Source organism: Heterocephalus glaber, unplaced genomic scaffold (assembly GCF_053883595.1).
Source record: "Heterocephalus glaber isolate CG9 unplaced genomic scaffold, H.glaber_assembly_v1.0 deba00000331, whole genome shotgun sequence".
In the NCBI taxonomy this organism is placed as follows: Eukaryota; Metazoa; Chordata; class Mammalia; order Rodentia; family Bathyergidae; genus Heterocephalus; species Heterocephalus glaber.
This window is the reverse complement of record NW_028258142.1, coordinates 59,635,174-60,677,341: the sequence shown is the minus strand read 5'-3', so window position 1 is coordinate 60,677,341 and position 1,042,168 is coordinate 59,635,174. Positions and strand designations below refer to the sequence as shown.

Here is a 1,042,168-nt window from a genome sequence, read left to right as displayed (position 1 = left end):
GCAAACACATTCCTAAGGCAGTGAGGACATCTTTCATTCTTTTTCTTTTTTGTTTTTTGAGACAGGGTCTCCCTGTGCAGCCCAGGCTGGTCTCGAACTCCACGCGATCCTCCTGCCTCAGCCTCCGGAGTGCTGGGGTTGTGTCACCACGCCCGGCCTCAGTCTATTCCGGAAGTCGGTTCAGCAGCCGAGGCTTTTAGTTGATGGAGCTGTGTTTCTCTTTCCCCAGCGGCAGGGTCTGAGCCCGGGGCTCTGCCACTGAGCTGCACACACCCCTTTTTATCATCCAGTTCTGACACAGTCTCACTAACTTGTCCAGACTGGCCTCAAATTTGTGATCCTCCTGCCTCAGCCTCCTGAGTAGCTAGGACCACAGGCATGTACCACAGTAGCTGGCTCAAGCTGCATATCGGAATGGGCTTTCCTGGGCTCTGGACTCTTGGATTGAAGCACTTAAACACTAAGAATCAGAGGCATTTCCTAGGCCACTGAGACGCTCATCCCAGAGATGAATGAACGCAGCAGTGGGGCGCTCTGCTCTCCTTCATGCTCCGGGCTGGCTGGCACATTTATGCAGTGCGCAGCCCTGAGAGTTGGCCATGAGTGGCCCGAAATCTAAGTCCCACTGGCATCTCAGAACATTTTTTTTAAATAAAAAAACTTGGGCCGGAGATTTAGCTCAGTGGTTTGCCACCTGCCTCACAAGCACAAGGTCCCGAGTTCGATCGCCGGTAGGTACCTAGATAGATAGATAGATAAATAAATAATAAAAAATTAAAACCCTAAAACCTTGCAGATAAGACCTTCCAGGCAGGTAGGAGTCCTCGGAGCCTCTGGTCAGTGGAAAATACGAAGCAAGTCTGTCGCGGGCCAGAAGGAAAGTGGTCTTCGGTTTCACTCTCACAAGTTTGTTCCCAACTTTTAAAAATATCAAAGCAGAGTATTTTGCTTCCTGCCTGGCCCAGGCTGTGATCTCCAAAGGGCTGAGGCTGAGGTGGTGTGGGATCCCAGAGAAACGAGGGCCCAGGAGGGCCCGGGGCTCAGCTTCCGTCTCCTCCCTTCCCTCGGGACCTGGGCCCGCACCGCTGGAGGAAATGAGGAGGCGGCACTCCGTGCGCTCATCTACATTGTTTTGTACTAAAATGGCTTCATTGCAGGCTTTTGTTTGGTTTGGTTTCTTGGGACAAGGCCTCACTGTGGAACTCAGGGCGATCCTCCTGCCTCAGCCTCCTGAGATCTGGGATCATAGGCCGCACCCCACAGCCTCCTGGGGGCAGCGCTGACCAGAGCCCCGGGGGGAGGGGCTCACAGGACGGAGGCTCCGTGGCTGCAGCCAGGGGCACTCGAGAGGGGACTGCAAATTCCGGGCCTCTGCTTCCGGCTCCTCACCCCTCCTGCATCGCTCGTTCCCTTCCTATTACAGGAAGGCCTCTCTCCCTGCTTCCTGTGAGCTCTTTTATTTTGCTCTTTAATTATAATTCGAGTTTCTTTATAAGAGAAAGCACGTGACATTGAAGCTGGTGTCTGACTGATCTCACTGTCGCGGTACATCCATTGTCCCACACGACTCGAGCTCATCCTTCTTCGTGGCAGAGTAGTGCTCCACTGTCTGTGACTACCACCCTGTCTTCATCCTTTCACCCGGCATTCCGAAGCTATGCTGCTGTAAACATGGCTTTTGGGATTATATTTAGTTTTGAGACAGGGTCTGGCCAAGTTACTAAGCTGCCCAAGCTGAGCTCGAATCTGAGATCCTCCTGCCTCAGCTTCCAAGTGCTGGGACTGTAGGCATGCGCCCCTGCACCCGGCTTGGCTCGGTTTCTCCTGAAACGCAGTTCCCCTGGGAGGGCCCGGGGGATTCTGACTCCTCTCTGGTTCCTCCAGGATTCCAGGGTAGGACGGCAGGAGGCGCCCAGGGACTTGGCATGGTCAGGCCCCAGATCCTCATACTGCAGGCAGGCCAGGACCAGGACCTGGCTGGGGGCCTCTGCTCCGTCCTCAGCACTGCAGGGAAAAAGACAACAGAGCAGAGCCGGGGTCCGGAACTGGAGAAACCGGCAGATTCGCTTGGCCTGTGGGGAAAGCCCGCTTCAGAAGCAAGCCCTGAAGTCAGGCACATGGCCTACTCAGGAAGCTGAGGCAGGAGGGCTGCAGCCTGGCAGTTCAAGGTCTGCCTGGCCAACACAGGGAGACCCTGCCTTGGAGGAAAGGAGAAAAAGGCTGTTAGATCCGGAAACACATGAGCAAGGAAAGCCACTCTCAGGCCCTGCACCCTCAGCCACACAGGGATGGCAGGGGCCCCTCTGCCCGAAGCCCCAGCGAGGCCCACAGGCCACTCTCGGACCCCACCCAGCCCTCAGAGGTGGCTGCACAGAGCTGCTCGGGAATTTGTAGCAGGAGAGCTGGGTATGGTGGCACCAAAGGGAGGCTGAGGCAGGAAGATCACTGCACATCCACACCCAGCCTGGACTGCACCCAGGTATCCGTCGTTGAAGGAGCTACTCTTTTATCAGCTGCCAGGACTTCCGACACAGGGGCCAGGCAGAGCGGCTTCTGGCGGCTTCTGCAGCACAGCGCGGCGGTTTTGCTACAGATTCCTCATTCACTAGCCACCTAGTCACAGGCACCGAGCTCCGTTGTTAAATGAGGGACGGCTGCAGTGAGTTCGAGGCTGGCCTGGACTACACAGCGAGACCCCAGGCTCAAATAAAAGAAATCAAAGCAGAAAGAGCCAGGCCGCCTCTGCCTCCCCACAAGTCAGGGTCTTGCTGTTCCCCCCAGGCCGGCCTTGGACTTGGAGTCGGAGAGAGCCTCTTGTCTCAGCCTCCTGAGCAGCTAGGGATGCAGCCAGGAGCTCGGCCTTTTCTTTTCAAAGGACTGCTCGGCTGTCAGTGGCAGAAAACCAGACCAACAGGGAGGACAAGCCCGAGCTCCGTTGTTCCCCTTATCAAGGGGTCCGGCCCGGGCGTCAGGGCTGGTGCCCCTTTTATTTTTCCTCTAACCGTCTCATGTTCGTTTGTCTGTCTGTTTTGTTTGTGTACTAGGGACTGAAATCCCCAGCCCTTTAAAATTTTTATAAACTTTGAGACAGGGTCTCACTATGTCACTAAATTGCCCAGGCCTGGCTCTAACTTGTGATCCTCCTGCCTCAGCCTCCCAGAGTGCTGGGATTAGGGCGTCAGGGGACCGAAGTCCTCTCCTGTTGACAGCGCGGCTCTGGTCGCCTGGAGCCCAGGCACACGGGTGTGTGTGTGTGTCGCATACACTCAGGCCTTCGTCAAAGAGCAAAGTACCCAGCACGTGTACGTGCGCACGCACACACGCACGTACGCACGCACGTCGTTTGCACAGTATACTCGGTGAACTCCTACCTGCCCTTGATCGCCCAGAGCCAAGCTGCGGGCACCCGGTGAGTCCGCATCTACAGCCGGCCGCGCGGACGCCAGGAGAAAGAACGGGTCAGAGCTGAGCCGCCTCGGACTCCCGCGGCTGCGCAGAGCTCCCGGCCCTACTGGGCATGCTCAGGCAGACAGTCTCACTGTCAGATTATCCAGGAGGAGCAGAGGTTTTGAAGATTGCAGTAACAAGCTGGGTGGGAGCTGCACGCTTGTAGTCCCAGCACTCTGAGCGGCTGAGGCAGGAGGATCACAGGTTTGAGCTCAGCCTGGGCAACTTGTGAGGGCAACCCTGTCTCAAAATAAAAAATAAAAAGGGCTGGGGATGCAGCTCAGAGAGAAGACTGCCGGGCGTGGTGGGGGGCGCTGGTGCCCCGCAGTGAGACAGCCACGGTCTCTGGTCCCTGAGCCGCACCCTCCTGGATACCCAAAGCTACAGGTGCTCCCCCGAAGGGCCCCAGCCCGTTTCCAAGGCTGCTTGCATCGTCGTTTGTAATCCAAATTAGCCTTGGGTAAATGTAATTTTTTCTTTTCTTTTTGGTACCAGGGATCGAACTCCGGATGTTGTGCTTGCGAGGCAGACACCGGAACCACTGAGCTAAGTCCCCGACCCCATGCAATTTTTTCTTTTGTGGCTGGGTCTTACCAAGCTTGCTAGCCTGCCTCAGCCTCCAGATAGCTGGAATTACAGTGGCGCCACCATGCCCACCTGGTAATTTTCTTTGCTCTTGATTAGTTTGACTTTTTCTTTTTTCTTGAGACAGGATCTCACTATGTAGTCCAGGCTGGCCTTGAACTCACAGCAGTCCTCCTACCTCAGCCTCTCGAGTGCTGGGATTAGCGGTGGGCGCCTGTGTGTTGGTCTCTGAAGGGTTGGCGCCGCTGCACGGGGTCAGCAACTGAAACTGCCCGGGTTGGGAGGTGCCCTTGGTGAAGCCAGGGGCCCGCAGCGCCCCTCTGCCCTCGCCAGGAGCCGCAGGACTCGTGCCGCGCACGGGCTGCCGCCGCCTTCCCCACCGGGGCCCCCTGGCCACGTGGGCTGACCCTGATCACCTCTGCCAGCGCCGTTTCCAGAGGACCTCGGACCTCGAGGTTCTGGTCGGAGTCGCGGCACAGGGTGGTTCGGGGAAGACGGGACTCCACCCGCAGCGCCGCACGCAGCCGGCATCCTCAAGCCCTCTTCGCCCTTCGTTCAGAAGCAAGCACGAGCCTTTCTTCTCGTCTTGCAGAAAGGCTTTTGCACTGAGCTACACCCCTAGCACTTTCACTTGTGAAAAAGTCTCCAAAGCCACTACGTTGCCCAGGCTGGGCTCGAGCTTTTACAATCCTCCTGCCTTGGCCTCCCGGCGTTGGGATTATAGGCACGTCCCTCCATGCACGGCTCTGGTCTCTGACACATTCCCATTTGAAATTTTCAAGAGTGGATCATGGAGTCTGTTCCTGGCTTCGAGTTAGTCTGGCTTTGTGCAAGGTTCATCCGTGTTTATAACAGGTATCAGAATTCCATTCTTTCTTATGGCTGAATAATATTCTATTTATCTGCACACTGATGGACACTTGGGTTGTTTCCACTCTTGGACTGTTATGAATAATGTATCTATAAACATGCATGCCCATGTTCCTGTGAGGACAGATGTTTTCATCTCTCTCAGGTATATAACCAGGAACTGAACTGCTGGGTCATGTGTTTCATTATTTTAGAAATTGCCAGATTATTTTCCAAAATGGCCAAACCGCTTTACATTCCCACCAGCAACATGTGGGGGCTCCAATTACTACACGTTCTCGCCAACATGTCTATCACTTGACCCTTGTGGGTACAGCCGTCCAGTGGATAGGAAGTAGCATCTCACTGCCACTTTCATTGCCTTTTTCCTGGTGACCAACGATGCCCCACATCGTTTCCTGTGCAATTGGACATTTATGTGACTTCTTTGGAGAAATGTCTCTTAATGTCCTTTGACCGTTATTAAATTTTTGAGCGGTAAAGGTCCTTTATATATTCTAGATACAAGTCTTTGCTGAGATATTTGACTTGGAAATATTTTATCCCATATAGTGGTTACCTTTTTCCTTTCTTTGAAGCCGGAAAGGTAAACATTTTGGTGGAAGTGCGGCTTGTCCATTCTCTCATTGTTCTTGCTTTTCCTGCCGTGTCGGAGTCCTGTGTCAAACCCAAAGCCATGGAGATTGAGTCTGTCCTGTGTTTTCTTCCAAGAGTTTAGTTTGGGTTGTTTTTTGGCACCAGGGATTGAATTTGGGACCTTGAGCTTGCGAGGCAGGTGCCAGAACCACTGAGCTAAATCCCTGGCCCTAGTTTGTGTTATGTTTAGGTCTTTGATCTACTTTGGTTAGTTTTTGTTCATGGTGTAAGGATCCAACTTAATTCTGCATGTGGCTAATTTGATGTTTCAGCACCATTTGTCAAAAAGCCTGCTCCTTCGCCAGACCTGGGGATATCCGATCCCTGTTTATACCCCAGCTCTGTTCTCTTCCAGTTTATGTGCTTTGTCTTGGTCCCAGTATCACTGTCTTGATCACGCTGCCTTCTCGCATGTTCTGAAACTGGGAGGTGCGAGCTCTCCTAGGCTGCACCTTGGAACTCTTCTGGCCCCTCTCACCATAGTCCCCCAGGACAGGCAGAGCCAGCTGCCTGGAACATGCAGGAGTCAGGACTCTGCCTACAGCTGTGTTCGGTCTGGAGGGAAGTCGGGAGCGCTGCTGTTGGAGCAACTGCTTGTTCATTTATTTAGAACTGTAATTTCCATCAAAAGTGTTAAGCAGTTTTCAGAGTGTAAGTTTATGTGCTCCTTTTGCTAAACTTCTTCCTAGGTATTTTATTCCTTTTGATGCTATTAATTCCACTTTTGATTTTCATTGGAATCATAGAGAAATGTAACTGATTTTTATATATTTATCTTGTATCCTGAAACCTCGCTGAGCCCATTGGCTAATACTGAGTTTTAGTGGTGGGCAGCTTAGGGTTTTCTATGTGTAAGATCAGGTCTTATGAAAGCAGAAATAGCTCCACTCCTTCCTATCCGGGATGCCTTTCTTTTTGCCTGGTTGCCCTGCCTGGAACTTGTGTACGATGCTGAACAGAATGGTGGCAGCGGCTGACTCACCTCTGACTGCAGGGGAAAGGCGCCCGGGGCCTCAACAGTGAGCCGGTGCCAGCCATGTGTGGGGTTTTCACAGCTGCCCTCATTGGGCTGAAGAAGTACCATTCAGGGGCTGAGGATTTAGCCCAGTGGTGTTGTCGCCTGCTGCGCAAGCTCAAGGACCTGAGTTCAATCCCCGATACCAAAAAAAGAAAAGAAAAAAGAAAAAAACGAAATGCCATTCTACCACTAGCTGGTGTAAGGAAAGGGAATGCATTTGCCAAATGCCTTTTCTGCATCTATGCAGATTCTCACATAAGTTTCTTACTTTATTGATATGACATACTTCTATTATATTTTTCACCAGTAGAAAAATGGGCCACTCAACTTTTTTACTAACAAGTATCATTTGACAACTCTACTAAAAAATGAATAGAATTAATCCCATCTATATAAGTAACTAAATCATAGAGTTAAAAGAATAAAAACAATTCAGAACATACCCAGGTGGTGGTGCATACCTGCAATCCTAGGACTCTGGAAGGCTGAGGCAGGAGGATTGGAAGTTTGAGCCCAGCAACTTGTTGAGATGCTGTCTCAAAAACAAAAAACAAAACCCCAAAATGCTGTATTTTAATGTGAAAGCCCTGGGCTAAACCCCCAGTACCACCAAACAGCAAATCAAACTTTTATCTTTCTTGGTATTCCTATTTAACAATTATTAAGAACCAATTTGTTTAAAATAATCTGCAATGCTGTATAGGCCACAAATATTAGTATCTAGAATTTTAAAATTCCTATCTAAAAGCTTAAACTTTGAGGAGATTTAGACTATTTTTACCTCAGATCCTGACAAATACGTCAAAAGTGGTGAATACAGGGGCCGGGGATTTAGCTCAGTGGTTCCGGCGCAAGGTCCTGAGTTCGATCCCCGGTACCAAAAAAAGTTAATAGTTAAAAAAAAAAAAAGGTAGGTGTGGCAGCACGCCTACAATCACAGCACTCGGGAGGCTGAGGCACTGTGGTCCAAGGCGCCCCCAATGTGGGCAAATGTGGACATCGGTATTTGGTTAAATGTACAAAAGGATAACACTTTTAATACGTGGAGAAAAACCTTTAGACAAATCTGAGAACCATCAAGGTGATTTTTTTTTTGGTGCCACTGGGAATTGAATCCAGGGCCTTTGCACTGAGCTACATCCCTAGCCTTACTTTAGTCTCAGGCAGTATCTCACTAAATCAGTAAGTTGTCCTGACTGGGCTGGAACTTGGGACCTTTCCACCTCAGCCCCCCAGAAGCACAGGATTACATTTATTTGTATTTGAAGTGCTGGAGATTAAACCTAGGGCCTTGCACATACTAGGCAAGTGATCTACCATTAAGCTACCCGCCCAGCCCACCATGTTTTTTAATTAAAAATATTTTTGAAAACAAGGCGTTGATAATTTGTCTAGGTTGGTTTTGAACTTTTCTTTTTTCAATACTGGGAATCCAACTCGGCCTCACGCTTGCCAGCCATGTGCTGTCCCGCTGAGCTTCCTGCCAGGCTGGTCTTGAACTCTTGGATTCAAATGATCTCCCATCTCGGCCTCCTGAATGCCGGGACGACAGATCCAGGTCACTGCACCTGGCAAGCTAATTTTCAAAGGGTGGAGGAAAAAGTCCAGAAAAATGGGCATAAATACTAAAACCGTATTTTGTTGACAGAATTCTTTCTTTCCATTATTATGCAAATGAAAAACGTACAGTCCTAGGCTCAATGGTAGATTTTAATCAATCCTTTCAAATAAAAACTGACATTTGTTAAAAACATGTTCCTAACAAAAATTTAAAAATTATAAAACAGCTTGTTTTTAGATAGTCTTGATGTCTTGGATCTGAGGCATGATTCCTTCCTGTTACATGGATCATAAAATCAGTCTACTTCCCTATGTTCTTTTTTCCTGTATATTATTAAATATGCTTTCAAGCGTAGTCCCTACACAGTGATTTCCCCAACCTTTCTTACCTATCATTTTTACCTCATCTACTATTCCAGGCCTCCAATGCTGTCAGGACTATGCGGGCCAACTTCCCTGTAGCTCATTCTTCTACTGCCATTTTGTTTAACAACACGGTTAAATAGGTTCTAGCTCTAAAGACAGCTTTCTGTCATAACAGTTATTACCAAGATTGCTTTTATGGAGCTGTAAATTAAAAAAGAAAAACACTTATCTGTCCACAATAGGGAAGAAACAATCCTGTTTATTAACCTAACTGTATTTTCAGAAAGGATTAAAAAGCACAAATTTCCCAGGACACAAAGCTGTACCAAAAGTATTATTTACAAAACGACTGACAGTGTTGACCGTACACAAGGACACACGCACTGACATACATGAACCTTAATGAATACATAACTCAGTGTTTTTGCAACAACTTTCTACCAAATTGTTCTTGCATTAATGTGAGTTTTCTTTACTCCTTTAAAAATAGTAATAAAAAATTACAAAATAATGTAAATGTAGAATTAAGCCTGATACTATATAATCTAGTATTAATAAAGTCAGACAGTACTTATAAAAGTTGGTGCGGCTGTATGCTTTATTCATACTCGGGATAACTCTCTGGAATCTGAACTGCGGCCTGTCCCAAGCTCTCTCATCAATGCAATGTCCATGTATCTTACCATCTGGAGTCCCAGACCTGTGCTTTCCCCATTTTTTATCTGGAATTCTTTACTGAATTTCTTCAACTATTTACATTAAATATCTAGTCTCTAGAATCTTCCTCACACAGAAGAACAAACATCTCTGTTAAATAAATTCACACAAAAGTAATAAAAAGGTTTTAAGAAATGTTTCTAACATACAATATACTGAAAAATAGTACATATGCTTTCCCTCGGGCCTGGGGAACGCTGTGTGGTGGTTTCAGAGGCAGGGCCACAGCGCTTCCCAAGGACAACTCTGCAGACACATGAGCCCAGTCAGTCCACACTGCCTGGCGAGCCCGAGCCTGAGCCCGAGCGCGAGCCCGAGTGCTTGGGAGCTGCTTCCAGGCCTGCCTGCCCGTCCGGGGCCTCCGTCCGTCTGCACACTCAGTTGGCCAAGTCACCTTTCGGTCTTCTGAAAGAGATGCAGAGGCAGCCATTGTTAGTGCTGGGCGATTCCCTCATGAGTCTGGCTTAGTTACAGCCCTGGGCAAGGGGAGAAAGGAACACAGTAAGTTTATGAACCATAGCGCTCGCTCCCCAAATCTCTTCACATACCTGGATGCTTACATAGCCAACGGAGCCACGTCCTTCCGACCCTGACTCTGACTTGCAGTGTAAATGATTTAACTAAGGCCTCATTTAGAGTCATTTCCTTCCGAGGCACACAAGTGAGAGCTGCGGTACTGTGTGTGGATGCGCACACGTTTGTGATGTAGGGAATGAGTGATGGCCTCACCTCAGACCCAGTCTACAGATTTTTACTTACTTCCCTCCTTCCTCTGAATGAAGTTAGGAAGAATCAAGAGAAATTATGCTTTTTATAAAAGTCACAAAATAAAGACAAGCAAGGAAAAACATATAAAAAATACTGGGGCGGGGGATTTAGCTCAGTGGTTTCACCGCTTGCTGCTCAAGTCCAAGAATCCGAGTTTGATCCCCGGAACCAAAAACAAACAAAAAATACCCACAATCCCACTGGTGTAGAAAGAAGGACACAGCACACAGCTGGGCGGCGTCTGGGACAGGGTCTTGCTGCAGCCTGGGTGGCCTCTGAAGCGCGGCCTGGAGGGCTGGAATTACAGGTGCACCACTGCACACGCCTAACTAAGGACAGGCCCCTAAACTGCAGCCTTCTCCAGGGAGGGAGTCCGGATGCACTTCCTGATGCTGAGTTAGCCTGTGCACCTTTTCTTCAACGTTTCATCAAGTAATGGCTTTCTTTATAATGACGTCTTAGAGCCGACAAAATATGGTATGTGAGCTCTACTAAGAATAAGTATGGGGTTGGGCCGGGGATTTAGCTCAGTGGTTCCACCGCCTGCTCTGCAAGCACAGGGTCCCAAGTTCAATCCCCAGTACCGAAGGAAAAAAAAAAAGAATATGTATTTGACCTTTGTTCTTCATTTTAAAGATTAAATATACTAGTATTTTTTAAAAGTAGTATTTCAATACTGTTAAAATACGTTAATTTCATTCCCTACAGTGAGCTGGGTGTGGTGGAACACGCCTGTAATCCCAGCAATCGGGGGCGGGTTGGGGGCTGAGGCAGGAGGGTCGAGGGTCCTGGAAAGTTTGAGGCCAGCCTGGGCCACACAGTGAGACCCTGTCTCCAAAAAAACCCCACCAAAAAATCCATATAATCCATATGTACTCCAAACATGTACTAATAAAAGTAAGATTCAAGCGCTGACACTGAGCGAGTTCGGGGTTGATGGAGAACAGGCTGAGGCTGCGGTGAGAAGCAGGTATCTGCCCAGGGATGAGCGGATGCGAGGGCCAGAGGCCATTAGGCTAAAACACACCGCCCTGTGAGCCCACAGCTCAGCAGTGAACGCTGCGTCCTCCTGGGCTCCGAGCTGTGCTGGGGACCCGGCCCTCTCTCCTGCGGTCTTGGAGCGTCTCCTCCCATCCTCCTCGAGCTCGGCCACTTCTCACCTCGGCCGCTGGCTCACTCGCTCGGCGCCCGCCTGTCAGTCACCGTCAGTCACCCTGGCCTCTCCCAAGGTTGGATCTTCTTCCAGAGCTCCTGAGAAGCCCGAGGCGTTCTCCTTTCTTCTCTTACTTACAGAAGCTTTCTGCTATTTGGGCGGCTCCCTGACTTTAGTCCTTGTCCTCCAGGCGAAGGCTGTGGCTGCCCCTCTCCCGACCATGCTGAGGCTCTCTGGCCAACCACGTCCAGGCTGGCTTGGCGGTGTGCTCTCACTTGCTGCCTCCCCGCCTGTGGGAGGCGGCCCCTGGCTGTAACTACAGTGAGGAGAGAGACTTCTTCGCCTGCTGCTAGGAGACCAGGCTGTTTTCCCCACGGCCTCCGAGATCGAGATCGCAGCTGCGTGGAGCCACGGAGCCTCGGGCCGCAGATGCGTCCCTTTCACTGGCACCACCCAGCCCTTCCGAGCCTGGCGGGGCGGGGCCAGACAGACCGGAGCAAAGCACGGCCCAGGGTACTTTCCTCTGTCTCCTGCCGTCCCCACCCTTCTGGGTCCGTGCCAACAGGGACGCTCTGCATGCAAAGTGGCTCTGGGCTCCCAGTCTCTGCAGCCCAGCCCGCCGCCTCCGCGCACCCCAGCCTGGCTCCCAGGCTCCAGAGGCTCTGGCTGAACTCAGGGCAGGTGAGGGCTGCTGCAGACGCATGGGCTCTGCGCTCGGGACCCCAGTGAACTGCGCACTCCAGGGGCGGCCTGCACGGTCCGCAGCCACCTCGCGAGCACAGGAAGAGATCTGACAAGGTGCACGGGACAGAGAAGGAAAGGCAATTTGAAGCTCCAGAAAAATAGGGCTAAATAACGGCTAGAATAAAATGTAGCACACCTGAGGAGGCGGGGAAGACTGGAGGCCGGCGTCCCACACACTGACCAGAGCCCCGACACGGAAGCGCTCGCACCCAGTGCCGCTGCGGCCGCACTGAAACATGGGCCAGGTGAGCTACCTGACGCTGACAACAGGAGTCAGGTCCTGACACGGAGGTGTGGCGGAAGGCGACGGGGCAAGGCCTGCGGCCCAGTTTCTGTCTGTCCCTGTCCGTCCCGCGATTCCTCACACTCTGTAAGGCGGAAGGATGCCACGCTACTACGCTGCCGACATGCTGAAACGGCACTCGGGATACCGGGCCGCACTCAGGATACTGGGCCGAGGCTGAACTCACTCTTTACTTTGCCCCAGGCCTCCGTCCTGCAGAGAACGTGAGCCCCGCTCAAGCGAGCGCCGCCCCCACGCGGCTCCCTGCAGATGGCGTGCGTGAAGACGACACAGCTGTAAGCAGCGGCGACAAACCAAAGACACTGCCAGGAAGCCTTACTGAACTCCATCCTAGTCAGTGACTGGGCTGAGGGTGCCACTCAGGCAGAGCACTCGCCTAGCACGCGTGAGGTCCTGGGCACACGCACGCACACAGGCACGACGAGGACACCAAAGCCCGCGCCTGCGCGGAGCCCCTGAGCAGCCTGCTGGGGCGCAGGTGCGGCTCAGAACCGGCCCCGCCCAGCACGCAGGACGCTGGGGCGACAGGAGCAGAGGGGCGCCCGCTGCAGTGGGCCGGCTGTCTCCTGAGCTGCGCTAATTACGCTTTGCCGAATCCTGTTTTAATATCCTCTGCTCTTCCCCACAGTATTTCAGGGTATATCCCACATACCATCTAACCAGGAAATACCCTAGAGCATGCATTTCTAGTTATACATTTATTTCTTTTTAAAAATTATATATTTAATGTAAATATTGTTACTATGCATAAAATCAATATGAGGATCCCAAGTTCAAGCTCAGCTCGGCCACTTTAGCATCCTAGGCTACCTCAAAACAAAAAATAGAAAAAGAGGGCCAAGGATGTGCCTGGCAAGCAAAAGGTCCTGAGTTCAATTCTCAGTACCAAAAAAAGAAAAAAACAAAAACAGAAACAGAAGAAAGGCTTAGAGCCAGGCATGGTGACGCACACGTGTAATCCCAGCACTCCAGAGGCTGAGGCAGGAAGACTGCCTCAAGTTTGAGCCCAGCCTGGGCTACATAGTGAGTTCAAGGCCAGCCTGAACTACATAGTGAGACCTTGTCTCAAAAAAAAAAAGAAAGAAAAAAGGCTGGACATGTAGCTCAGTGCTAAGGTCCTGCATTCAATGCTCAATACCAAACAAAAATATATTAAATACTTATATTAATATGTAAATATTTAGATTTCTCCAATTTTCAACTTTTTATTTTTTGGTGATATTACTGAAGATTAAACCCAGGACTATAAATACTGGCCAAGTGCTCTACCACTGAACTATACCTCCATCCTTTTATTTATTTTCTTCCCAGTACCAGGGATCGAACTCAGGACCCTGGACTTGCGAGGCAGGCGTGGTGCTACTGAGCTACATCCCCCGGCCCTTTTCATTTTTTTACTCTGAGGCAGGTCTTTTTGGCCTTGAACTCACTATGTAGCCCAGGCTGGTCTTAAACTCAGTGATCTTCCAGCCTCAGCCACCCAAGTACAGGGATGTCAGGCCTACGCTACCACACCCAGGTTTGAAGTAGGGTCTTGCTAAATTTGTCATGCTTGCCTTGAATTTGAGATCCTACTGCCTCAGCCTCTTGAACAGCTAGGATTACCAGAAGCATGCACTGTCATTTTAAAGTTGCCTTGTTCAAATCCAAATCCAAGCAAGGTCCACACATTGCACGTGGCTACCTATGATAATTTACCCTTCTCCTGTTCTCACTGATTTATGAGGAAAACTAACCAGTCCTGTGCCTCAGGGATCGCCCTGCCCCGGATCTGGATCTGGATCTGGCTGACTGCACCCTGCTGCGGCTGAGCAGCCCACGTGCCTGTGTGCAGGAGCTGGGCCGAGCCTGTGTGCCCACCGTGGACGGACCACGCGCCCCAAGGCCCAAGGTCCCTTCGGTCAGCTCCCGCGCGTGCTCCGGAGCAGAGCCACCTCTCGTCAACACGAGAAAACCCAGCCACCAGAACGGAAGGGCGTGCGCACCGCTGTTCTTCCGCAGACAGACCCGGGCACAGCACAGCCAGGGCGCTTCGCGAGGCTCACACGGCCCAGGCGCCCTGGCCAGTGCCAGTCCGAGTGGCATCATCACGGTCCCCACCGAGGACCCCGGACATCACCGCCCAGACCCCACTGCTCGAGGGCCGGCCGCTCACTTTTCTTCCTCGCTCTGGGGCCTGGGCCCTGAACCTCGGCCCGCACACCGAGCCGCACCTGCACCCCCGCCTCTTGTTCCTTACTTTGAGATAGGGCCTCGCTAAGTTGCTTGGACTTGTGATGCCCCTGCCTCAGCCTCCCAGAGTTCAGGGATTTTCTATAAAAACCTTTTGAACTGGTAACCTGAAAGACAGCCATTCGCCAAAGTCAGCACACGGATTCTGTGAATGGAACCTCAGCTGTCGCTGCACCAAGCTGGTCCCCCAGCAACTGCCAGGGAGGGCCGTGGGTTTGTATGGGAACCTCCTGCAATGTGATGGGGACGCTGCCTCAAGCCCGGCCTGTGTCCAGCCCCTCTCGGCCTCCGCCCTCCCCCGGCTCAGCAGCAGGGTCGGTCACTGGCATCTTTTCAGTCCCCCACACCTGCGCCTGCCGTCTCCTCAGCGCCTCCACGTGGCTGCTCCTTCCCACCCTTCAGTTCTTGGCCCCAGCACTGCTTCCCGACTACTGCTGCTGCTTCTCCACCCTTGACTGTCGCTTGCTTTTTCTTTATACACAGAAAAAGTTTACTGTCAGAGCCCCTCTTCTGCACAGGACCACAGAACACAGCAGGGGCAAGGACCGTGTCACTCGTTCGCCCGGCAGCGCCCAGCGCAGAGTGCGCACTCACTCGAGTACTGGACAAAGGTAGACTACGTAGCTGGGGAGCACAGGACACCAGTTCCAGTCCTAGGGAATCTCCTCCTGACGCGAGAGCTCTCAGCGGTGTCTGTCCACTACCTTTAGAAGGAACGGGCCTCCACCTCAGCACCTTCTGCGGGACGCCTCGCTCATTTCCAATCCACTAGGGCCACTTCCCACCACTGAGTTGGACTGCAGAATTGTTCTCTTTTGTTTTGGTTTTTGACACAGGGGTCTCACTATGTAATCCAGGCTGGTCTTGAACTTGCAACCCTCCTGCCTCAGCCTCTGGAGTGCTGGGATTACAGGTGTGCACCATACCTGGCTTCTGATACTGTTGGTGAGCTATCCAAATGGTAACTGATTCTCCAAATTCAGGTATCATAAGCAAATTTTAAATAATATGCAAGTGACTTTGCATTTCCTATGTCTATCAAGCAGAGTGCCATGTATTTAAACAACATAAAAGCAAAAGTCACTATTAGGGAGTAAAATTAGTGTTTACTATTTTTTATTTTTAAGATCTGGGAGTAGGGAAGGATCTAAAATTCTTTTCATTAGTATATGTCCGCAATACGTTGTGAATATATCCACCGTATGGGGAACTGGTACGCATACATACTGAATTGTTTTTTTTTTTGGTACCGGGGATTGAACTCGGGTCCTTGCGCTTGCAAGGCAGGCGACAGAACCACTGAGCTAAATCCCCAGCCCCATACTGCATTTTTTTTTTAAGCAAAGTTTTATTAAAGGCAGGGAAAGAAACAGGCTCTAGAGAGCAAGTGTGGGCCAAGTAAAAATAGGAAAAGAAGTGCAGCCTACAGCGTGAGGGAGCACAGTGGTCTCATCCCGATCCTTTTTATTCCATATGACACAAGTCACTGAGAAAACTGGATACCCAGGCGAATGCCATGCCTATGGCTTATCATTGCTTAGGGTCTCTAAGACCCTGATTATAGCTCAGAGGGAAATCAGTGTTTCGGTGTGTTTATGGTACAGAACCCGACTCACGAACATTCCAAGGTGCAAACAAATGGCCACAGCCACGTGCGGGTGCTCACTGTGCAGGCGACAGCACTCAGCAGGGCGGGCTCAGTCAGAGCCGGCCTGGAAGCAGGAGGAGAAGCAGTGGTGCCAGGGAAGGGACTGCTAGGAAGCACAAGCGATAACCACGGAAACGAAAGTGAAAACCCTGTGTAAGACTCACTTTTTGAGACCAGAAACAAATCCAACTTTCAGTCCTTTTAGTTTTGGGTCTTGCTAAGTTGTCTGGACTGTTCCAAACTTGGGATGCCCCTACCTCAGCCCCCTGAACCATGGGTATTACAGGTTACACAGTTTTCAGTCCAATGGCCCAGGAGCTTTGAGAAACTAACCAGTAAGAGTTCTCAGTTCAGGACAGGCTCACCTGTTTTGTCTGGTGGCTTCTCTTCTCATTCTTTTAGGAGGAACTGGACACTCTGTCATCTCAACCTTCGCCGAATGATGCAACGAGTCATTACATTTTCGTGTGGGAGTCATACCTACATGGAGAGAAAATGCAAGCTGGACGATTACATACAAGAAAAGCAAGTGGAAATGTATCTCAGTTTATAAAGAGGAGTTCAGGAACAGTTCTCAGAGTGCTTGTCACTACTCCTGCTAAGAGAACGGCTCACTATCAATCATCAGACGACTAGGGCTAGGCAAGAGTTTTGTGTCCATTTTAAGTCCCAGATCATTTATGTATTAATTTTTGGTACCAGGGATGGAACTCAGGACCTTGTGCTTGTGAGGCAGGTGGCAGAACCACTGAGCTACGTCCCTGGCCCAAAATACATGCATACATATATGGTAGTGGTCTGTCTTACTTTCCTCATCACTATTGTTTTTTTGTTTTGGGTTGGTACCGGGGATTGAACTCGGGACCTTGCGCTTGCAGGGCAGGCGGTAGAACGACTGAGCTAAATCCCCAGCTGGTTTGGTTTTTTGACAGAGGGTCTTGCTATGTGGCTCAGTGCTTTGAAAACACTCTAGCCCAGGCTGGGCTCCAACTCATGGCAATCTTCCTGCCTCAGCCTGCTGGTGCTGGGACTACAGGGTGTGCCAGTACACCTTGCTTCTTTCCTTTTTACAGCTGGTCTCTTTACTCGTAAATATTTCATCTCTGCACAGAGGAAAGAAGCTAACCCGAAGCGCATACGCACCAAGTCTCTGCTCTATGAGCTTCAGGCTCTTCTCCTGCTCATCCAGCTCCTGCTTCTTCTTCTTCATGTCCGGAGTGTGCAGGTACTGCAGCTGGCCGCTGAGGTCCTTGCTCACGCTGCCCAGCTTGCTCACGGCAGCACGGTACTGCTGCAGAAGATCTGCAAAGGAGTCCGGCACTGGCTTACCTTCCTAACATGACAGCTTCTCGTGCTTCATGAGAAAGAACTAACAACACCGAATGGGCTGGTAACACATGGCAACTACTTTCCCTCTCCTTTCCAGTGCTGGGGGATCACACCAGTGCTAGGTAGGCACTCTACCACTAAGCCGCATGCTCAGCCTGGGAACTCTTTTTTTTTTGCGGGGGGGGGGGCGGGCAGGTTCTCACTGTGTTGTTCAGGGTGGTCTTAAACTCAGGGCAGCTCAGGCTGGCCTCAAACTTGCAGTGAGCCTCCTGCCTCAGCCTCCCAAGTGCTGGGATTACAGGTGTGCACCATCGCGCCCAGCCTGGGAACTACTTTTAAAGCCATAAAATATTCAATGTAAAAAAATGAAATAAATAAGAATAGTTGAGATCACAACAGAAGACTGTTGCATTTCAATCTTTTGGATTGTTTGACTTAGTTTACTTTTGTGTCATGACAGAGTTTTCTACATAAAAGTGCCTGGTAATATCACTCTCTTAATGTTTATATCCTGTCCCATAAAAAGTATTCGTGTAATTCCACACAGGTAAGAGAGAAGAGGGGGACAGTGGAAAAGGCATTCAAATATTGTACTATTAGAAAATCGCTGCTTCCCACATGCAAACTGGTGAGTGGTGGGAAGCAAGAGTGAGGGAGGAAAAAGCATGGAAGAAGGAAATCCCTGCTTCCAACACATATGACTATTACCTTTAACACACAGCTCTTCCAAAACACACTTGGTAAAATATTTAACTTTCAAAACATTTAACTTCCCTTTAGTTTACATAAAACTGGAAGAAACTATCTGTTAAGAGAACAGAGCACACCAAATAGAGCGAGCTAGTTTACACTGCAAGGTCAAGGACATTCTGCACACACGCACTCCAGGGGAACAAGTACCCACACACCTGTGCATCATCACCTCTGTGCACCTGTGACCACCAGCTGCACACCCCTACCTGAAATTGTGGGCCCAGATGTGTTCCAGATTTGGGAACATCTGCATAGACTTTATAGGGAACCCAAACTGTGCAATCATATACTTATTAAACACACATCCTCTAAGTGACACTCGGTCCTGACAAAGCAGCCCTGGCTTTTTTTTTTCTTTGAATGGCTTATGGGAAACCCTAAGGGAAAAAGTCTGGACCAGAAGGCTGGTTTCCTGCTCTGGCGGGGCTTCTAATCTCACATTAAATCAATGTGCTAAGTGCACACGATAATACAGAGCTTACATGTGAATGCGTCGCAAAATCACGTCCATACTAGAATGTCAAAGCTAGGTTGCCCTTACAGCAAAGAAAGTGCACAAAACTTCAGGCACGTGAGCGGTGAAACCCTATTTCTTTTCTTTTTTTTTTTTAGTACCGGGGATCAAACTTGGATCCTTCCGCTTGCAAGGCAGGCGGCGGAACCATTGAGCTAAATCCCCGGCCCCGTAACCCCATTTCTTAATGCAGTAAGTCAGTCCTTGTTCTTCTGTGTTCTAGGATGACTTCTCACTACGTCGCCCAGGATGGCCCTGATCGCCTACGCTCAAATGACTGTGCTGCTTCAGACGCCTATGTGGCTGGGACGACAGGCACAGGACGCACCACTGTGCTTGGCTGTTTTACTTCAAATGCCAGAGATGTTCCTATATTCAAATATTTTAATAGAACCTCGGTTTTGTTATTTATAAATAGAAATGTGGAACATTAAATATTTCCCATAAAATGTATAGTAGCAGCTGCACATCAAACCCTGTTTTGTGTATGAAATATAATTGCATGGTGCCTACGATCCTTCCTAATTCATTTAATAGAATTTCGTCTGAGAATAATTTTTAAAAATCACTTAACTGTTTACAGGTGAGTTTAGAGCTTTCGGATTACACCTTTTCTGAAAATTTCGATTATCTGAAGGAAAAAACCCTGAAGCTTAACAGTTACGAAATAGCAATAGTTTTTCTAAAAGATACGTTATTTCAGTGTGTCCAGGAAAATGACCATGCTAAGAAAAGTACTAAAAATAATTAGGAAAGAGTTTAGAGTTAAAAGGGTAACCGAAGGGCTGCTGCTGGTGGGTATTTAGGGCCCAGACGTCTGCACCGGGCTGCTGTCAGAGGCAGGAGCAACTCTGTCACCACTGAAGGCTGAAGCAGGAGGAGCGGTACGCGACGCAGATGTGCCCCAAAACATTTAGTTCACATTGCACCTCACACTCCATGGGATTTTAGGAACTTGACTGGCAAAAAACTCATAAGCACTACTGACCATGAAAAATTATGAGCAAAAAACCAAATATACCAACCTCTGCTTTGTGTTACTTCAAAATAAATCTATCCCAGAGGAAGGGGAATGAAGCTGGGAGGGGTGGATATAAAGGAAACCAGAGTTTGTTTTGATGAATCAGAGCCAGGTGACAGGTCCGGTGGGATCCTCAGAACAACAACAAAGTACTTTCCTCAAAGCCCTAGCCTTCAACAGGCCTGGGTGTCACTTACACTGAGAATGAGCGCAGTAGGCGTGACTGACGCCTGTCCCGTTGGCCCAGCGACTCGGAGACTCAGGGGAGGTCATTTGAGCCCAGGAGTTTCACAACAGCCCGGGCAACATGAAAGAAGGTAAATAGTAAAATGAAAAACTGCTTCAGCCAGGCAAGGTGGTGCATGCCAGGACTCCCAGGTACTCGGGAGGCTGAGTGAGGAGTGAGGGTCACAAGTTCAAGGACACGCTGGGCAGTTCAGGAAGATGTGGCCTCAGAATAAGGAAGGGCTGGGGATGCAGCCGGCTGGCCGAGCATCACCTAGCAGGCCCGCAGCCCGAGAGCCAGGCCACAACAGCACAAAAGGAGAACAGTCTCATTACAAAACAGTAAATGGACATCACGCTGGGAGCCTATCTGAGCTGCTACATTAAGACGATATATCAGGTTTAAACTGCCTAACCCGGGCAGCCCAAACACTCACATAATGAACACAGCACAAATGTCGGTGCTGAAGCTGCGTTGTGAGGCCCTCATTTGCTACTTTCTTTCTGTACAGATGCCTTTCCTTCCCTTCTCTTTATTGTCCACATCCCAGCCGCCTCAGCGTCCTCACTTATTTTCTTTGCATTTTAAACTATTCCTACTGAAAAGAGCTCTACAGAAATACAGGGTGATAAAGGAAAGAAGAAAGTGTCCCACCCCAGCTTTTCCTCTGATAGGTTTGGAGGTTCAATCTTCAACAAATGTGATATTGATATTTTCTATGTGCTTTCCACTGCACTGTGTCATAGCCATTCTCTAGATTATAAATCCAATTAAAATATTCAACATTTCTATTGTTTTACTTGCAGAACAAGACTGCATCCATTGGAGTAATGCCTTCTCTGCACTTAACTATTTAGGCATGATTTCTAGAGTCAGTTTTCATTCAAAGAACGTGAATACTGGAAACAATTCGTAACTGGACACAGTGGCATGTGCCTGAAATCCAGCACTGTGGGAGGCTGAGGTAGAAGGATCACAAGTTCAAGCCCAGCCTGGAGATGTTAGTGACTGAGCAAGACCCTGTCTCAAAAAATAAAAAGGCTGGGGATGCAGCTCAGTGCCAAGGCCCTGGGTTCAATTCCCAGAATGCAAAAAAAAAGCAACCCATACAAATAGCTGTGGCAAAACCTTTCAAAATATAGGGACATTAAAAACTGTTCCCTTCATAATTGAGGCTCTTATTTCCTTCTAAGTATGCTAACAACTTAGTGAGGAGTGGTAATATATTAATTTCTCTTTCCATGCAATTTTTGGAAACAGATTTGTTACTAGTTTCATAAGATGAGTGAGTAGCAGTCTCCATGTTCGCCTGTATTATCGTATAAAAACCTCATGTCTAAAAATTCTATAGGTTAGAGTTAACTTTTTGAACACTGTCCTGAGTAATATTCTATATAAATGTTCTACCTTATTTAAATTGACTTTGTTCAATTACTATTTGGTACAATTCAGACCATTTTATTTGGAGATTCTACCTATATATGTATGATACATTAAATCTGTATTGGGTTTTTTTTTTTTTTTTGAGACAGGGTCTTGCTATGTAGCACAGGCTAGCCTCCAACTCACAGCGATCCTCCTGGCTCAGCCTCCCAAGTGCTGGGATTACAGGTGTGTGTCACCACACTCGTCAGCTTACAAGGTGCAAAGTATGTAAATACTTAGCACAGTGATGGCGAACCTTTGAGGGCCCAAACTGCAACCCAAACTCACTTATTTATCACAAAGAGCCAACACTGCAATTAAACCTAAATACTGAGGTTTTAGTATAAAAAAACAACTCACACATGAACATCTTTTGTCTTAAAAGGAAAAGAACAACACATGCCACAGGTTCGCCACAGGTTCACCACCGCTTCTCTAGCAAGTTTGTCAGGCCACGCTGCCATGCAGGTTCCCAAGACAAACCCTCCCTGAAGTCTCACTGGGTCAGTCGGCTCCCCAGGTCAGCGTCCCAGGACCCGTCACTTCCTGAGGACACCTCTCACACAGGGGCCTGTGGGACCGTTGAGAACCAAACTGTGCTCTTCCCTTTCTGGGTGTCTTCTCAGGAGAGTTGAAGCCATCCCAGTACAGTGGTGCACACACACCCAGGTGTGCAGCAGCCAACATGTCCATCACCAGAGGAACAGATAAAGGAAATGTGGTATGTACACACAATGGAGTACTACTCTGCCACAGAGAAAGAAAAATTTGAAAGCGAGGCATGGTGAGCATGCCTGTGATCCCAGCACTTGGGAGGCTGAGGCAGGAGGACTGCCTTGGAATACACAGTGAGTCACTGTCTCGAAACAAAACAAAACAAACAACAACAATAACAGCAAAAGACAAACTCGAATCATTTGTAGGAAAATGGATGTACCTTGAGACTGTACTGTTCAATGAAATAAACCAGACATACGAGCTTAAATGTCACATTCTCTCATACGCGAAACCTGAAGTATAAATAAAGAGTGAAGCAGGAGATAACAGGAAGTAGGGAGATAGGTCTTTTGCAGAAGGCAAGGGGACTGAGAGATGGAGGGACAGCGAGGAGAGGGAGTGGGGGAGAACGGATGGCAGCGTGTACGTGGGCCACCGGCTCCCCGAGAGAAATGCACTCATCAGCACTGCAACAGGGGCCACCACGCCTAAAAGACCAGCTGTAATCCCAGTCACTTTTCCTTCTGTCTTCTCCTGACTTGCTCCTAAACCAGTGTGAAGAACACAAGATCTAGAGGAGATGCCCCTAACTGGGCTAGCAGGAGACTAATCCGTTCCGCTCTCCCAGGGGCCTGGGCCACGATGCAACCTGGGGAAAGTGTGGCTGTCCGGAGTCGGCCTTGCTTTTGTTGGGTCGTTTCCAGTTCCCTTTGCGTCTGTGACCTCCTCCAGGTTCCTTAGCGCATTCCCGTTCAGCTTACCCGTCAGAGATGACGGCTAATGCTTATAATAACCGAAAGCACACTTCACACATCAGTAACTAAGGAGTCTCACTGGCTTGAGTTCTTGTTGCTGAATCATCAACCAGCACGTGACAGTCTATCTCTGAAGACAGGAGTACTTATCAGGATGAATAAGCAAGCAACAGCTTTTAAATTCTCGCATTATCTCTTAGCCTGACACATAAGTCCTATCAGTAGGGCACAAAAATCTTTAATAATTGCAGCCTTTTCTTCTCAAAGAACTACAGCTCTGTCTTCTATTATACTGCTGTGCAGATGGCCGAGTAAACTTCTAGAAATTCTGTGAGGACATCTATGTAGTTTAAAAGTTCCACAGGGAGACCACTGCTGTAAAATGCAGTGCTACGCTGATTAGAAAGCTAAGGCCTTAGATGCTGATTCTCCTTCTTCAGTGAACAGCTTTCTCTACTTTCTTATAGCTTCTTCTTTTTTTTTTTTGGTACCGGGGATCGAACTCAGGTCCTTCGTTTGAGAGGCAGGCGGTGGAACCACTGAGCTACATCCTCGGCCCTCTTATAGCTTCTTATGACGCTCACCCACTCTTTACAGAGATTTTGTACACACTGCCATCAAAAACAAAGTAAAAACTGTCTTCCTAATTTTTTTTTTTTTTTTTTGCGGTACCGGGGATTGAACTCAGGACCTTGGGCTTTCGAGGCAGGCAGCAGAACCACTAGAGCTAAATCCCTGGTCCCAACTTAAAACATTTTTTAACTACAAGCTTTAAAAACTTTGGAGGTAGGGCCAGGGATTTAGCTCAGTGGTTCCACCGCCTGGCACGCAAGCACAAGATCCCAAGTACGATCCCCAGTACCAAAAGAAAAGCAAGCTTAAAAAAAAGTACTGGAAAAAAAATATCTCATATTTGATAGGGGATAATTTTTCACATTAATCTCAATGCATAAGCCCCAAATGGAAGGTCAGGTCAAAGCGGAACCTGTTATTTAGGTACTTATTCAACTCACCTATCTGTTCCCCCAAGACCAAGCACTGCTTTGGAACTGGGGCTCCAAACACCATCCCCCGGAGCTTGTCCATCGGGGGAGCTTTATTCTGCAGGCCGCCGAACTTCCCGTTACTCCGGATGCGGTCTCCATCTCGGGTCAGCAGCGTGGGGCAGTGAGTAATCTTAACCACCTAACGTGAGAAGGAGGTGGTAATGAGCAAGCAGCTTATTTAACCGCTCTACGAAAGTGAAAATCATTTAAGGCTTCCAAGATTGCTGGCTCTCAGCTGTCTGGATGGCTGGGCTGGCAGGCATGCGTCACCCCAAGGTTTTTTATGATCGATTCCTCATATTCTAGCGACTACTTTTTGCTGTGGGGTAGGAAGTACTAGGGACTGAACCCAGGGCCTCATGCTTGCTTGTGACTCTACCATTGAGCTATATCCCCACCTCTTTTTGTTTTGAGTCAGGATCTCAATAAATTCTCCAGGCTGGCCTCGAACTCGTGATTTTCCCTCCCAAACAGCTGGGATTACAGGTATGCACTACCATACTCAGCTCTAGCGATACTCTGTACAATGCTTGGGACATCTGTCAGAACATGTGTGTAAGATTATTTGAAACCTTGTGACAGTTTAAAGACAGCTGAGTTCTTTGCTGCGGCTCCATGCCCACCTCTCTGCCATGTCCTCCCCCTCCTTGGGTGTGGACTTTGGAAATGCCAGACCTGGCCTAACTGAATGGGCTATATACTTTCTTGGGCTGTGACTCAGGAGACACGCATGCTGCTCTTGCCCTCAGTGCTTGGAACACCCGCTCGGGGAGCTCAGCTAACCACGAGGTGAATGTGCATGTGGAGCGCAAGAGCGCCGCCTACAGTCCTAGGCCTGTGCCCAGCTGGTCACCACAAATCCTCGGCCAGTAGGGTGGTGGTGAAGTACGAAATGATCTGTTTTGAAGAATGATTTCAGAACGTGAAGAGTATTTCTAACCTGAAACTTGCTGGGTTAGAAAATAAAACTATTTTCATCTTCTACCTGTGCAGTCAACAAAATGTTCCTGAATACAAAATGGTTACCTTGGAGCTAAGATAAAACCCAGGGTGTCCAGCCAATAAAATGTGGCGTTGGGGTCAAAAGCAAGTCAAGCATAGCACTTGATCTAAAGCAGTGGTGGTGAACCTGTGGCACCCAGAGCCCTCTCTGTTGGCGCTTAAGGCAAGTGGCCTAGCAGTGCCCCAGCATCTGAGCATCGGGTAACAGCACAACGCTGGCACTCTGCGATAAGTAAGTGGCTCTTGGGCTGCTTTTTGGGCACTTGGTCTCTAAAACGTTCGCTGTCACTGATCTGCAGTAGTGCTGTGTTACTCAATCTTTCCATCACTGATATAAAATACCTGACACCCACAGCTTCAAGGAGGAGAAGTGTGCCTCCTGGTTTCAGGGGGTTCAGTCCAGAATGGGCTAAATAAAACTGCTTAGTTCCTGATGCAGGAGCGATCCCCCAGGGACCTCCTCAGAGTACAGGCAGGCTGAACCCGATGAACACAGTGCCTTCTGAGTCCCTCAATCTGTGCAGCTAGCAAATAAGATTCACCAACACAACTTCTAAATCTGTTTCTTTCAAACAGGATCTTGCTACATTGCTGAGGCTGGTCTATTCTTCTGCTTCAGTCTCCTGCTGATACAGGTGTACGCCACTCGCCTGCTGGAACTTCTGAAACTCTGATGGTACTATCCTCGCTCACCCTGGTGGGTGAGGAGAAAACCCCAGCACACAACCTCACTGAGCCCCGGACAGCACTGGCTGACAGCCAGGCAACAACCAGCACCAGTTGCCAGCTCTGTGCGTGTATCCCTTTCCTCAGTATGACTAGCCAGCACCCCCTGGAGAAAGCAACCAAGCTGAGGACTCAAAGGCTGTCCCTGTATCTTCTGAAGAGTTTGTTAGTAACCACAACACTTACATTACCAAATTCTCCTCCAAAGGTGCTATGAGCTGAACTATGTCCCCTCAAAATCTCTACGTGATGTTCTAACTCCCAGTACCTCAGCAAGTGACCTTACTTAGTGCTAGCTTTCTCACGGAAGTAACCAAGTGACTGCAATTCCATCACAAGGGAGAAACTGAGGACAGTCATACACGCATGTGAAGACCCACAGGGAGGACAGCCATCCATGAGGCAGGGAGAGGCTTGGGGCAGATCCTTCACTCAGAGCTCTGAGAAGAAACCGACCTTGCTGATGCCCTACATTTAGACTTCCAGCCTAGACCTGTGAGACAATCAACTTTCATTATTTAAGCCACCCAGCACGTGGCATTTTGTTCTGGCAGGTTGAGCGAACTAATGCAAATGGGCTATACCAATTATACTTCCACCAACACTATCTGACAGTAGCCCTTTTCCAACACTGTCACTGTTAAGACTCTGTCTGCTGGGTGTGCTGGTGCTGGGCCTATAATCCCAGCACTTGGGAAGGCTGAAGCAGGAGGAGGGCAGCTCCAAGCCCAGCTTGAGCAATTTATTTATTACCTCAGCTAATTCATTCATATATTTTTACTTGTGTTAAGATGCTTATCTATTTACAGTATTTAAAGGCTTCTTAGTCATCTGCACAGGTATCATCAAACAATGATTTCTATATCTGGCTCTATATTAAAATGTAAACACAATTAGAAATGGAGCTAGAGATTTACAAAAAAATTAAATACATACCTCTTTTCTGTAATGATTGGCTGCATCGAGATTATCCAAAATAATGGTGTCTCCTAACAGCATGCCAAATACTGAAAGTTAGAAAAAGTTATGGAATTAAATATTGATAAAACTAACACTTTCATAACCAGTAATCTGCACATCTGTATCAAAATGTAACATCTGTACAAAGCAAGCCACCACAATATCCTTTACCTGTTTCACAATGTTCTATATTATCCGTAAACGTCAGCAAATCTCGGGCAAAGACTGGATTTCCAAAGGGTTTGAAATACAATTTTCCATTTCGGAAATGAGGTAAAGGTCTAAGGGGAAAAAAAAAGAAAAAAGAAAAAGAAAAATTTAAGGTATTAAACAGAGTACATAACATTTTCAAAAAACATGAAGAACCCATGACGTCCTAGCTGCCATTCTGACCACATAACCACCTCCCATGTGCCCCCGTGACAGTCCGAAGTGCACAGTTAAGACGCAGCGCTGACCGCAACTGCCACAGGAGAGGGCCCACAGAAAGGGCCAGGGAGGAGCGAAGCCCAAGGCTGAGAGAAGGCGAGGGAGGGAGTCAGCACCAGGCCCTGTCCCGCCCCTGGCGCCGCGGGGACAGCACATCTCAGAGATGGCACTGACTCCTCTCCACGTGTGAGGAGGAGCAGACGGCGGAGCTCTGGCAGGCAGGTACTCCCAGTGCACGGCAGAATCCCCTCCACAAAGAGAGGAAAGAAAGGCGGGAGGGAGAGATGCACGGATGGAGGGAGGGAGGGAGGGAGGGAGGTAGGAGAACAGAAAATAAAATGAAAAAAGGGATGCGGGGCACAGTGCTATACCAGAAACGGGACAAGAGTTTTTAGTTTCCAGAGCAAACTTCAGCCGTGAATACTAATACTTCAGCAGAGTGTGATTTGGGAATCGAAAGATCTGAGTCCAAATTTCGACTATTTTTAAAATCTATTTTTAGATGACAAAACAAAATAACCTGAGTTTACTAACACAGCAGACTTGTATCAAAGTTCTGGTTCTTCAAGTCCTTCCTCAGACTCAATTACAGGTCTTATAAAATTTTATTTAGAATTCTGAAAAGATTCAACATTATTATATAATATGTTTAAGATTTTAAAAATCTTGTTATAATTTCCTTCTAGTCTTTTATGGTACATTTAAAACAGTGAAAATAAGAGTATTCATAAAACATATATATAAAAAGATTTAGATTGGGGCTGGGGATTTAGCTCAGCGGTTTCGCCGCCTGCTGCACAAGCGCAAGGACCCAAGTTTGATCCCTGGTACCAAAAAAAAGATTTAGATTAAAAATGCCTAATTATTTTCCCTAAAAATGTATTGTGAAAAATAAATGCTACATCACATTAAGAAACAAGATTTACATTATCTTTATATTAAAATAAGAATGCAAGGCCAGGGATTTAGCTCAGTGGTTCTGGCGCAAAGGACCCGACTTCAATCCACGGCACCAAAAAAAAAAAAAAAAAAGAATGCAAGGCCAGCCTGGGGTACATGGTGACTTTAAGGCTAGCCTGCACTACAAAGCAAGACCTTGTCTCAAGCAAAAACAAGACTAAGAATGCAATAGCTGGGAAAGTGGGAGGGGAAGGGGAAAGGAAAGAAGGGAATGGAATTAATATGAAAAAATGGAAAAATGGAAACAAAGTCTTTGTAAATAGGGAGGGATGGAGGGGTTGAAGGGAGGGCAGGGGAAGTGGGAAAAAATAAGAACCAAGAGAGATTATGTAAAGGTGCAAATTTCCAATGATGAATGTCATTATATTGTATACCCAAAATGTACCAATAAAATAAAATTTTTTAAAAAAAGCATTCAATAGCTAACTAGGTGCTCTTCTACATTTAAACCCTGTGATTGGCAGTTTTAATTTTTGTGAATGACTCTGCCGATAAGACTCTATCTACTTAAATGCTGGCTTATTTTCACAGGACATAAATAGGACAAAATATACATCATCTCTAGCCTTACTCCAAATAAAGGGTTTCTGTATTCTATTAACAATAAAATATCCTTTCAACTCTCTTGTTGCAAAGACCAAAGATTTGCTTTGGATTTATGTGTGCATTTTTACAAATGTACTATAAATAACATTTACTTGGCAATAAAGCATGTAAGTAACATTTACCTGGCGATAAAACATAGCATATATTGTCAAATACATGTCAATACTTATATTAATGAGCATGCCTGTGATAAAGATAAAAATGTAGATAATTTGAGTTACTTTTCAGTTTGTTGTAGATATTTTTCATAGGAACTATTTATTTGGGGTTGGACATTTGGGAATTGAGCCCAGGGCTTTGCACATGCTAGCCAAGTGATCTGCTGCTAAGCTACATTTTTCAGTCCTTTAAAAAAAATTTTTATTTTGAGACAAAGTATGAATAAATTGTGCACACTGGCCTTGAAGTTACGATCTTTCTGCCTCAGCCTCTGCAAGAGCGGGGACTACATGCATATTCTACTACTACCCCTGGCTCTGAGAGATCTTTTTTTTTGGTACTGGGGATTGAACTGGGGACCTTGTGCTTGTGAGGCAGGCAGCGGACCACTGAGCTAAATCCCCGGCCCTGAGAGATCATTTTTAAATTAAGGGTTTTGATAAAAAAACAGGTGGAATGGGGATGCAGCTCAGCAGTAGAGCTCATGTCTAACAATAACAACAAACTAGACAATGTATGTTGGGAGCCATTCTAGGTAATTTTGGAGAAAAAATCATTGCACAATTAAATTATGATTAGGGCTGTCTGAGGCCTCAATAGTCCTGCGATACTGTGATGCTCAAGAGGAAGATTTTATCAGCTGAAGACGTCCTGGGTCTTTGAGAACCAAATAGAAAGGCTTCACCTTGGGAGGGAAACTCTGTATCAGCTTAACTCATCCCACCTACTGTTGTAAGAAGGTTTTGCTCATCTCACCATCCTAATCAATTTACAATCCTCATCAGCATAAGATTCTCATGTCATAGGATTACCACCACCCTGAGTCATCTGTTACTCCCTATGAACCCAATAAATAGTGGCCAGCTTGGGTGACTTTGTCTTTGCTGCCCAGAGCAGCCCGGGTTAGGCCCCAAACCCAGCTTCTTAAGTCTCGTTTACTGTCTTTAATCTTATCAGCTTTGTGTTGTAGTGGCTCACAGGAGACCAGGACCCACTGCAGGGGTTCTGGTAAGGTTCTCTTTCCCGTTTCCTAGAAATGTATTTTAGAAAAAAAAAAAAAAATTTTACTTTTTTCTAACCTTTTCCAGTCTGGAAGAGTCTTCTTATAGATAGAATCGAGAGGCAGCACTTGCTGCCGGCCCTGGGTCTCGTCGTAGATGCGGCGCGCAGCATCAGTGGTCATGGTGACTACACAGTCCATGTCGCTGGCCAGGTGCCAGGAGATGACCATGGCGGCTCTGTCATCTTCAATCTGCGCCAGGTGTGCAATCTGGGAACCCAGTCCGGAGCAAAAATATAAATAAAGCAGAAAATTTAAAGATCAGAAAATTTAATATGAAATATTTTAAAGCCCAAATCTATAAAGCAAAAGTATCTTCCTGTGATACAAGAATAAAAAAGTTTTTTTTTTGGTACCAGGGATCGAACTCGGGTCCTTACGCTTGCGAGGCAGGCGGCGGAAACACTGAGCTAAATCCCTGGCCCTAAAAGTATTTTTAAATTGTAAAAACTTACAGTAGTGACTTGACTATATTAAACTCTCTATTCTACTGTTAAATCTTGGAAAAAATTTTTCATAGATTAAACTCCAGTAAATTTGCAAGTGGGAAAATAAAAATATTACAAAATTTGCCAGCTAATTTAGATATACTTCATATTTTAACCTATCTGAAATTGAGACGTCATACAGATAATCACAAAACTATGTTTAAATAATATACATATAATAAAATAATCAATGTGATTTTCCTTTTTTTTTTTTTTGGTGGCAGTGGGGATTGAGCCCAGGTCCTCATGCATGCTAGGCAAGTACTCTGCTATTCTACTACTAGGCTACATCTCCAGCCCTTCTACTTTACTCTGAGGCATGGTTTCACCAAGTTGCCTGGACTGGCCTTGAACTGGTAATTCTTATCTCAGCTTCTCAAGTACCTAGGATTACAGGCATGTGCCAATACACCCAGCTTTAATGCAGTTTTAAAATTCAATTAAATATAATATGGTCATAGTTAATACACCTTCCTGAGATATTTTACTCTACTATTATCCTATTTCCTTCAGAAAAAAAATCTAAACATCATAAAAGAATCATTTCTTTTAGCTTTTGAATTCCTTGGAGTTTAGGATAATCATTTTCCTATTTACAAATACTTAAGCCACAAGCTTTCCTGTCGAATATTTACCCAACTAACATCAAAACCTCACTCATGTTCTGATTCAGTCCTATCTAACCTTTCTTTTGTAACCTGATCTTGTACCACAAATCTGTCTAGGAGTAAGTCTGTTTTGAGTCACTGTAAGACACATTAATTAATGTCTGTCCTTGTCTGTCCTTGTTTTCCAATTCACTAGAAATCAGTGGAAGAAGAGGAAACAGACTTGTAAAAAACTAGTGCATGTAAATGACAATGAATAAAATGTTCTGGCCAACATAAGAAGGGTCAATGGAGGCAAATCAAATATAAACAGAAGGAATCATTTTTTATTTGTGACAGAATTTCTGAAATACTGTAACAATGGAATAAAATTGATATAGGAGGGAATATTATCTCTATTTAAGTGAATCAAAAAACTCTTAAAACTGATGCTAATTTTTCCCCATTCAGGGATATTTGAAATTGAGGTGGAAAAGACTATAAAATGTCCCCAGGAATGGAGATATTAATAATGTTAAAAGTCAAAATGTTGTAAAGTTGAGAGGTAAATCTCTCATTGTTTCCCACTACATTTCTTTACTATTTGTCATAAATTTTGGCTAAGTGCCAGGAAGAATTTTTTAAAGAAGCCAGAGAAGATTAAGGATGATTAGGAAGGATTAGAAATTTTTCTCTTAATGATTAGAGCAGGACTTGTACTTCTGAGGGAACACAGAAGAAATTATATAAAATGAAATTTCAAATATTTCCTTGATTTTTTTTTTTTTGGCACTCGGGATCAAACTCGGGTCCTTGCGCTTGCGCAGCAGGCAGCGAAACCGAGCTACATCCCCGGCCCATTTCCTTGATTTTTAAGATATACAAGAACTACTTAAGTAGGAGAATTTAAAGTATATTTCTCCTGATATTTATTGTAGACATTGGCAGAAATCTTATATACTGAAGAAGTTTTGCACCGAGTAAACCATCAAAATGTAGAAACTAGATATTCTACAGTTACCCTTATAGCTATCAATGGTGGTGAACCTAGAGCATGAGTTTTATTGTGTTTCTCTTGTAAGACAAAAGACATTAATGTATGAGTTGTTTTTTCTAACCTAAAACCTCAGTATTCAGGATTAACTGAAGTGTTGGCACTCTGATAAATCAGAGGGTTCGGGTTGCTGTTTGGGCACTCTGCTCTAAAGGTTCGCCCTCGCCAGTCTACATGCTTAGAATCACCGGTTGCTTCTGACTAAGTTGGTCCTGAAGAGTAACTTTTTGTGGTTTTTTTTTTTTGGTACTGGGGATTGAACTCAGGACCTTGCGCTTGCGAGGCAGGCGGCAGAACCACTGTGCTAAATCCCCAGCCCTGAAGAGTAACATTTTAATGATTACAATTTCGACTACACTCACCTTCCATTTGCATAAGTGGGGTCGTGGTCACTTCCCACTATCAATCTGCATTTCACCTCTGGAGAGACCTTGGTTCACAGCCAAGCCCTGCCTTTAACTGTACAGTATGTAGTAAGGTATTTAAGTTCCCTGAACCTCAGTCTCCTCACATATAAACCGAAAACACTACAAACAGTCCCTAACAACTGCTATGAAGGAAGACTCCTCTACATAAGCAAGAAGCAGCCGCTGCACTCAGCCTGCCTCCTGCAGCCCTGGTTCTGCCACTTGCCCGCTGATCGAACTCCAAGTTATTTAATCTCCTAATATCTCAGTTTCAGTTTCCTTTATTGCAAAATGGGGTATAAAAACAACGAGGTAACTATTAAATGGAAAAATTTACAAGTAAAATACATGTAATATATACCCCAAATCTAAACAGCACTGAAAACAGGAGAAATGGAAATAAAAATGATATAAGGAGACGAAGTGACACCTAGAGGCCAGAAGCTCCAAACAGAAATTCAACTTGAAAAAATCAAAGTCAGTGTGTGTGACTGAGTAACATAGGCCAAAGACGAAAGTACCTCATCCCGAGAGAGGAAGACAGCGGAAGAGAAAGAATGGCACTTGCTCCCTTGGCAGGAAACACATAGGAAAGTTCATGTCTGTTGTTTGTTTTCTTTAAATCTGGGAAATTGCTTTCTAATAACATTAGACGTGGAGCTCAGAAGGTATCTGCTCTTTCTTTCTCTTCTGTTGTCTGCCTTAAATTTCAGTTTCCTGTAGAAGTATTGAGTCCTCATAAAGCCCTATGACAAGAGTATCTCTAATGGACAAGTATTGAATGAAGGCATTAACAGCTTCTGCTCTCATTAGTAATAATCATCATGGATTTCAGGTTTTTTTCCCCGTTTTTTTTGAGACAAGGTCTTGCTATGTAATCCAGGCTAGCCTTGAACTCATGGTGATCCTCCTGTCTCAGCCCCTCAAGGGCTGGGATCACAGGCCAACTCATCGGGGAAATACCAGTTTTAACTCTGACAAATCCCTATGATAGTACTGAGTAGGTAACCTATTGGAACAAATTTAAAATTAAAAAGAAACTGACACTTTACCACTTTTAAATAAACTATTTTACACAAGATAGTAGGATGCACTGCTTCTTGGCAGACTTACCTTTCCCAAAACATCCCCACCGCCTTTGGTGTAGTTTGGAAGAGTACATGATCTTCTGGGTTTTTTCCTTAGTTCTTCCTGTTCTGTTATCTTTCTTTTCAAAAGTGCTTCGATGTGTTCCACCTGTAATTTATAAAGACAAATGAGCTACAAGGCCAACTGCTCCTGTAACAGGCAGCCAGTAGGGGTAGCAGAGAAAACCCACCAATTTGGAAAGCATGAGAACATGAAGTTAACTAACAGGGATTACTTAAAAAACGACCACCCAATCCTGGTGTTATCAGTGATATAAAACTCCCACTTCATGCTGGGTGAGGTAGCACATGTCTGTAATCTCAGCTCCTGGAGAGGCTGAGGCAAGATGATCCAAAGAGGAAGGCCAACCTGGGCAATTTAGCAAAACCCAGTCTCAAAATTAAAAACAATTTTTTCCCACAATCCTGATGTTCTCTTTATTAGGTGTTACCATTAAACATCAAAGTAAACACAATGTGGCTGGCCTGCCAAATAAAAACATTTTTAAAAGGGCCGGGGATGTAACTCAACGGTAGAATGCCTGCCTAACTATGCACGAGGCCCTGGAATCAATTCCCAGTACTGCAAACAAGCAAACACCCTAAAACCAAACAAATCATATTAAATAGATGTGTGTGTGTATACTGTTTTTTCTTATTCTCTTTTTTCCTGTGGGGCTAGGGATGAACCTAGGGTCTTGTGCATGCGAAGCAAGTACTCTGTCACTGAGCTATCCCCACAGCTTGAGGGTACAATGCTTTTTTTGGTAATGCTTGGGATCAAACCCAAGGGCTCGCACATTTTAAACAGAAGTCCTACCATTCAGTTACACACTGAATTTTATCTTAGGAAACAGACTACCTGTACTACTTCTCTTTAGAACTGAATTATACATATAAAGAACCTACGTTTTTAAAACTCTACACTGCTTTCTGTTACTTTCTTTACTATCATGCACAATGGTTTCTCCTCATGCAACCTTTTTTAAAAATTTATTTATTTATTTATTTTTTGGTACCGGGGATCAAACTTGGGTCCTTGCACTTGCGCAGCAGGCGACGAAGCCACTGAGCCAAATCCCTGGCTCCTAATGCAACCTTTTAATGTAGTACTTGGTGTATTATTAACTATTTATTAGTGTCACTACATTAAAAATACACACTCCAATTTCCTGGAAAAGAGTTCTGTACCATTTCATTAGCTCCTCTGAACGCCTAGTGTGTGACTAGATTATAGTGTACAGATATATGTCTTTGTACCCTAAAACAGCAGTATGACCATAGCATTCCTAATAAAACATGTATGGCTAAATCTAATACAAAGATCTTTTAGAAACCATACCTGCTGTGTTGTAGGAATGTCAATGTTATGTATTTTGAGTTCATTTCGCAACTGAGCCTCTTTTAACTTTGCTTCTTCAACCTGGCCTAAAATTAAAAACCAAACAACAAAACAACTGCATCAAATTCTGGTAGTCCTAAAAACATTTTTTGAGAAGTATTTACTTTTCAATTCCTTTTATCCTTTAAATGCTTGATGAAAACTGACCAGTGATTATTACAGAAATTCAAAATTAAATTATATACCTATTTTTTTTTTCTGGTACTGGGGATCAAACTCAGGACATTATTAAACTATACATCTTAAGGTTCAACTCTAACACACAAATGAAAAAACTAATGCAGGCAAGGGAGACGTATGATACACTGCAAACTCCTGGTGATTTCAGCTAAATTATGTAATCTTAATCCGCATGGTTATACACAATTTGTTCATAATCACATGAGGTTTTTCTCAGAGCCAGGTAAGACTTTATATAAGTAGTGATATAAAGATGTCACTTGATTTAGCTCTAATATATCTATCTTCAATTTTACTGACAAAAGTGTGTACTTTAGGGCAGGTAATAAATATTTGTTGGTTAACTGATCAAAACTTGAACTATTCCAGCATTTGGGAGGTTGAGGCAGGAGGATCGCTATAAGTTCAGAGGCCAACCTACACTACAAAGCAAGACCCTGTCTCAAAAACAAAACAAAACAACAAAACCATAAAACACAAAGTCAAAGACATTTGACAACTGAAAGGGAAAATAGGGCAAAACTCAGCAAATGCCTTATTTTAACTACACGCAAAAATCATTAGAAATTGCAGCCAACATTCCACAGGCTGAGGTATCGCCATGCGTGGCCTCTACATCAGCATGGTACAGGAAGACACGCAGCGTATAACCCAAGCTAAGAACTGCTCATCACACTCTCAGGGACAGTGTCAGCCAGCATCTTTAGGAGCTAGACACAAACCTGGAGCTAGACACAAACACTGCTAGGATGTCCAAGTCTTACATCTTCCACTGTCCCAAATTTCTAACAAAAGTATGAAATATTTGCAGGACACAAACTTATTTAAAATGAGGAATACTTCATTTTTAAAAACTGCTAAATGATGAATAACATAAACCATCATTATTACCTTTCTGTAGGTTTCTGGATTTCACTTAACAGGCCTTGAAAACAGGCAGGTTTGTATCTCGCAGTTTCCCCCATTCCCTAAAATACAACGTTTTATTACCTCTGAACACAAGATGACTTACATTTCATTTCATCAAGAAGCTGTTTGCTGGCTTCAAATAAACTTCTGTACATAATAATAGACTTAGATAACTCATCCTTTTCTTTTGTAAGTGCTGCCATTTGTTGCTGCTTCTTAACATCTATGATAAAAAAATTCAGACAATTTAAACAATTTAGAAATTGTGATTTTTCCAAAATACGTCATGACATGATGTTAATGCGAGGCAGGGTAAAGTCATCTACAGTAACACTGACAATAGAGTTTAATAATTTATATCCCTAGAAACTCACCATTGTAAAACATGAATGGTAGGATATACGGTTCTAACGTTTCTGACAAACGTGGTAACCGGGGCTCAAAAATAATAAGATATTCAGTACTATCCTTTCCAGGACTATTTTCTGCCAGCACTAGACTCTGTACAAATACAAAAGCAGGAGGGGAAAGAAAAAAACAGATTTAAAAAGAAAGCTCTCAGGGTTATATTTCTCATCATTCTGCTTTCAAACAAGTGGTAAAATTTCAAAGAAAAGGGTACTGACTGATGCTTTAAGATATTAAATCATGGGCCGGGAATTTAGCTCAGTGGTTTCGCCGCCTGCTGTGCAAGCGCGAGGACCCGAGTTTGATCCCTGGTACCAAAAAAAAAGATATTAAATCATCCTCACTACCACAAGACATGAAAACATTTTACCTTTTGATACTGATCTGAAAGCTAAATGACTTTATCAATACAACTTATGCAAAAACAGATATAATAGGAAATTATAAGAAGTATATTTTCTTTCATACCAGATATATCAATGTCCATTTAGATCTTGTGCTGCAAAATCTTGATTTTAACCTTTAAGTTGAAGCAGTGTGAAATAACTACTGGTGTGAAAGTTATAAAAACAATCACAAAGAAATGCCCAAAGCCCAACGGTGAGTTTAAATTACAGTGGTTACCATGGAAACAGACCCACCAGTCCCAGGTGAATGGAAAGAGGTCCTCAAAAGCTCTGAAGATTTGTCCTTTAAAATTTAATTTTTGCCAGGGATTTAGCTCAGTGGTTTCGCCGCCTGCTATGAAAGCGCGAGGACCCGAGTTCGATCCCCGGTACCAAAAAAAAAGTTTAATTTTTATTAACATACAAAACTTTTTAAATGTACTTTAGCTTAAGGCCACAGTGTACAACTTTGGTAAATGCTGAAATACAAATGTCTTATTCCCAATGTTTTTCACTGTTCTACAGAAAACAAGAAATATTAACTACTTTGGTATGTAGACACTAATATACAGGTAGAAAAGTAAAATTTAAAACATATCTCAATAGAACAGTGTAGATGCATCTATGACACAGAGAATATAAGTCCACTAATAAGCAATTTCCAGTCCAATTCAGCTTTTGGAAGGTGTGTTTAAAAGGTATTAAACACAAATGTAAACACGTATTTCCCAGTAACCCCCAAAGAAGTTTCTATTAAAAACAACACACACTTCACAGCTTATTTTCAATACCAAATTGGATTTGTTATCAATTCATAAAATGTACAGTTAGCAATTTAATCTGTAACACAGCAAACAGCAGATTACTGAGTGATTCTTTGTAAATATATTTTCTAGGATGACAATGAGAAACATAATGACTAGTTATAATAGTTTATCAAGTATCAAATTTCCCTTTATTAGAGAATCAGGTAATGAATCTCTAGGTACCCATCACCCAATGTCAAAAATAACCACCACTTTTAATTGTTTTAGATGTTTACGATGCATAGTTTAACTTTAAATGTAGTTAAACATAATCTTTTTCTCTCTTATTTACAGTTGCTCTCATATTTTAAAACTTTTACAGTGTTAGCAATCCTTGATGGACAACCATTTACAAAAAAGATATATAGTATAACAGAAACAAAGAAAAATGAAAAGTCCAAAACTGGATCCAAGTATAACAGGAATTTGGCATACATGAAATGGACAAATGCCCATCAGAATGAAGCTGAGACACTTGTCAGAAATTTCTAGTAGGCAAATAATAGAGAATTTGAATAACACAATGAACAAACTTGAACAACTTCAAAGTTACATTATAATTGGAAACAAAACAATACATATTCTTTTTAGGCAAATGTGGTACACTTACAAATACTAATTGTGTTCTGTGCCAGTGTTTCCTAAACTTCCCTAAAAAGATCAATGACCTGCTGGACTGGGTTTACAGATAATGGAGGCCCTGGGTTCAATCCCCAAGAACAAAACAAAAACACTGATTTGTTAAAAACCAGATTCCAGAACCCGGTTCCACACATGCCAAATCAATACATGACCACAACACAAAAATAAAATAAAAACACACAACACACACCCCACATCCACGCTCACTACACAGGAGCCAAGTAGGACTTGAGAATTTTGTTTGCTTAGTGAGCTATCAAGGACTTCTAGAGATAAAAGGAAATTCATGCAGATGACACGAAGCACAGATTTTTTATGGAGGTGCTGGGAAGGAGCTACATCACTATGCATTAAGCTCAGAAGTATACACAATCAGGGCGAAGACTAAGGCATAAGAATATTAGTAGTAGCATTGTGAATATAATTTGCTTTCTCCTTAACATAAATAAAGATAAAAGCCTAAACATCTAAACATCAAATTCAAGAAAAAGTACTTGTATACAAAAAAGATTCTGTCTCCAACCAACTCTGTTTCCAGCAATTTCTTAAGGAAATAATATACTTTAAAAAAAAAAGAAAAAAGATGATGGAAACACTGTTGATTAAAAACAAACTCTAGAAACTAAATTTTTAATTTTAAAAAAAATTTTTTGAGACATGGTCTCACTATGTAGCCCAGGCTGACCTCAAATTCACTGTGATCCTTCTGTCTCAGCCTCCTGAGTGCTAGGATTACAGGCGTGCACCATCACACCTGGCTTAAGAAACTAAATTTTTACCGAAGATTGATAAAAATAAACTGGTCATTGCATTAATGATGTAGGTGTATATGCACTGATGAAGAAATACATCAGGGATAGATTAAATAAAAGATTTTTACAAGAGCATATCCCTATTATTAAATGAAATTTAATTTTATATCTCCCCCAATATTATGTATTGCTTATCACTGTTATCTCTGAAGGATGAATATATTATGATTATCATTATCATCTTTTGGTACCGGGGATTGAACGCAGGACCTTGTGCTTGCAAGGCAGGTGTCGGAACCACTGAGCTAAATCCCTGGCCCTATCATGACATTGTGTATACAAATAAAATTTTTAATTTTAGAAAAAAATAAGAAAAGCTGTTTAAGTTTCACTTGGCCTATGTTTAATTCTGTCTATTCAAAGGCAGCTTTACAACACTACAGGAAGGGCTGAGGATACAGCTCAGAGGCAGAGTGCCTGCCTAGCATGCACAACTCCCTAAGTTCAACCCTGTCACAAAAATCCAAACCGAACCAAACCAAACCAAAAATCACACACACACCCCAATAAAACATGAAAAAAAATCACTAGAAACAGAGAAAGTTATTTGTTATCCGTAATAATAGTTCTGGGTTCAATCTGTAATAGCTTAGAACAAAATCAGAACAGGTATCTCAATATGATGGTTCACAATATTAAGTACAGAAATCTTAACTAAAAAAAATTTTAAAAATTTACCGTGATTTCAGCTGAACCATTTACGAAGGGAAATTCAAGCGTTCTAACTTTCCCAATAAAGAGTGGCGAGTCAGTATCTTCCTCCTTAAAATCTTTAATAGTAGCTACCACGATGCCAACCAGATCTATTCCTGTATGATTGCCATATGCGTCCTTAAAGTGAATAGAAAATAACTCATTAGAAGAGCCAGTTAGAAGACTGGACACAGAGAAGGACATGCACAATCAGGAATAAGATACACACACAGAAGCCCAGGGTTAGATTACCTTGGTCCTTCTTACCCTAAGCATAGAATCCAGCTCTAAGTGTTAGTATTTCAGGCAGAAAATAGTCCAACAAATCATAAAACAATCAGAGATCTGTGTGTGATATAATGGTTCCTAACTTTCTAAATTACAATGACTTCCATTTTAAAATATCACTTAAAGCAATCCTGTGAAATACTGTATACTCTTCTGACAGTGTGTGGTGTGTGTGAGAATTGAAGACCCTGACAGCACATCTGTGGCACTGTTTACCCTTAGATGTTTGGGAGAAGAGAAGTTAAGAACCACTCCCTTGTTGAGAACTGGAAAATAAAATGAGTTCAGTATTCCACTAGGCCACTTTCTGTAAAGTCTCTCAGTACTGGGGGCCTGCCCAGGTGCTGCCAGGCAAGCACTTTGTCCTGAGCTCTACTCCGGCCCTCACTACTGTGTTTTGCAGGCTTTTGTTAATGTTCTTGCTATAACCCTCCAGATAATTAGCAGCCTGGAGGAGCTCTGGTTTTCTTCCTTCCTTAACTATTATCAGTCATCAGAGCAGATCTCTAACATTTAACTGTCTCTGTTTATCCCTTCTGTAAACTGAACACTGATAAGTCCATAATGCCCACACACAGTGATAATACATATGTGAAAGAGGACAGTAAAGGTGTATGTTAGGAAAGGTAGGCAGATTTCCACATTTGGAATCAGTTCTTGGTATATCTGGATTTACTTAATGTATAGTTTCATGCATTCTCTATATCCAAACACAAAGGTTTTTACAAATATTTAACTCATCTGGACATTTGCCCTGTAAGCTTAAACTGAATGATCATTCTGGCTCTACAATAACCATTTTGCACCTAAACATCAAGGACAATTTTTCTTGTCCCTCTTTGCAGTTTCGGACAATGATGAACATTACCGTGATATTGAGCCGTAAATCTTTGACCAAGGTCCTACTGGCAATTGAGCGAACATTAGAAACAGCTGGGGTAGCGGGCTGAATTTCAGGAACTAACTTCACAGGTCGATTAGGCAGAACATCAACTATAACCTTACAAAACAAAGCAGCAGCTGGTTAACAACTTATTATGTTAATATTAATACTTGACTATTAGTATCTAAGAAATGTCAGCATGTACTAAAGTTAAATGTTACCTTCTAAAATTTATTTCCATTCATTTCCTGTCACTTTTCTTTACTTGTTTTTACTGACTCCGGTCATCACACTGTGTTCCAGTGTTAATGCCTTTATTTCTCCCTTTTGTTTAACCCAGCTCCCAGTCTTGGGGACCCTCCCCTTTGGGCTCTTCGGTGGTGCCTCAACGGTGGCCCCTGTCTCTGCCTAGGGTCCTGGGAGCACTATCTGCAATGCTGATTTAGAGTGCTTGCACTTCTCAGAGACTTCTTTGTCATGGAAAGTCTACTTCTGGGTCAATTCAGAGGGATCAGTTTGAAGAATACAGAAGGCTGGGCTGACAACTGTTTTTTTTCAGGACTTAAAAACTTTGCTCCAAACTTTCCAGGTCTGTAGAGTTTCTGCTGAGAAATGCTGTTATATAGGCCTGCCACTGCAGGCTGTTTTTCTGTAACAGCTTTTAGCATTCTCTTAGTTGAAGTTCTGGAGTTGATGTGTTCTGGAGAGGGTTTTTTCTGGCTGCGGGTATTTAGGGTTCTATATGCCTCTTGTGTTTGAATATTGAATTCTTTCCCTTGATTTGAAAAATGTTCTGCTATGATTTCAGTGAATAAACTTATACCTTTTGAGTCATCTTCTAATTTTTCCTTTATTCTTGTAATTCTGAGGTTGGTTTTTTGAGCTATCTGACAGCCTCTAGATACAGCTGCAGCAGGCCTTGTTGGTTTTAGGGTACCGCCGACTTTATGATCTATCCACACTGCCTTCAATTTCTGACACTCTCCTCACACTGGTGAGATCTGCTATCCATGCTTTCTATTGAGTTTTTTGTATCTTGTATTTCTGCTTTTTTTTTTTCATAATTCCTAATTCTTTACCAAAATAGTCATTTATGACTTGCATTTTCTTGTTTAGTTCAGTTAGTCTGTTCCTTCCTTAAGCTACTTGAACATTTTAGTAAAATCCTTTATCTGCTTAAGCAGTCTTCAAGCTCAAAGCAGCTTATGAATTTATGTGTTTCTTCTTTGATCTCTTCAAACCTACTGCCCACTTGGTTTTTGAGTTCTCTGCCTGTAACTTCCTCTCTGTCAGTGTCTCAGACCAGCTTTTGGGGAGTTAGGGGTTTCATCTTATTGCTTTGCTTTCTCATATTTGTTTGTGTTGCTTTTGTGCTACAAGTTGAAGACGGGTTAGGGTAGGAAACTCTTTGGACATCTCTTCAGTCGGTCAGATTCTGTCTCCCTGGGTTGGGTTACGCCCCTCTCTGATCTATTCAGGACAGTATTTGTGTTCAACCTTCTTCTGGGAGCTGAATCCCAACCACCACCAAGAGAGGAGAAAACGAACCACAGTAATGTTGATGACACAGAGACAAACCAGATACTGGCATACAGTAAAACCAGTTGAAAGCAACAACAATGCCACAGTTAACTATAGAAATCAGCAATAATAAAGAGTCAAGAATGAAATGATATTGATATACTATCAGAACCAATTAAAGTTAACACTATACTACCCTTAGCAATAGAAGAGATCTGTAATAATAATACAGACATTAAGTACAAACCAAATGTTGATATATAGTATCTATAAAAAGTCACAGCTTGGGCCGGGGATTTAGCTCAGTGGTTCCACCACCTGCCTCGCAAGTGCAAGGTCCCGAGTTAGATCGCTGGTAACAAAAAAAACCCACAACAAACGTCACAGCTATACCACCATTAACAATAGAAAAAAAAGGACGGGGATTTAGCTCAGTGGTTCCACCGCCTGCCCTTCAAATGCAAGGACCTGAGTTTGATACCCCGCTACCAAAAAAGAAAACAAACAAACAAAAAACTTAAAAAGAAAAACCCAATAGAAAAAAAAAACAACAAAAAACCCAATAGAAAATAATTCAGCAATAATGGCATAGTCAACTAAATAGCTAAAAAATGAAGCTTAATAGTATCAATAATAAAAATGAAGCAGGTGGGAAAAGGGAAAAAATGAAAGTAAAATTTGAAAATGAAGGAAAAGGAAGATGAGGAGAGAAAATTAGTAAATCAACAGAACTAGATAAAAGGAACAGAAAAAACAAACAAGAAGAATAAGGAAAAGGAATAAAACAAAGCAAAATAAAGGCAAAGAAAGGACACTGTGCACCAAACAGAAAGAGAAATGAGTCCAGAAACTGAGTCCTTCCATGCGTGTGTCTGGGTGAGTGGCCTGTGGTGCTGGGACCCAGCAGGTACGGAGAAGGCACAGTGTCATGGTTTCCACCTGGGTGCCCATGAAAGCCTCAGAAAGCCTCACCATGGAAGGCGGCCAGAGGGCATGCAGGGCCAGCACAGCTGACTTGCTGCTAGCAGGTGGGCTCTAACGGAAGAAGTGGATCGCCCGGACATGGTCTGGAAGGGTCTATCTCCCTCCCCCCTCCTCCCTCAACTCTGCTTTCCCACTGCTGTGCCCTCCCTAGTGCCCCTCTGCCATGTGCCACCCTGCACTGAAACCGCTACAAACTGTGAGCCAAAAGAAATCTCTCTTTCTGAAGTTATGGGTGTCAGGAATTGTGTCACAGCAACGAGGGGAGAAACTGAAGACAGGGCGAGCCACAAAGAGGACCTAGTTTGTTCCCTGCCCACTCTGCTGTGTGGATGCGGAGTCCTGGCCGCCAGTCAGCGGCTTGGTGTTGGCCTTAGGGGTGTCTCACTCCAGCGCCTCTCGCGTCTGTGCCCTTCTGTGCACCCCAGTCACTGCTCTCTGACCAGCTTTACGACCCGGGGCTTTTGGGGTGCCCCGCCTTGTCCCTGAGATATGGCGACTGCTCGCAATGAGGTGTATTCTGGGTCAGTGGAGACAGATTCCCCTCCTGGGGGCTGAGTTAGTGTTCCACATGGCTCCACTCAAGATGGAAAAGTGACTTCTGCATCCAGACTAATTACTGAACACAAATATACTCTATCGAATTTTCCTGAAAAATCACATGGTAGAAGTCTCTACAATTTTGCTTTCAGTGATTTCAGTTACCTGCAATCAATCAGGGACTGAAAATATTAAATGGAAAGTTCCAGAAGTAAACAATTTCTAAGTTTTAAAAAACTTATAATAGTATTCTATTATATTACTGTTAATCTAGTATAGCTAGCCTATAAATTAAACTTTATCATAGGAATATACACATAGGAAAAACGTAGTACAGATGATATTTAGTGTTATTTCTGGCTTCAAGCATCCACTGGGGGGCTTGGTATGTGTCCCCCATGAATAACAGGAGACTATGGTATTTATACTTAATTAATTAATTCACTTTTAAACAAATACTTCATTCATAAACTAAGCGAGAAAATGTAAAGCTAATCATTTCATATAATAAAAGCAAGCAAACCTGTTCACTGTTGAGAATATTTGCTTTATCCATCATAAAACCAAACTGGATACAATATGTCCCCACTTTGTTAGGAATTATTTTATCCCTAAATGAAAAAGAGGTGAGATTACTGACAATTTTTAAGTAAAAGGGAAATTGAAAGCATCAACATTTCATTTCACAACCAATAAATGAATAAAGACTTACTAATACTATATATATTCACCTTCATTCATTCAACAAACATTTCTTATATGCTGGGCTTAATTCCAGTCTCCCTTACCTGTATATTCTTTTATAAAACATTTGGATACAATAAAAATGGAAATAGCAATATAAAGTTGAGAAAACAGTAAACACACACAAAATGAATTATGTCAAATGAATTTTGCTTCATTATAATCTTATTTTTGTTTTTTTGAGAAAGAATCTTGCTCTGTAATTGAGGCTGGCCTTGAACTCACTACATAGTCCAGGCTGGCCTCGAACTCGTGGAGATCCTCCTGCCTCAGCCTTCTGAGTGTTGGGATTACAGGTGTGCACCACCACGCCTAGCTCCTACATTATAAAATTTCAAACTGATGGCTTCATATTTCAAAGGGACCTTTTGTACTGGGGATTGGACTTGGGACCTTGCACTTGTGAGGTGGTGGCACCACTGGGCTAAATCCCCGGACCTAGGCCTTTTAAAAAAAATTACAGCCCTCTTTGTTGATTTTGTTGTATTATATTATTATCTATTCACGCATTCATTATTCTAAATTATCAAGTTATTTATTGATTTAATAATCAGTAAGAAACTAATACCTAATAAGAGGTACACTTTCTAACCTGGTTTGGTTATACTTTACTACAATGAAAATATGAATAATATTACAGTAAAAATTAAGACTTCTGCTTCAAGCGGCAGACCAACTCCTCCCGATGAAAATAGCCATGGAAAAAATTTTTGCTTAAAGATGTTCAATATCTGAGTAAAGTAAGTAACTCAATCCGCTATAATAGGCTGGGACGGGGGCTGGGAAATGAGTTTCACATTTAAGGCTGCCTGCCTGCAGTTCTAGGCAACCGGCGTGTGGGCAGGCCTATGGCAGACAGGCTCCCAAGGGAAATGCAACGCAGCTTTAAATCATCACCAGCAACTGACAAAGGCAAATGATACTCTCTCTGGGGAAAAGTTATTATTGCACCTTAGACGCGCAATTATTTCTACAGATACTAAGAAATAAAATGCCTGGGACAACAACAACATAACCAAGTACACAAAGAGGCAAGGGAAAGAGACTGAAAAGCAACAGAAACAAGATGATCAAAGCAGAGAGACCCAAGGGACCCTAAACAGGCTTTTACTACCTTAACGTTGGTAAGAAAGAGACAAGGCTGAAAATTTCAACAGAGAAGTGGGCTTTCAAAATAGCTCAGCAGCACCGCACCCGCCTCACAAGTGCAAGGTCTGAGTTCGATCCCCAGTACCGGGGAAACAACAGTGAAAGGAAGCCAAGGTGCCAGCATGAACCCCGTTCCAGAGCCTCAGGAGCCGAGCTGGGAGGACTGCTTCGCTCGACTCCCTGGGCAACACAGCAAGACCGGCCCTCAAAACCCAGAACCCAAATGCAAGTGCACAGCTAACACTGCCAGGGAAGAGGCCAACTCAAAGATGGATTTCTCAGCACATTAAAGCCCACTTCATACTGAGCTAGTTTCCTGGTTCTAGTTCAAGCAAGTATCTAAAGAGAAACGACAGCTAAAAAGAGCGGGAGAGACAGCACAGACCATGGAAAGGACTAACACACTTGCAATTCTGCGGCAGGAGAAGAGGGAAGGCTGTGACAGAGCAGGGGCCAATGAAATCATGGCTGGCCACTGCTCAGAAATGGAGAAAATATAATCAAAGTCTGTGGAGAGCAGGCAGGTGTGTCCCGCTGGCAACAGAACCCCACATAACAAAATACATAGGGAGGGAAAATGGCTTCAAGAAGACAACAGGCCTGACAGCTACCTTCTCAGGCAAATGATGAGATCAGTGAAGGCTGGCTTCAGAGTACTGCAAGAAAATGCCAGCCAAAAATACTAGAGTCAGTCAGGTGTGATGCTGCACAGCTGTCAACCCAGCACCCTGGGAGGCTGAAGTAGGAAGATTGCAAGTTCAAGCCAAGCCCGGGCAACTTAGTGAGATACTATCTCAAAATAAAAAATAAAAAGGGCTGGGAAAGTAGCTCAGTGCAAAGGCTCTGGGTCCAATACCCAGTACGTAAAACAGAACAATAACAAAGTCAGTGAAAATATCTTTACGTATAAAAGTAAAGATATTTTCAGGCAAAAACAACAATGATGCAATTTATCACCAGTACAAAGAAACTTCTTTAGATAAAAAGTTATCCCAAATGAAAATGCTGAATTTAACGGGAAAGATAAAATGACCAAATCTAAATGAACACCATGTACAATAATAATAGTAACTAATACCTCCGTAGATTTAACATGCTTAACAAACAAGGAATGCAAATTGGGAGAGGAAAATTGGAATTAGGTGTTCTGAGATCCATGCACTGCTCAAGAAGATAAAATACACAAATTATTACTAGACATAAATATGTAAAATGTGTATACTGTAATCTAAGGAAATCATTCAGAACAAAGTGAAAAACTGTAATTAGCAATTTCCTAAGGAGCCGAAAATGACAATCAGAAACCCTAAATCAAAAAGGAGGAAAGCAGGAAGAGAGAAAAGTTCAAACAGATTAAAAAAACAAATTAAAAGAGATTAAAACAGATCAAAAAACCCCAGCAAGATAGTAATCCTGAAAACAACGTTTGGTAATATAAGTAAGATTTACACTTTTCAATCCAAAGATAAAAGACTGGGCTGGACGTGGTGCACAACTTGATCCCAGCTCTTAAAAAGGCTGAGACAGGACAATCACAAATTCTGGGCCAGCCTGGGCAACCTAGTGAGATCCTGTCTCAAAATAAAATAAAAAAAAAAAGGCTGGGCTTGGTAGGAGACACCTGTAATCCCAGGGCTGTGAGAGGCTGAGGCGGGGGTGGAGGGGTGGGTGGCACGGACACAAGTTTAAATCCAGTCTGGGCAACTTAAGAGACTTAATGAGATGCTGTGTTAAAACAACTTAACAGGGCTGGGGATGGAGCTCAGTCCCCAGCCCTCGGTTCGATCCTCAGTATGGGAAGATAAACTGTGTGGAGCGAGGAAGAGGGGTTGAAGCTCACGGCTCCAAGGCTTCAGTTCCCAGTACCTCCCCAAGAAACGAGAGGAATTACTACAGGAAAATTTCTATCATGCCACTTACAAAACACATACTTACAAGAATGGAAAAAAAGGATTTATTACATGAATGCTAATCCCCAAGATCTCTAGGTTGGTTTGTGCATATTTCATATGGTCAGCTGCTATATGGTTATCAAAGCAGAGGATACGGCTAACAAAAAAGAATTACTAGAGAGAAAGAGGAGTACTCCCTCCTGATGAAAGATTTGATTTGGTAGGAAAATACAGTAATACTTAGTTTGTTATGTACCCAATAACAAAGCCTCAAAATATTTAAAACAAATATTGTAGAACAAGGAGGAAAAACAGACAAATATACATTCATACCGAATGATTCTCCATGCTACTAGATGAAGCAGATAAAAATCAATAGATTTAGAAAAACTAAACATAAGTGATTAGAAAATGTGTCCTGATGCACACACAGAACACTATACCTCAAATACAGAACATACAATATTTCCAGGTATGCATGGAACGTATACAAAAGCTGACCATATCATCCATACAGAGACAGAAACTGACTAATTTTAAAGGATTCACAATCATACCCATCTATGCTTAGCGGACTAAGCATCTGGCCCAGCAGTTTCGTGCCTATTTGTGCATCTATGTCAGAGCAGTGATGGCGGGCAAGCCTTTCAGAGCTTCCAGTGATAACAGCCAGCTGTGGCACGCTCAACACCACTCCACCACTGCCTGGGGCAACAACATAGTAACAGATTGACTGACTGACTTCCCCTCTCTCCGTCTCTTTAGACAGGGCCTCATCGTGTAGTGCAGCCCAGGCTGGCCTTGAATTTGAAGTGATCCTCCTGCCTCAGCCTCCTGAGTGCTGGGATTACAGGTGTGCACCACCACACCTGGCCACAAGAGACCTTATTTATAACAATCTCAAATTCAAAACACTATAAATGGTCATTAACAGAATGCGTAACTGCAATGTGTTTACACAATGGACTGCTATCCAGCAATAAAAATGACAGATGAGAGAACTTACGAATTAATGTGTGATGAATTACTCTCACCAGGCTGAGTTTAAAAATTCCTATACAGAAGAACATATACATACACACACACACACACACACACACACACACACACACACACACATAAGGATGGGCACGACTAGACACCTTAGGGGACATATGCTTGGCGACAGAACTCTATGAGAAAACCACGCCAGGAGTGGCTGGCTGTGTGTCCAGGTGGGCTGAGGGGCAGCAGGATTCCTGGGAGCAGGCTTTACTCCCGGACCTCAGAGGCGGGCATACCCATGTGCAGTTCGGGCAAAATCACAGTGCTGTGTACCTGGGGTTTTTTTTGCACTTCTTGGGTTTTGTATTTTATTTTTTAAAGTTAAAAAATTGAATGAGATTATGTTAAACCCCAAATATAGTGACTAATACATTAGCAATCAAGATTTTCATTCAAACATATTCCAAATGTTAGTATATTTTATTACAAGACATGTTTAATTATGTATATATGTAATTTCTTTTTTGCTTTTTTTAACTGAGTGAAAGTCACATAACATAAAATTGACTATTTTTTTTTTTGGTACCAGGGATCGAACTTGGGTCCTCGTGCTTGCGCAGCAGGCGGCGAAACCACTGAGCTAAATCCCCAGCCCCAAAGTTGACTATTTTAACGTGTAGAATTTACTGGCACTTAGTTACATTCACATTCTTATAGAACCACCACTTCTGTTTAGTTCTAAAACATGTACAATTATTTTTAAAAGCTTTATTATAAGTTTCCTTCAAGCTGATCTCTGGAATGTTAAAGTAAAATTTAACTGAAATATAAATATTTTGGAATATAATGAAACAGCCCAATTCTCACACAGGTCAGTAGACTTCATACACTGAAAGATAACTAACAGACGGAAAAGATGGCAGTCTGCCCTCTTTAAAAAGTCTAAATCAGCCCCTTATAATTATTTGAACATTCTTAAAAGACTGAAAGCAATATTGGCTGAAAAACAAGGTCTGAACATTTGGTCTGCAATGTTTTGTTACTGGTCTATCACAGAAAACAACAAAAATCAAAAGTGTTCCAAAACTTTCATAGCCTTCTGCCATTCAGTGTTTTTTTGTTGTCATTGTTTTGTGTTGGGTTTTTTGCTTTTCGTTGTGGTACTTGGGATTTAACCCAGGACCTCATGCATGTTAAGCACACACTCTATCTCTGAGCTACATCTCTAGCCCTAATTTAAAGAATTTTAAAGGAACTCTTAGGGAGAGAAATAAAAAAGGAACCTTACAGATAACCCTCTCAAAGCTTTTTTTCAGATTTGAAAATGAAAGTCTAGAATGAGGAAGCAACAGCATGAACTGTAAAACCTAGTCCAGTTTTCTTCCTATACTTCAGAAGATCTTAGAATTATAGTAGTCTCTCCATAATAAAAAATATAAAGTACTCTGACAACATAAGGGATTTCTATTTGATCATAAATTACTTTTCCTTAGGTAGGGAGGCAAATACTTCTAAAGTTTAGATAAATTGTAACAAAATATGCATGAACACATGAAATGACTTGAGAAATACCTGAAATAGAAGCAGCCTTCTTCCTTGTCATTATCTTTTATTTTATTACAACTAAATGTTTCTGCCTAGAAAGGGGAGAGAAGGAGAAAAGGGGGAAATAACACACTTTAACCAAGTATATTCAGGATGAAAACTTACTGTATACTTCAGTGTGAATCCAGACTGCCTGTGCATTTATAAATACACACGACCCCACGTACAGTACGTTTTTTTTTTTTTTTGGTACCGGGGCTCGAACTCAGGTCCTTGCGCTTGCAAGGTAGGCAGGGGCACCACTGAGCTAAATCCCCGGCCCCTACAGTACGCTTCTCTGTCATACACAGAGACACATGAGAGAAGTCGCAATGGCAGACGCCCGACATTCAGGGTACACAGCAGAGCTACATGGCAGTGACACCTCCTCAGGTGACCAAGCTTTTAGCTTTGGTCTAACCCGTGCAAGTGAAGATATGAGTTGTTTAGCTGGTTAACCTTCAGACTCTTAAATTACACAAGTTAATTTCCAAAAGAGACGATTTAAATGAACCATAAATGCTGAAGCAGGTTATTAAACCGAATGCTCTGACAAATTTTTGGTTTTCAATTTGAGATTTGTCACAAATGTGCACTGTCTGATATGGAAGCTAATAGCTACATGTGGCTATTAAGCACCTGAAATATAGTTGCTCTGATTTGAGATCTGCTATAAAACACAGGCTAAATTTTGAAGAGATGGGAAAAGAATGTAAAATATCATTAATATTTTAAAAATACTGAGTACGTGTTGAAATGGTAGCTTTTGATAGATTAAAAATATTAAAACTAATTTTACTTATTTCTTTTTATGTTTTTTAATGTGGCTATTAGAAAGTTTACACATCAGGTGTGATGTTTCCTTTGGACAGCTGTGGTTCTAGGCCTGCAAACTGTGCTCTGCATCCCATTTCTACCCTGCAATTTATCAACATTTCTTTACTCTGTTTCTACATTGCTCACTGGTGATATTTAATGGTTTTTGCTTTGTGTCACTATCTTTAGATGAAAATCAAACAAAACTAAACAAAAAAAAAATTTCACAGTGTAGGCTACTCTTTTTGCAATGCCATCAAAAAGCTGGGCATGCAGGAAGAGTAGTATTACAAGTTCCAGGCCAACCCTGGGTAACACAGTGAGACCCCATCTCAACAAAGCAAGACAAGATAAGACAGAATCGAATAAAGCCAAACGAACAGTACTGACACCTAACTTAGATACGTATGCTGATGCTTTTTTTTTTAAATCCCAAGGAATGGTGCAGACTAAGCTCCAGTTTGCAAATATATACATACTGTACTTTTACACCGAATCAGATTTAATTTTAAGTTAGTAAATATAGTAAGCTATTTTTGACTTCTAAAAATGCCTCCATTACTCACATTTGCTGGTGGTCGGTTCACGTTGTTGGACAGCTTCCACATTTTCATGGAAATACGAGCTGGATTAATATTTTTAATGATGCTGTCATCTTCAGAAATAACACTAACCATGAAATCTGTCACAGAAAACATACAACATGTATCTCAAACTTACTATCATGACGGACAATTCTCTGGAGCTACGTCTAGACAGCAAGTTCTCCTTGTCTTATATTCACAGTCTGCCATGCTGCAGATTCTAGCATGAAAGACCAAAACAGCCAAACTGTGTCTGCTCAGCAACTCATACCTAAGTCAGTTGGCCACATCATATGCTGTACATTTTCCTAGAACAGAACGTTTTCTTTGTTTCATAGTTTTCAATACCATACAGGGGGTAAAGTATTATCATATACAGTATTCCATTATAATTACCTGAACATTTGGTACTGTTTTTTTAAAAAGCAAAATATGTGTCTTATTTATCCCAAACAGATTTAAAACAGAACTCATAAAGTATAAAAGGCTATGTATATATGTAATTTAATTGTTAAAAATTACTGTTAAAAATTTATATCTAAATTTTTTGATGTTTCTTTCACTACTTTATAACACACACAGGGATTCGTCCCTTCAATGAAACAGAAGTGTTCCATAAAATCACCTGTGTAAAGCAAATACTCATTTCCCATTGACTCAGCAACAGTAAAACTATATTAAATCACTTGCTTACCCAACGGTCTCCTACATGGTATTATATTCACTGAAAACTGTACTATTTATGACTAACTAAAAGCTCAACACTGTATATAGTTAAGTATACATAGTTGCTGTTCTGATCTTTAATCATAAATCCTGACATGATGTATTCCCATCTAAATTAGAAAAATAGTTCCGGTTCTGATGGGCTTAAGGTAATATCACAACATATTTAACTCCACAATTCTCACCATCTAGTTTATATTTCTTTTACAGAATTTCACAATCCAGTGGATGCACAAACATTGACTGAACTCATTTAATGACTTCAGGCTACCAGCTTATATACGAACTTTTAGTTCATTCTTAACATTAAAAGACTGTAGGACAAAGGGATGAAAGTAGACACTGCTAAATCATATGCATTTTCTCTGCCATCTAAAAGGCACCATGCCTACTTTTTAAAAATTGTGTTGAACATCAAACATAAGTATTTTATCCCACTGTTTTTACAAGGCATATTGTTAAAGATTTATTTAAATACGTCCAATACTCACCAGTGAAAATACCTCCTGCTAAAAAGGACGCATCTTTGTCATATTTAACATTGAGGCGAATCGGTTTTTCGGGATCCGGAAGAATCATTAACTTGATAACAGGCCCTTCTACGGTACTCTTGTTATAGACAGCTTTAACTTGCATAGTATGCTCTCCCCTAAACAGAGCAAAACAAGGGTGGGGTTCCAGTCACACTAGCTTCTAATCCAAAAATCTAGACACAATTTACACAAGTTTCATCCTTCGGGGAAGCTTTTTACTTCCTGCTCTGTTCTCACTTCTGCTTAAGTCTGCAGAGAAAAGTAGGTAGTACTCATAACTTCAGCACGTAGCAAGAAAAATCAGTCTCTATAACAGCAAGATCTATTATACTTTCCATTCTTACCTAGGGGCAGAAACAACGAACACTCCCAAATTAGCCTGGCCCTTCTCATCTGTTTTATGCTGTTGGTTTGAAGGCGTGAGCTAAAAACAAAATAAAACAAATTGGTTAATTAGAAAATAGGTCAACTGTCTATTCCTATCTTAAAAATTGTATTTGCACATACTTCCAAAAAATCTAGAGCCTGCAAATGTGAAACTACTGGAAATAATGCCATATGTAATCACACACTCCAAAAGACAGTAACCACTCATTTTCGTCAACTGAACCAGAATTCCCTGTTAAAAGCGATGAAGCTGCAAGACTGCAGTCGCACAGTGTGAGGAGCACTACTGTAGCAGACGGACGGTGTGTGGGGACGCAGACACTGAAGCCGCGGCTGCGGGCGGTGAAGCGCTGGAGAAAGCCACTCAAGCCCAAGCCCCATAGTGCTGTCTCTGTTCTTTACCCTCCCTTTTCAGTGCTCACTTAGCTGTGCTGCTTAAACTTCTGCTGCATACGACCTTCACATCCACAACCCAGCTTCCACTTTCAAGCGATTAACAATTAGTGGCCACATTTCCTAACATCTTTAGAAGAGTTTCAGCCTCCTGTGGATGCTTCTTTGGAAACTAAAGTCATACTTCTGGAAGCAAACATTTAGAAAAGTGAATTGTAGCCTGTGGTATAAAAAGTCATCCTCTCCCCTAAACTTTCTCATCACTGCTTAAAAGAACATAAAGGTGCAGCGAACAGTGGCACATACTGAGAGAAAAAGCAATGGCTGGAGAGGGAAAACGAGAGGAAGCAACTGGAATGACAGGCTGAGGTCCCTGCTCACACTCTGCTCACTGCCCACTAGATTAAAGACAGGTACCTGTGTACCTCTTTTTTGCTTAGCCTCTGCACATGTTTCCTCCGAAATGCCTATTCCTTAACACACAATGCAAGTAACTGTGGTATTTGCCTTCATTTACTTTTTTTAAAAAAAGAATTAATTATCCACCTAACCTGAAATGTAAGTATTACTAGTTCTGTATAATAAACAGTCAAGGGGCCGGGGATTTAGCTCAGTGGTTCCGGCGCCTGCCTTGCAAGTGCAAAGTCCCGAGTTCGATCGCTGGTACCAAAAAAAAAAAAAAAAGTCAAACTGCCACAGCTGTAAAATGTTGGCCTAATATATAAGCTTTTCTTCCTCAAAACAAAACAAAGCCAAACCCCAAAGATCTCTAGTTTGATTTACACTAAACAGTAGTAAAGGTTATCTAAGACTACATTTTAAAAAGAATTAAAATGTGCCACATAAAGGCATTTTCATGGGAACGAAGTACACATTTTTGTCTCTTGTGCTGGGATTAACTCAGGACCTTCACACTGAGTGACATCCCTAGTGATTTTTTCTATTCTGAGGCAGGGTCTTCTAAAGTCACTAAATTCCCCAGGAAGCATTCTCCTGCCTCTGCTCCCAGAGTGCTAGGATTTTAGGTGTGTGCCTTCAAGTCTGGCTGAAGTGCTGAATTTTCTTTTTTCTTTTTTTTTTGCAGTGCTGGGCACTGAACACAGGGCTTTGCATGTGCTAGGCAAATGATCTACCACTGAGCCCCAGCCCCAGCCCCAGCCCCAGCCCCGAAATACCAAATTTTAGGGTGGAAATATTTCGGGAAGTTCACAACTTACCTTTAAATTGCTAGCTTTTATGAGGCTTATTTTAACATGAGGTACTGCTGCTGGATTATCCCACTGATCACAGAGTTGAACAGTGAGAGGGCTCTGTAATTCTCTTCCATTAATCACTGGAATGGCCTGAAAAGGATATAAATATATATATATATTTTTTGGTACTGGGGATTGAACTTGGGTCCTTGCTCTTGCGGGGCAGGCAGCAGCACCACTGAGGTAAATCCCCGGCCTGGATATAAATATTTTAAGAAGCAATAAAACATATATGCAAAACCATATAATCACCTGTAAAACAAATTACTTAATTTATCTCTAATCTATTCACAAACCACTTCTTTCATCAATGAAAATAAACTTGAAAGCCATTACACAAGCACAGATAACTCTTACAGAAAGGATGAGTAACTGGACAAAAGGAAAAACAGCATTTGACATTACTGACTTTTAACCAGGTCCTTAAAAATTGCACACTGGATTGACTGCAGTGGAAACAGCTTTTCTTTGGTCCTCGCAGTGGAAACAGCTTTTCTTTGGTCCTCACGTATAGCTTCGGCAAACCACAGGTTAGTTCCTGTCAATTTTCAGTTCTCCATCATAGTAGACAAAGCACTGATACAGCTTTCTGCCCCTCACTACTGCGCTACACTGCCCTGCTGGCTTTCCCCCTTGTAAACATGAAAGTCCTGTCTAATTCCCAGAATCCACCTGCTGACCTATTAACAGGTACCGCATCTTTTCAAAGGACACATAAGCAAGCAAGATGCCTCGTAAAGGCCTAATCCTCTGTGTCAGACTATAAAAGCTAACTAAAGATAGAAGAGAGCTATGGAGCTGAAAAGAAAAGCTAATATCTCACTTATCTTCTACTTAAAATGTTCCTTTTGGTCCCCTAGCCCTACTCTTACCTGAGTTGGTTATCAAATTATGTTGGGTGGTTGCTGGAAAGGGGAAAGAATTTAAAGCTAAGCTATGGGTAGGATATCAAAGCAAGAATCCCAAGTCTAATTTAGGAATAATGCTCGTCTACCATGAAGTTCACAAGGATACCACGACTAGCTTTCATTTGCCAAAGACTGGAAAAAGGTTGAATTGCACAATGAGCTGACAGTTTGCAAATGTAAGCACACAGTACTTTAATCTCTATCACATCACAATCTACCCTGACTGTCAAACAATATCCTAACTCTTTAAAAGGATTCCTAACTTCTTTTTTTTTTTGGTACCGGGGATCGAACTCAGGACCTTGCACTTGCGAGGCAGGCGGTGATCCTAACTATTTTTAAAGGATGTCTTTCAGTAAATGACTTTAGCCTAAGGTGGTGGTAATAAACTGTTCTGGGAAATAGTAGTAAACACCAATTTCCAAAGTCTAATGTCTGTGAACACAAATCTGTTCCTGGTCACTTTTACATTTTGGCATGTTATTTAACATTACATGTTTTTAGTTTCTTCATCTATAAAATAACAATACACACATATTTATATTCTTGTATGTCTTTTTCTAATTATCATGCTATGTTACCAATTTCCCTTTATTACAAAGACCCCGTGCAGAGAAGGTAGGTCAAGAATCAAGTTAGGAAATTCTGGAAAAACCAGGTAGGAATGATTACTTTCTTAGCACTATCTACATCTAAACATACAGCTAACAAATGGATAAATTAATTTTAGGGTTTTTTTTGTACAAGGACTTGAGCTTGCCAGGCAGACACTGCACTGCTGAGCTACATCCCTGGCCCAATTTCAGGTATTTTTGTTTGTTTTTATAGTCCCACGTATTGTACCCAGGATCTTGCACATACCAGGCAAATTATTCTAGCACTGAGTTACATCCTCAGCCCTTTTAATTTTATTCTGAAAAGGTATCTCATTAAATTGTCCAGGCTGGCCTCAGACTTTTTCATGTTCCTGCTTCAGTCTCCCAAGTAGCCAGGATTACAGGCATGTGCCACTGTGCCCAGTTTTAGGTTTTATTTTAAAATTTCTAGACTATTATGTATTCTGTAAATAAATTTTACAATACTTTTTTTTTTGGTACCGGGGATCAAACTCCGGTCCTTGTGCTTGCGTAGCAGGCGATGAAACCCCTGAGCTAAATCCCCAGCCCAAATTTTACAATACTTTTTTACTTAATAAATTATCTTTTATATTCCCAACAAAATCAAATATATAAACATACTAAAGATTTCTTGGGCTGGGGATTTAGTTCAGTGGTTCCGGCGCCTGCTTCACAAGCATAAGGTCCCGAGTTTGATCCCTGATACCAAAAAAAAAAAAAGATTTCTTCTACCTCAAAAGTATACAGTTATTTCAGACTACAGTCAACCAAGAAATTATCAAATTATCGGTATCAACAGGCAAAACAATTTTTCAATTTATGTAGTGCAAATGCTCCCAGATAAAAATAACATATTGGCTTTTCAGTGAAACCTCAATAGTGTCATGGGAAAAAATTTTTACAGCACAGTTAAACTAGTTTATCTGTTTTTTAAGTTCACAAATCAAAAAGGGCAACATCAACCTAGGACACAGGAACATAAACCTTTCTCAGACAACCTGCTCCTTTACTAGGATATGTTCATTTACTAGTGTAGTGTGAAGCCATTCTTCTTTATAAAAAGTTATACCGATAGCTAAAGCTCTGATATGCTTCAATTAAACCCTAGAATCTGAACATTTCAAATTAACTGCTACCCAAGGACACAAATTTAAGATAGGAGGACTAAGTGCAATAGATGGGACTACAGCTAATAATGTACTATATTCTTTTTTTTTTTTTGGTACCAGGAATCGAACTTGGGTCTTTGTGCTTGTGAGGCAGGCAGCGGAACCACTGAGCTAAATCCCCGGCCCAATGTACTATATTCTTAAAAACTGCTAGGACAGTAGATTTTTAAGTCATCTCATCACAAAAAGACATGAGATAATACATGTTGTAATTCATTTGATCTAGCCACTCCACGATGTATATGTATTTCAAAACAACATGCTGTACAAGACATATGACTTTTTTTTTTTTTTTAAGTGGGACAAATACCTTTTTTTTTGTTGTTGTTGTTAAATTCTTTTATTGGTACATTTTAGGTATACAACACAATTGCATTTCTCATTGGGAACTGTACCTTTACATAATGCATCTTGGTTCTTATTTTTAAGACATACGACTTTTTATTTCTCAATTAAAAAATGTTACTTAGCATTCTGAAAGATTTAGTGAAAAGTTCAACAAATGTAAGGTCTGGCAGATATTTGCAAAATTAGTATTAAAAGATTGCAGTACTTTCACAGAAAGGCATACTAAGCATGTATGGTTGTAATGATTTGGAGTCTGGGATATGCTTTACAAACTCCAATAAAATTCGGGCATAATGGTGCACATTTGCAGTCTCAGCACTCTGGGAAGCTGAGGCAGGAGGATCACAAGTTTGAGCCCAGACCGGGCAACTTAGTGATTTAGTAAGATCCCGTCAAAAAAAAAAAAAATCAGTAACTGATGAAACAAAGTTACCGGGAAATTGGGGTTCATTATATTATCCTTTTACTTTTGTAAATGTTTGAAAATTTCTCTAATATAGTTTTAAAGTTTTGAACTACTACATTCATTATTTATGAAGTTGTTTTGTTTTTTGCGGTACTGGGGATTGAACTCAGGACCTTGTGCTTGCCAAGCAGGCGCAGTGCCACTGAGCTACATCCCTGGCCCTACTTATGAAGTATTTATAATAAAGTATCAATTAAACAATGAGGTACTAAGATGGACATTACCTTGCTCCAGCAAATGCCAACAGCTCAATTTAACTCGCTGACAGTCTGAAAGCATTACCCGATGTGATGCTACAGCTCTTTCATTCTGAGACATGAAGTACTCACCTCCTTTAATTCCGGCCAGTCTATAAGGAGAAGTTTTGCAGGAGGTCCAGAAATTAGCTGCACTCGAATAAAGTCAGAAAATTCATGCCAAGAGAAACAAAGGTCCTTGTTTCCAGGAGGACCCGGAATAAATCTGATGCCTCTTACACTTACACTTTGTGAGTTTTCCTAGTGAGGAAAAGTACATCAAGAAAAGACAGGTGGTGTTACTTAGTGTTTTAAAAAATAAAATGTTTTGTCATTAACCACTGGCCGTCCAGATAAATAGATTGAACCCCACCAGTGACATATCAAAAAGTTTATTTTCACAAGAGGAGAAACAATTTTCCTTTTTCCGTTTTTTTTTCTTTTTTTTTTTTGGTTTTTGCGGGGGAAAATCTAAAAGGTTCTGGCTACCATCATCGCCTACCCCCTTCTTTAGATAGGCTGAGTATATCCCTTGCCTGAACTGCTTGAGACCTCAAGCATTTCAGATTTTGGAATATTTGCACAGACTTTACTGGTTAAGTATTCCTAATCAAAATCTGAAATTTTCTGAGTATCATATCTGTGCTCACAAAGTTTGGTGTATTCTCCTTTACTGTTACTTAAACAGCCAAGCACGTGCATGCCTGAGAACTGCTGCACTTCATTCTTTCCTGCTGTCTGCAACTTTCTTCTTGGTTAATTGCACATGACACCTTAATAACAAGGGTCTTCCCAGTCACCCTAAGGAACACACCATTATTTTACCTACTTTAATTCTTCTTATCACTTATCTATTGCATGCCCTCTCCTTGACAAGGTTTTCTCTACAAGGGTACGGACTTGGTCACTGCTCAACACATTACTTGGGATAATGCCTACAACATCATATTAATGGAAATCAATGAAGCTGGCCACTAATCTTTGCTACATGACTGACCTTGAGTGCTTCCATACTGGTACAAGCCCTGTGGTATTTACAATTTAATAGTGACCTCTAGTGATTAATCATCTTAAATTTCCACTAACTACAAATCTACTTCATCACAATTTAAAAATCAGAAATAAAACTTCATTTCTTATGCTCTCAAAGAACTGTTTGTAGAGGATTTTGTGTTAAAAAAAAAAACAGACATTAAAAATAACCAAAATTAATCTGCCCTGAAAGTCCAACAAGCATTGGGGAGTTTTTGCTTGGAAAACAAATCAAATAGATGGGCATCAGTAAAACATATTAAAGTTGAAAATATGTATAAAGAAAATGACCCGAGCCGATTCCTTTCTATAGTTATACTGGAGGTTGTTTTGCTTTTATTTTAAATCTTAAAAATGAAAAATGAAAAGTGCATTTTAAAACTGTAGATCATCACGAACAGAATTAAATGTGAGATTCTGAAAATGTGCCAAGACTGTGGCTCGGAGTTGTAAAAAGTCTGCAAGGGTGAAAGAAGTGTACTTTGCTGGAGGGCAGCAAGCTGCGGGGCGGGAAGTCGTGAGGCTGTACTGGGATGAAATACTACTACAGGGCACAGCAGGCCACACACCAAAGTGGACTTTAAATGTACCACTGCGTACAACACCGACAGGAGTCCTGACTGAGGGCGTGTGATGGGGACCCAGCTGAGAGCTGAAAGAGCACTGGATTTGGTCAGGTGGAACTGAACATAAAAAACTGCCCAGAGTGGACTGCTAGGGAATGCTGGAAAGGCATGTGAAGACAGTCCATACAAGACTTCCAAGAATTTTCACTACACAAAGGAGAGATTTTTACCGTAAAAAAAGTGGAGGGCAGATGGACAGGATTACAGTACAGAACCTAAGTTTTGGTGACTTTCTGTGAGGAGGGGAAGGGTATATTCTTAAAGATGAAAGATACTGTAGTATCTTTATATGCTGATGAGAATACTCTAATAGACAGGAAACACTAAAGATGCAGAAAGCCAGATAAGGTAGGCACAATTAGGTGACAGAGGATGGGTCTAAGCGCACAGAGCAATAGGAAGCAGAAACTATTCATGTGTAACAACTGGAGCACGTTTATCTTCTCAATCTACACACAGGGTTGAAGCTAGACACTGGGAAAACCTGAGAGTCGAAGAGCAGTCTTCATCACTGTATGGACAAAACATCACTAAAAGTTCATCGGTGAAAATCAGAAAACAACAGCATAAACGATTAGTGGAGACAGAATCTCTACTTAGGAAGGACAAGGAGGCTATTCTTTTGGTTATCTCATCAACTAAAAAGGTCACGGAGTCTCAAGAAGATGAGTCTGGAGAAAGCTAAATGTTCTACAGGAACCCAACTTCCCTTAACCTTCGGGACTTCCTCTCCTCTCTCGGCTACACTGGTCTGGCAGGTTTTCTGAAACCCCCCAAGCAGGGCCATTTCCTTTAACCTAGCTCTGACTTCTCCAAGCAGAGCACACCATGCTTGCTTGTCAAACTGTTAAGAATTCCACCTGATTCTACTTTTCAAGCTAACCCGAGTTGACGGAACAGCTGCAACTCTGACAATTAGTTTTCTCCTTAGTATTCTGTTTAATGCAAGGTGTGAGCACCACGAGGTGTGATTTAAATAGCTACCTGAAAAGTTACCCGTCTGTATATATACATTCATGTGTACACGCATCCCAAAATACTCATGGGGAAATGATAGAATAGCTGTGATGTGCTGCAAAGTGAGATGGCAAGGGAAGAAGTGGCGACTGTCACCACTGGACGAACAGAACGATTCCTTAAGTTAGTCTATGCTCAAATTTTTTCATTATGAAAGTTTTAATGTCTTTTATGCCTTCTTAGTTTAAAACAGTAAAAATCAAACTCCTTTTAGTTACTTCTGTTTTCCCCAAACATTTTTACAAACCAAAGCATGAGCCAAATGTTACAGAAAGTAGCCATACCTGCAAAGCAGTCTTCACACTTGAGTTATCGAGTCCAGCTCCAGCAATTGACAAAGCAGATAAAGTACTCGGTGAAAATGCTGGAACCTGATTTCCATACTGATCTGTAATAATTATAACTTCAAAAAAAAAAAAAAACACCAAAAAACAAGTTTTATCTTACAGTGTGTCCTTTTTAATAAAAGATATAAATATGTATAACACTTAAAATATACTTGGAAACATTAATTTTGTTCTTTTAAGAATTTTGGTGGGCATAAAAATAGTGTCTCTCATAAGCCTTAAAAATAAACCAGGAATCTACATAAGTATACTTAAATATTTAACATGATGCTAATGTTAATCAGATTTTTAAAATGTTTTATTTTTGTGATGCTGTAGATCAAACTCAGGGCCTCATGCATGCTCAGCAAAAAATTTCTCACAAAAATTTAAAGGAAAGATTTTAACATGCAATTTTCAAGATATAAGAAAAAAGCTGGGCATGGTGGTATGTGCCTATATTCCCAGCTACCAGAAGGCTGAGACAGGAGGATTGTAAATTGAAGACCAGCCTAGGCAACTTAGTGAGGTTCTGCTTCAAAATAAAGAGGGCTGGCAATGCAGATTAGTGGCAGAGTGCCTGTGTTCCATGCCAGAGGCCATGGAGTCAATCCCCAGTGCTGTCTGGGCAAACAAAACAAAACAAAACAAGCAAAGCATAAAAAAAATAGACTACACAGGAATACATATATTTACTTTACACTTATATCTCACCATTTTGCCAAACTGTGTATGAAAACATGAACATAAAGGAACTGCATAGAAGGAGGAACTCAGACTATACTGACCTATTTCTCCTTGAAGCTCTTGGCCCATCTGCACTATTTTTCCTCCTTTTAGGTCACATTTTAAATGTTTGGGTTCATCAGGAAGTGGTCTGAAATTAGTTAACAAGTTAAAAGGCTTTAGTAACACCACTAATTGCACACACAAAAAATTTAGTTTCCAGTACACTAAAGAGCAGTAAATATAGAATGTTTAAAAACACAATGGCAACCCCCCCCACCAAAAAAAAAACCACAATGGCATCCTTTGAAACACCTCTTTAATTAATTTTTTTGGTACTGGGGATCGAACTTGGGTCCTTGTGCTTGTGCAGCAGGCGGCGAAACCACTGAGCCAAATCCCCAGCCACACCTCTTTAATTTATAGAATACAGCTATTAACCCAAAAGACACGTCAAGTCAAAGTATGTCTATGCTGGGTTAAAAGAAAATTCTGACTGGAGAGCATCAAGAATGACAGATGGGAAACAGTAGCTCATCAAGAGAGCTGTGGTGCGCTCTAGGAGTGGTGCAGGACGAGGAGGCAGGATAACTGCAAGTCTGAGGCCAGCCCAGGCTACAGTGTGAGTTCTCGGCTAGGCTGGAGCACACAACCATCTCGACTTCCCCACACACTCAAAAAAGAACACTGGTTATGGTCAGAGAGATACTTCTGAATTATTTTATCTCAAATGCAGAGCTGTTCTAAGTATTGGGAATAGTATGGGAAAGAGTAGAGGAATTCTGCTGCAAGAAGTTTCTGGAAGAGGTGGTCACCTGGGTGCAGCAGCACAAGGCTGTCATCCCAGCTCCCCCGGAGGCTGAGGTGGGAGCATCAGACAGCCTGAGGCCAGCCCGGGCAACTTAGCAAGAACATGCCTCAAAATAAAAGACTTACAAATGTTGGGGACATAGCTCAGAGCTACAGATCACCAGGTTTAGTCCCCAGGATGGGTGGGTGGGGGATAAAAAAATTTGTAAGGAATAAGATAGGTTTTTTACATATTTATATAATTGGGAACAGTTATAATCAAGATAAGAATCAGTAACTAGAGTAAAACTTCATTCCAAAGACAATCTATTTTCACAGAAGCTGCAATATTTTCTATCTTAGAAGTAATTTTCACATGTGTTCAGTAGAGAAAAATTTTTGGTGCCATATGAATTTTAGAGTATCTCAAAAAAGGCCAGGGAGGCCGAGGATTTAGCTCAGTGGTTTCGCTGCCTGCTGCACAAGCACAAGGACCCGAGTTTGATCCCCAGTGCCAAAAAAAAAAAAGGCCGGGGATGTAGTGCAGTGGTGTCTTGCCTGCCTGGCAAGCATGAAGTCCTGAGTTCGATCCCCGATATGCACACCCCCCCCCAACCAACAAAAAAACAATATCTCAAAATATACCAAATCCACAAACCTTACTGTAAATGCACTTTCCAAAGACACGTGATCATCTTGGAATGAAACTTGACAATAGCGCATATCTTTTACAGATGTTGGTACTTGTACATCAGGAAGCAGACCCTGTAGCAAGTGTTCTTTGTTAACCTCAGGAGTCCAGTTTACCTAGGAGAAAATGACATATTTAAGAATAATATAAAGCTTAGCCTGTCTAATGCCCTCCTAGTACATGTCCTACTGAAAAATCTTTTTTTTTTGAGACAGGGTCTCCCTTTGCAGTTCAGGCTGGCTCTGAACTAACTCACTATGTAGCCCAGGTTGGCCTTGAACTGGAGGCAATCCTCCTGCCTCAGCCTCACCTTACAGGCATGAGCCACCACACCTGGCTAACTCAATCCATCTTCTTCATCTCCAAGGAAAAAATCAGTCTCTTTATGGCCAGAAATGATAGTGGTTCATATATTATGATTAAAAAGTACCTTTTTGGTCTTTGCTGTTCACATTGCTGTATTTTTGAGTGGAATAAAATAGAAGTTTTAAACTCATTTCCTTTGAACTCTAGTATAAGATTACCATGTTTCGTTGCCGTTTAAAATACAGGACCATCGCTTCTCAGCCTTTTGGCTAAGATCAAGTGTAAAATACAGGACCAAGTGTGGCAGTGCCACCTGAAACCCCAGTTCCCTGGGAGGCTGTGGCAGGAGACTGAAAGTCCAAGAGAGCCTGCCTGCCCTACCCTCCAACCCCAAAGCAGAAGCTGGGGCTGCAGTTCAGTGTGAAGGCCTGGGCTCAATCCTGAGCACTGAAAAAGCAATGGATAAAAATTTAAAGCTCCAAATAGATCAGATTATGTGATCAATGCTGAGTGGCAGGGACAGAGGCTTTGAATGAGATCTAGGTGGGTCTTTATTTGGCAAGATTTAAAAAAAAAAAGTTACATCTACTGATGCAATTACCTTTCTAGTCCCCTTTTGGTATAAATCCTTTCTTGGATATTTTCAGCTCTAAATTTTACGTCTTTTAAATCCTGTACTTGTAGGGCCAGGGATTTAGCTCAGTGGTTTCGCCACCTGCTGCACAAGCACAAGGACCCGAGTTCGATCCCTGGTACCAAAAAAAAAAAAAATTCTGCACTTGTTACTTAACCCATACTTTTTTCAAGTTGATTACCCTTCAGGGTTCTATTTTCAAGCTTTCAATCCTTTCTATTTAAGAACTTTTAGCTCTACTCTCCCTTTGCTTTTAGACTTCTATAGTTTGATTAAAAAAAAAAATCGCAGATGACTCATGTTGTCTTCTGGTTTACACTGCTCTACGACAGAAGACAGGCAGCAAGCAGGAGTTACATAAGCCACTGTGAAGACTGTACTCTCGTCTCAGTATCTTTTAGTACTGATGAGGAAGTGCATAATTAAAAATCTTTGGTACTCATGAAACACATGACTACTACTGTTATAATCTGAGGTAAAATGTTTCAAACGCAGGCCACAAGCTTAGAGAGTGGCAAGGAAAAGGTTATGCATAGGGAAAGTCCTCAACGCTCTTTCTTAACCTTGATACAAAAATTCCTCAGTGAGTAGAGGCATTATTGTGCAAAGGGAGGCAGTTCAGAAGCCAGGTCTCTGGCACCACTTTTTTAAGCCACTTACCTTTCAATTCACTAGAGATAAAAATGGCTTGCCTCCCTTCCAAGCAAGATCAGGACTATTTCTCTCTTTTTTTTTTTGATACCAAGGATTGAACTTGGGTCCTTACGCTTGCTCAAAACCACCGAGCTAAATCCCTGGCCCACGACTACTTCTCTTTAAAGCCTCCATTTCCTTGATATCAAAAGGGAAAATTTCGCCACCTGCCTTGCAAGCGCAAGGTCCCGAGTTTGATCCCCAGTACCAAAAAAAAAGGGGGAAAAATAAACTGCCTAGAGTAAGGGTTATTTCAAACGAGACTTCTGAAAATAAGGCCAGTTAAACTGCTAATAAATAACCTTAAATCACTAGATCCTGTTTTTGGAACTCAGGATGGGTACAAGGTACAGCAGTGGGAAAGGCTAATTCTTACACCATGTCACACAAGGCAATGCTCCAAGAAGTTAGTTAATTGGGCCCCTTCCTTGAGGTCACACAGAAGTTTGCTCTCTAGCATGGTTCTCTCTAATCATCTCAAAGACACTGGATTTTTAGAAAATTATTTCCCCCCATCAAGATTTGAGTTTTATGTCTACTGACATCAAAGGGAAAAGTACAGACATCCACTGATGCAACTGCCTTTCAGTCAGTGCTGCTACAATTCTAGATCTGAAAGTACAAATCTGTCCCAGTACAATTAATGTGTTAAGGAACAAAGGAAGCATAAAACAAATTTTACTTTTGCTTAAGTACAATTTCACTCATGAAAAATTTGACTCCTCACACTGTACTCAGCCAAACCAAATCGTGTGAGAATACACGAAATGATGTACTGCAAACAGCTACGTGCCCTCTGGTGGCTGTGTTGTAAGCTACACTTGTCCACACAACATTACAACTTTCCATGCAGTTTCAGACACCCTCCTTTCCCCACTTAACAGTAGCTCACAAGCAGCAACCTTTTCTGCCACTACCACAAGCAAGGTAAGCCGTCAGTTCCAGTGTGCACGCTTCTGAACCATTAGCACGTGCACATTACTGTTCCTGTTTATGCCACTGTTTTACTAGGTTCCTGTCTCTTTTTAAATGGTTACTGGTGAAGTCTGTGTGTTGTGTCTTGAACTCCATCTTCCCCATGAGCCCTGTGTTTTTACTGCATGGTTTCATGCAGCGTAGGCATGCGAGGTCTCGTTAGAGCACGACTGACTGCACTTGAAAGCTACACACACTATTCTTTTCATTAACCAGAAGGCAGATGCTACAGTTCTGTCTGCTTTCATGCTGTGAATCTTAATGATTTGACTCTGTCCCTGCTTGGTGAGATGTTAGGGTTCATCATGCAGATTCAAACCTATCAAAGTGTAAATGCTCCATTTAGATCACAGCTGGCACTGATGAGGACCCACAAAACTTTTCTGAGGGACACTGTACTGTTAGAGAGTGGTATACCAATCTCAAATGGCCAGATTAGGGCTCTGTACTTAACAACTCTGTATCATTTGCTTTCAGCACCTCATTTGCTTAGTGACTTCAGAACAGCCAGAAGTGAGTTGGCTGGTAAAGTGGCAATCGTGATTGTGACTGCAGAAATATATTAGTCAGGAGGTGTACAAATAAAAGTCTAAAACCTCAAAATTTTAACAGATCGAAATCATTTTTTAAAAAAATCATTTCTCTAAGTATAAGTTTGTCATGTGAACACACATCTCAATCTAGTAGACAGAAAGTTTTTCTTAGCTCAGAATTTTTTTTTGGTACCGGGAATCGAACTCGGGACCTTGTGCTTGTGAGGCAGGCGGTGGAACCACTGAGCTAAATCCCAGGCCCCTTAGCTCAGAATTTTAAATAATACTATTTTTCCTTGGCAAGATTCTTCTTAGAGCCTACTTATAATACTTGTTGGTCACAGTCCTATAAAACAAAAAACTTATTACCATTAACCAATTTGTTAGATACTTACTTTAATTTTTTCTGCTAAAGTTGATGTTATATTGATTTCTCTTTCTCCTTCATCATACATTTGAAAAATAAGATTATGCATAACATCGCCTGCTATCCAGTTAACCTCATCTTGATGTTTAATCTGGATTGCCTTTTGTCCCTCTACACTAAATATCTGCAGTCGTGCAACATGGCTACTGGGAAGCAACTTGATAGTCTTTTCCACAGGCGACACATCTTTACAGCTCTAAGAAGAGAGGAAAACAAATGCACACTGAGTAATGTATGTCCTAAAAAACCTTAGAAACAATTTAATGATGGATCCATTCCACTGCTGAAGAATTTCAGGTTCAGTATTATGGAAGATCACTGTATATACTGTTATACTTTAGTTCTTATCACTAACAGGGCACTCTACTGTTGATGACTGTATTTTGTATCATCAGATTATAAACGGCATTGGCTACATTCTTAAAACTAATAACAAGTATATCTGGACTAAAAGGAATCCTTTCCCTTTATGATTTAATTTATAAGTACTACAAACAGGAAATTTTAATGCCACAGATTTGTGACCATTTATTAATGAGAAAAGCATGTAAGAAATCAGTAACTTTCCATAAAATTGGAGACAAACACTTGCCAAACAATGTACTACTTAATGACAATAGGTTAACATTGAAGCTTTCCATGTCTTTCACACTGGTAACATACTGAGGTAAATGAACAAAGTTGCTTAGAGCCAGAAAAGGGTTCTAAATGCCCCAAAGGCTGAGCTGAACTGCTTGGAAACTTAAGATTGTGACTGGCACACCAGCATTCCCCAGAACAGTGAGGAAGAGCTGGATTATACTACAGAATTTGATTTGGGGCCTTGTGAAGTGGTTCACGCTTATAACCCCAGCTATCTGAAAAGCTGAGGTAGGAGAGGAGACCTCCTCCTTCAAGGGGAGACCCTGTCTCAATGTAAAAAATAAGAAGGGCTGAGGATGTAGCTCAGTTCAAGATCCTGGGTTCAATCCCTAGTACTGAAAATTAAACAAAATTTAGGAAGATAAAATTGAAATATTACATTATTTCATCACCTAGCAATATATAGTGCATTCTACAGCATATACTTAATTTAAAATAAGCTTAACCTTATACTTTATAATCTTACTTTATCTCCTTCCTCATGTAGTTGTAGCCATTCGTATGGAAACCTATTCATGTTACTGGTGATAACACTGAAATTCCTGCACGACAGAATTAGAAGCATCTTTTTTGTTTGACTCCTTAAACGCAGTTATTATTTTGGGGTAAGATTTCATTACTGTATGGTAAAGCTACACTGTGGTGTTGGTTTTAGCTGCCCTGCGTCCTGGAGTCTCCTGCCTACTGATGCTCTGTGGTATTTATGTCAGGCCTGCTTGTTACCCTTGCCTCTAAATCCAGATTCCTCCCTAATTTCAACTTCCGTGCCTCCTGACCTTTTGCAAGACAGTGATGCTCAAAAATATTGCCAATATTCTTGCAAAAAGGAAGTACATTAGAACTATTTTGTCAAATACAAGGAGCTTGAAAGGTTTGAATAAAGCCAAGTCATCACATCTTTAAGAAGTAAAAGCCATATTTAGCCCTTGTGAGGCTCAAGATAGACTGATAATTGGTGTGTAATTAACAGACAAGTATGAATTAATCAGTTGATTAGCATACCTACCACATATCACATTTAAGTGTTTTACATATTTGTTAACCCTTCCAGCAATCTTATGAGACTGACTGCATACACTGCCCATGTTGGCCTCACCATCAACCATGATGCAGTTCCAACAAAATATACAGAAATCTCTTTATGTACAAATACTAATAAAAACTAAAAATATACAGGTAAATTAAAGGTTTCTGTATCTTTCAGTGGTAGTTTAAGTGGGAATATTTACCAAGCTTTGTAAAAAACCAACAGGAAAAATGAAAACCAAGAGAACAACATAGTGCATTTTAGTATTAGGAAAAAATTTTCATAGGATCATTAATAGCTGTAGATGCTATAAAAGGCCTGATCAAGAAAGTTACTAATATTTGACCCAAAATGTTAAACTAGTCACTATGCCCCTTTGTGTTGCTTTTTCTCCCTTTTGGCTAAAGGAATCACAAATATCTCATTTTAAAAAACTCAACTTTGGATACAATATTATAATGCCGTTAAAAACTATATTAAAGATGATAGTATCAATGAGTAACACAATATCAACTTACAGGTATTTCAATTCTTGCTTTAAGTGTCTGGTCTTTTTTAATATTCTGGACTTGAATTGCAGATCCTGTTAAAATACTGGTTCCAGAACTGCTACAGTCTACAACATATACTGGAAGATTGGGCACACCTAGAAACTACAGGAAAGATACAAAATAACTGAATACTGAGTCAAATGTAACTGATTACTCAATTAATTGTTCACATTTTCAAAGACTTCACCACAGCTAATATTTCTGGCTATAAACTGGAAAATTCTAACTAGAACCGAATTCCAGAGAATTTCTGAAGAAAAATTTTCTACGAAGCTGAATGAAATTTGTTTAGAAGGAAAATCAACTCCCCTGACCACTATTCTTTTTTAAAAAACTTTATGAAGTTCCTTTTCCTTTTCATGATCTTTATACTCACTTTCATTTATCCACCCATTGCCAAGGCTGAAAAGTATTTTTTTTTTTTTTTTGGTACCGGCGGCGATAGAACTCAGGACCTTGCGCTTTTGAGGCAGGCGGTGGCGCCACTGAGCTAAATCCCCGGCCCTTATGTTTAATTTTTAACCCCCCCAAATCCCCGGCCCTAAAAGGTATTTCTTTTTTTTTTTTTTTTTTTAAAGGTATTTCTTAACATTCTATTTATAAGTAAAATATTTCATTTAAAATGAGGGAGAGGGCCGTGGATTTAGCTCAGTGGCGCCGCCGCCTGTCTCGCGAAAGCACAAGGTCCTGACTTCAATCGCCGTTACCAAAAAAACCCCAAAAACACAAGATGAAACAACAACATAAAATGTGGGGGAAGACAAGGCAGGAAACCTTCATCCATAAATCTCTCTACGAAACTGTACAAAGCTGACATATTGACTGGCTGAGAGATACTGAAAAACTACTGGCAATGAGAGACCCCGTAAACTTTTCCATGGAACAATCATTAAAGACTTAGTATGTAGGCTTACTATAAAGTAACTAAAAGATACAGTCAACGCATTTACTACCATGGGTCTCAAAGTCTAAGTGCTCACATCACTAAGCTTACCTTGCAGTGAACAATCAATTTTGGCTGTGCTGTTATGTTATCTGATTCATCTAGAACCTCCACCTGAAATGGGAAAGCTGTTCCATTTTCTATCACTAAAATTTCAGAATCAGGTTTCACTTTCAATCGACGAGGGGGACCTATCAGGAAATTACATAATAAAATACATATTTAAGTTTCAGAGACTGATATATTGAAATGCCAAAAAAGAAAAATTATTTTGTGAAAAATGCCAAGAAAAAAACTAAGCAATGTCTATGTTTAATATTTTTTTTCTGGTAGTAGGGGTTGAACTCGGGGCCTTGCGCTTGTGAGGCAGGTGGCAGAACCACTGAGCTAAATCCCCGGCCCTTATGTTTAATTTTTAACCCCCCAAATGCACAGATTGTATGATGCTGGAAGCTATCTCAAATGTATAGTAAAACATTGATGGTCCAGGCTCAGTTTTATGCTCCAAGCTAAGACATTAGTATTTGTAGTGACAACTCATGGTTGAAACCAGTTCAACACTTGAAATTTTAAAAAAGATCCTGGGGAAAGCCAGGCATGGTTGTGCACACCTATATGTAATCCCAGCACTCAGGAGGCTGAGGCAGAAAGATAGCTACAAGTTCAAGGCCAGCCTGGGCTCTATGGAGAGTTCAAGACCAGCCTGGATAACTTAGCAAGACCCTGTCTCAACTCTGCCCCACCTCTGCCAAAAAAAAAAAAAAAAAAAAAAAGAAAAAAAATCCTGGGGGAAAATGTATTTAATAAGAAAAACATATTAAAGTCTTTATTTACCAGTTTTAACTAGCAATGACTAATTTCTTTAGTGTAAGTAGCAACATGGCTGATACACTCCTCCAAGTGATCAGCTCATTTTATTAGGCCCTGCCTCTGATACCACAAGACAAGTTATATGGATTTACTGTGAGATGAATCAAAAGGGCTTATGCTTCTGCGGTAAGCTGATTTTAATGGCTTCACAATCACTAATATTTTATAATTCAATTTATGGTAAATATTGGTAACCTAAGTTTACAAACACACTTCTTTTACTTTGTAATAATAGTCAATATTTAATATTTACTGTATGGCACACACTGTTCAGTTTGAATTAGACACATTCTCACTGTAAACCTCACAATAATCTTGATGAAGTACTATATTATTATCTCCACTTTATACATGAAAAACCTTTGCATAATTAATCTAGAAATTAAAGTCTGCAGTTAAGTAAGTATTTTGTCTAGGACACACATGCCAGATGCAGGCTTAAATCTTGGTTTGTAATCTGAAAGTCCTCGACTTTTAACACTGTGACATGCTATTCCCTACTTCATTATTTTTGCCCTAAAATGAAAAAGGGGAGGGGGAAGTGTTTAGTTAACTATGAATTTTACTACCTAACCTCTAGAATGAAACCATTTTTTTCTTATACCTCTGCCAAGGTGCAAATCTTTACTTGTCAATGCATGCCTAAGGGAAGCCACCTACAGGCTGAATTGGTGAAAACAGGCCAGGTCTCCCTGCGGAGATGACCAAAGTCTGGAGTCCGAGCGGACTTCCTGTCTGGCGGCGGCGGCAGCGGCGCCCGCGCTGCACCGAACCGCACTGCGCCAGTGCAGGCCCATGAGCGGCGGCGAAGCACGAGGAGCGCCTGTAGACCCAGCCCTCAGAGCCTGGCCACCGCAGATGTTCCTCCCCTGCACACACGAAGAAACTGAGGCACAGGCTGCCTAGGTGGAGCCCAGAAGGGCCAATCCCAGAACGAACTCTGAATCTCTACCACAGACTGCGTCTCAAATTAGCCAGCACTTCCCACCCCATGTAACTTTAATGCAATTTCATTTTCTCAAGTTATCAAATTAGTATAAATGAAATCAGAAACGTTTCTTCTTTAAAATATGAAACAGCTGTATCAACAAAAAGCAAATGAAGGACCCCGTTCTAATATAAACCTAGTAAGTACACCCCTAGGAAAACAGCTCCCCAATACATTGTCAATATTCACATTTTTCTCCTACAATTTTTACAACTTCACTAATATATTCCTAAATCTTTTCCATTTAAAAAACTGGCCAATTCTATTCATGCTATGTTTGAAACTATAAATGTATTTTCAAGACTTATACCATTTATCACCTCCAACCCTCAAACTGTTATCATTACAGACATAATTTATTATAAAAATATTGTTTACAAGTTAAGTATTTGGAATATTTCTTGAAATAACATTACCCGGTAGTAATCTAATTTTGAGAATTTGCGAGTCTTCTTTTAAACCTGGCAGAATCACCTTCAGGTTAAAATTCTGTTGAAAAAAATAGTAAAAATTAAAACCAGGTTCAAAATACATACCTACGTAGTTTAGCAACTAAATTGCATTCTATTTTTTTGCTTTTTCATTTTCACATTATATAAATCTCACCAATTTTATACTTGATAAAATTATCATTTATGTATGATACTCTGGAAAAAAACTGATGTGTACTGCTCCCTTATAGACAACAGTCTTTTCAAATTTAGATGTATACCTCTGAATAACTGTCAGAATCGAGATGGGTATTTAAAAAATGTGAAATAACATAATAGAAAAAAGTTAGGGCCGGGGATTTAGCTCAATAGCACCCCATCTGCCTCGCAAGTGCATGGTCCTGAGCTTGATCCCCGGCACCAAAATATAAATAAATAAATAAATAGTCTACAGATTTCCAGATCTGGACTGGATTCTGAACAGAAAAATAACAGTAACTGGAAACATCTTAAGACAGGTACTGAGTAACAGTAATGGAAGCACCCACACTGTATCATGTTAAGTTCTTCGTTTGACAAATATATGAGGTTCTGTAACATGTTAATAGAGAAAATTTCTGTATAATTATATTTCTGAGCCTGCCGTAAATCTAGTTATTTCAAAATAAAAATTCTTAAAAAGCTAGAAATTTTAGTAAATTTATCCTACTGAAGTCAGCTTTGCCAAGAATTTCAGTTATTTCCCCAGAAAACTCAATTCAGAAAGATATACAAAACTTGTACTTCAACTTAATTATACACAGCAGTATATAAAAATTAAGTATTCCTTATGTGAAATGCTTGGGACTAGAAATATTTTGGATTTCAGAATATTTGCATATATAATGAAATGTCTTGGGGATGGGACAGATGAGACCCAAGTACAAATAGAAAACTCATTTATGTTTAAGATACACCTTGTATGTACAGCCTGAAGAGTAATTTTATACAGTATTTTTGGTATTTAAACAGCAACTTATCACATGAGATCAGATGTGGAATTTAATACTTGTGATACCATGTCAGTGCTCAAAAATTTTCAAATTTTGGAGCATTTCAGATTAGGGATGCTCCACTTGTAGTACATGAAAAGAAATTCTCATGTGCAAGTGCGCTCCCCCCCCCACCCCCCGTAGGACTGAGTATCTAACCCAGGGCCTTTAGACGGTCCCACATTCCCTCTCCCTTTTTGAGACAGAGTCTCAATGAATTGCCCAATCTCGGTCGCAAACTTGCAAACCTGGCTCAGCCTCCCAGAGTGCTGGGATTACAGGTGTGCACCACCACGTCCAGCTTCCAACATGCTCTATTTCAAACATCGTATTAGTAGGGAAAAATTTTAAACATACATTGAAGGAAATGATGTAGTAGAAAAGTAATTGATTACTTCACGTATTAGCCATTGGGTTCCCTTCTATTACCTCACTTATAGACCTAACTGAAAAATTACTTATTGGAGTTTCTATCTTTACCTTCTTTAACCATATCCCCAGCAAAGACTCCCCTTTATCTAAATCGAGGGTGTCCAAACTTTAGGCTGCACTGAATGAAAAGGAACTGTCTTGCGCTGCATACATAAAATATATAATACAGCTGTTAAAAATTTCCTTTTTAGGGCTGGGGATTTAGTTCAGTGGTTCTGCTGCCTGCCTCAAAAGCGGAAGGTCCTGAGCTCAATCCCCGGCACACCCCCCCTCAAAAAATTTCCTTTTTACTATTTTACTTTAAATTACTTTATAAAATAAAACATCAAGCTAGTTTAATAAATGAGAAAACTCGTCCACCTGTTTAACAACACTAACCGCTCGTCGTTGTCTACATGGGCACACACGACGCCTTGCCATCACCACGCCCGCTGCTGCACACATCTGGTCTCACGGGTGGCCCGTGGGTTTAGGGGCAGCCAAGTGTTCGGGACACAGGAGGCAGGGTCAGCTGCCTGCACCCTCCCGACACAGATTTCCTCTACAGCCAATGCATCTGTGCTCAAGAACCACTCAATCAAGTCATTAAAAAACCTGAAAACCCCACAACGTGCTAAACGTTTACAATCCCATGGGGCCACATTACCAGCTCCCCAGGGCCACATGTAGCCCCTTGGGCCTCAGGTTGGACACACCTGATCTAAGCATCAAACCAGTATGTTTAAAGGTGTGAGCTAAAGTTTCTCAGGTTTCTGTCTTTTTTGTTTAAGAAACATTAACAGTGGACTGTTATCCAGCATATTACTAGGTAATTGTTGAGAAAATGGCTTTGAGGGCTGGGGGTGTAGCTCAGCAGCACTGCACCTGCCTGGCAAGCACAAAGTCCTGAGTTCAATCCCCAGTACGGCAAAAAACAAAACAAACCCAGGAGACAAAATGGCTTTGAATAAAGGAAAAGGCAGCTGAAAAACATTTAATTCATAAATGTTTAAGCAACTATAGGAGTTATGTGTGGTAGCACACGCCTGCAATCTCAGTGCTTTGGAGGTTGAGGCAGAAGGATCACAAGTTCAAGACCAGGCTTAGTGAGACCCTGTTTCAAAAGGGGATGGAGGTGGAGAGTTCAAGCAAAATGAAAACCAAACCAAAAGCAACAACAAATACAGTAATGAATGTGCCAATTTTTCTTACCAATGTAGCAAATGACATGATGTTGATTAATTCCTACAGCTCAGTATTGTCATCTTGTTACAAAAATAGGTCATTCGTTTTAAATTTCCAATTTCCCTTTTACCATGTAAGAAACAAGTAACAGGACTTACTAATAAATATGTTCAGTGCTTACCTTGCCTTGGCAAGAGTTCACAGGGCCGTTAGCTGTAACACCTCGAATTACACAATTTGGTCCTTTGGTTATTTCTTCATAATGTAAAGATAAACCACTGGAAAAATAAATTATTTCTTAACTTTCCCTCCATACCTAAAAAATAAGCTGCAAAGGTTCCATGGGCATATTTAATTCAGTTTTCTAATAAAATAATTTTTTCTAAATAGGAAAAAATAAACAGAAGCAAATTCCCACAAATTTCTTTTAAGGAAAATTCATTCAATAGGTATTGATAAGTGATACCAAAGGATAACACTGAAAATGATACAATATATTACTGCAAAATTAAAAACTGCACAAATTGAATTAGTAAAAGTATAAGGTAAGAAATAATCCAAATGGTAGACCATGTATACAGGTCCAAGAAAAGGAAATACTCAAACAGGCCAAGTTTGAAGATGTACTCAGGCTTTGCTATAGATTCTTTCTAATCTTTCGCCCAGTGGGATTTTAGAGACATTTTGGTACCAATTGAACTGAATGGCAATTTTAGAAAAAGTCCAAATAATCAAAGACATTGTGGTGGTGGTATAAACTGGACAGAATATATACTAAGATCCCCTAATCTACTCTATGGGTAAACTGATTCCTAAATCAAATTCAACACATGTAGAGATCTTTTTTTTTTGGTACCAGGTATCGAACTCGGGTCTTGGTGCTTGTGCAGCAGGCAGCGAAACCACTGAGCTAAATCCCTGGCCCCAACGTGTAGAGATCTTTACTAGGAACATTTTACTAAGGTAAGGAAAGCGAAAAAAGTAAAAAATACACCATGATGAAGGAAAAAGCCTAATTTTTCAGAAGAATAGAAGTCAAGTGTTGGACCAGGAATGTAGCTCAGTGGTTCTGCCACCTGCCTTGCTAGTGCAAGGTCCCGAGTTCGATCCCCGGTACCAAAAAAGAAAAAAGGAAGAGGTCAAGTGTTAACAAGTATTTTCTGAATAAATCATAAGATTTACTTAAAATTACAATTTAAAGATTCAATTGGCTTTACTTTTGATTCAAGAATTTGGTAATACTTCATTATATACTTCATTTCCACTTCATTCCAATAGTGTCCAATGACCAGAACACAGCAGGAGGCTGGTTTTATATAAAGAAAAGGGCTGATAGGTGGAGAAACAAAAAAAAGAAAAACAAATTTCTAATTTGAAAGTTACTTTCTTATAAGGTAAGGAGGAGATGGAAAATAACTGATCAGCTAATATCAGTTTATTTCATGTTATTTCTTTTATGTAAAGACTAAGACAGAGTGAACCTCACGGTCATGCCAATTGAAACTGGCCTCAGAAGTTCACATAAACAGCTAAGTTTCATCCTAGGGACTGGAATTTTAGCTGGGTCTGTTGGGACCTACTGCAGAAGCATAGTCCAAAACAATGATTTCCTGTAATTTTTGTTTAACAAACTTAATATTCCTTGTTTGAAAAAAATGTAGAAGTGCCGGGGATTTAGTTCAGTGGTTCCAGCGCCTGCCTTGCAAGCACAAGGTCCCGAGTTCGATCCCCGTAACAACAACAACAACAACAACAAAAAAGTAGAAGTGGCACACAAGATAAAAAGTCTCTGGGAAAGAAGGCATATTAAACACAGCTGACTTCCACTGTCTCTTAAAACCCCACTAACAGTGTAGGTAGGTAGACACGGGCCTGAGGGAGACATCTGTGAGCATCTGTCAGGCCTCAGACGCCAGTGACCACAGTGCATGACAACACTTCACCGTTACATGCTGCGCACACTCCTTCCAATACTACTTGCTGCCTGCTATTTCCAGAGCAAGACATGCAGCACACCTGGGAGCCATGGCCAATGATTTCGCCCAATGATATTGGAAAAGGGAATACTTATTTTTTAAAAGTCCTTTTATTATTATTATTATTATTATTTTTTTTTTTTTGCAGTTACTGGGGAGCGAACTCAGGACCTTGTACTGCCAGGCAGGTGCTGAAAATTTTTTATTAGTACACGTTTGCAATATATAATGTTTGCATTCCCTGTATGGCATTGGTACATGCTCATAACACATCTTAATTTCTTTCTTCATCCCCTTTCCCTCTCCTCCCATGATTAAGGCCCTGAGGGCACACTGACCACCTGAAAAGAACAAGACATTTCTGAGATATCCATTCCAAAGTAACCCCTAAGAAAAATGTCAATAAGCAGATCCATTGGGTAAATAAAACAAGATAATCATCATAGTTCCTTGAACCCCAGGAATGATTCTCCTGTTCATAAAAAGATAACCAAACCTCCATTCGGGGCAGATGTCTTTGGGATACTGCCCGGCTTCTTGCTTGAAGTTACACCTTCTCTCTATATCTCTTTATATCTGCTGTACAATAAACTCTAAACTTCTGCACCTCATTCAAATGTGAAATCTTTCATCAAAGGCACAAATGCCCAAGGACTAAGGAGTAAGGGGCTGGCTCCTTGGAGTTAGGATCCAGCTCCCTACACTTTATCTTAGCCAAAAGGTGGAGAAGCAATTGAGACCCAGCTTCCTGATAACAACATGAAAGTGTAAGATTTCTTTACTTTTGAAAGCAAAGATAAGGAAGAGATGAAAAGGAAGCAGAGACAGGGACAACAAAACATCTGAAAGAAAACAGGATAGACAAGCAAGAGATTAGCCATTCCAATAAAGCTGGAGACCAAAAATACCACTAGAAAAAGCTGGGAAACAATCTGTACCATGGGATTCCAGGAACCAGTAAGGAATGGGTGCTGGAAGACCAGGGGCCCTAGAAGTAGGAGCAAAAGAGAAAGGTTAAAGAGAGTGAAGAGTTTAGATCTCAGATCCCTCTCTCTACCTCTGGCAGATAACTGAATGCGTATTCTCTGAAAAGGTTGAAACAGAAGACCTGCAGCAGATATGCTGAAGGAGAGGGTAAAAGACTAAATCGAACAGAAGGGGTAATCATCAATGAATGCATACGGATACTGAGAACTCCTAATTCCTCCCCTATTCCCACTCCAGCCCTGTGTCCTGACTGGCTAGGGCCAAATGTTGCCCCTCTAGAAAAATGAGTCTCAAGATTTTTCTTTGAGGAAACCACCCTGGCCAAGAAAAGACCTAAAGATACTGACAAGATTCTGGCCCCCTACCTGCAACAGACTGCTCCAGTCAAGTTATGGTAACGGTGCAGACCTGTAATCCCAGCACTGTGGGAGGCCAGAGGAAGGAGGATCACAAGTTCAAGCCCAGCCTGGGTAACTTAGCAATTTAGCAAGACATTGTCTCAAATGAAAAATAAGAAAAGAATTGTGGATGTAGTTCAATGCAAAGGCCCTGGTTTCAAATCCCCCCAAAAGACATGTTTGCAATTTCAAGGAATTTAAAACTATAAAAAATTAATTTTGAATGTTTGTTACAACTATATATTACTTTTTGGAATTTCTTTTTTTGTACCAGGGATCAAACTTGGTATCTTGCGCTTGCGAGGCAGGTGGCGCCACCACTGAGCTAAATCCCTGGCCCTGCATTTAGGAATTTAACCACAGTATGTTCTCAACACAGCACAATCTATCTCACTTGTCCGAAAGCTGTGAGAAGGCAAATATCCTTATTTACATCTGTTATCTCCAATTCCCAGGTGCCAAGAATATATATTCCAATGACTGAAAGACTAATTCCTCCACAAGGTAGAACAATTCATAGACACAATAAAAGGTATACATAAAAAGTGGGCCCAGGGCCGGGGATTTAGCTCAGTGGTTTCAGCGCCTGCTGTGCAAGCACAAGGACCCAAGTTTGATCCCCATACCAAAAAAAAAGAAAAGTGGGTCCAGGCTGGGATGAGCTCAGTGAGCTCTTGTCTAGCACACTCAAGGGCCCTGGATTCAGGCCTAGCACCATAAGCGGGGTGAGGGTGAGGGGTGGGAGGTTGTGTGTGCAAATAAAGACAAATTTGGCAACTGGTGCAAAAAGGAATAATATTTAGGAATAACTGAAGCCAACAATAATTTCTTCCTAAGCACATCAAAAGAGAGGCAATGGTAAGTAATAAACATCCTTAACATCAGTGGACATGTACTATGTTTCTCAAAAACTATTTCTTAATATAGACAATCATATGGGGATACTAATCAAAAGCAAATTTTAAGAAAGGACTCAAATTGCTATGGAAAATGCAAACTTCATTGCTTATGGTTCTTTTTCCTTTTTTTTACTTTATGAAAAAATAAAACAAAATTTCCTAACAAAATAATTAGAATAACAATAGTTAATACACTATGTATCATTATCCTCAAAGTAGTTACTCAGAATATAAGACATAGACTAAAAAGTTCTTACAAAGAAGAAACAGATAATAATACAAAAATTTCTTTTCAATGAACCAAGACAGATTAGTATAAATGAAACAAGTTAGCACATACAATGAAATACTTTTGAAACAAAAATATGGAATGCTTCACTAATCTACATGTCATGTTTTTGGTTTTTAAAATGCCAAAATATATTACAACACTATTAAGTTTAAATGGCCATAGCTTCTAAGTAAACAACAACTAACAGAACTGCCTGGAAACAACATCTCATAGTTGCAAAAGGAAGAGTAGTAAAACCTAAACACGGGCCGGGGATTTAGCTCAGTGCTTTCGCTGCCTGCTGCGCAAGCTCAAGGATCTGAGTTCGATCCCCGGTACCAAAAAAGCAAAAAACCTAAATACCCAAATGACCTCAACAGTTGATTTAGTCAAATGACTAACTTCAGGGAAACAACTGATACAAGACATCGTAGTCACAGAAGATAGTTTGCATCAAATGAATATCCAGATTATCATAAAATTCACTGGGCACTTTAAATGACAAAACTGAAGTCAATCTCACATAAATAATTCGAACAAAAGAAGGAATGCTTGGCAAATATGAAGAGACAAATACACATGGATATTTACCTTGTTTCAAGAACTGGCTGAATGTCCGTTGCTAGTTGGCTAGTGTGACCAAATTCATCCTGAAACTCCAAAGGGATATTGAATGGGACACCAACACGAAAAGGAGGATCCAGGAGTCCAAAGGAAAATTTCTCTGGCTTGCCCTCTTTAACAAAAACAAAAATTCAAATAAAAAGCAAATTCATTGGTCATAAAATTCACTGAAGGTTAGAAACAGACTCATTCATATATGGGAAATTACAGACTATGGATAAAGATGGCATTTTAAATCTGTGCAAAAATTTAACCATTACCAGTAATTCACAGGGGATAATAATTAGAACTTTTTCTCTTGTGGTACTTGGGATTGAACTAAGGGCCTTTACCCTATGCTACATCTCTAGCCCTCTGTCATTTTTATTTTGAGATAGGGTCTCATTCACTAAGTCACTAAGCTGCCCTGCCTGGGGTGGAACTTGTAAGGCTCCTCAGTGTAGGCCACTATACTCAGCAAGGTATATCAGAACTTCATCTCATACCATATGTAATAGTAAGATTCTAGAAGTAGAAATGGATATTCTGAATTGTGAAACTATTGGAATATAATAATGTTTATAATCTTATGAGAAAGACTTTCTAAGATAAAACAGAACAGCTATAAAAAGATTTGATGAGTTTAGAAGAGAAGTTACATATGAGAAATTATTTGCAACCTATGCAACAAAGAATTAAAATTCAGAATACATTTAAAAGCAATAGGGCGCTGGGGATTTAGCTCAGTGGTTTCGCCGCCTGCTGCGCAAGCGCAAGGAACCGAGTTCGATCCCCGGTACCCCCCCCAAAAAATAAATAAATAAATAAAAAATAAATAAAAGCAATAGGGCTGGGGATGTAGCTCAGTGGTTCCGCCACCTGCCTTGCAAGCGCAAGGTCCTGATTTCGCCCCCGGTACCAAAAATAAATAAATGAATGAATGAATGAATGAATGAAATAAACTAGCATTCTTACCCCCGCCCCCCAGCCTCACACATGCTAAGCCCACACTGAGCTAGCTCTTCTCAGAATGTGGTCTCCAACATAGTAGTTTGGAACTCATTAGAAACACACATTGTAGGGCCTACCCTCAAACACGCTCAATCTGAAACTCTGGAGCTAAGGCCCAGCAGGCTGTTTTAATAAGCTTTCCAGGTGGCTGAGATACAAACTTAAATTTGAAAACGAAAGCCTTAGTCTGAAGTATTAAAATGGGCACTGTAAATGAACAAGCTCTCAGATGACATACAACTTCCAATAAATGCTTAGAGGAGGTATACCACATAAAAATTATCATCTAACTACCACTTTGGATAAAAAACCATATTATTTGGTCAATATGAAACAAAGTTTCATTGCTTGTTGATGGGAGTACCACTGAAATAGCCTTTTGAGGATTCTTGGTATTCACCCCAGAGAAATTATGCCACAAGTAGCATAATTTTTATAGCATAAATTTTATAGCCAAAAACCTGAAAATCTAAATGGTTCATCAACAGGAAACTCTTGAAACTATAGCAAATCCATAATATGAAATATGTTGCATAGAGTTAAAAGAAAATGATTGATTTCTATGTACAAAGTAAATGATATTTAAAAAAAGTATCTTCCCCTCACAAGTGCACGGTCCTGAGTTCTATCCCTGGTACCGCAAAATAAAATAAAATAAAATAAAATAAAATAAAATAAAATAAATATCTTCTAGTGGTCCTTTTAACTAAAGAAAGCAAGGTGATTACAGACAGATCAGTTCTCTCCAAAGCCCCACTGTAATGACACCATAGATTTTTTAATTAGGAGCCCTAAGCCTACAAAATCAACAAACAAGAAAAGAGATAAGAGTAATAGAATCTGAAAGCTGAAGAACATGGAAAGTGTAGTGGGCTTGGCAGAAAAACCTACGTATATCAAACCCTCAAACAACAAAAAAGTTGACTCAATCTGGATCACACCCCAGGGTCCTCCAAAGTCTCAGGAGCAGCTGCATCAGCTGTAGGAAAACCAGTAACGCTGAGAGATCTGTGGGGAGTCTGTTAAAGAAACAGTTCTCCAAATCCCCACCCCTCAAGGTGTAGGCTAAGGCAAATGTCTTCTTCATCCCCAGCAAAAGACAGGTTTATTCTGAAGAAAGAAAAGGGTCGGCCGAGGGAATAAGGAAAACACCACCACTGAACCCATCATAGTCTGCTGAAAATAAGAAAATGAATGGAAAGACTGTCTATTAAAGGTGAAACCTCCTTGTGGCCCAACAGCCCACCCAACTTCACATGCAGAGCAGACAGTCAGGTCGCTCGCTGCCCCAGCAAGGCACCCACCGGAAGGCTCCATCCTCAGAATCAGCATAGCCAGACGGGAGCCCTCGCAACACAACATCCCACAATGAAATACTATTTTCACATGTCCTAGTGTTAAAAATGAGCAAACGGCTAGACATGCAAGAGATCATCTAACACGAAACACTTAGAGCAAACAGAAAAAAGTAACGTGAAGAAAACAAAAAGAAAAAAGATCAAGAAAAACTATACTATTACTACTATCCTCAAAAGATACTGAATCCACGAAGAAGGAAGAGAGTGTTCTGAAAAAGGAATAACCAGATAGTGAAAAAGGAAATGTTAGAAACTAAAAAATAATGGCAGAAAGAAAAAGCCAGTAAGTATTGAGTATTGAGGGAATCTCAAATTAGAAAACTAAAACCAAGAGACAGAAAAAGAAAATTAGTATATGAGATCAAACATTGTAGTATATTTTAGGAAAGAGAGTGGGATATGGGATAGAAAATCAAGTAATTCAACAAAAAAATCCTAGAAAATAACAGGATCTTCCATACTGAAAAGGTGATGAGGTACACAGCACCTGAATGGTAACAGACTCACACCAAGCCATGCAACTAAAAATTGCAGAAAATGGAAAAGAAGATTCCTCAAATACCTGAGATTGTGCAAAAGGTCAAGAATCAGAACAACTTTAGACTTCATCATCAAAAATACAAAGTACAAAAAAAATGGTATTTTCAAAATTAGGAAAGAACATGACTATCAATTAGATTTATAAAGCCATTTAAAAATCAAGTTGGTTCACTGCCCAAATAGCCTTTATTAAATTACCTATCATTCCTGTCTTGATTTAAACTGTCACCTTTCACTGGGGATTTAGCTCAGTGGTTCCACTGCCTGCCTCGCAAGCACAAGGTCCCGAGTTCAATCCCCGGTACCAAAAAACAAAAAACAAATAAAATGTCACCTTGAGTACACATAGTTACATATTCGTGCTTTGCTTACCTTTAACAGAAAATTTAATTGCTTTAGATGGTAATGGTCTTCCCGCATAGGTGTCTGCATTACTTTCATTCAATACCACTTGCAATTTCAATGTGTAATTCCCCAATTTTTGAATATTTTCTGGATAAATTAAGAAGAAAGTAAAAATCAAGCCAACCTAACACTGGCTGAAACTATCTGTGTGCATCTTTGAGCGTGGGCCGCCTTCGTGAGCTGGGTTACAGGTTCACAGCGCTACACCCAGCACCTGGGGGTGGGGGAGGCAGTGCTGGGGCTCAAAGTCTTCACCACATGCACACAAGGTATGTACTCCCCCACTGGCCTACATCTCTAGCCCAGATATAGGTTTTAACATTCAGAATAATGACTTACCCATTTTTTTAAACCAATAAGGCCATTTTCCTCCATGTTGACTGATATGTGAAATGATTTCTTTATTTCCACTTGAGGCTTAAAAGAAAAAAAAAACAATATTGCCTTAAGAAAATGAGCATCAAATATGAATATAAGAAATCACTGTGGCATTAAATGCAGTTATCTTTATTTGCTATAAATTTTTAAAAATTGTTGTGAAGCTTCAAAAATCTAACAATATTCTATTCTGCATTTTTTTTTTTGGTACTGGGGATCGAACTTGGGTCCCTGCACTTGCGCAGCAGGTGGCGAAACCACTGAGCTAAATCCCCGGCCCTCTAACAATATTCTAAGCAAGTGAACAATAATAAAAGTTTACTCCAGCTCATTAAAATCACCGTAGTTCTAATCTTTATTTGTAAAGCATTTTACATTATTTGTAAATAAGTTTAGTTGGCACACAGATATAGACAGAATTTTCCTTGATATTAAAAACCACTTTCCTTAAAAGTTTTCTTTAAAGTTAAAATAGCACATTTTACTAGAAAGCAATCTCTAAGACCTACTGTTAGAAGAGCAAGACTTATGTATTGCTTAGAACTTAAAAAAAAAAAAAAGTAAGATAAGCCAAACACTAATAAAGGGAAGAAGAGGCAGAAAGAAAACAGAGTAGAGGGATGACATGACTTCTCTGAAACATTCCTTAATGTTTATTGTCCACTTTGGAATTATGCATTGAAATATTTTAAAAAACAGAATTAAAATAAGGCAATTCATAAATAAAACCAAACTGTTTATCAACCAGGTGAGATGACATAAAAAAAAAGAGGCGGGTACAGTAGTGTCTGCCTATAATCCAAGCTACTTTGGAAGCTGAGGCAGGAGGAGCCCAAGTTCGAGAAGATCCTAACCAACTTAGCGGACCCTGTCTCAAAATAAAAATTTTTAAAAGGAGGTTAGATACAGTTCAGTAGCAGAACATGGAGGCCACCCTGCATCCAATCCCTAATACTAAGTGGAGAAAAGAAAAAAGGTAATTATTTAAATTTAGACTTTTTACTATTTACATAGCGAAAAATATTTTAAGGACAAAGAAATCAAATTCAATTAAATCTTATTAGAAATACCATCAGTATTATTCTGAAATTATTTAAATATAGTATGGAATAAAGCAAATAGGGAATTATTAATATTATGAATCAAGATGTTGGGGCTATAGGTATAGTACAGGGAAATACAAGTAAAAAACCCCAAGTGTTAAGTTAAAAAACCCAAAGCACCAGCATCCAGCATGAGTAGTTTTTCTGCTTTGTAGAAGTGGTCATTCCTAGCTGTCAACTGAAAGAGCCAAGAAGCAATTTCAACAAGCAATCCTAACACTTAGACTGGATCCTTTTAAGACCATTCCCCATTGACAAGAAATAGTTACAGCAGCTGGATCTGGATCTAGGGTTAAATATACATTAGGGGAATTAATTCTAGGATATTTTAAGCAAGAAAGCTGACATCAAAGACTGAAAGGGTTATAGCAAGGACATAGGATCCATCATGAAGGCATATCTGAAAAAATGAAGCATGTCAAATATGTAATTCCTGTAAGTATACAAAAACAAAAATAATCCTCACTAGGGATTACTGTGCAGCACCAATGCCTGACTCTGATAACTTGCAATGAAAGAAAAAGGAATTAAGCCTTGATACTGCTTTTTCCATAAAAGCTGTTTTTCAGAGTAACCAAAATGGTCTGGTTGATAAAGAAAAGAAAAAATTCATCCTTTTGCACACCCAATAGAATAACTGAAGAGCACTACATTACTGGATGAAACTGTTATATGATAGGTGCAGGGGAACTTCACCATTATGTTAGTCAAGTCAATTCAATGATCTATCCTAGCAGTACTAATACAAGGACAATTAGAATGTGCTTCTTGATGTGATACTGTAAGACTGGCTAGGAAGATGAGTCTCGCTTTAGCAGGCAAAGTGGGGAATCGCAATCTAATCAAGGTTTTAGGCTAACTTCCATTTTTCAGGAAACAGAACATGTACTACTGTACTATGTACTATTTAAAACTAAATAGAACATATACTATGTACTATTTAGGCAGTAAAAGGAAAACAAAGTCTATAGGTTTAGTGCAGGCACAATTTCTTCTCAAATACTTTCACCCTCAGCTGGTTGGAGGTGCTGAGGTAGAGCATGCAGGTAGAGCCTGCGAAGCTGCTGTGCCTCTTCTTTTTGTTTTTTGGTACTGGGATTAGAACTCGGGACCTTCTGCTTGCAAGGCAGGCAGTGGCACAGTGAGCTAAATCCCTGGTCTGTGCCTTCATTCTTGGCAGAGTCCCTGCAGCCCGTCTTGACTGTGAGTGATACGTGTGAGCTGTTTATTTTGTCATTCAACCACTGTGAATTTACATTAATGAGATGACTTCCGGGAAGTATCTAAGAATGGAGGGCTGTGTGATTGGAGGGTAGCAATCTCACACGCACTCTCCCTGCTCTGTGCAGGAGAGGAAGAGCTGGGTTTTGAGTTCAGTCCTCAATGGCCAATGAACTCATCTCTCATGCCTCCATGAAAACCCAAAAGGAAGGGTGCCAGAGAACCTGTGGCAGGAAGTCCACCATGGTACTAGGGGCTGGCGTGGTGTCCACCCTTCATAGACCGCCCTATGCATCTCTTTGGCTGATCCTAGTTATACTCTTTATGATAAACTAGAAAACATAAGTAACATTCATTTCCGGAGTTCTGTGAGCCGTTCTAGGAGATGATCAAATCCAAGCGGGGGCCTGGAGTCGACTGGTCACCTGAGCTGGGCAGTGCTCTCCAGCGAGGTCTGTGCCCAGTCTGGGCAGGCAGCGCCAGAAGCTGGGAACTGGGAACTGGAAACTAGGTGACGTAGAAGTGTGCCACCCGAGCGGAAGCAAAGTGAGTCTGTCTTCTCTTTAACATTTCAAGGAAATGAACAGAAATATATGAAACTACAAAACAAGCGATTAGGTTTTCTTAGACCATTAGTGGCATGCTAAAAAGGAAGGGGTTCTCCTACGAGAACACAAAGACTTAAGATAATGCATAATTGAACATAATACATGTACCTGGTACCTGATGCCTCCAAAACAAACTTGAAAGTATCAATTTAGCAAATCAGGGAAATGTAAGCTGGACTGGTTATGAGATGGTACCAAAAAGTTACTGCGATAACGGAATTATAATTCATAAGAGAGAAATTCACGCACTTGCAATTCAATAGCCACATACACACCCAAAACACCGAGATAAAGCAAGTGAAGCAAACACTCGGTAACTGTCAACTAGGTTAATCAATATACCAGGCCTCATCACATAATGCTACATTTCTGTTTCATTTAAAGTAAAGTTTAAATAATGGTGCAATATCAATCTGTCATGGAAATTGGTAAATCAGCAGCAGAAGTCATCTGAAGAGAATAAACAACTTTGATTCTTTACGTATTTTTTCAACAAATATGTACTAAATCCTATATGCAAGAAAAACGTGAAGATGCTTGCTCCCATGGAGTTTTTATCTTTGTGTATTCTGATGACCGCCCCCCCCATACACACAGGGTCTTGGTATTTTCTCCAGGTTGAGCTTGAACTTCTGGACTCAAGTGATCCTTCTGCCAGTCTCCAAGTGCAGGACCACAAAGGCAGTGTGGAACCACACCCAACTCGAAGATTTTATCATTTAGAGCAAGGAGATAAACTTTCATTCTACAACGATAGACTGAAGTGGTTAAAACAAAGGTCTTAGGTTTCTTAGAGCCTAAAATACAAACACAGTGGTGCTTCAGTTCACGACCCTAATTCTTTTCATGATTCTGGTCACAAACCGAACTGGACAAGAACCGAATCAAATTCAATGGTTGGGTTCAATGTTGACCTTCTGGGGCTATTTGATTCAGCTCTTGTCCAATTTGGTTTGAGACCAGAATCATGGAAAGAATTAAGTTTGTGAACGGAGGTACCACTGAACTGTACGATTCCACTTATATGAGAAACACAGAATTGTCAGTTTCACAGAAGCAGAAAATAGAATAGTGGCTGCCAGGGGCTGGGGGAGAGTAGTGGGAAGTTACTGTTACAGGGTTTAGTTTAGAATGTGAGAAAGTTCTAGAGATGGACAGTAGGAACGGCTGGGCAATAATCTGAACTCACTCACTACCACTGAACACACTTAAATGGTAACTTTTGTTATATATATTTTGCCATTTTTCATTTTATATAAACAGTATACATGTTTTTAAAGGAATAGGTAGGAAGGACAGCTATAGCGAGGTTTGAAGATGCTACATCATGCTGGCTTTGAAGATGAAGAAAGGCCCACAAGCCAAGGAATGAGCAGATTCTAGAAGGCAGGAAATACAGGGCTCCCTAGAACTCCAGAAGGAATGCAGTCCTATCAACACCGAGAAACCTGTGCCGGACAACTTCCAGCTACAACTGTAAGATAGACTGACTGTGTACTGCTTTTAAGACAAAGCAAGTCAGGTAAATACAGCACAGAGTGTCCACAGAAACAAAAAAAAGAGAAAATCTTGCAGTAAAATTAAATTGTTAAATGCTGCTGAAAGGCCTCATAAGATGTCTGTAAAATGCAAGTACATACTATCATTGACGAGTTTTTAAATGCTGGAAATAAACACATATTAAATAAAATACCAAATCTTGAAAATTTCATGGCCCAGTCACACAAATGTATGTGACAGAACAGATTAGTCAAAGCATAAAGTGAAAATATTTTAGGTGGTTAAGACAAATATAACAGATCCCAAGTTAACAAAGAAGGTGATTCGGTTAGGGAGAAGATGAGCACTAGAAGCAGCTCTTTTCCTTGGCGCCAGAGAGCCCCAGGCTTATTACTGGAACCAAGTACTTCCAGCCCCCAGGTTCAGAGCCACAGTATTTTTGATCTGGAAAGGACCTTAAGGATTATCTAAATTTTTCAACATATCTACACCACATTTTTACTTTAGCCCACAGTTAGTTCCCCGAGAAAATTCAGGATAAAGTATTTTGAAAACAAAACACTTAGGAAAAAAACACTTAAGAAAACTATCAACAAAAAAGTTATTTGTATCACACCTGAAATTCCTTCCTTTAATCAGATTCACTGTGTCCATCAATAATTACATGAAAATACTCAGATTGCTATTATATTTTAACAAAATATTAAAGATCTGAGTTAGTCTGCATACTTACAGTGTAGTATAACTTTAAGCTCAACCAGGAGTTTTTTTGACCCTCCATGACTTGTTCCTGGAAGCTTTTGCATTGCTTCCCCTTTTTTGTTCAGTATTTCTATTCTTAATGCACCTATGAGTTGAAAATTAAAGTCTTAATTACACCTAAAGAATCTGCTACATCATCAAACACTGCATTTTAACTTTTCATGGCGTTTTATATATTAGAAATACAAGGCAAAACAGAAGCATGTTTTGGTAGTAGAGAAAACAACAACATACCAATGGGAGTTCCAGCAGGCCTAATCTCATTAGGCAATAATTCATCTCCTTCAGGCCAAGTTACTGACAATCTGTCAGGGAGCCTATTATGAAACCAGCATATTAGTGTTTCACGAACTTTGCTAATGATGATCTTACTTATAAATACACAAGTTACTAGCATCTTATTTATTGTTCATGAACTTTAAAGGTTAAATCTGGAATTCTAAATGTATTAGTCAACTAAAAATTTTTCTTCTTTATTCTTATTGTGGCTACTCAAGAAGCAAGACATTTCAATGAAACTTGTTTTTTCCTTCTTCCCATTTTGGCTACTGCAGTGCTTTACATCACTCTTGATTTGAGAAAATTTTATATATATATATTTTACTTTTTTTGTTTTTTGGTACTGGGGATTGAACTCTGGTCTTTGCACTTACGAGGCAGGCGTTGGAACCACTGAGCTAAATCCCTGGCCTGATGTGCCATTTTCTTACTGCTAAGTGAAGTATATTCTCTTTTCCACTTTAATTCTTTCTCAGATTACAATGTCAGCAGTTACCGCCACTCGTCAGCTTAAATGCAAATGTTATCACCTACCTTTTCTTAAAAAAACAAAAATGTAGATATCTTGAAGTACTGGACTTAAACTTCATTGGGACAGATGTGTACAGCAATAAGCAGGTTTTCAATTCCAGTACTTAGTTCATGTACAAATATAATTATGTTCATTGTGTATATACTATACAATGAGCACATGTAATGTATTAAAGGCTACTATCATTTAAATGAAAATGTTCATATCTCATTTCTTTTTTATCATGTTAAATAAATGTTGACGTTCCTTAAAAAAAAGCAAGACAAAATCTCTTGGGATTAAGATCCAGAAGCTGTCAAATTCTTTTGTGGTTTTTCTATTTGTTTATAATACATGTTACCTTTGGGAGACAGGATAAACTCTAAGGATAAAAAAGCCCAGTAAGACACAAAATGATTGTATCTTTAGCTATAAAAGCAGACGATCCAACTACAGTTTTGCTTTTCTACTTTTTTTTTTTTAATTACCTTCATCTCTTAGAAGGTTCTAAAGTTTTCATCTAGTTGTCAATCAAACCAAGTTTTTTTTAATGCCTTAATCACAGTAACTACAAACATGACACTTTAGGTACATACATGCTTTCTTTCTTTCTCTACACATCTGGAATGCTGATTTTATAATCATGCCTCTCGATATTTAATGTCGAGCCAAGTGTGATGATATGTGCCTATAATCTCAGCACTCGGGAGGCTGAGGCAGTAGCATTGCCATGAGTTTGAGGCCAGCCTGGGCTGAGTGCAAGGCCAGCCTGAACTACAGAGTGAGATCCTGTCTCAAAATTAAAAGAAGAAACAAAACCCTGCAAAAGTAAAAAAATTCATCCATGTGTAACATCTTTAAACTACAAATGCCCTTTAGAACTGTAAATGACATACTCAATTCTTTTTTTTTTTTTTGGTACCGGGGATTGAACTTGGGACCTTACACTTGCGCAGCAGGCGGTGAAACCACTGAGCTAAACCCCCGGCCCCTTGTCATGCTTCTTGAAATGTAACTTACCTTGCCATTTCATCTTCTACATATTTTTTAACAGTTTTCTCAGCAACTGTCCTATCCAGCTTTGCAATTGGCACAGTTTTTATTTCATCATATAGTGCCTGAGGTTCCTGAATAAAGTGAATTTATAACATTTCAAAGAAAACTGTTTAAATTTAGCTGCCAAAACATCACCCATTTGTCTTTCAAAGGGATATTTTATCTGAATTAAGCATGCTATATAAATACAAGTAGCCATTCTTATATACCAGAATATTTAATGGGATACATTATAAATCAGAGTATTTTCATTTTTATGCAACTTCCATTAATTTTAATGATACACCATTCAAATAAATAACAAGAGGTCGAAAAGGAAAAAAACTTCACTGTGGTCTTGCAGCTACTTACCTTTGAGACAGTACCCACACTTACTAGTTTGTAGGCCCTGGAGGAAATGTGTACTTTATAAAGTTACTGTGGTAACTAGCAATAATATATGTTTGTAAAACATTGGAGCTACAGATGGTAGGTTCTATAGATTCTCCAGTACTGCCAAAAAAAATAAGTATTTTTATTACTTGCTGTCTTACCATTGCAATTTGAACTTCTCCTCCTGTAGCATATACTTCTCCATCATGATCACCATACAGGAAAAATCTTACTATACTTCCATAGAAGAGGGGAAGTGTTTTGATTGTCTTGACCTAATATTTAGATTTTTTAATAAAAGAGGTCAGTAGCAATATTTACTAATAAGAAACAGACTTAATAGAACTTTTATAGAAGGCAAAAACCCTTGGTATCTATCATGAGAAAAACTCATGAAGCATTCTACTATTCTAATAAAATTGTATTTGTGAAGTTCTCTACTTACTCTTAAATCTCTGCAAAGATAAAGCAGATTCTTTACACAAATTTGTCACAGCAAAGCACGTGCTTATAAACTCGACAAGTTAACTTGTTTCTCAAATAAACTAGCTTAAAACTTGCGTAAGATATTTTTCTTACCTTAAAAAAAAAATCTAAGGGTAATATTTCCATTAATCCAATTCTGAAATCCCCTAGACTGCAAGAGTTTATTATCCACTCTACCTTTTCAGCCTCTGTCTAAACTCTCCCTACGCACACACTAGGCTGCAAGACAGCCCAAGTCTTAACTGCCTGCTATTTCCCTGGACTTACCTGTGTGTCTGCCCTCAGGGGGCTTCCTCAGTTACCACAGAGCATTTCACAGATGTGACTGCTCCCTCCTCCTTGCAAATCTCCCCTCAGCTTCAGGGTCACCATGCCTCCTGGTTTGCTTCCATCTCCCTAGCTATCCTCTCAGTCTCCCCTGCTAGGCCCTTTCATCCTAAACCAACATGTCAGGAAAGCCCGAGGCTCAGCCCCTGGCCTCTGTAGCTATATTCATGACTTCTAAGTGACCTCATCCAATTTCTGGTGTTAAATATAGGATGGATGTCCTTTATCTTGTGATTGTCTGTGCTGACCCAAGACCACTTCTTTCAAGGTTGACACAAATGCCATTCCTTGTCCATAATTTACTCTCCTCTTCCAACACCACCTGAAGAAAGAAAATGCACTCCTCTCCCAAGGCACCCAAGTCACCTATATCCTCCTTATGTCTCGTTATTCATGTTTACATTATGTCGACCCTAGGCTAAAACTTCCTAAGAACAAAGCACATTTCCTTGGTTTCAGCATTCTCCACAATACAGGAAAAAGGAACAGTATGCTAGATCTCAACGATAAAGGCTAAGAAATCATTCTCACAACACATTAAAAGGGAAAACACTGGAAATCTCCATGTGCCTTTGGCAATAAACAAGTTTTTAAAAAATGCTATAATAAATGATGTAACTAAAGCAATCGTGCTTTTCATTCTTTACTGCTCCTTAGGAGCTAACGCATGCATGATATATTGTTATTAAATTCTAATACACCTAACTTAGTTTCAAATTTTACCAGACACCAAATCTGAAAACAAATTAAACCTACCAACTGTCCTGCTTTGTATATTTTTCCATCCCATTCTATTGCTGAGTATGTTGCCCAGGGGCCTTGCTTTTTAGACGGGAGATCAGGACGTGTAATTATTCCTTTAAAAAGCGTAAATTTTATTTGTTTGTCATACTTTTCATGACAGTCCTTCAGCCATAAAGCAAATTCTCTGTCAATTTTCATTCGTATTTCCTGTAAAAATTTTAAATGTTCTATGAAATACAGCTACATGTAAACAACAAATTAGCCACAGACATCTGCTACTCATTTCATTTTCCTTCCATATACTGTATCTCAGAAAACCTAGCAAAAAAATCTTCTTCTGTATTTGCACCCATACATATTTAGATTTCAAATGAAAGCATTAGTAAGAAATCTTTGCTATCCCTGGGTGTGCTAGTATGCACCTGTAAGCCCAACACTGGGGGGCCGAGGCAGGAGAGTCACAAGCTGAAGCTCAGCCTCCGCGACTGAACAACTTAACAAGACCCTGTCTCAAAATCAAAAGGTTTTAAAAGGGCTAGACATGTAGCTCAGAGCTAATGCCCTGGTTTCACTCCCTAGTGCTGAAAAAAATACAAAACTAAACAAAAATAACAACTTGGTTATCATCCTTGGAACCAAGGTCTCAATGGTTAATGCCAGTAACAAAACATTCTTCCTACTTTAAATCCTAGGCTGCCCTGAAAAAGCGAGGAATACTGGTTGCCCCGCAGGAGAGCTAGCTGGCTCAGGAGTGAGCAAGCGGAGTCTTCTCAGCGTAAATGACAGGGGCAGAGGGCTTGCCTAGCACAGTCCAAGTCCAGGCTCCACCCCCGGCACTGAAAAACAAATCCCTGTTATGGAGCACAGATAAATACTTCTACCACAGACAGAGGGGAACTCTGGTGTTTAGTTTCATTGGGAGCAGCAATTAAAAAAAGTACGTCTGGGCCGGGGATTTAGCTCAGTGCTTTTGCCGCCTGCTGCACAAGCAAAAGGACCCAAGTTCAATCCCTGGTACCAAAAAAAAAAAAAAAAAAAGGAAAGAAAAGAAAAATACGTTTACAAAGGCCCCCTAAGAAAGTGGTAATAAAAACCAGGTTGGACAGTACTATTCTGCAAATCTTTCCCCCAGTACTGAGTGCCCGACCCAGAGCTTCGTGCTTACTAGGCAAGTGCTACACCACTGAGCTATAGCCCCACATTTTTCTCTATTCAAAAATTAAATTATTTTCTAGTAATAAAGAAAGATGATCTATTTATGCCAATCATTCTTCATCCTGATGGAAGAGAAGGTGGATATTCATATGCAAGCTTAGGCAGCTACACTGTTTGATACCTATCTCTAGAACCAAGCAGGAAGACAATCTCCCCATCACACGCTTGCAGAGGACAAGCCATAGTTTCTGAAGCTTCTTCCTTTCCTCCCACATATTTGATGCCATATTAAACCATTTCCAATGGAAAATGAGACAAAACTCAAAATGATTTCACCTAAGTATTTTACAGCTTGCAGTTGGAGGGGTTATCAGTTACTAATAAACAACCTTTGACTTTAAAGTTACCTGAATATGATATGCACGTACACGGTAAAAACTCAGAGGCTGAAGATGGAACATACTTTCAAGGAAATCTGTCCCCCATCTACTTCCTCAGGTACTAACTCTTTCCCAAATCAGCAAATCATTGTTGTCTGTCTCTGAGGCAGACACGGATACTAAAATCCTTAACTAGAAATGGGGAAGTCTGCCTATCAAATTCTTAACCCGTGTTTCAAGACTCCCAGGATTCACTGTCAACCAAATGAACTAACAGATACATTAATTAAAAGTCAATGCAGAGTGGCAGTGAAGTAGGAGATTACTATGTGGCTACTCATTACATAAGTCTTTACTTTTCTAAACATCTTACAAGTTTTGTGCTGCTCATCTTTAAACCAAGGGCCTCATACACGTTGGGCAAGCACTGTAGCTGAGTAATACCCTCAACCCCACTAGATAATTCTTTAAACTATCTTAATATTCTATAATTTGAATCTTTATAATAGTAATTTCAAAATATTAAGAATTACTGTGTGCTACATGTTATACTTATTGCTTAGTAATCTTAAGTTAATGATAAAAATCACCTATCTCTTGGCAACTAAACATCACGCAGATGAAAGATTAACATCATGTAAAAGTATCTGAAGTATGTGGGAAGAAAAGCACACTAGTCTTGCTCAACTTTTTACAAATTTTCTTTACAATGGATCATCTTTGTATTTTAATACTGAATGTGTCTTTTAATACTGGTTTTAATAATCTCAATCTTTTAGACCAAAATATTTCAATAATCTATCCCATTTTTACCACAAGGCTAATTATGTCATTATTATGCAGAGCTCATGAAATACACACAATTATCCATATATACTCTCATTAAGTAAAGATGTTTCTGAGATGTCAAAACCTTGATATAAAGATCTAATATAGGGCCGGGGATTTAGCTCAGTGGTTCTGCTACCTGCCCCGCAAGCCCAAGGACCCAAGTTCGATCCCCAGTACCAAAAAAAAAAAAAAAATCTAATACAAAGGGTTGGGGATGTAGCTAAGCGGCACCATGCCTGCCTGGCAAGTGCAAAGTCCTGAGTTTGATCCCCAGTACCAGGGAGAAAATAAAAATCTAATACAGGTAAATTTTAGCCTGTCTAATCAGCTTGAAGTTTTTTGAGTACTATAAATAGTTGAAAGCTCATTAAAAAACATTTAAACATTTTTAAATTTTTATATTTTTGATTTTTTATTTTTGGTACCGGAGATTGAACTCGGGTCCTTGCGCTTGCATAGCAGGCGGCCAAACCACTGAGCTAAATGCCCGGCCCATATTTTTTATTTATTTTTTTGGTACCGGGGATTGAACTCAGGTCCTTGCACTTTACTTTTGATTTTTTGAGATAGGGTCTATGTGTTCAGGTTGGCCTCAAACTCACAGTGATCCTCCTGTCTTTAACTTTTAATTTTTTGGGTTTTTTGGAAATAGAATCTCACTATGTAGCTCAGGCTGCCCTTGAACTCATTATGTAGTCCAGGCTGGCCTCAAACATGTGGAGATCCTCCTGCCTCAGCCTCCCAAGTGCTGGACCTATAGGCATGTAGCACCACATCCAGCAAATTTTTAATTCATACACAAAGACATAAAAGTTGCACATATTAGTGGGGTACCATGTAACATCCGATAACTTCATAATGTTTAAAGAAGGTTAAACACATTTACCTCCTTAAACATTTCTTAAACAATTCTTTAAACAATTCTTTGTCATAATCTCTTGATTAAATAATTCAGAGTATACAAAATACCAGTAAAAATCTACACTTGTAGTGTCTTTGGTTTTACTTAAAACATCTGCAAATATTTAAAACGCGACACTAAAAGTCATACCTGTCCATTTAAAATCCTTGTAAAAAGGGTGTTCTTGTCTTTCAGTTTTAGCTCAAGATCCATAAAGGTCAGTTTATTTGTGCTGACTTGAAATTTGTCATTAGTGAACAAAGCACCAGATATTCTATTGTAGCATTCAATTGGTGCAAGGCCTCTCTTCTTAGGAGGAGTACACCAGTCAAAGCTTGAATAGAATGAAACGCCAGTTAGTGAAAAGATCAGGTTATAAAACAATGTTATTTTTAGCAAAAATCAAAACTTACTCTTCAACTGATGTATACGGTATCAATCGTCCATTCCAAAAACATTCAAAAATAGGTCTTTTCCCTCTTGCTGCTTTCTCAAGTATGAAACAATCATCATCATCATCATCATCTTTTAATCCTACATCAAAAGGGTAAGTTGAACAAAATGTTTATTTTTATAAGGTAGGAGCAATTCTTTTTTTGGGGGGGGCGGGTACCAGGGATCGAACTCAGGACCTTGAGCTTCCAAGGCTGGCATGGTGCTACTGAGCTAAATCCCCGGCCCAGGAGCAATTCTTATTACTGAGAAGTCAATGTTCAAAACAGCAGTGATATATTAAAATCGCTTCATTGAAATGGTAACACAAAAACACATATGATCCTTTAACACTTTAAAACCGAGTTAGTTTCACTGTGCCCTCAGAATGGCAGATTTCTGAAGTGGTTTCACATCCTCACAGTGTTTAAAGTTAGTACCTAATTGTATATTGATCAACCTGTGCTGAGAGTGCCAGGCTGGCTGATAAGCTGAAATCTTTCAAGCTACTGACAGAGTTAGAGTCATATATCTGAAAAAGATTATGTCTGAGAGCAAAATCCCTCTCTCTACAAATGCAAGGGCTGAATCCTGGATATAAAACACAGTTTAGAAACTCTGTAGGACAAGTACACATGAAAAATCATCTGAGAAATTGAAAGTATTTAGCAGCAGCAAGTCTGCCTAGTTTGGACAAATTAGTCAATGATGCTGAATTTAATTTTACATAAACAATTACATCATCAAAGATTAGATACAGGTAGGTATGAAATTTGTGTACAAAAATGTTACCATACATCAAAACCATAATTAACAGAATTATCTGTAATATTACTGTTTCTTAGCAATATGTTCATTTATACCCAGATTAATTTAAGATCAAACATGATTCTAATATATTAGCTCCTTAGCTGTCCTGGGATGAAGCCATCCCTTAGAATTCTAAGCCGTCTCCTTAGAATTAATTAAAGCCCTCATTACAAGTCCCTACCTGTAAGTTCCTTTCAATCAAACCACGTCACTTGGTTCTTGGAGACCCCTCTGACCATCATTCAATTCATGGGCTCTTATTTTTAAGATATTACTTGAAGACTAGTATCTTTTTATGTAAAAGCACAGGGAAATCAGAAACAGCAAATTAAGTCAGGCCAGCAACCCCACAGGAGGCACAGGTACCGAGTCATGTGTGCTGAGCTGTACCCTACAGCCTTGCCTCAGTTTCTTAGATAACCTCACAGCCCCTCTGTGGGGATAAACTATTACCCTCTTGCACACATGAGGAGATTAAGGCAAAGAGGAGTTCATCCAAAAGTATACAATAGAAAGTGGCCAAAATGGTATTCACATCAGGAAATCTGGTTGCAGGACCCAGAAAACTAAGGCTATACTAAAGAACTGGAGATGAGAAAGTTTAGCACTGCTAATTTATAAATTCAGTGCAATACTAATAATCCCACAAGCTTTTTTCTTTTAAGTGAATAACCACTGCATGGAAAATATTACATTAAATCCCTACCTTACTCTATATACAAAAAAGGAAAATGGTGATGCAGTACACATAAAATGACAAAAATTTTAAAAGATCAAAAAACCCACAGGATCTTTAAAAAATTTTAAGGCCTAAAAAGTCATTCTACACCAAGACGAAATCAAAATGTAAAGAAAAATGGACAGATAAGACTGTATATAGTGTAAAACATTTAATGAGAACTTTTTAATGGGAACAGAATCTGAGGAAATATATAAAGGATTAACATGCATAGATACCAAAAGTTTAGATCAGTAACAAAAACAAATAGTTTCTTATAGGCAGTGTTCCTTAAAAATACGGAAGACAAAAATCACAAATACCTAACAAGACTTGCATAAGAAAAGGAAGTTTCATATTTAATTATCTAACTTTTTAAGAGTCCAACTGGAAATCACTGCTTTGAACACAATCAGTATTCTAACCACAACATCACATATGTAGCTAAGAGAACAAATTAACATACTTGATGGAAAGCACGGATCATCAGGGTAAGTTTCTCTATCATATAAGAAAGGATGGTATCGGATAATCCCTTCTACTACACCATCTCCTTCAACATGAGCCTTGAACTCAAAGCTATCAGATGCTGTGTTGATATACAATGTCTGCATGTCATCTTGTATTTCCCTTAAGTTGACATTCTTAGGTGCCTTCCCTTTTTCAAACATGGAAATCTAAAATAAAAATAAAACAAAAATAATAATAAAATTCGGCAGTGACTTTACTTTTCTCAGCCATGGTCCAACAGTAGAAGAGGTGAAAACTACATTTATTAATAATTACCTAGCTTAATGAAATATATACATTTGTATATGGGTTGAACAGCTGTATGTAGCATCTCTGTAAGGAATATAATACTCAAAAAGTAAGCAAAGAAATAACAAATCAGCTGGGCGTGGTGGCGCATGCCTGTAATCCCAGCATTTGGGAGACTGAGGCAGGAGGATTCCCTTGAGTTCGAGGCCAGCCTGAGCTACATACAGAGTTCAAGGCCCGCATGGACTACATAGCAAGACCCTGTCTCAAAACAACAACAAAAAAAGCAAATCAGAAGCAAAAGAATTTAATTCAAGGTTTCAACATACTAAGTGAAATTCTAATGTGCAGACAAGAATATTGAGACCCCTACATTCCAATGTTCTGTGCTTCAAAATCTCACAAAACTTAAAGGAAAACTGTGATTGACTGACACGCATACATACATATATACATATATATATATAGTCTCCCTTTTTCAAGACATGATGATCAATATCAATCTGTATCTTACAGGACAGGAACAAGAAAAACCAAGTACTATGGCAAAGGTTAAAAAAACCAACCATCTAGGAATGATTTCTTTATTTGGATACCAAATAGCTGAAATACTTTGGTTACACACAAGGAGAGAGAAGTTATCTAATTTTTGTCTGATTTTTGTTATACAGTCATTTGGGACTGGTACAGTTATCTCATCATTTATATTTGTCATATTTTAAATTGAGTTTTTATCTTACTTCGATATCAATGTTGTTGAAAGGTTCAACTTCTTTCGATGTATGTATTTCATTTCCTTTTGGTCCGTGAATATAGTAATGATAAATATGCCTAGGAAAAGAAGAATAACTTTATACTTTCAATTCACATAGAATTATAGTTTGTATAATCTTCTACCAAACAAATTTTTACAGCTCTATTTAATAGCACTTACTAGGTGCCAAGCACTTCATCAGACTTGTTTTACGGTTGGGGCCATATATGCTAAGTAGGTCCTCTACTGTTGACCTTCATTCTGAGCCAACCCTACCCACTGGATTTTTAAATACAATAACCCAATGTTTAAAACAATCTGAAATGCGGGCATTATTACACCTCACTTTGTAGATACAGAAACCGGGGGGCAAGAAGTGCATGTTAAATTACAAGGTCACAGAACTAGTTAGGAGGAGGGCTTCCATCCAAGCCTTTCCAATTTCAAAACCCACATACTTTGTACTGCCATGAAGTACAGTTTGTCAAATAAATACAAACCAGAAGGGAAGATCCTGTAACTCTACTTGTCAAGGATGTTCTAGAAAGTAGTCAAATGGGAATAGACCAAATTGTGTATCTTTAAATAATCTCAGTGGGAGAATATTCTAGAACTGTCATGTTTTCTCTTCTATGGCACCGAAACAATCTTATCTCAACATTCCAAAAGACAACACTACTATATTCAACAACATCCCACTGAAAACCATTTCAGAAATCATTGCTACCATATATATATATTTTGTACTGGGGATCGAACTAAGGACCTCGTGCTTGCAAGGCAAGCAGCAGCACCACTGAGGTAGATCCCTGGCCTGTTACCTTATTTTTTAAGTATAAGTTAGTTGTATTTTGGTGGATTATTTAGGATTAATTAAAATATATCTTTAACTATTCTTCTAACACATTTGTAAAATTTCATATATTTTAATTAAAGAATAATTAAATTTATTATACTAGCAACTCTAAAATATACCACTGATGCCAGGTATGCGGGCACAAAGCACTCTGGGAGGCTGAGGCAGGAGGATGGCAAGCTTTGAGCCCAGCCTGGGGACTCTAGTAACTTAGTGAGACCCTGGGTCAAAATAAAAAAGGCTGGAGATGTAGTCCAGTGAAGGCACTGAGTTGAATCTCTAGTACCAAAAAAAGGGGATTTTAAAAAAAGAAATATGAATATTACACAGATGTACCAATTTCACAAAACTTAGTAATTCAGACGATGCATATTATGGAAACAATCCAGTAAATGATACATATCCTACAGACACAGAGAAAAAACTTATAGCCATTACATAAATATTCTTCTGATTTGGTCTAGTGGGATATATATACAGATAACCCAGTTTATTGGAATAAACAGACAATGATTTATGTATTACTAATGTGATATATTATTTTAATGGGCTTGATGCATTCATATGATAAACATCTGGTCAGCATTTACTATGCAGCAGCTATTCTTCCAGAAAATGAAGATACAGTAATGGGGAAGGCTGGGGATTTAGTTCAGTGGTTCCATTGCCTGCCTTGCAAGTGCAAGGACCCGAGTTCAATCCCTGGTACAAAAAAAAAAAACTCAATGGGGAAGGCAGACAAAAAAAATATGGTATGGAAGATAACAGATTCTACAGAAAAGCAGCATAAAACAGGGCCATGGGAGTAACATGGCTAAATTTGATAAATTCTGAAGTTCATTTTTCATTTCATAACAGGTGTCAAATATCTAGTGCCTCAACGCTGAGGTGATCTATAATATTTACAGAATAAATGAATAGAGAATGCTTTTAACTCCAATATCAGAACAGTGGACACTGTACTAAAGGGAAGAAAATCAGATAAAAATGAAACCTAAGAGGCTTTAGTGTTACCTGTAGTATTTTCTGTCTTTAAAAAGATAAGTAGTTCGGTGCCCGGTACCAAAAAAAATAAATAAATAAAAAATAAAAAGATAAGTAGCAACATGTCATGAACCAAATATAATTACTTACGCTAACTGTCGAGTCCAAAGATGGAAGTAATTTTTCAGGTACTGTATATGTTCTGGTTGCACCCCTGTAATAACCACAGCAGTAAAGCTATCTTTTTCCTTCTCCTCTAAGATAAGATTATGTAGAAATCTTTCATCATCATTTGTAATATGAACAGAATCACACGGCTACAAGAGTGAATATAAATACAACAGATTATATCATCTAAATTATAATTATAAAAGTAATTATTATTTAAATTTTAATATGATTCATTTGGTTAGGTTGCAGAAACAATCTTCAGAATAATGTAGAGGAAACTGTCCCAGTAAAACAGTACTGTAAGACTGACAAGACTGTGAGGCTGGGAAACTTTTCACATAGACAACTAAATTGGCACACATAAAAACAACTATCTTACAATGCTAAGCCAATTTTAGGCTCATAAAGAAAAAGGTAAAGACAAATTCTGAGTTTCAAAATGCCTTAACAAAACGGAAGGCACTAACCCAAGGGTGAAATTTTTTCCTTGGGAAACCTACGGCTTAACTGTCAGGACCAGTGACCCAGCCTCCACAATCAAGACAACTAGGGGCAGCTGGGTCCATGGGTTTGGCCCAAATACGCTGTGTTTAAGAGGGGCCAGAACATTGTGGACACTGGGCCACTTCGGGAAACACCAAGAGCTGGTGCAAGGGAAGGGAGAAGGTCTGAGGGTTAGATGTTACACGGATCCCAGTGTGTATGGCCACATATACCGCACATGTTTCTACATACGTAAAAAATATAACGATAATCATTAAACTATTATCTCAAGGAAATCGGTTGCTTTTTAAAATAAGAGCAATAGAGTTGAGGAAAGTCAACGAATAAAAGTTGGAAAGAACTGTTCTGGAAAAGAAAAGGACCAAGTATTTACTGGTATCTATGAAATGCCTACCAGAATGAATTTAGCACAAAACACAGAAAAATCTGCAGAGAAAACGGGGCCCAGACCCCCAGGTCCAGCCAAGCTCCGTAGAGTGCACACTTCTGAAAGTCAAATGCCCAACCCTACTTGTCATCTGTCTGAATAGCGTAGGTGGGGTATCGACCAACATTTTTATAGGGCTTTGTGATGGCTCAAGGGGATGAAAAAGATGGAATAATTACATAAATGTTTTAGAATATATAATTTGTTAAACAAATGAAACGGAGGAAAGTGGGATAAGCAAAACAGAAAATTTCTTGGACAGAGAGAATATAAGTTTAGAGAAAATAAAAGTGGGTAATAAACATGGGAAAGAAGTTCAGCTGACAAGCAATGAAAGGGAAGGTATTTTTTTGCCTGTTAAATTGCCAACATTTTGCTGCCTTTTCGCCTTCTCATTTTTTCTAAAAATAGAGCAATGATCAGATAGGCACTTCTATACACAACTGTTGGAAATCTATGTGATTTTTTTTTTTTTTTAGTTTAACCTTTCAGGCAAGCAATTTTTAATACACACTATGTTTAAAAAGTTCAAATTCACTGTCACAGCTATTAAAATTCTAACAATCTATTTTTAAAAAATCTGTAATTCTTTTTTTCTTTCTTTTTTTTTTTTTTGGTACCGGGGATCAGACTCGGGTCCTTGGGCTTGCACAGTAGGCAGCGAAACCACTGAGCTAAATCTCCGGCCCCAAAAATCTGTCATTCTGCTGGGCATGGTAGCACAAGCCTGTAATGCCAGCACCTGGGAGGCTAAGCAAGGAGGATCTTGAGTTCAAGGTCAGACAAGACTAAATAGCATATTTGAAATAAGACTCAGCCTCAAAACAAAAAAAACCAAAAAAATTCATTTATATGTTTTAAAATGTGCAAGTTAGGAAAAATATTATACAAAGATATTCATGGTGTTATCTTTATACATAATATTTTAACTATGCTAAATGCTCATAAATTAACATTAGTCTTTCAAAGGAATACTCTAAAGCAAGTAAGAATGCACTGCATACTAAAGTATTCCATAAAATTAGAAAATACTCCAAATGTTAATTTAAGAAAAGTGGGATCATTTGAAAGATGCAAATGAAAACAACACTGAGATTCCACCTCACCCCAGCTACCACGAAAAAGAAAAGTGGGATCAAAAATGAAAAAAAAAAAAAGATCAGAAGAAAATCCACCAAAATGCTATCAGTACTTTTCTCTGGCACCTAGGAGTATTTTCTTTATACTTTCCTATAAAAATTTTCCATGATTTCTTTAAAATCAGCTATTTTTTAAATGTTCAAAATTAAAAATTTTTCTGGGTGCAGTGGTGCACAGCTGTAATCCCAGCACTTGGATCACAAGTTTGAAGTCAGATGAGGCCACATATAAGTTCAAGACCAACAAATAATGGGACCCAGTCTCAAAAAAACCCCATAAAAAATGTTTCAGAAAGTTGAAGGAACATACAACAAATACCATGTATTCACTTTTAAGATTCAAATTTGTTTACAATCTATCATATTAAAAATGACAATTTAAAAACAAACTAGCATCAGAAATCTCATGTCTCATTTATGTGTCTGGAGCTCAGCTTTCCTGAAAGTACACTGCCTGGCCATTCTCCTTGTACTCTACCTTCCAGGACTATTTTATGACGAAGATTTTAAAACCCAGAATCAATTCAGCTGGGAACTGAGCCCAGGGCCTTTGCACTGAGCTACATTCCCAACCCTTCTTTTATTTTTGAGGTAAGTCTCACTCAGTCACTAAGTTGCCCAGGCTGGGACTGAACTTCTGACCCTTCTGCCTGAGCCCCTCTAAATGCTGGGAAGAAATTTACAACTTGATAAGCAACTGACAGAAAGTTTATTAAGATTTTTGATACAATTTATTATACAAAAACTTTTAGTCTAAAGAAGCCCACAAATGAACATTTTTGCTACTCACACGACTAAAGGAAAAAGAAGTTAAGTGACCCATTTGGAAAATTTTATATCACTAATTTTTAAAAACAGCAATACTGGTGTCTTAGTAACAAATCTGGGAAAAAAGTTCCAACCTGTCATCTCTCTAAATAAATTTAATTTCAAATCAAAATGTATTGTACCTTTCTGTTTCTAATGTATCCACTATATATCGCCTCCTTATTTTTTTCTTTCTTCTCAAAATCTTCTTTGGAAAGCACAAGCTCATGAACATCCTGGGAATCTGCAGGTTTACTTATCATCTGTCACACATTAAAAAGAGTACTTTAAAAACTCTTCACAGTTAAACTACTCAACATAAAAATATTCTGATCAACTTTGACTTGTAAGGAATCTTTTTACTAGGCAGGGGATTTAGCTCAGTGGTACTGGCATCTGCCTCACAAGTGCAAGGTCCCGGAGTTTGATCCCCAGTACCCCCCAAAAAAGAAAAAAAAGAAATCTTTTTACTTACCCTGGCTGATTGTCCAACAAAGAAAACAGCTTGCTTGCCCCCCACACCAAAATAGGAAATATCACTATTTAAACTGCGTGGAACTGGTACTGGACGAACATAACCTGAATGATCACTAAAAGAAAACAGAACATTAATGCAGTGATTTTAAACAATCTGCTTAACCCAAGAGAAAGTTTTATACTACATTTATCAAATCTTAACAGAACGATCCCCAAGTCAGCTAAGATCCCTCACTTGAGGGTGAAAGCAGAGCTGTAAGTTGGCATCACCTAGACTAGTGGTTTTCTGAGTACAGTCACCCGGGAACTTTAAGAAATGAAAATGAGGTCTAAATTCTTGGATCCCTAAATCTCTCAGCAAAGAGGACTAATAAGTACCCTTATCTTTATGTATTCTTATGCCTCTAGAACCTTCCCCTCAAAATTGTTTGCTATCTCACAACTTATTAAAATCTTTCCTAAAGAATAATGGGGATCAGAGCAAAAGAGTTTCACATCTCCATGCATTATGACAAATAAAGAGCCACGGGAACCTTCCACTGTACTGTAACTATGGTCTTTCAAACTTAGGGAAGGTCACCAGGAATAGTATTTCCCAATATGAGAAATCAACAGAACTGGGGTGAGGCTGAACCATTATTACGATTGTTGCTGCTTGCTGTTGTTAGATTTGGCAGTTCTGAGGATTGAACTCAGGGCCTTCTTGTGCATGCTACATAAGTGCTCTACCAGTGAATTATAATCCCCAGCCGTTTTATAAATTTTGAGACAAGGTCTCACCAAGTTGCCCAAACCGGCTTCAATTTGTGATTTTCTTGACTCAGCCTCCCAAGCAGCTGGGATTACAGGCATGTACCACTTTGACCAGCTTTAAAAGGGCAGGGGGCTACAGCTGTGTCATAAGAGTCCTGTAGTATAGGCAATGCCTGGGTTCACTCTCCAGTACCACAGGAAGCAACGACAATAACACTCAAGAGGGTGAGGCAAGAACATCACAAGTTCAGGCCCAGGGAGGCCAATTTAGCAAGATTCTGTCTCAAACAAAACAAAACATAACAAGAAAACCAGATATGACATCATAGATCAGAAAATAAGATAAAGTCAAATAACTTACCAATAAGAAACAAAGAAAGAAAATATCAAAATGAAGTTAAAAGATATGAATGACCAAAGGTGAACATCTCATTCAAGTTTTTTTTTTGGTACTGGGAATCGAACTCCGGACCTTGCACTTGCGCGGCAGGCACCAGAACCACTGAGCTATATCCCTGGCCCTCAAGTTTTAATGTAGTTCCAGGAAGAGGAGATAATAGATAATACCTGCAAATATTCCCAAACCAACAGATATGGCTCCAAAGATCCAGGAAGACCAATAGAGTCCAAAAAGGAAAGAATAAAGCAATCTACATCACTGTAAACATCCAAGCAAAAGTGATACAGAAGAATGAAAAAGTAGGCTGTGAGATTAAAAAAACTGTAACTGGCTAGCAAGGTTTGACATCAACGGTAAAAAACAGATGGGCAGGGTAGTACATGTAATCCCAGCACCTTAGGAAGCTGAAATGGGAGGATCACAAGTTTGAGCTCAGCCTGGGCAATTTATCGGGACCCTGACTCAAAATTATTAAAATGAAAAGGAGTGGAGATGTAGCCCAGTGGTAGAGCACACCTGGGTTCGGTCACCAGTGTTGGGGGGGGAGGGGGGACGACACTGCTACCTCCAACAGAAAAGCATAGCCCTAACCTACAAAACACACACACGCTACTTACCAGTGGTTAAAAAAGAAAAACAGACAATACACACTGAGATGCAAAGACAATGACAACAGAACTGCCATCATAAAGAAGGTAAGCCAGCAGAAAACTGAGTGATGCTTTTTCTATATTTAGTCAAATTTCTTAAAAAGTCAACTTAAATTAGTAACAGTATCTTTTAAGGTGGTGGGGAGTAAGAGATTTTGACTTTATTAAACATAAAAAAAAAAAATCAAGGGCCGGGGATTTAGCTCAGTGGTTCCACCGCCTGCCTTGAAAGCACAAGGTCTCGAGTTTGATCCCCGGTACCAAAAAAAAAAAAAAAAATCAAGAGCAGACCCCAGTTATAGAAAATGTTAAAGGAAAATTTTCAGGAAAGAAAATGACAGTAGACAAAATGACACAGAGGCATGGACACGGGCCCCAGGAGGGTAAACGTAAATGCAGGGACTCAAATACTTGCACATCAAATGTTCACAGCAGCACTACTGTAACAGACAAAAGGCAGAAACGACCCAAGTCCATTAGCCTACAAGGAGACTTCTTTAAACGCAGCACAGCAGTACAGGGACGACGGTTCCCCTGGAGAGGGAGTGGCGTGGCGAATGCTGCAGACGGCCACAGCGGTGGGCCTTACAGAGATTACGTGAGCTAAGTCAGGCACCGAAGGACAGACACTGCACAACTGCACAAATAGGGTGCCCAGAAAAGGCAAAACCATTGAGACAAAAACCGAAATTGTGGTTCCCAGGAGCTAGAAGTAGGGAAAATGAGGAGTTACCATTTAGTGAGTGCAGACTTTTAATTTGTGGGTGGAGAGGGAAACATTTTTGTTTTTAACAAATAATTTTTAATAAATAATGGTTGGAGAACACTACAAATGTAATTAATGCCACTGCACTGTACATTTTTAAATGGTTAAAAGTGCGAATTTTATTCTACAATTTTAAAAAAGATTGCTTTAAAAAGGGACAGGACAGTATGTTATTGGAACATAAAGCAGATGTGTCTAGCCTATCAAGAAAAGTCAGGAAATTGAGAAACTTCTCACATTAAACTTAACAGAGAGGCAATTGTCTGAAGCAAAATAACAAAGATACATTTTGCTATTTATATGTCGAAGTAAAATGTATAAAAACAAAAGCAGAAACCGAGAGTAAATGGAAGCATGCTGTTTTAATGTACTTATATGTAAAGTGGTATAATATTCCTTGATACACTATTAAAGAATCCTAAAGTTACCAATAAAACAGTTGTACATATGACAAAAAGAGAGATAAAACGGAATCAGATACATACAAGATACTTGATATGAAATGAAATAGGAAAAAAACCAAATAGCCTGGGGCCAGGGATTTAGCTCAGTGGCACTGCACCTGCCTCAAAAGTACAAGGTCCTGAGTTTGATCCCCAGTACTGAAAATAAATAAATAAATAAAACAAAAAAAGTGATAAAAAAAAAAGCCCAGAAAAAAAACTAAAAAGATTAAGATTAAATCCAAACATACCAATAACAACATTAAACACAATTAGCTTAAATGTCCCAATTAAGGCAGAAATTGTCAAATATTAAAATACTAGTACCTACTGCCTAAATCAATGAGACAACAGATTAGGTTGGAGAAAGATTTATCAATTTAACACCAAAGAAATGAAAGCTGGGCTTGGTAGCTCATGCCTGTAATTCTAGCACTGTGGATGGCTGAAGCAGGAGGATCTCATGTTTAGGCCCAACCTAACCTGGGGAACTTCACAGGACCCTGCCTTAAAAAAAAAAATTTGCTTTTCTTTCCCATTAAGTTTATTGGTAATTTTAGGTATACCGTACAGTCACATTCATCATTGGGATCTTCTACCCTTACATGACGTATCTTGGTTCCTATTTTTTTCCCCATTCCTCTGTCCTCCCTTCATTCCCTCCACCCTTCCCTATTTACAAAGACTTTGTTTCCATTTTTTTTTCCCTTTTCTTGTATCTTTTCTTTTTCCTTCTATGGCTCAGTGTGAAGGCCCTGGGTTCAACCCAAGTACCAGAAAAAACAGAAACAAACAAAAAATAAAAACAAAAAAAGAAAGGAAAAAAAAGAAAAGAAAAAGTTGGCGAGAATACAGTATTAGTATCCAAGCAGAACATCACAGCTGGGTGTGGCGGTGCACTTGTGCGCTGGGCAGCACTCTGGGCAGCAAGACAGGAGGACTTCGAGGGCAACCTGGCAGTGTTAGTGAGACCCTGTCTTGATAAATAAACTACAGCTGAGCAGACCAAGGTGGCACGTACCTGTGTGTAATTCTAGCACTTGGGAGGGGAAGGTAGGAGGTGCAGTAGACTAGCCTGGGCTACACTGCAAGTTCAAGGCTACCCTGTACCTAGAGTGTGAGACCCTGCCTCAAAAAAGGGGTCCTCAATAAGATTAACAGCTGATTTCTCACCAAAAACCATGGAACCAAAAGGCAGTGGCCAAACATATTCAAAGTGTCCAATTAAAAAGACTGTCAACCAGCACAAGCAGCCCACAAAAATAATGGAGAGAGTGAGATATTCCTAGACAGACAAAACTGAAGGAATTCTTTGCTACCAAATCTGCCCTTCAGCAGCTACTGAAGACAATTCTTCAGACTCAAATGAAAAGGGTACTACAGTAACTCAAATGTCTGAGAAGACAAAAAGAATAGTGAGGTGAGGGGACAGGGATTTAGCTCAGTGGTTCCGGTGCCTGCCTCGCAAGTGCAAGGACCCGAGTTCGATCCCCGGTACCAAAAAAAAAGAGAATAAAGTGAGGTGGAATTAACTCTACAGATAAATAGAAAAGGTTGGATTAATGTACTTTTTGTTTGTAACTATTCTATCTTATTTAAAAGATAACTGCATAAAACAGTAAGTATAGAACCATCATTTGGGTTACAATGTGTAAGTATGTCGTTTATATGAAAATAACAGCACCTAATAGTGGGAGGGGAATGAGACCATATACACAGAAGCAACATTTTGGTACACTACAGACATTAAATTGGCATTAATCCAAACTGCACTGCTGAGGGTTAAGTGCTTATTCTAATCCCTAGAAAAACAGCTTAAAAATGGATAAACAACTATTAAAAGTATACAATTACTGCTCAGTGTAGTGATCCACGCCTGTAATCTCAACTACCAGGAGGCTGATGCAGAAGAATCACAAGTCCAAGGCAATTTAATGAAACCTTATTTCAAAATAAAAAGGGCAGGAGAAGTGGATGAACACTAGAGCACTTGCCTAGCATGCCTGAGGACCTGGGTTCAATCCCAGTACTGCAAAAATAAACAAAAGCACATAGTGATTAGCAGGAGTAAGGGGGAAAAGGTAGTGATTACCACTGGGTACAGGATATGAAGTAGTGAGAATGTTCCGGAATTGATGATGATGGCTGCACAACTTCGTAACAAACTCAAAGCGACTGAATGCTATACTGTATGTAATACAGTGAGTACTGTGCCCTGTGAACTATCTGTAAAAATTTAAATCAATGAAGACTCAATTAAAATAGGTATGAACATGTCACTGTATATAAATTTTACCTCAAAGAATATAAAATTAATTATTAAAGTCCAAGGAATGATATAAATGGTTTAAGTATTAGGAGAATATAGATCCAGATTATCTGTAATTAATTTTGAACTACATCAAAAAAGATATCCTGGTGGTGGTGGGATAGATATGTATGTGGTAAAGCACTATCAATGACAAAACTTAGGTTTTTGCCTAATTTACCATGTGTTCTTCTTTCCCTTCTACCTAATACTTTGATCACATGCCAAATAGTATCTTCATATAAAAAAAACCAATGATCTTTGCTCTCTCTCTGGCTACTTATAAATCCTGGGTCATGGATTCATGAAAATGGTGACAGAAACTGGTTGTAGAGAAGTCTGAGGTCAGGAGTGAAGAAACAACTACGATGATAGCTTGCCCTACCTGTTTAGGGTATGATGGACTCTGTTCGAAGGTTTTATATACCCTAACTCTGTCTTTACAAAACCTCTGGGGTATTTTCTCCATTTCACAAGTTGGTAAATTGAAGCACAGAGACTTGACCAGTGTCACACAACTGGCAGGTGCAAGGCTGGAATTCAAACCAGGCCAAATGCCACCAGGGCCCTCGTGCTTCCCTGTATGCCACCCAGGAAGGCACTGGCAGGGCTGGGGCTGAGATCGGGATAGAGTGCTTGCCTAGCAGCACAAGACCCTGGATTTGACTGTCCGCAACCCAGCTGTCCCCAACAAGATGCACTGGAAGTCAAATGTGATGCAAATTCTAAGGCTGCTGAAATTTCAGAAGATGAGAAAGTATATGTGCTAATAATACATTAATATAGTTGTATTACTTTAACATGTCACTGAGATTGAACTTTAAATGTGTAACTTCTTGATAGAGAAAGGAGCTAAACAGGTCTTCCTACGAACACTGCCTGAAGTACTCAACACAGCTTAAAATACAAAGACTTGTAGGTCAAAGCTTTTCTTGCTACAGTCCTAATACCACACAAATCTAAACCTTTATATCTATCCCTGATAGCTTTTAGTATATTTTGTTTTCCCTATGACACCTCAGGATATTTTATATAAGCATACTCTGATAGAAAACTCATGACTAAATTCTATTCCCTAATAACTGATATTTTGAAAACAGCCCTCAAAATACAAAAATAGCAAGTGCACAGAACCACATTTTATATGTGACACAAAATGATCTAAGCCCACATTAAAACCATTCTACTGCTCCAGAGACTACAGTTTTCATCACACGGTAGAACACAAAGGAAGAAAGTGCTAAAGTTCTCAACATCTCAACGGAAGTAGATACTACTGGAAATGCAAAAAGAACCCTTCAATGAAAAGGCACAATATGATGTTCTATTTCTGAGTACTGATCATAAAAATGCTGTAATAGAACAACCCAACTAAACATGCTGTTAACAGCAAAATCTCCAATCCATCTCATATCTAAAGACACACTAGAATTTTTATTTTTTTACTTTTTTGGTACCGGGGATCGAACTCAGGTCCTTGAGCTTGCAGGGCAGGGGGCAGAACTACTGAGCTAAATCTCCAGCTCTAGAATTTTTATTCTTATTAAAATACACAGCTATTCGTAAAAAAGTAAGATCCTCTAACCTTTCAAAGTCACCTTGCCTTGTAAATTTTGACAACCTATACACGGCCCAGTTGTTAAGCTGTTTCGAGGTCATTCCTCTTCCATTATCCATCACTGCAACCGCAGGTTTTCCTTGTGTTTCATCAAAAAGCTATGGAACGAAGTAAGTTCAAAAGACAGGAAAAAATCAGTATTTCAAATGTGAAAACTAAAATACGAAAAAAGCGATTCAATAGGCTCACTCATCCACTGCTGGTGCTAGTATAACGTAATACAACTTTCTGAAAAACACTTCATGATCTATGTACTAAAAGCCTTCGCATGCTTCATTACTTAAATCAGAAACTCCATTTCTCAGAATTTAAGAAAATAATCAGACTGTGGTGTGAGAAACTGAATGTGGAAATAAGGACTGAGATGTACAATGGATGCTGGGAAATGGGAAGAAAGTGTTCAAATGGGAAGCGCAAGAAGGGAGGAAGGAGGGAGAAAGGAAGGAAGGGATAAGAAAAAGTGAAACTAGAAGGAAAAAATGGAAACAGCTTTTCTACATAGGGAGGGGAGGGGGCTTGAAGGGGGATGGGATAAAAAAATTTATTTAAAAAAATTTTTAAAAATTAAATAATGGGAGATGTGTATAGAGTCATACAAACAATATTCATCATTTCAGCACTGCTTCTAGTGGCAAAAATATAGGAAAAATCTATGTCAACAACACAAGACTGATTATGTAACTTGTATCTGATGAACCACTCTGCAGAAATGGAGTATTATGTTGCAAAATGTTTGTATGTCAAATGTGTACAATGTACAGTTAAATAGATCACAAAAAGCAAAATGTACACATACATGTATACACATACGTACAGAAAAAAGGACCTGTGAAGCCAGGTGCGGTGGTGTGCACCTGTAATCCCAGAACTCTAGGTGGCTGAGGCAGGAGGATAACAAGTTCAAGCCTTGCCTGGGCAACTTAGCAGAATCCTGTCTCAAAGTAAAAATAAAACAGGACTCGGGACATAGTGCAGTGCAAAGGCCCTGGTTTCAATCCCCATTGGGATGGGTGAGGCAGGGAACAGGGGGCAGGGGACGGGAGAAGAGGATCAGTGAGAAAATGTAACAACAGATGAAGAGACATCAGACAATTATTTTTACTTTTCATTTATTTCCTAATTTTTCTCTAATCAATTTATAATATTTTTAGAAAAATTACATTTCCTTATGTATTATTTTCTTACCAATTTGATCTGTATTCTTCTAATACCAACATTACGAGAAGTTGCAGACAATGAATTGTCAATTAATTCCGCAAGAGCAAATGCTGGAAGAGATTGAGAAAACATTACTGCTTAAACTTTTCCCTCCCAAATACTTCATATAGAAGTTCAAAGTAGAAGAAACTCTGAAGTACCTTAAAGCCACCACTCTCAATTTCCAAAGAACCAGAATTGAAGTATTAACCTAATCCTAATGATACAATACACGATACAGGCTTCATCACCAACCACAACCAGTATAAAAAAGCAGTCATCAATTAGGAGTTGTACGGAGCTAGACGGCATGAGTCAGCCAGCCAGGATTCCTCGTTCAAGGAGTTTAACAACAGACTTAAAGATATGAGGCAAACAGCAGAGTATAACCAGAGTCAAACAGTAGTCTGGGGTATGTAATTACTTCATGCACAAATCAAACGTGAGTACACTTAAGAGACACACAGGCAAACAGATAATCGTGAAAGTGTGTCTTTTTTTTTTTTGAAGTTTTAGGGTGAGTATATTAAGTTCAATGGTGAAAGTTATCAGAAGAATATTCTCCTGAGAGCTATTTTTTCTTAGAAAAAAAAGAAAGGAAAATTAAAAGCCTCTCAGCACAGCCACAGATGCCGTGGCTGTGGAGCTCTCCGGAGATGGTGCATCAGTCCTCTGAGTCACTCCCTGGGCCAGCAGGGCTGTAGTCTGGGTCGTCCTCAACATCCTCCAGCTCCAAGTCATCCAGTTCCTGGAACAAAGACTCATCTACTTCCACATTATTTCCAGCATCCTCCAAGAACTGGATATCAGATGTGTCAGGATTATGATTGGTTTCAAACAGCTGTTTGTCACTTAATTTATTTTTTCCTGCTTGCTCTTCTTCCGTTATCCGTTTCTTTTTAACTTCCAAGAGTTCTGCATCAAACTTGGCTTTCCAACACAAGAAATTCTCGATTGTAACAGGGGTGCCGGGGAATAGTTGCTTCTCTGCTTCTTCTGCTTCTTTTTCTTTTAGTTTCTTTTCTTCCTCTCTTCTCGTTTTTATCTGATCTACTATTTCATTTAATTTTTCTTGCACTGCTGTCACTAGAGTAAAGATCACGATCACACCAAGATTTTCCTCAGCCTGTAATGCTAATAATTTTAAAATGTCTATGACATCATTATCTTCTAGGTTTTCCTGGGAAAATATTTCATAAAGAGGAGCTTCATCTGGGTGTTTTTCACTGTATGTAAACTTGAGGGTAGCTGGACAGTTTCATCATTTTCTGCAGCCTCCGATGTCACAGTGACAGTGAAGCTGGGTGGATTTTCTGATAATACTGTGAAGGAGTCGGGGTAGATGGACTCCAGCGCCTCTAGCTCGTCTCGCTGTTCCTCGCTGTAGTCTGTCATCGCGGCCCTGGCTGCTGCCCATGGAGCATGCCGATGCTCAGGCAGCACGCCACAGCCAAGTCCCTGTGAAAGTGTGTCTTAAGTGCTCAGTCAAGGTAAAGAATTTTAAAGACCAAGAGAAACTTGTCAAATGGCAGAACATGTCTTCACAGCTGACACAAGTACTACTGATTCCCTACCACACTGTGAATTTAATATTCATCCCTGGCTCAGTACTAACTTATATTCTCCTTTCTTCAAGACCACTACTTAAACATTTCTCATTTTTAGTCCCTTATGTTAAAAAGAAAACGTATCAAATTTATGTCTTAATTCTATAGACCTGTAACCCAACTGAAGTTATGATTAATCCACATAGTAGCACTCTGGCAAGCTATGTTTACAATCTAATCACAATAAAGTCACCACAAATCAAATACATATTCTGCTTAAAGGCAGTAACTCCAGAAAATGAAAAAGAGATACGTAGGACATGGGAAGAAGAGAGACTTAGTTAAGAGAAGGAAAAAATACGAACACAGTATCTAATTTTTTAGAACAAAAAGCCAAGACTTTGAACTTTTGCCTCTAGAAGGCTGAATAAACGATCATATTTCCCATAAAGGGAAAATATGAAAGAGAAGAAAAATTCAATTTTAGATTTAATGCTGTAACACCAAATCAAGTTCAGTGAATTAGGGCTTTTACACAAGGAGCTGGAGCAGATACTGTCCTTCATTAAGAGACTACAGACAGCCAAGCATAAGGCTTCATGCTTCACTGAGGGAGACGTAGTAATTAAGGCTAGGGTCTGTTCGCTAAGAGGGAAGTGCAAGAAAAAGATCACTGAGACTTAAAGAAACAGCCACCACTCAGTCAGGACCAAGGAGCTCAGAAACGGAAGGAGGAAAAGACCAACGGATGTACTTTCTATAAAGTCACAGAAATCAAAGTGAGAGCTTAAAAACTGAGATTCTCGGGCCGGGGATTTAGCTCAGTGGTTCTGGCGCCTGCCTCGCAAGCTCAAGGTCCCAAGTTCGATCCCCGGTTCCAAAAGAAAAGAAATTGAGATTCTCTGCTTCCTCACATGATGGCAGGAACAAAAACTGATACAACAAAATCTGGAAGGTAAACTCCACTGTAAGTCTTTAATGAAGTACCTTCAGCATGATGACACAACCTGACTACTGAGACCAGTTAAGAGGTCACTGTGTAATCCAGGCGCTACCCTGCTGCTGCCTCAGACCAGGTGGGAGCAATAAAAGCGGTGAACATTGGTTTCTGGCCTAAGCAACAGGAAGGCATATATATGCAAGACAGATTAACAATCAATTCAGATGGGAAAACTATGTGTAGTACAGGGCTCAGGGTTCCCATATCAGAAGTCCTATCTTAGATGCCACATGGGCATATGGTGCAAAGTGCTTGCCTAGCACTCGCAAAGCCCTGGGTTCAATCTCCAGCACCACAAATAATTTTTATAAAAACAGAATTCAGGAGAAAAATCTGGCAGTATTTTCAATATTCCACTGAAAATGACCACTTGAGAATCATATGTATAAAGATGGTATTTAGAGCCATAAGACTGGATCACCAAATCTAACTGGACTGGACGTAAGAGAGAAGATAGGAAGCCAGGAACAGTAAGTCAGGAGACAAAAATGTACATGAGATGGGAACACAGTAGGTACAGATCCTTCGTGTGTTCAAAAGGAATGAGTTCTACTAGTTAAGTTAGCTTTATTTTGAGATGGGGTGTAAATTTTTTTGGTACCGGGGATCGAACTCGGGACCTTGTGCTTGCGAGGCAGAAGTGGAACCACTGAGCTAAATCCTCAGCCCTAGTGGGTTAGCTTTAAACAAGAGTATTTTTGTTCTGAAGATGACTTCAGTTGAAAAAAGGAGTAAACTATAGTCAAGTAGAGAAAAGAAGCTCTAAATGAGTGGTCATGGTCTTCTCCCAATAGCTGCTAATGCAGCTCAGGGACACAGCACTTGCATAGCCTGGGTGCAATCCCCACTACTGCAAAACAACAGTCTTTAATAAAATAGAGAGGATTTTTAAAATGTGAAGCAATGGGACGTGTGAATGGGGACAAAGGAGAATAAGTCTGTCAAGCGGGATGACTGGAATACTTACGCAAAGGATTCTGCCCTTCACTTGCATAATACTCATACATGCCACTCTTAACCAGTGTGTCATAGTGAGGTAGGAAGTCAATTCGTTCTTTCGTAGCTGAGAGCAGTAATTGATTGACGGACTGTAGCAGGTACAGAGTCACTCCATCTTTAACAGTTTCATCTGAAATCATAGAATTTCAAATGCTAGATTAGTATCAGAAATGCAATGAACTTGTAATTTTGAATATGCAAATCTTACCCATGGAATATCTTTAACAATGGTACAGGTAAATTCTCAAACAATGGACCTATAAACTCAGTTGCATTTTGTTACATCAAATGGAACAGGGATGAACACTTCTACCTATCTGAACCACTCATTTTGTTATGATAATCTTTTTTTTTGTAGTAGTAGGGGATTAAACCCAGGGTCTTGTTTGTGCCCATCAAGAGCTCTACCCCTGAGCTTATATCCAACCCTTCAAAATTTTATTTTGAGAGAGGGTCTTACTCTATTACTTTTAGATACTCATCTGTGTAATAAGTTTTTGATTTATAATTACATATTAAATATAAAATCACTAGCTTAATAGCACTATTTACTTACCAAAATTATCACAAGTAATTTCTTTCCTGTTCGTTGTTGTAATAACAAATTTTTCTTCAGGTGAAATGCCAAGTGTCTGTCCAAAGTAAGAGAAATAAAATCAATTATGAAACAAAGGAAATAAATGTATCATTCAAATTTCCAAGAATGTGAAAATACTGATAGTATATTATCATCTTGCAGCAATTACTACACTTATTTGTCAAGGAAATATATAACTCAGTATTTTAAAATTCTGCTGACCTAGCATAAGCCATATAAACCATTTAACAAGGTTTTTCTACTATTTGTCACCTAGGAACACTAGTTATTTGGACCTTTTGAACAGTTTTTAACATTAGCAGGGCTCATCCAGATAAAGACATGCTATTTCATGCTATTATGAAGCACAATAACATTCATTTCAAATAGATATTTAAATATGTAAAAACAAAACAGAAAAAAGATTATTTTATAACACCAATAGCCATGATATGTAGAACATCTGTATTAAAGAATCTACAATACTCCCTTTCAAAAGAATAACTTTTAGCAGCCCCTTCCTGGAGTCATGATGGGCAGCAAGATGGCGTCTGCTACCAGGGTCGTCCAGGTAGTCAAGCCACATACACCATTAATAAGGTTCCCTGATAGAAGAGACAATCCTAAACCCAGTGCATTCTAAGGGAAGTAAATCACCGGAGTTGCTGATGCATCTGGGTCCACCAGACACTGCAGAAATACTAAAAACGCTACCTCAGAAGTACAGAAGGAAACTTATATCTCAAGAGGAAATGGAGTTTATCCAACGTGGAGGTCCAGAATAATGATTGTGGCTGCTGTTTGTCATCAGACAAAAGAAATTTTTTTTTGTATTAAATTCTTTTATTGGTACATTGTAGGTATACAACACAATTATATTTCTCACTGGGAATTGTACCTTTATATAATGCATCTTGGTTCTTATTTTTTCCCCATTCCTAGCCCTCCCTTCATGCCCTCCACCCTTCCCTATTTACAAAGACTTTATTTCCATTTTTTCCATTTCTCATCATTTTTTCCTTTCGCTTCTTTCCTTTCCCCTGTGCCTCCCACTACCCCTACCCCTTTGGACCTTTTATTCCTATTTTACATTATCGATTATTCATTCTAATAATTGGTACATTTTGGGTATACAATATAATGACATTCATCATTGGAAATTTGCACCTTTACATAGTCTCTCTTGGTTCTTGTTTTTCACCCTTGCCCAGCCCTCCCTTCAACCCCTCCAGCCCTATTTACAAAAATTTTGTTCCTATTTTTCTATTTTCTCATATTAATCCCATTCCCTTCTATCCTTTCCCTTAGCCCTCCCACTTCCTTCCCCTTTGCCCCTTTTCTTCCTATTTCACATTACCTATTATACATTTAGTCCTTATTTACACTTTCAGTTTCTCACACCAGAGAAACTATTCGGTATTTATACATGTGTGTCCTATTTATTTCACTTAAGAGTATTGCCTCAATGTGCATCCACTTAGCTATAAATGTCTCTAATTTCTCATTTTTTATGGCTGAGTAGTACTCCATTTTATAAAAAAACCACATTTTCTTTATCCAGTCTCCAGTTGATGGGCATTTGGGCTGTTTCCAAGTTTTAGCTATCACAAACTGTGCTGCTATGAACATGGGTGCACATATATCACTGTGGTATGATTCTTTTAATTCTTTGGGGAAGATCCCCAGCAGTGGAATAGCGGGGTCAAATGGGATTTCCAGTTCTAGTTCTTTGAGGTATCTCCATACTGATTTCCACAGTGCTTGCACCAGTCTACACTCCCACCAGCAGTGGAGCAGGGCTCCTCTTTCCCCACAGCCCCGCCAGCATTTGTTATTGGTTGATTTCATGATAGCAGCCATTCTTTCTGGAGTGAAGTGGAATCTCAGCGTTGTTTTCATTTGCATCTCTCGAATGACCAGTGATGTTGAACATTTTTTCATATATTTATTTGCTATTTCTACTTCTTTGTCTGAGAAATGTCTGTTCATTTCAGATGCTCATTTTTGGACTGGGTCTTTAAATTTGGGAGATCTGATCTTTTTAAGTTCTTTATAGATTCGAGATAGTAGACCTTTGTCTGAGGAAGAGCAGGTGAAGATTTTTTCCCACATTGTGGATTGTCTCTTCACACTGCTGGTGGTTTCTCTTGCTGTGCAGAAGCTTTTTAATAAGAAGAGATCCCATTTGTTGATTGTTTGTGCTAGTTCACGGGCAACTGAGGTTTTGTTCATAAAATCTTTTCCTACACCGATGCATCAGACAAAAGAATTATCTTTACAATAAAGGACTTCCAAAATGACATATGAAAAGTTGTATATTAAACAACCTTAATAAACCTTCTGCAAAAAGAAAAAAGAAACATAGAAAATTTAGATGGATACTTGTATCTTCTAATTTATGTATCTTGGTCAGCTTCTCCACAAGCTTACCTAATTGTTTATATACTTTATACTTATTAAAGTATACATTTGAAAATGTTAGCCTACTAATTTACTCTTGACAAACTAGGAAAAGCATACCATCTATAGTAGACTATAGATTTCCTATGATCTCACTTTTCTTTCTGATTCTGTTTAGAAATAGAAAAAACTTACTAGATAGAATTACTGCACTAGGGAAGTAGTTTTCCTGAAATTAGATGAGAATCAGTAAAATAACTACATTATCCTTACTTCTGTAATATTTTTTTCATTCACAAGGTTACTGGAGTAAACTGACTTAATAAATAAATCCTATTGTAAATGACTGATAAGTATATAACCAATGACTGGGATTAAGACATGAAAGACAATTCAAAAAGATGTATTTGTAACCTTTATTCAGGAAAAAAAGTCAGTATAAAATGGAAAATAAAGAGATTAAAATGAATATAGATAGGAAAAAAAAGAATAACTTGAAAACATTAAAACAAATTATGAATTATAATGAATGTAATCCTGTACTACAAACATGTACTGATTAAAATACATATTAAATATTTTCTTTCAAAAATTATGAATTAAAGAGAAAAATGATAAGAAACAAAAATCAAGAAGCTCAATCCACCGAGTGTGATGGTGCATGCCATTAACCCCAGACTTGGGAGGCTGAGGCAGAGGGTTCACCTGGAGTCCAGGCCAGCCTGGGCTACATATTGAGTTCAAGGCCAGACTGAACTACATAGAGAGACCTTGTCTCAAAAATGAATAATGACGCTGCCTGCCTTGCAAGCGCAAGGTCTTGAGTTCAATTCCCGGTACCAAAACAAAAAAACAAAAAACCCCACAAATAAATAATGAAAGAAAGAAAAAAAGCAGCAGCGGCAGTCAATGTATAGAGAATGAAGAGGAAGTCTTAAAAAACAAAGAAATGGGAGCAAGAAAAGTGAGCTAACATTCTCATTTAAATTAAAAGGACACATGCTTTTCCTACAGTGAAATACAACAACACTGTACAGTCAGGAGAGGTACAAACTAGCTAATCTAGACCAAACTTCCCACTTGAGAAGGTAGCTTTAAAAACAACCAACCAACCAACCAACCAAACAACTAGATCAATGATATTCAAATCTTCAATACTGGGCTGGGGATTTAGCTCAGTGGTTTTGCCACCTGCTGTGCAAGTGCAAGGACCTGAGTTTGATCCCCGGTACCAAAAAAAAAAAAAAAAACCTTCAATACTGACACTCTTGGTCATTCCTGGAATTAACTAGGGTACTGAATTCTGAAAAATTAAAGAGAAAAATCACTTAGCTTGTCCTTCCTGTCCTAACTGTATTTCAGGATAACCACATAACCAGAGTTGATGAGTCAGTTATTTAAAGAATTCTAGCTAATAAATATATGGAAAATGTCAATCAGAATTATCACCATCAGCAGATGAATTTTAGATCAAAATTTTATTATGAAACAACCCAAATGAATTCCACAAATTCAATGTTACTACTGCTAAGAGTGGGTGAAACATCCACAAATTATATACTTCCTGGAGTGATTTCATATGAAGAACCAGCACTACCATTCTTTGTCTCTGGACCCCAAAGAAATAGAACCTAAATCTAACCAACCCTTTAAAGTTAACTTCCGGTTTCCCAAGAATATATGGAAACAAAACAAGTTAAATGACACCATAAAGGAGCACAGGATGAGCCAGGTGTGGAGGTGCACACCTGTACTCCCACTACCCAAAAGACTGAGGCAGGAGGATCTCAAATTGGAGGTCAGCCTAGGGAAAGGACTGAGACTTTTGCAAAACTAAAAAGGACCAAGGCTGCAGCTCAGGAGCAGAGTGTCTGCTTAGTATAAAGGCGTGTGGAGGGGAAGAAACAGGAGGAGACAGACTATAGGGAAATGATTTTGAAAAGACAAATCTTGAAAGCTGTAAAGGAAAAGACTAGAAACATGAAAAGTTCCACTACCTCACTAGTTTTCAGGGACATTAAAATAACTTGGTATCATTCCATCAGGTAGATGAAATTTTAAGTTCTGATCCCTTTAAGGGTATACGTCCATAAAAGGAATCAGAAACCTATAAATTGCTGATAGAACTGAAAATGAGTACTATACAACCATATTAGAAAACAATCTGGCATACTTCAGTAAACTTAAGTGTACTCATATCTAGAGAAATGAAGTCCTGGACACAAACTAAATGGGAATAAGATTCTATTTGTTTAGCAGAGACAGAAATTGATCTTAACCGATTTGGGGGTGGCGGTGGAGTGGGGACAGGGTCTCCCTATGTTGCCCAGGCTGGCCTCAATCTTTTGATTCTCCTGCCTCAGCTCCTCAAATAGCTTGGATTACAGGCATGCATCACTGCCACGGTTGATCTTACAGATACTTACTAGGTTTCCAAACAATGGAGAAGTTAGTTTTTTTGGTTATTAATTTTTTTTAGTGGTACTAGGCATTGAACCTAGGGCTTTCACACTGAGCCACACCCCCACCCCATTTTATTTTTTACAGACAAAGTCTTGCTAAATTGCCCAGGCTGGGCTCAGACTTTTGATCAGCCTCCCAGTGTTGTGATCAAAAGTACACACCACCACAAGTGGGTATTTATTTGTTTTTAAGCTAATTACTGCCTTTTAATAAATTCTACAATGTTCCAGTTGTTAGATCAGGTGCTTATGCATCCTGTAAGACAAAATATTCTTTTACTCTTATTGGAAAACCACCTGCAAATGATTTAAAATCACTGTGCAACTGAAAAGTATATCTAATTATCCCATGCAATCTCCCCATCAATCTATTATTTTTAAGTTTTCCTGAAGACTGTCCTAGGAAAACTGCTAGGATATTTCATCTAGCTTGTCACCCACTACAAAGATGCCTTCTATCCATATATCTTTATCTTTTGTTTGTTTTCTGAGACAGGGTCTTGCTATGTAGCCTAGGCTGGCTTTGCCTCAGCCTCCCAAAGTGTTTGCGTACACGTATGTGCCACCACACCAGCTTTCCATATATCTTTTAGAGTAGGGATACCATCTATTCCTTCTTCAAACATTCACAACTGTGTCATTATCCTGATCTGATTTTACCAGCAAAAGCTGTACAGATGTTCCTCTATAATACAATTACTTCCAATAAACCCATAAATTAAAAATATTCATTCAAAAACACATTTCACAGACCTAACCCACCAAACATAGGTTAGGCCTACCTACTTTAATCCTTTTATGCCTTCTGGAACACCCATAACCCAAAAATGTAAGAAAAGTTTCTCTCTTTAAATTCTTGTTCCATGAGTTTTTCTTGGTAACACACACAAATTTCACACAAAAATTAAAAAAATTGTAATCTCCTGCATAAATGGGTTAAATGTGCTCAGAAGATTTGCATTAGCCTATAGTTGAGCAAAATCATCTTTTTTTTTTTTTGGAGACAGGGTCTCACTTCATAGTTCAGGTTTTCCCTGAACTCACTTTGTAGCCCAGGCTGGCCTCAAACTCACGGTGATCCTCCTGCCTCTGCCTGAGTGCTGGGATTACAAGTGTGCCCCCATGGCCAGCAAAATCATCTTAACATTAAGGCACAGTTTAAAACAAAGTGTTCAGACATACCCAGTGACATGTCTGTAATTCCAATAGTCTGGCAGGCTGAGACAGGAGAATTACAAGCTCGAGGTCAGCCTGGGCAAGCCAGGGAAACCGTGGCTCAAAACAAAAAATTCAATGGTTGGAGATGTAGCTCAGAGATACAGCACTTACCTGGTGTGTATAAGGCCCGGGATTCAATTCCCAATACCTCAAAAAATAAAAGTATTTAATAGCTCACATGAAAACTGGGCTAAAAGTGAAAAATGGTATTGTATGGCTTATCCTGCTGGCCTAGGAAAAGATCAAAATTCAAAGTATGGTTTCTGCTGAAACTTTTATATTGAAAAACCCCAAATCAGACAAGCCTAAATAGGACGGTTGGAGCTTTCTGCACTGGAGCAGAGCTATATTTAAAAGCCACAGATTCTACCTAATAAATACTGCATACTATTACTCAATTAAAACATATAGGCTCTTCTGTTCCCCTTGCTTCATCTATAACTGTAAAAATTACTTCTTTTTTTTTTTTTGGTACCGGAGATCAAACTCAGGTCCTTGCGCTTGCAAGGCAGGGGGTGGAACCATTGAGCTAAATCCCCAGCCCAAAATTACTTAATTCATCATTTTTCTAAGTATATGTAGCTCTGATATTTGAGAAATGTAAATTACATATTTTTATACTAATTATTAGGGTTCTGTTCAAGACACTATATCCTCTCCCCATGTTTCTGGTCTAAAATCTATCTTAAATACAAACTTTTCCAGGTATTTGTACTACCTTGGCCTAGGACACAGATATTCTTTTCTGTTGTTCTGTTTATGAAAGCAGGATGACATTCTACCTGGGGAAGCTTTCTGATTAGGCTTTTTACTTGATAAGAACAAGCCTTCCTTCTTCTGGATTTATTTTTATTTTTAGGTACTGGGGATCGAACTCACGACCTTGCACTTTTGAGGCAGGTGGTAGAACCCCTGAGTTAAATACCCTGCCATTTTGGATTTGTTTTTATAATGTATTTTTTTTTGGTACCAGGGATCGAACTCAGGACCCTGCTCTTGCAAGGCAGGCGGCGGAACCACTGAGCCAAACCTCCGGCCCTATTGGATTCGTTTTTAAAGCACATGAATTTGTCTTTAAAGGGCCGTAGGAAACACCTGCCCTGACTGCCCTTAGGTTAGCTTCAAACTACCTGTGACATAATTTCTCTCAAAAGCCAAATCTAAGGGCCGGGTATTTAGCTCAATTTAGCTCAGTGGTGCCACTGCCTGCCCTCCCCCCTGCAAGCACAAGGTCCTGGATACCAAAACAAACAAACAGAAAGAACTGAACCAAAACAAACAGAAAGAATTGAACATTTAAAAGCCAAATCTAGGAAATATTCACGAAAGGCTAACTTGTAGTCCATAAAATGTAAACACATTATACTCATCAGGGATGAGGGAGCAGCTCAGTGGTAGTCTGCACACTTCCCATGCAGGAGGCCGAGTTCCATCCCCAGCACCAGAGCAATCATCTACAGATGACTGGAGCCAACTCCAATCCTGCTGCGCTGCTCTGGAACACTACAAACAGCCTTAGGGACCTGGGCTCCCACTTCAACCACAGACCAGGAACACCGATCCTGAACCTGAGTAAGAAACTGCTAAAAACCTTGGCTGGTCAGTGGTTAAAACAGCCTGTACTGCTCTCCCTTCTTTTTGTTTGTTTGTTGAGACGGGTCTTTCTATGAAGTTCAGGTTGGCTCCAAACTTGCTATATAGCCCAGGCTGGCCCTGAACTCATGGCAATCCTCTTGCTTCAGCCTCCTGAAAGTGCTGGAATTACAGGCATGTGCCACCATGCCCAGTTCCCTTGTTTTGAAGGACATTATATATCAGGCATTAATTATATTCCCTCCTTTGCTTTGATCACTAGGAACTCAAAGCTGACTTTATGACTTAATATTAATAATATGAAGTAATTTCTAATACGCTCCAATTTATTAATTTTTTCAGGTATCTTCTTACTATTCTATATCTGTTTTCCTTCTCAACCTTTGACATTTTTAACATATTGTACAGTTACAAGCTACCACAAGTACTTTTCTGAACAGAGATTAATTCATGTAACAGTTATAAGCCAACTAGTTAAAGCTCCTGCCCTAAAGAACATTAAAAAATACAACTGGTAAGAAAACAGTCCAATTAAAGAATGGGGAAAGGACCTGAGAGACATTTCTCAAAAACCATACAAATGGGCTGGGGATTTAGCTCAGTGGTTTCGCCACCTGCTGCGCAAAGCACAAGGACCCGAGTTCGATCCCCGGTACAAAAAAAAAAAACAACAAACCATACAAATGACTTTACCTGAAATGCTTGGGACAGAAAGTGATTTGCATTTTGGGCTTGCTTCAGATGCTGTAATATCTGCATGTACTGTACATACTGCGTAGCCCAGGGATGAGCTTCAAATCCAAACACAAAGTCCTTTATGTTTCATAACATACATACAGTCTGCAGATATTTTTAATAATTATGTGCATGAGAAAGTTTCATGGTATGGAATTTCCATTTGTGGTATCATGTCAGCTTTAAAAAGTTTCAGAGGCTGGAGGATTCCAGACTTCAGCTTTTCATATTATGAATGCTCAATCTGTATTATGAAAAAAACCCTCAACATCACTAATTATCAGAGAAATGCCAAATTAAAACAATAAAATATTACCTCACAACAGTCAAAATGTTTACTACAAAAAAGACAAAAAAATAAAGTGTGTGAGAATGTGGAGAAAAGAGAATCCTTGTAAACAGTATTGCTGGTGGCTATAAATTACCATAGCTATTATAGAAAACAGTATGAGAGCTGGGGATTTAGCTCAGTAGTGCCCATGCCTTGCAAGCACAAGGTCCTGAGTTTGATCCCCAGTGAGGAGAGGAAGAGAGAGGGAGAGGGGGAGAAGGAGAGGGGGAGGAGGGGGGAGGAGGAGAGGGGGAGGGGGGAGGGAGAGAGAGAGAGCAGTATGAAAGTTCCTAAAAAAGCAAATCTAGCAACCATACTGTGTATATATCCAAAGGAAACGAAATCCGATACCGGCAATACCTGCACTTCTACATTCACTATTCACGACGGAGAAGATGTGGAATCAACCTAAGTGTCCATCAACAGAGCAATAGATAAGGAAAATGTGCCAACTACACACAACAGAGGACCATCAGCCTCAAAAAAGAAGGAACTCCTGTCACTTGGGACAACACAGATGAACCTGGAGGACCTTGGGCTCAGTGAAATAAGGCAGGCACAGAAACACAACTGCACCATCTCGCCTGCGTGTGGGGTGGGGAAGAGGTGGAACTCACAGAAACAAGGAGTAAAGGGAGGGAAGCAGAGACAGACAGGTGAAGTGGGGAAGGAGGTGGCAGGACAGATGCTGGTGAAAGGACTCGAAATTTCAGTTAGGATGAAAAGTCCAAGAGAACTACCGCGCATCATGGCAGCTGTAGTTAACAATGTAGTACATTTGAAAATCGTTAAGAGTAGATTTTAAGTCTTCTCAACACAAAAAAATAAGTATGTGAAATATGTATGTTAGACTCAGCTATTCCTCTATTTATACTTACATCAACACACGATGTGACCACAAATATACAGTTTTTAAACAAATATATATACCATTTTTGCTTTTCAATTTCAATTAGCGGTTAGAGATGCAGCTCAGTGGTAAAGCACCTGCTTAGTATGTGTGAGGGGTTGGGCTCAATACCCAGCAACACCAAATATAAATAAAGAAAAATAAAATCTTAAATTAAAACCAATTGGCCATATGTCCACATACACTTCTGTTTCTTTTCTTGTATATTTCCATCAATACTTACTGTACTGTCGTATTTACTGCAGCACAGTAAGTCTTGAAATCAGATAGTTTTAGTCTCTGACTTGTTCTTTTTCACCTGTCCCCTACAGCAAAGAACTTCATTTGAGGCAGAGCAGTGTAACATAAACAACATGGGTTTTGGGTTTGAACAATAATTTGACTTTTACTATAAGACTTAGGTGCCACTGCCATCTCCAAGAGTGACTTTTCAATTCTGTAAAAAATAGCCAATAGTACTTCCCCTATCTATCTAACTCAGACATCTCAGTGGGGAAAAGGGAGAGGGAAGCACTTTATTTCTAGAGGGAGGGTAAATTTGCACAACTTCTTTGAAAGCAATTGAAAAATGTCATCAATCACTTCTCGGCCTTTTTGGCTAAGATCAGTTGTAAAAGCTATTTATCAAGAGCTTTAAAAATGTCCCTGACTTACATGTCCCTTTACTTATATTCTTAAAGAAACAATAAGCTGTGTATAGTGGCACATGCCTTTAACTCCAATACTCTGGGGAGGCTGAGGCAGGAGGATGGTAAATTCGAGCCCAGCCTGGGCAATTTAAGACTCAATGTACTGAAACACTCTACATAAAATATAATTATAATAATAATAATCAGGCCTGGGTATGTAACTCAGTGTGAAGGCACTGGATTCAATCCCCTGTATTGCAAATAATAATAACAACAATAATAAAGACAAAAGACTGTATTAAAAATGTTTACCATATCATCATTGAAAGTAATATCATATCTTATATTTACTTCTAATTTTTATTATGAAGATCTGCATTAAAATAGACACTTTTGGCAACATTAAATGAAAAAAGATGTAGTGATAAAAAGGTGAGTGTGAGGATTGCAAAGACATATCAAGTGCTGTGTTATAGTTAACTTTCACCGTGGGCAAAAGATTAATTTTTCTTGCTTCCACATTCTTTTTTTTTTTTTTTGGTACCGGGGATCGAACTCCGGTTCTTGAGCGTGCGCATGCTTCCACATTCTTAATGCGCGGTATTTTTTACAATAAACATAAAGATTCTCCCTTCAGTTACGGTTCTGAAAACATTCAACCAAAATGATGACCACTCATTTTTCAATACGCATTGGAACCACATTCAAGGAACAGAAACACCTCAGTTTAAGTAGGATTTTGTCTTCCTTCATGAGCGATTCCAATGCTGGCATTGACGACGTGTCAGGTACAGCTCTAGACACTGCCAATGCAACTGTGAAATCGGTCCTTGCTCTCAAATCGTTTTTATTCTGCGGATCTTCACTTCAATTATGTCAGCAACTGTGGAGAGCTAGGTCCCCAGGATGGCTGTAAAACCATCAGTGCACTCAGGGCCAAACACTGCTTCAAAGTTCGCTTTCTTTGGAAGCTAAGTGCTGTTTACAGCTTTAAAAAGTGCAGTATGTGATTCATTCAGGGCATGACCACGTTCTTTAAAAAGCTCAGGCAACAATACCGACCTGCTGGCTATAAAGCACTACTTTACAGTTGAAAGCAGGTTTTCCTACACAGTCATGCGCTTTACAGCAGACTAACGCGATGAGTATGCCCGGTCTCCGCTGCTGGAGGGCTACACCTGTCGAGTTGGTTCAGGAACTCCCGGGGCAGCTCCACCTGCGAGGCCAGGTCGGACCAGTGTCTGCAGCCTGAGCACCCCGCCAGGGCGCGCGCCTCGCGAGCGATCAGCAAAGCATGAACTCGGGGTGAGTCCTGACCAGGAACCTCGCAACTGCGCGCATCGCGACCCCGCAACACAGCCGGCGGGTACAGCCCTAGCTACTTTTTCTTTCCTTCTTTTAAAGTTTACGAACCGAGGACGCACACAGAGCATCCCCTACGCGGATCACCTGCCGGGCCGCGATCCGCCCCAGCGCGACCCGCGCCCATGGCCTCCGGGATCTCGAACCCGGGCCGAGCCCGCCGCGCGCCCCACACAGGCCGGCGGGGCCCGGGCCGGTGACAGCTTTATGGCCCCGCGCGCGCCCGGGGTCCCCGCCGCCCCCGCCCCCCCCCCGGCCGCCCGGTCCTACCTGACACACAGAGGCGCGGAAGCCCGCGAGGCCCGCGCGCTCGGCGACCTGCAGGGCCCGGTCCCCAAGCTCCGACTCCTTCCCGCGCCGGTCGTACAGGTACACGGTCCGGGGGCCGTCGCCTGCAGTCCCCGCCGAGGCCTCGCCGGGCTCGCCGCCGCCGGCCGCTGCCATATTGGGGAGAAGGAGAAAAGACAGCGGCGCCGGTGCCCGCGCCCGCCGCTGCGGCCCGGGGTGCGGCCTGCGCGCGGCGCCCTCCGCGCAGAGCCCGGGCGGCTGGAGGCCTCGGCCCGGCGCGCCGCGGCTCCTCCTCAGCCGCGGCCGAGCAGCCGCGGACACACGATCACCCGGGAACCGATTCAAACGAGCTTCGGCCCGGGCACACGTCACTTCCGCGAGGAGGAGACGCGCGGCGCGCAACTCCTGGGCCCGCGCCCGCCACCCACGCGCAGGGCCGCCGCAGCCTTCAAGCGGGTGGCGTAGGAAGAGGAGCGCGCGCGCCAGAGGCGGGGCGGGGCCAACGGGCTGCGCGGGCGGGGCCTTGCCGTCCGCGGGGGCGGGGCCTTGCTGTCCGAGGCTCCGCCCCTCGGCGTCCCGGATTTGGTGGGAATCCTGGACCCCGGCGGGCGCCTGCGCACTAGAGGGCGTGCACCGAGACCCAGGCAGGGATCGCATGGCGGTTCCGTCTCTCGGGGGTGCGCTTTCTCTCTCTGCAGAGGGCCCTGGTGTCTTCACGTCTCGTCAGGAGCCCTCGAGTCGAGCTGGGCTGGGACGCCCCGGGACCGCGTGGGGAAGCCTCGGACTGCGGGCCTCGCGGGTGCAACGGCCCGCAGCGAGCATGTGGCCCCGCCTCGCACCCCGCCTGCTCTGAGGTTCTCGCATGGGGGGCCGGGGACAAAGCGGGGCCGGAGTCGAGGCCGAGTGACGGCCCAGAGTCCCCACCGTCCCTTCCTCATGGCCCCCTGTCCCTGCCGCCAGGTCGCTGTGAACCAGGAAGGAGAGCAACGCCTACCCCGGTCCCTGGGGTTCAATTAGGTGCTCGCAAAGTGCTTAATAGATGGGTCACTTTCAGTAAAAACCTCTGTTGTCATCGCCAGGGAACATTGCATTATCCTGACAGCCAGCAACAAGTAAAATGGCTTTCTTGGGAGACTAGATTTGCTCCCCAGTTCTTAAAAATATTTAGTACATGACAGTGATATATATGAGGTGTGATAAAATACAGGACTGTTTGACACTTGGCTATTACTCCTCTCAAAATCCTCCCCCTCATTTCCAACACACTTGTCCCTTTGTTCCTGCCACCTTCTGAAGCAGCCCTGGAAGTCCTCTCTCTTGAATGTCTTCATGGCTGTCTCAATGTTCTGAATCCATTTCAGAAGTTCACTTTTCACGGTCATTTTGACTTTGGGGAAGAGCCGGAAGGAAGTCCCATGATACCACATCCGGTGGATAAAATGGATGAGGACACACGGATGTTTTTATCAGCTTGCCTTTCCATTCAATGGGGCTTGGCAGCAGCATTCACTGTATTTTTGATGGGGCCTTGTAAAGATGCTCAGGAAGGAAGACTTCCAGAAAGTGCTCCAGACGGGCAAGAACGATGGGGTATGTGTTGCAAGTGAGGGCTGTATTTTGAGGGGAATTAATCCACTTTGTTTTTAATTAGAATTAAAAAAATTAAACACACTTGTTTGATCAGCCTCGGTAAATTCATGAAGACCAAGTTAGCAAATTGAGAGAGTATTCAAATTTCCAAAAGTTTGGGTTCAAGGTTCCAGAAGTGTGTTTTCTGTTTTATTACGACTGCCCAAAACCTTCATGGTTGTTTATCATAGGAGAGCCTGATAACGTTCGTGTGTGTTGTAAACAGATTCGGCTGTTGATAGCAACGTGTTCCGTTCCCGGATGGGGGTGGACGGTTATTGGCCCGACATGCATTAGGGGAAGAGCAGCCATTAGAAGCAAAGTGTGAAGGTGTGCCTTGGGAAATATAAACACCGTCAGGTGGGAGAATGGAGCAATAGTTGGCAAAAGGAGGAGGAGAGTTCAGTTGTGTCCAAATGCCATTCATGTTCCTGGGGAGGGGGACACCCTGGGGACAAAAGGAACCCCAAACTCCCATGGCATTTGCGTGTGTGTGTGTGTGTGGTGCTGGGGATCCAATTCGGAACCTTGTGCTTGCGAGGCAGGTGGTGGCACCACTGAGCTAAATCCCTGGCCCTCCCATGGCATTTTTATGAAGCCTCATTTTCTTTCAATTCATGTGAACATTTCCTTGGTTTTTTTTTTTTTTTTGGTACCGGAGATTGAACTTCGGTCCTTGCACTCCTTGGTTCTTTGTATACTGGTGTTTGATATGGACGCAAGGAAAAAATACAACTTGTCGACTTACTAAAGCATTGCTTTTCTGTTTCTGCAAATTGGGACCACAGCTAGAGGTTTATCATCAGGACAAGAATTTCTCATCTCTGTTATGCCAAATTATACGATCACCTGGGTACAAACAGAAACACCTTTCCTGTCCTCAGGAGGGACTTCAGGATAATCTCTAGAAGAGATCCACAATGCTGCAGGACATATGTACTTGAGTATTACAATTCTTGGTTGTTTTTGTGGTATTGGGATTGAACCTAGAGCCTTCACACTGAGGTACTTCTCCAGGCCTTCTTTCATTTTTTATTTCACGAAATCACTAAATTGCCCAGGCTGTGCTGGAACTTTCCATCCTCCTGCCCCACCCTCCCAGAGCGCTGGGATTACAGGTGTGCACCACTGCACCTGGCTGTCATCAGAATCTTTTTTAATTGACTGTTGTCACTACTGATGTTGCAAACACTCAGTTGTGGTTAGAAAGCTGCTGTTTGCTTCCACATCAAGCTCATTATCAGATCCCTCAACCCTTGTAATTTCGTAGTGCTGTAATGACCACATGCCTTCTGTTTCAATTACAGTACTAATAGGCAGCTCTTTGGCAACACAGAAGGAACAAGTTTTGTTCCGTCTTTTAGGGGTTTTTTTTGTTGTTTTATTTTGGGTTTTTTTGGTACCGGGGATTGAACTAAGGACCTTGTGCTTGTGAGGCAGGTGTGGTGCAGCTAAGCTAAATCCCCAGCCCTAGAAGGAACAAGTTTTTAAGTCACTCATTGCTTTGTAAAGTTTTCTCCTTTTTTGGTGTGTACGGTTCTTCACCCATCTGAACAAAGCAGGAGGACGTGATGCTGTGAATCCTGCTTGCATACATACATCCACAGTAAAACTTTTGAAGAAACATAAAGTTGGAAACTTCTCTCTTATCCCAAATCCTAAAAGTCACCACATTGCCTCTCTGGGGTAGAATGATGTATTTTTTATCCTCTGACTTTTTCACACAGCTCCCCCCCGCCCCCCATACCTCAAATTGAGGATTGTGACTGTTGGCAGTCAGAAGCAATAGGAAAATTATAGATGTGGATACAATAATACCTCACTTCACAAACGCTTCTGTCCATGAACAATTTGGTTCACAAAGAAGATTCGTTCAGCAAAATTTTGCTTCCATTCTCAAACTCTGCTTCAGGTGATGCACACGAACATGGCCATCTTCCCCAGAATCACAGAACAAGTTGAGTTCATGAACCGAGGTACCACAGTATGGCATAATAAGAAGGGTCCTAATAATAAGACACTGACAACAGAGTAAAGGAGGTACTTTGTGTTCTGCGCTCTTTATACCCTATTTAAATGATAAAGTGGCAATTATTTAAAGTGTCTTCCTTCAGCAAATAGGTGGAAATTAAGGATGGATCGAAATCCCTATCTTCATGGGGGCTCACGTTCTGTAGGGAGCGACAGAAACAATTTTTAAAATGTGCAGAATTCATATGGTGATCAATGTATTGTAGACAGCAGGGGTGTGGTGGTGTAAATTTGTAATCCCAGCTACTCATGAGGTTGAAGCAGGAGAATTTCTAATTGGAGGCTAGCCTGGACCATCTCAAAATAGAAAATAAAAAGGGCTGGGGATGGAGCTCAGTGGTAGAGTGTCCTTGTGTTTTGAGAGAGTTAGGGACCCACCACAATGTGGTTAGGGTTAGACTGACACAACACGCCCCCAGACACGGTAAACTATTAGGCTTTGTACCATGAGATGTTTCAGGGGGCTCACAGTGAGACCCTGCTAAAACCACAAGAGCAGAGTGCACATAAAATGAGAAACTCTTACCAAGAGAAAAACGAAGCCTCTAACTTGACTTGCTCTTAGTCCAATTCAAATCACTAACTTCGGAGATCACAGAACTGGGCACTACCTTATCAGCTTCCGTGAGTGTCACTGTAGACAACACCTCTGACTTGTAGGTTACTGGAGCAGTTGCTGGGGTGCTTTCTAGGGAACTGAAAATTCACGCCTCCCACCCAGGTGCTGGGAACTCAGCCCAAGGCCTTCACGCTGTGCTACATCCCTAGCCCTTATTTGTTTATTTTTTTAGTTTTGAGAGAGGATCTTGCTAAGTCATGAAGTTGCCCAGGCTGGCCTTGAACTTGAGATCCTCCTGCCTCATCATCCCAGAGTGCTGCGATTATAGGCACGTATCACCATAACTGGCTTAGGTCACATTTGCGGAGAACACTGGCCCCTCACTTGGGCCTATGGATATCTGATGTGTGACAGAAATGGGCTAAAAAGCTTGCATCTATGTCTTCAGACTGTGTCTGTCCCCTTTGCCCTGTTAGTCTTTAAGTCAGATTCTACTCAGCTCTGCGCAAAGACGTTGTGGTTAATTGATTAATTGATGATTAAAGAGCTGTTTGTCCATGACTATGGGAATGCTCATAGTTAATCTGGCCTCTTGTCTGCTGGAGCGGGCTATGTTGTTTCTACCCCACCACTGTGCTTTTGCAGCAGCTCAGCACTGGAAATCCCCCAGCCTCATCACATGACTAGGACATGGATGCAACAGCCAGAGCTGGGAGAGAAACTCGGCCGGCCCTGAGCACCGCTGCCTGCTGGGGCCCCAGTGCAAAGCCAGGAAGTTTTGCACAGGGTGACGACTCCAGATGCACGAACTCAACAGCCTCTAGGGTAGTTTGACCATGATCACTTGCTGGGCCAGGTCTGTCACGGAGAGAAAGAAACATCCTTTGGCCAAAGGGAATGAGTGGACTTTTCGCCCCCCTGGCAAATGAGTGCAAATCTGCTGCTCTCTTTGTTGTGGAAGCAGCAGCGTGATCCCCCTTTCTCTCAACCAAGTGCTGGCTCCACTGGGGCCAAAGCCCTGCAGCAGCTGAAGGTCCCCCCGAGCTTTGCCTGAGTAGCTCTGTGTGCCTGCGTATTTGGCCCAGTCTCGTTCCCGCTGCCTCTGGGTCAAAAGATCTCATCGTCTGCTACTGGTGATGCCGATGCTGTGGGGTACAGGCTGGGTAGTACTGGCATCTGAAGGGTCACTGTCTTATATAGGGTTGGAGAAAATCTCTCTGGTAAGGTGACATTTGACCAGAAGGAAGTGAAGGGCTGGTTGCATATTGATCCAGGAAACAAGTGTTTCTGCAACAGGAAAAACGACTACAAAATCCCTGAGTTTTGAGCATGGTTGGTGTCAGTTACAGAGAGTAATGGGGTGGGGATCAGAGAAATCGATGGAAAAGGAGATCACACAGGACCTTGCGGGTCACTGTGTTAACTTCGGCAGTAACCCTCAATAAAACGGGAAGGACTGGAAGGACTGGAGCAGAAGTGTGATGTTATTTTTTCCCCCTTTCTTTTTGAGACTGGGTTTTGTTGAATTGCCCCTGGTGGCCTTGAATTGCTATCCTCCTGCCTCAGCCTCCCACATTGCTGGGATTACAGGCATCCACTGCCACACCTGGCCTCGGACATTTTTAAAAGACAAATACACAGATCGCTGTGTTGAAGATAGGGGCCAAATTCAGAGGCCAGCAGAGTACTCAGGAACCTGCTTCGATAACTCAGGGAAGAGACAGTGAGTACTGATCTAGGCTGGTAATCCATGGATGTATTTTTCAGGTGATGCTTAAAAATGGCAGATGTGTTAATGGAACAAAAGCATAGAGTATACAAAAAGAAAGTAATTAAGCCAATCTTTATAGCCCATGGCTCTTGAGGAAGTGTTGTGCACACTTGCGTGTTTTTACCCACCCTGCGTCTCACTTGCTGCCTAGATTTGGGGGATTCCCCATCCAATACAGCACATGGTGGGCAGAAGATCACCTTCCCCTGAATTTGTGGCTGAAAAGGCCACACATTCTCCAGTCCCCTTGCAGCTGAGACGCATGCAGGTGGCCACGCTCGGCGACCAGAGAGTAACAGGACAGCAGAGGCCGCCTCCAGTTCATGTACCTGAGCCTGGGTAGGAAGGCAGTAGGCCCTCAGGGAACAGTTCACGGTTTTAGCTATGCTGCTGGCTCGGTGCCCCCACCCCACGCATGCCACTAGTGGGCACTGAACCCAGGGCCTTTGTGCCAAGCTGCATCCCCAGACCATTTTTATTTTTTATTTTGAGCCAGGGTCTCACTAAATCACTAAGTCTCCTAGGCTGGGCTTGAATTTGCCATCTGCTATCTTTCTGCCTTAGCCTCCCAGACTGCTGGGATTAGAGGCTAGGTAGTTTTGAAGTTGGACTGACCAACCTCCTAGCAAATCCATAACTACCCAATTATCTAGCCAAAAATACTGTTTCTGAGGTTTTGTTTTGTTGAGGTTTTTTGTTTTTTTGTGTTCCTAGTACTGGGGGCAAACTTAAAGACACTCTACCACTGAGCTATACTCCAGCCCTTTTTATTTTGAATTTCAAGGCAAGGTCTCACTAAGTTGCCCAGGGTTTCACTAACTTGGGACCCTCCTGCCGCAGCCTCTCAAGTGACAAGGGTTATAGGCATGTGCCACTGAATGCAGCCTGTTTCTGCTTTAAAGGAACCAGAGGCAGTTTCTTCTCCTTGCCACTAAAAAGCCTGATTGATCCACTAAGGGCTAATATTCCTCCTTTGAAACTGCCATTCATTTCATAAGTGAGGCACTTAGTTCAACAAGTTCTGCTAGATAGAAATTCCTACACGAGAACAGAAGGCAGGATATGTTAGGAAAAAAGGAGGAAAAATAAACAGGATAGGTGTATTTCAGAACAAACCTAAGAGAAACTGCCCTTGCATTTAGACCAGACTGGTAATGCATACAGGTTATAAGGTCTTTTATAGGGTCATGAGCATAAAGGAGGTGTCTTAGCTACTTTTCTTGTTGCTGAGACAAAATACCTGACACCCACAAGTTAAAGGAGGAAAGGTTTATTTCATCTCATAGTTTTAGAGGTTTCAGCCCACAGTCGCTGGCTCCAAGGCAGAGTGGCATGGCAGAGGGGGAACAGTCCATGGCAGGGCAGCAAGCAGCAAGCCTGCCTTCCCTCTGTTCCTTTATACTCCATCCAGGCTCTAAGCCTATGATCGGTGCCACCCACACCCAGGGTGGGGCTTCCATTATCCATGCCCAGAACTATGCTAAACCAATCAGTGGACTAATTTAGTACCACATGTCCATAATCCCAGTATCACATGCTCCAGATCCAGCCAGCTCCAAAAAGCCCTACCTATGAGCGCATGAGGCTTTGGGGACATCTAGACACAGCTGTGACGGGGGCTGTGAAAGGAGAAGGCCAAAGTGGGACTTGGGAGGTGGAGAGTGCAGTGGAAAGGAGTAGTGCTGCCTGCCATGGACAGGGCTTGAGAAGGCCCAGGAGTGGTGTCTGCCTGTCAGCAGCGGGGCTAGGAATGATGGGAGTGGGGTGTGGCCATGGTCACTGGGCCTTTTTAACCCAGATTATATAACTTTAGCGGGCTAAAAGCATAGCGGTGGGAGCAGAGGCTTGACATGGTCTCTGGTCAGCCTAGGATGGTGAGGGCAGTGGCCAGACTGCCTCATCCCAAACTCTAGGATCAGATAAGGAAAATGGGCAGCTCATCTCCTCCTTAACTGCTTCCTGCTGATTAGGGGCAGTGGTTGGGATTTTGTGCAGACTAAAGAAGGAGGAGGGCCATCTTGACGTGGTCTTTAGCAGCTGCCTGTCACATGGCCATAATCCTGTTGGTGAGACATCTTTGAAACAGACTGATTAGGCATGGCAGTATAAACACATGAGCGAAAAGAGAACAGGTACTACAAAGGGAGGAATCCAAGATAGGATAGTGGACTTGCACGAATCCCACGAGCTCTGTAGGGGGTCCCGAGACATTTGTCGTACTGCCAGGACCTCCATGTCCATCTGGGATAAAAGTACAGCATGTTGTATGAAGCATGGCTCATGTGCTCCCTTGGGCAGCTGTAAGGAGATCTACAGCCATATGATTTTGCAAAACTACTTTTCTCTTTTGGGATGTTTCATCCACTAACAATGTCCCAGCATAGTGAGTGGCATTTGATGCATGCTCTGGGTGTTGGGTTAAGTCCTCTACATCAAGTCTGTGTTAACAGCAGTGACCCCTGAAAGGGTCACAGCTAGGGGGTAAAACCAACAGGGTGTGTGTTTTATGCGACATCATTAGTGGTAGACTGCTTCTCAGACTGGGAGTCATTCTGGGAGAGAAGGGAGAATATATCCAGGAATGTAAGGACACCCCAATGTGCACCGTCCTTTCCAATGAGCAGGTTGGTAATGGCCAGCCGTACCGGCCGCAGACCCATACATGTCCTGATGGACCCACATCTGAGAGAACTATTCCATGATATTAGTAGCATATGTGATATTGAGACACAGGTGTTCAGGTATCCATCCTACTGTGCATCTAGGATCGAATATTGTTCAACACACTGCAATTGGGCCCTTGATGGTAACATGTTCAGCTACTACCTATCCCCAGTCATTGAGGACAGCACATCCTGAATGATTGCCCCGTTTCACTGCGCCGGAGCAGGCTTTCTATGGCCTGGCAGTGTCCCTCCCATTCAGGTCCTTGCGTGTTTCACAGAGGCAAAGTTATTCAGCTGTCACTGGAGTGAGACACCAGGGGAGACCTCCCTCTGCACACCCAGCAGTGGGAGACCCTGTGGACCTGTGCATAATTGGGGGCCAAGAGACCACATGATTTGCCATAATTACCCCAATCAGACTACTCCCAAGAAGTAGTCAGATCCTTGTTACTTGTTGGAATTGACTGTTCACCCTCACTGTTAGTTCAGTGGCAGTGACCTTTACATCTGAAAGAAATCTGAGTTACTGAGCCGAAGAAAAGAAGGTGAGGGTACAAAAGGAAAAAAACCTCTATTTGGGTGAGGGAAAAGGCACAAAGAATCTCTAGAAGGTCGCTCTGGGAGGAGTAAAGGGGTCGTGCTTGTGCCAGAATAGTGAGAAATGTTTTGAAAGAAGTTAGAGAGAAAGGTGTCTCAGTCGCTCAGTTTTTGCAGGTAACCATGAGATCTTGATTGAAGTGGATCCTGTCCGGGAGTAGTGAGGGGAAGTTTAGCCAGTTGGACAACAGAGAAGTGAGCCCTGGGAGGAAAGCCTGTAAGCTTAGCTGTTACTGGGGTTATGAAGATTATTTGATGGGCTCCATCCCATTTAGGGTGCACAGGGTCTGGTGACGCCCTCATGTGGATCCCGGCAGGCAGCGGGCTAGCTGGGGCAGGTGAGACAGCGTGTGAGCACAAGGCATGGGGTGTATCTAACAGGGGTGACTGTGGAGGACTTAGAGGTGAGGATTCTGGTCCCCTGGGAAGCTGGAATCTGACTGTCTGGTGGTGAGGGCCTTCTGTACATCAATTCAAAGAGGCTTATCGTGGTGGCTGTTTTGGTTACTTTTCTCTTGTTGCTGAGACAAAACACCTGACACCCCAAGTTAAAGGAGAAAAGGTTTATTTAGCTCACCGTCTGTAGAGGTTTCGATCCGCAGCTGTCTGGCTCCAAGGTGGGATGGCACACAGCAGAGGGGCGTCTCAGAGGAGAAACAATTCATTGCATGCAAAAGACAGTGAACAAAACAAGGGCCTTTGACAGTGTCTTTCTGCCCCTTTATTTTATCCAGGCTACTTAGGATGGGTAGTACTCTTGATCCAGCCACCTCTGAAAAAACCCCACCTATGACTGCATGAAGCTTTGGGGGACATCTAGACACAGTCACAACAGTGAGTTTATGGGGGAGAGCTTGCAGCTTGAGGAGTGCCAGTGTTGTTGTGTTTGGATTGTGAGTTTTGTAAGTGTGTTTTTTAAGATCCCATTTGCCCTTTTCACTCTTCCCAATGACTGGGGGTGACGAGGTATATGAAAATGCCAGTTTATATTAAGTGATTTTGCCGGGTGTTAAGAAATCTGCGAGGTAAATTCTGGTTCATAGTGTGACTGCAGGAAGGCTGGGAGTCCGCAGTTAGCCACGGTGGAAGCCCTTTTATTGGTGGTGGGAAGGCTTCCATCCATCCTGTAAATGCATCCACTAGAACTAGTAAGTAACCAATCCTTTTCATGGCGGGGGGGCATAGGAGTAAAATCTATTTGCCCATCTTCTTTGGGCTCTAGCCTGGGGTGTAGGAAAAGGAGCAGGATGGATGTTCATCTGGGGGGAATGTTCGCTGACAGATGGAGCAGTCTTTTGAGAGTTGATGTAGGGTTTCTGTCATCTGTAGGGTTAAGTGTATGTGCGTGTGTAGAAAACAGGTAAGGGAAAGAGGTCCAGCGTGAAGATGGGAGTGTAATTCAGTAAGGACAGGGATGTGAGGGCCTCAGGGAGGACTGCCTGTCTGTGTGAAAACCACCTCGGTTTGTGGGAGGTAGACTCTTGTTCCTGCAGCCTCTGCTCCTCCTTCTCTGTGTAGCCTGGGGAAACTGATAAAGGGATATTTAGGAGGGGAGAGCCTAAAGCCACTTCTCCAGGCAGGTGACCTGCTGTGTTGTTTCCTGTGGTGGTGGCATATTTTTTATCCCTCTGCTAATGGCCTCTGCAATGTATGATTGCTACTTTGAATGGGAGAAGGCTGCCTGCATTAGGGCATGGATCGGCTTTGCATTTATAACGGGTGTTCCTTTGGCTGACAGAAATCTTCTTTCTTGCCAGATTAGTGCATTAGAATGTATCGTATTGTAGGCATATTTGGAATCAGGATGTATGTTAATAGCACCATTCTTTGCTAAGGTTTGCGACCTGGCCAGCGTAATAAGCTGGGTCTATTGTGGTGCCATTTGGAAGTGGGGTGGCTTCAATTACTTCTCTGGAGGAGAGACACATTCATTGTCATGATCGCCCTCCACTGTAGCATAGGCGGCCTGATAAGGGGATGTCTTAGAGGCACTGCCATCAACAAACCAGTCAGGAACATCTGGGATGTGAGTAGAGGTCAGATGGTGAAAACTGTTAAGGAGAAATCTGCTAATTCAGGACAGGAGTGGTCCTCTGAAGTCCCCTTGGGGTCAGGCTCTGGCATAAGTGAAGCAGGGTTTAGGGGGACTGTGATGGACGGAGACCAGAGGTTGTATTAAGGTAGAGTGTAGGATCTGAGTTCTAGTGGGAGAAGTGGAACAAAGAGCTCTGTGGCTTAGCAGATCCTGTAACCCACAGGAGGACCAGATCTGGAAGGGCTGATGGACATTTATTATTTGCACCTTAGGAATAAGGAGAGCAGCAGTGGCCCTCACCTTGAGGCAAAGTGGTCAGCTCTGATAGATGGGTCAGGCTGTTCAGAGAAACAGGCTACCAGGAGCAGGCAGTCTCCTCAGGTGTGTCAAGTCCCAGTGCCTAAGACTTTGTTCACAAATGTAAAGATGGAAGGGTTTATTAGGGTTGGGAAGGTGTAAAACAGGGGCCTTGGTTAGGACCTTTCTCAGTACCTGGAATGCATGAGTTAGAGAACATTGACTTCACCCTCAGAGGCATCAGAAAGTGGCCCGGCTATGACAGCAAAGTGGTGGCCCCAGAGCCTAAAATAGCCCGCCAGTCCCAGGAAAGAGAGAAGTTCCCATTTAGCCTGGGGAAGGGGGAGAGGAAATTGTGTTTTTCTGTCTTCCGCAAAGTCTTGGGCAGTGGGAATGATACAGAGTCCAAAGCAGAATCCCAGTGGTACTTGTGTACCACTGGGAACACAAGTGGGGCCTTATGTTTAAGATCCTATAACCTCTGTCTGCCAGAAAGTTAAGGAGAGCAGTTTGAGTGCTGCATATGTCCTTTGTGGGGCTACAGAGGAGAAGGGCATCAAAGCACTGCAGGAGGCTGTCAGAGAGGTCTCTTTGGAGTGGCTCACCAAAGAGGTGGGGGCTGTCATGGAACCCCTGCTGCAGAACCGTCCAAGTCAGTTGCTGTTTGAAGTTAGAATCAAGATCAGGCCAGGTGACTGCAAAGAAATTTTGAGCAGAGGGGTCCGAGGGGCTTTTGAAGAAGGTATCTTTAAGGTCAAGGACCAAGAAGTGCATTGTGTCTGGGGTATTTGAGACAGGAGAGTACAAGGGTCAGGGAGCACAGGATGGATAGGAATCATGGTGGCACGGATATGGCGGAGGTTTGTACTGAGTGAAGGAACCATCAGTCTTTTTGATGGGAAGAACAGGGGTATTGCGAGAAGAGTCGGTGGGAATCAATATTCCCACCCTGAGAACGTGATCACTAGTGGGTGTGAGTCCCTTCAGTCCTTCTGGGACAAGGGGTACTGGGAAACTGAAATAAAATGAGTAGGACCCTTCAGTGAAATATTTACAGGGGTGTGGTGGGCGACTACTTCGGGCGTACTCATGTTCCAGACCTGGGGGTTTCGAAGAGGCCATTTTATGGAGCTGGAGTGGGCAACAGACAGGCTAACTTTTTTAGATTCGTCCCTCTGGCAGAGAAGCAAGAACCTCGAAGGCCCAGAGAAAGTGGGCACGTATAGCACGGCTCCCAGTTTATGCATAAGGTCCTTGCCTGGAATGGGGGCGGGGCAGTGAGCAGAGTCAGGAGTGAGTGGAGCAGGGTCATCCCCCTATTGTACAGTTCACAGGAGGAGTCTGCGGGCGATGCTCCCGGAGGTGCTTTGTGCCAGCCACAGGACCAGCAGAGTGGGCAAGTGGCCCCTGAATTCAGAAAGCACAGAAAAGCTTGCCCCAGCATCGGTAGGAAAGGAATTGGCCTTATGGGATGCTGTCCCAAGCACCCTGGCTTCCACACACTCACCTTTCATGGGGCAGTGGGTCCCAGGCATCTTCAGTCCTCTGTCCTTAAAGCCAGTAGCAGAGACAGGTCATCATAAGGCAGCTGGGGCTTCCTGTACGAGGCCAAACCCAAGCCGGAGAGACATTCCTTCTGGGGCAACCCATCTTCCAGGGTCCCCACTGGCCACAGAAGGGGCATGGCTTAGTTGGGGAGCAAAGACTGGGGCAGGCTTCTGCCCAGTGCCCATCACTGCCACGTCTGTAAGAGGTGCCAGGAGGGGTACAGGGCCCTCCGAGAATAGCAGATATAATCTAGTTTGTCTTGCTTTGGGGGCCTTTTCCCCATCCTCTCAGGTGGTATAAATGTAGAATGGCCATTTATGAGCTCATTTCTGGGAGCCTGGGGTCCCTCTTATAATTTTGAAGCTTTTTTTCTAGTATTGGGAGTGGACTGGGAAACGAACTCGAGATGGACAAGTCCTGTCCTTCCCCAGAGTCAGGGTCCATTTTAGTTTATTTTAGCGTGGTCTCCACTAGATGGGACATAAACAGGGCTGGATTTTCATCAGGTCCGTGAGTAGTTGCTCTTAACTTACAGTTTATTGCTTTGCATGTACTCTTCTCCACACGAGCTAGGAGCTAATTATGAGATCAGGCCTCTCAAGACTCCGATCCCCGTCCTGGGAAACCCAGGCAGGTTTGGCGGGGGCTGTTTTGGTGACTGCCTGAGCAGCCATCGCCTGCCTGTATTGGGTTGTTTGGGTTTTGCTGGAATTTATCTGCCTAAGTTTCAGCTGCCTGCCAAATGCATTCTCTCTCACTGGGCATGAGAGTTGAGGAAATGATTAAATATCTGTCTTGCCAAGTGGCAGCCTTTCTATGTTTACCAGGGTTTTCAGAGAGAGATCCCAGTCACTGTCATTCATGGAAAAGGGAACACAGACATTAACTGTTCCTTTGACTCCCCGCCATGTGTTGGAGTAGCAGGCAGAGAGGGTGAGGAGCAAGGGTGGAAGGTTAAGCTATTTCTGCAGCTCCCTGGGCTGTACCTGCAGTGGGAGGTGAACCTGGCTCAGGAGGGGAAGGAGGAGGAAGCTGGTATGGCTGGGCTCATCTACCAGGTCAGAGTAAGGAGTTAAGTGTGAGTTTTTCTCCAGTAGGAGAATCTGGTGGACAGAGCAAGCTTGGCAAAGAGAGGGATGCAAGTGGGGAGTGAAGAAAACTTGGGCATAAGGGACCTCCTGCTACTCGCCACTTCTCTGCAGGCAGTTACCAAGATCATGAAGAATTTGGAAGTCAAACAAGCCAGAGTCAGGCTTATTGTCTGCCATTGTCTAGCTTGTACCTAGGCCAAGCCACGCGAGAATAAAATATGAGATGTTTAGGCTGAATATTCCCTTTTAAATTGAGGGGAGAAAGATTTTTTTTAGGAGGCAATCCAAAGGGGTGTCTGCTGGAATATGAGAAATGTGGGAGCCCATCGTCGCTGGTGAGAGAGCAGCCGGGGTCCGTAGCCTGTGTTGGGCTGTCGTCCCCCACACAGGGACCGGACTGATCCCTACTGGACCTGGCCTGGCCATGTCAGAGGGGCTTTTGCCGAGCCTGGGCTGGTGTCCTTGCTCCAGTTGCTCTGGAAGTCCATCACAGAGCCCAACTGTGGGACCCCTGGGGGTCTAGGACGGCAGACCTCCATCCCCTGGATGCCTAGGAAAGGCAGGGCCAATCTTACCAGTCCTGTGCTGGATCCTGAGGAATTTGGTGCTGAGTGGAGGATTAGCAGGAAATGGCAAAGACCTCCTGGAGCTTGTGAGGAAGAGGGGGAAAGTGGAGGGGAAGTGGGAATGGGTCCCCCACTGGAAAGCATCTCTGGGCTCCTCCTGGCAGGTCAGCATAAGCCCCCGGCTAGGCCTGACTAGGGATGGGAGTCCCTGCAGGACTGCCTTGTGCGTCATGAGATCGTCTCGGTGGCAGGACCACAAAGGAAGAGGTGGGCGATACTGGAGTAGTCCCCTCAACCTGTTCTCTGCAGGCCACCAAAATATCAGGGAAAAGGAGGGAAAACAAAGGTACAAGCTCAACAGGACAGGCTTATTTCAGAACAAACCTGAGAGGGACCACACTGGCACTGAGACCAGGCGGGGTACCCTCCCACAGGCTGTCGGTCTTTTGCAGGGTCCTGAGCAGAAAGGGGGCTGTGAAAGGAAGGGGTCAAAGTGGGCTCGCACTCACACGAGGAGAGAAGAAATGGACCGCCTAGAGCCAGAGCAAAGTGGTGCTTAACAGTGTAGTGTAGTCTTCAATTTTTCTTTTGATCCCAGCAGCAGAAAGGTGACGAATGCAATGTTTAAACTGGATTTTAATTTTTCTTAATTTCTTTTTTAGTAGTCTAGAATTCAGAATTATTTAAGAAATTAATTAGAGGAAATTTACAGTCTGAAACAGTTCTATCTGAAAATTTTTCATTTATTTAATTTTGGCCCTTGAAATCCTATATATCCTTGTATAAATGAGAAAAAGGTTTTTAAATTAAAAAGAAAGAGAAAAATAGAAAAGAGTATATATATGTTTTTTTAAATTTTCCTTTGGTTGTTTGAGACTGGTCACCATGTAGCTCAGGCTGGTCTAGAACTTGAGATCCTACTGCCTCAGCCTCCAGACAGCTGGGATTATAGGTCTATAACACCATGTAGGCTAAAAATAGAAAAAATTTTAAACATACAAATGTTAATAACTCAATTTAGCCATTCCAGGAGGTATACATATTTTAAAATATATTGTACAGCATACATATTTACAATTTTTTCAATTACAAAATAAATAATTTTAATAAAATGAAATTAATCCCACTCTCAAAAAAAGAAGAAATTGTAGTTGTCATCAGAGTAAGTGTGTCAGACTATTTTCTGAAGAAACCAGCCCACCGAATTCAAAACACAAATATTTAAAGGACAAGAAAGGCAAAATTTCTGAGGGGATCAATTTCATATCTGGTTCACAATGTTAGAGGGGGAAAAGCAACTTTGTGGCATGGCCGTTATATGGCTCATGTCTATATGTCCTCTATGCCTCAGGTGATCATAGGTGGGAATTTTTCAGAGGTGGTTGGATCTAGAGTGTGTGATGCTGGGATTGATTCATGGCACAATGCTAGGCTCCAGGGCGCTAGGATTAAGGGGGTGTGTGCTACCCACCCTAAGTAGCCTGGATAAGATATAAGGGACAGAAAGAGTGGTGTCCTCTCTTGCTTGCTTTGCTGCCTTCTGCCCACCATGAACTGTTTCTCCTCTGCCATGCTACCCTGCCTTGGAATCTGCTGCTTATGAACTGAAACCTCTACAAACTGTGAGCTAAGTAAACCTTTCCTCCTTTAATTTTGGGTGTCGAGTATTTTGTCTCAGCAACAAGAAAAGTAACTAAGACAGCTGTCATATTTACAAAGATCATTCACTATTCAGACATCAGGATATCAAAAATCAGGAATCAGGGTAGCAGTTTAGAACTGTAGCAGTTTGGAACTGAATGGGCCGGGGATTTAGCTCAGTGGTGCTGCTGCCTGCCTCGAAAGCACAAGGTCCAAAGTTCCATCCCCCATACAAAAAAAAAAAGAACTGCAATCCCAGCTATCAGGAAGCTCAGGCAGGAGGGTGGAAAGTTCAAGGCCAGCCTGGGCAACTTAGCAAGACCCTGTCTCAAAGAGAAGAAAAACACCAACCTAAAATCAAAAGACAGGGAAGACATTGTTTGGTGTCCAGGTTCACTGGGAATTTCTAGGATTTATGCTTTTGGAGACAGACTCAGTCAGGATGGCCCTATTATTTTTGAGTTCTTCTAAGAAAGCTTTATTTTATTGCTTGATTCTGTTGCTTCCTGTAGCATGTGATATGCTTAATCATACTGGGAGCAGAACAAAGTTTCAGTTTTGCTTTCTGGGAGATTAATACTGAAACAAGCATTGGAGGGAGGGAAAGGATGGGATTGACCACACAGAGCCCTGGGGTGGGGTGGGGATGGGGTCATGGACTGTTCCGTTCCGCAGCTGCAGACCTCAGGAGGTTAGTCGTTTCCACCTTTGATTCTGCTCCAGTGAAACGCTTAGCAGTGCAACTGCTCCCGCTTGTAGGATAGGTTCTTTTGCAACAAACCTTCATACAATAAAAATGTAAGAATGCACATGATTCAGGTAAACATCACAGCTCAGCACAGAGCAGTCACTGCTGGTTCCTCCTGCAGCTCATGCCCAGCATCTAGAAAGGGGATCCAGGGCCGGGGATTTAGCTCAGTGGTTTCGTCGCCTGCCTAGCAAGCTCAAGGACCTGAGTTTGATCCCCAGTACCAAAAAATAAATAAATAAATAGAAAGGGGATCCAGCACCAGCTGGCATCTGTAGTCCCAGCTCATTGGGGAGTGGAGGCATGAGGACTGAGAGGTCAAGGCCAGCCTGGGTAACTTAGCAAAGCCTGCCTCAAAATTTTAAAAAAGGGGCAAACTTCAAAGCAGGTTTTCTCCTGGATGTGTGTTGCTCTTGCATTGCTGTAAAATTGAAGTGGAATCGTCCTAAATCAGGGGTCACCTGTACTCAGAGAAGGTGGAACTGAAGTATCGGGGGAAAGGACACCTAGGCCTTATCTAGCTCAATGATCACCTTCTTAAATTTAGCAGCAGATCAGCGAGGAGTCTTGGGCTTCGTCATGTGGCAAATAGCAGACAAGGCATCTCTGGGCCTCTCCGGAAAGAGTCGAAGTCCACAGGAAAGCCCAGATCCTACAGTGTCAGACTAAGGGCACCAGTGGTCAGGGAGGCTCTGCGGAATAGCAGAACCTACCGGGTCTCCCCTAAGGGATCTGTCACTGCTGGCTCCTGGTCTGGGTGATCTCTGTGAGGAACACTGGTCCCTCTTCATTCCCGAAGCACAGCTGGGACTCTGTTGTGGTGTTAAGACGACAGCAGAAGTAAGAATAACCTGTAATGTGTGTTTATAGATCCTAGGTTCCAGCCCAGAAACTTTGAACTGTTCAAGTATGAGACAGCATTCATGTGATTCTATTGGATACAGTCCAAACATCCTATGTTTAAATTCCCAGGCCTTTTATTTTTCTTTATTTTCAGACAGCGTCTTGATAAGTCATCCAGGCTGGGCTGGAACTTGCAGTCCTCCAGTCTCAGCCTCCCAGTGTGTTAATGGGGAAGACTGGATAAATGCAGGCCCGAGAGATTCATGGGAAATCTCTGTGCCTTTCTTTTAATTTTGCTGTGAGATGACAACGGCTCTCAAAAAATCCTTTTTCAAAAAAAGAATACATGAGCAACCTGATTTACAAAATCCATCTGACTGTTTGCAGCTTGTAGTCCTTCCCTCCCAATGGACAGAGACAATCTTCCCCTAACAGTCCGTAGAATCCACACACAGGGGTCTGCGGGTCTGCGTTGTGTCACACAGGGTGCCTAGAGGAAGCCCAGTAGGAAATGGACGCATTAAGTTTCTATTTCTCATCTAGGTTTCACTTTCCTAAAAGAGAATTAATCTCTTCCCTGGAAACTGGTCACTAATCACCCTCCCTTACAGGAAGTTGGCCTGATACAGAAGGAGAACACAGCATTTGAAGGAGATGCGTTAGCTGGGTGTGGTGGCACAGGCCCATCATCCGTGGCTGGTGTGGGAAGATCAGGAATTTGAGACCAGCCTGGGCTATGCTGTTTTAAAAAGAAGGAAGAGGAGGAGAAAGAGGAGGAGATGAACAGATAGTACAGCATGTAGGTCATTTAATTGGACATAACCATAGGAATTATGAAAAATAAAGATAGTGGTTATTTTTCATATTCCTTGAAGAATATTCTTTTAGTTTAGCTTAGTTTAGTTTAGTTTGCATGTTTGGGGCATTACGGACTGAAGTCAAGGCCTTCATGCTAAGCTATATTCCTCAGTCTTTTCTTTCTTCTTCTTTTTTTTAAATGGTACTGGGGTTTGAACTCAGGACCTCGTACTTGCCAGGCAGACGCTGTGCCACTGAGCTACATCCCCAGCCTTTTTTTTCAAAAGACAGGGTCTCACTAAGTCACTAACTTGCCCAGGGTGGTCTTGAACTTGTGATCTTTCTGCCTCCAGAGTGGTGGGATTACAGGCACATGCTACTGTGCCTGGCTTGGATTTTTTTCAGTCTTAAACAACCCCATCAATAGCTGCCTCCAGCCAACCTTTGCTGAGCCCGCTCCAGTCCCTCTCTGCCGCCCTCCTCCAGTTTGCAGTGACCCTGACGCCTGTAACAGGCCCTCTGCTGTCCCATGGGACTCAGCTACTGCTGTATCTCAAAGCCCATCTAGAAAAGAAATGCTTCTCTGAAGGAAACAGCCTGCAGAGATAAAAGTACCCCAACCTTGGTGGGCAAGGAGATCCAAGCATCCCCACCCACCATCTGATGTGTGTGAAACAGACTTCTGCATGACGGTTAGTTGGAACGTTGTGCACACACACTTGGTTTTCATGTTTTTGTGCTTCAGTCTTGTGGATGCTTCCTGCCTTTATAGCTGTTGGGTGTGGCCCTCCTGTTCCTGGATCTAGACAGAAAGAAAGGCTTTACAAAAAATAAATACAGATGTTAAAGCAGAGTCAGAAGCACACACAATGCACGTGCACACACACACGCACACTTACAGGGTCCCATTGAACATTTTAGATTCCTAGACCCATGGGATCTCAGCTCTTTCCATTTTAGAGAATGTTTTTGCCTTCTATGTACAAAACTAAATCTGTCCGGCCCTTTGGCTTTTTCAGAACAAAGGGAAGTTTATACTAAATAGTGTATTGTTTCCAATGTTGGATGCTGAAGAGAAAGACTGCCCCAGTGCAGACCTAAAGTCCTCATGGTGTTCTAGCTCACGGCCAACCATAACAGGAAGGGGAAGCACACGTTTCTAGTACCGGTGAGACTGTGTTCTTCTCTCCCTGCATCTTCTCCCAGGAGAGAGCTCCCATGGACGTGCAGAAAATAATGAATGAGTCATCAAGGGAAAGTTCACCTCAGATATTTCACCAGCTGCCGAGGGCCTCCAGTGCCACCAAGTTACTGTTCGAATTTTTCTCCGCCTTAGTGGAATTCGTCATGGGCTGCTCCTCAGAGCTACCCCTCCTGAGGCTAGGCTATGGCCAACCAGCAGCTCTACTTACCTGGGGGTTGAGAGTCTGCTAACGGTGAGACACGTAAGTGATGTCACAGGACACAGAGAAGGCAGCAGAACAGTGCCTCCAGCCAATCATAATACAGCCTGCCGCACAGCTGCAAAAGATGCCAAGCAATCCCTTTTTACTTATTTTATTTTATTTTAATTTTTATCTTTTGGTACTGGGGATTGAACTCAGGGCCTCGCGCTTGCGCGGCAGGCGCTGGAACCACTGAGCTAAATCCCCGGCCTCCATCCCTTTTTAGAGTCAGCCGCACCTCAGCTCACCCCCTGTCATAACCTCTCCCCACTCCTCTTCTGAGACGACCCGGTTGGCCTCCTCAGTACAGCACAGCAAGCTCCCAGAGCCAGCGCCTGCAGGAGGGGCCTGTGTTCTGGCTTCTGTTAGCTCTGGGTGGCTTCTTAGACTCTCACAGTGACCGAGCCTTAGTTCTTTGCTCAGAACAGAAGTTCCCCTCAGGAAAGACCAGAGGACAGGCTGTTCTCAGTTCTCCTTTTCTGGGTCACTCGCCTCTTCACCCACAGGCTGAGAGAATTTGGATTTGCTGCTCCAACTGGAATCAGTGGATTAGTCAGTAGATTATAGCTGAATGGGACAAGGGAGGTGGGCCCCCCGGGGGTGTGTGTGTGTGGCCTGGAAAGGTCTGCCTCCTTTCTTCTCTCTCTGCTTCCTGCCTGCCATGCCACGAGCAATTCTCTGCCATGGCATCCTGCCTCAGAGCCACTGGACCATGGGCTGAAACCTCTCCAGGTGTGAGGCAGATTAAACCTCTCCTCCTTCAGGTGTGGGTGTTGGGTATTGTGTCTCAGTGCCGAGGAACGTGACTTGGGCATACATCTTTCCCTCCTCTCCTGCAAATGGACCATTTCAGGTAACCAGCTGAGCCCTTCCATCTCCCTTCCAGGATGGGAGGCCTGAGGGAGCAGGGGCGAGAGCACATCTGGAATTCCTTTCTAGGCAAAAGGACTTGGAACAGGACCCTCTAGATGCCCGGGAAACCAGCTGTCGGCCTGCCCTCATCTCTGCTCCGAGGCTGGCAGATGCCCAGGGGATCCATTTTACAGCCACTCTGTTTTTCTCCCAGTGCTGGAGTTCTGCGTGCTTCATCTTGAGCAAAGTACTTCTCACGGGCCTTGGCAAATAACTGACTGTAATTCATGAGGCTGGGAGGTAATGCGGGAGTAGTTTCCCCCCTCCTCTACCCCTCTGCTAGGACCCTGCTGTGGGTCATGTGCTCCTTTAGACACAGCATCTGAAGCTTGTCAAGGGCAACTCATTTCTGCTGGGGAGCAGACCGGCTTCTTCAGCGCCAGGGTCTCCTCCTGTCTCAGGAGTTCACAGAGCTGTGGGTGGACATCTCCACCACCAAGGAGCAGGTCACCTCTCCCTCATGGGCAAACAGTCGTGTTTGTGTGTGGGGTTCCCCATTTGTCTCTGGTGGGTGGAGCCTTCTGCTTCAGACTGATCTCTCTCCCCAGTTAGAAGTGAGAAGCTCTGAAGAAGACAAACTATCCCCCAACCCGACCTTCGTACACAATGTTGGTGCCACTTGGCCCCCATTCAGTTGCTTGGTGTGAGCCATTTTACCACCTCGCTTTGAACCACACTGTCCTGCCCCACCACACCCAGCCCTTGCTTAGCACACCAACCCTGGTCAAAGCTTCACGTCCTTCACAGATCCTCTTGCTCCACCCCTGTCGCCATTTTGTACAGTTCCCCAGCTCCTGCCTGAGTGACTTCCTGGAGACCTGGCCGGTTGCTTCGAAATCTCTTGTTCTCACAATGCTTTTGATTGATTTCAGGTTGCTGTCCCCGGAGCTCTATTTCTCCGACTGAATAGCTCACCCCCGAGTGAGATCACGGAAGGAACAATCTAATGCGTACCCATAGAAGCCAGCATGGTGGAACAGTTAGGAACTGAGGTTCTGGAGTCAGATTGCTGTACTCAGGTTCTGCTGTTTGCTAAAGAACTTTGCTGTTCATTATGAGAACTTGAACTTCTCTGTTTCTCTACTTACCTACTTCTAGAGAGTGTGATGCCAAAATTGATTGGTGGTATAATGTTAGGCCTAAGGGTATAGGATTAAGGGTGTGAGCGCTATCTGTTTTAAATAGTCTAGCTAAGACAAACGGGGCAGAAAGATACTGTTTTTGGTTTTTTTTGTTGCTTTTGCTACCTTGCAGGCACCATGATCTGTACTCTGCCACGCCCCTCTGCCAAGCCACCTTGCCCTGGAGCCAGCCAATTATGGACAGAAATCTCTACCAACTGTGCCCTAAATAAACCTTTGCTCCTTTAATTTTTGGGTGTCAGGTATTTTGTCTCAGCAAACGAGAAAATAACTAAGACACTCTAACTCAAAAAATGAGGGGAAAAATCATGACAAAATAAATTCAAGCAAAGCAGGAGTTAATTAGTAAGGAAAAAAGCAAAATTTTTAATTATTTAGAAAATAAAAGGAAGTATTAAGTTAAAAATGAATTTAATAGGGAAACACTGGCTATTTGATTCTAGGAAATGAAGATAGTTCAAACATGCAAAAATTTTAAAATTGTAATGATTTATATAAATTTTAGTAATTTATATGAATTATTCTGTTTTATAAATGGATAAATAAAACAATTACAAAATCTTCAATTCTGTGCAAATTGATTTGAAAAACTGGACTAAGTAGAAAAATGGCTAAGATAATATAATTTACCAAATTTACAGAAGAGATTAGAAACAAAAGCATAAGCAGGATTCTATAGAAGAATGAGGTGAAATTGGCAAAGAGCTACACCCATAAAAAGCAGCCCACTCAGATGGGGAATCTTACCAAATGTGAAAAGCTAATACCTTCATATCATCCCAGAGACACTGTAGAAAGGAAAATGTCTAACTTCTTTATTTGAAGTGATACGAAAACCTGACAGAAATTAAAACTATGGAACTACTACTACCAACCTCATTTACAACTATCAATGCAAAAAAATAAAATATCAAAAATTTGCAGAATCCTACAGCACATTTAAAAAAAAAAGAAAAGAAAAAATACATCCATTAGCAGTGTTGTGAACTTCTAGTCCAGCTACTCAGGAGACAGAGGCAGGAGGATCTCCCGGCCAAGGAGTTGGGGCTGTGTTCATGAGGTGTCTGCCTAGGTATCAGTGTGGACGCAAACCTGGAATAGCCCCTGTGGTCCAGCATGGGCAAGAATGGGGCTACCTCATCCCAGAAGAAAGAAATAACTCCCAAGGCCAAGTGTGATGTTTTCTACCAATCAATGCAAGACTATGTCTATGTTAGGGAAATAATCATATCAAAATATTAGGAGAAAAATTATATATCAATGTCATGGATACTTAAAAGTCATTTGATAAAATCCAGCAACCATAATAAAATGAGAAAAAAGTACTTCCATAACATATGACCCATAACTCAGTACAAAAGGTGGCATCATGATGAACGGCAAAACGCTTACAGCATCTCTACTAAAATTAGGCAAAGATCCATGATGGCCACTCTCACAATGCTTACACATTATATTTGATTTACTGGCAACACAGACAAAGAAAGGCAATTAGAAGTATAAGTAAAGGCATAAATGAAATGATTACTATTTGCAGGAATTATGATCATAACTAAAAAACCAAGAAACTCACCAACCACAAAACTACTAAATAAGATTCACTAAGTTTGTGACAAATCAGATAAATATGCAGAAATCATTATCTTTGATATATACAAATCACAACCAGATAGAAAATACAACGGAAGCAAAGACCCATTTACAATAGCAACAGAAAGATTCCTAGAAAGAAACCTAAAATATGCAAGACTTTCATGAAGAAATGTTTACAAACCCAACAAAAGCTTTCAACCAATAGGAAAATATGCCATGCTTTTTTTTTTTTTGGTACGGGCATTGAACTTGGGTCCTTGTGCCTGCGGGGCAGGTGGTGGAACCACTGAGCTGAGTCCGGCCTCGTGCTTTTTTTTTTTTTTTGGTTAGGAAGACTCCGCATCATAAAGGATCCCCAATTTAGTTTATAAATGGTGAGTGCCGGTCCTCCCAAAGTGGGGTCAAATGTGCAAGGATTGTATGAAGGGAAAAGGCTGTGGGAAAGGAAATAGGGAGGCAGCCGAGGAAGGCTGAGAGGCCAGACCATATGGCAGTGAGGGGAAGGAAAGGCTGGCTGGAAGCTTCCAAGATGGCTGGGGTCTGAGGAATGTGTGGGATGCCTGGTGGGGGGTTCCTGTGCCTAAGCCATTCCCCTCCCTGTGGCAGGAGGTCTGTGGAACATCCTCATAGTCGCCACAGTTCACAGCACGTATCCATCTCTTCACATGGGCTCAGGGCACAACTCTTCACGGTTCTCATGGCTTTGTCTTCCTAAGGGAACAAACACGAGGCTGTTGAAAACAAAGACCCTCTTATGTGCTTCCTGTAGGTCTTGGGTGCCAGAGCTGCCATTCATCCTTTCTCTCCTCCACTTGCCGTTCTAAATTCACCTCACTCTCAGCTTCCACTTGGGCTTATCTGGTGCTGGGGCCCAAAACATCTTGGGGTCGTTCCTGATAACAGTGAGTGTTGAGGAACTATGGGGAGCAAAGGGGGTCTCTATTAGTTCTTAAACTTGTTTTCTTACTGATAAAATTTTGCTTTTTTCATTCATTAACTTCTTCTTTGTTTCAGTTTGTTATTTCCTCCCTTAATTTTTTTAGATTCTTAGTTCCTTGTTTAAAATGTATTTAAAGCTATGAATTTTCCTCTGGCTTCTATATCCCATATTTTTGGTGTTTTCTTTTCCCAGAATAGGGATCTAGCTTCATGAGGATGAAGTGCTGGCCCTATTAGGACCGAAGAGGTGTCATGTAGCCAACCTGCCACCAAGTGGCCAGTTGTTCTCAAGGGATGGCTCTATGTCAGAGGCTGTGTTGGTCTCTGTTGCTGACAGGATGAACATTCATGAGAGTTGCGGTAACTGGTCAATCTTGGTGAGTGGGAGTCCCCATGATTGGAGCTATACACGACTTCTATTTCCCACAGCGTGGCCATTCAGGTGCCCCTCACACCAGTTCCGCTGCTTCAGTTGGCTGAGTGATTTTGTGTCTCTTCCCTTGTAGATATTTTCAGCAGGTGTTTAACATATGACCTATTGTTCAGCCACTTGGCTCTACCACAGGTAACTTTGTTTCCTTTCAGAACCCACTGTGTCCAGGGCCCTGGCCTGAGGGCCAAGCCATTGGCCACTGCTTGGGAATCCCAATGTCTTCTCATCTCAGACCACTTCTACAAGTGGATGACTAGGTGCTCCGTGCACAGTTCTGCCCATTCGGAAGATCTTCCCTGGATCAGGCTTATGGGGCCATCTCTGAATCTGGCTCTATGTCCCTGCCGAACCCCACATAGGAGCTGACTCACCTGTAAACCAAGGTTGGGCTATTTCTCCTCCTTCAGCTAATTGTGTGGGATGCTCTGTTTCCATAGTTGAAAACGGGAAACAGCTTGATGTATCTGGGGCCTGAACTGCCTGCAGGGTAGCTTGTCTGCCCACTTTGGTCTGCTCAGGTTGATCCCAGGGGTACTGTGTCTGTTCTTGGGCTCATTGAATGACTTGAGGGTCACAGCAGGGAGTACAGTCACTGTCTGTTCCTGGCTTCTACCAAGGCTCTGTAACATGCCAGGAGCTGCTTCTTAAAGGGCTCTGGGGTTGAATTCAGGACTGTGCATCAGTTCCTAGCTCCAGGGTTGCTTCTACCAGATGTGATCAGAGGTGAACTGGAACTTCTCTAGGAACGAATTCTCATTTCTGAAATGTGGGGTTTGAGCTCGATGATTTTATCATTTCCTCTGATTCTCACATTCTGTATTCTTCTGCTTCAGAGTAAAGATGGCATGAAGCTAGAACCTAGGCTCCTTAGAGAGCCTTGGAGGACGCGTGCTCAGTCAAGATGGTACCGTCTGTTGTATTGACACGAGGGCCAGCGATCTTCTTTGAGCAAGCATTCGAGAGTAACCCTTTTGCCTTTGCAGGCCATATGGTCGCTGCTGCAGGCACTCAGCTCTGTCAGTGCGAAGGCAGTCACAGACAACCACGGACGAGTACACGCGGCCCGCTGACTGGGCTCACGTGGCAGCTTGCTACCTTCTGGCTTGGATCATATGCCCTATCTTCTCACCACCTGAAGTCCGGCAAAGAGAGGTGAGGGAGAAACCACACTTCACTCATGTAATTTTATTAACTACAGGTACACATATAACTGCTCTTTCATATCTAAAAATAATCCAACAAGTTATAATTTCAGGCTATACATATTTTCATTTAAAGAACTAGATTTATAAAATATACATTATAATCAACATTTTATCTTCATTCATCAGAAGCCTTAAGGAGAGTAGCATTCTTCTTATATTTTTCTGCCATCTCTCTAATGTTTTCCAAAAGATCTTCAGACACACATTCTTCGTATTCTCTATCAACTTTAGTAATCTGCTCCTCAAGATGTTTCTAGTGAAAATAAGCAATAATTAATGTAAGAACATAAATTTTGTGAAAAGTGTGAAATTTACAAACAAGAGTGAAATGTTTGTAAGTGAAGAACAGAAATAAAAAGAATATTCTTTTTTGGGGGGGCAGTACTGGGAACTGAACCTAGGGCCTTTGCAGAACTATATCCCCACCCCTTTTCTTATTTTTCATTTTGGGACAAGGTCTTGCTAAGCTGCTGAACTGCTCAAGTTGGCCTTGAACTTGCAGTCCTTCCGCCTCACCTCCCAGAGTACTGGGATTATAGTCATGTGCCACCATGCTCAGCTGGTTTTTAGGGTTCTGCACAACAAGGTGGAGGAATACTTTTATTGCTGATCTTTTTAGCTATGTGAAAAGTGAGGATAAAGTTAAACAAACTTCATGTTTCAGGAATACTTTGTTCTATGTTTAAGTGAAATTATAGAAAGAAAAACAACTGATGCTCTTTCATCTTAATCTTAATGAAACCCTACATGTACTAATATACTTTCAGTGCAAAGAACATCATTATTCACTGCTGATGTAAAAAATTATCGTATGTTTTTGGTACTGGGGATTGAACTCAGGACTTCGAAAGGCAGGGGTGGTGCTGCTGAGCTAAATCCCCGACCCTCACTGTATGTTGTTTATGTGAGCAACACTGATTATTTTATAAAATGAATGTGTTCTACCCCTTACCACAGTACTAGACAGGATTCTTCTGATAAATTTTTACTAGATGTTTTCAGTAGAAATAAAATTTATCATTTAATTTCTATAGAAACAAGCGGAAATACATCAAAGATTTAAAAACCTTTCTTAGAATATAGGAAAGACTTTCACAGTTACCTCCATGGACCCTACGTGCATGGCAACCATCTCTAGAAGACGCTGCAAGTTATTTCCCACTTTCCTTCTTTCTTCAGTTGTGGTCTGCACCACTAGTTGGTACCTGTGGGATAAACACTCTTTTTAAGTTGCCTAGAAAATAAATTAATATATCATATTCATATATGACTCAGGTGCTATTTCCATATTCAATAAAACCAAGCTGTGACTGGTCTGTGTACTACTTAGTATATATGGAATTCATAGAGGGCCAGATTTCAATCACTGACATAGAAATAACATTTTCAAAGATGCTTGGCAAGCAATAAAACCAAACAGCACCAGAACCTCATGCTTTAACATAGAATGTTACACTCTTTTTAATTTTTTTGCGGTGCTGGGGATTGAGCCAGGGTCTCCAGCATTCTAGGCAAGAGCCCTCTATCTGGGTTACATCCCCAGACCCTAGTGGCCTTACCTCAGTTTCCAAGGGGTCACAAAAAAAATTTTGAGTATGGTGAATACATATCTTACCTTTATTCAAATCCAAAACAAACTGGAGATCAAATAAACCGTCACTGAGTTTTTTAACCCTACACTACAAACAAGGAAATGAAAAGGTGTGACTTTCTGAAGCTTGGATTTGTAACTTCAATGTAAAATATTTTCAGTTTAGGGGCTTGTAAGACTTTTTTTTTTTTTTGGTACCGGGAGTTGAACTCAGGACCTTGCACCTGCCAGGCAGGTGGCCGAACCACTGAGCTAAATCCCTGGCCCCCTTGTAAGACTTTTAAAAAGTGTATATATTTATATACATATACATAGAACACTATGAATTATTCAGAATGTTGACTTTATATAAGTCTCACAAGAGATTTGCACAAAGGCAGAGTACTTTTTAAAGAAAGGATGTCATCAGGTATAGTTACTAGAGTATGGCTAAAATTTTTTCTATGTAAATTTAAAAAATCATGTAGTGACATGAGCACAGTGTAGTAATCTAAGCATAATGCAAATTTCATGATGCCAATTTCTTCCCCGGTGAATGCAGGAAACAGCACCTCGCTAAATCCAGACATAAAGGAGTGTGAGCCCACACTTCGCGGGTCCATACAGTGCCTCAGGTCTTGGCACCTGTGATCAGCCACTACTTGTGCCCACATCCGGACTGAGAAGGTTCCACCCCATCCCACATAAACCTCCCTCCGGCTCTGCACGGAAGCTCACAGGTGCGGCTCTCGGATGCCCACTTCCCGGAGCAGACTGCGGGTCTTTTTAAGGTGAAAGGTGCCGTATTTACTATAGCATTTATGTTTTTCTTAACTATTTGATGTGTGCATGGCTGAGCTAACATTTTATTAGGTTCTCACCATTTGTTCATGTATGTCTTTGATGGAGCTTTTGAGTATTAGGCCCCAATACCAGCTTTCCCATGAATCCTGTGATTTTTACTGCATTATTCTGCATCGTGTGGTGATTATTAGTAAGGCAAATGTGATGTTACAGTAGGCTATGATTTACAGTATAATCACATTTTGATAGAGAATAATCCTAACTTCTAGGAAATATAATTAAAATAGATGAGAAGCTTAGTGGGGTTTATTAAAATTTACTACCACGTGGCCAGTTATTTAAGTTGATTTAAAATTATATGCTATTTTAGGGATTAAAAGCCATTTATGAATTCCATGTAAGATGAATGATTTCTCGGTGGGCGAACTGTGGTAGGGTGCACTTCGGGTTTTAAACTGTTCTATTGAAGTTGTGGTCACTACTCTTCAGTCCAGACAGCTTTATAATTCAAACTAAAGGGAAAAATTAGACCTGGTTTATCAGAAACGTAACGCCATCAATCCAAAAGTGAAGCCGTGACTTGTGGCCAGGGAACTTACTCCCGCTGCACGGCGTCCAGCTCATTCATGGCCTCACTGAGGCCCTCGTTAACGGCGCTCTCCAGCAGGTGCTTATGCTTCTCCAAGGACTCAAGCTCGCTGGCACATTTCTCATCCTCTTCCTCCGCTTCCTAGAAGGGGAAAGGGGAAAGTCACGGTTATGTGTTTGCCATGTTCATATTTTACATGCTCAAGGTGAAGTTAAGAAAATTTAGGGGAAGCCTTAAAAAAAAAATCAGGTTGCATCATTTGTATTCTCAGGCGTAGTGCTTTACATGTGGGAGACTTTAAATGCTCCTTTGGGAATTCTATGCCACAAACACATGTGATGTGGCCCTATCAAGATGCCTGGGTGGCACTGTATGTAGCAATATTTTCAAGTCTGACTTGCAGGAAATTTTGATACTATTTTTCATGAGCATAAATCAATCTAAGTCATTATTTCACACTGACTATGCACAGGCAAAGCAGCCCTAATTCATCAATTTCTAGGTTTGTAAGATGAAATATGTGTGAGAATCATAAACTCGTTTAATTGCTTCAGAAAATACACTCAAGCCTTCTCACGAGGATATCTGATGAACTGAAAATGATGGCTAAATGTCTCAAGCTTCACGTGTAGATCATGTTTTGTGGTGTTTTCTCCAGGTTTCACACTGCTAACAAAATGTGTAAGATAACAGGGGTCAAGAAAAAAGTTTGCAATTCCTGATACTTTGTTGGCATAACTGAGTAAAAAATAATGATGCAGTTAAAATTTTCACTTAAATTGTGGACGCAGTAAAGAATTGAGTGATCTGAATACTTTTCTAAGTACAATGTCAGACAGACAGTGGAGTGAGTAGTGGAGAATCAATCTCACTATATTCCCCGCCTGCTAGAGTTCATAGGAGTGGTCTTTGGAACTTGGCCAGGCTGGTCTGTTCGCAGTGACCCCAGATCAGCAATTACACACACAAAAGACCCTGCTGGGGCTCAAGCTTTGGGAGTGTGCAACACCAAATCTCTACAGAAAGGTAGAAAAGGTGTTTGAAATACGGTCTTCCCAGGATACTGAGTCCCGTACCGGTACCAAGCACAAAATATCAGTTAACAGAACCGAAAATGTGTTCTATGGTGAAACAGCCCTAATCCAGGAAAAAGTCCTTTAAAAGACAAAATAAAGCACAGTAATTCCTTACAATGAACCTCGGAATAGAGGACTAAAGTAAAAGACTAAAACACGAGGTATAGGGTATTGCTGAAAGGTCCAGTTTCGATGTCAGGCGCCTGTGTACCCATCCAGTCCACCACGGGAAGGCCCTGCTGACCCGAACTGCCAGCAGCGCTCTCACCTTGACCTTCTGTTGGTATAGGTCATCCAGCTTCTGAACTTCCTCCTTCAGAGTCCTCACGCTTCTCCTGCTTTCTGTTATCATTGTATTCAACTGGGGGGAAAAAACTCTGGGTGAGAAATCATAACTACACATGGCAGAAATTTTAATAAGTTACTGAACTTTTATTTTTCCCATCAACTAATTGAACCATGTTATTTCTTCTGGTCCTTTTAGGGTCTCTGTCTAACCTATCATTTGTCTCAAAATTTTATTATTCCTTAAAGAGGGATTAATTTCAAAGAAACTTTAAAGATACACTGGCATCTGTGGTAGTGCTTTATAAGCTCATATTTTATAAGGATGTTATTAATAGTCATTACCAATTTATTCATAAGTATGCAATGTTTTTCTTTTCTAGCTTCATTAGACTTTCTGTTTATTAGCTTTATCTTCATTAGGCTTTAACTATCTAGGTTTCCATTTGCATATTAAAGAAAAGTATTTATATTAATTTTATTGGGTAATTCTGCTATTTGGCTATAGTCATGCATTCTTCCAAAGAGGAATAAAGTAACCACAGTTAATTGTGTTACAATTTGGGCTCTGAGGTCAGTTGAAATCAAAACTGAAAGTTTTTTTTAAAAAGTGGGGATAAATATAGCCAAGGGGCACTGTACTCCTGACCTATGCCCTCAGCCCTTTTTATTTTCTGAGAGAGGGTCTTACTCAGTTGCCTGGGCTGGCCTGGAATTGTGGTCCTTGTGTCTCAAGCCTCCCAGAGCACTAGGATTACGGGTGTGAGCCATCAAGCCAGGCTTCTTATGGCCAGTCTAAACCGCTTTTCCCAGCCTGAAATCCTGGCAGCACCGAAGTCTAATGCAGAGCAGTCTATTGATACACTGTGCACTACCACGCCCTGTTCATCTGGACCTTCTTGATTTCTTTTTTTAGTTTGGTACCGGGGATTGAATTTGGGACCTTGCGCTTACGAGGCAGGCAGTGGAAGCACTGAGCTAAATCCCCAGCCCCAATTTCTCTTTCTTAAGCTTCACAAATGGACTGCTGAGCTCTGTCTCTGTCTTCTGATCTCTTTTCTCCATTTTCACTGCAAAATCTTGGTTTGGTTCCTGACCACTTACTGCCCAGCTATCATTTGGTCTCTTAATTGAATGTTTCTAGTGTCACATGCCTCTAACCTATTCTCGGAAATGCCATGACTGTCAGCTTGCTGTCATACATAGGTGACTAGTATTCTTTTTTTTTTTTTCATTTTATTGGTACATTTTAGGTATGCTGATGTTCATTATTGGGAATTTGTACTTTTACATAATATAACTTGGTTCTTCTTTCTTCCCCATTCTCCTGCTTACTATTCTTTCTTAATAATCTTCAGCGGCCCCTACTGCCTACAGGATAAATTCCCCCAGTCAGTAAGGAACAGATAAGCTCTTCTCGGTCAGCTTTTTGTTTCTCCAGGCTCTTCCCATATCCCGCTTCTCACGGGACTCCAAGACCACCCTGTGCTCCTTGGTTCCTGGATTCCTTGGTTCCTACTTGTTAGTCACAACTTAGGGCGGCTCCCCCTTCCTCCACAGAGGGCCCGGTGCAGACATTAGGGGTGATCTGAGAATCCACAGCTGCTCTCTTTACACTACAAAATGTTATGATGGGAGAGTTGTTTGTCATGCCCATTGTCCCAACTGACTGAGGGAGTTCACAGGGCGTGCACTGTGCATATCAGGATTATCAAGGTCAATTATAGTACTAGGAACACAGGCACTCAAAACTATATTTGCTGAGTCAACTTCAGTGACAAATATTTAACTTTAACCTTTATGTCTATATTCATAAGTACGATTGGTTTAATTTTCTTTCTTTTTTTTATTTGGAGTCTTGCTTTGTAGTCCAGGCTGGCTTCAAACTTGCAGTCCTCTTGCCTTAGCCTCCTGAGTCCTGGGATTACAGGTGTGTGCCACCACGCCTGGCTAATTTTCTTCTTTTGTGATGTTTCTGTCAGCTTGTGCTATGAAAGCTATCCTGGCCTTATGAATGGTATGGGTCTCTATGCTCTATGATGATTCATGTAACATGAAAATTATTTAACCTTTTATATTTGAAAACTATAAAAAAATCACGTTATTGTATCTTTTTTGGAAAGCCAACTGTATTTTTATTTACTTATGTATGTTGACTTTTTGAATCAACTTTAGCATTTGCGTTGTTATAATCCATTGCATCAAATTTATTTAAACAGATTTTTGCTACACTGTCTTATTTCATAATTCAAACAGATCCCCACCTTCTCTATAGACTGTCCCCCTTACTTTATATCTTCCTGCTTTTACTTGAATACTTTTGGCAATTATTCTTAAATACTTTTCAACTGATTAGTTTCATTATTCCAATTTATTAGTATCTGTATAACCTTGATTATTTCCAATTGCTTTTTTTTTTTGTGTGGTAGTAGGGATCAAATCCATGGGCTCTCTGGCACTAAGTTACGTCCCCAGCCCCTTTTATTTACTAAATTTTAGGGTTTGAGACAGGTCTCACTAAACTGCTCAGGCAGAACTTGAATTGGAACTCCTCTTGCCTCAGCCTCCAAAGCTGCTGGGATTATAGGTATGCTCCACCCACCTAGCTTCCAATTGCTATTTTGTCCTATACCTAACTGATAAACTAACTGTCAAGCAGAAAAGTTTTAGTTAGTGTCTTAAGTGTATGGGGTTACTGATTACTCCTGCCCCAAAAACTCTTCCCTACTTTGGCTTCTATAGCATATTCTCTTCTGACTGACTTCCAACTATTTTGTTCACTTTCACGTATTTTTCCAGAGTCTCCTTTCTTGCCAATCCCTTACATGCTACTCCCCTCAGGATTGCATCCTTAGCCACTTTCCTCTGCACATTCTAGGAAATACCATCCACATCCATGGATTCAGTTATCGTGTGCCCAAGGACCCTCAAGTCTGTATTTCCAGCCCAGGGTGGTGAGTCTGTCACTTCAGCCTCCACCTGGATGTCCCACAAATGGCAAAGTTCCACATCAGCACTGTCCTAGTCACCCTCCACTCTCATTTTTCCTCTTCCAGGTAAGAGCACTGTAGTTCATTTAGTTGCCTACACCAGAAACCTGGAACTTCTTCCCTGCAAGCTTGCACATTTAGACAGGAAGTCCTTGGGCTTCACCTTTTTAGTATTCCCTAAACCCATTCCCCTTCCTCTATTTCTACACAAATACTTGGCTTAGACTCTTGACATTTTCAGGGACATCTCTTCTAAGACACATTTTCTTACAGCTCAAAAGGTTTTCCAAACATGCAAATCGGATTAGCATAACTGCACTCCCGCCTTCCCCAAAGGGAAGTCCCTGAAGGCTGCATTTATTTATCTTCAGAACATCAGTATGAGGCCCAGACTATAGTAGTCATTTTATCACTTCTTTCCCCAACTTTCCTGCTGTACCCTTTAAAAGTTTTAAGTCAATTGGAAAGATATGGCTTGTGTCTAGATGTCCCCAAAGCCTCACAGGCTCATAGGTCGGGCTTTTTGGAGGTGGTTGGACCTAGAGTGTGTGATTCTGGGATTAAAGGTGTGTGATCACTATTTAGGGTTTAGCATAGTTCTGGGTGTGGACAATGGAAGCCCCACCCTGGGTGTGGCAGCACCAGTCAATAGGCTTAGAGCTTGGATGGACTAATACAGGGAGAGAGGGAAGGCGGGCCTGCTGCTTGCTCTCTTCTGCCTGCCATGAACTGTTTCTCCTCTGTCATGCCACCCTGCCTTGGAACCAGGCGACTATAGATTGAAACTTCTATAAACTGTGACCCAAAATAAACCTTTCATTCTTTAACTTGTGGGAGTCAGGTATTTTGCCTCAGCAATGAGAAAAAGTAACTAAGATAGTGTTCAGTGATGAGGTCCCTACTGTTTGGAATTCATACCTTTTTGGGAATCTCCAGGTTTAGTGCCAATTTCAGCAAAAAAGGAAAATTAAACTGAAGCAGGTAAAAGAAAGACTTCACCTCAAATAGTTATCATACCCAAGGAGCACTTGTGAAGGCAGTCCTAATTCCCCACCTTCTTTCCACGGTCTGACATTCCAGAAACCCCAAGTCACAGTAACAGTAGTATGATAAAATCCACTCTCCCTCTCTTTCTTTTGAGACAGTCTCAAAACTACTTTTAAAATGGAATTCTATAGGCACTGAGTTCTCTTGAAACTCTGAGGTCCAGAATGAAAACTTGGTAAAAACAAACTTCTTAATCTACCAGAGCCTCCAACTGCTAATGACATATACCTACTTTCAAGGTAGCCACCTCAGATCTAATATAAAAAAATATTAAATTATTTTATGTTAGGAAATTTTCTCTAATAAACGCACAGAGACAGACAGACATACACACACACACACACACACATAGACAGAAATTTTGTTTCAGACCCCTTCATCATACTGATAAGTAAAGCATAGGATGTTTAAATTACTTACGAAGTTATTCTAAATATTTCTCTCAAGGTTATACCCACTTTGTTCTTTTGCATAATTTTAATAAAAACTTAATTCCTTTGGAGTCAAAGAACAAGTTATTTTTAATTTTATGGCTAAGAAATCTTTAAGAGTCTCTTTCATTACTTACTTGCTCTAAAGTATCCTCCAAACCCATTTTCTTATTCTGCGCTTTATTAATTTTTTCTTCATTTTCATTTAGGAGTTCCTTGAGAGGTACCTATAAAATACAGAAGAATGTGGGTGACATAAGATGTGTAATTACAAAATTTCTTATGCAGCATCTGTACAGCTGTGATGAGTCATTTTTGGAGGAAAAAAGCCATGACATTTAAAATCTTGAGATATGCACAAGACAAAACCAATTTTTAATGTAACTTCTATAACTGAGGAAGATCAACTACTTTTTGTTTTGAATCCTTGCAAAGTTCAAGATCTCCTCATCTATTCTGGAAATTCACTGATATTATGCAAACTTTCTGCAAGTATGCTAAGTTTAAAGTGGTATTTTCTGGAAAACAATTTACACGTATAAGTTGTATTTTTTTTGTATATCCTTCTATTGGTACATTTTAGGTGTACAGTATAATGACATTCATCACTGGGAATATGCACCTTTACCTACTCTCTTGGTTCTTACTCTTAAAAGCTGTATTGTTGTTACAGTCTCCAGATGCATAACTTCTCTTAATCCTTTTCAACTGTTTCGTCTCATAATTCTCTGCTCGTTTTTTCTTTTGTTTTTCAAACTGTATCTAGCTTTGTTAAGATACTTTTCGTAAACAATCATGGCATTTCAGGAAGGACGTGAGCACACAGCTGTTACCAGTACACAATAACTTTCCAACTCCCTTCTTGCATGCACTACCAAAGTCTACTGAAGCCTTCATTTGCTGCTCTGAATGGGCGAAGTTGAGAGTGAGGGCTGACTTTTCACATTCCGCATGTTAACCATTTTTCACAAGCCAGCCCCAACTTTCAGGAAATGAAATGAAAATGGGAGAATCATCAATCTGAAGATCCGCTGTCTAGAGAAGGGCCCACTGCGCTTTGCTGGACACCATCTCAGTGTCACCGGCAAGGCCAGCTTTCCTGACACACCGGTAACGCCACTCTTGGGGTCAGGTCCCAGTAGGTCTCTGGGCTTCAGGCAGTCAGGTCTACGCTGATGGGAGGGGAGGAGGACCCAAAATGAAGTGGGTTTTCCCACTCTGCCAGGCATTGTGCCAAGGTGGCTGTGTGCATCAATGCCTGGGAATCCTTCTTCCTGGGAGCCACGAGGAGGTCTCTCAGCACCAGCAGGGAGAGGTGATTCCCGCCACGGGTCCAGCTTCAGAGGCACTGTACTGGTGACATGCGCCTTCCCCAAAAAGCAGCAATGAAGCGTTCTGTGTGCTGACAACCTAGCTTAAAAAAAAGTAAAACAAAATTCTGCATTTTAATAGATTGGTAAAGAATAGTATTTAAAACTGTACAGTTACCAAAAGCGCACTCTTCACTTGGCATCTCCAGCCCCTCCAGTTTTCTGTGCCTGCTGTTTGATTTTCCATTTTTGGCAGGGCTGTTCTCGTCCTAGCTAGCATCACCTTTTCCCTCTGGGCACCTTCTCTGCCAGGGCCTTTGTAGTCTTGGGCTCTGGCTCCGGAGGAGCAGGTTTAGCAGATGGCCTTGCAGATCCCGGAGGCTGGCCCGCCACCTGGGCTTTATCTCCCTCAGTATCCCCCTCCACTTTTCTCTTGGGCGTGGCAGCTGCGGTGCCTGATGCAGGGATGAAGTGACGCTCAGCTTTGGTGGGTCTGGGGGGGGTTTTGCCTCTTCTTCACACTGCTCTTGCTTTTATTATGTTGACCTTCTGTTCTACTGATTCCTCTTTCTTTTTTTGTGGTGCTAGGAACTGAACTCAGGCCTTGTGCAGGTGAGACAAGTGCTTTACTATTGAGCTCCATCCATAACCCTTTTTTATTTGGGACAGGACTTGGTAAGTTGTCCAGGCTGGCCTCAAACTTGTGATCCTCCTGCCTCCACTTCCCGAGTAGCTGGGATTCCAGGTATGTGCCACCACATCTGGCTATTGACTTTATTTCAACACTAAACTTTGTTGCTTCTCATTTTCTTTTATTGTGTTGAAATCCACATTTAAAAATGATTAGAAGAAATGGGTTAGAAGAAATTTCGCTTAATATTAAATCTTTTAAAGTGTGCAATTTAGTGGCATTTAGTACATTCAATATTTTATAAATAAAACCTCTAATTCCACAAGTTCTATTACTTCAAAAGAAAGCCACATATCTCATTATGTTTTACATCTTTGGAACCTGAGCTTTAACTTTGAACTTTTTTTCTTTTCTTTTTTGGTGCTGAGGATAGAACTTGGGCCTTGCTCATGTTGCTCTCAGCTGCAGCCCTGGCCCCCACCTGCTCCTCTCTGAAAGATACAATGACTCCTTACATCTTCTTTAAGAACTTCTCCTCAAATATATAACTCTTGGAGTTGTACTTTATTGATTCTTTCTCTACCATTTCCAGAGACCAAAGAAAAATTTCCTTTCTGAACATATGCATTCTTTTTGCACTGGGTGATCATTTCTATGTGATTTGACCCAGGTAATTACTTTCTTGCATCAGCTATGCTGAGCTGTTCAAAGTAGTGGTGAGAAAACCACCTGCCTGTCTACCTGTCCACTGATAGAAATGTATGTATCTACCTAGCTACCCAGAAGGAGCTGCTGTGAGAAGCAATTCAGTAAGCAACCGAATGCTTACTGCACACATTTTTTCCCCTATTGAAAGAGTTTTAAGGCTGGGGTGTGGCTCAGTGGTAGAGCACTTGCCTACCATGTGCGAGGCCCGGGTTCCATCCCCAGCACTGCCCCATGTCCAGCAAAACAGGCAAATAAGTCTAGCTTGATTTAACCACTGTATAGCAGTTTTCCCTGGGTATTTATCTCCAGCACATGACATGCACTTAATAAATATTTGTTGAATCAATAAGGGAATTTCTTCCAAGGGAAGAAATATATAGCTTTTGGCTTTCATCGACATTCTTCTATTAACAGAAAATGAGTATTTGGAAAATTGTCATGGGGGGGGTGTGCCACAAACATAATGAAACCTGTTAATAACTGAGAAGCCGTGATAGAACATTCACAAAATTTCTTCCCCAAATTGCCTTCTCAGCCATATTTCGACCTTTGGCACAGCTTTCCCAATGCTGGGGCTGGTGTTCCTTAATGGTCCGCTGTCTTTTATGCCTTCTTGTGTGTCCTCGTGCCTGGCCTCTTTCCACAAACCCCACAAACATTTCACCTTCAAGAGTTCATCTCAGGTCCCCACCTCTGTGGAGCTTTTTCTGCCACCTGGGAAGGGCTGGTCTGGTTGCTATACCTTGTAAAGATTTCTAATGATGCACATATTTGGTATTTATTACTTACGCATGCTTTTCTCCCATGATGGACTAGAAGCATCTTGAGAGAAAACGTTAGTAATATTTGTATAGTCTTGGTATATTTTATAAATAATCAAGTTTCTCGCTGGATATTTGGAGAGAGAAAGTTGGCAGAAGTGAGGAAAGGATTCATAACTTGAAGAGTTAGGTATATGAAACACAAGGCTTCTACTAGCAAGAAAGAAGATGGAAAGGTTCAGTGTTTTATTTTATTTCCTTGTGCAGTAGTCCTGGGTTACGGACATACTACAGTTTAAACTTTTTCAGGTATCAATCAGATAATTTACTTACATAAACTTGTGCCCTGTATTTGACAAGGCAGTTGGCACCAGCTTCAGGATTAAACTTAATTTCAAAGTCATAACCTTTGGAATTCTCAGCACCTTTTGGGATAAGTTTCAATTTTCTAGCCAATTTGTGATATTCTGCTAATTGTGTTTCAATCTGTAAAGAGAGAATACAAAAAGAAATGTTAAAAATAAAGCAGCCCTATTCCATATGGCTTTCAACTGGCACTTCTGTGATTTTATACAAAATGTTACGCTAATTTTTAGTAATTTTGTAGTTTGTAAAAGGGTGGCAGTTTAGAAATATACAAAGAATGAAAAGTTTTATTCACACCGAGTTTATACTTTAAAGGCTATAATTGGTTGGTAAACAATATATGACTGTTCTTCTATTTATCTGATAATTGGTTTAGAATAAGAGTCCATATTTAGGTATTAATATTAACTAAAATTTACTTTCTCAAATGCCAGACAGAAGTTTTATGACACAAAACCAAATTTTTGTTTTATCAAATTAAAATCTATTATATATCTAAAATAAATATAATCATAGATTAAAATTTTTAATTTATATTAAGTAAATGAAATATAATCATGTGCGTTTCAAAATGTTATCTTAATTATACTGAAAAGAATGTTTTAGTAACATATTTTACACTTCCTTTTCTTCCTGCCCTCATGACTCTTTCCTTCCATGTGGCCCCAATTTTTCTAAACCCTCACTGTACTTCATTTCTCGTCATAGCCTCCATTACCACCTGACGTAGTGTATTACTCACTCACCTCCCTATGTGAATGTAAGTGCCATGCAAACATTGTTACACCTTGAGTAGTGGTTGGCATGGAGTGGATGCTTAACGTCAGAATCAATACACTGCAGATTGTAGGCATCTTTACATTGCTTCCTTCATTAAATATTTAATTTCTCATTGCTATTATTCATTTGTAAAAATGAGTAACTTGGGTGGAGTGTAATGGCAAGAGTATACATCGAAACTTAATTTCAAATACATCAGATCACTCAAGCAATGCTCTATACACTGAATGAAAGAGTTTTCTGTCGGTAAGTCAGGAAATCATTCACACTGCTGTACCGAAAGACAGCATTTCTCTAGGGACCACTGAGGTTTGCAGGACTGTTCCGCCTCACACTGAGCGGCCCGGGAGTAGCTGCTTCTGTCCTTCACTCCCCCTAGCCTGCCCAGCTCGTGAAGACGACCCCGAAAGCTCACGCGCCTCCCTCACCGGGCCAAGTGCAGGGAGGGCAATCACGTGGTGCACATGTGTGTGTCTCTAGTTTCTCCTTTCCACATCCCGTTCTCACCCGGAAACTTGTCACATGGTCTCCTGACAAAGACAAGTCTCATTTCCCCAAACATCCTTGTCCTGATACAAGGGCCCCAAGCAACGGATGCCCTCAGGGTTAGCGTCCCATCTTAAAGGGAACTACCTGTGTCTGTGGTCTGTCAAGGTATGTGTGTAGCAGTCACTTTTATTAAGAGCCTGTACTGAAATCTTTACCCATTTGACCCAGGGATTTATCTCTGTACATTTTCTGTTAATCTCTAACATCTGTCTCAAGTCCTTTATTTTTACCTTTTAGGATCACTGTTTTGGGAGCTGGGGAGTTAGTTGGGTACCCTTAGGTTGAGACAAGTTAGATTCAACCAGAAGGACGGGCCTGCTTAGAGGGTCTGATCCTGTGGCATTGGTCCTAAGTCACATACTCGAGGTGCCGTTTTATCTGGTCCTTGGTCTAGAATGGCGGGGTTACTGATGGTTATGAGTAGAAGATGTGGTCAGTGGGAGGGGAGCCCGTGGACACACAGAGTCTACCTGTTGGGGTTATCATAATTAGAGGCCTCCGGCTGTCTGTGTCCACCCCTGGTACCGGGTGGCCCACCAGACGTCACTCCAGCTGGCACAAGGAGGGGTACGGTAACCCAAATGGGGTTCTGGGCAAAGAAAGGTACTTTTCCACCTGTGAGAGCTGTCCCTGTAACTTTTTAAATGTCTACAAGATAGTACTTGGCAGGGATCAAACCTCCAAGTTAGAGAGGCTGTGGTTTTAGCCACATTAATGATCAGCCTAACAGGGTAGTCTGGAGTCTTTTTGTGTTTTTTTTTTTTTTTTTTTGGTACCGGGGATCGAACTCCGGACCTTGCGCTTGTGAGGCAGGCGCCGGAACCACTGAGCTAAATCCCCAGCCCCTGGAGTCCTTTTGTAATCTGCCCATCCTCACCCCAACCTCTGGTTTTTGATATCCCAGCCAAATCAGCTTCCAGAGAGGGGATCAGCTTTAATGGTTTCTCAGGTGAGCCTGGTACCTCCCAGTGTTTTTCTGTGGGTCTCTTGACCCAAGTATAGCGGTCGGGTACTCATGACCTCAGGGCCATCTCTGTGGTCAGGGGCACTTGACAAGTGACTTCCAGGTCAGCTGCAAGAGTATGGATTAAAGCCTCTCTTTCACTGCCTCTGGAGTCCAGTTATTTTTTGGGGGGTCTGAACAAGTAAACTCACAGTTCAAGAACTATCTTCCCAGTTCTCAAGCATTTTCCCCAGTGGACATTAGGGAGAATGTCCCGGGTTCCCTTCCCTGATTTCCTAGGCTTAGTTTCCCATTCTCAAGAGGCCCATGTGTCTGAGTGTTGTTGTCCCCTCAGCCCGCTAATGGAGGTTTCTCTGCACACCCTCCCCTGAGAGTTGTGCTCAACCCCACCCTTAATGGACGTTTCTTGTGCACTCCCAAGAACCACTCCTGTGGGACCCATGCTCTCGACCTCTTCCAGAGAAGGTCACTCAACCGCCAAGGCAGGACCTTAGCCTCCTTGTTCCTATCTTGTCCCGTATATATCCGCTTGCTTGATTGCCGTGGTTTGTCCCTTTTACTGCCCCGAGTCAGTTTTGCTATCTTTAGAATAAGTCTTGGGTGTTCTATGGCTTCCGCAAGGAGACGGAAGATCCAGGCAGATCGGGCCACCCCAAAATGGGATGGGATGCATCTCCCTCTCCACCAGGGCCCTTTGGTGTAGGCACAGAGTATCCCAGGCGCGCCCCCAATTGTGAGAAATGAATTTACTGGTGCAGACCCCTCTCGCCCACTGGGACTCCAGAGGCACCGGAAGTGAGGCTTTAATCCCTACTCTTGTAAGCCCGGCACCGTACACACAGATGGGCACACCCATGTTGAGAAGCTGTACTTTATCCTAACTCACAGGCGTCCCGGCCCCCTCTGAGGCGCTGGGGTTATGGGTTTGTACCACGATGCCTGTCTTCACTGTTTCTATGCCCAGCATGGTAGGTGGCACATAGTGTTACAGAGATGTTTGAGAAAGGACAGGTAAGTGTGGGGGATTCATTTCCTCTTCTACAGAGTAAACAGGGTGGATTTATGGAAATCATTTTCACGGCTTAGAGACTATCTTGCTTATTTCTTGGTTCACTGTTACAAGAGTCTAGATTTGACTGTGAGAAATTGGGGTGTTACTGAATGACCATGAGGGAGGAGTGTGTTTTAGTCATGGTCCATGTCAGTGCTGGAAAATGTCGCCTCTTTAGCCAGTGTAATCTCTCCGCTGCGTTCTTGACTGGGACAGATGTTTGGCAGGTCAGAGCTGCCAGGGCGCCACTCCAGAGACGGCGTGACTTACCGCTTCTTTGGCTCTGGCATACTTGAGCTCCTCATTCCACAACTGCTGCTGTTCAGCCTCTAGGTCCTTGGTTAATTTATTGATGGTTTGTTGCAAATTGTTTTTTTCATGATTTATTCTCTCAATGTCGGCGACTGAGTACTTCTGGTTATCAACAACATTCTGTAGCCGAGCATTCTCCTGTTTTATTGTTTCACATTCCAGTTCTGCGTTGGAGAAATCCAAAATTAAAGTTTCTTCAACTTCTCCAAAGAAACGGATGCTATTATTCAATAGCACTGATCTAAATATAGCAGTTATACATATATTCATACTTTCTCTTTTTCTGGGTAATTCTGATTCATCCCATTTTGCTAATAACATTCTTGAAGATAATATAATTAAAGTTTTATGTCAGCACCTCATTTCCCTACTGGCTTACTATGCTTTTTAGGAAGTTCTATATGAAAAAAACTATGGTTACACTTAAGAATCCTTACACTTACAAGAGGTAGTCTGTCTCTGTTAATGTTCATTAAATGTTTTTAGTACTTCTTCCCACACAATTCTCTGCATAATTCACAAACACCAAACCATTTCTATTAAAATAAACCTGTCTTTGGCTTTTGTTTTATGGACAATGGTTAGGTTCTTGCTTTGTCTATTTATCAAGAATGTTTTCCAACCTTCTGTGACTCATGGCTTCCAGAGAATATGAAAATATATTTTGTGGTGGACTGGGATAAGTACATGGGGATGGCCAAAGGGGCCAAGAACCCCCCCAAGTGCTGTGAGGACCAGTATCTTGGCTTTGTTATAATAATCGCTCCATAGCTGAGCTTGAAATAAATTAATGTTTGGTTTAAGTAAAAATTTATGCATCTTGCATATATGTATTTTTTTTCTTAAAATTTTAAGTAAAATTTAAGTATCTGAAGAAAAAAATCCAAAACATATATCTATGGAGTTTAATTATGTCTTATTCACTCTTGGCCACAAATGGCTTCAAACAATGAAGAAAGTTGAAATAGTCATAGAATTAAAACATCTTAAATTAACTATGATAAAATTAATTCTCCCAAACTAAGTCACTCTAGAATGACAAATGATAGCTGAAATGTTACTTTCTCTACTCGGTTTGCAACTACTGCTGGAAAAAAAATTCTCACAAGAATAAGTAGAAAGTATGACAGTTTTCTTGGTTATACGCTGACAAAGAAGACAAAGTATTAATAGTAGAAAGCACTGATTTAATTATATTACAAACATTATTAGAATAAAAAATTCTTCCATGGTTCCTTGTCATAATGACCAACATAGGACACTAACCAGGAGGCAAGTGTAAAATATTTAAAGATTTTGTTTTGTAATTATTTGTCATCTGGAAAAAATAAACTGATTTAGCAAATACTGTACTGTGGAAAATTATGAGCCTTGATTTGACAGATGATCAACATGCTCCAGGCTAAGAGTTAAATCAAATAGTCTAAAGAGAATGTATACAACTCCTATATGGGATAGATAGGGCTAAAATCCTAATAGAATAAAATACAAGGAGCAAAGTCCTGGGACAATAGTATAGTTGTCTGTTCCTTTTTTGTTACAAGGGATCGAATGCAGGGCCTTCCAAACACTAGGGAAGCATTCTGCTCGTGGGCTATATCCCCAACCCTTCTGAATGTTCTGAGAAAGGGTCTTGCCCAGGTGCTTAGGCTGGCCTCGACCTTGTGAGCCTTTTGGCTCAGCCTGCTGAGTAGCTGGGATTACAAGTGTGCACCATCGTGTTTATTTTCACACTGCAGCCCCTTGGTTCTGTGACTTGTAAATACCCTTTTCTGCTCTACTTCCGGCACCATAGATTGTCAAGCAATCCCGGGCCATGGATTTTCCCGGAGTTTTACGATTAAGAGTGATGTCTGTTGATGAAAGTGAGGCAAGGAAGCTATAGGATATAAACAAGCTCTCTTTAGTCGTGCTTTTGCTTCCTAGAACTGTAGTACTGGCAGGCAGCTTTCATCTTATTTTCAACCAGTTTCAGCTGCTTAGAAGGTAGTGATGCAGGATGAGATAGTTAAAGTAAACTGACTCAGGCAGACATCAAGAATCTGCTTTATTAATTACAAAGCAGAGAATACAGAATACATAATTATTGGTTTGACTACATTAATTAATTAACTAATTTCTTTACGGTGCTAGGGATCAAATCCGGGGCCTCATGCATGCTAGGCAAGCACTCTACCACTGACCTACATCCCCAGCCCTACAACGTATCATTTATATTTATATTCATATCGGGGCCACACAGGTTCTTAGGGTAAGTCCCTGTTGTTTCCAAAAACCCATGCACTTGAAAACATGTTAGAAGGCAGAGTAGGGTGACTAATGGCCACCCAGATATTTGAAGTCCGGATCTCTAGAACTTGTAGCCATTACTGTATTTGGGAAAAGAGTCTTGGAAGATGTGACTAAGAATGCTGATGAGAAGTGAACCCTGGGGTTATCCAGGTGGGCCCTAAATGTTATCATGAGAGTCCCTGTAAGACACAGACAGGGAGATTTCTCATGGATAGAAAGAAGAGGACAGGCCCATGCACGACAAAGTAAAGATGGAGGTCCAGCCTCCACCCGGACGCAAGCCTCAGATGCTGGCGGCCACCAGAGGCTGGAAGCAGGGGAGGAGGCCGGTTGGATCTTGGACTTACAGCGTCTACAGCTGCGAGACAATAAAATCCTCTTGTTTAAGCCACCAAGTTTGTAATAATTTGTTATACCAGCCTCTGACACAGAAGGGTCTGAAAACTTGGTGGCCTGCTATAAAAATGTATCATAGGTGGAAGAAAGACACGGATAGCACTGCTATCTTCACACGAGACAAACCCACAGAGGTCCACGCGCCCATCATGAGCGGTTCTTACCTACTCTAGAAATTTCTTCATCGAGGCCACTCAATTTCTGGTCAAGAATGGCTGAATGGGACTCTAAATTGCTCATGTATGATTGATATTTTTGAACATCTGCTTGTAGGGAAGTTTTCAGTTTCCTCAAAGACTCTAGACGATTCTTTAAGAGACAAGAATATTAAATTAATTCCATATTCTTTATTTTAAAGGAAAGCAATATCATTTAAATTTATCTTAGAGAATGGCAAATTAGCATTTTCCTTTCATTTTTAGGCATCAAAAGAACTAAAAAGGGAGTATGTTATTATTACATACTTGAGATGGACTTTTCAAGAAGTCAGTTTTACATATAAAAAAATCAGACATAAAAAGTCAGAGGGAAAAAACTAAACATTTGGAATTTGATTTTTACTAAACAGTCTGGGTGCTTAGCTAAAAACATGGAAAATAAAATTGAGACACTGGTATTAGATTTGAGAGACTACTTAGGTTTCAGTATATAATACAAGCCCATTTATTGCTATTGCCTTTTCACTAACAAAGCTCAGGGCCTCTTGCGACTCACACTCCCGGGAAGTGCATGCCTCGGGGACCTTGCTGAAACGATACTCGTGGTCTCCTGTAAGTAGGTAGGAATCTTTCATCATGTTCCGAAAACCATGAGAGCAAGACGAATGGACACAAGGGAAAACAAAGCTCCACAGATACAAAACATGTTTTCGTTGGGAGTTCTACCCCATGCAAAAATCCAACTTTTAAGAAACTTAATTTGTTCACCCATTTTTTTTTTGGTACCAGGGACAGAACTCAGGACCTTGCAATTGCGAGGCAGGTGCGGTGTCACTGAGCTAAATCCCTGGCCTGTTAACCCATTTTAAAAAATTGTGATACAGCTACTATTCCCTAAGAAGACCTGAGTCTAAGAGCTGTTAAGCAAGAACACAAACATACTACTAACCGGTTCCTTTTCTCTTTCCCGCTCCAGTCTTGTAATCTGTTCATTCAACGCTTTGTTTTTTGCGGCTAATGATTCCAGCTTGGAAGCATCGACATTGTATAAATCCTCTGGAGATAAAAACCCCAAAACTTCCTGAGAATCGGCAGCCAAGCTCATCCCCAGGTTTCCACCACTGCTCATTCCCTCCCTGCTTCCGGCCCCTGCTCAAAACTCCACCACTGAAGGAAATGCCATTCTTTGTGAAATTGCAAACCCTTTCCTTTACCCCAGGGCGACTGCTATTCCCCACCCCTGCTTAGCTTTTCTCCATAGCACTTTTCACCATGTGACTTAGAGTTGCTCATTTCACTATTGTCCCTGTCTGGGTATTAGAATGCGAGCTCATATGGTGACTATTTTCACTCTTATTTATTATTGTATCCTCAGTGCTATGTGGTTACTAGCACGCAGTAGGTGTGCAATAAAAATTTATGTGAATGAATACATGCATTTATATGTTTACTTACATACAGAAATACCAAGTAACTCACTAGAGTTGTTCTGTATTAGTGTACTAGGAGTTTTCTTCTCTGAAAACAAAGCATTATTTATCTTTTTTTTTTGGTATGGGGATCGAACTCAGGACCTTGAGCTTGCGCAGCAGGTGCTGGAACCACTGAGCTCAACCCCCGGCCCTAGCATCATTTATCTTGCTCTTTCCCATGTGGACCGACTGAGATTGTCCAGGTCGCTCTTCAGGAAGGCACATGCTCAGGGGAACACAGGGACCACCTCATTGCTCTCTGTGCCTCAAGTGATAAAGGCAAGTCTCCTGTTTTGGTCAACTCTACTGTCTTTAGAGGGACAGCTCTGGACATCTTCATCCATCGTATCTACCTCTCTGACCTTTTATGTACAAGGCAATTTCAATACAAGGAACAATGTAAATGAATGCCCTGGATTGCTGAAGTGTTTGTCAGTTAACTGTGAATGTCACTAGAGTGAAAAAGTGATTTGTTTATTTGGAAATACAATGGCCTGGTAAATGTCTGACAGGTTTTAAGAGACTTAGGCCTTTTGGCTAACTGGTGCTTTAATTTCTCAAATAGTACAGCAAAGGCGTAATGGGAATATTGTCCCCCAAGAGAAGTAACATTCGCTAATGATCTGTACTCCTAGAAGTGTGTTTGGTATTTCATTACCCTGTCATCTACTCCGGCAAAGCTTTGTCAGAGAGGTCAAGTATTTTGTTAAGCTCACACAGCCTGGTGGGTTCTGTCTCAGGTCTGACCCCACCACTGGTGTTCTTTCTGCTTAGCTATCACTTCTCTCCACCAGAGAAACCAAGGGAAAAAGTCTGTGAGCATCACATGCATTTAAAGTGAGTAGCTCACATAAACATTAGCTCCGGTGAAATAGGCTGCTAGCCCAGGTGTGGATTTAAAGAACTGAGCGCACACACACGGGGAGGAGGACACTCACTCAGCTTGGACTGCAGCTCTGCATTCATCTCTTCAAAGGTGTCAGCGCCAGTCATGAAGCTCTCGTAGCATCTAATGGTGTAGTCCAGAAACAACTGACGGGGTGAGCAGATGTTTCAGACAAAGCCATGACTTTTCAGGGTGGAAATTACATTTGAATAAAAAAGAAGCCAGGAACGCTAAGTAGTTACATGAATTCCCATGAATAAGGACAAAAACCTGTACCATTAATTATGCTGCACAGACTTGGTCTACTTCTAAATATGAATAAAGATGAAAAAAACACTTCAATTTGGTTAAAGTGGTATTTAAAAATGGTGAACTATATCTTTGGCATTTTCAGATCAACTGAACAAGAAATGTAAGTGCAATCCAAGATAAAATGCACAACTTAATCATCTTTAGGAATGAGGCACCTTATGAAGAACTGAATGGAATTACTGATCCTCTAAGTTCAGTTGAACTGATAGAGTTTAATTGCGAAAACCAGAATATAATTAATAGAGCCTAATAATCACATTGTAACTTCAGGCTAAGAATGGCACAGTAAGTAGAGATCTCAACCGTAGAATATTAGTGTCCCCCTCCCTCCCCTTTTGAGACAGGATCTTGCTACGTTGCTTACGCTGGCTTCAAACTTTCCTGCCTCGGCCTCCTGAGTAGGTAGGATTACTGGTGTGTGCTATCATCCACGGCCTTAGAGTTCTTAATATTCGCTCAGACAAAGTAACACTACATTTTGTAGTCATAGGTATTCTGGTCACTGGGAATGCGTATTTCATTAGGAGGTGAGGTTGTCTGACCAGAATTTTCCGTGCCCTAGATGAAGTAAGTAAGTAACTCCCAAGACAAACCAATTCCCTTTGTGCTTGTTCTCTGCTTATTAGGCAACCTTCTCATCACTTGGTTGATATGGAAGAAGTACCCTAAATAAGCAGTGCGAATGTTCCTGGAACCAGAAAGGTATCACTGATGGTTAATGAATACATTTTCATTCTACTTCAGGTCAGTCTCTTGTGAATTTGGGAAGAGGGAATCAGTTTACTTAAGCTTGGTCAGTTTTTATTTTTATAGATTTAAACAAAATTGAGTTTGTAGACTCACAAAACTGAGGATCAGAATCTGGTGGAAAAATAAAAAAGAATCAGGTGAAGTTAGATAATCTAAGTCTTTACAATTAAAAACAGGACTTTGGTTTTCAAAGTGCTTCTCTATAAACTGTCATTTGAAATAATAGCTCATAGGGCAAGAACTTTTACTGGTTTTATCTTTAGATGAATATCAAGAAATTTAATAGTTACTAAGTGGTTTGTGATTGTATTTGGGTGCAAACTGAGGTAAAACTAAATGTTTTTCATATATACTGCAATGGGGGAGAATTTTTTTGAAGGTAGAAGGTAGAGAAACAAAGGCTTTCCAGACGCCCCGCCAGCTGGGATCTCCGCTGAAACAGTAAAGGGGGACATTTATTCTTGTAAATAAAAGAGAAGGGCAACGATACCATGCCAGTAAGCCGAGATATCGTTGAACTATTTCTCAAACAGCAGTGACAGAGAGGACTAGGATTACTTCCACTTTCCTTTTGTGGTAAAGGCTCCCAAGAGTGATGGTTAAAATCAGAACACAGAACAGTTCCTTTCTGAGCGGTCTGCGTGGTAATGGGTTGTTCGTGTATGCAACATTTAAAATGCATTCTCAGAGCGGGTGTTTATTCCATTTGGATACACAGATTTGCATATTTAGAGAAGGGGTTTGGGCTAGTCACATGGTTTAGGTTACGTATAAAGTATCTGTTGTGTTCCAGAAAAACGTATGGAGAAGTAATTTGAGTGACCTGTTTGTTGCTTTTGTCTCAGTCACTTCGTAAAGAGGTATCCCTGAGCTGGGCAATGATGCGCCTAACTGGAAAAGTCCCAAATAAAATGAATAAACAAGGAATCTACAAGCAAAATTTTAAGACTCAATCTATCATGCTTTGCACTGACAGAATTACATGGGAATAACTCTACTGAGATCTTTGTTCTGTAAGACAGAGGAAAAGAAACACTACATAATATATACCATATAATGATTTAATTCCAATGTCCTTGCCTAATTTTTTTCTTTTTTTTGGTCAAGAGGAAATGAACTCAAGGAGCACAGAGTTACATCCTCATCCTTTAAGTTGCCCAGGCAGGCTTTGAACTTGTGATCCTCTTGCCTTAGCCTCCTGAGTAGCTAGGATTACAGGCGAGTACTACAATACCTGGCCTCTTGCATTTTTTACCTACTTAACATTTTCAAGTTTCTTTGCCTACTTTATTTTAGAAAATTATAATGTAACTGTAACAATAGACACATTGAATAATTTTTATTTTTTAGTACTGGGGATCGAACTCAGGACCTTGCACTTGCGAGGCAGGTGGCAGAACCACTGAGCTAAATCCCCGGTCCTGAATAATATTTTTTAAAAACTTGATTTTAGAAGTTTTTTTTAGGAAGCAAAAGATAAATTCTACAAAATAATTTCAATAGTGACAAATTTGGTTAATAATATAAAACAACTCACTATAGTTTATGGTTACATATGGTACCTTATTATGCATAATTCCATCTTCAGTTTCTTCTCCCCATGGCTGCCCATCATCAAATAAAGGTGAGCTCTCCTTCATGGCATTATGTATCTGTTACACGGACATATCACGTAGATTGAGTACTGCATGAAAAACATCGCTCTCATGTTTTGTCAAATTCATTTTTCAGTGCCATTTTTAGAAGCATTTAATTGCATGACTAAAACTTTTTATTTTAAGAGATTATATTGAGCCTTAAAATATGATTCTTGATATTTAGTAACTTAACCCCTTAATATTTAGAAAGCGTGGGTTCCATATTCAGTTCTGCTCCATACACAAAAATATGCTGGTCTTTATGTTATTAACCCAGTGAGGGCATACAAATTTTAATGCAACTCTAAGACTCCAAAAGAATTGCCAGGTTAAAGGTGAACCAATAATAATTATTATTTTTCTTATATGAACTCAATTTTGGTGCTCAAATGTTATCAGTGGTCTCCTTCAGTACACATAAATAGGAACTTTAGACTGAATCTTACAAAATTTCAGAAATACTACGGTTGTTTAAATTTTAAAGTGATAAAAGAAGTGGTTGTTGTGAAAAATAATGACATTTTCTTATCCTGTGGTCCTTCTAGGATTTTAGCCTGGACTCACTGCCTTCCCCACCATTTCCTATTCCAAAGGCACCCTAGGTCTTTCTGTAGACCCAGGATGGGTGGAGGGGAGCTGTCAGCTCATCTTTGCCTGTCCTCTTCAACAGGGCCTCCGGTGACACCAGATATAAGTAAGCCTGGACGTTAGGACAGAGCAAGATGAAGGGCAGAGTCTCTAGCTTGTCATCAGGGTAAAGACAGTTTCTGCTGCTGCTCAAGGGTCCTCGTGAAAACTGTTGCTACTCTTCAAGTTTCAGGAGGTCTCACCCAGGGACAAAGAGATCTCCAGGGGCCACCGAAAGCCTCTCCTGCAAGGACTGAAAAGGTCGGAGCTGAGATTTGGCTGAAACAGTTTCAACTTGAAATCGACAAAGGGAAAAGGACATAGAGTCGGTTTTCAGGTGAAGGTGGCATTTCCCATCACAATACCGCTTCTCCACACTGGGGAACTCCAGAGAAGGAAAGGGACTCAGTTCTGAGCACCGTGGTCACCAACCGGAGGGCACCAGGGACCCCCGGAAGCACATGTAGCTCGCCTAGTCAGGATCCTCAGGGGTGGGGCCCACGGCATGCTGGCTAAACCACTACCACTCAGACTGTTTCGGGCCAAGCTCTGGGTGAGGGGGCACAGTGAACATGAGAGAAGAGTCAAGCTTTACTTATAAAATATCAACAATTCAGTAGTACAGCAAAACAATAATCCACAGTGAGCAAACAGCGGATGAGGAAAATAATGCATCCTGTAAAAGCATACGACAGCCTTCAACAACTATTCTTGATAAAAGTAGGTAAACTTCAACACAAAAAACATTGCCCTCTACCTGAATACATCATCATAATAAAACATTTTATTCGGACAATGGTCACAATAAAAATCAACCGCTAACAGTAGTAATAAGGCAATACTAAGTAGTAAATATAAAAAAGTCTCCACAATAGTACCTTTAGAAATACAACTGAAAAATGAAGAAAGTCTGCCCATCTCAGTAACAAAACACTGGAACAGGGTTCATAAAAAGAAATGTCACTTGATATGAAGAAAGCTACATCTTACTGAAGAAAGTAAAAAGATATGAATAAATCTGATTTAATACTTTCCCAAATGACAAAACTAATTGTCAAGATGGGAATTTCCCAGTATATCTATGAATTCAATGTGATACTAATGAAAAAAAAAATCCCAAGATATTTTTGGGAATTTAAAAAATAATTCAAAGAGTGAGGAGGCTATGAGAATAGTTGGGAAATTGTAAAAAGCTGTAAGAATTTTCCTCTAACACAAACTATATTAGAAAATGACAGGAATTGGAATGGTGGATACAGGGGCATGAGAAAGAGCAGAGAAGTGCATCTAAGCATGGAAGGGGAACAGCTCAAAATGGCGGAAATGCTGGCTTAGTCAATGTGGTACTGCGATATATGTGTGAACATTTAAGAAAATAATGCTTCTTCTCTCTTAAGCTAAAGTAAGTTGTAGATAGATTAAGGTTTAAAACAACACAAAGCCGATGGTGGTGTGTACTTGGCCCCACTTACTCTGAGGCTAGGGTAGGAGGACCACTGGAGCCCAAGAGTCCAAGACCAGCCTGTGCAACACAGTGAGTCTCCCTGATTCAGGGGACAAACAAAATAACATGGGGAAAAGAAATAAAGGCTTAAAAAAACCCCAGGAAGTAAAGGAGGTCTTTCTAAGTGTGGCTGAGATTTCTAAGAGTACGTGGGAAACATAATTGGAACAAGAAACCTGTAGTCTCTCACGGACTCTTATACCACACCGTGACATCGAGCAAAGCCAGGGAGGAGGGGATCTCAGCCTGAGCAACGGCTTGGAGGCATTTCAAGAGGTCCCTCTTGGCTGACTAAAGCCACGGCAGCTACTGTGAAGCTCGTGAAGGATCGTGGAGAGCCTGCCTCACACCCACCAAGCTGATCAGGTAGACACGGGTGAGGTGTGCTGCTGGGGGACCCAGCACAGGGGCACTCAAAGGTGAGGGCACACGGTGGTCATCTTGTCTCTGAGCCTCGAGGGGCAAGGCAAGTTGAATGCACCGGGGTTTTCGCAAAGTCCAGTAGAGTTCACATCTCACTAATAGGCCACGGTGCTGGATTTCTGCTCCTATCTTGACAACTGCTAGTGCTAAAAGGACCAGCATGGTTTCTAGGTCAAAATCCATCCATCCACTGCCTGCTTACGTTTAGTTGAAGGTTTTTATTTTATGGCCAAGAGAATGTCAGAAGGACTGTGCTGGCTTTTAAGGATTCTAGAGCAAAGCAGGACAGGAAACTCAGAAGATAAAAAAGGAAAGGATTACATTAGAATGGGTAAAAGTACATAATTTGGAATGGCCAAAATACAGCACACAAAATCAAAAGGATAAAGAGGGGAATACTTTGCCTGACAGACTGGGGCTAACTTCTCTACTTAACCACTTTTGGCCCACAAAGTGGCACTTTTGGGCTGGGGCTGAGCAATACAGAACTTGCCCAGCAAGCGCAGGGCCCTGGGCTTTATCACCAACACTGCAAACGAAACCAAACCCCAGAAAACAGCCCGGCATCTTAAAAAATCAATTAAAAAAAGGTTGATGTGAAGAAGCAGTTATTGTAACATGAGAAATGTTCAACTTTAAAAACAAAAAATGCAAATATGAGGAAACTCAGCTATCTTCCTTTTGTCTGTCAGGGTGTCAACTATTAAAAATACCAAGCTTGGGGCCCCAGGTTCAATGCCCAGCCCAGAGGTGGTGGACTGGGGGGAATTCCTGGAAGATGAACTCAAAGGAAAAGCGGGGTGTAGTGGCCAGCGCTGTAGTTGTGGCTGCTTCTGAGAAGCAGAAGGATTTGAGATGAGGCCCAGGGATTTGAGATGAGCCTGGGCAAAAGAAACAACAAAACACCCCAAATGGAGCTGAACAGAACCACTGATAAACGTGGTATATAGACGTTCATTATAAAAAACATGAACGGGTAAGTTAAAAGAGATACAAATAAAGCATACAAAAGTATAGCCTGTTTCAATAATTTGTATATTAAAACAAGCTATTTTTCACCCCCAAATTGGTAACTGTGAAGCGATATTGCCTGTCGGGTAGGAAAATGGGTGTGCTCACACATTCCTGAGGAACTTTCAGGGTTTTTTTTTTTTTGGTGCCGGGGATTGAACTCGGGACCTTGTGCTTGTGAGGCAGGCAGCAGAACCACTGAGCTAAATCCCCAGCCCTCTGAGGAACTTTTAATTGCTTCCTCAGTTCCTGGAGGGAGATGATCAGTACATATCAAAAGCTGAAAAAGCCGTACGGTCACGCCTCGCTTTGTGACGGGATGTTCTGAGAAGCGCCTCAGGTGACTTGGGCTCCGTGTGACCATCACAAGGCGCCTGGACCCGGATGGCCCCGGATGGCACACAGCAGTTGCTTCACGTGGCCTCGGGCTCCAGACCAGAGAGGCAGTACCCACAGCTGCGTGAGGCTGCCGGGCCCTAACACTGTTCTACACCTAGCATTTTTTAAAAACACGTAGGAGCACACTCTAAAGTAACAGGAGTGTCCTATGGTGAACACACAAGCCCACCACACAGCTGTGTCTTGTGGGTTGGGAGTGTCGGATATGTACACAACCATGCCCACCATACTGACGTTCACCTGAGGGGCAGTGCGGGAGGTGTACCTGCACCTGCCTCACTGGACACACGAAGAGTGAAGCTCAGCGATGGCCGCGGGTGCTAGGGCTGAGGTGTGTGTCGGCCCCATGCTGGTTTCCTGCGACCACTGCCCCACATGCTGCCCATCACTGAGGGATGCCATGTGCGGCCCAGGACCGCACATCCTCGCCGACTAACAGAGCACTTGTGCTGGCGGGGAGCTCGGCGGCGGCGGAGTCTGCCTAGTTTGCACGGAGCCCGGGCTTTCCATCCCCAGCGCTGTAAAAACAACACAGCGGCCTCATCCAAAGAGATGCTTTAAGTTGTTGTCTCGGTCAGCACAGAATGGCTGCCTCCTTGTGTGTTTTCCACAACTTTTTGTAATCAATATACATTTTCATGTAAAAAGAGGGGAAATGAAAAGCAACATGCTGTTGATTTTTAGTTAAGCTTTAAAGCCTTTTGAAATTAATCTCTGATAAGTGGAATTTCCTTCCCCTCCTCTCTTCTCGGGTCACGTGTCAACAGTTTCAAGAACTTACAATCAAAAGTGCTTTGAAAAATGAAACCCGAAAACCGAAGCAGACTTTGAGATAAATGGCAAAAGAAGGACTGGGAGAGAAACAGGAATGTCTTTTTGAAAACGCAAACGAACAGACTTTTCCTGTGTGTACTTTCTTTGGTTGATGCTTTGGCTCTTTTGAGACAGGGCCTTGCTATGTGGGTTAGGCTGCCCTCGTGGCACTCCTCCTGCCTCAGCCTCCCAAGTGTTCCATGTGTACATTTAAAATGTCAAAGCAAATACCTTGATGCAGTCTATGAGCCAAATCAAGGCCGCCACGATGTGTGGCCAGGTGTGAGGGGCTCCCACGGTGTACATGGAGCTTTTGGACAGAGCAAAAGGATACCTGTGAAAAACAAGAAAAAAAATAAGTTAGCTTCTGTTGATACAGTAAAACTCATGCCTAAATTAAGCAAGAAGTTAAAAAACTGCACATAGGGCTGGGGATTTAGCTCAGTGGTTTCACCGCCTGCTGCGCAACCACAAGGACCCGAGTTCGATCCCCGGTACCAAAAAATACAAAACAAAAAAAAAAAACCAAAAACTGCACATATGCCCCATAGTCTTGACTTGTTTACAAGATATCTGCTGGGATTATGTCTTAGTCTTCTTACTCTCCAGTAATTTTCATCTACTTCTGTGTTTATTCTCTGTGATTATGTTGCACCTGTAATCCTGAATGACGCAGACTTTAATTTACAATCAGTATGCAAACTTCTCCCAAAAGACCTTTCGTTCCTCTAAGTTCAGTGTCCCCTCAAAATTCGATGTGCATGAACTGCGCATGCCCAAGTGCTCCAAGTCCTCCCAAGTCCATTCTGTCATTCCCCTGTGGTCTTTTCAACGTCATCTCACTCCATTCTCACCAGGCTGACTCTGTTGTTTGCTTCAGCGAAAGCACCTGTACTTCCTCTTTCCCGTCCTCCCTGCAGGGCAGGCCGATGCTCTGTCACCTACGGTTCCACAACAGCCCAGCTGCTGTGGTTTGAATGCCATCCCGGTCCCTCAGAATTCACGTGTTGGCAATGTGAATTTCCAACTGGGCCTGATGATGAGGCCCAGTCCATTCCTGGGTTCTTGAGGAAGAGGCCTTGTGACAAGAGCGTGCTCCTGCCCACACACGTGCTCCGTCTGGTCACAGCCCAGCGAGAAGGCCCTCGCCAGATGCTAGGTAGAGGTCAGTGTCCTGATTTTGGGCTACCCAGACTCACGGAGCCACGAGCTAAATCACTCCCTATTCTTTATAAGTTACTTAGTTTCAGGTATTTTGCAATGGCAACAAAAAACCAGACAAATACAGCTACTGCCATTTTTTTCCTTCTTCAATTTATCCTACACATATTGCTCACAGTGTTCATCTTAAAACATGCTATTTCTCTAACTCAAATTCTTTACAAATTTAAGTTTGGTTCTTCTCTGGATTCCAGTAATCTCTCCACAGTAACGGGAAATATAACATACATACCCAAGGTCTTTAAAAATTCTTGGAACCTCTTCTTCAAATTTTGTGTCAGGGAGCTCATAGGAAGGGCACAGGAAGCCATAGAGAAAAGTGAAGATCTTTAGGAAGTCTTTAACAGATGGAGCTTGGAGAGATTTCATGGATACACTGTATGCGTAACCATTTTCTGTAAGAAACTACAATAATTTTCATGAACTGTCAAACATATTATAATAGAAAAATCACGGAAAATACCCAGAAGAACATTCACAACTTAGACTATCTGAACTGTAAGTTACCTCACAGAGTTGTCGAATACACTGCTGAATGAACGCTTTGTCATTAAGGGGTCTTGGGTCCTTGATTTTTTCAGAACTGGAAAATATACCAAGTTGACTATTCCGGGATCCGTGTCCGCTTGTTCTGGAAGCATATTTTGAAAAACATTCGTCAAAACCGTTTATGTCTGTGGTCAAGTCTAAATTATTGCAAGGCCATTTTTAATTGTAACATGAGTACCAAATATTAAGATTTAATTTTTAAATTCTTCTCTAACTAAACAGAATTCTGTTATTCAAGCACAGAAAGAGTAAAGTACAAGGTCATAGCAGTCAGTGGATAATTTAGCTAAATGAGGCGGGAATAAGAATGAACCTCCTGCACTTTGGTGACCCGCGCACTCGACTCCCACCCCCGAAGGATGCGCACAGCCTGCTGTTCAGCACCAACCCCTCGTCAAGCTCCCTGCACTCCTGACACCCTTCACGGCCCTGACTCCCTCCTGACTGCTCTCTTCCTCCCAACTCCTTCACGGCCACTACTGCCTCTGAGAACCACAGGCAAAATGCTTAAAACAATGTCTGGCCAATGTCTGGGCTTGACAGATGTTTGATTTGGTAAATGTCAGTTTCACCTCCTTTAAGCAGTCCTCAGAACAGTCCCATACAGAGACACTGTCACTGGCTCCATTGTTAGATAGAAGGAAGTGGAAGCGTGGAGAGGTGGAGTAATTTAACCAAGGTCCTCCCACAAGCAACAGATTTTCTCCTGTTAACCCGTCTTATGTCAAATTTAATTTGAAGCCCAGTCATAGAGGCAGGGAGGGGAGAGATGAGACATTTTTCAGCCTGCTGCAGTAAACCCTTCCCGGCCTCCAGCCCAGATCACTGGCAGCCACTTCAGCTGGTGGTTCTCAAAGTGTTATCTAGGGATCACTGAAAAGTCGAATCTGTCTGCATAATAAAACTAGATGTTATTTGCTCACTTCATTCTCATCTTTTCGTGAGTGTACAGGGCAGTTTTCAAGGCTCGTTACATGACCTATGGCACTGTAAAGACTGAATGCAGAAGTAGACATGACAATATACGGGTCTTCTATTAAGGCAGATATTAACAAGATTTGCAAAACTGTAAAACAATGTCACTCTTTTCACTGAAATGGTTTTGCTTATAAATTCTTTTAAAAAAATTAAAAACATACAGCCAGACATAGTGGCACTCTTCTGTAATCTTAGCACTTGGAGGCTGAGGCAGGAGGATCTCAAGTTTGAGGCCTGCCTGAGCTACACAGTGAGTTCAAGGATAGGCTGGACTAGAGTGAGACTCTGTTTCCAAAAAATAAAAAAAAATATAGGGCTGGGGATTTAGCTCAGTGGTACCACACCTGTCTCGCAAGTACAAGGTCCTGAGTTCAATCCCTGCTACCAAAAGAAAAATACACGAACAAAGCCAAACTCCCCCCAAAGCATGTTAATTATGGTTACCATGTAATAGGCTTATTGTTCTGTTAAACTGAATTAATATACATTTTAAAATTCTTTCAGTTTACTCTCTAATATGGTTAATATTATAGCCCACAAAACAAAAGTTCTTTGGAGTCCTCATTAATCATTAAGAGTGTAAGACTCAAATTCTGAACTAGAAGATAATTCCACCTTATTTTACAATTTATGACTTCATAGTGACTGCAGACTTGATTTTCAATTAAGTATTCACTTATAACAAATAGTGGTCTGAATGTGTTAATGTATTTATTAGTACCAGTCACAGCAGGTATAACTTAACATTTTAATCATTTCAAACAGGAAAACTAGATAAGAATTTTTCTCTCCAGAGACCACATCATCTAATTTTGGTTTTCTTAGTGTATCAATGCAAGGCTATAAGAATTCCTTTAATAGAATGAATAAAAAGTATCTTTACCTTTTACCAAATACAGAGACTTTTCTTTCAGATGTAGGTTTGTTTACACTTAGCTTGCTGAACGTTGGTTTCTCTTTGCTTTAAAGAAAGTAGAAAAATAACTCTTTAAAATAAACATAAAAATTTCAGTTCAGAAAACTTCTGGAAATATGTTGGAACCAATACTTCCTCCCTGATACCTGTAAACATTATTCAAAATCATGAACATTCTTAGCAGCAATCTTAGCTGTTATGAGTGGGATGGGCTAAGACACAGTATGTTATAATGTTAAAATGTTAAGAAGCAGAGCAAAATCTGTTCTACACCATGATTTCATCTTCAAACTTGTACATTTATAGATAGCAACCTTAAGAATCAAGTAAAAATAAATATATGTTCAATCATAGAATACTAGCAACATTTGAAGTTTTTTCTTTTAAACTATCAGAATGTACCTGTACTTAACACACACACACACACACACACACACACACACACATATATATATAGATAGATAGATAGATAGATAGATATTTTTTTTTTTTTTGGTACCGGGGATTGAACTCAGTTCCGTCCGCTTGCAAGGCAGGCGGCCGAACCACTGAGCTACCCGGCCCCTTAACATATATTATTTAAATTATGGACAATAAACATTGACAGTGGCAACCTTTTCCTAGTACAATTCAAGACCTAAAATGTTTTGGCATAAGTCATGTACAAAAAGAATCTGTTTAAAGTATTCAGAAGGAAAAAGATAAGTAGTCCAAATTTCTAAAAGTAGCAGAAGCTTGTACTCTATAAATCAAAGTAATTTAAGAACAGCTAGCAAGTGACAGGTACCTGGGTAACAGGGAAGGATCACTGTGGCTTGAAATAGCCCTCTCTTAGCTGAAGAACACCACTCATAGGAAAATCTCTAGTTTCCACTAGCACTCATTTCTGGCAAATCTTGAGGAAAAAGTTTGGAGAAGTGGTGCTGTCCTAATTACTTTTCCCATTGCTGAGACGAAATACCTGACACCCACAGTTAAAGGGGGAAAGGTTTATTTAGCTCACAGTCTGTAGAGGTTTCAGTCCACAGTCGGCTGCCTCCAAGGTGGGGTGGCACGGCACAGGCATCACAGAGGAGAAACTGATAATGGAGGGCAGAAGGTAGCAAAGCAAGCAAGGGAGAAGACAAGAAGCCTCTTTCTGTCCCCTAGGCCACTAGAATTAGGGTGGTGCCAAACCAATAATGGACTGATTCAGTAATCACCCACCCTTAATCCTAGCATTGTATCATGAATCAGTCACATACTCTAGATTCAGCCACCTCTGAAAAAGCCCTACCTGTGACTGCATGAGGCTTTAGCGGACATCTAGACACAGCTGTAGCGGGTGTTCGGTAGGCTGCAACCATATTACAGCTTATTGGAGCAAATATTGCTCTGATTTGATTAAGAACTTTGGCAGTGGGAAACATCTCAGTACTGTAACTCAGTACTGAATTACAGCAGAGTCGGCTTAAACAAGTAGTTCTGTAATAAAGGAGGAAAACAAGAAGGAAAGAGTTCTGAAGGGGAAAGAGTTGTCCTTTTAGGAGGTGACAGGTAAAGCACTTGGCACTGGGAGTTTAAGAAACAAAGGAGATGACACACAGCACCTTGTATCATGCCCGTTTTTAAGGCTTCATTGATTTTAAATTAGGTACCATTAGGAACAGACAGGATCCACCAGGACATCACTCATACCACATCTATTTACCATTTTTACAACTTCTTTGCCCAAGACTATGAGGCAGGCAGGAGAGAACCACAGGTCCAGGCACTTACGTTTGAGGAGTATAAAGGCCTGGCTTATTCATGTCCAAGGATCTTAACTCCTGCATAGAGAGGCGGCCAGCACCACCAGTGGAAACTGAACTGCGCTTCATGCTTATGACCTGCATTGATAAATTCAGTGTTAGAAGAACATTCTAGATGTAGATGATACATTAGGCAACAGCTATTATCGTTATTCTCAAATAGAATGGCAGAAAAATTGTACTGTTTCTTCATAATAATCTTTCTCCTGGGCTTCTGTGAGACAGGTTTTTGCTATGTAGTCCAGGCTGGCTTTGAACTTACTATGTATCCTGGGGTGGGCTGGAACTCTCCTGCCTTAGTCTCCCAAGTGCTGGGATTGCAGGCATGCACTACCTTCCCCTGAGTTATTATTTGTTCATGTATCCTGAAGTCCTCATTTGCAAAGAATACTTATTTAACTTCATTTTAAAGTATTCAACATACAGAAACAGTTATTAACTGCTCACTGTATACAAGGCAGTGTATCAGGCAATGCAGGAGATATAAAGATGAATAAGGTGATGCTTGCCTTCACAAGAGTATCCATGGTAGCAAAATCCCTGAATATGAACCTTGACCACGTTACTGCTGTTGGCTGTGTCCATTTCAATGAGAAGTCAGAGGCTGCCTGACAAGAACTACCTCAGCCTCCCTTATTCCCCTTAACATGGCTCCTTTTCTTTCGCTACAAAGAATGGAGCTATTCTGTTTTCCTATTGCCAGTCTCTCCTGCTTTATGGTCATCTCACTGTTTCTCAGTTTACATCAATTATTGATCTGTCTCCAATGTTCTCTTCAATAAAGGTAGATCTTCTACTCTACAAAATGGGCTATAAGTTGCCTCCTTTTCAAAACAAATTAACATCTCATTCCTTTCACATCTACTTAAAAGTTTGTCCCATAATATATTTAGGATTGACACATCTTTCGATCTTGTAACCAAGAGGTTGAGATCGATTTTTAAGCTTCTCCAACTTCCTCCCCTCAGCCCCGACAACGTGGTGAATTCAAGCCTTCCAGCCCTCTGCCCCAAAGCTTGGCTAAATCTTCGTACAGTTATTTCCAGACTCTTGTTCTATCTCTTCTATAAATTCGGGGGCTTCTATGTATCCCGAAATAGCTGCCGTCCCAATTTGGTCAAGCTGTAAACAAACTCATTTGTCCATTTTAGGGGATTCTTAGTTGCAGGTGGGCTAAAGAACCCAGAAACCCAGACAGCTGGGCGGGATTCAGACCCGAAGGAGCCCTGGCCGGGAGCTCTCTCATCTCGGCGGCATTAGACACTATCCAAGCAGCTTTCTCAGCTCTGGCCCTGGCTTCCAGGAGAGAGGACATTTACATTTATCCTCTCTTCTCTGGGCACTCCTTAGTCTTTTACGCTTTCTTGGTTTTGGTCTTGTTTCTTCTCCTTTAATGTACACTTGTTCACCTATTCGACTTCTCCACCCTCCCGTGTCCACTCCGATCTCCACTTACACGCACTCTCAGGATTTAAGATGACTTCAGATACTCCGGACACGGCCACTGCGATGCCACACTAGTACACGAGCAAAAATGCCTCATTCAGGTCCTCTCTCGGTCTCCCTCCTCACCCCTTTCCCTGGTTCCCCGCTCCGGCCTCTATTCTCCCATCAGTGCCCCTGGCCCTGCCCCTCTACCTTGAGAAATCATTGGACTCTGAATCCAGCGCCTCGCAGATTCGGCGCCAGGCCTCTGACGACAGCAAACACTAACACGCTGCCCCTCACCATTACTTTCTCCCTCTGGGATAGTTTTGGACGAACAAAGTTAACCCAGCGTCACTACTTACCTTCCTTCCAGTTTCCTGACGAGACCCAGAGGCCGAATTTCTATGAGGTGGACAACTGATGGCCAGAGAGGATAGCAGCCGCCCAGACAAGAGTTATTGTCTCCGCCCGCCAAGGCGGTTTGAATTTTTAAAAATCTCCGCCGGCGCTTACGTCATCACGCAGCGCATCACACGCAATTCTCAAGCGCCGCTCCCAGTCGCCAGAAGTCTGCGTGCGGGCTGCTCCCCGTAGCCCAGCGGGCACACTGCCGACTCTTGGACTGTGTGCGCCCTGACCCTTAAAGTTGGCTCTGAAGACCACCGGGCTCTACGTCGCCGAGGAATGGCCTGAGCGCTCCAAATCTCTCTGGAAACGGTTTCCGTACAGCAACATGGCGGCGCCCACTTACGTTTAGGACAAGAGAAATGGCCTTTGCCGGGAAAGGGATGTCCTTCACGACCCTGTTTAAATGGGGGCTGTTTTCATGGTGAGAATCTGGGAAGGCTGTGTGCGCTTTCTGGGAGGTAGAGGCTGCCGAGTGTGGGTACATTCAGCTACGAGGATCTCGCCCGTGTGGCCCCGCAGGGCTTCGGCCTGGAGATTCGCGGGCTCTCCGTGGTCTCACGGTTGCCTGAGGAAAGTAAGGAAGGATCATCTGAGAGGTTGGACGTGGCCAGGGGGTGGATGTGGGAGAAGTGGGAGAAGGGTGCATTAAGTACAGTAGCTTACTCTGCTAAAATAAGGACCTCTCTGCTTCCCTGAGTTTGACCCCAGTGACAGGCATTGCTCAACACCTGGAGCGTGCAGAGAGCTCTCTACAGCTTGGGTACTTAGGTCTGGCAGAAATTAAACAGAACTGTAACTTTTGGGCAAACCGCCCGTATTATCTGAGTTTCAGTATTTCTAAATGCCTAGATTTCACTTCCCATTACAGATATTCCTCGTTTAACGACCTGTCCGTTTAAGGACTGCTTGGATTTATGACTGAGGCGAGGCTGTTCGGACTTACACCTTCGTCCTTTTATTTTTTGTGCAGTTCTGTACATCTTGTTGATACAGCCTCAGTGTCTTTTTTTGTACACTACCTTGTTTATACAGTACTGTAATTTTTGGTGATTGTACTGTCCAGTACTGTAGTTTCATGTTCTGTTATACATTATAGTACTCCATGTAAGAGTGATGCAAATAAAGCAAAGTCATCAAGTTGGAGTTTCCTTTGACCATTTCTTTGTTCTGAATATTGGTTTGTTTTTTTTTTTTGTACCGGGGATCAAACTCAGGTCCTTGTGCTTGCGCAGCAGGCGGCGAAATTTTTTTTTTTTTTTTGGTGCTGGGGATCGAACTTGGGTCCTTGTGCTTGCGCAGCAAGCGGCGAAACCGCTGAGCTAAATCCCCAGCCTGTTCTGGATATTGTAATGTACGTACTATGTACAATTCCTTATTTAGTGACCAGTTCATTTAACGACCTAGTGCAGGAGTGGAACTCAGTCGTTAAAGAATGCCAGCAGCCTATTGTACTTTAGGCACAGTCATTAAGCTTGTTGTGCAAATGAACGCAGCATTCATGAAAGGGCAAATGTCTTCTAAAATACGTATTATTTCTGTGGTGTCTGATACTGGGGAAAATAAGCTACTCGATAATTTTTGGATATGAGGTTGCTTTTTTTTTTGCCTCAGTATCCAAAAAACATGTGGTTTGCCTGTTTCGAAGCAGAAGCGAGTGATCTGGAGCACGGTCTTTTGAGACCTGCTGATCACCTACGGCACAGGCAGAACAGCTGTGCCAAAGGGCCAGCAAGGTTCACCAGTGCGATCTTCTTACTGGCTCACTTCTGAGGACTGTTTGCTTCCAGCAGTTCCTCCGGTGATGATAAAACTACTTCGTATGGAGTTAAATAAATTCTCAGATATTAACAAACTCTTTCAAAGTGATGCTACCTTTGAATTTTTTTTTTTTTTTTTTTGATACCAGGGATCGAACTTGGGACCTTGAGCTTGCGAGGCAGGCGGTGGAACCACTGAGCTAAATCCCTGGCCCACCTTTGAAACTTTTCGATTTGTGGAAATGTCTCATATGGGTGCACATGTTTTCTCAAGGGTGGTACATACACTTTGGAAACACAGGAACAACTGAACAATTGTCACTGTTACTCTTGGCCCTGTGGCTGTTTTACGGGTTTAATTTTTGTCTCACACTCCTGGCTAGCCAGCTCCTTCACTACATGCTTTATATGTCTTTCTGTCCTCCAAGGTATTTACTATGGAGGGGGACAGAGCGCTGGCTCCATTGATGCCAGTTTCGCTGTCAAGGATATTTGGCATTTCCCATGATTTTCACAGAGTCCGGCAGGTTCATGGCTCTGTGATACCGTATTAGAAATATTTTAGTTTCACTGGGCCCTCACAGTGACCTGCAGAAGCTCCTTCATTAAAGAGCCAAAATGGCACATTCAAAACACAGCTCCCAGCAATATCAGCTGTGTGGTCAGTGTAACCTTGGAGAGTTCATGGAAGCTGCTCAGATACCTGGAAAAGGGCATGTGAGGAATACAGGAAAAGATGCTTTATTGATCTACTAAGGATCGTATCTGGATTGCATCTGTTGATTACTGATGAGCACTTTGCATGTCATTGCTGTCTCATAAGATATCCTGGATTTTCTGAGTAATTTTCATCCCTGCCTTTTCTGACATGTGAGGGATCAATATTGCCTGAACCCAGCTGATGTGATGATTTGTTGGTGGCTGCTGTAAGTTATTTTGGAGAGCATGTGTTCTGAAGAAAAACCATTTTCATTGAAGTATTTTGATAATATGATGTCTAATGCAGACATTCCTTGTTTAACGACCTGCCCGTTTAACGACTGACTGGACTTGTGAAAGAGGTGTGCTGTTCGGACTTCCAACCCACTGAGCAGATTTTTTTTGTACAGTTCCGTATATCTTGTTTATAGCGCCTCAGTGTCTTTTTTTGGTACAGTTTACATTTGTTTTGAAGTACTGGTAATTTTTGCTGATTGTACTGTACAGTACAGTACTGTAGCTTCATGTTCTCTTATACATTACAGTCATGCATATAAGAGTTATGCAAATAAAAGCCATCAAGTTGGAGTGTCCTTTGACCAGTTCTATGTTCTGAATATGGAAATGTACATATTCTATGCAAATTCCTCATTTAGTGACTCATTCAATTAATGAGCTGCTTGCAGGAATGGAGCTCAGTCATTAAAGGAGGGTCTGTACAGGGTTTTCTTACCTCATGTGGTGACCATGAAGGGGACAAAGGATGCCCAGGGTCACCGTCGCCCTTAGCAGTAATCAGTTACATGACAGTTGCTGTATGTCAGGTATTGTGCGCAGCATTTCGTGTGGATTATCTCTTTCCATTCTGTAAAAGGAGATGTCACAAAAATGATGACTTCGAGGCTCAGAGATCAAGCAGCTTTTCCATGGTCAGACTGCTAATACTTGGACTTAGAAATTTGAATCTAAATGCTATTATTACTAACTCTGACACTAACGGCTTATTTTTTTTTCTCCCCCATCCCTCCCCTTGCTTAAATTCTCCATTATATTACATTTAGAAAGCTGTATTCAGAACCGTAAACCATCTTTTGAGAAAAAGATAAAGGAGCTTGAAACTAGTTACTTGAGGTAGATCTAAGCCTTAACTTTGCAGTTTTGCTAGGACTTAGTGCTTGTGTGTGGCATTAAAATTGCACTAGCTCTGACCAGTCCAGTCTTTTAACCCTGTTTCTCCACTGATAGAAGTGGTTAGGGAGGCCAGTGATTTTGGAGAAGGGGCTTCATTTACTATAGCATGTGTAGTTTGGAAAAACAAGCACTGATCTGCTAACAACTCCTTTTAGAATCTGTGACTCTTTAAGTTCATTGAAAAGGATGAATTCACATAGGTAATGCATGATTATTTGATTTGATGGATACTTTTTACCTTTTAGGACTCAATGACTTCCTTTCGTGGAGGATACGGACCTAGTGGCTAGACGCAAGGACCACAGCAGTGAAGTTATGGAGGGCCCACGAAGACAGCAGGAGGATCACACTGGGGTTCCAGCTTGAAATACAGGGGATTTACGAACTTGATCTTCAAAGTTGAGCAGTACTTCAGATTCCTAATTCCCAGACTTTGTCCTAAGGCTAAGAATGTCTGTGGTACAGCAGCTGTCACCTGGGTGGTTACTGGATCACCTTTCTTTCATTAACAAGATAAACTATCTAGTTCATCAGCCTCATGAGCCTTGCTGCAGGAAAAATGAGTCCACTTCTGTCTGCTTTGATTCTCTGCAGACAGATTCTATGTCTTCTTTTGGATCCTCTGCTACCTTGATTGCTTCTGACTCTACCACTAAGCCAGAGAATAAGGATGGAGGAAATTGTAGAATGTTCACTCAGAAATATGCTTTTCGATCTGAACTGTTTGATGTCACCAAACCGTATATAACTGCAGCTGTTCATGAAGAATGCCAACAAAGTAATGAAAAAGAAGATGCAATGAATAGTGTTAAAAAAGAAATCTCCACTTCTATTATTGGGAAGGTAGAATGCTTTAAAAATTTTTTATTTTCTTCTACAGAGTGTAAAATTTTCATTCCAGCATTTCAAATATCTTGTGATTTGTTAAGTATAAAGAAGAATCCATAAGCTTAAGAAGACTTTACTATATCCAGTGTGATTTTTAACTCTTCTAACATTCTGCCATCCTTAGGAGACCAAATTGCATATTTCAAGCGTAAGCAAAGTTGGCTTGAAAGTGAATATTCTATAAATGAAACAAAACCAAACAACAACAAAACCTTTTTTGTTTAGCTATTCATATGGTGTATTTTTACTAAAAAACATTTCTTTTTGTACAAAATTCCAAAGCTGTAAATGGCTTTTGAGAGATTTTTAGGGACCTGTCCCTGGGAGATCAGCCCATATAATAAGAGTTTGAAAGAAGTTTGATATTTTTGAAACATTTCTAGTGATGAAAGAGAAAGGTACTATGGAAAATGTATGTGTTTATAAAAAATATATATATATATATATATATATATATATATATATATATATATATATATTTTCATAGACATGCCCTGGTGGTACAGTCCTTTTGTAAAGTTTGAGAATGTCATACATGATCAGTTATTTCTGCTTTCATCCTTTTTGTATATTTTAGGAGCTCAGAGGTGATTATACAAACCCATTTTAGATAAATTATCAGTATTCTTTTGTTAGTGATGTGAATAGTGTTTATTATCACCAAGAAATGTTTGAGCTCTTTCTGTGTGCTTTTGTATATAGAGTGATGAAACCAGATAAACACAAACCCTGCCCTCATGTGTCTTATAACTGAGTAGAAAAGAAAGAAAATAGAACTAGGAAAGGAAAGTAATAGAGATACCTTGGTATAGGTATGGGAAGTAGAACTTTTAATATCCTTGTGATTATTTTTTGCTGTATATTTTTTCCTTTGAGTAGATATTTATTGATCATCTATGTGCCAGACACAGAAAAGAAAATATACACAGTTGTTTGATATTTCAGGAAATAGTATGTAGGTAATGTTGCTACTGTTGCTAATTCAGATAAATAATCATTTATAAAGGCCTTTATAAATACAGAGTAATATACATTAAATAACAAATGTCATCTTGACAAAGCCTACCTTTATTTCTTATATGTTAAAGCAAATTATATATTTAGTGTGGTCTTTAAGTTTATTTATTTATTCAGCCAACAGACTTGTATTTTAGCTGGCTATGAGTTTGGTAACATGTTAATATTGATTTGTAATTAATCCTCAGGTCAATCATAAAGAGCTATTGAAAGTACGGTGGAATTTCCTTGATAGCCTATGGATAGTTCTGCTTTTCAAAAATAAAGAAAGTTGAGAATAATTATGTCATATATATATCAACTGACAGGTGATACTGTACAGGTTAATGTTCATGCAGAATTGTAGTTCCTTTCTTTATTGTGGCTGTTGGTGCTACATTTTATCATGTGAACCAGTTCCTATTAACTGCACAGGGTGAGGTGACCTTTCACCCCCACCCCCTTTAACCTTGGGAATGCTACCTCCTGAGTGTATACATTTGTACTGATTTTGCCCTCAGTGGAAATTATTACTTCATAAAGACTGAGATACACCATATAGAAAATGTGAAAAATAAAAAAGAACTATTGGTATATTTAAAAATGTCACTATTGTGATAGATGACAATATAACTTCTCCCTTGTAATTTATCTATTCTTTAGAAGCGCAAGAAATGTGTTGTTTTCAATCAAGGTGAATTGGATGCTATGGAATACCATACAAAGGTAGGTGTAAAGTGTTCGTTGACCATATCGGAAGATCTGTGTGATTTACTGTGAAATGAATGGACCACATAAATGAGGATTTTTGTAAAAATTAAGCAATTATTTTGATCAGAGTTGGAACTTCAGAGTGACTTATTGTTATTTCTATAATGGATACTACACATACTTATGTTTAAATGGGTAACATGAGGAAACCTGTGCAATATTAGCTTAAGCTTTTATTTTATTTATTTATTTATTTGGAACTGGGAATCGAACTCAGGACCTTGCGCTTCCGAGGCAGGTGGCGGAACCACTGAGCTATATCCCTGGCCCTAGCTTAAGATTTTAGAAGTTACAGAAGCTGGGCTGAGGATGTGGCTCACTGGTAGAGTGCTTGGCTAGCATGTGTGAGGCCCAGGGTCCCATCCCGAGCACTGCAGAGAGAAGTTATTAAAGCCTATTGTCATACGTGATCTCACCTATCTCCTAGGTGAGATAATGTACTAAAATAACGGTGGAAGAAAGCCTGAATAATGTGAAGAATATATTTCTAGAACTCAGAAATAAAAGGTCTAGGGGTTAAAGAAATGAGAGGAAACAGACAGTGTACAAATATTTTATTTTTATTTTTATTTTTTATTTTTTTGGTACTGGGGATCGAACTCAGGACCTTGCGCTTGTGTGGCAGGCGCTGGAACCACTGAGCTAAATCCCTGGCCCAGTATACAAATATTTTAAACCTTACTCTGTATGATATTCCTTTGATTGAAATGGGGAAATTGGGGTTGGAATTTGACTTAGGAGGAATGATGATTTCAGTTTTAGACATGTTAAGTTAATATGATGGTAGGACGCTGGATGTCTCTCTCTCTTACTTTTTTAAAAATTATTTTTGTAAGAGAGAGTTTCTCTCTTTTCTCTGTGTTGCCCAGGCTGACAACCTTGAGCCTCAAACTGGTGTGTTCAGGCAGTCCTCCTGCCTCAGCCTCCTGAGTAGCTGGGACTGCATGCACATACCACAATGCTGGCACTTTTCTCTTTTTAAAATAATGTGATAGGGTATATATAACAAAAACTTACCATTTCAACGTTTTACCATTTTAAATTTTAGGTGATAATTCTGTGGCATTGCCAGTGTCCATCTCTGGAGGTTTTTCATTATCCCAAAATAAAACTGTGCCCATAAAGTAGTGACTCTGTCACCCCTTCTGCCAGCCCCTGGCACCCCTCATTCCACCTCTCTCTGTGACTTCACTGTCTTAGGGACAGCATCTCCTGGAAGTGGGGTCACAGCATCCCTGATGGCTTATTCCACTTAGCGTAATGTCTTCAGGCCTCACTCATGTTGTAGCATGTATCAGAATTTTTCCTTTTTAAGGCTGAATGATATTTTATTTTACATAAATATCACACTTTGCTTATCCAGCTATTTTTCATTATCACTATGGCTTGTTTCCGCCTTTCCGTTGTTGTGGACAATGCAGTATCTGCACAGGTGTAAAGGACTTACTTGTTTGTGTCTTTGTCGATCTGGGGCTGAAACCAGGGCCTTGTGCATGCTAGGTAAGCGCTCTTTCACTGAGCTACACTCCCAGCCCTCTGAGACTGTTTTTAGCAAAAGACAAAAGATTTATATCATCTGAAGAGAAACCAGGTTATGAGATTCTGTTATTAATTCCTGTGGGTTTATACTCAGAAGTGGAATTACTGTATTGTGTATACCTGTAATGTAGTTTTAGGAATTAACTATTAAAAGAGTTGGTATAAAGACTTTTTCTTAGTACATGTTAATTACACAGAATAATGGGTTTATTATGGCACTTTTATACTTGTATATAATAAACTTTGAGTCTATTCATCCATTACCCTTCCTTATTCTCCTGTCTTCCTTCTCCCAACCTCCTTTTGAGATGAGGACTATTAATAACGAAGATGGACAGGTGGTGTTAAGAAACATTAAGAAACAGCCTGGAGTAGAACTTGCCTTTTCACTGAATCTGCCTGAATCTGTTCCTTCCTATTTGTTTATTCATTTATAGCTTTATCCATTTACTTTTGTTTTGGTACGGGGGATCGAACTTGGGACCTTGCGCTTGTGAGGCAGGCGGCAGCACCACTGAGCTTAAATCCCCGGCCCTCCATTTCCTTCTTAATGAGATCAGTTCACTTTACTTACAAGTATTCATTGAAGGCCACCTGTACGTCAGGCCTGGTTTAAACCCTAGTATCTCATTGGAGGCTGAGATACATACAGTCTTGAAGGTTTTCTGGAGTGAAAAGCGCTATCTGTGGAGGACTCTAGGGTACCGAGGTGCACGCAGCCTGAGTCCCACCCAGACATGAGGACGGCAGTGGACGAAGGGGGCTCATGGAGTTGCTCATTCTCTTCAAGCCGGTCAGGCATTGAATTGTCAAGAGGATGATGAAGAGAACAAAGCGTTTGCTGACGCTCAGAAGCAAAGTGGAACAAGGCTGTGGAAGGAACCAGAGAAAGAAAGTTCAGGATGGCTGGACTGTGGAATACGAAGGAGAGCGTGGCTAAGGTGAAAGCGGGAGGCGGGAAGCGGCGGATCACGTGAGGGCCAGTGAGCTCCTCTGAAGACGTGTAGGCCGTGAGGTGCTGCGGGAAGCAGTATGGTTAGATTTGCTTCTTATTCAATTTACTTCATATTAACTTTCTTTTGGGGAGAGGATAAAGATCAAAATTTACACAAAATACAGTGAAAAAGTATTCGAGTGAAAGGGGAAATCTGACCTTTGCCACTCTTTGTCAAGAAGTAGAACTCAGCTTCTATTTTTGTAATTATTGTAGTTGTTTCTGCAAAACTGTGTGTATGTTCACTTATAAAGAGTTTCTCTTTTGAATAATTCAAGCTGTATTATGCAAAATCAAAATTATGTTTGTTTAAAAATTAGATCAAGTGCAAGGACCCAAGTTCGATCCCTGGTACCAAAAAAAAAAAAAAAAATTAGATCACTAGGAAAACCTTAAGATTAAACTTATGGCTTAAACTTCTCTTCATAGATTAGAAATTCCATTTTCTTCTAGAAACATCCAGATTATCAAATTCATCTTGTATCATTTCTGCTTATTACTTACCGACTTATGTTTTGGTGTTTTTGAGGCAGGCTCTCACTTTGCGGCCCAGGCAGGCCTCAGACTCATGGTCCTCCCATCCCACCCTCCCAAATGCCGCCATGCTTGGCTGTCCTGCACATTAGAGCACAGACGTGTGTATTTTGAGGTTGTTGTGAAGTTTGTTACATTCTGCAATTAGGAAACAGCGGTTCCAAGAGACACTTGAACGTTCTATTCATTGTAGTGTAAAATTATTTTTCTGTAAACACTAAGAATGTTGGTTTTAATGCATAAATCCAGATATTCAAAGCACAGTAGGAACTTTCTTCTTTAGAAAATCATTGTAATGTCAGTGTCTGTTTAATGTTCTTTAAATTCTTTTACAGATCAGAGAGCTGATTTTGGATGGATCCTTAAAATTAATCCAAGAAGGCCTCAAAAGTGGTTTTCTTTATCAATTTTTTGAAAAGCAGGACAAATGTAGTGAACCCAACGCCATACCACATGATGCCTGCAGCCTGTCAGGCTTATGTGAAATGGCGAAGCATCTGCCTGCTCTGAGTGAAAAGGAACTTCAGACGTTGCAGCTGATAGAAGAGGATTTGTCTGTGACAGAGCAGGATTTATTTTCACGAGTTGTTGAAAACAACTCTAGCTTTTCAAAAATGATTACTTTAATGGGACAGAAATACTTGCTACCACCAAACTGCAGTTTTCTTTTGTCTGATATTTCTTGTATGCAACCACTTCTGAACTGTAAGTAATTATGTTTATTATTATAAAAAAATATATTTTGTGTGTGTGTTGTGATCTCAGAAGTTAATCTGAATTTTAAATGGGAGCTACCATTTAGGATGATAGGATAAATGATTTTCCCAGTGTAATTTTTTAAAAAATTCAATTTTAAAGGGCTAAGTTTGCTTTTTAAAATATTAAAAATTTTTTTTATCAATAAAGGGCCACGCTAGTCCCCAAGAGAGCAAATAAAGTTAGTTCTTTGTACTTGGGAATTCACAGTACAGTGGAGCAATTGTCTTTAGCCAAATGACTTTTCTTCAGATCAAAGTAGAAAATTTTAGTTATTAAAATCCTCAAATCCTTCCTAGCCATTTAGGTTACAATTTTTTTTTTTTTGATACCGGGGATCAAACTCAGGATCTTGCGCTTGCCAGGCAGGCACTGTGCCACTGAGCTACATCCTTGGCCCTAGGATACAATTTAAGGTAATGTTCAAGCTTATTCTCTAAAATTCCTTGAAACATTTTCCTGTACAAAGTTAAACTATTTAAATATCGAAGCCCACGCTGACACAGACTTGTATTTGAGTTTAGGTTCTGAAGCTTAACTGAGTTCCATCCTATTTGCTTCACAAAACTGATCTTCAGTCCCCACTCTATAAAATGTGCACGGTCATTCCTGCATCAGGGTCATTTTGAGGATTAAGTGAGATAATTTGTATTAGGTTCTTAGCTCGGTGATTTATGTTTTTAATAAATTATAATATTCTAAGGAATGTGATAGGTAAGAGGTGTGTTGGTGAAGTTGAATTTAATCTGCTATTATTGTTTGAACATTTTATAGCAAAATGTCAAGTATCAAGCAACTACAAGATAGTTTACTAATGAAAAGTTTCTTTTAATTGCTATCAAGCCATCTTACACATGGCTGGTTATCCAGGCAGCAATGTCACAAATTCTTCAGTTGTAAATGACAAAGTGACAAATGAATGGGAAAAATTGTGCTATGTCTGAGGAAATTTTCCATTCTTTGATCTTTGTTACTTTAATACTTTAAAAGGGGTCACCTTATTTTAATTTGTGCTCTTTTGATTATGTGTACGATTGTGCATGTACAAAAGTATATCTTTAAAAGAAAAAAGACACGTGGATGATTTCTTCGGCAGTCAGATCTGACGAGGGCAGCAGAAGTAGCGCAGGGGCCGCCTGGAGCCCAGGGGTGGGCGATGGGTTTGCTTGTGCTGGGTGCTGGGTGCTGGCTGCGAAGCCCCTTTGCACCTGCTGGCCTGGACCTCAGCCTCTATCTTCAGGGGAACGGCCTGCCTCCCCAAACTTTCCATCTTCCCCGCGTCCTTCCGCCAGCTGGACAGAACCTGCACTGAACTAAAAACTAGGAGGAAAAAATAAATAAAAAGGAAAAAGAAAAGTTTGAGAAGGGACAGGTCCTCATTACAGCAAAATGCTAATTAGTTGAAGCAGATAGCGGTGGAACTAGAGAATTTCCACTTGACAAACACCACAGTAATAACTGGCTGTCAAAATAGTGGGTGTGCAGACGAGACTCAGGATGCTTCCATTGTCCTCAGGGATCTCCCCATAAGAGATTTGTTAATTAGGGGGGAAAGTGGAGAAGCCTGGCAGACAGCACTTTGAGAGCTCTCCAGTGGTGAGGCGTTGGGAATCCTGAACCACCTCCTTGGCAGAGAGAGTGCACCAGATGCTACTTTGCTGGTATTCTTGACAAAAACAAACAAACACAAACAAAATGTATCTCTCTCTGTCTTCTGTCTGTCTGTCTGTCTGTCTGTTGCTCTCTCTCTCTCTCTCTCTCTCTCTATATATATATATTTGTGATACTGGGATTGAACCCAGGGCCTTTGCCCTGGGGTACATCTCAGCCCTCTTTCATTTTGAGACAGCATCTTACTAAGTTGCCTGGGATGGGCTCAAATGTGTGATCTTCCTGCCTTAGCTTCCCAGAGTGCTGGATTACACGTGTGCCCCCACATGTGTCTAAGACAGCCTAAATTTAATTATGAGGAAACACCACAACCAAATTAAGGGGCGTTCTGTAAAATAACAAACTGAGAGCCTTTTAAAATGTCGAGGCTATGAAGGACAAAGAGACTGAGAATTCAGCTAGCTGGAGGGGACTTAGGAGCTGTGGGAACTTAATGCGGTATGCGATCCTAGTTTTGGATCCTAGACCAGAGAAAAGGAACATGAATAGATAATTGGAGAAATTGTATTATGATTAATGTATCAGTTATTTAGAAGACTAAAAGTATTTGAAAATAAAAAATAAAAATGTTTCAAAAATCATCTGCGGGGCCGGGGATTTACCTCAGTCGTTCTGCTGCCTGCCCTGCAAGTGCAAGGACCTGAGTTCGATCCCTGGTACCAAAAAAACAAAAAACAAAAAACAAAAATCACCCATGTTTCTGCCTCACAAGGGCAAGGTCCTGAGTTCGATCCCTGGTACCAAAAAAACAAAAAACAAAAAACAAAAAACAAAAATCACCCATGTTTCTGCCTCACAAGGGCAAGGTCCTGAGTTCGATCCCTGGTACCAAAAAAAAAATCACCTACGTTTGAAAAGACCATATTAGATTTATAGGGAATCTACAGATTATTAGTGTCCAGCTCAGTGAATTGCAATCACCTGCAAGTAGTCTCTGTAAAAATAGCAATAGGTGAAATTAAATGAAAATGTCAGTCACTAACTTGCAAGAGAAATGTCAACTTTTAGAGAAATTGTTATTATATTTGAGTAACTACTGTAGGTTCTTTTGATGGATGCCAGTATATTTGTACCTGTAGTGAAAGTATCTCAGTTTTGGAGAACACGTTTATGTTTCTTTTCCTTTTTTTTTTGGTACCGGGGATCGAACTCAGGACCTTGCACTTGCGAGGCAGGCAGTGGCGCCACTGAGGTAAATCCCTGGCCCTCTTTTCCTATTTTTGTGTGCTAGGGATTGAGCCCAGGGCCCTCCTGCTCGGCATACATTCATCACCCCAGTCTTCTGTGATTCATCTGATTCATATTGGGGGCCTTTTCTGAAATTGTATGTTTGATTTCAGGCAGGAAAACATTTGATGTAATTGTGATAGATCCACCATGGCAGAACAAATCAGTTAAAAGAAGTAACAGGTAAGTGGAAAGGAATTGTCTATTAGATGTGCTTTCTAGAAACTATAGTCTCGTGTACATTCTGGCGAATATACTATCAACATAATAATCTAGGTTTCTGTAATGCTTTCAATAGTTTTAAAAATTCTGATTTCCTTGATAATTCTCTTATATGAATATCAACAGTAATGTATTTGTTAATAGCCAAAGCCTCTGGCTGGAGCAGGTCAGGGTTGTTTCTGTAACACCAAAGGGCAACATTTTTGCCTTATTTGATATTAAATTGTAAAATTTAGAAATATGTGCCCAAATATTTCTGGTTTTCCTTAATAACCTGTTATGGGTGAATTTATCTAATTCATTGTCACATTTGTTTATATTTTTAATTTATGCGATGTATGTCACCTCTTAGGGTGATAAGTTCATTTACCAAGATGATGTTTCCTTTTAATAGGGTTTCTATTTTTGTTTTAAAAATTAATTAATAATTAATTAATTCAGTGCCAGGAATAGAACTCAGGACCTTGCACTTGGCAGGAAGGTATGGCACCACTGAGCTACATCTTCAGCCCCTTAATAGGGTTTTAAATTTTAAAACAAAGTTTTCCACTTTAGTTCTAATAAATGTCTTCAGTTATATTTTCCACTCTTCAATTTTCTAGAAAATAACAATTCCTATTTTGACTTAAACTTTATCTGAATGAATTCAGCTTCCTTATTCTGTATGTTTGTGAGCTGTGGCAATAGGGGGATATTTTTCTTTTAAAGTTGTAGGAATCAGAATTCATGTATCTGTTCTCTGTCTCTCTGTGTGTGTAAATATCTATATGAATAAAATATTTTAATCACTTGAGAATAAACTGTGAAAGGGACACTTAAATATTTCAGTGTACAGTTCCTAAAAGCAGAAATGTTATCCTACGTAATCCAAATACAAATGTCAAAATATGTAATAAACATTGAATATATAGATATATATATATATATATATATATATATATATATTCCCTCCCACCAGTAGTATCAAACCTAGGGCTTCATGTATGCTAGGCAAGCTCTCTACCACTGAGCTACATGCCCTGCCTGACACAATGTCTTACTGATGCATTATTGTTACCTATAGACCCTTTCACCAGTTGTCCTAGAAATATTCATTGTAACAAAATAAAATAGGTCATACATTACATTTAGTTGTAATATCTCTTTTAGCATCCTTGAATTCTCTTCCTTTGACCAATTTTAATCTGTATCCTTTTTCCTGGTAAACCATAATTGAGTAATAACTTCTGCTAAGTTCTGTGAGTCTTCCTCGTAGAACTCAGGTTATTGGTCTGAAGGTCGTTTTGGAAACCACCTGAATTTATAGTTGGTTTTAGAAGTGAGGTCAGTCTTGAGGACCATTGTTTTAAACTTGGAGTTTGGTTAACGTTGGGCAGTACACTTCAGTTCTGTGCAGTACACACCACGAGTAGAATTGCTGTACCTTGTGGTAATTCCACTTTACATTTTTGAGGAACTACCAAGCTGGTTTACCTAGTGGTAAACTAGCACCATTTTACATTTCCAGCAGCAGTGAGAGTTTTAATTTTTCTTTGTCAACACTTGTTATTTTCTATTAAAAAAATTACATCATCCTACTAAGTATGAAGTGGTACCTGGTAGTTTTGGTTTGCATTTCTCTAATAACTAATGATGTTGAACATCTTCCCATGTCCTTGTTGGTTATTTGTTTATCTTGTATGAATATTGAAAGTGGTTTGCTTAAGTCCTTAGTGCTTTTCTTTTTGGTAGTACTAGGAATTGAACCTAGAGTCACTCTACTTCTAAGCTACATCATTGCCTTTTTAATTTTTTTTTTTTTGACTCATACTTTCCAGGCTGGCCTTGAATTTGCAATCCTGCCTTTGCACACTTTAAAATTTAGGGTTTTAAAATTGTTGATTTGTAAGAGTTCTTTATATATTTTGGATCAGATATGTGATTTACAAATATTTTCTCCTATTCTTTCAATTTTGTGTTTCACTTTTCTTAATAGTGTTCTTTGAAGTGCAAAGTTTTAAATTTTGGTGTAATCTAGTTTTTCTGTTTTTTCTTTTATGGCTTATGCTTTTAGTGTTGTATGTAAGAAATCATTGCCTAAGCCAAACTCACACAGATACATGTTTCTTCTGAAGAATAGGTGATACTGCATATTTTCCATTGCATATTTTCAACATATAAAGATGCATATATTGGAGTTTGCCCAGTGATTTCCATGAGATTAGAGCTAGAAGAGGGAATATAAATACCCCCCATCAACCCAATTAAACAAAATTAGAGCAATCAAGAAATCTGCAATTATTGGAACCATGCCACTTCAAATTTTTGAGCTCACATCCTTCATACTGTGACAAAGTTAGTCTTTTAAACCATCATTTAGATTATGGGAAATGCTAATCTGCTGGAAGGGCCCTGGTCTAGATGGCAGGGGACTTGGGTACTTGAGCTCTGAATTCTTTCACTAGTTTGTTCATTTCAGAAATGTTTGCCAGTCATTCCTGACATCTTAGAGCCGCCTTGCATTCCAGCGGATTCCAGTGTTGGAGGCATTTCGTTTGGCCCTTGGGAGGCCACTTACTTTTCTCAGAGCAGGTGTGGTGTAGATGGCTCCCTGTTGACTGAGGGGGAGAAGTGGAAAGACTTATCCTCAGCGTAAGTGTAGACAGAAGGAGCCCGAAATGAGGGGGTTTTCTTTTCTCTGTTCTTCCCGCCTCTCTTGTCCCTTTCTCCCTCCCCTTCTCTCTTCTTTCTTTTTTCATATGGCATAATATGAATATATTATAGGTTGATGGTAAAGAACTACTAGAGACATTGCAAATACAGAAGGAGGGGAATAGTTGACCAGACTAAAGTATAGAAATAAGAAAGCAGGTGGAAGGGTAAGCTTTAATAGGTAAAGTCATGTCAATTCCTTTAAGAGGAAACGGATGAAAATAGAGAAATTAAGGAGTAGAAAGGAGGGAGGAGATGTTTGGGTAGTTGAAGGAACTTGGTGACCTGTAGTTTCACTGATGTATGAGTTACCTTCATCTACCTAGGGTGAGCCTGGGCACAGGACTTGGAAAGTGGAGGATTTTCTAGGGCTTGGCCAAGGATAAGTGAGTTGCTGAATAGTTTTGAGGGCCTGAACATGGATTTAATAAATATTTAGTGATCCGATTCATCTGCTCTGCATTTTCTTCGCCCGATTTTCCCGATATGAAGAAGGTGAATGAAGTGGTTTTGCCTGGGGTGCAGCTCAGTGGTACAGCCAGTGCTTTGCACGTGCAAGGCCCTGGTTCTGTAACACACACACACACACACACACACGCACACAGTTGTGGTACTGACTCAGGACTGGGGGTTTGCAGGAACCCAGAGGCTGAGGGTAAAGGTGGGGTCGGGGTCGAGGGCGCTGGTGAGCAGGGACGCGGTTGTTGGTGGGCTGTGAGGCGAGGAGCGACTTGGTCAGGAAGAACCGAATGGATCATAAGGTGGCGGGGGCGCAGGGCGTGATCAGGTCAAAGAGCAGGTGAGACCGGCGGCTCCGCCTCCGCGGAGACTGAGGTTTCTCATTCAGAGGTGGAGCGAGGGGGAGTGAGCGCAGGCAGACCTGCAGGGTGGAGGCAGCCGTGTGTGCGGGAGGGCAGTGGTTGAAGTCTGCGCCCCATGGGGAGCGTGCTTTGCAGTTGCCCGGGATGATTGCAGGGTTCGCGCTGTCCAGGCAGCGGGATGTGAGGTTAAGCACTGAACGTGGAGAGCGGGCACCAGACGTGGAGGTTTGGTCAGGAGCAGTCCAGGCTGGCGTAACTGGGTCATTCCTCTCAGAGCCGAGGGGACTTCACTCCCAGGTGGACGAGGGATGGTAGGAGCGGCAGCGGCAGCGGGGGAACTCGGAATACCGACCTCTTGCCTCCCTGTGTGAGTCGTGTTGGACAGAGGCCGGGTGCTGTCGAGCAAGGGGTGTTCTTCAGACACAGCGACCTCCATAGTATGAATAGTGGAAAGAGAGCCCTGTGGAATTGACTATAAGGAAGGAAGAAACAGGGTGATAAACGGGTCGGAGCTGCAGTGGGGAGGAGCCGAGGGGACGGGAGTGGGGGCTGGCAGCCTCTTGGGCGGAATCTGGGGGCGGAAGAGTACGCGACGCTTTCCTGACCCTGCTCTCACCTGCCGGGTGCCAGGGCTCTGGGCTTCGGCGTGGTTACCGGGACACTGATGTCACACTCAGTGGGATGCGGCTCCTGTGGGACACAGGTGAAGCTGAATGAATGTAACCCCAGCAGCGAGGGAGGCAGAGGCAGGAGGGTCACAGTTTGAGTCCTGCTGGGCAGCTTAGTAAGACCCTCTCTCAAAATAAAATAAAATAAATAAAACGGTCTGGGTTGCAGCTCTGTGGTAGAGTACCCTTGGCCTCCATCCCTAGTACTGTAGTAGGGGAAGATGAGAGGACCCAAATGATATTTGCTTAATTTTGAATGGAAAAGAAATCTAAATAGGACAATTTCCAAAATGTGTTTAGAAGCGATTAAAAACAAACACAGCCTGACAGTTCTATACTAGTGAACGAGAAAAACGAAGTTACGGTATGTTTGACTGTTGTCCACCAGGTGGCACTGTGGCTCCACAGTTGGCCGCACACATAATTAGCTGCCGGAGCTCTGCGTTTCTGGGGTCAGTGTTATGCAGGTCTTCACCCTGCTTTCTTTTCTTTTCTTTTTTTTTTTTTTACAACACATTTTGCTCCCGTTTCTTCCTGTTCATTTTTAGGTACAGTTATTTATCACCTCTGCAAATACAGCAGATCCCCATCCATCAACTGGCCGCTCCCAACTGCCTTGTTGTTACGTGGGTGACCAACAGACAGAAGCACCTGCGCTTCGTAAAGGAAGAGCTTTTCCCGTCTTGGTCTGTGGAGACGCTGGCCGAATGGCACTGGGTGAAAGTGAGTTCCGAGGTCAGGCCATATGTCAGTGTGGCGTGACACACACGGTGTCTGCTTTGCAGTGTTTAACACGTCAGCGGTCCTTTCCACAGCAGGGCCTAACTAAACCTTTGGCTTTGCTGCTCATCACATTCATCCTCTTAGTCTCCGGCTGTTGCCTTGCTCTCTGCTTATTTTGGTAGTGGAGTCCCGCAGTGCTGGTCAGGGAGGTACCGGAATGAGATTTAAGAAAGCTCCAATCTCTAGCGATCGAGCATAAAATAGGACAAACAAAAACTTGGGGGAATCCATCCATGATCAGGCATAAAAGTAAACTGTCTTTCCATCTGTCTTCTTCCCCTTAACCTCCCCACAGTTTCAGTCCCCCTTTGTGGCCTCTGTATCTCACAGTGCTGGGGAGGAAGGCAGAGCACTGCAAAGTAAGCCACTGGGGAGGGAGTTGGAAGATGCTAGACGCAAGAACCTTTTATCCTTTTAACTCTTAACTTTATACTTTTTTTTTTTTTTGGTACTGGGGATCGAACTTGGGACCTTGTGCTTGCGAGGCAGACGGTGGAACCACTGAGCTAAATCCCTGGCCCTTCACTTTTTATACTTTTAACTCTTAACTTCAGTCCTCAGTGCTTTATGTGCCGCCAAACCCGTTTTAAAAATGAATGATTTTAACCCTAGAGTTGGTTGATGATCTTTAGTATCTCTACATGTTGTAAGAATAAAATATAAATGCAAAAGACTAAAGTCTCAGTTCAGAGTTCATTGGATATTCTTTGAAAGATACTGACTAGTCAGATGGATGTCATAAAAGCCCTCCTAAATTTTGAAAATATAAGCTAAGTTATAATTAATCCAGTTTTTTTTGGGGGGAGGTACTGGGGATTGAACTCATGACCTTGCGCTTGTGAGGCAGGTGCAGTGCCACTGGGCTAAATCCCCAGCCCTTCAGTTGAGTGTTTAATAACTGGTATATTTATTTTAGATACACCAGAGTTGTATTTCTATGTGCTTTTATATACTTTGTAGTCTACCAGATTATCTTCTAAAAGCAATGTGCATTGTTTGTTTATACCTATTTTATAGGACTTAGCAAGCAAATATTTACAGTTGTGCCTTTGCTTTCCTGACATCCTCTGGTCTTGATTTTGGTTGCTTCGATATAGGATCATGACAAGAATGTAATACCCTGTTCCACCCTGCCCACTGTTGGGGCCAAATCAGGAAGAGGCCACCTTCTTAAGTCACACGCAGTAAAATGTTAATATTTGCAAACCTAGACTATTCATCTGTAGTAGCAATCAGTTTCAAGAGAGGGTGTAGTAAGACTAGAATATAAAAAATATACTGTATTATCTGAAACATTTATACTTACACATATTATAACAAAGGGAATAATCTGCATTGAATATAAAGGCCCCCCAAAGAATAAGAATGTGCTAGTATTTATACAGTACTGTGTGTAAATGGTGCTACCTGATTGGCCTTAGAGGAGATAGAAGGACTTTCTATTACTGACCTGGTTGTTTAGTTACCTCAAAATAGGGTAAAGACTTAATATAAAAAAGAATGTAACATATCTCAGCAACTTCTTGGAATTGATTACACATTCAAGTAATATTTTGGATTTGTTAAAGTTCAGTATTTACAGTTAATTTCATTGTATTCTTTCCACTTTTTATTTGTTTTACATTTATTTGTTTATGAAACAGGATCTGGCTATAGTCCAGGCTGGCCTTGGACTAGCCAAGCAGCCCCGTTTGGCCTTGAACTTGCGGCCCTCTTGCCTCCTGCATGCTGGGGTTACAGTTAGGCGCTACCACAGCTGGTATTTTTAGTTTTCTAAAAAAATGTTAATACTAGAAAATTTAAAAATAGACCTATAGCTCACATTTGTGGCTTATATTATGTTTTTATTGGACAACACTGGCCTGGAGGTTTAATAATTTCTCTTTTCGGGGAGGGAATGGAACGTACAGTGTGATTGTCAACTTCTTTCTTTCAGATCACCAAGACGGGAGAGTTTGTGTTCCCTTTAGATTCTCCACACAAAAAGCCATATGAAGGTCTTATACTGGGAAGAGTTCAAGGAAAAACCACTCTACCATTAAGGTAAGAAGGATGATTTTCCAAAATTATATAAATGTATTTAATTTTAGGTTTTAAAAATTATTAACATAACGATCATTGATTTTTCTTAATTTTCACATTTTTGAAAATCTAAAAGTAGAAAAGTATGAATTGCATGACCCATGCAACTTTATCTTTTGTTTTGTCTAGTATGTAATTGTCATTACCGTGAAAAGTAAAATCCTAAGGCAGTGGTGGCGAACCTACAGCACAGGTGCCACAGTAGGCCGTTTGTATCATTGAAAGCTCTAAAAGGTTCGCCATCACTGACACAGGAGGTGTCTCAATTATTAAATTACCGATTTCCTTCATTGAGTCAATCTTTACATTTGTTTTAAAAAATTAGGCACTATTTGAAAGAGAAAAATATCATTGTGGCTTATAATTCAAAATCATTCTTTCAAATATAATTTACTATCTTGTTCTGTTTTACTTAGGAGCACAGATGTAAAAGTGCCGCCGATTCCAGACCATAAACTAATTGTCAGCGTGCCTTGTGTTCTTCACTCACACAAGCCGCCTCTGGCTGGTACGTACTTCTAAAATTCAGTTGTCATGACTTCTGCAAACCTTGAAAAAGGATTGATTTTAGTATTTGAATGGTCAGTAAATTGGGAAATTAAGTTAGATATGTGTTTTAATATTCTAAAATCTGATAGCAGAATGGATGCATAGAGCGTAGGTCAGCTTCTAATTCCCTCAGCTTTGCCCTACACTGCTTCCCGGGTCCTCTCTTCACTGGCTCTTACCATCGCCACCTGCACTGAGTGGAGACTGCTGGGACCCCGCAGAGGAGGCTCAGCTCGCTTGACTCGCTAGGAGGTGTGGTACAGGCTGCGGCTTTCACAGGGAGCAAATCCCTTGCTTGTTCGAAGACCAGAACTTGCGATAGTACTAAGAGTGATGGGTAGAATCCCCTGGATATTTGGTAGAAACCCTCAGGTTTGTATTTTTTATGAGGAAATGCTGCTTTTGTGAAACTCTGGCACAGTGCTCAGTTGTCCCAGGGCTTCAGTGTCATGGTCATCTTGAGGGAAACTAAGCAAGGACAGGCGGGAAGTGTGGCTCTGGAGTATGGCTGTCATGAGTGTGAATTCTGGCTCTGCTCCCTGGGCAAGTGGCACCAATATTTCCCTACCTCATGGTCGTCATTTAGAGAGTGATGATACTTAGTATCTTGGAGTTTTAATAATTTAAAATTCAGTGGCACATATTAGAAATTCAGTAAATGCCAACTTTGCCAAGTGACTATTTTTATTTTTTTTGTTTTAAATTAATTTTATTGGTATATTTTATGTGTATATATATATATATATATATATATATAGAGAGAGAGAGAGAGAGAGAGAGAGAGAGAGAGAGATCCCGTCCATCACAGGGAATTTGTACCTGTATGTGATCCATCTTGATTCTTCTTTCCCCCCCGACCCTTTCCCCTCCTTCAACCTCTCTTCCCTTTCTCATTTACAAAAGCTTTGTTTCCATTTTTTCCTTTCTATTCTCCCCTCCTCCCCTAGTTCCCCTTCCCATTTGAACCTTTTCTTCCCATTTTCCAATATCCATTATACATTTTGGTCCTTACTTACCCATTTGGTTTCTCATACCAGAGAAACAGTGCAATATTTAAACTTGTGTGTCTAATTTATTTCACGTAACAGTGTGGTCTCGAGGTGCATCCATTTACCTAGAAATGTCTTAAGATTATCCTTCTTTGTGGCAGAGTAGTACTCCATTGTTGAAAAATCTTCTTCATCCATCCATCCATTGATGAGCATTTGGGCTCTTTCCCAGATTTAGCTATTAAAAATTGTACCTCTGTAACCATGGGTGTGCATATATTGCAATGGTATGGTGCTTTTAATTGTTTTGGAAAGATACCAAGAAGGGGAATAGCTGGGTCAAATGGAACCTCTAGTTTTAGTTTTTTGAGGAATCTCCACACTGATTTTCCCAATGATTGTACCAGTCTACACTCCCGCCAACAGTAGAGAAAGGTTCCTTTTCCCCACAGCCCCACCAGCATTTGTTGCTGGTTGATTTTTTGATAACAGCCATTCTTTCTGGAGTGAGATGGAATCTCAGTGTTTTAATTTGCATCTCTTGAATGACCAGTGCTTTGAACATTTTTTCATATATTTGAAATATTTCATATATGTATTTCTTCATCTGAGAAGTGTTTGTTCATTTCAGATTCCCAGTTTTGGATTGGGTCTTTAAATTTTGAGGGGTCTGAATTTTTTTGAGTTCTTTATATATTCTAGATATCAATCCTTTGTCTGAGGAACAGCTAGCAAAAAATTTTCCCACTCTTTGGGTTTTCTCTTCACTCTGTTGGTGGTTTCTTTTGCTGTGCAAAAGCTTTTTCTGAGTTGTTGATTCTTTGTAATATTTCCTGTGTGATTGGGGTTTTTGTTCATAAAGTCTTTGCCTGCACCAACGTCTTTGAGAGTTCTAGCTATGCTATCTTCCAGCAGATTTAGTGTTTCTGTTTTAATATTTAGATCTTTGATCCATTTCAATTTTAGTTTAGTGCATGATGAGCGATATGAGTCTAGGCTTAATCTTTGGCATGTGGAAAGCCAGTTTTTCCAGCACCATTTACTAAAGAGGTTATATTTCTTCCTGTGAAAGTGTTTGGCTCCTTTCTCAAAGATGAGGTAGCTGAATGTGTTTGGAGTTGTCTCTACATCTTTTTTGTTTGTTTTGTTTTGTTTTGTTTGCGGTACTGGGGATTGAACTCAGGACCTTGTGCTTTTGAGGCAGGCGGCGACAACACTGAGCTAAATCTCTGGCCCATTTCTACATCTTCTAATCTGTTCCATTGATCCTCAGTCTGTTTTTTTGCCAGTACCATGTTGTTTTTAATCACAGTAGCTTTGTAGTATAATTTCAAGTTGCAGATTGTGGTGATTCCTGCCTTGCTTTTTTTTGCCCAGAATTGCTTTTGCTATTCTAGGTCTCTTGTGGTTCTAAATGAATTTTAGGATTGTGTTCTCTAAGTCTGTGAGGTATGCGATTGGTATTTTTATCAGGATTGCATTAAATCTGTATAACAATTTTGGAAGTATGGCCATTTTTACTATATTGGTTCTTCCTACCCAAGAACAAGGGGTATCTCTATTTTCTGGTATCCTCTTCAATCTCCTTTTTCAGAGTACTATAGTTTTCAATGTAAAGTTCTTTTACTTCCTTTGTTTCATTCCTAAGTATTTCACTTTTTTGGATGCTATTGTGAAATATTCCCTAATTTCTCTGTCAGTGATTTTGTAATTTTTGTACAAGAATGCTATTGATCTTTGAGTGTTGACCTTGTACCCAGCTATGCTACTGAATTTGGTTATTAAATCTAGAAGTCTTTTGGTAGAGATTTTGGGGTCTTCTCTGTAGAGTATTATGTCATCTGCAAAAATGATAATTTAACTTCTTCTTCCTATCCTTATTGCTTTTATTTCTTTCTCTTGTGTAATTGCTGTGGCTAATGTTTCCAGAGCTATATGGAATAGGAGTGGTGGTAATGGACATCCTTGTCTTATTCCTGATTTTAGAATGAAAGCCTTCAGTTATTGTCTATTTAGTATGATGTTGGCTGTTGGTTTGTCATGGATGGTTTTTATTAGATTGAGATAAAGACCATCTATTCCAATTTTCCCTCGGGTTTTTAAAATCAAGAATGGGTATTGGACTTTGTCACACACTTTTTCTCCATCTATTGAGATGATCATGTGATTTTTTTTTTTTTTTGGTACTGGGGATTGAACTTGGGTCCTTGAGCTTGCGCAGCAGGTGGTGAAACCACTGAGCTAAATCCCTGGCCCGATCATGTAATTTTTGTCCTTGACTCTGTTAATATGATGTTTATTGATTTGCATATGTTGAACCATCCCTGGATCCTTGGGATGAATCCTACTTGGTCATGTGTATAATCTTCTTTTTTTTTTTTGGTACCAGGGATCGAACTTGGGTCCTTGCGCTTGTGCAGCAGGTGGCGAAACTACTGAGTTAAATCCCTGGCCCCTAAAAACTTTTTGAGTTTTTTTTGTTTTGTTTTGTTTTGGGTACCAGGGATCGAACTCTGGTCCTTGAACTTGCAAGGCAGGTGGCAGAACCACTGAGCTAAATCCCCAGCCCAATCTTCTTGATGATTTTATTGTTTGGCAGGGTTTTTCAGGATTTTTGCATCTATATTCATTAGGGAGATTGGGCTGCCGTTCTCTTTTTTAGTTGGATCCTTCTGTGGTTTTGATATCAGGTTAATGCCTGTTTCCAGGAATGACTTTGGGAGTATTGCTTCTATTTTATTAAAGAGTTTGAGGAGCTGGGGATTTAGCTTAGTGGTTTGGCTGCCTGCTGTGCAAGCGCAAGGACCCGAGTTCGATCCCTGGTACCAAAAAAAAAAAAGAAGATTATACACATGACCAAGTAGGATTCATCCCAAGGATCCAGGGATGGTTCAACATATGCAAATCAATAAACATCATATTAACAGAGTCAAGGACAAAAATTATGTGATCGGGCCAGGGATTTAGCTCAGTGGTTCTGTTGCCTGCCTCGCAAGTACAAGGACCCGAGTTTGATCCCTGATATCAAAAAAAAAGAGTTTGAGGATTAGTGGCATTAGATCTTCTCTAAATTTCTTTTAGAATTCAGCAGTGAATCCATCAAGACCTGAGACTTTCTTTGTTGGTAGGTTTTTAATTACATCTTCAGTTTCATTGACTGATATTGAGTTATTTAGAATTTTTTATCTTCTTTTTTTTTGGTACTGGGGATGGAACTCGGGACCTTGTGCTTGTGAGGCAGGCGGAACCACTGAGCTAAATCCCTGGCTTAGAATTTGTATATCTTCTGGATTCAGCTTTGGAAATACATGTGTATCTAGGAATATGTCCATTTCTTCTATGTTTTCCATTTTCTTAGAGTACAAGTTCTTGAATTAGGTATTGATGATCTGGATTTCTTCAGGATCTGTTGTAATTTCAACCTTTTCATTCGTAATTGCATGGATTTGAGTCTTTACTTTGTTTGATAAGGTTGGCTAAGGGTTTGTCTATTTTATTTAATCTTTCAAAGAACCAATTATTCGATTTATTGATTCTTTGTATTATTTTCTTAGTCTCAACTGCATTAATTTCTGCTCTGATCTTTATAATTTCCTTCCTTATATGAGCTTTGGGTTTAACTTGCTCTTTTTCTAGTAGTTTGAGGCTCAATATTAGGTTATTTGTGCTCATTTTGTTTTTCTCATATGGCAATTCACTATTATTTCCCTCATAGGACTGCTTTTGTTGTTGTATCCTATAAGTTCTGGTATGTTGTATTGGCATTATTGTTTGATTGTAAAAACTACCTAATTTCTTCTTTAATTTTACTTGTGACCAATTGGTTGTTCAGGAGGGTATTATTTAATTTCCATGTGTTAATGCAGTTTTTGTGGTTTCTTTTGCCATTGACTTCCAATTTCAATGCACTATGGTCTGATAATATGCCTGGGATAATTTAAATTCCCTTGCACTTACTTAAGCACGTTCTATGAGTACATGGTCTATTTTGGAGAAACTCCCATGTACAGCTGAGAAGAATGTGTATTCTGATGTTGTGGGGTAGAACACTGTAGATATCTACTAAGTCCATTTGTTCAAAGGTTTGGTTCAATTCTGATTTTTCTTTGTTGATTTTTTGTATAGTTAATCTATTTGAGACAATGTGATACTGAGGTTCCTCTATTACAGTAGTATTGACGCTTATCTGATTTTTCATGTCTGTTAATATTTGTTTTATATAGTTGGGTATGCTGGTATTTGGTGCATATATGTTTAAGACTTGTTATCTCCTGCTCTTGGATTGTTACCTTAACAACTATGTAGTGACCTTCTTTGTATCTGTTGATCAGTTTTGGCTTGAAATTCACTTTGTCCTCCAATAGAATAGCTACCCTTGCTTTTTTCTAGGTTCCTGTCCCATGGAGTATTATTTTCCATCCTTTGACTTTCAGTCTATGAATTTCCTTTTGAGTTATATATGTTTCTTATATACAGCATACTGTTGGATCTTGTTTTTTGATCCATTCTGCAGTCTGTTTCTTTTGATTGGTGAATTGAGACCATTTGATGATTATAACTGATATGTATTGACTTTTTCATATTATTTTCCTGTTGTTGGTTCCCTTTCTATTTTTTTAAAATTGCTTGCCTTGTCTTATAGATTCATTCTATTGGGGTTCATGGAGTTAGAGTCTTTGTTATTATCTCTTTCTAAAATATCCTACAGAACATTTTGGAGTGCCGGTTTGGTGGTCATGAATTCCTTCAGATATTCTTCATCATGAAAAATGTTATTTCTCCATCGATTTTAAAGATAGTTTTGCAGGGTACACGAGTCTGGGTTGGAGGTTGTTTTCTTTTAGGGCTTGAAATACTTCACTCCAAGCTCTCCTTGACTTAAGGGTTTGTGTCGCGAAGTCTGCTGTGACCCTGATGGGCTTTCCTTATAAAGGAAATGATTTGTTTCTTTTCTCTAACAGCTTTTAATATTCTGTTTTTGTGTTGAATTTCTGGAATCTTGACTATTATATGCCTTGGTGTAGATTATTTTTGACCATGGCTAATTGGAATTCTGTGTGCCTCATTTATCTGTATGTCAAATTCATTTTCTACGCTTGGGAAGTTTTCTGCCATTACTTCTGTGAACAGGTTTTTTAATGTCCTTTGTGGTAGCTCCTGATTTTTCATTGATTCTAATCAATGTTATTCTTCTTTCATCATCTAGCAGCTGTTGGATTGATTTTTCGTAGTCCCTTACTGTTTTTAAGAAGTCTTTCTTTTCATTATCACTAACTGCAAACATGTCTTCTTTATCTGATATTTTGCCCTCACATTGGTTGATTCTGCTGCATATACTTTCAATGGAATTTTTAATCTCCTGGATATTTCTTTGAATCTGTTTCATGGATTCTATTTCTTTCCTGTGTTAGGCATTCATGGTTTTTGTCATTTTCCTAAGCTCCTCTATTTTTTTTTTTAATCTGTATCTACCCTAGATTCGCTAACCATGTACTTCATCATGGGTATCATCTTTTTAGTTATCTGAGAAATTATTTGATTTGTTTTTTTGTAGAGTGTTATGGCTGTGTCTTGATGTCCCCCCAAATCCTCATGCAGTCATAGGTGGGGCTTTTCTGGAATTGGTTCATGGTGCAATTGTAGGCTCAAGGCCCTAGGATTGAGGATGTGAGTGCTACCCACCCTAAGTAATCTGCATAAGATAAAAGGGGCAGAGAGATGCTGTTGAGGGCCCTTCCCCTTTCCCTTGTTGCTTTTTCTGTCTCACGCTGGCATGAACTGTTGCCCCTCTGCCACCCTGCCTTGGAGCCAGCTGATTATGGACAGAAACCTCTATGAACTATGAGCTAAATAAACCCTTTCTCCTTTAATTTTGGGTGTCGGGTATTTTTGTCTCAGCAACAAGAAAAGTATAGGAAAGTATATTTTTCAGAAGAAATATTTTGGTAGCATTCAGGATTTTTGTTATCTTAAATTATTTATACAAAGACATCTTTTTTAGAATTCCTTGAATTGAGAAATCTTCAGATGTCTATGTGATTGTACTTTCTTTGACTTAAAGTGTTTCTCAGTGAATAATCACCTTCAGATTTTCACTGCATGAACTCTTTAACGCGTTCAGTTTGTGACTGTGAAGAGCGAGACTGTACTGTTCTTTGGGGAAAAAAGAATTGAATGTGACATCAGTTATACTCAATAGGGAAATCTAATCTGTTGTTTGAATTTTCTTTCTCATTTGGTGAGTTCCAAAGCTTAAGTTAGTGATTGTTTTAGGGTTTACATTTTACTTAAAAAGAATCCAAAAACAGCTGGGTATTGTGCCACACGTCTGTAATCCCAGCATGTCGGAGCCTGAGGCAGAAGGATTGTTTTGTGTTCAAGGCCAGCCTGAACTACCTAGCAACACTCTGTCTCACAAACAAGAGAAAACAAAAAACCCAAGAACCCAAATCTTTTATTATTAAATGATAGTTAAGCTGTTTACCAGTTTCTTTAAAATAGAATGAAATTGTATTTAAAGTTAATTCTTAAGGCAAAAGATTTAAAAATAGTGAGTAAAAATTTGTCTTCCTCTGAGGTAGTATAGCCTAAATATGAAACACAGTTCTTCCATCCTCCCAGAAGAGAGCAGCACAAACACATCTTTAGAGTTAGGCACATTTAAAAACAAACGTTGCATTTTAGCGGAAAAAAATCTGAATAACTCACTATATATGTTGGTTAAGAAATGATAGACAAATATTTGTAATGCTTTTTTTGAGGTTATATTCTTGTGGGTATTTTAGGTATACATACAAGTTAGAGCCATCAGACAGCTTTCAGATTTCTGTGATATATTTTATCCTGATATTATAATTAGGGATTTGCATAATATATTCTAGATATAGTGCTTAGAACTTTTACCTGTAAATGTTCTTCAACTGTTTATGTAATATTCATAAAATGAAATGTTCTTTGGCTTGTTTGAAACACCAAATTTTTAAAAAGTTTAATTTGTTATTTCTGTTGCAAAATGTAAGAAAAAAATAGCACAATATAACATACTGGCAGCATATTCCATTTCAAAGTGATATGTTTATGAGGTTTTCTTCTATAGAATGAAAGACAAATCATCAATAGCCATGGCTTACAGTCTAACATTAAAAATACATATTCTTAAGTTTAAGGATTTATTAAATACATATTCTTAAGTTTAAGGATTTAAGGTAGAAAATTATGAAATAAGAGTATTTAAGTAAAAAAATTTGATTTCCTTATTTTACATTAGAGGATTTTCCACTCCTTTTTCTATTTTACTAACAGTTTCTATCTGAGGAGTGAAATGTAGCTGATGAGATTTTGAGCACTGATGTTTGGGCCATTTCTCCCCTTTCTTAACCCATGCTTCCAGAGTAGAAGGAATGCTTGGCTCTGCGCTGAATGCTTCCTTTCCATAGTTAGATATTTTACTAATGCCAGGTGTTATGCAATTGTCTAGGTATATATGTATCTTATTTGTGATTAAATATAGTCATTTGTATTTATTTTTAGGTTACTTTATTTACTTTTTTATTTTTTAGGTTATTTTAAATTGTTAAGAATAATGTTTTTATTAGTTCTTTTATTTTCTTTTTCTTTCTTTTCTTCTACCCAAGGCCTTTGGACTAAGCTACATCCTCAGGCCTTTTTTATTTTAAGACAGAGTCTCACTAAGTTGGCTAGGCTGGGCTTTATCTTGTGATCTCCTGCCTCAGCCTTCCAGAGTGCTAGTTTCACAGATGGGCACCACCATGCCTAGCTTAATTAGCCTTTATTGCTTTCACCTTGATCTGACATAAAACAATTGTAGTTAATGTTATAAAAATAGTATTTGATTTTTTTCAGTTAGAAATAAAAAAATGTAAAAGTATATTACATTGAGAAAGGATGGTAATAAATGGGTTTAGGTTGTCTGTATTTTTCCACTTGAAGTATCTGACTATCTTTATTAGATTGTAAACTCTTATAAAACATAATTCTGTTTTCTTTGTTAAGTCCGTTAGGACTGATTGTAATGGGTGCACAGAATAGTAAACATTTTTGGCTGGCTGACTCCCATGTAAAATTCCTCTCACAAATTTGTACCAAAATCTGAACAACATAAAAAGAAAATCTTGTTTCTATACCTTAGACCACACTAAAAGTAAATGGAGGCTGGTAAGGCTTTAAATTTATGGGAAGAAAATGGAAAAGTGATTTGGAATTATTCTTAAGACTTGGGAAATCTTTCTCTTTCAAATGTAGTAGCATTTAATTATATGCTTATGAAAGGACTAGAGTTCCTTCATGCCACGGTCTTCTAGAACCTATCAAAGCCCAAATTTGAATTTTAGTTGAATTACAGTTGAATTATAACAATACAGACTTTTAACTCCTCTTTGAATTTTGATAAATAAAACCATTACTTTTGGATAAATTAGCAAGTATTTTTCTGTGAGTGCAATTGAAGAACATTATGAAACCTAAAATATGGGATATATGGACTTTCAAACCTTACCTGAACCAATAATTCCCAAGGAAGCCTTATCATTCCTAGAGGGAATTTGATAGGTTTCTGCTAAACTCAACCTTATGTAGTAATTATGGACTATTTTTGTTTGTTCTAATGTTTTACTTTTCTGAATTATTATTTTTATACTCAATTCCTGATATGTGGTTAAAATAGCTGACCAGAGAGACGATCAAAGTTAAGCTGTTTTAATATTTGTCATCCATCTCAGCTATGTTTTTATTTTTATTTTTTTTTTTGGTACTGGGGATCGAACTCAGGACCTTGTGCTTTCGAGGCAGGCGGCAGAACCACTGAGCTAAGTCCCCGGCCCCTCAGCTATGTTTTTTTTTTTTTGGTACCGGGGATTGAACTTGGGTCCTTGCACTTGCACAGCAGGCAGCGAAACCACTGAGCTAAATCCCCGGACCCTCAGCTATGTTTTTAAAAAACCCTTCTATGTTATTCTTTCATTTAGTGTAGGTAACAGCTGTTTAGCCAACATATATGTGAGGTACCTTTCCCTAACAAAATATACTTTCCATATAGTAGTTGTTAATATGTAAAAAAGACTACTTAATTGTGGAAGTATGGTAAAATTTTAGGTAAAGAAAGATCTAGAAATTGAACATGAGGGAATGTTTTTAGTAGTACCAAGTTAAAGCTGACGAGGTTGTAGTTATTTGTTAATTATTTTTCTGCATATTTCTATATTTTTCTTTCACCAAAGTATATGTTTCAAAGAAACGTACATTTTACCTCTATTTTAAAAGTGGATTATCTTTGTATTGTTTCTATAGAGTTCTTTTTTGTGCACAGATTACATTTATTAAGTTAAGTTCCCAGGAGATATGTCGGTAGTATTGGAAAATTGGAGAATCACCTGTGTGGGTATTAAAAACTTCACTTCTCGTTTATAAATGAAAGCCAATAAATCAGGACTGCTGAAAGTTCTGAAGGTATCATTCCTAATCTCAAGGATGCTTATACTTTCTGCCTATAAATAGTAAAGCCTGTGATAAAATCCTTGACATTAATTTGCTTTTTAAAAGTAAAATATTCTTCTACTCTTACATGCTAAACAGAAATGGATTTCTTTCTGGTTAATATTTTTCTCTCTGTTTTCAACAGAGGTTCTAAAAGACTACATCAAGCCAGATGGGGAATGTTTGGAATTGTTTGCTCGAAATTTACAGCCAGGTTGGACCAGTTGGGGCAATGAAGTTCTCAAATTTCAGCACATGGATTATTTCATTGCTCTGGAGTCTGGATGCTGACTGTGACCGGAAAGTCAGCCTTTCTGCAGTGTTTCCTGAGCCCTTCTTCTCTCTTCACCCTTACCCATCTTTCCTTTTCTTACCAGCAGGATCTGGGTTCCCATTAGTGATCACAGTGTAATCACAATTAGTGATATTTATGTAATTTTGAGACAGACTTTACTTCTGTGGCACTAATACCCTGGGTTACTCCAGATCACAGTTAAAGAGGTAAGCAGTTGGAGTGAAGATTATGCTGTTGATAAGTTCCTAAATCATAGATTATGGACCACTGGTCGTAATCCTGCCCATGCCCATTCTTTGTTGAGTCCAAACAAACAAAAAATTGGAAAATTTCATGTCAGAGGCCAGATTTGTGCTTCTCTTTGGACATCAGAAGCTGTCGGTGTACCAAGGCTGGCTCTTTCCTGCCATCAGGCACCTGTGGAGCCAGGTGGCAGTGGCTGACTCCTGCCAGTCTGGTTGCCACAGGCCATTTCCTCCATGCTGTTATTTAACGGCCCCCGAATGACCTGAACATGGACCCTGTGAGGTTCTGGAGACGGTGTCTGTTGGCTCCAGGTACAGTCTCCCTGTGGGGAGGTTGTGCAACTGCTTTGGAGAATTTTAAATTCCACTCAAGATTACTTTTCAAGTACTTCTTGGTTTTGCTGGTTTTTCTAGAAGAAAATTAAGATATTTCTTAGAAACACTGCTTTAAAAAAGTATTTATATATTATTTATAGATTTTTCTACAAATAAATATTTTCCTACTGAGTTAAAATTTTTTTTTTCTTTTGTGATGCTGGGGATGGAACCCAGAGCTTTGCTCATGCCAGACAAGCAGTCTACCACTGAGCTATAACCCCTGGCCCTACTGAGTAAAATATTTTGACTGAAATGATATTTGGAACAGCATGCTGATTTATTATGTATAATCCTTTTTAAATGTTGAGGTAGAGTTTTTATGTAATGCAATTCTCTAATTTGCAGTGTAGAGTTTAGAAGTTTTGCAAACATGGTCAGTTATCTGCCTACCACCAAAATCATGATAGAAAACATCCCCGTCTCCTCCTAAACCTCTCATGTGATCGTGTGTAGTCACCCTCTTCCCTCATCTGGGCCCTGACAGATGGGGATTTACTTTCTATCATGAGTTTTGCTTTTTTAGAATTTTATATAAATTGAATCACTCTGTTTTGTCTGTCTTTTTTTACTTAGTAACTTTAGAAAAGTATATTGTTGAAAATTCCCCACCTAATTTATATGCTAAATAAAATGTTAGATTGAAATGATTCTTTGACAAGCTTGCTGGTTTATTTACTGATTTCATGAAAGAAAAGTAGGGTTTTTTTTTTTTTTTTGGTACTGGGGATCGAACTCAGGACCTTGTACCTGTGAGGCAGGCAGCAGAACCACTGAGCTAAATCCCCAGCAGTAGGTTATTTTTTTTTTTTCCCATTGAGTTCATTGGTACATTTTAGGTATACAATACAGTTACATTCATCATTGGGATCTTGTACCATTACATGAGTATCTTGGGTCTTATTTTTTCCCCTTCCCTTGCCCTCCCTTCATCCCCCCACCCTTCCCTATTTGCAAAGACTTTGTTTCTATCTTTTGCCTTTTCTCATATTTTTTCTTTTCCCTTTTTTCCTTTCCCCTACCCCTCCCACTTCCCCTGTTCCTTTAGACCTTTCTTCCTATTACACAATATCAATTATACATTTTTTAAATTATAATATCAATATCTAGGAAACATTACCACAGATTTTACAGAATTTAAAAGGATATAGAAAGCATATTACAAAAATCTTTTTTGAAATAAATTTGAAAACTTCTAAGAAGTGCCTTGGAAGACAAATTAATGAAACTAACTCTGGAGGAAATATAAAATTTGAATAGCACCTATTAAAGAAAGTATATTCCTAGCTTGAAAACCCACCTATATGACAATAGCAGGCTCATATACATTTTAACTGATAAATTATATCAAACAATTAAAGCAGAAAAAAGAAGGAACAATTCTCCCCTCATTTTAGGAACTCAACATTGTGCTAATCCTAAAACTGGATAAAGATAATAGAAGAAAAAAGTATGAACATAGGTAGAAATTTGTTTAACAAAACAAACTATTAGAAGTCAGATCTGGCAGTATGTAGAAAGTGGTTTTGTTATAGGGATGGCAGTGTTGGTTCAGCATTGGAAGATCCACCTCCAAAAGTCATCATTTTAACAGAGGAAAGGAAAAAGCCATATGATCCTGTCACTAGTTGGAGAAAGAGTATTGGACTAAATTCTACAGCTGTTCATGGTAAAAGGTATCAGGAGACTAGAAGTAGAACAGAACCTTCTCAACAGATTAAAGACATGTACTCCATACTTCCAGCAAAAACGCCTTACATGAATGAAGAAGATACAATGGTTTCTCCCTAAGGTGGGGAACAAGGGAAGATATGCTTACTCTTTATCTGTCCATTAAACTTTGAAACCTAGGCCCCACCAAAATAGTCTGGCAATAAAATGACACACTTAGGATAGGATTGGCAAGGTAGAAGCAAAATCTTTATATGTAGATGAAATGATCATTTACAGAGAAAATACTAAGAAATCTCTAGGAGCCCCTAGAACTTACATTTGAATTTAGCAGGATTAGAAAACACAAGGTATATATAAAAATTCAGGTCTGTGTATATTTGCTATAAATGAAGATTTGGATATTAAAATTTTATAAGTTATGTAGGAGTACAAAGGACCTAGAAAAATTACAAAAAAGGACAAAAAAACAGCAAAAAAGACAAAAAACAGTGTTGGAAGATGTTTAGTACCTAATTTTAAGACTTCTAAAGCTACAGTAATCAAGGCAGTGTTGGTGTAAGGAAAGACATATAGATCATTTGAATAAAACAGAGAATCTAGAAATAGAACCACACATATATGGTCCATTGAGTTTTGAAAGATTATTTAACATTAGCATTTTATAGAATATAAACTCAATTCAAGAGCCAAGGAAGAGATTAGTGTTTTCAGCAAATGGCACTGGAACACCTGGTATCCATACATAAAAAATTAACCTCAACCCTTTATTTCCATACATGAAAATAACTTGAAGGGATCTATGAACCTAAATATGAAAGCCTAAAAGTATAAAACTTTAAGAAGAAATTATAAGGGAAAATGTTTATGAATTTAGGGTAGGCAAGAACTACCTAGGATACAAAAACCATGATGTATAAAAGAAGAAAATTGATAAATGAGATTCCATCAAAATTTAGAACTTTAAATGACATCATTAAAATGAAAAGTAATCCTTAAACAGACCATATTTACAATGCATATAACCTATGACCAGAATATATAAAGAATTCTTAGAGCTCATTAATAGACAACCCAATTAAAAAGTAGACATAAGAAGATGATAAATAGCCAGTATAGCACAAGGAATGGTGTGCAACTCTAGAATCAGAAAAATATTAATCAGTACAATAACAAGATTGAATTATACATTCATAGGGAGATGAAGTTAAAAGTTTTAAAAGCCTTGTCATGACTTTTTCTTTTTGTTGGATTCTTCCCCTTCGTGTTTAATTTGTCACACCCAATAGATTCATTCTGCTGGGTTTCTTGGGGTTGTGATCCTCATTGTCTTTTCCTAGGGTATTGTCTAAAATTTTTTAGAGTGCCGCTTTGGTATTCATGAAGTTCCTGAGGTGCTCTTTGTCATGAAAGTATCTTATTTCTCCATCAATTTTGAAAGATAGTTTTGCAGGGTACATCAATCTGGGTTGGAGGCTGTTTTCCTTTAGGGCTTGAAATACATCACTCCCAGCTCTTCTTGCCTTGAGGGTTTGCATTGAGAAGTCTGCTGTGATTCTGATGGGCTTTCCTTTGTATGTGATTTGTTTCTTTTCTTTCACTGCTTGTAGAATTTTGTTCTTCTGTTGGATTTCTGGAATCCTAACTATTATATGCCTATGTGTAGATATTTTTGATCAAGGCTATTTGGAGTCCTATGTGCCTCACTTATCTGTATGTCAAGTTCTTTTCCCTTCCTTGGGAAGTTTTCTGCCATCACTTCTGTGAACAGTTTTTTTTATGTCATCTGCACTCTCTCCTGTTTTCTTCATTGACTCCAATCAGTCTTTTTTTTTGGTACCAGGGATTGAACTCAGGTCCTTGCGCTTGCAAAGCAGGAGGCAGAACCACTGAGCTAAATCCCCGGCCCCTCCAATCAGTCTTATGTTATTCTTCTTTGCATCGTCTAGCAGCTGCTGGATTGATTTCTCGTGTTCCCTTACAATTTTAAAGAAATTTTTCTTTTCCTGGTCACTAATTGCAATCTTATCTTCTATATCTGAAATTCTATCCTCACATTGGTTCACTCTGCTGCGAAGACTTTTGATGGAGTTTTTAATCTCTTGGAAATCTGTTTGCATCTGTTTTATGGATTCCATTTGTTTCCTATGTTGGGATTCCATCATGTTCCTCAGATCCTCTATTTTTTTAATCTGTGTCTTCTCTAGATTTATTAATCATGTCTTGCACCATGAGTACAATCTTTGCTGTTATCTGAGTAATTATTTCTGATTTCATTTTTCCCAGATCCACTTTTGTTGTCAGTTCAGAGAGTCCAGGTGGTTGAGTATCAGATTGTTCCATCTCATTTCCCTTTGTGGTTGCTGTAGGTGATCTGGAAGTCTGTTTTTGAGGCTTTTTTACGTGTCTTCTCTTTCCATGGGGTTGGGGGTTGCTTTTGGTGCCCGCTCGGCTCACCTTCTCTGACCTAGGAGTGTGGGATGGCGGCAGGGGAGCTTCCTTCCTGGTGCTGGGACCAGCTCACCTTCACAGTAGGTTATTTTTGATGTTTGTTCTTTCTGTTAGTATGAGAATAGTATTAGGCCTACTTTTATGTGTATAAAGTATATTAAGTTGTTAATGAATGCAAATTAAAACAACGCTGAGTTTTAATCTTACACCAGAAAGAATAGCTATTGTTAAGAAATCAAACAATAACAAATGCTGATGTGGCTGTGGGAAAAAAGGAACCGTTCTGTATTGTTGGTGGGAATGTAAACTACTACCACTACTGTGGAAATCAGTATGGAGATTCCTCAAAAAACCAAAAATTCCATTTGACCCAGCTATTCTCCTTCCAGGTGTCTTCCCAGAAGAGTTAAGAGCATCATATCACAGTGGTCCATGCATACTCGTGTTTATAGCAGCACAATTCATAACAGCTAAGTCTTGGAAGCAGCCTAGCTGTTCATTAACAGATAAATGGATAAAGAAAACTTGGTATTTATACACCACAGAGTACATTTTCCCTGTATTTACTGGCATTTGTGCTTCTTCTGAGAAGTGTCTGTTCATTTCAATGGCCCATATTGTGATTGCATCTTTTATTTGGGGGTTCTAAGTTTTTTGAGTTCTTTATGTATTCTGCATGTTAGTCCTCTGAGGAACAGGTGGCAAACATTTTTCCCCCATTCTGTGGGTTGTGTCTTCACTCTGTTGGTGGTTTCCTTTTGTGTGCAGAAGCGTTTTAATTTGATATGATACCATTTGTTGATTCTTGGTACTATTTGTTGTGCATCGGGGATTCTATTCAGGAAGTCCTTGCCTTCACCTATGTCGTCAAGAGTTTTACCTATTCTGTCTTCCAGCAGATTAAGGGTTTGTGGTTTACCATTTAGTTCTTTGACTCACTTTGATTTGAGTTCAGTGCACGGTGAGAGATATGGGTCTAGACTCAGTCTCCTGCACATGGTCGGCCAGTTTCCCCAGCACTATCTGCTAAAGAGTCCATCTCTCCTCCTGTGTGTTTCTGGGTCTTTTTTTATCTGTAAGTGCATAGTTAAGTAATGAAACTGGGATTTTCATGCACAGTTCCCAGACTGCAAGGCCATGCTGTATTCTGTATAGGAGCCTGGGCAGCAGAACAGGTGACTAAGTGATAACGTCTGATGTGAAATCGCTGCACTCTAGTTTGTCCACTCTGCCTCTAGAGTTTGGCCATGGAATCACATTTGGCATCCTGGGCAACCGACCTTAAAAAAATCCTCACAGCTATTTTGCTACCACACAGTCAGGTGCTAAGGTCATTCAGGAGATTTTGGGGGAAATCCTGCCTACTAACGTCATTTCCTTGGAATTCCTGGCCCTTGTTTTGACTCTTTTTCACCTTCCCACAGAGAGTCTCTTAGGGTAGAAGCACAGAATAGTTCATCACTCTGTGGGAAGCAGATACTCTAGTCTAAGTTTGACGTCGGTTCTTTTAGTTTTCTTGGTACACAGTCTTTTTGTGTACAAGGCAGTTACTTCATTGTAGCCTCTGTGGTCTGAAGCCAACTTGACTAGGTTTGAAAAGCTGGCTTCTGACCTTGGGCAAGTTAGTTGAGACTCTAGGCCTTAATCTTTCCATCCATATAGATGCCAGCAATAATACTACCCATTCCAGTTGTTAGGAAGATGAAATGAGTTATACATGTAAGGCACATAGAACAGTACTTGGAGTGTTTTAAACAATAAGTGTGAGGATTCCTTGCATATTTAAAAATTTCAGGTCAAGAAGTTTCTCTATTATGCTCTAGACTCTTAATTCAGGGAACTCAATAAAAGTTAAATGTTGGCTCCATCCCTTTCTTGTGGTTTTCTATTTTTTTCTTAATTTATTTCGTAGGCTCAGATTTCCTAACCTGCACCTGTTTTCATACATGAAGAGTCTATACAATCTCCTTTTGTTCCCATGGTGGTCCTACTTAAAAACTGAAAACAAAACAGAGGCTGTATGTGGCTTTGGGACTGGCTTAGCTGCTGCCTGGCTATAGGCTTTGTATACTTTGTCCTGTTTAGTTATCAAGTGTGTTGACTCGAACTTATTCTTACAGAAAATTCCCAGGCTCCCAAATCTTACTTTTTTCAGGCATACTACCCTAGAGACACACATTTAAGATAATTTTTTATGTATTCAGTTTTATGAAGATGTTGGTTTTCTTTTTAAAATTTACTTATAATTTTAATTTAATTAAATGATAGTTTTTTTGTGGTACTGGGGATCCAACCCAGGGTCTCAGGTGTGTTAGACAAGTCCCCGATCACTTATCATCCCCAGCCCTTATTTACTTATTTATCAATTTTGAGATGGAGTCTTCCTAAGCTGCCCAGGCTGGAACCTGTTTTATTATGTGACAATGAACAGGGTATACTATCTGTTCAACTTTTTCACTGCTCGTGTATTTGATCACAACTCTTACTGTTTCTTTTTGTGTTTTAAAGTTGGTCTTTGAGAAACACCAATGAGGAGTGGGGCTAATCCATGATTTACACCTTGGGTCTGGTCCTGACAGCCAGCTGTGATGTTTGGCATTGCCCATGTAGCTTCCTTGTGGACATTAGTTTTGCAGTAATTAGCGAGCTGGGAGGACAGCAAGTGCTCCTGTATCTCTCACAACCTCTATGTCCATCTGTTCCCTATGGCTCAGTAGTCTCTTTGGTTCTTTGTACAGGAATAATAAATTCAGAAGCTTCTAGAAGCTTCACAAATTGCAGCAAACTCCTGTTTTCGCAGTTATTTCAGTGTATTCATTTGGACAACCATAAGGTAAGAAATAGCCCAGCAGGTTTTTACTAATCCTTCTGGATCACTTTGATGCTGTAAGTGAACTAAAGCAGGACAAATTTAATCAACAGCATCTAACAGAGATGCAAGGTTCTTGTGACAAAGGTTTGAAAGTGTCCACATAAGATTATCTAAACACACACTAAAGATGACATCTCAGGAACTGCAAGAGGCCCAACAGTGGGTCAACTGCACCATACTTGCTCACTTGTAGGACCTTGGGCTGATGCCGACAGAGAAATGCATGCTGGGAAGACACCTCCACCCACCACAGCCTTGGTGTGTGCTGATATCCCAGAAGCTGATTACTGTGTGCCCAGAGGATTCACGCTGGGTGGGTCTATAGTCAGTTCTGCCCAAGAAGCACACAAAGTTTGGAATCAAACTAGCCTGGACTATGTTGTCTGTGGGGAACTAGTTTTTCCCAAAAAGTAGTTTTCTAGCAGCTTGGGTAGCTTGGAGCTGACTTTCCAAATTGTTGCTGTTTATGCTTTCGACAGTGTCATCTACAGAGCCCCTCACAATGCCCTGATTGTTGTGGTTTTCTTGCAGTGGAGAAGTAGCATCATCAAGAAAGAGGCTAATATTGTTCCAGTTTAGCATCTGGTCATCCTTAGCTTTCCTCGGCTCCTCATTGACTTCCATTTGGTGCGTGTCATTTCTAGACCGTCTTTAGTGAATCTGTTAGGATGGGCAGCTGTGAAGTAGCCTTCTCCTAGCTGGAAATGGTAAGGGGACAGAGTGGCTGAGGCTCCCCCTGGTGGTGCAGTGCAGGGCCCCTTGGGCGGCAGATGGGCTGCCCTCGAAATGTCCACCGAGGCTCACGCCAAAGCCGACATCTCTTTCTTTAAACATCCGCTCCTTCAGTAGGTTATAGGAGGTCAGACCTACTTCTGTGTTTCTTCTACCTGGGAAAGGAAGCAGAATGCGCCACTCCAACATATGCCTTGGCATGAACATTATTTTGAGCTGAAGCAATTGAGAAGCAGAAACAAGAAAAGCTCCCCGCCTTTCCCCTGGTTGTCTAAAATCAGGACATAAATTCACAAAAATGTCCCTTCTTCTCTACAAGGGAGGACAGAAGTTGGTCACTAAACTAAGACCATAGGTCTTTATCTGCCTTGGATTGCACCAGAGAAATTTGCATAATGAACTTTACTCACTAACCTTTTTCTACCATTTTTTTCTACCATTCGTTTCCCATGTGTTTGCCTGATCACAACTATACTACTGTGTGAGACTTAAGGTCCTTTTATTTTGTCTTATCACCTCTCTACAATTTTTTAGTATTGGTTGTTGAAGATGCCATTTAAGCCTGAGTTCAAAGCCACCTCTTTGGGCGATCAGTTATTCCCTGTGGATCTCCCATGTACATATGCGGTATACATGTTAACAAACTTTGGTTTGTTTTTCTCTTGTTAGTGTCTTTGTTTTTTGTTGTTGTTTTGTTTTTAGGAGCCCTAGTGAAGAGCTTGGAAAGATAGATGAAAAATAGTTCTTTCTCCTCTCATACCCACATACTTCAAACTGCCAATATTTAATAAATGAATGAACTGACTCTTGGCCTTCGAGGATCTTTGGGCTGAATTGACTAGACATGCCTCTTGCAAGAGATTAGTAGAGCATAGCAAACCACAGTGTAGAGTCAAACATGAAGAGCTGTGGAACAGATGGGAGCAAGGCAGACCTTTAGGGAAGCAGGTCTTTTAGAGATCACTAAACAGTACGAAAAATGGAGAGCAGAAACCATCCTGATTAAAATTTTTGTTTCTTTCCTGATTCTAGGTGGTAGTGGCCATAATGTAGTTACCAGAAATAAGCAACTAAAATGTGCTGGTTAATAATTTTGTTCTCTGGATTATAAACTTTTAAATATTATTTTCCTAGAAATTTAGAAGATATTAATGCACACAATTTATTTTGTCAGTTTAACAGAACTAGAAGTTAATTAAGAGGATTTGAGAAAGTTTATTTCTCTGCATTCTCCACTTTTTAAATAAATGACACATATTTCCAGTGTATAGTTTAATGAGTTTTATGTGACCAGCCATGAAACCAGCACCACAGAAAAGATAAACAATTATCACCACCCCCAAATTTTTCATAGCTCGATATAATTCATCTCTTCCTAACTTCTTCCCTATTCCACCCCTTCCCCGGGAAATCTCACCAATCTGTTTTCTGTACTGTAGAATTGTGTGCATTTTCTAGAATTTTACCTAGATGAACACATACTCTTTTATTTCATAATTTGAGATTCTTCCATCTTGTGTTATCAATAATTTGTTCCTTCTTGTTGCTGAGTAGTATTCAATTGTATGGTTTTCCATTGTCTATACAACAAATTAAATTACCACAATTTTAATGGCCTCAGAGTGCCATTGTTTGTTCTGTTGCTTAGGTCAGACATTTCAGGCTGTGTAAGGAGCTTGACCGCTTAGGGTCTCTCAAAGCCAGAGCAGGGTGTTGGCTGGCTGAGCTCTTCTCTGGAGGCTTTCATGAGAATCTTTTTCAGGCTCACTTGGGCTGCTAGGGGCTTCGGTCCTCTGTGGCCGGAGGACCTGAGGACCAGTTTCCTGGGTCTGGAGGAGGAGTCCGGGCTCCTGCGGGCTCCCGTCCTTGCGTGTGGCCCCCATCTTCAGACTCGATAGCACAGCAGGTCCTCATCCTTTGACCTCAATGGCCCTTTATTACCTTTTTTTGGAGAAAATTCTCTGCTTTTAAAGAGTTTTGAGATTAGATTGAATCCGCCCACATCATCTCCCTTTTTAAATACATTCTTTGATTTGCTAATATTTTGTTGAACATTTTTATGTCTAAGTTCATGAAATCTATTAGCTTCTAGTTTCCTTTTTATTTATTTATTTATTTACTTTTGGTACAGTCTGCCTTGTTTTGGTATCAGGGTAATGCTGGCCTTATGTTATGAGCTGGGAAATGTTCCCTCTTCAGCTTTCTTGAAGAGATATGCAAAATTGGTATTAATTCTTTCAAAGTGTGGTGGGAATTGCCAGTGGAATCTTTTGGGCCTGGAGATTTTAGCGCACTCTTAAATGAAAAATTCAATTTAATGATTATGGAATTATTTAAAGTTTCCATTTCACCTTGGTAGGTTTTGGTAACTATTTTTTGAGAAATTGGTCTGTTTCCTTTAGTTTGTGCAATAGTGTCTTGAAGAGAAAAAATTGAGATCGAAATACAACTGATGAAATCTAATTTGCTTTTTTCTTTTATAGTTGATAATTTTTCTATCCTATTTTAAGAAATCTTTTTTTTGTTTGTTTGGTTTTTTTTTTGGTACTGGGGATCAAACTCGGGACCTTGTGTTTGCAAGGCAGGCGGCAGAACCACTGAGCTAAATCCCCAGCCCCTATTTTAAGAAATCTTTACTGAACCCAAGTTCATTATGATTTTCTCTTGTTCTAAAAACTTTATAGTTTAGTTCTGAAGTATGCTTTATTATCCATATTTAAGTATTTTTGTGTATGGTGTGAGGTAAAGGTCAATGTTCATTTTTTCCCAAGTGTTAACCAGTTGGTAGCAACACTAATGTTTGATAACTCTTTCCCAATACTGAGTTGCCATGGTTAAAAAGAATGGAAGAAATAACATTTCTATTTGTGGACTCAGTTTTGTTTCACTGAACTGTGTGTCTTTATTTATGCCAGTTCTGCAGCCGTGATTGCTGTAGCTTTATAGGTTCTGAAATCGGATTGCATCAGTCCACTAACTTTGTTTTTTTCTAAGTTGTTTTGACAATTCTGGGCAGTTTGAACTTCACATAAATTTTAGAATCATGTTGTCACTTTCTACGAAAAAGCCTACTGGGAAATAAATTGAATCTATAGACCAGTGTGGATACAGCTGTCAGTGCACCATGGTGCCCCCTCCCCAGCACTCTCCCTTCTGGGGCACTGTTAGGGTTGCTGAAATCCTGCCTAATCGTAGCTCCTGTCACTCCCTGAGGCCCCCCACAGCCCGGGACACTGAAATGCTTCTCAGTCCCCTCCACACCCCGACACCGCTGCCTTTTTCATTCTTCTAACCAGGAAAGGAAGGTAAGGTGGAAAGAGAAGATCGAAGAGGAAGTGAATGAGATAGCAATTTCTGAAGCTAAGTAAAGAAAAAGTCTTCGCTGGGCGTGGTGGCGCGCATCTGTAATCTCAGCTACTTGTGAAGCCGAGGCAGAATTGCCAGTTCAAGGCCAGCCTGGGCAGCTGAGAGAGACCCTGTCTCAAAATTTAAAAAAGGGATGGGAATGAGGATGTAGCTCAGTGATAAAGCACTTGCCTAGCATGCATGAGGCTCTGGGTTCAATCCTCAGTACTGGAAAAAAAAAAGAAATAAAAGAAAAAGCTTAAAAGGAAGGGCTCAACTCAGCCAGCGCTGCGTGTACTTGGAATAAGATGAATGCCCATCAGATCTGGCAGGGGAAAGGCTACTGCTTACTTTGACAAAAGCGATTTGAGTGGAGTAGTGAGAGAAGAGCCCAACTGGAGTGAATTAAAGCGATAATGGAGAGAATGGGTGTGGAAAGAGTGGATATAGATCTCTCTTTTAAGGAGGTTTATTAAAAAGAAAAATGGGCCCAGAGCCAGAGAGCTAAAGCTGAATAAAAGAGAATTTGGGTAAAAATACCAGATCATAAAGGGCTTCATAGGGAGTTAAAAGGAGACAGAAAAGGGCCGGGATTTAGCTCTGGTTCCACCACCTGCCTCGGAAGCGCAAGGTCCTGAGTTCGACCCCTGGTACCAAAAAACAAAAAAAAGAGATGGAAAGTTATGGGAGGGTACCAATCAATCGCTGACCCCAGTGTGTTGGCTGATAATTAAAGGGGCAGGCACAATTTTAGCATGCCTTATTTTATGAGCTATATTAGGTAGTGTGCTGGGTTATTCAGTGTAATGAGAAACCACTTCACTTTCTCAGTAGTGTACATTAACCAGATTTATTTCTTACTCACTTTACCTGTTTGAGGCTGCAGGTTGGTTGCCACGGTTTAGATTGTAGGTCAGATTCGTACATTAAATGTGTCTTCTCATTGTGAGTCTTGGGCCAGAGAAACAACTGCTCACAGGACATAGCCTTCCATGGCAGACGGCACAGGGGAAAGACACCTGGCTCACAGCTGGACTCAGCGTTTCCACTTGGATATGGCTTATACACATTTGTGTGTGTACTGTTGGCTAAAGAAGACACGTGGCCAAGCCTGAAGTCAGTGGGATGGGAAGAATTCTTCTGCTGCATGGCAAGGCCAGTCACGTGATCCTCTTATGCAAAAGGAACAAGTTATGGTGAATGACAGTAACACAGCCCACATGATCTCTACAAGGACCATCACATTCCTTATCTCTCTCCACTTGTCACTGATTCCACCGAGAGGCCCACTGCTGGCTCCCAGAGCACATGATAAAACAAGAACGACTCTGTGTGATTCATTTCTATGTTTTTGTAATTTAAGAATTTATAATGTCCCTGAAATGTGAACTTTCTTAATTTTATATCTCTCACTGTATTTGTATTATTTTAGAACTGAGAAGAACATGGAGATAATGTTGTCCAACTGCCCTTTATTTGGTAGATGAAGAATCTTGAGGTCAAAAGAGGTGGCATAACTTGTTCTGGTCCCTTGCTTAGGAAATGTTAGAGCCATTTCCTATTTCGCTGGTTTGAGTGCAGTGGAGGCAATAGTCTTTATTTACCTTATAATTTAATTTGATTATGTTTTAAATTAGGATAGACAGGTCACAATTGCTCTTATCCTTGAAGAAATATGTATTTCTAGAGCCCCTGCAGCTGAAATTTGACCTAAAGATAGTCAGGTTTATGAGATACATGGATAGGCTTAGGAAAGATGGAGTGTCTTGTACCTATAGATTCCAGGAACAAATGTGGGATGCCAGGGAGGTGGCAGTCAAGGGGAGATGGAGATGGTCATTGCTAGGCAATGTGCAGAAAGTAAAGGGCTGTGGCAGGTCCTAAGTGGCAAGCTCAGTAGGAGAAAGAGAGGAGAGAATTGTCAGTCATCCCTTTTTATTACTGAATTTATGATTAGGGCATTATGGCAATGACTTTGGTGTTGTTTAGGGCAACTTTGGTTTCATGCCTGACTCTAATTTCATTCTGTGTCTGCTTTCTCCCTATGGTATTGGTTCACAATGTGCCTGTGCCCGAGAGGACGTTTGTATCAGATCAGCCACACAGCCTTGAGCTCGTTGGAAACATAGTCATGACCTGAAAATGAAACAGATATGTTTCTGGGTAACAAATAGCAGCAAGTCAGTTCGTAATTCTTCAGAGACTAGGCACTCATGGAAGATAGGTAACAAAAGGACTGGGGTTTTGGAGATAGAAGGCTGACCTACAAATCTCATTTCTACCTGTAAGAATATCTCAGTTGAAGACAAGACCAACTCTCTAGTGTTGGTGGAAGGTTTGAAGGACAAAGATAGGGAAATACTTAATAGCCTCTGTAGCTACTAGTTGTATTTCTCACTTTTAATTATTGTGATTTTTCAGTAGAATTTCAAATGGCATTTTCTTTTTTTTTTTTTGGTACTGGGGGTCGAACTCGGGTCCTTGCGCTTGGGCAGCAGGCGGTGAAACCACTGAGCTAAATCCCCGGCCCTAAATGACATTTTCTTCATCTCTGCTCCCTTCCCTCTCTTCCTTCCCTTCCTTCTTGTGTCAGGATCAAACCCAGGACCTTGCACGAGAAAGCAGAAGGCTCTACCACTGAGCTGCACCGCAGCCCTGTGCAGGTTTTCTGTTAGTATTGTATTGATAACTATTCTCCAAAGGTCAATTTAAAAAACCTAATTCAGCTCATTAAAATTAGATTTGAGGGACACTCAGGGCATTCAATAGGGAGAAGTCTATTCTCTTAGCTTGCCAAAAGCGAATCTAAAACATCTTCAGGGACATGGCAAATATGAGGAAGTCCAAGTAATTTTTGTGTGCGAACTTTAATAACATCATCATTTTAACTTCCTAAGTGGTTTTTTTTTATTTTGACAAGTTCAAGAGTGAGTTTCATGAAAGAAAACATGATACAGGTGGTCAGATGGGCACTGTAGTGACGTTCCCTAGATTTTTCAGGGCTCAAGGAACGATGCTAAATCCTCCCTCCCTTCTGGAGAAAAGGAACACAGTCTGCAGATACAGTGAGACTGTAGCAGGGAACTTGGCATAAGGGGGGAAACGTTCGCAAAGGAAGCCCAGAGAAGTTAAAAGTGCTTTTTACAACACGATGTTTTGAGGGATGCTCATCTATTTTAGATCTCCCTCTCTCCTACCTTTCCCTTCCCTTTCTTCCCATCGCTCTCTCTCCTATTCTCTCCGATATGACTGGTAAGAAAAGCTCAGCGTTACCTCCTGTTTCCCTTAGGGTGATCCCCAGGCAGGCGAGAAGGTGGGTCCAGAGGATGCATGGAGAGTTTAGCTGTAGCCTAGGCATGGTGGTCTTTGCATTTCCACACACTCTGTCCAGTTTCATCATAATGGGGAGGTATCTGGGGCATAAGAGTGGAAACATGCTCTTATAAATTCATGATGGGGTTCCGCATGAAGTGGAGGAACCAGTGCCTTGAGTTTTTGTCACCTTTCCCACTTAAGACTAAGAAATATAATACATTGTTATACCACAGTGTAACTTTAAATTACTGATAGGAAAGATGGTTTATTGTCTCTGAGGATGCAATGTTTTGTACCAAGTTCAGTACTCTGGAAACCTTTTAATTAAAGAAAATATATATTTGCAATCTTGGATTCTTGAAATTTATTAAGTAGAAAGACATAAAGAAAAAATGAGGGGAAAAATCTTAGGTGAAATGAATGTCAAGCATTCTGATTCTGCTTATATACAACATCTCAAGGTTGTTCTGCTTTGTTATATACAGGAAGACAGCTGAGCTCATGCAATTTTCAGCTTTCTCTCTGACTTTTCTCTTTTGCATCTTTAGCTCCTAGTAGAGTGCATCAACATAATAGAAGCTCAGTAAATACATGCTAATGCTGGATTGGGGAAGTCTGCATTGAAGTTGAAGGTTAATGGATGGAAGAGAGTTCTTGATGGAGTGAGTGGAACTTTTAGTTTTAAAATATATTTTACCATGTATGTAAAACTTTGCAGTTGACAAAGGACTACTACCGACTGTGTCTCATTTTACCCTCCAACTCTATGGGGCTGACACTATTATTCTTCTTTTCCCAATGAGGCTCAGGAGGGTAAGTGACTTTGTCTATTTTCTTACCTACGATTGCAGTCAAGACTCAAACCCCATTCTCCTCTCTCCCCAAATGGAGGAAAGAGTTTTCCAGAAGAAGGAGATTCACAGAGGATTCAGAGCTGCTGAAGTAGGAAGATAGAAGATGGCAATCATACTCACAGCTTTCCTGAGAAAGCTGTAACAGTGGCATAGAAAGGTCTGGAAGGGTCTTAAAGATGGCAGGTTCCCGAGGGTGGGCATCATACTTTACTTAGGGGGAAAAATATCCTTTTTTAAGTACAGTGATTTTCTTCCATATTTATTAACTGGTGAAAGTTAATGACATAAGCCACTCTATAATAGCTCAGTTATAAATGTGTAGTTTCCAGGTAAAGCGATGGAATTTATAATACTAAGAGAGCACTTAGTTAATTCTTTTCTACATAGAAATAATTATTTTCAAGCTGGCCTATTATTTTCAAGCCCAGCCTGTAATTCTAGCTACTCGGGAGGCTGAGGTGGGAGGGTCACTTGAGCTCAGGAGCTAAGACCAGCCTGGGCACCACTGTGAGATCTGGACAGAAAAACAAAACAGAAAGAAATAATTATTTTCTAAAATATTTAGGGGCTATAAATCTGTGCCTTTTCATTTAAGGTATTCCCAAGCATTTGTTAAATGGTGAAAATTGCCATTATACAAAATGTATTTTAGATTTTCCTGAATAGCTTACTTCCTATTCAAGTTTTTTGTTTTTTTGTTTTTTTTTGGTACCAGGGATTGAACTTGGGATCTTGCACTTTCGAGGCAGGTGGCTGCACCACTGAGCTAAATCCCTGACCCACTATTCAAGTTTTTATGTCATGTTTTTCCAGTGTTCCACAGTTTAATGCTAGAATATCTGTGGGAGTCAACATGTTACAAAACTTTCTTCTATAAATGTCAAGACATTTCTTTTTAAAGTCACACAACTGCTATTGTTCATATATATATATATATATACACAACCCGCCCGCCTGAATATAGCAGAGGCCACTTACCTGGCAGGGATGTCTGCCTCAGGGGTGAAACGGACATCCGGGCTTTTACGGCCTCACTGAGACCTATGGGGGCTTTATTTTTATAATATCCCTGATAGTTTATTTTACTTTATTTTTATAATATCCCTGGTATTACATTTGTAATTGCAACTGTGTGATTTTGCTTTAGGTCTCGAATCTATGACACAATTGTTTTGCATATTATCGAAGAAAAAAGGACTAAAAAATGACCTGAGACTATTTTATAAGTCTTTTCATTTCTATGCATTTTGATAAAATGGTAGTTGTGATGATAAAGCGCTTGGCACTTGAGAACCTGGCTCAGAACACGTGGAGGAGGTGAGAGAGGCTGCCGGGCGCAGCCGGAGTTCCAGGCCACACCCAGCACACTGTCCTTTAGCTCGGGCCCTGCCACTGGGTCAGGACTTCTGTCACTGCCACCATTGGGCTCTAACCCGTCTGTATTCTCTAATAAGAAAAAAAAAAGATACGAAAATTGATAGAGTTAAAAAGTGCCAGGACATTGCATTGCTTTAAATTATACCAACTCCCATTTTCTAATTCTCATCACTCCCGCCGTGCCCTGCCGAATAGGTGGACAGAAGGCTGCGTCCCCCTGACAGGAGATGGTGCCTTAAGCGTGTGGTGAGTCCTGGGCAGCCTCCCACTCTACCAAGCCTTAGAGGATACCGGATGTGGAATACTCAGTGTTACAGTGCCCCTCTCGTCCTGCTTATTTAAACACTGCTTGCACCATGAGGAATTCTCAGGTTCGCTGTACCCTTCCGTGACTGTCTCGAGGACCAGAGAAAAAGCTGAAGTTGGCCAAGCCGGGGCATATCTACTCCGGGAGGAGGGCGAGTCTGCTCCTTCTTGGGCTCCGTGACCTCCCGAGCCTGAGACCTGCTGCTCCCTGAACCCTAGGCTGGGATTCCTCTAGCATGGAAAGGAGGTCTGAATGCTGCAAAGTCCACATGGAAGAAAACTTCAGGAAAGCACCCGCTTGTCCTAGCTGACACCTGAGTTGTTTTCCAGAGTTAACACTTGATTTGTGTCTTTGCCAAGTTTTAAAAATAGAAACCAGGTAGGAGATTGCAATTATCCCTCGGAAAGGAAATCTAAACTTACCAAGGCAGTGGTAAGGCAGAGAGAGGAATTCGACTGAAGAGAATTTAGGAGACTGGATCAGGCATGGGCCGATCTGGGCAGGGACAAGGTCATCGTTCTGACCTCAACACCACTTTGAAACTTCTGCCCCTTCTCCTGTTAGACCTCTTTGGGGATTCGTGGCATCTGGATTGACCGCACTGTTCTATGTGGGGTTGATTACTAACTTGTCTTTCCTCCACATTTATTTGAAATCTCATTTAGCTCCGCATCCCGGTTCTCCTTTTGTTCTGAGAAGTAACTTTTATTTGTGCACCGATCATCTACCACTGCGACTGCACAATTAAGTTGGTCTTACAGTTGACTCTATGGCATGAGTTGGCTACCATTTTCATTTTCTCCATTAACCCTAATTTAAAATGCTTAACTGAACTGAAAATCTGTCTCTTCCAAGCCTGCTTCTCTGAGTTAACAGAGAAGCCCTGTCCTCCAAGATTCCCAAGGCAGAAACCAATGAATCACCAGGCATTGTCTCCCCTTTTGAGCACCCTATGCCCAATCCAGTTACTGTAGATAACACTTTCTAAGTCCCTTGAATCCACTTCCTGTCTCTGTCTTACCACTGCCTTGATAAGTTTAGATTTCTTTTCCTGGGGGTAACTGCAGTCCCCCGGCAGTATTCTATTTGTAAAACTCATCCTCTGAGTCTATCTCCATGTGTCAAAGTAATCTTCCTAAAAACAAATCTGATTATCTCATTCCTTTGCTCAAATTCTTTTGTGTACCTTTTAGCTCTCAGAACACAAATCAAATGCATCTCTTTAAAAGTCTTGATAGGAGCTTTAGCTATCTCTCTAATTCAACCACTGTGCGTCATGTTAGATAATTTTTTTCTCCAAACATAGAGGTCTTCATACTGGTCTTCTACTCTTCCTACTTTTTCCCCATTAATGTTTTAAAACTCAGTTTGATTGTCACGTCTGTATTTATAGATAGGTAATATTTTGAGATTTTGCTTTGTAAGACCAGGCTGTGATCCAATTCAGGGCAGCAAGAATCCCTGTCTGGGAACTTTATCTTCAAAGAGTGGGAAGACTGTCTGTGGCCCCTCAGGCCAGAATGTTTCAAAGACGCGAACCTGGGGTTCCCACCACCCACAGATACGTTCAGACAGGATAACATCAACAGAGGGAAGCAAGGGAGCACGAGAGACAGTGGGGACCAAGTGTTGGTGACTTTGGAGCATGGTGGATGCGGGATCTATTCTGGTCCTTTCCAGTTATCAGCTGTTTAAATCCACACCCACCTTCTTTTGTGGTACTGGAGATTAAAGCCAGGCCATTGAGCCAGTTAAGCAAGTGCTCTACCAGCGAGCTACATCCCCAGCCCTTCTACTTTTGTTCCCATTTAAATTAGATTAATGTATCTTTTGTCATTTAAGATCAAGTGTCCATGGACTTGCAAGACAATTAAAGATTTAACATTATAAACTTGGTCTTTACAATTTTGGCCCTAGCTACCCATAATATACATTGGATGTGGCTTTCTTGGGAAAGCTACAGGCAGGCTGGTGTCATGTCTGTGTTAACACACGTGTAAGTCTACATAGAGAGGGCCTTACTCAAGGGCAGTTCCAACTATAGAATTCGTACTGGATGTGTAAGCATTGTTTTTAGAAAGCTAATTTGTAATCAACTGGTTCTCAATCAGCCTGTACAGTGCAACCATCTGAGGAGCATGTGACACTACCGATGTCCCGGACCTTCCCGGACAAAGACAGCAGAACCTCTAGAGGTGGCAGAGAAGCACTGGTATTGTTCAAAGCTTCCCAGGTTTCTACTTTCAGCCAGGATTGAGGAGCACCGATCTAACCTGGTGTTTCGCTCTGTTCCTTGAGAAATTCAGGTTGCCACCAGGTGGCTTTCTGTTGACCTCTTTTCCTCAGGGTAATTTTCCCCGTAGTGGGGACAACATGAGAGATCAAGTTACTGGACTGTGTGCTGCTCTGTAGGTTGGGATTTCTGCAAATCTGGCAAGGGACGTATGACTGGGCACTGCCTACCTTTAATTCTTACAGTAATAATGTGGGTTAATTCAATCTCCGAATTAGGTTATTCTCAATTATCTTGCCTAGACTATTATTTTCTCAGATGTATCTTGATATGAGCTTCTTGAAGGAAGTGACCCCAGAAGATAACTTTCAATAGCAAAAGATGCAAAAGAAAACCACTCGAATGATGCATTAAAGTAAATGCAGTTTATATTGTAAGCAGTTTAATCTGCGAAAGAAGATTTCTTAGATGTAGATATGCATTTCAGTGTTTTCCCCAAGAACTCACCAGTATTGCTATACTAAAAGGAATTTCTCAGATTAAAAGTGTATTTAGTGTTTGATGTAATATTAAAAAGCAGATATATTTCAGGCATTTTTCTTAACTCTCAATTTATAACATGTCAGTTGCCTTTAGGTATTTTATACACATGTGTATTTGTTTTTCTTTAATTGTAATAACATTTAAATAAATCCACAGAGAATAATAGCTGGAAAGAAAGAATGACTTAAAGCAGTGTAGAAATTAATTAGATTTGCTTAATCATTTAATCATACAAGCACTTAACAGAATATCTTGTTTGTGCCTGGCATTGCCGGAAGGCTGAGAGGGGTACAATCTTGATTATTTGCAATTTATAATCTAATTGGAGAAATAAGACATAGGAAAATTAAACTTACAAGGTATATGTGACTAAATGCCAGTCTGAATGGTAGTGACAATAAGTACCACAGCTCAGATAAGAGAGAGTTATAAAATAAACTTCTTAAAAGACATGAAATGAGAAAGACATTTTGGTCTTCCTCTGTAGGCTTCAATACCCTGTGGTGAGATTTTAGTTTCATGTTTGTGAAAAAAACTGAAATCCGAAGCAATTTCCCCGGGTGGTCAACTTCTTGTTTTACAATCTACCTTTTATAGAATATTTTTTTTAAATCGTCCACAATCATTATATATGATTTATTTATATTTAAAATATATATCTAAGTTTTTACTAGGTTCCTTATTGTGAATGTCAAGTCCAATCGAACTTTATGCAGTTATTACAGTTCAACTCCATGTAGCATTAACTTCTCTTCTCTTTTGATTCTTCTGTTAATTCCACCTTCTTTCTTAACGTCTTTTGATCTTTGGAATATTGTTCAAATATTGGTTGATAAATATATATTCTTCCAGCAATTCCCACGATGTCAGCGAAAAGCAGCTGCGGAAGACTCAGTCTCCCAAACATCGTCCCAACAAACACAGCACAACACCAAGGTGGTTTGGGAAAGTTATTTTTCACATCCAGCAAATCTCTTCAGATGTTGCACACGCGGGAGCTGCGCTGTCCTCCTGCCCGCAGCCGAGGAGCGCCGCTTGGCCCGGACCGCGAGAGATGCCGCCGCTCCGCGGGGGGCTTATAGAATATTGTTTAGAAAAGTATTACTTTAAATAAAAGATAGATGAAAGGAAGCAAGGAGATAGACCCTTTGCCAGTAGGGAGGAGACCGAGGGACGGAGGCTGGGGGAGTGAAGAGAACGAAGATGCGTCACGTCCGTGTACCGACTCCCCACCGTGACTGTAATCAGGATGATCGCAAACGTGTACTAATAAAAAGTATTTCTCTAGAACTGAGCTAGTACTCTTTCAGAATATTTCCAGAATTTGAAATGTGTTCGTTGTATTTTTTCAAATTAGGGTTGAATTCTACGCGTCTTAATTTCCTACCTCAGAATACAGGAGAGTGCGAGAGCAGAAGTGAAATCTCCGCCCCTGTGTGCACGGGGCTCAGATGGGGTCTTCGGGGAACATCTCATTTATTATGGCTGTGTCCACATGTTCCCCAAGGCTTCATGCAGTCATAGCTGGGGCTTCTCCAGAGGTGGAGAGGCTGGATCTAGAGTGTGTGATGCTAGGATTGAGGCTGTGCGACTACTAAATCAGTCCACGAATTGGTTTGGCACTGCCCTAATCCAGTAGCCTGGATAGAGCATAAAAGGGGCAGAAAAATGCTGCTAAGGTTGCTTGCTTGTTTTGCTACCTTCCGCCTAGCATTAACTGTTTCTCCTCCTGATGCCCCTCTGTTGTGCCACCCGCCTTGGAGCCAGTGGATTAGGGACTGAAACCTCTACAAACTGTGAGCTAAGTAAACCTTCCCCCCTTGAATTTTGGATGTCGGGTATTTTGTCTCTGCAACAAGAGAAAAGTAACTAAGACATAAACCTTTTAACCTGTGACTCTCATGAGCTCATTGACAAGTATCCGGACACTTTGCCCTCTTTAGGCTTTTCCAGTTGCCCTTTCTCATCTGCTCATCTCTGCCAGGGTGAGCAGACACCCTGCACTGTCTCAATCACTTGTGAGGCCTATTCCAATTCACGAATGACTGACTTTTCCAATGAAGATGGTACTGTTGACAGTACAGTTTTAGAGCAGATGAGAAAGGCATGGAATGGTGATAAATTGCACATATCTAACATTGTTGGTTTGCGTGTGCTCATGGAGGATGTGAGGAGGCATCTTAAATGGAAACATCATTTATCAGAGAAGTCTCTGTAGGAAATAAAGAGGTACAAAACATTTTCTCTAGTATAAGGGCAGAACTATTTCTCACTGGTCTCATTTTTCCTGATTGGGACAGAAAACTATTTTTTTTTTTTTGGTGTGGATCTCAAATTCATTCTTTGGTGGCTACTCAAATTAGCTTCCCTTTCACCCAGGCCCTTGAATTCCAATTGCATTAGACCTCTTCTAAGGGCACCTACTCTTAGAATAATAAAAAAAACAAACCCATTTCCCTGGATGTTTAACCCACCATCCAATTTTAATAACTTCTTACTGTTTTTAAGAAATCTTTAGAAGGGCTTCAGCTTTCTTTAAGGTTTATCTCTTTATTTTCACTGTCTCTGGCATTTTATTTGGCACTTCCTGTGAGAATCAGCTCCTAGTCCACCGTGTCCAATAAATATTAGAGTATCTACCAACTAATTACCCTTCCATCCCTCCAGCCTCAGGGATCCTGGGATTTCTCAAATTGCTTTTTTTTTTTTTTTTTTGTACCTGAGATCGAACTCGGGTCCTTGCGCTTGTACAGCAGGCAGTGAAACCACTGAGCTAAATCCCCGGCCCTCAAATTGCTTTTGATTTGGAGAAAGGCCCTTTTTTCTTTTAATGTTTCCCCTGCAATTATTTCATGATTCAACATTCATAGAAACTTAAATGTCAGAGGAGCAAGTAGCCTCACCCTAAATCTAATTAAGCTTCATATTTCCCTGGCAAAGTTGGGAGGTTAAGTATGCAGGGAGGCCACAGTACTTTCCTCCAAATCCAGATTAGAAACAAAATTTCAAAATGTGAGATCAGTGCTAATCTCCTTGACTGCTTCAGGTTTCATTTGGGAAAGAATTTGATCACTATAATATGTGAATCGATTTCCATAATCAGAGTGTGGGATGGAGAAGCATAGATTTAATGTAGCCGTGTGCTCATGTGTTTTCCAGTACATAGATGAATACCGTTCTCTCAAGTGGAACCCAACCAGGGCCGACTGCCAGAGGACTATTTTCTCTAAATTTCAGCTGGATAAATATCTGTGGATATCTTAAGACCGGAGGAGAGGAGACATGATGGATACGCTACAATTAAACTTGTGAACTGAAGAAGGAAGCAAAGGATAATGAACTCATCGAAATGATTCCACATGTATTATGCATGACACATTTGTAATTAAAACAGATCCTGAAGGTAAGTTTGTGTATACTAATAAAATGATTGCATAAAGAGCAGAGTGTGTTATTAAATATCTACAGGGCAAATTTTCCAAGTGATGAATGTGAAAATTTGGCTTCTTTCATGTCAACAGTTGCTTATTGGAAACTAGAGATTGGGTTCCTCACAAGCAAACCGCACTTGTGAGGAAATTCATGTACATTCGTCAAATATACACAGACCCATAGATTGGTACATTTGCAGTATGTTCATTTCTTTTTATTTTTTATTATTTATTTATTTATTTTTGGTACCGAGGATCGAACTTGGGTCCTTGTGCTTTCGAGGCAGGCGGTGGAACCACTGAGCTAAATCCCTGGCCCTGTTCATTTCTTTTTAAAAATTATTTCTTGATTTTTATTGGTATATGTTTGTAAAACACAATAACTTGTTTGGGGGGAACTGGTATCTAATACATTAATTTCTAAACAATGTTTTATAAATAACTGTAATTTCAATTGCTCAACTAAATATTAACATTTGTTAAAATTCCTCATCTTTCAAGGATCCTTTGAGATCTCTTACAAAATTCAAGTTATTGCTCATAGCAGCTAAAGATTGCCCAGCTCTTTTAGCCAGGCCACCTCAGGATTTCGTGATAATAATTTATATTTGCAAAATATATAAACTATTGTAGTTCATAAAATATTTTTATAACCTGTTTTATCATTTGATCCTTAAGACAATCCTGTGAGGTAGGAATGAATATTATCTTACAGATGAGGAAAATGGAGGCGAAGAATACATTTCATAGACTTTTACTTCTAGATCAGTAAGGACTAGCTACCAATCATTGTTTAAATGGTTGTGAAAGTAGACTAAAATTTAGTTTTCATAAGTAAAAATTAGCAGGCAACTAGAGGAATCCAGTTCGGTATATTTGTGGTTAAATCTCTGGTGTCTGGGTGGTTCTGGACAGATTTTCAAAGCTCTTGTCCTATTTGTTCACCTGTGGATAGTTCTAGTTCCCACCAGATCAAGGGAGGCACAGTTATCCCTACATTGCCCTGCTTTACTGTGTATGGTGTTTTTTTTCATTTGCTGCTCTTTCGCTTTGTAATTATACATTACTGTTGAAGTGTTGGGAGTTGTTTGGTTACGTTTACAGTACAGAGCTCTGCATATCTGTAACAACTATACTGTCAGTCTCTTTTGTCTCAAGTTCTGTGTGTGGCCTCTGAACTGTGTATGCGCAGATACAAACCAGCTACTTCCGCACTGAAGGAAGCAGACGCCCCGGTGAGAGTGGGTGGGGTGAGGAGACCCCCAGGGTCTTCACCATTCCCTAAGTGACCTGTGTTAGGAAGAGAGACATCAGCACTGTGGCAGCACCCTTAAGTGACCTCTGGAAAATACTGCATTTCATAGGCGCTTCACAAAAGCAGTGAAATGATGACTTTTTGTGTGACAGGGGCGTTTGGATGTTCATCATGTGACTTTAGTCGGTGCCATTTTTCTGATACACTGTGTGATAAATTCTTCTATAGATCCTAATAGTCATGACAAACTCTTGGTTTTCAGATGTGCTTGATGTGGTCTTATTAAATGCAGCAATAAAGATAAACTCAAATGATTAAAATGCCCACACGGGGTAAGACCTGTGGGTTAAGTCAGCTCACCAGGGATGGAGAATTAACACTTGACTAGTAACCTAGTTGTCTATTTCTTTTTCTTTTTTTGTTTTTTGGCATTGGGAATTGAACTTGGGACCTTGCGCTTGCCAGGCAGGTGGTCGAACCTCTGAGCTAAATCCCTGGCCGCCAGTTGTCTATTTCTGAGTTATAAAAAAAATACTCATATGTGACAGTCCCATCACTCGAATTTTTCACACCCATGTACATTCAGAAGTTGTTACTAAGTGTATTATTACTGAGTATTAAGTAGCAATCTGCTGACTGTTAAACTTTGTAAAATCTATTTATGAAAGGTTACTAAACCATACCATGTTAATTTGTTTTTGTAATCAAGGTGATTAAGGAAATAGTTCTAGTTCTGTAAATAAAATTATGCATGATAAGAAAAAAAAGAGTGAGAACTCCCAGTCTTCGGGGGTCCTGAGCTGGGGAATCCTGGCATCTGTTCGCTCAGGGTGTGGTTTTGCGGGCTCTGCCTGCTTGCCCCAGTTCTCCTGAAGACCTTGCGGATGCCAGGTGTTGGTAAGAAGAGGGAGAGAGTTTTGCTTCCAATTCGGGCTTTAGCTATGTGACTGTGAGGAAATGGAACAGCACATTTCTGGGCCAGCGCCACAATGGAAATGCATAAAAGTAAAACCATAAAGCTCTAAAATTAGAGAAAACCTTAGAGATTTGATAGTCTAGCTTCCTTACTTGGAAGGGAAAAATGAGGCCCAGAGAACTGCTGTGATGAAGACCACAGAGACTGGGAAGAGTTGGATCCGTGATCAGAGCTCTTCATACCAAGCCAATGTGCTTTAAAAAAAATTATTTATTTATTTATTTGGTACCGGGGATCGAACTTGGGTCCTTGCACTTGTGCAGCAGGCGGCGAAACCACTGAGCTAAATCCCTGGCCCTGAAGGTTTTTTTTTGGTACCGGGAATCGAATTTTTTTTTTTTTAAGTATGTTTTACTTACTTTTTGAATAGGGAAAATCTTCACATGGTTCAAAAACTGCAGAAGAGCGTAATATAAAATTTTTTCCATTCTGTTCCTCAACCATCTAGTCCTCCTTGCCAGGGAATAGTGTTATCAGTTTTAAAAATATATTTTCGGAAGTATTTTATGCAGATGGTAACAAATATGTATGTAGATATTCTCCTTTCTTTTCATACAAGAGAGCATACTCTTCACACGGTTTTGCATGGCATGCATGCATGCATGTGTGTGTGTTTAAGCTTAACATTTACAGTCATTCCACAGAGATACAAAAATAGCATCCTCTAATCTCAGCACCGAGAGAAGCTGAGGCAGGAGGCTCACAAGTTTTAAGTCCCACCTGGGCAACTTCGCAAGACCCTGTTTCAAAATAAAATATAAAAAGGACTGGGGACATAGTCCAGTGGGAGATCACCCTGGTTTCTGTATCCAGTACTGCACACACACACACACATACACACACACACACACACACACACAAGCATCCTCATTCATTTTTTTTTTTTGGTACTGGGGATCAAACTCGGGTCCTTGTGCTTGCAGGGAAGGTGGCGGAACCACTGAGCTAAATCCCGGGTCCTTCCTCGTTCATTTTTATGACTACAGGCTACTTCATTGAATGGATATACAGTAACAATGTATTTAAACAGTCACCTATTGATAGGCATATATACATTGTTATTACTCTTTTGCTATATCAAACCATGCTGCAGTGAATATCTCATAATAATGTCATTTTGTACTTGTTTAAATATATCTATAGGATAAATTCCTAGAAATGTTCTGTTTTATTACCATCAACAGAAATAAAGAAGTACTGAAACATTTTATAGCTGTGTAGAAAAATAAACTCCTTTCTCCTTAGGAAACAGCTAATTTCTTAAAGACAGGGATTTAGCTGTAAACTCAGAATGAGAACAAGAAGATGATTTTCTGGTGAAAACCCAGAAACTAAAAATAATAAAAGCATACACAAGGAAAACATTAAATTTGGCACTACAGTATTACCTGCAATATACAATATTGAGATACAAGATCAATTATCATCACTGCCCAAGAAGTATAGATTTAAAAAAATTATTCAAACTATCATGTACCAATGCTGCATGATATGAATGATGAAGAGAGGAAAAAAACCCCAGAAGTAAATAAATTTGGAATTAAATAAATGACTCTAGAGGTTGATGAATTATGTCACTGAAGTAATATATCTGCCTATACTTAATAAAGAATATTAACTGTAGTTAACATTTTGCATAAGAAACTATATGGATTCTCTAATAACAATCAGTTGGATTTACTTTTACAATAAAATATCAAAATATAGTATTTCAGGTTTGATGATTAAAGTGAGCTCTACTTTGGTAGCTGTGGTATTAAGAGTACAGTACCCGACATACAGAAAAATCCAATAATTTTGTGGAGTATCAGATGGGACTTTGTTGGATTATTGGACATTTAATGAAATTTGCCTAAGGATGAGTGTCTAGCAGCTGGCAGAACCCATATTGGCAAATATGTTTGATACAGTTTTCCTGTTCTAATATTGCTTCTTAGAGTGCTTATTGAATAACTGTGCTGAGGAATAAAAGACACAAGAGGAAGGATACTATTTTGATAGAGAAAAGAATAATACTGTAACATATGACATAAAGCAAGTAAGATACATAAACTTTTTATACTTATCAGAATGTGATTCTTAGCTAGCCAAGAATCCAGTTGTCCTTTATTCTTTTTAAAGTGATGTCTTATGAGAACTTTACTTCCTTTAAATTAGTTTGTTGCATTATTGATGAAATCATGAATTTTGTTTTCCTGCTCATTCAGAGAGCCAGAGTCATGATCATGTTTTCTCTTCCAGTAAGATGATTATAAGATCAAGGCCACATGAATATGAGAGAAAAACAAGACTTCAATAAATGGAAATTTTAGGATCCTGTATCAAGGAGTAGCCAGATAGATTTCAAAGAAAATATAAGTGCATGCTGTTGAGACAAAGAGCAGCAGCTGGGCAGAGAAGGGTGAACTGAGAAGACAGAGGATAAGTGTATATTTCTCTTTGTTTTCTTCTTCTGGACTATGATTAGAATTGGATCCTCTCTTCCCTTTTGTGTTCACTTTTGTGATTTAAAAGGAGAGAGGGCAAACTTCACGGAGACAGGTCTATACCGGGGGCTTTGCTGTAAGTTTGCCTCTGTCTACACCTGTTTCGGCATCTGACACTGGAAATGTGTACCAGTAAGAGAAAGAGGGAAAGCGGATCCACGGGGCCATCATCAGAATAATGGTTCGCCTCCGTGGACAGCAGAGGGGAGGGGCTGCCTGCAGCCTTGCAACCTGTGGAACCCCACAAGGGCCCATGTCTTGAAATTTCTAATCGTTTTATAACAAGGGACTTTGCATTTCCTTTTTGCAGTGTGTCCTCCCGATTGTAGGGCTCCCTGGGTGTCAGGTTATATCACATGGAGTTAGTTATTACACTGGCTGGGGCACAAATGTTCCAAGAGAATGTGACATAAGGCACCGTAGGTGTCTGACCTACTTGTTTAATGACTACAGTATCTGTTGAGTTAGGTGCTGTTACCCTTATTTTAAAGAAGAAACATATTTAGGTGAGGTAATTAATGTGATGATCAAAGCGGGGTGAATGATGAAGCTAGAATTCAAACCCATATCTGAATTAAAAGTCCTAATTCTTTCTGCCACATCTATATCTTCATGCTTGAGAATATGAGAGCAGGGATTATGATAATCAGTGATGTGTTTTGCTTTGTTTCTGCCTTGAGCCTCTGGACAGACTAAATCTCAGAGACGTGTGCACTGTCGGCCACTAGGTTCGTCCTTACCACAGTCCAGCGCATGGGAAACTGCACAGACACCTGGGGAATCAGTCTGGCAACTTCTAGAAATCTTGTTCTTCCTTTTTAGATGGGGTGAAAGAAGCCATGGCGGTTATACAGAAATGCTGTAGGGAAGAGGGCACTTGGTACCTATTTTAAAACTAAAAACTTTAGTTTTCCAGTATGAACGCATTTATGTCCTTCCTAAGGAATGGGCGGGAAGTGTAGCAAAGAGGGAACAGTATAACCAGCTTGATGGCTGCGGCTCACGTGGTTGGTTGATCCTGAACCCAGTGCCGTGGGAATGGGAGCTGCCTCTCTCCAGCCAGTCTCTCCTGGTCACCCGGACCAGCGCCTGGTCCCCTCCCTGCTGAGGTGGTGCCATGGATGGAGAAGTCTTGGGATCTCTCCAGGTTCTTTTTCTTTTTCTTTTTTTTCCTCTGAAAATCAAGTCGTGTGTGTGTGGCCAGCTTTACTGAATATGCTGATGATGACAAGAGGGTAAGGCAGGAGGGGACCCTGGGCCTCGTTTTTCCCAGGCTATCCCTGATTTGTATGTAGTGGTTTTATTAACAGCATCCCCTTCTTACTCAAAGAGTACAGGCTTGGGTCAAAATTATATGGTTGCCCCAGTTATAGTTCATCTTCAGGCAGGAGACAACGTGTCAAACTGAGTGTTTGATGCCTCTGGTCTCAGAAAGCCTTATAGGATGATGTGGCTCAGTTTCCTAGGATGCACATGGAATTCTCTCTGTGTCTCTGCCAGTCTTTTCCTTCATTTGCTTACTTCTTTGTCTCCAGTTCCTGCTTTCTCCGGCCCTACATTTAAACGAAGTCCTTGCACGTCCTCATTGTATCTGGTGCCCTTCACGGGGATATGCTACACGATGGCCCGTCAGCTTCGGGGACCCCTCTCCCCATCTGGTCCTTCAGGGGGATCAGAGAAAAATGGAACTTTGTTCCTTTCCCTCATCCCCCATTCCTAACACAGAAATATAGCATTTTGGTTTTTAGAAATCATTTTTCTCTCGCTTACAGTAATGAGTTATGATACGATATTCATTATGAGGATGAGATAGGGAAAGACTAACACCATCAACTACATATGATAAAAATAAGTACCGAGCCGGGGATTTAGCTGAGTGGTTTCGCTGCCTGCTGTGCAAGTACAAGGACCAGAGTTCGATGCCCGGTACCAAAAAAAAAGTACCCAGATACTCATTTCAAATGGAAAATCCAATAAATCAACATTAAATTAGCCCACAGTTTTATACACAAACCTTGCTTAAGGTTGTGGTTGTGCCTCTGCATGAAAAGTGGCAAACAGCAGCCTGGTCTCCTTTGTTCTAAGTCTCAGAAAGCGAACTTGCATAAACTGTAACAAAAGTACAGAGTTAACTGGTTCATCTAACCAACTGTGCAGTGGGTCAGGAAGTCTTATCTCAAAGATGACTAGACCAAGATGATCAAGTTTACAAAGCCTTTCCCCAACTTTCTGTTTTTATTTCCTCTATCTGTTTGCTCCATTTTCTCCTGGTTTTCATGAGCTTTTGGGACCTGTCAGGGCGTATAGCACCCTCTGCTCTCCAAGCCCTGAGCTTGCATCCCTAACCTCACAAATCAAGAGGAAAGAGAATCCTCTGTCCTGGATTGGGTCAGAAAGTTGAAGCCTGCTTCTTACTCCTTAGAGCGCCCACTGGGCCACCAGTGTGGTTGGCCCAGCCAGGGACTGGTGAGGCCTGGGCGTGTGTGAAGCATAAATCTGATGGACAGAGCTGAGGGTCTCTCAGCCCACATTTCTGACAGGGGTCCTTGGTTTCATCTGAAGCCCCTGAACAACATATTTTTTTAAATGCTGGGTGCTGGGGATCCAACCCAGGGCCTCCTACGTGCTAAGCAAGCATGTAGCAAGCTTGTAAACAAGTGCTCTTCCATTAGTCTATACCCCAGCCCCATGGAAAGACTTTTACAGGAGGACCTTCAGCTTCATTTTCTTCTGTGACTGGGGAGAATATCTGTTAGCCTTCTTAATGTCTTCAGCTTTTTCTGCTTCTAAGGGTCATGGTTTGGGCCCTATTACTTTTACTATTTAAAAAAATTCTTATACATTCCAGTTTACTTTTTAAAAATGCCGTTTCCCCTTTTAAGTTGAGTAGTAGGAAGCAGTAGTATGAGAAGAGGAACTGGTAGAATGTAATTACTTTTTTCTTGTTTGCACCCACAAAATACTGTGCCTAGTTCAGCAGTCCTAGAGCTGCAAACCGGCTTTGCAGCCCCTTTGAGGGGACTGCCCTCAAAATGACCAAACACTGTCCATTGTGTTCTTTGGAGGGGAGCTTCTGACAGGAGGGGCATCCGAGATTTCTGTCCATTTGTGAGCTTTGGGCTTTTCCTTGGCGTTTCTCACAGAGATCCAATCCTGGTGTAGAAGGGAGGGGAATTTCATCAAATAATGGATTCAGATTTCCCATTAGAAAGTTATCCTTAAAGACAGCACAGAAGAGCCAGAAGTAGAGCTGTGTCTAGAACCACTCAGGCTGCTGCTGAACATTCACAAATAAAAATCCACGTTCTTCGTTCTCCACTGTCAATGGGAGTGTAGACTGGAGCAACTGCTGTGGAAATCAGTGTGGAGATTCCTCAAAGAACTAGGACTAGAGGTCCCATTTGACCCAGCTATTCCCCTGCTGGGTATCTTCCCCAAAGAATTAAAAGAATCATACCACAGTGATATATGTGCGCCCATGTTCATAGCAGAGCAGCTTGTAATAGCTAAAGCTTGGAAAGAGCTCAAGCGCCCATCAACTGGAGACTGGATAAAGAAGATGTGTTTTTAAAAAAATATAATGGAGTACTACTCTGCTATAAAGAAGGATGAGCTTCAGACATTTATAGCTAAATGGATGGACATTGAGACTATACTCTTAAATGAAATAAATCAGACACACATGGTTAAATACCATATTGTTTCTCTGGTGTGAGAAACTGAAAGTGAAAATGAGCACTAAAATGTGTAACAGATACTGGGGAATGGAAAGAAAATGTTCAAATGGGAAGGGGAACAACAGGAGGGAGAAAGGAAGGAAAGGACAAGAAAAAAAAGTGAAAATAGAAGGAAAAATGGAAACAAAAGTTTTATACACAGGGAGGGGAGGGGGCTTGAGGGGAGGAGAAAGAGGAAAAAGGAGGCAGGAGGTATCACGTACAGGTGCAAATTCCCTACGATGAGTGTTATTATTAACATGCCTAAAATGTACCAATAAATGTTTTGCTATAAAAAAATCCATGTTCTTCAATTGTAAATACTTTTTTGGACTACAAGGTTGTTCTAATGAGGAGGAAGGTAGGAGATTGCATGCAATGGGAGCTATCTACAGCTGCACCTTCCACAAATCTCAGAAAAAGAATTAAGTGGAAATGAAAAGTGACATTTGCCTATGTTCTTATTCTAAACAAATGTGAACTAAATTTTGACTTCTGGAGTTTTTGTGGTACACAGTTACACTGTATCTGTTCTAGTGGTTTCTTAGAGACAAGTTGTATAGATGAGAAAAAGAAAGACTCAAAGGTAAGAGGTGGTAACCAAATCTTTTAATGTACAAAGCTAGAAACAAAAATGATGCCTCTCATGTACACAGAGTGGAACATATTTCTTTTAGAAGAGGAGAGTATCTAAACCTTTGAAAATGTGATTTTTATTTAGAGAAAGAAATCAAAAGTTTCTATAGAAGGGATTTACCGTCAAAGCCTTCCTTGCCAAAGTGTTTTCTTTTCAAGATTTTGTTTTGTTTTGTTTTAAATCTAGGTCCTTAAACCTTTTCTGGCTTAACTGTTCTTAGGAACATTGGGTGTAAGGAGCTGTGTGTAGCCCACTAGGAGAATCGCTATGAGAGATGGTGCCTGGGAAGAGAGAGGCCTCCGTTTCCCTCCCCACGGGTGGTTGATGAGTGAATATGCTGCTGAACCGCTATGCTAACTTTGCAGATTTGTCTAATTGGATCTTTAAAGGTGCTCTTACATGAACGCCCCCCCCAGGGGGGGAATGAACATGACAGATTATAATTGTTTATCCTAATCACCCAACATTTTCATTATTCAAACACTAAGGAATTAGATAACTAATTTTCCTGAGTTGTTGTAGCAGAGCCCTCGGATCTCGGGAGATGAACAGAGCAACATGTCTCTCAGGGACAGCCCGCCAATCCATTCACACCTGCCTCGGTCGCTAGGCATCTTCCTGAAAAATCGCCTCTAAGTCAAATCACATAAAACGTGTTAAATTTAATCTCTTATAGGTGTCAGCTCTCAGTCCTTGTCTGTAGTTTTAAAAATTTCAAACTATAAGGGAAAATGCCCCCAAGGGAATTCATCGTCTAATAGAATTATTTTCTTAGGCAGATAATTACTCCTTCATTTAAAATTTTTAGTCCAGGCCCTCCAAGAGGCAGACGCCATGATGAGATAGAGTAGTTGTGCAGGGGTTTTGTTGGAAAACCCCTATGATTTCTCAATAACTTTTTTTTTTTTGGTTCCAGGGATCAAACTCGGGTCCTTGTGCTTCCAGGGTAGGCAGCAGAACCACTGAGCTAAATCTCCAGCCCTGTGATTTCATGGGAAAGAGAGAGATGGGGTACAGGGAGGCGGGAAGGGCTGTCAGGCCACCATGCAAGTCAGTCTGAGCCACTTTGTTGTAAGAAAACCTGGTGTGACCTTGGGGTGGAAGTCAGAGGAAGAGGTTAGGGGCCAGTCATGACCGGTCCAGACCTGCGGGTGAGGTTGTCTCAGCTCTTCGATTGTGGTTGCTGCCTTCTGCCTGCAATAGCAAGAGCTACCCAAGTTAGACTGCAGGAGTCCACCCAGTCAATCAGTGAGAAACTCTGAGAAGTGATGAATCTTTGCTGCCTTCAGCCACAAGTTGTTGTTGGTTATGCAGCCTGAGCTGATGGATGTCCAGAATCAGGGTGAGCTAGAATCAGGTGCTTTCTTTGTTGGGAGATGACATTTTCCTAGTGTGCCTTTCTCTCAGCAAGACTGTGGTCCTTTTGTGATTTCTGGCTTGTCCTGGAGGCCTCAGCTTCAGCATCTTGTCTTGAGTCCAAGGCCTTATATTTTTGCCTCCACATGGTCATGAGTCATGGCCTTAATTTATTGAAACAGATTCTTACGTTCCCACTCCACATTAGCTAAAGCTCAGTATCCTTGAGTTGCTTCTCTTTATTATTTTGGCCCTGGGAAATTATTTCCCTTGCCTTCTTGCTGTCTCAGGAATACATCTAAGTGGATATGATTATTTTGATGCCAACATGTGTCTGAGTTTTTCAGGTTGCCACATTTTTGGGGTAAGCAGTCCCCATCCACTACTTTTGGGTCTTGCCTATAGTTTTGTTTTGTTTTTTTGTACCAGGACTCGAACTCAGGACCTTGTGGTTGCTAGGCAGGCGGCTGAACTACTGAGCTAAATCCCTGGCCTGGGTCTTGCCTATAGTTAATGCTTTAATTTTTTTCATAAGTCACTTACTGGACCTGTCTGGGGTTTGGATGAGGAAATTTTAACCTTGTCAAGGAGGAGGTACACTGTAGTGGTGGGAGGGAGGAGATCACCGTGGTGGACACCATTGCTTTGCTCTAGCTTTTAATCACTAAATGAGGCAGGCAAGGCTTATGTGCAGACGATTCTGTGTAGTGAAGCTTGCATTAGACGAGTTTTAGAAGAGTACAGAGTGTTTTAGAAGAGTACAGACCAATTTTATTTAATAAGCATGATCCTAAAATGTAGTATGCAAATTAAATAATTTCGCAGTCCACTAGAATTTAAGAGTGTTCTTTTAGGGAGTCTCACAGTGAACATTTTTGTAGAATAAATAAGATTTTCCTAATTTGTATATTTTGGAATATATATTTACATACATTATGTATTTATATAAATGATATGTATTAGATATAAATTCTATATAATTTCTTAATGCTAACGTTCATGGGTTTGAAATTGTGCAGCAACAATATGAAGGGGGCGGAGAGTTGACAGAGGAAGAAATCCCAGAGTTTTATTTTATTTTATTTATTTATTTATAAAATTTAATTTAATTTTTTTTGGGTACTGGGGATCGAACTCAGGACGTTGTGCTTGCGAGGCAGGCGCTGGAACCACTGAGCTAAATCCCAACCCTATTTTTGTTTTGTTTTGTTTTGTTTTGTGTTTTGTTTTTGATACTGGGGATTGAACTCATGACCTTGTGCTTTCGAGGCAGACACAGTGCCACTGAGCTAAATCCCTGGCCCCCCAGAGTTTTATTTTGAATAATAAGAGTCCTTGAGACACCACTTAGCCCAGAGACTGTTTCTTCCTTCTGAGGTGGAACAAGGCAGGGTCCTTAGAATCGCTGCAGTGGTGGGCAGAGAGGGAAAGCTGTGTTGTTACAGACAGTTGAAATCAGGTTGTAATAAGCTGGGCACGGTGGTACTCGCTTGTAATCCCAGCACCCTGGGAGGCTGAGGCAGGAGGAATGTCAATTTGAGTCCAGCCTGGGCAACTTAGTGACTTAGAAAGACTGTGTCAAAAAAAGAAAAAGACAACAACAACAACAAACAACAACAAAGGCAAATATCTGTCTGGACCCAGATCGGGCATGCTGCCCTCCACTGCTGTGGCTGAGGTATTTTGTCATGTGCACCTTGGGCAATGCTGGTGATCAACACTGCGACGGCTGCATTGCTGCATTTTTGCCACAGGGTCTGTGCACGCTGTGTGTATGTTTCTCTATCTTCCTGTGTTCTTTGTGATACATCCCAGTACATGTGTTCAGTCACTGTCGACACTGATTTTTAGCTGTGTTTTTAAAGGTAGTGAACTAATGAACAACTTAATATCCCTAAGTGCTCTGATATTATTTAAGAGCCACGCCTGAGTGAGCTTGACCTACACAACTGCTGTTTGGGTTCTCGAGGTGGACAGAACAGGCGCACAACTCTGTCTTGCAGGGGACCGCAATATTCACTCTGCCCAAAGCAGGCTGTGAGCGGTGCAGCTGTGATGAGCTAACCCACAACTGGCTTGTTCTGAGAAGCGAGTCTGGCCGAAGCCTGGGTGCTGAGGTCAGAGTAACTCGCACCCCAATTCCGTTCCCACAACTAAAACCTTTTTTTTTTTAAACCAATAGTTATTTCATGTTATTTTTAAAATTTTATTGTATTGGTACATTTTGGTTATACAATATAATGACCTTCATCATTGGGAATTTGCACCTTTACATAATCTCTCTTGGTTCTTATTTTGCCCCCTTCCCCTGCCCTCCCTTCAACCCCTCCATTCCTCCCTATTTGCAAAGACTTTGTTTCCATTTTTCCATTTTCTCATATTAATTCCATTCCCGTCTTTCCTATCCCCACCCCTCCCACTTCCCCTTTCCCTTTGCCCCTTTTCTTCCTATTTCACATTATCTATTATACCTTTTAGTCCTTATTTACACTTTCAGTTTCTCACACCAGAGAAACTATTCGTTATTTTCACATGTGTGTCCTATTTATTTCACTTAAGAGTATCACCTCAATGTGCATTCACTTAGCTATAAATGTCTCTAATTTCTCATTTTTTGATGGCTGAGTAGTACTCCATTTTATAAAAAAAACACATTTTCTTTATCCAGTCTCCAGTTGATGGGCATTTGGGCTGTTTCCAAGTTTTAGCTATTACAAACTGCACTGCTATGAACATGGGTGCACATATATCACTGTGGTATGATTCTTTTAATTCTTTGGGGAAGATATCCAGCAGTGGAATAGCAGGGTCAAATGGGACTTCCAGTCCTAGTTCTTTGAGGTATCTCCATACTGATTTCCACAGTGGTTGCACCAGTCTACACTCCCACCAGCAGTGGAGCAGGGTTCCTCTTTCCCCACAGCCCCGGCAGCATTTGTTATTGGTTGATTTCATGATAGCAGCCATTCTTTCTGGAGTGAGGTGGAATCTCAGCGTTGTTTTCATTTGCATCTCTCGAATGACCAGTGATGTTGAGCATTTTTTCATGTGTTTATTTGCTATTTCTACTTCTTTGTCTGAGAAATGTCTGTTCATTTCAGATGCCCATTTTTGGATTGGGTCTTTAAATTTGGGAGGTCTGGTTTTTTTTTTTAGTTCTTTATAGATTCGAGATAGTAGACCTTTGTCTGAGGAATTGCAGGTGAAGATTTTTTTCCCACGTTGTGGGTTGTCTCTTCACACTGCTGGTTAAGACCTTCTTAACTAGAAGGGCAAGGTTTTAACTACAACTCTATATTTTGTCTATTCTGTTCCTAATTCGAGAATGATTTGTCTTGTCCTTTACAAGCCTTGCTTGCATTAGTATCCATAGTAACTGAACAACTGCATGTCCTCACATGTGGTTCCCCTTTAGCACGCAGTTCACCTTTACCCCAGTTGATTACCAATAAAAATCAGTGTCTTGTACTGGCCAGGGCCTTTGCTGGATGAGCAGCATTGGTCATCCTGGTTCCCCAGTTTCTCTGTCTCTTAGTTCTTAGTTCTTAGCCTTGCACCCTAGCACTGAACAGGAGATCAGAACCTACTGCAGAGGCCTCTGATGCGTCCAGGGCAGAGTCTGCATTTGCCTTCCTTCTCTCCAGATGTGCTGTGGTGACCTTACGTGGACCAGCAGTATGAGTTCAAGTGTCACCTCAGGGCCTGGCACACAAAGCTGCTCTGCTGATGGACAGCACGCGTTCTGTTTAAGGCACGGCCACCTGAACACGGGGTGGAAGGAGAGGCAGGCTTATCTGAGATGCCCACTGACTTGAAAGGAGCAAAACATAAGCCTGGTTCTGATTCCCAGAGCTTGAAATATGTCTAAATAGTTTTTCTTCTTTTTCTTCCTCTGCTGTAAGTCCTTATTTTCTCTTTGCTATCCTTGTGGACAGACATTGAGCAAGGTATGGAAAAGCGGACCTTTTTTCACCAGAAGGGCAGAAGAGAAGGTGGCTTCTCAGTCTCTGTCCTGGAGATTTACCAGCAATGAAAACCCGGAAGTGGCCATGGCGCTTCCTATCCAAGCAGCAAGATCTTCCCAGCCAGAGGCGCAGCTGACTCTTCCCTTCCCAGACAGAGGAGCCAGTGCCCTCAGACAGGGACTGTACAGAGCCAGAAGCTGGTTGACTTTATGAAATGACAGTCGTTACAGTAATTCTCATCATTTAAAGAAGGATATTTTTGCTTCTTTTAAATATTTATCTGCCTTAAACATCTACTGGTTTCTCTTTTCTTTACTTCTCCTCCTCCTTTTTTTTGGAGATAGGGTCTTGCTACGTAGTCCAGGTTGAATTTGAACTTGTCATCCTCCTGCCTCAGCCTCTTGAGCAGTGTGATTATAGGTGTGTGCCACTACACCCAACTACTGTTTTTTATTTTGAGATCAATGTTAGCTAGAAAGACGTGGGGTCAGTGGATAAATTTAGATAAATCCTAAAAGATTTTATTTTATACCATATAGGAGAGAAGTGTACTAATAGGCCAAATAGACATATTTCAGTCCTCATTGCTTCAGTTGCCTAAGATACAAGGTTCTTGTCCTTTAGGGTTTGATGTAGCTGGGATTAAAAATTTCCTTAATGTTTCCATTGAGCACTTGTATTACTATTACAAAATATGTTGTCTACGGCCATACCACCCTGAACGTGCCTGATCTCGTCTGTATTAATATTACAAAATATGTGTATGCATCCATATAGTTGAGGCCCGATGGGACTGAAAGTATAAAAGTTAAATTTTTTTTTTTAGCTTACCAAGTTAATATCTGCTCATACGGAACCCCAGTCTGTTGCTACCTGCTAAGGAACTCTTCTAGAAAAAACTAGAAAGTGGTAATATTCTACTTGATGACCAAAGAGAAAATCATTATTAATTGGTTTAAGATGTACGAGGGGTGTAGTTCAGTGGTGGGGTGTGTGCTTAGCATGTGGGAGGCCTGAGTTCAGCCTCCCCACTAAAACCAACCAAAGCAACAAGTGACCGACTCTCTGGCTTCCTGACGCTGGCAGCTGATTGATTCTCTTCCTCTTGCACTAGCTGACTTGCAGGTCTTCTCTGTCAGTATTTTCCACACAGAGTCCGGAGTGCACATGCTCTGGTCCATTCTTGCTGCTATAACAAAACACCTTTCTTGAAGTCATTTACAGATGACAGAATTTATTGCCCAACTTTGTTTTTTTTTGAATCACGGAAGGTAGAGGTGCTGATATTCAGCATTGGCCTTAAGAAATCTTCCTCTCCTTTCTGCTCGCTGCTTCTGCCTGCCATGCCCTGGGCTGTTTCTTTTCTGCCAGGTTGCCCTGCCTTGAGCCAACATTAAATATATACATTATTTATATACCATAAAGATAAGCAATAACATTTCTATAAAAAACAAAACAAAATGAAGCAGTAACGTAGATTCTTAGCAGCCTCTCTCAGAAAGGGGGAGTTTCTCTTCTCCTTTAATCTGAATTGGCTTTGTGTCTTGCTGTGACCCAGAGAAGGCAGTGGAACTCATGTATGACTTCTCAGCAGTGTCTAATCTCAAGAGATTTGTGGTTCCTGCCCCTTCCCACTTGGATGTTCTTCACCAAGCTTAGACTTTGGAGCCATCCTGCTGACAGGCTGTGTGGAAGAGCTGAGACACTTCAGCCAACAACTCTGGCTGCCCACAAGGCACATGAGTGAGTTCAGTTGAACTCTGAGCTGACTGTAGCCACACGAGTGACCTCATGACAGAAAGTCAGAGCAACTATCCTCTAAATCGCAGAACCACAGCAAAATTTTCCTTTTAATTATATCCACTGAGGAAAAAAAAGAAAAAGAAAGGAAAAATGGATTTCACAGGGCAGAGATGGAAGAGTGTAGGAACAATGTTCTAGAGAAGCAAAGAGGTATGGGGGCATCTGGTCAAGAGAGGAAGGTGCTGGGAGCATGGGAATTCTTCCTCTACAACAGAAGAGACAGGGACACAATGGTTTCTCGAAGAGGGAAGGACAGATCTTTTGGGGAGGAATTGGAGATTCTCTTCTGCTTGCTTCACTTGGTGTGGCTCGGGGAGGGTAGAGTCAGAGGCTGAAGGAGAAGGCCATTTGGAGAATGGGCAAGCGGTTCCGCAGCGTTACAGGAGCGCTTCAGAGGTCCTGCAGGCTAGTGTTGTTACACCTAACTGAGACCTGTCAACTGTGTGCTTTTCTCCAGCCTCATACAGATGTTCGGGCACAGATTTGGTGAAGATCGAAAGCTGGGTTTAATCATGGTCAGAACTTTAGTGTGTGACAGAGTTAGGGAGGGTCAAGGTCACTGAACATAGACGTCCAAGGGAGCGGGCAGAGTGACAGTGCCTGGAGTGAACACAGCCCCAAAGTGAGGGTGTGACCACACAGGACCGCGAGGGTTTGGAAGTGGGTATGATAGGTGGATGGAATGGAACCTTGCAGGAAAGGTGCCGGTGGTGTTCCTGTTTTGCATCTAATACCAATCAACATTGTGGTCTTGGGGAAATCGCTGAAATTTATTGTCAGGCTAAAATAAACTCTCAGATTCTAAAATTCTGTTGTTCTATAATTCTATAGTTTATTGTTCTATGATTGTGCATAAAAGTAGCACATAACAGATACTAATGAGGAGCAGATTCAGTTTGTAAAAAAGATGCTGATAAACCTCTGCTAAGGTTTCTCATCACATATAAAGGTTAATTAGCCACTAATTGTTTCCTTCACCTGTTTTTTGCATTATTTTTGGATGACTGCCGTACACATTAGTGCTTCTAGAGAAAGTGTTGGGAGGTAGAATGGATGAGACTGCATATCGGAGGGAGGGATGCTTTTTTCCGCCCTGGCTCTAACTCTGTTCTGTTTTATATACATCATATTTACTGTGTTTATTGGGATTTATAAAGGTTCAGAGTGACTTTGTAAGTTGTGCTTCTCCTAAATATTTGACTAAACCAAAGCTGGAGACAAAAATCCTAGAAGGACAATACTAGTCAAAGGCTTCTCATTTTAACTGTTGCTATTTTTTCAAGCTCGTCTCCTCTTCTACAGTTTACTCACCGTATAGCAGCCAGGAGTGGTTTTCTAAAACGAAAATCAGATCATTTTAGTCCTTGGTTTGAAATCCTCCATTGACTTTTCTTTAGATTGAGAATAAAATCCAGACTCCTTATAGTTACCTTCAAAATCTTACCAGAACTGGCCCATACTTCTCTCTCAGACCTGTCCTGGACCAGTTTCTACTTCATCCGCTTCATCCATCCATCCCGTGTGTGTGGTTCACACACACTGGCTTTCTTCCATTCCAAGAACACATGGAGTTTTTCACTCTCGCTGGACTTGGTGCCAGTGTGCCCCCTGACTTGGAAAACTCTTTCACCACAGGGCTGATCGATCACGATGGGAACTTGTTTTTATTGTTTACCTTTTAGTTTTCTGTCTCCCCCTGACGGAGTTATGTGATATGTACTTGTCTAACTGGTTGGTTGGTGTGGCCTTTGTGGCTAGTAGTGCTGAGGAGTGTGGAATGGAGAGCAAAGTAGATAGAGGCCAGGCATGGTGGCACGTGCCTGGGACCTCGGGTGCTCAGGAGGCTGAGGCAGTAGGATCACAAATTTGAGGCTGATCTGGACAATTTAGACCCAGTCTGAAAATAAAATTAAAAAGTGCTAGGGATGTAATTCAGTGATAGAGTGCTTGCCTATCATGCCCAGGACCCTTACTATAAGGGAAGGAAGGAAGGAAGAAAGGAAAAAAAAAAAGAAAGGAAAAAAAAGGAAGGAAGTTGGACATGAAATAGAAGATAGCTTATCTAGAATCAGTTGAGGAGGCTTGGGGCTGGGTGACTCTTTTAAAATACTTTTCTGTCCCATGACTACGAAAGCTTTAACGTCTTCAAATCTTGGAAAATGTGTAGCTTTCAAGATTCCTTGCTTAAGTTGGAAATGACCCTGTGTGTTTACTTCTAAAGTACATACCAACTAAAGTTTTGGTTCTTAGTGACCACCAAGGAAGAAATAAGATACAGGACATGTAAGCAGCACAGTGTCATGAGTGCGAGAGTGAAAATAGAATCAAAGGACAAAGGGTCACCAGGGAGGGGAAATGCCAGAGAAGGAACATTCTTGTGAGAAGAGAAGGATATGAGTTTTATCTAGCATGGGAACATTTTTGTTTCCCAGTCTGTGAGATAGAGGCACTATGGACAACTGATCATGTATATTTCCAAGTGGTAGAAAGTTCTTGATTTTTAAAAGCAGATTTATTTAGCACTGTTGGGATGGAATCCAGGCCCTTGCACATGGGATGCAAATGCTCTGCCACCCAGCAACATTCCCAGCCTTTAAAGCAGACTCTTGACATTTTCTTTTGGTTACAAATAAATTGGGGGGAAAAGGAGAGCTATGTGTCTGGTAAGGAAAAACAAAAAAGCAGCCATTATATAAGACAGTGTGAGCTACTCAGCATGGGCATCTCAGGGAAAGATTTGGTGTCTTATACCATTGCTGTTACTATGGTGACAATGCATTTTTAATGACTCCATTAAATGGTATGTAACTACTTGTAACTAAGGAGTGCTGAATAGTCACATAGTGTTGTTTGCCGGTTGCATGGCTTTTGTCCAGGATGGTTTTTAAATGGCTTCAAAATAAAGGTGTTATAAAACAGAACATCACTGATGTACGTAGCATGTACACATTTAGAGATGGGAAGTACCTTAGACAATGTTAGTTCTCCTCATTTCATCACACACAGGCATGGAGAAAAGCATATTCACGTGCATACTTCACAGATGAAGTTCTAGACACCAAGGCCAAGTGGATTTTTTGGTACCGGGGATCGAACTCAGTTCCTTGCACTTGCGAGGCAGGCGGTGGAACCACTGAGCTATATCCCCGGCTCTAACCCATGGCTTTTGTTTAGTTTTTGGTTATTTCAGGGTAAAGATAAAACACAAAAGAAGATCAGTAAAACACATTTTGCTGCAAATCTGTATTATACACAATTACTTTTGTGTGTGTTTGTGTGGTACTGGGGATCGAACTCAGGACCTTGAGCTTTCAAGGCAGGCGGTGGAACCACTGAGCTACATCCCTGGCCGAGGCCAAGTAGTTTTGCCACCTCACTTAGCTAATGACAGAATTAGGATGAGCTCTCGGGTTTCCTGACCCCTAAGTGGTTTCTTTCTACCAATGCATCCTGACTTCCCTCAATGCAACATGACACAGAATCCAGTTTACATTCTTTGCATGCATCAGTATTGGTAAGGAGTTGCAATGAATTTATAATCATTGAGGCTGTGAAGTGGCTAGGACCCAGAGCAATAGTAATAAATGAGTAAATTATTTGATAGGAGTCCATAGACAGAATTTAAAATTGATTGCAATGTGTGTGTGAGAGTGTCATGTATTTTTCTAATGAGAGATTTCATCATGTCCTCAATGAATTAATGACTTTCCCTCAAATAAGTGATGAATTATGGCTCTTTCACCATTGGTGATGTCAAAGTATCATAAACAAAATGGAAAGGTAAATGGTGTATTGAGGAAAAAATTTGTTACTATACGATAAAGATTAAACTCTTTAATTTACAAAGAGCACATACACATTAAAAAAAGATATCAGGACCCAGTTGAAATGAGAAGAAAGGAAATGGGTGAAAAACATACAGAATAGAAAGTACAAGTGGTTAATAGAATAAAAATTATTCATCCTTCTCATCATCAATGAAATTTAAAAAATTCAAATTTACAATTTTTATATAACAAATGAGCATAGATTAAAAACAACCATGACAGGGCCGGGATTTAGCTCAATGGGACTGTGCCTGCCTGGCAAGCTCAAGATCCTTAAGTTTGATCCCCAGTACCAAAAAAAAAAAAACCAAACCCCCAAAACAAACAAAAAAACCAAGCACTACAGTACTCTGTGTAGTGAAGTGGTGGTAAGATAAGTAGATTCCTATACTGTTGCTAGAAAGGTAATTTAAGTCAAAGATTTGGGAAATCAAATTAATAATTTGAATTAAGAGGCTTAAAAATGTTCATATCCAGTAATGAAAATTCTAAGGAAAGGGCACATTGTGAGGTGACAATCAAGCATGTGCTAAGTTTTGTGTGTAAAAGCAGTGTTATTTAAAATAGTAAAACGTATGATAGAGTGCAAACACAGGGAAAAGGTTAAATTAAATACTGTATTTCTATGAATCCAATGAATTATCTTGAAATTTTTGTTAATGATATGGAAGCCTCTTGTGATATGATACTATATTTTAAAATGTTCGGACTTCCTAAAATATATGTAGATTATAATTCTATCATTTAACTGAATTTTAAAAAATCCTAGAAGGAAATATAGTAAAATATTAATAATGATGATCACCTCCTGAGTTATGGGATTAATTATCATATATATATTTGCACTTCTGCATATTTTCTCAGATTCTATAGTAAATTTTTATATTATCAGACTCATAATAAAAGTTATATAAGTTCTGCCAACTAATTTCTGATGTCACTAATCTCAGTTCTGATTTGCCAAAAATCTGTTGTCTCAAAGAATGTTAGAAATTAGAAGGAAATCTTTTTGGAAAAATTCTTACTAGAATGCAGTAAAATTTTAACTTGTCTTTTTCATTTGAAAATATCTATGTCGTGTCCTGCCTGGGCCAGATGCTGAGGAAACACATCAGAACAAGACATTGTTCCTGTGATCACAGTTTATAGTCTGCTAGGAAAGCTAAGCATGTGATAATCATAATAAAACAACCACCTGTGACTTGTAATTTAACAACATGAAGGAAGGAGAGACAAGGTCTTCGTTAGCAAGCAGAGGGAGGAGGTGATGTTTGATTCAAGACTTGAGTGATGGGTAGGAGATCATAAATTGGGTAAAGAGAGAGGATCTTTTATGGCCAGGCCAAGGGAAGGAAGACAGGGCAGGTGTGGGGCATGAAAGGGCAGTACTACGTTGGTAACAGCTCCCTATGATTTGGCTAGGAAGTTAGAGAGAGGCTGGCTTTTGGAAAACCTCTGTGAGATGCTGGGACCATACTTTGTAGGCAAAAAGCAGTCATGAGAGAGGCATACAAATAGATCACATTTGATTAGATCATAAATATGGAAAGGAATAATCTCTGCCTGCAGCAATAAAAATAATGATTCAGTAATCACAGACTCAGTGATGATTTGGATATTCTTATTGGAACAGTACTCAATATGGTAGAATTTAAAAGAATTTAGTTTCATACAAAATGCGCCTTTGTTCTACATCAGCCTATGGAGGATATTTGATACTGGGAATACCATGATTGTACATAGGATGGGGTTAATGAGTTCAGCACCATAGTCTCCTTATAAATCTAGTTGACAGAGAAAAGATCTTGTTTTGTGGCTTCCCACTGCATCTGGTATTTACAGAAGGCATTCACGTGTCGGAAGACTGGGGAGACATCTATAGCGAATCTTAACTTCTGGATGGTAGTGCTGGTTCTCCACATGTGTTTTACCTCATTGCCCTTGTACAGCCCTGTTGTGGTCCTTACAGTAAGGTTATCAGATGGTCTTGCAGCCATCTGGCCATCTTTGCTTGGCCCAGGTATTATTCCTGAACTTTCCATATCTTTGAGTGATAAATATCAGTGTACTTGTCCTTTATATTTCTCAAGTGCCAGGGTTTTCCCTTATTATGGACTTATTCTTGAATTGTGGTGCTCTCTTGCTTTCTAGCTGTAATAGTAGATAAACAATAGCAGAGAGATAGATGACCTCCAAATTAATTTACCCCTACACCCATATTCTTCGTTATCTCTTAAAACCATCTATCTATTTAATTTATATTTAGTATATGTAGCTCCAGGCAAGAAGATTTAGCTTGGTTCCTAAACACAGTACTACTGATGATTACATGAAAATATTGTTTGTTTCTTGAGATTGATCTTTTTCCTCTCTGCTGAGCTGTGGGAGGGGAATCGTGCTTATTCTCCCCTCATTGACGATGATGATGTTGTCCAGTGGAAGAGGATTAGACTGGGAGGCAAAAGACAGTCTAACTCCAACTGCGTAGTTTCCTCACTATATAATCTGTGATGCTTGATTTTATATGTTGACTGGACTGGGTTAGGAGGTGCCCACATAGCTGGTGAAACATTTCTGGGTGTCTGCGAGGTGGTATCCAGAAGAGATTAACATTTGAATCAGGAGACTGGGTAAAGTGGGTTGGCATTATCCAATCTCTTTAGGGGTCAAATGGAATAAAAAGATGAAGAAGGGCAAATTCACTCTCTTCTGGAGCTTAGATACACCATCTTCTGCTCTTGGAAAGTGGAGCTTTTAGCTCTTAGACACTGGGACTTAACACCAATTCTTCCCTTTCCCCATTGGTCCCCAGATCGGCTGGCTCTCCATCCTGTAGATGGCACATTGTGGGACTTCCCTGATGACAGGAGCCAATTCTCATTACAAATCTTCTCATCTCTCTCTTTCTATATCCTATTGACTCTGCTTCTCAGGAGAGCTCTGACTAATGCATGTATGTCTTAAACTAAGAATCTCAATCTCACTGTACTTCATTTTCCCTATATTGTTTATTTCTTAGTCATATATTATCCCAAGTTGAATATCTGAAACTTGTTTAATAAACTGACTTTTTCAAGAGAACCTGAGATAGCGGAAGAATTAAGGAGAAGATTTGAAGAATAGGAGTAATTTCTGGAAGATCGGATCACAAGATAGCAGGAAGATAATGAGTTCAGAGATACCATGAGAGTCAGGGCCTGTGGAAGAGAAACAAGGGATGACCTAATGTAATAAAGATCATCATGAGGTAAATCTCAGATAGAAAAAAGATTTAAAATATCTAATGTAGAAGGCTCTGGGGAGTGAGGAGACATAAAGAAGTAATGCAGTGAAGGAATTGACAGGAGATTTTTCTCCTTTGTAGAAAATAGACCAGGATGAATCACAAGCTGTAGCCTAAACTCAGCTTATCTACTTGGAGTCTGAAAAAACAGCTCAGGGCTATTTGGAGAAAAGCACTCTTGGAAAATTGCATGTAGATACCATTTTGTTTGATAAACTACACTTTGCTTTTGCTCTGAGACTTTCAATGTTAGAAAACTGTCTTTGTACAAAGATTTAAAAAATTTGACTATTCTTTTTAGAGTAGTTTCATGTTTATAGGAAAATTTCACAGAAACTTTAGAGAGTTTGTGTAGTTTCTCTTGCACATCTTTCCCTCAGTTTCTAACATCTTGCATTAGTGTAGTGCATTTGTTACAATTAATAAACAAATTTGAGGGTTTATCATTAACTACAGTCCATAGGATACACTTTTTGTGTTGTGTAGTTCAGTGAATTATATGGTAGTAATAGAATACTTTCACTATTCTAAAAGTCTCCTGTGTTCCACCTTATTTTTTCCTTCTCCTAAACCTCTGGCAACCACGGATGTTTTGCTTTCACTCCAGTTTTGTCTTTCCAGAATGCCATGTAATTTAATCATATCATATGTAGCTTTCTTGAATTGGCTCATTTCACTTAGTAATGTGCATTTAGGGTCCTTCCATGATGTTACACACTCCCTCCACGGAAGGACATCTCTGTTGCTTCTAAGTTTTAGCAGTTATAAACAATACTGTTATAAATATCTATGTTTAGGTTTTTGTGTGGATGTACATTTTAAATTGTTTGGATAAAAATTAAGGAGTATGGCTTCTTAATCATAAGTAACATATATTTGGTTTTGTAAAAAGATGCCAAACTGTCTTCCAAATTGGTTGTACTACTTTGCATTCCCAGCAGCAGTAAATGAGTGTTTATGTTGTTCCAATCAATGGAACAACAATTCCAATCAATTCCATTGATTTCACTGATTGATATTGGAATATCAATTCCAATCAATTGATATATTCAAATCAATACTTTGACAGTGTTGATTCGGTGGCGTCAGTGTTTGGATTTTAGTCATTCAGGAGATGTATAGTGGCATCTTAGTGTTGTTTTAATTTGAATTTCCCTAAGGACATAGGCTGTGGAGAATCTTTTCATTTTTTTTTTTAACTTTCCATATGTAAATCCCCAGTGTGGCATCTGCTCAGAGCTATGGCCTATTTGGAGGATGAGCAAAGTTATCTGTTTTTTTTTATTGTTGTTTCAAGTGTTCTTTGTATATTTTGTATACAAGACCTTTTTCATCAGTTATTTATTTTGCAGATTTTTCTCTCAATGAGCGGGTTGTTTTCTCACCTTATTATGGCTTGGGTCTTAAATGTCTGCCATGGTCATGTGCCAACCCGGGGTCCTGTGAGAGGCAGTGGAATCTTTGTGACATGAGGCCTAATGGAAGGACACCCAGAGGTGAGTGTCTCTGTTCCACCATGTGCTGCCTGCCATGATGCTCTGCCTGGCCATAGACCAAAAACAACCGTGCCAACTTACTATGCAGTGAAATGCCAGAATCCATGAGCTAAAAGAAACCTTTCCTCCTTCTAAGCCTATTTTCTCAGGTATTTTGTTACAGTAACAGAAAGCTGATTAACACAATTCTCTTAACAGTGGGTCTGCAGAACAGAAGCTTTTAATTTAAATGAAGCCCAATTTATCATTTTTTCTTTCATTGATTTTAATCAATGAAATATTTGTTGCTTTTAAGTCATTGCCAAGCTTGACATCATTTTGTTTTTATCTTTTATACTCTAGAATTTATAAAGTTTTGAGTTTACATTTAAGCTTGTGATCCATTTAAGCTGTTTCCATTTAAGCTTGAGTTAATTTATGTGAAATGCATAATGTTTTTGTCTAGATATTTTTTGCCTATGAATGTCCAGTTGTTCTAGTGCTGTCTGTTGAAAAGCAATCCTTTCTTGATTGAATTACCTTCATTTCTTTGTCGAAAGTCAGTCGACTATATTGCCTGGGTCTAGTTTTGGTCCCTGTATGTGATTCCATTTATCTTTTAATCAGTAATTTCCCAATATCATTAGTATATTGATTACTAACATTATAGTATATCTTATGTAATGTCAGATTATATTGGTCCTCCCACATTTTCTCTTCAGCTTTGCATTGACTATTCTGGGGGTTTTTGGTCTTTTTTTATATAAATTGTAGAATCTTTTTAATAGCCAATTTGTTTAAAGAGAAAAAGCAAGCATCAGAAGTAGGTTCAGATATGGTGGATATTTTGGAATTTTCAGACTAGAAATTTGAAATAATCATGATTAGTGAGCTAAGAGTGCCAATGGAAAAAGTGGATAATACACAAGAACAGGTGCACCATGTAAGCAGAGAGATGGAAACTCTACAAAGGAATCAAATACTGTAACAAAAGTGAAGCATACACTTCCTCAGCTCAAGGGTAGATTGGGGATGGCCAAGGAAGGACTCAGCAAGCTTGAATATGTGTCAATAGGAATTTCTCAAGTTAAAAAGCTAAGGGAAAAGGGAAAACCCCCCAGAATATCAGCCAACTATGGGATGCTTGCAAAATGTGTGATGTGTATGTAATGGGACTATTAAGAGAAAAAATGGAGAAAGGAACAGAAAAAAATTTTGAAGTAATAATGACAGAATTTCCCAAAATTAATGACAGATTAACTGCAGATTCAGGAAGGTGAAAGAATACCAAGTAGGATAAACAGCTGTATTTATCCTCAGGCATATCACATTCAAACTGCAGGAAATATAAAACAAAGAGAAAATCTTGAAAGAAGCCAGAGGGGAAAATCTATCCTTAGAGAAGCAAAGATAAGAATTACATCAGTGTTTCCTTTACAAATAACGTGAACAAGAAAATGGAATGAAATGTTTAAAATGTTGAAAAAAAAACTCCCAGCAACTTAGAATTCTATATTTGGCAAAATTTGTTGCCAGTAGACCTGTCATGCAAGAACTGTTAAGAGAAATTCTTCTTAATTGATATAGAGGAAATTGCTTTCTTCAAAATAATAATAGGTACAATACATTGGATGGATATAACTTATGATTAAGTGGAAAGAATAAAAATATTATCAGGGGCAGATGAGGAAGTGAGAATATTGTTTTATAAGGTATCTATACCATCTGTAAAGTGGTTTAGTGTTATTGACATAGATTACTTGTAAATGTCTCTTGCAACATTTAGGGCAATGGCTCAAAAATTTTAGAAAGAAATGTTATTGATTTGCTAAGAGACAAAAGAAATTGAACCATATAAAATGTTCATTTGAAACTAGAGAAAGCAGGAAAAGAGTGAAAGAAAAAAGAAATAAAGGGGCTGGGGATTTAGCTCAGTGGTTCTGCCACCTGCTATGCAAGCGGAAGGTCCTGAGTTCGATCACCGGTACCAAGAAAAAAAAGAAAAAAGAAATAAGAATAAGGACAATGAGTAGAAAACAGCTGCAAGTATAGTGGATATCACACCAACTATAACTATGGTATCACTTGAAGGTTAGGGTGTATTTATTTAACCACACCTTAAGTGTAAGTGGTGTAAATACAATAAAGAGGCTTTTGTGTTAGTTACTTTTCTCTTGTTGCTGAGACAAAATACTTGGCACCAAAAGCTAAAGGGGTAGAGGTTTCAGCCCATAATTGGCTGGCTCGGCAGGGATGGCAAACAGGCATTGCAGAGGAGGAACAACGTGGCACACACAAGATAGCAAAGGCAACAGGAGACATTAACAGCGTGTCTCCCTGGCCCTTTTATCTTACTCTGACCACTTAGGGTGGGTAGCACTCACATCCTTAATCCTAGTGCCCTGGAACCTAGCATTGCATCACGAATCAATTCCCGCTTCACACCCTCTAGATCCAGCCTATGGCCACGTGAGGCTTTGGGGGGACATCTAGCTCCAAACCGTAACAACTGTCAAAGTGGATCAAAAATAAGACCCAGTTATATGTGGTCTACAAGAAACTTATTTTAAATATGAAGACCCAGATAGATTAAAATGGATTAATAGATGAAAGGATGGAGAAAGATTCACTATGCTAACAGTATTCAGTAGGAAGCTGGGATAGCTATATTAACTTTAGGCAAGGCCAACCTCTAGACAAAGAAAATGATCAGGCAGAGAGACATGACATAATGATAAAAGACTCAGCTCGTCATGAAGAAATGACAACCCTTAAATGTACATTTTGAGATTCTTACATATACTTGATATTTTGTTAAAAGCTGATTGGAGTTACCTTGGCATGGGGAGACAGAAAATGGGTTTTTCTCTGGGCTGTGTCACAAAGTGTTAAATGGCCTTATGAGGAAGCACCTCATTTTAATTTTCTCATAAATAAAATGCTTGATTTATAAAATCCCTTCTGGTGCTAACATTTCTTTGATTTTAATGTTAAGATTTTATGGAGAATATATATATATATATATATATATATAAATATATATATATATATATATATTTTGGTACCGGGGATCAAACTCAGGACCTTGTGCTTGTGAGGCAGGTGGCAGAACCACTAAGCTAAATTCCCGGCCCCAAGAATATTTGACTGAAATAAACTGAAGTGAATATATTACATTGGATGTCATTTAGCAGGGATCTTTAAAGATAAATTTAGATTAGATTATTTAGCTTACATTTAATATTTGGAAAATGTTAAACTCCATCCTATGAATATTACTTTTTCTGTATACAGTATTTCCCCCCCATAAGTACATTTCTAGATGTGTCTGCATCGTCAATAGGTGTGACAAGTAATTTAAATTAGTGTGGGGTCTGCCCATTATTATGTGTAGTATATCTTCCACACCATGCATAATAGCACTATGAAAGAAATGTCTACTTCATTATTATGGAGGGCCTGCCTTGCTATGTGTATTTCCAGTTTTCCAAGTTGGGGTCTAAGAATTTAAAATCCTTTTTTTAGAGGAAGAAATATTTGAGATAAATCTGAGTGTTCCCCTGTCCAGATATTTACCTCATTTTGCTAAGTTTCTTCTGGCAAAGAGAGAAAATAATAGTAGGTAACACTTCACATAGCGCTTAGCTGCGTGCCAGGCACTGTTCTCACAGCCTTGATTCGTAAGCTGATTCAGTCCTGCAGTAGGCTGTAGGGTAGCAACTACTCCCCTCTCTGTTTTTGCAGACAGGGAACCTGAGTTAAATAACTTGCTCAGAGTCACACAATTAAAAAGGAGGAGCTGGGGTGAGAACCGAGGCATTCTGGTTGCAGAATATCTGCAGTGTGGTTACATACATTTTTATTTTTAGTGTTTAGGCTTGAAATGGAGCGGACAGGAAGGGAACTTGTGTAGGCAGGGTTCTGAGATGCTTCCAGAGTTCTGTCCCAGCTGGGATCCTCCTGCTCAGCATAATCCTCTTCTCTTTAGCACAGGCAGGACCTGTGGATAAGATAGGCTACCACTTTCTTGAGGATGTTACCTCATATTGGAAAATAAATCTCAGATGCAATTAAGTCTCTAACCAGTTGACTGTGGATTAATCAAAAGGCAGATTCTGCCACTGTTGGCCTAATTAGGCAAGAATTGAGAAGAGATGTAAATAGTCGTGGATTCTTCTGATAGCCTCGAGGAAGGAAGCTGGGAAGAATTTTAGAGCTGCAAGGAGGTGGATTGTGTTGCGTGAGCAGGAAAGAGGACCTTGAGCTTCAGAAAGAATGGAAGCTCCAGCCGGCACCTTCACTGGAGCCTGGTGACTGAGCTGAGGACCCAGGTAAGCTGTGGTGGCCTCCTGACTCATGCAAGCTGTGATAATAAATGTGTGTTGTTTTAATCTGTTGACTTTGTACCAATTTGTCAGACGCTGATAGTAAAGTAATGCAGGGATATACTGTAAGTGGGTTTTAAAAGCTCTGGGAGGTATCCATGTATTTTTGCAGAGTGTATGTGACCCACATACAGCTTGGCTTTCCACACTCTCTTTTAAACTTAGTAAGAGTGGTTTATGTTTGTTATTTCCAAATTACTATAACCATGGGAGGAACAGATCCCATTCATAGCTCAACCCACTGCATGCCTACTGGACTTTGTCCCTTAAGATGAATTATTTGTCCAACTGTTAAATTCAATGAGAATTTTTCTGCCTTTTTCCCCCAGCTGCATTTGACACAATTATCTCTTAGATGCTTATAACTCCCAGATTACATCTAGCATTGATTTTTTTTCCCCGAGTTTTGGATTCATATTCCATTATCTGTTGGACATCACTTGGAAGTCTGATAAGTCTTTTTTTTTTTTTTTTGCACCGGGGATCGAACTCAGGTCCTTGCGCTGTGAGGCAGGAGCCGGAACCACTGAGCTAAATCCCTGGCCCCTGATAGGTCTTTTAAACTCAATAGTTATATTAATTCTCTAGGGCTACTGGAACAGTGACATGAACTAAGTGGCCTACTATGAGAGACTTTGTGGGTGTACGTAGGGGATGGGTGCTGGCATTGGATTGAAGGCCTTATTCATGCCGGGCCAGTGCTCTCCCACTAAGCTACACCCTCAGCACCAGACAGAAGAAAGTATGATGCCAGTACTGGAGGCTAGAAGTTCGAGCGCAAGGTGCTGTCGAGGTCATGCTTCTTTGAAGACTGCAGGGCCTTCCTTGCATCTTCTCTCAGTCTTGCTTGCCTCTTCCTAACTGCTGGGGTCCCTTGGTTGCAGCCACTCCACTCCAGACTCGGCGTTTGATGTCACATGCTCTTCTTCCTGTGTGTCTTCATGTCATGACCCTACTGTGTGTGTCTCTTCACATTTCTACTTTTTGTGAGGACACAGAGATATTGGGTTGGCACCTGCTTTCATGAACTGGTTTTAACTTGATTAAATCTACAAAAACCCTACATCCAAATAAGGCCACATTTTGGAGTACTGTGGGTTAGTATTTCAGCATACCTTCTGGGGGACACAGTTCAACTCATAACTGTGTCCCCAGTGGAACGAATTCTCCCTCCGCGTGCCTCTCCTTGCATGTGCTTTTAGACTCATCTTTTGAGGAGGGTTGTGTTGCCGTGAACAGATCAAGAACTTTGACCTTAGCCGTGAATGATGTGACATTAGTTCATGTAAGCTGGGATAAGAGAGATTCTTGTGAAAATTAAATGAGAAATCAGTGCTTTGAATACTATACACTTAGCATTCAATCAATATTAGCTATTCCTAGGGTTGCTGTTCTAATTTTAACTTTTCAGTTAGTGGCACCATGAACTAGGAGTTTGCTTATTAAGAGAAAATATCCTGATTGCATTTTGATCCTGAACAATAGTCTGAAAAGAAGGTAGGGTAGGTGCCAATTTCTACCCCATCAGATGGGAAGAGTTGGTCCTACTAATTATGGTGTTTTTTCTGTTCACATGGATGGTTAGCTGTGAAACCAGGATATAAAGTAGCCTCTGTTTGAACTCTTAATCCCATTTTTCTTTATACCATGTAATCCTGCTAGGACAATTCTTATAAGAAAACTGCCAAGCCATCTGAACACTGTACTTTGTATATCTTCCTTATAGTGTTTGATAGGATTTTTCCTGTAGAATGTCTGTTTAGAGCATAGGCAATATACTTTCCTCCTGTATGTAGCTGATCATAGACTTAAAGTTAGATCCCAAATCACTGATGTTGCCTTTCATACGCTGACCTACTCCTATTTCTCCTCTTTCTTCTCCCTGTCTTTCCAAGACCAAAGACATTGACAGGTAGGAGTGTCGATGCATGTAGGTGGAGAGGGAACTTGCAAAGTTAAATTAATCTTTTCCATAAACATATGTATGTCTTTGAAGGAAATTTTGTGACTAAAGAAATACATGAGATGAATTCTGGTACAGATTTGTTGCTTTTCTAGGTAATAATAATAATAAATGTAGCAAATGACAATAATAACACAGCTCATGTTTGTTGAGTGCATAGTGATGTACCATGTGAAGAACATATTTCAAAGGTCTTGTCCTTATTTTGATAGTTTGTATTTTGGTGGAAACCCTTTATTTCAGTTCAGAGGGACTCATAGCCAGGCCTGGTTGAGATGGCCATTGGGAGCATGACGTGGAAGGGTTTATCTTCCTCTTTGGCTCATCCTTTCTCTCTGCTTTCTGGCTGCCCCGATGTGAGCAGCTTTCTGCGCTATGCCCTTCTGCCGTCCTGGGCCTGCCTTGGAGCCGGCCTACCATGGATTGTAACTGTAAGCCAAAAAGGAACCTGTCCTCCTCCAGGTTGTGGCTGCTGGGCATTGTGCCTTGGGGATGAGGAAGGTGGCTAGGACACCCTCATTTCCAATCAACACTGAGTGACTAAGAGATTTGAGCAGAAAAATGATTCAGTGGCTCAGAATCATCAGGAGGACTGGAGAAGCTGCCTTGGATTCTGTGCCACAGAACTGGTTCAGCCAAGATGTCTCTGCCTACACGCCATGCTCTTGTACTTCTGTTGATGATCCAGGACATCCCTGCCTCTGCAGCTCCAGGAGGCTGGGCTTGCTGCAAGCTCCTTCTGTCACCAGAGAGAATTCCTCCTGATCGCTAGGCCTTTGCATCCCTAGTGCCCTGTTCATCAGATTGGTAGAGGCTGGCAGTGGACTCAGGTAAGTGTAGTCCAAATTGTAGCAACATTAGCATCAGAGAAAAACTTAGAGTTGAAAATTGTGCAATGAGTTCTATTCTATCCTACTTAGACAGTATCTTAGTTAATTTTCTCATTGGTGAGACAAAATACCTGACACCCAAAGTTAAAGGAGGAAAGGCTTATTTGGCTTGGTTTGTAGAGGTTTCAGCTCATACTGGGCTGGCTCCAAGGCAGGGTGGCATGGCAGAGGGGCAACATAGAGGACAAACAGTTCATGGCAGGTAGAAGGCAGCAAAGCAGTGAAGTAGCAAGCAACAAGCAATAAGCAACAAGCAGTGACCCTCTTTCTGTCCCTTATATCTTATCCAGGCTGCACCCAGGGTGGGGCAGCTTTAATCCTAACTCCATACCATGAGTCAATCCTAGCATCGTATCGTAACCTTGATCCCAGCAGCACATACCCTAGATTCAGCCACCTCTATAAAAGCCCCACCTATGACCACATGGGGCTTTTTGAAGCATTTTTTATGGCTCATGTCATGAGTGCTTTCTTGCAGGAAAAGCTGGGTTCCTATCAAAGAGGGCCTGGGCTTTGAGTAATCTTTGTGGTGACTATTGGGAGTGGAAAGGGATATCATGGGGAAATATTTGCATATGTTCAGTGGGTGATGATAAACCTTACGGACTCACTCCTCTAGCTAGTCTCTATTTTTGATGATCTCTCTAAACTTGTTTATTTTTTAAAAATACTTTATTTTTTCTAGCTTTACTTGGGTCTGATTGACAGATAAAGATTGTATATAGTATTTAAGGTGTATGAGGGATGTTTTGATACACAGTGTGATGTAATGGCCACACCCAAGCTTATTAGCTTATTAATGTGTTTATCACATAGTTCAGGTAATAAAAAGCTAAGTCATGTAGTCATCTGTGTGTGTGTGTGCGCACGCACGTGTGTTGTAAGAACACTGAAGATCTATATTCTCAGTAAATTTCAAGTATTAACTCCAGTGTTTATAACCATAGCCACTGTTCTGTACATTTGGTCTTCAGAATTGATTTTTTTGTTGTTGTTGTTGGTTTTTTGAGACAGGGTCTTGCTATCTAGCCCAGGCTGGCCTTGAACTCGCTATGTAGTCCACATCAGCCTTCAATTTGTTGCCATCCCCCTGTCTCAATCTCTGGGGTACTAGGATTACAGGTGTTCCTCACTATACTTCACTTTAAAGCTGATTTGTTTTATAAATGAAAGTTTGTACCATTTGACAAACATCTCCCCATTTTTTTCCACCTTCCAACCCCTGATAACCACCATCATATTCTCTGCTTTTCTGAGCTAGACTGTTTTTAGAGTCCACACATAAGTGAGATTTTGAAGTATTTGCCTTTCTGTTCACTTAGTACAATGTTCTTCAGGGTTATCCTTGTTGTTGCCAATGACAAGATTTCCTTATTTTTTTAAGGCCAAATAATAGTCACATTTAAGCTGTGATCAAAACACGTGGGGGCCAGGGATTTAGCTCAGTGGTTTCAGCACCTGCTGCGCAAGCGCAGGGACACGAGTTCGATCCCCGGTACCAAACAAACAAACAAACGAAACAAAAACACATGGCAAATGTTATTTAAAAAACTTATGACAGTAAAAGACACATTGCCACAATCCCCCTCAAAATCCTCCCCTTTCTTCAAACACACTTGTCCCATCGTTATTCCTGAGGCAGTTCTGGACATGCTCCTTTGTGAGGGTCTTCAGTTGTGCTGTCCTGGCTGCTTTGATGTCCTGAGTCCATTCAAAACGTTTCCGTCTCATGGCCATGACTTTGGGGGAAGGCCAGGTGGATGAGGACACACCATCATATTTATATTTGACAGAAATTGCTGTAAACATTTTGAACCCATTCAGGACATTGAGGCAGCCATGACAGTGCAACTAGACTCTAAAGAGGATTTTGGGAACTGTGTTAGAAAGTGGCAAGAATGTTGGCATAACTGTGTTCAAAGTGAGGGGGCAGATTGTGAAGGCGCTAAATGATTATGTGGCTTTTACTGTAATAAGTTTTAAAAATTTAAACACATGCTGTATTTTTTGATCAGCCCGTGTACATATGTCACATTTTCTTTATCCATGTATCCATCAGTGGCCACTTTGTCCTAGTTTGGCTATATAGTGTGAATAATACCGTAGTGACTGTATCTCTTCAAAGCAGTGGTTTTATTTCCCACATAGATGTAGAGGTGGGATTGCTGGGTTATACGGCAGTTCTGTCTTTGCTTTTCTGAGAAATCTCCACATTATTTTCCTTAAAAGCGGTACCAATTTACAGTCCTCCCACAGTGTTTAAGAGCTCTCTTTGCTCCACATCATTGCCAATGCTTGCTGCCTCTTGTTTTCTTCATGGCCATTCTACCAGGTGGGAGGTGGCATTTCATTGTGATTTTAATTTACATTTCCCAATTGATTAGCGATATTGAGGACCTTCCCAGATATTCATTGGTTGCTTGTATGTCTTCTGTGGAAAAATGCGAGTTTAGGTCCTTGTGCTCATTTCAAAATCAGGTTATTTTTGTTACAGAATTGTATGAGTCCCTTATTTATCCCTTATTGGATTTATAGTTTACAAATATTTTCTTTGTAAGTTGCCTTTTCATTTTACTGATTGTTTCCTTTGGTGTGCAGAAACTTTTAAACTGGAGGGGATCATACAAGCTTTCTTTTCTTTTTCTTTTTCTTTTCTGGTACTGGGGATCGAACTCAGGTTCTTGCGCTTGCACTGAACCACTGAGCTGAATCCCCGGCCCTGCAAGCTTTATTTGTTGTCTGTGCTTTTGGTGCTATACCCTAAAAAATCATTACCAATATCAATGTCGAGGAACTTTCCCTTTACATTTTCTTCTAGGAGTTTCATGGTTTCAGGTCTCGTGCTTAAGTCTTTAATCCACTTTTGAATTGAGTTTTGTGTATGGGGTGAAGATAAGGGTCCAGTTTCGTTCTTTTGCATGTGAAGATCTAGTTTACCTTTGAAGTAAGGGATTTATCGTGTTAACTGTTTTTCTGTCCTGTAAGAGCCATCCCATTGTCTTCATTTCATGGTGTTTTGTCAGATCCGAGAGTGTGAATGAGTATTTTGGGTGTCTTCTTACCCAACAGGCAAGGCCTTCCAGGTGGCCTGTGGTGGATGTTAAGTCAGTCCCTGATCCTCTGTCTGGGTCAGCGAGCCTGGTACTCACCTACAAGGCGACAAGGATGGAGTGTGTGTGTGTGTATGTGTGTGTGCGTCCTCTTACTCCTGGAGCGCGGTGAGGACCCACTGATTTTCAGTGATGACTGTGTGTCAGGCACTATGCTATGTGTTTTGTATACATGAGCTCACTTTTTCTTTCTTTGAGACAGGGTCTCACTATGTAGTTCAAGCTGGCCTTGAACTCACTGTGTAGCCCAAGCTGGCCTCAAACTCTCAGTGATCCTTCTGCCTCAGCCTCCTGAGTGCTGGGATTATAGGGATGCACCACCTGTGGCATGAGCTCACTTTTTATCTTCCAGTGAGGATAGAATGTTCTCAATGGCCTTGAGGGAGGCACACCCAGTTCTGAACCCTCACTTTTAATGTCTCCTCTGGATGTGATTTTAGATGTCTCTATATTAGTTTTCTAGGCTGCAGTAAGAAAGCACCACAAGCTGGGTGGCTTATGCAGTAGAAACATCTCGTCTCACAGTTCCGGAGCCTGGAATCCCAACTGTGGATGGTGGCAGGGTTGGTTGCCTCTGAGAACTGTGAAGGGCAGTGTGCATCACCCCTCTCCTTGGCTGGTAGAAGACTGTCTTCCCCTGCCTCTGCACATGCTTAAGATTCAAGCTACTACTCTGATAACTCATGAAGAATTTGAGCTGCAGAGTAGCTTTTCATTGACTTTATCTATTGCTCTGATTTTCAGTAACAGACCAAAAAGGAAAGAAAAAGAGTTGAAGGAGGCAGACTGTTGAAGTCAGAGCTCTGCGGCTTGCAGAAGGCGGGGGGAGTGGTGAATAGAAAGGAGGCAAAACTCTACTGATGCTTAAACCCATCCTTCTCCACTCCTGCTGCATGGAACAAAGGGGAATAATTTCTTTAACAATAAATAGGACAGAAAATTTAATAAATAGAAGAATAAGCACAATAAGAAGGAGATAGTAGAGAGAGCATAGGTAGAGATACTGCTGTTTGCACATCCCAGTGAAGTCTTGTGAACATCATGGACAGTCCAGGTGGGGAAGCAGGTCTTGCATTGCTCTGGGCAGGAGCGGTTAGAGGAGCGCTGTTGTAAGTGGGTGCCCTGTGGGGTAAGCCAGGGCCAGAAGCTTGCTGGGATCCTGTCCCCACTTCCGCAGGGCGTGCTCAGGGTGACCGCCGGAGCTCTTGGGCCCGTGGCTCCTGATGTGGGTCCTCCCGTGGGATCGTGCATGTGACCACCTTCTGGCCTTCACTCCTGTGACTGTTCGTGTGTTTCCTCTGTGTGCTCTCTTGCTTTCAAGGATCCTTTGGTCAGGGGAGATCCCTCCAGGTAGGGAAAGAGGGACACCTTGTAAATTCATATTCTGCTTTTCAGCTATCCACAGGGGGAGGGCAGGGAACTTCTGTATTAGTTTCTCAATCATCTTCAGGCTGGAAGATTCCTGTGCCAAAATGTCACATTTGGGTGTGGCATATTCTACTGCTCTTCACAAACAAGAGGTCCAGGAAAGGCCTAAAAATTGTCAGGTGGTAAAAAAAAAAGTTTCTCAAAGATAAAAAAATGTTACGAGTGTGTGATTTTTTTTCTTAAATTATAAAAGTAAAAAAAATCTTATAACAAAGACTCAGAATATTTAAAAAATTTTAAAATGTTTTGTTTGAACAAAAAATTAAGTTGATTAAAGAAGGAAAGACACATAATAACTCTATATTGTACTCATTGAATAATAGTATCACACAGAGAAGAGTGAATGACAATTTAATAGTTAATCTGGGAGTGGAAGAAACTATGAGAAAGATTTAGAGACAAATCTCTGCAGGTAATACTTAAAAAAGTAATGGATGACTGGGAGTTAACTATTGCTTAACTTAAATTTGGGATTTATCTCTGTATCTTAATTTCTTATATCCATTCTTCAGGTATCATTGGGAATTTGGTGCATTGCAGGATAGAATATCATGACTGTTTTAGCCTGAGGCAAATTATCAAGTCCATCCCCAGGCCACACACTTAGCCACTGTCATTCCAGTGCATTGTGGTGCTTTTGCTCCTGGTTCGTGATTGCGCTGATCTTACGCTATAGTTGTGTTTAGTGGTAAATTGTTTTCCCAGAAATAAATATTGTGAAGAAAGAGATCCGTTGATTTAAGAATCTGATGCTGACTTTTAGCCTCCCTTACTTACAGGAAGCCTTGGTAGTATTTGCTCATTCCCTGTAGAATTCCATAATGACTAAGTGTCGTGCAAGAGTGTTTTGCCATTTATCATTGTAACGTAATAGAGCAGTACCTTATGGGCATGAGACTAGAAAAGGCTTTTATGTGGTTACATCATACGGTGATAGATGTTAACAATTTATGCTTATTATGAGGACGGTTTTCTGAAGAGAATTCTTGATAAATTTTTGCAATTGCTCTTCTCTAGATGTACATAAATATAGCTAATATTATATCATAAACGTAAATAACAAAGTTAGAAATAGGCAAGAGGGATTTGAAATTTGTCTATATGGAACAAACTGGAATTTGTGCATATCTGCTCAGGTCTCATTTGGATTAAAGGATGACGGGGAGAATGAACAGAGAACTGTCCTAGGAAAATATTTACTTGATTGTAATCTTTGCCTTTGTGACCCCTGGACTAAATTATTCAAGGGCACACAAGCCGAAATTAGAAAGACTTTTCCTTAGATATTTGAGGTGGGATAATATGTAAATAACCTGAGCCAGACTGAGAATTATTAGGGATCTAGAGCTCACCATATCTGTATTCGTAAAGCTCAGGGTGAGTAGCACACAAGATAAGAAACACACAAGGTAACACACAAGGTAAGTAACAGATCTGCTCCTGCCCCCAGGACTTGGTTTTGAGAGCTGCCGAGTTAATTGTATGTGTACTTCAGACAGAAAAGTATTCACGTCTAGCTCTTTCTGATACCAGTAATTTTGGGGGCTAATCTTCCCTAGGAAGCTCTCAAAGCCTCTGTAGGAAACTGCTTCTTACTCCTCGGCTGGAGGGAAGCAGATCAAGTGTGTGTGTGTGTGCACGCGCGCGTGCACACTGGTGTGTACCTGTGCGCATGTGGATATGTGTGTTTTACTTGCCTGGCTAAGTCAACATTAGTCAATAGAAATCTAATGCATAATTACCCTATTACTTAACATTATGAATGATGCCACAGGAAATTAATAAGGTAGGAAGCCGGGCTCACTGAATGCTATAATCAAGACTTCTAACCAGGGTTCTCTGACTCCGTATCCTACACAACACAATCATGGGGTAGGGATTTTTCTTACATTATTTAATATTTATAATAAGTGGGCAAAGAAGTTTTATTTATAATTTGCCCAGAAACACCACCCGTTTAAGCATAAGGAGCCACATTAGCAGTATAAGAAATAGAAAAGCATTTTAAAAAAATCAAAGAACAAAGCCAATTACACTCTGTATGCAGGCTATGGCACATATAGTTATCAAAGTATCATAGTTCGCATTTTATGTGTGAGGAAGTAGAAGTCCAGAGGAGGTCAATAACCTTCCTAAGTTTGTCCCTCTGCAGCAGTCTGTGAAGATCTCACGCAAGGCTGTTGAGTTTGCTTTTAAATATCTCATGTTACCTTCTTCTGCATTGAAGATTTAAATCTGGCCTTGGCAGACAGGAATTTTATGGGAAGGAAGAGGGAGCGCTTGTAAATACAACAACCTCCCAGCTTTTGAGTTATGATTGGAGATATGTCTTTCCTACCTCTGCATAGGGCTGATCCTCCACAGAGGACTTTGCTCATTTTAGGCACTTTATAGGTGGTATGATCCCCGAATATGGTGAATTAAAAAACTTTATTATAGCAAAAGACACGTTGTCACTAAACTCCCTCAATATACTCCCCCTTTCTTTGAACATGCTTATCCCATTGTTTCTTGCCACTTTCTGAAGCAGTTCTGGAGTCCTCTTTTGTGTCTTTAATTTCAGTGTCCTGTCTGCCCCAACTTCCTAATCAACTCAAGATGTTTACCCACCATGGTCATTTTGATTTTGGGGGAGAGCTAGAAGTCACACAGTTCCAGATCCAGTGAATAGGTGGATGATGACTCACAGTCATGTTTTTATTTGACAAAAATTGCCATAAACATTTGGCTCAATTAAGGGCATCAAGACAGCTATGAAAAGACACAGAAGAGGACTCCAGAACTGCTCAGAAAGTGGCAAGAAAAATGGCAGAAGTGTGTTGGAAGTGAGGGGGAGGATTTTGAGAGGGATTAATGACAATGTGTCTGTTTCTGCAATAAGTTTTTAAAATTTAAACACACATTGTATTTTTTGACCAGACTTTGTACTTCAGGGGAATGAATGAATAATAATCCGAATGATATCATAATCCACATCCTTATATGAACTGGTAAGAGACTTTTGCATGAACCCAAAACATTTGTCTTCAAAGTGAATATACTGTATTACCTCGGTGTTCTTTTGATGAATGCTTGGTGGTCACTATTTTATTTTATTTTAATTTAATGTTTTTTTGGTACTGGGATCGAACTTGGGACCTTGACCTTGTGAGGCAAGCAGCTGGTGATCACTATTTTAAAACTGTTAGAGGTAAAGAAGAAAAATCTTGATTTGTCCTCACATTAGAGCATCCAGTACAAGTGGGGATTGGTGTCCTTGTGCCACCCGCCTCCAGAGGCTACAGAGGCCCGTGGCTCTGCACCATCATTCTTGCAGGGTTCACTGGTGCTCACCAGGTGGGCTTTTATGAGCCAGACTTACTCTTTTCAGAGAGCTTGCTTCCGTCCTTTTTCATTGTAATTCAGCTCTGGAAGCACGAGGAAAATGAATTGCTTGCTGTAATCATTAGTTTGAAAAGTTTAAATATCACCCATTGTGTGCATGTTGTATTTCAAAATGAAGAAAAAAAAAAAAGTTCATCCGAGAGGTGAAAAGAAGTAGTGACAGCAGTCTTTTCCAAGAAACATCAGGTTTCCCGTTGTTAATTAGTTAATACAGTACTTGGAACGCACTTAGAAAATGAAAAGCACCATGTAATTAAGTGTCACCTCACTGATCAGCACCAATAGACTAATCATGATATAAGGTCACAGACAGTCTATTTTGCTGCACTGGAGAAAGATTTTTTCCCTTTATCTTGTAGGTATTTCTTTAGAAGAAAAAAAACAAAAATAATTTTTCTTGGGTTTCATTCAGTGTTTCCTGCTGGTAAACCAAATGAGACTTTTTGTAATTTTGGGGGGATTTGTAATCGATAGTCCTGGGTTCACAATGGGCCAGGGGGTACCCTGAGGTCCAGCATTACAATGAGATGTAAATAAACTCCCCAATCCTGCCCTCAGCCACTTCCGGGCACTGTGTTCCTCCTGTCCATGTAGGACCGCTGTCCTCAGCTGTCTACTGAGCCCCTAAGGAACAAACCCATTTTGAATGGAGGAGCTTTCCACCCAGACTCTTGCTTTGAATTTTACCCTGAACGTAAGCGCTGCCACCCTTTCACCTGTGAATTGTAAATTTTCAGTTATCATCTCATTCCTTCTCCTCTCAGTGGTCTCGCCAGGTACTGAATCTTTCTTTTAAAAATTCTTTTATTGGTACATTTAGGTATACAATACATTTACATTTATCATTGGGTGCTTGAATCTGTACATGATGGGTCTTGGTTCTTATTTTTTCCCCATTCCCTGTGTACCCTTCACCCCCTCCACCCTTCCCTATTTCCATAGATTCTGTTTCCATTTTTTTTCTTTTCTCATAATTTTTCCTTTCCCTTCTTCCCTTTCCCCTTCCCCTCCTGCCACCCCTACACCTTTGGACCTTCTCCTATTTCAAATTATCAATTATTCATTTTAATCATTTTAATCCTTATTTACACTTTCAGTTTCTCACACCAGACAAACTATTCAGTATTTACACATGTGTGTCCTATTTATTTCACTTAGGAGTATGGCCTCGATATGCATCCATTTAGCTATAAATGACTCTAGTTTCTCATTCTTTATGGCTGAGTAGTACTCCATTTTATAAAAAAACCACATCTTCTTTATCCAGTTTCCAGTTGATGGGCACTTGGGCTGTTTCCAAGCTTTAGCTATTACAAACTGTGCTGCTATGAACATGGGTGCACATATATCACTGTGGTATGATTCTTTTAATTCTTTGGGGAAGATACTCAGTAGGGGAGTAGCTGGGTCAAATGGGACCTCTATTCCTAGTTCTTTGTAGTATCTCCATACTGATTTCCACAGTGGTTGCACCAGTCTGCACTCCTACCAACAGGGGAAAAGTGTTCCTTTCTCTGCACAACCACGCCAGCATTTGTTATTGGTTGATTTCTTGATAGCTGCTATTCTTTCTTGGGTGAGGTGGAATCTCAGTGTTGTTTTCATCTGCATCTCTCGAACGAACAGTGATGTTGAACATTTTTTCATGTATTTATTTGCTGCCTTTACCTCTTTGCCTGAGAAATGTCTGTTCATTTCAGATGCCCATTTTTGAATTGGGTCTTTGAATTTAGGGGGTCTGATTTTTTTCAACTCTTTATGTATTCTTGATAGTAGATCTTTGTCTGAGGTACAGGTGCTAAAAATTTCTTCCCATATTGTAGGTTGTCTCTTAGCTCTGTTGGTGGTTTCTCTTGGAGTGCAGAAGCTTTTTAATAAGATGAGATCCCAGTTGTTGATTCTTTGTGCTAGTTCCCGTGCCACTGAGGATTTGTTCATGAAGTCTTTTCCTATGCCAATGTCTTCAAGAGTTCTACCTAACTTATCTTCCAGCAAGTTTAGTGTTTCTGTCTTAATATTTAGATCTTTAACAGTTACTGAATCTTAAACTCACTTGATTTGTCTCTTTTGCAGGACCCCACCAGAGCTTTGGTCTTTAGGTCCTCTGGCCACTTGTCATTTTTCTGCTCCTATTTTTTTTTTATAGGCACATTCTTACATTTGAAAGGGTCCTTGAGCAACCCTATGAGAGATTTTTTTCTTGAACAAGGAAGTATATTTAAGCTGTGAAATACTGCTGTGTATACTGTGAACAGCGTTGGTTATCATCATCTTTTGATTTTTAATACAGTAAGATTCTTCCAGAAGTGGAAGCCCTTCCTAAGACATCTGTGAAGGTTTATGGGGGAGAAAAGTGTGCAGATTCTTTTTATTAATGAATTAGTTATTTTGTAATCAATCAAGGTGGGAATACGCTATAAAATTTTGTCTTAACGATTCATAATTTAAAATATTTAAAAATTATGAAGGTATTCACTTATAATATCAAAACCCAACAATCCAGAGGGGAAGATTAATGAATTTATCATATAGAGTCACAACTCCAGGGTTTCTGCCTGTTACCTTTAGGATATGGTGATGTTTCTACTTGCACTCTTTTTATTCTTAAAAGTTGTGACTTTTGTGAGATTTTTAGCCATGGAATTTAAGCAGCTAGACTTTAGCCATAGCACATCCAGTTACTCAGACATTAGCTTATTTTTTTGCTCCAGTATTTTTTAAAAAGACAAAACCAGAAATACAGCTGCTTAAATAAAATATCAATAGATGGCACATTAAAGAACATTAATATGTATCCTAGCAAGACTTAAAGAAACAGATACTGAGGCATATTTCGGTATTTGGTGCTTTACTATTTTCTTTTTGGTTTATACTTTTAAAAGAAAAAGAAAGTTATTTTCTCTCATGGGATTAATTCTGTATCAAAATGAACTTATTTGAAATATTTTTGTGGTTCCATTTTTATTGTGATAAAGCACACAGCACACAATCTGCTATTTTAACCGGGCTGAGTTCTGTGGCGTCTAGGTGGATTCACATAGCATGTATGTCACCCTCATCCTCCATTTCCAGAACTTTTTCATCTTCCTCAGCTGAAACTTTGTACCCATTAAACATGAGCTCTCCTCTTCCCAGAGCTCCTGACCACCACATTCTACTTTCTGTGTCTATGAATTTGACTAATCTAGGAAGCTCACACATGTGGACATATGTAATTTGTCATTTTGTGTCTGGTTTATTCCACTTAGCATGTCTTCAAGGTCCGTTCATAGCAGAGCATGTCAAAAATTTCCTCTTTTGAAAGACCGAGTGCCATTTCATGGTGTGTATATGATTATACACACTAAACTGTGTAGCTAGTTGGGTTGTTTCCATGACTTTTGTGGTATGGCTGCCATTGTGTACTTTGCTGCTATGAACGTGGGTGTACAAAGATTTCTTTGAGACCCTGATTTCAATTCTTTTGCTAATATACCCAGAAGTGGAATTGCTAGGTCCTGTAGTACTTGTGTGACTTAGTTTTTGATGAACTGCCACAGCAGGTATATCATTTGACCTTCCCACTAGCAATGCACGAGGATTTCATTCTTATCTGACAACGCTTCTTTCTTTCTATTCCCATCTTATCCTCTCTTCCTCCACGCATCAGTCATCTTAATGGGTGTGACGTTGTATTTCATTATGCTTTTGGTTTGCACTTCCTAAAGTCTAGTGAAACTGAGCATCTTTGTTTGACATTTAATGGTTTTAATAGGACTTAATGTTTTCTCTTTTCCTCCTTTCCTTCTCTCTTCCTTCCCCACCACAATAATATTAATAATACACATGTATTGAATGCCACCTTGTATTAAGTCTTGGAAATACAAGGAACTGAGAATATATCAAAAGACAAATTATGAAAGAAACTGTATATAGTACATATACAGTACATATATAGTATATAGTACATAATTGCTAGAGTCAGCATACTTCTTAAAAAAATGCTCAATTTTAGGTACTTTGTATTGACTTCCTACTTCCTATTGACTTCCTTTTTCTCCCTCCGTTCTTTCTCATCACCTTTCAAGCTTGTTAGTCACATTATTTTTAAGTTGTCAGTGTTTGCAACAGGTGCGTTCTGTTCTGTAGCCATAATCCCATAGTTATTTTAATCTGTATTTTTTTTTTGTACTGGGCACAGAACTCAGGATCTTGTTCTTGCAAGGCAGGCATGGTGCTGCTGAGCTAAGTTCGCCACAGGTCTGGATTCACTTAACTAATTTCAAAGCTCCCCACTAATTGTCATTTTATCAAAGCTTCTCTATTTTGCAGTTCTTAATTCAGATCCACTTGGTCTTTGTTGGAATTATCATGCAGCACTTTTCCTAAGAAGCATTGTATTCATGTCCTTTCACTTAGGTTTTATTTGCTCTTCTACTTTTTTTTGAGCTTCTTATATGTACTTGTGGTCCTGTTATCCCTCTGTTTATCTATCTTTTGAAAACCTAGTGTGTTCCATAAATTTGCACCCTTCTTCAAGTTCCAAACTGGTATAACCTATAGAATGTGTGCTGTGGCCCGTTGACTATGTGATATTACAATTACAATGCTGTACAATATTATTTAACTCATCAGCAGTAATTGTGTCTTGGATAAAGCCGTGGTCAGACTAAGCAGCAAAATCTTGCAATTTTCCCTTTAATAATGTCCACATTTTCAAAGTGTTTATTGTGCTTTATAAAAAACACAGACGCAGGCCCTTAAATGTTGGGAGTTTCTTCAGATCCTGGAGTCATTCTTGAATCCTATGAGTTTTATCTTGTTTTATAATACCATGAATACATTGCCCAACTCTCCCTTGAACTTTTCTACAGCCGAGGAGCTTGATATTGTGGCTGAAGTTCTTTTCTTTGTGGAAAATTCTTCTTTCATTAAGCAGAAAGCTCTGCCATTGTCCTTCTTGCTCATTAGTTGATACAACGAAAGGATCCCATTTCCTCGTTCTTTAGAGTCTTTCAACAATTTTAAGAGTTATGCCTACTCTTATTCTTCTCCATTCACATTTCCTCTTTTGTAGCCTGTATTTTGAAGGAAGGTTTTGAGGGATATCCTTAACTTGTAATCGCCCCTTCTTTTTTAATAAGCCAGTATCTTTTATAATTAATTCTGCTCTGAAAATGTATGGAAATATAGTTTATAAGTATGGATTGGTGTATGAGTAAAATTATAGTGCAAAACGTGATTGGTACTAATAGTATATGTGGTATCAATATCTTAAAATTCAAATTTAATAAGAAGATGGACATCACTAGTGGTTAATTAAAAACGTTAACGATTGACTTGTGTGCTACAGAAAGGGAAATTCTCCTGTCCTCCTTTATGTTCTTCAGCTGAGATTGTGAAATAGCCTGACAGCAGAAAGATTAACAGGAGAAAAAGCTACAAGTGTATTTGGTGTTAAAAATGTTTCATGGCACAAGGAGCAGGGCACACTGCCTAGAAAGAAGAAAAAGTATCCAAAGAAGTGGCTAAGCTTGAAAGCTTTTATAGCATCTAGACAAAAATGGATAAATTTAAAGAGAAGTGGCAGATAAAGGAAAGGAGCTTTGAGCTTCTAGGGGAGTCAGATCAGAGGGAGGCCATGTGTGGGAAACATGGTAGGTAAGAAAAGTTATAAAGCTGATCGGTGTGGACTCTTTCTCAAGCCGTCTCAATTCTGATGATGAAGTTGTTATTCCATTCATCATGAGGGAAGTTGGGATTTCGGAGACACCTTCACAAGTGAATTTATGATCTGTCTTCAGGAAGATATGAGGGGACAGCAGAGTTTACCCTGAGCCTACTTTCTTTCAATTGCTGTCAGCTGAAAATAATCCTTATGTCAAGATGGCACTATTTTGAGGATGGCAGATTAGGATATACAGTGCCCAAAAGCAAAACAAAAAGAACCTATGAACCATATTAAAACCATCCATTTGGGCTGGAGGCCCCGAATGCCAGGCCAAATGCGGGATGGGCTGCCTCCACACCCCCACAGAGAGTGAGGGTAGGCAGCACAGGCTGCTCTTTCTGCCACCCACTGTAGGAGCTGAAGTTCTCTGAAAAGCTCTTCCAACTCCCTTGTACCCTCTCTCTTTTTTCAGTATGGGGGATTGAACCCAGGGCCTCAAGCATGCTGGCCAAATCGTCTGCACTAGGCAACATCCCCAGCCCTGAAAAACTTTCGGAATGGAGCCCCTTCAAAGATGGTTTTCATCTCCAGTTTCTGTGGACATCTCTGACCTAACCATTAATATTGCTGAGCATGTGAATAAGAAAAAGAAAAGTCAGCCCTCTTCATCCTCTCTCTCCATTCCCTGCCTCCACCCAGACTAAATAGAGATGGGAGATAAATAAACTGATCTGTTGATGATTTCTAATTAGTACTGGGGAAAACCTCTGCAGCAAAATGAATATGAGCAATCTTTGTCTTGCTTTCAAAGTGAAAATCAAATGTTCTTAGTGGTCAGTATTCTTTTTAGTTATCCAAAGCCGACCCAAACTACATTATGAACACATGATATTCTCAATTTTTTAATCCAGACCATTTCTTTGATGAATGAAGCTCAACTTTTCTTTTTGTATTAAATTCTTTTATTGGTACATTGTAGGTATACAACACAATTACATTTCTCATTGGGAATTGTACCTTTATATAATGAATCTTGGTTCTTATTTTTTCCCCATTCCTAGCCCTCCCTTCACACCCTCCACCCTTCCCTATTTACAAAGACTTTATTTCCATTTTTTCCATTTCTCATCATTTTTTCCTTTCCCTTCTTTCCTTTCCCCTGCGTCTCGCACTACCCCTACCCCTTTGGACCTTTTCTTCCTATTTTACATTATCGATTATTAATTTTATTTATGTATGATTAGTGGTTTTGTCACTTCATTCCACTCACAACTCTTCTTTATCCATTCTTATTACTCTGATCCATCGTCACTTTTTTTTTTTTGGTACTGGGGATCGAACTCAGGACTTTGCACTTGCGAGGCAGGCGCCAGACCACTGAGCTAAATCGCTGGCCCTCCATTGTCACTTTGAGATTCAAAAGGAACACACAATTGCGGATGTGCTGAGATATAGCTACACTCGAAAAGGAAATGATTCCTTACCGATTATTTGGTTTTGAATTAAGCACCATGACTTTAGCATTAAGACTTCATGGTTCTTAACAATTGAACATTTGCTTTCTGGAGAAACTAAAACCAAGCATTAATTTTACCTTCAAAATAGTGATGTGCAGAAATGGAGAAATTGTTCAATTTAATTTCCTCCTTCCAGGGTGTAGCACACGGGATTTTAGTCTATGGGTGAAATAATGTGAAATGATCAGAGGCAAAGAGATGGTAAGATGATAGAAATTCTTAATGTTTTAATAAAATCTTACGTTCTGTCACATTAAGTGCTGAGAACCAGTTGCAGATGGGGGAAAGAAGACTGGTGAGAAACAGATACAAAGGAGTATTTTTAATAACGAAGGCTGCTTAGCAAATGGCAGATTCTACTCTGCACTCCCAAGCAGGGAGGACAGAGTGGACCTCTCTTGGTTGAGAAGAGGAAGAGGCTTTTATTCACCTTGATGTAAGCCTGCAGATCTTAGGACGCCTTCGACCTTTACCCGATGTATATCTCAGCTCTGTGGTCCCCACGTGGAGCCTGTCCTAGATGCAGCCACAGGGCTCCCTTCTTCATACTTTGAAGAATAATCCTGCTAACCATATTTGACTCCCTGCAGTAGAATCCCTATATGATTGCTCGTGGAGAATTATAGGTATCAGAGAAATTAAGGGCCATACAGAGAGGTCATGCCAGTTAGGCTACGGAGTTGGAATTCTTTTAGATGACAGCAGGCCAGTTATAGAATGGTGACTTTTCTGACCTGGAAGCAACTTTAATATTATTTAGTCTAACTTCTTTAATTTGGGAGTGAGCTGATACATCGTCTTGAGATTGGGTTTTCAAAGACAATTTGGATAATGTTAAAGCTGTATATACCAGGGCAAAAGATCTAATAAATAATATTCACAAATTACATTAAGATAACAACAATAAAATCAGTGAGTAACAAACAACATTCAGACAACTTTACTTTTATTAGCTCATTTCATCCTCCCCATCACCCTAGAACAGAGGCCTAATTTTCATTCATTTTACAGGTAGAGAAACAGAGGCACGGGCAGATCAAGTAATTTGCTTAAGAGCTAAGACATAGCAGAGGCCTGGAACAGAGCCCATGAAATATAACCCTAGAGTGTAGAGCACTAAACCATAGTGCTGTCCAGTCTCTCATGACTGTAGAGAGATAAAGCACCGACAAATCTAGAGTATGAACTGTTTGCTGGCAATCACTGAATGCCTGGAATCGGTAGGTAACTGAGGATGCTATGTTGGTGGCAGTTCTATACTACAGTATAAAAATGCAGGCGTTGTCACATTTAGGTACTGTCTCCAATTGGTTTGGAGTTCTGTTTAAACATGTGTCTAGTTTTTATCTTAGGCCCTTGGCATTGACCCCTTAAAACACTCGGAACTTCTCAAGTGATAAAAATATTTTTGCTATTTCTCAGTCCCTTCTGAGGAGTGGAGGGAGCTAGAGCTTGAGTTCAGTCATTGGCCAATCAATCAGTCAATTATCTTTGAGTATGAAACTCCAGGACTCACTCTGAACTCTGAGGCTTTGGAGCTGATGACTGCACTGATGGGATGGGAGGCAGTAGGCCATGATTCCACGAAGCCAGGGTGAGATGCTCTGTGCTCAAAATTCTCCCAGGCCTCATGGTGTCTTTTCTTTGGTTCTTCCTGAGCTGTATTCTTTGTTTTAAAAGTAACTGTAATTGTAAATATAACCCCATCCTGGGTTTTGTGAATTATTCCAGTGAATCATGACATACCAATGGGACTGTGGGACCCTCTCAGGCTTGTGGCCAGTTCGCATGAGCTGAGGGCAGTCTGCTGCAGACTGCGTCCTTTAATTTGTGGGGTTTGCACCACTGCTGGGTGGTTGGTGCCAGAACTGAACTTCGGTATACTAGTTTGGGTTGGAACAGAGTAAGGGTGAATAAGGGAAGTGTTAATCACAACTTCCTCACATTTGGTAACAAAACTAACTTTAGTCATTAAAACACTTCAATGACATTTTAGACATTATTGTTAACATACTTGCTATTGTTGAACTAAGGGAGGCAAGGATGTGGAAGGCTGGAGAAGACCTTGGTCTTGATTTCCTGTGAAAAGATGGATGTGTAGGTGTAAATACATGTTACGAGTGTGTACATGAAGTTGGAACATTTTGAACTATGTTAGTGATTATCAGCTTGACTAGACAGAAAAAAAATCCAAGAAAACTGAAACTTGGGGGATTTTATTTATTTAGTATCTTTCTTTCCATGGTAAATTTCTAAGAAGTGAAGAAGTATCTGGTAATGCTGCCAATCTGAATTCAATGTCCTTATTTTACTGTGGAGGACACTGACATCTGTAACTGAGACTGATAACTCAGAAGGTCATGTGATTAGTTAGAGAGGGCGGGATGAGACTCCAGACAGCATAGAGCTGACCTCACTTGGCCTCCCAGTGATTTACACAAGAAGAGGTTGTGTGTGTGCATTCCACATTTATATATTTCTGCTTCTTACATAAATTGACAAGTAGTATATAAGTATAGTATATAAAAATGTCAAACCACACAGAAGTACCTAGAATAAATATAAAAATCCACACTAATTCTAATTCTTCAAGGAGGCCATTTTAAAAGTTGAGTGTATCGGGCTGGGGATTTAGCTCAGTGGTTTTGCCGCCTGCTGCGCAAGCACAAGGACCCGAGTTTGATCCCTGGTACCAAAAAAAAAAAAAAAAAAAAAAAAGTTGAGTGTGTCTTCTTCCAAACATTTCCCCATGCACGTATGCACATATTGAAATATTAGTTTGGTTAAAAGTGTTTTTCTACAAATAAACATATTGGTCTCCTAGCTTTCTTTTCAGTCTTAATGACAGATATTGGACATATTTCTATTTCAGCATTATAGTGTAAATCTATCCTTTTACTTTAATTTACATAAAAAGAACAGTATTGAGCGCAGACTGGTGCAACCACTGTGGAAATCAGTAGGGAGATATCTCAAAAAAACTAGGATTAGGGGTCCCATTTGACCCAGCTATTCCTCTGCTCGGAATCTTCCCCCCAAAATCAAAAGACTCATACCACAGCAATATATACACACCGATGTTTATAGTTGCACAGTTTATATTAGCTAAAACTCGAAAACAGCCCAATTGCCCATCAACTGGAGATTGGATAAAGAAGGTGTGTGTTATTTTTTTATATATATAAAATGGAGTACTACTCAGCCATAAAGAATAAGAAACTATTGACATTTATAGCTAAATGGATGCACATTGAGGCCATACTCTTAAGTGAAATAAATAGGACACCTGTGTAAATACTGAATAGTTCCTCTGATGTGAGAAACTAAAAGTGTAAATAAAAATCAAAATGTATAATTGATAATGTGAAATAGGAAGAAAAGGTCTAAAGGGGTAGGGGAATTGGGAGGGGTAGGGGAAAGGAAAGAAGGGAAAAGAAAAAATATGAGAAAAGGAAAAAATGGAAGCAAAGTCTATGTAAATAGGGAGGGGTAGAAGGATTGAAGGGAGGGCAGGGGAATGGGAAAAATTAAGAACCAAGATACATCATGTAAAGGTACAAGATCCCAATGATGAATGTAACTGTATTGTATACCTAAAATGTACCAATAAACCTGAAAAAAAAGAACAGTATTTACATCATCTGACTGAGAGAAAACTAAGAGTTTCATTTTTACTTTGTATATTTCCAGGGTTTTTTCCTTTTGCTATTTTTTCCCTCTTTTTATTCCACTAGTTCTTTGAAATTAAAGTTTGGTTTTGTCTTTCATCTCTTTCTCTTTCCTAAAAGAAATGTACTCATAACAGTTGCCTTTATAGCATTTTTCAACTTCAGATTACTTAAATACTTCCATGTGATTAACTGTAAATCTAAGTTTCCCTCTGTAGCTACTCTGATGAGAAGGGGATTTATAATCATTAGAGTGAGAAATTATTCATGAGTTGCAAATAGAAGAAACAGAAGTAAATGGCTATTGTCTCATTTACGGGCATTCACTGAAGATGTTTTTCTTTGTCCTTAGGTGACATACAAAGTCACTCCTTCAATGTAATTTTTTTTTTTTGGTACCAGGGATCGAACTCGGAACCTTGCACTTGCGAGGCAGGTGGCGGCACCACTGAGCTAAATCTCCAGCCCCAATGTAGTGTTTATTCAATGTCCTTAGTGCAAATTTAAAATATTAAGTGTTGTTCTGCCTAAAAAGATGGGAAATTAAGGACTGGTGGAGCAACAAACATATTTATGCAGTTTTCTCTTGCATTAATCCTACTTAATTTTTTTTGACTGAACAAATCTTTTAATTCTCATTCCCATGCTGTTCATTTCTGATGAACAACTACCTAGAGGCCAATGAGGTTAAAAACAGAAGTTTGTTTTTTATTGATTGTGATCATGAACTTATCGCATAAATGATCTCAAAGGCTCATAAAATTGCATTAGTTTTTTTGTTTAAAGACAAGCAAGTTTCAGATGGTCTTCAAATAGATCTAATCTAGAAGCATAAACTTGATATGAAATATAAATAATTAGAACATAATAGCAAACATATGTATACCCAGCTGCCTCCAATTAGAATTTTATTGTAATGTTTCTGTTATGTAGATCCTTGTTATTAGTTTACCAGGGACTATGCAAAAGAGATTTGTGTTGCTGAAGAAAAGTTTTGATGTATATAAATCTTCACTGTATTTCATCCATTCTTCATCCTACTCTGTTTGAATATTTTAACATAATGTTAAATCCACCATTGCTCAAGTGTGGAATGGTGTGTCCTGCCTAGCAAGACCATTATACAAAGGATAAACACAAAATTAATCAAATTAACTAATAAGGAAATACAAATGTCTCCTAGTTTCTGCGATCAATAGTTTATGGCAGCAAATATTGAAAAAGGATGTAGTTCATCTGGGGTATTAGTAGATCGGGGACACAGATGGGAAATAATAACAACAGAAAGGAGAGGAATGCTAGTATTGAAAATTCTGACAGTTTTTTAATTCATTGATCAGTTTACATAATATTAGTTTGTTTTTTTCCTGACCCAGTGTGATATATTTAGTCCAGTTATATTCAAATTCTTTTTTTTCCATTTAGTTTATTGGTACATTTTAGGTATACAATACAGTTACATTCATCATTGGGATCTTGTACCTTTACATGATGTATCTTGGTTCTTATTTTTTCCCCATTCCCCTGCCCTCCTTTCACCTCCTTATATTCAAATTCTTGATTTTAATGGAGTACAATATATTAAGTAAAGACTCCTCTAAGCAACTTTTAAAAAAGAAAGCTGCTATGGTGGCTAAGACCAAGGACTTAGTACTCATATATATAGTTTTGAGTTGGAAATCCATATCTCTTCATACTATGTCTACAACTTTCTGCTGTTTAGAAAAACTTTGTTAAGTGTTGGTTTTCTCACTTACACTGTTGAATAATGACAACCATTTATAGGACTGTTTTGGAGATTTAAGTGGAATATTACACAGGTAATTTCAATGCTCTGCACAAGTATAGAGTTTATCTTCAGATCTGATTTGAAGTAGAAAACAAAATCTTGTACGTGTGCATTTTACAATTATTGAGTATGTACCGAACCAGTCACTATTCCAACTAGGATAATGAAGAAAGGATTCAAAATAGTGCTGGGGATTGGCTCAATGGTAGAGCACATGACTAGCATGCACAAGGCCACATGTTTTACTCCCAGCACTGAAGAAAAGATTCTTTCATGAGCTTGTGTACATAAACAACAAGCAAACACAGACATGAGATACACGAGTAACATTTAAATCAGGTTAGATGCTGATGAATGCTAAAGAGGAAATAAGAGAAGGGGATAGACAAAGGTGGGAAGATTGAAGCTTTAGATAGCACTCCAACATGCATTTATGATAAAAACCCTACAAAAAATTGGAATAGATGGTCTCTACCTCAAACTGATAAAAGCCATCTATGAAAAACCAACAGCCAATGTCATACTAAATGGTCAAAACCTGAAATCCTTCACACTAAAATCAGGAACAAGACAAGGATGTCCACTATCACCACTCTTGTTCAATATCGTTCTGGAAACATTAGCCACGGCAATTAGAGAAGAGAAAGAAAGAAAAGGAATAAAGATAGGAAATGAAGAAGTCAAATTGTCATTCTTTGCAGATGACAGGATACTCTATATAGAAGACCCCAAGAACTCCACCAAAAGTCTTCTACACTTAATAACCAAATTCAGTCAAGGAGCTGGATACAAGCTCAACACACAAAAATCAATAGCTTTCCTCTACACGAATGACAGACTCACTGAGAGAGAAATAGGGCAAATAATTCTTTTCACAGTAGCATCTAAAAAACTGAAATACCTAGGAATCAACCTAATGAAAGAAATCAAAGACCTCTTCTCTGAAAACTATGGCACTCTGAAAAGAGAGATTGAAGATGATATCAGAAAATGGACAGACATCCCCCACTCCTGGGTAGGATGGATTAATATAGTGAAAATGGCCATACTTCCAAAACTGCTATATAGATTTAATGCAATTCCAATTGAGATCCCAGCAACATACTTCATGGACCTTGAGAAAACAATCCACAAATTCATTTGGAACAAGAAGAGACCCAGAATAGCAAAAGCAATTCTAGGTAACAGAGACATGGCAGGGGGTATCACAATCCCCAACCTGCAACTCTACTGCAAAGCTACTGTGATAAAAACAGCATGGTACTGGCAAAGAAACAGACCTGAGGACCAGTGGAACAGATTAGAAGATGCAGAAACAATGCCAGACACACTCAGCCATCTCATCTTCGATAAAGGAGCCAAACACCCTCACTGGAGGAAAGATAGCCTCTTTAATAAATGGTGCTGGAAAAATTGGGCTTCAACTTGCCAAAGATTAAAACTAGACCTATATCTCTCGCCATGCACTAAACTAAAATCAAAATGGATTAAAGATCTAAATATTAAAATAGAAACTCTGAATCAGTTGGAACAGAGGTTAGGTAGAACCCTTGAAGACATCGGTGTAGGAAAAGATTTTATGAACAAAACCTCAGTTGCCCGTGAACTAGCACAAACAATGAACAAGTGGGATCTCTTATTAAATGGCTTCTGCACAGCAAGAGAAACCACCAGCAGTGTGAAGAGACAATCCACAATGTGGGAAAAAATCTTCACCTGCTCTTCCTCAGACAAAGGTCTACTATCTCGAATTTATCTCGAATCTATAAAGAACTTAAAAAAGATCAGACCTCCCAAATTTATAGACCCATTCTGAAATTGGGCATCTGAAATGAACAGACATTTCTCAGCAAAGAATTAGAAATAGCAAATAAATACATGAAAAAATGTTCAACATCACTGGTCATTCAAGAGATGCAAATGAAAACAATGCTGAGATTCCACTTCACTCCAGAAAGAATGGCTGCTATCATGAAATCCACCAATAACAAATGCTGGCTGGGCTGTGGGGAAAGAGGAACCCTGCTCCACTGCTGGTGGGAGTGTAGACTGATACAACCACTGTGGAAATCAGCATGGAGATACCTCAAAGAACTAGGACTGGAAGTCCCATTTGACCTCACTATTCCACTGCTGGGGATCTTCCCCAAAGAATTAAAAGAATCATACCACAGTGATATATGTGTGCCTATGTTCATAGCAGCACAGTTTGTGATAGCTAAAACTTGGAAACAGCCCAAATGCCCATCAACTGGAGACTGGACAAAGAAAATGTGGTTTTTAAAAATAAAATGTAGTACTACTCAGCCATAAAAAATGAGAAATTAGAGACATTTATAGCTAAGTGGATGTACACTGAGGCAATACTCTTAAGTGAAATAAATAGGACACACATGTATAAATACCAAATAGTTTCTCTGGTGTGAGAAACTGAAAGTGTAAATAAGGACTAAAATGTATAATAGGTAATGTAAAATAGGAAGAAAAGGGGCAAAGGGGAAGGAACTGGGAGGGCTAGAGGAAAGGATAGAAGGGAATGGGATTAATATGAGAAAATGGAAAAATAGGAACAAAATCTTTGTAAATAGGGAGGAGTGGAGGGGTTGAAGGGAGGGCTGGGCAAGGGTGAAAAATAAGAACCAAGAGAGATTATGTAAAGGTGCAAATTTCCAATGATGAATGTCATTATATTGTATACCTAAAATGTACCAATGATTAGAATGAATAATCGATAAGGCAAAGTAGGAAGAAAAGGTCCAAAGGGGTAGGAGTAGTGGGAGGGGCAGGGGAAAAGGAAAGAAGGGAAAGGAAAAATGCTGAGAAATGGAAAAAATGGAAATAAAGTCTTTGTAAATAGGGAAGGGTGGAGGGCATGAAGGGAGGGCTAGGAATGGGGAAAAAATAAGAATCAAGATGCATTATATAAAGGTACAATTCCCAATGAGAAATGTAATTGTGTTGTATACCTACAATGTACCAATAAAATTAGTTTCCTTGCATTTCCAATAAAAAAAAAGAAAGAAACTTTCGATAGCATGGCCAGGGAAATCTTCACTAAGTAGATAATATTTGAGCAAAGATCAAAGAGATAATCAAGAGAGCCATAATGGTATTTGTGTTTGAGGGAACAATTCCTGCGAGATTCTAGGTGACAATAAGGCCGGTGTGTTTAGGGAACAATGGGAGGACAGTGACTGGAATAAGGCAGGGTGGATATGGTAGACAGGCTTGGATTGTGTAGACCCTTGGGATCACTGGGAGGACCTTGGCTTTTCTTTGGAATGGGATGGGAAGCTATAGAAGGATTTTGAGCAGAAGGCCATGATTAGAGTTAAATTGCAAAGGGATCACTCAAGGATATGGTGCAGCATACAGCACGGAGGGGGAAGGTGAGGGGGTGGAGACTGGTCAGGAAGCTGTGTGATAAGCTGATACAGAGAGGACGGTGGCTCAAACCCAAGGGACAGTAGCTGAGAAGAGAAGTTGCTGGATTCCGGGTACCATAGTTTGAAGGCTGGAGTTGCTCATGGAGCAGATGTAGGGTGTGAGACCGAGGGAAGAATCAAGGACGATGCTGGAATTTGATTTGAGCAACTGTAAGGAGAGAATTACAATTTGTTGTGGTGTGGAAACCTTGGGGAGAACAAGCGTGGAGGCCAAATCAAGAGCTCATTCCTGGGCATGCTGACTTGAAGATGTCTTTTGGGACTGGGTGAGATTTCTGTGACAGTCGGTGCTGGTAGGACAGACTACCACAGCTGGGGCCATTTATAATCAACATGTTTATTGGCGGCTGGAAAGTCCAAGACTGAGAGGGCTGCCATATTGCAAGGGCCTCCTCCTCCTCCTCCTCCTCCTCCTCCCCGTTTTTCTTTTTTCTTTCCTTTTTCCTGGTTCTAAAAAATTAATCAAGTATTTGAAATTTTACTTGATCTATTGCCTTCTTATATCGACTTCAGTGTTTTTTCTTGGTGGTTACTCTAAGAATTGCAAAATGCATCTTTAACTTGTCACCATATACTTTGGATTAATATTAAACCATTTAAGAAACAATGTAAGAAACAAAGTTATACTGCATTGAGATTACTCCCATTTTTTTGTGCTATGATTATCAGACATTTTTATTCTATGGAGTCATAAATTATACAATACATTGTTGATATTTTGCCTTAATCGATTTTCTGTGAAGATGTTAAATGTAGTCTTTTATGATTATTCACACAACAGCCACTTATGCACATCCGGTCTCTATCTAGGATCATTTTTTGATTTTGATTTTTCAGTTGAAGAACTCCTATTAGTGATTTTTGGGTTGAAGGTCTATTGGTGATCAGTTTTTTAAGTTTTGGTTTGTCTGAACATATCCTTCTTCTTTATTTTTGTAGAGTACAGGATTCTAGATCAACCTTTTTTGGCACTTTGAAAATGTCAGTCTGGCTTCCATTGTTTCTGATGAGACGTTTCTCTAACTTTCATATTGCCGTTAATTCTCCCAATGTTTGTCTTTCTTCCTCTGACTGCTTTTAAATTTTTTAACTTATATTTCACTTTCAGTAGCTTAATTACAATGTCTGTGGTGTGGTGTTTTTTCAATATTCATTCCTATTAATGTTGGCTAAGTATTATGAATCTTTGGGTTGATGATTATCACAAATCAAAAAAATTATCCACATGGAATTTAGCTCAGTGGTGCTGTGCCTGCCTCGCAAGCACAAGGTCCTGAGTGTTTATATTTCTTCCCTCACATTCTGTCTTCTTTCCATTCCACATATTTAGTTCTGTCATAAACTCTCTGGTGTCTTCATACTATATTTTTCTAGTTATTTAATATTTCCACTCATCATATTTGGCAATTCTCTTGATTTGTCTACAAGTTCACTGATCTTTTATTCTGCTATGTCCAGTCTACTTTAAGCCTGTCCAATGAAGTTTTTATTTCAATTTTTATCTTCTAGTATTTTCAGACTTTTTCCACACTTTCCTTACATTTTAAGAGTAACTTTAATCTCCAAATCACATAGCCATACACCTGTTTCTTTTTAGTGGAGTCTCCACTAAACTTAAATGTATGGTTTATTTAACAAAGATGTAAACAAATATTTACCATCGCTATTACATGTAACACACAGGAACAGCTTTTAGTAGAAATTCACTGATGCCTCCCAAACCTTTTTAAAAAAATAAATATAGTCATCAAAACAATCCTGAAGATATTTTTTGATACTATTACTAGCCAACACCCACAATACTTCAGACGTTAATAGAATTTATGGCAATATGCATTGTGCCTGCTACTATTTCAGCAGCAGGTTTTGTTAAGCATGATGGCGAAAGCCTGCCATTTCTGCCTTTCTTTCTGGAGATTTTACTTTGCAGAAACACACACACTTCCAATACCACGGGACACTTTCTGCCTTGCTTTCATCTTGTAAACCTGAATTTTATTTCTAGTACTCCAGGTTCTTGTCTGAATGATATGCCTTAACAGGCAAAAGAAAAATTGTGCTGCATTTTCCCTCCCATTACCTTAAAACATAATGGGTGTCCATATGTTAAATATATTCTTACAAGTGTCAGGTCATGTTTATCAGCTGGAATTCTTTTACTTAATGTGTCAGTATGTTGCATCATGACATTTAATCAAGACATTAATATGAGTAGAAGGTTACTGATTTAAGACAAGTTTGAGATTCACTAAAATTAATTGCATGTTTGTCCTTTTGGTGTCTGTGGAAACTATATTTTCTTTGAACATCGTAAGATGTTGTAGAGCTCTTGAAGTACAACTTTTCTTTTTTTTTTTTTTTGGTACCGGCGATTGAACTTGGGTCCTTGTGCTTGCGCAGCAGGCGGCGAAACCACTGAGCTAAATCCCTGGCCCTTGAAGTACAACTTTGGTGCTACATGAAGTGTATGCTGTGCCCCCACCATTCCACTGGAATTATTTATTCCATTCATATTAATTTTTGTTCCACATCTAACTGATGGAGGAACTTCTGAGGGTTTAAATCTATGTTCTACTTTCAGGCTACACAAGTGGTACATGGGTTCAGGAACTTGATTCTTCCTGTGATTCTGGTCGCAAACTGAGTTTGATGAGAACCGAATCAAATTTAGTGGTTAGGTTCAATGTTGAATTTATGGGGAAATTTTATTTGGTTCTCGTTCACTTTGGTTTGCAACCAGAATTGTGGAGAGAATTGAGTTTGTGAACTGAGGTACATATATATTCTGTTTTCATAATTTGTGCTCAGCAGCCCAATAATCACGTTGTCCACCTTTTAAGTGTCATATCTTCATCATCTAAGGTCCCTAGCTAGCCCTATTATCACCTATTTCTTTGTGTCCTTCCAGTTCTTACAACGAAAGCAAACTTGAGGAACCTTAATTCCCATGGAGACCAGCATGTCCTCCTGTAGCCTGAAGTGTCTGTTTTCATCAGAGCTTCCATTTCTTCACAGTAGTCCCAATCTGGTTGCTCAGTTTGTCCATATTTTTCTCTATTCTTTAAAATGCCTATGATAGTTATTTAAAGTCCAAGACTGCTGATTCCAACATCTTAACCAACTGTGGATTTGCACCTAATGCATCTCTTTCTCCCCTGTGTTTTCGAGTTGGCCCAAGTCTCATAAGTTTTTGATTGCATGCTGGATATTGTATGTAAAAAAAGAATAAACTTGAACTAGATGTTTTTTGTCCATAGAGGAGATATCTTTTTCCTTTGTCAGGAAGCTAAGATGAAGAGTTGGTACCTTTGATTTTACTAGAGTGGAGTTGGGTTGGTGTGATTTGAAGCTTTAATTAATTCCAGATCATCTCTGCTTTAAAGATCTCACGGGTGAGTTCAACTGCCCCTTGAGCAGGAATTTTTAGCTTAAGATCCAGAAATCTCTGATCTCTCCCTCTCTCTGTTTTTGAGTCTCAACCTTTGCTCAGACTACTCATTCAGAAAGAACGTGGAAGAATTGTTGGATCAGGAAGATTGGTATTCCATTTGGGCCCCTTCTAGATTTTATGTTACTTTTCAAGTCCATACAATCATACAGTTTTGTTTGTTTTGTCTTCTTGTCCCAGTAAAGAGCTGCTTATGACAGATCAGCTCCTCTACCTGTTTACATCCCCAGATAAAACCCTTAGTTTTCCACTAGGCATGGTGGCACACCTGTAATCCCAGCACTCTGGGAGTCTGAAGCAGGAGGATAGCAAATTCAAGCCCTGCCTGGGAAATTTAGTAACTTAGACCCTGTTTCAAAAAACCTAAAAATAAACAAACAAAAACAAACCAAAAAACTCCAAGGTATGAAAGCAGCCATCTGTCTTTACTCACCTGGAAAAGGCTCACTCCACTCCCTTCTAGCATTGAGAGGACTTTGTGTTCATGGTGCTTTGATGGGCCTGAAAAGAAGAATCCTTTTTAGTTTATCTTTATATTTTCTTCTTAAGGCAAGAGCAAAGTTCTTTCAAATATTTCTCCACTCTAAGTAGAAGGGGAATTGTAGAATTTGATTTGATACATTTGATAATAAAGGAGGTTGATAAAAATCCTTCATTAAAGATAGCTTGACAATACTTATGCCCAGGAATATATTAAAAATATTTCATGATCAGTGTAATAGAGGACCCATAATGACAGATATGAAGCAGCATAGCTGCTAGGTAGAGGACCGGCATACTCAGAAATAGCACTGTCCATGACAAAGAGGTTGATTATGAGTCTCAGGAACCAGCGGATGATGTGAGTGTTAGGAGTTATGCAGTGGAACTTGCATTCTGAATGGCATTAACAATATCAGGCTCAAAGTAATGGTTTTTTATTCTTTACCTATAATTTGTTTTACCATGACCATGTATTTCCTACATTTCTCATTTTCCACTAGTTATACTCTAAGCCAGCTTGAGGGACCTTGCTGTTCAACCTGCTGCTCTTGATGTCCCGTGAAGTGAGTGCTGGTGGGAGCCAGGGGCTCAGCAGTCCCCATGGAGCTTGCTCCCAGCGGGAGACAGGGCTGGGAGCTCCATCCTGCAGGCTCCTTTGATCCACTCAGCCTCACTTATGGTGAATGAACCCTGTCTTTCAGTAACTCAGGTCCGGGCTGTGGTTTCATTGTTTTGACAGAATGCGATCTAAGCCATTGGTTTGTAATGGGAAGAAGATAGGATGTAAAGGCCCAGTAAATAAATGAATAAACAAAGCTATATTTGGGGGTTGATTTTGTAGTCCTTTCTGGCTGTACCTAGAATCTTTGCATGCCATTGGATCTGAATGCCTTTACCCTAAGTTTCCTCAGGAGACTATAAGCCCTTTTAAAAGTATTTTACATTTATGACTATATATATTGTACGATACCACTTTGATTCTGCGTTCTGAATTCATGCTTTGAAAAAATATACTATATCTTCAAAAGAAGAACAACAATCAGAAGAAAAAAAAAACAAGTAGCAACTGCCTCCTACCACTATTACCAACATTAATCATGCAAGTCCAAAGTGCTACATTCTGTACAAAATATATTAAGTGGTTCTGGAAAATGCAAGATGGACATATAAGCCCTTTGGACATATTGTGATAAAGGGACATACAAGACAAGAAAAAAACTGTGCTGTTGGCAAGTGGTTGAAATTAATAGCAACAAATGACACTTTTCAGATAGAAACAGTACCCTGAATAGATATGTATAAATACTTAGACAAGAGCATCTACTAAGGGCTGGGGATTTAGCTCAGTGGTTCTACTGCCTGCCTTTCAAGTGCAAGGTCCTGAGTTTGATCCCTGGTACCAAAAAAAAAAAAAAAAAAAGACAGAGGCTACTGAAGCCCCATGCCACAGTTAGATAGATTTTAAATTTCCAAAAGGAGATAAAAGAAAAAATAGTTTTAAACCCAAAGGTCCTGATGTGTGCGTGTGTGTGTGTATATGAAACAAACTATGAAACCGTCTGGGTTACAGTGGACCTTGACTTACAAACTCAATTCCTTTGCAAGGTCTGGTTGTAACTCAGTTTTGTCAGTGAAGGGTCAGGATCTTCTACACAGTCTTCAAACTCTCTCTCCTGTGTACAGGCAGATCTCAGTGTCCTTAGAGACATTGGCCCAGATTTCTCAATTAACCCCACACAGGAAAGGATGTTGTAATGTTCCTTCCAGAACTCTTTAAGGGTTAAATCTGTATCTGAGACTATCTGGAAGTACAAGCATCCTGCATTAAGGCCATAATTCAACACTTCGGTTGTAAGTTAAAACTAAAATTCTGGTTATAACTCAAGTTGTTCATTTATCAGGCCAGTTGTAACTTGAGGGTCCACTGTAGTTACATTTTCATTGCTGGGTCAAAATACCTGACATCCACGAGTTAAAGGAGGAAAGGTTTATTTTATCTTACAGTTTATAGAGGTCTCAGTCCCATAGTCAGCTGGCTCCAAGGCAGGGTGGAATGGCAGCGGGGCCTCATCGAGGAGAAACAGTCCATGGCAAGGCAGGCAGGAAGCAGCAAGACTTCCTATTCTTTCCCTTTTTATTCCATCCAGGCTACAAGCCTATTGGTTGGTGCCACCCACTCTCAGGATGGGGGTTCCCTCTTCAGTTAGTTCATCATCCACACCAAGAACTATGTTAGGCCAATCAATGGACCAATCCAGTATCACACACCCATGATCGATTCACTCCTCAAAACTTCACCTATGAATGTAAAAGGCTTTGGGGCAACATCTAGATATAAGCCATAACATCATCCCTAAATTCTAAATAATTTTAAAGAATTTTCTGGCACAATTCTCAAGCTATTCCTTTACTATTTCACTGAGTGTTTCACCTCCTACCTTCCCTGGAGTTGATTCTCTGATATTCTTTCAAATTATCTCCTGATATGTTAGAGGTTGTTGATAGCTGCAACAATGTGAGGTTGTGATAGCTGCATACTTGGACATTTAGATGTAGACCTAGGGAAAGTTTCACCTCTGCAAAAAGGAGGTGATGAAAACCACTTCAGACAGTGCCAAAGAGACCAAGGTACATTTCCTGGCCAGAAAATTCCAATGAGCCACTGAGGTGATGCCTGCTATTTTCCCTCCAGACTGGCCGTCTAATGTTTTCCACTCTGCTGTCTGTCTGGGTCTGACCTATAATAGCACATCTGTGAGCTTCAGTCCCTTTGTCCTACACAGGTTTGGGCAATGGGGAACCCTGGTAAAAGCCTCGAGGGAGGTAGTTGATTGCTGAGTTCTTCCCCAGTGGCACTGACTCAGTACTCTTAGTAGAAATCTCTGGTCCTCTCGAGGAATCTTCCTCTCCTTGACTCTCTCTCTCCAGATTCCGGTACACCTCCCCCCCATTATGGCTTCACCTCACACAAAAAGGAAAGCCTATTTCCTTTTAGTCAAAATATTAGAACAAGTCTATTAGCATTTCAAAGACCATGTGACCATCATGCTTTTATGAACTTGTTTTGAAGGAAAATAAGACTTGTGTTTGCAGACAAGAGCTTGTGCTTGGATAGCGGCTTTCACTTTCACATCTTCCTTAATTCCTATGAAGAGACAGCTCAGGACAAAAAAATAATATTTAGTTCATGGAATATGATTTTGATTTAAATGGCTTTCGACTGTATTTTAGGAAGGCATTTTGACAGTGAGGTAACCACGGGCAAGTTAGAGAAACTGAAATTTTACTCCTGAAGATGACAGTGAAAACAGTGCTTTGTTCTCCTCCTGAAAGTGGGCTGGGCAGGCTCAGAGCTAGAAAAGAATGCCCCATCCCAGCCTTCTTCACACACACAGAGTCAGTTCGGATCAGCAAGCTGGTCCACTACAGAGCATTTCAGCATCTAGTCTGTGCCAGAGCCTGGGCCAGGTGAAGGGTACAGGGGTGAACACCAGTGTGGTGCAGGGCCTCCTGCAGATTATTTGTGAGTAGAAAGGACAGATATGGTTTGAGGGGATGGAAATGGTAGCCTGATTTGATCCTAATGCATTATATAAATGTGTTGAATTATAATCCTGGATCTCCAAAGTACAAATATTATGTATCAGTTAAAAAGAACACACAAAATTGAAACATGGTCCTCCCAGTGTGATGACCCAGTTACCCCAGTCTTTTGAGCTCTGCAACCTTTTTCCCACCTTCTCCCTAAGTTGTCCCTGTTTTGTATCTTTTTCATCTGTTCCCATTTCTACATCCTAAGGTCTATTGAGCCACGTGAAGTCTGCATCTCTCTCTCCTGGTGTCCTGCACGTGTCCCTACTTCCAGGAGAGAGTCTCAAATCCATCTTTGTCACTGTCATCCGACAGTTTTAGCCACCAAAGAAAACTGACCATTTTATACCTGGCAAAAATTACTCAATGACTTTCCAACCTGCAAGCGGTAAACCCCGTCCCTTAGCATGGTGTACGAGGCTCTTGGGGACAACTGGACTCCGCTGCACTTTCAGGTGTGTTCCTCTTCTGGAAGGGCAGGCCCTAAAACAGAATGGATCAGTGTAAACCATTCAACATGGTTTCATCTACTGAAGATGACCATAGAAAATATCTTATACATAGACAGAGAGAGAGAGAGAGAGAGAGGGAGAGAAGGAGAGAGAACAATTCTTTGCTATTTAAGCTTAAACATTATTTTCTTTTCCCAATAAGTAACTTCATTCACTCTGTATTGATTCAATAATGCACATGTTGGGTCCAAAAGAATATAGAAAGTCATCCCTTGATATGAAAATTTATAATTTCTCTGAGAAGATGTCATCTCATTAGGCATAAACGCAAGGCATGTTTAGCTAAGGACCGACATTAACCATTTGAAGGCTGTTGAAGGCTGTGGACATTCACAGGAGGAGAGCGTTGCTTGTGGGCCAGAGGGGAGAGCTGAACAGGACGCTCCAGTGAGATCTGCCCATGCAGGAACTTTTCACACACAGCTTTTCCAGCCTGACTCTAGAGCACAGACCTCGTGGGCAGCGTCTTACCTCGCCTGGGGCTCTTCACGTTGGAGCTCTCTCTGAGAAGCCCCAGGCAGGCCTGGGGAGGCACCCAGGAGACCAGGGAGGCATTACCATGGGCGATTGAAGACCTGGGGATGGAGCTAAGTCTGCATTGCATCTGGCACTTCAAAATGTTGCAAATTCAAATCTTCCTCCTCTCTGAGTCTGGAATTATACGAGACATGCCTCTCGTGACAAAAGGCTGCAGATGGCTTTTCATTGCCTCCCACTTCGGCCAAAGTGATCTGCGACATCTCAGTTAATGTCTCTACTTCTTGTTTCTTCGAAGTGATCATGATGTGCTCTTCAAGAGGGGAGGAAAGCATTAAGCCACACAGTTCTGTGCTGCTCTGTATAAATCCAAATGTGAATGTGTGTATTTGTATAAAAAGCCTATCTCAGGAATCCTCTATGTAATTAACACTGGAGTTTGACTAAAACATTCTTTTTTATAATTGCATTTTTTATTGCTACCCATTTACCAAAATATGCTTTTGACAACAAGATATAAAAAGGTATGTTGCTTCTGGAGAGAGTAACCTAATTAGAAAATACTAAAACTTGTTTTCTCTTAATCTTAGTTTCTGATCTGAAGGGAAAGTTACCTTATTACAAGTTTCGGTAATTGTAATAAAAATTAAAATTCCTCTCTTTGTCCAAAGATTGCCATCAAAAGAGAAAATTAAGATTTCTTAAGCAACACACTAATGAATACTTGATTTTTCTAAACCGTCTCCTTAGGTCTATTTCATGAGCCAATTAAAAGCGTCACAAATCTTTGCTGAGCGACTGCTTTTGCACCTCTCCTTCTTTCTATACCCTGTGATTTATTGCTAATAAATTTTTTTCAATGGTATTATAAGTGCTCCAAGTATCTGATTAGCTTCCTATCTTTATTAAAGAAGGCTGTGTATTTAACAATATTACACACACACAATGCTTAAATTTCTAAATGTCTTAAAGTAAACTTTGCTTCAACAGTAACAGCTTATATTTGCTATGTGCCTACTTTTGGCCAAGTACTACGGTAAGCTTTCTCTGGGCAAACACTCATTCTCTCCTCAGAATAGTGCTATGAAGTATAGAATTACTACCCATTTTACAGTTCCGGGAATGAAGGCACAGAGTGTTTAGTTAGTTTGCCTAAATTCTTATGACAGTGAATACTGTTCCTGAGTTTGAACCCTCATAATCTGACTTTAGAATGAATGCTTCAAAGTCACACTCTACTCCTCTTCCATAGAAAATTTAAAATGCTGGGCCATAGTAAAATAAGCAGATAATTTGGAAGGTCATGGATGGTCTTAAACCCACAGAAAATGCTTGAATTCCATTATGATGGCATTTTGGAGCTTTCTTTTACCATTTGAAATGAAATTATCCAACACTGAGAACCTACTATATGTGTGTGTATGTGTGTGTGTGTGTGTGTGTGTGTATGTGTGTATGCAGGCATGTACGTGCATGTGTGGGTATAATTTAAGAGAAATTTAAGGTGAGAATAAAGTTTTTTTGGTGCTGGTTCCATGGTGGGCGGTTAGAGCTCAGCAACATGCTGTAAAAAGTTGCAAAAGATGGAGAAGATATCACACTGTGTGGATAACTCTCAGGTAGGGTGATTTCCCAGTGAGTTCAGCCCACCGTGTGTCACATGGCCACATCATGCTGTGCAAAGGTTCCAAAGTAAGGCAGTGTTTCTAAGAAGTGAATGATCTGTAGATGTTGGCTGTGAGAGAGATTGTTCCAGAAGCGGCTTACAGAGTGGACTGCAGCTGGAGCCATGGGGCAATGGTCCAGCTGAGAGCCAGTCAGTGTGTCTTGATGGAAGGTCAAGGCTGGGCCTGGGGAGAAGACAGAGCAAAAGTCCAAGAGGTGCACAGAGATGTGTAAGACTGGCACAGTGGTAGCACTAGAGATGCTAGTTTGTAGTGGAAACATGAGGGGAATACAAAATTTAATTCAAGGACTGAAATACTTCACATACGGCCACCGTTCTCAAATACGGACACCCGGCAGACACAGGCTCCAGGAGAAGGTGGCTGGGGATTTACTTGACTAGAGGTGGTACCCACGAAGGGCGCTTTGCTGGGATCACTGCCTGGCCTCCTTCCTGGCGTCTCAGGTCCTCTTCTGTTCATTTCCATACAGCAGTCAGGGCTATCTGTTGAGGAACAATCAGAAAATATTGTTTCGTACTTAAAATTCATTGATACATTGATTTTAAATAGGAGAGAAATGCATACTTCGAAGGCATTTTTGAAGTGAAAAGATGTGTTTTGAGTCATCACAATGAAGTCTGTAGAGGGCTTGAGTCAGGATTTCCCTGCAACCTGAAATTCCATCACGCTTGAGCCCTTACATGTTGTGAAATTCATCTCACCTCATTACAAATCATGATTTCTCCTTTATTAGGCTATTATGTGAAAGATTACCTCTCCATAGGTAAGTTTGATATTATCTATGGATTTCATTTCAGGATGAGAAAGGGGTTTTACAAAATATTTCTTATAAAATTTTACTTTCTAATTCTATTTGTCGCTGAAGGAAATAGGGAAGAAACAGTAAGTATTAGTTCAAAAGAATATAAAGAGATTGGAGACACATTCTAAATGTAGGTTAAATTTAATTTAAATGTAGATTTAAACTTAGACACAATTATCTTTAAGCCTTGTGTTCATGCTATCACCACTAACAAGAATGGAGACAGTGCCAGGTGCTACCCTGAATTGAATTTGAGCTGAGAACCCATGAGCTGTCATCCTGGCCTGTGAAACATGGACCACTATCTCAGAGAGGGGCAGAGTAGAAAAGGCGGAGTGACAACACTCACATCTGCCTTGGACATCAGGGTTGTAATCTACGATGAGTACGTCATCTGTTTGTGCATCCTGAGGTGTCTATTAATCTACATTTCTGTTCTATACCAGGTTTTAGTGAATTTGAGTGAATTCTATGTCTACCACCAACTGTCTCAAATGGTGTTCTCAAGCTAGGACACATGCTCCCTAGGGTACTTTCTGTAATTTGGTGAGTGGAGCCTCCGTGGTACACGAATCTATTCAGGTGCTCTATCAAATATGTTCTGAGGTAAAGCCCACCTGGAACACACTTAAGATTATCCCCCTGGAGGAAAATTGGGGTGCACATTGGCACATTAAGGATGTGTTAGGAAATGTGCTCACAAAAAACTCTGTGTAAAACCACACAACAGTGGTGTTCTGAGGGTAAAGCTGTTCTAGTGATTTAGGAACAAGCGGTTGAAGCTGTTTGCACCCCCACACTGCTTGCTACAGTGTGCGTCTGGCTGTTTTAAAGGCTTAGAGGTGGTGGAAACTTTAGGAAGTGGGCGAGGAGGAAGTGAGGTCATCAGGGGGCGTGGCCCTAAAGCGGGCCACGCCCCTTCCCCACCTCCCATCGCTTCCTTTTTTTCTCTTTGACTTCTTGGCCGTGAGGTGAAGAGGTGGTCCTGTCGCATTCTTCCGTCACGATGTGCTAACCCCAACCCGACCCAGAGGCCTAACAGAAACAAGTGCCCCTGATTCTGGACAGGACCCTCCAAGCCTGTGAGCCAACAGGAAACTTCTTTTTTATAAAGTAGTTAGTTACCTTAGGTGTAGCACTTGTCATAGCAATGGGAAGCTGAGTAACTCACTGATTAAGGACAGTTGTCGGTTTATGACAAAGATTTCCACTCTCCTAACCCATTCATCTTTTTTAAGATGTACAATTTAATATTAATTGTAATAATTGTACTTACTTATTTATGGGGTACAATGTGATGTTTTATGTGCAGACATTGCATAATGATCTAATCCAGCATAGCTGTGACATTTTATCATTACTTTGTGGTAAGAGCATTAAAACCTCTCACTATTATGAAATGTGTCATACATTATTAAGCATAGTTACCCTGCAGTGCAGCAGAATACCAGAAGTTATTCCTCTAATCTGCCTGTAACTTTGTTCCTGGTGACTAACTTCTCTCCATCTTCCTCTCTGGTCTCTGGTAACCACTGTTCTACTCCAAACAGGGAAGTCTTTCTCCTTTTCTCTCTCTCCTTTTCTCCCTCTCTCTCTCTTTCTCTCTCTCCCTCTCTCTCTCACTTTCACACTGCTAGGAGTTGAACCCATGGCATTGCACACACTAAGCAAGCGCTCTACCACTGAGCTCCAGCCCTCCTAACCTACTTCTAATTCAGCTGGGTGACTGTGAGAGGTGGAACTGTGGACTCTAAATCTCCAGATTCTGTCACCCGTACCAGGGAGGCCAATAAACAAGGGAGGCAGCTTGCTGACAGAACATGGGGATTAGCTTTTGCCATGTGTGCAGGAGTCTGTGTTCTGTGAGCCCGTGTGACTGAGACGAAGGAGTGCTGCTTGGTTCTCTCGCCTTCCTGGCCTACAAAACGGGATGCCATGGTCACTACTTACTAGCGGGATTATCTTGTGAATTACATTTGCTGGTGACCACGGAAACTTGGCAAAATGTATTGGAGTTTTTCAAATGTGTTTAAAGGATTTAGCAAACTCTAAATGAGAATGAGCCCTGGTTTTCTAATTAGTGAACAGAATGATTGCACATGAAGTCAGTGACTCTACTGCTCTAAGGCTAAAATCATCATCTTTGTGTATATGTGTATAAGGAGAAGAGAAATCAAAACCTTCCCCTGTGAAGAGTAGGAAGAACCCTCCTGAGGTTAATAACAGTGCCCTTTCACCGCCCTGGGTCCCAGCCTCTTCCTGTAGGTCCGGCACGCAAGTGGCCCAAGTTTGCGCTCAGCACCGTTTGCATCTCGGCTCCGCTGGAGCTCCCAGCAAGGAGAACAGCTTCTGGAAAACTGATTTTAACACCTTGCTAAGACAATATTCCCAAGAGCTGCGGTCCTCAGATAAACTCTCCATTTCCAGCATTTCTTTTACAGCAAACAGGATTTCCACTGGGCTCTTGTTAAAGCGTCTTTTAAAAAAATGGCTACAAGCAGAACTCAAAATGTTCTCCCCAAATCCAAAGAGGAGACAGAACCTCAGTGCCCTTTCTATTACTTAAGAGGCAGAGTGAGTTGAAGACATATGCCAGCCCCCTGATACAGATGATTTAAGAAAATATCTGTAGGTGCTGAATGTATAATGAGTGGCAGTCCAGGATGAGTTCATACAGCAGCGCTTCTCGCAGCTTTGCCACTTCAAGACAAAAGTGACTGAATTCACGTTCACGTGGGTCACACATAGTGCTCAGTGATGAGGATATTGTGCCAGGTGGGTGGTCTCTGAGGGCCCAGGGATCCTCCATGACCCTCTGGCTTCGCTCGGGTCTCTGGGTTCCTCAGCTCCACTCCAGCAAAGAATGGAAAAGTGGGGACGCTGGCTCAGAGCCCAAGGACCCAGAGGAGAATGAGGAACTTACAAATGAAGGTAATGCCAAACCAAGGTTCATTTATAAGGTCCTGAATGCGGGGGAGAGCTGCCAGGCAGCAGGATGTGCTACACGGCAGGCAGGGGAAGTTCAACTCTGTTTCCCAAGGTAAGACCTGGAATTTGCTCGCACTTATAGGGGTAAACTGGCTTCTAAAAATAAGTGTTCACTGATTGGTGTAATCTAGACCAACCAAGGTCTTAGCCTTTGTTTCTGGGTTGAGGAAAAGATCAGGGGGACTAGGAGGGTACAGCAAGTGCCTGTTACAGTTTCATAAAAGTGACTTCTTCATTAGCAGTGCACAAGCAGCATGTGGTAGTTTTATAATCCTCATCCACCGAGGGTGTGCCCCATCCCTGCCTCTGCCCCTCTTACTGTCCGAGGAGGATCCAGCTCCCAAGGGCAAGCCCTCCTGTTACAGAACATAATCAGGGCAGAGCTCTGTGCTCTTAGGCCCAAACCACGTTTTCCTCTAAGCAATCGAAATTGGATTCGCATTAGATTTGGAGAGGTAAATTGGGGAGAAGACCCATGAATGAGCATGAATGACCCTTACAGGAAAAGTATCCACGATGGAGAGAAAAAAACCACCCAATTTTCCATTATTTTCTTGATGGCGGTGTAGGCAGTGTTTGTATTGGTGGTGCGTGTGGTATGTGGTGGTGTGTATGAATGTGCAAGATATAGGAGGTAAGTGTGCCAGACGTTAATGTTGCCCTGGACTTGTTGAGGATAGAAAGTAGGAGAGCAAATGTCAAGAGCTCAAAAGCACTTGGAGCAGTGGAGGATTAAATGATGCAAATTGCCACCACTGCTGTGCGCTGTGATGTGCTGAACACGCACACCACCTAGAGGTGTCCGAAGTTCATATTTGGGGAAAGCACCAGGTTAATCAAACACAAGAGCTGAGTTAACTCAAGCCATCTTCTAGACTGTTTGTGACTTCTGGGCAAGAGCTTAAGGAGTTAGGAGTCTGGAGTCAAATCGCCTTGACTCAGTGTCTTTTAAACGTGATAAACTTAGTAAGTTACTTAACACAAGTGGTTTCATTTTCCTCCTCTCTGAAATGTAGATGATGACAGTACTTTCCCCCTGGGATTATTGCAAGGACATGGAGATAATGTACACACACAACATGTTGAACAGAATGACTGTTGCCTAGTTAGCATTTAATAAACATTAGCTCTATGTATGTACATCCACATAAACACACACACACACATACACACACACAAATGACCATTTAATACCCACCTGCAGAAAACTGTACTCTTCTATACCAATGTCTTGGGCCATATATGATTTACAAATGTTCCTTTCTGTGTCTCCACATTTTGAAGTGCCTTGGAGCCTGTGGCAATATTCTCTCGAATGTAATTGATGACAGAAAATCTTTTCTTTCAGTGAGTGGGAGTGGATTTGGGGTTTGGAAAGCATCGCAAGTCCTTTGAAACAGAGATTGACAAATAAGATAAATAATCAAACTGGGTAATACAGTTTTGAGCAAAAATAAGTGAATAGAAGGGAGCAGGACTTTAGGCATTGGAGGATGTGCAGGATACAGATAGGGAATCACTCAGAGACCATGGATCGTATCCTTTTTTTGAGTTTCTGACTTCCTGGTGTTCTTTTCTGGTACATCTTCTTGTTTACATGTTGGGGACCCCTGGGGCTCAGTAACAGAGCCTCTTCTCCCTAGATGATCTCATAGCTTCCAACTCCTTCAGTTGTTGCAGACCCAGGTTCCATAGCTCCCGCTGGCATCTGTGTTTTGGATTCTAAACACAGTGCATGTGACCACTCAGCGGACAGCTGCATCCAGATGTCTAGCGAGTTCCTTATCCGTAGTTCCCAAATGGGGCTGCTAATCTTCACTGCTCCTTTCCCCAACCAGCTCCTGCCTCATTCTTCCTCCTCTTAGCTAATGAAACTCTGCTTCCAGATGTCTACAATAAAAACGTTGGTGTCACGGTTCAGGACTCTCGTTTAGCACCTTGTTCACTAACAAATTCTGTGCGCACTACCACTTATTCCCCAGTTCTACCACCCTGGCCCAAACCACTGTCATCTCTCCCCTGCCTCATGATAACAACCCTCCTCACCCTGTTGCCGTCTTCCTCAGCACTTTGCCATGGTGGCCCTGGTAACATGAGAATGCAGGACCTAGTTGCAGTCCTTACCACGACCTACAAACTGTCAGTAAGCGCGTCTCCTGTCGAACCTCCCTGACTTCAGCGGCTCACTCATTCACTCATACCTTCTGCCCTGGCTTCTTTGCTGTTCCTCGAAGACACCAGGAGGTGCTACTTCAGGACCTTTGCACATGCCTTTCCCTCTGCATGGAATGCTCATTTCCAGGATGTGCATGGCCAACTCCCTCACTGCCTTCAGCTCTTTGCTTAAAGGTCATGTTCTATGGCTACCATATTTACACATTTTATTTCCTTTCCCCATACTTTCTTCCTTGCTTGATTTAGTTTTCCTTAGCAATTGCTCATTTTTCTCTCTTTTTAGAAAGTATGCTTCTTGAAGGTAGGACGTTTGGATGTTTTATTTACTGTCGGCTCCCTGGTGCCTTGAAAATGTCTGGCCCATGATAAACAATAAATATTTGTTGGGTTGCTTTTTCAAAATGATGCAGGAACTAGGAAAGACACACTGAGGATAGTGGAGAAAGCTGTGGACCGGTAATCCTGGCACTTGGACTCACTTCTAGATGTACCACCAAGAGTTGCTTGGTTCTGGGCTTAAATCCCTGATCCTCAATTTCCCCTTCTGCAAAACCAGGCAATTAGATGAGATGTAGAAATGGTTGCTAGAATCTCTTCCTTCCCTGTGGTTATGTGACTCCAGCAAGAAAGATGCTCATAACAGCAAAGATGTATTTATTTACTATTTCAAGCCAATTAGAACTTTCTCTGACAGCCAGAAAGGGTGCATCTGTGTGTCTGTTTTATTGAAGGTTAGCTCTAATAGTCTCTGAGGAAGCTCCAAAGCCAGATAGCGGATAGAACTGTTAATCCCCCACATTCCTGGGTCACTGCTTATTCATTGCCTGGGCTGAATGGGCGCCCTCACCAGCCTGGCAGCTTGTTTGGTAATATGCAGTGAAGTTGGCACTGTCACACTGTGTTGTAAGTTTTCTGAAGCATTTCTGCCTGTACTGATTGGCGTCACAAATCACCATGCAGAAGATGACTCAGATTTGATAAACATCTCCATGTATAGCTGATGGGAGCAGAAGGCCAGAGCGTGATGCTGGCAAAGTCACAGGGAGAGTGTGTAGCCAGCTGATCAAGCCTGGATCTCAGAGTGTTCTTTTGCAGTAATCTGACTCCACCACGGAGGCACTAAAGTCAGAACTGCTAGCATTTTTGCCAAAATCTCCGTTGGAGTGGTAGGCTGTTTAGAAACATGCACATAAACATTTCTGCAGCTCATGGAACATCACAATGTTTTGTTGGAGTTTGAAAGTTTGCAATGGCACACCAACTAAGGAACAGAGCATCTTGACCGTGGGCTTTGTGGGATAAGTACCCTCTTCTCTGAGCTCAGACTGTGTGAAGATAATGGTCTAGCTAGGCATTTCGCCAGAGCAGTAACAGAATTCTGTCCTCACAAGTGCTGGTCACAAAAGGTGAATATGTGGAGCAAGTTGTGCTTGGTTGTTAAGTAACCAAGTCTGTTCCTCAGCTGAGAGCAGAAGTGAGCAATGACAGAACTTTATAGGTAATTATTAGCCAATGCAGGATTTTAAAGGCAAGAATCCCAAATCAAACTTTGGGTAACCAGGAAAGTTTTGGTAGCATAGAAAGCATAAAAAACAGAAAGATACATATGTGCAAGCTTGGGATTCAGAATGTGGTTGAGTTCATGGTTTGTTGTCTTCCTGGGATCAATGTTTTTCAAGCCCATCCTTGGTAGATTTGCCTCTGGTGAGCTGGAATTAGAGACTGAAGCATATCACACAGGGTTCCAAAAGCAGGTGTGAAGAAACTACAGGGTTGAACCATGTATTTTTTTCTTGAAACAAAACAAAACTGTGTAGTGGTGTCAAAAGCTGTATTCCTTCAATTTCCTTAAAATATCATAGTTTTTGGAATAAGATCAAAGACATCATGTTACTAGATAATTGAGAGAACTGAGTGTAGTAGAGTATAATGTGTACAGTATCATCTTTGGGTTTTCAGCCCTGCAGATGGGGTGCTTAAGGTCGTAGATCTCAGGGGCTTATGCCTTGTGGTCTGTTTAGAGCTGGGCCCCAAACACCACATGGCTCTTCCCAGTGAAAGAACCGAATAAACCTTCCTGCTGGCCCCATCACCCCAGAGAGAATGGAGCTGCAGAGCAGACTACAGCCACCTGGGTAAGCAGGAGATACAAGGTTCTAAGACTTAAGGAGTAAAGCAGGCTGCACACATTTTTCAAAGCATGTGAGAATGAAAAAAATTTCAGGATAAGTCAACAGGTAAAGAAGACCTTTGCATAGTGCCGAACACCATGAGGATCAGACTGAAAGGGAGCAGCAGCATTTGTAAAACAGCATAGTGCAGAGCAACTGGGCATATTTGGGGCCACCCAGAAAGATGGTGCTGGATGAACCCCAACTGTGACTGTGACTGTGCTGTTAGTCACATCGGACACCTGAGTGTGCCAATGTATTCAGAGGACTTGAACGTCAATTTCAGAAACCCATCGCTTATTATCTATTTATGCATGTATTTTTTTTGGCCTATGAGTACAGGTTGAGTCATTCCCAGTGAGCACTTTCAGGCTACTCATGACCTTGGCTAAAGGAACCCCTTTAGGGATTCTTAGATGCCTGGACTAGGTGGAGCTTGAATGTTATTGACATTTATGAAGAGTTTTGACCCTTAATGAATGTATTAGCAGGGCCAACTTCTGTTTCAGTAGAAATTTATTGGTTGCCATCCTCTGAGAGATACTGGTTAGAGTCTTCTCTATATACTGCTTTCGGGATTATATACTCTCAGAATTATAATAGAGCTGTAGATTTTATTATAATCTTTGCTGCACAACCCACAAAATTGTATATGAACATTCTTATAAGTTTTAAAGATGCCTCTACAGAAGCTATAAAATGCAGTGGTACCTTGGTTTATGAGTGAACTTAGTTTGTTTCACAATTTTGGGGAAGATTGCTGTGTTTGTATTTGTGTGGGGAAGATGGCTGTGGTCTTGTTTTTCATCCAATGCAAAGTTTAGAAGCAAAGCTTTGCCAAACGCTTTTTGATATTACTGTACAGACTAATACACACATACACCCCCCCCCACACACACAAAGGGAAATTAACTTTTGGAAAGGACACAATGGCTTCACTCCATCTCATGTGTCAGACTTTATCTGCACATCTCCTTCCTTCTTGATCAAGACCTAACTAAAATGATCACTTAGTTCTTTTATCCAAGTAGCTCACTGTCTAGTGTGTAAGACAAACTAGTTCTGTTACTCATCTGCACAAATCTTCAGTGACTCCTCATCACCTATGGGATAAAACTCAACGTCCATCCTAGACCATACAAGACTTCATCTGCTGTCTTCCTTGCACCCCCTCTTATGCATTAATGATAGCACATGGCTTCTGTTTCTTAACACATACAAACACACATGCACTGGTTATGGCCTCTGTTATGGCTTATGTCTAGATGTCCCCCCAAAGCCTCATGCGGTCATAGCTGGGGTTTTTCAAGGTGGCTGGATCTAGGATGTGTGACTGATTCATAGAGCAGTGCTAGGATCAAGGGTGCTGGGATCAAGGGTGGGTGGTCACTAAATCAGCCTGCTGATTGGTTCGGCACCACCCTACTCCTGGAAGCCTGGATACAATGTAAAGGACAGACAGGAGCTTGTCTGGTCCCTTGTTGCTTTCCTGCCTTCTGCCCACCATGAACTGTTTTCCTCTGCCATGCCACCCCACCTTGAATCCAGCTGATTATGAACTGTGTACTTAACAAGCTGTGTACTAAATAAATGTTTCCTCCCTTAACTTGTGATTGTTGGGTGTTTGGTCTGAGAAAAGTAACTAAAACAGCCTCCTTTACTTGGTGTATGCTCTTCCCTCTGGAATATCTGTGGTCCTCATTTCCTTCCAATGATTCAGGCTTAGATCGAATGTCACACTTCTTTCCACCTCTCTTAGACTTTCTCCCCTCACTGGCTGGGTGAGGTTTCCCTCTGAGTTCTCACCAAACCCAATACAAATCACTGCAGATCACATTTTATTTATTTCTTTCCTCTGGAGACTCCAAATTTCTTGAAGGCAGAGGCTGTATTTTTTTTTTTTAATTAATCTTTGGGTTTCCTACTGTCTAACTCAGTGCTTGGTATATAGTAGCTGAAATAATTAACATTTATTTAATTGAAAAGATATTATCTTTCAAAAATAGCAGACAATCTTAAGAAGCCCAATAGAACTTTTTATGAAAGAACATACATTCAAATCCAATTTTAAAGTCTAGTGAGAATAGCTCAGATCCGGCTTGATTTCCATTCATATGAGTTTACTACCAAGTTGGCAAACAGCCTTTTCACAGAAAACAAGGAGTAAAGAGTTAGGTGGCTCAAGTCTTAGAGGAACTGTGCTCAGGGCTCAGTGGTTGTGCTGAAGAGCAGAGCGCTGATGGCTTCCGCCTAGGACAGCAGGATGCCAGGCGAGAGGCCACATGGGGGTCCATCCACAGCAATGGCAGTTCTGGCTCTGCTGTGGACTCACACCTTGGACTTCTGTAGTCAGTGGCTCATCAGGTCAATAGCCATCCTGGCCAAAGCCCAGCCATCAACATCTATTTTCAAGTTCCAGCAAAAGGTTGCTTCAGTGTGGTGCCCAGTGTCAGGACAAATAATGTCCGAAAAACAGTAATTATGCCCAAAGCTTTTTGTGGCTATGGGTTTGACACAAATCACACAGATATTTTACTAAAGATTTTCCAGAACTTTATCCATGAGATTTACCACCTGTGTATCACTGGCCAGGATCATATTCTCATCACAAGAATCTAGAATTAAAATCACCCCATGGATTCTAGCAACCGAGAGAACATCTTAAAAGAAAAAGAAAATAATCCCAAGAAAATAAGAAAAGTTCAGGTTGAGGTTGCAGAGACTTTGTTTGGATGTTTTGTTAATAAAAGGCATAGAAATATGACAAAGAGTTGGCAGAAAGAATTTTCTACATGACATAAGGGAGGGAACATTTTGCATCTTAGTAAATGTTTTCCCCACAAAAGGCACGTGTGTGTGTGTGTGTGTGTGTGTGTGTGTGTCTGGGTGCAAAGTAGAGGTTGCTGGCTCAAATTAATGCTTTTAAATGTCCCTAATGCCTTGGACTGCTTACCCTGTCTTGTGATTCCCACTGTCTCATTGGAATTATACAAACTTTTACCACTCTCAGGCCCTTAGTTTGGGTCCAGCCACTTGCTCTATTGATAGTACGTAACTGTACCTGAACTTTGGACTTCCAGAGGTTAGCCCCATTGAACAAAGTTCCCTGGAGAATCAGATGATAGGATTTACTGTAAATCTGCCATAGTGGGGTGGATTTTCAACCCCCCCCTTCCTATTTGTTTTATTTCCTGTGTTTCCCCCACCCCTGCTCTAGTACTCTCTGCTTAGCTGGGCTGCTGCTTATTTTTATTCCCATTGTCCTTAGAACCTGCCGCATTCATTCCTACCTGGTCTCTCTGCTCATGTTTCTTGCCCAGAACTGAGCTGTTCTTCCCCTTTCTGCTTTGTATGTCTACAGTTCTTCAGGTTGTAGCTCACTGATGACCTCCTCTATGAATCTCCTCTGATGTCTCTCTTCTTGAACTGTTAGAAGAATGGCCTGTTTTGCTTGTTTTTCCTAGTGTGATTATGTCATCAATGCTGCAGCGGTACGTACTGGCTTCGATGACTTTCTGCAGTAACTTTCTTTCTTGACATTCTGACTCTAGGTTGTCTTCTTAACCAACCAGTGTCTGGGAAACCATTTGTGACGTCTAGAACAGTGCAAAGCACATCGGTGCTGAATAAGGATAGTATGAGTAGTCAGGAAGAATTAAAATCAAGACTTAAATCTGATCTCCTTTTCCATGGAGAAGAGAGATAGGTGTCCAGAATGAAACCACTTGTACTAAATTAATAAAATTGGCATTGCTACTTAAACTTTTGCTAATATACCTAAACTTTAATGCACATAGTATGAGAAAGTGACTTTCTTAATGGACTCAGGAATAGAATTCTCATAAGCAGCCAAATAGGGCCCCTGAATTTTAAAAGCTGCTATTTAAATAAAATAGAACCATAAAGCCAAAAAGCCTATCGCTCTGTATTTGACTTTCCCATCTCCTCTGTCAAGGGATTTTATCCAGTGGAGAATAAAGAGGTCACGGAGCAAGACAGAGTAAAGAGAGAGGACTACTCGCCTTTGAAATGAAACAGGTCAGCTATTATTTTTGCCTTCGGATACTGACTCTGCCATTTCTGACAGGTTGTCAGTCTTTGTGAAGCCCAGGACCCCTGGGTGAGCTGAGGTATTTTGTTAGGGAAATAGACCCACCTAATTTGTTTAGGCCTATGGCTTAGGCTGAACAATGTGTAGTTCCAAGAACTACCAGGCCCCAGTGTGCCTTTTGTTATGCATATCATGTGCATCTCCTCTTTCCAGGAAAAGAATACTTTCATCACTTTGCTTTTTCAGCCCCAAGACCATTTCTGCAGAAGATCTGGTCTGGGTGGTCCTGATACTGTACCCTGGACTTACCAATGCGCCTGCTCAGAGGCCGGGCTGGGACTGCTACAGCTCCTGCCTGGTGGGCAGCTCTGCATGGGACCTGTGTGAGCCCGCACCTGCAGGAGCTTGATGTTGCAAGTCCACAGGCAGGGAACTGATTCCCTGTGGGGTCAGTGTAACCAAGGGCAAGGAAACTGGGAACAGGAGGAAACTAGGTGGAAAAACGTCCTCTCCTTCCTCTCTGTGGAGACTGCAGCAGCTGAGCGAATGTCCAGCCTGGCGTGGGTTGTATGTCTTCAGGTCCCTTGGGAAGCAGGTGCCAACCTTGGAAAGCATCTCCTTGTATTGCCTTCTGTACCTCCAGCTTCGTTCACACTTTTCCCTTCTCTTGCTGTCTTGGAACTGGATGCTTCAAATAAATCTTTTTTTTTTTTCCCCATTAAGTTTATTGGTACATTTTAGGTGTACAATACAATTACAGTCATCATTGGGATCTTGTACCTTTACATGAGTATCTTTGTTCTTATTTTTTGCCCTTCTCCTGCCCTCCCTTCACCTCCTCCACCCTTCCCTATTTGCAAAGACTTTGTTTCCATTTTTTTCCTTTTCTCATATTTTTTCTTTTCCCTTCTTTCCTTTCCCCTACCCCTCCCACTTCCCCTGCTCCTTTAGACCTTTTCCTATTACACAATATTAATTATATATTTTTAAAATTACAATATCAAGATCTAGAAGACATTACCACAGATTTTACAGAATTTAAAACTATATAGAAAGAATATTACAAAAATCTGTTTCGAAATAATTTTGACAACTTCTAAGAAGTACCTTGGAAGATAAATTAATGAAACTAACTCTGGAGGAAATATAAAATTTGAAAAATACCTATGAAAGAAAGTATATTCCTAGCTTGAAAACCTACCTATATGACAACAACAGGCTCATATACATTTTAACTGATAAATTATATCAAACATTTAAAGCAGAAAAAAAAAGAACACTTCTCCCTTCATTTTAGGAACTCAACATTGTGCTAATCCTAAAGCTGGATAAAGATAATAGAAGAAAAAAGTATGAACATAGATAGAAATTTGTTTAACAAAACAAACTCTTAGAAGTCAGATCTGGCAGTATGTAGAAAGTGGTTTTGTTATAGGGATGGCAGTGTTGGTTCAGCATTGGAAGATGCACCCCCAAAAGTCATCATTTTAACAGAGGAAAGGAAAAAGCCGTATGATCCTGTCACTAGTTGGAGAAAGAGTATTGGACTAAATTCTACAGCTGTTCATGGTAAAAGGTATCAGGAGACTAGAAGTAGAACAGAACCTTCTCAACAGATCAAAGACATGTACTCCATACTTTCAGCAAAAACACCTTATATGAATGGAGAAGATACAATGCTTTCTCCTTAAGGTGGGGAACAAGGGCAGATATGCCTACTCTTCAACTGTCTATTAGACTTTGAAACATAGGCCTAAACCAAAATAGTCTGGCAATAAAATGACACACTTAGGATAGGATTGGCAAGGTAGAAGCAAAATCTTTATATGTAGATGAAATGATCATCTACAGAGAAAATACTAAGAAATCTCTAGGAATCCCTAGAACTTGTATTTGAATTTAGCAGGATTAGAAAACACAAGGTATATATAAAAATTCAGGTGTATGTATACTTGCTATAAATGAAGAATTGGATATTGAAATTTAAAAGTTATGTAGGAGTATAAAGGAACTAGAAAAGTAAAAAGAAAAAGAAAGAAAATAAACAGCGTTGGAAGACGTTTAGTACCTAATTTTAAGACTTCCTCTAAAGCTACTGTAATCAAGGCAGTGTTGGTGTAAGGAAAGACATATAGCTCACTGGAATAAAACAGAGAATGTCAAAATAAAACCACACATATATAGTCCACTGAGTTTTGAAAGATTATTTAACATTAGCATTTTGTAGAATATAAACTCAATTCAAGAGCTGAGGAAAAGAGTGTTTTCAGCCAATGGCACTAAAACACCTGGTATCCATATATAAAAAATTAACCTCAACCCTTTATTTCCATACATAAAAATAACTTGAAAGGATCTATGAACCTAAATATGAAAGACTAAAATTATACAACTTCAAGAAGAAATTATAAGGGAAAATGTTGATGAATTTAGGGTAGGCAAGAACTTCCTAGGATACAAAAAGCATGATGTATAAAAGAAAAAAATTGATAAATGAGATTCCATCAAAATTTAGAACTTTAAACTACATCGTTAAAATGAAAAGTAGTCCTTAAACAGATCATATTTATATATACAATGCATATAATCTATGACCAGAATATATAAAGAACTCTTACAGCTCATAAATAGACAACCCAATTAAAAAGTAGACACAAGAAGATGATAAATAGCCAGTACAGCACAAGGAAAGGTGTGCAACACTAGAATCAGAAAAATGCTAATCAGTACAATAACAAGATTGAATTATACACTCATTAGGGAGATGAAGTTAAAAGTTTTAAAAGCCTTGTCATGACTTTTTCTTTTTGTTGGAATCTCCCCCTTTGCATTTAATTTGTCATGCCTCATGAAGTCATTCTTCTGGGTTTCCTGGGGATGTGATCCTCATTGTCTTTTCCTAGGATATTGTCTAAAATTTTTTGGAGTGTTGGTTTTGTATTCATGACGTTCCTGAGGTTCTCTTTATCATGAAAGTATCTTATTTCTCCATCAATTTTGAAAGATAGTTTTGCGGGGTACATCAGTCTGGGTTGGAGGCTATTTTCCTTTAGGGCCTGAAATATGTCACTCCAAGCTCTTCTTGCCTTGAGGGTTTGCATTGAGAAGTCTGCTGTGATTCTGATGGGCTTTCCTTTGTATGTGATTTGTTTCTTTTCTCTCACTCCTTGTAAAATTTTGTTCTTCTGTTGGGTTTCTGGAATGCCAACTATTATATGCTTATGTGTAGATTTTTTTTGATCATGGCTAGCTGGAGTCCTATATGCCTCACTTATCTGTATGTCAAGTTCTTTTCCCTGTTTGGGAAGTTTTCTGCCATCACTTCTGCGAACAGTTTTTTTATGTCATCTGTATGCTCTCCTGTTTCTTCATTGACTCCAATGAGTCTTATGTTATTCTTCTTTGCATCGTCTAGCAGCTGCTGGATTGTTTTCTCATGTTCCTTTGCAATTTTAAAGCAATTTTTCATTTCCTGGTCACTAATTGCAATTTTATCTTCTATATTTGAAATTCTGTCCTCATATTGGTTCATTCTGCTGTGTAGACTTTCAGCAGAGTTTTTAATCTCCTGGAAATCTGTTTGCATCTGTTTTATGGATTCCATTTGTTTCCTGTGTTGGGATTCCATCATGTTCCTCAGATCCTCTATTTTTTTAATCTGTGTCCTCTCTAGATTTATTAATCACGTCTTGCACTGTGGGCACAATGTTTGCTGTTATCTGAGAAATTATTTCTGATTTCATTTTTTCCAGATCCTCTTTTGTTGCCAGTTCAGGGAGTCCAGGTGGTTGAGTATCAGATTGTTCCATCTCGTTTCCTTTAGGGGTTGCTGTAGGTGATCTGGAAGTCTGTTTTTGAGGCTTGTTTATGTGTCTTCTCATTTTCACGGGGTGGGGGGAGGGGGGTACTGCTGGCACCTGTGCGGCTCACCACTTCTGCCCTAGGAGCGGTGGAATGGTGGTGGGGAGCCTCCTCCTGGGTGCTGGGATTGGCTCACCTCCTCTGCCCTGGGAGTGGTGGAATGGCAGTGGGGGAGTCTCCTCCTGGGTGCTGGGATTGGCTTACCTCCTCTGCTGTAGGAGTGGTGGAATGGTGGTGGAGAGCCTCCTCCTGGGTGCTCGCTTCAAATAAATCTTGAGGGTCTCATCCTGTCTCAGGCTGTTTTTTTCCTGGGGAAACTTGACCTCAGTGACATAATAATGACTTGTTTCTATGTTTGTCCCTTGTGGGAGACTGTAAACCCCTTGGAAACAAGAACTATGTCATATCTTTTGTTTTACCTTTCCTAGGACCTGACTTAACATAGTCCAAAGGGTCCAAGTCCCTGTAACAGACTTCTACATGAAAATAGGGGGAATTGTAGAATAGAAATGTTCTTCAAAGTGTTCTTCAAGTATGGTTATTTCAGTTTTTATCCTTATTGGTTAATCTTTAAAATAATCTCTTGTATGTTAAATATAATGCACTATTTGAATCATGGAAAAAATAAGAAAAAGAAAGTTTTAACTAATCAGGTAGTTAAAAATCCCAGGGGTATTTCTGTCATTTTGTTATCCTTACTGGCATGATAATTTTATTAAAAATAAACCTGGACAATCTGTACAGTATATTTAAATGTCTTAGGATTTGGCTGTCTCTGAAAGGTAATGGATAACTAAATATCAAATAATAAGTGTCTAAGCATTTTTAATGGGAAATAAAGGCAAGAAGTCCATTCCTCCCATAAAAGGAAGCCAAATAAAGCCAGTTTGGGAATAAAGCCAATCTCAGAACCTTCTGTTGAATGTTATAAACCACGAGTGCTCAACATTCATCTCATTTACCTCTTAGTCCTGTACTTAGCTCAAATAGAGTACTTCTAAGTATTTCCCAAATTGGTTTAATGGTGGTAACGGAAATCCTATTTTACAGGTAAGAGGATGGTGGGAAGATTGTAAAATCAGGGTAATTGTGACTGAGAATCTATCTCAATCCTGAATGCTCGATGTTCAAGGCTATAAAATTTAGCATGAGTCTCATGGGCTCCATTCAAGTTTGGGCCTGAATTAAACAATGTGCTTGTCTTAGGAATTGATACCTTAAACAAATATTAAGCCTGACCCATTGCCTTTCATTTCTACCTTTATTTCTAAGGATTGCTTATGTGTATGGAAGGAGGGTTCCAGAGTAACAGCTAGTAACAATATTGTGTGTCAAGAAAAAAATTGCACTTAGAGCTGTGTATAGAAACTATGCTAAATTTTAGGAGTCCTAAGATTAAGCATTTCAGGAACTCTAACCTCAAGGAAAATTGAGATCAGAGTGGTACAGATGGGAACTAGGAGGAAAGAAAGATCAATTTTCATTAAACCAGAGACTTTGCATGTGTTAGCCTCTCCCCCTCCCCTCCCCCTCCCCTCCCCCTCCTCCCTTCCCCCTCCTCCCCCTCCTCCCCCTTCTCCTCCTTCTCCTCCTCCTTCACAGTGCTGGGGATTGAACCCAGAGTCTTGTCCATGCTTGCACTCTACTACTGAGCTCCCCCCAACCCTCACTCACCGATTTTGATGACAATCTTTCTTTTGGAGTATGAAGATTCCCATGCACAGTTTCAGGAAACTGAGGCTCCCATAGTTTTAATGGAATTAAAGCCTGAGGCCTGTTCCTGCGTCATGTGCTGTTGGAAGAGCTGGAGGATCTTTTGTCTCTTGTTAGATGCCCTGTTGTATCCCATGAGGCACTGGTGACTTTCCCCACCTTTTACTTTTTACCATTTAGTGTAAACCTGAATGGCTTGGCCTTTGGTAGGAAAGGCAGGGGTTGGAGACAGTGGACTGGGATACTTTGTTAGTCGGGGTCTCCAGAGGTGCAGAAAGAAAATGAAGCATCCTAGACCCAGAAGTCTCCACCATCCCTGGATGTTGGGTAGGGGACCATCAATGTCTTCAGGGTGATCTCGAGTTTAGTAATAAAGCCCACTCTAGCCAGAGATGAAGATGATGCTTGAAATCATTCCTTCCAGTTCTGCCTCTTGTTTTTGCCTTTGGTTCTAGGTTTGGCACCAATATTCATGTGATTTTTATTTTTGATACATTATACTATAGTTAAAGAGTCACAGAGATACTTTGCCTGGAAAGTCTATCCAGTTATTTTGCTTCTGAATGTGTGTGTTTCAGGTGTACTGCTGTTGACACGTCCACTTTCCACTGACGAGTGGGGCACTTTGTTTTCTAGGATGGGCGATGACTTATATTGGAAATGGTCTGTCTTGTAATATTTCACAAGCAAATAAACACTGATGTGCTATTATTAAAAAATGTGGCAATGTCTGACATTGAGTCAAAAATCAAGATAATCTTTTTTTTCTCTTTTATTTTAACTTACATTTTTACTCTTTTCATTTCTTTCTGTAGTAACTCAAATATCATACAGCAATTTCCCTTCTTCAGTTTCCTGAGCTCGCAGGTCATGTTGCTTTTTCACTGGAATCTCTACCTGGCTCAGTAACCAAGGCAACAAATCCCCAGTTAATGACTCACTAGAAATTCACTGTGGAGGTGGCTTATTAATTTGTTTTCCTCCCCGAGAGCTGGGATAAAAAGTGTGCTCACGATTTTCTTCTTCACCTATTTCTCCTTTCTCTCCTACTTGCAATCCAGACAACTTAAAGTAAACTTAATTAAAATCGATAGATGAAAATATCAAGCACGTTTAAAATACTATTTGGAGACGCACAGTATACGCATATGTAAATATTAGGGAGTTCAAAAGATTATTTTATTTTATGACTATGTATTTCAGTTTCCATGTGGATGAAAAACAACCATAAGTTTAGAATGATAGGTTTAGGTTTAAGCATTATTCTTATCTTTTGAAGAAAGTTTGGAGAAGGCATCTTACAGAAGGTACTAGGCATGCCTAAAGAGAAAAGAGAAAGAACAAATAAAATCTAATGGAAGTTTGAGGGGAAAAAAAAGTCATTTTTGTGAACAGGAGTAAATGTGGAGAGAAATTGACAAGAGGCAAAACAAAAATCCTTAGCATTATTCAAAAATATCCCACAGGATGCAAAGACACAGTTGTAAGAGGAGATACATCCACATAGATTTCTGGGAAAAAATTTTTTCTATCAAAACATTTAAAGGGAAGGAAAGGAAATGATGGAATGGAATTTGACACATTTCTCCAGTGTTTCCAACAGAGGAAAAGGCAGCAACATGGGCGAAAATGGCCACTGGGCTTGAAAGTGCTAAAAGGAATGGATCCTCCTAAGAAAGGTGTCTGGGCACCCAGGAGACACAGCAGTAGATTTCTTTTGCCTCTTCCTTGCCACAGGGGCTTTTAATGCCAAGTTGAAAAGAAAAACTGTAACCGAAATCGTGAGTTAAGCATTGTTAACTCAGAAAGTATTTTTGAACACCTGTTAGAATTGGAGACAGTTCATGAAAAAATAGTCTTTATAAATTAAGAGAAAGTATTTATCTATGGCATTACAGTTGTCATAATGTCAAAAAATAATGAAAAATTGCATGATTTTGTTATATCAAGTGGGAGAGGAGCAGGTTAATGGGCAGGGGAAGTCTAGATGTATAGTTAGCATGTCTGTGATTTTTATGTTACACGAACTTGGAAATTATTTCTGGACAAATGAGGATTTTGCTTGGTAGCCCTGTGGGATGTGTTTGTCATTGGGGTACATCATGGCAGCATCATATAGAAAGCGCAAAGGACTACTGTTCTTTTGATCAAGTGACTGCTAGGAGAAGCAATAACAAATCACCTGAAGATCAAAAGTGGATGCATGCTGGTAATCCCAACACCCTGGAAGGCTGAGGCAGGAGGACTGCAAGTTTGAGCCCAGCCCGGGCAACTTAGTGAGACCCTGTCACAAAAGTAATTTTAAAAAAGGCTAATGATGTAGCTCAGTGTAAAGGCTCTGGGTTCAATCCCCAGTATAAAAAATAAAGTAAAATAAAATAGAGATTGTAATTCTGCAAGTGGGCTGGCTTTTCCCTCCTTCCCACGTTCCCCTCACCACGATTTTACCCTTTTCCTCTCTCTTCTACCAATAAGCTTTGCGTTGGAGCTTTCTCTACCTCTAAGCTCCAGAGCTGAGCCTTCGCTCTGCAGACTAAGCCATTAGCCCTGCCAACTTGGCCAATTTCACCCAGGATGACTCTGCCAAAGACTTTGGCTCAAGCTGGTGTTGGATTCTCCTTCTGACACCGGACTCTGTGTGGTGAGAATCAGAAGTGGTAGGAAATCCTGCCTGGAGCCTGAGAGTGGAGTGAAGTCCAGGGCAAAGCAAAGAGGTAATAGCATCTCTACACTGAATACAACTGTGCTCAAAGTCACCCCTGAGCTTGGACTTTCATCTAAATGAGCATCACGTGTTTTTTGCTTCAGGCAGTTTAAGATTTTTTCCCCCCACTTGGAACTAAAAGACTTCACAGCTAACAGAGTCAGAGCTCTTTAATCTATCCACAGAGGGCAGAGTTTCCAGGGTAGAGTCAGTAAGGCTTGAGTCACAGGAAATGAAGACAAGTGTAGCTTCGGTGCTGTATCTTTTTTCTGGTTAGTTATGGGAATATCAGAAAACAATGGAAAGGCATGTACCATGCCTTCAAGACATCTGTATCTTAGTTAAGGAAAAGAAGTAATGGAAATGAAACCGAAGAACAATTAGTCACCATGCTCTTCTGGTATGATTTAGTAAATGCAGAAAAAAAAAATACATCATAGTGAATAGCTACAAGAAGGCTTTGAGAAGAAGGTGGGTAACATGGTAAATACACAGAATTACTGGATGAAATGTCTACCCTATCCATGGGGCAAAATTCAAGGGCTTTTTAAGGCAGGGCATTTGAAGTTTTAAAATCCCTTATGCTTTATTCCACTGAGATTCTCTATGTTGGTTAACATTTTAGTAGAGGATCAGTTAGGTCATTTGAGGGCATGTAGACAGATAACAAAAAGAATTCTTTCAGTTTTTAGAACATCATTTGGGAGCTAGGGTACCAAACAAAATATTCTAAATGTCTGTGGGAGATGCAAACAATGTTTTCCATTAATACCATGGTTCTCTTTAGAAGAATAAATGCTAGTTTTTTTTCACATGCAAGTTATTCTGTAATTTATAGACATTTTTCCCCATATGAGACTATATTGCAGACCTACTGCTAGTTAAAAGAAATATTTATTTCCCAACTACTTTGTTCCTATTGCTGCAAGGTAACATTGAAATAAAGTTTAAAGTCAGTCAGAAATGATAAATTCTGATATTTTCAGCACGAGTTGAGGTCAAATGCTTCTTTCTTTTAAATTGAACAGGTGAGATGTGGGAAACCTGGTAGATGACAGAGGCAGCCAGAAAGTTAATTGGGAATTGAGTCTCTTTATTGAGATATTGAAAGTATAAAGAATCTTAGCATTGTCAATGATCTCCAGGGAAAAGTGAATGAATGTAATTTTTTCGGGATGATAAAAATGTAAGTGAAACCTGCACCGAGGGGATGTTGGAGACTTAGCAGACGTGAGATACAGAGTATAAGTGAAATCTGAAAGTGAAATAAATCTGGTGTAGAAAGGAGGCGATGGCTTTGTAAATTAAAAAAATTAAAAAGAGATGATGGAAAAAATACAGTGAGCAGAAGAACAACTTTGTCAGAAATGTTAATTCATTGTGTGTCCATTTTATTCATTCCTCTTGTAAAGAAGAACTCAAAAGGTCTTGGATATTTTGAGTTCTTTAGAATAGAGCAGATAACTCTGTTGAACTTGCACTTAAGTTAAATGGAAATATGATGAGAAGGAAGGCTCAGAGGGCAGGAGGCTGTAGTCTGTTTCTCACAGCTGTCCAAAAAAGTGCCCAAATGGGGAAATATCTCTTTTCCTCCTAAATAACTGGTTCTCAGAAAATAAATGGAAAAGGAATTGATATCCTCCTGCTGGTTTGTGTTATAGAGCACAAAGCAGTAGTTCCTAGAGATAAGCTATGCCACAGATAAAGCACAGAATTAATAGGCTGCCGAATTAGCCCAGTGGCAGGGCTATTTAGGTCTCTATGAACTTTACTGGAAACTTCATTCCTAGGCCAGGAGCTGGGAACACTTAGGCCTCGGAAGGCACAACAGCGACTCCCAGTCTAGGAAAACAGAAGGCTGGAGCAGAGAGGCTAGCCTGGCTCTTCTGATCCTTAATGTTCTGGCTAAACATGCACTAGTTGATAAGTATTGTTACAAAAATAACAAGAGCAACCCCTCAAGGGTGTAGGAGTTAAATGCCGTTTGAAGACAGCATGTGTTAGGGTAATCAGGGCTAAAAAAAATAAAATGGAGTATATTATTACTTATTTAAAGTGATCATTTCTTTGCATATAAACCCTCTGGTGGTGAGTTTTTTTTGGACTGACTGCCTACCAGGCCTCCTTCCATTGACTCTTGTCGTCTTGCAGTTCATTTTCCAAGTTGCCTCCTGGGTGATCTTTACACATGCAGATCGGCTGTGTCCCCTCCTCCCTCCCCGAGGTCCCCTCCAAGATGGCCATGCCCATGTGCCTTACAAACCTTAGGGTCCCAGCTGCTGTGCTCTGAATGCCATTACTGCTTTGTCCTCAAGGCTGAGCTTCTCACAAGCTGCTCCCTGCCGATGCCTGAGTGTGGTGATTGATACTGAGGCAGGCCCTTCCTGTGGGGTCACTAACTCCTTTCCTGGGCCATTGGCTTGAGGGTTCTCGGATGGCCTTGCCACGCAAGCTCCTTAGCCTACGCAGCAGTCTGGCATGCTTCTACCCATGTGCTGGGTATCCCAGGAAACGCCTCCCCTCTAGGCAAATCCCACTTCTGGCCAGCCTTCCTTCCCTCTCTCCTTCACTGTGGTCAGACTCAATAGTGGTCTGACTGCTCTTCACGCTCCCTCCTGCCTCATTTCCTCTCCTGGGAGTTTCCTCTAAGAAAGTCCTGCCATATTGAATCCCAGTGCTGTGTCTGTGCTCAGGGCACCTGGCCTACCACAGTCTTCCTGTGACTTCTCAGAGGAAAAACCAAAACCAAAACAAGCCAGAAACCTGGGTCCCTTTAAGACTCCCCAGCGCCCTGATCAGAATTTCACCTGGCAGCTCACCCACTGACCTCTTTCGGTTCTCTTTCAATATCCGCTCCTTTCTCATGGTTTGGAGATATGGCGACCTAGGAAGGTTCACAGCAGAGTGCTGGCTGTGGTTTGGATGTGTTCCATCCTCTAGAAGATTGAGTGTTGACAACTTGGTCCCCTGTGTGGCAGTATAAGAGGTGGTAGAAGCTTTAGAGGTGGGGTCCAGCGCAGGAATTGCCCTCAGAAGGAATGAAGTAGTTCTCATGGGATCCCTGTTGGTTTCCAGGGGAGAAGGTTGCTATAAAACAATAAGGCTGGCCTCCTCATCTGTCTTCCTGCCTTGCCATGTGATCCTTCCCTCACACACTCCAGCGATGCCTTTAGGTAGGACCACAGAAACTTGGACTTTCAGCCTCCATAACTGTACGCTGAATAAACCTCTTTTCTTTACAATATACCCAGCCCACGTATTTTGTTGTAGCAATGGAAAAGGACTAAGACAGTGCTGGATGGCAGTTTGACAAGGAGATGCAAGGCCAAAAACAAACCAGAGCAAAAGCAACCCAGGTGCTCTTGGGGATGCTCTTTTCTTCTCTCAGAACCATCTTCCCTTCCTTTCTGTCAGTTCCTCACGGGTCGTCTACTTAAGGCCAGTGCATGAGATCTTTCCTGAACCCTAGTTGAGTAAATCCCATTTCTGGAGAAGTTGTGCTCACTCTTTACTGAGTCAGGTGTATTGTTCCTATCCACTCTGAGTACCAAGAACTGTGCCGTATAGCCTGCTATACATGAATATTGATTTCATGATTTTACTTGAACTGGACATTGAATTCTAGAAGAGCCAAAGCACATCTTTTGCAATTTGTTATTGCCTCTGTATTCCTTGCTTTAAGCATGTTCACCTATAAATAAATGAACTCTTATTCAGTAAATGTTGAATAAATTAAACATATAGTGCCCCTGAACACTTGTTCATTGAAACATTTTCCTATCATTAGTTAGGATTAGTGAAAAGTCTGCTCATGTGTTCAATAGTAATATTGTCCTTTAAACCTCTGCCTCTTACATTTTTTTCTTGTTTCAAAAGACCAGGTTAATGAAATGCTCCCAAAACTCACATCAAGACGTAATTTGCTCAATGCATTTGAAAAAAATATTCTTTGTATTATGTATTTTTTAAATATTTTAGTATCAAGGTTACTGTGCACACAGTTGTCGAATATTACACAATTAATATAATGAAACATAACTTCCCCCTAAATTTGCTGGCTTGTTCTGATTTTTCTTTCTTTCTTTTTTTTTTTTTTTGGTACCGGGGATCAAACTTGGGACCTTGTGCTTGCGAGGCAGGCGGTGAAACCACTGAGCTAAATCCCCGGCCCTTTGTTCTGATTTTTGTAATTTGAGTTTTCTCTTCATTTTTCTTAGTAATCTAAGTAAAGGTTTGTTAATTTTGTTGTTCTTTTCAAGGAATTATCTTTTGGTTTCACTTTTTCTCTATTTTTATTCTATACTTCACTTATCTCTGACCCAATATTTATTATTTCCTTCATTCTTGTTCTATTTGGTTTAGGTTGCTCTTCTTTTTCTAGTTCCTTAAGTTATAAGTAGGTTGTTGATTTAAGATCTTTCTTATTTTTCAATGCAAACATTTATAACTATAAATTTCCTCCTTAATACTGCTTTTACTGTACCCCATAAGTTCTGGTATGTTGTGTTTTCATTTTTATTCACTTCTGTTTTTTTTTTTTTGCTTAAATTCTTTTATTGGTACATTTTAGGTATACAATGCATTTACATTTATCATTGGGTGCTTGTACCTGTACATGATGTATCTAATATGTTCTTATTTTTTCCCCATTCCCTGTCCTCCCTTCACCCCCTCCACCCTTCCCTATTTACAAAGGCTTTCCATTTTTTCCTTTTCTCATGATTTGTCCTTTCCCTTCGTTCTTCCCCTCCCACTTCCCCTACCCCTTTGGACCTTTTCTTCCTATTTCATATTATCAATTATTCATTTTAATCCTTATTTACACTTTCAGTTTCTCACACCAGAGAAACTATTCAGTATTTACACGTGTGTGTGCTATTTATTGTGATTTCTTCTCTGTTCAATTGGTTGTTCAAGAATAAGTTAATTTCCACAAATATTTGAATCATCCAGTTTTCTTTCTGTTATCGCTTTCTAATTCCAAGCCATTGGGATCAGAGAAGATACTTTGTATAATATCTATCTTTTAAAATTTATTAAGACTTCATTGGTGGGGTATCTGGAAAATGTCCCATAAGCACGTGAGAAGGATGTTTCTTCCGTTGTTGGGTGTAATGTTCTGTATATATCTAGAAGATCTGGTTGCTTTATTATGTCATTCAATTCCTTTATCTTTTTCTTAATTTCTGTTTGGTTGTTCTGTCATTACTGAGAGTGAAATCAATGTTTTCAACTATTATTCTAGAACTATTTATCCTTTTAATGATGTTAATTTTTGCTTCACATATTTTGATAACATTAAGTGTATAAATGTTTATAATTGTTGTATCTTCTTGCTGCACTGAAGCTTTCTTGATGTATAATGTCGCTCTTTTATTTTTTTATAACCTCTTGAATTTAAAGCTTGCTTCCCCCTGATATTAGTGTAGCCACTCTTATTCTCTTTTGGTTATAGTTTACACAGAAATCTTTTTCCATGTCTACCTTTCATTCTATTTGTGTGTTTGGAGTTAAGGTGAGTTTTATAGACAGCATATAGTTGGATCATTTAAAATAATCTATTCTGCCAATCTCTTTCTTTTGTTTGGAGAGTTTAATTCATTTATTTTAAAGTAATTGCTGATAAGGAGGGACTGACTTCTGTTATTTTACTATTTGTGTATATGTCTTATAGTCTTTTGTCCCTAATTTCCTACATTACTGTCTTCTTTTGTTTTTAATTATTTTTTGTAGTAAAATACTTTAATTCATGTTTCCTTTCCTTTTTGGTATGTTCAGTAGCTATTTTCTTTGTGGTTGGCATAGCAATGACAGTTAACATCCTAAGATTATAACTCCTGTAGCTTGATTTCATTCAAATACTGTTCCTTTATTGTTTTGACTCAGCCCTCTTGCTATCATAAAATTACATCTCTATACATTGTGTGTCCAAAATCATAAACCTATGTAATTTTTTAGTACATCAATCTTACATTATTTAGAAAAGAAAATGTGGAGTTACAAGCCTAAGTTCCAATAATACTAGCTTTTATACTTGTCCATGTATTTACCTTTACTGCACTCTTTATTCTTCCAGGAGCTTGGAGTTACTGTTTGTGTCTATGCATTTCAACCTGCAGATCTAGCTGTGATAACCTTCTTCAAGTTCTATCTTTTTGGAATATCATAATTTTCCTTTCACTTTTGTAGAGTAATTTTGCTGGATATAGGATTCTTGATGGACAGTTTGTCTTTCAGAACTTTAAATAAATGTATCAGCCCACTGCTGTCTGGCCTCCAATATTTCTTGTGAAAAATCTGCATATAATCTCAGGGAGAATCCCTTGTTTACAACAAGTCATTTCTCTCTCACTGCCTTTGAGAGTCTCTCATTGTCTCTGTCTTTCAACAGTTTTATGTATAGCAGTGTGGTCTGTTTGAATTTATGCACTTGAAAATTCGTTGAGCTTCTTGGATGATAATATGCACATCTTTTACCAAATTTGGGAGAATTTCAGTTATTATGTCTTCAAATATCCTCTCTACCCCGTCTCTGTCTTCTCTTTCTGGAGCTCATACAGAGCATGTTAGTCCAAGGATGGTGGTCCCTGAGTTCCTTTTTTTTTTTTTGTATTAAATTCTTTTATTGGTACATTGTAGGTATACAACACAATTACATTTCTCACTGGGAATTGTACCTTTATATAATGCATCTTGGTTCTTATTTTTTCCCCGTTCCTAGCCCTCCCTTCACGCCCTCCACCCTTCCCTATTTACAAAGACTTTATTTCCATTTTTTCCATTTCTCATCATTTTTTTCCTTTCCCTTCTTTCCTTTCTCCTGTGCCTCCCATTACCCCTACCCCTTTGGACCTTTTATTCCTATTTTACATTATCGATTATTCATTCTAATAATTGTTACATTTTGGGTATACAATATAATGACATTCATCATTGGAAATTTGCACCTTTACGTAGTCTCTCTTGGTTCTTGTTTTTCACCCTTGCCCAGCCCTCCCTTCAACCCCTCCAGCCCTCCCTATTTATAAAAATTTTGTTCCTATTTTTCCATTTTCTCATATTAATCCCATTCCCTTCTATCCTTTCCCTTAGCCCTCCCACTTTCTTCCCCTTTGCCCCTTTTCTTCCTATTTCACATGACCTATTATACATTTAGTCCTTATTTACACTTTCAGTTTCTCACACCAGAGAAAGTATTCGGTATTTACATATGAGGACCAGTGGAACAGATTAGAAGATGCAGAAACAACGCCAGACACACTCAGCCATCTCATCTTCGACAAAGGAGCCAAACACCCTCACTGGAGGAAAGATAGCCTCTTTAATAAATGGTGCTGGAAAAATTGGGCTTCAACTTGCCAAAAATTAAAACTAGACCTGTGTCTCTCACCATGCACTAAACTAAAATCAAAATGGATTAAAGATCTAAATATTAAAATAGAAACTCTGAACCAGTTGGAACAGAGGTTAGGTAGAACCCTTGAAGACATCGGTGTAGGAAAAGATTTTATGAACAAAACCTCAGTTGCCCGTGAACTAGCACAAACAATCAACAAATGGGATCTCTTCTTATTAAAAAGCTTCTGCACAGCAAGAGAAACCACCAGCAGTGTGAAGAGACAATCCACAATGTGGGAAAAAAATCTTCACCTGCTCTTCCTCAGACAAAGGTCTACTATATCGAATCTATAAAGAACTTAAAAAGATCAAACCTCCCAAATTTAAAGACCCAATCCAAAAATGGGCATCTGAAATGAACAGACATTTCTCAGACAAAGAAGTAGAAATAGCAAATAAATATATGAAAAAATGTTCAACATCACTGGTCATTCGAGAGATGCAAATGAAAACAACGCTGAGATTCCACTTCACTCCAGAAAGAATGGCTGCTATCATGAAATTAACCAATAACAAATGCTGGCTGGGCTGTGGGGAAAGAGGAACCCTGCTCCACTGCTGGTGGGAGTGTAGACTGGTGCAACCACTGTGGAAATCAGTATGGAGATACGTCAAAGAACTAGGACTGCAAGTCCCATTTGACCCTGCTATTCCACTGCTGGGGATCTTCCCCAAAGAATTCAAAGACTCATACCACAGTGATTTATGTGCACCCATGTTCATACCAGCACAGTTTGTGATAGCTAAAACTTGGAAACAGCCCAAATGCCCATCAACTGGAGACTGGATAAAGAAAATGTGGGTTTTTTTTATAAAATGGAGTACTACTCAGCCATAAAAAATGAGAAATTAGAGACATTTATAGCTCAGTGGATGCACATTGAGGCAATACTCTTCAGTTCCTTAGACTCTGTTCTTGTGCCTTCACATTTCTTTTCCTTTCTGTTCTTCAGACTTGATTATTTCAATTGTCTTTCTCAAAGTTTGATGATTCTTTCTTCTATCTGCTCAAATCTGTCTTTGAATCTTTGACGTAAATTTCTCATTTTAGTTATTTGTACTTTTGAGAGCCAGAATTTCTTCTTGTTTTCTTTTTTAGGTGTTTTAGTTTTGCTTACATATTATTTTCTTGACTTCTTGAACATCTTTATTTAGTTCTTTGAGGATCTTCAACTCTTTGCCTAGTTGATCCGCCAGCAGGTCTTTCTCCGGAGAAGTCTGTTGGTATATATTTTTTTCTTTGAATGAGACATACTTTCCTGTTTCTTTATCTGAACCACCACATGCAACTTGTAGTTTTTACTTAGGTGAAGAGATAGCATCCTAATGTTTCCTACTTCTCCATTTTCCAAGAATCCATCCTTTCTAGAGATTTCCCCTCATTTTTATCTAGACTGATTGCTCTCTATGTCTCTACTAAGTGGATACCCTGGGTCTCTCCTCTATGTTTTTATTAGATTTCTTTCCAAGCCTTCTTTCATTAGATCACCTTCTCCAAGTTCCCAGGTCTTCATCTTCCTTGGTTTATTCCTCTTGTAGCTTCAGGAGGAAAAGTACTTGAGAGACACAGTTTTTTTTTTTTTTTTTTGGTACCAGGGATCGAACTCAGGACCTTGAGCTTGTGAGGCAGGCACTGGAACCACTGAGCTAAATCCCCGGCTTTTGTTTAGTTTTATTTTTTGGTACCGAGGATCGAACTCGAGACCTTGCGCTTGCGAGGCAGGTGGCGTCACCACTGAGCTAAATCTCAGGCCCGAGACAAAATTTTGAGATGGGTTTAAAGTGTCTTTTCCCTCAACCCATCCTTAATTGGTATTTTGATTGGACATAGAATTCGAGATTGTAAATAATTTCATCTTATAACTTTGAAGGCATTGTCTTTCAGTTTCCATGCTTCCTATTTCAAAGGGTGATCCACATTGATTGTTCATCTTTTGTGTTTGCAATGTTTGGATTTTTTTCCTCTTCGGAATTTTTAAGAATAATCTCTTTCCCTTGTAACTCTGATAATTCTTGATGATATAACTTAGTGTCAGTCTATTTTTATCTACCATCTTGTATTCTTATGGACTATTGCAATATGAAAACCTATATTCCTTAGTTTTAGGAAATTTTGTTTTCTCTGTTCCCAGTTTCTTCTTTTACTATGATGTTGGCCTTCCTGGATTTAGCTTCTTATTTTCTTATCTTTTCTTGATTATCAGATGGACTATTGCAGTGTTCCAGTGGTTGTGTTCAAGTAACTCTTATTTTATTTAGTAATGGCTTCGAGGTGCTTCAGTAATGGTGACAATTGAGATATGACAAGGAGAAAACATAAAGAGCTTCCTTTAAGTGCCATCCTAGGTCAGCACAAGAGGGAGAAGGGTGAGTCCAATACCATAAGATATTTTGTGAGATACCACATTTATATAGCTTTTGCTAGAGCATATTGTTATAATTATTTTTTATATTATTAATTATTGTTATGATTTAGATATAAAATGTCCCCTCAAAGACGCTTGTGCTGAATTTGGGTTTTCAGAAGGTGATTAGATTAGCAGGACTCTAACTTCATAAGTGGATTAATCCATTGCTGAGATCATGATTTGATGGCATTATTGGAAGGAATAGAAGCAGAAGGTGTGGCCTGGTTGGAGGGTAGACCAAAGAGGCATGTCCTTGGGTACTATATCTGGTCCCCCGGCTTTTGTTCTGGTATTTTCCATCTCTCTTGTTTTCTGGATGTCATGAGATGAACAGTTTTCCTCTACTAGGCCCTTTTGCCATGATGCTTCCACCTTGCCACTGGACTAAAAACAGTGGACTCAACTGACCATGGACTGAAACATCAGAAACCATGAGCCCAAATAAACTCTCCCTCCCCTAAGTTCACTCTTTCAAGTATTTGGACATGTTAATGAAAAATCTAACACCACTATCATTGTTGGTCTTTTTCTGTGACTGATTTTTTAAGTTAGCCTTTATCATAGGTATTTTTATATAGAAAAAACAGTGCATATAGGGTTTGATATTATCCATGGTTTCAGGCATTCATGGTGGTCTTGGAGTGTATTCCTCACAGATAAGGGGGATTACTGTACAGACTTGAAGCTTTTTTCCTTAGAGGGATATCTAGGTTACAAAAAAAAAAGCAGAATTAAATTTATTTTGCTCCACGTTTGCCAGTTTTTAGCCACTGCTGTGAGAGAAGGCTGTGACAGACAATAGCAAGGGATATTCCTGTACCTTCCAGCTGAACTTCCAGCTGATCTGTTAGAGGAGAGCTGTTGGTAAGTCCTTAGACAGGGGTGGAGAGCAGAGAATATGTCCCTGTCACATAAAATATTAATTTAAAAGTTGATCAAGGCAGGCAGTTCAGTCGCACACCTGCTTCTCATCTCCTGAAATGTATGCCTTGGCTGCTGCTTTTTTTTTTTTTTCAGCCACAGAGAACTATTGATGGGTACTGACAGAAATCCTTTTTGTTTATACTCAGCAGAGTTTCAGGCTTTTGAGGTTTCAGCCCTTTTATCATTTATTTTCCCTAATAAACACATCACCACAGAATCAAATTAAAAATGAAGCAGACACCTGAAAATAACCTGTGATCATACAGCCCTTGTGGGGACAGAAAACTTGTCCTGGAATGAGGATTCCTGCAGTTGTGGAGCTTGCTTTGTTACTGGAACTTCCGAGGGTGACACAGGCTGGGGGTGCAATGTCCCCAAACCTTCCAGCCTCAAAAGCTCCCTGGTGCCATGGGACGATCGTCTCTGAAAGAAGGCAGTGGTGACTGGATTTCTGTCATCCTCTTTTTTTCCCTTCTTTGTCACTTGTTTCTTTGTCTGCTTGCATGTCTCTGTTCTACACAGATATACACACAAACACACACTCACAAACACACCAATAAACCTTGGGCTTCAGTTTTTGCCATTAGGTTTTTGCTAAGATGTGGTATGTGTGCGGTAGCATTACTTGACATTTGGTATCATCTGAAAACCCCTAAAACAGGATTATACAGTTGTCCCCTGGACGTCTCTGGTTCTGTAGGACCTGAGAAGGGATAGATATGTGAAAATATGGGATGATTAACTAGGAAGGCCTGAATACATAGAAATTCCCTATTTTATAATGGCTAATATCCAATAATCAGGGTTCTAATTAATAGCCTTGGTAATCACTCCACTTAAAACCTTATAGTGATGGGGCCGGGGATTTAGCTCAGTGGTTCTGGTGCCTGCCTCGCAAATACAAGGTCCCAAGTTCAATCCCCAGTACCAAAAAACAAAAAACAAAAACAAAAACTAAAACCTTATAGTGGTCCTGGTCAAGGAAGGCTAAAAAGGAACTCTGAGAAATGACTGTGTTGATTGAAGTCTACATTAAATGATTGGAAAAGAAAATTCTTTGAATCGTAATAATTATAGATTCCTAAACTACAGGAAAAGTGTATAATGTAACATAAATATAAGATAGTTATAAATATAATCAGAGGACAAAAACAACATGTGAAATTCAATATGAACTTTAGAAGAGCAAGAACTTACTCAGCATAATTTTCAGTTATATAAATAAAAACAAATACAATATTTATGCCATCCTTTCTTTTTAATTGAATGGTAGTGGAATGAAGAATAATTTCTAACTGAAATTAGGAAAATTTGCCTAGAATTTATTTAAAAATGGGAAGGAATACTTTAAAATCCTCAAAGAAATATAATGACTTTTCCTTAAGAAAAAATTTGGGTATTTCAAATTTACTGAGATTTTACAGATTATAAATGTGAAGTTTTTTCCCTAAACTTTAGGACATATTGCAGAAAATTTTTTTATATTTTCTTTTTGTTGGAGGTACTATCATGTTGGGGTTAATTTATGCAAAAGAACTGCTGACCCTGGTTGCCATTCTACTGATATTTATGTAATTTGCCAGGAAGAATAGTGATTGTTATTCAAAGGGCAGTGTTGAGATTCTTCTCTCTGATGGCAGTATTTTCAAGGAGAAAGAAGCACTCAACAATTGGAGGTTAAGCGTTCTAAATGTGGCCTTCAATGAGATGCGTTTCATTCAGCTTCAGTGCAATCTTTCATTTGCTAGGTTTAGGTAGATTTGAAAAAAAAAAGTTAAAAAAGAGTTTGAATTATAGAGTAATTGAAAGCAGTATTTTCAATCATTAATATACCAAGCTCTTAAAAACAGATGCTGCAAAAATCATGAAGAAATGCCCGCCCTATACCGAACAGATTCAGGTAAATGAACACAACTGAAGAAATAATTCATTGTTGCCTTCTATTTAACTATGAACCCCTCAGACTATGTGTAGAGCTTTGGATTTCTACTGATTCTATGCAAAATTGCATGAAGCATATCTAAGAATGGGGAATAATTTCTGTCACACGACATCCAAGTCAGCACTCATGAAACACGGGCAATATGCTCCCATTTTGCTTGGAGTTGTCTTTCAAATCAAACTGAAGGAAATAAAATCTAACTTTCTGAAAAGGTTCTGTTTGACTGAGAAGGTGTTCGAGGAATGAGGAGGAGGGTAGTTGGGGGCTGTGAGTTACGTTTTGAATGAACCACTATTACAAAGGGGCACAAAGCAACCGGCGCATATGTGGATGCTCGTTGAGGAGTTAGGAGACCACATCATAAAGCCCCTCATCGGGCTGTGGGGGATATTTCAGAAGTAGTCTGACTTTCACCGTCTGAGCTTAGGACGGTGATACTGATGTTGGAATGAGGGTGCTGTAGTGCTGACATTTACTGCTCTATTGATCAGAGGGTTTCTTTGGAAGACGCGACAGACTTGGCAGTTGTTCATGCTGTATTTACTACGTGCAGATCTCTCAAGTTTACTAGCAAAAGAATATCCAGTCTCTTTATGGAGACAGTGTATCAGTTGGAGACGGCCAGGTTATGCTCTGATAGCAAACACCCCAAACCTCAGCATCTTCGGTGGCTCTGACACCGCGGCCAGGTTGAGACTGAGACCTGTGAGGCTCAGACAGACGGAACCATACAATCAGGGGCAGCAGAACTCCTCGGGGCAGCTGGTAATGGGTGCACCTTCCTCCTGGTGCCACGAGAATGACATGTTGCTTCACTCGGTACTCCTCAGAGGGGTGAAAGGAATAATCCCCAATTCTATTGTCGTTTACCTAAAATGTTGCAGGAAAGGCACTGGAAATAAAATGGTAATGACTAAGAAACTTGTTTATGATCACCTCCCATATGTGTTTTAGAGTTGGTTTTAACCCAAGATGCATTATATTATCTGTCCTTTGGCAGTTTGGGTTTTCTCTACCATGAAGAGAAAGAGCATTTTTAATAAATTTGAGGTTCTAAGAACTGATAAATGATTTCACCTAAAGGATCAAGGGAAAGCAGATTTTAGTTCTAGCTCTTTCCCTCCTTTATAGTAACTCCTTTTGCGGTCAGTATGAGCTAAGCACAACCTGCAGAGATCTCAGACTGTCAAGGAGGAGTAACTCAGGTCTTTGTCAGACCATGCTGTGTCGATAGCCCCAAGTTAGTTTATTACACACACATAGTGAAAGTGCAGTGATATCTGAATTTTCTTGCATTGTTTAAAGACACTATGCCTATGCCCTTATCATCAGATGGTATTCATTTGGATGTAAGGTTTAAATAGAGAATTTGAACATACTCGAAGCATTTGCATTCCAGGTTTTCTTCTTAAGTGACCTCTCTGTGCATCTGAACTGCACCAGTTTCCCTGTCTTTGCATTTTGGAGAAGTAAATTTGAATAATAAACCATCAGTTCTCAGATGATCTAGTACATACCAGACAATTTCATCAGTCAAGAATTTGCATTATGCAGTTGCTAGGCAATGATGTGTTTATACTTTCGTCAATTAGGATCAGGAGTTACTGTCTGATATGGGGATATATATGAGTTTAATAAATTTGATTCTGACTATCTTTAAATATAAGATTAAATATTTTCCATACAGAGACAGCTATACATATATAATTTCCATTGCTATTCCTTATATTTTCTATTGTTTCCAAACATCTATTAAATTCAATAACTTGTGTTTTACTACAATTTATTTTATTGTATATAAAAATTTAGAAAGTAAGCAATCTTATTTTAGTAAAACAAAGTGATATATATATATATATATAAATAACTGAATATAGAATTAACAAGTTGAACTCTTACAAAATAGGAAAATAAGCAAAACTATATAAACACCAACATTCTGCTAAAATGTAAGGTACATATATGATTCATAGTGATCCTCAATAAATATTGAATGTTATTTTGTTACAATATTAAACAAATTTATAGAAGCAATATTTCTCATTTCTTATGGTATATATGTCCAGCTCACAAATAATTTCTTAAATATCTCTATTGATATAGTGATTGAACAATAACATTCAATCTCTTTAAACATACAGTTCAAGTTCAAATTCAGTTTAGGACACCACTGTTATCTCCAAAATTTCCCTTGTTTCCATTGGCAATCAATGACTGCTCACACCCTCAACTCTCAGCAGCCACTGATGTGCTTTTTGTCTTTGAGGGCTTTTTCCCCCCATTGAGATTATTGGTATATTTTAGGTATACAATACCGTTACATTGATCATGGGAGCTTGTACCTTTAGATGATGTATCTTGGTTCTTATTTTTTCCCCATTTCCCTGCCCTCCCTTCAAACCCTCCACCTCTCTGTTTACATAGACTTTCTTTCCATTTTTTCCTTTTCTCATATCTTTCTTTTCCCTTCTTTTCTTTCCCCTATCCCTCTCATTTTCCCTACCCCTTTTCTTCCAATTTCACTTTATCAGTTATACATTTTGATTCTTATTTACACTTGCAGTTTCTCACACCAGGGAAACGATTTGGTATTTACACATGTGTGTCCCATTTATTTCACTTAAGAGTATGGCCTCAATGTGTATCCATTTAGCTATAAATGTTTCTAGTTTCTTGTTCTTTATGGCTAAGTAGTACTCCATTTTATAAAAAAATCTCATCTTCTTTATCCAGTTTCCAGTTGATGGGAAATTGGGCTGTTTCCAAGTTTTAGCTATTACAAACTGTGCTGCTATGAACATGGGTGCACATACATCGCTGTGAATATGACTCTTTTAATTCTTTTGAGAAGTTACCCAGCAGGGGAATAGCTGGGTCAAATGGGACCTCTAGTCCTAGTTCTTTGAGGTATCTCCATATTGATTTCCACAGTGCTTGTACCAGTCTGCACTCCCACTAACAGTGGAGAAGGGTTCCTTTCTCCCCACAACCACGCCAGCATTTGTTATTGGTTGATTTCTTGATAGCAGCCATTTTTCCTGGGGTGAGGTGGAATTTCAGTGTTGTTTTAATCTGCATCTCTCAAACGATCAGTGATGTTGAACATTTTTTCATATGTTTATTTTCTGCTTCTACTTCTTTGTCTGAGAAATGTCTGTTCATTTCAGATGCCCATTTTTGAATTGGGTCTTTGAATTTGAGGGGTCTGATTTTTTCAGCTCTTTATATATTCTAGATAGTAGTCCTTTGTCTGAGGTACAGCTGATAAAAATTTCTTCCCAGATTGTAGGTTGTCTCTTAGCTCTGTTAGTGGTTTCTCTTGCAATGCAGAAGCTTTTTAATAAGATGAGATCCCAGTTGTTGATTCTTTGTTCTAGTTCCCATGCTACTGAGGTTTTGTTCATAAAGTCTTTTCCTATGCCAATGTCTTCAAGAGTTCTACCTAACTTATCATCTAGCAAGTTTAGTGTTTCTGTTTTAATATTTAGATCTTTAATCCACTTCAATTTTAGTTTAGTGCAAGGTGAAAGATATGGGTCTGGTTTCAATCTTTGGCAAGTTGAAATCCAGTTTTTCCAACACCATTTACTAAATAGGCTATCTTTCCTCTAGTGAGGGTGGTTGGCTCCTTTGCCAAAGATGAGGTGGCTGAGTATGTCTGGAGTTGTTTCTGGATCTTTTAATCTATTCCACTGATCCTCAGATCTGTTTCTTTGCCAATATTATGCTGTTTTTATCACAGTGACTTTGTAGTATAGTTTCAAGTTGGGGATTGTGATACCTCCTGTCATGTCTCTGTTGCCTAGGATTGCTTTTGCTATTCTAGGTCTCTTCTGGTTCCAAATGAATTTTTGGATTGTTTTCTCTAGTTCTGTGAAATATAGTGTTGGGATTTCAATTGGGATTGCACTGAATCTGGATAGCAGTTTTGGAAGTATGGCCATTTTCACTATATTGGTTCTGCCTACCCAGGAGAAAGGGATGTCTTTCTACTTTCTTATATCCTCTTCGATCTCTTTTTTTAGAGTGCTGTAGTTTTCAATGTAGAAGTCTTTTGGTTCCTTCATTAGATTGATTCCTAGATATTTCATTTTTTTGGGATGGTATTGTGAAAGGAATTGTTTCCCTAATTTCTCTCTCAGTGAATCTGTTATTTGTGTATAAGAAAGATATTGATTTTTGAGTGTTGACCTTGTATCCAGCTACTCTATTGAATCTGTCAATTAAGTTTAGAAGCCTTTTGGAGGAGTTTTTTGGGTGTTTTATGTGGAGTATCATATTGTCACAAATAATGACAGTTTAACTTCTTCTTTTCCTATCTTTATTCCTTTTATTTCGTTCTCTTGTCTAATTGCTGTGGCTAATGTTTCCAGAACTATATTGAACAGGAGTGGTGGTAGTGGGCATCCTTGTCTTGTTCCTGATTTTAGTGTGAAAGTTTTCAGTTTTGACCATTTAGTATGATGTTGGCTGTTGGTTTTTCATAGATAGCCTTTATCAGGTTGAGATACAGACCATTGATTTCAATTTCCTGCAGGGTTTATATCATGAATGGGTGTTGGATTTTGTCAAATGCTTTTTCTGCATCTATTATGGTTTTTGTCCTTGGCTCTGTTAATATAGTGTATTACATTTATTGATTTATGGATGTTGAACCATCCTTGCATCCCTGGAATAAATCTGACTTGGTCAGGGGTGTATGATCTTCTTGATGACACTCTGTATTCTGTTTGCCAGTATCTTGTTGAGAATTTTTGCATCTATTTTCATTAGGGAGATTGGCCTGTAGTTCTCTTTTGGGGTTGGGTCTTTCCCTGGTTTTTGAATCAAAGTAACACTTACTTCTAGGAATGAATTTGGAAGTATTGCTTCACTTTCGATTTTCTTGATGAGTTTAAAGAGTAAATGGTGATAGTTCTTCTCTAAATGTCTTGTAGAATTCAGCAGTGAAGCCATCAGGACCTGGGCTTTGGTAAATTTTTTATTAATTTTCAATTTCACTCATTATAATTGGGGTGTTTAGAATTTCTATATCTTCTTCATTCAGTTTTGGTAATTCATATGTGTCTAGGAATCTGTTCATTTCTTCTGTGTTTTCCATTTTATTAGAATACAGAGTCTCAAAGTAGGTATTGATTATCCTCTGGATTTCTCCAGGATCTGTTGTGACTTCTCCTTTTTCATTCCTAACTGCATGGATTTGAGCCTTTTCTTTTCTTTTTTTGATAAGGTTGGCTAAGGATTTATCAATTTTATTTATTCTTTATTTTTTTTATTCCATACTGGGGATCGAACTCAGGACCTTGAGCTTGCAAGGCAGGTGCCAGCACCACTGAGCTAAATCCCTAGCCCATAAATTTTATTTATTCTTTTGAAAAACCAATTCTTTGATTTGTTAATTTTTTGGTATTGTTCTCTTAGTTTTCATTGCATTGATTTTTGCTCTGATCTTTATAATTTCCTCCCTTGTATGAGTTTGGGTTTGTCTTGCTCTTCTTTTTCTAGGAGCTTGAGGTTCAGCATTAGATTGTTTATTTGAACTCATTGTTTTCCTAGTGTGGGCATTCACTGCTATGAATTTCCCTCATAGAGCTGCTTTCATTGTGTCCCATAGATTCCTGTATGTTGTACTGGTATTATCATTTAATTGTAGAAACTGTCTAATTTCTTCTTTAATTTCCTCTGTGACCCATTGATTGTTCAGGACAGTGTTATTCAATTTCCTTGTGTTTGTGGAGTTCTTGTGGTTTCTTATGCTATTGATCTCCAATTTAATTGCACTATGGTCTGATAATATACAGGAGATAACTTCAATTCCTTTGCATTTACTTAAACATGTCCCATGAGTTAGCATGTGGTCTATTTTGGGAATTACCTGTGTGCAGCTGAAAAGAATGTATATTCTGATTTTGTGGGGTGGAACACTCTGTAGACATCTATTAAATCCATTTGTTTAAAAGCTTGGTTCTGTTCTAGTATTTTGTTGTTGACTTTTGGTCTAGATGATCTGTCCATTTGTGATAGTGGGGTATTGAGGTCCCCCACTACAATTGAATTAGTGCTTATTTGGTTTTTCATGTCCATTAATATTTGTTTTGTATATTTGGGGGCATTAGTATTTGGTGCATATATATTTATGATTGTCATCTCTTTCTCTTGGATTGTTCCCTTTACCAGGATGTAGTGACCTTTTTTGTCTCTCTTTATTAGTTTTGGTTTGAAATCTATTTTGTCTGCAAATAAGATTGCTACCCCTGCTTTTTTCTGGGTTGCTGTCAAATGGAGAACTGTTTTCCATCCTTTTATTTTCAGTCTATGAATTTCTTTTTGAATTAGATGTGTTTCTTGTATATAGCATATTGTTTGATTTTGTTTCTTAATCTATTCTGCCAGTCTATTTCTTTTAATTGGTGAATTGAGGCCATTAACATTGATGGCTATAATTGACATGTATTGACTCATCCTTTTCATGATATTTTACTGATGTTGGCCCTTTTACTTTTTATTTTTCCCCCTTTCCCTCTAATTTCTTGCTTTGCCTGATGGCTTCACTCTATTAGGCCTCACAGAGTTGTGACCTTCATTGTCTTTTTCTAGGATATTGTTTAGAATTGTTTGGAGTACTGGTTTGCTATTTATGAAGTTTCTCAGATGTTCTTTTTCATGGAAGAATCTAATTTCTCCATCTATTTTGAAAGATAATTTTGCAGGATACAACAGTCTAGGTTGGAGGTTATTTTTTTTTAGGGTTGGAAATACTTCACTGAGGCTCTCCTTGACTTGAGGGTTCATGTTTAAAAGTCTGCTGTGATTCTGATGGGCTTTCCTTTGAAGGTGATTTGTTTCTTTTCTCTAACTGATGGTCCGATTTTGTTCTTCTCTTGGATTTCTAGGATCTTGACTATGATGTATCTGGGTGTAGTTTTTTTTTGATCATGGCTAGTTGGAGTCCCATATGCCTCATTTATCTGCATGTCTAATTATTTTCCTCTGTTTGGGAAATTTTCTGCTATTACTTCTGTACTTTCTCCTGGTTTTTCATGGACTCCTATTAGTCTTATGTTATTCTTCTTTATTTCATCTAGCAGCTGCTGGATCAATTTCTCATGGTCCCTTACTATTTTTAAGAAATCTTTCTTTTTATGGTCACTAATTGCAATCCTACCTTCTATATCTGATATTCTGTCTTCATATTGGCTCAATCTGCTGTGTGTACTTTCAATCAAGTTTTTAATATCCTGGATATCTGTTTGAATCTGTTTCATGGCTTCCATTTCTTTCCTATGCTAGGCATTAATGCCTTCCATCATGGCCCTGAGCTCATCTATTTTTTTAAATCTGTTTCTGTTCTGGAGTCTCTAATCATGTCTTTCATTTTGCTCACCATCTTTGTAGTTATCTGGGAAATTATTTATGTTTTGAATTTTTCTAGAGTCTTGTCCATCTGTTTAGTTACTTCCTGTGCTATCAGTTCAGGGTGTCTAGGTGGTGCTTGATTATCAGGTCTTTCCATTTCACTTCCCTCAGATTTTGCCTGTGGTGAGCTGGGATTCTGGGTTTGTGCCTTGCTTAGGTGTCTTCTCATTTCTTCTTTTGTTATTGGTGCTGTTTTTGGTTTAATTCCTGGGCTGATACTTCAATATTGCTTATTGTGAGTATCTTTATTCATTGTATTTAGAACCCTTATGGATGATTGCTTCTCAGAGATGTCTTCCAGGTATAGCTGGTCTTTAGGCTTTGAGTCTCTAATGACTCTTAGGCAATGTAGTTTTCAGTATACCAGGGAGGACAACTAATTAGATCAATCACAACACCTTAGCCCAATTGACACAATCAGCATCAACAATAGCATCAAACATAGCTTAGAAAATGACAATTTGTGGTAGCAGTTAATCTGTCACCTTTAACCACATGAGCTAGATCAAAATCAAGGGCCAGCCCAAAATATGTTTGTAGTAAATAAACCCTTCAATATAGCAAATTTACCCTTTGGAACAAGGATTTAGAAGGAGTTGGGGAGGGAGGGATAAATAGAAGAAGAGGAAAAGGTTAGAAGTGAGGCTAGAGAACACAGGAAAAGCATACAGATTTTGGGAAACTGTTGAAGACAAGAGGGACAGACAGAGGAAAGGAATAAAGACAAGAACAGAACAAACTAACAGCAATAGGGAAGCTAGAAACTGTATTCATCTTCCTATAAGAATAATGAGAGTCGAGAGGAGGAAAGAGAGAGAAAAACAATCTGAAATAGGACAGGAACAGGAACAAAGAGGGACAGAAATGCAGAACAAAAAGAGAAAGAAAAAAAGAAAAAAGATACACACACACACATATATACACACACACACACATACACACAAAAACAAAAACAAGAAAGGGCCTCCCTCAGGGTGTGTCTCTGTTGTCCTGGTAGACAACGTGAGCAGCAGTGTGCAGATCTAAGGTGATTGGTCTTAGCAAGCCAGCTGTGTTTCACTGAGATTCAGGCTGATTTCTGGCTGCAAGGCCCAAGTTGAGGTCCCTGCCCTCCTGCAGGATTGAACTCTGCAAGGTTCTATTGCAGGTTCCAGCTGTCCTTTCCAAGAAGTGAGTCCAGGTTTCTATGGGAGGTGCTGATCCCACCTAGTTACCAACCACTATGGTCCTGTGTGTCTTTATTGCAGAGATTCTCTTCACCTTTCCAGTGGGCTTCAATTTTCATTGAGGAGCCTCAGAGAGGCCCTTTCTCTGTTGTGCTCTATCTTCTGGAGCTCATAAGCATGGTCTTTATGTGCCCCCTTCCCGTGTCTCTGCAGTGCAGATTCAGATACTGTAAGGCCCATGCAGCAGCGGCGGTGGCGGTGGCGGCAGCGGCGGCGGCAGCGGCAGTGGCTGCGGCGTGCTGGTTCTGGCAGTTGGTGCTTTTATTCTTAAAATTAAGAATGACACAGGGTCATGTTAAGTGGCATACCTCCTGCCTCAGCCTTCCAGAGTGCTGGAATTACAGGTATGTTTCCAGCTTTTGGGGTCCTGTAGATTTTTCCCAAGAATTTTTCCCAGGTTCTTGATGTCCTGAACAAAAAATTGGACAAGACATGCAAAAAAGGGTAATGAAGATTTACATTTGTTAAAGGTAGGGGAAAGAAGTACACTCTGCAGAGTGAGGGCTCTGGCCATTGAGAGAATTTCCAACGGCCATGAGCTAAATGGTGTAGGTCTTTTGTATCTCTCATTCCTCAGCTGAACATCAGATCTAGGCTGTCCTGTCCAAAGCTCACTTGGTTTTGTGGCAGATGTAAATGAAGGATTGAACATAGCATTTTCTGATTGGTCCCAGGTGGAAAGTTTGGGAATTGTGTTCTGTGTCTCTGTGATTGACAGATCATGCTCATTTGTCCAGCCAACTGGCCACATCCTAATCTCCTGCCTCACTATTGCTTCTAGTTAGATTCTCAATAAAGATAAAATATCAATATTAAAGACCATCCCACAGTATCCTGAAGTTCCACGTATTGTCTTTATGCACACTTGATGTTCCACAATTTTAGAATCTAAAATCAGCCAACAAGAGGAAAATTTAAAGAAGCAAGTGCTCATTTAGCTTTTATACAAACTTCTGTTCTTCAAAAATAAAACTAATTTATTAAAAGAATAAAAAAATTATATGCATAAACATTAAATTTAAGCCTAGTTATAAATAGGTCAAAATATGAATCTTTTCATAGGTCAGTTTTAAGACGGTAAAACATTTTTGAAAATGAACCATACAATAAAAGAAAAGATTTGGTCTTTAGAAACAGATAAATAAATATGTGTCTTATTGATTAGCTATAGAAACATGGTTAAATGAACATAATTACTAATAGGATTGAAATTGTCCTAAACTGTCTTTAAAGAAGTGTGTATAGGATTAAATAAGATAGCTAGCTAATGATGCAGTCATACATTCATGCGCGCGCGCGCGCACACACACACACACACACACACACAGACAAGCCCACACATATACCTCTTAAAGTATGATGATTTTTTTAGAACGCTAATTTTATCCCTCATTTTCAGTATATTAACAAAAAAGTAACATTTAAAGTGAGTCCTAGTGAATTTAATTGAGAACTTGATGGTACCGTGTAACTTAGAATAGCCTAAAATTGCTATTTTTTTTCTGAATCTAAACATTGATTACTAACTAGCTCATAGCATGTCTAAATTTTTTTTTTTTTTTTGGTACTGGGGATCGAACTTGTAACCTTGCGCCTGTAAGGCAGATGCCATAACCACTGAGCTAAATCCCTGGCCTGAGCATGTCTAATTTTTAAGTAAGAAACTTAGTGTCAGCTCTCATAATCTTGGCAGTGAATTTTTTCTTTTAAACATTAATTTTCAAATGGTCTGATGGGAGAAATCTTGATGTTATTTTCCAATATTTCTTTTAGAAATACTCTCTTCACAAGAACTTATTGATCAACTTGCTTTATATTTGTAATAACCTTTTCATATGATCTTATCAGTTCAAATGTTGAATCCATCTGTCAATATTCTCTGCTCATTGGAAGGTGTTTATACTTGCTGAATAATTTATGTATGTATGATTTCATTTGGAGAAGCTATATGAAGTTGCTCATATTTGGCCATTTCTGATCTACAAAAATTGCAATTTTATTCAATCCATAAACACATTAATGATGAGCAAGTTCAATTTTGTTTAGGTCTCTAAGGTTTTCCCTTGGCCTCATTCAAAGGCTGCAATGTTTTTCATTATCCCCGCTTACTTTTTGTCTTCTCTTTCTTCCAAAGTCCTCTCTAACATGCAGTTTGTCTCAGAGATAGCTTTTGCTTCCTAAGGAGTACATAGCTATAAATGAAATAATTCATTTATAATCTCACAATACAGAAAACAAAATAAACATAACATAATAATGTTAATAATAATGTAAGTTCATAATACTGTACATGAATGCTCATATCCCGTGTGCATTTTAAAATCATCTTCTTTATTGAAGTTCTCTTATTTGTATATTTAAAACAGTATTAGGGCTGGGGATTTAGCTCAGTGGTTTTGCCGCCTGCTGCGCAAGTGCAAGGACCTGAGTTCGATCCCCGGTACCAAAAAAAAAAAAAAAGAAAATATAAAACAGTACTTTCTCTTGCAGGTTGTATGTTCCTTAATGGGAGGTGTTTTATTAGCTCTATCTGCACAGTAACTACCATAGCAGGGATTAGCCAAAGATCTTTAAGTGCCCTAAAGGAACATACCAGGAGTATGTGACAGAGTCGACAGAGGTGGCTTAGTGGAAGCAGAGAAAGAGGCATGTACCATTCCAGGTCCCTAAAATTTAAAATCTATAAATGAAATGAGATGACAATGTACACCCATAAAAAGTCTTTTTGGATGAAAATGTTTTTGAAAATATCTTAAGGCTCAATGAATTAGGAAGACTGAGTTTATAGGAAGGCACAACAAAGAGGAGATGGTGTTTCTTTTATGAAAAACTCAGTCAGAATGCATGGAAAAAGAAGCTCTTGTTGTGTGGTAAACTCCCTGGCCACCATCTGGCTCTGTTCATTAAAGCAGTAATCCAAGCAGGAGCACCTGCTGGGTACAGCAAAGGTTGGAACCCAGTGGGTTTCTGGGGCTTGGCAGGAGGTAAGCAGTCACAATTCATGTTCCCAGATACCGGAGGTCAGAGAGGGATGGGTTTGTCAATTTGCTCAGGAAGATATCCCCAGCCATGGAGTCAGAATAATGCCCTTGGAAGTTTGTGGTTTTCTTGTAAGAATCAAAATTTAAAAGAAGTCTGTGAAGGCACAGCCTTGACTGCGAGAGGTGGAAGATCAATATGAAGCTTGATCTGATTTGAGGACTGTATGGTATTCTCATTTTTGCTATATTTGAATTTGTACCAAGGAAACTTTGTTGGGTTTCTTACTAGGAGAAATGATATATAAAATGATAGATATAAATGTGTGCAGAGTGTACTGGAAATGAAATTTTGGGTTGAATTCTAGTTTCCTTTCTTAGTAACTCTGCATTTTAGATGTTAATCAATGTCTCTGAACTTTCATTTTCACTTATCTGTGAAAAATCTCACTTCATGGAGTTGATGGAGATCAAATGAGATATTTATGTAAACACATTGTGTAAACAATGAGTGATACAATTATGTCACCCTTAATATAATCTAGAAAATTTTAGTAGGCATTTGTAGAAAGTAGAATCATTTATCTGTGCTCAAAAGTAGATGGCAATATTTTTCAGGTTTGCTACTATACATCTTGATGGTATAAGAAACAAAGTTTAGTTATGGTAGTTCTGTTTAATTAGTTTGTACTTTGATATTCCCTATTTTCCCCAATAATACCCACTGGAAAATTATAGTGATAGGCAAGGACATTTCCTTAGTGATAATAGGAATGACACAATATTAATTTAGTTTGAATCAAATCAACATTTTTTGTTTCCAATATAATATCACAAATTAGTACTTTGAATTGAGATACTGTCTTTTGTCTTTTGTATTTTGTATTATCCCTTGTTAAAATCCAACAATGCTACTTTAAAAGGAATAATAGAATAAGCTGTGATCCATTGATAATGAACACTTTATGGAAAAGAAATAAGATTCAGGATGATGTCATCCATATAATTTTGAGGGATGTTTACCATCCCATCTAATATTTATTAATCAAAATACTATTATTTAGTTTTTGACTTATGAAAATAGACTGCTAATTTGATATTACTCTAATACAGTCACTTTGCTTACCAAAGAATAATACATAATCTCTCACTATAGTTTTATCTTAGGAGGTATCAGAGAAAAGCGGATCAATAGCAGCAACATCTAGGAGAGATATCACTAATTATAAGAAAAGACAGTTTAATTAAAGTCTCTTCGATCCAAAAGTCTAATTCGTAAACATTTTGGTGTATTTTTTCATATATTCTTTTTAAAGCAAGTAATAAAATTTTATAAGATCAGTAAGCCTCAGAGCAATAATAATTAAGAATCTGAGGGTGTTAGGAAAACAACCTAAATTAAATTTAGTGTGATATTGACTGAACATGAGAAGCCAAATTTTTTTCCCAACAAACTCAATGGAATATCACAGGAAGAGAACTTCTGCTTAAAACTTATGTTTGCAAATTTCCTCCCAATAGCCCTAGTTCTTTTCTCTATCTCTCTCTGTGGCAAAAACACTTGAAGAATCGCCTGCTCTCATTTCTATCCTCTTCTTCCTTTTCCTCTTCAATCCAACACAATCTGGTTACTGCTTCCACTATATGTACACGTATTGCATGGTTAATATTTGCAGGGCACTAGGCTGAGCAAGTTATGTATATTATCATTAATTTCTTATAGTGGTCTATGGATCGATATGAGGAATTTCATTTTCCTTATACTGTAGTTGTTTCAGATAAAAGTTACTGTTTTAGTCTGGACTACTTGGCACAAATGAGGGAAAGAAACAACCTGTCTTAAAGTGAAGAGAATGTCCTCGGTAACGCATCTGAAAAATGCAGGATTTATGTTGGTTTTAGGCAGATGAGGCCCTTCCTGCTGTCTGTCTCTTACCTGTTCTTTGTGCATCTCCATTCTCAAGAGGGAACTAATTTTCTATGGAAGAGCAGAGACAGTATTAGACGTAAACCTGCATTCTACCAATTTGCCACTTTTCAGGGAGAAAAGAGTACCTCAGTCCTAGACAAGGGTCCAGATCTTACCTTTTTTGGTCAGGCTTGGATCATGTGTTTATCTATGGGACAACACAGGAGAAAATCTTTGTGACATTGATTTAACCCAGTGAAATAAACCAAGAAACATGATCCAGAAGAAAAAAGTTGACAAATTGGAAAATTTGCTTTTTATTCTATCTTACAATCATGGAGCATTGGAGTCTGATGACGGTTCCTAGTTTGTTGCGACTTTCTCCTTTTACCTTGCCATTTCAGTGAAGGACAGTTTCTGATGTGGGGGTGGGAGGTGGGTGCCAGACACTGGCAGATTCCAGGTAGACTCTAATAGAACAGAGTTGTGCCTCATTCTCACCGACACTTGGAATAGTCAGGTTTTTATATTTCAGCCATTCTGATAGGTGTGTAGTAATTTCCCATTATGGTCTTAATTTACCTTTGCCTAATGACCAGTGCTGGTGAGCATATTTCCATGTGCTTGTTTGACATCCATTTGTCTTCACTGGGGAATAGTCTATTCAATTTTTTTTGCTGTTTAAAAAATGTGGTTGTTTTCTTATTGGGTTTTGGGAGTTCTTTATATATTTCAACTGTAACTCTTATCAGATATATAGTTTGTAGATATATTATTCCAGTCTGTTTTTTCATTTTGTTAAGTCTCCTTGACAGTTCTACACTTTTAGATCTTACATTTAGGCCTATAATTTATTAGGCATTAATTTTTGTATGTGGTACAATATATGGATTGAAGTTCTTTGTTTCTGCTCTGTGACCACGGCTACCCAATTGTTCTAGCACCGTTTGTTGAAAAGATTGTCCTTTCTCCACTTCCTTTACAACTTTGGAAAAAACTGAATTTATCTTGGAGATGGACTCAATTCTGTCCCACTAAAATTCATATGGACCATTTTTAGAGAAAGGGCCTTTAAGGAGGTAATTAAGGTTAAATGAGATCATAGGGATGGGGCTCTGTTATGACGGGGCAGTTTCCAGATAAGAAGAGGAAGAGACATCAGAGAGCCTGTGCACAGAAGAAAACTCTGTGAAGACCCAGCACGAAGGTGACCATCTGCAATCCAGGAAGAGAGGCCTCAACAGACACCAAGGCAGCTGGCATCTTGGTCCTGGACTTGTAGCTTGCAGAACTGTGAGAAATTAAACGTGTGTTGTTTGGGTCACCCAGTCTGTTACCTCGATGGGCAGCCTGAGCTACATTTCTGTGTGTCTATTTCTACATAGGCTTTTCAGTTCCATTGGTCTAGTTGTCTGTTTTGACACAAATTCCACTGTCCTAATTACCATAGGTTTGTAGCAGGTCCTTCACAGAGGAAGGGGAAGTCCTCCATTTTGTTATTCTTTTTAAAAGTTAGTTCACTATTCTAGTTTCTTTGCATTTCTATATATGTTTGATAATATATGCCTATTTAAAAAAATATTTCAATGAAAAAATTGTTAGGGTAGTGCTCGCTTTGGCAGCACGTATACTAAAAAATTGTTAGGGGGAATGAATAGTGGGAAACAAAATCAGTATTTTAAGGTATTATTGAAAAATGCAATTTTGATACTATTTTTGTGCTCTTTAAGATATTTCCCAGATTAGTCTATCAAATGAATCAATTCCTTAAAATTAAAGAAAACTTTTAAGAAAAACATTAAGGAAAACTATTTTAGACCTCTGAAATTTTAGCAGCAAAATTTCAATATGGGAATTTCTTTTATTCCCGAGATGACCCTTTCTGCCTTTGGTTTTACATGTAGTGTTTAGATTACAAAGTACATTGCTTTGTTAACAGTTTGTGTATTTCACTGCAAGTATGTTCGTTTGGTAAACTGATCTATTTAAAAACTTCACAAATTTTTGCTAGTAATTTCTATATCATCTGTTTTTCAACATTATATTTCAGTGTATACATTCTAATTTATATTTCTAACTGAAACAGGCACCAAAGCTCTTGTATTTCCCAAAAGTATCTAGATAAAAAGTGCAAAATCCAGCTTTTCTTCCTTTAGCAGTCAGTTTGTTTTTTCAGTTTATCAAAAACATTAACAAAAACAGAAAAAATAAGAAATAATTTCCTGTCTCCGTACCTCCTTTGCTTAACAAGTTTCCAAAAACGACACGATAATTCTGGAATTTAGTGTTTCTTTTGGTGTTAAGGCTTGAATTTCTCATAAAATGTTATAATACTGCTGGAAAATATTATAATACTGCTGCTACATTTTTTTGTAAAATTCAAATACGTATTGGTTCTCTGCATTTCTGAGAGGGAATGACCGTGGTGATCCACGAGTCACATCTGAAGGTGTCCTTTTGATCGTAAGCATAGAATTTGACACTAATTAATGTAGCAAAAAGGAAGAATTTGGTAGAAGGCTATTGGCCATATCATGAAAGTAAGAAAGAATCGAAGGACTGAGGAAAAGAAGGGCTTAGCTCCACCGATTCCCAGGCCTACATCTCTGGGTCCCTAAATTTAAATTCTTAGGAGACTGAATAAAATTGGTGGTTTTGGTCAGTTCTGTACTCCCGGAACAATTACCTGTGGCTCAGGAAACAGAGTCACCTGGAAGAAGTCTGCATGTGGGTGACCTGTTTCTCTGCACGCACCGGGCTCTGGGACTGTCACCGTGTGGAAAAGACCTGAGCCATCTGCTTAAATCCCTCAGAGGGTTACATCGTAGCTTTGGAGTATGCTATTACATGTATTAATTTATGTTGACAAAGTTGCCTTTCACTGGCTTTATTATTCAATACTCATAAAAATTACATACGGTACATATTTTGTTCATTTGTTCATGTTTAAACCTGGGGAATTGAAGACTCTGGGAAGTCAACAGAGCATGTGAACAGCAGTCTGATGTCAACCCAAGGCCTAATTTGAAGCTTGCACGTGGAAAGTCAAGCTTGGTAAAAAAAGAAAGATCCAGTGATGGGTTTTAAAGTAAACTTCCGTAAATATTTTGTTAGGAAGTAGATATGTAATGATAAAGAGATAAGTGCTCTCCCTTCTCTTCCTACTGCTAAATGCCATCTGTTTTTGTCCTTTAATCTCTTTCAGATGTGCATATTGAACTGATTGTTTTTGATAATGAATAGTTGCTTTACTGGAGGCAAAAACACAGACCCACAAAATATTTTGTATTATCCAAGGTTCAGTCCAAGGTTCCTGCCTGCCTATTTTATTTCCGTAGAATGGAGAAGAAAGGTAATAATGATGACAAGTGAGTGAGGTCCAACAAAAGAGGCGATGACATTTGACTAAGCAGTGAATGACACAGAAACAAGGGAAAATATTCTCCAAAGGTGAAGTGCCTTTGTGTTGTTGCATTCCACATACTCAGAGTTCAGAATAGGAGAGATGGTCTGTGAGCCTGAAGAATTAATTTTTCTTCTTTGTCCAGGGGAGACCTTGGAAGGTAATGTCAGGCAATAGCTTCGGTTACAATATCAAATCTTCCAGTTATAGTATCTCCCACACTAAGGCTATTATTCTCTTTTATCCTGTTGTAGTATTTTCAAGTTTCCTTTCTCATTAATGAGTAGATATTTGGAATCTCTCCCTAATTTATAATAATGACAAGTTAATTTAGAATTCCCATTGAATGTGTATTGGTTAAAATAAAAATCTCAAGATACCTTTGTGATTCACCATTTTTAATGAAAAAAGAAAGCTGGCCTCATCCTAAAATTCAAGGGAATCTTTGAAAATGTGTTACTGTGGAAAGATGAGTGGAGAGAGCGATGACATTTCTCTGACTACCACCCACAAAGATCTCCTAGAATTTCCCCGGCCTCCCTGACCATGAGGATGCTTTCTAGGAGGGTAGCAGTGCCTGCTTCAGGCTCCTCCTCCTTCTCCAGCTTGACAGTGACAAGGGAGACAACGTTGCTTTAGATTCGCCCAGCATTACCTGTACCCTTTCACCATTTATTTTAACATTCCTTTTGGTATGTGAGTTTATATCCTACTCTTTTTAATGTTTCTTAAAGGAGGCCAGAGTTTAGGTCCATATATTTCACAATTGTACTTTTTATTCTACATTCAATTTTTTGACTTCTGTATGTGATTTAAATTGGTCACTTCAGTTGTTACCATTCATGTTAACTTCATTGTTTTTCTTTCAAATACTTGTAGCATGTTGACATTATATAGCTTATAATTTGGGATAGATATTTTATCTCTTTTAAACGATGATCTATCTTTCAGTTATACAGAAGGCAGTATCTGGAATACCATTTTTTGGACATGTACTATACATAGGAAGAAGCAGACGGTAATCCCCAGGTAGAGAACTAGAAGGCTGGGTGACAGGAGCATCTTCGTGCGGTCACTGTGTTTAGGTTTCCACAACTGAGCTAGCGCCTCTGGTGCTCACAGTTTTGTACTACTGGTCAGAGATATTTGTGTCAAATGTCAACTAGAACTACTCTGTGCACTCTTTGTTACAGAAATAAAGAATAAGCATTTAGAAAATGTTGTAGCAATTTGACCTCGACAATGCATCCATGCTTGGGATCAAAGGCCTACCCACTGACCAGGTAGAGAACTTTTTGTGTGTCAAACTTGTGTGTGTGAATTGTACACCAGATGTGCAGTGAAACCACATTTGAGCCTGTGATTGATTTGAAATAATAATAATAATAATAATAATAATAATAATACTGTCTTTCCTCACTAAGAGGTGGAGAGCAGTGATGTAGATGATGCTGAATAAATAAGACTTACTGACATCCAGCAGCCGTATATGAAGTAAGTGGTTTGCACTGCACCTCGAAAACAACACCTCCACAAGTCTAGTTGCTAAAACTATGCAAATAGAACACTTATGTGCTCATGAAAGCTCCAGAGAAGAGGAAATGAGGAAGTTTGATTTTTTTTATTGATATATGTTTGCAATACAAAATACTTCATTCATCTTGGGGAATTGGTAAATATATGAAATCTGATTGTTTGCTAAAAAGAAAATGACAATAATTTGGGAGAGAAGAATCATGAAATTTTCACCTCAAGTATGATATTGTATCAATAGTATTTTATTTTATTTTATTTATTTTTTTGGTACCGGGGATCGAACTTGGGTCCTTAGCTTGTGAGGCAGGCGGTGGAACCACTGAGCTAAATCCCCGGCTGAAGATAGTATTTTCTTACTATTTTTTTTATAGAATCCTTTGAAATTAACACAGAGAATGCCGGGTCTTGTACGTGAGGGCATTGGCTGGCCTTCTCCCCAGCACTGGCCAGTAGAAGACACCATCTAGGGGAAGGGGTTGGTGCCAACTCTTGTGGTGGAGGAAATGTTTTTTTCTTGTTTTCCACACTCTTCGGCATTTCCTAGCTAGCAAAAACATACACTGTGGAGATCACGTGAATTGACTACAGAAGTTATTTATAGCGGCCACTTTCTTTGGTGAAGAATTAAGTTACTTGACATTAAATGGTTTTAAGATTGTACAATATTACAAATATTAAGGAATAAGGAAGCTTTTTAATAATTTTACAAAACCCCACCTGAAACAATTGAAACCGTCCCATTTTAAATAAACTAAAGCTAAAATTGGAGTGTAACTGATAAAGGCAAACATAAACTGAAACGACAATGATTTGCATAACTTTTGCTAAACTTCTTTATTTCGGGACTAACTTATTTCAGGAAGTTTTAAAAATAGAATTAGAGATTGACAGCAGAATGCTCAGTGCTCTAGCTTGTCAAGGTGTGTGCTGAAGTCCTTTCAGCATGAAGGGCATGAGAACCGCTTCACTTAGGGTCATGTTGGGATTGAGCACAGTGAGCCCTCTTCATAGGGAAACACTAAAATAGAAAGGAAAAGTACATATTTTGGGGCAGATTCTAATAAAATTCTTTCTGGTGTAAATACAGCCTCTTATTTCAAAAGGGAGTTGGGAGATTAAAAGATAAACCTTAACATTTACGAACTAGTCTGAGTCCCTCTGGGAAGCGGGGTTTATTTGGCAAGTCAGCAGTGATGATATCTTAACGTTTTATAGAGTAGTTTTGGCTAACATATTCAAACTTTGGTAAACCTTATATAAGATACTAGAAGAAATCATCAAAGTGACACTTATCAAATGCGTATTCCTGTTTTTAATCTTGTAAAACTCTAGCACTTTGAGGTAAGAGAGATATTTACATCTACTGAAGATAAGTTTGATACTATTAACCAAATAAAAAAGCAGAAGTTTACGTGTCATTAAGGAAAAACGTCCAGAAATACTGCTTTCCAAATGTAACTTTGTATTTCTGTCTAAACACAAGGAAATGTGCCTTTTGTGGGAATAAGTTGAATTATACTGAGCGAGAGAGAGAGAGAGAGAGAAAGAGAGAGAGATCCCACACACGACAATGTAATCAAAATTGCATGGCAGACAATAAGATTATTATAGGAAGTGTGAATTATTTTTCGTTCCTATCACTTTCTGCAACAGCAAAATAAGCTCATTTTGAGAATGTTTTTAATTTAGTATCTGCAATAATGGAAAATGATAGTCTTTCTTACAACAAAACCTTGAGTTATTAAAAAACTTACATAACTTCCTACTTCAAGTGTTGAACACAGGAACTACATTATATCCCTAGGATTTGGGAATGAGGTGTTCTTATGAGTAGGTGTTTTGATTCACTAAATTTGAAGTTTGCAGGGAGGAAGATTGCGCCTGTATTTTTGAGAGAAGAAAACAAAGGGAGAGCAAGGAAACAGAGAATGTGAAAGACCTAACGCTGAGGATGACATTAAACTTCCAGGGGATTTTGTTTGATATTCTGAATCTCCTCCAGCAGACCGAGGTTCCTCGTGATGGTGCAGAAACATTGATTTTAGCTTCATCTTTATCTTGTTGCTTCAGAAGGCTTGCTTCCCCTTTATTCAATTATTGGTTTTTAAAATATAAAGTTCTGTACTGTATGTGGAAAATTGTGGATCAGGTGAGAAATGTGGAATAGAGGGCCCTGAACAAAATCTCGGGGCCATAGAGAACATAAAGGAATATTTCTTAATGACTTCACTTGTATATGTCACTGGGGTGGGATGTAGCTCAGTGGTAGAGTGCTTGCCTAGAATGTGTGAAACTCTGGGTCCAGTCTCCAGCAACACACACACACACACACACACACACACACATGCACACACAGTCATCCAGTTGAAATTTTCGCATCTATGTTTAGGTGTAGTAGGACCCAATCACTAAATAAATAGCACTTAACACACACTAAATTCCTAGTAAGTGTGGGAGTCACTAAATAGTTGAACTTGAAGGAGATATAGTAGCTATTAGCTCATAAAAACTCAGAACACCTCAAAGTTTAAAATGAACCCTTAAAACAAACCATGAAAACAAAATGAAACTGTTTTATCTTCCCCCACAATGCTCTTGGAATCTATGGACAATGAAAATAATTACTAGGTAAACTTTGAAGCCAAAGATGTTAAAGCAACTGTGAATAAACAAGTGAAGACTTAGTAGGAGAGCATTAAAGGTATTTAGAATAATCTCTAGAGGTCTCATTAGTGGTTAAAGAGGCGGAAAGTCTTGGTCTACAGAAATATGTAATGGAGTTTGAAACAGTGTAGCCGTGTCTAAAATACCTTTACAGAAAGGTATTAAAATGTTATCTGTACTTCCTTGGATCCAGAGGAGCCCTTGCTACCCTGTTGGCCTTATCTGTTAAAAGAATGATCCCCAAAAGAGTTCTGTGTTTCACAATTTCAAAATAATTTCATGTGTCACCAGTTCCTCCTGCCTGGTACATATTGCCACTTACATCACTGGAAGGGATCAGCATGGCACATCCCAATGTGCTGAGGAACACGGGTAATAATTCATCTGTGGATTGGAGGTGAGAGCTAGTCCTAGGGTTAATTCTCAGGCTGTCAAGAAAAAGGCTGTTTCCTACAGGATCCATCAGCCATTCTTCTTGACCTGGGAGAGGTGATATTTTGAAATCTGACAGGTGCCTGTCTGTAAATAGCACACTTCTTTTTTTGGCTACTGTTTTCCTGGTATTTCTCCTTCTTAAATTGTGTTGGACCATGGAATGTTTGCCGAGAGATAATTCTCTTCCAAAATATATGATTTCTGGTGCAAGCCAAGAATATTCCCAGATCTTCTGGCAGTCAGTATGCAAAGATGAGAACGAGACTCTTCTGACAATTCTAGAGATGTGGGGCAAGCTATTAAATAGCAGCTCTGGGTCCTTGAAAACAATTTCTGTCTAAAGAGTTGTATAATAGAAATGCATATCCTTAGTCCTTAGTGTTTCTATGTCATCTGAGATTTTAATTTATGATGTAATATTAAAAGAGCATAGTGCCTTTGTAAAAAAATTCCTTGTTTTAACTTTAAAATCATATGGTAGAAGAAACAAAAGTGATGTCATACTTTTAAAAGCATGACTACTTTATTTTTAGGTGTTATTATAGTACATACTCTTAAATGTTACAATTTATATTAGTCCCCGCTTCAGGCTCCTGTTTTATTTATTTTATCTTGGCTGAGATCCAGAAAACAGAAATGCTACTGCTTTTTTTTTTCCTTTTTGGAGGTGGAAACATTCAATATACCATGTCAGTACTATAAAAGATGAAAATAAGTTGACACATTTGTTCAATGTGGTCACAAATCTGCTATGAAATGTTTGATGATTTAAATGTCTTCATATTCCATATAGCCAAGAGAAAAGTCATAAAAGTGCTACCTGGTGTTATCTTCCCTCTCTTGCTTTCTTTGATTTTACTTTTCAATTTGATGTTGATCTTCTTTGACTTCTGATTTAATTTCCTTTAGGGCTTTGTAGGGTTTTGTAGGGAATTGCTTTATGTGTTTCTGTATGGGAATAAAATACCTCTAAAATAACATTTTCCAACTTAAAAGTCATACATGACTATAACTTTGGAAATCAGAAAACTTGAAAGAAGTACAGTGGACCCTTGAATTACAACTGCTCTGACATATGAACAACTTCGGTTACAACTGGAATTTTAGTTTTAACTTACGAACAAAGTCTCAAGTTACGATCTGGATGCTGGATCCTTGTGCTTCCAGATGGTCTCAGATACAGATTTAACCCTTAAAGAACTCTGGAAAGAATACAACAGCATCCTTTCCTGTGTGGGGTTAATTGAGAAATCCCGGGCTGGTGTCTCTCTACAGACACTGAGATCTGCCTGTGTGCAGGTGAGAGACTTTGAAGGCTTTGAGGAGGAGCCTGAGCCTCTAATTGACCAACCTGAGTTACAGCCAACCCTTGGGAATGAATTGAGTTCATAAGTCAAGTCCACTGTGAATCATAATCATGCTTCTTGTACTACCTAGAGGTAATCCTTGTCAGGGTTTGGCCTCTAGTCTTCTTTATTCATACATAAGGTATAAATCTAGGTATAATCCAGTTGGCCTTCCAGGTATCTGTGGATTCAACCAATTGAGGATTAAAAATATTTGACACTCATTGAACGCGGCAGCAGCTTTGGCAGCTTTTGTGTGATTTCCCCGCCAGTAGAACTGGGCCTACACTCAAGCAGCCATGTTGAAGTCCCTGCAGTTGGCATTGATCTGGCACCACCTACTGCTGTGTGGGTGTCTTCCAGCACGGGAAGGTGGAGACAATGGCCAATGATCAGGGAAACTGAACCACCCCAAGTTATGTCGCTTTCACTGACACTGAATGACTGATCAGAGATATTGGAAAAAAACCAAGTTGCAATGAACCCCACCAACACAGTTTTTGATGTCAAGCATCTGACTGGAGGAAGATTTGATGATGTTGTAGTCCAGTCTGATATGAAGCACTGGCCTTTCATGGTGGTGAATGATGCAGGCAGACCCAAAGTTCAGGTTGAATACAAAGGAGAGACAAAGAGCTTCTATCCAGAGGAAGTATCTTCTATGGTGCTGAAAAAGGTGAAGGAAATTGCCGAAGCTTATCTTGGGAAGACTGTTACCAACGCTGTGGTCACTGTGCCAGCTTACTGTGATGACTCTCAGCATCAAGCAACCAAAGATGCTGGAACTATTGCTGGTCTTAATGTACTTAGAATTATCAATGAGCCAACAGCTGCTGCTATTGCTTACGGCTTAGACAGAAAGGTTGGAGCTGAAAGAAATGTGCTGATTTTTTATTTAGGAGGTGGCACTTTTGATGTGTCAATCCTCACTACTGAAGATAGAATCTTCAAGGTGAAATCTACAGCTGGAGACACCCACTTAGGTGGAGAAGACTTTGACAACCGAATGGTCAACTATTTTATTGCTGAGTTCAAGCACAAGCATAAGAAAGACATCAGTGAGAACAGGAGAGCTGTCCGCCGTCTCCGTACTGCCTGTGAATGAGCTAAGAGATCCTGTCTGCCAGCACCCAAGCCAGTATTGAGATTGATTCCCTCTATGAAGGAATCGACTTCTATACCTCCATTACTCATGCTCGATTTGAATGCTGACCTGTTCCGTGGCACTCTGGATCCTGTTGAGAAGGCTCTTCGAGATGCCAAACTGGACAAGTCACAAATCCACGACAGTGTCCTGGTGGGTGGTTCTACCCATATTTCTAAGATCCGGAAGCTTCTGTAAGATTTCTTCAATGGAAAAGAATTGAATATGAGCATCAACCCTGATGAGGCTGGTGCTTATGGTGCAGCTGTTCAGGCAGCCATTCTGTCTGGAGACAAGTCTGAAAATGTTCAAGATTTGCTGCTCTTGGATGTCACTCCTCTTTCCCTTGGTATTGAAACTGCCAGTGGAGTCATGACAGTCCTCATCAAATGCAGTACTACCATTCCTACCAAGCAGATGCAGACCTTCACAGCCTACTCTGACAACCAGCCCGGTGTGCTTATTCAGGTATATGAAGGTGAGTGTGTCATGACTAAGGATAACAACCTGTTTGGTGAGTTTGAACTCATAGGCATACCTCCTGCACCCAATGGTATTCCTCAGATTGAGGTCACCTTAGATATTGATGCCAGTGGCACCCTCAATGTCTCTGCTGTTGACAAGAGTACAGGGAAAGAGAACAAGATTACCATCACTAATGACCAGGGCCGTTTGAGCAAGGAGGACATAGAGTGTATGGTCCAGGAAGCAGAGAAGTACAAAGGTGAAGATGAGAAGCAGAGGGATAAGGTGTCCTCCAAGAATTCACTGGAGTCATAGGTTTTCAATATGAAAGCAGCTGTTGAAGATGAGAAACTTCAGGGCAAGATCAATGATGAAGATAAACAGAAGATTCTTGATAAGTGTAATGAAACCATCAACTGGCTAGATAAGAATCAGACTGCAGAGAAGGAAGAATTTGAACATCAGCAGAAGGAGCTGGAGAAAGTCTGCAATCCCATCATTACCAAGCTGTACCGGAGTGCAGGTGGCTCAGCTGGAGGAATGCCAGGGGCTTCCCTGGTGGGGGTGCAGCGCCTTCTGGTGGTGCTTCCTCAGGGCCTACTACTGAAGAGATTGATTAAGCCAACCCCAAGTATAGATTTAGCATTGTTCCACACAGTAAAACATTGAAGGACCTAAATTTGTAGCAAATTCTGTGGCAGTTGTTAAAGTTTAACTGCTACAGTAAAATACTGGGCATTCTCAACACTTGACCATGGAACATGTGCACAGGTAAAAGATAACATTGCACTTTATAAGGACTGTATTATAAGTGGAAATGCAATGTCTTCAATAAAGTATTTAAAATTGGCACCATAAAAAATATTCGACGAACAATTTTGTCCATACTGAATACATAGACTTTTTTCTTGTCTTTACTCCCTGAACAGTAGAGTATTGCAACTATTTACATAGCATTTACATTATGTCAGGCATTGTAAGTAATGTAAAGATGACTTCAGTGTATGGGAGAATGTGCACAGGTGATGTACAAATACTGCACCCTTGTATATAATGGACTTGAGCACTTGCAGATGTTGGTATCTGTGAGATCTCTGGAACCAATGGCCCATTGATACTGGGGGATGACTGTGTGCTTTTTCATTCATAGAAAATATAAAATACATATGATATGTAAATAGTCAGTTTGTGTTCATTTAATGTTCTGTTACTATGATGCACTGTAGTAGCCACAGATTCTCCACCAGTCCTACCGAGGCACACAGTCTGCTGTCCTTTTTCTTGAGATGGGACTGGCCCAAGTGCTAATGGGACTGTGCTAATGAAACACAGCAGCAGGAGTGTGCTGCATGACTTCTAAGGGCAGGTCTCGAAAGATCTGCAGCTTCACTTTGATACTTTTTGGATTTTCTGTCTCATTCTCTGGAGAAGCCTAAGGAGCCATGCATGGAGGTTCATGTGGAGGAGAACCCAGGCACATGAACAGGGCCATTTTGGACCTTTCAGTCCTTCCAGAATCCTTGGCAAGAAATTGCAAAGCAGAACTGCAAAGTCCACCCACAGAACTGTGGGACATAACCTGTGATTGCTTAAAGAAATGGAGTTTTGAGGTAGTTTGTTGTACAAGGGGTAATCTAAAAATACGGTGAGTGTGTCAGTAAAAAATTGTTACAGTAAAAGACACATTGCCACTAATCTCCCTTTGCTTCGAACACACTTACCCCATCATTCTTGCCACTTTCTGAAGCAGCTCGTGATAAAAAGTTTGGTGACTGCTGCTGAGTGCATCCAATAAAAGGCAGGCTTGTAAAAACATGACGGGGTCCTCATCCACCTTACCCACTGGATCTGGCAGCGTGAGACTGCTGATGCTTGTCCAAAGTCAAAATGACCATGATGTGTAAATGTTTTGGATTGATTCAGGACACAGAGGCATCCAGGTCAGTGCAACTAAAGACACTCGTGAAGGAAGACTTTCAGAGCGGCTGCAGAAGGAGGCAAGTACGTGTATTCTTGGTATATGTGCGTTCAAAGCAAGGGGAGCATCTTGAGGAGAATTAACCACAATGTGTCTTTTACTGGAATAATTTCAAAAAATTTAAACCTACATTGTATTTTTGATTATACCTCATAGAGCAACCTGACTGATACAATAATATTCTCATGTTATTATAAGCATAATTTCAGTGGCTTCATAGTACTGTATCTCAGAGGGTATGCATGTGACAGTTCACCATTTCTCTATTGTTAGACACTGAAGAAATTCTCTTTTCTGTGATGAATAATGCTATGAAATATTTTAATGCAAAAATCTGAAGATGAAATTAGGACTATTTCCTTTAGTTGGCTCCCTGGAAAGAGAAATAATGTCAGGCTCTATGAGACCATTGGCGAAGATTTCTAAATTGCATTCCATAGGGCTGGACCAATTCATGGCATCTCTTCACCATTATCAGATTAGCACTGAAAACAAGCACTGAAGAAACCAGATAGTGGGCCTAAAGTCATCACAAAACCAAAGCATTTTACTAATTTAATAGGTAAAAATGATATTTTATTTTAAGTTGCAGTCTCTCCTTAGTGAGCTTAAGCTACTCAGATATTTAATAATTGCTTTCTATTTTATCATCATTGAATTGTATATTACTACTATTTGCCATTAAAATTGCAGAATTACTATTTTTCTTACAGATTTGTGAGAGCTCTTTGTTTTTAAACATGTTAATTTTTATGGCTCTGGAAAATATTATTGTTTACATATTAATTTTTGTCTGTTGTAGTTTTGATTTATGTAAGTTTAAAAAATCTTATTTACTTGTTCTTACTGACTTGTTTTTATGGTGATTTTTCTTGCCTTAAATTTAAATGTTCCTTTTGCCACAGCATTTTAAATCATTTAGGAAAATGTAATTTACATTCCAAGTGTAAATCAAGTGTTTTAAAACTTCTGCTATTTTCCTCTTTTTTGGTTTTTATATTTCCTTCCAAAACTTATTCTATATAATTTGTGCTTTGGGCAGAAAGTTTTTCAGGCTAGTCATGATCCATTTTTGTAAGTGTTTGATTTATGAAGGGTTTTCTATTTCTGGGGTTACAAAGTTCAGTATATATTAATGTAACTTGATTATGTAATTCAATTCTTCCGTGCCTTTATTTATTTTTTATTGAATTGATTTGTCATAGATTGATAGTGGTGTGTTGAAATATCTTATGATTGCATAACTGTCATTTCTATTTTCATTTATAATGGTTTTTACTTTATATGATCTGATGTCATACTGTTTAATGCAAAAGATTCATACCTCTGTCTCATTCATTCATCCATTTAACATTTATTGAGTGCTAGAGATACAAAAACATGGTCATTCCTCTCAAGGAGCTCACAGAGCTGTAGGCAAACCTACCACAAGAGCAGATAATCCGATTAGCATGGGGGAGGGATGGGAGGAGACCGGATGAGAGAGCCACCAGTTGTCAACCTGTGCAGACACTGCCTCATTCAGTCAGAGTGATCTCTGACTTGTTTAATAATTTCATCTGGAATTTTACTTCATTTAGTAATTTTGCCACTACTAAATTCCCATTCTTTTATAAGCTCCTTATAATTGCATTTTCTTTTTAAGTTCAATCTAAAAGTCTGACTTTCATTCAAGTCAGTACTGGGTTAATTTAACAAACCCTTACTGAGCTCCTACTACCTGTCAGGCACTGGGCTAAGCCTGGGGAATGGCAAAGACAATCCTCAAGGTGCTCTCACTGCAGGAGGGGAATATAGATGGACAACGCACGCTCGGACCCTGTAAGAGGAGTCCTTAGTGCAGTAGTCTTGGGCCCCAGAAGTTAAGCAGGAGCCATAGATTAGAAGAAGGAGGTTGGGATGGGTGTTTCAGAAAGAACATAGCAAGCCCAGGTGCCATGAGCGGAGAGACAGCCCGGTCCACTCTAGGAACAAAGTGTGGTTCAGCATGGTGGAGCCCTGGGAGTGCAGGATAATGGGTAGTGGAGGTAGAGAGGTGGGGTGGATCGTGTAGCATCCCACAGGGAGGCTCAATTTCAGGCAAAAAGGGAGCGTCACCTTCATCATCTTACATAGGTGAGCGATGGGGCTGGATTTGCTCTGGAGAGATTCCTGTGGGGACGGCATCGTCTCTCCTACCTACAGCTCTGATTACTGTTACTAGTGCTGATGACTGCTGCTAGATACCGGGTGCTGCTACCATGCTAGTCGCAGTTTCTTGTACTATGCAACTTGCCTTTAAATTTTGACTTTACTTCAATGCAGCTTCTCACTTTTAGTGTCTGCTTTTAACTTGCTGAATATTTCTGTAATTTCAAGTTGCAGTTCTAGAGATTAAAAAACCAGATCAATTCAGATTGCCTTCACTAGAACAGAATGAAGTTTTTTCAACACTAGAATTCTCAGAGGGTGCTAGACATTCTCATGTGTTCATGGCCTATTATGTCCTGACTCCTCAGTTTCTGATCCCTTGTAAAATCTGCTACTGATGAGCACCTCTGTATTTGTAACATCTTAGGAAGCATAAAGGAAAGAATATTAGGCTAGGAGATTTTACTGCAAAATTGTTGAAGATTTGTGATAATATACAAATAGGCTGTACTCAAACTAAAGGCTTACTAAGGAAACTGATTTTTTTTTAATCTTACCTTATTTCTGTCTGTAATATTTTAATTGTCACTTCTGCCATCTCCATGGCAACTCACATTCCATAAGGAAATGCTGTAGTCACTGACAACAGAGAAAGCTGAGGACTCTTATGTTTGCTTTTTCAGAAGTAATATTCTTCCATTATTATATAAGTTCTGTTTCACTAATGTGGGCTGTTAGATTCGTGATGTCACTACCGACTATTCTAGACTACCCAGGGCCAATCATAACATATTATTCCTGACAATGTGCATTAAGAACTCCAAATGCTTAGATTTTATGTATCAAACAAGGTCAAACTAAGTAATAGTTGAAAAAGCCTCAATACACTACAGAAGAAAGATGCAACATCTAGTAAAAGACAATAGGAGCTAGAAAAATAAAAGAAAGTCATCGGAGAAATTAGATTCTGATAAGTGGAATGACATTCTATCTTGGATTGCAGATTAAGATGTAAATACTGATCAATGCCATCTATAGTAAAATCTTCCTCAAAATCCCATTGACATTTTTATGTTTGCAGAAATAGAAAAATCTACCCTAAAAGGATCTTGGATAGCAAATTTAAAAAATCTTGAAAAGAAGAACAGATTCTCATACTTCAAAATTTACTACAAAGCTATAATAAATCAGGGTGGTACAGGCAAAAAGACATATAAACCTATGGGACAAAACAGAATACCCAGAAATAAACCTTGACTTATGTGGTAAACAACTTTCAACAAGAATGTCAAAATACAGGCTGGGGATTTAGCTCAGTGGTTCTGCCACCTGTCTCATAAGCGCAGGGTCCTGAGTTCAATCCCTGGTACCAAAAAAAAAAAAAAAAAGAATGTCAAAATAATTTAATGAGGAGAAAAGATAATCTTTTCATTAAATGGTGTATAATCCAGCAATTCCACTTCAGTTATGTACTCAAAAGAACTGAAAGCAGAAACTTGAAGAGGTATTTGTATATCCATGTTGATAGCACCATTATGTGGAACAATCAATGGACAAAAGCCATCCAAGTGACTGCCGGTGAATTAATGGATAAACAAAATATGCAATGAAAATATGCAGTGAAATATTCAGGCTTAGAAAGAAAATTCTGACATTCTGCAATATGGATGAACCTGAAGATACTGTACGAAGGGGAATAAGCCAGCCACGAGGAGACAAATACTGTATGATCCCACTTACAAGAGTATCTAGAAATAGGAAGTAGAATGGTGGTCACCAGGGGATGGGAAGAGGGTGAAATCTGGATACCATAATGGGTACAGAGTCTTAGACTGGCAAGTTGAAGAGTTGTTCAGTGGTGATTCTTGCACAGCAAAGTGAGTGTACTTAATGCCCCTGGACTCTGCACGCGTGCATGGTTACCATGGTCAAGTTTATGTTTTGTATGTTTTACCACAATGAAAATAGAGTTATTAGCTCAATATCAAGTTCTTTCAGGCACAAGGAAGAACATTAGATATATGGTTATGTCATAGAGAACCAGGGAGAGTAGGAAATTCAATTTTCTACCATTCTACATAGTTCACTCCCCAAATCCATGGAATGTTAAACTTTGCTCTGACTAAAATTAGCTCTTTGGAACAAATCACAGATAGTAACTTGATCAGCTAAGTCACGTGTCCTGCTACGGACAAATCCTCACAGCCCTGGGCTGCTTGGCTGTGTGAGGCTCCCGGGCAGGCAGGCTATGCAAAGCAAGGTTTCATTCTTGGAGGGAAGGAGTGGGAATTGATAATATATATTTTGATGCAAAACACATTCAATATAAATATGTTGAAAGCACAGAGAAGTAAGCATAGCGATAAGAAAAACTCCCACAGTCTCATAGAGCAGGGAGAGTCTGGGTGTATGCATCTTTTAAGGGTTTATTTCTCTGTGTTCATCGTTCTTAAATGGATCTAGTGTACACTTCTCATGTTTTAAAAATGTAATAATAGATATTGATTATCTTTCCATGTTGGGAAAAATAATTCTTTTATATCACTAGAACTGGTTTGTGGAATACTTCATGAAAGGGGTGAACCGAAGTTATTTGATTACTTTTCCATTTTCAGAACTCTAACTGACCTAATCTCTCACTAGGAGCATGTTCTGCTTTATGTTGTAGAAAGATTATGCTGTGACTTGCAGTCAGATTTAACTCTGTCACTTCCCAGCTTAGCTACATTGGGCAGATCACTTAATTGTTCTCAGTCTCATTTTCTTTATTATAAAATAATCGTAATGATAACTATAAAGCTAATATGTATTGAAAGCTTACCATGCAGTAGGTATGGACCCAAGCACTTTTACATGCATGATGTCATTTAAAGTTTAAACACACAAAGTAGGTAGGTATTGCTATTCCTACCATGTCTCAGGTGTACCTTGTGACTGTACTTTCAAGTGAAATAAATCGGACACACATGTTTAAATACCGCATTGTTTCTCTGGTGTGAGAAACTGAAAGTGGGAAGAAAGACCAAAATGTATACTAGATCCTGGGAAATGGGAAGGAAATGTTTAAATGAGAAGGGGAAGAAGGGAGGCCAGAGCGGGAAAGGAAAGAAGGGACAAGAAAGAAAAAAGAGAGAGAATAGGAGGAACAAATGGAAATAAAGCTTTCCTAAATAAGGAGGGGAAGAGGGTTCGGGGCAGGGTGCCTGACTGAGGCAGTGAGCCACGAGGCAGGGGATGGCCAGATAGGACTTGGAAGTGCAGCAGCAGGGAGCCCGCGGGGAAAGGGGACCCAGTGCTTTGCTGTGGGAGACTCAGGGACTGAGAGCGGTGAGCACAGGGCCTCCACTCGGCATCAGAGCACTTCTCTGGGGTGAATGCATGCACAGGGAAAAGGAGGCTGTCTGTAGTTTGGATTTGGGATTTGCTTCAAGGACCCATGTGTTAAAGGCTTGGTCCCTGGGGGAACTATTAGGAGGCCACGGATCTTTGGGGAGGTGAGGGCCCTAGAGGGAGATCATCAGGCGACGCAGGGCGTGCCTCCTGCTTTCCCTTTTGCTTTCTGGCCAGGATGTGAGAAGTTACGTTCTGGGATGTGCTCCCAGCATTGCCATCTGGCAGCCCCACCAGAGACCTACGAACAATGAGTCCTCCTGACTATGGTCTGGAACCTCTAAAACTATGAGCCAGAATAAACTTTCTCTATGTTAATGATTTTGAGTATTTTGTTCCAGTGACAGAAAGCTGCCTGCCATTGCTAACTTGGATTATAGAAGCCAAAGCTGTTGGTGTGCATCTTCTACCATTGTAAGGAGGAAACATATATGTAGTTGAAAGAAAAGGTAGCAAGAAAAACAAGGTGTTAAGGCAGAAAAACGAAAAAACCAAACAAGATCTTGGCCAGTGTTATTGACTCCCTGGATCTAACTGTCCCTAGGCTTTGGAGTTATATGTGCTGATAAAGCCCCCGTTGGCCAAAAAGAGTTTGAGTATGTTTGTGTCAAGGAAGCTGACAAGTATAGATATGATCCCTGCTCAGTGAATGTATGAATCAGTGAATGTATGCAACAACAGACAAATAACTGTGTTTTGACAAGGTCTCTACAGTAAGCACCATAAGAAATATATAAACAATGTACTATAGCAATGCAAAATATGGTGAGACCTATGTAAACCAAGGGAGAAATGTGATTGAAGCAAATCCCAGAGAAGAAATAGAAAAGCCAAAAAGACATGAAAATTGTTTTTCTGGATATTCTTCGTCACTTCCAAAAAGTATTGTACCCTAAAAACCCATAATTAATGATCAATTAAAAGAGAGGAAAGCAAAGACTCAAAATTTTACCACTGATAATATATTAAGTTAGAATATAGAACATGATGAATCAAAGCCTTTTTTATAAAAAAAACTAAGCAATCTTTCCATCCAAACAGGGCAGAGATAGAAAAGAGTTAACATGCTCTTTTCAAAACTTCCCCCCCTTAGGATTGCGGCCTTCGTAACACATTGATCGTGGACCCCTTCTCGCTGGACCTGTGCTCCACCTCATCTTTCTCCCGGAATGCAAGGCATCTTTGCCAATCAGCTGTATTTGGCCCTTGAGATTAAACGTCACCAGCATCCCCGAGGTAGGCAATCCTCTTTCAGAAAAGGGCTTGAAATACAGATTATGTGACTGGGCTCAAAGAGCACCACAAGTCTGTAACTATATCCCAGATCAGAATCGGTCCATCTCTCGAGTGCTTTATTCCACAATTTATATTCTTTTACTATATTTGATTAGGGGGGGTTAGTGTGAATTTCTCCATATAGTTTTCATTTGACAAATATTTGGAGCGACAGGATCAATACTAAGCACAAAGCGATTTTTACTAGAAACTAATGGAGGCATAATAACTATTGTAGAAATCTCTAGATGATGTTTCTCATGAATTCATATACGCTTTTGGCTGAATGCAGATTCTGAGGTGCTGCAGCTTAAGGAAACAAGGTGCACTTTAATGATGGAGAGAGTGCTTACCTTTTCCTTTCAGAGTGGGTGAAGCAGTGCAAATCTAAGAAGGTTTTCTGTGAATATGGTGAAAGCAAGAAAACAACTAGGGAAAAAAGCCAAGTTAAGGGTAGATCAATGTTGGTTTCAGGGACAAAGTATTGATGAAGGACTGCAAAGTAGGTCAGTGAACAAGATGGAGCGGGGTTACGTATGGAAATGTGTGCTTTGGAGTAGAATTCTGGCTCTAAGATGACTGTCTTCTTTGGGAGCCAAGGACTTGAGTTGGACGTCCGCTGCGGTCTTTCTATAAGCGGGTCTTTCTCCTAACTGCCTTGACTAGACCCTTCATATAATGTTAAATAGGAGCCATGAGACTGGATGTCCTTGTCTTGTTCCTGAAATTAGGGGAACATATCTAGTCCTTTTCTATTTAGTTTAAATTAGCCATTTAGAGATCCTTTATAGGGTGAGGAAATTCTCATCTATTCCTAGTTTATTGAAAAAATTTAAGTCATGAAATGTTGGATTTTATCAAATACTTATTCAGTACAAAATGATCATGACATTTTGGTTTTTATTCAATTGATATGATGTATTAGTCTTCAGATAGTTAAACCAGCCTCATATCTTTTGCGTGACTCCCACTTGGTCATGGTAAATAATTCTTTTTATCTGTTGCTAAATTTTGTGGGCCAGCATTTTGTTGAGGGTTTTTGTATCCATATTGCTAGTTTTATTTTTATATGATGTTTGTCTGGCTTTGGCGTCAAGGAAATACTTGCTTTATAACATAAGTTGAGAATTGTTTTCTTCTCCTTTTTGGGGGGGAAAAGTTTATGAAGAATTGGTATTAATTATTCTTTAAATATTTAATAGAATACAGCAATGAAGCTATCTGGGCCTAGGCTTTTCTTTCTTTTCTTTTCTTTTCTTTTTTTTCAACAGCACTGTGCAGTTTTATTAACCATTCGAGTACAGTAGCATCTGGTAAAATTGGGACAGAATTGGGATTGAAAAATGAACAGATATTCAGGATCTAACAATTTAAAAGAAGCCACTACATACTCTTTGCGCAAACATGTTTTTTCACAGAGCCGACACAGTACTAGCCATTAACCCAGTATACCAAGTATACTGAAGTAGAAAAGATGCAACAAGAAAAATTGCTACATTAGAAAGACCAACACTTTAGAAAAAGAGTAAAACACTTTTAGTTTCTCCCCTTTAACCCCTAAAACAACATCTTACAGTTTGGATCTACCTATACAGTCCTACCATCAGCTTCTAGAATATTTGTCAGGAGGGAGAAAATAAAATGACACTGGCCAGTGCAGTCTTCGGATATTTAGGAAGGGGAGGGGGAGAAAGTCAGTTCTCAGAACGAATTAGTCAGCTTCAGTTTCATCAGCAGAATCTTTGGATTCTTTGTTCTTCCGTACTTCTTCAATGTGTTTATCCTTCTCTCGCAAACGCTCCAGTTTGGCAGCCATTTGTGCCTCTCGGTTTTCTTCGTTAGCTTCCATTTTGTGGGTCAGTTTCTGTTCCGCCATTTTACTGAAGTCATTGTTCTCTTCTCTTGCTTTTTGAAGCCCTTCTTTCTCATGTTCTCGTTTCTCAGCAAGCTGCTTCAAGACTTCAGCTTCATGGGACTTGCGTCTTTCTTCTGCAGCTTCTAATGTCTTCTGCATTTCCTCCAGGGAAAGATCCTTCTTCTTTGGAGGAGAAAGGGGGAAATCTGGGACGGATTCTTTTCAGCAAGGGCTGAGAATCAGCTCAAAAGCCTGGCCTGAAGCACGTTTCTCCAGTTCTTTCACCTGAGTATCAGAAACAGCCATGGTGAATAAAGACCAGAGGCTGGCGCTGTGTTCTACACAGTCCACTGGCGAGGAGAGCCCTGCTCGGTCCGAGCCGCCTGGCCACGCTCAGCACGGACAGACCAGGCCGCGCACCCCTAGGCTTTTCTTTATGGTACCGTTCTTTTATTTTTTACTAATTCAATGCAGTCACTCAGGTCTGTTCGGATTGTTTATTTCTTCTGGGGTCCATTCTAATTAGTTTGTGTCCACATAATTTGAATGATTTAATTTATGGACATGCACTTGTTTGTAGAATTCCTTCATTAAAAAAATTCTGTAAAGCTTTTCCCCTTTCATTTACAGTTCCATTCGTTTTCTTTTATATCTTTGTGAATCAAGCTAATGACTCGTCAGTGATGTTGATCTTTTCAAAGAGGCGGGTTTGGTTTCATTACTTTTTCTATTTCATTATTTTAACTCTAATCAATATTATTTACGTTTTTGCTTTTTAAATTTAGTATGCTATTATTTTCTAGTGTCTTAGAAAAAGATTATGTGACTTGAGAACTTTTTTTTTTAACTGTATATCCTATTAGTGGTACATTTTAGGTATACAGTATAATGACATTCCTCATTGGAAATTTGCACCTTTACATAGTCTCTCTTGGTTCTTATTTTTCCCCATTCCCCTGCCCTCCCTTCAACCCCTCCATCCCTCCCTATTTACAAAGACTTTGTTTCCATTTTTTCATTTTCTCATATTAATTCCATTCCCTTCTTTCCTTTCCCCTACCCCTCCCACTTCCCCTTCCCCTTTGCACCTTTTCTTCCTATTTCACATTATCTATTATACCTTTTAGTCCTTATTTACACATTCAGTTTCTCACACCAGAGAAACTATTCGTTATTTACACGTGTGTGTCCTATATATTTCACTTAAGAGTATCACCTCAATGTTCATTCACTTAGCTATAAATGTCTCTAATTTCTCATTTTTTTATGGCTGAGTAGTACTCTATCTTACAAAAAACCCCCACATTTTCTTGATCCAGTCTCCAGTTGATGGAGAATTGGGCTGCTTCCAAGTTTTAGCTATCACAAATTATGCTGCTATAAACATGAATGCACATATTTCACTGTGGTGTGATTCTTTTAATTCTTTGGGGAAGATATCCAGCAGGGGAATAGCTAGGTCAAATGGGACTTCCAGTCCTAGTTCTTTGAGGTATCTCCACACTGATTTCCACAGTGGTTGCCCCAGTCTACACTCCCACCAGCAGTGGAGCAGGGTTCCTCTTTCCCCACAGCCATGGCAGCATTTGTTATTGGCTGATTTCATGAGAACAGCCATTCTTTCTGGGGTGAGGTGGAATCTCAACGTTGTTTTCATTTGCATGTCTCGAATGACCAGTGATGTTGAACATTTTTCATATGCTTATTTGCTATTTCTACTTCTTTTTCTGAGAAATGTCTGTTCATTTCATTTCAGATGTTGATTTTCGGATTGGGTCTTTAAATTTGGGAGGTCTGATTTTTTTAAGTTCTTTATAGATTCTAGATAGTAGACCTTTGTCTGAGGGACTGATGGTGAAGATTTTTTCCCACATTGTGGGTTGTCTCTTCACACTGCTGGTGGTTTCTCTTGCTGTGCAGAAGCTTTTAAGTAAGAAGAGATCCCACTTGTTGATTGTGCTAGTTCACGGGCAACTGAGGTTTTGTTCATAAAGTCTTTTCCTACACCAATATCTTCAAGAGTTCTACCTAACCTCGGTTCCAGCCAGGTCAGAGTTTCTGTTTTAATATTTAGATCTTTAATCCATTTTGATTTTAGTTTAGTGCATGGTGAGAGATATAGTTCTAGTTTTAGTCTTTGGCAAGTTGAAATCCAGTTTCTCCAGCACCATTTATTAAAGAGGCTATCTTTCCTCCAGTGAGGGTATTTGGCTCCTTTGTCAAAGATGAGGTGGCTGAGTGTGTCTGGAGTTGTTTCTGCATCTTCTAATCTATTCCACTGATCCTCAGGTTTTTTTTTTTTTTTTTTTTTTGCCAGTACCATGCTGTTTTTAATCACAGTAGCTTTGTAGTATACTTTCAAGTTGGGGGTTGTAATACCCCCTGCCATGTCTCTGTTACCTAGAATTGCTTTTGCTCTTCTGGGTCTCTTCTTGTTCCAAATGAATTTTTGGATTGTTTTCTCAAGGTCCATGAAGTATGCTGCTGGGATTTCAATTGGGATTGCATTGAATCTATATAGCAATTTTGGAAGTATGGCCATTTTCACTATGTTGATCCTTCCTACCCAGGAGCAAGGGATGTCTTTCCATTTTCTGATATTGTCTTTAATCTCTTTTTTCAGAGTGCTATAGTTTTCAGAGAATAGGTCTTTGATTTCTTTTGTTAGGCTGATTCCTAGGTATTTCAGTTTTTTGGATGCTATTGTGAAAGGAATTGTTTGCCCTATTTCTCTCTCAGCGAGTCTGTCATTTGTGTAGAGGAAAGCTACAGATTTTAGAGGAAAGCTACTGTGTTGACCTTGTATCCAGCTACTTGACTGAATTTGGTTATCAAGTCTAGAAGACTTTTGGTGGAGTTCTTGGGGTCTTCTATATAGAGTATCATGTCATCTGCAAATAATGACTATTTGACTTCTTCATTTCCTATTTTTATTCCTTTTATTTCTTTCTCTTGTCTAATTGCTGTGACTAATGTTTCCAAAACTATATTGAACAAGAGTGGTGATAGTGGACATCCTTGTCTTGTTCCTGACTTTAGTGTGAAGGATTTCAGTTTTTGACCATTTAGTATGATATTGGCTGTTGGTTTTTCATAGATGGCTTTTATCAGTTTGAGGTAGAGACCATCTATTCCAATTTTTTGTAGGGTTTTTATCATAAATGCATGTTGGATTTTGTCAAATGCTTTTTCTGCATCCATTGAAATGATCATATGGTTTTTGTCCTTGGCTCTTATTTTTTAATGTTTAAAATTTTTTTTTAGTTCTTTTATTGGTACATTTTAGATATACAATTCATTTACATTTATCATTGGGTCTTTGTACCTGTACATGATATATCTTGGTTCTTATTTTTTTTCCCCATTACCTGTGCACCCTTTACCCCCTTTGCCCTTCCCTATTTACATAGATTTCATTTCCATTTTTTTTTTCCTTTTCTCATAGTTTTTCCTTTCCCTCTTTTTCTTTCCCCTTCCCCTCCTTTCACTCCTTCGTCTTTGGACCTTTTTTCCTAGTTCAAATTATCAGTTATTCATTTTAATCATTTTAACCCTTGTTTACACTATGAGTATCTCATACTAGTGAAACTATTTCGTATTTACACATGTGTGTCCTATTTATTTCACTTAAGAGTATGGCCTCGATATGCATCCATTTCGCTATAAATGACTCTAGTTTTTCATTCTTTATGGCTGAGTAGTACTCCATTTTATAAAAAACCCACATTTTCTTTATCCAGTTTCCAGTTGATGGGCACTTGGGCTGCTTCCAAGCTTTAGCTGTTACAAACTGTGCTGCTATGAACATGGGTGCACATATATCACTGTGGTATGATTCTTTCAATTCTTTTGGGAAGATATCCAGCAGGGGAATAGCTGGGTCAAATGGGACCTCTAGTCCTAGTTCTTTGAGGTATCTCCATACTGACTTCCTCAGTGGTTTCACCAGTCTGCACTCCCACCAGCAATGGAGAAGGGTTCCTTTCTCCCCACAACCCCACCAGCATTTGTTATTGGTTGATTTCTTGATAGCAGCCATTCTTTCTGGGGTGAGGTGGAATCTCAATGTTGTTTTCATCTGCATCTCTCGAATGACCAGTGATGTTGAACATTTTTTCATATATTTATTTGCTGCCTTTACCTCTTTGCCTGAGAAATGTCTGTTCATTTCAGATGCCCATTTTTGAATTGGGTCTTTGAATTTGGGGGGTCTGATTTTTTTCAATTCTTTGTATATTCTTGATAGTAGTCCTTTGTCTGAGGTACAGCTGCTAAAAATTTTCCCATATTGTAGGTTTTCTCTTAGCTCTTTTGGTGGTTTCTTTTGCAGTGGAGAAGCTTTTTAATAAGATGATATCCCAGTTGTTGATTCTTTCTGCTAGTTCCCATGCTGTTGAGGTTTTGTTCATGAAGTCTTTTCCTATGCCAATGTCTTCAAGAGTTCTACCTAACTTATCTTCCAGCAACTTTAGTCTTTCTGTCTTAATATTTATATCTTTAATCCACTTCGATCTTAGTTTAGTGCATGGTGATAGATATGGGTCTAGTTTTAATGTTTGGCAGGTTGAAATCCAGTTTTTCCAACACCATTTACTAAATAGGCTATCTTTCCTCTAGTGAGGGTGGTTGGCTCCTTTGCCAAAGATGAGGTGGCTGAGTATGTCTGGAGTTGTTTCTGGATCTTTTAATCTATTCCACTGATCCTCAGGTCTGTTCCTTTGCCAGTACCATGCTGATTTTATCACAGTAGCTTTGTAGTATAGTTTCAAGTTGGGGATTGTGATACCCCCAGCCATGTCTCTGTTGCTTAGAATTGCTTTAGCTATTTTAGGTCTCTTATGGTTCCAAATGAATTTTTGGATTGTTTTCTCTAGTTCCATGAAGTATATTGTTGGAATTTCAGTTGTCATTGCATTGAATCTATATAGTAGTTTTGGAACTATGGCCATTTTCACTAGATTGGTTCTTCCTACCCAGGAGCAAGGGATGTCTTTCCATTTTCTTGTATCCTCTTCGATCTCTTTTTTCAGAGTGGTGTAGTTTTCAGTGTAGAGGTCTTTTGCTTCCTTTGTTAGATTGATTCCTAGATATTTCATGTTTTTGGATGCTATTGTGAAAGGAATTGTTTCCCTAATTTCTCTCTCAGTGAGTCTGTTATTTGTGTACAAGAAGGCTATTGTTTTTTGAGTGTTGACCTTGTATCTGGCTACTCTACTTAATTTGTCAATTAAGTCTAGAAGTCTTTTGGCGGAGTTTTTTGGGTCTTCTAGGTAAAGTATCATATCGTCAGCAAATAATGACAGTTTAACTTCTTCTTTTCCTATCTTTATTCCTTTTATTTCTTTCTCTTTTCTAATTGGTGTGGCTAATTTTTCCAGAACTATATTGAAAAGGAATGGTGATAGTGGGCATCCTTGGCTTGTTCCTGATTTTAGCATGAAAGTTTTCAGTTTTTGACCATTTAGTATGATGTTGGCTATTGGTTTTTCATAGCTAGCCTTAATCAGGTTAAGATAAAGACCTTCTATTCCAATTTTCTGTAGGGTTTTATCATGAATGGGTGCTGGATTTTGTCGAATTCTTTTTCTGCATCTATTGAGATGATCATATGGATTTTGTCCTTGACTCTGTTAATATGGTGTATTACATTTATTGATTTATGGATGTTGAACCATCCTTGCATCCCTGGGATAAATCCAACTTGGAGAGGGTGTATGATCTTCTTGATGACCCTCTGTTCTCTTGATGACCCTTTAGTTCTCTTTTTGGGTTGGGTCTTTCCCTGGTTTTGGAATCAATGTAACACTTGCTTCCAGGAGTGAATTTGGAAGTATTGCTTCCCTTTCAATTTCCTTGATGAGTTTAAAGAGTAATGGCATTAGTTCTTCTTTAAATGTCTTGTAAAATTCAGCAGTGAAGCCATCTGGACCTGGGCTTTTCTTTGTTGGTAAATATTTTATTACATTTTCAATTTCACTCATTGTAATTGGGGTGTTTAGAATTTCTATGTCTTCTTCATTTGACTTTGGCACTTCATATGTATCTAGGAATCTGCCTATTTCTTCTGTGTTTTCCATTTTATTGGAGTAGAGGTTTTTGAAGTAGGTATTGATGATCCTCTGGATCTCTGTTGGATCTGTTGTGACTTCACCTTTTTCATTCGTTTTTTTTTCCCCCATTAACTTTATTGGTACATTTTAGGTATAAAATACAGTTACATTCATCATTGGGATCTTGTACCTTTACATGAGTATCTTGGTTCTTATTTTTTTTCCCCTTCCCTTGCCCTCCCTTCACCCCCTCCACCCTTTCCCATTTGCAAAGACCTTGTTTCCATTTTTTTCCTCTTCTTATATTTTTTCATTTCCCTTTTTTCCCTTCCCCTACCCCTCCCAATTCCCCTGCTCTTTAAGACCTTTTCTTCCTGTTACACAATATCAGTTATACATTTTTAAAATTACAATATTAAGATCTAGGAGACATTACCATGGATTTACAGAATTTAAAAGGATATAGAAAGCATATTACAGAAATCTTTTTTGAAATAAATTTGACAACTTCTAAGAAGTACCTTGGAAGACAAATTAATGAAACTAACTCTGGAGGAAATATAAAATTTGAAAAGCACCTATTAAAGAAAGTATATTCCTAGCTTGAAAACCTACCTATATGACAACAGTAGGCTCATAAACATTTTAACTGATAAATTATATCAAACAATTAAAGCAGAAAAAAGAAGGAACACTTCTCCCCTCATTTTAGGAACTCAACATTGTGCTAATCCTAAAACTTGGATAAAGATAATAGAAGAAAAAAGTGTGACCATAGATAGAAATTTGTTTAACAAAACAAACTCTTGGAAGTCAGATGTGGCAGTATGTAGAAAGTGGTTTTGTTAGAGGGATGGCAGTGTTGGTTCAGCATTGGAAGATCCAGCCCCAAAAGTCATCATTAAAACAGAGGAAAGGAAAAAGCCATAAGATCCTGTCACTAGTTGGAGAAAAAGTATTGGACTAAATTCTACAGCTGTTCATGGTAAAAGCTATCAGGAGTCTAGAAGTAGAGCAGAACCTTCTCAACAGATCAAAGACATGTACTCCATACTTCCAGTGAGAATGCCTTATATGAATGGAGAAGATACAATGGTTTCTCCCTAAGGTGGGGAACAAGGGCAGATATGCTTACTCTTTATCTGTCCATTAAACTTTGAAACCTAGGCCCCACCAAAATAGTCTGGCAATAAAATGACACAATTAGGATAGGATTGGCACAGCAGAAGCAAAATCTTTATATGTAGATGAAATGATCATCTACAGAGAAAATTCTGAGAAATCTCTAGGAGCTCCTAGAACTTGTACTTGAATTTAGCAGGATTAGAAAACACAAGGTATATATAAAAATTCAGGTCTGTGTATACTTGCTATAAATGAAGAATTGGATATTGAAATTTAAAAGTTATGTAGGAGTACAAAGGACCTAGAAAAGTTAAAAACAAAAATAAAAACAGTGTTGGAAGATGTTTAGTACCTAATTTTAAGACTTCTAAAGCTACAGTAATCAAGGCAGTGTTGGTGTAAGGAAAGACATATAGATCATTGGAATAAAACAGAGAATCTAGAAATAGAACCACACATATATGGTCCACTGAGTTTTGAAAGATTATTTAACATTAGCATTTTATAGAATATAAACTCAATTCAAGAGCTGAGGAAGAGATAGTGTTTTCAGCAGACGGCACTAGAACACCTAGTATCTGTATATAAAAAATTAACCTCAACTCTTTATTTCCATGCATGAAAATAACTTGAAAGGATCTATGAACCTAAATAAGAAAGCCTAAAAGTATAAAACTTTGAGAAGAAATTATAAGGGAAAATATTTATGAATTCAGGGTAGGCAAGAACTACCTAGGATACAAAAAACATGATGTATAAAAGAAAAAAATTGATAAATGAGATTCCATCAAAATTTAGAACTTTAAATGACATCATTAAAATGAAAAGTAGTCCTTAAACAGACCATATTTACAATGCATATAATCTATGAGCAGAATATATAAAGAATTCTTAGAGCTCATTAATAGACAACCCAATTAAAATGTAGACATAAGAAGATGATAAATAGCCAGTATAGCACAAGGAACGGTGTGCAACTCTAGAATCAGAAAAATACTAATAAGTACAATAATAAGATTGAATTATACACTCATTAGGGAGATGAAGTTAAAAGTTTTAAAAGCCTTGTCATGACTTTTTCTTTTTGTTGGATTCTCCCCCTTTGAGTTTAATTTGTCACTCCCAATGGATTCATTTTACTGGGTTTTCTGGGGTTGTGATCCTCATTGTCTTTTCCTAGGGTATTGTATAAAATTTTTTGGAGTGCTGGTTTGGTATTCATGAAGTTCCTGAGGTGCTCTTTATCATGAAAGTATCTTATTTCTCCATCAATTTTGAAAGATAGTTTTGCAAGGTACATCAATCTGGGTTGGAGGCTGTTTTCCTTTAGGGCTTGAAATACATCACTCCAAGCTCTTCTTGCCTTGAGGGTTTGCATTGAGAAGTCTGCTGTGATTCTGATGGGCTTTCCTTTGTATGTGATTTGTTTCTTTTCTTTCACTGCTTGTAGAATTTTGTTCTTCTGTTGGATTTCTGGAATCCTAACTATTATATGCCTATGTGTAGATTTTTTTTGATCAAGGCTAGCTGGAGTCCTATATGCCTCACTTATCTGTACATCAAGTTCTTTTCCCCTGTTTGGGAAGTTTTCTGCCATCACTTCTGTGAACAGTTTTTTTTATGTCCTCTGCACTCTCTCCTCTTTCTTCATTGACTCCAATGAGTCTTATGTTATTCTTCTTTGCATCGTCTAGCAGCTGCTGGATTGATTTCTCGTGTTCCCTTACAATTTTAAAGCAATTTTTCTTTTCCTCCTCACTAATTGCAGTCTTATCTTCTATATGTGAAATTCTATCCTCACATTGGTTCATTCTGCTTAGCAGACTTTTGATGGAGTTTTTAATCTCTTGGTAATCTGTTTGTATCTGTTTTATGGATTCCATTTGCCTCCTATGTTGGGATTCCATCATGTTCCTCAGATCCTCTATTTTTTATCTGTGTTCTCTCTAGATTTATTAATCATGTCTTGCACAATGAGCCAAATCTTTACTGTTATCTGAGTAATTATTTCTGATTTCATTTTTCCCAGATCCTCTTTTGTTGTCAGTTCAGAGAGTCCAGGTGGTTGAGTATCAGATTGTTCCATCTTGTTTCCCTTTGGGGTTGCTGTAGGTGATCTGGAAGTCTGTTTTTGAGGCTTGCTTATGTATGTTCTCATTTCCATGGGGGTGGGGTGCTTCTGGTGCCCATGCAGCTCACCTTCTCTGCCCTAGGAGCTTGGGATGGCAGCAGGGGTGCTTCCTTCCGGGTTCTGGGACCAGCTCAGCTTCTCTGCCCTAGGAGCTTGGGATGGCAGTGTGGGAGCTTCCTTCTGGGTGCTGGGACCTGCTGAGCTTCTCTGCTCTAGGAGCCTTGGATGGAGGTGGGAGCTTCCTTCCAGGTGCTGGGACCAGCTGAGCTTCCCTGCCCTAGGAACCTGGGATGGCAGCGGGGGAGCTTCCTTCCGGGTGCTCACCTTTTTCATTCTTAATTGCATGTATTTGTGCCTTTTCTTTCCTTTTTTTGATAAGGTTGGCTAAAGGTTTATCGATTTTATTTATTCTTTCAAAAAACCAGCTCTTTGTTTCACTGATTTTTTTGTATTGTTCTCTTAGTCTCCATTGCATTGATTTCTGCCCTGATCTTTATAATTTCCTCTCTTGTATGAGCTTTGGATTTGTTATGCTCTTCTTTTTCTAGGAGCTTGAGGTTCTGCATTAGGTTATTTATGTGAGTTTTCTCTGTTTTCCTAATATGGGCATTCACTGCATGAATTTCCTGTGTAGAACTGCTTTCATTGTGTCCCATAGATTCCTGTATGTTGTACTGGCATTTTAATTTACTTGTAGAAACTGTTTAATTTCTTCTTTAATTACTTCTGTGACCCATTGGTTGTTCAAGAGGGTGTTATTCAGTTTCCATGTGTTTGTTGGGGTTTTGTGGTTTCTTACGTTATTGATCTCCAATTTTATTGCACTATGGTCTGATAATATACAGGGGGTAACTTCAGTTCTTTTACATTTACTTAGATATATCCTATGAGCTAGCATGTGGTCTATTCTGTAGAATGACCTGTGTACAGCCAAAAAGAATGTGTATTCCGATTTTGTGGGGTGGAACACTCCGTAAACATCTATTAAGTCCATTTGATCAATAGCTTGGTTCAGTTCTAGAATTTCCTTGTTAACTTTTTGTCTAGATGATCTGTCTATTTGTGATAGTGGGGTATTGAGGTCCCCCACTACAATTGTGTTAGTGTTTATTTGGTTTTTCATTTCTATTAACATTTGTTTTGTATAGTTGGGGGCATTTGTATTTGGTGCATATATATTTAGGATTGTCATCTCTTCCTCTTGGATTGTTCCCTTCACAAGGATGTAGTGACCATCTTTGTCTTTCTTAATTAGTTTCGGTTTGAAATCTACTTTGTCTGCAAATAAGATTGCTAGCCCTGCTTTCTTCTAGGTTCCTGTGGCATGGGAAACTTTTTTCCATCCTTTTACTTTCAGTCTATGAGTTTCTTTTTGAGTTAGGTGTGTTTCTTGTATACAGCATATTGTTGCATTTTCCTTTTTAATCCATTCTCCCAGTCTATTTCTTTTGATTGGTGAATTGAGGCCATTAACTTTGATGGTTATAATTGATAGATACTGATTTATGCTTGTCATGATGTTTTACTTTTGTTGGCTCTTTTATTTCTTATTTTTTCCCCCTTTCCCTTTAGTGTCTTACCTTGCCTGGTGGCTTTCCTCTGTTGGGCCTCATGGAGTTGTGACCTTCATTGTCTTTTTCTAGGATATTGTTTAGAATTGCTTGGAATGCTGGTTTGGTGTTCATGAAGTGTCTCAGATGTTCTCTCTCATGGAAGAATCTAATTTCCTCATCTATTTTGAAAGATAATTTTGCAGGATACAACAGTCTAGGTTGGAGGTTATTTTTTTTTAGGGTTGGAAATACTTCACTGAGGCTCTCCTTGACTTGAGGGTTCATGTTTAAAAGTCTGCTGTGATTCTGATGGGCTTTCCTTTGTAGCTGATTTGTTTCTTTTCTGTAACTGCTTGTAGGATTTTGTTTTTCTGTTGGGTTTCTGGGATCTTGACTATTATATGTCTAGATGTAGATTTTTTTTGATCATGGCTAGTTGGAGTTCTATATGCCTCACTTATCTGTATGTCCATTTCTCTACCCCTGTCTGGGAAGTTTTCCACTATTACTTCTGTGAACAGTTTTTTTATGTCAATTGTGCTTTCTCCTGTTTTTTCATGGAATCCTATCAGTCTTATGTTATTCTTCTTTGCATTGTGTAGCACTTGTTGGATTGATTTCTTGTGGTCCCTTACTATTTTTAAGAAATCTCTATTTTCATGGTCTCTAACCATGATCCTGTCTTCTATATCTGATATTCAATCTTCAGATTCCCTGAATCTGCTGTGGATACTTTCAGTGGAGTTTTTGATCTCTTGAATATCTGTTTGAATCTGTTTCATGGATTCCATTTCTTTCTTGTGTTGGGCGATCATGGTCTCCATTTCTTTCTTGTGCTGGGTATTCATGGCTTCCAGCATGTTTCTGAGCTCATCTATTTTTTTATCTGTTTCTGTTCTAGATCCTCTAATCATGTCTTTCATTCTGCTCACCATCTCTGTGGATATCTGGGAGATTATTTCTGCTTTGAATTTTTCTAAGGCCTCATTCATCTGTTTTGTTACTTCCTGTGCTGTCAGTTCAGGGTGTCCAGGTGGTTGATTATCAGACTTTTGCACCTCATTTCCCCCAGAAATTGCCTTTTGTGGGGTGGAAGTCTGGGTTTGTGACTTGCTTAAATACCTTCTCATTTTTGTTTTTTGTACTGTCCCTGGTTTAGTTCCTGGGTTGATATTATGAAGTTGTTTATTGTAAGTATCTTTGTTGATCTATTTAAAACCGTTATGGAATGATTGCTTCTCAGAGGTGTCTACCAGATATAGCTGGTTTTTAGGTTTTGAGTCTATAATGACTCTAAGGCTATCTCATTTTCATTATACCAGGAAGGAAAACTGTTTAGATCAATCATGGCACCTTAGCCCAAGTCATACAATCAGCAACACCATAGCATCAAATACCTCTTAAAGAATGACAATTTGTGGTAGTTATTAATCTATCACCTTTAGCTGTGTGACTTAAATCAAGATCGAGGACCAACCCAACATATACTGAATAAACTCTCCAATATAACAAGTTTACCCTTTGGGATGGGGAGTTAGAAGGGGTTAGGAGGGAGGGATAGATGGGAAGAAGGATAGGGGAAGGTTAGCAGTGTGGCCAGAGGACACAGGTGAGAAGGAAAAAGAGAATAATAGGAAAATAAAGAAGGACTCTGACTGAGGACCAGAACAGGGACAAAAAGGGAAGATGAACAATGTGGGAGAGCAAGAGAGTGAGTGTAAAAGAGAGAGAAAGGAAAGAGAAAAGAAAGAAGAAAAGAAAAGAAAAAAAGGAGAGAAAAACAAATACTGGCAAAGAGTAGGGGAAAAAAATTAAAGATAAGAGGAGCAAAAGAAAAGGGAAAAAAACCAAAATAATAAAACTAATTTTGGGATTAAAAAATAACCATGAAGATGAAGGGCCTCTTTCAGGGTATGTCTCTGCTGTCACAATAGACAACATGGGTTGCAGTGTGCAGATATAAGTCAATGAGTCTCAGCAAGCTAGTTGCAGACCTGTGAGATTCAGGCAGATTTCTGGCTGCAAGACCCAAGTTGAGCTCCCTGTCCTCCCATAGGGTTGAACTTTGCAGAGTTGTATTGCAGGTTCCAGCTGCCCTTCCCCTGAAGATAGTCCCGGTCCTGATGGGAGGTGAAGGTGACTCCAACTTGCCCAGTACAGTGGTCTGGTGGTCCAGTGTCCTCTGTGTCTTTGTAGTGTCGAACCAGGTGGCTGTACAGAGGAGCGTGTGTGTGTGTGTGTGTGTCCAGTGGATTGCTGCCAGGGCGTGGGCTGATTTGGTGCGTTCCGCTCAACTGGCTATGTTGCTGCGACGTTGCTATGGCGTCCGCAGACCTGCCTGTCTGCAGGGGGCTGATTTGGCACGTTCCGCGTGACTCTGGCTCTATTGATATAGTGTATTACATTGATTGATTTGCATATGTTGAACCATCCCTGCATCCCTGGGATGAATCCCACTTGTTCAGAGTGTATGGTCCTCTTGATGATGTTCTGCATTCTATTTGCAAGTATCTTATTAAGGATTTTTGCATCTATGTTCATTAGTGAGATTGGCCTATAGTTCTCTTTTTCAGTAGGGTCCTTCTCTGCTTTGGAAATCAAGGTGATGCTTGCTTCTAGGAATGAATTTGAGAGTATTCCTTCCCTTTCAATTTCATTGAAGAGTTTAAACAGTAGTGGCAGGAGTTCCTCTCTAAATGTCTTGTAGGATTCAGCGGTGAAGCCATCAGGACCTGGGCTTTTCTTAGTTGGTACGTTTTTAATTATGTTTTCAATTTCATTGATTGATATTGGGTTGCTTAGAATTTTTAGGTTATCTTCGTTCCACTTTGGTAATTCATACATATCTAGAAATCTGTCCATTTCTTCTGTGTTGTCCATCTTATTGGCGTATAGGTTCTAGAAGTAGGTATTGATGATCCTCTGGATTTTTGCTGGGTCTGTTGTCATTTCACCCTTTTCATTCCTAATTGCATGGATTTGGGCCTTTCCTTTCCTTTTTCTGACAAGGTTGGCTAAAGGTTTGTCAATTTTGTTTATTCTTTCGAAGAACCAACTCTTGGCTTCATTGATTTTTTGTATCGTTCTCTTAGTCTCCATTGCATTGATTTCTGCCCGGATTTTTATAATTTCTTCCTTTCTAAGGGGTTGGGTTTGACCTGCTCTTTTTCTTCTAGAAGCTTGAGGTTCAGGATCAGGTTGGTTAGTTGGACTTGCTCTGTTTTCCCAATATGAGTATACACTGCTATGAATTTCCCTCATAAGACTGCTTTAATTGTGTTCCATAGATTCTGATATGTTGTATTGTCATTGTCATTCAATTGAAGGAACTGTCTGATTTCTTCTTTAATTTCCTCTGTGACCCATTGGTTATTCAGAAGTGTGTTATTCAATTTCCATGTGTTTATGAAATTTTTACAGTTTCTTTTGCTATTTATCTCCCATTTCATCGCACTATGATCTGATAATATACAGGGGATAACTTCTATTCCTTTGCACTTACCTAAATATGTTCTATGTGTGAATATGTGGTCTAGTTTGGAGAATGACCTGTGTGCAGCTGAGAAGAACGTGTATTCTGATTTTGTGGGGTGAAACACTCTGTAAACATCTGTTAAGTTCATTTGAGAACTTATTTTTTAATACTGATGTTTCTAGGTATGTATTTCCTCAAAGATTATTTAGCTACATCCCAGGAATCTTTCTATGTTGTGTCTTCATTTTCATTCATCTTAAAGTAAATTTGATTTTCCATTTTATTTCTTTTTTGATCAGTAGTTATTAGTATGTGTTGTACAATTTTTAGATATTTGTGGGTTTTGTAAAATTTTTTGTTATTAATTTCTAATTTCATTTCGCTGTGGTCAGAGAAGATATTTTGTATTTTTTATATCTTGTAAAATTTATTTCGGTTTGTTGTACAAGTGGGATCTCTTTTTACTAAAAAGCTTCTGCACAGCAAGAGAAACCACCAGCAGTGTGAAGAGACAACCCACAATGTGGGAAAAAATTGTCACCAGCAGTCCTTCAGACAAAGGTCTACTATCTAGAATCTATAAAGAACTTAAAAAAATCAGACCTCTCAAATTTAAAGACCCAGTCCAAAAATGGGCATCTGAAATGAACAGACATTTTTCACACAAAGAAGTAGATGTGGCAAATAAACATATGAAAAATGTTCAACATCACTGGTGATTCAAGAGATGCAAATGAAAACAACACTGAGATTCCACCTCACCCCAGAAAGAATGGCTGTTCTCATGGAATCAACCAACAACAAATGCTAGCGGGGCTGTGGGGAAAGAGGAACCCTGCTCCACTGCTGGTGGGAGTGTAGACTGGTGCAAGCACTGTGGAAATCATTATGGAGATACCTCAAAGAACTAGGACTGAAAGTCCCATTTGACCCAGCTATTCCCCTGCTGGGTATCGTCCCCAAAGGATTAAAAGAATCATACCACAGTGATATATGTGTTCCCATGTTCATAGCAGCATAATTTGTAATAGCTAAAACTTGGAAGCAGCCCAAATGCCCATCAACTGGAGACTGGATCAAGAAAATGTGGTTCTTTTATAAAATAGAGTACTACTCAGCCATCAAAAATGAGAAATTAGAGATATTTATTGCTAAATGGGTGCACATTGAGGCGATACTCTTAAGTGAAATAAATAGGAGACACATGTGTAAATACCAAATAGTTTCTCTGGTGTGAGAAACTGAAAGTGTAAATAAGGACTAAAAGGTATAATAGGTAATGTGAAATAGGAAGAAAAGGGGCAAAGGGGAGGGGGAAGTGGGAGGGGTAGGGGAAAGGAAAGAAGGGAATGGAATCAATATGAGAAAATGAAAAAATGGAAACAAAGCCTTTGTAAATAGGGAGGGATGGAGGGATTGAGCAGAGGGCAGGGGAATGGGGAAAAATAAGAACCAAGAGAGATTATGTAAAGGTGCAAATTTCCAATGATGAATGTCATTATATTGTACACCTAAAATGTACCAATAAAAAGCTATAAAAATGGTTTTACTAAATGGTTTATATATAAAACAATAAAAGAAGAAACAAACTCAGTGAAAGGTTTATATAACTTAACAGATAGTGGTCTTAATAAGCAAATGGTCAGTGAGCTTGAAAAAGACACAAATGAAAACTAGTAGAGCTAACTAAAATGATTCAAAATATGGAGGACCAACTTAGCAAAGAATTATAGTCCATGAAAAGGAACCAAACAGTAATCCAGAAGATGAAACGCTCTATTGGAAGTATGCGGAGTAGCCATGACCGATGTGAGGAGACAGTCAGATCTAAAAGGTAGGGCTCATGCAGGTGACCATGTACTCAGAGATACCTTGGAAACAACAAGGCAGCACAAAAAATGGACTCAGAAGCTGCTAGATGACACCAGTGGTCACACTGTTGATTCGCAATTTCAATTTGTTCTTTCCTTATGTTTTCCATCTTTATTAATATTCTGTTTAATACAATATTGTCATCCTCTTTAATCTTGGTTTCCTATGAATCTGTTTCTAATGGTTACTTTGGTTTCATTGTCTAATCAACCTACCATCTGGTTCTCTTATAGAAAAATTCTTTTGTCTGTTTTTGTCTGGTGTATGGATAATATTTTCATATTTCTTTGCACATCTTATATTTTTGTTAGAAATTTTAGATAATATACTGCTGCCACTTGGTACTGGTTCTGTCTGGGTCCAGAGCTTGTTTTTTAAATTCACTTATATTTTTGTATAACGACTGGTTAGATTATTTTAGTGATGTCTGTGTTCCCTCCTCCAAAGTTTTTGATGCTGTTCCTCAGGTAGGAAAAGCCATGGGTACACTCATAGTCACCATGGTATGACAGTGTTACTTCCTGTTTTTTTCCCCTCATGACATTCAAGTGTTAAATGCCATTAATTATAAACATGTCACTCTTTTGTTTTCAACACTGTCCTGGAATATAAGGTGCTCTGAAAGTAATCAAATCAAATTCTAGCTCCTTTGAAAGAATAATTTCAAGAGGAATAGTTGGTGCTTGATATTCATTCTGATTCATTACTGCAGGAGAAGGTTATTTTTGCTTGGAGTTGTATAGTTCAGTCCATGTGGGCTGGTTCTAAGGTGGAAATGTCATGGTGGAAGGGCCTGGTGGAGGAAAACTGCCCACCACATGGCAGCCAGGAAACAGAGAGAAGGGAGGAGCCAGGGACAAGAATAGACCCTTCCCACTCACAACCCCCAGTGAGCCCCTCTTCTGACCTGGCCTTACCACCCAGCAGCACCTTCAGCTATTGAACTCATCAATGATGACTCCACTGTGAGCGTAACATCTCCACGATCCAATCACCTTCCAATGCAGGAGACCTTGGGGGGACATTTAAGTCTACACCATAACACCAGATGACATATAATGTTGAGCATTTTTTAATATACTTTTTTGCCACCTGTACATATTCCTCAGTAAGGCATCTTTTCAGATTATTTGCCTGTTTTTAAATTGGATATTCTTTTTGTTACTGTTGAGTTTTAAGAGTTTTTAATTTTTGTAGACTTTGGCCAAATCTTTTATCAGATATGCCTTGTTCAAATATTTTCTCCTGGTCTATGGCTTCTCTCCTGATTCTCCTGACAGTGTCTTTCCAAGAGCATGAGGAACCTGTGTTTTAGTAATGGAGATCTGCTTTAAGGCAGCCACAGAACAGAGTCCGTTTTCTGCACATTTAACCTCTCAGAGATCAGTGTTAATGTGAAACAATAAGAAGAGCCCAGACATCTCCTGTGAGGAAAAGCTAAGGAAAGAGAAAAGTAATGTTCTCACGCACGTGACTTACTATCTAGCAGATGGGGAACCCTCTCCCTCAGGCATGTGGTGTTGAGAACAGAGAGGGGAAAGGGAAAGAGAATAAAGGATCTGTTCTTTCTGCCTGTGTGGTTGGTCCGAGCTCTGCACTCACTATCTGAGCTTGGCGAGTGGTCATTCCTTTTGGACCCACAGCTTCCGTAACTCCAACACATCTGCACCGTTGCCTGCTTCAGAGGTCGCTTCAGGGTTACATGACACGGTGTAGGCAAGGCTTGATGTGCACCTTACATTTGTCATCACTCACTTTTCCTTCCTCTCTTAGGTCTCTCCTTTGTGGGAAGATTCAGGACTAAGAAGGAAATTAGCATTTAAAAATTTTTTATGAGTGATCCAATAACAATTTTAGCCATACATAGGGACTCTCAGTGACCATGTGTATTACACACCTGTGTGTCTTTATTGAAGAAAAATTCCACCATATGTCACTTCTCTTAAACAGTGTGTAGGCCAGAAGGCCCATCTGAAAAGAACCAATGAGGATGCGGAACTTAGTTTTAATAAAACAAGATTCTGGATGACTAGAAGGCAAAACCCAAAATAATAGTTCCAAAGGTCATGATAAATGAATTAGGAAAGCAATCAAAATGGCTTAGCAATGCCACGCTGTCATTCTTCATCTTAATGAATCTCTTAAAGAGTAAATAAAAGGAGAAAGATGAAAGTAATTATTGCCTGTGTACCTAGTTATTGGAGCTGCTTCTCTCGCTGAGGAATAGAGTTCATAAAGCTGGGGCTGGAGGTGAATATACTTATATACCACAGAGCTGCCTGAGAGCTGGGACATAGTAGATCATGTTTACACAGGGGTGTGTAAATACTTAGTTTAATGAACATGTTATGTAGAACTCTAGCCCCTCTCTTGTACTTGCTGGATTTATAGTGCGTTTCTTGGATACTAGAAGGGCTAGCAAGAACAGGGCAATAAAGTCAGAGGCTCGAGCGGGCTCCCATGATGGAGAGGATATTGCAGTTCCTTGCCATTGAAAAGGAGAGGGAGAAGACGATTAAAAAAAAAAGCATTTGCAAACTAGGAAGAGGCTTGAGGCCTGCTACTGTTACTTCTGTGAGAAATGTGGTCAGTGCTCTTTCCGGACGACTGTATTAGAGGGTGGGTTTGCTGGTGCAGATTTTACTGAAGTCAACCCAACAGAACACTGTCAGAGTGTGGGACCCCTGTCCATTGCAGTGATGAACAAAGAACACCACCCTGGCCTTGGCATTTGGACTGACGCAGCAGTGAAGCCATCTTCTTCAGGAAGGTGTGACTCTGATCACACGGTGATCACTTTATTCAGGCGGTAGGTGGGGGTCATGGTGGGGCAGGCTGGAGTCCTGTGCTCAGGATGAGGTGAGACACTGTGCAGCAGCTGCAGACTCCAGAACAGGGAGATGGACAGAGTGGACGGACCCAGGGATGCTGAGGATATCGAGAGGCTGACACTGTAGCTTCTCTGGAAGTGCAAACTGCAAACACGTGACTCATTTCTCGTGAAAGGCGAGGGCTAAATATCCTTGCAGATTTAGTTGGCATTGATAAAAAACTGACTGTAGCTTCCTTTTTGCAGCTGAAGTTCTTCAGGGCTTGATGTCAAGCAGGGCCGAGGGAGGCTGAGATGGGCATGCTGGAAGTGACAGATGTGTCGTGCAAAGCTGCCTTTGGGTTTGCAGGTACATCTGATCTTTACAGAACCTCTGGTCATTTGCCATTTAGGTTATGTCTAGACAGAAAAATATGCCCGAAGAGCAGTCAACTCCAAATTTAAGACATTTCAATTGCAGAATTGAATCAGCTGCAACCAAATGGGAATATTATGTCTAAATCAATCCCCGATGACCCTGCCCTAAAAAAAAATTCTGAAAAAGGTCAGTTCTATTGTATTATGTGGTCAAGATCAAAAATATTTGCCTTTTTCAGTCTGCTCCGAAAGGATGGCTTTACAGGAACAGTCACTAGAAAAGCCTCCTTCTTTCTGTTGCTACCACAGGAATCAACCATTTCACCCAGCACAACAAAACATTGCCCCAAGATTCCTGGGAAACATTCTAAATCCTGTTCTCTTTAGCTCTCAAGGCTGTGGTGAAAACTACATCTAATTTATCAATCACTGGGAAATCCCTGTCCTTTGTTTAGATTCCCTGAAAGTATGGCAAGGGAAAAAGTGAAAACTCTGTTTAACCCAGCGGATATTTAGTGGAAGGGTTAATTAGTATTTGTAACCTCTTAGTAGCTTCTGTCAAGTGTTTAGAAATTTAAACAATAACCATTGTTTTACTGTGGAAGACATATGAAAAATTTTGATTTCTTTGCCCAGAATGATAGTTATGGAAGCATATTAATGGGAAGTATGTTACAGTTCGGTGGTGGCTGGCTTTAGGAACTATGATGGGCCAAGATTTCTGGATTTATACATCTATATATGTCCCTACTGTGTTCTATTTGAGTGGTAAAATCTTTAAGATGAGGAACAAAAAGAAAAAAAAGAGCATGATTATAGTCCATATTCTGTAACAATACATTTATTAAGTAAATTAAACCAGATATTTAAAGTAATTGGGTGACATAAAACCTTTAGAACTATGGTTTTACATTTTTATGTATCAAATTAAAACCAAATTCATATTTTGCAATTTGAAATTATTTAAATTTAACATAAACATAATGAAATTCTGACTATTTCAGTGAATCCCATAAATTTTCATGTGCCTTGATTGCACATTGCACTCTGTGGTAAGAGCAAAGTTTGATTTAGTGGAAAAAGTGGTGGTCTTGAAGTTTGAGTATCTAGGTTTGACTCCAGGTGGCTCTCTGAACTGTTTGAACTTACCTGGGTCTTTGGAGGTCTCCCCATGTTTAGAATGGGAACCCTAATAGTTAGCTCGCCATGTCATGGGATGGAATTTGAAAGCAGCTAGACTTCATGCACATTTCTCTATTCATTTTCTGGAGATGTTTAAACATAGTGGGCCGAGCACAGGCTGGAGCACAGTGGATGGGTGACCGTAACAGGTGGCCTGCAAAGTTGTATCAGCCTCGCCTCTCTGCCAAGGAGTCACATGTGGGCCTCTGTCACACGTGTGTCTTCATTCGACTTCTACTTTAGTGGGCATTTGCTTCCTATGTGTTGGGGGCTCTGCTGTCTTTGGTGGGTACATAGAGGGGATGTAAGCAGGTGAATGGTGTAAAGGGATTCACTTCTTTTCTGCTTGCTTCTTGCCCCTCGATACACTGTCACTTCTGTCCCCTCCTGAGCTTGTCCCTTGTCCACTCATAGTCTGCACTAATTGTGTCCCCCAGTAACCTATGCGTCCTTCTCTTCAGGGTGTACTTCCTGTCCCCTGGAGTAATGCCCAGCTCCTGTGTCTATGGCGAAGGCAAATGAACCAGTTCATAAGTGACTGAGAACAATTTCCTGGCATTAAGCACTTGATAAATTTTAGTTATTTTTATCTGCTCATTCTTCCTGGGCTGGGGTTTATTCTACCCCATTAGTCACCTTCTGTTCAAGTTCTTTTATGTCTGTGAGGATACAAGAAAGATCAGGGCCAGGATTTAGGTTCAAGGATAAGAGTCTTGGTATCTAGGGAACAACATTAGAAATGACCTTTGCTTGGTAGGAAACCACTAGGTTATAGACATGAAAAGAATTAAGATGAGTTACGTACATGTACCAACTCCCCATGATGAATGTAATCGCTATGTACTGCAAAAATGGACTAATAAAAATAAAAAATTAAAAAAGAAACTACAAAGTTAACCACAGGATAAGTATATTGTATATAATAAAATATTGATTAATAAAATATTATTTGTAGTTTATCACAAGTTTTATTTATTTTGTCATACTTTTACACTTAAAAAAATTTCTAGTCAACTCGTATGCATATACACAAGATATCAAAACTTGAAGAAAAACTACAGAGGAAAAGCATTCATGCACAATCACATTCTCTCTTATTCTCCAAACAACTCAGCTTACTTCTAACAAGAGCATCAGGAAATTTTTTACAAAGAAGCGTGACCTTTAAAAGGAAAGACCTGACAACCAGATAAACTACACACCATTTACAGAGGGATTTGGTGGAATTTACTCCATCTATTTCACTGGCCCCTAGAGGAAATCATTCATTCGAGAAGGCTATAGCTGATTGAGGAGGAAGATACATGGATTAGAAGAGACAAAGCTTTGAACTGTGTTTATGGGGTAAAGTCTAGACCTCTGGATTCTCATCCCTGAAGGGAGCCGCCTGGATGGGATTTCTTTAAAGGGGCTTTCAGGCTGAACAGAGTGAGTTCCACTGTGCTAGGCCACCATTTGGTGCTGGTAAGGTAGGGATCACAAGCTCACTCCACCTGCTCGATGAGTGCAGGCGTTCAGCTCACCCGTTCTTGGATCCCCCCTGGGCAGTCCAGTACCTGGCCGGCGCCAGTCCTCTGCTCGGTGCCAGTCCTCTGCTCGGTGCCAGTCCTTTGCTTAGCCTCTTGTACCTGCACCAAGATTGTTCATATGTTTTACTTTGCAGGAGTGTGGTTTACTTTCCAGGTGTGGTGGGTCCCATGGAAGACAATGGATTTGGAAGCAACTAGAGATCCACAAAGGCTCTTTTTGTTTGTCTATTTGTTTGTTTTTAAATGTAAAGTTGTAAAATGAAGGTACTAAGAGTAAACCGAAGATATTTCTTTGATTTTTGAGAATTTTAGAACCGAAGGAAAATGTAATGTGTGTCCAGGGCAAGCTACTCATTCACAGAGGAGGGGGAGGTGGCAGCACTAAATTGACTACTCAGGGAGGCAGCTGGTGGTGGACAGGTATTAGAAGGCAGAAGGTCAGGATTCTGAATTCATGAACCTGCAGGCTATGATTGGAATTTAAAATTTATAAGAGAGGCTAGATAAGGTAACATAAAGGAAAAGAGGTTAGTACCAACATAACACTCTATAAGAGACCACTGTGCTATTTGCCCTTGAAGGTACCTGCTAAATAATAGTCATTTTATACCAGGAAACAACACTTCAAACCAGCATGTCTTCATAAAACAATGGAAATATGAGTCTAACTGTGGAATAGTTCTACTCTTTTACATGGTGCCTTGTGGTTTGTCATGGGAAGCTTGGGAAGGAAATTGTTTTTATTTGGCCCCATTGAGTTAGGTTGCAATTTTGCAGAATATGACTTGGTAGTAACCAGGTCTTGATTTGGCTGTAATAAAACAGGTCCCCAATTTGCCTCAGTATTAGTGACTGTATCTAGCTACTCATATGCCAAGGTAACGATATACGTGGTACGGATATACATTTTTCAGCCCAGTCACTAAGAAGTCTAAACATACTTCTTCTAGAGGCAATTTTAAGTGAAATGCTTGAGAGTGTTTCAGTTTATAGGGCCTAAGAAATACTCTGTAAGCTCAGGAAGACACAAAAGAGCTGCTTCTGTTGATGCAGATATGTCTTTAGGATGGTCTGAATGTGCAGAATTTCGACAGAGTAATTAGCACTGGTGTTCATTATACCCAAGAGCCCTAGCCATGGGAGTGGTGTGAGAGGGAGCCAACATTCAGCAGTTAGCAGCTGAGTGTTCAGGGAGATCAGACAGCAGAGGAAACTGTGAAGGGTTGAGCACACTCGTCACATGTGTCTTCTATCATTTTTACACACGATCAGTTTAGAACTTCAGAGGATACCAATAAGCACAAAGGAAAAAAGGGGAAAGAATTCCTCAATCCCGTTCCTCAGAGAAAGAATTACCAATTTAGTGTGTAGCGCCTCTAGATCGTGATTTTGTTCTTAGAGTCTTCCTCCAGATCACTGACAACCATGTGAGCCGCCTGTGTTTACAAACTCACAGTCACATTCAAGGCCATTCATGGTGCCACTCCCTCTAGCCTGTCTGGATTGCGTGTCAGGTGTTTGCCCATTCTCTGGTCACGCATGTATCCAGTTCTGTATTACTCTTAGAGGCGCTGACTACAAGCTCATTTCCATCTAACTGTGTGCGTGTTTTACTAGTTTACTACAACCTAATTTCTGTCATTTTTAAGTTCTTGAAGCATACGTCTCATTATTGCCTTCATGTATCATCAGCAATTAATTGAAATATATTAATAGAAAATAGTCTTGAATGAATTATAAAATGACTTAACTTTTGAAAAGGATCACATCCTTAAGAATTTCAAATTACCAGCTGAATCTCAAGCTTTTGCCATTGTCTGTCTTAATTCATTGGTGATTTTTAAGAGCTGGAACTGGAAAAGAGTCTGTAATCTGCACTTAGAGATTATGTAAGGGTATCATGGAAAGGGATTTTCTATTTATAGTTTCTGGTGTGATCATTTTCCATCGTTAATAAAGTGAATCATGACTTTGAAGTGAGTGTACAATTTCCAGTGGTGTATTTTACGTCCTCCTGCAAGCAAAGAGGTAACATTTGACTTGAATACCAATGTTAGGAAATATTTCAGATCCACTGAACAGTTCCTTGAGATCTTTGGTAGAAAACGGCTTTATGTAGCACCCGCAAAGTATTGGGACAGTCACCTACGAATTGCTATGTGCTGACAACTTCACCTGACTGTACCGAGATGTGTGGTGGATCTTGAATCAGTGTGTGGGGACAGCTCAATTTTATGCACTGTCAGTCACTTCCAAGACAAGTGAGGTCATGTACCAGATACCCTTGCTCTCCCAGAATCCTAGTGGATGTTCAGACCTTCCGAAAGCTTTGACAGGATTTTCCTGCCTTGGCAGGAAACTGTCAAATGATGAGCAGAGTCCGTGTCTCTCGGCGGTGTGGCGGGCGGCCGCTGCACTCGTGCCAGCCAAGGAACAGACGGGAATGCGGTTTCCAACCCTCGGCACAGATGTGAAAGCTGGATTATGCTCCGTGTTCCATTCAGTGTTTGGAGAGGTTTCGATTCATAAATTATAAATGTTGTGTATCACCGTGCAGGCCATCAGAGAACAGCAGCTGATCATTTCAAGATTGTTGTGAGAGGAAGGCAGTCCTTCGGGAGAACGTGAGGTGGGATGAGGGACAAAGAGAGGGAATTAGACGTGCGCTTAGTGCAGAGGAGCTGGGGTGATACTGGGGAGGCAGTTAGGGTGTGGGAATGTCAGCGGCAGATGGAATCTGCCATCGCTCGCCAATGGTAGAGTGCTTTGGGTCCCCATAAAGAACGCAGGGCTCCCTCGAAGCAGAGGGTGATTTCTTGAAACAACAGCATAAACGGCCTAGGAGTCTGAAACTGCGGAAGAGCTGCTTAGCCATCACCGTCCCCTGCTGGAGGAGACGTTCCAGGGGCCAAGCGGTAAAAGAAGAAGACACGGGGGAGCCACATGAAGCTGAAGGATTGCATAGGTTTTGTTTAAAACTTCATTGAACTATGATCATAAAAACGTTTTCTTTTAATACTTTCTGAGTTGCCCATTTTTGAATGAAATTCTCTGCCTCTTGTATTTGGAAAAATCTGTTTTAAGTAAGAGTCCATACATTGATTTCAAAATAAAACATTAGAAAAGAAAACCATAATAAGATAATGTTTTTCTAAGTTCAAAATCTTTATTTTCCATATCACATGATGTATACCTCACTTCAGGATAACTTAATGCAAACACAGCCACTCTCTGCTTAATACTCTCATTTTACCTAACAAGCAAACTAGGTGGGAAGCATGTAAACAAATTGTAGGAAGGCAATAAAAGAGAAGGCCTTAGAGCGAAAGCATTCCAAGTACAGCTGTCACCCCTTATCCATGGTTTGGCTTTCTCTGGTTTCAGTTACTGTGGTCAACTGTGGTCTGCAAATATGGAATGGAAGATTCCTGCCCTGCTCCACGGGGACCTGAATCAACCCTTTGTCCAGCGTATCTACATTGTGTATGGCACCTGGCCCTTGGTCACTTACCAGCCTTCTGAGCTGAGTTGACAATGCCATTGTGCCTATAGCCCTTATTTTATTGATAAGGACCCTAACCTGTGAAGTAGTGAGGCTGTCAATATTATTACATTATATTGTTATTTATTATTCATTGTGACTAGTTATTGATGTTCATCTCTTACCATACGTACTTTTTGCTTTAAACTTTATCACCGGTATGTATGCATGGGTAAAAACATGGTATATATAAAGTTCATCATACCCATGGTTTCAGGCATCCATTGTAAGCTTTGGAACAAATCCTCTAAGGATCACAGGGCACTACTGTAAGTGTGTTCTATCTTTGATCCTCTAGAAAATTTCTTGAAGTATATTCTCTATTACTAAATAAGTTGATAAAGAAAACCTAGAGCTCTACTTATTGTTTTGCTTCTCCTTATTTGTATTTCTTTTCATGCTGGATGTAAGTGGTGTAGTATACATTTAATGTTAAAATTAATTAATGGTACTAGAGATTGAACCCAGGGCCTTCACACTGAGCTACACCCCTAGCTCTTTTTATTTCTTATTTTGAGATGGAGTCTCACTCCTTTCCTAAGTTGCCCAGGTGGTGCCTTAAACTTGTGATCCTCCTGCCTCTGCATCCTAGAGGGCTGAGATTATAGGCTGTGGCATCATACCTGGCAAACCTTTTCATTATTGATAAAAAAAATTTGTGCATAGGAAAATGGCTACGAATTACTAGTTGACTATTCGTATATTCTAACTACTTGTTAAGTGGGATGATAATCTAGGTCATATTAAACAATGCAGCCAAATTTCATAATTTTATTAGCTTCCAAGAGTGTACATTTTCTCTTAAGTTTACTTGTAGAACTTTACATATTACTAGAGCATAAAATCCCATGCTTCCATGTTGGGAAAAATGTCCTTAAGGTCACAAATTTTTATTTTTGGCCAAGATTTAGTGTTTCTTTTAAAAGGTAGAACTCCCAAAGCTCAGTTTCAAGAAGTTGAAATCCATAAACATATTTTTAATGATTGCTTTTAATATTAGGGAATGATAAATGGTTCACCTCACTTTCGCATTACTGGGATCCAGAGACACGCCTAGAGCTGACTTTGCTAAGTACGTGGTAGACGCTGGGATGGGCACCAGGGCACGCTCATATTCTGGTCCGTGGTAAGGCAGCCTTGTTCACCCGGGTTGGTCATGACCCTCCAGGACTGATCACTGGATTCAGCTGGATTCCAGTTGAGGATAGTACTGAACCCTGGTAAACTGTTTCCCCCCCCTGCACATACATACATAAATTTAATGCCTTCTCTATCTCAACTGAGCATGAACCCATCGTACATTGTGTTCGTGTGTGTGAATTTTTTGCAGCTGGAAAGCGCAATAGCAAAACTATCATGAATTTTTCCTTCACAATTATATGGATAGAAGATACGCCTTAGAATATATATTTTGTTCTCTTTTTTGATACCAGGGATTGAACTTGGGAACTTGCACTTGTGAGGCAGGCGGTGGAGCCACTGAGCTAAATCCCCAGCCCTGGATTTTGTTCTTTGCTTATCAAACTCAAGATCTTTCACTTTTTCACTTAAAGGAAGCCCTTTGAGCTTCTCTTTGTTATAGATGAATTGCCAAAATCATAACTCTTGCACTTTGGGATCATTGTTAGGTAAAATAAGGGTCTTGTTGGACACCAGCACGGTGATAATGTGACAGCCCAGCTGATAATCGAGATGGCTGCTGAGCAGCTAACAGGTGGGTGGTGTACCGGGTGTAGGCATGCTGAAGAACGTAATTGAGTTGTAGTTTTGATTTACATTTCCCTAATGACTAAACATTAAAACTCAAATTTTTCATATATTTATGGGATATTTGTATGTCTCTTTAGTAGTGTCTATTCAATTTATTTGTCCATTTAGTGATTGGGTGGTTTGGTTTTATGGGTGTTAAGTTTTTTGAGCTCTTTATATGTCCCAATTATTATCCTTTATCCGAAGGTAGCTAACAAAGATTTTCTCCCATTCTACAGTCTGTCTTTTCACTATGTTGGTTGTTTCCATTGCTATATAGAAACTTTTAAATTTGGTGGAGTCCCATTTGTTGTTCTTGCTACTATTTCCTGTGCTATTGGAGTCCTATTCAGGAGGTCTTTACTTATGCCTATGACCTCAGTGTTTTCCTTATGTTTTCTTCTAGTAGTTTCAAAGTTTCAGACCTTATACCTAAGTTTTTGATGCATTTTGAATGGATTTTTGTACAGGGAGAGAGATAGGGATCTTATTCCATCTTCTACATGTAGATATTTAGTTTTCCCAGCACTGCTTGTTAAAGAGGCTGCTTTTTCTCCAGTGCATATTTTTGGCTCCTTTGTCCAGAATCAAATGGGTGTAATGGTGTAGGTTTGTTTCTGTACCCTCTCTTCTGTTCTATTGGTCCACATGTCTGCTTTTTTCTGTTACTATGGCCTCATAGTATAATTTGAATTCAGGTATTTTGATGCCTCCAACCTTTCTCTGTTTTTGCTCAGGATTGTTTTGGCTAGTCTGGATCTTTTGTGTTTCTGCATGAATTTTAGGATTGTTTTTTCTAATACTGTTAAAAATATTATTGGAATTTTGATGGCATTGCATTGATCACTTTCAGTAATGTGGTTATTTTTACAATATTAATTTTGCCAGTGAACATGAGAGGGTTTCCCATCTTCTGGTGTCTTCTTTACTTTCTTTCTTCAGTGTTCTGTAGTTTTCACCATAGAGGTCTTTCACCTTGTCAGTTAGCTTGATCCCTGGGTATTTGGTTGTTTTTTGAAGCTATCATGAATTGAATTATTTTCCTGGATTCTTTCTCAAGTAGTTCATTTTTGGTGTTTAGAAAAGCTATTGATTTTTAAGTTTTGATTTTATATCCTGCGAATTAGCTGAATTTGCTTATTAGCTCGAAAAGGCTTTCGGAGAAGTGTTTAGGTCTTCTAAGTATAGGATCAGGTCATCTGCAAATATGGAGAATTTGACTTCTTACTTTCCTATTGGTATCCCTTTTATTTCTGTCTCTTGTATATTTGGTCTGGCTAAATTTTCAAGTACTAAAAGTTGAATAGGAGTGGTTGAGTGGATATCCTTGGCTCATTCCCGATTTTGGAGGAAATATTTTCAGTCCCCTCTCATTGACAGTGACAGTGGCTGGCCCCCTTATTCTGTGTCATTTTTCTTTATAGTTGCATCCCCACCTTTTCTCCTTCATGGATTGTGTGTTTGTCGTTCTTTCTTACGTAGAATGTAGATCCCATGGGTGTACTAGTGTATCTTTATTTCTGTAACAAAATAATGGATGCAAGCTCCTTTAGAAAGAAAAGAGGTCCATTTTGGCTTACCGTTCTGGGGGTGCAAGGTTGAGGGGTGCTGTCTAATGATGGCCTTCTTGTTACAGAGTCCTGAGGTGAGATGCAGAGTGTGCAGGTGTGTATCTCTCACCTTGCCTGTGACCTCGCCCCCCTTCCAAGGCCATCTTACCCATAGGTGCCATGTTTCCGTGATGCACATAAAGGATGCTGACACAGGCCATTCACATACTTCCATTCCACACATGTGGCCAGGAGCTCCCACAGTGAGAGACAGAGGGCATTGTGTTCCTGTCACGCATGCCTCTCTCTTTTTTATAGAGACACCAGTATGTAATCTTAATCGCTTCTCAGAAGCACACCTCTGCACGCCATAGTTGGATTAAGTTTCTGCTCTTCCACCTCCTCCCAATGGTGACTAAATTCCAACACATGACATCTTGGTGGATGCATTCATACCAAGTTCAAATCATAGCAGTGAGCTTGGGGCTTTGTTTTGTTTTCACAGTATTTGCCCAGCACATAGAACAGTGATAGGAGGCCTATAAATACTGGTCGAGTGAATTTCACTGAGAGAGTATAATTTATTGGAGAATTAAGGAGTATAAATTCTGTTTAAAATAAAGATAAACTTATTTTCAATTATGTGATTCAACTCTAGGTCCTATAGGAGTAGTGGGAAAACCTGTGTGAGTTTGAGTCATTAACAAACATCTCCTGGAGGCGATAGGGCTAGAATGATGAGTTATATGTGGATAAAAGGAAATGAAGGAAAAAAGAGGACATTTAAACTGCTGAAAATAAAGACAGATGCATCTCTGTGGGCTGTGAATGGGCATGGTTGTAAGTATCAGCATAGAATTAGAGAAGGGCTCAGACCCCAGAAGACTAGCTTATTTCCTTTAAATATTCTAGTGTGAGCTGGTACAGACCTCAGTAAACATATAAACAGTTATGGCTCTGAAAAGAAAGCACCTGGCTTCTCTTATTTTTAAAGGCTCACTGTGGTATACATAGGTCATGTACCATTGTCTTTAGCTTCAGAAGCCGCCATGTTAATCTATAATTAGGCCGTCATTGAAAAGAAAGGACGCGATTGAAGTGTGGAATAGGCACATTCGAAGGGCGGCCGTGTCAGCAGGCTCTGGGCACGTGGTGACACCCGAGGGTGGGGTGGGCTTGGAAGGTGATAGGCGCACGGACGGTGACTTCATAGGCCCTTCTGGCAAGGGTAGGCCACGTGGTCCCCGTCCACACGACTTCACCCTGCCCTTGTCGCAGTAAATCAGCCATAGACAATGCATCCAGTGAATGCGACTTAGGGTAAAACATTCAGGTACAAAAGCAGGTGGTGGCTGAACTTTCCCATGGCAATGCTTGCCGTACCCCACTGCAGGCCAAGCTCTAAATTGTACCAGGCTGGTCTTCGGTGTCTCCTCTCATCTTCTTAGTGGCCTCCTAGCCTTTTCCTGGGGTTCTCACTCCCCAACCCTACTCCAGGATCTGCTTCCTCAGGAGGATGCTCCCAGGAGCTGACCTGGTTGGAAAATCGTTGGACAAATTGTTCTGTACCTTCCAGGAGGTTTATCCTACTAAGGCAATGGTTGCCCTTAAGGGGGAATTCTGAAATAAAAATAATAGCTGGTCTGTGAAAAATAGAGCTAGTTAAAAAAAATCTAGGCATAAAAATAATGCATAATAATTATAGACAATTTGTAAAAGAAAGAAGAAGGGAATCACAACTTCTGTTACATTCAGCATTTTGGAGTTAGGAAGGAGTTAATCTCCTGCTGGTGTATTTCAGGCCGTCAAAGATGCAGTCGTCATCAATGCTATATACAGTAGGTCCTTTTAAGCCTGTCAGAAAGGAGGCTGCTGCTCATTTTTCTAACTTGTATCAGTTTCATTCCATATCCTCTTTCATTTTATCTCGTCCTTACCTCCATAGCTCTCCAGCAAGGCAAATTCTTTGACAGAAGTGCTGAATTACAATATCAACTCAAGAAAGTGGGACTGAGGAAAAATAACGCATGTCCCGAGAGGAGCTGCTTGTTCTCTGTGGGTCTCTGTCTCCTCTCCTCCAATAAAGGGGCCGACAGACCTGTAGAACGACTGAGGTCCATCCAGCCCTCATGGTCTAGGATACTGTGAAAACAATTTTGATCTGATTCCAAATTCAAAGCCACCTCAATAAAAGTGAGCAAAATGAGAGACGAGATAAAACTAGTATGGGATTACAAGTAGAAATGAAAGCAGGTTCCGGGGCTCAAGAATATTATGGAATACACTTACCAGGGGAGGCATTGTGGGAAAAATGTGAAACCAAGTGATAAATGATTAGCAGGGAGTCAGATATTGCCATAGATGAATAGAGGAGGGATAATCATTCATTCATTTGTTCCAACAGACATGCGTTGGCAATCTTCTGTGCTAGACAGGGAGACATTCAGGATGCAAAGGTGTAAAAGATATTATCCTTTTCTTTGAGGTGCAAATAGTCCAATTGCAGATTACATATTAACAAATAATTATTGTCTACAAGTGCTTCAGTGGAAGAGTATGCTGGGTCATTACTTAGTCAAATAGTCTTATAAAGCAGAAGTTTTGTGGAGGTGTTTATATTGGATGGAACATTCTATTCTAACTTTATAACCTTAAACTTAGTCCCTAATTTCTCTGAGAAACCCTGAATCTACAAAACATGCTGAAATAGAATTTCAGGGGGATAAATTTATTTGCTAATTTAATAAAACATGCCCTATCAAATTTACACTTTAGGACTAAGCCTTCCTTTATTTTTTTCAGAGAGAGACAGGAGGATGAAGATTAAAGCCCTGTAAAATTAAATCTAGTAATTGCTGGAACTGTTTTCAGCAGGCCCAGCAGTGGCTTGTTAAACTCTAAATATAACTTGTCATCTTGTGACAAAATCCAATTTTGAGAATAAGTGAAAACTTATTTCAATTTTCAATTGTTTATGTATTTGAAAACAAAAAATTATGGTAGGAGTTTTTCATATTTATCTTGTGTCAGGTAACAGGGAATTATATTCTCCCTGTCTCTAGAAAATGGTAAGATTGATGAGTTGTTTCAGATGGGCAATGAGAATTCGGTTCAAACACTGAAGAAATGCACTGCCTTTCTTTCTTCACTTTGGCTTGACATGGTGTCACAGCGGTTGGACATTTCTGAACAACACTCACGAAGAAATTTAACTAACTGATGGTGTGCCCCTAGCAGAAATTCTAGGTGGTCGGTTAATATAGTTTATGAATGGAAATTATTCTTAGTGACTTTTGAATTCTCAAAAATAATTTATGATTTAAAGGTTAAGATACAATAATTAATTTTCAATGGAAGGGATGAGCTGTATTTAAAGCCTGAGATAGAGAACAAAAGCATGAGGAGAAAAATTAAAAGAACGTAAAGAGACAGTAACAATAAGATAACTTTGTTCTCAAAACAGTTTTTTATTAACCAGGCTTAGCTACAGACAGCCAGACAAAGGAGAACCACCTTATTGTAGTTAAGTTGACACAATCACATTTTCAGTTACAAAAATGTTGAATTTAATTTGTCCTCGCTTGTTGCTGATTTTTAGTAGTTATGTTTTTTTAGATCAAAGAGAAGAATATTTTGAGAAATTTGTCTTTGATATTAAATAAAATAATTCTGTTTCTTACCAAGGAAAATCAATAGGGTTAGATTGTGAGAGGCAGGGATATCTGCTTTTGTAGAAGAAAAAAAAATTTGTACAAATCCTTATCAATTTTGCATGGCTAAGAATGATCACTGAAGAAGCAAGAGCAAATGAAACCAGTCAGTTCCCAAAGTTTTGTGTATCCTTTTTGATTTTTGCATTTTGGGATATGTACAGAGCAATGCTCATATTGTAAGTGTAATCACCAACCAGCCCAAGAGGAAATATAGAGCATTTTCATTCCCCCTAAATCCCCCTTTTTGCCCTTTCTAATCAAGACTTCTGCCAAGAGGTAACTAATTTTTTGACATGTATTGTGATTAATTGACTTTGTTCTTGAACTTTATATGAGTGGATAGTTTAATTCTGTGATTATTACTTTTTAAATTATGCCTGTATTATCAATACAAATTTGCTTAGGTGTCGCTGTGTACCAGGCTTAATGCTTCCAATTTATTATGTTCTCTGTCTGGTATTAGATTCCCTGTCCAAAGTGTAATTAAAAGTGGATCACTTTTGCTTTAGTTAAATGATTCTGAGTAAACTTGAATGGATAGCAAACCATTATTTTTGGTAGAGTAGAACACCCTGGAAGATGTTGGGGTGCAGAACTAAGCCAGCAGGTGGGCAGGGGGCTTGCTGCCCCTTGAGGGAGTGGGATCATGGGCATGCGGCTGAGTCTGCGTCACTGAAGACAGAAATCTCAGGAGTCTGTTTCCAGCGATGGGTACATGGTGAGGACTGCACTGTGGGAGCAGGGTAAGGGCCTGGATTGGGGTCAGATCTACAGCAGGATTGTGGTGTATGCCTTAGAATCGGGGCTCTAGACCTGCCTGTGTCCATTCCTTCTACCAAACACCGAGATCTGTCCTTGTGCTTGTGACAGTGCAGGGTACTGGCCTACAGCTGGCAGTCCGGTGGCTGCAGTTCTGGGAGGAGACCCACAGAGAGTGAGGCCTGCTGCCCCACAGAACCTGCGGCTCCAGGCTTCCCAGACAGGATGGTCTGCCCCTCATCACCAGGCCAAAGTCTTAACTGGCTTCAGCTTCATCCCTTAACCAGGTAGGCCCTAAGTGTGAGGTGATCAGAACTCTGCAGTTGGCTTCCTCTGCCTGTGTTGTCCCCTTCCCTTCCTGCCCTGAGTAAATGGGCTTCCTGGAGACGAACAGGAAGCAGGCTCAGAAGGTTGCCGATCTGGGTCCATTCTTTTACTGGCTTTGGGATTCTGGGCATCTTGCTCCTCTGCATGTCAATTTCTCAGTGTGTCAAAGGCAGATGTAATAGTATTTGCCTCATGGGGCGAAATGCAGTCCCTATGTCACTGGCCTGTAGCCCTGTTAGCCACCTTTTCCAGTGGAGAGAAAAAAACCCCCTATTTAAACTGTTGGCTTTCAACATTCAGCTAAAACCCTATTCAGAAACCTGCTGTGACCATACCAGTCTCTCATGGGCTATCCCCTTCTTTGTGTTTTTAATAATTGACCTTTTCCTTTCGAACCACTCTGGACACAAGACTGCTTGGGGTGGCGATGGTGTCTTCTGATTTCCAGTCCCATTTCTGTCAGGATGTCTAGCGTGTCACGGGCACTCAGGAAACAGTTGGCACATGCATGGGTAAAGTCTGTTACTTGGCAATTATGTGTTACACACCATTTGTTTCTGTACAGCATTCACGTTCCAGTTTATTTTGTAGGGAAGGTATGAGCTTCAGCAAATTCTTCAAATTTACCTGTTGGGCCCCTCTAGCTCTCTTAAATGGGCTTGACAATCAACACAAACACAAGATTACTATTTATGAAATGATTCCCCGTGGGAAGGCTCCACAGTGACACTGTGAAAATAGCCATAATTTAGCACTCGAGGAGCATGTGCCTCAGAGAAGTTATTTGGCTTGATAGCCTACAGCTCCCACCCACACGGTGGAAAACTGCACCTGATCACCGGGCTGAAACCTGAAACATTCATTTGACATCAGCCTTTGGCCATTTTCATAACATTTAAGAGCTAAGATTCTGACTCTAAGCCCCAACACTTGACAAATGAGTCTCACAAGACAGGGAACACTCCCACCTATCAGAATGTAACTGCACAATTTTGTTAATATTATTCAGTTATTAATATCATGGCCAAAGTAGCCTCTGTGCTGGCTCCCTCAGGCGAGGATGTCAGGCTGCACCCTGCAGGCAGCTTCTGTAATGTTACAGTAGCCTCCTCTGTCCCAAGTAAGATGCACATAAATGTCTTTTAGGGACATCAGTAGGCGTGTAGGCAAGGAACACTATGCATTTGCTCACAATTCCCATAGGTTCCTGGTTGGAACAGACCCCTCTAGGTTGACTACAGAAAAACAAGCAGAGGTTTATTAACAGGTGTTTCGTATTTACATGAGACACTGGGGAATTGGCCGTTCCCAAAGAAGGGACCTTGAACTGCAGCTTGTTTGGTGTCTTCCACAGAGGACCGTGAACATTTGGAGAGGTGACAAGACAGACGGAAGGACTTGGAGTCTGGGGGGTGGCACCCAGTGACAGGGCAAACACTCCGCGCATGAGGGTCATCAGTAAATTTTCACGTGAGCTCCTCTGGTGCCCTCTCTGGGCTCCCGAGGGGTGGAAGCTGTCTTAGCCTCTGCTCTTCCAGGTAGAGAGGGAGGAAAGGTAACTTTTGTCTTCGTAAATTTATTTCCTGCTTTTGGGGAGAGGAAGGGAAGAGAGCTTTGCTCCACCTGCTGCTTCTCAATTGCCCTCGGCTCTTCTCAAAAGGTATATTTTGGGGTGGCAGACTGTGGCCTCCCATAAAACAAGGCCATGGCTCCCTAAGCCTGAAAGACTTCAGGCAGTATTGATCCAGCAGTCTGGCTCCTGAGCCCCACTAAGACCAGCACATCATCCAGTTGACACCCTAACCACCTTTGTCCCGAAGCTGAGCTTCCTATGCTGCTTCATTAGGGATAAAAATGCACTTCAGAACACATGCAGTCATCCATGTGGCGGGAAATTTCATCACCATTTAAACAATTAACATGTTTTTCTTTTTGGGGGAGAAGAAGAGCACTGAGGGATTGAACTGTGGGCCCTTCTACCACGTACTTCCCTATCTTCTTAATTTTTTAAACATTTGAAACAGGATCTTGCAGAGTTTAGGGTCTCACTAAGTTCCTAATCTGGTTTGAACTTGGACCCTCTTGCCTCAGTCTCCCCAGTATCGGGGATCCCCAGGATGCTCCCCTAGGCCTGGCTTCACACCCTTTTGCTGTAACAGTCACCCAGCCCACCATTCGGGGACACAGATTGGATGGGACTAGACAGTGGAGCCTATGTAAAATATTCACAGTTCCCTAGAGACCTTTTTAAAACTTTGAACTTGGTACCACAATAATAGCTTTGCTAGAAGAAGCTGGAAAGTGAAAAGAGCTTGTAGAGGAAAGCAGACTCCCCTTTCTGCTATGCTGTGATAAACCACTAAGACAAGTCCTTTGTAACTGTAGTTGATTAGAATCCCTGGTTGTCACCAGTTTCTTTGTTCAAGAATCTCTTAGCCTATCTACTGATAACCTGGTTTTTTTTTTTTTTTTGGTACTGAGGATCGAACTCGGGACCTTGCACTTGTGGGGCAGGCGCCAGAAGCACTGAGCTAAATCCCGACCCCTGATAACCTGTTTTTGAGATAACTGGGGACTTGATTATTAAAGTTTGCCACAGATACATTTTATTTTATTTTATTTTTTTGCTTAAATTCTTTTATTGGTACATTTTAGGTATACAATACGTTTACATTTATCATTGGGTATTTGTACCTAGACATGATGAATCTTGGTTCTTATTTTTTCCCCATTACCTATGGGCCCTTCACCCCCTCCACCCTTTCCTATTTACAAAGACTTTGTTTCCATTTTTTCCTTTTCTCATAATTTTTCCTTTCCCTTTCTTTTCCCCTTCCCCTCCCACTTCCCCTACCCTTTTGGACCTTTTCTTCCTATTTCAAATTATCAGTTATTCATTTTAATCATTTTAGTCCTTGTTTACACTTTCAGTTTCTCGCACCAGAGAAACTATTCGGTATTTACACATGTGTGTCCTATTTATTTCACTTAAGAGTATGGCCTCAATATGCATCCATTTAGCTACAAATGTCTCTAGTTTCTCATTCTTTATGGCTGAGTAGTATTCCATTTTATAAAAAAACCCACATCTTCTTTATCCAGTTTCCAATGGATGGGCACTTGGGCTGTTTCCAAGCTTTAGCTCTTACAAACTGTGCTGCTATGAACATGGGTGAACATATATCACTGTGGTATGATTCTTTTAATTCTTTTGGGAAGATACCCAGCAGGGGAATATCTGGGTCAAATGGGACTTCCAGTCCTAGTTCTTTGAGGTATCTCCATACTGATTTCCACAGTGGTTGCACCAGTCTGCACTCCCACCAGCAATGGAGAAGGGTTCCTTTCTCCCCACACCCCCACCAGCATTTGTTATTGGTTGATTTCTTGACAGCATCCATTCTTTCTAGGGTGAGGGGGAATCTCAGTGTTGTTTTCATCTGCATCTCTCAAATGACCACTGATGTTGAACATTTTTTCATGTGTTTATTAGCTGTTTTTACTTCTTTGTCTGAGAAATGTCTGTTTATTTCAGATGCCCATTTTTGAATTGGGTCTTTAAATTTGGGGTCTGATTTTTTAAAGTTCTTTATATATTCTAGATAGTAGTCCTTTGTCTGAGGTACAGCTGCTAAAATTTTTTTCCCCACATTATAGGTTGTCTCTTAGCTCTGTTAGTGGTTTCTCTTGCATTGCAGAAGCTTTTTAATAAGATGATATCCCAGTTGTTGATTCTTTTTGCTAGTTCCCATGCCACTGAGGTTTTTTTCATAAAGTCTTTTCCTATTCCAATGTCTTCAAGAGTTCTACCTAACTTATCTTCCAGCAAGTTTAGTGTTTTGGTTTTGATATTTAGATCTTTAATCCACTTCAATCTTACTTTAGTGCATGGTGATAGGTATGGGTCTAGTTTTAATCTTTGGCAGGTTGAAATCCAGTTTTTCCAACACCATTTATTAAACAGGCTCTTTCCTCCAATGAGGGTGGTTGGCTCTTTGTCAAAGATGAGGTGGCTGAGTATGTCTGGAGTTGATTCTGCATCTTGCAATCTATTCTACTGATCCTTGGGTCTGTTCCTTTGCCACTACCATGCTGATTTTATCACAGTAGCTTTGTAGTATAGTATCAAGTTGGGGATTGTGATAGCCCCAGCCATGTCTCTGTTGTGTAGAATTGGTTTTGCTATTCTAGGTCTCTTCTGGTTCCAAATGAATTTTTGGATTGTTTTTTCTGGTTTTGGGGAATGTATCGTTGGAATTTCAATTGGGATTGCATTGAATCTGGATAGCAGTTTTGGAAGTATGGCCATTTTCACTATATTGGTTCTTCCTACCCAGGAGCAAGGGATGTTTTTCCATTTTCTTATATCCTCTTCGATCTTCTTTTTCAGAGTGCTATAGTTTTCAGTGTAGAGGTTTTTTGCTTCCTTTGTTAGACTGATTTCTAGATATTTCATTTTTTTGGATGCTATCGTGAATGGAATTGTTTCCCTAATTTCTCTCTCAGTGAGTCTGTTATTTGTGTACAAGAAGGCTATTTTTTTTAAAGTGTTGACCTTGTATCCAGCTCCACTACTGAATCTATCAATTCAGTCTAGAAGTCTTTTGGGAGAGTTTTTTGGGTCTTCTATGTTAAGTATCATATCCTCAGCAAGTAATGACAGTTTAACTTCTTCCTTTTATCATGAATGTAGGGTGTTGAATTTTGTTGAATGCTTTTTCTGCATCTATTGAGATGATCATATGGTTTTTGTCCTTGGCTCTGTTAATATAGTGTATTACATTTATTGATTTATGAATGTTGAACCATCCTTACATCCCTGGGATAAATCCAACTTGGTCAAGGTGTATGATCTTCTTGATGATCCTCTGTATTCTGTTTGCCAGTATCTTGTTGAGGATTTTTCATAATGTTCATTAGAGAGATTGGTCTGTAGTTCTCTTTTTGGGTTGAGTCTTTTCCTGGTTTTTGAATCAAAGTAACACTTGCTTCCAGGAATGAATTTCGAAGCCTTGCTTCCCTTTCAATGTCCTTGATGAGTTTAAAGAGTAATGGCGATAGTTCTTCTTTAAATGTCTTGTAGAATTCAGCAGTGAAGCCATCAGGACCTGGGCTTTTCTTTGTTGATAAATTTTTTATTACATTTTCAATTTCACTCATTGTAATTGGGGTGTTTAGAATTTCTATATCTTCTTCATTTAACTTTGGCAATTCGTATGTATCTAGGAATTTATCCATTTCTTCTATGTTTTCCATTTTATTAGAGTACAGGTTTGTGAAATAGGTATTGATGATCCTCTGGATTTCTGCTGGATCTGTTGTGACTTCACCTTTTTCATTCTTAATTTCATCGATTTGAGCCTTTTCTTTCCTTTTTTTGATAAGGTTGGCTAAAGGTTTATTGATTTTATTTATTGTTTTGAAAAACCAACTCTTTGATTCATTAACTTTTTGTATCTTTCTTTTAGCCTCCATTGCATTGATTTCTGCTCAGATCTTTATAATTTCTTTTCTTGTATGACCTTTGGGTTTGTTATGCTCTTCTTTTTCTAGGAGCTTGAGGTTCTGCATTAGGTTATTTAACTGAGTTCTCTCTGTTTTCCCAATATGGGCATTCACTGCTATGAATTTCCCATGTAGAACTGCTTTCATTGTGTCCCATAGATTCCTGTATATTGTACTGGCATTATCATTTACTTGTACAAGCTGTCTAATTTCTTCTTTAATTTCCCCTTTGACCCATTGAATGTTCAGGAGGGTGTTATTCTATTTTCATGTGTTTGTGGGAGTTTTGTGGTTTCTTATGTTATTGACCTCCAATTTTATTGCACTATGGTCTGATAATATACAGGGGATAACTTCAATTCTTTTACATTTACTTAGACATGTCCTATGAGCTAGCATGTGGTCTATTTTGGAGAATTACCCATGTGCAGCCGAAAAGAATGTGTTCTCTGATTTTGTGGGGTGGAACATTCTGTAAACATCTATTAAGTCCATTTGTTCAATAGCTTGGTTCAGTTCTAGAATTTCGTTTTTATTTTTTTGTCTAGATGATCTGTCTATTTGTGATAGTGGGGTATTGAGGTCCCCCACTACAGTTGTATTAGTGCTTATTTAGTTTTTCATGTCCATTAATATTTGTTTTGTATAGTTGGGGGCATTCATATTTGGTGCATATATATTTAGGATGGTCATCTCGTCCTCTTGAATTGTTCCCTTCCCAAGGATGTAGTGACCATCTTTGTCTTTCTTAATTAGTTTTGATTTGAAATCTACTTTGTCTGCAAATAAGATTGCTACCCCTGCTTTTTTCTGGGTTCCTGTTGTGTGGAGAACTGTTTTCCATCCTTTTACTTTCAGTCTATGAATTTCCTTTTGAGTTAGGTGTGTTTCTTGTATACAGTATATTGTTGCATTTTCCTTTTTAATCTATTCTGTCAGTCTTTTTCTTTTGATTGGTGAATTGAGGCCTTTAATATTGATAGTTATAATTGATAGATATTGACTCATCCTTGTCATGATGTTTTACTGTTGTTGGGTCTTTTATTTCTTATTTCTTCACCTTTTCCCTTTAGTTTCTTACCTTACCTGGTGGCTTCCCTCTGTTGGGTCTCATGGAGTTGTGACCTTCATTGTCTTTTTCTAGGATATTGCTTAGAATTGTTTGGGGTGCTGGTTTGGTGTTCATGAAATTTCTCAGGTGTTCTTTGGCGTGGAAGTATCTAATTTCCCCATTGATTTTGAAAGATAATTTTGCAGGATACAACAGTCTAGGTTGGAAGTTATTTTCTTTCAGGGCTTAAAATACTTCACTCCAGGCTTTCCTTGATTTGAGGGTTTGTGTTGAGAAGTCTCCTCTGATTCTGGTGTGCTTTCCTTTGTAGGTGATTTGTTTCTTTTCTCTAACTGCCTGTAGGATTTTGTTCTTCTATTGGGTTTCTGGGATCTTGACTATTATATGTCTAGGTGTAGATTTTTTTGATCATGGCTAGTTGGAGTTCTATATGCCTCACTTATCTGTATGTCCAATTCTCCACCTCTGGGAAGTTTTTTATTATTACTTCTGTGAATAGCTTTTTATGTCAGTTGTACTTTCTCCTGTTTTTGCATGGATTCCTATCAGTCTTATGTTGTTCTTCTTTGTATCATCTAGCAGCTGCTGGATTGATTTCTTGTGTATTTTTAAGAAATCTCTCTTTTCATGGTCCTTCACTGCAATCCTGTCTTCTGTATCTGATATTGTATCTTCAGATTCCCTTAATCTGTTCTGTATGCTTTCAATGGAGTTTTTAATTTCCTGAATATCTTTTTGAATCTGTTTCATGGATTCCATTTCTTTCTTATGTTGGGTGATCATGGTTTCCATTTCTTTCTTATGCTGGGCATTCATGACTTCCAGCATATTTCTGAGCTCGTCTATTTTTTTAACTGTTTCTGTTCTAGAGCCTCTAATCATGTCTTTCACTCTGCTCACCATCTCTGTAGTTATCTGGGAGATTATTTCTGTTTTGAATTTTTCTAAGGCCTCATTCATCTGTTTTGTTACTTCCTGTGCTATCAGTTCAGGGTGTCCAGGTGGTTGATTATCAGACTTTTCCACCTTGTTTCCCCTAGAATTTGCCTTTTGTGGGGTGGAAATTTGCCTTACTTAAATGTCTTCTCATTTTTGTTTTTGTTACTGTCCTTGGTTTAGTTTCTGGGTTGATACTTTGAAATTGTTTATTGCAAGTATCTTTGTTGCTTGTATTTAGAACCCTTATGGAATGATTGCTTTTCAGAGGTGTCTTCCAGATATAGCTGGTCTTTAGGTTTTGAGTCTGTAATGACTCTGAGGCTATATTTTCATTATACCAGGAAAGACAACTGATTAGATCAATCATAACACCTTAGCCTAAGTGATACAATCAGCAATACCATAGCATCAAGTACATCTTAAAAAATGACAATTTGTTGTAGTTATTAATCTATCACCTTTGACTGTGTGAATTAAATCTAAATTGCAGGCCCACCAAACATATGTTTATAGTGAATAAACTCTTCAATATAGTAAATTTACCCTTTGGGATGGGGAGTTAGAAGGAGTTGGGGAGGGATGGAGTAATAGGTAGAAGGATAGGGGAAGGTTAACAGTGAGGTCAGAGGACACAGGTGAGAGAAGGAAAGAGAAGAAAAGAAGAATAAAGAAGAAATCTGAATTAGGGCCAGAACAGGAACAAAAAGGGAGATGAGGAACAATGTGGGCCTGCAAGACAGCGAGTGTGAGAGAGAGAGAGAAAGAAAAGAGAAAAGAAAGAAAAGAAGAAGAGAAAAATAAAAATTTGAATAAAGTAGGAAAAATAATTAAAAATAAGAACAAAAAATAGTGGTAATTTTGAAAATAACAACAAAAAAAGATAAAAATGAAGAGCCTCCTTCAGGATATATCTCTGCTGTCACAATAGTCAATGTGGGCAGCAGGGTGCAGATAGAAGTCAATGATTCTCAGCAAGCCAGTCACAGACCCATGAGATTCAGGCAGATTTCTGGCTGCATATCCCAAGTTGAGCTCCCTGTCCTCCTGCAGGGTTGAACTCTGCCAGGTTCTACTGCAGCTTCCAGCTGCCCTTCCCCTGAAGATAGTCCAGGTTCCGATGGGAGGTGATGATCCCTCCAACTTACCAAGCATGGTGGTCCGGTGTGTCTTTATTGCAGAGATTCTCTTCACTTTTCCAGTGGGCTTCAGTTTTCATCAGGGAGCCTGAGAGAGGCCCTCTTTCTGTTGTTCACTTCTGCTCTATCTTCTGGAGCTCAGGATAATGGCCTTTATGCCCCCCTCTGCGCCTTTGTAAGCATGGAACCAGGCAGCGTCACAGCCAGGAGTTCAGAGGCATGGGGGTGGGGGTGGGGGTGGGGCAGATGGGCTGCAGGTGCCTGCAGGTCTAAACTGGTCCCCCTGGGTGTGGCATTCAGCTGGAATCTGGCCTCAGGATTGCCTGGCTCCACCCTTGGTGTCCTTGCCCTTCTGTTGGCTGTGAGGTTTAGGAAAGAACAAATGTTATTGCAATACACTGGTTATGAGTAGGCTTGTTTTATATATTCCATCTGAAATCCTGTTGAGGGAAGTTACCAGCTTAGTTGCTGCTTTAGTAATGCTGTAAGTATCAAGATGTTGTTCAAGTTCTCTATCTTTTCACTTTTTTTTCTGCCAACTTTAATTTTGTTGTTCTTGGGTTCTCAAGACTTGGGTTCCTTTAGATTTCCTAGCGATCACAACATTGCTATATGGTATTAACTTCAGTGGGCACATCACTGGTATTGGCTTTTCAGAAAAATATATATATACTGTATATAGAAAATCAGTTATCCGAAGGTAACAGGTCTGACACGCATCCAAATAAGAACAGGTGGTGAAGATTGCAAATAAATGACTAGTATTTAACTGTAGTTATTCTGGAAAGGCAATGGGAGTATTAGTATAAATTCACATGCATATGTAAGTAATGAGGGGTAAGAATGATATAGAATGATTCCAAATAGAGTCTTTTTCATATCTATTTAATTTCTTCCTCAAGGAATCAAATGTCTTACAGCATTCTAATTAATCTTCACATCTCTTGACTTTTGCCTGTTACTTTGATTAATTGGAATTAGTGGTGCATGTTAATTATGCAGGCAAATTAAGTAAACTGTATAGCTGATGGTTAAAAATCATCATGAGTTTCCAGCTTGGCTCTGTTGCTTATTTCTGTGTGACCTTAGGTGGCATTGTTAACCTATCTGTGCCTCCATTTTCTCCATCTGCAAATGGTGGCTGGAAAACAACAGCACATTTTCAAATCTAAGTAGCAAAGTTTACACACAGTTTAGTCAAAAAGTGGATCATATCGTAGAGTGAAATCAGTGAGTATTAGCTATTGTATCTTAAGAGACTCTGCTGCAAGTAAGAATGTTTCCCTTTATTTAGGGAAACAAATATATAGTTGAATTCTTTGGAGGCACAGAATATGTTTTTAAAAGGCAGTGAGATATGGTTGATAGAAAATAAAATCGAGTATTTCTAAAAGGTGTAAACACTTTAATGAATTTCAGCTCAGAAAGTACTGAACCAATATATTTGATCCGTGAACACGTCTTACCAACCCAGGTGCAGGAGGGAAAGCAAATCAAGCCTGTGTCCAGGCAATTAGGGTCTAGCTGGGGAGGCTGACAGCTCCGAGACAGGAGGCCTGCAGCAGGCCTGGGAGGGAAGGAGAGGCAGGTGAGCGGGAGGTGGCGGTGCAGCTGGAGGTTGGGGAGAGGAGAAAACCCCAGCGAGCATGTCTGAGGCTCACAGGCCTCCTTGCGCCTCCTGGCGGGTGGCCTGGCCAGCTCCTTGCAGGGCTGATCCCGAGGCCCCCTGACCAGCTGTCAGGTGACTTCCAGGACCCTGTCACCAGCTTTCCGATGGTGTTGAGCTGTTGTGGAAAAGCTAGCAGAGGACCAGTGGGGAGGGTGACAGGCAGCTGTTTCGAGGTCTCTCCACAGAGGGCCAGGGTGGCAGTAGAAATGGCCACAGTGGCACAGGGCCTGCTCAAAAGGGGAGGGAAATGGCCAGCAACGCAGGATGAGGGGAGAGGTGACATGGTCACCACTGAGGGGGAGAAGGGAGCACTAGGCTGTGAGGAGAGGGGAGGGATCGGGAGGGATTGGCTGGGTTCTGAGGTCCTGAACTTGGGGTCACCCTGGGGCATTCAAGGGCGGCTTCCATAGGCCAGGGTGGGATGCGCGTTTAGGGCCCATCTGTCCTGAGGCAGCAGCTAAAGTGGGCAGCAAGCGTTTTAGTTTCTGCAGACCAGCAAAGAGGGGCAGAACCGGTACTGAGCACAGTACTGATGTGCGTAGCTGAGGAGTTCACTCTGGGGGACAGCGACAGGGCAGGGAGCACAGAAGGCAGGACTGGGATTGCAGAGTCCCCAGAACCACAGGGCAGTGTGCTCAGGAAACCAGCTGGTGCACAGAAGTTCATGCAGTAAATCCCCCAATAACGCTCATTAAAGTATAAAAAATGTCCACAAAAAGTAAATAAAAACCACATAATGTCATTACACAGAGAAACTGTCTTTTTGCCATTGTGAATCTGGACACTCTTGCCTTTCCCTTTGCAAACATACATATGTTTTCACAAATCGGAATCATGCAGCCTTTCTGATTTTGAATTTGCCTTTAAAATACATTTTGGGTGCTGCACAGTCACGCAGGTCCTGAGAAGCTGGACCCATGTGGAAGCTGCTACCTGTTGCGGGCCCGGGTCAAGACCCTTTCCCCATGATAGCAGTAGAACAGGAAAAGTTGATTTCCCCCCTCCTTGGAACTTCCAGAGGTAGGAAATGTTTATCACATGTTCAATCGGTTGCCTCTTGTATGGTCATTATGGGTCTATAGAAGGTTAAACTGGTACCTATGACTGGGTCATGTCCCCCGGAAGTTTACATTATGATTGGAAAAAAAAGACCAGTGAAAAAGGGAAAATGCAAGAAGTAAGGCATCCCTGTGGCTTGTAGCACTGCAGAGGAGAACCATACAGACTTTTGACTGGTGTTGAATATGTGGTTGGAAGGAAAAACTGTGCCATTTTAACTGACAATGATCAGTCCATCAGTCGAAATCATGCTGTGTTAACTGCTAACTTTTCTGTAACTAACTTGCAGCACACAGTTGAAGTTCCTACTTTAGCAATAAAAGATAATTCTAAGTATGGTACCCTTGTTAATGAGGAAAAAACGCAGAATGGCCTTTCTCGAACTTTGAAGACGGGATAGAGTTACCTTTGAAGTGTTTGAAAGTAAATTCAGAATAGAATATGAGCCTTTGGTTGCGTAGTCCTCTTGTTTAGATGTCTCTGGGAAAACTGCTTTAAATTAAGCTACATTACAACTTGGAGGACTTACAGTAAACAACTGGACAGAAGAATGTACTAACTTTGGTATGGTATCAGTTAAAGTTACCATTAAAACTATGTGCACTCATTTGTGAACATCCGATTGTAAAGCCAGAATATTTTACTGAATTTGTTAAAGCAGTTTGGTCCAAGAAACAGCCTCCACAAATTGAAAGTTTTTACCCACCTGTTGATGAACCAGCCATTGGAAGTAAAAATATTGATCTGTCAGATAACAGGATAAAAAACAAATCTTCAAAGAGAGAACATTTGTATTTTTAAATGCCAAACAGGATAAGAAATTAAGTTCAGCAGTTGTTTTTGGAGGTGGAGAAGCTAGGTTGATGACCAAAGAAAATGAAGAAGAAGATAGTTTTTTTTTCAGGTCCTGGAACTAGTGTTGTTGACATAGGAATAACAAATACACAGATCTTAATTCCCTACTCCCAGAAAAAATGGATTCACTCAATTACGGATATACTCCAGAGACAGGGTCTTAGACCTATTCCTGAAGCAGAAATTGGATTGGCAGTTATTTTCATGACTACGGAGAATTATTGTGCTCCTCAGGGCCAGCCCAGCACAGGATTAAAGACAAAGACTCCAGGGCTAAGCCTTTCACAAGACTGGTCAGTCGGTGAAAAACTCATGTCGAGTGCTCCTGAGAACACTGCAACATACGTAGCTGACACAGAATCGGACCAGGCACATAATGTATGTACTCGAGTGAAAAGCCAAAAGCAATAAAAATCTCCAAAATGGAACAAAAATGTGGATCATCTTCACAAGAAATACCCATTATAAAAGAAGTCCCCTAAACAAGCTCCAGTAATAACATAGCATCAAATACTCTGGTTAGGGCAAATATGCAAAACTATCAGCTTTTACCAACTAAATTCCCAAGTATAAATAAAAATAGAGATCACGCTTCTCAGCAGCAACAGACAAATACCATTAGAAACTACTTTTAGCCATCTCCCCCAAAAAGGGAAAGGGATGAAAACCAAGAAATGTCTTCATCAAAATCAGCAAGAATAGAAATGTCTTGTTCTCTTTTAGAACAAACACAACCTGCTATAACCTCACTATGGAAAAACAAAGAGCAAAATCTATCTCAGAATGAACCTATGGACACAAAATCAGAAAACTTATTTACAGATGATGAAGATTTAAAATCCAGTGTGAAAAACTCTGACAGTAAATCTGTTTCTCTAGAAAGTCTAAGATCATCGCTTCTTGGCCTTTTGGCTAAGATTAAGTGTAGAAAGTCTAAGATCAAAAAAAAGAAAAGAAAGAAAAGAAAAGAAATTGATTTGGCCATGGAAGATGAACTATTGGAGCAGTTATTCAAGAACACAAAACCCGAGTTAGAAATTGAAGTGAAAGTTGAAAAACAAGAAGAAGATGTCAACATTAGAAAAAAGCCAAGATTGGATATAGAAACAAATAACAACTTTGATGATAAAATAATACCAGAAAGTGACAAAATATCTCAAGAAAGTGAAGTTGGGAAGAAATGTGAGCTCAAGAACGAATCACTGTGGTCAACTAAAGAAATATCTAATAATGATGAACTTTAGGACAGCAGTGAGATGCTTCCAAAAAAGTAGTTAATGACTGAATTTAGATCACTGGTGGTTAATAACTCCACTTAGAGAAATCTGTGTGGGATAAATAATGATCATGGTCATCAACTAAAGAATTTCAAGATATTCAAAAAGGTCACATTTCCTGGAGCAGGTAAACTTCCGCACATCGTTGGAGGATCAGATCTAACAGCTCATCATGCTCGAAAGAATGCAGAATTCAAAGACTGGTTGAGACAGGAAATGGAGGTACAAAAGCAACATGCAAGAGTCTCTTGCTGATGATCTCTTTAGGTATAATCGTAATGTTAAAAGGAGAAGATAATTGAGAACTTTAATAAGAAATTATGAGGCTGGGGATTTAGCTCAGAGGTTCCATCACCTGCCTCACAAGTGCAAGGACCCGAGTTCAATCCCCAGTACCAAAAAAAAAAAGAAAAAAAAAAGAAAGGGAAATTATGAAAACAAGCTTCCCAGCAAGCATTTACTTCAGGCCGAGATACATGAATACAGTGTATGGAAGAGATTTAAGTTTTTGTGGCCCAAATTTGTTAAATAAAATGCACAAAACTCTAAAAAAATTATATATATATAATATATTAAATATATATATTTTGAACATTTCCACCTGGAGATTAAGCAATCCATTATAATATACTTTTGCATGGATAGATTGTCTGGAAAAGACATTCGGGTCAAGCAAAGGTTTTCCATTTAGGAGTGACTGGGCAGAAGGGAAAGGGAAAGGGAAAGAACTCTTGGTAGACTGAACGCAGATGTTTGCTGAATGAATGACCTGAGGGTGGAGACAGGAGAAGGCGGAGCAGCAAGGAGGGCACCAGGACTGCGGAGGACAGCCCCGGAGGCACAAGTGGATTTTCAAGTGAAAAAACATGTATTTGGGGCTGAATGATTGAGCAGAAGAAGAAAAGAATGCTGGGTGGCTTTGATATTTGCAATAAACAACTGGGTAAAGCCATGTTTTCAGAGCTGAGAGAATAGGAAGTTCATTGAAAAAGGGAATCATGCTTTGGTCTTGTTTCTGAGAGCCTAAGCCTCGAGAATGAAAAAGAATGAGGCATGGTAAAAGAGTCCACACTGCCTATGTCTCACAGTCCCACAGCCCCGAGCAACTGGAGATGTGCACAGTCCCACAGGTACCGCTGAGAATTAGTGAGTGAACAGACACTGTTCAAACAAATTATTCAAATTTACTTGGTCCTCTTGTTTTTATTCTGTGTGTTCTTAAAACACTCAAAAGTCTACCTCAAGGAGAAAGTCATTGTCTGATACGGTTATTAGGAGAAAGAAATTAATGTTTTACTTTGTCTATGGATATTTCACTCTGACCTCTTCTCTAGGTGGGGCAACAGGGCTTAAGACTCTTCAGAAATATTCTTTTATGTTATTCAGATTTAAAATCCTCATTTCTTATTCAGAGACACATAGCCTCAGACTTAAATATTGGCTATTTGGTCTTTTTTCCTGGTTTGGTTGGTATACAGGAATTATTAATGAACATTTATGTACTTGTGTAATAGAAATAGAGGGTGACAAGAAATAAGTGTTGAATGCTTTCTATTCTTGTTTCTTTGTGCTTTAAAAATTCATGGTTGTTTTCACTATGTATCCTGGCTGGTGCTCTAGTCACAGTAGCAGAATGTTTCTGGAACAATCTATTCTATTAGTGTCAGTCAAAACCATCTACTGTGTACCTGACCTTGGATGTAAGAGACTCCAGTTCTATTCTAAGTATGGAACCAAAGAACCCTGTGGTTTTGTAACAGTTATTTTTGCTTGCTGCATTGCTAAATGAAATGGCTTGATGTAATTGCTTTTAGGGTCACTGAACAGTTTGAGTGTTATTTGTCCCTGATAAAACTCATATTGAAATTCACTTCCCAGTGTAATACTATTGAGATATAGTGGTACATGGAAGAGGTGCTTGGGTCACAGGGGTTCCACCTTTATGAAGGAATTAATGTAGTTCCTGTGAGAGTGTTGTGTTAGTTACTTTTCTCATTGCTGAGAAAAAATACCCAACACTCAAAGTTAAAGGGGCAAAGGTTATTTAGCTCACAGTTTGTAGAGGTTTCAGTTCATAAACAGCTGGCTCCAAGGCATGTGTCACATGGCAGAGGAGCAATAATTCATGGCTGCAGAAGACAGCAAAAGCAAGCAAGCAAGGGAATTTAACAGCGTCTTTCTGCCCTTTTTATCTTACTCTGACTACTTAGGGCGGGTAGCATTCACACCCTTAATCCTAGTGCCCTTGAGCCTAGCATGGCACCATGAATCAATTCCAACATCACACACTCTAGATTCAGCCACCTCTGAAAAAGCCCCACTTATGATTGCATGAGGCTTTGAGGGGACATCTAGACACAAGTCATAGCAGTCTCATCACCAGAGGAATGTTAAAAAGAACCCATCCCATTTTGTAACGCCCATCTTCTATTGGGGTCTGCTTGCCCTTAGCTTTCCACCATGAATCAAAGCAGCACAAGGCCATTGACAGAAGCAGACCCAAAGCCCATGGCCAGTCTTGGGCTTCTCAACTTCCTGAACCCACGTAAGCCTCTTTATAAATGATCAGGCCTCAGGTATTCTTTTATAGCAACAGAAAACATAGTAAGCTAGTCCCATTCAAAGCACTAAATAAACTCTCTATCTGTATTTAAATTTGCATAGCTGAACATCAGAATGACTAATGACTGTGGTTGCAGGCTGCTCACCATGACAAAGCTGTGCAGATCAGACCAATGGGTGCAATGGAAAATGACCACTGGAAAGGATCTTGAAGTGGCTGCAAGAATAACACTGCCACCAACATTGTGTTGGTGTCTTAGAAGGCCAACCAATGGCTTGAAAGGTCACCTATGTGAAGTTATTCATGCGTAGGTCTCTTTCCCTCATAAGATGCTACTGAATATAACCGAAAAAGATCACATAGTACCCAATAATCCTAGGAAATGGTCACACTGTACTAAAGGAAATTAGGGCAACAAGAGCAGTTGTTGGAGACGCAGCAGTAAGGTGGAAGAGAAGGTTGAAATGACATTTCCAATTTAGAAGTTCTATTTATAGTCACTGGAACTTTCCAAGATTGTTCATCTCTGGAATAACATGTTTGGACGGTTTCTCAGCTTTGGAGTAAGTTTATCTGAAGAACCATAGGTAACTGTGTTCTTTCATTTGTGCTTATGCAGTGTATCAAGGAAAACAGAATGCTATTTTTAAAGACCGTCTCCACATATGAAAGAATAGTGATGTACAACTTGTGTATAATAAATTACTGACAGCACAAATAATTTCAAAGATCTTAATGGATCAACTTTAATTAGAAAATTCTAGCAAGGAACACATGCTAGTTCAGGTGTTCATATGAAAACAAACATCCCTTTTATTCCAGAAAGATAGTTTTTCAGAGAAAAGATATCAAATGATTAGAGCCCTGTTTTCTAATATACCACTGTAACAAGGGAATTCATGTAATCAATCAGCAAAATATACTGGCAACTCTAACATTTATCAAGGAGCTGGGGACCAGCTGCACATTCTCTCAGATTACTTCATAAATACTTAATCACATATTCTATCATCTGGCTTTTGGGTTTACAACTGGTGGATCTGAATCTGATTTGCAATTTTTGTGCCAGGATATTTAAATCACTTTTGTGAGAACAAAGTGCCATTGTCTTGTAAAAAAAGAAAAGAAAGCAAGGAGTCCCCAGCAATGGATATTTTATAACTTTAGAAGTAGGATGGCAGGGAATGCTCTTCTGGGGGAACTTTTTTGAGAAGAAATTGAAGTAAGATACGGAAAATAATTTGCATACTAAGTTGTTATTGTATACATTTGCTGGAAATTCCCATGGCAAAATGAGTAAATAAATAAAAGCAACTAATTTTATTCATTTTGTCAGTATAGCTGCTCTTGAGGCATTGCTTTTCAACTCGTCAGCACATCACAGAACAGAAATGGAGCGGATAGATACAGGTATAGACATTTTGTTCATTTCTACCTCAGGAATGTGGGGTTTTGTTATGTCACTGTTTGATATCTGCAAACTGAAGAAATGCTGGCCACTTAATCCTTGCCAAAGCACCAGAAAAACTAAGTCAATATTATTTGTTTTAATGAATTATCATTTGATTCTCTAGGTTAAAAAAGTCACATGGAAACAAAAGTTTCAGGACCTTCTACATTCCCTATGATTTAATCATGTAGCAAACTACAAACTAAATCATTAAACACTAATATGGGCAGGGTTCCCAGAGCAAATGATGTATCTTTTTCACTCATTTAGTTTATCCAAAACAGTTAAATAGAACCAATCAGAAGACCCAGACTAAAACAGAAAGAAACTATCACAAGATAACCAGCTGGATTTGAGAAGTACATTGTAAAGTCATGTCTCTTACATACTTTCCTTTGTAGTCTAAAGTACTTTTCTAACTGTTTGGTGGGAACTTTCCAACTTCAGAAGGAACAAGAATTAGATTCTCTGTCCATATTCCTTATAAGTTAGTTGGAGATTTGTTTGCTGAAGTACCTGGAGGGATATTTTGTGGGAGCAAAAATGTTTTGCTGTTGAAGGGACAAGCTTGAGGACTAGGTAGGCAGGTGGCTGCCAAATGGAATGAAGATATCCATGTTCTCCTGAAATAGTCACGGGCTGGGGGTAAAATATGCGAGAATATTTGCTACACACGTAGAGGAAACCCAGTAAAACAGGACTATCTAGGGTTTACTCAAGAGTTTGCACCTACTGTACAAAGCATACCATGGTGGGTACAAGGTAGCTAGAGCTCACACTCTATATTCAAGGAGAAGGCACTTGGAGAGGGGGCATGTGCTTCTTTAAGCAAATAAAAAGGACAGTGGGGACTACTTACTGACCTACAGGACACAGTTAAAATTTCTTGCAACATTTCCCTCAACTATCTGTACCTCTCCTTTCACAGTCCTTGTCACACTTTGCCTCTTCCATAGTACTTACCACACACAGAAATTAAGTTCCACACTCAAAACCTGTCTTCTAGGGAGAGGCTGAGTCTGCATTGCTCCCCATTGTATCTCTAGTACTTGGCATAGCCTGACAGAGGGACACTCGATCAACAGTGCATAATGGAATGGAGTCCTATACAAGCCCCGCTGATTTGATCTTTCAATAACTGTAATTTTATTTGTTCCCAAGAAGAAAATTCAGTAGCTAAGGAGGAAGTTTGATTGTCTCCATGTGGGCCCTGCGGGGTAGGTTGGGGGCTGCACTGGGGATGATGGAATGGAGCCTACCGTGGGAACATGGTGCTTTGCCTGTACAGCACCCGTTCTCCCTTCAGTCACATACTCCAAGTTTTAATTTTGATATGAGTCGTCATCTTTACATTGCACAGCTGGATTCTGTATCTGCAGAGTCCACTTCTGCATATTCAACTGACCACATTACAAATATTTGCAAAAAACCCTGCATCTGTGCTGAGCATGTACATTCTTTGTCATTATTCCCAAAGTAATACAGTGTCATAACTTTTTACATAGCATTTACATTGTATTAGGAATTATAGATCATTTAGAGATGACTTAAAATATACAGGAGGATATGTGCAGGTTATATGTAAATCCTACACAATTTTATGTAAAGAATTTGAGCATCAGTGGATTTTGATATCTGAGGACTTTGGGAACCAATTCTCCGTGGATGCTGGGGAATGACTATGTAATTTTCGTGGCCCTGTTAATTGTGATAACCTACCCTCTCGGGCCAATAAATGGTCATGTTACCCAATGTCGAACAGTCACTCTCCCTGAAGCGTAGATTTCATACTGAGCAACCCAAACAATTGATAGGGTTCATCTTAATAGTATCAGCTTTAGTTTTCCACAGTAGCAATTTACCACAAACTTAGTGGCTTAAAACAACACAGATATATTGCTTTATAGTTCTGCCTGTCAAGACTTTCACACAAGTTCTACTGGGCTAAAATTCAGGTGTTGGCAAGACCATATTCTTTTCTGGAGACTCTAAAAGAGAATTGTTTGTCTCCCTGTTTCCCGTACTTCCTGGCTCTTGGTCCTTTCCTCCATCTTGAAATGTAGATCATAGTTTCATTGTGGAACATGTTTTTATTGCTTATTTGCCATTTGCATATCTTCTCTGATGAGTTGCCTATTAAGAGCTTTGGTTCATTTAAAAATGTTTTTAGTTGTTTGTTTTCTTATTGTCTTAAGAATTCTTTGTATATTTTAGACAACGGTTCTTTATCAGATATGTGAGTGTTAATTGTGTTGTTATCTTCATTGGTCTAAGAAATGCCCAGCAGATTAGTAAAGGACACATTTTGGTGTGGGGTGGTTATGGAGATGTGACCTTGGGGTTTATAGCTGGTCCCTCACCCTTCCTTCTCTGCTTCCCTGCTGACATGAACTTAGCAGCTTTGTTATGCCATAGCCCTCTGCCATGATGTTCCTGACTTGCTGTCTGCCAACCATGGACTGAATGCTCTGCAACGGAGTCAAATAAACCTCCCCATTGTTTTGTGTTTCAGTTAATTTGTCCTGCCAACAGGAGTGCTAATATATTTCCTTTGCAAATATTTTATCCTAGTCTGACTCGTCCCCTCATTATTTGACAGTCTCTTATTAGAGTCAAGCCTTTTTCGTTTTAAGATGTCAGTTTTCTTTCATTATTTATTTTTCTGCTGTCTAAAAAGTCATCACCAAGCTCAAAGTCATCTAAACTTTCTCCAAACTTATCTTTTAGGAATTTTAGTTTTTCATCTTACATTTTAGGTGCCTGTTCCATTTTGAGCTAATTTTGGTAAAAAGTGTAAGGTCTATGTCTAATTTTTTTCATGTGGGTGTTTAGTTGTTCCAGCACCATTTGGTGAAATGATTATCTTTTCTTTATTGTACTGACTGCTTTTTTTGTCAAAGATTACTTGAGTATATTTCTGTATGTCTATTTCTTGATTCTATAGTCCATTTGCCTATTTTTGCCACTGCTTCAGTGTCATGATTATTGTAGATTTATAGAAAGTTTTGAAGTCATGTAGTGTCAGTCCTCCAATTTTCTCTCTTTCAATATTTAGGCTTTTATGAGTCTTTTGCCTCTCCATGTACACTTCAGAATCAGTTTGTTGATATTTGCAGAATAACTTGCCAGGGTTTTGCATTGAATCTATTGGTCAAATAGGGAAGACTTTTTTTTTTTAAGACTGTTTTTTTAAACAATGCCTAACCTTCCAATCCAGAAACATGGAGTAGTGTCTAGTTGTTTAATTTGTTTCCAATAAAATTTTGTGGCTTTCCTCTTGTAGATATTGCACATATTTTGATTTATAGTTCTTTATATACTTTGGATTTACAAATAGTTTATTTTATTAATATACAGCATACTAACAGAATTTTATCTTTTCATATTAATCAAGGTTAAAAATAAACTGTCATTATCCAATGAACAATTTCACTTGACTTCTCTCTTGGTTTACTGATGATCTAGTAGGTAGTACAATTATTTTTTCCCACTTATTCTTAAATTGCCTTATGATTTCAATGAAAGTTTTAAACTTTTACTTACTAATTTCAATTGGGAAACTGTTCATGTCAAAATACTTCCCACCAATTAATGCATTTTCCCAAGTCTTCTATTTAACCTAGTTGCTTTAAAATGCATTAAGATTTTTTTGAAACTTGCGTGTGACATCAGTTTTCAAATGTAAGCATGAAGTCCATAAGAAAGGATTGTCCCCACCCTGTGCTTCACAGCAACCATATGAATATTCCATTTTAGAGTTCAAAAGGCAGGTGACAGGGATGACCTCAGGCTATCAGTGCCCTGTAAAATGGATAAAACTCCAATTATATTTTAAGAGTCTGTCTTCTCCAGAGCTATAAATGTGTTGGAAGAATGCTTCAACTTTTCTTCAGTGGCATCCTTGGTCTCCCAGTTAGAAAAAGAGAGGTAGGAGAGCAGAGCTCCTTAAACAACATAGATTCAATCTGGAAAGAATGGAGAAACCACCCTCTCCCATGACGTATACCAGAAAATAAACTGCCATGTTCAAGGACAGTTTTCAGAACAAACAGCATTTTGATAGGCTAAGAATATTTTTATATAACTCTATAGTCAGTAACTCATGCAAGTAATATTTTTGAGTTAAATGTCACTATGAATTATATTTTCTTTTAACTAAATTTCATGTTATACAAAACAGTAAGCATGGCACATATTTATTATTAACCATTATATTATGTTTTTGGTTTTTGAAGCATATATTAATAAAAATTGATACATTACCCAGAACTTCTGATTTCAAATATAACTGAAGAAAATCATTATAAATGGAATAAAGACATCTTCTACATAAGCATGAATTAGTTTAGTAAAAAAAATACAATTTTAGTGCAATTAAGTCCCCTCTGAGTAATATATACATTTTCATGTATGTGGAAAATAAGTTTACATTCAAGAATATGTTCATAGAAAACAAATATAGCATTTATTCAATAAGAAATAGCAAAGCAATTCCAGTGAGTGGAAAATAATAGAACTTCAACCATATATAATTTATCATGTAGATATTCCAAGATCCCCAGAATTTAAATAGAAAATTTGTAGAACGTCTTACTAAAGTATGTCTTAGAAAAACCAACCAAAAAAATTGGCATACTAACTAAAGAGAATTTGTATGCACATCCATGTTTGACCTGTATGGAAAAACTGAGACAGAGGAAATTAAAGTTTCAAAAATTTCTGGAATATATATTAGTACTTAAATCAAAACAACTGCCAAATATAAAGAGCCTGAGATATTTCTGATACTGCAGTAAGTTTCTGAATGTCAAATACCACAAGAATGTAAATAGTCTCCTTTGAGCATTTATGTTTAGCATTTAGTTTAGAGTTGAGGCAGAGGATGGTCTGCCAAGGAGTCTTCCCATCTCACTTATAGTTTCTCTTCCTTTATGAAGTCTAATCTTCAAGGGAAATGATCACATGTAAAAACATTTCAAGTGAGCTGGCGTGCCTGAGTGCAATTTTAGCCAAATGAAAGGAGGAATTCTAAATTCTCCTGTCCAGAACATACTTAACCTCTTTGGACATAAATGTTATTTTCTGTGCCAGACAAGAGAAGCATGACCTTTGAAATCAAGGCTAAGCTGACAAAGAACTCTAGCAGGTAAACTGAGTATATGAGCTCCCTCGGCAAAGATGGTACTTTAACCCTTTAAACATGACACGTGAAAATGATGAAGTGTTTTATTTAAATTTGGTCTTTCTCCATCTTTTCTGAGTCCTGAAAAGTTAGCAAGTCATTTCTCGTACATCTTGAAATCCCTTTCTTCACACAATAAGCACACATAGACAGCATCATATTTCAATGTAATATTATTAACACAGCATAAACATTCAAGAAGTAGACACACTTCACACGAAAGTGGCTGCATGCATTGTCTGTCCCAATGAAAAGCAAACATTAAAGTACCAGTTAAGCAGTTATAGTGCTGTTATGAATCCATATAGCTAATTTTTATTTTTATTTTATTTTTTAAAAAATTCTTTTATTGGTAATAACACATTTTTTTGGTACCGGGGATTAAACTTGGGTCCTTGAGCTTTCGAGGCAGGCAGCAGAACCACTGAGCTCAATCCCTGGCCCCATATAGCTAATTTTTATATTCCTATTATTAGTATAAGTTATCCATAAGGAAAAAGCAAAGGACAAAGTTTTTTTTTAAAAAAAGCACTAACTTCAAAATGACATACTAACCAGACATCAGCATTTGAAAGCTAGGTTGAATAGGGCTGCCCTTGATACATATACAATAGATTTGTTTTCAGAATATAAAATAAATAGTAATGTCAGTATTACTATTGTTTTTATATTTATGATTAATCACTAACATTATAATTCCCAGAAGGAAAGAGATGGATCCAACGGTGATGTAAGCAATCCCCCAAAATGGGTTTTTTCCTCCCATCCATGAAATAGTGCTCAAGATTATCCGTTTTCGTCCATCAAAAGAATGCACAGGGTAATTGTATGTGATATTCAAATAGTATCGTCCAGCTGGTAACGTTGAATGTAAATCGTTTTTCTGTTCTGTAAGACGGTATAACTTACAAAAAAGTAGGCAATGCTGCAATACGCATCCAAACAATAAAATCCTCATTGATGAATCCATTATTATCATCTTCAGAATCCAGCATGTACACTGGTTTACGCCAGTTTAGTGGCTTTGTTGTGCCTTTAAATCGTTTTTCCAGGCTTCCTCCTCCAGGAGGATTTCTAAATTTCACATTTTTATCTGTCCACCAGGCAATACCCTTCTTTTTCAAAGGAATAGATATAGGCATAGGGTCAGATTCACTGGTGACCAGAAACAACTCTAATGTATCATTACACATGCTGTTGGCAATAGCTCCACGAGGAGCAATTGATTTGTCTTCATTTCTTCGATAAGGCTCATATTCCCTACTGGGATTAAGCAAAGCACTAAAATCCCCACTTAGTTGATTATCATCTCGAGATTTCACACAACGACGATGATTTTGATAGAAATTAGACAGTCCATAATACATATACACATTGCCCTTGGACGCCTCTTCCAGGGTGAAGCTAATGGTACAAATGCAAGGGGTCACAACTGTTGACAAACACTTGTTGCAGGGACTGGAAGGCTCTGTTCCGGTGTAATCAATATGGACCTCTCGGATGCTGTTGGAGGTGACTAAGATGCCGATGCCAGTGGGGATGAAGGTGAAGCCAATGATGAAAGGTGGGCATCACAGTGCTCGCAGTAAGGATGGGCTGCCAGGTGGGCAGCCGTTGCTGTTTGAAGGCCATGTTGTCTGGCCTCTGCGTTTTGGGGGCCTGCCTGGGAGCACACGGGGGCCTGCTGTCCACTTCAGCATTCATATTATAGCTTGGAGCCATCAAACCCCGGGGTACAGACACATGACACCAGGTGACTCAACTGCAGACCTGGACAGGAGAGGCCCGCCCGCCACAGGCGGTGCCAAGGGAGAGGCCACTTCTGGAGAGGAACACCAACAGACCTGAATCGCAAGTCGGCTGGATACATGGAGGGAGAAGAGCGGAAGGAGGAATCAGGGAGGAGGAAGGGGAGAAGGCTGGGAGGCTGATGAGCTTCTGTGTAGTGATCACTCAGTGAGGGTCTCAGCCTCCAGGCACTTTGATGGATTTGCTTTGTCAGTGTTTTGTTGAGAATGTTTGCATCTGGGTGCTAAATATTCTTTGGTTTTGACAGAAGCGTGTTATTGGTCTCCTAGAAGGAGTTAGAAAGTATGCTCTATCTGCATAGATCTTCTGGAAGAAACTGCGGAAAACTGGTATAATTCTTTTTCAGATGTTGAGAGAATTCACCAGTGAAGCCATTTGGGCCTGGTGTTTTATAATCCCTGGCCTGGCCTGAAAGTTATTAATTATTGATGCAGTTTCCTTAGTAGATTTAGGCCAATTCAGATTGTCTACATCTACTTATGAGAATTTTGACAGTTGTATCTCTTAAGAATCTTAATCATTTCTTCAAGTTATCAAAACATGGGCATGCAGAGTTTTTCATGTGAGTTGTTCCTTTATTATCTTTTCAATGTTCATGGGACCTGTAGTGATGTCCTTTTTTTCATTTTTCACATTCCTATTTGTGTCTTTTCTCTTTTTATCTTAGCTTGGCTAGAGGCTTATAGATTTCATGGGTCTTTTCAAAGAACCAGCATTTGGTTTAATTGATTTTATGTATTCATTTATTGTTTTAAATTTCATTGAGTTCTGTTGTTTTTAAAAATTATTTTTTCTTCTGAGTTTATTTTCAATTGGCCTATTTTTTTTGAGTTTCCAAGGCAAAAACTTCAATTATTGATTTTAAATCTTTTCTTTCCTTTTTTTGCGGTACCAGGGTTTGAACTCAGGACCTTGCAGTTGCCAGGCAGGTGTGGTGCCACTAAGGTACATCCCTGGCTTCCTTTTCTTCTTTTCTAATACATGCATTCACTGCCATAAATTGTCCCATAAGCACTGGTTTTGCACATACCAGAAATTTTGAAGTTGTTTTCATTTTCATTTAGCTCAAAATAATTTAAATTTCTTTTGAGACTTCCTCTTTGACTCATTTAGGGTGTTTTATTTAATCTCCATGTAATTAGAGACTGCAGTTATCTGTTATTTATTTCTAGTTTAATTCTGTTGTGGTCAAGAGCAGAATAGAAATTGTATGAAGAATATGACTTTTGCTGCTGTTGGATGGAGTAGTCTTATAGATGCCAATTATTTCCAGTTGATTGATGGTGTTATTGAATTGAACTCTATCATTACTGATTTTCTGCCTGGCAGATCTGTCATTTCTGATTGTGAGTAGTTGAAATCTTCAGTTATAATGAGGGATTCATCTGTTTGTTCTTACAGTTCTATCAGTTTTTACCTCCCATATTTTGATGCTCAGTTTTTAGGTACACACACATTAAGGGTTGTCATGTCTTTCTGGGTAATTGATCTTTTTATTATTATATAATACCCCTTTTTGTCTATGATAACTTTGTTTTTGTATAGCTACTTCTAGTTTCTTTTTATTAGTGATAATTTGGCATATTTGTACCTGTCTCCGTCTGTTTACCTTTAATATGAATGTATCTGTATTTAAAGTGAATTTCTTATAAATCACATATAGTTGAGGCTTTAAAAGATTAGGTAGGGTAATCTCTGTCTTTTAATTGGTGTATATGGGACATTGCTCTTCAATGTGATTGTAGTATAATTCGATTATGATTTACCATGTTAGCTACAATTTTCTATTTGTTACCCTTGTTTTATGCCTACTTTTTCCTTCTACCATTTTCTGCCTTGTGGTTTTAGTTGAGCATTTATGTGATTTAATGTTCCTCCCTTTCTTAGCATATCTGTTAATATCAGTTATACTTTAAAAAAACTTTTTAATTTACCTAAAGTTTGTAATATACATTTACAACCAAGCCCACTTTCAAATAACACTAGACTATGGCTATACCACCCTGAATGTGCCTGATCTCATCAAATAAATCTGTACTGCTTCGTGTGTAAAGCAAGAACTATATTAAAAAAAAATACTGATTCTTCTCTACTATCCTTTTTATCATTTATATCATTAATTTTACTTGTATATAAGCATCCATAAGCATATAGAGATATATAACAAGCATACATAATTGTACATAATTGGGTATATTGTTGGCATTATCTTGAATTATCTTTTCTGTTAAGTAATTTTGACAATATGAAAAATAAGTTATTTTACCTCCAATTATTTCACCATTAATATTTTTTATGTGCAGATATGAATTTCTGACCTGTATTATTTTTCTATTCTTTAATGAATTTCTTATAGTATATTTTTTAAGACAGTTATATTGACAATAATTTCTTTCAATGTTTGTCTGAGGAGGTCTCTATTTCTAATTTAGCAGTATGTAGAATTCTAGGTTGGTGTTTTTTTCTTTCAACATTTTAAATATTTCACTCCACTTGTTCTTGCTTGCATGATTTCTGAGAAGTTGGATGTAATTGTTATTTTCATCTCTACTGGTAAAATGACCACCCCTTGGGCCAGTTTCAACATTTTAAAAAATCTTTAATTTTCTGTAGTTTGAAAATGATAGTCTAGGTGCATGACTTTATATACATTTGTATTCATCTATCCTGGTTGGTGTTCTCTGACCTCTCTGGATGTGTAATTTACTGTCTGACAGTAAGTTTGGGGAAATTCTCTGTCTTTACTGGTTCAAATATTTACCCTCTCTTTTTCTTCTCACGATAGTCCTATTAGGAATATATTACATATTTTGAAGTTATTTCATAGTTCTTGGATGTTCTGCTTTTTGAAGTCTTTGTTCTCTCTGAGTTTTCAGTTTTTGAAGTTTCTTTAATATGTCTATGGCTTCAAGCTCAGATTCTTCCCTCAGCTGTGCCCAGGCTTATTAATTAAGCTTATCAAAGGCTTTCTTCATTTCCGTTACAATGCTTTTGATCTCTAGCACTTCTTTGTGGTTTTCTCTTAAGGTTTCATCCCTCTGCTTACATTACCTAGCTGTGTTTGTATGCTGTCTACTTTATACATTAGAGTTCTTAGTAGTATTAATTATAGTAGTTTAAAATTCTCTGTATGACAATTATGATCTTGCAGTGTCAGATTCTGGTGCTTACTGTGTCTTTTCAAAGTGAGTTTTTTTTTTTTTGTCTGTTAGTATGCCTTATAGTTTTTTCTCTCATAGCTGGACATGATATATTGTGTACAAAGAACTGTGGCCAACAAGCCTTCAGTAATGTGTTAAGTTATGAGGGAAGGGGAAGTGTTCTACAGTCCTACAATGAGGTCTCAGTCTTTTAGAAAGCTTCTACCTTTGAGAACTTCACAAGCGTTTCTCAGCCACCCTCCCCCCCACTTATTTGGGACAAGAAGGTTGGAGGGGGCTGGAGGTGGGTACTTTCCTTTCCCTATGTCAGTTAGGCTCTGCTAAACCCCAAAAGGTTAGGCTTTGTTTAACTGGTTTCTCATGAGGGTAGGCCTTATTGGGAAGCATTGAGTGCTTTGGCCAATTTCACAATGGTTATTTCCTTTGCTCCCTGTTCCAAGCATGAACATCTTTCTCTGCTCTTCAAGAATCTGGTCAAGCTCCTGAAGCTAACACCTAACAAATTTTACTAATAAATTTTTAACTATTAAACTTATTTGCACCAAACCACCAGCAGTTTGTCATTCACATTTCATCACTGTTTGAAAAAAGAGAAAAAATAAAGAAGAAAAAGAAAAACAAGAAAAGAAAATCATAGCACTGATTGTTGCAGTCTTCTGGTAAGGTGTCCTCCATATTGGCCTGTCTGTCTCCTAATTTGGAGGCAGTGATGTTCCGTGAACCTCAGATCTGATGGATTCGAGTAGAGTTGTCCATTTTTAAGTTTGTTCAGGTTTTACTTGTTAGCACAGAGTGGTGACTTCCATTTGTTTGATACACACGCAACTATGAACTCGTTGTCTTTGTACTTTAGTGGTTGTTTCTCATTTTTTTCCTGTTCTCCTCTTCTTGTACTTTAGAATTCCAATTACATGTACAACAGGCTGTTGGAAGTTATAGCATAGCTTGTGATGTTCCTTTCATTTTTTGTCTATTTTGTATAGTTTCAAGTTTTGTATCTTCAAGCTCCATAGCTTAAAAAATTTTCTATCAGCTTTATTGAAGTATATTTGACAAATAAGACCTGTATATATTTGAAGTATACAATATAATGTTTTAATACACATATTGTTGTGAAAGGCTTTAGTATATTGGCCCCCACATGTTTGCTATTTCTATTCTAACTTATTGCTTCCCTATTAGAAGTTTCCCTAAGTAAGAAACTCTAGAAGAAAAATACTGGATGGTATAGCTTCTAGAATGGTGCCTACACTATCCCAGAAAACTTATGAGGAAGAGCTTATTGACTTAGTGCTCAGAAATCAGGTCAGCATTATTTTCTCTTTAAACATGTAATCAACATGTTCTTTATTGGGCTTTTTGATTTAATCTGTTATTCAGGCAGTTTCAGAATGTGCTTAATTCATGTCTTAGTGAACAATGGCACATAAGATTGATATTTGGAAACATTCACTATTGCGTTTGTCTAATATTCTCTTTCTAGGGTTTCTCTGCCTAGCCAAATTTTTCTTGTTTTTGCTTAGCATGTAGCAAGCTTTTTGAGGGCAAGACTGTTTTGGAGGTGATCTTGAATAGCAATTGTTCAGCAGGTTTTGGGTTTAATATTATTTAAGCTCAAATCCAGACTCTAATGCTTGCTAACTTTGTAAGATTGGACAGCTCTTTAAGTCTTATATATTAAATAAATATAAAGATACTACTTCTTAGGGTTGTTAGAAGAATTAAACAATACAGTGCACAATAAGTTTCTCCTTCAGGATATAGTGTACAGTAAGTACTTTAATCAACTACTATATGTTTTAAAGTGCATGTGATAATTATAGGCTATTATTTAAAAAACACAATCATTTTCAAGTTTTGTACTTCTAGTACCAAAGTACAGGACTTCACATATACTAGATGTCTAAAGTGATGTGTAAGGGAACCCAGGGGCCATTCTGTCCTCTAGCTCTTTGGCAGATCTTTTTTTAGAGCTCAAAAAAAATTTTTATTGAAGCAGCAGCAAGTATTTTAAGTATTTAAAAAAGATAGATGAACAGACAAGAAAACATATAGAACGTTTAAAATAATTACATTATATCAAAGTGTGCTCTTAGATGCGTTGGCCATGCTGAATTATAATGATCATTTTCTTGGTTTTAGACTTATAGCTATAAATAGACAAGTCAGTCAGAATTTTTCCTATAGATGATCAGGTAACACTCATTTTTTTTCGTATATAAATCATAGCAGTATTTCCTTTAATACGTTAACCTATTCTGAGTACCTTTTTTTCCCATTAGTTAACACTATAGACTTATGAACAGTAACAGTCAGAAGGGGGAAAGAGAGAAGGGCTGTAGATTACTAGATGGAATCTTTGTTTATTTTCCCTCTTTATTATAAAACCAATCTGGAGGTCTTGTCTCTTTCCTCTTTAACTTACATTTAGAGAAATGTAGAGACAAATCAACTTTTTCTAATGTTCCATCTTAAATTGGCTTTAAGTTCACAAAGTATAAACTAAAGGTGACGTTTTTTGAGAGTAGACATTGAGCTACCCATAATCATTTAAGATGTGTGACATACTTTTACAATCTCCCTTGTATACTTCTGAAAAGAGATAAAGAGAGGAAACAAAAAGGGGAGGGGGGGAGAGAAAAGACAGAATCTCATGGTCATATTTCCCAAATGGAGGCCCACCTTGTTCCTCAATGTCAGAGCTGCCTGTATATAGAAATATATATAATAAATTTATAAATGTATAATATAAATGTATAAATGTATACATTTATACATATTATAGATAACACAGTATATAATATATAAATATATAATTTAAATATACAAATATATATTTTATACATTTATATATTATAAATATATATATAATTTATTTTCCAGTCTAATAGCTTTTCAGCATTCCCTTTTGAGATTCATGGGAAATGGAATTCAGTGTCAAGATGTGATTGGATGAGTGAACAGTGTTAGCATTACCTGTACTCAACAGAAGACAGAGGGGCTAGAGTTACTCTAAGAAAGCAACAGGGAAAAATAAGGCACACAGACCCACAATAGTATCAACATGCATTATTAGGCCAAGGTCAAAGTTAATGCAACGCATGCAGATTCCTCCTAAGCTGAGGGCACACACAGAAAGGGATGTTTTTATCGAGACCCATAGCTATAGCAATGAGATTCATCAGGGCACAATCCATAAACTGGCAGGGTGTCTGAGAATACCAACTGGCTGTCCAAAGCCATGCATTCCAAGGTTGCCAGGAAATGAATGCTGTCCAACGACATCTCAGTTCTGAAGGTGATAGTCATTGAAGAAATCTGGATATCTGGCTCCTTCAGTAGCAGTTAATCCATCTGAGCTATAGAAAAAGTCAGGTCCAGGGAGAATATCTCCTTCACGGATATATAGCACAATTCCATCATCACCATACAAGTACCACTCATTCTCATCCTTCTCATGACTGTCTACCATCTCTAGCTACTGAGAGTTATGCTAGCAAAACTTTTCCCTCTGAATTTTCTTATCCTATTCTTATATTCCACTGTACTATATAGTGTATTACCCTGGGCCTTTTAGATTTCATTATATTTATAATGCATCAGATCTATGATATGCCAGCGCCTGTATTTCCTTGATTATGGCATCTCTTGTGGCTTGGTGAAAAACCATCCGGTAGAAGACATAAACTATCTGACACACAAATTCATTACTTCTTGTTGAGAAATTCAATAAGGGTAGGGGTTATTCCAGATTTAGATAGCAATGAAGCACCAGAGTCATCCATAATACAGTTCTAATCATTATAATCACTTCTAAAACAAGGTCGCCTTCTGCAGCACCTGGTTTCAGTTTATCCTTGATGTATGGAAGCAACTTGTACCCCTTAAGAACCAGTTCCTAGACCAAGGCCGGAATGGTCAGTTTTCCCAGAGTTCCCAAATATCCCATCACAAACTCCTTCTCTTCGTCATCAGAGATCCTGGCTGGAAGATGCCCAACATAATCAATAAACACATTTTTAGTTGGTTCACCATGCTGGAAAATGTTTCTAATTATTTTCATCGTCTTTGGATCCCTGAAGTTCAGGTGCCTTTTCATGGCATGGTTTCTGGCTTTGCACGACTCCTGGACACTGCTCCTCCCATTACCTTTGGTTTGTCTCTTTAGCCTTGGTAGTTTCTGTACATGCATGCACTGTGCAGTACTTAGCAGAACACTTGAGAGGAACCTTCTTGGGATCTCTAGAATTCTTCATTTATGCTCCCCAGTACTCTGTCCTACACACTCCGGAAGCCTAGATCTTCCTGTAATATAAGCTTTCCCACCTCAATTTAAGGAGCCGGTTGAGTTCCTCTTGGGCCCTGGAAAATATCTCAAGATAGCAGGAGATGTTATAAAGCTCACTTCATTGCTTTCTCATCTTTCAGGAATCACTCTCCTTTGCTTTCTGATGTTATAGTTGTTGTTGTTGTTATTGTCTGTTGCAGTTGACTGAGTAAATCTAGTCCTTGCTACCTTATTTTGCTTGGAGACAGAAGTGTTACTTGCTTATTTCTAAAGGAAAGTTTATTTAATGTGATTTTGCTAATTTATGAGTTGCAGATTGTTGTTAACTTATATTGATGTGAATATTGCTGCTTCTTAGTGTAAGATTAAATCCCACATATTTTACCAAATAATCCCTCAGCGTTGCTTTAAAAGACAACAATAAAAGCATATGTGAAGTAAAACAATAATTCATGCCTCTTATTCTTTTTTTCTACGCTACTGTTAAAAAGTATAGTAAAAGAATGTTTAGAAGGACAAGTATTGATATTGAAATTTGGGATATCTGTATATGAGCCATTGCTTTTAAAAGAGGAAAACATTATTTATTTTTACTTTTCTTTTTTTTTGCTGTGCTGGAGATAGAATGCATGGCCTTATGCATGCCAGTCAAGCATTCCACCATTGAACTACATCTCTAGTCAGTCTGTGTTCTCTTTTTGGTCACATTTCACATCAAGGGGGAATGATCTATGGGTGCAGGTAGACTGCACCCCACCCCAGACTATGTCCTCGGTACCCAAGATCTTGGGATCTCCTGCCCACATGGCCCTAAGATTGATTCTAGGGCCTCCATGGGCCTCCTTCCTCCACTGACCTCCTAGTGTTAAACACAGCTGTGATGTACACATAATATTCCGGGGAGGTCTGATGTCCACATCCTAGGCCTGTGGACAGAGCTCGAACTTGAGGCCTAAAGTGATTGTATGCATTCTAGAGCAAGACCTCTAAGGCTGGGCATAATTTTAAGTGGGAGCAGTAGGGGAGTAGGAGAGGGTTTGCTCTTTCCATATCACCAAGTCCTATCATGGCAATCTGAGAATTCTTAATTCAAACCCAGCCTGCTGTAAATTGAAATCCTCTGAAGAAGTTGCAACTATATTAAAGATCCTGCAGACTATGTGACTGGCTGACTGGAACACTGTGATTGTGGAGAGGTGGAATATTGAAGGTAGAGAGCCAAAATGCCCTGGGGCTATTGTTAGTTCTTTTAATATCCATTTACTTGTGATGTCTGTACCTGACCTAACATTCTGGTGACTACTAGGTAAAACTCTTGGAATGTTATTTCTAAGCTCAGTTTCCACTAACTTCTAGTTTCCACTAACCCTGAAACTGAAAAATGCTAAAGTATCTGACACCCGTAGAAGAGATCTTCGCTTTGCCGTGCCCCCTTGTGCGATGTTTCTACCAGTGTGCTTGGGAAAGGCACTCATGATGAATTTCTTTTGTCCTATGATTATAAACATTCATATTAATGCACAACAACTAAGCTTTCAGACCCCAGACTCCCTATTTTTCCCTGCATTTGCCCTGAGACACAAAGCCCCCTCGGGCCCTCCCAATAAGTAATGGTTTGTACTTGCCTTGTAACCACAATGTATGAATGTTCTTGTTAACTTCTGCCTTGCACCCCAAAACTCCTCAACCTCAGAACATAACAACACCATCTAAACTCTTGCTTCTGTAAAATTTCACTCAGCTTGCACCCTGGCCCATCTCAATTTAACCAAAAATAGAAAACCTTGCTTCATATGAGATTTGGGGCTCAGAATTCGGAATGTCCAGCTCCTCTGAGCCAGCCAGCTTAAAAAAAGGCTTGGTTTTCTCCACCTCTTCGAGTGGCTTTCAGTTTCTCGAGACTCTTGATTTTAAACTTGCCACAACAATATAACATCTTCCCTTGCAAAGCTGACTGGAATCTATGTTCCTAAGCTCAGTTCTCAATGTGGTTCAGAATAAACTTTTATTTTCTTTGAAGCAACTGCTGTTTAGCGTTGATACTGTTATGTTGTCATGTTTCAAAAGGCAGGATGATGGAAGCTGTTTTGTTAAAAGTTTTGATAGCTATTAAATATAACTTCAAGGCATTTAGATGCATGCGAATTGGCCTCTTTGTATCCCTACTTGGCCTCCACAAACCCTTCCAGTGTGGTGCTGCTTTGAATAACAAGCACTTTTTGAGAGCTCTCTGTCAATAAAGAATTACAGAAAGGGAGACAGAAGACAGATGGACCATTCAGTGTCCCTCTCCTAGCCAGTAAAAGATGGATGTAAATGGCTGGATCTCTATCCTTCGAGCCTAATCAGTAGTGTTTAGTGATTGGGTAGCCTTTCCATAATAACAGAGCTTTTCTCAGAGAAGATTGAACAAAACAAGATATTAATGTGCTTTGAAAACTGGTATAATCAATAGGTGTCTGCTGTATTTTCACTGGAAATGTGCAGGGAAAAAGGGGCCTAAAATAAGGCTGTTGGTCACTTGAGGAGAGTCACTTGAAGTGACTTTAATGTGTTTTGGCCATTTTGCAAAAGATGTCTCTTTTGTTTTAGCAACATGATTATGCTAGATTTTAGACTTCTGCATTAAACTAGCTTAAAAATTCAGAGCACTTAATAGTCCGGTGTGTGAAACCATCTGTTAATAATTACATAAATGCGTATGTATTCTTTTTTCCCCATTTCAAAGGCTCATTGCTTATAATTCTTAGCAATATATACCTCTTTACCAAACAATAAAACCTCACTAAATTTTACCCACAATCAAAAAGTTCAGGCATCTCACTAATTTTTAAACAAGTATTATTAATATACAGGACTCAAAGCTGATAGTGTAAAATATAATTCACTTCTGAGATTTTTGCCTCTAGTTAGCTTGATGCTTTGTTGTCGTTTGAAAGCAAAACATGATTAATAGTAAAGTTTTTGATGACATTTAAGTAATATGTGAAAGCAATATGAGGAAAATTTTAGTGTAAAAGTATCAGTGCCTTTCAAGTTGAGAGAATGAGTTTAAAATGACAGCGTGGACTTTACATCAGAGCACCCTGACCAGAGTCCAGCTTTGCCACTTCGTGCCCTTCTGGCCCCCAGTTTCTTTCTGAGGATAAGAAATGCAACCTGTTTTGTAGGACTCACTGGAAGATGAAATAAAACAATTGTAAAATGTACTTGTAAATTCTAAAATTTGCATTATATTATACAAGTGTTAACCCTTAATAATGCTGCTCCTTTGGGTAAGGAGAAAAGAAGGAAAAAGTTTATCATAAGCACCATCTGTGTAACTGCATTACGCTTGGCCCAGGTCACACCAATCCCAAGAGATGAAGATTGTTTTCCATATTTTATAGTCGGAGAGATTGAGAGGCATAGCAATCTGCTCAGGATCGCGGATTCGGCAAATCTGTCTGATTGACTCTGAAGCCTGTATGTTCTTGCTCCACACCACTTGGTGATTTAGTCTCAGGGAATGAATACATTCAAAAATCTCTCCCTTCCCGAGTATCTTCTTTCTAATGCGTGGAGTTGCAAAATCCCTCCCAGAGTAGACTGAATCTTGAAGGATGAATATATTACCAAGCAAACAATGAGAGAGGATTTCAAGGAGAAGGAAAATTATTCACAAATTCAGAGACTCAGGAGAGGGCATTGTACTCAGGGATTGGCAGCAATGTAGTATGAGTAGTGCTTACATTCTGTGTGTGTTTGGAGAAGGAGCTGGGAGGAGAAGAGAGTTATAGGATGTGAAGCTTGAGATTGAGATGTAGTTAGGGGCTAGGCTAGAAGGTGCACTAAAGATTTGGGAATGAATACTGTGGGAGACGGAGAGCTGTCACTGAGTCTCCCATTATTAGGGAAAATTACTAGCACAATCGTACACTTAAAAAGTACAATTGGGGAGGTGTTAATTAAATTTCTGCTATCAATTCAAACAAAATAAACTTACTTATTTGACCTAGAAGAAGAAAATGCAATTTAAAGATCATCATGGTAATGCCCAATTGTCTTTTATGTTTTCCAACATAGTTCCCACTTTGTAGAATGAACCTCGTGTTCATTATCTGATGCTATAGTTCTCTTTTGCAGTCAATTCATTTATCTCAGCATTTATTCATTTTGACCATTTCATTTGAATTCACACAAGCAAAGATGGATTATTTTGGTATCCAAAAAAGCAAGAAGACATTATTGTCTCAGTGGAAATGTACTGTGTATTGGAAGTAAATGTGGTCAGCTGATGGGCCCAGTTGAGCAGAGGATCTGGATCATACCCAAAGGCTTTAGAGACTAAATATACAAACAATTCCAAGATCTATATTCCAAGCTCCTTGATGGGTACCTGAAACTACAGATTCTATTCACCCCTCTGTGTATGAAACACTGTAACACTGCAGAAGTTGGTCTGATAGCCAAGGTGGTTGCTCAGTGAGTAGTAGGCAGGTAGAGCATGTAGCATGCAGACACTGGGAAAAAATGAATCATGTCCTAGGTGGGGCAGAGTGGACAAAATATGATGGCATGTGATTTCATCACATTACAAAGAATGGTGTGCAATTTAAAACTTAGGAATTGTTTATTTCTGGAATTTTCTAGTTAATATTTTTGAACCTCAGTTGATTGTGGATAACAGGAACTGTACAAAGTCAACAGCAGGCAAGTGTTTCAGGACAGCTACTGTCTTAAAATAGAACTCTGACCTAAAACTTGCAGCAAGCACAACATATAGCAGCCAGTCCTGGAAGCCAAATCACAACCTCTGTAGCAGTGGTTCCCAAATGGTGAGGACTTAGTCATAACCAATGGCTTCTGTAATTTTTCTCCATGCTTCCTTGTGAGATTTTTTCACAGGCCTTTTAAATGTCTACTTTGTATTTATTATAATGTGCATTTCTCCAAATTCTAAAGGATTCATATCATACTTGTACTATTTTGCCTTTTCTTCCTCTCCTTTTTTCTGATTCCTTTGGTCTCTCTTTCCATAAGTCTTTTCCTTTTGTCTCCCTTAATTGCATCATAAGCAGACTACAAGGTGAGAAATCTGTGTTCTCACATACAATAAAAAAGGGGTAGTCTGTGCAACAAGCTATTCTACTTGACTTAAGGCTGACAATTCTGGAATAGTTTGAAATTGCAGAAGACATTGCCAGATGTTTAAAATGCTTTATTATCCTGTGTATTTGATCATGAAAAATGTGATTGGCACTTTTGGTTATTGTAGGTATTGATTTTTGATAAATTTTTTTTAAATGGTAGGTTTGTCTCCTCTAACAGATGTTCCCTGAAAGCAAGGACTGTATCCTGTAGAATTACATGTACAGCATCGCTAAGAACAATGTGGACATATACTCTGTCTTCTCAGTATACTTTGCTAGAAAGTTTCAGTTTAGAGACAAATATATTTCTTAGGAAAAGATCTACTTTTGCAATCTAATTTCCCTGTTGTTGACTGACTGACAGGGCCACCACTGCTAGACTTGGAGCTTTGCCGGCCCACCTGGGCCTCCAGGGTTGGCCAGGGGATGGAGTGTGCGCAGTGCCTGCTCTTTCCTATCTGGCAAGAGGCTCTTCCCCTTCCCAATTCCCCTATCCAGTTCTAAGTACCAGCCCCAATCATGCAAGCTACAGGTTTATCATGTCCATCTATTGCTTCTTACATTGCCAATCACACTGAAGATAAAATCCATCTATGACTACCTTAACTCTCATCCCAGATAAAGTCACTTTGAATATTTAAGAAAAGAACAATTGAAGCAAGAATATTCTTTCAACATATAAATGTACTTTTAATCATTTCTTGTTAAGTTCCTACTGAGACTAATCTAAAAATGTTCTGCTTGAATTTTATCCTTTCTCTCAGACATTCTGATAGGGATTACAAGATAGAGCAATGGTCTAGTGAGTCAGGGTGGGGAGAAGGGTGTGTGTGTGTGTGTGTGTGTGTGTGTGTGTGTGTGTGTTTGCATGTGCATGCTATTGGAGAAAAGAATTCCTATTTGAGATCTAGGGCTGCTGTAATTTGTCATCTTCATGCTGATTCTTGGTGCCTTCTATGGTGTACACCTAGCATAGAGTTGATGCTCCACAATAAGGCTGAATAAATGAATAAGTTTAGTATCGATAGGTTCTCTTTCAGGAACTTTTAAAAAATAATTGAGGTATAAAAATACTTGCATATATTTAATGTATACAATTTGATGAGTTTGAATATATGCATGCACCTTTGATACTATCACCACAATCAAGGTAAAAAGTACTTCCACTTCCAAAAGTTTCCTTGTGGTCTTTAGCCTGTGTGTATGAAGAATATTTAACATAAGGTCTACCTTCCTAACAAACTTTTAAGTGTACAATACTGTATTATTAACTACAGGTGCTATGTTGTACAATGGATCTCAGTAGTCTTCATTTTGTATAATTGTAACTTTATACCTATTGAAAATGTATAGATGGTCTTCAACCTATAAGAGAGTTTATCCCAATAAACCTATTCTAAGTTGAAAATATCACATCGAAATGCATTTGATACACTAAATGTACTGGACACCCTAGTGTAGCAGCACAACATATTGTAGAGCATCCATTGTGTGCTGTCTTGGTTGTGTAGCTGACTGAAAGCTGTGATCTTCTCCCACTGTCCAGCAACATGACACATGATTGTACTACAAGCCTGAGGAATCTATCAAAATTCACAGTATGGTTTCTACTGAATGCATAGCACTGTTGCATCATCATAAAGTCAAAAAATTATTCAGTTGATACTGGAGACCCCTGCAGTGAGTTCCGATCTCCTGCTCAGTGCTGTGATGCAAGGCAAGAAGAAAAATATAGAGACAGAGTTACAGACAGATTTAGAGACAGAGATACAGGGATCAGGATGACCAGTGGTCGAGCAAGCAAGGCTGAACAAGCAAAGGCCCTGAACACCCAGAGCTGTTGATATTTATTGGTGACATCATAGTTAGATTGAGGTAAAGGGGCTGTATGGAGTTGCTAGGCATACATTGCTGACGCAGGCAAGGCTTGTAAAGGAAGAGACAAAGCATTCTTGAATAAGGAACAGAACAGACAAAACACAGGTTGTGGTTAATAATTAACCTTATCTTATTAGTAAAGAAGGTTTTAACTCTGGGAATGGAATCTGGGAAGCAAGTCACTCTGACCTCAGCAGATAGGTTTTGGCTAGAATGATTCACTTCTCAAAACAAGCCATTTGTGGGGTTAACTCTTTACAGCCTGCACTGCTCACAGCCTGCTTTGGGCATGATCAATAGGGTGGTCCCCTACAAACTGAACCATTATAAGTTGGGGATTATCTACATGAGGAAATATTAAGCAGCTTTAACAAGAAGAGAGTTCCCTCATTTGGGACAACAAAGATGGAGCTAAAAGTGAAATGCTGGTCACAGTATGACAAATACTGCATAATTGCATTGATATGAGATAGTAAAAGTCATCAAATTATAGAAGCAAAAAATAGGATGAGAGTTGACAGAGGATGAAGGATGGAAGAAGTGGGAGTTGTTCAGGGGGTATAAAGTTACAGTTATACAAGACAGAGAAGTCATAGAGATCTTCCAGGTGCTTTACTTCTGGCATTTCTTCCAATCCTCACAGCATTACTTCAAAATCTTTATCATTATCTGCATTTTACAGCTAAAGACAACAGAGCTTCGAGAGACTGAGAGAGGTGGGAGGGCTTGTGTTAGTATCTCAGTTCTATCCTATTCTATAGCTGTGACCTCAAGCAAGTCACTTAACCATTCTGTTGCTGTCCTTCTATTTGTAAATGGGGAAAACTAATAGGGACTCTGGAGAGTTCTTGGGAGAATTCGAATAACAAATGTGAAAGCCCACCATATACTTGATAATTGAGACTTTTAAGGCTCAATTATTTTTGGGCCCAAGCATGAAGTAAATGGTTTACCAGGTTTACCCAGCTCTAAAGCTGATAGAAAGACAGGGGCTTCAGGGGTGTCGCAGTCTGATGGGTGGAGCACCTGTGTTTATCTTAGGGGGTTCTATTGGTTGCAGATTTTTTGTGTGACAGTTGTAGTCTTGTGCTGTTTATATTAGAGAAGGCTCGAGATAGAAGTGACTCCATGTTGTGTGCTGTTTTATAAGTCTAGTTTTAAAATCATCCTTTAAAATACTTGTGCATTTTCTGTACATAGTGATTGATTATTTTTAAAAAATTGTTTTCTGGTTATAAACCTTAAAGAAGTGACCCTCTTGTGCCTGTGTCCTGTGCCTGAGGTCACAGCTTTCTTGGTCTTTCCAAGAGAAGCTAGAGTCATTTGGCCAGAAACCAGCTGACTATCATAATTCCAGACAGGATGCTAATTTTTTTCATAGTTTACACATGTGTAGTTGGAAGGGAATAATGACTGTTTCCTTATTAAATTAGAACCAATACTCATTGAGATACAAAAAAAAAATTTCCTGGTTGTGCCAGCTACTAATGGAATTGTTTTTCAAAGCAAATTTAATAAACACCTAAAATGGAACTCTTGCTGACTCTGAAAATCTTACCTGGTGACTTGTAAGGCAGGTCTTTAAAATTGCATGAAACAATAAAGGCTTTGGTGTTCAGACACGAAGCTTGTCAGATAACTGCACCATCATAAAAAGCCATCGTTGTATAAAAACAAACACAAAAGAATTCTTCACTATACAATTCAGAAATCAGGGGATGGGTCCCATGTGTATAAACCAGAGACTCACTTTACACAAAATGCAATCCTCTATAAATTCCTTTGTTCTGAAAAATATATTTACCCTTTTAAATTTTTTCTGACTTGGGTTCCAGGAAATGAGCTTACCTACTGTGTGATATGACTATCACAGTTTGAACTGTGATACTGTTACCTCTTTATTTCATATCCTGTAACCCACAAAAAATACCCTTGTGGCTAGAGAAATATCAAGTGAAATAGGAAAGATTGCCTAAGTGGATAAAAGCAATTACATATGTTGGAACATACCTCTAGCTTGATGTAAAGTGATGAAAATTTTAAGTAAAAATCAGATTACAAGTACAAATTTAGGGCCTACTACATGCCTTCCATTATGATGTGTGGTTTCTCAATAAGAAATAAAACATTTACCCACCTTGTGGACGTTTTAGTGTTTTTCTTTCTCCAGCATTTGGTTTTATTAGTTTTATATTTTAATAACTATTAATTATGCAAATTATGGGGTACAGTGTGTTAATTCAGTGCAGGCATACAGTGTGGTGACAAAATTGAGTTGCCTAACATTTTCATCATCTTAAACACTTAATTTTTTAAATTAACAGATAATAACTGCAAATATTTATGAGTTATAGTGTGATATTTCAATATATACATATCTATGTAAAATGTATAATGATCAAATCAGCTGTTACATCCATCACCTCAAACACTTACTATTTTTTTGTGTTGGGAGCACTTAACATTCTTTCTACTTTTGAAATTACAATTAACTGCTGTGGCCATAGTTACCTTACTGTGCTACAGAACATTAGAGTACGTCTAGTTTCCGGTCCAGCTGGAGGCTGTTATACACTGTGCTGATTTTCAGGAGGGCTCACGTAGGGTTAGACGTTTCCACAGGATGTAGTCTGAACATTATGAGATGGGCATTGGAAATGGAGGAGGCATTTCTCAAACCCTGTGCCCTGGGAGATGGCCCAGCAGGGGCACTCTGACAAGGAGGAATGGTAGGAGGATGCAAATCCTGAAGTTTGAAACCTGGGACTGAGTCCTGCACTGCCAAGCACCCGCAGTGTGAGCTGGACATTAACTACCCTGAGACTCAGTTTTCCAGCTTACGAAACTTGAATAGTTACATACCATATGTAATGATATTTTTAAAGATAATACAGACTGAAGTATTTTACACTAATGTGGAAACAGTAGCTTACAATGCCCAAATTCTGGATTTTAGTGAACAAAGGCTTAATTTACTTGATATAATTTTTAATTCAAGCTACATCTAACTTAATCAGGTTAAATGAAGAAAAATATACAGTTAGGGGAAGATGCCAAGTTTGAGGACGATGTCCAAAAGGCTTGGGGTCAAAAATAGTCTTCAAGTTCTGCCTCTCACTTATTAGAGTAAGTGAAGAACCTTAAATGAGTTACTAGCCTCTGAGACACACCTTTCTTCATCCGAAGGTAAGGGTAATTATACATACTTTGTATTCTTTGAAGAATTATCAATGGGCTTTTGCAAGGATGCATTGCCAAGGGGTTATTATGATGGCTGCTGCTGGCATCCCAGTGGAATGATGTTCTAGTTGAATTCCCATACATATGTGGGTGTTAAATTACCAGGGTGGATTAAGTAATGAGAAAGTTCATAGGGCACCAGAGGCCCCAAATGTAACAATTACATATTTAGATACCATTAGCAGGTGGTTAACTTAACTCGTGTGTCTGAAAGAATGCACCATTCTGCTCTGTGGTCTGGGACATAGATCTGGTGCAGGAAAAACTGTAAGTCCTAAACTAAAAGGTATTTTTGGATAAATTCTTTATTTGGTCTTTATTAAAAATCTCAGCCCTATATACAGAGACATGTTTTTTATATTCTCCTAGAGTAGAATTTCTGAAGTTTATACATTTTCTAGGGTCAGCCCAGGGTATGTGCTGCCCTTAATTTAGAGAAATGGGAAGTTGAGCTAAGCCGGAAGAGAGAGGAAGAGGATTTTGCTTCTTCTGTGGGGTTAGAGTATCCAATCCTCATCTATTTGCTCATTCATTATTAACTTGTTGCACTTATCATTTGGTCTCCTGGTGAGATTCATAGGGCTGTCCCAGATCATTCCTGAAAGGTTTATATTCTCTCTTTTGGTTGAGTGCATTTTCTTCCTTTAGTAGCATCTCTTTTGTTTTATATAACCTCAAATGGTATTTCCAACTCTCTTCCGATCTGTTGCATTTTTAAAGGAAAGAAATATTGTACTAAAACTAAAGAGACTTTGAAGCAGCAGAGCATTTATAATTTATGCCGAGGAGGGGTTGTGGAGACCTTCTCTGGGATCAATAGATTTCACTGTGTTTGAAAAGCTCTGATTTTCAGAACAAAGCTCTCATAAATGTTCTTTCAGATTTATAAGCCTAATGGATTTGTTTATATGTTTTTAGATTGGAGAATTTAATAAGTATCTTTCATTTCAAAAACATCCAGACAAAATTGAAAGTGGGAGTATGTCACTTTGACTGTTCTGTGAGTGGAAGCAGAGGGAGCTGCAGTGTAGACAACAGGAGTTGCACCTTCTGTGGGACCTGGGCCAAACCTCATGTCTGCACCTCCAGTCCAGGCATTCTCAGCAGGGAAAAGTTGTGTAGAAATAGCTCAGGTTTGCTTCCCTTTCCTGGACATGTGGCCTTGGTAGAAATGGCTGAGAGCCACAATGGGGAGGATTGTTCAGGATCTCTGCTTGGACAGAAATTGAGCTGTGCATAGATGTGTGTGTGAGTGTGTGAATAGATGGGAACTAAGCATTTGCTCTCAGAGCAAATTGCACTGAAAACGGAAAAGGTGAGATACGGGAGGAACAAACAACTAGTGAGGATCTACCAAGAGGAGGGCACTGTGCTTTGGGTAAACAATTTAATCTTCAATACAGTAGTCCTCCCATCCATGGGGACTATGTTCCAAGAGCCTGAAGCCATGGAGAGTCCTGAACTATACGTACACTTAAAAAAATTTACTTATTTACCTAAGGTAAAGTTTAATTTATAAACTAGGCACAGTAAGAGATAACAATACTAATTGACTGATGGAAATTTAATTGACTGATGGAAAAATGGTGGCAGCTTCTCCAGGATTTCAGACTTACTGAGAGAGAAATGGGGCAATCAATTCCTTTCACAATAGCATCCAAAAAATTGAAATACCTAGGAATCAACCTAAAAAAAGAAATCAAAGACCTCTACCCTGAAAACTATAAAAAGCCCCCCAAAACCTATAGCACTCTGAAAAAGGTTTAAAGAGGGTATCAGAAAATGGAAAGACATCCCTTGCTCCTGGGTAGGAAGAATCAACATAGTGAAAATGGCCATACTTCCAAAATTGCTATATAAATTCAATGCAATCCTAAATGAAATCTCAGCAGCATACTTCACAGCCCTGGAGAAAACAATCCAAAAATTCATTTGGAGCCAGAAGAGACCTAGAATAGCAAAAGCAATTCTAGGCAACAGAGACATGGCAGGGGGTATCACAATCCCCAACTGGAAACTATACTACAAAGGTACTGTGATAAAAACAGCATGGTACTGGCAAAAAACAGACCTGAAGATGAGTGGACCAGATTAGAAGGTGCAGAAACAACTCCAGACAGACTCAGCCACCTCATCTTTGTTAAAGGAGCCAGACACCCTCACTGGAGGAAAGATAGCCTCTTTAATAAATGGTGCTGGAAAAATTGGGTTTCAACTTGCCAAAGATTAAAACTAGATCTATATCTCTCACCATGCCCTAAACTAAAATCGAAATGGATTAAAGATCTAAGTATTAAAATAGAAACACTAAACTGATTGGAAGAGAGGTTAGGTAGAACTCTTGAAGATATTGGTGTAGAAAAAGATTTTATGAACAAAGCCTCAGTTGCCCATGAACTAGCACAAACAATCAACAAATGGGATCTCTTCTTACTAAAAAGCTTCTGCACAGCAAGAGGTGTCAACAACAGTGTGAAGAGACAAGCCACATTGTGGGAAAAAATTTTTATCAGCTGTTCCACAGACAAAGGTCTACTATCTAGAATCTATAAAGAACTTAATAAAATCAGACCTCCCAAATTTAAAGACCCAATACCAAAATGAACATCTGAAATGAGCAAATATTTTTCACACAAAGAAGTAGAAATAGCAAATAAACACATGAAAAAATGTTCAACATCACTGGTCATTCGAGAGATGCAAATGAAAACAACACTGAGATTCCACCTCACCCCAGAAAGAATGGCTGCTATCATAAAATCAACCAATAACAAATGCTGGTGGGGCTGTGGGGAAAGAGGAACCCTGCTCCACTGCTGGTGGGAGTGCAGACTCGTGTAACCACTGTGGAAATCAGTATGGAGACACCTCAAAGAACTAGGACTGGAAGTCCCATTTGACTCCACTATTCCACTGCTGAGGATCTTCCCCAAAGAATTAAAAGAATCATACCACAGTGATATATGTGCACCCATGTTCATAGCAGTACAATTCATGATAGCTAAAACTTAGAAAGGGGTTGTTTCTAAGTGATCCCAAGATACTGGCAAACAATGCAGCGAATCATCAAAAAGACCAGACATCATGACCAAGTAGCATTCATTCCAGGGATGCAAGGATGGTTCAACATATGCAAATCAATAAATGTAATTCATCACATAAATAGAAGAAAGGACAAAATTACATAATCAGCTCAATAGACACAGAAAAAGCCTTTGACAAAGTCCATAATCCATTTATGATTGACAACCTGAGAAAAGTAGATGTACAAGGACCTTATCTCAATCTGATAAAAGCCACTTATGACAAACCAACAGCCAATATCCTATCCAATGAGTAAAAGCTGAAAGCTTTTCCTCTAAAATCAGGAACAAGACAAGGATGTCCACTATCATCACTCCTGTTCAATATATTTCTTGAAACAGCCAGAACGATCAGGCAAGAGAAAGAAATAAAAGGGATATGAATAAGAAAGGAATTAACCAAATTATCATTATTTGCAGATGACATGATACTCTACATAGAACATCCAAAAAATTTCACCAAAAGTTTTCCAGAATTAATAACCAAACTGAGCAGCATAGCAGAATACAAAGTCAACACACAAAAATCAATAGCGTTCTGCACACCAATAATAAAGTCACTAAGTAAGAAATTAGAGAAGCAATACCTTTCACAATAGCATTAGGAAAAATGAAATACTCAGGGATTTACCTAACCAAGGAGGTGAAAGGACTCTACAATGAAAACTACAGTGCTCTGGAAAAGGAGCTCAAAGATGTCCCCTGTTCATGGATAGATAGAATTAATATAGTCAAAAAGGCCGTACTTTAAAAACTGATATACATATTAAATGCAATCACCATCAAAATACCAATAGCATTCCTCACAGAACTAGAAAATACAATGCTAAAATTCATAAGGAACCAGAAGAGACCTGGAGTAGCAAAAGCAATCCTGGGCAGCAAGAGCAAGGCAGGAGACCCATGATACTAGATTTCAAGCTATCCTGTGAAGCTACAGTGATCAAATAGAAAGATATTGGTAAAAAACAAAAACAAAACAAAACAAAAGAAAAAAACAAGACCTCAGACGTGGATTAACGAAACAGAACAGAGGCCGCAGAAACAACTGCAGGCACATTCAGCTCTCTGATTTTTGAGAAGGGGGTCCCAAAACTTTCACTGGAAGAAAGACAGCCTCTTTAACAGATGGTGCTGGGAAAACTGGCTATCCACTTGCAAAAGGTTGAACCTAGACCCATATGTCTCACCATGTACTAGACTAAAACCAAAATGGGTCAAAGATCTAAATATTTAAACAGAAACAATCTTCTGGAAGACGAAATAGGTAAAACTCTTGTAGACATAGGTGTAGGGACAGACTTCCTGAACAGAACCCGAATTGCACAAGAAATAATACCAAAAATGAACCAATGGGATCATATAATAAAAAACCTTCTGGACAACAAAGGAAATAATTAACAGATTGAAGAGACAACCTTCAGAATGGGAAGAAATTTCTGCCAGATATTCCTTGAACAGAGGGCTAATTTCTAGAATATATAAAGAACTAAAAATATTAGACTCCCCCAAATAAGAGATCCAATAAAAATGGCCAACTGAAATGGATGGATACTTCTCAAGAGAAGAAACATAAATGGCTAATAAATACATAAAAAAATGTTCAGCATTGGTGGCCATTCAAGTAATGCAAATTAAAGGAACACTGAAATTCCATCTCGCTCCAGAAAAATGGCCAACATGAAGAAATCCAATAAATGCCAGTGAGGCTACAGTGCAAAAGGAACCCTGCTTCATTGCAGATGAGAGTGTAAACTAGTGCAACCACTATGGAAATCAGTGTGGAGATTCCCAAAAAACTAAAAATAGAAATTCCATCTCACTCAGCTATTCCCCTTTTAGGTGTCTTTCCAAAAGAAACAAAGTCATCATATTACAGTGATCCATGAATATCAATGTGTATAGCAGCACAATTCACAAGAGCTAAATCTTGGAAGTAGCCTATATGCCCATCAACAGATGAATAGATAAAATATATCAATACACCGTGGAGTACTACTGTGCTATAAAGAAGGATAAACTTGATTCATTTGTAGAAAAGTGGATGTACCTTGAGACCATAATGTTCAGTGAAATAAATTAGACACACAAGCTTAAATATTGCATGGTTTCTTTTATATGAGAAACCCAAAATATGAGTAAAGAGTAAAATAAAGGATAGATAATAGGAAATAGTATAATAGATCTTCAGTACATGGGAAGGTAACATGGAGGGAGGGGAGGGAAATGGGAACCCAAAAATAATATTTACCTTTATTTACCTTTCATGGTCATTTTGAACTTGAGGAAGAGCCAGAAGTTGTATAGCGCCAGATCTGGTGAATAAGGTGGATGAGGACACATCATCGTGTTTTATCAGCCTAAATTTCCACTGGATGGCTTTAGGAGGTGTGCTGCCAGTGCCATTCAGTGTCATTTTGGTTTCAGATATATAGAGAAGTTTATAGACTTTCTAAGTGAAAATGCTGTATTTCTCCCCTCACATCTCTTTTCTTCTTTTACTCTTTCCTTTTAAATAGAACTCTCCAAAAGGAAAAATTATTGCCCCAGGCTTGTAACTTACAAATTCTGATTTAGAGATTATTTTTTAAAGACTTGAAGATAATGCTAAAATTCAGTATTAATTCTAATATCCCAAATTAGATAAAATACATTTTTATTTAATGCAAATGACTTCACTTGGACAGATTAATTATTATCAACAATTGCCCCTTCCCAGTGTGGGCATGGAACACCACTCATGCTAACAAAATGCTAATTCTTAGCACTTTAGTTCTTTGTATATTAGAGCAAATAGAGTCTGGACCCCTCTTCTAAGATTCCAGAGAGGTGATTTGAGATTCTGGGCACAGAAAGGACTCTAGGTCTTATTGGAGATAATAGACTTGTCTTCCATAAACAAACACTGGTTTACACAGAAACATTTCTGCAGTGAAGAATGGAAGGAAACTCCTCTCCCACGAAGTCCCACTCATTCCTTGGATTGTTGGTTTTCCCTGCACTATGATGTTATTTTTCTGTCTTCAACTTTAAACCTTTGTGGAGATCCTTGCTATTTCCTGGCTCTGAGAAATTTAGTTTAGCTTCTGACAGTAACAAAAATATAGGAATTACTGCAATGAAGGAATAAAGCGAGTAGGAAGACCGAGACACATGATCTTTAGGTACTAGGGTACTATCTATTGTCTTTGAGTAATAGTTGGGGTCTGGTGAGGGCCCCTTTTTGGTCACAGACTTCTGCTTTCTTGTTGTATTCTCACTTGGTGGAAAGCAGAGGGAGGAAGCAAACTGTTACGCATTTTCTTCTAAGGCAGTAATCCCATCCATGTGACCTCTACTTTCAGGACATAATCACCTCCCAAAGGCTCTACTTGCTAATTCGATTATGTTAGGGTTAGGATTTCAACATATGAAATTTGTTCAGATGAATGATGTTCATGTGAACATTCTGGACATGTGAAAAAAGCATCCAGTCTAGGGCAGTCGGTATTGAAATCTCACAGATTCTCTCCCAACACTGCTGGATTAAGGATTGGGGAACATCGTGGCTCTTCTGATGCCTCTCTGACAGGGAGGGGAATAAATAGGCAAAATGAATTTGACCACTGATCCTTCATTCAGGAGCAAGAGCAGCATCAAGGAGAAGCTACTGTCTGGGAAACCAGGGAGAGGACTTTGTGAACCCTAAAATCATGAATCAGATTTGGAATAGAAAAATGACCGTGTCAGTTGTTAAGAAAGAAACTAGCAACAACCACATTTCTGGAGACATGGAGACATGACCTGAAACCTTGTATGTCATTTGGAAATTCCAGATGTGGGCATCCCAAGACATTGCCTGGGTGCACCAGCCTTCTTTCAGAGCACAGCGTCCCTCATTGATTTGGTCTGGCTATGGCTTGTATTTTTGCCTAGCAAACGCTTTGCAGCTGCAGAACAGGGCCCCTTTTTCCTTCTAGAATGCCTGTCATTTTTTCCCCCAAGTTCCTTAGGGTTTATGGTATTTATTATTATTTTTTGCTTAATTTCTTTTATTGGTACATTTTAGGTATGCAATACATTTACATTTATCATTGGGTGCTTGTACCTGTACAGGATGTATCTTGGTTCTTATTTTTTCCCCATTCCCTGTGCTCCCTTCACCCCCTAGAAGGCCTGTCATTTTTGATTGTAACACTATCTCTCAATAGTGTGCTCAAAATTCATTCAGAACCCCACAGCTGACGTCTGGCGGTCTCCCTCCCAGCCTGCCTTGGTGAGACACAGCAGGGCACCATATGCAAACATAGGAGGCAGTGCTTCCCCACTCCTCTGCTCAGAATGGGCCATCCAGCTGTGGGTAAGGGCTGGGAACTGGTGCTCAGGGATGGTGTGCATGCCTGGGTACAGCACCGCTGTGCTACTTGCCAGGGTGGGCTGGAGGCCAGTCAGCTTAGGACACATTTCCCCGTGGCGATCAATTTTAGTGCACAGAACAGCCTCAGTTTATCTCTGGCTCTCCTCTCATGTCCATGGAAGTTGGCTGTGGCTTTGCCCACAAGCCCCCATCCCAGGACTCTCACTGACAGAGAGCCCCTGATTGGGCCGTGCTGGGTTTGTGGCCGAGGGAAAGGGGCTGAGGTAACTCCATGATGGCTTTTAAAGCATCTGCTGGGAAGTAGCTCGTGTTCTATCCCTTCACATTTCATAGCCTCAGACGGACCCAAGGTAGAGAGAATTCGACTTCACCCAGATAGAAGAGCTGATGGGGCAGCAAATGCTTTCACAAAGAAAGAAACCAGTGCAGGCTTTCTCTAGCCTTATGCCCTCCTCAGTCTCTGCTGGGACTCTAATGCAAGGCCACGTGCACTTACCAGTGGGCTGTGTTCTCACAGTTTCCATTTGCCTGCCCTGCCGAGAATGTCCTTTTTCTCTTACTTGCCTGGTGACATTCTTCTCCTTCAAGTGTCACCTCTCTCAGGTCTCTTCCACTCCTCCAAGGGAGTATGTGATCCTCTTTTTCCTTTCTACTATGGCTTCTGATACCCAATTCTATCCTACTGTGTTATAACCACACCAGATCTGCTTCCCTCAAGAGACAGTGACGTTCTCAAGGACAAGGTGGATATGTTGTTCACTCCATTCCTTATGCCAGGGTTTGCCATGCATTAGGCACTCCACATTTTATTCAATACTAAATAAATACAATGATGCAGAAACAGACAGAGAAAGCTAATCTTTTCTCCTCGTTTAGATTAGTGCTTCTCAAACTGATGCAGAACTCAAACCATGTTAAAAATTTCTAATTTGATGGAAGCCAACATTATACAAATAAAGTACTGGAGACCTGATCAAACAACCACATAGAAAATTGTTATTGGAGTTTCTAAATGTTTATTCTTACTTTCTACATTTATCTCATGGAAGATCAGTAGTAAAAATGTGACTTGCAGATCATGCATTGCACACTGCTAGGTTGGGCTCTTTTATGCATTGAAAGATATTTACTGGGCTCCCTTGAGTGCCAGGCAATGTTTGAGGTGCAGGGTGTTCAGCAATGAACAAGAAAGATGAATTTCCTGCTCTCAAAGGGGCTGCTTGGTAACAGGACAAGTGAACAATAAGCAAACACCCAATTCAATGAACAGTGTGACTTTGGATAATGAGGGAAGTAGAGGAGGTGATGGGACAGAGCAATGGTCAGTGAAGCTGTGTTAAAAGGGTGACATTGTAGTGGAAACCTGAGCAGATGAGGCAGAGAGAGAGAGAGAGAGAGAGAGAGAGAGAGAGAGAGAGAGAGAGAGAGAGAGAGGAGGAAATGCTAAGTCTCAAAAGAAGAACAAGCATGGAGCAGTCAAATAGCTGAGAGAGGACACATTTGATTGGTGCATAATAAACACAGGCAGCCGTGTCAGAGGGAGCCTGCCCATTGGATCCAGGGCAGATCATGAAGGCTTTGCAGGCAATGGTCAGAGGTTTGGGGTTTATTAAAAATGTACGACATCTACGGAGGGATTCTGAGTGGTAGTGCCGATGCTTTACATCTAGAGCAAACTGGCCAGCACCCATGTGGCGAGTGGGCTGCACAGGAAGAACAGAGCAGCCAGGTTATGTTAATGCGAGAGGTGGTGGAGACTTAACTCAGTGACAGTCATGGATGGATAAGAGCCCACAGATTCGGGTGTCCTCGAGAAGGACAGCTGAGGAGACCCACTTGTGGACTGAATGTCAGATGTGGGGGAAAAGAGCCGTCAAGCGTGACCACCAGAGTCTTAGCTCGAGTGTCAGGGTGAGCATGGCTATTCCTGAGGTGGGGCTATGGGAAAGGTGCTTGTCTGGGACAGCAGGGACTCTGCCTGAAAATGAAAGGAATTCCTAGGACCTTTCTTCATTAAACATGTTTGCTGCAGATTCGTGTAATATGACCTTGATAAACTTATACAAATTCCTTTCATTTTACTTTTCTTTTGAGTGATAGTTCAAACCTCAAAAATAGATGCTAAAGTTTATGGAATGTTTCTTGTGAACTCCCTGAGCAATTGACTTTATTTCTTTACTTTAGTTCAAAAAAAATTGGTAATACCTTGGCCAATTCCCTAATGTTGAACCAAAATGGCATCCCATGGCAAGCCACACTAGTTACCATATGTAATAGCTGCGCAAATGATTGCAGAATATGCATTTATGTAAACACATGCATAACTCATTTATGAAAACTGACCTTGCTTTCGGAGATAATTTTAAAGAGTTGCTGCTACACATTTTATGACAATAGTACAATTAAATTTGAAATAAATAGAAAATGACAAAAAAACTGTGACAAAATTTAAAATTACAAATAATTTAAACAGAAATTAGATACTACTTAGAACATGGCAGAAATGGAAGTAGTACATGTCAACATTTGTATGAGGTGGCTAAGGGGACAATCTGAGAAGGATTTATAGCCTGAAATACTTTCATTACAATTATTAGCCTATGGATTTAGGGTTATTGAAGATTCAGGCTTAAAGCTCATGGAGGGTCTGTCATGTGCCATGGTTTTTGAGGGAAGTTTTTATGTGTTTGTTTCTTTAACACTCCATGGAGCGTTATAACTGCACAGAAAATTTTCCTTACCATCTTCCTTTGGACTTTCATTTTATTATTTTTCTGTCTCATGTTTTCTTTCAGAGAGTGGTCCACCCACATCCCAGTGTTCTCTGGTCCATTGCTAGCCGGGCTTTGGACTCGCTAGAGACGGGTCTGTTAGACAGCACAGCACATAAAGCTGGCTCAGCTGGGTGCCTCCCTTTGCACACTGAGACTCTATTCCTGAGGTAGCTGATGGCTGCAGTGTCCATTTATTTCCCTGGACTGATATTCTGGCTTTATATCTTAACTTCTATTTTTCCCCTTCCTTCCTTTCTTAATCTTATTTTTTTTTCTTTTTGGTACCGGGGATCAAACTTCGGACCTTCTGCTTGCGAGGCAGGTGTGGTACCACTGAGCTAAATCCCCAGCCTGCCCCTTCCTTTCTTGCAAGCACATCCATTTATTTTACAAGCTAATTTATTTTCAGTATCTCCTTCCAAACATTTAAAAGTGATACATAGCATGAGGTTTCAATATTTCTCTTCTCTACTACACGAGACTTCAATCTGTCCCATTGTCTCTGATTGACACTGTCTTTCAGTATAAATATTTTATTGTTTCCAATACGATCCCTTTATATTTCACAAGTGGCTACATTTTTCAGCATGTGGATATTTCTTCCTTCTTTTCAGGGCATTCCATTCTTAATGAATTGTGGCAATGTAATTTGATTTGTATCAAATAGTCTCTTTTGTATTCATGGAAAGGTGGCTTAAGGCAAGTGTGTTGTCAACTTGTATAAACATTTAATTATTCCCTTAAAATATGTATTCTCTAAATGCTAGTTGGGTTGTATATATGGAAAGCTTGTTAATAATGTTCCAATTTTTATATCTGCACAGTTTTTCTGTTTGACCCATTGGCTGCATAGCGAGGTGTTTCAGTATTTCCTTCCATATTTTTGCAAGATGTCCGTTTCTTTTCCTTCTGCCATATTTTTTCATTTGTATACTTGATGCTCTCTCTTCAGCTCTTCTACCAGAGATGTTTTATAATTTGACCCTGAAGCAGCTGCATCACTGACTCACTTGCTCATTTCCAACCTCCCATCTCTTCTTCATGTTTGGCATCTTTCTCTCTTCAAATCTCAGTTTAGACGCTTAAGATGATTTGTGCAAATTCTGCCCAGTATTTCTAGAAGTTTGAAATGGAAGGCTTTTTAGATTCCATATTGCCAGTGCCTGACTTGCTAGATTTTATTTAACCTACAGAATCCCATGAGATCACTGAGCAGCCACTGAGAGCTCCAGTATTTAGTGGATGAATGAAAATGAGATCTACCTGAGTATGGTCTGCCTCTAACCTACAATCCTGGAGATGCTCTCTCCCTCCCAGAGGGCTCATAAATTCTCATGGATGTCAGAAAAAAAACATATGTAATAAAACAGAGGTCAGCCTTCCACAAACACTCAGTATACCTTAACCAAATATCAAACATGATAATAAGAATATTGGAAAACATTCTGTCTTTGGTGTGTGAAGGAAGTTTGTTTCTTCTTGTATATTGAGATGTGTCAAAATCATTCTTCCTCTTATTGCGTGTTAAGTATAAGGAAAAGTTCTATTGCTGTCATTTGATAAAAGTAATGTGATGGAGGAGTCTACTTTTATTTGTTTTATATTGAGCCCTCTGGCAAAAGACAGCATCATTGTTGTTTCTTGTTGATCTTCGGGGGGGGGGGGAAGCAGAAGGATTTGGAACTTGCATTATCTGAAAGAAAAAGAAACGAAGAAAGTGGCAAAGACAGATAAAAGATGAGCAGGTTTACAATCTCACCTATATTTTTAGGGATGAGAAAACATAAAAAGATCCACGGAACTGTGCAATTAGGGTAAAATCTGAAAGTTTTGATTTTAGAGATCTACTAAATTTTCTGGGAAAAAAGAAGAAAAAACTCAGCCAGAAATACTATGAAATGTTTTCCTCTATGGCATTCTGAATGTTTTTTGCAGTTCTCAAGATTCATAATCACATTGAACAGAGGCAGGATTGAAAAGAAAGAATTACTTAAGAACACAGAGTCAGTGAACCATTAAAAAGTGTTTGAATTTTGGAAAGGGGTAACAAGGCTATGCTGCTGTGATGGTAGGTTTTCTAATGGGAAACTACTTTCAAGCTGATTCAACAAGTGAAGAGAATTTCTTTGGAATGGCTGACTTTGTAGAGGGATAAATCAGTTCTCCAGAATTCTTGAATATATGAAATTCAGTTTGCACATGGCTGCATTCAAATTACCAAATAATACTTAAAATATTTAATTTGGAATTTATATAAACAGCAATTAAGGCTAGAAATCCAATAAAATATGTATAATTCTACTAGAGCATTATAATCTATTACTGACAGTCTGTTAAAGAAAAATAGTTTCTGAGCTTTCTTTCTTTTTTTTTTGACTCAACATCTGAGCCGACAGCGTGTTACTATTAGAAATTTTGCAGAAAATGTGTAGGATTCTTCATTTGGAATTGTCACCTGGTTAGGATAGTGATGATTTTCCTGACTCTGATTTTTCTGTAACTCTTCAGTAGCTTAGTGAACTTCAGTGAGATGATTCCACCATCAGTGATGCATGGGCAAGGTTCTGGGTTCCATCTCCACTAACAAAACAGAGGTAGAACTGGCAGTAAGAGATGGGTTCAAATAATGGCAGGTTGGATGTAAAGGTTGTACACTTAAAGTCATGTGCCATTATTTAACTTCTGACTTTTGCATTGCTCTTGTGGCTCCTTTTCTTATGAAGTGCTCTCCCCCTGGATAGTTCAATCTATTTCTGTATCTTTAATTATCATCCATATACAATTAAGTTGTATCTCTACTCTAGACTTGTTTGGTTAGTTCCAGAGTTACATATCAAGCTATTTTTCCATTTACTTTCCAATATACTTTTCCATTTTCCTACTTTGTCTAAACCTGAACACATAATGCATCTTCCCCAAATCACTCCTTAGCCTATATTCTCCCAATAAATTATGCCTCTTTTTTTTGCCTAAATAAGAGAAACTGGATGTCTTTTCCATCCTTACCCTTTCTGTTCAATCAATTGCCAAGTACAAATGAATTTAATTGCCATCAGCTCTGCCATGGATCTCTCTCCATTCTTGCTGTTCCAGTGGAGTGGGCGACATTACACTTCGTGCCCGCATCACCACCACCCTCCCCATTAATTTCGCTCAGCCCTGCCTTGCCTCACTCTAATCTTCTCTGCCCAGTGATGCTGTGCTCCCCATACCTGAGCATGTCCCTAACCAAGCTCAAACTCTACACTCTGTTCAAGATTGGAACGTAAACAAGGGACCTATTCAAGTATTAACATACCACTGAAGTATTTTTAAAAAATATTTAAAGCCTCTTACCTTGGGAGAGGCTGTTAAAGCAGCCAGAAGCCGTAAAGGAAAAGTGGACTGGTTTGTTGTGCTCTAGTAGCTCCTGGTTCATCTTTTGCCATTGTCTGTTAACAACACTGCAGGGCTTCAGCTCACGTCACTTGCTGAGTGAGGGTCACTGGGAAAGCACACAGTGGAACTCCAGATACCTACACTTTGCTGAGTATAGTGTTGGTATAACAAACGAGGTAGACGGATTAGGAAGCCTACCTGGTGACACCTTGGTCTTAGACGTCCAGTCCTTGGAACTGAGGAAATGATTTCTGTTGTCACAGCCCCCAGTCCATGGTATTTTGTTGTGAGGGGTCCCGTAAATTAACCTAGGGATACTCTGATGTTGATTGTAAGACAGTAGTCATCATGCTTCCTTTCCCAAGGAGAACATGCCATTGTTGTCTGGACTACTGTGGTGCAGATGTTCCTGCCCGCTGTGCCCTCACATGGCTATGATCACTGCCACCTGCACTCTCAGCCTTCTTTCTGTCTCCAGGGTTAATCTGACCTTGGGCGGACTGAGGTCTTACAGTTCCACCACCTCATAGGGGAACCAAGTCCTTTGTGCTTGCAGTCTGGGAGTGGTGCTTCTGTGCACAACTGATGTTTTTCTCCCCGAGACTCCCAACTCACCTCTTTTTCATTTTTGGGAATTGGTTCTTCACTGCTCGCCGCTGGATATCTTCCCGAGTCCCCTCCTGCTCTACACCCTGGCCTGATGAACTATTTCAAAAGTTAGCACTCAAAAGATGGCCTGTTGGGCCAGGGACTTAGCTCAGTGGTTCAGGCGCCTGCCTTGAAAGTGCAAGGTCCTGAGTTTGATCCCTGGTACCAAAAAAAAAATTTTAAAAGAAAAAAAAAGGGCTGTAATTTCCTCCTGCTGCCACCTACTTAGGCTGTTGTGTTCACATACTCTCTTCAGACGCTGGAGAACTTTTTCCCTGTAGAGTGGATTCATGAAGCAATTTTATTAGACTTGATTTTACAAGGGAAAACTGTTCTGTTTGGTTTGCGAGGAAGCCAGTAGACTCAGGCTGATTAAAAACGTCTTTTACAAAATGCAGTTGCGAGAAAAGAAAATGTAAGAACGCTGAAATCAGAGATATAAATTTCTCCTTATTTTTTGGTATTTCTCTCATTTCCCTCTTAGAGGCTGCTTCATTGAAGTACAGTTTAATCTACTTTGTATATGGACAGATTCAAGCCAAGATGGCTGACACAGTGTCACAATGACTCAACAAACCGGAAGCAAATCACTGCAGGAAGTAGCCCTGGCTGGCATGGTCACCAGCAGAGCTGAGTGCCATATTGACACCGAGGGGTAGGCACTGCTGAGGCATTAGCTTCTTGGCTGAGGCAAGAAGATTCTGAGGCATTTAGCTTCTAATCCTCCAATAAAGCTTTGACCCCCCCCCCCATCTGTGTGTGGAAGAACACCTTCATTATGTAAGCATCCCTGGGGCTGGGAGGAATGCCCGTGCTAGCAGAATAACAGTCCCTCAAGGGTGCCTGCATGCTAATCTGTGCAACCTGTGCATGCTGCCTTCTATGGCAAAGGACATTTGCAGGTATGGTTGAGTTAAAGTTCTTGTGATAGGGAAATTAGCCTAGATTAGCAAAGCACGCTTGATGTGATCCCAGAGATCCTTAAATACAGAGCAAGGAGAACAGAGAGGCAGAAAGATCAGTGTTATCCTGAAGTGATCCAGATAGACTGTCTTTGAAGAAGGAGGAAAGAGCCATGAGCCAAGGGGTTCTAGCAGCCTCTAGAAGCTGCAAAGGTCAAGAGAACACATTTTAACTGAGAGCTTCCAGAAAGGACCACAGTCTTGCCAACACCTAGATTTTAGCCCAGCGAGACCCATGTTGGACTCTCTTTTAGAGCTGTAACACATTGTACTTGTGTGGTGGTAGGGACCTAAGTCTGCGGTGGTTTATAACAGCAGCAATGGAAAACCAATATAGTTCCAACTCTCATAATTAAAGACAGTTTTCCGTAAGATCTTTTTGATTATCCAGCATTAAAAAAAGAGGCTGCCTGTCCCTGTCCCTGTCCCTCAATGCCCTACTTGAAATTTCTATTCAAGACTTCATGGTGGCTCAACCTTCCTAAAATCTGAAGCTATAAATACACTCATGAGACGCACTGAAGCACAAGGTAACTAAAATCCTTTGAGCTCTTTAAGGTCATGTGTTCTATGGCTTATTGTGCTAGTCAAGGTTGCTGATTAAGGTTTGTTGGAACTGCTGAGAGTCAGTCTAGAGCTCTGACAACATTGTATTATGTTGAGGATGAAATAAATGCTTATGATTCTTCCCTCATGGGGTTGTCATGGGGTGAAACTCACTATTGTAACATTTAAAATTTATTTTTATCATGTATTTTTATTAAGATACAGGAGTTCACAAAAAATATGATTCTTATAAAAACATTTCAACTCAAGATATTTATTCATGCCTTTCTGCTTTATAGGAAGAGAGAAGGTAATAATTTCTAGACTCACACCTATGACATATACATACTGGCAACTTGGAAATAGGACCCAGTGGCCTGAAGCATTATATCATTGTTCAAAGCGTAGTGATTTATTAAATGGTAACATTAATTGAGTGGCAATGGCCTGAGAATGTTAGTACACATTCACATGTGCTTGGACAGCAGCCTCTCAGGTCATCTGAATTCAGCACTGAACAAAATTTCTTCAAACTAATATAGAATCCTTCAAAAATATGAATGAGTTCTCGCTTTAGTTCCAACTATAGGGTGTAAATCCTTTGCATTTATATAAAGACATTTATGTCTCACCAAAATTCCTGAGGTTGTTCTACCAAAGCCAGTCTTGGAAGCAAGGTGATTTTTTTTTGGTAATGGGGATCGAACTTGGATCCTTGCACTTGTGCAGCAGGTGCGAAACCACTGAGCTAAATCCCCAGCTGAGGAGGCAAGGTAATTTTAATTGTCTCTCATGTCTGTTGGTAGTCCTGCCTGACACTTACGCCAATTTGGGAGGTCATTCTGGTTGTTCTTAGTCACTTGGTTTTAGTTGCTGCAAGGTGAGAAAGATTTATTTTTCCTCGATCAACTTTGGCCAGATTCTCTTCCATTGACTCAGCGTCCCCCATCCTTTTTCCAGACTGGAGGAGTGGACTCCAGACATCATTTTTGAGGTGTTGGTTTCTGTGATGGTTGATTGATTTCATAGACTGGAGTAAGAGAAGCTCAACTAAATTGGCTGAGCAATTCCACACCCTAGGGTGTGACGGCCCACCCTAGGGGGCTTGTCACCTAGATGGTAGAAAGGGAAAGGCAGGATGGATTCGCTTCTGTTTCCTCAGAGGAGCCCTTCACCTTGGACATCATCTCCTGGCTTCCAACATAGACTCTTCAGCCTCCATCGCAGACCCCTAGGCCTCCTGATACAGACTCGCAGGGGACACTGCAGTGAGCTCCAGACCTTCAACTGAATCCTTCGGTCTCCAGTGTGCAGACAGACCCTCTGCACTCTTCCTCATCCCACTCTGTGGGTGGCCACAGTAAGCCAGTCTTGTAAATTTTCATATATTTGCATATCCTGTATTAGATCTGTTTCTCTAATCAACACTGACTGATACAGTTTCTCTCACAGGCCACTGGCATGGTAGGAATTCTGCTACTTTTTCTCCTGACTGACAGTTCAGAGTCGCAGCCCAGAAGGTTTGGTGGTCTCATGGCATTCCGTGCCAGGCAGCTAGCTGTTCTCTAGTTCCCTGTGCCTGTTCTTTTCGGGACTCCTCGGGTAGTGAGAGGCGAGCAGCGAATCAGAGAGAGGCACACAGGGAGACTTGATGTGGAGTGGTGGAGGCATGCTGAGTGCACTGGCTGGAAAGCTAGGCTCAGGATGTCCATCTTCCCTTGAGCATGGGTATGTGTGTGTGCTAGACCTTGGCTTCACCCCTTGGCAGGACTGCTGGTTGCCAAGGGTGGATCGAACACCTTCTTCTGTGTATTCTGTGCAGCCTCAACTGGGAGCCTGCATTTCTCAGGTCCGTAGCATCTCTGGACTCAGAGCTCCTTGAGGGTACAGGCTGTGTTCTTGTCATCCCTAAGGACTGGCACCTGGCTTTCCTGCATGTCAGCTGACCCGAGCTGTGTGAGTGGCTCCAGGGTAGCAGGAACAGCACTGGTAACACTGGTAATGGAAGCTACATGACCGACAAAGTAGAAAAATGTGAGGAGAAATTGGCTTAGCAATTTTCTCATTTGTACTCAGTTTTTATCTAGCAATCTAGAATAGTGAAATAGTACAACTAAACTAAATGTTAAATATGCAGTCTTGCATCTGCTCAGTGGAATTTGATGCAGCAATTTTACTGTATCTGTCATGCTTAGAACATGAAGGTAGCAAAAGAGAAAAATATCATAAAACCAATTTGTCTCAATGTTATGACTACATAAAGGCACAATAATGTTGACACCTTGAGATATCTTAAAACTATTTTTCTAAATATTCTAAATGCCTATTATTTTATAAATAAGAAAAGACAGGTTCTGAAAATCACATTTTGTGCAATACACCTATGTTTATTGATTTTAAATGTTAATATTATTGTGAGTTTCATTTCATTATGACACTGTTTTTATTCTCAGGCTTTGCTATTTTACACGTACCACGGTTATCTGCTCCTAATTAAAAAGTGGTGGTTAATATAATAGATTAATGTTTATGTACTTTGGATATACTGTAGGGGATTGGCTACTGGGATCCATCTCAATTGACTCTGGAAGTGTCACTGTGACTTGTGTAGCATCACTGTGCCATGTGTAGAGTCTGTATGACATCGTCATGTAGCCTATGAAGGGCTCAGGCTCTGAAGTCACATAGACTTCGGCTTATACTTCCTGTAATGTCACTTATGAGCATATGGCCTTGGGAAACTTACTTCACTTCTCTACACTTATTTTTTTATTTGTAAGATGTGATTAGTAACAGTATCAGTATCAGTATTTGCTGTTATTAGGAGGGTTAAATGGATCTACAAATTTAAAGGACTTAGCCCAGAGAGAAAAGTGCATGTCATCTTTGGTGAGGGATGGAGATGGTTGCATAGGTAACAGTCAATTATCCAAACTAATTTGAGAAGCGTGCAGCAAGAAGTGCTGCATAACTTGTAATATCCACAGCCTTTTAGGCAAATGACCTCTGAATTTTAGCTGGCACATTGCTGTCGAACATGTCCTAATCTCCTTTGCACATAAGATAATACAGTTTGCTTAAATGAAATGAGGTAGAAGAGTGCTCTTTTTCCTGGAGCTTATCTGAAACATGTATGTGATGGCTGGAACTCCACCCTCCATTTTGGGCCATTAAGGCAAGGGCTACATTTGGCAAGTGGCATGAGGATGTAGATACAACATAGATATTTGACCGCCTCTGTGAGCTGCTACTCCAACCCAGGATCACTTGTTCCATTTTAGAAAATGAAGTAAACATCTAGATTCTATAAGCCACTGTTAGTTTGGGCTTTTGTTTTTCTTTAGGGAGATCAACTGAATCATAGAACCTTATTACTCCCTAAATGAGATGGCAGATTTTGCTTCTCCAGAAACACCTTTATTTTAGAGACAAAAATCAACTACAGGGGAAAGTCTATGATCAGGATGTAGATGATATTGAACCTGCTGGCAACAGTGTGTTTTCCAGGAAGGTAGATTCAGTTTTAAGCATGTGTTGGTGGGGTCCCTCAGTAAGTAACGCTGGGGTCAGAGTGGGTGGGAAAAGGAAGCTGGGAGAGTGAGCGGCCACCATCTAGGAGTCAGAGGAGCTTGGGGAGGAACACTGGAGAGCACAGGGCCAGTTAGCGGTGAAAGTGTGGCAGCACGAATCACTTTCTTTCTATCAGCGTGTTTGCCTTTATTTCTGGGGCTTAAGAAAAGGCCTGGTTTGAATGATTAGGCTCTAATAAAATGGAATGGCTCCTACTTTTCCTGCTATTTACAGACTTGTTGCAGCAGCAGCTTAGGCTGTTAACAAAGGGCATGTTTGTGTTTTTTCAAGTATCCTTAAAGGATCAGAGGGGATGAGCAGTCAGCACAATGCAGTCAAAGACATGAAGCATGAACTAGCTGCCAACCACAGTCTGGTTATTATGGAAATCAATTCCATTGAAAGATCAGAGAAGCTTTAAAATGGAGAGAAAACTGGAGGATTACTGTTGTAAAATACCAGGTTTTACTTGGTTGGAAATAGTGTATAAGTTCGGAAGGATGCAGAAAGTAGAACACCTTTCTTGTTTATATTCTTTTTGTGTGGCTGGTTTTTTTTTCCTGAAAAATAATTAGGCCCAGAATTTAAACAAACCAAGAGGGAAAGCTAGCTGTAATGCTGGGTTTCTCTATCCTTTGTTCACATGGGCAATCAGCCAACCCAAAGGCCAGGGCTGAGTCATGGTGTAAGCTTCCTTTGTAGTCTCTTTGTGGATGAGTCATCAGTAAAGTCCAGCTTCCAGGAAGTGATGTAGATGGCAAAAGCAGGCCATGTGCTTTTCCCCTTCGGTAACTTCCCTGCCTCTGCCTGTGCCCTGCCACTTCCCCCACGAGAATCCCACACAAGTCAAAATGATGCCTCCTCCGGTGATAAGCATCATAAACACTAGATCACTCAGTCTGTGCTTTCTTTCATAACTGGCTGGCTCTTCAGGGGTGCTAAAATCCACATATAGATGTGCGTCAGTTTACAATGGGATTATGACCTGATAAACCTATCGTAAATTGAATATGTGAAGTAGAAAGCACATCGAATTCACCCAGCCCTACTGAACGTCCTAGCTCAGCAACACAGCGCACTGCAGAGCGGCAGTTGTCTCCTCTGTAATCACAGGGCTGACTTGGCTGGGGCTCCCCCTGGGTGATAGCACCAGAGACATCAGGCCGCCTATTGCTAGTCTGGGAAAAGCAAAATTCAAAAGTCAAAGTCTGCTTTCTACCAAATGCACATTGCTTTTATACCAGAATCAAGTAGCAAAAGAATGAGTGAAATCCTAAGTTGAGAGCCCTCTGCCTTTGCACACACACTCAAACAATACCACTGGAGAAATTTAAGGAGGGATACAAGGCTGTGTGGTTTTACAAGTTGTCAGTGGCTATATATCTCATTCAAATTTGTTTTGAAACCAAGAGCTCTTTGTCTTTTAAATGTTCACATGGTTCACATTTACACAAGATAATACTTTTTGTGATCCCAAGTTTCTCATTTTCCATTCACTTCACTAAGTTTCGTTATGGATACTCAAGTTCCTTTATGTCAGTATGAACATGTCTTAAAACCTCAGATTTCTTTGGGGAGAACATTTATTTAGGGGTTATAATTTTTATTTTCATGCAGCTGTTGCACATCTGCTTCTTTGGTGTGGTGAAGAGCCATTCCTCAGAAAGTAGGCTCATGATGCACCTTTCTTTGCAGGTTTTCCATTTTGAACCAAGAGGTAGAAAAAACCCCAACAAATTTGAGGGAAGTTGCTTCAGTTGTTATTTTGTATGAAAATTATTATAGTGCTTTTATCATCTGTGCCTTTCAAGGCTTAGAATAATCAATATTATGAAGCATCTTTACAGAAAATGAAACCATCAAACTCATACTGCTTCTGAGAGCTGATACGGCATTTTATAAATAGGTATATAAATCTAAATCACTTGTAATATAAACTGAAAGCATACTCAGCTTTTATGATAGGTATATATGATCCAGAATTATAATTCTGCATAATGCATAAGGTGTTGCTGTCCTTTATGATTCCTTACTTTTTAATGTAGGGAGGGACTTCCACTATGGTGTCTCAGATTTGAATTACAGAGTTTCTTTTCATAGCAGCTGCTCCAAATTATGTAAGATCATTGGAAATAATCATAGAAAATAGAAATCCTGTCTCCCTATGCTCTGTAGATATTATCTCAGAACTTTCTCCAAGGGTTGGCTTATCAAATATAATAACATGGACTGCTCCTGGCCCAGAGGAAGGGGCTTCTGAGCCACTGTCCCACTGCTCCCGGCCCAGAGGAAGAGGCTTCTGGGCCACTTTCCATCCCGCTGCTCCTGGCCCCTGTCTCACCTCTCCCAGCTCAGAGGAGGTAATCTGTGCAGGCGCCAACAACACCGCCCTCCCCACCCCTCAGTTGAAATGAGAAGACACGTAAATAAGTCTCAAAACCAGACTTCCAGATCACCTACAGCAACCCCAAAGGGAAATGAGATGGAACACTCTGATACTCAACCACCTGGACCCACTGAACTGGCAACAAAAGGGGATCTGGAAAAAATGAAATCAGAAATAATTTCTCAGATAACAGGAGAGATTGTGCTCCTAGTGCAAGACATGATTAATAAATCTAGAGAAGAGCTGAGGAACATGATGGAATCCCAACATAAGAAACAAATGGAATCCATAAAACAGATGCACATAGATTTCCAGGACATGAAAAACTCCATTGAAAGTCTGCACAGCAGAATGAGCCAATGTGAGGACAGAATTTCAGATATAGAAGATAAGATTGCAATTAATGATCAGGAAAAGAAAAATTGCTTCAAAATTATAAGGGAACATGAGAAATCAATCCTCCAGCTGCTGGATGAAGTAAAGTAGAATAACATAAGACTGATTGGAGTCAATGAAGAAACAGGAGAGAGTGCAGATGACATAAAAAAAAACTCTTCACAGAAGTAATGGCAGAAAACTTCCCAAGCAGGGGGAAAGAACTTGACATACAGGTAAGTGAGGCATATAGGACTCCAAATAGCTTTGATCAAAAAAAATCTACACATAGGCATATAATTGTTAAGATTCCAGAAACTCAACAGAAGAACAAAGTTCTCTAAGCAGTTAGAGAAAAGAAACAAATCATATACAAAAGAAAGCCCATCAGAATCTCAGCAGACTTCTCAATGCAAACCCTCAAGGCAAGAAGAGCTTGGAGTGACATACTCCAAGCCCTAAAAAAAAACAGCCTCCGACCCAGATTGATGTACCCTGCAAAACTATCTTTCAAAATTGATGGAGAAATAAGATACTTTCATGACAAAGAGCACCTTAGGAACTTGGTGAATACCAAACCAGAACTCCAAAGAATTTTACACAATATCCTAGGAACAGACATTGAGGATCACAACCCCAGGAAGTAAAGCAGAATGAACCCATCTGGCATGACAAGAAATTAAATGTAAAGGGGGAGAACCCAACAAAAAGAAAAAGTCATGGCAATGACAAGTCAATACATTTCAGTTATAACCATCAATGTTAATGGTCTCAATTCACCAATCAAAAGAAACAGAGTGGCAGAATGGGTCAAGAAGCAAAATCCAACAATATGCTGCATACAAGAAGCACACTTAATTCAAAATGAAACTCATAGACTGAAAGTTAAAGGGTGGAAAACAATACTCCATGCGATGAGAACCCCAAAAAAAGCAGAAATAACTATCCTCTTTGAAGATCAAGTAGATTTCAAACCAACACTGATTAAGAGAAACAAAGAAGGACACTACATCCTTGTAAAGGGAACAATCCAACAGGAAGAGATGACAATCATAACTAGCTATGCACCAAACACTAGTGTGCCCAACTATATAAAACAAATACTAATGGACATGAAAAGTCATATATGCACTAATACAATTGTAGTGGGGGACCTCAATACCCCCCTGTCCCAAATAGATAGATCAACTAGACAAAAAATAAGTAATGAAATACTAGAACTCAATCGAACTATTGAACAAATGAACTTAACAGATGTTTACAGAGTGTTTCACCCCACAAAACTAGAATACACATTCTTCTCAGATGCACATGGGTCATTCTCCAAAATAGACCACATACTCACTCATAGAACATGTTTAAGTAAGTGCAAAGGAATTGAAGTTATCCCCTGTATAGTATCAGACCATAGTGCGATGAAATTAGAGATCCATAGCAAAAGAAACTCAAAAAATTTCATAAACACATGGAAATAACACACTTCTGAATAACCAATGGGTCATAGAGGAAATTAAAGAAGAAATCAGACAGTTCTTTCAAATAAATGACAATGACAATACAACATATCAGAATCTATGGGACTCAATGAAAGCAGTCTTATGAGGGAAATTCATAGCAGTGAATATGCATATTAGGAAAACAGAATGAGCCCAATTAAACAACCTGATGCTGAACCTCAAGCTTCTAGAAGAGGAAGAGAAGGACAACCCCAGAGCTCATACAAGGGAGGAAATTATAAAGATCAGAGGAGAAATCAATGCAATGGAGACTAAGACAATGATACAAAAAAATCAATGAAGCCAAGAGTTGGCTCCTCACAAGAATAAACAAAACTGTCAAACACTTGGCCAACCTTATCAAGAAAAGGCCCAAATCCAGGCAATTAGAAATGAAAAGGATGAAATTACAATGGACCCAACAGAAATCCAGAGGATCATCAAAACCTACTTCAAGAATCTATATGCCAATAAGACAGAAAACACAGAAGGAATGGACAGATTCCTAGATACGTATGAATTACAAAAGCTGAAGGAAGAAGACCTAAAAATTTGAAACAACCCATTATCAATCAATGAAATTGAAACTTTAATTAAAATCTTACCATCAAAGAAAGCCTTGGTCCTGATGGCTACTCTGCTGAATTCTACAAGACATTTAGAGAGGAACTACTGCCACTACTGTTTAAACTCTTCAATGAAATTGAAAGGGAAGCCATACTCCCAAATTCATTCCTGGAAGCAAGCATCACCTTGATCCCCAAAGCAGAGAAAGACCCAACCTAAAGAGAGAACTATAGGCCAATCTCACTAATGAACATAGATGCAAAAATCCTTAATAAGATACTTGCAAATAGAATGCAGAACATCATCAAGAAGATCATACACCCTGACCAAGTGGGATTCATCCCAGGGATGCAGGGATGGTTCAACATATGCAAATCAATCAATGTAATACACTATATCAATAGAGCCAAGGACAAAAACCATATGATTATCTCCATAGATGCAGAAAAAGCATTTGACAAAATCCAACATGCATTTATGATAAAAATGCTACAAAAAATTGGAATAGATGGTCTCTACCTCAAACTGATAGAAGCCATCTATGAAAAACCAACAGCCAGTATCATACTAAATGGTCACAAACTGAAATCCTTCACACTAAAATCAGGAACAAGACAAGGATGTCCACTATCACCACTCTTGTTCAATATAGTTCTGGAAACATTAGCCACGGCAATTAGAGAAGAGAAAGAAAGAAAAGGAATAAAGATAGGAAATGAAGAAGTCAAATTGTCATTCTTTGCAGATGACATGATACTCTATATAGAAGACCCCAAGAACTCCACCGAAAGTCTTCTAGACTTAATAACCAAATTCAGTCAAGTAGCTGGTTACAAGGTCAACACACAAAAATCAATAGCTTTCCTCTACACCAATGACAGACTCACTGAGAGAGAAATTGGGCAAATAATTCCTTTCACAATAGCATCCAAAAAACTGAAATACCTAAGAATCAACCTAACAAAAGAAATCAAAGACCTCTTCTCTGAAAACTATAGCATTCTAAAAGAGAGACTGAAGATGATATCAGAAAATGGACAGACATCCCCTGGTCTTGGGTAGGAAGGATTAATATAGTGAAAATGGCCATACTTCCAAAACTGCTATATAGATTTAATGCAATTCCAATTGAGATCCCAGCAGCATACTTCACGGACCTTGAGAGAACAATCCAAAAATTCATTTGGAACAAGAAGAGACCCAGAATAGCAAAAGCAATTCTAGGTAACAGAGACATGGCAGGGGGTATCACAATCCCCAACTTGCAACTATACTACAAAGCTACTGTGATTAAAAACAGCATGGTACTGGCAAAGAAACAGACCTGAGGACCAGTGGAACAGATTAGAAGATGCAGAAACAATGCCAGACACACTCAGCCATCTCATCTTCAATAAAGGAGCCAAACACCCTCACTGGAGGAAAGATAGCCTCTTTAATAAACAGTGCTGGAAAAATTGGGTTTCAACTTGCCAAAGATTAAAACTAGACCTATATCTCTCACCATGCACTAAACTAAAATCAAAATGGATTAAAGATCTAAATATTAAAATAGAAACACTGAACTGGTTGGAACAGAGGTTAGGTAGAACTCTTGAAGACATTAGTGTAGGAAAAGATTTTATGAACAAAACCTCAGTTGCCCGTGAACTAGCACAAACAATCAACAAGTGGGATCTCTTATTAAAAGGCTTCTGCACAGCAAGAGAAACCACCAGCAGTGTGAAGAGACAACCCACAATGTGGGAAAAAATCTTCACCTGCTCTTTCTCAGACAAAGATCTACTATCTCGAATCTATGAAGTACTTAAAAAGATCAGACCTCCCAAATTTAAAGACTCAGTCCAAAAATGGGCATCTGAAATGAACAGACATTTCTCAAAGAAGTAGAAACAGCAAATAAATACATGAAAAAATGTTCAACATCACTGGTCATTCGAGAGATGCAAATGAAAACAATGCTGAGATTCCACCTCACCCCAGAAAGAATGGCTGCTATCATGAAATCAACCAATAACAAATGCTGGCTGGGCTGTGGGGAAAGAGGAACCCTGCTCCACTGCTGGTGGGAGTGTAGACTGGTGCAAGCACTGTGGAAATCAGTATGGAGATACTTCAAAGAACTAGGACTGGAAGTCCCATTTGACCCCACTATTCCACTGCTGGGGATCTTCCCCAAAGAATTAAATGAATCATACCACCATGATATATGTGTACCCATGTTCATAGCAGCACAGTTTGTGATAGCTAAAACTTGGAAACAGCCCAAATGCCCATCAACTGGAGACTGGATAAAGAAAATGTGGTTTTTCAAATAAAATGTAGTACTACTCAGCCATAAAAAATGAGAAATTAGAGACATTTATAGCTAAATGGATGCACATTGAGGTGATACTCTTAAGTGAAATAAATAGGACACACATGTATAAATACCAAATAGTTTCTCTGGTGTGAGAAACTGAAAGTGTAAATAAGGACTAAAACGTATAATAGGTACTGTGAAATAGGAAGAAAAGGGGCAAAGGGGAAGGAAGTGGGAGGGCTAGGGGAAAGGAAAGAAGGGAGTGGGATTAATATGAGAAAATGGAAAAATAGGAACAAAACCTTTGTAAATAGGGTGGGATTGGGAGGGGCCGAAGGGAGGGCTGGGCAAGGGTGAAAAATAAGAACCAAGAAAGACTATGTAAAGGTGCAAATTTCCAATGATGAATGTCATTATATTGTATACCTAAAATGTACCAATGATTAGAATGAATAATCGATAATGCAAAATAGGAAGAAAAGGTCCAAAGGGGTAGGGGTAGTGGGAGGGGCAGGGGAAAGGAAAAATGTGGAGAAATGCAAAAAATGGAAACAGTCTTTGTAAATAGGGAAGGGTGGAGGGGATGAAGGGAGGGCTAGGAATGGGAAAAAAATAAGAACCAAGATGCATCATGTAAAAGTACAATTCCCAATGAGAAATGTAAATGTGGTGTATACCTACAATGTACCAATAAAAGAATTTAAGAAAAAACAAAATAAAACAAAACAAAAACACGTATTATGATCCGGATCTTCTGGTTTAGACAAATAGACCTTGTTAAGCTACAGATCCTTGCATTCTTAATACATTTCAACAAGGAAAAAATATTTAACTTCTCATCTGAAAATGAACATGAAATTTCATGAAAATAAGATAGTTTCCAAAGGCTCGGAGGTACTACATGTGTCACCCAAACATGAGGAATGTAATGATGCTTTCAGCTTTCCACGCCCACAACAAAGCTTGTCTCTCTCCATCTCAGTTAGGTTCAGGGTAAGGCTCTTTTCTGAGCATCATGTAAGAGCCTGGACTTGGAACCCACAGAGCAGTTGGGTGACCGATGCTGGGTAAGAAGGGCTGTGGCACGGCGTGTTATATCCCCCTTGCTGTGGCTAAATGGGCTCAGAATTCTGGTCCAGAGATGGTCTGCATGTGGAAGTGGTAGCTCTGTCATCAAAGCTGAAGAAACACCAGGCCAGAAAACAGGTTGGTGATGATACTTGTTGAGATTTTGAACTATGGTTGTGGTAAATAAATGATTTTCTTCACATCCCAAGCCCAAGTTTGGACTAATTGGGTGAAAGACATAGGAACCATGTAAAGATAGACTAAAACATCAGCTTTATTAAAAAAAAATCTGGATTGGAGAAAGTGCTTATATTTGCAGATAATTGAAATTGTTAATGCTCTTCTGCATTAAACCTGAGATGATTGAATGTAGAAAGGGAAAGGAATAGAAGAAGCAAGGATAATTCCTGAGTTTTTAACTTTTAATTGTGAGGTGCTCCTAAGAAATCTTGTGAGGGGGAAGGGGAAACAGAAAGTAAGGTTTATCTGGCTACTTGTGTAAATTCCTTATGATTTAGGGACCTCACAGGATTGAGAATAACTGGATTTTAGGACTTGAAAAAATGTTAGAAACCATAGAGTTCATTTCCTCAGATTCAGATGGGTGCAGGCCTCACTGAACACAACCCACACTCAAAATCACAGGCTGGGTTGTCTGACACTAGATCTTGGTCTAGGACTTGATATTATTTTCAGTTATAAGATTTTTGTTTAAATTCTTTAATTGGTACATTTTAGGTATACAATACGTTTACATTTATCATTGGGTGCTTGTACCTGTACGTGATGTACCTTGGTTATTTTTTCCCCATTACTTGTGCACCCTTCACCCCCTCCACCCTTCCCTATTTACATAGACTTCGTTTCCATTTTTTCCTTTTGTCATAATTTTTCCTTTCTCTTCTTTCCTTTCCCCTTTCCCTCCCACTTTCCCTACCCTTTTGGATCTTTTCTTCCTATTTCAAATTATCAATTATTCATTTTAATCATTTTAATCCTTATTTACACTTTCAGTTCCTCACAGTAGAGAAACTATTTGGTATTTACACATTTTTGTTATACCAGGAAGGCAATCACAACACTGTAGCCCAAATGATACAATCAGCAACACCATAGCATCAAGCACAGTTTAGAAAAAGACAATTTGTGGTAGTTATTAATCTATCACCTTTAACTGTGTGAGTTAAATTAAAATCAAGGACCAGCTGAACATATGTTTATAGTGAATAGCCTCTTCAATATAGTGACTTTACCCTTCAGGATAGGGAGTTAGAAGCAGTTGGGGATAGAGGGATAAATAGGGAAAGGTTAGCAGTGAGGCCAGAGGACACAGGAAGATCATGCAAACTCTAAGAAACTGTTGAAGACAAGGGGAAAAGGCAGAATGAAAGAACAAAGATGAGAACAGAACAACCTAACAGTAATAGGGAGGCTAGAAACTATATTTACTTTCCCTTAAAACTAATGATAATTGAGAGAAGGAAAAAGAGAACAAAAGAAAAATAAAGAAGAAATCTGAATTAGGTACAAAACAGGAACAAAAAGGGAGATGAAGAGCAATGTGGGACAGCAAGAGAATGAGAGAGAGAGAAAGAGAGAGAGAGAGAGAGAGGAGAAAAAGAAAAAAGAAGAGAAAAATAAAAATTTGAAAAGAGTAGAAAAAAAATTAAAAAAAAGAAAAATTTTTTTTGCAAATAACAGAAGATAAAAATGAAGGGCCTCCTTCAGGGTGTGTCTCTGCTGTCACAATAGATAGCGTGGGCAGCAGTGTGAATATACAAGTCAGTGAGTCTCAGCAAGCCAGTAGCAGACCCATGAGATTCAGGCAGATTTCTGGCTGCAAGTCCCAAGTTGAGCTCCCTGTCCTCCTGCAGGGTTGGACTCTGCCAGGTTCTACTGCAGCTTCCAGCTGCCCTTCCCCTGAAGATAGTCCAGGTTCCGATGGGAGGTGATGATCCCTCCAACTTACCAAGTATGGTGGTCCGGTGTGCCTTTATTGCAGAGATTCTCTTCACTTTTCCAGTGGGCTTCAGTTTTCATCAGGGAGCCTGAGAGAGGCCCTCTTTCTGTTGTTCACTTCTGCTCTATCTTCTGGAGCTCAGGACAATGGCCTTTATGCCCCCCTCTGCGCCTCTGTAGTGTGGAACCAGGCAGCGGCACAGGCAGGAGGCCAGAGGCTGGGGAGCTAAGCTGGTCTCGGCGGGCGGAGCACGGGGACGGAGCAGGACCTCCACCCCGCCCCGGTCCTCACCTTGGGCTGGCTGGTTGCGGTGGATGGGTATAAATTTTAATAGACACATTTTCTCCTCATCTGTCAAATTATATCCTAGCTGTCTATTCCAGTCACTAGAGAAAGCACAGCAAGCAAGCTGTGCTTGCTATCTGTCTTACTCTATCTGGTAGAGATGCAAGGACATGGTCTAAAAAAGCAGCCAAAGGAGTATTCATTTTTATTCTTATTTTTAATTTAGGTCTTTCCATCATCAAGGAACCATTCTTGGAATTAGAAATAAAGGAAAACAAAAGGAGGCTATACAACATTTTTCTTTTTCTTTTATTTTTTATTTTTATTTTAACTACTTTTCCATAGGCACCATGTATTGCATCTGCCTCATGAAGGCTTTGTATTTGACTTATTCCTTTCCATACAATTAATTAGGCACATGTTTTCTTGAGACTTGCTATTTTTATGATCCTGGACTAAATGCACTCTTAAGAGTGTTCAAAGTTTAGTCAGTTGACTCAGTAAAACTGGAGGCCTAAGAAGAGGAAGATTATGAATTAGCTATAAGTGAAGTGTTCGTGATGTACCCAACTTTGGCTGGGAAGATATTTGCACCATGTTGACATAGGTGCTCCCCTAGCCCTGTCCCCACTTTCTGTTGCCTGTTTTGTATACAAAAGTCTGGACAGAGAAAAGGAGAGAGGTTTTTTTTTTTCAGTAAAAGGGAAAATTCTAAGGTACTGGAATGTCAGAATGATGACTGAATTAGAGAAAGATGAGCAATTCAAATGCTCTCCCTCATAAATTTCACTCAGAAGGGAAAAACAAGACAGATAGTTTCACTTAGAGACAAGACTACACCAATCCTCAGAGACAGGACACGTTGATACCAAAGTGACAAATGCAATTATAGCTACAAGAATGCTCTGTCACTGCCAACGGAGCCAATGACTTGACTAAAATGTGAGAAAGAGTAAAGAAATGAAAGCTCTACTAGAAAAAGGGTTTGTAGAACAAAATCTGAAGTCAGCTCAAGCAATAAAGTCTTAAACTAGTGGTTTTTCCCTCAGTTGCTTCCAAGTCTAGGAGAACATTGTGCATTTTATACTGACTTGTTGTCACTTAGCTATTTTCAGGGTAGAATAAGAAATTTTTAAAAAGCATGGAAATACAGAAATGCATTGTGAAATTATGTTGCTTGATTTGGCATAGAATTAACAAATGCCATTCTCTAAATTAGTTCTATGGCACTGCAGGTCATTTGTATCTGTCTTTATCAATAACGCCTGTGTTAGGTTGAAAAATACATGTCAAAGCTTTGCCTATTGGCAAATTGTGAAGTAGACACAGTTTGCTTCTCCTCATTTCTTTTCACCCTCTTTTGGGTGCCAGGTGCCTCATTCATTCACTTATCCATTTATTCATTCACTCACAAAAGCTTTATGGATTGTGTGTTCTGTGCAAGGCTTGGTACTGATGGCCGAGGAGATGCAAATTGAATGAGGTAAATTGTACGAGAGACACACACAGGAAGTGCAGAGAAGCAGGAAGGCGGCAAAGCTCTCTTGCCTACAATGCTCACAAAATTGGTTTTCATGTGCACTTTGCTGTAATTTCATTCCCTTCCTCCAACCACTGACAGAAGAGCAGTCCCCAAAATGAGACCAAATCACATTGTTGGAGATGCTGCTGATTGCCTTTCTCATGGTACTTTTTTGAGGTGAGAATCCCTAAAAGATATTCCCAACTACTCTTAATCCCCAGAAGAACTGTACTTCTGAATAGTTGGCAAAATTTTATCTTAGGAATAATGAAATGCTGTAACTGACAGTGCCTTCCTTTCTATTCAGCAAAAGCCGAGCATAACATGCAAGTAATTTCTTCTATCCTCCTGTCTACTTATTAGCTATTGACAGTCTTATCCATCTGTCTCTATTTCAGTCTTGGCTTGCACAATCCCTTCACATTCACTTCAAGAATAACATGTGTAGAAGACTGCACAGATGTTAAGAATAAAATGTGATGGATTTTCAGAGTGACTTTCATACCTGTATAAATGCTTCCAGATCAGAAGCAAAACATTACTGCATAGCAGTCTCCCTTGTTCTACTGCACAGTCATTATCCAGCCCTTCCTCAAGTCAACCACTACCTTGACTGGCATTTTCTTTTTCATGTTAGTTATTTTGATTGGTAGAGATTGGTATCTAATTGTGATTTGCACAGGCAGATTAGTCATAGAATATCCTTTTTTTTCTCCCTGTAAGGCTTCAGTTCATAGTCTTTCTCCACATGTAAAGTTGAATATTCAGTCGTTTCTTATCAATTTGTCGGAGTTGGTATATACCATGTGGTGTGAATAAAAGCTTTGTCCAATCTACGAATTGAAAACAGCTTCTCTTACTCTGTGGCTTGCCTTTTACTATTTATTTATTTAGAGTAGGAAAATTTGGGGGGAATAGGGATAGCTCCTGAGAGACAGGAGGCTTCCCGAGTGGGTTGCCATTGAGCCCACTTCTCTGAGAAAGTTTTATAAAGTCACAAGGGGGTACAATGTGGGTCAAATTATAATCAATCAATAAGATTTACAAGTCTAGCCACTTAGTTAATATTGATCCAACAGTAAGTAGCAAGAGCATAGGGATGGCATCGTTAACCTGATTGATAATTTATAGTCTTAGTCTTGATTTTGGTCTTGGTCTTAGTAGGTGGTCTTAGTAGGTGGTCTTAGTGGGTGGGAGAGGATGGCCCACCCTTAATGAGATAATGGTTTGTTTATATGGGAAATCTCAAAAGGCTGATACCAATGATCTCAAGCTTCCATTTATCCCTAAGGGAAGTGTGTAAATCTGGCCATTATGACTTCAATCTTCTTCAGATGCACTGCTCACTGCAGTTCCAATGTGTCTCCATCCTCTGTACTGACTCCCTTGAGGGCCTACTCCTGCCTGACTGCCAATATTTCTACCTAACTTAGCTGTGCATAATATTCCCCCTCTGAAGACGTATCCCTAACTGATTAGGGGAGAAGGGGTGTAGTTTCCATCTAGCTGCTTTGAGGTGAGGACTGGTGTAGGGAGACTGCCGTTAAGGGCCTTCTCCAGAGAGCTAATTTAATGGACCTTGGCTAGAAGCCATGTTGCAGTTTAGCAGTTATAAACTCCCTTTATAAGGTTGATCTGGTGGATCCTGGTGAAAGGAGTCTGGCACATTTGTCATTGGTTCCATCTGGATGATCACTTGAAGTTTGGCAGCCTCTAGGTAAGAATAAAGCAATTTTCCAAGAAATTAAAGCATGTATAATGAAAGCATGAGTACTAGAATGGAAAGGCAGGTTGGGAAAACAGCTATGTCCAGACACCGCTCTTAAGGGACTTGTGTAGTGATTGTAACCAGCTGACTCTTAGACCCCTTTACTGATGGTTATCCATAAGTCTGATATTTCTTGTCAAAAGTCCCTCTAGTTTTAGCTGTAAGAAGACAGAGTTTGGTGGTTTTGAAGGACAATTTTAGCTAAGGAATTTAAAGACTCTTGCTTAGCCTTTACAGCTTACACCATAGTTTTTTAGCCTCACTGAACCATAACAGTGGTCAGCTACAGGTGCAGCTGGAAACTTCCAGAATAGGTCAGCAACTGGAGCCTCTCTTTATATCTAGCTTTTTATTAGTATGGTATTGTTTTCATACATCTTTTGGTTATAATTTTCTGCTTGGTGTTTAAGACCAAGTGAGACCTGTGTTAAAATTAACTTCTTATTGTCTATCAAGGTCAGTTAAGTCCTCTGAGGCATTACTTTGGAATCATGAGCAGAACCTCTCAGCTCCTCTGACACTGTCAACTGCCAGGATGGGTCATGGTTTTGCCTGGCCATTTAGCTTTCTGTGAAAGTATGGGGGGTGTTTCTCTCTTTGGTGTCCCTCTTTTTCCCACACTGTACATTTGTTGATTCCTGTCCTCTGGGGTCCAACAATCTCCCTGCTCATGAGGTCGAGTGACTCACCAAAGCTGTAGGATCCTGTAGAAAATATTCCCTCATGTCCTTGGTCTTCACTGACCTTGAAGAGCCAGGGCCAAAATACTGGCTGTCCTCTTGAGATAGGACATTAGGGCATGGTAAAAGCTGGCCGAGGTAGTGGGAGTGACTTCTTAATTACAAGATCCTGGACACATGCACAGAACAGTTCCAAAAGCCCTACATGTGGAGTTCTTGTGAGAACTAGAGCAGGATTTCAATAGGATATCCTATACCTGACATCAGTCTGAGGTGCGGGATACATGCACTACCTCTCAGAACCTGTATGTAGAAATTCTCTCAGGTTTCCTCCACATTTAGACAGCATAAAAGGACACATCAATGCCATGAAGTCTTGGCTATCATAACTTTCCATGATCGCCCACGTTGTGTTTCCTAGATGAAGCATGTACTTTTATCTTTGCTCTTTCCCCCTTTTCCTATTTACTTGGCCCAACCTCACTCTGCAGATCCAGTTTCTCTCCCATTCTTCATTTTTGCTTTCTTGAATAAACCTTGCAATTGCCTTTTGCTCATTTCATTGAATTCTTTGCTTAAGGTGAAAATAATCTGAAATGCAACTACAGAAGGAGAGGAGAGCTGCCCAGAACCCAGTAACATTTAGTTGGTGTCTTAGTTACTTTTCCCATTGCTGAGACAAAATACCTGACACTCAAAGTTAAGGCAAGAAAGGTTTATGTGGCCTACAGTTGGTAGAGGTTTCAGTCCATAGTTGGCTGGCTCAAAGGCATAGTGGTATGGCAGACAAGCATTGCAAAGGAAAAACAGTTCATGGTGGGCAGAAGGTAGCAAAGCAAACAAGGGACCTTAGCAGCTTCTTTCTGTCCATTTTATACTCTATCCAAATGATATAGGGAAAATATAAATCCTAAACTGCTAGATGTCACATATGCTGAGTTCATGTCCCCTGAAATCCAAGAATGAATTCTAAGGAACATTGGAGTTTAAATTTATTGGGGAATAGGAATGGGAAATAGAAATAACTCCTGAGAGATGGAAATGGGTTGCCTGCCATTTTAGTTTTTAAAAGAGAATTTTGATGATCAGGAACTTACACATTTTATTCATTCATTTAAATAAAATCAAATTTTTACCTTGTTATTAGTCTCTGCTTTGTGCTTCCCATTTCATTGATTTTTGCTTTTATTTTGTTTATTTCCTTCCTATTTTCTTTGGGTGTAATTTTCTTGTTATTTTTGTATTCTCTTAAGATGGATATTAGTTTTTCAGTTTTTTCCTTTATATATTTATTTAAGTACAACTTTACTTCCCAATAAGCTTTAGCAGAATTTCTTAAATTCTGATAAAATATTTCCAATGTCATTGATTTAAAAATATTTTTCTAATTTGTATTGCAGTTTGTTCTTTGACATATGGGTTTTCAGAAATAATTTCCAAATACTTAGAAAATTTCTGGTTAATTTTAGTTGTCTATTTTTAATTTAAATTATTGCAGGGACTATTTTAAATTTCTAAAATTTGTTGAGTTTACTTTAAGAATGGTATGCAGACAGAGAAAAAACAAACTCTGTTTCTACTATTATCTGCTCATGACGCAGAGATCACTTCTGTGGTTTGAAATATGTGGGAATTTCTCCCTACCAGCACATAAGCAGTCAGTTTTGCAGCAGGCATCACTTGGATGCCCTCTAATTTAATTCAGGCCTCACACTATCTATCTGTAGAGACTATCAGATCCCACAGACTGAAGGAATTTATGACCAACTGGATACAAATTGGGGTTCCCAAGACCCTTTCTTTAAGCTTGGTTATTTTGCTAAGATGGCTCATAGACTCAGAGAAACCTTTACTTACATTTGCCAGTGTATTTTAAAGGATAAAATAAACATCTTTTATTTGATGTTGAGGCTGGTCTGTTTAGGGCAATGTCGTGAAGTATCCTGAGTGCAGAAGCTTCTGTCCCCATAGTGTTCTGGATGCACCATGTTCCAGGCATGTGGATGAGGTTTTTCCTCCCCTTCCCATAAGCCTCCACACGTCCAGCTGCTCAGAAGCTCCTTGGGCCCTGTCCTTGGGTGTTTTATGGAGACTTCATTGCATAAGTAAGATTGAAGGAGGGGCAGCTGTGTAGAACTGTACAGAAGAGTCTGGTTGGATGCTCATAGTCTGTGTGGGGAAATCTTCAGGACTCTTCCTGGCCTCTCTTTGTGGTGCTCCTTTCTCCTAAGTGTGGGACAGGACCTCTTCTGAAATGGAGGGTCTTAACATCTCCAAGACAAGGCAGGACAGAGAATTTCTTTATGGTTAGCTCCAGGACAGAGTGGTGAGGGAAATTTAGAGTATATCTTCATTTTTCTATGACTTCTTAGGGAGGATAAATAATATTTTTATGACCTACCTTGGAGAAAAATTATGAGCTGGTAAAAAGGAGTTCAGAATGTCAGAGTGGGAGGGTGGGAGGGAGAGAGAGAGAGAGAGAGGAAGATTATTATTTTCTGAAGCCTGCATCTTGGGTATAACTCACCTCACATTGTCAGCTTCGTGATTCCAAAGCTGTCCTGAAGTTGTTGTAGGAACCAAAGACAGGAAATAAAATACTTTAACAAAAGCTATGCTTATTGTTCTTTCAGGAAATAATAAGGACATGGGTATTTTGAGCCAGGACCTGTGGACAAATATCTCATAATATTGAAAACAGTTTGTAGTTAATTTGAGTAAATAATCTTTATGCACTCAAAAAGACTATGTTCTGCATTTGTTGAAAACAGTACTCTAAATATGTCAGTTAAGTTAACTTTTAAGTCCTACTATTAAATCCTCTATGTCCTTACTAGGTCTCAGTCTACTTTTGTATTGGGTACTGATGATGGTGTGTTAAAATGTTCTCAATGATTGTGAATTTTACCGTTTGCCCTTTTAATTCTATCAGTTTTGCTTCACTAATGTTGAAAATACACACGGTGTACACGACTGACAATTTTCCTAATGGATTGCAACTTTGGTCTTTAAGAACCAATAGTCTTCAAAGAATTTCTGTATAAGAAACCACAAGTACTTTGGTTAGGTTCTTGCTCAGAGCTCACAGGGATGGAATGCAGAAGGAAGATTTGCAAGGAAAAATGCTATTGAAATTTTGGGTGAGAGGAGTGACAAGCAGAGGTGAGTTCTAAGAGTTGAAATGTGGCTGATTACATTGTGTGGAGTGGATTTCACAGAAGAGAAACAGAAGCAGGGCAGGTGTACTGACCTGCTGTAGTAGTGCAGGGCAGTGTTCTGATCACTACAGTGCTCACCTAAAGGGCTTCTTGTAGAGTACTTATATACATTAATAACCTAACTATTTGGAGCTATTCCTTTCCTGTGGTTCAGTTTGGAAGCCTCCTGGTTTCTTTCTATTGAAAGTGCGATGAATTAGTGGTGATGAGATGAGCATACTAATGATTCAGCTTTATTCTTAATCATAGGTTGCTTAATTCATACTTATACTCATAACTGACCATTGGGAAAAGTCAGGAAACTTAAGGAATGTTGACATTGAAATGTGACAGCTTAATGAAAGGTATATAGTCATGATATGCAAATTTACTGCACAATAATTTTTCATAAGTCTGTAATTTGGCAGGCATCTGATCAAAGTTTTTAGATAGAATATAGAGTCTTACCAACAGTTCAATAAGCAATGTTAAAAGAGAAAAGGTACTGATGAATTTGTCTTGTCATTGATTGAGAATAAGGATATTTCACTGACCTAATGTCTTATTTGGAGAAAAATCCTTACAAATTGGATATTGAAACTTTGTCTTCATCTTCCTACATAGAAACAAAATACATAAATTATAAAAATGATCCAGTTCATTATTTTAAACACAAAATTTACAATGTGATATCAGGAAGTGCTTAAAAACCTATTATTGATACTATACCTTGTGGAAAATTTCAATACACATTTTCTATATAATTCATTCCCAAGTAAGATATAATACATGTAAGATTGACCCTGAATCAAAGGCCCTTTTGGCAATTATATTTCTGAATTCAGTTCAGTGGAACAATGAACAAAGGTCTGGCCTAAGATTTATTGGCCTGGGAAGAACTGTATTTGGGTTGGAGTAAGTGTACTTATTGGATTAAGTATATTCTCTAGGGCTTGGAAATTATGTGTAATATTTTGATAGTTGCATATAATTATCGTATAATCAGGGGCTGACGAGATGTCCATGATGTCTATTCAGTTAGCCTATGGGCGTAATTATTCTTTTAAAAGCCTCATTTCTCCCAAATAGGTTAGTTAGCCTTTCAAAAAGTCTACTGTGACCTTTGTTCATTTAAATGTTATCTTCTATAACCCTGGCTCTGTGGAGAAAGTTCCATTATAGGCTATAGTGCTGGTCTCTTTGCTGCATTTGGAAACATCTTCATTGTGCCTTTATTTTTCAGAATATGTAATTATATGTTGACAGTTACATTCTTTCAGTATTTTAAAGATACTCTATCAGGTTTTCACTTCTGTCATTTCTCTTCAGTATCAGATATTAGCCCTTTTTTTGCTTCTTTGAAGGTGATGTGCATTTATTTTTCTGACTCCTAATACATTGTTTTGTCTTTCAGTTTTATCCATTTTAGTCTAATGTGACTAGCAGTGCTCTTATTATTTATCTGGATCATGGGTTATCATACTTGTTGAATATTTGCTTGAAGTATTTCTTAATTTTAGGAAATACTGAGCCCATATTTCTTCACATATTGTCTCAGTCACATTATTTATTACAAATAGTTCCCCCTCGGGAACTCTTTTACATGTATGGTAGAGTTTCAATATCCTTTATATCTATTATTTTCTCTTCTATATTTATATCATTTTTTCTGTGCCCCACGGAGAATATTTTCTTCTGACCTATCTCCCAGATTATTAGTTTTGTATTAGTCCACTGGGTCCAATCTGCTGTACAATCTCCTAGTTAGTCTAAGATTTATGTTTTTCATTTCTAAAATTTCAACTTGATATTTTCAAATGTTTTTAGCATTCATTTTTTTCTGAAAAATACATTATTTATTTATTTTTATTTCTTCAAGGTATGCTGTACATGTGAAAATATACACAAATCTCAAATATATTACTTGATGAATGTGAAAAATTTTACTTCCCTCTCCCCCAACTTCATGTTTTTAGAAGCAGAATGCACTTTTTATATTGTGTACCCATAAAAATATTTTATGGTTATAGTTATTCTTTTTTCCCCTTAAATACTTTTATTGGTACAATTTAGGTATATAATACATTTTCATTTATCATTGGAAACTTGTACCTTTACATGATGTATCTTGGTTTTTACTTTTTCCCCATTCTCCTGCCCTCCCTTCATCCCCTCCACCCTTCCATATTTACAAAGACTTTGTTTCTATTTTTTCCTTTTCTCATATTTTTTCCTTTCCCTTCTTCCCTTTCCCCTACCCCTCCCACTTCCCCTACCCCTTTGGACATTTTCTTCCTATTTCACATTATCAATTATTCATTTTAATCCTTATTTACACTTTCAGTTTCTCAAACCAGAGAAACTATTCAGTATTTACATGTGTGTCCTATTTATTTCACTTAAGAGTACAGCCTCAATGTGCATCCATTTAACTATAAATGTCTGTAGTTTGTCATTCTTCATGGCTAAGCAGTACTGCATTTCATAAAAAAAACCACATCTTCTTTATCCAGTCTCCAGTTGATGGGCACTTGGGCTGTTTCCAAGCTTTAGCTATTACAAACTGTGCCACTATAAATATGGGTGCACATGTATCACTGTGGTATGATTCTTTTAATGCTTTTGGGAAGATACCCAGCAGTTTATAGTTATTCTTAATAATACATTTGTCTTTTAACTTTAATACTAGGGTTAAAAGTGATTTATATAGTACATTAGAGTATTATATTATTCTTTATTTTTTTATAAATTTACCTTTACCAGTGAGATATACTTTTATATATTTTTCTGTTTCTGTCAAGCACCTTTTCATTTCAATTTGAATAACTCTCTTTAGCACTTCTTGTGATGCTGATCTATTGGGATGGACCTCTTCATTTTTGTTTTCATGAGAAAAACTATCTCTGCTTTATTTTTGAAGGACAGGTTTCCTAGGTATTCTTCTTGATTGACATTTTTTATTATTTAAGTACTTTGAATATATCATTCCACTCTCTCCTGATCTATAAGACTTCTTCTGGGAATCCACTAATAGAATTATGGAAGCGCTTTTGTGTATAAGTTACGGTTCTCTTGTTCCTTTCAGATTTTTCTTTGTCTTTGACTTCTGATGATTTAATTGTAATGTAGACCTCTTTAGGTTTAACCTGTTTGGGATCTTTGAGCTTCACAAATCTGGAAGTCCACTTCCCTAGATTTCACATTATTTGTTTTAATAGTTTCTACTCTTTTCTCTCTCTTTCTCCACCCTCCTCCTCCTTCTTCTCTCCTCCAACTTTTCTCCCCTCCTTTATTCCTCCTCCTCCTCCTCCTCCTCCTCCTCTTCTTTCCTATACTATCACCTTGCTTCCTTCTCACTATAATGCATAGATTGGCTCATTTGATGACATTCCATAGGCTTTCTTCTTTCTTTATTTCATTCCTTTTTCTTTTTTGCCTCTCTGACTGGGTAATTTCAAATGACCTGCTTTTGAGTTTACCAATTCATTTTTCCACTTGATCAAGTCTGCTCTTAAAATGATTTCATTTTTCAGTCTGTTCACTGTATTATTCAGATCAAGGGTTTTGTTGGATCTTTCTTATGGGGTCTATCTCTTCTTTTTGTTCACATCTCATTTGCTCCATCTCATTTTGTTCACATATTATTTTCCACATCTTATTTGGTTGTCTCTGTTCTCTTGTAGTTGACCGAGCTTCTTTAAGATGGCCATTTTGAATTCTTAGGTAGCTTCAGATCTCCATTTTCTTTAGGTTCCATTATTAGAGCTTCATTTTATATGTTCAGGGATGCCATATTTTCTTTATTCTTCATATTCTTTGGATCTTTGCATTGATATGTGCTCATTTTAAGAAGTAGTCACCTCTCCAAGCTGTTCCAGAGTGGCTTTGACAGGGAAGGATCTTCACAAATCAGCTTGGCCAGGGATACTGGATGGTCTGCATGTTGACTAGCCAATAGAGTCTGTAGGCAGGTGGGCCCAGTGTCAGGGATTGTGGGTAGATGAACATGTCTTGTGCCAGGGACTGTGGAGTGCCTGGCTTTTGAGAGACGTCTGATGCTAGTTTTATGTATTAGTATATTTTGTACTGCTGAACTAAATACTTAAACCAGGGTACTTTGTAAAGAAATGAGGTTTATTTGGCTCGTGGTTTTGGAGGCTGAAAGTCCAAGATCAGGTGGCTCCATCTATTCAGCCTCTGATGTTGGCCCCATTGGCTTTGTCAACATGGGAGATGGAATCATGGTAGAAGCATGAGATCATCAGGGAGAGAGAGCTGAGATGGGAACCAGAAAGATTCATGCATCAGCCTTGCTCTTTGTGCTAACTTGAGAACTAACTCACTCCACCTGACTAGCCTTAATCCTTCTGAGAGCAGTGTCCCCATGACCTACCTACTACCTTCTGCTTGGCCCCCACTCTTGTTATTCTGGCAACCATCTTACAACACATGAGGCCGTGGGGCACAGACCACATCTAAAGAATAGTACTTTATGCTGTATTTTCTCTCAGTAGAACTTGCAGGCTTTGAGTATCTCTTGTGATGCTGTGTTATGTCACCTTAGGGGGAGGGGTGACACAGATGCCTTATTGATTATGCCCAAAGCAGGCTGTAAGCAGTGCGGGCTGTAAACAGTTAACCCTGCCATTGGCTCATTTTAAGAAGTGAGTCTGACTGAAGCTACGTGACTCATAGAAGCACCTCATAAGCATGTCGGTAGGGCACAGGTTACCATGACCTCCCCACTAACAACCACAGCAGAGACCAGAGAAATGGCTGTGAAGCTGTGAGGCTCAATATAAGATAACATAGTAGCTGAGGTCAGAGTAACTTGCACCCAAATTCCATTCCCACATCTAAAACCTTCTTAACTGGAAGGACAAGGTTGTAATTGAAAATCTATATTTTGTCTATTCTGTTCCTAATTCAACAATGCTTTGTCTTTTCCTTTACAAGCCTTGCTTGCATTAGTATCCATAGCAACTGCATGACTGCACATCCTCACGTGTAGTTCCCCTTTACCCCAATTTGATTACCAATAAAAATTAATGGCTTGGACTGACCAGGGCCTTTGCTGGTTGAGCAGCACTGGCCATCCTGGCTCCTCACTTTTTAAAAAATTCTGTCTTTGAGTCTTTCTTCAGCCCTGTGTTGTACACTGGGCAGGAGACTGGAACCTACTACAGAGGTCTCCTATACACAGAAAAAGTAAAATTGGTCTTCTTACCCTTTTCCATGTGTCTTTTCTCATTTCCATGATCCACCAGGGTGCTATAACCTCTCATTTGGATCATAGAGGTCTCACAAAGGTATTTTCATCCTTGGATGATTCTTAATTTGATGTTTTTGTAGGGAGATGCAGGCTGGAGTCTCCTATTCTGTGATCTAGTTGATGTCTCAATCATGGTTCTTTTAAAGTCTATTTCTAGTAACTTCAGTACCTTCATTACCTATCTCTATGTCCCAAATATATGTTTTTCTCTTAGTCTTGGTTTTCTAAATAGGCTTATTCATTTTATAAATTGTGTTTAAAAATCATGAAATATAGGAAATGTTATCTTCTAGAAAGAAGTTTTTAAAAAAGTGCAGCAGCAAAGAGTTGATTGAGACTATGTTTTAGTCTTTTAAGGCCCAATCTTCTCTAATATGCCCTTTGTGGTGTGGTCTTTTGGGGATGAAAGCCTGGGTTGATACCCAGAGCCCAGCCACTTTGTTGGGACTTGAATTCCAGCTTTTACGTATCTTTTTCTATAAGACTGCCAAGCTTAGTTAACTTCTTAGCTTGGTTGTTTTAGAAGGGAAACTCAAGCTCATAGCCGGTATAACTTATAATAAATAAATAAATACTTTAAGAAGAAAAGCAGCAGTAAAATGCCAGACGTTCATTTCAATATTTTTCTTTATTTCTGGAATCTTGTCCCTTGGATGTTTTGGTAACTTTCTGAGGCCTTTAGGGCATGTGTGTTTGGGGTGTGTGTGTGTGTGTGTGTGTGTGTGTGTGGTTATTCACAAAGGCTTGGATGCTAAAGGAACTTTCACTATCGTTATTTATGTATTCATTTGGTTATATGTGGTTTACATGTCCTTATAAGTTACTCCAAATGTTTTCTACAACAAAACTGGATTATAGAAATGCAAAGGACCAGGAATAGCTAAAGAGTCCCGAAGAAGAACAAAGACAGAGAACTCAAAGATATCAAAGTGATATGTGAAGCTGTTGTAAGTAGGAGAGGATATTGACAGAAGGATAGGCAAGTAGCACAATGGAATAGAATGAGGTACAGAAACAGAACAATTCATAATCACTTGATTTATAACAAATGTGTCATGGAAGGCATTTGAGGAAGGGATGATCTCCAGAAAAGTTGTGGTGTTAATTGGATGAAATGAAAGAAAAAGGTGAGTCATACTGCACCATAAACAAACTTGGTATCAGAAAGAATGTTATTTACAGGTATAACTATAAAGTTCCTTGAATAGATTGTGTAAAAATTTCTTTATGATCTTGGGATAGGCAAAGATTTTTTCATCAGGGTACCAAAACCATTAACAATAAAGGAAAAACATGATAAAACAAGTCTACTAAAAATAAGGTACCTATTTTATATACAAACGACACTAAATCAGGGGATATTTCAACTGATACAGGCAGATGTTTGCAATGACTAGGCTTGTATCTTGACTATAAAGAAATTTTACAGATAAACCTTTCATGTTGAAGAAATTTAAGAATAAATGGACTTTACTAGGCACATCACAAAAAAGGCTGTTCAAACTGCCAATAAACATATGAAAAGTGCTCTACCTCATTAATAATCTTCAAAATCCAAACTAAATCATGACAGCATGTCTCTATGAACCCAGGAGGAGCAACAAAAAGAGAAGGTGGAAAATATCAAGTGATGACAAAGCTATGAAGTGACTGGAACCCTCGAGCTCTGCTGGTTGAAATACAAATTGTCATAACCATTTTGAACAACTGGCCATATCTGTTAATGATGGATTTTCAGCAATTTTACTCTTAAATTCATGATCAACAGAAATCTGTTCAAATGAACTGTATTGGACCATTTATATCAGCAGTATTTCTAGTCACCTCTAAATGGGAACCATCCAGACGTCCATCAGCATTACAATGGATCAGTGAAGGGTGGTGTATTCATTAAACCGTACACCCTACAGCAAGGAGAGGTCAGGACCGCCTGCTATATACAATAATATAGATATTTCTTCAAGAATAGTGTTGACTGAAAACTAGCCATATAAACACAATCTGCCATATGATTCCATTTAAATAAAACTCAAGGACAGGGAGAACTAACCTCTCATGTTTGATACTGGAGCAGTTCCCTTTGGGATGGTGGTGATTTTGAGGGGGCATGAGGATACCTCAGTGGGTGATATTATTCTATGTCTTGATTTGAATGCTGGCTACACAAGTATCTTTGCGACAGTTCACCAGGTAATTGACTTTAAAGTTATGTACTTATACACGTTACATTCAAGAAACTTCTCTCTACAAGTAGATAGATAAGTCCCATTTCAATGGAAAGAAATATTATAAATAAGATTTGATAATTGAATTATAATTTTTAAAATAACTGAGTTCTCTAGGCAGATCATTCCAGGCAAGAGGAAATATCATTGCGGTGCTGTCAAACTACATTTTCCCTTTCTGCATTTCTCTCTCTCATTAGAACTTGTTTTGTATCGTTTCCTTCAGAGAAGACCTCCTCTGGATAGATTAGGAAGTTTAGTATGTTACCATGCCAGTCAGATTTGGTTATAGACTTAATATCTTATACTGGCTAATGATTGATGTGGAAAGTTTTGACCTCTAAGCAGGCAGGCAGGATATTTATTTTATGAGAATCTCTTGAACAGCCCAATGTTCAGGATATGGGCAATTGGCTCACATCAAGGATGAGTTCCTGCAGCGATTGACACATTGCTGTATATAGATGGCCACTTCCATTTCCAATACTAGCATAGAACTTTCAGCCATGAGCTTCCTCTCTCTCTCTCAAAGACAACATATTCCCAATGAGTACATTTATATCATCAACATTATCATAGTTTTTTCTTCACTTTCAGCGACTCATTCATAAAATCCAGATTTTCCAAAGGCAGCTTAAGGAAGTGAAATTGTAAAGGATGTAGCTCTTGTTTAAAAGTGTGGACCAACGTTGATGTTGTAAAATGGGTTGGATTCTGTTTGGAACCTGTCAGCGGCTCCAAGTTATTCTGATTGCATTAAGAATTAAGGAATGAAATGTGGAGAGAACAGAAAGGGGAGTTTTTCTCTCAAGCTACTTTGGTAAGTTGGAAATGAGGATATGAGACAGTCAGGCTTGTGCTATGGGAATTACAGTCAATGCTGAGAATTACTTACTTAAGTAAGGACCTAAAGAATGATTCATTTAAAATAAGCTCCTTGAGGGCTAAGTTTTCAAACTGTCTGCTTACTTCGACCTGATGGGGGCAGTGTGTGCCTGGCAGTCCGTGGCGCAGTCTAAATCCTCGCGATGGAGAGAAGAGAAAAGCGCCCTGCTGAGCTCCAAGAGGGCTGTGATGGGCTGCCCAGGTCTTCACTGGTTCTGAAACGGCAGCTTGAGTACAAACAAAACCAAAAAGGGATCCCAGTGGACAATCAAAGTTTTGTCAGGTTTTCCACAGTCCAGTAGAAGAGCAGCTTATCAAATATTACTCTGAAAGCTCCCGAGTAGGCTTTCCAAAGCCTCTTTTTTAATGTAGTCAAAACAGATGAGGAAATCTCCCCCAGGCCCGCCTCGGAGCAGCTACTGGATGGTAGGCATTCCCCACAGTCGGGCTTCCCGGGTCTGGATCACAGCCCTGTGCGGTTGTGGTCATCTTCACCTTGCTTCTTTGACTGGAAGGTGAACAAAAACTCTACCTTCCACGAACTCGGAAAGTTTTGCTTTTCGGAGGAATATCACTGTCCAGTCAGGTTTATTCTGAGTGTGTGGGAAGCTCTAATGATGAGTCTAGAAAGCTTGTTTTTCGACTATGTCTGAAGACAAATCTATTTTCTTCTTCAGCCTCTGAGGCATGAGGCAGAAAGAAAAATAGGACTCATCTCAGCAGCACCTCAGATCGCTCTGGCGTCCTCACACGCCCTTCTGCACCGCGCTGGGTAGAGTTGGCTCCGGGGGGCCAGAACCGCCCATTCGGAGCTCACGAACTTCATTCCCCGAAGCAGACAGGAGAAGGTAATGGCAGGAATGCAAGGCCGCCCCCTGCTCTAATGTCTGTGCACTTCCTAAAATGTTTCTGACTTCGGAAGCTTAACAATACCAAGACTCATTTCCCTATATTTAAGAGTATTTTTAAAGCCTTTTTGGGTGTAGAATATAACAGATGTACTGGTAAATACACAATGAGAAAATGTACAGTGTAAGGGATTAATGGTTAATCACAAAGCAAACCAGGCCAGAAACATTGAACACGATCCCTCAAGTTTTTTCCGAGTCACTAAACTGTTTTCCTTCCCTGATTATAATCAACACCCTGATTATCTCAGTAGACAATTCCTCACTCTTCTATCATCACCTCTTGGGTTTGTTAGGGTTCTCCTGGCGTGTGTGAGTGTGTGTGTGTGATACATCTCAGGAGATTTATTATGGGAATTGGCCCATGCAATGATGGCAGCAGAAAAGTCCCATAATCTCCAGGTGGAAGCGGGAGACCTTGGAAGTCTGGGGCGTGATTCAGTCTGAGTCCAAAGGCCAGAGAATCAGGGAAGCTGATAGTGTCAGGCCTGGTCTGAGTCTGAGGACCCGAACAGGGGTGTGGGGTGCTGGTGTTAGGCTGGAGAGAGTCCGAAAACTCAAGAACCGGAAACAGCAAGACCCAAGGCAGGAGCAGAAGCCTGCCTCAGCTCCAGGGAGACAGAGTTTGCACTTCCTCTGAGTTTGTGCTCTCATTTGTCTTCCACAGGGGGTGATTCCTGCCGTATTGGCAAGGGCGAGCTTAGTTACCCAGTCTACTGATTCAGATGCTAATGTTCTCTGGACATGTCCAGAAATGATGTCACACCATCTACCTGGGCTTCCCTCAGCCTAGGGAAGTGGACAGAATATCCAGCGTTACACTTGCTAAGCTGCCTTCCCAGGGATCTCCAGCCTGGATGTCTTCACAGTCCTCTTGCTGCCTAATGCCTCCAAACAAACGTTTTTTTAAAATAAAAAGTGTCCTAATTTTCCAGTTGTCCTTAACAGAAGGGCTAGTTTATATTAACTAACCATTCCTAGAATGGTAACCTATTTTTTTTTAATTCAGCAAATATTTATTGCGTGCCCACCAGTCAGGTACTATGGGATTTATAAAACTTGGGATTTAAAGGTGAATGAGGTAAGAGAAGGATTGCTCTAGGGAAGGCCTGGAGTCCAAATGAGGGATTCACACAGGTAAACACTCCTGTGCTTGTCTTTAAAACTCCTGAGTAGCTGCAAACCAACATTAAGTATCCTATCATGAAAATAAGCATTAGATAATACATTAAAATAGGTAGTAAACATTGATTTTATAAAAATGCTTCTTTGTAAGATTAAAAATAGAATTTTTTATAAGCAAAGTGTTTCAGAATTTAATTCACACAGACACACAGACACACACACAGAGACACACACACACACACACACCAGAACTATTCAGAAATGTCATTTGTAGTGATTCTGGTTTTGTAACCAAGATGTGCTTGAGCTGAGAGCTTCCAAATGCGATGCCTGAGGGAGAAACAGGATCGGCTGCCTGGAATTCCGCTCTCTTAGCCTTGGACTTCATATCTTTCCTTTTCCTTTTGAATTTTAATCTCTTCAGACTTTCGTGTTCTGTATCCTTCCAACCCTTTGCAAATGTGGAAGTTAAACCTGCACAGGTCACAGGATAAATATACTTGACATTCTTCTGCTTTTTTGGCGGGAGGTACCTGGGTCCTGCTTTCAGAGATTTCAAAGAGCTGAATCTTGTCTCATCTCCATGGTGATTTCTTCTTTCCTTACTAACAGTGTTCTCCCCTGAGATTATACTCAGCTGTTTCCTGTCTCTCACTATGTCAATATTTCTTAACCTGGAAAGGGTTTAGCATTCTGTGAACTCCCTGGAATTGTAAGTAAAATATGACTTCTTTTTAAATGTATTAGTTTTCTGCAAAGAATGCATATTTTTAACTGATATATATTAATTTATTTGAACATATTGAGGAATTTGACCTAGTCAAAGAGATCAAGGAATTTTCCCTAAAGAAGATATTTATTGCCTGATTCTGAAAGGATGAGATGAAATTCAGTGAGTGAATAGATGCAGAAAAGATCATTCTTAGAAAAAGAATAGCATGAACAAAGTCCCATGGAATCAAGTGAAAGAGTTATTAATTTGTATGTATGATAATTGACTTTATAAGGACTTACAAGATAAGCTGATCTGATGCTGTCAAGAAAAGGGGTGGAAGGAAGAATTGAGATGTGTTATGTACATGTACCGATTCCCTCACAATGAATGTAGTAATTATTATATACTGCAAACATGTACAAATAAATTTTTTTAATTTAAAAAGAGAGGAAGGTGAATGAATTCTCAAAACAGCCAAATAATAGGTAGGAAACAGACATCCAGAGATTAAAATGCTAGGTTTCAACTTGCCAAAGATTAAAACTAGACCTATATATCTCACCATGCACTAAACTAAAATCGAAATGGATTAAAGATCTAAATATTAAAACAGAAACACTAAACCAGCTGGAAGAGAGGTTAGGTAGAACTCTTGAAGACCCTGGTGTAGGAAAAGACTTCATGAACAAAACTTCAGTTGCACTGAACTCGCACAAAGAATCAACACCTGCGATCTCATCTTGTTAAAAGGCTTCTGCACAGGAAGAGAAACCACCAGCAGTGTGAAGAGACAACCCACAATGTGGGAAAAAATTTTTACCAGCTGTTCCTCGGACAAAGGTCTACTATCTAGAATCTATAAAGAACTTAATAAAATCAGACCTCCCAAATTTAAAGACCCAGTCCAAAAATGAACATCTGGACTGAACTGACATTTCTCAGACAAAGAAGTAGAAACAGCAAATAAACATATGAAAAAATGTTCAATATCACTGGTCATTCGAGAGATGCAAATGAAATCAATGCTGAGATTCCACCTCACCCCAGAAAGAATGGCTGCTATGAAGAAATCAACCAATAACAAATGCTGGCAGGGATGTGGGGAGAAAGGAACCCTTCTCCATGGTTGGTGGGAGTGCAGACTGGTGCAACCACTGTGGAAATCAGTGTGGAGATTCCTCAAAAAAAGAGGATTAGGGGTCTCATTTGACCCAGCTACTCCCCTGCTGGGTATCTTCTCCAAAGATTTAAAAGAATCATACCACAGTGACATATGCGCACCCATGTTTATAGCGGCACAGTTTGTAATAGCTAAAGCTTGGACACAGCCCAATTACCCATCAACTGGAGACTGGATAAAGAATGCATATTTCAAAGAACATTTTTTAATGAGATTTTTCAAACACACTCCAAAGTTGAGCCAATATAACAAATTCCCACAGGGTTATTATAAACATTTTATAGCTCTTATTTCACCATCCCTTCACTATTAGATTTTGGGGACTTTTTAGAGAGTATTTTAAAGCAAATCCCTAATAACATGTCATTTCTTTTGTAAAATCTTTAGTATGCACCACCAATTGCTAATTTTTTTCCTTAAATGATCATTATACCTTACTATAGCTAGAAAAATATACAGTGATTCCATAACCTTATGTAATTTTCAGCCCACAAATCAAATCTCCCCAATTATTTTATGTCTGTCATTTTAAAATTGGACTATTAGAGTTTATCATTCAATTATTCTAATTAGGACTTAAAGTTTATTCTCTGTTTGGGAAATATCTAAAATCTTTTTTATTGTAATGATCACCTATCATCTTTCTCATGCTATTAAATTGTTGGAGAAACAAGATTATTTGTTCTACAGAATATAGCATTAGCTGGATTTAGATGGGTTCTATCTGGCATGGGAATTTAATTTCTAATTCTTCTGTCCCTATATTTCCTTTAAACTCTTTGTAACTGGTAGATGTTTTCTGTGCTTGATGATAGTCATGTTTTCCATAGTTGTTACTTTTCTAAATCAAATTTTCAAATTAAAAACATCAAGTGGAAGGCTCAAAATCTTTATCCCTAGAAGTTTAAAAAACTGTTAAAGATTAAACTACTCAAGGGCAAGTGCATTTGAGAGTCATTATAATACTCCTTCTATTGCATGCAGTGTTAAACACATGGTCATTCTGGGTGAATAAATGAATGGCTGAATGAGAGTTTTTGAGCAAGCTAATGAAAGAATAATTGAATTTACAATTCTTTCCCTTGTCATGCTGAATTTATCAATAAATGTTCTTAGAGTCTAACCAGATTTTTAAATGACAATATAAGGATAAGCACAGTAAATAAGTGCTTGGCCAATTGACCAAATTGAGTACTAATTCATTCCTGTGTATTTTTAAAGTAGTACATTTTATTTTATTCATTTTTTTTTGTGTTTTTTTTTTTGGTACTGGGGATCGAACTTGGGTCCTTCCGCTTGCGCAGCAGGCGGTGAAACCACTGAGCTAAATCCCCGGCCCTATTTTATTCATTTTTTATGGTGCTAGGAACAGCAAGAGATTGTTTACTTATTCAGAGAAATGTAAAAGTCACAGAAAAGTAAGGAGACTATGGCTGAAAACTCTGTAAAACGTTTGGTCTAGCTTTTCACCAAATGTACAGATCTTCTCTACATTATCATTGGTCTATGATTATTAAACTTCTAATCAAACACATAAGTGATAGGAAACTCATTAGATTGTAATACAGCCCATTGTATCTCGAGGTGGGATTAATTGAGTTACTAATTTGGATTTTACTTTCTGGAGAAATGACACACTCATGTACTGAGTTTCCGTTATTGGATAGGCACCCATTATAACTGGAAGGATTTTTAAAATTACTAATTACTCATTTGAAGTCTGCCTCTGCTACGTGACTGTAATCTCCAGGAGGGCAGATAGCATCTACATCCACCCCTGGTGCTCACCTCATGTGTTTATTGAATGGAGAGTCAAGCACAGAAAGGCACTAATTTGCTTTATGATCCCTCTGCAAAGCTGTGAACTTTGGTTTCCAACTCCAGATCTTTCCAGAGCTAGAAATACACCTATATCTAGACTTAGTCCAATTTCATTTTTATGTAGAAGCTTTTCTTTATGCGGTATGATACCATGAATCCTGAGCCTTCTCTCTAGTTTTCTCACCTGTTTCTCATATGACATCATGATTGAAAATAGTTTAATAACTGAGATTCTTATTACTTCCTTTTAAGATTTTTTGTTGTCAGAAATGAACTCATGGGTGCTTCTGCAACATGACTATTGCTCTCATTTTGATATTAGGGTGGATTAATGCATTGTCTAAGATTACATTTTTAAATTTCCTTGCCATATCTCATTATTGACTCATAATTTACTGGACATCAACCCAAATCTTCAATTCACCCCATAGGTACGCTGACCTTTGCTGCACACCCTTCTCTCCTTCATTATGCTAGTAGATTATTTTTTAAATCTAATTATGGACATCATTGGGCCAAATCATGGGTTTACATCTTTATCTATTAAATGACATCTTAACTGAATATGGTTGAACATAAGTGTAAGCATCTGATGCTGGAAACAAAATCGAAACCTAAATCAGTAAGTGCACAATAGAAGATGGAGGTAATTTTGTTTCTTACCAGCCGTGCATGGGGTAATGACTTAAGGACTTTAATGGGCTCCCTAAAAGCCAATATATCAAATGATTGCCAAAAGACTATGTCTTCTTAGGATATATGAATATCAACTTCAGGGATGGCAATTTCATTTTCATATGAGTGCCAACTGTTCTCAGATGCTGCTGGTGGCCCAGAAGTTGTGTTGAAATGATTTCAAGGTGCCTCCCAACTCAACACTGGCAGTGATCAGCAGCACTTATTGTGGGGGTGAGAGTATCTGGATACGTTGTAATTTTAGATAAATGCTGTAGAGAAAATTAAACAGCATGGATGTTAATATAATGCTGAAGGCAGGGAGAGAACACTTTGGATGGTCCATTAAAATGCTTATGAGGAAGTAGCATTCAAATTGAGAATTAAATGGTTCTAAATAGCATGTATGCAGAATTCAGAGAAGAAACTTTACAGTATTTGCACAAACCAATGAAATTACTTTACTGTTATTGAGTAAATTTTTGCTGGTTCCTTTTGGCTACAACTTTCATTTTAAACTTTACATATGTCTCTGACTTAATAAATAATTAAGATTTTCTTTGGAAAACTAATCACTATCTCTTCATTGTATCCACAATTTATTTTTTCCTCTCATTCTGACAATGGCAACAATCTTTGCAGTCTTTTTTCACTTCTCAGTCTTTTCATGATGTGAAGTCAAATCTGCTTTTTTAAAATATATTAGAATATATTTCATTTGAGCTCAAGCAGAAGATCCTTTAAACCAGATAGATTCCCTTTTACCTAATTCCTTCCCTATCTTGGTTTCCATCCTTTCAGATTTTTCCTCCACTTTTCAGTTTAATTGAAAGAAACAGAATTTAAGAATTTTTGAAAAAATATGGAGCGTTTTGCCTTCTTTTTGCATCTGTTAACATTTTACCATCTGCACCAAGTGCTGATTCAATTCCCACCTCGTTTTTTATTTTTTCACCTTTTGAAAATGCATTTTTACCCCTATTGTTTGTACCAGCTTTTACAAGTCTCTGCTGGGTGTGGATTTTTTTCCCCTTTTGACTATTTTTAAAGATTTTTACTCTCCTGTGGTATTTTCCTTGGCTATATGGGCCTCTTTCTATCATTTAATTAGAGACTTTCCTTACAGACAAATTGATTTCATTAGTTGCATTTGCCCTTTTCTTCCATTTGCCCTTTTCGAGTTTTAGTTATGGAACATCTCAATCTATTTGTATCTTCTTCCCTTTTTGTCGTGTATACCGATGGGTCCTTTTTAATCTTTAGTTGCTTTTATTGTTGTTGATATTTGCACCGGTAATTCATAGAGAGTACAGTTGTTCATTATAACCTCTTGATTTGGTGAACTTGAAGAGAAACGCTCACTTTCTTTAAAGGTTCCTGTTGCTTGTAGGGTTAGGGTTAGCAGAATTGTTCTTTCTTGCTGGTCAAAATTTAAAACTAATCACCTTCATAATTATATCTTACATTTGTTCTAGTTTTGTGATCATTTTCTTCCTTATCAGATGAGATCAAGAGGTATCTCACAGGTAATTTTCTGAGGATATATCAGAACATTAGATACAAATGTCAGGTCGTAACATATTTGCATTTTAATTGGACTATTATGCATAAAATGTTTCAAAACAAATCATTCCAGTGCTAGAAATTTAGCAAATTAATGGAGTAAGTCAATAGGATGAGAAGAATTTTAGAGAGAAAAAAATTGTATAATACATAAAATCATACCACAACTTTCTCTATGTCTTTGTGAAGGTCTGAAATAGCCAAAGAGTTGTTCCAGCTGAAGAAGTGAACTTTGGCTAATGAATAGTTTGACCGAAAATTCCCAAGTCCTGGGAAAACTTTCTGACTTGAGGAATATGGACAAGTAAATTCCAATTGCATCTGTCATCATACATCCAGGAAATCATCACTGCTAACACTGTGTCCCTCTCCTTACCCTAGAAGATGGAACATAGGTCCATGCGAAGACTGAGAATTAGCCTCATGTTCATTCCACAGTGGACAAGGAAATTATATTTGTGTGTACAGTGTTCATATTCTTTTTATTTTAATTGCTTTTTACATATATTTTATTTGAAGCCAACATGTGTTTATGTGGTAGTGCATGGTATTTCAGTACATGGGATATGCAATGGTCAGATCAAAGTAACTGGTATATCTGTCATTTCAGACATTCATCATTTCTTTATGTTGGGAATATTCAAATTCCCCTGTACTGCCTATTTTGAATATTTAACTAATTGGCTCCTGAGAGGTGGTTGGATTATGCATACAACATACTCCTCAGTGGATCAAGAACATGCTGTCAGGAAGTGGGGTCCAGTTGGACTGAGTCACTGGGGACACCCCTTTGGAGAGTATGTTTCTTCCTCTGCTCTGTGCCCCACACTCACTCTGCTTCCCTTTCCACCATGATGTTCTGCCTTGAAGCCAACTGACCATGGACTGAAACACCGGAAACAGTGAGCCAAATTAAACCTCTCCTCCTCTAAGTTGCAGGTGGTGGGTATTTTACCCTAGCAAAGGAAGCTGACCAATACACATAGTTATCCTACTAGGCTAGAGAATACTAGAAGCTATTCCTCCTATGGCACTAACTGTACCCCTGCCTGTTAACCCTCCTGTGTTCTCCCTGCTCACCTTTTCAGGCCCTGATTATCACTATTCCAGTCTCTATTTCTTTAAGCTTAGAGGAGAGCATGTAGTTTTGGGTTTTTTTTTTTTTGGTACCTGGGATCGAACTCGAATCCTTGGACTTGTGGAGCAGGTAGCAGAACCACTGAGCTAAATCCCTGGCCTGAGAACACGTAGTTTTTATTTTTCTGTGTCTGACTCATTGCACTTAACATAGGGTCTCAAAGAACCCAAAGTTCTGTTCATTTTTCTGCAAATAATAAAAGTTCATTATTTTTGTGGCTGAAGAATGTTCTATTGTATACATATGCCATTTTTTTATTCATTAATTCATGGATGAACACAGTTTGATTTCGTATCTTGGCTACTATGACTAGTTCTGCAATAAAAGTGAAAGTTCAGATGTTTCTTCAACATACTGATTTCAATTTTTTTTTGATATATACCAAACAGTGGGATTGCTGGATCATATGTCAGTTGTCTTCCTAGTTTTTAAAGGAGTCATCATGCTATTTGCCATAATGGCAGCCACCAACAGCGTGTGAATGTACCATTTGCTCAGCATCATCACCAGGATTTAATTTATTTATTTTTTTGATAATAGCCATTTAAAGTGGAGTGAGGTGATATTCATTGTGGTTTTGATTTGTATTTCCCTGAAGATTCACGATGTGGAGCATTGTTTCATTTACTTGTTGGTCATTTGCATATCTTCTTTTGAGAAATGTCTGTTTAGGTCAGTAGCCCAACTTAAAATCAGAGCACTTGGTTTGTTTTCTTTTTTCTTTTTTTGATTTTTTGTGTTTTCTTGCTGATTATTTGCTTTTTGCTTGAGTTACTTGTGTATTCTAGAAATTAATTCCCCATCAGATGAATAGTTTCTAAATATTTTCCCATTCTAAAGGTCATCTCTTTGTTGATACTTTTGCTGTGGAGAAGGGTTTTTTTTGTTGTTGTTTAATAATCCCATTTATCAATTTTTGGTTTTGTTTCCTATGCTTTTTGAGTCATATTAAAAAAATTTGTTTAGACCAATATCCTGCAGCATTTTGCCTGTGTTTTCATATAATGGCTCCTTGGATTTCATGCTTCTTGTGTCCCTATGCTGGTATTTGTGACTCTCGTGGACCTGCTGGATAACATTTTTACAGGGTGGTTTTTGTAATAAAAACCTTCTTCCAGAGCTGTGTCTGAACATATCAGTTGGGTAGCTGGATTGGCTTTGGTTTCAGGTGAAGTGCTCAGCTATTCTTGTCCTCTAGGCTCAGCTCCTCCAGCGTTTGGTACTCCTTCGCCTCTTCTCCAGGGTCAGCTTCATGTTATTTATGAGATTTGTACTTTGTATTATCTATTTTTATCACTTGCTTTCTTGCAACAGGTTCATCAGTTTTTTGGTGAGCTTTTAAAAGAACATGCGTTTGGTTTAATCGATTTTCTCTATTACTTTTCTGTTTTCAATTTCATTGATTTATGCTATCTCTAAATTTTCTTTCATTTAATTTGGCTTTATATTTCACTTTGTGAATATTTCACTTGTAATTTCTTAAGATAGACATTTAGGTTATTGGTTTGAGACATCTTTTCTTTTATAAACATGTAATGCTATAAATTTCCCCCTAAAGGATAGTTTATGTATCCTACTAGTTTTATTATGCTATTTCTTTCCCCATTGGCATTCAGTGTAATATAAATTATATTATCCTTTGACCATTGACCATTTAGAAATGCTTCTTACCTACCAAGTGTCTGTAGCCTTTTCCTGTAATCTTTCTGTTATTGATTCACAGATTAATTTTTTATCTGAGATTATACTATTGTTTCAATTGCTAAAATATTCTCAGATTTGTTTTATCATCCAAGACATAGTCTACATTAGTGAAAGTTTTATGTATTTTTGAAAACAATGTTAATATTGGTTGAAAATTTTATTAATGTGTATTGTACCCATCTGGTTGATGGTGTTATCCAACTCTTCTATATCTTTGCTGAGTTTCTGTTTACTAGTTCTAGTCTTACTGAGAGAAAAGAGTCAAATTCTTTAATTATAATTGTAGATTTGTGTGTGTCTCCTTTTAGTTCTGTCATTTTTTCCTTCGTGTATTTTGAAACTCTGATGTTAAATGGATATAAACTTAAGATCACTATACTTTCTTGTGAATTGGTCATTTTATCAATAGGCAATGTAATTTTTTTCCCTGATAATTTTCTTTTTCTTTAAGTCTACTTTATTTGATGTTAATACAGACACTCTCTCTTTCTGTTGGTTAGTGTTAGCAACATACCTATGAAATTATATTTGAAGTGAATTTATTGTAGAGAGTTTAGATTGAGTTATTTAAAAAATTATTCAGATAACCAATATCTTTTAACAATTATGGTTAGACCACTTACATTTATTGCATTTATTATTATATTTGGTGTAAAATGACTATTCTGTTGTTTGGTTTCTGCTTGTTCCTTTGGGGTTTTTTTGTTCTCCCTTTTCCTCTTTCTAGAATACTTTGGGTTTTTTTTGAAAATTGTTCAATATTTTATTTTAATTTACCTATTATGATTTTTTATTATATGATTTTATGTAATTTTAAAGTGTTAGCTTTAGGGATTACAGAGTACCTAAATAACTTTTTACACTATAATTAAATCAATATTTCACTACTTCCATTGGAATGTAAAAATCTTACCATCTTTCAGGTTCTTTTGACCCATCACTTTATACTATTGGTGTCTTACGTATAATACAGATACATTAAACCCCTTCAGTTGAGATTGCCATTTTGTTTTCCATAGTCAAGCAGGTTTTAAAGAATTTAAGAGGACAATGGTTATTTTCATCGAGATGTATACCATTTTTTTCTTATTGTTCCAAGTTTCCTTCTAGTATTATTTCCCTTCAGTCTGGATAGGCTGCTTTAGCAATTCTTTTAGAGGAGACCCGATGGCTAAGAATTTCTTAGTATTCCTTCTTCTGAGAATGTTTTAATTTCAACTTCATTTCTAAAGAATATTATTGTCATTAGGGAAATGCAATAAACACTACATTGAGATTCTGTCTCACCCAGTCAGAATGGCTATTCATCAAGAATATAAAAAACAATAAATGCTGACAAGAGTGTGTGTGTGGGGGAAAGAACCTTTCTACAGTGTTAGTGGCAATGTAAATTAGTATAATCACTATGGAAATCAGTATAGAGTTCCTCAAAAAACTAAAATAAAGCTACCATTTGATCCAGCTGTACCACTGGTACATTTGGTATATTTAGTATACTTATAGGGACACCTGAATACCCATATTTATTGTGGCACAATCCACAATAGCCAAGATATGGAAGCAACCTAGAAGCCCATCAACAGATGAACAAATAAAGAAAATGTGCTATATAAACACAATGGAGTATTATTCAGCCAGGAGGAAGAATGAAATTTTGTTATTTGTAGGAAAATGGATGGATCTGGAGACTATCATTATGAACAAAATAAGGCAGACTCTGAATGAAAAATAACACATGTTCTCCCTAATATGTGGAATCTAAAAAGATGACATGGAAGTGGGAGACTATTATTAGACAGGAGCAAAGGAATAAGGGCAACGTGAAGTGGTGTAAAGGGAAAGCAAATTGGGGAATGGATATGATCAAAATGTGTTGTATGCATTGAAACCCAATATTTTCTAAAATTATTAAGTGCTTATAACAAAAGGAAATGGAAATCAGATGCAGAATTCTATATTTACAGTCATTTGCTACTGTAAAAACATGATGCCACTTCCCTCTGCCCTCCATGATTTATGATGAGAAATTGTGAGGGTTAATCTTGTCACCTTGATTGCATTAAGAGATGCCCAGAGAGGAGATTAGATTGTGACTTCATAGCTTGATGGGCTAGCGGAAGGGGGCCCAACTCAGTGAGGTGGCTCATGGGTGCCAGGCTTTTGAAGGTATGTTTGTCCCCAGCCTCTTCCTCTCTGGCTCTTTCCCTCTCACTCTGTTTCCTGGCTGCCATAAGGTGAGCAGCTTTCCTCTAGTAGATACTTCCACTTTGATGTTTCTGCTTTGGAGCCAGCCAGCGATGGACTGAAATCTCTAAAACCATGAGCCAGCATAAAATTTTCCTCCTCTAAGTTGTATATGTCATGTTTTTTGTCTCAGCCACAGAAAAGTGATTAACAAAGAAATATAGAGAGATTCAGATCATTATTCCTGTGTAGTTAATGTTATTTTTCCCTGGCTGTCTTCAAGAAGTGTTTTTCTTGTCAGTTATCTGATTATGGTGTATAGGCATCAATTCTTTGGATTTATCTTGCTCGTGACTTGATCTTTTATCTGTAAGTTTCTGTCTCCAGACAAATTTAGGAAAATTTCAACCATATTTTCTCAAACTTATTTTCATTCCACACTCTCTTCTTTTTCTGACACAGCATTTTGCGATTATCTTACTGACGCCTGAAGCTGTACAGATTTTTTTCTTTTATGCTATGCTCTGTTATTCAGTAAAATTCTATTGTTTCATTTTCAGCTTCTTATCTGCATTCTGCCTCACTACAAGCACATGCCTGAGACAGCTAATTAAATGGCAAAGGTTTATTTAGCTCATAGTTTTGGAGACTCAAAGTCAAAGATCATGCGGCCCCTTTGGTTTGGCCTCTGGTGAGGGCAGGAGATGATCACATGTCATGGTAGAGTTCATGCATGAGCAAATTGTTGCAGCTTGAACAAAGGCAGAGAGGAAATGGATGGGTGGGGCCAGGCTTGCTCCTTTTGTGACAGTTGTCTCGTAAGAACTCGTGTCACATGAGATGAAAAGTGTGAGATGGCAATGGAAGTCCAGGGATGTGAGTGGTGAAAGAATTTACCAACAATCAAGGAATGCAGGGAAGAGGAGAGTTTATTCAGATCCGAGTACAGTCGGGAGGGACAGTGGGCAAATTTCCAAGAGAGGAAGGGTGTATCCTGGGGGAGCCAGAGAGCTAATGGCTTTTAGAGCCCAAGTATGGCTAAGGCATGAAGACACGTAAAGAGAACAGTGGCAGGTGTGCTCTCATCTCCTCTGGGCCAGAGAGGGCCGGTGATGAGTGTTACCCTTGCTGCAGGGCACGGGCCAAGGCTCCGGGTAATGTAAAAGTCACACTCTCACAGAAAGGAATGTTAATGTCTGTTCTGCTGGGCAATTTTGGAACAGTCCACTTTTGAAGCAGAGTATATAACTCTCAGTGAACTAGCCAAACAGAGGCCAAATGGCCCCTTCCTGGTTGTTTAACGTGAAATATTTGATATTTTGAATGACATTAAGTGCTACAGAGAGAAACGAAGATCCATTGGCATGGGGTAGGAAGGTGTAAATATAACCAGTGAGGCAAAGGAAGTCCTTGCCAAAGAGGCCCTGACTAAGGACTTCTGAGAACTATTGGCCTTCAGGTAGATTGTGCTGAGCTTCTTTTGGGTTTTTAAAATACCTGTCTAAGCCAAGTGTGGTGGCACACCCCTGTAATCCCAGCTCTCTGGAAGCTGAGGCAGGAAGATTGCCATGAGTTTGAGGCCAGCCTGGGCTACAAAGTGAGTTCAAAGCCAGTCTGAACTACATAGTGAGACCCTGTCTCTCTTTCTCACACACAAAGACACACACACACACAAATCTAACTATTGATAGATGGGGTCAATCTCAGTAAGACTGCTGAGATTTGGAGGTTGGGGGTTAAAAACAATGACCTGATTATAGATGGGATAAATATCAGGGTACAGAGCAGTGATAAATCTTGGGATTCTTAAGTTCGAACATTGATGATTGAGGATTCTGGTCCATGGAGTTGGAAAGTCCTGTTTACTTCTAGGTAAGAACCATGAAGAGATAAAATGACTCCGGGACATTTGAGCCTCAGCACCTGGTCCGGACCGGAGCTGACGAACCTGGAAAAATGCAACACTAGGCTGGTACTCAGGGTTTAGGGCAGTGACTGGGAAGATGCGATGCCAAGTCATGTAGGCTAGAACCAAGATAGAGACCAGGGCATCTTCAGGGATAGCGCCTATGTGGGCTTCTGAAGCATCATCCAGGCTGAGGAGCCGGCCCTGTTCCTTACACAGAACTTGCTGGGTTGCAAAAGTACTCATGGATTTAAGATGAATGTGGGCGCTTGGGATGGTGTAGTCATCACCCAGGGCAGGAGTACGCTGGAGTCTGACTTGAGCGAGGTTGCCAGACTAAGGTGAAGCAGGCCTGGTGGGATTTGGATTTCAGCAGAAGTATGTCCTCGGCATCACATGGGATATACTTACAGTAAAATTTTACTTGTTATTTTTCTGAAATTCCAATTTCGCTGAGTGTTCCATATTTTTATTCAATTAATAGAGTGACCACGGATTTGCAGTTCAGCTGAAGGTCTGCCTCCTGGGTGGACCAGTCTTTCCATGTGTGGTAGAGAACCACTTCCTCCCTGGGAAGCAGCATCTTGCTTCTTAGGGACCCTAGCATTCTGTATATCAGGGATCCTAGAATGGATCCTCATGAGCTGTTTAGAAAGCTCTAGTTTTCATAGCAGTGGGGTAAGCAACTGCCTAGAAAGGAATATTGTTTCCCCAGAGCAGTGTTAAACTTTTAACACCATAGAACTGATGCAGAAAGCATGAAATCAGAGTGGTGCTAGGAGTTTGGGCTACACTGAATGGATCTGCTCCTTCTTTTCTTTCTTTTTTTTTTTTGGTATCGGGGATCGAACTCATGACCTTGCGCATGTGAGGCAGGCTCCGGAACCACTGAACTACATCCTGGCCCTGCTCCTTATTTTCTGTGATGCTTCCTCAAACATGTCTGTGGAAACTGGGAGAGTCCTTCATACCCACTTGGAAAATCAAACTGCATTTGACACCGAATTAGCTGAGAAGATCACATGTGATTCAAAAAATCCCTCCCCGCAGTGTTTGGGACCAAGCATTCTAGGCACTGGGAATGGGATAAAGGAGGATTTTATGCAGTGCTGCAGTCTGAATGTATGCCCTAGAATTCATGGGTTGGAAACTTAATTCCTAACAGAGGCAGAGCCTAAGGGGAGTGCTTAGATCCCAAGCACTATGTCACACCCCTTTGCCTCTTGGAAGGCGAGGATGAAATAAAAAGACTGACCAGGTGTTGGCCTCTTGGCCGCGGACTCAACAACCTCCAGAACTGTGAGCCGGTGATTTCTGTTCATTATAAATGTTCCTTATAAACTACCCTGTTGCTGTATTCTGTCACACAGCACAAAATGGACTAAGACATGCAGATAATGTTTTCTAAAGAAAGAAACTTAAATAGGATGCATTTCTAATGGTGAAAGTATTATTTCTGTGAAAAGTGTGTTTGCTTGTACTTGGCAGGAGGGTGTTCCACCTCCCCTACCCCCAGCCCATACACCCCTCTGTTGCCATAATCATCACTATAGTACCCAAGTCAAGAAAGTACAGGAAAGACTCCATTTTATTCCTACCACAAAAGATGTAGCATATCTTTTTCTTCATCTTTGATTAAATTCTCACTGCTTTTAAAGATTGGAAGATAATTACTCAGAGTCATGGGTCAGTGAAGGATAGAGAAGCAGAATATGCAGACAATACATATGGCATTTCAATTAATTTTCCAATAAATTTCTATCAGTTCTTTTCTTTTTCTGCTGTTGTGACTTTTGGCCAATTTAACAGCTCGATGAACATATCTAATTAGAGGTGGCTTTGGAGTGGGCCAGGCCACATGGGAAATGCCAGATTTATCCTGGGATTCTTAGGATTCACTTCAAGACTCCTCAGTTAAAACCAAGTATATGCTCCATTGAAGGGCATCATTTTTATTTCTGACTGATTTTCAAGTTTAAATGTTATGTAGACTTGGGATTGAGTGTATTTTCATAGAATAGGTCTTAATAATTTTTATTCAGGCAAACTCATGCTGGAGTGTCCCAAGGCTTGGGCCTAGGCCTCCCCCTACCGGCCCCCTAATCCCTAAGACTTCTGCCATCTTCCCATTTTGTCCCATCCCTTCTCACTTGCTCCCTAGATGAGCTTCCTGTTCCTGTAGGCCCCTTTCCTCTACTCAGGGTCCATATTCCTGATACTTGACTCCCTTTTCTCTCTTGGGATTAGAATACAGGCTTAACAAACAAGGTCCTGGTGCCAGGGTTTGAATCGTAGGTTAACAGATCAAAGAAGCAGGGGTCATAGAGGACTCATTAGGGTGTGAAGAAGCAGCATCCAAATCCCTCTTCTAGGGGCACCCAGGCCTGTGATAACAGTGGCCATGCTGTCCACCTCTCTCACTGCTGCCGCTGCTTTCCTACTGTGGACTGCTGCTTTCACAGGCAGCCTTCATTTTCCAGTTCATATTTTACCACAAGAAATGCATGTCCTGATGTGGATGTTTCCAAAGATGGTAAAGACCCTGCTTATTTATTAGAAGGGAAAAATGCCCATCTAGCTACACATACATGCATCCTTTCTCAGCTCCAGTATGAACTTAGAAGACAAACTACCCGTGTCATGATCTATCTCCTATCTCTCACTAGGCGTTTTTACCTTTACTTATTTTCTCCACAGGAAAAAGCTAAGAAGGGCCACCTCTGTATATAAACAAGTACAGAATATGTTATACCCTTAATTTCTCAGCTCCCAAGAATTTTCTAGAAGGAAAGATACAAATCCAAAATGTTTCTGAGCAGCTGCTGTTCAGAAGGCCACAGTGCCCCCCAACCTGACCATTCAGAAAAAGGAAAACCATTGTTTTTCATCTGTTTAGCTTTGAGGGTGCTCTCAGGCTCCCAGGTAAATAAACAGGATACCTGAGGCCATTTGTAGCAGCTTCTTTGGTCTCTGAACAGGTTTGGAACAATGAGTTGCAGGTATGACAGAGCATTTAATGCATCACTTTCTCGGACATATCAGACCACTGATACCATAGCCCAGTAACACTTTTACCCTTTTAATAGGACCAAATGAGCATTCTTGCTGAGAAAGAACTTGTTAAGATTTATCTGAAACCATCGGAAAGGGTTAGGCTGAAGAGACAATCTCTTCCAACTTAGTAAGTCTGCAAACTGTGGGGGCAGAATTTTCCCAGATGATGGCACACGCTTTGGCATCTGAATCATCTCTCTTAGAAATCATATTGGTAACCCTTTTCATACCGAGAATGGTGATGGAAATGATTGTCTTAATCACAGACCACGTCTGAGGCATGATTCATCATGAGTTCTAAGTACTGAAGGTCTAGAACTCAAAATGCAATCCCAACACATTTTATTCTAAGTACTCTAGTCAGTATTTTATGGATTGTATTATTTTTCATTTATTTGATACGTTGGTGAAGTCTATAATACCAGCACTGGTGGAGATGGATCCTAACATTGGCAACCTAAAATAAGGAATCTATGAGTTGCTTTCTACGTTCTGATATAGCAGGTCCTACCTATCTGTGTTTTGCTTAGGCTGATATTAAAGTTAATTCACAACCCTTGAATGTGTACTAAAAGTGCTCAGGTAAATGGCGTGCAGGTGTTTTGTGCCCCTCCTGACTCAGGAGTGTTCCCCACGCTCCCGCACATCCCATCCCCCATCTGCCCACCCTTCACATAAGACCCTGAACCACCAGCCATGGTCTTGTTGCTCTTGCATCTTCAGAGTTCTACTTTCCATTGGCTCTTTCTGCTAAGTCTATGAATCAGATATCCTCCAGTCTAACACACACACACACACACACACACACACACACACATTTCTTTTCAAGCTGTTGTAACTCATTTACTTTACTGCCAATCCTCTGGAGATCATGGTCTATATAACCTACCCTCACTTCTTCATGTTTTGCTCACTTTCCAAGCATTTACACATTGCTGTCACCTTCCCTAATGAACTAGCTTCCAAAGGCCACTGTAACAAATCAGCATAGTTTTAAGATCTTAAAACATGTTCTCTTACATGCTTAAGGCTGGAATTTCAGAATATGTTCACTGAGCGGAAACCAAGGTGTCAGGAAGACCATGTACCTTCAGAAGACTCTAAGGCAAGATCTATTTCCTTGCCTTCTCTGGCCCCTCCAACGGTATTCCTTGCTTTCTTCCCAGCCCCTAGTGGCCAAGTGCCTTCCTTGACTCACGGCCCCTTCCTCTGTCTTCCACTCTGCTGAGGTCAGCCCACCTCCTCCTCTGTTCTGCGCCAACTTCCCCTCTGCCTCCCTTCTACCGAGACACCCGTGACCGTCATTAGGACACCTCCAATTATGCAAGGTAATCCAGGGACCGCAGAGCCCCAACGCAGTCTCATCTGAATCTTTGGGAGCCTTGTTCAGCCCACAACATCTTCCAAGAAACCAGCGCCCCGGGTTTCTAAGTACACCTTAACGCTGTTCCTCCGCAGTTCTGCCCAGCCTTTGTGTAGCCCCTAACCCTAACCTTGCCTCCTTGCGCTCCCTGTGTGTCTGGCTTCTATGGCATTGCACCTATCTTTCTCATGGCCATTCCATACCCTTCTTTTCTTCTTCCTTTTCCTAAATGTAGCCTCTCTTCAGTGTTCTCTCCCTAATCTAATTTTCCTTGCTTTCTGCACTCCCTTGCTTGATGGTCTCATCCAGATCCATGATGTTTCAATCTTTGTCCCCTGGTTAGATCCTCCTTAGGGCTCCAGTTCACTTTTCTAGCACTTGCTGCCTGAAAGTTCAGGCGGATGGCCTTGGGGGCAGCAGGGAGACTGAGTGCATCTCGAAGCCCCGCTAACCTCTTCTGCTTCCTTAATCAGAAGTGCAGTCAATAGCTGCAGCTTTCTGGAGAGTAATGAAACATCCTTCTCTATCTTTGCCTTGGCCACTGTCTTACGCCAGGCCCTAATTGCCTTGAGTCTGAGCAATCCCAGCAACCTGACAGATTTCCTCCCTGTGATTCTTAGCTATTCTTTGTTTCCAAGATCAGCTTTGTAAAGCTAGCTGTAATTTGCATAAATTTTGCACTAAAAATCCTCAGCACCCTTCTGCTTCTTCCTGCCAGCCTGTTGTCATTAATGCTCAGTCTCATGGCCTTCACGGTTCCTCCAACTTGATTTCAAGTGCAGCTTACAATTTATCCCCCACCTCTCTCCTAACCTTAGGCTCCCAACGCCATCTGCACAAATAGGAGAAGTTCGTGCTCTCTGGTGCTGCTTATTCTGTTATATTGGGTTCCTCCTGCGTCTGTATGGAAATCCCACAAAGCAGACCTCCAAGCAGGATAGAGTGTGCAAAGCCATGACAGTTAAATGTATTTTAAATTTAAATAATTCTTTAATTTTCCCCTTGCTTTGCTATTGGAAGAACTAGTTCTCTCCGATTGACCTCAGGAAGCAACGCTCCCTCAGGATTGGAAGTTCTCACTGATTTCCCGGTTAGTGAGAGGAAGCTGCTATGCAGCTGAAGGCTTAGTTTAAGTGGTTGATTTCTCTCATTCATTCCTTGTTTATTTTAAGTATTCATTCCACAGCTCTTTGCAGAATACCTACCATATGTTGGACACTGTTCGAGGTATGGCAGGGAAGAGTAATAGGCTAAACCATAATTTTGTGCTCTTCTGGAGCTTATACGTATTAGTCACATGTAGTGTGGTAAAAGCAGGTGGGTCTGCGTCAGATGCTAAGAAAAGAAGTGTTCAGCTTCACCAGAGTGTTTCAGTGGGTGCGGAACCAGTCTATGGGCTCTAAAATGTCTTCTCGGAGGAGATAATGAATGGCGAAGGCCAACCGGGCATTCTCAAAAGACTTTATCTGTGTACCACACAGATTAATTTGAGGGGAAAATCCCATTTCCAGTATATATATGTTTAGTTACTGATTGGAAATGTGCAAATTGTTACATCTAGAAATTATGTTCCCTAAATGCCGTGTATCTCGGAAGATATAAAAGTATGTTAGGGCCAGAAGTATCACTAAGAGGCATCATAGAAATTTTAATGGATGTGCTGGGGTGTAAATATATCTGTCATGATAATTGGAATCCCAAAAATAGCTTGGTTGGAAAGGTGGATATGTTTTGCTCTTCTAAAGCATTTCTAAAGTGTTCCATAGGGACAAGTTTTACTTCCTCAGGAGCTCCTGGCTTGCTCAGTGTTTACTCAGCAGCTTCAAAGCAGCTTGTTATCTTAATTTAGTTCATCTTTTCCTTTTAGTCTTAGCATTCAGAAACCTAAGTGTTACTAATGCTGCCCATTTGTCATCATCGTCATGTCACCAGTCTGCACACAGTGTCTCTCTTTTTTTCTTTTTTCTTTTCCTCTGTCTTCTTTCTTTCCTCCAGTCCCACAAATCTCCTTGTATAGATATATGAGCATTTTGCTCAGTTCCTCCAAAGGTGACTCCTCCTCAACCTGCTCTTCTTCCTTTTTTCTAGCTGTGCTACTGACAAGAAGAATCCTAGAGGACATGATGTTAAGAGAAATAAGCCAGGCATAAAAAGACAAGGAGTGGATGCTCTCATATCTGGAAGCTAAAATGGCCATCTCAGAAGTAGAGAGTAAAATTGTGTTTATCAGAGACTGGGAAAGTTGGGGAGGGAGGAGGAATAAAGGGGGATTGTCCCGGCCCGCGGGTAAGTCAACGGAGACCCTAGAGGGGGGGTGAGAATGAGAAAGGACAGGGGACACGAGAGATGGAGACAAGACAGGTTTCTGATCAAGTCTTGTTTATTGCGGAAGCTGCTACAACATATATACCGTAGGGCTAGAGGGAGGGAGCAAGGGGAGGGTACTGGGGTTACTTCCTTGTTGCCGGGTAGACTTGCAGCAGGCTTAGACATGTCCGTAAAAGGCACTCAAGAGTACTAGCGGGGGGGGGGGGGGACAAGGCCCCCCACAGGGGATGATTAGCCGGTACAGATGGAAAGTAGGAATGGCTTCTCGTGTTCTAAAGCACAGTAGGATGACTGTGGTTGAGCAATAATTCATTGAATATTCCAAACGAGCTAGCAGAGAGGATTTTAAAGCTTCCCATTGTAGAGACTGGACCAGTGTTGGAGGTGATGGATCTGCCGATTTTCCTGTTCTGATCATTACACACTATATATGTGGATTAAAATATCACACTGTGCCCCAGAAATATGTGTAATTATTATGTCTCAATTAACAAAAAGCTTCAAACACTTTCTGCAGAATCTAGAATAGAAGGTAAAACAAATAAAAGAGATGATATGAAAGTAGAGGGAGTCTATTAGAGAAGAGGAAGCGGGTGGAAAACAGGAGAGAAAAGGAATGTCTGGTGGGGAGAAAACCAAGATATGTTACCTGCATGTAAAACTGTGCAAAAAGAAAATGGTATTCTGTATAACAAATGTGTACTAAAAACCCCAAACCAAACCAAACCAGACCAGACCAAACCAAACCAAACTAAAACAAAATCATCTGTCTCAGCGCTTCCACCTCCCAGACAGCTCCAGACTCCACATTTCTCTCCGTTCGTGCTGCTGTTTCTAGGTCCAGACATTTACTACCATTTCCTGGTCTATGGTAACTGATCTGCCTCAGTGTAGTCTTGTTTGCCAAATGAGGCCAAAATGACTTTTCTAAATCCACATTGTATCACACCTCTGTTTAGAAACCTTCAACGTTTCTAAACAAACCTTCAGCTTTCAGAGGAAAGCCCTTCCCACTGTGTCGAGGTTCTTGCCAATCTGCAGTTCCGGCCTCACAGTTTCTTTTACAAGCACCCACCTGGGCTGTTTTCTGAGCTGCCCGCTGTCCTCAGGTGTGTCTCTTGTTTCTTGCCTTCATGCCGTAGCACATGGTGTTCACAAGACAAAGATGATCAGCAAAAGATATTCCAAAAAGAGAATCTAGCCAGAGCATAGGTACAGAAGAGTCAGGTGATCAAGACCAGTTAGAGACCGAGGGAGGACGAGAGGAGGGGAGAGATTGGAGGACAAAGGGGACTGTCACAGGTTCCCAGAGGGGGTGACATAGATGGAGCCATTGCTGAGTGTGCCGTGGGATACTCAGGGCTGTGTGCATCCTCTGCTGAGAGCAGCCAGGAGCTCATCCAAAGGTGGGAACGTCTACATGTCCCAGTGAATAAAAAATTACTTGAACTTTCCTTTTTGAAATGCATCAGTTTCAGAGCCTCCTAGTGTGTATCCTGTATGTGTGTATAACAATTATAGGCAGGATGGGCATTTATCACTTAGATTTAAATTGATTTATATCCACCCATCCATTGTTTAATTCACATCTATAGTGGACCCATTAGGTGGAGTCATGGAACATTAAGAAAGTTTATGCTGATATTTAAGAATAGAATAAAGAGCCTAAGATTCTAATAAAACTGTAAATTTAATTCAGAATAATTTGTGACAAATCTATAATTTGGCAGGTATCTAACAATGATTTTTATATAATATAGCCAGATTTTACCAACATTCAAAAATTAATGATAAGAACAAGCAAGTACAATAACGATCCTATTTCTTTTATGATTTCATTAACTGAGCCCATTTCTAGTGTATGTGTTGCTTGCCCACTGTATCCTGTGTCACCTTATTATTTATAACCAATACTCAAAATTTAAAAAATAATCCAGTTTAGTTTTATGAAGGCAACCATTTCACATGATGGAAGTATTTTAATATCCATTTTTAATATTGAAACACATGATTATATTTCAAGTACACGTTAACATATGCATGCAACATAAATAGTAGCAGTACTCTTGGAGATGAATGAGAAACTCACTCTTGATTAATTTCCTATGAACTAAGCTTAGAAATGTGTTGGCCCAGGGCACAGTAGACTAGGTTAATCCCAGGTGTACTTCGCGTCCTGGTGTCTGTGGTCAGATGTATGTCTGAGAGAGATAAGGCCTGGGAATTTCTGCTTAGGGAACTTGCCTCAGGGCTCCAGCTCCAGCCTTCTTCATGGGGTGAGCATGGTCACTGGAAGGTGTGATACGACTCTCAGTCAAATGTTACTAGCAATGGGCTCTTAGATGGGACCCTTAGTCTACATACTTGGTGGCACCGTGGCTTGCCTGGCTCTCGTGTGTTTCTATAGAAACCCTGTTTGACTTATCCTCGTAGTACCAGGGGAGTCTAATCTTCCTGTCAGTCTTAGGCTGCTATTGAGATGGCCAATGCAGTGGTTGGGCATTATACTATTATTTAGAAACAACTGGGTTCAATCACACTTTCTCTCCAATAATTAAATTAAGACAGTTTAGCACTGTGTGGTCATTTGTTAAATGGTAAGCGGTCAAGATGTGTCTTCATGTTTCAAATTACTAAATTCACTAAAATTAGTCATGTTTATTTAAAATAAATTGTACCATTTTTACTTATAATCACAAATGTGTCAAGCAAAAATGATTATTTATGGTTCCTGTGGTGGTGGACAAAAATTACTTAGGAATATAGATGTGTTTATAATTCAGAAAGTTGGAACATGCTGGCGAAGGGGCGGGTAGTGCTGTCCCGGGAAATGGAAGGAGAACTTGGAGCAGGGAGACCTTCTGTTTTGGAAAGATCTGCTGGGATGTCCAGGGGAAGATGCCGCAGAGCTAATATTACGGTGAGACCTGGCTTCCAAACTCATCTGTAAAATCGTCCTTTTATCCTTGGGGGCTTCAAGACTTCCAGGGAATGCCTGAAACCATGCATGGTAGCAAATTCTGTGTATACTTTTACATATGTGTGTGTGAGAGAAAGTTAAATTTATAAATTAGGCACAATAAAAAATAAGCAGCAGTAGCTAATTATTAATAGGACAATTATAACAATTAGTTATCGGAATGTGCTGGCTCTCCCTGTCTCCAACTGTCTTACTGTCCTCTGTTCCACCCTTTTCCCAATAATGATGCAAGATGGCAAGCAGAGGAGAGGTGACTGATGTTTGCATTGTGACATAGGGCTAGGCCACTGCATATGGGCCGGTTGGACCCAAGTCCTATAGTACCAGAGCAGCCAAAGTAGCTACTCTAAGATAGTGATAAGGGAGACAAAGGGATGATTCACATCCTGGGTAGGATAGAACAAGAGAGCATGAGATTTTATCACAGTATTCAGAACAGCCCACAATTTGAAATTTCTTTTTTTCTAGAGTTTTCCACTTAGTCATTTCAGGCTATCATTGATCTCAGGTAACCGGAACCTCAGAAAACAAAACCATGGGTAGGGAGGGGCCATTGTCTACATTTTCTGATGTAGCAGTACTGATTACAGAATTGTAAGTGGCCTGTAGAGCAGACAGATCAGAGAGCCCCACCTCTGTAAGGATTTGATGAGAATTTAATAAAGAACGTTGACATGCTTGCACCTTTGCTTCACCTGAAACTAGACACTGAATTTAAAATGCTTTTAGGAAAATCCTACACTTCTGAGAATACATCCTGGGCTGTAGGAATCACTGCAGCTCCTGTTCAGTTCCCGAGAGGAAACACTTTCCACTAAGGACAGTGACATATCATGGCTCTTGATGAACAAAGTGCAGATTTTCAAATTTAAGGTGGGGGAATGGGCAATAGGTCCTGGCAATTAGTGGAAAGATGACAGAGGGTAAATCACAAAATGTACCCGTTAGAGCTGGCCTGAGAAGTGACAAGCCTGATAAAATCTTTTAGCAACTCCAGTTCAACAACCCTTCTAATCTGCAAAAGGGAACAAAAGAAGAAAAACAAGGCCAATTTCATTGTTCTAAATAAAATATCATCCCCATCAGGGGATTGCAAAGTCCAGAACCAACCTGGGAACAAAACATGGCTTGTCGTTTTGGAGAGAAGAGAGGAAAAAAAGAAAGAATGGATGTCTGCAGTCCTCTTGAAGTTTGAATGATATTGATCTTGGCTGGAGAAATCATGCATTACCTCAGTCATTCTTTCTGTTGGTGCGTCGCTTTCTTCCCCTCAAAAAAGAATGCCCGGCTCATTGGTCATGTTCCTGTCTAGTTTCACAGTCTGTTACCACTTTAGAGACATTTAGAACGTTTTGTAGATCAGATCGCTAAAGCACTAATTGGATGATGCCCATGCTTTTGCCAAAGAGCATTACTACTACAAAGGAGACACTTTAATCTGATTTGCCTGATCCTTCATGTACTATCAGTTGGTTCGAAACTTGGACGAGGGGAGAATGAAATGTTACTTATTCTACCTAACTGTAAAATCTCAAATTTTGAAGTCCCAGCTAGTACCCTTGAGAAATAGCTGAGGGCTGAGAGTCTTTTGGGTGGTCCCGGACAGTGGCCTTAGGAGGAGAAGGCACATAGGAGCTCAGTGTTGGCAGGTGCTCGATGCATGCAGACGCTTTGTGGAACGGGCTGGAGTTCAAACTGCATGGCAGACTCACGTTACAGCCCCCTCCCCTCCCCATCCATGGAAAATGCTGGCCACTGGACATTCTAGTAAGCAAAGTTGCAGCAAAATTTCAACTGAAGAGCCACATAGTCTTTCTGAAAACTGGCCTTTTGAGTATCAGGATGCAGAACAAACTTTTCTCAGTTTCTCAGCTAGTCCAAGGACCATGACATTAAAAAGCATAACCTACAGGCTATGATGCATCAGTTCTTCACTTGCAGCTGTGACTTTCCTCAGGGGACTGTCCTGGGGCTCCCTGGGCCACCTTACATGGGCGAAGACTGGCAGAGCTGGGAGTTACAGCTGCCCCACCACCCTGCACTTTTCCCGAGAGACCAGACAAGCACCAAGATGTAATTCTTATTGCCGAAGTCCCTGAGGATTCAGGAGGAGGCTAGATCTTTATCTGAAATCCTACCCTTTCCTGGCTTTCCTCTTATCCTGCTCTTTCTACCCCTTCTCTCCTGGAGAAGCACTTGATTCATAAACCACTGGTATTTAAATCCTGTAGGATTCTTTTCTGGAATTGCCCAAGACAATATACTGACAAGAACAAATTAAAAGAAGTAAGAGAAATTAGGCTCTTGAATCAGCCAATTGCAGTATCCCATACAGTAGAGATGGAGAGGGATTGTCTAAGTGCTCTAGAAGGTGAAACTAAATCTACCTAAGAAATCTGGGAAAAAAAGAAGAAAATAAAATACTGGTGATAAACCCCATTACTGCAGAAAAACAGATGGTAAAGAAGGAATGTTAGTAATAGCTTAGAATAACCAAACCAGAGAGATAGGATCACATGTAGAGTTGTGGATTCTCCCTAGGTTCCTTGAAGTGCTCAATTTAGTAACATCAATAGAAGATGCAGTTTGGGATTCTTCTGATTGTGATTTTCTAGTTGAAGTAATTGGGAAAATGGGAGAAACTTCCCTGAAAAGGCACGTTTTAAGGTCCTAACTATTGTTTTCATAGGAAGAAGACATGGAATCAGCCTGATGGGGAAGGCCATGTCACTCAGTAGAGCCTACCCTCAGTACAGTCCTCAGGTGCTGGAGACACCAGCAGCAAGGGGGAGCTGCGTAGAAGAGGCATTGAAGTAGCTGATGGAAAGGTAACATGATAACGTCGCAGCATGCCCTGATGCGTGTTGGCCGACTATTACTGCAGATTTGCACAGTTTGCCAAAGGGCAGTGATGTCTCAGCACAGTGGCCTGGCAGGAGGTGACCTGCATTAAGTGTGTGTTCCTAAGGACAGTGCAGCACCTTCGTCTCCTGGTGGCACTTCCTCTTTAGTGAGCTTGTTCCCAACTCCTGATTTCTGGAAAAGCCTGGCTTCACGGCGAGGCTGAAATGAGAAATTATTCTCAATCTGCCTTTCTGCCCTCAGGTATCACAAGTGTCTGAAGTGATTTTTATAATATGAAGGCCTAGGTTCACTTCCCTAAGAGGTCAGACATTGCTTGTATTTTCTAAATTTGAGTATAAAATAATCTTGTATGTCTACCAATGATTTGGATTTTTAGAAAGTAGTCCAAGTGGAAAACCAGTTTTAACTATGAAATCCTGAAGGAACCACACACATTCCTATGGAAAACAATAGGTCAGGCAGTAGCTGCTGAAGGAACACAAATATATCCAGGTTCAGCATAAGATACCTATATCCGAGACTTAGAAGAATAAAATGTTTTGAAATAATGATTATAAGATTTGAACTTGAGAACCTTGGATTTTAGTTTCTTTAAACTTTTACTTACAAGGACAAGATAATTTTATTTTGTGCTATTATGACTTTGGGGATTTAAGTTACAGAATAAAGGGAATTTGATTTTGGATGGAATTATTTTGGATTTTAAATCTTGTGGGCTTCTAAGGAAATCTAATTTGAGGACATTTAATGTCTCCTTAGGAAATTTACAATGGAAGGTAATTTGCATTCAAATTTGTGTCCCTTCTGTACGTAGGCAGTTTTAAAATGGTGCATCTTGATGTTGTCATTCAGTCTTTTAGCAGAACCTCTGATGAGCTATGTTGGATGTGTCCAATTTAGACAAACTATGGCCTTAGTGTTAATTTAATTGGTGACTGTTCGGACCCAGTTTTAGAACCTTCTGAGCAGAATTCAGTGCCATTTATCAGTATTATCAGGAAGGTTCACAAAACATAGTTGCTAGGGGGAATGGCTCAGGCGGGTGGCACAGAGCTGCCCTGAACAACTTTCCTGGTTGACCACAGGCTTGAGAGTTAAATACAATCAGGTAACAGAACACAGACAATGGGTGGTCAGAGGAAAATACTTCTCCATGGCTTTGTAGGTTCTATGCCAAGGGCCTTCTCTCAAGCATTTTTCCTGACCTTTTTCCCCATATGGGAGGAAAGAGGTTCTGGCTAAGAGATCTATGATCCTGGATCCACATTTCTTTGTTGGACAGAGCTGATCTGTTGCTGTGGATTCTGCCCCCTTTACTCTTCCTACCCCAGTAGAGGAAGTAGTCTTGTGGTCTGCACACATAGTGGCTTACTCAAGTGTTTGATTCAGGAGCAGAGCATGTTGGGAAGCTCTAGGACACATGCCCCTAATATTTTTATTTGTAATAAAAGTGACACTCTGATTTGGGTCCAGAACTTGTGCAGGAAGGAGAGGTGTTGTGTATCTGACACACAGAGAGCCCTCAATCCTAGGTTTTGACTCAGCTGAACCCAGGTCTTCCTGTTTGATTTTATAATTTGATTTTCTGCCTACAATTTAGTTATTTTTTCCTACACTATCTCAAAGTCACATCCTCTGCCAGTTGTCCTTATTACTATCCTAGTGTTAATAATGTGGACACAACAGCACTCTTTTCATCTGAAACAAAATTTACTAAAAATGACTTAGGGAATATTGACATTCAGGTGGAACAATGAATTTGGCTCGTGTACTTGGATGAAACACATTTTGACGGGACAGATTTAGAACCACTCAGATATTAGACATTGGGTAGATAAAACATTTATCTGTCTTGTTGATGTTTTTCATCTTTTACTCAAAAGTTTGATAGTGTACAGATGGAGCAAAAGATCACTGGACTAAATTCCAACAACAGTGTGGTTGTAGATTCTCATAGCTCTGATCTGAAGTAGTCCCAGGAATCTTCCTATACACTGAAGTTATTGCTTTTCAGTTTGATTAACTTTTATTTCTTTATAAAGTCTGCATCCAACTTATCTCCTTTCAACCTAGAAAGTGACTCATTTTTTCATATGAAAGAAAAATCATGCCATTAGGTTTTCATGTTCAAGAGAGTTTTAAAAGTTGCTAAAAGGTACTTCTCATTCTCTCCCTCTTGGTACATATCAGTTGGGGGTGCTGTAGTCCAAGATTTTGTCTTCAAATGTATTTTTAAGCATCACATTCAATATTGTACTGTTTTTACAATTCTGTATTCTCATACCTTCTTGTTTTTGACCAATTGCAATTCAAAGAAAGGTGTGGGAATGATCTTGCATTAATAAATAAGCAAAGAAAAAAATCAATGAATTTATTTGATCCAGGGGACAATAATGAAACATTGATTTAAGTAAGAACTGGTGACATAGCTATAAGTGGATTTTTTTGTCTTTTATCTATTGCTGTTATAGAATCCAGGTTGCCCGGTGCAGAAATATCCAATTTCTGAGTTTTCGTCTTCACATTTTCAGCAGTGTTTCTTAAGACAGGGTACAAGTAGTTTTAAAAGTAATGATGTTTCATTAGTCAGCCAACCACAGGTCTTTTTCTTTATTCTTGAAAGAGTGGCAAATTGACTTTATATCTTTTGAGATATCTATGTAGGATTTACCTTTAAAGATGGAAAAAATATTTCAAAGGCAAATACAATATAAGAATTGGTAAATTTGGTTTTCTCCCCAAGAGAAATGAAAAGCTTGACAAATTCTTTGTCACTTACTAGTTGTATTTTCAATTGAAAATGAGAAAATACAGATGAAAGCATTGTGGTTTCACGCAAGTCATGAACAAAATGTTAATCTAGGAAACATACTGTCTTTTGTTCAGGGAATGAGTCTTATTACTGTGTATTTGTCTCTTCAAGTGTAATGTCAGGGTATCTAAGAGTAAGAGATAATTTTGCATCCTTAGTCTCAGGCAAACACCCTCTTGATTCCCCTCATTTCAGTGGGCTTTGAAATAATCAGAAAAGTGGATCACAGCTGTAACTGCCGAGATGCAATTTGGTCAAAGAAGCTGTTTAGCTTTCATCCTGTAATCAGAGCTGACAGCCTAAGAAACATAAAGCTCTCATGTTTGCTCCTGAGTACTAATAGTAAGCACCAACAGAGTTCAAATATCCATTTAAGACATGAGTCTGTTTGGAGAACTATCCATGACTAACTTCTCAGGGAGTGGGTTAATGTGGAACATTAGGTATAAATCCCACTCCTGCTCACATATTCACGTGCTTCTGCTACTTTTTTTCCTCCCAGTGAAATATTGCATCATTCTTTTCCATTATATTTGAAAATGTCAGAAAGCTGAAACACCATAAAGTGGCTCCTGAATTCCCAATTTGAACAAAGCAGGGTACATATGTCCTTCTCAGTTTGGCATAGTGTTTGGAGAGATAAGTCCTTTTGTTTCTAGTAAGATTTTTCATTTAAATATAGCCCAGTAACAGAAGTGGGTGGAAATAATAGATGGCATTTTGTTAGAGAGCTGTAGAGACTACAGAAGCATCTAAAAACAAGCCATCACATATAAATTAATTAAATGCTTTAAGAAATTTAGTTCAGCGATGGTGTGATAATGGCCAATGTAACACAGAAGCAAGAAATTAATATTTTGGGATCAAACGGATCTGAGTTCAAATCCAGACTCAACTGACAACTAGCTGGGTGACCTTTCAATAAACTGCTTAACTTTCTTAACCTTTCTTTCTTCCATTATGAAATAGGAATAGATAAAGTGTTGTTTTTCTTTTGTGAGAGGCAAGCAGGAAGATAATGCATGCAAATTTTTTAGCACTTTGCTTGATACAAAGCAAGAATTAGTTAAAATGATATAAACAACACTAATAAAAATACCAGTGCTGGTAAGGAACATAAAAAGATTGGGAAGAGGACTCTTGCTTTAGGGGCAGCAAGACTTATGGTGTTTTAAGAGCTCGAGGTCAAACAGAGTACAATTCAGGTTCCCTGGTGTGGGGAACTTGGGACTGGGGGTCATGGAACTTAGATTTCACTATTCCTCACCATCCCTTGCAGTGGTGCATTCTGGGACAGAAAACATGGTGACCAACTTCTGCGAAACTGACATGTTGGGAAGAAGGAGTCACAAGAACCGAAGTTCTGAACCGAGGAGAGAAATGTGTTTGCTTATGTCGTGATCATTTCTTTTTTACCTTTAACTTCTTGAAGTGATAACTCAAAGAGAGGAAAAAAGATGATCAAAGAAAGGAAAGAAATAACAAGCTAAAAAGAAATAAAAATAGATTTAAATTTTAAATTTTGTGTCCTAGATGCTTTTAATGTTATATATGATAATTTAAAGTGTAATGCATGATATTTAAAAAAGATCTGGAATACAGCCATTGATTATCTCCAAATTTCTCAGACTTGTGGAGCTGCTCAGAAATACACACTTTGAACAAGCACTATAGTAATTCCAACTTGCATGTCCTCAGACCATACTCCGAGACTCATGGTCCGGGACTGAGTAACAAAACTGGGCACCCTCAGCCTCTCTGGGAGCTGGGTAGATGCAAAGAACAGATCTAGCCAACCGGAATCTGCAAATCGAATTCCCAGAGCCCAACCTGGGATACAGGCAAACTTCCCGTGTTTCATTTATTCTAATGCACATTTCCTCCCCGCATTTCACCCTCTCTAAATCGGGATGCCTCTTACCTTGTATGGTTTTGGTCTGTTTCCTTGGCAACATTTCCCCCTTTTCCTAGCATGACATAAAAGCGCTGAGGTTTGCGAACAGTGGCTCCTGAGATTCAGTGAGTCACAGCTGCTGGGTGTTTTCAGTGATACCCAGAAGTATTCTAGGCCCTGTCCAAAGTTTTCTAGGGTTTTAGGGCTCATCCTAGTTCAGAACAAACCCAGAAACCTTTCTCTGCATTGGAGTCGTGAAGATATCTTCGCACATTACCCCCTGAGAGTTTTATAATTTTACATCTTAGGCCTAGATTGACCCTCACCTTGTTGTGGAAGCTGGCCCGAGGCCCCCAGATCTCATCGCTGCCCTGCCAAGGACTAAGGCCCCCTTCTTCCCAATGTCGGGAGTGTTGGTGACTGAATCTCAGCTGAGGCCTTTTTGGGATTTTCCCCAAGGGAGAGGCCCCTTCCAAAGTGCTGCCACCTTCTTGTAGCCGCTTGCATCTGATGACTGCTCATGGATGGTCGAAGGCTTGGCCTGAGGGCCTAAATGTGGGGTCATTTTGCAGGGTCAGCCTAGTTCTAGAGCCACTCATGGGCTGGGCAGAGCTCCTTTTTGGTGACTACATGGCAGTTCAGTCCTCTCTGTGGCTAATTCTTAGCTGTTGATCTTCAGACATGTCCCGGGAAACTTCCTGCCCACTAATCCCTGTTTCATAAGGACTATGACCCAAGACACACCGTGAACTATTTGTGAAAGGTGTCAGAGGAGTTGTCTGATTTTTCCCTGTGAATATCGTACTGTCCCAGTGTCATTCACTGAGAAGTTGTTTCTTCCCTTGTTACTCTGCAAAACAATCATGCACGAAGGGGCTGTGTGAGTCTGAGTTTATATCTGAGCTCTAAATTCTGTTCCTCTGCCTGGGTCGATATTACATATCTTTTTTTTTTTTTTTTGGTACCAGGGATCAAACTCGGGTCCTTGAGCTTGCGTAGCAGGCGGCGAAACCACTGAGCTAAATCCCTGGCCCAATATTACATATCTTAATTGCTTTGAAATTATGATGTGTTGATATTCTGACAGATTCCTTCGGTCAAATAGAACTTGTTCTTTTTAAGTATGGATAATTCTTAGCCTTTTCCAGTTTTACATAGGTTTTAAATCAGAATGTCAAGTTGTAAGACAAAATCAATAGTGACTTTTGTTTGGAGTGGATTAACCTATATGTTACAATTTCAGGAAAAGAATATCTTTCAATATTGGGTCTTTGGATCTAGGTACATGGCATACCATTCCATTTTTCAGTCTTCTTAAATTTCTGTCAATATGATTTTATAATTATCTGCACGGAGCTATTGTACATTTTAGTTGATTTATTGTTGAATATTTAATATTTTTATGTTACTATAAATTTACACATTAAAAATAAATTGTATTTTTTGTATGTTGCAGGTACATAGAAATGCAATTGATTTTCTGTAGTTTAACCTGACATTAACAGCCACACTAAATTCACACTAAATTACTAATTCTAGTAATTTCTTTGGTGATTTTTTTGTGGTTTTGATGTACACAATCATTTCATTGTGAAGAGTGATGTTTGTACTTTTAAATTTTCCAATCATCATCCTGCCTTGTCCAGTTGAGATGTCCATAATTTAATAGACCTTATGGTACTAGTCACCCTTGCCTTGTTATTGATATCAGAAAGAAAGTTTTCAACTTTTCACTATTAAGTGTCATCTCCTCTGAAATTTAACTTTATAAGTGCTGTGGTGGGTCTTTTTCTTCCCCATTTGCTTCGGTGCCTTGAAGGCAGATTCCTGCGGACATCCACCAGGCTCCCTGCTGCCTGGACTCAGCTGCATTCAGCCAGTCTCCGGTGTGGTATGTTTTGGGGACCCCTCCTACCTGGTATCCCAGAGTAGACAGAGCGTATCCTGCCCACTTGATGTGGGTGAAGTCCACTGAAGACGATAATATAAAAATGGAACTTTGTGAAGTTTACATTCAAACTTCAAAAAAATCAGGGTGTTGATTTTTTTCTTTTGTCTTTTACTACATATTCTGAATATCTTAAGGGCAGGCAATAGTTCTCTTATCTATGCAGAAGCGAAAAAGGACTCTCCTAAAATATATGCACTTGCAAATTGTCTGACTTAATATAGTTTCTTGCTGGCAAATATATAAGAAGACTTAATTTTTTTCTTCATGATATGTTATCTTAAGTACTATAGTTTTTACATACTACTTTTAAAATCTTCCTTATTCTCATTAGGTTCCTAAGGGCAAATTTTGTCTTAGGTATTTTTCTTTGCATAAGTAGGTATTCAGTAAACACATTATATTCTTTTCCTTTATTTATTTTTAATTACAAGACTAAAATTGTTACAAATAATGGAAATATTCTCCTTATAATTCCATTACAATGAGGAATTAAGTATTTTAATAATCCTTCTATGTTCCCTTCACATATTTATAGGTAAAATTACAATAACAGCATAAACAATTATGGATTTTACTTTTGTACTAATCATTATAGAATAAGTATTCTGGATAATATTCAGTAGTAATACCAATTTTAGCCACTTCTCTAATGTTGAATATTGAGGTACTTTCTGTCACTTCTATGAATCATTTTGAAGTGAATGAAATTTTTAGGAAGATAAACTTTTTTTCGGATTACTTTGTGAAAATTAATTTCAGGAAATGTGACTTATACCTAATGTATTTTTGTATTTTTTAAAATACAATAATTAATAACTGTTTCTTCAAATAATATCTGGCAAAATGATTCTCTTATAATAGATACATAGCAATATTTTGTCACAAGAATGAATGAACTAAATTCCCTGTATTGGTCTCAATTACTAAAGCTTCACTAACAATTTTTAAGGTTTTCTGACTCTTATCAATCTACATTTTTCATGTGTAAAAAGTATTCAACTAAGATTTAAGTCTTCCTTACAAGTTAATGCAGAAACATCATAATAAGAGCTAAAATAGGAGCCACTGAACAGAAAACAAAAATGCAAACAATAATTCAAGAGATGGAAACAGCGAAGTTTCTTTGAATAGTGTTTCCCAAAGCAAGTTCTTGAGTCATTTTCTTTCCTTTTGATTCCTGAAAACTCAATCCTTGCTCTGTGGAGAAGAATCCTCCTGATCCTACGCATTGCTTGTGAGGGGCAATTGAGCCTTCCCAACAATCAGCTGTGACCCAGGAGCTTCTGAAAGACAGGGCAACAGTGCAGCGGATCAATTCATCGCCAGGACAGCTGAGTGGAGCTGGGTTCCCGTGGACCTCGCCTCTCCAGATAGAGAGCAGCAGTGTTTCCCCCCCACACACGTGTGGTGGCTCACGGGGCCTCTCAGTGAAGACACACGCACTGCCCTGGATGGCCGTCAGCTCCGGAGGCGTTGTGTTGGCTTTGGCACGTTTGGTGTTTCAGGGTTATGGCAGTAACATTAGCATGGTTTGGCTATTGTCACTTCTCCGTTATTACTTCCTGTGGAATGTTAGAGGATTCTATGGGCGCTACTATACATTTGCACTTGTATGCTGGACTTAAAATCAGTGTGGAGATTCTTTAAAAAACTGAAACTAGAAATTTCCTTAGTCCCAGCTCTTCCCCTTCTAGATATCTTCCCAAAGGAGTTGAAGTCATCATATTACAGTAACCCACACACACCCGTGTTTATAGCTGCACAACTCACAATAGCTGAATTTAGGAAGCAGCCTATATGTCCATCAACAATGAATGGATAAAGAAAATGTGGTATTTACACACGGTGGAGTATGGTGGACTCTTGACTTATGAACTCAATTGGTGCCGAGGGCTCATTGTAACTCAAGTTGGTTTGAAGTCAATACAGCTGAGATCTGCATGTTTACCTGGGTATGCGCTATAGATAACAAGAGGCAGATGAATCTTCTAGTAACCTAATTAACCCAAGTTGTTTGTATGTCAGGCTGGTCATAACTTGACTGGTCTTTCTCAAATGGGAAGGGGATCAAGACATACAAGGAGGGAGAGGGGAGAAGGGAATGAAAAGAGAACTGAGATGTGTTAGGTACATGAACCAACTCCACGCAAGAAATACAATCATTATGTACTGCAAACATGTCCTAATAAAGAAAAAGGAAATGATTCAAAAATAAAAAAAGAAAATAACCCTGATTATTTTCCTGAGTTCCTTCTGTAATAAGGAGCTGAAGCATCTGGCTGAGGCTTTGAGGAGTAGAAAGACCAATAACTGTGGACCTCGCATCATTACATCATCTATCTGCATAAAGAGACTTAATCAACACTATTCTAAAAAGGACCACAAAGCAGGCACCGCTCATCTGGAAACAGGCAATTTAGTCAAAGTCACTTCATTTGGTTAAACTGTGTCTGACCCAGCCGTCGAGGAAGCCGGGGTTGGACTCTGCCAAGAACGAAATGTTTCCCTAGGTGGTTTCCTGATGACTCCCATCACTAGGGATTGGAACAGGAAAGGAAGGGACAGAACCATGCTGCCCGCAAGCTGTGTGGCCGTCCTGGCTGGAAGGGGTTTGTGTCTGGCTTGCAGAGTCTGGGCTCAGTAAGTCTCTGCTGTTGTTGCTGGGATTCTTGCCGGCTGTGCTCTCGACTTGCCTCCTTCCTGCGGTTTGTGTGTTCCTTCCTTGGCTCCCCTTTAGTTTCTCTTCACTTTGAGCAAACAGCCACTAATAAGAGCAACTGATGGAAGCTGGGGAGGGGGAGTTCGGTCCACACCGAGGGTGGGGAAGAAAGGACGCCAACAGCTTGCTTGGCAAGGAGGTGACCTGGACTCAGGGTGAGGACAGGCTCAAGGTCAGAAAATTCAAATGGGAGAAAAGGTGACTTGGGGAAAACCGGGGGTGGGTGGGTGCGTGCGTGTTTTACAGAGCCTTCCCTCTCTCTTCAGGGAGTAGGCGTGATTGCGTCTGAGGAGAGAGCCTGGGGAAGGAAACGGTTAGTGCCAGAGACTGTTACAGCCCTTCTCTGTTACTCCAGTCTGGTCTCTCTTACTTGACTTTTAAAAGAAACTGTAACCTTTGTGCACCTGTTATGTGAAAGAGAAGAAAAAGTCACACTTAGTTCTGTGCTGAGTGCAAATCCACTGAAACCAGTTACTGACTTGCATTATTAGCAGCGATACTGCTAAGAAAGACTGGTGGGCGGATTCATTCATACTAATGTTATATCCCCTGTCCAGAGCCCAGCAGCCCTTGGCAATCCCCAGGGAACTGCTCTGGCGCTCACTGCTCAGCCCCACTACCCCTTCCTCTGTGTTCAGTAATTACTATTCCACTCTCTTCCACTTCGAGACCAACTTCTTTGGCTTGCACACACGAGAGGGAGCATTCAATATTTGCCTGTGTCTGATTCACTTCACTTAACATGATGTCTCACTGTTCTGTTTGACCACAAAGAACAGGATTTTGCTGTTTTTAGTGGCTTTTTAATAATATTCCATTGTGTGTATGTGTATACCACATTTTCTTTATCCATTCACCTGTCAGTAAACACCTAAGTTAATTCCAAAACTTGGCTGCTGTGAATAGTGCTGCAGTCAATATGGGCATTTGGGTAACTGTTTGTTACGCTGGCTTCATTTCCTTTGATATATATCCAGAAGTGGGATGGCGGAGTCACAAAGTAGGTCTATTTTTGGTTTTTGAGGTCTTTCCATATTGCTCTCCGTAAGACTCGCAGTCAAGTAAACTTTCTCGAATGTCCTTCTGATAGTCACCAGAAAATGGAAATGGTGCTCACTTCAGTCATGATGGTGAATGGTTTCCATCCTCCTGGACGCAGTCTCAGCTTTACCTACAGGAGTTTTACTTTTTCAATCGGGGCTGTATACCTGAGAACCATTGCACACTGCACTATCGGCCTGCGGGACAGGTGATATATGGCGGGCCAAGTCTGTCACGTGGCTAAGACAAATCACAGTCTTAAACTCCCTGGGAATGGCTAAACAGAAGGCTGCCAAAGACACCTCTCAAGGAGGATGAAAGATAATTGCATTGGCGAGCTTTTCATCACTGGGACAAAGCATCTGATATCCACAACTTAAAGACTTATTTAGGCCCACAGTCCTGGAGGTCTCAGTCTAGGGTGGGCTGGCTCTAAGAAACGGCACGATGGGATGGGGAGGAGAACTCCTCAACTCATGATAACTGAGACATGAGGGGCGGAGAGAGGGAGAAATGAAGGGGCTGGGAACAGCATGCAGCTTTCCTGGTTATACCCCACGGACTATATTCGCCAACAGGCCCATCTCTAACAGCACATTCAGCCATGGACTTCTACACGGATTAACCCACTGATGAGGTTAGTGCCTCTTAGGGCTGTGTCTTGATGTCCTCCCAAAGCCTCATGCAGTCTCAGCGGGTAGTTTTTCTGAAGTTGATTCATGGTGCAATGCTAGGCTGAAGGGCACTAGGATGGAGTGTGTGAGTGCTCCTGCCCGAAGTAATCTGCAGAAGATAAAAGGGTCAGAAAGACACTCTTGAGGGCCCCTCCCTGCTCTCTTGTTGCTTTTGTTGCCTTCCACCTCCATGAACTGTTGCCCCTCTGCCACCCCACCTTAGAGCCAGCCGAGTATGGACTGAAACTTCTACCAACTGTGAGCTAAATAAATCTTTCCTCCTTTAACTTTGGGTGTTTGCTAGTTTGTCTCAGCGATGAGAAAAAAATAACTAACACTGTGCCTCATGATCTATTCACCTTCCAAACCCCATCTTAGAACACATGAGCCTTTGGGGAACGTGTTTTTGATTCAAGTTATAGCAGTGATGTGTTAGAGATTTTCTTATTTCTCTCTGGATGGGTCCTGTAGTGGCTGAGGATTTGTATTATGTGGATCTTTCTTATTGACGTTGATCTGGTGGTTTTTATTGGAGAATTTTCCAAGTTATGATGGATGTCTTAGTTTTTAAATACATCTCTTATTACTTGCATTTTCCTGTCCCAGAGACCATAAATAGGTGTTTGGTTTTGTCCTTTTAGTAACAAATGACTCAAGTAGTCTGCAAAGCTGATGCTGAGACCAACTGCAGCCACAGTGCTGGTGGTGGAAGGGACACGGCTCTGCAGTCCGGGTGTGCCACAGGGTTAATTCCTCGTCTTCTGTTGGCCATGATTTTTAAATTTGAAAATGGAAATAATGATGCCCTCTTTACCTCCCTAGATTTTTCTAAAGGTCAAATGAAATGGTATTTATTAGTGCAATTGCTAAATTTCCAGGGTTAAAGGAAGGTTAGAAATTATTACATCAAACCATAAGAATGAGGCGAATTAAGAGAAAGCTTTGCCAATTCTTAGATTAGAAATGTAATTTTTGGATCTGTTTTCATTGCTTTAATCTTGTCTGATTTTTTCCCATTGTATTCCACATGTCAGCAACTGAAGGACCCAATTGTGGGGTCTAGGAGGCCAGCTTAGGCATCTGTGAGCTGTGATTTGATACAGACCCTGGGACATTACCTGTACCACAAAGATTTATTTTGGTGGTACCTCTAATCCAGTACTGTCTGTGCTGTCACCACCTGGGCACTTAGTACCAGACAGATAAATGGCTATAAAAAGTGTGTTTCTGGAAATTACACAGATGATTTCATGTGCAGTTGCCTCTTGTAAGCCACTTGAATTCTCAAGAAACAATTACAGATTTCTAAAATGGGATTTGACCCATTCCGTAGCACTGCCTATTCCATTCTGTAGGGTCAACTTATGATTGTCTCTCATAATGAGAATAAAGTCAAAGGACCTATTGATGTTTTTCACAGACTTTGCCATGTGGGAGCAGACATTAGTTGACCATGTATTATGTGCCAGGAATCTTGCTTAGCACTGGGAGAGAGAGATGTCTAAGATGCAATCTCTTCATTCAAGGAGTTCAGTCTAGTTGTTCCCTAGGGCCACCATAATTTAAAAATATAGGCTGGGGATTTAGCTCAGTGGTTCTGCCACCTGTCTCACAAGTACAAGGTCCCGAGTTTGATCCCCCGTACCAAAAAAACAAAACAAAACATATATATATATATATATATATATATATATATGAGACCAAGCATATATGAGGAATAATTGGTGAAGTGGGCAGTATACTGACAAACAGGAGACCTATTACGAAAAAGCCTTTTGTAGTGTTCCATTTGGAGGGACCCTAGAAAGAATCTCTTGCCCATTACTGTGTCTTTGCTTGATGTTTCTAAATCTTTTTACAATATTAAAAATAATTTCATTTGATATTACATATATTTCTAATTAAATTATGTTAATTTCCTCTACATTCAGACCATGGAATGGGGCTTTATAAATCTCTGTGAAATCATATGCTCACTTCCCTTTAACTTTTTGTATCCTGAGCTCCCAGTTCCCTATTTAGAAACTCTAAATGTTTTTAATTATTTTTTCTGAGCTGCTTAAGAGTAGTATTTGCTTTAAGCAATGAGCATCTCTTTCTAAACATCCACAGTCACAGTACAGTGGTGGTGAACCTATGGCATGCTTGTCTCTGAGGGATGTCAGTATCACTGAAAGCTCTAAAAGGTTTTCCATCTCTGGTACAGGACATGGCTTCAGCGTTCCTTGAAAGGGTGGTTAGGGCTGTGTGTATGTGTCCAGGCCTATAGTCTTGGGTGGACCATGGACTGTGTTCCTGTTCTTTCCCTACACATTCCTCGGTACAGTTCTTTCTGAGGGGATTTACGGCAGCTCTGTAAGCCATGGTACTCCTGACACAGGCTTTTATGTCTTTGAAAGTCTGAGCTCTGAAAGCAAGAATGTTCTTGTGATGATCGAGCCACAGTTCATGAATGCTCTTCTATACTTAGCCAAGAAAATTCAAAACGTTTTTTTTTTTTAAGTAGCCAAGCTCCTCAAATGTCAGGAAACATGACTGCTTTTCTTTATGCTTTGCACTTCACAATGTATTTTTTAAAAAAAAACAGCTTAAGATGTGAGTTCTTATACACTTGATGTATTATTCAGAACAAATTTGTTTGAAGGTGCCTCAAGAGCTTGCTTTGGGGGCCACTTTTTCATGTTTTCTTTGTTTTAGTTCATTCAACATCTGGGTCTGAGAGTCTAGAATTCATGATGCTGAGCTTATTCTGTCAGGGAAAACCCTGTTTTGAGGCATCATTTGAAAAAATGGGAAGCTTGCTCTCCTTTTCTAGCAGCTTTCACTTAAAGCCTTTAGCTAATGCAGCCAAGCAACTCCGCAGTGCCTATGCTTGCTGGCTACTCCCTACACCCTCAGATCATCTCACCTCTACCATAAACCAGGGAGGCAAGGAACAGGGGCCCTCGATGTTCTCCACTCCTTGAACTGTGGCAGTCCTCTTCTGGAGGGCTCGAAGCATTTCACGGAACTCCATAGAAATTCCTGCCTAATCTGGAAGAAGTATGCTCAGGGATGACCTGGAATGTGAAATCCTCTTCTTTCTCCTGCAAATTGGACTCACGACTAGTATGAAATGAAATGAAGTGGTGCCATCATTTACAAAAGTTCCTGAAAAAGTTGAACTAGAGAGTGGGGAAATGGAGACCCTGTGAGTCAGGGATATCAGCACTGATGTGTGGTGAAGTTGTCCTCAAGCAGCCTTCAGAATGTGTATTGGTATGGCCCAGTGTGGAGGCGATGCTTTTGACCTTGGCTGTTCCATTGCAAAATGATGCATCCATAGCAGTGAAGAGACCAAGGAAAAGAAGGCTTTTGTATTGGCCTCTTGCCACACAACCTTGGAGTGACAGTGGCAAACTGAAGCAGTCACCATGACGTCAGAAACTGTGCTTCAAGAGATGACTGAATGGGAACAGTCACCGGGATGGTTGCATTAGGTGAAGCCCCCACACGCGACTTCCGTCATGATGAAGCAAAGCAGGTGGAAGCTGGTTCCTTTCCCTTCAACAATGTGCCTGCCACCTACTCGATCTCTGCCTCCTTCCAAGAGCATGCATTCAAGATGAGAAGTGTAGATCGACCCTTTGCACCTCATTAAGCTCATCTCATCCTCTTTTCTTCCAAGCAGAAGTTTATAAAAACTGTGAAATTATGTCACAGTCCACTGAATAAGTAAATGTGGTTTTTAAAAACTTCATAACAGTATTGTATGAGAAGTTTTAGAGCCCAGTTTTGACTTTATTCGTAAGGCTTCACTGGTGAAAATTGAAAGTAGCAGAGGTTAACTCTTAGGGGTCGGGGAACAGAGAGAGAGGGAGAAGAGGAGAGGGGGAAAGAGGAATGGAGGGTCCAGATGTTCCTGAGAGTCATGGAAACAACATGATTTGGCTTGCTAAGGTGTTCTTTTGTAGTAGAATTTTACTGGAGGATATAGTACGAAGAATGCTAACCTTGGCTTTATCTTATTTTGTTAACTTGGATAGGTCACTTGGGTGTTCTGGCTGGGACTTCGTTTCATCATATATAAAGAACAGGCTTGGGTTAGATGAACACTCTGCCTCCTGTCAGCTCCAAACTCCACTATGCTGTGACTCTGCCACTGAAGTGGAAGGAAAAGAGCTTCATGGAGCAAACGTGCTTGTGAGTCAGACCAACTTGGGTTTGAACCCTTATTCTTCCCCATTTGCTGTGTGAACTGGGAACACTTTGCTTTCCTAGTGACCCATTTTCTGTTCTTTTACTGGAATTCAAGTGCCCCTTCAGAATGTTGGGGAGGTCTAGAAGGGATGCGCCAGGAGCTAGTGTGGCCTCTGGCACGGCGTAGGCGCTGTGCATTGCCCGTTGTCATGACTGGCATTGTGGTGAAGCTTACACTCGTTAAGTTTGACAATCAGGATCCAGTGGAGCTGAGCTTGGAGCCTGTGGCTGAGTAAGGAGGTGGTGTTGTCCAGGGCCAGTGACCTTCATAACTTTGCTTAGTGGTGCGTTCAGTGCCTGCAGAACATTCAGCTAGGAGACTCTTTGTGTTTTATTTATAATAATAATAATATGGTTGTTGTTATTGTTTCTGTTAATTCCTTAAGAAAGTGCTTCAAGCAAAGCCTCTCTCTGCCCTGTTGTCCTCCAGCTGCCACAAAGATATGCTCAAGAATCAGTCCCAAGAGCCGCATGAGTTCCATTTATTTACCTGTGTCAGTAGCTCCATTTCTCGTAACACCTAAGCCTCAAAGTTTGAATACCTTATGGTTGTTCTGTGATTTTACTGTACATGAGTAAAAACCAGTCCTTGTGAAGTAACTGCCAGACCTAGTGCTGCGATACAGTGTATGTGTACTTTACTTCTGGCCTCACAAAAGCCACATTTACTCTCCAGGTGCAGAAACCAAGGCCGGAAGTGACTGAGTAGCTCTTCTAGTATCACCACAAATAAAAGTTGGAAGAAACCCATGACTATTTCTAAAATTTGAGTTATTCCCAATAAGATTTATTATATCATAAAACATCAACTATCCCAAAGATTTTTGTTTTTATTCTTAAATTATAAATTGAGCTAACAGTAATTTTTTCCAGTATTTAGAGATATTTTCAACTCAGTTATCACTAAATTATCTAAAGTTACCCTGAATAGGTCATCTCCAAAATAGCTTTGACATTGCTAACTAAAATATTTTGCTAAATCAACTCATTTTAGAGATGAAAAAGCAATATTTTAAGTATCAGACAGTAAACCAGAGGCTGAATAAGGATATAATTTTGGACTCTGAGTTTCCCATCTGCTTCTTAATCCCCAAGCTACCTGAGTCCTAAATTTATTTGGGATCTGAACCTATATTTGGTCTTGTGATAAAAATAACAAAAGAAAAAAAAGCCATTTTAATGGTGTAAGGAATTAGGACTTTAAATTTTTTTTAGCCTAAAAATACTTTTAGCCAACTTTATGGCTTCTTTGCTGAAAACGTATTTTTCAGTGTTAAATTCATTACTATACAACATGTATTTTTAATGTTAATCAAATTCTTTATGGTTCCTCACAAATCTTAAAGAGCTTGACTCGAACAGGGAAAACATAATGTGGCTGAAGTTTATGGATATCATTTGAGCTGAATGTTCACTTAAAAAGGCTATAATCATGATTATGATTAAATGTACTTAGGAAGGAAGATAGGACTTTTTCTATGTCAATTAATAGAAGAGAATGATCAGTGCCAACCCTCATAAGCAGCACCAACAATAACCATTCACAGCATCATAAGATCCCAGTGATTTGTAAAGTATGAGCCACTGTTCACTGAAATATGTCTACACTCTACTACATTACATGTTTTACAAATAAGGTTCTGGTTTGCCATATACTGTATGTCCATGGGCAAGGTCTGCTGGTTTATAAATCAGAGATGTAAAGCGCATATAGCAGGCGTGCATCAATTAACTTTTCATCACAGAAATGCAGTAATGCAGTGTAACAAATGACCCCCAAATCTCACTGGCTTAAAATAACAACAATGTATTTCTTGCTTGTTGCTCTGCAGTGTGGTTGTGCCTCAGGATGTGGGTTTAGTTTAGAGTGTCACTGTAGTGTTTTGTTCTGAGATCAGTCGCCACCTGAGGCTTGTTCTCTGTGTGGAGGAGAGGATAAATTCTGAGGGGCAAATGCAACATGCAATACTTATCAGTAAGAATTAACAGATGTTCACTTCTGCCCATGATTATTGGTGGAAGCAAACCAACATCACTGGGGTGTTGAAGTATTTGCTATGGTTCAATCACAGTGAACCCCAATAAAATATGGAGGGATGAACATCTGAGCAAATCATATGGTTTAGCAAATGCAGTGACTAATTGTTTTCTGAAGACGGAAGGCGGGGCCATAAAGTTTATAGGTGCTCTCTGAACTGTGCTTGCAGCAGTGCTGTTTCTAGCTTCAATATCACTTGGCTGCCGTTGGCCTGGTTTCCTGGCAATTCCAAGGGAAAGGGAGATGGGATAGGAGAAAGAGGAAAGGAGATGTGTGATGAGGAAATTCTAACTGATGAGGAGACTTGCATTTAGGGCAGCAAGGGTTGCTTTATTGAGGTGCAACTCAGAGCTAGGGAGCTCCTGAAATCCAGGACTTCCCTGAGCCTGGTGCTACTCTTTTTATTAGTGCACATTTTTCTGGAGTAGCTCTCAAATTCATGTCACTGAGCTAGACACTTTGGAGAAGAAAGGAGGTCACGGGCATAATTAAGAGAGGACTGTGTGAATCTAGGTGGGAAAATACGTTTTGTAGAGGGACTGTGACAAAGAAATGGGTGGAGTGATGAAGACTGATATTTAGGTGCTGAAGTTACTAAGGAAAAGCAAAGTTAGAGAATATCTTTCATGAGAATGGGAAAAGTATCGTGCAGGATTCAATCATTTAAGAAATATTTATGAGCATCTGAAATATTCCCCGAAAGAGGCTATGTTATATGTCAAGGATATGGAAGAGGAGAAGACACATAGAGTCTTGATGCTAAAGCAACTGATGTAGAAATCATACACGTGAATAGAAGCTACTGAGATACATCTTAGGTGCAGAAATAATGGTGAACTTCTAGAGTTCAAGGCAAGTTACATAACTCAGGCCGAGGAGGTTGTTACAGGCTTTGAGGACTGGAGTCTACAGTATTCTGAATTGGTGAGAGAGGAAGGAGAGATAAAGCCTACTGAAAACAAAAGTTGTATTGTTTGGTGATGTTTCAGTGGAGGCTGAGGTGACAAAGAACTCAAACAAGAATTTGTCCAATGTATCAGTAAATCCAAGGGACAGTAGAATGATCTAATAGGGTATTCAGAAGAAGGAGAGGGTGAGGCTTGGTGAAATAGTGTAAATGTGCGTGTTGGTTGTCCTGATGCTAAATCCATTAGGCCATAGCAACAGGAGCATAGGAGTAAAGGCCTTGTGTATGCTAATGAGACTCCACCTGTAGTCTTATCTTTAGTTCTGGGTATATTAAAGATTTCTGAAAAGCAGAACCAGTGAGAGGAACTTATATATTTATGGAGATTTATGATGAAGAATTGGCTCATACAATTTGGAGGCCAAAAAAGTCCCATGAACTGCAGAGATATAATTCCATCTAAGTCTGGAGACCTGACAGCCAAGGGAGCTGATGTGCAAACCTCCATTCAACCACCAGAGAAGTGAGGTGAGGTGTTCCTACTCCATTAGGCAGGCAGGAAGCAAAAGGCATAAATTCCTCCACCCTCCACCTCTTGTTATATTCAGGCCACAAAGGACTGAATGGTACCACACTGGGGGAGGCAATGTACTGACTCTATAGACTCATGTGCTAGAGATCGGGATGCTTAATCTGGGAATCCCTCAGCCAGTCAAGCTGATATATATAATTAGCAACCATAGAGAAATTTTCCTTTAATATGATGAACGAGTTGAAGTTTTCAGGTGTCAAAATACTTTTCACTAGCGCTGTCCAGGGAGAGGATTTTTCTTACACCTTGAAGAATGAATGTTTTAATTGGGCAGAAATGGAACACAATTTTTCTTATTTCCAAATTTTGTTTATGCTGAACTATACTAAAAAAAAAATTGCAAGTATTTGTTCTTTCTTGCTGCTTTACCATCCTACAGCATAGGTTGAATGTTATCTCCATGGTAGAATATTCCTTACTCTGAGATCCATGGTGGAATATTCCCTTACTCTGAGATCCATGGTGGAATATTTCCTTACTCTGAGATCCATGGTGGAATATTCCTTACTCTGAGATCCATGGTGGAATATTTCCTTACTCTGAGATCCATGGTGGAATATTTCTTTTTTTTTTTGTATTAAATTCTTTTATTGGTACATTGTAGGTATACAACACAATTACATTTCTCATTGGGAATTGTACCTTTACATAATGCATCTTGGTTCTTATTTTTTCCCCATTCCTAGCCCTCCCTTCATGCCCTCCACCCTTCCCTATTTACAAAGACTTTATTTCCGTTTTTTCCATTTCTCATCATTTTTCCTTTCCCTTCTTTCCTTTCCCCTGCCCCTCCCACTACCCCTACCCCTTTGGACCTTTTCTTCCTATTTTACATTATCGATTATTCATTCTAATCATTGGTACGTTTTAGGTATACAATATAATGACATTCATCATTGGAAATTTGCACCTTTACATAGTCTCTCTTGGTTCTTATATTTCACCCTTGCCCAGCCCTCCCTTCGACCCCTCCAGTCCTCCCTATTTACAAAGATTTTGTTCCTATTTTTCCATTTTCTCATATTAATCCCATTCCCTTCTATCCTTTCCCCCAGCCCTCCCACTTCCTTCCCCTTTGCCAGTTTTCTTCCTATTTCACATTACCTATTATACATTTAGTCCTTATTTACACTTTCAGTTTTTCACACCAGAGAAACTATTCGGTATTTACACATGTGTGTCCTATTTATTTCACTTAAGAGTATCGCCTCAATGTGCATCCACTTAGCTATAAATGTCTCTAATTTCTCATTTTTTATGGCTGAGTAGTACTCCATTTTATAAAAAAACCACATTTTCTTTATCCAGTCTCCAGTTGATGGGCATTTGGGCTGTTTCCAAGTTTTAGCTATTACAACCTGCGCTGCTATGAACATGGGTGCACATACATCACTGTGGTATGATTCTTTTAATTCTTTGGGGACGATCCCCAGCAGTGGAATAGCGGGGTCAAATGGGACTTCCAGCCCTAGTTCTTTGAGGTATCTCCATACTGATTTTCACAGTGCTTGCACCAGTCTACACTCCATGGTGGAATATTTCCTTACTCTGAGATTCATGGTGGAATATTCCTTTCTCTGAGATCCATGGTGGAATATTCCCTTACTCTGAGATCCATGGTGGAATATTCCCTTACTCTGAGATCCATGGTGGAATATTTCCTTACTCTGAGATCCATGGTGGAATATTCCTTACTCTGAGATCCCATTTGCCATCATTATTTCAGAAACTTAGGTTCTATCAGATTCCTCTTCAATTTTGTCACTTTATTTTTTAAAATTTAGCAATTATCTCCTTAAAGTATGTCTACACTTTTTGAGTACTGTGAATATTCTTGAAAGACAAGGGAGCATGTTATGCATTATTTTTTTACCACTGGCTTTTGAACATGGAGATTTAAAGTATTTTAATGAATGAATAGGAAGAGGAGGTGACTAAAAGTATTTAGTGAAGAAGTAATGCATGAGATTAGGGATTGTGGGAGTAGTCTGTTATGGCCCTAAATATGACTTTTCTATAACATGTGAAGAAAAAAATTTCTTCAGACCTGTAACTTCAAATCTTATTCATATTTAACCACTTTCCTTCACATTTGGGTTGCTTATATGTCCCTCTGTAGTATAGATTTTTATGACTTCGAGTTTGAAATATTATAAATACTGTGTTTTAATATTCTTGATTCCTTAGCTACAAATGTTTTGAGAGTAATTCTTTTTCATTACGGAACAAGTTTGTTGGCAATCGTCTAGATTTAATCATAGCTCAGGCAACTTAGTTGAGCTTAGAAATAAAGAAATACAGATACATCCAGATTAAGAAGCACAGAGATCAAATTTTTAGGCACCAAAACTTGATAAAAGGAGGCTTTAATCTCAGAGGGCACTGGACAGAATCCAGAATCTCGGCTGTAGTCAGCAACAGCTATGTTAATGCCTGGTGCTGTGAACTGCCACAGTCTGACAACATGGATCTACAATTTCAAGGGTTCTTGTGTTACTGCTTCATTTTGTAAATTAGGAAGCATAAGAATATAGAGTCACAGAACTCAGTGTCAGGGCTCCAGATTCTGAATCTAACACTTCTTTCTTTTGGTATATAAATAGTATTTGTTTCAATAGAAGCAACTCAGTGAGATTCATTTAACCTCAGACATCAACTCATATTCATCACATATTTCTGTGGAGGTTTTGGCAAGTTGCTTTCTCTATGGATGTGTCAATGCCCTTGTCTATAAAATCAATGTAGTATCTGCCTTCTAATCTCCAGACAACATTGTAAAGATTAATGAGATAGTGCTTCCAATATATCGATACAATGAGTTTGGTTGATATTTAACATAATTTCCATCTCTAAAGAGATCTATAAGTACAGTACTATATAAGAGTACTACACCTTTATTTTTCCTTGTGAATTTGAGTTCCTGTCCTCAAACTCAACCCACTGGTGTGGGCTTCTTCTTATTACTTGAAGTTGGGGTGGGCACTGCTGCTCTGAGCTCCTCTAATTGCCCTGGTATGCTGCCTCTGTTTCTCTTACCATGGATGTCTTCTTTCATTCAGATGAGATTTTTGATGTTGGATATTGTGTTTAATTTTTATTTTTAACACAGATGCCTAACATGGCATCTTATTAGAATCAGATCAAAGTAAAGATTTGTTAAATGAAAGAAAAACCAAAGATTCTTTCAGCTTTATAAGGATGCTGGTGATGATGTGTTATCATTTAGACAGAAGTGGTCAGAATGTGTTAAGTTCTTGGTTATCATGATTAACTTTAAGTGTAGGAAAACCTATTTATTCCTTGGATTACTGTGGTTTCACACCCTGGATTCAAATAGTTTGTGTTTAAAATCAGTTATTAGGGGCCAGGAATTTAGCTCAGTGGTTTTGCCGTCTGCTGCACAAGCGCAAGGACCAAGTTCAATCCCTGGTACCAAAAAAAAAAAAAATCAGTTATTATATTGATCAACTGTTTATACCTGGAGGTAAATGGAGAACCATTAAGAGAAGGATGCATGATCTAAGATAACAGAGAGGAAGGAGAGGTTGAGCCCAGGGTCGTGTTGTTTTTAACCAACCAAATCTGTGATCTTTGTTGCCATGAGTGTTATGGCAATTAATCACTATCAAATTACCACTCATATTTTATATGGATATTATTGAAATATTTTATAGGCATAGTGGAAACATGTCTAGTCTTGAAAATATGTTAATTAAAGACTTGAATAGCACATATTTTAATCAGGTTGTTAATAAACAGGAAAATAAAACATGTCTATCGGACTTGATTGGATTTCAAAATAGTCTGTTAAAGACATTTAAAAATATTTATAAGTTAATGCCTAACAGATAAAGGAGTTGAAAGAACTCAAGGTGGAAATTTATGAAGTCTTAAAAATAGTATTCTAGTGTTTAAATAGATACTTAGCCAATGTGTAACTGAGGATTAAATACAGATTGTAGAATTGGATTTTCACTGACTGTAAAAATAATTTATTAGAATATAGACCACATTGTAGCATGCGGAAAGGTAATTTTCAAAGCATCAAGTAGAGCTTGGACAGGGTGACCTTTACTGCCCCTTGCAACCCAAAGATTGTATAAATGGATGAAAACCCAGTAATGAATGTGCTAACGACACACCGCAGTGCCCTCTATTTTAAAAATGCGTACTTTAAATGTCAATATGTTATTTGTTTGCAATTCCTCCAACTTTTAGCTTAAAAAATGTTCACATTGCCATTTCTCATTCAAGCTTCTAATGATAGACTGTGACCTTTTTCTGAGGGAGCAAAGGAGGGAGGCTGAGTCTGTCTGAATTCATGTTAGAAGCAATGCAAATAGAGGTTTCCATTCCCCAGAGGCTGCCAAATGACACCCTCCAAATGTGACCAGCTGGTCTCCAGAGGATAATTATATTGCAGGTGGGAAAAATATCTATGATTTTATTTTTAGTAGACCAGGTTGGAGAAAATAAAATGCAGCTGACCTTTAAGGTTTTAGTTTTATAGGGGAATTATTAATAAAGTCAGTATGACTTTATATTTTCAGCATGTGACAAGAAATTTCAACCACTAACATCCCTGTTTGCTCAGATAGACTCTTCAAGGCAAATATAGACGTGTCATTATGACACTACACAGCTGAAATTGCAATGAAAATTTACAACAATAGACATAGATGTTATGGCCCATTTATGAAGAAGTAGCTTTAAAATTTGTAATTGTGTGTGTGTTGGCAAATAGTATGAGGAAACTGATTAGGAAGTGGAGATCTTTCCAAAGTTGGCAAATGGCTGGCAGAGAGCAGTCTTCATGTGAATGAGTTCTTCCGTCTCTTTTCTTAAGTGATTTTAGTAAATGTGTTAATGTAGTTATGCATACTTTTGTTGATCTTTCAAAGGGTTCAAATGTTCAATGTCTCTACTCGATGTCTTGGCATTTTCTTCTCCTTTTTAGAATGTAGATGGGAAAATATTCAGTTAGGATGCCAGCTTCAGCTCATCCAGTATGAAATCTTTATTACTTTTTTCCTTACGTGTGTGGGAAGATACAGTGTAAATTTGGAAGCAAGTTATTATTTTTACAAAATCCATTAACCTTTTTCTTTATAGGTTGCCTAAGGGACTTGAGGAGGGGAATTTAGAAAACAGGTACTGATGACTTAGGGAAACATCTCATGGATGGCAGCTTACAGAAGATTTTTTAGTGTGGATGATTGCTCTGCAAGCTACAGGTTCCAAACTCAAACATGGGTTTTGGGAAAGGGAACAGTGATTTTGCTTTCTAGAAAAATCTAAAACTATTTAACTATATTTAGTATAGGAAAGATTAAAAAACTAAACATTGTTCATTTTGAGTTCAAGAATAACATTGCATGTGAAATTCCTTTGGGGAACCTAAGTAACTTAGATAATTACTATACAATGTAAAGGTAGTAGGAAAATACCCACTTATTTTTAAAATAATACATAATAGGAATGAGTGAGAACTAAAGTTTAATGTTTATAGTTGGTCCCAACTCCCATCCAACACATTAGTGACCTGAGGATGGCGTCAGGGGGACGGGAAGGCTTTGTGATGGCCACCTGCCTGCCACCCCCCAATTTAATGTCCAAATGCTTCTCATAGGCAAAAATTGAAATTGTTAGAAATATGCTAGAAATGTCAAAAATATACCAAATTATCTGTACAAATTGTGAACCAGAGTCCTAGCTCAAAAAAATTACACATAAAAATTACAAATTTTCCATGTAGTTAATAGAAAGATTCCTCTACCCCACCTGTCTGTACTGTCCCCTTCCCATTCTTTTTTTTTCTCATACCATTTCTGGGTTCTCCTAAGTGTGAACATTCAGACTAAGCTCCTGCTGTTGCTACTTATGCTATTGCTGCTTTAGCTCCTGCAAGGTGCCTTGCACTTCCTGGATGATAAGTATGAATCACTGTCCTCACATGAATTCAAGTTCTTTGACTCTCACAAAAACCCCATGAAGTCAGCAGTTCCATTATCCTTTCATAAACAAGGACTGAAGCTTAAAAGGATGTGAACCAGGCAGTTCACACATACATACTGTATGTATGTGTAAAACTTCTTTATCCATCTGATGGGCATTAGGCCACTTCCAACATTTAGCTGTTATGAATTGTGCCGTATAAACATGGAGATGCATATATCAGTGTGATATGATGTCCTTAACCCTTTTGGGAAGATACTCAGAAGAGATATACCTGGGTTGAATGGAATGTCCATTTTTAGCTCCGAGTCTGGCTGGCATGTAAAAACCCTTTAACAGTTACTTATGCCCTCCTAACTCCCAGGATAACCCTATAGATATGCATATGCTATTAGTAATTATTAATCAAACAACTATGTCTACTGTTGAATGAAAATTTTGGGACACAAAAATTAGCACATTCCTCTGGCATAAAGTGGGATAAGAAGGGACAAGAATACAAGTTAATAACAAAGGCTGTCGTTATTGTCCAATGTCTACTCTTCACAAGTGACTATGTTGTGTGACATCCAGACTCCTGTTGTTTTCAAGTATTCAACTTTAAACTGCTTATGCTTTCTCTGGCTTGACTTTTTTTGTTTTTAAATTTGTTGTGTAGCATTGAATTGATAATCTATTTATTAAATACACAATGACTATATAGGAATTTTAGTAGACTAAAATTAGTAGCATTGTTTAAATGCTCCTTTTGCCCCTACTTCTGTTCAGAACCAATTTATATAGACACAAGGTTCTGATAATGGAGGGGAAAAATACTGTTTTGTAACAACTATGAAGGTATTTGGAGATTGTGACTGATGTCAACCAAATAAGTTTGCTAATACATACTTTTCTTCTCCAGTGCCATTTACAGCACTAGGAAGCTGCAGACCATGGAGCAAGCTCCCTCCTACTGCATAGTGATTATATATACTCTCTATCCCATATGTAAATCTGGAAGAAATTTTGAGGAGTTGAGCATGGTTAGTTTATTCTACTCATGCCAGTCTAGAGGAGTGGCCATGATACAGGAAATAATACCAGAGATGAAATATTAAATATGATATCTCCAAACGTGTTAGCTGTCTGATACTTTGAGCTCATGTTCTCTAAAAGTCAAAGGATAAATTCTAGGAACAATGGAGGTTAAGAGTAGGAAGATATTTATCGATAGGATAGCTCCTGAGAGGCAGGAGGCAACCTCAGTGGGTAGCCCGGGGACCACACTTTATGGACGAGTTTTATAGACAAAACCCATGTAGGTACAAAGTGGGCCACAGCTATGATCAACCAATAAGGTTACAAGTATAGTCACTTAGGTAATTGTGGTCCAGTCAGGAAACAGATCATGTAACAAGCATGGATGGAAAGAACAAAGATTCTCCTAGGAAATGGTGGGTCCAGAGGTCTCTGGTCACCCACTGGGATGGCTGATGTCTGTCTAGACTTCATTAAGCCCAGTGTTTGTCCTTTGAGGAAGTATATAGGTCTGGTCATCTTGTCTTTTATCTTGAGGCCCAGTCTCCAACAGATGTGTCTCCAACTGCAGCTGTGGTGTGTTTCACCTTCGTCGTGACTCTCTCAAGGACCTAGCCCTGTCTGACTGCCTATAATATCCCTACCTAACTCAGCTGTCTATAATATTTAGAGCAGGAGGGAATGTCAGGAGTGTTACTCTAGTGGTGGTCCCCCTGTATGGAAACATAGTGAACATGGAACAAAGGTTCCCTCTAACACATTCAACCTGAATAAAAATGTGGTTAAAAGGTCTTAGTCAAGTGGAAAACCACCTACAATTCTTATAATATAGAGTACTTAGTTTGATAATACTGGCCCAAGTGTTGTAGAGTGTGCCAGAGACAGATTTCCTGAGGAAGTGGCACCAGCAGACTCTTGAAGGAGTAAGAATTTTCCAGGTAGAATGGGGGGAGGAGGGTTGTAAGATGTTCTGGTGGAGAAACAACACTCACACAAGTTCTGTGGTTTGATGTGTCCGGAGAACTACAATGTTTTGATGTTATCAGAGTGTGATGATATACCACAATATAAGGCTGGATGGGTGACGTAGTTGTTTGACTTCTTTTCCCCTACTGATACTGAGGGTTGCTCTATTTGGGGACTTAAAACATACTCCTTGTAAAGAGGAGAGCGGAAGTGCACTGTGGGGATAACTTCTAATGTTCTCAAACCAAGTAGGATAACCATGGTTGACAACAATTAATTGTATAACATCCACATAGCTAGTATGGAGGATTTGAAATGTTTCCAACAGAGAGAAATGATGACTATCCAAGGCGATTGATTTGCCAATTACCTTGATCTGATCATTATTCATTGTACACATGTATTGAAATAACACACTCTACTTATAAACATGTACAATTTTATGTGTCGATTAAAAGTTTTAAAAGACAGTAACAATTTTTTTCTCCCTTGTTTGCTTATTAATCTAACCCCACACTTGCTGCTGGAGAGATTGTAAGGCATATTGGCTTAATATGTAGGGTGAGTTTATTCTTTCTTCATTCATTTCAGTCTCAAGTGTTTGAGACTTCTTGTAATCCCATTCTTGTCTCGTACTTCCAGGAAAATCAGATACAATTCTAGGAAAGGTTGAAAATGGGAAGCAATCAGTAGTTTAGGAAAATCATTAGCTTTTTCTAATTTAGGCTCAATTTTTATATTTATATGGTAGTTGGAAAATTGCCATTGCCTTGACAAGTAGCAGGGACCAGATACCTGGGCCCAGAGAACACAGCTGGCTGCTTATTGCCACTGCCACATTGATAAGTTCACCAGTTAGGTGGATGCTGACGTCACAGGCTTTCAGGCACCAAGGCAAGCTGACCTTAAGGATAGAGTGATAGCTTACTTCATTGCTTGAGAATGTAGATAGAATAACACCCTGCCCTTGGAGGGGTTCATGCATTGCCGAGCATGTCAGATGACTCGGCATGCTTAGCATTTCAAACTCATACAAGCTGAACACATTGAGGACTTGGCGAACACATCCACATTTCTTACTTTTGTTTGGCACATTAAAATTTTCCATGCTGGAGTAGCTGAAAGTTATGTTTTTCATCTTGATTCATTATGTGGGCATTTTTAAAAAATAAAGAATCATTCTTCTTGATAGTCTCTTGGATTTATATAGTGAATAATAATTTATAACATATTGTAATGTCTGCATTACAAAACATGTTGACAAAATTTATAAAATGCTTATGCATTAGGTCATTTATCTTGGGAACAAATCACTAAGATAGGGCAATAGTTATTTTCTCCAGTTTACCAAATTGCAAACTGAGGCTTAGAAAAATTGCATTGTATCTCCTGTGCCACTGCTGTCTGATAGAAATATAATGTGAACTACGTATGTGATTTCAAATTTTCTAGTTGCCATATTGAACAAAGTATAAAGGTGTAATTTATTTTAATGATGTTATTTGACCTAATATATCAAATGTTATAAATTTTTCTTGTAATCAATTTAAAAATTATTGAGACATTTTGTATTATTTTATTTCTAAGACTTCAAAATCTGGCTTTATATCATAAGAATGAAGGTGCACATCCAATAATTTCAGTTTAGTGTGAAGTGCTTCTACAAATGCTTTTGTGTAAGGAAAACATTACAAATTCAATGGAGTCTACATGTAACCCTTCCTAGTATCTTTCTTTGCTTTAGCTATACTGTTTCCAGTCCATGTCTGCCAACATTTCATTCCTATTGATCGTTTAGTGTGGGTGGAATGGGTGAGTAGACATTTTTATTGACTAAATGTAAGATAGGCCTTCATGAGAGTCATCATCTGCTCTCCTGAAATAGAAACCCTACATTTTCCAGGTATCTAGGAGGAAAAAAATCTCTCTTTAGCCAGCTGCTGCAGAATGGTTTTTTCTGCAATGGTTTAAAGGTTTGAAAATCTTTTTTTTTCACAGGAGTGGGAAACACATATAATCCATGCTCAAATCCAGGAGGCTCCACTTTTCCCCAAAACCAAACAACAAAATCCCAAATACTTCTGTAGAAAATAACTTCCAGGGAGAGATTGTTTGGAATTTCCAGATAAAATAAGAGCCTTATTATGTTCTAGTCTTTGCAAACGAGGCTCTGAGCTCTGCTGACTCCGAGGATTTACCCCAGGTGTTCCTCTGCACTGTCCTTTACTGATTGCAGTCACCTGTGGAAACTCATCCATCTTGTGCACGTCTGTGGTCTTTCATGAAACTAATTCCTCTCATTAGAATTAACTTTTCTTTCTCCTGGGCTTCCGTAATGGTTTGTTTGCAATTCTATTATGAAAAATAATTACATTGTCTTCTATGTTACATTAGCTTGAATCAAATGCAATTACTGTGTGTGTGTGTGTGTGTGTGTGTGTGTGTATGTTGCTAGGTGAAAACATTTGCTTTCATATGCTCCAACCTATTCCACTTAATGTGTAGGATTCTGAAGGCACATACACTTATGTACATCTGCAAGGTCAGATCTGGGACTGGTCAATTTGGGATCTCCCACAGTATCCTGGGTATGGTAGCCCTTCAAGAATGGTCTGTTGAGTTGAAATAAAAATGAAACACATATTGAGGAAATAGAATCATATGAGCCAACTCTTTGCACCAAATAAGTCACAAATTGCATGTGCCTTGCAGTTCAGTTGAATAGGAAAAAAGAACTCAGAGCAGCGGGAGGTTCTGAATTTCAGAGAAACCCATAGGCTTCAACCTGGTGCTTTGATATGCTAATTTCAGTTGAAAAATCTCTTGAAGTAATCAGATTTCAGGTTTTCGTTATGCTAATAATAGGCAGGAATGCTACTGTATTGTCTATTACCATGTGTATAATATTTGTTTTACTTTTTAAAAATAAAAACTATTTGAGATGAAATCTTTAATAAATGGAAAGTAACCCAGTGCCGAGACAACAAATCTGGTTGATTTGGTTTGAAGCAACAATGGTCAATATTTCGTTGATTTTATTTGTTTTGTGGGATAAAGGCACAACAGAGAAATGGTGTCATATCTTCACATTATGTTATATTTATACATTGAGAACTAATAAAATCATTTTCAAAAAGCCATGCAGCTTCAATATCAATTAGCTATTCTCTACATGCATTAAATTTGTCCTTGTAGCTGTTCAGCATAAGCAACTGGATTGTGCCAGTGGTGGTTTCTGTCACGTATCTGCCCTGAAAATGATTGCACTAGAGATTCAGATAGAAGGAGTATCTCAGATTTGATGCATCTGACATGAACTTTGGATGTGAAGCTACTACGTCTGAGTGTGACACTTTGCATTTGGAGATCTCTGAACTCTTGGTGTAGGCCTTGGTCTCAAACTGTGGCTACACGGAGTGGGAATCAGATGCTGTCATGCTGACCTTGTCTCCTGTAGCTGTGCATCACCCCTGAGGCCACGGAGAGGATACTGTGTCATAATGAAGACTGAACTTTGGGACTTGTGGCCAGACAGTCTTTCAGGGATGAAGGACTTAGTCCCCAGCTGCTGGCAAAGTGGTGAGAGCAGACACCTTCAGCTCATATCCTCTTTGCCAAGTGCCCTGCCTAAGATCTGACTTGGCCCTTCCTGGGCATCCCACATGCTGCAGATGCCAGTGTTGGGTATAAAGGCCCTCTGCCCTTTGTGGCCCAGCTCTGGACCAGAAGATTCATTCCAGCTAACCCCAGGGGGTGAGCTGCCATCTTTGATGGTTAAATTTCTGCCTGGGCCCAACCCTGCCCTATTCCCTTTCATTTCCTTAAGCAAACGTCAATTCTAAGGGTCTTCCCAATAAATTTCTCACATAATCATTTTTGTCTCAGAGCCTGTTTTGGCAGAGCCTAACTTATGGCAATATCTAACTTAGGAGTGAGCAGAGGTATACTGAGCTCATAGAGACTTGTCCAACCCTGAGGCTGAGGAAAAATGGCAAATTCCTAAGTCCCTCCATGCTATTGCTGAGGAGGCCTAGGTGCTGTCAGTCCATTACCTATAGTTCCCCAGGACCACAGTAGGGACTTGAATTCACAAGGCTTTCTTGTTTGGGCTGCAGAGTGGATTAGAGGTTCTGTTTGTCCTTTGTATTCCTGTTTTATCTGTTCCATTGTGAGGTCACCTGATTATTTGATCTGTAATTGCTCCAGCAAGTCAGTTCAATTGAGTGGTTTCTTAGATCCAGAAAACTTCCATAGATAATATACAAATTTGGGCCTGAGGTGTTCCGAAGATATTCTAAGTTGTGGCAGGAGTAGTTGTAGTTTTATCTGGCCTTTGGAATCTATTGCAGAAGACTTGAAATCCCAGGATCCTTCCAGAGAGTGCATGGGTGAATGTCTTTAATAGGATCCAAATTATTTTGAGGTCATTTCACATAGGCTGAGACTTCCAGGCCGTTCCCTGGAGAGAGTCCAATCTGTGTGCTGAAAAGGCTTCCCTTGAGTTTGTGGTTTGCAAAACTGACCAGACTGCTGAATGGTCTGTGTCCTGTGGATTTGTGTGACCTCCATAGGACAAGAGCAACAGTTCTGGGTTCAGCTTGTTCTTGGTGCTGCCACTCTGCTGATCAGAGCATTGCTTCCATCTCATCCTCCCTCTTCCCTTCTCTCTCTCTCTCCCTCCCTCCCTCTCTCCCTCCCTCCCTCCCTCCCTCCCTCTCTCTCTCCCTCTCTCCCTCCCTCTCTCCCTCCCTCCTTCCCTTCCCCTCCCTCCCTCCCTTCTTCTCTGTGTTTTGAATCTTTTATGATTCTCTTGGAAGGCTGTTATTAGTTGTTTCCTTAAAGTGTAACCCACCTCTCCTGAACGGGCCAGTCTTTCTGTTGGGAGAATATTAAGATAGCCAGCTTTCCCAGCCAGCCAGGAGACGCCCATTGCCATTGCTTGGGTCACCTGATGAGAACGGATTGGAAATGATGAACCCAGAAACCTGGACACTCGTGGAAGAGTATGGAGAAACATAATGCCCCCTTTCTATTGTTTTGGAAGTTAGGAAAAAGACAGGAAATTAATCTTTTTTGGGTTTTAAAAGAACATGAATAGGGTTCATGGAGGAAGTCAGAAGGAGGCAGGGGAACAACTACTGTCTTGAATCTAAGTGGACTATTTTGGTAGTATAATGGGTTCCACTTGATTATGGAGTTCAAAGATAATTGAAGTGTCTACTTACTTGAGTGATTCGGCCTTGGATGGAGGCCTGGGCAGGGTACACTGCTCTGTCGGCGCCCCCCAGGGAGCACACCTCCTGGTGTTTATGCCCAGTGCAGTCCTTTTCTTACTGATGCTGAGCTTACTGTGTGACTTGCTCTGGCCAGTGTACATTGACGAGTGTGATGTGACAGTGGTGGCTTGCTAAGTGCTTGCACATTGAGTGTGTTATCTCGGAACACTCCCTCTAGGTTAGAGGGAAGCTTGGACTACCCTACTCAGTGGTGACAGGCTCCCAGATGAGACTGAGCCACCAGGGGAATGAAGCCACCTGGTGATTTCAGCCATTCCATTTGGAACAGGAAAATGACCCAGTTCATCTCAGAATGTTGAAAATGAAAAATAACTATTGTAAGTCACTGTTAAGAACAGCAGTACATAATGGAAATACTGAATTACATCATCTCTGGAAGTCTCACCAACTCTTCTGCTCTCTAACTACTTGTAAATAGCAGGGGAAAGAATTTGGCTAAATGAAAGGGCATGTGGTTGCAAGCCATCCTCTGAGATGCTACGGTTCATTCTTTCACCTTTAGGAAATGGATATCAACACTGTCTCTGTTTAGTGAGTGTCCAGAGAGATCTATATTTCTCCCACAATGGGCACACCTTGTTACTCAGACTGCTGACTAATCCTGACGTCTGCCCAATAGGGTGGTTATCAAGATGGTATCCTGGTTCCAAGTTGAGAGGAGACTGCAGGACCCAAAGTCTCCCACAAATTTTACGTTTCTGAATGTTCAGTCCACGTTAAACACAATTTCCTCAACACTGATTTGCTACACGGCTTACTTATCTATTACTTATCAGAGGGTAAAAATCAATGTGTTTAAAAAAATAAATTTGATCAGATTTCATGTTTGCAATTTCCTTAGAAATTTTAAGGAATTTTCTGTTTTAGTAAACTGTTGATAATCAGGTTTTTTTGTCCTTTCCACTGAGGCATCAAATCAGTGGTACAAGGTGGAAGCACACATCTTCCTTGATGTGTTTGATTTATTTTTAAAAAATTTTTTATTTTTTTTGTACCAGGGATCGAACTCAGGTCCTTGTGCTTGCAAAGCAGGCAGTGGAACCACTGAGCTAAATCCCTGGCCCTTGATTTATTTTTAATGTTGGCAAATTCATCTATAAAGCAGCAGCTTGATTTCAGGTTGGCTTTTAGGAAAATTTTTGTGATGTTAGTATATAAAACCATAATAAGGATAAAATCAATACCATTTCTCTGTATAATGTATCTTCATTTATTTATTTTGGGCACTGTAGGGAGAAGACATATTTACTTTGGATATCAATTGTTTGCTTAAATTTGGGCAATTGATACTTTCCTATTTTAGGTTCCTTAAAAGTTTTATGTACAAAATGGCTTTAAAAATACTGATGTGAATAGCAGTAATTGTGTTCAGTTAACTACTTGCTGTGTAGAAAAGACATAGAGTTCAGCCCCACCGACAAGCTGGTGCCACTGTATCCTGGCTGTCACTTGGACCCGTGTCCCTTACTGCACATGTGGGGCACCTGTCATCTAACAGGGAACAGAATGAGAGGCCAGGGCTGTCCCAGGGCACGGTCACCACTGCTTCTGGAGAACAGAATGGAGGCCCTGTTTCCAGTTTGAGGGGCACGTCACCAGGCACCTAGGAAAGGCATATTATAACACGTCTGCTGAAGTGTGAGGGAGTATGAGAACAGGGAGCTGGCTCTTTTCTACACGTGCTCGTCAGGGGCAGTGGTCACGCTGTCCCCTGTGGCCAACATTGGCATCGGGAGACTCCAAGGGGCGAACAGCTGCATTTCCCGTTCTTTCATACACCCACCTCCTGCAACCAAAATGAGAACACCATCACCAGTAATGAAGACCACAGTCCTAATTTTCTGTGTCTAACCTTTCCCACTGACAGAGAACTTCAACCTGAGGCTACCCCATTTCCTGGGAAGAGAAGACAAAGGTCTGGAGCTTTGTGAGTCTTTTTAGGGGGTGAGAACTCGATGGGGTAGAAGCCATTGTCCTCATTACAGAAATGGCCAAAATTTGTACACTCTGTTGCAAGACATGAGATGTCAAGTTCTTTGCAGTCACAAATTAAGCAGCAATTGATCTGTGTCTAAGGGATAATGTGCTATTTTAAACGCAGTGTTTGACGAGGGAGCACACTAAAGGAATATTAAAAATGACTTAAAAAGAACAAAATAGTTAATTAGTTCAAGTGCTTACTGTCTTCTTGACACTTTTATTACTTTGTTCTCCTAATAAACCTTTCCAGTAGATCCCGGTCTTATCCATATTAACAACTGAGACAGCGAAGGAGGAAGGAAACCATTGCCAAGGGCATATGGGCAGATCAAAGACGTCCACCGATTTTTGGGTACTCTCCCACTGGAAGGTTTCCATCCCCTTGGGTGTGATAGGATGTTGTCTGTCTGCACTGATGGAATATGGCAGAAGTGTAACTGCTACTTTGGGACCCGGACTTGAAAAGTGTCACAGCTTCAGGGCCGGGGATTTAGCTCAGTGCTTCCACCGCCTGCCTTGCAAGCGCAAGGTCCTGAGTTTGATCCTCAGTACAAAAAAAAAAAAGTTTCACAGCTTCTACCTGCTGTGTGCTGTGTCTTGGGGTGCTTGGCATTGGAGACCAGAACAGAAGGCAGTCAAGGGGTGACTCCCCATGTAGAGATTGATGTGGGCTAGCCTTGTTGCCATAGCAATGGCTCCTGGTTGTTGGAGTCTCTTAACTGAAGCCCAAGCGAGGTGGTGCACAGATGAGCCTTTTTCTGTCCTGCCCTGTCAGAATTCCTGACTCATGATTCATGCATAGAACGAGTGATTATTGTGTTAAACCTCAGAGGGGTGTGTAATTCATTATGCACAATGGATAAGCAGAAGAGCCACACAGCTGTTAATGAACGTGGAGGACTGAGCCTAGGTATTCAGACTGTGGGGTGCTGGTGCCCAACTAGTGCTCTATGGTACATGTGCAGGTTACCCCGAGCGCCCTGCCATCTTAGTGTAGACAGGAACTCACTGCCTCTGCCACACATCACACACACACAGGCCCTTCACCAGCTTGGTCCTCCTGGGAAGCCCCTCTTGCCACCTGCCATGCTGTACCCTGTGTCCTCCCAGCCTTCCACTGGAAGGGCTACTACACAAGAGGAGAAATTTACCTCTGTTGATTACCACCACAACCCCTTGTCTAGAATAGTCCCCAGCACGAAGGAGACATACTAAAGATTTTCAAGTGAGTGAATAGATGGATGGTGGAAATGTTTCACTTTAAGGTGAGTAAAATGGAAAATGCCTTTTTCTTTAGCCACTTGAGACATTCTGTGTAGCTAGGCTGGTTTACTTTCAGGAAGAAGAAAGATCAGAAAGAAAGTGTACTGGGAATAGAAGAGATGATTTATTAAAGTCATAAGACAATTCCCCAAGTTTAACCTAGGCAAGGAGAAGTCAGAATGGCAAATGATTAAAAAAAACCCAATTGTGGTACTCTGCATGTTATTGAAGGCAATATTTTTTCCGGCTGCAAATCTGATAGTGAAATCAGTAGTGAGGATGTACTGGGGAACATGATATCTCACAGAAGAGAGCTGCTCTCCAGGGAAGGCAACTCAAATGTGGCCCAATATAGCTTGGAAGAGTTTGAGTAATGACCGGATGGCCTCCAAGAGTTACAGCGGCTAAAATAATTAAATAGGCCAAAATAAGTCAAGCAAGAAAAATTGTTTTGTTGAATAGAAGAAAAATAAGATCACTAGACCTTTCCAGGAACCCTGGAGCAAAGCTTTCTAGATTCTGGTGAGGTATTAAGGAAATAAATCTACACAATAGTTAGGTACAATATATAGTTAGCTGACTGAGTGTCGCATGAAATGAGGTTATATCTCACCTCCCAAAGAGATTTTAAGGGTGACTTAAGGAAATGAACTATTTAACACAGAGATGGGGAGAAATTGGGAAATTCCTCCAAATATAGCCTTTGTTAGTCATGTGTTTCCTGTATGCTTGTGGTCTTTCTGGAAGAAAGAGTTAAGTCTAGATGATGTAATGGATTTAAATCCTTTTATGAATGAGGTAAAGAATGAAGGTGATGTCACCAAGAACGTGTCAGCTTCTAAAGCAACTGACGAGGCTGAAGTTAGACCAAGACTAAATCAGGGCCGGTAGGTGTGCTACAGCAAGTACGGGGAATCTGTTCTCCATATGGCGTAGGTGAACGTGACTCTCCCTCAGGAAATTCAAACAATTCTCTGAGGGTACAAAACTTGGGTTGTGTAATGTGAATTTTAGGATTGTTTCCAAAAGTAGGCACATAAAACCAAAACTGTAGCTTTAGTCTAAAATAAAGAATCATTTTCTCTAAACAAAAATAGCTAGTACAAGTATTTCTGAGCTAAGAGAAGTTGAGCAGTGTTCGCCTAGCAAGTGCAAAGGTTGTCGTTATTTTAACTTACTGAATTTCGTTTTTTTCCAATTACCTAAGTTGTGTCAGATATCATGATGTCATTCATAGAGTACAGCTTGTACAAAAAACTATATGTTTCATTCATTTTGTGGTCTGGGTAAGTTTTGGTGTTGTTCAGTTGGGCAGAGAATTGAGAACTGATTTCCCGGAAGGCCACTTTAGCCACATGTATTTACTGCCATCAGAATAGCCTAACAACCCTGATAACAATCTCCTTCATTTATTTCATTTGTTTTGTTTAACCCACAACAGACAAAGGTCAGTATAAATCTTTTTTAAAAAATTTATATTACATGTTTTATTTAAAGGCTGTAGACATGAAAAAAGAAGAACACAACACAGATTACATTATGATGACCAAGGCAGTGTTCTACATGACAAAAATCAAAACAAAAATATTTACTCAGTAAATATACCAGTGCTGAGCACAGTACTTGAAATTTAATCCAAGCTACATATGCATAAAATGATCTGACCACAGAGTTACACAAAATAAATTTTTTTAGAACACCAGAATGCCAACCATTCTGACTCTAAACTGACTTATTCCCCTAAAGAGTATTTTGAGACAATTTCTATATGACATGAAAAGAACTGACATAACACTTAAATACTACAAAAATAGTTGAAAACATATTTGTAGTGTAATTCTGTATAAAATATACAGTTAATCTTATTACTTAAAAAATTTAAAAACAAAAGACCACCCTGAATAATGGTTAAAACCTCATCAAAGAAAAATGCTCATCATTTGGATATCATTGGCAGAAAACTGGTAAGATTTTGTTGAGGGGAACAAGGAAGATATCCAATGGAGTCATTCATTTAAAATTTGTCCAGAAATGTTCATAAAGTTGTAAATTTCTGCTTGTACCATCTTTGCACACTTTCTACTATTTAACTGGAGGACAAAAGAATATCTTGAAGAAAGTGTTTCTCAAAATGAGGTTCAAAAGCCCCAAAGAATTCTAATATGGGCTCAGTAATAAACATGTTAAACACACACTCTGGGTGATTGTTCTACACTCTGAAATGCGCTATGGCAAAGAGCAACACTCAAAAGCAAGATCATAAACACACCCATGACATGCCAGAACTCTCCACAAGTTCATGCTGTGAACACTGCTCTTTGTTTCAAAACAAGTTCCAGGCACCAAGAGAAACACACATGCCCGGAAACGAACATGTGAAAGTTCACAAACACCCTCCTCCGATGCTCTCACTAGTTTCAAACTAAATTATATGAAGAAAAGACAACACATGACTACAAGCCTTGGAAAAGCAACATTTCTCATGAAATGGGACATCCAAAAAAGACCAAAAGACAATCCATTAAATGTCCACAAATTTTAAATCATTCCAAATCCAAAACTAGATCACCAACCAAAACAAAATTGCCAACCTTCAGTTTTAGTACCACTTTTATGCCAAGAATTTGAAGGGTAACTATCATCATCTAAATGTAAATAAGTTATAATAGTACAATCTTAGTTTAGTTTAACTTTAGTCAAAAATCCAGTTCTAAATCTAGAACGATTCAAAACTCACAAACATCCAATAAACCATCTTTTAATCTTTCTCAGATGTCCCACTTCATGAGAAATATCACCCCTCCAAAGCCTGCAGTCATATACTGTCCCCACTTCACACAATCCAGCCAAAACCAATGAAAACATCAAAGGAAAATGTCTACAGACATTCACACATTCACTTCCGAGGCACGCATGCCCCTCCCAATGCCTGAAACCTGTTCCAAAACAAAAAGCAGCATTCACAATACAAACCTGTAGAGAATTCCAACACGTCAGAAACATGTCCATGGTCTTGCCTCCAGATGCTGCTCCCCACTGTAGGGCATCTCAGAACACAGAATAATCACCCAAAAATGTACCAATAAAATTAATTTTAAAAAAAGAAAGGGAAAAAATTTTCTAAGCACTAATTTTAATAAAAACCATTGAAGACCTCTACCCCTGAAATAAATGTAGCTATGTATTTCATGTGTTATCATACTAAATAGAAAAAAAAATTAACTAAGGAGATAGAACGATAATATATGTTTTCTGCAAAATCTTAACTAAAAAGATACAAGTATATGTGCTTTTATTCAAAATTGTTATTCTTTGGATTTCCCAGAAGACTACATAAACTGACCCCCAAAAGTACAGGTAATGTGGTTGGAGAGAAACTAGCATAGGTAAGACATTCTACTTAAAAGACAAATTGTTTTCTTGTATCATAAATAAAAACAAAAAATATTAGGCATTATGTCTCACTCAACAAATGGAATGTGTATACAAGTGTGGTTAACAAGCAATTGCCTCATTGTTATTTAAATCAGTTCATAAAAAATCTATGAACAAAAAATTCTATATTCTGTACTATAGACCATAAGAATCAAGTATTACATCTAAATATAACTTCAAAACAGTAAATTAAAATTAGCTTCCAGACAATTCTGAAATGGTTAAATTCTATCCAGGCTGGTAACAAGTTTTTCTAAGCATTAAATGGCAACATAAGCAAAATGCATAGTTGAAAAATGAGGATCAGACCCATTCTTCTTCATACATTGTTAAGACAACTGGTATACTCAAAACCTGCAAATTCATATTCATCAGTCTCCCTCATGGTGTCATTATCATCTGGGGTGAGCTGGACAGGCTCATTAGTAAACTGAGGATCAAAGTTGTCCAAACCAAATCCCTCAGAAATATTTGGTTTGAAGGGAGGCACCAACTGCTTTCGCTCCATCATGTCCCAGTCAACATTTTGAAAGAATGGATGCTCCTGAACATCAGCAAAACCCATTTGAGGATGAGAACCCAATTGTTCCTTTGGGTCCCTGTTCAGAAATCTCTCAATGACACTTGCAGCTTCTTCAGATAGACAACGAGGTATGAAAATGTCTCTTTCCAAAATTACTTGCAAGAGATACTTGATTGAGTTTTCATAAGGATTATCAGAGCTCTCATCAGGATGGAATGGAGACTCTCAGATCATCATCTGATACATCAGTGCTCCAAGATTCCACCAGTCCACACTGAAATTGTAATCTTCTCCTCTTATAATTTCTGGAGCCAGGAAATTAGGAGTGCCCCACAGAAACTGCTGGTCCTATCTCCTGGCTGTAAGCCTTCCTTACACACGCAATAGTCAGTGAGTTTAATGTGCCCTTCTGAGTCTAGTAATACATTTTCCAATTTCAAATTTCTATAAAGTATCCCTCATTGATGAAGATAGTTGACTGCTAAACTGATTTCTCCAGAGTAAAATCGGGCATGTTCTTCAGGAAGCATTCGTGGTTGCTGCATGTGAAACAGTAGATTTCCCCCATTTACATAGTCCAGAACAAGGAACAGTCTGCTTATGATCTGGAAGCAAGAATGGAGCCAGTCCTACAAAAAAAAGGATGAGTAGAGAGGTCTGCTGTAAAACGTGCGTCTCTGTCTGTACCTGATCAGTGTTGACACGCTCTTTTTTCACTGCTTTCATGGCATACATATGATCTGATTTTTTCAGTTGAACTAACAGTACTTTCCCGTAACTTCCTCTGCCAATCACGCGGAGCAAATTAAAGTCCTCAAGACCTAGACCAGATGAAGTTTTGCCACTTTCCCTGTTGTCCCCGGCCTCATTCTCTGTATCAGCTTGTTCTAAAGCCTCATGAGTTGAAAGGTCATGTGGAATCTCTGAGTGTGCAGGGTCTGAAGCCATGGATGATGGATTCACTGGCATCGCGGGCTCTGATGGTAAAGAATGCTGCCCACATTCAATTGTGACAAGTTTATGGCACTTCTTATGAACTGAGAGTTTGCAGTTGGTGCACTTATACACCTGGTGGCCAAGTCTCCCTACGTGGTCTGTGCAGACAGCACAGCGATCTCTCCTGCTGAAGCGTTTGGCCTGAAAATTGTGGCCATTCACACAATACAGCTTTCTCCAGCAGCCTGCAGCTCTGTGGTGGATGGATCTCTCCTCCTGGACAAGGCACTTTGGGATGTTCTGGTATACAAGGTGATGAATGAATTAAGAGCTCAGAATCTTTCTTTAGTTCAGAAAGCCTAGTGGCCTCTTCTAACTACAACTGAGGTGACACAGTATATGGGTCTCTTTCCTCCTCTATCCAGTGTGTGGTGAAAAGATGTTTATTGTCCAAACGCCACACATCTCCATCTTTATCATACAGGCCCTCAAAGTGGATGGAATTCTCAAGCAATCTTGTCATGATGTCTCTTCCCCAAATCAGGGCCGATCAGGTAGAGGTGTGGGTGGTGGAGGTGCCTGGGAAGAAGGGACCATAGACAGGTTGGCTGCCCAGGGAAACAGGCAGGCAGGGCTCAGAGAATGACAGCAGCCTGACTGCCTGCAGGGACCACACTGGCCTGGATTCTGCAAGGCTCTCTGTGAAGTTGTTTCCAATAGTGGCAGCTAGGCCTGGGTGGCTGTACACCAGGCTTCTCAGTGTCTCTCAGGGGCCAGTGGCTGTGTCTTCAGTCTCCCTCCCTGGACTTTGACTCTCTAGGTTTTCTGTGCCTGGCTCTGGGGAGACCTGCCCAGAGCTACTGGCTATTTCTGGTATACTTGCCCCCGCTCTTCCCAGCTTCTGTGCCGTTGGTATTTGGGCTTAGGGAGACTTCACTGGGGAACCTTGATTGTGGTAGGTCACTGGTGCTCACTCCCAGGGAGACCTTCACTGGGGGTGACTGTGGCAGTCCTGCGGCATCTGAATTGAGTCAGCCGTCTTCTTAATCTTTCATAGATACTTTCTCTGGCTGGGGTCCCGAGGCTGTGGCCTCTTGAAGTGGAGAAGCAGCTCAGCATGTTCGCTGTTGACCGTCTCCAGCCAAGTGAGCTTGGGAGATGGCTGTTACTAGATTGTGATGACACCCATTAACAAGGGTTCCAAGTTCTGTTTGGAGATGTTGCCAAGGAAGTGAGCTCATGTCTTGGGGTTCCACCAGATGTCTTCTCAACCCAGTTAGAATGGTTCTTATCAAAAAGACAAAAATTGCAAATGCTAGAAAGATGTGGACAAATGGGCAATCTTTCACAGGGTTAGTAGCAGTGTGAATTAGTGCAGCAGCTACTGCACATAGAACACTATGGAGGTTGCTCAAGAGATTAAAAATAGATCTTGAATGTGACCTAAGGAAACTACCACTGGTGTTTATCCAGTTTGCCATTTTTCCGTTGCTTTCACAAAACTCTTGAGAAAAACAACTGAAGAGGAGGAAGCCCTTATTGTGGCTCATGGACTCAGAGGCTTCAGCACACAGTCTGCCAGTTCCAATGCTGTGGGACCATGGTGAGGCAGAACATCATGGCCGAGAACATATGGGGCAAGAAAGCTCCTCACCTCATGGTGGACAAGAACCAGCATGAAAGAGAAAAGTGGCCGGGACTCTGTCTGGCTAAGGCTCCAGCTCTGCCCAGAGCACTGTGGCCCTGAGGAGCACTGGGGGCAGTGGGTGGTCCGGGGACTGTGGGCCTTGCAGGAGGTGGCTGGCCATGAGCTCAGAGCTCTGTGCTCCAGGGGACCTGGCCTCCTCACTCCGTGTTCTCCACTGCATCCACAGGGCTCTTCTCTGGCCTCTCTGTGGTGCTGTCCTCTCGGGTCAGGACAGTGTGGGCTGGAAGGGCCAAAGGCGGCTTTTCCACCTCTCGTCCCCACAGGGCTACGAAGGTTTGGGGGTCGGCGGTGGACACTGCATGGTGCGCTCCGGTGGCACAGAGCCGCTGTGCATGGCTGTGCTGCTTGCTCTCTCCTCAGGGCCTCTCTGCCTCCTTAGCTCGGGACCCTCTGGGCAGGGCTCACTTCCTGATAAGCACTAGGCTCACTTTTCAGAACAGAATGATGCTCATGATGCTCAACTGATACGTTTTCCTTTGAGTTTTCTGAGTTTAAAATTTTTTAAATTTCACTGGGTGTGGTGGCACCTGGCTGTAATCCCAGCACTAGGGAGGCTGAGGCAGGGGCTCTCTGTGAGTTCGAGGCCAGCTTGGGCTCTATAGTGAGTTCAAGGCCAGCCGGAATTACATAGGGAGACCTTGTTTCAAAAAAAATTTGTAACTGTTAATTGAAATTGTGCATATTAATAGGGCACCCTGTGACGCTTCCACATGTGTGTAGAATTTGCTGACTTTGATAACTCAGTTCTCCCTGAGTGGAGACATTTTTGTGATACTGGGGCTTGAAGGCAGGGCCTTTGCACTGAGCCACATCTCCAGCCCTTTTAAATTATTTTTATTGGACAGGGTCTTGCTAAATTGTTAAGTTGCCCAGGCTGGCCTCAAACTTGCCGTCTTCCTGCCTCGGCCCCCTGAGTGCTGGATCCAGGCCTGCGGCCCCACACCCAGCTGAGTGAAGACTGGGAAAGATGCTCCTTACCAGGATACCTGGGACCCTGAGCCCTGAGGGTGTGGCCCTGAGCCCCAGCCCTCCCTGGTGCTGCTGAGGAACATGGCCAGCACCCACTGCAGGCTGGCCAGCTACCTGGAGAACCTGGACTGGTCAGACTTTAAGAAGTTAAGATGTACCTGGAGGACTACCCCCCACAGAGCGGCTGCACCCCACTCCCCAGAGGCCAGACAGAGAGCACGGACCAAATTGACCTGGCCACCACCATGATCAACTTCAACAGGGAGGAGCAAGCGTGGGCCATGGCTGTGTTGATCTTTGCAGCCATCAATAGGAGAGACCAGCACGAGAAGTTGAAGTGGGACCAGTGGCAGTGGGGTCAGTGGGCTGGGCAGGCAGGCCGGACATGTCTCCCTAGTGTGTGAGTGGGTAGTGTGGCGGGAAGCAGATCCACAGGAGACACAAGAGTCTCCAGAGTTCTTTGTGTCTTGCAAAATGGAAACCGCTTAGTGGTCCTGCCAGAGCCCCTGTGACCTGGTCTCCCTGGCCAGGAGGCAGAGATCTGGTTTCTGCTCCCCTGTGCTCGCTGCTGCTTGGCTTCCTCTCAGAGGGAACCAAGAGGCTCTGTGTGGCCAGTTTGTTTCAGGCTGCAGCCCCCAGGTTCCTGCAGACACGGGCCCGCACCATGTCAGTATCTCCTCCTGTGTGAATCTGAGTGCCTTTCCTTATGCATGTGCGAATGCCACGTGCAGCTTCTGTGTCTACATGTGGGCAGACACTTGTGTGACCCCCGCCTTTTGCTGCTGTGAATAGTGATGATGTGAGCCTCAGCATGCAAATGTCCCGTGCACACCCTTACTGGGACTCTTTGGACTTTATGCCTGGATATGGAATTAAGGATCATGTTGCAATCCTCAGTTTAAATTTTTTGAGGAACTGCCAGGACCCCATGAGCTGCCTGAGGTAGCACAGCTAAGAGCAGCTGCACAATTTTCTGTTCCCACTCACAGTGTGCAAGAGTTCTGACTTCTTCATGTCCACATGAACACCTGGTATTTTCTGCTTTTTGGAGCAATCATCCTAATAAGTAGGGGGTGGTGGCTCACTAGCTCTGCTTTGCATTTCCCAGATGATCAGGGCAGTGGAAATCATTTTGTGGGCTTTTTGATCATTTGGGCAGCTTCTTCAGAGAAAGATCTACTGAACCTCTTCCACTTCATAATTAGTTTTTGTTGTTGTTGACTTGTAGTGTTCTTCATGCATTTTGGATGTTAATTCCTCATGAGGTGTATGATTTTCTTCCATGCTGTGTGTGTCTCTTCACTGTTGATTGTGTCTTTTCATGCTCGGAAATTAGTATGTTTTATAAATCATTTCTTGTAGCATCTTGGCTTTTTCTTTTCCTTCATCTCAAGGTTGTGCTGCAGTCACTCTTTTCCATGGCTTAGGAGTCGTCCCTGACCTTAGAGTATTATCCAGGCCATGGGTAACACCTGTCTGATGGTCACCACTGTGGGAATGGGAACAGGGAAGGAGCAATCCTTAAACCCAGGGTGCACTTTGTGGTGAGGGTCTTTCTTCTGCACCAGGAAGGTGCAGAGCAGCCTCAAGGCTGATGCCATGATGAGCTGGGAAGCTGAGGCTGTCTTCACTCAGGGTCCAGGAAGTGTCCGCATGCAGCACTGAGGTGAAGGCCCCGGGAGCCATTGAGAAAACACAACTTCAAGGCCTGGGGCCTGCCACGGCCTTTCCTGCAGCACAAGTCGCGTGCTGTGTACCAGGCCAGGCTGGACCTGACTCCAACAGGGCTGCACCGGATGCCACCAGCGGCTGCATGGAGCCAGAGCTCTGACCTCGTGCTGGCCTGAGGTGTAGTGGCCTCGCAACCTCCTCAGTGAAAATCTTTAAAAATGAAGATAATGAAATCCTAGCATAATTTTCATGCATATATTTCCATGAATCTTCCTTCTATTTTATCTGGAGAAAACTGGCAAATAAGTGAAATGACTTTTTTCATAATCTTGTATTCCACATTCTTATTTGAAGTTTCCACCATCCAAAAGAAAACAAAAAGGTAACTTGAACAGGTATTTGTTGAATTTGTAGTTCTAGTATGAGCAAGTATAGCTCAATTCATTGTGGATATTACTTTCTAATCCATTAAATGTTACAGCTTTTTAAAAAATGTTAATAGTATAATAATTACTGAGCTTGATTCTAGATGCTAGGTGACTTTTTTGAAATTAAGCCATTTGATCATGATATCACTTTACCCTCATTTCAGAGATGAGAAAGTAGGCGTAGAGGTGGTAGTGAGTTGGCTGATGTCAGGAGCTCCTGAGAGACAGAGCTAGACCATGCATACAGGTGTCTGACTTCCAGGTGTGCTCATAGTGAGCCAGCCACTCTGCTTCTCAAAGTATCTGTCATGTGGTCATTTGATCTTTTGCCTCCTGGACCTTTCAGCAGGCTTAGTCTATTGACGTTGAAATAGTAACAGTGAACCTATTTAAAGGTAGAGACATTTTCCTCCTGTTAGTCTCTTAATGTGAACATCACCAGAATAGAAATTTCATAGCTGGCTTGCAAGGTGACTTGTAAGAAATTGATTTCTTTAGGTGAATGTGAAGTCAAGCTGGGCAGTGGAGTGGAGACGAGTGAGTGAAGATGGCTTACCCGCAGCAGCCTGTCATAAAGGAAGTGCTCGGAAAAGTTCCTAGGTGTCTTTTACCTGTCAGAGAAAGAAGATCAGCTAGACCTATTCTGAACTGAAGTCCATGTTGCTATGAAATAAAATATTATTCTTTTCCACAGCTGGGGAAATTGAGGAATAGAATTGGCTTCAAAGGACTAAGGGAAATCAAAGGCTAAACCAGACTGAGAAACAAAAATTTAAAGTTGCATAAAATTGGTTGTGGAGAGGGCAGATTAGGTGCCTAGTCATCTCATTTTATAGAGAGGAAACTGGTCTCAGTGGTTTTACAGGTTTCTTTCTTTTGTGTGTACATATTTGTGTATCTATGTACACTTTACCTTGTTTCACAAAACACAGAAACAAGCATAGCACATTAAGACTTCAGTAAGTGAAGGAATTAGGATGAAGAGGCAAAAGTCAGGATAATAAGCTAATTTTAGGTGAGGTTAGGACAATAAATTCATGTTATGAAATATCAAACACTTTGAGGGGACCATAAAGTTGGCTTTCCAATTTCTGGCAGTCAACATTAAGAAATAAACAGAAGCTGTAGTGTCCATGAGTTAAAACAATCAATTTTTCAGGATATACAGAGTTTCTCCTGGCTCTCAATTATGTGATAATTTATATTAACTTCATCAAGATGGTCTGTTAATAAAATGAACATTACCCTTAACTTATAAATACCACAGAGTTCACAGCACTTATTCTGTGCAGGCTGTTGGTGGAATAAACCAGCAACATTTAACAGAAGAATTGCATAAGGGCTAAAGACACAGTCCAGATAGGAGAGCACCTCTTGGTCCTCTTAAGGTTGAATTTCCAAATTTTAGATGAATGAATAGGTAATTTAAAATTCAGATAACTCAATAAAATATACTTTCCCACTTACATCCAAGGTTTTAGTTAGTATGAAGTGTTGCTGAATTCAAGAGATCAGAGAGACTGATGGGTGAAATGGGAAGATTTATTTAGACCAATAGGTGAAACAGTGGACTTGTGTCCAAAGGCTGAGCCCAGAACAAAGGAAGAGCTCTAGTTTTATACATGTTGCAAAGTGGAGTTGGCCTACCTAAGGGGAAGAAACTTGTGGACAGAAGCAGAACAAAGACAGTCAAACTGTGACAGTTTTGTAACTTAGCATATCTTGGTGGCCTTGGCCAGGTAAAACCAGGATCTTATGAGAACAGGAAGTTGTGAAACCTCGCTTACAGGATCAAAGTTATTTATTTTGTTTGTAATAGAACAGAAAACAACAGCTGTGGGGAGGGGAAGGTCTAAAGGGGAATTGCTTAGGTTGGGGAAACTTGTTTTTCCTTCTTTTTAAAGTCTTGCTTCATAAGCAGCAGCAATTTTGACATTATCCTCTTCAATGAATGTCTGAGGGATGTAGACAATCTGTTTATTAAATATATATCATATACCCTTAAGCAATGGTAATTCTTTGAAATAAAGCAAGATTTGCCATACTCTGCAGCCAGCAACTCTTGTATCCATTGCATACATCTTCCCCAGTCCAATACTTATTCTTTATCTTTTTCATAATGTGTTTTTCCATCTAGATTTATGAATCTGTGTGTGTTAGTGTAGGAGGCCATTCCAACTCCACAGAATGATGGACTGCACAAGTACTGAGGAATAAGCCAAGATTTTCCCTAAAAATAATTTTAAGTTTATTCTAGCACACATGAACAGATGGACGAGTGAGCCCCCAAGTATGGGCACAAGAATTTTAGTTTGGAAAAATTTCAAAGTGGGTGTGAACAAATACCCACTATGTCCATAAAAGTAAACCCCAGGAAGAGATTCATAGAGCTCTAAACTTTGAGTGCTGTAACTTTCTACAGAATGCTCTAAAATAAAATGATTATGAAATCTACCCCTGATATCTGAATGAGTTGTAGCCATGTACAACCAGGCATAAACCTGTACTGGATGTACTTTGGTGACCATGTGCCCCAGGTACCTACATAGTCCTGGACAAAGCCTCTTATCCTGGAATGATTGCTAGCACTACCTCCTTTACCATCAAAAGTGTTCTGACTCATCTAATGCCTTTCAGTAATACTTGTAATTCCAGAAGAAATTTACCAAAAATGCTATGTTTTTTCCAGAAAGTTTGCTATCATGGTTACTAGTCTTGCCTCCCCCCTTTTTGGAGAAGCTAGAATGATTATGAAAAAGTCTTTAAAATAACCCCAATTTTTACTGTTAACCTAGAGTTGATCACCTTTAGTTTGTTTGTGTCTGTGTGTGTGTATTACACATTTTAAACTTTAGAGCATTTCAGTGTTGTGAAGATACATTATCTTGTAAAGACCCTGAAATTGTCCATTTCTCTTTGAAGAAGAAATTAAACTAAGTAAAGGATTTTCATTGGAAAGCTTGAATTGACCTTATTAAAGGAATGTATGTTACTCCCTTAAATGACAAACACAAGTATAACTTCTGGCAGACCCACAGGGAGGTATATAGTTTGGATGGTAAATTAAATGACCACACTACCCATTTGATTTTTTGTGTTTGGAGTCAATTCCAAGGAAAGTCACACACAATGGCTACGGGTAAAACACTGACCTGCAGAACAGTAAGCCAAGAAACCAAGGCTTCCAATTTATGGATGAAAGCTTGCTACATATTAACTATTAAGTCATTAATTAGTAGACAGGATGGATCTTTAAAACAATGAGTGGACTCTATTCTGGGCACTACTAGATCATGTAAATATGTGGGGAAGAATATGAACCTACAGTTAGGAAAGTTCCTTGAATGATTCTGCAATAAAGAAATCTTCCCCGAAGAGCTTCCTGTGCATTGAAGTTTTAAGAAACAGCAAGCTATTCAATATGAGGAAGTAGCATCCCAATGCAATCATAGAGCAGGCTGGGTTTCACAGAGTTCAGAGCAATTGACCTTAGTGTGTCCATCTGGGACAAGTATGTGTCTTAAGGATCAACTAGAATCTGACTTTTCATGTTCTTTTCCACCAAATTTATACCTTCAGTAACTTGTTTCACATTAAGCCCTATTGCTATATTTAGGGACCAGAGGCAAGCCCTTCCATAAGGATTTATTTCCCTAAGTTCTTTCAAGGCACAGAGATTTAAAAATCACCAAGACCTAGCCTGACTTCAAGTACTGTGGCCCAGTCTGTTTTTCCAGATGCTAGGACAACTGTAATTGTGGATGTGCTAAAATGGGAAGCAGTGCCTATGAGCTCAATTGTTCCTGCTGATGGAGAAACAATTTGTGATCACTTTTCTGAAGACCTTTGGGACTCTTCTGGGCTCAGGCAGAATTGATTAACCTCCTTTTGTGTGTTCACTCCATCTTCCTCATCTATCCCTTCCACCATCACACATTAAATTTTATTTGTTCATGTAGCCATCATAGCCATCTTCCACCAAGAGACTGAATTCTACAGACTGCACTCTATTTGTCTTTGCTTTTCCAGTGCCTAACAGAGTCCGTGTTGAGTAAAAGGATGAATGTGTTTTATTCATTAATCTGATAATTTTTAAGTAGGAAAATTTTTGAAGGAAAAATAGTCCCCAAAACTATGACAGACTCTGCCACTCATATTTACTGTTAGTTTTTCCACATTTACTTCAGGTGATTTTAAAGAAATAAAAGTTGACATTTATAGCTAAGGCCCTCCTCTCATTACCTCTCATTACCTTTATTCCCCAGATATAAACACAGCTTGGAGCTGGTGGTGCCCCTCGTGAGCCAGATTTGCTACTTTAGTCACGTCTGTGTATACTCATAAATATAGTATTGTTCAAAAGGTTTTCAAATTTTGCATGTGGAGTATCTTGTAAATCCTCTTATAGTCTGCTTTAATATTTTATTTTTAATATTCATCTGTATTATAAATGAAGATCTAATTTACCCACCCTTACTGCTGTATTCTGTCATATGACTCGACCACACCTTTTTAACCATTGTCTTACCAACAGACACATGAAAATTGTTTTCCAATTTTCCCAGCTATAAACAATGAAGCAAAGAATAGCCTGGTGTATCTCTGAGTACATACGTAAGGTTTTCTATGGTATATGAATATAAAAAGTCACTCCTGGATTTTAGTCTAGCCCACATTTTTTTCTCTCCAGTGTGCTGGACTAATTTACACTACTACAAGCAGTGTGTGACCATTGTGATCTGCTTGTTGCACCAATACTTGGCATCATCAGACTAAATTTTTATACTATGACAAGTGTGAAAGGTCTCATCGTTTAGTTTGCATTTCACTGACAACTAGTGAACTATGAATGTTTTCACTTCTTTATTGTACATTCATGATTCCATCTCTGTGAATTTACCCATTTTCTATTGGGTCATTTGTCTTTCATTATTTTTTAGGTATTTGCATTATACAATTATATTTTTGGTCTGAATCTACTATCAGTTGCATGAGTTGGAGAATCATTCCCAGCCTATAGTTCTTTTTTAAACCATAATGCATCTTCTGACAGAGATTTTAATGTAGTGAAATTTCTGCCTTTTCTTGTACTTCATGGGGTTTTTGTGCTTTGATTTAATTATCCTTTGCCACTTCAAAGGATAGGGAAACTGCATATAATCTTCCAGAATTTCAAGAGTGCTTCCTTTTCATATTTGTGTTTAAAATTTTTTTTCATTAAGTTTTTTGGTACATTTTAGGTATACATTACAGTTACATTCATCATTGGGTACTTGTACCGTTACATGATGTATCTTGATTCTTATTTTTTCCCCATTCCCCTGCCCTCCCTTCAACCCCTCCACCCCTCCCTATTTACAAACACTTTGTTTCCAAGTTTTCCTTTTCTCATATTTTTTCCTTTCCCTTTTTCCTTTCCTTTCCTTTCCCCTACCCCTCCCACTTCCCCTACCCCTTTGTTTTTAATAAGCCTGGAATTAGTTTTTACGTTGGTATGAGGTAAAGATGTAATTTCATTTTTTTCACATAGATAATTGCTTTTCCCCATACCATCCTCCTCTTGTTAATGAGAAATCCATGTGTCACCCAATAAGCTTCCATGTTAATGTCAATCTGTCTGATTTTTAGGCCTCAAGTGAGTTCCATTGGTTCATGTATATATCCTTTCCTTATAGCCTTTCTATTTTAAAATATTTTTAGCTTTTTAATGTGTTATTTTATCTAGTAGGACAAGTCTCCTTCCCTTCTGGTCTTTAAAATTGTCTTGAACATTCTTGACCTCTTATTTTTTTTTTTTTTACCTCTTATTTCTTAATATGAACATCAGTATCTTTTCAAAATCAATAAAACCCTGCCATAGCTTGGATAGTGATTGAACTAATTTTATGAACTAATTTTGAAGGTATTATATCAAATTCCATATCTATGTCAGTGGTTTATCCATTTAGCTTTTTGCCCATTAATATATTAAACATTTTTTTCTTTAAGGTCTTGAATATCTTTTATTAGATTTACTTGTCATTGCCTTACAATATTTGTTTAATAGTATAAGTGGGAATCTTTAAAATTATGTTTTCTAATTGTTTCTGATATATAAGAATTTCATTAGTTTGGTATACTTGTTTTTAAAAAATTCAAGTGAAAGTCACATGATATAAAATTAACCATTTTACAGTGCACACAATTCAACAGTATTTAGTACATTAACAGTGTCGTGAAACTACCACTTCTACAAAGTTCTAAAGAATTTTCATTACACCTAAAGAAAACCCAGTATCCATTACTCAGTCACTAATCCATTCTCCTTACTGCCCAGCCCTTGGCAACCACTTGTCTGCTTTCTGACCATGGGTTTACCTTTCCTGGATATTCCATATACATAAAGTCTTACATGTAACCTTTGGGTTCTTTCACTTAGAATATTTTCAAGGTTCAGCAACATTGTAGTGTGTATCAGCACTGCCTTCTTTGTTTCTGACTAGATAAAAATCCCATTTTGTATACACCACACTTTGCTGCCTACCCACCTTTTGATGGACATTTGGGTTTCTGCCTTTTGTCTCTTATGAGTAATGGTGCTATGAACATTTGAGTACAAGTATTTTGTTTAAGAGCCTGTTTCCAAATCTTTCTGGTATGTACCTGGAGTGCAGTTCTTGAATTGCATGATAATTGTGTGTTCCATATTTTAAAAATTTTAATTTTCCAATCATATTTTAATTTTCAATTAGTATATGTTTGCAGTACATGATTACATTCATTGCAAAGAGTAGCTACCTTTACATATCTTAATTCTTTTTATTTCCCTTCCTCTTCCTTTCGTCCCTCTTCCCATTTGCAAAAGATCTCTCTCCCTGTTCCCTATTGTCTCTCTTTTATGTTGTTCCTTAAATTATTTATATTTTGGGGTTGTCATATAAAAGATACCATGCGATATTTAAGCTTGTGTGTCAAATTATTTCACTTAACATTATGGATGCTTGTTGAAGAACTGCCAAATTATTTTCTACACCAATTATGTCATTTTACATTCCCACCAGTGATGTATGAAGGTTTTACTTTTTCCACACCCTTATCAACACCTGTTTTCTACGTTGATTATAGCAATTCTGGTGGATGTGCAGGATACCTTGTGGTTTTTACTTTCCTTTTCCTGTGACTAATGTTGAACATCTTTTCATGTTCTTACTGACCTTTTGGGTGTCCTTGAGAAATATCTATTCAAGTCCTATGCCCATTCTGAATTGGGTTGTTCCACTATATGTTTTGCATGGTGAACCCTTATGAGATACGTGATTTGCAAATATCTTCTCCCATTCTGTGGGTTGTTTTTTTACCTTCTTAGCATCTTTTGATGCACAACCATTTTTAATTTTAATGAAGTCTAGTTTATGCATATTTTTCTTTTGTTGCTTTAACATTTGGTGTCACATCTGAAAATCCATCATCAAATTCAAAGTCATTAAGATTTATTGCTATGTTTTATTCTGAGTTTTACATCATTAGATATTGTGGGTAGATATTTCTTTAGGTGTAGATTTGTGAAATTTATTCTATAAATAACTTGATGCATTTTATCTGATTATTTTCAAGTAGTGATTGCTATTTACCCATTATTTTTAGTTTTAATAACATTTTCTTTTTAAAAATATCCATACCATGCATATTTTTTATAGCACATACTTATTTAGTTATATTTTCTATTTTAAGAGTATCCTTAACATCCCTTTTTAAGGGCAATTATTTTATACCATTTTCTAGTTTCATGTGTTAGGTCAACTGCTTGGTTTTGCTAATGTTATTTGTTGTGTCTTCTAAATCTAGCAGTAAGTCATTTTCTTAAGAATTCTGTAAGTTTTGCATTGTGAATTTTTCCACTGTGGTTATTTTTCACCAGCTCTGGAGGGTTCTTGGCTGTGAAGGTGTTTCTTCAGAGCAGTCTCATGTTTGCTTTAGGTCCATCTACAGAGAGACTCACCTGTCAAGGGCTAGTTTTTAAAGACTCAATTTCTTGATTTCAGGATTCTCATCCCATTTAGGACACCTCCCATGACATTGATTCAGATTGAATGTGTTACTATTCTTTTCTCCTAAAGTCTTGCCTGAAGATTCACATCCTTGAGTAATGGTGTTTCTCTAAATCCCCACTGAGGGTTCAGCCATTCCACAGCATTGGCTGTTGGCAGAAGGTCCTGGGCTCAGCCTATTTCACAACTTTGAGGCAACTGTCCTCTTATTCCCGTGGTATTCCCCAACTCCTTGGCCCTGGAGTCCATATTATACACTTAGATCTTTCCCAAGCATCAAAGTTCCTTCTCATCCTTTTAAAATTCTGGCTATAAACTAGTCTTTATTTCTGGTGCTTGGTGATTTTATTCATTTAATTAACAGATTTTTTTTTTTTTTGTATTAGGGATTGAACTTGGGTCCTTGTGCTTACAGGGCAGGCAGTGGAACCACTGAGCTAAATCCCTGGCCCAATTAACAGATTTTTATTGAGGACCTACAATATGTCAGGCGCTGGTCTAGGACTTGGGTTAGATATACATGCATACACAGGCATAGATCTCCATCTTTATGGAATTTATATTCTGCAGCAAGCAAATAAAAATGAACATATAATAAAAGTAAATTATATAGAATCTCAAAAGGTGATACATGGCATAGGAGTGAAGGGAGAACCCAGTATAAGGACTGGAAATGGTGGGAAGGGAGGCAAGTTGGAGTATGAAATAATGATTTGAAAGTGGGGTTCGAGAAAAGGTGAAATTTGAATAGTCGTAAAGGAAGTGAAGGTGTAAGCCAACTAGAGAAAGAATGTTCCAGACGGATGAGGCAGCACAGTAAAGTCTTGCATGAGTGAGACTGCTCCAAGCCTTCCAGGAGCAGCGCAGATGCTAATGTGGCATGGGCTGATTAGTCAGGAGGGAGAGCCCTAGGAGAAGAGACTAAAAAGCCAAAGGGAGAGGACAGATCATGCAAGGGAGAGGGAGCCATGGTAAAGACTTTGGAGAGAGTATTGACGTGATCTCACTCGTGTTCTGAAAAGACCTCTTTGGCCATAGGTTGATACTAGGAGAGTACAACTAAAGATATGTTCAGAGGGCTTGCACTATCCAGGAACAACATCCCAGCACCTCACAAGCAAGGCAGCCTTAGAAGTGGCAGGAAGTACAGGTGGAAGGGCCTACTGATGGGCTGGCTGTGGGCTGGGTCAGAGAAAGAATTTCCTGTCCATTTTAGCCTGCTGTGTATATCGTATTGGTTTTTATTATTTTCTTAAATCTAACATTTCATGGTGATCTTATGGGAGGCAGGTTCAAGTTACTTCAGTTAAGCGTATCCTGAAACTGGAATCCAATGAAATGAGTTTTTAAATGTTCTCTTCTGTTTAAATATGCCTTTAACAGTTTTTTCATGCACATGCTTGGAAGTTTTGGCAGTTCAAAGCTCCTTAAGAAAAGTCAGAGAACTGAATTTCTGCTGCCTGAGCCAGTTGAGAAGTCACTGGGATGTGCTCACAGCAGATGACTGAGAAAGTACAGCAGGTGGTAATGTGACAACAGGGGTGTCTCAGAGTTGACCTCTCGGGCAAAGAAAGAGCTACCTGGCAAAACACACAGGTGAAGTTTTTCTCTCAGCCATTGCCATAATGCTGGGCTCTTGATTTCTTTTGTTGTTATCCAACAAGGAAAAAAGCTCAGAGCACCCTAAGAAGGCTTTCTTTCATGAGGCAGTGGAGTTCTTCCCCTTGAGAAAATCAGCAAGGTATTTCATGGTGATGAGGGTGTTTCATGTCTCTCACTCTGGGCAGAATCGGAGGAATCAGAGCGGTTGGGTAAAGAGACCAAAACTAAGGCACCACCCAATTTGGAAAAAAATAATCTTTTAAAGTGTTTGTCTTGAAAAATTCCAGAAAATTCATATTTGCAATCTAAAGTAGAGATAATAAAATGATGTTCATGCTCATGATATCCACTTTCTTTCTTTTTGAGAAATTCATTTCCGATCTTTGGCCCCAAATGGTATGCTGGGTAGAATTGTAAGCATGGTAGTAGACAGAGGCCCCGCTATTCATGGGAAGCATGCAGCAATCCTCCTTTGCTGAGAGCATTCAGTGAACACTGATTCTGTTATCGTGGTTTCCAAGGCTTGTCCTCCAGGACCCAAGTTCTGCTTCCTTCTTGCACTTAGAATGGAAATGGAAAGGGATCCAGGCAAGAGGCTCCTTTTTCTTCTTTTTCTTTTTCTGAGTGTTGCTTATTGCAAAGGGATGGCAAATAGTAGACCCAAAATATTTACTCTTTCCCAATTCTCCTACCCTGAGTTCTGATTCAGTAGGTCTGGGATGGGGGACAGATTTCATTTCTAACAAGCTCTCACTTTGTGCTGGTCTGGGAACCACCTTTCACTGTCTCAAGGCAGTTATTTTCAAACTTCACCGCATGTGCAGCCACATGCAGAACTTTCAAAAATCCCAAATACCTGACAGTGCCCCAGACTAATTTAATGAGAATTCTGAGGTTGGAAACTGGCATCTAACAGTTAAAGGCTTCCCAGGTGATTCCAAAATGGAGCCAACTTTGAGCACCTCTGCATCTTGGCCTTCTAACTGGCAGATGTGCTTGATAGAATATCTGTCATTAAATTTCATGTGCTCTTGGGCTAGTGTCCCCCAAATCTGGAATTCCTTAGAAGTGAAGCCTTGCTGTATGAAATGAGAAATAAAGCACTATGCAGATATAAAATTCTTATCATCTAATGTTTCAGCAGACATTTTGACACATATGGGTTTTACAGAGTAGAAATTTCTCCATGTGTCACTAAGTGCAAACCTAAACATTAATTGAGCTGAATTTTGAATTTCACATTGGCATAAGGAAGGTGAAAAAAGCCATTCTTATTTTCAAAATGTTTTTTTCAGTTATGAAACTTTATGATATGATCCAGGACCTAAAGATCAACTTTTGTGAATATTTAGACTATTTTTATGGAGACTCAAGTTAGTGTATGGGCCGAATAATTATACCTGATTTTATTAAAGCATCGATGTTGTTTCTATTTCTTTATTATCTTTAAAGCAACCAGATTTGTTATTCAAAATGCACATTTGCCATTGGCAAACAATTGTTCATAAAAGTATAATGAAAAAATACAGTTAGGTGAAACAATAGAGCAGAAATTTTAAAGACCATTCTGAGCATATATTTAGCAAGTATGTACAACATTTCTGATAACATAGAACTAGGATTTTTGAGAAGGCCAGAGTTTATGCACTTGCTGTGTGTCCTTTGAATAACTGTAACTTTTAAATGCCAAATTACTTTGATCTCCTCATTAGGGTTAATGACACTACTTATGGGGATTACTTTGAGGATACAGTGAGATAATTATATAAAAACATTTGCTAAGATGCAAAGTACTAAAAAATACAAGTGTGATCGGTTCAAATTAATCTACTTTAGTAGGATGATTGTCTATTTTTCAGTAGTGCTAATATATTTCATGGGTGGCAAGATTTTTGAGGGTAGGGCTTATGTTTTATTTATATTTATATCCTCACTAGATAAGGCAAAGTTTGGGATATGGAACAAATTCAACCAATGATTGCTGAATAGGTTATCACCTTGGGCTGTCTCCGTTATGACCAGTAGCACAGTTTTATGTGAAAACAAAGTAGTAAGCTGGAAAACAGAGCTTTTTATGTATCTGCATACAACTAGTCTCTGTGAATTAGAGTTCTAAATTTCCCTTATTAGTGCCAGAATCCAACCTCCTCAGTTAATGGGCTCAGATAGAACTTTATATATACGTAGCACTGCATCTTTTCCTTTCACCCTTTGAACACTCCTAATGTAAGGGCCAGATAGCCAGTTGAGAAAAAAAAATAACCATTTCACAGCATCAGAAGGATTTGCAATTGATACCTTTTATTCTTCCCACGGACTAAATAGTTCTGTAAAAAATTGGGTCATTGAGTGGTACATTATAATCCTTTTAGACCACATGATAGAGGATATGTATAAAATGAAGTTAATAGTTCCCCAAGTGATTAATTCTTTTTAAGGCTGTCATTTTCTCTGGCACCTGGGACATATTCAGGAACTACAGATACCCAGGGTCATTATTACCTTGGGTATTTATTTTTGTTTTGATGCCAAAAGTGTATGTGTTGTAGGGACAGGAAACCTAGTTGATTCAGATATGTCTTAGCACGTAGAGATGGGTGGGGTTGGTTGACAGGGCGATTTATCAAATTGGGAATGAAGAGTCTGGTTCATAATTAATCAACAATCTATCAAGTGGAGATGAAAAAAATCTTCAGAAATAAGTCATCCTACAGGAAAAGAATTTAGGGGGCAAGAATTCGCTCTAAGTATACTTTATTGGTCATCTGAGGGAAGGGGAAACTTATGGGATGAGCCATGGTTGGTTTTGTTAGTTTAGTCCTGACATCCTGCTCCTGATTCATATGTTGAAATCTTGATACCCAATGTGACAGTGCTTGCAGGTAGGGTCTTAGAGGATATAATTAAGGTTAAGCAAGCTGAGAAGGGTGGGATTGCAGTCTGAAAAGATCAGTGTCTAAGAAGAGGATGAGACCTCAGAACTGTATCTCTGCTCACACACACAAAGGCCTGGGAAGGTGCAGCAGAGAGGCACAGTCTGAAACCTGAGGGGAGAGGCCTTACCTGGAAACAGCCTGCTGATACCTTGATCTTAGACTTCTGCTCTCCAGAACCCAGAGAAAATAAATTTCTGTTGTTTATGCCACCTGGTCTGGGGCCTTTTCCATGGCAGCCTTAGTAGTCACTTGGTGTTGTGATTGAACCCTAGAGAAAAAGAAGTTGCTTTAAAAGAAAAGAGGTGATTTTAGTCATCTTTTCATCATGGTGAAATAATCACTTTAGTGATTGTAAGGAAGAAAATCAACTTCAAAGGAGGAAAGGTTTATTTTTCAAAGGTCCTAGTTCACGGTTGGTTGACTTTATTGCTTTGGGCAGCACATCATGGTGGGAGCTTGTGGTAGAGGAGGCCTGTTCACTCCATGGTAGCCAGAAAGCAAAGAGAGAGACAGGAAGGGGTAGGGACTCACTATCCCCTTTAGGGGCCCACCCCCAATGATCTCACTTCCTTCTGCTAAGCCCCACCTCCTAAAAGTTCTACCACTTCCCAAAGCTAGTGTCACCACCATAGGCTGGTGACAAAGCTTTTTAATACATGGATTTTTGTGTGACACTGCCAGACCACAGCAGAGCCACACTGACAAAGATTACTAAGAGATAGCAACAGATAGTAGTAAAACAAAAACACAAAAAAAGTGAATGTGAAGAATTTCTCACTTCCCAGTTAGAGCAGCTTTAGAAATAAGAAAGAGCTGAGAGCAGAGGAGCTGAGCTGGTCCCAGCACCTGGAAGGAAGCTCCCCACCTCCATCCCAAGCTCCTAGGGCAGAAAAGGTGAGCCGCTCGGGCACCAGAAGCAACCCCCACACCCCGTGTAAATGAGAAGACATGTAAACAAGCCTCAAAAACAGACTTCCAGATCACCTACAGCAACCCCAAAGGGAAACGAGATGGAACAATCTGATACTCAACCACCTGGACTCTCTGAACTGGCAACAAAAGAGGATCTGGGAAAAATGAAATCAGAAATAATTACTCAGATAACAGCAAAGATTGTACTCATGGTGCAAGACATGATTAATAAATCTAGAGAGGACACAGATAAAAAAAATAGAGGATCTGAGGATCATAATGGAATCCCAACATAGGAAACAAATGGAATCCATAAAACAGATGCAAACAGATTTCCAGGAGATTAAAAACTCCATCAAAAGTCTGGGCAGCAGAATGAACCAATGTGAGGATAGAATTTCAGATATAGAAGAAAAGATTGCAATTAGTGACCAGGAAGAGAAAAAGTGCTTTAAAATTGTAAAGGAACACGAGAAATCAATCCAGCAGCTGCTAGACGATACAAAGAAGAATAACATAAGACTCATTGGAGTCATTGAAGAAAGAGGAGAGAGTGCAGATGACATCAAAAAACTGTTCACAGGAGTGATGGCAGAAAACTTCCCAAACAGGGGAAAAGAACTTGACATATAGATAAGTGAGGCATATAGGAATCCAGCTAGCCTTGATCAAAAAAAATCTACACATAGGCACAGAATAGTTAGGATTCCAGAAACTCAACAGAAGAATAAAATTCTACAAGCAGTGAGAGAAAAGAAACAAATCACATACAAAGGAAAGCCCATCAGAATCACAGCAGACTTCTCAATGCAAACCCTCAAGGCAAGAAGAGCTTGGAGTGATGTATTTCAAGCCCTAAAGGAAAACAGCCTCCAACCCAGATTGATGTACCTTGCAAAACTATCTTTCAAAATTGATGGAGAAATAAGATACTTTCATGATAAAGAGCACCTCAGGAACTTCATGAATACCAAACCAGCACTCCAAAAATTTTTATACAATACCCTAGGAAAAGACAATGAGGATCACAACCCCAGAAAGCCCAGTAAAATGAATCCATTGGGCGTGACAAATTAAACGCAAAGGGGGAGAATCCAACAAAAAGAAAAAGTCATGACAAGGCTTTTAAAACTTTTAACTTCATCTCCCTAATGAGTGTATAATTCAATCTTATTATTGTACTGATTAGTGTTTTTCTGATTCTAGAGTTGCACACCTTTCCTTGTGCTATACTGGCTATTTATCATCTCCTTATGCCTACTTTTTAATTGGGTTGTCTATTAATGAGCTCTAAGAATTCTTTATATATTCTGCTCATAGGTTATATGCATTGTAAATATGGTCTGTTTAAGGACTACTTTTCATTTTAATGATGTCATTTAAAGTTCTAAATTTTGATGGAATCTCATTTATCAATTTTCTTCGTTTATACATCATGTCTTTTGTATCCTAGGTAGTTCTTGCCTACCCTGAATTCATAAACATTTTCTCTTATAATTTCTTCTTAAAGTTTTATACTTCTAGGCTTTCTTATTTAGGTTCACAGATCCCTTCAAGTTATTTTCATGTATGGAAATAAAGGGTTGAGGTTAATTTTTTATATACGGTTACCAGGTGTTCTAGTCCCGTTTGCTGTAAACACTACCTCTTCCTCAGCTCTTGAATTGAGTTTATATTCTATAAAATGCTAATGTTAAATAATCTTTCAAAACTCAGTGGACCATATATTTGTGGTTCTATTTCTAGATTCTCTGTTTTATTCCAATGATCTATATGTCTTTCCTTACAGTAACACTGCCTTGATTACTGTAGCTTTAGAAGAAGTGTTAAAATTAGGTATTAAACGTCTTCCAACACTGTTTTTGTTTTTGTTTTGTTTTGTTTTTTAACTTTTCTTGGTCTTTTGTACTCCTATATAACTTCTAAATTTCAATATCCAATTCTTCATTTATATCAAGTATACACAGACCTGAATTTTTATATATACCTTGTGTTTTCTAATCCTGCTAAATTCAAGTACAAGTTCTAGGGGCTCCTAGAGATTTCTTAGTATTTTCTCTGTAGATGATCATTTCATCTACATATAAAGATTTTGCTTCTACCTTGCCAATCCTATCCTAATTGTGTCATTTTATTGCCAGACTATTTTGGTGGGTCCTAGGTTCCAAAGTTTAATGGACAGATAAAGAGTAAGCATATCTGCCCTTATTCCCCACTTTAAGGAGAAAGCATTGTATCTTCTCCATTCACATAAGGTGTTCTCACTGGAAGTATGGAGTACATGTCTTTGATCTGTTGAGAAGGTTCTGTTCTACTTCTAGTCTCCTGATAGCTTTTACCATGAACAGCTGTAGAATTTAGTCCAATACTTTTTCTCCAACTAGTGACAGGGTCATATGGCTTTTTCCTTTCGTCTGTTAAAATGATGACTTTTAGGGGTGGATCTTCCAATGCTGAACCAACACTGCCATCCCTATAATAAAATCACTTTCTACATCCTGCCAGATCTGACTTCCAATAGTTTGTTTTGTTAAACAAATTTCTATCTATGGTCATACTTTTTTCTTCTATTATCTTTATCCAGTTTTAGGATTAGCACAATGTTGAGTTCCTAAAATGAGGGGAGAAGTGTTCCTTCTTTTTTCAGCTTTAATTGTTTGATATAATTTATCAGCTAAAATGTATGTGAGCCTCCTGTTGTCATATAGGTAGGTTTTCAAGCTAGGAATATACTTTCTTTCTTTTTTTTTTTGGTACCGGGGATTGAACTCGGGTCCTTGCGCTTGCTCAGCAGGCGGTGAAACCACTGAGCTAAATCCCCGGCCCAGAATATACTTTCTTTAATAGGTGCTATTCGAATTTTATATTTCCTCCAGAGTTAGTTTCATTAATTTGTCTTCCAAGGTACTTCTTAGAAGTTGTCAAATTTATTTCAAAAAAGATTTTTGTAATATGCTTTCTATATCCTTTTAAATTCTGTAAAATCTGTGGTAATGTCTCCTAGATCTTGATATTGTAATTTTAAAAATGTATAACTGATATTATGTAACAGGAAGAAAAGGTATAAAGGAGCAAGGGAAATGGAAGGGGTAGGGGAAAGGGAAAAAGGGAAAGAAAAATATGAGAAATGGAAAAAAATGGAAACAAAGTCTTTGCAAATAGGGAAGGGTGGAGGGGGTGAAGGGAGGGCAGGGGAAGGGGAAAAAAAATAAGAACCAAGAGACTCATGTAATGGTACAAGATCCTAATGATGAATGTAACTGTATTTTATACCTAAAATGTACCAATAAACTTAATGGCAAAAAAAAAGAATAAAAAGAAATAAGGAAGAGCTAAGTGGCATCAATGGGAGAGACGCACAGGAAGTCTTCTGCACCAGGAAGCAGCATGGCCTTGTCTCTTGGCTCGTGAGATTCCCCTCATTGCGGGTTCTGCCCAGCACACCTTGTGGGTACCATTTGGAGACAGCTAGTGCCAGCAGGATGGCTGCAGTCAGGGGCAGCCTTGGTCACCACTTACAGGGACAGGAACCCCAGTCAAAGAGTAGAGGAAAGCAGGGGTAATTGAGAGCTAATTACCTTTCCTGAATACCCTTGAGGTATCTCCGGGAAACTCCCTAAAATAATTGGAAGACGAAGAAACTCTGAAATGACATAGAAGCCTTGTAAAAGTAAGTGAGAAATTCTTTCGTTAGCGTAATGAAACAATGTCATGGCACATACAGAGTGGAAATACCAACATTGGTGATGTAGAAATGGGAATTAGACAGAAATGAAACTTTGCAGGGTGTCTCTTCAATACCAGGCAATAGGCTGGGTTACTTGAATTATATAGCTTTTTCTGCATAACAGCTCTGTAAACTGGTATGGTTGCTTCTGCTTTTCCAATGAGCAAAGTGGGCCCCAGAGAGGTTATAGAATTTGCTCAGGGTCACCTAGCTAGCGCCTCTAGAAACTAGAATACAAAGTAGACAGGGACTCCAAAGCACACATTTCACACACTGCTGTGCCTAACCTGCCAACACGTAGACCTTCTTTCCTGTTGTTTACAGAGAATGAAATCTCAATCATTGTTTTTAGGCAATACAGAGATAATGCAATTCCCATGTCCTGCATCTTATAAACTGTAGAAGCAGCTGGGCTTCTTGCAGTGCCACTGACTGAGTACATGAACATTGTGATTATTCCTTCTTTCTTGGAATCATTGAAGGTCTATTGTGTTCAAGGCATTGGAGGTATAGTAATAAAGAAAATATATACAATATTACCCTGTTATATTTTAGAAATATTGAACAAATCATCAAAGCAATAAAATATATACTTATACCTGGTAATAATTACTCTAACAATGGTTGAAGAGGCATTAAAGGGAAACAGAGATGAGATTTCATTTGACAGTAAGGGAAGTCTTTTGTGCAGTATTGATATCTGAACAAAGTCCCAATGGATGGATGGATGGATGATGGATGGCAGAGCTTGGAGGAAATGATGGAAGGAAGAATAGGTGAGGAAGTACAAGGAGGAACTAGGCCAGACTTAGTTCCATCCAGCAAAAAGGTCAACATCCTAACCTACTTTCTGTCACTCTAACAGAATGCCTGAGGCTTACCAATGCATAGTGAACTGAGGTTTATAACAGCTTCAGGGCTGAAAGCCCAGGTCAGGAAGATCTACCAGTTTAGCCTTGATCAAGGCCTACTGGTCAGTGGCATCGTGGTGGGGCACATACAGGAGTCACATGGCAAAACAGCAAGGCAGAGAGCAACTCAAGGGTCGCCCTTGCTCTTTTATAGCAATTCCTTCTCATGAGAACCTACTGGGATCCCTTTAGAACCATGCCCTTTCCAGAGCAGGGCCCCAGTGACCTAACCACTTCCCATGGGGCCCTGTTTCTTAAAGTTTCCACTGCCTCACAGTACTGCCACCCAGGGACTGACCTTTCCACACAAGCCTTTGGAGGAGACACATGACATCCAACCATAGCAGTCATAGTGCTCGAGGTGTAGCAAGCATGGGAGAAATTTGAGGGTGCAGATAGAGGCAGGGGCCTTATTATTGGAGCCATAGAAACCCATGTTAAGTAGTTCACATTTTACCCTGCATGAGATGAAATGGAAGACACTAAAGGTATTTGAACCAGGATTGTAGATGTAATATATGGAAGAAGATGAGATAGAAATTGGGTAAGAAGTTGGAGAAGAAGATGGCAAAGGTGTGGGGCAGTACCAGAAAGGTAAGAAGAAAACACAGCTAAGGAAGTCAACTTCAGAAAAAAGCAAGCATATCTATTGCTAAAAGGAAGGAGGAAAGGGCAAGAAGGTGGAGAGAAGTCAGTGATCCATGTCATCTATGAATGAAGACAGGAGGGGCTGATGGAAGTGAAGGTCCATGTGGCTGAAGGCTGCTAAAGGAGCTGCTCTGAGAAAAAGAGACAGAAGAAAAGGAGATGGTGATCAGACAGTCACTTTTAGAAGGGCTTTGGTGTGGGTGTGCTCACGTGATTTTGGGAGAGGGTGCTTGTGGTGAAATGAAAGAAAATATAATTGGAAATAAAGAGGTCAAAGATTGAGGTAGGGGCTTTACAGATGTCACCCGTGTGGACATTAAGTTGCCAGGAATGGTAGAAGGAAGAAATCTCAATACTTGTTTTATAAAGATAATGCAGTTCCCACATTACATGTTTTCTAAACTGTAGAAATAGCAGAGCTCCTTGCTAAAATCTTTGATAAATGAGGGAATGGTGCCAGGAGCTCAACACACTACTTTCAAAATAAAAGAAAATTTGGTATTGCCAAATGAGAGCTCAGAGGAGTGGGGATTTTGGAGCAGAGCAAGCATGTAATGTTCTCAAAAGAGAAATGGGGAAGAAAGAAAACACTGACTCGCTGCTTCATCATGAGTAGGGTGGAATTCAGGAGAGAAGGCAGCCTCCATTTCAGAGTCTAGGGACACTGTCTACTTGGGACAGCTAAAATTCAATTGAGCCAAGAAGGTAGATAAGAAGATGTAGAGGGTTGTCTTCTAAGTGCTATCTGAGATCATAGGAACAGAGTCTTGGAGTTGTGGATAAAGGAATAGAGTAGAAGTGTAGAGTTACAATGAGTGTAGAATTGAATGACAATAAGAGCCAAGCACCAGGGCCCTTTGGTGTGTGTGTGTGTGTGTGTGTGTGTGTGTGTGTGTGTGTGTGTACATTTGGCAGTTCTCTTGCTGGATGACCACACCAATGTTTGAGCGATTGTACCCTGTCATACAGGGAGTAAGTGGCAAATTGGCCCATGGGTAACAGATCCTGGATTTGAATCCAGCCTGCATGGATAAAAGAGTTCAGGCTTGTAACCATGCCACTGTTACCTGTCAGTGCCTGTGACATATTATAATAGTTTTGGAGGTTACATTCCTTAGGCTGGAGAATTACCATGAATTTTATCTGTTAGTGAGAAAAATGATAACAGTATTTCTAGGCCAGGGCCTCTGAAGATTGATAATGTTGTACTTGTCATCTGGGGTAGGGTAGAGGAAGGATTGTTTTTCTTTGGTTGCTTTTGTTCCTCCTGTTCTCTTGCTTCAAATCCTTGCAGGTCGCCATAGTGATCACCTATTTCAATCAGTTCCCCAGCACTGTTGATGAGGATGGACAGCCAAAAAGATCCAGTAGGCTAAAGCTGTTTCCTTCCTTCCTTCCTTCCTTCCCCTATGTATCCATCCATCCATCTTCAAGTTGTCTATCCACCCATTTATCCATTCCTATATACAGACATTCCTCATTTAATGTCCTAGGTAAGTGTCTTAGTTACTTTTCTTGTTGCTGAGACAAAATACCCAACACCCAAAGTTAAAGGAGAAAAGATTTATTTAGCTCACTGTTTGTAGAGATTTCAGTCCATAATTGGCTGGCTCCAAGGCAGGGTGGCATGTCAGATGGGCATTGCAGAGGAGAAACAGTTCATGGTGGGCAGAAGGCAGGAAGGCAGCAAAGCAGCAAAGTAGTGAGGAAGCAAACAGTTAGTGGCAATTGACAATCACCCTCTTTCTGTCCCTTATATCTTATCCAGGGTGGGTAGCACTCACACTCAGAGTGGAGCAGCCTTAATCCCAGCATCACACGATGAATCAACCCCAGCACCACATCCTCTATCCCAGTATCACACATCCTAGATCAAGCCACCTCCTACTACCACATGAGGCATGGTGGGGCATATAGACACAAATCATAACAATAGATCCTGCAATTAGGTCATTAAATGAATTGGTTGCTAAATGAGGAATTGTATATAGCATGTACATTATAATAGAACAAAGAAATGGTTGAAGAAAACTTCAACTTGATGGCTTTGCTTTTATTTGCATAACTCTTACATGCAGTATTATAATGTATAAGAGAACATAAAACTATAGTACTATACTGTACAGTACAATCAGCAAAATTACAGTACTGTACTGTAGAAGAAGCCACCATAGGCCACACTGCCACTCATGCTCCTGTGTTATAAATCCAAATGGAAGTCATAAGTCCAAGTGGCAGGTTGCAAGTCTGAATAGCGTGCTTCGGTCATAAGCCTGAAAGTTGTTAAACAGGTACATCATTAAATGAGGAATATCTGTATTCCCTGGCTTCTATGTCTCATATACTGTGTCATATCCTTTCACATAGTTAGGTAATTTAATTCTTAAGGGCTATAATATCCCTATTTTACAGATGAAGAAACTGAATCTAGGAAAGAATATAACTTTTCTAAACCCCAAACAAAGGTTTGTATTTCTGATTCCTATTTATATGCTCTTTTTCTTTACCACAGAGCTAGCTCTTGTGTGCTTAATTTCTTATTTTTTGGCTAGATGTCATACTTATTAGGCTACATTGTTGCCATTTAAAAATTTTTAAAGGTCATCTTTGTAATGATCTCAACAGAATATTTACAAGTTGATCTTTATATTTTTCCAATACTGTTTATGTGAAATATAACACATTCAAAGTATGTTTAACTTTTTGCTTGTTATTTATATTTTGAGTTTCTCATATAAGAGAAACCATATGATATTTAAACTTGTGTGTCTGATTTATTCCACTTAATAGGGAGCTAGATATTTTGGAAAAGGGAAGGGAACCAAGAGATAAAGGGAGGGTGGAGGTAGAGGAGGGGAAGAAGATAAAAAAGAATTAGGATGTGGTGTTATGTACATGTACCAACTCCCCACGATGAATGTAATCATTATGTAGTGAAAACATGTACTAATAAAATACAAATTTTTAGAAATTTAAAAATTAAAATCATATTTAAACCCACAGAAATTGATCAGTAAAAATAAGCTTGTAAAAAAAAGAAAATGTGCTCAGCATAGGCAAAGAAAGATGGCACATTGGAAGGGGATGCTAAAGGTAAATTTAACATCTATTTCAGATGCATGCCATTTTTCTTATTTGAAAAAACTGTGTAGATAAGACTGGATTAGCAGTGCTTGTTTTATCATATACTACATAATAATCATATTAAGATAATTGTAACTATATTATATTTACTCTACAATCAATTAAAATCCCTTTCAGGAATTCATCCTATAAGAATTATCCCTAGCTTGGTTATGTAGAAGGAATGACTAGGTGATATCTCATCTTTTTTTGACCTATATTTTACCCTTTACCTGATGGGCCACCCAAAATGTCTAGTTACTGTGGTAATAGAGAATATCAACATTTCATTCTGACAAATAGACTCAAGGAAGTTAAGTATTTTAATATGCATAAGTTTTTCCTTTGAGGTCTATTTTATGGTCAAGCTGATGATCAAACTAATTTTGGGCATAAAAAATAAGGTATACCTGTTACTCATGGTACCTATAAATATAAATTACTTTCTCCCAAAATAATGCAAAAATGAATGAGTCACAATTGATATCAAACATAAGAGAACAAAAATGAACTGTTTATTCCCTACATTGTATTGCTTCCATAGATCTTTGCTGGAGAACTCAGTTCTTGAGAAGAACTTTATTTATAGAAGCATCTCCATGTGTCATTGGTTAAGTTCAAGGTTCACATCAATAATACTTTTTCTTCTTGTTTGTTTCTTGGAAAGAGAAGAGAATGAATTTTCCTAAGTTCCATCAGAACTTATTGTACACTTTAATAACAAAAGAAATTAATGTCATTAATAGACATGACATAAATTTTGTTCCTATGTATGACATTTATTGAAATGGAATTATTAGTTCCAAATATGTAAAAACACCTTCAATAGAGCTTCCATGTATCTTTATTCTTGCTCTAGCATTTATGTCTTCTCACTCTTGTTAATTGGTAGATGTGTCTAAAGTGCTCTGAGATTCAAGGCTAGTGACCCCAGTTTTGTAGGACTGTACAGGTTGGTGCTGTCACACTTACTAACCTGTATGCACAGCTTTGAATGCACAGGATTGTTTGTGATCGCAGGGATAATGAGGAATCCCTAACCCTTCTTTGTGTCTGCTTTCCCATGTCAGCTCCATTTGGACCTCCTGGCTATGCTAAATTGCTTTTTGTGCCTAATAAAATCTTTGTGCAAAGCTGTAAGAGGGAGGTTCTTCAAAGACTTTTTACCCACCTACCAGTAGGGTTTGCTCGAATACATTGGACAGTATCTAGATGCCACTACAAAAGAAATAATAATAATCATAATGCTGGAAATACACAAACAAGTCCAAAAAAGATGTTGCTCTGAAAAATTAGGGGAATATGTTTTATTATTCTATCTTATTTTCCTATAGCATAAGATTAAAATGAACCACCTTATTTTTACCTTTCTAAAAAATTTTTTGTTTGAAAGGTAGACCATAAGTGAAAATGTTGGCTGAGAAAAATCTAATTGTGGACTCAAAATTTTCCACTCATTTCTACAACAGGCATATATTAAAAGGGAAAAGAGTTCTTTTAAAAGTTCTGTTTTTAGCTGGGCGTGGTGACACATGTCTGTCATCCCAGCGCTCTGGGAATTGGAGGCAGGAGGACCACATGTTTGAATCTAGCCTGGGAAGCTTAGTGAGACCCTGTCTCAAAATTAAAAAGTTTAAGAAGGGCTGAAGATACAGCATGGTGTGAAGGCCTTGTGTTCCATCTCCAGTACTGAAAAGTTATGTTTGATTTCCCCTGGTGTTACTGAATTTTCTGTCACAGTATAGGAATATTATTTAGAGTTTCAGTGCATTACATGATCTTGGCTAGGAAGTTTCTTTGTTTTTAAATAATACACATAAATGATACTAAGTGGCCATACTTACTGTTTTGTTGGCCCAAATGCCTGTGAGGCAGGAGATCGTAGGCTGTCAGTCTCACTGCGGGCCCACCTGCCTGTGGCATTGCTCTTGGGGCTCCCTCCTGGGCTGTGTGCAGCTGGCCCTCAGGGGACAGGTGGCCAGGGGGCAGCAGATTTCCTAGCTCTTTATTTCCAATCAGCTTGTCATCATTGGCCCACTCCCAGTGAGTTTCAGAAACATAATCAGAGATACAGAAAAGCTTAGTACAAAGATATTCTTTACATCAATTTCCATAATCAAGAAAAAGTAGAAAAAGCTAACTAACCACCCTCAGAAGGAGGCTGGCTGGATAAATCATAGCACAACTGTTCACTGGCTTGTGGTGCCACTGTGACAACATGGTGGGTGCTTGTGCCACTCATTGTACCAAGAAGAGAGCAGCACAATAGAAAAGAGATAATGGCATGTGGTCTCTACATAAAATATGACTGAAATATCATACATGTCATTTTATAGATCGTGAAGCTCTGCGATGAGTAGCATTTTTCTTCTTACTCATTCCATTTTTAAAATAATTACTTACAAAATATACAGAGAATGATATAAAAAGCACAAATGAAATTTTGTGTGCTCTTGGCTTCATTTGCTTAGGTATGTTCAGTTTATTTTGTGATAGAGTGATTTCTCTTTTTTGTCCTGGATGTAATCACTATTCTGAAGTGTATGAATTTTATATTTCACATGTGTAAGCATCCACAAACAACAGGTAGAATTATGCCTATTTTAAGCTTGCACTTGACAGTAGCTGTTATAGGTAACATTCTGTAACTTTGTTTAACCAACTTGTTTTTAATTCATGATGTCATAGGTAGAGACAGCTTGTTTCAAATGTTGTATACAATTCCATTGTATTAGCATACAATAATGTCTCCTTTCATTCTCCCAGTAAATCTCCGAGCTGGATATTTTCCAAAGTTTCTATTATAAAATACCACAATTAATATTCCTACATGTCTTGCTCACATTTGAATTTCTGTAGGATATACTCAGAAGTAGTATTTCTGTGTTGAAAATATATCTTAACCATATAAGGTTTTACTAAATTATTCTCCAATTTATACTCCCAACAGCATAACACACAAATTATTATTTCCCTACAGTCTTCTCAGCATTCAAAATGATACTTATAAATATTTTTCCAAATGCATAAATGTCAAAGGACATATTTTAAGAATTTTTATTTGCTTTTCTTTGCTTTTCCTTTTTCTTAACTTTTAGAATTTACTTTGATGTGAATTGCCTTTTTTTTCTTTTTGGTTCATTATTCTATTAGGTCATTTTCTCTTTTCCCATCAGTTTGTAAGCATTTATGGTGTAGTTGGGATACTGTAATCATTTGTCAATTATGTCAACTATATCCTTTGCAAATACCTTCTTCCTATCTGTAGACTGCATTTTAAGAATTTGTTTTGATAAGCAGTAGTCATAACATCTTTTTGTGGTATTGGAGATTGACCCAGGCCCTTCACACTGAGCCATATCCCCAGCCTTTAAAAGTTTTTTTAAAAATGTAAGACTAAGTCTTGTTAAGTTATCAAGTTGTCCTGGCTGGGCTCGAACACGTGACTCTCCTGCCTCAGCCTCCAATATAGTAAATTTTTAAACATTTTCTTCATAAGTTTATGTCTTTTGTGTACTACTTGAGATATAGTTCATTATCCTAGGGTCATATATATGTTCAATATTTTCTTCCAAAGGAATTTATTTTTGCATGCTATGCTATATAAATTTGTGAGTTTATTTCTGTATAGCTAGCCATTATCCTTACACTGTTTATTAGATAGTCTGTTGTTTCCACACTTACGTGTGCTACTCTATTTTACATAAATTTTTCAAATATGAATGGGGTTTATTTCTGGGCTTTTAAAGTTGTCCACAGAGGAGTTTTCATCCTACTCCAGTGCTGTCGCCATTGCTATAGCTTTCTGTCATGTTGATATTTGTTACAGCAGGTCTGGTTACCTTATTCTTCTCACTAATTGTCTTGCCTATTCTGGACATTTAGTTCTTCCATAAAAATTTTGTTATCTTTTAAATTTATTTATACAATGTTTTTGGAAATTTGATTGAAGTTCTATAGAATGTATGGGTAATTTAGGAGAGGGGGGATGCTTTTATAAGATGAATTTTCCCATCCAAGAACAGTTTTCTTTGTTCCTTCATTAGGTCTTGATGCCTTTAATATTTTATAATTCTTTACATATCTTTAATTTTCTATTTCTGAATGAATAATTTTGTTATTTTTATACCTCAGGGAAACTTTTGTATCTCTAACTTTTGCACCATAAAGTTATTCCTTATAGTGCCTCACGGCTTTTTATTGCTATTTTCGTCTGTACCCATTTTCACTGATAATATTGTTTTTATGTCTTTTCTTCTTTTATGAAGAGAGATATCCCCAGAAACTTGTTCATTTTTCTTAGTTTCTTTTTAAAGGCTCTTTTATTGTATGCATCTTTTTGTATGTTTTCTACTTTATTCAGTTCTGCTTATTTTCTTGCTTTTCATTTTTTTAGGGTTTACATATTTTTATTATCTGCCTTCTTGAGTTGAATGGTTGGTTTGTTTCCCTGACTAATATATGCATTTGAGCAATACATCTTACTGTACATATTGCTTTGATGGTACTCCACTATTTTGATAAAAAGTATTTTTATTTTCATTTAATTTTAAGTATATTCTAGTTTACATTATAAACACTTAATTTCATTCCATTTCTTTTTTAAATGTATGGGATCTTTGGCTACCTTTTATTATTAATCTATTTTTGATGTTGTTAAATCAAGTTTTATAATGTTGTCAATTTCTAAATTTTTAAACATTCTTTCAGAATGCTCTACTGTAAGAAACTGTTGAGGATGTTGAATCTTTTTTTTTTTGGTACCAGGCATCGAACTTGGGACCTTGCGCTTGAGAGGCAGGCAGCGGCACCACTGAGCTAAATCCCCAGCCCGAGGATGTTAATCCTTTTATTTTGTTGTCTGCCATATGCGCTACTGATGGTTCTTTTTTGTGTTTTGTACTTTGTTTTAAAATCACCAAGGCCTCTGCAGTGTTGTCGTTTGTTTCACTGTGTGGCCCCAGCACATCCAGGTCACGGAACTGCTTCTTCAGGGTAGGACTGGCTTTTCTTCTGGGGGAAATTCCAAGGTATTCCCATGAACGTCTTGATGCTAATATCTCCACTTAGGAATCTTATGCCAGTTAGATGGCTCAGTGTTTCCCAGTGTTCACCTAAGTTGCAAATGTGGAGTTTGGTTTCTGATAATAGAGTTGATTTTTTTCTCAGAGACTTGAACAGAAATAGCTTTTCATGTTTTGCTGGAGGAAGATTAGTAAGACAATTTCTAGGCTCCTTTTTCCAGAGGGTCACCCATTCCCGGCCCCTGTCTGTGGGGATTTCATTGCCAGCTTCCTGCCACTTGTGGCCCCAAGACCGTGCCCTGTCCCCCAGGAGTCGGGAACTGATTTAGGACTGATTTTTTTAGGGGACCAATGCATAAGCTTATGGCTCTGTCTCTGAGTTCTTGTTTCATTTTGCCACTTGAACGCTTCCTTTTCTTTCACGTGTACCTATACATGAATCTCATTTGGTTACATTTATGCAGCATTTATATATGGTTTAGCTGGTGCTGGAAATGCAAAGTCTCCACTGCTACTGGACGTGGGGAATCCAACGAGGAGAAGGAGGAGAGAGGGCAGAAATTCTGTAGGAACACAGAAGACGTAAACAGGGACCAGTGGCAGATTGCTCCAGATGGTGAGCACCTTGCGGGGCATGGGCTCCCTTGGCCATTTGTTCTCTAGCCATGGAGTACAAAGGGCAGGAGCAGGCTTGAATCCTGAGGGCATGGGTACTTGCCAAGCTGGCTTCTGGAGGGACCTGGGTCCTAGTGTACAAAATCCACCATCACCTGGGGCACAGGATTCTACCATCAAAGGAATCACGGTGCTTTACATGGACCCACACTGAATAGAAGCCATGTTTTGTATCCTATAAAACACACTAGCAGGTGGTCAGACAGCAAGCCCTCTCTGGAGATGGCTCCATTCAATGCAACTCACAGCCATGGGCTTAGTGTGTTATGCAAAGGAAGGGAGAGGTGGTTCCGGCCCTGGAGGGGTCAGCTCCGCAGTGGAAATGGAAGTGCAAAGCCAAGCGAGACAAAGGGAGGTGCACTAGGAGACCAGCCCAAGCAGGAGCTGGCAGGCCAGGTCCAGGAGGAGTGAGGTGATTGACTCGAAGGAGGGCAGTGAAGAGGGTGGAGGCTCCCAGGGACTGCCTGTGCTTTGCTGAGGAGGACAACAGGATGCTGCCCGAGACAGAAGGGCCTAGAGTCCCCTCCACAAGGTGGGCAGACACTGGGCAGGGCAGAGCCTGGGGTCTGTTAAGATCCAAATAAAGAAAGGGGTGGGGATATAATTCAGAGCGAAAGTCCTAGGTTCAATTCCCAGTGGTGCAAAAATCAAAACCAACAAAACCCCCCACCAAAATAGAACCAAAAAACAAGCAGAACAAACAAAAACCAAAACAGTGGGCCAGAGCTGGGTGTGGTGGGGTTTGAACCCAACTCAAGCAACTTTCTGACCTAGTGAGGCTCTTGCTCAGAAGGAAACACATACATAAGAACAGCCGAGGTTGTAGCTCAGTGTGGCGGCCCCGGGTTCAATCCCAGTAATCCCAGCTTCACCCCCAAAGTAGAGGAGGGTGGATCCCGTTAACAGAAGAAGAATTGAGGACAGCATAGGCTTTTATTTGTTTTAGAGTTTTCTCCCTCAAACTAGAAAAAATGAAACCTTGCATCAACTCAGTAGATATTTATATTGAGATTATATTTTATTTCCCTTACAGTTCTGTCTCTATACTTAATTGTCCTTTAGTAGTTGACTTAGCCCTTAAAATAAGAATTGACCTAACTGATTTACTGTAATGTAATCATATCGAGAAAAGTAAGAGATTTTGGAATCTTACTGCACAAAAATGGCTTGGGAATGTTATTTTTAGTGATTAGCATATAAACACACTACCAGGAACTTTATCCCTGAATGAGACAGACATAGCTCAGCAAGGCTATGCAGTTCTTACAATGACATTTTCACATCATATGCTAATTTATGCCACTTGGCGATTTTCTGAGAGGTACCAATAAGACTTGCAAATTAATGCACTTAGCATTTTACTCAAAAATAATGATTTTCTTCCTCACTTTTATTTATAATCACTGCAAAGTTATAAAAAGGAACGTGGTTTGGAGCTTTTCACTAAATCGGTGCAGCTTATTGGAGAAATTTCTAGCCTAGTATGACATCAGAGGAAAGATACTGGGAAACACAGGCCTGCTATTCTTCACTCATAATTCTGGGTATGCTAGACTCTCAAAGTCACAGGAGAATGCGTGTTATTCAGTTTTAATTAAAAGTTAGAATAACCGTGACCTCCTATTGCCCTGCTAGTCGGTTTTAGTTCAGCTTTTGTTCCGTTGCTCAGTAGATCTATCTACCTGTTTATCTGGATGCTTTTGCATCCGGCATTAGTGCACTTGGCCATTGAATCAAAATTTAATGAAATCTAACACCTGGTTATTTTGAACACTGCCTTGCTGATCTCAACTTTTGCTTGACTGAGTTTGTGTATCTACATCATCTTTAAAATGAATCATTCCCATTTTGAATTTGTGAATTACAAATACATTCAACAATTTCATCCAGTGTGCTATTTCTGGAAAAGTGAATAAGGTGGGGATTAAATTTATGCCACTTACTGATATCCTATCCTTTGTAGATTTAAATTCATCTTTTGTAGATGAATGATCTATGAATATACTGTGATGCTTTTCTCCTGTTTTGCTGCTTTGAAGACTTAAAACTTTGAAAACTTTTGTGTTTTGAAAAGCGCAAATTCTGAGAAAAGTAATTTTTCAAACACTATTTTGGAAAACTTGTAAGTTTAAATTCACTTAATATAACTTGGAAGAAAACATTACAACTGTTTTTGCTGAATTTGTTAAAGGGTTACAAAAGATCACATACTAGATAGAATGCAGAGAATTGAAATCGAATTAAAATGGAAAATCTGAAGTGAGTATTGTGTGGTGGCATTAGGCTTTGAAAAATGGGTGAAAATATTCCTTGCCTCATGGAGTTATGTCACTGAATAGGTCCTCAGATTTTAACCAACTTTCAGAACCAAAAAGCATAACCATATATATATATATGACAAATGATGACTCAGAGGAAGACCAAAAATATTGGAAGAGGAGACGTGAAACATAACAAACTCAGCTGGCATTTGTCGTGGTGGTTTCAATTTGGGTACAAAAGAAAACATATTTAGCTCTTGGTTGCAAAACAGAGAGGAGCCACCAAATCTAGATGTGGAGTGGTGTAGGAGGAGGGAAACAGCAGTGGATTTCTTCAGGGCTGGGATTCAACCTGAGCAGCCAAAGAGAAGGGAGCAGGGTAAGAGCTTCAATCACTTGGCTGGCTTTGAGGTCAGGTGCTCACAGGTCACGTAGGCTTCCAGATCGCAGACATTTGGTGTTACCTGGCTTCACGTGTCATCAGGTTTGGAATGAGGCTTCTCTCAGGACCAGGTCCAGAGCATCTGGAGTGCACTCGCCTTGCAAGCGCTGGAGAGGAACCAGCTCGTGCAGGTGTGGTGGGATCCGTGCCCACCCTGGTGCACCTCTGGGATGATTCCTGAGGTACGGTCATTGGATCCTGAGTGGGCAGCCTGTATGCAAATTAGATAAATGTAACGGGATGGGGATTGGCTGTGACTGAGAGATTTGGCTCTACTTTCCCTACCTATCCAACAACAGCTCTTATAGAAATGACAATTAGGAAGCCTTCACTGGTGATAAACTAGCATACTTGGGCCATCCTATCACGTGGACTTTATCTCCTGCAGGGTCCTACAGACTAAACAGACAACTTATGACCTGAGCCTTGAAGGATGAGAAGAGGCAGTTTCCCAGAGCTAGGGCAGGGCAGGAGGGGTGGATATAGTCCAGCAAGTACCAGAGAGTGGGTGCATCTGAGCATCCTGTAATGAATTCTGAGAAGCTTGGAATTGACACCGAGAAGGTGAGGGTGGAGAGGCAAGGGAGATCAAGGCTGATGAGGAACAGAGGTCTCAAGATTATTCAGGACCTCACATGGGAGGCACAGGTTTGGGACTTTGTTTTAAAAGCAATGACAAGACATCAGAAGGTTTTTAAGGAAGGGAGTGACAACTGCCTAGTGCTTTAGAAAGGCTGATCTGGGAGGAGGATGGGGAGACTGGAGAAAAATGGTCACAGTTACAATGGCCTCCAGATGGGAAATGTGGGATCCTGTTGCGGGAAAGAAGAAGCCAGGCCTGGGTGCTACAGGGCTCCGGCAGGGTGGCTGGGTGAGTGGAGGGCGGGCAGGAAGAGCAGAAGGAAGGGATTCGAGTTAGGAGAAGATGATGGAGTTATCTTCGGGTCTGTCAATCAAGGGCAAAAGGAAATGCTCGCCACTCCCAGGAATTTGTTCTGTTGTCTGGCAGTGTAGATGCAGGCAGGTGTAGACCAGGTCACTGTGGGTAACCCAGGGTGGGCATCTAAGGAGGTGGAGGGATGGACACAGGGTTCTAGTACTCAACAGACATGGGAACAAACAGCCTCAAGGCAAGCTGCTGCCAAATAGATTCTTTTTCTTTAAATTGCAGCACAGCCTTCTTGTGAGAGGATCCAGCTCAACTTCTTAGGCCAGGTTGGCCTCAACCCCAACTGGGTGATAGGGAAGATGATGTTTTTCACTTTTAATATCTCATTTTGGAAAGGAACAGATCAGACTACTTGGTCTCAGAGTTCAAGATTTTATAATCACAGGGCTTCCATGAGGCAGTGACAACAAAATAGCCATACACTTCCAAGTTTCCTTCTTTTCTCTACTGTTGTTTTCCAGCTCTGTCTTCTGGGAAGTCTCCTGGTCACAGATAATGGAAGACAGGTAATAGAAGGACCATCACCCGAGGGCAGAAGGGACTCTGCTCACCCCAGAAATAATCCCAGGACAGAAGCATGCAAAGGTGGAGGGACTCAGATACAAGCATCGGCCCATGCATACTGCTTAGCTCTCATCATTTCCTTCCAGTGTTTATGGAGTCATTGTGCTACTCTTTGATACTGGAAAATCCTACAAGCACATCTCTGTGCTTCTGTTTATTTTTCACATTTCTTTCCTTGATTTTTTGGCCTCATTTTAAAAAGTATATTTCAGGGCAGTCAGGTTCACAGCAAACAGGAGCATGGAGTGCAGTTCATCGTTGCCCTTCCCCCTCCCACTAGGAGCACCTCCCTGCTGAGTGGGGCCTTTGGTTCAATTGATGAGCTGCAGTGACTGTTGTCCCGATGGGGTTCGTTCTTGATGTTGTGCATTCTGTGTGTTTGGACAAATTGCATAATGACATGTGCCCACCGTTATTCCCTCATCCAAGGGAGTTTCAATCCCCTCAAATTTCTTCCCTTCTTCGCCTATTCACTCCTCCCTCCTGCTATGCTCTCACAATTTAATTTGTCATATTATGTCTGTTATTAAAAATTTCATTCATCTTGCAGATTTGAATGTGCATTAAAATATGCAAAAAGTGTATTAAGAGCTAGACTGTAATATATACTATTTATCTAGGTCAAAGACTTCATGATGTGGATTTTTATTGTTCATAATATTTTTAATGAAGTTCTATTTTTAGCAATAAGTTGTAGTAGTTGGAGCTTCATGATATTGAAATTTTTTTAGTTTAATTAGGTTAGCCCCTCAAGTTGTTTTGGAAATCACTGGGATTAGAGAATGTACATAAATACTGCTTAGTCAAGTAGACAGATAAACCCTAGTTTATAAGACAGTACTCCTATCTTAACATAACAATCTCCTTTATTATTTGTACAATGAGTATTTGCCTCATTTCTAGGGCTGAGATCTTTACATGACAGCTATCACCTGCATTTATATTGAAACATTTTATGAGCTCTGTGTGTACATGGCAAGATTGCGTACATACATCTGAGTGTGCATGTGGTGCACAGTGAGTGTGTGTGTGTGCAAGTGTACTGTGAGTGTGCATGCAGTACATTCCAGCATCGGAGGTGGAAATATGAAAGAAGCAAACCAGCTGCGGAATGGGCAGGAGAGGATCGCATTGAATTTAGTTTTTAATGATAGCAGAGAAATAAAAGAGGCAGAGGGATGACAGCATCAAATAGGGAGAGAAAAAAGGAAATTAGGTAGGGTTGCAACTCACAAGCGCAGGAGGAATCAGGTCATTGTGGGGGAAAGTCATGAAGAGTGGCTAATGGCATCAGGGTGTTCATGGCAAAAAACAACTTTTCTCTCTAATGAGGACCTGATGAGCACAGAGCAGCAGTGGATGTCAGTGTGGCAGTAACTCACTGGCTTTTTCCCTAGCTGAGAGGTAGAGGAGGCCAAACAAAGCACCTAGGTTAGAAGACACCAAATAGAACTGGAGCCTTAACCCTGAAGTACACTCCTGCCGCACCTTCACATAACTTGTCTTTAGGAATACTCATTTTTCTCAAATAATCAAATGAAGATTTAATGGGCCACCTTCCTTCTTTACCTGATTTAGGATGAGATAATTGGGTAATTAAGGTCTATTGCAGTGGAGCTAGTAGCATAATCTTTTCAAGAGATGAGTGGTGAAATTAGTCATTTAGTATCATATGTGAGTGACTGTTGACTTGATAGCATTTTTCACTACACTGGTAGCAACAGTAGACATGAATTTCCTCTCCTGGATAAATGAATAACAAGAGCAGAAAAACATTTGCATGTAAAATGGAGAAGGAACTAATAGCAATAATGATGCTAATGATAGAGGTAATAGCTAATACTTACTGAGAATTTACTATGAACCTGGTACTCTGAAGCATTTTATGTGTTGATTCATTTAATTTTAACAATTCTTAGATATATCATTATGACAATTTTATAGATGAGGAACCAAGCCATTGAATCGCTAAGCAATTAATGCAAATTTTCACCAGGCATTGAATTCTAAGTGTCTCTCTGCAGATCATGCTCCTCTATTTACCAGGATGCTCAGACAGAAGATGAGTCCTCTGCCCCTGTTTTAGGAAGTCCTGACATAAATGGATCATGCTCCTGTTGTGAGTTATGGTCAGGTCTGTGGTGGGGCTGAAGCTATATGATGCATGGTATTGACATACGAAATGTGGTGTAGCAAGAACTTCAGTCACATGGTGGGAGGAAGACGCCATGGAGTAGCAAGCTTGTGAGCCTGTGAGTTTCTCACCTGGTGGGTTCCTTCCTGCTTTCTAACCCCAATGACCTGGGACACTTCCCGTGAGCCTTTGTGGAGAACCACGGAGCCAACAGGAACTCTGTCATTCTCTAATCTTATCCCTGGATGGATGGTTACACCATTTGTTTGTTATTTTGGAAGCAAGCTGAAGTGAAAACCACTTTCAACTGAATTCAAATAATCATTCTCCCCCATCTTCCAGATTTTATGCCTTGCTTGACTCTTTTCTGGGTAGTTTATGCAACCCTTGTCCATCATTTGTAAAAGAGAAAGGGTAATAATCTCTACTGTGCATGATTGTTTTGGGGATTAAATGAGTTACTGCATGTAAACTTTTTAGGGAAGCACTTGGCACATACCCAATGCTCAAAAATTATTAGTTTTTATTCCTAAAAAATTTTGTACCCATGAAACTTTAATATAACTGAGTTTCTAGCACTTAAATAATTTCCGTTCAACTAAAGTAAAAGGGGAAACCATTGATCTGAAAAGTCACATTATCAGTTTACCCTCCCTTGAGCAGGGTGAAAAGGAACAAATCACTTTATTTTAGAGATAGAGAAACTGAGACAGAGTTAGATCAATGGCCTTGTTCAGCATCATGAACGTAATTAATCCACAATACTGATCCAGTCAGATAAAGAATTCTTCAGCTGCTTTAATTGGGATGTGCTGGTGTGTGTGTGTGTGTGTGTGTGTGTGTGTAAATGATCCTCCAAAAGAACTTCTGAGCAGGCCATGATCTGGTTTAGTGTCCTAAATGTCTAGTAGCCCAGATTATTGACATACATTTTATGTACAGTTCATAGCACAATTAAGCAGCAATTTCCTTGTGGAAACAACTGGCTAATAATTACTAATAAAGTGCTTTCCTAACCTAATATTTGAACATTTTTATGGGGTGCAGCGTGATATTTTAGCACATATATACAAATATGTATGGATCAAATGAGAGTACTTAATGTTTCCATCTCTTAACATTATTTTGTGTTTAGAAATTTGTACTCTTCCTATTCTTCTTAAAATATATAATAGGGAAGAGTGAACTCTAGTCATCCACCATGGTATAGAGCACTGAAACCTATAACCTATCTAACTGGAGTTAGGTATGTGTCTTCCAACCTTCTACTGGCCTCTCCCCTTCCAAGTCTCCAGTAATCATTATTGCATATTCCAAAACTATATTTAAGGAGATAGAAGTGTTAACTACCCTGATTGGACCATTACCCACTATACATGTGTTGAATTATCACAATGTGACCTATACATTTATTTATAATAATTATTATTATTTCCCAGCTGATAACACAGGGAGAAATTATTTGAATGGCCTGAAACATTGCAGTCTTTGGAGTACTTCCATAGACTGAGCTTTTAGAGAATGAGGATATGCTGCTTTATGGAGATTTGCCTTATGGACTGGAGTTTTCAGGAGGATCGTGAAGCTTGGTTCCATACAAGAAAAGGATAAGAACCATGATGTCTCTGGAGTTCAAAGAGCCCTTTGGGGCCAACTGCTACAAATATATCACACTTGAGAAAACAGGCAGAGAGATGTGTGAAGTCATACAGCTGGGAGAGAGGACAGGCTGCAGCCCAGCCTGGTTGGACAGGTTTCATGGCCTGAACCCTTCTGTGCTAATGTTTGATTATATTTCCATTATGAGACCCTTCAGGACACTGTCCAAATAACCGTGGCAGCGGTGTCTGAAGGGCATTCTAGCAACCTGATGGAATTCAGTACTCTTCACTTCCATTTCTTTCCTGAAATTTAGCACTTCTAATTTAGCAATTATTTAAGTTATTTGACTTTAGAGATTAAAAAGTTTGTTTTCTTAAACTTTTCCCAAATGGGTAGTTTGGATAGTAGTTGTAACTTCTAAAAGAGCTAATTTTATTTTTGTACCTTTTGAAATGAGACCAAAAGAAAAATTAATAGGATTTCTAGTTCTTACTGATGTGGTTCAGAACTTGGTACCCTTTGGCATCTGGGCCACACACAACTCAGAAATGTTTGAGTCTTAGGAGTGTGAACCTAACTGGTTTGTTTCTTGGAGTGTCGAGGATACTAGACTGTTGCGTAGGCTATAAGCCAATGAATAAGATGATACTTGAATGCGGAGAACACAAAGCTATCTTTGAGAAGAAGTGTTTTGGATTAGTTGGTAATTTAACCCTGAGAAGAGTACTTTTAGGATTTCATTGGTATGTAGTATCCATCTGTCACCAGGGTGGCCCTCAGGGGCAGCCACAGGAGGCCAGGGTGACGGGAGCAAGGACGGATGCAGTGGTTGGGAGAAGCTGCACCCTCTGGTGAGCGTCGAAATCACCAGGGAAAGTGGCACTGGTAACCACAGATGGAGAGGAAAAGTAAGGCCAACAAGGGAAGTGTTGAGCCACATATGATACGCTTTTTACTAAGAGAAATCCTTAGTGTCTTTACGGGAGAGGCCAACAGATAAAGTCCGTAACTTTTCCCAAACCGGAAGTGGCTGGGAGGGCTGTCGTTTTCCACAGGAAGCTGGATGAGCCCTGGGATAGGAGGCCCCTTCCGGTGGGAACAGCGCCTCCTCTGGGTCCCTCCTCTTCTCCCTCTCAGGGGCTGTACGTGGATACTGCTTTTGGAGTTTGCTCATCAAAACTTGTAACCCTACCGGCTGGCTGCAGATTTTAAAAGAGGACTTTTAAATATATGTATCAAGTTCCTACAGAAAAGAAATGAACTGAAATTGCAGAATTTGTAAAATTCAATTGACATTTTAGGTCACAATGCCATCTTCAAAAGGTTGCTCTTCTTTGCTTTTCTTCCTTGGCTGAGCTTTGACTTCATTCTGTCACCTACATTTTGGGTTAGAACCTTTCCTATGTGTCTCACCAACTCTATCTTATTTAGTTTGCAGTCTCCAGTCATTCACAATCTTAATTAGGCTCATAGGTGTCTGAGAGATACGAAGCAGAGAATGAGTCAGTTTTCATCATGAATCCTTTTGGGAACTGCTGACATTTAATTACTTTTCTACCAATATGTGTTTATGAGCTTTGTTTCACTCTTCAAAAATTAGAAATAATTGGTCAATAGTCTTAATGTTGTAATTTATATTCATACAAATCATTAAAGTTTAGGGCAAGAGAGCACGTAAATACTTGCTATGTTTGAACTTCATGTTAATGTTGCTGTTTACTGACTGCTGTAGCAAATAACTTGTAATAATAGCAAATAATTTATGATTTTCTTATTAAAATAAAAATTTAAAACCCAGAAACTCCACAGTACCAAAAACAATGCTGAACAGAATTCATAAAGAGGACTACTGAAATAAATCCTCAAAACAGTGGTATTTTTAAAATATAATTTTTTACTGTTAAATTATGCTTAAAGTTTCCAGTTACTTGAGGGCCAAACACATTCTAAGTGACATCTTCCTTAAAAGTAAGTTAAAATAGAAAGTTTCTCTAAGGTTATTTTTCTTCTCCTTCTTTTTCTCCTCTTTCTCCCTCCCCACTCTCCTCCTTTTTTCTCCTTCTCCTTCTCCTTCGTTTTCTTTTTAATGGTCCTGAGGATTAAACCCAGGGCTACATTCCCAGGTCTTTAGACACAACTTTTTTTAAAAAAAATTTTATTTTGAGACAGGGTCTCTCTGAAATGCTAACTTGCCTATTCTGGGCTCACCAAATTTACAGTCCTCCTGCCTCAGCCTCCCAGAGTATTGGGATTACAGGTGTGTTTCACCTCCATCGTTTTATATATGTACTGAAGAATTCCACTGTGTTTTCTGCCAGGTATTGTATTTTAAGTTTCTGTTTTGAATTTCTGGATCATCCTGTATGAATACACTTTTAGAATGTTTTAATGAATTATTATGCTGCGGGTCCAGATTTCTGGATGAGATAACTGGATATATCATTTTGACCTGACCTAATTTAGATGGCTCACTATCACATATGAAGCACACTTTAATAAGTTTTGGTTAGTAATCTCAGCCATAAAAACATCATTTTTATATTATTTCTTTTGACACAAAAAACCTTGACAGAATTAATAAGACATCTTCACCTCTTATAGCTCCAACTCAAGTCTTTTGGGAACGGATAAAACTTGTAAAACTTTTGTAAGTATAAATCCTCATGGGTTTTATTATATGATTCTTAAACTGTAGTTTTTAAGTGGCAATTTTGGTCTCAATGTTAAAGATAACTCATTAAAAATAGAGGTAGGGAGGATTTTATAAGAAATACAGTAAGGTGAAGAATGAAAATAAAAATTTTGATTACTGATAAATCTGCAGGATGCTGACATATGATTAGTTCTCCCTCTGTCAGTTTGATACACACACACACACACACACACACACACACACACACATATATACACATTCCTCAAACTGTATCCCCTTTAAACATAAACTCACCAAGCTGATGACAATGGAAACTTAAGACTTTCTCAGCCCTTTGGAAGGATGTTCTTTTTAAATTGAATTTTATTTTATTTACTTATACAACACAAATATATAAAACTCATGCATATTAGTAAGGTACCATATGCTATTTTGAAATATGTATGTGTTATGTAATGTTTAAATCAGGCTTTAACATATTTATCCCCCCAAACATTTGTCATTTCTTTATAGTCAAAACATTTAAAATACTTCTAGGATTTTGGGGATACACAGCACATTATTGTTATGTATAGTCACACTCTGTACACTAACCCACCACAACGCCTTGCTCCTATCTAGCTGTGACTTAATGTTCATGGATCAACTTTTCCCCACCTCTCTTTTACCTCCTCTTTCCTGGTAATCATCATTCTCCTCCCAACTTCTGTGAAATCAACTTTTTAGAATTCCACATATGAGTGAGGGAATGCAGTACTTGCCTTTTAGTGCCTGGCTTATTTCACTTAACACATTAATCTCCATTTCTATCCATGCTGTCACAAATGACAGGAGTTCCAGAAGAATGTCTTTTCTTTTTAGACCTAATATGAATTTGAGGTAGTGGAACAGTTGTGGAAAAACCCCACAATTGATTCAGTCAAATTTGTATACATATGACGTTCTATGTGAAGAGAAGTAATGATGAAAGAACCTGCTTTATTGAATTAGAAATTTTTATGAGGGAAAAAATCAATCACACATTTGCATTGAGGAAGCAAACTGAATTTTAAAATGTAAGGTACTTCTTGCATACTTAAGTAGAAGACTATGTTTTCTAGCCCAATTTGATATATCTCCAAGAAAGTTTCCAGATATTATTGAGAAAAAAGTATTAGAGTCATTCAGTAATTTATTCCATATGTGTTTATTTACACCCAATCACTTTTCTAATGGCTGGAGATATACAGTAAATAAATAAAGTACAAGTATACACAGTAATACCGGAGTGAGAGCAGCCATAAGAATATGTAATATAAGTCTGTCTCTCTCTCTCTGTACATATATTTAGGAATAAAAATATAATTTACTATGTATTATGAGTATAAAAAAGAAGGAATAGGAGTGGAAAGTGCTGTGGGGTAGCATTGGGTATGCTTCATTGAAAAGATAACATTTAAACAGCGCTGAGAGGGTGAGCACCGTATTTTGGAGAGGAGTAGTGCATGCATAAGGTCCTCCCCTCCTGTGTTGAATAGAACTGGTTGAAGCAGATTTCTTTGTCTTATTCCTGAATGTGGAGAAAAGACTATTCAGATATTTCATTAAGCATTATGTAACCTACAGTTTTTATTCAAAGATACTTTTATCAGGTCAAATAAGTTTATTTCTATTCTGGTTTGCTAAGAGTTTGTCCCAAATGAGTGTTATTTTTTAAAAAGCTCTGTCTGCATCTGCTGAAATAATCATACAGATTTTCTCTTTTATTCTGTGGCTACAGTATAGCCCAGCGATGAATTACTGAATGTAGAATCAATCTTACATCCTGAGATAAAACTACCTAGTCATGATGCATTGTACTTCTAGTATATTGTTGGGTTGGATTTGTTAAGTGGTTAAGATATTTAAATTTATTTTCATGAAGGATGGTCTGCATGACTTTTTCTGTTTTTAAAATGATGTCTTTTTCTGGGTTGGCATCATTTAGATGCTTGTTTTAATAGATAAATTGGGAAGTATTTTGTCCTTTTCTGTGTTTTGAAACTATATGAGTAGAATTTCTGTTTTGTAATGTTATCTTTAAGTATTTAGTATAATTCACCAGTGAAACCATCTTGGTGTTTATTCTTTCGGGGGGGGGAGATTTAAACTATGAATTAAATTCTCTAAAGAGACATAGAGATATTGTTTCTCATTTGAGCTTTGGAAATTTGTATCTTCAGTGAATTTGTTCATATAAACTAAGCTATCAAATTTACTGGTGTGAAGTTTTCAGTAAGGTTCCCTTATTTTCTTTTAATATGTGTTTTATCTGCAGTATTAATTCTTTCACTTCTACAAAAGTGGAAAAACTTTTTTAACATTCTTGCTAGTCATATATTATTATATTGATTTCAAAGAATTCTACTGAATCAACTTTTGCTTTCTTTGATTTTCTCCATTGTCTTTTGTCTTCTATTAAAATGTTACAATTTATTTTCTGTTTTTGTTTTTGTTTTTTTGGTACCAGGGCTCGAACTCAGGTCCTTGCACTTGCGAGGCAGGCGATGGAACCACTGGGCTAAATCCCCAGCCCACAATTTATTTTCATTTATTATTTCTCTCCTTCTGCTTGTGGTAGTTTTGATTTGTTCTTTTTCTGTTTTCTTAAAATAGAAGCTTAGATCTTGACTTGGAATCTTTCTTTTTTTCTTACTTGCTTTCATATTGTTTCCTAACAGAACATTTTACTGTAAATGCTGCCGTAGTTTCATTTATCATATCTGGTTATGCTGTATTTTCACTTTAAGCTTTTTTGAAACCTTTTCTAGCTTTTTTTTCTTTCTTTCACTTGTAGATTAACCACATTTTGTTTGTAAACATTTGCGCATTTTTGAGATATTATTCTGTCGTTGAGTTCTACCTTCTTAATTGCACTGGGTTCCGTAAACATAGTTTGTATGGCTTCAAGTTTAGAATCGTTGGAGTGTGCTGTATGATGCAGAACATCGTCTACATTGGTGGATGTGAATTTGCAGAGCATGCACTTTCTGCGGTTGTTTGGTGTACTGTTAGGTAGAATGGGGTAATATTTTTGATATTTTATATATTCTTACTGATTTTTGATCCCTATTTGTTCTATCACTTGCTTAGGAATATTGAAATTTCCATTTCTGTTTGTGAATTTCTTTATTTCTACCTTCAATTCTCTCATTTTCCTCTCATATTTCCAAGCTCCTTCACTAGGTGAACATACATTTAAATTTTTTGCTGTTCTTGATGAATCCTAATGTTATGGCCTTTTATTTTTGTAATGCTTGGGAATATTTTTTGTCCTAAAACTTACTTTATCTACTATGAAGTAATTCAAGATTTCTGTGGATTAGTGGTTTTTTTTTTTGGTACTAGGGATCGAACTCAGGACCTTGCGCTTGCAAGGCAGGCAGCAGAACCACTGAGCTAAATCCCCGGCCCTGTGGATTAGTGTTTTGATGGGACATCTTTTTCCATTCTTTGTTAATTCATTGATATCTTTCTAGAGGATTTCTTGTCATCCAATCTGTAAATCTCTCTCTTAACTTTAGTGTTTTGACCATGTATGTGTAATAGAATTATTAATATGATTGGATTTAAATTAATTATCTATACTTAGTTATCTTTTTATATCACTTCATATTTGCTTTCTTTATTTTTCTTGCCTTCTCTTAATTGAGGAACTGCTGTGATTCCAATTTATCTCTAACATATTGGCTTATTAGTCGTCTTTCCTTTTTCTTTTCTTTTTATTTATTTATATTTTTGGTACTGGGGATCAAACTCGGGACCTTGTGCTTGTGAGGCAGGAGACAGAACCACTGAGCTAAATCCCTGGCCCTCCTTTTTATTTTATTTAATAGCTACTCTAGAGCTTTGATATACACTCATACCTTGGTTCCGAATTGCTTTAAAACAATCAAATTTGGTACACCGCACATTTTGATGAAAATTTTGTCCTGGTATTCCATACCTGTCACTTGTTTCGTACTCAGCATGGAAGCTAGAACTTGTCCTTGATGATTGACTTATGACTTGCTGCTCTTTCTAGCCAAAACAACTTTTTTGGAACGCATCATTTTTGGTATTCCTTGTGCCTTCTAGAACCAATTCATGAAAAGTACTAAGATACCACTGTACATCTTCCACTTCAAGCAGGCCACCTTCAAATAATATTAGACTCCTTCATAGTCAGCATAGAAAGCTGACAGTACGCTTTCATTCCCTTTCCCCATCCTTTGTATTGTAATAGTAATCTGCCTTACATTTAAAATGTTATGGACCCTGAAATACACTCAGTTTTCTCCATTCGTTTGTAAGCTACAGTATCTTTTATGTTCACCCTCATTTTTATCATTGTTTCTTTGTGTAGATTCAAGTTTCCTTGGTGTGCTATACTCCTTCATAAAGAAATTTTTAAAAACTTTCCTTTATTGTATGTTTAAGCGTATGTCGGTTTGTAAGTTGTTTTTTTAATCTCTATTTTTTGAAAAAAAAATTTTTTGGCCACGTATAGAATTCTAGGCCCCCTACCTCCTCTTAGCCCAGATGAATGGATGGAATAAACAGATACTGGTATACCTGTTGTCAGACTTCAAGCCAGCTAGCAACAATTGTGGCTGGTTGGAGAGACCTTTGGAGCACAAGTCCACCTAGGAAAGAGGCAGCCCACAGCAATGGGAACGTTGGTTCTTCCCTAGTGTCATGCTGGTCTTGGTGTCCTTGTGGGCTCAGGGTGTGACACCACTTGGTAGCATTGGTGGCCACAGGTGGGACATAGATGTCTCAGACTGGCCATGTACAGTGACTATGCCTGGAGTCAAACACACAAATTGAGAGTAGAATAGTGGTTACCAGAGGCTGAGAAGCATAGAAGACTGAGAAGAGTAGGGTTAGGGAAAGGGTGATCAAAGGGTTCTAAATTAGTTAGATAGGAACAGGAATTTCTGGTGCACTATTGCCCAGGATGGCAGCTAGAGATAACAATAATGTCAAAATGTTGGAAGAAAAGCTTTTGAAATTTTTCACAATAAAGAAATGATAAATGTCTAAGGAGAAAAATCTGTTTAACCTGTTTAAGCACTACATAATGTACACATGTATCAATTTTTATGTCAATTAAAAAAATGAATAAGCAAGTCAGACTGAGAAAAAAGGATTTTGTTATAATTTTAGTTGCTTTTTGTTACTCACTCTTACTATAGCAGTTTCCTCTCGTGTTTTACCCAGAGTGCCATTATTATATGTTTTCTCTCTCCTCACAGGGGGTTTGATCCTGGAATTCTGCTCATTTGGTTGCCTTTCAATTTCAGCTCTCTAATAGGCTTCAGCAAAGTTATGATTCTGCAGATTGTCTGGGTTTTCCTTGCTGAGAGGGTGCAAGCATTGCTCTCCTGTGAGTTTCTACCTGGGATTTGGTTCTCTGTGGTCCCTTCAAATATACATCAGGATTTCCTGACTTTCCAAGTAGTCTCAGAAAATGAAAATCCTATAGAAATCGCCTGTCAGATTTTCAGCATGGTGGTCATGGGTAATTTGAGAAGTGCCCTTTTGGTAGAATGATGCTGACCAAAGCTTAACATAGGAGTGGGTTCAAGAGAGAAAGAAAGGAGCAACTGAGCTTAAATAACTTGTTTGAGTTGTTTTCTTAGTAAAAGGCAGTAGAGAAATTGGATAGCAGCTGAAATGAGGCTAGTTCATTGCTGGAGATACGTCTTTGACTATTGAAGACTTGGGACCTAGTGGTAATGTGAGGACCTCCATTTCTATGAGCCCAGCTTGGCTTCCTTTAGGTAGTTTAGCAAAGACCTCTCTGAAAACTTTTACACACAGAGGCATATCTATTTTAGCCAACCTGGCTGATATGAACAAGGAGATTCAAATTTAGGCTTAAAGATTAAGTGAGAGGATGAGGTGAGCCGTAACATGCACACAAGAACAGCTGATCAAAGACTAATCCTTGGGCACTCACAGGAGCAAGGCAGAGCACAGAGACCAAACTAGCTGCAGAGAAATCTTGTCTCCCAGGATGTTGAATGTGGACATACAATTTCATTCAGATTTAGATCCATATCTCTTTAGTCGTATTAGTTTCAGTCTTTAGATTCATACAGATCTGGGTAAAATTCTGGATCTGCCACTTATCACTGTGTGATCTGGGGCACGTTCCTAACATAGTCTGTAGATATCTTATTTGACCATGGGTGAGTTTTGAGGACATAGTAAGATGTTTGTGTAGTGCTCAGTGCAATGTCCTGGACATAAGGCACACAATGCATAAGGCCTAAGTGCTCAGTGAGTGTTAGCAGTTACTAATTCTGAGGTACGGAGGTAGGTCAATTTTGGGGAGAATGCTATCCAGTTGCCAAGGGTATAAAGAGGTCTAACTTCCAGGAAGGAAAACCAGCCCAACTTAACCACCTATGGAATGGAATTAAATGATGAAGTCAAGCTCCAGAAGGTGAATTGGAGAAACTCAGTTTATTGAACCTGGTAACTATGGTAGGATTGTAGCTGAGTGCTGTAGTTTGATAGCATAGAAATGCTGAGTTTTACTGTGATTTGTAATAAGATAAGAAAAGTGTGGTATAGCACTTCAAAAATGCTAGATTCAAGCTGCTAGACAAATGAAACCCAAAGTGACTAAAGAAATAGTCATAAAAGTAGCTTAATCTAGTATATATCTCACTTCTGAAATCTCATTAGAGTATCATAAAATTTTAGTAATTTTTAAAAAACCTGTAATTTAGATATGAAATAGTAGTTAGCCATGAAATGGTATAGCTTCAAAGGGAGAAATTTAACCCTACCAAGAAATGATCAGGTCACAGAAATAAATAATTTGATTTTATACCCATGTGGAAAGTTTAAAAAAAGGCTCCTCATGGATTTTCACTTGGCTGGCAGGAAGAATACACTGATGGAGTGAAGTGTGCCATTTAAAGATGGAAAAGGCTGTAGCAAGAATATTTTAGCAAAGATAGCAACCTGTTATGTAGGATTGCCAGCCTCAGACACATTTCTCCGAAATTGCTCCGGGTCCTCCTGCCATGATTTTGTCTTTCCTTTCTGCTTTAGTTCTTGATGGCCAAATATGAGAATTATTGTTCTGAAGTTGACAATAAAATTTTAATTTCTGTTGCTGGTCTACAGGGACCAGTGGTCTTGGGATGACTGTAAACAGGTTGCACAGGGCAGACGAAACCCCAAACAACACATTTTATTTTTTTCTCTTAAACACACAGTCTAGGGTAGGTAAAATGGCTTCATGGTCAATAAAGACCCAGCTGTCCTTTGGACATAGCCATTGACTCCATGCTCAAAGTCATCTATTTTGTTGTAGACAATGAGGAGGGAATGTAGAGGAACAAAAATGTGTTTCTTCCATCCTGCAACTTTCATTAAAGAAGTTTACTATAAAGAGCTCTGAACAGCCTTTCTACCCAGATTTAACCGGCTTAGCACAGCCACTCCCAGCAGCAGGGGAAGCTGGGAAACCCAGAGCTTAATTCCAAGCAGCAGGCAGAATTCTTTGCTAATCTGCTGCTGACAAGACAGAATAGACTGCAGAAAGACTTAGCTGTCTTTGTCATGACTAACACAGCCCCCAGTACAAGTGCTACCGATTCATGATTCAGTGTCCCACTTAGGTTTATTCCTAAATCAAAAGAGCATCTTTTAATAAAAAATACATATTCATTATATAATACATGGAACATACAGTGACATAAAAATAATATTCAATTTTTCCTCTAATTGTGCCATCTCACAGTATCTGTAATTGTCATTTTTGTCCATATCCTCTCAGTATTCATATATATTTCTGTATTTACACACCTATGTATCTATTTATATAAATTAATGAATATCTATATATAGTATGTTATATATGTTTACAAATATACATATGTAAAAATATGGACCATTTTGTAATATTGTTTTATATTTATCATTTATAAATATTTTCCTATATCATCACATTTTAAAAGCTATTTAAAAATTTGTTTTATTGCTATATAGTAGTTCTTCATATCAAAGGGTTCTATATATATATATCCTTGTATGTTGTCATATCTGAGTGTTCATTTTCTTTTTTTGCTTAAATTCTTTTCTTGGTACATTTTAGGTATACAATACATCTACATTTATCATTGGGTGCTTGTACCTGTACATGATGTATCTTGGTTCTTATGTTCTCCCCATTCCCTGTCCTCCCTTCACCCCCTCCACCCTTCCCTATCTACAAAGACTTTGTTTCCTTTTTTTTTTTTTCTCATACTTTTTCCTTTCCCTTCTTTCATTCACCTTCTCCTCCCACTTCCCCTACCCCTTTGGTCCTTTTCTCCCTATTTTCAATTATCAATTATTCATTTTAATCATTTTAATCCTTATTTACATTTTCAGTTTTTCACACTGGAGAAAATATTCGGTATTTACACGTGTGTCCTATTTATTTCACTTAGGAGTATGACCTCAATATGCATCCATTTAGCTATAAGTATCTCTAGTTTGTTCTTTATGGCTGACTACTACTCCATTTTATAAAAAAACACATCTTCTTTATCCAGTTTCCAGTTGATGGGCACTTGGGCTGTTTCCAAGCTTTAGCTATTACAAACTGTGCCACTATAAACATGGGTGCACATATATCCTTGTGGTAGGATTCTTTTAACTCTTTTGGGAAGATACTCAGCAGGGGAATATCTGGGTCAAATGGGACCTCTAATCCTAGTTCTTTGAGGTATCTCCATACTGATTTCCACAGTGGTTGCACCAGTCTGCACTCCCACCAACAATGGAGAAGGGTTCCTTTCTCCCCATAACATGGCCAGCATTTGTTATTGGTTGACTTCTTGATAGCAGCCATTCTTTCTGGGGTGAGGGGGAATCTCAGTGTTGTTTTCATCTGCATCTCTCGAATGACCACTGATGTTGCACATTTTTTCATATATTTATTTGCTGCTTTTACTTCTTTGCCTGAGAAATGTCTGTTCATTTCAGATGCCCATTTTTGAATTGGCTCTTTAAATTTGGGGGGTCTGATTTTTTCCAATTCTTTATATATTCTAGATAGCAGTCCTTTGTCTGAAGTACAGCTGCTAAAATTTTTCCCACATTGTAGATTGTCTCTTGGCTCTGCTGGTGGTTTGTCTTGCAGTGCCGAAGCTTTTTAATAAGATGAGATCCCAGTTGTTGATTCCTTGTGTTAGTTCCCGTGCTACTGAGGTTTTGTTCATAAAGTCTCTTCTTATGCCAATGTCTTCAAGAGTTCTACCTAATTTATCTTTCAGCAAGTTTAGTGTCCGTTTTAATATTTAGATCTTTAATCCACTTTGATCTTAGTGCATGGTGATAGGTATAGGTCTAGCTTTAATCTTTGGCAGGTTGAAATCCAGTTTTTCCAACACCATTTATTAAATAGGCTATCTTTTCTCCAATGAGGGTAGTTGGCTCCTTTGTCAAAGATGAGGTGGCTGAGTATATCTGGTGTTGTTTCTGAATCTTCTAATCTATTCCACTGATCCTCAGGTCTGTTCCTTTGCCAGTACCATGCTGTTTTTATCACAGTAGCTTTGTAGTATAGTATCAAGTTGGGGATTGTGATATCCCCAGCCATGTCTCTGTTGCCTAGAATTGCTTTTGCTATTGTAGGTCTCTTCTGGTTCCAAATGAATTTTTGGATTGTTTTCTCTAGTTCTGTAAAATATTTGGAATATTTGAAAATTCTGGAATTTCAATTGGGATTGCATTGAATCTGGATAGCAGTTTTGGGAGAATGGCCATTTTCACTATATTGGTTCTTCCTACTCAGGAGCAAGGGATGTCTTTCCATTTTCTTATATCCTCTTCAGTCTCCTTTTTTCAGAGTGCTGTAGTTTTCAGTGCAGAGGTCTTTTCTTTGTTAGATTGATTTCTAGATATTTCATTTGTTTGGATGCTATTGTGAAAGGAATTGTTTCCCTAATTTCTCTCTCAGTGAGTCTGTTATTTTTGTATATGAAGGCTATTGTTTTTTTGAGTGTTGACCTTGTGTCCAGCTATTCTACTGAATCTGTCAATTAAGTCTAGGGGTCTTTTGGTGGAGTTTTTTGAGTCTTCTATGGAAAGTATTATAACATCAGCAAATAATGACAGTTTAACTTCTTCCTTTCCTATATTTATTCCTTTTATTTCTTTCTCTTTTATAATTGTTGTGGCTAATGTTTCCAGAACTATATTGAACAGGAGTGGTGATAGTGGGCATCCTTTTCTTGTTCCTGATTTTAGCGAGAAAGTTTTCAGTTTTTGACCATTTAATATGATGTTGGCTGTTGGTTTTTCATAGATAGCCTTAATCAGGTTGAGATAAAGACCTATTCCAACTTTCTGTAGGGTTTTTATCATGAATGGGTGTTGGATTTTGTTGGATGCCTTTTCTGCATCTATTGAGATGATCGTATGGTTTTTGTCCTTGGCTCTGTTATATAGTGTATTACATTTATTGATTTACAAATGTTGAATCATCCTTGCATCCCTGTGATAAATCCGACTTGGTCAGGGTGTATGATCTTCTTGATAACCCTCTGTATTCTGTTTGTCAGTGTCTTGTTGAGGATTTTGGCATCTATGTTCATTAGGGAGATTGGCCTGTAGTTCTCTTCTTTGGTTGGGTCTTTCCCTGGTTTTGGAATCAAAGTAACACTTGCTTCCAGGAATGAATTTGGAATTATTGCTTCCATTTCAATTTCATTGATGAGTTTAAAGAGTAATCGTGATAATTCTTCTTTAAATGTCTTATAGAATTCAGCAGTGAAGCCATCATGACCTGGGCTTTTCTTTGTTGGTAAATTTTTAATTACATTTTCTATTTCACTCATTATAATTGGGGTGTTTAGAATTTCTATATCTTCTTCATATAACTTTGTCAATTTGTATGTATCTAGGGATCTGTCAATTTCTTCTGTGTTTTCCCATTTTATTAGAGTACAGGTTCTTGAAGTAGGTATTGATGGTCCTCTGGATTTCTGCTGGATCTGTTGTGACTTCACCTTTTTCATTCTTAATTGCATGGATTTGAGCCTCTTCTTTCATTTTTTTGATAAGGTTGGCTAAAGGTTTATCAATTTTATTTATTCTTTCAAAAAACCAACTCTTCAATTCATTGATCTTGTGTATCATTCTCTTAGTCTCCATTGCATTGATTTCTGCTCTGATCTTTATAATTTCCTCTCTTGTATGAGCTTTGGGTTTGTCATGCTCTTCTTTTTCTAGGAGCTTGAGGTTCTGAATTCAGTATTTATTTGAGTTCTCTCTGTTTTCTTTCCCATGTAGAACTGCTTTCGTTGTGTCCCACAGATTCCTGTATGTTGTACCAGTATTATCATTTACTTGTAGAAACTATTTAATTTCTTCTTTAATTTCCTTTGTGACCCATTGGTTGTTCAGGAGAGTATTATTCAATTTCCATGTGTTTGTGGGGGTTTTGGGGTTTCTTATGCTATTGATCTCCAACTTTACCGCACTATGGTCTGAAAATATACAGGGTGTAACTTCAATTCTTTTACATTCACTTACACATGTCCTATGAGCTAGCATGTGGTCTATTTTGGAGAATGACCCATGTGCAGCCTAAAAGAATGTATATTATGATTTTGTGGGGGTGGAACACTCTGTAAATATCTATTAAGTCCATTTGTTCAATAGCTTGGTTCAGTTCTAGAATTTTGTTGTTGATTTTTTGTCTAGATGATCTGTCTATTTATGATAGTTGGGTGTTGAGGTCCCCCACTACAATTGTATTAGTGCTTATTTGGTTTTTCATGTCCATTAGTATTTGTTTTGTATAGTTGGGGGCATTCGTATTTGGCACATATATATTTATGATTGTCATCTCTTCCTCTTGAATTGTTCCCTTCACAACAATGTAGTGACCATTTTTGTCTCTCTTAATTAGTTTTAGTTTGAAATCTACTTTGTCTGCAAATAAGATTGCTACCCCTGATTTTTTTCTGGGTTCCTGTCATGTGGAGAACTGTTTTCCGTATTTTTACTTTCAGTCTATGAATTTCTCTTTGAGTTAGGTGTGTTTCTTGTATGCAGCATATTGTTGGATTTTGCTTCTTAATCCATTCTGCCAGTATATTTCTTTTGATTGGTGAATTGAGCCCATTAATATTGATGGTTATAATTGATAGATATTGGCTCATCCTTGTCATGATGTTCTACTGTTGTTGGCTCTTTTATTTTTTATTTTTCTCCCTTTATCTTTGGTTTCTTGGCTTGCCTGGTGGGTTCCCTCTGTTGGGCCTCATGGACTTGTGACCTTCATTGTCTTTTTCTAGGATATTGTTTAGAATTGCTTAGAGTGCTGGTTTGGTGTTCATGAAATTTCTCAGGTGTTCTTTGTCATGGAACTATCTAATTTCCCCATCAATTTTGAAAGATAATTTTGCAGGATACAACAGTCTAGGTTGGAAGTCATTTTCTTTTAGGGCTTGAAATACTTCACTCCAGGCTCTCCTTGACTTGAGGTTTGTGTTGAGAAGTCTGCTGTGATTCTGATTGGCTTTCCTTTGTAGGTGATTTGTTTCTTTTCTCTAATTGCTTGTAGGATTTTGTTCTTCTGTTGGGTTTCTGGGATCTTGAGTATTATATGTCTCAGTGAAGATTTTTTTTTTTTTGATCATGGCTAGTTGGAGTTCTATATGCCTCACTTATCTGTATGTCCAATTCTCTACCTCTGCCTGGGATGTTTTCTACTATTACTTCTGTGAACAGTTTTTTTAATGTCTATTGTACTTTCTCGTGCTTTTTGGTGGACTTCTATCAGTCTTATGTTATTCTTCTTTGGATCATCTAGTGGCGGCTGGATTGAATTCTTGTGGTCCCTTAGTATTTTGAAGAAATCTCTGTTTTTATGGTCATTAATCACAATCCTGTCTTCTATATCTGATATTCTATCTTCACATACCCTTAATCTGCTGTGCATACTTTCAATGGAGATTATAATCTCCTGGATGTATGTTTGAATTGGTTTATGGTTTCCATTTCTTTCTTATGCTGGGCATTCATGGCTTCAAGCATGGTTCTGAGACCATCTATTTTTTAATCTGTTTCTGTTTTAGAGCTTCTAATCATGTCTTTCACTCTGCTCACCATCTCTGTAGTTATCTGGGAAATGATTTCTCTTTTGAATTTTTCTAGAGCCTCATTCGTCTGTTTTGTTACTTCCTGTGCTATCAGTTCAGGGTATCCAGGTGGTTGATTATCAGACTTTTCTACCTTGTTTCCCCAAGAATTTGTCTTTTGTGGGGTGGATGTCTGAGTTTGTGCCTTGTTTAAATGTCTTCTCATTTTTGTTTTTGTTACTGTCTTTGGTTTAATTCCTGGGTTGATACTTCAAAAGTACTTATTGTAAGTATCTTTGTTGCTGCTATTTAGAACTTCTTATGGAATGATTGCTTTTCAGAGTTGTCTTTCAGATATAGCTGGTTTTTAGGTTTTGAGTCTCTAATGACTCTGACTCTTCCTTCATTATATCAGGAAGGACAACTGATCAATCACAACACCTCAGTCCAAATGATACATTCAGCAACACCATAGCATCAAGTACAGCTTAGAAAAATGACAATTTGTTGTAGCTATTAATCTATCACCTTTAACTGTGTGAATTAAATCAAAATCGAGGACCAGCCCAACATATATTTATAGTGAATAAGCTCTTCAATATAGCAACTTTACCCTTCTGGATTGGGAATTAGAAGGAGTTGGGGAGGAAGGGATAGATAGGTAGAAGTATAGGGAAAGGTTAGAAGTGAGGCCAGAGGACACAGGAAGATCATGCAGCCTTTAAGAAACTGTTGAAGACAAGAGGAAAAGACAGAATGAAAGAACAAAGATGAGAACAGAACAACCTAACAGCAATAGGGAGGCTAGAAACTATATTTACTTTCCTTTAAAGCTAATGACAATCGAGAGCTGAAAAAGTAGAAGAAAAGAAAAATAAAGAAGAAATCTGAATTAGGGCCAGAACAGGAACAAAAGAGGAGATGAAGAACAATGTGGGATGGTGAGAGAGAGAGAGAGTGAGAAAGAGAGAGAGAGAGAGGAGAGAAGAAAGAAAAAAAGAGAAAAATAAAAATTTGAAAAGAGTAGAAAAAAATTAAAAATTAAAAATAAGAGAAAAAATTATGCAAATAACAAGTAAAAAATAAAAATGAAGGACCTCCTTCAGGGTATGTCTCTGCTGTCACAATAGTCAACATGGGGAGCAGAATACAGTATAGGTCAATTAGTCACAGCAAGCCAGTAGCAGACCCCTGAGATTCAGGCAGATTTCTGGCTGCTAGTCTCAAGTTGAGCTCCCTGTCCTCCTGCAGGGTTGAACTCTGCAAGCTTCTACTGCAGGTTCCAGCTGCCTCTCCCCTGAAGATAGTCCAGGTTTTGGTGGGAGGTGATGATCCCTCCAACTTACCGAGTATGGAGGTCTCGTGTGCCTTTAATGCAGAGATTCTCTTCACTTTTCCATTGGGCTTCAGTTTTCATCAAGGAGCCTGAGAGAGGCCCTCTTTTTGTTTTTCACTTCTGCTCTATCTTCTGGAGCTCAGGACAATGGTCTTTATGACCCCCTGTGCCTTTGTAGTGTGGAACCAGGTAGCTGCACAGCCAGGAGGGTGTAGGGGGAAGGCACTGACAGCCCCCATGTGGCTGAGTTGGTTGTTGGGGTGGGTCATGGGGTTGGAGTGGGGGCTCCATGTGGCTGAGGTCCTCACCGTCCATCAGTTGGTCCTGAGTTTTCATTATTATACCTAATGTGATGATGAACATTGTATCTTATATGTTTGTGTCTATTTAGATTGATTCCTTAATGCAAAATATTAAAAATACAACTGTTAGGTCAAAGATTTTATATTTTAAAAATTAATTTGGTTATGTTTAGATAATTTTACAATTGAGTATGTGGAGTAAAACTCAATCTAATTCAGAATCTCTGTTAGGCAAAATTTTTTGTAACTAAAGCAATTATGGAGGAATTTTTAAAGGCTTCTTTAGAGTATCGATGTTTATAAGTTTTCTTAAAAACCACAACACCAAAACACATGCATCAAAAAGGACAAAATGATGACATGCAGAAGACATGTACTGTACCTTTTATGAAATGTGAGGGAGGCCTTTCTTCATGCTCTTTTTCTTTTATGTTGCCATTGAACAAAGACGTATATTCTTGCACATGTAGGCAAATCCTGAGTATGTTTATATTGGTTGTAGAAGATATGAATATATCCATGAATCCTTGGTCTCACTGAACTTCTAGGGAATGGGCATCTACTAGGAATACAACAGAGGACATTGACCCAAGTGTGTGACTACGTGGGGTAAAGACTCCTGTGGAGCATTGTTCTGAGCACGTGAGAAGACACTATCTTTCTGTCTTGAATTCAGTCTATAACTGTCATTAGTTTTATGTTAATACAGTGGTGAAAGTCAAAAACAGAATGCTTCATTTATTGTAGATTTGGACTCTGTCTTAGGAACTTTAAAGCAACACTTATAAAAAATTGGGTATTTCAGGCTGCTTATAATGATCTTTGGTAGAACTGATACCATATAATTCCATTTAACAATTAATTAACAATTTGGAGAAAGCTAACCATGCAGGGGCCTTCAAAGAACATTAATTTTTCATAGAAGGATGGAAGCTCTTTCCAGTAAGGACGTTTTATTTTTTATTTTAATTTTTTTCCCATTAAGTTTATTGGTACGTTTTTGGTATAAAATACAGTTACATTCATCATTGGGATCTTGTACCATTACATGAGTATCTTGGTTCTTATTTTTTTCCCCCTTCACTTGCCCTCCCTTCACCCCCTCCACCCTTCCCTATTTGCAAAGACCTTGTTTCCATTTTTCTTTCCTCTTCTCATATTTTTTCCTTTCCCTTTTTTCCCTTCCCCTACCCCTCCCAATTCCCCTGCTCTTTAAGACCTTTCCTTCCTGTTACACAATATCAGTTATACATTTTTTAAATTACAATATTAAGATCTAGGAGACATTACTAGAGATTTTACAGAATTTAAAAGGATATAGAAAGCATATTACAAAAATCTTTTTTGAAATAAATTTGACAACTTCTAAGAAGTACCTTGGAAGACAAATTAATGAAACTAACTCTGGAGGAAATATAAAATTTGAATAGCGTCTATTAAAGAAAGTATATTCCTAGCTTGAAAACCTGCCTATATGACAACAGCAGGCTCATATACATTTTAACTGATAAATTATATCAAAGAATTAAAGCTGAAAAAAGAAGGAACACTTCTCCCCTCATTTTAGGAACTCAACATTGGGCTAATCCTAAAACTGGATAAAGATAATAGAAGAAAAAAGTATGACCATAGATAGAAATTTGTTTAACAAAACAAACTATTGGAAGTCAGATCTGGCAGTATGTAGAAAGTGGTTTTGTTATAGGGATGGCAGTGTTGGTTCAGCATTGGAAGATGCACCCCCAAAAGTCATCATTTTAACAGAGGAAAGGAAAAAGCCATATGATCCTGTCACTAGTTGGAGAAAAAGTATTGGACTAAATTCTACAGCTGTTCATGGTAAAAGCTATCAGGAGACCAGAAGTAGAGCAGAAACTTCTCAACAGATTAAAGACATGTACTCCATACTTCCAGCGAGAATGCCTTATATAAATAGAGAAGATACAATGCTTTCTCCTTAAGGTGGGGAACAAGGGCAGATATGCTTACTCTTTATCTGTCCATTAAACTTTGGAACCTAGGACCCACCAAAATAGTCTGGCAATAAAATGACACAATTAGGATAGGATTGGCAAGGTAGAAGCAAAATCTTTATATGTAGATGAAATGATCATCTACAGAGAAAATACTAAGAAATCTCTAGGAGCCCCTAGAACTTGTACTTGAATTTAGTAGGATTAGAAAACACAAGGTATATATAAAAATTCAGGTCTGTGTATACTTGATATAAATGAAGAATTGGATATTGAAATTTAAAAGTTATGTAGGAATACAAAGGACCTAGAAAAGTTAAAAACAAAAACGAAAACAAAAACAGTGTTGGAAGACTTTAGTACCTAATTTTAAGACTTCTTCTAAAGCTACAGTAATCAAGGCAGTGTTAGTGCAAGGAAAGACGTATAGATCATTTGAATAAAACAGAGAATCTAGAAATAGAACCACACATATATGGTCCACTGAGTTTTGAAAGATTATTTAACATTAGCATTTTGTAGAATATAAACTCAATTCAAGAGCTGAGGAAGAGATAGTGTTTTCAGCAAATGGCACTAGGACACCTGGTATCCATATATAAAAAATTAACCTCAACCTTTTTTTTTCCATACATGAGAATAACTTGAAGGGATCTATGAACCTAAATAAGAAAGCCTAAAAGTATAAAACTTTGAGAAGAAATTATAAGGGAAAATATTCATGAATTCAGGGTAGGCAAGAACTACCTAGGATACAAAAAACATGATATATAAAAGAAAAAAATTGATAAATGTGATTCCATCGAAATTTAGAACTTTAAATGACATCATTAAAATGAAAAGTAGTCCTTAAACAGACCATATTTACAATGCATATAACCTATGAGCAGAATATATAAAGAATTCTTAGAGCTCATTAATAGACAACCCAATTAAAATGTAGACATAAGAAGATGATAAATAGCCAGTATAGCACAAGGAAATGTGTGCAAAACTAGAATCAGAAAAATACTAATCAGTACAATAACAAGATTGAATTATACACTCATTAGGAAGATGAAGTTAAAAGTTTTAAAAACCTTGTCATGACTTTTTCTTTTTGTTGGATTCTCCCCCTTTGCATTTAATTTGTCACACCCAATAGATTCATTCTGCTGGGCTTCCTGGGGTTGTGATCCTCATTGTCTTTTCCTAGGGTATTGTATAAATTTTTTTGTAGTGCTGGTTTGGTATTCATGAAGTTCCTGAGGTGCTTTTTATCATGAAAGTATCTTATTTCTCCATCAATTTTGAAAGATAGTTTTGCAGGGTACATCAATCTGGGTTGGAGGCTGTTTTCCTTTAGGGCTTGAAATACATCACTCCAAGCTCTTCTTGCCTTGAGAGTTTGCATTGAGAAGTCTGCTGTGATTCTGATGGGCTTTCCTTTGTATGTGATTTGTTTCTTTTCTCTCACTGCTTGTAGAATTTTGTTCTTCTGTTGGATTTCTGGAATCCTAACTATTCTATGCCTATGTGTAGATTTTTTTTGATCAAGGCTAGCTGGAGTCCTATATGCCTCACTTATCTGTACATCAAGTTCTTTTCCCCTGTTTGGGAAGTTTTCTGCCATCACTTCTGTGAACAGTTTTTTTATGTCATCTGCACTCTCTCCTGTTTCTTCATTGACTCCAATGAGTCTTATGTTATTCTTCTTTGCATGGTCTAGCAGCTGCTGGATTGATTTCTCATGTTCCCTTACAATTTTAAAGCACTTTTTCTTTTCCTCCTCACTAATTGCAATCTTTTCTTCTATATGTGAAATTCTATCCTCACCTTGGTTCATTCTGCTGTGCAGACTTTTGATGGAGTTTTTAATGTCTTGGATATCTGTTTGTATCTTTCTTATGGATTCCATTTGTTTCCTATGTTGGGATTCCATCATGTTCCTCAGATCCTCTATTTTTTTATCTGTGTCCTCTCTAGATTTATTAATCATGTCTTTCACCATGATCATAGTCTTTGCTGTTATCTGAGTAATTATTTCTGATTTCATTTTTCCCAGATCCTCTTTTGTTGCCAGTTCAGAGAGTCCAGGTGGTCGAGTATCAGATTGTTCCATCTCGTTTCCCTTTGGGGTTGCTGTAGGTGATCTGGAAGTCTGTTTTTGAAGCTTGTTTATGTGTTTTCTCATTTCCACGGGGAGGGGGTGTGCTTCTGGTGCCCGAGCAGCTCACCTTGTCTGCCCTAGGAGCCTGGGATGGCGGTGGGGAGCTTCCTTCAGGGTGGTGGAACTGGCTGAGCTTCTCTCCCCTAGGAGCCTGGGATGGAGGCAGCGAGCTTCCTTCTGGGTGCTGGGATCAGCTCACCTTCTCTGCCCTAGGAGCCTGGGATGGAGGCTGGGAGCCTCCTTCCGGGTGCTGGGACTGGCTCACCTTCTCTCAAAGCTAATTTATATTGAATGCCTTCCTTCTTGGCAACATCCATCTCCATCTACCCTGCCACTTGGCTGAAACCATGTAGCTGTCAACCCCTCTTTCAGTGGAGGGAGATGTCAGAAGCCCCCTCTCCCGGGGTTTAAACCCAGCACTCAGCCTCCAGTTAGGACATTTTAAAAAGAGAATGGTAAACATTTCCACTTGACTAGTAAGAATTTCAAAGATTTTTAAAAAAAGATGTAGTTGTTAATAAGGACAGGGGAAGAAAAGAATCTGCTCAATAATTATAATTAGGGCCCTGCATTTAGGAAGAAATCTTTAAACTTTGCTTAGTATTCACTTTGCTTTATTTTATCCCAGATGATTAATTTAACAAATCCCATTCTTTGAGAAGTTAAACTCATTTTCATGACTTGAGACTACAGAGACTTGACTCCAGGAATCATCCCTTGATTTCTTTCAAAGTTTGGAAGAATTAGTTGATGGTAAAACTTCTGGTTGAGCCATTTGCATTTAAAGACATATACCTTCTTTTTCTTGAGAAGCTGAGACAGAACAGGTGATGTCTATTGAATTCTGCTGGATCAAATCCTTCATGCTTGTGGCTTCTAACTTTGACAACAAATCTGCAAGGGAGGATTTATTTCTGCTGCAAGGAAAATGAGTTTCAAAGAGGATGGCAATGCAATTTTACTTTAGATCTCATAGCTATGAAGTGTCAGAAGCAGGACTGGGAGCTCAGTCAGATGGGGCCAAATGCATGGGATGGTTCCCCAAAGACAGCATTTATCTTGGAATGGAAGGTGCAGCCCATTGAAAGACTCTGAAATTAGTAGATATGAAGATAAAGTAAAACTTGAAAATATCACCTCTGGGAAGTTTGCTTTCATCTGAAAGTAAAAACCAGTAAGAAAGGGAAAGTTTAAGGATCAAATATTGACCAATACTAGCTATGATGACCTAAAAGGACATCTAACATCTTGAACTTTTGGAAATTTTATAGCCTTGAGCATTTGTCCTGATTCAATCTATCCGTAAAACAGAGGGAAAGTCATTTTGGCTTATGTAATGACATAAGCCCCATAATGAGGGCCTCATTACACTCAAAGGTTTAGAGCTGAGGCAGCTGCAGTGGTACCAATTTAACCCTCATTAAAGGCTCTGAGTGTGTGGAATGCTAAGTAGATGGAGAATTTAGGCAGGTTAGGTGGCATTCTTTATTCTTTGCACATCAAGATGGAAGCATAAAGAGCATCTTGTTTTCATGTAGGTCTTTTAATTCATTTGTAATGTTCAAATGCCTACTATATAACTGTAATGCAAAGTAATGTTAAAAGAACCTGATATATTTGGCTCTTGAGAGGGAACATAGCTTAGTGCAGTGATGGTGAACCTTTTAGAGCTTTCAGTAATAACAGCCGGCTGTGGCATGCGTGCCATAGATTCACCGCCACTGGCTTAGTGCTTATAGTCTCCCGAGCAAGATTTTCTGAACAGCCATTTATATCCCTGAGTTCTTTTGAATATTTTAACATGTCTGTGTCTCGGCTTTTTAAAAATATGAAAACAATAACATAAGGTTATTCATAAGGTTGTTATTAGGATTATATAAACTTTTAGCAGGTTGTAAAGTGATCAGAACACCATACTTTCTAATACACAGTGCTATGTGTTTGTTGGTTGATTTAGGAAACAACTTCTTAGCAAAGGATGGATCCATGGATAAGCAAAATTCTGCCTAATACATATCATTTTGAAAATGCAGCCCAGAAATTCCATTTCTTTTTAGTGCCAGAAGGTGCGATGGTATGTCTCTGTGGTGACTTGCTGTGTTATACGGAGGCTAAGTCATCCTAACACAATTTTGAAGAGATTAGAAATTTCTAAGTTTACTTGAAGTGGATTTCCCATCATAATTCTTAAGTCAAGGAGGGGATTGAGTAAGGTTAAAACTTTGAGTTCTATCAAGAGTGAAGTAAACATCGCAAACAATTCTAAAGGAAGAGGAAAAGAGTCTCACGAGTTGGTTCTGCATCTGAATGCTTGACAGATTTTGTGCTAGAGGACAGTGAGGCCTGGTTTCAAACATCTGAAGGAAAATATTTCTACCCTCAGTCAATCTCCCCCCGCTTTTTAGTGGTTGTTGGGGCTCAAACCCAGGTCCTTCCCACTGAGCATCATCCATAGCTTTATTTTACTTTTTGTTTTGAGATAAGGTCTACTAAGTCACTGGGTTGCCCAGCCTGGGCTTGAACTTGCCTCCTGCCTTGGGCTTCCACAGTGCTGGAATTACAGGTGTGCCACCACACTCTGCTCACCCAATCTTTTAACAGAGTGTTTGATAAGATAGCAACATCGCCAGAGTCAAAGGGTCAGAAAGTTCATCTACCACAGTTCTTAAGTCTTAGGTCTTGTGTAGTAATTTACTTAAAGATGATCTAGACTAGCAAATGAGGAGAAAATGGAGTGAGGGCATTATAAAGTGATGAAGAAACGATTATTCCCACTCAGGAGAGGAAGAAAGCTTATTCCCATGGTGACAGCTGGGCAGAGGGCTCAAGAGCCATTAGCTAGACTTGAGCTGGCAGACAGTAGACCGGAAGAGAAGGAACTAAGAGTTAGAAGATGCTTGCTTATGTCCTAGAGAAACTGGACATGTTACAGCAAACTGTAAGAGAAAGGCAGCATGGAAAGGGAAAATTTGAAGAGCATGTTCAGTCTTCATCATGCCAAGGGCAGCTCAGGGCCTTATTTTCCCTCACTTCTTTCTTCATCATGCTATGAATATCTGGGGGTCCATTCACTGAAACCATCTCTTCAGCTCCTCTCTCATGTGCCATAGGAGTGGTGTGCCAGTGAATTATTCACATTGTCCTTCTTTCAGCCTTGAATAGTTGTGCTGACTCTCACTCCAACTGAGACGGGGTATAGTCAGGGTAGCAGCTGGAGCTGCAGCCAGCAGCCACAAGGATGAGACTCACCTAAAGTGGTGGGGAAGGGCAGAGAATTGCCCGCTTACAGGGTGACAGAATGCCTGGTTGGCACTGTTGTTCAGGAAAAGCAACTTTTCTAACCCACACTAGATGACTGCTTTTATTGCTAAGGGCAGAATTTCTCCTCACAGTTGGCAGAGAGCTTGTCTGAGATACCTGCTTTCCTGAGTGCCCTGGTCTGTACAGGATGTGGTGCCTCATACACCCTTCTGTCTTTCACAATGTGATCTCATGAGCAGCATGTAGTATTTTAAAATTGTAGTTTGATTACATTTAAGTCTTTAAGTTCAAAGACTTGGAGCATGCACCAGTGAATTGGGGCTCTATACAATGATAAGTATTTCTTCACAAGTAGAAAATGAATCATTATGGCCAAGAACATGTTTGATAGAGGCTGTCAAAAGAGGCCCTCTCTGTACTGCACCAATTTGGGCTCCATGATGACTCATCCATTATCAAGGAGCTCTCTTTGGAGTCAGGAGGGTCCAGGAAAGATGGCTAGTTGTTCTTTATCTGAAAATTTTAATTAATGTTTTACTCATGGTCTCATAAGTCATTTTATCAGGTGACAATAGCTTCTCTCAGAAACTGGCTTCAGCTCTTTAGCTCAAAGTTCTAAAGAAAAATGATAGAATTATTCTTATGAATGACACCAACTCTGACCTTGGGAAGGCTATTGTTAATTTGAAAGAAAAGTTTCAAGTGACTTGTTCTTGAACAATCAATCCATTAATCCATTTTTTGCCTTAAAAGACATTTTCATTACTTCTGCTTGATACAGCCTGATAATTAAACTGGAATTATCTTTAAAGAACTGAAGAGAGATGAATGTTTAAAATCTAAGTTAGACTGAGTAACAGTTATTTTTCTCTGAGAGAAAGAGCTCTGGTATATTATCTGCTAGCCTCATTACTAGATAGTCTTGATCATTAACATAAATAATGATAATCTTATTTACTGAATGATTTTTTTTTTTTTTGGTACCATAGATCGAACTCGGGACCTTGCACTTGTGAGGCAGGTGGCAGAACTACTGAGCTAAATACCCGGCCCCTGAATGATTTTTTTATTAAAAAAAGGAACACTAATGAAAATCAGAGAAATAAGGGCCACATATGAATTGAAAGCTCATAAGAACAGACAAGCTATTAACTTGGTCCAACAGAAATCAATAGTGGTGATATTTTTTAGATCAGTGGATTATAAATTATGAAGGGCTGAGGTATCACATTTAGTCATCATTTAGCCAGAGACAAAGAGAATAAACTGGACCATATATATCTGTATATCTTTTTAGAAACTTAATTTTTGCATGAGAGAAAAGTTTTCTTATTTGAATGACAATTCTGCACATGCGAAGCATGGGGTGTTTTTCTGCCTTCTTAAGGTAAGCTTCTTAAATGCAATTAATGCAACAGAGACCCAATTAGAGGCAACTGAAATGAATAAAGGTCGGATTGTTTGGGACCCAGAATATGTGGTTGAAGAGAGTATAAGTGATATGCAGGGATGATTTGTGGCTTTTGTAAGCATCAATTTAGAATTTTCTCTCTTAGAAAGAGGAAAATAGACATATAATAAATTATAAGCTTCCATTGGGACTGACATCATCAACATTTACCTAATCTACCATTAATCTGGCTTTGTTCAGACTCTCACTTCAAGAATAGCTCCACTAAATTACATTTTAAGAATCCAATGGTCGCTGTTTTCTGATATGTTAAAAATAATTGATATTCTGAAACCTGTCATCAGTGTCATATTTAAAATATTACACCAACTAGCTGAAGTCCTAGCATGGTAGCCATTAAGTACTTAAGATTTATCAAAATAGAGCACTAATATTTTATGGCCATTTATGTGGTTTTATCAAAAGAATTTTTAAGTCAAAATATTAGTAGAAGTGAGCTGATAATCCTAATTATGTAATCTTATTATTTTGTATTGCATAAGGCTAGAATTTGCAGAATAAAATAAAACGCTGTTTAATTTTTGCAGTTTTGTTTTCTTCTTTCCACAAATTGCTGCTCCTCTCTTTTGCTTACATAGAGCTTTTAACCCTGTCATCGCATCAGGTATCATTGGCTGTGTAGCCAGTGTCTGGTTTCTTCTTGATAACTAAGCACCAATTTCCCTGGACATCAGCTGCTCAGAGAGGGTTCCTACCTATGGCCTAGTGATGACCATCCCATTTCCTTGATGTTGATTGGCATTGAGGTGGGTACAGGATCCAAGTTAGCCAATAAAATGTAGAGAGATATCGTATTGGAATGTTTCAGGAAAGCTTCCTTATGGGATCCAAGAAATACCATGCATGCGTGTGTGTGTGTGTGTGTGTGTGTGTGTCTGTCTGTCTGTCTGTCTGCCTATCTCTGTGTGTAATGAAGCACATTCCCATGATGACAGCTGTGCAACAGACAGGCCCACAGAGCAACTGGTTCAAACTTGAGCAAGGAGATGTAGATTCATGGAGGAGAAAACTAAGAAAAGGAGTTTGGAGGAATTTACTAATAATATCCTTAAGAGATCGGTTGTTCATACAGGCTAATAATAGAAGCACAAAAGGCAATCGGAAAGTTCTTGAAAAATGTGTTGTGTTTAATGAGCTCAAGGGCATCACTAGATGTCACATCTAAATCACTTCCTGATTAGGTTGTCAACTTCTATGTGACCCCTTCCCTGTAATAAACCTCTGTCACTTCTCACCATTTCAAGCTGCTCTTTTATACTCTGAGGTATAGGAAGGTATGACCTGTTGTTCTGCTCCTGCTGTGAGGTCAGGAGCAGCTGTGACCATCTTGGTAGTTTCCTGACTCCTCAGTCAGTGCTGGGCACAGGCAGGGAAAGGAGAATCACAGGGCAGAAGGAGGTGAGCCTTGTGCCTTGCCTCGGTCACTGTCATATGAAATAGTCATCCCATCACGTATTTCAGCTGGAGTCTGGGCTTTCTGTCACTTAGCTAAAGGATCTATTTATAAAATCAAACCCTCACTGAAATTTATGGACCATGTTAATATGCTATGTGCATAGGAGAATTAAAACCATGCAGATCATTTAGGTGTGTGTGAGTTCTCCGTTACCTCCATTTCTCACAGTCTTTAGGCTCATTGGAAACATGGATCCTCTCTCTGTTGCAACAGCTCTTTCTGAGCTCCTCCCCTCAATCCTTCTCCGGCATTGCATTTTCTCAGAGCTCAGTGCTTGCATCTCATATTTATTCATTTTTTTCTTCAGTGCTGAGGATTAAACCCAGGGCCTTGCACAATACGTGTTAGGCATACACTCAGCCACGGAGCTACACCCCGGCTCCTCTTGTTTTTATGATGTACCTCCACTCCCCAGATAACGTCATGATTTTAAATATCAACTCTACATTGAGAACTTCTAAATTTATAGCTGCATTCTAGAGCCCTTCTCTGAGCTCCAGAATCTTATCTCCTAAAGTCAACAGATTTCTTGAGCTCTCCATTTAGGTATTTAATATGTAGTTCAAATTCATCAAGTCCCAAACCAGATTCTGACTCCCCAGCCCTCAACCAATGCCAAGGAAATTTGTTCAGCTGTACCATTTTTCTCAGTTAATGCTAACACTGTCATTCCAGCTGCTCCAGCCAAAACCCTTTAAGCATCTTTGACTCATATATTTCCCTTATACCCCACACTCCATCTATCAACATTTCCTGTTAGCTCTATCTCAAAATATACCTCGGACCAGACATCTTCTAATAGCTTGTGTATCCTCGCCCTTGATCTCACCTCCTCCCTGCTGTTGGTGCGAGTAGGCCCATGTTCTCTCTCCCATGTCACCTTCCTGCCCTGACCTAGTGGCATTTCTTGCTATTCCCAGGACAGGAAATGCTGGTGGGCTTCTGCCTCCACCGAGGGCATTTAAGACTCTCTTCTCTGCCTGGGCTGCTCACATTTTCCACCCCACGCCCACAGCCTCCTCTTTCTTGTACCTTAACTTCCTACAGGATTTTGCTCAAATGTTAATGAGAAGTGAATCCTCTCCCGACTCTTTTAGAAGTTCCCTCTTCTTGGGCTGGGGATTTAGCTCAGTGGTTCCAGCGCCTGCCTTGCAAGCGCAAGGTCCCAAGTTCAATCCCCAGTACCAAAAAAAAAAAAGAAGTTCCCTCTTCTTTCTCATCCTCAGATTCTGTATTCTGTTCTTGTATAATTTTATTTCTTGACACTCACCACAAAGTGAAATCCGATACATCTTACAAATACTTCTCAGTCTGTTTCTCCTTCTAGAATATAAGCTCTGTGAGAACCCGGATTTCTGTCTCTTTGGTTCACTACGCTATCTCCATTGTTCAAGTCGTATTGGCAACACTGTAAGTACTCAAAAAAAATCTGTGTTTAATTAATGAAGTGCTCCTTGTCCCTGGGTGATAATTAATCTGACATGCTCTTGAAAATAAGTGCTAATGAATGATAACATACCAAGGCTTTAGCCAAAAGAAATGTCTTAATATACCCAGACAGTGCATTTAAACATGAGCTCTTTGAAGTTAATGTTTTAACAAAAACAGTAATAGTGTGTATTTTAGTGAGAAAGTGGACCTTGCTTTAGACCTTTGTATCTGATTGCATTCTTTTAATTGTAAGTAACAGAAACACAACTCAAATCAAATAATAATAAAACTGTTGGCTAACTTACTGGGAAGTTTGTCTGTAAGGTGTTGGTCAGGATTCCCATAATTTTGACTTCATTTCTATTTTTGAGGAGGTCCTGCATCCGTGTGTCTTCTTATGTTGGCTCTTCCTCAGGCTGGTGAGCCGTCTCGGACATGATGGCTTTGCATCTGTGCACAGCAGTGTTCAGAGAACAAATGGGGAGGTTGCCTTAGAGAACATGTCAAAAGAGTCCGAGAGAATTCTCCTAGAACAGCTCAGTAAAACGTCCTCCAGCTATGACTTAAATTTCACTTCCATTCCTGAATGAATAATTGGCAAGAGTTTTGAAACTCACAAGCTGGGAGTAGAATAGGCTTCCACTGAGGCACATGAGGCTTCTTGAAATAGGATAAGGCTTAAAAGCTACAGATAATTTTAGTTTGATGAAGAAGGCAGAAATGAAGAGGAACCAAGTATAGGCTGGCTTTTTCTGTGTCTGGACCACTTTTTCTTTAATATCTTAGGGACAAATTATTTCTATTCATTTAGAAACCAGTTTATCATCTTCAACATAACAGCTACAAAATATTTTCTTCCTTAGACTTCCTGTGAAATTTAGCTAAGTCAAAGATGCATTATGTGAGTAAATAATTCATGGCTTTTCTCCTATATGAGTTCAATGTCACCTAGAGGGGAAACAAAAAGTTTTATTTTTTTATCCTCCAGTGTTTTGAATTATGTAGCTAGTGCTATATGAAGTGTGAAATGAATTTCTTAGTTCCTAAAATTTTACTTTCATTTTAATATATGCTATTGATATATTTCACCTTTATTGGAATGATAGATAAACATATTTATTAAGGTTATGAAATGAAAATGAGATAATGTCTGTCTTTTCATCCTAAAAATTATACTGTGTACTCTTTTAAAGGGAGTATATTGACAACATGCGTTTAGGTTGGTTTAAGGACAATTGAAATAAAGTAGCATGAATCTGGTTTGTGTGTTAAAATCTAGGACATAGTAATTCTTTAGAGCCTGTGATTTGGGTTCTCATTATAAATTCAGTGCCAGATCTAGGTTTAACGGAAATGTTCCAGGTATTTATAAATTGGTTATAGTCCCAGGGGCTTCCATTTAGCATTATTTGACTTTGTCTGCACATCAATTTGACAAAGTATTTTCTTCTTGGTTTCACACAGCAAACCCTAGAAAATTGGCCTTTGGGGAAAGAAGGATTTTCAACCACCTGGTCTGTTGCTAAATCTGTCCCAAGAGCAGTGCCACACCAGGCATTCGGGTCATCAGAAGGGATTACCCGGCACCCAGACTGGAAGAGGGGAGAAGGGTGTCCAAACAAAGCCGAAGTCTCCTCTCTAGGGTCCTGTCCCAGGAGGAAGGGATTAGCATATCCCAAGAATCCTGGCTTCTGCCCGTGAACCAGCCTCCTTCCTGTTATAGATTTCTTTTCAAAGAATTAACCCTTTACATAAAGGAAGCAGAGATTAGCATTGTCAGTTCACCAAGAGATTCCTCTTTACAATCTGAGAATGAGATGGGAGTCTCTCTTTCTCTCTCACGCCTGCCCGCCCGCCCGCCCGCCCGCCCGCCTGCCTTCCCCACTTCCTCTCTCTTCCTCTTTCTCTTTCTCCTTCTCTTCTCTTCTCTTCTCTTCTCTTCTCTTCTCTTCTCTTCTCTTCTCTTCTCTTTTCTTTCTCATGGAACTCTTAAATATCAGTTAGGCCTGACTAGAGGAATCAGGACTCTGACATTCAACAAAACAACACAAGAATGGTTTCCAGGCTCAAAGTCATACTCAAGCGTAGCCCAGTCACATGAACCTCTGCTTGCTATCTGAGAAGAGAGACAGAAAGATCCATACTCTAAATAGAATGCTCCTAAATCGTGTCTGTAAGGTCACTGTTTTGGGAATAAGCTGAAAAACTAGATTTCCGTTGCCTGATGAAAGGCCACCTGTAATTCTCATGGAGAGGTTTGGGAAAGTTCATGAGCAATTACTGAAGTTAAATCTTCCTTGGAGGAAACCATCTCCCACATCTTGTGGGCCAGGAGCTGTTTGTTCACACAGGCAACTTAGTAGGCTTTCAGTAACATTTTGATGTAAGAAGTGGCTGAATTAGATATTTTCAATATATTGAATTGTATGAGGCCTAAAAAGAAAGCATCATTTCCATAATTCAAGTCAGATTTTCTCTTATTGTTCATGAGAAGTCTAACATATGGTGCCACTGTATCATTTAAGTATCAGGAAATTATGCTCTGAGAAAGTGAAAAATCCTTTTAGAAACAAACATTTGTAGGGAAAAATCCTTGCCTGATTAGGCCATAGTTTATCTTTGGAAAGAATAGCCAAATACCACTACACATTCGACTATGTGAAGGGAGATTTAAAATTGTAAAAATAAACCTATATGTTATGTGTATATATATATATATATATATATATATATATATATATATATATATATATAAAACGAACTCGGGACCTTGCGCTTGCGAGGCAGGTGTCAGAACCACTGAGCTAAATCCTCGGCCCAAGGATTTTTTGTCTCTTGAGTCTGCTAGCATTTTTCAATCCCTTGACTTGGTTCAGGCTTAATGTCATCCTCATTAATTGCAATGAGATTGATTGCAATTAATTAAAAAAGACAAATACAAATAAAAGGATTTTATACAATTAGACAAACACATGATCTTATCTGATGCTATGTACTCTTCATCTCCACTTGTAGATATTATTTATAGTTAAGATGCTTCTGTAGAATCCCAGGTACTCTGAGGGCCCAGACTGGGTTACACAATCCACACCAGTCTTAAGATTCGGGAGTATTGAATGCTGAACATTTTATTGGGTTACATTCCTGTTTATCTTGTTCTCATTTTTTAACATGATCAATATTTTTGAGAAACAATTCACAAACCAAAGTAATTGACCTACTTTATGAACACAGAAATCAATCTGTTCGATTTTTCTTTTGGTTATAGATGAAATTAAAAAAATTTTAAGATTGAGTAACTGAGCTGTTGATGGTCTTTATTTTACTTAGTTGTTTGATAAGAGGAAGCTTCAGATGGTAAATTTCTCAACCCAGCAGCCCAGATAAATGTTGAATTTGATAGTTTGTGAATACTTGGGCTCTAGTAGGAAAGATTATTTCAATGTTATTTTCTGTTTTACTACTCAAAAATTGTGATTAGTTTTTCCATTCTGACATGTCACAGAAAATCATATGATGTGAAAAAGGCTGAAAAGTGTAGGACAATGTAGGTGGGATAGATACTGATGTTGAGGATGTTGACAATGGAGTAAATATGTACCACCACGATGTCCCTAACTTTGAATTATTTTGCATCTCTATTGTGTTTTGCATAGATTTGCATGTGAAATTACTATACAATAAACACTATATAGGAGAGCACTTTATTCGTGATGCATGGTGGAAAGCAGTCTGTATCATTACTGACAAGATTATGTCAAAGTCTTCATTAAAAATAATATAGTAAGGGAAAGGCCTGACAAATGAGTTTTTCCTTTCATTTTAAGTGTTACTTCAAAACTTCTATGTCGCTTTCAGGAAAAATAATTCTAATAATAGTTGATTCTGAGTTTTCTTGGCACTGATAAGAAACAGTAAAAAGTGCTATACAGGTAAATAGTTCCTTGAGTGATTAAAAAAAAACATGTCATAGCCATGGGCAAGTACAGAGCATTAGGAGTAATGAACTGGTGCATGAGTAATGACACAAGGTATATAGATGCCATAAAGAGGAAGACAGCTTGTTGTTGAAATGTTTTCATTGATAAGAACAAGTTGTTTCTTTTTCTCACCGAATCATGCTAAGTTTAAGCATGAGCCCACACGTGACTGTCTATTAAAGCAAAACCTGTTTCTGGCAGGTGACATTTTCTATCCAATTTCCAATTTCTAAAATACAATTTTTTAAATCCTACAAACCTTTTACTTTTTTTTTTTTTGCACTGGGCCTATGTACATTCTTTAAATTTATTAAGATCTTTTTATTTTTTTAAGTTAAAGGTTTTATTTATTTATTTTTTTGTATTCAATTCTTTTATTGGTACATTATAGGTATAAAACACAATTACATTTCTCATTGGGAATTGTACCTTTACATAATGCATCTTGGTTCTTATTTTTTCCCCATTTATAGCCCTCCATGCCCTCCACCCTTCCCTATTTACAAAGACTTTATTTCCATTTTTTCCATTTCTCATCATTTTTCCTTTCCCTTCTTTCCTTTCCCCTGCCCCTCCCACTACCCCTACCCTTTTGGACCTTTTCTTCCTATTTTACATTATCAATTATTCATTCTAATCACTGGTACATTTTAGGTATACAATATAATGACATTCATCAATGGAAATTTGCACCTTTACATAGTCTCTCTTGGTTCTTATTTTTCACCCTTGCCCAGCCCTCCCTTCAACCCCTCCAGTCCTCCCTATTTACAAAGATTTTGTTCCTATTTTTCCATTTTCTCATATTAATCCCATTCCCTTCTATCCTTTCCCCTAGCCCTCCCATTTAGCTATAAATGTCTCTAATGTCTCATTTTTTATGGCTGAGTAGTACTCCATTTTATAAAAATACCATATTTTCTTTATCCAGTCTCCAGTTGATGGGCATTTGGGCTGTTTCCAAGTTTTAGCTATTACAAACTGTGCTGGTATGAACATGGGCGCACATAAATCACTGTGGTATGATTCTTTGAATTCTTTGGGGAAGATCCCCAGCAGTGGAATAGCGGGGTCAAATGGGACTTGCAGTCCTAGTTCTTTGAGGTATCTCCATACTGATTTCCACAGTGGTTGCACCAGTCTACACTCCCACCAGCAGTGGAGCAGGGTTCCTCTTTCCCCACAGCCCCGCCAGCATTTGTTATTGATTGATTTGATGATAGCAGCCATTCTGTCCGGAGTGAGGTGAAATCTCAGTATTGTTTTCATTTGCATCTCTCGAATGACCAGTGATGTTGAACATTTTTTCATGTATTTATTTGCTATTTCTACTTCTTTGTCTGAGAAATGTCTGTTCATTTCAGATGCCCATTTTTGGATTGGGTCTTTAAATTTGGGAGGTCTGATCTTTTTAAGTTCTTTATAGATTCGAGATAGTAGACCTTTGTCTGAGGAAGAGCAGGTGAAGATTTTTTCCCACATTGTGGGTTGTCTCTTCACACTGCTGGTGGTTTCTCTTGCTGTGCAGTAGCCTTTTAATAAGAAGAGATTCCATTTGTTGATTGTTTGTGCTAGTTCATGGGCAACTGAGGTTTTGTTCATAAAATCTTTTCCTACACCAATGTCTTCAAGGGTTCTACCTAACCTCTGTTCCAACTGGTTCAGAGTTTCTATTTTAATATTTAGATCTTTAATCCATTTTGATTTTAGTTTAGTGCATGGTGAGAGATATAGGTCTAGTTTTAATCTTTGGCAAGTTGAAGCCCAATTTTTCCAGCACCATTTATTAAAGAGGCTATCTTTCCTCCAGTGAGGGTGTTTGGCTCCTTTGTCAAAGATGAGATGGCTGAGTGTGTCTGGCGTTGTTTCTGCATCTTCTAATCTGTTCCACTGGTCCTCAAGTCTGTTTCTTTGCCAGTACCATGCTGTTTTTATCACAGTAGCTTTGTAGTATAGTTACAGGTTGGGGATTGTGATACCCCCTGCCATGTCTCTGTTACCTAGAATTGCTTTTGCTATTCTGGGTCTCTTCTTGTTCCAAATGAATTTTTGGATTGTTTTCTCGAGGTCTATGAAGTATGCTGCTGGGATCTCAATTGGAATTGCATTGAATCTATATAGCAGTTTTGGAAGTATGGCCATTTTCACTATATTAATCCTTCCTACCCAGGAGCAGGGGATGTCTGTCCATTTTCTGATATCATCTTCAATCTCTCTTTTCAGAGTGCCATAGTTTTGAGAGAAGAGGTCTTTGATTTCTTTTGTTAGGTTGATTCCTAGGTATTTCAGTTTTTTGGATGCTATTGTGAAAGGAATTATTTGCCCTATTTCTCTTTCAGTGAGTCTGTCATTGGTGTAGAGGAAAGCTATTGATTTTTGTGTGTTGACCTTGTAACCAGCTACTTGACTGAATTTGGTTATTAGGTCTAGGAGACTTTTGGTGGAGTTCTTGGGGTCTTCTATATAGAGTATCCTGTCATCTGCAAATAATGACAATTTGACTTCTTCATTACCTATCTTTATTCCTTTTATTTCTTTCTCTTGTCTAATTGCCATGGCTAATGTTTCCAGAACTATATTGAACAAGAGTGGTGATAGTGGACATCCTTGTCTTGTTCCTGATTTTAGTGTGAAGGATTTCAGTTTTTGACCATTTAGTATGATATTGGCTGTTGGTTTTTTCGTAGATGGCTTCTATCAGTTTGAGGTAGAGACCATCTATTCCAATTTTTTGTAGGGTTTTTATCATAAATGCATGTTGGATTTTGTCAAATGCTTTTTCTGAGTCTATGGAGATAATCATATAGTTTTTGTCCTTGGCTCTATTGATATAGTGTATTACATTGATTGATTTTCGTATATTGAACCATCCCTGCATCCCTGGGATGAATCCCACTTGATCAGGTTGTATGATCTTCTTGATGATCTTCTGCATTCTGTTTGCCAGTATCTTATTAAGGATTTTTGCATCTATGTTCATTAGTGAGATTGGCCTATAGTTCTCTTTTTCAGTTGGGTCTTTCTCTGCTTTGGGGATCAAGGTGATGCTTGTTTCCAGGAATGAATTTGGGAGTATTGCTTTCCTTTCAATTTCATCGAAGAGTTTAAAGAGCAGTGGCAGCAGTTCCTCTCTAAATGTCTTGTAGAATTCAGCAGTGAAGCCATCAGGGCCCGGGATTTTCTTAGTTGATAAGTTTTTAATTACATTTTCAATTTCATTGGTTGATATTGGGTGGTTCAGAATTTTTAGGTCTTCTTCGTTCAACTTTGGTAATTCATATGTATCTAGGAATCTGTCCATTTCTTCTGTGTTGTCCATCTTATTGGCATATAGGTTCTGGAAGTAGGTATTGATGATCCTCTGGATTTCTGCTGGGTCTGTTGTAATTTCACCCTTTTCATTCCTAATTGTATGGATTTGGGCCTTTCCTTTCCTTTTTCTGACAAGGTTGGCTAAAGCTTTGTCAATTTTGTTGATTCTTTCGAAGAACCAACTCTTGGCTTCATTGATTTTTTTGTATCATTCTCTTAGTCTCCATTGCATTGATTTCTCCTCTGATCTTTATAATTTCCTCCCTTGTATGAGCTTTGGGGTTGTCCTGCTCTTCTTTTTCTAGAAGCTTGAGGTGCAGCATCAGGTTGTTTAATTGGGATCGTTCTGTTTTCCTAATATGTGTATTCACTGCTATGAATTTCCCTCGTAAGGCTACTTTCATTGTGTCCCATAGATTCCAATATGTTGTATTGTCATTGTCATTTAATTGAAGGAACTGTCTGATTTCTTCTTTAATTTCCTCTGTGACCCATTGGTTATTCAGAAGTGTGTTGTTCAATTTCCACGTGTTTATGAAATTTTTCTAGTTTCTTTTGCTATGGATCTCCAATTTCATCACACTATGGTCTGATAATATACAGGGGATAACTTCAATTCCTTTGCACTTACTTAAACATGTTCTATGTGTGAGTATGTGGTCTATATTGGAGAATGACTCATATGCAGCTGAGAAGAATGTGTATTCTGATTTTGTGGGGTGGAAGACTCTGTAAACATCTGTTAAGTTCATTTGTTCAAGAGTTCGATTGAGTTCTAGTATTTCATTACTTATTTTTAGTCTAGTTGATCTATCTATTTGTGACAGTGGGGTGTTGAGGTCCCCCACTACAATTGTATTAGTGCATATATGACTTTTCATGTCCGTTAGTATTTGTTTTATATAGTTGGGTGCACTAGTGTTTGGTGCATAGATATTTATGATTGTCATCTCTTCCTCTTGGACTGTTCCCTTTACCAGGATGTAGTGTCCTTCTTTGTCTCTCTTAATCAGTGCTGGTTTGAAATCTACTTGATCTGCCAAGAGGATAGCTACTCCTGCTTTTTTTCGGGTTCCTGTCACATGCAGAATGATTTTCTACCCTTTAACTTTCAGTCTATGAGTTTCCTTTTGAATTAAGTGTGTTTCTTGTATGTAGCATATTGTTGGATTTTGCTTCTTGACCCGTTCTGCCAGTCTATTTCTTTTGATTGGTGAATTGAGACCATTAATGTTGATGGTTATAACTGAAACGTATTGACTTCTCATTGCCATGACTTTTTCTTTTTGCTGGGTTCTCCCCCTTTACATTTAATTTCTTGTCATGCCAGATGGGTTCATTCTGCTTTGCTTCCTGGGGTTGTGATCCTCAATGTCTGTTCCTAGGATATTGTGCAAAATTCTTTGGAGTGCTGGTTTGGTATTCACGAAGTTCCTAAGGTGCTGTTTGTCATGAAAGTATCTTATTTCTCCATCCATTTTGAAAGATAGTTTTGCAGGGTACATCAATCTGGGTTGGAGGCTGTTTTCTTTTAGGGCTTGGACTATGTCACTCCAAGCTCTTCTTGCCTTGATGGTTTGTGTTGAGAAGTCTGCTGTGATTCTGATGGGCTTTCCTTTGTATGCGATTTGTTTCTTTTCTCTGACTGCTTGTAGAACTTTGTTCTTCTGTTGTGTTTCTGGACTCTTAACAGTTATATGCCTCTGTGTAGATTTTTTTTGATCAAGGCTATTTGGAGTCCTATATGCCTCACTTATCTGTATGTCAAGCTCTTTTCCTCTGCTTGGGACGTTTTCTGCCATTATTTCTGTGAAGAGATCTTTTATTTCATCTCCACTCTCTCCTGTTTCTTCATTGAGCCCAATCAGTCTTATGTTATTCTTTTTTGCATCATCTAGCAGCTGCTGGATTGATTTCTCATGTTCCCTTATAATTTTGAAGCAATTTTTCTTTTCCTGGTCACTAATTGCAATCTTATCTTCTATATCTGAAATTCTGTCCTCACATTGGCTCATTCTGCTGTGTAAATTTTCAATGGAGTTTTTCATTTCCTGAAAATCAATTTGCATCTGTTTTATGGATTCCATTTGTTTCTTATGTTGGGATTCCATCATGTTCCTGAGCTCCTCTCTAGATTTATTAATCATGTCTTGCACTAGGGACACAATTTCTCCTGTTATCTGAGAAATTATTTCTGATTTCATTTCTTCCAGATCCCCTTTTGTTGCCAGTTCAGTGGGTCCAGGTGGTTGAGTATCAGAGTGTTCCATCTCATTTCCCTTTGGGGTTGCTGTAGGTGACCTGGAAGTCTGGTTTTGAGACTTATTTATGTGTGTTCTCATTTTGACTGTGGCGGGGGGCTGTTAGCACCTGCAAGGATTACCTTCTCTGAGCTGGGTGAGGTGGGACAGGGGCCACGAGCAGTGGTAGGGATGGTGACCCAAAAGCCCTTTCCTGTGGGCTTGGAGCAGCCGGAGGGATGGTGGCTGGGAAATCCCTTCCTCTGGACCAGGAGCAGTGGGATGGTGGCTGAGAAGCCCCTCCCTCTTGGCCAGGAGCAGTGGATGATGGCTCAGAAGCCCCTACCTCTGGGCCAGGAACAGTGGGTCTCAGTACCTTGGTCTGGTGGTCTGGTGTCCTCTCCATCTTTGTAGTGTGGAATCAGGTGGCTGCCTGTCTGCAGCGGGGTGATTCGGGTCTTCCGCGCGACTCAGGACCTCGGTAGGGCGTGCACAGACCTGCCTGTCTGTAGCGGGCTGATTCGGCGTGTGTTCTGCGTGACTGGGGACCTCGGTAGCTAAGATCTTTATAATAATTTAAAGCACACCAAATGGTTTGTTGAATAATCAGATAAAAATGGTCTCTATGTTCCCAATGTCATCCTTCCATTTACAAGAAGCATGATATGAAAATTGTGCCCAGTGACTTCTAAGAAACTGGATGGTCTTCCTTGGACATGGAAGATACAAAGGTACAACAGGGGAAAACAAAAACAAAACAAAACAAAACAAACTGCTTTTACTTTAGTCATACTCCCTTGAGTAAAAAATATGATTTTTGAAGAAGCTCTTCTTGCTAGTTAGGAGCATTTTGCTAATTGAAAATCTAACACCTTGACATGAGGTAGGCTGACCTTAAAAGTAACATTGGCATCTTGATCTCCCTCCTTGGCTGACTATCCAGAATCCGCAGGGCCTTATAAACTTTAAATAAGACCTAAATAAGCATGTTAATAAAGAAAAAGAGAATCAAGATCTAGACAACAATGATTCCATGGCTCTAAATAGGCTGGCAATAAACTGAGACAGATATTTTTGGGGTGGAAGAGGGGGCTACTAATCACTATTCATAAGTGTACAGTATATAATCAGTTTATAGAATACTTTTCTAATATTGCCTGTGACACTGTAAATCCAGATTCTTGAGTAAGAATGAGGAATAGAGAAATGGATAGATTTCTATAAGATGAAGGAAAGATTATCTTAAAATTCAAGAAAAGCATAAATATCCAAATATATTTGAATAGAGGCAGAAGTTTCATTTTAGTGGATATATATTAGGTGGATGACCTTTAATCTGGAATGGATATAAAAATGGAAAAAAAAAATTCTTCAGGAGGTGCACTGCCATTACCCCAGGCTTTCTAAGTGAAACTGGATCTATACATATAGAAAGGGACACTTAAGGACACTATAAGAAGAAGAAAGCCCTGGAAAATAGCCAGTGTCCTACGTGAATTTGGGTTATTGTGGTGCTAGTTTGAGTGCATGATAAGAACGAAAGCCAGCAGGAGACTGTGCAGCTGCAGTCTGGTGAGCTGGGACTGGAAGACTTGAAAGGGCAGAGGAAACAACATAAGGGCACAGAGCAACATCATTCAAGACAAAGCAAAACAAGGAAGCGGTAGCTTTTAACACAGAAACAAAGTATATATCCCTGACACAAGCCATCTGGCTTTCAGGGAGCCCAGCTCCACCCATAGTAGAGAATCACATGCTTTATATCCTCAACTTGTAAGCAAGCTGTTGACAAATTAGTACATAATAGACCAGTTGCCAGAGAGATTATGAAGATCGGTGACTTGCTCCACCATGTCTTCTCACCACATGGAAATTGGGTTCTGGAGTCTTGGGTGACATTCTTGTCTATGGATATTAAAATTAAAGTAGGAGCAGATTGCATTTGTGTAGGCAGCGGATGCATGGGTTAGAGCATCAAAGGAAGAGTCACAACTATGGGTTCAAGCTTTACTTTTTCTACCACCTTGCAAGAAGGCTTGGGTAACCATATTATCATCTTTATTGTCATCATCATTATCAACATTATCATCACCACTACCACAAGCACTGTCCTCTCTACTACCAAAATCATTGTTATCACCTCTGTGATTCGAACATTAACTTTGTCAGGCCCTGTGCTTACACGTGCGACATGTAATCTCATTCAATTCTTACAAATGAGTTAAGTGGTAATTTTAGTATTGTAAATGAGAAGTTGAGGTTCATAGGGATTACTTTACCTGACTTCACATGGGCCAGAAATAGCAGAGCTATCATTTGATTGTCTGACTCCAGAATGCACACCTTTACCTGGTATATTATCCTCTCTGAACTTCAGTTTAGTCACCTGTTAAGCGAGGAAATTGGGGGAGACAATCCCTACACAACTCCTTTTTGACTCAGAATCCAGATTCTTAAATTTCTTCCACTTTCCCATCACTACTGCACACCAGCTCCTGAGAGATCTCAAGTCATGAAGTATCTTTGTCCTGCAACCCATTCCTCCACTCCTATTTTTTCTAATAGGAAACATTTTATTTCCTTGATATTCTTTCTACTGCCCACTTAGGACTCACTGGAACTCACGAGATCAATTTCTAACCTTCAGGGAGGTCACAATGATAGCATGAGATCTAAGTAGTGTTAGGGCAGATCCTGGGAACGAGTAGGACTCCTTAGGGGCCGTGAAAGCTGATCTATTAACCCAGCAAGTCAAAGTGAGGACCAGGGCTGGGGTCTTCTGTGTGACTTGCAGCCAAGAGAAGCTAAGTCAGTGTGTAATGAGGATATTGATAATGAAAATAAGATCTGAAAGGGCGGGGCATTTGGATACAGTGGGCTGATGTTAAGGAAACAGTTACATGTTAAAGTAAATTTAGATATACTTTTTTCCCCCTGAAAAACATTGGCTAATGAATCATTTTCACAATTTTAGCTGTTTAGATTAGCTGTCTTCACAGTACAAATTTCCTCAGTGACACTCAAGTGTTATTTTACTATGTAGATCTAGAGTCTGGACAATATTATTTGCATGGTTTATATGTGATTGTGCTGAGAAATGATGGCTTGGGGAATCTTTTATGTGCATTTCAAATTACTATCCTTCAAACATATGGTTCTACATAATTTCTTAATGTTAGAAATGAAAAATACAGATACGATAAGCTATAAAATTTGCCTGGGAATAATGAATACAAATAATGATAAAATAAGGTTTCTTAATTATTGTATCAGACTCTAAATTAAAGATTGATTTCCCCAGTGATTTTATAATGGTTTTTACTCATCAGATAAACTTAGCTGAGAAGTCATACTGCTAACAGAGTTGTGGGTGTGGTAAATGATCTGTATCTGCTAGCCATGTGTGGCTCTCAAGCACTTGATGTGTAGCTAGTGTGACTATGGAACTGAATTTTTGATTTTATTTAATTATACTTCATTTGAATTTAAAAAGCCACATTTAAATAGCCTACGGCCTACTTTACTGAATGGGTTTCATCCTAAATCTATTTCTGAACTATGCTTTGGCTTCAGGTTGAGATAGGAATTCATTATTTTATTCCACAGATAAACCTATGGATAATATGAATAAAATCCCTTAAAAGAAAGCAATTATGTATGTGAAAACAGCACAGAGAGGATTTTGAATGTTCCCAACACAAAGAAATGACAAATATTTGAAGTGATGAATATGCGTTTACCTTGATCTGTCCTTTCACACGTCCTAAAATAGCAATGTACTCCATAAATATGTACAATTATTATGTATTGATTTTATTTTTGGTACCAGGGTTGAACTTGGGACCTTGTGCTTGCGAGGCAAGTGCCAGAACCACTGAGCTAAATCCCTGGCTATGTATTGATTTTAAAAAGGAGCATAAGCCCCTTTGTATTTGAGGCTGAATTATCTCACGCCAAAATATTTTCTCACTTTTAAGTTGGTCTTGGAAAGTCTATCTGTTCCCTGGACAATGCAAAGAAATCGTTTAATAGCACGTGGTTTAAAAAGTAGGTTCATAGCTCTTTGAATTTCAACTGCTTGTATTATGTGGAACACAGAAATTTATTTTTTAAAATTATGATTTATTTAAGAAAGAATAATATTCTTGAAAATACCAGATCTTTAGAAAATCTAAAAAATAGCTCTTATTTGTGGAGTTCTTCTGATTTTCCTGAGTACTACATTTCCATAATCATCCTCTTGAGCTAAGATTCTTCCCACTTGGCTGAGGAAGGTGCTGAGGACTTGAGAATAAGTAACTTGTCAAAGGTCACGGGGCAGTTAGCTGCGAGTCCTAGATCCTGAATCCAGGCAGTGTGCTCTTACCCACGAGGCCCTAGTACTTTTTGCCTCTCTGTCTGACTGTTCTCTCTTCTGTCCCCTCTGATTTCCCCACCCTTGGGTCCCTCATGTAGAGAATGATCCAAAATGGCTAAATATTTTAGTTCTTCTATTTTTATATATGGACATTAAGATGTACTTGGGGTAATGTGGGATGCCAAGAGATCCTTAGGGCTATTCTGTCTAAATTGCTGCAAAGTAGAAATATTATTATGTCTCCTGAGGGAGAATGTTGCTGAATAGCTGCAGGAACTGCAGGTTTGGTGACCGAGCTGAAACAGCTTGGTTCATATTTGGGGTCCAGCTTCGATAGTCCAGGCAAAGCTCAGAACTCTGGTTTTTCACAGTGGTGTCTGCCCATATTGTCAGAAGAGGCTTCTAGAAAAGATTCACAGAGTTCGTGAACACCAGAATCCCAGGCCTGAAGATTTATTTAACAAATGCAGACAAAATTAGCAGGGAACAGGCTGGTCTGGGGGAGGCATATAGTGACTGACACTGAAAAGTACAATAATCTTGATATTTGGTATAAAGAATGAGGGCAGGCTACTTTCAGGTGACTGAGCTGTAGGTATGGATTCCTGTCTGGGCATGACTAGATACCACCCTTCCTGAAAGATGCACCAGCTTAGAGGTCTGAGAAGATGGCCAATAGCCTTATTTCTCTTTAGGGGGACTGGGGGACTCGAGGTGCCAGTTTACATTGCTTAAAATTGCTTGGTATCTTTAGTTTCACATTTTGAGCAGTGAAATGAGTATTTTAATCTAATTTGATTTGGGATACAGGCTGTGATGTGCTGCTCAAAGGCTTCTCATTGGTCCCAGAAAAGAACAAGAATGCCTAGAGGAAATCAGGTATTTGGTGGGAACAGCTGAAATGGGACCCGATCTGAGCGGAGCTTGGTCTGGGCGTGGCAAGAACCACATTTGAAGTGTTTCTTTTTTTTTTTCATTTGGAGTGTTTCACAGGCCGGTTAGCTGAGTGCTAAGTGACAGGGGTAGGCTTACCTCCTCTGTTATCTCTTAGACATACCTGGATTTTTCAAACAGACTTGGTTAAAACAATTTTACTAAAAAAATGGAAAACTACATTTAAATAAGATAAAGTAGAAAACATTTTCATGAATGTTTTTATAGTAGAAGAGTGTATTTACATAGGGACCATTTCACTACTTTTCATCATGTAGTACTCTTTTTTTTTTTTTTGGTACCGGGGATGGAACTCAGGACCTTGCACTTGCGAGGCAGGTGGCAGCACCACTAAGTTAAATCCCCGGCCCCTCCTTAAACCCCTTTTAAAATGTTTCTTGATCTACTACTGCACAGTGTACGATCTCCAATTCACTATTGAACATTAAGGGGTAAAGGTGTGCATCCTTAGCTGGTTCTAGGTTTTAAGTGAAATGATTTGAATTTCCTGTGATTAATATTATGATCTCTGAGGATTTTGTTGTGTTAGGGGAAAGTTCTTCCATTCCTAATTTACAAAGTGTTTTTTAAAATATTACAAACTGATACTGTACTGCATATTATGCTTCTTTTACATCTGTTATTGATATTCTTTTAGTTAAACTAACTTTCTATTTCTAGCATAAATCTAAGGTATGCACACTCTGTTAGTTTTTTTATAGATAGCTAGATTCAGTTGCATGCATGACTGATGATTATGTTTTTGACTCATAATTTACAAAAACATGTTTTGAAAATCCATGTGTGAAGAAATTTCCAAAATTTTAAAATCTTTTTTGTTGATGTCTAACTTAGTTGCACTTCGATTAGGGAAGGTAGGCTTTCTGAAACCTGTCATTAATTTGCTGAGGCTTTCTTTATGGCCCAGCATTTGGAAACTTTGGTAAGTATTTGATGTGTGCCTAGAAAAAATTGTAGTCTTTATTTATTGGATATAATAGTCTACGTGTTTCTTGGAGAAGCTTGTTAATTACAACGTTCAAATTTTATAGCTTTTACTGATTTGTTGTTAGTATAATCCATCAATCACTGAGACACGTCTTACAATTTTCCATTGTGTTGGAATTTGTCTCTCCTTAGCATAGCTGTCAATGTCTAGATGATATAATTAATTACATGCATAGATAATTAGAATTATTTTCTTTCTTTTTTTTTTCTTTTCTGGTACTGGGGATCGAACTCAGGACCTTGCGCTTGTGAGGCAGGTGCCACTGAGCTAAATCCCCAGCCCAGAATTATTTTATTTCTGATCAATCTTTAATAATAATTAGTTAGTTTTCTTAGATCTACTAATGCTTTGTTCCAAACTCCATTTTATACAATAATTATAATGCAGCACCAGTTTTCTTTTGGTTTGTATTTGCCAGATACATCTCTTTTTCTACCATTTTAAAAAAACTTTGTGCCTATATGTATTAAAAGTCTCTTAAAATGACTTGTAGCTGGAATTTTTTTTTTTTTTTTTGGTGCTAGGGATCGAACTCGGATCCTTCCACTTGCTCAGCAGGCGGTGGAACCACTGAGCCAAATCTCGAGCCCCCTTGTTGCTGTATTTTTTAAGAACTTAGTAAAATAGCTTTTTTTCTTAAAGCAAAAAAGCTTACATCCTTTTATAATCACATATATTTGGACTCATTTCTACATCTTAATGTTTACTTTCTATCTTTGATATTTACAAAATTTAATATTTTGGGTCCTTCTATTGGCTTCATTTGGATTGTTTCTTTGATTTTTGTTGGCTTATTTTTCTCATTGTTTCTCCATTATTATGCTTTAATATTTTAGAAACTATACTCTATGTGTTTGTATTTAATGACTATCCTATATAATTTCATAGGCATGTTTAAATAACCAAAGTCTGAAATTGGTCCATATCTTTACCTACTATTTGAAATATACCTTTTAGAGCTTTCAGTGTACAAATAGCCCACTGTGGCACACATGTTATAGGTTCGCCACCACTGTTCTTCAGCCATATCTAATTTTTCTTTAATCTCTTCCCTAAGTTTTACATTTTAGTTATTTTATTTGCTTTTTCAAAAAATTATCTTCGCTTATTTTAAATTTTATTGCATAGTTTTATACTTTCTTTTTCCTTGCTCATGTTTTCCATAAGTAGCTTCTTTATTGAAACATATGAAAATCAATCATTTCATATCTTCTTTCTGATAGGTTCCAGTATCCCAAATCTCTGTCAGAATCTCACATTTCCTGGCTCTCACTGATGTCAGACTTTTTGCTCACATACTTCATGATTTTCTACTATGAGCTCATGTGCCTTAGAAGTTCAGCTGTATCAATTCCCTGAAGCCTGGGTATAACTGTGTTCACCTGCGAAGGATTTGTGTTACTTTTTCCATCACTTGATGGTTTTGCCATTCTGGTACTAACCGTTCTTTGCTGACCGCACAGGTAGAAGGGATGCAGGCTGCAATGTGGATTCTAAGGGCAAACTTGTGGTTACTAATCAGGGAGTCTTAGAGATGAGTTTACTTGCCTACCTTTGCATTTGGTAGATTTAATTCTTACTCATCTTCTAGGGTTTTTATTAATTTCATGCAGAGATCTACTGGGCTTTTCACTGGGGGAAAGTCTTTGATTTTTTTTTTTTTGGTACTGGGGATCAAACTCAGGGCCTTGCACTTGCGAGGCAGGCAGAGGAACCACTGAGCTAAATCCCCGGCCTGGGGGAGTCTTTGATTTCATTACTATTTTCTGTGTTCTGTCCTCTCAATTAAACAAGCTGAAAATGGAGCAGACATGGATGCTTCCTGTGTTAAAGCTGGCTTCTGACCTTTTAGTATTTCCCAGGTATCTTCTTTTTTTTCTTGTTTTCAGCTTTTAAGTATCCATTGATTTCTTGCACTCAGGAAATCATTTGACAGATGTTTTCACTTCATTATTAACAACTTTTAGTTTTTTTTTCTTTTTTAGGGTATATATAGAGGTGGTACCTCAAAGCTGTGTTCTGGAGCAATGAAAAACCGGACCCTTACTTTCGTGATCTTTGGTTCTTTGTGCCCTTGGTGGAAGAATTCAATTAGAATGCAGGGGTTGTGCGGAAGACTAGGTAGAATTTATTGTAAGGTAGACATAGAGAGAGTTATGCCTTCAAGCAAGAAGATGGGCATGCCGTGAAGGCATCTGAACCCAGTATGAGTTTGGATACATTTTTATGCACCCAGGAATTACTCTTGGGGTTTAGGGAACTGGGATAATTATGATGCTCATTACTATTTTACTTAGAAGTTGCTTAGGAATTGTAAAATGTGTTGCTGTCCTCTTTAGATGTTCAGTGTTTCCTGAGGGGCTTTCATCATGTAAGAAACTTACAAAAGATAAGTTCTTAGTTTAAACCAGGTCCCAGCCCAAAACAGGAGGCTCTTTAAAGAACATTTCACTCCCCGATATCATTGGTCTGTAGGGCATGACAGCCAGTGTGCCTTGTTCTGGGGTTAGATGGCCAGATGGCCAGGTGTCAGGAGGGAACACAGTTCATAACCTTCAGGTATCATTGCTCCTAGTGGGATCACTTTGGGTCTGAGATCTAAGGAATGATGATAAAGGTATTATACGTTGGCTTCTTTGTTTCACTGAATGCTATTTTGGACTTGCCCTTTTTGTCCATCAGACTTGCGACTGTCTGCTGTTTCAAATGGAAACAGTAGTTGTGGGCCGTTTGCTGCTGGAATTGCAATTTCCCTTCAGAACTTTTTGGGAAAGATAGCTGCTTGACCAGTGGCCCTGTAGGTACCATTCTGATGTACTACGTGCTGGTAGAGATAGAATGCTTACGAACCGATGTTCCTGAAAGTCAACTGAGTGGTATTACAGATTTTTATTCAATTGGAGCAAAAGCAAGCACAAGAAGGACATTAAAAGATTGCAGGAATGAGATGTAAACATTAAAGATGAAATTGTAACCTTAATTCCAGTTGCTTGATCTAGTTTGTATATTTAATTGCTTTGGGTTTTAATTTTATATGAGAAATTATGAGGTAATATATCCTTTAAATATACATTTATTTATGGCTCATGAGGACAATGATTTGACAGGTAATTTTCAACTATCACTGGATTTACGTGATGTCCCTGGAAAATCTTTCCTTTGAAAAGAACAGGATGGCCCACAACAATCAGATTTTACCTTGCAAATTCTCAAACTCAAAGCTGTCACACCAGTTTGATACTGTGGTTGTTGCCTTGGAGATTCCTGTGTTGTTTACTAAACAGAAAAACAATGAATTTTGAATGTGGAGAGGAAGTAAGAAGCAGGTGCATTTGAACTGCAAAGAAAGAAGACAGTCTTGCAGTGAGCAGGCAGTCACTGCCACCTCATTACCATGAGTCAAATGTTAATGTTTGTGTCCACCATGGGAAATGCTCTTGCCCTTGTTTACCCTTCTTAGGTTAATTATTTTTTATACAGGCATTTACAATAGATTTCTCAGGCAGCTCTGGGGCAGACCCAGCTGCGAAAACATTCCCAGAGAACTCCAAAGCACTTAGGGCTGAATGGTAGCTCTTTCATAATGCCAGAGTAATGGTTAGGATATTTTCTACATTGAAAACATTGTTATTTCTATTGTCACAGTCATAGAAATATTCATTAACCTTTAAATTTACATGTGGCATTGTTTGAGCATATATAGGTAGCATTGTTATTGTATTATTAATATGTGTAGCCCTGAAGCCTTTTTTAGAAAATGATACGATGAAATTATAGGGAAGATGATTATTGTGGAAATACAATTTCTAATTCATGTTAATGTTAAGTAATGAAATCTTTATACTAACTGGAAACGTTAACTCCATTAATCCCATGACACAATTTCAAGATTACTATTTTCTATAGGTGAATGGGAAATCTAAGGCACAAGAAAATGGGTGGAAGTATGGAAATACCTCGAACTTGGATACAGACAATCTTGGCTCTCATTCTAGTTCTGCAATATCTTAAAGGTGTGATCTCAAATAAATCACTTAACCTCTTTAAGCTTAGGTTATTCATTCCTTAAAATGGGATAATTCCCCTCATGTGGTACTTAAGAGCATGAATTTAGGGAAGCCACAAATCAATTGAGTGCTGAATTTTCTACCAACCAACCGTGCAAATATGAGCAAGTCACTTAGCCTTTCTATGACTCAGTGTTTATGTTTATCAAATGGAAACAGTAGATGTGACAAAGTGCATTATCATCTCAAATCTTGTTTTCTGCTTCTTCCATCCCCTCTCTATGAAACTGGCCACTTAGGTTCTTAAGCTCAGATTCCTTTGCTTGCCACCGATCAAATAAAGGGAGGCCATTTATGAGGAATAAAAGGATTTATTCAAAGCTAGCTCCAAGGGGAGGGAGGGACCCAGTTGCCCGTATCATCCTCTGCCCAGTGCAGATGGGTTAATCTCTCACAGCCTGGAACACGGGGAAGGGAAGACAGTGAGTCAACAGCCAAGTTCCACTTGCTTTGTCCCTCGCTGGGCCCACATCTCTGCCTTCCTTGCCTAAGCAAAGTAAACTGGACTTTGATTTCCTGGCTGCAGCATCTGCATATTCTGTCATTCATCTGGACAGGAGGAGGTGGCGTGGCCATGTATGGCCTGATCCTGAAGAAGTCTGGGGGAAGCCACTTGTCTCTAAGGAAAAAGCCTAACTAAAAGTTCCATTCTCTGGTGCCATTGAAAGTAATTGTCATCCATGTGTGTTATAACCTTAACCTCACAAAGCAGCCAGGGAGTCTTTTTAGAAACCATGAAAAATCATACCACTTCTCTCCTCTCAAGGCTCCAATGCTTTTTTTTTATCTTTTGCAAGAAAAATAACTAAAATCATCAGAGCACCTACAAAACTCTCTATGGTTTGACAACCGACTGTTTTTAGCCTTAGTCCTGTGTACCTGACTTCCTTCCTTGGGGGCTTTGGACTTCTCCTCTACACCTCCAAGGCTCTGCTCTATGTGGCCATGTGACCGAGGTATCTTCTCAAATGTACCTCCTGAAGGAAGCCTCCCATAGCCATGCTCTCTTAACAGGGTAACACTTTCTGTCTCTTCACTCGGGCCAATTTTTCTTCGGATTTCTTTTTCCACCTAACAGAACCACAGTGTACATTCCCTCTGGAGAGAGGAGATATTCTTCCTGCATTTTCAGTGCTTGAAATAGTTACTTTTTTTTTTTTTTTTTTTTCGATACCACGGATCAAACTCTGGTCCTTGGCTTTTGAGGCAGGCGGGGGAACCACTGAGCTAAATCCCCGGCCCTAGTTCCTGTTTTATAGGAAGTAATCAATGTATTTGTGGAGTGAATGAATGTAGTGCCTATACATGATGGCAAATTTTCTAGCCATGTATATGTAATGTCTGATCTTTACTACTGTTCACCAAAATGTGACTGTTTTTATTGCTTAGTTAATGAGATTAGAGATAAAAAAAATTTTCCAGGTCTCACAGCTGTTCCCATTCATGTCTGTCTGACTTGACATCTGTTTTTATGACCACTGTGTTGTGCTATAAAAAGACACACGAGTGTGTAAGCCTCTTCTCGGAAAGCACAAGCACTCTTTTAGGTCATACCTTTCCCATTAGGTCATAATAGAGACCATGTCTTGCTTATTCACTCAGTATGTAATTGCAGTGTACCTACGCTATGTCAGTGGCTCGAACAAAGAAGAAACCAATGCAAATTGAATGTGTCTGCTCAAGTGGCCTCTATATACTAGACTTCTTTATATTTTTGTTGTATTTCTAATAGCTTCCCATTTCTAGCTGATAGAACATACATACAGAATGTATATTGAACAAATGGTAAATAAATGAGCTTATTGTAGAGTTAGCAAGTCAGGAGATCTACATTTCTATGTGAATACAAGGAGCAGTGAACTTTATTTACATGAAGGTTAATCTACAAAGGGGTATAAAAAATTGAGATGAAATTTGCAAGTTATTTTTCCTGTTCTACTTCCTTCTAAATTGCTGATCTATTCCTCATTGACATAGTCTATGAATAGATCTTCTGCTTGGATTTTTATGAATGACCAGTCCTTACCCCATAGGAAGCTTATGACTATAAATAAAGATTAACTTCAAAATTACATCAGCAATTCAAGCATCTCATGATGTACTAAAAGATAGATTAAAGTAATTATCATCAATATGCCATTTTAAGCTATAAGAAAAATGATCACACTGTCATTTTGATAAATAATGCTGGTGTGACAGAATGTGCAGGTTTTAATTTTATCTTTAGGAGTTGCAAATCCACATTTATTTAGAAGCAGTCTGGGCTGATACAGTAGGTTTGTTGTGTGCCAGGGGAACAAGTCATTACCATCTCTTTTAATAAATGCACTGGCAGCAACCACCCAGTAGGCCTTCTCCTTAAGTAACTGATCTGTGGCTTCAGCACAGGGTTATGATTGATTATCAGCACTTAACTGTCTTATTAGACAGAAAGCTGTGTTGAAAATAGTACCAGGATGTAAGATATGTGGGAGACAATGCTTGTCCTCAATAAATAGTCCTCATACCAGGAAAAATCCCATGCAAATTTCACGACAGCCTTCCTTAATGCATTCTCCATCAAGACTAAAATCGCTTCTTTGTGTATCACTTTTAATATTGACATGAGTTTTGCTTGAAAAGACCTTGCTCACTTACTTTGAAAGAGAAGCATGCTCACCCCTTTGGTACCCGGGAATAAATTCTGTAATTAAAGACTCTAAGCAAAGGAGATTTCCCAACTTCCTGGATCTGTAAAAGAAAGTCACCCCACTTCCTGGACTGGGTCAAAGAAGGTCACCCCACTTTGTACTTAATCCAGGAGAGTCCGGCAGGATGGAGACCACCAGGCCTCTCCTTTTGGTGGGCTCTCCTGCCTCAGAACTGAGGGTGCATGCCATTGCCAAGCCATTTCCTGTTCTTTGCATCTTCCCTAGATGTAGTACTGCTTTTAGCATATTGGGTGTGCTTGATGGTTCTTCTTAAAAAATAGATAATTCACTTCCTTGGTTTCTTTCTTGGAAACATGGTTAGCATTAAGTAATGTAGGCTGGATTTGCTGGGAAAGAGCCTCCAAGACTCTGAGGTTTTCCTATAGGCAGTTTCACGTGAAGTTGTTAACAGGGATAGTCCTGATTCGGGATTAGGAAAGCATGGTTGGGTAGAAGGAGAAGGTGAGCAGTGACGTATTTGTAAATGGCATCTTAACTGGCTGTACAAGTTGCTCTGGAGCAGGAAGGGGCCTTCACTGATATCTTGAATGCAGGCAGGAGGCTCAGCCTTTGCAATTATTGCAATTATTCATGTGAAATTATTGGATGTTAGCTGTTTCTGGAAAAAGAGCAGATGTTGGAAAAAGACATCATCCATCTACAGAGTTCAATCTCTGGAAAGATTATAACTATCTGTCATCAGCTGCTAGCATGTTTCAAAGCTGGGACAATGAGTACTTATATCCTAAAGGAAGATACGATGGCACACGCAGCCTCCACTAAAATAAGCACCCGTTAGACAAAGCTTTTAAAAATAGGTACCTCTAACGTTATTATTTTGGTGGTGGCAGTGAGGTAACAGGGGAACAAATCCAGGGCCTCAACCATTTTTATTTTTTATTTTGACACAGAGTCTTGCTAAGTTTTCCAGGCTGGGCTCAAATGTGCAATTCTCCTGCCTCAGCCTCCCAGAGTGCTGGGATTATAGGCATGTACTTATTGAGGGTGCAAGAAATGATGAAATACTAAAAACAAAAATTATAGTTGGAAAAGAGGGGTGATATAGAGGAGGAATTTGAATTTTCTCATATCACTACCATTGACAGCAGAGGAAGAAGTAAGAATTGTAGCAGATAGGAGACTCTTAGGAAAACTCTCTCTACGTAGACCATTGACGATTTATCAGAGATGACAATCTTTTTGTCTTTCCATCTCCATCTTATACCTTGACCCCTTCCCTACCAATAGCTATGTAATGCATTTCCATTTTTGCTCCTGTAACTTCTTTTGTCTATAATGGCTTCCTTATCCCTACAATTATGAGACTGTTATTTATCACTAAATGAAGGTTTACATCAAGACTCTACCCTTCCTCATGGTTTTCCAGTTTACTCTTAGCATGGTATGGATAGAATTCAGTGTCCTCCTTTCTGTGGCCTCCCTATTGAATATTTGCCTGCCATTTCTTGGCCTAATATTCGACTCTCTTGCTTATACTGTAAACATTTCAAGAGCAAGAAGTTTTACATCTCACTGACTGATGACCAACTGGTATTGTGTCTGGCAAGTGGTAGTTATGCGAAACTTTGTTGGTTGAGTTAGTGAATTACATGGTACTTGCAGGGTATTCCAGTAAATACAGAAATTCAGAGGATTCTGTAATGTAGCAGAACATAACACTCAAGAGGAAGGAAAAAGGAACACATAAAATAACTTTAGAAATTCATTCCCAAAACCTTTTTAGCAGGGTCAGAGGGGTCATTAGGTGGAGGGTGTCAGAGTGAGAGGATCGTGAACACCTGCTGAAGAAGCTTGTACTTGGGTATTCTAGTTAATGCTTTTCCAGCATGGGCATGTCCCCAGAGTCTCTTTTAAAATTCACAGGGTGATTCACTGGGTATATGCAAGGGCCAAGTGACCTGACATGTCAGACAGACCAGTTAGACAGTTACCTTCCAAAAGGCAAAAAGGAACTCACTTTGAATGAACAGCGTGGCAGACAGAAGAACAGGCAGGTAGTGTAGGAGTATGCTGGTCCCACGTAGGTCAGCTCAGCTCAGGTCAAAAGTGGAGCATGCAGGATACAGCAGGCAAGGCTGGGAGGTATAGAAAAGGTGACAGGAGGAGGCTGCATCATCTCCTGGCCAGACACCAATGTGTGATCCTACACTTTGCCATCTGGAAAGTCTGCTTGCAGGTGGGTGGAACAAAAATTTGGAGAACTTGGCAGCAGGTGATAGGTAGAGTCCAGCAAGCCAGCTGGCAGTAGAGCAATCTGGAAGCAGCAAGGAGAAGGAAATAGGAAGGTAATCATAATGTCAGGTTTTAGAAGATAGAATGCAGTCCTTGAGAATACCAGGGAGAACGAGACAGGATTCTTCTACCAGGCGAAGTACCAATATAGTTACTGAAACTGGTGGACAAGAAGTGAGGTATTCAAGCTAACACAGGAAACTAAACCTATGAGCTTTGTTCTTAGCCATTGCAAGACAGTGGGCACCTCCAGGAACCTCTAGCAATGAGGTTCTTCTTTTAAGGATGCATAGAGAATAAAGAAAACAATAAATGTGCAGTCCCTGAGTGCTTAGAATGTCCTCTGGGATACACAAATAGCTTTACTGGCCTGGCAGCGACCCTGGGCATCCAGGAAGGACTAATCATCATTGCCTCAGGAATGCTCATTACTGAGCAGAGGAACCAGGCTATGCTTTTCCTCTGTTTCTTCTCCTCCTGCTATTACTGATGAGCACTGCTGTTTACTTCTGTGCCTTGTGCCTCCTCGTGGTTTCTGCATGCTGCTTCTTGCCTGTCACTCAGCTTCTGTTTCCCATTCCTGATGATTAGCGCCTTCTGAATGTCTCATAGTCAAACTTCCCAAGAGAGGATTCATTTGGCAGATTTTGTCTGTATCAGAGAGAAGCAGGGCTGACTCATAAATACATGTACCAGGCTCCTGATGAGCCAATAACCTGTCCCCCTTAGCCTGATGCCGTCATCATCCACCGTGTCAGCCCTGGTCTCATGACTGGGTTAGTTGGTCAGCTTCCTCTTGCCAAGGGCAGTGAAAGTAGCAGGCCCAAAGGGTCACGGTGGGCTTCTCTACTGCACTAAACATGGAGTACAAAGAGGGTTAAGAGAGCAGGGACAGAAGCTTGATGGGGTGTCTACCAGGGGTTCCAAAAATCCAGCCAGCCAGGCAGGTCACTTTGAAGTGGTACACATCAGAATATTTTGAAAACTGGGCAGGGATTGGTTGGTATCATTTTCACTGTTGCACTGTTTCACTGTTTTCCTGTGTCTTCCTTTGTTCTGAGACTTGAAATACATAGGCTATCTCTTATTTTCTGTTCCATATAAAGGTTATAACCAACAAAAGTTCATGACAACAGAAAGGTTCCTGAATAGGTTGGGATGGTACCAAGGGTCTTTTTGGGAAAGGCTACAGAAAAAAAGTCAGGATCAATCCATGATGTTTCACATGCTATTTAATACAAAGCTGAAAATTAATATAAGCTTCATCCACATAAAATAATCCAAGGGGATTTTGAGATACAAACATCTCATTTTAGAGTGATCTAAGATAGAACAAATCTTTATCTACTTAGTTACATTTCATAAATCCTGTAGAGAGAGAGAAGGAATTTATGTTGGTATTTAAACACAAAGAATTTGCTAAATATATAAAGGGCCAAACAATTGAAAATTTTAGGCAAGAACATTGGGAAGACATGTCAGAGTTTTTGGTTCTTTTTCCTTCATTGTCCTAAAAGAACAATACATCTTACTTTTCTTCATTAATTTGTAATATAAAAAATTATTTACATTTTTTATCTAACATGATTTTTTGCCCAAACCTTTTGCATACGAGGAAACTGAGGTCCAGCAAAGTAACAACTCTGATGTTAATCATATTATTTCTGGGTGATTTTCACATATGGTTGGATGGGCCACAAAAATGAATGGCTTTTTTTGGGTCTCTAATGAAAGATTAACTGAGTATGAACTGACTATGACTATGAATTTCTGTTACTGATCAGGTAGATTCAGATATGTTTAACACATGTCCCACTCTTAAGCTCTGTCATTGGACAAGTGGAAAAGCATGAGTACAGTTCACATTTTTCTTACCTCTCCTTAGCTCTTCTCCTCAAAACAAAGGACATGTGCAAAACTCCAAGCCTTTTTACTTTTCCACAAAACAATTTTAGATGGACTGATTCACATTTTTGTTTTTAAGTTCTTTCTGTTTTCAGAGAAAACTTAAATAGGCAATGAATGAGTCTGTTGTTAGAAACAGAAGAAACTTAAAGACAGGGAGAGGGCCAGAGAGAGAAACAGTCCTGCAGCTCACATCCTTGTGTAAATCCTTCTCTTGGGTAGAATCTACCTGGTCAATAGAATGGGGTAGAAGTGGTGGAATGTGACTTTCATGAATGAGTCATAGAAGACGATCACTTCTATCTGCTAACACTTTCTCTCTGGGCTCTATTGCCTTCTTTTCTGCTGCCTCTGACAAAGCCAATGTCACGTTGTGCAATGCTCTCTGGAGAGGTCTGTGTGACAGAGATCCAGGGGAGGACTCTGCCAACAGCTCCCGAATAACTGAGGCCTCAGTCCAATAACACAACAGTTGTGCATGACCTTGGAATCGGTCTTCCCCACTCAAGCCATCGGCTGAGGCTGCAGCCCTGGCTGATGCCTTAATTGCAGCCTGTGAAAACTGGAAGCAGAACTCAGCTAAGTTGTGCCCAGATTTATAACCCATACAAATTACAGTATCATAGATGCATACATAAATACATGTTGTTTTAATTAAGTTGTTTGTTTGGTTTTTTTTTCTGAGACAAGGTCTTGCTATATAGTTCAAGCTGGCCTTGAGCTTATTATGTAGCCCAGGCTACATATTGACCTTGAACTCATAGCAATCCTCCTGCCTCAGCCTCCTGAGTGCTGGGATTACAAGTGGGCACCACCACACCCAGCATTAAGTGGCTAAGTTTGGAAGTAATGTGTTACTCAGTAAAATATAACTAATACAGGGACTCACACAATTAGTCTCATAAGCATGCTCACTGGTTAATCTTCATCCCATAACTTGACAGAACAACAGATTTGTAAACGTTTGACCAAACCCTTAAAATCCCAGTGTAGTCACCTCTTCCATTCCTATCCTCTACCCATTTGAAAGCCAGTGCTTCTTTATATGGAACAACTATAGATGGTTTTTGATGGTTCAACTTACAATGTTTTTACATCATAATGGTGCAGAAGTAATATATACTCAGCAGAAAGTGCACTTTGAATTTTGACTAAATTTCCCAGGCTAGTAGTATGTGGTGCAGTACTCATTCCTGATGCCTGAGCAAGCCATAGCTCCCAGTCAGTCATACGGTTGCCAACCGTGGATTAGTATCGGGAAACAACTGACACTATCCAGTGTGCTGTGTTGCTAAACTATGAGGCACACAAGGTGAGGTACATTAAAAATATTTTAAACCTATGATAGTATAACCCAATTGTTAGTGCTTAAATAATTAAGAAATTATGATGCAGGAAGGCCTCTGTATTTGTGAATTGAATTTTGTGGTTTTAAACATTTTAGGTATGCAGGACAGCTTCTTACCCTCTGTGAATGTTCCTAGGTGCATGACACATCTGAGTACTCCCAGACAAACACAGTGGGACAGTACTTGCATAATGGTAAAACCAGAAAAGGTGGTAGGACAAATGAATAGGAAGTGGATAAATTAGAAAAACAACTGAAAAATGATCAATAGTGGAAATTTTAGAATGGGACAATTTTATACCACAAGATATGCTATATATAAACTCTGTGATATAGGAAAAATATGGCATATATTTTTAACCACCTCTTCTGGCATATAAACATCTTCAGATCATATCTAACTTATTTTGGTATCTCCCTGGATGCCCACCACAGTGCTGGAATTGTGTACTACTTTGTACATAGGTGGTCAGCACCTTTGCAGTTGACTTAACGATTTTTCTACTTTTGGTGGTGAGAAAGCATACTTGTACAACCATTCTGCTTTTCACTTTCAGTATTATTCAATGAATTACGTGAGCTGTTCAGTACTTTATTTTAAAATAAATTTGTATTAGATGATTTGGCCAACTATAGGCCAATATAAATGTTCTGAGCACTTTTAAACTAGTCTGAGTTTAAGCTATGACATTTGGTGGTTTGGTGTATACAATGCTTTTGCAACTTAGAATATTTTTAACTTACGATTGGTTTATCAGGGCATAACCCCAATGTAACTCAAGAAGCATCTTTAGTATTTCTCAAAAGATGATAAGAAATGAAAGAAATTAGCACTTATAAGATACTTTGTATTAGTATTTATATATGCATCTATTTAATACTAACGAAGATCCTTTTCTCCCATTTCATGGAGGAATAAACTTAATCTATCCAATGGTGGGTGTTTAGTAAGTAATAGAACATATCTCAGAACCCAAACCTGTCTCAGAAAACCGGAATAATTTCTCTAACACCTCATCACTGTGGCTTTGCTGCTGTAATCTTGCAAGATTCTGTCTGTGATTTTAGCTCTGTAAGGCTTTACTGATTATGAAACAGTGGTGATCTGAAGAAAACTGCTGAGATTACAGTAGATTTGTAAAGATGAATCAGCAGAAATAACAATTTTTTTTCAATACTGAGGATTTCCAGGGCCTTTGCATTGAACTACATCCCTAGCTTTTTATTTTTTATTTTGGGACAGGGTCTCACTAAATTGCTAAATTGCCCAGGCTGCGTTTGAACTTGTGACCCTCCTGTCTCCTGCCTCAGCCTCTGAGTGATAGGATTACAGGTGTTCGCTGTCACTCTTGATAGAGTCATATTTTGAATCATTCATTTTATATCCTCTCAGCCTATTATCCAGAACATGCTCCAAGGGGAAGGGGAGCAAAGAAGGGGGAAGAAGGGAGAGAGTGAAGGGAAAAGGGATTAAAAAAGGAGAATGAAAGGAAAAAAAGGAAACGAAGCTTTTGTAAATGGGGAGGGGATGAAGGGAGGAGAAGGGGATGGGAAAAATTGAGATCTATTATGTACAGTTACAAATTCCTTATGGTGGAATATGATCATCATGTATGCCAAATACACACTAATAACAAAAAGAATTTGTATCAAATTTTGGGAAAAGTAATGACAATATCTTAGGGTAAACAGGATGAAAGGGTGATAACTCTGACTATAAAAATTTTAATTATAGATGTGGTCTTATCATTTTGTTTTGTATTCTCATATAAAATCTCATTACTCTTTTAGGAAAATCTATTAAAAAATAAAGTCATTTTCCTTATGACAAATGTTAGTTATTTTTTTAAATGAGGAGTGTTGCTTAAATATAAATGAAACATACAATAATGGTAAAAAATTGCTAATAATAAAATTTGGTGTCACTGCATGAATATGAATTTTAAATAAAAATGTAAAATAGCAAAAAAAAATGTTTTATAAATTATAAAAGCACTCTAGGATACATAGAAGTTACTAATGCATTAACCAGCAGTTGAAAACATTAAATAAAAACTGAAGAGAAAAATATAAAATTTATAAAGGCATTACTGACTTGAGCACAGCATGTATAATCAGTGGGAAACAAATTATAAATTTAAAAAACTGTTTGGAAAGTAAAGATTCAAAGGTTCAAAAAGGATGGCAAAATAATTATAACAGATGAAAACTGCTTAAAATTAAACTATTTAGAGACTGTTCTATGTTGCACAAGATTTATGAGACATGAAAAATCACTGAATAAAAATAGCCATTTTACATGTCTGAGTTGTTTAGAGCTTGTAGGGGGACGTGGGTTGTTCTTCCCATGAATGCACACGTACCATCTTCCCTGTAACCCATGGGTTACTGCCGTCCTTCCATGGAGCTCACCTAAGGTTTCATTGTCAAGAGCTTCAGCTAAATTTTGGGACTCTTGTATTTCAAGTTGGGTTGGAATTACCCCTCCTGGGTTTTATGCCCAATAGTCTAGTATTTATTTTTCTTTTTATCTACCTGAACTCCCTTTCAAGGTAGGATGGTATTCCAGTGTGGTTCTAATCTTGTTAGGTAGGAACTTCTCTCTACCCTGATTGGTCAGTACCTGTGGCTGAAATAGACCAAGTCTCAGAAGCTTGTCTCTACACTCAACTTCATTTCCATGTGACTAATTCATTTAAGCATGTTTGAGTAACACCTTGCCTTTTCCTCTATGCACTTTCTCCTTAAGGAGTCTCCAACTTCCTCACCTTCTCATGAGTAATAAATACCTGTTTGCAGTCCAGGAGCCATAGTGACTTCATCTGATACCCAAACATATTCCATTTGCAAACCATGATTGTCTCTTAGTAACGCCCAACAACATGTGACTTTTATAATTCACATTGATGAAACTATTCTTTAAAAAACACCGTGACTATTTTTACTCCTCAGTATTTTATTTTTATTTTTTGGTACCGGGGATCAAACTCAGGTCCTTGTGCTTGTGAGGCAGGTGGCAGAACCACTGAGCTAAATCCCTGGCCCCTCTGCTCAGTATTTTAACATGTATATTTTTGACAGAAAACTTAACTGATATAATTTAAAGGCCATGGATTAAAATGAAGGTAACTGAGAGATGTGATGATAATGTGTTTCTGGCTCAAACAATTTAGAGACGTAAAATTTAGTGAATAATGTCCTGAAACTGTTCTGTTTTTCCTTTTGGTTCCCATAATAATGGAATAGAGAATAAAAAAAAAAAATCTCACAAAATTTCCCATTGTTAGTATGACTGCATAAAATTTTACTGGAATAACTGTTGAAGGAATTGTTAGAGAATGTGGAGTAGGGAGAAAGAACAATCCCTCTTCTCCCTTGAGAGGGAGAATGCATAAATAGAGTCTAATCTGCCTGAGAGGGAAAATAGAATTGATTGATGAATGAGAATTACAGTCTATCCTTTTGATCTAAGTAATTCATGAGTCAACATCATTCTGCTAATCAGGTAATTAAAATAAGTAAAGGAATGAATAATTAAGCCATTAATTTATAAAGCATAATGCCAACAGTTATTATGAACCTTAAAATAGGCATTGCATTTCTAGCAAACAAACATTGCAGTTGTCACTCAAGCTGGCTCATAGCAATTCTTGAGTACTACAATGTCACGATTTTTAGAAAAGATATTTAAATAAATAAATGGACATGGAAGACTGAGTTAAATGTCACCCCCAAGCCTTTTAAACTCAGTCAAAGCTCTTGATAAACCAAATAAGTTTATGCATTGCTTTATTCTATAAGCAAAAATAAATTCAATTAGATTAAAACACTTGTGACTTATTAGACTGTATGTTTCTAGAACCTCAAAAATGATATGGAGATTATGTTGATGTCTGCTATTTTTCATTGGTTTTTTTAATGTTGTTTACCTAGCTATTACATTCTCATGGTGGTAATCATAGTTTTTAGTACATTTTTGAGTGAATGCCTAATAGTTAAGATTCATAGCTTTACAATATAATTTGGTTAGGTACCTAAACTAGCTTGCTCAATTTTACCTGGCAAGGAAGGAATGTATTACATGCAAATTGTTAATTGTATTTAAGTATAGAATATTATATAATTTTATTTTATAGATTTGAAATAATCTTGGTTGACACCTATGGATGATTATTATTAATAAAGTTGGAAATTCAAACATCTCTTGGTTTCTATTTGCTCTATATTACAGAAGGAACCAGCTGTTTACTTCTAAGTAGGCACACTCAATTAAGTATATATTATAGGTGTCCCTTAAGAGAAGGCTTGCTCAGCAATTAGATGTGGAACAGTTATGGATTTTATTTTTTTGTAGATTTCACATGGAACAATATGGGTTTGGGTCCAAATTTCCAACCTCCTTGATAGCAATTTTTAAAGGGCACAATTGCATTATAGGATAGGTTAAATTACACTGTAGTATGAAACAACACACACACACACATTTCACATTTCACATTTCACAAGGTTTCTCATTTATGTTACATACCTGCCACAGGTTTAGTGAGTGTTGTGCTACATGTGGTCCTTAGTTTGAGCCCTGGACTAGTGTAATGGACATGCTCTGGAACACTGCCAGTCTCCATGGCAGAAGGGAAGAGATGGTGCACTGACACTGACTCCTCCCCTTCCTCCTCTTCATCCTCCTCCTCCTTCCTCTTCCTCCTTCTTTCTCTCTCTCCTCTTCTCCCTCTCCTCCTTTTCCCCCTGCCCCTCCTTCTTCGTGGAAGCACTGAGGACTAAACCCAGGACCTTCACACAGAATAATGGACATCTCCTACCCTTTATAATTTTTAAATTTTGAGACAAGTTCTCACTATGTCTCTAAGTTGCCTGCAGTGGGGTTGAACTTGGTACCCTCCTGCCTCGGCTCTTCTTTATATCTTCTATTTATTTGCTGAAATGTACTATTTAAAAATTTACAAAAGTGTTAATGATTTCACCTTCAAGTATTAATAACAATGACCTTAAAGTCTTTGTTAGATAATTCCAACATCAGTGTCAATTTACTAGGTATTGGCTGATTACCTTTTTAAATATAAATTTTTCAGCTCTTTATATGTTCAATAATTTTGTATTGTATTTTAGACACTTCAAATATAGAGTTAGGAAGCTTGTGTTTGTACCCCAACACTCATGAGTTATAGTACCCTGAAAATAGTTGGTTTTTTTTTTTTGGTACTGGGGATCGAACTCTGGACCTTCCGCTTGCTAGGCAAGCGGCAGAACCACTGAGTTAAACCCCCGGCCCACTCTGAAAATAGTTTAATTCCTTAAAAATTGAAGTGTGCAAATTGTATCTATTTTTCACATGTATTAAGAATATTAAGCTCTGCAGCTGTACAGGGCCTTTCCTAGATAAGGAAACACCGTTATTGGTAGTTCTGTTGTTTAATGGTTTAATCATATTAGAAACCATTTTAGATCCTCAGCTTTTGTGACAAGATTCTTAAGGTATCAAAAGACACAAAATCTGATGGAGGTTTAGGCAGGAAAAAGAAACCATGTTGTCTGGGACAGCCTAAAAGTCTGGGGGAACAAAGAGGCAGCTTCCTCGTGGCTGGATCAGGGCCTTAAGCTGCTGCCACAGGCGCCCTCATGTGGGGACTTCCAGGGGTCCATTTTCAGCCACCCTGTGCGGAAGAGAGCTCAGCACTGCTAGCTTCCTCCTTTGCCACCAACTCTGGGAGAACAGTGGGAGTTTTCCCCAGGACCCCAGGAAGTAGTTCCTTGGGACCTTAAAGGGGAGCGTGTGTTTTCAGTAGAAGAGCGGAAACCCTGATTGTCAGGGGGCCTTGGAGCCAGGGGTGGGGCTGTTCATGCTCAGATCCCTGGAGGAGCCTGAGAGTTGATGCCCAGTAGGGTGCTGGGGTAAATCATCGGGTGTCCACTAGAGTCCTCTGCAGGCTTTGTGTGTTATTAAACAAATGTCGTGGTAGCCATCATGATTGGACCCTAGGAAACACAGCAGTTCCTAGAATATCACGGGTTCCTGAGCCCCGCAGGCCCTAGTCACCCAAGGCTGGCCCTGAGGCTGGCATTCACCCCACTTTCCCCTCTCCCCAGTGCTCTGCACGCCTGTGCTCGTGGGTTTCCCCAACCTTGCATGTATTGCCGTGCTATTCTCCATGCTTGGAATCCTTTCCTTCAAGTGTCCAAGTAAGCACTTTCCTTGCTGAATAGTATGTTTCAGTCTCCTCTGTGACTACATATAGAGGGTGAACATCAACGATTTAATCCTTCCAAAGTCAGAAAATGAAGAAAAAGGAAACCACATATACCACAAGCCTTTCAACTGTACGAAGGAAGACTATTACCTGTGGTATGTAGCATTAGGCCAGCTCCTGTCCTGTCACTCTGTCCCATGTCATGTGCTGCAGCAGTGACCTGCATGCCCACATTGCCCCTGTATCTCTTCTCATCCAGTTTCATCTCCTAGGATTCCTTCCCGACCTTTGTTTACTTGGGTAAATATTTGTAATTCTCCCATACTTAGCTCAGGCTCCAGCTCCACAAGGTATCGTGTCTTAATCTCATCTCTTGGGTCTGCTATGCACAGCTATTCTCTATGTATACTGCTCTTGGGTGTCTCTGTATGTTGGTCTGTGGGTCAGTCTTTACCTCTCATCCACATACTCCTGAGAAAAGGAGTTGTCTTATGTATCTGAGCATAGAGACTGGCAGGGAATATGCAGTTGGTAGATGTTGCTGGTTGAAGTATGTGCTTATTGAATTATTATTCACCGTCTCCATTTTAACCTACAAACTTCTTGAAAGTGTAGTTCCGTTCAGACAGGCTCTAGGCTTACAAATTATGCCCATAACCTGCCAATATATGGTAAATAGCTTCTGGCAATGTATTCTTCTTAAAAATATATTCATGAATGATTTACAGAGAGATTTAATAATAAACACGGGCTTTGTAGTATTTGGCCTTCCACTTTCATATGTACCATGAGAAGGAACACAATAGTGAGTCAGAGAGAGAAGTAGCCAGAGAAGCTGGAAATAAAAGAGAGAGAAAAAGGAAAAGGCTAATAGGAGGGAAGAGATAAAACAAATAAACAAGCTAAACAAACCAACCAAAGAAAATCCCAACTGAAACAGGATTATTTGAAAACTCAATTTTTAGTATGGTTGTATACATTTTTTTAATGCTGTTTACTTGAAAGTAACACTGAAATGAAATTATCTCAGCAATGACAAATGGAGACCATAAATTATCCACATTTCCAACAGCCAGAACATCATCCTAGTGTCTGTTAATGATTTGTATGCTGTGTGGCGAGCATGCCCCCCTGGGTACAATTATGTGATTGTTTATTGAATAATTGCTCTCCTTGTCAAATGTTTGATTGAATATTTGCCTGCTCTCTGAAATATTTTCACTGAGTAATTGTCTGCTGTGGGTAATACCCTCACTCAGTAATTGCTTGTCCTGAATATTTTCACTGAATCATTTCCTATTCAGCATGTTTTATAGAACAACTTTCTTATTGTGAGTCATGTTACTATAAGTTTGGGGAGAATTATTTGATGAATTACATATTTCCTCTGTATGGCTTGGAAACCAGATCTGAATCTGCCTGAGACCTTGCCCTGTACCTTCTCCAGGCTGTTGAGAGATTATACAGCAGCTTTCTTTTTCTAAGGTGTTTTCTAGTCGTATGGAACTTGGGAACTGAATGTTGTGCTCATAGTCAAAGAAAACGGAAATTCTGCTTTTTAATGGAAAAAACAGTACGAAAAATGGGGAAAGTTAATTAATTTAAGAGAGATAGGCATGGAACATGCTGGATAAGCTGCCCCCAAGACTTATTTGAAGATTTCTGGAATCAATTTTAAAGACTGTGATAATTGACCAATGTAATTGAACATTAGGGGTTGATGGATTATAAATGGTTATATAAATTAAAATAGCATAAAGTGCTAAATGTTAATAACCAAGTACAGAGAGAATGAAGGAAGAAAATGATTTAGGAGGCCTAACAGCTCATTTCTGTCAGTCACCATTCATGCTTCAAAGATCTCACACTATATTTCAGACTTTGGAGGTTTTTAGAGATTAGCAAGAAGAAAAGCATACTTCCAGGTCTCCTATTTATAACTAAAATTTGGAAACTGATGGAGTAGGAAATGATTGCTTTAAAATGTCCAAGTTGCCTTTAAAGTAAAAAAAAAAAATCTCAAAAATTCTCCTTAAAAAAGTGACTCTTGTTTTCCTAGATAAAACACAGTTTACTATAAATAAAAATTTGCCCTTGAAAAGTTCAGATGTACTTTTTGGTTTGACACCTTCAAGTGTGTCATAACCCTTTGTGTTACTATGCTTTTGAACAAAGATCCTGTTCGCTAGATCATGCTGTCATGACATCAGGATAATTTTCTCTATTGCAGAATTTCATTTTTTATTTCCTGAATGTTCTTGATATAGTTTGGTTCTTGAGGGAACTGCTACTCTCCAGAGGTCTGACTTCCTCCCACGAGGAGCTGGAGCCAGACAACTGGCCTCCCAACTGGAGTCTTACTGGCCTCCCATCATGAAATCGAATTCTTGGCCTGTTTTTATTTAGATTGTAACCTTGCAGAAATAGTGTGTGAGACCTTGAAGTTAAAAGGAAAACATATATTTCCCCCTCAAATGAAATTGCAGTTGCTACTTTATACTCTATGTAATTATACTCTTAGGGAGCAGAGAGAGGTTCCTTGAGGGTTGCTTCTCTGATATGGCTGGAAATTAATAGAATAAAGTATCCCTGAAGAAATGAAATAAGAAGGGCCTCTTTTCTCATTTGAACTTGATCTGAATGCATCAAATTTTGATCTAGAATAGTTAACTTGAATTTCAATAGCACCTTCCACGATGTTTATTCATGCTTTATCATGCCACTCAGTTACCCATTTTATTTGTCCTTTCTCCTCTGAATAAATTGTGATGTCATCAAAGGCATACATGATGATTTTTTTAAAAGAGAGGGTTGCAACGTGGAGAACTGCAAGAAAAGGACAGAGTGGCAAAGAGTCTGAAAGCAGAGAAGTAAGTGCTAGGCATGTTCCAGGGAGAGCTAAGAGGCCCGCTGATGGGGTGGAGGGAGTATGGTCAGAGGTGAGCTCTGAGAGAAATGGGAGCACAACTCATGTGGGATCATGTTGGCCATTGCAAAACATTTGGTTCTTATGAGGAGTAAACTGAGGATCTGTTACAAAGTTTTGAGACATAATCTGGCTGACATCTAGGAAGGATCACTCTTGTTGCTGTGTTGAAAATAGCCCATAAAGAGGAAGTGGTTACAGTTGAGTGACCAGTTGGGAAATGTGGTGGGCTGAATAGTGACAAATAAAGACCTCTGCTAGGGACCTACTGGATATATATGTGCGTATATATGTGTATCTGTATATATACAGATACATATATATACGCACATATATACATATACGCGGATATATATACATATATATATTTGAATCGGTAAAAAGGTAAATAGAGATTTGAATAGGTAGTTGGATAGGAAAGATCTTTGGCTGGAGATCCAAATTTGAGAATTATTGACATGTATTTGGTATGAAAAGCCATGAGATGAGATCATCAAGGAAGTAAATTAAATAGAGAAGGGAAGTGTGGAACAGACTCTGTGGGAGCTCCACATTATATGTCTTGAGAGAAGCTCTGTGTATGAAAGTAACCATTGCAACAACATTTATGCAAATTTGTGAATAATATTAATGTCTAATAATAAGGAACTTCTTATGGTGATGGAATTATCTCTTCACTGAAAATAATGATTATATTGACAGTGGATGGAATTATGATGAATTATTAAGTAAAAAAATCAGAACTATATATAATGTAAAAATGAACTTGAAAAGGCATTATATAAAATTAAAATAAATTTGTTAATAGTTACTTTTTGATACTGAGTACTCTTCAATTTATATATTCTATAATGTACAAGATTTCCTATGAGCTAACATTTATTGATTTTATGGTTTTTGCTTAGAAATAACACCATAGAAAATACACTGAAAACAAGTAAGTGAAATATTTTAAACTTGTACTTCTTTTGAATCATGGCCATTAAAGGTATTTTAAAACACGGTAAATATAAAACATTTATTCTTGAATTATTTATATGAAGCAATAGAGAGGGTGGTAGGTCAACAACCTAATAGACACTTGGAATTAGAATAGTGCCTTTGTATTATTGCCCTGGGGAATCTGCCTGCCAGAGACTTGTGTGCCTGTGCTATTTTGAGGATATACTTGAATGCCAAATTAGGCTGATAGAGACCATTCTGGCCTGCACACACTCTTGGCTACAGAGTGCTACTTGACCCCGATGAACACCTCTCAGTTCTTGGGGATCTCACTAGGACAGCAAATGGACAGGAAAACTTAGGTCATTGAAGTCATGACGGAGACCGAATCCTTGCTGTTCTACTTTCAATTGATGATTCATTTTCAGATACCATGAACTGTGAAAGTGATTTAGCTTTACTGAAAAATTTTAGATATGATTGAAGATAATAAGAAACCAAGAGATCTTTTTTAGAAACATTTCAGATACCAAGTCATTTTCTACTTGGAGCCTATTTTCTTATTTCCTAGAATTTGTGCTCTTCCTACACTCAAAATTTATAACATCTAGGGTTTTTCACTATGTTAACATAAAACTATATTAATAAAGAAAATAGAATTATATTTATTAAGTTAAGGTTTAGTTAAAATGTAGAATAGTAGGTCTGTCTCAGAAGGATCAGTGACTTTCTTCACTGTTATTTCAGTTTTATCTAGATTATTTCAAAAAAGTGGGATGATTTTGTAAAATAATTCTCTAAACTCATTTTTTATTCTTACACATTTATTGCAGAGATTCTTATAGCTTAATAAAAGTTTTTTTGTTCATAAAAAGAGAAAGAAAAGAAAAATACAGATGTGTGGATGAAAGAACATTTACATATTATATTGCAATAATATCACTGTTGATTTTTCACTGATATAATTTCATTACTTTTTTTTTTTTTTGGTATCGGGGATCAAACTCAGGACCTTGTGCTTGTGAGGCAGGCGGCAGAACCACTGAGCTAAATCCCTGGCCCTCATTAAAATATTTTTAAATGCCACTGTTTGAATTGTGGGCATAATATTAGAAAAGCAGTGAGAGGATAGTGATGAGAAAATTTGAAAAGCAACACGATATTTCCACTGTTGGATCTGATGGAGTTGTTGTGGAAGTCCCGCCAAGAGCAAGTAGAAACACCAAGTAATAATATTTCTCGGGTGAAACCAGAGAGCTTTTAGGATAACAGGACTTTAGGGGACAAGATTCAGGAATAAGCTGACAGACACCCTATAGCCACTTTTCTTGTTTCTTGATGTGGTTGACTGAGGCTGAGAATCCACTGGAAGTTCCTGAGCAGGGGACCAATGCTCCTGTAAGGCAGAGAAACAATCAGAGGTTTTGTCAGATTACAATGGAGAGAGAGAGAGAGACAGAGACAGACAGACATGCAGAGGCTGACTTGAGACTCTAAGATCCAAAATTTCAGTAAGAAAAGGCAGGCAAACAACTGACTCTAACAGTATTGAATTTTCCTTAAGACATCTTTGTGTCTCTGGAGCTTCATGGGCAGGCAGATAAGCAGAGTAAGGTGCTAAGAAGAAAGCCCTTAAAATTCAGGGGAGAGATAGCAGTTGGAGGCTGAGACAAAGATTAGTGTTCAGGATGTGCCAGGGGAGGCATTCTGAGGTGTACTCCAGGCTCTCAGTGGGAAATAGTGGACTCTGTAAGGAGTGAACTCAAAACAGAATTAAGGCAATCAGCCTTATACTGTTATCCACCAAAGAAGTTAATTCTTGTCCATAGGAAGATAACATCTTCCAAAACTTCTCGAGTACTTCATATACCATTCTCTGCATTTAATAAAAAGTTACTGGATATGCAAAGTGTTAGGATCAGATGACCAGAGATAACATAGATGGAACACACTCACAGGTGACCAGATATTGGTTAAGGACTTTACATTTCTTATGATAATATGTGGAGAGGTAAAGAAGAGAAGTGTGCCAGTCAATTAATATATTTAGAAAGAAAAATTATAGAAATAACACCATAATTTAAGAACTCAATAGATTTAGAAACAAATTTTGACTCAGAACAAGACACCATTAATGAACTTGGAGTGACTTTAAACAGAGGGACATGAAAGGACGAAAAATATCACAAATGTGTAGAGTCTCACTGAACATAGTGCAAATATCAAGTACAGATAATGAAATCTGAGAGAGAAAACAGGGAAGGAAAAATAGTACAGAAGTCATGTGAGGAGAAAATGGCTGAGAACTTTCCAAAATATCTGAATGACATCAACCTATGAAGTTGTGTAAACCTCTCCTCAAACCATCAAAAACAAAGGCAAAGAGAAATCTTTACAGCACGCAAGGCAGTTATAGATTAGAAAGCACTTTTATGAAACAAAAGTGAGATTAACAGTTGCTTTTTCCACCAGAAAATGTGGAAGCTAAGGAAAAGGGAATGAAATATTTGACATACTAAGAGGCAATTACTGATAACCAAGAATTGTCCACTTGGAAAAAATAACCTTCAAAATTTCTGGTGAAATCTTCAGACAAATCTAAATTGAGAGAAATCACTGTCAGCAGATCTGCCTTACATGAAATACGAAAGGAATTCTTTCTTAGAATGACTTCAAGCTACTGGAATCACAGAGATGCACAGAGGAATGAAGAAAAACAAAAAGAATAAACGTGAAAATATGTGGATATTGACTTGTAAAATAAAAACAGTGAAGTCATATGGGGTTTTGAGTATGTGTGTTCTTAAAAGACATGACAACGCAGAAATTATGGGATAGGTAAGAAGTAGGGTTGTAAATACCTAGTGGTGAATTATTAGAGGGCTGGAAATCACAGAAAGATATTGTAATCTCTCTTGAAGGATGTTTATTGTGGGGTAGCTACTGAGAGGAAAAGCAAGCAATTCTGATAGCTTGCCTTTGCCCTATCAAACAGGGGGTGATGGGCCGGGGATTTAGCTCAGTGGTTTCACCACCTGCTACACAAGTGCAAGGACCCCAGTTCGATCCCTGGGACCAAAACAAAATAAAACAAAAAAACGGGGTGGATCCTGTGTGTCAGGACAGTCTGGCCCAGTGTTGTTAGGAGGATGAGAATCTGTTGGTGATCACACGTGGAGAGCTTTTTGATAAATGACTGACTCCTCAGTAACTCATTCTAGCATCATAACAATTATGAAAAGATAGCTTTTATGAAATTAATCTATAAATCTGGAACATAAACCTTAAAGAATACAGAAATGGCCTAGGCCTTGGAGGACAGACCTGGTTTTCCCTTTCATTAGAAAATCCTGACCTCGTAGGGTACTATGTTGAAGTGGATGTGACCACCCGCATGTACAATATCCATTCTTCTATTTTTGTATAAAACTCTAATGCACTTAGTTTAAAATATTCTAATCTTCAATTTCTTTAACCCTGAAGGAATTTCAGTTCTGGCTTTTGAGTTTAAAACATAAATCTCCTTGGGAGTTTTGGAAAATTTCCCCCAATATCCATATTATGTTTTTGTCCTTCTTCCTAATATTTTCTTCTAGGCTGGCTCGAGGACTGACTCCCTGGAGACTCACAGCTATAGTGGGACCCTGAGGACAGACAGTACGTAATACGGAAGGGGGAACAGAGGAACAGAGAGAGCCCGGTCCTTAGTAATATCTGTGAGCAGCTAGCTGCACAAGGCATGCACTAATTACTTGAAGAATTCTTATTGTATAAAACAGAAAATATGGCCCCATTTATTTAATCCACTGTAGTCTTAGTATTCTGTTGCTTGATGTTAAAATGCCCTTGTATGTAATTCATGCATGTTTTCATTATCAAGGATAACTTTTTTCCAACACTGGAGACCACCCACAAACTGCTCCTACTTTAGTTACCTCCTCCAGAATTCTCTGTTCTGTCCAATTTCTTCTCCTTTTTGTGGTCCTCATTGGAAACCAGGAAGAAATACCTGTTCCTTTCCTCACAAATTGTACCTATTAATTTAGGTTATCTGTACTCACCCAACACTTCTCTGTCTCCATTTCTTACTCAACTTTAATAAAAGCTCAAACTTACTATTGGATTGTTGCTTACACAGAGATAAATATTACAATCCCTAAAATGAAAAATAGGCTTTTCACTGCTTTTGGATTAGTATAGAAGAGGAAGCCTCGGGCAATGGACTCTCACATTTAAGAAGGAGCTTGAGTCAATCACGGTAGGTTGTGCCCTGATACCAGTTCCACTGTGGAGCCTCTTAATTCTCACACTGCCTGTCCACTGTGGGCCTGTGAAGCTCTACTAGGAGCAGTCCCTCAGGAAGCCTGGCTGGAAGGAGGTTGCATCATTTAGAATGAAGGTTTAATAAACTTTCTTTTTGAAAAATTCAAGGAATACAAGATAATGTTTTAATACACATATACATAGTGAAATTATTACCTTAGTCAACCAAATTACACATCCATTGCCTCGCCTTTGTGAGTTACTCCTGTGTGTGTGTGTGGTAAGAACACCTAAAATCTACTCTTAGCAAATTTAGACTATGAAATCTCACTCTATAGTCCCCATGTCAGATGAGCATTCTTTATTTTAGGAACCTGCAGCAGTATTTAATTTCATGTTTATAATGACTGCATTTGGGAGGAACTGTCCGCTCAGTTTCACAGATGAAAATCCAGAGTCATTAGGTGATCAATTCCTTGCAGGAGTTTGAAAGGTCTAATTATCTGGCTTGCACGTTTCATTCCAGAGGTCTACTTTCTTCATATTGAGGGAGTTTTCCAATCAGGCTCTATATCCTCAGGTCTCTATGCTGATGATCCAAGGCACTTGAGTTTTTCAGCTAATTTTTAAAATGGATGATTGCTTCCAGGCCTCATGGTGAATGCCTCTTGGACATCTTTATCTTTGGGGAGTTTTCTTGGCTAAGTGCTGGCTGCCTCTTGGGAAGTTCCCCAGGCTCTTGTCATCAGGCGAGAAGATGATTATACCATTTGACAAATGTGATATCTGAACTTAGCACGGCAGAAACAGGCTTTCACAGCATCAGGGCGATTTAAATATTATGTAGGTGTTCTTGTGGGTTGCAAGCACTTTATTACCAGCACCAAAATACTAATTTACATAGATACCATGTAGTGGCATAAAGCACACAGAGAAGGTTGAAAAATGGAAGCTTTTCCATTGCTAACAAATCAAATGTAATGAGGAAAAATTGAGGAAATGAAAATGGAAATTACTTCCCCTGCAGTGAGCTACAAAATCGAAAGTTTGCTCTCTCTTTCTCTCTTATTTCTTTTCCAAACTTAACTTTATAGCAGGTTTGCTTTGTGTTAAGAAAATACTCTCACCTTGTATGTAATGTTCTCCATTGAAATCACAATTAGAATCCAGAATACTTTCCTTTATAATCATTGTGCAAAGAGGAACTAAAAAGTAGATCTTGTGTCTTTAGTATTTTTCTTTTGTCATTTTTGTATGCCTCCTTGTATTGAGTAAGATACTTTCAGTTATAAATGAGAGAAAACTGAAAACAAACTAGTTCAAATTATACGGAAATGTTTTTATCTCTCTCCACTGGTGGGGCAATCTTCAGGTCTGGTTTGATAAGGGCCTCAGGGCCATTTTTCTGCTATAGATTATTGATTACTTTCTTCATGTGTAGGCTTTACCCTCAGGCAGGATTTTCTCTTGGCAATAAAATGATCTTATCTCACACATATTGATCTGTCAAAAGCAAGAAATAAGTTTTTTTGGCTTCCAAACATAGGACAAAGTCTTTATATTTCTCTTTAGCTCACCTAGGGTAATGCATTGTGCTAATAAACCTAAGCCTGGATACCTTTCCATCTTTTGTTCTATCTGGGGCAGGAAGGATACATTTATACCTGGAGAGAGAGAGAGAGAGAGAGAGAGAGAGAGAGAGAGAGAGAGAGTTTTAGACTTTCAAACCATGCAGCTACTATACATATGTGGGATTAGTCAGATTTTTATTATCATCATAAAATGCCCAAAGGAGGCTCTTTATGAAGAAAAAGAGGTTTATTTAAATCATAGTTTTGGAAGAGAAAGTCCAAACACCCTAGAGCTGATTTTCATAAGCACCTCAGAGTGGGTAGCAAAAAAGCCTGAGGGAAGAAGGATCACATCTTGTAACAGGAAACCTGAGAGAAATTCAGGGTCAGGCTCAGAATTTTGTGTTAATTCTTGCAAGAAGTCACTGCAGGAGAAAGGACTGCATTCTCAGGTCCATGCTCCAATGACCCAAGGACTTCCCATTGGGCGCCACTTCTAAATATTCCACACCACCTCCCACTGATGCCAACCTGGGGCCCAAGCCTCCAGCCTATGAACCTTTAGGAAGACAAACAACATCTAAACAGCATATGCAGAGGGAAGACTTCCTGAAACTATAATGTAGTTTTTGGTGAGAAGAGGAGGGAGTAGATGTTGCTTGCATAATTAATCTGTCTCCACTCTATGCATGGATAGTTTCTTTTAGGTTCAAGACATTGTCTTAGGACTTAAATGAAATGTTTTCATGAGGCATTTCACATGGTAGATTTGTTGCCAAAACAAAAGATAAATATCCGTACTTCATAAAGTGTTGGTCTGAGCAGAGGATAGTCAGGGCCTCTACCCACGTGGCATGATATGTAAGCTACGGGACACCTGTAAAGCTCAGAGACAGCCAGGGAGGAGGACTCATTCTTGGACATGATGCAGCATTCCATAGCTTCTAGTTTCAGGCTCCTTCCTGGATCACACTTCCCAAGAGGTCTCTGGTAGTTTTTCTAGAGCTCACTCACTTTTGAAGTACTAGTAACAGTGCTTCTGATCTTTTCTGGATTTTGTTTTTTGGAGCAGGAGCTCACCTGCTTGACTTCTGGACATTCTGAGACTTATTCTTCATATCCCTTAGTTTCCACCTTTGCCTAACTTCTGTTGATTGCAGCAACTTGCTAGCCAGTAGTGGTGCAGTTCCACTCTCACACTGAACAAGATGTTGGATATGAATGCTTTGCATAATGTAGAATATTCTGTGCATGCGTTCCTTGAATCTGTAAATGTGATGAGCTGTCACTCCTGATTAGCCTCCACGTAAAGAGGATTTCTGGGTGGTCTTTGCCTAATCACATGAGACTTAAAAGTAGAGTGTTTCCTTGGGCTGGTACTAAGGAGATGGAAGAAGGGAAGAAAATAAGGACTTGCCTTATCATTGTTGGCTTGCAGACAGGAAGGGGCACTTACTTGCAAAGACCAGAGAGAGGCAGCTAGCTGGGAGTAATTCCCAGGGAACAGCTAGCAAGGAAACAGGGACCTCAGCCTGACAACTACAGAGCACTTGATTCTCCCAACAAACTGAGTGAGCCTGAAAGTAGATTCTACCCTAAAGCCTCCAGGTTAAAAAAAAACCCCAACAAGTTCCTTGGTTTTGACCTTGTGATGCTGTGAACATAGAATGTAGCCAAACATACAAACATACCAAATATACTGCCTACAGAACTACACGAGCTAATAAATGGGTGCTGTTCTAAGCTGCTGAGTTTATGATAATTCGTTGTGAAAACACATTTAGGTTGAAAGCACCATGAGGACAAAAGGTGTGAGTGGCCTCATGATTTTGCATGAGTGGAGCTTCCTGTATGTTGCATTGTTTTGTTCCCATATAGCAGGTAGTGGCAATGACAGAGATGATACAAGTAAAAAATTCCCTTGGGCACTAGAATTAGTCAGTTTTTTTGGCATTTAGACACACCGCATCTCTAGGTTTGATTTCAGAATCTTCATCTTATTATTCATAAGCCAAAGGCATTTTTTTTAACCATCATATATTTTTCTGATGAAAGACCTGTTCTCTTCCTTTCCAGTTATTTCCCCCTAGAGTTGCTGTCCCAATATACAAGAGTGGTGTTGCCCATTACATTAGCCAGCTTTCCATCATTATAATGAAATACTTGAGGCAATTAACTTATAAAGAGAAAGGTTTATCTTGGTGCACAGTTCTGGAAGTTCATATCCAGGATGGACAACTCCATTGCTCTGGACCTCTGGCAAGGGTGACATGACAGGAGCATGTGGCCAAGGAAAAACTGCTGTGCAGAGGAGCAAAACAGCTTATCTCATGAGCCTGAAAGCAAAGAGAGGACAAGACAAGACTGGAGTCCCACAGTCCTCTTCAAGGGTATGTCCCCAGTGACATAAAGACCCCCCTCTAAGTCAAACCTCTTAAATGGCCTAACCACAGTGATGGCAAATCTTTTAGATGTTTCAGTGATAACAAACAGCCAGCTGCAGCATGTGTGCCATAGGTTTGCCACCACTGGTCTAACACCTCCCAGTAGTGCCATTCTGGGGACTAAACCTTTACACAAGGGCCTTGGGGAACAAACCACGAGACCCACTTATCTCCCCCCCCCCACCCCCCACTCCCTCAGTTTCAGGTGCAAATGACTCCAGCAAACCTTTCCAATTGCCTCCCTCTGAGGTTTAATCTAAACTTTTTATGCCACACATTCTTTTTATTTCACTTTGCATTCTATTAGAACAGTTCAGTTAGGTGCAGTAGCAATATTATTTTAATGCCAGCTCTCAGAAACTCTGGACATTTACAATTTTATTTCATTACTCAGTTAACCATCTTGATTACTTTACTCTAAAAACACCAAAATATTTCTTACTAGGAAATTGGAGAAGGTGGTATTTAAAAGCAAAACCTTGTAATTAGACTGAAGAGGAAGTTTGAATGAGAATGAATCAGCTGGTACTAAATATTCCAGCATACATCATGATGCTGAAGCTGCCACATAATAAGAATAGCAAAAAGGCACTTTGCCTTTCTCCCTTATAGCTGCATTTCAACTAGCTTGTGGGAGGACATATTTTACTTTTGTATATTCTTGCTCTTGTACTTGTGAGCTTTAAACTCACCTCCCACAAGGGCAGTAGAATATTTTTTGAACTTGTTATTGGGTATGTGCACTCTTGTCGCCATCCTCAAAGCTCAATGTATTAGTGGATGATAACTGAGGATCCATTACAGGGATATGGACAGTCACAGGTGAGCACCTTTTGGGAGCTCTTTCTGCATGCAGGAGTAATTTACATTCAAGTGAAGGGGAAATAAAATATAATGGCAGAAAATTTCCTTCTCTGCTAGTCCTGTGGAGACTTCTACCAGGCTTCAAAGCCTCACATTAGAGAAAGATAAGAAGAATAAGGTAGTGACTTGATGCACAGAAAGCCTGAATCTCACAGTTTTGTGAATATGGTTAGCCTGTCCTGTGTGAGCTGAACCATTTCAACACAGATGGGTCCTCTAGCATGAATGAGAATATAAGAATGAAGAGGAAGAAACTGAGCATTCAAACCACATTAAGAAGTACCAGTCTTCCTTTTAAGAAAATTATAAAATGATGTAAGATCAAAAGACAATAATGTTATAATTAGAATATATAGTTAGATTACAACAAGTTGCTTTTATAAAAATAACTCAAGCAGACCTGGGTTTTACTTTTGATTTTGTCTTTACTTGGTTGTGTGTAATTTTCATAGAGATATTTAACCTTCTTTATTTTCTATCCGTTAATGTAAAAATGAAATATAGGGTCTCTATAGGCGTAAAAATGAAAAGAAACTGCCAAATCCTCCATAGCATTATGATTTTAAGACAAATACATAGGAGTGGTCTTAAAGCTTTCCAATTCAGGCTGAGATGTTTTTTAGACAGATCAGTAAAGGTTCTAGAAAAAAAAATTCCTTTAGTTTCAATATCTATATTATTCTATCAGCCTTTTCTGTATTGTGGGTGTGAAATACCTGGAGCTAGGTGCTCTGTAGAGAAAAAAAAGAGTTTATTAGTGCAGTGTTAGAGGCTGGCGGTCCTGGAATAGGTCAGCCCTGCTGCTCAGCCCCTGGAAGGGTCCCTTGGCTGTGTCCCAGTGATTGGACAGGGCAGAAGGGAAATGCCACATGCAGAAAATACCAGGCATGTCTGGCCTTGTTTGTAACAACTTGCTTTTGCAAGGCCTAACTGGGATCCTGTGAGAACCAATTACTGCCTTCTGAGGGCAAAAACACCTCTGACCCAACCTTCTTGCACTAGGCCCTTCCACTTCAAAGCTCCACCGTGTACTAATTCCACTACACTGGGAGCCAAGATTTCGACACATCAACTTTTGAGCAGATAAAGCACCCCAAACCAAAGCAGAGATGTTAAGATCAAATATAAAGAAACTATTTTAAAGTTTTATATTTTCCTTAAACTGTTCTTTCAAAATTTAAGTTCCAGTTCCACTTTTAATTGACTTACCGTAATGCAGGCTTTTTAGCTTACCACTAAACTAGTTCCAAATAAGTAGCCAAACAAAGCAAAAGCACATTACTGGAGCCAGTCCCAGCACCCGGAAGGAAGCTCCCTTGCCTCCATCCCAGGCTCCTAGGGCAGTGAAGCTGAGCCTGTCCCAGCATCCGGAAGGAAGCTCCCGCCTCCATCCTAGGCTCCTAGGGCAGTGAGGCTCAGCCTGTCCCAGCATCTGAAAGGAAGCTCCCGCTGCCATCCCAGGCTCCTACAGCCAAGAAAGTGAGCTGGTCCCACCACCCGGAAGGAAGCTCCTCGCCTCCATCCCAGGCTCCTAGGGCAGAGAAGCTGAGCCTGTCCCAGCACCCGGAAGGAAGATCCCCACCTCCATCCCAGGCTCCTAGGGCAGTGAAGCTCAGCCGGTCCCAGTACTCGGAAGGAAGCTCCCCTGCTACCGTCCCAGGCTCCTAGATCCGAGAAGGTGAGCCGGTCCCAGCACCCGGAAGGAAGCTTCCCGCCTCCATCCCAGGCTCCTAGGGGAGTGAAGCTTAGCCGGTCCCAGCATCTGAAAGGAAGCTCCCCTGGTGCCGTCTCAAGCTCCTAGGGCCCAGAAGGTGAGCCGCGTGGGTGCCAGAAGCACCCTTCCCCTGTGGAAATGAGAAAACACATAAATAAGCCTCAAAAACAGACTTCCAGATCACCTACAGCAACCCCAAAGTGAAACGAGATGGAACACTGATACTCAACCACCTGGACTCTCTGAACTGGCAACCAAAGAGGATCTGGGAAAAATGAAATAAAAAATAATTACTCAGATAACAGCAAAGATTGTGCTCATGGTGCAAGACATGATTAATAAATCTAGAGAGGACACAGATAAAAAATAGAGGATCTGAGGAACATGATGGAATCCCAACATAGAAAACAAATGGAATCCATAAAACAGATGCAAACAGATTCCTAAGAGATTAAAAACTCCATCAAAAGTCTGCGCAGCAGAATGAACCAATGTGAGGATAGACTTTCACATACAGAAGATAAAGAATTCAATTAGTGAGGAGGAAAACAAAAATTGCTTTAAAATTGTAACGAAACACGAGAAATCAATCCAGCAGCTGCTAGACAATGCAAGGAAGAATAACATAGGACTGATTGGAGTCAATGAAGAAACAGGAGAGAGTGCAGATGACATAAAAAAAACTGTTCACAGAAGTGATGGCAGAAAACTTTCCAAGAAGGGGAAAAGAACTTGACATACAGATAAGTGAGGCATATAGGAGTCCAGCTAGCCTTAATCAAAGAAAATCTAGACATAGGCATATAATAGTTAGGATTCCAGAAACCCAACAGAAGAATAAAATTCTACAAGCAGTGAGAGAAAAGAAACAAATCACATACAAACGAAAGCCCATCAGAATCACAGCAGACTTCTCACTGCAAACCCTCAAGGCAAGAAGAGCTTGGAGTGATGTATTTCAAGCCCTAAAGGAAAACAGCCTCCAACCCAGATTGATGTACCCTGCAAAACTATCTTTCAAAATTGATGGAGAAATAAGATGCTTTCATGATAAAGAGCACCTCAGGAACTTCATGAATACCAAACCGGTACTCCAAAAAATTTTAGACAATACCCTAGGAAAAGACACTGAGGATCACAACCCCAGGAAACCCAGCAGAATGAATCCATTGGGCATGACAAATTAAATGCAAAGGGGGAGAATGCAACAAAAAGAAAAAGTCATGACAAGGCTTTTAAAACTTTTGACTTCATTTCCCTAATGAGTGTGTAATTCAATCTTATTATTGTACTGATTAGTATTTTTCTGATTCTAGAATTGCACACCATTCCTTGTGCTATACTGGCTATTTATCATCTTCTTATGTCTACATTTTAATTAGGTTGTCTATTAATAAGCTCTAAGAATTCTTTATATATTCTGGTCATAGATTATATGAATTGTAAATATGATCTGTTTAAGGACTACTTTTCATTTTAATGATGTCATTTAAAGTTCTAAATTTTGATAGAATCTCATCAATTTTTTTTCTTTTATACATCATGTTTTTTGTATCCTAGGTAGTTCTTGCCTACTCTGAATTCATAAATATTTTCCCTTATAATTTCTTCTTAAAGTTTTACACTTTTAGGCTTTCTTATTTTGGTTCATAGATCCCTTCAAGTTATTTTCATGTATGGAAAAAAAGGGTTGAGGTCAATTTTTTATATACAGATACCAGGTGTTCTAGTGCCGCTTGCTGAAAACACTGTCTCTTCCTCAGCTCTTAAATCGAGTTTATATTCTATAAAACGCTAATGTTAAATAATCTTTCAAAACTCAGTGGACCATATATGTGTGGTTCTATTTCTAGATTCTCTGTTTTATTCCAATGATCTATATGTCTTTCCTTATGCCAACACTGCCTTGATTACTGTAGCTTTAGAAGAAGTCTTAAAATTGGGTGCTAAACATCTTCCAACACTGTTTTTGTTTCTGCTTTTGGCTTTTCTGGGTCCTTTGTACTCCTACATAACTTTTAAATTTCAATATCCAGTTCTTCATTTATAGCAAGTATACACAGACCTGAATTTTTATATATACCTTGTGTTTTCTAATCCTGCTAAATTCAAGTACAAGTTCTAGGGGCTCCTAGAGATTTCTTAGTATTTTCTCTGTAGATGATCATTTCATCTACATATAAAGATTTTGCTTCTGCCGTGCCAATCCTATCCTAGTTGTGTCATTTTATTGCCAGACCATTTTGATTTAGACCTATGTTTCAAAGTCTAATGGACAGATGAAGAGTAGGCATATATGTCCTTGTTCCTCACTTTAGGGAGAAAGCATTGTATCATCTCCATTCATAGAAGGAATTTTTGTTGGAAGTATGGAGTACATGTCTTTGATCTGTTGAGAAGGTTCTGTTCTACTTCTAGTCTCCTGATAGCTTTTACCATGAACAGCTGTAGAATTTAGTCCAATACTCTTTCTCCAACTAGTGACAGGATCATATGGCTTTTTCCTTTCCTCTGTTAAAATGATGACTTTTGGGGGTGCATCTTCCAGTGCTGAACCAACACTGCCATCACTATAACAAAACCACTTTCTACATCCTGCCAGATCTGACTTCTAAGAGTTTGTTTTGTTAAACAAATTTCTATCTATGGTCATACTTTTTTCTTCTATTATCTTTATCCAGTTTTAGGATTAGCACAATGTTGAGTTCCTAAAATGAGGGGAGAAGTGTTCCTTCTTTTTTCTGCTTTAATTGTTTGATATAATTTATCAGTTAAAATGTTTATGAGCCTGCTGTTGTCATATAGGTAGGTTTTCAAGCTAGGAATATTCTTTCTTTAATAGGTGCTATTCAAATTTTATATTTCCTCCAGAGTTAGTTTCATTAATTTGTCTTCTAAGTTACTTCTTAGAAAAAAGATTTTTGTAATATGCTTTCTATATCCTTTTAAATTCTGTAAAATTTCTGGTAATGTCTCCTAGATCTTAATATTGTAATTTAAAAAATGTATAACTGATATTGTGTAACAGGAAGAAAAGGTCTTGAAGAGCAGGGGAATTGGGAGGGGTAGGGGAAGGGAAAAAAGGGAAAGGAAAAAATATGAGAAGAGGAAAGAAAAATGGAAACAAGGTCTTTGCAAATAGGGAAGGGTGGAGGTGGTGAAGGGAGGGCAAGGGAAGTGGAAAAAAAATAAGAACCAAGAGACTCATGTAAAGATACAAGATCCCAATGATAAATGTAACTGTATTGTATACCGAAAATGTACCAATAAACTTAATGGGGGAAAAAATTTAAAAAAAAACAACAAAAAAACAAGGTAAAAGCACATTACCACACCCCAAACAGGCACCTTATTGTAACTTTATTGCAGAATATGGGCTAAATCTACTCAATATCAGGTAGGTAGCGATGAGTTAAATGAAGCTGAGAAAAGAAATCCAGTCTTCATTTTAATGAGCCTGAGAAAACTTCAAGAAAGACAAGAAACCATTGTTAAAATCATAGAAGTAGGACAAGAGAAGCAGTGGGCGACAGTTATATGCTGTGGAATAAATCTTCCTACATGAGGCAGAGATGGGAAGATCTCTAGTGGATGAAAAAGTGAAGTATTAGACTTTAAAGTCATTCTTTCTGTGGATATTTTCTCTGCCAGGTAGGAAGGTAGTTTTCCATTCTAGAAATATGTACAGGCACCTCAGCTCACAAACTTAATTTGTTTTACGATTTGGGGGAAGATGGCTGCATTTGGGTTTGCATGGGGTAGATGGCCTTGGTCAAGTTCATCACCTGATGCGGAATTTGTAAACAGAAGCAAGATTTTGGCAAACATTTCTGTGCTCTAACTAAATTGTTTGCAAACAGAAGTGTGCCTGAACAGAGGTATTACTGTACAGAGATGCACTTAGGGAAACCTGGTTACAAATGGAGAGTTGGACTCATAATTACATTTATAGCATGTGGCAGTGGCCATGCCAAAGGAGGGCTCGTCACCCACGATGTCCACAACATACCCTCCTGTCACCCCCACAGCCCCAGTCAGGTGCTGCCATAGTCCTGGGTCTGCTTTCTCAGTAGCAAATGACTGCTAACACTTTTTGAGAACTTGCTCTGTGCCGGGCATGTTTTTAAGTGTTTAACATGGCTTGTCTCAATCCTATAAACAATCTTTTGTGTAGGGTCAATTAATTTTGTGATTTTATAATTGAGGAAAGAGTTTTTTTCTAAACATGTTCTGTCTTGTTGGAGGATAAGTAAAGAAGACAGCAAAAACAAAGAAAGCAATATGGAGAAATATTTACAAGAACAAAACCAAACAGTACAACAAAATAAGATGGAATAGCATCTGGACTACAATGTACTCCTAAAAGTGGAGTAGAACAGAAGATTGGGGAACATTTCAGGACACCAGCATCCTTCACAACATGACAGACACATGAGGTGAGAATGGAACAAAAAGCCAAAGAAGAGAATGGAGTAGGATAAGAAATATTGAAAATAAGGTGGGTGAAATAAAGAAGTACTGAAATGAAGACTAAAACCCCAAACCAGAGTTCACACCCTATTTCAGTCCATTCTGAGCCTGATGGCTCCTGCAGAAAATGAAATTGATGATCTGGAGGTCATGTTGGCAATCCCTCATAGAATTCACAGTGCTTTCATAAACACCATCCTTGCAAGCATTTTTTTCCAGTATCTGTAACTCATAAAAGAAAAAATTCAAAAAATTTTTTTTTCTTACAAGTTCTGAAGGTGGTTAAAATAGCTTAATTTTGGGGTGCGATTTTGATACTTTTTTGAAAGCAAAAAGCTTTTCAGTTGTTTTATAGAACACTTGTATGTCCAGGTAGTAGTTCATTTAAAAATAAATGTTAGGACATTTGATTGATGCTGGAAACCCTTCAGCCCTAGGAAAAGTCAAATCAAGTCAGAGCTTGTTAAATAGTATGAAACCGGTCACCCTTCCAGCTGTAGCTCTGAAGCGTGGAGAGCTTAGCGTCGTCACCCTGCCCATCCTCCTTGGGAAGTGGGACATGCTGACAGTCAAGGGCTGTGACTGGAGCCAGCGGAAATCCTTAGCTTCAGGGCAAATCATCACCCTGAACTCTGGAAGGACAGATGGATCCAGGGAGACATGGGAACTGCTTCCCCTCCGAAGGAGCTATTCTCCCCTCAGAAAGTGGTGGGGCTAAGAGCTTTGGGTCAAGTTGCAGGAAGCTGCGTGCACCATGTGAAAGTGAGATATTACCGAGGACTTCCCTGGGGGACCCATCAACAGCTTTCCCTGTACGAACTCCACCAGGTTCTCAGGCTGACTATGCAAGAACAATGCCCTTGTGCTTCTAGCATAAGAAAAGGGAAAGCAGCTATTGTGTAACCTCCTCGACTTTTCTCCATAACCAAAGCCTATTCTCAGAGGCAATACTGAATCCTATCCCAGCAAGAGATGGTTCCAGCCTTCCTGTTTCACCCAAGAGGACAAAACCAAAACAAACCAAAACTAAACTAAACCAAACAACTAAAAACCATAATCATCAGGGGATGGAACCTCAAGGAAATAAATTTGGAATAGTTTAGTCAGAGGATAGAATAGGAAGTCATCAGGGAAACACTATATTCCTAGAGAAGGAACAGAAGGAAACACTTGGGAGGGCTCAGCCTTGAGCCACAAGCTCCCTAAAACTTCGAGACTAAATCAGGTTATACAAATCTTCCCTTCCTTCCCAGTGTCCAGTGCAGCCATGGCCTATAGCTGAGAAGGCTGCAAGAGTCAGACTCTCAGAGGGGCACAGCAAAGCCAGCAAGCCCCACAGCCAACAAGGGACAAAAAACAAGGTCAGTAAAAGAATTTCAAGCCTCTGGTGCCTCCGGCCATAACAAGCATCAAACATGGCCTAATTCCTGGCCAGATTAATATAAATCCACACTCATAAAGCCCGTTTAACCTCAGTACATATTTAAGATACAAGATGCTCAGTGTACACCCAAAAATTACAAAGGATGCCAAAAGGCAAGCCAAGTACAATCCGCAGAGATAAATCATCAGAAACAAATTTAGATAAGGCATCTAGGCTGGAATGATTGGAAAAGGAATTTATAATGATTAATATGTAAAGAGTCTAGTGGAAAAAGGAGACAAATTTCAGGACCAAATAGATAATGCCCCTAAAGAGAAGATAACTGTGAGAAAGAATCAAAAGGCGATGCTAGCTATCAAAACACTGTAACAGAAATGAAGAATGACTTCAATGGGCTCCTCAGTACACTCGGGAATCAACAGTGAAATTGAAACCTTGTCAATAGAAACCTCTCAAACTGAAATGCGGACAGAGCAAGAAGAAAATGCCTGAATAGATGTTCCTCCAAAGAAGATCTACAGATAACAGAAAATCGTATGAATAGATGCCCAAAATCATGTGTCATTAGGTGACTGCAAAAACAATGAGATATGAGGTGTGGTTGGAAAATGCAATGAGTTTTAAATTAAAAAATATATTCCAGTAAAAGACACATTGCCATTAATTCCCACAAAATACTTCCTCTCCCTGTGAACACACTTATTCCATTGTTCTTGCCACTTTCTGAAGCAGTTCCAGAAGTCCTCTTTCCGGAGTGTCTTCAGTTACACTATTATGGCTACCTTGATGTTCTGAATTGATGAAAACTATTTAGCTTTCATCATTATTTTGACTTTGGGGAAGAGCCAGAAGTCTCACAGATCTGGTGGGTAAAGTGGATGAGGACGCATAATGTTTTTGCAAGCCTGCTTTTCTAGAGTTTTGTGGCATTTGCACTTGCCAGCAGCTTTCACTGTATGTTTTTTAATCACACCTGGTAAAGATACTCATAAAAGAGGACTTCCAGAACTGCTTCAGAAAGGGGCAAAGGTGATGGGATGTGTTTGAAGTGATGGGTGTGTGTGAGTGGGATTAATAGCAATGTATTTCTTACAGTAATAAATTTTAAAAATTTAATCATTTATCATATATTTTGATCACAACTTGTACCACTACATACCTGCTAGACTGCCCAGAAGATACAGCACTGAAACTGCAAATGCTATTAGGATATGGAGCAATAGGAGTTCTCATCCACTGTTGGTGGGAATGCAAAACAGGACAACTACTTTGGAGGATTGTTTAGCAATTTGTTACAAAATGAAACATACTTTCACCATACTGTACAGTGCAGCAATCATGTTACTTGGTATTTAGTTGAAAGAGTTGAAAACTTACCTCTACACAAAAACTTGCCCATGGATGTTTATAGCAGCTTTATTTATAGTTGCCCAAACTTGGAAACAAATAGTTGCAGTCATTCTTGGTTTTTGTTACAGTATTTTGATATGGGCAAATAAACTGTGGTATATCTGGTCAAAGGGATGTGTTAGGCAGCACTAAGAAGAAATGAGATGGTTGGGGATTTAGCTCAGTGGTTCCACCACCTGCCTCGAAAGCTCAAGGTCCCGAGTTCGATCCCTAGTACCAGAAAAATAAAAATAAAAAAAATGAGCTATCCATTCATGAAAGAACACAAAGGAATATTAAATGAATACTACTAATGAAAGAAGATAGCTTGAAAGGTTACACGAATCATATAGTACGTGGAGACCACTAAAAAAGAACATTGTTTGCCAGTTGTTGGAGGGAGGGGATAGGCATGTCACAGAGGATTTTAGGGCATGAAAAACACTCCATATGATACTGTGTATGGTGAGGATGTGTAATTTCTATACATTTCTCAAAACCTGCAGAATAAACATTAAGACTGACCCATGGTGTAAACTTGGGCTTTGGCAGTTGTGTTGCTTTGATGCAGGTTCATAGATGTGTGAGTGAGGAGGATACAGTGTGTATGGACACTGTGCTTTCAGCTCAATTATGCTGTGAACCTACAACTGTTTTAAAACATCTGTCAAAACAAAATGAAAAGTATTCAATTGGCATGTATTTGAGTAAATTGTGTAAAATATTTGAATGGTTGCCTGACATTTTTTTCTGGTCATTTGGATACAGTGTATTGGAATCCATTTTCTCAAGCTTTATTGCTTGACTTATTTCTGTATTTATTTGGACCTGTTGACTGTTGCCATGACTTCTGCTGGATGTATTCAATACATCACTTTGTGTTTTGAGACATTATGCACATACATTATTGCTTTCTGCTTGGAGAAGAGAGGTTATAAACATATTTAGATTATGTCTTGTCAGAATCGATATCTCAAACTACTTGAGATCAGAGCTTTAAGGAAGGGCTTGAAATGGTAGCAGGCTGTGTGGTATGTGAAATATTCCTAAACTGATGTGTATTCCCAATGCTGTGTGTGAATAATGCTAAAATTCCCCCACTCTTAAAGTGTTTCATTTAAGTGTATTTGTTTATGTTCATGGAAGAAATCTGTGAATACTTGTTTCCCCCAGCTGGTTGATATGGGTAAAATGGAAACAGCACAGATGTACCTGGAAGTCGGGGAGGCATGAAGTTGAGGAAGCAACTCTTGAGAGTGTGCAGAAAGTGTGTTCCAGCCCAGCATATCTGTGGTGGTAACATCTCACAGTCTCATGATCCACAGTTTACGGTCAGGAGGGAACCATTCACAAGCTGTATCGTTGAGGGCTCATGTAAACAAAACTGATAACTAGATTACACATTATAAGAAAAGTATATACAAAGGCGGTCATTTATACCATCTATTTGTGTACATGTATTTTAATATAAATACTTTCTAAGATCCATGAAAAACAAAGTATTATATAGGCATAGCTCTAGATATCAGACCTCTTTAAAGGGAAATGAGTGATATCTTCATGACTAATCTACTGACAGAAGGGGTTGACATATCCTCTAGTTCTTGGCTTGCTTACCATTAAGTTGGGGCATTTGGAACAATTATTACAAATGAGAAAAATCATTCTGCTTTAGTCAAGGATACTCAGTAGTTATCTGAGATTCTTCAGTAGTCTACATTAATACTTTTTGAAGCTGGTGATAGCTTATAATTGGTTATGGAATTTTGATGTTTGTAGTCTTGAGAAAATTCAGTCTTTCCAATAATGAAGAATATAATAGAAAAAAACCAACCAGATTTAATTAGAATTAGGGGTTCTGGTTTGATCCAGTTATACAGGAAGATGAAGCCACAAAATTACAAAAAATACCATTAGAAACAGGGAAAGTATATTCTGATATACTTTAGTATAATGTTTGATAGTCTTGGGGAGTGGAGAAAAATGCTTAATCATGACTGTTAGCTGGTCATGATCATTTTTCCTTCTGGAAGCTATTTTATTACATAATACAGTAGAAGGGTCAGGCCAAAAGTGTTGATACTTCTAGAGATGTAAAAGAGACAGAAGAATTCATTTCTTTCTGACAGATACAGAAGTTAGGCAAATAAGTAGTTACACACTGTCTCCCTTTAATGGAAGTAAGATTAACGCTCCTATTCTTATCTCTATTTTAAAACAAGTTCCAGACAGAACAAAACCTTAGTCTTCATGTTGATCTTTCCAGAATCAAAATAACCTCTTTCAAACTTTCTGTTGATGTCAGCAGATAGTAGATTTTGAGACTCATTCCTTTCCTAAAATTTGAGACTATGGGAGGACAGAACTGAGGCTTGCCCTGCCTGCTAAATACAGGTGAATCGATCTCGTGTAGTATATTCCTGGGACTCTCTGCATAATGTGCAGACCCAGTCTGAGATCAGTGAGAACAGAGACATGTCCCTGTAACAGTGAGGTGTACAACTCAGTGATACAATACTCACAGGAAGAGTATTGATACAGCCGAAGTCATGTAATCTCATGACACGTTGGGGCTGCATCTCTTTATGATACATGAACTCCAGGAACTGTTCATCATAGCATTGCTTCAGATAGGAAAAATTAATTTCCCATCAAAAGGAGAATGGATGCACACATTTTGATATGTTTATAAAATACTCTTCTGAGTGAAGGCAAATAAATGAATGCTACATATATCATATATCAGTGTGACTACATCTCAGAATCCATAATGTAAGATCACAAATATTTCTGAAAAATAACACTAATATAAATTTTAAAACATACAACAATAGTGTATATAATTAAACATTTAATTTTAGTTTATTGTTTGTTTGCAGAAAAATTATTAAAGTATGCATTAAAATGATACCATGGCAGCTCCAGGACTGTACTGGTACTCAGGAGGTTTTGCTTTTACTCTGGTATTTTATTTCCGTTTTAAAACATCAGATGCAGATATGGCAAAGTGTTAAATTTGACAAAGTTTAATGGTAGGCCTAATGATATCTTCTCTACTTTATTGTAGCATGAAATATATTCTAATATTGAGAACATTTAAAAACACATTCTTAGCTATCATTTGCTTTTTAACTCATTTCTTTTAACTTCTCAAGCACTCTTTAGCTTTCTGAGACTTTTCCTGAATCTTCAAATATTACAGTGGTAGATTTTAGGGTGAAAACTGCATTCCTGATCTCATTGTTTTCTTTAAATTTTATACCTGTCATAGTAATATAAATGTATGTGTGTGTATCTATATATGTCTCCAACATATTGTAGTATATTGTATAGGATATGTGATATATATGTAGTGATTTGTAGTATATTTACATCTTATGGTAGATAAAAATTTCATGTTTCATATATTTGTGTAATATACTCAGGAGTGAAAACACTGGATCATAAGTTATACATATGTTTAGTTTCATCAAATATAACCTTTCAAAGAGGTTGTAGGAATTTATGTCCTCACCAGCAATATATGAGAGCTCTACTTGTTCCATGTCCTCACAAACACTTAGAATTGTCAATTTTCAGAATTTTAGTCATTCTGGTGGAAATGTGGTGATATGTCTTGTATTCTTAATCTACATTTTCCTTTTAATGCATGTGGTTATTATCCACTTGTATATTCTCCTTTATTCTTCAAGTCTTTTAGCTTTTTAAAAACATTAGATTTGTAGTTGATTTTTATATACTTGTAGGAATATTTTGTGTATTTGAGTATAAATCATTTGTCAAAGTTGGATAATGCAAATATAGCTGAAACTTCTTGTTTTATTTCTCAACACTGAAATTTGCTATTTCTTAAAACCAATAGAGTCCAAATTTTTGAAACTTTTCCTTTAATTATTTTTATTTTTTTGCAATGTATGTGACTACCCCAACATCATGAAAGCATTGTCCTGTGGTTTTCCCTAAAGGTATTATAATTCTAATATTAATATTAGACCTCAAACTTATTCTTATGTATGCTATAAGGGGTGATTAATTTCTCTTCATATCGATACCCACTGGACTCCACACCATTTATGTATCTTATTCCCTAGAAACTTAAATGTCACATTTGTCATAAATTATTATTATTCAGTTTCAGTAGCTTTTAATGAATTTTGTTATCTGTTGGTAGTGTATGTTCTTCAGTATTTACTTTCTTCTTCAAGATTCCATTTCTTTTCATGGCCTTTACATTTCCATATAGCTTTGACTATCCGCTTGCCAGTGTCCATAAATATTTTCTGAGATTGAAATTGCAATTTCCCAAAACTATAGATGGATCTGCAGACAAATGATGGCTTTGTATTTTTTTTTTTGGTACCAGGGATCAAACTTGGTACCTTGCGCTTACAAAGCAGGCGGCGGAAGCACTGAGCTAAATGCTTGGCCCAGTTTTGCATATTTTAACATACAAATAACAATTTTTTATTTCTCTAGCTCTTATTACATTTCTCAATAGTATTTTGTATTTTTTTCCTCAAGATATATTTTCCATTAGATTTTGTTCCTAAGGTTTTTGTACTTTTTGAGCTAGTATAAATTATTTTGTAATTACTATTGCTGGTGTAATTATACACAAGATTAATAAATCCATAAATCTCATAGCCAGAGGCCTCACTAACTCATATATTAATTGTTTGACTACATCTCTAATCATGAAACCCACAAATAATTATTTTTTAATGTGTTTCAAACTGTATATATATTTATTTTTTGTCTTGTTTCTAGGATCTTCAGTGTCACATGCAATCAGATTGGTTTGAGTGGATAAATATTTTTCATTATAGGTCTTAGAAGTCAAGGTTTTTGTATTTCATCTTTAAGCATAATGTTTGCTATAGGTATTTTGTAGGTATTCTTTAGGTACATTATCTACAAATAAACTGCTGCCATTTTTAGCAAGTACATTTTTTGTGCCTCTACATTTCTGTGGACATCTGTATCATTTTTTGCCACTTGGTGGACAATGAGTTAGTAGAGACTTCTAGTGGTCTCCCATGTTGGGTTCTCTTCTCTTACCTAAGATGCCAGTGGGGTAACACATTTCAGCCCCTTATTGTTGGATGGAGCCTTTCTATCAGCTTTGGGTAATGAGCTTTGAGTGAAGGACATGTATCACTTTCGGACCAAAGCATTGGAGAGCGAATGCAGTCTTCCCACTTCTTTTAGGCCATCCATAGCCCTTTCTTGCTTCGATGCCAAGGATTGAGATGGTGGAACCATAAGATGAAGCAGCTCACCCTTGAGTCGTAGCAACTGGTCATAAGGACACTGTTCTAGGGAGCTCCCCAACCTGTAGTAGGATTTGCATGATTGAGAAGCAAACATAGGTATATAACCTCTCAGGTTGGGGGTTCATTACCATAGAATAACTTAGCCTAATATCTCAATTAATGTAGGTGGTTATTAAATTTTTTTTGGATATAATTTTGAAAATATTTCCCCATTGTCTTCCACCTTTCCCATCTCAGTATTTTCTTCTGGGATATTTTCTCTCCTTGATGTTCCAATTATTTCATCAAATTTTATTTTTTATATTTAATTTCTAAGATCTTGTGTTTTTGAGTTCATCTTTCTATAGCAGTCTCTGTTTTAGGAACACAATATATTATTTTATCTTTCTGATGATGTGCTGTAGTTTTGTAATAGTCTCATCTTTCCCCTTAGAGCCTCTACTATCAAATAATTTTTGTTTTGGTTGGTTTCTGAGAACTTATTTGCCTTTATATTAGAATCATTCATTAAATAATGGCTTCCCACTTATACTTATGAGTAAGGTGCCTAAGCTGATAAAAAGTTCCTTGGGTTTGAGCAGGACTTAGAAAGTGTCTGGCTTTAGTATAGGTAATGAAGCAAGCATCTAGCCATTTTAGGAGGTACTTAGGAGTCTATACCTTAGTTATTTTTTCTTGACTGGATTGTTAATTATCCAAAAATAAATTCTGTAATTTTCTGATGTGGTGCTATAAGCTAGCTATTGGTTTTCTGAGACAAAAGTATGGGAAAATTTAGAATTATCTAATCCTTTTAAAATAAGGCATTCTATGTGTCAGGTTGGCCAAGTCCATCTTCCCTCTGATTCAGCCTCTCACAGTAGACCCTCAAGTTGCAACCAGCCTGACATATGAACAACTTGGGTTAGAACTGGAATTTTAACTTACAAACAGAGTCTTGGGTTACAACCCAAATACTGGCCACTTGTGCTTTTAGTTGGTCTCAGATTTAGATTTAACCCTTTAAAGAGTTCTGGAAGGAACATTACAGCATTCTTTCTTGTGTGGGGTTAATTGAGAAATCCTAGGCTGATGTTTCTCTAAGGACACTGAGATCTACCTGTGTACAGGAGAGAGACTTTGAAGGCTGTGTAGAGGAGCCTGAGCCTTCACTGATCAACTTGAGGTACAACCAGCCCTTGAGAATGAATTTAGTTCATAAGTCAAGGGTACACTGTAATTTTCCAGTAAATAGTGGAAGAAGAATTTGTAATAGCAAGAGGGCACATATGATAAAGCAGGAACAGAATTCTGCCTACTGAAGTTGTCATCTCTGCCGTAAGTTTCCATACAGGTGAAGAAGTAAGAAGAGCTTGCTGACTCAGTGTCAAGACTGGACTCTCACAAATGTCTGCTGACCTGGGATCCTTTTTTCTGAGTTTAGAGTCTCATTCATTACATAACTCAACTTTTCATGGGCCATTGCCAAAAAGGTTAAATAATTCTAATAGTAGATCAAAAAATCTGTGTACCAACTTAATTAAAATAAGTGATGTTACTGTCAGTGCCTTTATGAGGGCCATGACTAGAAAGATCAGGAGGCCTAATTAATAGATCCACTTTCTTATTGGTTGGAGAAGGAAGGACAACCTGGTTCAAATCCTTAATGTTTGGGTTGGAGATGCTAAGAGCTAACAGTATCAGATTGAGACCCTATGAGTGATAGTGAACTTTGTTTTAGATAATTTTATTCTAAATAAAACTAGAATTGAACATTCGTGTCTGACAAAAATGAGTTAAAAATGGAGGATCCATTAAGTTGGAAATGATATATGAACAACCCAATCTGAAAGTATTATATGCATTAGTAAGCAGGTGAAATGGAACTTCTGGGTGAATGCACGATGCCTGAAACTGGGAAGCTAAGTGGCATTATTTTGTAGGGACTATGACTGTCAAGACAGACGGCCATCTTTTATGGTCAAGATTACTGCAGCCATTGATAGGGAAGACTCAGGTGTGAGACAAGCCAGGAAGTCCTTGCTGGTCTTGCCTCAGTAGGCCAAGACTCTTAACTACAACCACATGTCCGGTCTATCCTCCATCTAAGAAAACAGAGATTTGATACATTGTTCCTGATGGAGGCATGGAATGCCACTCAGACTTAAGCCAATGAAGTTCCAGAACATAATTTATATAAAGCAAAGGAATGAAAATTTGAAATAGTCTTTATTCTTTTTCTCTCCTGCTGTATTGTGGCAATTTATTTTATATGCTTGCTACTTTGTAGGGTTTTGTCTTCTGTTTTTCTTTCTGCATGTTAATAGTCTTTCAGTGCCCAAATTAGAGAGGACAAATTGTAACTGGGTGTCATTGTTTTGAATTATTGAGGATTCAAAGGCAAAGAGAAGTAATTTTGAAGGAAGAAGCACTTGCCCTGTGTGTGACTGTGGAGACTGACTTACTGTGAGAAACACCTTTCATCCACCCTCAAAGGTGAGGATGTGTGTGTTGCTGTTTTGTGAAGGCCCAAGCTCTGCTCAGACTTCAGAACAATTCATGAAAGAAAACTAAAAGCAGAGTGCTAAGAAAACAGTTCTTAATACTTTATTATTATTACCATAAATTAGCAAGGGCTTTATCAAAGTCTCTGATGACTCACGTTTGTCTCAGAATTTTGAGATTTCTGTTAATTTATTTATTTTTAAAATTAACTAATAATTTAAGGGCTGGGAAGGGGAAGAATGACCCCATTTTTGGCCAAGAATTTTCCATAAAAGGCATGCAGTAATGAAACTAGAGAGTCATTTCCACAATAGTTGTGTATACTTTCATTTCCCCTATCCTCTACTTGCTAAGAGCCTGCTTAGAAAAATACTTCCCAAGAATTATTTTATTCATGTTGCAAAAACCATTTGAAAGAATTTACGTGATATATGAGTGAAATACATGAGTAAAACGAGATCATAATATTTTTAAAAACTCCACATTGTTTTTGGGAAAAGCAATCAAAACAGCAGATATGTTGGAAATGAGAGAAAAATGTCAAACAAAGAGGAATGTGTGTTCAAATGGCAAACCACACAAATGATAATGAAAAATTTACTTGATCCCAACAACAACAATGAGATGAAAGGGATTACAAATAACAAAACCATAAAAATTTGAGAGGTAGATTTCAAAATATTACTTGGTAGTCATTTTGAGTGAAAGTTGAAAAATATTAGACTTAGAGACAGACTAAATGTTGCTTTGTCAATGAGATGTTTTCTTATATTGAGAACAGATGCAAAATAGGAAGAGGACCAAAAGATGGAGGAAAAGGAGGGGAAGAGGAGAGGAAGTGAGAAGAATGAAGATGTGCAACTCCCCATGATGGATATAATCACGATGTACTGCCAAAATGAACTGATGAAAATCAAAACTAAAAGGTAAAAGAAGAAAAATTGTTCAAAGCAAACCCCAGGGTATATCTATTGTTGAGACAGTCTGGGATGGAAGTCTAAGGGAGCAGGGTTACAGTATGGCGGCACTCGTGAGGCAGAGGTGGGGATTGTAAGACAATCTTACCAGTAGGACATTAGATGAGCAACGGGGACCTGCCCCAGCTCAGTCTGATTTGTCTCACCTGGGGCAATTGCTCCAAACAAAGGCCTGGTTGACAAGAATAATTTAGAGGCTGCTCAACCACCCAGGACACACAGACTCACAGAATGTAGATCCACTGGACATGAAGGAGTCTTAATCTTTCCCTGATCAAGGAACTATCCCATGACAGGGTGATCAGAAGACTCAATAAGGTCATCTGATCCTCCTTCCAGGGAGGGGAGGCTGTCCTGTCCATAGACACCACATTGGTGCTTCTTACCTTTGCTCTTGATATAGTTGGCTCATGCCTACATGGAACTATTATTGGTTCCTCAAATGGGTTTGGATCTCCAAGCTTCTGCCTTGTCCTTTATCCTCCATGGAAAGCTGCACAGGAAATGTGAGGTGGCTTCAGGGGCTGTATAACCACATGGCATGCTGGCATGATCAGGGTATGTCTTAGTCCTTTTTGTGCTGCCACAATATAATACTAAAGACAAGTAATTTATAAAAAAAAGAAATTTATTTCTCACAGTTCTGGAGTCCTGGAAGTCCAATGTGAAGGTACCTATATCTGGTGAGGTCTTTCTTATTGACATCTGGTGGGGGATGTCACCAGGCAAGAGAGCACACAGGACAGCAAGAGGGCTGGGGCTGGGGCAAGTGGAGGAGGAGAACTAGGTTTCTGTAACACAGCTACTCCAATGAGGGGAAGATGACCCCCTCCCTGAGGGGCTCCTTCGAGAGCCTTGCCCCCAGTGCTGGCACAGTGACAATTACATTTCAGTATGGATCATGAAGGGGTTATTGAAAACAGCAGGATGCTTGGAGGTTGGAAGAAAACAAGGAAGGTCTACACTACTCAGTGTGATGCATGGTTCAACAAAATCCCTATCCAAGGAAGAGGAGGAGGCTTGAGGGCTGCCATAGCACAGCTTCCAGGGAAGAGGAGGAGTCTTCCAGTTTGCTGAAGCACCACTCCTAGCACAGAGGACGATGCTTCCAGGCCACCACACCACTGTTCCCAGTGCAGAAGAGGAGGCTTCCAGGCTGCCTTAGCACCGCTCCCAGTGCAGAGCAGGAGGCTTCTGGGCTGCCATAGCAGCACTCCCAGCATAGAGAAGGTGAGCCGTGTGGGCACCAACAGCAACCACCCCATGTCAAAATGAGAAGACACGTAAACAAGCCTCAAAACCAGACTTCCAGATCACCTACAGCAACCCTAAAGGGAAAGGAGATGGAAAACTCTGATACTCAATCACCTGGACTCCATGAACTGGCAACAAAAGAGGATCTGGAAAAAATGAAATCAGAAATAATTTCTCAGATAACAGCAAAGATTGTGCCCATAGTGCAAGAAATGATTAAAAAATCTAGAGAGGACAGAGATAAAAAAATAGAGGGGCTGAGGAACATGATGGAATCCCAACATAGGAAATAAATGGAATCCATAAAACAGATGGATATAGATTTCCAGGAGATTAAAAACTCCACTGAAAGTTTACGCAGCAGAATGAGTCAATGTGAGGACTGAATTTCAGATATACAAGATAATATTACAATTAGTGACCAGGAAAATAAAAATTGCTTTAAAATACTAAGAGACCATGAGAAATCAATCCAGCAGCTGCTAGACGAGGCAAAGAAGAATAACATAAGACTGATCAGAGTCAATGAAGAAACAGGAGAGAGTACAGATGACATTAAAAAGAAAATGTTCACAGATGTAATGGTAGAAAACTTCCCAAGCAGGGGAAAAGAACTTGACATACAGATAAGTGAGGCATATAGGATTCCAACTAGCCTTGATCAAAAAAAAAAAAAAATCTACACATAGGCATATAATTGCTAAGATTCCAGAAACCCAACAGAAGAACAAAATTCTACAAGCAGTTAGAGAAAAGAAACAAATCACATACAAAGGAAATCCACCAGAATCACAGCAGACTTCTCAATGCAAACCCTCAAGGCAAGAAGAGTTTGGAGTGATGTATTCTAAGCCCCAGAGGAAAACAGCCTCCACCCAGATTAATGTACCCTGCAAAAGTATCTTTCAAAATTGATGGAGAAATAAGATACTTTCATGACAAAGAGCACCTTAGGAACTTCATGAATACCAAACAAGCACTCCAAAAAATGTTAGACAATATCCTAGGAAAAGACAATGAGGATCACAACCTCAGGAAGCCCAGCAGAATGAATCCACTGGGCACGACAAGAAATTAAATGCAAAGGGGGAGAATCCAACAAAAAGAAAATGTCATGACAATGATAAGTCAGTACATATCAGTTATAACCATCAATGTTAATGGTCTCAATTCAACAATCAAAAGAAACAGACTGGAAGAATGGGTCAAGAAGCAAGATTCAACAATATGCTGCATACAAGAAACACACTTAATTCAAAAAGAAACTCATAGACTGAAAGTTAAAGAGTGGAAAACAATACTTCATGTGACAGGAACCCCCCAAAAAGCAGGAGTAGCTATCCTATTTGGAGATAAAATGGATTTCAAGCCCACACTAATTAAGAAAGAAAAGGACACTACATCCTTGTAAAGGGAACAATCCAAAAGGAAGAGATGACACTCATTAATATCTATGCACCAAACAATAGGGTGCCCAAGTATATAAAACAAATACTAATGGACATGAAAAATCATATAAGCACTAATACAATAGTAGTGGGAGACCTCAATACCCCACTGGCACAAACAGATAGATCAACTAGACAAAATAATAAACAACAAAATACTAGAACTCAATCAAACTCTTCAACAAATGAACTTAACAGATGTTTACAGAGTGTTCCACCCCACAAAATCAGAATATACATTTTTTTCAGCAGGTCATTCTCCAAAATAGACAACATACTTGCTCATAGAACATATTTAAGTAAGTGCAAAAGAATTGGAGTTATCCCCTGTATATTATCAGAACATAGTGTGATGAAGTTGGAAATCCATAGGAAAAGAAACCACAAAAATTTCATAAACACATGGAAATTGAACAACACACTTCTGAATAACCAATGGGTCACAGAGCAAATTAAAGAAGAAATCAGACAGTTCCTTCAGTTAAATGACAATGACAATACAACATATTGAAATCTATGGGACACAATGAAAGCAGTCTTACAAGGGAAATTCATAGCAGTGAATACTCATATTAGGAAAACAGAGCAAACTCAGATAAACAATTTGATGCTGAACCTCAAACTTCTAGAAAAAGAAGAGCAGGGCAAATGCAAAGCTCATAAAGGGAGAACATTATAAAGATCAGAGCAGAAATCAATGCAATGGAGACCAAGAGAATAATACAAAAAATCAATTGAGCCAAGAGTTGGCTCCTCACAAGAATAAACAAAACTGTCAAACACTTGGCCAGCCTTATCAAGAAAAGGCCTGAATCCATGCAATTAGAAATGAAAAGGATGAAATTACAATGGACCCAACAGAAATCCAGAGGATCATCAAAAACTACTTCAAGAATCTATACGCCAATAAGACAGAAAACACAGAAGAAATGGACAGATTCCTAGATATGTATGAATTACCAAGGCTGAAGGAAGAAGACCTAAAAATTCTAAACAACCCAATATCAATCAAAGAAATTGAAACATTAATTAAAATCTTACCATCAAAGAAAGCCTGGGTCCTGATGGCTACTTTGCTGAATTCTACAAGACATTTAGAGAGGAACTACTGCCACTACTGTTTAAACCCTGCAATGAAATTGAAAGGGATGCAATACTCCTGAATGCATTCCTGGAAGCAAGCATCACCTTGATCCCCAAGCAGAGAAAGACCCAACTGAAAAAGAGAACTACAGGCCAATCTCACTAATGAACATAAATGCAAAAATCCTTAATAAGATACTGGCAAATAGAATGCAGAAGATCATCAAGATCATACACCCTGACCAAGTGGGATTCAACCCAGGGATGCAGGGATGGTTCAACGTATGTAAATGAATAAATGTAATATGCTATATCAATAGAGCCAAGGACAAAAACATATGATCATCTCAATAGATGCAGAAAAAGCATTTGACAAAGTCCAACAGGCATTTATGATAAAAACCCTACAAAAAATTGGAATATATGGTCTATTTCAATCTGATAAAAGCCACCTATGAAAAAGAAACAGCCAATATCATACTAAATGGTCAAAAACTGAAATCCTCCACACTAAAATCAGGAATAAGATAAGGATGTCCACTATCACCACTTCTCTTCAATATAGTTTTGGAAATATTAGCCGCGGCAATTAGACAAGAGAAAGAAATAAAAAGAATAAAGATAGGAAATGAAAAATTCAAATTCTCAGTATTTGCAGATGACATGATATTCTGTATAGAAGACCCCAAGAACTCCACCAAAAGTCTTCTAGCTTACTAACCAAATTTAGTAGAGTAGCTGGATACAAGGTCAACACATATAGCTTTTCTCTATCCAAACAACAGACTCAGAGAAAAATAGGGCAAACAATTCCTTTCACAATAGCATCCAAAAAACTGAAATACCTAGGAATCAACCTAATGAAAGAAATCAAAGACCTCTTCTCTGAAAACTATAGCACTCTGAAAAGAGAGATTGAAGGTGATATCAGAAAATGGAAAGACATCCCCTGGTCCTGGTTAAGAAGGATCAACATAGTGAAAATGGCCATACTTCCAAAACTGCTATATAGATTCAATGCAATCCCAATTGAAATCCCAGCAGCATACTTCATGGACCTTGAGAAAACAATCCAAAAATTCATTTGGAACAAGAGGAGACCCAGAATAGCAAACGCAATTCTAGGTAACAGAGACATGGCAGGGGATATTACAACCCCCAACCTGAAACTATACTGCAAAGCTACTGTGATAAAAACAGCTTGGTACTGGCAAAGAACCAGACCTGAGGACCAGTGGAACAGATTAGAAGATGCAGAAACAACTCTAGACACACTCAGCCATCTCATCTTTGATAAAGGAGCCAAACACCCTCACTGGAGGAAAGATAGCCTCTTTAATAAATGGTGCTGGAAAAATTGGGTTTCAACTTGCCAAAGAATAAAACTACACCTATATCTCTCACCATGCACTAAACTAATATTGAAATGGATTAAAGATCTAAATATTAAAACAGAAACGCTGAATCGGCTGGAAGAGAGGTTAGGTAGAACTCTTGAAGACATTTGTGTAGGAAAAGATTTTATGAACAAAACCTCAGTTGCCCATGAACTAGCACAAACAATCAACAAGTGGGATCTCTTCTTACTAAAAAGCTTCTGCATAGCAAGAGGAACCACCAACAGTGTGAAGAGACAACCCACAATGTGGGAAAAAATTGTCACCTTCTGTTCCTCAGACAAAGGTGTACTATCTCGAATCTATAAAGAACTTACAAAAATCAGACCTCCGAAATTGAAAGACCCAATCCAAACATGGGCATCTGAAATTAACAGACATTACTCAGACAAAGAAGTAGAAATTAGCAAATAAACATGAAAAAATGTTCAACATCACTGATCGTTCAAGAGATGCAAATGAAAACAATGCTGAGATTCCACCTCACCCCAGAATGAATGGCTGCTATTATGAAATCAACCAATAATAAATGCTGGCGGGGCTGTGGGGAAAGAGGAACCCTGCTCCACTGCTGGTGGGAGTGTAGAATGGTGCAACCACTGTGGAAATCAGTATGGAGATACCTCAAAGAACTAGGACTGGAAGTTCTATTTGACCCAGCTATTCCCCTTCTGGGTATCTTCCCCAAAGAATTAAACGAATCATACCACAATGATATATGTGTACCCATGTTCATAGTGACATAGTTTATAATAGTGAAAACTTGTAAACAGCCCAAATGCCTATCAACTGGAGACTGGATAAAGAAAATGTTGGTTTTTTTTTTTTTTTTAATAAAATGGAGTACTGCTTAGCCATAAAAAATGAGAAATTAGAGATATTTATAGCTAAATAGATGCACATTGAGGAGATACTCTTCAGTGAAAGAAATAGGATACACATGTATAAATACCAAATAATTTCTCTAGTGTGAGAAACTGAAAGTGTAAATAAGGACTAAAAGGTATAATCGATAATGTGAAATAGGAAGAAAAGGGGCAAAGTGGAAGGGAAAGTGGGAGGGGTCGGGGAAAGGAAAGAAGGGAATGGAATTAATATGAGAAAATGAAAAAATGGAAACAAAGTCTTTGTACATAGTGAGGGATGGAGGGGCTGAAGGGAGGGCAGGGGAGGGGGCAAAAATAGGAACCAAGAGAGATTATGTCAAGGTGCAAATTTCCAATGGTGAATGTTATTATATTGTATACCTAAAATGTACCAATAAAATTAAATTTAAAAAAATCCCTATGCAAATCTCAATTACATTTTTCATAGCAATAGAAAAAAATGATTTTATAATTTGTATGGAACCCCAAATGTCCTTAATAGTAAAAGGCATTTTGGGAAAAAAAGAATGGAGCTGGAAGCATCACATGCCTGGAATTTTGAACTATATTTAAAGGGTGTAGCAGTTGAAATGGCACAGTACAGGTATAAAGACAGACACATAGACCAAAACAACAAAACAGCCACAAATAAACTCTCACATGTGTGATCAATCACTTTTTGATTAGGTTGTCAAGAGCACATAATGGAGAAAGGAAAATCTCTTCAATAAATAGTGGGGTTCACTGGGGTTCTACATGCAAAGGAGTAAAGCTGGACCCTTATTTTATACCATAAACAAAACCCAGCTCAGAATGTATTAAAGACATAAGTACAATGCACCAAATCCATAAAATCTTAGAACAAAACATAGGGGAAAATATCTTTGACATTTGTCTTGGTAGTGATTTTTTGGATATGATACCAAAATAAAAGATAAACAAATTGGATTACATCAAGCTAAAAGCTTCTGCATAGTAAATGAAACAGTCAACAAAATGACAAGGTAACCTATGGAGCAGGAGAAAATATTTGCACATTTTTATGGGATAAGGGATTAGTATTCACAATACCTAAGGAATTTACATTAGTCAACAATAAAACAAAAACAAGAATTGCTTTTGCTATTCTGGGTCTCTTGTTCCAAATGAATTTTTGGATTGTTTTCTCAAGGTCCATGAAGTATGCTGCTGGGATTTCAAGTGGAATTGCATTGAATCTATATAGCAGTTTTGGAAGTATGGCCATTTTCACTATATTAATCCTTCCTACCCAGGAGCAGGGGATGTCTGTACATTTTCTGATATCATATTCAATCTCTCTTTTCAGAGTGCTATAGTTTTCAGAGAAGAGGTCTTTGATTTCTTTCATTAGGATGATTCCTAGGTATTTCAGTTTTTTGGATGCTATTGTGAAAGGAATTATTTGCCCTATTTCTCTCTCAGTGAGTCTGTCATTGGTGTAGAGGAAAGCTATTGATGTTTTTGTGTTGACCTTGTAACCAGCTACCTTACTGAATTTGGTTATTAAGTCTAGAAGACTTTCGGTGGAGTTCTTGGGGTCTTCTATATAGAGTATCATGTCATCTGCAAATAATGACAATATGACTTCTTCATTGGAGTACTACTCAGCCATAAAAAATGAGAAATTAGAGACATAGCTAAGTGGATGCACATTGAGGTGATACTCTTAAGTGAGATAAATAGGACACACATATATAAATACCGAATAGTTTCTCTGGTGTGAGAAACTGAAAGTGTAAATAAGGACTAAAATGTATAATATGTAATGTGAAATAGGAAGAAAAGGGGCAAAGGTGAAGGAAGTGGGAGGGGTAGGGGAAAGGATAGAAGGGAATGGGATTAATATGAGAAAATGGAAAACTAGGAACAAAATCTTTGTAAATAGGGAGGAATGGAGGGGTTGAAGGGAGGGCTGGGCAAGGGTGAAAAATAAGAACCAAGAAAGATTATGTAAAGGTGCAAATTTCCAATGATGAATGTCATTATATTGTATACCTAAAATGTACCAATGATTAGAATGAATAATCAATAATGCAAAATGAAACAAAAACAAAAAAATGAAATCTTTATGTACAGGAATCTGCACCCCCATGGTCACTGAAGAACTTTTTGCTTTAGCTAAGGTTTGTAGTCATTCTAAATAGCCGCCAATGGATACATGTATAAAGAAAACCTGGTATATATACCCAGTGGAATATTACTCAGCCATAAACTGAGGGAAATCTAGCCATTTCCAACAACATGGATGGAGCACATTTTGCAAGTGATCTAAACTAGATATAGAAAGATAAGAACTCTATGGTCGGATTTGTATGTGAAATCTAAAAATGTCAAGCTCCCAAGTAGACAGTGCAATGGTGTTTACAAAGGACTGGGGAGTGGGCTGTGTGTGGGTAGGAACTGATAGATACTGGTCAAAGAGAGAGTACTGTTAGTTTTATAAGATAACTAAGTCTTGAGAATCCAATATAGAGCATAGTGACTCTAATACTGTACTTTCTTGAAAATTGATAAAAAGTTAGATTTTTAAGTATGTTTATTGGACTTTGCCCATGGTAACCATGGTTGGTGATGGATATACTAATTAATTTCATTATGATAATCAATACACAGTATGTGCATGCAAGTTGTATACATTGAATATATAAAATTTTGCAAGTTTAATATTTTTTAAATAAAGGAAAATAGCATACACAAAATACTGTAAAACCTCCAAGCCTCTCAAGATTGATTAGGTGTCTTTTTTTAGTTGCTAGTAATAGAAATTTAACTCAGTCTAGCTTAAGAAAAAAAACAAAAGGAGATTTTTGGAGTGGTAAGTGGAATAACTTCTGTAATCTAAGTTCAGAATTCATGGCAGGAATAGAGCATTAAAGAAGCAATGTGCATCCCTGAAATGACTATTGCTTTCTCCACCTTTTGTCCTTATACCTCCCTATTTTACATCATAGTCAGCCATCTGTAACTCTAGCTTGTGCATTACAGATTCAACTGTCTGCAGATTAAAAATATTTGGGAAAACCTGTGCCTGCATTGAATATGTACAGGTTCTTTTTTTCTCTGTCATTTCCTAAACAATATCATATAGCAACTATTTACACAGCATTTTTACATATGTATTAAAAGTAATCTAGAGATGCTTTAAAGTACAAGGGAGAAATGACATAATTTATATGCAAGTACCACACCATCTTCCACAAAGACATTGAATATTTGTAGATTTTTGTGTTCACTGGATCCTAAAACAAATCACCCATGGATACTAAGGGATATTTGTGTGTGTGTGTGTGTGTGTGTGTGTGTGTATGTTTAATTCATTGTATATATGATGAATAATATATGATTATATATGCTTAATAGATTTTTCAAGCATAATAAAAATATGGAAACATATGATAACCACACACTCATCACTACAATTTAGCTTCTCTGATGTTCGTTTAAAGCCTCACTCCCATCTTTTTTTCCCCTCTGTATCTCTAAGTACAGATAATCACTCTGCTGAATTTTTTGATACTGTGCTCATGTACAGATCTGAACTTTTCAACACAGATTGCTATGGATACTAAACTGCATTTGAGGACCTTACATGTTATGTAAATTATATCACAGAGTTCACATCCTTTTCAATTTTCTTTTTTCTCCCCACTTATCTCTGCTTTTGATGTTTGCTTATATACACAGGCATAGCTGCTGTTTATTCATTTTAAATAATGTATAGTAGCTTTGCATAAATGGGCTTTAGCCTGTGGTAGGTTGTTATTATCTTTTGTGATTACAAAGATTGAGGCAGTCAACATTCTGTGCACTGTGATTGTGTTTTCTAGGGAACATCCTAGATTTGAAGCTGTAGCCTCACTGTATTTGAGCATCTGATCTCCACCTTTACTAGGAACTTCTAAATTGTTCTTTAAAAAGATTGCATCATGTACAGAGGCCTTGGGTTTAACCCCTAGTACCCCAACAATAAAAATAAAAATGCCATACAGAGTGTCTGGTAAAGACAAAAATTGGTTACATCACTTTATCTTAATTTTAGTAATGTGTGAGTTTTTCCATTCCCACATCCCCAAATTATGTTCTAGAAAAAAATTATATGACAACTGTTTAAAAAATTTTTTTTCTGCCTGATTTCCAGTGAAGTTAAACATTTCTATGTATTTAGGAAAGAGTTCATGGCTCAAATAACATACCCAATCCAAATTGGAAAACATTGGAACTATCTGCAATGACATATGCTATGGTTTATAACTGGTCGGCTATCCAAAGTCTCATGAGCTCAAAAGGGGGGCCTTTGAAAGGTCACTGGACTATGGGTGTGGTATAGCAGACTTGTCCATAGGTGGCAGGGTCTGATTGGAGGGGTCAGGTTACCGGGGTGAGACCTGGAAGGTTGAATCTCTCCCCCAGGGTCCTCCCTTGACCTTTCTGCTTCTCAGCCACCATGAGGTGAGCAGCTCTCCTCCGCCAGACCCCTCTGCCATGCTGTCCTGCCTTGGAGCCAGCTAACCATGGACTGTAACTATGAGCCAAGATAAATGACTCCTCCTTTAAATCGTAGGTTGTAGGTATTGTGTCTCAGCAATGAGAAACTGACTAGGAGATGTTACATAGTAAAATAAATTAGGTGGAGCTGAGTATCAAAGAGAGGTAGCATTTTTTTTTTGGCCTGGGCTCTAAGTGAACAAAGTCATACTTGGAGAATTCTTTCTGCAGGTGTTGTGCAAGTATTTGAGTTAAAAATGTGTAGTCTTACGTCTTTCAGGAATACTGTAGTGAACTAAATGGGATAGGGAACCCTCTGGGAAAGTTTGGGATCTGAAACCACACATCATAAATCCGTGCACTGTTACCTTGGCCAAGAGTCAAACTCCAGATATCCTAGCACTCCCAGAGACAGAGCTGAAGCTTTTCCAGTCGAGCTGCAAATTGGGTCCTAATCCATAGTTCCATGTATGTCCCGTCACGGTGGCATGGGAGGCCAATGTTGGGGTTCAAGACGTTTCCAGAAGTGGGAGCTCTGAGCACATGCGAGGGAAGGTGATCATTCATTATCTGAATTCTACTTTATTCTTGGAGCAGCTATACACAGTCTTATATTAAAAAACAATGCCAGGGCCAGAAGAGAATGTATCATATATGTAACCAGGATGAATTTTTATCATTCTCCTTTTTTGTCCAGGAAGACTACCCCTTCACAACGCAGCATCTCTTCTCTGTCTGCACATGTGTCTGTGTGTGATGGCTGGTGGTGTCTGGATTTGCTCGGTGGAGCCCTGAGGCCTATAGAAGGTATGAAAAGAGGAAAGTGCCACCGTGGTATTGTGCTGTCTGTCAAAAATGCTCTTGGCCTGAGTCCTGAGCTATTTCTCTAGCTTGTGGTTTGCTCTCTAGGTCCCTCCTTACCTTTTCCCTGGCCTCACAGACTATTTCTGCAGAAGCTTTTTTTTGTTTCCCACCTCAAGCTCATTTTAAAGCCAGAACAAAACTCTTTGAATGCTGGTTGTACCCTGCTGTGACCCTCAAGCTATTATACAACCGTGGCTTTCCAAAGTTTCAAAGTTATCTAAAAGGCAAGAAAACTAACCTGTGTGGAACAAAATAGAGAAGGTGTAGAATTTTGAAGAGTTCCCAGAATGACAAAGAATGGAACTGATACACGAATTTCAACTTAGTGCTAGAGCAGGTCACTTGGTAGCAATGCCTGCAGAGGTAGAGAGAGCACTGTAATAGATTTCAGAGATGCGAGAATTTATTGTTGGAAATAACAACAGTAGTGCCCATCTGTTCTGGACCAGTCACAGCACTTTGTATTTTAATACATCTTTCCCTTTGATCTCCAACACAACCCTCCAGTGGAGATACTTTTACATCTAACAAGATGAGAAAACAGAGGGTTCTTGAAGGGTAAACAACTTGTTCAAATTTATACAGCAATTCTGCCATGGAGATGTTAGGGGAGAGTGGTACCAAAATTAGTGTATGTTTGAGTTTTAAATTTGTTACATGATGACCTATACATTATTGAAGGAATTGGTAAATGGCAGACACTGGGCCCAATATGGCATTTGTAAATAAAGTTTTATTGGTACATAGTTGCAACTATTAATTTACATTTTTCTATAATTTCTCTTACCCTACAATGATAGGGTAGTTGTGACAGAGACCGCATGGCATGCAAAGACTAAAATATTTACTAATTGTACTTCCAGAAAATGTTTACTTGGCTCTACCCTGTTGTCCATTTCCTTTGATTTTTGGAGAAACTTTGGTCTTATTTCTTTCTCTTCATTTCTTCATGTTGGAAACTAACATCCAGGGTCTAGGTAGAGTTTATGTATTCTCTCTAGATAATTATCCTGCCATTTTTGGAATCTCAGTTCTACACAAGATTGTCCATTGCCTCCTTCAGTCTGTGTGGTAAACCTTCTAATGTGGTCCTATACCTTTTCTCCAAGAGTTCAGGCAGAAGTATATTTTTTCTCTGCTTCTTTTAACATAGGGTTCTTGTGTGATTGCAGGACCTTTTGAAAGGCAGAGAAATTTTTAAAGTTTGGTTGTCCATGTTATTTTGCTACTTACTCGTTAACATTCTGTGATTCTTACATTTTTGGTTTATCATGAGGATTGTAGGAACCAGTAGTCAGTTTGTGAAATTTGGCTTTTATCACTAAATCATTAAATTTGTTTTCCTCAAGCACATTTTTGGTGTTTATTGAACACCTGTTTTAGTATCTATAGAAAATTATAGAAACAATTTAGCAGAATATTTTCCCCAAAGAGGGGTGTGACACTAGCACTGTGGAACTTCACTTGCAGCTCTATGAACTCAAACATTTTAACTATCTTATTCTTATGCGTGGCCCCAGCATTTACTGGTATACTTATAAGTATACAAATACTTAGTTCACTAAGTATTTGGTGAATAGCTGAATGACTTAATGACTGTAAAAGAATAATTCAAGAGTGAAATGACTAAGTGATTCTTTTTCACCAGTTCTCAGATTTCTTGTTCAGCATCTCACCAGGGTCTGGGACCAAGATGACCTGGTGGCAGAAGATAGGAAAACCTCTTGTTCTCTAGTTCTGCAGCTTGGCACTATCTCAGTTTTGCTATTGGTGTAAACTTTTGTGCTGACCTTTACTTTTTGTCCAGCCATAACCTTGAGCCCCATCATACCGCATTTCCAAGAGTGGACAAAGTTCCTGTGTATTCGTTTCCCATTGCTGCTGTAGCAAACAATTACCACAAACATGGTGGCTTAAAACCACACAGTTTATCATCATAGTTCTGGAGGTTACAAGTCCTAGATGGGTCTCAGTGGGCTAAAATCAAGGCATCGACAGGAATGTGCTCCAGCTGGAGGCTGTAAGGACCACCTGTTTCCTTGACTTCCTCAGTTCCTCGGAGTCATCTGCCATGCTTGGCTGTGGTCCCTTCCTTCATCTTCAAACCCAGCAGCCTAGCACATTCACATTTTTCTCACCACTCTTTTCTGTCCCCTGCTTCCTTTGTCACATTTCCTCTGACCCCAAGTCTTCTCCCTTCCTGTTAGAAGGACCCTTGTGATGACACTGTGGCCACCAGGCTAATCTCCCATCTCGACATCCTCTCCTTAGTCCTGTCTGCGAAGCCTCCTTTGCCCTGGAAGGTAACATGCTCACTGGCTTTGGGGACTGGGGTGGACATCTCTGAGGAGGCATTATTCAGCCTACTGTGCCATCTTTCCTTCTTTCCCTGAACTGGCCGTACTACCTAGTGATCGAGGGCATCTCAGAGAAAGCATTTCACAAAAGGTGTCCTTGGACATCTACCTTTGGCTGGCATGGCTCTCTCTGAGGCCTTTATCTGTGTTCTACAACCTGCCTTCAACCTGCTTCTGAAACCCTCTGCCTCTCTGCCTGGAGTATGATGCTTCTAATGAAATCTACATAAATTGCCCAGTGCACTGTTTTAGGTTTATCTCGTTTGTATACCCAAACACTACATACTCTGGACCCTGACCAGAGGCCTGACCACTTTGGTAGGCAGGGGTTATGGAAGGACCAAGCTGCTATGGAAACACCTGGGTCGATCCAATCCAATAGGAGCTGAGAGAGCAGAAAACTATCGAAATTCTGTTTAATATAGTCCATACGTCAGCCTTCCTCCTTATTTTGTCATTGGTAATGTTGGGATAGCCTATTTCCAGCTTTGCTTTACTTGATATTCAGCTTTTCCTCTACTTACAACATTGTCTTCTGGATCCCAGATGAAGCATGTTTTCTAAACATATGTGAATTCCAACCTGCCTTGGCCATGCCTCCTCTCATCTCCTTGTCCGACTGCCCCCTTCCAATCAAGCCTGGGCTTTGGAAAGAACTTGGGAGACTCCTGGGACCTATAGTGACTAAATTAGTTACAATTCTCTTTCCTGTGTTTGAGATAGGAAACAAAAATAAATGACACAAAAGCTGAAATCAAATTAAAATCTCAGATACATTTTATTTTAAAGAGAATTATCAGATAAATCTTTGACAGGAAGAGTAACAGGTCCAAATGCTCATTTTCATCACTAGGAGATAAACAGGCTCTTGACACCTTGAAAACAAACACTCAAAGATGAGAACTTCTTATCCTGTGTCCTGCTGACTCTTTGCCAGCTGATTCAAAAGTTTGACTCGTCATTATTTTCTTACTATCTATTGTTTTTGAGCTTCATGTCATTACCTAAACTTGTGTCAAAAATCTAGAAGCTAATTAAAATGTAGGAGGCTTTATTGAGGCAGCAAAGCTAATGATCCATAGGTGCTCACCAGGCTTCCAGCAGGGGGTTTCTTAGGAGGAGCTCATGGCAGGGAGGGGAGCGGACCACTGTACCCTGGATTTCAGGTGGTGCATGGAGACCTAGCAGGACCAGGCGTGCGACTTTGCCAGGTGGTTGGCCAGGGGCCCTAGAGATTTTTGTTTGTTTGTTCATTATTTCATATTCTTTTAAAAATGTTCTGTTTTTATTAGTACGTATTTGTAGTACATAATGATTGCATTTATTGTGGGGAATTGGTATGTGTACATAACACGTCTCAATTCATTTTTCCCCCTTCCTCTTTACTCCCATTTAAAAATTTTTTTTGTCAGCATCAGGTTCACTTGTTTATGTCTTTATCAAGTTAATCATCATAAACACAGATTAACAGCCAGACTAAGAGGCCAAAAAACATATAAAACACATAAGACAATTATACTAAATCAAAGTTCACTTTTAGCTTGGCCATGCTGGATTACAATAACTTTTTTCTCTGTTGTTTTCTATTGTCTACCTTTTATTTTGTACTTTATTTACATACTGGATTTCTTATATAAGAGAAAGCATTCGATATTTAAGCTTGTATGTCTGATTTACATCACTTAACGTTATGCTGTCAAAGTGCCCACATTTTCCCACAAATGACTTAAGTGTATCATTTTTAATGGGCGAGTAGTATTCAATTGTATATAAATACCACTTTTTCTTTATCCATTCATCTGTTAACAGGCATATAGGCTGCTTCTGAGATTTAGCTGTTATGAATTGTGCTGCTATAAACATGGGTATGCATAGATCACTATAATACAATGTCTTGAACTCTTTCAAGAAGATACTCAGAAGGGGAATACCTGGGTCAAATGGAATTTCTATATTTAGTTTTTTTCAGGAATCTCCATCCTGATTTCCATATTGGTGGTACCAGTTTACATTTCCACCAACAATGAAGAAGGTCCCCTGCCTCGGCCTCTCCAGCATTTGTTATTATTTGATTTCTTGTTGATGGCCATTCTTTCTGGAGTGAGATGGACACTCAATGTTGTTTTAATTTGCATTTCTTAAATGGCCAGAAATGTTGAACATTTTTTCATGTGTTTATTGCCATTTGTAATTCTTCATCTGAAATATGTTTATTCATTTCAGAGGCCTATTTTTTGATTGGGTCTTTAAATTTGGGGGGCATGTCTAATTTTTTCAGTTCTTTATATATTCTAGATAATTAGTCTTTTGTCTGAGGAGTAGCTGGCAAAATTTCCCGTGCTTTGTAGGTTATCTCTTCACTCTGTTGGTTGTTGCCTTTGATTTTGACGTGCATGACCGGAGAAGCCCCAGCTCTAACCTGGTATAATCAGGGCTGGTGGTAGTAACCTCAGCAATCTTCCAGGTCTGCTTGCCTTCAATATTTGGCTGTAGCAGATTTCTCTAGGTTTCTGCAGAAAGCCACCTCTGGGACTTCAACTTACAAGAAATCAGAGATTCAGCTGTGAAAGGTTAACCTCACTTGTCAGTCTGCTCTGCTGATCTCAGGGCACACACATTTTGAGCTGGAAAAGGTCAGTGATGGTTGTGGGGCTGGCCTGTGTGTGGCTAGCAAGAGAATAAGGTGAAGTCAAACAGAGCTGATGTCAACAACTACAACATGAGACTAGGAGAATAATAAATGGGACAGACTATCACGGGATGGAGTAGAAGGTAAAAATCTTATGTTTTCATTAATTTCAGCATTTTGAAATATTTTTAGATAGTGACATGCAGTTAAAAAAGACAGTAAAAAATGAGTAATGAAGGGTTAGCATGAAAGAAATGGTGGCCCTTAGCTTATGAAGGAGGTCTCGCCCCAGCAAGGGAAATGGGCAGTCTGGTGTCACCAGAAAAGAAAGCCAATGGAAGTGGATGACGTAAAGTGCAGTTAGTTATCAGAGAAAGCAGCTAGAACTACCATTGTGTGGAAATCAGCTCCACTGCAGGAGTGAAGTAACAGTAATCACTCGAGTATTTGCCTCTCTGCACTGCAGAAATCAAGGCAAGTGGAGGACATAAAAGGCTATTGCTTCTCACAGAAAGCCTCTAAAACTGCCATTGTGTGGAAATCAACTCCACTGCAAGAGTGAAGTAAAACAGTAATCACTCAAGTATCTGCATCTCTGCATTAAAGAAACCAATGGAAGTGAGATCCCAGTGAGAAGCTTGTAAGGACCAGAGCAGTGCTGCTGCAGGCAGGTCCAGCCAGGGCCCCACCCCAACACTGGCCACTTGGGCCCACAGGCCCCAGCCAAAGACCCACCTGAAAAAGAGCTGCACAGGCACACAAGCAACAGTCAGATGCCCCTGCATACCATTGCTAAATGTGTGCAGACCCCAGCCAGAAGCCCACCCAGACACCAGCAACTGGGGTGTTCAGCCTCCAGCCAAAGACCTTCCCAGACAACAGCTACATGGGGGGCAGGCCCTAGCCAAAAGCACACGTAGATACCATCTGAACCGTGCACAGGGCCCAGCCAAAAGCCCTGCCCAGAAAACAGGACAGCACACAGATCCAGAAGGCCACCTTTCTGAACATAGGAATTAGTGTACTGGTGAGCAGCAGAGAAAAGGCTGTTTGGTGGCTTGGTGATAATTAAACACCACTGGGTGAGCAAAAACTTGCCTCAACAAAGGCACAGTAGGATGCATCTGCTGAAATGAGAAGGCATGTAAACAAGTCTCAAAACTAGATTTCCATATCACCTAAGTTAACCTCAAAGGGCAATGAGAAGGAACAATCTGATACTCAACCACCTAGACTCCCTGAAATGGCAAGAAAAGAGAATCTGGAAAAAATGAAATCAGAAATAATTTCTCAGAGAAAAACAGAGATTGTGTCCATAGTGCAAGACATGATTAATAAATCTAGAATAGAAACAGATAAAAGCAATAGAGGAGCTGAAGAACATGATGGAATGTCAACACAGGAAACAAATGGAATCCATAAAACATATGCAAACAGATTTCCAGATTAAAAACTTCATTGAAAGTTTACACAGCAGGATGAGCTGATGCGAGGACAGAATTTTAGATATAGAATTGCAATTAGTGACCAGGAAAAGAAAAATTACTTTAAAATAGTAAAAAATCATGAGAAGTAAATCCAGCAGCTGCTAGATGATGTAAAGAAGAATAATATAAGACTGATCAGAATCAATGAAGAAATAGGAGAGAGTGCAAATGAAATAAAAAATCTGTTCACATAAGTAATGGCAGAAAACTTCACAAGCAGGGGAAAAGAACTTGAACATACAGATGAGTGAGGCATATAGAACTCCAACTGGACTTGAAAAAAAATATCTAGATGTAAGCATATAATAGTTAAGATCCCAGAAACCCAACAGAAGAACAAAATTCTACAAGCAGTTAGAGAAAAGAAACAAATCACATACAAAGGAAAGCCCGTCAGAATCATGGCAGACTTCTCAATGCAAACTCTCAAGACAAGAAGATCGTGGAGTGATGTATTCCAAGCCTTAAAGGACAACAGCCTCCATCCAAGTTTGATGTACCCTGAAAAACTATCTTTCAAAATTGATGGAAAAATGAGACTTTAATGACAAAGAGCACCTGAGGAACTTTATGAATACCAAACCAGCCCTCCAAAAAATTTTAAACAATGTCCTAGGAAAACATGATGAGGTTCACAACCCCAGGAAGCCCAGCAGAATGAATCCACTGGGTACAACAAGAAATTAAATGCAAAGGGGGAGAATCCAACAAAAAGAAAAAGTCATAACAATGACAAGTCAATACATATCAGTTGTAACCATCAATGTTAATGGTCTCAATTCACCAATCAAAAGAAATAGACTGGCAGAATGGGTCAAGAAGCAGGAGCCAACAATATGCTGCATACAAGAAACACACTTAATTCAAAAAGAAACTCAGACTGAAAGTTAAAGGGTAGAAAACAATACTCCATGTGACAGGAACCCAAAAAAAGTCAGAGTAGCTATCCTTTTTGCAGATAAAATGGATTTCAAGCCAACATTAATTAAGAGAGACAGAAAAGGACACTAAATCCTTGTAAAGGGAAGAATCCAAGAGGAAGAGATGACAATCATTGATATATATGCACCAAACACTAGTGCACCCAACTGTATAAAACAAATACTAGTGGACATGAAAAATCATATAAGTGCTAATACAATAGTAGTGGGGGACCTCAATACTCCATTGTCACAAGCAGATTAACTAGACAAAAAAGTAAACAACAAAATACTAGAACTCAAACTCTTCAACAAGTGAACTTAACAGATGATTACAGAGTGGTCCACCCCACAGAATCACAATACACATTCTTTTCAGCTGCACATGGATCATTCTCCAAAATAGACTACATACTTGCTCATAGAACATGTTTAACTAAGTGCAAAGGAATTGAAGTTATCCCCTGTATATTATCGACCATAGTGTGATGAAATAGAAAATAGTGAAAAAGAAATGGCAAGAATTTCATAAACACATGGAAACTGCACCACACATTTCTGAATAACCAATGGGTCACAGAAGAAATTAAAGAAGAAATCAGACAGTTCCTACAATTAAATGACAATGCTATTACAACATATCAGAATCTATGGGATACAATGAAAGCAGTCTTACAAGGGAGATTCATAGCAGTGAAAACTCACATTAGGAAAACAGAGTGAGCTCTATTACACAACCTGATGCTGAACCTCAAGCTCCCGGAAAAAGAAGAGCAGGGCAAATGCAAAGCTCATACAAGGGAGGAAATTATAAAGATCAGAGCAGAAATCAATGCAATGGAGACTAGGAGAACAGTACAAAAAATTAATGAATCAAAGGGTGGTTCTTTGAAAGAATATACAAAATTGAGAAACCCTTAGCCAACCTTATCAAAAAAAGGAAAGAAAAGGCCCAAATCCATGCAGTTAGGAATGAAAAGGGTAAAATTACAATGAGCCCAGCAGAAATCCAGAGGATCATGAATACCTACCTTGAGAACCTATATGCCAATAAGATGGAAAACACAAAAGAAATGGACAAATTCCTAGACATGTATGAATTACCAAAGCTGAACGAAGAAGACCTAAAAATTCTAAACAACCCAATATCAATCAATGAAATTGAAAACATAATTAAAATCTTACTAAGAAAACCTTGGGTCCTGATGGCTCCACTGCTGAATTCTACGAGACAGTTAGAGAAGAACTACTGTCATTACTGTTTAAACTCTTCAAAGAAATTGAAAGGGAAATAATACTGTCAAATTCATTCCTGGAAGCAAGCATTACCTTGACCCCAAAAGCAGAGAGAGACCCAACCAAACCAAACCAAACCAAACAAAACAAAACTATAGGCCAATCTCACTAATGAACATAGATGCAAAAATCCTTAATAAGATACTGGTAAATAGAATGCAGAAGATCATCAAGAAGGTCATACCCCCTGACCAAGTGTGATTCATTCCAGGGATGCAGGGATGGTTGAACATACACAATTCAGTAAAAGTAATACAGTATATTAACAGACTTGAGGACAAATCCATATGATCATCTAAATAGAAGCAAAAAAAGTGTTCAACAAAATCCAACACGTATTCATGATAAAACTCTACAAAAAATTGGAATAGACAGGCTCTACCTCAATCTGATAAAAGCCATCTATGAAAAACCAATAGCCAATATCATACTAAATGATGAAAAACTGAAATCCTTCACACTAAAATCAGGAACAAGACAAGGATGTCCACTATCACCACTCCTGTTCAATATAGTTTTAGAGGCATTAGCCGCAGCAATTAGACAAGAGAAAGAAATAAAAGGAATAAAGATAGGAAATGAAGAATTCAAATTGTCATTATTTGAAGACAATATGATATTCTATATAGAAGATCCCAAGCACTCAACCAAAATTCTTCTAGACTTAATGACCAAATTCAGTAGAGTAGCTTGATAGAAGGTCAACACACCAAAATCAATTGCTTTCCTGTACACAAACAACAGACTCACTGAAAATGGAACTGCAAAAATAACTCCCTTCACAATAGCATCCAAAAATATGAAATACCTAGGAATGAATCTAATGCAAGAAATCAAAGACTTCTACTTGGAAAACTATAGCACTCTGAAAAGAGATCAAAGAGGATATCAGAAAATGAAAAGACATTCCCTGCTCCTGGGTAGGAAGGATCAATATAGTGAAAATGGACATACTTTCAAAACTGCTATATAGATTCAATGTAATCCCAATTGAATCCCAGCAGCATACTTCATGGACCTTGAGAAAACAATCCAAAAATTCATTTGGAACAAGAGGAGACCCAGAATAGCAAACGCAATTCTAGGTAACAGAGACATGGCAGGGGATATTACAACCCCCAACCTGCAACTCTACTGCAAAGCTACTGTGATAAAAACAGCTTGGTACTGGCAAAGAACCAGACCTGAGGACCAGTGGAACAGATTAGAAGATGCAGAAACAACTCTAGACACACTCAGCCATCTCATCTTTGAAAAAGGAGTCAAACACCTTCACTGGAGGAAAGATAGGCTCTTTAATAAATGGTGCTGGAAAAATTGGGTTTCAACTTGCCAAAGATTCAAACTAAACCTGTATTTCTCACCATGCACTAAACTAAAATGGAAATGGATTAAATATCTAAATATTAAAATAGAAATGCTGTTTTTCCAGCACCATTTATTTTCCAGGATATCTTTCCTCCAGTGATGGTGTTTGACTCCTCTTTCAAAGATGAGGTGGCTGAGTGTGTCTGGAGTTGTTTCTGCATCTTCTAATCTGTTCCACTGGTCCTCAGGTCTGTTGCTTTGCCAATATCATGTTGTTTTTATCACGGTGGCTTTATAGTATAGTTTCAAGTTGGGGATTGTGATACCCTCTACCTTGTCTTTGTTGCTTAGAATTGTTTTTGCTATTTTTGGATTGCTTTCTCAAGATCTGTGAAGTATCCTGTTGGAATTTGAATTGGGATTGCATTGAATCTATATCGCAGTTTTGGAAGTTTGACCATTTTCACTATGTTGATTCCTCCTATCCAGGAGCAAGGGATGTCTTTCCTTTTTCTGATATCATCTTCAGTCTCTCTTTTGAGAATGCTATAGTTTTCAGAGAAGAGGTATTTGATTTCTCTTGCTAGATTGATTCCTAGGTATTTCATTTTTTTGGATGCTATTGCAAAAGGAATTGTTTGCCCTATTTCTCTCTCAGTGACTCTGTTGTTTGTGTAAAGGAAAGCTATTGATTTTTGTGTGTTGACTTTGAATCCAGCTACTCTACTAAATTTGCTTATTAAGCTAGAAGACTCATGGTGGAGTTATTGGGGTCTTCTATATAGAGTATCATGTCATCTGCAAATAATGACAATTTGGCTTCTTCATTTCCTATCTTTATTCCTTGTATTTCTTTCTCTTGTCTAAGTGCCATGGCTAATGTTTTAAAAAGTATATTGAACAAGAGTGGTGATAGTGGACATCCTTGTCTTGTTCCTGATTTTAGTGTGAAGGATTTTCAGTTTTTGACCATTTAGTATGATATTGGCTATTGATTTTTCATAGTTGGCTTTTATCAGATTGAAGTAGAGATCGTCTATTCTAAATTTTTGTAGGGTTTATATCATAAATGCATTTTGGATTTTGTCGAATGCTTTTTCTGCATCTATTGAGATCATATGGTTTTTGTTCTTGCATCCATTGATACAGTGTATTAAATTTATTGATTTGCATATGTTGAACCATCCCTGCATCCCTGGGCTGAATCCCACTTGGTCAAGGTATATGATTTTCTGGATGATCTTCTGCATTCTATTTGCAGCACATTGTTTTATCTTGCTTCTTAACCCATTTAACCAGTCTATTTCTTTTGATTGGTGCATTGAGACCATTAAAATTGATGGTTATAACTGATACATATTGACTTATTCTTGTTATGACTTTTTCTTTTGGATGGATTCTTCCTCTTTGGATTTAATTAGTTGTCGTGCCTGATGGATTCATTCTGCTGGGTTCCCTGGGCTTGTCATCCTCATTGCCTTTTCTTAGGATATTGTCTAAAATTTTTTGGTGTGCTGGTTTGATATTCATGAAGTTCCTAAGGTGCTCTTTGTCATGAAAGTATCTCATTCCTGCAACAATTTTGAAAGTTAATTTTGCAGGGTACATCAATCTGGGTAGGAGGCTGTTTTCCTTTGGGGCTTGAAATACATCACTCCAAGCTCTTCTTGCCTTGAGGGTTTGCATTGAGAAATCTGCCGTGATTCTGATGGGCTTTCTTTTGTATGTGATTTGTTTCTTTTCACTAACTGCTTGTAGAATTTTGTTCTTCTGTTGGATTTCTGGAATCTTAACTATTATATACCTATATGTGGGGTTTTTTTGGTTCAAGGCTAGTTGGAGTTCTATATGCCTCAGTTATCTGTCAAGTTCTTTTCCCCTGCTTGTGAAGTTTTCTGCCATTACTTCTCTGAACAGTTTTTTTATGTCATTTGCACTCTCTCCTGTTTCTTCATTGACTCTGATCAGTCTTATGTTATTTTTCTTTGCATCATCTAGCAGCTGCTGGATTGATTTCTCATCATCCTATTTTAAAGCAATTTTTCTGTTTTTGGTCACTATTTGTAATCTTATCTTCTGTATCTGAAATTCTTTCCTCATATTGCCTCATTCTGCTGCATAAATTTCCAGTGGCATTTTTAATCTCCTGGAAATCTGTTTGCATCTGTTTTATGGATTCCATTTGTTTCCTATGTTGAGATTCCTTCATGTTCCTCAGCTCCTCTACTTTTTTTATCTGTGTCCACTCTAGACTTACTAATTGTCTTGCACTATTGGCTCAATCTCTGGTGCTATCTGAGAAATTATTTCTGATTTCATTTTTTCCAGTTCCTCTTTTGTTGCCAGTTCAGGGAGTCCAGGTAGTTGAGTATCAGAGTGTTCCATCTCGTTTCCCTTCGGGGTTGCTTTTGGTGATCTGGAAGTCTGGTTTTGAGACTTTTTACATGTCTTCTAATTTCAACAGTGGTTGTGGGGGGGTGTCCTGCTGGCACCTGAGTTTCTCATCTCCGCAGTGCTGGTAGGGCTGTCCTCCTCAGTGCTGGGGGTGGTGGTATGGCTACCTGAAAGGCTCCAGACTGTTCTTTGTGTAAGTTGTTGTTTGCTGCAGTAGCCAGGATCCAAAAAATCCTTCCATTATAATATTTGCAGTTTTAGTCTAAATTTCATTTGAAATCATAGTTTAAGAAGATCTCAGAAGCTTTATCCAGGGGCTGTATGACTGGCCTTCATTGTTGTCTCCTCCAAGATATTTATTTGTCTTACCTATAAATTTCCTAACATTGATTCTCAAAAATGCAAATGATTCTTCAATCATTACCTTAGACTATATCCTCCTGTGTCTGGAAAGGTGGCAAATTATTAACAATCTGAGTGGTTTAATTTCCTCTGGTAAAAAAGCCACAAGGTATGGCTTTTCACATTTGTATGTAAAAGAGAACAGCTGATGTAACCTTAGGGCTCCTTTGGCCTTTGGACACAATTCCCCCGAGTACAGAAGAAGTGTTTTTCATCAAGATTTACATATATACATGAGATGTTCTATTCACAAGCCTTATTAAAGGGTTTTGATGGAATTTCAGAAAGAAATATGAAAAGTTCAATGTTGACCTCACCTACACAGAGGGTGTGGTAAACCCACCTATTTTCAGTCTTTCTCTACACTGCAGCTGCAGTGAACACCTGGAAATCAGCTTTCCTCAGTCCCTTGAGCCAAGCCTCTCCTGCTCTCTAGTTTCTGCTTGTGGAAAGAGAGCACCTTCTCTGGAGGACAAGTTTTTTCTGTATAGTTACAGTTTTCTTTACCCAAGTGCCTTTTTTCTTTGCAAATTAAATCTTTAGCATGTTAATATATATCTTCATTACTTCTCTCCACACTGAGACAACATCTGACACCCACAAGTTAAAGGAAGAAAGGCTTATTTTGCCTCAGAGTTGGTAGAGGTTTTAGTCCATAGTTAGCTGGTTCCAAGGCAGGGTGGCATGGCAGAGGGACATGGCAGAGGAGAAACAGTCCATGGCAGAGCAGACAGAAAGCAGAGAGGGATCAAAGGAGGAGGGAGGATATATACTTTCAAGCCATGCCCCCAGTGACCCACCTCTTCCCACAAGACTTCACCACCTAACATAATATCCAGCTATAAACCCATCAGTGAGATAATCCAGTATCACACACCCATGATCCAGACTCCTCCCCAAAGTGCCATGTATGAGTACATGAGGCTTTGGGGATCTAGATATAAATCATAACTATAAAATGGAAAACACAAAAGAGAAGTGAAATGTCTGCACTTATGCAGATTAAAGTTCAAATACAAGGAGTCAAATTATGCATCCATAAGAGTTAAATACTAATAGGGAGCTGTGCTAGCTTTTCATCATTCTAACAAATACTCATTGTAAGTAGTTTATATAAAGACGGGGTTTGTTTTGGCTCATGGTTTTAGATCCAGCCCAAAAGTGGATGGGTCCCTGGCTCTTGGCCTATGATGTGGTGCTGGAAGGCAATGCAGGAAGCTAATGGTGGTGTAAAACTGCTCACTTGATGAGCAGAAAGCAAAGGAGAAGAGAAATGACTGGGGCTCAGTAATCTCCCTGTGAGTGTACCTCAGATGACCTAAAGACCCCCATCAATTTCTCACCTCTTAGAGGTTTTACCACCCACCCAGTAGTGCTGCCTTGGGGACCAAGCTGTTAATTAACATATGGGCCTTGAGGAACGTGCAAAATCCAGACTATAGCAGGAGAAAATGTACCTGTATTGCTGTTGAGACATGTGCATTATCTAATTTTTTATTGCTGGGTTACCAAGTACTGCAGGGGAAAACAGCAATGTACTTTTACCTATATTCTCTCAAATTCACGCCACTTCCCTGCACTTTCTGTTCTTCACTTTATTCACCTCATATCACCTGTTTCTGTACAAATTGTCCCTTGTACTCAATATTCCCCTCAATCGAACCGTACTACCCTTGTGTCTTACTGATTTTAACAGAAGAAGTGAAACCCAGTATCATTCAGAAGAACAATGCTGCCCCGAAAGGACCACTTACACTTCTTTTCTTTCAGCTTCAAGATTTTAATTCTTACCCTCATTCTCCACTAATAACATTTCAATTGTGTTCTTTAGTTTTAAATCTCTTTTCTAAGTCTAGCCTTCTACCTGTGTTAGATCACATCCACTTTTTAACCTCCTTAGGATTTTGTTTCCTAATATAATTTCTTCTTTTGTTTGCATATATGATAGTTTCTCTTCAACTAGCTCTTCAGTGTTTTAAGTGAGCAGTTCTCAGTGTCCTATCTTAAACCAAATAAAATGGAACAAAATCGTCATAAAAATCCTACCTTAAAAAATGTTGGCCGTTGGAAATCACTGACTTGTTCCTCCTTTACTCTCAAACAGCACAAAACTCCAATCCATCTATCCGACTTAGGTGCCTTACCTTTTGCTCTGTGCAATCATGGCCTTCAGCTATCAGACTTTCCCACTGTCTACTTAAAAGTGCCAGATGTGGGCCCCAAAACTGAGCACCAAACATATTGCCCAATGAAAGTGCCAAACCACATGCAAAAGAAATACTGCAGCTGGAACCTGAATTTCACAAAACCGGCTTCTTGCTGTCAGCAGCTCCCTTCCTCTCTGTTAGATATTCACCCTTGTCTCTGTGACCTGGTTTTCATTTTGTTGCCTGCACTTAAACTCTGAGATCCTGAGACGAACACACTTGTCTTCAGTGTAGTCCTCTTCTCATAGCACCTTGTCCATAATGACCTTGGCAGTCTCAGAACCCAAAACCAGCTTGATGCATGTTGCCTAGCATCCTGGCCTCCGTCCTCTTCCCAGGGTATAGTTCAGCTGAGACTTTTACTCAGCAATTAGCAGCAACCTTCTGCTCATGGAATCCAATGGCTCCATTTTTCTTTATTTGTTCTCCCTGTCCTGTACACACGGTGGGCTCTTAGTGACTGCTTCCTGAACTTTGCCTTTCTGTGGACTTCATGACTGTGACACTTCCGGGTGTTTTTTTTTTTTTTTTCTCCTTCACCATCAACTTGCCCTCAGCTTTTGCACTGCCCTCCAGGTCTTTCCTTAGCTCCTTTCTCCATCTGTCCATGAACTCTAGGAATTGCCCTTCACAGGATGTGCTGTGAGGAATTTAGTCTTTGAGTTTTCTCCTCATATTTTTCATTTTCAGCATGTAAATTATTTAGCCAAATGTTTATAGGTGTTTCCTGGGGCTCATATTTCCCCATGTAGCCTCACTATCCAGTTCTAATTCAGATTCAGCTCTTTGTAGGCATTCAGATACCTTTTCAGGGAGTCATTTGACTTCTAATTTCTCTCCCTTTCAATTCCTGATGAACTTACCTCTCTAGATCAACATTTTGATTCCAGACCCCTTTCCTTAAAAACCAACAATGACTCACTGTCTGACATCGAACTTTCTAACCTTCTATTCAGAATCCCTGAACTCTAACATCTATGTTCTCTGCTTTGACTATCCATGAGTCCTTCTGCTGGTGCCTCTGCTCCCTCCTACTTCACCACACAGTGTGGTTTGCTCTGGTGTTGCCTGAACTCAACAGCTTCCCATGATGTCTTGCTATTGATTTCCTATTGTTTCAGGCTCATACACCTTTCCTAAGATGTTCTGCCTATAGTTCTTTGAATTATTAAAGGATCATTTACCATGAGTTTTGAATTACAATTTTTATGTAGACATAGTCTCTGAGTCCCTCAAAACTTCTAGAATGACTATCAAACTGAATGGAATGCTGTAGGGAATAATAAAAATTTTTCTTAACTGAATGTTTATTTTGGAGTGTTGGAGGTCATATCTATTCAGAGGTCAGATGGTGAGGGGGAAAAATATACAAGCTTTCCTGTCATTTTTCAAAACCCCTCCACTTCTGTGAATTAGCATTGATTATTAAACTTACTTTTTATTTGGTTGCAATCTGGATCAATAGTTAAAACTCAAAAGGCCCACACATCCCTGATATTGGTTACCTTTTTCTTATAGTTCTATGTAAAATTTCATTTTTACTTGGGTCCTTATTTAAGGTTTTCCCTTCCTTTTATTTGGCAAACTTGGAGTTGACAAAGCACTTTCCTCCTTGCAGTATGGTTACATTTAATTCATTTATTCTCTGAAAAATACCCTGAGCATACTTTGGCTTCCCATTGCTTATGAACCTGGAACTGTGGTCTGCTCACACACTGTGACCTTTGCTTTCTGGAATGAATGGTCTTGCAGATGTCCTGAAAAAAGCCCCCAAAGCACTTGTTAATTAAGCCAGGGTTTACCTGGGGAGATTTTGTTGTTGTCAAGGTCTCTCAATATAAGCTTGAGAAGCAAAATAAACCTAAGCTCTCTTGCTCTAAAGTTCAAGTGCCACAATTTCAACACTTGTGTCTGCACTGGGAATATGCTGAGCTGTGTAAGAGTTTCTGTTTATTTCCTTTTTGAACTTTCTTTATTTGAGCTGTTCCACAATTTACTGCTCTACATAGAATTCAAAACCCATTGTGGGGGAATTACCATTGACAAAGATAGAAATTATTTTTGAGTGATCACTTCTACAGTCCTCATATCGTCTCCCACATAGTGAAGATTCCAGTGTGACTTAGTTACTTCAAGTCCCTTGCTGTTTTGTGGGGCTGTAATTACATTTCTATATGTCTACAGTTGTTAGGTAGCTCAAGATATAGTTTTAGGAAGTTACTTCGTGTATATGGCAACAAGGAAGTGCTTGGGAGGAGATAAGACAGCATTTGGCTGTGGGCAATGCTGTCTTAATGGTATTAATAGTTTCTCTCTGCCTCCTGTTCTTCTCTCTCCTCCATCCTCATGTCCTTTTTCTCCCATCTTGTTTCCAAGTCTAATTTAAAGTTCTTTCTTTTACACCGAGGAGTATTTTCAAAACAACCATTCTGAACAGGCAGATTGCTAATGAAGCATGTGAAATAGTTAAGCATGTGGGAATCCTGCTCTGTTTTTGTAGGACCCTTCAATTGTCCTCTCAGCTTCTACTAGTTCCACATGCAACAAGAGATTTGTCCCTGGAAAGGAATCCTGTCTGGTCAACATTCCACTGGCTTCAATGGGGATTGGCCAGGAGGTGCTAGGGAAACATCTTCTGCTTTAAAGCATGGCAGCTACCCTAAGGGCATTTACTACCTAGCAGAATAACCACTGTTTGTTTTAGTGTTCTATAAGAGACAGATAAAAGTCTGAGTTGTTTTTACCTAAGATGATTTCCCTTTCTTTGGCATTAACAAATACTCATCTTTTACAAGCTCAACTTAAAGATTCTTAGTTGTTGGATAGGAGGGGAAGGTTGGGATGCTTCAGGTTTCTCCTCTCTCTAATCTTACATGTCTCCAAAAAAGGAAAGTACAAAGTGACAGGCAAAGATCAGAAATGAGATCAGTAAAAGGAATTCTTTTCTTCTCATGCTCATAGTGAATTATTGAGACAACTTGCCTGTGAGTTGTCACTCTCAGCCTGGAAAGGCGAGAATGGGGACGCTCAAGAGCTAAGACTGCCTCCTCACCAGCAGAAGATCAGACTAGAAAACAAAGTGAGGCAGAACAGGCCCAACATTTCCTCTAGAGGGTAGAGGAGGATTGGGGCAGATCGCCTCAGTGATACCTGTCCCGCAAGACTGAAGAATGGCTGCTGGCCTATTGCCTCTTAACTGGCAGATGGGGTACCGTGATTTATTAACAGGCATGTATATTTCCTAAATATGAACGAGATTTCACAAAAAGACCCATTTTATAGCATTTTATTAATTTACCCTATGGTTAGTATCAAAGTCCACGAGGTGGTGTCTAAAGATAGCAAACCACAATCAAACCAAGAGACTGGTCAACCGAGTTTTAATGCAGCATATACAAAACAGGAATAAAACGTCACTTTCTTTGATGGGACATATCCTCTCATGTTTTCAACTTAAATAACAAAAGACAATGTATAAAAAAGAAAGCATAAAAACTCAAGGCATAAGCAATTATCAAAGGCAAGACATAAAATTGAAGGATGACAATTTTTGATTACCTAAACGAGTCACAATCCGGAATCTACGAAATAAAAGCAAACTTTTACCTTAGTCTAATTATCTCTTATCTCGATGGAACTTCCGAGATGATATAGGGAAAGATATAGGAGATAAAATAGGACCTCCAAACTGTTATAAGGGAAATATTTAAATTCCCAACCTGTTAGATGTCTAATACACCAAGTTCATGCTTTCTAAACTTGAAAAATGAATTATATGAACAACAAATGTTAAGAATAGAAAATGTTTATTGAGAGGATAGCTCCTGAGAGGCAGGAGGGGTCCCAAAGAGGGAGCTGAGGACCCCACTTTTCAGGGGAAGTTTTGTAGAGCAAAAACCACATGGGTGCACTGTGGGTTAAAACTATGACCAACCAGCAAAGTTACAAGCATAGCCCCTCAGGTAATCGTGATCCAGTGGGGAACAAGTCACGTAACAAATGTGCAAGGAAAGAACAAAGACTTTTTCTAGGAAATGATGGGTCCAGAGGTCTTGGTCGCCCACTGGGGTGACTGATGTCTGTCTAGACTTCATTAGACTAGACATTACTGCTTATCTTGTCCTTTCGGGAAGTGTGCAAGCCTGGTCCTTTTTTCTTTATCTTGAAGCTTGGCCTCTAATAGATGCATCTGTGGCCACAGTTGTAATGTGTCTTTTGTGCTGACTCTGTCAAGGGTTCAACCCTATCAGACTGCCCATAATATTTCTACCTAACTTAGCTGTCTATAAAAATAATAGGGATCACTGATCAAATTTGTATATGCTATGAAGATTTGATGAGTGATTTATCCATCCTTGAAAGGATGCTGGCAAGAATAGTTAAAATGTCCAAGTCTACTAGAACAACACTGAATAAGAATGAAGGTTTCAGCATATTCTCCAAAGGGCAATGCCACAAGCATGTGTCAGAAGAGACATAGTTGAACAACAAGCTTACTTCAGGCAGGGAGTATTGAGTAGCTTGATATCTGTAAAGTCATGAAAGTCTCAGGTGTCAATAGTGAAAGTTTTTTCAGGTCAAAGGAGATTAGAGTCAGCTGATTAGAGTCAGCTTTTTTCTGACTCTAACAGGTAAAATATTTTGTCCTATGCTGGACAGTACATTTCTAGTAAGAGGACAAAAGGTTAAAGTAACCAGGACAATAAACTATCTCAAACTAAGGAATATTTGAAACAAGACTGGATGGCTCTGGGCCTGAATTTAAAAAAAATAGTGAAGACATTGAAGCTGTCTTCAAGGCATCAACACATAGTCTCTTTATTCTACATTGCTCCTGGGACAACAAGGACAAGGAAAATTAAAATGTACTTAATGCCATGTGCTCAGCCTAAGCTAGGCTTGCTTCGTGTATATAATTCATTAAAATTTCACAGCAACTCTATGAGGCAGGGGTTGTTATATCTATTTCATTGTTTAGAATCCTGAGACACAGAGAACTTCAGAGACTTCTTGAAGGTAATGTGCACAGTTAGGGACATAGAGCTTGAATTGTAGAAATTTGGTTTCCATGGAAGTCACCAGTGGTTTTGTCCAGAAACAATTCCTTGCCCTCCTGTGTCCCCATAGTTTGGGCATCTCTGGACTCCAATGGTGAACCCAGTCCTGCTCAGTCAGAACACTGTCTGGTCTCCATTGACTCAATCCCTGCATGTCAGATCCATTCTAGGACATTAAAGGAGACACCAAGGAAGAATCCTTGTTTCTTTCCCATGGGATTCTAAAAAGGCTAAGATGTAAGCCTTGAGCTGCTGGCAGATACTTTGTGAACATGTGACAAAGAAAGGAATGTGACCGAAGTGCCCACACAAAGGAAAGCAGAAATTACTGTATTGGGCAAGCTGCTGAAATATGTTTTTAAAGTTTGCTTTTACTCTGTGTGTAAGGATGATTCCATTATTATTTCATCTTAACAAGGGATAAAATAGAGTCTGTGATAATACCAGCTTCACAGTGCTATTCCTAGCAGAATCAAGATTCATTTAACACTTTCTCTGTTTTTAATCAATTTTTAAAAAATCAAAATAAAACTGAGTACCTGCAAGCAATTTACTTCATCAAATCTGACTCTTAATTGTAGAATTGCATGTTTTGGAGTAAATTAATATACAACCAAATTCAGGTGAGGATACAAAGTTAAGTAACTCCTCAGAAAAGAGGAACACTGTGTGAAGAGGCCATGTAGATCAACATTTTATGTAATTTTGCCATTTCTCCTTCTCTGCAGCTCAGAAAGCCAAATACAGTTATTCATTACCTGTTTTGCACTGCCTCTTGCAGTTCGATGCAGACTGGTTGCCTTTTTTATTATGATTCATTAGCAACTGCATGAGCACCCGGGGACAAACAACAGGTGTTGAACAGTTGGAGATTGTTTGGAAGTGGTGAGGAAGGGTGCTAATTGCTCATTGGTTACAATGACTTCTGAGTTTCTTTTCTAAATCAGATCTTTAGCTAAGGGATTTCACACTAGAAGGAATTAGAAATTGAACTGAAGGGAGCACAGGTCCCTATGCTTTGTGGAAAAATGATGTCTCTTTAGACCAAGCTGCAAGACATGCTTAATGGTTATGAACCTTTAACTACTAGCAAAAGGTAAAAGTAATGGAGGTCATAACATAATAATTGAGAAATATTATTGACATTTTCTTTCCACATGACACTGAAATCTAAATATCATTACTGTAGTAGCTTGTAATTTGTCACATTTTACCAAGTCTGAACTCTTTCTCTTCAAAAAATCAATATATTTTAATATTGTGTGGTAGCAAGTGTCCTACTGACAGCTCATTCATGCATAAGCCATTAATTTTCCTGGCTCACTCAACAGTGCAGTTGAAGTTGAATTCATTTAAAAATACCAATAATGATAGGCCATAAGCCTTAAAGATAACTGATTTTTAAGTGTATTGCTTTATTGTAAATATAGCTCTAGGAAAAAAAATAGAAATGCATTATGTGCAGATAATTGATTTACAACTGAAGTATGCTGTAGATAACCCAGCTCTCTCATAATCATTATATTTAAGTTTCCTTTCCTTCTGGACAATCTGGCGCACTGGGGAGTCTTGTCAGTTCTGCAGCAGTGTGAAACATGTCTGCTTTTCTCAACTCCTGTTGTAACAGTCAACAGCCCTTAGCAAGGCTGCTAACATGATCCCGAAACCAGTCTCATCTTTGCTGGTGGTCCTCCTGTATTCCATTCTTCATACAGCATTCAGAACAGTTTTTTAAACAATTGCTATATTATATCAAAGCCCTATCTAAAACCCTTCTGTGCTCCTTGTGGTGCTCATGATAAAAAGCCAAGTCTCTTTGTTCTTCCTCCAAGGTCCCATGGGTCTTGCCTCTCCCCACTTCCCCAACCACACAGGGTTCTTTCCTTCCTTGGCAGACGTTACAGCCCTAACAGCCTTCTCTCAGCTTCTCAGACAGACCATGTTCATGAGTGTCTGAGGCATTTCCATCTGCCTCATCTAGCTGGCAGAAGATCTAATTCCTTAGATCTTTTCATGGAGGCCAGTTTCAGTCCTAGGCCACGACTTCCTGTATTTTCTTATGTCTTTGTTTGTTGCCTGTCTTCTATTACTAGAATGTATGTTTCTGTGTTAATCAGCTTTCTGTCACAGTAACAAATACCCAAGATAAAACAGCTCAAGAAGAGAAACGTTTTATTTTAGCTCATAGTTTTGGAGGTTTCTGTCCATGATTGATTGGCCCTGTTGCTTTGTGCCTGTGGTGAGGTAGCTCATCATGGTGTGAGTTTGTGACAAAGTAAAACTGCTCACTTCTTTCTGAGCCAGGAAGTAAAGAGAGAGGAAGAGGAAGGAGTGGAAGTCCTATTGTTTGCTTTAAGCATGCACTCCAGTGACCCAAAGGCCCAAATGGACCCAGCAGGCTCCATTTCCTGATGTCTCCGCTACCTCCAATAGCACCATGCTGGGGACCAAGCCTTTCCCACATGGGCTTTTGTAGGATACTTAAAACTTAAACTATAACAGTTCTCTGATAATTTAAAATAGTGGCTGATATATGAAGCTCTCAATATGTGGTGAGTCACAGAGTTTATGTCTCAGGAGAAAAATACTTGGAAATACAAAAAAGGAAACGGATAATATAAATGTGCACAATTTCAACTACATATAAGAGTAGTAAAAAAGATTAGAAAGATGGAGTACTGAGTTGAGATATTTTTCTTTTTAATTTTTTAAATTAAAATTTTTCTTTATAATTAACACATTTGTACATATTTATGAAATGTAGTATGGTAATTCAATACATGTATACAATGTGAAATGATCAAATTAGTGTACTTGGCATTCCTATCTCCTCAAACACTTGTCATTCCTATGTTTTGGGGAGCTTTGACCTCTTCTTTTCTCCTTATTTTGAACTATATAGCTTTTTAGACTATAGTTATGCTTTTGTGCTATAGAACACAAAAATTAATTTTTCCTTCCTAACTATATTTTTGCACAAATTATCTAACCTGTCTCTTAGCCTCAAAATTTCTACATTTATCTCTATTACAGTGAGAAAAAAATCTGTTAAAGGAAAAAATATTGGCAAGAACTATACAAGCTATTATTATGAATGGCTTCTTCTAGGTAAATTACAGATGATTTTTTTTTCTTCTTCAGTTTTTTGGTGTGGTTTTTAAATGCCTAACAATTTGCATAGATGCATTTCATAATCGATCTACAACCTTTTACTTGTAAAATGGTTATTGTCAGCATATTAAGAAAAGCTATTTTAATTTAATGAATATGAAAATGTTACTTAGAATCAAGAGTTGTCTAGAAATATTAGTATTTACTGACACAGTGGTGCATGAAAGAGGGCTGCAAACTCTATACTTGTCCCCTCAAGTAGCGGGATTGCTTCCTTTTCCTTGGAACCTTTGGCTTTTTCTTGATGACACAGTGTGACAGAAGTGGCACTGTGTCAGTCTGGAGCCCACAGTTAGCAGGACTGCAGACTCTTCCTTGGTCTTTTGGGCCACAGAGGCTGCCATAGCCTGAGGAAGCCCAAGCTAGTCATCCACAGGGACCATCTAGAGAAATAGGAGGTGTGGATCTGTCCCCAGCTGTTGCAGATCCCAATCATTCATTTCAGTTGAAGCTGCAGAAATCACAGACCAGAGAGAAGCATTGCCTAAAATCCTGACATAAAAACCAATACTTTTTATTCAAACTACAGTGTTCTGGGCGTGGTCCATCATGTAATGTTTCATAATTGGAACATACATCTTCTCCCAAAAAAAGGCATCCTAGAAATTTACTGTAATGCAAGGTATCTATTTTAATTGATTAACATAAAATTAGAAAATCTTTTCTGTAGAACATGTGTTGCCCTGGTGCTTAACTTTTAAATATTCAGCTACGTTAATATAACTTTACCCTAGAAGAAAATATACAATGGCAGCAAAATGCAAATACCATAAACTGTAACCCTTTGGATAAGAAAACATAAAGTCAACATTTTCATCCAACATTTTACGAGAAGCCCTAGCTAGTTAATAAAGAAATTAAAGAGGTATTAATTTCTCTTTTTCTCTTGTCCTCTCTTTCTCTACATGTATGTAACGTGTATCTGAAAAACATAAGGAAAATAAAGTAGGATAGAATGTTTTCAATAATTTTTGTTATAGACATATTAACATACTTGGTGAATTATTTAAGTCAATCAAATTTATATAAGAAGAACAATTCTTTTAGCAGATGTTGAGGCACAAAATACACCTGTAAACATTTGAATAAACTATTTGTTCCCAAAACATGATATTAACTATCTTTGAGTCTTGGCTTTATGTCAGGTATTGTGCTAAATAACTTTTATGAGTGTATAGGATTTTCACTATGTTATTATTAGCTTCCTTATACAAATAAGAGGCTTGAAGAGGTTAAGGTCCTGCCATGAATAATGATAGAGTTGCCATATCAACCCAGGTAATCTAACCACCATATATGTTTTTATAGAATAATCTGTTGCTTAGCGATATGGTTATGTACTAGGAAATGCATCCTTTGGTGATTTTGTAGTGTAAAAAAAAATCACAAGGTATACTTACAAAAAACATAGCATCTAGCCTACTACACACCTAGCCTACTGGAATGCTCACTATCATACCTATGATCTGTCACTGATTGAAATGTTATTATGCCAACTGATACAACAGGAGTCCAGAGAAAGAAAGAAAAGGTAAAGTGTGGGGAAGTATTGACATGGTTCACTCCAAGTCATGGTAAATCCACGTGAAGAAGTCTACAAACCACTTCAGACATGAGGTTAGGAAAGAGATCCAGAGGGTCACTTTAGCTATGCAGTGTGACTTATCTCTATATAGAAAAAGGAGAAATAGTAAAGGTTTTTTAGAATTGTGACTTGTTTTCCATTTATAGCCTTCCCTCCTCACTCACTTAAGGAAACTCCTAGCAAATATTCAAAACTTAAAATATTTTAGATCACTTCTGAGTTAAGAAGTAAGGGTGAATGTTGTATTCTTCTCTGTGAGAAGAGAAGACACTGAACATATATAATAAAGTAGACACACACACAAGTGGACCAAGGAGAGATGAGTAGGCTGAGTTTAAAGAAGCCCAGCCAAACAAATAAAAAAGAATAATAAAGGGCCTCAGCCTCCATGGGAAGAAATTAGAAACAGAAGTGCAAATGGAACCACAAGGAAGCAAAAAGAAATAATAAAGATCAAAGAAGAAAGCAAAGAAATATAAAACGGGAAAAAATACATGATATCAAAGTCTGGCTGAGAAGTTCAGTAAAAGTAATAAACCTCTAGGAAGACTTACCAGGAAAAGAAATAGAGTTATTTACACATAGAAATAAGGATAGGGTGGGGAAGGGGAGAGAGAGGAAGGGGGGGAGGGAGGGAGAGAGAGGGAGGGAGGGAGGGAGGGAGGGAGGGAGAGAGAGAAAGTACCAGTATGAGCATTGAGAGCAATAACATCAATATAGATTTCACAGATATGGAAAGCATAATAAGGGAATATTACAAACAATTGTTTGCCTGTAAACTCAACTCAGCAACTTTCATAAAATGTACAAACTGCCAAAATGAGTTCAGTGAAGAAAACCTTATGTGCTTCATATTTATTATGGAGACTACATTTGCAATTAAATTTTTTCCTACTCAAGAAATACATTTATTTACTTTTATTAGTGCATATCATACTTAATAGTGTGTCTTGTCTTTTCTTCTTTTTTTCCTTTTCCATCTATCTCCTCTCTCCCCTCTCCCCTCCACTCCCCACCTCTTTTTTTTGAGACAGGGTCTCACTGTAGCCCAGGCTGGCCTCAAACTTGAACTTGAGGCAACCCTCCAGCATCAGCCTCTGGGTGCTGAGATTCCAGGCTATACCACGCCTAGCAGGATTGAATTAGTGATACTTAAAACAACATAGATGAATCTCAAAATAATTCTACCAAGGAAAAGATGTCAGATGATGACAACACATAGTGTCAGATGCCATTTATATCAAATTTTGGAATTATAAACTAATATAGTGAGAAAAACCTTTCACTGGTTGCTAGGACATGAGAAGAGGGTAAGGAAGGTAGGAGCCATCATAAGGGGTCAAGAAGAAACTCGATGGTGAGGATATATCCATGTCCCTGATTATGATGATGGCTTTACTGGAGAGGAGTTAGGTTCTGCCTTGCAAAAGAGATTACAACATTTAACTGTAAGTACAGTGTGCTACATATCATTTATACATTAATAAAACTGTTTAAAAGCTAAAAAAGGAAAGAAGGAATAAGAAAAATATGGAGGAGAAAATATAACTTTTAGCCCTAGGTAGTTGGTTTATTAATTCAAATTCTATGCTCTCATATTTAAACATTTCAAAAATATATTAGTCTTCCTTTAAACTGATGTGAAAATAAAATTTCTAAAACAGGAACTCAATCTAATTTGAAGGAATCTTACTCATGACTTAGTGACTATTTGTAGAGGTCCTTATTAATACTTTTTAATGCATAGGAAAGAAGTTTAGTTAATGAGTTTCTTAGCTTGCTTTGGACAAAGTTTCCCAAGACAAATGTCGTAACTACTAGATTTTTCTTCCTGATTGCACTGCTAGATACGTTTTTGTCTTTTTTTATAATAATAGAATAAAATTACTACCCTTAATCATCTAATGACTATAAATTGGTCTACATCATTTCATTTTAAATGAATCACAACTACTTATAACATCAGTGTTAAATGCTTATCTTGAACATAATTTTGTAACTCTATCCTGAAAATTAGCACATCCTTATAGAAATAACCATAAATTTCAGGTCATTAATATGTCATAGCCAGTACATGTGGGATCGAGGAAATCTCTAGCTATGTTCTCATTACTGTATCACATGTAGCATTTTTAAAGACTATTAGATATATAGGAAACAATGAACTTTTGATTAAGTTACAATTGTCTTTCCAGCTACTTCTGACCTTTGTTGAAAAAAAACCCTCTTTCTCTTCCTTTTTCCCTTCCTTTCTCCCCTTCCTATTCTACATAGCTTGAATGATGTGCAGAGTCATACACAATTTTGCACCATATTTTATATTTAAAAATGCTTTTTCTATGACAAAAAGTGGGTGGCTGAACTTTACCACCCAGTGTGTAGGGTTTGAAGCTAATTAAAATCAGGTGGCTTCTGAATTAACTTGTGGGTCCCCACAGTGATGGAAATTGCTTCTTTCTAGTACTATTGACTGACAATGCAGGTGATAACTTGTTTGCATCCTCTGAACAAGTTCATTAGTTCCTATAATGGCTGTTTCAGGTAAATACTCCAATATTTAATTAGCAGACTCTCTTTGGTGAAGTTCTGGATAATTATAAGACCTTTCTTCTTCCCTTTGTGTTCAGGACTCAAATGCTTTTTATGGCCAGTCTGAGTCATCTTCAATCGATAGTTGTATGGCTGACAGCTGCTATTAATAACTATTAAAGCAACTGCCTATGTTTTTTTCATGATTTAAAAATAAGACTCCATCAATCTTGAAGATTAACTGACTGGGCAGGAAAAGTTTTAAGCCTCTTTTAATCCAAGTTGTCAAGTTGACACCACTTGGTCTAAATGTTCTATGTCATTGCCTACTGAATTGGAACATGTATGTTTTGAAAATTTCTATACTGAACACATACAAGTGTTACATTAACAATAACCTGATGTGAGGACATTCAGTGTCAACCTAGATTGAGAACCTACCACCAGCTGGACTCTAGAGACACATGGGTACTGAAGTCCCAGTCCCTGCTTTAATATAATCCCCAGTGTAGGAGAAAGGGAGCGTTCCACCATGTTATGTGTTATACATTTAACATTAGTATGACATGACTCAGAGGAGTGAGACTCAGAGGGATGTGTGATCATGGCATAGTGAAGCCTCGAAGGACTTCCTGTTTGCTGCTTGTGAAAGGGAGGAGATGTAGAGGAGAGCATCAGTACTCAAGAGAGGGCTTGAGAAGAGGACCATGGCAGATTTCGAAAGCAATTCTGTGTGTGACTGTCTAGTAAGATGCAGACATATCTAAAGAGGATTTTAGGAAAGTTTTTCCTCATGACTCTTTCCCTTAACAAATCCTTCCATCAATATCTTAATTGTTCCTCAAGTTGTTTTGTATTTCTTGAGTTGTTAATGTAGACTGTCAGTTATCACTATTTGTAGATTGAATGTGGGCGAATTCATCCATAGGCTAAGGTTTTCTAGCCTCAGAATCAATACTGTGGCCCTTCCTTTTTTTTTTTTCCATTACTGGGAATCGAACTCAGGACCTTGCACTTGCCAGGTAGGCATGGTGCCACTGAGCTCCATCCCCGGCCCGATACTGTGGCACTTCTGCAGTCACTCTCCAACATGCACAGAGTGGCACAAGGTTCCAGCTGCCCGAGCTGTGTCTTTTCAGCTGATGATGAACAAGGCGACCTGCTGCCTTCTTAGTTCACTTCTCATACATTAAATAAATGTCCTCTTCACAGTCTGTTTACTGCTGTATTTTTCACATTTTTTGGTTCTTTCTGTTGGTAAGTCCCTTGTTCAACTGGGTCCCAAGCATAGTGGTAAAGTGTTGCTTGGTGTTGCTAAGTGCAAGGAGACTGTGGTGCACCATATGGAGAAAATACCAGGGCTAGGGAGCCTTCATTAGGCCTGTGCTATTGTTGTGTGTAAGTTCAGTGCTAGCGAGGCAATGCTGTCTATTGAATAAGGTATCTTTAAACACAAATATAAGTTTATAGATTATAAAAATGTGGCCAGAAACTTGAAGAACCTTAGCTCTTTATTTTTCCTAGAGCAATAGTTCAGTATTTGTTAAATCAGTACTTGTACCTAACTACTGAAAATAGCACGAATCATTTACAACCTCTTACTGTAGGCTTGGGTTATTAAACACAGTCACAGTTGGCAAAGCTGGTTAGAATTTAGGAATACGGAATCAATGACTGGAGTTCTGATCAAGAGACTCAAGCTAGAATGAAGAGCTCTGGGTGGCCCAAATGAGCCTCACCCCACCAAAGTGGATTCTCCTTCCATGCATGGTCCTGCTGATGATGGGAGTGAAAAGATTTGGGCATATTATCCACCAGTCAGGTAATCCCCAGAACTAGCCCAGGATTTACATCAGAGATTACCCCTTCTAATTTACTTCCAGGATTACTGGACTGGAAAGAAGTTGAATCATTGTAACATTGGGTGTTAAGTCCCTGGCACTCTCAGATCTGATCAGTACATTGGGAAGTGATGTAGTTCTGCATCACTACTCTTGCAATGTGATGACAGTGTTTGTGGAACAACCACACAGCAAAGGCAAGAGACAGGTGACTTCTATGTCCTCTCCTGACTGGTGACCCAGACAGGGAGAAGCTATATTCAAACTGAATTCTGATAATAATGAATTTGTTCTCAGGACAGATATCTCAATTGCAATGGTTACGATTGTAGCCAGGCAGAGACAGACATCCCATTCAGAAGAGTAAGACAGAGTGCTGGCCCAGTAAAGAACGAGGAGTTTCGGCATTAGTCAGAAGAGGCTGGAGTTTTTCAAATCAGTATTTTTCAGTGGAAGCTGTAACGAGATTGGATAAAATGAATGGCATTAGTCTCCAAAATTTCAGACTCTTTCTCATTAGTAGCCAGATCAGGAGATAAATTGGTGTCTTTTTCTGGAGGAGAAGATAATATGTTGGAAAATCAGGGTTTTAGAAATGGGTAATGAGTGCGGAATGCTGAGGAGGAAGACAGGAAGAGCATGTAAATTGGGGGGCAGCATAGAAAGAATTGGAATGTGGACAGGGTGAAAATTTCTCATTGTCATATTCATAAGAATTTGTAGGGAGAGGGAAACACTTTAGGTAATTTTAATAAATTTTTATTACGGGATGACTTGTGTAAAGTAGATTGTCCCATTTAAAACACACTAAGGATATAAAATTTTTCAAAATAAATGTATGCATTTTGAAAATAGCAAAATTGAGATTAACCAACAAAGTACAGAGTGAGGATGGTCCGCTCTCTCTCTCTGCATATATGTGTGTCTGATTAACTGATTTTATCCCAAAATACTCAGAAAACTGATACAAGTATGGAGAAGACAAATATTCTTGTTCATTCAAGGGTGGGCACTTATAGAAGAGAGGAAATATCAATAACATGTCAAGATAACTTGGGATATTTACACAAGTTTGGGGTGTGACAAATCGTAGAGTCTAAATTGTCTTAGATTGGTTATGATTCCAGGGCAGTGAGGAAAGGAGAAACATGATAAAAATGGATATCCCAGTGAGCCTGATGGAAATGAATAACAATATGCAAAGTGTTCCACTATGGAAAGAATGATTCATTGCAGCAAAGTGGATAAAACTGGAGGGCATTATATTAAGTGAAATAAGCCAGACGCAGAAAGAGAAGAACCCAATATTTCTCCTCATGTGTCGAAGCTAAAATATTTCCAGCTGAAAGTAGCACAGTGATTACTGGAGACTGTAAAGGGGTGAGTGCTTGGGGTAGATGGGAAAGAGGCTGGTTTTGATCGGTATATGCTATATGCATATGTGGAGATATCACACTCACTAAAACCCATTATAATATACAATTAATACATGTTAATAAAAATTTGAAAGTAAATAAAAGCAAATATCTTTTTTAAAAAGGCAGAGAACCCCACTAGCACATTTGCTCTTTCTTCCCCATGTGATGCCCTCTGCCATGCTATGGTGCAGCGTGCAGCCCCTCACCAGGTGCTGGTGCCAGGATCTTGGACTACTCAGCCTCCAAAACCATGAGCCAAACAAACTTTTTTGCTTTATAAATTTAAAAAAAGATTGATGGTCCTAGAAAGAAAATAAGTATTGGGGAAGCTAGAAATTAATCTGCTATAGAGCATGATTTATGCTTTTTGCTGGTGTTGGTAGTGACCACTGATGTTCTGAAACATGTCCATAAAATATTAGTGATTCTTTTCTAAAGAGTAACAGGTGGTAGATGTGATTTTTGTGTTGTGATTTTTGTGTCTGAGGCTAGGTTAGAAGCAGCAGTACAGCATCCACTAGATTCTCTCTCTTTTGGGATTCTTGACCTTAGAAACCAGCTACCATGTTGTAAGAAAACCCAGGCCAGATGGAAATGCCACATTTAGGTGTGCAGCTTTACTTAGGGTTCAGGCTAACAGCCAGCAACACCTCTAAGGCAGGTAAATGAATGAGCTCTGCACATTCCAACTGCCAGCCTCAAATGCAGCAGCTGTCTCCACTCCTCCCCAAGTCACAGATTCATGGGAAAAACAAATGCTGCTATAAGTCGCTCAGTTTTAAGATTATTTGCTACAGAGCAATAAATAACTAGAGGAAAATGTGGGCTACAGTTTACTTCCTCTTCGCTGAAATGGAAAGAAAAATGGGTTAGATAAAAGTACTTATAAGTTTGAATTTATAGGAAAGTGAAAATGAGAGCAGCTCCATTTGATGTGTTTAGCTCTTTATGAAGTCGGAGCTGAGCCCATTTGTTTCATGAGTAGGACAAAGTGGAGAGGAGTTGATATGAATGGATTTGAGGCTTCAGGAAAAATTATAATGGTTTAGAATAAATTCTTTGGGGAAAAGAAAGGACTTGATCAAAGTGATTGACAAATAATACCAAAAATACGAATGAAGTCACAAATCATTTGTTTATAATGTGGCTATTTTCAGCATGGCTAAACTTTTTCACTAGTGATACATATGAGGAGGGGATAAAATACTTTGTAAGATGAATTTGGTGGAAAGTAAATGGAGCTTTGAAATAGTATTATTGATATTGTGAGTGAAATGATCAGCAAGAGTACAGGACAGGTGGACAAAAAGAAAAGCTAAAGGGAAGCTGATAATCTAGGAAATTAGGGAAAGATCAAGGAATTAGAGATGGGTTAAAAGAACAAATTTACTCTGAGAGAACAGAAGAAACTAAAAAACCCTGTTTGGATATAGAAATTTCCAAGTCTAAGATTTCAAAGATGGAACAATGTTTTAGTGTAAGTCATCACATGAGAAAGCATAGAGGGAGTAAAGCTGAAAGTAATGGAGAAATTAAAAAGCTGCTAGGTTAGGAAGACTTGTGGGTTTTTGTGCAGTGTTTGGAGTTACAATGGGTTTAGGAATTGGCATAAAACTGAAGAACATGTTAGAACAAACCACTCCAGAAACCCCTTAAAGCTGTTGCATACTGATGTGGAAAATAGGAGGAAGGTAGCCTATATACATATGGGCTTCAAGGTTGAGAGTCTGTTGGAGAAAAGTTGCTAATGTCAGATGCCTTTCTCTTCCTGGGCTTGGGGTGGGGATGGTGTCATTCCACTTGAGAGGGTTGGGAAGACACAGTGAGTCACCAGCAAATGCTACGTTAGTTACATTCAAGAGATAAATTGGTTTTGGAAAAGACCAAGGGTATATGGAAATGTCTTTAAAATACTCCAGGAGGCCAGGGATTTAGCTCAGTGGTTCCCGCCGCCTGCCTCACAAACGCAAGGACCAGAGTTTGATCCCCAGTACCAAAAAAAGAGAAAAAAAAAATACTCCAGGAGGGGCCGGGGATTTAGCTTAGTGGTTCCACTTGCCTTGCAAGTGCAAGGTCCCGAGTTTGATCCCTGGTACCAAAAAAAGGAAAAAAACCAAACAAAAATACTCCAGGAGTCCTTGCGGCTGCTGATAGGTCCTGAAGATAGAAAGGGAGTGTGGGAACATGTTTTTCCCCAATTGCTAGAATCTGGTGAGAGGAAAAAAGCCAGGACAGACTATAATTGAGGGTAGGGAAATAATACAAAACCATTATGTGTAGTGGTGAAGCTGAATTACCAAAGGGGATAGTAGTTTTAAAAAATGAGTCTAAATGTCTAATTGTTACAGGTGACAGAGTTTAATAGAAAGGCCAGCCAGAATCAGGACACACATCACTTCTCTGTTGCTAAAATGTTTATCTCTAGTTCCCTATTGCACATCCCACAAGGGCAGGACTCATGCTTGTTGTGTTCACTACTGCAGCTGAGCATGGTGCCCAGCACACAGGAAATACTTAAGCAAGTGCTTATTAAATAATTCAACTTAGAAAAACTTAACTACATTAAGAGTTTTTGTTGAGTGTATATGGTGTGTCAAAAGTGGTACCAAGCAATAGTTTACATAATCATTCCATTTAATCTAGATGTAGAGGCATCATCATCAAATGCTACATTATGATATGGAAATGATGCAGGCATGAAAATGGTGTGAGATAAGGGTTGAAGTTAAACTCAGAGCTGACTAAATTGTATGCTTCAAACTGCTACACAGCGATGTGCTTTGGATGTGGATTATAACCTGTGTATGGAAGGAGGGATGAAAAGTGCTTTGTGGGTCCCTATGACTTATAGGGACAGATGCTCACATGTTGATAGCTACAAAGGATGATCCAACTTGATATCTCACTATGGTTTGGATTCGCCTCTCCCTCATGACTGGTGATATGTTTTTATACACGTGTTGGCCATTTGTATATCTGAGAAATGTTTACTCATTTCCCCAAGATTATTGTTTTTAGTTTTTAAAAATTCTTTTTTTCCCATTAAGTTTATTGGTACATTTTAGGTATAAAATACAGTTACATTCATCATTGAGATCTTGTACCATTACATGAGTATCTTGGTTCTTTTTTCCCCCCTTCCCCTGCCCTCCCTTCACCCCCTCCAACCTTCCCTATTTGCAAAGATTTTGTTTCCACTTTTTTCCTTTTCTCTTATTTTTTCTTCTCCCTTTTTTCCTTTCCCTACCCCTCCCACTTCCCCTGCTCCTTTAGACCTTTTCTTCCTGTTACACAATATCAATTATACATTTTTAAAATTACAATATCAAGATCTAGGAGACATTACCACAGATTTTACAGAATTTAAAAGGATATAGAAAGCATATTACAAAAATCTTTTTTGAAATAAATTTGAAAACTTCTAAGAAGTACCTTGGAAGACAAATTAATGAAACTAACTCTGGAGGAAATATAAAATTTGAATAGCACCTATTAAAGAAAGTATATTCCTAGCTTGAAAACCTACCTATATGACAACAGCAGGCTCATAAACATTTTAACTGATAAATTATATCAAACATTTAAAGCAGAAAAAAGAAGGAACACTTCTCCCCTCATTTTAGGAACTCAACATTGTGCTAATCCTAAAACTGGATAAAGATAATAGAAAAAAGTATGAACATAGATAGAAATTTGTTTAACAAAACAAACTATTAGAAGTCAGATCTGGCAGTATGTAGAAAGTGGTTTTGTTATAGGGATGGCAGTGTTGGTTCAGCATTGGAAGATCCACCTCCAAAAGTCATCATTTTAACAGAGGAAAGGAAAAAGCCATATGATCCTGTCACTAGTTGGAGAAAGAGTATTGGACTAAATTCTACAGCTGTTCATGGTAAAAGCTATCAGGAGACTAGAAGTAGAACAGAACCTTCTCGACAGATTAAAGACATGTACTCCATACTTACAGCGAGAACACCTTGTATGAATGGAGAAGATACAATGCTTTCTCCTTAAGGTGGGGAACAAGGGCAGATATGCTTATTCTTTATCTCTCCATTAAACTTTGAAACCTAGGCCCCACCAAAATAGTCTGGCAATAAAATGACACAACTAGGATAGGATTGGCAAGGCAGAAGCAAAATCTTTATATATAGATGAAATGATCATCTACAGAGAAAATACTAAGAAATCTCTAGGAGCCCCTAGAACTTGTACTTGAATTTAGGAGGATTTGAAAACACAAGGTATATATAAAAATTCAGGTCTGTGTGTACGCGCTACAAAGGATATTGAAATTTAAAAGTTATGTAGGAATACAAAGGACCTAGAAAAGTTAAAAAAAAAAAAAGAGTGTTGGAAGACTTTTAGTACCTAATTTTAAGACTTCTTCTAAAGCTACAGTAATCAAGGCAGTGTTCGTGTAAGGAAAGACATATAGATCATTGGAATAAAACAGAATCTAGAAATAGAACCACACATATATGGTCCACTGAGTTTTGAAAGGTTATTTAACATTAGCATTTTATAGAATATAAACTCAAGAGCTGAGGAAGAGATAGTGTTTTCAGCAAATGGCACTAGAACACCTGGTAACCGTATATAAAAAATTAACCTCAACCCTTTTTTTCCATACATGAAAATAACTTGAAGGGATCTATGAACCTAAATAAGAAAGCCTAAAAGTATAAAACTTTAAGAAGAAATTATAAAGGAAAATGTTTATGAATTTAGGGTAGGCAAGAACTACCTAGTATACAAAAGACATGATGTATAAAAGAAAAAAATTGATAAATGAGATTCCATCAAAATTTAGAACTTTAAATGACATCATTAAAATGAAAAGTAGTCCTTAAACAGACCATATTTACAATGCATATAACCTATGAGCAGAATATATAAAGAATTCTTAGAGCTCATTAATAGACAACTCAATTAAAAAGTAGACATAAGAAGATGATAAATAGCCAGTACAGCACAAGGAACGGTGTGCAACTCTAGAATCAGAAAAATACTAATCAGTACAATCACAAGATTGAATTATACTCTCATTAGGGAGATGAAGTTAAAAGTTTTAAAAGCCTTGTCATGACTTTTTCTTATTGTTGGATTCTCCCCCTTTGTGTTTAATTTGTCACACCCAATGGATTCATTCTGCTGAGTTTCCTGGGGTTGTGATCCTCATTGTCTTTTCCTAGGGTATTGTATAAAATTTTGGGGGGTGCTGGTTTGATATTCATGAAGTTCCTAAGGTGCCCTTTATCATGAAAATATCTTACTTCTCCATCAATTTTGAAAGATAGTTTTGCAGGGTACATGAATCTGGGTTGGAGGCTGTTTTCCTTTAGGGCTTGAAATACATCACTCCCAGATCTTCTTGCCTTGAGGGTTTGCAGTGAGAAGTCTGCTGTGATTCTGATGGGCTTTCGTTTGTATGTGATTTGTTTCTTTTCTCTCACTGCTTGTAGAATTTTATTCTTCTGTTGGATTTCTGGAATCCTAACTATTCTATGCCTATTTGTAGATTTTTTTTGATTAAGGCTATTTGGAGTCCTACATGACTCACTTATCTGTATGTCAAGTTCTTTTCCCTTCCTTGGGAAGTTTTCTGCCATCACTTCTGTGAACAGTTTTTTTATGTCATCTGCACTCTCTCCTGTTTCTTCATTGACTCCAATGAGTCTTATGTTATTCTTCTTTGCATTGTCTAGCAGCTGCTGGATTGATTTCTCGTGTTCCTTTACAATTTTAAAGCAATTTTTCTTTTCCTCGTCACTAATTGCAACCTTATCTTCTATATGTGAAATTCTATCCTCACATTGGTTCATTCTGCTGAGCAGACTTTTGATGGAGTTTTTAATCTCTTGGAAATCTGTTTGCATCTGTTTTATGGATTCCATTTGTTTTCTATGTTGGGATTCCATCATGTTCCTCAGATCCTCTATTTTTTTATCTGTGTCCTCTCTAGATTTATTAATCATTTCTTGCACCATGAACACAATCTTTACTGTTATCTGAGTAATTATTTTTGATTTCATTTTTCCCAGATCCTCTTTTGTTGCCAGTTCAGGGAGTCCAGGTGGTTGAGTATCAGATTGTTCCATCTTATTTCCCTTTGGGGTTGCTGTAGGTGATCCAGAACTCTGTTTTTGACGCTTATTTATGTGTCTTCTCATTTCCAAGGGGGGGTGGGGGGGAGTGCTTCTGGCACCTGCGCGGCTCACCTTCTCTGTCCTAGGGGTTTGGGATGGCGGTGGGGGAGCGTCCTTCTGGGTGCTGGGACCAGCTCACCTTCTCTCTAGGTTTTTAAAATTCTTTACAAATTCCATATACAAATCTCTTGTCACATGAAGAGTCTGCAAATATTTTTTCCTATTCCACGGGTTGTCTCTTCACTCTTTTCTTTCCTTCGTTGTGTAGAAGCTCTTGGTTTGATATAATCCTATTTTGACTACCTTTCTTTTTATTTCCTGTTGTTGGGGTATTGTCTAAATAATCATTGCCTGTGGTGATGTCTTGAAGTCCCTTCCTGTGTGTTTCAGCATCTTTCTAGTGCTGCAGCTACAGCTTCTCAGATACAGCAAAAGGCAAGGGACATCTGAGTCAGATGTAATGATCTCCCCACTGCAAAGAGCAGCCATGGTTCCTGTTACAAATGAAAAGGTGGAATCAAGGGAAGAATTCAAACAATGATTGTAAGGGTTCATACAACTGGAATTTGGTGTCAAACACATGAATAACTTACACTTGATTCATCAATTCAACTCTCTTAGATCAATAATTAAATCAGTATCAGTCAGTTATTTTTGAACACTATAAAATATCTGCTTGCCACACTCTGCAGACATGTGTATAACTCTTTTACTTAAATATCTCTTCATATCCTGAAATTCATAATGTACTTCCATCCCCCAGTCTTGTCTTGATCCATCTTTGATTTTCAAAGATTTGTCTCTGGTTCTAATCATCAGTGCATTGCACTTTCTAGCCAAGGCCTGCTTCCTGAGGTGGATGTCCCTGGACAGCCCACTCTTCTCATCGGAGGAGCTGGCTCTCCTTCAGAACTTGGTTTCCTGGTTATTTCAGAGTCACCGATGGCCACTTGTTGGGAAATACCTGAACCACTCACACCAGGCTTGTACATGGATTCTGAAGCAGAAACAGAGACATCTGAGTGAATACTTGGCACAGTTCAGATGATACGTGGGATTTGCTTCCAGCTACAAATCCGATAAATGATCTTTCCCATTCTTCTCTTCCTGCCCTACGATGCTGGCAAGAATGCTAATTTTAAGCCAGCAGTGAATTCACCTACAGTTGTCTTCATTTTATATGCTTCTCCACTTATATCTTCTTCCCATTTTTGCTTTCCCTATTCTGCTATGGGGTCTTCGAGGAACTATAGAGAAATAAATCTATTTGCTGAGCCCTCTGCTGTGATTTTCAACTCACTGGCAAAAAGGAGAACTAGAGGCTTTCCTGACATAACCTCCCGTCATCTTAATCTTACGTAGGGTCATTCTTCTGATGGTCACATGCTCCACATGCTGCAGGACCAAGAAGCAGCCACCTCTTAGCACCTCACGGTGACTTTCAGGCTCTTAGTCTTCCTATACCAATTGGATTCCTTAATGGAGACCTTTGGAGCCCACAGTGGTCTAGACTGAGAGCCACTGCACACTGATCATTATGCTCCGGCTCTTGCTGGTTACCTTGGTACACTGGAGATGCTTTCGGGTCCTCAACAGCTACTGATGGAAAAATATTATAAAACTTTGAGAAATACATGACTCCTGATCATAAGGAGCACAGAAACAAAATCACTATCATTCAACGGTGATGTTTAACATAAAGAGTAGACAGAAGGCGCATGTAAGATGATATTGGCCTGTTTTTAAAGCTCTGATATTTTGGATATGTCACATACCCTTGGTGTTTGTGTCTTGGATTAAATACTTTCAAGATTATTGCTATTAAATATAGGCACACTTGAATTTTACCACTTTTCTACACCTCACCTGAATGTGTGAAGTAATTTCCAAACATCATTTTATACAATATATGAGGGGTCCAAAACAGAATAATTAAGTATATACATGTTTAAAATGTATATAAATTAATTAAAATTATTACAATATAGTTTAGTTGAAGTTTTTTTTTTTTGTACCAAGGATCGAACTCGGGACCTTGCACTTGCAAGGCAGGTGGCGGCATCACTGAGCTAAATCCCTGGCCCTATGTAGTTTAATGAACTGGTAAATATAAAATGATAATTAACACAATAAAACTGGGGGATTTAGTTCTAGTTCTGAGGTTAATAGATACTTATATATGGGGCCCGGGATTTAGCTCAGTGGTTTCGCCACCTGCTGCACAAGCGCAAGGACCCAAGTTCGATCCCTGGTACCAAAAAAAAACGTACTTATGTAATCAATGATCTGCTTCAACCTGATTTTCATCATTTAAAAGATGAAAGAGTAAGACTTTATGAATTTTACCACATGTTTTGCTCTAAAAGCTAAAACACTTTAATAAAAAATGAACTTCATAATTATTTAAATACATAGAACTCCCATTTGACCCAGCTATTCCTCTGCTGGGTATCTTCCCCCCAAAATTAAAAGAATCATACTGCAATGATATGTTCTCACCCATGTTTATAGCAGCACAGTTTGTGATAGCTAAAACTTGGAAACAGCCCATTTGCCCATCAGCTGGAGACTGGATAAACAAGATGCAGGTTTTTTTTTTATATATATATAAAATGGAGTGCTACTCAGCCATAAAGAATGAGAAACTAGAGACATTTATAGCTAAATGGATGCACATTGAGGCGATACTCTTAAGTGAATAAATAGGACACACATATATAAATAATGAATAGTTTCTCTGCTATGAAAAACTAAAAGTGTAAATAAGGATCAAAATGTATAATTGATATTGTGAAATAGGAAGAAATGCTCTAAAGGAGTAGGGGAAGTGGGAGGGGTAGGGGAAAGGAAAGAAAGGAAAAGAAAAAATACGAGAAAAGGAAAAAATGGAAGCAAAGTCTTTGTAAATAGGGAGGGATGGAGGGGGTGAAGGGAGGGCAGGGGAATGGGGAAAAAATAAGAACCAAGATATGTCATGTACAGGTACAAGTTCCAAAATGATAAATGTAATTGTATTGTATACCTAAAATGTACCAATAAACTTAATGGAAAATAAAAAATAATGATTTAAATCCATATATGAAAAGTTTTTCTCAGGAAATTATTATTTGTTTGCCTATCTGCATGTGGTACTAGTGTGTAAAGTTAACCAGCATAAGACTGGGACACTTTACTTTAGTATGCCAGTGACTAATGCAATGTCTAGTATATCTAATTGTCCTAAGAGTAGAATAATAAATATCAGTTCAAGAAAATTAAGCTAGAAAATAATGGTTGTTAGGTTTTTCTAAAACTCTATTCTTTTTATTTTTTGAAACAAAAGAAAAATCAAGGAAATACACACACACACACACACACACACACACGAACCTTGTTAAGAAACAAGACTTGCAGGATAATGTGAGAAATTTCAGATGGCAATTATTAAGTTAAACCTGAAAGCCTGTGACATTATAAGTGGCACAAACATTCAATTAAAACTGTAAAACCCAAATTATAAGATTGTATGTAATTTATCTAAAGTAGCAGTGACTTCTAGCTTGACACAAATTCTACTTAAAATATTAGTGAGCTAGACCTTTAAATCCTCTTGGCAAGATAGTTTTATTGCTTGCTAATTGGGCTCCACATTTTAAAAATAACACTTTTATATAAAATGGAAAAACTCAAGAATTTTTCAAATATTTGAAAAGCAATGTTCAATATTGTTCGTTTAGTTGCTCTCTTATTATCTCTGTTTCAATATAGTTTTCCTGTATTTAAGATATGTAGATAATAATGAAAACAAACATTAATTTTTTTCTTGTAGAAAATTTTACTTTGGATTTATTCAAATTGAGTTTCTTCATGAGTTTTAGTTGCTTTTCTTAATACTTTGATGCTACTGAGAATACTCAATATAAGATCTACTTTATTGGGAAATGGAAACATCAACAGAATTATTTGTATAGGAATATACGTTTCATTATTTTAGGACTAATGCAGAATTTAGTATTGGTACCATTTCAGCTCTCAATTCCTGTTATCATTTGAAAGGTCTCCTTTTCCAAAGATCAACACACATCTATTTTGTATGGATCTTCCTCACTAACTCTGAGATGATTCCTCAGCAAATATTTTTATATTGTTCTTTGTTTAGTGAGTTCATTGGTTCTGTGTGGATATTATATATTCTGTTCCATCTAGGAGATTTTATTTATTGTACCACCAACCAAACGTATCTGCTGTTTTTTTCATACTTTATTCAGGTTTCAGTAGTTTTCCCCACATGTCCTATTTTCATTTTGGACACCATCCAGAATGCCATACTATATTTTATTACCTTATTTGTTAGCCTTCTCTGGGTTATGACAGTTTCTTATTTTTGGTGATCTTGATGTTTTTGAGGAATATTGATCAGATATTTGGTATAATGTCCTTCTGGTGGAATTTGTCCTTTTTGTGTCTTTGCTAGATTAGAGTTCTGAGATTTTGGGATGGAAGATGACAGGGCCGAAGTACCAGTCTCTCCATATCCTATCAAGGTTGTGTGCTAGCAACATGATTTCACTGGTCTTGTTGCCTTTGATCACCTGGGGAAGGTAGAGTTTCCAGGGGTTCTCCACTATAGTGTTTTGTCTCTTCATTTGAAAGTCAACTTTTTGCAAGTGAGTCATTAAGTCTAGCTGATAGTCATAGCAGGAGGGAAAGTTTCACAACTTTGATGCAGAGTACTTACAAAAATTATTTATAATTTTCCAATGGGAAATTATTTTTGTTTATATTTTTACTCAATATTTATATCAGTATAGACTCATGGATATTTATTTTGTGCCTTCAGTTATAATCCAGTACTGTGTTATTTACTCTCTTGCTCAAATTATTACTTCTTTGACCATTGGTAGCCTTGTGTGTGTGTGTTTCTTTAGAGCATGACAAGATGCTTTAGGCTCTCTTGGCATACTCTCTGCCCATCCCTAGAATCACCCATTTCTCCAAGGGTCCTTGGTTTTATTTATTTAAAAAATGTTAAAGAAGCTAAGATCAAGGAACTGGATGAGGTGCTCATTGCTGACAGGGTGTCCTTGATTCTAGGCTGTCTTAAAGGATGGAAATAGTAATTACTTTCGGCTTTCACTTGCGGACATTTTCCCAAGGTAGTCTTCTTGAGCACTACTCCCTTTCAACTTACACTTGTTATTTTTAGTCTTTTAATATTTAGTTTGAGTTGTCATTTTTTTCCAAAAAGATTTGCTTATCTATAACATTGAATTTTCTTTAGTGTCTACCATTCATAATAATTTATAGTCCCATTGATTTATTGATTTGTGTAAATATACAAGATACAACTACTTTGTATAATTTATTATCCAAACCTAAGAAAATGTCAGGTCAGAAATAAATGAGGAATCAGTGAGAGTATACTTAATATCATATAACATATTTCCTTTGGCCACTAACAAAACCCTAATGAGAAATTTAGAAAAAAATTAGATGAACTTCTGCAGTGATATGGACATTACATTGTTTTGTTGGTGAAACCAGAAGTATAAGCATTTTTTATTATGAAAATTCTGTCTTTGAGTAAACAAAATCATTCTGAAGTGATACTACTTTAAAATCCCAAACCATAAAATAACAGAATAAAAATGAAATAGGACTTTTGGTTTTAGTATGACAGAGTAAAGCTGTGTTTGCCTCTTTCTCCCCTTGGAAGTCACTCAAAAAATAAGAAAAATGAGAATTAGATACTCATGTTCTATCCCTTATTTGTTTGTATCCCTGAAATACTTTATATGTAAACAGTTGTCAAACGTAGGTTAATAGTCATACATGGGCTGAACTTGCTTAACAAAGAAAGAAATTCTAAAATTGTCTAATAAAGAAAAAAACAGCTCTGTGCTTAATAGAGGAATCAAACTTGAAACAATGATTCAAAATTGCTAAAAATAAAAGGATAGACAAAAAAATGCAAGCAGGTACATGATAATGGTATGAGAGGACAGGTTGTAATAACAACAAGATCAAAGTCAAAGCCAGGAATCCCAATCTTTTTATTACTATTTAACTTTGTCCTAGAATTATTGACCAATGAAATTAGATGAGAGATAACAATGAAGGCATGAGAATTGAAAAACGGAGAAACAAACCCATATTTTTCAAATAGCATATCAAAATAACTTTATAACCAGTGGAAATCAATGATAAACTCAAAGAGTAAAAGAATTCAGCAAAGATACAAAATTAACAAAAAACTTAATAGCCTGTGTTGTACCACCCATGATGAAGTGCATCAAATCTGTGAGGAGCAAAAGTTCCTACTCTGGAAATGGTAGACCTAGAAATGGTATGGGAGAAGGCAAGAAGAGATATATACATTTATGTGTGTGTGCCTGTATGTATATAATTCATATATGCATGCTTATTTGCACATACATATGTGTGAGTGTATATGTTTCCCAGCTCCATTCACTGGAAGGGCCAAGAAACAAAGACACCAGGCACTGGATACCAGGCCTTGGTCTATGAATCAATTCTACACTGAGAGAAAGTAGAAGTGTTCAGAGGAAAGATGATTCTGGGCTTGGAGCTGGAGAGGTACAAAATGGATCTGGGACACCTTTTTATGTAAAAAAAAAATAAGGAAGTACTCAAAGAAAAAATTTACGAAAGATATTACAAAGACATGGGAGTCAGAATGAAGGGCTCCCACTGGCCAGCTTTGGGGCTACTTAAGTATTAAATGATAAGCCACTAGAAAAATATGAATGAATCCAAACTTATAGCAAATAGATACAGAAATAATTGAAGGAGAGGGGAAAGTTGCTTACAGTAGGACATTGAGGGTCTACTGGTAAATGGGAAGAGAACGCTAGAGATGGAAAATTCATCACTTGGCAGTCATCATGGCAAAGATTGGGTCTGGGAAGATCACTGATGATGCTACCTGCATTGTTTATTAGTTCCAAAGGAAAAAATAAGTAATTATACAGTGGATTATGTAGAAAATGCCTTGTCAAGTCAATCAGCATTGCCTACCAGACTCAGATGGACCTTGCTGGTCTTCATGCAGTATAATATTCTGAGAAATACTGCACAGTATCATCTGTGACGTATTCTGGCAGAGAATGCACAACCTCCATCTCATAATAAGGAAATACCAAACCAATACCAAATGAGGAATAGTCTATGAAAAGAGTTTGTAGCATTCGTTTCCAAAATATACTACTATCATAAAAGGCAAGAACCTCTATGGTAGTCTGGAAATGTCCCTGATTAATGAGGGCTGAAGGGATATGACAGTGAGCAACACACCTAATCCCAGACCAGAAGGAACAATTAATCCATAACAAGCATCACTAGGACAGTTGATAAAGTTGGGATTTATGCATTAGATTAGAAAAGCCACTGTGCCAATATAAACTGGGGAAATTAATAATTGAACTGTAATGATGTAAGAGAATACTGCTATTCTTAAGAAACATACACTGAAATCTATTGCCTGTGACACTCTAATGGTTCATATATATATGCTTAATATATATTGCATTGGATTTTGAAAACCATGTGTGAATAAGAATTACTTTTTAAACTTGTTCATATTGGCTTTATGAATAGCCTAATATTAGGTAAAATTTTTAAAAAAATTTTATTGGTACATTTTAGGTATACAATATAATGATATCCATCATTGGAAATTTGGACCTTAACATAATCTCTCTTAATTAATTCTTAATCTCTCTTAATTAATTAATTCTCTTAATTAATTCTTAAATAAGAATTTATCCCCCTTCCCCTGCCCTCCCTTCAACCCCTCCATCCCTCCCTATGTACAAAGACTTTGTTTCCATTTTTTTCATTTTCCATATTATTCCATTCCCTTCTTTCCTTTCCCCTACCCCTCCCACTTCCCCTTCCCCTTTCCCCCTTTTCTTCCTATTTCACATTATCTATTATACCTTTTAGTCCTTATTTACATTTTCAGTTTCTCACACTAGAGAAACTATTTGGTATTTACACGTGTGTCCTATTTATTTCACTTAAGAGTATTGCCTCAATGTGCATCCATTTAACTATAAATGTCTCTAATTTCTCATTTTTATGGCTGAGTAGTACTCCATTTTATAAAAAAACCCCACATTTTCTTTATCCAGTCTCCAGTTGATGGGCATTTGGGCTGTTTCCAAGTTTTAGCTATCACAAATTGTGCTGCTATGAACATGGGTGCACATATATCACTGTGGTATGATTCTTTTAATTCTTTGGGGAAGATCCCCAGCAGAGGAATAGTGGGGTCAAGTGGGACTTCCAGTCCTAGTTCTTTGAGGTATCTCCATACTGATTTCCATAGTGCTTGTACCAGTCTACACTCACACCAGCAGTGGAGCAGGATTCTTCTTTCCCCACAGCCCTGCCAGCATTTGCTATTGGTTGATTTCATGATAGCAGCCATTCTTTCTGGGGTGAGGTGGAATCTCAGTGTTGTTTTCATTTGCATCTCTCTAATGACCAGTGATGTTGAACATTTTTTCATATGCTTATTTGCTATTTCTACTTCTTTTTCTGAGAAATGTCTGTTCATTTCAGATGCCCATTTTCTGGTTGGGTCATTAAATTTGGGAGGTCTGATCTTTTTACGTTCTTAATAGTTTCGAGATAGTAGACCTTTGTCTGAGGAAGAGCAGGTGAAGATTTTTTCCCACATTGTGGGTTGTCTCTTCACACTGTTGGTGGTTTCTCTTGCTGTGCAAAAGCTTTTTAATAAGAAGGGGTCCCACTTGTTGATTGTGCCAGTTCACGGGCAACTGAGGTTTTGTTCATAAAATCTTTTCCTACACCGATGTCTTCAAGAGTTCTACCTAACCTCTCTTCCAGCCGATTCAGCGTTTCTATTTTAATATTTAGATCTTTAATCCATCTAGATTTTAGTTTAGTGCATGGTGAGAGATATAGGTCTAGTTTTAATCTTTGGCAAGTTGAAACCCAATTTTTCCAGCACCATTTATTAAAGAGGCTATCTTTCCTCCAGTGAGGGTGTTTGGCTCCTTTATCGAAGAAGAGATGGCTGAGTGTGTCTGGAGTTGTTTCTGCATCTTCTAATCTGTTCCACTGCTTCTCAGGTCTGTTTCTTTGTCAGTACCATGCTGTTTTTATCACAGTAGCTTTGTAGGATAGTTTCACATTGGGGATTGTGATACCCCCTGACGTGTCTCTGTTACCTAGAATTGCTTCTGCTGTTCTGGGTCTCTTCTTATTCCAAATGAATTTTTGGATTGTTTTCTCAAGGTCCATGAAGTATGCTGCTGGGATTTCAATTGGGATTGCATTGAATCTATATAGCAGTTTTGGAAGTATGGCCATTTTCATTATATTGATCCTACCCAGGAGTAGGAGATATATTTCCATTTTCTGATATCATCTTCAATCTCTCTTTTCAGTGTGCTACAGTTTTCAGAGAAGAGGTCTTTGATTTCTTTTGTTAGGTTGATTCCTAGGTATTTCAGTTTTTTGGATGCTATTGTGAAAAGAATTGTTTGCCCTATTTCTCTCTCAGTGAGTCTGTTGTTCAAGTGGAGGAAAGCTATTGATTTTTGTGTGTTGACCTTGTAGCTAGCTACTCTACGGATCTTGATTATTAAGTCTAGAGACTTTTGGTGGAGTTCTTGGGGTTTTCTATATAGAGTATCATGTTATATGCAAATAATGACAATTTGACTTCTTCATTACCTATCTTTATTCCTTTTATTTCTTTCTCTTGTCTAATTGCCATGGCTAATGTTTCAAAAAGTATATTGAACAAGAGTGGTGATAGTGGACATCCTTGTCTTGTTCCTGATTTTAGTGTGAAGGATTTCAGTTTTTGACCATTTAGTATGATATTGGCTGTTAGGTTTTTATAGACGGCTTTTATCAGATTGAGGGAGAGACCATCTATTCCAATTTTTTCTACGTTTTTTATCATAAATACATATTGGATTTTGTCAAATGCTTTTTCTGCATACGTCGTTTTATAAACCTGTCATGCATTATTATCAATAATTTATAATCTGCAATTGTCAGAAACATGTCTTATAGATATCATTTATGTCTTCCTGTATTTACTGTTGTGGATTCCTGTGTACCCTTGCTGATATTTTTTGCCTCTAATCTATCAATTTCTGGAAGAGGCATCTTGAAATTTCTTCTATGACAGAACATTTGTGAATTTTTCTGTTCTAAAAATGTTTGCTGGATATAGGAGCTTTGACATTCAGTGAGCGCATATGCAGGAGTGATACATGGTCCAAATAAATTGAATCTTTTCTTACTGTTGAGTAACCTTCATTAACTACAGTAATGCATTTTGCCTTAGACTATCTTTCCCCCCCTAGTATTTATATAAGTTACTCAGTTCTGGTTTTGTTTTGTCTCTTGTGAGGAACAAAAATGTATATACATTACCCAGGGTGCCTTTTAATTTAGTGAGGGAGTTTCACCTTTAATACAAATTTAACATTCATTACAAATTTACAATACATTATAGTAGGTTTCATTTGTGCTATAATTTGTAAGTTTCTTTTTTCTGATTTTTGTAGTTTCTGCTTCATCTTTTCCTTTTTCTTTTCTATTAACCAGAAGTACATTTTCATCAACATTCTATTCTGTTTTATTCTTTCAAGTGTTATCCTAACATTATACATATGTATATTTAGCTTAGGTCATAACTTGAGTTGCTATCTTTGACTACTTCTCAAGCTGCACAAAGATCCCTGTCTAAACACCTGCTTTACTAGTTAATGTCCAAGCCAGGTGTGGTTTGATTATTGAGGAAATTGGAATTGCCAAACTGGTTTTGAACAGGGAGTATGCGTCTCTGCAGTTCAAGCCGGACTTACTGCAGAGGAGTTTCCTCATTCTCTCACGTGTTCAAGACTGCCTAGCCTGACACCTCCCAAGTATCTCAGGGATTTTCTTTGTTCTCTAACAGTTTGTTACCTCTACCTCCCCGCCAAATGGAAATGAGGTATGACTCTGTGCACTGAACTTGCTTTCTGTAATACTTGATAACCAATGAATTTGTTGAGCCCATATGACCTGAACATCCTTTACATCCTGCAAGGATGTAAAATGTCTGTAAGCCCAACCTCTCCTGAGAGAGTATATCTTGCCTTGTTCTATCTCAAGTGGGGTGTCTCTTGGAGTGTGAACTCAGGCTGACTGCCAAGAAGAGCTATAACACGGAACCAAATTTTCTGCTTCAGTTTGAAGAATCTGCTGTTAGATCCACTGACAGATTATGCTACCAGGGGTCCTGTGGGAGAAGAGGCGAACTGATGTCTGAAGTCATCCGTTAAAGGTTCTCCCTGTGGTTGAAGATTTTGCTCCCTGTTAAATTATACATTGTATCAATATTTGTGTATTTAAGGAGTCGTTTCATTATTTCCAACTAAATACGGCTGAAATCTATAACCAAAGCTTTTGAATGTTTTAAGGCAAAGTTAAACAATGTGAACAACAGGAATGCGGGAAGAAAGCTTGAGAGGAAGAAAGCTTGAGAGCCCGAGAGGCACCACCATAGCCTGAGGAAAAATGAAATTGTAAGAAGCAGTTAATGGCTCCTTGACTTAACACCAACCCAGGAATTTCAACAAGTTAAATTTTGTTGCCTCTGTAGAATCCAACCCACAGGCAGACGTGACCAGCAATGTGGGGTTAGTTCATGGGTTACTTTCTTGCTCAGAAGTTCTGAAAATGGATGCATAGGAAATGTCCAACCATAGGAGCAATTAGAAAATCAGAGCATGATCTACTGAAGCCAAAAAAAGAGAGTTAATTTAAAAATGTTACCACTACACTTGCTAAGGCCTTCACAGCAAACTGCTTGAGTTTATCTTCATCTCCAAGGTAGACACTCCCTAGAGATGAACTTTTATGGAATAAGCAGGGGCCATTTTGTATGGATGGCATTGTGACTCACACTTGCGTTGACTGTTACCTTAGAACAACACGGACAGAGAGAACTTATGTATGAATAGAGGCAGTTACGTTTCTCGTAGATGTTCTGATAAATCATTTCATAAAGTAGAAAGGAATGGAAATGAGATCAATTGTTGCTGCTTTTATCTTCATGAAATACAAACAGTTGCATTTCGTCCAGAAGAGAGGGATGATAGAGTTTAACGTGCAAGCATTTTGGGATCACGACTGGGAAATGGGGTGAGGGTGGGGCTGGACTGGGGGTGTGGCTCAGTGGAAAGTCACCTGCTTAGCACGAGCATGATCCTGGGTTCAATCCCCAGCACTGCAACAAAACAAAAATAAAGAAGAAACGAAAGCAACAAAAACTGTGTGACTGATACATAGTCACAGAAAATCACAACATATGACTACTGGCTTTTCTTAGATCTATGAAGACTCCAATGAGACATTTTCTTACATTTTTAGGATAATTTTTATCAAACGACAACAAATAGCAAGTAAGACGATGGTGAGGAGAACAACGAATCTCTGTCCACTCTTGGTGGGAATGCAGATTGGTATAGCCATTCCAAATAACAGGATGGGGGCCTTCAATATATTAAAAGTAGGACTACCGTGTTACCTAGCAATCCTACTGCCGGGTACACACCAAAGGGAAATGAAATCAGCATCTTGTTGAGATATCTGTGCTCCTACTTTCATTGTAACATTATTCACAATAGTCTGATATAGAAACAACCTAAATGTCCATCAGTGGCTGTGTGATATATTTGCATAATGAAATACTGTCTCAAAGGAACAGAACCTTCTCATCATTTCAGCCTTTAAAAAGAAGGAAATCTTGCCGGGGATTTAGCTCAGTGGTTTCGCCGCCTGCTGCCCAAGCGCAATGACCCGAGTTCGATCCCTGGTACCAAAGAAAAAAAAGAAGAGGAAGTCCTGTTATTTGTGAAAACATGTATGAAGATGTATGAAGCCAGAGAACACTGTGCTAAGTGAAATTAAGTCAGGTACAGGAAGACCAAGAAAAATACTACATGATCTTGCATGTGGACTCTAAAAACATCAAATAGTAACAGAATAAAATGGTGGTTACCTGGAGCATGGATGGGAAGACATAGGAAGATGTTGGTCAAAGTATAAAAACATGCAATTTTGCAGAATAAATAAGGTTAGAGATCTAGTGTACAACATGATGAGTGTAGTTAATAATTTATTTTACATGGAAAACTTGCTAATAGACTAGATTTTAGATACCACACAAAAGTTAACTATGTGAAGTGGTGGCTATTTTAATTTGTTTAACTATAATAATAAATTTATTGTATATCTTAATATATATAAAAATATAAATACAGTTAATTTTCTATTATACAGTTGTTTTGTTCATATTTCTCTTTTGCCATCTGCATTTTGCTGAATTTTTTCTATTGACATACTTTGATTCCTCTTTTGTATAAATTTTATAGGGTGTGTGTGTGTGTGTGTACATGTGTGGTGTCCTTGTGGGTTATATAATAGATCTTATTGTTGTACAAGGGCATTTAAAACTGATAAATTAACTTCAATCACATTGCAGTAATTCTATATTTCATTTCCCCTCCCCACACTGTTACTATTATGATTTATACTAATTCATTTTGTATATCTTTAATTTATATTTTATAATTATCTTAATTTATATTTTATAGTTATTGTATACTATTAAAATTTTTATACTAGAACTAAAAGTGATTTATCCACTAGCATTACAGTAACACAATATTCTATAATTACATTTACACTTACTTCTATTTATGAGGTTCATACTTTCCTGTTATAATGATGCTATCTAGCATCCTTTCATTTCGGCTTGAAGAACTCTTTTCAACATTTCCTGTAGGGCCAGTCTAGAGCCATAAACTCCCTCAGCTTTTGTCTGTCTGGGAAAGTTTATCTCACTTTCCTTTTTAAAGGACAATCTTTCCAGGATAGGATTCTTTGCTGTCAATGTTGTTCTTTCAGCATATGCATATATAATCTCACTCCCTTCTGACCTGCAATCTTTATGCTGGAAAATCCATGGATACTCTCATAAAGTCTTTTTTTTTAATACATGACAAGTCACTTTTCTCTTGTTACTTTCAAAATTACCTCTCATTCTTAGAAACAAACCCGTGCATCTAAGGTCTACAAATCTTTGAAAAAAGTATCAAGAACACACAATGGGAAAAAGTAGTATCTTCAAAAATGGTCTTGGGAAAACCAGATGTAAACATGCAAAAAGACAAAATTAGACTCATACCTTCCACCATAAATAAAAAGAAACTCAAATGGATTAAGTACTGATTCATAATATCTGAAACTGTAAAACTCTTAGAACACAGTCAAAAAGCTTCTTAACATTGGTCTTGTAATGATTTCATTATAGGATAACAAAAGCAAGAGTAACAAAAACAAAAATACACAAATGGACTACTCTGGAGAGCAAAGGAAGCAATCAACAGAATAAAAAGACAACTTCTAGAACATTAATCATCAGGTAAATGCAAATAAGAAAACCACACAATTCTACCTAACATTTGCTAGGGAGGTTCTTAGCAACAAAACAAAGAACAAGGGTTCACAAGGACTTAGAAAAATCGAAACTTTTGCACACTGTTTCTGGAGATGAAAAATGTATCCAGTATAGAAAACAACATGGAAGTTTCTCAAAAACTTAGAAATAGAGCTACCAGGAGCACACTCATTCTAAGTATTTATGTAAAACAATGGAAATCAGAATCTGAAAGAGATAACCACATTCCTTTGTTTATACTAGCACCGTTTTTACTAGGCAAGCTATGGAAATAGCCTGAAAGTAGTTCATCCACTGATGAGTGGGAAAAGAAAATGTAGTGTAAACAATGGTCTTTTATTTTGAAGGGATTAATTTTTTTTGAGTTTTTTATATATTGTAGATATTACTCCTTTGTCTGAGGTATAGGTGGCAATTTTTTCCCCCATTTTGTATGTGGTCTCTTCACTCTGATGGTTGTTTCCTTAGTATGTGGAAGCATTTTAATTTGGTATGACCCCATTTGTTAACTCTTGGCATTATTTCTTGTGCAACTGGGTTTCTGTTCAGAAAGTTCTTGCCTTTGCCTATGACTTCAAGAGTTTTACCTATTGTATCTCCCAGCAGATTAAGTATTTCTATTTTAATACTAAGATCTTTGATCCATTTTTATTTTAGTATATGATGACAAGTATGGGTCTAGATTCAATTGTCTGCACGTGGATAGCCAGTTTTCCCAGCACATTAATTAGTTGCCAAAATTGATAACAATAAGTTTCAATGTATTTCAGTCTATCATATTTGACACAAACCATGTTATCTCACACAGTGTAATAATATCAGAATTCAATAATGCAAAGTTAACAAAAAGATCTGTAAGTGTGGAAATTTATAAACAGGCATCTAAATAATTTTGCGAAGAGGAACTCATATTGGACATTAGTATTTTACTTTTTTATTGCTAGCTCAAACCTATTTTGAGATCACATTATTTCTTTTTTATTATAAAGACTAACTCTTTATTCGTACCAGCTACACTGTGACTCTTCCACACGGGCATAAATTGTGTATGTTTAAAGGTTTTGGGCATTCTGAGCTCTGTGAGGATGCCTCAAGTGTAGTCTCACCAGTAGCAGCGGAGTACAGATTTAGGTAACCCCGTGAAGATTTCTGGATCCTTCCCGTGTGGCTGCCTCATCCCTTGCACATTTTCACGCAAACCCTGCTTCGCGACGACCCTCCCGCCTCCGCTCAGGGGACCGCTTGCTGCTCTTTGGCTCTCAGTCCCTGTGCTCCCTGCTGGAAAATGCCTTGAGGTAGAAAGGCTGTTGGCTCAGCTCATTTCTTTCCATTCTCTCCGAGGACACAATATCATGTGGCCTAAAATACTGTGTCCGAAAAATAGTTTCTTCATGTATTTCTATTTATTAGATTTACATTAATATTTATGTTTGCATTATATATTTATGTACACAATTATGTATGGTGTCGTTTTTGCACACTTGGGCATGAGGCTGGTCTGGGTGCTTTTGTTCCTCCGCACGGGCTTCCCGTGGCTTCCTAGGGTGGCCTGGCTTCCAATCTAGGGGAATCTCTTCTCTTGCTCCCTCCCTGCCCTTATTTGTCTTCTTACCTTTTCCTTCAGGTCACGGACAAGCCAACCTATCCTCTTCACCGTGCTTTGCTTGTTACAGAAGGGAGAAGAGGCAAAAATGATTTCCAACTGCTCCTGTTATCTGTCAAAAATTGAAGAGGGAAATCTTTCAAATACCGTGTGTGTGTGTGTGTGTGTGTGTGTATTTAAGGCCACAATAAAGATCCATATTAATTAAGATTTTAGTAATTTAATAGCATATTCTATCTAAAAATGATCTGTAATTGCTGCCACAGCATCTCCATGTTATTTTGGGGGTTGGACGTGGAACAATGTTGCGTGTGAAGTGCCCCTGTTAATTTTATGTGTGAACTTGACTGGACCACAGCTCAGGATGCCTAGGAATTTGGATGAACATTATTCTGGGCATGCCTGTAAGGGCATTTCTGTGAGATTAACTTTTTAACCAAGACTTGGAAGAGAAGGGTCCCTTCCTAGATGTGAGTGCACCTCATCCAATTCACTGACAACCTGAGGAGGACAGAAGACCAAGCAAGGGAGAATTCATTCTCACTCTCCAGGTCTTATAGCCACGACCTCGCTCTTCTCTGCCTTTCGACTCTGCTCCATCTGGAGCTTACACCCGTCACTTCTCTGATTTCCCAGGTCCTTGAACCTGGGCCAGACCTGTTGGCCATCCCAGTTCTCTAGCTTGCCTGCTGCATATGATTTCTTTTAGTTTGTGACTATTCAACAGTGATAAGCATTCAGCAGATCCCATACTTTGAATTTTAAATTTTGATATTTTCTTTCTCTAGATGCTGGAGAGTGGCTATGAGCTCTAGCGGTAGGTTTGTTTATTAAAAAAATTTCCAACTTAAGATATTTTCAACTTCTGTTGGGTTAATCAGATGTGACACCACTGTGAATTGAGGACCATCTATAAACATTTATGCATTACTCATCTGTGGGGCTATGTTTTCAGATCTGCATTATTTGGTGATTCTACTGTGGGAATGTCATAGAATATCTTTACACAAACTGAGAGGGCTACAGCACTAGGAAACATAATCTTATAACCATTGTATGTGGGATGTGTACACATGTGTACATACAAATGGAGATTAGGAGGGATCTACAAGACAAGGAATACCAAAGCTTGCCCCAAACCCACTAGCATCTAGAAGGGAGCCATGAACCAACCCTGCTGAAACCTTAATCTTAGACTTCTCACCTCCAGAACTCTAGGACAATAAATTTCCATTAAGCCAGTTGGTGGAAATTTATTAGCAGAGTCTTAGAAAACTAACACAGCTGAACTCCAGAAAACTTTGATTTTTTTTTTTCTTGTGGTACTGGGCATCGAACTCAAGACCTTGCACTTGCAAGGGAGGCACGGTGCCAGTGAGCTAAATCCTTGGCCCAAAAACTTTCATTTTGGATCTCACATTTATACAGACTCTCATTTGGAAACGGTTGATCAATATCTGTTTTATTTTCCTCAACTAATGAGCATTTCCCATAGGTATATCTCTGTACAATCTTAAAAACATTGAGATGTTGTTTAGAGATATCTATATTTGCCAGGATAAAAATTAAACAGACATTTGAAAATATTCATAAATTATTTTTAAATAAGAATAAGAAACTCACTGCTATTTTTTTGAAACTCAGTACTTTTAAAAGTGATAATGTATGCACAGCATACATTTATGAAGCCTGTATTTTGCTAGACAGGTAGGCAACAACAGAACATAGGTGATAGCATTGTTTTACATTTTTGCAGTGTCTTTTTAGAATATCAGTAGGTTCTTTGATATACCTGGGTTTATATCTGCTTCTGCATTCAGTCATTAGCAATGTGTTATTTTTAAGTATATAACAATAGCACAGAGTCACACAGATGTATACTTGGAAGAATATTGTAATTGTTTTTCTGAGAAGATGTGCATATTCTTGATATTTACACCAAAACATGGTAGGATTTTTGCTTAGGGTAAAGTGCAGCATGAAGTCTGAGATCTCATCAATGAGGCTTTTATCATCTGTTATGTTAAAAAAAACCCTGATGTTTGCATGTTGAATAGTTTTTTCCCTCATGAATGATTTTGTGTCATAAGGTGGTGATCATTTGGGAAATATCAGAGCACTGAGATAAGCAGACATATAAATCTTGATGCATTTCGCTATTTAATATACAGGAAAACTATATTTACAAATAAACTGCTAAGATTATGGTTACAAATACAGGTTTTCCAAAATTCTACATTTTTTCCTGAAAGTTCAAATTTTATTACCGCAAAATACCAAAAACCCCCAGTTCCTTCTTTCTTTTTTTCTTTTCTCTCTCTTTCTACTTTTTAATTTCCCCACTCTCTTCCTCAATCCTTTTCTTTCTTTCTTTCTCTTTGTGGTAGAGATTGAACCAGGAGCCTCACCCATGCTAGGCAGGTGTGCTACCACAGAGCTATATCCCTAAACTCATGAAACTTATTTTCATTTGTAAAATAACTATTCCATGAAGGAAAAGATGGTTCATTCAGTTGCCATTTTATACAGCGGCACAAATCATTTTCTTCTCGGTGGTCACTGTTCTTTGAGAGCCTTTCACATGCATTTCTTCTATATTTTCCTATAAAATTTTCCCATGAGTCAATTGATAAAATGTACTATGTATTGATCATGTTCCTAATTTATTGCCAATGCTAATGCAACTACATTGTTGACAAGAAGAAAAGCCAGGGCTGTTTCCCTGGGGTTCTTCAAATCCATGTGGGCAGCACCCATGTCTTATCACAGGTTTGGTGCCTACATGTGTCCATGTGTGGTCAAGTAAATGTTCTTCCTTCCCCAGGCAGGAAGGCACCCTGGTTGTCCAGGTTGGAGAGAACAGGAAAAGATAGAACCGACTCTATGCAAATATTCTCCACATTGTAGTCTAAGCCAATAACTATATTGTGAATTACATTCTCAACACAAACAGCCAATTTCCTTTGAAAAATTTAATTCCCATGAATGTCACAAAACTTTTAAAGACATTTTATATGGTTACTTTCCATATCTGAATGATGGGTGATATTCATAATTTTTCAGCATTAACATTTAACTCCAAGGAGCAAATTACAATTACTGTAAAAACACTTAATGAATATTTTAGGGAGAACATTTACATTCCACAGTAGATGAAAATGGTTTTCAGTCTGACTCATACACTGCAATTTACTGGGTCTCTGCCATAAAGGACATAATTGTAAAATTCAATTACCTGGTACCTATCTATATCCATTGCATCTAGAATCAAAAGCCATTTATTGTTGGTAATAAAATAATTTAATAGTGTTTATGGAAGTTTTTAATGGCTGTTTGCTTGGAGAAGTAAATTTCTATCCAATTCAATAAAGTCCCCTTTGTTTTTGTAGGTAGTATGAGTGCAGCATTTTTTTTTCTGAATGTCACAACTGAAAATAATTAAGGAGTCAGACTCCTAAAGAAAACTTACTTCAAAGTATTTTGTTTCATTTTTACTGTTCACTCAGTTATACGCTTTTGACAGAGCAGGGTGTATTATTGGTGAACTATCTTTCTGATTGGTGTTTTAAAGGGTTGCTAAACAGGCAGTCAGGGGAGGAATTCACTGAAGTGCTTCCTGCTTAGGAAGAAAATGTTTGTGTCACTTAGTCTTCTTCAAAGTAAACTTATATCAAACAAGCTTGAATTATGAAGGGCATGTTATCCTAGAAAAGAAGAAAGGCAGTAAAGAAAGAGGAAAAGGAGAAGGAGGGAGGACAGATTTTATGGGAATTTTCATACTTCACATTTTCCCTGATGTCTATCATGGTACTTTACACATAGTAGGTGTTCAAAAGTTTCAGGATCTCTTAATAGTTCATAGAAAGCATCAACATATTATGATCTAACCTACTGGATAGATCTCTAGTTTTCAAATGTGTTCATTATAATTGCAATACAATTATACCACTGACATACAGCTTAGAATCAGAGCACTGGTTTGGAATAGCCAAAGTGAAGGTTATGCATATAAAATGTGATACTCAGAAACAAAAATAATTAGCAGAGCGAGGGTAGTTAGAGCCAAAGAACCATTAAGTCTCATGCTTTGAGAAAACAGTGCTCTGTAAGAGTTCTGGCCTTTAAAAAAAAATCTTCAGGCAACTTTTATGTGCTTGGCTAACATACTGCAAGAGGCTGGAAATGGAGACAAACAACAGCTCACCTGCCCAGCTTGCTGGAGGAAGAAGAGACCTACACATGATCCTCCATTTTGCCAGCTGAGGAAGTGACATCAACAGCTAGGAATATGATGGATCAGGGAGCAAGAAAGGGAAAACTGTCGGGTTCCTATACCAACCACAGAGTCAAAGTTCGTTTGTTTTGGTACCAGGGATCGAACTTAGGACCTTGCGCTTTCAAGTCAGGCGGTGGAACCACTGAGCTAAATCGCTGGCCCAGTTTGTTTGTTTTTAAAGTTTCCTTGTTGATCAAAGTTGTTCATAAACTGTCTGGATGTTAGGATCACAGCTGACTGAGGGACTGGAATGATTATTATAAGGTACAACATATAATAATGGGAAATTCAGAAATTTGTAATTTGTAAGTTGTAGCCCAGGGTAAAGGTAATAATATAATTATCTTGCATTGTGCTTGAATAGCTTTTTGCATTTCAAAAGGCTTTCAGAATCATCTCATTTTAGCCTTATAATCTACAAATTTTTCCAATACATGTATTTTCCTATCCAAAAAGAGTGACAAATATTCTTTGCTTGATCAGACTTTAGACCTGAACCCTTCTCTTAGGACTGTCTGGGTACTTCCTGGAAAAATCCAGTTTCAGCAAGAACCCTGCCAAGTCAGTTTACAACAAAAAAACAAGCCTGCAACGTTGGTATGTGACCAGCTGGGTATCTGATGGGGTTCCTTGTCCTCCACCGTGCCCTGTGATGTCTGATCACCCTGGCCTGTATTCAACAGGAAGCCTTTCTGGTCAGTTTAGCCAGAATCTCCTGTCCTCCAATCTTCCTCTTCATAATGTTCTATCCACTGACTGCTCCCTGGTCCTTGGCTATAGATTCCCACTCGCCTATGGCATATTTAGAATTGGGCTCAATTTCCTTCCTGAACTGCCAACTCTCTTTGATAGCAATGGACTCGAAGGATGTTCGAAGTATCATTGAAGGCCACTGGCCACGCCCACGGTGGCAGTGACCCACTTAGCCTGCCGAGAGAGAGACAGGTCCCAGGCCGCCCTGCTAAATCCAACCCCGCAGCTACCAGCCAGAGGGTGAGGACCCCTCCCCACTGGCCACGCCCACGGCGGCTGCAACCTGGTTAGCCACATGGGCCCCTGCAGGAATCCTCCCCGCACCCCGGCCTCCCGGCTGTACTGCTACCTGGTTCCACACTACAAAGACACAAGAGACACCAGACCACAGTGCTTGGTAAATTGGAGGATCATCACCTCCCATCAGAACCTGGACTATCTTCAGGGGAAAGGCAGCTGGAACTTGCAGTAGAGCCTTGCAGAGTTCAACCCTGCAGGAGGACAAGGAGCTCATCTTGGGACTTGCAGCCAGAAATCTGCCTGAATCTCACGGGTCTGTGACTGGCTTGCTGAGACTCACTGACTTATACCTGCATACTGCTGCCCACATTGTCCGTTGTGACAGCAGAGACATACCCTGAAGGAGGCCCTTCATTTTCATTTTTTGTTATTTTCAAAATAATAATTATTATTGAGTTTTCTTTGTTCTTATTTTTTAATTATTTTCCCTACTCTTTTCAAATTTTTATTTTCTCTTCCTTTTTTCTTTCTTTTCTCTTTCCTTTCTCTCTCTCACAGACTTACTCTCCTGCTGTCCCACATTGTTCTTAATCTCCCCTTTTGTTCCTATTCTGGCCCTAATTTGGATTTCTTCTTTATTTTTCTTTTATTCTCTTTTTCCTTATCTTGCCTGTGTCCTCTGACCTCACTGCTAACCTTCCCCTATCCTTCTACTGTCTATTCTTCCCTCCCCAACTCCTTCTAACTCCCCATTCCAAAGGGCAAAATTGCTCTATTAAAGAGTTTATTCACTATAAACATATGTTGGGTTGGTCCTCAATTTTGATTTATTCACACAGTTAAAGGAGATAGATTAATATCTTTCACAAATTGTTATTTTCTAAGATGTACTTGATACTGTGCTATTGCTGATTTTATTACTTGGGCTAAGGTGTTGTGATTGATCGAATCAGTTGTCTTTCCTGTTATAAGGAAAATGAGATAGCCTCAGAGTTATTAGGGACTCAAAACCTAAAGACCAGCTATATCTGGAAGACACCTCTGGGAAGCAATCATTCCATAAGGGTTCTAATTACAAGCAACAAAGATACAATAAGCAATTTTGAAGTATCAACCCAGGAACTAAACCAAGGACAATGACAAAAGCAAAAATGAGAAGACATTTAAGCAAGGCACAAACTCAGACTTCCATCCCACCAAGGGTAAATTTTGGGGGAAATGAGGTGAAAAAGTCTGATAATCAACCACCTGGATACTCTGAACTGATAGCTCAGGAAATAACAAAAGAGATGAATGAGGCCTTAGAAAAATTCAAAACAGAAATAATTTCCCAGATAACTACAGAAATGGTGAGCAGAGTGAAAGGCATGATTAGAGGCTCTAGAACAGAAACTAGATTAAAAAAATAGATGAGCTCAGAAACATGCTGGAAGCCATGAATTCCCAGCATAAAAAAGAAATGGAAACCATGATTGCCCAACATAAGAAAGAAGTGGAATCCATGAAACAGATTCAAACAGATATCCAGGAGATTAAAAACTCCATTGAAAGTATGCACAACAGATTAAGGGAATAGGAAGACAGAATATCAGATATAGAAGACAGGATTGTGGTGAAGGACCATGAAAACAGAGATTTCTTAAAAACAGTAAGGGACTACAAGAAATCAATCCAGCAGCTGGTAGATGATGCAAAGAAGGATAACATAAGACTGTTAGGACTCCACGAAAAAAACAGGAGAAAGTACAATTGACATAAAAAAACTGTTCACAGAAGTAATAGTGGAAAACTTCCCAGACAGAGGTAGAGAATTGGACCTACAGATAAGTGAGGCATATAGAACTCCAACTAGCCATGATCAAAAAAAGTTTACACCTAGACATATAATAGTCAAGATCCCAGAAACCCAATAGAAGAACAAAATCCTACAAGCAGTCAAAGAGAAGAAACAAATCACCTGCAAAGGAAAGCCCATCAGAATCACAGCAGACTTCTCAACACAAACCCTCAAGTCAAGGAGAGCCTGGAGTGAAGTATTTTAAGCCCTAAAAGAAAATAACTTCCAACCTAAACTGTTGTATCCTGCAAAATTATCTTTCAAAATCGATGGGGAAATTAGATCGTTCCATGACAAAGAACACTTGAGAAATTTCATGAATGCCAAACCAGCATTCCAAGCAATTCTTAACAATATCCTAGAAAAAGACAATGAAGGTCACAACTCCATGAGGCCCAACAAAGGAAGCCACCAGGCAAGGAGAGAAACTAAAGGAAAAGGGGGATAATTAAGAAATAAAAGAGCCAATAGTAAGACATCATGACAAGGATAAGTCAATATCTATCAATTATAACCACCAATGTTAATGGCCTCAATTCGCCAATCAAAAGAAATAGACTGGCAGAATGGATTAAGAAGCAAAATCCAACAATGTGCTGTATACAAGAAACACAATTCAAAAAGGAATTCATAGACTGAAAGGAAAAGGATGGAAAACAGTTTTCCACATGACAGGAACCTAGAAAAAAGTAGGGAGAGCAGTCCTTTTTGCAGACATACTAGATTTCAAACCAAAACTAATTAAGAGAGACAAATCTGGTCATTACATCCTTGTGAAGGGAACAATCCAAGAGGAAGAGATGACAATCCTAAATATATATGCACCAAATACAAATGCCCCCAACTATACAAAACAAATACTAATGGACATGAAAAACCAAATAAGCACTAATACGATTGTATTGGGGGACCTCAATACCCCACTATCACAAATAGACAGATCATCTAGACAAAAAATTAACAATGAAATTCTAGAACTGAGCCAAGCTATTGAACAAATGGACTTAATAGATGTTTACAGAGTGTTCCATCCCCACAAAATCAGAATACACATTCTTTTCAGCTCCACATGGGTCATTCTCCAAAATAGATCACATGCTAGCTCATAGGACATATTTAAGTAAATGTAAAAGAATTGAAGTTACCCCCTGTATATTATTAGGCCACAGTGCAATAAACTTGGAGATCAATAACATAAGAAACTGCAAGACCCCCACAAACACATGGCAATTGATTAACACCCTCCTTCACAACCAATGGGTCACAGAGGAAATTAAAGAAGAAATTAGACAGTTTCTACAAGTAAATGATAATGCCAGTACCACATACAGGAATCTATGGGACACAATGAAAGCAGTTCTACAGGAAATTCACAACAGTGAATGCCCATATTAGGAAAACAGAATTCAAATAACCTAATGCAGAACCTCAAGCTCCTAAAGAAGAGCATAACAAACCCCAAGTTCATACAAGAGGAAATTATAAAGATCAGAGCAGAAATCAATGCAATGGAGACTAAGAGAGCAATACAAAAAAATCAATGAATCAAACAGTTGGTTTTTCAAAAGAATAAATAAAATCAATAAACCTTTAGCCAGCCTTATCAAAAAAAAGGAAAGAAAAGGCTCAAATCCATGCAATTAAAAATGAAAAAGGTGAAGTCACAACAGGCCCCGCAGAAATCCAGAGGTTCATTAATACCTACTTTGAGAACCTGTACTCTAATAAAATGGAAAACACAGAAGAAATGAATAGATTCCTAGATACATACAAATTGCCAAAATTAAATGAAGTTACAGCAATTTTAAACACCCCAATTACAATGTGTGAAATTGAAAATGTAATATAAAATTTACCAACAAAGAAAAGCCCAGGTCATGATGGATTCACTGCTGAATTCTATAAGACATTTAAAGAACTATCGCCATTACTCTTTAAACTCATCAAGGAAATTGAAAAGGAAGCAATACTTCCAAATTCATTCTTGGAAGCAAGTGTTACTTTGAATCCCAAACCAGGGAAAGTCTCAACCAAAGAAGAGAGCTACAGGCCAATCTCCTTAGTGAACATAGATGCAAAAGTCCTCAACAAGATACTGGCAAAGAAAATACAGAGTGTCATCAAGAAGATCATACACCCTGACCAGGTCTGATTTATCCCTGGGATCCAAGGATGTAATACAGTATATTAACAGAGCCAAGGACAAAAACCATATGATCATCTCAATAGATGCAGAAAAATCATTTGACAAAATTCAACACCCATTCACGATAAAAGCACTACAGAAAATTGGAATAGAAGGTTTTTATCTCAACCTGATTAAGGCTATCTATGAAAAAACAACAGCCAACATCATACTAAATGGCCAAAAACTGAAAACTTTCACTCTAAAATCAGGAACAAGACAAAGATGCCCACTATCACCACTCCTGTTTAATATAGTTCTGGAAACATTAGCTACAGCAATTAGAAAAGAGAAAGGAATAAAAGGAATAAAGATAGGAAAGGAAGAAATTAAACTATTATTATTTGCTGATGATATGATACTTTAGATAGAAGACCCAAAAAACTTGACCAAAAGACTTCTAGACTTAATTGACAGATTCAGTAGAGTAGCTGGATATAAGGTCAACACTCAAAAAACAATAGCCTTCTTATACACAAATAATAGACTCATTGAGAGAGAAATTAGGGAAAAAATTCCTTTCACTGTAGCACCCCCAAAAATGAAATATCTAGGAATCAATCTAACAAAGGAAGCAAAAGACCTCTACAATGAAAACTACAGCACTCTGAAAAAAGAGAACAAAGAGGATATAAGAAAATGGAAAGACATCCCTTGCTCCTGGGGAGGAAGAACCAATATAGTGAAAAATGGCCATACTTCCAAAAGCACTGTATGGATTTAATGCACTGCCTATTGAAATTCCAACAATATACTTCACAGAACTAGAGAAAACAATCCAAAAATTCATTTGAACCCAGAAGAGACTTAGAATACCAAAAGCAATTCTAAGCAACAGAGACATGCCAGGGGGTATCACAATCCCCAATTTGAAACTATACTACAAAGCTACTGTGATAAAAACAGCATGATAGTGGCGAAGAAACAGACCTGAGGATCAGTTGAATAGATTAGAAGATGTAGAAACAACTCCAGGCATACTCAGCCACCTCATCTTTGACAAAGGAGCCAACCACCCTCACTGGCAGAAAGATAGCCTATTTAATAAATGATGTTGGAAAAACTGGATTTCAGCCTGCCAAAGATTAAAACTAGACCCGTATCTATCACCATGCACTAAACTAAAATCAAAGTGGATTAAAGATCTAAATCTTAAAACAGAAACACTGAACTTGCTGGAAGATGAGTAAGTAGAACTCTTGAAGATATTGGCATAGGAGAAGACTTTATGAACAAAACCTCAGTAGCATGGGAACTAGCACAAAGAATGCACAACTGGAATCTCATTAAAAAGCTTTTGCACGTCAAGAGAAACCACCAGCAGAGCTAAAAGACAACCTACAATGTGGGAAAAATGTTTTAGCAGCTGTACCTTAGACAAAGGACTACTATGTATAATATATAAAGAATTGAAAAAAATCAGACCCCCCAAATTTAAAGACCCAATTCAAAAATGGGAATCTGTAATCAACAGACATTTCTCAGACAAAGTAAAAGCTGCAAATAAATATATGAAAAAGTGTTCAACATCACTAGTCATTCGAGAGAGGCAGATGAAAACAACACTGAGATTCCACCTCACCCCACAAAGAATGGCTGCTTTCAAGAAATCAACCAATAACAAATGCTGGCGGGGGTGTGGGGAGAAAGGAACCCTTCTCCATTGTTGGTGGGAGTGAAGACTGGTGCAAAAACTGTGGAAATCAGTATGGAGATACCTCAAAGAACTAGGACTAGAGGTCCCATTTGACCTAGCTATTCCCCTGCTGAGTATCTTCACAACAGAATTTAAAAAAATCATACCACAGCGATATATGTGCACCTATTTTATAGCAGCACAGTTTGTAATAGCTAAAGCTTGGAAACAGCCCAAGTGTCCATCAACTGGAAACTGGATAAAGAAGATGTATTTTTTTATAAAATGGAGGTACTACTCAGCCATAAAGAATGAGAAACTAGAGACATTTATAGCTAAATGAATGCATATTGAGGCCATACTCTTTTTTTTTTTGGTACCGGGTATCAAACTCTGGCCCTTGCGCTTGCTCAGCAGGCAGCGAAACCACTGAGCTAAATCCCCGGCCTTGAGGCCATACTATTAAGTGAAATAAATAGGACACACATGTGTAAATACCGAATAGTTTCTCTAGTGTGAGAAACTGAAAGTGTAATAAGGATTAAAATGGTTAAACCGAATAATTGATAATTTGAAATAGGAAGAAAATGTTGAAAGGAATAGGGGAAGTGGGCGGGGGGGAAGGGGAAAGGAAAGAAAGGAAAGGAAAAATTACGAGAAAAGAAAAAATATGGAAACGAAGTCTATGTAAATAGGGAAGGGTGGTGGGGGTGAAGGGAGGACAGGTAATGGGGAAAAAATAAGAACCGAGATATATCATGTTCAGGTACAAGAACCCAATGATAAATGTAAACGTATTGTATACTTAAAATGTACCAATAAAAGAATTTTTTAAAAAAAAGTATCATTGAATATGTTTAACAATACCAGTGACTTCTAAGTAATTCTGAACAAGTCAACAGCAGACTCCCTTGGCTGACCGTTTTCTAGAATACGGTCTCTGGCATTAGCTTTCGTTTGAAAACTGAAGACCTCTAACATTTGGGAGCCTATAGGGCAAGCATATGAATAGAAGTACACATTTTCTATCTTTAAAGTTTTTTCAAATTGTCAATTATGTTTTAAAAATCTGGTAAAACATGCTCTATTCTCATATGTGGACAAACATACCTTCATGTGAAAACTGATGACTTCAATATTATTGAAAGTCAGGAAAATATCAAATACCATTAAAAAGATTTATTGTTGCCTATGTTGATTCTGTATACATAATAATGATTTGGGGTGAGTAATACAGGCATCCATCAGTCGTGGTTCATTACATATTCGTTTATTACAGTGTCTTTTTATCTAAATTTCAGTAAAATCGTGACTTATATTGATATGATGAAATTTTCTCACCTAGTTTTTTATTATTGATTAGAAATAGAATGGTATGCATTTTTAAAAAGCTATTGTGATTCTTAGATAATTTTCATTAATTCCAGTTTGAAGAAACTGGTCTGCTAAGGCTATGGCAACTGGAATTATTGATAAGACTCCTAAAGCCATATTTAGATTTGGAAATAAACTATGATTTTTACACAGTATGTCCAAAAACATGATGGCGTCAAATGAAACATATTGTAATAACCATAGAAATTAATACAAAATATTTTAATTTATCAAATATATTTCTTGTACTTTCCATATGTTTTTTGCTATTTCTTAAAGCCAAGGATAGATCTATAAAATATTTTTATTCTTCAAAATATTTCAATGTATCTACACATGGTGGCATACTTATAATCCCAGCATTCTGGAAAGCTGAGTCAGAATGATTGCAAATTTGAGCCCAGCCTGGGCAACATAATGAGAGCCTGTCTAAAAATAAAAAAAGCCTAGGGATGTAGCTCCATGCAAAGTCCCTGGATTCAACCCTAATACTGAAAAAAAGATATTCATTGTAAGATATTAAAAATAAAGCCAAAACATCAATTTATAGTTTCAGTTTTAATTTTTAAAAAATATTCTGAATTATGTATTTGCAATGGCTAGAAAACAATGCTTATAGATTAAGAATTATTAGCACATAAATCTTGCACTTTACATTTGTACAAAAAATTGTTGTTTCATTTTTCTAATTTATTTAAATTTAGTCAGAATATCACTTTTGCTGAATGCGTAGCTTCTTTGGATTTAGAAAAAATGTGTGTCTAAAACTTTAAGGTGGTATCTTAAAAATCATTTTTAAAAGTTAAAGTCAAACTTGAACCTGACTTTTGACATATTGCTAGGCATATCAATAACAAGAAATAGTTTATAAAACATAACTCTTGATAGCATAAATTCATTTTTCACCGGAGATCACATTTTCTTGGAGGCTCTTCTATTATTTTGTAACACTGTCCTACCCCATCCCATACCTTGAGTAAATAGAATCTAAATGGCTTAATAGCATTTAGTTGAAAATGATTGCAAGGTCAATTTGACTTGTGTTTCTTCAAGATGCTCTTATTTTCAAAACTGTATTGGCAGTTCTTAATCTTTTTAATGAAAGTTTATACTTTCACATCACATTATATTTCTACCAAAAAGAAGCTTGCAGGATTGTTGATTTTAACTGTGTTAAAACTACAGAATGATTTCAGGGTAATTAATATCTTTTTAATCCATGAACAAAATAAAAGTTTTTCATTAATTTTGGCCTTTTTTGATTTATCTCAGTAACTTTACGGAGTTTTCCCTGTACAAGTAATGCATTTCTTTTTTAGATTGATCCCTAGAAGTTGGCTTTTTAGATGTGTTTGTAATTGATATTATTTTAGTATTTTTTTCTTTTGTTGCTGATAATTCAATTGATTTTCCTGTACTGAACTAAGACCAAACATCGTTTCTAAAATCACTCATTAATTCAAAACTTTTTGAAACAGAATGCATGGTAGCCAACATCCTTCTGTTATTTCAGATCATGGGACAATTATTTCAATTTTGCATCAGTACTTATGTTTTTCATAGACTTTTGGAAGACAATTATTATCAAGTTAGGGATGCGCTCTTCTAAGTTTATCAATGATTTTAAATGATCACCACAAAAGGGTGTTGGATTTTTGTCACTTATGTTCTGTGTGTATATTGAAATAAAGAAGAGATTTTGCCTTTATTTTCTTAATGGCATGAGTCACATTGGTTTTATGATTATCAAAATAACTTTTTATCCCTAGACAAGAAAGTAAACGAGCACAAAGCAAAAACAAACTTGGCCATGATGTACAAGACATGGTTGAAAAATACACAGTGTTTGTTTTAAAAAAATCATTGCTATAAAGGACACATTGCCATTAAACTTCCTCAAAATATTCTCCCTTGCTTAGAACACACTTATCTCATTGTTCTTGCCACTTTGTGAAGCAGACCTGGAAGTCCTTTATGAATGTCTTTAGTTGTGAAATGGAAGCTCCCTTGATGTCCTGAATCCGTTCAAAATGTTTACCTTCCTCAGTCATTTTTACTTGGGGAAGATCCCGAAGTCTCACGATGCCAGATCTAGTGAATGTGGTGAAGGAGGACCCATCAATGACTTTGTGCTTGGCAGAAGCATTCACCATAATTCTGGTTATACCTTGGAAAGGCACGAGAGAACACTTCCAGAGCTGTTTCTGAGAGTGGCAGGAATGATGAGGGGGATATTTTGAGGACGATTAATGGCCACATGTCTTTTACTGTGACAACTCATTTAAGATTTATACATATACTATATTTTTTGATCTCCTCTTATATTATCATATATTCAGCTGGCTAATATTTTATTTAGAGCTTTTTAGTTCTATATTAATGAAGTGTCTGGCATGTACTTGACTTGTAATGTCCTGTCAAATTTTGGTATGAAGGCAATTTTGGCCTCATAAGTGGACAGATATTTTCTCTTTTTCTGCTGTATGGGGGATGTTATGTTAAATCATAGTTTTTCTTTATTAAATGGGAGAATTCACCAGTAGAGTCATTTGGGACTGGAGTGTTCTTTGTGAAAAGGTTGATTACAAATTCAACATCTTTATTGATATAAAGATATAAAATAAAAGACTTTTTAAAAGAGCCATTAAAATGTATCTTATTGAGATTTTTGTTGTTGTTGTTGTTTTGATTTTTGAGACAGGGACTTACTGTGTAGTTCAGGCAAACCTTGAACTCAGTACGTAGCCGAGGCTGGCCTCAACCTCACAGTGATCCTCCTGCCTCAACCTCCTGAGTACTGGGATTCCAGGCCTGTGCCACCTTGCCTGCCTTTGACATGTCAAATTATCTTTATAGTTATAGTTCACATTTTTTTTGGTACCAAGGATCAAACTCGGGACCTTGCGCTTGCGAGGCAGGCGGCAGAACCGCTGAGCTAAATCCCCGGCCAGTTCACATTTTAATGATCCTTCAAATAATCAAAATTCCCATTTTAATTATCTATCAAATCTTTAACTTTCAGTTCAAACATTTTTGAATTTCCATTTTGATTACTTCTGAGACCCAAGGATTATTTTTAATATATTACAAAATTTCTATACATTTGTCACTTTTCTAACTTCCTTTATATTATTAATTTCTAGCTTACTTCCACAAGATCAGAGGTAATTGCTTTATTTAACTCCTTTGAAATTTATTGTCACTTGGTTCTTGGTGTAGTGTGGAATATTTTGGTAAATGTTCCATATGTGTTTAGCAGGAATATATATTGTGAACTTGTGGGACGCTGAGTTTTACATGTAAATTATTTATTGTTTAAGAATTCTAGGTCTTTCTTGATATTAATGCTGCTCGTTATGTCAGAGTTTGTGTCAAAATTTCCTTCTTTGTTTATAGATTTATTTCCATAAAATTTTTGTGAAGTTTAAGGCAGTTTGTATGAATCCACTTCTTTTATTGAATAGATCCTTTCATAATTTTCTTTCTTTTTGGGGGAAGGTCACCCTGGTAGCGGCTGCTGAACTGACAGGAGCAATTCAATGCACATTGGTGATTAAGTATTTATTAAGCGCTGTCTATGGGTGGCAGTGGTTTGGGGCTAAGCCAAGCTGATTCAAGCTTTTACAAGAAAATAGTTTAGCCTTAAGGAACACCAGCCCCGTTATGGAGGGAGCATCTTGTCTTTGACAGGAATTTTTCTTATTTGTTGAATCAAATGAAAAAGACATCCACGATGGACCCATATTGTTATCCATGTAGGGGAGATGAGTTAGCAAGTCTTAGTTTGAAGGGTGCATTTTATCTACTTACTGAATAAATTGCAGGTGCTTATGTTTTCCCTTACTGTGGAAAATTCAGTAAAAAAAAAAAAATAGAGCTTTGAATTCAAAGTTGGACAACCCAGAAGAGCCGTAAATATAGGCTTTCTTATTAAATTATAAATGTATTTTATCCCAGTTATAATTTTCTTTCCCTACACAGAGCATTGTTAAATATTTAATTCTTTGATAATTGCCTATTGCTTTGTAATGAAGCTTTTTGTCACTTTTTCAAAATATATTCAGCACCTAGCATGTGTGAAACCCTCATTACAATTTACTCTATGACCCTATTCTCTCCAAGTATAAATAATCATATTAGCTTCATGTTTATTTTAGGAGCACAGAAGTACTGCAGGCTGAGTCTTACTGCCATACAAGATTTTAAAAGACCAACTAACCAGCCAGCCCAACAAGCAAACAAACAAAGCACTTGGATATTATAAAACTGACTTGACAAAAACTTTTATTCCCTGGAGACTTAAGTAGTCCATTTCTCATCCTTGATTGGAAAAAAGGTTTCAAAATCCAGAAATAGAAAAAAGTAGCTTCTGAGTACATTTGGACTCTTCATATGTAGGAGCAAAGCAGAGATCTAGCAAAACTACTTGTAATAGACATGCTATCAGAAATAGAACATTTGTTTTTCTAGGTACTGGCAAAACATATTTAGAAATATGCAAAAATTGCCTACAGAAATGCCCTTAATTCTAAAATAAATGACAGAATGTTTAAATCAGTTAAGGATATGACAGCAAATATTGAATGATTAGCACAGAGGATGGCAATTATTAATTTGCAGATGACCTTATGTCTAGTTAGCCAAAACCACCAAGACTTGAGAACAGGAGTGTAATTTCAAGTGCCAGAAGCCATCGCAAGTGGCAGAGCAAATCTGCTAGAGGATAAATTTCAGCAATCATTTACATGCAAGAATAACACTTAAGAGGGCCGGGGATTTAGCTCAGTGGTTCTGCCGCCTGCCTCACAAGCGGAAGGTCCTGAGTGTTCGATCTCTGGTACCAAAAAAGAAAAGAAAAGAGTAACACTTAAGGAATTTGAGATTACCTTTCATTTCCATACACCAGCAGCATTTTCTCATGAGGCATTTATAGGCACAGGTAAGAGCCAAGATTTGGAAAACAAATGCACAAGATTCTCTTTTTGAAAACAGGTCTCCAAGCATGAAAGATGTGGAGGTATCTATTTAATAATCATAAATCAAATGATGGCATACAGGCTGCTCTGAGGATTTAGCAATTGCAAACTGTGCTGCTATAAACATCAGTATGCATGTATCACTGTAGTATGATGTCTTAAGCTCTTTGGGGAAGATAACTAGAAGGGGGATAGCTGGGTCAGTATCTATAAGAATGAAAAGGGGGAAAGGGGAATTAGAGAAGGGGTGAGGGAGGGGAGAGGGAAAGGGGGGGATTTAAAAAGGAAGCTGTATTATGTAAATGTACCCACTGTCCAAGATGATTGTAAAATGCATGTACTGCAAACATGTACTAATAAGAAAATTGAAAAAAGAAATGAACAAATACATACAAAGCACATTTCTAGACATCTCAGGAGGTAAATAAGGTTAAAACGCAAAGTATATATAGTTACATTCCTGTTGCCAACAATTACTACAGAAGATCCATATAATAGTACAGTGTGTGTTTGATATATATGTATACAGATTTATAGTTTCCAACTTGAATATGGTATAATTGGGCCACTTTATATAGATTGTTATTTCACTTGCTCTCTTATCCCCAGATGGACAACTCTTAATGCTTAATAATCATTCATATGGTCCTGCTGACACTCAGGAGGTACCCGTGCATTCTACTTTACGGAGAAAATACCAAGGACATTCTACATCTCTGAGCTGGAATACCATTTGTCATTAACATATGTTTTTCCTTTTCCAGTGGACATGCGTACCTCTTTTCTATAAAGCATTCTTCTCCATTTGTGTTCTGGATTCTCATTCTTCCACTCTCCTTTTCATTTAATATTTTAAAAATACTTTCCTACAGCCTCCACTTTAACTAGCTGTGCTTCTGCAGAGTATCATCAGCGTCCACTTGCTCTAGTTGCTCCAACCCACTGATCCCTTCATCAGAGAACTCATGGGTCCCTTAACTCAGCACAGTCTGCTTTCCTCCCGCATTATTCTACAATTCTTGTCTAGTGCTTCTGTTACTACCTTTGGCCCTGTTGAACAATACTTTGTTCTTCAAAATTTTTACCCTATTGGATTTGTGGAGACTTCTTTCTAATTTCCATTTTCATTCCTTCATTTCAGGTCTCCTAAGCTGGTTCTTCTTGCTTTTGCCTCTGAGTGATAGCGTATGTCTAAGCATCAACTTTAACCTTTAGATCCTCTTACTATCTCCTTTGGATTTTCTCTTCTACCTTAATGGTCTTGAGAGCCATAGATATATAAATCTGTACTTTCATGAGATTCAGATGTATCCAGTGAGTATTCTGAAAACATTTCAAGTGCGGTATGTGAATTAATTCTCTCGCCTGAACCTCAAAACTGATCCTTTTTCTTAATAATAATATAACATTAGTTTCAAGGATGTCTTGAGGATTATCCTAAATGCTGAGTATATGCTATCTCTTATTATTTCCATCCTTAGATGACAATAAAATGGAAGACATATTATGCAGTCTCCCCAAGGTTGTGGTGTAAGTGAATGAATTGCTCCAGGGATCATGTTCTTCACTGTGATACACACCTTGGACCAGGAGTGCCTTTCTGCTACTTTAATAGATCTGATTTTCATCATTTCTTACCTGATCTAGTACAGTATGCTCCTAATTGGCCCTCTTAACTCTAGTTTCCTCTCCTCCTATTCTATTTTTTCACATGGATGCCAGGGCTATCTTGCTAGAAAATACATATGATCTTATTAAAAATTTCCCTGGCTTCTTAGGGTCCATGAAGTGGACAGAGTACTAGATATTTAGCATGAATTACAATATCATTTACAATGGTCTGTTGACTATTGTCTGCTCTTTAGCTAATGACCTGCTCCTTTGTGCTTCTTTTATTTTGCTCATGTCCTTGTTTCTAAGTTGTTCTCCCCTTGCCTATCCATCGTCTATCCATCTGAAAAGCATCTCATTTTCAAAGGCTGCTCAAAATAAAACTTCATGGGCCCTTAAGTTATGCATTTCTTCTCTTGTGTTCCTGAAACACTGTGCATATTTTTATTACGGTTTGTGTCGTATCACTGTACTTGTTTTATCCACATGTCCCTGTCACCCTAATAGATTTGTGAGAGTTTTCTTGACACCAAGCACACTGCCTAGCACACTGTAGGCACTGAACGTGCTTTTTATGTCTGGAGAGGATGGAAGGGAGGAAAGAAGAAAAGAAAAGAATTCTGAAAACACAAATCAATGACTTTAATACTGAAACTAAATTTTAGAACAGGTTTTTACATGCATGTTTCTAAATATTTAAAACTGGAAATGACAATTATAAGTATAAAACATGAATTTATTAAAATAAATCAGTATAGCACATGGATGTCATTTTCTTTTTGATAGGGTAACTGGTTTTCATAGAGCTAAGGAGTGAGCACAGAGTGAACTGAAATTTCTGGAAGGTATTGGGTTAAGACAATTGTGTTTTTCCTTACAAGTAAGATAGATAAAGGTGGGGAAAACAACAATGCCGTTAGGTGGATTCACAGCTGTTTCATTTCTCTGTCCTGTGAAGATTTGATTTCTACTGTCTTTTACCCTTGTAGGAGATCTTTACTTGGGTTTTATCCTGATTTTGATGTTTTGTATTTTTTAAGTAATAAATGAAGTTATAGCAGAAAAATATGTCAAATTTGTGGAGTGACAAAGAGTTTTAGAAGAACATTCAATGCTACAAAGGACTAACATTTTGGAATAAGACCCACCTGGGTTTAAGGCTCATTGCAACATGTAGTGACTTTGTAATTTGGGCTCCTTAATCTGCCTGACTCTAACTTTCCTTTCCTATAAAAAGGGAATAATATTGGATTCATATGGCTGTTGTGGGCATAAATTAGGTAAAACTGGTAATACCTGAGAAATGGTCACCAAACTATACTTTTCAATCATTAAGAGTTATGATTTTCCAATAATAAAAGTCTTTTAAAAAGGCCCAGTTGGTCCTGGAACGGATGATAGAAACAGGATCATCGTTAACTCCTGTGTTTTACCTTAAATATTCACTGTCACGTTGCTCAGATTTATTAGCTATTTATACAAGATTTGGGCTTTTAATCAAGTCCCAGCTCATTATGAGTCAACAATATGGCATGATTGACATATGGAAAAAAACACATTTAATTTTAGCCTATATAAACAGAAATATGCAGTCTAGATGGGTGAAGTGTGGTGGGAAACTGTGTTGTGGAGAACCATCTGATGATGAAGCTTTAATCCCAGCCATGGGCAGACTTTGGAGAAAGCATGATTGCCGTCATGCCATTTTAAAAGGACTTCTATGTGAATTAAGTACTAATTTTATTCTGTGGGATGTGAGACTAGCAAAGATTAACATTTAGTGGAGAAAACTTTTTGCTCAGTGCAAATACAAAATTTTAGGGATTTGCAAGCATTGCATGAGTTATTTATTGTAAGACAAGGATTTCCTGTCACTGTACACAAAGGGGAGTTCTGAGACCAGTTAGGCCATTGGAGAAGAGTTTACTGCCCTGAGATGGAAGCAAAATCAATGAACACTAAAGTCTAAGAAGCTTCCATAGCTTATAAATCTCTGTAGCCCTGTAGAACCTGTATTTTGTCTTTAACTTGTTTTCCACATTAAAAAAGTATACTTGTATATACATCACACAGCTCAAAGAAGTAGGTTTAGGTCAGTAGAAAATATTTCTGTGGATATATAAGGGTCTGGTTTGGTACACAGTTGTCCTTTGCTAATTTGTGACCTTGGTCAACTTCTCAATGTCTCTAAACCCATTTTCTCATTTGAAAATAGAAAATAAATCCTTATCAGATATCTAGAAAGATTAAATACAATAAAGCATTTGCATGAGTATTTCTGGCACATATTAGCTTTTAATACAGATCTGTTTTGCTTTGCCCTAGGTGTCGTGGGTGTATATGAAAATTAAATTGTAACACTGGAGAAAATTCTCTGCCAAGTGATTCACTGACAGGTGGTAAATCAGTAAGAGTCTGTCACATACATTGCAGTACCAGGTGGGCTTCTGGAGTCAGCTTTGTTTTCATAGTTAATATTGTTGGCCTAAACAATGAATATGGTCTCTTCTTTGGGGACCGGCATGCCAACTAGGCTGTGGTCAAAGAACTGCATTTTCACATATCATGCCAGCCTGGAGAGAGAAGATAGAGGAGGCTGGCAGAGTAAGTTAAGCCAAAAACAGCAGAAGGATTTCACAGTGTGGCCGTTCTCATGCAAGGGCAGGTGTTGCTTAGGTAACTGCTCCACTGTTGCCAGGTGTGGTGACAGAGTCTGTGGCAGGAATAACAACACTGTGCACGCGTAGATCTCTGACAGGCTTGAAATGAAGACATTTTCCTTCCTTGGGAAAGTGAGACAATGTGGTTAATTCAGTGGCATATTTAAATCGCAGGCATAGGCATTCTCCAGCTTACTCAAAATTATACATGATAATATGGGATTGTTTTATCTTTACCCACTTATTTTTCCCCTAGTTATAGAAAAGTGAGTGTGTGAAAGATTGAATAGCTTTGAGGAAACTGTTGACTCTAGTTTTTTCCTGTGTGTGGTGTCATGAAGTATAAGATACTCAGAAGTGGAGTGATGGGTACAGGGAGCGACACTAAAGGATCTTGTGCCATTGCTTAGTAACAACCAGAAGTTAATGGGTACATTTTTAAAGCTTCCAAGGTATGCATAATTCCTGATTGACCTTGAAGAGGCTGTTAATCAATTTGCATTCCTATTTTCTCATCTGTCAACTGGAGCTGATGTGGTTTGCATCTTAGACTGTCATTGTGATTGTAAGATGAAGTATGAGGCTGTAGGCACTGCCTGGCTCCCATGATTCATGGCAACTCAGTGATTTCAGAAATGGAGAGATTCCTGCTCCCCAAGACTCTCTACCACGACAGGAAAAGGACTTTTGCCTTGAGAGGTTCACATTTCAGAGCATGTCAAGGTTGCGAGGACTTGAAGGGCCCAGCCTGGTCCACAAGGCCTAGATGCCAGCACATGGTCTACAATCCCATCTTGTGGAAGAGGAGCGTTTCAAGGGTACAAAGAAAGCCTTTGTTGGAGAGAAAGGAAAATGAGACAGAGCAACAAAATAGCAATTATCTACAATGATTAATTTTAAAAAATATTGTAGTTTTTTTTTTTTTTTACTATCCAAAATCTCTTTTTAATCCCTGTAACTTTTAAAGCCCCCAATTTCTAAGAAGTTCTTGTGCTGGAATAGATCAGTCTCAGAAGCGTACTTTTGCTTGGGTATGTCAAGTAATGCTTATTTCTTTTTGTTTTCAGTATTGAATAGATTCAATATTGTATTTTTTCTGTTTATTCATTGTCAGGTGTTTCCAAATTGATGAACTATATGAACGCCCCGAGGCCCATTTCCATTCAGTTGGTTTCTGTTCTATTATTTTTTCCACATGGAGAACTGTACCGTAATTTGATAAATACAGCTGCTACAGCATCTCATGACATTCCAGTTAATGCATATGTTTGGATGCGTCTTCTACCTTATCTTGCTTTGAGTATTTTAATAGATAGAACCATGAAAAAATCGACAACTCCAGAGCATCCAGCCAGCAGGCTCTTTCTCTCCGGTTTTCCTCCTAACACCCTCTGAGGCCGGCTTCCTTGAAGGAGCCGCCGGTCCATTATTCACCTCTTCCTCCTCTACCACCTCCACTGCCCTCTCCTGAATCACACTGCCAGAGCTGGCATTTAGTAAGTAATTGCTTTCTGAAGTCCTAATCTCAGGGAAAATGAATAATCAGAGGGACCAGTAGGGCATAGGAAAGAGTCCATTTCAAGAGCAGAACTAGTCAATGTCAAGAAAAGAGCTAGCAATTCATTTCCTGTTTACTCATTCAGGAATAGATACTGGGAAGAGAGTAAAGATCTTCTGTTTAGAAAGTTGCCTCACAGCTCAACATAAAACTGTCCAAGTTTAGAAATTTCAAGTCTTTGTTTTCTTCCTTCCTTCCTTCCTTCCTTCCTTCCTTCCTTCCTTCCTTCCTTCCTTCCCTCCTTCCCTCCCTCCCTCCCTCCTTCCCTCCCTCCCTCCCTTCATTCCCTTCCCTCCCTCCCCCCCCTCCCTTATGGAGAGCAAGGTAAAATGTTGACTCAGCATGACTTACTTTTTTTTCCAGTTTTTATTTCTGCAGGTTTGTGGTATCTACTGATTGTATTCCTCATGAGGAGTTGGTACAAACATCTTTTGCATCTTAACCCTTTTCCCCCTCACCTCCCTTCCTCTCACTTCTTTTATTGGTTCCCTTTCCATTTGTAAAAGATCTGTCTCCCTATTTCTTCTTAGCTATCCTTTAATTTTGCTCTTTATTTATATTTTGGATTTCTCATATGAGAGAAACCATTTGATATTTAACTTTGTGTGTTTGATTTATTTAATTTAATGTTATAATCTCAAGGTGCACCCATTTTCCTACAAATGACTCAAGTTTCTCCTTCTTTATGGCAGAGTAATACTCCATTATGTGTAAATGCCACATTTCCATTACTCATTCTGTTGTGTCAAAGTGGAACAGCTCAGTGTTACAGGCAAGTGTTACAGCTCTCTGTTACAGCTACAGCAATTTGAAGACTCAAAAATCTAGACGTTACTCAAAGAGATGGAGAAAAACCCTTTATTAGCTGGTTGGCTTAGAGTTTGCCCACTCTGCAATGAGAGTCCTTTATATACTGTTGGGGAAAGGAAGTTGAGAGGAACTTTTAGGGTGAAGACATAGCTAGAAGCCTGAACACTTAGGTAGAAACATCAGGTACTAACAGTTACATTGTTTGAAGAGAACATTTTTGATACATTGAGCAGGTACACGTGCAGCACGAAAAGTCACAGAACATTTTGATACATTGGGTGGGAACATCATACAGTCCAAGCATTTACGTTTCTGGGACAGAAGATCTTATAAAAAAAAAAAACACAGGAGCAAGGCAAAGGCCTGTCCTATTGTGCATTATCGCTTCATCAATTCATCTGTTCATGGGCATGTAAGCCACTTCCAAGATTAGTTTATTTTTTTTTAACATTTCATCACTGAGTGAGGATTTGCATTTAATTTTAAACCAGAAAACTGATCTTTAACTGATCTTAATTAAAAGTGATTAACAAGATTAATGATCCATGTGTAGTTTATTTTGTAGAATATATGAAACAATTGGAAATTTTTGATGCTTTCTTTAGATGATGTTAAGCCCCTAGTTGATGGATTTTACCTTGGGATGGTTCTTTATGTTTTTGTTTACTCAGTTATCTTTTATCTCCAGATATCCTTCTGTGTTAGCTTTCTATTATTGTGGCTACATACCTGAGAAAATCAACTTAAAGGAAGAAAGGTTTATTTTGGTTTATCGTTTCAGGGATTTCAGTCCATGGATCCTTGACTCTTGCTCCTGGGCCCATCACAAGGCATAGCATCATGTGGGAGCATACGCTGGAGCAAAGTGTTTGACTTCATCCGTAAGTGGAAGGAGGGAGGTCAAGAGAGGAAGGGAAGGAGAGAGCTAGAGAGACAGAGAGAGACACAGGGAGACAAAGAGCGACAGAGAGGCACAGACTGAGGACAAGGAACAGAGGTATAGACCCAAGGACACACTGCATGACCCACTCAGTTCACCGAGGCCCCACATCCTAAGTTTACATCCCCTCCCAGTGATCCCGTTAAACTTTGAATCCATAATGGATTAATCCACAGATTAAATTGGAGCCCACATTATCCAGTCACCTTCCCAAAGCCTCAAAGTGTGCTGTGTACATATACTTTTAAATTCTTCATTCTAATGAGTCCTGATTTTCTCTACTCTTAAAATCTTAATGATTCATGTCATAAATTTTGATATTTAATTTTAATGTCTCTCATGTGTTGGGTCTTTTAGCTCACTGGAAGTTACCTTTTTATTCTTTTTTCTTTATAGTCCTGAATATTGAACCCAAGACCTCACATATGCTAGGCCATTGTCCTAACACTGAACTCCATCCCTAGCTCTAACTTTCTGTTACCTAAAGAAAAACAAATTTATTTTGGAATACTTCCTATTTACAGAAAATTTGCAGAAAACTTGGAGTCTGCACATTCCCTTTATCTAGATTTCTTTACCAGAAGACTGCTCACGATGTAATCTTGCCCAACCATGGAACATTTGTGAAAACTAATTTCTTAGAACTGGTATAGTAACATTAAGGAAACTGCAGTCTTTATTTTTATTACACCAGGGTTCCTACTAAAGTTGGTATTTTTCTGGTGCTGGGATCTGATCTGGGATGTTACACTGTGCATTTAGCTTTTTATGTTCCCTTCAAACCTCTTCAAATCTGTGACAGGTTTTCAGTGTCATTGCTTTTCAAGATGTTGACAGGTTTTGTAGATTCCTGGTAGCAAATGCCTCTGTTGGGTTTGGTTGGTGCTGTCTTATGATACCAAGGGCTGGGGCCAGAGATTTAGCTCAGTGGTGCCATCTGCCTAGCAAGCACAAGGTCCTGAGTTCAATTCCCGGTACCAAAAAAAAAAAAAATTGCATGATCCCAAGGGCTTGTGGGTTCGTGCAGAGAATATCACAGAGATGACGCATTGTCTTTTCTCACTGGAGCAGGGCTACATGCGATCCATATGCCATCAGTTAAAGTGATGTCTGCCAGGTTTCTCTTCCACAAAGTTAAAAATTATTTCTCCCTTTTTATTCTTTATTTTTAGCAAGTGAATGGCTAAATCCAGCCCATGTTTTAGAAAAGGGGACTTGAGCTCCTCCTCCTGAAGGGCATTATACCCACATAACATTTGAATTCTCCTATAAGGATGATTTTTTCTCTCATTTATTATTCAATCATTTATTAATATTGGTATAAGGTCATATATTTATATTACATGTTTGGTTAATATTCAGTGCTAAGTTTTAAAAATTTTTGCTCAACTTGTTCAAGTTTTGCCCATTGGGAGATCTTTCAGATTGGTGATGCTTTTCTCCGGGTAAGCCTCATTCTTTTTTTCTGGGGTACATAGAATAAATTCTGAAGAAATGTATCTTTTAAGTAAAATAAATGTGAAACAAAAGGATTGGTATTTCACAGGAGTAGTTGTATTATGTGTTAGGTATGTGCCTTAACAATTTTTAATTTTAATCCACTTAATAATTTGTCCAGATGAAATTATATTCCATTACAGATTAAGAAACTGACATTGTCACTGGGTAGTTTTGCCAGAGTGATACAACCAATAAATAGTAAATTCAAGAGTGAACTCTGGCTCTTTTTGAACCTCAAGCAATTTCATATTTCTGTATTTTGAGAGACGTGTAGTTAAATGGAAGAGTAGACTGGAGTGGTAGCTCAGTGGTAGCACACGTGCCTAACAAGGCAAGCCCTGCATTTCATCTCTGAAGTCAAAAATGGAAAAGAAAAAGGAATGAAGCGAAAGAGAAAGAAAGGAAAGGAAAGGCAAAAAAGAGGGTGACAGGTAACCTGGAATCTACTCACGTTTGCAGAAATTTAAAAGCTTAGTTTTTGTTATTCTTACATTTAGAGAACTTCTCTTTCTCTGTTATGCATTTTATGGCAATATGGCATCTAGATTAACTGAAGTCGTCGCTATTCTTTCATAGCATGCTTTGTATTCTTCCAATTCATCTCTTGGCCTCAATCCAATCTCTGTTCCTGCCACTGGCTCTTTTCCTCCTCATTATTTATTGTTTCCATAGTTGCTGTTATGGATTAGTTCTGCATTATGGTTTTCCGTATTTAGCTTCCTAGACAGGTAGGAAGATTGTTGACAACATACTAGCCATTGCAAATCCACAGACCTGTTTATAGCTCAGAACATTTTAAAATTTAGAGAACCACTGCAAATGAATACTGAGACTTCTCCTATGTTCCCCATCCAGCTATTCACATTTTACACTGGTAAGGTACATTTAGAAACCAACCAAGAGTCCAAATTTTGTGGAGATCTTCTTAGTTTTTGTGTAATGACTTTTCCCTCTTCCAGGATCCCATACCCAGAGCCATGCTATATTTAGTTGTTGTTCTTATTTTAGTTAGGTTTGACAGTTTTGCAGACCTGCCTTGCTTTTCCTTGCCTGAGAATTTTCAGGAGTACTGGTCAGATATTTCCTAGAGTATCTCGAAATTACCATTTATTTATTTTTTTCTTATATTAGGGTTATTTATTTATTTATGTCTGAAGGCCAGAGACAAAAAAGCATCACTTTCACCCCATGATATAAAATGCAGACCCTAGCAACATGACGTTGTTCTTGACATTACCTTCTTGACTAAAGTGGTGTTCCGCATACTTCTGTACTTTGTCTAAAGTTACTCTTTGCCTGTTTTCCATCTGCACTCTACAGAAGGAAATCACTACACCCAGCCCACACTTAATGAGTATGGATCTGTACTCAACAGAGTGGTGTCTCCACAGTTCTTTAGAATTCTCTGCTCTCAGTATGGTGTATTCCCTTTCCTTGATTTATTCTAGCATTTGCTTGCATAAATAGGTTCATTAGTATTTATTTTGTACTTTGGATTATAAATTAATATGACATTTTGGCCAAGGGGAAACCTCTCAGTTGACTCCTATGTCCCTCTGATATGCTCTCACATTGTGAATACTTTTAAGCTTAACTCTTCCCCATGTTTAGGGTACTGTATGGTGTTCTAGACCAGTGAGAGTGAACCTATAGCATGTGTGCTGCAGCAGGCTGCTTGTATCATCGAAAGCTCTAAAAAGTTTGCCATCACTGTTTGCGTTAGTTACTTTTCTCTCATTGGTGAGACAAAATATCCAACACCCAAAGTTAGAGGGAAAGGGGTCTATCTGGCTTATAATTCATAGAAGTTTCAGTCCATAGTCAGCTGGCTCCAAGGCAGAGATGGCAAACAGGCATCGCAGAGGAGAAACAACATGGCTGCACAAGGTAGCAAAGGCAACAAGAGAACTTAACAGTGTCTTTCTGCTCCTTTTATCTTATTCAGAATAGTGGGATTAGGACAATGCCAAACGAATCACTCTCTGTAATGGTTTAGTCATCACACACCCTCAATTCTGGCATCACACACTAGATTCACCCACCTAGGACTGCATGAAGTTTTGCGGGGACATCTAGACCTAAACCATGACAATATTCTAGACTCATCTTGTATATTTCCTGCTCTGGTTCTACAATCAGACATTCCTTTAAGAAGCCTTAATTCTTTTATCTGTAGAATAGTACTAGAAGCCAAAATCAAGGCATTACCTATGTTCCCTGTAACTGGGCTGCCATTGCTTCTAGACCATCTCACCAGATAGGGCAAGGAAATATATATGTTTGTAACAAACCTGTGTACATACACATATAGGAGGTGATCAAAATATATGGCTAGTGTTTACATTTTAATAATAAAAACATATTAGCTTTAACACTCCTCAAAATACTCCCCATTTGGACACTTATCAATTATTCTTGGCAATATATCTTTAATGGTAAAAAGTCTTTATTTTAAACATTCACCATATTCTTTAAATCACCTCTTGCATCTGTCAGTATTTCTGTATGTAGCCACATACTGACATCTTTAACTATAATCCGTTGCCACGTGGATCATTCTAGCCTCCTCCCCTTCATCACTAAATTGTTGCTTAAACAAAGAGAAAACTACATTCCACCATCTGCCATTCATTTACTTAATTATACAATTCCAACAATATATATGTAAAGTTACATGAGAATTGGTGACTTATATTTTCATGGAAAACTTTTTTAAAAAATCAGTTGTGCTAAAATAGTGTTTGTGTATGATATCTTTAGGATTTAATGTTGAAAATTTGGGTCAGTTCCAAAGTTATTTAGGTCAAAAATTTTCCCCCAACTCTTCAGTTGGAACTTTTCCATATGTTTGTGGAACCCTTAAATTCTTGTCTCATTGTGCCTTCCACTATGAAATCCCCGAAACGTCTAAATGAAAAAAGTTATTTTCTTTTGCATTTGAAAGCATTAGGCTCACTCTGTGTGATGTTTAGTTGTCTGGTTTCTAAAAATACACAGTGGCATATATTCATAATCAGAGAAGCATACAGAAAAATTTCATTATTTTAAACAATTTCATGTTTTTTTAAAAACTTCTGCTTTATAGAAATAATCCTTTTACTGTATCTTTGAGCCTCTAAAATCTCAAGTTTACCTTTAGAAATGTTATCATTTTGCATTTTACGTTTAATTGTATGATATATCTTCAGTTCAATTTTGTGAAAGCAATAGGTCTTTGTATAGATTGTATCTATTATGCATATGGAGGTCCAGTTGTTCAGCACTATTTGCTGAAATGAAAATATTTTGTTCAATGACTTGCCTTTGTTTGGCAAAGGTCAAATGATTGTATTTGTGTGGATATATTTCTCATCTCAATTCTGTTTCATTAATTTATATGTCTATTCTTTAACCAAGTCCATAATTCTTGATTATTGTAACTTGATGTTAAGTCTTGAAATAAGGTAGTGAATTATCTACAATTTTGTTCTTTTCAACATTGTTCTTTTTTCCTTCAGTATTTCGATATCTTTATATAACTTTTGCCTTTCCATATAAACGTTTCAACCAGTTTGTTGATATATGCAATACTGATTGCTAGGATTTTGTTTTTCAAAACATGTGGAAGCTATACATTAGCTTATTTCACTAGACATAGAATTTTGGGCCAGCAGTTTGTTTGAATTTTTAAATTCAACACTCAATATTTCACTCTATATTCTTCTTGGTTGCATGGTGTTATGGTCTAGATGTACAAGATCCCCTAAATGTCTCATTGCTTGGGAAGGATCATGGGGATGCTACAGCTGACTTGTAGTTAAGACATGGGACCTACTTAGAGAGGGATTATTGGGAGTGTGAGCTGGAAGACTGTATTCTTGACCCTGGCTAATTCCCTTTGCTCTCTGCTTGTCTCTGAGAAGTCTTCTGCAATTCTTATCCTTGTTTTCATTGAGGGAAGATGAGTTTATCTCCTCTCTGGCTCTCTTTAAGATTTGTCTCTGTCCTTGACTTTCTGTAGTTTGAATGTGACATTCCTAGGTACAGATTGTGTTGTTATTTAGTCCAGCTTCTTGGCACTCTTGCAGCTTACTGGATCTGTAATATGTTATCTCGGATTAATTTTAGAAATGTATTGGTCATTATTGCTTTGAATATTTTACTTTTTTCTTTTACATTGTCTTTTTTGGTCCTGTTACGTATATGTCACACTTCCTTAAATTGTCCTATAGTTGTTGAATGTTTTGTTCTGCAGGGTTTTTTTTTCCTTTATTTTTTCTCCTTGCATTTAAATTTGGGAAATTCTTTGGACCTATTTTCAAGCTCATTATATTCAGTCTACTGATGATCCATCAATGACACATTTAGTTATTTCGTGGTACTTCTTTCCAAAAATTTTTTTTCATTGTTTATTGGTACATTTTAGGTATACAGTACAGTCACATTCATCATTGGGATCTTGTACCTGTACATCATGTATCTTGGTTCTTATTTTTTCCCCATTACCCTGCCCTCCCTTCACCCCCTCCACCCTTCCCTATTTACAGAGACTTTGTTTCCATTATTTTTCCTTTTCTCACATTCTTTCTTTTCCCTTCTTTCCTTTCCCCTTCCCCTCCCACTTCCCCTATTCCTTTAAACATTTTCTTCCTATTTCACAGTATCAATTATACATTTTGATTCTTATTTACACTTTTAGTTTTTCATACCAAAGAAACTATTCAGTATTTACACATCTGTGTCCTATTTATTTCACTTAAGAGTATGGTCTCAATGTGAATCCACTTAGCTATAAATGTCTCTAGTTTGTCATTCTTTTTTTTGTTTTTGTTTTTGTTTGGGTATTGGGGATTGAACTCGGGTCCTTGAGCTTGAGCAGCAGGCAGAGAAACCACTGAACTAAATCCCTGGCCCTAGTTTGTCATTCTTTATGGCTAAGTAGTACTGCATTTTATGAAAAAACCACATCTTCTTTATCCAGTCTCCAGTTGACGGGCAATACTCAGCTACCTCATTATTTCATAATACTTCTTAATTTTAACATTTTTCCAACATCTCTGCTATATTTGAGTCTGTCTGTGATGTACATGCTGTCTCTTCAAAATATACTTTTTCTTGTCTTTTAGCATGGCTTATAATTTCTTTGCTGAAAACTGGGAATAATGTATCAGGTAATAGGAACTGAGGAAAATATGCTTTTTGTGTAAAGGTCTGTGATATCTTTAGGAGTTGAGCTGTATTTAATGTTTTCTGCAGTTGTATGTGTGAGTCTCCAGATACCTTTAGTATTCTTTGTTTGTATCTCACGTATTGATACTCATACTCCCTAAGAACTCTTTTTCAGAAACAATTTGCATTTCATAGCATTTTCAGCTCTAAGGTTCTGTTGTTCCACTGCAGCCTTATTGACATAGTGCTCAGTTGAAAATCCTCTCTAACACCATGATTAAGACCCAGCCTTTCAGTTTTCCTGTGTCTCTGGACTGCAATCTTCACAAGTTCACCTTAGTTCTCTTGTCTTAGGTAAAAGAAGGCCAGAAAAGCTTGGCATAGGAAATGTCCCCTTAGCCCCTGTGGGACAAGGCTCTGTTAAAGTCTTTGTGCCTGGTTAGTAGGACTTCGCTATGGAGAACTCATTGAGAATATTTCCCAATGCTTGCTCCATCTCTCCTTCCTGGGGTCGTGCAGGGATCTCTCTTAAGACTTCACTGTGAGAATCCGTTGAGGCCTTTAGTAAAAAGCCTATATGGAAACTGTAGGGACTTCCTCACTTTCATGAGGGACCATACTCAGTAGGTACTGATTTATCAATTTATCATGTTGCTCTTCCTGCCAGTTTGAGGCCCCGAGGTTTCTGTCCCATAGGTGATTCTCTGTATTCACACACCTCTTCGGATTTTACAGTAACGATGTGCTCTGAAAGCTCAGGTTTTTGATGGGCCAAAAAGATGTTAGTGATTATCAGTCTGTTCAGCTTCTTCAGGGAAGCATGGCAAAGGTGCCTGCCCATTGCTGGAATTAGATTTTGTATGATTATTTTTGAAATAAGTTCACTTTTGATATTTCATTTCTTCCTGTTTTTGTGCTTTGTTGTATTCATTTTCAAACCTCTTTTCTGAGATTTTCACTGGTCTCCATTAATGTGCAATGCATCAGGCATATGCTGATGGCAAGTAATGATTTAAAAAGTGTGTGGAGACACACACATGTATATGTAGGAAGCAGCACTTAGTTTATAAATATCACCATTGTAACTGTCATGTCTATAAATATAGAGATGGAGGAAAGGAATGGAAATTTCAGAGTGGAAAGACCTTGGGCAAACATTTAGAGCCATAGAAGATCATGGTTTAGAAATAAAAAATTTATTTTATATAATTTTGGTATAAAATGATAGTTTTGGGATATGAGTCTGAAAATAGGTAGAATTCATAAATTATTGTAAGAAATTTAGATTCATCTACAATATTGATTTGCCATCCAACATTTTAAATATTGAACTAGAGAATCAAGTTTTAGAAATCCTTTTGGCAAAAGTTTGGGAGATAGAATCTAAGACTAAAACTGAATTATGGTATTGGCCTGGTGATCAACCATTATTATCAACAGAAAAAGCTGGTGTCACTAAGTGAAAATAGAGGAAAGCTAAGTTTAAGGCCACTGTAACCTTATATTTACACAGGACCACTGATATCTGAATCTCTCAAGAAATAAATTCATTTCATTTTACTAGTTGCAAAGCACCAGAAAGCTGAAGTGGTCTTTAAAAGGCGAAGGAATGGAGGAATGAAGATGAGGGAAATATGTAGTTATGTTGTCATCACCAACTGCAGAAATATGAACTCTTGATGTATTATCTTTCATAAGAAACAATTTTTTTTAAATTAACTGCCTTTTTCTTTATTCCATCTCCCTGTTCCTCATTATTTTGTAAGGAAGACATGATGAGAAAGAAGGATTAGGAGAAAGCAGTTTTAAATGTAAATTGGTGAAAATGATGCAAATACATTTGGATAGTCGAAGAAATAGACTCCTTTGCTTATCTAACTTTCAAATACTATCTGTGTTTATGAAAGTACCAAACTAGTTGGGGTGATGAAGAGACAACAGATTTTCATCTCCAGATTTTCTCTCAGGCAGGACGTGGGTTCTTAACTGGAAGCCCCCACCTGCCCTTGCCCATAGTCTTGCTGTCTAGAGGAAGTGATGAAAAGAAGAATGAAAGAAATTTTTGGAATTCTGTCTACAGAGGTGGCAACAGAGCAACTCATGTCTAGAGTGCAGGTACCAGTGGGGCATAGGAGGGTAGTACCAGCAGCCTTGTCAATGATGGTGGCACAGGAACTCCATGGAGACGTTGGAGGTGTGTGACCCGAATCTCATGCAGGAAGGTGAACACTCTGCTGGGGTGGTGGCATCCAGTGTCACTGGCGGCAGTGTTCCAGGGGTATTGCAGTGATACTTTCTCCAGATCTATCCAATGGCACGCTGTCACCTGCAGTGGCAGTGACTTGGCTCCCATTGCTTTTGTCCACTCTTTCTTCTGCCTTCCCACTGAGTTCTGTGAGGTTTCTGAGATTCCTGACTGACAGAACTCGGGCTAGAACACATGGGAACAGAATTTCAAATCCAAATCATACCCAGTGAAATTTTCAAAACAATCAGGAGGAGAAATATTTTCAGGTATTCCCTCATCATTCTGATTGAGTCACTCAAGGTTGAGTTTTAAAAACTTCTTCAGTGAATCACCCTCATACTCTATGAAGCTTGAGTAGCAGAACATGAAATTTTTCTCATAATTTCTCCAGCCCCAACCAGGATCTGTGGTGCTTATTTTGCTCCCACAAGTCTGTGTTTGCAGACTCTGAGATGCACAACACTTAGTAGAATGTATCTCTGCAGAAAAACAAAATACAAAAAGCCCAGTAGGGTTCCAAATACAAGAAGGACTTAATAAATGTTCACTTCAAAATCTGTGGGCTAGCATAAACCAGACCAAACACACACACACACACACACACACACACACACACACTATAAACAATCAAAACCTTAGAATACCTAAGACATTGCATTAAATGGTAGAAAGTTATTTCAATATATTTTAAGTATACAAAAGGTACTATTTTTTAAAAGAAAGTATGGCTTCTACTCTTCAAGATTTGTTTCAAGCTTCCCTTCAGCTTTCTCCGGTGAGCATAATTGTGTGCTTGTTGTCAGCCCAAGCTTAGTTCTTGTCATTATACGTTCAGCAGCTGCAAAGGTGAAATGTTTTGACAAATGTTGAACGTCATCCATTATATCCTGTGGATCAGCATGGATGTTTTTTAGCTTCTTCAGAGGGCTCTATAATGGAGTTATATTTGGAAGTTTCCCAGTATGGTGCAAGGCTTCATGGAGAGAGAAAGTTTATAAACTGCAATTCTACAAGAAGAAGAAAGGCCAGCTGCTCATCCTGTGTGATATCCTCCCCGAGCCTTTGTATTTCCCTAGATAGACTTCAAGCTTCTTATTTATAAATTTAGCTTGAGTATACTGAGTGGTGACAAAGATTCGAACCAGCCAGCATATTTTCTCTCAGTGTGGAGAGAAACCATTTAAAGACTGAGATAGCATGTCAAGGAAAAAATAAACCCAGACAGGAGGAAAGATGATGACAAGGGAGCACCACTGACCATGAATCTGATGTTTAATCATGTTTTAATCCATTTGCTTCACTGAAGAGAAGTTTTTATGTCCTTGTTTAGATTATTAAATTATACAGAAATTAAAAAGAACTGTTAAAAACTTTCCATATCCATAAAATTACCTGGAAAGTTCCACAAAAATTACAATTTCCTTCCTCCTACAGGAAATTAAAAATCATATATGAAAACCCTTTGAAGACTATTTATTAGGGCTGGAGTATAGCTCAGTGGTAGAGTGATTGCTTGGCATACATAAGGCCCTGGGTTAAATTCCCAGCATGAAACAAAGATGGGAACATTATTCAGTTGTTTCTAGTGGTATTTTATATCCAGGTAGTCAATCAATAAAATGAATAGGAAAATTATACATAATTATTAAAGGGTATTCAGTATTTAGATAGAGTATTAAGCATTGGAAAGCTAATATTTTAATAGCAAAGATACTTTAGGTTATTTCTTCAAATATATTATAGAGTTTTCTATTACGCTGACAGGTCTAGTGACATTTGCAATCCTTAAAGTTGAATTATGCCAGTTTTGCCTACACATTTACAGTGATCCATGAGAAGAATAACTCTTGGGTAATAAAATTCTCTCCAGTACTGTGTGGAAAGACATTAAGTGCCATCCCCTATTAACATTTTTCTCCTAGCGAAAGACTGAATTCTATCCTCTAACCTTAAATTTAGCAATTTGTGGAATTGAGATATGTTAGTCAGTTAGCTTATTCATTAGGTTGGTTAAGAATACTACTCTTTTGGCCAGGCATTGCTTTAGGTATTTAATATAGTAACCTACTGGGTTCTTACAACAACCCTCAGAAAGGCTCTGTAAGTATTCCATTTTACAGACATGGAAACTGAGGCAAAGCAGTAAAGCAACTTGACCAAATTTACACAGTAATTGGTAGAGAAAGGATTTGAACCCAATTGGTCTCTAGAATTTGTAGTCTTAATCATTTCATTGTCTCAACTTTTTGAAAATTAGACTGGTGAGAATTTTATTCAAGCATCATAAGTTTCAATTATAGGACTATGTTTTTGCCAAAAATGTTTATGTTTTAGTCTCAAGTTGTATCTGTAAGCAATGCTCAGGTTTGTGTCACTCTGTTTAGTGGGTGGAGCAAGATAACAAAGACAATCAGTGTCCAGCTCTAGGGAAGTTAATAGTAGAGGACCAGTGTCTCATCTAGGGTTGTGTCTAGCCACGAGTGACAAAAAGCCACAGGTGTCAGAGGGTTAAATGAGATACAGACTTCTCCTTTTACAGAAATAAAGCTGACTAGAGATTGGCAGCCCAAATCTGGCTGGAGAAAGTCACAGCTTGTCAAACCCCTCAGGGACCCCAGTTCTTTCTACGTTGCTACTCTGCTTTCCACAGCACTTGGCTTCCATCTCCTGCTCTGGGATGTTGCCCCACTTCCAGCCATTACAGGTAAAGGAGGAAAAACAGAAAGAAGGTTAATCAAGGACATTTCCTCCATGTTCCATACACAATAGCTATTTGTATTCCATTGTTCATGAATTCGTCACATGGACACACCTAGGTTCAAGGGAGGTTAGAAATGTATTTGCACAACTATGTGCCAACCTGGAATTGGGATCCATGGCAGGAGCAAAGGGCACATGGAGAGCTGGTATTAAGGGATACTGAGTAGTTTCTTTCCAGTCTTAGTGGTTTACTCATTGCTGAGGCACAATACAACTTGGGACCTACAAATGAAAGGAGAGATTTATTTTGGCTCAGGTTTTCAGTTCATGGTCAGCCAGTTCCAAAGCAGAAATGGCAAGGTGGAAGGGAAGAGGGGCAGGTATGCTTACATCATGGCAGCAGGAAACAGAGAGAAGGAAGGAGCCGGGAAAGGAGATACATACTTTCAGGTCATTCCCCTAGCAACTCACCTCTTCCAACCACCCTCATCTCCTGAGAGCAAGTCAGCTACAGCCTCCCCATGATCCAGTCACCTTCCAGAGCTCAGCTTCTGAGCCCATGAGCCTCTTTGGAGAGCCTGTAGGTCAAAATTATAACCTGCCCCATAAAGGGGATAACTTAAGAGTTTCCACTGGTGACTTGAGAAATGAACTCTACAAATTTCTCTAATTTTACAATTTCATTTCCTTTGCATTCTATTCTCTTAAACATAGCCAGTTCTTTTACTTGTATCACCCCACCTTCTACTTCGTAAATCCTTGTGTAGTTGAAAAATAACTCAAGGCACAAATCCATTGATGTTTATACTCATTGAGGGACAACTTCTTCTACTCCAAACTCCTCTCACTTTCCCTATCTGTCTTTTCCACTGTGCTCTTGAATTGAGGGGTCTTTTATGTTATTTTTAAATACTTCCTTCCTCCTCCTCTTACTTGAACCAAATATTGCCGTGACACAAATAAATCTTTTAAAAAACCTTCAGTAAAGGGCCATTGTCTCTTCCCACTGACCCCTAGAGGAAGACAAGTGAGCACACGCCCTCTTTTTGTTTCTTTCTTCTGGTTTCTCTGGTGACTATTCTTCGTGGTCTGCACCAACCACACAGCTGTCCTCTGCCAACCTTCTAGAGCTCCTCCTCTTAGCACGTGTCATCATTCTCCTCTCCTTCAATCAGGGCTCCACCGTTCCTCTTTGCTTATTATGAGATCTCAGAGATTGAGGCCATGCCATGGGGTTAAGCTAGGAAGGTGCCAGGAAAGGATACCAGCTGGAGATGTGACTTAAATAAGTCTTTTTAAAAAATTCTTTTCTTGGTACACTTTAGCTATACAATATGCTTACATTTATCATTGGGTGCTTGTACCTGTACATGATGAATCTTGGTTCTTATTTTTTCCCCCATTACTTGATAAAAATTCACTGTTAGAACAAGTCTTGAGAAGTTTCATGCTCTACCTGTGACCTGGTAAAACCTCCATTTTTTTGGTTTTTTTGGTACTGGGGATCGAACTCGGGTCTTTGTGCCTACATAGCAGGTGGTGAAACCACTGAGCTAAATCCCCAGCCCTGCCCATTTATTCATTACAAGAGGATTTTGTTATATGAAACTTAAAACCACAGACTGTGAGAAACTGTGGTATTGGATGCCATTTCACCAAGAATGGAATAGCCTGCTCTTGGATGGATTATCTGAGGTATGGAGAAGCAGTCTGGCCGAGTTTTAGATGAGGACTTTTCTAACACAACATCCCATATTTCTCTTAACATGGTATTTTTCTAGGAAACATAGGCCAGAATGTACTTTGCAGTGGAGGGCTGATGTGAACCTCTTTAAGCACAGACCTGCTTTACTCTGAGCCGATCCCCGCTTAATGTACTTATATAAATATCCCACTTCTCTAGTTACCTTCCCCTTTGCCAATCCTATCAAAACCTTATCTATTTCTTTAAGGAGAGATACTCCGAGTATCTTTTAAGGGGCCTTCTCTTTAGCCACAAACCTCTAAACTCTTATTTTTTTTAATTAAAGTCTTATGCGAGAGTCTTTTTAAAGCCTTATCATGGTGCTGAAATCCTAAGGACAATAAGATATCTCTGATCTTGTGAGTTAGTCCTATGTAGTTAGCCTAAGACCCCAAGGGTTCAAAGCTAACAATCTGGCAAGTCGCTGTATGAGTAAATACATTGAAGCAAGAATCATATGTATAAAAGAAGATTAGGGCTATGCTAATCCTTTAGAGTGGATGCATTTCTGTTTTGGCTCCAGCCATTAAAATTATGTGCCATTGGTAGGTATTTATTCTCTTCAGATTTATTTTTCTTCTCTCTGAAATGGGAAATAATACCTATTCATAGCATTTTTGTAAGGATGAAATGCAATTTGTTTATTAGAAGCTTGGCCCATGAAAAACTCCCCATAATTCTTAAATGACGTTAGACATTCCTCAGACAAAGAAGTAGGAAGAGCAAATAAACATATGGGAAAATGTTCAACATCACTGGTCATTTGAGACATACAAGTGAAAACAATGCTGAGACTCCATCTCATCCCAGAAAGAATGGCTGCTATCATGAAATCAACCAATAACAAATGCTGGTGGGGCTGTGGGGAAAGAGGAACCCTGCTCCACTGCTGCTGGGAGTGTAGACTGGTACAAGCACTGTGGAAATCAGTATGGAGATACCTCAAAGAACTAGGACTGGAAGTCCCATTTGACCCAGCCATTCCCTTTCTGGGTATCTTTCCCAAAGAATTAAAAGAATCATACCACAGTGATATATGTGTACCCATGTTCATAGCAGCACAGTTTGTAATAGCTAAACTTGGAAGCAGCCCAAATGCCCATCAACTGGAGACTGGATAAAGAAGATGTGGCTTTTAAAAATAAAATGGAGTACTACTGAGCCATAAAAAATGAGAAATTAGAGACATTTATAATTAAATGGATTCACATTGAGGCCATACTCTTAAGTGAAACTAATAGGACACACACGTGTAAATATCACATAGTCTCTCTGGTGTGAGAAACTGAAAGTGTAAATAAGGATCAAAATGTATAACAGACAACATGAAATAGGAAGAAAAGGTGTAAAGAGGAAGGGGAAGTAGCAGCAGTAGGGGAAGGGAAAGAGGGGAATGAAATTAATATGAGAAAATGAAAAAATGGAAACGAAGTCTTTGTAAATAGGGAGGGATGGAGGGGTTGAAGGGAGGGCAGGGGAAGGGGGAAAAAGAATAAAGATATGTCATGTAAAGGTGCAAATCTCCAATGATGAATGTCATATTGTACACCTAAAGTGTACCAATAAAATTTTTTAAAAACCCTCCCCATGAATGGTAGGTGTCATTGTTTTGTATAGTGTGCTTCATGCACAGTTAAAAAGAAGCGAGCTTAAACCTTCATATTTCTATCAATAACAAAAAAATCTTACATTTACTACACCTCATTTTGTCTTATATGCCAAATGGGAAGAGGAACACAGACCTGGCAGAGTTGTGTTGTTAGGTGCGTAATGTAATAAATATGTCTGACCTACTATCTGGTCAGCAGTAGGCATTCCGTCAATGTCAATTCTATTGTCTCCCTACTCTCGCTTTCTGGTTAAGGGTTTAGAAATATGATGACTAAAAAGAGTGCAGAGTGGAAAGGAGACTATGTTCTCAGATATACTTGTGTTGCATCTGAGCAGCTCTCTGGATGACAGGGCTTTCTGTGCTCCTTTCCATGTAGTGTGTCGCTAGCCGTCATCTGGGCCAGGAGTTACTCCGATGGCTGAACAATCAGAAGTGTAAAGAGATGAGCGAAGGAGGGAAGGAGGAGACAGGAGAGAAGAGGAGAGGAGAGGAGAGGAGAGGAGAGAAGAGGAGAGAAGAGGCTCTCTCCAAAGCAGATTCAGAACCATCAATTGCAGCAGTAAAGATAACAGTCGTGTACTCACAATTGAAAACAATCTAGGATGACAGAGACAGAAATGTTAGGAAGAAACTGAGTCTGCCAGGTTCCTTCAGAGGATGGTATTTCAACCCCTAGCAATGTAGCCAAATCAATACATTAAATTCTGTCTAATAAAACTGCTCACTGTGTTCCTAGGGAGGTTCAAAAAAGTAAACTGAGACAGAGGTTTGACACATTCTCCCCAAAACCTCCTTAAAAGGTCCAAAGACATCCCTCTGGCTGTGAACCGAGGCTAAGACACAAGAAGAGACTCGCTCGTCCTCCCCTCAAAAACCACCATAGCTTTGACAGGAAAGACGCAGTGAGCTGTCACACAGTCTCACCCTTCCCGGTGGAGATGTACGGAAAGATCCCTGTCCATTTGTGATGAAACAGTACAAAGCCAGGAATGATGTCAGGTTGAGAGCAATGTCGTCCCATCATTTCTGTGTCGCTTCCAGTTTGCCAGTGTTTAATTTCTGCTGTCATGGAAACTGTCCCTTGCAGTGTGGACTCTCCGTGGCTTCCTGCAGGCATGGCGACAACGTATCTAAGAAGGGTGCTACTGTCTCGGTTACCGCCAATCAATATATATTGAACTCTAGCAGCCTGTCTTGAGCCACATTAGGAGCTCTGCCCTGAAATTTGCCCGCAGCTTTAGCGTGGTTGACCTGGGATGCTGGAGGTCAGCAAAACAACTCTAGAAGATAACCAACAAGGAAGGCTGAAATTCTCTAGAATTAGGGCATTGGCACCTGAATCACTAGGGTCTTGGTGAAAATTTATAAACACTTCAAATGTCAAAGTTTGAACCAAAGGAATTTAGGCACCATCAGAAATAGTGACATCAGGGTACAAATGTTTGGCAGATTCATTTTTCTTACTGTTCCTTATATAGTCTTCCACCATTTGGTATTTTAGATCCCTGATCTGTAAATATTCTTTTGTATTTCTGGAGGCTTTGTTATGTACTGAGTGTTTTATAGCCACTCAACTTGAAGCATCTATACGTCAGGGTTGATTCTGGATCAACTAATCCTGTTGGGATTCATGTCTTTATTATTTATTTTTCTGTCTTAAGTCTTTCCCCCACCTCTTCATCCTCTGTTTCTGTATGAGGCCAGTTTCCTGAAGCAAAGTATCCTGTGTTAGCTTAAGGTGTGGCTTTTAGTCTGTCTTCAAAGTTTTCCTTTTCTGACTTTACATCTTAGCTCTTCATTTCACATCTCCTGGCTTTCTTGCCTTTTCAATTTCTTCTGTAAGTAAAAATTAAAGTAAAACACTATCAAACCCTGACATCAGGCTCTTCCCATATAATATTCCTCTTGTCTAGAATCTTTCTTCTCATAACTACCTTCCTGGTCCTAAGGTTTCTGATTCATGTTTTCTCCTCAAGGAAGTCCTTCTGCATTTCCTAATCCCTAGTTACTCTCCCTGTTTCCCTTGCACGTAAAAGTAATTTCTTCTGTTGGAGAGCACTGCAGTGTTTAAATATCTGTCTCTGCATTTCCTCAAGAGATCCTTCCCCGAAGTGGCTGCAGCCCACTTATCCTGTCATTTACTTTACATTCAGCAGTTGGTTTCAGTGCAGGCACTAATATTTAACGACAGAAATGAACACTAAAATATAATATTTGACAAAGAAATCAAAGGCCATCCTCTCCAATCTTCCTGTTCTGTTATTTGGAGGTAATGAACTACTTTATAGCTCCAATCCATCGGAGGAGAAATGGTGTTAAAATATCATTCTTGTTGGCCCTGAATGTTAGCAGAGGATGTGAAGCCAACCAATATTAGCTTATATCAGTTCATATTAATTAGTTTATAATGTTAAAATTGTTAAATACTCATCAAGTCATGCTTGGGTCCCCTAAATGGTTGAATGAATCTAATTCTCAGCAACAAATAGTGACATTTACAGAAGATGTTAAATACCATTCTTGCATCCAGAAGGCTTGATGACAAATCTCATGCATGGCCTTTTAGGGTTTTGTGGAGGGACGAAGTTTTTGACAGTGGAGCATTAACTTTTTAATGTTTTTTTTAATGTTTTCACAGTAAGCTTTTACATGGGCTTTTAACCTACTTCTCCTTTTCATTTTTCAAATGGGAAAATTAACAAACAAAGGCAGTGCATGTGGCAACTAACATGGCAATAACATTATATCATTCTATGCAAAACTTATTTTGTTGGCATGATCTCTAATCCATTACAACTGGAATAGGAAAGATAAGAAGTTCAAAATCTTTTCTCAGTTTTAAAATTATATTTTCTTTTAGGTTGAGGTTATTTGAACCGGAGTGAGAAAACAAAGACAGCTTTCTCCATGTGAGCTGGAATTTAATAAGCTGGTAGATGGTGATCTTCACGGTGGACTGGGCAGTGTAGCAGAGAGATAGCGTTTGCGAACTTCTGTGTTTCATGTGATTTCATCGTGTATCATGAGGTGCTGTGATACTCTAGTGGCGTGACTGTTGAAATGCTGAATCAAGAGAAATTCCAAAATTACGTATACTGGGAAGTTATTTGCTATTTTGGCTTATTTGAACTGCTTTTACCTTTCACCTGAATAAGTTAACATATTAAATACCTTGTGGATGAGAAATAAAGCTAGAACAGGGTGGGGGGAGTGATAGGAATTACAATATTAAACTTCAGTTTCTAATTTGTTGCTTAGGTACTGAGACATGCTGTTTCCTCAGTATATTTGTGTCACAATCATTAGCTTGGGCATTTCCATTTGTACCCCTCCCTTTATTTTGTTCACTTTTCATAATAGTGCTAAAATATACAGATTCTTGCATCAACTATGTAGTATCAATTTTCACAGAATTTACCCTTTAAAAAACTCCTAAAGTCATTCCAAAAGACATTTTGGGAAATTTACAAGTAGAGAAATAGTAGTCTCCATGTTACATTTCTTAAATCCTAAGTGAAAGGCAGCATTTGAAAGATAACTGAGATTAGTGACTCATAAATGCGTAGCCATTCAGGTTATTTTACCTTACTGTGAAATATCTTCAGGCACTCTGAAACATACGCATTCTGATGATCATATTGTTGAACATATTGAAAGCACTTGTCACTTTATTTTACCAATAGGTTGCACTAAGATTTTTTTTTTTCCACAAAGACTCAGCTGCTGTATTGTCGGAAAGCTGCCAGAAGATCATCCTGGAGCCTTTACCTTGTGGCATCCTGTTCTCTTTCTTCTGGTTATGTAATTCTTTAGCACATGCCATCGTTCCATGGACCTGAGGTAGCATGACGAATTTGAACTGTGTTTCCCTCTTCCTCATCTCTGTTTTCTGTCATGATTGCTGAGCAAGAATATTTACATTTTAGGAAGGAAGGATTAATGAAAAAATTGTTCGTAACCACCTAAACTGAAGGGTAAAATAAAACTATGACAGCTGCACACATGTTATTTAGAGTTCATCACCATCTTGCTGTGACTGGTGAGCAATCAGGGTGATTAGCAGAAGGGAAAGGAAAACAGTGCAACACGAAATAGAAGTTCTCTGTAGACAGTTTTCCACTGTAACAATAAGAAAAATTAAGAAAATACTATGCAGAACATGCATCACTAAAATCTCAATAAATATTACTGAAATTTATCATCATAAAAGAATTACAGCCAAAGAAGTTTAAATATATTGGTCATTCTTCATTAAATTAGTGAATGCCTGAGAACATCTACTCTGCCACAATGCTGAGCCAATGGACAACTCCGTGACCTTAAGAGGCTTAGCAGACAGCTGCATTTGACAGTGTACATGTTTATTTCCACACCTATGTCAGCATTTACAGTTGTCACCATTTCTAAAGACACTTAGTCCAAGGTTTGAAGGACACATTGAACTCCTTCCAGTGTACCTGTCTGATCTCTCAATAGTCTCTTATAATCCTCCCTGCATACCAAGTGGAGGATTTCCTGTATACTCTTCAGTAGATTATTTCTTCTGGATTTAGGAAGTGAGAAAAAGAATTCTGGGGAAAATACTAGTCATATTGGCATTGACTATAATATCAAGGTGTGCTAATGATGAATGTGTTTTCACTGGGCTCTGCTTTAAATGGCTCATACCCAAGGCTTTCTGAGCCCAAGGGATAAAAGCAGCAACAACCACAACCACAAAAACCCTCCTTCCATCCACTTTTTGGGCAATGCTCTTGTTGCTGTGTAAATTAGGAGACTTATAGACAGGTAAGCAAAAAGGAAAACAAAACAATAACACCACACCCAGTAATGTATTAGTCTCATGCCGTTTAGTAGAATGTTAAAAGAAATAGCTGTCCTCTAGACATTCTTAATCTCTGGAAAGAACTGAGACAAGTGTGCCACAGAGATACTGGAGCCCAGATGTTCTGTCTCGGGAAAAAAATAATTAGTGCCATTCCCTTGAATGACTGTGGTCAGGGATTATGCTCACTACAGAGATGAAATATAACCTAAATCCTCAGGGCTCACTAAAAATTAATCTGGTATATCTATAACAGTAATAAAATCAGGGTGGAAATGAGACTGAGAATGCACAGTGTTTGTACAAGAGCAGTAAAAAGCATTGTCTAATTCCTGCATGACGGAGTGGTAGGGATCAAAGTATAAGTAGCTATGCATAAGTAGCTATGGATACTATGGAACTTAAACCTACCTACAATAGAGAACTGTGCATGTTGTTGAAAAGAAAATGACCAGTGAATGTGATTGCGGCTGGAGAAGATTAATTAGTACAGAAGTAAACAAAAGGCAGTGACAAGGCAGAAACACATGACAATAACTATGTGGGTTGGACTTTAATAAATCTAGGGGAATGGTAGAAATTTAAAAGAGTTTGGGAATCATGAGGAAGGAAACAAAATGTACTTCACTAATTTGGTAAAGGACGAGATTGAGACTGCGGAAATTCAAGATTTTTAGTCAACTAGGGAAAATTTTTTAAAACTTACAAGGAAACTTTACTTCATCCGTATTTTAAAAATTGAATAATAGAGGTCTGCCCATGCCTTTACTGAGGTCCTGAGGCCCACAGAACACGCCGAATCAGCCCACTGCACACAGGCAGGTCTGTGCATGCCCTACCGAGGTCCTGAGTCACGCAGAAGACACCGAATCACCCCGCTGCAGACAGGCAGCCACCTGGTTCCACACTACAAAGACACAGAGGACACCAGACCACCAGACCAAGGTACTGAGTCCTGCTGTTCCCGGCCCAGAGGTAGGGACTTCTGAGCCATCGTCCCACTGCTCCTGGTCCAGAGGATGGGGCTTCCTGGTCACCATCCCTCCTGCTGCTCCCAGCCCAGAGGAAAGGGCTTTTGGGCCACCTTCTGTCCCTCTGCTCCTGGCCCAGAGGAAGGGGCTTCCAGGCCACCATCCCTCCTACCGCTCCCGGCCCAGAGGGAGGGGCTTCTGAGCCGCCATCCCACTGCTCCTGGCCCAGAGGAAGCGGCTTCCCGGACACCATCCCTCCCACTGCTCCCAGCCCACAGGAAAGGGCTTTTGGGTCACCATCCCTACCGTGGCTCATGGCCCCTGGCCCACCTCACGCAGCTCAGAGGAGGTAATCTGTGCAGGTGCTAACAGACCCCCGCCCCAGTCGAAATGAGAACACACATAAATAAGTCTCAAAACCAGACTTCCAGATCACCTACAGCAACCCCAAAGGGAAATGAGATGGAACACTCTGATACTCAACCACCTGGGCCCACTGAACTGGCAACAAAAGGGGATCTGGAAAAAATGAAATCAGAAATAATTTCTCAGATAACAGGAGAAATTGTGCCCCTAGTGCAAGACATGATTAATAAATCTAGAGAGGATCTCAGGAACATGATGGAATCCCAACATAGGAAACAAATGGAATCCATAAAACAGATGCAAATAGATTTCCAGGAGATGAAAAACTCCATTGAAAGTCTACACAGCAGAATGAGCCAATGTGAGGACAGAATTTCAGATATAGAAGATAAGATTGCAATTAGTGACCAGGAAAAGAAAAATTGCTTCAAAATTATAAGGGAACATGAGAAATCAATCCAGCAGCTGCTAGATGATGCAAAGAAGAATAAGACTGATTGGAGTCAATGAAGAAACAGGAGAGAGTGCAGATGACATAAAAAATCTCTTCACAGAAATAATGGCAGAAAACTTCCCAAGCATGGGAAAAGAGCTTGACATACAGGTAAGTGAGGCATATAGGACTCCAAATAGCCTTGATCAAAAAAAATCTACACAGAGGCATATAATTGTTAAGATTCCGGAAACTCAACAGAAGAACAAAGTTCTCCAAGCAGTCAGAGAAAAGAAACAAATCACATACAAAGGAAAGCCCATCAGAATCACAGCAGACTTCTCAACACAAACCATCAAGGCAAGAAGAGCTTGGAGTGACATAGTCCAAGCCCTAAAAAAAAACAGCCTCCAACCCAGATTGATGTACCCTGCAAAACTATCTTTCAAAATGGATGGAGAAATAAGATACTTTCATGACAAACAGCACCTTAGGAACTTCGTGAATACCAAACCAGCACTCCAAAGAATTTTGCAAAATATCCTAGGAACAGACATTGAGGATCACAACCCCAGGAAGCAAAGCAGAAGGAACCCATCTGGCATGACAAGAAATTAAATGGAAAGGGGGAGAACCCAGCAAAAAGAAAAAGTCATGGCAATGAGAAGTCAATACGTTTCAGTTATAACCATCAACGTTAATGGTCTCAATTCACCAATCAAAAGAAATAGACTGGCAGAACGGGTCAAGAAGCAAAATCCAACAATATGCTGCATACAAGAAACACACTTAATTCAAAAGGAAACTCATAGACTGAAAGTTAAAGGGTGGAAAACAATACTCCATGTGACAGGAACCCGAAAAAAAGCAGGAGTAGCTATCCTCTTGGCAGATCAAGTAGATTTCAAACCAGCACTGATTAAGAGAGATGAAGAAGGACACTACATCCTTGTAAAGGGAAGAATCCAAGAGGAAGAGATGACAATCATAAATATCTATGCACCAAACACTAGTGCACCCAACTATATAAAACAAATACTAATGGACATGAAAAGTCATATATGCACTAATACAATTGTAGTGGGGGACCTCAACACCCCACTGTCACAAATAGATAGATCAACTAGACAAAAAATAAGTAATGAAATACTAGAACTCAATCGAACTCTTGAACAAATGAACTTAACAGATGTTTACAGAGTGTTCCACCCCACAAAATCAGAATACACATTCTTCTCAGCTGCACATGGGTCATTCTCCAAAATAGACCACATACTCACACATAGAACATGATTAAGTAAGTGCAAAGGAATTGAAGTTATCCCCTGTATATTATCAGACCATAGTGCGATGAAATTGGAGATCCATAGCAAAAGAAACTCAAAAAATTTCATAAACATGTGGAAATTGAACAATACACTTCTGAATAACCAATGGGTCACAGAGGAAATTAAAGAAGAAATCAGACAGTTCCTTCAATTAAATGACAATGACAATACAACATATTGGAATCTATGGGACACAATGAAAGCTGTCTTATGAGGGAAATTCATAGCAATGAATAGGCATATTAGGAAAACAGAACGAGCCCAATTGAACAACCTGATGCTGAACCTCAAGCTTCTAGAAAAAGAGCAGGGCAACCCCAAAGCTAATACAAGGGAGGAAATTATAAAGATCAGAGGAGAAATCAATGCAATGGAGACTAAGAGAATGATACAAGAAATCAGTGAAACCAACAGTTGGTTCTTTGAAAGAATCAACAAAATTGACAAACCTTTAGCCAACCTTGTCAGAAAAAGGAAAGGAAAGGCCCAAATCCATGCAATTAGGAATGAAAAGGGTGAAATGACAACAGACCCAGCAGAAATCCAGAGGATCATCAATACCTACTTCCAGAACCTATATGCCAATAAGATGGACAACACAGAAGAAATGGACAGATTCTTAGATACATATGAATTGCCAAAGTTGAACGAAGAAGACCTAAAAATTCTGAACCACCCAATATCAACCAATGAAATTGAAAATGTAATTAAAAACTTATCAACTAAGAAAAGCCCAGGCCCTGATGGCTTCACTGCTGAATTCTACAAGACATTTAGAGAGGAACTGCTGCCACTACTGTTTAAACTCTTCAATGAAATTGAAAGGGAAGCAATCCTCCCAAATTCATTCCTGGAAGCAAGCATCACCTTGATCCCCAAAGCAGAGAAAGACCCAACTGAAAAAGAGAACTATAGGCCCATCTCACTAATGAACATAGATGCAAAAATCCTTAATAATATACTGGCAAACAGAATGCAGAAGATCATCAGGAAGATCATACAACCTGATTAAGTGGGATTCATCCCAGGGATGCAGGGATGGTTCAATATATGAAAATCAATCAATGTAATACAGTATATCAATAGAGCCAAGGACAAAAACCATATGATTATCTCCATAGATGCAGAAAAAGCATTTGACAAAATCCAACATGCATTTATGATAAAAACCCTAGAAAAAATTGGAATAGATGGTTTCTACTTCAAATTGATAGAAGCCATCTATGAAAAACCAACAGCCAATATCATACTAAATGGTCAAAAACTGAAATCCTTCACACTAAAATCAGGAACAAGACAAGGATGTCCACTATCACCACTCTTGTTCAATATAGTTCTGGAAACATTAGCCACGGCAATTAGACAAGAGAAAGAAATAAAAGGAATAAAGATAGGAAATGAAGAAGTCAAATAGTCACTATTTGCAGATGACATGATACTCTATATAGAAGACCCCAAGAACTCCACCAAAAGTCTTCTAGACTTAATAACCAAATTCAGTCAAGTAGCTGGTTACAAGGTCAACACACAAAAATCAATAGCTTTCCTCTACACCAATGACAGACTCACTGAGAGAGAAACAGGGCAAATAATTCCTTTCACAATAGCATCCAAAAAACTGAAATACCTAGGAATCATCCTAATGAAAGAAATCAAAGACCTCTTCTCTGAAAACTATGGCACTCTGAAAAGAGAGATTGAAGATGATATCAGAAAATGGACAGACATCCCCCGCTCCTAGGTAGGAAGGATTAATGTAGTGAAAATGGCCATACTTCCAAAACTGCTATATAGATTTAATGCAATTCCAATTGAGATCCCAGCAGCATACTTCATAGACCTCGAGAAAACAATCCAAAAATTCATTTGGAACAAGAAGAGACCCAGAATAGCAAAAGCAATTCTAGGTAACAGAGACATGGCAGGGGGTATCACAATCCCCAACCTGCAACTATACTACAAAGCTACTGTGATAAAAGCAGCATGGTACTGGCAAAGAAACAGGCTTGAGGACCAGTGGAACAGATTAGAAGATGCAGAAACAACGCCAGACACACTCAGCCATCTCATCTTTGACAAAGGAGCCAAACACCCTCACTGGAGGAAAGATAGCCTCTTTAATAAATGGTGCTGGAAAAATTGGGCTTCAACTTGCCAAAGATTTAAACTAGACCTGTATCTCTCACCATGCACTAAACTAAAATCAAAATGGATTAAAGATCTAAATATTAAAATAGAAACTCTGAACCAGTTGGAAGAGAGGTTAGGTAGAACCCTTGAAGACATTGGTGTAGGAAAAGATTTTATGAACAAAACCTCAGTTGCCCATGAACTAGCACAAACAATCTACAAATGGGATCTCTTCTTATTAAAAGGCTACTGCACAGCAAGAGAAACCACCAGCAGTGTGAAGAGACAACCCCCAATGTGGGAAAAAATCTTCACCTGCTCTTCCTCAGACAAAGGTCTACTATCTCGAATCTATAAAGAACTTAAAAAGATCAGACCTCCCAAATTTAAAGACCCAATCGAAAAATGGGCATCTGAAATGAACAGACATTTCTCAGACAAAGAAGTAGAAATAGCAAATAAATACATGAAAAAATGTTCAACATCACTAGTCATTTGAGAGATGCAAATGAAAACAACACTGAGATTCCACTTCATTCCAGAAAGAATAGCTGCTATCATGAAATGAACCAATAACAGATGCTGGCAGGGCTGTGAGGAAAGAGGAACCCTGCTCCACTGCTGGTGGGAGTGTAGACCGGTGCAAGCACTGTGGAAATCAGTATGGAGATACCTCAAGGAACTAGGACTGGAAGTCCCATTTGACCTCGCTATTCCCCTGCTGGGGATCTACCCCAAAGAATTAAAAGAATCATACCACAGTGATATATGTGCACCCATGTTCATAACAGCACAGTTTGTGATAGCTAAAACTTGGAAACAGCCCAAATGCCCATCAACTGGAGACTGGATAAAGAAAATGTGGTTTTGTAATAAAATGGAGTATTACTCAGCCATAAAAAATGAGAAATTAGAGACATTTATAGCTAAGTGGATGCACATTGAGGCAATATTCTTAAGTGAAATAAATAGGACACACATGTGTAAATACCGAATAGTTTCTCTGGTGTGAGAAACTGAAAGTGTAAATAAGGACTAAATGTATAATAGGTAATGTGAAATAGGAAGAAAACTGGCAAAGGGGAAGGAAGTGGGAGGGCTAGGGGAAAGGATAGAAGGGAATGGGATTAATATGAGAAAATGGAAAACTAGGAACAAAATCTTTGTAAATAGGGAGGACTGGAGGGGTCGAAGGGAGGGCTAGGCAAGGGTGAAAAATAAGAACCAAGAAAGACTATGTAAAGGTGCAAATTTCCAATGATGAATGTCATTATATTGTATACCTTAAAATGTACCAATGATTAGAATGAATAATCGATAATCTAAAATAGGAAGAAAAGGTCCACAGGGGTAGGGGTAGTGGGAGGGGCAGGGGAAAGGAAAGAAGGGAAAGAAAAAAAGCTGAGAAATGGAAAAAATGGAAATAAAGTCTTTGTAAATAGGGAAGGGTGGAGGGGGTGAAGGAAGGACTAGGAATGGGGAAAAAATAAGAACCAAGATGCATTATGTAAAGGTACAATTCCCAATGAGAAATGTAATTGTGTTGTATACCTACAATGTACCAATAAAAGAATTTAATACAAAAAAATTGAATAATAGAAAAATTATTGTGGAACAAAATTCTATTAATTAACATCTCTTTAGCCATTTCCTCTTTTCTTTCCTTGTTAGTTTCTTTACCACTTGCTTCTTAACATAATGGAGTTGGTAAGCTCTACCAAGAATAACTTCATTCTTTTGCCTTTCAATTGAATTAAAAGTAACTTAAAAAGTGTTTATTAAAAATGACTTTTCCAGCCAGCACAAAAAGACAGCTAGACTAGACGAACAAATGGTCCTTAATGTTATTGTCAAAATGGCACATAGTCTTGTCTTAGACCTTAATTACCATTCTGGACACTGTCCTGACATTGCCTTTAAATGAGCCACTCTTCCAATTAATATGCAGAAGGGTTTCTGGCCTTTGATAAAAGTTATTTAGGGGACCACAGTCAACTGCAACTCAGCCAAGGTGGTAACTACCTGGCCTCATTTGATCATTTAAACCAGGCATAAGTAATGAACACCCAGATTGGCCTTAACTGGCTGTCATTTGATTTCAATACCAAAATTCATTTAACAAGTTATCCTCTACTATTACATTTCTTGCTGGGTTAAGAGTGGGATATTCATTTTCTAAATGTGTATCTGAATCTCACAGATCCCTTTGCAGTGACGAATTATCCTTATTTACTTCTGATAATTCTGTGGATGTCCATTTTGTCCTTAGTACTAACTGTCAGGGTATAAATTTTTCAACCTTTTTTATTTTCTGTGCTTTTGGTTTTACAGTGATTTGTCTAATTGTACATTTGAATGTTGCTTTTTTTATATGTAGTCTAAAATTTTGCTTTCCAATTGGAGCATTTAGCATATTAATATTTAATATAACTTTGTATATGTCAGTGTTTCTATTTTATCTCTGTTTATCCTTTCTTGTTTTCTTTAATCAACTCTATTGAATTTTTGGCTAGAATTATTTGTATTTTTGGTAGTTTCCATAGTGATTATTACATGTATCTTTATGGCCTATCTGCAAACAATATTAGTTAAGCAATGCAACTAACTTCACAACAGTATAATTCTATTTCTCCTTCCCTTCCTATGTGTTGTTATTGCTGTATATTTCATTTCTACTTACATTATAAACCCTACAATATCTTATCATTTTTGAGTTACACAGTCAAGGGTCTTTTAAAATAATTTAAATATGAATATATGAACAGATAATTTTAAAATACCTTTTTCCTCATTTTCTTATTGTGGTAAAATACACAGAACAAATTTACCATCTTAACTACTCTAAGCACACAGTTTTGAATATTAATTCCTTAGCAGATATATGATTTGCAAATATTTCTTCCCATTACTACTTTGCTTTTTACTCTGTTAATGTTATCCTTTGATGAATAGACATTTTAGTTTTCGTGAAGTCCAATGTGTCTATATTTTCTTTTCTCACCCTTACTTCGGGAGCATAGACAAAAAATCTAGCAATATTATGTCATGAGCCTTTGTCCAAATTTTAAGGACAGATATTCTTTTGCATGTGAATATCTAATTTTCTCAATACCATTTGTTAAAAAGACTTAAAAATTTCTCCTATATTTACCCAATCTGGTGCTTGATGCTCCTTACAGTTCTGTTTTCATTTCCTTTATCCTGAAGAACATGTTTTCCTAATTTTTATAATGCATATTCTCTCAGATTTTGTCTAAAAATATCTTTTGTTTTTTTCTTTAAAGAATATTTTTATGAATATAGATAGTTGACCAGTGACAACATTTTTTTTCCTTCCGCAATTTAAAGATATTTTCCCTTGCTTTCTGACTTACATTTTTTCTAGTGAGAATCCAGCCATTGTTATTATCATTTATAACCTATCTGACATACTGTACCCCTGACCCAGTGCTGCTTCTAAGACATTATTTTTCATTTTCAGAAATTTGACTACGGTATGCTTCAGAGTGGTTTTTTTATGTATCTTGTTTCAGGATTCTTGAGCTTACTGTAACTGTGGGTTGATATCTTTTATCACTTTGGGAGATTCTTGAATATCATTTCCTCAGATACTTCTTTTTTTTTTAATTCTTAAATTCTTTTATTGGTACATTTTAGGTATACAATACATTTACATTTATCACTGGGTCTTTGTACCTGTACATGATGTATCTTGATTCTTATTTTTTCCCCATTACCTGTGTGCCCTTCACCCTCTCCTCCCTTCCCTATTTACATAGACATCAGTTCCATTTTTCTTTTCTTTTCTCATAATTTTTCCTTTCCCTTCTTTCCTTTCCCCTTCCCTTCCCTTCACCCCTACCTCTTTGGACTTTTTTTCCTATTTCAAATTATCAATTATTAATTTTAATCATTTTAGTCCTCATTTACACTTTCAGTTTCTCACACTAGAGAAACTATTCGGTATTTACACGTGTGTCCTATTTCACTTAAGAGTATGACCTCGATATGCATCCATTTAGCTATAAATGACTAGTTTCTCATTCTTTATGGCTGAGTAGTATTCCACTTTATTAAAAACCCACATCTTCTTTATCCAGTTTCTTTTATGTTCTCTTTCTCCTCTCCTGCTATTTCAACTAAGGATTATTAGAATATGTAATATTGACCAATAAATCTTGGATATTGCATTTTTTTTGGTTTCTGTTTTTCTTTATTTGTTCATTTGGATAGTTTCTATTGGCCTTTCTTCAAGTTCACGAACTCTTTCTTCTGCCTGGTACAATTAGATATAAAATCAGCACATTAATTTTTAAAAACCCTTATGCTTTTCATTTATAGCATGAACACTTGCTTCTTTTAAATAGCTTTTTAGCTAAGATATTTCCTCTGTTCATAATACTATCTACCTTTTCCACTTGGTAGATTAATGTATATAATATATTAATATATTATATATAACTAATATATATGAATATATGGTAAGTATCTTAAAATCTGGATCATGTCTGCCTGTTACTGTCTATTCTTGCTTTTCTTGGCCATTTTTATGAATCTTTGCTTGTCTCAGACATTTTTGACATGTTACAGATAGAGTTTAAAAAATCAAAAGAATTAAACAGTAGAGAGTCAAGTCCATGTCATCTCCAGGAAGGGCACAGCCTTCTTTGTGAACCCAGTAGTGTAGAAGGACAAGTCCATTTACTGTGTGATAACGCTCTGTCTCCCCAGCGCATTTACCTATGTCAATTTTACCTCTACTATACTGTATTTTTGGTGGGATCAGTACTTTCTTCTGGGATTTGGATCTGAGTATTGTTGAAGCTCCAGAGATCCCTTACTGCTTTGCAGACCACATACAGTACCTGCTTTCGTAGGCTCCGAGATCTCATCTCTGCTTTGTATCCGGAAACTTACTCCTTTTTCTCCTTTCTAGCAGTGGTTGTCAACCTGGAGTGTCTTTTATATTCCCCTGTGTGGGTGGGATACTGGCTTTCGTCTTTCAGGATGCTCCTTTGGTGTTCTATTGTGTGTTCAGAATTAGCAACCATAAGGGACTTTTAAAGGTATCATCTTTCCTCCCCAGTTTCTAGAATCCATGGTAGATTGTTCCCAAAATACTGTCCTAAAACCTTCATGATCTTTTACCATAAAATAAATATGAATAAATGGAGGGAATGGTTTTAAGCAAGTGGCAGCTGCTTAAGTTTAGCAACTTAGTAATGTTATTATCACCTGGACTCTGCTTCTCCCCTGTGAGCAGCCTCCATGGCCCCGCTGTAAGGTTGGAGGGGCAGTGCTAATTAGAGAAAGCAGTGCATCAGGAGATTTGGAGATGCTCTGATGAGTAGTGGATGTAAGAGTTGCTGCAAAGAGGTCAGGGATGACAAAGATGTTCTCCAGGTGTTTGAATAAACTTGGAATTTAAAGATTCTTTAAAATCCTTTCAGGCTCAAATATTCAAACAGACAGGTTTTCATAAACTGCATTTCCTCTAATTAGTGTTCTCATTTTTGTTTAGTAATAGAAACTTGGCTTGAACTGTAGCCTTCCTGAGAACCAATCCTTGACTACTCACTGATGGAATAAATAAATCTGCCTTGTTAGGACTCCCCTCCCCTAAACACCTACCCCAGACTCTAATTCTCCCAGCCCTCAGGGTGCAGGCATCCCCCTGCCATTGGACAATGTGCCAGTGAAATCGGGGTGGCTGCTCAGCTTCTAGAATTGTTGCTGCCTCTTGGACCTCTTTCACTGGATTCTGCCTACTGGATCTCATCTCTCCACAAGGCAACACTTTCTTGAACCATGATTGAGCTGCTCTATTCCTTATATCCACAAGATATCATTGTGTTTTGAAAATTAGTGCCCATAGAAATCACATGGGAATTATGTTCATTGAAGTGTATGCTGTGACTATCTAAGACCTGAGAGGGTCTACTAGGCATCATGTGTTCTGTTAACACGGCTGTCAGATGATCCGGACTGGCAATAGTAACACATAAGGTTGTCCAATTGCTCTTTCCAGCTTAATAACCAGGGCCTGTCTTAGATGCCTTTACCCTCCCACTTTGGAAGTGTGAAGCTGAGGCCCTGGCCCTATGACAATGACAGAACCTAATGATTATATTGGTTGATTCATTCTTCCAAGTTGCCTACCACATCTATTAAGAATTGGCATTACTCTTGCTATTTTCCTTAAACTGAGGAAGTTTCACAAGAATTACAAAAGTCATGTTATTTATCCCTTTCTTCTGGCCAGTTGCCCCCCGAAAACTTCAGGTTCTCACAGGAGCAGGCTGCCACTACTGCTGCATGGTTGCAAGACCTGGATTTCTCCCTTTATGCCCTGCTGGTCCTTGTTCATGAAAATTATAAGCAGGCATTTGTGTGTCTGAGTAGCTGACATTACCTACACTCAGTGAAAGCAATTGTCACTTTCATGTAAGGGGAGTCTGTCCAAAACTTTCCCTGTGCTTGCAAGAAGAGATTGACTATTGTGTGGAACCACAGGTCAAAAAATGCTGGAGCATGTTTAGACTCTCAGAATCCCCAACATCTTTGTTTCAGGAGAATAATGCTTGCTTGCTTCACAATCGATGGTTTAAAATCTCAAAACTAAGTTAGATAAATTGTGGTCCCACTCCCCCGGCTCTTCTTTTTTTATCAAAAGGAAAAGTACCAGGGAAGGGAATTTCTAGCAGATTAAGAAAACACTGGAGCATGGCTTTTGCAGCAGCCTGAGTAGATTTTCTTTGTGTGCACACTTCTCTGTTCTCTTCAGCGGTGAGAAGACTGCGCCATCTGAGGCAAGGGCTTAGCTGAAGCCAGTGCCACCTGAAGATGGAGAAGTAGCTCCCACGTTTGAGAGATGAATGACCCCCGCCCGGGTCATGAAGGAGTTTCCAGTTAACAACCCTGAATTTGTAAGGGGCTTCAGGAAGATGCTTCACAGTAATATAATAATTCTGCTTTGTCTCATGTTTAATTTTTTTAAAAAGCAAAAATGCTGCTGTTTTTCTCCTAACCTTGACTGACATTGTCCTCCTAACAATCTTCCTGTTCATACTTGTCTAAATGAAATGTGGTGATATGAAAATTTCTTGTTCTGCATGCCTGCTGCAAATGTATATTTTAATTGGCCGGGAATTTAGCCTCGCAAGTGCAAGGTCCCGAGTTCGATCTCTGGTACCAAAAAAATAAAAATGTATATTTTCATGTCTAATTATACTTTTATCCTCTCTCATATTGAAGGTGTTGCAGAAGTTCAAAGACTCCCTAGGTATCCTTGAATGTGCAGATTTCCTTTAGTATTCTTGGACAATTGGTTCTAGAACACTGTGGATACCAAAATCTAAGACTGTTCAGGTTTTTTATGGAAAAATGACATAGTATGTACATATGACCTGTGCCCAACCTCCTGAATACTTTGTCATCTCTCACACTTGAACTTTCCAGCACTGTTGAAACTATTAAGACTTTGGTGACTCTTGGAAATGACTAAATACATTTTACGTGATGAGATGGATATGAATCTTTTTGGGGGCCAGGAGCTGAATGTTATGATTTAGACCTAGAATGTTCCCCCATGAGCCTCAGAGGTGCCGATTGGATCAGTGAGTTCACAGCTAAATGTGCTGCCAGCAGGGACCTGGTTGGTACAGGTGTGTCATTTGGTGCAGGTGTGTTTGGAGGTTGTACTAGCTCCTCCTTCTCCTGTTTCCTGGCTGCCTGTGGTGAGCAGCTTTCCTCTGGGATACCCTTCCACTATGTTTCTGCCTTGGTGTCAGCCAGTCATCCATGGACTGCATTCCCTGAACCACGAGCCAAATTAAACCTCTTTTCCTTTAAGTTCTGGGTGTCAAGAATTTTGTCCCAGTCACAAGAGAATAAGTAATCCAGTGACTCACCTTAGTTTATAGTCTATTGCTACAATTAACAGGCAAGTAATAGCTTGGTATACATTTAGGGTTGTGATACTTGACTATTTTCTTTTTCACTTTACCAACATTCATTTTCCTCGTAGTTTATATCACTTCTTCATCCTACTGTGCTTTGGATCCCATGAACACAGTTATCTAGGGCAAAGGTTTTTCTTATGTAGCAATGAGGTCTTATTCCCTAGCAGCTACTGCAATTTTATTTAATAACATAAAAACATAAAAAGTTAACTACAATCTCAAGAAAGCATACATAATTAAATTTATGCCAATACCTTACCAACTTTCTACTGGACATTGACATCACTTTGTATCGGCATGAATTTGTAACTTTTAATGTAATTATGTGTGCACAAACAGAGCCTTATCAAGAGCTATAGTAAAAAAAGTGGAGGTAAGCAGGTAGCTTGATGTTTTAAAAAAAATTAGGAGTAAATATGTGTTTTATAGAAAAGACATAACATAGGTAAATAGGTTCAAGGAATGCATTTTTAAATAAAAACAAATTATGGGCTGGGGATTTAGCTCAGTGGTTTCAGCATCTGCCGAACAAGCACAAAGTCCTGAGTTTGATCACCGGTACAAAAAAAATATTATTTTTCAAGGTGAAGCATCACGAAGTCTTTGCCTCCAGCTTTGTAATCATCAACAACATCATCTAAGTTTCACAGTGTTGCTTAAATGTCTACCTTGAATTTGTATCAGTCTTAGATCATAGAGATCTTCTCTAGTCTTTATTAGCTCATTAAATAGAGACATTAGAGGGTGGCTTCCAAGGTTCTTGAATAGATTAAACTGTTTAGGTGAGTAAGAATCTTCTGAGGCCTCCTATAATGCTGAAAGGTGCTGATGATAGCGATCCCATAAAATGCATAGACTGAGCTTATAATTAGCACTGCAGTGGCTGCAGCTGCCCTGTCCTTTCTGGAGGGTCGGTTGAGTTGGACAGGTATGTGGGAACCACAGCCTCTCAGTCCTCCCTATTGAGCCTCACCTCGCGTGGGCCTTCTGGTGCTGCCCCCTCTCTCTGAGAAGCGCTCCCGCCCCGCCTTGCAGCACCTTGCACCTTCTGTTTCCATCGATGATTTTCACTTTGTGTAGCAGAAAGTTTCCCCTGGGGCTTTAGTCTCAAGATATATTTATTAGTGCCTATTAACTTTATAAAGTATTGGATTTTAATCCATATAATATAGTTTGATCCTACCCATCCCTCTTTATCCTCTCACCTGCTCCCATTCCTTTAATTCCCTCCCTCTTGTATAATAGTCTCCCTTCTACCTTTGTGCCATCTTTCTTAGCTTCCACAGATTAGCAGAAACACGTGATACTTGTCTTTCTGAGTCGGCTTATTTCTCTCAATGTGATGCCCTCCAGTTCTATCCCTTTTCCTCTGAGGGATAAAATTTTGTTCTTTGTTGCATTTAAAACACACACCACTGTGCATATATACCACACTTTCTCTATCCATCCATGTTTTCAAGGGTAGTTAGGCTGGTTCCATATCTTAATTCTTGTGAATTGGGATGCAACAAACATGGTTATACAGATATCCCCATCGTATGCCGAGTTTAATTCCTTCAGGCATTTACCAAGGAGTGGCTAGCTGGATCAAATGCTAGCTTTATTTTTAGTTTGTTTTTTATTTTTGGGAGACCTCAGTGCTGATTACCATAGAAGCTGTACTAATTTACATCCCACAAGCAGTGTAGAAACACGCCCTACACCAACATCCTCACCAGCATTATTGTTTTTGATATTTTTGATGAGAGCCATTCTGACCAGGATGAGATGAAAATTCAATGTAGTTTTGATTTGCGTTTTCCTACTGGCTGAAGATGTTGAACACTATTTCATGTACTTATTTCCTATTTGTACTTCTACTGAGAAGTATCAATTCAATTCATCTGCCCATTTATTGATGAAACTATTAGATTTTTCACGGTAAGTTGATTTTTTGAATTTCTTATTGGAAGAGTAACTAGCAAAGATTTTATCCATCATGTAGGCTTTCTCTTCACTTCATTAGTTATTTCTCTTGCTGTGCAGAAACTTTTTAATTTGATATAGTCCTATTTGTTGATTCTTGTTATTATTTCCTATGCTTTTCAAGATGTCTTTGCCTGTTCCAATGGCTTCAAGTGCTTCCTCTGTTTTCTTTCAGCAGTTTCAAAGTCCCTGGTTCTATAGCCAGGTCTTTGATCCATTATGATTTGATTTGGAACAGGGTGAGAGATAGATATCTAGTTTCAGTCTTCTAAATACAGACATCCAGCTTCCTCAGCACCACTTCTTAAATAGGCTGGCTTTTCTCCAACATAGATTTCTGACTCCTTTGTTCCAAATCAGATAGCTCTAGTTGCAGGAGTTTGATTCTGAGTCCTATCTTCTGTTATTCCATTCATTGGTGTGTCTATTTTTTTGTGTCAGTATCTTGATACATTTTTGTTACTATGGTTTCATAATACAGTTTAAAATTTAGTACTGTGATACCTCTACAGTTGCTCTTTTTGCTTAGGATTACTTTGGCTGTTCTGGGTCTTTTGTATTTCCATTGAATTTTAGTATATTTTTCCAGTACTGTGGTGAATGTCATTTGAATTTTGATACAGATTACATTGAATCTGTAGATAACTTTTGGTAATACACCCCTTTTAATAAAATGAATTCTCCCCATCCATGAATATGAGAAGTCTTTCCATCTTCTAGTGCCTTCTTCAATTTCTTTCTTCGGTGTTGTGTAATTTTCATTGTAGAGATCTTTCATCTCCTTGGTTAAGCTATTGTGAAAACCTATAATTTTTAATTAACCTGTAGTTCATTAACTGATTTAAATATTTTCTAATTCATAATTGTCACACCCTTTCATCTATACTCACAATCAGTGTATCCACAGTGCTTGTAAAATGGGAAAGGAGTCATTGTAAATTGATAGAAAAAATCAGACTGGTAGAAAAAGAAGGCCTTTATCCTACTGAGGATTTCTCCACAGGGCTGGCCTCCTTAGTGGCTACTGAAATCATCTGGAGCCCAGTGGTCACCTCTATTCCCTTATTCTCTCATGGTCTTCAATCTGTGAGGTTCACAGTGTAACCAGAAAAGCTCACATGTAGCTAATATCCTCATGGCCTTCTTGCCTCTGCTAAATTTTAGAACCATTCCTCCATCTCTACTTTGGGATGAGTTTGACCTGGGCTTATTATAGCTCCAGAGTTATTAGGCCACCTTCCTTTCCCTGCTGCCCTCTGTCAATTTCTTCTCCTTGGAATTCTCATTAAAAAAATCCACAAAGTGATAGTAAGTCATTTCCTAGTACAAGAAGCTAAATATATGCACAAAATGTTAAGCCATTTGGCAAACTTCTTGCAGACAAAAATTTAAATTACTCTTTTGCTCCTACATAAAAAAATTAATTGCACAGATGTAAAGACATGCTTTTGTATTATCTCCCCAACTTTTCCCAAACCCCTCCCTACTCCAGACCTTTAGAAAGCAAAATAAGGAGAGAGAGAGAGAGAGAGAGAGAAAGAGAGATGAGTCAGGCAGTTAGAACAATATGAAAATTTCTAGAGGTGTTGCAAGTGGGTCCCCAACGTCATAAGGTTCTCATGAAACAAACCACTGATGAGATTTTGCTCTGAGGAGGTGTGGGGGAGGAACCCAATCCCAAGGCCTAAATGTCCTTATGTGGCCCTATTTGTTCATAAGTGGATGGCATCTTGCAGGCAGAAGGAGAAATGAATATGTGTTACTTGGCCTCATGATGTATGGCACTTTTCAGTAACATTTTTCTAATAATATTGTTTGAGAAATGTAGTTTTCAGAACAAGACTATTAAAATTGAAAATATATTCTCATTTGAGGTTAAATATGAATACTAAGACCATTTGGGAGGAGCACTTAAAACCATATTTTTGTGATGTACTCCTGATCTATATAAGAAACCAAAAATCAAAGGCTCAAGAGAATAATTGAATCCACATTAGTATTAAAAGAGTCAAATGCAGTCATGCATATTTGAAACTAAACAGAATCTGAGGTAGAATGAAGTACACATTTGAAATCTTTATAAAATTTAAATATATCCTTTAAATATAAAACAAACCAAAAGCAAACCCTAGATACCCAATACTTCCATATCAGTATCAAGACTTACAGTTTTTATTTGTTTAAATAAGAAGACTATATTTCTGGATAAGTGAAATATCTAAGCCCAGAAAACTTATAACAGTATGAAGCATTTGTAGTACCCATTGCTATGGATACACATCATCTTGGATGGAAACTAAAAATGGTCCAATCATCCTGGGAGACTGTACACTGCCTCTGACCAGTACTCATACACTGTTTACAAGTTTCATCAGATTTTCATATTTATGATTTGATTTTATGTAAAACTGCACTAAAATAACTAGAGATTTCTATCATTCCTAGGTTAAAGCTGTTTTATCATCTAGAATTTTAAAACTTCATCAGAACAAGCTTGTAAGCCTATAATTTTTGCTGAACTATTTTCATCATGTTCTAATTTTACTCCTAGAATGGTGGTTTTAGTGTATTGGTTTCATAAATAACATTTTTTCTAGTGAGATGACATCTTCCTAATGTTTGAAACGCTAAGCGTAAGATTTAATCCAATGGCTCAGAGAATCAATAGTTGGCCCTCAATAAAGTTTTGTCTGCAGCATTTTAGGCAAGTTTCTTAGCTCCCGAGCCACCATTGTATGATAAATAAGACTGGGATAAGAATATACCTACCTCCTAAATCTTTTGTGAGCCTTAAATGATATAACCCATGTAAGGGCTTGCCCCAGCCCCTGGTTCAGGGCAAAATTAAATTACTGTTGGCTAATTGGTGTGTGGGAAGAATCATTCCAATCAATGTTGTAACACTTAAACTCAGCCGAGTAACAAGCCAAGGAAATCCACCAGGGCCTGTGCATATGAAACACTGAGTCAGCCCTGAAAATAGAGATGACTATGTTTATTGCTTTAAATATTAGTCATCTGACTCCAATATTTTTTCCACCAAAAATCAGTTAATTTTGACGAATTAAAGATTCACTGTCACCAAGATGTTTGAGGGACCGTTGTTAATGGCGCCATCTTTAGGTGCAGAATGTTTCTTTTTCCTGTTATGCCTGTGACCCACGTGGCAGCCACCAGGGGCGCTATAAATCGTGGTATGAATGTAGCTGGTGCTGTTGGAGAACACCGAGGGAAAGGGCGGGAGCAAAGTTGGATGCGGGTCTGCATCGTGCAGGTTTAGCTTCTCTAGTGTTCATTTCACGTACCCGTACAGGGGAAGAATATCATGCTTGCCAGTTGTTACAATGAGATGCAAAGACTATAAAGCTCCTGGCAAATAGCTACATTTCTTAGAATTTTCCTTATTTCTGCCCACTTCCTCACCCTGCACCCTAAAAATACTTGTAACTCACCCTCAGTCGTCTCTAACTGCGACGGGACTGCAAAAGCAAACAAAACAGGAAGAACCTGACCTCAGCCTTTCTGTGCGTTATTAGTGGCAATATCCAGCTCGGATTTGCTTCTCCATCACCTTAAAGAATCATTTACTCCTTTCCCAAACACTGAACCCAGCTGGCTTTTCATGCAGATATAATATGAACACATGTCAAGGATTGTATTAAAATCATTGTATTTATGAGACAATAAGATGGTAAAGCCACTCTAAAGAATATTCAAGAACCTAAGATGGTAAAACCAGTCTAACGAGTATCCAAGAACCTAAAAATTTTTGAGAGGATTAATAAAGGAATGCTAAGATAACAGAATTTGATGTGAAACTGGCTATATAATCAACTACAATTGAGGAGTTTACTTGTTCCACTGTAATTTGTACCTGCACCAGACAAAAATTTACAAATTAATCTCTGTTCCATTGGAGTTATAAATAGCCCAGTTATAAAATTAATCAAAGGTATACATCTGGCACTGAGATGGTAGAATTGTTCAGTTATCCTTTTTGGAAGAGCATGTAAATACTTGGATTTATCTGTACTACAGGACCTTCCAAACAGAAAGAATCGTCATTCTGGAAGTAAATAACATTAAATAGCTATAGACTCAAGTTTCATTTTCTTGGATCTTGATGCTGTTATACTCTCACAGTTCCCGCAAAATGTGTTTTGAGAGCTTGATAGAATCAATTTCTTATTCTGCATTTATATTTATACTCCAAGATCTGGAGACAGAATCTCTAACAAACAGTGTAAAGAATAAGATAGAACTAGCTGAATTTCCTCTAGAGAATAATTATTTTACCAATTCTCAGTGGGCTACCAAAGTAAGTAATAATTGTATAAGAATATACACTTTTGGAACCTATGAGTCCATTCAGCTCATTCATCCCTCTGTGTTTCTATCACACAGCTTTAAGAAAGTGCTAAGTACTAAGCCATGTATTGCCAAAGCTGTTAACATTTATACCTCATCAATTCCTTAATGAGAATGCTTTAAAATGGTGGCAAATGGTGTTCACTATGTGTTCAACCCATTCCATGTCATACTTGGTGGCATCCATATTTCAGTACCCTTGGCTTTCCTTGGAAGAAAATGAAGCTGTCTTCTGACAGAGCACAGCCTCCTCCAAATGAATAATAAAATAATTGGAGACAAGTGTGTGATTCTGAATGGTGGTGTTCCTTTGTAAATGACATTCTGAAATTTAAGCACAAAATGGGGTCTCGGATGCTACCCAAAAAGCAATGGCAAGGATCTTGGTCTCTTTAGCTCCCTATTGTATTCTTAACACCTAAAACCTTGAACAAGAGTTATTTTGTTGTTTCTCAAAGCCTGGAACATTTGTATTTTTATTAGTTTTAGCTTTGGGCACATACATTGGCCTACATTCATTCAACAGGTAAGAATTTCAAAGTCAGTATTAATACATCAGTATTCAGCATGTGAAATACAGAATGGTAAATACCTATTCAACACCTAAAATCAAGCAATAGGCATCTAATATTAGAATATTATATACTTTGTAACTACATTTTAATATATTCATTTTACATATTTAATGTCATTTTAATAGTTATTATCTCCAAAGTATTAATTTTCCTAAGGTCATTTCATAGTGAAATAAAATGTATTGTAGACCTACCATCAACGCAGTTAAAATAATTTCTTCATAATGTAGAATTCTCTGACCTTCTTTTTCATTTTACCAGAATGAAATATGCTAAAAAAAATCAGCTTTGAATCCCCCGAGTGATGGCCCCAACCTTTTCCAGAGGCACTGAGGTTGTTTTCTTTCAGAGAGTTGTTTGGAAGGCTTTTCTTCCACTAAAGGTGAATTATTTTTTTAGTACTTGAAAATTTAAAAGGGAAATATTTCTGACCCCTGTCTTAAAAAGGGATCATCACATCAGCCCTTAGCAGTGAACTGCTAGGGAGTGGCAGCAGCTGAGAGCTGGACACCAAGCATGGGCCCTGAGCACCCACAGGATGTAGTTTTGCTTTGCGGAGACGTATGGTCATTTTTGCCAAGATTTGGGTCAAAGAATTATAGTCTATGGAAAGAACAACTTTCTGAGTGGCAGCTGTCACTGTCGGCTGACCTGGACTTATCTGGAATGTGGAGGCTGAACTCATTGAAAGCATGGGTTTCCAGGCTTCTTAAAATCAGGACTTTGTCCTGAGCAAAACGAATGATGTGGGAGGCGTCATTATACCAGGCATCAAGGTGTACCATACAGCTGTATGTTAGGGCTTGTATCTGGACGTCTGCGAGAGCTTCGTGTATGCATAGGTGGGGCTTTTGGACCATGATCGGATTATGGGGCTTCTCGCTGACTGGCTGTTGGGGGTTTGGCCTGGAGATGTGGCCCCGGAGGTGTATCTCCCTTCCCAGCTCCTTCTTTTCCTCTCTGTACTTCCTGGCTTCCATGAGGTGAGCAGCTTTCCTTTGCTATCCTGCCACCATGCTGCCCTACCTCAGACCTAGCTGACTATGGACTGAAACGTGAGTCAACATATAAATAAAGCTGTCTTTTTTTAAGTAGCAGGTGTTGAGTATTTTGTACCAGCAATGAAGAAAGTAAGCCAGGATGGAACAGAGTCATTCATTCATTTTTCTAAGTAAGCTACTGGATATGCTTAAAATCCATTAAGAATGATTGGTGATTGTGTAATAATTACATAATTTGCTGATAAGGTTTTAGCTCTTTAAAATGATTGCTTCATTGAAATTTTAAGATGGAATATATCTCCTTTTGCCATTTGAAAATTATAGACAATGTTTAATATGAAGTTGAGATATTATCAGTGTCCTTGCATAAAACCGAGGGTGTTTCTGGCTTCCATTCTTCTTGAAGGACTGTCAGAAAATACGGATGGTACAAGATAAAAAGGTTTTCACAGAGTTGATGTGTTTTATACCATTTAAACATTCAATATGCTTCATGTTTATTCTTCAGTTTACTTGATATTTTAGAAAATAGTGGCCAGAGAGAGCCTATGTAATTAATGATAAAGCAGTAAGTTAATATTTTATACTTCCAGACTTAATAATCAGTCAAAAGATTCCCAGTTGCTAATAACATTCAGTAATATTCTGAAAATTCCTTTTGGCTTTTTGGCTGTTGCAAAAGTCTATTTAATAGAGACTACTCTGCCACCACATTCTTGGACAAAAAAGTCTTGTCCTTGCTTACATGTCAGCACTGCTTTCCAGAGAGGAGGCAGTCATGTTCTATATTTTATGATTGAGATAATGGACAATGATTATATTTAGATCCATGGGGTTTATTTTTGTTTGTTTATTATTTGGGAAATTAAGAGGTGCTTCTTTTTAAAAAGTGAGTTATAAAGTAGAATGAATAGATATTGTTTTACAGATGAAAGGATCAAATTCCTATATAAATCTTATACTTTTGTTACACCTTGAGATGTACTTTTATGTATATACATATAAATAATAATTATTTTGAAAAACATGGTCACGATCTGAAAGGCTATGTATTCATGAAAATATGTTAAAACTTTGTTTCTATTGAAATTATCCTGTTTTTATTAGAAACTGCATTTTATCATGGTTTTATCTTAAACTGCATTTTAAAATGAATTGCTTCATTGTAAGTGTGCAGCCTGATTTCACTAAGATTCATTTTAGGCTTTAGAAGTAGTTTTGGATTACTTTCAACTTAATGTTTCAGGGAACATTGACAAGAAATAAGGCGATATGACTTTACATTTATAAGCATAATCAAGGCTAGAAGTGTTAATCATTGATTTGTGAGAACAAATTAGAGAAGAATTATGTGGATTAAAAAAACAGTGTTTTAACAGAAGTATTCCTACATAGATCTACGTTAGTGTGCATTTCTAGCTTGTTAATATTATGATAACATATACATCAGAAAAATGTACAATATTATTTGGAAAAAAAAGGAAAATATAAGTGTTCTACAAGGCTGAGAATCAGTTCTGAGCCTGGAAGAAGAATGCAAAAGACAGAAGCCGGAGGAGCCAGGGCAGATGAGCGGCTATCAGCTATAAGGTCTCCTATTCTGTCCTAAGAAGTTTGATCTTTATTTTAAAAGAAATGGGGAAATGTAGCGATTTGAGGCAGGACATTGCATTTGAAACTATTGTTCTGCTAGCATGGATCAGATTAGAAGGGAAAATGGAGCAGAGAAGTACAAATTTGTGGGGACAGAAACCAAAGTGGGATCCTCAGAGTTCCTGCAAGAGTTCGGGGCTCTCCTCTGGCAGATGTGAAGTAGATGACATAGGTTTAACTTGTGCTTACCACAGCTGGTACCTGTATATTAGCTCAATATTTAAGATGAGAAAGAGGCTGATGTGAAGGCGCTTTGGTTTTGAATTTAAGGACAAGCTTGACTATGTTTTGCTTACTGAGATGTGTAATAGCAGAGGAGCAAATCTGGGAAGACCATGGAATCTTTTCTATTTATTTTGAGTTTAATTTGCCCAGAATAAGATCTAGCCCAAAACAGGACCAATTACATATTTTCTGGGGCCAGGAGAAAAATGGAAACATGGGGAGCCTTATTCAAAAGTCATGGAGAATTTCCAGGTGAACTACTGAAGCAAGGAGGATGTATAAGGAGAAGGAAAGACAGCTGTGGGTGAAGCCCTAAAGGAGTCCTGATTGCAAATTTAAAGGTTAAGAGAAGAGCAAGTAATAACATAACCCAGGAATAATTTGTCACTATTTAGGAGAAGAAAAATCAGACGGATCTGGAGGTGCTAGAGAAGTCGGAGGAAGCTATGTTCTAAGAAACAGGGAGTAGTCAGCTCTGCCAGTGTGCTGAGAAGACAAAGACCAAAAGGCATTTCCTGGATTTAGTGGCAGGGAGGGCTGTAGTGATCTTACGATGATTATTTTCAGTGGTGTTATTGAGGATGGAAATGAAACATCAGGAACAAGGATTGAATTAGAAGTGAGGATAATAGAAAATAAAGTAGTTAATAAGTCTCCTGGATTGGGGAGAGAAAACAGTTGATGGAAGATGAAACTAGTGTTGCAGAAAATGTTTCTCATCTAGGTGATAGTTATCTGTTGGTCTGACTGTCTATCTGCCTGTGCATCTATCATAAGATGAGAGAGAAACCGAAGACAAGGACTAAATGGAGACATCTCTTTTGTTATAACAGAAGAGCAAGAAGAGGGAGTGGATATGCTTTTATAGATATGAGAACCTACTGAGAGCTTACTTTTTCTAAAAGTTATAGGTCAAAATTAAAAGAGAAGTGGTAAAAATGAAATTAAGAGAGGACTGGTGAAAAATATTCAATTTTGCAGGAACGAGTGTAAGACAATTCTATTAACATTTGAATACAGATAATAAACACTAATAATACATCTTAAATGACTTTTATGTGTGCTTTTAGGGGAAAGAACATAATATATAGACAGTAATTAAGTTTATGATATTTTTAGACTTATGGAAATTTTGGGAAAACAGTGCAGTTTCCAGATACTCCACAGCCAAATTCTACTCTTCTTAATATCTTACATTAGTAAGATGGCAACATTTGGCATAGCTAGTTCTGGTGCTGGGGAATGGGCCTTTCCACTGAGCTACATTCCAGCCCTTTGTTTGCTTGTTTATTTATTTATAGGGTCTCACAAAAATCACAAAGTTGCCCAGGCTGGGTTTAAACTTCTGATTGTCCTGCCTCAGGTTCCCAGACTGCTGGGATTATAGACTTGCATCAGCACCTGGGCCATATCCATCTGCTAGTTTTTATCTAATATCCTTTCCATCCAGGGTACTAGGTTATGCTTCTTCATCCATTTCTTTAGGCTCCTCTTGACTTTGACAAGATTTTAGGCTCTCTGTCTGTCTGTCTACCTGTCTGTCTTTCATTCTATTTGATAAATTTGTTTTGGGAAAATGTAGGCAATTTTTAAGTGACCAAGAAGATTAACAAGAACAAGAGAGAGAAGTGCAGTATCAATATTTAGGCTAAAATAAACAAAACAAACAAAACACAAGGAATAAAATCCAATCACCTCTCACTTGAGTATTCCTTACTTTTCTACTGAGTCATATAGCATGTTAATAATCTAAATAAGTCTCATTTTTTTCTCATAATATTGCTGGGGATTTTCATTTTGTTTTCTTTTTTCCCCATTGGTAGTGTTTATTAAAATATACAGGTAAGTATCAGCATTTTCCAAAAGTCATTGTTAATAAAACAGCTGGATTTCTGTGAGAAATCTCCCCCCTTTGATGTTAGCTATTGTTGCAACCAAGAATAAAAACAAAGTAGTGTAACCTTTCTTCTATTTTTATATATTTAAAAGAAAGACTCACTTATTTTAAAATGATATCTATCCTACAATCTGTTCATGGTAATAAAAATTCATCCTTGACTTAACTGAGGAAGAAAATAATCCCAAGGCTAGGTTGCTAAAATTTCACATTTGGATTAAATTGTGATACAGGATCATGGAGACACAGCTTATGAGAAGGAGTTGTAAGTTTGTAATTTTACATAAACTTTATGTAATTCATCTACAGAATATGATGAAAAGACCCAGTGGCCAAGATTGTCTTTTAAGCATAACCTTAGAACAGAATTGTGAGGCTACCAGCAAGTAGATATTACTTTAATTAGTTTTACAAAGAAAAGAGACAAATTGAACCTTTCTTAGGAAGCTTTATATAAAAGTCATGATGGAAGAAGAAGACAAAGGATATGAGAATCAGCTTTATGTCAACTCTAATAGAAGCCAGACAAGAAGAAAGTAGATATCTTGTGCTTAAGAAGTAGAAGGGGAAAATAATATGCCATTCCAAACTATGCCACTTTGATAAAATAATTGTTTTGAGCTGAAGGAATTGGAAAGTAGCAGAGAGAAGAAAAGTTCTCGGCCCTCTTCTGTTTACTTGAAAGTAGGGTGTAAACTTAAGAGATGTTTCTCTGCCCCTTTACCAGGAAGAGTGAAAGCCAGGAATTAGAGGCAGATGCAGATCATCTGGACGCTTCACCTGGAGGCAGCAGCAGACTTCACCTAGCAAACTTCACTCACCAGTCTTTGTCTACCCCATTTAATGCCCGTTTATTTCCCTTTCCACAATAGAAACTCATAGCCCCTTTTCCTTTTTCTGTTGCTCTCCTAATTAAAATGTATCATTAGTTTTTATAGATGTTACATAAGAAAAAATTTTAAGCCAAATCGGTGAGAGTTATTCTTTCCCTGAGAAATATACGTTAATAAACTTGTTTTTCTCTTGTTAATCTGCCTGTAACAGGAGTCTCAGCTGAAATCTCAGAAGCAAATTACTTTTCCTCTCCCACAGTCTAATGGATAACAACAATATAAACAGCTTTAGGATTCTTGTTTCATAATAAAAAAATCTTTTCAGAATCATTTGCCAACTCCAGTGTATCAGTGAACACATGCCTTGCACCCTTCTGAGGACTGGTTGGGTATCTGTTACTCAGTTAGAAAACAAACAACACTTTGCTAATCTGGTAAATGAAAATGGAGTATCAGGTTCCAGTGCTAAATAAGATGAAGTAAACAAGCTTTCTTACTTTCTTTCTACCTTGACAACAACAATATAACCTGGGCAATATTCCCTAGTTTGTACATACCCCCAAACACTGAAGTAAGCACTGTTATATAGACTGAGAAAACTGCAGGAGAAACCCTCTGATCCTGGTCCTAGGAACAGGAAAAGAAATTCCTAACAAAAAGAATGTGGAAATCTCCCCTTGTGTTCTTTTTCTTTTCTCCATTCTCTCAGGCCCCAATCCCCCCCAAATTATGTACATATATAGTAGAGGGTAGTACCTAAAGCCCCAAGTTTCTGGTTAAAGTATGGAAAAAAGATATCCCGAGAAAGAAGAAAGTAATAAGGAGATCAGAGAGAGGAATGAGAGGGCTCAGAAAATTAATTCTATGAAATTGTTCTTAAACTTCAGGTTTTAACCTGGAGACACACATTCATGGATTGCATCCTTTTCACATAAAGAACTTATTGAGAACTGAGTGACAGGTAGAACATCACTGGGTACCAACGAATCACTAGGCTACAATAGGAGACACATCCACGGAATTCTGCCAAGACTCTGAAAACTGCAATGACATTGGAATCAGGACCCAGAGAAGACCTGTTAGAACCTGTAGCCTTGATTTAGTCACTTGCCCATGGAATAAGACATTTCAATATTCTCCATAGGATTTAAATTAGACAGAATTTTATGACATAATATTAAAACTTCCCAGAATATAATTCAGAATTATTCAGAATACAAAGAACCATGAAGATTTCAACTTGTATGAAAAAATACACTTATCAAATCCTAGAAATGCTACTTATTATCTATGACCCCCAAAGACGTTATAGGGCCCACAATTGCTAGTTTGATTGTCAGGAAAATGGAAATAATAGAAAGTCACCCAAAGTTATTATGACTATCATATGAGATATTAGAAAAACTATATGCATTGTTTATTAAATTGTATGCCTTAAATATGTGCCATTTATTGTATGTCAGTTATACCTGAAGTTATAAAACAATGGAACATCATTGTAATTTTACTTACACTAATTAACTTATATCAAATTTTGAATTTGTATTTTAATAATAGTGACAGATAACATCATATTATACAACTGGAACTCAATTTATATTAGGGCGTTGAGTGAATGTTCTGTCATAGTTGGGCCCAAAATGTATGCCCAGAAACTCATTGTGTTGAAGAATAGCTTCAACCAGCTGATGGAATTCAAGGAACAAAATGGATCATGGGGGTTCTGTCATTAAGTGAATTATCTCCACTGTTAAATTTATCCCAAAGTATTTTATTCTTTTTGTAGCTATTTTAGTTGGGTCTGTGCTTTTGATATTTTTGCCAGAAGAGTTGACATAAGTATATAGAAATGCTACCACTTTTTATATGTTGATTTTGTATTCTGCAGTTTTACTCTATTTATTGGTTTAACAAGTTTGGGTTTTTTTGGTGGAATCTTTGGGGTTTTCTCTATGCACAATCATGTTCTCATCACTCAATGACAATTTCTCTTCTCTTCCTATTGAGGCTTTTTCTTTTTTCTCTTTTTTTTTTTGCCTAATGATACGACAAGGACCCCTTTTGGTAGAAGTAGTCAGAGAGTCTATTCCTGTTTTCTGGATCTTAGGCAAAATGGTTTCAAGTTTTCACCATGCATATGACATTAGCTATTGAATTGTCATGTATGGCCTTTACATGGTCTTTGTGTATTGAGGTACAGTACTTGTATATCTAATTTTTTTCTTTTTTTATAAAAGGATTTTGAATATTGCTAAGTATTATTATCTGCCTGTATTGAGATGATCATATTGTTTCTGTATGATGTACCAAGTTCATTAATTTGCTAACACTGAATCATCCTTGCATTCCAAGGATATATTCCACTTGGTCATGGTGAAGGATCCTTTTAATATGTTGTTGAATTTGGTTTTCTAGTATTTTGCTAAGGATTTTTACATGTATGTTTTTAAGGTTATTGGCCTGGTCTGGCTTTGGTACCAGAGTAATATTGGCTTCATTAATATAATTTGAAGAACAAAGTTTTGGAAGAAGTTTTGAAGGACTGGTATTAGGTTTTTTTACATGTTTGTTTGAATTTAGCAGTGAAGGCATCAAATGCTACATATTTCTTTGATGAAAGCCTTTTTATAACTGTTTCAGCCTCCTTAATCACTATTAGTCTGTTCAAATTTTCCATTTGGCATGGTGCTACATGCCTGTAATCCCAGCATGTGGGAGGCTGAGGCAAGAGGATCACCATGAGTTTGAGGCAGTGTGTCATACATAGTGAGTTCAAGGCCAGCCTGGACTACATAGCAAGACTCTGTCTCCAAAAACCAAAGTGAATGAATGAATGAATGAATGAATAAATTTTCCATTTCTTCATGATTCATGCTTCATAGGTTGTATGTGTCTAGGAATTGACTCATTTATTCTAGTTATTTAATGTAGGACAATTATTGTTTACAATGTTTGTTTATGACCCTTTGTATTTCTGTGCTATCAGTTACAATGTTTCATTTTTATTTCTGATTTTTTAGTTGATTCTTCTCTCTTTATTTAAGTCTAGCTAAACCTTTCACTATTTTATCTTTCCAAAAAATTAAAACTTAGTTTGTTTATCTTTTTTGTTGGTTTTGTAGTTGATATTTTCTTTATTTCTGAGGATTTTTATTATTTCTTATACTGATATTGGGCTTACTTTTCTATTTCCTTGAGACATAATGTTAAGTTGCTCATTTGGAATCTTCTGTTTTGATAGTCACTTATTTCCAGAACTTTTCCTCTTAGATCTGTTTTTGCTAGATCCCATCAATTTTGGCATGTTGTCCTTCCATTTTCATTTATCTGAAGCTATTTTTAAATTCCCTTTTAATTTCTTCATTGACCTTTTAGTTGTTCGAGTGTGTTCCATCTATTCGTAGACTTTCTAAAATTCTTTCTGTTATTGATTTATATAATCATATAACATTGTGGTCAGAAAAGATTATTTTTAAAAATATCTGTTATTTGAAACTAGCTGAAGCTTTCTTCTGTCCTTTCACATGACTTGTGCTTGGGGATGTTCTTTGAATATTTAAGAAAAATGTGCATTCTGTTGCTGTTGAATGGAACCTTCTGTGTATATGTTAGGTCCATTTGATCTAAACTATGTTGAAGTACAATGTTTCCTTTCAAACTTTCTGCTTGAGTGATCTGTTCATTATGGAAAATAGGATGTTGAAGTCCTCTAGTATTATTGTGGTCTATCTTTCTTGTTTGGTCCTTTAATATTTGTTATACACATTTATATTATATTTGTTACATATATGTGTTCTAAAATAGGGTGCACACATAATTACAATTGTTGCATCCTGTTGATGAATCACCTTTTTATCATTATGCAATTTGTCTCTTTTTCTCTTAGCCGTGTTTTAATTAAAGATTATTTTGTCTACTAAAAGTATAGCTACTCTTGTTGCATTCCAGCTTCTATTTATGAGGAATATCTTTTTCTATTCTTCACTTTTAATCTACATGTTGTCTTAAAAGTGAGATGAGTTCCATAATACAGCATAGCGTTAGGTCTTTTTTGAAATCCATTCACTGTACATTTTTATTGGGGAATTTAACCCATTTACATTCAAGGCAGTTGTTTATAGGGTTACAACTGCAATTTTGATTGTTGGCTCACTGTTTTGTAGGTTCTTTTTTTGTAGTTCAATGGTTTCCTGTGGTGATACAGTTTGAAATCTTGATAAGGTTGGCTCTTCTCAGTTTTTTATTCGTATTTTTACAATCTTTTTTAGCATTAAAGGGTAGTGGATTTTGTAAAATGATTTTTTTATATTTAATGAGATGATCGTGGTTTTTTTCCTTTTTATTTTTAAAAAATTTTAATTCCATTGATTGATATTAAAGATAAATCAGTCTTGTATTCCTGGGGTAAATTACATTTGACCAAATGTATTTAACCTTTAAAAATATTGTTGAGTTTGGTTTTGCAAAATGTTGTTTAAGTTTTTAAGTTTTCAGTTTAATCTGCTTATTTTTATTTATTTAGTTTTGAGACAGAGTCTCTTTATGTAGTCCAGGCTGGCCTCAAAGTCATAGAGATGCTCCTGTCTCAGTTTACTGAGTGCTGGGATTACAGGCATGCACCACCATGCCTGGCTGTATCTGTTCATAAGGGATATTAATATGTATTTTTCTTCTAATTATCTTTTGTTTTGATATAAGAAAAATGCTGGCTTCATAAAGCAAACTAGATAGCATTCTCTTCTCAAATTTTGTGGAAGTTATTTTATAGAATTGGCATTATTTTTTTCCTAAAATGACTATTGGTTGTACTCACCAGTATAGCAATCAAATCCTGGCATTTGTCTTTCTAGGAACATGTCAAGTACATCTAAATTGTTTAATTCATTGACATAAATTTCTTTAAAATATTTTATTACCAACTTTTTAATAGCCATAGAACTGCTGATGATTTAATCTCTGTGATTCATGATGTTAGGAATTTATATTTTCCCTCTCATCCAGTTCATTGATTTCTCAAACATTTTTGAATTAATTTTCTCTTTTTTAACTCCTTTGTAATTGATTTTCATCTTGGTTAGAATATTCAATGTATTATTTCTATTTATTTTTCCTTTTTCTCCTTAATGTAGGTTTAAATTATTCTAATTTTAAGGTGGGACACAAGAGCATTGATTTGAGACTATTCTTTTTCTCTAATATAACTTTTATCCTGAATATCAGTCAACAAATTTTCATATAATAGTGTTTATTTTTAATCAGGTCAACAGACATAATCTATGAAATAAATAAACACTTTATGGGAAAATTAAAAATATTTTACTTAATTTCCTTACTGTATTAATGTTTTCCAAATATTTGGAGTTTCTAGGGACATTTTTATTATGTATTTCTAATTTAATGCCATGTGGACAGAGAATATAATATACATAAATTGAATCCTTTTACATTTAATGATGCTTGTGTTCTTGCCTATATCTTGGTCTGTTGTAATATATATATATATATATATGATCTAATTTTGTTTTATTTTTTTCTGTATGTACTGGTACCATTTTGGATGCTTTCTGTTGATATGTCTTCAAATTTTCTTTTCTTCTGCAATGTCTCATCTGCTGTTAATCAATTTTGGTATAATTTTTTAAAAAGTACTTCTGGGTTTTAAACCGTATTGGCCTAGGTCCTCCTAGACTTATTCTGGGAGTCTGCTGGGCTCTGCTGAAGTTCTCTTTCTCTCTTCCAGGGCCCATTCCATTCTCAGGCATTGCCATTGTACTATAGCAGTCATAGGGCACATTCCATTTGTTTTCCTAATCAATGCTCTTTGTTCTCTAACATTCAATATCATGGAAACCATTGGTTAGTATATTTCTCTTCTACTTTCATCTCTGTCTCTCTCTCTGCCTCTGTCTGTCTGTACCTGTGTCCCTCTCTATCTCTGTCTTATCTCCTACCCACTGGTTTGTTTCCATGAAGGAGGGCAAATTCAGATTCTGATATTTCACCCTAGTCATAATTGGAAGTTTATTTTTAAGCAAACAGGACTTAATTTAAGGAAGGGAAAATGGGTTAAACACTTTGAGGCAAAATAGACTTTATGCAGAGTTCCATTGTAAATAATAAATGTGGTCAGGGAATGGCCTCATAAAAGGGTCAGAAGGTTTTGCTAATGAACTAAACAGCATTGCTGCTGTTGTGGAGTCCAACAGAGTGGCGTGAATGTAATTACTTGGTAATAATGGGTGGATTAGTTTATAAATAACATGAAGGAATTAGGCTAAATGGCCACTGAATACTTTTCAATGCTTTCACCAATGAACTGTGTTTTTATCATGATCCTGTTTTGCTCAATATTTTTAGTGTCTCATAATTTTATGAAATATTTATAATTAGTATTAGAGGATATAAGGGCTTTTTCCCCATTGAATGTTAGCATTCACTGATATTTACTAATTATTACTCAATCATATCAAATTTATCAACATTGATATTTACTAATTATTTCTCAATCATATCAGATTTTTTATGTCTGTGTGTTGAACACATACAGTACTTAAAACTGGACCACTTCAAATATCAAAATTCTATAAACATGAAGTATTTTGAGTCTGGAAAAAAAATAAGAAAACATAAAGGCAAAAATCCCACTCAGAACCTAACTGATCATTTCTGTTACTGATTTAATAAGATATTTCAAAGAAATTCAAAATCGACTTCTGTGAACAACATCCTATGGCTATTTCTGCCTATGGAACAAGTCAGCCACCACTCTAATTGTACTGGAAACTGGAATAGAAAAAGAAGAAAGAAGAGTTTCATTTAGCAAGGACTAAGAGATGACACACAACTTTTAAAAGGTCAGTTTTAGGAAAGCAACTACCTGAAAACACCTATTCTTAATAGAATCTTTTTGAATATTCATCTACCCAGAACTTCCAGATCTTTTCTTCTTTACTCATAGTGCATTCATGGTGCTGCAGAGATTATTTCAGTATGCTTTTGAAGTCAGAAGAGAATGAAGTTATCAAATTGGAGAAAGAAGTTGCAAAAAGTTTTTTCAGTTAAAAAGTGAGCATTAAATAACATGTTTTTGGAAGTGGGAAAATTGAATCATTTCTAGATTTCTCTTTTCATTCTCTTCTAATGACTCACAGCAATAAACAGTATTATTTGTCATAAATAATGAATATGATTATTTTTGTTTTCCTGTTGGCCTTTGTGATACACCAGAACACAGTGACCACATCTGATTCAACATACAGATTAATTTAAAAAGAATTAATTACTTAATAATTCCTACAAATCATCCAACTTACTGTGAGTGCCATAATCCCATTGTTTTCTTAATCCTTGGCTTCACTGCAGTGAAAAACAAGTACATTCTTTTTAATTTTTCAATTGTATTGAATCAGGTTAGTGTGTGAAATATTTTACTTTTCTCTCTCCATATTTCTTTATTTTAAACATTAAATACTTGAAGAAATAGGAAAATGGATTATTATTCAATCAAATCACACCCTGAACATCTGACAAAGCCATGTGCAACCATAGATTTACTTTATTTTCAAATAGAGATCTTTTCACTTTAATCTGTTTTCTTTACCTAACCCTGGTAGAAATTTTAAAACTTGCAAGTTAGTATATGTTTAACTAGGGTTTTTTTGTAGTCTAAGTAATCAATAATTAAATCATTGGACATAAATCGTGTAGACATTTTTCCAGGTACTGAGATACACAAAAAGAACAATATGTACATAATTCTAGTCTATAGGAACTCTTAGACTGCTGTGGACTTTTTTTTTTTTTTTTTCTTTTTTGGTATTGAGGACCAAACTCAGAGCCTTATCTATGCTAAACACAAGCTCTCCCATTGAGCCATACCCAGTCCACTTAAGGTAGTTGTTGAGATGTTTTGATCTAACCATGATGGGATTGGGCAGCTAGGCAGTGATGGACAGTGCACCCCAGGCAGTGCAGGCAGCAGAAGCAAAGGGGCACATCGCACACCCATAGGCACCGACACTAAAGCAAAGGGTACGTGTGTCTAGGCTAAGAGGGGCTCACTGCAGGGTTAGGTTAGAGTCACAGAGAGAGAACTTTGATAGGACCCTAGAGAATTTGGATTTTTATTGATAATAGGTAATGGTAAAGGGACATGGATGGAAGGAGGAAATCAGTGAGAAGTAAGTTCAGAAACATTAATACAGTATGTTGGCTGATTGGATATAGGGTGTAAAAAGAGGAAGAGGTGTGAGATAATGCCCAGATCTGAAGAACAGATAGATGAGCAAAAGGATGATAATGTCATTTAAATTGGGAGAAGAAAGCCTCATTTTCGTGGATGATGGGGCTCTCCATTTTGGACATTACTCAACTTGAGTTTTCTGGAAGAGCTACAAGTGACAGTGCTGCATAGATGTTTGACACAAAAAAATTGATGCCCCTGAGTGAAATGCTGCAATGGTTACATTCGGAAGTGTGCAAATTGTGTTCTAACCCCTTTCTGTTCCCCAGTAGTTAACTAAGTCAATCTCTCTTTCTGGGCCTCCATTTCTAGTCCTATAGACAGGGGTACAAAATGGCCTTTGCATTTCTTCTCATATTGTTCTCTACTTATCAAATGGTCATTGGCAATAACAATGATTTCCTTTACATTTTACATCTTGTTCATGTATGTGTGTGCATTGTATGTGTCTCTGTGTGTGTATATATAACTTTATACCATATATATACACATCCATATATATACACTATATAATATAGTATACACATAACAGCACACATAATCATCGGTGTACATACTATTTGTATAGAGAATATATATATATATATACATATATGCATAATAATAAATTATAATAATCCCATTCCCAAGGTATAAAAATTCAAGTTTCTGGAAAGAGACCACAATCCAGGTCATTAAGCTACTCTTAGAATAAAGATGTCCTTGTAAGAAATCAAAAAATACTTTTATAAATATAAATTCAATATGATATAATGGGGTATATTTAATCAACAAATAGTCATTGAGGATCCATGAATATTGGTATAGATTCTGGCAATCCGGCAGTAAACAAGCCAAAGTCCTCACTCTTGTGACACTCATAGTCAGAGGAAATGAGCAATAAGCATTAAATGACTAATCAGGAATGATAACTGCTAGGAAGATACAAAGGCAAAGATGCTCCTTAGCACCGGTAGGAGGGAGTTGACTGAAGAGTCAACCCAAGAGACTTCTCCTAGGAGAGGGTGTCTGTAGAGAGCGGCACCATGAGGCAGCGCACCGGGCTGGAACCTGTGGAGAGCATTCCAGGCAGAGGAAGTAGCAGGTGCAATGACCCGGAGCAGAGAACATCTCTGTTTTGAATTTCACTTGAAGTGAAATGAGTCATCAGAAAGAGAGGGCCGGGGATTTAGCTCAGCGGCAACACGCCTGCCTGGCAAGTGCAAGGTTCTGATGTTTGATCTTTGGTACCCAAAAAAAAAAGTTGTGTAGAAAAGCAACATAATACATCCTGAATTTTCAAAGGTGCATCTAACTTCTATGAGGCAAATAGATCACAGAGTGGTATGATGCAGTGAGAAGATCAGTGTGGAGCTTTTTTCAGGGGTCCAGGGGAAAAATCATAGTTGTTTGGTCTAGAATGGAAACAAAGGCAAAATGAGAACGGATAAGTTTCTGGATATTTGATAAAGACAAAACCTACATACTTTTTTGATTAAATCGAGGTTAGGTCTGACAGGAAAGAGAAGAATCAACCACAAGTCCAAAATTACAGCCTGAACAACACAGTTCATGCAGGTGATGATCACAGAGATTGGGTGGTTGAAGGGGGGGCAGCCTTGGGTGAGAGGGGTCACCACATGCTCAGTTTTCTTGAGACACCTATTTGTTTCCCAGAAAGAGATGTTCTAAATAGTTGGATGTATGGGCCTGAAATTGAGAGAAATAAATGGCTGGAAATACAAATGCCAGAGGCACCAGCGTGGCAGAAGGCATTTGAGTGCATGAGACTGAAGACGTCTATTCTATAATTCAACTGAGAAACACAGAAGGACCCTAGAATAAGCATGAACATGCCTCTTCCTGCAATGGGAGAGAATTCTGACAAGCTGAAAGTATGCTTTTTCTAGATTAAAAAAAAAAAATGAACATGATCACAATCAAAAAACTAAATGAATTTAAATTTTTTTTTCAATTTTTTATTTTTGGTGAGGAGAGACAGTACAAAAGTAAAAATGTGGAAACTTTTGCTATTGTTTTGTTATTCTTTCCTGAATTTTTTAAACTTTTCTCCCTCATACCAAATAAAAATTAAGTACTTAAAAAGGAAAATACCAAAAAATCCAATTTAATGAAGTAAATAAATTGCTATTACCACCAAATATAAACTATAAAATCTGTAAAATTCAGCAATACCTTGATAGAGAGAGACAAGGAAGCACGGTATTATAAATGCCACTTCACACGTGTGAAAGAGAGAAAGAGCGATCACTCAGTTTATCAGATATCCAAGCATTAGTCTTACTGGTTTAGCTAAAAATAATAAAAAGTTCTCAATGGTTAAAAATGTTCTAAACAAAGTCAAAAGATTAATTAAAGGAGAGGAAAAAATGTTTGCAAGAAAACCACAATTTTCCTAATATGCAGAAAGCTCTTACAAATCAACAAGAGATTGTAAGAACAAAGCAAAAATGGGAAAAGAAAAAAATGTGAAATGGATAAAAACAATTTAGAAGCATGTAAACTAGCCTGATAAGAGTTTTTCAACTAATAAATGAAAAGATTATAAATTTAATACATAAATTTTGAATACGATGTTGAAAATATACTTTTTCCCCAGTGTTAAGTTTACATTGTTCCTAATTTTTTTAAGCACAACGTCACAATAGTACATTTGATGTTGTCTGACATGTTCATGTATAAAACCCAGCCCCAATTTTTCACTCTATCAATGTGAACTTGAATCTCCTGTGATATTTAGTTCTTCTACACTCTTCAAATGGGAATGCCTAGAAGGACATGCTTAGCTCATATTCAGTGCGGACACATAGTTTAAGAAATTACCTTCTGTTAAAAGTAGTAAAAAATATTTTTTCAAATGATCTCTGAGCATAGTAAAAATTATGACAAATAAAAATGATGATATGTTTTAGATAGTAATTCCTAACCTCAGGCTGTAACTGTGGGAACTATAACAATCATTGGTACTCTTGAGCACAAACCTTATTTTCTGGCTATGGCTGACTCTATCCGTAGAAAGCTCCATACAACTACATAAATGCTGGAAATGGATATTTCTTAAATGTAAAAATGCAACTAAGAATCCCCAGATAGTTAAAGCAAAAAATAAAAATGAAAAAGGCAAATATAAATTCAAAGAAAAATAAGCACTAAAGATTTAATTTGGGAAATAAGAGAAATTAATGAGGAAATGTTAGAATGTGTCCGTAGAAATATTAAAAAACCTATTACTATTTTAAAAACATAATACTATGAAATAGGAAAGTTAAATATTAAGGGTTTTGAAAATTAAAAGATATTTACAAAAATAGCATTAAAGATACTTCATTAGTAAAAATACAAGCAGTAATAAGCGGCAGAAAATTAAGAGGTAGAGCAAGAAAATTCCCCCAAAGAAAACATCATTTTCCAAAGAAGCTTCTGAAAAGAAATAAACATAAATCTTTAAAAAATTAGGAATCAGAATAATATTTGGATTGTCATTATCAATAGCAGAATATTATAATATTATTTCCAAGTCGGAGTTTATATCCAGACAAATAACTATCATATGTGAGAGAGAGAATATCAACATTTCAGATTTGGAGAAACTAAAAGTAAGTTAACCTCAATTCTTCCAATTAACATTTTCTCAGTCATTTAGTTGGGGGTACTCATTTAAAAAGAAAGGATGGAGAAAGATGACAGTCATGGGATTGACTAGCACGTTAGATCAACCCAAGGGAGTCCTTAAGTGTGGCCTCAGTAAGGTGGGCATGCAGTAGGACCAGGAGCATGTGGGTCAGGCCATGCTGGAAAGTAGGTTCCTCTTGGTGGAAACTGTTTAGTGAAAGAACAGGAGCTGCCAGAATATGCACCATGATTGAAAACGTGAGGATGTGTTAAAGACATAGTTGGAGAGATGAAAAATATCTGACTATTTTCCAACTTGGCATTGTGTGACATCAGAACAGACTGACTTGGCAGTAAGCAATATTTCACCATAAAGATGCAAACACCAGTGTTTTTATTCATAGTACCAATCTGTAGTTAAATGATGAAATGCAGATCTTATCTGCCATGGAAAATCAGTGTATAGATAATGGGTTGAAAGTTCAAGGGATGGTGGGAGACAAGGACGGAAGATCAGCAAATGGGGCAGTGAAGGGGCTTGAAGATGCGGCTCATTGGCAAAGCATGTGCTTAGCAGGAATGAGGACTCGGGTTCTGTCTCCAGCAGCTCCCAAAATATGTGTTAAAATTCACAGTGGTGTCCATCGATGATGGGCGGACACACCCATGAAGGCTGAAGAATTGCAGGACTCTCCGGGGAAGGGAGCGATAATTATGATGGAATTTTTCTAGTTAGTAAATGTAGGTTTCAGAAAGGGAAGGTGTTATATGGTATGTCTAGATCTTTATAGCAGGAGAAAAATCAATGGGTAATGCCAATTATTTGATCAATAGACAACAGTGTAGGCACGATGCTAGAAGATACGAAAACAATTATAAAAGTCAGAGATGTCAAATTTTTTTTTTTTTTTGGTGCCAGGGATCGAACTCAGATCCTTCCACTTGCGCAGCAGGCGGCAAAACCACTGAGCCAAATCCCCAGCCCCAAATATTGTTACTGTTAGGATTTATAGCTAAGCGAGGAGAGAAGGCAGAGTCTATTTCTTTTCATTATAAATTTGCTTAATTTTAGTCAAATATGTGTATTACTTTAACACTTAAAAATGCATGTATTAATTGGCAACAGCCCAAAGAGATCAATGTTTAAAATTATATTAAATATACTTCATTTCGCAATTCATTTACCATTCTATTATTCATTCCATAAATGTTTTCAAATATGTATACTAAATACTTTAGGACCAGAAAATATAGCAAAAAACAAGAGAGACAAGATTCCTGCTTCTACGTGGCTTATATTTCAGAGACAACAAGCTCACATGTGAAGAGAGGAGAAGGAGGGACTTTGATTAAATGCTAGCAAGAAAGCCAAAGAAGAATGGAATGTTGGGAGTGATATTTAAGATTTGATGATCAGGTAAGGAGTCGCTAAAGAGATGGTCTTGGAAATGAGGTACATCTGGGAAGAACTAGCTAGCCAGGTGAAGTCCTGTAGCCCAGTCTGGGCCCTATCTTGGGTGCCAACTGTAGCGGACCCACTTCTCTGTTCTTCCTGACGTAGGGGTAGGTGTAAGACGATGAATGACAAAGAGACTGGGAGTGAGCTCGGCATGCCGGCAGCCAGGGGGCTCTTGCTCCTTAGTAGACAGAGGACCCCACCCCCACTTCTTGGTCGTCTTGCCTTTATTCACCCAAACTCAGGCACCAGCACTCAAAGTAACACCAGATTTGTCTGCTCTCCAAGGTCCATTAGCGCATATCTGGTAAACAGCTTAACCTTGGCTGTCTAAAGTTTTCCCTAGAATCTGCCATGTGCAGCACCCCCAGTGCAACCTTGCTCCTTTGTGCTCACAGAGGGGGCCAATTAGGGCTCAGTTCTCCTCTGCTCTCCAACAAGGTTCAAGGGCAGTATTTTTAACAAGAAGTGAACCTTGGCACCTATGATCTTTCTGCATCCTAATCATAAAAAGTAAGGTGTCACCCCATAGTAAACCCTAATGTAAATAAATTATAGCTGCTTCTTTTACACGGCTAAAGGAATGAATAAATAAAATGACCAAATACCGCATCGATAAAAGCTTGCCCTTACCAAAAAGACCACATGTATAATTATGCAGTCCCATGGTCATACATACAGTTGGGCAAAAATTAGATAATAATTATTAATGTGTTAATGAGATTCTGAATATTTAATTGTTATAAAAATTTGTGATGTAAATATTCTTTCAGTGATTTCAATTCCAGAATATTTTTCTTTTAAACAAATCTGCACCAACCTGGCAAGAGCCTACAAGATGGCTTGGCAAATTTTTTATATTAAAGACAGATGTCAATATTTTATACTTATAATTTGAAAAAATGATCAAAAGTAAATTCTACGTGAATGCAGAGTGAATACAAAACATTACTTTGTTCTTTTCCTGTTTTGCGTTACTAGATAATTTTTGAATTTGGTGATTTATTTGTTTAATTTTTAAAGTCAGATGTATTGACCATATCCATCAACGTATGATCTTACCACATTATCATTGTTAGTCCTTGCAAGTCTCTCTGTTTTCTGTACGTATGAATATACATGCATGTATGAGTTCATGGGAATATGTGTGAATGTTTGTATTTCCTTTTATTCCCATTCCTCAGGCTCACTCTTTTGCTTTCCATGGTCAATATCCCATCGTAATATACTCGATACATGCTATTTCCATGTATTATTGTAAACTTTACATAGAAGTTTCATATGACTTTAGCTTTAATTAATGTAGATGTAATTGTGCTGTAGAACTCACTGTGTCTTTTAGTCAACACAAGAATATATTTGAAGACCTATATACGTTATGTATTTAGTCTATTGCTTCTAAGCCTCACCCATATTTCACAGTGTATATCCATTCAAATTTACTGATCTCCATTCACAGAATGCTAGTTAAAGAGATTGCTTTCAACCCTTCATTACCACAAATAACCTTCGTAGTTATCCCTTTGGACTGTTGTGAGCATGTTTTGAAGGTATATATATTCAGGAGAAAAAAGTTGGGTCATTGAGTATGCACATATTTTATATAACTTTTGATACTACTTTTTCCAGTCTGCTGGTATGAATTAATAAGTCATTGTTTTGAATTTGCATTTATATAATTACTAATAAGTATAAATACCAAATCATATGCTTGTTAACCTTTCAAAACTTCACTTTTGGGACTCCAATTTTGTGAACTTTCTATTCCTCTAATATGGGTGGTTGTCATTTCTTGTTGAATTCAAGGAATTTCTTCTGTAATATAAATATTAGGCCCTGTTAGTTGTACATATTGGTTTTTTTTTTTGGTACCAGGGATCAAACTTGGGACCTTGCGCTTGAGAAACAGGAGGCAGAACCACTGAGCTAAATCACCGGCCCTAGTTGTACGTATTGTGAATATCATTTTAGTCTAACCTGTCATTTATTTTTAAATTTTTCCTATTATAACATTCATTGGAAAGAGATACCTACTCATTACAGTGTTTACCCTTAATCATTGCTATGGTTAGAATGTTCCCTCCAAAATTTAATTTAATGAAGGCTCAGATGCAGCACCATGGTCTTGGATCTATTTGGTTCTAGAACCATGAGTCAAATAAATTTTATTGTGTATAAATTACCTAGTGTGTGGTGTTTTGTTATAGTAGCGGAAAATGAACTAAAAGTTATTTTTGTTTTATGGTTTGTATTTTGGGGTGTTTTATTTGGGACATCAATATCAAAAGATATTCTTCTAGGTAAAACAATTAAGTCTTTAATCTATCTGAAATCTAGTTTTCTGTGTAGTATCAGTCACGATATAGTTTTCTTTTTCTTTGTAGGAGGAGCACATATTCTCAACAACTTATACTTATTTATTTCCTCATTGATTGAGGTGTTATACTTTTAATATATTGGATTCACGTATACTTTCTGTAATTTATGATATTTTATTGGAATATTTGTTTTATTTTCAAGCATCATAGAATTTTATATTACTGTCACTTTTTGTTGTGGTTTAGTTGGAGAATGCCACCCAAATGCCCCATGTGTTCAGAGGTGGGACTTTTGGATCATGGGGGCACTTTTGCTAATCAATTAGTTCAGAGCTGAATTTGTCCTTAGGAGGTGGGGCCTGGGCAGAGGAGGTGGTCACTGGGGGCATGGCCAGAAAGGGTAAATCTCCCTCTTGGGCTCCTCTCTTCTCTCTCTGCTTCCTGGCCCCCATAATGAGAGCAGTTCTCCTCTACCAAACCCTTCTGGTATCCTGTTCCTGCCTTAGAGCCAGTGAACAATGGACTGAAAATTCTGAGACATGAGCCAAAATAAACCTCTCCACCTTTCAGTTGTGGTATTGGGTATTGTGTCGCAGCAAAGATGGAAGAAACCAATTTTTTTTATAATGTGAAGTGATACCTGTCAGAATGAGTCCCTGTTTTTTGCTGTTCTTTTCTCTGAGTTTAGTTAGTCTTCCAGGGATCTTTTGTTTTCTTCTTCTTCCATATAAATATTAGCATGCATTTAATAAATTGCTGTAAAAGATCCAGATGCATTTCTGTTTGGGAATGAATTTCATTTTGGATTAATTTGAGGAGATCCAATATTTTCCCAGGAATCAGACATACCCTTTCAATACCTAGATGTAGGTCTCCTTTTACTCCTGGAAACATCTTAGCTTAGAATTTTGGATATTGGGTCTGTTCCTTCATTTTGATTTTTTCTTCTGGGGTGCAATTATATAAATGTTATTGCTTCTTTTCTTGGGTTCAACTTAACCATATTTTATTTCTATTTTTATCTCATTATTGTTTTCTTGCTTATTTTCCTGCTTGTATTTCATATCTCATATTTACTTACATTTGGATATTTTCCTCCTTGGTAAACTTGTAAGTTAAGTTTTCATTACTAAGGATGTTTTTCCTGCTCTTTCCAAAGTTCAGTCTTACTCTCTTTATATTTTTTCTAAATTTTAGTTTTTCTAAATTTCTCATTCAAGTGATTTTGCAAAACCTAGAGTGTTTGAGGATATGTAATTCAGTCTGTGGTGTTGTATTATATTTTCATTCTTTTTTCTTTGTATGTATGCTATTGAGAGGGAGGGTCTCATTAGTAGAAGTATGTTGAATCTCAAAATACTTTATGAATCTGAGAGGCAAATTTTGCACTTTATGTTAAAAACTGCATACAAAACATCTAATCGATTTAAATATACATTCTTCTGAAGGAAAATATCTACCTTTTTAATCATGAGGGAACTAGCATGAGGAGTATTCAGTTCTCCATCTCCATTTTAAACTTTTTATATTAACATACAGAATAAGGCTTAAGGAGAATCAGGCAAAATATGATTGTTAAATATCTAAATTTCTTCAGGCCTTTAAAATATCATTAACTTGCATGTTAAAGCACCATGTATTTCAATTATCAAGATGTCTTCATTCTGACACCAAAATGTATTAGTGAGCAGCCAGTAAGTAACAAGCTTTGGGCTTCGTGGAGGAAATAGTGTCCCTAAAGAACCTGATAGCTGCATAAAAACAATCAGGAATATGAAAGAATAGAAGACAAACCAAAACATCATTTATTTTTATGATTTCAAGTATATTTGTTCTGGTATACTGAATTTATATAAAAAGTAATCTTCCCAAATATGTAATGAAATTCACACGATGAAGTTCCTATCTTGTCTACATAAATCCAATGTGTTTATTATTCCTAATTGTGAGTGGCTTTCCCTTCTGGGGCAAGTCAGGGAAGTATCAATGATGGTAGTAGGCCACCAAGGCAGGGAGTAGGAGAAGGATTTTTAGACCTCTATTCTGAATCCAAAGACATGTCCTAACTGAAATAATTCTGTGAAATGGAAAACAGATTTTGGTGGACAGCTATGTATTTCTACCTCATAAGGTGTTCAAATCTCTCAAAGCTTTTGTTTTAATTACTTTTTAACATAGAGACACAACCCTTCATGAATGGTTCTATCTCCATTTCTCTGTCTTTCGCTCATGTACACACATATTTACAATCACTTAAGCACATTTATAATAGCTGCTGATCTCTTGAGCCAACACAATATAATGAAATTCTTTTGGAATTAAAAAATACTGTGCCCCCCGTTATTGAATCCTGTATCAGAAATGATCCCCTTAACTAGTGGTATAAAGCAATGTTTGTTGTAATCATAGATTCAATGAGTCAGTCAGGAATTCATAAAAGTGGAAACGAATGATTTGGAAGTCTCTGAAGCAGTTTCAGACAGATGTTAGCTGGAGTTGCATCATCTGAAAGTTTGCCTGGATCTTAGAGATCCACTCCCAAGGTGCCTCCCTCACATGGTTGTAAGTTGGTACTGGCTGTTGGCCAGGGACACTGGCTCTTCTTTATCTTCACCTCTCCATGGAACTCTGGAAGTGTCCCAATGACCTGGCGCAAGCTGCTTCCAGCCCTTGAGATCCAAGAAGTTAAAGCAAAAGCTACAGTGCAGCAATACCCTTGCTAATACCTCAGAAACCATACTTCTTTGCTTATCCCATATTCTGGGTTACACAGAGACAACGCTGATTCAATATGGCATCTAAAGGGACATGAATACACAGAGGCCATCCTGAAGAGTATCAGATATCGATGAGAGGATTTGTGCCCTTATCTGTAAGTTGTTGGACATAGCATCTCTTGGAAGCATTTGTAAGAAGTATCCCTGGCATACAAATGTTAAGAAACATTTCTGATAAGCCTGTGAAATATTACTAAGGGCAACACTGAAATGTTTGAAACCAGTGGTATTCTCTTTCCACAGATAAAGATGATTTTTTTGGATGGCAGAAGGATTAAAGATACTGACTCTACAGCTTCCTGGTGTACTTATCAAGATTTATGTCAAATTTATCCTGAAATTTTTCATTACTATAAATATGATGCTGATGGGTACCTTAAAATTATAGTAGGACTACATACCATTAATCATACTTTTCCTAAATATTTAAAATTTGGATCAGGCTCAATTTTTCCAAAAACCTGAAGTCTGAGCTTAATTTCTGTCACTGAAAACATTTGTGTGATGGCTATTTCTTCTTTAACTTATAACCATCTGTCAGTGTAATCTGTGTCTCTAGGAGAACAACAGAAAATATGCAATTTGATTATATGACTCTGATCCTCACACACTGAATGGGACATAGTGACTATGATATGATATAGTGTTGTTGATGATAAAGATGCTGATAATTATATGATGATGTGGTTGGTGGTAATGGTAATGATGTTAATATACCTGTGCAGTATTTTCAGAATAAAAACTACTTAATCATTGGTGTTATCTCTTCATCATGTGAGATAGATATAATCCCCATTTTACATATAAAAATATTAAATAATTCAGAAATATTAAATAATTCACCATAAATAAAAATGATTCAAACGTTTTTCATAACTGAAACGTTAGTTTCTAACCTTGCAAACAATTATAGAGTTTTCCTTCTGTCAATGTTATGAGGTATCTAAAATAGCAATTGTACTATCCTTTTACATTTCTTTATTGTTATTCAAGTTTCAATGTCTTTATGAGCTGATTTTGATTGTTCAATAGTAGAAAGATTGACTTTATCACTATCCTAGTGGTGTAGATGAAGAAACTGAAAGCAAACAGGAAAGAATTAAGTTACTTGCTTAATGTCCCTGAATTTAATAGCATACAAATATAATCTGGTGTTCTGTGAATTAGTAGCAGCAGTAGTAATAATAAACAAGCTTTGCATGCTTTTTCACTGTAAAAATTAAGTCATTTTGATATATAACTCAATGGTTCAATTCCCAGAGTTCTGCTTAAGATTCTTGCCTACACAAATTTATCACACTGCAATAATTTAGTGTGTGTAACTGAAGAGACTGTTTGATAGTAATTTCCTTACTAATCACTTTCTAATGATAAATTACTTTAACAGGATAGATTATAATAATTCAACCTCTACCTTAAGCAGTGAATAAATTACTATCTACATTCCACTTTTGAGTTTATAATATTACTTTTTGTGTTCCAAATATTTATAATTCTCATTAAATTTTGTGTGTTTTGACTTATTGAGAGCATTGTACTATAAAATGTTCCCACATGGTTTTATTATTTATTGTTCAACAAAGATAGACCTTTTGCAGAATTGATTTCTTTTTCCATGTAATTGCCTCTCTAGTTTCTCCGCATTCTAAGTACTCTCACACCAAGGGGATTATAGAATCAACACCAGTAGGCTGTTAAAATCATAAATCCTAGTGACACATTTTGATTAAGAAGAGCAACAGAAATTACAGTACATACTGTAGCATGTTGGCCAAATCCCCCAACTTTATAACTGAAGCATTTATTTCTTCTGCTGCAAGTTTGTTGCTGACAGTCGCAAATAAGCCCCTCTCTGGGAACCTGAACTTCCTTGCCTGAGTTTCTGCTTACTCCAGGGGCACCCCACATCTAATAACTTGTCACTCTGGGAGTATAAAAGCACAGACCAAGTCTCAGTTTGAGATTTCTAAAGGGCCATCCCAGCTTCATACCTTTTGTGGAATTTCTCAGGGCTTGGTTCCAACTACATCAGTCTGGTTCCTCCTTCCGTTCCCAAGACTATGGCTTACACAGGAGCGAGGCATGGATATTGTTCTCCCAGGCGAAGGGATGGTGCTGGAGCTTAGATCTCTCAGGCTCTTTCCCACAGTCAGTTGGATCTGTGCTAATCTCTAGCGTCTGCTCCTGTCGTCTCAGGCTCTCTGTGGGGCAGCTGGCTTTGCCAGAAAACTCCATCATGTTGGCACCTCAAACCTGGGCTTGTGCCCCATATATGCACTGACAAAGACACTCCAAACTTGGAGATGGAAAATATTTAATGTTAGCCATGGTGTTTTCCCAAGTTAGAACCAATTTGGGCTGTGGTATAATTATTGAAAACATTGGTGAGAAGTATCATTTCTTCCTGGTGACCCTTGGATGTGTGTGTGTGTGTGTATGTGTGTGTGTTTATGCTCAATGTTCTCTGATTTTTGTGGGCCTATGGTTTGGTGTTTGCATTAATTTTGGAAAGTTCTCAGCCATTATATTTCATTATATTTTGTATCTTTCATTGAATTCTTTCCTGTTTTCCTTCTGCTGTGTGAATTATGTTTGTGCTATTTCTTTTGAAATTATCTCTCATTTCTTTGGTATTTTTTATGTTTATTTTTTTCATTTTTTGTTACATTTCAATTTGGGAAGTTTATATTCACCTACCTTCGGGTGAACTGTTTCTTTCCTTAATCATGACAGGTTTATTGATGAGCTCTCTGAAGGCAGGCGTTATTTCTCTTCTAATGTTTGTGGTTCATATTATTTCCTTTGAGTTATTTTTAAAGTTTCTCTGTTATGTCATGGTACCTATTTTCCAGTGGACTGCTACATGTTATTCACAGTGATAGACAATGGAGTCAAAGCAGAAATCATAACAGTGGTATTCATAGAGATCTATGGAATAGGCTAGTACATCATGGTGTTTGCAGAAAAAAATAGTTTACTAAATTTTTACTTCCTCTATGTGAGCAGATGGCTTCTAGTTACAGTGGACAGAAGTCTGCTTGAATCACCAAAATGGAAAGTCACAGCATCTTAATCAATTCCTGAATATGAAGCAGTTTATTGACCCAAAACCCTTCGAATAAAGGGAGACGCCATTTCCCTTGAGAAAGGATCCTACAACGTTGCTGAAATTTGTACTGTCTATTTTTAACCCAGTTTACCAGGGTCATCATGCATTGCAGAAATAATACTTTTGGGGGCTTCTAAGTACTGGCTCTGAACTGACAGTAATTCCAGACAATTTAAAACATGACTTTGACCCCCTAGCCAGAATATAGACTCATGCAGACCAGATGGTCCATGAAGTCTGAATTCAGGTTCATCTTGCAATGAATCCAGTGGTTCTTTGAACCCATTCTATGATTGTTTCTCCCGTCCTAGAATGAATAATGGAATAGACATACAAATCGGGAAAATTCCCACGTTGATTTTTTTCACCCACATTTGATTTTGAAATGAAGGCTATTCTGGCAGGAAAGGTCAAATGGAAGCCATTCACTTTTTATACTTAGAAAGTTACTAATTTGAAAGCCATGCCACATACCTGGAGTGATTATAGAGATTAGCATTGTCATTAAGGAATTGAAAGACACAGGGGTGGTGGTTGCCAGCAATTCCCATTCAACTCACCTATGTGTCCTACCCAGAAAACAGATGGATCTTGGAGACCGACAGTGTGTTAATATAAACTTAATCAAGTGTGACTCCAATTGCTGCTGCTATTCCAAATGCACTTTCATTTATTAAACAAGTTAACACATCCCCTGTACCAAGTAAACAACTATTGATTTGACAGAAATAGTTTTTCTTGATTCTTGTTAGTAAAGATCACCAGAGGAGTTTGCTTTTAGCTGTCAAGGCCAGCAACACCCCTTCACTTCCTACCTCACCTTCATGTTTATTCTCTAGTGCTGTTCTTGGGAATGTGAACATTTTTCATTCCACAAGCCAGCAGACTGGGTCATTATAGATGACATTATGTGGATTGAACCTAGTGAATAAGCAGTAGCAACTACTCTAAACTTTTCGGTAAGACATTGTGTGCCAAAGGCTGGGAAATAAATACAAAACCAATAAAAAGCACGGAATATCCACCTCAGTGAAGTTTCTAGATGTCCATTGTCATAGAGAACCTCAAGCTATCTCTTCTAAGGTAAGGGATAAGATGTTGCATATGACTCTTCCTAGAACCAAACTAAAACAAAGCAAAACAAAAACACTATGCCTGATGGCAATTGCACGTGCTTCTCATTGGGTGTCTTTCTCTGGCCCATTACAAAGTGACTTTGAAAAACTAATACTCTTGAGCGGATCCCAGAGTGGTGGTCATTCCCATTTTTGCCACTGGATGGATACAGCAAAGTTGATGGTCGAAATGTCAGTGGCTGAGATGTTGCTTAGAGACTTACACAGGATCTTAAAGGTTAATCACAGTGCAAACCCTTAGAGTTTGGGAGCAAATCACTGCCAGTCTCTGAGGATAATCACTCCCCTTTTCTAGAAAAAGCTTGTGAATCTGTCTATTCTGTGCATTAGTAAAGACCGAATGCTTAACAATGAGCCACCATATTACCATTCAATCAGATGGGGATAACTTCCTTTCTAATTTCTCTAATCTACAGTCTGTCCCTTCACATCTATATTCTACCTAAACTCTGTTTCCCACTATCCAGAGAATTATTGGTTCAGCTTCTACAACACATTTGCTTTTATCTTCTGAGGAGTGGGAAAGTTATAGCTGACTTCTGGGAATGCAGAATGTAGGTGAGGACGGGATTGTCTCAGCCTTTTATGTAGACTTTTCATCCACTTCTCCTTTTTTCTCCTAGTTTCTTTCTTCACCTATTTTTTTCAGTAACCCTTGGAACTTAATTTTGGTTGGAATTCTTTGCAAATACCTAGGCTTTAACATTCTCTGCTCGCTGTGTTTTTAATGACTATTCTCTGTCTTCTGAAAATTCTTCCAAGTCTTCTTATGCTCTTAAATCATATGCTGCTGTATTTGTCCTGGACAGTTGATTTCCCCCTCGCTCTTTTATATTGTTTTTATGGGTTTGAGCAAGAAGAAAAAATAAGTTTATGTGGCCAATTTACTTAACTAGCCATGTCTCTTCATTGATTTTTTTTTTTTTTTTTGGTACTGGGGATCAAACTCAGGACCTTGAGCTTTCGAGGCAGGCGTGGTGCCACTGAGCTAAATCCCCAGCCCTCTACATTGATTTTTTAAAATGAGACTCTAATATCATTTCTAAAATTTCCAAACTCTAATGATGAGATAATAGAAAAAGAGGTAAATTAAAAAGCTATTAGAGTTTTGTAGCTCATATAGATACCACTGATGTCAGTTAAATAGCAAAAGACAGAGAAAGGAATTTTCACCTCTAGCAATTTAACAATGAAACAATCTGGATCTTTTTCTTTGTGCTTCATAACTTTTGGACAAATTTTTCTCGTGGAGTTAGGTTTTTTTGGCTTTTTTTTCAGAATGAAAGCCCCATGTTTGCCTTCACAGTCAATTCCCATTCCTTTCAATTTGGATCTGATGAATGTCTACTGCAAATGGCAAATGAGGTCAAAAAGTATCCCTAGAGATACATCTTCAGCCTACAGCAGCTGCTCTGTGACACTCAGGAACCCGGTGTGCCTGGTCAGGGAGGAGGCAGCATGAGAAGCATAATCATTTGCTAAAAGTCATTTGGCTGTTAGCTTTAAGATATTGGTGATTAATCAGGCCCTTGTCAGTTACAAAGCTTCAAGAGTCTAAATGAATAAACAGCCATCTAGACAGAAGCCTAAAATCAGAGTCTACGCTTAGCTTAGAGCAGAGTCTCTATTCCACTAAGAATCTTTGTTTCTGGAACTGCCTAGTTTTATATTTTTATAAGTAATGGAGACAAACAGGTAAAAGGAATATTTACATGATATGGAACTAGAAGCAAAGAGAAATGTGTTACAAGAGAGAATCAAAATCCATAACATCTCAATGAACTGAATTAAAGGAGTAATGGAAAAATTATAACACATGTTCTTTACATTTTCAAAGCTCAAGCTAGTAATGCTTCCTGACTGATAGTAAATATTTACAGGGTATTGTGCTATACACTCACATAAATTACCTCTTGTAATAGTAGCAATCCGCGTGATAATTACTTTTGAGCACTTACTATGTTCCAAATGCTGTACTAGGTACATCCTTGACCAGAGGAATATTTGGCCCTAGCACAGGCTGAGAAGGGAGGATCAATAATAGTTTTGCCATTTTTTGGATGGAGAGACGAAGTGAAAGATATTTTGTAAACCAAGGTTCTCAGAGAAAGTATATTGCCACTAAAGACATTCAGTCTGTGTTTCCCCAATATTATGCAAGTTAAACTTAACAAAACAAAACAGAACACTTGCATAGGTAAATGAAAGAGCACATGTGAAATGGAAAAATAAAATTGAGAGCACATGCAATGCATGTCGATGCTTCAGTGTGGTCACTGGGGATCTGCAAATATGACAGTGAAATAGTGGCTAAAATTGTGAGCGTTGAGGTTCAATGAACTTGGTTTCCAATCTTGGTCCCCCATTAACTGACTTGTGTGACTTTGGGTGAATATTTTGTATCAATTGCTTCAGTTTCCTCAAATGTAAAATAAATATGTATCTTCCATGTTGCAAAATCTGGGTGAAAATAATGAGGTACTGTATATAATGGTCTTAGTATAAGTCTAAGCCCATTGTAAATGCAGGTTAGACAGCATTATTAGTACTCTGTCACACTGATATAGCAGTGTTTATTCATTTAGTTTTGAATCTACACTAGAAATGGTCTTAAAATAAATTTGAGTTGCCTAGGGGAGAGTCTATGATATTGAAGGAATTAAAATTAAGTGTCAATTAATTATGCAAAATAACAGCATGTATTGTAGGCAGTATACTCAAGCACATCCCCTGTGAAATGCGTTGAAGAAGTGGAGGTTGATAACATCTCGAAGTCCTCTATGAATGGAAATAACCAATGCCTTCAAACAACTTCAGGAGAAGTCATGTGAAAGGTTTAGTCCTTATGGTCCTAGGTGCAATAATTAGGTATAAGACATCCAAAGCACAGATAAGAAGACACTATAACATTGAACTTTGTATCAATTCAATTGTCTAAGGATGCAAGGTGGTGTAGCAGAAGTACATCCCAAGCAACATCATGGAAGCCCAAGCTGTGGGAGGTCTGGACAGATCACAGGGCTTCTTCTACCCCTTGGACCCTATGATTCTATAGAATGGCAGACATGTATACATGGGAACAAGCCTGGCATTTCCCAGTAGGATCAGATGCCCACAGACCAGTGCTTCCTGCTGTCACTGTATGGTGTGCTTGCTCATAACCCCAAATGTTGTTCACTTTGAAGAAGCAGATGCTGAGATGAAGTTAGGAATGCAAGCGTTTTATCAGAATAAATCTTGTGAAAAATCACGGAGGAGAAATAGGACTGAGCAGATAAAACTATTAGCCAGAAATGTAAAGCAGAAAAGTTTGGAAATTAAATAGAGGAAGGGAAAATGGACAAAGAGAATCTCAGACTTTCACAGTGATGAGGTGTCAATCAAAACAAAAAAATTCTCGATCGAACATTAACGGACTCTAACGCTGGGCATAAATCCACCCTGCTACTCATCCCATTCCACTTCCTGCACTATGCTCAGTCAACAGCTGCTGGTTGCCTGAAAGGCTGCGGAGGCTTCCTATCAAGGGGAGGTACCCCCAAGACACGGTGTGTTTCTCACTGGTGAGAGACCAGCCCCTCTGAGAGGGGGATCCAGGTGGCTTATATCATGTTGTCCAAGTCCCTAGTATAGCAATTTGAAAGTTCTGTTTACTTTTCTGCTTTCCTACATAGACCATAGGATACTTGAATGTACACACTGTTTTGATCTCTTATCTCCAGGATGTGTAATGTCCATAGATACTCAATAATGGTTGAATTAATGCATAAAAATAAGTTGATATATTTAGAGGGCTCTGAAAGGGTTGAAAAAGTTGTTCTACTTCAAAATAACTGATAAATCTATCAAACCTAGGAACTTTCTGGTAATATGCAGAGTGGTCCCTCAGTATGTACAGAGAACTGTTTCTAAAACCCCCATAAATAATAAAATCTAAGGATGCTCAGATCCCTTACATAAAATGCCATAGTAGCCCATGTACCCAAATAGCCTATGCACATGATGTGTACTTTAAATCATCTCTAGATTACTTATAATTCCTAATTCAAAATACTGCTATGTAAACATTGTTATATTAGACTATTTAGAAAAATCATGATCATCCCCCCAAAAAGATCAATACAGGGAATGCAACAGAAAACTGGAAGAAGGCAAAAGAGTAAAGCCATGGGATTTATTTCCTAAGTTCTATCCTTGTGTCTCTCTAACAGGGTGACTCTACTGTTTTTTGTCTCCTTCTGAGTGTGATCACTATTCCCTCTCCTCATCTCATTCATTCCTGTGATTGTAAGAACTCTATTGCTGTTTGCCCTAGATTCCTACACTTCTGGCTCACCTGTGTTGCACACACAGCTATGTACTGATGACAGTACTTGAAACTCTCATGATACAGGTTTGGATCAGCACTCCTGGCCACAGATTATAGCTTCCTACTTTTCAACAAGGGGTTTATACAATGTGATCACCTATTTTACCTCTTATGCTTGTAACCCACAGAGTCCTATGGGTTCATCTCGAAGCCACATTGATTCCTCCTAGAAGAATGAATTTAGTGATCTATAAGTCAGAGCTAATATAATTGTGGTCTCTGTCAAAGGTTAGGTAGATCAAATGGTTAGGGTGAAGGCTGTCACTCACCTACATGCTGGAGGAGCTTGGAAAGCTCACAATACAGTTATTTTCATGTGACCAAAATTTTCAGAGCTCAGCATTAATTTTCAAAACAGTGCCCTTAATGGGATGTAGTGATTTTCTTTCTACAATAAAGTTATGCATTCTAAGTTAGGAGAGCTCTAACTTTAGGGATTCATTTAGAGTCCATACTCCTTTGATATGTGGTACGTAAACCATAATACTTCTTTTTATTATGTCTAGAAAGGATGTTAACTTTCCTAAACATTATTAAATTTTCAGTATGGTTCAATCTCTTTAAAATCATCTGCTATCCTTTGTTAATTCAAATGGCAGCTCAGTGATACATTTGTTTTCCTGCTTTTAGGTTTATTTTCTATTATTGCAGATCATACTCGCTGTGGAGGGCAACAGCTTCTGATTTCACCTTTATACATCCCTGAATTAATTTATAAAGGTTAACTGTTAAATTCTGACTGATGATTGAAAAATAAAAGACATAATTTCAAGTATCATAGCAAGGTGAAATTTCCAACACTTTCATAGGCTTTCGACAGATGTAAGTGACAGAGATTACATTAATGGTTACCTTGTACTTCCCTATCCTGTTTTAGACCTGAGGCATATGTGATAAGACAAAGATTAGTAGCATTCAATAGTAGGCTGTCTCAAAACTGAAGCTGGACAGCTGTACTGTTATTTATCTTTTATGTTAGAAAACATCTTAAAAACTCCTTTTTTATTGATCAAGTGTCATTGAGAGGATTTCTATAAATTTTCACCAGAGAGGAAACTACATCTTATTTCTTTTTGTAAATTATGTTTAAAGGGAAATCCTGTAAAACATTTTAGGAAACAGAAAGAAAATAAAGAAGAACAACATTCCTCCCACACAAATATAATCTCAGCTATGATATTTTTGAACAAAAGGCAATTTAATGGAAAACTGAAACATCTACTGTCTTTTCATAATCTAGCAGTAACATAGTATTTCCCAAACTACTATTGCAGATTAGAGTGGTCTCAGTGTTCATATTATGTTCTATCAACCATCATCAAACTTGAAGCACCTAAAAAGGAACATTATATGCTACAATACTGCTATCAGGTGGTATCAGGCAACTTTAACAGAAACTGGTATCCCAAAGTGGGTGGCAGTCACAGCACACCTAGGACATGCCCTTGCCTTGGAACCCAGCAGTCAGCAGAACTAGGAGGGTGTTAGTTTAAGACCCCTGAAGGGGAAGCTGTAATTTTTGGAGCCTGGCAGAAAAGCAACCCTTGTTATGCTGTGGCAGAAAGTTGGTCAGACTGTGACCTACAGTTATGTGGAAAATTGAAAGGGATCGTGGATCTGACCAAAGGGATTTCCAGGAACAATGTTTAAAATGACAAATTCTTCCAGTAGCTGTCAGTGATGAAAGGTGAAAGGAGACAGATATTCTAAAGAGGGAACTATTCAAATTTAAGAAAAATTTATAGAGTATACAAATTAACCAAATTCAAAAATAAGATTATTTCTTATTCCTACTTACTGAGGAAACATTACCAGAAATCTCTGAAACATTACCAGAAATCTCTGCAGTAGGCTCTAGTCTCCTGCTCAGTGTATGACACAAGCCTGAGGGGAAAAAAACCCACTAAAAGACAGAACTAAGAGAGACAGAAAGTAGGGCACCAGGATGACCAATGCCAGTACAACTGAAAAAGGCCCTGGTCAGTCCAAGCCACTGATTTTTATTAGTAATCAATTAGGGTAAAGGCGAGCTACATGCGAGGGTAGGACTATGTGCAAGAACATGCAGTAGTGTGCTTTCTATGGAAACTAATGTAAGCAAGGCTCAAAGGAAAACACAAAGCATTCTTGAATTAGGAACAGAAGAGACCAAATATATGGTGATAATTAGAACATTGTCCTTCTAGTAAGGAGGTTTTAGTTGTCGGAATGGAATTTGATTTACTCTGACCTCAGCACCCAGGCTTCAGCCAGTCTTGCTTCTCAAAACAAGCCAGCTGTGAGGTTAACTCTTCACAGGCTGCACTGTTTACAGCCTGCTTTGGGCATAATCAATACTGTGGTCCCCTACACCTAGTCCCTTCTGGTAAAGGATCACCCAATTTAGAAAGAACTAAGGATGCTATCAGTGAAGCACGACCTTGGGATAAAGATCTCATGACTGTGGGTGAAAGACTAGTTTTGAAGACTTCTGAAAGATATAAATAATGCTTATTTGAGCTTTTAAGAATATTAAGTGTAAGCCTCTTAGATTGTCTATGATTAAAAATAGATTTTCTAAAAATACTGAGTATGAATCACAGACAATTTAGACTGCACAGAAAAAAATTTAAGAATCTTAAGTATGTTGTTCTACAGAACTATCAGCCTAATCAAGAGAAGGACTTGTTTTGAAGATATCTATGGGTGTGGCCTGTGTCTTGCAACCCAAGTAAGATTCATAGTAAGATTCATAATAAAATAAAAAAATTTTATACAAATTATACTAGAGGTGGGCATGGTGGGACACACCTGTAATCCTGGCACTCTAAGAGGCTGGAGCAGGAGGATCACAAATTTGAGCCCAGCTTGGGCTACATAGTGACTTTGTAAGATCCTGTGTCAAAATTAAAAGTGAAAAAGGGGAAAATTAAAAGTAGGAAAGGAATGGGGATGTACTCAGTGTGAAAGCCCTAGGGTCAATGCTTAGAAGTGAAAAAACATTATACTAGTGGGAGGACCACCAATTAAAACTAAAGCTAAATTAGGTACAGTTTTAACTGAACAGAGCTCTGCAAAGCCCTTGGAAGGGGCAACCTGAGATTATTACTCATGTTCGACTCTAGCTGTAGAGCCTATGAGCAAGGGAAGATATCTTACAAATTCCACTTTGACGCATTGGAAAATCCACTTTTGGGATTTTTGGTTTTTTTCTCAGAATGTGGTCAACACAATGAGAGAAGCCTAAACCACATGGAGAGGCTGCCATATTTGGTTCCTCAGGGCAGCCGGCGCTCACTTCCACACGTGTGAGAGAACTGCCTTGCTTGTGTGCACAGTGGGTCAGTTCTTTGGCTGATCTAAGCCATAGCTGCCATTTGGCTGCAACCAAGTGAAAATCCCAAGGGAATACTGCCCCTCTAAGTCTGATCAAGCCACCCAGAAAGCGAGAGGACAAATTGTTGTTTTAATTCACTAAATTTGAGGGTCGTTATGTAGCAGGAGACTATAGTAACTGAATTATATCACTCAATACTGAGTTTTAAGGAAAATCTTTCAAAACATAGAACAATGAGAAAACTAAGAAGTTTGCTATATATCTGTATGTTCTGGGTATAAAGAAAATATATAGTGTAGTTAAGAGATTATAAAAGGCTCATTCATTTACATACCGAAAGAAAATAAATTATGCTTCTGTGACATGATTCTAATTTCTCATGTATTAGGATTTTACTTTATACTCATAAGAAGTTTGTATACCGATTTGAGCATAAAATGTTGAATCAGGTATTACAAACATGTGTAGTAAAATATACATCTAAGCAAATTAGATTATTTAACAATTTTCTAAAGCAAGCATATTCAATCTTATACTTTGGAATCACTTTCTAATTCAAATTCTCTGGTGCTTCTGTTTTTCACAATATTTTCCTAAGTTTCATCAAGAGCATCTACCAGGCAGCATTTTTAAGAAACATTCTGTACTCAGGTTCACAGGAACTTCTTGTAAATCGTTTATCCTCATTTGTCATATTTTGATACAGAAGCTTCCTTAACTTTTATCACAAGTTATCAGTAGATTTTCCACATAATATTGAGAACCCATTTTTCTTCTTCACATGAATTCGGAATGTCCTTATTGACTGAAATAACAAGGAATTTTGTTTGTCCATCAGGATTAACAACCACATCACTCTATTTTTCAGTGGGTTTATCCTCAGTTGTTCAAATAAATGTTCACAAAGTATAGCATGGACAACACCCATGAGAATTATATCAGACTCTTGGTGATCTGTCTCAAATATCTTAGCTATTTCTTCCTTCTGTTCTCCTGAGCACTGGGGGAACCTCTGTCCTACTTTAAAAAATCATTTTCCTTTCATGTTTATGAGATGGGGTCTGTCACGTTTTCAACTTCCCTTCTAAGGGAGGGAACTTTCCCTGAGAATACACTGCCTGTAATTCATTTGAATTGCTGTTGATGTGCACAGCTGTGAGAAGTTTACACACGTGCATGCAATAACATTTATAGCATGATATCCTCTAATATTAGCAGCTGTGATTGTTTTTGTTTTACATTCAAATTTTAGAGGTAAAATGTGGAAAAAAGTGTATCTTAAAATGATGAGAAAAAGTACATAACTATATTTTATAATTTGTATATGCACATATTTAAATATACACATAATACATACACATACATGCAATATGAAAATACTATATCTGTCCATACTATGGACAGATATATTACACACATATGAGCAAATTAAAATGTTTTGTTGCTGATATTGTTGTCAGAGTTTAAGTGTTAAGATGAAATTCTCAATAATAGTTCAGAGTGGTCAGAAAGCACACAAAGTGGAGATTTCTAATTTCTGATTTGGGAAACACTTTAGGCAAGCATCAATCCAGGTACATTGAGTTACGGATGAAGAAACTGAGTCCTGATGAAGGAAGTGGTTAACTTAATATCATAAAACTCATGGCAACATCAAAGCCAGAACCAATATACCTTGATTTCTAGTTCACTATCTTTTTACTACAGCTGTAATTCTTTGGTGATCTATAGAAATAGTACCAGTAGAATTTTTCATAGCAATTAGTTGTTATGATCAAAGTGTTCTAATGTCCCTTAAAGTAAAAGAATACTTTCTAGGAAGAGATCCTTTAATAAAATGTATGTTGAGATTTCAGATATATAGATGGCAATACACTCTACTAAATTTATTATATTCTTTGATATGACCTTTTCTCAGCCACTTTTTCCTAAATTAATTCTGAATGGCAAATTGAGCCAATGGATCACATGTAGAAAGTGGAAAATATCTTCACTAATCACCGCAGACATAAATCAAGACTCTAAAGTAATGTGATTGTAGTGTTTAAACACCTATTTCCATATTGATTATTGATGTATTCAAATCGGTGGCCACTCCTAAGCAGCTCTCTTCTCTCTATGTGTTGTTATGACCAAGTCAAATTTGGAATTCTTGACCTTTTGAAGCTTGTAAGGTATTTTCCTGATGGTGACAGGAGTCTATCTGAAAGTAGATGTATCATTTTTCATTTCTTTCATAACTGGCTGCCTCAAAGTTTAGTGGTTTAAAACAATATCTGTAATTATGATTCTGTGAGTCAGAAATTTGGCTGGGCTCAGGTACTCAGTTCTTCTGATCTTGGGTTTATCTACTCATACATCTACCATCAGTGATGGGTTGGCCAGGGATGCAAAATAGATATTCCTGTTGTGTGTGAATATGTTTTAATGTTGTCTTGATTCCCGAACAGCTAATGAAGTCCACACCCCAACAACTTATCTTACCCAGGACTCACCATTTTATATCAGCTTCAGGACCAAAGAGCAGATAACCAGACAGAAGCCTCTATTCCTTGGGGCCTATGAAGTTATCCAAATTTGCCAGCACTGGGAGCAGGTGAAATCTAGCAACCCTCACACACTTCTCATACAGAAACTACCCCTATAGCTTCAAGCTTGCTGTTAACCTGTCCTGAGGTGCAATCCAAAGATAGCATGGTGCTACCTGACAGCCTTTGCTCATTTGGAGTTGTAAGTAACAACAGCAAACAAAAAAGTCTCTCATCTATCCCAGTGTCACCGTGTGATGTCCAGCCATCAAAATGATCTGAGGTCATATAAAATAGAGGTCTGTCTGGCCTAGGATAGAAACAAATAAGATGGTGCCTCTGTTCTGTATAGTCTCACATCTTCTAGGAAGACCACCAAGCTTGTTTTCCATTACAGTGGCAGAATTTGAAGAAAGAAAGTAATATCTCTTGAAACCTAAACTTGTTTTCGAAAGCACTACACTGCTATGACCACTGCTTTTTTTTTTTTTTTTTTTTTTTTTTTGGTCAAAGAAGTCTTATTCTCTATCTCACAAGAGTTGGAGAAAGATTCCACCTTTTCATGCAAGAAGCCACAAGTTTACATTTCAGAAGCACTGGCTACCAAAGAGTTAAAAATTGGGGCATTTTCGTAATCAATTCCCATTGGAGGATTTGACTTTTGGAGCTATCAAAACCTCATGTTGAAGCATGAATGATGAAAAAGTTGATGCATTTATATAGTACTTTTCTAAAAATAAACCATCTGCCTATAATTATGGCTTCTGTGCTCACCTTCCATTGTCCATAGTTGAGGCAGTTTCAAAACCCATGTTTCAAATATGTTTTGAGACCCAGCTACCTTGGCTTAATGAGTAGTTTCTCAAGGATCTATTCTGCTTGCTATCCACATTTTCCATGAAATGTTTGTAGAAAGGAACTATATGGGGATATATTTCACTTAAACTTTAAATTTACACCAGAAATCAAATAATAATTGCTAATACATTGATCTTCTACACTCTGGACTACATGACAAGAGGAGCTGTAGATACCTTAAACATAAATCAGCAAATGTTACTGAAAGCTTACTCTTTCACTTCATTTATCATATCTCTGATAGCAAGTAACCATTTGTAACTAATATTCTCTTCTTTTTAGTTTGTTAAGGCTGGGCTAAGATGATTAGAGTTAAATAAATCATTGTCTGTTCAGGTCACACTCATGTTATACCCTTAGGGGAATGATCTTACTATTTTTCATCCTTTGTTCCTACTCCTTTTCTGTAACACAAAAATCTGTATGTGTGTGTGTGTGTGTGTGTGTGTGTGTGTCCATAGAGAAATGATACACATACATTCCTAATGATTTTCTAATTGTATGTTTTCACATTTATATAAAAATTATGAACTATAATATCTATTGCTTTTGATTTTTTTTTACTTGCAATCTCTTCATATTTCTATGGAAAAATTAACTCAGAATTTCTAATAGCTTACCTCAAATCACAAGGAACACTCGATTGTATGGTTTCTAATGAACTATAGCAAAAATTCAACAGAAATATAAACCTGGGGCCAAGATAGCCACATAGTGTGATATATACAAAGGACAGTTGTGCATCATGATTTGTGTTGGACAGGCTTGTTAAGTTCTATGTTTCACTATTGTCTCGGGCTGCCATAACAAAATATCAGAGACTGGATAGTGTAGATAACAGAAACTTATTTTCCTAAAGCTCTCGGGAGGGGAGGCTGGGGAAGTGGTGATGTCTGATGCCAACCCTCCCCTGTGTGGCAGAAGCCCCCCTTCTCACTGTGTGCCCATCAGCTCTTGTTTTGTATGTGCATGGAGAGGTCAAGCAAACTCTCTTGTGTCTCTTTTTATATGGACACTAATCCTATGGGATCAAGTCCCACCCACATGACCTCATTCAGGAAGAGTCATCTCCAAATAAAGTCACCTTCGGGCTTAGTTTTTCAATGTGTGAATTTTGGAAAGGCATAATTTGTCCATAACAACTATTACTGTTTATTATTATATTCACTTCACCTTTTAAATATTTCACTTTTGACAGCAAATTATATGGTCACTTGAGCTATATGCACATGGTACTTAAATTCTTTCAGTCTTGTTAGGCTATTCTCTAAATATATAATTGAACCCCAGATTTTTATTAAAAGTACATCAGATTCTTTGGCCACATTTTATAGGGAATTTTTATTATCTGGTTTGCTATCTTTGCCATTCTTATGGGTTAACTGGTATAGTTTGGAAATAAATCTAATACCTATTAGTTTATAGTATTGGCCTTCATGACGATTTCCATGTGGGGCTGAGGAAAAAAGGTAGTAGGAGTACTACCAAGAGTCCAACTTCTAAGATAGTAACACTATCTCTACATGCATGGCCCATCTACTCTACCAAGTTATCACTTAATAAATGAAATATATTATTACTGTGTAAAGCAGGAGAAAGTTGTGTTTTAGTTGAACAAATATCTCACAATTATGTTATTTTGAACAAAGTACTCAATATCTAAGTCTGTAATGTTGCAGCAGAGTGAGGAATAGTAACAAGTGCCTGGAGGAAAGCTGTAAAGGAAGCCCAACAGGTGCGTGGCAGTGGGTGACCCAGCAGGCTGTCCATAAACATGGACTCTCTTCCCTCTGCCTGGAAGGTTTCTTACTGAAAGCAGCATGGTGATGTTTCACACTTTGCTTCTGGCTCTTAGCTCTCTCTTCTTCATTTCCAGGTTGCTTTTTTTTTTCCTTGCTAGGAAATTTTATTTTGGTTTTCTGCCTTTGAAAGACATGGCTTTGATTCATGTTTGTTTTCCTCTATCCAAGGGCATCTCGAGGGGTTTGAATCTCATCTCGGGGACTGATAACAGGAGCAAACAGCTGCACTGATGGCTCAGAACTGAGCTCCTCCTGGGGCCCAGCCCCCTCCGCAGACTTGGAGGCGAATGTTCCCACTGCTGTTTGGAGAAGCAGCTGGAACTTCCTTCCTTTAGATTTATTGTCAGAGAGATGCAGCTTTCTGGGGAACCAGATATTCTTGGTAGAGAAATGATCTGTGTCCTGGGAGGAATAGAAAGGGCAGCCGGGAGGGGAGGCCGGCTGGGCATGGTCCCTGGCTTCTGGGGTCTTTGGCACAGTGCCTGTTTCCTCCTGTCCATTTTCATCCATTTAAGGGTCTTTGGAATGACAAAGAACAATGGAAAATTGACAAATGTCAATTTAGATAAATATTCAGTTTCACGAAAAGAAAAGAAAGATTTCTTCCGCAGTTGTGTCTAATAAGTGTTAATGGAGATTGGTTTTGACAAAAGGAACAAACCATACCAATTATCAAACGTTCCTGCATAAATCCTTTGCCAGCTTCTGAAAACCAAGAAATAAAGAATCATCATTTCCAATAGCATGTACATTTGAAGGATTTTTGTTATTACTCTGCCAGAGTGCTACATACATAACTTGTGGAACTTAGGATATATATAGATAGATATAGATATAGATATATTCTATCTATATTACAGTTTTTAGCAATGAACTTTTATAAAGGGTCATTAAGAAATTTAGCTAGTATAACAAGGTGGATTGACACTTATTCTGGGGGCTGATTTTGAGATTTCAGTTTTTAAAATGTCCTTAGGTACAGTGATAAACTGAGACGTCTCTATTTAATTCTGTCCCTGTACATATTTGCCATAGCTTCTAGTAAAAGTAATTTGTTGCCGATAGTTATAGAAACAGAGCAAGAAAAATTACTTGGAAAGAAGCAGTTGATTTACCTTAACTTTTTTTGCCAGATTTTGAAACTTTAAAGGAATCAGCAGAGGAAAGGTTAAAAATTGCTATGGTTTTAATTGCTTTCTATTTTTTTCTTTAACGAGATTTAGTCTGTTTACTGGAACTGATTGATTCAAATTGATGAGGTTTATCGGTCTTTGTCATGCCCAATTTAATTCAATCAAATTGTTGTGTTCCAAGTGAGGCAAATGAGTTTTAGTTTCTAACTCAATTAAGAGAAGCCTATAGGATTTGTTCATGTAAGAACTGGGGAATGACTAATTTGTTTGCTACTAGGTAAAGCCAGCAGCATATAGAATTCTCCTTGTACAATCCTAAATGGGACAAATACTTGTGCCCGGCAGACTCAGAATTAAAACTGTCCATAGGTGATGGTGACTCCTAGACAATGATCAGCCAGAAACATATGCATGTAGGGATCAACTCTGCCATGGGAGCCAGACATCTGATTAGTGACTCCTCTTATTAGAGCCAGTAAGTGTGACCTCTTAGCCATAAAATCACCCCTCATGCATTCAGTTCTTTCAAAGGCGTAACCTAAGGAAAAGTCTGTTCCATTTCCTCTTGTGCTGCACTCTGCACAAATCTCACAAAATTTACTTTACTTTGCTTTTATAGTGCTATTGGGAAACAACATACTGATAAAATTAACTTCAGCATCCCATGTATGTGGATTTACTTGAAGATTACAAAATGGCCTCTCTTTGGATGATGTCAAATGTTGCAGAAAATATCTCTTTAGATATCGTGGCACATCTTTGCTGCTGAGTGAAGAAGCATCGTTACCAAACTTGTACTAATTCATATGCAATGTTTTGCATTCTTGATTTTTTATTTGTACATATTTGCAGTGCATGCTGTTTACATTCCTTGTGTGGAGGTGGTATATGGACATAACAGATCTTAATTCTTTTTTTTTTTTTTTTTTTTTTGCGGTACTGGGGATTGAACTCAGGACCTTGCACTTTTGAGACAGGCATGGTGCCAATGAGATAAATTCCCTACCCTAATTATTTTTTTTTTAAATCCCCTTTCCTTCCTGTCCCTTCCTCTTCTTTCTTTTCACTCCCTCTTTTGATCCCCTTCTCCTTTGAGAAAGATGTCTTCCTACTTCCTATTATCTATCTTTTATTTTGCCCTTTATTTATATTTTGGGTTTCTCATATGAAAGAAACCATGTAATGTTTAAGCCTGTGTGTCTGACTTACTTTACTTAACATTATGTTCTCAAGGTGCATTATTTTCCTACAAATGACTCAAGTTTATCATTTATGGCAGAATAGTATTCCACTGTGTGTAAATATCATAATTTCTTTATCCATTCATCTGTTGATGGATATATAGGCTGGTTCTAAGATTTTGCTACTATGAATCATGTTGCTATAAACTTGGGTATGAATTTATCAGTGTACTATGATGTCTGTCATTGTTTTGGGAAGATACCTAGAAGAAGAGCTGAGTTGAATAGAATCTTTAGATTTAGTTTTTTGAAGAATCTTCATACCTCTTTCCATAGTTGTTGAATTAGTTTACATTTCCACCAACAATGTAGAAGGGTTCCTTTTTTCCCAGAGCCATTTATAGTGAAATCCATCTCTAAATATTTTAGTGAAAGACAATTTTACTGGGTTTTGTATGAAGACAATCACATTCATATAATAAGTCACTGAATTAGGAGGAAATATACTGAGTGTGAGTACTTCTTCATGAATTGTGTGGATATCCATTATAGAATACCTTTCTCTTCTATTTAATTTTTAAAGTGAAGATACTCAGAAAGAATTTTATATACATAATATTGTTATAGATGTTAAATATATATGTAGATTTTATTGATTTCAGCATCTCTTGACCTTTTTTTTTTGCATACTACTGGCAAAAAATATTTACTTGCTGATTTTTTATTTAAGGATCCAGGGCTAATATTGCATGATTGTGATGTGCCAGGATTTAATAGAAGATAATACTGATTTGTAAATTTGTGAACATAGAAACACAAGTATCCTATTCTTCCTGTGGGGCTAATACAGATGCACATTAATGTCACCCTTGCAGAACAAAAGAACATAGCCAAAGCTATCCAACTCAACATTTACTGCTCCCCTTCAAACCAAACTACTTTCTCAGAAGGCAAATGGAAGTGATACATGTGCTGAAAGAATAATTTTATGTCCATGTTTAAATTGAGTCAATAACCCAGGTAAAGATTCTCATGCTAAGTGAGAAGAACATATTCCCTGAATATTTCCAGTGTGAACTTCCATCTGTGAACAGCTGACCCATATTATCATATCCAATGAAACAAACTGGGTTATCTGTGTTTGAAATTATCTATATGTATACTTCAGAAGTCAACATTCAAAAATCAATAGCATTCCTGTACAGAAATAACAAACTTACTGAGAGAGAAATTAGGGAAACCATGCCTTTTTCAATATCATAAAAAATGAAATACTTAGGAATCAATCTAATGAATGAAGTAAAAGATATTTCTATTGAAAACTAGAGTACTCTCAAAAAGGAGATCAAAGAGGATATCAAAAAATGGAAAGATATCCCTTGCTCATTGTTGTGAAAAAAACAACATTGTAAAAATGGTCATACTCCAACAATTGTTATACAGATTTAATGCAATCATAATCAAAATACCAATAAAATATCTCACAGAACTAGAGAAAACACCCCTAAAATTCATTTGGAACCAGAAGAGACCTAGACAATTCTGAGAAACAAAGGTAAAGTATGGAGCATCACAATACCTGACTTTAAATTATGCTACAGTGCTACTGTGATAAAAACAGCATGGTATTGCAAAAAAGCAGACTTGAGGATCAATGGAACAGATTAGATGGTCCAGAAACAACTCCAAACACAGTCACCCATTTATCTTTGACAAAGGAGCGTAACACCTTACTGTCAGAAACATAGTCTCTTTAATAAACGGTGCTGGAAAAAACTGCTTCCCACATGCCAAAGGTTAAAACTAGAACCATGTCTCTCAGCATGCACTAAACTAAAATAAAAATGAATCAAAGGTCTATTTGTAAATTTTAGTAGTGATTGATAACTGTGGTTTTAATATTTATGAACTATAGTTTCAGAGTCAGTAATAATGTACTGATACATACTTATGTAAAAAAGAAATCAGTAAACTCTCATGAGGTGAGTATATTGAAGCCTCAGTTTAGTTCAGTCTCAACTGAGAAAAAATTAAGGAGAAGAAGTTATATTTTTAACTTCATATTGATTATTTAGAATCCCCAGAGAAACAAAAGCTATTGTCCCTTTCATAACTAAGTTCATAGAGTTTTAAAGATCTTACTCAAATTCAACCCAAAAGTAGTATTCAGCATGAAAATAAAGATATAATGTGATGGAGCATCATACCTAGCTATACCCGAGCTAGCAGAGATAGAATTCTTCTGTTTTATGCCTACTTGATGTTTTTCATATTAAATGTAAAAAAATAAAACATAAAATCCCACACTTCATTGAAAACCCATTGAATCTGTTAAGTTTTATTACTAAATGCTATTTGTTTAATTTATTGGGCAGCCTCAGGTAAATACATCTTTAAGGTGTTAGATGCAAAATGATACAGATAACTGTAACCAACACAGGTTAGATTTGTTGTGGTTACTTATTCTTCCTAATAACCTTGTGCCACTGCTTTGAATTTCTCTTTCTAAGGGAGATCTTACAAAAAATAAGTATGCCAAAGACACTACTGTCCTTTAAAGACATATATAATTTAGGAGGAGGAGGAGACAGAGGTCTGCATGCAATAAAAAAGAGTGAGAAATTTTCCAAATAAAGAGAACAAGGAGAAAGTGATGATCTAGAAGCCAGAGCAGGTGGATGAGCATGTGCTGGGGCTTGTGAAGAAGCAGAACTCCATGCATCTGCCATGAGTCAGCTGCTCGCTGTGTGTCCTGTCAATGAATCACTCCACCTTCCAACTGCCCTCTGTGGGAAGCGATTCTCCCAGAGTTTATACCATTCGGAAAACAGAGAAGTCCCTTTACATATCATTTCGGAATACTGTGCTATCAAGTAAAACATACAATTGGAATCACACACCTCTCAGGATGTGATGGCACCACAACAATACCAGAAGTCTTTTTTTTTTTTTAACAAGATGTCATTATTAGCTGTAACTGTTGCTGTTTTATTTTGTTTACTCTTTTAGTTTTTAAAAAGAGACAATATTTACTTATTTTATAGCTTTTTCACCTTTTTTTATAATCAAAAATTACAAGGTGTTACACTTTCAAGGTTAGAAACTGAAAATCTGCTGGCTCTGAGAGAAAACAGAAGGAGAAATTCAATTTCTATGATACAGAAAGGTAAGTATCAGAAGAGGATAATTAAGAAATGACTGTGGAGTGGGTGATGGTTTAGACATGCATTGTTTTGCACCTGTGTAAGTAATCCAGGTTCACCAATCTGTACATTGTAGAACTGTTTGAACCTCTGCCTGTCTGAAGCCAAGGCTTTGGTTGCCTTGATTACCCTTTAGCCTGTCACTGACCAGTGGATATGGATCAGAACTTTCAAGATGAATGGAAAAAAATGAAAAAAGGTCACACATTTAACCCAGAGGTAATAGTAGTGATGAAAGAATTCAGATTCACAGCAAAAGGTAAATAGGAAGAAAGTAGAAACTTCTGTTTTACAAAATGTCAGAACACAATAACCTCAAAACTGACCCACAACCCAAGGTTGATGGGTGTCATAGGAAAATTAATATTGAGCTGAGTTTTCAAGAAAGGGGGCAAACACATAGATGGCAGAAATTAAGAAGAAAGAGAGTGGAAAGTGTCCTGAAGTGATAGTATTGTGGTCATGGAGTCTCCAACCTGGGAGATGAGAAGTGTGCCTAGTCATGCTCTTCAGGAGGCAGGCATGAGTCTACTTGTGGGGGAGATTGGAAGCTGCTGAGCTCCATTCAGTAAAGTCAAGACTTCAAGACCCCCACACTCAGAGACAGTGTTGTCTAGAGCAAAGTGACTGCAACATAGGGTGGTGTTCTGTCATCAATCTGTCTCTGCAAGGGCTATCGATAGGAAAAAGAAACAAGAGGAAACGTGAAACTTCAAGCCCATTTCTCATATCGGTCTGAGTTTAAATTTCCAGTGTATAAGTGTAATGAAAACTCCCATATTAGGAGAATAGCTGAAAATTTGTCCTGATTTGCTGATAGCTCAGAGTTGCCTAAATGAACTACATGCAGAATCACCACACCAGTCACGAAGATCAAAAGGAATTTATCCAGAAAAAAAAGTCCACTGAAAAGAACTCCAAGTAGAAAAATGAAAGACTCATGCGCATATGAAAATTAGCAGGTATTATAAAAATAAAAACCCCAAACTGAAAGCACTAACAAGAGCAATGTGAAAGAATTTAAATTTTTGTGGAAAATCTAGTGTAGAATCAAAAGCCTAAGGGATGGTTATATAAGAAATTGGATACCAGCTGAAGAGATAGTTATTGAGTTGGAAATTACATCTGAGAAAAATGTACAGAATGCAGTGCAAAGAATTTAAAAGATCTTCTTAAAAGCATGGAAAATACATCAGAAAACTGGGTAGGTAGGATTCATACTCGTAATAGTTATATACGGAACAAGAATCTATGACAGAGTGAAAACAAAAAAGAAATATATATTTTAATATCTGTTTGTATTAAATACATGGTAATTGTATATATTAAAAGAACTCACTGTGGTATTTCCATACATGCACACAGTGAGGATTGATCTTATCTATCTACTGGAAGTACATGGAAATTTTTGTCTTTCTATGTCTGCCTTATTTATGTATTATGAAAAAAACCCCTTTTATTCAGAATGAGGAAATAAAAATCCTTAAATCTAAAAGTTTATCAAAAGTAAGATGAAAATAATAGAAAGGGGGAAAATAAAACACAAGAAAAATGTTCTTAAATGGAAATAAATTAAAAGGAGAATTTTATCCATGAAAGAATAATAATTTCATTGCATATAAGCTTCATGGTACTGGTCGAAACAGTACAGAAGATAATAGCACTAAGAGAAAACTTGTCCAACAGAATTTGATTGACAAATCATCATCCAAGAGGAATATTGACTGAGATCATTTACCATTTATTTTTTTACTTTTACAGAAAGAATTAGTAATGGATAGACTTAATGAGGAAGACATTTGAATCCAAAAAGGAAGAAGAAAAATGCCAGATATAATGGTGAGCCATGAAAGTAATTAATATGTAAGTCTAAACAAGTATTAGCAGTGTAGAGTTCTAACACTTATTGAAGAATTAGCCAATGTGTAACAGTCCTCTTTTCTACCTGAGTGAAAATACATTAAGAAATATTTTTAGGATTTAAGTAGATGGCAATCAGAACATCATGTTTATTACCCAATACACCTATATATTGGGATATGTGATCTAGGTTTGGAAATCACTACAGAGTGGTCTGAAAACCTATTCTGAAATAAATTTACTCCTCAAAATGGCAGTCACGCTGAGATTTTCATGCAGCTGTGAGCACTGTACCCTTTATAGTTAGCTTGCTGCCAAAGTGAAGAGCAAGGAGTCTATCATACCATGCCTGAGTCCTTCTCCCAAATCCTCCATCAGGTGACTTACCACTTCTACTCATGGAAGGAGCATCAGTCAGATTAATACAAACTAGGTGGCTGTGATGAATAACATGAGAATCTTTATGGCATACCAAAGAAGTCCTTTACTTCTTGGTCACAAAAAGCCAACTGTCATCCACCTGTGGACTCTGCCCAGTGACTTCATTCCTGGTTTCATTGCTGGCTGAGGATCCTCTTTGGGTCATGCTGTCCTTGTGGCTGAGAGGCAGATAAATGGCCAACCACATGATGCTCCTTCCATTGGGAAGCTGAAGTAGTCACACCTATTTATAATTTATTGGATATAATTTCATGTGGTTAAGTGTGATCTAAATAAATAATGCAGCCTACTAAAAGCTGAATGAGTGAGAAAGTAAAGCAAGAGACACTCCTCTAGTATTACTTTCCTATTAAGAAGAAAAGGGGCCAAAGAAATGGTCTGTTCTCAAGATAATAGTGACTAATTTTGTATGTGTATGGGTGTATGTAGAAATGGGTGGTTATAAGACAAGATGAGATTCATCTAGACACTAACATGGAATGTGGACAGAAATTGTTGAAATTTTGAAGAGAAAGGAGTATTAACATTGTTAAATGTCATATGCGTGCTAAAAATTAAATGCAATAAAAATTAAATATATATAAAATAAATGGTAATAAATTAAATTACAGCAAATAAATAGACTAGTGACCATAGATAAAAGAAACAAAGAAAACAGAGCTTGATTCAAAGCATAAATGAGATGATAGAATTAAGTGCAAGTATACTAGCAAACAGACTACATGTAAATGAACCAAGCTAAGCAGTTAAAATCCATTGATAGCCACAATCATAGAATTTTCTACTCTCTACTATTGCATCTGTACCCTCTTTTACAAAGAAAAAGGTAAGTTTGAAAGAAAATTTAAAAAAATAAAGAAAACCAATGTCAAGCAGACATTTACTGGAGTAAAGACAGGAAGCCATGCTAATAGCAGACAAAATGGACTTTAAGACCCAAATTACTAGTCAGGATAAAGAGAAGTATACATTCTGAAGTTGTACACACCAAACATAATCACAGAGCATTTAAAAGAAAAGCTGATAGAATGGCCAAGAGACGTGAATGAATCTATAATGAACATGGGATATTTTAACATCTATTTCTTACACTTTTAGATAAACCAGATGACATATTAGTAAAGAGATCAAAGACTTGAGTACAATGGAGATTATATTCATTCCAAAAACACTTATTTAAAATGTTACTTCCAACAGTTAATGTATATTCATCATCTGCACACATGGAACAGTTAGAAAATTGATCATGTATTAGACCAAAAAGCAATTCTCAATAGGTTTCAGTATAGTAACATTGCACTAATTTGCTGTGTATCAGTGAATTAGTGTATTCAGTGTATTAGATTATACAGTCCATATATTCCCATCATAATGTAATAAGGATGGAAACTAATTACAAAAAAGATTTAAAATGCATACTCAAGAAATTAAAACTTTCTAAGTAATTTATGGCTCAAAGAATAAGTCATAATAGACATTTTAAAATATTCAAAGCTAAATAAATCACTGGATGCAACCATCATGAGATTCCTTTTGCTGCTGTAATACCAAAGACCTAATTGCTTGAAACAACACAAATTTATTATCTTACAGTTCTGGAGGTCAGAAGTCCAAAATGGGTGGGGCTTGCTGAGCTGAAGTTAGAGATCAAGAGGGCTTTGATTCTTCCTGGAGGCTCTGTGTCCATTTTCTTTCCTTTTCTAGGAGAGAATCAGGCTTTGTTTGTTTTGGTTTTTATTTTCCTTTTCCAGTTTCTAGATACCATCAACATTTCTTAGCCCATGGCCCTCAGGACTTCACTTTCAATGATAGCAATGGCCTCTGGAGACTTCTCACTTCCCTGTACTTGATTCCCAGTTTTTTCTCAATTATAAGGATCTTTGAAATTGCATTGGGTCTCATTGGGTAAACCAACAATAATCTTGTCATCTCAAGATCACCTTATTAGCAAATTTTCTTCCATCTGGAGCCTAAATTCTCCCTTTCCCTGTGCATGATAAGTATATGCACAAATTCTAAGAATTAGAATGTAAACCTTGTGTGTGCGCATGTGTGTGTGTGGTGCTATTCTGCCTACAACACAGCCAAAGCATTATTTTAAGAAAAAATCATAGATTTAAGTGCTTTCAGAAAGTAAAACAAGTCTTTGAGATAAGGATTCACCTTAAGAAGACACAAAAGAAAAACAATAAGCAAAAGAAAATGGAATGAAATAGTTACGATAAGGGAAAAATTAATGACACAGAAATGATGAAGATAACAAAAGCCAGAGCTACTTCTTTTGGAAAGTCATAAAAATTAAAAGGGCTTTTGCAATTTTGATCTAGAAAAAGGACTACCCAAGCAATATTAAGAATGATAATAACAGTAATATTGATAATGCTAATATTAAGAAAAACAGTTAAGATTGAGAAGATTTAAAATATAGTTTATAATGAAGATTTTTAAATCATTACCTTGAAAATTAACACTTTATATGAAAATTGTATCTTATCAAAACCTAATGAAAATATTTTTTAAAACCATAAACCTATGTCATAGATTAGTATTAAAACAGTAGAACTAATATTGATAAATTTACCACCCCCTTGAATACACTGTAATATTCTAGGCCCATAAGGGATTTTAAAACAAGTTCTAGCTGGGAATTAAGCTCAGTGGTTCCACTGCCTGCCTCACAAGTGCAAGGTTCTTAGTTCAATCCCAGGTAACAAACAAACAAACAAACACAAGTTATACTAAATCTTCAATGAAGAGACATTTTCAATTTCTATAAACCCTTATAGAAAATTGAAAAATAGGTAATATCCTCCACATTCATTCAATGCATTTTGGCACCCAGTTCAGAAAGGTCTATAAAACAATGAGAAATTTAGAGTGCAGGTTACTTTCTTTCATTAACATAGATACAAAAACAAAAAAATAAAATATTATCAAACTAAATCAAGTAATATGTAAATTTAAGATAATTATTTTTCAAAGTTTGTTTCTCATAGAAAAGCATAATATAACATTACAGTCTCTATTATGTTATTACATGAAGAGATTAGGAAAAAAAATATAACATTTCCAAGATCAAAGTCAATTTGGATGTTTTAGTTTAGTTCTGAGATGTCCTCCAAGTGTCATGCATTCAGAGGTAGGGCTTTTGGAAGGTGACTGGGACATAGGAGTGCTATATTCATCAGTGGGTTGACCCATGGTTGGGTCCCTATGTGAATGTGCTGTTAGGAGGTGGGGGCGGGCTGGTGGAAGTGGGTCACTGAGAGTGTGGCTTTAGAAAGTTTATTTCTTTCTATGACTCTTCCTCCTCTGCTTTCTGGCTGACATGAGTTGAGACGCTTTCCTCTGCTGGTATTTTTGACTTGGAGCCACTTGCCCATGGACTGAGAGCTTTGAAACCATGAGCCAAAACGAACTTTTTCTCATTAAATTGGCTATGTCGGGTAGTTTGTCCTAACAATGAATAATGATGACAACATAGGAGTAGAAGGAGTTAGTTCATCATAACAAATATGTAATCACTAAAAAACCTGAATAGTTCTGTAGCTGTGCTGTTGGTTGGCAATAAAGTGCTGATAATATGTTCTAGTGCACATCTTCCTGAAAAGTATATCACACAAAAACAAGCATTGTTGTCTTGTCAACATCAACCTGGATTGTGTACCACAGTGACTCATTAATCAAGTCTAAGAATTGTGCCTCAATATCCTCTGCTTTCATCAATTCATACACTTATGGTGCTAGCTGAAAGAGGAACATGTGCCATTTTTTGAACTGCAGCTTCTCCTAAATCATGACAACTGTCCTTAGCAGCAGGCAAGATCATCTCTTTACCTGTAGTAAAGGCCTTATAAGCTTCAGCCTTGTGGTTAGACACTAAGAATGATCTCTGTGCAGACACATCTAATGAAGTGGTGGCCTTTACTAATTGCTTCTGTTCCTCATGTTCACATTTTCTTTCCTACGAAGTTTTTTCTCTTAATGCAGGGTGTTTGGCCTTCATGTGGCAATGCATTTTTTTTGGCAATGCATTTTTGAAGGTTTCATGGCTTTGCTATATAGCTGGTTGCCACATATTATACAAATTGTGCTTGGAGAATATGAATTACCCAAATGAGCCTGTAATTTAAGTAGGACTTTTGGTATTATTTTTTGAATACAGCTTTCCTTTGTTGGCAGTCTTAGAGTCTTCCTCCATCTCTTCATTGGGCTTTCCCCCCTTTTCAAAGAGGCTCTCCATGACATTATTTTTTACTCATTTTGACTGGGGTTAGTTTGTGGGCTTAACAAAACTGTTACTAAGACAAGTGTGCAGTGTAGGAAAGAGGAATGGATGAAAATAGTAAATAAAATAATGGGCAGGCCATGGACAGACTAAAATAAGTGTCAGATTCTGACTTAAAGCCTTCCATCAGAGGCAGCTGTGCTATTGACATCAGTTCATTTGCAAATGGAGCTCCATTATCACTTGCTACTCACTCCAATGTTTGCTATGAGCCTCTAAGCAAGTGATTTATTAGTCTCTGTACAGTCAAATCTTTCTACTAATGTTAATCAGTATTTTCAGTCACTACTCAGTGCTAACATCACTACCTCAGCTCCACCTCGGATAATCAATCAGGCATTAGAATCTCATAGAGTGTGCAACCTAGATCTCTCACATGGAGTGTTTACAATAGCTTTCACACTTCTATGATAATTGTTATGATTTAGGTCTAAAATGTCCCCTAAAAGACTTATGTGCTCAGAAGTGGGGCTTTTGGAAGGTGACTGGACCATGGGACCATGGTAGTTACCAGTGGATTAAGCCAGGAAGATGCACGATTCAGGGCTGGAGGGAATAATGGTGAGAGGACCAGTTCCTAGAGTCTTAGGAGTGATTAAAAGGGATCACAAAGACTGGAGGAAGGGGGTGCATATGGATAGAGGTAATTCAGCATTAGTTTAATTATCTCCTATTTTCTGGAAATCAAGGGAATTAGAGTGCCAGATAACATTTACTACAGGAATAAAAATGAGCAATAGGTTTGAGCAATAGGTAATATCCCTGGTATGTTCTGGGGATCAGTTCTAGGCTTCTGAGTGCCTGAAACATCATAAAAGGAATGTACCTGTCTAGATAAATATTAAAGTTAGTGACTGACTGAGTAGAAGCAGGGCTCATAATTTGGGTTGTCCTCTTTCCACATCTCTTTGATTCACATAGAACTCCTGTGAAATCACATTGCAGGATGCAGGACTGTCAGTGAAAGAAATAATACATGAGAGAACATGAAGAAATGGCTTTCTACAAAAGGTATCACCAACTAGCTGCTTTCACCAAGACAGAATGTGCTAACACCGACTTTAATAACAATAACTTTAGAGAGGACTTGGGTGCCATAAGGTTGAGCACCGGCTATCTTATGGTGCCCACTTAAATCTCCACCAACATGGCACCATCATCTTAAATAGCTCCTGATAGCAATTAAATAGCCTAACTCAACTTTCATCTTTCTGTCACTGTCACTTCATGATTAACACAGACTTTACAAGAATGTAGTAAAGAAGTAATTTTCATGTGCAAAATTAACTTTGTCCCCTCTATGCATACTGGAACCAATGCACTACTTTAAAACACAAAAAGCTAAGCATAGAATTACTATAACACCCAGCAATTCATTCATAAATATATATCCAAAATAGTTGGAAATGGAAACTCAGCAAGTGCTTGTATGATAATGTTCATTGCAGCATTATTCATAGCAGTCCAAAGCTAGGAAAAAACTCATGTCCATCAACAGATGAGTGAATCATCAAAATGTGGTATATACATACATTTTATTCTACCTTAAATAGGAATAAAGTGCTGATATTTATTACAACATAGCAGAACCTTGAGAATATGCTCAGAGAAATAAGAAAGACACAAAGGACAACTATTATATGTCCCCATTTATATAAAATATCTTGAATAGTAAATTCATAGAGACAGAAATTAGATTAGCATTTACCAGGAAAAAGAGAGAAAAACAGATGGAGAGTTATTGTTTTATAGCTAGAGAATTTCTCTTTGGAGGAATGGCAAAGTTTGGAAATAAGCAGAGAAGGTGCTTACACAAGTTTGTAAATGCAAATTAATGTCACTGGATTCAATGGTTTAAATAGGAGATTTTGTATTGTATGTTTTAGCACAATAAGAAAATGAAGACAAAAACATATATACAACTGTAAGGAGTCAAATTCATCATGATTTTTGTCTTATCTCTAGAAAATTAGAATCTAATTAGTAAATTATATAATATTAGAAACATGATACAACATTAATACTTTACTAAATCTGTTGGTTTTTAATTTTTTATCTTCCATTCTATTACCCACAATTGTGGGCTCCTTTACAGCAGTCAAAATCTTGTGCTATGGTTTAGCATCTTAATAAAGACATTTCCTGGGAGCACATTTATTTTAAGCTACCAGGCTTTTATTTATAATATTTTACTTAAAGTCACCGCAAAAGTATGTAATAACAAGCCACGCTCTAAAGAAGCTCCGGAGTAAGATTAGCATGTACCTGATACCAGGATGCAGCCAAAGATGCTATTCTTATGTATTCAGTATTGTCTCTTTTGAAAATCCCCTTTAGCATCATATCTTAGTAGGAAACATTCAGAGCAATGAATTTCTTGTGAAAATGATTCCCTTTATATTTCCTTGAATAGTAATAGGAAAATCAAGTCCTATGCTTTCTCAAGGAGGCAAAAGAAGAATATACTCACAGGTGAAATAACTTGTCTTTCTTCTGTTGAAATAAAACTACTTTCTGTGTGCTAAGTAGCATATGTAAATAGCAGATTGGAACTTTCTCACAGAGAATTTTCTGTTCCAAAAAACAACTGTTATATTTGACAGGTGCTTCAGTGCCAACTACTTGCTTTAAATAGTGCGACTACATGGAAAGTAAAAACTCCCACTGTTTTGGCTTCCTTTTGGAACCAAAATATGACTAACTCAAAAACTAGGTTTGAACTGAATCAACCATAAATAATATTTGCACCGTGTGGATGTAGAGGCATGTGTGATTTCAGTGAGTTAAATATCACATTCCTCACTCTCTGCTTCTTGAGAGACAGGAGGTCTGGTTTATTTAATCTTACATTTAAGTTCATAACATTTCAAAATATTTTCCTTTTTCTCTATCAGCTTCAGAAGGAAGAAACAGAATATCCAAAAAGTGTAAGATGTTTAATCCCAATTACAAAGACAATAGCACAATGCTAATAAATGCATATGCAAAAACCATAAACAGCAAAAATACTACTCAACAGGAATAGTAAATAACAAGCACATATTATGCATTGTTTCATTTCTCTGGTATGGAATACAAATTAAAATAAAACAAATTTACCAGGGATGTAATTTAAAATATGCTAGGTTACCAACTAAGTTATAATTATAAGTTATAACTATAAGTTACCTAACTGACTATAAAGTGGACATTTTGGAAAGAGCTGGCCTACCAAAGGCCATTAAAATGTTTGTAGGACCCTCTTGAGGAAGCTTCCAGTTAATTCTGTGATGATAAATAAATACAAGTTGTCAACTTCTTTCAAAGAATACAATCCTGGAGAAACTAGAAAAGCAAAAGAGAAACATGATGTCCAAAAAACCCCAAATCAAAGCAAACTGATCAGAGAATGGGGAGTGTTTTTAGAAGTTTTCCAGTGAAGTGTGAGTAGCTGAAAGGAAGAGAGAGTGTGAAGCAGTAGTGAGAAGTCAGCCACCTTTTATTCTTAACCTTTTATCAAAGCTTTGCATGCATAAGGTAAATCATAGAGATTCTAAGTGTGCAGCACATTTAATGATCAGAATGGGAAGCACTGCCAGTCAGAGATAAGAATGTTACCAGCATTCTGATCCAGAAGGTGAACATTCCAATATCCAGTCTCCCTCTTGCCCAGAGAAGCCAATTGATTGCTTTTGAACTTCATATAGATATACTCTTTTTTTTTAAGAGTAGGAAAAATTTTTTTTAAATAACTTTATTATCAAACACACACACACATACAAAAATTAAAACCATTCAAAGAACAATGTAAGGGAAAAAAACTACAATAATATTCAAATACAGTAGAACTCAACCAAAACAAAACTGAAAAGCACTTAAACATTTTTCCATATAACTTAAAGAAGCATCTCAAGCACCAACAAGACACCAGAGGATGTGATTTGTTTCAGAAAGATCCCCCAAACCAACATTGAACAAATAGTGGTCTGGAAAAAAACTCCAGTTAGCTAGCAGACTCCACATAAGCCAAGCTTCTCCCTAATTTAAATTTCGATACAGTATTATGACGCACAATGGAAACACAATCCGAGAAATATGTTATTAGGGCATTTCATCCATGTGTATGCTTAATTACTCTTTCAGTTTCTCACACTAGAGAAACTATTCGGTATTTACATGTGTGTCCTATTTATTCCACTTAAGAGCATGGCCTTAATATGCATCCATTTAGCTATAAATGACTCTAGTTTCTTGTTCTTTATGGCTGAATAGTACTCCATTTTATAAGAAAGCCACATTTTCTTTATCCAGTTTCCAGTTGATGGGCAATTGGGCTGTTTCCAAGCTTTCGCTATTTCGAACTGTGCCACTATAAACATGGGTACACATATATCACTGTGGTATGATTCTTTTAATTCTTTTGGGAAGATACCCAGCAGGGGGGATAGCTGGGTCGAATGGAGAGTAGGAAAAATTTATTGGGAGGAAGAAAGCTTCTGCCTAAGAGAGACAGAAGGGGGACCGGAAAGTGGGTTGCCCACCCACCCCACTTTTCAAAGATGTTTCATACAGCAAAGCCATGTGGTGAGGCGGGTACAAAGTGGGACAAAACTATAAGACCCAATGGAAATTTACAAGGTGGGCATGAGGTGGGACAAAACCATGACCAACCAATAAGATTACAAGTATAGTCACCTGGGTAATATTGATTAAATGGGGTCAAATGGGAGAACAAGTCACTTAGAAAGCATATAAGGGTTTTCAGTACTGGTGGGGGTCAGGGATATTTCCTGGAGATGCTGGGTTAAGAACTTGACCCCACACCCAGGTGATTGATACCTATTTAGAATAGCAACCACTGCTATTTATACCCAGGGGAAGCACAAGGGTATGTAGTTTCACTCCTTTTACAATTCTGGCCTTTGGTGAATGTGTCTTGATTGTCTTCCATGTTGGCTCCTTACTGTGTTGGCTCCTGGAGGGCTGGTCCTGTCTAACTGCACACAAGTTATCTAATTAACTTATCTATCTGCAATATTCCCCCCTCTGAAGAAGTACCCCTAACTGTTGTGAGGGGGCAAAGGGCAAAGACCATTCTGGCTACTTCCAGCTGAAGAGGGTCATAGTTGTGATCAGCAGTTAGAGGTACTCTACAGAAAGTCTATCTAAAGGCCCTCGATAGGTGCCAGGCATTGTCATCTTGGTAGCCATAAAGCTTTGAGCCTGGAGGAGACAAAGCCAAAAAAACAGATAATACATGGGCCAAATTATAAGGTCAGCAGGACTGCTATGAATATAGCCAACAAAGGTTTCCACCGGGAGGAACTAGTAATAGCCTCCCACAAAGAGGATAAAGAGAAGGTCCAGGGGACTTCAGAATCCAACATAGAAATTATATTGCACAGTTTAGCAGTTATGAGCCGTTCACAAGGTCGAGCTGGTGAACCCCAGTAAAAGAAGTCTAGCACCTTTGTCATTGGTTTCATGTGTATGACTGCTTAGAGTTTGGCAGCCTCTAGGCAAGAATAAACTAAACTTTTAAGAAATTAGAGCATGTATAATCTAAGCATGAGCACACTAGAATGGAAGGGCAGTTTGGGGAGAAAGTTGCACTTAGAAATTGAAATAATGATTGTAACCTGCTGGGTCTTAGATTCTTTCATTGATAAAGTTTATGTATAAGTCTGATGCTTTGTTATAAATCTCTCTAGTTTTAGCTGTAAGAAGATAAGAGACAATTTGAAGAACAAATCTTGCTTAAGGAATTTAAAACTCTAGCTGAGCTCTTATAGATTTTATCATAGTTTTTTCCTAATGATCCAGTGGTCAGCTACTGGTGTAGCTAGAAACTGCCAGAAGGGGTCAGTGACTGGAGCCCCTTTTTATATCTAGCTTTATTACTGTGGCATTATTTTATACCCTTTTTGGTTATTCTTTTCCGCTGGATGTTTAAGACCAAGTTAAAGCAAGACCTGTGTCAATCAGTATGAACCTCTTGCTATCTATCAAGGTCAGTTAAGTCTCCTCAGGCATTACTTTGGAACCATGTATAGAGCCTCTCAGCTCCTCTGTCAGTGTCAGCTGTCAGGATGGGTCATGGTCTTGTTTGACCATATTGCTTTTAGAGAAAGTGTGGGAGATTTTTCTCTCTTTGTGACCCTTCTTTGGCACATGGGACATTTGTCCTCTGGTGCCCAGCAATCTCCCTGCTCAGGAGGTTGAGTGACTTACCAAAGATGTAGGATCCTGTAGGAAAGGTTCCTTCATGTCCTAGATTCTTTGTTGGCCTTGAGGGGCCAGGGCCAAAATATTGGCTGTCCTCTTAGACCAGTTACCTTTCTAGTTTTGGTCTCCAAACTTTAGTTGTTGAACACCCAGAAGAGAAGATCAGTGACAAGTATTTCAGAAGGAGCAGTGAGCTTAACTATTATAATAGTTAAGACATCTAGCACTTTTGAAATATAAAACAGTTAGAGGGCTGTTATTTTACCAGCCATGGTTGGTAAAATGTTAACAGACAACAGTTATATATTGTATAGAAAAACTTAAGATCAAGAGCCACAGGTAGTATTTTACCATGACAATCATGATGATATCTTCTTTGTAACATTTACATGTCTATCTTAGTATGGAATAGTCTTTTAGTCAAACACCTTCATCTGATCACAAGCCATTAAATGACATAAAGAAAACTCTTATTTGTTATCCTTTTGTAGGATGCCATCTAAAGAGAACATACGTATTGGCCTATAAATGTATCTTAGGAGTTCATAATGTCTAGCTTCTAATTTTAGTGTGACATTGTTTCAACTGTTTGGTGACTGAACATCCCTAAGTGTGGTGACACATATAACATACATCACATAAGTTTTTAAGATAACTATTATTTGACTGGTTTTCTCATGCTGCCTTGACATGTACCTCTTATCAAAAGTAGCTGGAGCCTAAGGGAAAGGTAGATACCTGAGTCAAAAAAGATCATTATCATAATATCTTAGAAGACCTATACACCCAGAAGGCATGAGTGATATTTAGTACACCATGAAATAACAATGAGTATCAGTTACATGAAACCCTTTGTCCCTTAATTTTGTTTTGTACCAAGAACATTTTAAATAAAACTTTGTTTTCCCACAGAAAACTTAGCCCATGACCAATGTTTACATATCACAATGATATGTTTAGCAATGTATTTCCCACAAGGCTATGGGAATTACTGGGGTCTCCTTTGTGAACAATGGCTGGAATAAATTTTTCCATCCAGCTGCTCCTTTATTTATGAAGGGGAGTCTGGTCCCATAGTTTTCCTAAGCCAAAGAGTCTTTATTTAATTATCTTAACAAATTTTTAGATGAACTATGAGAGCCAGATCATAACAATTAACACATTATTTTTGACCAATGAAAGATTCCTGATATTATACATAGACAACAATATGTACTGTATTTGTAAAACCAGTTGACATTATTTGAATTATCTGGCAACCTGGGGGAACCATGACTTTAATTACATTTATCTATAAGCCAACTTGAGTTATAGGCAAACATCTTAAAAAATCCAAAATGCCAAAAGAAAAAGGCTCAAAAATAACAGCTGTACATGTTGCAACAAATTGAACAGACAGACACACACACACATAAGACAACTTGGTTGTTAACCAGAGTGCCCTCAGATGTATTTGACCAGGTTGAATGATAACTTTTGTAATTTTTAGGTTTGTAACTATAAATAAGACTAGTCAGAATGTTGTAGATAATTAACAGGGATCTCTTGTAATAAGAATCAAAAGGAATAAAAATCTTCTATGCCTGTGAAAGCAAAGACCATTTTAAGATGCGCCCTAAGCTGATGGTTTATCTGACTGGAATACCCAGCTATACAGGCTTTACATGGTTGCTTTTAGCCACATATAACTGTTTCCTCTAAAGGGACAGACTGTTACAAGTAATTTTAACTATCTCCAGGGGAGTGCTCTCAGGCCAGGTTTGGGTATAGAAAGAGACTAGGTGACACCCTTTGGAGCTAAGTATGAATTTCAAACAGTGAGGGAAGAAATCCTGCCAAGGCTCCAACCTACTGTGCTGTAGATGTCTACCTATGACACTTTTTCCCATTTTGAAAAAAATAAAAGGAAAAGAAGGCATCCCCATCTATCTCTCTTCTTCTGTGCCCAATCTAAGGTGCTCCTTAGACTTTATCTCATCTAGTGCCAGTGGCGGCTGACTAGAGGTACAAGGAAGTGGCCAGAGCTGCCAGGTTAGCTGTTCTTACCATTCTCTAATTTTACCTGAAGGCTGAAAGACAGATAAATCTGAACTAAAACTTTTACATTTATCTTTTGAGAGTTTCAGGATTAAACCTAGACCAGTTTTCTGTATGGCCCAGAGATAAATGAAGGTCAGCTTTACTCTGAAAGGATTTTAGGGAGGGGAAACTCACCAGTTTGGAAGCTTTGTCTTGAAATCCAGAAGCCACAGAGGAGGGAAGTGTCTTGAATCAAATTGCGTTATTTCTTAGGGGCAGGGCAGTGGAGAAGGGACCAAAGAGTGCCTTTAAGTATGGTACAAGAACTAAATCTTAACCATCTCAGGTATAGAAGGACAATTAGGATCAGGAGCTTTTTCAGTGTGGATCTGTAATCCTTAGCAAAACATGTCTCCAGAGACAAAAGCTGTGATTGACTCCCACTGCATTGCCAAGCAGAAAATCAAACCAATAACCAAAGAACCCAAATGGCTGCTTTTTGCCTCTTGAAAGAGAATGAAAGTGTTCAAACTATATATTGTTTAGGGCTTACCCTTTTAATGAATTACTCTGAATTAATTTATGAGTGAAATACCCTGCAGGCTGTTTAGCAGCTCCCTGATGTTGTAGAAACACTCCCAAAGCCATGTCTCACCTTTTATTAACATACAAACTGAAACGGTGTCCTATAGTTAGGTACTTAGAAGTGCTTGTTTGAACTTCTAGGGTGAGGTCTGGGAATGAGGTCCCCAGGTGTCTGTCTCTTGGGTTTTTCTATAAGCTAATAGAGGGGTCACGAAATCTCACTATATCCTGCTCTCTGAAGGCCACAAAAGCCTATAATTTCCAGGAATCTCTATATCTGTTTTAAAATCTTAGGCTATGGAAAGGAGAGAATTGGTTTAATTCTTTCTTGCCCCAGTCTTTGGGTTCCTTTAGATATAATAAGGCCTAAATATTTTACCTCAAGGCTGCAAAGTTGTGCCTTAGATCTAGAAATATTATAACCCATCTCTGTTAGAAAATTCAGCAGAGCAGATGTCTTGGCTAGAAAACTCTTCTGAGGGGGCACATAACAGCATACCATCTAAATATTGCAAGACTGTGACTTGATATAGGGATATCCTATTTTTCCTGATAAATAGTTGACAATTTAAAATAATCAAAGGATTTAATTCTCATGTTTTTTAGACCTTCAAGAATACATGCCTGAAAATGTCTTCTATTTAATTTCCTATCTGATTGGCAGGCCAGTGGGGGTCTTGTATAGGAACTGCTTGTGTTCCAGTAGGAATCAGTTGTTCCCCTGGCTGCCTGTCTTTTGAGCTTCTAAAATTAAGATAATATTTGTCTCTACATGTAGTAGCAGCTTGTAGTACTACTTGTCTCTCATTAGAAATCAATATTTGATTTAAAAGCAACATTACATCTTTTTAATCTAATCCATAGGTCTGAGTAAGTTCTCTAAAGACCTCAATGTACATATCAGGGTCATCTGAAAACTTTTTTAGGTCTCATTTAATGTCTTAGATCACTGAGAGAAAAAGACACATGAACACAGGTAGTCCCATATTTGTCATTTACTTCCTGCAAGAGAGGTTGTCTTTGAGGGACCTGAACAACTTAGCTAAGGATGGATATAGCCTTGTAGAGATTAATTATGGCTGGCCTAGAAATTCCACCCTCAGCACCTGCTGGCCAAGGCTTAAAGTTGTCTTGGAAACCTTGTTCTCAGATTCTAAAGGGCGAGGAGTTTCCTCAGGCTTATAGGTACTGAATTTCTTAAAGGTGAGGTGTCTCTCATTTTTTTATGTCCCACATTTACATTTGATCAAAAGCAAGAATTACTCTTAGTGTAAAGAAAATCTCAACATAAGATGATTTTGACCATTTTCTCTCTTTTACAGTATAATTCTAATTGTGAGATAGCATCATAGTACTTTCCTCTGTGTACTTGGCTTTAGGAGGTAGGCACACCACATGAGGGTGTATAGAAATATTAAATTGCTCATTAATATATTCCAAAGGAGTAAGAGGTTCTGATATAGAGTTCCTAATCTGAAACAAGAGAAACAAATATGGCATCCCATAAGTCTCTGCTTGATTCCTGTGCCCCCTAGGGTTTCCCCCAAGGTTTATACCACTCCAGGGTAGGTAGCTACCATCTGGAGAGAGAACCAGAAAATAAAACCAGACTGGACTATCTACCCTTTACCAGCATGCAATCTTATCTTCCTCAGGTAACTCATATCCTTACTCTAGTAGGTACTCTCCAAGCACAAGTTACAGTTGACTTTAGCCATAACAATAATGTTTAGAGAAGGAAGTATTGCTAGCAAACCAAGAGGTTTAAACCACTGCTTTCTAGTTCCTTGAAAGAGAGAGAAGAAAATAGGTCAACAGTCGAATTAGGGCACTTTTCCTGAAAAAGAGATCACCTCCAGAGATTGTTCAGAGATTCTGCCCTGGGCTCTAGGGCAGAAAAACTCTGAGAAATTTCTGTTATTTGTCCAGTCATTTAGGCAACTTTTATTAGCAAGAAAAGGCTACTCCTTGAAGGTCCATTTTAAATTCACTAAGTATTTGAAACTCATAGGTCCTCATAGCAACCACAATCCACATAGTGAAGGCACCTTTATCAACTTCCTACGAGCATGCATGAAGGAAGAGAAAGGCTGACCGAAATAGTCCCATATTCTATTTAGCATGTAAAAACACAAATGCAAGTTACTGATTGTTATTTTCCCTAGTGAAAGACAAAACAGTTTTTTCCAGTTGTCTTAGTCTGACTTTCTGGAAGGAGGAGTGGTCTGACTATAATGGATTTTCAAATGAACTCCCAACAAGTTGGAGAAAAGTTTAAGTGGAGTTTTTAATTCACTAGCAGAGAGAAAAAGCCCAAATAAAGCTCAAGCTAGTTAAACATTCCCCAAAATTACCATATAGCATTTTATAAGTCCACAGTCAACATTCCAAAGACCATAACCTATCAGAAAAGGGATTTCCCCCCTACACACATAAATGATGAAGACCATGCCTGGGGTGGGGGGAACAAAGGCCAAAATTTATATGAAACCAAAACCAGAATCTATGAAACAAATGTCCAGAGCCTATGAAACAAAAGTTAAAATCTATGAAGCAAAAAGACCAAAGTTAGAGCCTATGGAACAAAAGCAAACTCTTACCTCCAACCAGTAATCTTGGTGGAACCTCCAAAATGATAGCGGGAAGAGCTATAACTCCCAAACCTACTAGACATCTGAAACGTGAATTCGTGTTCTCTAAAATTGAAGAATGAGTTCTAGGAACCACAGAGGTTAAGAGTAGGAAAAATTTATTGGGAGAAAGAAAGCTTATGCCTAAGAAAGACAGAAGGGGGACCAGAAAGTGGGTTGCCCCAGATATGCTCTTTTTATATCTGGAATGTTTTACACAAAGTTATAATAAATAAATTCAGGCATCTTTTGCCTATAGTGGCAATTAAAATTATTAATTTGTATTATTTCTAAATATTTAATTAATATTATAATCTACATATTATTTATTATTTGTCACTATGGTTTAAATGTTTCTGTCCCTCCAAAACTCATAGTAAAACTTAATCCCTGATGCAGTAGTATTAAGAGAGGCTTTAGGAGGTGATCAACTCAGGAATGGGATTTATGCCCTTATTAAAGTGTTTTAGGAAATCTTCCAGTTCCTTTTGCCCCTTTGACCAATGTAAGATGCAGCCAGTGGTGCCACCATGCAGCAGTGAGCAAGCCTTCATAGACGTGGAATCTGCTGACACCTTAGTTGTATCCTTTCCAGATGCTAGAATTGTAGGAAATAAATTTCTCTTGTTTACAAACTAACCAGTGTAAGGCACTTTGGTAAAGCAGACTAATTGAACTAAAATAAATATGGAGTAAAACATATTTATTATTATTACACATAACAGTATAGGATAGTATGTTGTATAATTACATCAAATCTTTTTATCATATTTATAATGATCACATGTATTGTTTCAAGTTTTTGCTGCTATGAAAAAAGCAACTAAAATTTCCTTGTGCATAATTTTAGAAAAGGCATACTTGTTATATTGTCCCTACACCTACAATGTTTAAATTCATGTCTTTATAAGAAGAAAACAGAATAATGATGTTTCAGAAATATTGAAATTAAACAAAATAAATCTTATAACTTTAATTTTTTCACATATATATATATATATGTCCAATGATTTTAAAAAAACTTGTTCAATTGATAGAAAGTGAGAATGGGGGTAAAAAAGCAACAATAAAATAATATAAGTGAAAAATGAACTGAAGTAGCAATAATTTCTGAAATAACAAATATAAATGAGTTAAACATTAATTAAAGATAGTGATTCTGAGATTTGCTTCTAAAAATTACACAAGATTGTGAGAACACATTTGGATCAAAAAGATATCATAATAGTGGGAAATACAATATTGGAAAAGTATACCAAGTATTCATGAAGGAAAGACAGCCGGGATAACAGTCTTCTTGCCAATGTAAAAATCTAGAGCAAAAATTGATATAAAGCTCAGAGAATATTACACACGCACATGCACACATAAATATATGCATATACATATATACTTATATATAGTGGGAGAGCTAATAGAAATGAATATCATAAACATATATATAACATTATACATTTAAAAACATATCACACCCATCAGCTGAGATAATTGGAAGGAAAAGTGTATGTCACAATAGTAATTGCATTGGGTATTTTAATGTACTTCTGTCAAAAATTGAAAAAGCAGCATATAAAACATAAAAAGCAATAGCAGACATGAAAAACAGGTTAATTTATTGACAAGATTGATTCTTAGTATGGTTAATTGGTTAGATATATGGAAAATTCTACATGTCACAGAGAACAGAACAAACATTTTTAGTAAGATTAGACTATTAACAAAAATGTATTCTGTGTTAAGCCACGAAAGAAGTCTTAGGACTAAAAGATCAGTGACAAGACATATGCTGTTCTATAAATTATTATGAACTTATATTTTAAAGCAAAAAGATAACCAAAATATCTCATATGTCTGTAAACTATTATTAAATAACTCAGATATTGAAAATATTCTTAAATGAAAGTTTAGAAGTGTATTTAAAGTGACTGATGATAAAAGGAACACAACAGATCAGTGTGAGACACAGCAAAAACAAGAAATCAGTAGTCAGTTCTATTCAAAATTTTGGATTATGAACTTCCTCTAAATGAAAAATAATCATGTTGCATGGGAAACACATTAAAGCCCCTACAATGTGTCCTATGGCCAGAAATGAGAGAAAGTAAGAAAAGAAAATATATAATTTGCTCCACAAAAATCAACTGAGTGATTTGATTTAATTGAATGATTTACAAAAATATGACATGAGTCATTCAAAAAAATATATATGTGTACAAACGAGTTTATTGCAGTATTATCCATTGTGAAGACATGCTGTCATCCATCTCAAAGTCCAAATCCAGAAGAATAAGAGTGGGTTAACACAGTGATATATTATTATGTGATAACACAGTGACATATTATGCAGGCATTAGCATAATAAGGAAGATTACATACATGCATCTGTGGGTGCATTTTTAAAAAGACAAAAATAAAAATGTTTTAGAAAATTCATTTAATATGTGTTATAGTATTAGAGACCCCAATTCCATGTAAGCCAGATGATGTATGTACGAATAAAAGTAAGGATAAAATCAGAGATATTATAAAGCATTATATTATTGTAGGTTAACATGTAACCTGATATAATCTTTTAGTTTCTTTCAGTACTTTATGATATTGTCTTTGAAAAGAAAACAATTAGTGGAAAGATGGTTTTTTGCAATGCTAAGGATTTACTTTAATATGGTTATGTAAAAAAGATGAGTTCAATGCACTACATGTAATGTTATCCAGTTGCCAATCATCTTGCAGCAATTGCAGTTCCATCTCCATTATCCTCTGTGTCTGTGTATTGATTCCAGGCCTGTCAGATTTGGTTTACTTGGCCCATATATCTCAGTAGGAAGTTATAGAGAACCTAGTGAGGAAACTGTTCGATTAATCCAAGACACCAGATTTCTTTATTCACAAAACTAACAAATGATCACTTACTGAGCAACCAGTATATGCCTGGTCATATGAAATATTATGCTTTATATGTTAAATTATGAAAAACCAAGTACATGGGACATACACAGAAATGGAGAGTGAGAATGTGTCCATGTCATTTGTACAGCAGACGTGGATGGTAGTAGATGTTGTGTAAATACTACAAGGATTGTGAGTAATCCACTGGGTTTGCAGAACTGCTCCTCAGTTGATGTGCCACACAACACTGATGCATCTTGTTATTAATGTATGTGACTTCTTTTTCTGCCACTGATTATGCATGTTTCACTAGCCACCAGTCAAACTAATGTTAATCAGGTTATGTCATTTACATGGGGATCATGGACTCATGAGAAAGTGTGTGAGAGAACTTTGCTTCTTGAAGGAGTGAAACTCTATTTGGGCAATGAGGCACTCTAGTACAAAAAAGGGTATTATGGTTTATGTCTAGATGTCCCGCTAAGGCCTCATGCACAGCTGTGTGGCACTGGAGCATAGTTGGCTGTGATGCTGGGAGGTGGGAGGAGGTGGGACACTGAGTGTGGCCTGGAGATAAATACAGATATAGATTAGATATAGATATAGGTATCCCACCCCCTGGCTGAAGCACCCACTGCTTTCTGTCTGTCCTGCCATGGACTGTTTCTCCTCAGCCCTGCCCCTCTGCCATGCTTCGCTGCCTTGGAGCCAGCTGACTATGGACTGAAACCTCTATAAACTGTGTACTAAAATAAACTTTTCCTCCTTTAACTTGTGGATATCGGGTGTTTTGTCCCAGCAACAATGAGAAAGTGACCAAGAGTCAGGGCTTATGAGCAATGAAGAAAATTGCTTTCCTAGGCACTAGGAAACATTGCTGTGTTGTGATGGTAGTGTGGTAGTTGTTGACCCATTTAGGAGCTTCTGTTTCGTCTTTCAGTCCCTTCAAGAGTGCCACCAAAATACTAATTTGGAGAGTTCTGTGAACCTAGGATGGATAACCACTGTGTTAATCGATACTTTAAACTTATTTTCCCACAATATTGAGCTCTTTCCTGGTGTTCTGGATCAAACTGTTCCTAGTGTATAAGGATGAGCACAAGCTGCCATGCGACTAAAGAAAAGAGGAGACAGGTCCAGCATTGCACTGAGTGCATTTATTGAGGACTTACTGACAGCAGTGTGGTTTGGGGTGGCAATGAGGTCAGGGGACTCCCCACAGTTTGGGTCAGAAGATAGGAACTTATAAAATCATCAGGAAAAAGCAATTTCATCCGAGATGAGTGTATCTGGTTTATCCGAAGCTAATATCACAGGCAAATTCTTGGCAGCAGGTTTGGGCCACAAAGCTCTGTACTCTGCTCTCATGGTTTTATCTATTGTTAGTATGCTGGGAAGCAGTGTGGACAAAACTGCACAAGATTACTTGGGGGCACTCAAGGTTGTTACAACTCAGGGTGGCTGTGGCCAGGTCAGATTGAATCCATACGCTGGCCAAAAGGAACAAACAAGTCAAAATAAAAGCCAATAAAAACCTTACCAATAAACACAATCAGTTACCTTTCTGAGGTGCAAAGGCTCTTTCCTATTGTCATTAACTAAGTTTCTATCCTCATTTTTCCAGTTATTACAAAAGCTATTCTGTGTCCTGCCATGCAAAACTGCACAGGAGCTTTGTATCTGTCTAGAAATGTCACTATACACACACATTGCATACTCAGGAGCATGTACACACACACACACATACATCTGTTTATTTCAGATGGTCTGAGAGTGTTCAATGGAGGTTGTTTAGGAAGCTGTTTCTTCTTACACAATCTTTTTGGTCTATGTCTTCTATACAAAATAACTACTTTGAAGATAATGATACCGACTGTACTATTGTTATTCTCTTACTATTTGGTTATGAAATTTTGTTTTACTTTTTCATAAAATAAGATAAAATGAAGCTAAAGCTGCACAATTACAAGTACCCCACTGGCATCGCTGCTGGTCAAAATCTCTTCTGTTCCATCAGTTGGAAGCCAGACTTGAGGTTCTAGAAACCATTCTGATTCCATAAGAGTCTCTCCTTATATTAAATCTAATAGCAATTTAAAGATATACTTTGTTGAAGAATATTTAGTATTTTAGGGAGTAGAGTTTGGAAAAGATGCTGAAATCTGGAAAATAGCACATCTTTGAAAAATTAGAAAATCCAAGGAAGCTTCATCTCTGCCAGAGAGGGAACTAGAGCTCAAAGTCTCCCCCAAAACCATTAAAACTACAATCAAAGCTAAAAGACAACACTTATGCACAGAAATAGACTGAGAAATATACAGCTTATTCTACTGCTAAGAAATGTTTAGCTCATCCATGGGTCCTAGGGATAGTCTAATCACTAGTAAAATGTCATTAATTAGTGAATATCACACCTTTTAAATTTCATGATTATTATAATTGCTCTTTTAATAATGAACCATAAATCACAGTTTTTCCTTGAGAATTAAATGAACATCTCTGGGGAGTTTTCATATCTGTTGTATAGAGTGGTTGGATTATATTCGGGCTCAGTGTTAAGTTATTAAGATACAAGTCAAACATGCTTTTAACAAAATGTTTAAAAATGTCTATTTTAACAAAGTTTATTAAATATATTCCTTTTGTCTAGCACTACTCTAGGCATGAGGGATTCAGTAGTGAACAAAAGTAGTCCTCAAGAGAAATTGACAAGAGAAAACTATAACATGAGTGCTACAAGACAGAACAATAAGGGAATTATGAGGACAAATGATCTAGGCTTATCGAATAAGAAAATAATTAAGAGAAAAGGATACTTATCTACATTAAGACAATTATAGATATTACTTTATTAGTAATTCTTCAAGTCAGATTATGTGATCCATATTATATAGATAAAATGGATAAATATATATATTTATAGATATACAAAGGAAACTTTCTTCATATACACATAATTAAAATAAACTATACACACTCATATGTAATCATACACATAAACATTTATGATTTAAAATAATGCCTGCTTAGACATATTGTTTTTACCTTATACAGATCTTCATAATGATTGTAGTTTCATTGGTATGATTTTACATGAATTTTAATTTAAACTATGTATCTTTCTGCATTTTGAACTTGTACTTTCATTAATATTTTGAACTTGTGCTTGCAAGTGAAGCTATTTTACAACAATCTTTTATATAAAATATGTTTATAAACACATATATGATATGTGAATGCTGTATGCCAGAAATATGTTTAGAAATGAGACAATATATGCTTATGGTAATGTGTGGACGTATATTACATATCTTTACTGCTCTTTAAATGAAGTATACTTTACATTTGCATGTTACATATAACTTATATACTTATATATATATCAAAGTAATTATAGTCCAAATCAAGTTGTGTTTTATTACTCTAGAAAATTCCCTCGTGATCTTTTGAAGCCAGCCACCCACACTCTTTGCTGAGGTACTGTTATGTCCTGTACTACTGTGGATTAATTTGGCCTATTTAACTTCACAGAAATGGCTTTTTAAAAATAGCATAATATATTTGCAGGTATCAATAGTCTATTTTTTATAGCCAAGTATTATTTCATTGTACAAGTATATCACAGTTCGTCTATTCCCCTAGTAATTGAAACTTAATCTCCAAATTTTGCATCGTTTTCTAGCCATCATTCTATTATTGATTTAATGTTTAATTCCACTGTGGTCTGCAAAATTCTTTGAATGATTGCCATTCTTTTCAATTTGTTAAGGTACAATTCAGGGTCTCGAGTGTGGTCTATCTTGGCGAGTGTACCATGCATATTTACAAAAATGAATATTCCACTGTTGCTGGATGACAGTATTCTGTTCATGTCAAATAAGCCACGTAGATTGATAGTGCTGTGTAAGTCATTTATAAATTAATATGGCTACTTCCACTTTCTTTTTTTATTTATTTTTTGGTACTGGGGATCGAATTCGGGTCCTTGTGCTTGCGCAGCAGGCGGCGAAACCACTGAGCCAAATCCCCGGCCCTCCACTTTCTTTTGATTAGTGTTAACATGTGTCTTTCTCCATCACTTTACTTTTAACCTATATCTTCATTTTAAAGTATATTTCTTTTGGCAAGTCACTATAATGGGTCTTGTTTTTACATCCCTGATAATCTATGTCTTTTAATTGGTGAATTTATCATTCACATTTCCAGTGATCACTGATAAAATAGGATAAATATCTATTGTGTTTGTAAATGTTTTCTGTTTGCTGCAACTGTTGTTTTTTCCCTCATTTTCAGCTTCATATAGTTATAACTGAACATTTTCTTTTATTCCATTTTCTCACCTCTCATAGATATCAATTATGCATCTTTTAATTCTTTAGTGCAAAATCTTGCAGTATTTACAGCTAATCTAAGTCAACATTCAAATAACATTCTACTGCTTCATGAATAGTGAGGGTAACTTGTAACAGATAATTCTCAATTCCTTCCTCCCCTCTGTTTTTTTTATATATATATATATCTCCTATAATCACTGATAGTTTCTACAGTATAATCATTATTATTGATGTCACTTTCAAAAGGTATGTATCTGATCAGTTAAAAAAAACACTAAAGAGTTTCATCAACCCTCATTCCTCTCTGATGTTCTTTATGTAGAGATAAGTTACTGTCCTATACAATTTTCCTTACCTAAAAAAAATACTTAAAAAACATCTTTGGTGTATAGGTATGCTGGGTATTAATTCCTTCTAAGCTTTTTAAATTCTTACTTGAAAAAGGCTTATATCTCCTTAGTTTTCAGTGATAATAAGTACAGATCTCTGAGATGTTGCTTTTTTTTCTCAACATTTTAAAGATTTCACTCACTTTCTCTTTGCTTGTATACATTTCAATGAGAAATCTGTAATAATTCTTATCCTTGTTCACTTATAGATAAAGTGAGCCCCCATTACTTCTATCCAACTTTCTAATGTTTTTCTGCAATTTGAATTTGCTATGTCTAGTTGTAGACTTGTTTGGTGTTGATTTTTCTTGGTGTTCCTTCAGTTTCTTAGATCTGTAATTTGATGTCTGTCATTAAGTTTAGAACAGTTTGTCCATTGCTATATCAACCCTGGTGGAGTTCCTATAGTTAAAACACGCAAAAGGGGTAGGTCCCCCGAAGACTGAAGCCCCAAGTAGTTTTTCACTATACCTCCAGCACACACTCAGCCTCTAGTGATTCATCAAAATTACCTTTTACATGTTCTTAAAATGGAGAACTAGTTTGGGCTTAAAATTGGTGAAAGGATGAACAAAGAAAAGAATTACAAACTTTTTTTATATTCAAATCAGGAGGGCCACATTCATTTTTTCATTGTAATTTTTATCCTTTTAATGGCTACATTATATAAAATTTGTTCATTTGGTTTCTTTCTGAATTTGATGGTACTTTTGAGCTATAGAGTTTTCATTTTTATTTAATAGCTTAAACATACAGCTTTTCATATTTTTTTCTACTGATTTTTATACTAAAAATACTACCTGCATTCATTCAGATTACATGTTTGCATCAAATTTATAGAATAAAATATGAAAATATTAGACAGTGAGCTGCTCCTAGCACCCAGGAGGAGGCTTCTGGGCTGCCATACCACCCCCCTCAGTGCACAGGAGGTGAGCTGCGTGGGTGCCAGCACCGCACCCCCCCATCAAAATGCGAAGATATGTAAACAAGTCTCAAAACCAGACTTCCAGATCACCTAAAGCAACCCCAAAGGGAAATGAGATGGAACACTCTAATACACAACCACTTGGATTCCCTGAACTGACAACAAAAGAGGATCTGGAAAGAATAAAATCAGAAATAATTTCTCAGATAACAGCAGAGATTGTGCCCATAGTGCAAGACATGATTAATAAATCTAGAGAAGACATACATAAAAAAATAGAGGAACTGAGGAACATGATGGAATCCCTACATAGGAAACAAATGGAATCCACAAAACAGATACAAACAGATTTCCAGGAGAATAAAAATTCCATTGAAAGCTTACACAGCAGAATGAGCCAATGTGAGGACAGAATTTCAGACATAGAAGATAAGATTGCAATTAGTGGCCAGGAAACGGAAAAAATGCTTCAAAATAGTAAGGGACCATGAGAAATCAATCCAGCAGCTGCTAGATGATGCATAGAATAACATAAGACTAATTGGAGTCAATGAGGAAACTGGAGAGAGTGCAGATGACATAATAAAACTATTCACAAAAGTGATGTCAGAAAACTTCCCAAGCAGGGGAAAAGCACTTGACCCACAGATAAGTGAGGCATATAGGACTCCAACTAGTCTTGATGAAAAAAGTATACACATAGGCATATAATTCTTAAGATTCCAGAAACCCAACAGAAGAACAAAATTCTACAAGCAGTGAGAGAAAAGAAATAAATCATATGCAAAGGAAAGCCCATCAGAATCACAGCAGACTTCTCAACACAAACCCTCAAGGCTAGAAGAGCTTGGAGTGACGTATTTCAAGCCCTAAGGAAAACAGCCTCCAACCCAGATTGATGTACCCTGCAAAACTATCTTTCAAAATTGATGGGGAAATAAGATACTTTCATGACAAAGAGCACCTTAGGAACTTCATGAATACCAAACCAGCACTCTAAAAAATTTTAGACAATATCCTAGGAAAAGACAAGGAGGATCACACCCCCAGGAAGCCCAGCAGAATCAATCCATTGGGTGTGACAAGAAATTAAACACAAAGGGGGAAAATCCAACAAAAAAGAAAAAGTCATGACAATGATAAGTCAATATGTATCTGTACTGGCTATTTATCATTTCTTGTGTCTACTTTTCAATTGGTTTGTCTATTAATGCGCTGTAAGAGTTCTTTATATATTCTGGTCTTAGGTTATATGTATTATAAATATGGCCTGTTTAAGTACTACTTTTCATTTTCTTAACAATGTCCTTTAAAGTTCTAAGTTTTAATGGAATCTCATTTATCAATTTCTTTCTTTTATACATCATGTTTTTTGTATCCTAGGAAATTCTTACCTACCCTAAATTCATGAACATTTTCCCTTATAATTTCTTCTTAAAGTTTTATAGTTTTAGTCTTTCATATTTATGTTCATAGATCCTTTCAAGTTATTTTTATGTATGGAAAGAAATGGTTGCGGTTAATTTTTTACATACAGATACCAGGTGTTTTAGTACCATTTGCTGAATACACTATCTTTTCCTCTGCTCTTGAATTGAGTTTGTTCCATAAAATGTTAATGTTAAATAATCTTTCAAAAATCAGTGGACCATATATGTGTGGTTCTATTTCTAGATTCTCTGTTTATTCCATTGATCTATATGTCTTTCCTTACACTAACACTGCCTTGATTACTGTAGCTTTAGAGGAAGTCTTAAAATTAGGTAACTAAACGTCTTCCAACACTTTTTTTTTCCTTTTTCTTTTTACTTTTCTAGGTCCTTTGTACTCCTACATAACTTTTAAATTTCAATATCCAATTCTTCATTTATAGCTAGTATACATAGACCTGAATTTTTATATATACCTTGTGTTTTCTAATCCTGCTAAATTCAAATACAAGTTCTAGGGGCTCCTAGAGATTTCTTAGTATTTTCTCTGTAGATGATCATTTCATCTACATATAAAGATTTTAATTCTGCCTTACCAATCGTATGCTAATTGTGCCTTCTTATTGTCAGACTATTTTGGTTTGTGCCTATGTTTCAAAGTTTACTGGACAAATGAGGAGTAGGTATATCTGCCCTTGTTCCTCACCTTAGGGAGAAAGCATTGTATCTTTTGCATTCATATAAGGCATTTTTTCTGGAAGTATGGAGTACATGGCTTATCTGTTGAGAAGGTTCTGTTCTAATTGTAGTCTCCTGATAACTTTTACCATGAACAGCTGTAGAATTTAGTCTGATGCTTTTTTCTGCAGCTACTGACAGGATCATGTGGCTTTTACCTTTCGTCTGTTAAAATGATAACTTATGGGGGTGGATCTTCCAATGCTGAACCAACACTGGCATCCCTATAATAAAACCACTTTCTATATACTGCCAGACCTGACTTCTACTAGTTTGTTTGTTAAACAAATTTTTATCTATGTTCATACTTTTTTCTTCTATTATCTTTATCCAGTTTTAGTATTAGCACAATGTTGATTTCCTAAAATGAGGGGAGAAGTGTTCCTTCTTTCTTCTGCTTTAAATGTTTGATATAATTTATCAGTTAAAATGTATATGAGCCTGTTGTTGTCATATAGGTAGGTTTACAAGCTAGGAATATACTTTCTTTAATAGGTGCTATTCAAGTTTTATATTTCCTGTAGAGTCAGTTTCATTAATTTGTCTTCCAAGGTATTTCTTAGAAGTTGTCAAATTTATTTCAAAAAAGATTTTTGTAATATGCTTTCTATATCCTTTTAAATTCTCTGGTAATGTCCTCTAAATTTTGATATTGTAATTCAAAATATGTATAATTGATATTGTGTAATAGGAAGAAAAGGTCTAAAGGAGTAGGGGAAGTGGGAGGGGTAGGGAAAAAGAAGGGAAAAGAAAATATATGAGAAAAGAAAAAAATGGAAACAAAGTCTTTGCAAATAGGGAAGGATGGAGGGGGTGAAGGGAGGGCAGGGGAAGGGGAAAAATTTAAGAACCAAGATACGACATGTACAGGTACAAGATCCCAATGATGAATGTAACTGTATTGTATACCTAAAATGTATCAATAAGTTTACTGGAAAAAAGAGAAAATATTAGACAATATAAGTAGAAAAAATAAAGAGTACACAAAAAATGTGATAAACAAGATAAAATACTTATTCATCACAGTAACATTCTTTAAATATATTTATTGCATATTTATTATAAGCTAAGCACTATTCTAGGCACTGGGCATAATACATCAGGTATAAAACTAATTTTTAAAATCTCATTCATGGTCAGGCATGGCAGTACATGCCTGTAATCCCAGCACTCAGGAGGCTGAGGCAGGAAGACCACCCTGAGTTTGAGGCCAGCCTGAATTACATAGTGAAAACCTATTTCAACAAAGAAAAGAAAAAAGAAAATGAAACCATCCCGTTCCTGATGATGACTTTCTAGAGGTAGAAATAGATATTAAAGTATATTAACATTTGAACAATTCATTAGATAGTGATAAAAGCTACAGATTAAAATAGGAGCAGGAATAGGACATTGAGAAATTGAAAACTGAATAAAAGTCTAAACTCAGTGAAGGAGCAAAGCCTGGGAACTACCGGAAGAAATTGCAAATGACAAAGAGAAAATGTCTAAGATAATAAAGACCAGTTTCTAAAACAAGTGAAAAGAACCTCCATTTATGCATAGTATAGTCTCAGTTATGTGTAACTATGCATATAAAAAGGTTACTTAGAAAAATAAAATTAAGATTAGGAATGATTTTTGTTCAGTTTCAAATTTCTTTCCCAACCATAATTTCCTCCTACATTAGAATTTGTATTCTCAAAATTCACTGAGCAGAATGGATTGAGCAGCTGAAAGAACTGCACAATTATAAAATGTGGAATAAAACCACATACCTGATATTAAGTACCAAATTTTCCATGTACAAACATGCTGAATTTAGTCTTATATTAAAAACAAAAACAAAACTGATGAACCAAAAGCCTCATACAGTAAATATTTTTCATCATCTTTCCCGAAGAATTGCTCAGCTTCCAAATATCCACACAAGCAACTTACCTGTCCTAGGGTGAGAACATCAGCCTTTTGCTCAATTTAATTTATGACTTCATAGCAACTCACCAAATTTGAGATGTTGTCCTCACATTCTTTATTAGTTTAGTGAAATGTCTAAGAAGGCAGAGTTGAACCTTTGGCAGATGGAGAGCCACAGTCCCTGAAATGGAGTTATAGTTATTTCTTTGCCAGAGCATTGACAGATAGGCGTCACTCACATACCTCCAGGGCAGAGAATGCAGGTTCTGTGATTGATTACACACGGGCAAATCTGCCTAAAGACCAATAAGTGACAGCTGAGAGTTGGTACCATCAAGTCATCACAGGTCTGGAAATTGCTCTTAACCTTCCCTTCCTTTGCAACTGTCAATTCTTTAAAGAAACTTTTAAATTATGAAGTATCAGATGGTGCAGCTGCATTCTGATTAGGCTACTATGTATCTGAACGTATTCCTGGAGTTGTTAAATCATAAGCTGTCTCTTTCTCCTCACATTGTATCCCTGGCACATTCTCAAGAACACAGATGAAAAATATGTGTCTAGGGCTGCTCCTCCACGTCAGATTCCTTCAGGTTATCTCAGGCCTGTCTGCACACAGGGCAGAAGAGGTGAGGCATGCTCAGTGGTCAGCCAATATTCTGTTCTTCCAGTTCTGTTTATTTCTCTTGTCATTGGCCATGTGCTAATTACTTCTATTCATTTTGTGTATCAGGGTAACAGAGCTGCCATAACCACCAGTGATTAAAACTTGCATTTAGTTCAGTTTTACAGTGCAACATGGATAGACCTAGTCAGTAGATAGATTTCTTCTGAAATTGATTCCCTATGTGTCCCATTATATAGGCAAAAACTGGTCATATGGCAATATGTCATATGGTTCCAAATAGGACGTCAAAGTGTAGCTCTTTGCAGAACCATTTTCCACTGAGCATGTTCAAGAAGGTAGATAACGACCAGCTTTCAAGCAGCCACCAGGACAGGGTGAGGAGGACCCCCCTACCCTGCCCCGCCCCAGGCAGGCCCACCAGCTGACGGCTGGACCGCGCGGGTGCCTCCAGCAACACTCCCCCCACACCAGCCTCTGCCCTTTAGGCTGTGCAGCTACTTGGTTACACACTGCAGAGGCACAGGGGGACAAAAGCCATTGTCCTGAGCTCCAGGAGTGAACAACAGAGAGAGTGCCTGTCTCAGGCTCCCTGATGAAAACAAGCCCACTGGAAAAGTGAAGGGAATCTCTGCAATAAAGGGACACCAGACCACCGTGATTGGTAAGTTGGAGGGATCATCAGCTCCCATCGGAACCTGGACTATCTTCAGAGGAAAAGCAGCTGAAACCTGCAGTAGAAACTTGCAGAGTGCAACCCTGCAGGAGGACAGGGAGCTCAGCTTGGGACTTGCAGCCAGAAATCTGCCTGAATCTCATGGGTCTGGGACTAGCTTACTGAGACTCAATGACATAACTGCACACTGCTACCCATGTTGTCTTTGTGACAGCAGAGACACACCTTGAAGGAGGCCCTTTATTTTTTAAAGGTGATAGATTAATAACTACCACATTGTCATTCTTTAAGAGGTATTTGATGCTATGGTGTTGCTGATTGTATGACTTGGGCTAAGGTGTTGTGATTAATCTAAACAGTTTTCCTTCCTGGTATAATGAAAATGAGATAGCCTCAGAGTCATCAGAGACTCAAAACCTAAAGACCAGCTAAATCTGGAAGACACCTCTGAGAAGCAATCATTCCATAAGGCTTTTAAATACATCAACAAAGATACTTAAAATAAACAACTTCTAAATATCAACCCAGGAACTAAACCAAGGACAGTACCAAAAACAAAAATGAGAAGACATTTAAACACGTCATAAACCCAGACTTCCACCCCACAAAAGGCAATTTCTGGGGGAAATGAGGTGAAAAAGTCTGATAATCAACCACCTAGACACCTTGAACTGATAGCACAGGAAGTAACAAAACAGATGAATGAGACTCTAGAAAAATTCAAAGCAGAAATAATCTCCCAGATAACTACAGAGATAGTGAGCAGAGTGAAAGACATGATTAGAGGCTCTAGAACAAAAACTAGATAAAAAAATAGATGAGCTCAGAAACATGCTGGAAGCCATGAATTCCCAGCATAAGAGAGAAATGGAAACCATGATCGCCCAACATAAGAAAGAAGTGGAATCCATGAAACAGATTCAAACAGATATCCAGGAGATTAAAAATTCCATTGAAAGTATGCACAGCAGATTAAGGGAATATGAAGACAAAATATTAGATATAGAAGACAGGATTGTGGTGAAGGACTATGAAAACAGAGATTTCTTAAAAATAGTAAGGGACCATGAGAAATCAATCCAGCAGCTGCTAGATGATGCAAAGAAGGATAACATAAGACTGATAGGACTCCACTTAAAAAACAGGAGAAAGTACAATTGACATAAAAAAAAAAACTGTTCACAGAAGTAATAGTGGAAAACTTCCCAGACAGAGGTAGAGAATTGGACCTACAGATAAGTGAGGCATATAGAACTCCAACTAGCCATGATCAAAAAAAGTTTACACGTAGACATATAATAGTCAAGATTCCAGAAACCCAACAGAAGAACAAAATCCTACAAGCAGTCAGAGAAAAGAAACAAATCACCTGCAAAGGAAAGCCCATCAGAATCACAGCAGACTTTTCAACACAAACCCTCAAGTCAAGGAGAGCCTGGAGTGAAGTATTTCAAGCCCTAGAAGAAAATGACTTCCAACCTAGACTGTTGTATCCTGCAAAGTTATCTTTCAAAATCGATGGGGAAACTAGATACTTCCAGACAAAGAACACTTGAGAAATTTCATGAACACCAAACCAGCATTCCAAGCAATTCTAAACAATATCCTAGAAAAAGACAATGAAGGTCACAACTCCATGAGGCCCAACAGAAGGAAGCCACCAGGCAAGGAGAGAAACTAAAGGAAAAGGGGGATAATTAAGAAATAAAAGAGCCAATAGTAAGACATCATGACAAGGATGAGTCAATATCTATCAATTATAACCACCAATGTTAATGGTTTCAATTCACCAATTAAAAGAAATAGACTGGCAGAATGGATTAAGAAGCAAAATTCAACAATATGCTGTATACAAGAAACACACCTAATTCAAAAAGAAATTCATAGACTGAAAGTAAAAGGATGGAAAACAGTTTTCCACATGACAGGAACCCAGAAAAAAGGGAGAGCAGTCCTTTTCGCAGACATACTAGATTTCAAACCAAAACTAATTAAGAGAGACAAATCTGGTCACTACATCCTTGAGAAGGGAACAATCCAAGAGGAAGAGATGACAATCCTAAATATATATGCACCAAATACAAATGCCCCCAACTATACAAAACAAATACTAATGGACATGAAAAACCAAATAAGCACTAATACGATTGTATTGGGGGACCTCAATACCCCACTATCACAAATAGACAGATCATCTAGACAAAAAATTAACAATGAAATTCTAGAACTGAGCCAAGCTATTGAACAAATGGACTTAATAGATGTTTACAGAGTGTTCCACCCCCACAAAATCAGAATACACATTCTTTTCAGCTGCACATGGGTCATTCTCCAAAATAGATCACATGCTAGCTCATAGCACATATCTAAGTAAATGTAAAAGAATTGAAGTTACCCCCTGTATATTATTAGGCCACAGTGCAATAAACTTGGAGATCAATAACATAAGAAACTGCAAGACCCCCACAAACACATGGCAATTGAATAACACCCTCCTTCACAACCAATGGGTCACAGAGGAAATTAAAGAAGAAATTAGACAGTTTCCACAAGTATGTGATAATGTCAGTACAACATACAGGAATCTATGGGACACAATGAAAACAGTTCCACAGGAAATTCACAGCAGTGAATGCCCATATTAGGAAAACAGAGAGAATTCAAATAAACAACCTAATGCAGAACCTCAAGCTCCTAAAAAGAAGAGCATAACAAACCCAAAGCTTGTACAAGAGAGGAAATTATAAAGCTCAGAGCAGAAATCAATGCAATGGAGACTAAGAGAGCAATGCAAAAAAATCAATGAATCAAAGAGTTGGTTTTTTTAAAGAATAAATAAAATCAATAAACCTTTAGCCAACCTTATCAAAAAAAAAAGGAAAGAAAAGGCTCAAATCCATGCAATTAAAAATGAAAAAGGTGAAGTCACAACAGGCCCAGCAGAAATCTAGAGGTTCATTAATACCTACTTTGAGAACCTGTACTCTAATAAAATGGAAAACACAGAAGAAATGAATAGATTCCTAGATACATACAAATTGCCAAAATTAAATGAAGTTACAGCAATTTTAAACACCCCAATTACAATGAGTGAAATTGAAAATGTAATAAAAAATTTACCAACAAAAAAAAGCCCAGGTCCTGATGTCTTCACTGCTGAATTCTATAAGACATTTAAAGAACTATCGCCATTACTCTTTAAACTCATCAAGGAAATTGAAAAGGAAGCAATACTTCCAAATTCATTCCTGGAAGCAAGTGTTACTTTGATTCCAAAACCAGGGAAAGACCCAACCAAAGAAGAGAGCTACAGGCCAATCTCCCTAGTGAACATAGACGCAAAAGTCCTCAACAAGATACTGGCAAAGAAAATACAGCAGGTCATCAAGAAGATCATACACCCTGACCAGGTCTGATTTATCCCTGGGATCCAACGATGTAATACAGTATATTAACAGAGCCAAGGACAAAAACCATATGATCATCTCAATAGATGCAGAAAAAATCATTCAACAAAATCCAACACCCATTCATGATAAAAACGCTACAGAAAATTGAAATAGGAGGTCTTTATCTCAACCTAATCAAGGCTATCTATGAAAAACCAACAGCCAACATCATACTAAATGGTCAAGAACTGAAAACTTTCACTCTAAAATCAGGAACAAGACAAGGATGCCCACTATCACCACTCCTGTTTAATATAGTTCTGGAAACATCAGCCACAGCAATTAGAAAACAGAAAGTAATAAAAGGAATAAAGATAGGAAAGGAAGAAATTAAACTATTATTATTTGCTGATGTTATGATACTTTACATAGAAGACCCAAAAAACTCGACCAAAAGACTTCTAGACTTAATTGACAGATTCAGTGGCATAGCTGGATATAATGTCAACACTCAAAAAACAATAGCCTTCTTATACACAAATAGCAGACTCATTGAGAGAGAAATTAGGGAAAAAATTCCTTTCACTGTAGCACCCCAAAAAATGAAATATCTAGGGATCAATCTATCAAAAGAAGCAAAAGACCTCTATGCTGAAAACTACAGCACCCTGAAAAAGGAGATCAAGGAGGATATAAGAAAATGGAAAGATATCCCTTGTTCCTGGGTAGGAAGAATCAATATAGTGAAAATGGCCATACTTCCAAAACTGCTATATAGATTTAATGCACTGCCTATTGAAATTCCAACAATATACTTCACAGAGCTAGAGAAAACAATCCAAAAATTCATTTGGAACCAGAAGAGATGTAGAATAGCAAAAGCAATTCTGGGCAACAGAGACATGGCTGGTGGTATCGCAATACCCAACTTGAAGCTATACTCAAAGCTACTGTGATAAAAACAGCATGGTACTGGCAAAGAAACAGACTCGAGGATCAGTGGAATAGATTAGAAGATGCAGAAACAACTTCAAACATACTCAGCCACCTCATCTTTGACAAAGGACCCAACCACCCTCATTGGAGGAAAGATAGCCTATTTAATAAATGGTGTTGGAAAAACTGGATTTCGACCTGTCAGAGATTAAAACTAGACCCATATCTATCACCATGCCCTAAACTGAGACCTAAGTGGATTAAAAATCTAAATATTAAGACAGAAACACTAAACTTGCTGGAAGGTAAGTCAGGTAGAACTCTTGGAGATATTGGCATAGGAAAAGACTTTATGAACAAAACCTCAGTAGCACAGGAACTAGCAGAAAGAATCAACAACTGGGATTTCATCTTATTAAAAAGCTTCTGCACTGCAAGAGAAACCTCCAACAGAGCTAACAGACACCCTATAATGTGGAAAAAAAAATTTTAGCAGCTGTAACTCAAAGGGCTACTATCTAGAATATATAAAGAACTGGAAAAAATCAGACCCCCCAAATTCAAAGACCCAATTCAAAAATGGTCATCTGAAATGAACAGACATTTCTCAGACAGAGAAGTAAAAGCAGCAAATAAACATATGAAAAAATGTTCAACATCACTTGTCATTTGAGAAATGCAGATGAAAACAACACTGAGATTCCACCTCACCCCAGAAAGAGTGGCTGCTATCAAGAAATCAACCAATAACAAATGCTGGTGGAGGTGTTGAGAGAAATGAACCCTTCTCCATTGTTGGTGGGAGTGCAGACTGGTGCAAACACTGTGGAAATCAGTGTGGAGATACCTCAAACAACTAGGGCTGGAGGTGCCATTTTCCCTGCTGGGTATATTCCCAAAAGAGTTAAAAGAATCATACCACAGAGATATATGTGTACTCATGTTTATTGCAGCACAGTTTGTAATAGCTAAAGCTTGGAAACAGCCCAAGTGCCCATCAACTGGAAACTGGATAAAGAAGATGTGATTTTTTTAATAAAATGGAGTACTATTCAGCCATAAAGAATGAGAAACTAGAGTCATTTATAGCTAAATGGATGCATATTGAGGCCATACTCTTAAGTGAAATAAATAGGACACACATGTAAATACTGAATAGTTTCTCTAGTGTGAGAAACTGAGAGTGTAAATAAGGACTGAAAGGATTAATAACTAATAATTGATACTTGGAAATAGGAAAAGGTCCAAAGGGGTAGGGGTGATGGGAGGAGATGGGGAAAGGAAAGAATGGAAAGGAAAAATTATGAGAAAAAAAATGGAAACCAAGTGTGTAAATAGGGAAGGGTGGAGGGGTGAAGTGTGCACAGGTAATGGGGAAAAAATAAGAACCAAGATACATCATGTATAGGTACAAGCACTCAAAGATAAATGTAAATGTATTGTATACCTAAAATGTACCAATTAAAGTTTTTAGAAAAAAAAAGAAGGTAGATAACACTGTTTTTAGCAGATAGTCATCTCTACCAGAATAACTGTTCTTGTCACCATTTGGTAATGTTTAGAAGGTGGTGTATGAAAGTTCTGATCCCTCCTTTTTAGAGTCAGAACTTTATTGTGTTCAAGAAAGCAGAAGGAGAGGAACCACAGGAGAGTTTTTCCAGCCATCTGAAGCCCCAGAACATATAGGTTGTGGACTCATCACTGGTCTGCCCATGTGTTTGGAGAAGGTGCTATTGCCAACTTCCTCAGGCAACACCTAGAGACAATAAGCTCTTGACTGTTGGTGAACTTCCCCCCATTTTCCTTTATACTTGTAGCTTTTTCTTGCTAGTAATGTTCTTTAAATCTTTAATTGGGGAAGCCTCATGTGCTAGAAAAGCATGGACTTTGAGGTTAAAGAAGAGAATAATAGCAACCTGATTTTGAATCCCTCTTTCATTTTTAAAATCAGTATATGACCTAAACCAGTTAACTGTCTGTGACTAAGCCTTAAATTCTCCGTCTTTACTCCTGAGGGACCCTCATCTGTCATCAAGGCTGACACATATTTACCACTCAGTAAACAGAGTCTGTTTTCTCACCTAGGTGATAATTACCACAAATTATTCAGAAGCAGAATAACAGGAAGGTAAGCTTTGAATGTGATTTTTGTTAATGAATATGCCTAAAGTACATAATTATGCTATAAAGTTCATTATAATCTCAGAAGAAATATTGGCACATTGGTCCTTTTTTAAAAGGGGAAAATACTTTTAAGGTTGATGTTAAGCATTTTTAAAGTTTTGCTGGTAAAGAGTTGGAGAGCTAGAAACATGGGAACAATCAAGAGTGAAAGAGGAGAGTGAAAATTATCCAAATGTCCTACCTCATTACAAAAGTGATTCTGGGGTTCTTCCTCCTTCATTCACAGCTGGGAAGATCTCTGCCTTTGGCAAGGCAGTGCTACCCACTGCACTTTTCTGTTGGGAAATATCTAATGATTCTAGTTACTATTTCTGCCTCCCCAGTCTAGGGGCATGGAGGGAGTTATTCTTGGAATGTCAATTCCCATTCCTCCTCAAGTATAAGAAGGAAGTATAGAAAATTATCATTTCTTGCCATTAATTTCTGTGTACTGCTCTGAAAAAAGAGATTGAAGAGTGTGGAAAATTATAGAATTTAGTTATCTAATTGTAAGAATTGATCACAAGAATTTTGTTAACTGAGAAAATTAAGTTTCTGGGAATTATGGTATACAGAGTGATTATACATTAGGATTAATTGGAAACTTACCTGGAACTGTGGGCCATTTGACACCTTATGATTGGAATTTATTGGCTAAGGCTTTGTCGCCACCTTCTCAATTCTTGGAAGGGAAAATGTGGTGTCAAGAAGGAATTAAAGAACAGGTACGACGTAATATGGCCAACGTTAACTATCAACATATCACTGCCGATATGTTAGCAGGAGATGGACAATTTAATACTAATGCTGCTCAGGCACAGCTCCATTTGGAGGAAATTGAGCAAACTGCTTGCATTTATATGATGGCTTTCAAAAAAATAACTCCTAAAGGGTCTCCTAGGGGAGCTTGTACTAATATTAGACAAGGAAACTCCCAATCATATACTGAATTTGTTTCTCAATTAGAGGGAGCTATTCAAAGACAAGTAGAAGAAGAGGCTCAACAAATGTTGTTAAAAATGTTGGCTTGTGAAAATGCAAATGCTGATTGCCATCGCCTTATTGAAACTATAAAAGACTCAGGTTCTTTATATGATTATATTAAAGCTCGTAGAGAACAGGGATCAAAAACTTATAAAGCTAAAATACATGCAGCTTTTTTGACTCAGGCCTTAAACTCTAACAAACAAAAATTATCTTCAGGATGTTTTCAATGTGGAAGACAGGGACATATAAAGAAAAATTGCCCTATGTCAAAGAATGAACCATCATTTAGTCCAAAAAACCCTACAAAGAAAAATAAGGGACCTGTGTTATGTCCAAGATGCAAAAAGGAAAAACATTATGCTAATGAATGTAGATCTAAGTTTGATATTGAGGGAAATTCCACAAGTCTGTTTGTTAAAAGAATGCCAGAAAACTTTAAGTGACGTTGTAAAAGTTTCACAAAAGAAAAACAGGTTTTCCTATTTACCATTGTCTGGGATCAGAGAATCGCGACCCAATGACTCTATGGGTGGTGAGAGAGATTCGACTCACTATGTACATCTGTGATGTTTGTGGTGGGCCGGTGGGCTTGATTTCTCCTGAAGTCATCCTCCTTTCTTGATACCATCTGATAAGAAGAGGGCTGCAATGTGCTCTTTGATGTATGGGATTGGTGAACGGAAACGAGGGACTTGTAAATTTGCCTGTAGCTTTTATGAGTCACTTAAAGTCACTTGTCACCAGAGGTTAAAATCAGAAAGATGAGAGCCAGAATAACTAAGCTGCTTTCCTACATGTATAAAAGCCTTGCTTCTTCCCTTTGTGATTGTTGAACAGTGTCAGAGGAATAAACTGCTGTTCGTCCCCCAGGCTGTCTCCTTTTCTTTCTTTAAAGGTCGGTGCTCTCCGGGGTCTCAGGTCTCCCTTTAGAGAGACCAGCCACAGAAGAGGTTATAAGAAAATGGAGAAACATACCCTGTTCCTGGGTAGGAAGAGCCAATATAGTGAAAATGGCCATACTTCCAAAACTACTATATAGATTTGATGCAATCCTGATTGAAATCCCAACAGTATATTTCACAGATCTAGAGAAAACAATCCAAAAGTTCATCTGGAACCAGAAGAGACCTAGAATAGCAAAAGCAATCCTAGGCAACAAGGTCATGGCGGGGGTTATCACAATTCCCAACTTGAAACTGTACTACAAAGGCACTGTGATAAAAACAGCATGGTACTGGCAAAGAAACAGACCTGAGGATCAGCAGAACAGATTAGAAAATGCAGAAACAACCCCAGACATGCTCAGCTACCTCATCTTTGACAAAAGAGCCAACCATCCACACTGAAGGAAAGATAGCCTCTTTAATAAATGTTGTTGGAAAAACTGGATTTCAACCTGCCAAAGATTAAAACTAGACCCATATCGATCACCATGCACTAAACTAAAATCAAAGTGGATTAAAGATCTAAATATTAAAACAGAAGCACTAAACTTGGTGGAAGATAAGTTAGGTAGAACTTTCAAAGATATTGTCATAGGAAAAGACTTTATGAACAAATCCTCAATAGCACGGGAACTAGCACAAAGAATCAACAACTGGGATCTCATCTTATTAAAAAGCTTCTGCACTGCAAGAGAAACCACCAACAGAGCTAAGAGACAACCTATAATGTGGAAAAAAATTTTTACCAGCTGTTCCTCAGACAAAGGTATGTTATCTAGAATAAATAAAGAACTAAAAAAATCAGACTCCCCTAATATGAAGACCCAATTCAAAAATGGGCACCTAAAATGAACAGACATTTCTCAGACAAAGAAGTAGAAGCAGCAAATAAACATATGAAAAAATGTTCAACATCACTGGTCATTCAAGAGATGCAGATGAAAACAATGCTGAGATTCCACCTCATGCCAGAAAGAATGGCTGCTATCATGAAATCAACCAATAACAAATGCTGGTGGGATTGTGGGGAGAAAGGAACCCTTCTTCATTGTTGGTGGGAGTGCACAGTGGTGCAACCACTGTGAAAATCAATATGGAGATACCTCAAAGAACTAGGATTCGAAGTCCCATTTGACCCAGCTATTCCTCTACTGGATATTTTCCCAAAAGAATTAAAAGAACCATACCACAGTGATGTATGCACACCCATGTTTATAGTGGCACAGTTTGTAATAGCCAGAACTTGGAAACAGCCCAATTGCCCATCAACTGGAGAATGGATAAAGATATGGTTTTTTTTTTATAAAATGGAATACTACTCAGCCATAAAGAATAAGAAACTGGGAACATTTGTAGCTAAGTAGATGCACATTGAGGCCATACTCTTAAGTGAAATAAATAGGACACACATGTGTAAATACTGAATAGTTTCTCTGGTGTGAAAAACTAAAAATGTAAATAAGAAATAAAATGTGTAATTGATATTGTGAAATAGGAAGAAAATGTCTAAAGGAGTAGGGGAAGTGGGATGGGTAGGGGAAAGGAAAGAAGGGAAAAGAAAAAGTATGAGAAAAGGAAAAACATAGAAACAAAGTCTTTGTAAATAGGGAAGGGTGGAGGGGGTGAAGGGAGGGCAGGGGAATAGGGTCAAAATAAGAACCAAGATGCATCATGTACAGGTACAAGCACCCAGTGATGAATGTGACTGTACTGTATACCTGAAATGTACCAATAAACTAAATGGAAAAAGAAATTCTGTGCACTGTCTCATACCAGGGGCCTTGGTTGGTTCTAGGAATTTGAGCTGTAAGATGATCTATTTTATTTATTGTTTTTGAACTGATTATTGCACAATTGCATCTGAATATCCCTCACATTCACCATGCCTCAAAATGAATGCCAGACCACGTGGGTGGCAGATTTAACTAATAAAGCTCAGACTGTAGCCTCATGAGTGCAAGGCCACGGAAAGGGAGGTAGCAATATGTTCAGGTGGTCATGTAGTTACAGAGGGACCTGCGAATGGCATGTGCTTCGAGCTGCACCAACCTAGCTTCATCTTGTTCTTGCCATACCTGGCTTTGCTCAATCTTATGGTCTTGGGGCCTGGAAAGGACATGGCTCTAGTGGCCTTTCCCAACACCTGGGCATTTTCCTCTACTGTTTTCTTCTTTTTGTTCCACTCAGACAAATCAACAGTTGCTGCTGTTAACGTCTCAGATCAGTCCATTCTAATCTTCTGTATTTTCAGGAAAACTATCGAATTCAAATTTCCATTTTCTCCTTTCTAGATTAACATGAAAATCCTTAAATAGTTTCCAGGAGTATCCTTTGCTCTCTTATTTACAACATAGCCTATAAAGTGACCTTTCCAAATTCAAATTTGACCGAATACTCCTAAGATAACACATGACTTTTAGGATAAATTGTAGGATTCTTAAGCCAGCCTAATAAATTCTTGGTAACTTATATCCTTTTTAGTCCCCTTTGTGCTGCTAAATTAGGTCTCAGCTTGTGAGTCACTTGAACCAAGAACTGCTGCTCTGTCACTACCATAGACCATTGGATGTTTTCTGTAATTATGTGTAATGTATAACACTTATATGTCTATAGTATACATGTATATACATACAAAGTTGTATATATACAAATATAAAATTGTGTGTATCATGTACTTGAGAATGTAGTTAATGGACCAATTTGTCAGAATTAAGAGTGATTAATAAAAATCACATTTCTGGGCCTCACTTCCAGTTCTAAAGAATGAGGAATCACGGTTGGAAACTAAAGAACATTTATTTCCTTCCCAAGCAACACTGAAAACTACTGGCTAAAGGATGCCTGGCATCTAGTAAGAAAATAGTAACTTATTAAATTAACACACAAATAATGCATTTCATGACTAATGGATTTTTTGAAATTACCATACCCCTGTAGTCAACTTCTGTGTCTTAGGACCACAGCAATATCCAACTTTCCCACAAGAAACGGAGACATACTCCTGAGACACTGATCCTACAGGCTGCAGTGTGTGTGTAACCCAATAAAAGCAAGTGCCCCCCCCCCAAAAAAAAACCGAAAAAAAAAACCCGGAGGCATAGAGTCTTGTAAGTCAACAGCAGTTGAACCCTTCTCTGCAGGATTTTAAGCAAGGATTACAGCAATTTGGTCTGCATCTCATTAATATCACTATAGAAACAGGATTAATGTATGTAAAATAAATTTATAATATTGATATTCTTAATATATTGTGGCCTTTTATTAATAAGAAAAAAATTATGCCAGTAGGAACATAAGGGCATGAATTCAAATACATAAAAACAATAGAAATAAATGCAAAAACTTAATCTCAGTACTGTTTCAAGAAATATAAAGTAGAATACTAACTAGCCATCATTTTTATCCCCCTAAATGGTAATATTTTTACAAATAATCCTTTTTTGTCAATAGTATATAGAAATGAACACTTTCATATACTGTATCAGGAGAGTAATTGGTCCAAATTTTTTAGAAGATACTTTAAAAATATGTATATATACATAAAAGTTTTAATGTACACAATATTTGATTAGTAGTTTAACTTTTATAAACTTAATCAATATTCATAGAAATACTCCAAACTTCAGAGCCAAGGATGCTTATTGCCAAATTATGGATAAGAAATGATAAAATAGTTTAAAAGTTCCCAAATTGGAGGTTTTTAAAATAAAATGTACTACATCCAGGTAACATCTAGAGTACTACACCATCAAAAGCAGCCCTAGAAAAATTCACAATATAAATTCTGGGTGCAAAGTGTATAGCCTTGCACAATTACTTTCATTCCACTGCTGACAATGATGGACAGAAACTTGTCTGTTGCACTGATATGTGGAAGTAATTGTAAAGCATTCAGTGTACTACTGAGAAGATAAAAACTCTTAAGGCTTAGCTATATTTGGAAATTTATTTGAAAGCCTGAGCAAACATTCATGAACATAGTTAATAAAAATTCAAGTTTCACAAGAATGTATAAAAGATTGCCTTCATTTCTTAAAAATAAACCTCTCTCAATATCTCTTTCCCTCAATACCTCTCTCTGTTTCTCTCCTACTCATAAAAAATTCAGCAGTGTTTACATTTGGATTATAGAATTATGGAAGCTATTTTTCTTCCATGTGAATATCTATTTAGATGAAGTATTAATTAGTGATTTGGTGATAGTGAAATTCAAGAATGTTTCTTTTTAGAAGAGAAGATACCCGAGCTACATTTTGAAGAATGAAGAGATGTTTGCAAGTACCCAGGGATAATAGAGAAGGCATCTCACAAAGACAGTAACAGGAACAGTGTGATAGGAGTAGGACGTTAAATGGAGCATTTGGAAAAGTGCATGTCTGGAATAACTGGAGTCTTAAAACAGGGCAGTGCCAGAAAGTAAAATTTGAGATGCTAGTAGGATGTGATCCATTCATGTCATGGATTTTATGCTAAAGATTTTAAATTCACCTTAGCACTGAAATGCAGTTACTGTATTGACAAAGCATTTTAAGTATGGCATTGATAGGGTCCAATTTGCATCTTAGCTAAAACTTGTGTCAAGTGTGGAGGAGGAGTTTGAAGTTCACTTTGAGAAAATTTGTCATTTAGATCATTTACATGTAAGTGGGTCTGGCTGCTCCTTACTCCTTGGACAGCAGCGTGCCCTTGGACACTTTAAGTGATCTGTTTCCGAGTCCCTGGCCGTGAAAGGGAGAGTAGGTCCTATCTCAGAAAGTGAGAGTAACACTTTAATGACTTGACGTGTGTGAAATGCTTAGAGTTTTTCCTACGGTATAATAACAAGAGTTCCACAAAGGAATGACAATGAAAATTTTGTCTAAATGAACTTACGTCTTAATGATCTACAATTCAGAAAATGTTAAGATGGGAATAAAGAAAAATGAGGGTCCTTAGGGAACCAGCTTTCTGATCAGGATCATAAATGTGTGTATGTGAAAGTTTAGAATGAATAGATAATGTTCTATGACGATTTTCCAGCCAACTGTGTAAACTTTGTTTGGCAAGAAGCTGTACAAAAGTTCTGCAAACTCTTGAGTAGAAAACATAGATGATTTTTAATCAAAATGTGACATTCACAGCCATTCATTTGCGTGCCAGAGTGCATTTCAGTTTTGCAGAAACACCAGATTCCTGTTTGCTCAACAGCTGGGAACTCACCAGGTAGAAGATCAAAAAGCACATTTCAGACTCAGAGAAACAATGAAAAGGGTAAATGGAGTGTATGCGAATCCTCTGGCGCTCGTGGCGCTCCCTCTGGCCTCCTTCCCAGAATGCTCTTCTGCCCCGCCCCCTAATCAAACTGTCTCATAGAGGTCTATTTTGTGCTTGAAATGACTTTAAAATAGTATGAGTAATGCATTTAGGAAATAGTATTTTCACAGTTATGCAATCCCAGAAAAGGCTTAATAGCTAAGCTAATTGTTATAGACTTTCAAGAAAAGTAAATCTATGTGAATTTACTGTATTTTATTCTATGTGCTTATAAAAACAAAAATGACTTTAAATGCATTCAATATAAAAAGAATGTGATTACTGTCATCATACTAAAGATAATTCTGATGCTTTAAGATAATTTTACTGAAAATATATGATTTAATACTTGGAAAATATGTGGAAAACTACACAATCAGTATTTTTAAATAATTACATAGATCTAAAAGAAAGTTTTAACTCTTCACCTGAATCAGAATGTGTAAATTTTTAATACTTTTGTATGGTGAAATTCTATATTTCTCTATTTCACAGAGGAAAATACTGTGATTTGCATTTTAAGAGCTTGAATTAAACTTTTAAAATGGAAATGTAATGCAAAGAATTATTTTGGGAGAATCTATTTTTAAATTCAAAGATTTAAGCATTCTAATTATTACATGAATTGATTAAATTCCAGTGAATGAAAGAAATGCCTAAAATTATGAAGAGTAATTTTCCTTCCATTTCAATAAAGAAAAAACTTCTCATAACTGTCTTTTTTCTCGATAACAAAATTTTGGGAATTTTTTACATTCTCTTAAGAAACTGTATGAAGAATATCAAATTCTGATTTCTGAGATTGTCAACAATCCCCATTTCCATGGCGTGATTAAAATGTGACAAGAGGCAAACTTTGTATGTTGTTCTACTTTCTATTTCTATGCAACCAATGGGCCCAAAACTTAACACCTCAACAGCAGCCATTTTACTTTGCTTATGGGTTTGGCATCGGGAGAGTTAGGAATTTGGAAAGCATAACAGGAAATGCTTTCCTTTGTTCTATAGAACTTTCAGGCTCAGCTGGAATTTTAGGAGGCTGGGGTAGCTAGATGTCTTGGATTTAGTTGGCATATAATCTCTAACATGGTGTCTGACTTTGGACAAAACAGTCCACGTGAATATAATTGTCTAATCTGTAAAAGTAAGAAAATAATATCTAGTGTTTTTTTAGGGTTGTGAATAACATGTATGTAAATAAATGAAATGTGTATGTTTCTACATGTAGACACATGTGCATATATATGATGTTTCTATCTCTGCCTGTCCTTCCCCCACAGTTTCTTTTTTATTTTTTAAATTTTTATTAGTATGTATTTGTCCAACATGATGATCACAATCATCACAGGGAATTTGTATCTGCACATAAGATGCCCTAATTCTTTTTTTTTTCCATTTCCCTCTCTTCCCTTTATCCTTCTTCCACTCCTCCCTATTTACATAAGGTTTGTCTCCATTTTTTCTTTCCATTCTCTCTTTTACAAAAGTCATTTTCTAAAATAAACTAGTCAACTTCTTTGACAGGGAATTTGATTTGCTTCAATTCACCTATCCACCAAAGGAATTTAGGAGTGTTGTGTTCCCAATGTTAATAAGTATTGAGAGGCAGTAAGATATTTATGTATGTGTGCGTTTATTTTAATATGACATCTATTTAATTATTTTTGACATTGTGAATATTTACCATGTGGAAGACTGAGTGAGTCAGTAGATGTCAATTAGACCATCAGGATCTTTGGGAATTCTGATGGCAATTTGCAATCTCATAACTTCTGACTCACCAAATTGGTCAGGTGGAACAACAACAGAATATAAGTTAAAAGAACACTTAAACATTATGTGAAGCAATATATGATAATGATTAAAAGTATTGGCTCTAGAGCAGAATTCTTGGATCCAAAAGTCAACTCCACAAATTAATACCCGAAAGAGTGACTTAAGCTTTCCCCTTTATTGTCCATATCTATAAAATTAGGATAGTGTTAGTATCTATATTATGAGCTAGTACATATAGCACAATAGCATAGTAAAAGGTACATGGTAAGTATCCAATAAATACTGGGTATTATTATTGATACCATTATTACTACTAACACAAGAGTTAATATGCTATTTTAAATGAGTGTATATGATTATAATCATAATCCTTGTGTGCACTGTTACTTTTCTATATTGTTAAGCCACCTTTAGAATGGTTTTCATGGTTTGTTGATAATTTCCCTGACATAAGTTGGGGTAAGGGAGAAAGGGGTAAGATTCTTGATGATCTCCATTTTTATCTTTACATGTCCTTTTAAAATTTTTTATCAAAACATTTGTTGATTACACACAATCTTCTACATGCAGCGATAGACCTGGAAGATGTAATAGGAAAGGCACAATCTATTTTTTCTCTGCATTTTCATCTTTGTGTGAGAGAAAGGCCGTAAAAAGCTAACAGTACAATGTGATTATGTTCCACAGTGGATGAGCATGAAGCTCTGGGAATAGGAGGTGGAAGGAATTAGCTTGCTTAATCTCTTGAGTTAGACTAACTTTTGGCAAGTTTCTGCCTGTTCACCTCTTTTTCTTGACTCTGTATAAAGTCAGTATTTTCAAGTTTTCTCTCCAGCCTTTGGGGCAGCTATTATCCTTTGTTAAATATGTGGCTCATTTGTCATCTATATTTTTTGTGGAGGGAGCTGTAATATCTCCAAGCAGAATTAAAGCTTTTTATATTCTTAGATTTTTTTATGAACATGGAGTTGAATTTACAAATATTCATAATTACAATTTAAGGAAAGATTGCATGTAGAAAACATTTTAAAATAACTAAAATATGTACAAATGCTTTAAGAATCTTTATGTGGAATATCTGGTGCAATGCCTGTCATAAAAGTGTGATTGTGTGTGTGTTTAGTAGGTACACAATCCTAGCTTGAAACGATGAGAAAGTTCTGGAAGTGGATGGCGGTGAGAGCTACAAAACAATGGAAATGTATTTTTTACTGAGCTATACACTTAAAAGTGATGGCAATGGACAATTTTAGGGTATATATACTTTATCAGGGTCAGAAAATAAAAAACAGTGTTTTAACCCTTGATAAGATTTAAAACTAGCAAACTATATCTGCATGCAGGTATTTCTATAAATTTGTTTGTTATCTCCAAATCAGCTTCTTTTAGCCAATGGCTAAATGGCTTCTGTTCTTCCGTGGTACCATGGGCAGTCTGTAATGTTTATTACATACTCCAGTGGTTGAGCCATGGTGAGGGGGACAGACAGAGCAGTACCTACCTATCACTGATGATGTTACTCTAAGGAAACAAACAGAAAACTGCCAAAGCCAAAGACATGATGAAATGGCCATTGCGATTTAAAATCTAGAAAAAATAATTTGCACCATCAATGGAAGGGAGGATGCATTCTGATTTGTGGAGAGTGGGCGAGGACATTGGGCAGAAATTGTAACTGAGGCTCAGCATGAAACATGCACTTATCTGGGCTAACAAGTTTAGAATGATATTTCAGAAAGAAGGAGCAGAATAAAGTCACAGAGATAGGGTTACACATTCAGAAGCATAAAATGAGGGGAATGCATGTGGTATGGACTCAGGATTTGCAGTTTCAGGCTCAGAATGCTGAGGGACCTCATCTCTGAAAGGACTGGGTAACTGTTGCTTATTCCTTGCAAGTGCTTATGTGGAGATGTCACCCCTGAGAGGGTGGATGGAATTGCTTTGCCATAGACATGCTCTGACGACCTGCATTGAATAATTTTTGTGTTATTAATGTGAAAGGAAACTTGAACTGAAAATATTTATCCAGTTGCTTACAGAGAGACAGAGTTACATTGAACATCCACCATGTGCCAGGCACTGTGCTAGACAGTTTGAGAATTCTGTGATACATCTGAAGAGAGTTCTAGACTTTAATTCAGTTGGTCTTTTTGTCTAGCAGTCTGGCCACCATATTTTAATGAAGACACACTATAGGAATGTAGAATTTCAAGTGGAATTTATACAGATGCTGCTTAGAAATACCATCTCTACTTTGAAAATAGAAACTATGAGGTTATCACACAAGCCTCTGGATTTTCTACTCAAAAATTTTCTCATTTATAATATAAAACTATAAATCTTATTTTGAGTAGCCATGTTCTTGACATCATAAATTATATAAATTTATAGTATTTTATTTAACATATAGATGCTGAAATATATTTATGCTTTTCTTTAATTACTATTATCACATATTCTGGAATTAAAAATTTTGATACAATGCCTGCATGTTATGTCCATTAACACCAAACCTATATCCACATTGGATTTATAAGTTGGGGATATGTTTCCATTAAAATATTTAGAATTCAACTTATAATAAAAGGTCAAATTATTATGTTGGATAAAATATTCAGTGAATTAAGAATATGAGTGTCTTCTTTCTGCTTTAATCATGTTTGAAGAGTCCAGTAAATATCTAAATAATGCATAATTTAGCACTGCAAAGAATAACTGGGAAATGTATATTAAATAATGTCTTTATAGCTAGTTAAAATGAAATTTTCTAGTAAAACTTTCAAACAACCAAATAACATTTATATAATCCCTCTAGCTAAAATGTGAGTTTGTCACTCAATAAAATAGTTTCGTCTATTTTTAAACGTGCGATTCTTCACTTTGAACACTTCACATGTGAGAGCTTGGCCAGCATAGTGGCTGGAGATATTGAGAGAGGGGAGAAAAAGCCTTCTGCTTTAGAACACAACAGAAAACGTCCTTCCACGAGAACGAGCACGAGCACAGTGTAGTAAACAACCCTGGAAGTACTGCAAGTGAGGTAGCGGACTGTGTCCCTGAACTGTCTCCGTCCGCGTGAAGCTGGGCCACAGACATGAGTCACAGCAATTAAACTGGACAAGTGGGCAGGGAGAGCTAGAAATACCTTACTTCTGCACACAGGCATGAAGGCGCTCATGGTCTGTCTCAGAATTTCAACACTGGCTCTACCAGAAACTGAGTATGATCCCTTTTCTCATAACACCTAGACAGGAAGGAACAAACCATCTGTTGGATTACCAAGGTAGAAATCACATTATAATGCGAGAAATTAACCATACGGTCTGAGTCAGTTGGACCATCTCTGCAGATCTGTCGCCGAGTAGAAAATAAACTCTGACAAATGTGCACTGTCCTCGGGATAGCAGTCAATCTACCTCAACCCAAACATGTTCACTTCAAGCATATGGGCTTCAAGAAATTGTTAAGTTCTTTCTCTGTGCGGTGATGTCTGAAATTCTCCAGTGTGAAATTGATAGAGCAAGAATTGCTGCTCATTATAATCGAGTACCTGGGTGTCATCATGAAAAGAGCATCGGTCGCAAAGTCCTGCTTTGGGGGGAAAACGTGTGCAATAATGCTCTCAAGTGCTCCTGGGTCCACGCGCAGGCTGATGTCTAAATTAGAAAACCATGGGGACAGCAGGTAAAAAAGATGGAATTGTAGGGTACAACATAGGATGAACATAGGTATGAATTCCAGGGATTTTTAAAATATGCCATGAGCACAGCAATGGAAAGACTGATTAAAAACCAATTATTTTTCCCCGACATGCATCTCTGTTACAGCTCCCCGGGTCCACCAAACCCACCTGAAACATCCGTTGTTCTCCCACATGCCTTTCAATCGCCAACTCTTCTGTAAGACTCCTGCCATCTATATGCAAATAAAGCCTTGGGTAATTATCTCAGCTATGCTCAGTCCACACATTCCCAACTTTAAACTGGGTTTAGATTCTAAGATACACATGTCAGCAGTCAATTATATTTTATACTGTATTTTCATCAGCTCGAATACTACCAAGTTTTGGAACATTCTGTGATCTGTCCCCACAAGGATGAGGACTCCTCCTCTATAAGTGCGAAGTGAATATTTGGCATCAAGACCTCAGTAGTTCTTATCATTGTGCTCATTTCTGAAGCTGGTCAGAGACTGAAAGTACAGTTTCCATTTGGGTAGGCCTGTTGTTGGGAAACAACTTATGAGAAGCAAAAGCCAGTATGAAGTTCCTTTGGAAAGAAAGAGCAATGGATCATCAGACCTGAAGGAAGTTCAGTAAAAGAAAGATTAAAAGAATGAAAATAAAGTATAAGAAAGAATTTATATCATCTCTGGTGAAGGTATATCAAAGATGAAATGGAAAACTAATAGAAAAACAAAGACTGCTACTCTTCAATGTATGAAACATAAACTTCTGCAAGTCACAGGACATTGTGGATTCAGCCTTTGCTCTCCTCTGCTTGCTCTATGTTCCAGGAAACCGACCTCCATGAATGACACAACTGGATCACCAACTGCCTTCCAGCCCCTGGGTTATATTCATCTAGGGGAGGCACCTTCGGGACACCAAAAGCATCCATTTCCAAGACCCCAGTTCTTCCTAGCCTCTGATAACATCTTTCTTCTTGTTGCTCCTCTAGGTGTAGAGATGGTAACAGATCCTTCCTGTTGATAATCCTCAGGTGTTTCATTATCCATTGTTTGTCCTTTAACCCTGCCCATATCTCTGTAAACTCATCAAACTCCTCTAAGTGAAGCCCTCGAGAGTGCCATCTGTATCCTGCAGTGATCCAGACTGGAACAGCACAATCCAAACAGCAAGCGACGAACTTGGAAAGAGAATGCAACCTGCGTTACTGGAGCAGACCTTATCTGAACTTCACAGGTGTCCTATGATAAAGCACTTCAAAATTAGTATGAAAACAGAAGATGGATTATCTCATCAAAAGTGCACAAGTGAACAGGATATTTTCAGATCTTGATATCACTAGATAACTAAGAAATGTTGAGATGCTCGAAATACAGAGGGATTTCATTTTATGTGAATTGCTGTATTTCCTGAATTTGTTACCAAAATTAGCTCTTGTGATATAAAAAATATAGTAAAAACTAACTCTAATACAAAGGCACTCTACACATGTTTCATCAGATTCCACAACGCTGATGTGCCCTCGCAGCTGTTGATTCCAATAGATGTTGAGAGAAGTCTTACAGTGCCTTGCAAGTGAGCAAGAGGCCTGGGAGACATCTGGGGTAGACCACCTTTCAACCTGCAGAAAAGGGTGCCTTGAAAAGTTCACTCCTAGATTCAGGTTCCTTCCTAGCGAGCGCCGTATGTTTTGTCTTGTGCAACATAATTTCTTTCTTTCTTTTTGTTTTTTGGTACTGGGGATCGAACTCAGGACCTTGTGCTTGTGAGGCAGGTGGCAGCACCACTGAGCTAAATCCCTGGCCCTGTCTTGTACAACATGATTTCTTACAAGCTTATGTCTCCATCATATGACTGCCTCCCTAATATCAGTCCTTGAGGGCATTTTCAAACCATGTCAGGAACAGAGTAAGTGTTTAGGAAATGGTCCTTGAATGAACAAGTAAAATATTGAACAAAGAAAGAGTGTGAAATACTTTAAGTAATAGTTGATTCTGGAAGAAAACCTAAACCTAAGTCAGAAGTGCAGAATCAGAGTTGTAGAGTAATCAAAGAAATAGTGTTGTGAGGAACACATACTGTGCTAAATTATTTTCTAAGTAATTTCTTAGAATCTATTCAATCTTTCATCTTTGTATGTAGTTAGATGTTCCTCATCTTACAATGAGGTTACTGATAAAGCTCTTGTAAATTAAAAATATCGTAATTCGGAAATGTACTTGATACACCTAAACTCCTGAACATTTTAGCTTAACTGAATAAAAATGGACATAATATCTACTGTTTCTCCTCATGATCATGGGGCTGGCTGGGAGCAGCATCTCACTGCCACTGTCCAGCATCTTGAGAAATGATTGCATGGCATATCCCTAGCTCAAGCAAAGATCAAAATCTGAAGTACAGTTTCTACCTAATGTGTATTGCTTTTGCATAACATAACGTTAAACGTTGCAAGCCAGACTATCATACATCAGGGACTGTATTTTTTAAGAAATCACCTCTTCCCCCAAAATTCCCACAAAAAACAAAAACAGGAAAAATAGTTATGTGTATATTCTTGAAAATTGTGCACTTAATTGTGAAAACCTGTGAGTGTTATGTGTGTGTAAAAAAAGAGGAAGAGATGGGGGGGGGGAGAGGAGGGAGCACACCAGGGCTCAGGCATGGTAGCTTAACACTGGAGTGCTGTACGATAGGATGTTCATGGTAGGAAGTAGATTTACACTTGTCAAAGGAGCAAGTGAGTCTTAGTCCAACTGCCCTCCTGGAGCTGGAAGGGAATGTTCACAGAGAAGGATGAGAAGCTATTACTGCTATGTAGCCAGTGCATCTGTGGCTCCTCAGTCAAGTGCGTGAGTGCAGATCTGTTAGTTAAAAGGAAGATGAGTTAGACAAAAAGCAAAGGAAAAGACAGGCTGAACACCTCCGTGAATCCCCGCTGTGATGTACATGGGAGAAGATACTGAAAGAGATTCGTATCCAGATTGTCTAAAATATTCTTACAAGTCAATATAAGGAAACAAAAACAAAAATGAAAAATGGGCAAAAATCAATGCACGAGAAGATGGTGAGTGGCCATGCTGGGTGTCTCCATCTCTGAGCTTAAAGACCTGCAGTGATGGCTTTACTGTCGAACTCAGGTCCTTGCACTTGGGAGGCAGGCGGCAGAAGCACTGAGCTAAATCCCTGGCCTCACTGTCTTCTCTGCCTCTCTGCCTTGCTCACTCTGACTGGCGTGAGGAAGTCTTCACAGAGATGTAGCTCCCATGTCAACCAAGATGATGAGAGAGTAGTGAGGCACGATGTATATGGAAGATGCCCAACATCCAGCACAGTCAGTAACAGCTGGTATTTCTGCTGCTATGGAGGAGGACTTTAAAACTAGTTTTGGAATTTGTTGCATGGTAAAGGAGACACATATTTCTTAACTCTTCCTTACCCAGCCAATTATTTGTTTTCTGTAACATAAATTACTATTGCATGTTCTAGAATTCAACATAAGAATTGCATTTTAAATACTACTTTGCATCTGGCTTTTTTGGATCATCATAATGATTTTAAAATTCATCCAGGTTGCATGTAGCATTTCAGTCTTTTAATTATGAGCAGTGTATGAGCAGTCTATTACTATAAGAGTCAAAATAACTGTTAATTATGGGAACTCTATAGCTATAACTCAATTTGTTTATTAACTTGGTAATTATCAATAAAACTCCTATGAATATTCCTATAAAGTTCGTTATATGGACATATATCTTCATTTTACTTTAAGTATTTAGGAATAGAGTTGCTGAATTAAGTGGTAGTTATATTTTCCATTTTTAAGCACCTGAGTCTAAGTTTTCTGAGGTGGTTATATTATTTTGTACTAACAATATTTAAGATATCCAGTTGCTCTATATTGTCATCAACACTTGGTGTTGTAAGGACATCTTCGTTTTAATTTTTGGACTTCCTAGTGTGTGTCATTCAGTAACTTAATGTTGTAATTTGCTTTTGCTTGATAATTAATGATTGTGACCATTGTTTTTTCTATTTATTGGCCATTCATCATCTCCTTTTGTGAAGTGACTTTTGTCCATTTTCAATTTTTGTTTCTTTGACTTTTAAGAGTGTTTTATATAATTTGGACCTAATTCCTTTTGAGCATTTTCTCTAGTTTACAGCTTAAATTCAGTTACTTAGCAGAGTATACTGAAGAGTAGAACCTTTTAATTTTGATCAATTAAAATTTAGAATTTTGTTTTACATTTTTGTTACTCCAAAATGTTATTCTGATGTGTTCTTCTAGCAATTTTATAGTTTCACTCTTATGTTTAGATTTATGATTCATGGTAAGTTAATTTGTGTATGTGGTTCAGCTGAGTTGATAGTTAATGTTGATATCCAAGTCTTCCAGCACCATTTATTGTACAGATTAACTTTTCCCCCGTTGAATTTTCTTAGCACTCAAGTATCAAATGATTTATAGACATAGTTCGAGGTTGTCTGGTTCGTCCATTGAACCAATATATCTACCCATATATTGCTTCACCGTCTTCATTATTGCAGCTATCGAGTAATTCTTGAAATTATGTAGTATGCTTTCTCCAAGTTATTTTTCAAAATTGTTTCAGTTAATCTAGGTCCTTATCATTTTCCATATAAAATCAATGACTGTTAGTTTTGTAATCTAAAGTTAGTATTTTCCCTATCCCATATTCAATTCTCTGACCCAAGGCACTGAGTACGGCACACCTCAGGGAGTTTGGAAATTAAATTCCACCTTGCAGAGGGGTGATTTCTTCATATAAAATCTGGAATTCTGTAGACAAATTTTGACTACCCTCCACATTTAAAATTAAGGTGGACTCGTGTATATTTATTTTATACCTTAGCAGTTCACATGTAATGCACCCCTTGATGTTGCTGGGGTTCCAAGTGGACAGTCCACCCTCTTGCTAATTCTTTTCTGTCCATATTTTCTTTGTTCTCTTTTTCCTTTGATGTCTTTTTTCAAACTGAGTATTTTTAAAACTTCCATTTTATCTCCAAGCTACCTTGTTAGCTAAACATATTTGTCTTATACAATGGTTACTCTGGTGATATAGTTGTATTTATATGAATTTAAATCAATATGCAAAATCTATCTCCAGTAAAGTGTATTTTATTATATCATACTTTCAAATTACGTTATACGACTTCATATGTAATTTAAGAATCATACAGCAGTGTATTTTCACTTCCATGGTCCTATCCATTGTCTTTGTTCTATACAGTTAAGATTGTAAGATATCTAACATCTTAATTGTACATAGATTATAAATCTCTACATATATTTTATTTATCTTTGTAAAATTGTATGTCACTTTTAATTTTGAATATTTATTTATTTTAAAGAAATTGAATTATTTGTTAAAGAAGTTTTTTAAAAGTCAGTGATATGCATCCACATAGTAACTCTGGCATTCTTCTTGGATCAAAGTTTCTATTTTTCTTCAACCTCAGGAATGTCCTTTAGGACTTCTTACAGCACAGGTTTGTCATTAATGAATTATCTTAGATTTTATTTGCCAAAATGTATACATTTAGTATTCAATTTTGAAGGATATTTTACTGGATATATAATTTTAAGTTAGCACATGAAATTTTCTGGTTTCGTTTGTTTGTTTTTTGCACATTACAGATAGCATTAAACTGTCATCTAGTTCACATTGTTTCAATAAGGAATCTATAGACTGCTCCCCACTTAGTAATATTTATTTTCTGCTAGTTGTTTTTCAGTTATTCTCTTCAATGCAGTTAAGTTATATATTTCTTGCCTAGATTTTCTTTCTGTTTGTATACCCTGGATTTCATTGAACTGCTTAAATATGTTGGTTTATACTTTTCATGAAATTCAGATGTTTCTAGCCATTAATTCTTCAAATATTCCCACAACTCCTGAAAGTCACTTTACATTTAGTTGATAGTAGGCCATTTGAGGTTTTACCTTGAGGAACTGAGACTGTGATTTTTTCAAATTGTTTAACTGCTTCATTTTGAATATTTCTTGCTGTTTCCTGGAGTTCATTTTTCTTTCTTCTGCACCAAACTATTGTTATGCCTTTTCAATTACTTTTAAAAGTCAAATACTCTGACTTTTATCTTCGAAAGTGTCATTTGATATTTTGCATATCTTTTATTTCTCTTATTATATTCAGGTTTTTCTAAATTTGGGGCATTTAAGAAACAATTCATTCTTTTAATACTATATAGTTGGAGCTTTCTTGTTTCTGAGACAATATCCAACACCCATAATTTAAAGGAGGAGAGGTTTAATTTATTCATAGTTTCAGTTCATGATCAATACCCATTCCACAACCTGAATGTTAGGCTGCCTTGAAATATCCTCCACCAGATTAATTGTTTACTACCCTTAATTTCAGTCTTCCACAATATCTCAAAACATGGGCAAAACATAGACAAATTTTTTGCCAGAGCATAACATGCATGCCTTCTAATCCAACTGCCACTGGAGTCCTTTGTTCTCACCTGAAACCTCCCGAGCCTGGCCTTTACTGTCTACCTTTCTATCAGTATATGGTCTTCTGAACAATGACCAGAATCACCCATTAATTCCAAACTTTCCCCATAAACGATTTCTAAAAGCTTCTAAACCACTTGGCCAAGTACAGTCACAGCAATGGCCTCATTCTTGGTACCCATTTTCTGTGTGAGTTACCTTTCTCATCACTGAGCATAATGTCCAACATCAACAATTTGAAGGAGGAGAGGGTTAATTTGTTCACAATTTCAATCTGTGGTTGGCTGGCTCCAAGGCAGAGATCATGGCAATAGGGTGTGGTAGATCCAAGTCTTAGTTCATGGCAGCTGGGAAGAGTGCCAGAAAAAAAGGCACCACAGACCATACACAGTACCCAAAGTCCTATCCTTATGACCCACCCAGAACCACCCAGAACCACCCAGAACCACCCAAAGGTGTTCTCCACCCTAACTACCACAACTACTAATTTCATATGTTTGTCATTTTTTCAGTGTTGCCATAAATTTATTTGATTTATACTTGTCACAAGATGTATTTTTCTGTTTTTATTTTTAGATACTTAGTAAGGTTTTATTTGAGATAGACATTTGATTGTTATGCTGAGGGAGGGAGGTTTAAAATGTTATTTGAGTCTTTCGACAGTAAGGAACTACTGTATTTGCAAGTCATTTTGAGTTAATGTGTTGATTTTCAGATCTGTAAGGGTAGGTATAATATAGCTTGCATTGGATCTAATTTAGTATTCCTGCTAAGGCATCACCATTAATGAATGTTCAAAGTATCTAACATGTTCTCTCTCTTTTTTTTTTCTTAAGTTGTTAAATTCTTTTATTGGTACATTTTAGGTATACCATACGTTTACATTTATCGTTGGGTGTTTGTACCTGTACATGATGTATCTTGGTTCTTAATTTTTCCCCATTACCTGTGCACCCTTCACCCCCTCCACCCTTCCCTATTTACATAGACTTTGTTTCCATTTTATTCTCATAATTTTTCCTATCCCTTCTTTCCTTTCCCCTTCCCCTACCACCAGCCCTACCCCTTTAGACCTTTTCTTCCTATTTCAAATTATCAGTTATTCATTTAATCATTTTAATCCTTAACTACACTTTGTTTCTCACACTAGAGAAACTGTTAAATATTTATACATCTCTGGTTGATTGGTAGTGAAATATCTTTTTAGCTCTGTGTGTACTCTAGAATGTGTTCATATAACAACTTCCTCTAGAGTTCAACTTACTATGCACATACTAAAATTTATTCACTGACTCAAGGTAAATCCAACACCTATTTATGTGGCTCATCTTCCCTGTTACTTCCTCCCTCCTGTAGAGATTGACTCTACACATTTGACTCTTAACCCCTAACTAATATTCAGGGGTTGCTCATGCAAAATTCGAGCTTCATTTGTGTATATTTTCCTCTTCTCCAGACCTCTGCACCATACTTCTTGCTGCCTCTATCTCCTGTGAATTTGGTCTCAGTTAAATCAACTCATGAATGCTTTAGTTTTCAGCAGCAGGCTTAAGAGTTCTCTACACAGATCTTGGGGAACTTGTTCTTCAGGGAGATTTCTATTCTTCAGTACTCTAGTTTACCAATTTGAGTTGCCTCCATTTTCCAATACTCTGAGTTTTGCTCCTAAATAAAACAAGACCTTTCGAATTGCTTGTTTCCTTTACCACTGAATGAGAATTGCTTCTGAGAGGAAACCTGGGACACTTGCTAGACCCAATTTTTTCAGGGATCACAGTGCTCTGCTACTTTTTCCTGGAAAACTAAGGGCTACCTAAATGAGTATGAAAATGAATAAGAACTGCCTAAATGAATGAGAAAACTAAGAACTTTGTAAATGAAAAAGAATAAAAAAGAAATGATATGTAAGAACAAATCAATAAATAGTAAAGAATTGAGAAATTTTTATAGTAGTACAAATAGAAAAAATATGCTAAACTAAAGCGTAAAAGCACAAAGCATAAGCTAAGTACATTAAGATACTGAAAGTTCTAACTAAAAGGCAGATATAAGCATATATATGATAAAAATCTAATACTATTCTTTTTGTAATATATCAACATAGCATACAAAGTATAGCTCAGTAGAGTTGAAAAACAAACATTCGAGCCTGAGGGAAACTTCGATAAGAAAAAGTAATTCATTAGGAAGATACAATTCTGAATTTTTACACTCAATAAAATGACCTCAAAATACATAAAGCAAATTTGGACACATTAGTAGACTTTTTTTTTATTTGGTACCATGGATTGGACTCAGGACCTTCCACTTGCCAGGTAGGTGTGGTACCATTGAGCTACATCCCTGGCCCTGCACAGTAGTAGACCTTTTAATACACTGTTTTCTACAATGATAAAATAAGTGAGCCAAAAAATCAATGAGCATGTAGATTTGAACAACATAAGTAATATCACATGATAAAAATAATGTATTGGTCAAAGAGGAATGAAAAATAGAAAATAATTTGGATTTGATAATGGCCCTCAAAATTTTAGGGCTTCAGTTGTTTCTCATTCATGAGACTCCACATTTGGTTCCAGCAGTTCCACAGAATTACCATTTAGTTGTTCGTCTAGTTTGTAGTTCTAGTGTCTTCTCTTCCAGCTAAGCTGACCCCCTCAGCTATGTTTGCTCAGAGAAGCAACCCTCAGCTTGCTCTAGAATTGGAGCTAGAGATTTAAGCTCTGTCCTCAATTCTCTGACACATATTCAGATTCCACTTTATTCTTGCCTGCTGGAAAATTTAAACCCAACTGACAGTAAGAATCTAACAGCTAGGTGTGGTGGTCCACACCTGTAATCCTAGCACTCAAAAGGCTGAGTGAGGAGGATCACCAGTAGGAGGCCACCCTGGGCTACAATAGCAAGTTCAAGGTTGGCCTGGACTACATAGAGAGACCCTCTTGAACAAAACAAAACAAAACAAGAAACAAAAATAAAATGTAATGGTGTATTTGTTTTTATTAAAAGTTATTGTTCTCTAAATTTAGGTATCTCCCCAAGTTAAGTACTTGAAAATTCTTTAAAAATGACTACATTTAATTCTTAAGTTAGTGCTACATTTTTCTATAGTAAGTAAATATGTATTTTTAGACTTTACAATGACTTGTTATTATGCATTAGAAAAATCAATCTGAATTACTGCTGTAATTCATCATGTCTGTTATGTACAAGTCCATGACAGGAATTATTGCCAGAAATGTCTGTTAATATGTAAATGAGGATTCTATTTCTTCAAGCTTCATCTAGTAATTATTTAGCTTCTTTTAAAATGTGATTTATTGATCAGCAATTTTTAAAGATGAAATTTCAGCTTGTTTGTCCCTGTAGGGTATTGAATTTGTTGGAGTTTTGAAGTATGTATCTTCTGTTCGTGCTGTATCATGCTTGTAATGCAAACTGTACTTAATATTGCACATTGTGAAGTTGTGCACATAATATTGCCAGATTTCAGATTCCCATTCTTTAAACAGTTAATTGTTGAAATGTACTTATTTTTAAAATGTGAATAATCAGGTCATTGATATAATCATACCTTAGGAATTGGAATATTTCCAAAATAATTAATTTTGACAGTTTTATCTTTCAAAAGACTTTAGAGTGTGTGGACATGCATAATTTAAGGGCATGTTAAGGGTACTGCACAAAGATATTTCTGACTCCCCCACAATATAACAAGGATAGGAAAATAAAAAGGCATAACAAACTACTTCATTAGAGCTCTTCAGGAGATCACAAATGAAGGACCCTAGTTAACAAGACAGACTCCATATTGCTGCTTGAACCACCTGCCTGCCCTTTAGAAGAACTCAGAAGGAGGAAGCTTAGAAACCTCCTCCCCTTAGAAAGTCTCTTAGAAGCAACAATTAATCAACTATTGTTTTACAATTGTTCTAACGCAGGACGTTCCCCTTCTGTACCTTTCGCTTGCTTTGTTAGTTCTAGCCCATAGGGGCTCCTAGAAACTGTTGGCCTCAAAGATGTATAAAACATGTTTGTCTCCTGAGTCCGATGCTCGGCTCAGGTCCCCGCCGGTAATAAACTCCTGTGTGGATTTAATTTCGGTCTCTGGTTGGTTCTCTCTCGCTGGGTCTAACAACAAATATAGTTTCACAGCTCAGCTATACCAAGCCAATGAGAAATAAGTTCATTTTCACAACCAGTATTACTTAATGTAGGAAAGAATTTTTATTACATATGAAAGTATCAGTATTTTCTAATGCCTCATCAACTCTCCCAAATACAAACCGGTACCCATAAATTATTCTTAAGAAAAACCTATCACCGAGGCATTTACTTATTTTTATTTAATTATTTACTTTTGCTACTGGGGATTGAATTTATAGCCTTTGCACTGAGTATATCCCCAGCATCTTTTCGTTTTTTGTTTTGAGATAGGGTTTTTCTAAATCGCCAAGTTTTCTGTACTGGGCTCAAATTTGCAATCTTCCTGCCTCGGTCTCCCAGAGTACTGGGCTCATTCAGGCTTTTAGCACAGGTTAACACATTCCTAAAAGTTCAAAACATGACTTGATATTAATATAAAAGTGTTATGTTCATCCCTGGTTCTCATTTTAAAGATACCAGCCTCTGAGCTATGTTCAAAAGATGAAAGTAATGTTTAAATAAATTAGGTAGACTCTTAGCATTGCTAATGTAAACGATGTTTCTTTTTATGTCTCAAGTCTTTTTCTTTTTTTGATTTTTGTTAGCATATGTTTGCACTGCAAAACAGTAACATTCATCGTGGGGAGTTGGTGCTTGGACTTAATGCATCTGAATTCTTTTTTCATCCCTAGCCCCTCCCCCAACCCCCGCATCCCGCGTCCTGCTCCTTCCATCTCCTGGTGCCCTTCCCATTTCCAAAAGCTCTATCTCTATTATTTTCCAATTTTTAATCCCCTTTCCTTTCCCTTTGAAAAAGATGTCCCTACTTCCTATTATCTTTCTTTTATTTTGCTCTTTAGTTATATTTTGGATTTCTCATGTAAGAAAAATCATGCAATATTTAACCATGCAATATTTAATGTCAGATTCATTTCACTTAATAGTATTTTCTCAAGGTGCATCCATTTACCGTGAAGGACTCAAGTTTATCCTTCTTTGTGGTAGAGTAGTGTCCTGTTGTGTATAAATACCACATTTTCCCCATCCATTTACTTGTTGATGGATGAATAAGCCTTTTCCAAGATTTAACTATGATGAATCGTGCTGCTATAAGCAAAGGTATGCGTATATCAGTGTAATGTGAGGTTTCTAGTTCTTTTTGGAAAGATACCTAGAAGGGGAATAGACAGTGTCTCTTGACCCTAGTTTCTTGAAGAAATTAGTGTCTCCAAAAAATACATTCTAATAAAGACCTATGACAATACTTTCCACTTAAGCAGTGATGTGCAAAATAATAGCTAAAGGAAATAATTAATAATGATGGTAGAAGGTCAGTACCAAACCCCACCTCTTCTCACTCCATCCCCCATTTTAAAAATTCTTCTGAGAATAGAATTATTTACCAGTGAGCTAACAAGCAGCTGGAGGATTTTCACTTTCCAAACCTACATGAAGCCAGAGGGGATATTATTTTTATACAATGACAATCTAACTACCTTAATGTAACATCTTACTGTCAGATACAACTTTTCATGCATATGAAAGACAAAGACTCTTACACATGTGAACACATGTACTTCTCTAGATTGATTTCTATGATAGACAATACTATTTCTTAACCCAATTTTCCCATTAATCCATCTTTTACTAGAATGACTCAGAGGTTACCAGATCAAACAAGCAACAAAAATGAATGAAGGAAATGTGAAATATAGGAGACACTTTATATTGCATAATGGCATTTCAATGGAATTGACTTGGATTAGTCAATGGTCAAATTATTCTAGAAGTTGTACATATTCTTTTTCAGTTTTTGCAAGAAAAATTGAGTCCTTCAGCTAATGCATGTGAGTAAAGATAAGTAAGAGTGAAAATTTCTTATACTATAATTATGCAATTCTTCAAGCTAGAAAATATATCCAAAAATAAGATAATAACACAGGAGAAATAAATTGGAAATTAGGCATTATAACACGTATCTCATTTAAGACACAGGTAGATATTGGATACCCACAAGATGATGTTGTGTATAAATACCACATTTTCTCTATCCATTTATCTGTTGATGGACGTATAAGGAGGGCTTTCATGGATACACAATTACACATGGGTAATTCCCTCTGTGAGGAATCTAAAAACTGGTTGTAAGACTCTAGCACACCAATGAGTTGGAAAATAACCACATCAAGATTGATATGAAATACTGACACATACTCTTGGCCGTGAACCCTTTCAGCAACACAACATCAAACAATCGGGAAAGAATTCTCACTTCCAAGCTCTCCCTGAGGAGAGAATGGATTGGACCACACATCTAGCACCCCAGTTTATCTTGCTGCTGTCCTATGCTCTTGTCTCTAACTCACCTGTCTCTAGGAGCTGGTGGCCCAGCATTCACAAATCACCCAGGGACTATAGAAAGTAAAGTAAAGGTTTGAATGGATACACAAGCATTTCAAACCTCATTCCCATGGGCTCAACACATGGACTAGCTTTTACTCAGCCACTGGAGACTATGCAGAGCAGTGTGACAACTGAAAGAGCATATGGTTTGAACAAGCATGCATGCATTTGCCAGAGCTCTGCTTCCTGGGCCGCAGCAGAACAAGTAGATGATAGATTATCTCCCAGCGTCTCCTCGAGGAGAAAAGGAAGTGGGTCACACATCCAGCATTCATATTTTTCTGGCAGCTATGTGAAGAATTGGCTTCTGTCTTACCTGACTCAGACCCTGATGGATTCAGCATACTCTGCTCACCTGAAGGACACCAGTGACAAGGACAGTTGGTGAAGACTGGGTCACTAACAAAGGATCAAGATAAGGGCCTGGGATTTAGCTCAGTGGTTCCACCACCTGCCTCTCAAGTGCAAGGTCCCAAGTTCAATCCCTGGAACCCAAAAATAAAATAAAATAATTTTTAAAAATAGAGGATCAAGATAAATGAATAAACAAGTAGATATGTCCTACATAAATATAAATCCCCAGATTGCACTATTGAGATGGAGTTGTGTGATTTATACAACAGAGAATTCAAAGTAATGGTCATAAAAACTCACTGCTGTTAGTATAAGTGCAAGAATAAAGTTAGAATTTCAACAGAGAATAAAAACATGAAAAGGTACCAAATGCAAACCATAGAGCAGAAGAATACAATAACTGAACATAAACCTTCAATAGAATAGTTCAGAAGCAGACGAGATCAAGCAGAAGAAGGATTAGCCGACTTGAAGACACATCATTGGTAATTATCATATATTAAAAGAAGAGTAAATATAGCCTCAGGGGTTTTGGAACACTATCAAGCAGAACAATATATATTACAGGAGGTATTCAAGAACAAGACAAATGGAACACAAAGTTTTTTCAAGAAATAAAAACTGAAATCTTCCCTAATCTGGGAAAGGATATGATACCCAGATCCAAGAAGGCCAAAGGATACCAAATGAGATGAATACTAAGGAATATACACCAACACACATAGCCAAATTGTCAGAAGACAAAGACAAAGATAATGTTGAAAGCAGGAAAAGGAAAACGACTTGTCACATAAAGGGAACATCCAGGAGTATCATTGGCTTTGGCCAGCAGAAACTTTATGGGCCAAAAGAAAGTGGGATAATATATCCCAAGTAATAAAAGGGTGGAGAAAAACTTCCAACCAAGAATATTACACTCAACAAAACTGCCTTTAAAAAAGGTAATAGGAAATATTTTTCAAATGGGAAGGGTAACAAGAGATGGAGGGAGGGAAGAGGAAGGGGAGGAATAGAAAAAAAAGAATTGAAGAAAAAAATGGAAATAGAGTTTTGCAAATGTTAAGAGAACAAGAGTTGGAAGGAGCAGGGTGGGATGGGAGGGGTAGGGGATGGAAAAAGAATTAAGATGTGTTATGTAGGTGTACTAACTCCACATGATAAATGTAATAACTATGTACCGTCAACAGACTCTATGAAACAAAACCACTGCTATACCAACTTTACTAGAACTGCTGAAGTGTCCTTCAGGTTGAATCAAAGGGAAAATAAACAGAAGCATTATAATATAAGAAAGTTTGAATGGAAAGGTAACTTTATAGACCAATATAGAATACTGTATTATTATCAGAGCTGTGCATAAATCATTTAATTCCAGTACAGAGAAAAGTATTTTAAATAACTTTAACTAAAATTATGTTTATGGATACCCAATATCAGTAGATGCAAATATGTGAGGTAGGACAGGTAAATGTTTCAAGTTTTACATGTGCATAAGTTGCTATCAGCTTAAGAATTTTGTAACAATGAGATATTTTATGTAAGCCCATGGCAACCATAAAGAAAATGCTTGTGTAAGTTACACAAAAGGAAAAGAGAAAGTAACCAAAGCCCAATAATACAAATTATCTGCAATGGTTAAACTTAATTGTCAACTTGATTGACTTTGGGACGCATTCAGGGACTAGCACACTACTGGGGTGTCAAAAAGGTGTGACCTGGAGTGAATATATGAAAATATATATATATATATATATATATATATATATATATATTTTAAACTATATATCAAGGGCAAGTTGGGTCTCTTCCAAGAATACAAGACTAACTTAATATATGAAAATCAGGCAGTGCAGTTCACCACATTGACAGAGTAAAGAAAAACCATATAATTATCTCCATAATTGCAGGAAAGGCACTTGATAAGTCTCTCTCTCTCTCTCTCTCTCTCTCTCTCTCTCTCCTCTCCTCTCCTTTCGTCTCTGCTGCTGTCTCTCTGCTCTGCTACTTGGCCACCGTGGGATAAGCAGCTTTGCTCCACATACCTTTCTGCCATGATTGATGGTCTTACCTTGGAGAAAGCCAACCAAGGACTGAATCCTCTGAAATCGTCAGCCAAATATAACTCTCCTCCTTTAAGTTGTGTCAGGTATTTGTCCAGCAATAGAAAAGATGACTAATTCACCAACAAAGAAACAAACAAACACAGTGGCATAGGAAAATAGCAAGAAACAGAAAAAATATCCCCCCAGAAATCATTTAACAAAATGGCAATAGTAAGTCATTGCCCATTGATAATTATTTTAATGGTAAATGGATTAAACTTCTGAATGAACAAAGAGCTTGCTTGGGTAAATAAAAAACCCACTATCCATCTATATATGATGTCTCTAAGAAACTCATTGTAGATGTAAGACAACACACATGCTGAAAGTTGAAGGGATAGAAAAAGATGTTTCATATTCTTTCATTATACTTATATCTGATAAAAGTGACATTGTCAGAATGTGTCTCTAGATGAAGAAAAATAATTATATAAGGATGAAAGTTTCAACTAAACAGGAAGACATACAAATGACAAAAATATATGAACATTGATGTTTAATTTTATATATGAACTTGATTAGTCTATAGGACGCCTAGAGAATTGGTTAAACATTATTTGCATTTGTCTCTAGGGGAGTTTCTGCAATAGAAAAGCTTTTGAATTGATGAACTGACTAAAAATAGATGATCTTCTCAATGCAAGGGCAACAGCCAATCCACTGAGGGCCTGCATAAGACAAAAAGGTGACAGAAGGGAGATACTGAACTTGAGACCTCTGTCTTCTCCTGCCTTCATACACTGGCATTACTGGTTCAGATTTAGACCAGGACTTACCTCATTAGTCTCCTGATTCTTAGGGCTTTATGAAAACTGATTTTTAAAAATCTAAGTGTCTTTAGTTAAAAATTTTAACTTTTAAAGATCATGTGGGGAAACAAGTTAAAATGAAAAGAGAAAAAAATATGCTTTAGATGCAGTCAATAACAGAAATAAAGAAAGCAACACCGAAGGGTTGATATACAAACATTCCATACCAAATTGGATTATTGTTAATGTATAATACCACTCAAATTATTTGAGCTTCAGTTTCTCATTTATTGATAAGATTAACCCTAATTCTTTTCTCATAGTGTTGCTGTGACAACCAGGTTAAGTGTTACAAATAAAGATCTTGGTAGAAGATTAAAACTGCCTTCACACAATTTCTGGAAAATTATCCTATTGAAAGTGTATTTTAAATGTCAATGAATACCACTAAAATTATGAAGAACTGAAATTTAAAATAACAAACTTAAAATAGTCTCAATATTAAAATATTAATATTGGTGGTCATTTTTCCCTATTCCTGCTGTTAATAGGAATTTTCTGATGGTTTCACTGTTACATGAATAGACAAAGTATTATAAGTCTGTGATACATTAGTTCCTCCTTGCTAAAATAACAGCCAAGGACTGATTATCCCATAGTGATTGCAACCTTACTGATCCTATTGCAATCAAACAAACCACACACACACACACACACACACACACACACACACACACACTTAAGACAAATCATCAGAAAGTAACCCCTTTGGCAAAAGTTTCTACCTAGATAAACTAAATTCAGGATTTTAACATTAAGGGGAATGTTAATGTAGGGTTTGAGATCATCTCAGTCATATCAAGGACACATCTTTCTATTTGAACTTGTTAGGTGGCTTATTTTCTCAAGACACTACTATCAGTGTCACCAAAGAAAGCTATAGGACTCACTTCGTCTTGTGAATTTTCCTGTCCAACCAGAAAGCCCAAAGACTCCTTTTCCTTGTCACATGCCTCTATTTCTGTTTGCCACAAGGTAGGGTAGGGAACTGAGCAGCTACACTAGTTTGGGGTTTATATCTAACTTTTGCCTAGAGAGCTGAAGGACCTATTGTGGTTTTGTATTTTTATTATAATTTCTGGGGTAGCCTCAGATTTTCAGTATCTTAACCGTCTGTTTTAACCCCTTCACACAGACTAGGTGCTCTCAAAAGTGCAGCACCCTTGTGGAATTCTTACAGGATTGTTTATGATGCTCCCCCGAGAAATGTTCATTTAACCTGAGTATTATCAGGTGAATGACTTACTTGTTTTACTGGTTATTGCTACGTAATGTGATCCTTGAAGCTGATCCAGTTAGCTGAGTCTGCACAAAGGAGACTTCCGTGACGTTACTGGGAGCTATTATTTAAAAAAAGGTGGAAAACGTTGTGCACTGTTGTATGAATTTTGACTGACAAATTCTAGGAAGAATTAAGTAACTATATGTACATTTAATTAATTGATCAGAGATTAAAATCAGTGCATGCGGAAAATGCATATTGTGACTGCTCTAGTTTGATACCAGAACAGGATTTGTTGTGCCTTTTTAAATTTCTAAGTAAATGACTTGAAATGCTGTTTTCAAATGCTCATGACTATCCATCCTTCCATCATTCCTCTTCCATCCTTGCTTTCTTTAATTTTTTTCTCTTCCTTCTCTTTCTATGTAGGAAAATTGAACTTTTTTCTTTCTGAGAACATATAGCTTGTTGGAATATTTAGCATGTGAGGTTTCAGGTTTTTCTTGGGCAGTTATAAATTATAAATTCTGAACTGAATCTTATATTCTTGCTCTTTAGCAATTCCTCAGGAAATTTTAGACGCATTTATGTTATTAATATTAAACGCTCCTGGTGATTTTTATTTGAATATTTTTTCCAAAAAATATAAGAGAATGATGAAGACTCTGGATTTTTGGTCACATTTTAAGGGAAATGGTCACTGAGGGATGTGGGAATCCTGTTTCATATGCACCTCAGCTTCCTGCCAGCCTGTCCAAGGTCGCCCCAGGCAGTTAGCTCATCAGTTTGCCACTTCGCCCAGCTCTGCCTCTGGACCGGAAGTCAGCAGTCCAGGTTCCAGCCCTCACTCTGCTATAATGTGAAATGCTGAGTGAATAATTTACAGTATCATGGCTAAAATGCTAATAACCAAAGTGAGCAGCATTACCTTTATGGAATTTAAGATTCAATTACTATAACCTTAATAAAGAAAGCACCTGTGGAATCAAAAATAAAATAAGTGTTATTGATGCTAATACAAGTGCCTCTAATTACAAAGGAAACTATTTTCTTTAATTTCTTTGAATGGTACTTGATTAATGTTCTCTTTTATCATTTAAATCTCAGCCCTGAGCCTATAGGGTCTGTATTTTAGTCACTTGTATCCCTGTTGCTACAGAATGCTTGATACACAGTAGTGCGGAGATAAATGTTAGAATAGTAATTAAGTCTAAAAACTATTTGTAAATACTAAGATCTAAACACCATTTAATGTAAGTTTTCCATATTCCTCATAGGAACCCCATAAGATAGGTGTGGTGTCCTATTTCTTAAATGAGAAAACTGAGCCCGGAGAGCTTATTTTAAGGAATGAAGGCAGAAAGAATGTCCTCAGTCTGGTTTTGCTCATTCAAGACTTCCCACACAAGGCTGACATGGTGGTGGACCATGTAATCTCAGCACTTGGGAGGCTGAAGCAGGAGGATCCTCAAGAGTTCAAGGCCAGCCTGGTCTATGTAGTGAGTTCAAGGCCAGGCTGAACTACATAGAGAGACCTTGCCTCAAACAAACAAACAAACAAACAAACAAACTTCCCACACCAACCAGAGTTTCTTGCTGTTTGAATTCTCTATATAGCTCTGTTGTGGCTGTGTCTAGATGTCCTTCCAAGGTCTCATGCAGTCTTTTTCGAAGATAGCTGAATCTGGAATGTGTGATGCTAGGGTGAAGGACGTGTGATTACTAAAGCACTACGTGTGAGTGATTGGTTTGGCACCGCCCTAACCCTGGTAATCTGAATAAGATAAAAGGAGCAGAAAGGTGCTTTTAGGCTCCCTTGGTGCCTTTGCTACCTTGCACACACCATGGTGTTTCTCCTCTGCGAGGCCTGCTTGCCATCCCAGCCTTGGAGCCAACCGATTATGAACTGAAACCTCTATGAACTGTAAGCCAAATAAACCCTTCCCTTCTAACTTTGGGTGTCAGGAATTTTGTGTCAGCAATGACAGAAAAGTAACTAATGCAAGCTCTTTTTTTGTGCTTTGTCGTCATTTTGGTATCATTTCATGATCATTGTTTTACATCTATGATTACCAGTGGCTCTCAGTGCATATAATTTCTGATGTTCTTTCATTCAGTCATTAAATACTTGTTAAGCTCCTATTCTGAGCCATGCACCATCCTGAGTATTAGGAAATTGTGTAAAATGAGTCAGGTTCTGGTCTTGCCTTCATGGAATTTATATTCTACAGGAGCTGGTTATAAGCCGTGTATTTAAATACCCCTGCATGATTTGAGAGTCACGTTCCTCCCTCAAGCTTTCTCTTGGGAGTTGCTTTAACTGTTTTAGGGCAACGTAGATTGTTCAGCAGAATGAATCTGAAAAGAGCCTGCAATAATGAATGTGTGATGCCCAACACACAGGAAATACCTGTTAGTTGGGGGTTCCTTAACTCAGTTCTCATCAGATAGTTAAGTTATAGGAATATGAAATGGCAATGAAGCCTAGACAGAGGTAGGTAGAAAATGGGTAAGTGATTAACTGTAGGCAAAGGAAGTGTGTAAGAGTGAGAGAGACAGAGACACACAGAGAGAAGGACTGGCACCTCCTGCCTAGTATAGTATAAGTGTATTCTTATTTTTGTTTGTTTTGCTTTTTGGGGGGGGGGGTTGTTACCGGGGATCGAACTCGGGTCCTTGTGCTTCCGCAGCAGGCAGCAAAACCACTGAGCTAAATCCCCGGCCCCAAGTGTATTCTTTTGAAGCCATTTCCCCATGTCCAAACTCAAGCACTTCTTGGTACTTTATTCAGAGAGCAAACCCACTGAGTGTAGAAAGACCAACCAAAGCAGCAGAGCATCTTGGCGTAATCTTAATGCCACTAACTAATTCAATGAAGGAAAACAAATCCAGCTAAATTTGAGTAATTTTATATTTGATGGTAGCAAAGATATTTGTGGATATATATATATATATATATATATATATATTTGAAGGTTCTCTGTTATTAATGAAAATATCCAGTTTAATTCAGTTGAACTTTCATACAAAACAACCAGAGACTCAAGAGAAGGTTAGTGAATGAAAACAGATCAAGAAAATTAAAGAATTAAGGAGATTAAGATGAAGATTTGTACTCACAATGAGATATCTTGGTGAAGTGATTCAGTAAATTATTAGAAAGGAAAAGAAAGCAGTATCAGCTGATATCAGAATCACATTATAACAAACATTTATTGAAAACCCTTTAGGTGCTAATTATCATAGCAGATTTTGCAGAAAGAACTCAGACCAAGAGTGCTATCTTCATGGAGCTTACAATCTATTGGTAGTTTGTTGTAAATATATCTAGCTAAAGTTACCTTTTAATAACCTTATGTAGATGATTCTATTGAAGAGATTAAGTTATTCTCAATTACTCTTTCATGTTTCAAAAGCAAATTCCCTCTAGTTATGAGTACAGAGGGCTAGCTCGTGTAACAGAGCACCATGTGATCAACTTCAGAACCCCATGTACATGACTTTTCAGATCCACATGCTGTCATCATCTTTTACTATACAGCCCCATCCTTGTAATCCATGTAACCCAGTTGTAGCTGGGATCACATAGAATTGGCACCAATATTAATGGCTTTGAAATGATGATCTGCCAGCAAAGAGACAATGTGAATGGACTATTTTCTCTTAAAATTACCAGTTTAAATTATATTTAAAAATTTACATTTCTATCACCCTTTACCTAGTACTTTAATAAAAGGTAATTAATAGAATCCCTTCTCTTTGCTTGCTTATCTTTTATTGCCTTTAAAGAACTCTAATAGGACTTTTTATTTGCTATATCCTACTTTTCATATCCAAAGGTTTTTGAGTTTGATCCTTTTCATAGTGGCATTTTCCATTTTGAAATAGGTACTGGAAATGCAGCAGCTATTAAAAGTTCTTAATAGGCTGCAGCACAAAGCAATAAATCAGGTGGATGAGGCAACAAATCTGGAAATATTCAGGAATAAATGATATCAGACAGAAAACTTATGAGGAGCAGTCTCTGGAAAATGCATGGTATAGAGTTATAAGACTTTAAAATCTCCTTGTTGTCATTCACCATTAAATACGTCTGGTCTTTCAATTTAGTAACTGCTTTTCAGGGAGACTTCCACGCTGAAAGAATGACCCGAGTAATGTCAGACACAAAGCAGCTTTAAAAACAGACACTTTGCATATGCCTTATTCTGTTCTAAACTCAGCCAACAATACCCATGTATTCAATTCTTTGTGTTCAACTAGTGTTGCAAACTCACTAAATGACAAAATATTAGGGAACATAAGGAAAGATAGAGTGATCAGTCATGGATCTATCTGTTGTCAATATTCCACATCAAATATGTCTTTGAAATTCAGGTAACATTGAGTTAATAAAGCATTCAATATTCGATACTAAAAATTAATTTTAGAAATGAATAGCTCTTGTATATGAATAAATATCAAAGGGAATCTGTAGGCAAACAATGACCATTTGCAAAAACAAGGAAATGGTTAAATAAAATAATTTTAAAAGCACAGTGCAATTATGATGAAGACATCCAGCTGCTGAAGTAACACTATGACTAATCTTGAAGTTAAGTTTTCATGGGCAAAGAGAATTCTTTGAAGAAAAAGAAGGTTGTTTCATCGTCAAGGCTGCACCAAATACTTCAGCTATTTTCTCACCTAAATCAAATGTCATCATAGACGATATTTTCATGTATTTCCCCTGTTCATCCTATTATTTTGAATGCCTTTTTGGTTTCTAGGCAACCATGTCAATACTTCTTTTTTTCAATAGTCCCTGCCTCTCCTGCACAGCAATAATTATTCTTAGAAAAAGATTGGTGGCCTTGCTGGAAAATAGAAAGTTAGAGCTCAATGCTAATCAGAGAACAAGAGAAAAACCAATCACAATTATAACAAATCAGTTTTTAATGCTACAACACAGAGAGTTAAAAAAATATGTAGCCTGAAAACTATTACAAGCTCAATGATAATAAAGACAGAAAAAGAAGGTACACTATAAATTTATTTCCAAAAAGAATGTCCAAAGAAACTCCATTCATCAAATTCTGCCTAGACTTGTGCTATATATGTTCATTAAAAACCTTTTAAGGGAATAAACCATAGCTAGAAAACCACTGGACATGAGAATGGTGGAAGTGCAATGCTTAACCTGGACAAGAAATGACCAATAGGGTAAAATGATCTGCAGATGTGTGCAACTTATGAATTACTCACATTTTTCTTCCATAATGTTCACTGGGTATAAAACAGAGGTAGGACAATTTTGTTCTAACACTTAGTGTTGGCTATCTGGGGATTAGATCGCCTCAGAAGTTACTGAAGTCAGTGACTCCGAGGATTTAAAGTAGATGATGACCCTCCTCTGTGCATCTCACTGTACACCAAGATTAATTCTTGGATGTCAAAATAGTCACATCAAATTTACCATGCCTCCAATAGGCTCTGATTCTGCCTGACTTATTCTTTTTCCTCTACTTTTTTTCAATCTCTATGGTAATTGTTCCACCTAAGAATCTAACAGTCACCCATAACTCTTCTCTTTCCTCATATTTCACATCCAATAGAAGAGCAAATACTGTGGCTGCTTCACATTCATAATAAATACGGACTCTTTCTCCACTTTCTCCATTCGCATTGCGTACACCACTAACACCCCCTACCTAGCTGCTGGCATCTTGTGCTTAGCTTCTTCCTGCATTCGCATGTGACACATGTGGTCTGCTCCCTGCAGAGCACCAAGAAGATCTTTGTAAAAATGCAACCAGTCAGGTCGGTAACAAATGCTTCTGGTAACATATCATTGCCATTCAAATTCTGAGTTCTTACTGTGTCTTAAAGTCACAGCTGCACAGCTGCTGCATGTCTGAGTGACTCTGCAACATGATTTCCGCCACTCTCTCTCTCCCTTTCCTGTCCCAACTGCTCAGCTATCCTCGCTGTCTTTAGAAATCACCATATTATCTGGCACTGGTTCTCCGTCCTCATTATTTCTTCTACCTGGAACTTCTTCCCTCCACGATCTGCAGGGCTTCTTCCCTTCTTTCAATTAAAATAGTGCTCAAATATCAACTTTTCATAAGACCATCTCTGGATTCCGTTTATAACAGTCTACACATTGCCTTCTATTTCCTTTCCTCCACCAAGCTTGTTAGACTTTGTTAAGCCTCCAACTCTTATGACTACACAATAAGCTCCATCTTTTTTTGAGTGACTCTAGCCCCAGATCTAAAAGAATGCTATCTCAGAGAAGATGCCCAAAATATATTTTAATAAACATTATGGAAATTATTTTAGCACAAGTAAGAAATTGGGACATCAGACTTAATAAAGTTCTTCCAAATCTGCAAATCTATTATCACCACCAAAGATACACTCTACTCATTCTTCAAGATGGCCATCACTTGAAAATTAATTTGTGTCCTATTTAACTCATTCTAGATAGACTTGCTTGGCAAACACATTCTAATTTCTTATGAAGCTCATGAATTTTATGAATAATATTTGTAGCATACTAGATTGTTTTACTGCAAAATGTTAAATTTCTTTCACTTATCTTGCTGTGACCATGTTAGCCATCTGGCTTTCTTCCTGAGGTATCTTTTGGGCATAATTTTAAGAAAGCTATAAACCCCTTAGCAAGCATCTTTATAAGTAATTTTGACATTCAAGGCTGTTTGTCAAAGTAGTTTTTACAGAAATACCAAATGCTATAATAACAATAATAATAGTAGTAGTAATATAATAATAGCATCTTTTCAAATTCTTATTAGAAGGGGTATATAAAATAGTTTTTGGTTTTGAATGAACAACTGTCAGAGATATGTGAAGCCAAGACACTTTATTTTAATTTTTTTATTCATTAAATTTATTAGTAAATTTTAGGTATACAATATGATTGCATTCATCATTGGAAATTTGTACCTGTACATGATGTATCTTGATTCTTATTTTTTCCCATTCCCTTTTCTTCTCTTTAGCCCCTCCACCCCTCCCTATTTACAAAAGCTTTGTTTCTGTTTTTTCCTTCTTTTATAATTTTTTTCTTTCCCTTTGTTCCTTTCCCCTACCCCTTCCTAGTTACCCTTCCCCTTTGAACATTTTCTTCCTATTTCACATTATTATACATTTTGATCTGCATTCACACTTTCAGTTTCTCACACAGAGAAACAATTTGGTATTTACACATATGTGTCCTATTTCTTTCACTAAAGAGTATGGTTTCAAGGCGGATCTATTTGGCTATAAATGTCTCTAGTTTATCTTTCTTTATGGCTGAGTAGTACTCTATTTTAAATTTTTTTAAAAAAATCTTCTTTATTCAGTCACTAGTTGGTGGGCATTTGGGCTGTTTCCAAGATTTAGCTATTACAAACTGTGCCACTATAAACATGGGCACGCATATATCACTATATATGATGGTTTTAATTCTTTCAGGAGCATACTCAGAAGGGAAATAGCTGGGTCAAACGAGTCCTTTTATCCTAGTTTTTTAAGGTGTCTTCATACTGATTCTCACAGCAGTTGCACCAGTCTACACACTCCCACCAACAGTGGAGAGGGTTCCTTTTTCCCCACATCCCTACCAGTATTTGTTTTTAGTTGATTTTTTGATAGCAGCCAGTCTTTCTGGGGTGAGGTGGAATCTCAGCATTGTTTTCATTTGCATCTCTTGAATGACGAGTGATTTTGAACATTTTTTCATACGTTTATTTACTGTTTCTACTTCTTCATCTGAGACATGGAAGATACTTTGTTTTAGATGAGTCTCTTAAAACCAGTGGAATATTTAAGTGAGCAAGTTGCTCTTCAGATACCTAAAAGTAAGAGATACATTGTTTACATTATATTTTGGGATCCCCCAATGATCAAAGATATAGGAACTGCAAAGAATAAACAAGCTAAGCCTTCCTCATTGTTACCATCGATTTACTCACCATTCTTTTCTCTCATAATCATTACAGTGAACACCCACCACAGTCCACACATTCCCGATGACACAGTGGGTTTTTTTGTTTTTTGGTACTAGGGATCGAACTCGGGACCTTGCGCTTGCGGAGCAGGTGCTGGAATCACTGAGCTAAATCCCTGGCCCTGATACAGTGGTTTATAAAAGTTCACGATCTTGGGCTGGGGATTTAAACTCAGTGGTGCTGCCGCCTGCGTCGCAAGCACAAAGTTCCGAGTTCGATCCCAGGTACCAAAAAATAAAAGTTCACGGTCTCTCCAGAGGACATATAAATGGTCCTGTACAGGGTGTTTTATATCACAGTATCAGTGAGTATGGAGTGTGAGGGGCAAATAAGGCAGTTTTTGTTTATTGACTTATAATTAATGTGGGTCTTTAATCTCAGAAACATGAGTTATACTTGCTTATAAAAAGAAAGTAAAAAAATATTGTATGGAAAAATGGTACCTACAGTAAATATAATTTTCAGTCTGAGTCTGAAAATGATGCTAGAAATTCCCGTCTCAATGGAATTAGTTCTGACTGACATAATTTGACCAATAACCAATGATTTCACAATGAGTTTGACAACTTGGTCATTTGCTTATATGTATCTCTGGCATTAATAAAATCCCAAGAATAAAATCACCTTTAAGAGGCCACGTGGAATGGTAGGATGAGAAATGAGCAACATGGCAGTAGACTTGAATCTGAGTGGCAGCATCAGCACTGGGTGACCAGCCAATAGCTTGTTTGACACCAAATAATAATGTTCCCCAGGATGTTCTGGCTTTCTCTGATTAATGAAAGGGATTGGCAAAATAATCTCCAGATGAACTCATAGCCAATATTTTGTTCTAAAATATGTTTAAAGAGAATCTAGTGCAAGTAATTGTTCATTAGTTTCATCCAGGCCTTTCAAAAAGCACACAGAATTTCTGACCCCAAACTTCTGAATATCCTAGTCAACTGTATTCCAAATAATGTGTGTGATGACAGAAATATTTATATCTGCCCTTTCTAACATGGTAACCCTTAGCCACATTGGCCATTGCCCACTAAAATGAGGCTAATGCAACAGAAAAATGTTCTTTTAATTATTGAACTTTAAATAATTTAAATGTAAATAGTTCCATGAAGCTAGTGACTAGCTAATTGGAAAGTACAGCACAAATGATTGTGTACTATGAATATAAAACTGGTCTCATAGCATTTTAAGTTTAAAAATAAAACACAATGTTAATTGGATCTGCTTTGAAATGTCCTGTATTTACACTTTAATAAAACATTATTATTTGTAGAAATGCACCACTAATAAAAACTGAATGCTAGTAAAAGAAAAGTACTGATAGCACATTATAGACAATGAATATCACTACCCACCAATTCTATGCCTTAGTCAAATGGCATTTATATAAATTGGAAAGGATCATTTCTTTCATTAACCTTTTAAGTGAGGTTCCCTGCTCCATTTTTTCTTGAACAGGCAGGAATGTCATTATGACAAAGTAGGCAGGTACTTAATAGAGCAGGGGATTAGTATATACATAGTGTATATGTTCCAGTTCTTTGATGGCAATTATACATCCTATTTTTTCATTACTGACTTGCATAAATGTACATTAAATAAAATAAAATTTGAATAAATAAAATAAATGACTCCACATTTCAAAAAGATGAAACTATGATGGAGTTTTTTTCAGTAGCTTTAAAAGAAATGGAAATAAAGTTTTCTGGAAAGACAGTTATATATATTTAATAAATCAGTAGTAAAATAAGAATAAAAATATTAAATACTGCTACATTTGTGTTTACATTGGCTTTGCCATTTTCTTTTTTTTTTGGAAGAGTTTTAGTAACGCTTTAATGTAGATATATATACTTGAGCTTATTTCAACAGAAAATATTAACCATGTAAATGAACACGGTTATAAATAGTGCTCATGTAATTGGAATAATTAACAAATATAATTGATTAACTATACTTACATGGTCAAAAAAACATCATACTCCAGAATATATAAAATAAAAGATTCTTATGGTACAAAGATTATACATTTTTCATTCATTAATAAGAATGTGTATGGTATATCTGAGGATACATCTGATGATAAGTATTTGAGAATATAAATATACTTGACTCTATTTAAACATTACACAATATACTGAAATATTATATAACATACTATGATTATGTACAATTTTAATATTTTTAGCATGTATCAATTAACATCCTTAAATTTAAAAAAGAAGGTACAAATGTGAAAGAAAATAAAGGCTAGAGTAAATTTGAGGTGTATGTATGAACCTGTGGCCTTTAACAAAAACATAGACATATAAAACAAACTGCACATCTATGAACAGATATGCTTAAGACTTACAGTCTGAATTATTGATAAGATATGGTACAATAGGGAATGCATACATGACTAGGAATATAAATTGATGCCATCACTTTGGAAAACTGTCATCCAGTAAAACCAAAAACAACATATTACACCACTCAAGATTCCACTCTCAGGCTCTAGATAGACCCACACAAGTACATTAGGAGACATGCAATTCAATGTCTACAGCAGGCTTTATCATCATATTCTCAAGTTGGAAACAACTTATATCCTTCCAGAGTAGAAGAGTTAACCCATTATATTCATAAAAGGAAGTTAATACTACAAAGAAAATGAGCAAGTCTTATGATACTGCATGAAAGAAACCTGAAGGTCAAACAGAAGTAAAACTAAACACTATTGTTTAGTGCTCAGGGTGGAGGTGGTTAAAATCACAAAAGAAAAAGCAAGGGTGTGATTATTTTCAAAATCAAAATTTTGTTTTACCTCAGGGGGAAGGAAGGACTTGTAAAAAATCTTGTTTGTTCTGGAATGTTACCAATTCACTATTTTTTAACTTGGATAAAGGGCTCACAGGGTTCCATACTGTAAATATAAGTGAGCCTATAATGAAGATAAGTTTAGGATATGGCATCACATGTAAAGAAAATGCCTGAAAACGGCTATAATTCCAAGACAACTCCTAGAGTCCTTTCTTAGTAGCCAAAAAATACACAAAGCATTTCCAAATCTGCCATGTTTGTTAAAAGAAAAAGTACACTTTGTCTTTGAATTATGAATAGCCAAAATAAATGCAGACAATCATGATTTCAGGTGATCTTGGGCAAACTTTTGTGTTGGGCCTTTTGAAGGACACCTTGGTTACTTCCAGTTTTGTAGATTATAAATTACACTGTGGTAAATATTCATGTGCATATTTTTGTGTGGACATAACATTTTAACTCAGTTTGGCAGCTATCTATTAGTGCTGCTGGGTTGGATGGTGAGACTGTTTAGTTTTGAAAGAAACTACTAAATTTTCTTCCAAAGTAGCTGAATTATTTCACAAGTTCACCTGCCATGCATGGGAGTTCCTGTTGCTCCACATCCTTGTCAGCATTTGATAATATCAGATTTTTATTTTAGCCATTAATGGAGACACAGTGGTGTCTCATTGTTTTTATTTACAATTCCCTAATAAGATATGAATATGAATATCTTTTCACAACTTGTTAACCATCTACATAATTTTTTGGTGAGGTCTATTTTCATATCTTTTACCCACTTATTAGTTGAGTTATTATTGTCTTATTGTTGAGCTTTAACTGTTCTTTGTATATGTTAACAAGTCATTTATCACATATGTGTTCTACAATTACTTTCAGTTTCCAACTGTATCTTTTTCATTTCCCTACCCAGTATATTTCATAGGTAAAATGTTTTAAATTTTAATGAAACCCAAGTTATCAATTATTTTAATTTTAAGGATAATGCATTTGGTGTTGTAGCAAAAAACTAATTGCTACATGCAAAGTAACAGATTTTCTCTTAGGTTGTCTTCTCAAAACTATTGTTTTGCATTTGGTATTTATATCTATGATATATTTCAAGTTAGTTTTTGTATGAGGTGTAAGGTTCATCTGTGTCCAGATTAATGTTTTGATAAGTATATGTCAAGTTTTTAATTGTGCTTTTTGTTGGAAAGATAATTGTATCATATTGTATTATTTTAGTCATTGGATAAATTTTCATGTATTTTTGTCATTTTATTATCTAGAGGATAAGTATTGATGGACATTCTTTCATACATAATACTAGCAAATTTTGTCATCTTTCTTTCTTTTTGGTTGGTTACTAGAGGTTTATGAATTTTATCACTTTTCTGAAAGGATTAGCTTTTGGTTTTATTGGTTTTCTTTTGCTTTTGTGTTTTCAATTCTATTGATTTCTGCTCTATTTATTACTGTATTCTCTTTTCTCTAGATTTATATTTTTCTTCCTTTTCCAGTTTTATAAATAAAAGATTACATGAATAATTTTAGATCTTCCTTCTTTTCTTATGTAAGTGTTCAATGCTATAATTTCCCCTCTATTAACTTCTCTGATTGCATTCTACAAACTGTGATAAATACAAGTTTGATACTTTCATTTTCATTGAAAATATTTTAGATTTTTCTATTGAGATTCTTCTTTGATCCAAGCTTTATTTGGAAATATTTTGCTATTTCCAATATCTTTGTATTGTTCATTTGTAGTGTAATTGCACTGTGTTCTAACAGCATATTTTGTATGATTTCTATTCATTTAAGTGTGTTAACATGTGTTTCATAGCTCAGGGTATATTTTATATTGAAGAATGTTCCTTGTGAACTTAAGAGGAGTGTGTGTTTTGCAGCAGGCTAGATTAAGCCCATGAGCATTCACTTGCCAATCAAAAAAAGTGTCAATTAGATATAGTTGATTAATAGTGATATTCATTTCAACCATATTTATACTAATTTTCTGCCTGTTAAATCTGTCAATTATCGACAAAGGAACATTGGAATTTCCAACAATAAAAATGGACTAATTTCTTTCTCCTACTTGTTCTATTGTTATGTATCTTTCAAATACCGTTATGACTTCTTAGTGACCCATTTATCTAATTATATAATACCCAACTTTATTTCTGCTGATTTTTCTTGCTCTGAAGTCCAATATTTCTAAAATCAATATAACTATCAGCATTCTTTTGACCAGTGTTAGCATGGTATATGTACCTCTATGCTTTAGTTTTTAGGTATCTATGGTTTTATATTTAAAATGGTTTATTATAGACCAACAGTCCCAAAAGTTTTGACACCAGTGATTGGTTTTGTGGAAGACAATTATTCCATGGGAGGTGAGCTAGGGTAGGGTGGTTTCAGGATGATTCAAATGAACACTCAACTTAGATCCCTTGCATAGTGCCTGTTCACAGTAAGACAGTAGGTTTTATTTCCTATGAGAATCTAAGGTGGCTGCTTATCTGACAGGAGGAGGAGCTCAGATGGATGGGAATGGCTGTAAATACAGACAAGGCTTTGCTGCTCACCTTCTGCTGTGCAATGGGGTGGGTTGGTTGGATACCCTGTGTAGACAATATACAGCATGGTCTTGCTATATTTCAATCCACTCTGTACCTTCCTGAGTTTTAATTTACATACTGAGATCATTCATACTTAAAGTGATAATTGATACAGTTACAATAATATCTGTCATATTAATAAAAGTTCTATATTCACCACACGTGTTTTTGATTTTCATCTTTGCCCTTTCTTCCTTCTTTGATTTTTAATTGTGTCTTTCGTATGATTTTATTTTCTGTCTTCTTAGTAAAGAATTATTTTTAATGATTGCCTTAAGAGTTTGTGGTATACATTTATATCTAACCAAAGGTCATTTTTAAATAACACCATTCTAATTACATTAAGTGGAGATACTTCATGAGTATTCCCAGCCTCCCTCCCATCCCTTATAACACTGTTGTAATTTGTTTCATTTATCCATACACCAAAATCACCCAATATATCATTGTTATTATTATTCTGAGCAAATGAAAATCTTTAAAACAAATAAGAATATGAAAAATAAAATAATTTGTCACAGTTTACATTCATTTATTCCTCCTCTCATGTTCTTATATTTTTAAATAGCAATACTAATAACAGTTATTTTAAATACTCAGGATGGTAATTTCTAAGTCTCTGCCCTATTTGAATCTGGTTTTGGTGTTTTGCTTTACAGTATTTTATTATAATGCCTTTTAGCATGGTTTGCTATTTTTTGTTGCATGGCAAACATGATGTATTTGGTAATAATAATAACTGAAGTAATCATGCCTTTAATGTGAGTTGTAAAATTAATCTGGCTGGAAAATAGTTTAATTTGCTGTTTGGTGAGGTTGTAGGTTCCAGAAGCTTCAACTTATTCTGCCTCACATTATTTCCCTATTCTGTTACCTTTGGGTTTTCCTAAGAACTCCAAATTAAATGGAATATGAGCCTTGCCATTCTATCAGCAGAAACTAAATTTTTATATGAGTCATGTTGATATAGTACTACTAGAAATGTCCTACAATCCTATAATGAGGCCTCAGTAGTCTACTGGACATGTGTCCTTGTTTATAACATTCACAAATACTTCTCCATTAGTTTTTCATCTTGTAATAGACATTAGTCAAGAATATCTACTGGGGTTCTGGGCCAATGTACCACCGTTCCCAGCGCAGAGAAGGTAAGCTGCGTGAGCACCAGCAGCATCCCCCCCCCCCGTCAAAATGAGAAGACACATAAACAAGCCTCAGAACCAGACTTCCAGATCACCTAGAGCAACCCCAAAGAGAAATGAGATGGAACTCTCTGATACTCAACCACTTGGACTCCATGAACTGGCAACAAAAGAAGATCTGGAAAAAATGAAATCAGAAATAATTTCTCAGATAACAGCAGAGATTGTGTCCATAGTGCAAGACATGATTAATAAATCTAGAGAGAAGCTGAGGAACATGATGGAATCCCAACATAGGAAACAAATGGAATCCATAAAACAGATTCAAACAGATTTCCAGGAGATTAAAAACTCCATTGAAAGTCTACAGTAGAATGAGAAGTAGAATGAGCCAATGTAAGGACAGAATTTCAGATATAGAAGATGAGATTGCAATTAGTAACCAGGAAAAGAAAAATTGCTTTAAAATTGTAAGGGAACATGAGAAATCAATCCAGCAGCTGCTAGACAATGCAAAGAAGAATAACATAAGACTGATTGGACTCAATGAAGAACAGGAGAGAGTGCAGATGACATAAAAAACTGTTCACAGAAGTGATGGCAGAAATTTCCCAAGCAGGGGAAAATAACTTGACATACAGATAAGTGAGGCATATAGGACTCCAAATAGCCTTGATCAAAAAAAACTACTCATAGGAATATAATTGTTAAGATTCCAGAAACCAAACAGAAGAACAAATTCTACAGGCAATTAGAGAAAAGAAACAAATCGCATACAAAGGAAAGCCCATCAGAATCACAGCAGACTTCTCAACACAAACCCTCAAAACAAGAACAGTGTGGAGTGATGTATTCCAAGCCATAACAGACAACATCCTCCAACCCAGATTGATGTACCCTGCAAAACTGTCTTTCAAAATTGATGAAGAAATGATACTTTCATGACAAAGATCACATTATCAACTTCATGAATACCAAACCAGCACTCCAAAAAATTTTAGACAATATCCTAGGAAAAGACAATGAGGATCACAACCCCAGGAATCCCAGCAGAATGAATCCATGACACAAAATTAAACACAAAGAGGGAGAATCCAACAGAAAGAAATAGTCATGACAATGATAAGTCAATACATATCAGTTATACCATCAAAGTTAATGGTCTCAATTCACCAGTCCAAAGAAATCCACTGGGCAGAATGGGTCAAGAAGCAAGATCCAACAATATGCTGCATACAAGAAAAACACTTTATTCAAAAAGAAACTCATAGAATGAAAGTTAAAGGGTTGAAAACAATACTCCATGCTACAGGAACCTGAAAAAAAAGTAGAAGTAGTTATCCTCTTTGCAGATCAAGTGGATTTCAAACCAACACTGATTAAGACAGACAAAGAAGGACACTACATGCTTGTAAAGGGAACAATCCAACAAGAAGAAATGACAATCATAAATATCTATGCACCAAACACTAGAGTGCCCAACTATATAAAACAAATACTAATGGACATGAAAAATCATATAATCACTAATGCAATAGTAGTGGGGGATCTGAATACCCCCCTGTCCCAAATAGATAGATCAAGTAGACAAAAAATAAGCAACAAAATACTAGAACTCGATCAAACTCCTGAACAAATGAACTTAACAGATGTTTACAGTGTTCCTCCCCAGAAAATCAGAATACACATTCTTTTCAGCTGCACATGGGTTATTTTCCAAAACAGACCACGTACTTGCTCATAGAACATATTTAAGTAAGTGCAAAGGAATTGAAGTTATCCCCTGTATATTATCAGGCTGTAGTGTGATGAAATTGGAGATCAATAGCAAAAGAAACTGCAAAATTTTAATAAACACGTGAAAACTGTAGAACACAATTCTGAATAACCAATGGGTCACAGAGGAAATTAAAGAAGAAATCAGACAGTTCCTTCAATTAAATGACAATGACAATACAACATATTGGAATCTATGGGACACAATAAAAGCAGTCTTACAAGGGAAATTCACAGCAGTGAATACTATATTAGGAAAACAGAGTGAGCCCAATTAAACAACCTGATGCTGAACCTCAAGCTTCTAGAAAAAGAAGACCAGGAAAAATGCAAAGATCATACAAGGGAAGAAATTATAAAGATCAGAGCAGAAATCAATGCAATGGAGGCTAAGAGAACAGTACAAAAAAAATCAATGAAGACAAGAGTTGGTTCTTCAAAAGAATAAACAAAATTGACAAACCCTTAGCCAACCTTATCAGGAAAAGGAAAGAAAAGGCCCAAATCCATGCAATTAGGAATGAAAAGGATGAAATTACAACGGACCCAGAAGAAATCCAGAGGATCATCAATACCTAATTTGAGAATGTATATGCCAATAAGATGGAAAAGACAGAATAAATGGAAAGATTCCTACATATGTATGAATTACCAAAGTTGAAAGAAGAGGACCTAAAAATTCTAAACAATCCAATAACAATCAATGAAATTGCCAACATAATTAAAAACTTACCAACTAAGAAAACCCCAGGTCCTGATGGCTTCACCACTGAATTCTATCAGACATTTAGAGAGGAACAACTGCCACTACTGTTTAAACTCTTCAGTGAATTTGAAAGGGAAGTAATACTCCTGAATTCTTTCCTGGAAACAAGCATCACCTTGATCCCCAAAGCAGAGAAAGACCCAACCAAAAGAGAGAACTATAGGACAATCTCACTAATGAACGTAGAAGTAAAAATCCTTAATAAGATACTGGCAAATACAATGCAGAAGATCAAGAGGCTCATACACCCTGACCAAGTGAGATTCACCCCAGGAATGCAGGGATGGTTCAACATATGCAAATCAATAAATGTAATACACTATATTAATAGAGCCAAGGATAAAAATGATATGATCATCTCAATAGATGCAGAAAAAGCATCTGACAAAATCCAACACACTTTTATGATAAAAACCCTAGAAAGAGCTGTGCCACCATAAGAGCAAAGACCTGAGTTCCATCCCTGGTACCAAAAACATAAAAATAGACACATAGAGAACAAATAAGCAATTAACAAAAATGTTCCCCATGCCCAGGAAATAAATTTTTTTTTTAAAAAAACAACAAAAATTTGGAATAGATGGTCTCTACCTCAATCTGATAAAAGCCATCTATGAAAAACCAACAGCCAGTATCATGCTAAATGGTCAAAAACTGAAATCCTTCACACTAAACCAGGAACAAGACAAAGATGTCCACTATCACCACTCCTGTTCAATATAGTTTTGCAAACATTAGCCATGGCAATTAGACAAGAGAAAGAAATAAAAGGAATAAAGATAGGAAATGAAGAAGTCAAATTGTCATTATTTGTAGATGACACGATACTCTATACAGAAGACCCCAAGTACTCCGCCAAAAGTCTTCTAGACTTAATAACCAAATTCAGTAGAGCAGCTAGATACAAGGTCAACACACAAAAATCAATAGCTTTCCTCTACACGAACAACAGACTTACTGAGAGAGAAATAGAGCAAACAATTCCTTTCACAATAGCATCCAAAAAACTGAAATACCTAGGAATCAACCTAACAAAAGAAATCAAAGACCTCTTTTCTGAAAACTATAGCACTCTGGAAAAGAGAGATTGAATTTGATATCAGAAAATGGAAAGACAAGGAAGGATCAACATAGTGAAAATGGCCATACTTCCAAAATTGCAATATAGATACAATGCATTCCCAGTTGAAGTCCCAGCAGCATACTTCACAGACCTTGAGAAAACAACTGAAAAATTCATTTGGAACAAGAAGAGACTCAGAATAGCAAAGGCAATTCTAGGCAACAGAGACATGGCAGGGTGTATTACAACCTCCAACTTGAAACTATACTAAAAAGCTACTGTGATAAAAACAGCATGATACTGGCAAAGAAACAGACCTGAGGACCAATGGAACAGATTAGAAGATGCAGAAACAACTCGAGACACACTCAGCCACCTCATCTTTGACCAAGTAGCCGACCACCCTCACTGGAGGAAAGATAGCCTCTTTAATAAATGGTGTTGGAAAAATTGGGTTTCAACTTGCCAAAGATTAAAACTATACCTATAAAAAAAACCAAAAAACAAAACTAGACCTATATCTCTTACCATGCACTAAACTAAAATTGAAATAGATTAAATATCTAAATATTTTTAAAAATCTAAATATTAAAACAGAAATGCTGAACTGGCTGGAACAGAGTTTAGGTAGAATTCTTGAAGACATTGGTGTAGGCAAAGATTTTACAAACAAAACTTCAGTTGTCTGCAAATTAGCACAGACAATCAACAAGTGGGATCTCTTCTTAATAAAAAGCTTTTGCACAGCAAGAGAAACCACCAACAGTGTGAAGAGACAACCCACAATGTGGGAAAAATTTTCACCTGCTGTTCCTCAGAAAAAGGTCTACTATCTTGAATCTAGTAAAAACTACAAAATTCAGACCTCCCAAATATAAAGACCCATTCTGAAAATGGGCGTCTGAAATGAACAGACATTTCTCAGACAAAGAAGTAGAAAAAGAAAATAAACATATGAAAAAATATTCAACATCACTGATCATTTGAGAGATGCAAATGAAAACAATGCTGAGATTCCACCTCACTCCAGAAAGAATGGCTGCTATCATGAAATCAACCAATAACAAATGCTGGCGGGGCTGTGGGGAAAGAGGAACCCTGCTCCACTGCTGGTGGGAGTGTAGACTGGTGCAACCACTGTGGAAATCAGTATAGACATAGCTCAAAGAACTAGGACTAAAAGTCCCATTTGACTCAGCTGTTCCCCTATTTGGTATCTTCCCCAAAGAATTAAAAGAAGCATACCACAGTGCTATATGTGCACCCATGTTCATAGCAGCACAGTTTGTAATAGCTAAAACTTGGAAGCAGCCCAAATGCCCATCAAATGCAGACTGGATAAAGAAAATGTGGGTTTTTAAATAAAATGGAATACTACTCAGCCATAAAAAATGAAAAATTAGAGACATTTATAACTTAATGGATGCACATTGAGGAGATACTCTTTACATGAAATAAATAGGACACACATGTGTAAATAACAAATAGTTTCTCTACTGTGAGAAACTGAAAGTGTAAATAAGGACTAAAAGGTATAATCGATAATGTGAAATAGGAAGAAAAGGGGCAAAGTAGAAGGGGAAGTGGAGGGGGGTAGGGGAAAGGAAAGAAGGGAATGGAATTAATATGAGAAAATGAAAAAATGGAAACAGTCTTTGTAAATAGAGAGAGATGGAGGGATTGAAGGGAGGGCAGTGGAAGGGGAAAAAATAAGATCCAAGAGAGATTATGTAAAGGTGCAAATTTCCAATGATGAATGTCATTATACTGTATACCTAAAATGTACCAATAAAATTTAAGAAATGAAAAAAAAAAGGACTATCTATTGGGGCTGGACTTTTGTATTTCCCTTCCTTCACATTGGTTAGGTTCTGCTAAAGTAATTTTGCTATAAAGAACATAACAATACTGTAAAATATAAAATTATTATTTTTCCCATAGGTGGATTTCAAAGTGGTTATTGTTTCCTCTCCTCTGATTGAAGCATGAGGAATTTTTCTCTGATCTTCACTGAGTACCAGGGGGAGGGGGAGTCTGCAGGCAAAACTCACAAAATGTGGGTCCCTCTAACACTGGGCCCTCACACAGTCCCCAGTGATTATCAAGTGTATGACAGCAACTTGATGGAAGTACAGTAGAAGTACTTCTAATGGTTGCTGGCTGCAACAGCTTCTCCTCTCAATGCAGTATGATTCTTTATATTCCTCTGCCTCTTCACGTTTAGGGGCTACAGTTTGCCATATGACTGAGGTGCTTTAATGGTTCTAAGCAGATCACTTGATTTGCAGTTTGTTTAGTTTGCTGTGAAGATGAGTTTCTGTGTTAAGATGGGGAAAGCAACAAACACAGAGGGGAAGTACTTTCTCCAAGGTCACATAACAAACCTACCCTTTTTTATTCTCTATTTTATGATTTTTAAAAGTCTACTAATATTTAAAGACCATGCCGTCTTCTGGGGAAAATTGTAACTGAACAGTGGACTCTGAATCACCTGCTGTTTAAATCATCATATTTGAGGGGTGAAAAAATAATTCTTTATATCTTCATACAGAAAATCAGTTGCATCTCTAAAAGGGTAAGAGTAGCTGCCTTTGCATTTTTTCCCCAACCACACTCAAATATATAACACAGTGGAGATGTATCTGTACATTTGTGTAACAAAAATGTAACTCAAGATTATCAAACTAAGTCAAGATGGCACTGAAATGGATACACAGAAATTCTTCACCAGGCTAAAATTTAGAGACTAAAATGTCATGTATGTTGTGCTTTAAAAAATATATTTGATGATATCTAGTAAAATGTGGGACAAAGTAAAGAGTTAATGAATGAAGCCATGGTAAAATTTCCTATTGTTGAGTAATGAAATAATTGAAATAGCAAATTAATACTAAGTGCTTAGGAAATGTGCCCGTGACAGACAAGGCAAATGTTATAAACTTTGGTAATATGAGATAATAATACAACTGAAAATAAAAATAGGGAGGAGAAATAAATGTAACCATAATAATCCTAAATTCTTCATATCACTGAGTCAATCAACAGTGCCTCAAGCATGGTCTCATCCTGGAACTGAAAAAGAAATTGCAGGAAATGATTTCTTTATTAATATCTAAAAATATTTTTTCATGGAACAAGGGAAATTGAGATACAAGTTTGAGCTCTGTAACAGTAATGTGAGTAGGTATCTAGGGCAAGAAAAAATCATTGACCATTTTAGAGGACTGAAATAAAAACACAGGATAATAAATTAATTAAAAGGGGGATGTACCTTTTAGCAATGAAATTTAAGTATCAGCTCTCAGAAGAAGTAAGCCATCAGGGAAAGAAGATTGTGAGGGAAATAAATTACCACATTTAAAAAGAAGTGATAAAAAAATCTATGTGTAGGTATTAATTTTGTATTTATTCATCCATTCAATGTATTGATTCTTTCATCTGCCAAATTATTGTGAAATCATGATATGCCAATGAGCTAGGGAGATAGACAAATGTGCTAATTACGAAAGAAGCACTATCTCTTGTGAAAAGGAGCAAAGAGAACTTTGCTGACATAGTATCATTTTATCTGAAATTAAATTGATGAGCTTCTGCTACCTGTATTAGTAAGATCATTGACTGGTGGTCAAGAGGAGAGGCTTTCTAGTCAGAAAGACTAGCGTGGATAAGATGTGTGAGACGGAAAATAAGCTGATGTTCAAAAGGAGCTAATAGAATCAGACTTGCATTATAGAAATGTCAGTCTGTCAAAGACCAAGGCTTGTGGACCTGAGAATGTTTAATAACTAGTCTTCACTTGAGCTACACTTTCAGCTGTGAGTCCATACACCTGCCAGATAGATCCTAGGCCAGGTCTATCTTTGAGGAAAAACAAGTAAACTTATTAATGACACCTGAAACATGTGTGCACACACAAAAGTGTGCATGCACACACACAGATTAACAAATAAAAATCTCACCATAAAATACATGGAAAGGGTGGTTTCCTACACCCTTTCAAGAGTTTATTTGGTACCTGGAAATTTGCAGCTGATTGTTATTGGCCTCATTTACTACAAAAATTTCTATTTCTATTTTATTGGCCAAATAAGTCACATGGCAGTGTATAACTTCAAGGGGATGAAGAAATATAAAGCTGTGATGTGCCCAGAAGACAGACATACTGGTAAATAACAGTAGTGACCACAGAAAAGTCACTGTCTAATATGGTTCAATAAAAAGGCATTTGTTCTCTATTTTTAATTGCAATGGCATGGTATTCAGAGCTAAAGAGTGTTTTAAAGTTATAAATTTCCTTCATTTTTAGGTAAGTTGGGATTTAGAGTCATTTTGTGAGTATTCCTAAACTGAGAAGGTAGTTTTGTGATGAATCACAGTTTCAGACACTCAGCCTGTTGCATTGTTGCAGGTAGATCTAGAAAGCGATACCGCCAGGCTGAGGGCCTTCTGTATCACAAGACCTCCAGGGTAGGAGACCTCATGCTCAGATCTGTGTCACTGCCAACAGAGAGCAAAGGTCCTTTTCAAGATGTTTGTTTAGAAATTCTAACCTTAAATATAAGAAAGTCATCCATTCCTGGTAAATCTGCACAAGAAGAAAGCATATGTGAAGTAATTGACAATGCATGGGAGGAAAGGTTCCTTAAGCATGGCCTTTGCAAAATAGCACACACAAAAGAAACAGACTTGAACAATACGTTTATGGAAAGCAAGTCAGATTTTGCTGTTAGACTTTTTGGTGTTTTTATCTTGTTCACATTTCTCAAAGATTATCCTAGAGAATAGATACTAGAGAATAGTTACCTAACAGGCTTTTCTGCTCTTGAGCAATTCACACAAGGACTATGAATAGTGAGGATTGGCTAGTAGGTAGAATTTCTCTCCACTTCTCCTAAATCTTTCATCACTTGCTTTATAATTTTGGCTAAAACTGTTTGCTACCTTAGGTCTCAACATCCAAATTTGTTAAATAAAATGGTGGCTCTGTATTAACTTTCAAAGTGTTTTCTACTTCTAAACTTATGAGGCTATAATTCTGCTATCACCCACACTAATGACAAACAAAATAAAAACCAGTCTACTAAAAGTTTATACCCCATTATACATGAGGTGAGAGAACAAGTCTACCTTGTTTGCCATTTATTTAATCCTTTGTACTGAGATGAATGTGTGATACTTAGTAAGTGCTTATTCCCTATTTGCTGAAAAATTAATTAGTATATGAAGAAATATGGTAATCATTATACCTCAATTGATTTAAAAGGATGGAAGTAGAGCCACATTCCTCTGACTGGACACTGAATTGCTTTATCATATAGCTGCATAGATTAGAATTGTATAAGTATAATAAATACATAATGAAAGTTTAACAAACATTAATATGATTAGAACATAATCCAAAGCTGGTAACGTGTATTTCAGAATGTTGAGATTTTTAATTAATCTGATTGACATATATTTAGAAGGATCTGTATGATATGACAATGATCAGGCTACTTTTTATGTTAAAAGAACCTCGGAGGTGGAGATCATCTTAATAAGCATGTCTTATTTGACCAGAAAAGAAACTGAAGCAGTAAGATTTTTTGATATATAAGTCCCTCAATGACAAGTACTTGCTTAGCACACACGGTAAATTTCCATGATGATGAATGGGATCACACTTTTATTCAGCCAGAATTACTGTAGTCATTGCAGAAACATCTGTGTGGCCCAGGGTGATTTATTTTCAACCTCTTGGTAGGTGCAGGTCACTTGGTTGACCACCTACCAGCTCTAAAATTCTCTCTAATGTTTAAATGTTACCTCCATTGTAAAAGAGCAAATTTTATTAGTTTTATTGATTTCAAACCCATGTAAATTAATGCTGGATATATAACAAAACCACCCCTGTGGTTATTTTAGCAATCAGCAACAAGTTTATATTCCATTTCTGTATCTATGGAAAAGTAGAGGGAAAAGACTACATATTGCTGGACTTGTTTACAGAGAATATCTGTATTCTCAAATTGAGATACAGAGGATGGAGTTAATTCTTGGTCTTGACCCAATACTCCACTTATTATTTTAAACAATTTCATTTTTAACTTTAAAACAGATAACTACCTAGAAAGGCACACATAAATGTAAACTCTGTGGCACATTTAAAGGACCCTATGATTTTGTGAAACACAATTTGTAATGTTTGGTCCTAGGTTTGTCAACACATAGAAGAGGTATCACTCATTAATGTACACAAGGAAAGGATTCATGTATTAGTTCATTTGTTGGATAAGCATTTATTAAATTTTTGCTGTGTGTTGGGACTGTAAGTTTGAAAAGGTGAAAATTTAAAATGTCTGTCCTCAGAATTTATACTTGAGCTCATTTGTCTTTTTGTTGTTCGCTAGTTTTTATCAGAGGACGAGACACATTTAACTTACCAATCCTAATTTAAAAGGCAGCTCAAGATTCTGAGATCCTATACATGCTTGTCTTAAATTATGGCATTTTGTAGGTTTGCCATTACTTGTCATTGTAATGAATACTAAGTAATTATTTGAGTCTATACTAAATAGTTATCAGATTTGACTTAAAAACCCAGATATCATTTAAAATTTTGTGTGGTTCAGTTTCACTTACATTTTTCTGATGAAATAAAATAACCTTCTAAACAGTTAATAATATCTCTGTTAAATTTCTATAAACATTTGAATATAATAGGTCTAAGGTCAGCTAAATAAAATTAATTGAGTACCCATAAGTACAGTGAACTAAGCTCTAAAGTACTAGTTATTTCTTCTGAAGAAAATCACCATTGGATACTAGCTTGTTTCATGCATGAAAAAATCAAAATTTTTTTGACTTTTTCTCATATTCCAATTCATAGTGCTGAATAAATGCACCTAATGTGTCCAAAATTGACTTTTGTTTGTAAGATAAATGTTCTTTTAAACATCTTTATCAATGTACAACTGACATAATAAAATTCACCAGCTTAAAGTATACAACTCCAAAGTTTTTTAGTATGTGCATAGAGTTATATAACCATTACCACTGTCTGGTTACTAGGTACTGCCTGTTCTCCACTCCTTAGGCCCTGATTATTGTTAATCTGCCTTCTTCTTGTATAAATTTACTTATTCTGGACATTTCATATAAATGGAGTCATGTAATATGTATTTCGTATAGCTGACTTCCTTCACTGAGTATAATCATTTTAGTGTCCATCCATATTGTACCATGCATCAATAATTGATTCTTTTATGATTGGGTAGGACTCCATTGTACAGGCATACCAATTTTGTTTATCCATTCATCATTTGATGGACATTTGATTTGTTTCCATTCTTTGGCTATGCGGATATAGAATGATATTATTAACTTTAATGTATAACTTTCATGTATGCAACTTTTTTTATTTCTCTTGAGAGTAAAAAACCAAAAGTAGAATCTTTGGGTCATATGGTGCCTATAGTTTCAGCATTTTGAGAACTGACAAACTGCTTTCTTAAGTGGCTGCACTAGCTAAATTCTCACCAGTAAATCATGAAGGTTCCAATTTGTTCAAGTCCTCATTATCAGGTGCAATTGTCCATCTTATTGACTGTAGCCTCCTAATTGTGTGAAGCGCATTGCATTATGGTTTGGATCTTCAGTGTTCAATACTTGTCTGCTTTTATATTTCGTAAGATTCTGTCAATGATTCACCACGATAAGAACAATTAAATCCCTGATTCTAACTAAATTAAATTAACTCTGAACTTTAAACAGAACAAAAATCCTGAAAACTTCTGTCTTTTTGTATCTTGTTGCAAATAGAATTTTATATATTTATATACAATATATATTCATTCCCATTCTCTTCATTCTTACAAATAATACATTATTTAATAGCATGAGAAATTAATGTGTTATATATAAAATTGTGGATTTATGTCATTTGGATTTGTGCTATTGAATTCATAGGAAATATTTCTCTATAGTATTTTCATCAGAGCATTACTTTAGATGTTTCACAAGTTTCAAAAACCTTGACGGGACCAGTGAGACTTAACACTGGAGCCTGCTGAATATGTTTGCTCTCTTAGATCTGAAACTCCTATAGTTTCAAAGGAGCTGCTGGGCAAGGCATAACCCACAGAGTTGTTTGCAAAATTCTGAGAACAGGGAGCAGGTGTTCATTTGTCAGTAAGGAAATAAAGCAAAGTTACAATCTGGGTTAGTAATACAGAATAAATAAACTATATTTTCAGACAGGTATTTCAATTTGTTTCTCTATTTAATTTTCAAAATCTTTGCTAGAATGCCCCAGTCCTTGAAGACGACCGTAGCAGACATCTCACTCTATTGACACCAATATCTGCTTCACTAAGAGCATGGCAGGTTACTCATTCTCTTTCTCTATATATAATAACCAATATTCCACATTTACTTCATGAGAAGATGCAACACAGCCACTTCAAAAATTATGACCTTTGACAACTGAAACAGCCAATCAAAGGGATTGGTAAAGGTGGTAGGTTTAACATCACCTTAAGGAATAGAAAGAAATGAGATAAAAAGTAAAAAATTAAAGAACATTATACTCTACAGTTTTCCTTTACCATCATATTTGACAGTCTTTTGGGGAACGGTTATAGTTCACGAAACTTAGGGACATCCATGTAACAGAGCTTATTATCATAATGGCTAATACTTATTGATCATTTCTGCATCATGGCATTTTATAGATACACTGCATTATAAATTCTTTTGATTCTCAGAACAATCCTATGAAATAAGGACTATTGCGTTCTGTACATTTAATAGACAGACATAATGAAACAATTAAGTAATTTGCACATTGAATCAAAAAGAGACAAAATTAGGGTTCAAATCTGCAAAACTAGGTTCTAGAGCCAGTTCTCCTACATAACATAGGACAGTATCAATGCATAAGACTGAAATAGTGACTCTACATTTTTCCTTTAAAAGGAGCAATTAAACAAAACCATTAACCTCCTCTCCCTTCCAAAATCCTAATGGATATACAGTGAGCATGAATGTTTAAAAATCTGTGACATAATTGGGCCAAGAGGTGTTCAGAAGAGCAGAGATATTCTTAGGAGTATCTGGAGAGCAGACACACATGGAAATTCATTGATAGTCTTCAAAGGAGAGACCGCCATACAGAAAAGCCCCTGGGGAAGTTTCAAGTAAAGATACATATTAGTCATTTTCCTGCCACTGGGACAAAATACCTGACACCCACAAAGTAAAGGTGGAGAGGTTTATTTGTGCTCATGGTTTCAGTGGATTCATGAAACCAAGGTAGAAATGGCTTGAAGGAAGGGCTTGGAGGAGGACAGCTGCTCCACTCATGGTGGCCAGGAAACAAATATACTCTTCCAGGTCATGTCCTCAGCCATTTGCCTCTTCTAATTAGGCCCTACTTCTTAACACCACATTCAGCTATGATTGATCCACTGATGAATATAGTGATCCAATCACCTTCCAAAAGCCCCATCCCTGAACAGATGAGACTTTGGGGGGACATACTGTATCTAAACCATAAAAGATGGGTTCTATATTTTGTCGGGATCACACAGACACAGAGTCCAGAATTCAAATATTAAATTTGAAGGACAAGCACAGTGAGAATATAATCAGGCTGGTAATTGAAAGGCAGCCTGTAGAACTGTGGCGTGTTCACCACCTCATTAGCCTGAACAGTTACAGAATAACTACAGCGCCCATTGTTCTAGTAAATTAGAGTGACATTGATAAAAGTGGCATGGTATTTTTGCCTGGAGAAATCTAGGCTCCAAGGCTGGAGGCCCATGTTTTAGGATAAAGATCCCTTAATTCGGCTCTGAAAGTGCGTGTAGACTGTTCTCCCTGAAACAATGGCAAATATGTACTTGCTTCTCTTGTACACAGAGCTCATAGTGTAGGAGTCCGGAAGCATGCTAAGAAAATTAAGAATAGCTATGAACAGGGCTGGGGATTTAGTTCAGTGGTTTCGCCACCTGCTGCGCAAGCTCAAGGACCCGAGTGCAATCCTCGGTACAAAAAAAAAAAAAAAAGAATAGCTATGAACATTATCCAGCATAGTTCTTCATTCATAAGTATGGTTGAGTAAGCAGGATTATCAGATAAATGAGAAAGAGCACAACAGCAAAAGACCATGGTCCATCCACTGGGAGAGTGAATCTGGAAGAAAAGATATTATATAAGATACAGGTAAGGACTTTAGGATATACAATCAAACAAGAAACAGAGTGATAGCGATGAGAAGATCAGTTCAGGAAACCCAGTCTTCATTTATTAGGACCTCCACACAAAGGATCCTGAGAGCAGAGACGCAATAATGAAAGAAATAGAAGTTTATATAGTCCCAGTGTAGAAGAGAAGACTGGATTGCCTGGAGAAATGTCTAAAGACACACAATTCGGTGTCTGCTGGTGGAACATATCAGGAGCTCAAGGATAAAAAGACTTTCCAAAGAGCTTCCTGAGAACAAAAACAAACCACAACAGGTGATCTACAAAGGAATAAAGATCAGAGAGGTGGCAGACACCTCATTAGCAATCCTACAAGCTGCAAGCAAATTGAAAAACGTCTTCAAAATTTAGGAGGAAAATTACTTAATATCCACATATTTCATCAATTATTAACCAAGTCCAACGAAGTAAAGTTCTTTTGCAACATATAGGAACTACACAACTCTTTAGTGCCAGTTATCCGTCTGTTAAAAAACATACTTCAAGATACCCTGCAGAAAAAATAAAAAAGAATCCAAAATAATAAAAAAGAAAGATATTGGATCTAATCAACACTAGTATTTATTGGTATATTGGAATAAGAAACTACTGAGTTATAGTTATGCAGCAGTCATAGAAATTAAATAATTTAAATTAGAAAAGGCTTGGAGTATAAAACCTTTACAATAAAAATAAAACATTATTTAAATGCATGATTAGGAAGTTACACTATCAGAACAATTTATAAATAATCATATACTTTATATTTCATAAGGAAACTCAATTATAAACCTGAGAAAAGAAAACAAATGTATGTAAGAATTTAGCAATATAGGCATGGTATAATTTGAACAAGTGATTACTGAAAGAAAAGATGCATTTGTAATAGTTCATAAACTCATGAAAGAGTACCATAAATGTGATAAACAATGATATTTAATCATGCTATCATAAATGTTGGCTTTCAGTTTTAGACTACACAGATATTCAAAATACTAAATATTGAATTGTTATGAACATAAAGCAATAATCATTAAATTTGATAACATAAAAGTAATAATTTTGGAAACAAGAGTAGTCCTGAAGATCAGGATAGAGACATAATTTCTTATTTGAGATGTAACCACTTCTAAAGGTAATAGAACAAGAAATACTAATTTAAAGTTGTAAAAGTACCACAGTGAGATATCATCTCACCTGGGTTAGAATGGCTGGTATAAAAAAGACTGAAGATAACAAGTGCTGATAAGGGTGTGGAGAAAAGTTTACCCTTGTACACTGTTGGTGGAAATGTACAGACATTTGGAAACAGTATGGATGTTCCTCAAAAAATTAAAAATAGAACTACCATGTGATTGAAGAATCCTACTCTAGAGTACATGCCTAAAGGAAATCAGTGTGACAAAGAGATACCCGTATTCCTATGTTCATTGCCACACTCTTCACAAAAGGTAATAAATGGAAATAATATGTGTGCATCAGCTGATGAATGGATAAAGAGAATGTGGTACATATGCACAATGGAATGCTAGTCAACCATAACAGAAAATGAAATCCTCTTTTGTGACAACTTGGGTGGAACTGGAGATCATTACACTGAGTGAAGTAAGCTAGCACAGAAAGACAAGTGCCACATAACTTCTATCATAAGGGGAGTCTAAAAATGTTGCTCTCAGATGAGTGTAGAGCAGTGGTCACCAGAGGCTGGGGGAAGTGGAGGTTGGGGAAATAGGGAAGGGGTGATAAGTGGGTATTAAGTTACAGTTAGACAGGAGGAAGCACTGTGTCATTTCACAGTAAGGTATCTAGAGACAACAATAATGTACTGTATTAAAAAAAACCCTTTAAGAAAGTATTTTGAAAATTTTACTATAAAAATAATAAATATTTAAGGAGATAGATATTTTAACCTAATTTAAATTATACATTGTATACATGTGTAGAAACATCACATTACCACAAAAATGTACACAATTTTCATTTGTATATATCAATTAAAAATCTAATTTAAATTTTAAATAAAATTATAAAAATAACCCAGAGAAGAATCAAAAGTTACAAGACAACTGTCTAAACTTAGGACAAGAGAAAGGAAGTAGTATGGTGAGTGTGACAAATTCTTACCTTTTATATAAAGAATGATAGTGACTGAAGTGAGTACAATTTTATAAAAAAGGTGTATCATTTAGAAGTACGATGTTATCTGCCAAAATAAGCAAAAACACAATGAAAAAGGTTACCATGGGGAATGGGATCAGAGGTATCTGGAATATTTACATCATCCTCTGCTTTACATACTTTGTGCTTTTATTGTTTTATTTGGATTGTACCATATATTTAAAGGAATTCTATTATATTTTCATTAGAAAGAGTAACTGTATTCTTTGAGCTTTAGCAATTATTAGCATAAATTTCCTTAGATGCATTTGTGAGTTAGGTGATATATACCAAGACAAAGCTTCCTTCATCTCATTTCAGAGTCATTCCAGGTGCTCAACCACAGTGCATGCTAAAGGCCTGAAAAAGCAGAGAAGGAGAGGACCTGCAAGTCCAGCTGATTCAACTTACTGAGAAGTATACTTTAAGGTAATCTTTTCTTCTCCTCCTGTGTAACAGTTTAATGAACCAATTGTAGTACCTCTCGTAAAGACATGCCTATGGAGATTTAAGGACTGAAATGTCCAAATCATTAGCAAAGTTTTATACCAAATAATAAGTGATTTACTGTGAAGAAAAGCATGAAATCTTGAACAAAATTTCCATAAACTTCACTTCAATTACTGATAGCTTAAGTACAGGAATTTTGAATAGAATTTGCAGTATTAACAAAATCTAAGCTACTTTGTCTAGTAGCTGTAATCAAAGTGATTTCTGCCAAGCTTATGTATGTGAGCATTGTTATGATAAGCTAATAGAGGCATGCTATATGTGGTCACTTTTTGGCAACTCTCTAGCTCCTCCTCATTAGATGTTTCATTGACTTTTTAACTGGGCAATGGAGATCTATGTACATTGCATTGATTGACTGATGTAAATGGATGTATATTCCTTTAAAAATGGGAAGAAATTCTTGCTGCTTCCTAATATTTTTTATAAGATAAGAAACAGTACGATTCTTTGTAACTTTCAATGCTAAATTTGGGATATTCGTTCCCCTTACTAGCTCATGTACTTTTCCTATTCTTACCAATAAGCCAGCTAAGGTGGGATCAGTAAATACTTTTAAAGATAAAGGTTAATATTGCCCTTTCTAAAATTCTAATACTTTGTTTTCCAGTTTGGTGATAAATACATTAAATACCCTTTATTAATATCATCCTAAGATTTTAGAATACATTCAGACTTCCTACCATTTTGGGAACCAAAGAATCCCTGTTTTAACCATAAAAGTACATGTGAAATTAACATTTGTGAATGGGACATAGGCTGCTATTTTAAAGTTTCTAGAGTTTTAAAGCATCTTCAGTGTTTTATAACTCATAATATGATTTTTCTCATCAAAATTTAGTTAAGGGAAAATTTGCCTATACTTCCTAAAGAAATCCAGCAAATATTTACCTGAGTGCTATGTCTAATTCTAAATGTATGTTCTGGATAAGAGTAATTACTTGACTTTTCGGTATATGTTTTGTGAAAAAAATATGGTTTGATAAATATTAGACAAGAAGAAGTTGATGAGGAAGCTTTAACATAATCATTTTCTAATTTACTTGACTGATCACCTACAGCCTTATATTTCTAAGCCTAATAAGAATTTATAAGGAATTTTGCAATCAAATAGGTATTGTGATCATCGAGTTAATAACTCACACTGAAGTAGGATTTAGTTTTAGAGGTAAAAGACAAAGCATTTAAAGAGCAAAAGCAAGTGGTACTTTTCTTGCTGTAATTCTCATGGAAAGGATTAAGCACCCTGCTGCTAGTTTGGACAGGCGTTCATCGAGCACAGATAGTAGTCTGATCTTGACAAGTCCCTGGAGCTTCCTAGCTGCCATATTTATTTGGATTGGAGACAAACAATGCAACTTGAAATGTGTTGTGATGGGTCTCTTCTTGCCAATGTTCAGTCTTCTCTATTGACCCTGCGTCATTCGATATTCCAGGCTGATTCTTCTTGGTTCCACTTAAGGAATCAAGTAACTACTTGAAAGGTTTGTTTGGTGACAGGAGACAAAGGATGTCCAGAAAGGCACCAGATACTCAGAAACTTTCATTGTAATTAAGTATCATAAATCAAAAGCCTTAGGCTGTTCCAGAACAATATGTAGTGTCATTTTTAAGCGTATTAATCATTCTTAACCATAATCTCTAAAGTAAACACTGGGAGTAAAAAAGTTATAAATAACTTAAGCCAATACTACAAAATGATCTTTGATAAGTATACCTTAAGGTAATCTTAAATTTTCCTTATGATTATTTAACAAAGAAAGCATGGTATTTATCAAGGACAAAGACTTGAGTAAATAGCTCATAAATATAACTTCAGGTGTTGCCAAGGAACCACAGATACACCAAAGGAGAGTAGCAAACACAATTCCCTTCATTTATATTCCAGAGGAATCAGAAGTACAAAGTACAGAGGACTCAGAAAGTACTCAAAATCCCTGATTAATGCTCTAAAATTGTGGATCCAGATGAAATTAGACACATAACTTGAGTTCAATGAATTGAGATTTTTTTCCAACTATGACTCATCTAATGCTGGTGACTCAGTCTCTGACTGTTTGCTAACCTCAAATCACACCTGTGCATCTATTACTGAATTTAGAAATGCTAGAGCATTATGTACCCACAAATGTAAAGGTTTCTGGAAGAGTGTGCTTTCCTTTCAGAAGGTCACAGCAGGTACTGACACAGTGAGAGATCAGGGCTCTCTAACAACAAGCTCCCTTCTGCATCTCAGCTTGCTTCCAGGTGAACAAGCTACCTTTATGATTCCAAAATAAGCATGTTAGGAGAACTTTCTAAAGTCAGTCTTACCAATGACTTTTGCAGGTAGCTTTGTGCATAAAAGCTAAGCAGTTACTGGAATGCAAACCCCCAAGAAAAGCCTAATTGGAGCAGTTGACCTCTAGTGTTCTTCATTTTGACTCCTCACCAATTTAATACAGATCCATGTACTTGTATTAAGCATTACCTCTGTCCAAGTGGGCTTCGATGATGCTGTTACCAGAATATCATCACATGAGGGAAATGGAAAGCGTTAGAAAAATTAATCAGTGTGAGCAGAGATAAAATTTGAAATAATAAATTTGAGATTCCTGTTACAATGGATGGTTTTTAAATAAATTGGATTCATACCATCTTCTCAGAGGAAGAGGAAACTTGAGTAATCGCTGCAAGCCTAGCATGTGTTTAAAAAACTCTTCTTTGATAATTCCTTTAAGAATATAAAAACATGGGAGAAAAATTGATTTTCAAATATTTGTGAGAAAATTGTTTTCTTCAAAAGACTGGAAGCTACATGATTTTCTTTAATTAAAGCTGTGATACCAAACTTCAAATATAAAACGTAAAGATTCAACTTATCACAAATTTAATGAAACAAATTATTCCAAATTAATGACTCGAGGGCTGGGGTTTTAGCTCAGTGGTTCTGCTACCTGCTTCACAAGAGGAAGGATCTGAGTTCGATCCCCGGTACCAAAAAAAAAAAAAAAAAAATTAATGAGTCAACTCAATAGTGACTACAAATGTAGGGATCTTGTTTTGTACATCTTCAGAGTTATTTTGTTTTTTTTTAACGAGGAATTTGAGGAAGCACACAGTACTGTATTCGAAATATAGTAGCACCTCATTCATCTAGAAGTTTCTTACCTGGATAACTGGAATTTTTAAGAACAAAGTTGAAAACATGAAAATAATCAAAAGCACCCACTAATGATTAACATAGTCATCTCAAAGTTGACTAATGTGCTGGTGGAACAACTTTTGAGGATATATGGAAAAGAATATGTTAGGCACAGATATCACAAATTCTAACTCCATCAGACACACACTGGCAGCATGAAGAAATATCAACTGACACCTGAAATGAACAAGAAAGATAAATTTAAAAATGTGAAAGCCAACACAGGACCCCATAACCATAGAATATTTGGAAAAGCCAATGTAAAGAAAACAAAATTTGAGATTTCCTTAGGGTGCCATAGACCACATATTAAATCTCAACTTTGAATCACCTAAAGAAGTATACATTATATTTAAATGTACTGCTAAAAGAACCTAAGATTTTTTCCACATTCAGAGGGAGAATAATCAGAAAGATAATTAAAACCAAGAATAAATTCTTGGAACATAAATTGTCCAAAACATTAACGCTCTAGACAGATAGATGGAGACTTGCAGGTTAAGTGTGATCAAACATTCTATAATGTCTGTATAGATTATCTCTAAATGTTCATTCTGAAAAAGAAAGGAAAATATTAAAATACTTTTAGTTTTTCAAGAGTTCTAAAATGGAAGCTGAAAAAAGAAAAAGGAGTCAGCTTCAACATTAATAGCATGAAAATGAACACTCCTGCTTTTATTAGAGAAGAAAATATTTGAACAAACTGAAAAATTAATTACATCTCTGGATCCATCAGGTTACCGGGATTTCAGGGCAAACTACCACCAGAAGATCTGGAGAGACGGGTGACTCTGGGATCACAGCTGGGATACGCTTACCTGGAGCAAATACCACTAGCATCATAAACTTGCACAAACAATTAAATAGTAATTTTGACAAAATGCTAGAAGCCAAATGGAGATAAGCATGAGAGTAAGAAATTCCAGGGGGAGGATCTCCTTCCGAGGAGAACTCCTCAACTGAGTTGCTTTTACTGGTAGGAAGCCCAGCAGGTGTCATGGTGAACCAAAGAAAGAGCTCCCTGTTGCTGAGGTGGGGGAGGGATCATTGTAAAGTACCGAGAGCCTCTCCACAGCAAAATCCTACTTGCCAAGGAAAACACTTTCCCAGAGCCTTATTGCATCTGGGGGAAGGACATTCTTCCCAAACTAGCCTCCTCTAGTTTTTGCCTTTCAAATAAAGGAGGAAAATAGCCATTGGTCAAGAAGGTTAAAATATTATATTGAAAGCATGCAACCAGACAAGAGAGTAGAAGGGAAAATGCTGCACTGAACTGGAGAAACATTTTCAAAGATCACAGTTCACAAGCACAAGTCCTCTAAAAGATTTAATCAGGATGTTTCAGAATATTCCCCTTTCTCCACATTTCTTCAGCAGACCAACAGGGTTCAATATAATAAGTGAACTGCCATGAAAAAGCCTCAAGATAGAGACTTTCTCTAAGGACAGTTATTTGGGGAAGCCCAAAGTCAAAGCGGAGAGAAAAACAAGTGCACAAGAGAGATTTGGAGCCTCTGGCACCTACAGCTGCAGTCATGTTAAACACAGCCCAGCTGTAGGTGAAGTGGCATACACGCTCTTGTAAGAGATCTGGTACCATCAGCCAGTTCCTGTTAGGCAGCACAACATGTCTGAATTTCAACAAAAGGAAAAAGTCCTAAGAAACCAAAAGTCTTATCTATAGATAAGGGAAATGAATGGTAACATCATAGGGATATGAAAGGAATTGTGAATTCTGTTGAAAAGTACTAGTCTACATGTGAGACATAATACTGTTATTGGAAGAGCTTATGTCTGTTAAAAATGTATATTGTAAACTCCACAGCAATCATTTATTTTTCTAAAAAGATGATCAATTGCTTTACTAAAAGCAAGTAAAAGGAATCACGAAAGGTTCAATTAAAAGCACAGAAAGCAGAAAAAAATGGATGGGGACACATATGATGAATATAAAAGTTAAGAGCAGGATATATATTACTACAAGTATGTCAATATTACTCTAAATGTGAATGGTATAAATACAATCATTGAAAGGCAGAGATTCTCAAACTGGATTTAAAAACTAAACAAAACATTTAATTTATATTGTCTATAAGAAATATGCTTTGAATATGAAGAATCAGATTAGTTAAAAATAAAAAGTAAAATTACACCATGCCAGTAACAATAAAAGGAAAAGGTAACTATAGTAATTTCTGACAAAGTAGACTTGAGAACAGTTATCAGGAATAAAGATAATGATCTATTCTGGAAAAATATTACAATAATTTTAAATGTACATGCACCTAGCAACAGAAAAATCAAAATATTTGGGACAAAAACTGATAGATCTGAAAGAAAAAATAGATAAATCTACTTTTATATCTGGAAACTTCACCACCCTCTCTTAATGACCAATAGATCAGGCAGGTAGAAAATCAGTAAAGATGTAGTTCAATTGAACTGCACCATGCACTGGCTGGATCTAATTGACACTTAGATAATACTGAACAGCAGCAAAATAAATGTTCTTCTCATGCTCTCATGGAACATTCACCCTCATAGCTAACATTCTGTACCACAAAACACATCCTCACAAATTTACAAAACAGAAATTATACAAAGTATTATCTTAATAGGACTAACTTGAACTCAATAGCAGAAAAATAACTGTAAAATCTCCAAATATTTGATAATTCAGCAACATGTCTCTGAATTTTTAAATTATATGGATAAAGAGAACTACTAAGGGGAATTAAAGTATTTTTTTAAATGAACATGAAAATACTTATTAAAATTAATACTTCTCAAAATTGGGGGATATAGCAAAATTGTATTTAGAATAAAATTCATAGCATTAAACACATGTGTAGGAAAAATGATCTAAATTAAATAGACTTACAGGTCACCTACAGCAACCCCAAAGGGAAACAAGATGGAACACTCTGATACTCAACCACCTGGACTCTCTGTACTGGCAACAAAAGAGGATCTGGGAAAAATGAATCCAGAAATAATTACTCAGATAACAGCAAAGATTTTGCTCATGGTGCAAGACATGATTAATAAATCTAGAGAGAACACAGATAAAAAAATAGAGGATCTGAGGAACATGATGGAATCCCAACATAGAAAACAAATGAAATCCATAAAACAGATACAAACAGATTTCCAAGAGATTAAAAACTCCATCAAAAGTCTGCGCAGCAGAATGAACCAATGTGCGGATAGAATTCCACATATAGAAGATAAGATTGCAATTAGTGACCAGGAAAAGAAAAATTGCTTTAAAATTGTAAAGGAACACGAGAAATCAATCCAGCAGCTGCTAGACAATGCAAAGAAGAATAACATAAGACTGATTGGAGTCAATGAAGAAACAGGAGAGAGTGCAGATGACATAAAAAAACTGTTCACAGAAGTGATGGCAGAAAACTTCCCAAGGAGGGGAAAAGAACTTGACATACAGATAAGTGAGTCATGTAGGACTCCAGCTAGCCTTAATCAAAAAAAATCTACACATAGGCATATAATAGTTAGGATTCCAGAAATCCAGCAGAAGAATAAAATTCTACAAGCAGTGAGAGAAAAGAAACAAATCACATACAAAGGAAAGCCCATCAGAATCACAGCAGACTTCTCAATGCAAATCCTCAAGGCAAGAAGAGCTTGGAGTGATGTATTTCAAGCCCTAAAGGAAAACAGCCTCCAACCCAGATTGATGTACCCTGCAAAACTATCTTTCAAAATTGATGGAGAAATAAGATGCTTTCATGATAAAGAGCACCTCAGGAACTTCATGACTATCAAACCAGCACTCCAAAAAATTTTAGACAATACCCTAGGAAAAGACAATAAGGATCACAACCCCAGGAAACCCAGCAGAATGAATCCATTGGGCATGACAAATTAAATGCAAAGGGGGAGAATCTAACAAAAAGAAAAAGTCATGACAAGGTTTTTAAAACTTTTGACTTCATCTCCCTACTGAGTGTATAATTCAATCTTATTATTGTACTGATTAGTATTTTTCTGATTCTAGAGTTGCACACCATTCCTTGTGCTATACTGGCTATTTATCATCTTCTTATGTCTACATTTTAATTGGGTTGTCTATTAATGAGCTCTAAGAATTCTTTATGTATTCTGCTCATAGGTTATATGAATTGTAAATATGGTCTGTTTAAGGACTACTTTTCATTTTAATGATGTCATTTAAAGTTCTAAATTTTGATGGAATCTCATTTATCATTTTTTTTTCTTTTATACATCATGTTTTTTGTATCCTAGGTAGTTCTTGCCTACCCTGAATTCATAAACATTTTCTCTTATAATTTCTTCTTAAAGTTTTATACTTTTAGGCTTTCTTATTTAGGTTCATAGATCCCTTCAAGTTATTTTCATGTATGGAAAAAAAGGGTTGACGTTATTTTTTATATACAGATACCAGGTGTTCTAGTGCCGTTTGCTGAAGACACTATCTCTTCCTCAGCTCTTGAATCAAGTTTATAGTCTATAAAATGCTAATGCTAAATAATTTTTCAAAACTCAGTGGACCATATATGTGTGGTTCTATTTCTAGATTCTCTGTTTTATTCCAATGATCTATATGTCTTTCCTTACACCAACACTGCCTTGATTACTGTAGCTTTAGAAGAAGTCTTAAAATTGGGTGCTAAACATCTTCCAACACTGTTTTTGTTTTTGCTTTTGGCTTTTCTGGATTCTTTGTACTCCTATATAACTTTAAAATTTCAATATCCAGTTCTTCATTTATAGCAAGTATACACAGACCTGAATTTTTATATATACCTTGTGTTTTCTAATCCTGCTAAATTCAAGTACAAGTTCTAGGGGCTCCTAGAGATTTCTTAGTATTTTCTCTGTAGATGATCATTTCATCTACATATAAAGATTTTGCTTCTGCCATGCCAATCCTATCCTAGTTGTGTCATTTTATTGCCAGACTATTTTGGTTTAGACCTATGTTTCAAAGTCTAATGGACAGATGAAGAGTAGGCATATATGCCCTTGTTCCCCACCTTGGGGAGAAAGCATTGTATCATCTCCATTCATAGGAGTTTTTGTTGGAAGTATGGAGTACATGTCTTTGATCTGTTGAGAAGGTTCTGTTCTACTTCTAGTCTCCTGATAGCTTTTACCATGAACAGCTGTAGAATTTAGTCCAATACTTTTTCTCCAACTAGTGACAGGATCATATGGCTTTCTCCTTTCCTCTGTTAAAATGATTACTTCTGGGGGTGGATCTTCCAATGCTGAACCAACACTGCCATCCCTAAAATAAAACCGCTTTCTACATACTGCCAGATCTGACTTCTAATAGTTTGTTTTGTTAAACAAATTTCTATCTATGTTCATACTTTTTTCTTCTATTATCTTTATCCAGTTTTAGGATTAGCACAATGTTGATTTCCTAAAATGAGGGGAGAAGTGTTCCTTCTTTCTTCTGCTTTAAATGTTTGATATAATTTATCAGTTAAAATGTTTATGAGCCTGCTGTTGTCATATAGGTAGGTTTTCAAGCTAGGAATATTCTTTCTTTAATAGGTGCTATTCAAATTTTATATTTCCTCCAGAGTTAGTTTCATTCATTTGTCTTTTAAGGTACTTCTTAGAAGTTGTCAAATTTATTTCAAAAAAGATTTTTGTAATATGCTTTCTATATCCTTTTAAATTCTGTAAAATCTGTGGTAATATCTCCTAGATCTTAATATTGTAATTTAAAAAAATGTGTAACATATTGTGTAACAGGAAGAAAAGGTCTAAAAGAGCAGGGGAATTAGGAGGGGTAAGGGAAGGGAAAAAAGGGAAAGGAAAAAATATGAGAAGAGGAAAAAAATGGAAACAAGGTCTTTGCAAATAGGGAAGGGTGGAGGGGGTGAAGGGAGGGTAAGGGAAGGGGAAAAAAAATAAGAACCAAGAGACTCATGTAATGGTACAAGATCCCAATGATGAATGTAACTGGATTTTATACCTAAAATGTACCAATAAAGTTAATGGGGGGAAAAAAAAGAAAACTAGAAAATTAAGAGTATTGTATGCCTAAAGCAAACCAAACGGAACAACAACAAAAAGATTAGGGTAGAAATGAATGAAACTGACAAGAGAAATACAATGGAAAACATAAACCAAAAGCTGGGTCTTTATCATTACAATGGGGCTATTGAGAAAGGGAGAGGGAAAGGTAGAAGGAGGGCAGGAGAAAGGAAAAGAGAAAAAGAGAACCTAGAAGAGAGGACAGGAGGAAAGAGAAGAGAGAAGGGAAGGATAGAATGAAGAATGAGGAATGAGAGTGAACACAGAAGAGAGAGAAGAAACAGGATGTATAGGTCCTCATCAGAAATTTTAATATGGTTATTATTACCTATCCATAGGTTTTAAATGAATACTAATGGAATTTCAAGCAATACTGTGTCCACAATTGAAAAGTTAGATGACATTGGTCAATTGCAGGAAATACACAGACTACCAAAACCCAAACAAGGGGATACAAGTGGACTGGCCAACACTACATCTATCAAAGAAATCAATCAATATTCAACAAAAATAATAGCAAATTGAATTCAACTGCATAAAAACAGAACTAAACTTCACAACCAAATGGGATCTGTTTCAGGTACCCTAGACTGGCACAGCACTTGAAAATCAATCAAGACAATCTAGTTATCAATGGGCTAAAGAAGATAAATCACATGATAATACCAACTGATACTGAAAAAACCATCTAACAAAATCCAACATCCATAATAAAAATTAGCAAACTAAAAATAGAAGACTTCTTAACTTAGTAAAGAAAATCTAAAAGGAACTAAAGCTAAAACCATACTGAAAAGCTAACACTTTTCCTCTAACACTGAGAAGAAAGCAAAGATATCCTATCTCACAAGTGCTATTGAAAACCAAATAGAATTCCTATCTGCTTAAATAAGAAAAGCCAACATAAGGCATGCAGATTGAAAAGGAATAAATAAATCTATCTTTATTCATAGGTGGTATATTTGTATATGTTGAAAATTTTTAAAAGGCAACAAATACAGTCAATCTCTAACAGCAAGTAAAAAGATTACTATATAGAAGTTAATTGCTTTCCTATATATCACCAACAACCAACAGGAGCTTAAAAATCAATTAAAAATTACTCATGATACCACCAAGTTAAAAACACTTAAGTATAAGTTTAACAAAAATGTAAATGATTTGTATATAGAAAATTTCAAAACACTGGTGGAAGAAACCAAGGATCTAAATAAATGGAGAGTTATTATATTTCCATGGATTGAAAGACTCAATATTTTTAAGATACCAATTCTTGCCAACTCGTTATTTAATTCAATCCCTATCAAAATCTCAGAAGGCTATTTTATGCATATCAACAAACTGATTCTAAAGGTGAGTGGAAATGCCAAAGACTCACAATAGCCAATGTGATACTAAAGAAGCAAAACAGAGAAAGGACTGAAGTTACCCAACTTCAAAACCAAATGTAAAGTTATATTAGTCAAGACAGTATGTGATTGGTGGAAGAAAAGACAAATAGATCAGGAATATAATAGAGTGCCCCAAAAGCAAGGTCATAAAAATGTAGTCAACTCTTCTTTCATGAAGACACAACAGTAATCCAATGGAGAAAGAATAGATTTTTCATCAAAGAGTCCTGCGAAAATTGACATCCATGTTAAAATAAAACCTAGACAAATAGTTTACACTATTCCACAAAAGATAGCTCGAGTTATCAGACATAAAAATGAGATGCAAAACCATAAAACTTCTAAAAATTAATGCAGAATACATCCATATGACTGAGTTTGGCAATGAGATTTTTAGATACAACACCAAAAGCAAAGTACAAGGCAGAAAAAAAACCTAAGAGGTTAACTATTAAAATTAGAATTCTTTTTTTCAAAATACACTGTTATCTCTTGGTCTCCTTCCCTTTTGCAAAAAGTTATATCTCTCTGTTTCTTATCAATCTAGCTTTTATTTTGCTCTTTAATTTATTTATACTTTGGGTTTCTCATATAAGGGAAACCATGCAATATTCAAGCATGTGTGTCTAATTTATTTCACTCAACATTATGGTCTCAAGGTTGGAGGCAGAGGGAAGGGAGAGAAGGGTAAGAGAATAAAAAAGAATTAATATGTTTCATGGACACGTACCACCTGCCCACAATGAATGTAATAATTATGTGTGACAAACATGAACTACTAAAAATTTGACAAAACCCGCATTATTAAGAGAACAAAAAGGTAAGAAATTGGAAGGTGAAAAATATTTGCAAGTATATATCTGATGAAAGAGTTATCAAAATAATTTTTGGATTAGCCAGAAATATTTTTAAAACTTTCTAAATTTTATCAATAAGAAAATGAAACAGTTGGTTTAAACACAGACAAAAGACCTAGTATATACATATCTCACCAAAAATGTCATACAAATGTGCATATATGTTACATGTCATCTTTCATCAGGGAATTGCAAATTGAAACAAAAAAAGCTATCACTGTACATTTATTTAAATAGCTAAAATCCAAAAAACCATTGACCCCAATTCATTTTAGGATGCAAGACAGAAGATATTCTCACTTGTTGGTAAATAAAATATGGCACAACCATTTTGGAAGAATAAGTTTGGCCTTTTTTTTAACAAAATAAATGATCAGTAAAATGCATTCTAATGTATTTACCCAACTGACTTGAAAATTTATGTTTACACAAAAACCTGCACCTGGATGACTATAGTGGTTTTATAACTTCCCAAACAGGAAGAAATCAGATGTCTTCCAGTAGCTGAATAGATAAACAAACTTTGTTATATCCAAATAATAAAATATTAGTGAGAAATAAAAAGGAATAAGTTGCAAAACCTTGAAAAGACTTGGATAAATCTAAAAAGGAAAATTGCTGAATAAGATAAGCTAATTTGCAAAGGTGATATTATTCCAGTTATTTCAATTATTCTGTTATCCCAATTATATGATATTCTGTAAAATGCAAAACTATATAGTTGCAAATGTATGAAATTTGTTTCTTTATTATAAATGTTTCTTTATTATACTGAATGGTGTGTGGGGAAAGGCACTGACTGATCTGAGTGACTGGAAATGAATGAAGTCCATATAAAATTAAGAAAAAAGGAACTGTGGGCAAGCACTGCATTCAAATAATAGTTGTTTTGTATGGGTACATGGGTTAACAGTTAGGAAACCTCTGCCTCGTGTGCTGGAGTTTAACAATTTAGCAGTAAATTAGTGACAGATGGTGAGAGCCAGGTGTCTCACTGGAGAGGGAGGTTATGGACAGGCAAGAAAAGGGCAATACGGTGGCCCAAGTGGTGATGGTTTAGAGTTGGAGAATCAGCATGAACTCATGTTTAGCTTCCTCTAGATTCTGGTGATTATACATGGAAATATTTATAGATAATTGCATATAGATTAGTTAATTTCTCTCTCTGTCTCCATCTACATCTCACCCTCTATCCCTATTCCTATCCCTGTCCATCCCAATCCCAGACTTTATCTCTGTATCTGTTTCCTTCTTCATCATCTCATAAATCCTAGAAGACCCAACACCATGGCAGCAATATAAGAAACTACGTGGGGCCGGGGATTGAGCTCAGTGGTTTCGCCGCCTGCTGCGCAAGCGCAAGAACCAGAGTTCGATCCCCAGTACCAAAAAAAAAGAAAGAAAGAAAGAAAAGAAACTACATGTCTGTGGAGAAATAGATGAATCTAAGGCTAGAGCAGGGGAAATACAAGATGAGCCTGAACTCTCTCATGCTAAAAACAGAAGTACTAAAAATAAAAAAAAATAAGAAAAATATACTGATAAGTATATATATATATATATGTGTATATATATATATATGTATGTATGTATATATATACATATATATATTTTTTGGTACCGAGGATAAAACTCGGGTCCTTGCGTTTGCAAGGCAGGCGACAGAACCACTGAGCTAAATCCCCAGCCTTGATAAGTATATTTTAAAGGAACACATGCATGTAGAAAAGCTCCCAAAATCCAAAATTAAAACAAGAAAATATATAATGCCATCTTGGACTATTATCCAAAGTATAAAATAAACAACCATGAATCTATTCATATATAAACAAATTTTTGAACAAAGAACAAACAAACAGACCCATAAATAATGGAGATGAGACAAGTCTCTCATGCAAAAGAATTCCATATAATCTATGCAGATACTTCTCCATCAAGGAGGCAGAGCATACAGTAGCTGCTCTCTACTTAAGTGTCAAAAGTATAAAGACTTCCTTCAAAGAGTAGGGTGTAGAAAGCAAGGTAGAGAGAGTATAAATTTATAGTCAAGAAACTTGACAAACACAGCACTATCAATGGTGAGTCACATTGATAGTGTGTACCCTTGATATGAAGCGATACATATGACACTTTATTTTTATGATCTTTCTCTTCAAAACCCCTAACTTCAGTGAAATCATGAGAAAAAAATCAGACAAATATAAATCAAAGGGAATTCCCTCCAAAAGGTAGAAGTAATCAGCAGGAGACAAGTTTCAGACACCAGCTTGCTGTTAGCCTCTGACAATAATCCTGGACTACTTATGTGTCACCACCTCCCTGAGAAAATAAGGAAACCGTAGTTCATCCTCAACAGGTTCAAGAGGGCCTCAACACACTTCCTGGAACATAGAAAATTTAAAATAAAATGTAAATATCATTTCTAATAATATTGTTACTTTTGCCAGAAAACACTGGCTTCTGACAGGAGGTCCAGGCTTGAAGATGCTGTCTCTGAGCAACCAGCCCCCTTCTAGAGTCAGTCGGCGTTTTCACCCTTGATTGTGACCAAGTCACACAATTCCTTTTCTCTTTCAACTTTGCAATAGAGACAGGTATTGTAGTTAAAACCTGTTTGTTAGCAAGTGGCTTCTTAATGGTAAACCCCTTGTCTGTCTGTCCTCTTATTCACACAGGCAGTGATGTAGAAATAGTATCAAAATGAAGGGCTATGAGAACCTGTGCTTAGCCTCCAATATTTGTGTCTTGCCCAGGAATAAATGTGAATTTGTACTCTGTGGTGCCACAATGTGTTGCATGATATTTCTTTCTACATATAAACCATGCAACATGGCTGTTACAAGCATTTAGGGATTTGGCAGGGATTCTGAGAGTGAAGTTGCTGTCCATGAAGAAGTCTGATGTCTTATATCATGGAGACTGTGAATCTGTATGTGTGTTTTGATTTTGACATTACATAGTCATATTGCACACTGAAACACTTTTCCATTCCTTTGTGTGTACAAGGAAAATATTTAATAACCAGCAGATAACTAACATCAACCCTTTCTGAATTTATGCTCTATGGCAGTGATGGCAAACCTTTAAGGGACGAGTGCCCAAACTGCAACCCCAAACCCACTTACTTATCACAAAGTGCAAACACTGCAATTAAACCTGAACACTGAGGTTTTAGTTTAGAAAAAACAACTCATACATTATCATCCTTTGTCTTAAGAGAAAAACAAGTAACACACATATCATAAGTTTGTCACCAGAGCTATATAAGCTGCCAATGTATGTTCCTTGGCCATGTGTGCTTCAATAATAGCTTGCAAAAGCAACAGAATGACAATGTGTCACCCCAATCCCTGATGAAGCATTCCTTTTGTAATCAGAGTCACTGTTTCAATAGTTACTATATACTAGTGTTTTTAGTTGGGTACAAATGAATGAATAACTTAGGAACATCGTTAACAGAATGTTAAGTATAAAAGTGTTGTTTAGCTAAGTATAGAAGTATTGAAATTGGTCTCTCCATTGATGACAAGATTCAGAGTTGGGAAGGAAGATCTCTGGAAGGAACAGAGGAAAGTGGGGAGGGAGCGAATTAAAAATGATCAAGGCACATGTGTGTATGTACTAATTCCCCAGAATAAATGTAGTTATTATATGTCACAAACATACATGAATAAAAAGCAGAATGGTTTTATAAAAAATACTAACAGTTCAAGAAATGAAATATACCGTAGTTAAGTTAAACACCTTCATTCCCCATTTGGTTGGTTGGGCTTACACACTGGAGCTGATTCCTGAGATTGGCAGGATGTCTGTGGTGACACCTGGGCTCAAGTTGAGACTCACAGAAGTGGCTGGTTTGTTATCAAAGAGTTTCTTGTACTTGTGTTCCATCGATCTGTTGGGGAATTCTGTCTGGATTTTAAATTTGGGTTCTTGTTGCTCAGATTGAACATTCAAATTTTTTAAGTATATAATTAACAAATAATACATATTTATGGGATATTTTGATACATAAATACATTGTGGAATGATTAATCTTGAGTAATTGACATAGCTATTACCTCACCTGCTTATCTTTTTGTGGTAAGAACATATTAAAAGGATCATTTTAGTAATTTTGAATTATACAATTATACAATTATATCATTAACTCTGGTCATCTTGCAATGCAGTAGATCCTTAAAGTATATGTTCATTCTGACTGAGAATTTGTACACTTTGACATCATATTCTCTTTACCCACCCTCAAGCTAGGGTAGCCACCATACTGCTCTCTAATTCTATGAGTTTGACTTGTTAGATTCCACATATGAATGAGATTACACCATATTGTCTTTCTGGGTCTGACTTTTTAACTTAGCATAATATCTTCCAGGTGTATCTATGTTGTTAGCAAATGACAAAATGTTCTTTTTAAAGGCTGGATAGTATTTCAATGTCTGAACATACCACATTTGCTTTATCTGTTGGTGGACAGTTAGGTTGTTTTATATTTTTGGTTATTTTGAATAATGCTGGAATGAACATGGGAGTGGAGATATCTATTTAATGTACTGATCTCAATTCCTTTGGGTATTTATCCAAATTGCTGGGTCATATGCTAATTCTGTTTGTTTGTTTTTGAGGAACTCTCATATGATTTTTTATAGCAGCTATACTAATTTACATAATCATCAACAATATCTTTCCATTCTTCATAAAAAATTAAACAGATAGAATGTGATTATATTGTATAGCTTCAGAATTTATGGCATTTCCCTCCTTCTGAATACAAAGTCTAAATTTCTGAATTCTAATCTATCAATATGTGTATCCTTTCTTATAACACATTGTTGATGAGATCCTGTTTTTTAATCAGAATATTTCTTTTCCATATAAATGCAAACACATTCTACTCTTCCACAAAACTTTGGGCAGTAATGCAATCACAACAAATCCAAAAATCATTTGAGGTTATACTGCATAGTATTTTAAATATAAAAGTATAATTCTTATGTTTTTCCAAATGTCTATGGTGTTTTGAGCTCATTCAAGAAGAAAAATCTTTGTCTCTGCCAACACCTTTTGGTGAATTCTTCTCCTTTCATAGAAATCTCTAAGGATTTCCTAATTAGATGGACTTACAGGAAATATCAGACATTCTAAATAACTGATGTGCTGTAATTAGGGTCTCAGCAATTGAGCAAATTAACCTTTATATTTGTCCAATCTCAAACTATGTGACAGCTCCAGAAAGTTTCTAAGCAATTGAGGGAATAATCAGAAACAAGGAAATGAAGGAGGAAGACATTTCTGTGTTATTACAGTGTTTTAACTGTGCAATTAAATTGATAGCAATGGTCTTTCACCAAAATTAAAAACAATGAGAGATTTGTTGTTAAATATGACACTAATATATTTCAACTAATCTGCAATAAGGTGAAGGATATATACTTTTACATCATCATCAACAATACCTTTCCATTCTTCATTCATATAAATGAATATATATATAGCATAGTATATGTACATTATACTTTTAGTTGTTAGTACTCTAAGAAAATATTCAAATTTTAATGTATGCTGTTATATTTTTAATACATAAATAAAATTATTTCAAATGATAGTAATGTCAAATAAGAGATTCAAAAGATGAACATGAACTATGTAATTATTGTTAAATTCCTTGTATATAAAATTTTAAATAGTCAGACCAGTCCATAATTATATACAAAAAGAAATTATAATTTTATATTTTAATTTATTTTCTCACTTGATTTATTTGGAAGGCATGATATCTCAAAATCACAATCAATATAAGTAAACTGAATAAGTAAAATTTCTGACAGTAAAACATCAGCAATATAAATAGCTAACTAAATACATTGAAAATAAATTTCCTTGTGTCTTTAATTAAAACTAGCAAATTAAGAAAATATCCAGAAAAGAATGTGCATGCAATAATCAATAAAGAGCTGATTCTTTACATCTGAATTTCCCTAGTTGTGTGTTTACTGTTGAAAGATGCTCTTATTTTTGTGCATTTTAATATAAGCTTAAGATACTAGAGATAATTCAGTAGAAGTAACTCAAAATAATTCATTGGGTTCTACCTAATTTTCACAATATTCCATTACCCTATATCTGCTCTTAATTGCTTTGAATTTATATAAATGGCAAGAAAAACTTAAAAGTGAATATTGTACCTGTCTTTTCCTTTTTACATACGTGTGAGAAGAAATTCAAAGTCCATACTGCTGTTCGTAGCTTAAGACAAGAAGTTGACAGAGTAACCAGGCTCCTTCAAATAGAGTGCATGGCTGGGATTTAGCTCAGTGGTGCCGCCACCTGCCTCACAAGCACAAGGTCCTGAGTTCAATTCCCAGTACTGCAAAAAAAAAAAGAAAAGGAAAGAAAAACTGTATATGTAGCTGCCAATGCTTCTCATCTGAAGAATTTTTTGGTTTAAGCATTAGTCTGAAGAAAAAATATTTTCCCTCCGGTTACTTATACATAAAACTCTATATTTTTATATAAAGCTAGACAAGCCTATATCTGTTTTAAAACTAATTTTAAAAGCATTGATTTCCTTAAAACTTTTAAGATTTATATTTCAAATATATTAGTCCTGGATAGGTAATCTTTCCATGTTCAAAAGTCTCGTGCCAGAGTAAATTGTAAGAACATAAGCAATGAAGCAATGAGCAGCGTTCAGCAAAATATTACTTGTTTTGTTAAATTCCATTTGACTTTTATGAAACAATTTCTTGGAAGAGGGTAAATTTCCTATTAGTATCTGGGGATTTGGGATAAAATGATATATTTCAGGACATAGCTATATCAATATTTATGGTTTGGTACATTATTTGTGGTCTTTCTTGAGTTTGACGAAGTGCAACATTTACAAGTAGAAATATATTTATTTTCTATCTCTTAGGGCCCTGTTTGCTCTCATTTTATTTCACTGGCAAATTCTTCCAACATCATGCCCATATTAGTGTCAACAGTGGGTGTTTTAAATTCTTTCTGACTTTATTGGCAGCCAAAATTAGTGATTTAGAATACGTCCTGTGCACATAAGGGTTTGTGTGATGTGTGTCTGTACCCAACCTCCCTGGTCTCCGCTACGGTGCTGCAGGCGGAGGGTCAGGGTGGTAGGAAGCCGAACAGATTGCTGGAGTTGCTGGCAATTTATAGTACAGAGGTGAGCAAAAGATATGGTGAATATTTAAATTTAAATTTATTTTAACGTATTACGACAAGAAAAACATTGCCAAGAATGACAGGATAAGAGTGTTTGAAGTGAGGAGAATATTCTGAGGGAAATTAATAGCAATATGCCTTTCACTGTAATAACTTTTAGAATTTATATTCAACTCGCGTTTTGATCACCCTGCGCTGATCAAATATTTAAGAGAATTTCTGTCAAATAAAAACACTACAGTGTGTCCTCATCCACCTTATTCATTGACTCTGGCACTGCGCAGCTTCTGGCTCTTCCCCAAAGCCAAGATGACCATGAGTAGGAAGGGTTAGAATCAATTGAAGACATCAAGGCAGCTATGACAGCATAAGAAAAGACACTCAGGAAAGAGATTTTCCAGAACTGCTTCAGAATGGGAGGATGGCAATAAGTGTGTCCCAGAATTTTAAAAATGTAGCATTTTAATTATTTTTCCATTCTAAGATTGTCTTTGTTTTTGTTTCAGTTTTGCACTACTTAAGACTGAACCCGGAATCTTCCCACAGAGCTCTATTTCCAACTCTTTGCATTTTGTATTTTGAGACAAAGTCTCACTAAATTCTCTAAGTTGCTAAGACGAGACGTGCTCGAATGAGATCCTCTTGTCTTAGCCTCCCAGAGTTCTGGGGTTATAGGCATGTGCTTCTAAAATATTCTTTTTTTATTTAGTACCAGGGATCAAACTTGGGACCTTTTGCTTGCGAGGCAGGCGGCGGAACCACTGAGCTAAATCCCTGGCCTTAAAATATTCTTAATTTTTAAGATTGGTCATTAGGAAGTGTGTTTTCAAAATCCAATATTTTAAAAAATGTATTATTTTGTTACTGATTTGTAACTTAATTGCTTGGAGCCAGAATAGTAGAGTACGCATAATTCTTTGAAATTTTGAGATTTACTTATCACATAGTACATGGTTTACATTTGTAAATATTCTATTTAAAACCTAAAAGGGATCTCTATTCTCTAATAATTGAGTGTGGGATTTTATAACTTTTTTGCATCTATGTTGTTAAACATAATTTTAATACTATAGTGTATAAAATTGTAAGAGGCAGGCTGGGCTGGGGATTTAGCTCAGTGGTGCTGCCACCTACCTCGCAAGAGCGAAGTCCTGAGTTTGACCCTCAGCGCCAAAAAAAATAATAATTTTAAGAGGCATATTGAAATATCTCAGAATGATCATTCAGTTGAATTTTTGTGGTTATTTTTTCAAGCAGCTTTGAGTATAATTTATATACTATACATGTCATTCATGTAAAGTATGCAATGTAACAGGTTTTATTATATTCACAGATATGTACAATCATTCAGCTTTAGAACTGTGTCAAAAAAGAACCATCTCCCCCCATCTAACATTCTATTTATATAAATAGTATCATAATACGGAGCCTCCGTGACTGGCTTTTTTTCATTTAACATAATCTTTTCAAGGTTTATCCATGTTGTGGTTTCTATCAGTTCTCTGCATGACAGAATGGCACTCTATTATATGGACATACCAGGTTTTTAAAAATCTATTCATCATCTGAAGAACATTTGAGTGGTTTATATGTTTCTTTTTGCTATTAAGAATTATGCTTTTGCTAGGGGTTTAGCTCAGTGGTGCCATGCCTGCCTTGCAAGCGCAAGGCCCTAAGTTCGATTTGCTACTGGAGGCATTTGTGTTCAATTTTGTGTATGGGTGTGGAAATGTCATTTTATTTCTCTTAAATATATACCTAGGAGTGAAATTCTAATTCAGATGCAACTTTATGTTTAAGAATTTGATAAATTGCCAAATTGTGTACCAACACAACTGTGCCATTTTATATTCCCACTGTTTGCATAAGATGATTCCTGTTTTTCCATATCTTCTCCAACATTTGTTATTATCTGACCCTTTCAGTCTAGACATCCTACTGAGTGTTAGTTGGAATTTTATTTCAGTTAGATTTACCTTTGCCTGATGACTAGTGATATTAATCATTATTTGTGCTTGTTTGCTATTTGTAAAACTTTTTTTGGAGAAATATCTTTCAGATTCATTACATGTTTTAAAAATTCAATTGTATTTTTACTATTATTATTATTATAATTCTTTATAGAGTCAGATGTGAGTCCCTTATATATATAATTTGCAATTTTTTCTCACATTCTAATTATAAGTTTTGAAGAACAAATTTTTAAATTTTTACAAAATTCATTTTTCTCTTGTTACTCATACTTTTGGTGTCAATCTAAGAAGCCTTCGCCAAATCCCCAAACATGAAGATTTATCTGTATGGTTTCTTCTAATAGTTCTATAGCTTTTATTCTTACATTTGGGTCCTTGGTCTATTTAAGTTAATTTTTGTACATAGTATTAAATAACTTCATTCTTTTTCATATGTTAGCCCATAAGATTATCCTGTTAAATATACATAATTTTAGAACTTTTACAACTTCCTACTGAGTCAAATTATTTATCCATATAGTGTTACCTTATCTATTCTCAATAATATTAATTACTGAGCATAATGTTTATGCAAAAATAGTGATTTATACTTTCTTAAATATTTCATTTCTCCACTATATTTTTTCATTATTTTAAGTTCAGCTTTTCAGTGTCTTTGTATTTTAGTGGTGTCTCTTTAAAATGTAATGTTATTGGATTTTATTTTTATTCAAAATAAACATCTGTCTTTTAACTTGTTAATTTAGTCCATTTATATTTATTGACTAATTATATTTGGACTTGATTATATTGCCTTCCTTAGCACTTTTCTGTATGTCCTATTCTTCTTATACTTCTCACTTACTCTTTCTTGCTGTTTTTCAGAGTCAACTCGATTTTTGTTGGTACTTTTAATTTAAATTTTATTCTTGTTATTACAATAAGTCCCTCACTTACGAACGAGTTCCATTCCAAGAGAACATTCGTAAGTCAGATTTGATCATAAGCCTGACAAAGTGACTCTCAGATAAAAGATGCATCCTGTCTACCCCTTTTTTCCTTTAAGTCTTCAAACAAACCTTTAGTTTTTTCCTAAATAAACATTAAACTGAGTGAAATTTGATGCTGATCCTGATCCTGTATCCACACATGAGAAGTTTCTTCATCTCCTCTATCACTGTACCACACTTTTTGGATATTATTGTTGACGTCATTGTCAGAGAAGGCTTCACATGTTCCATGATCTTATCCTTGTTCTTTAGAATGGTGTCAGTGGTTTAATGATTCATGTCATTAGAACTAGCAATGTCTACCATCTTTTCTCCAGAGTCCACCCTCTCAATAATTTTCACTTTTGTTTCCATGGTTATTGCTTTGTGTTTCCCAGCAGGCCCCTCCACATCACCACTGCTTTTACTCTTGCTTCCAGACAGCCTGGACTCTGAGCCCTGTACAAGTGTACATTATCACACTGTACAGTGAGCACACAGCAACACAACTGTGACAATGTCTGGCAGACAACTGAGCCACTTCCACGATTTGTTCACATCTACAGATGTTTGTAATGAAAGGTCCTTTGGTATCTGTGAAAGTTCAAAACAAATGTTTGTAAGTTGGGGACTTGCTTTACTACTGTCATTTTGCCAGTTGATTTCCTTGTATCGTAGGGTAGTCTCTGTGTATCTCACTAGACTATCAGAGCCTGCCACACTGCCTGTTATTTGTGTATCTCTGTATTTATTGACAGAGTAAGGCTCAGAAAGCACCTTACTAAGTTAGTGAGTTGTTTCTATTTCTGTCTAATGAGCAATGATAGCTTGGTGCTCTGTTTATGAGGAACTGTTGAGGTCCCACGTGCAAGATCTCACATTAAAAGTTAAGGAAGGAAGGAAAGAAGGAAAGAAGGAGAAAAATATTCACTCCTTTAGGTTTTATGAATTAATGTTTCAGTATTTCACAGCCCCTTTAAAAATACAGGACGATAAAGGAAATAATCATATGTCATATTTATTTCCTCAGCCCTTTATACATGTGAGGATACTGAAATATAGTAAGAGTTTGTAATTCTTTTAAAGTCATATGGCAAATGCTGAAATTGCTCCAATTTAACCTGGGAAATTTAGTATTAATTTTTCTCTTTGGTTAACCAAGGTTTGGATTTTTTATTTAAAAACAAAATGAAAATAAACCAGAGCCTCTGTGACAGTAACAGGTGATCTTCCCTGTGGGATCACTGGTGACCACCACTTTTGAAATGTGACAGTACCCGGGGATTATATGACTTGACTCCAAGTACTCACCATGATGGAAAGATCCAGCATTTGCCAAAAAGAAGAGCAAATAAATGTGTATTACAAAAAAAGAAGAAAGAAATAAAACACCTCCCATATATTTTTTCATTTGTGCACTCCTGACTTCATTAAAATTGCATACTGCTCCAGTTGCTTGCTTTCATTAATAGCTCCACAGAGGAATAGTCATTGCTAGAGCATGAATACCGTGATCCACTTTCTCTGATTATTGTTTTGCAATGTTGCTAATTTGACAGCTCCTGCTGAACATGGGCTCATTATTTTGTGTCACTGTTTTGGGAAAAGGAATATCAAATGAACAGCAAAGTAACTTACATAGAATCATGTAGTGGGTAGGTTGGGGGCTGAGGAGTTTTTCTCCACACATAGTGACAGAATAGCCAAAATGCAATGGTAAAGACTGAACTGCTTGACTCCTATGAGATGCCTACTCATCTTTCAAGACTCAAACAGAATGACCAATTCCCATCCCAAACAAGAACATACCTATTTTTCCTTTTATGTTCTACCTGCATATCAGTCTCTCTCCTCCCTCTCTCTCTCTCTCTCTCTCTCTCTCTCTCTCTCATCTATAATCTAGATATACTTCCAGAATCTCACATCTATATATTTGTTTATATGTTTGTAACTCTGTTGTAGGCTCTGTCTCCAATTGCTTTTAGGGGGAAAGATCTACCATTGCTTATAGGTCTTGTAAACTCCAGCCCCTACCGACCTCTCTAGTCTCTATTTGCTGCATTCCCCTCAGCCAAACTATCTGTGCTTCTCAAATGTGTCATTTGCTCTGTTACTGTTGGAAAAACAATTATATTGACTTCACTCTAATTCCGCTGTCTTCCTGAGCACCCACACAAGTGCCTTTTTATCACAGATCTCAGCATAAGATCATTTTTTCAGAGAAGCATTGGCCACATCCCACCCCCTTTGCAAAAGGTAAGGTCTGTGTTGCACCACTGGCCACTCTGCAAGTCTGTCCAGTGTCTGATACTTGCTGGATCCTGGGCTCTAAAAGGACATATCTGTTTTCTTCACCCCAGGGTCCCCGTGACCTCAGAGCCTGACCCATAGTGACCCTTTCTTTTTGTTGAATCAGCTGATAACCATAGCATATTTCCTCTCAACTGAATACCTCTGTTTTGTGTGTTCCCTCACTTTCAAAGCCCTTCTCCCACAGTTAGGTTCATTTACTTATTCTTCAAGATCCACCCTCAGTTTCTCTTGATAGAAGTCTTTTTTGCAACCTCTTCTGTCCTCCACCCTCCTTCCTGACTTGGCCAGAGCCCCTCTTCTGAGTGTCCATGTCTCATTCTTCCAAACCCTTGTCATACAGAAGCACAGCTGACAGCCTTGCATATGCTCTGCAGAACTTCAGCATCTCATAGAGAAGGAGTGTATTTCTTTCGCCATTATATGACTAGGGAAAAAGCAAATCATCACACCTGAACACAATGCAGATGTCCCAAAATACTAATGAAAGAAAAAAAAAGAGAGAGGAATTGTAATAGATTCCCCACTCGATATTAAAGCTTCCCATAATAATTCACATGACTAAGAAGAAAAGGGGGATGTGATAAATAATGTACATTTACACTGAAGCTATTGTGATCCTTCTGATAAATATCATGTGGAAATAGATTAATTTTTCTTCTTTCCCAGTATCATTTGCCCAGTTGAGCTTCCTGAGGATATTTATCACTCTACATTTTCTTATAAAGCATAATTAAAGCATCCTTCAAGAGTTGGATTTGTGAAATTAATCTTTGAGAGCAAGCAGCTGCCAGTCTTGGTCGCCTGGTAACCATCTACTTACTGTAAACATCGCCTCCTGCACTCAACACCTTTCCCTGTGATGAGCCGATGTCTCAGAAAGTCTGTGACTCAGATGACACAGTTGTCAGGGGGTGTGAGAAGCAGGGATCCTAGTGTCATTCTGCACCTTTGTACAGCTGTGCAGCCTTGGCCTCCTTATCCACAGTGCTTTCACCTTGCTGTAGGTTCTCGGGGCTTCTGTTCATCAAGAGCTATTCCAGTACACACGCAGGGGCCTCACCTTCTCTTCTCTTAGTTCTTAGATTCTGCGTGTTTACTTTGATTTCTAAGACTCTTAACAAATATAAATCGTAAAGCAGAATAAAACTTATATAAACATATACGGTGTTTAACAACTTGTTTTTTAATATACTTTTCCCAGTATTAATCAGTTGGTTGAAAAGTTTTCAAGGCATCATCAAGCTAAAATTTTTAAATCATTCATTCATTCATTCATTCATTTTTATTGTACTGGAGATTGAACCGAGGGCCTTCATGCTGAGCTACATCTACAGTTTTTTTTAATTTTTTATTTATGACAGGGTCACACAAACTCACTAAGTTGCCCAAACCCAACTCAAACTTGCCATCCTCCTGCCTCAGCCTTTGTGCTGGGAATGCAGGCCTGAGACATCATGCCTGGGTGTCTCTCTCTCACTGTTGAGTATTTCAAGTAAGCTTCTCCAGTCAGCAGAGAGGCAGAGCATCCTTGTATGGTATTATCAGTGGTTAAACCTGACACAGGCCCTAATTCTTTGGCTTTTATGAATGAAATAGGCATCAGATATGAAAGAGAAAACTTTTAGAAAGGGAAATTTGCAGTTTTTAATCATCATTTCCAATTCTTAATTTAAAAAAAAAGACATTGAAGGAAAAGAAATTTGTGGAGAGGCAGCAAGGTGAGCATTAAGAGGAGGGCCCAGGAAAGAGCAGGAGGCCTGTGGAGACTGCCTGCTCTTTTGTTGGGTTCCTCTCGGGGCTGCAGCCCTACTCCTGGACAGGCCCTTCAGTCACTGTGGGTCCTGAGAGCCCGTGTCTGTGTGTGGGAGAGGAGCACTTGCTCTGGGAGAAGGGCTAAGAGTTCAGGTATCTGAAGGAGCTGGCAGAGCCAGCTGGAGACTCCCTGGGATTAAGAGGTTCTGCTGGGTGGGACAGTGGGGTCAGTCCAAGGTCAGAAGGAGATGACCTTTCCCTCAGATGCGGCCTGGAGTCTGTGGAAGTATGGGGAGCTGGCATCAGATTCTAGAAGGAGGCTGAAGTCACCATTCAGTTTGACTGAATATATCTAAAAATGATGAGAACAAAGCTCACTTCACACAGAATGAAATTCAAGATGGAAAGTGAACAGGGGAAAACAAAGCTCATCTAATATGAAGTACATCCACCACAGTTTTGTGACATTGGATCTAAACACTGTTGTCACGTGCATGAAGTAAAACCTGTTGGAAATCATAGTTCCTCCTGTTAGAAATATTCAGAAAAATGGAGGAGGGACTGAGCCCTGTCTTGGTGACACTGTGACACAGAATAGCAAAGTGAGCAAGCAGAGAAGAGGTGATAAGTTAGTGAGTGAGGATGGAAACCAGGGGACTCTGGGGCCTGGGGAGTGTGTTAGGACTTTCATACTGTTTTGTTTAATTCCTTTCTATCTTTTCATTTATGGTTTCTGTGTTTCCTATATTCTTTTAAAGGACTGTTTCCACTTACAGGTTATAAAATCATTTTTCTAATTTTCCTCTTACATTTTTATAGTTGCACCAGTTAAGATATTCATCCCATCTGGAATTTATCTCTGTGTACAGTGTAAGATAAAACTTTCAGGTTATATTTTTTTCCAGATGGATAAACAAATATGCCAGACGTTTTTTTAATCAATCATTTCCACCACTATATTAAAATGTCATATTCATCAGGTATTCAATTTCCTTACCTAAAGGAAGCTTCTTCTGCTTTTGTTAATAACAGACTTTGGGATAAACTAGTTTATAGTTATTTTTAAAGCCCTTCACTATTTTTTCAAAAATACTTGACATTTTCTGCATATTGAATCCTCATACACAAATTTCATTATTTTTCTCTTGTATCAAAAAGAAATGTCCCATGGGCTGGGAATTTAGCTCAGTGGTTCTGCTGCCTGCCTCACAAGTGCAAGGTCCTAAGTTCAATCCTCAGTAGCAAAAAAAAAAAAAAGAAATGACCCAAATTTTCAGTGCTTTGGAGTTGCACTACTATATTTATTTTGGAAAGAGTTTTTTAGTAATATTGATTCTTACCATCATAAACACTGTGGTGTTTGCCATTTATTAAAATATTACCTTATACTTCTTACTGAAATGTTAGTTTTACTTATATGTAAATTTAATTTTATTTGATAATTTTTGTCCTAACATAAATAATAATGACTTAAATATGCAATGGATTATAATTTGAAGGGAGAGCTTTAGTTTATATGCATTTATTACCCTTCATTTATGACCCCTCCATTCTTTTTAAATTATGTATTATGTAACTCTTTAAATTAAGAGCATGTGCATAGAGAAATGATTACTACAGTCAAACAAATAAATCTACTTTCCCCCTTCTATAGTTACCTTTTTAGTGTGTGTAGTAAGAGCACTAAAATCTCTCAGCACATTTTCACTATAAAATGAAATTTTACTATAGTCCTTGTACTGTGCATTTCTAGAGTTATTCTACATAACTGAGAGTTTGTTTCATTCTTTACAATATCATAAAGTGAGAATTATTAAGTAATATTATTACCACCATGCATACACACAAAGATTGTTTGGTTAAAATGTGACTTTTTTAATGTTCCTCCAGAAAAAGCCAGCCTGAAATTATATACTCTCTAATATATAAGCTCCCTGTCGCAGACTCCAATGTTGTTCAATAAATATATTCACTACCTCTTCTTTCCCCTTGAGTCTCAGCTAATTCCCACCTCTCTTTAGAGCTGGCCATGTGGCTTGATAAGGAATGTGAGTAGCTAACATGAGCAGAGGCTTTGAAATATGTGAATATGTGCATAGTTTGGTTTGCTCAATGCCTTCTGCCATTTCAATGTGGCCACGTCCCAAATGATTTTGGATCTAGAATGATGTGTAGGAGAGCTGAGCCTCTCAGTCTGGAGCCAAATCCAACCAGACCACAGACTGAAGCATTGTTTATCAGCCAGCTCCATCCAATGTTAGCAAAACCTTAGCCGACCTGCAGACCTATGGGTAGAAGAATACACACTCATTGTTGTTGATTAGTTATGTAGAATTATTTTAATAATGCCTAAATTATATAGTACCAAAATAAACAAGGGCAAAACTAAAAACAGAAAATGATGAATGCTATAACACTATTTCATTATGTCTATCTCTTATTTTAGTACCTACATACTTCTCTGTAATTCCAAATAGAGTACTGAATGACATGATGCCTTATCTCCATATAATCTTTATGGATAAATTTGACTTTTAATTAGGAATTTGTCTCATTAAAAATATTTTATTAAATAAACAAAAAGACTACATGCTAGAAGAGGATATTTGTTGTAGCCACATGAGAATGTGAGATATTTATAGGGAATATTAACTGGAATACAATGGAAATGTCTACAAAACAATAGGAAAAATAAGAAAATAGTCAAAGATACCAAAATACACTGCAAAGACTGGGATCATATGAACATGTTCAATGTCAGTAGAATTCTCCAAAATAAGATGAAACCATTATATTAGCAAAGATTCAATGGCAATACTGTACATTGTAGACTGTGTGAAGAGTGGAACTTATACTTTCCTGATAGGAGTGCTGGATTTTAACAGTGGATAATAATTTGGCAATCTCTAGAAATCTAAAAATATACGTAGATTGTATCTAACAATTCCACCGCTAAGGTCTTACTCTAGAGTATCTTCTGAATGTGTACACAGAGAGACGCGTTCAACATTTTATAGCAATGTTATTTTAAGGAAAAAAAAAATCTGGAGAAAATGCAGACATCAGTCAACCAAGAAGTAAAATAATAAATTGCAGCACTCGTACGCAATGGAAGGCAACAGCTGAAGAAATAGCACTGTGCATTCCAGCACCTATACAGCTCATAAACTCTCCGAGCATTTGAGGGTGTGTTTTCATTTCCTCTGTGGTAAATTTCCAGTGTTCCTGGTCCTGTTAGCAGGATCACAGAAAGGCCTGTTCACTTTTCCTTTTTTTGAGCCTTGCCTTTCTGCCTTGTCTGTCAGAATGAACTCTGGACTGGCCCTTGTTTCGATTACTTCTCCTACCTTCTGAGGATATAAGGAGGTTGGGGATGTTTTGCATCAGATGGCCTGTTTTCAGTGAAACTAAAAAGACCCTTAGAAACATTTGAAGCAATTGCAATCTCTCATTACTCCTACATTTTCCACCCAAGTTAGTTCCATATTGTGCACCATTCAGGTGTGTGTGGCAAACTCCCACAGTTATATAAGCCCAGTTTCTCTCACCTTTTGTGCTGACCCCTGCTCTAAATGACTTCACTCTTGCATCATTCAGTACAAGCAGGACATACTTTCATCCTTGATGCAACTTCTCATTCCTTTAGATGCTTCTTCTATTATTTCAATGCCTCTATTATATGTTAATATAGGCTTTTCTTTTTATTGCTCTGATGCCCATTGGTATTAGGCATATGAGGCATCTTCTGTCTCCTCTGGTTGTGACTCACTCTCTGTGCCTACACTATTTTCTGTTCTGCATTCTTCTTATCCTGAAAATTTATTTCCCTCGTTCTCCTGTCTTCAGTTTCAAACTTAGAGCCTGCTAGCTCTGAGGCAAAGCATTCTTTCTTGACACGGAGAGACACAATGCATCTCTGTGCGAGAGATGATCCCCTGTAGTACTAGGATGCTATTCAGTTTATCATCCTATTTTACACGGCAACCTGTTTCTCTTCCAAAGGCACACAGACCTTGCTTGCTCTAAAGATAATTCCTTAGGTATTTTTAAAGAGTCACCAATTTTAATATAAAAACAGGAATATATAGCAGTAGACTGGACAAATTTGAGTAGCCTCTCTAGCTCATGCCAGGGTCATTACCAGGAGAGAAGTTTTCTTCTAAGTATAGCCATTTTCATAGGCCAGGTGGCTAGAAGAACTCCAAGACATAATTCTGTCGTATCCAACCTGAGGAAGAATGAAAAGTAGGTGAGGATAGTGTTCTCATTAGGAAATTAATCACAGTATTATCCCTGTATAAGATTTATTTATTTTTGCTACAACTAGGAATACACAGTTCTAAGGTAATGGATGCCAAATGGAATCCTGCAGCAAGAGAGTTGGGGAAGGATCTCACCTACCAAGAATATGTGATTCATTTGCCTCCTGAATTTATGACAGTCCAGTAGAGACAGTTCTAAAATAGCAACAGGGCAACTACAAGTGACTGAGTAAACAATGTAATAACCGTGAGTGGAATTTAACCCCATCATATGTTCAGCTAAAAACTCTGGTTCTTGAAAGAGTGTCATAAACACAAAGCAAGACTGCCTTATTGTTGTAAGGGCTAAAGCAAGGATGGGGAGCAAAGGGAAATTACCTGGTTCTGAAACACTGACATTTCTTCATTCACTCCATACTTATCTGTCTGGAATTGCTAATATGTATCCAGCTTTGGGGGCATTTTGGGATATGAAGTCAAAAATTTTGTTGTTTTATTTATGAAATTCTAAAATATATAATGAAACAAAACTATACTAATGCATCTTACCCTTTTGAACACATTAAAATACTAATATCTACTGTTTATTTAACATATTGTACATCTAGACTTTACATAGTTTTATTTTATATATGTGTGAAATAGTATTAAGAGATAGTTATGGATTCTGTATATTTTAAAGATTTGAGAAAATAAAAGTCAAGACAGCTTTAAAAACTTGTTCACTCATGTGATTAGTCAGTGCTAGAACTAGTATTTCAATGTGAATGAACTGAAAGTTTATTTTTCTAAGCAAAGTCCAGGAACTGTGCTGAATGTCTGAAGTCTTGTAAGTATAGATTGGCACATGGACTTGAAATAACTTGCAATATGCCTCTCCAGTCCTCATGATGGAAGCAGGTATACCAGAAGGCTGATTCTTATTAGCAACGTAGTCTGGGGTTGGTGGCTGAAGATTTAGTAGAGGTTGTTTCAAGGTAATTTATGTACTGAAACAGTATCTTTCAAAATAAGAATGAGTTTGAATATTCTTTAATGTCTGCACTATAAAATGAAGTGGTTCTTTCTGATGGAGCTGACAATGTGGCCAGAATGGAATTCACTTGGGCTAAACCACTAGGTGGCAGTGAGAGAGCTAGGATAAATCCCAGCTAAATCCACGGGGTAAATGGATGTTTTCTTGCTGGGTGTAAATGACCATCACTATTCTTGTACATGTTCTCTAATATAAATGTATCATAAATGTTGATTTTAAACCATACTTCAGATCACCCACTATTTATGTACTTATCTCCACTTTCCTTACCGGGCCTCTCTGGTTACCTGAGTGACATTTTTTAATTGGACATGGGACAGCTGCAATAGACTGTGAAGGAAAGTGCTGCCCTGTTGCTGTAGCCTTGAATGGGGTGTTCTGATAAAATGTTAGCCCTCTATATGGTTACTGAATCTTCCTCAGGACTAAACTACATCTGCAGTGGCTAACTCCTTGGTACAGGCACATGAATATGGGCTTGACTGTCTTACTGATTATAGCTAAATCTCAGAATAAAAATCCATCTCTTTATTGCTCACACAAGTTTATTTGTTAACATTGAACTTTTGATGGAACAATGTTTCTAACTAACATAAGTTTTAGTGAAACCAGCACAATTACTTATTATTTTATTCTAATAAACACTTTGGTGGCATATGACATAGGGCTGGTAAATTCATAATCTCATAGATCAAATACCAGAGGAAGAAAAATTTTATCATTCATCCAAATTGTTTGATGAAGCCACTCTCAAGAATTTTCTAGTTAGCAATTCAGACTAATTTAATTCCTATAGCTACCTGACTTTAGCCTAGTGTCTTCTCAGTGGCTCTTCCTTGGCTTTCTTGTTAGATTCTTATGATGACTTGAGAGCTGGCCAGTGCTACCTTTCACATATCAAGCTCATTCACTTCAACTTTTCTGCATTCTCCAGCTTTCATCTTGGTCATGCCAAGTATTCCTATAGCTACCCTAGGGCAGACCTGTCTGCCAGCCACTTCCTAAAAGGTTGATGAGGAAATTTTAAGACTAAATTTATTTTCTTCCTGATGAAGATTTAGCTTTAGAATTTTACAAAGAATAACAAGACCATAATTTCCAAAATAGCTTTAGTGCAATAGAAATACATGTGCAAAAAGAAAAGAATGGGTTCCTGGAGCCAATTAAGTTTTGGAAAATCCACAAATCATATTGCCATATCAGAAATTTTTAAGACTTACTTATGTAAAGGACTCTTAGACATAATACAGTAATGAAACGTCTGATATTTACTAAACTTACTTTAAAACCTTTTTATAATCATTGAATGGCTTTTGGAGGTTTAGAAGAAAAGACAATTAACTAACTAGAAGCTGATGCTGGTGGTTCCAGGGATTTTGTATTGCTGAAATACAAAATTTGGTCCGTGAACCCCATTATGTCTGACCCCTGCTGCCCAGGAGCCTGTCTTGGTTGGGATGGGCAGAGGGTCTCCGCTGGCCTTAAAGGAGGAGAGCTTTGCTCTGTTTGCAAGCATTCCCAGAGCTGGCTTATTTGGTGAGTCAGGAATCTAGACAGAGATTTGGGGGTTGAGCTGGCTTTCTTCTAGCAAGTCGCTATCAGAGGTCCTAGGGGGTCTCAGCAAAACAACATTCATCTTTTCAGAGGGCAGTGCCCCCTGACCTAACAGCCTTTTAATAGGCTGCACCTCTTTTTTTAATTCATTAAGTTTAGGTATGCAATATGATGACATTCATCACTAGGACCTTGTACCTTTAAATGATGTATCTTGGTTCTTATTTTTCCCCATTCCCCTGCCCTCCCTTCAACCCTTGCACTCCTCACTATTTACAAAGACTTTGTTTCCATTTTTTTCTTTTCTCATATTTTTTCCTTTCCCTTCTTTCCTTTCCCTTGCCCCCTCCCACTTCTCCTTCCTCTTTAGACCTTTTCTTCCTATTTCACAATATCTGTTATACATTTTGATCCTCATTTACACTTTCATACCAGAGAAACTATTCAGTATTTACATGTGTGTCCTATTTATTTCACTTAAGAGTATGGCCTCAATGTGTATCCATTTACCTGTAAATATATCTACTTTCTCATTTATTATGATTAAAAAAAACACCCCACATCTTCTTTATCCAGTCACCAGTTGATAGGCAATTGGGGTGTTTCCAAGCTTTACCAATTACAAACTGTGCTGCTATGAACATGGGTGCACATATATTATTGTTTTAATTCTTTTGGGAAGATATCTAGCAGGGGAATAGCTGGATCAAATGGGATCTCTAATCCAGTATGGTATCTCCATACTGATTTCCACAGGGGTTGCACCAGTCCACACTCCCACCAACAGTGGAGAAGAGTTCCTTTTCCCCACAGCCCCACCAGCATTTGTGATTGGGTGATTTCTTGATAGCAGCCATTCTTTCTGGGGTGAGGTGGAATCTCAGTGTTGTTTTCATCTACATCACTCAAATGACCAGTGATGTTGAACATTTTTGCATGTTTCTACTTCTTTGTCTGAGAAATGTCTGTTCAGCTCAGATGCCCATTTTGGATTGGGTCTTTAAATTTGGGAGGTCTGATTTTTTAAAGTTCTTTATAGATTCTAGATAGTAGACCTTTGTCTGAGGAGTAGTTGGTAAAAATTTTTTCCCACATTGTGGGTTGTCTCTTTATACTGCTGGTGGTGTTCGTCTTGCAGTGCAGAAGCTTCTTAATAAGATGAGATCCCACTTGTTGATTCTTTGTGCTCATTCATGAAATCTTTTCCTATACCAGTGTCTCCAGTTCTACCTAACCTCTCTTCCAGCCAGTTTAGTGTTTCTGTTTTATTATTTGGATCTTTGATCCATTTCAATTTTAGTTTAATGCATGGTGAGAGAGATAGGTCTAGGGTTAATCTTTGGCAAGTTGAAACCCAATTTTTCCAGTACCATTTATTAAAGAGGCTATCTTTCCTCCAGTGGGGATGTTTGGCTTCTTTGTCAAAGATGAGGTGGATGAGTATATCTGGAGTTGTTTCAGCATCTTCTAATCTGTTCCATTGATCCTTGGGTCTGTTTCTTTGCCAGTACCATGCTGTTTTTTATTGCAGCTCTCTATAGTATAGTTTCAAATTGGGGATTGTGAGACACTGTCCTTTGTTTTTGTTGCCTAGAATTGCTTTTGTTGTTCTAAGTCTCTTCTTGTTCCAAGTGAATTTTTGGATTGTTTTCTCAAGTTCTGTGAAGTATGCTGTTGGAATTTAAATTGGGATTGCATTGAATCTATATAGCAGTTTTGGAAATATGGCCATGTTCACTATATTGATTCTTCCTACCTAGGAGCAAGGGATGACTTTCCTTTTTTGTGTTGTTGTACTGGGGATTGAACTCATGACCTTGCACTTGCAAGGTAGGCATGGCACCACTGAGATAAATCCCAGGAACTTGTCTTTCCATTTTCCGATATCCCCTTTGATCTCTTTTTTAGAGTGCTGTAGTTTTCAGAATAGAGGTCATTGATTTCTTTCCTTAGGTTGATTCCTAGGTATTTCATTTTTTAGATGCTATTATAAAAGAAGCTGTTTTTTCAGTTTCTCTCTCATTGATACTGTTGTTCATGTACAGAAAGGCTATTGATTATTGTGTGTTAACCTTGTATCCAGCTACTCTACTGAATTTGGTTATCAAGTTTAGAAGACTTTTGGTGGAATCTTCTATATAGGGTATCATGCCATCTGTAAATAATGACATTGTAACTCTTCATTTTCTATCTTTATTACTCTTGTTTATTTCTCTTGTCTAATTTCTATGGCTAATATTTCCAGAACAATATTGAAAAGGAGTGGTGATAGTGGACATTTTTGTCTTTTTCCTGGTTTTAGCGTGAAGGATTTCAGGTTTTCATGATTTACTACGATGTTGGCTGATGGTTTTTTATAAATGGCTTTTATCAGATTGAGATAAAGACTATCTATTCCAGTTTTCTGGAGTGTTTTTATCATGAATGTGTGTTCAATTTTGTCAGATACTTTTTCTGCATCTATTGAGATAATCATGTTTTTTGTCCTTGGCTCTCTTAAAATACTTTATCACATTTATTGATTTGTACATATTGAAAAATCCCTGCATCCCTGGGATCAATCCCACTTGGTCAGGGTGTAAGATCATCTTGATGATCTTCTGCATTAGGTTTGCCAGTTTCTTATTGAGGATTTTTGCATCTATGTTCATTAGAGAGCTTGGCCTATAGTAGTCTTTTTCAGCTGAGTCTTTCTCTGCTTTGGCGATCAAGGTGATGCTTGCTTCCAGGAATGAATTTGGGAGTATTGTTTCCCTTTCAATTTCATCAAAGAGTTTAAACAGTAGCGGCAATAGTCCTACTCTAAATGTCTTGTAGAATTCAGGAGTGAATTCATCAGTACATGGGCTTTTCTTAGTTGGTAAGTTTTTAATTATATTTTGATTTCATTGATTGATTTTGGGTTGTTTAGAATTTTTCTTTTTTATACCAGGGTTCGAACTTGGGATCTTGTGCTTGGGAGGCAGTGGCAGAACCACTGAGCTAAATCCCCAGCCTGGGTTGTTTAGAATTTTTAGGTCTTCTTTGTTCAACTTTGGTAATTCATATGTATCTAGAAATTTGTCTATTTCTTCTGTGTTTTCCATCTTATTGGCATATAGATTCTCAAAGTATGTATTGATGATCCTCTGGATTTCTGTTGAGTCTGTTGTAATTTCACCCCTTTAATTCCTAATTGTATGGATTTGAGTCTTTTCTTTCCTTTTTTTGATAAGGTTGGCTAAGGGTTTGCCAATTTTGTTTATTCTTTCAAAGAACCAACTCTTTGCTTCATTGATTTTTTTGTATCATTCTCTTAGTCTCCATTGCATTGATTTCTGTTCTGATCTTCATACTTTCCTCCCCTATATGAACTTTGGGTTTGTCCTGCTCTTCTTTTCCTAGAAGCCTGAGGTTCAGCATTAGGTTATTTATTTGAGCTTGCCCTGTTTTCCGAATATGAGTACCCACTGCCATAAATTTCCCTCATAAGACTGCTTTCATTGTGTCCCATAAATTCTGATATGTTGTATTTGCATTGTCATTTAATTGTAGAAACTGTCTGATTTCTTGTTTAATTTCTTCTCTGACCCATTGGTTGTTCAGAAGTGTGTTGTTCAATTTCTATGTGTTTATACAATTCTTGCAGTTTCTTTTGCTATTGATCTCCAATTTCATTGCACTATGCTCTGATAATACACAGGGGATAACTTTAAATTCTTTGCACTTACTTAAACATGTTCTATGAGCTAGTATGTGGTCAGTTTTGGACAATGACCTGTGTGCAGCTGAAAAGCATGTGTATTTTGATTTTGTGGGGTGGAACACCGTATAACATCTGGTAAGTCCATTTGTTCAAGAGTCTGGTTGAGTTCCAGTATTTTGTTGTTAATTTTTTGTCTAGTTGATCTATCTATTTGTGACAGTGGAGCATTAAGGTGTCCCACTCCTTTTGTATTAGTGCTTATTTAATTTTTCATGTCTATTAATATGTGTTTTATATATTTGGGTGCACTAGTATGTGATGCATGTATATTTATAACTGACATCTCTTCCTCTTGGATTCTTCCCTTTACAGGGATATAATTACCTTCTTTGTCTCTCTTAATTAGTGTTGGCTTGAAATCCATTTTATCTGCAAATAAGATAGCTACTCCTGCTTTTTTTTTTTTTGGTTCCTATCACATGGAATATTTTTCCACCCTTTCACTTTCAGTCTATGAGTTTCTTTTTGAATTAAGTGTGTTTCTTGTAAGCAGCATATTGTTGGATCTTGCTTCTTGACTCATTCTGCCAGTCTATTTCTTTTTATTGGTGAATTGAGATCATTGACATTGACAATTGTACAATACATACAGTTATCCTTGGCATGATATTTTCCTATTGTTGGTTCCCCCTCCCTTGCACTTAATTTCTTGTCTTGCCTGATGGATTTATTCTGTTGGGTTTTATGGGGTTGTGACCTTCATTGTCTTTTCCCAGGATATTGTTTAAAGTTTTTTTGGAGTGCTGGTTTGGTATTCATGAAGTTCCTAAGGTGTTCTTTTTCACAAAAGTATCTTATTTCTCCATCAATTTTGAAAGATAGTCTTGCAGGGTATATCAGTCTAGGTTGGGGTTTATTTTCTTTTAGAGCTTGAAATAATTCACTCCAGGCTCTTCTTGACTTGAAGGTTTGTGTTGAGAAGTCTTCTGTGATTCTGATTGGCTTTCCTTTTTATGTTATTTATTTCTTCTAACTATTTGTAATATTTTATTCTTCTGTTGGATTTCTGGAATCTTGACTATTATATGCCTAAGTGTAGAATTTTTTTGATCATGGCTAATTGGAATCCTATATGCCTCACTTATCTGTATGTCAGACTCTTTCCCCCTGCTTGACAAGTTTTCTCTCATTACTTCTGTGATCAGTTTTTTTTGTTGTTGTTATTTGCACTATCTCCTATTTTTTCAATGAATCAAATCAGTCTTATGTTATTCTTCTTTGCATCATCTAAGAGCTGCTGGATTGATTTCTTCTCGTCCATTATTATTTTTACAGAATCTTTCTTTGCCTGGTCACTAATAGCAATCTTGTCTTCTATATCTGATATTCTGTCCTCACACTGGGTCATTTTGCTGCATAAATTTTCAATGGAGTTGTTAATCTCCTGGATGTCTGTTTGAATATATTTTATGGATTCCATTTCTTTCTTATGCTGGGATTCCATCATGTTCCTGAGTTCCTCTATTTTTTTAATCTGTGTCTGCTCTATAGCTATTAATCATGTTTTTCACTGTGGACACCATCTCTGTTATTACCTGGGAAATTATTTCTGATTTTATATTTTCCAGATACTCTTTCATTGCCAGTTCAGGGAGTTCATGTGGTTGAATTTCAGATTGTTCCATCACAATGCCCCTTGAAGTTGCCTTAGGTGATCTGGACATCTGGTTTTGAGTCTTGTTTAGGTGTCTCCGCATTTCTGTGTTTTTGCTGTTGATGCTTTTGATCTAATTCCTGGGTTGCTACTTGCAAAATGCTTAATGTGAGTATCTTTAGTGCTAGTATTTAGAACCTTTAGGGAATGGCTACTTTTTGGATTGTCTTCCAGGCTTAGTTGGCATGAGGGTTTTGAATCTGTAATAGCCCTTAGGTTATCTCAGTCTTGGTATAGGAGGAAGTACAACTGACTAGAACAATCAACTTGAACTCACTAGAACAATGACTTGGCCATTGCCATGGCAAAAGTAATACAACTAGCATCAATAGTTGCATCAAACACAGCCTTGAAAATGACAAACTATGGTAACTATTAATCTACCACCTTTGACCACATGAACCAGACTTGTGGTTATATATCAAAATCTAGAACCAATCAGAAATATATTTGCAGTAAATAAGCCCTTTGAATTTGCCCTCTGAGGAGATTTAGAAGGAGTTGGGGAGAGGTAGAGAAATAGAAGGAAACGGAAAGGTAAGAAGTAAGGTTACAGGACACAGGAAGATCATGCAAACTTTGGGAAACTGGTGAAGACAGAAGGAAAAGAGAGAAGGGAGGAACATAAACAAGAACAGAACAAACTGACAGCAACAGAAAAACCAGAAACTATTCTCACTCCTATAAAAATAAGAACATTTGAGAAAAAAACAGGGCAAAAACAGGTACAAGAAAAGTGACAACTGAAGGAGAAAAGAGAAGAAGAAAAAAATGTCCCCTTCAAGACATGTCTCTGTTGTCCCTGGCAGACAATATGGGTAGCGTACAGATCTGTGTCAACTGATCTCAGAGATCCAGCTGTAGTCCACTGAAGTTCAGGCTCATTTCTGGCTGTGAGGCTGGAATTGAGCTCCCTCACCTCCTTTGGGTTTGAACTCTGCACAGTTCTACTGCATGTCTGAGCCACACTTTCCCTGCAACAAGTATAGTTCTAGTAGGAGGTGTTGACCCCAACAGCTCACCACCCACTGCAGTCTGCTGCACCTTTATTGAGGTGAATCTTCACTCTCTCAGTGATCCTTAATTCTCAACAAGCCTTAGAGAGGCTTTCTCTCTACTGCTCACCACTGTACCAATTCCTGGGCTCAGAATGATGGCCTTCTGGATTCCTGCACTGCACTGGTGTCCAGACAGGATTCTGGCTGGGACATGCATGCATGAGCATTGGTGTTGAGGCAGACCTCTGTTTGTGGCCTGTGTGCCCTTACTGATGGTGTTTGGGTGGGTTCCACCATCTCTTAAAGGTTCCATCTCTTAAAGGTTCTTCCCTTTCTTAATGCTGCCACATTAGGAACCAACATTCCCACAGATGAACACCTAAGGAGCACACTCATTCTTTATTCAAATCATGGCATATTCTTTGCTTCATATATGATTATCTCCTATGAAACCATTGCTTTCGATTTTTACATTTTTTTAAATACCATTGACAAAATTTTCACAAAAAGAGTGCCAACTTGCCTGTCAGTAGACCCTTAGGCACCTCCAGTTATATTTCTCTAGAAGAAAGAATGACTAGTTCCTCGCATGTGTATTCCTGTTATTGAAATGCCATCTGCCACGAGGCCCTCACCAGAGGACAAATTAATGAGACTGCTTGATCTTAACTTTCAGCCTCCAAACCTGTGAGCTAAATAAATCTCTTTTCTTTTTAAAGCACCAACCTTCAAGACATTTTGGTATAGCAATGGAAAACAGACCAATACATCATGTTTATAACATCATTCTTTTTCTGTCTCCTATAAATTTAATAAAGATTATTCTTTAATTATACAGAACAGTGACTAATAATGTTTCATAAAATACAGACATTAAATCTGTCATAATTCTGACACCTAGGGACAATTACTAGTAACAAATTTAGTGCCATTCCTTACTAACTGTATGTGGTTTTAAACATTTGTGTCATACCATATAATTTCATATTTGGCAAATGTAACTTAATATATCATTTATACTTTCTCATATCTTTCAAGCATTTTTTAAATTGCTGCTTTTGATGGGTATGTAATATTCCATACTAATATAACTATTTAACCTTTCCATTACTGTTAGGCATTCAAGTGATCCCCATGTTTTCATTAGTATTAAAAACTTGAAGTGAAAGCATATGAGTATCTATTTGATGACTTCTCTTAGGATAAATCCAAACAGGAAAAATTGCTGTGCTAACGGTTATGAATCCCCAAGGCACTTGATACACACTTGGACATTTCTAAAATGCTTTAGAATCACATCTGTACATATGGTTTCATTAATAAGTCAGCAAATACTGAATACCTGATATGTCTATGTGTCCAGTCTTATTTGCAATGGTTGGCAGCCTGGGGCCTCCAGACAGCTATAAACCTGCTGAAGAGCATCTGGCAGGTGGCCACACTGCCCCTGCCTGGCCAGGCAGTGTGTGTGGCTCAGTACAGCAACCCCTGACTCAACACCATCACCCTTACTCTGTTCTGCCTTGGACTGTGATCTCATCCCCCAGCTCTGTTTGGCTGCCAAGTCTCTCTTGGGGAGGCAACAAGGGCAGACCTGAGCCCTGGTCCTCTTGACCCTTGAGACAGCACAGCAGAGTTGAAATATATCTTTGGAAGGTTTGATCTTTCAGTCTGCTGAAATAAACTGGTAACAAGTTAACAGGAGAAAGGCACGCTAATATTAAAGTGGACATGTGCATGGGAGCTAACCAAAACATAAAACTCTGTGAAGGGTCAGATGGTTGAGGTCCAATACTCTCTTTAAAGGGGAGAGGAAGGAGGAGTGTAGGCAATTTCAGAGAGTTAATAAATGATTTTTTAGGGGAAACAAGTGGGTCTGATAAACAATAGCTTGGGACAAAGCTCCTGTGGGCTCTAGGCATGGTGTCTGACTTTCAGCCTCTTTGTGATATGAATTTAATCTTCCTTGTTTAATTTCAGTAAGAAGATTGAAGCCAATTGTGTCCCTTTAGGTGAATAAGAAAACTTCATGGAAAGCCCTTGATGCATCTGGGATCCCCAGGGGTTTTCAGTCGGAATTTTAAAACATTTGACTTTGAGGTATCATTTTTGAGCCCCAACAGCAAAACTGAGGGAGCTGAGGCTGAGCTGGGCAGGTTGACCCCCGATTTAAGTACTCCGAGAAGGTTGCTTTGAAGAAGATAGTCAAAGTCTCCTTAAGAAAAGCTTGATCTTAGTTGGCAAGGTACATACTAAACAAAAACTACCTATTAAACAAATAATAGAACAAAGTTGAATGAAGGTATAATTAGGAAGTTGAATGTTCGATTTTTTGTTATTCCTAGACCAAAAAAGTCAATCTGATGATTTTAAAAATTTTTTTATATCTTTGATGACAATTTCAGTTAAATAATTTAGTATCACATACTTAATGGATTTTGCTTATTTGTATTTCTCCTATAATTTGTGTGCTCAAACACTTTGACCATTTTCTATCACTGAAAAGATTTTTCTATGAACTAAAAATGGCCTTTATAAATTAATGATATCATCTTGTGCTACATGATTATTGCAATTATATTTTAATTTTCCATTTATCTCTATACATTTTAATTATTATGATATAGCTTTCATTTGTATATATTCAAATATCTAAATTAAATATTTCAGCCTTTCCTCTGTTATTATTCCACACTTAGAGGTCCTTTCTCATTTAATAACTTAAATGATGATATTCCACACCTTCAGTTCCCTAGATAATTCTTTCTGGTCAGAAGCATTTATTAAAAAGTAATCATATTATCATATAAAAATAGCCAATGTTAATTGAGTGTTAACACTGCATTGTGTCATTTAATTTCAGCTGTGCATCATTGCATTTAATTCAACAACACTGTGAAAAAGGTAGTATTATCATCTGCATGTTATAATTGATAAAAATGAATACAGAGAGGATAGAAGTTTGGATTAGGACTCAATACTGATCCTGTTTTGAATCCTTGCAGGTTTTTCAAGATTTGTCCACAGTATGTTGCTATTGGTCATTCTTATACTTATTTATTTAACTGAATTCTGTCTTTTATTTCTGGAAGAATTTAAAATCTGCTCCTTTTCCCCCTTTTCTTCTAAAACTTTCAATGCTGTAATTTGACGAGTGTTTTACTCACTGATCTCAGCAAATGAGATATTTGAAAATTTGGAAACTTTCCTCCTTCAATTATGACATGGTTTATTAATTTATTAAAAATGAATTACTTCTATTCTTTTCATTCTCTCTTTATGGAACTCCCATTATAATGCCATTGGACCTTCTGAAAAAATAGGTAATCTATTTTTCTCTTTTTCATTTTATCATTCTGTGTTGTTTCATTTTCTCCTTCTATAACAGAATACCTGAGGCTGAATAACTTATGAAGAAGAATAGAGTTTATTTCCGACAGCTCTGGAGACTAGAAAATCCAGGGTTGAGCAGCCATACATGCTGAAGGCCTTCTTGCTATAGCACAACATGGAGGAAGGCATCACATGGTAAGGAAGCAAGAACATCAGCCTATGTCTTTCTTCTTATAAAGCCATGAATCCATCCTGGGGGACACATCCTTATGACCTCACCTAATCTTAATTACCTCCCACATGCCCATCTCCAAGTACCATCAAATATGGGTTTGGGGGGTTAGTTTACAACACAAAAAATGTGGAGGGACACATTTAAACCATAACACATGTCTTTCTTTGTATTTTTGTTCTAATTTCAGGAAAATTACATTGAAAATCTTCAAATATGTTTCATTAATTTTTTAATTGGATATTTTAAATTCTGTATTTTTAATCATATCTGAGCTTCATTTTGTAGATATGCTGTTTATTCTTATCAATTCATTTTTTAATATTGGTCTTCATAAAGCTTGCTAGTTTGGGGTATATTGAATTTTATTCCTGTTCCAAGTTATTGTCTCCTGTTTATTTTGGGCATTGCGAATGAGACACTGAAGGCCCTGTGTGAGATGCAGGTGTAGGTCTCGGACCTTTCAATCCATTGATAGTATTGTAAAGTGAGCTTGCAGAAGCACTTTCCTAAACAGATCCCTAATGTCAGAATATCTCAATGGTAAGAAATGTCTCTCTGCTAGAGCCATTTGTGTAAAAAATAATCTCCCATTTTCTTGCTTTGGTGACTGGAGGTGTATATTCTTGAAGGCCTCTGTTCTTGCAGCAGGGTTGAGGGAGGAATGGGAGTCTGATGATTCACCTGCAGATTTTTGCTTAATCTCAGTATTTTTCTTAAACCTCACCCCCATCTTTCAAGCATTTGAGCTCAGTATCTCCAGAGAGTAGACATCTGCCACCTTCTGGGCTGGAAGAAACATCTGGCTGTGTGCTTCATGAGGAGATATCTATCTTCACTGAGCAGGGAGTCTTGTTTTATTCCACCTCTCAGGCTTCTAGGTGCATCTACTGTTTGGGGAAATCAGGGCTCTATCATTATCCTGATATGCGGATACTTGTTTCCTTTTAAGCTTTCTCTGTTCTGCTGTTTGGGAAAAGATTATTTAAAAAGGGAAATACCATATAAATAATTTCTTTTCTTCTAATAGTTAGAGAACAAGGTCAAAGTTGTGTTTTGAAAAAATAATTTATATTCTGAATCACAGGAACCCTTTGCCCCAAAGTTCATAGGAATTTCTACTTATTGTTGTATCTGGTGGTTTCTAAGGCAACCCTGCCCACTCTATCAACCACCTTTTGACTAAAGTTTGGATTTTAAAAAAGGTTAAATTTAGCATCTATACTCAGATGAGAATTAACATTCAAATAATTTTATCATTGAACAAGGAAAACAAAAATTGAAAAATGAAAATTGATGCAGAAAACATGCTGATGACATAAAACTGTGTTTTTCATGGCTTTCCATAATGTCTTTTATACCTGAATGCATAGATGGCCCTTAACAACTTCGTGAAGTGGTCAAGCATTCCAGAACCAAATCTATTTTTCCCTGCTCTTTTTTGTTCAAAGGTGGTTCTAAAGATTATCAAAGTCCAAAGTTACTCCTGACCAACACTTAAACAAATTTCTTGAGGAGATGGTCAATCTTCACCACACTGATGCTTTTCATAACTGAAGCTGAGAATCTGTGTCTGTATTACATTGTTAAGTGTCTTTGTTGCAGTGCTTTGCTGGTTAATGCCTGTTAAATAATAGCATTTATCTAACATTACATAGAGCGTTATGCTCCTGTAAAAATCATGAGTTTTTTAGAATCATATAAGGAGCCAAATTCTGCTGCTACCCCAAAGTGCTGTGACTCTGGAAAATGATTTTTCTGGAGCTTCAGTTTGCCTCATCATGGTACTGAGGATCAAAAGAATTCTTCTCCACATCCTGCACTCCTTACCCCGTGATAAGCTAACACTTCATCCTTAGTCTTTTCTCCAAAGGTCCTCTCCTCCTATTTGCCCTAACTGAATGCTGGCTATTCCCTGAGAACACAAGCCTTCAAGTAGAAGATACTTCTTTTCACATGTTCTTAAAAGCTCACACCTACATCATTACCTCCTCCCTTTACTCTTACAGAAACCCTTTCTACTCTGAGAGCCATGCTACTAGCATTTTACACTTTGCTCTCTCTTCGTCACTGGCTTCTACTGACCTCCTTGTCATTCTTCCCTCCTATTATTGATATCTTAAGGACTTTGGTCACAATCTCTTCATTGCACCTCCCCTGACAGAATTTTAAGTAATTTTAACATTTACGAGAACACTCAGATTTCCAGTACCCTGACTTCTCAGCACCTTCAGCCCTTGATTCACTACCACACCATTTTTGGTTAATATCTCAAGGTGCTTTTAATTACTCTAGCTCAGCCAGAAAACAGGCTAGTAATTTGGGGAAACAAGGCTGACAGCCCATGACAGTCACTGCTTTCTGCCAAAATGTTATGTGATAAATACAAAAGAATATCCCCAAAGTGAAAGTAATTTCAAATGAAGATTACTTTCCCCAATTACTATTATCCTATTTTTGATAGGTTCTGCAATCTAGAGCCAGAATCAACAAATGTAGGCACAAAACCACAGAACTGTGAAACAAAACCAGTGTCTTCCTCTGAGTAGAAAATATTTTGTGAGGTTTTATGTGGACTCAAATTTATCGCTTCAACTTCTCGTGGAATAAAACCATATATAATGTTCTGAGATTGGATGAAATAGGTGTATGTTCTCTTGTGAATTTCTCAATTCAGAGAGAGTTCAATCCAAGATGCTATTAAACCAAATAAAGATAAATTATAGAAGGTAAGTGTACCATTCCCATGGATGATGTAAATGCAGAGTGTCTTGTTTTAGCTCTTCCCAAAAATACTCACAAGATCCTTGGTGAGCACTCAATGACCGCCCCTATATGGCTATGGTAATGACTAAGTGCCACTGAAATATGAAGAGATTCGCCAGCCCTGACTGTTGAGCACCCCAGGCTGCTTGTAGAAGTGGTCTCTTGGGGTTGAATAGCTGGTTAAAACATCAGAGCTACCGCTCAAATACTGCTACTCAAGAACCTAAGATTTCCTACATTCTACATTCTACATTCAAGTTATGAATTCAACTCCTTGTTTCTTACCTCCACTGCAATCGCCATCACAGAAGGGAAGAACATTTATCTCTCACCTGAACCAGTGCGGAAAATCCTTTGCAGACCTCTTGCCTTGCCCACAAAAGATCTGTTCTTCAGATAGTAGCTCTAGTGATCCACTGATAAATGTAGATCTGACTATGTCACACACACACACACACACACACACACACACACACGCGCGCACACTTTCAAATCTGCTGGTCATATCCTACTATAAAGGGGAAAAAATGCAAACTCTTTATCATGACTAAGGACTTGGTCAAGCCTTATTCCCTGCTATTTGTCATGCCTGATACTTTATTATAGTCTACGTCTTGGTTTGTCATCTCCCTGTCCATTAGAATATAAAATTCATTGAATTGAGGGTATTGTCTATTTTGTTCACTCCTGTAAAGCCATGGCTTAAAACAATGCAGGCACATGGGAAGCATTGGAAACATAGCTGTTGAGTGAATCAACAAGTCTTCTGGGTCCATTTCCTACAGACCACTTCAGCTTCCTCTCTCATGGTTGCTCTCTGCATCTAGCTATCACCAGAAACAGTCTCACCTCAAAATACAAACATACTCCATTGCTACTGCTCAGTTTTTTCAGAGTCTCATAGAAACATTAGCTCAGCCTCTTTAAGACCGTAAATCTATTAGCCTCATCGTTTTTTCCCGACCTTCCTCCCTTAATCCAGCTTCAATTGCAAGATCTGTTAACATCAAAATGCAAACCTTTCATACCTCCTTTTTACTCCCAGAAAATCCATAAGCCAAGACCTAAACTTTTACTTTCTTTATATCTATGTATATGCAGTGAAATCCCACAAGAAAAAAAAATGACCAGTTGGGTATCACTAAAAATTCATGATCATGACCCTTAGGCGGGTTCTCAAAACTTTCTGCACTGTTTTAAGAAGTAGTAGTACTCGGGCCAGGGATTTAGTTCAGTGGTTTCGCCGCCTGCTGCACAAGCGCAAGGACCCGAGTTCGATCCCCTGTACCAAAAAAAAAAAAAAAAAAAAAAAGAAGGAGTAGTACTTTCATATTCCAAGAGAGAAATAGTTCACACCTCTTTCTTCCTCTCAGATCTCCTGCCTTCCTTAGCTCTCTTTGCACTTAATGAGTTCATGCCATTTCTCACTGAAATATCAAAGGAAGTAAATCACATCATTTCATGAGCAAACCTATACACCTAACCTGAACGTGGTCCCACCTCCTTCCTCTTCCTTCTAAGAAAAAATGCTCTTGCAAGGGCGACATTTTCATGTGCTTTTTGTATCACACCCTGCATCACCCTTACAGAATGTTGCTATCTTGTTTCTCTCCTCTCCAGTAGCATGCTGTCTATCCCATGACAGCTATATATATATGAAATCCGCTACAGAATCCCCTGTTCAAATAGAGATTCTTTGCTTCCACATCTTTTCTGGCTACTCTACTAGTTTTCTTCTTCATTTCTTGAATTTTGGGGAGCATTTTCTCCAAACTCTTTTACTGGCTCACCTCTCGTCACTTTCTCCAGTCTCCAGTTAGAATTTAATCCTCATGGATCTGTGACAGTTGTTCTTAGTAGTATCATATCTGTCTCTCGATGGCTAAACCAAATGGATGTTTTCTAGTAAAAATCTCATTAAATACCCATGTTCACTTCCTCATACTGCAGTGTGGTGGTATCTTGTATTCAATGCAATGTTTACTCTGCTTATTTTTTGCCTGGCCACTTTTTTTCACATTTTCAATCTGTTCTTTTCTTTCATTTTTCCTACTAATGGAACTCTTTTGCACTGCAATTGCTTGGGAGTTAACATAAACTTCCATTTCTTTTCAGTGTCTCCTTCAACTGAATTTTAAATTTTAATTCCACTTCTTCCTGCAACTTTCAATGCTGATCATTCCAAACTTTCTAACTCTAGCCCAGACCTCCTCATGAAGGGCAGGTCTTAACTATTAATTGTTTACTTCATACTGGCTTCTGATTGGCTTCTCTAAGTTCAAAATCAGAGACAAATCTGCCCCTTTGTTAATACTCCCCACCTCTGTAAATGGTGCACTGTCCACCAGATCAGTTGCTGAAGTCAAAACTTCAGGAGTCATCTAGAGCCTGTACTTTTCCTCACTCACTGCAGCCACACAACTGCAGCCACTGCCACCTCTGATAGGCATCTGGACTCTCTCCTGGCTTTCCCATACCCCCATTCCCACTGTAGCACAGGTCCAGTCACCTTGCTCCACTACTACCACAGCTCCCCTCTCCCTGCTTCTGTGTCTCACTCTGACTTACTCGCCTTTCCCTTGCTCTCCACCCTTCCTGGAGTAGATTTTCCCAAATTCTAATCTGGATGTTTTTTTCTTGACATCCAAATCTTAATTCAGATGTCAGGTCCATAATAAATATTTTCACTATTAAATACTGAAAGTTTACAAGCGTCCAATGTCACTGTCATCATTTTCTTCTACATATTCTGAAGTTCAATTACTGACCATGATCACAATATAATATAAGCAGAAACTTGCTCAAGGGTTTGAAAACTGTAGTTCTAAAATAATTCTGCTGTAACTGCCCTTTACTGCATTACCAGTCATAAGCGAGTCTAGGCAACATGATCTTAAGCAAAGTATGCACACAGGTTCACATAATTGATGAGCTAAGCTTGTAGATGACCACTTTAAAGAGATACTGATGAAGGACACAAGGTTGTACTGTATTTTGACCAACATTAAGAAAGTCCAAATTAATCTCTGGTTTTGTTGTTATTTTGAGCAGCTTGATTCCAACTGTATTAAAGGTGATCATTGATCACCTGAAGAATCACTGCAGATTGATAAATTGGTTTCAGCCAGATGTTATTTTGTATATAAACAGACTAATTTGTGAAACCTTAGGCATCATAGATTGTGCCTAGTGTAGTAGACTAGCCTAATTACCTTTTAAATTATCAATGAGAAACTCAGACCAATATCAGAATAATTGGAAAATAAGAACTGCAGTGACATCAATTAATAGAGCTCAGTTGCCTCAAATCTGTTTAACAAAAAAAGATTGATTTCAGAATGGATAGTGAGCAAAATAATTGTATAGAAAGAAAGTGACCAGACACAAAACAAATAATAGATGCTTTACTGAGAGATTGTCTAGAGAAGAACCTTGCAAGCATCTTTACTATGGAGTCAGGCCAGAGGAGAATGATGTAACACGTACTGGAAGCTTTTGTTGTGTGACTTACTGTTTAGCCAGTTAGCTTAGCAGAGTTTCATTGTATACCTTATGCAGTGGTATTTGCATCAGACTGCTAAAGAATCATTTAAAATGTTTAGAGCTTTTATCAGAGCAACAAAAATTTAAGACAGAATAAAGTGTAATTTCTCTGCCATCCAGCTTGGAGGAAGTTGAGAATATCAAGTCTTAGCACAGTGATGGCAGCACTCTCACACTCCATTGGTGGTACAGTAAAATTGGCCGATTTTAAAAGCTTTACACTTTAGAATTGAAACTTTCACCCTCACCACACACACATTGCTACTTTTAGAAATCTGTGAATATATTAAATATATTCTCTTGTGTTCAAGGACATCTGTTCATCACGGTATTGTGGTAATAGCACACATGTGGGATAGAAATGTCTACCTAAAATCAGAAGTTGAAAATATGATAATCTACTCAATGAGATCCTTTATTCTCTATTAAGTATGACATTAGTAAGCAAGGCAAAGAAGGAAAACAGAGGAACAGTAAACCTTATGATAAGTTCCTATTTTTGTAAAAATATAAAGACAAAACAATAAATGAATGTTTATATAAAATGTAAGTATGATATAAATATAGAGAATGGTATTAGAAGGTTGACCATAAAACTGAGGGGAAAATATAGCAAAGGAGACATCCATATTTTGCCCTATAATAAAATTATATACATGTATTACTTATGCTCATTGAAAGGTAATAGTAAATAAGAATCTATGCCCCTGTTTTTAAAATTAAAAAACTAGGTCTCTAATTAGAGTCATAATCAGAACACTTAAAGTTTTTAGACACAGGGCCCATAACAACTAGTTATGTGACTGTGGATGTTGCTTTACACCTGAGTCTTAGTGGAAGCTGACAGATGGCCACCTGAAGATTTTAAGTAAAAATGGTGAAAATTACCTTACATGCAAGAGAGATTGCACGGATTTTTGAGATGGAGAGATTATTCTGGTTTATTTACATGGGTCCAATATAATCACAAAGGTCCTAATAAAAGGAATGGAAGAAACCAAAGACAGAGAAAGTGATGTGACAGTAGAAGGAGATAGGGGGAGAGAGAGAGAGAGAGAGAGAACAAACAGAAACAGGGATGAAAGATGCTATGCATGAGGCTTTCAAGATGGAATTGGACCACCAACCAAGAAATGCATTTGACTTCTAGATGCTAGGAAAGTGAAAGAAATGGATTCTCCTCTAGAGCCTCCAAAAAGGATCAGCCTTATAGACACCTTTAACCCAGGCAGGTTGAATTTGGATTTCTGAGTTCCAGAATTATTCAAAAAAAATTTATGCTGTTTATAAGCCATTAAATTTATGATTTGTTATAACAGCATTAGAAAATTAGTATAGTTATCTAGCCTGTAAATTGAGAATGGATTAGATTATCAGTAATGATAATGATCATAATTAAAACTCCAAATATTTAACCTTACTTAATATATGTTAGATACTTTACTGAGGGCTTTATATACACCTCTCCTGTAATCCTCGAGGGGGCCTGATATGTGCCCACTATTTACATTTCCTATTCAGAGGTTACATTTGCTAATTCAGAGGTTAGCAATTTTCTGATGAATGACAAAGGAGAGATACAGACTGAGATCTACTTGACTCCACTGCCTTCTTATGCTCACAACTACACAAGCCACTTTCATGGCCCTGAACTGAGCAAAGCTATGTTGCTTATTCTTGTCTGTGACTTTTAATTTTACAATGACTTCATGCAAATGTGTTAAATCTGTTACACATCATGTTGACATCCCTAAGAGCGATGATGCTAGGAAACCAATCCATGCATTATAGTCTACCTGATGTGAAAGACAAAGTCAAATGCTAGTTTACGTGGTAAGGACAGAGGTGTTTTTTTTTTCTTCAGTAATCATTACAGTAGAGAAAAAGAGTCCAGCGTGACCTGACCTGAACTTGGAATTACACAGCAGTGACAGAGGGAGAACGAGGGAACAGGGAGGGTGAGCCAGGGCCTAGTGAAGTCAGGGAAATGAAAAATTACAGAGGGTTAGTCAGGGTAAATCTGATGAGGCCAGCTGTGCCTGCTAGCTGGCAGGTTTAAAGTTCAAATTCAGTCCTCCCACAGGGACTTGGAGGCAGAGACCCTGTTATCCTCAGGTGGCCTGGAGCAAACAATGGCAGCTTTGAGTCTTTTCAGGCAGGTAGTCAAATGCCGGGTATCGTGGTCTTAGGAACGTGACCTTCAACTATGAGAAACCATATTAATGTTATTTAAGTCTCATAGACAAGGTGAGCCTGATAACAGTTTGGTCAGGGAGAGAATCTTTGGCGCACACTAAAACAGGATTTTACGCATATAACAATGGATCTGGGTGAAATCTCAGAACAAATAACAAGACACATTCCACCAAGGAATCGGTCTCACAGATGGATATAGAGGAAGCAGGTGGCCTTCTGGTGTGGGACAAGGAACATGAATTGTTTTATGTGATGATGAGCCTGGTGGCCTGGCTGGGGACCACCTACTCCACCGCACAGCTGATATATTTTGGAAATGGTTTGTTCTGAGACATTTGGAAGCAATAGGAAGGACCCAAAGGCATGGAGGAGTTGCTGCAAAGATGCACGGTGGAGTGCTGTCAAGTTGCTGTTCCAGACTCTTCCTGAGCAGCACTACTTTGATCTGCTTGACCTGTGGCCATGCACAGGGTTCAGGTGCTGGAGGAGGAAGTGAATTGCCACAGAAGTTTTATGTGACTCACATGGAAGTCTTCAGAGACAATCCCAGAAGCCTCTGGTTCTAGAGCCAAACTCCAGAAGGGTTCTTTTTCTCCAACCAATAACAAAATTTAACTGGATTTCAGTACTTCTGACAAACATGCTCTACCAGAGCTCAGGGATCTCAGACCTGCAGCTGCTGTGGACTGAAAGGTCTCCTTCCAGTTCCCTGCCCCCTACATGTGCTCCAGTCGAGGCAGGTAAGCCTGCTTTGCCGCTGCCTCCTCTAGATCCTCACAGCCACCACCAACCCTGGAGAGCCACCATCTCAGGGATTGGCTGGGCACGGGCAAAGAGGACTTGGTTGGGTAGTTCTCTGAATTGCAAGAGAAATTTAGTAATTAGTTGTTATCAAGTGAGGATTTCCTTATTTAACTGAGAATGGAAATTCTCAATAAAGAGAACTACTAGAGAAAGTGTTCTAGAGAAAGTATCTCCCTTTCCCTTAAAATGAATAAATAGCCTCAACCAAAAGAGAAGTTGGTGACATCTGGTTGCCAGGAATAAATAAAATCTCCCATCTGGTGGAAGGCTTTTGAGATCCCATTTCCTATTCAGATTGTCACAATTACTGCAGCTGGATGACAATACCCTGAGTATTACAAGCAACCTGTGCCTAACAGTTCAGGGAAGCTGTATTACTCAGTTTCACTGATTAAAAATAAAAATTGCTGGGGCTGGGGATTTAGCTCAGTGGTTCCGCCACCTGCCTTGCAAGCACAAGGTCCTGAGTTTGATCCCTGGTACCATAAATAAATAAATAAATAATTGCTTGAGAGGTAACCATTTCTATTTCATGAGGTTATGATATTTTATCACAGACCAGATGGATAAGTAAAAATATTGCACGTATAGACAAAGGATAAGCAACTGTTTTTTTCTGAAGTGTATACTGTCTTATCTACTCACTATCTACTTTTTCATGAAACTAGAAATATTGATCTAGTACACTTCCTAAATGTTAAATACAACAAGAAAGTGCTATAAAAAGGAATTAAATTTTTAAGGGAAAAGTAACTTTTCCACCCAAGCGTAGCTTCATTAATCAGTTGTAACCACTTTTACTCTGATGCACCAATTTCTCTCTGATAGAAGATATTCTACTCTGTCTAAGCACCTGTTTAGAAGATTCTGAGTCCTAACCAAGTTGCTGTAAATAATAGCATTACCCTCTCCATAAATGGAAATTTGTTGATGTGTCCTTTGATTGAATCAAAGGTTAATTAACTTTGAGGAATGGTTGCACTAATTGGTGACATACTCTATTTTACTATTTTTCCAAAAGTATTTGAGAAGTAAACAGATTTTAAATGACTGAGCAATGGCTAGATGCATGCAGCTACAAGAGATTTTCATATATATTTAATTAAATTGACCTTCAGGTATCCTGTAATGTTTATTTCAACAAATAGCTAAGACTTTGATCACTTCTGGTGATCACTAGGGTTTTAAACATCTTTTAAGTGCAACCAGCACTAAAAACATCATTAAACTTTACTGTTTGTGTATCATTAATATCTATAAAATATATTACAATGGCCAAATGATACCAAAGAGATGTATTTCCTTTATGTGGTTCCCATTTCACATTATCAATTACAATAAACTTCATGAACTATTTATTGAATCATGATGGCTTTAGATAAAATATTTTATCATTTATGCATATGTCAAAAATCTAAAAGGCAATTTTATTTTCTTTCTTAGACAAACTATTTGGAGAATCCAAACAAATTTCCTAATTAAATACAAAGAAAAACTGAGATAAAGTAAGTCTTTCCTAAAAAAAGATTCTTAAAACTATTTCTCACAATAATAGAAGGTATTGCCATCCAAATGTTGAAGATTCCATAGTTACATCTAAAATGCACTGAATAAAATTTAGGGCTTATATATGTTTGTGGGAGGTGTTTATTTCATTTTAACATATAAAATTAATCAAATCGATGTAAGCAGATGGGAGAAATTAGCTGGAATTTATGTGGACTTCAGTGTTTTTTAATGGACAAAGAAATAAATCTGTATTAGAAAAGGAAAATGACACTTTTCCTTGCTGTCAACCTGTCTTTCATATCAATTTCATTAACAACCTTGTTTCTCCTGTGGAAATGTACACCTAGCTCAATCTTTCCTCTCGAAAAATTCTTCCTTTCTGCAATCATCCACTTTATTGTAAATTAAAACATGACAAAAATTGCTAAGTATTTTTTACTTATGTGAATATTCATTGTTCATACAAAATAAAAGATTTCTGAACTAAAATGGAAGGGAACGAGCTCATTAAGGTAGCATTGGACCCTGTGTCATTGATATAACGATAACCAGTCTGAATTTTTGTTGCTGTCTGTCTCCATCACTTTCCTATTCACTGAGACACAACACTGGACTCCTGCAACTTAAAGGAGAGGTTTATTTTGCCTCACATTTCAGTCTATGGTCTGCTGCCTCCAGTGCAGAATGGCAAGACACAGAGGGTATGGGGAGAAATAGCTCCTCACGCCAGGACACTGAAGAGAGAGTAGAGGGAGATGCATCCTTCCCAGACACACCTCATGCCTGCCTCTTCTGACCATCCTCCACTTCCTAACAGCAAGTCAGCTACAAACCCCGAAATCCAGTCAGCTCCCCATGAGCCATAAGGCTCTTGGAGGACATCTAGATATAAACCATAACACCCTTTTTATATCTCCTCATATTTCTTTCTCCTTGGAACAGCTCACTTAATGACTGCTGTGCTCTCCATTAATTCTTGCTGGTAGCACTCAAACCAAATTTAACAGTGCATAAGCTTTTTTAAAAATGTAGATTAGATGGTTCCACCTCCAGACATTCTGATTCAGTGAGTTTTGAATGGAGTTCAGGAATGAGTTTTAAAAATAAGTCTTCTCAACTAATTTTAATGAAAGAAGAAAATAGACTATATATTGAGAAACACTGGAATATTTTAAAAATTAAAAATGAAACTTTGAATTAATTCCAATTAATGTCTTCCAGCCACACTTGCACTAATTGTTCAAAATAAAGCCATATGATAACTTCCAGTTGAGCCTGTCGGTTTTGATTGACTTTGGAAACAAGGAAATCCAACACAGTTGTGGATATTTCAGTTTCTTCCATTTTGGTTAAAATCTCCTGCAAACAAGGTAAGCTAAGCAGAAAAGGGTCTGGTGTTGTACCATTGCCTGTGTCAGGAAACAATTCTGCAATTCACCAAAGCATAAAAAATGGAAAACTAGGTTTTTGAAGGGGAAACAATGCATAGTAATAAACAAGAACTGTGAATAGACCTCTTCAGAGATTGTTTTGTGCAGCTGCTTCTCGCGCTGGTTTTGGACTGACATCAGCAATAGTCTCAGAGCAGTCTGCAGCTGATGCACAGAAGGCATGGAAAAGAATCAAAAGGAATAGTTTCGTGATTACTCCAAAGCATGGTCGTGGTGCTTACATCAAATATAATCGTGCACTACCTCCTGTGTCTAGCATACACAGGGAACGAGCTGACGCAAGTACAAGAAAGGGGATGGAGTACATAAGTGGTGTGGGCTCCTTAGAAACAAAATTTTCCTATTAGTTCTCAGTTGAAATTGTTAGATAATGTGTTATTCTGTTTTCTGTTACTACAACTAAATACCCAAGGCAGGCTAATTTTATAATGGAAGGGTTATTTAGCTCACAGTTTTAGAGGCTGAACATCTAATCAACATTTCCTACTCTAGAGTGAGCTCCCTGGCTTTGTCTCCTCACAGAGGATGGCGAAGGCAGGAATATGCTGCTGAAGGGAGGAGCATGTAGGTAGAACAGGAAGCCAAAGAGAAAGACTGAAGTCCTTCCCTTCTTTCTGTGGATGAGCCTAAGGATCACAAGGACCTCCCACTGCCTCTCCCTTAGAATTTCCTCACCACCTCCCAGTGCCACAGTGTGGTTCTGTCGCCTCTTGGAAACTAGTTAGAAATGTAGCAGTGTAGAACCTCTGCCTTGTCCTAGACCTCCTGCGTTCTACAGTTACTTCTTCCATATTCAGGTCTGAGAAGGGCTCCTCTGGCCAGTAATTGTGAATATTTGGCAAAATCTAGGATTATTTGTGGCCTTTTGAAAAACTGGTCCCACTTCCAGTGACTCTGATTTGAGTACCTTTTTCTGGGACACAGGTGATTCCACTGTGCAGCTAGGGATGAGACGTACTGACCAAAGACGACGTATCCTAAACTGGACAAGAAGTCAGAATAACCTGAGCAGTGCCCTGTCCTGTATTTAACACTCCATAGTCCCTGAGGATGGGTGGGCTTAATACTTGTGTGTGTGTGTGTGTGTGTGCACGCGTGCGTGTACTATATACTATATATATATGTGTGTGTGAGTGTCTTTGTGTAAAATTCATTTACTAAGTCAAATGTTTTTATAATTTTTACCATTGTACAGCCAATAACTAAAGAATAAATGCAAACCAAGGACTTGGAATCCATAGGAAGACTGGGAATTTTAGAGGAAAGAAAATCTGTCCCACTTTATTTTCAGGATTGTCTTAAAGACTAGTGGATTCTATAGGTGCAAAATCTGTGTAAATTATTGTTTTAAAGTGTAGAATTAACAGTTTGGATCTAACATATAAATGGAAATCCATCCAATTTGAGTGCTGGCCGTTGCCACTTTCATGTACCCGACTGAGGGAAAGAGGCAATGGTTCCCCAGGTTTCCCACTTTCCAACACTTTGGCAACCACAGTGTCCACTCAAAAGTCTGGGTAGGGTCACTGCTTACAAGTACTGTCGGGCAGGTCAGTACTGCCACCAGCCCCAGCATGAGTGCAGCAGGGTCACTGTCCAGTGCGGTTGGAGACACTGAACATGCAGAGGTGGAAGGGGCAGGTGGATGTGTACACCCAGCAGCAGGCACAGCATGAGAGAATTTCCCAGAGCACAACTGGGCACTGGGTGTACGTCAGGGTATCTGATGTTCTGGAAGTTCTCAAGGGAATGGGGAATAAGTCAAGGGTATTCTGGGCACAGCCATTCTTCCTATTGGTTGTTTCAGGTTGTCTAAGTGAAAATGTCCACATGTAAAGTTTATGGCAGTTTTTAATCACAGTAAAGTGACAACACTTGAGAAGTTTACTCCAACTATTTTTACTTCTTAAGCCTTCGTGTTATCTCCAGGGATCTCTCCCCGTTGCACAAACAATGCATATAATAAACACTACAGAAAGGAGGATTATTTTTGTATCTCTTATCTCCTTCAGAGTTAAACTCTGTGTAACAGCATTTTTAATGGCTGTATCTACCCTGAAATAACTCACGAAGTCACTTAAAGTAGGGGCTTTTCACTAAAATAGCTTTGCCTGGAGAACTCTTGAATTTCCATTCCTGTAAATAGATACATATTCTTTGTAAGTGCTCTAAACTTTGAACTGATAAAAGGAATTAAGGCCACTGAAGGAGAGGCATAAAAAGGAACTAGAATATCCCAGAATTATTCAGCCAGAGGGGAGCTCCAGGGACCTAGCTTTTTACTTACAGAACAGTCCGAAAGTAAGGGGTTACCTTATCTTATTACCTTTATTACCTCCAGGTCATATTACGTTCACAATATTTTGGCAATGTCTATATTCTTGTCTGCCAAGAAAAAGCCAGGTTACCCTTATTTGTCAAAGGACTCCTTGAAGGTTATTCTGAATTGAAACCCTTCCTGCATGCATTTCTCTCCTTCCCACTTGTCTCCTGTGAGAATGAGCATGCCTTGCTTAAAAACGGCTCCTTGGTCCCTTACTCACAGATCCCTTTGATTTCAGTGATGTACCCAGGTGCCTTTGAGACCTCTTCCCTTCCCCTCAAACCTTCAATCATCCACCTGTAGTCTTTCCATATAATAGATGCTTGATAAATACAGCATAAAACTGGCTCTGTTGATTTTCTCTAAATTGTTGGTCACGCCATTCATTTTCAGTGATGAGCCCCTGAAGCAGCAGTAGATACACTCAAAAAGAACATAAATAATTCTAACAGTACAAGAAGAATGCTTCATGGCTTTAAACACACATATATGTAATATATTCATAAATACATGTGTATATACATATAAATGCACGAGTCTATTTTTATTGCCATCTGGCTTTTCAACCAGTCTTGTTCGGTGAAGTTTACTTTTAGGCTATACTAGATTTTCTATTTGGGATTTCATATTCACCTTGGGGGTGCCTTATTCAGTGGCTTGAGATTCTCAACCATGAACACTGGGGGACCTGCCCAATAAACATTTATCAAATATGCACTAAATGATTGATAATTAATTGTTGGCAAATATTCTCAATCTAAGAATCTGGATAAACTCTCTCTCTTTTTTTTTTTTTTTGGTACCGGGGATCGAACCTGGGACCTTGCGCTTGCTAGGCAGGTGCCAGAACCACTGAGCTAAATCCCCGGCCCAGGATACACTCTCTTCACAAGATTCTTTCTTTTCATTTTTTATGGAATTCAGTTCACTTACTTTTAGTACATTATTGTATACCAAGCATGACATTATATAAAATATGAATGAATACAGTCCCTGTTTTAAAGGCACTAGGAATCTATGTGAGGAGACATATGTAAACTATGATCATAATTCAGTTTTGTAGATAAAAAGACAAAGGTTTCAGAGTCTTGTGAGAAGACAGAAGAAGGCTGTGCAGTAGACAGCTCAGTTTGCAGAACAAATGGCACATCAGCTGTCTGTTTAGCTGAAGCACAACCACAAAGGAGCCAGACTTTGCGAAGAAATCTTTTTCCATAAGCAGCAGCCTGTAGATATTCTCCTAGGGATATTTCTGGCAGATTAAAAAAAGAAGAGAAGAAAACAAAGGGCAAGAGAAATGAAGAGAAGAGTCAAGACAACAGAAAATGAAAGGAAAGGAAGGAAAGTCCCTGAAAAAGCTTCTGGAACAGCTAGCACACCGCCCTGGAACCTTCTCTCCCTACTACTTCCAGGTCATGCTATCTTCACAGTATGGTGGCAATTTCTGTGCCTGGAAACTGGGTCTCTGGTGAAGCATTTTTGACCAACTAAACTGGCAGTGATAGACACTCCTGCCTCTTGATTCTAATGGTGCTTTTCCAGACCCAGTCCTCTGCAATAGGATTGACCCGGGCCCACTCTCAGAGGCTACTGAAAATCCCACTGGGGACAGGACAGCCTCATTCATCTCTCTAGAGACTGTTTCATAGGCCAAGCCTCTTTCACTTGGTTGCCTTCCAAGATTGCTTCTAGGAAGGGTGACCTCTTTTAATTTGACACCCAACTCTACTATTATCAGCCTCACAGGCAAAATCTCGTTCTGACTTTTACTTATTTCACTTTGTCTGAAGTTGCTCTTGCTCTGCCTGGGGTCTCCCTTCCTCAGATGATGCAGGGAACAGTAGCCAACCACACCCTGCCCTCTAACACAGGAAGCCTGTTCATAATGCACTCTTTCTCACCCAATCTCATAGTCACAGCAAATGGCATTGACCCCAGGGGACATGTGTCTCACAAACTTGCAGTTATTTGAAATCCTTGAAGAAGGAAGTTTATGATTAAATAAAATTAGAAAAAATATGCAAAGACTTTGAAAACTCATATGATTAGAATTGTTTTAAAAGTATCATTTAATATTATCATGCTAAAGGTCAAGAAAATAAGGTACTATTTGCTACGTACTGAGAAACTTGTGTAACTATTTGGTATATTTGCAAAGATGACAGAAACGGGAATGAATGAACATATTCCTTCGAGGTGGCCACTTAAAATTTTAATTCTTGACTACTCCCACTTGTATTTACTTTCTCCTGAACCACTCTTTCTCCAACTTCAAGTTGGTTGTGTGTCCGTGACTTCCCAAGATTTTTAGCATCCTTTGTGTACTAACAGGAAACAGACAAAGCACTGTGGAATTTAATGTAGTAATATTTGCATGCAGCAATAAATAACTCACTTTTTAACACTTTCACAAATGTGTATATTTTAAATATTTTATTTTATTGGTACATTTTAGGTATACAGTATAAAGACATTCATCATTGGAAATTTGCACCTTTACATAATCTCTCTTGGTTCTTATTTTTCCCTCCTTCCCCTGCCCTCCCTTCAACCCTTCCATCCCTCCCTATTTACAAAGACTTTGCTTCCATTTTTTCATTTTCTCATATTAATTCCATTCCCTTCTTTCCTTTCCCCTGCCCCTCCCACTTCACCTTCCCCCCTTTTCTTCCTATTTCACATTATCTATTATACCTTTTAGTCCTTATTTACACATTCAGTTTCTCACACTAGAGAAACTATTCAGTATTTACACATGTGTGTCTTGTTTATTTCACTTAAGAGTATGGCCTCAATGTGCATCCATTTAGCTATAAATGTCTCTAGTTTCTCATTCTTTATGACTGAGTAGTTCCCTATGGCTTCATTTTATTAAAAAAAAACAAATTTTCTTTATCCAGTCTCCAGTTGATCGGCATTTGGGCTGCTTCCAAGTTTTAGCTATTACAAATTGTGCTGCTATGAACAGTGGTACACATATATCACTGTGGTATGATTCTTTTAATTCTTTAGGGAAGATACCCAGCAGGTGAATAGCTGGGTCAAATAGGACTTCCAGTCCTACTTCTTTGAGCAATCTCCATACTGATTTCCACAGTGGTTGCACCAGTCTACACTCCCACCAGCAGTGGAACAGTGTTCCTCTTTCCCCACAGCCTTGCCAGCATTTGTTATTGGTTGATTTCATGAGAGCAGCCATTCTTTCTGGTGTGAGGTGGAATCTCAGAGTTGTTTTCATTTGCATCTCTCCAATGACCAGTGATGTTGAACACTTTTTCATATGTTTATTTGCTATTTCTACTTCTTTGTCAGAGAAATGTCTATTCATTTCAGATGCCCATTTTCAGATTGGGTCTTTAAATTTGGGAGGTCTGATTTTTGTAAGTTTTTTGTAGATTCTAGATAGTAGACCTTTGTCTGAGGAAGAGCAGGTGAAGATTTTTTCCCACATTGTGGGTTGTCTCTTCACACTGTTGGTGGTTTCTCTTGCTGTACAGAAGCTTTTTAATAAGAAGAGATCCCACTTGTTGATTGTTTGTGCTAGTTTACAGACAACTGAGGTTTTGTTCATAAAATCTTCTCCTACACCAATGTCTTCAAGAGTTCTACCTAACCTCTGTGCCAGGCGATTCAGCGTTTCTATTTTAATACTTAGATCCTTAATCCATTTTGATTTTAGTTTAGTACATATTGAGAGATATAGGTATAGTTTTTATCTTCGGCAAGTTGAAACCCAATTTCTCCAGCACCATTTATTAAAGAGGCTATCTTTCCTCCAGTGAGGGTGTTTGGCTCCTTTGTTGAAGATGAGGTAGCTGAGTGTGTCTGGAGTTGTTTCTGCATCTTCTAATCTGTTCCACTGGTCCTCAGGTCTGTTTCTTTGCCAGTACCATGTTATTTCTATCACAGTAGGTTTGTAGTATAGTTTCAAGTTGGAGGTTGTAATACCCCCTGCCATGTCTCTGTTACCTAGAATTGCCTTTGCTATTCTCGGTTTCTTCTTGTTCCAAATGAATTTTTGGATTGTTTTCTCAAGGTCCATGAAGTATGCTGCTGGGATTTCAATTGGGATTGCATTGAGTCTATATAGCAGTTTTGGAAGTATGGCCATTTTCACTCTATTGATCCTTCCTACCCAGGAGCAGGGGATGTCTTTCCATTTTCTGATATCATCTCCAATCTCTCTTT

General features: G+C 38.6%; 3 protein-coding genes, 3 long non-coding RNA genes and 9 pseudogenes across 13 annotated transcripts; 4 read left to right on the top strand and 11 right to left on the bottom strand.

Moving 5' to 3' along the window:
• Positions 1 to 8,721: 8,721 nt before the first annotated feature.
• Positions 8,722 to 130,022, bottom strand: Smchd1 (structural maintenance of chromosomes flexible hinge domain containing 1). 3 transcript variants are annotated; one of them, XM_004853186.4, is made up of 48 exons: positions 129,562 to 130,021; positions 117,631 to 117,706; positions 117,043 to 117,204; positions 113,517 to 113,599; positions 112,299 to 112,429; positions 105,392 to 105,506; positions 105,060 to 105,179; positions 102,019 to 102,185; positions 100,015 to 100,105; positions 98,982 to 99,192; positions 96,969 to 97,089; positions 96,706 to 96,889; positions 93,301 to 93,495; positions 91,893 to 92,006; positions 91,324 to 91,430; positions 89,748 to 89,830; positions 89,485 to 89,598; positions 84,281 to 84,358; positions 83,909 to 84,028; positions 80,616 to 80,760; positions 75,675 to 75,771; positions 72,852 to 72,924; positions 70,629 to 70,768; positions 69,602 to 69,736; positions 67,383 to 67,610; positions 63,814 to 63,962; positions 62,429 to 62,517; positions 61,599 to 61,717; positions 58,733 to 58,900; positions 54,860 to 54,985; positions 53,207 to 53,286; positions 52,821 to 52,978; positions 51,586 to 51,701; positions 50,192 to 50,256; positions 44,374 to 44,461; positions 40,794 to 40,925; positions 39,623 to 39,775; positions 36,265 to 36,391; positions 35,994 to 36,113; positions 34,742 to 34,827; positions 33,386 to 33,508; positions 29,756 to 29,946; positions 26,694 to 26,803; positions 26,499 to 26,569; positions 23,802 to 23,973; positions 17,192 to 17,350; positions 16,414 to 16,528; positions 8,722 to 9,604 (listed from the first exon to the last, which is right to left on the bottom strand). In XM_004853186.4, exons 1-48 carry the CDS (start codon positions 129,733 to 129,735, stop codon positions 9,577 to 9,579), a joined length of 6,009 nt encoding a protein of 2,002 aa, XP_004853243.2. In that variant the 5' UTR covers positions 129,736 to 130,021; the 3' UTR covers positions 8,722 to 9,576. The 3 variants fall into 3 exon arrangements, with proteins under 3 accessions (XP_004853243.2, XP_087050445.1, XP_087050448.1); XM_087194322.1 differs by lacking the exon at positions 8,722 to 9,604 and adding an exon at positions 11,136 to 11,436 and having other exon boundaries at positions 129,562 to 130,022; XM_087194319.1 differs by lacking the exons at positions 8,722 to 9,604; positions 93,301 to 93,495 and adding an exon at positions 11,135 to 11,436.
• LOC106010038 (RWD domain-containing protein 1 pseudogene) lies at positions 114,048 to 115,072 on the bottom strand (annotated as a pseudogene).
• LOC101725548 (alpha-ketoglutarate dehydrogenase component 4 pseudogene) lies at positions 118,181 to 118,473 on the top strand (annotated as a pseudogene).
• A 17,021-nt stretch (positions 130,023 to 147,043) lies between the features above and the next one.
• On the bottom strand, positions 147,044 to 149,807 carry LOC101725298 (uncharacterized). The gene is made up of 3 exons (XR_015444510.1): positions 149,664 to 149,807; positions 149,057 to 149,218; positions 147,044 to 148,091 (listed from the first exon to the last, which is right to left on the bottom strand). It is a non-coding gene; the product is annotated as an uncharacterized LOC101725298 (long non-coding RNA).
• A 2,674-nt stretch (positions 149,808 to 152,481) lies between these two features.
• Positions 152,482 to 192,387, bottom strand: Ndc80 (NDC80 kinetochore complex component). Of its 2 annotated transcripts, none has more exons than XM_004853185.3 (17): positions 192,217 to 192,387; positions 190,395 to 190,504; positions 188,604 to 188,681; positions 186,701 to 186,824; positions 186,426 to 186,598; positions 185,204 to 185,306; positions 180,121 to 180,210; positions 177,549 to 177,642; positions 176,088 to 176,194; positions 175,145 to 175,289; positions 172,251 to 172,456; positions 168,604 to 168,756; positions 164,998 to 165,087; positions 160,376 to 160,468; positions 159,042 to 159,172; positions 157,171 to 157,273; positions 152,482 to 156,321 (listed from the first exon to the last, which is right to left on the bottom strand). In XM_004853185.3, the coding sequence occupies exons 2-17, from the start codon at positions 190,493 to 190,495 to the stop codon at positions 156,184 to 156,186; spliced, it is 1,929 nt and encodes a 642-aa protein (XP_004853242.1). In that variant the 5' UTR covers positions 190,496 to 190,504; positions 192,217 to 192,387; the 3' UTR covers positions 152,482 to 156,183. The 2 variants fall into 2 exon arrangements, with proteins under 2 accessions (XP_004853242.1, XP_021120850.1); XM_021265191.2 differs by lacking the exon at positions 192,217 to 192,387 and adding an exon at positions 191,883 to 192,080.
• Positions 165,096 to 166,686, bottom strand: LOC147830165 (non-histone chromosomal protein HMG-17 pseudogene; annotated as a pseudogene).
• Mettl4 (methyltransferase 4, N6-adenosine) lies at positions 192,374 to 225,147 on the top strand. 2 transcript variants are annotated; one of them, XM_004853183.3, is made up of 9 exons: positions 192,374 to 192,683; positions 196,155 to 196,752; positions 198,457 to 198,519; positions 201,967 to 202,336; positions 205,399 to 205,468; positions 210,236 to 210,422; positions 212,407 to 212,513; positions 212,969 to 213,060; positions 223,728 to 225,147. In XM_004853183.3, the coding sequence occupies exons 2-9, from the start codon at positions 196,360 to 196,362 to the stop codon at positions 223,871 to 223,873; spliced, it is 1,428 nt and encodes a 475-aa protein (XP_004853240.2). In that variant the 5' UTR covers positions 192,374 to 192,683; positions 196,155 to 196,359; the 3' UTR covers positions 223,874 to 225,147. The 2 variants fall into 2 exon arrangements, with proteins under 2 accessions (XP_004853240.2, XP_004853241.2); XM_004853184.3 differs by having other exon boundaries at positions 192,375 to 192,683; positions 210,236 to 210,410.
• Positions 207,780 to 210,370, bottom strand: LOC110350839 (uncharacterized). Its single transcript, XR_002397741.2, has 3 exons — positions 210,253 to 210,370; positions 209,636 to 209,709; positions 207,780 to 209,491 (listed from the first exon to the last, which is right to left on the bottom strand). It is a non-coding gene; the product is annotated as an uncharacterized LOC110350839 (long non-coding RNA).
• A 5,856-nt stretch (positions 225,148 to 231,003) lies between the features above and the next one.
• Positions 231,004 to 234,106, bottom strand: LOC110350813 (importin subunit alpha-1-like; annotated as a pseudogene).
• A 10,712-nt stretch (positions 234,107 to 244,818) lies between these two features.
• LOC110350881 (protein PIGBOS1 pseudogene) lies at positions 244,819 to 245,200 on the bottom strand (annotated as a pseudogene).
• Positions 245,201 to 276,308: 31,108 nt separating this feature from the next.
• On the top strand, positions 276,309 to 984,565 carry LOC147830163 (uncharacterized). Of its 4 annotated transcripts, XR_015444498.1 has the most exons (8): positions 276,309 to 276,738; positions 380,087 to 380,229; positions 546,013 to 546,169; positions 704,488 to 704,592; positions 705,383 to 705,527; positions 716,830 to 716,939; positions 882,984 to 883,061; positions 980,730 to 984,565. It is a non-coding gene; the product is annotated as an uncharacterized LOC147830163 (long non-coding RNA). The 4 variants fall into 4 exon arrangements; XR_015444499.1 differs by lacking the exon at positions 980,730 to 984,565 and having other exon boundaries at positions 882,984 to 884,054; XR_015444501.1 differs by lacking the exons at positions 882,984 to 883,061; positions 980,730 to 984,565 and adding an exon at positions 768,094 to 769,593 and having other exon boundaries at positions 276,311 to 276,738.
• On the bottom strand, positions 381,701 to 382,431 carry LOC101723980 (stathmin pseudogene; annotated as a pseudogene).
• LOC147830164 (nibrin pseudogene) lies at positions 428,124 to 432,111 on the top strand (annotated as a pseudogene).
• On the bottom strand, positions 439,196 to 440,301 carry LOC101723259 (cell cycle control protein 50A pseudogene; annotated as a pseudogene).
• On the bottom strand, positions 567,795 to 572,294 carry LOC110350812 (protein kinase C iota type pseudogene; annotated as a pseudogene).
• Positions 984,566 to 1,042,168: the final 57,603 nt, after the last annotated feature.

Coding starts and splice junctions, on each gene's coding strand:
- Smchd1 (XM_087194322.1), bottom strand. CDS start 129,735: ATGGCAGCGGCCGGCGGCGGCGAGCCCGGCGAGGCCTCGGCGGGGACT. Junction 36,114..36,264: donor ACCATTCATGTTTTACAATG/GTGAGTTTCTAG, acceptor TTTTTATCATAG/ATGTTAAGAAGCAGCAACAA. Junction 34,828..35,993: donor GCTTCTTGATGAAATGAAAT/GTAAGTCATCTT, acceptor TTTTAATTTTAG/GCCAGGTTGAAGAAGCAAAG.
- Ndc80 (XM_004853185.3), bottom strand. CDS start 190,495: ATGAAGCGCAGTTCAGTTTCCACTGGTGGTGCTGGCCGCCTCTCTATG. Junction 157,274..159,041: donor CTGGACGCCGTGCAGCGGGA/GTAAGTTCCCTG, acceptor TTTATCCCACAG/GTACCAACTAGTGGTGCAGA. Junction 156,322..157,170: donor TGCACGTAGGGTCCATGGAG/GTAACTGTGAAA, acceptor TATTTTCACTAG/AAACATCTTGAGGAGCAGAT.
- Mettl4 (XM_004853183.3), top strand. CDS start 196,360: ATGTCTGTGGTACAGCAGCTGTCACCTGGGTGGTTACTGGATCACCTT. Junction 202,337..205,398: donor TATGCAACCACTTCTGAACT/GTAAGTAATTAT, acceptor GTTTGATTTCAG/GCAGGAAAACATTTGATGTA. Junction 210,423..212,406: donor GGGTGAAAGTGAGTTCCGAG/GTCAGGCCATAT, acceptor TCTTTCTTTCAG/ATCACCAAGACGGGAGAGTT.